Source organism: Papio anubis, chromosome 15 (genome assembly GCF_008728515.1).
Source record: "Papio anubis isolate 15944 chromosome 15, Panubis1.0, whole genome shotgun sequence".
In the NCBI taxonomy this organism is placed as follows: Eukaryota; Metazoa; Chordata; class Mammalia; order Primates; family Cercopithecidae; genus Papio; species Papio anubis.
In genome coordinates this window covers 10468500-11464658 of record NC_044990.1, presented here as the reverse complement: position 1 = coordinate 11464658, position 996159 = coordinate 10468500, and the positions used below count along the sequence as shown (strand labels likewise).

The 996159-nt window shown below is 39.8% G+C and overlaps 6 protein-coding genes, 2 long non-coding RNA genes, 1 other non-coding gene and 4 pseudogenes across 21 annotated transcripts; 7 read left to right on the top strand and 6 right to left on the bottom strand.

Moving 5' to 3' along the window:
• The first annotated feature begins 35723 nt into the window (after window positions 1–35723).
• On the top strand, window positions 35724–36253 carry LOC108582770 (annotated as a pseudogene).
• A 1069-nt stretch (window positions 36254–37322) lies between these two features.
• On the top strand, window positions 37323–133812 carry N4BP2L2 (NEDD4 binding protein 2 like 2). 5 transcript variants are annotated; one of them, XM_017951079.2, is made up of 10 exons: window positions 37323–37347; window positions 40161–41419; window positions 49314–49438; window positions 55219–55307; window positions 56006–56082; window positions 59460–59606; window positions 122081–123801; window positions 127430–127515; window positions 129856–129899; window positions 133361–133542. In XM_017951079.2, exons 2-9 carry the CDS (start codon window positions 40161–40163, stop codon window positions 129883–129885), a joined length of 3534 nt encoding a protein of 1177 aa, XP_017806568.2. In that variant the 5' UTR covers window positions 37323–37347; the 3' UTR covers window positions 129886–129899; window positions 133361–133542. The 5 variants fall into 5 exon arrangements, with proteins under 5 accessions (XP_017806568.2, XP_021785070.1, XP_003913790.2 ...); XM_003913741.5 differs by lacking the exon at window positions 37323–37347 and adding an exon at window positions 37887–38577 and having other exon boundaries at window positions 133361–133812; XM_031655703.1 differs by lacking the exon at window positions 37323–37347 and adding an exon at window positions 37887–38511.
• LOC101022426 lies at window positions 79210–80964 on the top strand (annotated as a pseudogene).
• A 5238-nt stretch (window positions 133813–139050) lies between the features above and the next one.
• Window positions 139051–166411, top strand: N4BP2L1 (NEDD4 binding protein 2 like 1). The gene is given in 8 exon segments (XM_031655704.1): window positions 139051–140087; window positions 151465–151537; window positions 151539–151670; window positions 152128–152198; window positions 160329–160456; window positions 160775–160863; window positions 163386–163462; window positions 164587–166411. Coding segments are annotated over 8 exon segments (1014 nt in total). The 5' UTR covers window positions 139051–139902; the 3' UTR covers window positions 164846–166411.
• On the bottom strand, window positions 143121–148589 carry LOC116270529. The gene is made up of 2 exons (XR_004178596.1): window positions 148544–148589; window positions 143121–143757 (listed from the first exon to the last, which is right to left on the bottom strand). It is a non-coding gene; the product is annotated as an uncharacterized LOC116270529 (long non-coding RNA).
• LOC116270609 lies at window positions 147679–147805 on the top strand. Its single transcript, XR_004178767.1, has one exon. It is a non-coding gene; the product is annotated as a small nucleolar RNA SNORA16B/SNORA16A family (small nucleolar RNA).
• On the bottom strand, window positions 162014–254888 carry BRCA2 (BRCA2 DNA repair associated). Of its 3 annotated transcripts, none has more exons than XM_021929368.2 (27): window positions 254707–254888; window positions 253844–253949; window positions 250753–251001; window positions 244669–244777; window positions 243699–243748; window positions 243567–243607; window positions 243236–243350; window positions 240364–240413; window positions 238515–238626; window positions 236165–237280; window positions 228344–233287; window positions 225287–225382; window positions 221127–221196; window positions 212668–213095; window positions 211386–211567; window positions 210072–210259; window positions 205140–205310; window positions 204299–204653; window positions 197262–197417; window positions 196699–196843; window positions 191079–191200; window positions 188411–188609; window positions 188016–188179; window positions 187784–187922; window positions 172791–173035; window positions 170707–170853; window positions 162014–162147 (listed from the first exon to the last, which is right to left on the bottom strand). In XM_021929368.2, exons 2-27 carry the CDS (start codon window positions 253908–253910, stop codon window positions 162133–162135), a joined length of 9675 nt encoding a protein of 3224 aa, XP_021785060.2. In that variant the 5' UTR covers window positions 253911–253949; window positions 254707–254888; the 3' UTR covers window positions 162014–162132. The 3 variants fall into 3 exon arrangements, with proteins under 3 accessions (XP_021785060.2, XP_003913789.3, XP_021785062.2); XM_003913740.5 differs by lacking the exon at window positions 162014–162147 and adding an exon at window positions 167866–169585; XM_021929370.2 differs by lacking the exons at window positions 162014–162147; window positions 170707–170853; window positions 172791–173035; window positions 188016–188179 and having other exon boundaries at window positions 187808–187922.
• Window positions 181554–184385, bottom strand: LOC101021007 (annotated as a pseudogene).
• Window positions 254889–257775: 2887 nt separating the features above from the next.
• Window positions 257776–266325, top strand: ZAR1L (zygote arrest 1 like). Its single transcript, XM_003913739.5, has 4 exons — window positions 257776–259102; window positions 259644–259736; window positions 261494–261568; window positions 266003–266325. Exons 1-4 carry the CDS (start codon window positions 258317–258319, stop codon window positions 266144–266146), a joined length of 1098 nt encoding a protein of 365 aa, XP_003913788.2. The 5' UTR covers window positions 257776–258316; the 3' UTR covers window positions 266147–266325.
• A 7133-nt stretch (window positions 266326–273458) lies between these two features.
• On the bottom strand, window positions 273459–543405 carry FRY (FRY microtubule binding protein). Of its 7 annotated transcripts, none has more exons than XM_009191740.4 (63): window positions 512023–514828; window positions 494058–494257; window positions 471646–471699; window positions 456372–456511; window positions 449745–449835; window positions 449442–449521; window positions 449253–449333; window positions 442342–442510; window positions 439208–439300; window positions 439016–439114; window positions 437216–437317; window positions 426924–427027; window positions 426357–426465; window positions 424493–424579; window positions 418664–418835; window positions 416936–417068; window positions 412434–412541; window positions 402760–403018; window positions 399849–400031; window positions 397529–397615; window positions 394749–395008; window positions 394152–394341; window positions 393369–393493; window positions 390105–390162; window positions 388468–388559; window positions 388015–388187; window positions 386751–386911; window positions 385530–385640; window positions 378746–378900; window positions 370750–370849; window positions 370264–370435; window positions 363455–363711; window positions 362833–362979; window positions 360934–361102; window positions 359585–359675; window positions 352394–352476; window positions 348175–348325; window positions 347538–347641; window positions 346596–346781; window positions 343316–343514; window positions 340759–340880; window positions 337279–337466; window positions 335866–335960; window positions 333357–333964; window positions 332013–332110; window positions 331480–331650; window positions 327178–327318; window positions 323855–324034; window positions 321663–321824; window positions 319378–319452; window positions 316959–317129; window positions 313376–313384; window positions 309299–309499; window positions 308644–308805; window positions 305474–305640; window positions 303729–303918; window positions 295122–295271; window positions 293867–293965; window positions 291884–291967; window positions 282528–282545; window positions 280646–280756; window positions 275546–275748; window positions 273459–274916 (listed from the first exon to the last, which is right to left on the bottom strand). In XM_009191740.4, exons 1-63 carry the CDS (start codon window positions 512081–512083, stop codon window positions 274658–274660), a joined length of 9060 nt encoding a protein of 3019 aa, XP_009190004.3. In that variant the 5' UTR covers window positions 512084–514828; the 3' UTR covers window positions 273459–274657. The 7 variants fall into 7 exon arrangements, with proteins under 7 accessions (XP_009190004.3, XP_003913787.3, XP_021785063.2 ...); XM_017951077.2 differs by lacking the exon at window positions 512023–514828 and adding an exon at window positions 541264–541364 and having other exon boundaries at window positions 273486–274916; XM_003913738.5 differs by lacking the exons at window positions 282528–282545; window positions 512023–514828 and adding an exon at window positions 541264–543405.
• A 74410-nt stretch (window positions 543406–617815) lies between these two features.
• LOC103879147 lies at window positions 617816–735882 on the bottom strand (annotated as a pseudogene).
• A 158-nt stretch (window positions 735883–736040) lies between these two features.
• On the top strand, window positions 736041–767435 carry LOC103879148. The gene is made up of 4 exons (XR_639599.4): window positions 736041–736230; window positions 742318–742602; window positions 743411–743495; window positions 767201–767435. It is a non-coding gene; the product is annotated as an uncharacterized LOC103879148 (long non-coding RNA).
• An 11008-nt stretch (window positions 767436–778443) lies between these two features.
• RXFP2 (relaxin family peptide receptor 2) lies at window positions 778444–991089 on the bottom strand. Its single transcript, XM_003913736.5, has 20 exons — window positions 990908–991089; window positions 893943–894068; window positions 849385–849479; window positions 830233–830379; window positions 826826–826903; window positions 823460–823565; window positions 822577–822648; window positions 813656–813727; window positions 812958–813029; window positions 810553–810624; window positions 809419–809490; window positions 806215–806286; window positions 805226–805297; window positions 801201–801272; window positions 801015–801086; window positions 798118–798189; window positions 795284–795513; window positions 794199–794609; window positions 790171–790389; window positions 778444–778927 (listed from the first exon to the last, which is right to left on the bottom strand). The coding sequence occupies exons 1-20, from the start codon at window positions 991087–991089 to the stop codon at window positions 778668–778670; spliced, it is 2574 nt and encodes an 857-aa protein (XP_003913785.5). The 3' UTR covers window positions 778444–778667.
• Window positions 991090–996159: the final 5070 nt, after the last annotated feature.

The following is a 996159-nucleotide window of genomic DNA, read 5'->3' as shown; positions in this document are numbered from 1 at the left end:
TCAGAAAAAATTACTTTTAATGCTTTGGTATATATCAGTCCACAATATATTATATTCACATATTTAGATTTAGATTGTTTTACAAAACATAATGTTTTATAATATAAAATTTGCTCCTAGAGGCATAGAAATCTCCAAGGATAATATTAAAATATTTGCAACTGTACAGGACAGGCAAGGACCAATGAGAACAGATACTGGCTGTAGCTTGAATAGGACCCCATATGCTTCCTGCTGTGTGAAGCATTAACTCTTCAATTGATGGATGATGGGCAAGGTCTTGGGGGCAGCAGGGAAGGGTTTCGGTGCCCAAGGAGGAAGGGGTGGGTTCAGAGAACCGACCGTATAACAACCTTATAGAAGTGTTTCATTATTTTTAACAACTAATACAGCCACAATAATAAATACCGGGTGAACTATCAGCTCTAGAAATCTCTGGAAGAATATACAAGGTTACACAAAAGTAGAGGACTCCTAGATGGGAATCTAGGTGACTTGGGAACAAAGGTGAGAGAAATCTGTCACTGTAATACCTTTGGTACTATGAGCATGCATTTAATATTTTAAAAATAAGTTTTAAATAAAATATCATAAATAACTTTCTGGTGAATAAATACACATTGATGTTATTATTTTAGTGGCTATGTAATACTATTTTATTGTGTAGTTATGCTATGATTTATTTAATGAACCCCTATTGTTAAGTAGTTCGATAATGAATTGTAACACAAAAAATACATTTAAATCCATGACTCATAATATATCTTAAAAATAAAAACAATCGGCCAGGCACAGTGGCTCATGCCTATAATCCCAGCACTTTGGGAGACCAAGGTGGGCAGATCACAAGGTCAGGAGACCCAGACCATCCTGGTCAACATGGTGAAACCCCGTCTCTACTAAAAAATACAAAAATTAGCTGGGCGTGGTGGCACATGCCTGAAGTCCCAGCTACTCAGGAAGCTGAGGTAGGAGAATTGCTTGAACCTGGGAGGTGGAGGATGCAGTGAGCCAAGATCGCGCCACTGCACTCCAGCCTGGAGACAGAGCAAGACCTCGTCTCAATAAATAAATAAATAAATAAATAAATAAATAAATAAATAGAAAGAAAAGAAAAAAACCATCACTGTTGGAGGTTGCTAATGAATTATTTTTAAAACTGACAAATAAAGGAAAGAATCAATCATTTATCCTGCTTGCTCTATACAAACTGTACCAGTGGAAAATCAAATAGTAATCTGTAATCTGTGAACAGAAGTAGTCCAGCTAACAAATGAAGAAGGAATGTAAAAAGTAGAATATTGTTATTTTAAAAACCCTAATGAAAATAACTGATCCAGACATTGAACATAAGTACCTGCTGGCATCACCAAGAGAGAGAATAAAGCATTAGATATTCACTGACAGAGGAATACACCAGCACCTATGTAATCATCGTGCCATACAAATCTAACTTGAATGTGAAAGAGCCTCTAGATACAAGTATCAATTTACAAGAAATATATAGGAACATGTTCTGGTCTTTCACCCAGATAAATTCCAAGGAAGAAATAAATGAGGGATTGGAGGAGAAACATAAATATTAAAAGAGTTCAACCAATCAGCCAGTTGCAATGTGTGTACCTATTTGGACCCTGATTCAAAAAAATAAACTGTAAAAAATAAATTGTGATTGGCCGGGCACGGTGGCTCATGCCTGTAATCCCAACACTTTGGGAGGCCAAGGCGGGCAGATCACAAGGTCAGGAGATCGAGACCATCCTGGCTAACATGGTGAAACCCCATCTCTACTAAAAAAAAAAAAACACAAAAAATTAGCCGGGCATGGTGGCGGGCGCCTGTAGTCCCAGCTACTTGGGAGGCTGAGGCAGGAGAATGGCGTGAACCCAGGAGGCAGAGCTTGCAGTGAGCCAAGATCAAACCTTGCACTCCAGCCTGGGCAACAGAGCAAAACTCTGTCTCAAAATAAAACTAAAAATAAAAATATAAAATAAATAAATAAATTGTGACATATATAAGACATTTGGAAATTTGAACACTGGATATTTAACGATATTAAAGAATTATTGTTAATTTGTTTTTTGCAATAGTAGTACAATAGCTATGCTGAAAAATTTACTGAATACAAAATCTTCTGTTTCTTGATCTAGCTATTACTTACCTAGTATGTTCAATCTGTGAAAGTTTAGAGAGCACCACATTTTTTGTATGCACATTATAGTTCAATATAAATTTGAAAATATAAATGCAAATGATAAACATGGCTTTTTTTTTTTTTAGAAAAAAGGAATGATATGATATAGTATCTAGGATTTACTTCAACGTAATATAGAAAGGGAAAAAAAAAGCAGACAGAGTACATATGGAACAAGATTTACCATGAGTTGATAATTGTTGAAGCTGGGTGATTGTAGTAGTTCATTCTCATGCTACTAATAAAGAGACACCTGAAACTGGTTAGCTTATAAAGGAAAGAGTTTTAACTGACTAACAGCTCAGTATGGCTGGGGAGGGCTCAGGAAACTTACAATCATTATGGAAGGGGAAATAAACACATCCTTCTTCACATGGTAGCAGTAAGGAGAAGTGCCAAACAAAAGGGGGAAAACCCCTTATAAAACCATCAAATCTCATGAGAACTCACTTACTTTCAAGAGAATAGCAGCAAGGGGGTAACTGCCCCCATGATTGAATTATCACTCACCAGGTCCCTCCCACAACACATGGGGATTATGGGAACTACAATTCAAGATGAGATTTGGGTGGGGACACAGCCAAACCATATCATTCCATCCCTGGCCCCTGCTAAATCTCATGTCCTCACATTTCGAAACACAATCATGCCTTCCCAACAGTCCACCAAAGTCTTAACTCATTCTGGCATTAACCCAAAAGTCCAAGTCCAAAGACTCATCTGAGACATGGGAAGTCCCTTCTGCCTATGAGCCTGTAAAATCAAAAGCAAATTAGTTACTTTCCAGATACAACAGGGGTACAGACATTGGGTAAAATATGCCTGCTCCAAATTGAAGAAATTGGCCAAAACAAAGGGGCTACAGGCCCCATGCAAGTCCAAAATTCAAGAGGGAAGTCATTAAATTTTAAAGTTTTAAAATGATCTCCTTTGACTCCATGTCTCACATCCAGGTCATTCTGATGCAAGAAGTGGGCTCCCATGGCCTTGGGCAGCTCTGCCCCTGTGGATTTTCAGGGTACAGCCCCCCTCCAGGCTGCTTTCACAGGCTGATATTGAGTGTCTGTGGCTTTTCCAGGCACAAGGTGCAAGCTGTCAGTGGATCTACCATTCTGGGGTCTGGAGGATAGTAGCCCTCTTCTCATAGCTCCACTAGGCAGTTCCCCAGTGGAGACTCTGTTTGGGGGCTCCGACCTCACATTTCCCTTCCACACTGCCCTAGCAGAGGTTCTCCTTGAGGGCCCCACCCCTGCAACAGACTTCTGCCTGGACATCCAGGTGCTTCCATACATCCTTTGTAATCTAGGCAGAGGTTCCCAAACCTCAATTCTGGTCTTCTGCATACCTGCAGGCCCAACACCATGTGGAAGCTGACAAGGCTTAGGGCTTGCACCCCCTGAAGCAATGGCCTGAGCTGTGTCTGGGCCCCTTTTAGCCATGGCTTGAGCTGGAGCAACTGGGACACAGGCTGCACAGAGCAGTGGGGCCCTGGACCCAGCCCAGGAAACCATTTTTCCCTCCTTGGCCTCCAGGCCTGTGATGGGAGGGGCTGCTTTGAAGTTCTCTGACATGCCCTGGAGACATTTTCCCCAATATCTTGGTGATTAACATTTGACTCCTTATTATTTATGCAAATTTCTACAACAGACTTGAATTTCTCCCCAGAAAATGGGTTTTTCTTTTCTATTGCATTGTCAGGCTGCAAATTTTCCAAACTTTTATGCTCTGCTTCCTTTTGAATGCTTTACCACTTAGAAATTCCTTCCACCAGATACCCTAAATCATCTCTCTGAAGTTCAAAGTTCCACGGTTCTCTAGGGCAGGGGCAAAATGCCAACAGTCTCTTTGCTAAAGCATAACAAGAGTCACCTTTGTTCCAGGTCCCAACAAATTCCTCATCTCCATCTGAGACCACCCCAACCTGGACTTTATTCTCTATGTCACTATCAGCATTTTAATCAAAGCCCTTTAACAAGTCTCTAGGAAGTTCCAAAGTTTCCCACATCTTCCCTGTCTTCCAAGCCCTCCAAATCTCTAGGAAGTTCCATACTTTCCCACATTTTCCTGGCTTCTCCTGAGCCCTCTAAACTGTTCCAACCTCTGCCTGTTACCACATTTTTGGGTACCTTTACAAAAGTCGCTTCCACATTTTTGGGTACCTTTACAGCAGCACCCCACTCCCAGTACAAATTTACTATATTAGTCCATTCTCACACTGCTAATAAAAACATACCTGAGACTGGGTAATTTATAAAGGAAAGAGGTTTAATTGACTCACTGGTCACCATAGCTGTGGCAGTCTCAGGAAACTTACAGTCATGGTAGAAAGAGAAGCAAATACGTCTTTCTTCACATGGCAGCAGCAGGGAGAAGTGCCAAGCAAAAGTAGGGAAAGCCCCTTATAAAACCGTCAGATCTCATGAGAACTCACTCACTAGCATGAGAACAGCAACACAGGGGTAACTACCCCCATGATTCAATGACCTCCCACCAGGTCCCTCCCATGACATGTGGGAATTATGAGAGCTACAGTTCAAGATGAGATGTGGGTGGGGACACAGCCAAACCATATCAGTGATAGGCACAAGAGGGTTTATTATAGTATTCTGTCTACTTTTGTATATGTTTGAAATAGTCTAAAGTAACTAGTTTTTTTTTTTTTTTTTTAAGTATATAGATTTTAAAGTTTTGGCACATCTTCCCAAACTGTCTCTAGAAAATTTATCCCAAGTTTTACCATACGGACAGTGTAAATCAACAATCATACACAACCAGTATTAATGCAATTTTATGGAACCATAATTTGAGATAATGCCATCCCCAAGAATCTTAATTTGAAAACCAATTAGTTTGAGCTTTTGCATAGTACAATATTATAAAGTAAAATGTAAAGATTAAAAATTATCATATGATTATTTCATTAAAGAATATTGAGTGAGGCTGGGCACAGTAGCACACGCCTGTAATCCCAGCACTTTGGGAGGTTGAGGCAGGCAGATCACAAGGTCAAGAGATCGAGACCATCCTGGCCAACATGGTGAAACCCCGTCTCTACTAAAAATACAAAAATTAGTTAGGAGTGGTGGTGCACACCTGTAATCCCAGCTACTTGGGAGGCTGAGGCAGGAGGATTGCTTGAACCTGGGTGGCGGAGGTTGTGGTGAGCTGAAATCTCACTACTGCACTCCAGCCTGGTGACAGGGCAAAACTCCATCTCAAAAAAAAAAAAAAAAAAGGCAAAAAAAGCATGCTTAGTGAAATAAATCTAACATTTAGGGACAACCAGAAATAAATTAGAAAGAAGTATAATTACAATTATGAGTCAGCACCTCAAAGTGAGTAGACCTACCTAACATATGAGAACACAAACAGCACATCTACACACAAAGACATTGTAGGGTTGTGTAAAGAGAGTGGATTTTGACATAATATGAACTTACTGCAAATGCTACGCTATGAAACTTTCAATTACTCAATTTAATCATCTGTAAAATCTAAATGATAATATTAACCACTTTTCAAAGATGTTGTGATAATTGATATATTATATGTAAAGTTCCACATACAATTCTTGATACATTATAGTCACTTAATAAATGGAAATTTATATTAAGTTTTATGAGTGAGTAATTTTATCTTCTATAAGAAACCTCTTGAAAATAAATCCAGGGCCAGACACAGTGGCTCATGCCTGTAATCTCAGCACTTTGGAGGCTTAAGGTCAGGAGTTCAGAACCAGTCTGGGTATTATAGCAAGACCCTGTGTCTACGAAAATTTTTTTTAATTAGTCAGACATGGTGGCATGCACCTGTAGTCTCAGCTACTCAGGAGGCAGAGGCAGGAGGATCCCTTGAGCCCAGGAGTTTCAGGCTGCAGTGAATTATGATTGCAAGACTCTGTCTCTAAGGAAAATAAAAATAACGATAAACTAAGACTGGCCAGGTGTGGTGGCTCATGCCTGTACTCGCAGCACTTTGGGAGGCCAAGGTGGAAACATCATTTGAGTTCAGGAGTTCAAGACCAGCCTGGGAAACATAGTGAGACCCCATCTCATTAAAAATAAATAAATAAATAAACAAATAAGATTGGCATATCCTTATTATGTGCCTATTTTATGAACATGGTAAAAAAACAGAAGTTAGTAATCTTTCAAAGATGGTGTGGCAAATCCTCTTTCATTCAGGGAAGTTGCAGTTTTTTTTTATGACATGGGAGTAGCACCTCTTTTCATACATCAAGGCTGCTGAATGCATAGCTAGCATTTCCAAGGCATTCCCTTTGAAAATGCAAAGCTTGCAGTAGAGAGACTACTGGGGATGAGGAGACTATGTTTAAGTCAGCAAACAGGTTAATTAGCTGCTGGGAAAAAAAGAAGGATGAATTGACTTCCAGTAGGAAGGAGGCAAGAGTGAGGCTGGGTACCGGGGGGGACTCAAATGCCCAACCGACTTTACCCAAGATAACCACCCATTTCCAAGGCTTTATCTCATAACGTCATCAATGCAATAGCCTCCTCTTTCCAGCCCCATACCCTTTCTAACCATACCCTCACAAGGGTCTAAAGAGCAATTCTAATCTTAACGTTTCCCTGCTTCCCTTCCTTTCAGGTCAAAGCCCAAAGTCCACTATGTTTTGTAGAGTTCTTTATGACCCTCACCCCGTTTATCTTCCTAGTACAATATGCAGCCTATGCTCTGTCCTTATAGAATCATATGCAAGTTTCTCTCTCTTGCCTCCTTGACTTTGAATGTTTTGTGCCTTTCTTCTCCAGAAAAACTTCTAAATATCCTTCGAGACATAACTCAATTGTTTCCATCTCTGAGAAGCTCCTCATAATGCCCAGGCAGAGTTGGGCAGTACTTTGACCATGCCCTCCCCAGTCACTGCTCAGCGCAACTTTACTCTCACACTAATTACACCGTATTTCTATTATTTGTTAATTATTGGTTTAAATGTCTATATTCCCTACTGGCCCATGGCCTCCTTGAAAATAACCGTAATTTATTTATGTTTATATTCCCAACTGTTAGCCCAAGGAGGACTGCACAAATATTGCAGGAATGAATGAACATGAATGACTGTGGCATGTTAAGGATAACTGTGATGGCCTTTGTGTACTAGAAGATGATACGAAGGACGACCATAGGCTGGGCAGAGCTGGGTTAGAAACAGGACTCCAGACTTAGTAAGGATATAATCTTAGGAGATTTACTTAACCCTTTTAACCTCACATTCCTCATTTATAAAATATTGTTAACATTCTGCTATAGAACTCTCTCATTTCTCTACATTGAGTAAATTCCTAAATGAAAACCTGACCAAGTGATTTCCTGGCTTTAATGACATCCAACTGCCCTGGGGATAAAGTAGTCTCACTTAGAAACATTACAAGACCTGCTAACGATCAGGTCCTTGCTAACCAGCACAGCCTCAAATTTAATTTTCCTTCTTTTCACATGACATTCTTTCCCCCAATCCCTAATGTGGCTTCAAGTCCTTTCAAAGACCAGAGCACTAGACAGCCACTACCGAGTAATTCCAGTGGTATGTGAGATGAAATCTACTCGTGAACATGGTTTGAGGTATTGCCTTCTCTGACCCCACAAGTCTGGGTTAGGTGTCATTGGTACATACTCTGATGACACCCTATACTTCCTCCATCATAGGGAATTTGTATTAGTCAGGTTTTTCTAGAGAGACAGAATCAATAGGATGTATATACAGTCACCCTTCCACCAACTGCATATCAAAAATATATGGAAAAAGAAAAAATACAATAACAATAATAGCAATTTTTAAAAATACAGTAGAACTATTTACACAACACTTACATTGTATTAGGTATTGTAAGTTATCTAGATATGATTTAAAGTATATTAATTATGTGGGTAGGTTATATGCAAATACCATATGATTTTATATAAGTGACAGAGCACCCTTGGATTTTGATATCTGCAGGAATCCTGAAACCAATTCCCCATGGACATCAAGCGATGAAAGAAATTTATTTTAAGGAATTGGCTTACCTAATAATAAAGGAGGGCAAGTCCAAAATCTGCAGGGTAGGTGAACAGGAGGGACATCCAGGGAAGGGCTTGTGTTGTTGCAGCCCTTTGGAGGCCGCCCACTGGCCGAATTTTTCTTGCTGGGAGTGAGAGGTGGGATTTGGGGGTGGTCCATCTTTTGTTCTATTCAGGTCTTGATTTCATGAGGCTCACTTACATTATGTAGGGCAATCTGCTTTACTCAAAATCCACAGATTTGAAAGTTAATCTCATCCAAAAACGCTCTCATAGAAACATCCAGAATAATGTTTGACCAAATATCTGGGTACTGTGGTACATTTATAATCAGATTTTAAGAAAATAACTTAAGTCACCTTGTGGAGAATGGGCTACAAAATAAAAGAATGGCAGCAGATCATCGATTTAGGAAGCTGTTCTAATAATCCAGCACAGAAATGATGAGGGCCTGTGTGCATGTTTCATCCTGGCTGAACACATAGCCAGAGTCACCCCAAAAACCACAGCAGGGCAGTACCCATAGGTGAGCACCCAAAACCATCCTGAGATGGGTCTGGTTGGAATTCTAAAGCAAGAAGCAGCTGGGCACAGTGGCTTACGCCTGTAATCCCAACACTTTGGGAGGCCAAGACGGGTGAATCACGTGAAGTCAGGAGTTCGAGACCAGCCTGACCAACATGGATAAACCCCCATCTCTACTAAAATTACAAAATTAGCCAGGTATGGTGGGGCATGCCTGTAATCCCAGCTACTCGGGAGGCTGAGGCAGGAGAATCTCTTGAACCCGGGAGGTGGAGGTTGCAGTGAGCCGAGATCACGCCATTGCACTCCAGCCTGGGCAACAAGAGCGAAACTCCATCTCAAACAAAAAAGTAAGAAGCACTAGATGCCAAGGTGATCAGTCCAAATAATTTATTAGGGGAACTTAGAAACAGAAGGGGTTGCAAGCTGTCCTCACCGGGACAGGGAGATAAGCGATATTCTCCCGAGATATGTTTGCAACTAGGGCGTTGGGCTATGGAGTTTATGTGAGAGTTTAAGGAATGTGGCTCAGGGCTAGAGCTAGTTTTTTTCAGTGTTTTGGGCAAGAACTTAGATACCTTTCTCAGTGCCTGCAAATGTTCAAGGCCCCAGCTTGGGTTCAAGCCTACAGGGGAAAACATGCAGCTGTCCAGGTCACTTTGTGTTTCTCAGTCAGGACAGAAAAAGAAGTGAGGCAAACTGGGGGACCGTGCACCGTAATAGCAGAGAAGAAACAACAGAATTAGAAAGTGACAGATGAGATGTAAGGAGTAAGCAAAAGTCTAGATGTTAAGTTGGGGGTTGGGGAATTAGATAGATGGTGATTGCTATGGTTTGGATATGGTTTGTTTTTCCCCCACCAAATCTCGTGTTGAAATTTGATTCCCAGCGTGACAGAGACAGGCGATGAGGCCTAGCGGGAGGTATTTGGATTATGGAGTGGATCCTTTATGAATTGCTTGGTGCCATTCTAGTGGTAGTGAGTGAGTTCTAGCTCTCACAAGACTAGATTGGTTCTCTGGGGAATGGATTAGTTCCCAGAAAGTAGGTTATTATAAAGCCAAGATGGGCCGGGCATGGTATTTCATGTCTATAATCCCAACATGTTGGAAGGCCGAAGCAGGAGAATCTCTTGAACCTGGGAGGTGGAGGTTGCAGTGAGCCGAGATCACACTATTACACTCTAGCCTGAGCAACAAGAGTGAAACTCTGTCTCAAAAAAAAAAAAAAAAAAGGTTAGCACCATGCCTCTGGTAGAGCCTGCAGAACCATGAGCCAAAATAAACATATTTTCTTTATAAATTACCCAGCCTCAGGTATTTCTTTATAACAACACAAGAACGGGCTAACACAAAATTGGTCTGTGCAATTATTTTCTTGGAAATGACTCCAAAACATAGACAACAAAAGCAAAAATAGACAAATGAGATTACATCAAACTAAAAAGCTTTTGCACATAAATGGAAATAAGTGGGTGAAGAAACAGCCTACAGAATGAGAGAAAATATTTGCAAACCATATATCTGATAAGGGGTTATTTCTGAAATATGTAAAGAATTCAAACAACACCATTGTAAGAAAACAATCCAACTAAAAAATGGGCAAAGCTATTTCATATAAATAGACTTTCTTAGAAGATGACATACAAATGGCCAACAGGTATAGGAAACAATGCTCAACATCACTAATGATCAGGAAAATGCAAATCAAAACAGCAATGAGATATCACCTAACACTTGTTGTAATGGCTGTCATCAAAAGATAAAAGATACAAGTGGTAAGGATGTGGAGAAAACAAAACCCTTGTATGCTGTTGGTAGGAATATAAATTAGTACAGCCATTATGGAAAACAGTACGGAATTTTCTCAAAAAGTTAAAAATAAAGCTACCATATAATCCAGCAATTCCACTTCTGAGTATACACCCGAAGGATGTGAAATCAGTATGCCAAATTCTGAGCACACACCCGAAGGATGTGAAATCAGTATGTCAAAGAGATATCTGCACTCTCATGTTCATTGCAGCGTCATTCACAATAGCCCAGGCATGAAGCCAACTTAAGTGTCCATCAGCAGATGAATGACTAAAGAAAACATGGTATAGGTACACAGTGTAATAGTATTCAGCCTTTCCAAAGAAGGAAATCCAGGCTGGGCACGGTGACTCACGCCTGTAATCCCAGAACTTTGGGAGGCTGAGGCAGGTGGATCACCTGAGGTCAAGAGTTTGAGAGCAGCCTGACCAACATGGTGAAACCCCATCTCTAATAACAATACAAAAATTAGCCTATAGAAAATGATCCTATCAATTTTGAGTGTGTAACCACTAGGGATAGAATGGCTAAAGATAAGAACTGTATACATGATATAAAGTAAAGATGGCTTCAAAGTACTGGTAAACTTTAAAAAGTAATTTTAATTTGGCAAACACGAATCATTCCAAGGAAGGAAGAAAGCAGGAGGTCCCTAAAGAAACCGTATGTAGGCCAGGCACAATGGCTTATGCCTGTGATCCCAGCACTTTGGGAGGCCGAGGAGAACGGATCACAAGGTCAAGAGATCAAGACCATCCTGGCCAACATGGTGAAACCCTGTCTCTAATAAAAATTAAAAAATTAGCTGGGAGTGGTGGCGAGCCCCTGTAATCCCAGCTACTTGGGAGACTGAGGCAGGAGAATTGCTTGAACCCAGGAGGTGAAGGTTGCAGTGAGCCAAGATCACACCATCGCACTCCAGCTCTGGGTGACAGAGCAAGACTCTGTCTTAGGGAAAAAAAAAAAAAAAAAAGACAAGGTCTTGCTCCATCACCCATGCTAGAGTATAGCAGTGGAATCATGGCTCACTACAGTCTCTACCCCCCGGGCTCAAGCTATACTCTTGCCTCAGCCTCCTAAGTAGCTGGGTCTACAGGTGCACACCACCATGCTTGGCTAAGTTTTGTAAATTTTTTTAGAGGTGGGGTTTCACCACGTTGCACAGGCTGGTCTTGAACTCCTGGGCCCAAGTGATTCTCCCACTTGGCTTCCCAAAGTGCTGGGATTACAGGCGTGAACCACCGTGCCTGGCCCACATAGTTTCTTTAAAAAAAACATACATTTGGTCACTAAAAAAAATACATATGGTTTCTTTTTTTCTTCTTTTTTTTTTTTTAAATGGAGTCTCACTCTGTCAACAGGTTGGAGCACAGTGGCACAATCCTGGCTCACTGCAACCTCCACCTCCCAGTTTCAAGTGATTCTCCTGCCTCAGTCTCCCAAGTAGCTGGGATTACGGCACATGCCACCACACCCAGCTAATTTTTGTAGTTTTAGTAGAGACTGGGTTTCATCATGTTGGCCAGGATGTTCTCGATCTCTTGACCTTTGTGATCCACCCACCTCGGTCTCCCAAAGTGCTGGGATTATAGGTGTGAGCCACTGCACCCGACCTACATATGGCTTCTTTAGGGACCTCCTGCTTTCTTCCTCCTTGGAATGATTCATGTTTGCAAAATTAAAATTACACTTTTTAAAGTTTACCAATACTGGGCCAGGCACAGTGGCTCACTTCTGTAATCCCAGCACTTTGGGAGGCCGAGACAGATGGATCAACTGAGGTCGGGAGTTCAAGACCAGCTAGACCAAAATGGAGAAATCCCATCTCTACTAAACATACAAAGTTAGCCAGGTGTGGTGGCACACGCCTGTAATGCCAGCTACACAGGAGGTGGAGGCAAGGGAATCGCTTGAACATGAGAGGTGGAGGTTGCAGTGAGCTGAGATCGAGCCATTGCACTCCACCCTGGTCAACAAGAGAGAAACTCCATCTCAAAATAAACAAATAAATAAAAGTTTACCAATACTCTGAAACCATCTTTTCTTTATATCATATATGTAGTTCTTATCTTTAGCCATTCTACCCCTGGTGGTTACACACTCAAAATTGATAAGATCATTTTCTCCTGGGTTGTCATCACTTTCTGGTAATCATTTCCTCTTACTGATGACTTGGTTGTACCTTTGAAGCAAGGCCCATGGTTAAAGTTCATGTCGTTTCTTCTAGCCCCGTTCCATTTTGATAGATAGGTATTAAGAATGGACCCAAGCAAGGCCGGGTGTGGTGGCTCACGCCTGTAATCCCAGCACTTTCGGAGGCCGAGACAGGCAGATCACAAGGTCAGGAGTTCAAGACCAGCCTGACCAACATGGTGAAACCCCATCTCTACTACTAGCATTTGGGTGAAACCTCAAATGCTAATTACAAAACTCTCATGTTGATCAGAGCTAAAGTGGGTGTTGTAGTCACCTTTGGAATGTGGCCTTTTTTTTTTTTTTTTTTCTGAGACAGGAATGTGGCCTTTCATTGAATGTTAGCTAACAATTGCTGAAACACATATTCCTAATTAGGGCACAAACCAGTCTTAGGGTGTAGATTTAAACAAACATACACACTGATATCACATTGCTTATGCTAGAAACTAGCATTTGGAGAAAACAAAAAACTACAGTCAACTTAGAACGGGTCACAAGCAAAGCCCCAGTTCATGTGTCGGCCTGCATGACTTGCATTGCGCTGTTCCCAAGATGACACCAGGAGGCATTTTGTAAATAATGAAATGATACTTTTATATCCTTATTGTGCTTAGTGTATTTGTTTCTGAAAGTGACACTGTGAGAAAATCCTAAGCAGAGAAGTAAGAGAGAAGTGGGGGGGAATCCTAACCAGTGGTGACAGCAAAAAAGTGATAATATCAGAGATGGATTGGGGCCCCCAAGGCAGAAGTCAGTTTCTCAACTTGGTCCAGGCATTGGTCAGTCCAGGATTAGATGTCTTCAGAAGTATCCTTTCTGGTAATTGGCATCATTTCCCCCACTCATCTTTCAGTCCCTCTTCACAGGAAAATCAAGACTTCACAATGGACACGGAGTACCATAGTTCACACAAATAAACCTATGCTAAAAATATATGGAAGAAGACGGCTGGGCACAGTGGCTCATGCCTGTAATCCTAGCACTTTCAGAGGTCAAGGTGGGGAGATCACCTGAGGTCAGGAGTTTGAGACTATCCTGGCCAAACCCCATCTCTACTAAAAATACAAAAATTAGCTGGGTGGGGTGGTGAGTGCCTGTCATCCCAGCTACTCGGGAGGCTGAGGCAAGAGAATCGCTTGAACCCAGGGGAGACAGAGGTCACAGTGAGCCAAGATCATGCCACTGCACTCCAGCCTGGGCAACAGAGTGAGATTCTTATCTCAAAAAAAAAATATATATATATACACACACACACACACACACACAATACGTATAATTTTCTGCGAAACCTATACTTTTTTAAAACAAAACTGTCTTGATAACAAAGCCACACAAATTTGTATCTTATTAATAAAGCAAGTCTGCTTCTGGTAACTTCTGTACCTTGAACTTTCAGGTGGGGGGGGGTTAGAAAATTAACTTATGCCATAAAACACTTTATAATTTTATTTCTTGGAATGGAATTAACTCCCACAAATTTTTATTGATTCTGTGCATGAAACCGTTTATACTTCTAATTAGAAATTGGAGAAATAGCATATTTTTTGGCTGTTTAGTGTCAAGGTCATTCGAAATTACATTTTGCAAGCAATTTTTCAGAAGAACTAGTCAACACATTTGCTTTGAAAATATATGTGTATGGCTTTAATAAAAACTCGTGTGACTTTAATGGTTTCATTAATTTTCCATCAGTGATGTGATCTATTGATTTTTCCATTATAAATATTTGTGCTTACCATGCTCTAAAATGTATTTTTAAAAATAATGTTTCATTACATAAAGATGACATTTATTTTTTACAGCCTAGAAATGCGAAGCTGATTTTATTTTTTAACTAAATCACTATCTAAAACAGCTGAGCAAAAAGTGATTTGCGGATGGTTTAGCAGTGTTTTTCCTGTTTAAAAACTTTCATTTGGCCGAGCACGGCGGCTCATGCCTGTAATCCCAACACTTTGGGAGGCCAAGGCGGGTGAATCACTTGAGGTCAGGAGTTCGAGACTAGCCTGGCCATCATGGTGAAACCCTATCTCCGCTAAAAATATAAAAATTAGCCGGCGTGGTGGCAGGCACCTGTAATCCCAGCTACCTAGGAGACTGAGGCAGGAGAATCGCCTGAACCTGGGAGGTGGAGGTTGCATTGAGCCGAGATGGTGCCACTGCACTCCAGCCTGGGCAACAGAGTGAAACTCCGTCTCAAAAAACAAAACAAAAGAAAACAAAAGTATATTTCATCAAAGTGACATGCTTTTATCAGAGAAAATGTGGAAATACAGAGAGAATAACTAAGTTATACTACTTGGAGTTAGCAATGAACACCAAATCTGAGTAGATTAAGCAGAAGGGAGCTTACGGGAAGGATATTAGAGGACATAGAACCCAGGATCTGCTGAGGACCCAAGGTGAGAGGGAACTGATGCCAGTGTTGTGCGGGAATGGCTGGCTACAAGAACCACAGCAACAGAAACTACATAATCAGAAAAACCCATTAGCAGTGCAATGAAGATTGCGTGCAGTAAATATCTTTGACCATACTCATAGCCTTGGGACGTTAGATCAAGATGCAAAATACTAGGAAAATACTTAATTATCCAAATCATGGGTCATGTGCTCATACATTGGCTGTACCAGAGAGAGGAAATGGTGAATCTGGCCCCTTCAGCTTTTGTTGTGGCACTGTTCCCACCAAGACTACCTACAACGGGTATTCTCCACCAGGAAGATGGGTATACTGACAAGAAATCTGGCATTGAATTGGATACTAGAAATTATCCGATTCCCACCCAAAAAAGACAAAATCCCCTAGAGAGATGTTAGAAAGTGTCATACCTAAGCTTACCACTCAAAGAAAACTTAATATTTGGGTATCTTTCCTTTTAAGACTTTTCTATGAATTTTTCTTCTATGTACATAGCTTACATCATGGAATCCAAAAACAATTTTTAAAAATCCTACTTCCTTCAAACACCAATGTAGCATAAGCATTTATTTTTCATAGGATTAAAATCTCGATAGTCATTGCTAATGGTCAAATAATTATCCGTAACACATGTAATAGTGAACTTAAAGCATTTACCTACTGTTGGAAATTTAGATTGTTTCTTTTTTTCTTTTTTTTTTGTTTGTTGAGACAGAGTCTCATTCTGTCACCCAGGCTAGTGTGCAGTGGCGTGATCTTGGCTTACTGAAATCTCTGCCTCCCAGGTTCAAGCAATTCTTCTGCCTCCACCTCCTGAGTAGCTGAGATCACAGGCACCTGCCACCATGCCCGGCTGATTTTTGTGTTTTTAGTAGAGACAGGGCTTCACCATATTGGCCAGGCTGGTCTTGAACCCCTAACCTCAAGTGATTTGCCCACCTTGGCCTCCCAAAGTGCTGGGATAACAGGCATGAGACACTGAGCCCAGCTGGGAATTTAGATTGTTTCTAAGGAAAAATACCTCTGTAATTTTTGGTACAGGAGTTGCAGATCAATTTTTTCAATTGACTATTCATTGTCTAGTGAATCAGATTCAGGTTGTATGTCTCAGTTCGGGCTGCCATGACAAACATACCATAGACTTGGTGGGCTAAACAGCAAACATTTCTCACAGTGCTGCAAGCTGGAAGTCCAAGATCAGGGTGCCTGCAGACCTTCGTCTGGTGAGGACCCACTTCCTGGTTGGCAGATGGTGGTCTTCTCACTGTGTCCTCACAGGGTGGAGACAGAAATCACCTCTCTCATGTTTCTTCTTATAAGGGCACTAATTCCATTCATAAGGGCTCCACCCTCAAGACCTAATTACCTCCCAAAGGCCCCACCTCTTAATACCATCACCTCGAGGATTAGGATTTCAACATATTAATTTGGGGGGAACAAAAACATTCTGCTCATAACAGCATGCAACCAAAGCGCTTGCACAGGGCCTTGGATCAGTTAAATTGGGGCTTGTTAAATTAAATTTAGCCTAAAGCTGCCTCTTTACATATTTGAAAGGTTTCTCCCTACATAGCAGACTGTAACCTAACTGAATGTATAAACAGACTGTAACATATTCTTCTTCCAACTACTGAGTTTTGGCCAATCGAAGGTGGCCAACTGTTCAAACTGGGTTCACATAAGGCAAATGCCAAGCTGTAACCAGTCTGGCTATTTCTGTACCTCTCTTCCATTATCTGTGTATCACTTCTTTTTCTGTCCACAAGTTTTCTTTGACTGTGAGGGAGCACTGGAGTCTCTTTAAATCTGCTGTGATTCTGGAGGCTGCCTGATTAATGAATCAATCTTTGCTCAATTAAACTTTGATAAATTAAATTTGCCTAAGGTTTTTCTTTTAACAGTTGGTGTCAGAAGTGGGATTCAAAGTAGGGCTTCTGTCAACCCCCAGGAGCACTGAGTGACCAAACAAGGTACCTGCTAGACTCATTTTGTCCTTCCTCTAGAAACACCTGGGTAAGTTCTCAGATTCTGAAGCTCCTTGGATTTGTGTTTTGAGCTATCTAAGTTTGAGCACAATTTTTTTTTTTAATCTGACTGGGTTCATGCGTCACAACAAAAATTGGGCCACGTCCAGGTGTTACCAGAAAGGGGTCCTCATTTAGACCCCAAGAGAGGGTTCTTGGATCTCACACAAGAAATAATTCGGGGTGAGTCTATAGAGTAAAGTGAAAGCAAGTTTATTAGGAAAGTAAAGGAATAAAGAACAGCTACTCCATAGACAGAGCAGTGGCATGGGCTGCTTGACTGAGGATACTTATAGTTATTTCTTGACTATATGCTAAACAAGGGGTGGATTATTCATGAGTTTTCTAGGAAAGAGGTAGGCAATCCTAGGAACTGAGGGTTCCTCCCCTTTTAGACCATATAGGGTAACTTCCAGACGTTGCCATGGCATTTGTAAACGGTCATGGTGCTGGTGGGAGTGTCTTTTTGCATGCTAATGTATGATAATTAGCATATAATGAGCAGTGAGGATGACCAGAAGTCCCTTTCATCATCATCTTGATTTTGCTGGGTTTTGGCCAGCTTCTTTACCACAATGTGTTTTATCAGCAATACGTTTTGCACCTGGGACAGTATGTACAAAGGTCCCAGAGCGACAGAAGTGAGGCCAATTCCATTAAATGAAGAAAGGTGAGTGTGAAGTTGAAGCACCAGGGTGGGAAGAGAGGCAGGAATTGAGCATGGAGAGGTTATACTATGTAAACAATTTTTTTTAGGATTTGGCAGTGCATCTTTTAAGCATTACATCTGTGAACATGTTTCCTGGAAAAAAAAAAAAAAAAGAATAGAAAAGAATAGAAAAGAAACAAAGTCTCGAATCGATGACCCCAGCCAGCCTCCACCTCACAAAAACTAGAAAAAAAGAGGGCAAATAAAACTTATACAGAAGAATGTAAATAATAAAGATCAGAGTGAATATTAATGAAAACAAAACAGAAGAAAATTAAAAATCAATGTAATAATAGCTAGTTCAGTAAAAAGAGTTCAATGCAATTGATAAAACTCTAGCAAGAGGTCCATTAGAGGTTCTGGTTAGTGCAATAAAGCAAGAGAAAGAAATTAAAAGGTCTCTAGCTGTAAAGAAAAAATCAAGACTATCTTTACTCACAGAGAACATGATTATCTATATGCAAAATCCTATGGAATCTACAAAAAGGAGCTACTAGCACTAATAAGTAAGCTTAGCAGGGTTGCAAGATAAAATAGAAATATAGAAAAACGCTGTGTGGCCCAGGCTGGAGTGCAGTGGTATGCTCTCAGCTCACTGAAACCTCCATTTCCTGAGTTCAAGCAATTCTCCTGCCTCAGCCTCCCGAATAGCTGTGATTACAGGTGCATACCACCATGCTGAGCTAATTTTTTTGTATTTTTAGTAGAGACAAAGTTTCACAATGTGGGCCAGGCTGGTCTTGAACTCCTGACCTCAAATGATCCTACCACCTCAGCCTCCCAAAGGGCTGGGATTACAGGGGTGAGCCACTATGCCCAACCTCAAGTGTATTTCTTTATAGTAGCAACATTCAATTAGAAATTGAAATTTATGCCAGGTGCAGTGGCTCACACCTGTAATCCCAGTACTTTGGGAGGCCGAGGTGGGCGGATCACAAGGTCAGGAGATTAAGACCATCTTGGCCAATATGGTGAAACCCTGTCCCTACTAAAATAGAAAAAATTAGCCGGGTGTGGTGGTGCATGCTTGTAATCCCAGCTACTTGGGAGGCTAAGGCAGAGGAATTGCTTGAACCCGGGAGGTGGAAGTTGCAGTGAGCTGAGATCACGCCACTGTACTCCAGCCTGGCGACAGAGCAAGATTCCATCTCAAAAAATAAAAAAAAAGAATTGAAATTTAAAAACCAAACCATTTAAAATTACATGAAAATATAAAATAATTAGGAATAAATTGGACAAACAATATGTAAACTCTGAGTGCCTGAAGACTATAGAACATTCTTAAGAGAGATTTAAAAGGCCTTAGAACTCAAAGATATATACCATGTTAATAGATGAAAAGACTTGATATTTTTAAGATGTTACTTCTCCCCAAATTGATTTATAGATTTAATGCAGTCTGAACCCAAATCCCAGTGGATCTTTTTATAGAAATTGACAAATCGATTTTAAAATTCATATGGAAATGCAAAGGACCTAGAATAGCCTAAATGACGTGGAAAAGAATGATATAAAAGGATTCATATTACTTGACTTCCAGAGTTTATTATAAAGCTACAGTAGTCAAGAAAATGAGAAATTGTATATGATGGATAAATCAATAAAACAGATAGAGATTCCATAAAAAGGCCCATGCATATATGGTCAATTGGTTTTGATGGTTTCAAGGGCAATTTAATGGAAAATAATCTTTTCAACAAGTAGTACTGAAACAGTTGGATATCCATATGCAAAAAAAGTAAAATCCATAATTTGCAACATATACCAAAAAAGCTCAAAATAGATTACAGACAAAATATAAGCCCTCCAAATACAAAACTTCTGAAAGAAAATGTAGGAGAAAATTTTATTTTATTTTGGTATAGGCAAAACTTTTATAGATTCAACAGCAAAAGCATGATTCTAAAAGAAAACAATTGATAAATTAGATTTAATAAAAATTAAGAAATTAGTTTTTAGGCCGGGCACAGTGGCTCTCGCCTGTAATCCCAGCACTTTGGGAGGCCAAGGCAGGTGGATCACGAGGTCAGGAGATCTAGACCATCCTGGCTAACATGGTGAAATCCCGTCTCTACCAAGAATACAAAAAAATTAGCCGGGTGTGGTAGCAGGCGCCTGTAGTCCCAGCTACTAGGGAGGCTGAGGCAGGAGAATGGCGTGAACCCGGGAGGTGGACCTTGCAGTGACCGAGATTGCGCCACTGCACTCCAGCCTGGGCGACAGAGCGAAACTCCGTCTCAAAAGAAAAAAAAAAAAGGCTTTTAAAAAATGGATACATAATAGATGTGCACACTTGCAGGGTACATATGATAATGTAATACATCCACATAACGTGTAAAGATCAAATCAGGATATTTGGGACATCTATCACTTTAAATATTTGTCATGTATTTATTGGAGGCAGGGTCTCACTATGCCGCCCAGGCTGGACTCAAACCCTTGGGCTCAAATGATCCTCCCACCTCAGCTTTCCAAGTAGCTGGGGACTACAGGTGTGCACTCTGTGCCCAGCTCTGTCTTTTCTTTGTGTTAGAAATATTTGAGTTATTTCTTCTTTTCTTAGTCTATGCTGGGAGGAAATGTTTGACTTATTTCTTTTTAGATATTTTGAAATGTACAATAGATTATTGTAAACTACAGTCACTCTACTGATCTATCGAACACTAGGTCTTATTTTTTCTAACTGTGTATTTGTACCCATTAATCAACCTCTCTTCATCTGCCCTTTCCCCCTACAAGAAATTCTATTCTTTGAATTTCTTGACACTGTTAACAGAATGAAAAGGCAAGCTAAAGCCTGGCATAAAATATTTGCAAATCACATATTTGATCTAGAATGTGTATCCAGAATATATAAAGAACTCTCTGAACCTAATAATAAAAGAATAACCAATGTTTTTCTAACGGGCAAAAATTTCAATGGACACTTCACCAAAGAAGTTATATGAATGGCAAACAAACACATGAAAAGATGCTTCACATCATTGGTTATGAGAAAAGTGAAAATTAAAGTCAACAAGTGCTGACGAGGATGTGGAGCCACTGGAATTCTCATATATTGCTGGTAGAAAGGTACATAATAAAATGGTAACAGTTTGATAGTTTCTGAATATTTTAAATACACACCACCTATGACCCAGCCATTTCACTCTTAGGTGTATGCCAAGAATAAATGAAAACTTATTAATATATACAAACAAATATTTATATACAAATAAAAAATGATTATAATGACTTTATTTGTAATAGCCTCAACTTATAAACAACCAAAGTATCTATCAATAGATGGATATATAAGTAAATTGGCATAGCCATACAATGGAAGACTATACACCAATAAAAAGGACTACTGATATGTACAAAACATAGATGAATCTCAAAATAATACTTATTTAAAAATTTTCTTTCTCCCCCTTTTCAAAGGCATTGACAAAATAATATTGCGGAATGAAAGTCTGCCAAAAAAAGTACATACATTGTAATTTCACTCATCTTCGATTCTAGAAAATGGGTTTTTTTGTTTTTGTTTTAGTTTGTTTTTGTTTTTGTTTTGAGATGGAGTCTCGCTCTGTCACCCAGGTTGGAGTACAGTGGTGTGATCTTGGCTCACTGCAAACTCCACCTCCCAGGTTCAAGTGATTCTCCTGCCTTTGCCTTTCGAGTAACTGGGATCACAGGTGCCCACCACCATACCTGGCTAAGTTTTGTATTTTTATTAGAGATAGGGTTTCACCACGTTGGCCAGGCTGGTCTCGAACTCCTGACCCTCAGGTGATCTGCCAGCCTTGGCCTCTCAAACTGTTGGGATTACAAGCGTGAGCCACCATGCCTGGCCTAGAAAATGTTAACTAATATATAGTGACACAAGGAAATCAAGCCAGTTGTGGTAGCTCACACCTGTGGTCCCAACACTTTGGGAAGCCAAGGAGGGATGACCCCTTAAGCCCAGGAGATTGAGATCAGCCTGGACAACATAGTGAGATCCGGTTTCTTAAAAAAAAAAAAAAAAAAAACACCAGGTGCAATGGCTCACACCTGTAATCCCAGGACTCTGGGAGGCCGAGATGAGAAGATCACTTGAGGCCAGGAGTTCAAGACCAGCCTGGGCAACATGGTGAAACCTCGTCTCCACCAAAAACTACAAAAATTAGGTGGGCGTGGTGGCATGTGCCTGTAGTCCCCAGATACTGGGGAGGCTGAGGCAGGAGAATCTCTTGAACCCAGGAGGCAGAGGTTGCAGTGAGCCAAGATGGCGCCACTGCACTCTAGCCTGGGCGACGAAGCAAGACTCCATCTCAAACTGCACCCCCCCAAAACCAATAATAATAATAATAATAACCAGGCATGGTGGTGTGCACCTGTAGTTTCAGCTACTCAGGAATCTGAGGTGGGAAGATCACTTGAGCCCAGGAATTTAAGGCTTCAATGAGCTATTATTGCACCACTGCACTCCAGCCTGGGTGACAGAGTGAGACCTTGTCTCTAAAATAAATAAAATAAAATAAATTGTGGACTTTAAAATACAGGCAGTTTATTAGCTCTATGAAGCTTTATTAGCTCTATGAAGTACAGTTTTATTAGCTCTATGAAGTAAAGTTTGGTCCATCTTATCAGCTTCATACCTTCCAAAAAATTCCTCAAAGTGTCTGGTCCATTCATGGCACCTGATATGGTTAGGCTTTGTGTCCTGTGCTGTTCTCCTGACAGTGAGTGAGTTCTTGCGAGATCTGATGATTTTATACACGGCTCTTCCCCCTTTGCTGGGCACTTTTCCTTCCTGCCACCTTGTGAAGAAGGTGCCTTGCTTCCCCTTCACCTTTCACCATGATTTTAAGTTTCCTGAGGCCTCCCCAGCCATACTGAACTGTGAGTCAATTTAACCTCTTTCCTTTCTAAATTACCCAGTCTCGGGCAGTTCTTTATAGCAGTGTGAGAATGGTTTAATACAGCATCATTCCTGTTTTCCATTTCAAACTGGAAGCCAGATGCTAGATTTTACATTCACCTGAGCTGTAGATATCCCTGTACAGGATTCTCCAGAAACTAAATTCTTCATGTAATATGTTTATATTCAGTTGTGGAAGATGTAAAGTTAGATAACCATATGTGTGTGTGTTTGTGTGTGTATATAAAATATATTTCTTTATTTATTTTAACTTTAAGTTCAGGGGTATAGGTACAGATTTGTTATATAGGTAAACTTGTGTTGTGTGGGTTTGTTGCACAGATTATTTCATCACCCAGGTATTAAGCCTAGTACCCATTAGTTATTTTTCCTGATACTCTCTTTCTTCCTACCCTCTACCCTCCGATAGGCCCCAGTGTGTGTTGTTCCCCTCTATGTATCCATGTGTTCTCATTAGTTAGCTCCCACTTATAAGGGAGAACATGCTTATTTGGTTTTCTGTTCCTGCAATAGTTTGCTAAGGATAATGGCTCCAGCTTCATCATGGTCCCTGCAAAGAACATGATCTCATTCTTTTTTATGGCTGCATTAGTATTCCATGGTGTATATGTAGCACATTTTCTTTATCATTGATGGGCATTTTGGTTGATTTCATATCTTTGCTATTGCGAATAGTGCTGCAATGAACATACACATGCATGTGTCTTTATAATAAGACAATTTGTATTCCTTCAGGTATATACCCAGTAGTAGAATTGCTGGGTCAGACGATATTTCCGTTTTTAGGCCTTTGAGGAATCGACACATTGTTTTCCACAATGACAACCATATTTAAGATATATAAGCTCTAGAGCTTAAAAACCTAGAACTAAGGTTTCTAGCTCTAGGCATCCAGCACTGGGTCTTTCTGCTTTCATGTGTGTTTTATGAAAAGGCTGTATAGGCAAAGAGACCCCCAAACATAGAAGGAGCTAGGAAAATTAAGAAGGAGGCAGACGGCCGGGCGCGGTGGCTCAAGCCTGTAATCCCAGCACTTTGGGAGGCCGAGACGGGCGGATCACGAGGTCAGGAGATTAAGACCATCCTGGCTAACAGGGTGAAACCCCGTCTCTACTAAAAAAATACAAAAAACTAGCCGGGCGAGGTGGCGGGCGCCTGTAGTCCCAGCTACTCGGGAGGCTGAGGCCAGAGAATGGCGTAAACCCAGGAGGCGGAGCTTGCAGTGAGCTGAGATCTGGCCACTGCACTCCAGCCTGGGCGACAGAGCGAGACTCCGCCACAAAAAAAAAAAAAAAAAAAAAAAGAAGGAGGCAGACAAATCTCACTTTGTTATAAGGTGATTTTATTTGGGAACTTAGGGACAGAAGCTTGGTCTTAGGAAGCTGTGAAACAGATAGATCTCCACACCGTTATCCCCCAGACTCAGGGATTATACACCATGAAGAAAGGCAGATGTATAATTTGATCAAAATGCAGGATTTATGGTAGGCATATGTTCTTACACAAAGAACAATAGATAAAATGGAAACCTTAGAGGCATTCCAGGGACCAGTGTTAATCAGAAGTCAACATTGCGGATGAGCTTCCAAGATGGAGTCACTTTAGCCTCCATACTATGTCTCCTCCATCTATATTTCCCTCCCTGTTTATTTTGGGAAATGTGTCTCTGCTGACTTAATGTGTCCCCTCAGGAGTATGCTGCAGATGCTTGAGCAGTGAGCAGTAGCCTCCCTGCCCTAGGGTTGTTGTTCTCATTTACTTTGTTATAACATTCTACTGTAGTGAACACTTCGTCTCTTGAACAAACTTTCTATTTCATGGGACTATAAGGAAGAGAAAAATCCTGCATCACTACATGCCACAGGTGTTAGGCCTTATACCTAAAGATTCATGGCCTTATACCTGAAGACTGCCTATGGAGGTGGTCTTATGCCACATTAACAGGATGTTTCAGGTTGAGAAACCTCACCCTTGTTATCAGTTGATTTTGATTTATTCCCTTAGCTTGGCTAGGTCTCTAAAACTGAAGGAAATGAAAGATGAGTGAATCTATATGAAACATGCAAGAATATTTTTTGAAGGTTCTCAGTGATGAGATGGGTGTGAGGTGCTCAAATGGCATTTCAAGATGGGTGCTCATGCATGCAATCTGATGAGCTCTTAGTTATCTTCATCCATAACTATACAACTCTAGTTTTTTGTTTCTGGGATGGTAGGTTGTTATGGACTGTATATGGGGACACTGAAAACATGGCAACAGCAGCAGTATGAGTGAGTGTGAATAAGTGAGGGGAATTGTGCATAAGTGCTATGCACCTCAGATAAAATTAGCACAAGCAGGACAGAGTAGGAGGGGAGGATTATTTTTTACTTTGGATATGCTTAGTCTAATGGAGTAGATTCTTCTATAGGCAGTTGAGAATGTGAGACTTGAGCTTACAAAAGAGAACAGAGCAGGAGATAAATTGGTTGTCAGTTGTCTAGTGCCTGGTGATCAGTAAAGCCATAATTGAATGAGTTGTTTGGTCAGTGGGGAGAGCGGGCAGGGAGATACGGAATGAGAAAAACAGGAATCTCAGAACTATATTTTGACATATTTGTAAAAACAAAAGATTAGAAACAATTTAAATGATCGATAGAAGACTTACTAAACAATTATGATACATTCACACAATGGAATACTGTGCAGTGGAAAAGAAGAATGAGGAAGTTCTTTCTGCATGTATATAGGATTATCTTTGAGTGACATTGTGATTTAAGGAAAGTAAGATCCTTAACAGGATGTACTGATGCTACTATGTGAAAAAAAGGGGAAAATAGCACATGCATATTATATACATGAATGTGTATATATACAGACATACAATATGTAGGCATATATGTATATGTATATAAAACGTCTCTGGAAGGAGCACATGAGACATAACAGTTGCTTTCAGGAGAGACTGGGGTAAAAAGGGACTTATCACAGAATACCCTTTTGTACCTTTGAGTTTTAAATGACATGAATGTGTGTATATATATTTAAATATTAAATAAATAAAACATTTTTAAAAGATTAAACTTGTGTGTGCCTCTTGTCTGTTTGGGCTACTATAACAAAACACTTTACACTGGGTAGTTTATAAATAATAGAAATTTACTTCCCATGGTTCCAGAGGCTGGGAAGTTCAAGATTAAGGTACCAGCAGATTTAGTGTCTAGCAAGAGCCTGTTTCCTCATTCATGTATGGTGCCATTTAGCTGTGTCCTCACATGGTAGAAGAGGTAAACAGCTCCCTTGCATGTGTTTTATAAGGGGACTAATACCATTCATGAGGGCTCTGCCCTCGGCTTAATCACTCCCTAAATGACCCACCTCTTGATATGATCACATTGATGATTAAGTTCCAACTTATAAGTTTGGGAGGGGACATATTCAGTCCATAGCACGTCTGTTCAAAGATGAGGGGCTCTAGAGATCCACTGCATGGAGTGAGAAATAGGAAGATAAGTTCAGGCAAGTGCCTTAGAAGGGAGCATCAGGGGCCAGGCGTGGTGGCTCATGCCTGTAATTCCAGCATTTTGGGAGGCCAAGGTGGGTGGATCATGAGATCAGGAGATCAAGACCATCCTGGCTAACATGGTGAAACCCCGCCTCTACTAAAAATACAAAGAATTAGCCAGGCGCGGTGGTGGGCGCCTGTAGTCCCAGCTACTCGGGAGGCTGAGGCAGGAGAATGGTGTGAACCTGGGAGGCTGGAGCTTGCAGTGAGTTTCTCTGAGATTGTGCCACTGCACTCCAGTGTGGCTCTCATGCCAGAGCAAGACACTCTATCTCCCAAAAAAAAAAAAAAAAAGAAGAAGAAGAAGAAGAAGAAGAGAGTGAATCAGGAGGGGGGCAGCATGGCTGACCCCTGCTGTCTTGGAGGATAAACGTTGCAGAAAGACTGCCACGGGGATGATGAATAAAAACACATGGTGAAGAGGAGGTGAAGAAGAGAAAAGTGGCTGGGCACAGTGGCTCACACCTGTAATCCCAGCACTTTGGGAGGCAGAGGTGGGTGGATCACTTGAGGTCAGGAGGTCAAGACCAGCCTGTTCAACATGGTGAAACCCTAGCCTCCCACTAAAAAAAAAAAAAAAAAAAATTAGCTGCATATGGTGGGGAGGCGTGGCACTCCAGGTCCCAGCTAATTAGGAGGCTGAGATAGGAGAATCACATAAACTAAGGGATGAGGTTCTTGTGGAGCTTGCAGATTGAAGCACTGCACTCCAGCCTGATACATGTAGAGCAGATTCTGTCTCAAAAAAGAAGAACAGAGAGAGACAGAGAAAGCCATGTTCCTAAGGACATTACCTAAAAGGGAAAGAATAACCAACAAAAAATAATAATAAATAATTAATTAAAAATTTAAAAAATTAAAACAAAAAACACACAAAAATTGGGAACAAAGTTTAGGGGGGAAAGACCTGTTTACTTCATGCAGGAAAGAAAAGTCTATGAGCAATGTCTTTTGCCTGGTTGTGTTAAAAGCCTGTTTCCACCCTTATAGTTGTGGAGAAGAATGTGGTGAAGTGTTCTAGAAGGTAGCACCAAACCTACCCACTATTGCCTCCTCAGCACATCCACATCTCTGTACCCACCAGGATCCCCTACGGCTCATCCCATAGTAGCCAGAAAAGTGCTGGACACATTTATAATCCTTAAGCACCCATTGGTGTTTTCTTGTGACAGAGTTTTGTTTTGTTTAATTTTTTTTTTTTTGAGATGGAGTCTCACTGCAATGCCCAGGCTGGAGTGGAGCACAATGGTGTGACCTCGGCTCACTGCAACCTTCACCTCCCAGGTTCAAGAGATTCTCCTGCCTCAGCCTCCTGAGTAGCTGGGATTATGAGCGCCTGCCCCCAAACCTGGCTAATTTTTTTGTATTTTTAGTAGAGACGGGGTTTCATCATATTGGCCAGGCTGGTCTTGAACTCCTGACCTCAAGTGATCTGCCCACTTCAGCGTCCCAAAGTGCTGGGATTACAGGTGTGAGCCACCGTGCCTGGCCTGTTTTATTTTTGAAGTAGGGTCTTGCTCTGTTGCCCAGGCTGGAGTGCACTGGTGCAATCACAGCTCACTGCAGTCCCTCCTGGGCTCAAGTGATCTCCCAACAAGCTTCCCAAGTAGCTGAGACTACAGGTGCATGCCACTGTGCCTCACGAGTTTTTAAATTTTTTGTAGAGACAGGGTCTCACTCTATTGCCCAGTCTGGTCTTGAACTCCTGGGCTCAAAGGATCCCCCCACTTTGACCTCCCAAAGTATTGGGATGATAGACATGAGCCATCTCACCCAGCCCTTGTGACAGCTTTGATTTTAATGTAAAGGTGTACTTGCTGTCTTCCTTTCTCCATATTTATTATACATGTACTATAATCTGAAAATCTTCTTTCATTATAATTTAAACATCCTAGTAAATATTCAAGCTTTTAGTATAATTGTTACTTAAAATTCATAGTACATAGCAGTTTTATGTGCATTTTGCACAAGTATATTACTACAGAGATTTTTAGCACCATGGCAATAACAAATATTGCAAAAGCCTCAGCTTCTATAATCTAGATTCATAAATGATAGGTTCTCCACACAGAAAACTTAAAAATAACTGACATACAGTTTGCCAGACACTATTCTAAATGCACTACATATCTGATTCATTAAATCTCCTGAGCGGCCGGGCGCGGTGGCTCAAGCCTGTAATCCCAGCACTTTGGGAGGCCGAGGCGGGCGGATCACGAGGTCAGGAGATCGAGACCATCCTGGCTAACATGGTGAAACCCCGTCTCTACTAAAAATACAAAAAACTAGCCGGGCGTGGTGGCAGGCGCCTGTAGTCCCAGCTACTCGGAGGCTGAGGCAGGAGAATGGCCTGAACCTGGGAGGCGGAGCTTGCAGTGAGCCAAGATCACGCCACTGCACTCCAACCTGGGTGACACAGCGCGAGACTCCGTCTCAAAAAAAAAAAAAAAAAAATCTCCTGAGCAGTCCTGTGAAGTAGAACTATTATCATTTCCATTATACAAGCTAAAAAATCAAGGCTCAGAAGGGTTTTGTACTTTGCTCAAGGTCATATAGCCAGTAGGAGGGAGAGCCCGAATTTGCAACCAGGAAATCTGCCTTTGGAATCCACACTGTTAGCCATAAATGATACTGATTCTAAGCTTAAAGTAGAAGTATGTCTTGCAGAGAATAAGTGAATAAATTTAACTTTAGGAGGATTTGCATGTGTTCATGTTAAAAATAGTTAAATAATTTTCATCCGATCACTATAAAACAATGCTACAGAATGAAATTGAACTTGTAAAAATGCATTTAATATATCCTTGTAACAAGTCAAAAATACAGAGATACATAAAGAAAAAGTTAATCACCTCCCTGCCAGTCCTCGTTGCACCAAACTCCTCTCGAGGCAAGCACTGTCTGCATCATAGATTGTCGACTTCTACATCACTTCTCAAGTTTCTACAAATATAGACACACATATATGATGTTTCTTCTTTGCTTCTTCGTTTCCTTTTCCTCCTTCCTTTCACAAAACAAGATTACACCATACGTTTGCCCTTCCAGTCTTTTGGTGCTGGGAAGTACATTTCACCATGATTTGATGACCAACTTCTTTGTGGAAATTCCCTCTTCTGATACCTGTGTTGCGCAGAAGTCAAGGACAAATGAGGCCTGCCCACCTGACAACCTGGGCCTTCCAGGGAAAACTGACAGGGCTGAGATGATCCTGTGGCCATTGCTGTGGGGGCATTGTAACTGCACAGGAGAAGGAACATTGCTGTGACACTGTGGAAATGTGAAACCTCTGGAATTGTCCTCTTGGTACATTTTGTTTCCCTTATAATTGTTAACAGGAAAATCCATAAAGCAAAGACATTGTGTATTTACCCTTTGGAGCACGGGTCTCTGAGTTGAAAATCGTGTGCACGTTCAGGCAGCCAGCCCAACCTGTGGTGTCCCAGAGTGGGCTGGAAGAAAACCATCATTAGCTTGCCTTTTGATCAAATGAAAATAATTCTCATGTTTACTGATGATTGATAATTTTTCCGGGTTTTAAGATTCTCATTCTTATGACATCTAAGGAAAAGGGTGAAATTCGATTCTTAAGAGTAATTTATAACACATGCCTCAAGGCAAAGCCTCCTTGAACAGCATGTATCTTCTTTACTGCTAGGGCTTGGAGGCGGCTGGACTCTGAACCATCCTGCGAAGTAAAATATCAGAAGAGACACCAATATCACTGCCTTAAAGACAGTGGAACCCCAAGATTTCCTAGACTGGGCAGCCTCCTTATCCCCTTATCTAGGAAAGTTAACAGAAGAGACACATTAGGAGCAGAAAATGTTCTCTAATAATCTCTGCAGCAATTTTTCCCTAATGTTTTCAGTTAAAAAATTGTTAAGTGTAATCCTATTTTTTTCATTTAGTTTCCTTCAAAGAATTTTCTTTTTATTCAAGTACTTGAAAATATCTATTTTTCTATTACTGGATCTCCCTGTCACTATGACTTTGTAAAAAAAAAAATTGGGTAAAATACACATAAAAATGTTAACACCTTGACCATTTTTAAGTATACAGTTCAGTAGTGTTAAATACATTTCACATTGTTGTGCAAAACAAATCTCCAGAATTTTTATCTTGCAAAGTTGAAACTCTGTGCGTATTAGATAACAACTTCCCACTTCCTCCTTCCCTCAGCCCTTGGCAACCACCATTCTACTTTCTGTTTCTGTAAGTTTGGCTATTTTAGGTAGCGTTTGCCTTTTTGTGACTGGCTTATTTTACTACAATGCCTTCAAGGTTCATCCATATTGTGGCATGTGACAAGATTTCCTTCCTTTTAATTTAATTTTTGATATAAGGTCTTGCTCCATTCCCCAGCCTAGTCTCCAACTCCTGGGCTCAAGTGATCCTTCAGCCACAGCCTCCCAAAGTGCTAAGATTTCAGCATGAGCCATAGCATCTGGCCTCCTTCCTTTTTAAGGCTGGGTAATATTCCATTGCATGTTAATAGCATGTTAGGTTTACACATTCATCTGTCAATGCGTCCTAGGGTTATTTCTATCTTTTGTCTATTGAGAACAATACTGCTATAAACATGGGTGTTCAGATATCTCTGTGAGACCCTGCTTTCTATTATTTTGGGTATATACCCAGAAGCGGAATTGGATCACATAGTAACTCTATGTTTCATTTTTTTGACAATGCACCATGCTGTTTCCCACAGTAACTGCACCATTTCACATTCCCACCAATAATACACAAGGGTTCCAATTTCTCTGCATCCTCACCAACACTTGTTATTTTCTGTTTTTTTTTTAAATTTTATTTTGATAGCAGCCATCCTAATGGGTGTGAGGTGATATATCATTATAGTTGTGATGGCTGCTGAGCATCTTTTCATGTTCTTATTGGCCATTTGTATACCTTCTTTGGAGAAATGTCTACTCAAGACCTTGCCCATATAAAGACATATAAAGACATGGGCAAGTATGAAGACATATTCAAGACCTTGCCCATTTGGAGACATTTCTCCAAAGAAGCTATACAAAATTATATATATAGTTTTTCTTTTTTTTTCCTGTCACCCAGGCTGGAATCCAGTGGCATGATCTCAGCTCACTGCAGCCTCCACAACCCAGGCTCAAGCAAATACTCCCACTTCCTACCTCAGCCTCCCAAGTCGCTGGGACTACAGGCATGCACTACCACACCTGGCTAATTTTATTTTATTTATTTGTAGAGACAAAGTGTCTAAGTTTCACTATGTTGCCCAGGCTGAGCTCGAACTCCTGGACTCAAGAGATCCTCCTGCCTTCCCTCTGCAAGTGCTGGGATTACAAGTGTGAACCACCACGCCCAGCATTGTCCATGTCTTAATCAAATTGTTTGTGTTGTTGTTTTGTTGCTATTGTTAACTTGTAGCAGTTCTTTATACATTCTAAATATTAACCCTTTATCAGATACATGATTTGCAAATATTTCTTCCCAAATTTCCATAGGTTGCCATTTCACTCTGTTGATTGTACTTCAATACACAGAAGTTTTAAATTTTGATGTAGTCTAATTTACCTATTTTTTCTTTTTCTTTTTGAGACGGGTTTCACTCTGTCACCCAATCAGGAGTGCAAAACAGGGTCTCATTCTGTTGCCCAGGCAGGAGTGCAGTGGCAGGATCTCAGCTCACTGCAACCTCTGCCCTCAAGCGATTCTCATGTGTCAGTCTCTTCAGTAGCTGGGACTATAGGCGCCCGCCACCATGCCTGGCTAATTTTTGTATTTTTAGTAGGGACGGGGTTTCACCATGTTACCCAGACTGGTCTCCAGCTCCTGAACTCAGGTGATCCACCTGCCTCAACCTCTGAAAGTGCTGGGATTATAAGCGTGAGCCACCATGACCAGCCCCTGTTTTTTTTCTTTTGTTGACTGTGCTTTTAGTGTCTTATCTATGAAATCATTGGCAAAACCAACATCATGAAGCTTTTCACCCATATTTTCTAAGATTTTTGTAATTTTAGGTCTGATACTTAGGTCTTTGATCCATCACTTTTTTATTGTAGTGAAATAAACATAACATCGTATTTATCGTTTTAACCAGCTGCGAAAGTGTAATTCAGCTGTTGCTATCACTTTTTAACTCCTGGGATCTCATCCTTGGGGGAATAAATTATAAAGTTTTGTTGTCTGTCATCTAAGCAATGATAAAATCAATCTTCTATCAAATGTGAACAGGGTATGCCTTTTAGGATGGTAAGGCCATGACACCTCAGATGAAGCAAAGCAGCCAATAGCACCGACAGATAGCCCTAAAATCTTCTGCCAAAGCCCCATCTCTCTTCATTATTTTTATTGTGAGCTGACCTTGCAAATTTATTAACCCAACTTTTACGATTATTTTTTGATAGACAACAGTTGCCTTCAGTTGTTAGAATGAAGTAAAAAAACCTTCTCCCGCCGACCTTGAGAGCAAGTTTCTGTCTCACAGATGCATTAAACATTTTTGTTTAGCAAGCAGGCACAGAGTAGCTTATAGAGCCTACGTAGTAAGCCTCATGACCGTTCTTTGTCCTTTTAGTGCTCTGACTACTATGCTGCATGAAAGGCTCTTTTCAGGCAGATGCTATAGTTTTCACAGTTGATATCAGACAACCAGAATTCCTACTGACTTATGGTTGAATGTCATCTCAACAGGTGTGGGCTACAGTCTTCATTCTCTTCTTATCATTTGTTCAGTAAAGGTAGGGAGTGTCTCCAAAATATTTTAACTTGAATACTTTTAATTTCACCACTGAGAATCCATTTCTTATATCCTTCATGATATTTACAAGCCATTAGTTTTGAAAAGTCATTTATGACATTAACGAGCAAAGTAGTGTTGATGGAGGTATAAATAGCTAAAGGGGTGGTTGTACTCCCTCTGGAACACAGTCTTTTTGATATGAGGCTAGCTGACTCTCTCCCGCTCCCCATATAAACAACTGATTAGAATGCTAGCTGTACCTACCATGTGGCTTTAACACACATTTACATATGATATTGTCTATATAAAAAATTATGTATCTGTTATATTACAGACATCATAACAATCTCATAACCATGCTCTAAAAAAAACCCACTTCTTACTCACAGTTAAACCTTTCTTTAATGAGGCTTCCAACTCCCACTATGCCATGGCAACTGCTTCACTAGTGCCTCCTGTGAGCTCCTCGCCTCCAGTTCCTTGGATTCCTAGTTGTCCCCCTCTCCCTGGGGCATTTAACGCTCTTGGTCATCACCTTCTTTTTGATACTTTCACCTCCCACCTCTCTGTTCTTTTTTGCAGCCTCCTCTTCTTGCCTGCTTGTTCAATATTGGGGATCTTGAGAATTTTTATCTCAGCCTTCTAGTTTTCTTACGTAATCTTCGTAGTCTCCTTGAATCAGTCTGGCTAAGCCCAAGGCTTCAACTAGTTCTTCCACGCTAAAAACTCCCAATACCTTCATCTCCAACTCCTCTCTTGAATCCAGACAAATCCCCAACACTACCATCTGGTGATCTTCCAGGCAAATAAAATGTACCATGCGCAAAACTGAATTCATCAATACTTATCCCCCTTTACTCACTACATGGCCCATTTCTCTTGCTAGCTTTTCTTTTCCTACTTAATGACACTATGGACTTAGTCCATTTTGTGTTGCTATCAGGGAATATCTGAGGCTGAGGCTGGGTAATTTATAGAGAAAGGAAGTTAATTTAGCTCACGTTTCTGCAGTCTGTACAAGAAGCGTTGCACCAGCATCTGCACAACTTCTGGTGAGAGCTTTTGTACTGCATCAAAATACGGCAGGGAAGGTCAAAGGAGGAAGTGGGCGCATGCAAAGATAGACCAAACCTGAGGGGCGTCTTGGCTTTATTTTATTTATTTATTTATTTCTTAGATGCAGGGTCGCTTTGTTGCCCTGGCTGGAGTACAGTGGCTCAATCTGGGCTCACTGCAGCCTCTGCCTCCCAGGTTGAAGTGATTCTCCTGCCTTCACCTCCTGAGTAGCTGGGATTACAGGCGCCTGCCATCATGCCTGGCTAATTTTTGTATTCTTAGTAGAGATGGGGTTTCACCATGTTGGCCAGGCTGGTCCTGAACTCCTGACCTCAGGTGATCCACCCGCCTTGGCCTCCCAAGGTGCTGGGATTACAGGCATAAACCACGGTGCCTGGCGCCACCTCAGCCTCTTAAAGTGCTGGGATTACAGATATGAGCCATAACATCGGGCCTCCCAACAGCATTTATTGAAGAGACTGTCTTTTTCCCTATTAAGCACTGACTATTTGCACGTCTTCTTTTAAGAAATGTCTGGGTGGGGCGCGGTGGCTCACGCCTGTAATCCCAGCACTTTGAGAAGCCAAAGCAGGAATATTACTTGAGGCCAGGAATTCAAGACCAGCCTGGGCAACAGAGTGAGACCCTGTCTTTACGAAAAGGACAAAAATTGTCTGGGCATGGTGGTACACACCCATAGTCCCAGCTACTACTTGGGAGGCTGAGTGAGGAAAGGTCATTTGAGCCCATGAGGTTGAGACTGCAGTGAGCTCTGATGGCACCACTGCACTCCAGGCTGGGTGACAGAGTGAGATCCTGCCTCAAAACAAATACCCTAGTAGAAGTGGCCAAAAAAAAAAAAAAAAAAAAGAAAGAAAAGAAAAGAAAGAGAAAATAAAAGAAATAGCAGAGACTGGGTAATTTAGAAGGAAGAAAAATTTAGCCTGCACAACATGGTGAAAACCCATCCCTACAAAAAATGCAAAGATTAGCAGGGCATGGTGATGCATGCCTATGGTCCTAGCTACTCAAGAGACTGAGGTGGGAAAATTACCTGAGCCCAGGAGGCTGAGGCTGCAGTGAGCTGTGATTGTGCCACTACATTACAGCCTGGGTGACACAGTAAGACCTTGTCTTAATAAATAAATAAAAATAATTTTCTTATTTCTCACAGTTCTGGAGGCTGCAAAAAACATCAGACAAATCCCAACATAAGAATATGCTACAAGATATCTGATCAGTTTTCCTCAAAATTGTCAAGGACTGCCAGGCACTGTGGCTCACACCTGTAATCCCAGCACTTTGGGAGGCAGAGGCGGGTGGATCGCTTGAGTTCGGGAGTTTAAGACCAGCCTGATCAACATGGTGAAACCCCATCTCTAATAAAATACAAATATTAGCGAGGCTTGTTGGTGGGCGCCTGTAGTCCCAGCTGCTCAGGAGGCTAAGGCAGGAGAATCTCTTGAATCTGGGAAGCAGAGGTTGCAGTCAGCCGAGATGGTGCCACTGCACTCTAGCCTGGGTGACAGAGCAAGATTCTGTCAAAAACAAAACAAAACAAAAAGGCAAGGTCACCAAAAATAAGCTTAAGATACTAAAAAAATAAATTTAAGAAATTGTCGCAGCCAACTCCTTGCACTCTCCCCTCCGGTCTTCTTTCCGCCACCTTTCCGCACCGCCGCAATGGTGCACATGAATGTCCTGGCTGATGCTCTCAAGAGCATCAACAATGCCGAAAAGAACAGGCAAACGCCAGGTGCTTATTAGGCCTTGCTCCAAAGTCATCGTCCGGTTTCTCACTGTGATGATGAAGCATGGTTACACTGGTGAATTTGAAATCACTGATGATCACAGAGCTGGGAAAATTGTTGTGAACCTCACAGGCAGGCTAAACAAGTGTGGAATGATCAGCCCCAGATTTGATGTGCAACTCAAAGATCTGGAAAAATGGCAGAATAATCTGCTTCCATCCCACCAGTTTGGTTTCATTGTACTGACAACCTCAGCTGGCATCATAGACCATGAAGAAACAAGATGAAAACACACCGGAGGGAAAATCCTGGGATTCTTTTTCTAGGGATGTAATACATATATTTACAAATAAAATGCCTCATGGACAAGAAATTGTCACAGCCAAAAGGAGCCTAAGGAAACATGATAACTAAATGTAAGGTAGTATCCTGGATGGAATCCTGGAACAGAGAGGGCATTTAGGTAAAAATGAAGGAAATTTGAATAATGAATAAGTTATATAACTAATATATAACTAATACGTAATAATGTTACATATAATATGTTATAACTAATAAGTTATAACAAGTTAATGTTAATGTATCAATGTTAGGTCATTAGTTGTAACAATGTAAGAGGTTAGTAATAAGGGAAACTGTGTGTGTGTGTATGTGGTACATGGGAACTCTACCATTTGCTCAATTTTTATGTGTATTTAAAACCTAAAATAGTCTAAAAATAAAATAGTCTAAAAATAAATCCTAAAAATAGTCTATTAATAGTAAACAAGTAAGGAGAGCAATGGAGTATAACCGCCTGAACAAAAGAAATCCATAAATTCATACTGATAGTGAATAAATAAACAAGTAGGGTTCTGCTCTATAGCAGCATCTGGATTGACAAATGTGGAAGACTTGAAGGAGGCGGGAAAAAAAAAATCCCAACATTTATGGAATCTGAATCATAAGGTAAAGTTTGATTAGGAGCAGGATATTTGCTTAGTCTCAAAGTATAACCTCACAGATTGATTGCTTATTAGTTAGTTTTTGTTTTTTTTTTTGAGATGGAGTCTCGCTCTTGTTCGCTCTTGTCACCCAGGCTGGAGTACAATGGCATGATCTCGGCTCACTGCAACCTCCACCTTCAAGTGATTCTCTTGCCTCAGCCTCCCAAGTAGCTGGGATTATAGGTGCCCGCCACCATGCTCGGCTAATTTTTGTATTTTTAGTACAGATGGGGTTTCACCATGTTGGCCAGGCTAGTCTCGAACTCCTGACCTCAGGTGATCCGCCCACCTCAGCCTCCCAAAGTGCTGAGATCACAGTCGTGAGCCACCGTGCCCGGCTGCTTATTAGTTTTAAGGGGGAAAATATGCCATGGAGAAACAGGGCAATACCTTGATGGGGTGACAAAGATTAATATTATTTTATAATGAGCATAGTGTGCCTGCGGATGTAACACACTGAGAACGCCACAACCTCAGGTAAATGTGGCTGTTTCAAAGGAGGATGCATGACTTTAATTATGAGAAGACAAAGGTCATAGTACAAATCTGTATTTGAGATAGATTTCTTTCTAAGATGGGTTGCTTTGGTGAACTCCCTTGATCACAAGGCTGTTAAATAATCAAATGTAGATATTCCAGACTGTAACTTTAACAACAAATGAAATTGTTAACACGTTGGAGATGGAAAAAGGTACATATCCATAGAAATAATTACTTAAATATGAAGAGATTATCAGTTTTCCTTGCAAGGACCTGAAATTATGGGGGATGGGGAACCAGTGGAGGAAGGACGGGTTGGAGAGGTGGTGGGAAGAGAAAAGAAGCCCTCAGCTGAGGACTGCCGGTTGTTTGATTTGTATTTATTTTTAATGTAACAAACACTTACATAACGCTTATTCTTACCAGGAGCTCGCTGTCCTACGTGCTTTGCATATATTGACTCTTAATGGGAAAGCTCAGTGATCGGTCTGTATTTCCTAAAACAAAACAGCGACATGACACTAAGCGATTTTGCTCATAAGTATTTTTATCTGTTATTGGGGACCTGCGCCGCAGTAATTCTTTTCTTCCACAGAAAAGCATGAACCTAAAATTACGTCAGGTGGTCTTTCGTAGAAACGGCCAGAATCCAAATTTGTGATACCACCTGTGGAGTTCCGTTGGAAAAGTCAGCTGGCTCTTTGTCTTCTAGAAAGCCCTAAGAAGCATGCACTGAGAGCCGGTTACACATCTATTTCAGGCGCCAGGTTCTCATACTCCCTTTTCCTTCGGGGGCGAACGCCAGAGGAGGTCGCTGCTTTCTTTTAACTAAAGTTGGTGTTTTTCGATAACTTCCCTTCTCCAGGTCTAGGAACTAATTCCGGTCTGCTTTAGTTGCCAAATTAGTGCGTTTATCACGCCATGGATTCTGGGAGACCTAGTCTCCGCGCCGTGAGGTTTACGGAGCCGGTGTGAACGTCAGACTTCAATTCCCACAATGCCTGACGCAAAAGCCTAGTTTTGGCCTGGGTAACCGAGAGGTGGTCGCCATCTTGCGTACGGAGGTGCCGTTTGTTTCCGCGATTCTGAGAGCTGGGGTTTTAGTTCTTCCAGACCTGGGCTTTAGGGCTGTGTCTCCGCTTTTCTTTCACCTTCACAGAGGTTCGTGGCTTCACAAGAAGAAGGTTTTATTGGGAGGTAAAGGTCAATGCGTAGGGGTAGAGTAAGGTGAGTAGACACCCCGTTTTAGAAGTGAGGGTGGGGTGGTGGTGGCGTTTTTCGCTTTCACTTCTTGACCCTTTAGGTTAGCTGTAAACGTAGAAGCAAGCTCAGTGTGAACTTTTGCGCCTCAGAGACCTCCAGAATTCTTGGACAGGACCTGAGCATGTCTCCATTGGCACAAAAAAGCTGGGTGACGCACTTCTGCCTGGGCCGCTCACTGGAAGTCTGGAGTCGTGGAGCTCGGATAGTGTATAGGCCACGCTCCGTTAACGCAACCCGGTTGCTCTTCTTCGGGACTTTTCTGACACATTTCGAATGGGGAAATGAGAAACCGAGAGGAGGCCTGTTGGCGTTCTCCGCAGTTGTCCTCCTCCAGCTCTGTGGCCTACTTCCATCATTCTCTAGTTCGCCTTTTTGTCCATTTCTTTTTCTCTCGTGTTAGGAACATCAGAGAGTGGCACAATGAAGAATTGGGTGGAATAGGCCTCTGGGCTGTACTTTTAGGTCCCTAAGGTGTTTCAATTTTTTTCTTTTCCCCCGAGAGGGGGTCTCGCTCTGTTGCCAGGCCGGAGTGCAGTGGAGCCATCTCGGCTTACCACGACCTCCCCCCCCCCCCCCCCCCCCCCCTCCCCCCCCCGCCGCCGCCCCGGGCTCCAGCGGTCCTCCCACCTCAGCCTCCCGAGTAGGTGGGACCACAGGTGCGCGCCCCCATGCCCAGCTAATTTATTGTATTTTTGTTAAGAGACGGAGTTAGGCCGTGTTGCCAGACTGGTCTCGACCTCCTAAGCAGCAATCCGCCCGCCTCAGCCTCCCAAGTGCTGGCATTACAGGCTTGAGCCACTCTGCCAGGTCTAAAGGGAAGCAAATTTTGTCTTCATGATAGACTATTCGGAAAAGATGAACGCTTTGAACTTTGGGAGTTGCCAGATTTCTTTATTAAACGAATTTCCGTTATCGTCATTGCAACTTATCTCTTCCTTCCTTTTAAATTAACGCACTACACCCATTTGGGAACCTCTTTTACACTAACTACTCACAGTAAAGGGCCTCCACAGACTGGCATTTCAGTTAATCTAACATTTGGATGCTAAGGAGATTGGTTGTCTGAGGTTTGGGAGGGAATTGGAGCTATTTACTCTCCAAAACACAGTGATTTTAAGTAAGGAAATGCTTAGGATGCAGTGTGTCAGCCAGTTTGAGTATGTGTTAATTTGGTGTTGGCAGTTTCACTCTCCTTTTAAATACACAATTGTGTGTCTATATCATAAAAGTATATATTACTGACTCAACTTTTCAGACGTACTTAAATCTTTTAGGTCCTCCAAATTCAGAAATGGATCGTTTAAAGTTGAGATCTGTCTATCTGTATATATTTTTTAAAGGATATTCAATGAGATCCCTCCCATAAACCACCCTGTTATGACTGTACTTAAATAGTAAGTGGTTATAAAATTGATTCTGGTATTTTGGGAAATTGTTACCATTAAATATATCACAAATTTAAATGTCTAATTTCTTGTTTTTGAAGAAATTTTTATTTAAGTTTTTAATATATTAGCTAGTAATTGTATGATTTATTTATTTCTCAGATGTCTTATGGTGAAATTGAAGGTAAATTCTTGGGACCTAGAGAAGAAGTAACGAGTGAACCACGCTGTAAAAAATTGAAGTCAACTACAGAGACATATGTTTTTCACAATCATAGTAATGCCGATTTTCACAGAATCCAAGAGAAAACTGGAAATGATTGGGTCCCTGTGACCGTCATTGATGTCAGAGGACAAAGTTATTTGCAGGAGAACAAAACTGAAACTACAGATTTACATAGACCTTTACATGATGAGATGCCTGGTAATCGACCAGATGTTATTGAATCCATTGATTCACAGGTTTTACAGGAAGTACGTCCTCCATTAGTATCCACAGACGATGAGATATATAGCACAAGTAAAGCATTTATAGGACCCATTTACAAACCCCCTGAGAAAAAGAAACGTAATGAAGGGAGGAATGAGGCAGACGCTCTAAATGGTATAAATGGCAGAGGAGGACAAAAAGAGAAACAGAAATTTAACTCTGAAAAATCAGAGATAGACAATGAATTATTCCAGTTTTACAAAGAAATTGAAGAGCTTGAAAAGGAAAAAGATGATTTTGAGAACAATTGTAAAGAATCTGAACCTTCTCAGGAACAGTTGATTCCATTTTATCAAGGCCATAATAATGGTCTCTTAAAACCTGACGAAGAAAAGAAAGATCTTAGTAATAATGTTTTTCCATCACATTGTGATTATCAACAGAATTTGGGGAATGAGACAGGCAAATATCCCTGTAATGGACAAATAATACCTACATTTTGTGACACTTCATTTACTTCTTTCAGGCCTGAATGGCAGGCAGTGCATCCTTTTATAGTGCCCCATGGTCCCCCTCTTCCCAGTTTGAACTATCATTTAAATATTCAAAGATTCAGTGCTCCACGAAATCTACCATCAAATATTTTCCAAGCGCAAGATGACTCTGAGATACAAAATGGATATTATGTAAATAATTGTCATGTTAACTGGAATTGTATGACTTTTGATCAGAGCAATGAATATACTGACTGTAGTGAGAATAGGAGTAGTGTTCATCCCTCTGGAAATGGCTGCAGTATGCAAGATGAGTATGTGAGTAATGGTTTCTGTGAAGTCAGAGAAAGATACTGGAAAGATCCTGGCATGGACAAGCATAATGGAACAGACAGGTTTGTGAACCAGCAGTTTCAAGAGGAAAAGTTAAATAAATTGCAGAAGTTACTTATTCTTTTAAGAGGTCTGCCTGGTTCTGGGAAAACAACATTGTCTCGGTGAGTAGAGGATACCAACTGAATACTTGGTAATTCATTATTTAAAAATTATAAATGATACTTGTCGCCGGCTGCAGTGACTCATGCATGTAATCCCAACACTTGTGAGGCCAAGGTGGGCTGGTCACTTGAGCTCAGAAGTTTGAGACCAGCCTGGGCAACATAGTAAGAGCCTGTCTCTAAAAAATAAAATAAAAATGTTAAAACTATAAATGATATTTGTAATCAGTGACAAATGCTTTCATGTTTCTAGTAGAAGAAAATCTTTAATTTGCTATATTTGAGAATAGCATCTGACAGTGTAACTATTTAAAAATCTTTTCTGATAGAAGAAAGGAGAATTGGCATATATGTTTATATTTAGATTCTGCTAAGGGCTTTAAAAATAGATAACACTTTGTATAATTATGACAGTGATGAAAGCCAATGCTACTTGAGGACTGTCCTGGCCTGCCCTTTTGAGTCAGCTGTTCAAGAAAAGTTGGACTCAGTGTTAGAAAATTTGGGTTTTTCAAGTTCAGCTGGAGGTGAGAAAAGAAAGAGAAAATTTGGGTATTGACTCAGTTATTTCACTTTTTCACCTTGGGCAAGTTTTACTCTGTTAATGGAATAAATGATACTTAATTTTTCTGAAATTATTTTGGGAATCAAATGAGACAACCCAAGGAAAGGAATTTTGAATGTGTTGAGCACTGTGCCATGTTCATACCACTGATTGGCGGAAGGAACTCTGTTTTGATTTCTTAAAATTCAGGAGTTTGAAGTGAGCAGTATCTGAATTGGTATTAGAACTGGTGATGGTTTATTGTATTACAAGATATTTCAAATTCCTTTTTTTTTTGTTTACATTTTAAAACTATTGACGCACTTGAATATATTTATGCAATTGTGAAAAAATCGTGTAAAGTAAGCAGTACAAATTTTCTGCAGTTTATATAAGATGATTCAAGATTTGTGCCAGACAAGGGGAAAAAGAAAATTTTCTGGTATCTTTGGGTGAGGATGGAGAAGTCCAAGAAACCATTTTGCAAATGTTTTATATTTACTAACAAGACAATCTAAACAACCTAACTAAACTTTTTTTTCAGAGAAAAGACTAAAGATTTAATTTGTGATATTTCAAGCTAGATTATAAGCGGTGATTATAAACGGTGAATGAATTAGTTCATTCCAAAGTTAAATTTTGGTCTTTGTATTTTGATTCCTTTTATGCTAGTGAGGATTTTGTAGAGAAGATAAAATTTCACCTCTATAATAATAGAAGTTAGGAGTGAGGTCTCACAAACATGGGCAGTCTTCTAGATTTAGGATATACTATCAGAGAAAATAAATAATTGAAATTTGGAAATTGGATAAAAGAGTCCGCTAGTTGGGACCACTTGACTAAGAGGAGGTATAGAAGAAACCTAAGGAAGAAAAGTTAGACTTGAGACAACATATTGGAGTATGTTGAAACTAAAGGTGAATAAAGTAGTGGAAATTCAATAGAATTTAAAGGAGACATTGTAGTGGGAGATGATAGAGGTGATTAGATATAATATGTATACTTATTTGAAGAATAGACATATAAGAATGGAAGTTATATGTAGCACCAACAAGTACTATTTGTATTGTGATTCACAATTTACAGTGTTTCCATACATTAAAATCTTGTGAGATGGGTTGTTTTTTCATTTTATAGAAGGAGCAGAGGCTAAAAGAAGTTGAGGTTAAGTGATTTAGAAGTTACAAAAGCTAGCAAGAGATCAAACTAGGAATAAAATGATAGTATGTTTTTTCCCTTGCCTTCACTTTAATGCTTAATGGATATGTCGTCTTATACATGACTCCTGACTTCAAGGAGCCTGGTCTGTAACTCTTTAGGTCAACACTTTTTGAGTGAAGTGGTTTTGGTTATTTGGAATTAGATGTAAAGTCACATACTCTTTGGTGAGGAATGGCTTCATGTAGGAGTTCACATTCAAAACAAGCTTTGACAAAATAATAGAGTGAAAATTGATAGATCAGAATTGAGCTGATTTGGAGGACCAAATTAAAAGACCGGCTGGGCGCGATGGCTCACACCTGAAATCCCAGCACTTTGGGAGGCCAAGGCAGGCAGATTCCTTGAGCCCAGGAATTCAAGACCAGCCTGGATAACCTGGGTATCCCAGCTACTTGGAAGGCTGAGCCCCAGAGGCTACAGTGAGCCATGATCGCGCCATTGCAATCTAGCCTGGGTGACAGATTGAGACCCTGTCTCAAAAACAAGAAAAAAAAATTAGTAATGTTTACATTTGGTATGTGGTAATGAGTGTAGGCTGTTGGATAAAATTCAGATTCTTTGGAGGTAATGTTCAAGTCCTCTTCTTATTTAATTTAGTCCTTGCCCACATCTCAATCAGCATGTCTCTAACATGGTAAGTATTCAAGATGTCTGATGATGATTCTGAGAGAGACAGTAGGCCATAATAGCCTTGGCCATAGCCTTAGCCCATAGGGTGTTTATGGGTAGGATAGCCCAATAAAGATGTCACTTTTTTTCCTAATTGATTTATAAATTCAGTGAAACTTTAACCAAAATCCCAAAGGAGTTTTTGTATGAATTTGAGAAGCCAATAAAGTTTGTTTGGTATGTAACTATAACAAGGACAGTTTGAAAAAAAATGAGACTTATCCCACCAGCTATCAAAATATACTTAGAAACTACTATAATCAAAACTTTGCAATAATTAGCAAAATAACAAGTAGATAAAATTAGAGAACCCAGAAACAGATTAGGTGTGGTGGCTTACACCTGTAATCCCAACACTTTGGGAGGCTGAGGTGGGGAGCATCACTTGAGGCAGAAGTTTGAGATCAGTTTGGGCAACATAGACCCTGTCTCTATTTAAAAAAAAAAAAAAAAGGAAAAGAGAATCCAGAAACATACCTACATATAAGAGAATTTGATATTTGATGAAATGACATTTTATATTAGTAGGGCAAAATATTCAATAAATGGTAATAGGATATTTGATTGTCAGTCTGGAAAAATATTTAAAGCCCCTGTCTTAAAGCATTCACAAAAATAACTTCTAGATGGATAAAGGACTAAGAGTAAAAACAAAACCAATAAGGAAACTGGAAGAAAATAGAGAATGGGTAAACGCTGGGATCTTTCTTACCCCCTAAGAAATAAAAAGTGAGGGAATTTAAGAAATTAGTTTTTTGTTGTCATCTGTTTTACAGATTATTGTGGATATTTGCAATGGGAGGGTGAATAATGTCCCCCTCCAAAGATATCCATGCTTTAATTCCCTAAAAGCTGTGCATATGTTGCCTTACATGGTAAATTGGATTTTGCAAATTTGATTAAGTTAAGGATCTTGCAATGGGGAGGCTGTCCTGGATTATCTGGATTGGCCCAATGTAATAACAAAGGTTCTTAATAAGAGAGAGGCAGGAGTAATTAGTCAGAGAAAGGGTAAAACCAAAGCAAAGGTCAAGAGAGAAGATGCTACACTGCTGGCTTTGAAGATGGTGGAACATCCCATAAGCCCAGGTGTGCAGCTAACCTTTAGAAGCTGGAAAAGGCAAGGAAACAAATTCCGTAGAGCCTCCAGAAGGAACACAGGTCTGCACACACTTTGTTTTTAGCTCAGTGAAACTGATTTTGGACTACCGACCTTCAGAAATGTAAGATAAATTCCTGTTTTTAAGTTTGTGGTGTTATAGAAGTTACAGAAACTAATATATTTACCATAGTTTAGGGAGAGATGGGAAAAGCCTTTTTTTCCTCCCTCCTTTTGGAGGAAGCAAGTCTCCTTAATTCCAGAGGAAAGACTTAACCTTTCTTAGTGTAGGTCCCTTTATTCTTAATTCAGGGAGTGTTTAGAGTACCCCAGTAAAGTCTCAGAAAGTGTATAAAGGCACTCAGTAAATAAGGGGAAAAGTGTTCATGATGTGTCAGTTTTACTCAGATTTTGTATTTTTTTTTTGAAAATCACTTGTAAATGCACTGAAAGTATTAAAATAATATGCAGATCTTAGAAATTTAAAAAACAAACCATGAAAATGGACTCTCTTTTAGGCCTTGTTTTGGGAATAGGTTCTCTTGGTTCACTTGTTTCTTAAATGAGAAATTGTAAGTATAGAGTACATTAGTTATTCAAGGCTGTATAACAGATTACCCTAAAACTTAGTTGTTTAAAACAACAAACATACTGCCTCATAGTTTCTGTAGGTCTGGACTCTGGCTATAGTTACCTGGGTGCCTTAGGTTCAGTGTCTCTAAGAATGCTGTGACCAAGATGTTAGCTAGGACTGTGTTCTGGTCTGAAGGCTTGATTTGGGAAGGATCTGGTTCTAAGAGCTCTCTCAAGATTGTTGACAGAACTGAGTTCCTTGTGAGCTATGTTGGATTGAAGACTTCAGTTCCTTGCTGGCTGGAGCCTGGAGGCTTCTCTCATTTCTTTGCTGCTTGGCCTCTCTCCATTCACAAGACAGCTGATTTATTTCAGAGAGAGAGAAAGCATACAAGCTCAAGTCTTAAGACAGAAGCTACTGTTTTTTTTTTTTTTTAAGTAATCTCCAAAGTGACATCCCATCACCTGTATCATATTCTATTCCTTAGAAGCTGGGGACTAAATCTAAGCCTACTGCAGGATAAGAGGATACAAGGTTGTGAGCACCAGGAGGCAGGGATCGTTGGAGGCCATTGGTTTTGGGGTCAAGGAGATGCCTTATCTTAGCTCTCCCAGTACCATCTAACTTGCCAAAATTATTTCTTCTCCTGAATTGGTTTATTATCAAATTGGCAGGCTTTTATGAGTTGGCAGGCTTTTATGAGGATTAATTGAGGTCATAGGTTTATGTAAAGTGTTTGACATATAATAGATTCTCAAAAAGATAGCTATTGTTTTGAAAAAAAAAAAAAAAAAGAAATCAAGTGGCCACTGAGCCCAGATTTGATTTTTTAAAATTAGATATTTGACTTACTCAAATCTCTAAATTTTGATATTCTATAAATCCATTTTAGTACCTGACTTGAGAGTTCTGATAGAGTCTAAGAATTTTGAAAATATGAATGTTCTTAAATAATTATTTTTGCTTTAGAGGCTTGGTATGACATTGAGATATTCCTAGATTCATATGGGTGTGTTTTTAAGTCCATAAAATAAAGCTTCATGGTTTGAAGTAATTCAGGGAATTTGAAAAAGATGCGTGAACAGTCTATGCTGCCTGGGAGGAAAAGTATTTTCAAGCTAAACTTATTTACTGTAGTTACGATTTATATATTTAAGAAAATGTTCTTCATTGAGATTTGTTCATATGTAATGTTTACTTGTTTTAATGATATAAATTGGTTTATTACTCCTCCACCTCTTATTTTGAGAAATAATTTAAACCAGTTCTTAGATACAAAAACTATGATTGTCATGTAGAATGATATTATTAACATCTTAAAAATCACCCGTGCCAGGCACAGTGGCTCACGCCTATAACCCCAACACTTTGGGAGGCTGAGGTGGGAGGATCACCTGAGGTCAGGAGTTCAAGACCAGCCTGGCCAACATGGCAAAACCCCGTCTCTACTAAAAAGACAAAAATTAGCCAGGCCCATGCGCCTGTGGTCCTGGCTACTCGGGAGGCTGAGGCAGGAGAAATGCTTGAACTCTGGAGGTGGAGGTTGCAGTGAGCCAAGATCATGCCACCACACTCCACCCTGGGCAATAGAGCGGGACTCTGTCTCCAAAAAAAAAAAAAAAAAAAAAAAAAAAAAACCCCCCCAAAAAAAAGAAAGAAAAGGAAAAAAAAAAAAAAAAAAAAAGGAAGCATAGAGTATCTACAAAAGGTGTTATCTAGATTTCTGGTACTGTTGAACATAATTAGATATTATGTGATTACAACCAAAATCTCTTTTTGGGTGATTGAGTTTTGCTTTAGAATGCTAATATCATGGCATTTTCGTATTCTGGGTTATCTGTATAAGCAGTAAAATGCCAAATGTGTCATATAGACATGTTTTGGAAAAATCATGGCTGCCTGAAAAAGAAATCTAACTCCAGTCCCCCAAGGAAGCAGACACACAACCCAAACCATTAACTTTCATTTGGTTTGTCTGAAGTGATTTGAACTGTAATTCTGTAAGTGGGAATAGAGTTTTGTGCAAAAGTAATCGCAGTTTTTAATTGGCGTTTTAATGGCAAAAACTGCGATTACTTTCGCACCAACCTTTACACACTTAAGTTGCTTTATTTTGATATGAGTGATTTTATTTTTATAAAATATACCACTGGCCCTCCATTTTTGTTGATTCCACATCAGTGAATTCAACGAACCTTGGACTGAAAGTATTTGAGAAAAAATATTGTGTCTGAATTGAAATGTACAGACTTATTTCCTTGTCGTTATTCCTTCAACAATACAGTGTAATAACTATTTACATAGTATTCACATTGTATTAGATATTATAAGTAATACAGAGATGAGTTAAAGTGTATGGAAGGATGTGCATAGTTTATATGCAAATAGCTATTTCTGTATCAAGGTCTTGAGCAGCAATTGTGGTCTTGGAACCAATCTCCCATGGATATTGAGGGAGAACTGTATATGATACCATTATAAGCTGAGGGATGGAGAGATGACACTTGTCATCTTAACAGTTGAAACCCTCCCTACTACTTTTTTAGTAGGAAATAAGTCAGTTTGAATCATTCCAGGCCAATATTCTTTTACTCTCAATTCCTTCCACCTTCCATCCCACCAATCCCCGCAGAAGTATACAGTGGTGTCCAATTGCCTAAAGGTTGAAGGAGAGGAGAGAAACAACAGAATACTTTAGTTGTTGCTCTCACCAAATCATTATCTTGCTGCATTTTCCCTATCACAGCACACTCCCAATTTCTTTCCTGAGTCATTGGTAATGTGAGTTCTCTCTGAGTACTTCTTAATCTTGCTGTGCTTGTCAATTTAAGGCAGTATCATTTTCAAAGCAAAGCTTGATTATCATTGACTTGAACTGAGAGTTTTTCATTTAGTGTTTAATAATTAATTTGATTTAGCGACTTAATTTCTTGAAAATTTAAAGTTTGATTATACTTTGGAGGATCACAGATTGTTCCATAACCTTAAGCCTCCAACTATTTCTTAGTAATAGGAGGATCATATATGTTTCATGGAAATGAGTTTATTAAAGCTGTCTAGAGTCACATATGGTTTTTTCCAAATGAATTGCTTGCTTAGGCTTACTTGCTTTTTGGGTTACCTGTTGCACTAGATTGAGGCAATTTTAGACAACAAATACAAAATTTACTGAAGTGAAAACATGGATAATAGTTGATATAATTTTGAGATTGGGTAAAGAACGTTTTAAAAAGTTACAATACAAATGCTGCTTTAAAAAGTTTTTGTTACCGCCAGGCACGGTGGCTCATGCCTATAATCCCAGTACTTTGGGAGGCCGAGGCAGGTGGATCATGAGGTCAGGAGTTCAAGACCAGCCTGACCGACATAGTGAAACCCCGTCTCTACTAAAAATACACAAAATAGCCGGGCATAGTGGCGCATGCCTGTAATCCCGCTACTCAGTAGACTGAGGCAGGAGAATCACTTGAACCCAGGAAATGGAGGTTGCAGTGAGCCAAAATTGTGCCACTGCGCTCCAGCCTGGGCAACAGAATGAGACTCCATCTTGGAAAAAAAAAAGTTTTGTTAGTGTCTGTAATTGTGTAGATTTAAGTGTGAAATGATTTGAAATCTGAAATCTTTGTAAGATTAGTCAGCTCTTAGACTATTAGGTTCGTAATATACTTTCAGGTAAGTATCAGAAATTCATTTAATAACCTCTCCTGTGTGATTTATTTCAGTTGTATTTATTTCTGATGGTTATAGATTTTGTAAATGGCACCTTTATGATTTCTTTTGTTAACAGAATTCTGCTTGGTCAGAATCGGGATGGCATTGTGTTCAGCACTGATGACTATTTTCACCATCAAGATGGGTACAGGTATAATGTTAATCAACTTGGTGATGCCCATGACTGGAACCAGAACAGAGGTTTGTTTTGGGCCAAATTTCCCGGGGTAGAATGTTTGGCTCAGAGTCAAAAGACCTAGATTTTATTCTCAACTTAGGTTTTTACCAGTTGAATGGTAAAATTTCTTCATCTGTTAGAGGTGATAATTATACTTGCCCTACGTGATCAGGGTTTTTGTGGAAAGCAGAGAATTTAGATAAAATGCCTTGTAAACTGTAAATAGTGTATCAGTATAAGCTGGTAAAATGATAGCAGTGTGGGATATTTAAGAGGCTTTATTTTGTACTTGATGAGTAAATTCAGAGAACTGTGAATCTGTACCATTGTTATATGGTCCCAAAGTTATTTCCCTGAGAATAATGCTAATGTTTTCCAAGGCTTAATATACTGGTTGTGAATATTAAAAGTTTTTCTCAATATTGCTCTACAAGAAACCTACTTAAGGCTGGGCGTGGTGGCTCACGCCCGTAATCCCAGCACTTTGGGAGGCCAAGGTGAGCAGATCACCTGAGGTCAGGAGTTCAACACCAGCCTGACCAACAGGGTGAAACCTCTACTAAATATAAAAAAAATTAGCTGGGCGTGGTAGCACATGCCTGTAATCCCAGCTACTTGGGAGGCTGAGGCAGGAGAATCACTTGAACCCAGGAGGTAAAGGTTGCAGTGAGCCAAGATTGTGCCATTGCACTCTAACCTGGGGGGCAACAAGAGCGAAACTCCATCTCAAAAAAAAAAAAAAAAGAAAAGAAATCTACTTAATACATTTTTTTAGTGGACATGGGTCAGTTTTTGTTTATCATTAATAGGGATTCTTAACCTGGGCTACACTTTTGAATTTCTTGGGGACTTCAAAAAAAAGCAAAAAAAAAAAAAATAGACAAAAGTGTGCCTGACCTCAGCCCTAGATATTTTGGTTTAATTGATCTGGGGTGGGGCCTAAACATTGATATTTTTTGTTTTGAAAGTTCTCCAGATGATTCTGATATATAGTAAGAATTGAAAACTTCATCTGAACTATAAGTAAATATATATACAATGTTATTTTAAAAGAAGGGTGGATTGATGATTAAACAGATAGCTTTTATTATGAAAAAGTTTAAAGAGATTAAAGAGACTGTAATGAACCTCATAGACCCATCACCCAGAATTATCAGTTACTAAGATTTTGGTATATGGGCTTTTATCTTTTTGTTTTTACCCCTTCCTCTATTTAAAGCAAATTCTAGATATCATACTTTATACATTTCAAATTAACTTTTTTACTTAATCACATCTTTCACTTCATTGCCGTTATCACACATATTAAAAAATGCCAGTTCCTTCAGGTCATGTAACCTAGTGTGTAATTGAATTTCCTCTGTTGTCCTAAAAATCTCTTCAAAGTTATTTTGTTTGAATTGGAATCCAAACAAAGTCCTCAAAATGCATTTTGTTTTATTTTATTAAGTTAAACCATAACATTTTCCCTCTTTTAACCCTTACACTATTGTTACAGAAACTAGGTTGCTTATGCTGTAGTTGTCTATTTGCTTCTTGGTGTTAACCATTGATTGAACTTGCTCCTCTTCTTTGTTTTATGTGAATGGAAATTAGCTCTAGAATAGAGGCTTGATTAGGTTCAACCTTTTTTTTTTTTTTTTTTTTTTTTTTTTGGCAAGCAGATATTTGGTTGTCCTATTCTTAGTAATAGTGAGCTTAATCAGTAGCTTCACAGGGACAACCTTTTCCCTCTGTCTGTTATCAAGTTCCCTATTAACCTTATATATGATGGTTTTATCCAACAATAAATTGTTTCCTGAGTCAGTTACTTCATTCAGAATTGCAAAATGGTGATTTTTAGGTTAGTTATTCCTTCTATGTTTAATAGAATTATTCTGTAATGAAGAACTTACCTCAAAGCTACCAACTAGGGTTGCCCTAAAGTCTAATATATACAAGAAAAATAGTAATGCTTTTCTTTTTGTTTGTCAAATACAGTAAGGAATTTCAGTGAGGATGTTTGTGTGTGTGTTTTAGAGATGGGGTCTTGCTTTGTTGCCCAGGCTAGAGTGTAGTGACACAATCATAACTCAGTGTGGCCTTGAACTCCTGGGCTCAAGAGATCCTCTTGCCTCAGCCTCCTGAGTAACTAGGACTACAGGCAAGTAGCTGGGACTACATACATGTACCAGCACACCCAGCTATTTTTTTTAAAAACTTTGTAGAATTTTGAATGAGCCACAGTGCCTGGCTGAGGGTGTTTTCGAGTAAAAAGTTTTCACTCTGTTACAATTTATAGTTTCACAAGGATAAATTCGAGCGTAAGACTGTTTCCTAGTGTTGATTTTATAACTCTCTAGAATTTCTCCAATATATTGGAGAGTGGCATAGCAATCTCAAACAACACTAATTTTTTAATTTTTTTAATGCCATAGAACATTGTTGCTCAAATCAAATAATGATGGGATTGCAATTCTGAAAATGTTTGGGGTTACTGGCCTAAAGTTAAGGGGAACAGATTAGTTGATAAGTTGAATGAATAGACAGGGCAGAGCCAGTATACCTTTGGTGAACTAGTAAGTTTATTTGTGTGGGACTTTTTTTTCTCATTACAATACTAGCATAGCTAGGTGTGGTGGCTCATGCCTATAATCCCAGCACTTTGGGAGGCCGAGGCGGGCGGATCACTTGAGCCCAGGAGTTAGAGACCAGCCTGGGCGACATGATGAAACCCCATCTCTACAAAAAGTATAAAAATTAGCCAGGCGTGGTGGTGCACACCTGTAGTCCCAGCTACTTGGGAGGCTGAGATAGGAAGATGACTTGAGCCAGGGAGGTCAAGGCTGCAGTGAGCTGAGATTGTGCTACTGCACTCCACCCTGGGTGACAGGGCAAGATTCTGTCTCAAAAAACACAAACTAGTACAGAATATTTCATTAAAATGTTCATGTCATTTGTATTATGTTAATTATATGTGTTAAATGGAGTAGTGGTATCTTATTAAACTGGGACAATAAATATGGACTTGAATATCTTTAAATGCTAGGCACCATTCTATGAAAATCTGCTTCATATTTATTATTAAAATAATCTAAATTAATTTTAGAACACCTAAAAATGGAAAACATCTCCAAAGCGTAATTCTTCTCTTTCTTACAGCGTGATAGTTCATTTGTTTAAGAAAACTATTCCCATTATTTGGGTACTCAGACGTGTTTTTACTTAGGAGCTCTTTTCTCGTGAAATGTACTAGACTATGGTATTGGATGATAATGGAAAGAAGATAATCTCCCCATTCCTACAAATCAGAAATTTATTTGGTCAATAAAAACTTACTTTCTAAAACACAACTCCTTAGATGTGTGAGCGTATCAGACATTAGGAGAATAATTTTAATAAGGTTTTGAATGGAAGATTTGATCATTATGATTAGAGACAGAGCAGTGGGAGATGGTAGTGTCTTGGTGCTAGCACCAAGCTAGCACTAATAGATGATGGCACCTATTTATGACCCAAATTCTAAATTTCTTTTGGTGTTTAGAGACATCTCCCAAATATGTATTTCCCCATAGTGATTATTCTAACTGACCTTTAGCATTCTGTCTGTCCTAGACATCTGTATAAATGTTTTCATTCTGTTGAACTTAGTGGTTTGAATTCTAACTCCTGAGAAAACTTCCATATCTTTGCATTTTGCTTCAGCCTTTTTTTCCCCATAGTGTAGTGGGGAACAGGAGGTGTTTGGTTACATGAGTAGGTTCTTTAGTGGTGATTTGTGAGATTTTGGTGCATTCATCACCCAAGCAGTATACACTGCACCCTCTTTGTAGTCTTTTATCCCTCACCTCCTTCCCACCCTTTCCCCCTGAGTTTCCAGAGTTGCGTCATTCTTATGCCTTGGGATCCTCATAGCTTAGCTCCTGCTTGTGAGTGAGAACATATGATGTTTGGTTTTGCTTCAGCCTTTTAATTTTTTTTTTTTTTTTTTTGAGGCAGAGTCTTGCTCTGTCACCCAGGCTGTAGTGCGGTGGTGTGATCTTGGCTCACTGCAACCTCTGCCTCCCGGGTTTAAGCAGTTCTCTTCCTCAGCCTACTGAGTAGCTGGGATTATTACAGGCGCCTGCCACCACACTCAACTAATTTTTGTATTTTGAGTAGAGATGAGGTTTCACCATCTTGGCCAGGCTGGTCTTGAACTCCTGACCTTGTGATCCACCCAGCTTGGCCTCCCAAAGTGCTAGGATTATAGGTGTGAGCCACCATGCCCGGCCTTTTTCTTTTCTTTCTTTTTTTTTTTTTCTTGAGACATAGTCTTACTCTCTTGCCCAAGCTGGAGTGCTATGGCGCGATCTTGGCTCATGGCAACCTCCACTTCACAAGGTTCAAGCAATTCTTGTGACTCAGCCTCCCAAGTAGCTGGGACTACACGCGCACACCACCAAGTTTGGCTGATTTTTGTATTTTTAGTAGAGACGGGGTTTTACCATTTTGGCCAGGGTGGTCTTGAACTCCTGACCTCAGGTGATCCACCCCACCTTGGCCTTTCAAAGTGCTGGGATTGCAGACCTGAGCCACTGCACCTGGCCTTAGTTTTTTAAATTTATCAAGGGTTCTTAATTATTTTTCTTCTCTCGTATATCTCAGAGATATACATACTCCTGTCATTAACAGTGGCTTCTTGTGACAGTGATTCTTTTTTTTTTTTGAGATGGAATCTTGCTCTGTCGCCCAGGTTGGAATGCAGTGGTACGATTTCGGCTCACTGCACCCTCTGCCTCCAGGGTTCAAGCGATTCTTCTGCCTCAGCCTCCTGAGTAGCTGGGACTACAGGCGCCCACTACCACGCCCAGCTAATTTTTGTATTTTTAATAGAGACGGGGTTTCACCATATTGGCCAGGTTGGTCTCGAACTCCTGACCTCGTGATCCTCCCGCCTTGGCCTCCCAAAGTGCTGGCATTACAGGTGTGAGCCGCTGCGCCCAGCCTTGTGACAGTGATTCTTATCTCTTGGTAGAAAAGATGGCATTTGGATGGGAGATAATAGTTTAGAAAAGTTCCATTCTACTGCAACTCCCAATTTGAAGCTGTAATTCTAAGAAATATCCACAAAGTCAGTTGAACTATGATTTTTAGCTACTTGGTATATAAAGTTTTGCTGGTAAGTAATGACTTAAATCTATAACTTTTCAAAAACATGAGCCTTATTTCAAAAGCATTATTTGTACATTGTAGAAAATTAGAAAATACAGATAATCATTTGCAGTAACTTTCCCAAAAAAGAAAATACAGATAAAATATTAAATGAAAATATTCTTACCATCTACAGGTGACCACTTTTAATATCTCCATAAATCTTCCCCAATTCTTTTGACCTAAATAGGATTATATTTAACTATTGTCTTGTTACTTGCCATTTTCATTTAATAATCTTCATCCTTCCATGTCAAAATAATTTTTCACCTCTTCTCTTACTTAGTCTATATTCAGATGTAAATTGTTCATCTCTTACATTTCCCGTAAGTGAAAGTTAGTTCTAGACTTGAAAGCTTTATTAGCTGTAAGTTCAGCAAAATGCCATTCAGAGCCAGTTTGTCAAAGCTAGCATCCATTCTGGAGAATACACCTGGCATATGGTTATGTCCTTTAATTCCCTTTCAATCTAGTGGAGTTCTTTTTTCATGACACTGACTGAAGAGATTGCATAGTTTCGGTTTTAAGTAAAGAGATGTAGTACATTTCTTAACAATAAATGTTTAACTTTTATTTTGTGTATTTTAACCTAATCTGTTTTTTTTATTTTTAAATTTATATTTTATTTCAGCGAAACAAGCTATCGATCAGGGAAGATCTCCAGTTATAATAGATAACACTAATATACAAGCTTGGGAAATGAAGCCATATGTGGAAGTGGTAAATATGAAATATGAGAAAGTTTTTATTTTTTATTGTCAATTTTTTCACATTCTAAAATTTGGGCTGGTTTGATCTTGATTATTAAAACATTTGTCCTTTGTTTTCTAAAAAGGTTTATTGGTTTGCTTAGTTTTTTAAAAAATTGTAAATGATGTTTTTTTAAGGAACATGTTCATCTTGTTAATTTTTTTTGTTTGTTTTTTTGAGACGGGGTCTTGCTCTGTCGCCCAGGCTGGAGTGCAGTGGCACCATCTCGACTCATTGCAACCTCCGCCTCCCCAGTTCAAGTGATTCTCCTGCCTCAGCCTCCTGAGTAGCTGGGATTACAGGCGCCTGCCCCTATGCCCAGCTAATTTTTATAGTTTTAGTAGAGAGAGGGTTTCACCATATTGGCCAGGCTGGTCTCGAACTCCTGAGCTCAGGCAATCTGCCGTCCTTGGCCTCCCAAAGTGCTGGGATTACAGGCGTGAGCCACCATGCCCAGCCTCATCTTGTTAGTTTTGAGTTTCCTTGAGAATAGTAATCAAAATTTATCCAGTTAAGTAGTCTTAAATTTTATAAACTGTATTATTTTATAAAGCATCATTTTTCTTGGTCGAGCAAGTTCATAGTATTGTTGAAATGAAATTTATCCATCTGCCTTCTTTTTACTTTAAGAAGTACTTCTCTGGGTTTTTTTCCTTTCCTTTGTGTAGGCCATAGGAAAAGGATACAGAGTAGAGTTTCATGAACCTGAAACTTGGTGGAAATTTGATCCTGAAGAATTAGAAAAGTAAGACACTCGAATTTTTATTGAATCCTTAACTTTTCTTCTTTCTTTTGTGATTTCCAACATCATTTCACAGTTTATTGAATACAAGTGTAGGTTCAGGAAACTGACGGTAAAATGTGAGGATCTTTTTTCTCTGGTTTTTGGCTAGGCCACTTCTCTGCATTGTCCTTCCACCTTCATCTCCTACCCATTTTAGGTCCCATCAGCTTTTTACTTTGTGCTTTCATGTTGCTCCCACTTTTCTGTCTTTTCAACTGCGGGACCATAATGCTATACCAAGATCCTTGGAAACAATGTGTTTTGGAATTTAGGTTTTAGCGATTTTAGAAAGGTAGTGTAGTACATAGATACCTAATCTTAACTCCCTTTTCAGAGTGTGAGGGAGCATGTTATAATCAAACATCTTAATATTTCTGCAGCAAATCATGACTAGTCAATTCAAGTAAATGACAAAGAATCAGCATAATGTAAAGTCAGTTCTCATTAAGTTGTGCTGCCAAATGTGTATGATCTGGTTAGAGTTTGCTGCCAAATGAGTCAGTGGAGAACTGAGTTTTCACAGCTTACCAGATTTCAGTATTTGTGGTGAGAGATTGTGGACTTCTATTATTTTCAGTCCTACTCTTCCATTTGTACCTACATTTACCTTTTCCCTTCATATCACAGCGTTTCCTGACTGTTATTCCTTTTTTTTTTTGAGATGGAATCTCGCTCTGTTGCCCAGGCTGGAGTGCAGTGGCGTGATCTTGGCTCACTGCAAGCGCCACCTCCTGGGTTCACGCCATTCTCCTGCCTCAGCCTCCCGAGTAGCTGGGACTACAGGCACCCGCTACCACGCCCAGCTAATTTTTTGTATTTTCAGTAGAGACGGAGTTTCACTGTGTTAGCCAGGATGGTCTAGATCTCCTGACCTCGTGAGCCACCGTGCCTGGCCTTTTTTTTTTTTTTTTTTTTTTTCTTCTAGTCTCTTCCTTGTCCCCACCTCCTGACATCTATTTTTAGGTAACAACTTTATTGTGATATAATTCACATACCCTTACAATTCACCTGTTTAATTGCATACAATTCAGTGTTTTTCTGTATATTCACAGAGATGTGCAGCCTTCACCCATCTTTTTTTTAAACTAGTTTTTCTCCACCTACCTCAGTTTGCTTCAAGCTGTTACTCTGTGTATGGGGTCAAACTAATTTATTTCCCTCTTGCCTTTCATTCCTTTGGCTACTTTCTCTTTCTCATTTGTATGCTGTGTGTTCGTGTATAGATAGATAGACAGATTTATTAGTGTTAATATCTGGTATTTTTTGCCTGCCTAGGTGTGTGTGTGTATCACACCTGAAGTGAAAGAGACAGAAGCTTAAAAATTAAAAGTATTTGAGTAATGCTGAATAAATGAATGATAAAATGCTATGCAGTTATGGCTTCATTACATTTTTGAGGAATTGTTAAAATTTATTATTTTCTTATTATAAATTCACCTTTATATAACAAAGCCATGTTAGCTGATATCTGGTGTAGTTTAATTTTTTAGAAGAATTGATTGAATCATAAGTCTTCACATCTTACGGATTTAATCTTTTTTTTTTTTTTTTTAATATTTTTTGAGACAGGGTCCACTACTGTCACCCAGGCTGGAGTGCAGTAGTGATCTGTTTTTATTTTTTTCAGACAGAGTCTCATTTTGTTGCCCAGGCTGGAGTGCAGTGGGGCAATCTCAGCTTCCTTCTGCCTCCCAGGTTCAAGCGATTCTCCTGCCTCAACCTCCCGAGTAGCTGGGCATACAGGCGCCTGCCACCATGCCTGGCTGTTTTTTGTATTTTTAGTAAAGACGGGGTTTCACCATGTTGGTTAGGCTGGTCTCGAACTCCTGACCTCAAGCAGTCCACCCGCCCTGGCCTCCCAAAAGTGCTGGGATTACGGGTGTGAGCCACTGCACCCGGCTTGTAGTGATGATCTTGGCTCACTACAACCTCTGCCTCCTGGGCTCAAGCAATCTACCCACCTTGGGAGTAACTGGGACTACAAGTGTACACCACCATGCCCAGCTAATTTTTGTATTTATATGTATTTTTTTGGTAGAGAGAGGATTTCACCATATTGCCCATACTGGGCTCTTGAACTCCTGGGCTCAAGCGATCGGCCGGCCTCAGCCTCCCAAAGTGCTGGGATTACAGGTGTGAGTCCCTGCACCCAGCCAGGTTCAGTCACATCTTGCCAATTTTCAACTTCATCTCATTTTTTTTCCTATCTTTTTTGCTTTTTCTTCTTATCTTGAATGTAGACATCAGCTTTGAAAAGTAAACATTTCTGGCCTTTTTTCGAGATAAGTAAATTGGCATTTGTACATATAGAATGATAAATGTAAAATATGTTTTCTGTATGTTTTGTCATGTCCAGGTCAAGTTACAGGAAACTATGAGGGTAAAATAAGTTGTCAGAAGTTCTTTGAGGGTCCAGAATAAATTTTAAACCACTTTTTAGTGTTATATAACCTCACATACAGAAAAATACGTAAATATAAATATGTAATTTAACAAAGTTCTTACAAGATCAACACACGTTTAGCTATCATTTACGTCATGGGAGCATTACCAGCACCTCAGAAGCTCTTTGTATTCCTCTTCCCAGTCACAGTTACCTTTTATTCTCTAAAGGTAACCATTGTTTTGCCTGGGTAATCGTAATCTTTCTTTTCTTTAAAGTTTTGCCATAATATCTTTGACCTTAATATCATAGTTTAGGGGGCAGGGGCAAGGTTAAAAAAAATACCATACCTTAGTTTTGCCTTTTATCAAACCTTTATATTACTTATGTATACAATATATATATATATGTGTATATATATATGGAATCATATAGTTTATATTCATTGTGTCTAATTTATTTCACTCAACATTATGTTTGTAAGAGATGTTCAAATTGTGTCTCTGATATTAATTTGGTGTTGATAATAAATTTTTAAAATGTGGTACGAACCGTCATTAATAAGTTCTAAAAAGTGATATTTTACTTCTACTTTCGTAAGTCCTAGAAGTCCACTCAATCTTTCTGTAATTCTTAAAACAGTATCTCATAATCTTTAATTTTGTTACTAACAAGGGGATATAGTCAGCAGGCTTAGTACATAAATAGGTAGTTCTATGCGAAGAGGATGTAATTAACATTTTTCTGTGATATATGGAATCCTTTTACCTTTTTAAAGTATTGATAAAAGCATTGAGTTTTTAATCTTTTTACGTAAAATGTGGACAGATGAAACATATATTCTGTTTATTTGCAAAATATTGTTTAGAATTTGTATACTTTTTTTCTAAAACAGTTAATCTCTAAGCCTGTACATTCTGCAACAAAGATTTATAATCCTTTTCTTTTTTGTTAGGAGGAATAAACATGGTGTGTCTCGAAAGAAGATTGCTCAGATGTTGGATCGTTATGAATATCAAATGTCCATTTCTATTGTAATGAATTCAGTGGAACCATCACACAAAAGCACACAAAGACCTCCTCCTCCACAGGGGAGACAGAGGTGGGGAGGCTCTCTTGACTCACATAATCATGTCTGTGTCACAAATAATAATTAAATTAGCTATTTTCAGCTAACACATTTGTTGTTGCACTTGAAAGAGTTAGTGAGCCTGTCTTGGAGTTTAAATAGTTTCAAATAAAAAAAGGCTACATTGCCTCACAAAGGATTTTCCCAGCAAGTTGTTTAATTTCCCAGCAAATTGTTAAAGTGTAAATAAAAATTAAATGAAATTGTATTTTAAATGTTTTTATATTCTCTTGTTGTAATGCTTTTGACTGTTATGAAAACCCCTGAGTAGTAGAATGGTGGGTAGGAGCTAGGATGTTTTTCTACAATCGAATTTTAAACTAACTTTATCTATTTTATAGATACTATTGAACAGTTTTTTAATAGTTCGTACCTAACTCTAACTTTTCATAAAACTTTAATGTTTTTCCTTCACTACCTTAAATATGCAAGAAATACTAACTTGTTATAGGGCATCTTAACTGTTTTCTCTATTCATTAGGTAAAATTATATTTCAACTGATTGATCTGTGTGAAAAAATTATTTCTTAGCTATAATCAGCACATCACTTACTTCAAACAAAATTCCCCAGCAATAGTAGTAGGTATATCAATCACCTGGGGAGTTTTCTTCATAATACACATATTCATCTTGTAACGCATACATAGTCATCATCCTCCTTCTCAACCCATCTTCCTAACCCCACATGCTTGCCAGTTCTTGAAGGGATAAAGTGATTCTAATAATGTTTCACTTCTCTCTGTTGAATTTAATGTGATATAATTCTAGTATAAAAATATTTTGGACAGTTGTTTAACATTGGTCCTAAGTGGATTTGTACTGTCGAATATCTTCTAGTGCTGATTTTTCTGTAGAGCAAACCATATTTCTTTCACTGGATAGCTTTCTTTATTAGATGTGTTTCTTCACTTAAGATTAAAAACTGAGATGGAATTCATTTCAGAGGTCTTGTCATTCATCCCCTGCCTTCAAATCAAGCTTTACCTCGACTAACCTAGATAATTAAGCATTTCTCTTTGCAACATGAGGGAAAAAACACTACTACCTCTCTTAATACCATTGTTCCCAATGTCTTATGAAAAATATTTCTTCAATAGTTTTGATTTACAAAACCGTCAGCTAATTAGAATGCTGTTTAAAAAAATTAAGCATTATAATTCTTTATATGTTTTACATAATATTTTGTGGCCTTTAAGCTTTCTCCTAAACCATCGCATCTTGAATCCCATAGTATTTCTTTGTTTTAAAACCTTTTACTATTCCTTTCAACTTTAAATATTCTCTCCATGTTTATATTACTTTTTAAGTTGTGAGGCCAAAAACTAGATTCAGTGCTATCAACAAGGTCTTTGTTAAATTGCCTTTAGTGAAATAAGAATATGGTTTTTATTTGTACTATTCAGTGCTGTTAATTGAATGAAATACTTTTATCTTGTTTAATACGTGTGTTTGTATATATTTGTTCATCTTAACTAAATACAATGTAAGAATATGCTAATTCATGTTTTGTGTGTAAATGTATATTATATGCATATACACATCTTCATCTATGTTTTCATACTTTTATTTCAGAGTAATACTTGTTAGTATTTGCACTTGTGTTTCTAAGTATTTTATTCTATAGATTAGCACAGTTTGAAAATTGTACAAAAGGATTTCATTTTGGGACAGGTGAAACAACTCTTAGGTAGACTATGTATCCCTTTCCCTCTGTCTTCATAAACTTAAGAGTAATAGTACTATAAATTTAGTTTTTTGGCCTGGCACAGTGGCTGATGCCTGTAATCCAGCACTTTGGGAGGCCAAGGTGGGTAGATCATCTGAGGTTAGGAGTTTGAGACCAGCCTGTCCAACACAGTGAAACCCCGTCTCTACTAAAAATACAAAAAATAGCTGGGCGTGGTGGTGTGTGCCGGTAATCCCAGCTACTTGGGAGGCTGAGCGGAGAATCGCTTGAACCTGGGAGGCAAAGTTTGCAGTGAGCTGAGATTGCGCCACTTGCCCTCTAGCCTGTGAGACAGAGTGAGACTCCATCTCAAAAACAAAAAAAAAAAAATTAGTTTTTAAAAATAACTTTTAATCATTTATTTTCAGAAAGTAGAGGATTGCCTTTGGGAGAAACATTATGAGGAAATATGTTCATATTAAGTTTATTTTAATAAATTTCCAGATTTTATTTTAGACTTCATCTTCTAGTTCCAACTACTAAATAATAATCATTTAGAGATCATTTGTCATTACCAATTAATTTTTTTACACTATAATGTTAGTGAGACGGCTACTGTTGCATTACGAGGTCCAAATAAATAAATAAATCTTACTGAAGCAGGAAAACTAACATTCTTACTCAGAATTAAACAAACAAGGTCTTGTCCTGCTACATGTGCTGGATGCAGTGTGGTGGCATGACCATAGCTCGCTGTAACCTTGAACTCCTAGGCTCAAGGGGTCCTCCTTTCTCAGCATCCCAAGTAGCTGGGACTTCAAGCATGCACCGCCACACCTGGCTTGTTTTGCATTAAAAAAAAATTTTTTTTTTATGGAGATGGCGTCTTGCCATGTTGCCCAAACTGGTTTTGTACTCCTGGCCTCAAGTGATGCTCACAAAGTGCTGAGTTTATGGCATGAGCTACTGCACTAGCTTTAGTGGGTTTTTGTTTGTTTGTTTTTTTGTTTTGAGGCAGATTCTTGCTCTGTCTCCCAGACTGGAGTACAGTGGCACGATCTCAGCTCACTGCAACCTCCGCTTCCCGGGTTCAAGCGATTCTCCTGCCTCAGCCTCCCCAGTAGCTGGGATTACAGGCGCGTGCCACCATACCCAGATAATTTTTGTATTTTTAGTAGAGACGGTGTTTCACCATGTTGGCCAGGCTGGTCTGGAACTCCTGACCCCAAGTGGTCTGCCTGCCCCCCAAAGCAGTGGGTGGGATTACAGGCGTGAACCACCACACCTGGCCTAGTTGGTTTTTTTAAGGCGGAAAAATAGTTGTTTTCCTAAACATTGTGGCTGATTTTAATTTAAAACAGAATGGAGGAATGAATATGCAGTGGAAATACTAAAATCACTATTTAAAGTCATTGCTTGGTATTTAAAAATCTATAAAAATGTGAAATTTACAATTTTTCATCAAAATTCTATTCAGCCAGTCTTTTTTGGGGGGCGGGGTTAAGAGAGGAGGTCTCTTTCTATTGTAGAGACTGGACTTGAACTGGTCTCAAGTAATCCTCCTGCCTCAGCTTACCTAGTAGCTGGAATTACAGGCACCAGCCAGATACAGTGTTAGTGGAATAGACCCCTGCTGCTATACCCCATTCTAACCATCTCCATCACAAAGAATTAAAGTAGATATTAATCATATTTAACTAAGATGGAGTACATCTTAGTTAAGTAGAATACAACTTCTAGTTTGGTTCAATAAGATTAAATTATATTTAGTTGTTCTTTTGTTCCGTGGGTTTAGTGTAAAAGTTACTTTTTTGTGGTAAATGAATATACAGTTTTTTATGTTTCATAATTTTAGTAAAAATTCTTGTGTGGTATTTAAGTTGAAATTTTGGTACTGCTTTTTAACCAGGTAATCTTTATTTTCAGTATTTATCTTTGTAAAAGATAATGTTAGCTTTTTCGTATTTTTGTTTTAAAAGTAAGATTATTTACAAAAGATTGAACTTTTTTAATTGTTGTAGTGAGTGATTTAAGTATTTGAACTTTGCTTATCTCTTGTCTAATTAATATAGATTCTGGAATTTTCCAGTTTTACATATAGATAAGTTTTGAAAGTTTATGATTTAAGAGGATATGAAATGTTTGTATTGGCTATACTTGAATATTTTTATTGCAAAAATGTCTGATTTTTGTGAGACTGGTTTTCTAAGTATTTATAAAGAAAATTGCTGGTGGTCTCTTTGGAAAATGTAGAGGAAATGTAGTTGTGTGTTTTAGTGCCTTGACCAGATAGACTTGCCAGTCTTTATTGAAGTTTAATGTATTCTGATATGAATACAATAACTAATAAGGGCTAAAGTTGTATTGTTGTTTTTTTTTTCTTAAGATTTGCAATCCACGTTGAACAGTGTCTTAGTCTATAATCATAACAAAGTCTTAGCTTATGATTCAGAATAAATAATTCAGAACATTCAGAATGAATAATTTGGTGGCAGCAGCAGGAGTAAGTTAAGTTGGTGATTTTTAGAGTTAAGTTTTAGGAGCTACAATTTTTATAAATTAAAATTTTTCCTATTAAAGTTGTCAGCTCTATCTTTGTAAATTTTCTGAGGAGAGATTGTATTAAGGGATTAATGAACGTTTGGTGATAAGATTGGCATGCAAATCTTTATTTTTAAAGTTAAGGTATCATTAAAACAGTTGGCTTCCCTGTATGTATACTGTATTTTCTTCTTACACTATCCTTAGGATGGTAAGAAGTAGTATTAAATTTCTTGAAATAGATCCTAAAAATATAGGGATTAGTGATTGTCTTATGTGTCGTTTTGATTCCTTTTTTACTTTGCAAAGCAGTATTTAGATTGATTCAATTTAGTTGATTCAAATTGCCAAATATGTTAAGCGTAAGTTTTCACTTTTGCATGGTTTGTAAGTTTCAGAGCAAACCTTGAAAAGCTAATAATTATGATTGTCTGCAACTAAGTTCAGAAAACATTGTAAAAGAATGGTTAGAATTTACTCTCAATAATTTAGACTACATTGAGTGGTGTAATTTTTGTAATAGAATATACATGTGTGTAAGCAGTAATTTGGAATATCTGCTACAGAAATTCTTAATATATTATCACTCTTTATGCACAAGAACAAGAAGAAGGAGTAGCACAAATAACTGGAAAGAGAGTCTCAAGAGTAAATAGTTACTAATTCTAGTAGCTAAGCTGTGTGTGTTGAAAAGTTTTGACTTTTTATACATCCAATAGAAATTCATTTAATCATTCATAATCTCTTTTTCTTCCTTCTCCTTCTGACAAATTTTTGCTCTGTGAAAAATAACCCTGTCACATTCCAGTTGTGATAATTGTAATAATTACACATTATAATTCACTTCCTAAAATGCAATATGTTAACTTTAATAAGTTCTCTTAAATTTCAGTGTGAAAAAAAATAGATTATTTTTCTGTAGCACGGACACAGGCGTAGTCTGATTCCTAATCTCAAAACTAGACACAATTGCATTAGCAATTGGTGAGTAACTGAAGACTTCACATGGAAGTGTTGGTTTGGTTTTTAATACTTCCATTTCCTTTTTTTTTTTTTGTAATTGAACTACTTTTTGTAAATCAATGGGAAGATTGAAATATTTTGAAAGGAGCCGTTGGGTTTGCCTCTAAGTTTTGCTAGTAACTAAGGGAAAAAGAATAATGTGGTTATTTGTGGTTGAAATTGTGTTTTAGTAGAGTCCATTAAAATACACTTTATTATTTGGATTATTTTCTTATTTTTCAGTTGTAACTGTTTTCAGATGATACATGTAAAATTAAAGTTTTATTCTTGGTGTTAATTTACAATTGGTAATTATAATTATACAGCTTTCAGAATGTCTCTTCATTTTTTTTTTTCGGTTTTTCTTAATCTTAAAAATCGTATTTCTTTTTCTTTCATAGTCTTTTCTTGTATACATGTTTTCTTTCATTCTCTTCGTTTTTTGCTCAGCTATCCTCCTGTAACCTCATAATATTTTAATGAAGATGATGGGATGGTAAGTGACTGGCAAAGCTGGAGATAATATCTTTTTCCCTCTTGTATTCTACTGAACTTGTTGTTCCTTCTGAGCCTTACTTAACCAAGTTAAACTTACAGACCACCAGCTCTGCATTTAGTTTCCTGACCCTGTGGGTTAGGTAGAATTTAGATACAAAAATGGCTGGAAAGATTTATAAAAATCTATTGTGTTAATCATTGGTGGGGAATCCATAACATGGCATGGAACTTGAATGTACGGATTTGAGAAAAAATATTTACATTAACTTAATTATATGATGATGGATGTTAATTGATAAGCACTAGGTTGAAATTCACTGTTACAGAATTCACTATTATGTCATGATTGCTGGTTGCCCTTAACTGAATGATTTTGAAGGAAAGCTGATAACTATTTTGCATTAAATTTTTACAAGTGGTTCCTTATATGATGCAATGCTGCTGCAACAAACAGTAGGAATTTTGTAGCAAAAAGTCTTAATATCCATTTAAATAACTGCTGTTTATTTAATGCCCATCAGTGCTAGGCCCCCATCTAAATGTGATTGTTACAGTCTCTAAATTTTCACAATTCTACAATGGTTTTAGAAAGAGAAAACAAAAATTTAGGTCAAACAACTTATCCAAAATGATTTCTCTAGAAAGAGATAAAACTGTGATTCAAATCTATGTTAGACATTTATCTACTGTAACCCTGTATTATTTTTAAACCACATAGTTATCCCTTTTTTTTTTTTTGATTTAGTGTTTTTCCAAGATTAAAAAGAAATTCCAGTGAAGAGTTGATTCCATCTTTATGGTATCTTTATTTTATAAGGTTATAAGGTATGTTGATTTATCACGGAAGTTGAATGAATAAATCTTTAAGTGGCCATTTAGAATTCTGTTTTTAAAAGTCAAAATTGAAAAGAGTTGGGCCGGGCACAATGGCTTACACCTGTAATTCCAGCACTTTGGGAGGCTAGGCAGGTGAATCACCTGAGGTGAGGAGTTCGAGACCAGCCTGGCCAACATGGTGAAACCCTGTCTCTACTGGAAATAGAAAAATTAGCCGGGTGTGGTGGCATGTGCCTGTAATCCCAGCTACTTGGGAGGCTGAGGTAGGAGAATCGCTTGAACTTGGGTGGCGGAGGTTGCAGTGAGCTGAGATTGTGCCATGCACTCCAGCCTAAGTGGACAGAGTGAGACTCTGTCTCAAAAAAAAAAAAAAGGAAAGAGTTTATACTATTTGATGTTTAAATGCTTTCTGTAAATTAAACATCCATACACTTAATCATATTTCAGGAACATTTTTTTCCATTGAATTATTTACATATACTGTTGTGCTTTAAGGTTTTAAATTAATTTTAATATTTGATGATTGTAATTAGCATTTGAAATGTATAGTGTTCAATAAATGGATTGTTACATTATGTAAGTTGGGTTTTTTTTACCCTAATTAATTTTCAGGTAGTATTTCCTAAAATAAGTCAATACTACTTGTAAGTGGTTTTACTTATTTTTCTTTTATGTCCACTTACTGCTTAAGTATGTTAGTAGTAGATATCTTGGAAATTACATAAATTTTCTGAATATTTGAAGAATTAAAGGAGCTTTTTCTCTATAATAGGAACTTTTTTATTCTTTTATGATATTTTAAATTAATTTTCTAAAAACACTAAAAGAAACAATTACTTAAGTTTCCTTTGTAAATAATTTAAATTTTCCAAGGGAAATCTTGAAGTATAGAATTCTTACTGTTGTGTATTTGCTTTATTTTGTTTTAGTCAACTTAAAAAAATGGAAGAACTGGGTCTTGTTTGGTTTCTCTTAATTCCTTAAGAGTAGTTTGTGTTTTTTCTTCATTGTTCTAAATGTTAAACTAGAATTAGAGTTTTTGTTTAGAATAGAAAAGACTTCATGAAAGAAGAAATGTGATTGGTTTTATGAATAGATTAACATAGTTTTCAGTTCAGGAAACTGGTAAGCAGTACTTAAGGGTATTGAGATTATTGGTATATAGTTCAGTGTAACCCTTGGCAGAGATACAGTTAAGACATTTATCTAGAATATTAGTAAATTGAAGTGTTTATAGGAAATGTGATAGGAGCTATGGGCTAGACATTTTGAAAATTAAAACCAGGGATCTTGTTATCTTGGGATCACTACTGTGTCCTAGGAGCTTTATCCTTTACTAAGAATCAGTAACTGTTTATTGGATATTAGGCCCAGTCTTCTCCTTGAAACAGTCAACAAACTTTTGATTCAAAGGAAACAGTAATCAAAGAAGGGCAACATTACAGGGCAGTTTGTAATAAAAGTTGAATATCCCTATCTGAAATGCTTGAGACCAGAAGTGTTTTGGAGTTCAGATTTTGTTTTGGATTTTGGAATATTTGCAGAATACATACTGATTGAGCATATCTAACCTGAAAATCTAACGTGCTCCAGTGAACATTTTCTTTGAGCATCATGTCAGTGCTCAAAAAGTTCAGGATTTTGGAGCGTCTTGGATTATGAGTGCTCAACCTGTATAGGAAATGTGGACATGGAGCATGAGTTAGTTATATTTGATACTTGCTGAGGAAAGGATGTCCAGACCACCAAAGAAGAAGGATCACCCATTTAACTTGGTGTATCCAATGCCATATCAGAGCCTTTTCTTCCATTTTAACCTCACCAGTAGTCTTTATTTAGATTTGTGGTTTATGATCAATAAATTAAATCCTAGAATACAGATTAGTAGAGCAGAGTTGAGCCTTTTCATTATTTCTTTTAAGGTTCTTTTCAGATTGTGTTCTAGTTTGTTGCTTTAACAGTTTACAGAAGAATTTCTAGACTATCTGAGAAGAATACTCCAGGTATTTGTCCCAGTCTTAAAGTGATTCAACAAAAAGTTCATAATCACTTTTTAGAACCCTTTTTCCAAAGAACTGTAATCCTATGTGTAACTTAAAAAAAGAAAACATACAAATGCTTGCATCTTTTTTCACATATTTATCTGTATTCAGCAATCAAGAATAGCTGGTACTGATGCATATCTTCACATGATTTTTCATTATTTATCTGAAAATAATATATATTGGGTCATTATTTGGCTCTTCAACCTCAGTAACTCAGTAACTTTCTTTTGGTCATTTTGTTGACCTGTTTTGGACGCTTTTCAAAATATTCATAGCATGATTTTAGTGGGAAGAACACATTATTATGAGAGTTAGGCAGTCTGAGTTCCACCTCCATTTGTGTCCATCCTCTCTTCCGTTTGTTTATTGAATGCCTTCACCTGTACTCTGAATTGCATCTCTTTCCTTCTCAGGAAATTTTATGCATTGTCAGTTATTCCTTCTCTCTGTAACTTCAACCTCGCCTTCTTTCCTGAGTCTGACCCATCAACAGTTAAACATGATCAAGTCTTCCAATCTGACAGAGCTCATTTATAGCCAAACTTCTTTCTAAAGAGCAGTCTACATTCATTGTCTTTTTCTCCCTCACCTCTGATAATATTGAACCCACTCTATTTTAGGTTCTGTCCCTATCATTCCTCTAAATTGATTTTTAAGGTCTCTAGAATATTCCTCTGTATTCATGGGCATTATTCACTACTCATCTTATTTGACTACTCAGCAAACATGTAATTTTTGATCAGTTTTTCCTTAAAATACTTTACTTGACTTCCTTGACATAAGATTTTTGTTCAGATCTCTGTGGCTATTTCTGTCTCCTTTGCTGCCTTCTTCTCCTCTTGGTTCTTGAATTTTAGAATTCTTCAAATTTCAGTTCTAGACAATCTTCTATTCTTACTCATAGCTTTCCCTGTGTGGTCTCATCGTTTCTCATGTGGACATAGTAGTCTCCCCACTTTATTTTTGCCACCCTACAATTTTATCCACAGAGCAGCTAGTCTATAAGTTCTTTTTAAAATACATAAATAATATCATTCACTGCTTAAACGCAACATAATCTAGTCCTTGGCGGCTTCTCTGACCCTCTTATACCAGTCTTCATTTACTACAGTCCATCTATATCGGCCTCTTTGAACTGTTCTTCAGACATGATAAGCTTGTCCTTGCTAAAAGCTCTAGCTGTTATTTCTCCTTAGAATGCTATTCTTGTCTACTCTTCCTATGCCTAGCATTTTCTTAATGTTCAGGTCTCACCTGAGATGTCACTTTCACCGTAGTACTTGTAGTTGACGTTGCTACTGATTTGTTGACAGTATTCCTGAAATAGAATATAGGATCAATGTGGACATGTTTATTTTGTTCACAGCTGTGTCCACAAAATCTAAACCAGTGCCTATAGTACTGTAGGAGTTCATTAAATAGTTGGCTGATTGATTTTTGTACCTACTGGTTCTGTTAACAATCTTAACCCCCAAATGTATTTTCTTCTTAACCTTCTCCTCTGAACTCCAGTCTGTATATTTAACTGTCTATCTGACATTTCCACTTTTAAGCTTAAAAGGCTGCTTCAGTTGAACCTGTTATCTCTAAATCTGGGACTCCAGGATTTCCTGGAATGGATTTACGTTCATCTATTTCTGTAAGCTAGACAGTTGAGAGTCTTCTTCAATGCCTTCTTTCCCCCTCATATTCAATCCATCAAATAGATTCTATGGACTTTGCCACCTGAATATCTCTTGGATCTCTTCCTACATTTTTAACTACCATCATTTGATGGATTTTCACACACTGAGTGTATCTATATAATTAATACCCAGGTCAGGAAATATTACTAGCACCTTAGAAGCTCCTTGTCGCCTCTCTCTGTCAGAGTGATCTTTTCAAGGGAAAATGTGATCATGTTTAACGCCTTTCAGTTGCTTCCCATTGCTCTTAGAATAAAGACCAGAAATCATAATGTGATGTTTAAGATCCTGGATTATGTGACTGTTTTTCCTATCCAACTTCATGTTTTTTTAGCTACTCTTCTCACTTTCTGTATTCCAGCCCTGATGGCCACCTCTCAATTCCTTGAATGTGCTATGCTGTTCCCTCTTGCTAAAAAGTATGTGCACATACCCCTCCCATTCTTGTCCTTCAGATTTGAGTTTTCTTGGACATAGCAAGCTTGATGAGGTCTCAAATGTTCTCAGGTACTTTATTCATTTGTATATGATTATTTCCCTTCATTATTTTTAAGCTACATGAGTCAGGTATTATACCTGTTTTGCTCACTATTGCATGGTCATCAGTTAGCATGGTGGCTGGAAAAGATTGGTATTCAGTATTCATACAATAAGTGAATATGAGTAGTTTGGGTTTGTTATGGGATGAATTATCCACCCCCACCCCCCACTACCACACACAGACACCCAGCTCATATATTGAAGATTAAAATTCTAACTGTAGAACCTAGAATGTAACTATATTTGGAGATAGGGCCTTTAAAAAGGTAATGAAGATAAAATGAAGTCATATGAGTGGACTTCAATCCCATATGAGTGGCTTCCATTAAGAAGAGGTGATTAGGAAGCAGACACACAGTAAGGTAAGACCATGTGAAGACACTGGAGGAAGATGGCCATCTACAAGCCAAAGAGATCTACAGGCTTTAGAAGAAACCAACACTGCTGACACCTTGATCTTGGACTTCTAGAAGTGTGAGAAAATAAATTTCTGTTCTTTAAACTGCCCAATCTGTGATACTTTGCTATGGAAGCCCTAGTAACTAATATGGATTTTGGTATTGGAAAGTGGGGTGCTGGTGTAATTAATACCTAAAAATGTGGAAGAGGCTTTAGAACTAGATAATGGGTAGAGGCCAGAAGTATTTGTTAGAAAAAGCATAGACTGCCTTGAGGAGATTGTTGGTAGAAATATGGATGTTGAAGGTGATTCTAGTGAAGCTTAGAAAAGAGAGCTGTAGAGAAAGCTTCTGTCATCTTAGAGGTACACATATGTCACCTTGAATAAATATTAGTAGAAATATGAATGTTAAAGGTGTTTCTGGTAGGATCTCAAATGAGGAATATATTGTTGGAAACTGAGGGAAGGACAATGCTTATTATAATGTGGCAAATAACCTAGCCAAATTGTGTTTTGTGGAAAGTGGATGAACTCGTAAGTGATGACTTGAATGTTTAGCTGAGATTTCTAAGCAATGCATTAAAGATGTGGCGTGGTTTCTCCTTGCTGCTTAAAGTAAAATGCAGGAGGAGAGAGAGAAATTTAAGAAGGAATTATTAAGCCAAAATGAACCACAACCTGAAGATTTGGAAAATTCTCAGTCTATCCATATTAAAAAATTTAGCATGTTCTGGAGATAACATCAAAGTTGTTGCAAGACAACCATTTCCTAAAGCAGTTAGGGGTGTGTGACTTGTGGATCCAATCAGCCATCTTGGCAGCAACTAACTAGCAGAAACCAGGATAGAGATGGGTTATACCATTGGAAATGCTGCTGACTGGTAGTGAAGGGAACAGAGGGATAAAAATGAAGGAAGTCTGTTGGATTTCTGGGATTCTATAAAATGGGTCAGTAGAGCTATCTAGCTGTGAACATGTGTTCTCCTTCAAGAAAAGGGAAGAATGACCCTGAAGATGATTGAGAAGTCAAAGAGGCTACTGTTGCTATCACAAGACCAGAGGGCTCAGGCCTGAGGAGTCAAGGTGGGCTACTTAGGGCTGAGGGAGGTGGGCTACCACACTGGTGGGCTCAGAAAACAGGGCTGCCACCCCTGTCAGCTGGGAAGATGGAGAATGAAGCTGAAGAAGATTATTCTTGACCCTTAAAATCTAATGGGATTTGTCTTGATACGTTTCAGACCTGCTTGGGACCCATCACCCCTTCTTTCTGATTTATTTGGAATAGGAATGTTTATTGTATGCCTATCCCACCAGTGGTGTATTTTGGAAGCAAATAACTTGTCTAGTTTCACAGGTTCATGCTGGAGAAGAATTTTGCCTCAGGATGAAACCTTGAGTACGCCTGTACCTGATCTAAATGAGATTTAGATGAGATTTGGGCTTAGAGTTGATACTGAAATGTACCCAAAAAGTCAAGACTTTTGGGACTGATGGGACTGATGAGAAGGACATGAATTTTGAAGGGCCAGATGGCAGAATGTTAGGGGTTGAATTGTATGCTCTCCAAATTTATAAGTTAAAGTCATAACTCCTAGTACCTAGAATGCGAGCATATTTGGAGATGGAGCCTTTAAAAAGGTAATTAAGATAAAATGACATTATACATATGGGCCCTAATCCAATATGCATAGTCTCTCTATAAGAAGAGGTTAGGACACAAACACAAAGGGAAGATCATGTGAAGACACTGGAGAAGGCCATCTACAAACTGAGGAGGGAGGTCTGAGAAGAGACAAACCCTGTGGACATCTTAATCTTGGACATCTAGCCTTCAGAAGTGTGGGAAAATAAATTTCTATTGTTTAAGCCATTTAGTCTTTGGTACTTTGTCATGGGAATCCTAGCAAATAAATATGTAGCTCTTAACACTGGTTAGTGGAGAGGCACTTAGGAGACATTTCCTTCTTTTCTGCAGTTCCTTTGTGTGTAAAGTTAGGGCATTTGCCTTAATCAGTGGTTCTTTTAAATTTCAGGTCCTAATTCATCTGCTGTATGTTCTTTCCAAAAATTTTTGGAGTTTTACATATCCCTGGAAGTCCATCAGAGGACCCCAGGTTCAGAATTCTTAGACAAGACTCTTTCTTACATATTTTTTAAGAGAGTCTTTCTTTCAACCAGGCTGCCAGGCTAGAGTGCAGTGGTGCAATCATAGTACACTGTAACCTTGAGCTCCTGGGCTCAAGCAGTCCTCCCAGCTAATTTTTAAATTTTTTTAGAGATAGGATCTCACTGTGTTTCCCAGGCTGGTCTCAAACTCCTGGGCTCAGGTGATCCTCCTGCCTTGGTCTCCCAAAGTGCTGGGATTACAGGTATGAACCACTGTAGGTGGCCATGATTGCGTTCTAAGGAAGTTTTACCTTGGTTTTGTAGCTTATGATCTATTAATATAATTTGACTATTTGAAGTGAAAAAGTTGATTGTGTGAATTAATGATGGAAATAACTTGTTTGTCGTTTATACTGCTTAAAAATTTAGCTTTTTAAATTTTAAGGAATTGTTATCTAGACTTGCATTGAACATTTATTGCACCGCTTTTACGTGCTAGTGATGGAAATATAAAAGTAAATAAGGTAAGCCTTCTACTCTTGAATATATAGCTTGATGAAGCGAATAGATAGCTTGATGAAGATGGTGGGAACCCGATGGCTCTTACATAGAATATGGATTAGTACTAGTCTTGCTTTGTGGGATTAACAATTTTGAATGCAGGGACTGTGTTTTTATGTCCTTAGGGTCTGGCTCAGTATTAAGCACCTAAAAAAAAGCTTGATTTGTGTTTGAATACTCCCAGAAATTATTTCTGCTGGCAACTTTAAGAAGCAACACTGAGATGTTATAGTATTATACTTTAATTAAATCGTACTGTGTTCCATAGCTGTTTTGAGGCACTAATTAGTGCAATATAAATGCCTTTTTTTTTTTTTTTTTTTAGACAGAGTCTCTCTCTGTCACCTAGGCTAGACTGCAATGGCACGATCTCAGCTCACTGCAACCTCCACCTCCTGGGTTCAAGCGATTCTCCTGCCTCAGCCTCCGAAGTAGCTGGGATTACAGGCGCGTGCCACCATACCCGGCTAATATTTGTATTTTTAGTAGAGACGGGGTTTAGTAGAGCCAGGCTGGTATTGAACTTACGACCTCAGGTGATCTGCCTACCTCAGCCTCCCAAAGTGCTTGGGTTACAGGTGTGAGAGACCATGCCCGTCCAGATATAAATGCTTTTAATGACTTCCAGTATTCAAAGCTTTCTGAAAATGGAATGTGTTTCATCAAGAAGTATATAGTAAGTTGCTTGACAGTGGTGTTCACGGAGCAATGGAGTGCTGTAGTTTCAGACTGCTCCTTAGAAGTATCTCAGGGATTGTTGTAAAGGGCAGAGGGAGACAGAAACCACTAATTTAGTACAACACAGAGTTTGAAATTGCAGAATTCAAAGTTGCAGTTTTGACTGCAGCTTGATCAACTCATGTAATTTTCTGAAACTTTTCCTCATAATTAAATGATTAAGTCTTTTTAATCTACAATGTTGGGTTATTGGATGGATTAAGCAACATGAATATTTTAGAGTTTCTGCTGAAATAGTTCTTATTTTAGTCTTGGAATTCTGTGATTTTTGTTTGCCTTTTGATGATTTTACCTCTTTTGATAATACACTGAAGATGAGCAGAGAAGGAAACAACCCATTTTTATAGTAGTTAGAAATGCTGTAATAGGCTGGACTCAGCCTGTAATCCCAGCACTTTGGGAGGTTGAGGAGGGCGGATCACTTGAGGCCTGGTGTTCGAGACCAGCCTGGCCAACATGATGAAACCCCGTCTCTACCAAAAATGCAAATAAAAAATAAAAAATTACCCTGCTGTGGTGGTGCATGCCTGTAATCCCAGCTACTTGGAAGGCTGAGGTAGGAGAATTCCTTGATCCAGGAGGGCAGAAGTTGCAGTGAGCTGAGGTCGAGCCACTGTACTCCAGCCTGGGAGACAGGGCAAGACTCTGTTTCAAAAAACAAACAAACAAAAATGCTGTAGTAGGTCTAGAAGGATAGAGTTTGATTTTTTTCATTATCTAATTTATCAAAGATATATTCCTTATTAACATTGATGGATTAGTCTGGAATTGCTCAAAACAATTTATGATGATGCAAATGCCTTTTTATCGTGAGTAATGGCAAAGTTTTCTCACCTATATTGCATAGTCTGTTGGTATGATCTAATTACATTGATATTTCCTTTTGTTTTTGAGATGGAGTGTCACTCTGTCACCCAGGCTGGAGTGCAGTAGAGCGATCTTGACTCACTGCAAGCTCCGCCTCCCGGGTTCATGCCATTCTCCTGCCTCAGCCTCCCGAGTAGTCCGGCTAATTTTTTGCATTTTTAGTAGAGACGGGGTTTCACTGTGTTAACCTGGATGGTCTCGAGCTCCTGACATTGTGATCCACCCGCCTTGGCCTTCCAAAGTACTGGGATTAGAGGCATGAGCCACCACGCCCAGCCGATGTTTTCATTTTTTTACTGGCAAATTTGGTATGATTAATTTCACACAGCAGTGTATTGGGCAGCCCACACAAACCCATTTCTTTAAAAGAAAAAAAAAGGTTTTCATTTTGTTTTAATGTCAAGTTAATGTGGCAAGTCTTTTTCTCCTATCTCTTTGTTTTCATGGAGACATTTTCCCCCTTGTTTCTCATAAGTAACATTATGTGTAATGTTCATGTGACGGTGTGATATCAGCCTACCTGTAGTTACGTGAAACCGTTACTTAATTGCATCCTGGGCTCCTGTGAAATGACTCATTCAGAATGGGAGCATCATTTTGAGAGGATATCAGTTTTCTATTTTTACAGTAGTTAGAAAAGTGGGCCAGGTGCAGCACTTTAGGAGACTGAGGTCAGCAGATCACTTGAGGTCAGGAGTTCAAGACCAGCCTGGGCAAAATGCTGAAACCTCATCTCTATTAAAAATAGAAAATTAGCTGGGTATGGTGATGCATGCCTGTAATCCCAGCTACTGGGAGGCTGAGGCAGAAGAACTGCTAGAACCCAGGAGTTGGAGGTTGCAGTGAGCCGAGATCATGCTGCTTAACTCTAGCCTGGGCAACAGAGTGAGACTCCATCTCAAAAAAAAAAGAAAAAAAAAAGTGATAGAGTTGTCCTAAGACTCAGTAGACAGAGAGGAAGAGGGCACAGTTTGGAAGGCACAAGAGGCAGTTTATAATATTTTTAAGATACTGTTACCACATTTTTTATTTTTAAGAATAATAGGTTTTTTTTTTTTTTTTTGAGATGGAGTCTCGCTCTGTCACCCAGGCTGGAGTGCAGTGGCATGATCTCGGCTCACGGCAACCTCCACCTCCAAGGTCCAAGCAATTCTCCTGCCTCAGCCTCCCAAGTAGCTGGGATTACAGGTGCCTACGACCACACCCAGCTAATTTTGTGTATTTTTAGTAGAGACAGGGTTTCACCATGTTGGTCAGGCTGGTCTCGAACTTCTGACCTCAGGTGATCCACCCGCCTCGGCCTCCCAAAGTGCTGGGATTACAGGCATGAGCCACTGCGCCCGGCCTTTTTTTTTTGTTGTTGTTGTTGTTGTGATACACAGTCACTGTCACCCAGGCTAGAGTTCAGTGGTGTGATCACAGCTCACTGCAGCCTTGAACTCCTGGGTTCAAGCAATCCTCCTATTACAACCTTTTGAGTGGCTAGGACTACAGGCACGTGCCACCCTGCCTGGTTTTTTTTTTGTTGTTGTTTTTTAATTTTTTGTAGAGACAGGATCTCTACAGGCTAGTCTTGAACTCCTGCCCTCAAGTGATCCTCCCTAAGTGCTGGGATTATGGGCGTGAGCCACTGCACCTGGTGACGTATTCTGAATGTTTAATTGTGTTGTTCTTCCTGACTTTTTATTTTCTACTTTTAAACTGAAGTAGAAGTTATTTAGAAACAATTCACTTATAGAGAAAGAATTTTATTTGTAGACAGGATAGATAGCATTCAGTAGAGAAAGGAAATGAGAAGCAGCCCATCAGTAGTTAAATAATTGTTCAAGCAAGATGTGGATAAATTGCTATGGTATGACATTGATGTGGAATTTCTAAGAAATGTGTTTGGTCATGTGAATTGTTTTGGGACCTAGGTAGACCTGCTAAAGGCACAGAGCGCATAGTAGATCTCCAGGGCTGAAGCTCAGGTGGGCATCATACCCAAGGCAGCAAGCAGTGAAAAGAGCCACAGTAGAACCTGACTAAAAGTCTCAGAAAACACTAAAGGTTATGCTTGGGAAAAAAGTTCAGTCAGCAAATACTAGACAAGGGCATGGTAAACTGGTAGACAGAGTCAGGAGCCAAGAACTAAAATGGAACTGAGTAAGGTTAAGTGTAGAAGAATGATTCTAGAGCATTGCCATGAATGGTGTTGGGATGTTTGAGGCTTGTTTAGTGGCTGTTAGCTGTATGGTTTCTTGGTGAGAGATGGACTGATTTAAAGGTACAGAATTGGACTATAAGCTTCCTGCCTGCCTTCCCAGCCCTGAACAAGGGCTTTATCTGGATTGTCCTTGGTCATGATAGGGAGTGGGACAGGAAGAAGTAAGCTTGGGTAAATTTCTATAGTTTACTCTGACTCTTTATGCCCAGGTTGTCTGTGCTTAGCCAAGGTACAGAGCAGAGATTGGAGTCCATGCAGGTCAAGAACAGTGTGAAGAACATGATAGATGTAAGTTGGAAATGAGAGTTCATGAGATTGACTTTGAATAGACCCAGAAGACGACTTCCAGCATTTGGCAGTCATGAGAACATTGTATAGAAAAAAAATGAGGCTTCCTCGCTGCACTGACTTTCCCGGTGTATATAGGAATGCTTTTTTTTTTCCCCTTAAGTTTTTAAGGTGTATCTTGAGCCTTGGGACAACATATGCAGTTAATGTAAAGAAGTACTTAGTGTAGTAGGGAAGTAACAAGTGGAATCCGTAGTTACCAGGGATGGAATGGTGTTTTCTGGTTTCAGAAATATGAACCAGTAGTGAGGAGAAGAAGTAGTAAAATTCTGTTGTCTGCGTGAATGTGTAGCTGTGTAGTTACTTTTCACTGTTCAGTTTATGGATTGGTAGTCAGTGAGTGAAAAGTAGAGGGCCAGTTTCAAGGAAGGCTTCCTATAGGAGTTGGTGCCTAAGCCTAGTTTAAATCAGACTTAGCAAGAAGGAGAGAATATGAGAAAAGGGCCTGTAGGCAGTGGCAGCTAAATAATCAAAGGTTTAGAAGCAAGAAACAGTAATGTATTTATTCATACAACAATATTTCTTTTTTAATTTTAATTTTAATTTTTTTTTTTTTTTTTTTGAGGCAGAGTCTCACTCTGTCACCCAGTCTGGAGCGCAATGGCACAATCTCTGCTCAGTGCAACCTCCACCTCCTGGGTTCAAACAATTCTTGTGCCTCAGCCTCCTGAGTAGCTGGGACTATAGGTGTGCGCCCCCCCGCTCAGCTAATTTTTTTGTAGAGTTGGGGTTTCACCATGTTGCCCAGGCTGCCTCGAACTCCTGGGCTCAAGCGATCCACCTGCCTCAGCCTCCAAAAGTGCTGAGATTACAGGGGTGAGCCACCATGCCCAGCCAAAAGATAAATTTTTAAAAAATTCCAGTCCATCACAGTCTGATACTTTGGTAATGTGTAATAAAGAAATGATTACTATGTCCGGGTGTGGTGGCTCACACCTGTAATCCCAGCACTTTGGGAGGCCGAGGTGGGTGGATCACTTGAGGTTAGGAGTTTAAGACCAGTCTGGCCCATATGGCAAAATGCCATCTCTACTAAAAATGCAAAAATTAGCTGGGCATGGTGGTTCACACCTGTAATCCCCCCTACTCAGCTGAGGCATGAGAATCGCTTGAACCCAGGAGGCAGAGATTGCAGTGAGCCAAGATCGCACCACTGCACTCCAGCCTAGGCAATAGAATGAGATTCTGTCTTGAATGAATGAATGAATGAAGTGAATTACAAAAAATTTTAAAATACAAACCAAATATTTTGTTAAATTCAACAGACCATAATTACTGTGTCAGCTACATACAGTCGCTCACGCCTGTAATCCCAACACTTTGGTAGGAATTACAGGGACCGGGAGTTTGAGACCAGCTTGGCCAACATAATGAAACCGCATCTCTACCAAAAAATATAAAAATTAGCTAAGTATGGTGGCTCATGCCTATATCCTAGCTACTCAGGAGGCTGAGATGGGAGAGTCGCTTAAACCCAGGAGGTGGAGGTTAAAATGAGCTGAGATCACGCCACTGCTCTGCAGCCTGGGTGACAGAGAGAGACTCTCTCAAAGAAAAAAAAAATTACTGCGTCAAATTTCTATACCCTTTTTTTTTGTTTGTTTTGTTATTCTCAATTTCTGTACTTGTGGATCAGTAGCAAACTTCATGGACTGGCATCAGTATAGATGACACTTGAATAGCACTGTTTGGTGTGGAGCATACTATAGTAGTGAGAGGAAACATCTGTGAACATTGTATCAGTTGGGAGGCCATGGAACATTTTGTCATGTTTGTTGAATAACTTGTGCAGCCTGAGGCAGCCTGTCAGGGCAGTGGTGTGGCAAAGCCATAATATTTGTGTGGGGCTCATTCTACTGAGGCACATCTGCCCATCTGATAGTGTAGTCTCCTCCATTTCTCCTCCAGCACTCTGCTCTTTGGAAGGCACTGCAGGGTGGCCGTGACTTTGGTCAGGTGTAGCTTATGTTTGGCCATCTCTTGGTTGATCCAGTTTATTTGTCTTAGTTTCAGTGATGGCCAGAGGGTTTGGAGTGGAGCATCTCTCAGGGTGATGTGACCTCTGTTGTTGCCTGGATTTCCAGATCATGTGACAGAGAATCAGCTGGATCATTTCAGCTGTCCAGGTTATCGGTTAGAAGAAACTGAAAACTTGGGAGCAAGGAGACCTCTCTGATGTAAAGAAAGACGAGTAGACTGGTTTATCCCTTCTGTGCAGTTAGTACATGAGACTACCCTGGTCCTTTTAGAGCCAGAGTTCTTTGGGGTTTTTGTTTGTTTTCCCCCATTAAAAAGCACTAGCATTTATTAGGGAAAGATGGGGTTCTCCTCAGCTCGTGTTTTCCCTCTCTCTATTGTGGAAACTGAATCTCACTCTGAAAGTGAATACATCCATTTGAGAGGGATGGCAGGTTACCAAGAGTGTCATTTAGTGAAACCCCTCTTTTTCTTGACCAAAAGAGACTTGTTTTCTTTGAGAAGCAGGAGTTCACTTTAATTTGTATGAACACCTCACATCACTCCCATATAAGCCTACCTACCCTAATATAAGCTGGACTGTCAAGTCTTGGGCAAGAATGGTGACAAGGTGCTATCAGGTCAGAACCCATATTAGAGTAGCTGAAAGATTCAGGAGTTCTTACTTTGAACTTTTGCATGTAGAATCATTACAAGATGTCTAGAGTGAGAGGAAAGCTGGAGCTGTGGGTGGGGAACATGTCAGAGGTGGAGCTGAGCAGGAAGTGGGACCAGTGCCTGCTGGATGTGGTAGATAGGTACTGGTTTTGGATTAGGGATTGTTTTCTCACCTTCTTTAAAAGAAGAATGTGGCCTTTGGTTCTGGCATGGAATTAGGAATGGTTTATTCCAGCTGTCAGCGTGATTTCCAGGTTCCATATATTCTGCATGGAAAACATGTCAAAGGACAGGAGCAGTGACCACCTGACAACATCCCAGTGGGAGGAAAAGAGAAATCATGTTTATTCCTCAGGAATACTGAAGTACCCTGGAGTAAGCTGTCATTCTTCTGTAACAATGTTATTAGTAATGCTTTAAACTCCAGCACACTCTTTATGTGTTTGAAACCAAGTCTGTTTCTTGTTTCGTATTTTCTCTCTGGAAATTGTAAGGAGGTGGTCTTAAATACATTAAGCAAAAATAGGGAAAAAAATGCAGTTAAAATTTGATGGCCTATCAGCTAGCTGACCCAATTCTTGGCACAATCAACAAGTGTCTTTGATTGTTTTTTCACCAGGGCTAAGTCATCAGATATGTCAGAAGGGGTAAAAAAACATAGGTAGCTTGGTTGCATATGCCTTTTTTTAGAAGTAATATTTAAATTATGTAATAGTTGGTGTGGTGGCCCAGTCCACCAGCTAGCACATTGCCCTTCCTGGCTGCCTCATTCAAAATTTTGGGCAGGCTGCAGTTCCCACAGGTAACCAGCCACATGAAGGCAACTGTGGGGAATCAGTGGTGAGTAGTCACAGCCTCGGAATCAAAAGGCACCGGCAGGGCAGGGTGGCTCATGCCTGTAATCCCAGCATTTTGGGAGGCTGAGGCAGGCGGATCATTTGAAGTCAGGAGTTAAGACCAGCCTGAGCAACATGAAGAAACCCCATCTCTACTGAAAATACAAAAATTACCCGGGCATGGTAGCAGACACCCAGTAGCAGTAATCCCAGCTACTCAGGAGACTGAGGCAGGAGAATCGCTTGAACCCAGGAGGTGGAGGTTGCAATGAGCTGGGATCATGCCACTGCACTCCAGCCTAGGCAACAGAGCGAGACTCCATCTAAAAAAAAAAACAAGGCACCGGGCATTTGCCTGATGAGGTGCCAGTGCCACTGCCACTGGTATCATATCTCCTGCCAGGTACCAGGCCAGCTCTGGCAGAGGAGACATGAAAGAACTGGATTCAGTAATCTGGACTGGCTAGTGCTATATCTGTTACTTTCCAGACCCATTTGAGTTGCCCCGCGTCTGGGTGGGAAAGGTAGGAAATGCACAGCCTAGTCCTTGGGAGTATCTAGAAGAATCCAAAGGCATTGTCCAGAAGGTACAACTTTGGGGGCTGGGAGTAGGGATTGACTGCATGGCTACTAACCAGTCAAAATAGAGGCTGGTTACTATGCTAGAGAAGGGACCTATGGGCCCTTTAGGGTTCCCGTCCTTAGCCTGTTGATGGGTTAGTAAGGATCCTAGAGAATATGCTGGGCTACAGGATTAGGCAGTGGCTCAGGACACTATTTGCCAAATGGTAAGAATTTCAGTATTTTAACAAACTTTGAGGCCGTAAGAGTATACTGGCTGAATGTTAGCCCTTTGAAGTCTGAGACTCATGGATTCTTGAGTATCCATGGCAGCTTGTGCATAAGAAAGCTATGCAGTTTATTCAGTTTTTTTCTGGGATAGGTAGAGTCCCAGAGAGACTATGAGACAAGAATGCCTAATGTGAGGTGCAATTCGCTGGAACTAGTTGGAAGCTAGAATTTACACCCTCCACCTTTCCTGGATACAGGGAATAGAGTGTGACCTCTCACTTGTACATGTCTGCCAGTTTTAGGGAGAAGTCTACAAACTTGTGCGGGGGAGGTGGGAGCAAAGGGACTTTGTTGAGGTTTTGGCCAGCCAGATTATTGATAGAACATACGTCTTGGAGAATACAGCTAGGGCAGGATATTCTGCTTGGGAAAGTTATGGAAAAATGCAGAAGAAATGTTCAAGCCAATGTCTTTAGAGAACCTGGGAAACCAATTTCATTCGTTGATATCAAGGACTAGGAGCCTGGGAGTCCTGAAAGAGCATAAGAGAACAATCACAGAGGAAGGAAGGTCCAAAACCATTGTAGCAAATAGTACAAAGAACCTCTGGTGTCTTTTTCAGCCACTTGATGCTTAGGTGTATTGGATCTGTTTAAAGGTACCGGCCTCGAGCAAATACTGATTAATATAGAGATAGTAGTGACAGAGTCTTTATGTGGTTAAAATTTATGTAGAAAGTTAATTATATAGAAAATGAGACAAATACTGTACCTGGAACTCTAATTTGTATCCTTAGGAAACGAGAAGGTATCATCGGTAATTATTCTAATGCTAGAACTGAAGGGGAAGGAGAATGTTTTGGATACCAAGCAGTAAAAAATTGAGCAGGGTAAGTTTGAGTCCATTAGAGAGCAAATCGGCTAATTGGGAGTGGGAGAAGTTACACACATTGCTAAGTATTGCCAAACAGCAACAAAGATAGTATAGTGAATAGAAAACTGCAATCACAACCAAGATACTAGGATCAGCCTGGTGCCGTGGCTCACACCTACAATCCCAGTACTTTGGGAGGCTGAGGCATAAAGATCACTTGAGCCCAGGAGTTTAAGACCAGCCTGAGCAACATAGTGAGACCTCATCTCTACTAAAAAATTAGCTGGGCATGGTAGCACATGCCTTTAGTGCCAGCTACTTGGGAGGCTGAGGAGGGAGGATCCCTTGAGCCTTGTAGGTCGAGGCTGCATTGAGCTGTGATCATGCCTGGGCGACAGAGCAAGACCCTGCCTCTAAAAAAGGAAAAAAAAGTAGAAAATTAGTGTAACTGTTCTCGGGATGCTACAGTTTTGTGACCTTTTACAAGTTGCTGTCCCAGTCCATGACTCATACTGCATATAAAGATAGTACTTTTTTTGCTTTCTCCTGTGAATACTGTGAATGAGTTGCTATTTATGGATATTCTAGATTCTGTCAAAAATAGTAAACATCTGATTGGTTTCTATTTGATGGTATTTAACATGCTAAAAAAAAATGAGTGTTGGGGCTAAAAGGGATTTACAGGATATCTCCTTCAAATCTCACATTTTATTTTTTATTTTTTATTTTTCGAGACTGAGTCTCGCTCTGTTGCCCAGGTTGGAGTGGAGTGACACGATCTCGGCTCACTGCAACCTCCGCCTCCCAGGTTCAAGAGATTCTCATGCCTCATCTACCTGAGTAGCTGGGATTACAGGTATACACCACCCAGATAAATTTTTTTTTTTTTGGTATTTTTAGTAGACAGGGTGTTTCACCATGTTAGCAGGCTGTTCTCAAAACTCCTGGCCTCAAGTGATCCGCCAACCTCAGCCTTCCAAAGTGCTGGGATTAAAGGTGTGAGCCACCACTCCTGGCCAAATCTCGTATTTTATGGATGAGGAAAGCAAAATCCAAAGAGATAAAATAACTTACAGTCAGTAGAAGGACTAGCATCCAGGACACCTGCCTTTTAGTCATTTCTTTGCTCTACCAGAAATCTAAGTAGTATAGTGAGTAACATTCGCTTGCAGTATTTAATAGTTCATCAATAAGTCTGAATCCTTGTCAGTTGCCACTCTGGCTACCCAGAAAATTTCAGGCAGTTATATGCCTAAGGCAGTTACATGAAGGTTGATTTCCTTCTTATACACTAAAAATAATGTGAAACATGATTGAAAATACACTGTTTTAGTCTCTTGATTTTGTATCCACTTTCAACATTTTAATATGAAACCTTGACAGAGACTTTGCTGTAATTTTGGTCTTGAGGGGCAGGGGGACTCATCCAACTCACAGTACCCAGCAGTCTGAGTTCTTCAGATAGGCATAAAGAAATAAGTTATATAATTTTTGTTGAATGAGTATGGTGATGTTGGCTAATGATAAAAGCCTAAGAAAAACTGTTTGTGTACCAATTTAAACCATGAATGTACTATAAATAGGAATTTTTGTTGTTGTTGTTGTTGTTTTTGCTTTTACACCACTGAAAGTCAACACTTAATTCTTGGACATGTGCAACATAATGATGCACAAATAGATAAAGGCATGAGAACTGAATCAAAGAACTCAAGCCTGAAGGACAGCCAGAAAATGGGTGTGGGAGCTATCTCTTAAAAAAAGAAAGAAAGAAAGAAAAAAGAAACAGGCCAGGTGGCGGTGGCTTAAACCTGTAATCCCAGCACTTGGGAGGCTGAGGCGGGTGGATCACCTGAGGTCAGGAGTTCAGAGCAGCCTGGGCAACATGGTGGAAACCCCATCTCTACTACTAAAATACAAAAATTAGCCGGGCGTGGTGGCGGTCACCTGTAATCCCAGCTACTCAGGTGGGTGAGGAGGATAATTGGTTGAACCTGGGAGGCGGAGGCTACGGTGAGCTGAGATCGTACCACAGCACTCCAGCCTGGGCGACAGAGTGAGTGAGACTCTGTCTTTAAAAAAATGCCGGGCCGCCGGTGGTTCTCGCCTGTAATCCCAGCATCTTGGGAGAGGCCGAGACGGCGGATCACGCAGGTCAGGGAGATCGAGACCATCCTGACCAACACGGTGAAACCCCTCATTTCACTAAAAAAATACAAAACTAGCCGGGCGAGGTGGCGGGCTCTGTAGTCCCAGCTACCGGGAGGCTGAGGCAGGAGAATGGCGGGAACCCAGGAGGCTGAGCTTGCAGGACAGATCAGCGCCACTGCACTCCAGCCTGGGTGACAGAGCAAGACTCTGTCTCAAAAAAAAAAGCTACAAAACGTTCACACATTTTGTTGTTTTCTATGTCCCTGTATAAATGATTAGCTCAAAAGTTAATCTGCCATTTTAAATATACAAAATTCTTAATGTGTACTTTTGAGACCATGTAGTTTTGGAAACTTTTTGAGAGCATGATACTTATTTCTTACTCTCATGTTTGAAAAGGTTTAGAAATGTGGTTGCAAAATTTGTTTTAAAACAACAACTGTGACTGTTTTACATGTGTCCAGCATGTTGAGAACTCAAAAAGTAGTAAATCGGGCTATCTTAATAGTGCGCCTGTTACTAATGGAATTTACTAAAAAGTAAGTTTGCCATATGAAAGGGTATTAATATCCTTTTCAAGCATAACATACAAATGAATTTTCATCTTAAATATATTAACTTCTGATAAAACAGATGCTAGGCCTAAAGATATTTGCTACATAGGAAAAATGATTTTTTAAAAATTTGTCTTGGGCGCCTGTAGTCCCAGCTGCTCGGGAGGCTGAGGCAGCGGAATGGCGTGAACTCGGGAGGCGGAGCTTGCAGTGAGCCGAGATCGCGCCACTGCACTCCAGCCTGGGCGACAAAGCGAGACTCTGTCTCAAAAAAACAAAAAAACAGAAAAACTTGGTGTTTTGAGATGTGTAAAAAATAATGTATTTTAAAAGTCCTAAATCCTAAGTTTGTAAGAGTGATGCACATGTGAAATTATGCACAGATGTCATCTATCTCATTTCAGGCTTAGGACAAGAAGCAAAATTAAACAAGTTAACGTAATACAACATTTTTCTTTTCCGATAGTTTTCAGAAAGTCATTTGTTGCTTCTCAAGTTGTCAGAGTTAGACCTTTGTGGGGAGTATATGAAAAGACTTTTCTTACAAAGTAAATCTTTTTTCTATGTATGCAGATTCCATAAGAACTCGCCAGTGCAATTAGGAAGAGCTTCTGGTGAATAAATATACTTTTTTCGGCCAGGTGCGGTGGCTCACGCCTGTAATCCAGCACTTTGGGACACCGAGGCGGGTGGACCACGAAGTTAGGAGATTGAGACCATCCTGGCCAACATGGTGAAATCCTGTCCCTACTAAAATACAAAAAATTACCCAGGCGTGGTGGCATGTGCCTGTAGTCCCAGCTACTTGGGAGGCTGAGGCAGGGGAATTGCTTGAACCTGGGAGGCGGAGGTTGTAGTGTGCTGAGATCGCCCCACTGCACTCCAGCTTGGTGACAGAGAAAGACTCTGTCTCAAACAAAACAAAACAAAACATACATATATATATAGTTTTTCAGTTTTTCTTATTATAAAAACTGTTGGTTATTGGCATAACTATTTTGTAGCCTAGAGTTCTTTTGGTGTGACCAGCCCATCAAAAGGCATTATTTGTAATTTAAAATTACTAGAATTTATTCTACATCCACAGAAATTATTTTCCCTTTTTGTGTTTCATTTACTTAGTATAACAGGAGCATGATGATTCAAAGTAATAATGGTAATGCTGGAATCTGTGAACCTTTGTAATTTATCATGAGCATGTAATATAGTTTTATAATGTATGTCAAATATGTATGGTAAGTGTGATGAAAAACATTGCAATAACCATGCAAGAAGAGTCTTTTGAGACCTCCTCCCAGATAGCAAAAAATTACCACCCTGCCCCTTTTCTCTTCAGAATCTCAGAACTATGAATTTTCTTTGGGTTCTGTTTTGTTTTTTTCTTTTCAGGTTCAGAGCCACTGTATAAGTCTGTCTTAAACCTTGGAGGCATTAGTAGGTCTCAAGGCTCCTGAAAAAAGGGTTTTTTTGCTTTAATCTGGGTGAAAAATGAGGATTTACTCTAATTACAAAACTAACCATTACATTTCCACCCATTTGTATAAGTCAGGGATCCCTAACCCCTGGAACTTCGACCTGACCTGTTAGGAACTGGGCTGCACAGCAGGAGGTGAGCGGTGGGCAAGTGAGCATTACTGCCTGAGCTCTGCCTCCTCTCAGATCAGCAGTGGCGTTAGATTCTTATAGGAGCACGAACTCTATTGTGAACTGTGGATGTGAGGGATCTAGGTTGCTGCACTCCTTATGAGAATCTAACTAATGCCTGATAATCTGAGGTGGAACAGTTTCATCCCCGAAACCACCCCCAAAAATGTTGGGGACTGCTTGTGTAAGTCACCAAATACTCAGATAAAAACAATAGCTTTGGCCAGGCGCAGTGGCTCATGCCTGTAATCCTAGTGCTTTGGGAGGCTGGGGCGGGTGGATCACCTAAGGTCAGGAGTTCAAGACGAGCCTGGTCAACATGGTGAAACCCCATCTCTACTAAATGTACAAAAATTAGCCGGGCATGGTGACAGGTACCTGTAATCCCAGATACTTGGGAGGCTGAGGCAGAAGAATCGCTTGAACCCGGGAGATGGAGGTTGCAGTGAGCCAAGATTGCACCACTGTACTCCAGCCTGGGTGATGAGAGTGAAACTCCATCTCAAAAAGTAAATAAATAAATACATAAAAAACAATAGCTTCCCCTGCCCACCTAGTGGGTAAAATTATTCATTCAACAGCACCTGCTATGTCACAGGCGCTGTCCTATGTACTAGTAGGCAGACAACTTCACAAGTGGAAGAAGAAAAGTAAATCATATGGATGTTAGAAGGTGATAAGGAGAAAAAGCAGGAGGAGGAGGAGAAAAGAGTGTTTTGCCCAGGGTAAGATTATGTGTGTAGGGGAGGGGGATGGAGGGGAACTGGTTGCAGTGTTAAACAAGGTAGGGGTCAATATGGGCTTTACCTGGGAAGGTGACATTTGAGCACCTTAGTTGTCCTAATTTTGGTTTAAACAATTATTAAGAGAATTATTGCACAGCATAAAATGTAAGCCTGATTTTTTTAGTGTTTATTATATGATAACATAAAATTATATTTAGCTGTACATTTTTCTTAGCAGTAGGTATTTGTGAAGCAATGTTGTCAATGTATTGTGTTATTTCTTAGCATTGGAAATGAACTGCAAGTATTTTTTTTTTTTTTAATCAGGAGGGGAATTGACCAAATCTTGGTGATTAAACTAGATTTGTAGTATTAGAGGATGAACATTTTGATAGAATTGGAGTTAATGTTAGAATATTGAACCAATTTACCTTGTTAATCGTAGTTTATTTGCACACAGCAGTGATCTTGTCAAGGGGAAATAAAAAGTTTTTTTCTATATTTGAAGCACTCACATTGAAGTAATGAGAAGGTGTTAGAAGATTTGGAAATTAACTAGTTCCTTTGAGGAATTTAACTTTTAGGGAAATTATATTTTTATAATCTATATTCTTAAAATATATGCCGCTCGATCTCCATACATTTTTTTTTTTTTAATTTGGCTAAGGATAAATATAATGAGGTCAGTTTATTTAAGGTTAAGGTAGATGTTAACTTGGAGGACTTAGCAGTTGCTATTGTTATTACTGGCAATAATAAACTTTAAAGCACTATTATCTTAAAGTAAAAACAGCGTACGTGACAGAAACAGAAAAATTCAACACATCACACTATAGTTCAAATTGGAATTATTCCAATTCGTAGCTGATGAGAATGTAATGAAGTCATCAAATAAAAAACTCACCAAATAAACTTTTTTAGAATCTGAGAGTTAACAATTACTGTTAAGCCTTATTAGCTAAGACTGAATTTGCACACAGGGTGTTTCTGTTACAGAGTAAGTTTTTTTTGTTTGTTTGTTTGTTTGTTTGTTTTGAGACAGAGTCTTGCTCTGTCACCCAGGCTGGAGTGCAGTGGCACAATCTCAGCTCACTGCAACCTCCCAGGTTCAAGAGATTCTCCTGCCTCAGCCTCCTGAGTAGCTGAGATTGTAGGTGTGCACCACCACGAGTTTATGTTTGTTAATCAAAGTTTATACTCAATATATAAGTGGATTTATTATTCTAAAGTGGAACTTAAATATTGAGAAAACTTTAAACACATTGATTTGTATATTTTCTTTTTTTGCCTGATTATTGAAGAAAATATTTGGAGTGCATTTATTTATTTTTTCTATTACAAAAGTAGCTTATTTACCACACATAATCACAAAGAAACCAACCCCTAAAATTTACCACTATTAACATTTTGCATATTCCTGTCTTTCTAAAACATGTATATGCATATATGTTTAAATATATGAACAAACACATATACACACCTTTATTAAAATTGTGGGATGATAATTTACAATTTAAATGTATAATTTTATTTTATTTTTATTTCAACTTATAGTTTAGTTACAGGGAGTACACGTGCAGATTGAGTACATGGGAATATTGTGTGATGCTGAAGTTAGGAGTATGGATTCCATCACCCAGGTAGTGAGCATTGTACTCACTACCCATCCTCATCCCTCCACTCTCTAGTAGTCCACAGTATCTGTTGTTTCCATATTTATATCTATGTGTGCCCAATGTTTAGCTCCCATTTATAAGTGAGAACATGCAGTATTTGGTTTTCTCTTCCTGCACTAATTTGTTTAGGATTATGGCCTCCAGCTCCATCCATGTTGCTGCAAAGGACATAATCTCATTCTTTTTATGGCTGCCTAGTATTCCATGTTCTATATATACCACATTTTCTGAATCCAACCTAACGTAGCTGTATAGTATAATGGTACAGAACATAACATTTGCAATCAGAGAAATTTGGGTTTAAGCCTTTGGTTCTATATATTTATTAATTATGCAAGCTAGGCAAGTTTGTCAGCCTTTATTTCTTTATTAAATGGGGATGATGATAGTACACCTCTTATTAGTCGGGCTTGGTGGCACACACCTGTAATCCTAGCTACTTGGGAGGCTGAGGCAGGAGAACCACTTGAACCTGGTAGGCGGAGGTTTCAATGAGCCAAGATTGCACTATTGTACTCCAGCCTGGGCAACAGGAGCGAAACTCTGTCAAAAAAAAAAATTTTTTTTAGTTAATATAGTAAGCATAATTATTCAGAAAAATAAAGAGCTTGTAAAAATGTTCACAACATAGTGAAATAAAAATAACAAATGATTCATATTTCCTGTATGCCTGTGATGGGAAAGATATTTGTTATATATAAAATCTCACCTAATCCTATGATAACCTCTTTCTTTTTTTCTTTCTTTTTCTTTTTTTTTTATTTTTGAGACAGAGTCTCACTCTGTTGCCCAGGCTGGAGTGCAGTGGCGTGATCTTGGCTCACTGCAACCTTTGCCTCCCGGGTTCAGGTGATTCTCCTGTCTCAGCCTCCCAAGTAGCTGGGATTACAGGTGCATGCCACCACACCTGGCCTGAATATTTTATCTTTTACTTTTTTTTAATTTTATTTTTCCTTTAAAAAAAAAAAAAAAAAAAAGACAGGGTCTCACTCTGGCTGGAGTGCAGTGGTGTGATCACGGCTCATTGCAGCCTCAACCTCCCCGGGCTCAGGTGATCCTTCTACCTCTGCCTCCCGAATAGCTGAGACCACAGGCACATGCCACCGTGCCCAGATAATTTTTATATTTTTTTGGTAGAGATGGGATTTCACTATGTTGCCCAGGCTGGTCTCAAACTTCTGGGCTCAAGCAATCCTCTTGCCTCAGCATCCTGAGTAACTGGGACAACAGGCATGTATCACCACACTGGCTGTAGTCTCTGGCTGATTTTTAAAATTGTTTTAGTAATGGGATCTCACCATGTTACCTAGGCTGGTCTAGAAATCCTGGCCTCGTGTGATCCTTCTTCCTCAGCCTACTGAGTAGCTGGGATTATGAGTGTGGGCCTCTGTGCCTGGCTTCTTTAATTTCTTGCTTTATTTATTTATTTATTTTTTTAGACAGAGTATCACTATGTTGCCCATGCTGGAGTGTCGTGGTGCAATCTAGACTCACTGCAACCTCCACCTCCTGGATTCAAGTGATTCTCCCGCCTCAGCTTCTTGAGTAGCTGGGAGTACAGGGGTGTGCCACCATGCCTGGCTAATATTTAGTAGAGGTGGGGTTTCACTATGTTGGCCACACTGGTCTCAAACTCCTGACCTCAAATAATCTGTCCACCTTGGCCTCCCAGAGTGCGGGGATAACAGGTGTGAGCCACCACACATGGCCTTTTCAACATAGTTTGTAGTCTTCAGAGTAGAGTCTTTTTTTTGAGATGGTCTTGCTCTGTCATCCAGGCTGGAGTGCAGTGGTGCAATCTTCGTTCACTGCAACCACTGCCTTCCAGGCTCAAGTGATCCTCCCGCTTCAGCCTCCTGAGTAGCTGGGACTATAGGTGTGCATCATGATGCCTGGGTGGTTTTTTGTAGAGACAGGGTTTTGCCATGTTGCCCAGGCTGGTCTCCAACTCCTGTACTCAAATCGATCCACCCACCCCGGCCTCCCAGAATGTCAGCATTACAGGCATGAGCCACTGTGCCCAGCCCAGACTATAATTCTTGTACTACTTTTTTTTTTTTTTTTTTGAGATGGAGTGTCAGTCTGTCACCAGGCTGGAGTGATCTTGGCTCACTGCAACCTCCGCCTGCCAGGTTTGAGAGATTGTCTTGCCTCAGCCTCCCAAGTAGCTAGGACTACAGGCACGTGCCACCACACCCAGCTAAAGTTTTGTATTTTTAGTAGAGACTGGGTTTCACCATGTTGGCCAGGATGGTCTGGATCTCTTGACCTCAGGTGATCCGCCCACCTCGGCCTCCCACAGTGCTGGGATTACAGGCGTGAGCCACCATGCCTGGCCAAGTCTTGTACTTCTTTTATTAAATTTGTTCCTAAGAATTTTATTCTTTTTGATGATATTGTAAGTAGAATGTTCTTAATTTTTAGACTGTTAATTGCTAATGTATAGCAATACAATTGATTTTTATATATTGATCTCATATCTTGAGATTTACTAGATTTTTTAATTTATTTACTTATTTTATTTATGTATTTTTTTGAGATGGAATCTTGCTCTGTCGCCCAGGCTGGAGTGCAGTGGCACAATCTCAGCTCACTGCAACCTCTGTCTTCCGAGTTCAAACAATTCTCCTGCCTCAGCCTCCTAAGCATCTGGAATTACAGGTGCAAGCTACCACGCCCAGCTAATTTTTGTATTTTTAGTAGAGATGGGATTTCACCATATTGGCCAGGCTGGTCTCAAACTCCTGACCTCAGGTGATCCACCTGCCTCGGCCTCCCAAAGTGCTGGGATTACAGGCGTGAGCCACCACACCTGGCCCAGTTTATTATTTTTAATAGTTTTTAATTACATTCCTGTGAATTTTCTATGTATTAAGATCCTGTTATCTGCAAATAGGCATGTTTTACTTCTTTCTTTCCAATTTGTATTTTAGAATTTTTTTTCTTGCCTAATTGCCCCTGGTGTAATGTTGAATAGAAATAGTGAGAGTGTATATTCTTGTCTTTTTTCTAATCTTCAGGGTGAAATATTTAGCCTTTCACCGTTAAGTATGATGAATGTGGGGTTTCTGTACATGTTTTATATCAGATTGAGGAGGTTTGTTTCTGTTCCTAGTTTATTTTAGTTTGGGTTTTTTTTTTTTTCTTGAGATGACATCTCTGTTACCCAGGCTGGAGTGCAGTGGCATAATCTCGGTTTACCGCAACCTCTGCCTCCCAGGCTCAAGCAACACTTCCACTTTAGCCTCCTGAGTGGCTCGGAGTACAGGCCCACACCACCATACTCAGCTAACTTTTTAATATTTTTGTAGAGGCAAGGTCTCACTATATTGCCCAGACTGGTCTTGAACTCTTAGGCTCAACGGATCCTCCTACCTTGGCCTCCCAAAGTGCTGGGATTACAGGTGTGAGCCACCATGCCCAGCTCTTAGTTTTCTTCCTGTTTCTAGTTTGCTAAGGGTTTCTGTCATGACAGAATGTTAGATTTTGCCCATGTTTTTTCCTGCATCTTTTGAGATGATGATTGATGATGTGGTTTTTATCCTTTGTTCTACAGATATGGTTTATTACATTAATTGAATTTTGGATGTTAAACTAACCTTGCTTTCCCGAGATAACATAACATTTGGTCACGGAGTGTAATCATTTTTTTATGTAGCTAGATTTAGTCTGCTATTTTTTGAGGTTTTTGCATTCATATTCATAGGAAATATTGGTTTGTATTTTTCTGTTTTTGTGTGATGTTTTTGGTTTTGATATCAAAGTGATACTGGCCTCAGGCTAAATTGGGAAGTATTCCTTCCTCTTCTATTTTTAGAAGAGTTTCTTAAGAATTCATATTCTTCTTTAAATGTTTGATAGCATTCACCAACGAAGCCATCTGGGCCTGGGCTTTTTTGTGTGTGTGAAGTTCTGAACATCTTTTAAAATATAGTTTACCTTCTTTTCCAGCTGTTCTTCATTTACTTCAGGAACTCTTCTGATTTTGTGTGGGTAAAAAATAAATGACTTTAATCTTAGTTGACAAGAATAATAATCATGTTATACCATTTTCAATAACAAAGTAACAAGGAAGGTGAGAATAAAGGAAGGAAAGAAAACAACATATTTCTAGTGAAATTTTTTGAGGTTAGCCTGTGACTATAATAAAATTATTTTGTAGCAGCGTATCAGTATGTCAGTTTGCACAACTCTGTAGAAAACAACTATTTTGGCCGGGCGCGGTGGCTCAAGCCTGTAATCCCAGCACTTTGGGAGGCCGAGACAGGTGGATCACGAGGTCAGGAGATCGAGACCATCCTGGCTAACACGGTGAAACCCCGTCTCTACTAAAAATACAAAAAACTAGCCGGGCGAGGTGGTGGGTGCCTGTAGTCCCAGCTACTCGGGAGGCTGAGGCAGGAGAATGGCGTAAACCCGGGAGGCGGAGCTTGCAGTGAGCTGAGATCCGGCCACTGCACTCCAGCCCGGGCTACAGAGCAAAAACTCCGTCTCAAAAAAAAAAAAAAAAAAAAAACCAACTATTTTGTAAGCTGAAAATTTTCTGCTTTCTAAGTATTCTTTATAAATGTTGTGTTCTTATGCTTTTAATTTTATGGCTAAAGGCTATTCATATTGTGGCAATAATTTAGTTATGAGGTTATCTAAGTAGAAATAATTCAACATATTCTAACAGTATTTCATATACTTAAGATGAAGGCAAAATTGTATCTTCTAGCTGTTTTTTAAAAAGAATTACAGCCGGGCATGGTGGCTCACGCCTGTTTTCCCAGCACTTTGGGAGGCTGAGGCTGGTGGATCACTTGAGGTCAGGAGTTTGAGAACAGCCTGGCCAACATGGTGAAACCCCATCTCTACCAAAAATACAAAAATTAGCTGAGCATGGTGGCGCTGTTCCAGTAATCCAGCTACTCAGGAAGCTGAGGCAGGAGGATCCTTTGAACCCCGGAGGTGGAGGTTGCAGTGGGCCGAGATCGCATCATTGCACTCCGGTCTGGGCAACAAGAGTGGAACTCTGCCTCAACAAAAACAAAAACAAAAACAACGACAACAACAAAAACCTACCCTAGATCCATTTTTAAGAAGAAAATGACTTTATTAAAGATGAAAAACCTTTAGCTATGTTTTTTCAAGTTACATGTTTGCAGTTAAATGCAACTTATAGCACTTCAGACTGTTTTTTCTTATTCTTTTTAATTTATTTTTTATGTATTTATTTTTTGAGACAGAGTCTTGCTCTGTGGCCCAGCCTGCAGTGCAGTGGCACGATCTCAGCTCACTGCAGCCTTGACCTCCTAGGCTCAAGCAATCCTCCCATCTCAGTTCACCCCCCAGGAACTAGGACTACAGACGTGTGCCACCACACCTAGCTAATACTTGTATTTTTTGGAGAGCTGGGGTTTTGCCATAATGCCCAGTCTGGTCTCAAACTCTTGGACTCAAGCGCTCCTTCTGCCTTGGCCTCCCAAAGTGCTGGAATTACGTAAGTTGTGAACCACTGGGCCTGGCCCCGACTGTTTTTCTTTTCTTTTTTTTTCTTTTTGAGACAGAGTTTCACTCTTGTTGCCCAGGCTGGAGTGCAATGGCGTGATCTCGGCTCACTGCAACCTCCGCCTCCCAGATTCAAGCGATTCTCCTGCCTTAGCCTCCCCAGTAGCTGGAATTACAGGTGCGCCCCACCACACCTGGCTAATTTTGTATTGGTTTTCTTAGACTAACACATACACAACTCCTGAAAGAGCCTGGTAGTATCATTCCCAGCTTGTAAATGTATTCTGTAATGGTGAGGGGTGTTAGCAAAAAAAAAAAAACAAAAAACTGTAGCATAAAATTACTAAATGGTTATTATTTTAGAAATTCATTTTTTAAAAGTAATCATGCAGTGCTGTTATCCATTCCTGCTCTACCCCCATACAGTAAGTATAAATAAAGATCATCTGCCATGTTCCTATCTTTCACTGTGTGCTAGTCTGGAGGCCAAGATGTACTGAAATTTAGTGATGTACAACCTACAAAAATTAATTGTATTTTTATATACTAACTTAGTCTTACTAAGTAGTTATAGCAGGAAATACTCTGAAGCTTACCTTAATAGCTTTAATGAGGAAATTTTAAATAAGAATATAGAGGTTAAAATAGGTTGAAGAAAAATATTTTGTTCATCAAAGGCCACCTGCATTTTTTTTTCTTTTTTGAAAATGAGATGACACTTCTCTGCCCTTATCTGTAGCATATGAACTTGACTTAGTTTTCCAGTTGCCCTGATAGATTTGCTTTGCCCATCTACATTTTCCCACAGTACTTGTCTTCAGTTGAACCCTTTTGTGAAAATACTAGTGGTGAATTATAGCCTCTGGCTAAGTGTGAGAATAGGGTTTCGCAAGTTAAGATTTCATTTGACTAATAAACATTAGTGCTGGGCTGTAAGTAAACTAATGGACCAAATATAATGGCTACTGCTTCAGATATCAATGTTTAAGTTTACCACATAGTGAAATAATTGGATGAAAATTCATAGACATTGAAAAGTAATTGAATTTAGAGCACACTAGAATTTGAAAAGTCTGAATAAGTATGTCTTAGTTTGAAATACAAACAAACTAGTAGTAGATGGAACCAAATACCAACCCAAAAGGTAATATTGTCATATGAAATTAGCGTAAGAGAAATTTAAATTTTGTAGCCAAAATAAAATATCTAAACGTTCTTAACAGATGAAATAACATGAAAACCTTTACAAAATGATGTCTTAGTTTTATAATCTTTCCTTTTATTCTATGGGATTCAGAGTAGAAGCAGTCTTTTTCTCTTTCACCTACTGATGGGAAAACCGTATGAAATATGACTGTAAAGAGTCTAGGCCAGGCACAGTGACTCACACCTGTAATCCCAGCACTTGGGAGGCTGAGGTAGGAGGATCACTTGAGGTTAGGAGTTTGAAACCAGCCTGGCCAACATGGTGAAACTCTATCTGTACCAAAAATACACACACACACACACACACACAAAATTAGCTGGGTGTGTAGTCCCAGCTCCTTAGGAGGCTGAGGTAGGAGGATCACTGACTAGAACCCAGGAGGCAAAGATTGCAGTGAGCCAATATGGCACTACTACACTCCAGCCTGGGTGACAAAGTGAGACTCTGTCTTAAACAAACAAGTCTAATTACAAGTAATCAATTTAATTATAATCACACTAGGTATGTAAACCCCACTATAACAACTCATTGTATATAGTCAGCTAAAATAAATATATTGTGTCATCTTAAGTATAATGATAACCTGATAAAACAACTAAACCTAGTATGAATAAAAATTTATTTAACAGATAACTATTGATCACCCATTATGAATCAGGCATTGGCTAGGATCCTGAAGGGTATTGCTTAAGTTTTGTATGTCTTTTATTGACATTTTACATGCAACATTTAAGACATACAAAAAAGATAAGCATAAGCCAATGGTGTTCATTTATTCGTAGGCCAACTACAAATATAGTTGAAAGCCCCCATGTACCATATACCCTGGAAGATACAGGCAACAGAGCTCTGAAGGTTTAAAGTATAGGTTTAAATTAAGGGTTGAAATTATTTACAAGAGTATATACTTAAATTTTGAACTGTAGAATACTGTAAAATTCATTACACAAAACAAAGACAGTATAGGCAATATTTGCGTCTAGTTCCCAAGGCTAGAATATGACAGGGTCGCCATCTGCATTCAGATATAAAGTTCCAGAAACTGGACTAGACTGAGTCAAGTATTTACAGAATAAGAGTTTGAATAACAGTCAAGAAGCAAAGCTAAAGAAAAACCAGGAAAACTGGCCCTGAATGTAAAATTTGAGGTGTGAATTAAAGCCATGATCTTATAAGCCACAACCAGAGGCTTACCCCTTTTTTGGATCATGGACTACTTTCAGAACCCAGTGAAACAGTTCCTCTGCCTATAAACAGTCCTTGTAATAGTCCCTCTTCCATTAAAATTACATACATGTACGTACATATACTATTCAATTTGGGGGAGTTCAAAGATCCTCTGAAGTCTTGAATATCTAAGTGAATACTGGTAGTCAGCTTGGGGTGGAGAGAAAGTGATTTGAGTTAGGAGACTAAGTAATGTGAATGAGTCTGAGACTATAAGGTGAAAGTAGGATGATAGTGTCAATCAGTGAACTTCTAACTAGTCCACAGAAGAGTTCAGGCAGATAGTGGGAGGCTGTATAAGTGGAGCTTTGAGTATGCTGTGTCTTCAACCAGAACACTTCCCTTCACTTTCACTTGTTTGTATATGTGGCTTTCATTTAAAATTTTGATTAATAGATGTATTTTAATCCTAAAGATATTTAGGGGACTTTTAAAGGCAGAACACAATCTAAAACGTGCAATCTTTTTTTTTTTTTTTTTTTTTTGAGATAGAGTCTTACTCTGTTGCTGAGGCTGGAGTGCAGTGATCTCAGCTCACTGCAACCTTTGCCTCCTGGGTTCAAGCGATTCTCCTGCCTTAGCCTCCCGAGTAGCTGGGGTTAAAGGTGTGCACCACCATTCCTGGCTAATGTTTGTATTTTTAGTAGAGAAGGAGTTTCACCATATTGGCCAGGCTGGTCTTGAACTCCTGACCTCAAGTGATCTGCCCTCCTCGGCCTCCCAAAGTGCTGGGATTACAGGCGTGAGTCACTGTGCCCGACCTAAAAAGTCCAATCTTTAGGTACAAAAAACCTTTTTGAGTTATATTAACTATACAATCTCGGAGAAATCATACTCTATGAGTTCTTCAGTCTATAAAATGAAAATAGTAGTACCACAGTTGTGAATTTGAACAAGATGATGTTTATGAAAGCACCTTAAAAGTTGTGAAGCACCATCTAAATGTTATTTCCATTTTCAGGTGTGACTGAAGAAATATCAAATGTTTCCTAGTAAGACAGCAACTCAGGTGAGATGGAAACTCTAAGTAATGATATAATGGATCTAGCGTCTGACTTTCAAAGATTAAAACTATGTCTAAAAAAGTCTCTTTATTGTTGAAGAGACGTTAAATATGATGCCATCCAACTAACTAGTAAGTGATTGAATTCTCACTAAAATTCCCTGTCAAGTGGACTTTTAATCTGGACTCTATCTGATACTACTTTCCTTCTGCCTGAATTTCACTCTTTACAATTGCTTTAAATAAGGTTCTCCAGGTCAAATCTCTGTTTTTGTTTCTTTGAAAATATATTTATTTTGCTCCCCTCCATGAACAATATTGTCAATAGATATAGAATAGTAGGTTGACAGTTCTTTTCTCTCATGACACTGAAATTATCATTTCACTGTCTTCTTCCTCAGTTGTTACTGATAAGAAGTCAGCTAGAAGTCTAATCGTTGTTCCTGTGAAGATAGCCTGTCATTTTCGGGCTGATTTTAAGGCCTTCCCTTTGACTTTAAATGTTTTGAAGCTTCATTATAATGTGTTTAAGTGAGGATTTTTTGTGTCTTTATCTTATTTCGGATTTGCTACTTTTTTTTTTTTTTTTTAATCTGGGATGGTGTATTTCATCAGTTTTGGAAACTTACCAGTGATAAATCTCTTGAAACATTCACTCTGTCTTATTTTCTTCTCTCTCTCTGTCTCAGGCCGAGTCTCCGTCTCTCTCCGTGTCTCCCTGCACTCCCCTTTTCCTGAGACTCCAATTGTATGTTGATCTTCTCATTCTCCCTTCTGTGTCTTAATCTTCATATTTTTTATCATTTTATTTCTTATTGCTGCTTTCTGCATATTTTCTGCAGATGTCTTTTTCCATTTACTAATTCTTCCATTAGCTGTCCTTAACTCATGACCTTGTTTGTTGACAAGGTTTTTTTCAGTAATTAATATTTTTTCATATTTATACATTTTGGGGATACTTTTACTTTTTCTTTTTTTTTTTTTTACTTCTGAAGAAAAAACAAAATTTCATTGTTTTAATAATTACTGGTGGGGCACGGTGGCTCACGCCTCTAATCCTTAGCACTTTGGGAGGTCAAGGCGGGCGGATCATGAGGTCAGGAGATCGAGACCATCCTGGCTAACACAATGAAACCCCATCTCTACTAAAAATACAAAAAAAACCCAAAAAACAAAATTAGTCAGGCATGGTGGCAGGTGCCTGTAGTCCCAGCTACTTGGGAGGCTGAGGTGGGAAAACGGCATGGACCTGGGAGGTGGAGCTTGCAGTGAGCCAAGATCATACCACTGCACTCCAGCCTGGGCAACAGAGTCAGGCTCCGTCTCAAAAAATAAATAAAAAATAAAAATTACTTCAAGATATGAAAACACTGATAACTAGATTTCCTTTACATATTTATCTTGGCATGTAGAGTAAATATGGCCTATGTTACGTTTTCAATAATATAATGTTTTTTGTTTTTTGTTTTTTGAGACAAAGTTTTGCTCTTGTTGCCCAGGCTGAAGTGCAGTGGCATGATCTTGGCTCACTGAAACCTCTGCCTCCTGAGTTTAAGTGATTCTGCTGCCTCAGCCTCCCGAGTAGCTGAGATTATAGGCACCCGCCACCACACCCAACTAATTTCTCTTTTGTATTTTTAGTAGAGGTGGTGTTTCACCATGTTGGCCAGGCTGGTCTCAAACTCCTGACCTCAGGTGATCCACCCACCTCAGCCTCCCAAAGTGCTGAGATTACAGGTGTGAACCACTGTGCCTGGCCAATAATATCGTAACACTTTTCCTACTCTTTGAATTCTGTCTTGTACAGTTGTACTTGCTTTTTTGTACTTCCGAAATCACCAATTATATTCTTTCTCAGTTAAATCTCTATACACAACAGACAGAATTCTCAGACCTTCTATGGCAAAATATTCCAGATGGGTTAATGTCTCCTGAACAAATAGAGAATCTTCTGAAAGTTTCTCATAAATCACTGTATCAGCCCCTTTGCAGTAGAGCCAGACCAGAGCCATCCCATAGGGGTCCAGACAATTATAGACATCCTTTTTCTATTACTAGAAAACTCCAGGACATTAAGAATTTCAAAAGTATTTTTCTCCCGTAGCTTCTATGGTGACAGTATGGTGTTCTTATACAAAGAACAAGCCATGTTCTTTTGCTCCTTTCACTAAAGCTGCTTTGGCTGGGGAGGAAGCCTGGTAGATTATATTATTTCCATCTGTCTTTGGAATAACAGTGTGGTACACAGATATAGTCTTTTGTGGGATGACCATTCTCAAAGTTCTCCAATAATTTGGAGTCATAAAATTCACAGGACTCTGGGATGGAAGATGTCTGACCATAAATTGCACCTGCAATGGTACACTTCTTAAATGTCCTAATATTCCTGTTTTATTAGGAAATAGATGTTTTACCTGCCCAAGTTCTTCATTGAGATTGAATGTTCTGGCCATGGTGTAGACATTATTTACTTTATAATGCATATCTTCATCCCAGTGTATAAACTGGGCCTGAATATATTTCACAATTTTCCCACAGCGACCAGCAGACTAATGGGGATGAGGTTCTGGTACAAGATGATGAACACCAGTATGTCAAACAATGACTTGGGAGCTGGAATCAAGGACATGACCAAGAGCAGCAGGGCAAAAGGGAGATTGGCACATTGGTAACTTTCTAAACCTTTGATCTCCTAAGAGGTGATTTGACAGAATTCTGCATGAATTTTGTCTCAAATCCAGCATAAACAACTATGCCAATAATCCACTGAGTATTTCTCAGCTGTGTACCTCTTAACAAGACCTGGTCAGGCCCAATTGGAACAGAGCTTTTATCACTTAGGCTCAAGGTTCCAGCAAAGCTATTGAAATGACGATTAGGTCTATTTTTCCAGATAGGCTGAACAGTTGGTTTTCCGATTGCATTCAGCCTGTTTCTGGCAAAGCCTGCTCTAGCTTGAGATCTGTCTGTCCATCCAGATTAGGTGTTGCTATATAACAGTCGGCTGAGGTTCACTGGAAGACATCAGCACTATGTCCGTAGGAAGGAACTCCCAGTTCTTTGTAATAACTATTTTGTGTGCCGTATGTCATTTACAGTCTTCTGTAACCTCTTTGATCCCTGAAATCAGAGGCAAGAGAGTTGTATATTTTCCTGTTGGAGACACATCTGGAATTTGCTGCAATACATTAATGAACAAGAAAGCATTGGCAGCTTTGGTAAATTGCAGATACAAAAACTCAGGGAGAAATGACCACATGCTGTACTTGGCTGTGCTGATGTAGTTTTTGCAGAAAATGGTTCTTAAGGGGATCATTGATGTAAATGGTGCAGTCTTTTGGCCCTTCTAAGCCTTGCATAGTTCATAGCTAGGGCATCCTCTCCTCCACTTTCTGACTGCCCAAGGAGAAATAAGTAGATCTCAGACTGCTCAGCTGGTGTATGATAGTGGCAAGAGTACTATTGGTTACACATTTAAGTTCACTGGTAATCCCCTAAGGCAGAGCTCCCTAGCACAAGTGCTGGGGCTCAGTGTTCCTCTTCACTAAAGGCATGGCTCACAATCATATAATCGTTGACTGCGGGTTGCAGAAATTTCCCTCAAGTAGCATCACTACTTTGGCTCAGTTATCAGTAGTGGTAACAGCAATCAAAACTAAAATGGTCTGTGTTCCCGCTGGGGCTGCACTCGAGCCGCATGGTCCCGCCGCACCCGCCTTGCACCACACTGCGGGGGGTACTTTTTCAACTTTATTTAGTTATTATTTAGAGTTTCTTATTCCCTACGGTCAGTTTAGATGTATCTTTATAAATAGTGAATGTAGTTATTTTACATGCTGTATATCCACAGTACCTCAGGTCTGTTTTTGCTGTTCCTTGTTCATGGTTATATGTTTCCAATGTATTCAGTTATTTTTTGCTTTGAGCTACTCATTTTTCTTGGAATTTTATTTGTATCAGTATTTTTGAGCCCTTGGAAAAAAATAGATTTCTCCAGCAAGGATTATGTTTACTTCTCCCAGGTGCCGGGCAGCAGTACCAGCTGAGATCGTTCTAAATTACTGGTCTGCAGTTTTCTAGACTATACAGAGAGCAGCTTGTGAGGGATGGGTTGTGGTTCCAGATCCTTAGATGTGATGTTCCCTACCCTAATCCACTCAGCATCAGAATTCCACGTAATTTATTTTTCCTTGCAGTTTTGTTTGGAGGCTAGAGATAAGTTTCTGTTCACTTTTAGACAAAAGCAAAGAAGCCCTTTGAGGTCTCAGCTTTATTAGAGAGGGAATTGTTATTGGCCTGCTCCCTTACCCTGTTACTTGTGCCTACAAAAAGCCCTAAGTCTGCAAAAACCCTGAAGATCCAGTTCATCTGGTTTATCAAATGTTTTCAAAGGCAGCTGAGGTCAGCTGACCCTTCTGGTTTCCTGCCTTCAGGAATCCTGGGAATTCTGTAATTTTTCAGAAGCTCATCAGTGCATTTAGAAAAGATTTTGAAAAAATGCTTAATCCAGGATTTAGTTGTTTGATCCTGTTACCTACTTACTATATTCCTGGAATTCTCCTCAATACCATTTTAATGTATCCAGATAGACAGGATTGCACGAAATATTTCACCTCTAACAAGATATATCACGCCTTTTGTGTGAGAGATTCTTGTTCTATCTTTCCTGCCCTTCTCCCTTTGCCGTATTTTTCTTATCTGTCTTCAACTTATTTTCGTTGTAGTATATGTGACTTCATAATGATATAGGAGTTAAGAAATTACTTAGGCAGATAGTAGGGTTATGGGAGTCCTCAGTAAGGCTTTTCTTTTTAATGAAAAGCAGCCCCTAATTATTTTCCTTTCTAAGGAAGAGCTGCAGACATAGACACTGGCAGTTGTGCCAATCATGTTCAAGATGGAGGCTCCATCTTCCCTTCTCTTTGTCAGCCAGGTGTACAGAAAGAAGCAGACAAGGTGGCACCGATCAGCTGGAATGTCCATTTGCACAATAAGATAGTGTGGGGTAACCAGCCTTCCCTGGGCACTATGTGGATGTCATACCTGATTAAACCAATCTATGAGCCCTATGTGAATCATACACCACCTCCTCAAACTGGACTATAAAGCTTGGAACATATGTGCTAGCCAATCCTTTTTCTGTTTGGAGACCCTCTCTTGGATGACCTGCTTTCTCATTATGAGGAAGCTTTCTCTCTCTCTCTCTCTTCTTTTTTTTTTTGGGACAGAGTCTTGCTATGTCGCCCAGGCTGGAGTGCAGTGGCGCGATCTCGGCTCACTGCAAGCTCCACCTCCCGGGTTCACACTATTCTGCCTCAGCCTCCCGAGTAGCTGGGACTACAGGTGCCCACCACCACGTCCGGCTAATTTTTTGTATTTTTAGTAGAGACAGGGTTTCACCGTGTTAGCCAGGATGGTCTCAATCTCCTGACCTCATGATCCAACCACCTCGGCCTCCCAAAGTGCTGGGATTATAGGCGTGAGCCACCGCGCCCGGCCTCTCTCACTTTTCTTTTTCTGTTTAACTTTGTGCTCCTAAATCCGTTCCTCGTGTGTGCCCATGTCCTGAATTCTTTCTTGACCTTCACCAAAAATCAGGGTATATACCCCAGACAATGGAGCTGTTTCAGTAAGCCACTATAAATCATTTCTTGATTGAGTGTGCAGATAAATAATTTCTTTTTAATCTACATTTGCTCTGACCTGGGCAAGAACAGACTGAGGGAATTTATCTGTAGTGCTGATTCTCGGCACTTTTGAATATGAGAATGCTTTGTAATGACAAATTTTAACAGTTTCTGCATGGTGACAGTATAATTTTAGTGTCCAGTGATGAAAAATACATAATAACAGAATGCTAAGTGACACTTTTTAATTAATCATAACCTCATCTATATAGTTATGTATAATATTAACACAGGTATATGTGACAGGTATTAGACATTTTTGATGCACATATGGATGCATAGATAACGTACAGTACTCCATTGTCAGGGGCTCACGGGAAGAAGATACTCTTTCAGATAATCCTTTAAATGCTGCTTAAGATTGTATTAACTTTTTGTTAGCCATGTGACTTTTTAAAGTCAAAGTAAATGTAACACCCCTAGCTCTTTTATCACATGGTCTATGGCTAAATCACATTTTTATTTTAGTGTGGGGGCTGGGTGGAGTCTCACTGTGTCCCCCAGGCTGGAATGCAGTGGCATGATCTCAGTTCACTGCAACCTCTGCCCTCCCAGACTCAAGCAATTCTCCTGCCTCAGCCTCCCGAGTACCTGAGATTACAAGCACATGCCACCATGCCCAGCTAATTTTTTTGGCTTTTTTTTGGTTTGTTTTTTCAGTAGAGATGGGGTTTCACCATGTCAGCCAGATTGATCTCAAACTCCTGACCTCAGGTGATCCACCCACCTCGGCCTCCCAAAGTGCTGGGATTACAGGCGTGAGCCACTGTGATAGGCTGCTAAGTACATTTCTATCATATATATTTGTATAATTGACCGTGATATTTTATGGATTTGTTTGAATTTTTCCAACTTTTTATTAAGGAAAATTTGATATGTAAGGAAAAGTTAATATATATAATATAATAGTAATAAACTGTGTATACCTTCTATCCACATTCAAAATCATTAACATTTTGCCATTTTTGCTTTATAGATATATGTATATATGAATATGTATGTAAGTTTACACATTTATTTACTTGCAGAACTATTTGAAAATAAGTTGCAGATTTGACCTTTCACTCCTAAGTGAAGGCATTCCTAAGAATAAAGGCATTTTCTTTAATAACCATGATACCCTTATTATACACAAGCAAATTAACAAAAATTCTATAATAATTCAAATTTCTGCCATTGTCACAAAACTATTTGTAGTAAGCAGAAAAATGCTTCCCCTGTACCCAAAAGTATCCATGTCCTAATCCTCTGAACCTCTGACTATGTTACCTTACATGGCAACTGGGGAATTAAGGTTGCTCATCAATTGAACTTAAAATAGTGAGATTATACTGGATTATTTGGTGGGCCACTTTTAAGGACTCTTAAAAGTGGATGATAGAGGCAGAAAAACAGAGTCAGAGGGAAATGTGACTATGGGAGAAAGGCACAGAGAGAGACAGTGTTGCTGGATTTGAAAATGGAAGAATACAAGCCAAGGAATGTCAGTGACCTCTGGAAAAGAGACTGGAAAGGACAAGGAAACGGACTCTCCCATATACCTTTCAGAAAGCAACCCATCCCTGCTGAAACCTCAATTTTAATCCAGTAAGACCTGTTTTGGACTTCTGACCTATAGAATTATAAGATAATAAGCTCGTATGATTTTAAGCCACCAAATTTGTGGTGATTTGTTACAGCAGCAATAGAAAATGAATACATTGTTTTTTGTAGCTTTATTTTTTTTCTCCCCAAACTAGGATCCAGTCAATGTTCACACCTTGTGTTTAGTTGCTGCTTATCTTTGGTTGTTTCTAAAAATAAATTTGATAATATATTTTATTTAACCTATCAAAATATTATTTCAACATATAATAAATAATTTTTTTTTTTTTTTTTTTTGAGATAGAGTCTCCTTCCATTGCCCAGGCTGGAGTGCAGTGGCGCAATCTTGGCTCACTGCAAGCTCTGCCCTCTGGGTTCAAGCGATTCTCCTGCCTCAGCCTTCTGAGTAGCTGGGATTACAGGTGCCCACTACCTTGCCCAGCTAATTTTTTGTATTTTTAGTAGAGATGGGGTTTCACCATGTTGTCCAGGCTGGTCTCGAACTCCTGACCTCAGGTGATCTGCCCACCTTGACCTCCAAAAGTGCTGGGATTACAGGCGTGAGCCACCACGCCTGACCAGTCTTTTAAAAATTGTTAATAAGTTGTTTTACTTTTTAAAAATCATACTCTTTGAAATCCAGTTTAGACTTACAACACATCCCAATTCAGACTAGCCACATTTCAAGTGCTTAGTAGCTACATATTAATTAATGACTATTGTATTTGTCGTGCTCTACATATTTGGAAATTGCTTTACTCTCTAAAAGGCAGTTCTAGCAGAGAGGGATGTCTTCCAGGCTATTTTCACTTTCACTGAAAGTGCTGGGTAAGAGTGGCAGACCAGGAGTCAGGAGATGGATTCCTCGCCTAGGCTCAGCCAGCTTCATCTCACAGGTGTGACCTTTCTGGACCTTGATTTCTTCATCTTCAGAGTAAAAAACTTTGGAATAGGCCATATTTGAGGCAGAGCTCTAGGCCAGGTGGCATATCTGTTACTCTAGGGAGGAGCTTTTCAGGTGTTGTGGGTACCTTTGCTTTGATCAGTGCCAGCAGGTGATGAACGTGCCTTCATTGGTCAGCTCTTTAGACTTCCCTTGAGTGTGAGGGGAAAAAGAAGAAACTGTTCTTCGTCCTTACCAGTGGCATTATATATGAAGAAAAATCACCAGCACAGCAAAAAGGAAGTGTTGCACTTTCAGCCACTGATTCTGCAGCACCAAATGAGTAAGAACCAGAAAGTGGAATCTTCTTAGTATTGACGTTTCTTTCTCTGAGTGACTGACTCAGCATTTCTCTGTATTTTTTTAGATTATATTTTTAGGACAGTTTCAGGTTTATAAAAAACTTGAGCAGAGTACAGAGAGTTCCCATATGACCTCCTCTTGGTCACTTGTGATGTGAACAGTCCTCCACCTTTTCTTATTAATCCACTCATTATGATGTTGTCTTTAAGAGTTAAGGCCAGTTGTCTTATAGACCATCTTATTTTCTGGATTTATCTGATTGTTTTCCCTACGGTGTCATTTAACATCTTCTGGCCTTTGCATTTCTTGTAAAGTGGAAGTTAGGCCTAGAGAGAGGCTTCATTAAATTCAGGTTAAATATTTTGGGCAAGAACTATTCATAGGTGATGTATTTTTATTCTTCTTAGATATCCTTTTGCGAGGGTGTGCTGTCACACCCAGTGTCAGGTTCTGGCCCATGCTGAGGTCCCAAGGGAGTGGGTGGATGGGCAACAAATAGCTGAAAGAACACTCAAGGGGCTGTAGGCAGGTGAATATGGTTTTATTCAGCAACTCTTTCATCAGCAGCTCACTTGCACTAGCTCCCTCATCAGCAACTCTCCTGCAGCAGCTGTCTGACACTGCTTTTATCTTGGCTGTCGGCTCCAGCTCTGCCTCTCCTGCCACTCCCACACACAGCTGCATTCCCTGGCCTACAAGGCAGGCTCTCCCTTACAGGGTTAGCAGCTTAACTCTTTCTCTGGGTACAAGACGAGCTGGGCCCTGGCTCCCCCTTGTCTGCCTACAAGACGGACAACTCTGGCTCGCTCTCTCTCTGGGTGCGCCTGCACAAGCCCTGTGCACAGCGTCAGCAGGGCAGTTATACCTTTCTCAAACAATAGTGGCTGCGAGCCCAGTATGAGCTTACACAAACAGGTTATATAACAAGTGGAGTATGAGCCTGTGCCCTTAAAATCACTGAGTCATTCTGGCCCAGATGTCCATCTTGGCCTATTCGTTGACCAAAGCACATCCATATACCTTAAATTTCACCCTCTAGGCCAAGAGAGATAGGTTTTGGGCACAGAGGCCCAATAAACACACATAGGCTTCATACATAAGCCTGCCACATAAGCTTTGGGCATGCAGGTCTGATATACAGTTTTGGTACATAGGCCCCGGACACAGGTCCAACACATACATAAGTTTCTGGACACACAGGCCCTTACATACATAAGCTTTGATAAACTGCCTAGCTATTAGTGCATTTACCATAGGTGTCACCTCCTTGGTCATCATCGTTCACATTGCTCTGAGTTCAGCCCATTGGCTACTTTGCCTGCACCTGTTTTCAAACCATATGGTGTCAGTACGAGGCTAGACTGTGAGAGCAATCCAGGCAGCAGTAGCACCCAAGCTAGACCTATCTGTGTACCCTGCCCTATTAAGAATGGGGGGATGTTCTTCCTAACGGTGAAGGCTCAGGGTCTAGGGGTGCTTCGGGCCCCATGGCTTTATCTTGCATTAGGACACCAGGTCCCAAGACCTCTTGCAACACTGCGGCTAAGGGACTTACCAGCATACTCCACTGTTCTAAATAGGTGCTGCACTTTGCTAAAGTGGATATCTGCGCCATTCCAGTCTGGGGGCTTGTTACCTATGAATGCACCCATCCTGCTACTGGGAAAGTTGTCTGTCCTGCCACACTCTCGTTAGCCTGAAGGGAAGCCTATGTAGCTGCTAACTGCTTCCCTATCAATGAGTATCGGAGCTCAGCTCCCTTCCATCGTTGGGACTAAAAGACTCCTGTCACTCCCAAGTGCCTCATGCATTGCTGTAGGCCCTAGCCAAAACTATCTGTGGTCACATCCACATCCAGCTTAAATGAGCACCCCTGGTCAACTTCCCATAGGGCTTGTGTCTACTGAATAGCCTGCTTGGCTATTGGAAAAGGCTGCCTCAGTTTCATTATCCCAATCCCAGGCAAAAAGGGCATTGCCACTTTTAAACCTGTAAAAGAATCAGAGGTTAGCATAACATCATTAATAAGACTGTGACACCACTGCACACTGTGAAAGTCCATTGTCGCCCTGCCGTGAAGGCACACTGTTCCTGGCTGTCTGAAAAAGAAGTCCCAGTTCCATTGTCAAGTGGTCCATCAAGTCTGTGACAGACAGCACAGCTGCCAAGCTGTGCAAAACATCCACCCCCAGAATGCATTCAGGCATGGGAGAGACATACACAATGCATAAGTGGAGAGCCAGGCAGCTGATGCCAAGGTGCAAAGATACAGGTCTCACTTTCACTGACTGGCTTTCATAGCCATTAATTGATGTAGCCCTACCCAGAAACTTATCTGTGTTCAGGGACCAGGGGATTGCTAAGTCCACATGTGACTCCGGTGGTCCAGTGTCCCTCCAAGCCAGGCATCTCAGCCAGTTCCCTCATCAAACAGAAAAGGCTTTATACTTCCACCTGACCGCAGCAGGTACTCGCCGAACTGGAACACTTAGGCAAGACCGGGCTGCACAGTAACGTCCTTCTCCCAAATGACTTGCACCAACTCTGTACATGACTTCCATCGTCTGACAGTCTCTAGTATTTCTCTGGACCAGCATCAGTTCACACGTTAAAGAAGCCAGCCTCTCCATCTTGGAGGCAGAGCAGGAAATGTGTCAGCTCCTTCATCCCAGAGACAGAACCTTCAGGCAGGGCGGGGATCCCCCAGACGCTGCTGATGTTACTTGCATAACTCCCACAACTCAGTGGGGGTGGGGGTCCCTAGGCCCACCTTTGGGGCGCAACAGCTGCTTATGCTGTATTTTCTGGTGGACCACTGGGTGAGCCTGCAACCGAGGTTCTTCCCCCTGCACTGCATCCCACAGGGACTGGGTATGCATGTCCCGCAGCACAGTCATAAACACCCATCTGACTCTGCTGACAAAGTCATGTACCTTCTCGGTGCTGTGCACTACCAGATGCTTCTGTGCCATCTCCACACTGGGTGTGGTGGCAGGTACCTGTCGTCCCAGCTACTCGGGAGGCCGAGGCAGGAGAATGACATAAACCTGGGAGGCAGAGCTGACAGTGAGCCGAGATCATGCCACTGCACTCCAGCCTGGGCGACAGAGCAAAGACTCCATCTCAAAAGAAAAAAAAAAAATCAATTCAGCCAGTCTGTATCTTTTAAGTGGAAACTTTAATCCATTTACATTTGAGGTCATTATTGATATGTAAGGACTTATTCCTGTCATTTTGTTAGTTGTTTTCTGGTTGCTTTGTATATGCTTTGTTCTTTTGTTTCTCTTTTATTGTTTATCTTTATGGTTTGGTGGTTTTCAATAGTAGTAACATTTGAATCCCTTCTCTTTTTCATTTTTGTGTTTGCTCTACCAGTGAGTTTTATACTTTCATGTGTTTCCATGATGGTAGATAATGTCCTTTCACTTCCATGTATAGGGCTTCTTTTAACGTTTCTTGTAGGGCCAGTCTAGTGGTGATGAATTGCTTCAGTTTTTGCTTTTCTGAGAAAGACTTTATTTATCCTTAATTTTTGAAGGATAACTTTGCTGGGTATAGTATTCTTGGTTGATAATTTTGTTTTTCTTTCAGCACTTTGAGTATATCATCCATTTTCTCCTGACCTGTAAGGTTTCTGCTGATAAATCCACTGTTAGTCTGATAGGAGTTCCCTTATATGTGACTAGATGCTTTCTTCTTGTCATTTTCAGAATTCTCTGACTTTTGACAGTTTGCCTATAGTATGCCATGGAGAGCTTTTTGAGTTACATCTATTTGGGTTTCCCTGAGCTTCCTATACCTAGATGTCTAAATCTCTTGCTAGACTTGAGAAATTTTCAGGTACTATTTCATTAACTATGTTTTCTGTTCCTTTTCTCTTTACCTTCTAGAACTCTCCAAATTTGTGTATTTAGTAATATCATGATGTCCCGTATGCCAAGTAGGTTTTGTTCATTCTTTTTATGTATGTATTTATGTATTTATTTTGTTGTTGGTTTGATTTGTTGTTGTTGTTGTTGCTGTTGTTTCTGAGATGGAATCTCGCTCTGTTCCCCAGGCTGGAGTGCAGTGGCGTGATCTCAGCTCACTGCAACCTCCACCTCCCGGGCTCAAGCAATTCCCGTGCCTCAGCCTCCCAAGTAGCTGGGACTACAGGCACAAGCCACCATGCTGGGCTAAGTTTTTGTATTTTTAGTAGAGATAGGATTTCACCATGCTTTGGCCAGGCTGGTCTTGAACTCCTGAGCTCATGTGATCCACTCACCTTAGCCTCCCAAGGTGCTGGGATTGTGGGCATGAGCCACCACACCCAGCCTATATATTTATTTTTTTTATCTTTGTCTGACTGGGTTATTTAAAAAGACTTGTCTTTAAGTTCTGAGATTCTTTCTTCTGATAGCTCTAGTTTATTGTGGAAATTCTCAAATGAATTTTTTGTTTCAGTCATTGAATTCTTCAGTTCCAGGATTTCTGTTTGGTTCTTTTTTATGATATCTATCTCTGGTGAATTTCTCATTCGTATCTTGAATTGTTTTTCTGATTTCTTTGTATTATTTATCTATGTTCTCTTGTATCTCACTGAGCTACTTTGATTATTATTATTTTGAGTTCTTTTTCTGGAATTCCATAAAATTATTTTCCACTGGAATCTATTGCTGAAGAATTATTATGTTCCTTTCGAGTTGTCATATTTCCTTGTGTTTTCATGTTTATTTTTTCCTTATGTTGATATCTGCATATCTGGTATAACAGTCACATCCAATTTTTTTTGGATAGGCTTTTATAGGGGAAGACTTCTTCCTAAGGATGTATCTATGGTGTTGGTTGGGTAGGACACTTTAGCTGTTATTCTGGGTGTATGGAATCATGCAGTTTCCATATGATTTCTTCAACTGTAAACAGCATCTGTGGTGTTTGTGGTTTTCTCAGTGGCTTAGGCTGAGTTTGTTAGTGGAAATTGTGATGAGGTTTACTGTGGAAGGGGTTGCTAGTCCTCAGTCCTTAAGCTCAACTGGTGGCACTGGCAGGTTGAGTATGCCTCTCCTTGGGCCTCTGGGTGGCACAGATGAGCACCAGTGTTAGTGGGTCCCAATACGCTGATTCTTCAGCCTCTAGACACTTGCTCAGGTACCAGGAGTAGCAGCAGTGAACCAGGTAGGGGGGTAGGTTCTCGGTCTCCTGGGCAGTGTGCTTGTTTGGGTGATGGCAGTTATGGTGATGGGACCACCATCAGGCTCTGAAGTAGCATATGTTTGTGTTAGCATTGGCTGTGACAAGCTGGGTGGGCCAGTCCCCAGACGTCCAGATGGCACATTTGAGTGGATGCTGCCTGTGCTGGTAGTGGCAGACAGGGTAAGCCTGTCCTCGGGTTCTGAAGAGGAGTGCAGAGATCCCACCAGTGGTGGATAGGGTGGGGCAATCCTCAGGCCTCAGGGTAGTGGGCTTGGGCACTGAGTGGGAGGCAGTGTTAGGCTGAGCAGGCCAGTCTTCAGTAGTTTCAGTAGTATGCTGAGGCACCACCTGTAGTGGGCAGGGCAGGGTGAGCCCCAGGCCCGGGTGGAGTGCTTAGGTGGTTGCAAAAGTGTTGAGAGTGCAGGGGTTTGGGACAGCTGAGGGACCTGTCCTCAAGGCATGTGCACGTGTGCTTTGACCTTGCTGCTGAAGAGGGTGTGGTTACTGCCTGAAGTGTGTGCTTCAGCCCCTGCAGCAGCAGTGGCAGCTGCAATGGGCAGCGGCAGAGTCTGTTCTCAGGGATTGTGCACATCAGCCCTGCTGCTGGGAGAATAGGGTCGCTGTCTGTGGTGGCTGCCCCAGGTAGGCAGTCTCAGGTTCTAGAAAGCATACGCTTTAGTTCCTTTTGTCCTGGGGGCAGCCTCCCCAGTGTGGTACACTGCACATTCCCCAGGGTGCAGCACACTGTATGTGCTAGAGTGCTGAGTTCCCTGCTACTCCCCTGGGTTTAACCAGCATTGTACTGCTACAGCCCTCTGGATGGATGTGGGAGGATATCTCTAGTGATGTGAGCAGCATGCAGTCTGGCATGGACTAGGCTCTCAAAATAGTGCCATGCTGCTGCTGCTTAGGAGTTGTAGGGCAGTGGGACCTGGTGTGAGCTTCCTTTCTGGAGCAATGCTATCATGTCATCTCCAGGCAGCTCCCTCCAGTAGTCTCAGGGCTTACAAGGGTCAAGGGGTTTTCTCCTGGCCCAGGTTACAAGAGTCTGTGGTCATTGACCTTTTCTCTGTACTGGGAAGCTTCTCTGGGCTCCCAGCTGATCCCAACTAAGCTGGTAGCCTTGCCTTCTGATCCCTCTGTGTCTTAGGTGTATTCCACTGTTCTCTCTTAAATGCTCTATTCAGAGTATGATTATCTACTTGTTATTTTGAGTCTTCTTTATGGAGGAGGTGAGTGCTGGATGCCTCTAGCCAGCTGTCTCGAAGCCCCTCCTTCTAACTTCCATCTATTTATTGATATTAATTATTTGGTGAGTCATTGTTCTTATTTGTTTTTAGTTCTTTATCCATTGTTTCTTTTAGCATATTTTAAATAGTTAACATAAAGTCTTTGTCTAATAAGTCCAATGTCTAGGCCTTGTCAATGATTGTTCCTATTAATTTCTTTTTTTCCTGTGTATAGGCCACAGTTACTTCTTTGTATGTCTCACAGGTTTTGTGAAAATTAGACATTTAAAATAATATAATGTGGGAAATCTGTAATCATATTTCACCCCTCCTGAAGGTTTGTTTCTGCTCCTTGTTGTAACTGTTGTTTAGTGACTTTTCTGTACTAATTTTGTAAAATCTATATTCTACTGAAGTCTTTGTTCCATTAGTTTAGTAGTCAGCTAGTGATTCAACATATGTTTCCTTAAACATCTGGAACAACAACATCATCATCATCAACAAAAATATTCCATCTTTGTGTATGTGTTGGGACACCTTCTACACTAAGGCTGTTTATAATTCTGCCCTTGTCTTCATTTCCTGCTTGTATAGAGTCTGGGTGTCAGCCAGAAGCGACAGTTTTTTAGGTCTTTTCTGAGCATACAGCCTGACTTGGGTAAGTGCATGGCCTTCTAGATTCCCAGGAATATGTGGGAGCTTTTCAAAGCCCTTATTCCCTAAAATGCTTCACTTCTCATCTTTTCTTCTCAAGCTTTTTGGATTATCTGTTGTTTACCCCGAGTGGCAGTTATGCCTTACCCCAACTGACAGTGGCTAATTCATTTGCCTTTAAATGTATTCAATAAATGCCCCCTACACTGGGTAGTTGTGTTTGTCCTAGGAAAGTTTTGAGTTAGTTAAAGTAGGCGCAAGCACTTTGAGCTCAGAGTCACCAGCAAGGTCAAAACAACAACAATTCTCTGAGAAGAAGGTCCTTTCTGCCACCCTTGGTAATAAACACCGGTGCTGGGAAAGTAGGTTGTTGTCTTCAGAGCCAGTATTAATCTGCAGAGCAGTAGATGGGGCCAGAGTAAGTTAAAACCACTACAAAGAGCTGGGCACAGTGGCGTATGCCTATAGTCCCAGCCGCTTCGGAGGCTGAGGCGGGAGGATAACTTGAGGCCAGGAGTTTGAGGCCGTAGTGTGCTGTGCTCAGTTCTGTGAGTAGCCACTGCACTCCAGCCTAGGAAACAGCCATACCCTGCTTCATAAAAACTTTAAAAACTAACAAATATTTCTTACTGAGACTCAGCTTTCTTTTTTTTTCTCTTTATTAAACATTTTGCCCAGTTGCTGTAAACCCTTGATCTGTTTTTACAGTTCTGATAAAGTTGATTCTGACAGTTCTTTCCTGTTTAGTCACTTCTGTTGTGAAGGGATGAGCTTTTGGAATTTGTTACTCCACCATTTTTGCTGACATCACTCATTAGTTGACTTTTTTTTTTTTTTTTTTTTTTTAAGACAGAGTCTCCCTCTGTCACCCAGGCTGGAGTGCAGTGGCCAGATCTGGGCTTACTGCAACCTCTGCCTCCTCGGCTTAAGCAATTCTGCCTCAGCCTCCCAAGTAGCTGGGACTACAGGCGCCCGCCACCATGCTCGGCTAATTTTTTGTATTTTAGTAGCAGGGTTTCTCCATGTTGGTCAGGCTGGTCTCGAACTCCCAACCTCAGGTGATCCACCTGCCTCGGCTTCCCAAAGTGCTGGGATTACAGATGTGAGCCATCGTGCCCTGCCAAGAATACTAATTTTTTCTTCCTTTACAGTCCTTGTATCTCTTCGTTATTTTCCTTTTCTATTTTGTCTGATATATCTTTCATGAATACAGAGGGCCTATACAATGTTGAATGGAACTGGTGATAATAGGCTTTCTTGTCTTGTTTCTGATTTAAAGAAATGTTTTTAATATTTCTCATATTAGAAATTATGTTTGTGATAGGATCATAGTACTCACTGTTAATTAAGGAAGTTCTCATCTATTCCTGGTTTACTAAGAGTTATGTGTGTTATTTTTAAATAGTAATGGATTTTGAGTGTTTTAAGTACACAGATAGAAAATAAATAAAACAATTTCTACCACTATTAAAAAGCTTTTAGATGTGTTTTCTCCTTTAACCTGCTGATGTGGTTAATTATATTAATGGATAGTCTAGTATAAATGAGTCTTGCAATCTTGAGATAAACCAGTTAAATCATAATGTATTATCTGTTTTACACATTACTGGAGGTAGTTTGGTGATATTTTATTTAGGGTTTTTGTATTTAACTGAGACTAGTCTGAAAGTTCTCATTTTTGTGTAACTTCCTGGCTCTATCAATCTATGTTAGCATTTTGAAAAAAAAGCTGGAGGTATTCTTTCTTTTTCTTTTCTCTGGAAAATTGTGCATCTAATTGCAATGAACGATTCCTTGAATATTTGGTAGAACTTTTCTGAAAAGTCACCTGAACTTGGAATTCCCTTGCTGGGGGGAAAAACTTAACCTTTATTGTTTTACCATTCTAGGACTACCCAGGCTTTCTGTTTCTTTTTAGTCAATTTTAATAACTTGTGTTTTTGGCTGTGTGTGCTGGGCCTGTAATCCCAGGACTTTGAGAGGCCAAGGCAAGAGGATTGCTTGAGCCTAGGAGTTCAAGACCAGCCTGGGGAACATAGACCCTGTCTCTTAAAAAAAAAAATAGCTGGGCAGCTGGGCATGGTGGCACATACTTGTGGTCCCAGCTACATGGGAAGCTGAGGTGAGGGGGATCGCTTGAGCTTGGGAGCTCAAGGTTGCAGTGAGCCATGATCACACCACTGCACTCCAGCCTGGGCAACAGAGTGAGACCCTGTCTCAAAAATAAATTAATTAAATAATTTGTATTTTCTAGCTAAATATATAAATAAATGTATAAATTACATTTCACTTAAATTTTCAAATTTGTTGTTATAAAGTTATTCATATAATTAATCTTTTATCTTTTAAAATTTCTCTGGATCTGTAATTGTGCCTTCTTTTCTATTTCTAATGCTCATTTCCTTTTTTTCTTCCTTAATCTCACCAGGAGGTTGTGTTTTTTATTATTCCCTTTCTTCTACTTAAAAGAATATGTGTGTGTAGATATATTGTTTTCTTTTTTAAAAATATGGACAGAATCTTGCTATGTTGCCCAGGCTGGTCTTAAAACTCCTGACCTCAAGCAATCCTCCCACCTCAGGTTTCCAAATTGCTAGTATTACAGGCGTGCACCACCATGGCTAGCCTCTTCTACTTTTTTGAAGTTTATTTTGCTCTTCTTTTCTGTAACTTCTTCAGTTGTGTGGTTGACTCATTAATTTTGTGTCTTTCCTTTTTAATGTGAATGTTCATGCAAATATCCCTTTAAGTATCACTTTTTAGGCCAGGTGCAGTGGCTCACACCTGTATTCCCAGCACTTTGGGAAGCTGAGGCAGGCAGATCGTTTGAGTCCAGGAGTTTGAGACCAGCCTAGACAACATGGAGAACACGTCAGAAAGAAAGAGAGAGCAAGAGAGAGAGAAGCAGGGGTGGGTGGGAGGGAGGGAAGGAAGGAAAAGAAGGGAAAAAAGGGAAGGAAAGGAAGGAAAGAAAAAGAGCCAGGCGTGGTGGCGCTCCTGTAGTCCCAGCTACTCTGGAGTCTGAGACAGGAGAATCACTTGAACCCTGGAGGTAGAGGCTACAGTGAGCTGTGATCATATCACTACACTCCACCCTGGGTAACAGAGCAAGATTCTGTCTTAAAAAACAAACAAACAAAAATCACTTTATATATATATATTTTTTACTGTTATTCAGTTCTAAGTATTTCCATTATAATTTTTCTACCTATAAATTTTTCCATGTTTATAATTTTTTCCAAAAAAATTACTGTTACTAATTTCAAGGTTAACTATATTATGGTCCATACATTAGTAATTCTTTGAAATCTTTGGGGGTCTAGCTTTATGGCCCAGTTAATTTCTATAGATATTATATGTGAGCATGAAAAGAATGTGTTTTCACCAATTGTTGGATGTGGTGTTCCATGTTAGTGTGCTCAATCATTATTATGCTAGTTAAACTTCTGTGTCTTTATTTTGTCTCATTGTTCTATCAATTACTGAGAAAGGTGTTTTAATCTCTGAGAAAGATGGTGGATTTATCAGTTTGTCTATATATGCCACTTAGTTTAAAAAAATTTTTTCCACTTCCAATCATTTGCAATTACATTAATTAAATTACATTTTTGGAGAATTTTCCAGTTCTTCTAACTCAACTGTTTGTTTTAAGTAAAGCATAAGTATCACATTGCCACATGCTACTCTTGAATTGTACCATAGGAGTCTCAGTGAAATTTATAAGATTGCTTTTGTTGTTGTTAATACATAATAAAAATAAGAGCTGCCATTTATGAAGTACCCACTATGTGTCAAGCATTGTAATAGGTGCTTTATTTATAATTAAAGCCCTCTTCTCTCACATGATTGGGACAGATAGCTGGTTAGTTCATTGAAAAAATTGTTATAAGAATTATTATGAAATGATACATACTTTAAACATTTTATTTGAACTTAAAATAAATGTTTTTATGTGTATTCAGCAATTTTTATGTATAATTTTGTTCAGTGCAGTTTAACTTTTTTCATGCATAAACCACATCTGTAGTGTGTAGTCAGGAATTTCTAGTTTCTGTTGATATAAATTGGAAGTAGAACCCAAAGAAATATTCAAAGCAATATGAGTGCATAATCATAGGTCTTTATTATTTTTAACCAAATTTCATAGTTATCCTGCCTATTTAACAGTTGTTTAACACTTCCTGTTTAGTGAGACAAACTATATAATTATAGTAAAAATTATTATTGGCATAAACAGACTTGGGAATAAACCCATCTGACTCTATAAATATACAGTTCTAAACAGTGACAGCAAAAGCATTCAGTTACACTGGAGAGCAGCCATCTAGCTGGGAGCATTTAGTGTGAGTCGTTAATATCTGTCCTTATTGTACAGAGGCAATGGAGAGAATCAATTGATCTGCTCTATCAGTTGAGTAGAGGTTATTTAAGAGTATCTATATTAGTAGTCCTTACAACAGCTTTGCAAGGAGGGGTATTTTCCTCGTTTTAGAAAGACATGATTTGCCCAAGATCCCACTGCTAGCTGAGGGATCCCACTGCTAGCTAAGGCCTGGACTTGGCTATTACTGAAACAGGACCAGGACCTGGCCTCAGTTATTTCAACTGGTCATTCCACAAAGCCATGAGACCTTTTATAATCTGCATGTGATTTAATCTCAGATTTACTTCATTTATTGCCCATTATCATAAATTAGTATCTAGGATTCTGCATTGGGAAATGTTTTCTTCTGGCCCCCTTAATTATTTTTTTTTCCATGAAGGTTATTACTCACCATGCTTTCCAACCTCCCTTCCTGCTTTCTTCAGCTTTATCTGGATGCTCTCTCACTTTTGTCATCCGGTCACAGTTCACTTGGTTAGGTTAGCTTGTACCTGAACAAACACTTTCTAATTCTTGAGAGGTACACTCCATCGCTACCTAGCAGCTTGGATTCTAAGCTATCATCTAGAAAGCATCATAGATATGTTACCATTTGTTCATTTCTTAATTTCTTCGTTCTTTTCAAAGCTACATCCTGTGCCTCTAACTCTTTTGATTTCCTCTCCATGACTAACTTTTATTTAGTGATTTTTTTTCTTCTAATGGTGCCATTCATTCCTAAATGAATCAGCACCAGTGAGATCACATTTAATGATCCTTGACACAGCTTTGATGAGATTCTCACACTTTCTAGATAGATGTTTCTAAAGAAAATGCATCTACTGATTAGCCACATTCAAGCAGAAGTTATCACCACCACCATCACTACCAAGTCTCTTATTTCCCAGGAGATTCACAAGTCACTGTTATTGGTTTGTGTTTCCTTTCCAGAAAGCCATGGCCACTGTTTCTGAAATAAGGACGGTAGCTATACAGAGCTCCAGTGGTGCAGAACTGGTATATGTCTCTGGCACTTCATTGTAGAGTCAGTCTGAGGATTTTCATACCTCTTGGCATTCTGTTGTATTTTCAGTTGGAATTCTAATCCTTAGAGATTTCTTTGATTAACTCTTAGCAAACTGCCTTAATAAACTGCCTGATCTCCCAGACTCCAATAGTTTACTTTTTAAACCACCGTATTCTTTCATGGTCCAGTGTTTACTTCTCTGGGTTGTTAACATTAGCAACCATAGTGGGTTGTTAGCATTAGCAGGTCCTTCCCTAGAAAGCAGACTCAGGAGAAAAAAACAACAAAAAAAGACATTAGCAGGGTCCCTAGTATCCTGTTCCTAAATAGCTGATTGTAATCTGCTTAGAAAGCAAAGGAACTCTTGGGGAGTATTAGAGAAGCCCTCTTCTTTTTCACTTTCTGACCTCTTTTTTAAGGACAGATTAGCCTACTCTGAGCTGGACTTTGAGGGAACTGATTTACCAACCCTCTCTCCAAACCCATCTCTCGCAGACTTTTATGTTGCAGTAAGTAACCACTTCATCCCTCTAATTAGGCCAATCTCCTGGTACTCATACTTGATTCTTATCTTTTTCCTCATACCCTATATCTGATTTGTTTTCAAATCTTGCTTATTTTTCCTTCAAAACAGTATCCAGAATGTGATCCCTTCTCACTGCCTCCACCCCATGAGTGAATTAGCTCCAGGAGGAGGCACGTGTGCCCATCTGTTGATTTCAGTTATGGGCCATCTAGCCTGGCTTTTCCATTGCTCATATGGAGCCTTGACCTGAGGGCAGATTAGGGAGAGAGGCTCCTTCATGGTTGGTTCTACCTGATTCCAATGAAAGTCCTAGTTGCAGTCCAAGGTACAATGTCAGTTATGAAATTCATCCTGCAGACTAGTATGTCATTCTGAAAACAAACTCCCCTGTCTTTACTCAAATGTGAACCATTCTGTTTCAGGGCAAGGAGAAAAGAAAACAAATAGAGTTTGTTGTTGCATTATTCATTTGATTACATGGTAATATGCTAAGGATATAAGAGACTCACTGCAGCACTGGTGATTCTATGGAGCTTAATGCACTTAATGTGTGGTCACTGTCCCTCAGAACAGCTCTCTACTGTACAAAGAAAGAGAGCCCTAATATAGGGAAATGCAGTTACTGAAATATGGCTCACCACCAAAATGTCTATAGTTCCGTATACCATCAGAAAGACTAAGGTCTACAACTGTACTTGGAAAACTGGCTTTAAAAAAAAGATGTTACCTTTATGTATTGGGACTGTTTAATTGCTTTACATGTACCAACTCACTTAATCTTCAAAACTATATCAAGTAAGGGCAAAGGCTAGACTTAACCCCATTTTACAAAGACAACTGATATACAGAGAAGCTGAAGAATGTGCTCAGGGTCACGTGGCTAGTGGCAGGTTCAGACCTAGTTTGATTCGCTCTAAAGTCCACACTCTTTAACCATTATGCAACACTGCCTCTTGATTTAAAAAGAAAATTGTACAAAACATTTCCTTCTCTCTTTTCTTCCTCCTCTCATTTTCAAACGCTCACATGTGCATAAACAGAAAATACTCAGCTGGCAAGGGTTGAGTCCTTTTCATGACAGCAGTTCTTGGGCCTTGACTCCTATTATCACTAACTTGTATCTTGAGACTTTTCTCCTGTTGCCTCTCCTTTCTCTGGATCAAATCAAACAAGAAACAACAGGAAGTGAGAGGAGATACTGGAGGCTGGTCTCGAACTCCTGACCTCAGGTGATCACCCACCTCAGCTTCCCAAAGTCCTGGATTACAGGCGTGAGCCACGTGCCTGGCCTCTAGATATGTTGAGATACACAAATACTTACTAACGTTTTATAATTGCCTATAGTATGCAGTGTAGTAACAGGCTGTACAGTTTTTCAGCCTAGGAGCAATAGGCTATATAATATAGCCTGGGTGTGGTGTAGACTACATCACGTAGATTTGTATAAGTACACTGTGATGTTCACACAGTGATAAAATTGCCTAACGATGCATTTCTCAGAAAATATCCCTGTTAATACATGCTTATATATGAACTATTTCCTTTAAGGAAAATATTAGGTTTTTTAAAAGTTATTTCTGAAATGATTGTATGCATATTTGCTTTAACTTTCTCAAAGTGTACTCATTTTTAATGTATAGGATTAAAGTATCTCTTTTTAAAAAAAGTGATTTTAAATATAATATAAAGTATGGCCAGCGTGGTAGCACTTGCCTGTAATCCCAGCACTTTGGGAGGCTGAGGCGGGCGGATCACCTGAGGTCAGGAGCCTGGCCAACATGGTGAAACCCTGTCTCTACTAAAAAATTAACTGAGCGTGTTGGTGGGCACCTGTAATGCCAGCTACTTGCGAGGATGAGGCAGGAGAATCACTTGAACCCGGGAGGTGGAGGTTGCAGTGAGCCAAGATCGCACCACTGCACTCCAGCCTGGGCGATAAAACGAGACTCCGTCTCAAAAAACAAACAAACAAACAAAAAGTACATGCACACTTGAGATTCCCTTGTACTAAAGGTTTTTAAATCTGCACATGAAGAGTATGATGTTATAGTTTGCTTACGTTATACATGTAATTAAGTCATACATTTTCTTAATTCTTTGATATTTCAGAGGAAGAGTTTTGAAGAAAACTGGGCATAGGCTCAGCAAAACCAAACAGAAGAGGAACAGAAAAAGAAACAAAAAGCAGAACAGTCAGAATAAAATCATGGAGGAAAACTCATTAGAATTCTTGAGTGATCTTACACCAGGAGATCAGGACCCATCTCAGAGTGAAGAGGAAGACATTGCAAAGACCAGAAGAGAATCAGAATATCCTTTCATTGGTGGTCTACAAAATGAAGTCAGAGATTTTGTGACTGGGTATAAAGAAAAAAGATGGAAAAATAAAGATCCTAAACACAGTTTCCAAAACGTTATGTCTATAGTTGAATTGGACAACACACCAAAGAATTACCTCTTTAAGGAAGGTGATAACTTGTTTGTAAGTTTGTCACTGATGCCAGATGAAACCTCTGTTACTAGTCCAATAGTGACTCAAAACCTTTCCTGTGTAACAACTGATGACTGCTCTGGCATGAAGGTAGAAAAGCATATTAGAGATAGGCATACCATAGCGTTAGACACCCAGAACCTTGCTGCGGAAACTTCATGCTCATTTATGAAGAAGAGAGAAATAGTAGATAAAAGTCTCCCACGTGAACCCGTTCTGTGCCATCAACGTGGAATCAGAGTGTCAGATAAAGTTTTAAGAGAGGAACAAGTGTATGCAATTAAAATCAGTCACTGGGTTTTTTTCACAACCAGTTTATCTGATGAAGATTTACAGCTGGGCTCTGACAGACAGCCCTATTTTGGTAGCTGGCCTGCAGGACCTCATAAGTTTATATGTGAACCAAAGAAAGATAGAGCACATAAGTTGACTGGTCCTGACAGCAGAGGGCAATGGATTCAATTGATCTTCACTTCGTTGGCAGCATCCGGACCAGGAAGCAGTCCAGAAATATTGACAGACAAACTACTGATAGGAAATGAAGATTTTTCACCTCCACCTGAAACTATAGATTCATTCATAGAAACAAACCTCTTCAGAAGCTGCTTACCTCAACTGGATATACCAAAGAATGCTTTACAATCAACAAAAAATAAGAAAAGGATTTTCAATTTGGTACCAAATTTTAACTTATTAGGACAGAGTCATATCAGTGTAAAAGACAGGGAGAAATGTGACCTGTTAACAAAAAACCATGGACTAAAAATTACTTTGGGAGAAGAAAAAGATAGAATTTCAGAAAGAAACAGTGAAGAGGAGAATAAGCAAAAACTTATGACCTTTGATCATCATCCATTGTGGTTTTACCTTGATATTATCAAAGCTCCCCCTTTAAATATTGGTGGACAGCGTTATTCTCATTGCCTGTCATTTAACAGACTAAGGTGCTCTGCATCTTTATACAAAAATTATATTCCTTCTTTTGTGCTGCATAATATGTCTAGTATTTGGAAGGCATCTTTTACAAACAAGAAACTGTTTTTGACTTTCGAATCTCAGACAAGAGTAGGTAATAAACTAAATGATGCAGGGTTTATTTCCCCAGAAATTTTACGTAGTCATCCTGATACTTCGTGCTCTTTGGGAATCAGTTCTGATTTTCACTTTTTAAATGAAAGATTTGATGGAAAGCTGAAAAGATGGGAAGAACCTAAGCAATTACCAGCTGAGGACAACCAAGACTTAACAAGCACTCACTGTAGTTCCCTTGGGCTACCATTATCACAAGGGTTTGCCTTGCAACTAGTAAAGCTTTTTGGATCTCCAGGCGTTCCAATGGGTAAGTTGTTTTCTTTTGCTAAAAGTAAAAGATCCAGTTTAACATATGTAAGCAATTTTAGAGGTGTTTCTACCTGGTGGTTAGTGATCTCATGCAGCTTATTAATCTTGTGGTGTTTTTCAGCAGTGAGTGAGGACCCGTAGCAAACGGTGCTTGATCTTCAAAGTCCCTACCTTTTGCTGTCGGTAGTCTTCATGTCTCCTTCAATGTCTTTGAGAACATAGAATACTTGGGCTCTCAATTTCAATAGATACTGGGAAGAATGGAGGATGAAGCAGGCAAAAAGGGATTATGTAATCCAGTAGAGATAGGCTGCTTTATTAATTTATTAATTTATTTATGAGATGGAGTGTCACTCTGTCACCCAAGCTGGAATGCGGTGGCGCAATCTTGGCTCACTGCAAGCTCTGCCTCCCGGGTTCACGCCATTCTCCTGGCTTAGCCTCCCAAGTAGCTGGGACTACAGGGGCCGGCCACCATGCCCGGCTAATTTTTTAATACTTATAGTAGAGATGGTGTTTCACCGTGTGAGCCAGGATGGTCTCGATCTCCTGACCCCGTGATTCGCCCGCCTCGGCCTCCCAAAGTGCTAGGATTACAGGCATGAGCCACTGCGCCCAGCCAGAGATAGGCTGCTTTTAAAAAAAAAAAAAAAGAAAGAAAACCTTTCTACTTTCTTTCTTTCTGTTTTTGAGGCGGAGTTTCGCTCTTGTTGCCTAAGCTGGAGTGCAATGGTGCAATCTCGGCTCGCTGCAACCTCCACCTCCCAGGTTCAAGCAATTCTCCTGCCTCAGCCTCCTGAGTAGCTGGGATTACAGGCGCCCGCCACCACGCCCAGCTAATTTTTGTATTTTTAGTAGAGACGGGGTTTTACAATGTTGGCCAGGCTGGTCTGCAACTCCTGATCTCAGGTGATCCACCCACCTCAGCCTCCCAAAGTGCTGGGATTACAGGCCTGAACCACTGCTCCTGGCCGTAAAGAAACTTTCTACTTTCTGCGTTTATTTTGTTTAACACATGGCTCTTTCCTTTCTCATTCACAATTATGGCTCCCAAATACAACATTAGTAAATGGGAGATTGCAAAGATTACATGAAGGAAAGATATCTGAAATAGCTGAATTTACTTTTTAAAGGCAGTCTGTAAAGGATGCTGAAGGGATGAGGTGGAAGTCTGACTAGTTGACTTAAAAGGTTCCTTCAGGCTCTTAAGGTTGTTATTTTGGGGCTGGGTGTGGCGGCTCATACCTGTAATCCTAGCATTTTTGGAGGCCGAGGCGGGATGATCACTTGAGGTCAGGAGTTTGAGACCAGTCTGGCTAACATGGTAAAAACATGCTCTACTAAAAATACAAAAACTAGCTGGGCATGCTGGCATGTGCCTGTAATCCTAGCTACTTAGGAGGCTGAGGCAGGAGAACCACTTGAACCTGGGAGGCAGAGGTCACAATGAGCAGAGATCACACCACTGCAATCCAGCCTGGGCGACAGAGTGAGACTCCATGTCAAAAAAAAAAAATTGTTATTTTTGGAAATGAAAAAAATCTACATGTGAATAAAACAAGCAAAAATATGATTTTTTAATATTCCACCTAAATTTCTTTTTGGGCCAGCCACAGTGGCTCACGCCTGTAATCCCAGCACTTTGGGAAGCTGAGACGGGTGGATCACCTAAGGTCAGGAGTTCGAGACCAGCCTGGCCAACATGGTGAAACCCCATCTCTATTAAAAATACAAAAATTAGCCAGGAATTGTGGCATGTGCCTATAAACCTAGTTACTCAGGAGGCTGAGGCAGGATAATTGCTTGAATCTGGGAGATGGAGGTTACAGTGAGCTGAGATCGCACCACTGCACTCCAGCCTGGGCAATAGAGTAAGACTGTTTCAAAAAAAAAAAAATTTGTCTTCAATCATGAGCATATTTAAGATAATGTCTTTATGATATTTATCCCAACTTTTCTTTATCTGTAACTCAATAGCTGATACTTTCTAGTGCTCTTCCTTGGGGACAGAAGCTGTAAGACTCAAGAGGCCAAAGCTCCGATTTTTGTAGTTCTCCTGTATCTTCTGTTGTTCTATACTTCTCAGGATTCCTTGGGGACCTGTTCCATCTCAAAGCTTGTCACCCTGAGTTTTTTTACTTGGCTCCTAAGCTTCTGATGCTCCAGATAAATTTGGTCCCGCAGCTGAGACCAAAGATTGACTAAGTCCTAGGGCCAAGGAGTCATAATTATCAACCTGCTCTTGGGGCTCTGGCATCATATTTATCATATTTGTAAACTTTGTGAATAATTACATCTTGACTATTTGCTGTAATTTTTCTTTTTCCTCTTTTTTCTCTTTTTTTTTTGAGACGGACGCTCTGCCGCCCAGGCTAGAGTGCAGTGGTGAGATCTTGGCTCAGTGCAACCTCTGCCTCCCAGGTTCAAGCGATTCTCCTACCTCAGCCTTCCAACTAAGTGGGAGTACAGGCGCCTGCCACCGCACCCAGCTAATTTTTTTTTTCTTTTTGTATTCTTAATAGAGATGGGGTTTCACCATCTTGGCCAGGCTGGTCTCCAACGCCTGACCTTGTGATCCACCCATCTTGGCCTCCCAAAGTGCTGGGATTACAGGCGTGAAGCCACCTCACCCAGCCTATGTGCTGTAATTTTTCTACCCACCTACATACACCAAAGAAACATACCAATTTTTTCAAAGTAAATGCATTTGCTTTGGGGAGCTCTAAGTGATAACTGAAGATGTTTTAGATCTGGGATCTTAGTCAAGGTCCATATTCTGAAATTGTATGTAAAATTTTGGGGGTTATTTTGTGCCATTTTTTGGGGGGAGGTCCGTAGATTTTATCAGCTCCTCAGAGGGGTCTATGATGCAAAAAGATTAACAATCACTGCTTTGGAGAGGCACCAGAATGCATGAAGACACTATTGTGAAAACATTCTATGCCTCCTCTTACCTTGAATGCACGATATCATCATAATCAACAATGATCAAGCATCCGCTAATTAAACTTCCGAAAGCTTTTTAAAGGAAATAGACCTCATTCATCAAATAGCTTACCTTCTAAATGGGGAGACAAGACTAACATAAAACAAAATTACTGCACATAGAAAATATAAATGATAAGCTTATGAATATTTTATGAGTGACATTAGTAGTGCTAAAAGGATTGTAGAAGAGAATTTGAGGTTATAGTTTTGTCTGGAATGCCTTCCATGTGGCAGTGCATTATAAGTACTGTTTATACAAGGGAGAAAGAATGTATCTCAAAAGAAAAGCAGAGGGAAAGAATTTCATATTTGGAAATGGCATGTGCTTGAAAGGGATAAAGAGGAAACCATAAATAGAGGCTATGAAGCAATTTGTTTGGCTAGATTGGACGGGCCAAGCTCATGGTCAGTGGCCTTGTAAATAAGGCAAGAATGCAAATATATCCTAGTATTAGAGTCTGGTTAGTGTTTACTAATTGAGATCTGAGACAAACTCCAGCTTTAGACATCACCGAAATATCTTTAAAACTAGACTTTTAACGGTATGGTGGTTAGGTATCAGGTTTGCATGTCTTCACAGTTAGGGTAAAAATCTGTGTGACATCAGAGATGAGATTAGTTCTTTCTTTTTTTCACAGAATCCTTGTTGCCTGATGACTATGTGGTTCCTCTTGACTGGAAGACACTAAAGATGATCTATTTGCAATGGAAGATGTCAGTGGAGGTATATACGTGTGCGCGTGTGTGTGTGTATATATATATATATATATTTTTTTGAGATGGAGTTTCGCTCGTTGCCCAGGCTGTAGTGCAATGGCGCGATCTGTGCTCACCACAACCTCTGCCTCCTGGATTCAAGTGATTCTCCTGCCTCAGCCTCTCTAGTAGCTGGGATTACAGGCATGTGCCACCCTACCCAGCTAAGTTTTTGTATTTTTAGTAGACACGGGGTTTCTCCATGTTGGTCAGGCTGGTCTCAAACTCCTGACCTCAGGTGATTCTCTTGGCTTGGCCTCCCAAAGTACTGGCATTACAGGCATGAACCACCACACCTGGCCAGTGGAGGTATATTTTTATGGCTTTCAAATAGAAACTGCTATTCTATTCTCTACTTCTATGAGATTAACTTTTTAGATTTCACATGAGTGAAATCATGCAGTGTATATTTTTCTGTGTCTGGCTTATTTCAATTAACATAATTTCTTCCAGGTTCATCCATGTTGTTGCAAATGACAGAATTTCCTTCTTTTTTATGGCTGAATATTATTCCATTGTACAAGCTATGGTGTTCATTGCACAGCAGGGAGGGTGACTATAGTTAACTATAGTTAACAATAATGCATTCTATATTTCAAAATAACTAGAGAAGAGGATTTTATATGTTCTGACTACAAAGAAATAATAAATATTTGAAGTCATATATATGCTGATTACCATGATTTGATCATTATACAATGTGCACATGTATCAAAACACATTGTGCTCATAAATATGTACAATTATTTTGTGTCAATAAAATTTTTAAAATTATGGAATAAAAAATAAAATTTATCAAACTTGAGAGAAGTGCTAGATACCTTAAATTAGAAAAAGAATATATATGGATGGGGATGAGTGGATAATATAGGCATGTTTCCTTTCAATTAGTCCCAAAGAGAAAGTTGCATGTAATTCCCTAACTTTGTGGAAGAATATACAGGTATAAGGACTCACTGGGGATGACTAAGGCACCCACTGTAGGAGAGTCCTTTATTCTTCATTGCATCTTTTCTCCTGTCCAGCCCTCAGTCTTATCCGTTATGATAGAGTAACAGCTACCAATTAGATTTGTAGTTACTTGACTTGGAAGCACCTTCCTATTGTGATCTGTGGTCCACAGTGACAGACATGACTATTCTGAGGGCTGTTCATTTTCCAGGTAGCTGGAGGAGGACTGGCTTGGAGGGTTAGAAGGATGATAGAGAAACTGGAAAAGCCAGTATTTCACCTAACCTAGTGGGGGTGCCTGGGGTTCTGTTCACATTAGTTGGTTATTATTTAAATGTGTCCAGAGGCAATGCTAATGGGTGCATTTTGAAATGAATAGTAAAATCAAAATTTAGTGAATCATTACAGAATAGTTCAGGACAGTAGGTATTTTTTAACTGTTCTCATAAACACTGTTATGGGAAAAGTAGACTCATTTTGTCTGTCCATTTAGTAAAACCAAATACATTTTTTCTCAACTTCTTGTTTCTCCTTTTTCCCCATGGAGACTTTATTGCTACTTAAAACACACATACACACACACACAGAACAATATTTTAAATGTTTAAATTGACATTTGTGGCCAGGCGTGGTGGCGCATGCCGATAATCCCAGCATTTTGGGAGGCCAAATTGGGTGGATCGCTTGAGGTCAGGAGTTCGAGACCAGCCTGGCCAGCATAGTGAAATCCTGTCTCTACTAAAAACAAAAATATTAGCTGTGTGTGATGGCACTTGTCTGTAATCACAGCTACTTGGGAGGCTGAGGCAGGAGAATCACTTGAACCCAGGAGGCGAAGGTTGCAGTGAGCCAACATTGTGCCACTGCACTCCATCCTAAGCAACAGAGCAAAACTCTGTCTCAAAATAAATAAGTAAATAAATAGATATTTATGGTTATTATATTTCTTTCTTTCTTTTTTTTTTTTTTGAGACAGTCTCACTCTCTCACCCAGGCTGGAGTGCAGTGGCATGATGTCAGCCGAATACAACCTCTGACTCCCAGGTTCAGGAGATTCTCCTGCCTCAGCCTCCCAAGAAGCTGGGACTACAGGCATGCGCCACCACACCCACCTAATTTTTGTATTTTTAGTAGAGACGGGGTTTTGCTCTGTTGGCCAGGCTGTTCTCAAACTCCTGACCTCAGGTGATCCACCCACCTCGGCCTCCAAAGTGCTGAGATTGAGCCACTGTTATATTTCTTCTGTCATTTTAGGAGTGTCCCTACATGAGTAAAATGACAGTGCAAACTTAACTCCAATGCCAAATATTAATATTTTATGTATTTTACTAATATGTATTTTAATTATAATTTCTAGAAAAGACAGAAGAAGATGGTTGAAAAATGAAAATTCCTTGAACCGTAAGTATGACCTATTCTAGAGACCTCTGTTTGATCATAGAATAGTTAATGTTGACGTTATTTGGTTGTAATAGCTCATATGTATTATAGCACGACTGGAGAGTAAAATATAAAAAATGAAGTTTGTTACCATAGCAACCTTGTGTGCTTATTGTACATGTGATGTTTTTGTTTCCTTTAAGTGTAGATCTTTTCTGAAATACAACAAAGCTTAGATTGTTGCTCCCAAATTTATTTTCCCACTTTACTGGTTAGAACATATTTTACAGCGTTCTATCAATGCACAGTTTATGAGACATTTCCCCCCTTGGGTTGATATGTGACGAGGGCTGGGAATTAGGGGTGCAGGTTCTATTTAAATATTAGGTTATCTAGGAAAAGAGGTAAAACATATAGACAAGCTCATGTTATATTTTAAACTTGTCATCAAGCTGACATTAAAATAAACACATAGCCATTTTTTTCAAATGCCTAAATTATGAAATAAACACAGCTGCTACGATTTCAGTGCATATATGTCTGCGTCTGATAAGAATTGAATGCACTATGCACTTACTATATGGTTTTTTCATTTTAACTTATTTCTAAGAGTATCCAACTTTCCATTTCTCAACTAGAAATACATGTATACCCTGTAAAAATGTTTTTTGTTTGTTTTAACCCTGCTTCCCCTGAAAGAAGAGGAAGAAGAACTGAAGATTTGGGAGAGGAGTTTAGAAATTTGCAGGGGTCACTAGAAAAATGTGGGATAAATATGGTACAGGAGGAGATAAGAGCCTATGAGGAATTCCAGAGCAAGGAAGTGAAGACCTTCATTCAATTATTCAGCAAATGTGGCTTGGTGTGGTGGCTCACACCTATAATCCCAGCACTTTGGGAGGCTGAGGCAGGCAGATCACCTGACGTCAGGTGTTTGAGACCAGCCTAGCCAACATGGCAAAACCCCATTTCTACTAAAAATACAAAAATTAGCCGGGTGTGGTGGCAGGTGCTTGTAATCCTAGCTACTTGGGAGGCTGAGGCAAGAGAAATGCTTGAACTGGGGAGGCAGAGGTTGTGGTGAGCTGAGATCGCCCCACTGCACTGCAGCCTAGGCGACAGAGCGAGACTCTGCCTCAAAAAAAAAAAAAAAATTGTTTAGCAAATGTTTATGGAGCTGCCTCATGTCAGACACTGAAGATATAGCAGTAAAAACACCCCTGCCCTCATGGAGTTTGTGTTGTAGGGATTAGAGTTGACGCCATAGCATGTTGGGCAAGGACTTGGCTGAGTGAGCCTCTAGCCTACCTCTGACTGAAGTTAGATTAGAGTGAGTGAAGTCCCCTAGATGGCCCCAACATGAGGAGACACCAGTACAAGCAGCATGCAACAAGCGTGGATGTGTTTTGCTGTGGCCAATTTCAGGAGTCTTTTCCATCTACTAAAATCGGTAGCTTTGTGTCAGGGACACTTTTGTGACCATAATTTTGATTTTCATGTTGATCTCCCACATGTATTCTAAACCGTCAGGACTCCTCACAGAGCATTCTGCCCTTAATTATTATTTTTTTTCTTTTTAGGGAATTTTATGAGTGCTGTAGCTATGTGCAGATTTTTTTACAATTTTACTGAGAAAGGGCATTCTGTTTTGTGTTTGGCATTAAGTACTGACTGACCAGTCTGTCTCAAGGGGTAAACAGAAATTTAGAACGAGGGAAATAGCAGGAGAATCTGGTTGGCTCTGGGAGCCACAAGTCAGTGCCCATTTACAAATATTCTCTCTGCTGGTTGCCAGGGTGTTTAATGTCATGGTACTCCTTTATGGCAGTGGGGCAGGGTGCTAGGAAGAGGATGGGTCCCCATCTTAAGGCTCCTCCTGTGTGTGACCCTAAGCAGTGGACCCTTCTCAGAGTGTCAGTTTCTTCATTTGTAAAATATTTATCTTTTAAATGAGGATTAAATGAAATAACTTTGCAAAGTTATTAAATGAAAAAACTGGCCAGGTGTGGTGGCTCACGCCTGTAATCCTAGCACTTTGGGAGGCCGAGGTCGGTGGATTGCCTGAGTTCAGGAGTTAGAGACCAGCCCAGGCAACACAGTGAAACTCTGTCTCTACTAAAATACAAAAAAAAAAAAAAAAAAGAAATTAGCTGAGCGTGGTGGCATGGCCTGTAATCCCAGCTACTCGGGAGGCTGAGGCAGGAGAATTGCTTGAACCCAGGAGGCGGAGGTTGCAGAGAGCCGAGATCGCACCACTGAATTCCAGCCTGGGTGACAAAGCAAGACTCCATCTCTACAAAAAAAAAACAACAAAAAACAAAAAACTGTGCAAAGTATGGGGCCTAATGCCTGAAAAATATTAGACTCTTAATAAGAGGTAATTTCCTTCCCCTAAATACTGCCTTGGATTAAAGCATTGCCTTTCTTTTTCCCTCCCTCCCTCCCTCCCTCCCTCCCTTCCTCCCTTCCTTCCTTCCTTCCTTCCTTCCTTTCTTTTTTGAGATGGGGTCTCACTCTTGTTGCCCAGGCTGGAGTGCAGTGGTGCAATCTCGGCTCACTGCAACCTCTGCCTTCCTGGGTTCAAGCGATTCTCCACCTCGGCCTCCCGAGTTGCTGGGATTTCAGGCGCCTGCCACCATGCCCAGCTAATTTTTTTTGTATTTTTAGTAGAGACGGGGTTTCATCATGTTGGTTAGGCTGGTCTCAAACTCTTGACCTCGTGATTTTCCTGCCTTGGCCTCCTAAAGTGCTGGGATTACAGGCATGAGCTACCGTGCCCAGCCTTTATTATTATTACTATTATTATTGTTGTTGTTGTTGTTGTTGTTTTTGAGATGGAGTCTTGCTCTGTAGCCCAGGCTGGAGTACAGTGGCTCACTGCAACCTCCACCTCCCAGGTTCAAGCGATTTTCCTATCTCAGCCTCCTGAGCAGCTGGGATTATGGCCCGCCACCATACCCAGCTAATTTTTGTATTTTTATTATTTTAGAGACAGGGTTTTGCCATGTTGGCCAGGCTGGTCTTGAACCCCTGACCTCAAGTGATCTGCCCACCTCGGCCTCCCAAAATGCTGGGATTACAGGCATGAGCCACCATGCCCGGCCAAAACATTGCCTTTGAAATGCTCTCTGGCAAAATAGAAATTGTGTTCTTTAGGAGAGGAACATATTGGCCCAGTAAACATGTTAACACATTTGCATGAATTAGTGCATTTGTTTTTAATTTTTTGTAATGTACATAGCTGGATCCTCAGGGAATGGGATCTAGAACAAGTTTCAGCTGAAGGACAGGGAGTTGGGAAATGTCAGGGAACAGGATCTTGAATGAGGCAGGACTAAGCAGTGTGGACTATGGGGACAGTTGTGAAGTCCTGGATGCCAGGGGAGTGGCATAGCTCAGGAAGTAAAGACTGGGAACCTGAAAACAAACTCTGTTCATGTCACATGTTTTCTGGTCTTGTCTGGGCTTGTGTTTGCTTGTAGTTGACTTCTGCTGTCTTCATGGTACTGCTGAAGATCGTGATCATGGAGAAAAGTCAGAGTGCCCAGTGCCAACCCAAGGGATTCTTTCCAGAGACATACCCGTTGGATACCAAAATTAGTTTGGATAATCTGTCCAACCATTCTCGATAAGTTATCTGAATAATAAAAACAACTCAACAGAGGAGGTAACAATTTAAACATTTTATTGTCTAATTTGTAGATGTTTACCATACTTTATAATTTGATAGAAGAAAATAAGGCACAGAAAACTTGAGTACCTTATTTTAAAAACTGCATTAGGATTAAAAGGTTAGCCCCTATATCAAAGTATTGGTCTAGAAATGATCCCATTTCTAGAATTCTGAAATCTAAAAAGCTCTGAAAATCGAAAGTTATTTTTCCAAATGTATTCACTGTGGTAAAATACACAAATATAAAATTTACCATCTTAACTGCTTTTAAGTGTGTTATAAATACATTCGTGCTACCATCACTAGCATCCATCTCCAGAACTCTTTTCACCTTGCAAAACTGCAATTCTATATCCATTAAAAAATGACCCATTCCCGGCCGGGCGCGGTGGCTCAAGCCTGTAATCCCAGCACTTTGGGAGGCCGAGACGGGTGGATCACGAGGTCAGGAGATCGAGACCATCCTGGCTAACACGGTGAAACCCTGTCTCTACTAAAAATACAAAAAACTAGCCGGGCGAGGTGGCGGGCACCTGTAGTCCCAGCTACTCGGGAGGCTGAGGCAGGAGAATGGTGTGAACCCGGGAGGCGGAGCTTGCAGTGAGCTGAGATCCGGCCACTGCACTCCAGCCTGGGCGACAGAGCGAGACTCCGTCTCAAAAAAAAAAAAGGCCCATTCCCTCAGCCCCTGGCAATCACTGTTTCTGTTTTTTAAATAAGTTTGACATTAAAACTAAGTTTACAGCCAAACCTGACCCAAATATGAGCTGGGCACAGTGGCTCATGCCTGTAATCCCAGCACTTTGGGAGGCTGAGGCAGGAGGATCACTTGAGCCCAGGAGTTTGAGACCAGCCTGGGCAACATGGTGAAACCCAATCTTTACAAAAAATACAAAAATTAGCCAGGTGTGGTGGCACAGCCTGTAGCCCCACCTACTCAGGAGGCTGAGGCAGGGATGATTGCTTGAGCACGAGAGGCAGAGATTGTAGTGAGCCAAGAGAAAAAAAAAAACCTGACCCAAAAATGTAGGCAATTAATTTTACTCCTTATTTATCCCACTTGGAATGTATAAAGTATATTCATATATTTCATGTAGACATATTAATGTGTTTAACTACCGAGGTCTGCACCACACCCCACTGGGAATATAGGATAATATACAGTACTATTACCTTTAAACAACAAACACTTTCTGAATTCTGAAGTGTATCTGACCTCTAGAATTTTGGTTAGGGATTGTGGGACTTGTACTATACTACAAGTTATTAATATTATTTTTTATTCTGTTTTAGTTTAGTTGTACTTAATAAACTTAAAATATGAAAATTCATATTTACAAAATATAAATTAAGGAGTGACTACTCACTATTCAACATGTAGACATCAACTTAATCTCCATTTGCAGAAAGGGAGCCCGGGGTCTTATCTTACCCTACTTCTCCCAGATGTCTATCTAATCTTCTCAGAGGAGCAAACCTCTAGGCCTGGGGAGGGGCAGGCAACTGCTTAGGGTGTGGACATTCGTTTGTTAAACAGACTTTACACTGCCCTTCTGGTTTACAGCCCCGCCTCCAAACTTTCCAGTTTTGGAGATTTAGGGTTTATGCTGGGTAATTTGTGTTGTTTCTTGGCTGTCTATAAATCAGAGGATTTTTTTTTTTTTGACCAAATCAATTAACACCTGGCCTTTTGCTCTCCAGTTTCCAAAATTTTGTTGCTGTGATCTCTCTCTCTTCTTTATGCTTAAAAGAAAAATAGTAACAAAACAACCACTCCGCTAAAAAAATAAAATAAGCCAAACTAACCCCCTTTACATTCTAGCAGGGTTTCAAAGAGGAAGGAGAAATTGAATACTTGTGTTTAATCCGTCATCTTTATTGGGAATTTAGTGCTGCACTTAAGATATCTCAGTGTTTTCCTTATGTTCATTTTGTAGTTTTCTGTTTATGTTTCTTCACTAAACTTGCTCTGTTGCCCAGGCTGGAGTGCAGTGGTGCAATCATAGCTCACTACACCTACTCAAGTGATCCTCCCATCTCAGCCTCCCCAGTCTGGGATCATAGATGTGTGCCACAATGCCTAATTTTTAACTTTTTAAAATAGAGATGGGGTTGTGATGGTTAATACGGAGTGTCAACTCGATTGGATTGAAGGATGCAAAGAATTGATCCTGGGTGTATCTGTGAGAGTGATACCAAAGGAGATTAACGTTTGAGTCAGTGGGCTGGGAAAGGCAGACCCATCTTTAATCTGAGTGGGCACAATCTAATCAGCTACCAGTGTGGCCAGAATATAAAACAGGCAGAAAAATGTGTAAAAGCTAGACTAGCTTAGCCTCCCAGCCTACATCTTTCTCCCACACTGGATGCTTCCTGCCCTTGAACATTGGACCCAAGTTCTTCAGTTTTGAGACTCAGACTGGCTTCCTTGCTCCTCAGCTTGCAGATGGCCTGTTGTGGGACCTTGTGATCGTTTGAGTTAAATACTACCTAATAAACTCCCTATCTATCTATCTATCTATCTATCTATCTATCTATCCATCCATCCATCCTATCAGTTCTGTCATCCATCCATCCATCCATCCATCCATCCATCCGTTCTGTCTCTCTAGAGAACCCTGACTAATACAGTCATCTTGCTGTGTTGCCCTGGCAGGTCTCAAACTCCTGGCCTCAAGTGATCCTCCTGCCACAGCCTTCCAAGGTTCTGGGATTACAGACCTGAGGCACCATGCCCGGCCACTGATTGATTGCTAAGCATTCCAAGTCCAGGGTTATTTGGAGCTCTAGGTTTGAGGGTTATATTCCTGGTTTCCACTAGCTCTTCCTTCATACCTTCTTACTTTTCCACATCTTGTTAAACAGTGATAGTTACAGAAAAATTTCAATGTTTCTTCATTGCCAAAAACGGTGTTTATGGCCGGGCGCGGTGGCTCACGACTGTAATCCCAGGACTTTGGGAGGCCGAGGCGGGCAGATCACAAGGTCAGGAGATTGAGACCATCCTTGCTAACACGGTGAAACTTTGTCTCTACTAAAAATACAAAAAAATTAGCTGGGCGTGGTAGCTGGCGCCTGTAGTCCTAGCTACTCAGGAGGCTAAGGCAGGAGAATGGCGTGAACCCAGGAGGTGGAGCTTGCAGTGAGCTGAGGTCGCACCACTGCACTCCACCCTGGGTGACAGAGCGAGACTCCGTCTCAAAAAAACAAAACCAAACAAAAATAGTGTTTATAAGATTATTTTCTTTATGTCCATGATAGTATTGGTTTCTAGTGTAGCAAAGGGAGATCGTGCTGGCTCTGTTTATGTTACTCCTTTACATTATCACTATCTTGTTCAGCCATTTATTTTATTTAGAGGTGGAGTTTCACTCTTGTCCAGGCTGGAGTGCAATGGCATGATCTCGGCTCACCGCAACCTCTGCCTCCCGAGTTCAAGCAATTCTCCTGCCTCAGCCTCCTGAGTAGCTGGGATTACGGGCATGTGCCACCATGCCTGACTAATTTTGTATTTTTAGTAGAGACGGGGTTTCTCCATGTTGGTCAGGCTGGTCTGGAACTCCCGACCTCAGGTGATCAGCCTGCCTTGGCCTCCCAAAGTGCTGGGATTACAGGCACGAGCCACCGCACTCAGCCTGTTCAGCTTTAATTTTTAGTAAATCCCAAACTCAGGATTAGCTTTTAAGAAAATAGTTGAGGTTCATATACAATTATCAAGCACCTTCTGAATGTCAGGCCGATACTGTGGTACAGCCTGGGCTGACAAGGATAAATAACTCTCCTTGCCCTCTCACTGCCTCTAGTGAGAGGAAACAGATACCCAAACAGTTTACTTTAAGCTGTGGTTTTGAGGAATACATTGGGGAAAATAAGAGTTTGTTGACTAGTTAAATGTCAACTAAAGAAAAGTGAAAGGAAAGTGTGTAGGATTGTCTCCAGGTACTGCTGACTCCCTCCCTGGGCTTCCCTGCATCTTTCAGTGTTCTGTTTACTTGTTGGTCATTCAATCATCCTCTCCTTTGCTAGATCCACTTGAGGGCACAGTCCTTAAATGCTGGTGTCCTCAGGACCCTTTCCTCAGCTGTCTGCTCTCTTCTCTATCTCCTTCTCATAGGAGCAAGGATTTCCAAAGCTCTGAGCTCAGCCCCCTCTCCTAAGGAGCACACTCATGTTTCCTGGCATGTTAGATAGCTCCATTTGCCACAAACCCTGGGCTGAAACCCCCGCCCACAAAGCTGCGTGTCTTCCTGCGGCTGCTGCCTGGGACCTCTTAACAAAGAGGGAAATAGAAGTGGATGGATACTTACACAGCCCTGTCCAGTAGGAATACAATGCCAGCCACGCATGTAACTTAAACTTTCTAGTAGCCACAATAGAAGATAAAAATAAATGAAATTAATTCTCATAATCTATTAACCCAATATACCCAGCATACCATTTCAACATATAACCAATATAAAAAATTTTTAGTATTTCTGTTTTCATACCGAATCTTCAAAATTCAGTGTGTATTTTTAAAATTTTACTTTATGTTTTTTAGGATACAGGGTCTTGCTCTGTTGCCCAGGCTCAAGTACAGTGGTACCATCATAGCTCACTGCAGTCTCAAACTCCCTGGGTCAACTGATGCTCCCACTTCAGCCCCCTGAGGAGGTAGGACTACAGGCACACACCACCATACCTGGCTAATTTTTGAATTTTTGGTAGAGACAGGGTCTCACTATGTTGCCCAGGCTGGTCTCAAACTCCTGGTGATCCTCCTGCCTTGGCCTCCCAAAGTGCTGGGATTACAAGTGTGAGCCACTGCATCGGGCCCGGGCACAGCGTGTTTGCAGTAGCCACATTCCAAGTGCTCACTAGCCACATGTGACCAGTGGCCCCCATATTAGCCAGTGCAGGTTAAAATGAAAAAGGTACCATGCGAGGCTGGGCAAAACATTCCTGTAAGAAGTATGATAGGATACAGAGATTGTGTCACTATTTTTGTGATTCATGTATATTTTCTGTTCCTTATGGGTTCCCTCCTAATATTTAGAGGTCTTTGAAATTCCATTGTTTGTTAGCAGTGCTGAGAAGAATGAAGAAAGTCTTCTTCTTCCGTGCTGGGAATGGATTTTCAAGGGAGAGCAGCTCGTCTCCCACTCCACCCTACCCCACCCCTAGAAATCCCAAGGGGAAAGGGAAATGCTCAGCACAGAGCCCCTCCCCACTTGGACAGTCCCTTCCTAAAAGCTAACTGTGAAATCTCTGGATTTTGTTTTAGAAGGAAATCACACTTTTTTCATATTTTCTTTTCACAATTTTAGTATCTCAGCTGCCAGAAATAGAATTTATTACTTTACAATAATTATTATAGCCAAAGCCACCATATATTCTGGATTTGCCAGGATGGTGTCAATTTTGAATGTTGTTTCTTTCAGGCAGGCATGGTGAATTTTGGTTCAGAAAACAGGATCACTCTATCACGCTCTTGAGGGTGAACTATTGGAGAGTCACAGTGGTGATCAACCAATGGGTGCTCCCTAGTTCCTGGAACTGAGAACTGAAGTCTGGATACTTCTCTATAAATGGTTTTGGTAGACTCTGCCACTTTCCCCTGGGATCTGAAAGAGTTCTCCAAGAAGCCCCCCACTTCTCAGGTGGCAACAGGGCAGGTACCTGGGCGGTAGCCCTTATGCTACTCTTCATAAATCAATCTGAGTTTTATGGCTGCTTTTTCTGAGGAAGAAGAGATTCAAAGTTATGTAGAGGCAACAAAGCTTTCTAATAATATTTTTGGCAGGCTGTTAAAGAAAGATGAAACAAGAAAAGATACAGGCCCTGGGAGAGTGGTAGTAGCCCTTGGGACGCCAGCCAGATGTTGGTGCCCACAAATCGGGGAAGACAATGGCCTTTACTGTTGCCATTTACAATGCCGGGCAGCTCATTAATCATCAACTAAAATGATTTCACTTTCAGGGTTTAGGCAGGTCAGGGCTGGGGTTGGGGAGGGCTGTGGCAGGAGGCCTGGCTTCCAGGCCGGGAAAGTGTCCCAGAGACCCACTAGACGGGGACCCTCCCCTCCCCTCCCTCAGGGTGAAGGGCACCAGGAGTCGGAGCGGGGGTCGAGGTGGGGGTGGGTGCGTCACCCTTGTTTTCCGGGCTGTTAGTCTCCCAGCGTCCCCAGCTTTCCAGGTAGGGACGCCCCCTCCCACGCAGCGCGGTTCCGGCGGGTGGAAAGGAGGGGCTGGGCTCCCAGCGCCCGCCCCTCTATCCATCACATGGCCGGAGAGTCACAAAAACAACAGCTTTGGCCAAGACCGTGACTTCAGGAAAGGGAACCCGGGGCTCTCGCAGCCAGCCCTCCTGCCCATGGAGGACAGTTTCCTTCAATCTTTTGGGAGGCTGAGCCTCCAGCAGCAGCAACAGCAGCAGCAGCAGCGGCAGCGGCCGCCCCGGCCGCCCCCGCGGGGGACACCTCCGCGCCGCCACAGCTTTAGGAAACACCTCTACCTCCTGCGAGGCCTCCCGGGCTCCGGGAAAACTACACTGGCCAGGTAATGACAGCGGTCTGGGCGCCAGTGCGCGGGCCCGGGGCCACCAAGCGCCCCGGCCGAGCGCGCCCCTGCCCCAAGCCGCTCCCGGGCGCCGCTTGCGCCCCCGCTGCGGGCGCCTGCCCCGGCCCCGGCCCCAGCCCCAGTCCGTGCCTGAGTCTCGCAGCGCGGGGAGCCCAAGCCGCCTCCTTCGACCCCTGAGGCCGCTGTCACCCCTGGCGCCTGGGGGCGCGGGCACGGAGAAGAGGGCGCTCTCCTGTTTCCCGCCGCGCTGTCCCGGGGGGACGGATTCCCGGTACTGCGCCTCGCGCAAGCCCCGGCGGCCCCTTGCGCCCCGGCCCCTTCCCCGCCGCCGTGCCCCGCCTGGGGCCAGCCGGGCCGAGGCAGCCTTCGCCGCCCCCAGCCCCGGGTCGGGAGGGACCCTTCTTCGGGAAAACCTGGTGACGACTGCAGAGAAAACCACCGGGCCCCGCTGGCGCGCAGGCGGCTGCCACAGTGCGTCAACAGGCGCTGTAACCCGAGCGGATAAACGAGGGGTCCGGGGGCGGGGGCCGGGGCGGCCGTGGCCGTGGCCCGGGGCTGGCGGCCCGCTTTGAAAATCTGGCGAAGTCGGGCAGCCTGCGTTTGCTTTGGCAGCTGCGAAGGCGCACAGGTGCACGGGGGATGGGGGGCTGGCGGCGCCACCACCGACCGTCATTGACAGAGCCTCGCCATGAGCACCCAAATTCGTTCACTTGCGAATTGCGTAAGCGGCCCTCCCTGTACCTAGCTGCTGGGAATTACGCGGGCTCGTGCCTGCGGCCACCTTGCTAGGCCCCACCGCTCCAGCCTGAACTCCCACCGCTCCCTGCCTTGCGCTTGATGTTCCAGCAACTTCGAACTGTTTTTTATCTCCTGTAAACAAAGCCGCTGCTCTCCTTGACGCTGGCCTTCCTGCCTGGCTTGCCCTCCCGCCTTCTTTTGGCTTTTAAGACCAGGCATCTACCCCACCCCTCCAGTAGATGCCCCTCTTCTGGGCTCCTTGGCTTCCTGTTTACATCTACGTGACTGCACTTACTTTTTTGCACATGGTTTTGCTTATCCTTCTGTAAGTTTCTTGAAGGTAGGAGCCATGTCTTACCCTGCCAAGCACATTGTCTGGCACGTAGTTGTTCAATAGAGAAAGTGGTCCCTTTCCCTCAAATGGAGAGACAAGGCTAGCCATGGGACCAAGGAACTGCCGAAGAATCAAGGTGATGGACAGTCACGTGGGGATTTCGATGGTGCCGAGATAGTGGCCTTAGGAGGAGGGACAGCCTGGGGAGGTGCTCCTGGTTGCCTTGCGGAGTAGAAGCCTTTGGCCAGAGTATTGCTACATTTTCACAAATTGTAGGGCCATGTGACTTGTGGAGGACCCTGGGCACCCTTTCCTAAACCAGAGACACATTTCAGTAGACCCTCTCTGGCTCACTGGGGAGGGGAGGGGAGGTGGAGGACAGAGGCAGAATCGGGGAGCCTCCTTGGAACCCAGCAGAGGTTGGTTATTTTGTGATACAGTCATGGTGGGTAAATCCGTTACCAGCCAAGTATCTTCTGAACGTCAAATCCTGTTTAATTTCACTTTCGCTTTGCTGATCTGTAGCCTGTCTCATACTGAGTGTCAAAGAAGGAAGTAAACATCTTTGGCCAGATTTAATTTCTGACTGTGTTGGGAAGCGAAGTAACATGATGGGTGCAAGATACACAGAATGGAACATCGGGGCTTGGACTCACGTTCCTCATCTGTGAAGCCAGGGCGTTGCCTGAGTGGTCCGTAGGGTCCTTTCTGGCTCTAACATTCTACACTTTTAGGATTTTAATTCCTGATTGACATTTGGCTAAGCAGAAGACACCCGATTAGAGACCACCTATTACCATCTCTCTCTCTCTAGGGACGACCGGAGTGAGCACTGGCCTGGGAGTCTGAAGACTGTGCCTTCAGACCTACTACGTCACTTACTAGCTGGCGACTTTGGTCAATCATCTAGTTTTTCCGGGCCTTATGTTCCTTATATGTGACTACTAAGAGGCTACTAGATTAGAGGATTACAGATCCTTCTGACTCTTAATTTCCAGTGGTCAGATTAAAAATAGTTTGCTAATAATGGCTATGTTAAAGAGCTCTGACCTTGGAGTCAGTTTATGGCTCCACATCCAAGCTCAGCCACTCACTAGTTTTGCTTTTCACCCAACCCCTCTATGCCTTGGTTTCCTTTTCTGTTAAATGGGGATATCTGTTCTGTTTGCCTCAGAGGGTTTTGTGAAGATTAAATGTGTGTGGGAGGACTTTTTAAACTTTAAAGTGCTATATACATTTTAAGAGGTATTACTTACTGCTTCCGTTGTTGGTCAGCTGAGATAAATCTTCGGTGTTTCCTGGAGCCTGGCTCTGGAGTGAAGAAGGTAGCTTGGCAGTTGACTTTGAGTCCTCCCGTTTTGCTGGGCATTGGCAGTTCGGGGGGCAGAGCAGCCTTGGCATGCCGTGGGGGGGTGGATTGTGTGTTTATAGAAAAGTCTGGGACGTAAGCGAGGAAACGGGCCACAGCTCAGCGGAAGGGAGGCCGGGTGGCGAGGATGGAATGGTGGAGAGGCAGGCTCAGGTGTGGCCTGCCAGGAGCTGCCTTCCCCACTTTTTTGGGGGGTAGGGTGGGGAAAAAGAAAAGAGCAAATTGTTTAAAAATACACATGTATAGAAAATAGTAAAACTGTAAGGTTATCTGTGTATTGTTGGATTCTGGGAAATTCATGTTTTCTCTATTCTCTGTATTTTCCAAATTTTCTATAATGAATATGTATTTCTTAGAATAAAATTTTTTTCTTTAAAATTTGGAGGAAATTGCTTTCTACAAATGTGGGTTCATCTTTTTCTGCTTAACCTTTTTTTTCTCATTTGATTAAAGAACTAATAAAAAATTGTTTGAAATTAGGATATGTCTTGTCTCCCAAATCAATGTTAGATTTCTGTGCTTTTTACATGCTTTCATAGTTTGCAGTGGATGGAATGTGGAAAAACATCTATTTAAATTCTTTGAATTTATTTTTTAAAAGTTGGAGTTTTAACTGGTTAAAATTTTTTTGAGCACATCAAAGTACTAAAAAATTAGCATGTACCCTAAATCTGTTTTATCACCCGTATTTCATTTAAAAAGCATCTTAAAAATAGGTTCTTACCATTGACCTGTAAGCTCTACTTCCAGGAATCCTAAGAAATAATTGGAGGGTGGAGTGGTGGCTCATGGCTGTAATCCCAGCACTTTGGGAGGCCGAGGTGGGTATCCACTGAGTACTTATAAGACCTTTAGCACTTGTTTAGGGAAGCTCCGTATGAGAAGGCGCCTGCCCAGGATTAACCAATGGAAAGCCGTAATCGGCCCACTGCTGTGGGTAAGGGCCAAATGCCATTGGTGGTCAAGGCTGAGGAGGATGAAGGCTAATTAGGGAGAAAGGATCTTCTCCACATGGAGACGGTTCTTGAGCTGGCCTTGAAGATGGGGAGGAGGCGGCTGAACCAAGGAAAAGGAACAACAGCCCGACTAAGGAGATGGAGGTGGCAGAGAGCTGGGTGTGCTCCCAAGCTTGATTGAAGTGAAGGCTTCATCGTAGTGAGTGCGTTGGTGAAGTAAGCCCAGGACCAGATCATGGACAGCATTAAAGGCTGAACAAAGGAGTAGAGAGCTGTTGTCAGAAGAAGTAAGATCTAATGCCAAGACCCTTTCATTCTCAGCAGATGAGCTAGAACTCTCTCTTTCACAGCTCAGCTGACAAACTCACCTGGAACTGCACCTGTCCTTTCTGCTACCTCAATGAAAGCATCCATGGGTGAACCTCTGTGCTTTCCACTGTGTGTATGAAAATGCCTTCCAGTTTTGACCATTTTAAACCATTTTTAGTATACAATCCACTGGCATTGTATTATGTGGAACTTCACTCACAATGTTATACAACCGTCACCACTATCTATTTCAAAATTTTCTTACCACTCCAAACACACTCTGTGCCCATTAAGCAGTAACTTTCTATTCCCCACTCCCCCGACCCTGGGTAACCTCTCAGCTACTTCCTGTCTCTATGCATTTGCCTCCTTTACATGCGTCATGTAAGTGGATCATATGGTATTTGTCCTTTTGTGTCTGGCTAATTTCATGTAGCTTAATGTTCTCAAGGTTCATCCATGTTGTAGGATGTGTTAGAACTTTACTATTTTTATATCTCAATAAAATATTACATTGTATGGGCATACCACTAAAACATCTTTTAAATGAAATGGCCATAATAGCGGGTAGCCTTTCTTTGTTTTTTAATGATCTCATTTGAAAACTTAAAAGTTGTCAATCTTATTTCAGTGTTCCAGAATTTTTTTGAGTCTTTACATTTCAATCAAAGCAAAGTCAGGGGACCCACATTGTAGTGCATGTTGCATCCTTTGCAATGTTCTGGTTCCTTCTGGCACCATCACAAATGGTTTGTAACATGGATTCAGTTAGGCTCAAAGGATGCTCGCTGACAGCTGTCTTTTCTCCTTATTCGTATCTCTGGATAACATGGAATTTTCCATCATGAGAAGTACCTTTCCATTATTTCTTTTAATTGTAGAGCCTTGCACAGAAGTGAAAGGATGCTTTTCTAATGTGATGCAATGGTAAGGCAGAGATGGGGAGAAAAGTACTTTACAACCAAATAAGCAGTGGAATGTGAGAAACAGTGAGAACAGGGGCCAGTTAGATTGGCTAAGTAGTGAACAGTTGGTCCCCAAAGAATACTCTGCTCCACAGTGCTCCTAGCCAGCAGGCCTGGACTCTGGTGTGTTTCTTTATGAGGCCAGGGCTCTCATTAATAAAAGCAAGATCAAAATAGAAAGTTGGCAGTATTCCAACTCTGTGAATATAAAAATGGAGGGTCAGACAGGTGATAAATCTTTAGTCATCTAGGTCTACTTGGAAAATGACTACTAGCTTTTTGTATTTTTCACAATTTGCCTAAGGTGGGTCCTAAATCTCCTCTCCTACCAGGAGTCCTTGTCCTTACCCTGTCTCTGGAGGCTGGGATGAATGAGGACTTAAAAGCTGCATCTATTTAACAGAGTGCAAATATGCAGTGTGGTATGTGCTTGTCCTCGCTCACTGGAGAGGCTGTATGAGGAAAGATTGCCCAGCTATACAGGAGATTCACCACAACCACATTCCTGGAGCTGTTGGAACAATGGAAGAAGACCCTGCTGAATTGGGCAATCCGATATTGCAGGTGTGGATTATGACCCGAGAGGAAGTAGAAATGGATGAAGGAAGGAAGAATAGGGGAAGAATACTTTCATAGGAAAAGTTCAGGAGATGTACAGGAACTCCCTTGGAGTTCATCTGGTCTGAGCCCAAGACACCAAGAAGCTAAACATCTTGATCAGGGTCAAAGGGATGTGTTCTCCTATTTCTAACAGAGAGCTTTTTTGTGTACACCAAAAGAAGAGGCCGCAGTGGGGGTGATCTGGTGAAAGCGTAATGAGTTTGATTTTGACTTGTCTTATAATGAAAAAACAATTAAGAGCCTTATAAGGGGGCTAAGTTAACCTGGATTTCAACTGTCAGGGTAAGGAAGCTCTTGTCAATATTAATGTTTCTCATAATATAAAAAATATTACCAGAGAATTTATTTTCGTTATTAATATGGTAACATTGAGGGCAATGGGAGGAAATGAGATTTAGATTTTTTAATAAGTTTCCATATTTATCCTGGTTATGATGTGTTGGAGAGAGATGTGGTAGTAAACTTCCAACTCCCAAACAGGTCCCATGTCTCTTTCTCATGTGCTCACATGTTAGGATATCTATAAGTCAATGCCTTAGTTCCTTCATGGCATTTTCATGAACCTTCCTCTACATAATAGCACCTGCCTAAGGCCATTCAGACTCTAGATGAACCCAAGAAATTATTTTCTAGTCATGCCAAGTTATCTGAAGATATTGAGGCTCTATGGCATTAAGGAAATTTTATAATAAAGAAAAATGAGTCTGCCTTCCAATTGTTCCTTCATAAGGCTCTCTGTCAGATCATGTGTATGGCTTGGGGAGAAGACTGTTTTTATCAAGGTAAGAGTCCGGGAAAGGGGAAGGGAGAAATGGGGAAAGAAAAGCCAGCACATGGTTACTGCTGACTGTCTGCCCGGCCATTTTTAGACACTGGCTTATTGAATCTTCACCATAGCCTTGGGATGTAGTCATTTTTATTTTATAGATGAGGGTTTTAGGATCTGAGAGTCAGACATTTGAGAGACCCAGGGGATTTCATAATACACAGAGTGGTCTTATATTACTAGGGAAGTTCATGGACAAACATACCTACATCCCTTTCACAACTATTGGGGAGTCCTGCTGAAGTATGATTGTATAGCCAGGATTGTCCAGCACTCTTTCCCCATGTTTTAAGGATATGCTGAAGAAGAGGGCCTGAAAGGGGCTTTCTTACCACCATTTGTTGCCTTGTACCTTGGCTTTCTTTTCTTCCTGGCATTGGTACCACCTGACGTATATTTATTTATTATCTATTTCTTTTACTAGAACATAAGCTTCATGAGATATGATGTAGGTTCCACGAGATCAGGAACTTTATTCTGTCCAGCTCCTAAAAGAAGGCCAGGCACATCACAGGCCTTTACTCAACATTTGATGAATGGATTTGTTAATGAAACGCAATGTGAGATGCTTCCTAAGATATGGAAGCTTGGATGTCAGTATGGCTCTTGAGTAAAGAATGAAACCAAAGAGCAGATTATTCACATAAAGAGAAATGTAAAAGAATGAGGCTGGGCACAGGGGCTCATGCCTGTAATCCCAGCACTTTGGGAGGCTGAGGCAGGTGGAATCACCTGAGGTCAGGAGTTTGAGACCAGCATGGCCAACATGGTGAAACCCTGTCTCTACTAACAACACAAAAAATTAGCTTGGCATGGTGGCAGGTGCCTGTAATCCCAGCTACTTGGGAGGCTGAGGCAGGAGAATCACTTGAACCTGGGAGGCGGAGGTTGCAGTAAGCCCAGGCTGTGACATTGCACTCCAGCCTGGGCAACAAGAGCGAAACTCCATCTCAACAAAATAAAATAAATAGAATGAATGGGATGTGGAGAACAGACGAGGGGGGAAAAAAAAGAAAGAATAGAGCCACTCATTCCAAAGTTCTCAATTTGGTGCATAAGAAAATGATTCCTGGCCGGGCGCGGTGGCTCACGCCTGTAATCCCAGCACTTTGGGAGGCCGAGGCGGGAGGATCACGAGGTCAGGAGATTGAGACCATCCTGGCGAACATGGTGAAACCCTGTCTCTACTTAAAATACAAAAAAAATTAGCCAGGCGAGGTGGCGGGTGCCTGTAGTCCCAGCTACTTGGGAGGCTGAGGCAGGAGAATGGCGTGAACCCAGGAGGCGGAGCTTGCAGTGAGCTGAGATCCGGCCACTGCACTCCAGACTGGGCGACAGAGCAAGACTCCCCGCCTCAAAAAAAAAAAAAAAAAAGATTCCTATTTGTTGCAGGTGAAAATGTTTGATGTGCCGGCTCCTTTACCTCATAGTCACAGTAAGAAGAAATTTAAAAATTGGGATCAAAGATTCAGCTGCCTTCCCATTTAAGCAGCACAGACAGCCCAAAGTGACAGTTTTCCTGTACAGTTACTCTTCTGTTATCTGTAACTGATCTATGACATTTTGGGAAAAGACAGCCAAAAAAAATTAGTACTGAGGTAGGTGTGCCTGATTCCTTCCCCAATTCTGCTTGTGACTGAACCAACAGAACACAAACACAGGTGAAACCTGCACAGCTGTAAGAGTCTACAAAAGGGCCTGTTCACATGCAAGATACTGAAAGGAATTTCTGCTCAGTAGAGTTTGTGGGACCACACTGACAAATGAGAATGAGGGCTCCCTGGGAATCTGGCTTTGGATCTCACAAACATGGTCTACTTTGGATGTATGAGGGGTAAAGGTAAGAGAAGTAGGGCAGACTGGGAACTGTTCCCTGAGTCCCCCTAGCCATGAAGTCCTCTGTCTCCATCACTGTGGCTTGGGGACACTTGAGGCTAGCAGTGATTGAGGTCCGACTCTCCAAGGACAGGACTTGGCCCTGGTGGAGTGGGTGGCAGCACTGCCCAGGTCCGGCCACACCTGGCCTCAGGGGAGACTGCCCATGTCATCTATAGCTTGGCTCCTGCCCTGCTCTCAGGCTGCTGAGCCATGCAATCTGTTTTCTATGTCCCAGTTTAAAGTCTTCAAGGATAATGTCAGTAGCATTCAGAGGTGCTGGGATCCAAGAAGAATCCTCTCCGTCAGTCTCCTTTAAGGGCTGTATTAGTCTGTTCTCATTCTACTAATAAAGACATACCCCAAACTGAGTAATTTATAAAGGAAAGAGGTTGAATTGACTCACAGTTCAGCGTGGCTGGGGAGGCCTCAGGAAACTTACAATCGTGGTGGAAGGGGAAGCAAACATGTCCTTCTTCACATGGTGGCAGGAAGGAGAAGTGCTGAGCAAAGCCTCTTATAAAACCATCAGATCAGCCAGGTGCAGTGGCTCATGCCTATAATCCCAGCACTTTTGGAGGCCGAGGCGGGCAGATCACCTGAGGTCAGGAGTTCAAGACCAGCCTAGCCAACATGGTGAAACCCCATCTGTAAAAAAAAAAAAAAAAAAAAAAAAATTAGCCAAGCGTGGTGGCGAGCACCTGTAATTCCAGCTACTCAAGAGGCTGAGGCAGGAGAATCACGTGAACCTGGGAGATGGAGATTGCAGTGATCTCAGATCGTGCCACTGCACTCCAGCCTGGGCGATAGAGCAAGACTTCATCTAAAAAAAAAAAAAAAAAAAAAAATCAGATCTTGTGAGAACTCACTATCATGAGAACAGCATGAGGGTAACTGCTCCCATGATTCAATTATCTCCCATTGGGTCCTTCCCATGACACATGGGGATTATGGGTACTATAATTCAAGATGAGATTTGGGTGGGGACTGCCCCTGGCTCCTCCAAAATCTCATGTTCTCACATTTCAAAACACAACAGTCCCCCAAAGTCTTAATTCATTCCAGCATTAACTCAAAAGTCCAAGTCCAAAGTCTCATCTGAGACAAGGCAAGTCCCTTCCGCTTATGAACCTGTAAAGTTAAAAGCAAATTGGTTACTTCCTAGATACAATGGGGGTGCAGGCATTGGGTGAATACACCTATTCCAAATGGAAGAAATTGGCCAAAACAAAGAGGCTATAGGCCCCATGCAAACCCAAAATTAAAGCTCCAAAATGATCTCCTTTGATTCCATGTCTCATATCCAGGTCATGCTGATGCAAGAGGTGGGTTCCCACGGCCTTGGGCAGCTCCACCCCTGTGGCTTTGCAAGGTACAGCTCCACTCCTGGCTGCTTTCACAAGCTGGCGTTGAGTGTCTGTGACTTTTCCAGGCACAAGGTGCAAGCTGTCGGTGGATCTACCATTCTGGGGTCTGGTGGGCAGTGGCCCTCTTCTCACAGCTCCACTCGGCAGTGCCCCAGTGGGGACTCTGTGTGGGGGCTTTAGACCCCACATTTCCCTTCTGCACTGCACTAGCAGAGATTCCCCATGAGGGCTCCACCCCTGCAGTACACCTCTGCCTGGAAATCCAGGCATTTCCATTCATCTTCTGAAATCTAGGTGGAGATTCCCAAACTTCAGTTACTGACTTCTGTGTACCCGCAGGCCCAACACCATGTAGCAGCTGCCAAGGCTTGGGGCTTGCACCCCCTGAAGCAATGGTCTGAGCTGTACATTGACTGCTTTTAGCCATGGCCAGCCAGAGCTGCTGGGAAGCAGGGCACAAAGTTCCAAGGCTGCACACAGCTAGGGGGCCCAGGACCCATCCCATGAACCATTTTTCCCTCCTGGGTCTCCAGGCCTGTGATGTGAGAGGTTGCCATGAAGTCCTCTGCCATGCCCTGGAGACATTTTCTCCATTGTCTTGGTGATTAACATTTGGCTCCTCGTTACTTATGCAAATTTCTGCAGCTGGCTTGAATTTCTCACCTGAAAAAGGGGCTTTCTTTTCTATCACATCATCAGGCTGCAAATTTTCCAAACTTTCATGCTCTGCTTCCTCTTGAATGCTTTGCTGCTTAGAAATTTCTTCAACCAGATACCCTAAATTGTCAACCAGATACCCTAAATTGTCTCTCTCAAGTTCAAAGTTCCACAGATCTCTAGAGCAGAGGCAAAATGCCACCAGTCTCTTTGCATAGCAAGAGTGACCTTTACTCTAGTTCCCAATAAGTTCCTCATCTCCGAGACCACGTCAGCCTGGACTTCATTGTCCATAGCACTATCAGCATTTTGGTCAAAGCCATTCAACAAGTCTCCAGGAAGTTCCAAACTTAGCCACGTTTTCCTGCCTTCTGAGCCCTTCCATTAGTTCCAGTCTCTGCCTGTTACCGAGTTCCGAAGTTGCTTTCACATTTTCGGGTATCTTCACAGCAGCGCCCCACTCTCTGTGGTACCAATTTGCTGTTCTCACACTGCTAATAAAGACATGCCCGAAACTGGGTAATTTATAAAGGAGAGAGGTTTAATTGACTCACAGTTCAGCATGGCTGGGGAGGCCTCAGGAAACTTACAGTCATAGTGGAAGGGGAAGCAAACATGTCCTCACACGGTGGAAGCAGGAGAAGTGCTGAGCAAAAGGGGAAAAAGCCCCTTATAAAACCATCATATCTTGTGAGAACTCACTATCACGAGAACATCATGAGGGTAACCGCCTCCATGATTCAATTCCCTCCCACCAGGTCCCTCCCATGACACATGGGGATTATGGTAACTACAATTAAAGATGTGATTTGAGTGGGGACACAGCCAAAGCATATCGGGGTGAACTGAATCTAAGGTTTGGGTAAAATTCTCATTGTACAAAAATGAGTAAATAGAAATTCTCACACAGCTTGGGGCCTTACAAAAAAGTTTGCCAGCTGGGCGTGGTGGCTCACGCCTGTAATCCCAGCACTTTGGGAGGCTGAGATGGGCGGATCATGAGGTCAGGAGTATGAGACCAGCCTGGCCAAGATGGCGAAACCTCATCTCTACTAAAAATACAAAAATTAGCCAGGCTTGGTGGCACATGCCTGTAATCCCAGCTACTAGGGGGCTGAGTCAGGAGAATTGCTTGAACCCAGGAGACAGAGTTGCAGTGAGCTGAGATCACACCATTGCACTTCAGCTGTGGGTGACAGAGCAAGACTCCGTCTTGGTGGGGGTGGGGGTGAATAAAAAGAGTTTGCATAATTAGGCCAAAAGAGCATTGTAGCCAAGAGCCATTAATATACTCATAGATATTTACTGAGCACCTCCCATGTGCCTGGCATTCTTCTAGATGGTCAGAATGGAGCAGTGGACAAAGGAGACAAAAATCCCTGTCTTCATGGAACATGTATTCTATCAGAGAGAAAAAAATTCTCAAGGAAAAAAGGCAATTTTAGCATCTGCTCTGCTCTGTTCTCTCAAAAAATAAGCAAAGGATTTCATAGGTATGCCACTGGAGCTATATATCCCCAAGAAACGTCCACATACGCACAACAGGTAGGCATAAGGAAGTTCACTGAAATTGGAAAATTGCAAACAAGTATCACTAGAGAAAATACATAAATAAATGTGGTTATTTTATAGCGCTCAAGCACAGCAGTTTAATGTGCACCTCTGGGGCCAGACTCCTAGGTTTTAATCCAGCTGTACCACTCGTTGGCCTTAATTTCTTTGTCTGTAACATGGGGGTTGGGGATTAATAACAGTACTTATATCCCAGGTCTATTTGAGCATTACGTAAAAAATGTAAAGCCTCTAGAATAGTGGTTAGCACACAATAAGCACTTAATAAACATTGGCTATATTTATTATTTTGCTGATAATGGAGTACTATGTAGCAGTTAAAGAAAACGGACTAAGTCTGTATATCAACATGAATAGATCTAAAAAATGTAATGCTCCTTCATTTTTTAATTCACCAAATATTTATTGAGTGTTTATATGTTCCACACAGTGTTCTAGGTACTTGGGAATCATCAGTGAACAAAACAAAGATCCTGCCCTTGTGGACCTTATGTGCCAGAGGTAGGGAAATGGATGTAACCTCTAAGGAAACCGTATGTTAATATAGGTGGTGATAAGTGCTGTTGAAAAAGGGAGAGAGAAGCGTGGTAAAGGTGTCTGGGAGTGCCAGAGTTAAGGTGGGGGGTTGGTTGAATTTTAAGCCAACAAAACAAGTATGAGAAAATGTTCATGATTATGAGCTCTAGGTGGTAGGTATGCAGGTGTTTTATTATTTCTTTTGTCTTTCTCTATATTTACATTTTTTCTAAAAAATTCCTCTCTATGATATAAAAGATTAAAGAAAAACTCCTGATTAGGAGTCTGAAATATGAAGGAAGTTGATTAAGAAGCAGAAAATTAAAAAGGAGTTAAATGATATATAAAAGAATCTAAAGTAAGTGTTGGAAGTTTGAAGTATATTAGAGATAAGCAGAGTCACAATGCAGAAAATCAAACAATAATGTAGAAGACAAATGTGAAAATAAATATGGCCAAAAATCACCAGAGTAAATACAACCAAAGCAACAAATAAAGATATCGTAGAACATATTTGACTTGAAGACTCAGAAGTGATTAAAAAAAAAATCAATATCTAGATATATCCTGGAAAGACTGTTGCAAAAGCTGTTAGTTAACTTCCCTTTCTTCTTTAGCAAGCACACTTTGTTGGGTGTGGCAGTGTGCCCAACTATAAAACTAGTTTTCAAGGCCCCCTTGCCTCTTCGGCTGTGTGGAACATGGAGGTGCAGCCTGGCCCTGCTGTGGCCACTAGGAGGCCCTCTGAAGAATGGAAGCCTCATGCTAAAAAAAATGCTAGACTCCTCGGTCCATGTCGATCATGGATTTGTGATACCAGCTCTGGATTCTACCTCTGGATTTTTACATGCAAGATATAGACATTTTAATTTTATTGAAGCCACCACTGTTAGAAATCCATTAACTGGGGTTTCTGTTCAATGCATGTGAACCCACGTTGAACTGGAACCTACATTTAAAATATTAATGCCTGTGGGAAAAAGATTGTAGTTCAGTAATTCTCATCTAGTCTGTTGTCTTTCATACAAAGACTTTCTCAGATCCCCAAGAGCTCACAAAGTCTGTAACACCCATGTGCTCTGACTGAGTAGACCTGAGGTAAGGTTCTGGCAGCCCCACATGCAAATGGTAGAAACCCAAGCCAGTTTTTAAGCTCTTGAAGCCCTGGTTTCTTTATTTGTAAACCAAGTAAAAGTAAAATGATTTACTTCATAAAATTCGATTATAAAGGTTAAAGAGAGAGAGAATATATGCGAAGCTCTTTGTTCACTGCTTAGTACTCTTTTAAAAAAATAATAGAATTTATTGGACCAACCAATCTTAGCCAATCATGAGAGGAATCAAAGACAAGAAGAAAAGAAAAGAAAGCCACTGAATCCAACTAAAATTTAGACTTTTAGAGATTATTATAAACAAAATTAAAAAGCAATTGCTGTACATAATAAAAAATTGATATTCAATAAGAAAGATAAACCTCCTAATAAGGAGGCTTTATTTACCAAAGGATGTGACAGTGCAGTTCACAAAAGAATATCTCTAAATGATCAATACACACACAAGCTAATCTTGCTGATAATTAAAGAAGTAGGGAGAAACTAAATAAGTAACCATAGACCACTGGTCAAGCATTAAGTTATTGGTTAGGCATTACATTATGGCACATCCGTAGGAATAAGTATGCCATATCATTAAAAATCATGTCATAGAAGAATATTTTATAAGGTGGGAAATAATTTGCTATGGAAAAAAGCTTGGTTAGCCCAGGCACAGTGGTTCACGCCTGTAATCCCAACACTTTGGGAGGCCTAGGCGGGTGGATCACCCGAGGTCAGGAGTTCGAGACCAGCCTGGCCAACATGGTGAAACCTCATCACTACTAAAAATACAAAAATTAGCTGGGCATGGTGGCACATGCCTGTAATCCCAACTACTCAGGAGGCTGAGGCAGGAGAATCGCTTGAACCCGGGAGGCGGAGGCTGCAGTGAGCTGAGATCGTACCACTGCACTCCAGCCTGGGTGACAGAGCAAGACTCTGTCTTAAAAAAAAAAAAAAAAAAAAAAAAAAGAAAGAGCTTGGTGAAACTTGGTCTACTCTACATGATGTTCCTCTTCATGTAACAAGAGATAAAATAAAAAAAGAAATTATATATATATTTCCAGTCCTGGAAAGAAGACAAAAATGTTAATAATTATTTGTAGATAGGAGAATAGAGGAACCTCCCTCCTTTTTTGCACTTTTTTTTTGTTTTATGATCAGAGAAATAGATGTAAGGATTGCTGAGGGAAACAGAGAATTGGATCGGTACATGGGCTCACAGTTTTGTCCCACGTATTAGTTAATATTACAAAGGAAGCGAGGTACCTTTCCAGTGAAGAGGTCTGGCTAACACCACGCTTTAGCCAAATGATGGAACTTAGCATTGAACTTAGCCTGGAGGGACAGACTGTCATTTTGTGCAATCAGAAGTACACAAACATCACCTTTGTACTTTGCTTCTAAAAAACATTTAATCTGGGTTTAATCACTATGAAACAACCACACAAACCCAGAATGCAGAACATTCTCATGCCAACTAGAGAAACGAAAAGAGCATGAGGACAGTTCTAGATTCAAAGATATTAACTGGATATAATAACCAAATGCAGTACTTGAAACTTATGAAAAATATTCTTTAGACCATTGGGGAAATTTTAAAAATTTAAATTTAAAAACCTTACATTAGGCCAGGAGCGTGGCTCACGCCTGTAATCCCAGCACTTGGGGAGGCCAAGGCAGGTGGATCACCTGAGGTCAGGAGTTGGAGACCAGCCTGACCAATATGGCAAAACCCCGTCTCTACTAAAAATACAAAAAAATTAGCCGGGCATGGTGGTGTGTGCCTATAATTCCACCTTCTTGGGAGGCTGAGGCAAGAGAATTGCTTGAACCCAGGAGGTGGAGGTTGCAGCAAGCCAAGATCATGCCACTGCACTCCAGCCTGGGCAACAGAGTGGGACTCCATCTCTAAATAAATACATAAATACATAAAAATAAAATAAAATAAACACCTAACATTAGCTCTTATGAATTAATCACTCTTTCAGGCTCTTTCAGGATGACAGGCCCTGCGGAGTGAGAACCTGCACCACCAGACGTGCGAAGGACCCTGCTTAGGGCACTCTGCCTTAATTTGTTAGATGCAATAATGGTATTGTGGTTATGCAAGGAATTGTTCTTATTTTTAAGAGATACTTGACAAAGAATTTAGGAATAAAGTATCACGATGTATGGAGTTTACCTTTTTTTTTTTTTTTTTGAGACAGTTGAGACAGAGTTTTGCTCTGTCACCCAGGCTGGAGCTGGAATGTAGTGGCACGGTCTTGGCTCACTGCAATTTCTGCCTCCCAGATTCAAGTGATTCTCATGCCTCAGCCTCCCGAGTAGCTGGAATTAAAGGTGTGTGCCACCAGCCTGGCTAATGTTTGTATTTTTAGTAGGGACGGGATTTTGCCATGTTGGCCAGGCTGGTCTCAAACTCCTGATCTTAAGTGATCCGTCCGCCTTGGCCTCCCAAAGTGCTGGGATTACAAGCGTGAGCCACCGCGCCCGGCCTGCAATTTACTTTCATATGGTTCTCCAAAAATATATATAGGAGAGACAAAAAATAAGGCAAAATGTGAACATCTGGTGACCATAGATGAAGGGTAAGCAGTGTTCAGTATACTGTTTTTCAACTCATTTCCATAGATTTTTATATTTTCTAATTAAAAGGTTGTGGTGGGAGAAATTCAGGTGGAAATCAAGAGGAGAGGGTAAACTATAGGATAAATGAGACTTAAGGGACATGGCAACCAAATACAATGTGTGGATCTTGTTTGGTCCCTGATGCACACAAACCAACTGGAGGAAAACATTGATGAGACAAGCAGGGAGACTGAACACTGATGGAGTGACTGATGGAATGAAATAGGAAAGACACGAGAGAAGACTGGCCATATGATGCTAACTGGTCATGTGTATATGAGGATTGAGTATATTATGCCATCTAACTTTTGCAAGCTTGAAAATTTCCCTAGTAAAAAGCTGGGCATCAAGTTAAAATTACATGCAATGTCTGACTTTCTCAGTGAGTGACTGACTGGCTGAAGAGATATCTAAATATAGCTCTATGGTTCTCCATTATTTAAATAAAGAATTACACAAAAGAATAAGTTGTGAAATCAAGATTAGTCCCTGACTTTCTCTCATAATAGTGATTTTAAATGAATTTCAGGGGAGTTTGTGGCAGGTGGAGGTTATATGGAATTAATTGCCTTTCTATTTTTCCCTTTTATTTTCATTCTCTCAATTTCCCTAATGCATGAGGCTCCTGACCACCATAAAGATAGAACTGGGGCTTAACCCTCATCACTTCTGAAGCTGATGGAATGGTATTTATTGCTTCCACTTAAGTTTCAGAATCTCAAGATTGTCTGTTTAATCAGTTCTTTATTTAGCTAGTAGAGTTTTTATTGTCCTGCCTATTCAACATACTACTATGGCTGCTAGTGCTAATTTAACATTTAGGTGAAGATAAAACGAGTTTTGAAGTCATTCAGGAAGATCATACAGGCCAAAAAAAAAAAAAAAAAAATCCATGAGAGCCTTAAAGGTGGAAAAACACCCTTATTTTTGTCTGCCTGTTTGTTAGGAAGAGTATGGAGGCCACTGTCAGATGTGTCTCAGGTAATGATGAGATGGTGTTCTTGCCCCATAGTGATCCTGAACCATTTAGCTTTTACTCTAAGGTAAAATTTTGTAATTAAAAGGGCAGTAGTGTTATGTGCTGTTTTTGTTTTCTAGAAAGAAATAGGATTCAAATAAAACAAACATGAAACAAACAGTAAATTGGATACTCATGCCTTAAAGTCTTTTTAAAGGAAATATTATAAAGTATTAACTTCCAATCAATAATATAAACCACAAAGAGGAAAACAAGAGCAGATAAGGATATGTATATGAAAAGAAAAATTCAAATCTGAAAATGGTCAAACAACAAAACAAAACTGATAAGTAGCAGACTTAATAGGAGAACAAATGAAACCAGGTATAGAAGGGATATCAAATCTGGGACCAGAAAGAGAAAAAAATCTTGGATTCAGTTACCATGGCTGCTTAACTGAGTATACAAAGGATAAAGGAAACACATTATATACTATTACTTAATCTCTGAACACAACTTTCATTATTTAAATAATATTGATGAAAATCATTTTAAAACTGTACAGTGTTCACAAATATAAAATATACATACCTGAAAATGCATCAGTGCTACCCTTAGATGTTTTTCCTGTCTATAATTGTTTGCATCAGAGGTTAAGGTTTGGACTTTTCGATTTGCGTATCTTTTAAGTGGAATAACAGACATTCATATGGAAACTATGAGCATGGGTTCCTCAAGTCTTTATACTTACCCCTCCCTTCGTGTCACTGGCTTTATCTGTACTAGATTTAAAGTGGCCACGTTTTCTTTGCTCTTCCTTCCATCAAGAAGTCTGCTTTCCTCGCCCTTCAATGTGGGCCAGCAAAGTGACTCGCTTTGACCAACACAAGGTGCGGGAGCGCTGGCAAGCAGCTTCTTGTCGTGCTCTCTTGAAATACCGCGGTCTGTGAAGAGGCCTGGGTGCGGCTCTTTCAGGATGACAGGCCCTGCGGAGTGACAGCCAGCACCACCACATCTGTGAAGGACCCTGTTTAGGGCACTCTGCCCAGCCCCACGTTGCCAGGTGACGCAGCTGCCGCAGGGACCCCAGGCAAGGCCAGCAGATCGGCCCACCTGAGCCCAGCCCAAACTGCCAACACAGAAGAAGTTCATTCCCGCATCCACCCAACAGGCTTCCCAGCGTCTGAGAACCATCACCTTATCCCTTTTATTATCTGTTCTGCCTGAAACACTCCGCCTGTCTTCGATGATCTCTGCTCCTCCGACATGGTTTCTGGACCTTGTATGTACCTGGTCACTCTTCTCTGGACACCTTCAAGGTGGCCAAATTTCTCTTTAAATTGTGTGGCAGTCGGAATTGAAAACAGTGTTTCAAAGATGATTTGCTTCTTCTAACCCTTAGAGTCTTTCTGCTTTTCCCTACAGCCTCTTCTCCCCTAACAAGCCCTAGGGCACTCGCTTCCTCCTCTCTTTCCTGCCCGTGTCTCAGCCCCTCCCCCAAGAGGCAACAGTTTTCTCATCCCTCAGGGACTAAGTCAAACTTGCATCACTCCTTTGCATCCCTTTCCCCGCCTCCGGACCCTTTCTCTCAGCGCTTTGCTGGGCCAGCTTTTTCCTCTGTGCGCTGCGCTGGCTGACTCCTTTGGCTGGGCCATGAATTCCTTGAAAGCAGCTACTTTCTGTACCTTAACGCTTCACCTGGCACTTGGCACATGTCAGGTGCTCAATAAATGTTTAATGAGTTGGATAATTAACTAATATTCTTTTGGTATTAAAGTATATTATCTACTGGCCGCATTTCCCCCACAAGGCTATCAAGGGAGACTGTCAGATTCCTGTTTAAACAAAGATAGTATGTCCACTGAATTTCCTTGTTTGCCACTGTTTAGTTCATTAAAAAAGAAAATGCATTTGGTTTGGAATTACTTTTTCAGCGATCTGCGCTGCCTTCTTTTTAAATGCTATCAAGCTTCTGAAGAATTTTGACAGCTATTTAGTTACCATTTCTGGAATGTATATTCACTCATTTTTGAAAATGGAAGCATTTTACTTCTGTCTTTCATCTCTCTCTTAATTCACCGCAGTACCTCAAGGGCTACTTGACACGCGCTCTCCGATGTGTTTATTACCGTGGCACATAAACAGTCTGGGTTGGTCAATGTGGCCTCATGGTTATTATAACACCACTTTACTTCTGTAAAGTGCCTTACTGGGTACAAAATGTTTTCTCATACTGGCCTCATTTCAGCCTGATTAGAAGCTCTGTTTAATAGGTAGGGATAATTATCTGTGTTTTACAGTTGAGAAAACAGACACTCCCAAGCCTGTCAGGGCACCTGAAGTGCTTACTCATCTGTGGCTCCAAGGCCTCACGTTTGTTCCATTCTTCCTGGATTAAAGATCATTCTGCTCCATGGAGAAGACTAACAACAAAAAAGACATTGAATAGCTTTGCTTTCTCTTTGCATTTCCTGCCCTTGTCATTCTCCAACGTTTTTTCTGATTTTTAAATATCTTTTTATTCTGAGCATGGCCATGTGACCATATTTTCTGTTTGTTGGCTGGGTTTGTTTGTCCTCAGTTTTTACAGATGAGGAAATGAAGCTCAGAGACGTCTCCAGTTCCTCCAGAGCATGACATCCACCTTCTGCCAAAAGATAGTACGAGCAAAGATTTCAAGTGGAAACATCTTCTCTTTGAAGTTCTTTTGTGCAGCACTGAATAAGCATCTTCATTTTGTTTTGGTTTTGCTTTAAAGGGGAGCTCCATGGTGGTGTTTCTTTTTGCTGTGCTATTTCCTACTTACGCTCAGAGTGGTGGAGGGTAGGAAGGTAGGGGACAGTGGCTCTGTCGCTTTCCTTCTCCCATTTTGCTTTTCTCCCATTTAGTAGAGCACATGCATCACTTACCCACGTTTCATACTAGAACTAGCTTCTCAGATGGGTCCTTACAGAGAACAGAGCTCCAAGGAAATGGGCCAGCTCAGAGTTTAGGGGGCCGAGGGAAGGGCTGCAATGTGGGGGTCTGGCATCCATGGGCAGGTCTTGGGCAGGGGCACTGGTGCCTTGGAGAGAAATGGGCACTGGGATTGGTGCTCAGGAGGAAAGACAGTCACCAGGCCCCCAGCTTAGCTTCAGTTTCTTCTTGAGTCAGTCCTTGCTGCTGCAGAAGGCAGCGGCAGTGACTGTACCTCTTAGTTTCAAGGACCAGCAGCACACACTGCCGCCTCTCAGCCCTCTCCCACCTCCTGCTAAGGAGTAATGCCTTCTAGACATCATAAACGTCTCTCTTTTAAAGCTGCATTTTAACAACTCCAAACCTGGTGGTCTCAATATTACAACTGCTAAATATTAGAGATGGAAGGAAATTATTTCTACTGAGACTATACATAATATTGAAAACATCTCTCTCTCTAATTTCTCCACTTTCCAGACAATTGCAGCATGACTTTCCCAGGGCCCTGATTTTCAGCACGGATGATTTTTTCTTCAGGGAAGATGGTGCCTATGAGTTCAATCCTGACTTCCTGGAGGAAGCTCATGAATGGAACCAAAAAAGAGGTGACAAATTCCTTTCCAAACTCCTGGGAAACCCTGATGTGCACATAGATTGTAGCTGCTGCAGAATGAATAAATTTAATGGAAGGAGTTTAACCGAAAGTTCTGCCGTTTTTTTCCCCAAAACAGAACACCAGAGCGTAACCTCCTTAGATTCCAGAGAAAGAAAATTATTGATAGTGGGCTCTGAAATAGGTGGCACTGAAGTTGTATGATGAGGAGATGAGGGCATCCTGTAATAAAAATGACCAATAGAGATTACGCTCACCCTTCCCTCTGATTGTTGCATGTTGTTCACTGTTATGTAACATTGTGTTGCAGCAAGAAAAGCAATGAGGAATGGCATATCCCCCATTATTATTGATAATACCAACCTCCACGCCTGGGAAATGAAGCCCTATGCAGTCATGGTAGGAAGAAGTATCATTCTGAATTTTCAGTTATGGACATTTTGTGAGAAAGTTGAAGCATCTGTTCTTTCCTCTTTTTCTGATGTTCCATGATTTCATATTTGCTAACAGTAGTTCTCTCAGGGAGCAGGTAATGAGGTTTTATGTTAGTGTTTCTCTGCTGTTCAATGGCTGAAGTTTGCTGAGATGCTAATCTCACTTCAGGATACAATTTAAAAATAGTCCTTGGCAAATGGTCCTTGGTGTGAATTCTTGATAACTTTTCTGTCTTAATTACTTTCCTAAGGCGAGGCATACAGAGGAGCACCCACTGAAATGTGCAGAGCAATACTCAACTAGATGACGCTCCTAGTGGAGTTACAGGTCACAACAGGACCATTCTGCCTCTGGTGAGCCGGGGATTTCCACACCGTGTACTGTTGCTGCCTGGGAGTTCCAGGGCAACAGAATATTTTAGTTTAAAAACAGATTAGGGCCGGGCGTGGTGGCTCACGCCTGTAATCCCAGCACTCTGGGGGGCCGAGACAGGCGGATCACTTGAGTCCAGGAGTTCAAGACCAGCCTGGCCAACATGGTGAAACCCCATCTCTACTAAAAATCAAAAAAAATAGCCGGGCGTGGTGACGGGCGCCTGTAATCCCAGTTACTCGGGAGGCTGAGGCAGGAGAATCGCTTGAACCTTGTAGGCAGAGGTTGCAGTGACCTGAGATCGCGCCACTGCACTCCAGCCTGGGCAACAAGAGTGAAACTCCATCTCAAAAAAAAAAAAAAATTAAAAATTAAAAAATAAAAACAGAATTAGGATTAACACTGTAATCTTATTGAGATGACAGAATGCAAATATAAATATAAAACTCAGCTCTCCATTGTCAGAATAGCAAAGAACAGCATGATGCCCGTAACAGTGTGCACATTATCCTTTAATTGTGAAGTCTATTTGGTCTTTTTTCATACATATTCCATCTCTTGTGATAATGTTTTCATTCCCTATTGGGTCTAGAAAGGAGGAAGGATCCAGAACCATACAAATGGGGCAGGAAGCACAGTGGAGTAGCCTCCTTGCATCATGCAGAATCCCTACCTGGTTAATTGTGAAGTGAATAGGTCCAGACTGGGCTCACGATGTTAGGCTTCTTTTTATATTTGGGGCTAACTGGCATACCTACAGGTGTGCTTTTCTCTAACGATCATCATCAGTTCCACTTATGCCCAGATTGTGGGGCTTCGGTGAATGTAAAGAATGAGCCGCACACTTGTGGTTACTTCAGTTCATGTCGAGTCTACCTGGGCGAGAAATGAACAGGCACGTGAAGAGTCAATTGAATGAAGGCCATCACTTAAAACCAAGACTTAAGGACTAACTGACCAGTAGCCTAAGGGAAGTCATTTTACTTTTTTGTTTTGTTTTGAGACAGTCTCACTCTGTCTCCCATGCTGGAGTGCAGTGGCATGATCTCAGCTCACTGAAGCCTCTGCCTCCCAGATTTAAGCAATTCTCATGTGTCAGCCACCCCAGCAGCTGGGATTACAGGCGCGTGCCACCACGCCCGGCTAGTATTTGTATTTTTAGTAGATACGGGGATTTGCCATGGTGGCCAGGCTGGTCTCGAACTCCTGAGCTAGAGTGATTCACCCGCCTCGGCCTCCCAAAGTGCTGGGGTTACAGGTGTGAGCCACCGTGCCCGGCCTCAGTTTACTTTTTATCTTCTGGATATGTATACTCTTTTTCAGGCATCCTCAGCTATTCATTAGACTTAAAAATGAGAGGTTTCCGGTTGTGTTATTTAAAAACTTCCCAACTGAGAAGTGCCCATGTAAAGAATGAAAAGGAAACCTTTTTGCTTAGCTCTTTCCACTCTATGTTTTATAAACACAATAAATTATAGTGATAATAGAAAATTCAGTTTGAGATAAGGTAGTAGTCAATTTATGAATGCAAACAATATCTGGATGTTTATAAGGAAATTATAATAGTTTTCTAAACTCAAGGAAACGGGGCCCGGTGCATTGACCCAAATCGTACTGCATAATGGGGAGAGCTACTTTTGGAGGGAAGTTGATACAAAGTAAGTGACTATCACTTTTATTTCACCAGTTATGTTCCTATGGTACTCCCACTTTCTAAAGGAAGGCATGAGGGATAGGACAAGGCATCTGACAAGTAAATCTACAAAAATCCTGTAAGTGACTTTGAGAAGTCACTGTGTTCACTGCTCATACCGGTGTTCAGGATGTTTTAAACTAGCTCAGTCATCTATTTTTAAAGATATCCGAAACAAAGAACCTTTACAAATTTCCTACATACTAGATAAAATTGAGCAAAATTTATCATGGAGAATTATAAGAGTGGCTAAGTATGGGAATGAAACAACTACATTTATTATGATAAATTAAGGCATTGGATTACTGGTAAAACAAAAGGAATTCTAGAAAAGATCTGTAGTAAATGTTAAATGGCAGCATAAACATTCCCAAACATACATACTATGTCTTCAATGTTTTATGTACTTTTGAAAAATCAGGCACTTGAAAATAACTATGAAGTTATATTCCGAGAACCTGACACTCGCTGGAAATTCAACGTTCAAGAGTTAGCAAGGTACTTCTTTGTTTTTCTAGTTTCTCATTATGTATCCTGCTATTTTCAGGTATTTCAGACCGAACAAAAGAATCTTTTCAGGCTGGAAATGGACATGGTAGTTTTCAGGCCAGAAATGGTAATTCTTGGAAATTGATAACTTTGGAATTATTAATGTGAAGACTTTAGTTTTGGGTCAGTTTTCTAATATAATGCTAAATGCTAAATCTTGGCTTGGACTTGGTCCTTTAAAAGGATGCATTTAACATTCTGCTAAAATGCTTCTTCATCAAGGAACATTGAAAAGCACTTTCTCTGCATGGGACTGCACATGTCAGTGGTGTTTTTGCATTTAGGCTAAATAAAGATCTTCAGATGTTGAGCAGTCTGCGATTCATTTATGATCTAGATGCTGCTTCTAATTTATACAACAATAAATGTTCAAATAATACTAACTTGTTGATTGAGTGCATGGGTTCGGATATTCTCTATCTATATTGTTTGATAATGTCATTGACTTACAATAGCCAGTGAGATAAGAATTTACTTCTTAGGAGTAAGGCTGGTTCCTCTTATGGTAATAGGCAGATAGTGTCTTCAAAGTGGATCTGTGGACTACTCCATCAGAATTGCCTCAGGTGGCTATTAAAATCCGAGTTCATGGACCCCATTCAGTAGTTGGAATCTCTGGTAATTATATTTCTAACTATATCCCCAGTTGATTCTTCTGCCCACTAGAATTTAAGATTGTTTTAATAAGCATCTCCTAGTAGTATATATCAGGGACTGATGAACATAAATAGATGATAGATATATGTATGACATTAACAGGCAAATGTATGATTTTTAAAAAATCTCATGGTGTTCTTTTATGTCTTGAAGCACGTAATTGAGAGGACCAGAAACAAAGCATTTCTGAAGCTTTAGCTCCTTGCTAGCCTCAGGGTGGTTTGGGGTGTGCAGGGCAGCATGAAAAACCTGAGTGGAGGCTGAAAGAGAACTGCTGAACAAGATATTATGCTTTTGCCACAGCTAAGTCCTGAGAACAGGGACTGCAATATCTGCAATCCTAGAGGACTTGTGAAATATAAGTAACTCATTGTGATATCCTGCCTTAACTAAATGCATTTCTTTTTTCCATGTAGAAGAAACATTCATGGTGTCTCAAGAGAAAAAATCCACCGAATGAAAGAACGGTATGAACACGACGTTACCTTTCACAGTGTGCTTCATGCAGAAAAACCAAGCAGAATGAACAGAAGCCAGGACAGGAATAATGCACTGCCTTCCAACAATGCCAGATACTGGAATTCCTACACAGAGTTTCCAAACCGGAGGGCCCACGGCGGATTTACAAATGAGAGCTCCTATAACAGAAGGGGCGGTTGTCACCATGGATATTAGAGGCCTATCTTACAGCCATGCAGAATTTTCCGAAGTCAGTTTCTACTTCAATTTTTGTTATTCTTTGTTGCATTTTAGTCAGAGCTCCAATTCCAGTGTTAAATAGCTGAACTCAAACGTTTCTGAGCAAAGTCATTATATTCATTATCTTCACCAAAATTTGTTAAAGTGCTTCTATATGCATGGTCTGATGCTGGGAATTCTGCAGATTTGAGTAAACAGGCTCTTTCTCTAGGGTAAGAATTTGAAACCAAAACTTGAGAACACACCCAAGAACATAATTATTTACATAGGTTCATAGATGAAATAAAGCGTTTATATTATATATAAGCTTCAGTACCATTTTCTCTGAAGTGATCTATTTATTTTTTCAGGAAATTCATCTCCATCAGGAAAGTTGGGAAGGTGGAGAAAAGTGGTGGGGGGGCAGGAAAAGTTTTAGCACCATTGCTATTTTGATAATCTATGTATCTAAAAATGTGAGATGTGCGACTCTATGATACTGATTTTCCTTTAATGTTAATATGCCAGAAAGTATACATCTGGGAACAACGTCCTTCAAAGTAGACACTTTGGGAAGTTATTCCTTTATTTTAATGATGTATCATTGTTAAAAATACTGTCAAATCCTTAATAGCTATAGGAGCTACTGAGGGAAATCAGTATCATTATTTAAAGTCACACCTTGTGTTTTTACTACTTTATTCAGCAGGATTAAACCTGAATAACTTTTGGCTGTTGTGCTAATAGTGTAAATAAAATAAGCCTGCCTTCATAAAACACTAACTTTTAAAAGGAATAGCTAAATGACTTCTAAAATTATGCCTATTAACATGTGTAATTAGTTGGCAGCTCAAATGTTTGGGAGTGCAAGAAATTAGGCACCCCAGGATATAGGTCATGCAGGGATATATAAAAGCCATGCTCATTACAAAATGAGCGGTTGATGTTTTATGTGGCATTAAGACAATCAAGTCCTCATAACTCTGGAATGTCTTCTTATACTGATGCTGAATTTATGAATCCAAATCAATTTCCGACAGGTTGGAATCAGATTTAGCGTGAGATCACGATAGACAAGACCACAGAGGACGTATGCTCTACTTCTTGTTGGCCAACAGCTTCTTTCTAATGTTCTGTGAAAAATTATTTTAAGTGTCCTATATAATGGTGCTTTTTATGGTTATTAAAAATTGTAAATGGTATCACATTTATATGGATTTGTCATTGGTTCTTTTTTTGATTCAACAATAAAAAAATTTAATTACCTAAATGCCAAGAAACTCAACAATATACCAGTTTTTCTGTATCACAGGCTTATTTACCAGTCTTTTTTTTAATAAATAGGGATCATAAAGGTAATGACAAAAGCAACCTTATAATTTAGTTGCTTATATATTTGATCTGTGTACATGAGACTGTTTTAACATTATCTGACACTACTGAAACCTGCTCAACATCTCCCTGACTACCGGCAACACGTATGTAATGTTTTCTTCATTAACATTTTAAAAACTGGTATCTCCTTTAAGTTTGGCTGACAATAGTAAATAACAATGAATCTAAGGTGTTATCAGTTTTGCTAAATTCTGTATCTCCAAGCATAACATACAATAATCTCCTAATGATCCACTTAATAATGCTCCCATCTTCCAGGCCCAGGTGGTCCTGGGCATCTTGGTTGATAGGGTGGTGGCACAACCAGCTCAATACGGATGGCTTGACTCATCTGGGCTAGTAGAGGGGAGAAATGTCAGAGAGTCCAAAGTGGAAATTACCCTCCCTTGATTTCACAGGAGCAGTTCAAAGGACCAGATTCAAGCCCTCCTGACTTGGCTGGCTCCCTGCTTCAGGGTTTTGGGCTCACCTGGGCTAAGTGAGTGACCACTAGGGTTATATAACTTTTATAGAGCTCTAAAGAATAGTTTCCTGGCCTATTTAATGTCTCTTCTTCCCCCTAGCTGATCCCTGAAATAGTTAGTCTGTAAACCATAAAAATTGATCAGTGCCATCAACTTTATCCCCTATAGAAGTGATCTGTTTTTCCTTTCAACTCCCATGGCTCCTGATTTGTATAACTTTTTGAACACCCAGTATTGACTTGTATTGTGTTCACTGTCTGCATCATTCATAAAGCTGGCAAATGCTCTTTATGTGCAATAGGATCTCATTAAATGACTGCTGAATAAATAACACAAATTTTTACCATTATCCCTGATAATGCAGTATGTTGACTCTGTAATCATTAAATTGCCACTTTTGAGGGGATAATATACACATATACTCAAGCTTCATATTTTGTTCATGTAGTTTAGATGTTATTTATAATTTATTAAAAAGTGTGCATTAAATATCTATCAATATAATGGGTGTTCTACATGAGAACAGACAATAGCAGTTTTACCAAGGATTCAAAAAAGAAAAGGTGAAATTCTTATAATTTTTTTCTGTTCTCTTGAAACCCAAGTTTTATTCCTTGTTCTAGAGTAGATCACTGCAAAATTAGGATGTGAAAACCAAACTGTTTTAGAAATAAAACTTAAGTCACATTAATAAGACTTGCAGAATACTTAAGTTACAAGGAGTAGCAAAATAGACACGTTTGTTAATGCTTTTTACAGAAGAGAAAAATCATGGATCACAGTTATGGAAGGAAACAAGTTAATTTTTTAAAAGATTTATTCTTGGCTTTAAACATATTTATAATTAGATTTGAAAACATGATATTATATATAAATTGAAAGCATTAAAACATCTGATTTAAGAACTTCTTCATGCTATTAACTCCTAGTTAGAACTGCTTTATCCCTTTTCTCTATTAAACATAAGAAAGTAACAAGTAAGGCTGCGTGCGGTGGCTCACGCCTATAATCCCAGCACTTTGGGAGGCTGAGGCGGGTGGATCACCTGAGGTCAGGAGTTTGAGACCAGCCTGGCGAACATGGTAAAATGCAATCTCTACTAAAAATGCAAAAATTAGCTGGGCATGGTGGTGCATCCCTGTAATCCCAGCTACTTGGGAGGCTTGAGGTGGGAGAATTACTTGAACCCGGGAGGTGGAGGCTGCAGTGAGCCAAGATCATGCCACTGCACTCCAACACGGGCGACAAAGTGAGACTCCATCTCCAAAAAAAAAAAAAGAAATAACAAATGAGAGTATCATCTTAAATTGAACTAATCTGCTTTTGTGGTAAGTTTAAAAGGGCATAGGCTCTGGGTCCTGTGACAGTGCTAAAAATAAAGCAGGCAGAATCAGTGCCAATTTGAAAGCAAGATATTTTCTCAGGTTTGAGTTTGGATGACCATTTTGTTGGGGGGAAAAAAAAAACAACTATGAAATCTTCTGATTTAAAGTATTTGAATTTTTAGTTTTAATTTCAGAGATCACACTGGAATAGTAAAAAGGAATTAGAGTTACATTGAGGGTTCTATTTTTCTTATAATCATGCTGACTTAGGGATGAGGAATTGCTCAAAAGGAAACACCACTCTATCACATTCATCCTGCCTTTTGAACAGGATGGAACTACAGCAGAACCAACACATGCATTAAGGAAAACTATTTCATAGTGAGTTACCTTTAAAAAAAAATTCCCTAAAGTAGTAGCTAAACTAAAAGGAATTATTTGCATAAAAATAACTGTACTAAGAGACCTCATTTCATTTAATGACAGAATCTAAAAGAAAATGGTGTTTATTTCACTTGTAAAATAATACTTGTAGTGATCAAATCCAAAGATTTAAAGATTTTCTTTCCCCATTCTTTTTTTCTTTGTAAAGATGGGGGTCTCCCTATGTTGCCCAAGCTGGTCTTGAACTCCTGGCCTCAAGCACTCCTCCCACCTCAGCTTCTCAAAGTGTTGGGATTACAGGCATGAGAAACTGAGCTCGGCCAGAGATGTTTTTCTTGATTAGTTAATAAATTACATTTAGTTTTAAGATATGCAACTGAAGCAAAAGTATACCAATACAGAGTCGGGCCAAGAACATCTGATATACAAATGCTTAGGTAAATTTGAAACTAATTTCTTTTCTCATTGTGCAACGTACGTACTAACGTGTGGTTTGAAATTATATCCAGTTTTACAAACTGGAAAGGTTAAGCGTCAATAATTTATTGTCACCTTTGCAAATGCTCATATTTTTTAGTTGTAATTGTGTCCTGCTTATTATTCTCACATTCTTCTTTACCGGAGTGGGAACGCTCCTGTTCTTTGATCAGAGATGTACTACAACGTCTTTTCAGTCTGAGATAATCTTTTGAACTGGTGGGAGTAGTCCTAGTGGATTCACTGACAGATATAAATTGTTTTTCTCCTGTTGAACCAGACAAAAGAGCTTGGGTATTTATCAATGCAAGTTCTTCATCAGCTATTGAATTACTTTCCGAAAGAGAAATTTCATTCAATTTTTTAAATGGAGTCATCTGAGGAGAATTCAGTTCTTTTTTCTTTATGGGTGTTTCGTATTTGGTGCCACAACTCCTTGGTGGCTGAAATGCCTTCTGTGCAGCTGGAGAAACAAATGTACAAATGGGACTAACAGGTGGAGGTAAAGGCAGTCTACTCAAGAAATCCAAGGCTCTTCTCCTTTTGCAGTTTTTTTGGTCATCAATCTCTTTCTCCCCTTTACAAGACTTTGAAGTTATCTGGGCTGATACAGGTGTGGAAACAGACTTCCTTTTGGCCATACAAAGTGATAAAGGACTTTGATAATATAGCTCACAATTAGGAGAAGATATCTGACAAAAAAATTAAAACGTAGCCTATCATAATTACATACTAACATAAAAAACTAAATCGAAGTAACTTTTTTCATTGGAAATATTTAAGCACGCAAATATTACATACAATCTCCCTCCCCTAATTGCTAATAGGTTAGATGATTTCAATTCACATTATTCCTATTCTAGATGGAAGTAATTTTGCATAAGAGCATATAAAATGACATTAAAAGAAAGGAAGAAGAGGAATAATCACAGTAAAAGATTAAAAGGAGGTAGGGGACACCACTTACGCTTCAATCTTTTCTTTTTTATTATTAACAGATTAAACAAACATAAACATTTTAAAGCCATCTTAAGAACACACACTACCTGGGTTCTAACATCTACTTTTCTAGCTTTATGACTTTATTAGGCAATTGTTTAACCTCTCTCTATGCTCTCTATAGATGAGTCTCCTCATCTATAAAATGAGGATAATACAGTAAAGTCCTCACTTAACATCATTGACAGGTTCTAGGAAACTGTGACTTTGAGTCAAACAATACATAGCAGGTCTTTGAGCAATGTCATTTCCTTCAACATCGTTTTGTTAGAACACTGATGAGAAAAATAAATGGTTTTGTTATATATCACTTCCCTTAAAATCAGTTTCCAAAAACCTATTGACAATGTTAAGGAGGATGTAGGTTTTATCTCATGGGGTTGTTATGAGGATTAAATGAGTTAATATAGATACCCTTAGCAAGTATTAGCTATTTAAGAATCAGCCATTAGCCAATATTAAAGACTTTAGCTTGATTTGCATCTACTGTGATTTAACCACTTAAACAGCTTAGAAACAGCTTACAAACAGCTTAGAAACAACCCTAATTGTATGGAACAGTGAAATAAATAGGCAAAAACACTTTTCAATCACATGTATATGAAAGCATCTGTTTGGAAAGTTTGCACCCAAAGTTTCATATCTTGCTTCAATAAATAAAATTTCTAAATAACCTATATTTATAGGAACCACATAACAACACTTTCTAATTAAGTTTAATTACATTTTACCATGTTTACTAGGTATACAACAGAATATACGATGGCCTCCATATATAATACTTATAATATTCCTTGAGTTTACATTAACTTACCAGAAGCTTATTTCCTGTACCAGGAATGATTTGAGCAGTGTACGACTCTGAAGTCCAGTCTTTAATTGGGGTGGACCACTTGGGATCATTTGCATGCAGTATATGCATAAGCTTGTTTTCTGCTTCATTGCAAAGTATATCAATATTCTAAGAAAATAAGCGGAAAAGTTGCTTTATAAATTGCAAACCCACATGTTTGTTTCCGAAGGTATTTCCTTTAAAAACAGAAATGAAAAGTTCAGACCAAAAAAGAATGAAAAACCAAAAATGTGATACCAATTGTCAAACATGCCAATGCAAAATTACAAAAACCAGTATCAGTGATTTAGGGGAATCTAGCTGATAGGGAGAGGGGAAGAGAGAAAAAGTATGTGTGTCTGAAGGAAAGAGATCTCCTTAGTCATCTAGTTTAATCAGCAAGCTGTCATATGATCTGAATTGAAGCTGGAAGATTGGGGCTCAAGTCCCAGCTCTATTTACTACTTAATAGCTGGGAATCATCTCACATCTATAAAGGTACTTCGTAGGTTAGTGAAAAGAGAGAATTGCCTCACCTACCTCACGTCTGTTCCAAGAATTAATTGAAATAATGTAGAGGTTAAACTACATGAAACTGTTGTTTGAAAAGTCACAGCTGGTCAAATATCAGCAATTTCATATGGTTTAACCTAATTCATGACAGTATTTTGTAAAACTTTAAAATGCTATGTAAATGACAGTTGTCTCTTCAGCAGGACTAGTAAACCGCCTCTGAAGATGTCTCAGAGAAAATGTGGGGTGTAGGCCGGGCTCAGTGGCTCATGCCTGTAATCCCAGCACTTTGGGAAGCCAAGGTGGGCAGATCACTTGAGGCCAGGAGTTCGAGACCAGAGTGCCCAACATGGTGAAACCCTGTCTCTACTAAAAATACAAAAATTAGCTGGGCGTGGTGACACGCATTTGTAGTCCCAACTACTTGGGAGGGTGAGGCAAGAGAATCGCTTGAACCCAGGAGGTGCAGACTGCAGTGAGCTGAGATTGTGCTACCGCACTCCAGCCTGGGGATGACAAAGCAAGACTCTATCTCAAAAAAAAAGAAAATCTGGGGGGTAAGTAGTAGATACACTGTATGGGAACTAAATAATGAATACAACTCCCACCCCTAATTGAGAAACTAGATATAGCAGAGTGTTATTCATTATGCATAGAGTCTTTAGGTAAAATATCAACATAGCTTTCTTTATACAGCTATTCTAATGCTTTAAAAATATATTTTTATATAAATTCTGAATAACACACATTTCAAATATTAAACTATAGAATTAGGAGTCTTATTTTTTGTGTATTCTTCACTAGTTACCAATTCATGAAATCTCAAATTTTACTGGGAAGCAGCATTGCATAGCAGTTCCTAGTTTGGGTTCTGCATTCGATGGCCTAAGCATGAATCCTAGTTTTACTAACTTGGCATTTGACCTAAGGCAAGCCATTTAACCTGTTTCTCACTGATAAAATAGAAAAACAGTTCCCTACCTCATAGGGTTGTGGGAGAATGAAATGAGAAGGTTAGAACAAGGTCTGACACATAGTAAACACTCAATAAACACCAGCTAATATTATATAATGTATATACAGATTTAAGCAGAAAATGGATACATGATCTAGGGAAAATAATTTCAGTGTTTCTTATCTGGGATTAATTCAAATCAGAGATATAATCTGTATAAAACACTAGATATGGAGTTTAAATGTAAACCTGTAGTCTCCATATTATTAACTAACCACAATGCCAACTGCTGCAAACCACAGATAACTCATATTATTCTTGTAACCAATTTCCAGTTTGCTTACATAGTCTGCATTTCTGAACATCCTTCTCACAAATTCTCCTAACTCATTTCCCTTCAAGTCATTCTTCTCTTTCTAGTTGCTGTCATTTCCCCATTCCCCCATCTCCTGAGGTTCATGGGCAATAAATATATGATTAAACTTTACCTCACATACTACCTCAACTATACAATTTATGTAAAAGCTATTTCCTTGATACTCGACTGTCAAAATAGAAAAATACCAAAATGTGTGGTAATGCTGAAAAGTAACCTTACCTCAACAGTATTTTTCATTTTGTTGAATGTCTCTTGAAAGTGGCCCTCTTTTGGACTAGCAGAAAACACAGAAAAATCTCCAGCAAATAAAGTAGGAAGTCCTGATTTGGATTCTGGTCGCCACTGGAGGTTGCTTGCAGCAATTAACATATGAGGCTTAATGATGTCTTCATTAAGATCTATCCAAAACTTTATTGCCAGTAAATTATAACATTCGTCTGACAAATAGATGAAAGGAGCAAGTCCTAGAATGGAGAAAAAAAAATGTTATTATAGATGTGTTAGATGAATTTTAAGATGCAAGGAAGGAACCTCTAATATGCCTATTTATTTTGGTATATGCTAATAGTAAAAGCAAATCAAAATAGCTGAATTTGGTGAAAGCTCAGGTTTTCCAAAATGACCTGTTACTTACAGTGCTAAAATTTCAATACCAATATGACAACACATTCTTTTACTGAGGTCATGTGGAAGTAGGTATACATACACATTGCTGACAGGAGTACGGATCTGTGCAAGCTTTCTGGAGATAAATTTGGCAACACCTAGCAAAGTCACATATGCATTTACCTTTCCATCCTGTAATCCCATTTCTTGTACTCCACTCTGAAGATAGACCTCTAATAACAGTAAAATACACATGAACATAAGATTCATGAAAACACCTGTGAACAAGGTTACTCACTGAAACACTATAATGATAAAATATTGGAAGCAGCTTTTATACATATACAGGATAGAGGTGGATAAACTATGGTACATCCAAACAATGGTGTACCACGTAGCTGTAAAAGAGTGAGGACGATTTCTATGAACTGATTTCCAGGATACAGTGTTGAGTTAAAAAAGAAAAGCACAAAAGAAAGGCTAGAGTATGTTCCCCTTCTTATAAGGAAGAAGGGATATAAGAAAATATACATGTATCTGTTCAGTTGAGCAAAAGAAATCAGGAAGGATAAACCAGAAACTAAAGGAACAGGGTGTGAGTGGGGGAAAAAGGAGGATTAGGATTGGGACTGCAGGGATGAGAAGGAAGTGACATTCAGTATATCTTTTTGTACAGGTCTGACTCCAAGAACCACAGTGATATTTCACATGCCCAACAAACCAATCAACAAACAAATCCAACTAGATAACGAGGGAATCCAAAATGGAAGACAAACATTTCCCACCTCTGTCTGCTGAGAGGGCCTGGCAGTACTGATGCCTCCACAGTAAAGTAATGAGCATATCTAGCAACCAGATCTTGGATCTAAACACCATTTTCTACTAAAAAAAGGAGCCAAGAGAAATGGCCGATTCCAAGACTAGGGCAGGGAACATACAAGATGAACTTGGAACATCTTATGATGTCAAAAAATAGGGAAGTGTTCAAAAAGTGAAGAAAGCTTGTTGAAAGAACACAGGAGTCCATATGAAAAAGCTCCTAATGGTCAAAACTAAAAAAAAAAGTTAAACAATAAAATAATGAAGGCACGAAATTTTAACCTGCAGAATAAAATAAATGTTCTTAAGTCCACACTGATATAAATAACCAAATAAGTACACTGGAGGAAAGCGCACAGCTTTTCCTTATAGAATTCCAATGAATTCCAATTAATGTAGAAGGAAAGAAAGGGGGAAAAAAATCATAATTAGGCAAATACCACAGTAATAATTGTTGCAAACAAAATCAACTGATGACTGCTAAAGTTTGATGTGAAATAGGATTCAGTCTCAAAGAATCTCCCCCAAGATATTTATTAACCACAAAGAAAAAGGAAGTTATTTTACAGAAGAGAAACCCAGCAGATACCACCTTAACCAAGTGATTAAGATCAACATCATTAACCCCTTGATATGACGCACTGAGAAAGACACATCATCACTTCAGTGGTAGTCTTGCCAGAAATGCTTAACTTCATCCTAGTCATGAGAAAACATCAGACGAACTCAAATTGAGGGGAATGCTACAAAATAACTGATCAGTCCATTGAAAAGCATAATGATCATGAAAAAGAAGACAGGAAGTGTTAAACATTGGTAGAAAATACAGGGGAAAAAAATGACTAAATGCAATGTGGGATCCTAGAACAAAAAAGGGGAAACAGGGTAAAATACCTTAAACTCAAATAATTTTTCAAATACATCTACAGTATGGGTAATAATTATACCACTATTAACTTTCTGATTCTAACTGTACTACAGTTATGCAAGATGTTAACATTAGGGGAAGCTAGGTGAGGAATATTTGAAAATTCCATTATTTCTGCAACTTTTTTAAAGGTCTGAAATTAGTTCAAAATAAAAAGAGTTATAAATTTTTTTATTTTTTTTTGAGACGGAGTATCGCTCTGTGGCCCAGGCTGGGGTGCAGTGGTGCAATCTTGGGTCACTGCAGCCTCCGCCTCCCGGGTTCAAGCCATGTTGGCCAGGCTGGTCTTGAACTCCTGGCCTCAAGTGATCCGCCTGCCTTGGCCTCCCAAAGTGCTGGGATTACAGGTGTGAGCCACCGCGCCTGGCCAAGAGTTATAAAATTCTAAAGTGAAAGATGGGTAGGTGCTATCCATTATTCTATCCTGGGATAAACCAGGATAGAACTGAGGCTAGGAAAGCTAGAGTTGGAAGAGGCACTAAGCATTTAATTCTACTATTTATACTTTCTTGCTTTTGTTACTCTGAGAATTATGTACCCCTTATAAATAACAGGGAATGGAAATGTCATTCTCAGATAAGGACTTGTTTATCCTATTGCAAGTGTTGGTTCATCTCTTCTTTCTTTTCATTTTACAAGTAAATGTATTTAATGGATCTTAATTTTAAACACTGCTTTTAAAGAACTTGTAAGTTTCTCAAGCATGTTCCATTTTCTAATTTTGGAATTTGCCTCTAATTATATTCAAAACTTGATGATAGTACTGTCCTTCTCCCAAATGTCCTTTTTAAATATATCTTGTTTTCCCCAATTATAAAATACATGTTTACTGAAAAACATTTAACATACAGAAAAATAAAACCTAAACAGTGTAGTTTCCTCATTTCACTTTTTCATAAGTGGAGGTTTCATGTCTGGACCAAATTCCATCAAAAGAAATGGAAGCCTTACTTATTTCTTCAATTATCATGCATCTTGTACAACTGATAACAACTGGAAGAATTTTTAGTGTAACACTTTTAGAATCCTACACTAGGTAAATCTTCACAAGGTAAAAGGATAAGAAGAAACTTGCAGCTTTGTGGTCTGGCCTACTCTGAACTTGCATGAATTCTTCAAATCTTTTAAATTCCTTTCAGAAAATTTCATTGAAACAATAAAGGACTTAGCAATTTATAAAACCACTGTCAGATTCCACCTGGAGTGGATGCCATGGTGCGGGTGCAGATCCCCTTCCGGACCAAGGCACGTGATCCTCCAGCTTCTGGGGAGTGCTAGCTATTGACAACTTACCTCTGAGTTCCCTCTTGGACTTGCCCTCTGTTGAAAGGCATTGTCTTGCTTAAGGCTACGCCCCTCCCTGGAGGAGCCAGTATGCAATGGCTGGCTCTTGCCTCAGACTAGCATGACTCCGAAGTCCCAGCTCCAGAAGTCCCTGTGGGATTGACTGAACCTTTCTTCTCCTTCTGCCCAATCCTGCTGCATTTGCTTCCTCACAGGTGCTGTTCCTAAGGGCATTTTCTAATCTCCTACATGAAATCTGTAAGTCTGTTTCCCAGGGAAACAGGCTTTCCCCAAAACAAATCTTTCCCAACCTAAGAAATGTTCTCATTTAATTAACTCATTATATATCACAGTGTTTCTGTAATACAGTAACAACACATTAAAAATATAGATGTCCCTGCTTTAAGCCCAACTCTCAAATGCTCATGTTGCTTTTGTATAACTGATACATGTCAGTATGAAGTATAAGAAAGAATGTAAGAGCTTAGGGCCTGAAAGTATGAGTTCAAATCAATTCATAGCATTGTGACCCTGAGCAGGCTACTTAACCTCTCTGAGCTCCAGTTTCCCCATCGGTCAAGTGGAATGATAACAGCAAATGAACAGTGTGACTATCAGAACTGTATGAGATGCTGTATACCTGGAGTTTTCAACAACTGACCCCTGCTTCAACCCATGACGTCCGAAGTGGAAGCAGAAATCCAAACTGACTCCCTGTCCTTGAAGAGATCATTGTATTACTGGGGCTAGCAGGCGGCTTATTTAGAAATGTACAGGTAGGATCATGGACCATGTGACAAGTGCTGAAACAGCCAAACAAACAAAATGCTTCAAAAGCTGGAGAAAGGAGGATCTAACCCAGACTGTAAGCATCTGACTAGGGAGGTAATATTTGAGCTAAATAATGAATAGGACGAATTCATCAAAACGGGGAGAACAAAAGAGCATTCTAAGGAAAACAAAGAACATTTTTAAAGGTAGGAAGCATTAAATGTTATTGTGCATAAGGAATATGAAATTGTACAGTTTGTTTTATTATGTTTTAAAGTAGTTCTTTTTTTTAAATTTAGTTTTTATTTTTATAGAGATAGAATCTCACTATGTTGCCCAGGCTTGTCTCAAACCCCTAGCCTTGGGAGCCTCCCGCCTCAGCCTCCCAAAGTCCTGGGATTACAGGCATTAGCTACTGTGCCCAGCCTAAAATTAAAGAGTTTAGCTGACGTGTGTATGGTGGTGGTTTAAGGCAGGAAGTTGAATGGTTTTGGGGGTATATGAAAGAGTCTGGGTTTCATTTTCTAAGGGACAGGGGACCACTGAAGATTTTAAGCTGGGAGGCATCATGACTAGATCTGGGTGTTAAAGACTTCCGGTTTAAGGTGGCTCCTTGAAACTTTCTAATAGAACTTTAACAACAAATTAAATTTTAAAAAGAAAACATTCACCTAAAACCTACAAACATGGCATATAATGATATAAAATTTAAAATCTGGTGATTAAGAAACAGAATATTATGCATAGAGCTAAGCACAGGAAGGCTCAGAGTCTAATCTCCTTCCCCAACTAAACTGGAAAAATGGTATTTTTGAGAATTCTATTATTCCTAAATCTGAAGGAAAGCAACAGAAGAAGTATCTTTACCTTTTTCTTCTTCTGAACAGAAATGAGAAAAAAATGCAGGGGAACAAACAGGTGACCAGGACTGACTGACATAAGGAAAGGTTCCAGGATGTTACAGGATGCCTTGTGACTAATTCCCAGTACCTGTGGATGTAGCCTTATCTGGAAACACAGTTGAGGACGACTTATGATGGGGTTATGTCACAATAAACCCGTTGTTAGTTGAAAATGCATTTAAATAGGGACACACCAATTTAAATGATGATAGATTTCTCATCTAAAACCAGAGGTCAGAAGGAAGTGGCACAATATTTTTCAAGTACTGAAAGAAAAAATTATCAACTACAAATTCTATATCCTGAAACAATTCTCAAGGAGTAAAGGAGAAAGAAAATATTCTGAGATGAGAGAAAACTAAAAGAATTTTCTCTAACTCAAAGATTGTCTAAAAGAAATTGTTCAGACAGAAAAGGGAAGATTAAAGGAGGACTCTCAGAGCATCAGGACTGAGGACAATAGGATGGAGGAAGAAACAATGGAAAGAGTTTGAGAAATGGGCATATATGATAAACTATTATTTCCTCATGCAGTTTATAAATTATGCTTGATGATTAAAATAAAAATTATAATACTATGATATCCAAGAAAGTAGTATTTAAAAGTAGGGAAGATAAAGGTCTGTATATGGTCACTATCCAATCCCTTTCCCTCCAAAATCAAAATGAAAGCAAAATTCTCACACTTCACTTAGAGTGATAGAATACTGATACCAGTAGACTGTTGTTAAGTCATACATGTATGTTGTAACACCTAGAGAAACAACTACAAAAATCATACAAAAATACCCGAAAACACTAAAAATAAATCAAGATGGAATCCTAAAATATATTTAAGTAACCTTTAGGAAGGCAAGAAAAGAGAAATGGAGGAATGAAAAGCAGGAGAAGCAAATAGAAAACAAATAATAAAATGACAGAGTTGAATGCTGGCATATCAATAATTACCTTCATTGTAGGTGATGTAAATATCCAATCAATGGACAGAGGCTGAGAGAGTGGATAAAAAATTATAACCCGATTATTTCTTCCTTATAGGAAACTCACTTTAAATGTGACAAGGTAGATTAAAAACAAAAGGATCGAAACAGATATATTCTGCAAACATTAATCAATTTGACTTAATTGGCTTTCCTTCACGTGGCAATAAATGTGACTTTCAATCTCCAAAAAAAAAAAAAAAAAAAGAAAATGCATTTAATACATTTAACCTACTGAGCATAGAGCTTAGCCTAGCCTACCATAAAGGTGTTCAGAACACTTATATTAGCCTACAGTTGAGCAAAATAATCTAACACAAGGCCTGTTTTATTTAAAAAAAAAAAAAGTGTTGAGTATCTCATGTAATTTACTGCATACTATACTGAAAGTGAAAAAGAATGGTTGTAAGGTACTCATGTTTTGTTTTCAGACCATTATAAAGTCGAAAAATCCTAAGACAGGCTGGGCACAGTGGCTCAAGCCTTTAATCCCAGCACTTTGTGATGCTGAGGCAGGCGGACTGCCTGAGCTCAGGAATTCAAGACCACCCTGGGCAACGTGGTGAAACCCCGTCTCTACTAAAATACAAAAAATTAGCCGGGTATGGTGGCACGTGTCTGTCGTCCCAGCTACTCGGGAGGCTAAGGCATGAGAATTGCTTGAACTGGGGAGGAGGAGGTTGCAGTGAGCTGAGATCGCACCACTGCACTCCAGCCTGGGCAACAGGGTGAGACCCTACCTCAAAGAAAGAAAACAAGATGAGGTCATATGTGTAGGGTCCAGCCTGACAGGGCTTAGCGGGTGTTCTCCCCATGTGCGGAGATAAGAGATTGTAATAAATAAAGACACAAGACAAAGAGATAAAGAGAAAACAGCTGGGCCCAGGGGACCACTACCATTAAGACACAGAGACCGGTAGTGGCCCCGAACGGCTGGGCTCGCTGATATTTATTGCATACAAAAAAAGGGGGCAGGGTAAGGAGAGTGAATCTTCTAAGTGACTGACAAGGCAAAGCAAGTCACATGATTACAGGACAGGGGGCGGGGGGGGCCTTCCCTTTTAGGTAGCCGAAGCAGAGGAAAGGCAGCATATGTCAGCGTTTTCTTCTCTGCACTTACAAGATCAAAGACTTTAAGACTTTCACTATGTCTTCTACTGCTATCTACTACAAACTTCAAAGAGGAACCAGGAGTATGGGAGAAGCATGCAAGTGGACTAGGAGTGTGACCACTGAAGCACAGCACCACAGGGAGGGGTTCAGGCCTTTGGATGACTGCGGGCAGGTCTGGATAATATCCAGCCTTCCAAAAGAAGCTGGTGGAGTAGAATGTTCCCTGACTCCTCCAAGGAAAGGAGACTCCCTTTCGCGGTCTGCTAAGTAAGACGTACCTTCCCAGACACTGGCCTTACCGCTTGACCAAGGAGCCCTCAAGCGGCCCTTATGTGGGCATGACGGAAGGCTCACCTCTTGCCTTCTAGGTCACTTCTCACAATGTCCCTTCAGCACCTGACCCTATACCCACCCGTTATTCCTAGGTTATATTAGTAATGCAACAAAGAGTAATATTAAAAGCTAATGATTAACGTTTATAATAATGATTGCTAATTGTCCATGATGATCTCTTTAATTTGTATTATGACTATTCTTACTCTATTTTCTTTATTATACTGAAACAGTTTGTACCTTCAGTCTCTTGCCTCAGCACCTGGGTAATCCTCCACCCATACATATGGGTAGGCTCTAATATAATGAGTGGCGTCCTAATATATGGGGAAATTTAGATACAGACATGTACATTGGGAGAACACCATCTTACAATGAAGGCAAAGGTGGAGGCGAGATATCTACAAGCCAAAGAATGCCAAAAAATGCCAAAAAATGCCAGCAAATCACCAGAAGCAAAAGAGAGAGACACTGAACAGATTCTCACAGCCTCAGAAGGAATTAACCCTGCCAACACTTTGATCTTGGATTTCCAGCCTCCAGAACTGTGAGACAACAAATTTCCGTTAAGTCCCCAGTCTATGGTTCTTTGTTATAGCAAGTAAATACACAGCATTACTCACTGAACTGAGAAAAACAATCTAGAACCAGAGACATCTTCCAGGGATATATACTGTATCATGAATAGAAACTCAAATATCCAGCCCTCACACCGTAACTAAGAGAGGAGAAAAAAAATTAATCTTGGATAAGTAGAGAGTCATGAATTACACTGAGTCACGGCGCCGACCTTCTCACTTTTTTATTTTAGTGTAAGTCCACTGTTTTATTTCCTACAAATCTACCTAACATTTTTTTTCTATTTCATAGCACTCATACAAATGGTTTCTCTTACATGCGCACACACATTGATTCACTAATTGTTGAATGCAACTAATATTTTATCAAATTTGATACAAATTGTACAAATTGTAAGAATTACATCATTACAGTGAATTACATAATATGTTTCTGAAAACAGCAAGCAGAAAAGATGATTATCACTTTTTCTTTATTCTGAGATGCAGTCTCGTTCTGTGGCCCAGGCTGGAGTGCAGTGCTGCGATCTCAGTTCACTGCAACCTCCGCTTCCCAGGTTCAAGCGATTCTCCTGCCTCAGCCTCCCGAGTAGCTGGGATTACAGGTGTGTGCCACCACACCTGGCTTATTTTTATATTTTTAGTAGAGAAGGGGTTTCGCCATGTTGGCCAGGCTGGTTTCGAACTCCTGACCTCAGGTGATCCACTCACCTCAGCCTCGATTAGTATATGTTAACAAAAAATCAAATGAAATATGAAAGTGGTCAATATTTGAGTGCCTAAGGACCTTGTCCCACAGAGTTCTAAAACTCAGCAGCCAGTCTCAGGGCCCACTCATAGTACTCTAGAGCTTCATTCATGTTTCCTTTCAATTTGTACAGAAACCTAAGGAGGCTTAAGCTTTCCAAGTCTAACACGTTTCTCTGAAGTTTCCTTAAAACCAATTTATCCAAAGAATTGACACTTTTATCCCTTGAAAATGATGCCTTTTCTATTTGAATTGCTTTTAAATAAGGGATAATTGCACTGACATCAGATTTCTTTTGAAATTCCTGAACTCTACCACAGTGCAAATATATGTCTTGCATTATTTCTTTTACACTGGTTTCATGCATAACACTTTTTGAAAAGTGTCTTCAGCTTTTCTGTGATTGCTTGCTTCTATCTGCATTCCTGCCAGGTCTATATAGGCAACCTCAAATGTGGGCTTTTGTTCCACAGCAGATTGAAGATGAAATGCGGCTGATCTTATCATTTTGTCTACCATTTCTCTGTTCTGCCGTCTAGGCTGCCTGTTGGTAGCTTCCTTCATTTGGATCTTTTGTGCCCTGTCACAAAGCCCTACATGGTGAGGCAGGAAGGCGGAAGTGGGAGTTGCCTGCAAGGAGGTTTTTAAGAGCTCAAGAGCTTCATCCACAAATCCTTCTCTACAGTAAAAGTTGGCTGCATATCCAAAGACAAAGGTCTGCGTGGACATGTTGGCCAGAGCTGCTTCAATGCACTTTTCTCCTTCAGCTTCCTGTCCTTCATCCCGAAGCTTCAGGGCAAGGAGAACCTTACTATATGCATCATCTACATTTAGCCTGACAGCCTGCCTTAGGGTAGGCAAAGAAAATGACTTGCGATCCCCTGTTGCTAATTTAAAGCCATCCAGGTCGTGATGGCATACCCAGAGTTGAGTTCATGGTTTTCAGCATCCACTGACAGATCCTTTACAAAGCAGGCCTTGGCCTGTTCATAATTCTTTCCTCTACATTTCAGCAAGGCCCATTCTTCCTCACAGTCCATCTCTGGACATTCCATTCTGTAACAGAAAGGATTTGAAAACTTCTTGCAAATATTCTCTACCTTGTCCAGGTAAGTCTGGGTTTCTGCCAGTATGCCCATGTGGTAATACACCCAGGCAAAGTTGCCCCAGGTTACCAGACTTCTCACATCTAACTGATTGGCACGTTCTTTCTGGATTAAGTCTTCAGCTTCTTTCAAGTTCTCCAGCACTTCCTCATTCTGGTCTTTCAGGTGTTTCACATAGGCTAGTAGGTTGTGTATTCCCACACTGAATTTAGTGTCTAGAAACCCAATCTGGTCCAAGACTCTGTTTTCCAGATCAGGCATTTCATCATCTTTAATTGATACTTCCCATGTAAAGTGACATCTTAACTGCTCCAGACTACCCTTGACCCGATGATCATCAGCATTTTTACTCATGGTTGCTGTGAACTAGGCAGCAGTTCTGTAGTGGTCTAGCCAGACTCCTCTGACATCTAGGCCTCCTCACTTTTTCTTCTCCCCCCACAACTTGCCTTGGGGCCAAGAGCTAATCTCGTGTTAGTCCCCATAACAAGCACAGGCTTCCCCATAAATATATACACCTGCTATATACACACAAAAATTAAAACATTTTAAAAAGGCAGCATAGGCTCTCGGTCATCCCAAATTCCCTGGATTCCGTTTCCAGGTTTTGGACGTGGCCTTTCTGGGCACCATCTCTCCTCCTACCTCTCCGTCTCCTGGAATCCTTTCACTGGGGCCTCTGGAACTCAGTAAGATCTCCACCACCCTCACCCTTTCCTGCAGGTGCTCTCACTGCCATCTTGTTGCAACAAACCTGGTTCTTGTCTGCCGGCACAGTTGCCCTTGCAGACCCTGTGCTACTGGAGGCCGAGATGAGGCAGATGTCTTCCTCATGCTTCACTGCTGCTCCTCCCACTCTAAAAACACTCAGTTTTGAATCTCATGTTATCAGACTCTGTCATTCATTACTGTTCCTTGCTACAGGCATCCACTGACCCCGGCTCACTCATTCCTTTTCATTTCTTGAAGATTTTAACTCATAACTCACTGTCATTCTGTCATCACGATGGTCTTGTTTCCTGGAAATTTCAGTAGCCTCACAGGCAATCCTTCCAACACTCTGTTGCTCCCAAGTTCCTTGTTTTCTTCTTAAATGGTCATGTCCTCTATTTTCCATTGGTAACTCACTCCAGTGGACATACCTAAGACTTTTATTTCCAATAACTCCATTTCCCCCAGAATCTCAATTTAAAGTACCTCCTTCTTCAACCACCTACCTTTGATCTGCCCAGTTCACTCCCTCTAAAACCCTAACTCAAACCCACTGGGGCCTACAATCAACTTTTCTTATCTCCTGTTCATTGATCCAGATTCCTCTAATGTCTCTTCTTTGCTCTGCATTGTGTCCAAGGTCAATTATTTAGATCCTCCTTTTGCATATACCCCCAGATTCTTTGCCCTTCTTGCTTTGCATTACTTACCCAGCTAAACTACAGACCTGGTTAAATTCTCCTTTCCAACTACTTCATGCCCACACCATCAGAGTTGAACACGTCTGAAAAAATATCACACAACTACAATATATTCATGAACATTAAACCTCCAGTGGGCCCTGGCAGTCATGATGTACTTACTTAGTCCATTTACCCTACCACTTTCTTCTTCTTTTTTTTTTTTTGAGACGGAGTCTCGCTCTGTTACCCAGGCTGGAGTGCAGTGGCGCGATCTCGGCTTACCGCAAGCTCCGCCTCCCGGGTTCACGCCATTCTCCTGCCTCAGCCTCCCAAGTAGCTGGGACTACAGGCACCCACCACCATGCCCGGCTAAATTTTTTTTGTATTTTTAGTAGAAACGGGGTTTCACCGTGTTAGCCAGGATGGTCTCGATCTCCTGACCTCGTGATCCGCCCGCCTCGGCCTCCCAAAGTGTTGGGATTACAGGCGTGAGCCACTGCATCTGGCTACTCTACGGCTTTCTTAGATAATTATTTCATGCCTTTCCTTTTCTCTCAAACCTTCAACACCCTTTTCTTCTTCTTCTTTTTTTTTTTTTTGAGAAGGAGCCTCGCTCTCTTTCCCACTCTGGAGTGCAGTGGCGCGATCTCAGCTCACTGCAAGCTCTGCTTCCCGGGTTCACGCCATTCTGCCTCAACCTCCCGAGTAGCTGGGACTATAGGTGCCCGCCACCATGCCCAGCTAATTTTTTGTATTTTTAGTAGAGAAGGGGTTTCACTGTGTTAGCCAGGATGGTCTCGATCTCCTGACCTCATGATCCACCCGCCTCGGCCTCCCAAAGTGTGGGGATTACAGGCGTGAGCCACCACATCTGGCCCCCTTTTCTTCATTCCGACTCTCAGCTGATGATTTTGTGCCCTGTTTCAGCAAAGAAACAGAAGCAATCAAAAGAGGTCTGCCAGAAGTTTCCTCTTGTATATCAACTCTTCCACTGGTATCTGTACCTACGTACTTTACTCTTTTTTCCTGTGATTACAGATGAACAGTCTCTACTGCTAGCTAAGGCCAATCTGAACAGAGCCTCTAGAGACCATACCACACAGTATCTGAGAACAGTGCCCTACAGCTGTTCCTGCTTTCCTTCCATCTTGCATTTTACCTTCTTTATTGGATCTTTCTCATTAGCATACAGTATCTCATCAGTATGCTATTAGCACTTTCATCTGAAAAAGCAAATGTTCTCTTGATCCCAATTCCCCTTCTGGCTACTGATTAATTTCTCTTCTTCTCTTAAAGCAAAAATCCTCGAAATACCTATATTCACTATCATTCCTCCTTTCCCTCCATTTCCTTTGCCCCACTTCAGTCCACTGAAAGTGCTCCTCCACAGTATTAAAGCCAATGATCAATTCTTGGTCCTCACTTCATTATCAATTCTATGAAATAGCATTTGGCAGACTTAATCACTCTCACTACTTGACAATTTTTTTTTTCTCTTGGCTTTCAGCATACCTCACTCTTTCCAGCATTCCTCCAACCTCTCTGGCCATTCCTCTATTTCTTTTACTGATTCCTATATCTACATTTATATTTATATTTCCCTGCTTCGAAGTATAAAAGGCTTCAATCAGGTCTTCGATCTCTTCCCTCTCTATCTACTCCCATGCCCACAGTGACTTCATCCAGTCTCCTGGCTTTAAATGTCCCCTGTATGGCCGGCCGGGCGCAGTGGCTCACGCCTGTAATTCCAGCACTTTGGGAGGTCGAGGCGGTGGATCACGAGGTCAGGAGATTGAGACCATCCTGGCGAACATGGTGAAACCCCATCTCTACTAAAAATACAAAAAAAATTAGCCAGGCGTGGTGGCGGGCGCCTGTAGTCCCAGCTACTCCGGAGGCTGAGGCAGAAGAATGGCGTGAACCCGGGAAGTGGAGCTTGCAGTGAGCCGAGATCGTGCCACTGCACTCCAGCCTGGCGACAGAGCAAGACCCTGTCTCAAAAAAAAAATGTCCCCTGTATGTTGATGACTCCCAAATTCATATCCAGCCATTCCTCTGAACAGACTCCTATGTAACCATCAAGTAGACGTTTCCACTTAGATGCCTAATAAGCATCTAAAACTGAGCTCCTGAACTTCCCCAAATACTTGCTTTTCTTTCAGTCTTTCTTTCTAAGTGGCAGTTCCATTCTTCCCAATGCTCAGACCATCCTGCACTGTCCCCCTACCTTCAAAATACAACAAGAATCTGACTGCTTCTCACCACTTACATTGCTTTTGTTTGGTTCATCTTCATCTTTTGCCTAAGTGCTTGAAAGAGCCTCCAAATGGCTTGTTTGTACTCTTGCGCCCCCTACAGCCTATTCTCAACACAGCGGCCTGAATGATCCTGTGAAAACCTGTCAGACTGTGTCCCTCCACCTGGAATCTTCCTGTGACGTCCTGTCATCACAGGAAGTTACAGTTCACACAAGGATCCCCACACAACCTGGCTCTTCACTGCCTCTGTCCCTGGCTGTTACTTCTCACTCTCTGGTCTCTGCCAGTGCTCAATGGTACACTAGGCATGATCCTGCCGCACCACTACCTTTGTAATTGCCTGGAAAGCTCTTCCCCACATGGCCACATGCCTCACCTCACTCACTCAATTCCTTCAAGTTTCACTCAAATGTCAACCTTCCAGGGAGGTCTCTCTCCTCACCTCTCAATCTAAAATTACAGCCCTCTCTCTTCCCTAACATTACCCTCCCACCCACTTAATCTTTTTTTTCTGAGCACTAAAAAAAACTATACACATGTATGTTACTTATTTCTTTGTTTGTACTCTCCCTCCCCCAACCTCATAATGTAAGCTCTATGAGGGTAGGGATTCTATCTGTTTTGTTAATTGCTATGTACCCAGCACTTAAAACAGTGTCTGGTACATAACAGTCATTAAATATCGATGAATTAAATAAACAAAAGTTATCCACCTTCTATAATAACAATAAAATGTGTGAAAAGAGTCACCCAAATATGATCAAGATGAAATAAAATGGCATGGGAACAATGTGGCTTACTAATATAATATAGTCAAAGAAAACCCCACAAAGCACTAAAACATAACTAAGCAAACACAAACACATTTAAAAAACGAGAAAATTTAAAAAAGCAAAAGAGAAAGAACAAAACTCCTAAGAAAACAAAACTCAACAAATAGAAGAAAACTCTTGAATTCTTCACAATAGGTTCATGCTGTTGAACTTAGTAAGACCATATATTCAATAAAATAAAAGCCTGACTCTGAGACAATAAACAGCCCTGTACAATGAAAAGTAGAGAGTGATGGCCAAAGCAATAAATTGAGGACATCAATATAACATCACAATGGGATAAACACATACATTAGAAATAGTAAGAAAACATAAATTGCAGAAAATAAAATTAAGGACAATTTCTATAAAATTAAGTAGCACAGACTGGGATGTAAACTGTTACCCCTGAAATAATATTGAATTGCTTTTCATTAAAAATCTGAGGTTCAAAGACGCTTACTTTCAGATCACTAGATAGCAAATTTGCCAACTGGTAGCTCCAACTAATCATAAGAGATTTTAAAAGACAATGTTTTTCAAAAGAATAAACAAAAAAATTAAATACATTGTGCATTACCTGTTTTTTTCACAACAGAAACTACAAATCCTATTAGGTCCACCTCAGAACAAGAGGGCTGAAAGTCTGGATCTAAAAATTTGCTGAAGTGAAGGGGCTCCCGTGGCTGGTAAACCTGAAATAAAATTTCATCTGACACCTATAGAAAACAAAACAAAAATTCAATATATGGAGATTCCATAAACTAACAAGCACTTATCAAAACTGAAAAATCACACTGAAAGGTTTGTACCGGTAGTTGTTGATACTGAGTTTTTTTTGTCACTGCTAACTGTATGTTAGCTCTTTCAGATTTACTTTTAGATTTTGAAGTTGCAAGATGATAAATTCTATATCTCTTTCCTTCTGTTAACAGAGAATATAAATCTGATGATGGACGCCAAATACTCAATATAACTGTTCAGAGAAAGATGAGAAAGACGCAATGGAAGAAGTGATTATCATTTAAATTTTTGTTTCAAAATAAATACAGATCATCTTTTATATTATCTCTTTGTAGGCGTTGGTGGTTTTTGCTTCTCTGTTATAAACTAACTTTATACTTTATCTGGATTTATAATCATTTTGTTAGTAAGGCCATTTTTTAACTTAATAAAACTGATAAAAACAAAGCATTTACACACACACCTGAATCTTTTTCTTTTTTTGAATAGCTTACAATACGCAACTTCCACATAGTTGTGACATCTCTTGATAAACCTTGTTCCTTTTGTTCAGCAGATTCCATGGCTTTCCTGATTTCCAACTGGATCTGAGCTTGTTTCTTATCATTCAACATTTGCCTGTGATTATTCAAGGCTCTTAACTGCTCTTCACTGAAATAACCCTGTGACCATTTAAGATATTGGAATAAAAAGCAATTAAAACTAAAAAGTCCCATCATTGTAACCGGATCGCTTTAAACAGGACAAATACAACAAAATTAGAGCTCATCCTCAGGGTGTGGTTAATGTAATCTGTTTCTCACATAGTATTCTCAGGTGCCTCAAACTGTTAATAATTCTGTTTCCCTAAGGCAAAAATGATCCTCCAATTATAAATGTACTCTAATAATCATAATCATCACCATCTACATTACAGATGGCTAACATTTGAATGCTCATTATTTTGAGAAATAGATCTATGTGTAGTAAATGTATTCACTCATTTAATCTTCACAACAATCCATGAGGTAGGTAATATTCATTGTTTCCGTGTTATAGGTAAAACTGAGGCACAAAGAGAACAACTAATTTGCACAAACCACATAGGTAGAGGTTGGCCCCAGAACCCTGATTCTTAGCCCTGGGAGTCTAATTTCATTAACTGTTAAATAGTAGACACAATTTAAAACAGATATGTACTAAACATACTTTTATGTTTGCCTCTACACTTCTGTCCTACTCACTTTAGCAAATTTCTACCTGTACCTCTTGGGAATCTTACCCAGTGTAACAAAAATAAACAGATAAATCAATAAACAAATAAAATAGGAAATGGAATTTAGACATGTAACATACCAGACTGCTGCTACACTTTAGGATATTATACATCTTAATATCCTAATCTATACTGGGAAGGGAGACTATCCAATCTCTGTATCTTATGGAGGTATAGAGATTCTAAATATGCAGGCAGTGTTTAAACCATTTTGTTGTAAAACCTGATTTCAGAAGGCCAACATTCAACATTGTTACTGAAAACAAATTCTAAAAGGACTGTTTTAAAAATGGATGCCTATGTTCTCCTCAAAGAATTACAAAGATAACTTTAAAAAAGTAAAATCTCATAGACTCATAGGCACTTAGAACCCTAAAGATAACCTACTGTTAGGTTTTCCCTTGATAGAAGGTGGAAATGAGGTCCTAAGAAATACATTACTTGTCCAGTTACAGAGTGGCTGGGCAAGGCCCTACTCCAACTCTTATTCTGCTCCCTTACGTCCAGACAAAAAAAATTGTTAAATTCTGTGGATGAAATTAAAGCTGTCTTCATGATGATACATAGAATGCACAAGCTTTGACAAATAATATAATAAAAGATAGAAGCAAATAATTTTTCAAGAAATAATCATAAAGCCTTCATTTTCAGACCTGCAGTAAGTATACTCACAAGTTTTAAAACTGGACTCACTTCTCACAGGGAGAACCCAAATTGTAACATTTCAGAACAGGAGGGAATTTTACTCAGTACAGCACTGCTTACATTACTGATGAAATATTGTTTATTTTGTAGTCCCACTATTTAAGAAATTCAAGGCTATATTCACAAGATTTATTAAGTCATGAAGTAAATGAAATTAATCAATTAACAACCAGCAGTTTTGGTAAAATATTTGCTCCTTCCTATCTAACAAACTAATCTTAGAATTTGAATTTTTTTAGGTATCTATCGTCTAAACATTTAGGAGGTAGCTTTATAAAATTATGTTCTAATAATAGTAACTAACATTTATATGGAACTTTTATATAGATTTATTTGATCCTAAAACAATATTTTATGCCCATTTAATAGCTTTTTTTTTGAGATGGAGTTTTGCTCTTGTTGCCCAGGCTGGAGTGCAATGGCATGACCTGGGTTCACTGCAACCTCTGCCTCTTGGATTCAAGCGATTCTCCTGTCTCAGCCTCCTGAATAGCTGAGATCATAGGCATGCGCACCACACCTGGCTAATTTTGTATTTTTAGTAGAGATGGGGTTTCACCATGTTGGCCAGGCTGGTCACGAACTCCCGACCTCAGGTATTCTGCCTGCCTCGGCCTCCCAAAATGCTGGGATTATAGGCGTGAGCCACCGTGCCTGGCCAGCTATTTTATTCTCATTTACTTTGTTAATAAAATGAGAATGCCACGATTCTAAAGCCTATGCTACTTCTAACAATTTAGAGCTTCTGAAACATTTCTACCGAATTACCCTTAGGGTAGAGGATTATCAAGTAAACTCCAGATAGGACTTGAGAAACATGGAAACTAAGCCATTACTTTGAAGATATTTGTTTTATCTTAAAAATAAAAAAGGTTTTTGCTTCAGAGTACAGGAGGGACAAAAATAAAATAAACAAGTTTTGCCTGTATTTTAAACCAAATTTATTTAATATATAAAATTCTAGAACCCTCCCATCCTCTACTTGGTATAGAGTTGAAAACGTACCACCACACTGGTTTGGCACATCACTGAAAATCCCAGAAATGTACACATTCCTTCTGAGAAATGCAGCATTTCAACATATTCCTTCCCGTGATGGCCAGAGAGTCTAAAACAGCTTCCCACCTTGAATAATCATCAAGCCTCATTATATGTCCTCTTACTCTCTCACCTCAAGGTAAGCTGGGTCTGCTGCATTCTTCACTGCTTCGTAAAGCTCTGCACCATCTTGCAGAGCACGAACTTGCTGTCTTGTTAGTGCACGTGATGGTAAATATGGTTTTGTTGTGTTTTCTAAGAAAAAAAAAAGGATCATTAATTCACTAAACTGTAAATTTAAAGCAACTAAAACTAAAGAACCAAGCATAAAACATCCAAAGAAGGGAGATTTTAAAATAAGAAACTATGCATCTGCTAAAAGTTTTTTCTTTTTTTTTTGAGACAGGGTCTCAACTTGTCACCCAAGTTGGAGTGCAGTGGTGTGATCTCGGCTCATTGCAACCTCTGTCTCCCGGGTTCAAGTGATTCTCCTGTCTCAGCCTCCCGAATAGCTGGGATTACAGGCACATGCCAACATGCCCGGATAATTTTTGCATTTTTGGTAGAGACAGAGTTTCACCATATTGGCCAGGCTGGTCTCAAACTCCTGACCTCAACTGATCCACCCACCTTGGACTCCCAAACTGTTGGGATTATAGATGTGATCCACGACACCCGGCCTGCTATAAGTTTTCTAGGAAATTTTGAAACTAGTGTACTCACGGTTTAAAAAAAAAAAAAAGTCATACAGAGTTTAATTACAGTAATATGTGAGTTAAGCACAAGTATATTTGTTTTAATGTATTGCACTTTATTGAGTTTCACAGATACTGCATTTCTTTTTAAACACTAATTGAAGGTTTGTGGAAACTATGTTGAGGAAGCCTACTGGTGCCATTTTTGCAACAGTATGTGCTCACTTAACGTTTCTGTCACAGAGCTCTGACAGAGATGTATAGCGTGATTAATGTTATTTTCATGCCTCCTAACACAATATCCATTCTGTGGCCCATGGATCATGGAGTCATCTCAACTTTCAAGTCTTATTATTTAAGAAACATGTCTTATAAAGAATAGCTGCCATAGTGATTTCTCCGATAGATACGGGTAAAGTGAATTGAAACCTTTCAGAAAGGATTCGCCCTTCTAGATACCATTAAGAACATTAGTGTTTCATGGGAAGTCAAAATATCAACAATAACAAGTTTACCAGAAGTTGATTCCAAACCTCATGGATGACTTTGGGGGGGTTCAAGACTTCAATGGAGGAAGTAACTGCATATGTGGTGGAAATAGCAAGAGAACTAGAATTAGAAGTAAAGCCTGAAGATGTGACTGAATTACTGCAATGTCACATTAAAACTTAAATGATGAGGAGCTTCATAAATCTCATCTTGAACTGTAATCCTCACGTCAAGGGACGGACCTGGTGGGAGGTGACTGGATCACGAGGGCAGTTTCCCTCATGCTGTTCCATGATAGTGAGGGAGTTCTCAAGAGATCTGATGGCTTAAAAGTGAGAGTTCCCCCGTACTCTCTTTCCTGCCACCCTGTGAAGAAGGTACTTGCTTCTCCTTAATCTTCCACTACGACGTAAGTTTCCTGAGGCCTCCCCAGCCATGTGGAACTGTGAATCAATTAAACCTTTTTCCTTTACAAATTACCCAGTCTCAGGTATTTTTATAGCAGTATGAGGATGAACTAATACAGAGAATTGGTACCAGGAGTGGGGTACTGCTATAACAATAACCTGAAAATGTGGAATTGACTTTGGAACTAGATAACAGGCAGAGACTGGAACAGTTTGGAGGGCTCGGAAGAAGACAGGAAGATGTGGGAAAGTCTGGAACTCCCTAGAGATTTGTTGAATGGTTTTGACCAAAATTCTGACAGTGATATGGACAATGAAGTCAGGCTGAGGTGGTCTCAGATGGAGATGAGGATTTTATTGGGAACTGAAGCAAAGGTCACTTTTGCTATGCTTTAGAGCAAAGAGACTAGTGGCATTTTGCTCCTTCACTAGAGATCCATGGAATGTAGAACTTGAGAGAGATGATTTAGGGTATCCTGTGGAAGAAATTTCTAAGCAGCAAAGTGCTCAAGGTGTGATGTGGCTTTTTCTAGAAACACACAGTCATACGTGTTCACAAAGAGACGGTTTGAAATTGGAACTTATATTTAAAAGGGAAGCAGAGCATAAAAGTTTGGAAAACCTGCAGCCCGACCATGAAATAGAAAAGAAAAATCCATCTCCTGGGAAAGAATTCAAGCCATCTGCAGAAGTTTGCATAAGTAACAAGGAGACAAATATTAATAGCCAAGACAATGGAGACAGTGTCTCCAAGGCATGTCAGAGATCTTCACAGCAGGCCCTTCTATCACAGGCCTGGAGACCTTGGAGGGAAAAATGGTTTTGTGGGCTGGGCCCAAGGCCCCACTGCTCTGTGCAGCCATGGGACATGGCACCCTGCATCCCACTTGCTCTAGCTCCAGCCATTGATAAAAACGGCCAAGGTACAGATCAGCCCATTGCTTGAGACGGTGCAAGCCCCAAGCCTTGATGGCCTCCATGTGGTGTTGGGCCTGTGGGTGTGCAGAAGACAAGAGGTGAGCTGTGGGAGCCTCTGCCTAGATTTCAGAGGATGTATGGAAGTGCCAGGATGTCCACGCAGTAGTCTGCTGCGGGGGCAGAGACCTCATAGAGAACCTCTGTTAGCACAGTATGAGAGGGAAATTGGGAGGGAAATATGGGGTTGGAGCCACCCCCTAGAGTCCTCACTGGGGAACTGCCCAGTGGAGCTGTGAGAAGAGGGCCATCATCCTCCACTGACAGCCTGCACTGTGTGGCTGTCACTCAACGGCAGCCCATGAAAGCAGATGCAGGGGCTGTACCCTGCAGAGCCAAAGGGGCAGAGCTGCCCAAGGCCGTGGGAGATCACCCCTTATTCGGCATGCCCTGGATGTAAGACATGGAGTCAAAGGAGATTTTAGAGCTTTAATGACTGGCCTGGGTGTGGTGGCTCACTTGAGGCTAGGAGTTTATTTTTTTATTTTATTATTTATTTATTTATTTATTTTTTGAGACAGAATCTTGCTTTGTTGCCCAGGCTGGAGTGCAGTGGTGCGATTTTGGCTCACTGCAACCTCCGCCTCCCAGGTTCAAGCGATTCTCCTGCCTCAGCCTCCCAAGTAGCTGGGATTACAGATGTGTGCCACCACGCCCAGCTAATTTTTGTATTTTTCGTAGAAACAGGGTTTCACCATGTTGGCCAGGCTGGTCTTGAACTCCTGACCTCATGATCTGCCCAACTCAGCCTCCCAAAGTGGTGGGATTACAGGCGTGAGACACCACACCCAGCGAGGCTAGGAGTTTATGATCAGCCTGGCCAACATGGCGAAACCCCATCTCTACTAAAAATACAAAAATTAGCTGGGCATAATGGTGTACACCTGTAATCCCAGCTACTTGGGAGGCTGAGGCATGAGAATTGCTTGAAACAGGAGGCAGAGGCTGCAGTGAGCCTATACCTCTCCACTGCACTCTAGCCTGAACAACAGAGCAAAACCCCATCTCAAAAAGAAAAAAAAAAAAAAGATTCAATGATTTCCTGGCTAGATTTCAGACTTGCATGGGGACTGTAGTCCCTCTGTTTTGGCCAATTTCTCCCACTTGAGATGGGAGCATTTACCCAATACCTGTACCCCCATTGTATCTTGGAAGTAATGAATTTGCTTTTGATTTTACAGGCTCATAGATGGAAGAGATTTGTCTTGTCTCAGATGAAGACTTTGGACTTCAATTTTTGAGTTAATGCTGGAATTAGTTAAGAATTTCGGGGACTGTTGGGAAGGCATGATTGGTTTTGAAATGTGGAAAGGACATGAGATTTGGGAGAGTCTGGGACAGAATGATATGGTTTGGCTCTGTGTCCCTACCCAAATCTCATCTCAAATTGTAATCCCCATGTGTTGAGGGAGAGATCTGGTGGTAGGTGACTGGATCATGGGGGTGGTTCCCCCATGCTATTCTTGTGCTAGTGAGGGAGTTGTCACGAGATCTCATGGCTTAAAAGTGGCAGTTGACCCTGCACTCTCTCTTCTGCCACCTTATGAAAAATGTATTTGTTTCTCCTTTGCCTTCTGCCATGATTGTAAGTTTCCTGAGGCCTCCTCAGCCAAGTGGAACTGTGAGTCAATTAAGCTTCTTTCCTTTAGAAATTACCCAGTCTCAGGTATTTTGTATAGCAGTGTGAGAACAGATTAATACAGAGCTGCTTCTTATGGATGAGCAAAGAAAGTAGTTTCTTGAGAAGGAATCTACTCCTGGTGAAGGTGCTGTGAATATTGTTGAAATGACAACAAAGGATTTAGAATATTACATAATACGCTGATAAAGCAGAGTTTGACAGAATTGACTCCAATTATGAAAGCAGTTCTACCGTGGATAAAATGCTATCAAACAGCATTGCATGCTACAGAGAAATCTTTCATGAAAGGAAAAGTCAATCAGTGTTGCAAATGCTCTTGTCTTATTTTAAGAAATTGCCACAACCGCCCCAACCTTCAGCAACTACCACTCTGATCATTCAGCAGGCATCAACATCAAGGAAAGATCCTCCACCAGGGCCGGGCGCGGTGGCTCAAGCCTGTAATCCCAGCACTTTGGGAGGCCGAGGCGGGCGGATCACGAGGTCAGGAGATCGAGACCATCCTGGCTAACATGGTGAAACCCCGTCTCTACTAAAAATACAAAAAACTAGCCGGGCGTGGTGGCGGGTGCCTGTAGTCCCAGCTACTCGGAGGCTGAGGCAGGAGAATGGCCTGAACCTGGGAGGCGGAGCTTGCAGTGAGCCGAGATCGTGCCACTGCACTCCAGCCTGGGTGACACAGCGCGAGACTCCGTCTCAAAAAAAAAAAAGATCCTCCACCAGCAAAAATATTACAACTCACTGAAAGCTCAGATGATCATTAGCATTTCTTAGCAATAAAGTATATTAAGGTATGTGCATTGTTTTCTTAAGACACAACGCTACTACCACACATTTAAGAGATTACGCTATAGTGTAAACATTACTTTTGTATGCTCTGGGAAGTCAAAATATTCATGTGATGTGCTCTACTGTAATATTTGCTTTATTGCGGTAGTCTATAATCAAATCCACAGTATCTCTGAGGTATGCCTGTAAATGATTTCATAATCACTTATTTATGAAAATAGTTGATAATTTTAAGCAAATAAAATATAAGAAGCAATATTTCTGCAGATAACTGTGGAACTATAAGTTCTATAGAACATGTTATATCTTCTATATAAATCATGAGGAAATGAAGAAAAACATAAAATCTTCAGCAACAACAAAAGGGAGATATGAAAAAATAAAATTTATGTCATATAAACATAAAAACACCACGATTTTTAACATTAAAATTGACACCACAATAGGCCCTAGTTCCAGGCATCAAAACACATGAAAACTAATAACTACAATGACAAAAATGCAAAAGTCACATAATATAGGTAAGAACTCAGGAAAAATATTACAAATGGCTTAGGGAAAAATAATCTGATATTTCTGTCCCTTGTTGCTATGCTTTCTCTAATACCAAAAAAGAATACTCCAGATACTAAAAAATAAAGTCAATTTATTATTCAAAATAAAAACAATTTACTCATTAAAAATGTTAAATTGAAAGTCTCTAAAACTTTGTTCTTATATTAGAAATAAAAATGTGTACCATATAACTCATTTTACCTTCATGTTCTTCAAATTCCTCTTGAATTTTAGTGAATAAGGCTTCTAGTCTCTTTTGTTGGGCCTCCACATATTTTGCTGCTTCCTTTTCTTCCTCTCTTTCATTGCGAAATATGTATAATCCAGATGATGTCTTCTCCATCCACTGTAATAATATGTTACACACACCAAAAAAGTCATATATATGTAACTTTCAAATTAATTGTATCAAGTCAGGCACGGTGGCTCACGCCTGTAATCCCAGAATTTTGGGAGACTGAGGTGAGTGGATCACCTGAGGTCAGGAGTTTGAGATCAGCCTGACCAATATGGTGAAACTCCGTCTCTACCAAAAATACAAAATTATCCGGGTAGGGTGGCGCATGCCTGTAATCTCAGCTACTTGAGAGGCTGAGGGAGGAGAATCACTTGAACCCGGGAGGTGGAGGTTGCAGTGAGCCAAGATCACGCCATTGCACTCCAGCCTGGGCAAGAGACCAAAACTCCGTCACAAACAAACAAACAAACAAACAAAGCTTATCAAAAGAAAGAAATATATGATAAGTTTCAAGAATATATCATACCTGTATAGGGTATGCTCTTTGAATAATTACATCAACACAACCAACATTTCCTCCATCACTGAAAAGTGATGATAAGGGCAGGGGAAAAGGTCTAGGGTCAGGAAAGAATCCAAGTTTGGTATACCAGCGAGCAGGCCGAGTACTGTTAGCAGAAATCTGGACAAATTAATAAATATATGGATTTAGGAGTTAAATATGTATTCAATTCTATTACAGATATCATAAGAGTTTTCATTCTTTTAGAACTGCCTTAAAAATATTCACTTTAAAAAGTCTTAGGAAGATTAGTAAGACAGTAAGTAAAAAATGTACCAAAGTGAAAATATTTTCAAAATAGAGTACTTCTCAAACATATTGTTTATACTGCTACAAGTTTTTAATGCTATTTAAATGTTTCTATTAGAAAACAGATAAAAGGAACTCCAATTTAAACATAATAGTTTAAAATACACTTATTCAATCAAGCTTCCTCAAAAAACCTACATGGACAAAGGCAACTAGAGAGAATAGGAAGTGAGGCATCACCAAAATTTTGGAAGCTAAGAATTTGTGGAACGAGTAAATGACAAAGCAGCCTGAGAATGATTATGGTTAACACAAAGAGCAAATATTCATCGAACACTTACTAAGGTACCTGGCATAGTGTTAAGCACTTTACGTATATTAACAATTAATCTTTGGCCAGGCAAGGTGGCTCACGCCTGTAATCCCAACACTTTGGGAGGCCGAGGCAGGCGCATCACCTGACGTCAGGAGTTTGAGATCAGCCTGGCCAACATGGTGAAACCCCATCGCTACTAAAAAAAAAAAAAAAGTAGCCAGGTGAGGTGGTGGGCGCCTGTAATCCCGGCTACTTGGGAGGCTGAGGCAGGAGAACTGCTTGAACCTGGAGGCAGAGGGTATGGTGAGCTGAGATTGTGCCACTGCACTCCAGCCCGGGTGACAGAATGCGCCTCCGTCTCCAAATAAAAAAGAAAAGAAAAGAAAAAGAAAAAAACAAATTTTCTTCACAATAATCCTAAGACTCATCTCCATTTTACAGATGACGATAAAACTAAAATATGTGAGAAACTACACAACTTGCCCAAGGTTATTCAGCCACCAAACTTGTTGTAAGGAGTTAATATGAAACAAAATAATTAAAGGAACAAAATAATTAAATAACAAAATAATTAAAGGAAAACACGCAGAAACTGGAGGCAACAGGTACCTGTGAAGGCTGGAGCATATGGTGGGGCTGAAAATAGGAAAAAATGGTTGACATTTTGTACAAAAGTAGTTGAAACACCAGATTTTCTTTCCTATCCCAAGTAGCCAGGTGGCTGTCCCTCCCTCATACTAAAAAAGAACCCAGGACCCTATTCTTGCTGCAGCATTTAAAAAAAAAAAAAAAATGCAGGAGACTACTTTCTGGAGGGCTGAACCATACATATCGTGGACTCTCTGGAACACTGAGCAGATGCAGCCAGGGTGGGGGTGAGATGCTATTATTGAAAACAAAACTGAAATAAAATTTTTATGCTGAAAATGACTCTCCCTATTAATTTCCTTACTCTGCTCAACACTCGGAACAGTCACTGATATTTGAGGGTCTCCTAGTTAAATTATCACATTACTACCCTATGAGCTGACAAGCCTCACCACACATACAACTTGTGGATCAGTCAATGATCACCATTGAGGAAAGTCTCTAACCTGAAAGATTCAAACAGAGAAAGGTTTTCATTTAAAAAAAAAATGCAGGAAGCAGAAAAAATGAAAATGAAAACAAAACATTAATCATTAGCTTTAGAAAGATAAGAAGATACTGTATCTATGAAACAAGAACTGAAAGTCACAAAGAGAGAAAACATTTAGGGAATAATAAAGGTTTCTTGAAAATTATGTTGGTAGACACAAATTCACTTTAAGAATTAGAAGAAAAGGGCTGGGCACAGTAGCTCAAGCCTGTAATCCCAGCACTTTGGGAGGCCAAGGCAGGCGGATCACGAGGTCAGGAGTTCGACACCAGCTTAGCCAACATAGTGAAGCCCTGTCTCTACTAAAAATACAAAAAAATTAGCCAGGTGTGGTGGTGGATGCCTGTAATCCCAGCTACTCAGGAGGCTGAGGCTGAGGCAGGAGAATTGCTTGAATCTGGGAGGAGGTGGTTGCAGTGAGCCAAGATCGTGCCACAGCACTCCAGCCTGGGCAACAGTGCAAGACCCCGTCTCAAAAAACAAAGAATTAGAAGAAAAGACAACCCTAATTTGAGGGTTGCGAAATGGTTATATTTTAATTCTATTATTCCTTATTTGTTGAAACATTTTTATAAACAGAAACTTCCCCAGATCTACTTGAGGGTCCCAATATATAGATCACATAAGAGAAGAAAGATAAATGCTTGATTTTTTTCTCCTTTTACTTAGTCTTTGTTGTTTTTTTGAGGCTGAGTCTGGCCCTGTCACCCAGGCTGAAGTGCAGTAGCACAATCTCAACTCACTGCAACCTCTGCCTCCTGGGCTCAGGTCATCCTCCCACCACGGCTTCTCAAGTAGCTGGGACTACAGGCGCATGCATACCATGACATCTGGTTAATTTTTGTATTTTTTTTAGAGATGTGGTTTTGTCATGTTGACCAGGCTGGTCTCACACTCCTGAATGCAAGCAATCTGCCCACCTTAGTCTCCCAAAGTACTGTGATTACACGTGTGAGCCACTGTGCCTGGGCTTTAGTTTTTAAAACAATGAGAGTAGAGGTATCATTTGTTATGAATTTCAATTTTTTGCTATTATCCTTTTTTCTTTTTTTTCTTTGCAATGGAGTCTCGCTCTGTCACCCAGTCTGGAGTGCGGCGGCAAGATCTTGGCTCACTGCAACCTCCGCTTCCTGGGTTGAAGCAATTCTCCTTGCCTCAGACTCCCAAGTAGCTGGGATTACAGACACCTGCCCCCAGGCCTAATTTTTACATTTTTTAGTAGAGATGGGGTTTCACCATGTTGGCCAGACTGGTCTCGAACTCCTGACCCCAAGTGATCTGCCCACCTTGGCCTCCCAAAATCTTGGGATTAGAAGTGTGGGCCACTGTGCCCAGCCTGTTATTATCCTTTCTGATGCTCAAATTATTTTATCTCTGATCAGTAAGAATCTATTCTAGTACACTCCTGAGTCCTTTTGACATGACACTAGTCGTGTTTGATGCTTAGTTTTTTTCTGGTATGTCAAGACTTTCCAGATTCATATATATCCTCCCCTGAATCTGGACTCAGACATTTCTTCAAGACACCTTGCATCTTTTTAAGAGAAAATGGTACTTAGAAAACATTCTGAGAACTAGGGATACTCAGTACTGCTGGATTGTTCATTTTTTTGTTGTTGTTCTTTTTGATAGACGAAACTAGTAAGCACGTTTTTTTTGTTTGTTTGTTTTTTCTTTGAGACAGGGTCTCACTTTGTCGCCCAGGCTGGAGTGCAATGGTGTGATCTTGGCTCACTGCAACCTCTGCATCCTAGGTTCAAGTGATTCTCCCACCTCAGCCTCCCCAGTAGCTGGGACTACAGGAGCATGCCATCATGCCTGGCTAAGTTTTATATTTTTAGTAGAGACGGGGTTTCACCATGTTGGCCAGGCTGGTCTTGAACTCCTGACCTCAAGTGATCCACTCACCTTGGCCTCTCAAAGTGCTGGGATTATAGGCGTGAGCCACCGTGCCCAGCCAGTATGTATTTTTTAAAGATAATATAGATCTCGAGTTCATAATGATATTTCCAATACAAATGCAGAACTGCAGGTTTTCCTTTACTTCAGTCTCACATCTGTACCTTTCTCTGATAAAAAGATCCCTGTTCTCTATAATCATATAATTACTCACATACAACAAACATACATAAAAGAGTGTAAAAGGATATTTCAACATACTTTATATCCACTATAACTTCAGAATAGGAATACCAACACTACCACCAACAACATGATGACTAAGAATAGTTTAAGATTTTGTTTCATTTTATAGTTATTGTTGCTGTTGTTGTTCTTGGGGAATATACCACTAGGGACATAAAACATTTTTTAGGTTACTTGAAATAGTTTCTTGGTATGATTATGCTCTAATTGAAAATACACTTAAGTTCTTTGCTTTCATTTGACTTTCTAAATTTTTAGGAATTGCTTTTTTTGTATTTTGTCATAAAATTATGTAAAAATATTTAAAGATAAATCTATAAAACATGACATATTAATAAAAAGAATTAGAAGAAAAAATTAAAAACCATCCCAGAAGTGAGAATAAAAAAAGGTAACGAAATAGAAAGTAGGAGAAAAGACAAGAAAATTAGAGGAACAATGTAGGAGGCCTAGTGTCCAAACATCAGGAGTTCCAGAAAAAAGTAGAGAAAAAAAATGGAGGGAAATTATAAAAGAACCACTTAAAGAAAATTTTCCAGAACTCAACGAAGGATGATGTGTTTCTAGAGTAAGTGCCAGTAAGCATCTGGGCCAAGAATTAAAGTAAAAAAAAAAAAAAAAAAAGACATCAAAGTACATTACTGTGAAATTTAAGGACAAAACAGGCCAGGTGCGGTGGCTCATGCCTGTAATCCCAGCACTTTGGGAGGCTGAGGCAGGTGGATCGCCTAAGGTCAGGAGTTTGAGACCAGCCTGGCCAATATGGTGAAACCCCGTCTCTACTAAAAATACAAAATTTGGCTGGGTGCGGTGGCAGGCACCTGTAATCCCAGCTACTCGGGAGGCTGAGGCAGGAGAATCACTTGAACCCAAGAGGCAGAGGTTGCAGTGAGCCGAGATCACGCCACTGCACTCCAGCCTGGGTGACAAGAGCGAGACTTTGTCTCAAAAATAAATAAATAAATAAATAAATAAAAATAAAGACAAAACAATCTTAATTTCTTAAAACCAGAGTACATAATGAATGACTGAAGATAAAAATAGCACCATGGGTCAGGTGCAGTGGTTCATGCCTATAATCCCAGCACTCTGGGAGGCTGAAGTGTGAGGACCATTTGAGCCTAGAAGTTCAAGACCAGCCTAGGCAACATAGGGAGACCTCATCTGTACAAAATAAAACACTCCAGCCTAGGTGACAGAGTGAGAAGACATTGTCTCAAAAAAAAAAAAAAAAAAAAAAAAACAAAGAATGCACTGAAATTAGCAGGAGCTATACTAAAGAAGATAAAAGAAATGTCTTAAAAATTCTGAAGAAATAATTTCAACCTAGAATTCTATATCCAGCCAACCTTACCCCAAGATATCAAAAAGCTGCATGCTCCTTTCCACAAGAAGCCTCTGAGAGTTGTGGGCCCTTAAAACTAGGGGAAATATTCTAGAAAGATGATATGGAAACCAGGAAATGGGGTTTCTAACACAGAAAAGAGGTAAGAATAATTTATAGAATGAAAGCTGTATGGCACACATAGAAAATGAGCACTTCGGGAAGGGCACGGTGGCTCATGCCTGTAATCCCAGCACTTTGGGAGGCTGAAGCGGGCAGATCACGAGGTCAGAAGATAGAGACCACCCTGGCTAACATGGTGAAACCCCATCTTTACTAAAAAATACAAAGAAAAAAATTAGCCAGGTGTGGTGGCAGGCGCCTGTAGTCCCAGCTACTTGGGAGGCTGAGGCAGGAGAATGGCGTGAACCTGGGAGGCGGAGCTCGCAGTGAGCCGAGAACGTGCCACTGCACTCCAGCCTGGGCGACAGAGTAAGACTCTGTCTCAGGGAGAAAAAAAAAAAAAAAAAAAAGAAAATGAGCACTTCAGAATGCAGTAAGAAAAAAAAAGGTCCAGGGGTTCTCCAAGAAACAGAAATGGAACCAACGGAGAAATTTTAACATATTGGGCAGGATTTTTATAGCTCCTGTGTAAGGACACAGAAAATTAAGAGAAATGAAAAGGACAGTTAATAACTCCATGGAAAGCAGTAAGCTGTAAAGAAAGGAAAGGTGATCATAGTATATTAGGTATTAAATTGCAAAAAATATTTTTTAGTCATTATAATGTAAACACTGAATACAGATTTCACTAAAAATCATGCTGTATTAGTAGAGGGAAGATGGGGAAGAAGGTAGAGAAGTATGTAGCAGTGTTGGAGTAAGAGACTGAAATTCTCATTTTCCATAGCAGGAAGTTAACAGTTGCTCTGTAAACTAAAGAGAGAAAGAAGACAGCAGAACAAGCTAAAAAAGTCAAAGGGACTGGAAATGATTGCCTCTGGGGACCATGAATGAGGGTGGGGAGGGTTGTGCTAGCAACTGCTTTTTTTGGTCATATGTCTTATATTAAAGTTGAGTTTCCAAATTATGCACATGCATTGATTTGATGAAAAACAAAACAAAACAAACAAAAAGCAAGAAAATGAAAGCCACTGCAAGCTTGATATTCTAAGCAACATAAAACAAAAGACTGTTTCAGCTTAATGGAATGCTTTCAGTAAAAAGCAATCAATCCAACATGGAACTAATGCCAAACAAAATACATCTTTACCTTAAAAATGTTTAATTTATAAAATGTTCTCTTTAGAGTGATCCAGAATACCAGAGAAGTAAATTCTCTGCAAGGTTACCTCTTAAGTGAATCTGAATGTACAATATTATCAGTAATTTCAGATAGCAATACTGCAGACCATTCAATATGACAAAGTCCTGTTATGTAGTTTAAAATCTACAGAGATGAAAAGTGTATTTATTACATATTTGAGAAGTACTAAAATATAATTCTCTAATCCAGAGTGGAATAGGGATCTGATCAAAGCAAAGCTATGAGAACAAGAGGGCAGCAAGTTACAGATACCAAAATCAAATGGTGCAAATTTACTTTTGCTTTTTAATTGGAAATGTATTATTTCTCAAGAAAGATCTCTGGCCCTCCCAAAAACTGCACAAAAACTTTAACTGTCTGAAGAATATGCTTTTTATACTAAAATGATCAGTATATTTAAGAAATTGAGCATCCTTAATAAGTATTTAAAATTTGAATGTAAAACCTCTAGAATTTAACTGAATCAGTGACTGATTTCTACCAAGAATGCAAATTAATTTACCTTTAACATAAGAGATTCTGGGGCTTCAAGAGGTGTACAGGCATCAGGAGAGCCCACCAGTTCTGCTCCATGAAGAATAATCTTCTGACCAACTGTCAGTCTGCCATTCTTTAAGACAGCTAAGAGGGGAGGATCTAACTGGGCTTTAACAGCATACCATCCATCTGTAAGTTCAATAATGGCCACTTTTTGGGTATCCGCACTACTAGTTTTATTGCTAGAAGTTTCAGATATATTTGCGCTCAATGAAATTATGTCAGAAACACAGAGAACAAGTGTTTTTGCAGCTGTGTCATCCCTTTCCATTATCTTTTTTATAGCCGATCTTCTGCTTCTATCAATTTCCATATCATATCTAAAAGTGAACACAAAAATGCATATTTTAGGAAGTGTGACTCTAGAATGCCACTGTTTAAACAAGTCACTGAATAATTGAGAATAAAAACTGAATTTATCTAAGAAATACTGAGAATTTAAAAATTTTGTAATTAGCCATATATTGTTTCATATTGTTAAAATATGAACTCTTTTTAAAAAGCAAAAAATAAAATGCAAAAATGCTTTATTAGCAATCCCCAAATAGTGGATCAAATTAATAACTCATATTCTTCTCATACATCAAGAGGATAAGGAGCAGGTGGGGAAAGAGGGAAGCAAGCAATGCATGAATGTGTGATCTCTCTTAAATGGGGGCTAGGGATGACAAGAGAACAGCAGTGTGGGATGGCAACTGTCACTGACAACTGGCTTGTGCAACATTTTGACATGGAAGTCACAGATTACACAGAAACCTTAACCATACTGCAGTACATGATTACATAAGGCCATGCTTTAAACTTGCCTGTATTTTAGTTGAAGAAGCACCCTTTCTGGGCTTAGGCATCTATTAGCAAATTCCTTAGGAAAGGCACATTCCATAGCTGCCAGTTTCCATATGATCCATCTATAGTGATTATAAACCCAAATTCTAGAAATAAGTTTTGGATCCACACCTGGAGTGTCACACAGAGCCCTAAACAAATAAAGGTAGAATATTATCATAAAAACCACATAGGATGATACTGAATTCAACAACTACGACTATTCTCTGTACAAAAACTACATTGTTCAAGATCATTCAGTAAGTTTTTATGAGTTCATATGATCTACAAGTAATATAATTTCAGAAAATTATTTGACATGTATCAAAATATCATACCGATAAAAACTTCACTTGCTAAGTATGGTGGCTCATACCTATACTCCCAGCATTTTGGGAGGCTGAGGCAGGAAGATTGCTTGAGGCCAGGAGTTTGAGACCAGCCTAGGCAACACAGTGAGACCTCCACATCTCTACAAAAAATAAAAAAAGTTAGCCAAGAGTGGGAGCTCACACTTGTGGTCCCAGCTACTTGGGAGGCTGTGGTGGGAGGATTGCTTGAGCCCAGGAGATTGAGGCTGCAGTGAGCCATGATAGTGCCACTGCACTCTAGCCCGGACAACAGAGTGAGACTCTATCTCAAAATATAAAAACAAAATAAAAAATTCCACTTAAGAGTCAACAGAACGATTTCAACTCATATTTGTTCCTGAAAAATGAGATCCTTGATTTTAAGTAATTATATTTTACATTATTTTTCTTATGAAAGAGATTGTTTTTAGAAATCACACCTGAGAACTGCCTTTCTTAGTTTTGGTGCTCTCCTTGATCCTGTCCCCTCTGTTCTCAAATCTCTAACTCCTCCTTTCTCATTCATACTCTTAGCACTAGGACAACAGAAGTAATCGAAAGAGAACTTTCATAAGCACCCACCCTCATATCTATCCACTCACAGCATCTGTATCCCTATACTTTGCCCTCTTCCAAGCATCTGCATCCTTACACTTTGCCCTCTTCTACCATTTGTATACTAGCTCCTATACCCCCTGCTGCCTACAAGGCCAACGATCAGGAAATGCCTCCTCTCTCTTCTGCATCATCAGTTTTTTCCTTCTCTACTGAACGATGTGAATCAGCATAAGATATGGTTTTTTTCTACCTTGAAACAAGCCAAAATCAAGACTCTTTGATCCTACTTCCTCTCCAAGCAATGTCCCTCTCTCTGCTTCTTTCTGGCAACTCCCAAAAGAATTGACTCTATTCTGTGTCTCCAACTCCTGCTCTTCAACTGCTCTTTAACTGCATTCTAATCAGGATATCACTCCACCAACCTATTGAGCTATTTTTATTAATGTTAGTAATGTCTTCTGCAGTGCTAAATCCAGTGGCCAATCTCAGTCCTCATCTTACTTTACCTATTAGAAGCAGCTTCCACAGCTGGTCATTTTCTATTCCCTGAAATTCCATCTTCACTTGGCATGCAACACCCCATTCTGCATTTTATTCCTAACTTTCTGGTTGCTCTTTCTCAGTCTCCTTTCCATGGCCTTCAAGTCATCTATATGCCGATGACTTGTGAACTGATTTCTTTGGCCTATACTTTACCTGTGTATAGACTTGCATATCCAACTGCCTACCTAACACCTCTACTTGGCTGTCTACCATTACATTTCAAGCTTCAAACGTCCAAAACCAAACTCTCCATTTCCCTCCATCTTTGGTCTTCTCAATTCTGGTAGTTACACAGTAACTCTATCCATCCAGTTGCTAAGGTCAAAATCTTTACAGCCATTGTTATTCTCCTCCTCTTTCACATTTTATATCTAATCCTTGAGCAACTCCTAATGGTGCCACTTTCAAAACACCCCAGAGTCCAACTGCTTTCCACCAATTCCACTGCCACATCCCTGGTCCAAGCAACCACCTCTCACATGTATTTCTGCAATAGCTTAAGTGGTCTCTCTGCGTCCATCCTTGCCCCTCTCCTCAACAAATAGCTAGAATTATTTTTTCAAAAATAAGTTACATCAGGGTGGACATGGTGGCTCACACCTATAATTCCAGCACTTTAGGAGGCCAAGGAGGGTGGATCCTGAGGTCAGGAGTTTGAGACCAACTTGGTGAAACCCCGTCTCTACTAAAAATATAAAAATCAGCTGGGCATGGTGGTGCACACCTGTAGTCCCAGTGACTCGGGAGGCTGAGGCAGGAGAATCGCTCGAACCAGGGAGGTGGAGGCTGCAGTGAGCTGAGATTGTGCCACTGCACTCCAGCCTGAGCAACGGAGTGAGACTGTCTCAACAAAAAAAAAAAAAAAAAGTCAGATCATGTTACCCTTTGCTTTAAGCCTTCCAGTAGTTTATTCAGTAAAAATCATGCAGAGTAAAAGGTAAGGTTCTTATAAAGGTCTATGAGGTCCTCCCTTTGTATCTCATCTACGACTACTCTTCTCCTATCCACTCTACTCCAGCTGCACTAACTTCCTGTTCCTCAAATACTTCAAGCACGCTCCCCTTTGAGAGACTAGGGGTCTTTCCCTAGGATAGTCCTATGCTCCCTCCTTTTACTTTAGGTCATTTATCAAATGTAGCTGACTCAGTGAAGCCTTCCTAATTACTTATTAGACTAAACATCGCATCTCCTTGCCCAACTTTCTCTGACACCTTTCCAGCTTCATCTATCTTTATAGTATGTAAATCTTCTTCTAACATACTGTACAATTTACTTACTTTTCAACATTTTCTATGCCTTCCACATCCACTAGAATGTATGACTCATCAGGACAGGGACTTTTTTGTTTTGCTTTATTATCCCTAGTACCCAGAATAGTACCTGACACATAGCAGGCGCTCAGTAGAGATTTGCTGAATTATCAGAAAAAACTAACGAGAGCTTCCACATTCCCACTTGACTACAGGGCAATCATTAACTTTTACCTTATGCAGTCTATTTAGTATGAGAAAATAATACAACTGTTTAACCTACTTTTCTTACTGGAATCTATAAGCAGATGTTTGTTATATAAGATACGCAAGACGTAAACAATATTTGTTTTTAAAAGTTAAAACAAAATTCAGGAAAAAAAGTTTTACCACTTTTCCAAAACTATAAATTTTGGAAAAATGTACAGAAATTTAAAAATAAGGATGCTGAGGAAATAAATCCCATCTTTTGCCACTGGCATAATGTAATATATCTCTGATAACAAAAAGCTTTAAATTATGTTTCTGTAAAAATTACAATAAAAAGAGGTTATGCAGTTTCTAAATTGTTGCTGTTTTAGGGCTCTGAGATTTTCTAGTTATTTAGAATTATTGATATTCAAGTATTTGTTTAACTTTTAGTGTTTATTTATATTTTGTATCTACTAAAATACACAATGAAAGAAAACATGAAGTAAGTGGGTGTCGGGGGAAGAATCTACCATAAGGCCATTTTGAATTTAACTTCCTTTATTTTTATTTTTTTCTTGAGACAGAGTCTTACTCTGTCACCCAGGCTGCAGTGCAGTGGTGCGATTTCAGCTCACTGCAACCTCTGCCTCCCGGGTTCAAACGATTCTCCTGCCTCAGCCTCCCGAGTAGGTGGGATTACAGGCACATGCCACCATGCCCAGCTAATTTTTGTATTTTTAGTAGAGACAGGGTTTTGCCATGTTGGCCAGGCTGGTTTCAAACACCTGACCTCAGGTGATCTGCCCATCTCAATCTCCCAAAGTGGGATTATAGGTGTGAGTCACCACACCTGGCCTTTTTTGGAACAGGGTCTTGCTTTGTCACCCAGGCTGGAGTGCAATGGCACAACTTCAGCTCACCACAACCTCTGCCTCCCAGGCTCAAGCCATCCACCTCAGTCAGCCTTCCAAGTAGCTGGCACTACAAGTACATGTTGGGCAATTTTTTTTTTTTTTTTTCTGAGACAGAGTCTTGCTCTGTCGCCCAGGCTGGAGTACAGTGGAGTGGTCTTGGCTCACTGCAACCTCCACCTACTGGGCTCAAATGATTCTCCTGCCTCAGCCTCCCAAGTAGCTGGGATTACGGGCGTGCCTCACCACACCCGGCTAATTTTTGTATTTTTAGTAGAGCTGGGGTTTCACCATGTTGGCCAGGCTGGTCTCAAACTCCTGACCCTCAGGTAATCAGCCCATCTTGGCCTCCCGAAGTGTTGGGACTATAGGCGTGAGCCAGCATGCCTGGGTGGGCAAATTTTTTAATTTGGTTGTAGAGGTGGGTTTTCACCATGTTGCCTAGGCTGGTCTCAAACTCCTGTGCTCAAGAGATCTGCCCACCTCAGTCTCCCAAAGTGCTGAGATTACAGGCATGAGCCACCATGCCTGGCCTTCAAATTTAACTTTTTTTTTTTTTTTGAGATGGAGTCTCACTCTTATCACCCAGGCTGGAGTGTGGTGGCATGATCTTGGGTCACTTGCAACCTCTGCCTCCCGGGTTCAAGTGATTCTCCTGCCTCAGCCTCCTGAGTAGCCGGGATTACAGGTGCCTGCCACCATGCCCAGATAATTTTTGTACTTTTAGTAGAGATGGGATTTCGCCATGTTGGCCAGGCTGGTCTCAAACTGCTGACCTCAGGTGATCCACCTGCCTCGGCCTCCCACAGTGCTGGGATTACAGGCGTGAGCCACTGCACCCGGCCAAATTTAACTTTATAAATTGGCCTTTATTTATAAATGCATAAGAAAAATGTCCCAAATCAAGCAAATCCAGTTCATTAAACCCCAGGACAAACCGCACTTTTCAAAAGACTTCAACAGAATGCTTAACCGTAATGCACTTAAAATGATTAAATGCATAAAAATTCGATTTCTAGCCAACTTTTTAGTTCGATAGACAGTTAAGAGAAGAAAGAGGGATGAGGGAATACATAAAAGTTAACACACAATCTTTTTGCATAGAGTACCTATAAAATTCTTCTTTTCCAGCCTTTCCATCATTGGAGGGTATGAGCCATCCACCATCAGCCAACTGTATTCCTTTTCCAGCCCATAAACTTTCCTTACCAAAATAATCTTGAGTGTAAAACTGAAAAGACTCTGCATTTTTGCTGTTAATTTTTATGCAATGTTTAGAAACGCCATACATATACAGCTACACAAACACACACACAAAATGAAAAATAATTTAAAATAAACATGTATCAAGCAATAAAAACAATTATAACAAACCAAAACTGAATTTACCAAAAATTTTCATTAACTACTAGAATATTCACTACGAAAACATTTTACTTACTAGAAACTAAAAATTTTAACGTAATATAAATGATCCATACATTCCACAGTCTGCTGTACCTTTTCCACCCCCTGTGTTTACACCTCCTGTTAAATCTGCCATAGGAAGGTACTGTGAGGATAAAAAAACGTAATGTTTTACAAAATCTCTTAAGTTCAAAAACTTAGATGGGAAACAAAAGGGAAAAGTGTAAGTATTTTAGGGAATGTAACCTCAGGTGATCAGATTTGTACACAGGCAAGGCTTACTTTCAAACTGCTTCCTTTCACCCCAGGATATCTAAACCAAAGTGTCTTTTTGTTTGTTCAGAGTTTGACTCTGGAGTCAGACTCTTTGCTTTGGAATCATAGCTCTTCCCCTTACTAGTTAAGTGACTCTGGGGCAGTTATTTAACCCTCTCTATGCTTCAGTTCTCTTATTTGCAAAATGGAAACAAAATAACAGTGTCTTTCTTTCAAGGTGACTGTAAGGATTAAGCAAGATATACTTAATGCGTGTGAAGTGCTTAGAAGAGCACCTCACACCTAGAAAATGCTCAAAGTTAGCCATTAATGTCATCAATATTATTTTCACCTCTCCACTGCCTAAAATTCTACTAGATAGTACCGGCTTAAGGAGAATCCTCTTTGGAAAATATAAATAGCTCATAGAAGGCTCAGGGCTATCAGTTATTCATATTTGAATATCACTAAAACTACTTTTCTCTAACACCTAGCTGAAAGCATTTACAATGATAAACTAAGATTTGAAGGGGGAAAAGAAATAGTAATTTGGAAGCACAGATCACTTTAGTAGGATGAGGAAGGCCTAGCAAGGGGCCAGAGGCTGCCACTGTAGGCTATTTAGGAAATATGATGATTTCATTCATCCATTCCTGCACTAATGTGTTCATTCTTTAAACAAAGCCATTTGTAGATACTAGTTAATGAAACAAAATTACACTCTGTCATAAAAGCCATCAGTATTGTAGACAAACACATACCTGTTTATGAGAACAGGCAGAGGGAACTTGGCCTCCTACTGCTGCTTTCAGAGAGATTCGAGGCAGAGTGGATGTTTTTGCAAGATACAGACTGCCTGGTTGTGGAAAGATGCGTTGCCTTTGTTTCTTCTTAATTCGCATATCCTGTATATCTCTGGCATTCTGAAGACTTGTAATTAAATCTATTAAAGAATAAATACTTAGCAAAAATAAAATTGAAACTTAAAAAGCATAACCTCTGGCAGGGCACAGTGGCTCAGGCCTGTAATTCCAGCACTTTGGGAGGCTGAGGCGGGCAGATCACCTGAAGTCGGGAGGTCAAGACCAGCCTGACCAAAATGGGGAAATCCCGTCCCTACTTTAAAAAAAAAAAAAATACACAAGTTTTCGGGTGTGGCGGCACATGCCTGTAATCCCAGCTACTCGGGAGGCTGAGGCAGGAGAATCACTTGAATCCGGGAGGTGGAGGTTGCAGTGAGCTGAGGTCGCACCACTGCACTCCAGCCTGGGCAACAAGAGCAAAACTCCGTCTCAAGAAAAAAAAAGCACAACTCCCTGCTTTATAAAATTATACATATCAATTTCCTTGAAGTTTACATGCTCTCCTTTTCTCTAAAAAGGGTAACCCTTTTAATTCTTCATAAATGAAAGGATGTTTCAACTTGTAAAGCTGTATAAACATAAATATCTTTACTATTTTTATCTCTTTTTGAGACGGAGTTTTTCACTTGTTGCCTAGTCTGGAGTACAATGCCACGATCTCGGCACACTGCAACCTCTGCCTCCCGAGTTCAAGGGATTCTCCTGTGTCACCCTCCCAAGTAGCTGGGATTACAGGTGCCCGCCACCATGCCAGCTGATTTTTTTTTTTTTTTGTATTTTTAGTAGACACGGGGTTTCACTGTTGTTGGCCAGGCTGGCCTTGAACTCCTAACCTCAGGTGATCCGCCTGCCTTGGTCTCCCAAAATGCTGGGATTATAGGCATCCCGGCCCTATTTTTATCTCATTTTTAAAAGAAAATTAGTAGTATGATAGAAAACATATTCCAGTAACAGCAGTCCTAGATTGTGTGTCTAATTTTTTTTTAACAAGTCCACAAGTAGTTATCTTTGAAAGAAACATTAGAATAATTTAAACCTAATCTTTGGATTTAGAAAATCTAAAGCATTAAAAAGGGTTTTAAAATTATCACCAAAGATGGAAAACCATCAGGACATTATTTAATAAGGGAAATATCTAACTGAAAGGCAAAAATTCATCACACAAATTGTCATACAATACCTAAAGGTTCTTCTTCACGCTTTGTGAAAATTACAGTTGCTGCTTGATTGGAGTTGTTTTTGTTAAACTGATGAATCTCATTGTCATTAATCTTATTTTTACTATCACCAGAGCCGTGTCCATCAATGTTTTGTTTTTGTTTGTTTTCCTCCAAGTTAATATTCCTAACACACTGTTCATCTCTGTGAAAATGTGATTTAGTTTTAAAAGGTGGAATAAAGACTTTGGTTGGTTTGCCTGTAGTAATCAAGTGTCTCATTTTTTCATTTCTTGTAGCAGAAACTTGATAAAATGGATGTCCTGAAACTGCTAAATTGCTTGAAGATTTTTCCAAAGTCAGATGTTCATACAAATGAGATTTAGACAGAAATTCTTGACCAGGTGCAGTAAAATTTGGATTCTGTATCTCTTGACGTTCCTTAGTTGTGCTTCAATGGGGAGAAAATATTTAAGTTTATTGACTAGTACACATACAAATATTTAGGAATATGCCTTTTCTGCGGACCCTCATTTGCTATATGGTGATCCTATTCTGGTAACTGTTTTGCATTTATCATGGTTGCCATTCCAAAACAATACCACTTTTCAAGGCTATAACCGTTTCTCACACACTCATTCCTAGCCTTTGACTTTCAATCTACCTCACATAACACATAAGAGAGTCTGTGAACTGTGGACCCTCTCAGTGTGTCCCCTCCAATTCCATCATAGTACTGCTTACCTCCTTCACCAGGGAAATGTCTACCCATCCTCTTCTCTCACCTTCACATCTTCACCTGAACTCTCTACCCCGCCTAATACCTCAGTCTCCACAGGAGACCCCCTCTTTCAATTATCCTGCCTCACTCTCTTTTCTCTCTTCTACCTATGTATACCTTTTTAAAAGTGTCCTTTTCATTTAGCCCAAAAGTCTTGCCTACCTTTAAAACTCTTATTTTCTCACTCGCCTTTATCTCTGCCTCAAGCTAATACTCACTGTTACCTATACTCCACAGTCAACCTTCTTCAACAGGTAATGTAGCTATTTTCACTTCCTCAATTTCTACTCAATAAACTCTCATTTCTCCCACTACTCTACAGAAACTGTTCTCAATAAAGTTGTTAATGACCTCCCAGATGCACATGAAGATACATACAAACTCACTCTACTCAACTTTCCTGACAGCTATAACGGTTTACATTTTCCTTCTTTTAAATTTCTCACCATCACTGTACCTCTTTCAACTTTTACTGGTTTTACCTCTTCCTGATTCCTAAAAAAAGTCTCCAAAGTTGGATGTCTTCCTTAGACACTTTCTCTCACTAATGTGAGTCATTTCCATTGCTTAAATTATCACCTAACAATGAAAATATCCTTTATCCTCATGCTCGACTTTTCCCCTAGGGTTGTTCCTACATTTTACACTACGTACAGCATCAGACATCTGTACCTTGATGTTTCACACTCATTTCAAACTCAGTATGTCCAAAAGTAATCACCTTTCTCAGCATACATGCCCTTCTTAATACTTGACATCTTGCTGAAAACCCCAGATTTCCTTTTACCAAACCCTGGATACCTGGAACTTGAAGTTATTCCTTTAGTTATCCATTCATCTATCCATCAACTATTTAATGAATTCCTACCAGGTGCCAGACATTGTTTTGCTGAGGAACACAGTTAACAAAATTTTGTTTTTGCATGTACATTTCAATGGAAGAAAACAGATAGACAAATATGTCAATTGGCCTAGACATAAGTGTGCCTGGAGCAAGGAAAACAAGGGGAACATTAGAAGGTGATACTGGAAAAATAGCAAAGCAGCCAGATCATCAAGAATCTGCACACCATGACAAGGGCTTTTAGTCTCTACTCTGAGATGGCACACCATGGAATAGTTCTGAGTAAAGAAATGACATAATCTGTCTTATGTTTAAAAGGATCTCCTGGCTTCTTTGATGAGAATTCATTGTATATTGAGGAGTAGGGAGGTAAGCAAGGGGGGACCAGTTCCACTGAAAGGACTGCCTGGAGTGGGTTCAGGAGAATACTCAAAGAGATGAAGTGAAAAGAGTAGGGTCAATTCTAATGAGTTGGGCTTTAAGAGAAGCAAGAAAATGGACTGGTGAGATTAGTTTAGAAAGGCTCTTCTTTTTAAGAGGTGAGATGTACAACAACTGCTTAGGGTGATGAGAACAATCTATTAGGAAAAAATCAATGATGCAGGAGAGAGAGAAGACAATTGGACTGATTTCTTCAAACAGGTGATCTAGATGAGATCTAATGCACAAGAGTGAATAAACCTTCTATCCCCAAACTTCTACTGATTGATCTCTTTTAATCCTTTCTTTTTAAATATTCAGAATATTTTTAGTATAAGGAGTTTGCCTTGTAGGTTATGCTCAAGATGTCTATTTAAATGTAATTGGAAATAATTTGCCAGTCTCAACTTATCACTATCTGGCCAAATCTAATGAATTTATCTCTTAATCATTCTCTACCCTCTACTCTACCTCCTTTGCTAGGTTAAGACCTGTACTTCCTTACTAATCTCCTTGCAACAGTTTTGCTTTGGTCTACTTCTAAAACACCAATCTTATTTTGTTCCTCTTGTCAGAAACTTCCAAAGACAGCCTATCACCTATCTAGGTTTCAACTTATCAGAAATGACATACAGCAAGCTTCCTATTTGGTCCTAACCTCCCCATTTCTTTTTGTTTCCCTCTGTCCCCCAACCAAATTCCAAGATTTGGAATGCCCTCTTTAACCAAGCATTCTTTACATTCTGTCTGAAGTACTTTTCCCATTGAGCTTTCTGTCATGTAATTAGCTGACAATTTTTCTATGTTCTTACATCACTTTTTAACATCTATTTTAGAATTTATATTACATTATAATTCTTGCTTTCACGTCTGGTTCCCAGGCTAGCAATTTGAGTTAGACTTATTTATCTTTATATTCATCACTATAGTATATACTAGGTAGTTTGAGCAGGTACTTTAACAAATGTTTGCTAAATACATCAAACTATTCTCCCATTTTACACATAAATTAGGCTAATACACAGGTAAATAACTAGGTATTTCCTTTCTTATTTAATACAACTGTTTGATAAAAAAGAAATGAAAAAAAAATCACCTGGCTTTCTACATATGTATGTGCAGCCTGCTAAAAAACACATTCCAGAAATACAACTCAGTGACTTCAACAACTCCACAAGCAGGTGTTTTTGAAAAGGTAACATTAGGCCTGGTGCAGTGGCTCATGTCTGTAATCCCAGCACCTTGGGAGGCCAAGGTGGGCGGATCATGAGGTCAGGAGATTGAGACCAGGAGATTGAGACCATCCTGGATAACACGGTGAAACCCTGTCTCTACTAAAAATACAAAAAATTAGCCAGGCGTGGTGGCACGCGCATGTAATCCCAGCTACTTGGGAGGCTGAGGCAGGAGAGTCGCCATGAACCTGGGAGGCGGTGGCTGCAGTGAGCCAAGATCATGCCACTGCGCTCCAGCCTGGGCGACAGAGTGAGACTCCATATCAAAAAAATAAAATAAATAAAATAAACGGTAACATTAAAATAATTTCAATATTTTTAGGCTTAAAAATTATCAGCTAGAAAAAATTTTGCAACTACTTTAAACAATTTTAGATGATTTTATATTTACATGTCTAACTGAAGTTTCTTCTTGACTTTTTCCCTTGAAGCACCCCTATAGAAAATGAAAATTTAGCTCTGTCAACACAACGTCTACTTTACTACACACACACTCTTGCCTTTCATCTTCCTAAATTACGTATTTGATTCTATTATGTCTGGAATTGGCTCCTTCCGGTGGGTTCTTGGTCTCATTAACTTCAAGAATGAAGCCACAGACCCTCACGATGGGTGTTACAGTTCTTAAAGATGGTGTGTCCGGAGTTTGTTCCTTCTGATGTGCAGATGTGTCCGGAGTTTCTTCTTTCTGGTGGGTTCGTGGTCTTGCTTGACTTCAGGAGTGAAGCCACAGACCTACACAGTGAGTGCTACAGCTCATAAAGGTAGTGCGGACCTAAAGAGTGAGCAGCAGCAAGATTTATTGCCAAGAGAAAGAACAAAGCTTCCACAGCGTGAAAGGGGACCCGAGAGGGTTGCTGGGGCTGGCTTGGGTGGCCAGCTTTTATTCCCTTATTTGGCCCTGCCCACGTCCTGCTGATTGGTCCATTCTACAGAGTGCTGATTGGTCTGTTTTACACAGTGCTGACTGGTGCATTTACAAACCTTTAGCTAGACACAGAGGGCTGATTGGTGTGGTTTTTTACAGAGTGCTGTTTGGTGCATTTACAAACCTTTAGCTAGACACAGCACTGATTGGTGTATTCACAATCCTTTAGCTAGACAGAAAAGTTCTCCAAGTCCTCACCTGACCCAGAAGCCAGCCAGCTTCACCTCTCACTATCAATGTTCAACATTTACATTATGGCTAAGTCAGTATAAAGTATGTGTAGTATTAATGTGTAGTATATAAATAGTATATATCCTTTACAACTTTTGCTTTCTCGAGGTAATTTTTAAAATCTGCTTATTTTCTATGTACCTATTGTTTATTCACATCTAAACTCTTAGCTATATATATAAACCTCTTTTTATTCTGTTCACAAATTAAAGTTTTTAAAAAACCTTTTCTTCTCCTTGAATAATGTTTCTTCTAAGTTATTTTCATTAATTTGTTTTTGGGTATTTTATTTTTGCTTTTTCTGATGTCTCATAATCTTAAAAGTGAGGGACCAAAAGGCTGTTTGGAAGCACTTGGTACAAAGATGAACTTGACCGCAAGCTACACAGTAGCCTGATTAAATAGAAACTTCCAATAGTGAAAACTTAGCTATCTATATTCTGGAAGCTGAGTGGCGGAAAAGGGCTTGGTGAGGGGTGATCCCCAACATTCAATATGCACATATTAACTTTTTCTTGCTTTCAAGTAGTTACTCCTGCCTTCAACTGTGCCTAGTGTGTTCACCCTCTACTGTATCCTCTCTGGAGAATAAGCCTCTGGTCTTTTGATCGAGCAGGCAGGAGACAGTTGCCCAGCTTCATGAATATTGCTGCTGGATATGGGGTCTTGCTCTGTCATCCAGGCTAGAGTGCAGTGGCGCAATCTTGGCTCACTGCAGCTTCCACCTGCTGGGTTCAAGTAGTTCTCCCACCTCAGCCTCCTGAGTAGCTGGGATTACAGGGGCACGCCACCATGCCTGGCTAATTTTTGCATTTTTAACAAAGATGGGGTTTCACCATGTTGGCCAGACTGGTCTCGAACTCCTGACCTCAGGTGATCCACCACGTGAGCCACCATACCCGGCGAGTACTGCTTCTTAAACATAATTTCAACTTATCCCATTTTGGCTTCCTCCTTCTGCACCACCCATGAAGCCACCAATTCCTAAGCTTTTGAGACCTGAGTGTAAAATCGTTGGTTCTCTGCTGTCCCCACCACCAGCTTCTATTCAGTTTCCTTCTGCATGCTTTGAGAAATTTAGTTACTTTGTTATTTCCTATTTTCCTTGATTTTTGTGTGTGTGTAAGTTTCTTCAATGATGTTTTGGTAAAAGTTTGGAGGGCAAAGAAGGGAGATGAGTATGTTCAATTCATCTTTTTTTTTTTTTTTGAGACAGAGTCTCACCCAGGCTAAAGTGCAGTGGTGCAATCTCACCACAACCTCCACCTCAAAGGTTCAAGCGGTTCTCGTGCCTCAGCCTCCGGAGTAGCTGGGATTACAGACGTGTGCCACCATGCCTGGCTAATTTTTGTATTTTCAGTAGAGATGGGATTTTACCATGTTGGCCAGGCTGGTCTCGAACTCCTGGCCTCAAGTGATCCACCCACCTCAGCCTCCCAACGTGCTGGATTACACGAGTGAGCCACTGTGCCTGGTCTCAATTCACCATCTTCACCAAGAAGTTTCCTAATACATTAAAACATGCAGGTACTGCTTTATTTTTATCTTGAAGGCAAACTCTTCCAAAGTCTCTTATCTTCTTCAGTTCCAGAGCAGTCTAGCTGCCTTTCTAGACTTAGCAACACACCTACTCTGGGATCTCCCTTCAATATCATCCTGAGAGCTCCCTTTGCCTCTCTTCTATGTTGAATTCTTGTTTCTTAAGTCCTATACCTTCCTCCTTCTTGGTTTATGCATTTGTTTTGGTTAGTTTCCTGAGAAAAGCACACAAGAGATCTTTTAGTACTTCACATCTGAAAAATGTCTACCCTCACACTTAATTCAGATTCTAGGTTGGAAATCATTTTCTCTTAGTTATTTGAAGGCACTGCTCTGTATTATATAAGATCTACGTTCTTCTAGATTCCATCGTTGATAATAAGAGAATTCATACTATTATGACTTGAAACAATTTGAAACCTAACTTCTTGGTCCTCTAATGAATTTAAGGTTCCTGTCTGCCTCTATTATTCTAAAAATTCACAGGGATGTGCCTTACTGTGGGTCACTTTTACTTGTGTGTTCACTCAGTGGGCCCCTTTAATTAAGGAAACTCATGTCCTTCAGCACTAGTAAAACTTTTTAAATTATTTATTTATTTTAAAATTTCTTTTTAAAATTTCTCTTCTGTGCCTTCCTTCTCAAACTCTGTATTTTCAGATGATAGACCCACAGGATTAACTTTTCATACCTTTTTTCATTTTATTCTATATTCTGGGAACTTTCATGATTCTTATCTTCCATTATTTCTACTAATTTATTTGTGCTATCATATTTTTAATTTCTAAGAGCTTTTTATAGCAACTTGTTATTATTTTATGGCTGTTTTTTCTTTTCTTACCTGAGAATATTAGTAGGTTTTTATGAAGTTTTCAGAGTCTATTTCCTCTAGGTTCCTTTCTGCTATGGATTTTGTACTTTGGTGACTATGTTTCATAGTAGCTTTCTTCCAATGACTAGTTATCTTTGACTATCTTTTCTTATTTAAATGTGAAGCACTTAATAGCTTCCTGGAAGCTCTATGCATATCAACAGTTAAGCTTCATGGTCTGATGACTGGCTATACTATTTCATCTGAGTATCCTCAACTGTCAGTATTTTTTGGTCTTTTCTATTGGGTCAGGCATATTCCCCAGAAAAAAAAAAATATTCCATTCTCATGCCTAAAGGGCCTGCCTGCCAGCATTCGGGAACCAAGTGTGGGAAGGAGCTAGGTCTCACTGCTTGACATACAGATTTGTATCTGATGTTTCATTTTAGTATCTTCCCCTCAATTGTGCCTTGTGTCTCCTCCCTCCAGCCCACCTTCAGTTCAGAATCCTCTCAATTCATCTTTTTCAAAAAACAAATGTCTGATTTCCTGGAGCAAGAAGGATAACCGCCTATTTGCAGTGGGGGAGGAAATACAGACATTTCTTAAAAAGAATTTCAACTAATCTTCCTATTCTACTTCACCTTCAGAAGTACATGTTGCTGCCAATTTGAATCTTTCTCAGGTTTTTAGGAGAAAGCATCTCTGTTTGCTCTAGTGTCAGGTTTTAGCTTTCCCATGCTTACTAAATCCTTCATGTTTTTGGTTTCCAAACTTTTGTTGTTGTTTCTTCTGGTCATTGTCCTTGGGAATTACACATTGCAATTATAGATGTTGGAAGTTTCAGACCATTGCATTAGATACATGCAGGTCAGGAGATCGAGACCATCTCTGAGGAACACAGTGAAACCCCCGCTTTACTAGGGAAATACAAGGCTGGAGCGGGAGTGCCAGGTTCTGAATACTGACGACACTTGAGAGCCGACTCCAGTCTCATAGAGCGACTGTTTCAAAAAAAAAAAAATTATCTTAGTACTTTTCTTTTTTTTTTTTTTTTTTTTTTTTTGAGACGGAGTCTCGCTGTCACGCCCAGGCTATGCAGTGGCTGACCCTGCTCACTGCAAGTCTGGCCCCGGTTCACGCCATTCTCCTGCCTCTGCCTCCTAGCTGGGACTACAGGCTCACCACCGCTACCGCTAATTTTTTTTGTATTTTTAGTAGAGACGGGTTTCTACTGTGGTCTCGGGATCTCCTGACCTCAGGATCCACTACCGTGGCCTCCCAAAGTGCTGGGATTACAGGCGTGAGCCACCGCTACCGGGCTATCTTAGTACTTTTCGAAAGGTTTAGAGAGGAGAGGTAAAAGAATATTTTTAATATTTGCAATCTTTTTGTTAATTGACTTCAAGCAATTTCCTTAATTCCTTCCAACCTTAGTAATTCATCAATAAAATTAGAATAAAATCTGTCTACTTTACAAAAGCTGTCATAAAATTAAAAAATAAAATAATGATATGAACAGCACTATAAAATACTACCAAAGTACAGAATTATTTCATCCTGATGCAGGCTTTCAAAAAGGGAAATGTTAACTTCTTAATATTAGTATCATTATTTTTAGAAATGTTAATTTATAAAAATGAGACTTTTCTCATACTATATTAGAATTTAGAAAAATTTAAACATGCCTTACCAAAAGGGTACACAGGTAATCGGCTCTAAAGAAACGTGATGCATAAACAATCTTCGATCTTTTATTGTGCCTAGGAAACAATTATTTTATATTACATATTAGTTAAAATCTAAGAGAATATCCATGTTCCTGTACTTACACAAAAAATTTGAGACAATTACAGACTTCAAAATTTTCAGTGAATGGATGTTCAATAAATGATAACTATGAAAATAAATTGCTGATTCACAAATTGATAGTGACTATGCACCAAATAACTCACAGTACAAGCATACAACAGAAATCAGTATACATTTAGTCAGCTGATGTTAACCATCATAACTCAAAGGTGTTAGCTAATTTCTGATGCAAATGCAAAATTTAAAATTTAGTCTTTGAAGGTTTAAAAGCTAAGCTTTAGATATTGTTCATTCTCAGTGTGTAACTTGTACCTAATTTTCAATAAGTCCACTAGTTGGAAATTGGTTGAATAAACTAGGATACACTGATACAGCCAGATGATCAACTACTATGTAACCATAAAAAAGAATGAGGAAGATCTCTATATACTCATTAAGGAGTTATCTCCAAATAATTCTTAAGTAAACAACAACCAATAAACAAGGTGGAAAATGGTGTATATACTGTACCTTTTGAGTAAGAAAGGGTAATGAGAATATATATGTATGTATTTGCTTATTTTTATTAAAAAGAATCTTGAAAAAAAAAAAAACACTAAAAAAGATTACCTACAGAAAGCAAGAGGTGGGTGAATAAAAACTCTAAGTATACCTTTTTGTAGTTCTGATGAATGAACTATGTCATGTTTTATTTATTCAAAGATAAAATTAAATAAGAAAAGACAAATCCTAAAATTGAAAACAAATGGAAAAAAAGGAATCTAACCTAACTATCAAATTGGTAACCACATCCAGAAGAATTATTTTGAGTGACATTTGAACACGGTATTTTGACTACACATCCTTAATAATATATGGGTTGAGTATCCCTAACCTGAAAATCCAAAATGCTCCCAAATCTGAAACTTTTTGAATGCCAACATGAGGCCAGTAGAAAATTCCACATCTGACCTCATGTGACAGGTCACAGTTTAAACTGTCTCATGCAAAAATTATTTAAAATATTGTATAAAATTACATTTAAGTTATATGTATAAGGTTTATGAAACTTAAATAAATTTCATGTTTAGACTTGAGTCCTATCCCCAGATATCTCATTATGTATTGTATATGTAAGCATTTTAAAATCTGAAAAAATCTGAAATCTGAAATAGTCCTGGTCCCAAGCATTTCAGATAGGGATACTCAACCTATATACTCTAAGGACAAAAACTGCAAAGAATTCTTACATTTTCCTAGTAGTTTTATTGTCAGTAGTTAATACTGACATTGTAAATTCAGATTATTATGTATATACTATAGGACAATGATTCTCAAGAAATAATCGGTGGAATCCTGACTGTGAGGTACCTACAACCATTTTAGGGAATCCAAGCTGTCAAAACTGTCTTATTAGTAAGATGTTATGTATGTCCTTTTCACTGTTGATATTTGTACTGTTGGTGTATTATGATTGCATACTTCAGTGCGTTTCTCAAGAAAATACACTTAAATGATGGAGTTGTGAGCTGTACTAGCTTTTTTTTCATGAAATACCTTTTACTTGAAAGAATAACCAACAAACTATAGTTATTCAGACTTGGGTATTCGGTAGACGTCTTTTCAAAAATGAACGAAAATAAGCTTGTCAACTACAAGAAAAATAAGTGACAATACTTATTGCCAGGGGAAAAATTCAAGCTTTTAGATGAAAATTAGAATTTTTGGGAAGCTTGTATCCAGCTTTGTAAGCTTGACAGGTTTCTACTACTTAAACTTTTCTGATCAGTAATGGTATCAATGAAAGTGATTGTTTAATACTGCATAATAAAACTGTCAACTTTCGGAAGATCCACATAACTCAGTGAACTCATATCTTCCAAATGACCAATGCATAATATTACAAATTTTAACATTAATCAATTTACATTTCTAATATGGTAAATATCAATAGATACATTCCACATAAATGCTCTTTTGGGTCCTCAGTAATAAGAGTATATATGTCCTCGATTGGGCACAGTGGCTCACTTCTGTAATCCCAGCACTTTGGGAGGCCAAGGCAGGTGGATCACCTGAGGTCAGGAGTTCAAGACTAGCCTAGCCAACATGGCGAAACCCCTTCTCTACTGACAATATAAAAATTAGCCAGGTGTGGTGGCACACACCTGTAATCCCAGCTACTCGGGAGGCTGAGGCAGGAGAATCTCTTGAACCCAGGAGGTGGAAGTAGAGGTCAGCTGAGATCATGTCACTGCACTCCAGCCTGGGCAACAAGAGCAAAACTCCATCTCAAAAAAATAAAAATAAAAAATATGAGGATCAAATAAAGAGTGAATATCTACTGGCTCAAAATAATTCCACAAGCAAGTTATATTTCATGCAACAGTAGCACTGTTAGAATACATCTTCCATTTACTTCTTTGTAGGACTATGTCAAAACCAATTTCTTCAGAAACACACGATTTGTCTATGTGCCTTATACTACCTAATGCCATTCTTTCAATACCTTGAGAGGAGTTACATCTTATACAGCCCCTAAAGACAGCTTATCAAGTAATAATACAGTAAAAATTACCCTACCAATTACTTATACATCTCAAAAAAAAAAAAAAAAAAACCAGTAAACATTGTTTTAATTTTCAACTCTCTTCAGAATTCTTGTGCACACTAAAGGTTGGAGAACAAGTTGGATGAAAAACAAAAACAAAAACAAAAAAACAGAAATAAACAGTTTTCTGGACATTCAAACCATCCTGTGTTTGTAACTTTCTAATTTCTATCACTAATGGGAGATGAGTTAGAAAATTCCAGATGTTCCTACTTCTTGTGGGATTTACCCTATGTGTTTCAGAACTAAGCGTCTTTAATATAATTATCCTTCACTATATGAACTCTTCCTATCCAAACTTAGAAATCAAATATATATAATGAACAATAGTTACACATGTCATATTTTCAAGCATTCCATGGTAAGAACTTTGGATTTCAGCCTGAATGAGACAGGTGCCAGAGAGTTTTAAGCAGCCAACTAACATGATCTGACCATTGTGTCAGGATGACTCTGGTTGAGGATGACTCTGGTTGCAGTGTTGAGAACAGCCTGAAGAAAAGGGACAAAAGCAGGGAGATCAACTAGAAGCTATGATAGTGGCTTAATGACAGTGGTGGGGGTACAGGCGGAAAGAAATGATCAAATTCTTGTTACATTTTTGATGGCAGAACCTACAGAACTTGTTGATGGGTTGGTATAAAGTATGAGGAAACAAAAGACTGAAACATTAAGAGTGGTACTGCCCCTTGTTGAGAAACGAAAGACAACTTAAAAAGTAGGTTTGGAGCAGGGATGGAGTCAGGAGTTCAGCACTGGTTACATGTTAACTTTGAGATGCATATTAGCAATGCAAGTCAAGATGTATTAAGCAGGCAAATGAATGAGTCTGGAGTTCAGGGACAGGTTAAGGCTGCAGTTATAACTGGCAGACAATGAAATTTAGATGGAGAAGAGATGTAAGGACTGAGCCGTGGGGCACTCCTGCCTAGAATAAGGAAGAACAGGCAAAGAAGACAGAAAAAGAGTGGCAATGTAGGAGGAGAACCAAGAGAATGTGGTGGTCTGGAGAAGACTGATAACTATGTCAAATGCAGCTGAAAGATAGTCAAATGAGGACTGAGAAATGTCCACTGGATTTGGTACCATAGAAATCATTGTGTTATTTAGGAAAGATGGATTTTGCTGTAATGCTGGAGACCAAAAGTCTGACTGGACTCCAAAACCTAAGCTTTAAATATTACACTACCTTTTTACTAAATTCTTACAGCTTTTTAAAAATAAAAAAGTCATTATTTTATCATCATTTCATGCTTCCCAATTACTTCAGCATCATACTAGATATTATAAAGGAAAAGTCCACTTAATAATAAGATACAAATTTAACAATTAAACCACACTGTAAAATATTTTCCAATATACACATCCAAAAGAACTGAGAAAAATGACTAAGAATATTATATACCATACCTATGGAAGGAGAAAAGATATAAATAAAAAGTGAATTTTACCATCTGGAGTGCTTTTTGAAGGCTTTAGGGATTTTTCTTGATTTTCTATTATCCTGTCAAATTCATTTAACAAGTTTCTTTTGATTGGGGGTTCTCCTAAAAAGAAATATTTCATGTATGTTTTTAAAGCAAATAATATCAGTTTTATTTCTCAAAAGACTACAGTCCATTTTTTTTAAAGCTAAAGTATTGACTCTTTAAATGTTAAACAAAAATACATACAACAAATAGTGACCTAATCTTTGAAAGAGAAAAGTCAGTTTTCAATGTCAATTACATTTTTGTTCTGTTTTGACCACTTTAAAACACCACTATTGAATAGGGTCTAGGGATAAACAGATGCTACCAGATACCACAGATAAGCTACTTTTGAAAAACTGACACTGAATATAACTCTAGGTTTACTGGCAATAAGGTCTAACAAAATTTCTTCAAATAAACTTTTTTTCTTTTTTTTTTTTTTTTACGGCAGGCGGGGAGTGGGGGCAGCCATTAAACTGAAGGAGGAATTTATTACGTAGATCTTTGAATTAGAGTTAAGAGGCTTTTTAAAATTACCAAATTACATTAAAGTACTAGTAATAGAAACAATTCTTATTTAAAAGTTCTACAGAGGCTAAGAGGGTAAGATTAAACCATAATTCAAGGTAGGCATTTCCATGTCATGCTGAGATAACATATGATAACAGGTACTTTGCTTCTTGATGCTTTATTACAGGGAATAAATTTGTATAATTTAATAAGTAAAAATGTCCATGCAAGGCGTTAGCAGGTGTTAGATTATTATAAAAGTGGTTTAATTGTTTAACAGTGACCTGTACTGTTCCAGTAACCAGAAGCTGGCTAAGCTATATACTTATATGAAACAGAAACACCATTGAAAGCATTTACAAGTCTGAGTTATTGTTTTTTTTCCCCTAGGTAGAAGGTCAATACACTTCAGTATGCACAAGAACAGAATGGGTTGCTATAAATAAAGCCATTATTTTCCACAAAAGAATTACAAACATCTTTAGGCATGTACACTTCAGGATTTCACACTAAAGGACAGCAAACAGTTTAAGTATTATAAACTTACTACTTTGTCCATAAAGTAAACCCTATATTGAATGTGACCTGGATAACACTTGATTAAGTAAATCTGTATCCACCAGAATGACTTAGGGGCAAAAGACACTTTTTGAATGAGGAGACTGACTTCAGTGTCTCTCTGTAATATGTGAGGTCTAGACAGGAAGAATTCTAATAACTAAAATATTTTTAGGAGTTATAGGTTTTTTAAAAAGGAAACAGTTATTTAAGATTATCCACTGTAATGTTGGAGTTTTGGCGTTTGCTTTAATTGTAACTAACCAACAGATTCAATTATTTAAGATTATTACCAGATACACTAACAGAAAAAAATACACAAAAAAAAACAAAACCAAATACATATCTAATATAGGTATGTATTAGGTTAACTTAATATAGTCATTTGTCACAAAATGACATTTTGGTCAACAACAGACCACATATGCAATGGTCATCCTGTAAGACTTTAATAGTGGTCCCATAAATTATTATTATTATTATTTTTTGAGATGGAGTCTTGCTCTGTCGCCCAGCTCTGCCTCCAGGGTTCAAGTGATTCTCCTGCCTCAACTTCCCTAGTAGCTGGGATTACAGGTGTGTGCCACCACGCCCAGCTAATTTTTATATTTTTAGTAGAGATGAGGTTTCACCATGTTGGCCAGGCTGGTCTTAAACTCCTGACCTCAGGTGATCCGTCTGCCTTGGCCTCCCAAAGTGCTGGGATTACAGGCATAAGCCACTGTGCCCAGCCCCATAAGATTTTAATACTGTATTTTTACTGTACCTTTTCTATGTTCACATACACAAATGCTTACCATTGTGTTACAATTGCCTACAGCATTCAGGACAGTAACACGCTGTATAGGTTTGCAGCCCAGGAGCAATAAGCTATACCATATAGCCTAGGTGTATAGTAGGCTATACCACCTAGGTTTGTGTAAATATACTCTATGATGTTCCCACAATGATGAAATCTAACAACTTATTTCTCAGAACATATATCCCTGTCAAATGACACATGACTGTAGTTGAACTCAGTTGTTAGATATATATACATTTAAAAGGGAAGTTAGAGTAGTCTACATAACATTAAGATCAAGATACTATTTATTAACACTACTGTTTTTAGCTCACTTCCTAAATGAAAAAAAGAGAGCAAGCCAACCCTTACTTACTAAATACTCTCTGCATACTATCTGCCAAGTTCACTAAGTGCTTTAAATACACTTTTTTTTTTTTTTTTGAGACAGTGTCACTCTGTTGCCCAGGCTGGAGAGCAGTGGTGTGATCTCGGCTCACTGCAACCTCCGCCTCCCAGGTTCCAGTGATTCTCTTGCCTCAGCTTCTGGAGTAGTTGAGATTATAGGTGTGCGCCACCACACCTGGCTAATTTTTTGTAAAGACAGGGTTTCACCATGTTGGTCAGGCTGGTCTCAAACTCCTGACCTCAGGTGATCCACCCACCTGGGCTTCCCAAAGTGCTGGGATTACAAGTTGTGAGCGACCACACCCAGCCCTCATGGAAGGTGTTATTTGCATTTTATAGATAAGGAAACGGAAGCTATGTAACTAGTATAACTAAGTAGTATATATTACCCAGTACACGGTATAACCAGAAAGCAACTTTTAAAGTTCATATAAGTCAGAATCTGAACTTGCTATGTATATGAAAACAGTTAAGTTAGTATTATGCAGGTTTTGTTAAAAGAGTTTCAAATTTTCTAGAGAAACTCAAACTTTTTAACAGTAATTTCTCAATTATTATACTAATAATCTTTTGAAAATACATTAAGAGACCCTTAAAATGATTTCTTGGCATACAGATTCAGAGATATCGAATCAAGCCATACTCCCCCAAACTAACTACGCAAAAATGGCTGAAAATACATACTTACTTTATAACATTCTTGTTAGCATACCAAGTCTACTGAATAAACACTTTAAAAATAGTGATTGGCAACATGAAAACTAAAAACGAACACTTACCCGCTGAGATAAGGGCCTCTCCTCTTCTTTTTCCAATTCTTGAATTTGACAAAACCATTTCCTCATTTTGAGGACATGTAAAAAGAGAGTGTGTGGCATGACTTGGCAGTTCAGAATCTGTCAGTTCACCATCTTCCATAAAAGCTTTAGCAATTTCTACTGCTTCTGTTTCAAAGTAGTTTTCTGAATCTTTGGAGTAAGTAGAACAAACTTCTATATTTGTTTTCACAGGAACATCAGAAAAAGCTTCAGTTTTACCAATTTCCATTTTTACATTTTCAGGTGAAGCCTGTTCTTTTCCCAAAACATGAATGTTCTCAACAAGTGAGACTTTGGTTCCTAATACCAACTGTTGTTTGTCTTGTTTAAATTGAGAGAGAGATGGAGAAACTTTAATAGAGTGATTATTTTCTGAAGAACCACCTTCAACATTAAAGTTATTTGATAAATTATATTCTTTACTGCAGGCTTTTTCCATTTCTGAGTTTACACAGTGCTCTGGGGTTCTCTTATCAACACAAGGAAGTATTTTTGATACATTTTGTCTAGATGTAGGTGAATAGTGAAGACTATGCTCAGTTCTGATTATATCAAATTCCTCTAACATTCCTTTAACTTTGTGTAAGGAACTTTCGGAAATGGAAACTTGCTTTCCACTTGCTGTACTAAATCCAGAGAAAGCAGATGAATTTACCACATTATATGAAAAGTCTTTTTGGGATGATATTAAATGTTTTGGAGTATGTATAGTAGTATTTTCTTCTCTTGTGAGCTGGTCTGAATGTTCATTACTTTTAAACAATACTTTGGAAAAGACTTGCTTGGTACTATCTTCTATTTCAGAAAACACTTGTCTTGCCTTTTGTAATGAAGCATCTGATACCTGGACAGATTTTCCACTTGCTGTGCTAAAAATCCCACAAGTATTTGTAGATGGGACTGACTTAGGAAACTTCCCTATACTACATTTACATATATCTGAAGTTTCCAAACTAACATCACAAGGTGACATTTTAGAAACTTGCTCCAATCCAGACATATTTTGGTTATGTTGTAAAATTTCTTCACTTTGAATGTCAGCAAAAACCTTATGTGAATGCATGCTACACTCATCACTATCTAGAGAGTTATGAAAAATATCCTCTGAATCATCCAATGCCTCGTAACGACCTGCCACAATTTTTGTTTGGCAAATATTTGATTTATTCTCATTGTTTTCCTTAATTACTTTACCGAAACTGTCTGTAAATATCTCTTTCACTTTTTTAATTGTTTCATGTGAAACACAAATGATTTTACCACTGGCTGTACTAAATGCAGGTGGCCCTACCTCAAAATTATTACAATTAGATATGGACAATTTAATGGCTGCATTTTTATTTTTGCAGGGTGAAGAGCTAGTCACAAGTTCCTCAACACAAATACCTTCATTTACAGTTTGAGGGTATGTATTTGCATCTTTTACACTGGATATTACTTTGGAAAAACTAGTGTTTTTTTGGTCTTCAACTTTCTTCAATACTGGCTCAATACCAGAATCAAGTTTATTTTTCGAGAGATATCCCGAATCACTATATACTTCATCAGAAAGGTAGGAATAGCTGTTAGACATGCTACTGTTATTTAAAGTAGTATCTTGTTTTTCGGAGGGATGATTTTTGTCACTTTCAGCTATAGTATTCTTTGAATTATTTTCATACAAAGAATTTCCTACATAATCCGCAGTATTTATTCTTTCTGGTTGATCATCAAATATTCCTTCTCTAAGCCATTGTTTTGCTTCAAGTAATGAAGTTTGACTCACAGAACGTTTTGTACTACAACTTGTGTAAAAAGCCAAGGCTGAATTTTCAATGACTGAATAAGGGGACTGATTTGTGTAACAAGTTGCAGGACTTTTTGCTGTTTCTTTTTCTACATTTTCATGTACTTTAACTTTCAAAAAGATACTTTTTGACGTTTTGAGATTTTCAGTTTGTCTACACAAATGATCACTTAACAGCTTAGGTGGCACCACAGTCTCAATAGAAACAAGGTTTTTATCATTATTGAGAGAATTCTGCATTTCTTTACACTTTGGGGCAGTTGTGATCTCAACTGTTTCACACGCTAATTCAAGGTCTTTACAAGCCTCTCTGTACTTTAGGGTCTTTGCCCATTGATGGCTAAAACTGGTGATTTCACTAGTACCTTGCTCTTTTTCATCAAAAAGATTTTTCACTTTGTCCAAAGATTCCTTTGTAATTTTAACTTTTTTCCCACTAGCTGTATGAAAACCCAACAGAGTAGGTTCTTTGATCTTTTCATCACCTTGGGGTCGTTCCTGGAAGGTCACTAGTTGATTTCCAGTACCAACTGGGACACTTTCTTTCAGTATTTTGTTTTTAACTGTGTCTGTTTCCTCATGACTTAGAATGTCCATTTTGTTCTTTCTTATGTCAGAATGTAATTTAGAATTTAAGGAAAAGTTATGCAATTCTTCTGGTTTCGGATCAAAGAAATTTACAATTTTATTAAATGACTCTTTGGTGACACTAATATTTTTCCCACTTGCAGTCTGAAAAGATATATCAAAAGTCTCAAAATCTTTTATATTTTGCTCTGTTTTAGTAGCAGTTAACTGTTCTTTATTTGAAGTATTACCATGACATGTTTCTTGAGCTTTCACGACTTCCAAAAAAGTTAAATCTGACAAACCTTCTTTAATCTGAGTGTTTCCCTCCTTCATAAACTGGCCAGATAATTTAAGACATATGTTGTGCTGATCAGTAAATGGCAAGTCCTTTTCATCTTTATGAATACAAACAGTATCATTTTTACTTGAATCACTGCCAACAAATTCTAAGTTACGAGAATTTCTACTGGCAGCAGTATATCTGTTATCTTCATTTTCAGTATTTATCTTGTAATTTTCAGTAATTTCTTCAACAAAAGTCCCAGTAGTCATTTCAATATTATTTTGTAACATCAGGTGGCATTTATTTTTTCCACTTACAGTTTTATCATTATGATTTTCTATCTTAAACATTGAAACAACAGAATCATGAAATTTACTTGAAGATAAACTTATTGGATCTACTTCTGCAGAAGTTTCCTCACTAATATTCTCAATATCACTAAACAGTTTCACAGCTTTTTGCAGAGCTTCAGTAGAAACATTCAGTTTTACGCCATGAGCAGAATAAAAGCCCCTAAACGCCACTTCATTTTCATCTGTTAAATAACCAGAAGCACTTTTGTTACAGTCATTTTTCAACAAGCCAGCAAACTTTTGTTTAATTCCTACTGTACCTTCAAATTGCTTGCTGCTGTCTACCTGACCAATCGATGGGGCATTCATTATGACAAGACCAGCATCTCTGTTTTCCACAGAAGTAGTATTTAAGATAGTCACCTGGTTTTCAGGCACTTCAAATGTATTCTTCTGCAATATGTAGCTTGGTTTTCTAAACTGAGTAAATTCAAACTGACTTCCTGATTCTTCTAATATAGTAGAAAGTTCTGTAATTTCTGCCTTTTGGCTAGGTGTTAAGTTATGGTTTGAATTAAAATCCTGCTTTGAAAATGACATCTGAGGGGTTATATGACTATTTTTACAATCAGAAACAACTACACTACTCTGTAAATGTGCAGATACAGTATTAATTGACTGAGGCTTGCTCAGTTTCTTTTGATTATCTAATGCCAAGGTATTTACAATTTCAACACAAGCTAAACTAGCAGGATACTGTTCTTCAATATCTTTGAAGAACATTTTGCTCTTTTTAATGTTATGTTCAGAGACCTTGATTTCCTTATTTGAAGCTGTTCTGAAGCTACCTCCAAAACTGTGATTTGAAATTGGATCTAAGGGTCCTGCCCATTTGTCCATGCAATCATTATTTTTGTCTGGAATTTTATCTATATTCAAGATGTCCGGTTGTAAATCTTGACCTAGAGTGATTTTTAGATGCTGCTTTACACTATTTTTGTTCTCCTCTGCAAGATCATAAACTATATTTGATGAGTCCAAATCTTTTTTAATCGACACTTGGGTTGCTTGTTTATCACCTATGTCTGCATATAAAACCATGGTAGAGTTCTTGAAAATGGGTTCATTTACACAAGTCAAGTCTGTTTCATGAAGTTCCTTAGTATTTCCTAAAGCAAAATTATTCCTTTCATTAGCTACTTGGAAGACAAAATTATTCTCATTGTCCGAGAAAAGTTCTTCAGAGTCTGGATTGACAGTTATTTTTGGAATTAAAGTAGTCTCTTCTTGATCTTTTTGGATTACTCTTAGATTTGTGTTTTGGTTGAATTGTACCTTTCTTGAAGGTGATGCTACTCTTATGTATTTTTCAGGTGGCAACAGCTCAACATGTTTAGAATTTTCACTTAAAGCACATACATCTTGATTCTTTTCCATGGGAATATTTTTGGTTAGTTCAAAATCAGACTCATAATTGTTACCTTTGAGCTCGTCTGACATTTTGTATGACTCTTTGCCTCTAGAAATCATGACTAGGTTTGACAGAACATCCTTGGAAGTAGGAGTTAAAATAAGAGTGCTGGCATTTTCATGGTCATATAAAGAACTTTTCTGGGATTGAAAGTCAGTATCACTATATTCTGCTTTTGAATGTTGTACTGGGTGATGTGCTGCAGCCAAGACCTCTTCTTTTATATCTGAAACTTTTCTGCTTTTTGGATCATTTTCATACTGTCCTTCCTGTAGAAACAACAGAGAATCAGCCTCTGGGGTAATAAATAACTGTAGTTCTTCCTTATTACATTTTGCTTCTTTATAATCAAGATCCTGAGAGATTATTGTATTATTAGAAGAACATGTTTCATTTCTAGAACATTTCCTCAGAATTGTCCCAAAAGAGCTGGTTAAGGACAAAGTTGGTTCTTCAGAATAATTCTGTGAACACCTTCTTTCGACAGAAGAATGAAATAAACCTAAACATAAAAACACAAAGTGACAAAATTAAAGTACCATCAATCACATTCACTAAATATTTTTCACTAAGTTAAAAAGGTAGTGTTTGGGCACGGTGGCTCATGCCTGTAATCTCAGCACTTTTGGGAGGCTGAGGCAGGAAGACTGCTTGAGCCCAGGAGTTCGAGACTAGCCTGCAACATAGCGAGACCATGACTGTAAGAAAAATAAAAATTAGCTGGGTGTGGTAGTGTATGCATGTGGTACCAGCTACTCGGGAGGGTGAGGTGCAAGGACTGCTTGAGCCCAGGAGGTTGAGGCTACGGTGAGCTGAGATCACACCAGTGCACTCCAGACTAGGTAACAGAATGAGACAGTCTCTAAAAAATAAAAATAAATAAAAAGGGTAGTGTTCAAAACACAAATTACATGAGAATAAGTGAATGTCAAATTTAAAGCAGAAAGAATCCTAAATATGCTCTATGTTTTAGTTATTACATTTTTTAGCTAAAGATAAATTAGAACCAAGTTTTTTTTTTAATAACAGGTACCAACTCAATCAAAATTAGTATCGAGGTCAAGGAAGTAGCTAGCTTCCATAAACAAAACTCAAAGTAATTTTTATTGGAAAATAAAATTGAAAAAATTTCATTGCTATTAATACAGGTGTGAACAGAAAAGCAAGGCATAGAAAAGGAATTAGAAAAGTAACAATTTTCTTAATTTTTTCACATTGAAAAAAACAAAACCACAATTTTTAAAAACAGGGTCCATATACTAAAAGCCTGAAAGATGACCTAATCTCAATGATAAAGGCAAATGAGTTCAACTGCTCTGTTAAATTTCTTGACCCTCTGAATTTTCTACTAACCAGTTCTTAATTGCATTTTATTTCATCAGTGATCACATTTATTTCATCAGTGATCACATGTATTAGCTCTTTTTTTTTTTTTTTTTTGAGATGGAGTCTCGCTCTGTCACCCAGGCTGGAGTGCAGTGGTGTGATCTCAGCTCATTGCAACCTCCATCTCCCAGGTTCAAGTGATTCTCCTGCCTTAGCCTCCAGAGTAGCAGGGATTACAGGCACATGCCACCACATCTGGATTTTTGTTTTTTTAATAGAGATGGGGTTTTACCATGTTGACCAGGCTGGTCTCGAACTCTTGACCTTAAGTGATCTGTCTGCCTTGGCCTCCCAAAGTGCTGGGATTATAGGCATGAGCCACCACGTCTGGCCTATATTAACTTTTTCATTGGCTTTAACTATGATATGCATAGTATCAAACATTTTCCTCTAAAAATTTAACCCAAACTTCAAACAGTTCTGTACTCTGGTCTCACCAACTCTACTATTCACTGAGCTATTCATTAAAATCTTCTCATAGGTAGATAAAATCACTTTGTAAACATACAGTTTAGTTGCTAAGTGAACAGTTGTAACAACAGAGGACAGAGTTACACCGTAGAGATGCTGAAATAGAGCAATAACAGTATGCAATCTTCAAAATATTTAAGAAAATTATGTAACAACAACAGCAACAAATCATTATTTTAGAACCAGCCTACATTAAATTTAGCTAGTACTACTTTTTTTTTTTTTTTTTAGGGACAAGGTCTCATTTTGTGGCCCAGGCTGGAGTGCACTGGTACAATTTTGGTTCACTGCAGCCTCAGTCACTTGGGCTCAAGTGATGCTCCCGTCTGAGCATCCTGAGTAGCTACAACATCAGAAGCATGCCACCATGCCTGGGTATTTTAAATATTTTGTAGAGATGGGGTCTTGCTAAGTTGCCTAGGGTGTTCTTAAACTCCTGACCACAAGTGATCCTCCTGCCTTAGCCTTCCAAAGTGCTAAGATTACAGGCATTAGCCACTATATCTAGCCTAATTTTTTTAACATGCTTTAGAGAAAAATACATAGTAAATACCAACACATATTTATAGAGTTGTCCAATTTGTGTATAATAAATACTTTTTAAATTAAAGCAGGAATTAGCTAGCCAAGCTCTGAATGTTTATGAATCAAAAACTTTCTCAAGTTGTTGGCTGGAATGTAAATTAGTTCAACCATTGTGGAAGACAGTGTGGCAATTCCTCAAAGACTCAGAACCAGAAATACCATCTAACTCAGCAATCTCATTACTGGGTATATACCCAAAGGAATAAAAATCATTCTATTATAAAGATACATTCACATGTATGTTCGCTGCAGCACTATTCACAATAGCACAGACATGGAATCAACCCAAATGCCCATCAGTGACAGACTAGATAAAGAAAACGTGAAACTATACACCATGGAATACCATGCAGCCATAAAAGGAACAAGATCATGTCCTTTGCAGGGACATGGATGGAGTTGGAAGCCATTATCCTAAGCAAACTAATGCAGGAACAGAAAACCAAACATCACATGTTCTCACTCATAAGTGGGAGCTGAACAATGAGAACACACGGACACAGGGAGGGGAACAACACACACTACGGTCTGTCTGGAGGTGGGGTGTGTTGGGGGAGGGAGAGCATCAGGAAAAATAGTTAATACATGTTGGGCTTAATACTTAGGTGAAGGGTTGACAGGTGCAGCAAACCAACATGGCACACGTTTACCTATGTAACAAACCTGCACGTCCTGCACATGTACCCTAGAACTTAAAATAAAGCTGTCTCAAGAGTGACGGATATATACATACTAGGCAAACTTATCTACCATGTTTGAGTGACCTGATTCTAAACACTGGTAATTAAAGACCTAAACAATAATGCATACAGACAATGCCTAAGATTAAATATAAGATACGAAGATTTTAAAAAGCACAAAAAAACACATAAGGAATCATCATCTATAAAACTATATGTATTATTTACTCAATAAAAAAAAAAAAAGAGAAAGGTACCTGAATCAGCATTTGCAAATGTAAGTGGTGCTTCAAAAGCATTTGCTTCAAATTGGGCTGAACAGTTCATTAGTTCTGATTTTTGGTCTTTCGGTATTTTTTTTCCTTGATAAGATGTTTCATCATGTATAGCATAAATAAACTTATTTGTTTTCTTTTTCAAAGTAGATATTAAACCTGCATTCTTCGAAGCTACAGAAGTCTGTGTGGTGGCAGCTGGCCAGCTTCCATTATCAATTGAATTTGGACATAAGGAGTCATCCTTCCGTGAGCAAACAGTATGTATTTCCAGTCCACTTTCAGAGGCTTCAGTTTCTTTTTTAAAGTTTGGATCAGTCACATGACCTGAAAAACTTGCATTGAAAGTCTCTTTAGGTGATTCTCTAATTCTGAATATAGACTTTTTGATACCCTGAAATGAAGAAGCCATTGGAGAAGTTTCAGATACTGCCTGCTTTACTGCAAGAATGTAGTCTTTGTGAGATTCAAGATGCTGCTCTTCATCTCTCTTATTTACCACTGTTTCCTCATTTAATGGCTTCTCTGATTTTGGTAGGCTAGAAATATGTGGCAAAGAATTCTCTGAAGTAAGAAAATCTTTCTTTCTTTCATTCTCTGTGTTTAATAGGTCTTTTTCTGAATTATTTTGGTCACAAGAAGAAATATGCAATAGGGGTATTTTCTCCATCTGGGTTCCATTTAGACCTGAAAGGGTTAGTTGAGACCATTCGCAGGCCAAAGATGGTACAACTTCCTTGGAGATTTTGTCACTTCCACTCTCAAAGGGCTTCTGATTTGCTACATTTGAATCTAATGGATCAGTATCACTTGATTCCATTTCAGATACAAATGAGTACTTTTCTTTCACTTGGTTTTTAGATTTTTCACATTCATCAGCGTTTGCTTCATGGAAAATTTTTTTCCTAGTCTTGCTAGTTCTTACTTTTTGTAGATTTCCTGTTCTACATTTAGAAAAACATAATGAAAAACTATCTTCTTCAGAGGTATCTACAACTGTTTCATATACTTCATCTTCTAGGACATTTGGCATTGACTTTCCAATGTGGTCTTTGCAGCTATTTACTTTAAATGAATTCCCTAATGTTCTTCCAAATCCTATTAAAGTATAAAACAGAAGCACATAAATAACATTTTATAAGCCATATAATTTACATTATTCTCATAACCTTTCTCATAGAAAAAGTATATGTAGAATATACTAAATATTACATGTCAGTATTTAAAGGGTTATTGTGAGTACTTGGCATTTTATTTTTTGGCTAGTCACCCCTTCTCCTGTTCTCCTAGTAAAGCCTGATTCCCCTGATTCCAATGAACCTAAAGCCTTTTATTCATACAACAATCCCTAAAAATCTTTCTTTAGCAGTTCTACACAATTAAAACTCACCTAATCTTACCATATATACAATTAAATATTCTAAGACCTATCAAAACAGATGTTCCAAATCAATTTTGTGGCCGTATAAGGGTAAATCTGACTTTACATATGCATATACATACATACATGATATCACAGGCAAAAACAGATATCAAATCCTACAGTTATACAAACATACACACATACTAAGAAAAGTGCAATAATCCATGACCTGATTAGGTAAACTATGGTATATCTAAACCACATTTACTTTCTAATTAGAAAAAAAAGCTCAGATTTTGTTAATTATATATCTTACTGTCTCTGAAAATTTTCAATAGGCTTTGTTTTTGTGTCACAACCACATATTGAACAGTACTATCTTATACGGTATTTAAATACCGTCATGGAAATCAAATTAGTTTCTCTTTTTTTCCACTGAGACAGGGTCTCACTCTGTCGCCCAGGTGGGAGTGCAGTGGCACAAACACAGCTCACTGCAACCTTGACCCCCTGGGCTTAAGCGATCCTCCCACCACAGCCACCTGAGTAGCTGGGATCACAGGCACATCAAGTTAGTTTCTACTCTCAATACTTTAAGATAAAACACTACTTCAGTAGTCAAGAAAGGAAAAGTAATGTATTTTCTCTTTAAGAAAAGAGGAGAGATCCTTCAAAGGTGCCAATTAAAAACAGTAGTTCAAGCTGGGCACGGTGGCTTATGCCCATTTGAGACCAGCTTGGCCAACATGGTGAAATGTCATCTCTACTAAAAATACAAAAAGTAGTCGGGCGTGGTAGTGCATGCTTGTAATCCCAGCTACTTGGGAAGCTGAGGCAGGAGAATCGCCTAAGCACAGGAGGCAGAGGTTGCAGTAAACTGAGATTATGGGTGACAGCACAAGGCTCCATCTCAAAAAAAAACCCAAAACAACAACAAAAAACTGTAGTTCAACTAAACAGAGGACTTACTATGACTTGTAGCTTCTCTTTGATTTGTGTTTTCACTGTCTGTCACAGAAGGGATACATCTATCATTTTTCTTCAGACTTTTATCATGGTTAGAAAAATAGCTTTTCACATTCTGCAAAAAGTATAGTTTAAAAATCACTAGTATAAAAACTCTCAATGCAAATATAGTAGTAGTCCCCCCTTATCCATGGTTTCACTTTTGGTGATTTCAGTTACCTTCAATCAACCTAGGTCCAAAAATTTTTAATGGAAAATTCCAGAAGCAAGCAATTAATAAGTTTTAAATTGTGTGCCATCCTGAGTAGTGTGATGAAATCTTGCACCATTACGATGTAGAAATCTTAGGAAAGGAAAATGGAAATGGAGAAAAAAAACTTGCACCATCTTGCTCCATCCCACCTGGGACATGAATCATCCCTTTGTCCAGCGATAGTATCCAGGCTGTATATGGGACTCACCTGTTAGTCACTTAGTAGTCTTGGTTATCAGATCGGCTATTGTGGTACCACAGTGCTTGTGTTCAAGTCACCCTTATTTTACTTAACAATGGCCCCAAAGCACAAGTGTAATGATGCTGGCAATTCAAATATGCCAGAAAGAAGCCATAAAGTGCTTCCTTTAATTGAAACAGTGAAAGTTCTCGACTTAAGGAAAGAAAAAATGTACTGCAAAATCTATAGTAAGAACAAATCTATCTGTGAGATTGTAAAGGAGGAAGACATATGAGCTGGTTTTCCTGTCACAGCTCAAACTGCAAAAGTTATGGCCACACAGTGCACCATAGAAATAAAAAAGGAATTACAGGCCGGGCGCGGTGGCTCAAGCCTGTAATCCCAGCACTTTGGGAGGCCGAGACGGGCGGATCACGAGGTCAGGAGATCGAGACCATCCTGGCTGACACGGTGAAACCCCGTCTCTACTAAAAAAAAATACAAAAAACTAGCCGGGCGAGGTGGCGTGTGCCTGTAGTCCCAGCTACTCGGGAGGCTGAGGCAGGAGAATGGCGTAAACCCGGGAGGCGGAGCTTGCAGCGAGCTGAGATCCGGCCACTGCACTCCAGCCTGGGCGGCAGAGCGAGACTCCATCTCAAAAAAAAAAAAAAAAGGTATTACATTTGTGGGTAGAAAACATGAACAGATTGTTTTGATTGACAGCTACACATTATGCCAGAAAGCATAGAGCCTATACGAAAACTTCGGCAAGGGATCTCCTGAAACAAATGATACCAAGCCATTTACTGCAAGTAAGGGAATGTTACACAGATTCAAGAATAGGTTTGGACTGAAAAATATAAAAATTTTTATTTTTATATTCATCTGCTGATGAAGCTGCTGCCACACGAGTACAGAACAATAAGGTATTTTGAGACAGAGAGACAAAACATTCACATAACTTTTATTACGGTATTTTGTTATAATTGTTCTATTTTATTATTAGTTCTTGTTAATCTCTTACTGTGCCTAATTTATGAATTAAACTTTATCACAGGGTACGTGCTTATAGAAAAAAAGATTATAGGTATATATACATAAATACTACACATATTTTTAATATACGTACAGGGTTCGGTACTATCTAAGGTTTCAGGCATTCACTGGGGGATACTGGAATGTATACCCCATGAATAAGACGGGACTACTGTATATATTGTATATATGCAACTTAAACAGAGACAGCAGAGTTTCACAGAAAGGTAAAATCACATATAGCATCAGGTTTAGAGACTTTCTCAAAGGCTTAGATAAATTACAGATTAGGAAATTAAAAATGTTAAGATAAATAATTTAACAAGGCATTCCAAAATTGTTAGCAGTTTCAACAGTCTAATCAATTTGTCACATTTACTTACAGCAGTAGTATCATGAGGAAATAGAGTTTCAGATGCTTCCTCATTTCTGACTGCAAGACAAAAATTTATGTGTATTGTATATTATCACTAGAATGCAAAAACTCATTTTTTGTCAGACATCAAAAAGCACATCTACTATTTGATTACGTGACACATTTGAAACAAAATGAATTGATTCAAGTACTCAAGTATAGTAACTAGAAAGGTCAGTCAACACAGTGAATAAACTATACTTCCTTCCTTCGTACTACTCACAAGGTGGTAAGATATGGCTTAGTGATCATTACTTTATGGTAATACTGTCCACAATGAATTGGAAAATCAGATGATGTTGTGAGGTTATGACTTAAAAGCTAAAGCTTGGAGACTTTAGCATTCATTTAGATAATATTACAGCCTAAAGGCATACTGTATGTTAAACACGTCTTTTCAAAACGATTTTATCCATATTATTTCATCTAAGCAACAGAATAGGGTTTACTCCCAGCTAAAGACGAATCAAAATAGAATGTTATTTTGCTAGAATAAACAAAATATAATACTGGTTTGGGAATAAATTAAGCTCGGGCTTTGAGTACAACCTAGTTATACATACACACACACACACACACACACACACTTTATGACTGCACACATACATGGGCACACAACGGTCAAGTAAAAACGTTTTACAAAACAAACTTTACTGTGTGTAGGACTTCTGGATAAAATACAAGACACCTCATTAAATTTGAATTTCAGATAAACAACGAAGAATTTTTTAGTGTTAAGTATGTCTCAAAATTATTATGAAGTCTAAATTTAACTAGGTATACTGTATTTTTTATTTTCTAAACCCTAACTACGTGATGTACTCAGAATTTTCATTACATTTAACAAGAGCAGATATGACTCACAAAATAAGTTTCACAACTATTAATAGGTCATAATCTGCAAATTGAGAAACAATGATCTGGCCCAGTATCTTCTTAGAAAAAAAAATGTGGCTAAGACGGGCAGATCACTTGAGGTCAGGAGTTTGAGACCACACTGGCCAACCCGGTGAAACTCCCTCTCCACTAAAAATACAAAAATTAGTTGGGTGTGGTGGTGGGTGCCTGTAATCCGAGTGGCACCACTGAACTCCAGCTTGAGCAACAGAGCGAGACTCTGCCTCAAAACAAAAAAAAAAAAAGAAAAAGAATGTTAATGAATACTTACTTTTTTTCCATTATTCAATCTTTCATCCTTTGCCTATAAACTGTGATGCGTTTGTTTAGATGAACTTCCGAATACTTGTTTGTACTATAATCATATTTATTTACAGATATTTATTTAAACTTATATGTTTATTATCTCATAAAAATAAAAAAGAATGGTCACAGGTGGGTGTGGTGGCTGCTTGAGCTCAGGAATTTGAGACAAGTGTGGGCAACATGGCAGGGCCCACCTTTACAAAAAATACAAAAAAAATTAGCCAGGACTGGTAGTACACTGGTGGCATGGTACCTGTAGTCCCAGATACTTGGAAGGCTAAGAGGTAGAAAGATTAATTGCGCCTGGGAGGTTGAGGCTGCAGTGAACTGCGACTATGCCACTGCACTCCAGCCTGGGCAACAGAGAAGAACCTTGTCTCAATTTAAAAAAAAAAAAAGTCACAACTTTTCAAATACTAAGTCATGATTAGCCAAATCTCAGCTACTCTGAGATTTTTAAGTAGTTTTATAACAGGAAGTATTTTTTTTTTTTTTGAGACGGAGTCTCGCTCTGTCGCACAATAAGTAGTTTTATAACAGGAAGTTTGTTTGTTTTTTTTTTGAGATGGAGTCTTGCACTGTCGCACAGGCTGGAGTGCAATGGCGTGATCTCAGATCACTACAAGATTCGCCTCCTGGGTTCACACCATCCTCCTGCCTCAGCCTCCTCGGTAGCTGGGACTACAGGTGTCTGCTACCACGCCCAGCTAATTTTTTCTATTTTTAGTAGAGATGGGGTTTCACCATGTTAGCCAGGATGGTCTCGATCTCCTGACCTCGTGATCCTCCTGTCTCAGCCTCCCTGTCACCCAGGCTGGAGTGCAGTGGCACAATCTCAGCTCACCGCAACCTCTGCCTCCCGGGTTCAAGCAATTCTCTTGCCTCAGCCCCCAAGTAGCTGGGATTACGGGTGTGTTCTACCACGCCTGGCTAATTTTTGTATTTTTAATAGAGACAGGGTTTCACCACGTTGTACAGGCTGGTCTCAAACTCCTGGCTTCATGTGATCTGCCCTTCTCAGCCTCCCAAAGTGTTGGTATCACAGGCGTGAGTCACTGCAACCAGCCTACAATAGGAAATATTTCTAGATCCTAGTAACAGACACTATGGTGAGACTGCAAATAGTTTACAGTTTAATGAATGGATAAATTAAATATTGCAGTTTATCACATAGTTGTGTAATTTACACTTGTGGAATTTAAGACCTCAACTCAGTACTACTGGCAATACAGACTTTAGAACACATTTAAGTAGAGAAAACAAAAGCTTATTTAATGCTGCTTTAATGCCCTAATTACCACAATCATCTGTAAAAAAAAAAAAAAAATCAGTCACACCAAATACTGCCTCTTAAATGCTTGTATGGGCCAGTAAAGGAATATTTGTAAGCTATTCTACATTAATCACATCGTACTAAAACATAATGCTTGACCCCGGTGGACAGACTACCACTTAATGTATTTGTATTTATCCCAATCTACACTTAATAGAATAAAATTATTGTCAACTACTAACACAATTATCAAAGACATTATCTAATATTTTCTTTTCATATTTTCTTTTTAACAGAAGTATTAGAGATGACAATTATCAACCTCCTCTGCTCTTTCTTGTAAATATACATTTGCTATTATTACCTATGAGCACAGTAGAACTAAGGGTGGGTGGTGTAGCTAAAGAACTTGACCAAGACATATCAGGATCCACCTCAGCTCCCAGACTTTCAGAAATATGTTTTGGAGTCTGACGACCCTGGGAGGAAATAAAAGAGTTTATTTTTTTACAGAAATGCCCTGATCATTAAGGATATTATTTTTTCATTCACTTTTTATTTCACTTACCGTTTACTGAATGCCTATATGAGGAAGAATGCTAGGTACAGATTTGTAAATCTCAGGGGAAAGGTATAACGCTATTGTCAAATTCTCAATTACTAAGTCATAAAAATAAACCAGGTAGAATATTTACCTTCACAAACTTTGGTGTATGAAACAAACTCCCACATACCACTGGGGGTAAAAAAGGGGAAAATTGTTAAGTTTTAATTTTATTAACATTTCTTAGTATTCTAAGAGTAAAAAGCATTGTTTTTAATCATACCTGACTTATTTCTTTGTGGTGTTACATGCGTACACTGTAGAACAACAGGACTAAAATAAAACACAGCAAATTCCTTAGGTTATTTTAAAAAAACTGGCAAAAACTAGTTTATCTTATTTTTAAAAGAAGATTCTCATTCATATAAATTGTTGGAATAGTACTTTTAGATATTTTATATTACTTTTTAAAAAGTAAATCTCTCATGAAGCATTAAGTAATCACCAAGTGATGTTTAAAATGCCAACATACATATACTCACAAATTTCAGCTGCTGGAAACTGTATATTTTAAACTCAAAACTTTGGTAAAGTAGGCCGGGCACAGTGGCTCACGCCTGTAATCCCAGTACTTTCAGAGGCCAAGGTGGGTGGATCACGAGGTCAGGAGATTGAGACCATCCGGGCTAACATGGTGAAACCCCATCTCTACTAAAAACACAAAAAATTAGCCAGGTGTGGTGGCAGGCGCCTGTGGTCCCAGCTACTTGGGAGGCTGAGGCAGGAGAATGACGTGAACTCGGGAGGCAGAGCTTGCAGTGAGCAGAGATTGCACCACTGTACTCCAGCCTGGGTGACAGAGACAGACTCTGTCTCAAAAAAAAAAAAAAAAAAAAAAAAAAAATTGTAAAGTAAATCATATTCTCTCCAAAGATGAAAAGTACACAATTTATTTTAAATTGATAATTCAAGGACGGACTTACTGCTTTTCACAACTGTTATGTTACTTAAAAAAATCACAGAATATACAGAAAACCAGCCAACTCAACATCACAAGAACAACAACTTGCATGTTTCTAACGTAAAAATTATTCTATTAAAAGACTCAACCTAAAAGATTATTTTAAAATATAAGATCTTCCACCAGGCTCTTAGCCAAAATATTAGCATAAAAATCAGATTCATCTTCATAAAACAAATATATGTAGGGAAATGTTACATTTAAATATTTTAATATAATCGCTTCATCATACCTTTCACTAAGACAGGAATTTAGAAGTGGACCGGTCACATCATCTGCTTGATGCATTTCAGCTTTCACTGTGCGAAGACTTTTATGTCTACTACTGGGAACATTCCTTCCTGAAACAGCACAATAATTCAGTGAGAATGTATATACTCTGGATTATAAATTTTCATTCTTTGGAAGTGTTTAAAAACAAAAAGTCTTATCTATACTGGGAAGAAGAATGTGTAGGGAGTTGTCAGAAGAGGTTTTTCCGTTTGCTGATTAACTCCCAAAAAGAATGTCCCAAGCACAGTGGTTTATAACCCCAGGGCTGGCCAGGCGCAGTGGCTCACGCCTGTAATCCCAGCACTTTGGGAGGCTGAGACAGGTGGATCATGAGGTCAGGAGATCGAGACCATCTGGGCTAACACGGTGAAACCCCGTCTTCACTAAAAATACAAAAAAATTAGCCAGGCGTGGTGGTGGGCACCTGTAGTCCCAGCTACTTGGGAGGCTGAGGCAGGAGAATGGCATGAACCCGGGAGGTGGAGCTTGCAGTGAGCCGAGATAGCGCCACTGCACTCCAGCCTGGATGACAGAGGAAGACTCTGTCTCAAAATAATAATAATAATAATCATCATCATCATCATCATCATCTTCCCAGGGCTTTCAGAGACTGAGGTGGGAGGATTGCTTGAAGTAGGAGTTGAACACTGAACCCAGGAGCTTGAGCTATGGTTCATGCCACTGTATTCCAGCCTGGGAAGAAAGCAACATCTCATCTCTTTAAACAAAAAAAGAAAGAAAGAGAAAAAAGGAATAAGGGAAAAGACATTTACTGAAAGCCTACCAATGTACCAGATCTGACCATATCATTTCTGCTAAAAAACCTTTCAAGATCTTACTTTTCAAGATCAAGTTAAACTCCATAGTATCAAGGCCTTTCACAATTTACTTATTTTCTTCATTTTTAATTTTTGTAGGTACATAAGAAATACATATGTTTATATGACAATTTACTTAATTTTCATGATGCCATTCTTTTACAGTCTTTTTATCCATACCCAACCATGTGCATATCCTGAAAGAATGCTTTCTTTAATCTCTAGGACTTTGTACAAGCTGTTTCCCCTTCTTTGTTTCTCTTGACCTGGAACAACTCTTTCAGGCTTCCATTTAGAAACTACCTCCTCCAGAAAGCTTTAGTGATCCCTAAGGTAAGATTATGTGTTTGCCCCTCCTACGTGTTCCCTGAAGAGTTTATCATACACTGTTCTTTTCCCCCCATCAGGCTGTGAGCAATCTGAGGCAGAGATTTTGTCATTTATCACTGTATCCCTAGCAACTAAAAAATGTCTGATATGTTAGTTACTCCTGAAATATTGACTGGAAGAATAAATTGGATATAATTAGACAAAGTGAGTTGCAGACAGTAATAATTTCTATTCTTATTGAACACATCTATTTTCTAAGAAAATAATGTTCAGAGTTTCTAAAGCTATAGGTGAAATCCAATTTACAGTTTTTCAATATTTCTATTTTCTGTATTAAAGTACATTATATTTGACTCTCCAGGGCATTAAGTACTCATACGCTTCCAATAGTTGAAGGTAACTGCAAATTTGGCACCTGAGGCACTTATTATTACTCTTAGAAAATAGTTGCTTTGGTTGGTCCTATAATCTCTAACTTAGCTTTTGAGAAAAATAAGCTCTATCAATGTTACTAAAATAACACGAAGACCAAATATAAAACTATTTGTAGCAGCATAAATGTCTCATTATATTCTCATTTTTCAAGTTAACATGGACTAGACATAATCATTAATAAAGCAAATGTATAATTTAAAAACCCCACTTCAACAAAATATCCCACGTCCTTCTCTAATGAGATTTTTAATTAAAGATACTAAAAAGTAGCTAATTCTTGAAAGGAAATTGATTTTAAAAAATAAAAAAACAATGAGATACCACTACACACTTATTAGAATGGCTAGAATTCAAAACACTGACACACCAAATGTTGGTGAGGATGTGAGCAACAAGAACTCTCATTCACTGCTGGTGGGAATACAAAATGGAACAGCTACTTTGGAAGACAGCTTGTAGTTTCTCATAAAACTAAACATACTCTTACTATATGATCCCACAATCGTGCTCTTTGGTGTGAACCAAAATGAGGTGAAAATATGTTCACACAAAAACCTGTTTGTGAATGTTTATACCAGCATTATTCATAATTGCCAAAATTTGGAAGCAGCCAAGATGTCCTTCAATAGATGAATGGATAAACAAGCTGTGGTACATCAATATGATGGAGTATTATTCAGCATGAAATCATAAAAAGACATGGAAGAACTTAAACACATATTGCTGTTGGGAACAGGCCCCCAAATCTGGCCATAAACTGGCCCCAAAACTGGCCATAAACAAAATCTCTGCAGCACTGTGACATGTTCCTGATGGCCATGACACCTACGCTGGAAGGTTGTGCATTTACTGGAATGAGGGCAAGGAACACCTGGCCCGCCCAGGGCGGAAAACTGCTAAAGGCATTCTTAAACCACAGACAATAGCATGAAAGATCTGTGCCTTAAGGACATGCTCCTGCTGCAGATAACTAGCCAGACCCATCCCTTTACTTCGGCCCATCCCTTTATTTCCCCCAAGGAATACTTTTAGTTAATCTATAATCTATAGAAACAATGCTTATCACTAGCTTGCTGTCAATAAATGTGTAGGTAAATCTGTGTTCAGGCTCTCAGCTCTGAAGGCTGCTGAGACCCCTGATTTCCCACTCCACACTGCTCTATTTCTGTGTGTGTGTCTTTAATTCCTCTAGCACCGCTGAGTTAGGGTCTCTACAATGGAGCCGGTCTCAGCATATTCCTAAGTGAAAGAAGCCAGTCTGAAAATGCTATATTCTGTATGATTGCAACTACATGACATTCTGGAAAAGGCAAAACTACACAGACAGTAAAAAGATCAGTGGCTGCCAGGGGCTCAGGAGGAAGGATGGGTGAGCAAGTGGAACTCAAGAGATTTTTAGGGCAGCAAAACTATTCGGTATAATGCCATAATGGTAGATATATGACATTATACGTTTGTCAAAATCCGTAGAACCATACAAAGGGTGAACTCTAATGTAAACTAAGGAGTTCAGTTAATAATAACACATCCATTTTAGTTCAACAATGAAAAGAAACCTTGCTATTAAAAAAAAAAAAAGTTAAAAAAATGAACTAGGTGAAAAAAAGTTAATTACCAAATAAACATTTCACAAATAACCTGAAGATCTCATTAATAAGCTGAAGAATGGTAAGAGAAATGCGTATGATTTAATGCAAAACGAAGGACTGCTGAGAGGCAGAAACAGCACAATTCCTCATAGAACTTCAGCAATAATTTAAAAAAAAATAATATATTACATGTCAGAACTGAACAAAGCCGGTTGAAAAGCACAGTTTAAGTCTATTACTCTTACTTTTCAATACTGAATCTCAAGTAAATTTAAAAGCAAAAGGTCTCAAGAGACTAGTCAGCAGATTTATGTATTATAGACTTCAAAAAGTTAACTCCTTTGCAGGGAGTTGAGAGTGGCCTTATTAATTCCTTACTATCCTTCCTTGGTTATAGATCAATTCTAGCAGGTTATAATTAAAAACTTAGCCATCTGACCTTAGGTATATCTTTCAAGATTCAGCAAAAACTGCTTCATGGAGCTTTTTCTGACCAACTAGAGAGACGGCTGTTCACTTTTCATGCACTTAGTACATGCTCTTATATCACACTAGTATATTTATTGTTATGGAGGCAACCAAGATGTGCTTACAAGACTGAGTACTTAGAGGTCAAAGGACATCTTATTCACATTTGTATCCTTAATGCCGAGCAGGTTGCCAGGCACAAGTAAGCAATAAGTATTTGCTGAATGGATGACTCCCTTATCCATTTCTATGACTGTTACTACTGTGTTCTAACTATGCTTTGCCCTGTCATTTGTTCCTTTTTTTGAATCCTCCATATCTAGACTACTGTCGAGTCCTACAGTTTTTTGTTTTTTGTTTTTTTGAGATGGAGTCTCGCTCTGTCACCCAGGCTGGAGTGCAGTGGCGTGATCTCGGCTCACTGCAAGCTCCGCCTCCTGGGTTCACGTCATTCTCCTGCCTCAGCCTCCCGAGTAGCTGGGACTACAGGCGCCCACCACCACACCTGGCTAATTTTTTGTATTTTTAGTAGAGTCAGGGTTTCATCCTGTTAGCCAGGATGGTCTTGATCTCCTGACCTCGTGATCTGCCCGCCTCGGCCTCCCAAAGTGCTGGGATTACAGGCGTGAGCCACCGCGCCCGGCCGAGTCCTATAGTTTTATCTCCCACATCTACGTTCACTGTTATTACTGTAATTCAGACACTTGTCTCTATCACCTAGACCATTACACATCCCCTAACTGATCTGCCTACCTCCAGCCTTTCTTTTCTATAGGGATCATTCAGGTAGTTTAAAATGTAGACTCATAGGCATCATTTCCAGAAATCATAAATCAAGAGATTCAGAGTGGGGCCTGGAATCTGCCCTTTCAACGAGCACTCTAGAAGATTCTAATGGCACAGGCATGACATTTTGAAAAATGTTATCTCCAAAGACTGCTGTTTGATCATTAGGCTTTCTAAAGCAAATAATACCAGTACTCTGCAAATGTTTACTGAATCCTATGTATACTTGGTATCCAATAACATACATGAAAATATTTGCCCATTACCTATATTCTCTTTGTATATGCACTCCCTATTGCCATGAATTTCTTTCAAAGCATTGCTTATGTATGTCTCCTTCACTAGAAGCTCAATGAGAGCAGACAGGAAGTATTTCTCAGAAGCAGAAATAAGCCAAAATCGGAAAGATGAGCACGCAAATTAGCTAGACAAAAAAATAGGGAAGAAGAAGGTAAGTTGTGGGTAGAGGTAACAGTATGTATAAAGAGCCAGAGAGCATGGTGGTTTTGAAAATGAAAAGAAATTCAGTAGGAATGAATGGTAAATGAAGATAGGTGAGGGGATGAATACGGCAAGCTGAGCCAAGAGTGTAAATCAGGGGCCTGATCACAAAGGAACTTGAAAGTCATATCAAGTTTAGATTTTGCTATAAGGACAAAGGGAGGTGATCAAAGGTTTGACACAATAAGTAGCATGATCAAATTTGCATGTGATTTCTCTGCTCAACAACCAACCAAATAAATTCAATTTCTTTAGCTTGGCATTCAATGCCTGTCTTTAGTCTGCCTTTTTGCCTTGTTTATTGGTCCCTTTCAGACACAAAACAACCAAAGTCAACCTGAATTACTTGCTATTTCCTGAACAAACTACATATTCTTCCTCATGTTGTTCCCTCTGCCTAGAACATTATCACTCTACCACATCTTCAAATTTCTTAATCTCACCTATCCTTCAAGGTTCAGCTCAAAGGAATAATTGCCTAACTCTGCCCAATACTATTTGCTTTTTCTTCTCAACTATCATTATATTTTTTTATATTTTTCTCTTGGCACATACTACATTCAACCTTACACTATACTTTATCTGTGTACTCTTTGTTCCCCTTACTACAGATTAATACTCTGAAGAAAAGGGAAAGCTCATTACTTATGTCAAGTAGGTAATAATTATTTGAATGACTGAATGTATAATCTTATCACATAATTGCTTAGAAGCATGCAGCACCTACGCCAGGGAAACTCCTCTCAAATCATGATACTTACAGTATATTGGTAAAATAATCTCTGTCCTCTCCGACAGCCTGAAGAAATATAGTTTAATTAACAGCAAAACAAGTCCTAGGTGTTTTTGACAGAAGAAAGACATAATTCAGCAAATCTCAGTTAGCAAACTTATCAAAGGAGGGATGAAAAAGAACATTTACTATGTACCTACATTATTTAATTTAATCCAAAGCTATGAGACATTATTGTCATCGTCTCCATTTTTCGAGTGAGGAAAGTGAGGCCAGAGATTGATTTGCCCAGCATGATACAACTAATCAATGAGCTAAGATTTTAACACAGGTTTGCCTGAATTCCTATAGTTCTCCCCAGTCTACCATATCGCATTACTTACCTAAGTCTAATCTGAATGTATCTAATTCTTTTACAGGAGATTGGTACGGTGGCAGAGTCAGCCCTCGCTCTTTGAATATTATTGGAGTTGAAGCCAGCTGATTATAAGAGGGTTTCCTTTGTGGAGTTTTAAATAGGTTTGGTTCATAATTGTTGTTTTTATGTTCAGAGTCTTCTGCAGGTTCAGAATTATAGGGCGCAGCTTCTGAAGAAAGTTCTTCAAACCAATTAAGACTTACTGGTCCTAAATCTATTAAAAGAAAAAAAAATCCCACCTTAGTTTTAACCAGTGACAGACAAATTTATGACCCAGAACAGTTAAAGATCGTAATAAGGAAAAAAATGCTTAAGATCTTGACTATGGATTACTTTCGTTAAGGCATATTAATTAAACAAGATCATTAATCCATTCTCTTGCGAATCTATAGAAAGGTGTAACAAGAGTTCACAAAAGTGACAAGATGGCATTTAACTATATTATTAAAAGCTTATATATTAGTTTTTATTTTCATTTAATTAAATTTTATTTATTTTCTTATTATTCACGGTTCGGAATTAAAAACTATTCACATTAAGAATACATGCCACAGATAAAATTCGGCCAGGTGCGGTGGCTCACACCTGTAATTCCAACACTTTGGGAGGCCAAGGTGGGCGGATCACAAGGTCAGAAGATCGAGACCAACCTTGCTAACACATTGAAACTCCGTCTTTACTAAAAATACAAAAAATTAGCCGGGTGTGGTGGCAGGCGCCTGTAGTCCCAGCCACTAGGGAGGCTGAGGCAGGAGAATGGCGTGAACCCGGGAGGCGGAGCTTGCACTGAGCCGAGATCACGTCACTGCACTCCAGCCTGGGCAACAGAGCAACACTCCGTCTCAAAAAAGAAAAAAAAAAAAAGAATACATTCCACAGATAAAATTCAAATAATTCTGAAGAGTACACAAGATGTGGCAAATCTACGGGTATGAGGCACATGTGGACTCTCACATAACATGGGAATTCTCTCTTAAAGGGAAATGACAAATTTGTATTATGAGCTATCCACCCTCTACCATTACAGTTCCAAACTACTTTCATAATAACACTATGGAATCATTTCCCCTTTTCATGATGTTGACATTTGTATCAACAGTGCAAAGATGATGCTATATAAAACTGCTGGCATATTTGCATGAGTTACAGCCGTGGCACCAAACTAACACTAGTAGTCATTATATTCCTTACCACTGTGTGTCCTTATTAAAAAAAATAATAATGGGCTGGGCGCGGTGGCTCAAGCCTGTAATCCCAGCACTTTGGGAGGCCGAGACGGGCGGATCACGAGGTCAGGAGATCGAGACCATCCTGGCTGACACGGTGAAATCCCGTCTCTACTGAAAAAATACAAAAAACTAGCCGGGCGAGGTGGCGGGCGCCTGTAGTCCCAGCTGCTCGGGAGGCTGAGGCAGGAGAATGGCGTAAGCCCAGGAGGCGGAGCTTGCAGTGAGCTGAGATCCTGCCACTGCACTCCAGCCTGGGCGACAGAGTGAGACTCCGTTTCAAAAAAAAAAAAAATAATAATGATGCCAGTTTAACATAAGAATGTCCTAATGAAGCAGTAAAAATTAATTTTAAAGCTCAATGCTTTAGCACTTCTTTTAATAATCTGACAAAATAGGAAGCATACATAAAGCATTTCTGCATGTTAAAGTACAATAGTGTCTAGAAAAGCACTCATGTATTGAGCTGTGATCTGAACAAGCAATTTTTTCAATGAAAAGTCATTTTTACTTGAAAGAACGGCTGACAAAGTAAGTTATTTCAACTTAAATAATTTGTTAGACATTTTCTCACAAATCAATGAAGTGAGCTTGTTGCTGCAAGGAAATCAGAGTTTCAAATGAAAATTAGAATTTCCAGTGGCTCATTTCTACCCAATCTTAAAAGACTGTTCTGAGATCCACGGTGATGTTAATGAATGTCATTTTTAAAATACTGTTTAATGCAATGTATTAATATTTGGAAACTTTGTATAATTCAGAATGCCACTATCTTCCAAATAATCACTGCACGATGTTGCACCATGGAAAGACCTATGCTATATCTATTAGATCTTTGAAAAATCTATGCAAAGTACAAGGAAAAATACCAAGGAACTGAAGACTATTAAAATATTCCTTTTTTTCAACTGTCTAGCTGTGTGAGGTTAATTTTTTTCATATACTTCTTCCAAAATAACAGATTTGACTCAGATAAGTGAATCCAGCTATCTCTATTTAGCCAGACATTAAAGAGAACTGCAAAAACGTAAAAATTATTCCACTCACTTGTTTTCAAAAAGTTATTTTTCCTAAGAATATTGTGATAATATGCAATGGGTTAGCTTTCATTATTTTCAAGTAAATTAATAACTTTCAGTTCTTAGTTTTTTTTTTTTTTTTAAACAGAGTCACACTATGTGGCCAGGCTGGAGTGCAGTGACCAGATCTTGGCTCACTGCAACCTCCGCCTCAGGGGTTCAAGCGATTCTCCTGCCTCTGCCTCCTGAGTAGCTGGGATTATAGGCACGAGCCACCACGCCCAGCAAATTTTTTGTATTTTTAGTAGAGACAGGATTTCACCATATTGGCCAGGCTGGTCTTGAACTCCTGGCCTCAAGTGATCCGCCCACCTCGGCCTCCAAAAGTGCTGGGATTACAGGCCTGAGCCACCGTGCCCGGCCCTAAATTCTTAGTTTTAAATTTCTAATATGGTAAGCTACATAAACAAAAGGACTCCGGGGGTCCTAGATCATTTTTAAGAGTATAAAGAGTACTGAAACCAAAAACTTAGATAACTTCTGCCATAAAGTAACATTAATGCTTCTGATTTATTGGTAATTCTTCCTACTGCTAGTCAAGGGGCCAGTTTCCTCTTTATCCACTAGAGGCTCTATATTTATCATCTGGTTGACCTGCAAACGATGATTATGTTGTTAACTGGATTTATGCATACATAAGGAACAGTTTATGGTTCTAAGTAAAACTGTGACGTATTGGGTTTTTAGCAAGCATTTTTTAGAAAACAATTTCTTGGTGTAATTTATAAAGTTATATAAAAATTTTCAATACCTGCTTTGTTGCAGCGTGTCTTAAAAATTTCAAAAAATGTTGGCCTCTCTTTGGATCCAATAGACATTTTTACCTACAATATTCCTCCAACGCCTGGTAAATAAGTCTGCAAAACAGAAGACCAAAATGCACTTACACAGGGATGCATCCCTTAATATGTGACCGAGGTAAAAATCAGAAGCGCTGGAAAATTTATCTGAATTCTAATTCAGTCCCAGCTCCTGGAACGATAACAGCTTACTGTGAGGTTGGGGACATTTTACAGTTGTGCTGTCCAAACAGGTGCCACTAGCCACATGAAGCACTCGAAACGTGGCTAGTGCGACTACAGAAGAGGATTTTCATACGATTTAGTTTCAATCACGCTAAGCAGCGACGCGTAGCTAGTGGGGACAGAGGGCTCCTGTTAGACAACAACGCCGCCTGATAATTCCCGTCAGCCTGTCTTCGGAATACAGCGACTACCGGGGGCTTGAGTAAGGCGGATACAGGGTGCCCAGCCGCTGTAAAACACTTTCCTCAAACAGCAATATTCCGTTAAAGTGATCGTGTTTCCAATTAAAGAAATTTCAGATGGCGATATCTGGGACAGCTGGGAGGGAGGTAAGCCTTTGAGTGCAAGGCGGAGCCCAAAGGCCGGGCTGGAGGCGGGAAACGGAGACCCAGGGAAGGGACGGGGCTCGAATTTGGCGAAAACTTGCCTTCGGGACAAGGACCTTTCCCTCAGGCATGAGTGGGGGTTGGCAGAGACAAAAGGGCAAGAGGCCGCGGCTGCGACCCGGGGCGTGAGGCGCTCCCCCGCCACGCTGGACTGGGACTGCGGAAGACGCGCCCGTCTCCACCCCCCCTCCCCCACCACTAACCCGCTCCAGAGGTGCAGCTCTTTTTTGGCCGGAGTAGACTGACAAAAACCGTGCCGGTCCCAAATCTGTCCGCTCAGGCTTCTCCCGGCGGCGACCCACCGCCGCAAAAGAGACCCGAGGCGCAGCAGAGCCACAGCAGTTCCACCTCTGCCGCCTGATTTCAGAAGCTCGCGCCACAAGCCCGCGCTGGCCACGTGACGCCGTGACGCGGCACGCAGCACACGCACCACCCGGAAGTCAGGCCTGGCTGGGCCGCGCGGGTGTTTCTCAGTGTGGCGAAAGTTAATTCCTTGTCAGGCATCACAGCCGTTAGTATCGGACCGATCAAAGCGGGAGCTGGAGTGTGTGTTCTCTTCTCGCTGACCCTTAAGAGTCCCAGACCACCCTGCTTGGAGGGGCCGCCCCTATGCCTACTCCAAGTCCCCCATCCCTTTCTTTTTACTCTAGGTCATGTTTGGGTGGGCGCCTTCGGCACACGACCTGGGACCTTTGAAAGACCTTTGTTCTGACCTTAAAAGAGATGTTCTCTCAAGACCTGTTCCCTAAAGCGAGCCAATCTTACAAAAGCTTACAGTGGTCGGTGTGTGGTTGCGGATGACTTCACTTCGTGGTAGTGGGCGGGGCTGTTATTTGAAATCAGATTTTAGTTCCTGTAGCTGTGCTGCTATTGGGTAGCAGGTGTTCAAGACTTCCAAGCTTGAAAAATTGTGAAACCCATCTTAACTCGCTCATGAAGTGTTAGGTACCTCGCTCCGCAGGCCTTGGTAGTATCTTTTGCATTCTTTTTTTTTTTTTTTGAGACGGAGTTTCGCTCTTGCTGCCCAGGCAGGAGTGCAGTGGCGCGATCTGGGCTCACCGCAACTGCCGCCTGTCGGGATCAAGCGATTCTCCTGCCTCAGCCTCCCGAGCAGCTGGGACTACAGGCATGCGCCACCACGCCCGGCTAATTTTGTATTTTTAGTAGAGACTGGGTTTCTCCATGTTGGTCAGGCTGGTCTCGAACTCCCGACCTCAGGTGATCCGCCTGCCTCGGCCTCCCAAACCGCTGGGATTACAGGCGTGAGCTACTGCGCCCGGCCCATCTTTTGGATTCTTAGGATTCGGATCACCTGTCTTCCTCGCAGGCTGAACTGGAAGACCTGACTTGATCTCTGAATTCGTTGGTTCTGTAACATGCCTAATACAAGGCTGAATAGGGTTTGCTGTAAGACCTACAAAGCCTTCAAATGGATTCAGTAAGTGAGAGTTGCTCCTATGGGGGCTTTGCTGCTTCCAGAAGGTGCTTGAGCAGTAAACAGAAGCAACCTTGGATTAGAAAAAGGATGGGCTCCACTTGGTTCCTTAAGGACCATTTTAGTTTGATAATCAGTAATCCTTAGCTGTAGCAGGAGGCCTTACTAATGCAGATAGATTCTAAAGCTTTTGCTCTAAGTCTAATTCGCAAAGAAATACGTCTGTGAGCCTTACTAATAACAGCTACCACTTACCGAACATTTTATGAGTTAGGCATTCTGCTTTGGGTTTTCAAGCAATACCGTGTTTAATCTTACAATAATCCTATAAATCGGTCAGTATTTGTCAGACGAGGATGCTGAATCAAGTAGTTAAGTAATGTGCCTGGTAGTAAGGTCCAGGTTTGAATTCTAGTCTGTTTGACTTCATACACTTAACTAACCTGTGATTTATTCACCCTATAAATCAGAACAATTTGCTTTGTCCCCTTTTTTGGGGGGAAGGGTGTCTCACTAGGAGTGGGCTAGTGAGAACCCGTGGCGTTTCACACAAGTCTCAGAAATACATTTTCTCTCATTATATACACCCCCCATACCTTTATGTTTCTTGTTCTCTTTGTACCAGGGACTTGCCACTCATTAGCTCTACCATAATAGAGTTTCTTACTTATTATCTTCTAGTGCAGCTGCTCAATGTACTATTTGTATTCAATTTACAATATGCTTTAATTTTTATTAAAAACATTATTTCCGGCTGGGCATGGTGGCTCGCGCCTGTAATTACAGCACTTTGGGAGGCTGAGGTGGACAGATCACCTGAGGTCAGGAGTTCAAGACCAACCTGGCCAACATGATGAAACCCCATCTCTACTAAAAATACAAAAAATTCACTGGGTGTGGTGGCATGTGCCTGTAATCCCAGCTGCTCGGGAGGCTGAGATGGGAGAATCGCTTGAACCCAGGAGGTGGAGATTGCAGTGAGCCGAGATCATGTCACTGCACTCCCGCCTGGGAGACAGAGCGAGGAGACTCCATTTCAAACAAGCAAACAAACAAAAACCCCAAAAACCATTATTTCCTAAAAGTTGTATATATTTAATGTGCACGACATGATATTTTGATATATGTTCATAGTGAGATGATTACTACAGTCAAGCAATTAACATATCCATCTCTTCACATAATTACCTTTCTTTTGTGTGTGGTGAGAGGACCTGAAATCTCTCTTTGAAATTTTCCAGTATAAAATACAGTACCATAGTCATTATGCTGTAAATTAGATCTCTAGACTCATTCATTCTACCTAACTGTAACATTTTAGGCTCTGATCAGTCTCTCTCCATCCCTCCCAACTTCCTGTCCCTGGTAACCACCCTTCTACTTTCTGCTTCTATGTATTTGACTTTTTCAGATTCCACATATCAGTGAGTTTATGCAGTAGTTTTCTATCTGGCTTATTTCACTTAGCATAATGTCCCCCAGTTTCACCCATGTTGTTGCAAATGGCAGGATCTCCTGTTTTTGTTTGTTTGTTTGTTTGTTTTTTGAGATGGAGTCTTGCTCTCTCTGTTGCCCAGACTGGAGTGCAGTGGCGTGATCTCAGCTCACTGCAACCTTCGCCTCCCGGGTTCAGGCAATTCTCCAGCCTCAACCTCCCGAGTAGCTGGGCTTACAGGAGCATGCCACCACACCCGGCTGAGTTTTGTATTTTTATTAGAGGCAGGGTTTCACCATGTTGGCCAGGTTAGTCTCGAACTCCTGACCTTGGGTGAATCCACCTGCCTTGGCCTCCTAAGCTGCTGGGATTACAGGTGAGAGCCACTGCGCCCAGCCAGGATCTCCTGTTTTAAGGCTGAATAATATTCCATTGTATAAATACGTGCCACAATTTCTCTATCCATTCATCTGTTAACAGACACTTAGGTTGTTTCCATAACGTGGCTAATGTGCGTAATGCTACAACGAACAAGGAAGTAAAGATATCTCTTCAGGGTATTGATTTCATTTCCTTTGGGTAAATACCCAGTGGTGGGATTGCTGGATTATCTGGTACTTCTGTTTGATTTTTTTAAGGAACCTCATACTGTTGTCCATAATGGCTGTACCTTAAAATATTACCTAACATTACCACATTACCTTACAAAGGATCTTTAGAATGGTCACTACAGGAATATATGAATTAATCATTAATTAAAGCAAATGTGTGAATAAGCTGGAAATGAAAAACAGCTTTGAAAAAAAGATTCCCTGAGCAGTGAATTGAAGAGGTAGGGAAAAGCAATTAGGTAGGAATCAGGTGGCAATTAGACATCTGTAGATAGAGCTTCTCTCCCTCAATCAGGGTAATAGGCGGCAGCTCCCATTAGAATCTGAAATAAATGGAAAAGCCAGGAATGAATGTGAACGAACCTGATCAGGAGAAAGAAGGGGCGGATGAAGGAGGAAGGCAAAATAAGGACACAAACAAACTGGCTAGGATATTAGGCTGCGCCTTAGCACCTGCTGAGCGGATGGAGCGCTTTGTCCGTGTTCCCTATGGCTTGTACCAGGGTTATGGAAACACAGTGCCTTTGGGCCAGCCTGGACTCTCAGGGCACAAACAGCCCGACTGGAGGCAAAATATGGGTCCCCCCACTTTTCTGGCCAGGCCAGGGCTGCTGGTGCCCGCGAACGCCCCTGACTACTGCATGGACCCTTACAAGAGGGCGCAGCTTAAGGCCATCCTCTCCCAGATGAACCCCAGCCTGAGCCCGCGGCTGTGCAAGCCCAACACCAAGGAGGTGGGCGTGCAGGTGAGCCCGCGGGTGGACAAGGCTGTGCAGTGCTCGCTGGGGCCTCGCACCCTCAGCAGCTGCTCCCCCTGGGACGGCAGAGACCCCCGGGAGGCCTTGCCAGCTTGCGGGGTCACTTCGCCTGGCACCGGCCGCAGGAGCTTGATCCGCCTGCGGAGAGATGGGGACCACGCGGAGAGCAAGGCGCTCCCAGGCCCTGAGGGGGCCAGCCAGCCGCAGCCATCACCACCGAGGTCAGAAGCTGACAGGCCGGAGAAACCTGGGCAGCCGGAGGAATCGGGGGAGAAAGACGCCCTGTGCCCTCAGGAAACGAAGAGCAAGCAGGTGCCGGGAGACGCCGCCACGGAGCCTCTCCGGAGGCCCAACTTCCAGGTGGATCCTCTGTTCCCTCTTCTTAGTCCTCGACCTGCCCCATCCTCTCCCTCCTTTTCCATCTATGGGGGCAATAAGAGCAAAATCTTCTCTCTGTTCTTCCATGTACTTGGTGAAGGAGAGGGAGCTCTGAAAATATGCATTTCACGTGGCCTGTATGTTTGGTAAGTTTTGGGTAAAATAGGTGCCAACCCAACTAAGCCTGTGAAAACCAACAGTCTGGCAACTACTGCTACTGGGGGGTTTGGAGACGAAGAAGGGCTTCGAGTCTGTGATATATGAAATCAGACTTTCGTTTTGGGAAGATTGTGCCGGTAGCATTGTGGAAAATGGATTGGAAAAGTACCAAAGACGGCAGCAAAAAGAATCCCAGAGTAATCTTTATGAGAGATGAGAAACTGAATTAATGCAGTAGTCTTGAGAATAGATACAAGTGAGGTTAAAGAAGTCATTTTTTTTTTTCCTTATACAAAGTCGTAAAGAAGGATCTGGCTTTTTTCCCCTTGCATGACGGTAAAGTACTTTTCTTCTTTCTTTTCAGTTTTTGGAACCCAAATATGGCTATTTTCACTGTAAAGATTGTAAGACCAGGTGGGAGAGTGCTTACGTGTGGTGCATTTCCGGAACGAACAAGGTAAGTAAAATGAGTAGGAGGTGAGAGGAGGATGGGGTGGGCACAGACGTTAAGCGAGGAAGAATCTGATTCCTGAGGGAGCATGACTGTCACAGTCTTGTCTTGATCTTGGTGGCATCCCCAGTGCCAAGTGTACCGGAAGTGCTCAGTGAACGAATGGAACTGAATCGGACCCGAGTTTCCGAACCATACTCTGGCGTTATAGTTGACAAAATGTCAGGTTACTTAGATGAGCTTTTGTCCTTGTGTACGCTGGAAGTTTTTGTAACCGTTTTTTAGTTGGTGTGCTTGGAATAGGTCTGGGCCTTAGCGCTAGGAAATTTCCACTGTTTGTCCACAAGGTGGAGCAATAAGTGAAAAAACTTACTGTAAAGATTTGCCAGTAAGAGACTTAGGCTACGCCTAAGGTTTCCTTTGCCCCCTTCCTAATTTAATTGCCAACATATTAGGATTGGAAAAGACTTCACATGAAATTCTGCATTTCTTTATCTTCATGAATCCCGTAGGCTCTGGTCAGTAGAGACCCTTGTTTGAGACTGAGAACAGCAGGCTGCCCCTGAGGCTTCCTCTTCTTTTCCTCGCCCTGTGCACCTCGTTTTGCAACAGTCTACATGGCCCGATGTTATTGCATTTGAGTGTGAACGCCCTGTACTATCGCATGTTTAGAAATTGCCTTACTGGCCAAAGGACTGTGGAGAGAGAGGGCAAAGAGGCATTGAGTTCCGGATGAAAACCTGACTTCTCACACGAGCTATTTACTAGAGACCTAGAGAGGGAATAGATTTTTAAAGTTGAAGTTCAATTTACTTCCTTCTCTTGCCAGAAGAAAAACGAGTTTAATTCAAACATTCCAAGGCACTAGGATACAAAGAACAAAACATAGAACTCGTTCTCAAGGAATTTATTTTGATAGGAGTGATGGAAACAAAATGTAATTTGGCAATACGTGCAGTAGCATCCTTCATATGGAAGCAGTACAGAGATAGCACAGGAAGGAGGGGATTAGCCCTGTCTGAGGGAAGACAGCTTGATGTCCAAGCAGGATTTTAAAGAATAAATAGGAGGAAGAGTTCACCAAGCAAGGCAGGGAGAAAATGTGCACAGGAAATTGCACAAAACCTTGAAAGCAGGTGGTATTGATAGGTAACCACAAGTAATTTAAAGTTTAAGCCGGGAAATACTGAAAAATGAAACATGTAAGAGCTAAAAGACAAGGACAAAAAGTATGACGGCCACTTCCCATTGAGTATCTACTGTGGTACTTGGTGTACATTATTGGGGAGTTTTCAGAACTATGGAAAAAGTAAGTATTAATAATGGTATTCCAGCTGGGTGCAGTGGCTCAGGCTTGTAATTCCAGCACTTTGGGAGGCCGAAGCGGGTGGATCATTTAAGGTCAGGAGTTCGAGACTAGCCTGGCCAACATGGCAAAACCCAGTCTCTACTAAAAAGACAATAAATTAGCCAGGTGTGGTGGCGGGCACCTGTAATCCCAGCTACTCGGGAGGGTGAGGCAGGAGAATCGCTTGAACCCAGGAGGCGGAGGTTATTATTCCAATTTTACGGGTAAGGAAAATTAGATTCAAAGAAAAAGTGATTAGTAAGAACTAGTATACCTTGAAACCTCAAGGGTAGAGGTTGGTAAAAGCAAGATACAAGGCAAGGGAATGGATTACTGAAATTAAGAACTGGGAGCCTCTGCAGGGTGTGGGTATGTATAAAAGCTTGTATTTTGAAAAAAACATATTTCTCTTTAGGTTTATTTCAAACAACTCTGTTGTAAATGCCAAAAGAGTTTTAACCCTTATCGAGTAGAAGCAATCCAATGTCAGGTGAGCATATGAAACACTTCCATTGTGTCTATAATGTTTCATTCCTAAAATGAAGCCTCTGTGACAAAATGTTAGGATTTGATATAGCTGGATATTGGTATAGGAGTGTTCTGTATGTTTGAAATGTTGTATTTTAGAAAAATGGAAGCATAAATTCTAGTTTGCATCTTTTTGGAAGGGAAAGAGGGGAAGATTCACTATTTCAAGTTGCCTTATGGGGTGTGTGTGTGTTTGTCCTCTGACACCCTCAGCATAGTTAGAATGTAGTAATGTAAAAGGTAACTGCTATTAATTGTTTACTACATGCCACATTTTGAGATAGTGCTTTACATGCATTACCTCCTGTCATCTAATCTTTGTGGGAGATGTTATTTCCATTTTATACATCTGAACGCTAAGTTCAAAAATAACTTTCCCAAGTTTAGATGGATAGTATCAGAGCTCTGACTGGATTCTATGGTGTCTCCAATGTTTAGAAATTCACAGAATTGGGTGAGATCCTTAACTTGCTTTTTGTAATCAATATGTTTTTAAATCTAAGTCCTTAGTTAACAATATTTCTTCTTTTTCTATAATTAGTAGAAATAAATGGGCTGGGCGTGGTGGCTCACGCCTGTAATCCCAGCACTTTGGGAGGCCGAGGTGGGCGGATCATGAGGTCAGGAGTTTGAGAACAGCCTGGCCAATATGGTGAAACCCCGTCTCTACTAAAAATACAAAAATTAGCCGGGCGTGGTGGCGGGCACCTGTAGTCCCAGCTACTCAGGAAGCTGAGGCAGAAAAATTGCTTGAACATGGGAGGTGGAGGTTGCAGTGAGCCGAGATGGTGCCACTGCACTCCAGCCTGGGTGACGCAGCAAGACGCCATCTCAAAAATAAATAAATAAATAAATAAAATATATGATATTTTGAAAACTAGCTTATAAGTGATTCATCCTCTGATTTTCTAGTCTGACATTCTCAGTCTGATGTTTGATATAACTACTTATTAAACTGGGTTTAAATGTATTTTCTTTTTACTCCACCCCTTTTTCTTTTCTCTTGTGTTCACTTGAATTTTTTTTAATATTTCATTTTCCTTTCTATCATTTTTTAATGTCCTTTTGATGGTTACCATAGAAAAAACATGACTGTCTGACTTGTCAAAGTCTAAATTGTTAATGTTGCCTTTTTTTTTTTTTTTTGAGACAGTCTTGCTGTGTCGCCCAGGCTGGAGTGCAGTGGTGCAGGTGCAATCTTGGTTCACTACAAGCTCCGCCTCCCGGGTTCAAGTGATTCTCCTCCCTCAGCCTCCCAAGTAGCTGGGACTATAGGGGCCCACCACCACCACGCCTGGCTAATTTTTGTATTTTTAGTAGAGACAGGGTTTCACTATGTTGGCCAGGCTGGTCTCAAACTCGTGACCTCATGATCCACGCGCCTCGGCCTCCCAAAGTGTTGGGATTATAGGCGTGAGCCACTGCCCTTGGCCTAATCTTGCCTTTCACAGACAATGCAATGACTCCAGAACACTCTAACTACATCCTAACTTATATGCTATTATTGTATACTTATTTTACTTATATTTAAAATTTTATAAGATTGTTGTGTATACTCAGTATTCATTTAGTTTTAGCTACACATTATTTCTGTTATTCTTTGTATCTTCTTGTTTCTAGGGCCACTTTCCTTTGACTTGAAATTTAATGTTTTCCATAGTATTGGTCTGGAGGTGACAAATTCTATTTTGTCTGGATATCTTTTTTTTTTTTTTTTTTTGAGATAGAGTCTTGCTCCATCACCCAGGCTGGAGTGGCATGATCTCAGCTCACTGCAACCTCTGGAGTGGCATGATCTCGTCTCACAGTGGCATGATCTCGGCTCACTGCAACCTCTGCCTCCTGAGTTCAAGTGATTCTCCTGCCTCAGCCTTCCCAGTAGCTGGGACTACAGGCGCGTGCCACCACGCCCGGCTAATTTTTGTATTTTTAGTATAGACGGGGTTTCTACGTGTTGGCCAGGCTTGTCTCGAACTCCTGACCTCAGGTTATCCACTTGCCTCGGCCTCCCAAAGTACTGGGATTATAGGCATGAACCATCGTGCCCAGCCTTGGATACCTTTTTAAGAGATATTTTCACTGGGCATAGAATTTCTAGGTTGGAAATAGTTCTTTCTGCCCTTTAAGGATCTGAATTTCATTGTTTCTATGAAACAACGTAGCTCTTACTGCATCTCTTTTGAAGTAATCTTCTCTTCTCTTTCCTCTTCTTAAATTTGCTTACTTCTCTTTGCCTTGGTTTTTCAGCAGTTTTACAATGATATGCCTAGTTGTAGTTTCTTTGTAATTGTCCTGCTTGAGTTTCACAGTGTTTCTTGAAACTGCAGCTTAAAGATTTTAAGTCCTTTTGAGAAATTATCAACTGTTATCTTTTCAAATGTTACTTCTGCTCCTATTCCTTCTTTCTTCCAATTACTCATACTAGACCTTTGCACCATATTTCTTTCTGTCTCTTATGTGCTTATTGTGCTTATCTATATTTTCTATGCTTTTAGCTCTTCTTGCTTTAGGCTGAATATTATCTACTAAACCATCTTCCATTTCTATTTCTCATCGCAGCTCTTTTTAATCTGTGATTAAAACATCCATTGAACTATTGATTTTATTTGTTGTATTTTTCTGTTCCAGAATTTTTATTTCTTTAGAAGAAAACTTCAATTTTTCTGCTGGAAATATTAGTTTTATTTCCTTGAACATATTAGCACTTAGTGATTTTAAAATCTGTGTCAGAGAACTCCATTAACTCAATACCCTGTGAGTCTATTGCTGTCCTCTTGGCTTTCAAGTATGTTGTTCTGTCTCCTCATATACAGTACCTAGTTATTGTTGATTGAGTGCTAGCTATCACATGTGAAAAATCTATAGTGAGAGTAAACAGTCCCAGATATCAAGCACTCACCTATTTCTGAGTTTTCATCTCTAATGCTCTGATAATTTCTCAGTGATCCAAATAGTTATTTTTAGCTCAGCTTTTGTAGTCATCCAGGAGACTTAGTTAGAATTACCTAATCCACCATTTCCAGAAGCAGAAATCTACCTTTAGGGTAAATCCTTATTTTATTGAGCCTTTCTTTGTAAGGATGTTGTGAGAATTAAATGAATTCATATATATAAAGTGCTTAAGAGAGTGCTAGGCACATAGTAAACACCATGTGAGTTTTATTTGTTAGAATTTTCTTATAAGGAGGCATATTCTTCAACAGAACAGTTTGATTAAATCATGTTTAAGACTGCAATTAGAATAATAAAAATGTCTATTTTCACAATACAAAAAGGTACATCTTGGCCAGGCGTGGTGGCTCACGCCTGTATTCCCAGCACTTTGGGAGGCCAAGGCGGACAGATCACCTCAGGTCAGGCATTCAAGACCAGCGTGGCCAACATGGTGAAACCCCATCTCTACTAAAAAATACAAAAATTAGCTGGGCCTAGTGGTGAGTGCCTGTAATTCCAGCTACTCACGAAGCTGAGGCAGGGACAATTGCTTGAACCCAGGAGATGGAGGTTGCAGTGAGCCAAGATCTCACCACTGCACTCCATCCAGACTGGGAGACAGAGTGAGACTCCGTCTCCAAAAAAAAAAAAAAAAAAAAAAAAAAAAAAGTACATCTTGACTTATTCCGTGTGGCTATGGGACATGTAGAAAATAGAACAGTGATTATCAATGTCAAAGATTGGCAGGGTTGGGGGGATGGAACCAGGGTAATGTACCAGTTTCCATAGGATATTAGTTTTAATTATTGGAAGACAGAAATGAGATAATGGTCGAAAGGCACTGTTTTATATCCTAGTAAAGACTGGGCACGACTGGAAAGAAACATTGGTTTCCTCCAGAATACCCCTCTCTCCCAGTTTTAACAACCCAAAATATATTCAGACATTGCCAAATATCCACTAGGGTTGGAGATGGAGTAAAATCACCCCTGGTTGAGAACATCCGCTCTAGTCTTTTTTAAATGTTCACTTAATTCCTACCCACTGCCACTCACCCTGACCTGCCTACAAATCTAAAAATCTAAATAGTGAAGAAACTCTATAAAACTCTTGATTAATTTTTTTCTCTTACACTATGTTGCCTTGACTGGTTCAGCTACAAATATAAAAATCTACAGAGTGAAGAAATTCTACAAAACTCTTAAATTCTTCTTTTATATTATGTTGTCTTGATTGGCTCCACAGCATTCTCTTGAATATCTTCTGTGATCATCTTGAAAATATATTTGACATTTAATATGATACAAGTAATTTTGTACAACTTGGTCTTGGCCTTCGTGTAGGACTCAGAGGATGAAGATTTCAGGGACAGGGTAATAGGGAGCAGTACTGTGATTTGAGGATTACATTTGAAACACTAAACCGATCATTTAGTGTCCAAACTCTTCCTTGTTTCCTAAAGACCTGCTCAAAGTCTCATTGTTCCTGTCCTCAAAAGAAAAGACACATCGATCTAAGGAGGCCTCATCGACAAGAATTGTGTGGTCGCTGCAAAGACAAGAGATTCTCCTGTGGCAATATTTACAGCTTTAAACATGTGATGTAACTTGTACAGTGTGACTTGTACAGGACCTCTGAGCTCTTCTTGTAACTGACTGTGCTGTATTCCTTTTTTGCAACTTGGCTCTGACCTGGCATTGGAAAACGGCTAGGCTTTTGTACTTTTTGTAGGTTGTGTAACAATTGTACAATGTGAATAGAATAAAATAAATGCATGTGCACTAGACCATGAAGCCACATTAATTGGTGATCCTAGTGTGAAAACATCAATATATGGCATTGGGAAATGGTAGATACTGTCACTTATATGAAGGGGAACTAATGAAGAAAAATAGCCATTCTTTTGACAAATTTGTATAAGTCGGATGTTCTAAGCACTGGTTCTAAGTGTTATATATAGAGATGATGAAGGGGCAAGGTCCTTCCTTCAAGTATGCACAACTATAGCAAATGCTGAAGCAGCCTTTAGCATGTGCCGTGCATTGCTATAACTCACCACGGCAGCCATATGAAGTAGGAGCTATTGTAGCTTTTCATAGCTGAGGAGATGGAGGCACAGAGAGGCCAGAGCAGAGTGCCAGGATTTAAACCAGGTAGAGTAGGACTTGCTTCATGCTTTCACAATTACATTTATACTTCTCAAGTTCAGAATGTGATAAATGCCATGAAGGAAACAGGGTGCTATGAGAGTAATCTTTTAGACAAGGTGGCTGGGAAGAGGTGACATGAGATTGAGACCTGCAGGATGAAGGGAGCTGGGAGAAGATGGTTTTGATCTAAGGGAACAGCAGGAGCAAAGGCCTTGAGGGGCTGAGGAATAGGATCCCCCTGGGGCTGACGTGGGGCATGAGGCTGCAGAAGACAGGGCTCTGATCACAAAGGGTTCTCAAGGCCATGTTTAAGCAAATGACAGCCCATGAGGGGCTTTCAACAGTGCAGACACATTCTCAGTTCAAAAAGCTCACTTTAGAGGGAGACCGGTTGGGAGGTTAATGAACACATGAGCAAACTGATGGCTTGGACAAGGGTGGTGGCCAGGGAGAGGAAGAGAAATCCATGGGTTTAAGGTAATGTTTGAAAATGTGCAGGGCTGGCAGTGGAAGATGGAGGAAATAAACAGTGACTCTTAATATTGTGCTTTGAGCTGTAGGGTGAATGGAATTGAGAGCTATACCAGGTAGGAGGCATGTTCTGGGGTCAGGTTACCTACCTGCAAATCCTGGCTGCCGTACTTAAGAGATAATTTTGGGCAAGTCACTCTCTACCCCTCAGTTTACCTATCTGTAAAATGGAGATGATGATAGTCCTCACACCACCAAGAGATAGGAACTAAAGGAGTTGAGGCATGTTCCTCACTTAGAATAATTAGTGCCTGTCACTTTGAGGGCTCGATACATTTACCTCTTATTTTAGTGGAGCTATTTAGTAATGTGGGGAAGGTCTTCTGTTTTCAACATAAGTCTGAAGTGCTGGAGACATCCGAATGGAGATGTCATGTAGCCTACTGGGTATATGTATCTGGAATTTGGGAGGTAAGTCAGAGTTAGGGATAGATTTGGAGATAAATAGTTTTTAAAACCATGGGCCTGGATGGAATCACCTGCACCAAAATCTCACAAATCACCACTAATTAACTGACTAATGTAACCAAACACCACCTGTTCCCCAACAACCTATGGAAATAAAAAAATTTAAAAATACAGTTTCACAGAAGCGGGAAAGAAGGGAGTACAACACAGGGCTCTGGGGGCATACCAACACTTAGAGCAATGATTCTAAAACCTTAACATCCCAGGAGTCACTGGGTGAGCTTGTTAAATGAAGATTCTGATTCAGTAGGTCTGGGGTCTGAGACTGCAAATCTAGGAAGCTCCCAGATGCCATCAACGCTGCTGGTTCCCCAGACTATACTTGGAGTAGCAGGAACTTAGAGGTTAGATGAAAGGTGAGCTCAAGAGGGATAGGAAGAGGATGAGGAGATGAAAATGAAGAAGAAACAGTATTTCCAGAAGGAAGGAAGGTCAACTGAGTCAAATCCTGCTGGGAGGTCGAGAAAGGTGACGACAGGTCCATTGGATTTGGCAGTATGGAGGTGACGGGTGAGGCTGAAGAGAGAAGTTTCCATGGAATGGTGTGGATGGAAGCAGTGTTAAAGTCCAAATAGTGAAGAGAAGTAGTACTTCCTAGATGTTTTGCTGTAAGAAAGCAGAGAAACTGGTGATAGGTAGAATGGCATTTGGGGAAAGGGGAGGCACTGAGTATGTTGGCATATTAAAGGGAATCATTTAGAGAAGCTGATGGCAGAGCAGAGAGGGGAATGTCTGCAGGAGCAAAGCCCTTGAACAGGCAGCAGAGATGGGGTCCAGAGCGCCAGTGGAGCAATTGGCCCCTGAGGGGAGCAGTGATATTCCTTTGATTAGAAAAGGATGAAGCACCTAGAATATAGGGCTAGTTAAAGATAAGTATATTTTTGGTGGGGAAGGTGAGACTCATGTGTTTACTCAATGAATTATGAAGCAAAGCCATCAGCTGAGACAGGATGCTGAGGAGAGAGGAAAATACGAGAAATAACTGTCTCAGGCATTAGGAAACTGAAATGATCAGGAAGGCATAAGTGTATTACAAGATTGTCCGATAGTGTTGAGATTTGAGACTTTCCTGGTTGCAGTCGCATACTAGTGTCACACTTCTAGTAATGAAGACACTTCTAGTAGTGAAGATATTACTAGAAATGTAACATTACCAGTGTCATTGTTTGTGTGACACTACATGTGTGACTTGCATTCTAGTAATATCTTCATCTTCGTAATGTCACACTTCTGGTGCAGCTGTGGGAAAAGTCAGTTTTAGGTTCAACCAGACTTGAGGTTGAACCAGCTGAGTAAGACAGGGGTAGGGCATCCCTTGTGAATGTCAGCAAGGGAGGGATTATAATGACCCATGGAATTTAAACATGCTCCAAAGGGGAGTAAAGACATGTGAGGGCCACAGACTGATATTCATGACGGGAGAATTGTTAGAGGGGTGGGGGCTGGAGTAAAGGGGAACTGGGAAAATTCCTGAGTAGGGGGCCTGAAGGTGGGATTCTGGACCTGGTTCACTTACTGCTATGGATCAGGTTTTGGTATAGCCAGGAAATTGGATGGCATTTCACCCGGTCATTGGCTTCCTTGCTGTCCCTTCGACAAAGTGATCCTGCTCCTCCTTCAGGGTCTCTGCGTGTGTTTTTCCCTTTGCTGGAATGCTCTTCTCCCTGGATATCCATTGTATCCCCCACTTCATTCAGATCTCTCCTCAGATATCACTGGGTAGAACAGAGTGAAAATGCCTGGAGGTAAGAATGTTAACAGGATGAGAGAAAAAAGATTTCGTACAGGTTATACACAAGACTCCTGAAGTCCTGGAAATGACATCGGAAGCTGGGGTGAGCAAGAAGCTGTAGTCTCTCCAATGAATAAAGGGCAGGAAGCAGGAGGGCTTTAGGTCAGCAGTTCCCAAGCCCGGCTGCAATTCAAAATCATCAGAGGAGCGTTACAAAGGATTTAAGGGATCGGCAGGGAGGCCTAAGCCTCAGGATTTTTAAAAAGGTTCCCCAGTGCTTCTAATGCAGCTGAGAGTCACAGCCACTGCTGTGGATGACAGTGATGGGGTTGGGGAAGGAGGTGGCTAGTACAGCCAGATGGCAAGAATTTCGAAGCCTCTGGGCCTTTTGAAATAGAGATGAGGAGAGAAGGGTTGGACATAGTAAAGGGGACCAGGAGGAATCTCTTCATTCTCCTGGCCAAGGAGCGCCTGGAAGTTCGCACCAGGTGGCCCAAGTTCTTGGAATCTGAAATTCGAATACAATATTCATGCAAGTTTGCTGCTAAAAGAGGGATCTGGATTACAGAAGATGGTGACAGACAAGCAGGCATCTGCCAGGAAACTGATCTGTAAGTGGATGCAGTAAATTCTAGCCACTCACTCACTGTGACCTCGAGTAGGAAACAAAGTTACAAAAAGATCCATGGCAGATTTGGGTAGAATCACTACACCAGCAGCCTACGTGGAAAATCAATTGGGGGTATGCTTTAGAAGAAAGAGCACTTTGCTATGTAGGAAGTTTTTCCCAGTTCAGTGTCTTTCAGAGTGGAGTGTGGCTGTTGCAATGCTGATTTGAGGGATCCTGCGCTGGATTTACCAAATTGGTCTCTAGAGGGGTCAACCTGAGGGATTCTGCATTTTTGACAAATACCCTGGGGTGATTCTTAGGTCTGAGACGGAGAAAGCAATGTTGCAATCTTGGCAGTGGATTAGAATCATCTGGGGAATCTTAAACAGCGCTGGAGTTTGAGCACAGCTTCAGACCAATTAAATCAATTAAGAGGAAGTCTGGGTGTTGGGGTTTTAAATCCTCGACATGATTTAATGTGCATCTGAGATTTTGAGCCCATTACCTGCACTCTAATTTTTATGAGCAATCCCAGTCCCGGCCATATGTATGTCTTTAGCCCAGACTTTGCTCCTCAACAACAGACTCACATATCCACCTGTTTACTCACCATCTTGTCTTGGATATCAGACATCTCAAAGTTAACATGTTTGAAGAATAATCTTGATTTCTACCTCCCAAACATGCATTCCCTCATCTCAGTTAGTGGCAACTCCATTCCTCCAGTGGTTTGGGCCAAACTCTCTCCCATTCCATGTGTCATTGGTAAGCCCTGTCAGCTTTAGCTCTGAACTATTTCCAAAACATGCCCACAACTAATCACTTCCGTTGCTAGTACCCTAGCCCAAGCCAGCATCGCCTGGTGACTACACTATTGCCACAGCCGTCTCTCTAGTCTTCCTGCTTCTACCTCTGCCTGTCTGCAGTCTATTCTGCACATAGCAGCCACCGTGATCCTTTAAAAAAATTATTTTTATCGTGGCAAAACATATATAACAAAAAATTTGCCATTTTAAAGTACACAATTCATTGGCATTAAGTACACACAATGCTGTATAACCACCACAACAGAACTTTTGCTATAGAGCTTTTCTTCATCATCCCAAATGGAGTAATCCTTTTAAACATAAGTCACAGCATGTCACTACCCTGCCCGCAAACATTCACTGGCTTCCCATCTTGCTCAGCAAGGGACAAAGTCCTGCTGTGGCCCACAGAGCTTTTGGCTGTCCTCTCTGAATGCCCTCTTCACTCATTTCACCCGGTCATTGGCTTCCTTGCTGTCCCTTCGACAAAGTGATCCTGCTCCTCCTTCAGGGTCTCTGCGTGTGTTTTTCCCTTTGCTGGAATGCTCTTCTCCCTGGATATCCATTGTATCCCCCACATCATTCAGATGTCTCCTCAGACATCACCCTATTAGAGTGATAGCTAAGATAGCCCCGTCCGCATTACTCACTGTATCCCTGTTTTGTTCTTCATGGCACTAATCATTACCCAACATAGACAAGCACATCTTCCTCCACTCAAATGTAGGAGCCTCATGGGAACACGGACCACATCTGTTTTGATAGCTGCGGTATCCTCTAAAACAGTGCCTAGCCCAGAGTGGGTACGCAATAAATATCTACTGAACAAAGAAATATCCGGGGTCATGATAGGTATTCAAATATTAATTGATCTAAAACAAATGTACTGAAATCTTTAAAAACTAGTTTCATTGAGATACAATGAACACACCCTAATACTCACCCGTGGACACTAATTTTCTTGTTGTTAAGGCAGGCATCGGGAAGCACGTGTAAGTTATTGATGTAAGCAGCCTGGAGCCACCCTTATTCTTTCCAGAATTCTACAGTTCACTGAAAAGATCATTGTTTGTTAGGACTTGGAACCAGAAGAGCCTTGAGACCTCCCTCTGGATGTTCATGCATGTGTGTGATGCCTACAATTACAGGCATCTTGATTTCACAGCAACGCCAGCACATTTTCTTAACATCTCACCAATGTTAGATGGGTTAGAGGTGGGAATGACATTCACATGCCTCTAAAAATGTGCAGTGCCTTTTCTAAAACAGTATATTTGGAGACTATAATTCTAATCAAGTGGTGTCTAAGTTACAGAGCACCTGTCTAGATTGCTTTATTCTGCAGGTGGATACAAAGTGTATCATGTTTCAGTGCTAGAAAACAGTGAGACACAAGGAGGCATCTTTCTTACCACTGAGGCATCTGTTAAATATCTACCCTTTCCTTTGGTACTTCTACTTCTTTGTATCCCTGGGGAAGGCAATTAACATTAATGCTTCAGTAACAGGCACAGAGCAATAGCCAACAAGATTTGACTGGTAGATCTTAAGTTATTGCTGGGCTCTGCTGGAGTGGGGCTGCATCCTACACATTTTTTCCCATCTCCACTTAAAGTAGAGGAGGTGAAGAGATAGAGGAAAAGTAGAAGAAATCTTTCACATTAATACATCTCCTTTTAAAAATAAAATTGAGAAAAACACAAACCACTGCTTCCTATGTTAATATCTTAGATTGCAATGAACTGTTGAAATCTTTTTTTTCTTTCTTTCTTAAGAGTAAAACATTGCAGTGGTTCTCTGCTGGGTAAGAAGGCATGGTAGAAAATTCAATTCATGATGAATCTGTTCTTTCTACTGTGGCTCCCAACAAAACTCTCTGAAAGTTGTGTACTGTGGTTACCCACAGAAACCTTTATTTTATGAGGTATTTTTCAGAGAGATCGTGATTCAGTTGTTTTCTACAAATCATAGCAAATCATCTTTCAGGCAAGTTGAAAAAATAAATCATCAGAAAAATATGTTGTCAGCAGTCCAGAACATTATTAAAATCTAGTAGTTGTATCTGTGGTAACATTAAAAAAATCCTAGGTTAGGCTCTCTTCTGCAGGATACTCCTAGAATATTACTGCCAATGATTCAGTAGCCATATGCTAGTAAAGCAAGTTATATTTGTTGGTCCATGTGAAATATGAGTAGGAAGACAGCAAAATTGAGATTGTTACATATTTCTCCCTGTGTTCCTGTTTTCTTAGTGGGGTAGGTAGCGGATAGGTGTTGGTAATACAATTAAAACTCTACTACTTTCTCCTGCTCACTATAGAATCAATTTCCAAATTTGAAGGATGACAATCTAATTATAGGTTATAGAGAATTAGAGCTCTCACTTTTTTCTGATTTTTCTCTTTGGTTGATTACACAGAATTGGTTGAAGCTCACAGTTTTGACGCCAACTTCCAAAGAGATTATACTTACCTCCAGCTTCACAGGGCCATGCATGGCATGACCCCCATGGGTGCCATTCAGAGCATACACGTGAGGGGTGCCCCTTGGGGTTATTACTTTGGCAACCCACATGCAGAACTTCATGTGTGCCCAGGACAAACATTTTCATTAACCAGAAATAAAGTCCATGGTCAACATGTATTTTGCTCTTCTTCTTTTTTTTTTTTTTTTTAGTCTAAAGAAAGTTCTGAACAGAATATCAATTAAGCTTACATCACAAAAACTTTAAATGTATTTACAGAGTGAATAAGTTACATAGATAAACTCTGAATATGTTTCTGCTGTGCAACAAGTTCACATGCACACATCTAACACTTGACAGCATTAAGTTTAAGGAGAGAACTTAAGAATGGCCCTTTACATATATATTACACATAATATATGACATTTAAGAAACAAAGAAACAACTCGTATTTTACCTTTATGATTCTACTTCTGGCTATCCAAACAGATATTAAAATATGCATGCCTGACAGGTGAAAAGACGTGGAATTTATATTGTGAATAGTTTTCTCTACAAAATGGCAAAGTTAATTAAAATTAACACTCATCCTTCAGCAGTATAAATATGCTCATAAAAGCAACCTTCTAGTAAAAAGCAGCCAAGATCCTTAAAAAGAGTCTATCTGGACCATTTTTGGTGCAAAGAGATCCAGGGCTTTCAGAAACAGTAGCCTAACAACATAAGAAAGGTAGTTCATAGCAGCTCCTTTTAGATACAGTAATTGTATTCAAATTACAGTGTACATTACATTGCAGTCCGTTTACAATTCCCTTTTCACATACACAGGCTGTCAGCGTTTGACCGTCTTACAGTTTTCAGTGGCCAGCTTCATGTTGCCTGCCCCTTTCTCAGCCCACCAAAGAAAGGAAAAAGAAAAAAGAAAAGAAAACGGAACAAGAAAGGGAAAGAATGTACATGTTTGAGAATATAAAATTTTTTGAGTGAAGAAAACATTGCACTTTTGCCAATCTAAAATCATTTCTAGAAAGGAAGGTACTGTTCAGTGTAGTCGGCTTTGGTATGCAACGGAAGTCACCTCTTCAGTAGTGAGTTGCATATGCTCGGTCAAACGTAACACATTTGTGCCACACAGCGTGACGGGTGGAGTCTGTCCAGGACGTTCTAAGCTACCTTGGTTCTTATAGTATTGCTACACATTGGAAGTTCTGTCATCCTCTTTAGAAAAAGCCCTACAGGTAACAAGAGGGAGAACAGTCTGTCCAAGCCTTTTGAAGGCCGAGAAGACACCGAATGACGTCGCCCCAGCATGGCAGCACTGCCAGTTTGGAACCCAGCGGGGACAGGAGGCTCCTGTCAGAGACTAGTGCCAGAAACACTGGAGTCTGGAAGAAAAGTAGTGAGGACTCGGTAACTCTGGGCCCTGCGGATCATGTCCCGGATCTCCATATTCAGCTCCATCAGCTTGGTGCAGATCTCGGTCAGGCTCTGGTTAGACCCCACCAGGGCATAAGTACCCGTCTGTCCCAGAGTTTGGTGACGGAAATAAATATTCAGTAGTGTCTGGACCTCATCATCAGAACTGCTTCCAAAGATGTCATTGGGCCACAGACTTCTGCAGTCAAAAATAATAGCACAGATTAGAGGCACTATAAAAAGTTGGGAGCTTATGAGTCTTCATTAATATAAGAATATTACTTTTTGAAAAGGCTTCAATGAGATGGAATTCTCCTATTAGGTAATTCACTCATCTAAGGTACACAATTCAGTGGGTTTTAGTATACTCAGAGTTGTGCAAACATCACCATAATCAATTTTAGATTATTGAATATTTTGATAAAATATAAAAAGTATAAAAATATCAGAATGAAATCTAATACTCCTAAAACATTTACCTTATTTGCTATAGCCTTCCAGTTTCAATGAATGTGAATACAGTATCAGGATGTAGGGGCAAAACCAAAAAGGATATATTCAAATGTTAGTTAAAAATTATACGAAGGTATATTTTGAAGTGCTTCAGCATGTTGTCATTTTAGGGATGACAAATGGCCAGAACCAACACCCACACTTTCAACATGTAGTGTTCTGAAAGCTGAGCGTTCCCGGTTTGGCATTGGTAAAGATCTGAGAAGAGACCTGTAAAACATCTAGCTGTCCGTAGTGGGCTAGATCCAACCATGACAGAGTAAAAACCAGGTGCGCATTTCCTGCAACCACCTCTACAAGAAATAGGAGAGTCACCTGCACTCCCTGATCTGCCGCAAAGCTTTGCCGAGTTCGTTGTTCTTCAGGCACTCCAGCATGGACTGGATGGCTGCTTCAGTGGACGTGAAGGTCGGCTCAGACCACACACCCTCTGAATAGAGAGGGTCAGCTGCAATGACTGCACTGGCTTCCTTCAGGTGTTTCTTTAGGTCACTCAGTTCCCTGGACATATTCAGCAGCTGTTTCCAAAAAAAAAAAAAAAAAAGGTTTTTAAAACTATATTTAGGTGCTGGGGGAATTTTATATCCCAAAAGAAAAAAAAAAAAGAAAAAAAGGATCTTATGGGTGTGGTTAAGCATAAGCTTAATACCTTGGTAAATTCAAATAGGATAGATGACATTGTACTCCACTGTATGTGTAGGGGATTGTGGAGCTGGATGCATTGGATACGTGTCAACCGCTGAGATGCTCTCCTTATAGAAAAGATTAAGACTTCATTTAAAATGGTTTCTACTTAAGTTCTACTTAAATAGGGAATACATACAGAAGGAAAGTATACAGGAGATCAGGCTCAAGAGTGAGTAAGATCTGGGTTCAAATGCCAGCTCTGCAGTGTACTGTAGGAACATAGACAAGTTAATTGACTTTTATGTGCTTCAGTTTTCTCATCTGTGAGACTGAAGATAATAGCCATCCTAAAGGTTTATTTTAAAGATTAAGTGGAAATAATGTATACAAAATGCTTAGTACAGTCCAGCACCTAAGTGCTCAATAAACGTAATCGTGACCTAGGACTCTGTCCTAATAATAAGTTTTTCCCACTCTTGGTTCCATGCCATGGGAAAGTGCTGAAGACACAATTCTGAGGAGGAGGAATAATCTTAAACTAATGTTTGCATTAATGCTACAGCAGTAAAAGATATTTTCCCTCGAAGGTATTGGAACCAAAGGATCCAGAGTGTTAAAAAGTAAAGCATAAGAAAACCTGTGTTACTTCTAAGTGTCTCAAAATATACTACGGAAGATGGTAGTTTTGCAATTTGATCTCAAGAACATTAAAAAATTGGCATAAAATTAAAGGTTTTTTTTCTCTTTGTAATGCAAGTTGATGATGCCTGTTTACTTTGGAAAGTTTTTTTTTTTTTTTGAGACGGAGTCTCACTGTGTCTCCCAGGCTGGAGTGCAGTGGCGCGATCTCGGCTCACTGCAAGCTCCGCCCCCCGGGTTCACGCCATTCTCCCGCCTCAGCCTCCCAAGTAGCTGGGACTACAGGCGCCCGCTACCGCGCCCGGCTAGTTTTTTGTATTTTTTTTAGTAGAGACGGGGTTTCACCATGTTAGCCAGGATAGTCTCGATCTCCTGACCTTGTGATCCACCCGCCTCGGCCTCCCAAAGTGCTGGGATTACAGGCTTGAGCCACCGCGCCCGGCCTGGAAAGTTATTTATTCAACATCTTTGCTTTTCCTCTTCATTCCCAACTCACTCATGGTACAAACTATAAAAAACTGAAGCTTTGAAGGATTAGTTTTTCTTCGCACACATGCCTGTTAAATACAACTACCTACTATAGGAGTAGGTTTAAAATTTACTGAAATAATATTTTAAAACAAGATATTAGAATATCTTAATTTTGTATGTAGTTTTAAATTTGAAAGCACATTTCTTCTTATTTTAAACCTAGATAGGTTTTAAACATTGTGTTTGTACATATACAGTATTTAAAACTTATATAGTATTTAAACACTGTGTGTGCATATACCCATATAAATACACACACCGTGTATACCTTGGAAATATTCAGTTCCAGACATCTGCAATAAAGTGAGTCATGTCAATTGTTTGATTGCTCCATGCCTATAAAAATTATGTTTACACAATATTGTAGTCTAAGTACACTAAGTCTAAAAATGTACATACCTTAATTAAAAAACACTTTAGTGCTAAAAAAGGCTAACAATCCTCTGTGCCTTCAGTGAGTAATTATGTTTTTGCTGGTAGAGGATCTTGCCTTAATGTTAATGGCTGCTGATTGATCAGGGTGATGGTGGCTGAAGGTTGGGGTGATTGGGGCAATTTCTTAAAATAAGACAATAAAGAAGTTTGCTTTATTTATTTATTTATTTATTTATTTATTTATTTATTGAGACGGAGTCTTGCTCTGTCAGCAGGCTGGAGTGCAGTGACGCGATCTCAGCTCACTGCAACCTCTGCCTCCCAGGTTCAGGTGATTCCCTTACCCCAGCCTCTCAAGTAACTGGGATTACAGGCATGGGCCACCATGCCCGGCTGATTTTTTGTATTTTAGTAGAGGCAGGGTTTCACTATGTTGGCCAAGATGGTCTCGATCTCCTGACCTTGTGATCTGCCCGCCTTGGCCTTCCAAAGTGCTGGGATTACAGGCGTGAGCCACCACACCCGGCCAAAGTTTGCTTTATTGATTGACTCTTCCTCTCATGAAATATTTCTCTGTAGCATGTGACAGCATTTTATACACCTTGGAACTTCTTTCAAAACTACAGTCAATCACCTTAAACTCTGCCACTGCTCTATAAACTAAGTTTGTGTAATATTGTAAATCTTTTATTGTCATTTTGACAATGTTCTCAGCATCTTCACCAGGAGTAAATTTCACCTAAAGAAACTTTGTTTGGGCCGGGTGTGGTGGTTCATGCCTGTAATCCCAGCACTTTGGGAGGCCAACGGGGGTGGATCACTTGAGGTCAGGAGTTTGAGACTAGCCTGACTAACATGGTGAAACCCCGTCTCCACTAAAAATACAAAAATTAGCCGGGCGTGGTGGCGCAGGCATGTAATCCCAGCTATTCGGGAGGCTGAGGCAGGAGAATCGCTTGAACGTAGGAGGTGGAGGTTGCAGCGAGCCGAGATCATGCCATTGCACTCCAGCCTGGGCGACGGAGTGAGACTCCATCTCAAAAACAAACAACAAAAACAACTTTACTTGTTCATTCATAAGAAGCAACTCCTCATCCATTCAGGTTTTATCATAAGACTACAGCAATTCAGTCACATCTTCAGGTTCTACTTCTAATTCTAGTTCTTTTGCTATTTTTACCACATCTGCAGTTACTTCCCCTACAGAAGTCTTGAGCCTCTCAAAGTCGTCCATTGGAATCACCTTCTTCCAAACTCCTGTTAATGTTGATATTTTGACTTCCTTTCATGAATCACGAATGTTCTTAATGGCATCAAGAATGGTGAATCCTGGCCGGGCGTGGTGGCTCACAGCTCACTTCGCGGGGGCCAAGGCAGGTGGATCACCTGAGCTCAGGAGTTCAAGACCAGCCTGACCAACATGGTGAAACCCCATCTCTACTAAAAATACAAAATTAGCCAGGTGTGGTGGTACATGCCTGTAATCCAGCTATTCGGGAGACTGAGGCAGGAGAATAGCTTGAACGTGGGAGGAGGAGGTTGTGGTAAGCTAAGATTGTGCCATGGCACTCCAGCCTGGGCAACAAAAGCGAAGCTTGGTCTCAAAAAAAACCAAAAAAGTATATCTTGACCACGTGGCAAATAAAAAAGAAGAGTTGATTCCCATTATCTGACAACTTGTAACTGAAGAGAGGAAAACCGGTTATGAAGGCCTACTCTCTTGAAATAAGCATTTGAAAGTTGTATAGTTTTTTCCTTTTTTCAAACTGAGTAATAAAAAAATGGTAAAATGGTTGTAGTTTGTCTCTTGCGGCTCTTCCTCCTCTGCTCTTAGATGGTGAGGTTTTCCAGGCTTCATCCTCACTTCTCTGCTGTCATTGGCATGGTTTAATTGACTTCTGCTTGTTCACAATCACATCTGTGCCTTTTGTCCAGATCTCTCCCCTGACCTCACATCTAACCACCTGCAAGATGTCAGTCACCGTTTAAGCCAGGTCTTGTCCAGTATGCAGCAACTGACTAGCCGGGAGAAGGCTTGACTGTCTGGACACAGCATTGCCTCAGTCCTTCTTTCTATATCCCTGTCTCAGCTTTGGTGCCACTGCTCACCTGGTTTATATAAGATGGAACCTGAGTGTCATCCTCTCCTCAACTCTTCTTTCTCCTTCATACCCCCATCAGTTTCATTGATCTTTTGTCCTGTGTCTCACATTTCCTTCCTCCTCTCCATACCTAGGACTTCTGTCCCAGTTCAAACTCTCTCCTTCTGTTTGAACTATTTCAGCAGCCTCATCACTGGTCTCCATGTCTCTGGTCTAGCTGTCATCAGATCCACCTTCCACATAGCTGCCACAGAGATCTACCTGAAATACTCCTAGACGCAGCATGTCTTCTGATCTCGCCTTTACCCCTCTCTCTTCTGCCTTATCTCATAGCTCCTTTTTGGTGCACCTTCTATTGTAGCAATACTAAGTAGCTTGTAGTTCCTTTCTCTTTCTTCCCATCGGGCTTATGGCCATGCCGTTTGTTCTTACTGGAATGCTCCTCCCTCACTCCAACTCACCCTCTGAGAGTCCACTCAGGTGTGGTTTCCTCCAGCAAGCTCTTCAGTTTCAACCTTTCTTACCTCTAGGCAAATGAGGTGTTAGTCCTCTGTGCTTCTATAGTATCCAGTACACACAACCATTATTCCACTGACTACATTGCAGTAGTATTTCTTCATTTGTAGAAAAATTTTGGCTCACTCAGCAGTAAAAATTATTTCATTTTAAATATTTTAAAATATTAAAACATCCTGGTGCTAAGTAGGGCAGGGAAACTGAAGAGAACCAAACACATCATACAGACATTTCCTTCTTACCTCAAGGTAAGGGCAAATATGAAAAACTAATGTAAAGAAGAAAACCCACACCCATGGGAACTTTTCAAATAAGGATGCCCAGCCCCAGGGCCAGGATCAGGGAGATGCAAGCAAGGCACCTAGCGCATAACCCACAGGAAGGTTCTCTCCTACACGCGTTCTTAAATTTTAAGGCACTTCACTTTCCATACCTACTCCTGACTTTGCTTTTAAAAATGAGAATAGAAATACATACAGGACATGTTTATTTCAGACTTGTGCTTGAGCAAAATAACGATGCGGGAATAAAATCACTTGGGCAGTTATAAATGGGGTGGAGTGGGGAAGAACAAAAGAAATGATTTTCGTGGTGGGACGTGGGGTTGGAAAGCACGTAGACTCACCTCTGGCATGGAGCTAACTTCGTGCACCTGGCCGATGAGCTTACAGTAGGACTGAAAAAGCAATAGCAGCTGGAAGTGTAGCTTATACAATCTCTGACACAGTTCCAATTGCTATAGAGAGAAATTGCACGGGAAGAAATAGTTATTATTAAGGATCATTCCCATATAACTAGTGAAATCTCAATGGAGACAAACTTTTTTTTTTTTTTAATTAAGAAAACATAACCAGCTGTTATTCCAAATAAAACAGAAAAACAAAATACAGTCATTAAATATCAGTGAGAAATCCACGGTATAATTTCGATTATAGTCTGTGTAATGGATGACTAATTAGAGAGTAGCACCTATAAAGGGACTGAGTAGACAGCCAAATTTCCATTATATTTGCCAATTAAATACCTACCAATTATAGCTGAGTGGTTGTCTTCATTTTTATAAGCTATAAATTATTTTTAAACAGAAAAATTTCCTTTTATTAAAAGTATATTTGAAAGGCAAAACATTAAGCAGTTTTAGGTGTTAAACTTATAAATTCAGTAGACGCCTGGGCCCCTGTAAACGTAACAATCACGTGGTCCTCCAGAGTCCTGTATCAGGCTTACTGATGATACGTCTACTCTGTGCTCAGTAAGTACTTGTTGAATTAAAGAGAGATAAAAAGGGACCAAAAAATGCTTTAAAAAAAGAAATTACGAACACATTTGAAAATTTCTGTGGAAAGGACATCAAAAAGTAATCATACACAATGGCCCTTGAGCCACATAGATACCTCTGGAATTTAAAATGTTTCAGGGATGCATTTGTGCCTCTGTACCCTATAGTGTGGTCTTTACACAGCTTATGTATACTATGAGGGAAAAATAATAATTCCAATGCCAGTGATCGACTAAACTTGGAGCTCTACCCTCTACACTTTGCCTATTTTATTCCAAGAATGAGTTTGCTCCCAGGTAATGAGTGGATGGGATTCTGTGAAAGGAAAGGAACAGCCTTTGCTCAACAGAATTTCATGGCCAGCAGTCACCAGTGAAAGTGAGTTAAATATGTGGTTTAAACTAAATGCTTCACTGTTCAGTTTTCAAATGGGGTAGGATAAATAGTGCCTTTCTTTTACCAAGGACTACAAAGAAGGCAGCTCAGAATTGAGAGCTTCTAAGGTGACTTAAAACTGTTTCCCCCAATCAGTTTAAGGAGAGAAATCACAAGAATTTAGGTTTTAGGAAGAATGTTCTATTGATATTATTAACAGACTTTTGATCCTAAATCTTAAAAGTTACTAAAATTCATGCTAAGACTATGCTGAATGGTTTCCTTTCTCTTTCTAGCCCTTCCCTGCTCTTTAGGGGAGAACCAATTCTGCCTAGATTATTTGATCTCTCAATACCGGTAACCAGCCTAAGATTAAAGAAGCAGCTACACTGACTAATTAACTCGAACTGGATATTTGGTTGTTTTAGTAAAATATTGTATTTTGTGGTCTTTAAACTTCTCTTTAGGGGAAACTTTAAAAATCTGGTATAAAAGATAACTGCCAGAGACTTGCAAATAAATAAAAAAATATTGTTTAAAAACAATATTACCTTCACAATTTAGGGTGAAACCTAGCTATGAAAAGTCCGACTTTCCTGTGCCAAATCATGGTAGTTATTATACAAAATATTCCACTGACAGTATGAGAATTCATAGCAATATAGGTTTCTACTTTGGGGCAAAAGCAGCCCAGAATGCTACTAATAAACTGCCATGTCTTAATCTACCAAATAAAAGAAATTAAAATGAGAAAGGGAAAACATGCTAAGAGATATAACAGTAACGGTAAAAATAAGGGTTGTTATGGGTCCATGCCTAAATGGACAAAGAGTATGAAAGAAAGTTAACTTACTGCAAGAGATTCCATTTGCTACACAGCAAGCATGGCACAGGAAACAAAGGAAAGGAAAGAAAGTACAGGGTCAGTGTCTGCATGCAACAGAAAGCACGGCCCTTTTCCAAGAGCAGAACCGTCAGCAGTATTAGCATTGCTCACCCAAACTTGATAAATCTTGCAAATGTTGTACCCATTCAACATGCATAGCGTTCCAGTTAAAAACAAGCTCTAATGGGAAACATATCACTGAAAAAACATAATGTTTTTTAGGTTCTCTGATTAATCAGTTTAGATTTTGTCAGTCAGTTTTAGAGACCAAAAATCAAAACTTGTATTGCTTGAAGATTTTAGTGTATAAGTGTGCATAATATGTGAACACAGTAAAACTGAGAGGAAGCCAGCTTAGTTATTTGAAGAATTATAGCCCCAAACAAATGAGACTATTGCTTTGTATTAAGGCAGAGTCTTTATTATGTTCAGTTTCATATCTATGAAACTATGACCTTCCAATTAACATTGAATATAGTGAACAATCTACATGGTATTTTCTTTAGTTGGATTGCCTTGCACATTGAGAATATTTTATAGGACTACTATAATTTTTAATTTCAAAGGACTAAACATTGTATACCCTCAAACAAGTGTGAAATATGACAGGTAATTTTCTTGCATTTTACTTTTTATAACAATTTTTTCTCCCATAGACAATTTCTTTTTTCTTTTTTTTTTGAGATAGAGTCTCACTCTGTTGGCCAGGCTGGAGTGCAGTGGCACGATCTTGGCTCACTCCAGCCTCCGCTCCCGGGTTCAAGCGATTCTCCTGCCTCAGCCTTCTGAGTAGCTGGGATTACAGGTGCATGCCACCACACCTGGCTAATTTTTGATTTTTTTTTTTTTTTAGTAGAGATGGGGTTTCACCATGTTGGTCAGGCTGGTCTCGAACTCCTGACCCAGTGATCTGCCCGCCTTGGCCTCCCAAAGTTCTGGGATTACAAGTGTGAGCCACCATGCCTGGACTCAATAGACAATTTCTATAAGTAATCTACAACTAATAATTAGTGTAAAATAATGTAAAATTGTAACTGGGCCATGTTCAACACCAGCTACAATTTTTTTTTTTTTTTGAGATGGAGTCTTGTTCTGTTGCCCCAGGCTGGAGTACAGTGGCACAATCTTGGCTCACTGCAAGCTTCACCTCCTGGATTCACACCATTCTCTTGCCTCAGCCTCCCAATGTAGCTGGGACTACAGGTGCCCGCCACCACGCCCAGCTAATTTTTTTGTATTTTTAGTAGAGATGGGGTTTCACCTTGTTAGCCAGTATAGTCTTGATCTCCTGACTTTGTAATCCGCCTGCCTCGGCCTCCCAAAGTGCTGGGATTACAGGCGTGACCCACTGCGCCCGGCCAGCAACTACCATTTTTTGATGTCACTATATCATAGAATTGGTTCATGGAAAGTTTGGGTGTGTGGAAAGAGATAAGTAAAAGTTGACAGAATGTATTTTTTTTAAATTAATGACCATTCCTAATTATGCATCAACATATCTGGTTCTGAATTTTCAAAATATTTAAGGACCTAAGAGTTTCTAATCCAATAAAACCCCCTTATTTTAAAGCTCTTTCAAAAAGTCTCTGGGTTATCATCGTTTTAATGTATTATACTTGAAAATAAGGTACAGTAAATAAGAACAAATGAAACTATCAACTTATTATTTATTAGTATCTACAAATGTAATTAAAGGACTGCCACCAACAAACCCTACTCTATCCTCCAAGGGTCTGTTCTTCCCTTACTTATCACTTGCTTGTCATGTGGGGCTGGCACACTGATGCATATTATGTTTACTAAGTAGTGTTTTGGACCCTGGCCATAAATTTCTTTCAAAGTTTGGAAGACAAACACCTGTAAGCCTCTGATGTGGAGACTACACAGCTTCAGGTATTTACTATTCTCAAGAAAACTTTACATCTAGAAGTTTCTAAAATCAAACTTTCTGTTCTGAAATACAATGTCATATAAGGTCGTCACACAGGGAGTCTTGTCTATATAGACGCAGAATTTCCAGTGCAAAGACTTTTTGGACAACATCAAATATGACTGAAATGTTTAGTATGCAGTTTAGGAAGTAAACATTTGCTACCACGGGATTTACCTTTCAGAAGTGTGAAATGAAGCAAGTGCTGAGTAAATTACAAAGCCTTGTGTGAAGAAAACGGCTTTTTATTGCTTTCCAAAACAAGGTTATAACCCAAAGAGGTCATCAAATCAGTTCAAGTAAAATCTTTTCTGTTCAATAAAGGCAGAGGAAACTTTCGACTTCAGCTTGGTGCTAAGGAATTTCATTGTCAATGAATTCCTCCCACTCAGCTCTCAGGGCACAAAATAGTGTTTTTCTTGGGAGATGGCCAACTGTGATGAATGCCAGTCCTCAGGATTCTTCCTAAGCATTCCTTTTTAGGTAGGCTAGTTCAGGCTTCCTTGATATTATTATCTCAGAATCTTTCTGTAGGCCACAGGATGGGACCTAGTTCGCATTGAGAGTTCCAAAAAGATAGTGAAAAAAGCCTTTCTGGGGGGCCATTTTATGGAAAGTATTAACATTCCCCTTGTCCCACCATTCTGTGCTAATGTATCCACATTCTAAAAATAATCCCTTGAGAAGTCTTTATAAACTTATCTGTGTTTTGGTGACTTGAGGTTCTTTTGAACACGTTGTGGCAATGTCCTTGCTTTATTTAGTCACAAGGATTTTCTTCAAGGCCCCTTCCTGCTCTCCTGGTATGGCTTGATTTATAAAATTGGATTTAGAGGTATGTTTTCTCAAAACGAGGAAAAAAAAAGATCATAGAGCCAACATATTAAGAATTTATCATAAACAATTGAGGAATGCAGAGCTTTTAAAAGCCCAGAATAATTGAACTCCTGCTGATCGACGGTAGCATAGCCGTATCTGGGTTCTGTCTTCTGTTCTCAGCTGGATTCTATGCTTATGACATAACCAGTCAGTAAAAATCTAAGACATTTTTGATATGCTAGAAGATGAACCACAGTGTACTAGAATAGCTATTATTTTCATCTCATTTAATCTCTGAAAGTCCTGCGTTTAAATTAATGAGATAAAATTTAAATAACCTAGCCTAATGATGAAATCCCCTAAAAGGTGGGAATAGTATGTACTCACTTGTTGCTAATAATGCTTGGGCCTGGCACATTGATGGCTACTGCATTAACTTTGTTAAGTAGTTTTTTGGACCTTGGTCATAAATATCCCTCAAAGCTTTGGAAGATAAATACAGCTATGATACAGATTACACATCCTGAGGTATTTACTTTTTTCAAGAAATCTGTAAGCTGTCTTCAGCTGACATTTCTTTAGCCAATATGAGAAAGAATATGGCTTATAGAGGAAAGACTGACTGTATCTGAAGGATGATGTTTAACAGATGATAACTTAACTGGAGAAAAGTCTTGTCTTGTTCAACACTTAACTTGTTCCATTTGTATAAGAACAGAGGTCGTAGGCTTCTCATTCATAGATTACGTAGATAGAAAATACATAACCGAGAAGATAAGTGTCCAAAAAGACCCTAACAGAATGATGATTTGAATATAAGAAGATGAAACATAGTAGGGCTAAATGTGAATTATTGTCCTTGAGTTCAGAGAGTCAAATGTTCAAGTAGTGCTCAGAAATACCTGTTGAATTATGAATGCATTAACTAAAATCGACAATACATGATGTCGAAACATCTCCAGCTTTTCTGGGCCACCTCTGCAGAACTGGATGATGAACTGTGTTAATTAACTATAAGGAGACTAAAGCCACTGCCTGCAGAACCCAGAGCCGAGAGGTCTGCAGACTTTGTTCCCTGACCTGCATTTATGTTCACTTAAACCATCGACTAGTGGCCACTCCAGAATGAATTTTGCAAGAGATGGAGAGGTCAATGGAAACCAAAATCCTTAGTTGGAAATGCTGATTTTAAGTCATGAAGAGATTTATTTCTCCTTTTGATATGTGCAGGCTGAGAAAACACTACTAAAGCAGTGTCCGCAAATGAAAGTGATCTCATGACACAAGCAAATCACATCATGCCTTGATTTATGTCCTATTTAGTGTATGTTGCACCTTATTCTAGGAGAACTGGTATTACTATCACCAAGAAGCCCAAATCATTGACTAATAATGGCTGTCTTTAAAAAAGAGCCTTCCCCGAAATATACTTCCCAAATATTGGAAATGATTTTCTTAGAAACATGGTTTGTTTTGTTGTTTTGAACACGCGCTGAGAATGTTCCTCCAATATATCCCTCAGAAAGTCAGTTCAGTAGACAGGTGCTTGTATATACAGAGCTGCTTCTTGCATATGCAAAGAATAATACTCTTTCCTGTTTTCTTTTTGGAAACTCAAGCCCTTTCTATCTAGCTTTATTCTTCATTTTGGAGACTTAGGTACAGAGAAATATTTTTCTGTTATAAGAAAAGCAACAGGCCAAGCATCATGATGACTGGTGCCTGGCTCCTGCCTTGAGCATTAGGAACTCACTGGGCAGGAGGGATGGTGGAGAGTCCATATGGGTCTATACTTAGTGCTGGCTCCTTGTTGCCACTGAGGAAGGCAGGCCCAGTGTTGCTAGATCTTCTTATTTAGAGACACCAGGAATTCTGTTTTGAGTGTGTGTGTATGTGTGAAAGTTTGTTTTGTTTTTTTGGTTTTTTTTTGAGATGGAGTCTTGCTCTGTCACCCAGGTTGGAGTGCAGTGGCGCAATCTCCGCCTCTCAGGTTCAAGTGATTCTCCTGCCTCAGCCTCCCAAGTAGCTGGGATTACAGGCGCCCACCACTGCACCTGGCTCATTTTTGTATTTTCAGTAGAGATCATATTTCACCACGTTGGCCAGGAAGATCTCGAACTCATGACCTTGTGAACCACCCGCCTCATGCTCCCAAAGTGCTGGGATTACAGGTGTGAGCCACCGTGCCTGGCCGTATGTGTGGAAGTTTAAAATTTTTAAATGCAAGGTCAGTTAATAGTGTGCAAACTTAACACGTCTGTGAATTGGTTATAGTTCACAAGCCACCAGTGCATACGCTTTCTTCATTATTTTTATGTCTGCAACTTTATGTTAAGAATAGAAGAAAAATTGGAAAAATAAATATTCAGCACCCAACAAAGAGATATATTGTCTTCCACAAACAATTCTACAGCAGTCCTCACTTAAATCACCTGTTAAGAATGACTAGGAATTTTCTACTGGCAAAGACCGGACCAGACTAGGTAGGGCTTGGGGGTTGAGAAGCTTTCATATGCATGTCTGTACACTGTCACCATCTCTGACAGACTGATATCTTTATTCAAGAATTTACTTTGCTACGTTTAGTCGGGTAAGCACTAATCCTTTCATGAAGTGCACACTTCTCTGAAATAGAACAGATATGAGTGATAATTATTGGTATATTCACATTGCTATTTATATCCAGACACAGATTCTGCAAGTTATAAGTTCGCTTATCCACATTCTACATGTCCTCAGGCACGGGTGTGCTCAGAGTAACTGGCAACATCAAATCATTCCAGAAGACAGAGAACCTGATTATACAGGAGTGTTGGAGAGAATGACTTAGAGGTAAGTTAAGCAGTGCTCTGAGGCCAGACATTGGTTGGGTTTTGTTTTGGGTTGGAGGCCAAATGGTAGCTCTAGTCAGCAAAATTATATCTCCACATCTCTAGATATAAGATCTTGATATTTAAGTGGAAAGACACAATCATTTCTCCTCAAGGCCCACCTTTCGTGTGTAAGGACTTTTTTTCCCTCAGTTTTCTCTCACAGCCCATTTCCGGCCTTGTTGAGTGTTACCTATGATGGGAGCCGAGGCTGCCTGATTTGTGTACTCTGCATGGTGCCTAGCCATGCCTCAAGGCTGGTGGAATTAGAAAGTGTGAGGTTTGAGCTGCATGCCCAGTGGCCAGACTACTTCCAGGGTCTACTAACGAATTAAAACAGAGACTGTAACCAAGTATCCAGATGACTTAAACAAATCTCCCTGCCTTGCCTGACTTGCTAGGATTGCTAACCTCTTTTGTTAGGTGGCATATACTTTGCCTTCCAGATCAACCACAGACTCCAAAATTGTTACACATGTAGGCCTGGAAGCATCTTCCTTAGGACATCCGGTCACTGCTTGAGTTCTCTGGTCACCAGTGTGTCCAGGAGCCATTTGGAAATATTCTGAAACACTGAGCTAATATCGACAATGGGGCCAAAGCTTGGTTGGTTTTTGCAAAAACATTGGAAGCACCAGACTCAGAATTTGCCCTTCCATTATTGCTTTCCCAGTAAATCTCACTCTCATCCCTCTTGGGTGTTTTATGCATCTTCCCTCCTTATTCATGCAGATTCCTAAAGCCATATTAGACACTTAGACATATGCTGGAAATTATTCTCGAGTGTTTTCCCATGTGTATGTTTTGCCTCCAAAATTAAGCTAGAGAAAGTGTGGACAAATGGAAAGAATATGGCCTTTAGACTTTGCCTGTCAGCTTCAGTTTTCTTAGCTGCAAAATGGAAAAACCCTGATTTCAAAGGATTGTTGTAAAGGATCAAATGAGATTACATGTGTACAGTACTCAAAAACATTAGTTTCTTCTTTCTACTTTTGTATTCTCAAGCCTTTATAGTAATGCTAACAGACTTGTCACATCTAAACAAATGAATAAATAGATGAAGTCTATTTTTTGAGTCCTTGGGTTTAGTAAAAACACAACAAAAGAGAGGGAGAGGAAAAAGTACTACAAAATAGAAGCAACGAAAGAGGTGCATGAATAGGAAATGGGTAAAAAACAATAAGCAAAAATAAGATAGATATTTGTTTGAAGAAGGTGAAGAAGAACCAGGTAAAAAGGAGGGAGCAACTAAAACTCAGTAAAACAACTTAATAGAAATAAATCACAAGCACAACAGAAATACATATTTTAAAGTTGGAATGTTTGGGAAACAGGATAGGTTAACTGGAATTTCTGGTTATCCTTTAGGGTTAACCAGGAAGCTATAAACAAACAAACAAATACATAATAGATTTGGTTTCAACCCTTGTTCATAGAAATCTGCAAAGTATCAATGCACTTTCCTGTCTGAGGTTCTGTTATAGAGAATATAATAGAATTTGATGATTGAGGCCAAGTTTTCAGAAAACAAATTGTGTTTTACATACTACTATACAAACTAGACTATAAGCCAGATTAGATTTATGCTCAAAGTAAATCCTAACCTGCTAACCGTTCTCTGGCCTGAACTTGTCTTAACAGCAGATTATAGTGAAGGGAGGGCTGGGCTGGAATGACAAGCCATGAGTACTACTGGGTGGCCATAAAATCTGAAACCTAGATAATACTTTATTTTTTAAAATGTATTACTTCTGGGATATGCTAATGGCACAGGTTATTCAGTGAAAATCTAAGTCACAAATCATCTGAGACATGACGTCACAGATGCATATATAGGGATTGAGGGAAATGCCGGAGTTTATTGTGATTTTTGAACAGCATATTTCAATTCTGCTTTGCTTATGGGAGACATTATATAAGTCATTAAACACTTATTTTAAAAATGTATGCAAACTAGTTATTATTTGCCTATGTTGACAGACTTTATGTCTAAGCTACATTTCTGCCTGTCACTTCTCAGCCATGGAGCCTCGGATAAGTCAAGCTGTGGTGTCTTCAGCTATAGAATGGGCAAATGCTACTGCCCTGCTTCCCATCCAGAGAGATCAACTGACTTAAGGGGTGTGAAAGTGCTCTGTAAACCATAAAGTGAGATACAAATGTGCATCTTCAAGAAGGGCAGCAATGTGGAAATGCAACCTCTACTTCAATGCCCTCTTTAGATATTTTCCTTTTCAATCTCTGATCTCTTTATAGTTTTATAGTTTGCTTTTCAATCTCTGATTTCTTCACTAAAACTGATTTTATAGTCAGCTTTATAGTTTGCTTTTCAATCTCTGATCTCTTCACTAAAACTTATCAAGGGGCTTGCCTAGGGACTGAATCAATGCTGGCATGGACAGTGTTACTCTCAGGGCTGCAAACTTGCTCAATAACAAACACCCAATTGAAATGGAACCACTGGTGTTTGGTTGAAAATGTTCACTCCAAACCTCTGATCAGAAACCAGACTTTACTGGATTCTTTTTACGTAATGAAGTACTGTTTCTAACACAGGAAGATGTTTTCAGATCATCCAGAGGGTGTGCCACGTAAAACACTTTTCCAGTAGTAATGACATAATTCCGAGGTAACACCTTCTCTCCCTAGATGGGGCAGCAGCCTCCTAAGTTCCCTTAACCACTCTTGCCACTTTGAGCTATTTCCATAGTAGACAGAGTGGGAGAGCCTTGATCTAATCATCCCCACTGTTAACCCTTTTCAGTTGCTTATTATTGCTGTTAAACACCAAAGCCCTGCATGGGCTGGCTTCTGCTAAGTTCTCCAGACTCTTCTCAACCGTTTCTCCACGGGGCTTTCGGTGCTGTCAGTCACATGGGCTCTCCTTGGTTCTTGGAAAGGCCTGGTTTCCCTGCCTCCGGGCCTTTACACAGACTACAGGCCCACTTCTCTCCATCTCATATTTTAGATCTCTGCCAAGATGTTACTTTCATGGAGAACCCTTCCCAGAACTGCCCTCCCCATCGGATCAGGCAGCCTTGCTCTGTGATCTCTCAGCTTCCTCTTCTTTCCTGTCCTTGATGGTCCTTGTTGCAGTTAATAGCTGTATGACTGTTTCACTGATGTCTGTCTCGCTGACAAGATCAGAAGCTCCACAAGGGCAGAGGCCTTGTCAGTTGCTCATGATTGCCATACAGGAGGCACTCAATACGTGACTGCAGAAAGAATGATTTTCATCCATTCCTACTCTGTCCTTTAATTTCCTTTATAGTATGGCACACTGGTCTGAGGTGTGTAGCAATTCTAAACGAGAAAATCTGTTTTACAGTGACTGCTGAAAGGTCTAGAGAAACTTCCTTCATTAAAGAAACTAAGTGGTTCAGTGAAGAATTAATGAAATTTGGCTTTATAATCTGAATTAAGAATAAATTTATTAGGAAATTATTAGTATAGTTAGACAGTATCCAGCAAAAAAAGGTTATTTTATACCTCTACTTTTCCAAAACGAAGAAAACCCCCCAAAATCCCATCAACACACGGTCATGCTGGAATGTCATTCTGTCTTACTCTGTTGGTTTCATGTAAATGTTTGGGGTGATTCATTCTGCCTCTTCTTTTCTCAAGTTCCAGGCTTCTTGGGTAGACCAAAACTAACACACAATGTCAGAGCACACAAGAGACCCATTCTAACAGGCTTTTATTACCTTTTCTTCGGAGTCCCCTGGCTGACAGGTAATTACTCCATCTCTTGATCCTCCTGCAAATGTTGCCTTGCAATTTGCAAGCCACTGTTATCAGAAAGAGAGGGGCAGACATAGGTAAATTCAACAATGTTCTGAGAACATTTTTAGTATCAATTCTGTTAGGAAAAATTCATTAAAGTTCTAATGACAGTAAAATGAAATTGTGCTATAATGACTTTTTGAAAAGGGTCGTATTTGGGGGTTAAAGATGAACTGTTGGAAATTAAAAGTATCTGTTTATATGGGTTCAGTGATGGTCATCTAAAAATACAATTTCAATATTATACTGTGTTGCCCTAGGGAATGGTTTCGCCACTGTGTTCCTAATTTATGTATAAATGAATATATTATGGCTAGAAATCTTCCATATGATTGAGGTTAGAAGACAGGACCAATACTTCCTCACAGGCTGGGTGATTCTGGTCAACATGACCTGACTTGGACACATCTACTTCTGTTATGCTGCGGTGGCTGCATGTGCTATGGGGCTGATCTCCTTCACTATAAGGAAGGCTATTATGGTAATAGCTCAGCTACTGAGAGATCCTGCCAGTCTTAAGCATCTGGGATAGTAACTACCACAGGTGTGAAAGGGAACCTTTGAGCAGAAAACAATGAGCATTGAGGAACTGAAGTTCACACTTGACGTTAAAGGCTAGATTAGTTCAGCAACCAGAATAAAAAGATTACTTTTACCAGGTGATGACTGAGAACCTGAAAACAGTGGCAGGTAAAAGGCCACATAAATAGAAGACAAAGATAATTGTTACGGTAGAAAGTTAGAACTCTTGCCCTTGGGCAGGTCAAGATAACATCAATAACAGCAATAGCAATAAACTCCAAACCAGTAACTTTACAATGAACATCTTCTCTTTATGTGGCATTGTGCTGGTCAGTTTACAGATATTATTTCTATTTTCAAGGCAGTATCATGATGTGGTTAAGAGCACGGGCCTTTGAATCCCACAGCTCTGGGTTTCAATCCCACCCAGTTCCTAGCTAGCTAACGAGGGTAACAATAGCAACTCTCAGGGTAGGTGTGAGCATTAAACCATATGATTTAAGAGATTTAACTCTTAGCAGGTTGTTGGACACATAGAAAGGACTCAGGAAATGATAGCTGCCATGACTATTATAATTGTTTTATCTTCACAACAATCCTGCAAATTAGTTATTATTACCAAGGGCTTACAGATGATGCATCTGAGATGAGAGATGGCAAGTCACTTATCCAAGGTGACTAACCCTTAAATAACTGAGCTGTGATTTAGACTCAAGTCAATCTGACTTCAAAACCCATGCTTTTTCTATAGTGCCTGGCATATTATAGGAAGTGCTCAATACACACTACATACAATTATTATTGAACCACTGAGTTTTCTGGGCCTCCAACTGTGCCTCTCTCAGAAAACAGGTGGCCGGCATGGATGGTTTCTAGATCACTTCTGTCTCTAACATTTTACAATCTAGATCTATGAAGAAAGAAAAAAGTAAAGAGCAAGAGCTGAGGCCAAGAGAAACCCTGGGGACTGGCTCTAAGAGTGGCTACGAGAACAGACAGGAGATCCACCACAGCTAGTTTTGGGTAAGGCTAACACTGGAAGGAAGTAATCATCAATTTCAAATCTCTGGGATAAGTTATAACATTGGTAAGTAACATATCAAGCAGATACCCATTTTTTTTTTCCCAATTTCTTGGTAGGGCTAAAAGTGAATGCTGAAAAATTTCTCTTTTGTAGATACCATTTTTAATACAATTAATATTGTATACAGTCCTACCACCATTAAATTGGAATTGTAATCCTTAACAAGGGAAAAGATGAAGTCTGCCTTCTACTCCCTAAAGAGCACGTCTTAGGTTAATCACAACACCTCCCAAGAACTCAGAGTGGTTGGGTTCATTTGGTTTTAACTGACTGCACATGCATAGAAACAAACACTTACTGAGAGTGTGGCCTCTTTCCTGTTGTTGTAGGTATCCAAATATTCTTGCAGTTCTAACACACTGAACTTGAGCTTGTCCAGAAGTCCACATGAAAGGAGCTAAAGACAGGAAAATAACTGGTATTAAAACAACTAGAGAGGTATCAACACAAAGGCACAGCTACACAGAAAACAGAAGTATATTTAGAAGTGATGTAAAAGGGGTACAAGTGCCATCCATTTTAATAAGCTGTGAAATTTGGAATTTTGCTCAACTATCAGCTGCAATTGCAATTGAATCCCAGCTTGATAATACACGCCTCCTAAGAAAATATCCACTCTTTCCCATATTAGCATAGGCAGGTAAGACATACCAAGTATTCCATAGAGGCCCACACTAAGATATGGTTTCCATTTTATACATGACTTCTACTGTCATCACCCAATAATACTCCAAGCAGTGTGAAGACAAACCTCCAAAAAGACTTTCAAACTGATTTTGTATTTAATCTATACCTTAAGTCTTTTATGACAGAATGACTTTTCATATTGTATTCTTTGCTACAAGACAGCTACTGATCAAACAGGTTCTTGGAAGGACTTGACTCTTAAGAGACTTTTAAAATCTAAGCACATCCTCACTGGTTCTAAACCTCAGTAATTACTGAGCATGTGATGATTCTGTCATATCATGGGGGATAGAAAAAAAAGGTATCACACAACTTCCACCCACCAGGAGCTCGTCAGTCTCGCATGGTTAGAGTTCCATGCATAAAGCCATGATTTGCCATCAGCCAGAGAGTGTTTTGATTATCCTTTAAACTCATCATTCGCAGTTTGAGCTGGGCAAATCTAGAGGGCAATAACTCTCTGTTAGAGACTCGGGGGTGGGGAAACTGATTGACATGTTGCCTCTGAAGACCCATCTGACTAGGCAACCTGGCATCATGGGCACTGCCTAGGTCAGCTCCAGGAGGTTATCTGACCATATCTGCACAGCTGTCAAAGTCAGAGTCATCAGAGAGCGGTTGCCAAGGATGCAGAGGGAGCAGAGGTGGAGTTTTCTCCTTATTCTGTGAAATCGCTCTGCGTTGGCCTGGACTGGCCATGTGCAGTAATTATACTGCAGACCTTTGGGAGTCATATCACAATACAGCGCTGCTCACAACACTGAAGGTGTCTTTAAAACAAACCACAGCACAAACATGCTACCCTGAAGTTCTGCACAGTAGGTTGCATAGGCCCTCCCCTGTCAGAGCAGGACTGGGATACTCACAGTCTCGGCATCCACAAAAAGTGTAGGGCACTCAGAGCAGGAGGTGAGCATCTGGGAAGAGCTGACAAATTTGGATCCGATTCCCCGGAGGTTATCTCCAAGGTAACTGGCTGCATCACAGGTTAGGAAGCAGAACCTTTTCTGAATATTCTGCAAGGCAAAATAGTGACCATTTGTAAAGGTCAAGTTCAACTTATATATGATAAAAAACATTTGGGGGGGTAGCTTCTGTTTTTATATTTCAGTTACATTAACTGATTTTTTTTTTTGAGATGGAGTCTTGCTCTGTCACCCAGGCTGGAGTGCAGTGGCGCAATCTCGGCTCACTGCAAGCTCTGTCTCCTGGGTTCATGCCATTCTTCTGCCTCACCCTCCTGAGTAGCTGGTACTACAGGTGCCCACTACCACGCCCGGCTAATTTTTTGTATTTTTAGTAGAGACGGGGTTTCACCGTGTTAGCCAGGATGGTCTCAATCTCCTGACCTCGTGATCGGCCTGCCTCAGCCTCCCAAAGTGCTGGGATTACAGGCGTGAGCCACTGTGCCCAGCTCTGATTTTTTTACTTGACATAAAAATTGTATATGTTTACTGTGTACAACATGTTTTAAAATATGTACATGCTGTGAAATGGCTAAATTGGGCTAATTAACATGCACTGCCTGACTTTTTTTTGGTGGTGAGAATACTTAAAATCTACTCTCAGCAATTTTCAAGAATATAATGCATAATTATTAATGGGAAAAATCTCTACTTTTATTTATTATTTTTTATTTTTATTATTATTTTTTAATTTATTTTTTATTATACTTTAAGCTTTAATAATGTGCACAACGTGTAGGTTTGTTACATATGTATACATGTGCCATGTTGGTGTGCTGCACCCATTAACTCATCATTTACACTAGGTATATCTCCTAATGCTATCCCTCCCGCTCCCCCAACCCCACAACAGGCCCCAGTGTGTGATGTTCCCCTTCGTGTCCAAGTGTTCTCATTGTTCAATTCCCACCTATGAGTGAGAACATGCGGTGTTTGAAAACCCCTACTTTGAAATCTTTATAAACATATTACATGAGAATGGGTCCGTAGGGTAATGGGCGAGGGGAGCAGAATGAATGTTTACGTTAAATCAACTAAGTAATCATTCAGTGTGAACGTTTCTTCCTGAAATGTCATTTCCCAATGCGTGGATGCTTGTGCAGGTTGAGTATCCCTTATCTGAAATGCTTGGGACCAGAAGAGTTTCGGGTTTTGGACTTTTTCAGACATGAAATATTTGCAGATACATAACCACTTGAGTTGTTCCAATGAGCATTTCCTTCGAGTGTCACATTGGCACTCAAAAAGTTTCAGATTTTAGAGCATTTTGGATTTTTGGATTTGGGAGGCTCAGCCTGTATCATCTTTTTGATCAACACTGCTTTTCTTTTCGCTTGTGGTTAGTGCCAATCAGAGTCTGAGTCTTCCTTGCGTGTTTGTCAGACTGGTGAAAGGAGATTACTTCAGTGTGGACAAGATGAAAAGGGTCAAGAGGCGTAACTCTTTTCTGCTTCCCGAGATCAGAGCTCCTTGAGACAGAGCATGGAAACTGTGCATTTGAGCCTCTGAAGAGTAAAGTAGTAAATGCTGAATGGGACCTCTCTTCCTCTGTGGGCACGTCTGGTCAGGTGTCTCAACTGAGCCTACTTCTGTCCTAGAGCTTAATATACATCACTCATTAATCCTTATCGCCGGATGAACAAACTGAGGTTAAGAGTGGTTAAGTGACTCGCTTAAGGTCATGCAACTAGTAAGTGAATGAGTAAGGATGGGTCTGACTCCAAAGCTGACAATCCTTCCATAATCTAGATTGCTTCCTAAGGTTACTGCTTCTCCTACACTACCTGAGGGGAAAAACAAAAAACATAATTAAGAAGAATCTGATTCACTGTGCCTGTGTCAGTGTCAAAATAAGAACACTTTTTTGGGAGGCTGAGGCAGGAGGATCACAAGGTCAGGAGTTCAAAACCTGCCTGGCCAACACAGTGAAACCCCGTCCCTACTAAAAAATAAAAATAAAAAAAAATTAGCTGGGCATGGTGGTGTGCGCCTGTAATCCCAGCTACCTGGTAAGCTGAGGCAGAAGAATTGCTTGAACCCAGGGGGTGGAGGTTGCAGTGAGCCGAGATCGCACCACTGCACTCCAGGCTGAGCAACAGAGAAAGACTCCATCTCAAAAAAAAAAAAAACAAAAAACCAACAAAAGCAAACAAACAAAAAACACTTTTACCCCCCTGAACTTCTAGCAAACAGTGTTTTTTGTTTTGTTTTTGAGACAGGGTCTTGCTCTGTCACTCAGGCTGGAGCACAGTGGCACAAACATGGTGCTCACTGCAGCCTTAAACTCCTGGGCTCAAGCAATCAGCTCACCTCAGCCTCTCAGGTAGCTGGCACCACAGGTGTGTGCTACCATACCCAGCTAACTTTTAAAACTTTTTTTTTTTGTAGAGATGGGGTCTTGCTATGTTGCCCAGGCTGGTCTCCAACTCCTGGGGTCAAGCAATCCTCCTGCCTCAGCCTCTCAAAGTGCTAGGATTACAGGCAGGAGCCGCCGCACCCAGCCTATACAATGTCGTTAACAAAAGAACAAACTATTTAACAACAGCAAAAAAAGAATTCCAGTCCTTACGCATTGGCTTTCCCCAATGATATCACTACTTTTTGGGTTGTCAAACCTAATCCATGAAAAACACTATCTATCCTGTTAAGGAGAAATTAGCATGTCCCCTAAACAATAGCAGGCTTTTGGTTCTTTATAAGTTATATTAGAAAAATGCCAACCATATTGCATATTATTTATTTTTTAATTTATTTGATATATCTGAGAATCTTGGTAGAATGTATCACATACTCCTATCTCTGTGGTAAGTTGGTTTTATGTCAATTAAATAAAAGACCCAAAACTAACAATGTTAGAGCTGAAAGAAACCGAAATTCCATGTCTACCATTGCATAGCTGGTTGAGTGGCAGAGCTGGGATTAGGATTCAGGTCCCCAAATAGTGTGGAGTTCTTTCCTTGTTACCTAAGGATAAGGTAAGATCCTGGCTTATTTTTTCTTATACAGCGAAGACTAGATCTGTCAGGGAACTTCAGAGCCACATATAAAGTCAGTGATATTTAGGGGATATAAATTCAGTTTTGTTTTCTTGTGAATTCCATCACACATTATATAATTTGGTGACATTATGTGACACATGATGATGATATTCTCACGAGCAACAAGAAGAAAATATGATGACTGAGACACTTGGAAAAATGTCCACACTCGACCGACAGGAACCACTTCCTTGTTTTTAAAACCAAATTATTTTCACAATTACCTCCTCCCTACCTCTTCCAAAATCCAACTAAACACGGAAACATTGTATTCACATTTACAGGGAAATGTTGGGAAACAGTAAACAGACATTGTAAGGAAATGACAAATGATTCATAACAGGCAGAAAGCAGGTCTAATGTATTTCATTTCCAGCATTACTAAAATAGGCATTTTAGTAATGCCTATTTTGCTTCAAGTATTACTTTCATATAGCATCTGATCAGGGTTGAGAAAGTTCTTAAGTATAAATGTAATATTAAAAAGCAAAACAGGAGGTATGCATTTTAAAAAATTATTATATTATTATTACTGCAGATAAGCTCCATAGGGTGATTGATTCAATACACTGATGAAAAAGAAATTCAAATCCAAATGAGTCCCCCCAGGGCCCATGCCTGTCCCCACCTTTCAGCTCATTTGCATTTTAATTTTTAGTACTTTCTTCTCCCTCTCTCCACAACTGCGTTGCTCTCTGGACAGTGGATGCTGTGAAACCTGAACCCACTGCCTTGCTGCTGGAGTGGCCCAAGATCCTAGAGAGTGAACTGTTACCAGACAACAAATGGCACATCAGCCCCTCTCAGGGGAAGGGGTCATCTTCTGCGAGGACACTGGATGGGACATCTGAGGCCTTTCAGTCCTATAGCCAGTTTGATCACTTGGGAGTTAGCTTTGTTCTCTTTAGTCTCTCCCCTGCAATCTGAGTATTCTCTCAGAAGTGGCTAGAGAGTCCCCAGTGGAGGTGGCTCACGGCGTGCCAGGGCTGCAGACCCCTCTGTGGTGGGCAGTCAGTCACCTCTGGGCTCTCACCAGAAGATCCAGACTCTGTGGTGGGGCCAGGGCCACAAAGGACATGCCAATGACCATGAGGAAGAGCAGCCAAATGGGAGCAGCCAGGCTGTGCTGACGGCCTGCTAGATGCACGGCTTGAGCTGTTTCTCCATGTGAGCTGTCATAAGTAGTCTTTGAAAGATAAAACTCATAGACACTGTTTTCACTTCCATTGTACCATGGAGGACACTGAGGCTTGGAGAACGTAAGGACTGTCTGCAGGCCTAGAAGGCTAGTAAGTGGCCAGAACTGGAATTTGAACCTAGGTAGGTTTAACTTCAAAGGCTAGTCTGACTTCACTGTACTCTTTTTCCACCAAGAAATCACCATCCCATACAACTCTTTTCTCTTTATGCCTCACCAGCATCTCAACTGGTGGGCTGCCAGGTGCCAGGCAGGTAGAGGGTGTAGACAGGGCCTCCCTTCTGCCTTCCTTATGCTACCTGCATACCTGGGTAGGTGGGAGAGGAAGTCAGGCTGGACGGTGGCTGCAGCTGTGGGCCATGGCTGACCTGTCAGTCTTGGTAATGAACCTGCTGGTCTACTGACATGAAGTTAGAAGCTGTGTGTTGAAGGTTTCCATTTATTCTTCCTACATTTACTAAGCACCTGCCCTCTTCATGGCAGACAGACACCTAAACAAGTTATTACCATATAGCGTCACAAGTGTAACGGATGCAAGCACAAAATCCCGAGGTGCCAGGGGCAGGGAGAAAGAAGTAAGGGAAGGCTTTACTCACTGAAGTGACACCCAATCAGGGCTTTGAATGTAACTGGGAGTGCAGCCCAGGGACAAGGGGAGATGACCGTTCTAGGCAGAGACAAAGTATTGTGCAGGACTGTCAAATTAAGCATGAAAAATCCAATAACTCTAATAAAAATGACTCATAACAGCCAAACTTAAATATATATTATTAATCATTCTTTAAAAAGAGCTTTTAGAGGCCGGGCACGGTGGCTCACACCTGTAATCCCAGCACTTTGGGAAGCCAAGGCAGGTGGATCACCTGAAGTCAGGAGTTCAAGACCAGCCTGACCAACATGGTGAAACCTCGTCTTTACTAAAAATACAAAATTAGCCAGGTGTGGTGGTGCATGCCTATAATCCCAGCTACTTAGGAGGCTGAGGCAGGAGAATCGCTTGAACCTGGGAGGTGGAGGCTGCAGTGAGCTGAGATCGTGCCATTGTACTCCAGCCTGGGCAACAAGAGTGAAACTCCATCTCAAAAAAAAAAAAAAAAAAAAACTTTTAGAAAAATATAGTAAGTTGCTTTGCCTCTCAATCCTTAACATTAAATTTATCTCAATTAGTAGCTTTCTGGTAGTTTGCTTTAAATTTTCAATCTGGCTTAATGTTCAAAATATTTCTAGAATTCTTATTTTTTAGCAGCCAATTGTTTTGTCTTAAATCTAACATCTCCTCCAGCCCCAGGTTAATCTCAGACATGACATTAATGTGCCCATTGAAGTTTCTACTAGGTTTTCACTTAGAGTAAATTGAAGAAGTTGAAAGAGCACTACAAGTAAGACTCCAAGTTAACCAGTCCAAGTAGCTATCTGCACTACTGGTATATAATTCTCCAAAAATGGATTATAAGAAGGGCCTCCAGGCTCAAAAACAGAGTTCACTTTTATGTTAGCTAAAAATATGTCATCCTGAATTTGAAATTATTTAAAATAGATTATTTCAGTTTTGCCTAACCTTCTGCTCACTAGAATAACAGATTAATAAGTAATCTTTTTTTTTGTTTTTGTTTTTTTTAATGGAGACAGAGTCTCACTTTGTTGCCCAGGCTGGAGAGCAGTGGTGTGATCTCGGCTGACTGCAACCTCTGCCTCCCAGGTTCAAGTGATTCTCCTGCCTCAGCCTCCCGAGTAGCTGGGATTATAGGCATGTGCCACCATGCCCAGCTAATTTTGTATTTTTAGTTGAGATAGGGTTTCACCATGTTGGTCAGGCTGGTCTTGAATTCCTGATCTCAGGTGGTCCTCCCACCTCGGCCTCCCAAAGTGTTGGAATTACAGGCGTGAGCCACTGTGCCTGGCTGATTGGCCTGATTCTTAAGGGTTACTAAGTAGGAGGCACCTTCCCATACCATAAAAAGAAATTACAATGTACAGCAACCTGCTGCAATGCCATTGACCTCAGAGCAGAACCGAGGTCAAGGGACACTGGCTACTGAAATGCTGAAATGATATTTTAAGGCAGATTTACCTATGGGGTCTCCTACTCCCCAAGACTTCTTAACAACCCATTTAAGAGGGACATAATTTCAGTTTTGCACTTTTGATATATCATTCCTTATTTTCCTGCCTTTCCCTTCGGCCATGGCTCTTCCTGTAGGTGATTTGAGGGCCCCTTCTCTCAGTCCAACTAAATTATTGTCCCTCTCCCATGATATACAGAACTCAACAGTTATATAAGTTTAACTACATTCTAACTGTTCTGTCTGGTCATTCATCCAAAATTCAAGTCTATTCAAAGTTGGAACTAGATAGTTCCTTTCCATTTTTTCCCCTTATATTATCCATGGGAGTTCTGTCTAATGAGTTATGAAAAAATATGCTTAAGAAAACGCTGAAAGAAAAGCGTTTTTTATTATAGAAAAATAGGAAATTGGCCAGGCACGGTGGCTCATGCCTGTAATCCCAGCTACTTGGGAGGCTGAGGCAGGAGAATCGCTTGAACCTGGGAGGCGGAGTGAGCTGAGATCATGCTACTGCACTCCAGCATGGGTGACAGAACAAGACTCTGTCTCACCACCCCCCAAAAAATAAAAAAAAATAAGGAAATAAAAAACACCCCAAATTTCATTACCCTGAGAAGATACAATGATATTCTGGTGTATAATTTTCATTCTTTTCTTTCTTTTTCTTTTTTTTTTTTTTGAGACGGAGTCTCGCTCTGTCGCCCAGGCTGGAGTGCAGTGGCCGGATCTCAGCTCACTGCAAGCTCCGCCTCCCGGGTTTATGCCATTCTCCTGCCTCAGCCTCCCGAGTAGCTGGGACTACAGGCGCCCGCCACCTCGCCTGGCTAGTTTTTTGTATTTTTTAGTAGAGACGGGGTTTCACTGTGTTAGCCAGGATGGTCTCGATCTCCTGACCTCGTGATCCGCCCGTCTCGGCCTCCCAAAGTGCTGGGATTACAGGCTTGAGCCACCGCGCCCGGCCATTTTCATTATTTTCTAGGCATTTAAAAAAAAGAAATACTAATCTATCTATCTATCTATCTATCTATCTATCTATCTATCTATCTATCTACACACACACACACACACACACATATATTTAAACTAGCTTTCTCTTTAACTAGAATATTGGTAACCATGTTTCTACATCAACAAATCTTCCCCTACAACCTCATCTTCGTAGCTTCCAGGCCTCATTATTCCCAGCAGTGCCATTTTCACAGTCAGTATCTGCTTCAAGCTCAGACATAGTTCTAGTTAACTGCAATGGCCTTCAAAGAGCTCTGGTGTTTCTTCACAGCAAGGCATGTTTCTTTTGCCGCCTCCTGCTCCTGCCAATTATTTGATGAAATTTGGAGGATAAAAGTTTACAGAAAGATGCATAGAGGAGTTAATGGGAAGCAGTCATTGTAATTATGTTATGAGGTAACAAGCGAGATTTAAGGTGTCCACACATGAGACTGCCACAGAGAGCTGTGTGGGCAAGATGCTAGGGTGTCTGGCTGAGGGATTGGAAGTGGGGTTGAAATCCCACCTGCACTCTGCTGGCCAAGTGTGGTACTGCACCCCTCTGGAGGCAGGGACATTCATTACAGTTTGCACAAAGACACTATGGACAGTGGGGCTGTGGTTCATGCAGGAGAGGCAGTTGTTAGACTGGCCTGATTCTTAAGGGCTACCAAGTAGGTGGCATTTTCCCATTTCATAAGACGAAATCTGCAGTGCACAGCAACCTGCTACAACAGCAAGAATGACTTTTCATCTGTTCAAAAGCAACTCAAGGGAGTAAGAAAGTGTTCACAGCTATGGCTGGCATGCTAAGGAATTCATAGAGTCGGAAACTGAGAAAAGACAAGGAAAGGAAAGATAAAAGTAATAAAAACGAAAGAGAGGTAAAGGGGGGTGGGATGGAGGATAGGCCTGGCAGAAGATTCTTTTAACGGTCCCGATGTTATGGCTGCTGAAGACTGGTGATGTCAGTAACACCAAGAAAGGCAGGAATGAAAGGTACTTCATGGCAGCCTAAATCACCAATACCATGTTGAGAAGGGTGATGAGATTAAGGGTAAATAGAAGAAATTTTTAAGTCAGAGGAAATTTAGGGGTGTCTGGAAGAGAAAATACAGTAGTATAACCCCAGAACAAAAGAACAACCTCTCCTTAAATTCGAAGCTACCTGGCTCCCCTTAGAAACTAAGTCCTCTGCACTTTCAGTGAGCACACATACCTTAAACAAGGAGGAGAACACATGAAATGTATACACAGCACAGGAGCCGTCTGAGTCGCACATAAGCTGGTTGATGTGGCTGCGCCAGGCCTCCTCGGCATCGTCGCAGGCTGTGGGCTGAAAGGCGGCAAGGATGGCTGAGAAGAAGGGCGAGGGAGGGGGAGAGACTCCCCTGTCACCTTCTCCAAAGCTGGAAAAAATGAAAATGACTATGTCAAGGGGTGATGTCCTTCTCATCCTATACCGGGTTTTATAAATTCTCACCCTGAGAGTCAGCAAAATGTGGTAGCTATTCTACCTCCTCTTCCTTTTGAAGTTGCTTTGGGGTCTTGGCTTTCACTCAGCAGTCACTGCGATTCTTTTTGGTGTGTTTGTTTGTTTTGAGTCTCGCTCTGTCGCCCAGGCTGGAGTGCAGTCGCGTGATCTCGGCTCACTGCAACTTCTGCCTCGCGGGTTCGAGCAATTCTCGTGCCCCAGTCACCAGAGTAGCTGGGATTACAGGCGTGTGCTACCATGACCAGCTAATTTTTGTATTTTTAGTAGAGACAGTGTTTCACCATATTGGCCAGCTGGTCTTGAACTCCTGGCCTCAAGTGATCCACCCAGCTCGGCCTCCCAAAGTGGTAGGATTACAGGTGTGAGCCACCACACCTGGCAAGAGGTCACTGAGATTCTTTCATGATTTGAGGAAATAGAATTTGCACCTCTAGAATTTCTGTGATTCCTCCATTTCTGATTCCCTTTCTATAGACTTGGTACCTCTTTTAGCCTTCAGCAATGCCTCTCACTTTCACAGAGGCCATGCCCCAAAGTAAACCACAGTCCTATGCTTTGGCAGTTTCATTCTTCATTTTTCATTATAAAAATTATATAAATTTTGAATCTTCTAATTTTTCCTTTCTGGAGGGAGAGTATTAATAAATGCATATGCACAAATGCCTGGAAGACAAAGGTGGAGGGAGACAAGGAAACCAGAGATACGTAGGGAAAGAGAGACAGAGAGGCAGGAAGAAAGAAGAGATAATGAATCAAAAATGAAAGGTCAAATTCTTCTCTAGGTATTACCTTAACCTTTTCCTTTGATGGACAGACATTGCTTACTGTAACAGAAGGCCTTTGTCTAGCATATCAGAAGCTTTTACTTAGTTCTTATTTTCAACTTTCAGAAGAGTAATTTTAGGATCTCAACTTTCTTCTCCTGAAGTAGATCTGTAGCATTACTATTTGTGATTTATTCTAGATGCTGGATTAGTCTAACCTCTGATGTTTTTATCTATTTCTCTTCACATTTTTTTTTCTGTTTCTATATCTCACTAGTCTCAGAAATATCAGCCACTAGGCCAAAAGACACCCACTTAAAGAGTAGGTATTTACTGTATAAAGAGCCTCTTGTTCCAGTGTTTTAACTCCACATGGAAAGAGCTTATTTCCAAGGCTTGCCAAGTCTTGCTTATCTTCAAAGCTTCCAAGGTCTGGACCATGTTCCCAGGCTCTTCCTTTGCTTTTTATGTTGCTTTCTGGCCTTATGAATTCATATGTAAGTGTCCCTTCTTCATTCCACATGAGGCCCTATAATGGGACTGGATGACTCTAACTCAGCTGAGAGCCCGCCATGATACATGTCACTTTGAACTCCTTCATTAGGATGTCCCAGCAGTGCAAGGGTGACATTTAACTTGAGTGTGAATGCCACACAATGTACCATGCACATTCACACCACTCACATCAGCCAAGGGCTCCATTACCTCGCCAGGGTAAACTGGTCCAGCGCCCGATTGCCTTTTTCTTCCCCCTCAGTCATGTCCAGGCTAAAGCTGTCGCTGCATTCAAAAGCTGCTGGAAGTTCATTGATAGAACTAGAAAGATCATCCTCATGCACAGTGGTGTCCTCCTCCTCACGAACAGCTTCACCCTGGAAGAATAAAAAGACAAAAGAATCCCCCAATGTGTAAGAATACATACAGGACAACCTGTTCAACTAAGGAACAAATAAGAGAGACCGAAATGCTGATGGTGATAGAAATGGGGACATTTGTTTTCTAGCTACAGTATAGTCTGTTTCTAGGCTGGACTCAGGAATTCTCTGAAGTACTGTTCATTCTTTATCTTCTTTTCAATCTCTTTCATAACAGTCCCCAAAGGGGCTCCCAGTAGATTTTCATACTTGGCCAATGCTTACAGGGTATGAACGCTCAACTTGGAAAAGACCATCAAGACCTCCAGTCCAACCTCCACATTTTGCAGATGAGGAAACAATGCTCCATGTGGGAAAGGGACTTGTCTAATATCAGGTCCAAAATCAGAGTTGGAGCTGGGACAAGAAACACTGCGTTAGGATTCAGAACTCCTTTCATTGTCCAAACCCAGCCTTCTAAAGCAAGCCTATCCAGAGTTAATTCTCTAATATAGAACCCCTTTACCAATGGAATGTAGAATCATCAGGGCCTGGCACAGTAGATGCCCAGGATACCTGTGGTGTGCACAAGTGATCCAGAGTCCTTCCCTAAGCCTGCTGGGTTGCTTGGTCTTTCCATATAGGGGATGCTCTAAGATCCATTTGCATGTATGCTTTACCCTTGAGAATACCCCCTAAAGATAACAGATATGAGTATCTGCTCTTACCTGACTACAAAATGTGGAATGAACAGTACAATGAAAGGGCTCTAGGGCGGGCAGAACCAGGATCAGTGAGAGGCAGGAAAGAGACATAGCAAGTAAAATGGAAAAAGAGGTTGGGTTTGGGCCTGGGCCAGGGGAAAAAGGAGGACTGATTGTTCTTTAGAAGAGGAAGGAAGGCAACTGGATTACAGATCAGAAGCGGGAGGAAGAAAGATGTACATGTTACAGTGAGTCATTTTCTTAAAACAAAACAAAAGCAAGGCAAAATAGAAGTGTATATGAATTAGAGCTTTATCTCGAGTTAACATCTGTTCACTCATTCAGTGTGTAAATATATATATATAAAAGATATATATTATACTTCGACTCTAGAATTAATAGGGAAAATTACCAGGAATGGCAAAAATATATTAGGGAAATAAGATATCTCATGTCTTTGGAGGAATTGCTGGTAAATACTGAGTTTGAGATGTTGATCCATATCTGCTTTTTAAAACTACAGTGCTGCCAATGAGGCTGGCCACTGGTTCCTGGTCTAGGTTATTAGTGTACATACATTTAATCCATTAGAGAACAGATGAGTTCTTATTAAAATACCTTTTATTTTCTCTAATATCATAGATATATCAAACATTGCAGAAATGCAACTTATGTGAAAAACAGGGAGAGCTCCTCAGAAATGGGACTTGACTTTTCCTTGATAGGATGAGATCTATTACTTAGGTATTACTTTTATTTTTTTCTTTTTTTTGAGACCGAGTCTCGCTCTGTTGCCCAGGCTGGAGTGCAGTGGTGTGATCTCAGCTACCTGCAACCTCCACCTCCTGGGTTCAAGCAATTCTCTGCCTCAACCTCCTGAGTAGCTGGGATTATAGGCACCCGCCACCAAGCCCAGTTAATTTTTTTGTATTTTTAGTAGAGACAGGGTTTTACCATCTTGGCCAGGCTGGTCTTGAACTCCTGACCTCGTGATCCACCCACCTCGGCCTCCCAAAGTGCTGAGATTACAGGTGTGAGCCAAAGCGCCTGGCCTTAAGTAGTACTTTCTATGAGAAATCTATATGTTTTTAGCATTCAAAATAGAAAAGTGGAGAAAATGACCATATTGACATTGACAAATATCAAATGCTAATAACTTCACATATACTTTGTTATGTTTTTTCTATGAAATTTAATTTCATAATCTTAGAATTTTAACTTAGACAACTTTTCTTTCTGGGCTTTTTTTTTTTTTCTTTTGGCTAAAAAAGAACTCTGCTAATTCCAAGAATCCTGATTGTAGTACCTTTGCAACGAAGCAATTTTAGAAATAATTACTATTTAAGCTTCAATATTTTTAGGTAATTATAATTTGGTGATTGCCCTTGGTTTAAAGCACATAGATTTTCCTAGATTTCCGATCTATTTTTACTGTACTATCAGAGAATATAGAAGAGCCAATATTATATTTTTCCATTAGAAGTGTCGGAAGGAATATACTTTTATAAATTTTTTTTCAATTTTATTTTTTCTTTTGAACTTGCACAACTGTAACCAAACTCATGATAGAGAGTGCTTGACTCTATCTTAACAGCAATTGATTATTTTGGTATTTCTACTAAAAGGAAACACAGTTCTATACTGATGGGCATAGATGTGGGCAAAGCATGCAAGTGGATGGTTTTCAGGACATTTTAATAAAATAAACTTTAAATGAAATATACACTGTTAGATTTTTTTAAATTAAGAAAATTACATCTATTAGTTACTTTTCTCCTCACAGACTCTGGAGAGAAGAGTTTTGTGCGAATCTGGCATAAGACTGTGATCGACATTAAAAATTCTGATAGTATGCCAAAAGGCAAGCACTGAATCAATGTACAAATTGTATAATTGTTTCCTACATAGGAAAAAATTTCCCCAAATACGTGCATACACCCACACCTCACTTAGTATATTGTTTTATAAAATTCATGACAACGACCAGCAGTTTCCCAGTCACAGCGATCTCAGACATACACCACTGGTTTTGCCATCCACCAGCAGTGTTCATGCAAAATGTCTCATTTTAGAAAGACCTCAAATCAAGTCTTTCAGCCAAGAAGAAGATGGCTGCTCAAGTTTGTGGGGGTAAAACAACTTCAAAACATAGGCTCAGGTATACAAACTTCTATTATTTTAAAAAAGAGAGAAAGAAAAAGATAAAGATAGTCTTTCTACTTGAGACCCCTTAAGAATTCTCAGAAAATTTGAAGTGCTTTTTTTTTATAAAGTGTTTTAAGGGAAGTATAAATCATCATTGTTAAAATCTCTTCACCTTTGAACCCTCAGAAATCTGCAGATTATTCATATCAGGCAAGGAAGCATCAAAGCTGGACATTCTGGTGTTAAAGGAATGAGGGTCTGCAGGGGTCGAGTCACAGGCTGTGGTGAGCAGCTCCATGGGATTTGTCTCTTCAGAGGGGGAGAGAGTCATGATCTGTTTAAAACACAAAGGAAATTAAACATAGTGTGAAGTTCTCTTTCTTTAAAAGCTCCAATTCTCTAGTTGTTGGTTAATACGTCTTAATTTTTAAACTTCCACATTTCACCATTTTTGGACCTTAAACATAGCAGTTAGTAATCCAGGCATTTTCAGATAATCACATCAAAACGTCTGTCATATCTCCACACTTTAGAGATCTGGGGAATTTTTAACAAGATTCCAGAATCATAAAAGTATTTGTGAAAAATCTAGGCCTCAACAGATCTGGTGGCTTTCAGGGTGAATCACATGGACCCCAGTCTTTGTTTCCATCTGCAACCTACAGAGAAGACTTTGCCAGTTAGAACCCATTAGACACCACCTGACAGTTCCGATTTTAGTTCAGCAGCTGTGGAAAGTTTCCTTGGCTGCAACTGGAAACTAGACTCCTGCATTAGTTACAAAAAATAAGCCTCCCAATTCCTAGAGTGGGAGAGCTGCTACTTACTAGGTCTGAGTGCTCCAGGATCTGGCTGGCTGTGAGGTCCTCCTCCTCAGATGACTCATCGGAGTCCTCATGGTTCATTTTATTCAGGCTGGGAGTGCTTCCTGACAGTTGGCGCTCCTCCAGAATCTGCATATCACACTTGTCCAGGCTGTCCAGAGAACGTCTGCGCACTCCCCAGTTGAAATTGTCCATACTCTCACCCTGAAATCACACCATCAGCCAGTTTTTTTTAATGCCAAAATCCTCTTGCACTCACATGTTCACACATTCAATTAGTCACAGCTTAGGAACAAATATGGTCATTATTAACTCTCAGGCCCTCATCTACTTTGGTATCAAAACTCTTGTTTACCCGATGTGAAAAGGAGTAAAAGCACACTATTTTCATGTAAACTCATGTGAAGTCATAGGTAGAAGTGATGACATACTTTTCTTTGGCGTGGTGGGTAATAATTACATTTTTTAAAAAGTTGATTTTGGTAAACACTACCAATGATCTGTTTTCAAAAATCTGTAGGAAAGAGACCATTAGTATGAAAACTTCAAAAGAGGTGTCACCCACTCCCACCACCCTGAGGTCAGCCCCTGTTTAGTACTGTTTTCAGAAGGAGAAAAATGTAGGAGCTATGCTTGTAGCACATTCCAGAATCCTTTGGGTATTTAGTGGAAGAGCATTAGGTAAACATTCCAGCCTATTTCTGCCACAGCGGTTTTCACAGACACAATGCAGAGTTAAAGACTATCAGAGCAGCTGGGCAAAGTCTGATGGATCATGCACTATGCAGAGGCCAGAGCGGCGACACTTTAACTTTTGCTTTAGGTTATTCTTTAAATAATTGTCGCAGTGTAGAAAATTGTTAATTTCCTGGACTCGGTACCAAATATTATTATTATTATTATTATTATTATTATTATCATCATCATCATTTGAGATGGAGTCTCGCACTGTCGCCTGGGCTGGAGAGCAACAGCACCATCTCGGCTCACTGTAACCTCTACCTCCCAGGTTCACACCATTCTCCTGCCTCAGCCTCCTGAGTAGCTGGGATTACAGGCACGTGCCACCACACCCGGATAATTTTCTGTATTTTTAGTAGAGACAGTTTCACTGTGTTGGCCAAACTGGTCTTGATTACCTGACCTCGTGATCCACTCACCCCGGCCTCCCAAAGTGCTGGGATTACAGGCGTGAGCCACTGCGCCCGGCCTATTACTGTTTTTTTTTTCTTCTTTTGAGACAGTCTTGCTGTCGCCCAGGCTGGAGTGGTGCAGTGGCGTGATCTCAGCTCGCTGCAACCTCCACCTTCCAGGTTCCACACGAGGCTAATTTTTTGTATTTTTAGTAGAGACTGGGTTTTTGCCATGTTGCCAGGCTGGTCTCGAACTCCTGACCTCAAGTGATCCACCTGCCTTGGCCTCCCAATGTGCTGAGATTACAGGCTTGAGCCACTGCACCTGGCCTCAAATAATAATGTTGATTTGTATATTTTGAATTACTGAGAACTAGCTTAAGTGGCCATGTAAGTGTTAAAGAAAGCTTTTAGTTGCATTCAGACTTTCTCTACAAACCATCAGTTATTAAACAAGTGTATTTGATAACATAACTTTTCTTTTTTCTAGAAATGGATTTGGGTTTTATTTTTCTCTCTGTTAAGACAGAAATAAAGGAAGAAAAATATTACTCAGCTGACTGAGCAAATTTTAACCTAAACAAATGATCTGGGAAAATCTAGCACAGAACCTTTTCATTTACTGGTAATTTGAAACACTGCCTGATAGTTCATTGAAATAAAATAAAATAACTTTTTCTGATGAGAGCTCAGTGAACAACATACTATGAGAGATGTGAGTTACTGTTAAACTTATGAGCATTATGATTTATTGATTTCCCTCTGTTTTAAGGGTCGTGTCTGTCTCCTAGTGAAACAAGTTGCCATTCTCACAGATCTGTCATATAACAGAGGTGTAGCTTTTCCAAAGTCTGCTTGGGCTATTCATGGTAGAAGGCAAGAGGTACAAATCCTAAGCACAATCTGGATAAGATATAGAAATTATCATTATTCATCCTCACATATGATATTTATGATTGCTCTTAGGGCTGTTTGATTATAAAAGAGAATGCAGACTCAGAATATTGTTTCTAACATCCAGTATCTGCTGTGCTAAATTACCACCACATAATTTTTTCTTTTTTTCTGATGGAAAATGGCTAACTGTTATCCTGGGATTTTAAAAATAGCCATTGCAGTGAGAAAATAAAAAAATATATATATGAAAGAGGCAAAAGTTCTGGGAAGAAAAAGGAAAACCCAATGTGTAAAGAGAGGAAAAAAATACAGAAAAATCAGAATACTAACTATACAGAGTAAAAAGAGAAGAATGTGAAAATTATAGGGAAAAATATACAAACACAAATTCACAAAACTGACTCTCTTGTGCCAAATGACTGGAAGGGTTGGATGAACTATCTTAGGCTGTGATTCTGGAGGTCTCCCACACTGCACCTGAGACAGAACCATGAGCTTACAGAGGAATACAGACATCCAGGTGGGAGAACGCTACACCAGGCACAGGTCACTGCTAGTGCTGGTTTGGTGGCAGCTCTGGTGAAGACCTGAACCAATCAGGTGTGAAAATAGGAAGGCAGGGAAAGCTGTTCTTGCAGGAATAAGGTTTGGCTGTCTTGCTGGAGGATGTAGCATCTCCATTAGAGGTAAGGGTGTTGAAATGGTTCCCCTGGTGGTGGCTGAGAGGTTGAGATGGAACAGTGTTGCAGTCTGGCCCTGGTTAAAGTCCATGGTGATTAAAACTCAACCAGGCTTTCTCAGCATGGCCCTAGTGGGAGACCCACCCTCCATCCTTCCTCTCCCCCAAACGTCAGATTTGTATTTTATGTTACATACAAAGTGAAAAGTCAAAACAGTTTCCTACATGTGAGAAAATGCAGAGGATGGCTAGTCCAGAGGAACGCTCTGTATATGTCAGTTATCAAACTTAAAAACCACTCAGAATTTATACTGAGATGGGAAAGTATTAATGATTAAACATTCTAGAAATGTTAGAAGTACTATTTTTTGACACATATTTTTTCATATTGGAACTCTGTCAAACAAGAATTATTGTTGAAGAAATTTGGGTACACTGTGGTCAAAATATACTCCCCCAAATGTTCTACTTAGAGTAAGTCTGATATACATAGATAGAGACCGATCATAGGCCACTTTGTCCAGGATGATCCCGGTTTTAATGCCTATTGTTTGGGCATAAATATTATTAGTACCCCCTTTTACTCTCAAAAGGGCCCTGGTTCGGATGAAAAGTTATCTAGTCACTACACAGAGATAGAGATAGCCTTTAATTCCTGGGGGGAAAAAAGACTCAATTGAAAGTATATATGGTATATGGTTAGATGCAAATTGTTAATTTCACTTTTTTTTCTGAGACAGTCTTGCTCTGTTGCCCAGGCTGGAATGCAGTGGTGTGATCTTGGCTCACTACAACCTCTGCCTCTTGGGTTCAAGGGATTCTCCTGCCTCAGCCTCCTGAGTAGCTGGGATTATAGGTGTGCACCTCCAGGCGTGGCTAAATTTTGTATTTTTAGTAGAGACAGGGTTTTGCCATGTTGGCTAGGCTGGTCTTGAACTCCTGACCTCAAGTGATCTGGCACCTCGGCTTCCCAAAATGCCGGGATTACAGGTGGGAGCCTTCACACCCGCCGATTTCAGTTTTAATACAAGAATTTAACAATAAAACCCATCCAGTTGTGCAATCACTTAATGAGAAATAATAGGATTGCCATAGATCAGATTTGAAAACTCCACTTCTCTGAGTTATAATCATGCAACTTTCAGAACTAGGCATATAAAAGTTTTAAAAATGTATTTACATTTTAGAAAACATTTCCATACTAGAGCAGCCAAGAAAAATACCTCTTATATCACACACCTAAATGGAAATATGCACACAAATAAGCATATATATTCTGGAAGGGAGGAAAAAAGCAGTTATGTTGTTATAAATCTGCAAAGATGCAAAACATCTACTAGCATATTTGAATTAAAAACAGCATCATCTTACCTGAAGTTCCTGGGTAGCAGATTGAATGAACAGAAAAACAAACAAAAGGTCTATTTACAATGATTATATTAAAGATACTCAAGAACATTTCTCTTAGTGTTAACACAACATTAACTAACAGTGCTAACAATATACACTTCAGTAGGTGCACCTTAAAAAAAAAGGTAAATATACACTAACTGCAAAGAGAAAAATCAACATGAAACATCAGAAATTCCAAATCCCTTAGCTGTGGATGACAGAGCTGGGACAACAAATCATCACTACAATTTCTGAAATAACTTTCTACCTCTGTGACAATTTTGGTCTCCTCAACACTTTTTTTTTTGGAATACCTAAATACGTATTTGTGAAAAAACTGTTAAATGTTATGGGAACACGAATGAGAGTCATCAACTGGAAATAAAGGTGGCATCACCTGAGCCTGTTCACGAAGCTAAAAGTGTTTGTGATCATGATGCTTACTGCTGATGTGCAATTAATAGCAAAGACACAACACCTTTTAAAGATTTTAAGAAGTTCAAGGGCAAACTCTTGTAGATATCACTTAGTAAATTCTGAGACCAATGAAAAGGAACAGATATGACAAAATGACTTGTCTTTCTTTTTTTTTGACAACTGTGTTTTGATCTAAAAGCCAAGTACGCCTAATTTTATCAGATGAGGATATACTAAAATTATTCACCAATGACAATACAAGGAGACTAACATTTGCAATGCCAACTATATGCCTGACACTTTGCTAGACATTATACATAGGTTATTTTATTTAATCCTCATGTCAGCTCTACAGGCAGGTAGAGGTTGAGTATGCCTTATTCAAAATGCTTGGGACCAGAGGTATTTTGGATTTCAGATTTTTAAAAAATTTTGAAATATTTGCACGTACATAGTGAGATATCTTGGGGATGGGACCTAAGTCTAAACATGAAATTTGTTTATGTTTCACATACACCTTAAATACATAGCCTGAAGATAATTTTATACAATTTTAAAATAATTTTGTGCATGAAACAAAGTTTTGACTGCATTTTGACTATGACCTGTAATGTAAGGTCAGTTGTAGAATCTTTCACTTGTGATGTTGTGTTAGCATTCAAAAAGTTTAGAATTTTGGAGGATTTCAGATTTTGAATTTTCAGATGAGGATTGCTCAACTTGTATTCTTATACCCACATAATAGACAAAGAAGTGGAAGCAAGAGGAATTGCATCCATGCTTAAGTCATACAGCTAAGGTCAGTGGCAGAGGTGAAATTCAAACCTGGAGCTGTTGGACTCTGAAGTCCAGGCCTCTTCACTCTTCTACTCCAAGAATGCTAGAATCCCTTACTGTGATTTTATTGGGAAGTAACAAAACATTCTCAAATGCCTTATTTTATTTGGATAAAATGTACACTCTCAGCCCCGTGAATTTCTTCTTCTAATTATTATTATTATTATTATTTTGGACATGGGGTCTGACTCAGTCACCCAGTATGAGTGCAGTGGTGCAATCATGGCTTACTGCAGCCTGACCTCCTGGGCTCAAGCCATCCTCCCACCTCAGTCTCCTGAGTAGCTGGGACTACAGGCATGTGCTATCACCCCTGGCTAATTTTTCATTTTTTGTAGAGACAGGGTCTTGCTATGTTGCCCAGGCTGGTCTTAAACCCCTGGACACAAGTGATCCTCTAGCCTCAGCCTCCAAGAGTGCTGGGATTACAGGTGTCAGCCGCTGTGCCTAGCCAGTTTCTTATAAAATCTTAACAATGAAAGATACAATAATCACTGTGATTTTTTAGTTATTGCAGTCTAGGACAATAAAGAGAAGACTAGAAAAAAGGTGTAGTATTCCTTACTTCTTGTCCCTGAAAAACATTAGTATAATATTTATTTTTAAGTAATAGGCATCCCATATTTTTCCTTCCTTTATTTTGATAGAAACTAAATTGATGAGCTGTTCTGAAATTGTGTCGGATGCCTTCGCTTTACATCATTCCTGCTAGGTTGTTTCACATAACGTTTTTCTGTGGCTGAGACAGGAAATGATCCCTCTCTTGCTTCATCTGTTTTTTCCCTCCCTTGTGTAACTTCCAGAGGGAAACAGGTGTCCAAGCTTGAATTTTAACCGAAGAGCAAACATTAGGTCAGCTGTCAGATCAGGGAGCTGATCTTTTGACACTAGCTGAACTCTCAGCTCTGGCTCAGAGACATTTTTGAAAGTATTCAAAACAGTTGTATTTTGCTTTAGACTTTTAAAACAATCCTCACTGCATTCAGCGAATGCTTTCTCTATCATTTATTATGGATCATAAAAACTTGCAATACTTTTTATTGGTTCTTAAGCAATTCAAGGTGAAAATTAAGCTGGCAGTTATTTTAAGGATGCATTATAGCAGTGCCTTTATGCTGCTTAAGGACTGGGTCTGCTAAACTTGTTCTCCAGGGAAAGAATTGGTGAACACCTTCTTTATTCTGAGGACACGGTTCTCTCCTGCTGGGACAGACATCCAGGGTTATCAGTGGACCAGGAAGGACAAAAGCAAAGGGCTCTTTGGCTTCAATTAGACATAAGCGGGTTGGTCAGTAATAAAATCCTTTAGGGAAGGTAGGAAGCTACTTGAAGCATTTTTTCCCACAAATCTGTAGTTAAGTAAGGAGGTGCCTACCTAATGCAGGAAATCCTAAACTTGGGATCTGGGCCTGTCTTCTCAATTGTAAGACTAGCAGACAGCTGTTTGGGAAATCTGGTGCAGTTAAACATGAGCTGACAACACCATGAGCCAGGTTCCGAACCAGGCACCTTTACGTCATCCAATCTCACTTAAGTGAACTGAGTTTTGATCCCAAGAGGCAAAAGACTGCCTGTCAGGTGAAACATGCCTCTAAGTTACCGAAATGAAGGTGACTGACAGGTGATGCTCCTCCTCTCAATACCTGTTTTCAAAAACATGATTCATAGCTGAAAGTATCTTATGATCATGATTATCATCCAAAATAAACGAATCTGCATTTGCCCACTGAGACTTGAATTCGGCTATTCCAGTGTCTAGAACACCAGCCACCGACCTAAGCAGAGCAAAGAGCTCTCTCGTGTGCGTTGTATTTTGTTTCCAGTTCTAATGATTTCATCAAGCACAAAAATGTTGGATCCCTCAGGCTCTGGTCTCATGTTGTAGCAGGCAAGCTTTGAAGGAATTGAATTAGAGAAACTTCACATTAGAAATGATTAAATGCTTAGCATATTTTACTCAGGTACCAGTGAATAGGCTCAGAACTGAAATGCTTTTTGTGATTTTTTTTTTTAAAGTCCAGCTTGGGGCTACACACACACATACAGGCTTTGTGTGGTCATTAAAACTCAGGTCTTTGCCACTTAGAAATAACTTGGCAGCATTTGCCGTGGGCTCAGACAGGAAGGGTGTGGTAACTTTTGCCAAAGTTTAGCTGCTGTACTTTGAATACGTTGATTCAAAATAAAGTTTACAACTTTCCAATTAAAGATCTTGGTACAAAAACTCATTATTTAGCAGGTAAAAAGAACAGTTTCATTAGTCAAGGAAAAGGGTGCGGGGATTATTTGTACAGAGGATACACCGTACCTCTCCATCCTCCAGCTCCACATCTAGGAAGTCGAAGTCTCTGAAGACTCTGAACTGCTGCTCGCTGTTTGTGTCATCCATGTTCTCCTGCTCCCGGGCGCCGTCCTCAGAAGACACCAAGCTTGTCTGGTGCTCAAGCAGATCCAGATCTCCACACGATGAAAAAATCACCTGCGAATCAAGAGTCCTCTCCTGAGAAACATTCTCCCTTTGGTTGTTTGTGCTACGAAAAATTGTAATTGGCTCTTCATAGCACTGTATTTCCAGTACACACCTAATTCCTTCAGTGGGTATTTTTAGAATGTTCTTTTATTATTTATGTTGGACAGGTGCCTTCAGATTAAACTCGTGGCAAAGACGCAAGTTCATGCACCAGGAAAATGTTCAAGAATCACATCGTTGCTTCTTAATGGATGAAGACTGTATACTACCTGTGTGTGTGTGTGTGTAAACTGGAGCAGCCAGGAAAAAGTTCCACTGTTTCTAAACTGATTAGGGTTAGAAATTATACACATTTACACACATATATCAAATACATATAAATAATATTTTAAGGACTGATACTAAGATACGTTATTGTAGAATGAACTGTGAGAACAAAGGATTTAACCCTTTTAGAGATAAACCAGCAATTGATAAGAAATAAAAAACAGAAGCCAAAAATTACAATACTTGTCCACAGAAGAGTAGGCAAGTAACCAAGCCCATAACTTATACTTAAATTCCTCTCCTGTGCATTTAGACAAAATAAAACATTTTTTACTACTAAAATCTTTAGTATGTTAATGTTTTAAAATTAACTTCTATGTTTAGGTTCTTTTCCCTGAGCCATTTTTGTAGAGCTTGGTATATAATAAACTGTAAATGAGAGTAAATGTTTTGCTATCCAGCCTCTACTGAACATAGATTGATATTAAAGAAAACTAATAGTATTCTTTGTATAACCATTATCATGTCTTAGTTGTCCTTGAAAAGCAGGCAAAATCATTTATAAGAATTTAAATACAATACACATCTCTCAAAAGTAAAAAGAGTGAATGGATTTCAAGTGTACTTTCTTCCTCTAGTGTTTAAGAATAGTATATAATGCATATGATATCCTCTCATAATAGCACCTGACACAGAGTTTTACACAGGCATTGCAAATGGGTATGTGAGATAAAGAGCCCTGAGGACTAGTCAACTAGTCAGTGAGAGACGAGACATGAGATTTCTGATTTCCTCAGCTGAAGGCTGTCTTTCCTAGTTAGTGCTGCTTCTCTTATTTGTAATGTACTCCAGGTAAATATTTCTAGCTGAAAAGGTCTTAGCACAGGGCAGACAGTATAAGTCTGAAAGACAAAGTGCCAACCACAATGGCAATTACAAGTAGGCCTTATTGGCAGTGCTGCATTGCAGAGGCAAAACATACTTGTGTCTCTTCCCTGTGGGCTAGGAGGCTCTATCTGCCTCTGCTACTGTCCCCTCTGTCCTAAATACTGTCACAGGAGCAGCAGAAAAACCACTGATCAATAACACCAAAAAAGTGACTAAAATGGAGGCCCAGCTTCGCTGATGGCTGGCTGGTGTGCTTTCCCAGATGATAAGAAATATCACTTTGTACTTTAGCAAGTATTTATGAGCCTCTAATATTTCACCTGCTCATGAACTATGTGAGTGGATCCATTCTGAAATTTAAAAATAGCTCCAACAAGAAATGTGTTTACTAATTCTTTAGTTGAGAAATTATTCAGTTTGCTATTTCTTTTTCATAAATATAAATATTCTGTGATATACGTGAAACAAAAATACCTGGTGAAACCAGCAGACACGTCTATTGTTTTTGTTATACTCCCATACACAATTCAAATTTTTCTAAATTTTATAAAAGCTTCCAAAGTTTACTTACAATACTTCAATCATCCATTCATTCAAAAGCTTGATGGCATGATTTTTATTTTTAGTTTTTTTATTGTAACATCTGTGGAAGTTTATATGCAAAGAAACATATTATTTTCATCTTTATTGTATGTGGGTAAGATAAGGACATCAGAGTAAGAAGTGTGTGTACAGAGAGTAAAATTATATCCAAGAGGTATGAGCATAGATGCCATACATGGTGATCAGTAGAGATTATCATCTATGTTCTAAGAAAGTTTGGGCATATTTATTAAAAAATCCAAGAAATTAAAAAAAAGAAAAGCAACAGTATTCACAGACAAACGAGTGAACAGCCAAAAAGATCTTTCATTGTTTCTGAACTTAGTGTGATTAACAATCATGGTGTGGGGAGAAATAGTCCAGGGGTTTGCTCAAGACGGTGGCTATCATACTTGTCATTCACAGTTGAATCCTCTAAATTATATGACCAAAGGCAAAAACAGACCAATGAAAAAGGAGACATGACACGAAAATAACTATGATACATGACAGAACTTACTGATGGATTTTTGCTCAATCCTACTTCTTGGCCACACAGAGAAAGGACATGCACCAACTTCTCTTTTGTTCTCTTCTGGAAAAGAAACACAAGCAGGTTTCATTATGGGGTCCTGTGAGCAAATCTGCTCTAATTTTCTAGCCACTAGCCATACAGGGCAATAGCACTTGACATATAGACAGAACTGAGATGTCAAACACACAAAGGTATGAAACAAGAACATAAATAGCAATTAAAACGTGTAAAATATTGAAACCATGTTGAAATAATATTTCAAATATAGTAGGTTAGGTAACATTTATTATTAAAATTAATTTGGCCTGTTTTTCCTTTTTTTTTTTTTTTTTAAGGGTAACTGTTAGACAAGGTAAAATGAAGCTCACATTATGTTTCTGCTGCACAGTGGTGATCTAAATTATCCCAAGGGGTGTATATGTGTGTGTATGTGAAAATCAATCCCTAGGTTCTTCAAGGAGATCTATCACTTCCTTTGATCATCTTTTCTTATGATATTAAACTTTCAGTACTAGCAAGGCTTTCCTTACACTTTATTAAGTTACAGCATGAGTCTCTTTTTTCCAAATAGAAGAATACTTTCTGTAGAAAGAAAAAATTCATTCGTTTTAAGCTATATCAAATCTTTCTTAGTTTCTTCTTCCTAAAGTTAAACAGATTCAGTTCCTTTCCTTCATAAACCTATTTTCCAGCCCCTTAACCATAGGGATTCTTCCATAAACCATTACATTTTTCCAGTGACAGAAAACCCAGGTCTCAGAATGATTGGTGAGTTGAGAATTTTTAAAGCAGTCTTCCTAATCTCTTTAAAATGATTCTCCCCCCTTTAATCTGATTTACAGTTTGTTATGTGGAAACTGCTAGGAGGCCAATGCCACTCTTAGATTTTTCTTCTTACCGGAACTCAATTCACTGCATCCTTCTTTCCAAATTATAGAGGGGACAGACACTCAATATGGTATCTGCTCAAGGTCAGAGACAGGAGGACTTGAGGCTGAGGGATGGCAGAAGACTCGCTAAACGATTTTCCTAAGTCTTAGTGGTCATTTTACAATTCTGGGAAGGAATCAATGTAGAGGGACACATTGGGCTGTATATTTTTCTTCTCTCTTCCAATGAAGTTTTCAGCTGAACACTCACTGAGAAACTGCTCTGTTGCAGCCAGCACTATGCTACATGTTCCATTCCCCTAACCTTCAAGAGAGAAGGTGAGTCCTCCCGGGCACCCACTTTGTCCCTCCCAGCACCCACTTCACCTTTTTCTGGTAACACTGTCTCTCTTTTTATCTCGGAAAGGCTCCATTCCCACTAAGTGAGGCAATGCCTCCTGCAGATGCCCTGCAAGACTCTTTCTAGAATTGCTATGGATGTCAAAAGAGGAAAGGCCTCTATCGCTCTGAAGTCATCAGAGCCAAAGATCATGTAAACCTGGAGCTGCCAGAGGTCATCTGGGCCTCCCATAGAAAAATCCTGCCTGAGAATGAAGTCAATGGAGGGGAAAACAAGGGCCAAGATGTTGGGAAGGGAAGGTGGGGACAGTGAGAAGGAGAGAGTCTAAGAATCCAGTTTCTGACATTTGTGTACTAGGAGCCAACTGTGCTTGAGGCCAAGATGAGTAAGTTAGTAAGTTCCTTTAACACATAAGGTAATTTTTCAGTGGGTTTCTGTAACAAGTCAACAGAAGACCCCTGAATAATGCAGAAGTTTTACTTGATAGGAAGCCCAAGGGCATCTCTGCTATGCTGTGATGACAGAGCTACAGAGAATCTGGCAGCAGTACCCCTGCCCCTCTGCCATCTGGATGGCTCAGCCTGTGCACAGACACTATGGTTGAGGTGCCTGTTCTGTGGACAGCAGACAGGGTGGTCTTTGGGTGTGCAGCCCTATCAGCCCTTTGGGAGTCCAAGTGCTCTAGAATTAGTTAGGAGAACTAAGGATGTGTTGTTTGGACTCATTTAGGAGAGTGGCAGAATTTCTTTAAATGTCTGAAGGGCTGCCATGTCAAAGAGACCAGATTTTATTTTCTAAGTCTTGAGAGAACTAGAACCAATGGATAGAAGGAACAAAGAGTCAGACTTCAACTCAAGGTAATGAACTGTTCAAATAGAAAACGGGTTCCTTGGAATGCCACAAGACCCCATCCCTGGAAGTGCTGAGACCTACATGGGCAACCTTGCGATGGTGAAAGGGGGAATCCCTTATGACACAGCCATATGGACTCAACAGGTCCCTAAAGTCCCTCCCAGGGCTGTGGGTCTAGGATTGCATACCTGAGAATACTGGGGCCTTTTCCAGCTCACAGGAACAAGGACGTTGGAGTTGGAGCCTGAGGAAGTGGAAGATGTGCTCCGGGTGACGGCCATGGCCCTGGGCTTCCCATCACGCCCAGAAGAATTCTGGAGCTCATCATACCGCCTCCCGATGATTGGAGTCTTGAAAAGAAGACAAAAGCACATTCTTCTGTCTCAATAGTTTTGTGATATATGAAACCCTTCTCCCCAGAAGCAACCAAGAGCTGCTTATTTGATTAAAAAGAAGATTAGAGAAGTTCAGTGTTACAAGTGGGCTCATTTTCTCAACATTCAAGCATACATTATGAATCAGTTTGCATCTTCAACATTTTCTCCCCTCTTTAGCGGCAGAAAAATGCAACTGCTTGTTCTTTAATATGCTTTAGAAGCCACTGATAAAGAGAAGCAAAATATGCAGGAAACCAAATAGTCAGTTTTCGATTGTTTAAACTTGAAAAAAATTCTTACAGTTAGAACAAGAGACCAAAATTCCTTTCCCTCTCCCAACTTTTAGTCATTAGTCTTTATATACTCTCAATTATTTAAAAATGTATTTAACTTATTTATTTCTTTTCAGTTATTCAAATGACTGAGGTCTGGGCCAGGTACTTGGGCAGCACTTGGGAAATTTCACTTCCCGAGAGCTCCGGAGTGTGGTGGCTGCATAGGCAGCAATTCACAAACTTGAGCTCTGAGCAGGTCTCCTCCGCAGACACCAGCTGATGGGCGTGACCTTGGCAGCGGCAGAAACTGTCAATTTTACACCTGGCTCCTGAGACCCATCATTCTGGAGCAGTTCTGGGTCTCTGGGGCATGCTGCTAACTGGCTGCATGTTTTTTTGTACCTCTTTGGAACACAACAAACTCAATTCGCAGAGTAAAAATAGCTTTCCCCCCAGGCAGGTTAAAAAACAATGTGAAAATGGACCAAGATTAAATTGAAACTTTAATGTTATTTACATATGAAGCATAGATGCAGGTGTCACAATGGCAGCAAATAGTATCTCATCCTGAATACTGAAATGATGAAAGATCAGTGAGGACCACTGCATAAAAAACCCAACTTGGATATGACCTACATAATAGTGCAAGTAAGTTCCATATAAGCACACCAGGTTTCTTTCTCTGTCTCTTTTTTTAAAATATACTCTAAGTTCTAGGATACACGTGCAGAACGTGCAGGTTTGTTACACAGGTATACAGGTGCCATGGTGGTTTGCTGCACGCATCAACCCATCATCTACATTAGGTATTTCTCCTAATGCTATCCCTCCCCTTGTTCCCCACCCCCCCGATAGGCTTTGGTGTGTGATGCTCCCCTCCCTGTGTCCATGTGTTCTCATTGTTCAACTCCTACTTATGAGTGAGAACATGCAGTGTTTGACACCAGGTTTATTTCTTAGTGAACTTATTCATTCAGCAGAGTTTGGAAATATTTACTAGTGATCTCCTATGCACCAGATGTTGTACCGGGCCCTAGATATAAACAGGAACAGAGTACTGTTTCTGCTTTGGGGGTTCATGAGTCATGGGGTAAGAGATGTGAAAGCAAAGTTATTTTATACCTTAGACTTCAATATAAGCCTCCCAAATGTCTGTTCATGGACTACCAGGTAAACATGACCACTTCCTGTCCTTTCTTTTCTTCCTGACTCCTTAGCTTGGGTCCCTAGTCTCTTGCTCCTCCCTCTCCCTCCCCTGCCCCCTTGAAGGCAAGAATTTAGTTTTACTTGTTTAAAAAATAGTGTGGACTGGGGAAGCAACTATAAAAGTGGAGTCTGTATTCCTGTAAACTTCGGTCATCTGCTGAACTGGCTGTCGTTCAGCAGGGAGAAACATTGTGAATATAAAGACATGACCATTGTCAGATAAAGAATGAGTGAAGGTCATGGTTTAAAATGCTTATGATCGTTCCATTTTTAATACCTCTTTTTAAAATCATTTTTTACATAACTGAGGCTAGTTTCTATTTTTAAAAGCTGCCAACTGAGAGTCCCAGTGAATATGACACTCAATGGGTTCTTAAAAAAGCAAAACCTAATTTAGTCCTTAGAAATCTTCATTTGAAATAACTGTCAAATACATCTTCTTTTTTCCAGGCAACTACTTTTGACCTTTGCTACTACAAATTCATGCTAAAGTTCACAGAAACAGTTAACATAGCTAAGTACCTCCGAAATATCGAAGTGGAAGTCCAGGGTTTTCCCAGGTAATTCCTTGGAAGCACTAGTCCACACTCGATGTATTTCTATTTTTGAGAGGTCACTGTGCTGGTATGAAGGTAAAACAAGGCTGGCTGACCGAGAAACTACGAGCTTCAAGATATTCAGAGCTTCTCTCCAGTGAACACTCTGCAGGAAATAAAACATTCAAGGGTTAAAAATAATTTCATTTTTTTAAAGCTAATGTATGTCAGAATGACCAGTGAGAAGCCAGTGACCAGTCAGAATTCACTGACTTAAAACAGTGCAGGAGGTTCCATGATAAGTAAAAGGCAAATGACATAAAAAGACAATGTATATATAAAAGGAGCTACGTTTAGGAGACAAGCAAATAAAAAAAGACCAATTTCATCCATTTCAGCTAAATTAAATTCTTATTAATGAGGTACCATTATTGGTAATGAGGCACCTCCTTAATTTCAGAAAAAAAAAAAAGCTCCCAATGCATTTTATGCCATTGACTGTTCAATTCACTCTTTCTGAAAGTTCTCCCCACCTCCAGTTTCCAGTCTTCTTGGTCCTCCTCCTAGTTCTCTGGCTCCTCCTGCTCCATTTGCTTCCTGAGTACCTTGATCTCTGTCTTCAGCCCTCTTTTCTTCTCACTTCTTGTCTTCCTCATTACTTAACGCAGGAATCTGGAAGCCCTTCTTAACCCTCCCTCCTGGTAATCTGTTCCCTCCACTGCATTTCTGCTGGCACTGGCTCAGTGGCACCCTCTTGGGCCTTGCCTGGACTATCTCAATGGCCCCTTACTGGTGTCCTGGCTTGCAGCCCTCAAGTTCATCAGATCCAGCTAGAGTGAACGTCCTAGAACTCTTCAGACCAAGCCACTTCCCTGACTAAACTCCTTCACAGGCTCCCTCTGGTGGACAGGGTGGAATCCACACTCTTTGAGCACGGCCTGCAGGGGTCATCTCCCCCAGGCTGCTGGGTTCCCCAAACTCTGCAAGCCCTCTCAGCCTCTGTGCCTTTACTCATGGTATGCCCTCATCCTTGAATACCTTTCCCCTCCTTATTGGCATGTCAAATACCTACTCTTCATTTAAGACTAAGTTGTACCATCTTTGTTTATCTGACAACCTCCAGACTATGTGCCGCTCTCATAAAAATATTAGAAACATAGATAAATGAACTTGATAAAAGTTGTTATTACTTTTTTTTGCCTGGACTTTGCAGTCAAAGAACATGAAATAAAACATCTATTAAATTCTGCACAAGGGAAGCCATGGTTTAAATGTGAAATAAGCTACTATTTGAGGTAAGATACAAAGTATCAGAGGTGGCTCCCAGGCTTAAGATAAAATGGACAGCCTCATTAAACAACAAAATGGGGCACACATTCGTAGAAAGGTGTGAACTGACCACCTGTCTCCTGTGAGCGAAGTGAGAAACTGTTAACTGACTGCCTACCCCATGTGGTGTAAGTATTATGGAGCAATGCCACTTGAAAAATGATGCTTGGATGTCACTTTCAGCATTAAATAATTTCTGTAACTAATTTGGTGAAGTAAAGATGGAAAGGAATGTCTAAAATCTATACTGTATATCTTCGTCAATGAGTTTCCAGAGAGAAACTAGCGTTTGCCCTTGAATCCTACAAGTTACCAAGTACATTCCAGAGAAGAAATAGAGGGACAAATACAATGTAGAGAAAAACATGCCTTTGCTCTGGAGCTAGGCGCTCTCCACTGAACCCCACGGTGGCCCTGCACTACTCCTATGGTCTGGAGCCTCCCTGCTTTAGTCTGTGGTCATGTGTTTCAGATGAACTTCCAGGCTTTAGAAACTTGTCCTGGTGTGTTTGATCTATCTTCCCATCTATCTGTATTCCTATCTTCCTACCTACTGTGCTGTTGGCCAGGCTGGGGTGCAGTGGTGTGATCACAGTCCAATGTAACCTCGACCTCCTGGGCTCAAGGGAAACTCTCTCCCCAGCATCCTAAGTAGCTGGGACTGTAGGTATGCACCACACCTTGCTGATTTGTTTTTATTTTTTATTTTTGTAGAGTTGGGGTGTCACTTTTGTTGCGCAGGCTGGTCTTGAACTCCTGGCCTCAAGTGATCCTCTTGCCTCAGCCTCCCAAAGTGCTGGGATTACAGGTTGAGCCACTGCGCCTGGCCTTTATATTTATTTTTATTTTCATTAAAATAAATTGTGTTTCTGGTCTTCTCGAGTACGGCTTTAAAGAATCGATCTGGGCTGGACGTGGTGGCTCATGCCTGTAATCCCAGCACTTTGGGAGACTGAGGTGGTGGATCACGAGGTCAGGAGTTCGAGACCAGCCTGGCCAATACGGTGAAACCCCGTCTCCACTAAAAATACAAAAATTAGCCAGGCGTGGTGGCACACGCCTGTAGTCCCAGCTACTTGGGAGGTTGAGGCAGAAGGATTGCTTGAACCCGGGAGGCAGAGGTTGCAGTGAGCCGAGATTGTGCCACTGCACTCCAGCCTGGACAGAGTGAGACTCGGTTTCCAAAAAAAAAAAAAAAGGAATCAATCTGTAGGTGTTTGGAGATGTCCAAGTATCCTGCCAGGAAGGCTGCCTGGTACAATAAAATGAAGACACTGGCTTTGGATCCAAATACCAGCTCCAGCCTTTACTAACTGAAATCTTGGGGGCCAGTCTCTTGGTTTTAAAAATATACATAAAGACTGTTTATTATGGAAATATTAAAATATACACAGAAACAGAGAGACTAGTCTAATGAACTCCTTTGTACTCTTCATCAATTATTCACATTTTGTCATCTTGTTTTATTTATCCCCTCAAACAAACGTTTTTTGTTTGTTTGTCGAAGTATTTTCAAGTACATTTATGCAAGTTTCTTAACCACCCTTCAACTCTAAAGTGACAGTTTTAGCCTCTGAATAGCCCTTCACATGTTGAGACACCGGGCCTAGAACCTGGCACATGTGAAAGTTCCTACAGTTCCTTGTCCCCTCTCCTTCTCTGAAACGGGATGTAAAAACCAAGATTCTGCCTCTCCCCTCCAAGTCAGGCATGTGCTTTCAGTACTCAGCCTCTGGCCCCAAGAGGTGGAAATGTGCCTTTTGAAGGCACCGGCATGTGCGGGGGTCTTGTGCTCTCATTCTCTTCAGAATACTACTCAGGGTGTGGCCAGCTCCCACTCTTAACTGCCCTGGCTGCGTCATGGATGTCAAGGAATGAATGAGTGGCCTGGTACCTGGACGGTTTTGCAGCCAAGCTACGGGAAAAGCCTCCGTCTTTTTGGAATGACTGGTTGCTTAGTGAAGTTATCCAAGTACTCACTTGCACATATTTTTCAATTGTCTTTAGAACTTCCACGTTGAACTGTTTGACAGGAACAACAGAAAGGTCCATGTAGCTGAGCAGACTGTAGATCACCTGGAGCAGGGGCTGCTGCACGCTAGGGAGGCCCTTCTCCAGCAGCTGTGGGGGCAAAGTGCAGTTGGAGTCAGTCACACATCAGACCTCCGTATGGAAGGACCCGTGTTTTCCAACATATTTAGGATTGCACCTTTCCTTTTTAATTTTTATTTTTTTAGGAGACAGGGTCTTGCTATGTTGCCCAGGCTAGCCTCAAACTCCTGGCCTCAAGAGATCCTCTTGCCTCAGCTCCCAAGTATCTGGGATTATAGGCAAGCGCCACCACGCCTGGCTTGATTGCACGTTTCCTTAGGAGAGGAAATAAAATCCTAACTATGAAGAACTGAAGATATTATCAAAATAGACTATATCATGTGTGGAGGTGTGAATACGTAAGTATAAAATTCATGTGATGAAATATTAAAAAACACCTCAAAAGGAAAGCATCAGACACCAATGATCAAAAATTACAAATTCAAACAAAAGATGAAATCTGTCAGTTATCAAACTGGCAAAGATTAGAAATTGATAACACTCAGTATTGATGGGGAGATAAACAAATGGGTATTCTTACGTATCAGTGGCAATGTGAATTGGATAGATTGGCAAATGAGATCAAGAGCAATGAAGAGGTCCACAATCTTTTGACACAGTAATTATACTTTTAGGAATGTTTCTCAAACCAGAGATAGATGTTAAGATTTATGTATAAGATTTTACCACAGCATTATTTATAATGGCAAAAAACATACACAAAACAAGAAAGCTTTGTAAGTAATTCAAGTATTGAACACTAGGGAAATGGATCTATAAGTTAACAGCAAACTGTATAATGAAACATCATGCAGTTAACAGAATGACATTTTTAAAGACAGTGGAGGATATCAGATAATATTAAGTGGGAAATGAAGGATACACGATTGTTTTTTTAATAGATGATGCCAATATTGACATGAATGTGTGTGTTATATACAAATAACATTGGAAGGAAATTTAAAAATGTTAGTATTGTTTCTCTTTAATTTTGAGTAATTTTTCTTTTCTTTTTAAAAACTTCTCTGCATCTTCCAAATTTTCTGTTATGAACATATACTGCTTTTATAATCATAAAAAATCAATTATATTGTCCAAAAGGAAAGCAAAATAAGGAAAAAAATATATGTGACAGACATCATGATAAAAGTTTACACATAAAAAGTTGATAGAGATGATCCAACTAAATGTTGAAATTCCACAATATTTACGGAGTGGTTAAAACATGAGGAAAGAGCTGGGCATGGTGGCTCACGCCTGTAATCCCAGCACTTCGGGAGGCTGGGGTGGGTGGATCACCTGAGGTGAGGAGTTCAAGACCAGCCTGACCAACATGGTGAAACCCAGTCTCTACTAAAAATACAAAAATTAGCTGAGTGTAGTGGTGGGTGCCTGTAATCCCAGCTACTTGGGAGGGTGAGGCAGGAGAATTGCGTGAACCCAGGAAGCGGAAGTTGCAGTGAGCCAATGTTACACCGCTGCACTCCAGCCTCGGTAACAAGAGCAAGACTCTGTCTCAAAACAAGACAAAACAAAACAAAAAACATGAGGAAATAATTATGTAAATCTATAATGTGGAAAAATGAATATCTTTACTAGAAAGAAAATACATAAAATAATTCAAAATTATTAATAAAAAGTATTAAATTAAAAAACGAAGACATGGAATGACAAAATTTAGTGGGGATACAGGAAAACAATAATATTTATATATTGTTTATAGTAGTACAAATGGGGGGATCTTTATGAAGACCAACTTCTCGAATACGTTGAAGAACTAAATAACATACCCACAATCCATGCCACAGGACTGAATAATTCGACTTCAGGAAATGTAGAGTCATTTGATATTATGTGATAAAATGATTTTGATAAAATCTATTATTATTTGATCAAATTTCAAATATCATTTGATAAAAGTCTACATAACAGGACCGTTTGTAATGGAAAAAATTATGAACATTAGCAACAAAAGGGAGATGGTTACACAAACTGTGTCACCTTAACCTGATAGACTTCCAGAGTTATTCAAAGCAGCACTCTGTGAGCTACCCTAACACATAGAAATATACACGCAAAGTTAATAACAAGTGAGCAGAGCAGGTTCCAGGGAATACCACAGTGACACAAAATTATATGTATGTGCATGGCCAAGATCTGAAAGAACGTGTAATTGAAACAGAAGTTAATATATATTATATACAGTGGGACCTTGGTGAAGTTCATAATACATTTTTTGGTGATAATTTTGTGATAAGGGCTGAATAGAACAAATTAGATAACCCATTTTTTTATGGGTAGTAAAATACACATAACATACAATTAACCTTTTTAACCATTTTTTTAAAAGTGTATCAATCTACTTTCCAGACTGCCAGAGTACATTGATACACTTTTTGGTTGTTACAGAAGTACTTAGCTTGGCTAATATAATTTTCACAAACTCTTTCCATCTGTTTTCTCAAGTACATTCACATTATTATGCAACCATCACCACTGTCTACCTCCAGAACTTGTTCATCATCCCAAACTGAAATTCTGTACCCACAAAACAATAATTCTCCATTACTAACTGCCCCCAGTTCCTGGTAACCACTATTCTACAATTTCTTTATAAACGTGCTTAATCTCTGTACTTCATATAAGCAGAATCATGTCATATTTGTCCTTTTGTCCTCTGGCCTTTTTCACTTAGCATACTGTCTTCAAGATTAACCCACGTGGAAGCACGCATCAGAATTTCTTCCTGAATAATATTCCCTTGTATGTACATGCTACATACAATTGGCATTTGTGAAACTTCTTATGGTTAGTGAGCCAAACAAATATTACCTCCTTGCTGCTGTATACACTTCACCTTCTTTTAAAGGAGGCAAGGTCTGCCTTTGTAAGCAGAATAAATCAGTTCTCTCAGTACTACTTCTGTGCTAAGGTGTGTGTGTGCTTGCTTAGTTAACTCTTGCAGGGACAGGTATGACCAGGTGACTATTAAAACCAGCAGGGTGGTACTTATGAGAGGTTCCTTAAAATGTCAGAGACGTGGGTGTGGAAAGAGCAAGTGAATCCTGGGCCGCTGACAGTCTGAACACAGTTCACACATCGCTGATCTGTATTGCAAGTCAAAATCCCGCAGGATCAACTATAAATGTTGATGGATGGGACATCTCTCCTCTGCTAGGTAGATGCTTTCAGGCTTGTGGAGCCTTTGAGAAAATGGCTGACTTTTAACCTATCTGGCATCTGGATTGATGATAAAAATAAAAGAAAAACTAGGGTAGATTGTCCTTCTGAAAGGTGCTAGTGATAGCTATGAATGCATATCACAGACGAAAAAGCAACACTAAAAAGGCTAAAACAAGGTAGCTATTACCAGCCATTTGCCTTATAGATTTCATGACCTGGTGTGATAAACTTCTTGGGGACTGAAGATGCTAAATGGAATACATTTCATCTCTTGCCCACCAATACTCTATGCATTTCTAGCACCAACATACACAGAAGTCAGTGTAGGGTTTGTAATGAATATACTAGAAACACACTGGTATGATGACAAAGCACCATTCCAGTTTTAAAAACAAACATAAAAGGTGAGAATAAAGTTTATTTCAGAACGTATGCTTTGATAATTACATCAAACAACCATTAAACGTATCAGGCCACAAGGTAACTCCTTAAATAAGATTTAAACATCCAGAGTAATTAGGATAAAATTTTCTGATCTCTGCCATCTACTGACAGTATTACCATAATAAACAGAAGGAGTTTAAGCTTTGGAGGCAGCTATATCTAGGTTTAAAGGCTGACTCTGCTGCTTTAAACTGTGAAAAATTATTTAACCTGGCTGAGTCTCAGATCTGTATGATAGTATCTAATCATCACTGTGCCGTTGTGAGAGTTTAAAATGATTCCATTAGCATGTATTATAATATTTAATACGCACATGCTATATGGAAGTTAAGAGTATACTGAGTGTATTATGAACTCTATGCAAATAATTTACCCATGGAAGCTATAATAGATTTTATCTTTTATTTCAAAGCTTACCTCTGGCAGGGAATGGTGGCCCACGCCTGTAATCCTAGCACTCTGGGAGACGAAGGCAGGAGGACTGCTTGAGCCCAAGAGTTCAGATCAGCCTGGGCAACATAATGAGACCCTGTCTCAAAAAAAAAAAAAAAAAAAAAAGCTTACCTCTGCCAGGTAGGTAACCATATTCAAGGTAATGTCAGCATATGCTTCATGAAGGTATCGACAGACCACATTGACCCACGTGGCGCAGTCCCTTGTGTAGCTGTGCGTTTTATAAAGAGTCATGACATGTGCAAGATTTGAAAGTTTGGGGTTCTTCTCTTCTAAACAAACCTTTTAAAATAAGAAAATCAATTAAGAATAAAACAGCCCAATGAATAGGAAGAAATGTTAGCCATTTTACTATAATCTCTGGCAGTCTGGAAAGTAGATTGCTGCACTTTTTTGGTAATTACGGGAAGTACTTAGCTTGGCTAATATAATTTTCACAAATTCTTTTCACCTGCTTTCTCAAGAATGAAAGCAAGCAAGATAATTTGCATCAGTCACCCCTATATGTCCATTACTGTGATACTAGTTATTATTTCCAGTTTTTGAGAAAACCACTGCCTTCTCTGGGCCTTGTAATTTGTCTGACATTGAGGCTTCCTGAAGGGCTCTATGGATCTGCCTGAGTATGGAACTGTAACTCGTACCTGAGCAATCCTTTCGGCTACATCCTTACAGAACTGATTGGGATTTTCAAAATGCTGAATCAGCTGGGGCAGGAGACACAAGACATTCAGTGGAAACCCTGGATTGGAGAAGATACAATGGAGATAGTTGAATATGGTATATTTTAGCTGTTAACAGTGGGAAGGCATGTTATAGACTTTTATACGGAGATGATGCAAAAGCAGTTTTTGAATCAGCTTAAACATGATCTAACACAAAATCTATGAAAAATGCACAACCACAATGGCACCAGTTACAAAGATGACACTGAAGTAGATATGCGGTTTTAAGATGCAGTGATTATCCTGCACTGGAGTTTTGTGAATAAGGATGGCTGGCCCAGATTTTTTTGGCACAGATTGAACTGAGCTGAAGTACTCGTTTGAAATTTTTGTCAAAAATTACATATTTTAAGAAAAACTGGTGTGAGAGGACATAGGCCAACCAATTTAAGTCTTAGTCATGTAATTGAAAAGACTCTTTAAAATAAGGAATGACTTAGTTCCTCTGTGTTAAGCTCTAGCTTCATGAAATGAATTCTGGGTCACATGCCATGGCATTAAAAATCTGGTTTGTTGGCCAGGCATGGTGGCTCACGCCTGTAATCCAAGGACTTTGGGAGGCTGAGGCGGGCAGCTCACAAGGTCAAGATATCAAGACCATCCTGGCTGACACTGGTGAAACTCCGTCTCTACTAAAAAAACAAAAATTAGCTGGGCGTGGTGGTGTACACCTGTAATCCCAGCTACTCGGGAGGCTGAGGCAGGAGAATTGCTTGAACCTGGGAGACAGAGGTTGCAGTGAGCCAAGATTGCGCCACTGAACTCCAGCCCGGCGATAGAGTGAGACTCCATCTCAAAGTAAATAAATAAATAAATAAATACATACATAAATAAATAATCAATCTGGTTTGTTGATTTGGGTTAATTCAAAACAAGAGGAAACCAAGAGAATTTCCAAGAAGAGCAGAAAAGCAAAGAAAAAATAAAAGATTTAGGAGTTAAGAAAAAAATTTTTTTTTCCTGTACAAGAGCAATGGAATAAACTAACAGCACCTGCAGTTTGATCTGGAAAGCATAAAGGAACTGCTAATATCTTATAAATAATTTTGGTCCCTTTTATGCTATTGCCTTAAAAATATTTTCTATAATACAGATCATTGAGATTTACATTATATAGAATTTTAAAAGAAAAAATAAACTACTCCCAAGGAACCATTTTGTAGCAGAATTGTTAAAAGCAGTAAGTTCATATTATCTTATTGTACCAAATGACGAACACAACCACCATCAGAATTGAGACAGGGTGAACGAGGCTGGCTTTACCAATAGCATGGGATGCATCCACCATGGATATTTTGGACACTGGTGTCAGCAGACTGAAGAGCTGCAGGGTCAGGTCTGTGGTGGTGAGGGATGTGAATCCTTTCAGCAGCAGCTGCTGCAGCCCGGAGAAGTCGGCCCACTTGAGCTGTGCCTGGAGTTTCTCAAGCTTTTCTCGGTTCTCAGCCTTATCGAGTGGCATATGTGCCAGTAGTCTGCTCAACAGCCTTAAGGCCATTAAGTATTCAAACTCAAAATCAGACTCCATCAAGGCCACTGTGACCCAGAAGATGGTGGCCAGCAGGTTGGTGGGATGGTTTATGTGGGATGGGTCCGTGAGACTGTCCTTCAAGGAGGATGAGCTTCTGGTTTTTGAGGAGAGGCCTTGTTGGGTACAAGCCTGAATTCTGTCCAGTGTGGCACTTCGAGGTGGGTCAGAGGATCGGTCAATGACACCAAACTTTTTGGGCACAGAGAAGCTTCGCTGATGCCGGCTCCGTTCTGCAGTCGCAGTGCTGCCGCTGGTGGTTCCGGGGTTCACATTTAGTTGTCCTGTGCTCTTTCTGCTTGCTGTTAGTTTACTGCTGGAGCTTAAATCTGGTGAGGAAGAACTGGGTATAAAAATAAATAAGTTTAATAGGATGCCAACACGTATCATGAAAAGCCAGTTGTTTCAAGTCCACTCAGAAACACTGCAGGAGGGAAATAATTATTTAGAAATGCCACTTTCTATTCATTTATTTTTCCTTATCCTTAAACCTTTATTTTTTTTATTTTTTTTTATTTTTTATTTTTTTGAGACGGAGTCTCGCGCTGTGTCACCCAGGCTGGAGTGCAGTGGCACGATCTCGGCTCACTGCAAGCTCCGCCTCCCAGGTTCAGGCCATTCTCCTGCCTCAGCCTCCGAGTAGCTGGGACTACAGGCGCCCGCCACCACGCCCGGCTAGTTTTTTGTATTTTTAGTAGAGATGGGGTTTCACCATGTTAGCCAGGATGGTCTCGATCTCCTGACCTCGTGATCCGCCCGTCTCGGCCTCCCAAAGTGCTGGGATTACAGGCTTGAGCCACCGCGCCCGGCCAGAAATGCCACTTTCTATTCATTTATTTTTCCTTATCCTTAAACCTTTATTTTTTTTATTTTTTTTTATTTTTTATTTTTTTGAGACGGAGTCTCGCGCTGTGTCACCCAGGCTGGAGTGCAGTGGCACGATCTCGGCTCACTGCAAGCTCCGCCTCCCAGGTTCAGGCCATTCTCCTGCCTCAGCCTCCGAGTAGCTGGGACTACAGGCGCCCGCCACCACGCCCGGCTAGTTTTTTGTATTTTTAGTAGAGACGGGGTTTCACCATGTTAGCCAGGATGGTCTCGATCTCCTGACCTCATGATCCGCCCGCCTCGGCCTCCCAAAGTGCTGGGATTACAGGCTTGAGCCACCGCGCCCGGCCTAAACCTTTAAAAAACAAAACAAGGGAACCCTCATCAACAAAACAAAAAGCCCAATACTGACTGCTACTTATTGAAAAATGTAAAGAAATCAATAATTGGCCTTAAAGTTTACTGATATTTCATTTATTTTTTTGTTCGAATTTGGGTAGGAGTAATTATAAAATGTACCTGATAGGTATAAGCTTCAATATTCTGTTAACTAACTGACAAGGAGAACAGAAATGGAAATTATGCTATCCAGAAAGAAGCTGGTAAATGTTCATGTCAAAGGAAATTTTTTGGTACTTACCAAAATTTATGAAAAATGATTTCTTAGTCTATGCTGAAAAGGTAAAACTCTTTGTCAACATTCTTACTACATTTTTACTGATTTAGATAAATCTTTATGTTCATATAGATAAATATGTGTGATGTTTGTAACCATACCAAAATTATCCATAAAAAATGCTCAACTTAAAAATGAAACAAGGCCCAATGGGATACAAGATAACATTACCGACTCAATTTTAAGCAAGATGAGCTCAATTATACAAACAGAATATAGAGTCGTAAATAATTTGAAATGAGTTATTAAACATTGGCAGGAGCACAAAAAAATATATTAAGGTAGGAATTTCTTCGAGTGAAGTCAACATTTATTCCAACTGTTTTCATGGCAACTGTTCACAAGCTTTATATATATTTACTTAAAAATAATGTTTAGCTTTTGCTTTTCTTTACCAATGTAATAAATAGGATAATTATTACATAAATTTGGAAAAATACTCAGACAAAAAATACATGGAAAATTATTAATATTTTATCATGTAGAGATAACACTTGGTATCTATCTTCCTGATGTTTAAAAATACTTATATAATGCATGTGTGTATGTATGTGTGTGTGTGTGTGTGTGTGTGTATTATGACTTCTTTTTTAACTTAAGAAAGTATTACACATACTTTTTCAGGTCATAAATATACTTCAAAAACTAAATTTTTTTCTTTGCACTTTGGCTAAAGTCCAGCATCTCCCAAATACTCCAGTACAGTATATTTGATGTTAAAATATCATTAAGCTGATCCTCACCGGGACAATACAGTTAGGAGGTCACTGTTCTTCAAGCAGTCAGACAAGTTATCCACGGCCGCCTCCAAGGTAAGGAGTGCTTCCATTACATAACCCTGCCAAACATGCAAAGATAGCATTTTGTATTGCTTGTAACCATTGTTAACTTCCTGAAGAGAAATTTAATTAATGTACACTTTATTCCAATAATGTTATTGCTGCTTTAATTTATGAAGTCTAAAATGAGCTTTAAGGGCCACTTAGGAAATTCAGATGGCTTAGGAGTTAGCAGATAATCATAAAAATTTATTTCCCTATGTCTAAGAGCCTCAACAGATCACTTTCATTTGAAATCCGGCACCGAGGGGGGCAAGCATGACCCTCTGCTGAGGGGAGGGTAGCATCTGAAATGCAGTGCGGCAATGTTTGAAAGCCACAGATCAAGAGGAGAGGTACAGGAAGAGCTGCCTCCGTGGTGTTTTAAATAGCACCTCTAATGGCCGAAAGAAGGAAGCAGGTAGTGTCTGTAGGTGTGCAAGCTTCCTAAGATGCAGGAACATTTCTTTTTTTCCTTTTTTTTTTGACATGGAGTCTCACTTCCATTGCCCAGGCTAGAGTGCCATGGCACCATTTGGCTCACTGCAACCCCTGCCTCCTGGGTTCAAGTGATTCTCCTGCCTCAGCCTCCTGAGTAGCTAGGATTACAGGTGTGTGCCCCCACGCCGAGCTAATTTTTGTGTTTTTAGTGGAGATGGGGTTTCACCGTGTTGGCCAGCCTGACCTTGAACTCCTGGCCTCAAGGGATCTGCTCGCCTTGGCCTCCCAAAGTGCTGGGATTATAGGCATGAGCCACTGCCCAGCCAGGAATATTTCTGAAGGGAAAGAAGGACTTGGCCGGAGCCACAGAGCTTGTGATGCCAGCGGCTCTCAACCTGTTCAGCGCTGCCCAATCTCTGGGCTCTACCTCGAGGGCCTCCTTGTGGCAGTCACCCTCCATTCCTTCTTCAGCTCTTCTCAGTCTACTGGAGACTAGCCATACAGAGAGAGGTAGTGCTTTGCACAGATACAGTGGAGGTCCCTGCTCTGGGCAGGGACACTGTATAACTGCATCTTAGGTTGGCAGCCAGAAACCCCAAACTATACAAAATAATCTCCTGGCCGCCTGCCAAATAAAACCAACCACAAAAACAAGGAAGAAGCCACCAGAGGATTTCCAGTTGTTGGCATATATAAAAGAGATAATATTCACTGAATTTCTAGAACAAGGCTCCTTGGAATAATTCTTGTAAATATAAAAGTCCACCTCTAAAATACATTGTACATGTCCAGATGGCTGGAATAATTGTTGAGAGAAGAAAGGCTCAAAAAAAGTTTACACCTCCTCGAGACAAGACAGCTCATCCTTCATGAGCTCAGTGGTCTTTCCTTCCATACCTGAATCTCATCTCCATGTTCTCCGATCACCTCCACCAATCTTGAGAGAAGGTCAGATAAGGCATGTGCTGATAGAGGTTGCTTGAGGGCCCGGAATATCTGGAAGGACCGACCAGCATAGTGCCTTGAAGAGCTTGCGAGGGCTGTCTGCAATGCAACTTCACTCAACTGGTGCTCCAGATGGAAGCCTAGGGCAACAAGAGTCACAGAATGGGTTGGTCTCTACTTCACATGCTCTGAGGCATCAAAGTTACCTGTAAGTTTAAAACAGGCTAACAGCACAGGGCTACCTTGTAGTGGTACTTATTTACAAGTCAACCATTTTTTTTTTCCTTTTTTGAGACAGGGTCTCACTCTGTTGCCCAGGCTGGAGCGTAGTGGCATGATCACGGCTCAATGCAGCCTCTACCTCCTGGGCTCAAGTGATCCTCCCACCCCAGCCTCCCAAGTAGCTGGGACTATAGGCATGTGCCACCATGCCTGGATAGTTTTCTGTATTTTTTATAGTGATGGGGTCTCACTATGTTGCCAAGGCTGGTCTTGAACTCCTGGGCTCAAGTGATCTGCCTGCTTTGCCTTCCTAAAGTGCTCGGATTATAGGCATGAGCCATCACGTCGAGTTTTTTCTCAAGCTTTTTTTTTTTTTAAAACAGGGTCTTTCTTTGTTGCCCAGGCTGGTCTTGAACTCCTGGGCTCAAGGAATCCTCCTGCCTCAGCCTACTGAGTCGCTGGGATTACGGGTGTGTGCCACTGCACCCACCTCATTTTAAAATAGAAACAAATTCTGAATAAATCTTAAGGAGGTATAGTGTAGTAGAAAAAGGCTTTGGAACAAGATGGTCCTGGTATTGAATTAGGGGCTTTCTAACTCTGGGAAAGGAATTTGTTCTCCATGAACTTGTTTCCTTATCTTTAACTTGTCTCATACAGTTGTTGTGAAAATTAAACAACTTACAAAGTGCCTAGTACAATGTCTGAAACATAACATAGGTTCACAAATGTATTATTATTTATTACTCTGCTATTTTCATATATTATTCTTCCGTACTACTTTTTTGCACAGAATACTCGTTTTTTGTAAGTTTGTTAGAGTAGAGGAAATTTCAGAATAGAGGAAAGCTGTTAGTGGATCTATTCAATTCAAAACACAACTAAGGTCTGTGCCAAAGTCTTTGCTTTATTGATAAGCAGATATTGAAGTGCAGATACTGTGAAGAAGGCAGCCATAATTTAAACTTTCACCTGAATATTTGTTTTTCCAATTGTACAAAGGTAATCTCAGTAATCAGAAAATCATTTGATCAGATGGGAATGAAAATGTAAGATAAAGCTCATGACTGAATTCCAGGTCATTAAATTCTATACTTGCCGTGCCTCTCTGCAGGGAGAAAAGCAGACTACAAGGGTAGAAGGACTGAAAGAAAACAGAGGCCATGGCTGTCTCTATGACACAGAGGTTCTGCAGCACATTTGGCTGCTACATGAAAGTGGGCCAGAAGGGATAATTCAATGTCATTGTTCTTAGCTGCAGCTTGGCTACTTGACCCTAGGGACAAATAGATTATACAAGAAAACGTACCTGCAGAGAAAACAGAGGGCCCTGGAAAATTGACTTTGGACACATTCAGGGTAGTAAACATAGGATTAAACCCATGCAGGCAGTTCGTATCTTATGAATGATGCTTCCAAAAAGCTTTTTATGTCTTTATTTGTTTATCAAAGTAAAGGTTTGTTTACTTAGCCTATTTTACGTGTGGAGGTTAGGTACCCTGGCAAATGATATTGTGATTTTATGTGTGGAGATTAGGTACCCAGGCAAATGACAAATGTGATTCAAATGGGCAAATGCTTGTTTAAATCACAACGAACCTGACGGCTAGAACTGTACTAGTAGGACTTCAGACTCCACCTTCACCACAACAGTGTCCTTTGAGAAAAGGAAAAGGTTTCTTTTTCTTTCCAGCCACACAGTGAATCTACACTTCCCAGTCTTCCTTGCAGTTAGGTGTGCCTAGGTGCCTGAGTTCCGGCCCATGGAATGTGGGAAAAAACCCACTGGATACCCCATTTAAGACTGGGGCATCAACTCATCCTGAGGAATCCTCTTCTCACTCTCTCTTCTTCCACCTGCTGGCCGGATGCAGAGGGCCCGGCATAAGCCTCAGCCTAGAGGGTGGAAGAGCCTCAGGCTGGAGGGTCCCTGAAGCACCTAGTGGAAGGCCACCTGCCAAACATCTGCACTGAACTTTTACAGGACCCAGGAATAACCTTCTGTTGTGTTAAGCCTCTGAGCCCTAGGGGCTGTTTGTTACAGCAGCTATGCTGCCCTGACTAACACAAGTGTTTCCAGGAACACATTGTGCATGTATACAGAAAACAGGCCAAAAGCGGGGATGTACAAGGAAATCAGAATCAGTAAAAATTGATCGAGATGCAAAAAGACCTAGACTTTATGCAGCCTGAAGTACCCTCTAAGAATTCAGTATAAGGCATTTATATATTTTCTCATTTTCATTATTTTCATTCAATCAAAGATTTTAGATTAATTAATGGTTTACATACAAATAGTAAATTTCTTCCTTTGGGCTGTGTTCAATGATTAATTGGCTTTTGAGGTCTTAATATTTTAAACAAATTCCAAAGGGGAAACTGAAAACTAGAAATGGAAGTCTATTCCTGGAATGACTCTCCCATTTCAGTCTGTCCGTATCGTTTGTTTTTTAGTAAGTGTCCTCTGATAATGAAAAGATATGTGGCTGATCCAAAATGTTTCAAGCTGGGAAATGTGCTAATTATCAGAGCAGCTGGGAAAGCCAGGGAGCTGGATTTAATATCTCCAGTCTGGTGTGAGGGAAAAAAGGTAGAGATGGTTTTACAACATGTTGAGGAACCAGATTTAAGTTTCACACACAAATCAGCCCAGGCCAACTTGGATCTGAAGGAATTCAGCAGAAGGAAAACACTTAAGTATCATGATGCTACGACAATTTAAATAGGATTTACACTGTATTTAGAATATTGAATAGTCATTTGCACAGGAATTGTTAGCAAACACTTTTAAAGCCAAAAACATTTTATCACAATTTTTTTTTAAAAAAACAGTCTGACCCTTCAAGCAGCCATTTAACCAGACTATTTTTCATCATTGAGACTGATGAGAGTCAATTAATGAGATTTATTCCTCATAGCCTACTTTAAAGAAAATGTTATAGACACAGTTTAATTCTAGTAAGGTAAATAAAAGAAGTAGAACAAGTATGTTAGAAAAATTAGTTGATACAGCATAATGCAAATATATATGGCATTAAATACCATGCAGTTAGGAAGCATCCGAACAAGCTTCAGAACTCCCCTATGAATATGCTCATGCTATGGATGTGGAGTGCAGGACAGTTGTAAGGTGCTGTAATCATCATATAGAGATAGGGTCCATTACAGAACAACGCTGAAAGAGGGATCTGTGCAAATAAGATGAAGTACCTGATTTGGAATCTTTAAATACAGATACAACGTGACGTAGAAAATTAGTGAGCTGTTCAGCACTCTTTGAATTTTGATTTTTAGGTGTGATGTCTTCATGGCACCAAAGTGGACCAAATGCCCTTAAACAAAACACACAAAATGTCAAAAATATAACTTTCATTTTGCATTTTTAAAACTATACATACAGTCCTGACTCCAAGCGTATAACATATTTAAATTTTTTGCAATCTATGCATCGGACAAAGGTCTAATCCCAGCATCTATAAGGAACTTAAACAAATTTACAAGAAAAAAACAAAAAACCCTGTTAAAAAGTGGGCAAAGGACATGAACAGCTACTTCTCAAAAGAAGACATACATGCAGCCAACAATCATATAAAAAAAGCTCAACATCACTGATCATTAAAGAAATGCAAATCAAAACCACAGTGAGATACCATTTCACACCAGTCAGAATGGCGATTATTAAAAAGTCAAAAAATAATAGATGTTGGCAAGGTTGTGGAGAAAAAGGAAGGCTTTTACACTGTTGGTGTGAGTATAAACTAGTTCAACCACTGTGGAAGACATTGTGGCGATTCCTCAAAGACCCAGAGACAGAAATACCATTTGACCCAGCAATTCCATTACTGGGTATATACCCAAAGGAATATACATTGTTCTATTATAAAGACACATGCATGCATATGTTCATGGTAGCACTATTCCCAATAGCAAAGACATGGAATCAACCCAAGTGCCCATCAATGATAGATTGGATAAAAAAAAAGTGGTACATATACACCATGGAATACTGTGCCACCATAAAAAGGTATAAGATTGTATCCTTTGCAGGGTCATGGATGGAGCTGGAGGCTATCATCCTTAGCAAACTAATGCAGGAACAGAAAACCAAATACCACAAGATCTCACTTGTAAGTGGGAGCTGAATGATGAGAACACACGGACACACTGGGGGGAGTAACACACACTGGGGCCTACCGGAGGGCGGAGGGTAGGAGAGAGAGGACTGGGAAAAACAACTAATGGATACTGGGCTTAATACCTGGCTGATGAAATAGCCTGTACAACAAACCCCCTTGACACACGTTTACCTATGTAGCAAACCTACACACCCTGCACATGCACCCTTGAACTTAAAATATAAGTTAAAAAATATTTTAAACAATTTCATGAATTATTTTGGAAGTACATTTCAGTCTTGAAAACCTTATCAGCATACTCAAAGCACATCTAATGTATGGAGTCATTTTGAAATGTTTTAAATTAAATTCATTTGCAAAATTAAAACCTCCCAATTCACCAGAACAGTGCTTGGCATATCATAAGTGCTACATGTTTGTTTAAGTAAAATGATACCAAATGTTAAGTGAAATAAAGACTTAGACATGGACTCAATTTTCACGTTTTAGCATTTGCATAGGTAAGGCTTTTATCAGTATCACATCAAGTTGCAAATACCATACAATCAAACTGAAGACATGGCCTCTGTCGTCTACTTGGTTTTCAACAGTAAGAATGGAATGGAGCCAGGTAGGAGAATTTCAGAGAAGAATTATTCCAAATATGTTGTACTGACAGTTGGTGAGTGGTGACAACACTTTTCCTTTGCACAAATCATTCGGGTCTCTGCAGTACCCTGTATGTTCAGGCATACTGTCATGTAGGCACCATCAGCTCCTGTCCTAAGCTTCCTGCACATTAAATCCCACAGTAAGTTGAGAGCTGCACAAAACACCCTGAATCATGAATTGTGGAAAGAAAATACTCTTTTTTATTGTTTGCATTAATTGATGCATTAGTTGAAGAAAGCAAGATCACATGAGATATTAGATAACATATACATAGACTAGATTTCCGGGACTTAACTCGCTGAGAAAGGGGAGCACGCCACCCAGTCACAGGTAAGCATGCTTTACACAACTACCAGACCGTAGGGTGTTAGAAATCCTGGAGCCTTACGAGCTAAATGGTTAATGAGAAGAACCAGAAGACCTGACCAGGACCGCTTGCAGTTTTTCTTGGTTTTGATTTATTAGTTTGACTCATTTCCTATTATGCTTCCTATTGTTTCTGGTTTCTGACTGCCTTTTACAAATGACTCTTGGGACCAGATGAATAGATAATGGTCCCCTTGGCAGCTGCTTCTGGGTTGACCACGGCTAATATCCTTGGTTTCCAGAGTGATGTTCTTTGCCAAGTCTCAGAACTACTAACCCCTGGCAGCTCTGATAGATGACTAAAGGCATGCTCACTATGGGGCACGACCATCTCCTGCCTCCATCTGCTGCATCACCATTATCCACAAAATCCCCTTGCCCATCAACTGTCACATCAGTGGGATCCTAGAAACTTCTACCAACGTCTGCCTTTCACAAATTGTATTCTTTGTACTCAGTGTCTGTTCACACAGACTCCAGCAGTTGCAATTGAGAAGAGAAACAGGACTTTGTTAGAACCCCAGGATCACTTTTCCATCTGTGTGGTTTAAAGCATTGGCAATTTTCCAAAAGACCAACCTGCAAACAGCTGCGGACTCCTAACCCCTTATTACCTGGTCGTCAGAAACTCAATGAGCTTGTTTGCCTTCTCATCTGTTTCAGCAGCTGTGTCCACGTCTTCTACCTCCTGGGTCATCTGTGGGAGGTTTCCACTGCTGCCTCCCAGACTGATGCTGGAGGAGGTGGAGCTGGAGCTGAGCCCTGAGTCGGGCACTGGGGATGACTGGTCCTCTCTCAGGAAGTCAAAGCCACCTGGTGGGAGAAGAAGGTCAAGGAGGGATGTATTAGGCAGTGTGCTTGTCCGCATGCTTAATGAGGTCCACAGAGGAGGGCAGAGAAGTGTGGAGTTATTTAAATTCTGGGGAGAAAATGGTTGCTTTTGGCTGTGGCTATGATTAAATGAGACTGACAGTTTTTCTTTGTTTAGGGAATCAGTTGCACTGCTGTGTAAATGAGTGTGTCTTTGGGACTAGGACTTGATCTGCTGCTTTCTACTCTGCTGTTTTGGTTGATACTTTCTACAAAAGAAAGGTTATGTGTGTGTGTTTGTATGCATGTATGGACCAGGCAAATGACCAGTTCAACTATAACAGATCATCTACTGACTGCTCTTAATAAATTATTCCTGGGTATTAGACTACTTAAACATGTGAAATGGGCTGGGCACGGTGGCTCACGCCTGTAATCCCAGCACTGTGCGAGGCCGAGGCGGGTGGATCACGAGGTCAGGAGATCGAGATGATCCTGGCTAACCTGGTGAAACCCTGTCTTTACTAAAAATACAAAAATTAGCCTGGTGTGGTGGCAGGCGCCTGTGGTCCCAGCTGCTTGGGAGGCTGAGGCAGGAGAATGGCATGAACCTGGTGGGGTGGAGCTTGCAGTGAGCCGGGATCATGCCACTGCACTCCAGCCTGGGCGACAGAGCAAAGACTCCATATTGGGGGGAAAAAAATGTGAAATGATACCCTGTTTGAGGATACCAGTCACTTAATGGCTGGTTACTTATACATAATGTTTTTGAGTAAATGTGTCCAGAAGCTTTAGTATTGTGTATATAATGATGTATTTTAATAGAATATGTATTATGGTATTCAAAGAAATATGGCATAAGCAAATACTGTTTCTTCGCTACATACTTGGTTGACATTCTACACCTCTGGATAGGCTGTAGGTTTGAAAATGTATATATGCAACTATCCCTTTTCCCCTATTTAATAATCATAAAAAGTATGTAGTGCTGGTGTGTGTCTGATAGATATACTGAATTAGAGATGAGGAGTCCTGGGTTTGAATAACATTTCTGTCACTTACAGCGTAGCCTCAGGGAATTTATGTAATTCTCTGTAGCTCAGTGTCCTATTATAATAAAGTCAAGACAATAATTTCTGTCACACACATTTTTAGTGTGTATTTGAAAGCAACTATAGTTGAAACTAGGTGCTTAATAAATTTTTATTAAAAAAAGAACATTTCCCATATTCTTTGTATACCTATTCCCTATGTCCTGTAGAACCAGTCACTTTAGCTATCTACTGTTTGTCTTGCCTATGAATATTGTATGCGTTTTTGGTAAATCTTCAATTTAAATCATTTTATACCACATTGATGGTATAATAAATGCAAAACTGATGTACACAGAGATACACAACTTATCAGATACCACAATTTTCTCTGCCTAACATTCGAAAAAATTATATTCTTTTTTATTTTTATTTTTATTTTTATTTTTATTTTTTTTTTTTTTGAGACAGGGTCTCGCTTAGTCGCCCAGGCTGGAGTGCAGTGGCGCGATCTCGGCTCACTGCAAGCTCCGCCTCCCGGGTTCACGCCATTCTCCTGCCTCAGCCTCCCGAGTAGCTGGGACTACAGGCGCCCGCCGCCTCGCCCGGCTAATTTTTTGCATTTTTAGTAGAGACGGGGTTTCACCGTGTTAGCCAGGATGGTCTCGATCTCCTGACCTCGTGATCCGCCCGCCTCGGCCTCCCAAAGTGCTGGGATTACAGGCGTGAGCCACCGCGCCCGGCCGAAAAAATTATATTCTTATCCTCAGGACTTAGAGCAGCTAGAACTCTTCATTTTAATTAAACATCTACAGCAAAGGGAGTTTTGTGTTTCTAAGAGGCTATTGATAGGTTGCTTTCAATTAAGTGTAGATAATGATGATTTCATGTTTGTTTTCCAAAGAACTATGTTAACATCTATTAGAAGCCAGTACAGTGGTGGGCATAAGTGATAAATAAAAGGTACACCCTTTTCACAGTAATGTAGAAAGCACACAGTGACATGTGAAATGTCGCACCGTAGTTAGTGCCAATGCAATGTGTAAAATAAATAGGTTAAAAAAAAATTAGCCAGGCGTGGTGGCTCATGCCTGTAATCCCAGCACTTTGGGAGGCCGAGGCGGGCGGATCACGAGGTCGGGGTAGATGGAGCATCTCATCCTTACACACGGTGAAACCCCGCTCTACTAAAATAGAAAAAAATTAGCCGAGTGGTGTGGCGTGGTGCCTGTGGTCCCAGCTACTGAGGAGGCTGAGGCAGGAGAATGGCTGAACCCGGGAGAGCTTGCAGTGAGCTGAGATCGCCACCGCGATCGTGCCTGGAAAGGAGGAGACTGCCTCAAAAAAAAAAAAAAAAAAAAAAAATTAGTCCCTGAACTCTGTTAGTTGGTAATCTTCATCATCATTTTAAGATATTTTAAATGTTCTGGTTCTAAATGAAAACCAGTATTACCTGTTGGGATAAAGTTTTCATAAATGGCTTGACATGGCAGAGTAATTTCTTTGACTCAGCTAATGCTATCTGTTCCTGTTTCTAAGGATAATTTTTTTTGGTTTCAAAACAGCAATGGTTTTTAACAGGCTCCCACTAATGGCGTCTTCAAGGAAAAGGTCAGTCATTCAATAAAGTGAAAATTGCTTTATGGGCACTAGAAGACACACAAGTGATATATCTGGCACCCTGGCTGTGACCTGCTCTCAGGCAGCAGCAGTGGTCACTGTTTTGTGCGTTCTCACCCTTCGGTGTTCTACACTGCTGCTCCTGGCCAATGGGCACGTACACTTCCAATGCATCAGGAGGAACAGATTCAATGGGGGCAGCAATCATAGATATAACCAGGAAAAATATATTTTAAATATTCAATAATAAAGCTTTTGAGAGGCAAGTTCACATCGAGTGAAATGGTGTGTATTTACTGTACTGTTGATTTACCACGTGGAAAGTTGGAGGTCATAGCATGAGAAAAGTTAACTTGGGCTCTACTGGCACCTGCAGTTAGTTATCTCTGCATTTGTAACTGTCCTAGGCTCTCTACCAGTCGTTCTCTGTTACCTGTATAGAGATATTCAGGTTGGTAAGCTGGCTGCACAGTTAGAGTCTTAGCTTCACCCATCTCTCGGGTCTGCAGGAGTACAGAAGCAATGGAATGGAAATTGCTGTTGCAAGAGAGGGCAATCAAGAGGTGAAGAAGCAGTTTTTTGCTGTGTTCAAAGACTTCAGGCCGGTAGTGGTCTAAACCTGGAACAAAACAGTAGAATCTCAGTATAAACAAACGTTAAGCTCGTTTAGATTCCAGGGATGGTAAAGATTCCAGGATACTCAGGAGGAACATGTTAAAAGAATGTTTAGTTTTCTTTGTTATTGTTTGTGTTACCAACATACAGAAGTTGGGCTTAGGAAAAATAAAATGCTTTATTTCTTAAGTAAAATGTTCTCATAAAATGCTGATAGATGAACTTTTCTTGACCTCTCTGTAGCATTTGATGTGGTTAGCATTCCTTCTTCTTGAGATGTTCTCTTCCTTGGATATCCCTGTTACTGAAAGATTCCAATTTTATTAGTCTCTTTCTAACTGAATTTCTGAGTTTCCCTGGCTGGTTCCTCTTCCCATTTTTGCTCTACAAAGCTCAGGGCTTGGCCCACTCTGTCCTATATCCTTTCTTTTTATACTCTGACTATGCCTCATAGCTTAAAATTTACCACTTCAGCCAAAGACTCTCAAAAAGGCCCAACTTATTTTGGATATCTTTGTAGATGTGGCACTAGTGAGATACCACTATATTTACACGGTAGAAATAGAGCAATTTCAAACAGTGACCAAGTAGCTGACATTTCAGAGCAGATGTCACAAAAGGGCAATGAAAAGTGGTGGAGATCAAATATTCCCAAAATGAGTCAAACAGGAAGGATGTCAATGTGAAAGGAAATCTCTATGGATTACTTCTGCATATTTTTAACCCGATTGGCTAGAATGCCTTTTAGATCCAGTCTTACCTAAGAAGACAGCGTGAAGTAATAATGGTAGATGAAGCGCCCAATCTTCTCGTACACTGTGATCTACCACCATCTCAGTCATAAAAATTACAGCAATATTGCACCTAATCAATGAAATAATGAAATTAATGCAACTTCTGAAGGGGATGGAAATACTAGTAGATCATTAAGTTACAGTTCAATATAACTCTTAAGTGTTTTTAAAACATTATATAAGGCTCTTATTCCAGGGAAATAGAGTTTAACTTGTAACACAGCACAGAGCTCCACAACAAGAAGAAACATTGGTTGAGCTAATCACACTAGTCACTAGGTAATAAGAGCTAAGAGATGAAGAGAAATCAAAGACAAGGTCCCTCTCATCAAGTTGCTTACAGTCTAAAAAGCATCACAGAATGCATGCCCATATCCAGATTACATCAAGGAGAAATTCAAAGGTCAGAGGCAGCTTTGAATATTGATTAATATTTGACCACACTCTGCTAATATGCTGGAAGCTGGCAGTCAAATCAGGCAGGATCCCACTGATTGATAAGATCATTTAATGTGGTGGGACCTGGACTAGGTTTTCCTCTTGTCATAGGTAGAAAAGTCCAGTCAAAGCTAAGGTTTCCTTCTCCCCACACATGCTGCTCACCTATGGAGTGGCCCCCGGGGAGTGATGGTCTCCGGGAGGTAGTCAACCAGGGGGGCCCAGCATCCTCCTGTACAAGGCATCGGTAAGGGCTGCGGCTGCTTGGTCTCTGTAATAGTCAGCAACCAGCCCGTGTAGGGAGAAATTGGATCATCTGCAGGGTGAGAAAGACAACTGTGCTTTATTTTCAGGGAGAGGAGACTTGTTTTCTCTACTTGATGTTTTCAGAATAAATTTTATAAATGTATGCTTGTAAAAATAACTTTATTTTTCATTTTTAAATTTTTTTTAGGGACAGGGTCTCACTGGAACCTAGGCTGGAGTGCATTGGATCAATCAAAACTCACTGCAGGGCTGGTTACAGTGGCTCACGCCTGTAATCCCAGCACATTGGGAGGCTGAGGTGGGTGGATCACCTGAGGTCTGGAGTTTGAAACCAGCCTGGCCAACATGGCAAAAACCCATCTCTACTAAAAATACACACACACACACACACACACAAAATAGCCTGGCATGATGGCACGTGCCTGTAAGCCCAGCTACTTGGGAGGATGAGGCAGAAGAATCGCTTGAACCTGGGAGGTGGAGGCTGCAGTGAGCCGAGATCGCGCCACTGCACTCCAGTCTAGACGACAGAGTGAGATTCTGTTTGAAAAACAAAAACAAAAACAAAAAAAAACCTCACTGAAGTTTCAAATTCTGGGGCTCAAGAGATCCTCCTGTCTTAGCCTTCCAAGTAACTAGGACTACAGGCATGTGCCACCACACCCGGCTAATTAAAAATTTATTATTTTTTTAAATAGATGGGGTCTCAACATGTTGCTCATGCTGGTCTCAAACTCCTGGACTCAAGTGATCTTCCCACCTTGGCCTCCCAAAGTTTTGGGATTACAGGTGTGAGTGCCTGGCCAGAAATAACTTTCTAATGATTTCATTTGGTGAGAATGAATTACATGATCAAATGGGTTAGAATTACTTGTTTGGGTAACTACTTGAATAGTTACTACTTGGTAACTAATTTATAGTTATTCATTATAAAGCAAAGCAGAATACAGATATACAAAAAGAAAAACATTAAATCATGTTGAATTCCCATCTCTATGAAAACTTACTCTTCCTCCAGTCTTCCTCATCTCAATAAAGCACAATTTTGGCTGGTCGCGGTAGCTCACCCCTGTAATCCCAGCACTTTGGGAGGCCGAGGTGGGTAGATGACTTGAGGTCTATGTTCCACAGAGCAGACAGACCAATTCTTTTAAAACAAGTTCAGTAGTGTCTCTTTCTCTGCTCAACACCCTCCAGTGGCTCCCCACAAATCCATATCCATGGCCTTTAAGGCCTTACCAGGTCTTCCCCCTCCATGTTCCTCTCCTGGCTTATCTCCTACCAGCGCACCCTTGCTCACCCTACTCCACTCATCCTAGCTTCCTTGCTGTTCTGTGATCAGGCTGGGCCCCATACAGCCTCAGGGCCCTTATGTCTGCTGCTTCCTATGGCTGGGATGCTCATCTGCAGACAGTTGCACGGTTCATTTCTTTGCTTCATTCATGTCTCTGCCCCAATATCACCTTACTACAGCAGCTTTCCTTGACCACTCTATTTAAATTGACCCCCAACCCCAATCAGTTTCTACCCTGCTTGCCCTGCTTTAGTCCCTCCCCCTCCACCCATGGATCACCAATTCACCCGCACCACCTCCCTCCCCAACTCTAATGTAAGCTCCAGGAGAGTGAGAACTTCTTCTGTTCTGTTCATTGCTTTTTCTCTACTACCTACAGTGGTGCCTGGCACATGGAAAGGATCAATAAATATTTGTTGAATGAATGAACTTCACAATATTATCTATAAAGTAAGTACGGGACGGGTGCAGTGGCTCATGCCTGTAATCCCAGCATTTTGGAAGGCCCCGGCAGGTGGATCACTTGAGGTCAGGAGTTCAAGACCAGTGTGGCCAACATGGTGAAACCCCCTCTCTACTAAAAATATAAAAATTAGCCGGGTGTGGTGGCGCACACCTGTAGTCTCAGCTACTCAAGTGGCTGACACAGCAGAATCACTTGCACCCCAGAGGCAGAGGCTGCAGTGAGCCAAGATCGTGACATCGCACTATAACCTGGGCTATGGGTGAGACCCTGTCTCAAAAACAATAATAAAAATAAAGTAAGTATAGCAACACGTTTCGCGTTGATTTCTTATCATGCTCCCAAAGCAGGCCAGCAGCATTTAAGATAAGCAATACAGGTGGGCACAGGATTTAACCCAGGTATTTGGCTGCAGAGAAGCTGGTTTATTCTTGGGATCAGTTTATGTATTAAGAGGAAGAATATACTACATCGTCTTTATGCAATTTTATAACAATATAATTTTTCTTTGCTTCACTTCTGCAAGGTAGTGCGAAGTCATTGATTTGATGCTGCTGGCCCAGTGTAGAATGCTGGCCTTAACACTGACAGAGCTGGTGGAGGCGTGTCTTCCTGTTGTGACAACTGAGGCTCTGAATGAGGACAGGTAGCAGAAAACCAGAACCAAGAACACCCCACTTCTCATGGGATGTGGCTAAGAGGGTTTCAGTGGAAAAGGTCAGGACTTCCCTCAGGAAGAGTCACTACTGGCTTTTTCTAATACACTGACAAGTGAGCAACCAGAACCCTGTCATTCTATGCCATGAAGCTTGGCCACAACAATTTTAGCCTGGAAAAAATTTAAAGCAGGTGCACTAGTAACTCATCTCGGTTCTAACTCTCAGCAAATTACCTACAAGTAACTTACTTGCAGCAAATTTAACTTCTCAGATAATCATCCAGGATAAGTCAGTTGCCAAATGCACTGCTAGGTAACTAGCTACTCTTCAATAAAACTTGAAAGGGAAACAAAAAGGGAGAATATTGAAGAATTAAAAAGTAAATGGTGAGATTTCTGTTAGGAAAGGATATGTTATTCTTTGTTTCAGTGATGTTTTCAGATTTATATCCAATCAGCCAAAATGTGCTGAGAGGAATTAAGGTGGCCTAAACTTAAATTTTTCTGTCCTCTAACTTTGGGTTACCAGATATTGCCACAGTAACCAGACTTTTCTTGAACCAACTCTCCATTTCTCAAGTACTACTTTCCTCATCTCTAAAATCTGGTGCCTTCTACAAGTAATGGTCTACGGTCCTGAGATTTGACTATTCAGTGTTTGGATGGTACAATCCCCTGAGGAGACACACAAAGGAAGGAAAACACAAACAGCTTTATTTTACTTCCTATTGACAGCTCTAGAGAAAGTTTTATAGCTAAAACTTAACGTAGAGCATGATAATTACATACAGATTTTAGACACGCCTTCCATTAGTATTTTAATGGTGGAGAACTGTCTGTCTGTGCATCCACAAGTAGAACAAGGGTAGCTGAAACGTGGCCTCATTGGAACCACCTAGCTCTTACCTGACATCGCACATTTCCGTAAAAACAAAACAATTCAAAACAACAACTCAAAGCACCAACTTACGAAATGAACTTAACTCATGAAAGATGAGTGTATTTACAATTTCTGACAAAATAGAATAAATCCCACAAGATACTTTACTGATTTCCTCAGCAAATCTAAAATGTCACTGGGAGCGTTCTTCGGTTTCAGAATTTCTGTAACTTTTGACCAACTAATACTCTGTATCTGCTCAGTATCTACAGAAGCTGTCCAGAGCTCAAACAAAATCAGTAAATGCACCGACCTTTTTGGTTTCCCCAACTACCGGAAGAAATTCCTGTCACAAAGCTAACTCCCGGGTTAGCAAGCTTTTCATTAGGCTATGGAGACTATGCCGTTGAGAAATTCCACATGAGAACAGATCCTATCCTGAGTGAGCAGACTTTCAAAGCTTCAAGGTTAAACCCACTCGCAAGATAGGTGGAAAAACTGAACCACAACATTTGTTTTCTAATGGGACTATGACTTAGTGTATTTTCCCCAGATGCATCACCAAGAAAAAAATGTCAAGAATATAAAAACATAGGAGTGGGATGGTAGTTTGAATTTTTATAATTTTGATTTGTCCATGGTTTGGCTTTTTTTTTTTTACACTTTTGAGGATGCTGATGCTCATCTGCGTAGGTGGATTAAATGGTTACTTAATATTTATGGGCCCTTTTAGTAATCAGATCAAGAATAATAAGAACACTCATTTTCTATCCTCTGACCACTTGCGTTCCGTCTGAAAGCCCACAGACTGTTGGTACTTACTTTTATCCTCATCATAGGATCCTCCAGAGCTATTGCTGTATCTTGACTCGAGGCGAGTGTGGGCTCTGATGACATTACTAAACCTTCAAATACAAGCACAACCGGAATGAAATATTAACATGTGTGCGTATATGCTCTTTTTTTTTTTTTTTTTTTTTTTAGATGGAGTCTCACTCTATAGCCAGGCTGGAGTGCAGTGGTGCAATCTTGGCTCACTGCAATCTCCACCTCTCAGGTTCAAGCGATTCTCCTGCCTCAGCCTCCTGAGTAGCTGGGACTACAGATGCCTGCCACCATGCCCAGCTAAGTTTTGTATTTTTAGTAGAGACAGGGTTTCACCATGTTGGCCAGAATGGTCTCGATCTCCTGACTTCATGGTCCACCCGCCTCAGCCTCCCAAAGTGCTGGGATTACAGGCGTGAGCCACCGCGCCTGGCCTATGCTCTTACTTATAAACTATGATTTAGCAGTTGTTTTTTCAGTTGCTAGTTCCAATGGTGCTTTTCTTAAAGGAATGCTGTAAAAAATTGTACCCCAAACATTTCTTGTTTTCTTGAGAGGGTCAGTGGTCACTTTTGCTCATAAGCAAAGTCCAAACCTTGAAAAGATAAAAATTTTAAGCCTAATATTTCAGTTGAACTAGAAAATGGTAACATTTGCTTTGGAAAGAAAATGGGCATGATACTGAATAACATGATTCCCTTATTTACATAGCCTGACACACAGTAGGTGGTCAATAAATATTTCCTGAATGATTAAACAACTGAAAGTACATAGAATGGGAAATACGCAAACATAGTTATAATAAATCTTGGACTTTACCCAGCATTAAAGTTTCTCTTAAAATAGTTTGAGAGTGTTCAGGGTGTTGGGAGCAAGTCCCCCAAAATCTGGCCATAAACTGGCCCCAGAACTGGCCATAAAATCTCTGCAGCACTGTAACGTGTTCATAATGGCCCTAATGCCCAAGCTGGAAGGTTGTGGGTTTACGGGAATGAGGGCAAGGAACACCTGGCTCAAAACCGCTTAAAGGCATTCTTAAGCCACAGACAATTAGCATGAGCGAACTATGTTTTAAGGGCATGTTCCTGCTGCAGTTAATTCGGCCCATCCTTTCGTTTCCCATAAGGGATACTTTTAGTTAATTTAATATCTGTAGAAACAATGCTAATGACTGGTTTGCTGTTAATAAATATGTGGGTAAATCTCTGTTCAGGGCTCTCAGCTCTGAAGGCTGTGAGACCCCTGATTTCCCACTTCACACCTCTATATTTCTGTGTGTGTGTCTTTAATTCCTCTAGCGCCGATGGGTTAGGGTCTCCCCGACCCAGCTGGTCTCGGCACAGGGAAAGGTCCTAGTTGGAGAGTAATTTAACCAGAGGGACTCTTTGGTCTGGTTTCTCTTGTGGCTTGTTAAGAAGTAATCCCCGCCCAAAACAAACAAACAAACAAAAAACAGAAACAAAAACAAAACAACAAAGAAAATAAAAATGGTGAAGTATAGTAATTCATAGACATCATCTTATTTAATCTTGCTTTTTCATCTTTGAGATAAGCATTATTTATTCTACAATGAGGAAACTGAGGACAAGTGAAGTTATACACCTTGTTTAGTGTTGACCACAGGGAGGTGGCGGTGCAGGAGGCCTTCAGTGCCATGCCAACTCCCCGCGTAGAACACGAAGCTTTAAGGCTGAGCTCTCTCTCACTAGCTCTGTAACCATGGCCAAGGCCTCTACCTTCTTGGGGAACTTGTTTCCACAATTGCAAGAAGGGCATCATAATAATACTCTGTCTTTTATTTAATTGGGGTTGTTTGAGGGATCAAAAGAAAGGACGTGAGAGTGTTTCCAAAACTGCAAGACACTGTCTGACTATAAGGTATTAGTTATTATGCTTCTACCTAGGATTTCTAGAAAGAAATCAATAGCGTATTTCTCAAACAAAGGTCTACAACGTAGGGCAAGGGTGTAGTTCAGGGGCAGTGTGGGCAAAATGGTATGTCTATATTTATTTTATATAAAATGACACACAGCAGGTTTTATCAACTTAATATATATGTAGTCAAAGCAAAGAACCAAGGCAATCTAGAAATACCTGGAAAACTCAAGCCAAAATAGGTGTGTCCCTCTACATTACTGACCGGGTATTCTGACTTAACTCATAACAGATCAATACTCTATTTCTTTTAGGGACACTGGAAGGTGCAGGGCTATTGCTGTCCTCACTAACGTGTGGAGAAAGAGAATGTTTCAGCAAAAAGTCCTGGATGTGCCGTTACGATGCCCATCTTGTCCCAGGTGTACAACCTTAGAGCACTGCATCAGTGATTCGGATTTGCTGAATTACAGAAATGTACTGTAATGAGCTTGGTTTTATTCACTTCTTAGATATTTGCAACAGCATTTCCCCCCTCCTGACAGCTATCTTTTCCCCAGTAACTTCATACCTCAAACATTCTTCACTGTTAAATATTCCATTTGTGAATCTATAAGAACAGAATAACTAAGACATCGATCAGTTTAGCTTCATACAAATCGGCCAACTAAATCAGACTGTAAGTATTTATGAAAATAAACTGGAAAAGGACAAACTTATTACCTTCTGAAGTTCTTTAACCATATTTATGCTGATAAATGCAAAGTGATAAACAGCATCTGCTAAGCCCAGACATCATTCAGAAAGGAACAAAAGCATGGTGGTGAAAGAATGGCACATCTGCAGGTTTCCGCTGGATGGAGAACGCCACGGCACTTCCAGCTACCATGAACTGTGCTCTATGTCGGGGTTTAAATCGTGCCTGGAGGGCCCAGACAGGGAAGAATTACAGGATGGATGGCAACTGTCTCTTTTCCCTTTTGAGTTGGATTTAAAGGGGTGTTGGGTGGAGTTTATTTATGAGGCTGGAATAAAGGGGAGGAGCAAGTCCCTTCCAGACTGTTCTCCTTGTTCTGGAGAAGACTAAAACCACAGTGTAGCAAAGTGTATGTCTGGCAAGGAAAAAGTAAAAACTGACTCCCAAGCGTAAAATCTGTTATTTTCCTTTGCTTTTCTGGGTTGATGAGGCTTATTTTGGGTCTGGTCCCTGGAAGAATTTCAAGGATTAAGTAGAATCTTTGATGCCTTTTAACATCAAAGGTATATACCTTAAGAAATACATCATGAAAAGAGCTCTGGTAAGAGAAAAATTAGAAGGATGAAATGTTCCCCTCAGTTTTACCTTGTTGATTTAGCTCAAATTAATAATACTTAGATAACTGAACTAATAGTTAATATATATTAATGTATATCAACACTATCAATTTAGATAGAAATTATTTCTGTTTCAACACAGATCGTTCAAAATTTACACAGATGAGGTTAACTGCTTTAGCTGCCTATGAAAAATCCCTTCGTGGGCATATAAATTTATAAAAATATTTTATTAAGATTGATGTATTGAAAATACTTATGGCTGGATGCACTCACTCACACCCATAATCCCAGCCTTTAGGAGGCTGAGGTGGGAGGATCAGTTGAGTCCAGGAGTTTGAGACCAGCCTGGGCAACGTAGTGAAACCCCGTCTCTACAAGAAATAAAAAAATGAGCGAGGTGTGGTGGCACATGTCTGTACTCCCAGCTACCCCGGAGGCTGAAGCAGGAGGACTGCTTGAGCCTGGGATGCTGAGCCTGCAGTGAGCTGTGATTTCGTGCATTTCAGCCTAGGTGACAGAACGAGACCCTGTCTCAAAAACAAAAACTTATGAAGATTGTTTCTGCATACTTTAAAAATTGCTATAAACTACTCTTTTAATATGTTCATTTTGATGCCTAGTAAAATAAACTACATGAAAAATCTTAGAGTGTAGGTGTACTTTCTGTTACAATTTCTGACAGTTTTTAAAAAGTTTTATTAATACACAATAGATGTACCTTTTTCAGGGTAGATGTGAACATTTGATACATGCATTCAATGTGTAAATATCAAATCAGGGAAATTGGGATATCCGTCATCTTAAATATTTATTTTTTCTTTATGCTAGGAACTTACAAATTATTCTCTTCTAGTTATTTTGAAATGTTTAATACATTACTGTTAACTTGAATAGCTTTTTTTAAAAAAAATTGAATGTTATAAAACTTGCTTTTCCTTTTCTTACCTTGGCTACTGGGGCCTTAAAATTAGGTTAAGCTGTAGTTTTCCTTAGTCAGGACTTAAGACACCAACTATCTTACTTGGCACATATTCTTTTACTCTGGTTTTAACGTTCTTTCACTTAAGCTATACGGTTTGTTTGTGCTTTTGTCAGTAGGAACGGTATTATTAAATATTACTGAGTCACATCAAAGAAACATTAATCTAGTTGTAAAGAACACGGAGCCAAGGCGGCCATTTTGTCCAACTCCATGGTGCTTCCCTCAGCCCAGCAATGGATATGGTGGAAGAGATGCCCCACTCCTGAGGTGTGTTAACACAGCAGCCTGGGGCGGTGTTTCTGAACAACACTGTCTCTGTAGGCTCTTTGCCTATAAGGACTGTAAAGAAAGGAGTAAATCGCTTTCCTCCGAGAAGGGTTACTGAAAGGGTAAGAGAAAGGGGACTGGTGGTGGTTGGACAGCTTACCCACCTCTGGGGCTGTGACGTTTCTCCTATTTTCATTCACTTACCAAATGAACACTTTAAAATGCCTACTATGGACAGCACAGTAGACTAATGACTGAGCATGGAAAAATGTGTAAGACAGGGGTGTCCAATCTTTTGGCTTCCCTTGACCACACTGGAAGAAGAACTGTCCACACTAACACAATAGCTGATGAGCTAAAAAAATAAATAAATAAAATCACACACACTCAAAATCTCATAATCTTTTAAGAAAGTTTATGAATTTGTGTTGGGCCATATTCAAAGCTGTCCTGGGCCACATGTGGCCTGTGGGCCGCAGGTTGGACAAGCTTGGTGTAAGAGATACGCAGTCTCTCTGTGTTCTCTAGGAATTAAAATCTGGTGGTTGAGATAAGTGTGTCTGTAAGTACCTATACATCAACATGACAGAGATTACAAGGAGGGAAGGGTGATAAGTAGATTGAAGAGAAAAAAGGATTTTAGGCTGAGGGCACAGTCTACTTTCATAGAAAAAAAAGAATACAGTAGAGTAATAGTGTAGGTGCTGTATGGGATCAATGGAATAGTGGTGTCCGTTGGGAGAGAATATTCATAGACAAGTTTGCACATATATGTGAATATGATCAATCAATATGTTATAGGTAGATAATCAATATAAAATAATCTGACATGTATGAATATGTGTGATATATATGAGTAGATAATTGCATCAGGTTTTCCAATGACCAGCAGAGATATGGTGACAGAGCAGGAGTAACAGCTAAACAAGAAAATCTCTCTTGAAGATGTTCTGTGATCTTGATATTAGAGAGATTACTGGCTTCTTAAGTTCAAAGGCACCACTAAAAACTAGGCAGGGCCAGGCACAGTGGCTCACGCCTGGAATCCCAGCACTTTGAGAGGCCAAGGCGGGCGGATCACAAGATCAGGAGATCGAGACCATCCTGGCTAACACGGTGAAATCCCGTCTCTACTAAAAATAGAAAAATTAGCCAGGCTTGATGGCGGACACCTGTAGTCCCAGCTACTTGGGAGGCTGAGGCAGGAGAATGGTGTGAACCCAGGAGGCGGAGCTTGCAGTGAGCCAAGATAGAGATTGCGCCACTGCACTCCAGCCTGGGCGACAGACCCAGACTCCGTCTAAAAAAGAAAAACAGCTCTAGGCAGGACACTCAGAACTCTGGCCCTAAACAGGCCTTTGTAATGAGATGTTAATACATGGAGATCTATCACCTTTCTACCTCAAATAAAATTCAGAGGGGAAACTCAGACAAAACAAGAAATTATCAAGAATGTTATACTCTAGTGAGAAAGTAAAAATATCTTTAGAGAAATACTGTGATTTTTATCATGAGGTAGTTTTCCAAGGAAGGTAATAGTAATAGCAAATACAGATTTTAAAAAATAACATGCTAATTAATAATCCTGTACCTTCACTAATATGGGGGAGTATAAAAACCTTTATTCATTCCTGAGAAAGAAATAAAAGCCTTTATTAGAGAACTACAAAGGACAAGGTCTATAATTCATGATCTGCTGGGTTTGGGCTTTTAGTCTGAAGGGAAGCCCGTATGGATGAACATCTGCCTAAAGGTAACACAGCTGCCCAGCGATGCAGTGAGGAATCTGGCAGGCGCCTGAATTAGGGAAGGAGCCTTCAGAGCCCCAGGGGCAGGCAGCCCTGTGTCGGGTCATCTCCACGTCAGCCCCTGCTGTGCCCCAGTGCACATGATGAAATCCTCAGGATGCTCAGGAAGCACTGTGGGCTTGCTGGGGCATTTTGGGCTAAGTGACTTACTTTCATTACTTGATCCCCTAAATTGTCTTTAATATGAATTTGTGAGCATCTCATCCTTAAAAGGGCTCCCTCATTACCTTTCACTATAAAATGCTCAGCTGAAGGCATTTTCAACACTGTGAGGATCATCCTAATTTTCCTTTTTTAAAAATTTGAGTTTTGTTTTTCTCTCCTGGTTTCTCTCCCTGCTCTTCACAGTCAACTGCAGGAAACAGTGACTCTGATTTGACTACTGATGAGTAGTTCATAGGCAAGGCAATAAGGAGGATGAGATATGGGGGAAATATTATTATTAAAGAGCTAATGTGGAGGGAATGGAGACTTTGTTTAGCAGGAAGAGATAGTATTTTGGTTAACCAAGACAGGACAAAGCAAAAATAAAATAAGAATAATGATGTTTCATAGAACTTACCTCAGGATGACTACTTTATCCCTAAGAAATTATTCAGCAATCAGATTTGAAAATTTCACATGGCATTTCTAATTCCAGATGGTCTGTGCCCATTAACAGAACAACTCATGGTTTTTACTAAGCCCTGGGATAAGTGGAATTCCACCACCAGAACAACACCCTTCTTAATCTTTCTCTTCTCTGACTTTGCACAGAAATAACTGTTATCTTTAGGGATATACAGACTAGAGGTGGAAAGTAAGTCTCAGTTTCTAAAAACAAAGAAGGATTTTTATGTATGTGCAAAATTTATGAAACTCCACAAACCTGTATTGATGTCTTTGTATAGATTATTGCAGAACATTACACTGGATATTAAGTCAAATTTCTGCACCAACCTTTCATCAGATTCTTTCAATATCTTGTTCTCCTCAGCATCTGGGAAATTGTCCTGGCCAGCAACCACTGTGTTGCTGCTAGAAGTGGTTCCTGTAGATGGGATTGGAAGAAAAACACTTAGAAAAAGATGCAAGCCGGGGGGTCAAGCTCAAGTCTCAAGTAATTCCAGGGAAAGATTTCCTGTAAAATCTTATGTTTGGAAGATTTTTTACATCTTCTGCACAATCTCAGACATTCTAAACAATCTTCCAAGCCCACACCACTGAAATGAGAGAATCGTAGACATCTGTTATGGTCAAACCAAATTCCTTAACTCTTGTAAAGCAAGGCTACATTCTTGAAACCTCTTCTTCCTGGCCACTTAGGTAATGAGCTTATTTATAGTGGCTGGCCCTGCTGTTGGCTGCTTTAGTATTTCTGGGTCCAGGAGTTACTAAACCAATGCTAGCGAAGTAAGACCAAGTACCTAGCACTTCTGATTGCTGTGCTACTGCTTCCCTGTAAGAACACTGCTCTGGTGGCAGGGTGTAGGGTGAACAGAGGGCACAGGAGACTCGGGGAGGAGAGGAATTGGAAGGCAGTTACTGCATGAGGTCAGCAGAAGGGAGGCAGGCTTCAAGAGATTTGAGGAGGATGGCATATATTTCATGAAAGGTTGCTGAGACACCAATTAACCAAAAGTGATAATACTTTTCGGGGGTATTTTAATCAACGCTGAAGGAATATTAGCCAAGGGAGGGTCCAGATACAAGAAGGAGGATCCAGAAATGAGATTACTGAGTGACTACAGTGTCCTGGCTGGGATTGGCCTGAAATACAAAGTTCTGTGATGGAGGATGCTTGAGCCACAGATTCTCAGTCATCTTTACAAGATCATATCATTAACCCTACAGTCCCGAAGAGACTCAGTTATTCTCTTTTTTTGAGACACAATCTTGCTCTGTCACCCAAGCTGGAGTGTAGTGGTAAAATCTCGGCTCACTGCCACCTCCGCCTCGTGGGTTCAAGCGATTCTCCTGCCACAGCCTCCTGAGGAGCTGGGAGTACTGGTGTGTGCCACCACGTCCGGCTAAGTTTTTCTATTTTTAGTAGAGATGGGGTTTCACCATGTTGGCCAGGCTGGTCTTGAACTCCTGACCTCAGCCTCGGCCTCCCAAAGTGCTGGGATTACAGGCGTGAGTCCCCACGCCCAGCCTGTGTCTCAGTTATTCTTAAACCATCTCTTAATTGAATGCACACACAGGAATCAGAAAAAAGTAACAAACACATTCTCTTATCCTTTCAGGAATCTACATGAAGGAAACCCCAGGGATCTGTGACCAGGTGTCTGCCCGGCGGCTCTTCTTACCGGAGGCTGCTGCGGAGGCCTTGCTGCTGGCCGTGAAGCGGTAGAAGGGCGGGTTGTCGCAGTGCTGGACGATGGGGTTCACGGGCTCTGTCTGCTGCAGCTCAAAGAGAAGCTCTTCCATGGTTTGAATGGTGTTGTTACGGCACAAGTATATTGCCACTTTTTTAATCTGAGAAGAGAACAGGAAAGCAAGGGATGTTTCACAGAGCCTGATCCACAGGAACGCCAGGTCAGTAAACCTCTCATTTCGATTAGTGTGTCATCATGCAGGAGCTGTCACCGTGATATAGCTACTCTTTGTGCGATCCTAGGATGAACCAAGGGCTTGGATTAAAATTCACCTCTCTGGCCGGGCGCGGTGGCTCAAGCCTGTAATCCCAGCACTTTGGGAGGCCGAGACGGGCGGATCACTTAGGTCAGAGATTGAGACCATCCTGGCTAACACGGTGGAAACCCCGCCTCACTAAAAAAAAATACAAAAACTAGCCGGCGAGGTGGTGGGCTTCTGCAGTCCCAGCTACTCGAGGCTGAGGCAGGAGAATGGAGTAAACTCCGAGGCGGAGCTTGCAATGAGCGGAGATCCGGCCACTGCACTCCAGCCTGGGCGACACAGCGAGACTCCGTCTAAAAAAAAAAAAAAAAAATTCACCTCTCTTCACCTGCATGTCTGACAGCAGTGTGTTCTTAAAGCCCTTACCTTTTCTAATGGCTAAGTTTTAAAAAGTTACTTTTGAGGCACGTGAATTCTATCTAAACTGAAAACTTGCCATCAAAGGTCTCATCTTCAGAAGGAATTTTATTTATACAAACCCTGGGAAAAAACTGTTAGCTATTTTTGTTTAAAAAGGAATCCAGGCCGGGCGCGGTGGCTCAAGCCTGTAATCCCAGCACTTTGGGAGGCCGAGGCGGGTGGATCACGAGGTCAGGAGATCGAGACCATCCTGGCTAACACGGTGAAACCCCGTCTCTACTAAAAATACAAAAAACTAGCCGGGCGTGGTGGCGGGCGCCTGTAGTCCCAGCTACTCGGAGGCTGAGGCAGGAGAATGGCGTGAACCTGGGAGGCGGAGCTTGCAGTGAGCCGAGATCGCCACTGCACTCCAGCCTGGGCGACACAGCGCGAGACTCCGTCTCAAAAAAAAAAAAAAAAAAAAAGGAATCCAGTCCCCTGCTATTCTCTTCCCCCCAAGAAACAAATGAGTTTTAGCTGTTTTTATGGTTTTAAATTTTAAAAATAACTCTGGATTAAAGCTCCACATTACTGCAGGCCTCACAGTCCAACCTGAGCCCTGCAAGCCGCAGTGAGGCTTATGTGACTCAAAGCAGCAGGAAGGCATAAACCGTCACAAAAACAACCAGCACAGAAATGCCAATGGAGTTTGGGTTTTCAAAATGCTGTCATTCTGTTGATCCTATCACTTTTAAATACCAACAGTAAATATCAGACGTTGCAGAAGGATTTCTCTGTGCTTACTTCCCTCTTCTACCACTTGAATTTGAAGAGAAAAACCTGGATACTCTACTTTCTTATTCTGTTTCAAGCGCATCAAGATGTAAACATTAGTAATAATACAACACTTTACTTAGTGTCTCTTACATAGTAGGTCCAATGTTTATAGAAGGCAACTTTCGGAAACTGCCAAAAAATATCCACCCCCTGTATCAATAGGTTTCTGTGTCCCAAGGCTCAGAGCAAGGAGATGACAGAGGCATCACTAGCACACATAGCCAGTGTCTAGGGGGCAAGAAGGGAACTTTTATGTAATATCTGGATGAGCTCTCATGTGACTAACTGGACATTTCTATTTTAGCTGGAGCAAAGAGCACATTCTGACTTGCAAATTGCACATGGGAGTCCCTGCAGGAATAATCACTCTTGAAGGTCTGAGAAACACTTACATAGGGTAGGAGAACTGTGTCACTGCTGACCCCACAGAGGCTAATCAGGAACTGCAAGGTGATCCTCAGGTTGTTGCTCCATTTCTCATTGTTGGCTAAAGCATTCCAAGCATTTTCCATTTCTGGCCCAGGAACTTCATCTCCATACTATATAACAAAGTAAAAACCAGCCCAAGAGATGTGTGAAAACTGTAAGGATGCAAAATGTTTGACCAAAAGTAGTTTTGAGGGTCATGACCATCTCAAAATCATAAGGAGGAAACATGACCATTTATCAGAAAGATGCCATCTTTCAGCAAATAGTAATTAATAACGCACAAATCAGTCATGCACAATACCTATTCATGTGAGTTTTTAAAACATTAGGCTTATTTTTATTTTTATTATTATACTTAAAATTGCTGTAAGATACACATAACATAAAGTTTACCATCACCACCATTTGTAAGTGTACAGCCTGTGGCATTAAGTCCATTCATATTGCTGTGCAACCATCACCACTATTTATCCCCATTCATGTGATTTTAAAGGAATTCCATTTTCCCTGGGGTTTGACTAACCCATTTTTTTTTTTTCTGATGATGGAGCCGTGCTATTTGAAGCACATTTCCTCTGAGTTTACCTTGGCCGTCATGTACATGAGGTTGTTCAGGACCAGTGACGTGGCTTCTGGAGAGCCCCAGCCATTTCCTCTCAGCCCGTGAGAAGCAGTGACATCGCCTTCCCGGTCCTTGACTTCGTCCTCTGGGCTGCTGGGGCTCGACCCTGGGAGGAGGAGCCTACTGTCCACCAGCTCGATGTTGTGCAGCCAGGGCAGCAGGTAGGTGAGCATGATCTGGCGCCCGTTGGGGTGCGTTGTGGGGAATCGCTGGCTTACCTCTAAAGATAATTGCAGTGATGGAGAGTCATTCATACCTTATTCCACAAAAATAAATTAAAATTCAAATGCCGGGCCAGGCGCGGTGGCTCACGCCTGTAATCCCACCACTCTGGGAGGCCAAGGTGGGCGGATCACAAGGTCAGGAGATCGAGACCATCCTGGCTAACACGGCGAAACCCCGTCTCTACTAAAAATCCAAAAAATTAGCCAGGCGTGGTGGCGGGCGCCTGTAGTCCCAGCTACTGGGGAAGCTGAGGCAGGAGAATGGCGTGAACCCGGGAGGCGGAGCTTGCAGTGAGCCGAGATCACGCCACTGCACTCCAGCCTGGGTGACACAGCAAGCCTCCATCTCAAAAAAAAAAAAAAAAAAAAAAATTCAAATGCCAACTTGCAGACTGAACAGTGTCCTACATTTACAAAACATTTTCATATACAGGAGCTCCTCAAGGCCGCAGAATCATAAAACCAAGGCTTGTCTGCAAGCTTGTTGCTCCACATCTGGTGCCCTGTGCTGGAAAGTGTATAGCACTGTGGGGCAAGTACAGGCTTGGTAAAAGTGGAGTGAGTTCAAATCTACTGCTAGCGGAAGACGTACATCAGAGGGTGGACAAACTAAGGGACTTGGAGTCAGAAGGGCATGTGTTCAGATTCCACATCCATCACATACTAGCGGCATGTGACTCTGGGCTAGTTACTTAACCTCTCTGCTCCTCAGTTCCCTTGTCGGTAAAATGGAACTGACAGGGCCCCACATCAGGCTACTGTAACGACTAAAAGATATAATTATAATGAATGCAGTGTGCTCAGCACAGTGCCTATCATCCAGCAGGCTCTTATAAATTGTGGTTAGGATCAGTCTAACATCAATGATTATCTTTCCACTGACCCAGTGTCTTACAAAGAGTCTTCCATGAAACACTGGCTGTTAAAAAGTGACATGTGGATCTCTAGGAAGGATAAACCCAGTTTGCAGAGTCGTCTTGAAAACTGCTAAGCATGTGCAAGGTGCCTGCCAAGGGCTGCCTGTCCCTTGTGAGACAAGTGAGTCCAAACAGTGAAGCCCTAAGTCTGGTCCAGCCATTTCACCATTACTTTCTCTCAGAGCATTTTGGCATTGTTTCACTGCTGGCAGCATTTAATTTTATAATCCAAACAAAGTTTCTAAGATAGAGAAGCACAGCATTATGTATATGCAGTAGGCTCCGATATAATCTCCTATTTCTTATATGTAGAGAAGAAGGTGTTTTATCCTCAGGGAAGTCAGAAAGCTTGGTCTCATACAGGTATGATGATCCAGTGTGGCAATGCAATCTCGCTTAGAGGGCTCATGGCTGCTAAATAATAGAACAACACAGATGCCAGGAATTATACCAAGATAATCCACTGGATCTTCTGAAACAGCAGCTTTAATCGATTTGGCCCTTTTCCTAAAATTAAAATTATAATTTTTTACTTTGGAGACCACAGTGTTATGTCACAATACTCAGACAGTGCTAAGCTATTATGTTTTATATAGGTCAAAATTTCCAAATTTACTTGATTTCTACATTTACGGATGTGTCGGATGTATGTGACTGTTATGTCACATACTCAAATCCTTATGAAATCAGAACATTCATTTGTCCCAAGGTACGGGGCATTTTCTAGGCACAAGCCACTGTGCTAGACATGACAAAGACAGCAAAGACTGACGAATGATGCAGTTCCTGCCCCTAAGAAAGAGACTCAGGCAAATTATGTTGACAAATCACTCTGTGGCAAGGGAAACCGTGACAAATGAAATCAGAAAGGCACAGAGTGCTTTGGGGGTTCGGTGGTGGAAAATGACTTCTGGGTGCAAAGACTCAGAATTTAGTTTTATGGTGGGAAAACTATTTAAACTCCACTAGAAGGATCTGGATTTTGAAGAGGGGGGAAAAATTCCCAAAAATGAGTAAGAGAGAGCAGTTACTCAAAAGACCTATCTTTTAACAATGGTATAAAAATCTATAGACTTTTTGGAGCCAAGACTTATGTATTACATAATTTGCTTGTTTATTATGTTAATTGCATTTTGTCTGACAGACATCAGCACCAAGAGGGTAGGGATGTCTGTCTGAGGTATCACAAGCACCCAGGTAGCTCCTGGACAGTCAAGGGTGGTTCCCTTTTTAAAAGGGAACAAGAAAAGAAAAATGCCATAGACATGCAAACAGCCCTCTATTCACTGCTCCAGAAATACTTTAAATAAAATGTGAGACACCATCAGTGGGATGCTCTTGTTCAGTGGACCTGAACAATTTGGCCGTTTACAATAATTAGGTCATTTGAAATTACAGGCAATAAAAATTTCACCACAGGGTTTACATTAAAAACAAGTGTTTGGAATCTATTACAACCTCCTAATTTTTCTGTGCTATTTTTAAAAAGTAATTTCCCATAAGTCAAAACAACCAAAAGGTAATTCTTGAAGGAAATGTAGGTTGAACCTGCTTGCAACTCATAGGAGCCTCTGATCTGGTTAAAGTTGCTGGACTGTTTGTCTTCTCTCTCCTGAATCGTGAACTCCCACTTTACTAGCATCTCCCTCTCAGCTAATACGCATGCTCCAATATCGCTCATCCTTACAACTCCTCCTCTGACACTGCACCTCGCTGGAGGCCCAGCCTCTCTTTCTGCATTCTTTCCCAGCCAGGCCACTGCAATCTGGCTTCTGCCACTACCTCCCTGCAGAAACCACTGACAGTTACCAATGAATCTCGAAACTCCGAGAGTCATTTTCAGGTCTTCTCTTCTGGGATCTCTCTTGCATTGGAGGCTGTGGACTGCTCACTCTCTCCTTCTAAAGCTCTTTTTCCTTTACGTTTCCATGAAACTCTTCTCCTGAGTGTTCTCCCTCCATTCCTTCTCACCCTTCCGTCTTCCTCAGACCAGTCTGCAAAAGTGGGGGTGTCCAGGCCCTTTCTTTCACTCTGTGCTCTCTCCATTCCTGATCTCATCTGTGCCCGTGGCTCTAATCCCTTCCATCCTGCTGTGAGCTGCTACTGCTGACCTCCCCTCAGTCCAGGCTCATACATAGAGGAGGAAGTCCAGCAGACACATACAGTCAACATTCTGGGCTGGCTCCCAATCTCTGCCTTGCCCCAAACCTTCTCCTCTCCCTGTATTGGGTTTCTAGGAGGGTTATCACCACTGACCTCCTTGGTATCACAGTAGGCATTCTCTTCTGTGCCTCTGCCTGGCAGCTTTTCACTCTGGTTTCTCCTCTCCAGTCTCATTGGGCTGTCTTTGTTCAGGCCCTTATCATTTATTATTTCCTCCTTGGACTATTGCCATTGTTTCTTAACTAGCCTCTTCTCTCCAGACTGGATGTTCACTAATCCACTCTCCATAATGCAACCAGGCTTTTACAAATGCAGTCTAATCTTGATACTCACTCTTCTTGTTTGCAACTCATCAGTGGCTTTGAAAACCCCAGCAGCTTGCTTGGATGCTCTCTCTGTTTACAGAGCTCTGAAGTGGGATTCAAAAAGCACATATGGAAGATTGCGGGCCTGCAAACCTCTTAGTGTACACAAGGCCTTCCAAGATACGATTTTGGCCTCTGCGTCTGTCCACTACCATCTCTAGCTTTTCCTGTTCCTGCACATTATGTTACCTAAGCTGACCTCTATATAATCCCCTAATTATATCATGCTAGTTTGTAACTTTAAGCCCATGCATATGCAATAGTCTCTTGGTCTGTAATGTCTGTCAGCTACTTGTCTGCTATGCAAATTTCTACTCCTTTCAAACTACAGCTGAGACAACTTCTCTGGGAAGTCTTCTGATATTCCTGGCCCAATAATTGATTACTCCCTCAGCTACTGTCTAATACACTGGGCATTTTTCTTTTTCAAAAAATTGCATTTGCTATACTGTATCAAAATCATTTGATTGCACATCTAATTTTTTTTTTTTTGAGACACAGTCTCGCTCTGTTCCCCAGGCTGGAGTGCAGTAGCACAATCTCGGCTCACTGCAACCTCCGCCTCTTGGGTTCAAGCAATTCTCGTGCCTCAGCCTCCTGAGTAGCTGGGACTATAGGCATGTGCCACCATGCCCAGCTAATTTTTATATTTTTAGTAGAGACAGGGTTTCGCCATGTTGGCCAGGCTGGTCTTGAACTCCTGGCCTCAAGTGGTCCACCTGCCTCAGCTTCCCAAGGTGCTGGGATTACAGACATGAGCCACTGTGTTTGGCTTGATTGCACATCTATCTTTACTGCTGGACTATGAAAGTTTGATGGGAGATACTTTTATTTCCCTCTGTATTTCTGAAACCCAAGCACAGTGCCTAGCATGTAGGCAGCACTCAAAGCTTGGGTGAAGTGCATAAAAACAAATTTTAGTTTTGAAAGAAGAGAATTAATTTACTAAAAAGGCTTTCATTGGGTCTCTCCACTGTTTCTGGTATTACACACAGAAGTGACTAACTCTGCCTCAGGTAGATGGAGAGGTCTGCACAGTAGAGCTGGATGTTAAGTTAGAGCTTATGGAAAGCTGAAGTTAGGAAGAAAGGGTGAGGGCCATTCAACAGCATGTACAGAAGCAAAGATTTACAAGAGGACCTGGAATGTTGGTCAAAGATTCAGTAGGATTGGAGTAGAGGATTCTTGAATGAAAAGGTAGAAAGCAAGTTTAGAAAAAGCGTTTTTTTCCCCCACCCCTTGGCTGAGTTCTAATTTTATAGCAATGGCTTTGGAGGAAGACAGATCTAGATTTAATTCTGGCTTGGTTCCTTCCTAGCTATATGGTCTTGAAGAAATTATTTAACATCTCTAAAACATAGTTTCTCATCTGTAAAACAGTGATGATGGTGTTGGTGGTCGTTGTGATAATTCCATGCCAGAACTGGGTCAGCTGCTTGGTTTTCATTCGATCATTTTAATCTTCACACATCCTATGGGGTAGTCATTACTATTACAGATAAGGAATGTAATTTAGAGGTTCTGTGACTTGCCCACAGTCAAACAACTAGTGAAAAGTTGCCTGACTTCAAAGCCTCTGTTCTAACCACTGTACTATACCAGGGGTTATAAATATTAAGTGATGAATGCAATGCACATAAAGTGCCTAGCACGGAGCCTGGTACCTACTATCCACTCACTAAATATAGGCTGTTATCAGCTATTTTTAGGACAATTGGGCAGAGAAGTTTGAGTTAAGAACTTCTGTACATATTTGGCTTTGCATAGTGGATGGATTGCCACATGGAGGATAAACTGTAGTTAGGTAACGCAGAGGCAGGGAAGGACTGAGGAGGATCTGGACAAAGAAGTGGTGAGGTGGTGATAGAGATGGAAAAAGAGGATGAATTCAAGAGACCAAAGTCTGTCTCTTGGCAAAGTACTACATAAGCTTAGGCAGGAAGTTAGTTGATAAATGCAATTTTTTTTTTTTTTTTGGAGACAGAGTCTCACTCTGTTGCCTAGGCTGGAGCGGAGTGGCATGATCTTGGCTCACTGCAACCGCTGCCTCCTGGGTTCAAGTGATTCTCCTACCTCAGCCTCCCAAGTAGCTGGGACTATAGGCGCAGGCCACGATGCCCAGCTAAATTTCTGTATTTTTTGTAGAGACGGGGTTTCACCATGTTAGCCAGGCTGGTCTCCAACTCCTGACCTCAGGTGATTAGCCCTCCTCGGCCTCCCAAAATGTTGGGATTACAGGTGTGAGCAACCACGCCCGGCCTACCAAATGCAATTCTTTAGCAATTAATTTTCACAAAAACTATTAATGAAGATTGTAAAGAGTATGCAAAAATTCAAACTTTCAACAACTTATATATGTGGCAAAATACAAGCTACAAAACACCACCACTACCACAACCATCAAACAACTTACAGCAATTATATGTATTATAAATTATACTGTTCATATTTAGCTTTTGTGAAAATTAGTTTCTTTGGGAAATTTATATATATAATGTGTGCAGAAGTTAGTATTATTAATCTAAGCACCCTATATTTGTCATATGTAAGTTTATGCCTACACTGCTTTAGATAAAGAACTTTTTTTCATTTAAAAATTATTATAGAATTTACTTTCACATATAACTGGATCTAGCCCACAGTAATTCTGACCTATAAACTTAGTATGACTAATGATCACTCGAAGATTTTTTTTTTTTTTTTTTTGAGACAGCCTCACTGTGTCGTCTAGGCTGGGGTGCAGTGATATGATCTTGGCTCACTGCAACCTCTGCCTCCTGGGTTCAAGTGATTCTCCTGCCTCAGCCTCCCAAGTAGCTGGGATTATAGGCACATGCCACCACACCTGGCTAATTTTTGTAGTTTTAGTAGCGACAGGATTTCACCATGTTGGCCAGGCTGGTCTCAAACTCCTGATTCAAATGATCTGCCTGCTTCGCCCTCCCAAAGTGCTGGGATTACAGGCATAAGCAACATCGCTCCCAGTCATAACTCTAATAATAAACTAGAATTTAAAAAGAAAAATTACTTAGAGTAACAAAATGATCACATATGTCATTATCAGAAATGATCACATATGTCATTATTGACTATTGCCTGGTACCTGAGAAGAGGGGGAGTGTGAGCTCAGGGTACATCCTGGCCAGCTCACAGGACAAGAGGGTGAGCGACACGCTGTAGAGGGGGGGCAGCGGGCCATGTGTTCCATAGAGAATACTTCCCGGTCTTTGCTCAGCGACTTTCTTCGAGTATACAAAAAGCTTTGCTTCAAGGATCTATAAAGAGGTAGGAAAGTAAAAAGTAGTATGAAAAATATTATCTGGATACTTCAGGAGCATTTGTATTTAACAAACGTTAGAGGTAACAAAATTAATTAACGCCCATTTAAAAACAGTATTAAAGGTGAAACATCAGTTTAATTAGTATGTTTACAAGAGATTATATAATTGCTTTCTCACTCTTCATAGCCACAAATGATATGCAGAAATAAACAAAGGCCTATCAATAAACAGCAATTAGGTAATCAACTACCATTTCTATTTTCTGCACTCAAGGATGGATGTTTTCTACGCCAGTAAATGATACGTGCCTGCATGAGTTGCATGGAGATTTCATAAATCTCTCTGTTGGTGTCAGAGGCCTTGAATAGAACAAGGTTTAACAATGTCACTATGTCGAAGGGATAGTTCCTAAAAACACAACACAACAAAACAAAACAAAGCATGGTTTATAAGACAGCGTGGCTAGGTTGTTACCTCTTAAAATTCTAGCTGGCATGCTGACCTTGGTCACTTATTAATGACATTCTCACCCCCATTTGGCCATTTTTTGCTTCCTTCTTTTTCTATTTGTCGGTAGATCAAGGGAAATGACTTTATTTTGGTTTAAAATTAAATACTGGACACCAGGATAAAAGAACACAAAAGTCTTACCTGATGCAAATGTTCTTTAATGCAAACCGACAAGTGAAAAAGACAGAAAAGGATACGTGTACTAAATTTCTCAATAGCTCACCAAATTAATATTTTCATTTGATTCCTCTAAATTTATTAAGTACCAAACAACGATCAGGAACAACGTGCAAAGTACCAATGATACAAAGATAGCAAGGCTGGTCTCCATCCTTCAGGAGGGCTTACAGTGTAGTCATGGAGACAACCTGTACAGTCTAGTTCTGGTGAGTGTTATGGTGGGAACATCCACAGCATGCTACAAGAATCCTGATGAGGGACACCTACGTTAGATGGGGGGTAGGGAAGTCTTTTCTGAAGAGGAAACAAGTAAAATGGGTCTTGAAGCACGAGGTGATATTAGTCAGGGTCATGGAAGGGGTAGTATAGGAGTGTTCCAGATAGAGAGGACAGCATTTTGAAAGCTTACAAGAATGAAACAGCAAGATACCTATTGTAAAAGGGAAGAATCTTTGTGTAGTAGACTGAATAAAATAAGTAGAGGCCCAGAAGGAGGTGAGGCTAGGCCAGTAGGTGGGTTCAGAAGATGACGAGCCTATGGACTTCACCCTAAAGTTTCAGAGAAGCACTGCAGGATTTGCCACGGGGAGGGAGGCAATGGCATTCACTTTTTAAACAATCATTCTGGTTGCTGTGTGGAGAATGGATTGTATGGGGCCAAGAGTGGAACCTGTTACAAGAATCCAAATGGGAACTGATGAGGGCTTGAATTAGGGCAGAAACAGTAGAGACAGAAGGAAGGGAGAGATCTGAGGAACACTAAGGAGATAAAATCAGCAGGATTTGGTAATTGATAGCATGTGTGGGATGGGGGGGAGAGGAACACAGAAAATAGATTATGTGGCAATTGGCAGTATAACCATATAGAATAGAGAGATTAAATTCATTTTTTTCTTGCTATGTAATCCTATTTAAAGATGTTATCTTTTCACCATATGTATTTTCTTAGATTATAGTGGAAAAGAAGTCATAAATAGAAAACTCCTGGTGAGTTGAACTTTTTCTTTTCTTTTCTTATTTGAGACAAGGTCTCACTGTCACCCAGGCTGGAGTGCAGTGGCATGATCATGGCTCACTGCTGTCTTCACCTCCTGGGCTCAGGTGGATCCTCCTGACTTGGCCTCCCAAAGTGTTGGGATTACAGGTGTGAACCACTGCACCTGGCTGAGTTGAACTATTGAATGGTTTATATATAGAAGGTGGGTGACTACTACTTATTTTCAAACAAACTTCAGGAAGAAAATGACAGCTTGAAGGTGAAAAAACATGTTGGTTGTTTTTCCTTGGGATTCTTTTTTTGATTCCAAATAATTATGTCGTCTAAGAAGTTCTGTTTTAGAACAATCACTGCTTTGGTTTGAATGTTTGCCCCACCAAAACTCACGCTGAAATTTAATCCCCAATGTGGCAGTATTGAGAAGTGAGACCTTTAAGTGGTGACTGGGTCATGAGGCTGCCCTCATGAATGGGTTAATCTATTCATGGATTAATGGATTGACACATATCATGGGAGTGGGGCCAGCAGCTTTATAAGAGGAGGAAGAGAAGCTAGCATGCTCAACTCTGCTGCCATGTGAAGCCCTGAGCCATCTCAGGACTCTGCAGAGAGTCCCCATCAGCAAGAAGGCCCTCATCAGATGAGGCCCCTTGACCGTGCACTTAGTCTCTATAACTGTAAGAAACAAATTGCTTTCTCTATAAATTATCTAGGTATTCTGTTATAGGCAACAGAAAACAGAATGAGACAATCACCCTTCCGGAAAGGCTGTCCTATTACGAACACATCCCATTCTACATTAAGTTCAGTGAGAAATTATAGTAAGAATTGGCTAAACACATGAAAAAGTTTTTCTACTTTTAACATTACTCGAATATTAATTTTTATGACATATTTTTCTTCTAAAAGATTCAAGTAACACATAGGGCTAGAGGGTCCGCCCTGAAGATGGTTCACTTACAGGGCTACAAGTTGGTGTTGCTTGCAGGCAGGTGAATAGAATAAAACGTAGAAGTATCTCATGTCCTTTCATTCTCCCAATTGTTATTTATTTATTTTTTTTTTTTGAGACAGAGTCTCGCTCTGTCACCGAGGCTAGAGTGCAGTGGCGCGATTTTAGCTCACTGCAAGCTCTGCCTCCTGGGTTCAAGCAGTTCTCTGCCTCGGCCTCCCAAGTAGCTGGGACTACAGGCGCCCGCCACCACACCCAGCTAATTTTTTGTATTTTCAGTAGAGACAGGGTTTCACTGTGTTAGCCAGGATGGTCTCAATCTCCTGACCTCGTGATCCGCCCGCCTCAGCCTCCCAAAGTGCTGGGATTACAGGAGTGAACCGCCTCGCCTGGCCCAATTGTTATTCTTATCCAAGAGGCAATTACTGTCAACATTTTGATATTTCAGCTGCCTTCCAAGTCTATATATGAACATTTGCATCAAAATACCTCTCTTTCAATGCACAGGGTTTTAAACATAAATGTGATTACACCACTTGTCTGTACTGTTTGATGATCTGCTTTTTCACTGAACTATAAGGCTCACTTCAGTCTTCCTAATAGCTGCCACATATTCCATTTTAGGAACATATCCTAAACAACTACTCTTGTAATGGGTACTGTGGTGTGCCACCTAGATCCTTCTTTCAGGATGGAGGCACTCAATCCTCCAGCTAAACTGATGGCAGCTGAATCCTCCATCTGAAGCCTTCTCTGGGAACTGCCTTCAGCCAGAGGTTTGCCTAGGTCAAGGTTGTATCTGTTCCCCAGCAGCAGCCCCAGTGGGAATGACTGAGGTTTCTTTTCTCTTCCAGTCCTAATTCCTTCATTTCCCCATAGATGTTGACCCCAAGGGCCCACCCTAATAAATGTCCCGCATTCAAATATCCATCTCAGTCTGTTTTCTGGGAGATCCAACTTTTGACTTGCATTGATAGACACTTAGACTGTTTTCACTTTTTCATTATAGTGCCACAAACACCAAATGTGCTGGCCTTTTTTTAGAAAAAATTCATAGAGAGGTCATGCACGGTCAAAGGGCACATTTAAAATTTTGGCAGATACTGATATATTGCCCTCCAAAATAGGTTTATTAATTTTTATTCCAAAATGATTACTTTTCTGTAACTTGTATTTTTAAATAAACACAGTCTGTTTGGTGGGTCTGATGAAAAATTGGGGAACTACCCCCAGATGATGGTGGTGATGATAATGAGTGTCAGAACGATGTTGAATGATGGGCGACATTGATGTTATCATGTGCTTACTTTGTGCCAGGTACTGTGCCAAGGCCTTTACTTAGATTTATTATTTAATCTTCACAACAAGCATGCAAGGCCTAGAGAAAAGTACTTGCTTCAGGTCGTGTGGAAGTGGTGGAGTCCAGACTCCTAAATAAGTCTGACTTCAAAGAATTCAAGCTCTTCTCCACAATGCTCACAGTCTCCTAGACAGTCCACAATAGTGCATTTCATAGCCAGTGTAGTTTGGAATTGTTACAAACTGCTGTATCTCGGAACAGACCTTTCTGCCTATAAAAGTAGAAAGGAAACTCCCTTCTGAGCCTTATAGTAGCAGAGATGCTTTACCTATGTCTCTGTCTTCTGACACTGGAATTTAATACTAATACATTTATATATATACAAATATATATATATATGAACCAAATATATTGCTGAATCGCTGGAGATTTAAAGGCAGGAAAAGGGCAGACAAAGCCTCCCTCTTACTAGGCAGGGTCATGCACTTGACCTTGTAATTAGAGAATTTATTTTGTTGTTGAAGAATGAGCTACGAGATTCATGAGCAACAACATTGAAAGGAATAACAGATCCAGAAAATGAAAGAAACCCAGAGGAGGAAACAATGAAGGAGATTTCAAATAAGCAAAATAGTACAAAGAAAGTATCTGTACTTAGATGTTGAAAACAGGCTGAGAAATGGAATCTTATACCTTTCAGTATTTAATTATTCAGCATAGGCAGAGCAAGGGTAAAAGATAAAGACAGCTGTGATCACACCAAATAAAAATCAAATGATAAAATAAATATGGGAGGTAGATATGACTCAAAAAGTAAACAAGAAATCAAACTATCTAGAAGAGAGGAGATACTGAAGAATTTGGGAAATGTCGGCTAGCTCTGGCTTACCTAGTACTATGTTACAAAGCTCAGGACGGCTCTGAGGTATTCTGAAGAGAAAGATTTTACTAGTTAATTGAGGTGATTACTTCACAGCTGTTCTCCAACAACTATTGAATAACAGCGTTTATGGCGTATTTACCATTTGTTAGGCCTTAGGCCAAGAGGTTGTTTTTGCTTAATCATTACTCGAACCCTGTCATCAACCGTATTTCACTAGCGGGTAGGCATCTGCAGTAATTTGTTCAAGAACACACAGCTTGATTAGAGGTCGAGTGAGGATTTGAACCCAAGATAGCATGTTTCTGGAGCCCAGATTCCCAACTCTGCTCTCCCGAAATACTCCAGATGGCTGACACAACCAAATAAGGTTATTTATCATCAGTTAGGGAGTGTGATTGGGATTTATGAATCATAAGCTTTGCTTGTCTTCCTTGTTGATAGATGGATATTATTCCCTGAAGAAATGGGCATTTACTTCTAAGAATTGAAGTTTGCTAAGCCTGACTTAAATAACGAAGATTTATAGAAAGTTAACTTAAAGAAAAACAAACATACAAACAATGCCAACACAAACCACCACCAAAAATAAATCCAACAAAATTATTTAAAAATCAACACTTTGCACTTTGTTCTTACAAACAATTCTAAAACATCTATTAAACACGTTTTAAGAGTGTGTTGGAAGGTAAAAGTAAAAATAATGAAATTCTTCAGTATTTAATTAAAACGTAAAGAGAATTCTGGTGCGTTAAGCTAGTGATTGGAAATGGCCTATACTCTTAATACACAATTTACCTCGATTTATAACCTTGGAAAGTCATTTAGTTTCTTTCTCAATTTCCTTATCTATCTTATTCTAATCTCATTTGAAGTCAGGGAAAAATCAATACAGACACAAACAGAAGCCAAATAGTTATTTGAACTAAAGCTGGCTAACGAGTAAGCAATTTTTTGTACTAAACTTTTAGTAGTGAGCTGTATCTAATAGCTTTTAATCACATATGTTAACATATTTTATGAAAAATTTTGCAAAATTAATACTGCCAGTTCTACCATCACTTTCTTTTTCCTAATTTCCTTTGGTCCTATTCAAGTTCTGTTCTGACTTTCTATCTCCTAATATCACCAGAGTCATAGCATAGCATAGCATAGCTATAGAGTTTTGACTAGAGAACAGTAAGTTCACAGCACATGCACACACACACACACTCACACACAGTCCATTACTGCTGGAAAAATAACCAAAAAGAAGGATGTAGAGAACCATTTTTCCCCATTGCCACAGCTAATGAACATTGATGTATTAATTACACAAAAATGGCAAATCCTCTTTTCTAAAGCTAAAATAGAAAATTTAAATCAACAAGAACATTTAAAAAATTTTAATCTTTCAGGTAATTTAAAGTCAATTATGAGTGGTTTCTTAATAAATAAATGTGCTTATAAACTGTCATAATTCTCTACAAATAAATCCCGGAGATGATAATTCCTATTTGAAAAGGAGGAGATCATTATTTATCTTACAAGAATTCTTTGCTTTAGAAAATGACTTGTAGGAGTTACTGTGTAGATAACTTGTTTGAGAAACTTAAAATAAAATTCAGTTTGCATATGACTTTTCAGAAACATATTTCATAAGGTCTTCAGTTGCTTTTTAGATGCAAACTTACAGAAGACGAATGAAGCAAGAGCTGAAAATACCACAATTGGTTTTGGAAAAAAGTACTGCAAACACAAGCACAATGACTGCTCAAGCCTCTCTGGAGGCCTGTCTAGACTACACAGGCTGAGAATTTATGTGGAAAGAGCAAATTTAGGCAACAGCTGAAATTTTAAATTCTGAACACGCCCTGTGTTGAGAAATGGCAGAAACACTGGTCACTATCTGGACAGTTGGGTTCAAGCCATTGTATTCTTCTGCCCTCTGCCCTTCCTTCAGAATAGATGAGTGTCGTGAATGCAAATAGATATGCAGTATTTGTCTAAGAAACCAAGATAGTGTATAATGATACCTTAAAAAATACTTGGAACATAGCAGGTTTTATGACCTAATATTTTTGTGACTAGAGATGATATTGAAATTGAGACTATGTTGCTAAATTTATTAAGCATTTATTTGTGCTCCCTAAGGAAAAATACCTAGATTTACTCAGAGAAATTCAGTGTAATATTTTGTGAGATGGCCATGCAATGCAATAAATTTGATTAGGATAGTTCAAGCCAAGTTCACTGGGAAAAGGGCAGTGAAGAGGTGAAACTTATTTTTGTCAAAGAAAGAAGTCCAAGTCATAGATTCTAAATATATTGTTAAAAATCAACGGCTCATGTGAATGAAACTTTATTTTTAGAATGTTGAAATATCTGAAAATTAAAAAAAAGCACTCTGGAGAAAGAGATTTTTGTAACAATGTTCTTTTGGTAATGTCCTAAAGTATATTTTTTAGTAATGCTTATAACAGGAAATAAAACTTGATGGAAAATCAGGCAGTTTAGGTTATATTCATTTGCTCTAACTTTTATGGACATTAAAATCTATAATAAAAGCTCTACTACTGAAAGCTTTAGATATGAAATATTATCTACTATCTTTATAAAAGAAAGATAAAAATTTTAAGGAGAAACTTGTCTCCCTAAATAGCATGTTCATTTTAGGTTTATTGAAAGTAGACGTCTTCCAAAATACTGTTCTTATTAACTTAGACCTATAACCAATTGGAATTTAAAACTAATTCACTTTTATTCTCTTGATCTGGTAGCTCAAGATAGCTATTTAAAGTGCAACATTTAATTAAAAAGGAAAGTTGACAGTCTATATGAATATTTTCAAAAATAAACGAGTTGGTTTCTCTCAATTTTTCTGATACATAAGCTCTTTATTGGGAATAGCTTATGCAACTTGGAGAACCTTTATTAACCCTTTCATTGTAGCTATGAACTTATTTCAGCACATAAATTATGCTGAATGGCTACACTGAATAACTAATTTATATAACAAAGGCAATGGTTGTAAAAGTGTAATCCATAGAATCTTTGGTGCCACACTTTCTTTTCTTTTTTTCCTTTCTGAAGTTTTTGACAAAGTGAATTTAAAAATTTTAGGCCACTTCCTGGGTTTGGTTTTTTGTAAAGATGGCTGATGGGCTATAGTTCACCCTCATTACAAACATTTCTAGACATTCCTTTAATTCCTATAATGTATCTTCTTTGTCATTTTCAAATCCTGCTGTAATACCTGACTGAATTTCCACGCAATTAGAAAGGTACTGTAACAACAAATCATTTCCTGATAAAATGAGAAAAACCAATGAAACTGCAACCTTACAGGGAGTAGTTTACCTGCTGGGGACACACAGAAAATTTTATATTCTCATATAATTTACTTTGCTCATAGAGTTGCAAAACAGTCAGCTCCCCATCATTCATATCACAAAAGGTAACCCTAAACATACTTGCCACTCATCACTGCTTATAAAAATTCATACCTGCTTCCACATACAGTTGCTATGGCTTTGAAGCAGCCAGATGCAAGTTGGTAGGAACCTGTGTAGCATCGGTCAATTGCCCAATTAAAAAGATTTATTTGGTCAGGATTAAGTTCCAGTAGCAAGACAACAACTTCGCAGCCAAGTTGATGAACCTGAATACATGGAGCAAATCAATATTATTTGTATTTGACGAAAGAATGTTCTAGAGAAAGACACAGATAAAGCTTAGTCAATATAAACTAGGTAAAATGAAAGGAAGACTGAGCTTTCATCTTGGTTAATTTATATGTCATATATTCTTCAAGAGAGTATAATGTCGCAACTGAAAACTGAAATGGATACATCAAATTTGATCATGTAAGTCTGTTACATAGTGTCCACCTATTCTCAATTTTTATCTCTGAAAAGGGGTAGCCGGGCGCAGTGGCTCATGCCCATAATCCCAGCACTTTGGGAAGCCGAGGTGGGTAGATTACCGAGTTCGAGACCAGCCTGTCCAACATGGTGTAACCCCATCTCTACTAAAAATAGAAAAAATTTGCCGGGTGTGGTGGCATGTACCTGTAGTCCCAGCTACTGAGGAGGCTGAGGAAGGAGAATCACTTGAACCTGGGGGGCGGAGGTTGCAGTGAGCTGAGATCGTGCCATTGCACTCCAGCCTGGGTGACAGAGTGAGACTAGGTCCAAAAAAAAAAAAAGCGGGGGGGGGGGGGGACGAAGACTTTATTGGCAATTTTTTTTTGCATTCAAAATATGTCTGAAAAATACATGTATTTGGTTTAAAAAATCCAATATACAAAAGGATATCCTCTATGTATTAGCTCAGAGTATTGTGGGGGGATCATTTGATCATTTGATGTTACCACTGTGCATGCAGGGTGGCCACTCACCTAAAGATTTTGATGCCGGTAGGAATAGTGATAATTATAGTGGCAGATGTGAAGTATGCTTGTGTATCAATGTCTATTCCTACTACAAAGTCTCTTAAGGAAAAAAATCAGAGGAACTATGACCATGAGGATTGGTTACTAAATATACTGTGTGAAGCTTAGCAGCCTATCTTTCAAAAAGACATACAGTCTCAATAGACTCTTCTTAAAGTTTTTTTAATTAAAAAATCATACTAGATATCATTAATAGGATGCTGAATCGATGATTCCTGAAGCTACTCTCAAATACTAGATGGTCAGTGAATATGCACATTTGTCCAGGAGAAGGCTGGTGCCTAGAGGCTACATGTTACTTTCTCCTCAGAAAGTAACATTCTGGCCAGGAGTGGTGGCTCATACCTGTAATTCCAGCACTTTGAGAGGCCAAGACAGGCGCATCACTTGAGGTCAGGAGTTTGAGACCAGCCTGGCCAATGTGGTGAAACCCTGTCTCTATTAAAAATACAAAATTAGCTGGACATGGTGGTGTGTGCCTGTAATCCCAGCTACTGGGGAGGCTGAGGCACAAGAATCGCTTGAACTTGGGAGGCGGAGGTTGCAGTGAGCTGAGATGGTGCCACTGCACTCCAGCCTGGGCAAAGGAGTGAGGCTCTGTCTCAAAAAAAAAAAAAAAAAAAAAAAAAAGTAATATTCTGGTGCCTCCTCCTAAAGTTGTTCACTCTTCTTGCCAGTTGGAACCAGGTTGAAAAGGCAAGATTCTAGCTTCTTCATTTTTTTTTACTTACAGGGTTTGGGCCTAGGTGGGAGTGATATTCTAACTGGATGGTCAAACATCTTCCACCTAGTTCCCCCCAACTGCTTTAAGTAATTCGCAGCAGATAAAAGCTGACGATATTATTGCAAATGACTTAAAATAACATTTCATTAAAAAGTTAGACTTGAGAGAAGAATCAAGCTTTTACTGTGCTTTAGAAAGTTATATTGAGGTATAAAATACACAGAGATCGTATAAAATTCCTATGTATATGATGAGTTATTTTAACACCCTCCTATGATCACCACCAGGTCAAAAACCAGAATATTACCAGCACCACTGAACCCTCCCCTGGGCACTCTCTTAAACACCAGCCTGTCTTTCCTCCCCAGGAGAAACCACTATCCTGACTTCTAGCACCACTGGTTAGTATGGGCAGTTTTTCAGGTCTATATAAATGGAATTATAGGTATATAATTTTGTTTCCTGTGGCTTTAATTTGCATTTCCCTCATGCTATAGACTGAATGTTTGTAACCTCCCAACCCTCAATTCACATTTAAATTTTAACCCCCAAGGTGGTGGTATTTGGAGATGGGGCCTTTAGGAGGTGATTAGGTCATGAGGTGGGGAACCCCTGTGAATGAAATTAGTGCCCTTATAAAAAAGACCCCAGAGAGTTCCCTTGTCCCTTATGTTAAGTGAGGACACAGCAAAGAGACTGCTGCCTATGAACCAGGAAGGAGGCCCTCACCAGACATAGATCTGCCAGCACCTTAACCTTGGACTTCTTGGCCTCCAAAACTGTAAGAAATAAATTTCTGTTGTTGATAAGCCACTAGTCTATGATATTTTGTTATAGCTGCCTGAATGGACTAAGACACATGATTATTAATGAGTTTGAGAACCTTTTCTTATGTTCACTGGTCAGTTAGGTAACCTCTTCTGTGAACTGCTTAAGTTTCTTGCTGATTTTTCTATTGAGTCTGTATTTATCTTATCTATTTGTAGGAGTCCTTTATATATTCTAGATAAGAAGCCTCTGCTGATTGTGCATTACAGACATCTCTCACTTTATGGCTAGCCTGTTCATGCTCTTAATGGTGTCTTTTGGTGAATAAAAGTTATTAGTTCTTCCTTAGGGTTAGTAATTTTTGCATTCTGCTCAAGAAATCTTACTGTAACCCCAGGGATGAAGATATTCTGGATTATTTTCTAGAGACTATTATTTTAGCTGTTACATTTAGATATGCAATCCACCTGCAATGAACTTTTGTAAAGTGTGAGGAAAGGGTCAAATTTCTTTTTCTTTCTTTCATTTAGTAAGGCTATCCAACTGACCCCAAATTACTTATTGGAAAAAACCATTTTTCTCATTGCTCTGCAGGGCCATCTTTGAAATAAACCATGTGTGCATATACATAATACATCGTAATTTTCTGGCCTCCCTATTCTACTCCATTAGTATATATATACTTATTCTTGGCCAATAGTTCGGTGTTTTAATGACGATACATTTATAATAAGTATTGATTTCTGCTAAAGTGAATCCTCTCATTTTGATTATATTGTTCAAAATTATCTTAGCTATTTCTGGTCCTTTGCATAGATAGATAGATAGATAGATAGATAGATAGATAGATAGATGGATTTTTTTTTTTTTTTTTGAGACGGAGTCTCGCGCTGTGTCACCCAGGCTGGAGTGCAGTGGCGCGATCTCGGCTCACTGCAAGCTCCGCCTCCCAGGTTCAGGCCATTCTCCTGCCTCAGCCTCCGAGTAGCTGGGACTACAGGCGCCCGCCACCACGCCCGGCTAGTTTTTTGTATTTTTAGTAGAGACGGGGTTTCACCATGTTAGCCAGGATGGTCTCGATCTCCTGACCTCGTGATCCGCCCGCCTCGGCCTCCCAAAGTGCTGGGATTACAGGCTTGAGCCACCGCGCCCGGCCAGATGGATATTTTTTTAAAGGAACTTCCAGTTGTCACAAATATCCTGCTCAGATTTTGACTAGAATTGCATTGTCTCCATATTGCATTGTCCTCCATTCTGGAGGAGAATGACTTCTTTACAATAGTGAATCTTCCAGTTCAATAGCATGGTATATTTTTCCATTTATTAGATGTTTAATTTTTCTCATTAATGCCTTACATATTTCTATGTATAAGGCTTTGCACATTTTTGTTAGGTTTATTCCTAAGTATTTAATGTTAATTCCTAATTTTAAAATGCCATTATAAGTGGCATAATTAAAATTTTATTTTTCCAGCTCCTTATTGTTGCTGTACTGAAATATAATTGATTTTTAATTTTGACCTTTCATATGGCAACCATGCTAAATTCACTGACTAATTCCAACACTTTGTCTAAAGACTTGTTGGAATTTCCTTCACACACAATTGTGTCACCTGTGAACAATGAGTTTTACTTATGTTTTATTATTCTTTATAATCTCTTCTTTCCTACTGCATTGGCTAGGATCTCCAGTATGATGTTGATAGAGGTGGTGACAGTAAGCTTCCTTGGCCATTTTAATCTCAGAGAGAATACTTTCAAATTAACTATTAAATATGATGTTTGCATATTTTATATTAAATATGGTGTTTATACGGTGTTTTGTTTCAAGGTGCCTTTTGTCAAACTAAGGATGTTCTTTTCTATTTGTAGTTTTGCCAGGAGTTTTTCTCTTGAATAAATGAAGAAGTTTATCAAATGCTTTTCTTGCATCTGAGATCATGTTTTTGAGATTCTGTGAATATAGTTAATATATGAATGAACTGACAGACATTTGAATATTAACCAACCTTACAGTCCTTGAATAAACCCAATTTGACCATGGTAAATCATTTTTTTCTATATCACTAAATTCAATTTTCTAATATTTTATTTAAAGTTTTGTATCTATGTATTAGAGACAATCTCATGAATGAGACTGCCTTTTAATTTTCTTTCTTGCTACAACCTTTTCTTGTTTTATTATCAAGGTTATTCTGGTTTCACAAAATGTACTGGGACGTATTCCCTTTTCATCTGTTTTCTCTTTAAAAATTTGCATTGAATCCATGCAATTTGTTCTTTAAATGCTCAGTAGAATTCATTAGTAAAGCCATCTGGTTTTATAGTTTTCTTTTTTTTAACACTTTAAAGAAAGTCACTCCCTCTTTCTTGATTGAACTTGCCATGGATTTGTGAATTTTTTTAGTATTGTAACAAATTCAACTTTTGGTTTAATGATCACTACCATTAATTTGTTTCCCTTTCATTAATTTCTACTCTTATTTCTATTATTTCCTTCATAGTACTGTTTTTGAGTTTGATATTCTATTCTTTTTCTAACTTCTTGTGATGGATGCTTAGGTCAGGGATAATCAGCCTTTTCTCTCTTTAATACGAGGGTCTTCAAAAAGTTCATGGAAAACGTATATTATGAAAAAATTATGCATGGATTAAATTTTTTTTATGCACCAAAATAAACTTGTGCTAACTTGTTATAACATGTCTGAACAGAATTTAGTTTGAGGCACTAAGAAGGAGAAGACATCAGTTTGAAAACAGCCCCTATCAGAGTAACATGAATTCTGCTGAAATTAAAGCAAGTACAAACATCAAATTTATAGTGAAGCTTGGGTGGAAGAATAGGGAAATCATTGCTGCTTTACAAAAAATGTATAGGGGCAATTCTTCCAAAGAAATTAGCAGTTTACAAATAGATAACCTGTTTTAAGATGGTGATGAAGATGAAGCCCCCAGTGGTAGACCATCCATACCAATTTGTGAGGAAAAAATTCATTTAGTTTGTGCCCTAATTAAAGAGGACTGATGATTAACAGCAGACACAATAACCAACACCACAGACATCTCAACTGGTTCATCTTATACAATCCTGACTGAAAAATTAAACTTTAGCAAATGTTCCATGTGATGGGCACTAAAACTCATCAGCAGTAGACAAGCAGAGCTTTCAATGACAATTTTCAACAAATGGGATTAAGATTCTATAGATCTTCAAAGAATTGTAACAGGAGATGGAACATGGCTTTACCAGTGCTATCCTAAAAACAGCGCAATAAAAACAACGGCTACCAAGAGATGGAAGTGGTCCAGTCAAAGCAAAAGTGGACTAGTCAAGAGCAAAAGTCATGGCAACAGATTTTTGGGGTGCTCAAGGAAAGTCACTTGTTGACTTTCCGGAAGGCTAAAGAACAATGACATCTGCTATTATAAAAGTGTTTTGAGAAAGTTAGCCAAAGCTTTAGCAGAAAAATATCTCGGAGAACTATCCCAGAAAGTCCTTTTTCACCATAACAATGCTCCTGCTCATTCTTCTCATCAAATGAGGGCAATTTTGCAAGAGATTTGATGGGAAATCATTAGGCATCCATCTTACAGTCCTGACTTGGCTCCTTCTGACTTCTTTTGGTTTCCTAATCTTAAAAAAATCTTTAAAAGCCACCCAATTTTCTTCAGTGAATAATGTAGAGAAGGTGGCGCTGACGTGGTTAAGTTTCTAGGACTTAGTTCTGGGATGGATTCTTTAGGCATGGATTAAGCAAAGACTTCGAAAAATGTCTTGACCTTGATGGAGATAACGTTAATAAATAAAGTATATATTTTAAAAATTTTCATCTTTTAATTCTATTCTTCCACAAAACTTTTTGAAGCCCCCTTGTATATGCGTTTAAGGCCATGCATTTCATTCTAAGAAAGGCTTTACTTACAGCCCACAAGTTTAGTATATAGTACTTTCATTATTCTTCAGTTAAAAATATTTTCCAGTTTCCATAGTAATTTATTCTTCAACTCATTGGTTACCAGGAAGTATTTTTTAAAATGATCTTTTTGTTATCGAATTGAATACCAACTTAATGCTACTCTGATTAGAGAACAGAGTCTATCATTTCACTAATGTGACCTTTGTTGAGATTTGCTTTATGACCCAGCTTATGGGCAATTTTGATAAATGTTACTGTCTTTTTTATCTTGATGTATCATAGTGTAAAGTGAACAACACATAAATCTATATTTGTATGGCTGATGTGTGAAGAGGCTGTATTGTGAACAATGCTTGTACATCTCAGTAACTCTACTGAGGCGGAACACAGACGACATTTAAAACCAGTGTATTTTTGCCTATACTTACTCGTAAATCTTGACAAGCCAGAATGTTGTCAAGCCATTTATATAGGTAGCCATCCGGGGAAAGGCCCACATTGTCGAAGACAGGGCCACAGCACAGTACTGCTGACATTGCCTGGTGATAAAAACACAAGACATGGAAGTGAAACTTGGAATGATCTGATGGTATCCAACTGACTTTATAAAACATAACTGTCAGACTTACAAATGATAAGGACCCTCTAAAGACACTTATTTCCCCAAGATTTTTAAAGCATTCTTTAGTAGATTTACTAAAAAATACCGGATTCCAAATTTGGCTTTCATAAGAATTAAAAACCCATAAGTTTACCTTTGTGGACTTTTAATTTTATCATTGTAACAACTCTTTATGACCAGAGTAAGTATTCAAAACCAAAAAACCATTTTGCAATATTTAAAATTAGCTTTCCTTCAATGTTTCAAGTGAATTCTGCTTATAAGATAAATATAGCTTTTCAAATTTTGCTTTTAGGACAAATATTGGACTAATGTATTGAACTGAGACAGTATAAAATATATGAAAAATATGAAAGTAAATAATCATAATCCTTAATCAAAGGTAAATAAAATGAAAAATATAAATTTAGTACCTCTAAAGGGGTGGGTGGAGGGATAAATCAAGGGAAAGTAGAAGAGGGTATCTTGAACAACTTTGTAATTGGCAGGTCCAACTGACTATCAGGGCCATAGTTTAAATTAGCTCCACCGAGGCGAAGGTAACCTGAGAGTCAGCAACTTATGTTCTGTATGACAGAGCTGATATACAGTTAGTTTTCTGAAGGAAATTGGACTGTAAAGGAGTCATGCTTCTGAAGGCTTTGAATAGTCCTAGTTGGGGGGAAATTTATTTCTGGCAGTCTTCTAGGACAAAAGGACATTAAAAAGGGAATGCTGCTCTGGGTAGATTTTGAACTTGGGGTGATGTCTATTTTTTTCTTTTTAGGTTGATAGTTAATTGACAAGGCAGCTATATAATGGGTAAATGAGCAAAAATATATGGTTCCCATACAGGAGAAATATGAGAAGAAAATGGGAGCTTAGAAAAGCTATGCATGTGTGTGTCCATGTGATTTTTTGGTACGTGCGCTTAGATTTTATTCTATTATATCGTATTATTTCAGTTTATTTTTAAGGCATGGTTATTAGTTTCATGAGAGAGACCATCCATCGGACAAAAGTCATTCGTGAGTACAATGTCACCTACTTTTAATGCACAATACTGATATCTTGTAATCTGATGATTTCTGTCACTGTAACGATCCAGAGGAGTGAACATAATGCTGAAGGGTCCTGCCCACTGGCTGAATAAGATGAAAAGATGGTGCCTCAGGCTTTGCTGGGGGAAGAGAAATCTTCGGTGGTGAACTACGGAGAAAAACACACTCAGAGGTTACAAGACTGGAAATACTCTATATGGCCGTTATGTATATTTCTTACATTTTGAGGAAAGGAACCACTTGATTTTTTAACTACGATTTTCTTAGGCAATGAAACATGCACTTAACAAGTCAAGCCATGTTTTCTTTTCTAAGTGTTCGCTCTTCCCGTCCTTACGCTGCAGTCAGCAGCACCTTGACTCAGAGTGGGAAAGAAAGATCAAAAATAGGACCTGCAGGGATTTTTTTCTAATCAATACCTGGGAAAACTGCAACACTTTCCACTCAGCTGCTGCTTACATATTAAATATTTTTTGACTGTTGCCCATCTTTAAGAGAACTCGGAAACAGCATAGACTGTCTATTTCAAACTCACATAGGTACTTCACTTTAACTGAAGAAGTAAACTCAAATCTTAATTTAGGGTCACTGAAGCTGAGAAGGATTGGTAAGGAGGCTACTAACATCAAAATGGTGAAAAGCAGAAACATTAGTTGACAAGGGACTTTTTGTAATAATACCAAAAACTTTTAATTATAATAGTTTTTTATAGCAAACTAACCAGCTATTTTATTTTCTATGTTCTATTAGAATGAATATGTTTCATACCCATTTGCTCTGTGAAAGAAAATTTTCTCCATAATGTAATATTTAATCAAATGTAAACTATATTAAGCTTTATATACATTTAATGTGTTGGTAGGATAGAGTCAGAGAGAAGAAATATTGCTGAAATTACCTGTTCACAGATTAGTATAGAGACAATGTGAAAAAAAATGAAGCCTGTGTGAATGTTCCCTCTGAATTCCTTCCTTCCTATGGAAATCACATCAGTTCATTTTCAGATGGAAACCAAAACAAAGAATAGAAATGACACACACAAAGCCAGATTTAATACTTATCATTCCCTTTCCAACTCTGTGCTGAGTAATGACAATCTGTTCTCATATATATGTCCTAGTATCTCAAAGTAAATAATCCCATCCCAGACCTGCATAAAGGCCAGTAGGGTTAAAGAGGAAAGCACGGTAATAAAGAACACAAATGGGCTTCCAAGCATGAATGGTAATTTCTTGTAATGGATCACTGTACCTGGAACACACTGAATCAAGTTGGCGACCATTGCACTAAAATGCGCCCGGATATCTTTAAGAATTTCAACTTCTTTGTCATTTTCAGCTTCTAGGAGCATGCGGGTCAAGTCCACGTATTCTAAGAACAAAGCTCCCAGGGCTAAAGTATCCCGCTCTAAGGCTCCATTTGTGCTGGAATAAAGGAAAATTAAATTTTTAGATGATCAGTCTTTATGTCAAACTAATACAGGCTTCATGAAAACTAAGATTCACTGTCACAACTCATACACTAAAGTTGTTCCTAACCTATATGCAGTGTAAAGAAAATATGAAAAAAGAAAAAGCGAGCTTTTTGGATTTTTCTAAGTTAAGGGTATTATATTTAAAAACAAAAGAAAAGAGAGAGACAGAAAGAAAGACAAAAAGATCAGTATGGTGAGAAGAGAGCAACTCGGTAGAATTCTGACCCTACCTGTCACTTATTACACCAGCATCAGCCAGAAGTTCGAAAATTCGAAGTAGCTGTAGCCTTAACAAGTCTCGCCGTTCTCGGCGTTTCTTGTTCTGTGTAGAAAAAGGTAGTATCACTTACAGACATGGGCAAAACAATATTAATTTTGCTTTAGAAAATGGTATTAAGAAGAGGCATAATCTAGTCATTTTCAATTTTCTAAGCATAACAGTCAGCATATATTTTGCTTTCTTCCTAATCCTCAGAGGAAATGCTTGCTATCTACAGGCTGTAAGAGAAGCACATCATAAGTGGGTCAGTAAATGTTAGGTGGAAATGTTGAGAAACAACAAGGCCTCATTTCCCAGCTGCTCTCAGTGTCTGCTGAAAGGCGGAAGCATCTGAAACCAATGAAAGGGGCAGGGGACATGAAGTAATCCCAGTTCCAGTCATGGAAGTAACACTGTTCTTATTCACACTGCTGAATTTCCGTTATTTCTTTATTTTTACATTTTATTTATTTATTTATTTTTGAGATAGGATCTCACTGTGTCACCCAGGCTGGAGTGCAGTGGTGTGATCTTGGCTCACTGTAACCTTGAACTCCTGGGCTCAAGTGATCCTTCTGCCGCAGCCTCTCGAGTAGCTCGGACTATAGGCGTGCACCACCACACCCGGCTACTCGAGTAGCTAGGACTACAGACATGCATTACCACACTCGGCTAATTTTAAACTTTTTTGTAGACCTAGGTCTTGCAGCCTGGTCTCAAACTCTTAGCCTCAAGTCATCCTTCCACACTGGCCTCCCAAAGTGCTGGGATTACAGGCATGAGCTACTGCACCTGACCTAATTTCTGCTATTTCTTGTATCATTGCTACTATATGAGAAAGTTTCTTTTCTCTTTCTTTTTTTTTTTTTTTTGAGACAGAGTCTTGCTCTGTCACCCAGGCTGGAGTACAGTGGCGTGATCTCGGCTCACTCCAACCTCCACCTCCCAGGTTCAAGCGATCCTCCTGCCTCAGCCTCCTGAGTAGCTGGGACTACAGGTGCGCGTCACCAAGCCCGGCTAATTTTTGTATTTTTAGTTGAGATGGGGTTTCACCATGTTGGCCAGGATAGTCTCGATCTCTTGACCTGGTGATCCGCCCGCCTCGGCCTCCCAAAGTGCTGGGATTACAGGCGTGAGCCACCATGCCCGGCCCTTTTCTAGTCTTTTTATTATTTTTATCCGGGTACAAAAACTTTTCAGAATTCACTTCAGGGAAGGTGATGCTGGGTAAAATGCCTCATATGCCAGATGAGACAAATTACATTCTTGGCCATTCAACTACTTGTAAAAAAAACAAGCAAACACACAAAAACCCAAAATTCAATTTTAATTCAAATCTCCTGCAAAAGAATGTGATAGTTGACATACATGAGTATTTTAAGTTGTTTTGCATTTATATGTTTAGGACATAAAATCTATAGAACCATTTTATACTAATTACTTAATGAAAACTGAAAGATAATAAAAACAACAAAAGTTAAAATATCAATAGTCATTGTTAAAAGTTGTTAGGTGTTTGTATTCTTTAGGGGAAACCACTGGGTTTGATTTAAATTCAGATGATTGTCCAAAAAACCAAGCCTTAATTATTTAAATTCAAATTCTTACCTCTGGTCTTCTTTCCAGAGCTTCTTTCATTAATGGATGAAGTTCTTCTACCAGTTCTCTACGGACGAAAAAGGTCAATTTTGAAATTCACTGTTTTTGACACCAAACTTGTCACTAAATACTCTATATCCATTCAATCCCAAATCACTTGCTGTTTGCACTTTGCTTCTAACACTACAATCTCCCTGACCTCTCCATTTCCCAATCGTGCGCTAGGCTAGAAACAGGTATTGTCCATACTTTGTATTATTCGTCTTAATTCCAGTGCTATGCATATAATTTTGGCTCAGTAACTATTGACTTGATTTTGATTTAATGTTCCGGAGATCTCTATGGCAAAAAGAAACAAACAAACCCTTTGTGAGCAATTAAACAAACAATATTTTCCAAGTATTTTCTAAATTCAAGTACTTTACTACAAGCTATGGAGCTGAAGATAAATAAAATTGAGCCCCTGCACACAAGAAATTTTCAGTCTAATTAGTGGAAAAGAGATGGGTGCGATTACCCCAGCACTGCATTTGGGATCTGTGCTCAGGAGACTGACCTCTAGTTGACTTTAAAACAAAGCCTTTTTTGGATTTCAGAGCTAAATTCCTTTATTTCCACTATATAATAAATAAAAAATTCTGTATGGCAAGTACTAAAATTGTGAGATTCTCATCAAGACCTTTTCTTTTATATAGTAAAAATATAAATCTTGATCACAATATATGTCTTTGTCCTGATTATCTCCAGTTCTCAACATTATACTTTCTAATCTAATTAGTTCTCTTCTTCAAGAAATAACTTCTGAATCGCTAGGTCAAAAAAACAGACAAAAAGATAAGATGTAGCTTGTTGTCAGACTAGTATGTAGGTATTTTGTCTACAGTATGCCCAGGTTTGAAAACCTTGTACTTTCTGGTAGGACATTTTGTTCTATTAAACATCACCAGCCAGGAAAATCCAAAGATGGGAGTAAACTCTATGCCATTCCATACTGAGAGACAGAAAGCCTGGGTTCGATTCCCGATTTCTCCAATGCAGACATTAGAATTTCTTCATCGAAGAAATGGGAATAACATCGATAGTCTCCTTCACTTTACAGTGGCCATTTAACAAATATTTACATTGTGAATATTTACATTTAATATGTCCTCTCAATAAACTTATGCGATGGATTCTATAATTATAGTAACATTTAAAAAACTAGACATACACTTATTTATGTTTATTTACTATGCCAATTTTACAGTTGAGAAAACTGAAGCCCAGAGACATTAAGTTTTCTAGACTCACGAGGCTAGTTGGTTACATAATCTTACCTGTCTCTAGGAATATTTAGAGGTCCATATATGCAAAACAATCTTAGATTATTTGGGAAAGAATGTTGGGTAATTTCAGGGATTGTTATTGTTATCTCTTTTTCTTTTCTTTTCTTTTCTTTTTTTTTTTTTTTGGTGACAGAGTCTCACCCAGGCTGGAGTGCACTGCAACCTCTGCCTCCCAGGTTCAAGCTATTCTCCTGCCTCAGCCTCCTGAGTAGCTGGGACTACAGGCGCACACCACCATGCCTGGCTAGTTTTTGTACTTTGAGTAGAGATGGGGTTTCACCACGTTGCCCAGGCTGATCTTGAACTCCTGACCTCAGGTGATCCACCCGCTTTAGCCTCCCAAAGTGCTGGGATTACAGGCATGAGCCACTGCGCCCAGCCATCTCCTTGTATTTCTATATGATATTTTGTCTTAACTAATTAACCAATAACTAGTAATAAACTCTGGTTAACTGGTACCTACACAGTCAGAACCCACAATTACTTCTTTTAAGAATGAAATCTGGGCTGGGCACGGTGGCTCACGCCTGTAATCCCAGCATTTTGGAAGGCTGAGGTGGGCGGATCACAAGGTCAGGAGTTCGAGACCATCCTGGCCAATATAGTGAAACCCCATCTCTACTAAAAATACAAAATATTAGCTGGGAGTGGTGGTGCGCACCTGTAATCCCAGCTACTCAGGAGGCTGAGGCAGGAGAATTGCTTGAACCTGGGAGGCAGAGGTTGCAGTGAGCCGAGATCATGCCACTGCACTCTAGCTTGGGCAGTAGAGTGAGACTCTGTTTCAAAAAAAAAAAAAAAAAAAAAAATTAAAACAAAATCTGACTCTAACCATAAATAACTTAGATCTTTTTCAATAGCCTCTAAAACATCTTATTAATCTTTATTTTTCAAGTAGGGTTTCTCACAAATGCTTGGAGGTTTCTCATTTCTATCTACATGGAAAATTTTGTTTGAGATTTTATTTGTCCATATAGGGTTTTGTTGCTTAGCTAAAGTCATCAGAGGCAACCCAAACTAACATTTTACAATGTCTCTTTCAAAGGCTTTGAGAGTGCTTCAGATGGAATGTTTATTTGATTGCAAATGTGAATAAATAAGGAATCCAGAAAGCAGGTATATGGTTATATTAAGGCAAAGAAAGTGCCCTACAGAAAGATCAACCAAGTTGGGCGTGGTGGCTCACACCTGTAATCCCAGCACTTTGGGAGGCTGAGGTGGGTAGATCACTTGAGGTCAGAAGTTTGAGAACAGCCTGACCAACATGGTGAAACCCCGTCTCTACTATAAATACGAACATTAGCTGGACGTGGTGGTGCAGGTCTGTTGTCCCAGCTACTCAGAAGACTGAGGCAGGAGAATCGCTTGAATCTAGAAGGCAGAGGTTGCAGTGAGCTGAGATTGCGCCACTGCACTCCAGCCTGGCAACAGAGCGAGACTCTCTCAAACAAACGAACAAACAAACAAACAAACAAACAAACAAAGAAAAAGAAAGAAAGAAAGAAAGAAAGAAAGAAAGAAAGGAAGATCAACCAACGGAACTGAACACATTAGAAAGGGTTTTATCAATGCTTAACCTTTGAGAGTCCGTTGGGTAAATGTCTGATGAGCAGACTGTTGTTATTTTGACGTGATAGCCTCTGAACAGTCTGGCTAACTGGGATTGATACTGAATTATCTTCATTTATAGTTGTCTAAAACAAAGCTTGCCAGTGAAATAAAATTTGAGAGGTAAAATCAAAGTTGCAATGACTAAAAGTGACAGGTGAGGCAGTTGCAAGGAATGCTTGTTACATGCACATCAACCAAGACGATGTAGTGGGAGTCACACAAAGCCTATAAACTCTCCAGGTACCCGCCAACACACAGACTTAAATTTGAGTTAATAAAGGAACGACAATAGCAGCAGCATGTATGAATTTAGAACAACTCATTAAGACTACTGTACCTGAAAACAAGGGAATTTGTTCTTCCAAATCCTAAAACTAAGGACTCTGTGATCTCAATGCTCTCTAGTCTCATCAAAGGCACCAACTGCTTTAACAGAACTCCCACCGATGGGGTGCCTATGGCCTGAAACAAGTTGAATACAAGTGAAAAAGAGGTAACATGGTAACGGATGGTTCCTTTAATCAAAGGATGATTCCACTGTAACAGTTTCAAAGTACTGAACCACATCCCAAGGCACTGCCATCATTTCAGGAAACACACACACACCTACACACACACACACACACACACACACACACACAACCCCACAAATTTAATACAGCAAAATGAATGCAGGTCTCACCTGGAACACAAATTCTAAAAAAAAATTTTATAATGGTTTTCTTCTTTTTAAAACCATTTAAGTCTACAAAGCTATCTTTAACAAGATAATTTATTTAATCAAGGCATGATTTAAAGGTGAATATTCAGTGAGGAGGGACAGAAATGTAGTGTGGTGTTGCAGGACACAAACCAAACCTCAGGGCATGAATAAATACAAGTCACTCTATGGTCTTAAGCAAGTTTCTCAACTTTTCTTTATCTTTGGTTCCCCACTTGTCAGGGAGGAGTAATAAATTATTCATATAAACACTCAATGGAATTTAGAAATGTGTAGGATGAAAATCTGATCCCATAATACTCCAGATGGCAGGCACAGTGCAATGTGCACTGTGAACTCTAGACAAACAAGCTAAAAAAAAACCTTACAGAATAATTCTTCTGAAGCATGTCATGTCACCTTGTTATCGTAGCTCACTGTACCATCAGGTGTGGTCGCCATTATTTCTGGAGTGGAAGCTCTTAAGTGTCCTGGGCTCATAATACTGGGTTTTGCAACTCCAAAACAAAGAATTAGGTAGTTTCTCCACAAAGTGACATAGTTGTCTCCGCTGCCGGCAGTGCTGGTTTTCTTGGCATTAATTGGGCTACTAGAAATATGGAATCAAAAACAAGAGTGAAACTAAGTTCTGGATTTTAAATATCACTTATTAAATAAAGATCATAGGAAGTACTCAAATAGAGTTGAACAACTGTCGATTGAGAATGTTATTCGAAGAGTATCTGCATTGGATGAGGAGTCAAACAGAAGAACTTTCAAGTATCTTTTACCATTAAAAGTCTGAAATTATAGACTTAGACAATCATACTGATTATTGAGGAAAAAACCCACTAGCTTTAGACAAAAATTTTTTAATGTTTTTACTCAATGTTAAGAATTCTCTAGTAGGAAGTTCAGAAATTGGGATGATAACATCCCAATCTCTTGTACAAAATGAAAACTTAAGAGGGCAAATGGAAAAACAACAGGGCAGAGGAAAACACAAGGATGCCTTACTTTGGGTCCACCAGAGGCATCACCGACTGGAGACGAGTGAAGGCATAAGGCCAGGCATAGCTGAGGGCTGTGGGGCAGTGCTTGGGTAAGTTCTCCTGCCGGAGGAAGCTGAAGAGGCAGAGGACCCATGGGTCTTTGACAGACTGTGCGAATATCCAGACATGGGAAGGGCTTTTCACATCATAATGGCTATTGACCAGGACTGCGTTCCATTCCACCAGCCACTGCAGATCCACATTGTGGGTGAGTGGTAACGTTGCCTGTAGGTATAAGAGGTAGGTTGTGAGTTAAACCCAAACTGAAGTTATCCCTCCTCCACAGGGCTCAGCCTGGATACTCATTCTTGCACAGTGCTTTTCCTGAGTGCACTGGACTGGCTTTGAATCTGAAATACCAATCCTGCACCTACCACATTTGACCTTGGTGTGTGGTCATCAGTCTTCCTATGCTAGATGATAAGCAGCTTAAGTGCAAAATTTAAGAACTTGGATCATATTTTGACAGGTTTATCGTCACAGAGCACTGTGTATCAGTACACAGAAGCTGTTTACTAATTATTTGTTGAATGAACATATGACAGTAAATTTAAACTGAACCATGGATTCACTATTTTAAAATTCTGAAAAGTTATTCATCTCTGAGATTCACAAATACGTTTTTATCATTTTAATTAATATATTCTTAAAGCTATGATCTTCTCTATCTTTCCTTACACTAAAATATCTTCCCTTTGATTTAGAGAGAGGGCTAAGCACAATCTCTTTTATGAAGGGCATTCTACTGACAGTTTTTGAGATAAGATACCTACATATTCTTATTTTATGTATGATGTATGTATGAAGACAGAGTCTTGCTCTGTCACACAGATTGGAGTGCAGTGGTCTGTGATCCTGGCTCACTGCCACTTCCGCCTCCCAGGTTCAAGTGATTCTTGTACCTCAGCCTCCCGAGTAGCTGGGATTACAGGCACACGCCACCATGCCTGGCTAATTTTTGTATTATTGTTTAGAAGAGACAGGGTTTCACCATGTTGGCCAGGCTGGTCTCGAATTCCTGACCTCAAGTGATCTGCCTGCTTTGGCCTCCCAAAGTGCTGGCATTATAGGCGTGAACCACCACATCCGGCCAAGATACCTACATATTCTCGCCCTATGATAGCAAGTAAAAATAAAAATCCCTTGAAATCTCTTGAAAGGTAAATATCTATATTAATAAGTTCTTATATTCCATTTTGTTTTCTTTTAAGTCTAGATACCAAAGTTCAGGGGAAATCAATTTTCAAATAATCCAGCTATTGTGCCAAGAGAGGACACTGCCTTTATGTTTGTTAGGCATGTAAAATGATAAGTTTATCTGTTGGGTTTATGAGTTCCCATGGGTAAGAGTGTTTTAATAGTGGCCTCAATGGTCAATAGGCTGTAAGGGGCAGAGATGGAGCTGCAGAGCCTGAGAGATGAGATGGCAACATAGGCTCTGCCCAAAGCCTGTGACCTGGGAAAATTACTGAACATCCTAGAATCTCTGTTTATTGAATGTATGACTTGGGAATTATAATGCTGATCTCACCAAATCTTTCAGTGAATTACATGAGATAACAGCTGTAAAAACACCTGGCACAAAGCAGGCATCGCTTCTCCCATTACTCTCTCCCCGTTTCTGTACATCTTCCTAAGTTCAGTATTGCTGAGCTAGTTACCCAGCTTAAGATTTTGATTTTGGTACACACAGAACAAAAGTACATGAACAAAATATAAAGCGCTATCTGTAGGCAAGTAGGATACGTACATTAAGCAAAGCTTAATATTCCGTTCCATGTCAAAACAATTTCAAATTCTAAAAGAGGTAGGACTATTTCACTATGACTGTTAAGGTCTGCAGTACCTGGCTTATAGTTTTAGTGTATTATTATTATGACCATAAGCAAGAACAGGGCTACTAAAAATAGGAATCTGTGTTCAATCAAGTCAGAAAAGGCCATGAAGAGCTCCGAAATGTCTTCAGGTTTTGTATACACTTATAATTATCTGACAAGTATCTGCACATCAGGCATCCGCAACATCAGTAACATGGATTCTGCAAGGAGTCTCAGCTCTGTCCTGCCTCCCTTCAGCTATTTAGCCCAGATTAATGCAGGTCCTGTTTTTACACTTTTATTTTTAAAGTCAGATAACTAAAATCAGTTTAAATTTCCCTTCTACACTTGTTCAGGAAATTGAAAGTTGCCAAAGGAAGAATGTATTTGTGTAGCAGATAAACCTCTCCTAGGTTCAGAGTCCAAACCTGGGAAGGAGAGTTCGAGAGACCAGACTTGACCCTGGGCTCTAAAACTCCCCTTTTGGGTGACTGTGGACTCATCCCTTAACATTTTTGAATTTCAGTAACTGTGAGAATCAAATCAAATAATAAATGTAAAAGCACTTTGTAAACTATAAAGTACCACATAAATAGAAGTTACATATTAAGTACAATATTGTTAAGTCTAATATTAAGTGATAAGTACAATGAAAAAGGCAAAGTAATTTTCCCTAAGAATCCTGAGCAATTCTTCTTAAAATTGTAGTTTACAAATATTATCTATATTCCTAAGACCCAGATTTTGTGTAAAATTTATCTTAAACTAACATCTGAAAAACTAGTCTTATCTTCATAAGTACCTTTGGGTCAGTTTACTAATCTGACATAAACACCCAAATTATTCCATGTAATTTTTCAGTGACTCTCTACTTTAGATAGGTCCAGAGCTTTTAAGAGCCATTAATTGGAATCAAATGTGTACTTACTGAATCCGAAACTGCTACATGAATAAAACTTTCTAGAATGGAAGAACTTAGCTGATCCATGACATCAATCATCGGCCTGTCGTCATCCTGTACAAAGGGGAGGCGATTACTCTCTATGGGAAAATGAATCCTCCCCACCCACCCCACCACCTTCATCTGATACATGAAGCAGGACAGCTTGCGAGACAGCGATAAGGATTTTCTCACAGAAAAGTGAGTGCCTAGAGGGTGGAAGGCAGTGAGTAAAACTCCTGTGGTTCTGAGCTTCATCTTTCAAGTTTAATGGAAGATAATTAGAATTCCAATTTCACATTGTACTGAAAAGACATACACCTGAATTTCAGACTCATACATGTACATGAGAATCTACCAACACCATACGTTATTCACTATGGTGTTCATGTTATTAATTTTGAGAAGTAGAAATCCTGCAAGAACATGCTTTGTTAGACCACCAACTAAAATGCTACTTACTTTAAGTCACTGGTCTGTTAAAATACCTGATAAACTGTTTACTGTGACTGAATTTTAGTCCCAAAGAAACCAGACTGACAACACACTCTTTGTAGTATCTACATAGTATATAACGATTTGATATAAGATGCAAATTGGAAAGGGCACGAGAGAGTATCTAAGTGAAAATGCTACATGAATAATACATAAATGAATGGATTCATTCATTTATATATCATAAATAAATTCATCCATTCATTTATATATTATGAACATAATATATGTAATGAATATATAAATATTCATTTATTTATATATTATATATTCATTCACCACCCTTTATTATGGAGAAATTTGAAAATATAAAATTATTTACTCAAAAGCCTTATAGAAAAGCCTTAGAATGTCTCTATTTGTGTGTGAATGACAATGATTTAAAAAACATTATGGCAGGTCAAAGAAAACAACATATGAGGAACATCCTTGATGCAGTCTACTGGATTAACACTTAAGAAGTGGGGCATTAGAGCCATGTGTATATATCTGTTGTTGAATTTTGGCTCTGTTACATTCCAGCTGTTGATTTTGGGGAAGGCATTTAACCTCTCTAAGCCTCAGTCTCAGTATCTGTACAATGGGATAATAACCAAACCAATCCTTAGGTTATTATGAGGGTTAAATGAGATATTCTATATAAAGCACTTAGCAGAGTACCTGACACATACATGGTAATTATTATTATTATTATTATTATTTTTTTTTTTTTGAGACGGAGTCTCGCTCTGTCGCCCAGGCTGGAGTGCAGTGGCCGGATCTCAGCTCACTGCAAGCTCCGCCTCCCGGGTTCACGCCATTCTCCTGCCTCAGCCTCCCGAGTAGCTGGGACTACAGGCGCCCGCCACCTCGCCCGGCTAGTTTTTTGTATTTTTTTAGTAGAGACGGGGTTTCACCGTGTTAGCCAGGATGGACATGGTAATTATTATTATCATTACTTTCATAATTACAAACATGATGAAGGTTTGCTAAAATATAGCATGTCTTAGAGATTCATTTAAAAGATGCCAGAGATGTGGCCCTGAAATATATCAGAAAGCTATCTAAAGAAATGTGAACAGAAAAGATTGTGAAGTTGAAAATATTTTATAAAGAGAGTGACTATGTCAAGTATTATAAAACCAAATTATTTTTAAAAGAAGAAAATAGAAAGTGATAATTTTCTAAAGAAGTATATGACATGAAAAGCTGGTCCTTCTTTCATCAAATTATGCACTTGGTTTGGCCACCCAAGCTACTTGCAAGAGAGCAAGAAGTGTTTTCTGTGAACAAGGTGTACAGCATTTGGCCACATGTGGGGTGTTAGCAGGCATTGATCATGCTTAATAATTGGCTTCCTTCTTCCATTTCAAGAGGACATGTTTTTTGTGATGCCATTTTCTACCATCATCAAGATTAAACATCTTTCAGTTTGCCAAACTTGCACCTTGATCATTTCAAATGAGATATATTATTTTTTCAATTTTATTCTCTAATATAAAGTAATAATATCTTCTTAATTAGATGTGTGCTGAACACTGTGGAGGAAATGATCCATAGCCTAAATTAATCTTAAAATTCTTTACTTCTTAGCAAAGTAATGTCCCTGGAGAACTGGGATTGGTCTTTTCTATTGCTTTTAGAAAACATGACTTACATCTAGTAGATCAAGAATGCTATTACAATCGTTTAAAACCTAACAATGAATGAAAAATGCGACACCACATGTAACATAAAAGTACATGAAATAGTACTGCATCATTTGTACTTTTTAATCTAAATTTCAGAACAGTTGAAAGTAAGAAATGGAAACATTCAGAAGACAAATCCATACCTCAGGCTGTCCCAGGGCAACAAATAACGCTCGAATTTCCTTGAGTATTAAAACGGACAGTTTGCGTGTGGCCACCTGGAAACTGCAGAGTAAAACCAGAGCAAAACCTTCTACAGCGTGGAGTACACTGCAGTGGGGACCTCGTTCCGACTGAATTCTGTGACTGGAGCCATTTGCAATGAGCTGTTATGCAATAAGAACAACATTCTGTATTCAGCAAAATAACAATGGAAGAAGAATAAACTCATGTTTTATATATCTTTTGCACATTTGACCTTGTAAATGTTAAAATAAATCACAATGGTTTAGAACCAGACATGTCTATGAATGTATTATTACTATTCATGAAATATCCTAGATCCCCTTTTGTCTTTCAGATCACTTGTTGCTGTGGAATATCATCAACCATTTGTTACTTCTGATGAAAAATAACTCTTCAAAGGCTATTAATGTTAATAAAAACACAACTCCTTTCATCTTTACCACTTGGTATTACACTGTATATACAATCAAAGTGGCCAAAGTTGTTATTTAAATTCTCCACAGACTTTTGGATACTATTAAATCGAATTTTCAAACATTTACTTTCTATTTCTCCTTGCCTACTTGTTTGTATGTTAGATTCTACTCTAGGTTTTGCACAGGTGTGTGATGGATTCTGAAAGTTCCCAATCCCCAACCAAGTGAATCTAAAGTAAAAGCAAGCCAGTCAACAGGGAAGTTTCCACCTTCATTTTTGTTTTCCCGTTACAAGCACATATAATCCTTGGTTTCCTACCTATCATGTGTTGGCATGTCTACAACACAGGGAAGGGAGAAGGAGCTGAATGTCATCTCTGGGGTTAGCCTCTCAGGAATCCCAGCTGTTCCCCAGATGCTACTATACTGCCGTGAGCCTCCATAGTCTTTAGACTCTCAGTTCCACTCTTCTCCAGCCAGACCCCTTTCTCCATCTGCTCATTGCCAATGCCAAGTTCCCACTGCCCTGGTTCTCCTCTGACAACACTCCTCCTCAATGCACTCTGCAAAACGTTATCGCTACCTTAACCATTTAGGATTGAGACATGAAAGGATAAAAGAGCACAAGACACCGCTATCTTCCATGAATATTTTCCTTCCTTTCGTGGTTTCTTGTTTATATCCACCTTCCATTCCTTATATCCATCCATCAATATCCACATCCATCCATCCCACCCCTATCCATCCATTCCATGTATCCATATCTACATCCACACCCACATCTATATCCACAGCTACATCCATATCCACATTCCTATCCACATCCATATCACATCCATTTACATCCACATCCTATCTACATCCACACCCACACCACATCCACGTCCATCCCTATCCACATCCACATCCCTATCCACATCCCTATCACATCCATTTACATCCATATCCATATCTACATCCACCCACACCTAAATCAACGATCCATTAATCCATTCCATCCATCCATCCATTCCACGTCCACCCGCCACCCGTCCGCCACATCCATCCGCGTCCGTTCCGATCCGCCACCACGCCGTCCACGTCCACGTCCGTCCGCCACGCCCACGTCCACGTCCACTTTTTCGTCCGTCCGTGATCACGTCCGCACCGCCGATCTGCATTCTGCGATCACGTCCGTCGTCCACGTCCGTCCGTCCGTCCACCCGATCACGTCCGTCCGTCGATCTTCCGCCCACGATCCATCCACGTCCCTAATCCGCGATCCATTAAGATCCAGTTTGCAGATCTGCGTCCGCGCAGATCCTCAATCTTCGATCCGCGCCCAGCGTGCGATCCGCGTCAGGTCAGGTCGAGTTCACGATCCGCCCGATCCAGGTCACGCGCCTGCGATCCGCCATATCCGCGATCCGTCGTGATCAGATCCATTGTCGTCCACGATCCATCTTACTCGCCCGCACCGCGCCACGATCCACGTCTGCGACCAGATCTGCGGTCACGCATCCACGTCACGCCGATCCGCGATCCGCATACGTTCACGCCGATCCGCCCGATCCCGATCACGATCCATTAATCCGTCCGTTTGCGTCCACGATCCGCACCACGCCGTCACGCCCGATCTTGATCCACATCCTGCGTCACCTCCCTTTCACGATCCACGTCCGCACCTGCGTCCACGTCCGTGTCACGTCCGTATGCCATCCATCCACCATCCATATATCCATCCATCCACCACCCTTCATCTACATCCATCCACCATCCACCACCACCCATCCCACACCCACATCCACATCCACATCCACATCCACATCACATCCACATCCACATCCACATCAGCTCTAAGTCCCTGGACTGTAGTCATTTGCTCTCACAAATATATTTGCACCATACTTCTCTGAAAAAAACAATTTCTATTCCCTAAATGACCTTGTGAATGTTAACAAGTCTAACCTGATGTGGAACATCATGCTCTGAGTTTCTTGGTCACAATTTATGCCAGTGGAAGAACTAAGGCCCACCACCAGAGAGGAAGTTCCTAGGTGGCTGGAAGTAAGAATTCTAAAGGTTCTAGACTGCCTCTCATTCACATATACAGTGCCTAAAAGAATATAAATTCAGCCGGGCATGGTGGCTCACACCTGTAATCCTACCACTCTGGGAGGCTGAGGCGGGAGGATCACTTGAGGTTGGGAGTTCGAGACCAGCCTGGCCAAGATGGCAAAACCCCAATCTCTGCTAAAAATACAAAAATTAGCTGGGTGTGATGGCATGCACCTGTAATCCCAGCTACTCGGGAGGCTGAGGCATGAGAATCACTTGAACCGGGAGGCGGACGTTGCAGTGAGCCGAGATCATGCTACTGTACTCCAGCCTGGGCAATAGAGTGAGACTGTCCCACCCCACAACACCAACAACAAAAAAGAATATAAATTCATGGGTAAGGTGTGAAAATCACCTCCGAATTTCTGATTTTGTTGGCTTGTTCATAGACTTTTCCTTGTGTCTGTATGACTAGTTTCCACTGGGTGAGCAGCTGCAGCAGCAACTTCAGGGACGAATCAAGGAGTGTGTGATGCATATCATTTACTTCCCGGAGCAGGAAGTTGGTAAAGCCAAATAGGACATCTTCTCTCCAATCTGAGAAGTCAACAAGTAAACCCTGAAGAGAATTTTGTGCAATATGTCGCAATTCATCATCCATGTGAATAGAGAGCCTGTGAAATGAATAACAGACAATAAAATCATTTACTTTATTAACTGGTCTTCTAGAGCTAAGAAGGAACATCTATTAATATATATCTCTTCTACTTGGGTCTGAAAATGGGTCTCCCTTATTTTTTGCTTAGTAAATGACTTACATAAATATTTTTTAAAAACTTCTAATTTGGCCAGGCACAGTGGCTCACACCTGTAATCCCAGCACTTTGGGAGGCTGAGGTGGGACGATTGCCTGAGTTCAGGAGTTCGAGGCCAGGTTGACTAACATGGTGAAACCCCGTCTCTACTAAAAATACAAAAATTAGCTGGGCGTGGTGGCACATGCCTGTAGTCCCCGGTACTTGGGAGGCTAGGCAGGAGAATCGCTTGAACTCGGGAGGCAGAGGTTGCGGTGAGCCAAGATTGTGCCACTGCACTCCAGCCTGGGCAACAGAGTGAAACTCCATCTCAAACAAAACAAAACAAAACAAAACAAACTTCTAATTTTAGAATTACTGAAGCATTGCAAAGATAATACAGAGTTTTCTGATATAGTGTTCTTCCGGCCTCCCCTAATGTTAACGTCTTATATAACCATGGTACATTTAGCAAAACTAAGAACTTAATATTGGGAAGAAGCTATTAACTTTACTCAGATTTCACCAGTTTTCCAATGATGTCCTTTTTCTGTTTCAGAATGCAATCCAAGACATCACACTGCATTTAGCTGTACTGTATATGAACACTTTTAATTACATCACTGGCTACAGAATAAATTAGTATCGAATCCTATTTTTAAGGATGAGGAACCTGAGTACTGGAGAAGCTAAAGGACTCATCCAGAAGCTCAGTATAAATGAGCAATCGGAGTAAGGCCAGTGGTCCTAAATCGGTTTTGCTCCTTGGGAAATTTGGCAATGTCTGGAGACATTTCTGGCTGCACACCTTGGGGTGTGGTAGAGGCATCTCTCCAGTGGGTAGAAGCTAGGGATGTTGCTAAACACCCTACAATGCACAGGACAGTTCCCTGTGACAAAGAATTTTCTGGCCCAAAATGTCGATAGTGCCAAGGTTGAGAAATTTTGAGTGAGTTAGCAGAATTCTAGTGTATCTGTGGTTTAATCTAGAACAACACAATAATATTAAATCTTGACAATGGTAGGATGGATTATTGCTAACCTATTGCTTTACATATTCATTCATTTATTTAATAAGCAAAGGCTTTTAAGAGACACCTTCGTAAGATTCAGTCATTATATGCCCTGTGTACAGCACTTAGGATATTGAGTTTGGTGTGGCTGTGTCTATTGGGTGAGGTGCCTGCAAGAGTGAGGTGTGAGACAGTGCTGGAGAGGAAGCAGATGCAGCTCACTGAAGGGTCTTTGGGCCACCCAGGGAGACAACACAGCAGGGAAGGGGTTCAGAGTGTGTGCTCTGGAATCAGAATGCCTGGATCAGTGTCTTGCCTCTATCACTTATTAGCTACGTGACTTCAGGCTAGTCACTTAACCTCTAAGCCTCAGATTGGTGAAATGGGGGTACTAACTGTAACTGCATTCCATAAACCTGTTGTGAGGGTCACTGAATTATCCATGTGCAATGTTTAGCACTGCTCAGATCACAGAGTAGGCACTCAGTAATGTTAGCTATTATTAGAAGAAAATGAATTGTATCCTGAAAGTTATAGGGAAATAAACATGATTAGATTCACTCTTGAGAAAAGAGAGTCACGCAGGAAAGGGAGAATGCCTTGGAGAAGAAACAAGGCACAGGCCACCTAAGAGGTCACTGCAGTGACTTAAGCAACAAGTGGTGAGGGCCTGACCAAAGCAGAGAAGTGTGGTAGGGTAAGGGCAGATGGAGGCCAAAGACACTGAAAAGATAGAGTTTCCAGGACTCAGTAGCCTGCAGGTGTTCAGTGTCAGAGAAGAACATGGCTGAGTCAATGGAGGCTCCATACCCAGGGCAAATAGAAGACAACGTTGCAGCCCAGAGTGGTTAATGAATTTGCTCAAAATTAACAAAGGGAAGAGCCAGGAATTCAATCTAGGACTTCTAATCTTTAATCCAAAATACTTCCCACAAAACAAGCCTGGCACAAGTCACCCTAGTTATCACTCTCAAATAGATAGCATTTCAAAAGCCTGATAAGATAAGCAAACTCTTGTCTTATTTTCTAAAGCTTAAAGTACACCAGTTGGTCCAGTCTGACAATATAAACTAGGTAAAAAGTTCTTTAGTTCACAGATTTACACTGAGTCAGGGAATATATTTTCTGTCTCAAAAGCATGCAAAGTTCTAAACAGACCCTGAGAAGGAAGAGCTAAGCTAATTTTTCAGGGACGTCTTATACAATTAAATTTACAGTTCTTAAGTAGTTGCTGAAAAAAGAATGAGAAGCCTTTAACCTGGGCTTCCAATCTAGAATTGTCTGAAACAGGAGTTTTCAAACTTTCTTTATATTGCATTCAGCAGCAGATCTATCTTTTTTTCCAATAGAAGTTTATGTAGAGCTCTGTGGTGGTGAATTTTATGTGTCAACTTGGCTGGACCTCGGTGCCCAGATATTTGGCTGACATTATTCTGGATGTTTTTGGATGAGATTAACATTTGAATCAGTGGACTCTGAGGAAAGCAATTTCCCCACCTCATGTGGGTGGGCCTCATTTGACCAGCTGCAGGCCTGACTAGAACAAAAGACTGGACTCCCCTGAGCAAGAGAGAATTCTACCGCCTTTAGACTTCATCTGCAACATTGGTTCTTCCTGGTTCTACAGCAGACTGCGTTTGGATTCAAACTGGAAACTTGGCTCTTCTGAATCTCCAGCCTGCCGGCCTTCAGACGAGAATGGCAGCACTGGCTCTCCTGCATCTCCAGCTTGCTGGCCCCCCATGAAGATTTTGGACCTGCCAGTCTCCATAACTACATGAGCCAATTCCTTACAATAAATCTCTTTCTCTCTATATACATCTTATTGTTTCTGTTTCTCTCTGGAGAATTCTAATACAAACTTCAATATATAGATACATAAAACCTGAGTCACTCTGGTTAAAGCTGGGGGTAAACGGCCGGAAGCCCACCCATTTGGGGAGAATACACTCCTTCACTGGCCAAGCAGCTGAGTCATCTCTGCAGTCCATGGTTTGAAAACACTAGTTTATGAAAAGCACTTGAAGTCATTTCCCCATCTTACGTTTATTATTCTAATATACTATATTTAGATCTGTCTATGGTCCTGAAGGTCTTAGAAAATAAGCTTCCACAGATAAGAAGCCACCATTTTTAGGACAGGTAATAGTTTAGTAACCAGGAACTGCAGACACTACATAAATGTTAACTGATAGTAATGACAGTGGTCACAATTTTGTGTCTCCCACAAAATTCATATGTTGAAGTCCTAACTCCCAGTACCTTAGAATGTGACCTTATTTGGAAATGAGGTCATTGCAGATGTAACTAGCTAAGTTAAGAAGAGGTTGTGGGCCCCTAATCCAATATGACTGGTGTCCTTATAAAAAGCGCACTTTTGTAGACAGACAAACACATGTGGATAATGCCATATGAAGATAAAGGCAGACATCAGGCTGATGCTTCTACAAGCCAAGGGATGCCAAAGAGTGCCAGCAAACTACCAGAAGCCAGGTGACAGGCTTGGAGCAGATTCCCTCTCATAGTCTTGAGCAGGACACAACCCTGCTGACACCCTGATCTTGGACCTCTAGCCTCCAGAACTGTGAGAGAATAAATTTTTGGTGTTTAGGCCATTCATTTTTTGACACTTTGTTATGGCAGCCCTAGCAAACCAATATAATCATGAAACCAGGCAAGAACCAAGGACGAAAGCCATGTCACGGTCTATTTTCATGAAGCCTTTAAGTAAAGGCTTTTAAGTAAAGGAAAACTTTCAGCTTTCCAAATGAGATCGATTCTACTCTTCATCTAACTTTGCTCTCATGCACAATCTGCAATCTAGAATCTGTTTTAACTTCAAACCCACAATGCAGGATCATTTTCAGGACTCTTGGAGCCCCAAGGCAGTGTAGTCCTTGCTATTCCTGGTGGTCATGTCTCTTAAAATGACAGTATTTACCTACTCTACCAGTGAAAGGCTCAAAAATATTCCTGGAGGATGAAGACCAGGGAGGGGAAAGGGCTTCTGGGATAGAAGGCTCAGCTGGTTATAAAAGTGGAATGTTTGTAGAAGAAAAAGGCCCAGACTGCCACAGAACTGAGACTGAGAGGAAATCACCTATCAAGACAAGTCTGTGGGTAGCAGGTGAGGGGTAAGGGGAAGAAGCTGTGAAAACGACAAGGCTCCCTCCCTGTGTCCTGTCCCTTGAAGCGTATAAGCAGAGCGCTGCCTGTCAGATACAGTTGCCATCTCTTCCACTCAGTTCTTCCTCATTTTTACTTTTATTAGATTTTGACCAGATAATCAAGATCTTGTGAAACACATGGGATTTTACATTATAAAGCAGGAAAAAAACAAAAACAAATACAAAAACAGCTATCTAAAAGGAAAAAGAAGGCTTGGAGTTAAATAAGAAAGATGTCCAGACATTCTGACTACCCAGGAAAGCAGAGTGGAGCTGGCTTACGGATTTACAAATCCTATTAGATCTCCTTCTCTAGCAAGGATGAGGGTGAGAGACAGCAGTTCCCCCAACTGGGCCATCTTGATAGAGAAACTAGACCAGGAAAGAAAGAACAGGTCTCAACTGCAAACTAAACAGGTGCAGTTATAATTTTAAAAACTGTCCTTTGAGAGAGTTTGGTGGCAGCAATTAAGAGAGAACAGAGAGACTTTAAGAGAAAGCAACTTGTGAAGATATCTGGCTAGCTTGGGGAACTAAGGCTAAATTTCTGAGAAGGTGATTTGGTTCTCAGAAGCCTACAATAAAAGAAACCAGTGTTGCCAATACCAATTGCAGCTGCCCCTCCCAGGCAGCTGGGATCAGGAGCACTAAGCAGGCCTGGTGTGATTCTCACTGCTCATGTCAGAAAGCGAATGCACAGCTGTATTCTGCACAGGCCACCTGTGCCACTGCCAGTGGTCCTGGGCCTTGTCTGCAGTGATGGAGAACAAGTGAGTGGTGTGATCACAAGGGCACGTGCTGCTCAGACAAGGGTGCTACTGAACAAGTCAGGACATGTCATAAAATGGGGAAAAAATAGAACAAAGCTGCCTTCTTGGTTGATCACATCAGAAATATGACTTTTAACGGAAAACACTTGCATAAGCTGAGCTTCGGATTCTGATGGAATCACCTCAGTAGCTTTTAATAATGTTTTTTACAGAGATGCAAGAAAGAAAAGGGGTGATTTCAAATTCACGAACCATATCCAGAAGAAAAGACAAATTAGGAGAAACATCCTCCTTTGAACTAGGCAAGATAAGCAAAAGCTTATTAGGAGGAAGTGCCCCACAATGTCACCAAGGGCAGTGGAGGAAGAAACACTGAAAGTGAAGCCCAGCAGACAAGGATTTCCAAAAGAAGGAGCTTGAGAGAGGTGGACTATTCACCACCAGGGTAGTTCACCAGAAGGGGTGGAAATTTCTTCTTTGAGGCTATTAAAGAATGAACTCCCATCTATCTACAGTGGTTTGAACTACACCTCAACTAAAATACAGAAATATGACTAAGGGAATTATTGAGGCAATATATACAATTGAGACGAGTTCTCTTTCAGCTACTCCAAACAACTAACCACTTTCCACAACACAGGCATATGTGGAAAAGGGAAAGCAGAATAAATGTTTAATAATTTTTAGATACCCCAGAAGACTGTGGAATCTGTGTATGCATTATCTCAGAAGTTTCTACAAATAACAAGGAAATACCACACAAAACGTGTTTATTATTTTGCATAAAACCAATGACATTTGGAAAATTCTATAAATTTGGGAAATAGATTTACCCTTCTGAAATTCAATATCCTTATCTAAAAATAAGAATGAACATGTGCCCAGCTTATCTAACATAATGTATACGAAAGGCATTGTATAGCACAGTGTATGTTCTTTGAATGTGAAGATATCTGAAAATGATAAACTAACATTTGCTAAGACCTTTGAAAGAGGAGGGTGAATACTGAACAGCAAGTCCTTGGTGCATGCAAGGTACTGCAGGAAGTGACAAGGACAGGAGCCTGTGGACTGCTAGCGAAAGCTCCCTCTTGTGGTCAAATGACAGAGCAGGAAACATCTAGGAGAGGAGAGCGAGAGAAAAAGATGGCGGCTGCCAAGGCGAGACAGCTCCCCTTTCTGTCTGGAGAATCCTCAGGGATCCCGACAGCTGCGCAGGTCAGGCTCTGCAGAGGATGGGAAGGAAGCACCCCCATGGGTCTTACCTAGATGTCAGGAGGGCCTGTGAAGCTTCCATGGAGCCACATGGAAAGGTTCTCACACTTGGCTATTATGAGCTGGCTGAGCAATACATGTAAAGTAAGAAATCTAGTAGCTTGAAGAAGGCAGTTTTCCAGCTTCGTTGTCATGTGCAACATACAAATGCATGTCTGAGGTGTGAGTGTCTGTGATATTCAGCCATTACTCAAAGGGCAGCAAGGGCCTGAGAGCAGTTGTGTGGGACATACAGTTGAAACTCCTTACAGGGTAACTGAGCTGGGAGGGACGGAAAACCTGCATGAACACTGCCCTTATTTTACCAATTATGAAAAAAATAAAACAAGTTTTTGAGTAAAAAAAAGTACCACGGATGTGACTGTGAAGTGTCAGAAATAACAGGTCTTACCCCTCTCTGACTAGACCATGTATTATCTCAGGTCAACTGAATCTGAAGGCAACTGGACTGTGAGGGTATAAAGTGACTGAAGACTTCTTGTGTGGCACTCGAAACCCACATTTATTGCTATTGAATTACTTCACTTTTGTCCTCTGACCCTCTCGAGGAGATCTGAAGAGGCTCATTTTCTCACAGGTTAATAGGACTCTATGTGCAGGTCGCTAACTCTAGTTATCCTTCCCCCCGAGGAGAACAGCCTCTGGCTTCTTTTGAAGCTTATTAAAAAGGTCCCTTCATGGATTTCCCATATAAACCAGGCATTTTCTTGATTTCTCCCTAAGACTTAAACTCTCAGGAATATTTATTTGTTCTGTTCCCTCAGGAAAGAAAAAAAAGAAAAAGAAAAACAAAACAAAACAAAACAAAAAACAGCACCCATTGCTTTGGGCTTGGTAAGAATGTAACTAATAATAAACAGGACGCACCATAAATAGCACTAGCATTCCAACCACATCTGACAGAATTCCCTCCCAACACGCCTGGCACCATGGTCTGGGGGTTTGGGCTTCACTGGATTGGGCTGTCAACGTGATTCCAGAGGTAGGAGCCTCCCACTCAGACTTATGGCAAAATAGCATTAGAGACTTTACCAGAAAGAGAACACTTCATGCTGTTCAAAACACTTGGTACTTCAAAGGCCTCAGTGTATATAATCACCAGTTAGACTTCTATTGAATAAAGTGAACTATCCTTCTACTTCAATTTAACTGAAAACTTTTTCCCTGCAGACGCCTCCTCTCTCTAACCACACGTCTTGTCATCTAGCCCTCTCAACAGTCCTAAGAGGTAGGCAGTCTCATTCCAATTTCACCAAAATTTTACCAAGGGAAAAGGACAGGCTTGAGGGTTAAATAATTTGCCCGGATCATGCAGGTAGTAAAATGGCAAAGGAATGTAGGGAAATGAAGTTCAGGCTTTTAGAGGATTGTTTTCTTCCAATTCTCTTGTCCTGCTTCCTCCATGTCTGTTGATGGTGGCCCTCTTTCTCCAGATGGTCATGCGGCCGTGGAGGGGGGCTTTTCGCTCAGCCACCTGTGCTCTGGGGAAATACACGTCTCCTGATCATGCCGCCTCCTCCAATGCTGTCCACAGCAAACGGACAGGCTCTCCTTTATGTTTTCGGTAGCTCTAGACCTTGTCTCACAGCTTTTCTCTATTCTCAGTCTCTGCCCTCATCCCGGGTGACTCAGTATTAGCATGGATGACCCTTCCAGTCTTAGTCTCTCTTTCCCTCAGCTTCCCCCAGCCCCTAAATCATCATGTTCATTATTCTTTGGAAACCCACTCTTTGTTCCTCCACAGGTCTTCCCCTTGCCCTGAACTGGAAAGCCCTTTTTGATCCAGGCTTATTTTTTCCTGTTTCCCTCTGCTTTCCTGCTTCCAGGGAATGTGCTCTTCACTCATATTCTGGTTGCTAGGTCTCAAAAGGTACACCCTAAGCGTGGACTGGAAAGAAGAAGGATCCACGGCTGGAAGGCTGCTGATAACAGCGGAAAGAGGCTACAGTGGTGGGTGACATTGGTGGGAAAGGTGCTCTCAGAAGGTGAGAGAATGTGAGTAAACTAGGCTATGCATAATGCATCATTCATTCAGTCAGCATGAATATTTGTTATCCTTCTCCAGGCTTTTCTTTTATTCTACCATTATAACCAGATTATAGAGCCTAAATTGACATTTTTTGTCATCTTGTTCCCCAGCTTAAAACTTCATCAGTCCAAATGCCTCAACAAGTACTTAAGATTAGCTGAAAATCTACCTCTTCAGTCTTATTTCCGTTTCTTTTCATCATTGGGTTTGTAAACTATTTTCTCTTTTCTCCCCCCAAACCAATGATGACTTTTGTTCTTCCTCATTCCATGCATCCCACGTGTCTAATAATTTTGCTTTCCAAATTGCACTTAGGTTTTGTCACTTTTGATTTTTAAATTAAATACATGCATAACTGTCAACTGGAGCTCCAGATCAATGTGAGATAACTAAGCTTACTAAACTATAATAAGATAATTTCACTCAAAGAAAATAAATTTTAGGTTCTCACTGGATTGTGCATTGGGAGGGTGATAAATATGATTTTGGGCAGTTTTCTGAAGCACTATACTGAAACTAGTTTAGGATATTGACCACCTGCATTCTTGTCCCCCTGGGGGTCTGTGGGCCTCAGATTGGGTATCAGACTCCGAATGAACTCTTTTTTGGCCATGCCCATTTCATTTCCTGGTTCTACCTCTCTGCCTTTGCTCATGTCTCTGCCTTTACCTTTTTGAACTCTACCTTCCCTTCAAGGGAAGTTCAAGTTCCACCTTCTCTCAAGAGTTATTTGTTGCCTTCCCCAGTCCACAGTAATCTCTTACCCATGAATCGTGTATCACACATTTTTTGTGCCATTAGTTTGCACAACACAGGTTTGGGTTGTTAACGACCTTACGTGCTTATGTATTTGCTTCTAAGTTGGATTTTAAACCCCTTGAACATGGGAAAAATAATTTTTAAAAATGTGTTTTTTCCTGCCCATACACAGTACCTCATTTGGTAAATATTTGTCCATTGTAAACTACCATTCTATTTTTTTTTTCAGGAGTCATGACAAAGGATTGAAATTAATTTTGGTCAAACAATGTTCTCACCTACCTAGCCAGCAAGTCAATAAGTTCAAGTTTTGACATCCCATCAGGAAGCAGTCGAGGAATAGCAGCAACACAGGTCCTGAAAAGATCTATTTTTGGCTTTCTCTCACCCCTAGAATTAGAAGACAAAATTTTAAAATAGGTCAAAAAGTTGTGAAAATAAAAACAAAATGAATTAAGTACATGAACAAAGACTAGAATCCATGCCTTCTGAAGTCACAGCCTGGTGTTAGCTCCATGTTATTCTCAAATGTTTATGCCCTTTGTAGCCTGACCAGTTCTAATAAAACTTTAAGTAATTTAAATGTAAGACAGAAGTATATGTCTGAAAATAAAAATGCTGATATCAATAGTATTTTACCTTCAGTTTACCCTTTAGTTGGGTCTAGTCCAGTTGCATTTAAAACACCAGAATCACAGAAATGGCTAAGTACATCCACATGAAGAAATGTATTTCATTCATTCCTACATTCAGCATTTAAAAATGGAATATATATATATATGTGTGTGTGTGTGTATATATATATATGGAATAGTGCCTTTTGTAACTGTGATATCTAGCAGCTTCTCTCCCTGATGAGTTATGCTTCTCCCCTAGAGCCTTTTGTCCTGTTTTTAAAAAATTAAGTGCTTCCAAAATAAATCTTTCAAAATAAGTAAAATTCTGAAATGTATATAGTTGTGCACCCATTTCTGACTTTTAAAGTGATACTGATGGGCCTGACCTCTATGGAGATTTCCTTCTCTATTTTTAATTAATTTCTTGAGAATATGAATGTTTAATGATAATTAATGCCTTCTGCATTCTGTTGGAAAATGTGAAGGAGAAATAGATATTTTGTGTTATTTCAATTTTTAGTTGTTTTAATAGATAACTGTTTGATTTTTTTTTTTTTTTTTTGAGACGGAGTCTCGCTCTGTCTCCCTGGCTGGAGTGCAGTGGTGCGATCTCAGCTCACTGCAACCTCCGCCTCCTGGGTTCACGCCATTCTCCTGCCTCAGCCTCCTGAGTAGCTGGGACTACAGGCGCCCGCCACCATGCCCGGCTAATTTTTTTTTTTTTGTATTTTTAGTAGAGACGGGGTTTCACTGTGTTAGCCAGGATGGTCTCGATCTCCTGACCTCGTGATCCGCCCGTCTCAGCCTCCCAAAGTACTGGGATTACAGGCGTGAGCCACCACGCCCGGCTAACTGTTTGATTTTTAACCACTTATTTTATCAATAACCTTCACGGAATAATTCAACTACCCACCAAAATCTTTCAAATGACCCAAGTGACAACATGTAACAGCATATCTAAAGTCTGATGACTTAGTCTTCTGAGCATAAATATAGAATCAGTACCAAATTAATGTGATCCTAGGATACAAGCACAATAATGAAAATGCAAAGTAGCATAAAAGTAATTCCTTTTTGGAACAGTAACTGTAGTCAGAATAGAAATGCAACTAGCAGAATCAATCCTCTCTGTAATCTAAAGATCATAATCACACAGCAATTTTGCTCTGTAACACTACCTTTTAATGTGCTTTTACAAGTTTGTTAAGAATGAGTACAAAATTGTTTATATGAAAAATAAAACACAATATGTTGTCTTCCAAAATAATCTGCTTTTGTGGGCAGTCAAAAGGTTATTTTCTTAATAACCTTATGACTTTTGTCATCCATAGAGCATTTGCATGAGCTGTTGAGGACTCTGGAGAAGAGGAAGCAGTTGCACAGGGCTTTCCTATCAGCCAAGGAAAGAAATGTTTTCAGATGATATCCTCAATAGCTGTACAGTGTTAGAGCCTAGAGATCTCTTCTAATTGTTCATTTGTAACACAGTGAGTAGTTTAAACAGTTCTACTAGTTTGCTCACCAGATGTCTTTAACAGCTGGGATTATTTTTATGTCTGTCGGAAAATGGATGACCTTGCCTGGCCTGAAGTGTAAGGGTGAACTCTGCCAGACTTCCAAGATGATAAAACAAGCCTAGATTAGAAACTAATTGCTGCATGATCTCCTCTTACTACTGCAGTCTTTGCTGTCTGGCCTTTTATGGGAAGCTTATAAATCCCCAAAATAACATAATTAAGAAAATTTATTAACAGATATTAAAATTATTATTTCTTTACTTGTTATTTTCTTTCTTTCTTTTTTCATACTAGCATGAAGCACAAAAGGGATAAGAAATAAAGACTGAGCAACACAGAATGTTCAGTGTTCAAGTTCTTACCCTACGTAGGGCCTGGGAAAGTGGTGGACCAGCTTCAAATATCAACTCCAGCGACTGTTCCATTAGTGTTGTGTGGGCCTCCACCTTCTTCTCCTAAATGCTTATGTGAATCCCTAACATTTCTCTTCTTCCTTTTTTTTTTTTTTTTTTGGTTTAGAAATGAAGCAATGCGTTATTTTCCACTCAGGAATCTGCCTTGAATTCTAGCATGAAAAATATTTCTAGCCCTATCTGGGGGTCTTAAGATGTTTGAATAGGAAAAAGTAAAGAAAAATCTTAGAAAAAGTTTGAAACGGCCGGGCGCAGTGGCTCAAGCCTGTAATCCCAGCACTTTGGGAGGCCGAGACAGGCGGATCACGAGGTAAGGAGATCGAGACCATCCTGGCTAACATGGTGAAACCCCGTCTCTACTAAAAAAATACAAAAAAACTAGCCGGGCGAGGTGACGGGCACCTGTAGTCCCAGCTACTCGGGAGACTGAGGCAGCAGAATGGTGTGAACCCAGGAGGCGGAGCTTGCAGTGAGCTGAGATCCGGCCACTGCACTCCAGCCCGGGCGACAGAGCGAGACTCCGTCTCAAAAAAAAAAAAAGAAAAAGTTTGAAACATTGATTAAAACATAAATAAAATGTTTACATTTAAACATGTACATTTTTATGATTTTATTGTTTTTGTCCTGAACCTGTCTCATGATGCCTATTATGGTTTTCCTTTAAAGCTCTTTTTTTTTTTTTTTTTTGAGGAAACAACTCTATGCATTTCTTTTTGTTTGTTTATTTTTGAAACAGTTTCATTGTCACCCAGGCTGGAATGCAGTGGCCCAATCTTGGCTCACTGCAATCTCCACCTCCCGGGTTCAAGCAATTCTCCTGCCTCAGCCTCCTGAGTACCTGGGATTACAGGTGTGCGCCACTACGCCCGGCTAATTTTTGTATTATTAGTAAAGATGGGGTTTCGCCATGTTGGCCAGGCTGGTCTTGAACTCTTGACCTCAAGTGGTCTGCCTGCCTTGGCCTCCCAAAGTGCTGGGATTACAGGTGTGAGCCACCGTTCTTGGCCTAATGCATTTCTTCTATCTTCTACATTATAAATTGAAAATGGCTATAATATATGCAAGAAGTATGGAAAAATGAGGTCGAAAGTTTATTGATAATCTGGCAATTTGTGAGGTAAGAACTAGAACTGTGGATAATATTTTTAATGTTACTAATCTTGGTCAATATAAATTCCGCTATTATTTTGGTTGAAAAGTCTAAAGCAACATCATCTCATGCTATTTAAATCGAGTAATTGGCGAGCTGCAGGATAATATGCATTGTATAATCCCACTTTTATGGAAAAAAAAGAGGTATGTATACACATACATTTATATTGACACAACGAAAGGAATGGAAGGAATCACACTGAGCCAAGAAATGCCGGCAGATTTCACGTGGGGCTCTAAGGAGGCTTTTATTTTAACTTTAGATTCTACTAAATACATATTTAAAATAATTCTGCATTTTTGCCTTTGCTTTAATCATGAATACATGTTACTATCACAATAAAAATGCACACCACAATATGAACCTCTCTATATAGGTAACAATCTTCAGATTAGTTCTTATATTTGTAGTTGAATATGATGGATGACAGAATAAATTTACCTAATTATATTTTTGGAAATGATGCCACAGCTATCAAATGTAATTTAATTCATAGCCCAGCAACAAAGTCCAAACTTTGTTAAAATATAGAATTATAACCTAATCCTAGTTCCTGCCATAGTTAAACAAAAACAGTAAATGCAAATTCTAATTGTAAATCTAGATCTTCAGATTTTGGATACGAATACTTGATTTGAATACATTCGAAGCTATGAATGCTTTCTGAAAATGCTTTCTGTGATGCAGTCTGTGATACAGTTGCACAGAAACTATGAAGTAGGAACTGTCATGAGATGTATAGAGATGGAATGTCTGTAATGTGGGATGTCACTATGTCACATGAGTTGTGATGGTGCCTGGGAACAAAATGCCATTTCTGAAAAACATGGACCAGTGAGTCATGGGCCTCATTTTCTAACTTACTGACCTAGCGATATTTGAGATATAAATAAAATAGATCAATCACAGATAGGACCTTATTTTTATAGTTAATCAGATACTGTGAAAGTTTTTTTTTAAACTATCTTTACTACTTTTTAGAACTCTAAGAAGATGAAAACAAAATACAGAATAAATGAGAATACTCTCGACTTGTGTCTTCTGGTTAATCTTTCATTGATAACTTAGTCTTTACTGTACTCACGTGATCATGTCTTCTGGTTCTTTGTTTAACATCTGTACGTTAGTGAGCATCATACACCTTCCTACTTCTTTATCAAGGTGCCTTAAAATGTTGTCTACAGCTTTTCGTACTTGAGAGTAATATAAGGACATTCCTGAAAAACATGCATTATAGGTATACCTTCAACTGAATCTGTCAAAGGATATCCTGATTTATTCATCCTCTATAACATTTTTTACTGAAGACCTTAGGAGTCAATGACTTCCTTGAGCAAAAGGGCTGTCTGATTCAATCTCATCTGCACAGCTTTTAGCATAGTGCCTTGCACTTAGTAGGTGTTCACCAGATAATCATTTAAATTCAATTTATAGGAATTCTAATACTCAATTGGAAGTATTTTCCAGAAGTGTTAAAATAATAAGAAAATACAAAATTCAAATTAAAGCAATTTGAATATTAAAGTTTCTAGTTAGCATAAGAAAATTCACCATCATTAGTGATTATGTGAATAAAGAATAATTCTCATTTGGGGTTAAGACTTTAATAACTCCATATGACCCTCTGAAATATATATGTTAATTTTTTAGTAAAATAAAATAACTTCACATTATAAATTCAAAAATGAAGAAAAACATATTTTAGCTATATTATTTTTATTGTTCTCATTAACTACACTGTCCATGTCCCACACTGGAAGATGAATGTGTATACGAATTATACAAATGAGAAGTAAATACCTTTGTATTTGAAATTTGTACCTTAGTGAAATAATTATTCATGATTATTCTCATGCATTACATCTTTTTTTTTTTTTTTTTTTTTTTTTTTGAGATGGAGTTTCACTCTTGTTCTCCAGGCTGGAGCGGAATGGTGTGATCTTGGCTCATCGCAACCTCCGCCTCCCGGGTTCAAGCAATTCTCCTGCCTCAGCCTCCCAAGTTGCTGGGATTACAGGCATGCACCACCACACCCCGCTAATTTTGTATTTTTAGTAGAGACAGGGTTTCTCCATGTTGGTCAGGTTGGTCTCGAACTCCCAACCTCAGGTGGAGTTTCAGCCTCCCAAAGTGCTGGGATTACAGGCTTGAGCCACCGTGCCCAGCCTATTACATCTTTTAAAAGTCATTTAAACATTGCATAACTAAAGAGAAATATTTCAAAGCAAAAAGTTTCCTTGTGTTTCCCTCAGGTCTGTAGAATCCAGTAACTATCTTAATAAAGTTTGTAGTAGGTGTCTACATTTAGGTACTTGGTAACAAATGAACAAATGCAAAAAAATCACCTCTTTAGATAAGATAGTTAAATCAGAAAATCATCTCATGTAGTCTAAATCCACAATATAACTTGATGTGTGTTGTGAGATTTGGCATGTTTAAAACACATGTTAAACTAATTTAACTAAAGAAAAAAAGGAGATGAATGAATGAATTGATAAACAGGATTATCTCATAAAACACACAGATGTCTTGGAAGCTTACTGAAAAATGTATTAATCAATATTAGACGCTTAAAAAGACCGTAGATAAAAGTCTAACATTTAAATGGCAAAATATTTACCAGGAAGTTCTGAAAAGTTTAAAGAGCAGTAAAACAAAACACAGCATGAATCAATCAAAACAATTAATGTTGGAATGTCTTATCACCTACTTCTATAAAGATTTTTCAAAAGTGCATCTCACTAAAGTTAAATATCTACTGGTCATTTTAAGGGCTTAATAAGGCTTAGTTCTAATGCACTCTGAAACTCACCTATCATTTTGGCTTCCTCTTCAGTTAGCGTTTTACTCAAATATGTTTTCTTTACTCTCAATGTGTTTCCTGAAGGAAGAACGGCTCCTGTAACTGGCATGGGAGGTTCCCCGTCTTTCTGCTGCAAGCTATCAGCTATGACCAAGAATGCCCGTAAACCAATGTTCATTCTCTGTAAGAGACATTAATTTCATGACAAAAGGAAAGGCCCAATTATTGTAGTGGAATACATCCATAAGTCTTTCAGAGAGTTAAGATTTAATTGCATGTAGATTAGTATAAGAAAATAATTTAAAAGGCATGAGAGTGTAGGGCAATCTTATGAAAATAAAATTAAGTTTCTGTCACTGTTTTTGTTGCTGCATCATAAAAAAACAACAGGGGGGATTTCACCAAATGTGGAGGGCATGTTTGAGATGGTCATGTACTATATTCTGTTGAGGGGAATGCTGGGTGTATCTCTAAAAGATATGACTCATCCTCTGGAGCAGGCGAAACTAAGGAAAACTGAGGTAAATAAGGGCTTATGTGTCTCCTGGAAGAAGGGAGGCACCACATGTGTTAGCCCACAAAGACTGAACGGAAACACCCAGAGATCCAAATGGGAACCATAAAGTGAACATTGCCTGCTCTCAACTGCAGGTCCTGACTTCTGATTTACAAAAGCCAGCAAGTTTGAGAATAAATTTTAAAAATTCAACGCCACAGAACCTGTTACTGATGAAAACACACAGGAGTGTAAGAAGAAATGTGATTGTGGGCCAGACAGATCTTCCTTAGGCACAACTGTGGACCTGAAAGACAGCTCAGTAAGACAGGTGCTCTCCCCTAGTGCTCATCTTCAAAGGTCAGAAGGTACGTAAACATCTGTACTCCATTAAACAGCCATGTGTGAAACCTTTACACCAATATTTTTAAACCTCATGAAGTAGTAAGTTCCCCAAGTATACTACTACCTACGGAAGAAAACAATGACGATTACTAGGACTGATGAAAAGAATTAGTTACAATTTATTGAGTCCCTAAAATATATCCAGAACTGCTCATTAACTTTCATCCTTAACACAGCCATATAAGGAAGGTATTCCTATTTCTCAGGGTAAGGTATTCTCATTTTTTCACGCGAGGAAACTAAAGTATAGTGGGAAGCTTTGCATCTAAATCTGGTTTGCCTGAATCACCTATTTAGTAGAACACGATTACATTTTATAACATAAAGTAACATAGACTTCTATTCATTTTAAAATAATTTATTCAAGCTTTAAGGAGCTGTCATAATTCAACCAGGACTTGGTAAACATTTCTCTGGCCCATTTATAAGCAATTCAATGTGTACTTTATGATTTTTTGGCCTTAAAATGATATGCTTTCTCCATTTTCTAGAATGAAAGCGTATTACTTTAAAAAATAATCTGTGTATCAAAGCCCATTAGTTCCCTCTTTTGACAGTTCTTTTATGAGATGTTTCTAGGCTTGTGTGTGTCTCTCAAGACACAGTAATGTTGTGGATAAGAAAATAAAATGGTCAATTCAGCAGATGCAGTACTAATATAATAACTGTGGGATGACACATGTGGTCAAGCCTCAATTATCTGCCAGTGGATTATCCAATTTAGCAATCATCCTTGTCAGTTCTCTAAGTTTTCCTTTTCCCTGGACAACACTAAGGGCAGAAATAAGATGGGATAGTTTGGGACACACATTTTGAAGTTAACTTCAAAAATAATTTCTTTTTTTTAAAATTTCATGTAGTTCTGCATCACACCTCTCCCTTTTATTTGACTGGCCTTGGAAAATTACTTAACTTTTCCAAGTCCAGGTATCAGCTTCCTTTCTGTAAAATGAGGATAGTAATACCTATCAATCATATAGGGCTATTGTGAGAATTAAAGAAAAGGTGTGAAAAGCTGCCGATGGCAAATATCTATTGTAAGCCAGAATCCCCACTATTTTTTTTAAAATCAAGTTTATTGAGATATAAATTACATGTACTAAAAGTCGCTCCTTTTAGTTGTACAGTTCCTTGAGTTTAGAGAAACATACATAGTCAGGTAACCACCAACAGAATCAAGATCCAAAATATTTCCACCATGCCCAGAAAGTCCCTTCTGCCTTTTTGCAGTTAGTCTTAGCTCCTAACCCAAGCACATAACAAACTTTGTCTAATTTCCACCGATAGTTTTACCTTTTTCATTTACCTTGATGTAAATGGAATCAAACAGTACATAGCCTTTACATCTTGCTTTTTTCACTGAGCATGGTGCTTTTGAGATGTTATTCCAAGTATCAGCAGTTTGTTCATTTTTATTGCTAAACAGTATCCACTGTATTGATGATTCACAATTTGTTCAGCCATTCACTGGAGTTTGGACATGAGTCACTTTTTTATTTTCAGTGGTTATGAATGAGGCTGCTATAAATATTTGCACAAACCTTTGTGAACATGTGTTTGGTTTTCTCTACGAAAAATACCTTGGGATGGAATTGCTGAGTCATATGGTTAAGTATACATTTAATCTTGAAATTGTCATACTTTTCTAAAGTGGTTGTACCTTTTTGTAATCTCACTAGAATAGTATGAGGTTCTAGTTGCTCTTTTTCTTCCCCAGTACGCCTCGTTTTGGTTTTAAATTGAATTTCCTTAATGACTAATGATGTTGATGTTGAATGTCTATTCATGAGATTATTAGCCATTTATATCTCTTCTTTGGTGAAGATGCTGTTCCTTTTGCCCATTTAAAAAACTGAGTTATTTTATTATTATTGAAATGTGGGAATTCTCTACATAATCAGACGGAAGTCATTTGTCAGATGAGTTTCGTAAATATTTTCTCACAGTTTGTGGCTCTCCACTTTGTTAACTGTTTTTTGAAGTACAGACATTTTTAATTTTGATGTTCAATTTATCAACTTTTTTCTTGTATAGTTTATGATTTTTATGTCCTAGAAATGTTTGCCCACCTGAAGGTCATGAAAATTTTCTTCTGGGAGATGTATAGTATCAGGTTTTACATTTAGGTTTATTATCCATTTTGAGTTAATTTTTGTTTACAGTGCAAATTATAGGCTGAGGTTCAATATTTTGCAGGTGGATATCCAATTGTTTACCATCATTTATTTGAAAGATTATCTTCTATCCACTGAATTAACTTAGAATCATTGTTGAAAATCAATTGACCCTATATGTGTTGGTCTATTTCTAGATTCTCTATTCTGTTCAACTGGTTTTTATATTCATCCTTCTGCCAATACTACACTGCCTTGATCACTATACAACTTTACAGTAAGTCCTGAAATCAGGCCATGCTAGTCTTCTAATTTTACTCTTCTTTTACTAAATTATGTTGGTTATTCTAGTTCCTTTGATTTTCCATATAAATTTTAGTATCAGCTTATTGATTTCTACAGAAAAGGTATAGAGATTTTAATTGGGTTTATTATTATTGAGATTTCAGTTTAATCTACATAGATCAATTTGGGGACAACTGACCTCTTGTTGTTAACACTGAGTAATTCAATCTACAGTTATTTCTCTTCATTGTTTGGGTCTTCTTTGATTTCTCTCAGTATTTTGTAATTTTCAGTATTAAAATATTGCACATATTTTGTCAGCTTTAGTGCTAAGTATTTTGTTTTTCATTGTTACTGCAAATTGTTCAATTTCTAATTCTTCACTACTAGAATATACTGATTTTATTTCTCTTGTATCCTACAAACTTCCTAAAATCATTTATTAGTCCTAGTAGGTTTTCCTTAGGTTCTTTGTACATAAATAATCATGTTCTCTGTGATAAAGACAATTTTATTTTTTCCTTTCCAATCTATATGCTTTTATTTCTTCTTCTTGACGCTAGCGCTGCCTAAGACCTCTGGCTTCACGCTATTGTAGGTCAAGGAAAAACACAGAAATTGATGACCAAGAAACTCTTCTCACAGACCAGCAAGTCTTCATGACGATGAGGATGGATACAGAAGGTCATGTAAGTGTGCACCAAAACAAGGCAATTACCTAGAAATTACTGAAGAGCTGAGGGGTGGCACAGCATAAACTTTACAGTAAGATAATCCTTTAGATCTCCAGGCCTTGTTCCACAAGCTACTTCGAAAATATTATTTAAGACCCAATCTGAACTGGTTTCCTGAGAACCAATGCCCTACAGCGTGTTTCATTGAGTGTATGACATCTGCTTTGCAGACTATGCTGTCCTCCTGTCTGCTTTTGAGTAGGGTTATGGGTATGCCTTTGGGCTTATAATTACCAACTACTGATAAATGCATTATTTCATAAATCTACAAGATCATGAGAAATGGAAGAAGATAACCAAATATTTACTCCCATTGGTATTTTTTCTTAAATCACGGTTCCAACTGCTCTACACAGAGAGGTTAACTAATTAAGCACTGACTGAATGAGGAGTTTGAGAAAAGAACCAAGAATACATTTTATAGACAGTGATAATGATGGTAGTAGCTTTTAACATGTCCTTTTTAGACAAGTAATCCAGTAATTCTGAGAACTGATTGTTAAAGACAGTAGAGCCATGACTGCTAAGAAATGAAGAATGTCTTGAGAACCTTCCCAGCAAGAGAAGGCTCTTCACTGTATAGCTCTGGGCCTCCTTCCAGCCAAAAGGCTCTGGTTTGGCACTGGCCCTACCCCCTCCCATTGGCCCAGAGACCCTGGCTGCAGTCATTCCAGAAGCCTGTGAGGTCACTGGACACCAGACAGAAACTCCCATTTTTGGACTTTTGTGCTGTTCCCAGATATGTGGCAACCTTAGTATCAAGAAGAGAATATGGGGTGTGGTGGGGAGCACGGGACGAACAGGGACCTGGGTCCCTCTGCTACCAACAAGCTGCCTGTCTCCAGCCTCTGGGCCCCCTTCCCCACTGACAGAATGAAGGAGGCAGATGATAATACATAGATGATAGGAACTCTCTATGTATTTCATTTTTATGGTGTGCAGTCTCCTCTCTCCCTCTCTCCCTGTCTTCTTTCCCCCTTTTTTTTCTTAAGAGTTCGTAATGTACTCTTCCTAATATCACAATTCCTCTGCGAGTTGAAGTAGAAAAGCATTTTGTCATTTTTACTGGTGAAAAAGCTGGAGTTCATAGAGGTAAATGTCACACAGTTAGGAAAAGCAGCAGAGCCTGTGACAAGTGGCAAGTGGCAAATCTGGCTCTGCTGACTTCTGGTCCAGTGTTCTTTCTACCACCTCATAGAAAAGGAGGCAGTGTGCCAGGCCTACTTTTGTTGGCTGACAGTGTTTTTAAAAGTTTAAAATTATATGTGCTTTTCATGTGCACATCTTCCACTGCTCCACGATGTGTATGACACCCACTGTATACTCATCTCCACAATCTGCCTGCCCTGGAGTTGGGATGCGGTCACAGAAACAGATGTGCATACATTATTTATTTAATTTCGTTGTTTCACTGTTTTTATAATTACACATATTTGTTCTTCTCTGTTTCATCACTTCCCAATGCTAAATTTGTTAAACAGTTATAAGTAAAAGCACTGACTTTTCTCAAATAAAACAACCTGACTTTTAGTGATGAATTATCTTTTTGGGCAAGAATTACTCTGTTATACAAGAACAGAATATGGTAGCACATCAACCTTTCATCTAACCATTTCATTCTAAATCTATTCATCCAAAATTTTACTTCTGAAATTCCACCATCGTCTGAATTTGGACATTGACAGGAACAAATAGAAGACTCTGTGAGAAGACGTCCCTCACCCCATTCTCCAAAGCCACAAAGCAAAGGTATGGCTCCGTGAAGATATGCTCTGTTAGAAGTACATAAAAGGATCATTCATACCTCTGGGTTGAGACTGAATGCTTTTGCTGGTTTTCCCACACAAAGAAAATCGAAAATGATTTCTTTCATTGCAAAATCTAAACGTTCCTATAGTAAAAACAAGAACACAAAATGGAAGTGTTAAAATATAAACTCAACATAAAATGGCTATTTTCATCAATAAGCACCAAGCAAACAGGTGGTGGCTAAAAGTGGGGGTGCACTGCTCGGTTTTGTGGCTTGCAAGGAACCTGGAGGAAGACCATGCCCATCTGAGCCAAGGGTAGGACTGCTTCTGTTTTGTGTGGTGTGCAAGGAGGCCTTCATTATACAAAATACGTAATTGGCCCCTAAACCACACTATGACTAATGACAAAAGACCCCCCCACAAATCAAATAACCAAACGCTTGGGGTATCTGGGCTTATAAAGAGTGTGAACTCTTTCTACTTGTACTGTACCTCTTTGAAAATGTATTTTTAAAGAGATCACTGCAAAATGATCATTTTCTTTTATTCTCTAACATTACAAATCCTTTGGCTCATATTATAACAAACAATTCTGCATGTGAGACATGTAATCAACACATAAGATATATTAAGGTTACTTAATATATTGGGGTTTGTGTGTGTATATATAGTATAACAGGTATAATATACCAGGTATACATATAATAATAGTTAATATGCATAATTAATATATTCAAAAATATATCAGGAATATATATATCAGGTATATATAATTAATATATATATAAAAATACATCAGGTATCTGTGTGTGTATATATGTGTGTGTGTATATACATATTTATTTATATATATATAAATAAAACAGGTTCATTTTATACAACATATTCCAGAATAAACAAAGCACATTCTCAGTCACATGATAATCATGTGCAGAAAAATTACATTAATTCTTTCACCTGCAGAGCAAATAATGTCCCTTCCCTAAGTACAAATATTACAGAGCTACTTCACTGCACCAAACACAAAGAGAGATATTACTGTCAAATCATCTGTGAAGCAGGAATTGAATCTTACACTTTATGTCGATATCAATTGTACTTCAACAGTACTTTCATGCCTATTATTTCTTTTTAAGCACACAATATTCTGAGGCAAGCATTTTCGTTCCCATTTTACAGATAAAGAAATAGAAAGAAGACATTCTCTGACTTGTTTAAGCTTATAGAGTTGGCTCATGGCAGAGGCTGGACTGGAATAATAGTCTTTTCTTGTTCCTATGCACAAGGAGGTTAAAGTTGTGGTAAACCCATTTACTCACAAAGTGTTTTGAAAAGTAAAACTCCTGGGTTCAAATAGTAAATTACATATTAAAAACTATGTTTAATATTACTGAAACTGTTAAGTCATTAATATACATAAAGCACTTAGAACAGTTCTTGGCAAAAGAGTGCTTGATAAATGCTAATATTCCTATTAAAATCTTTTTCATAGGTTGAAATAACATTATTATTTATTCCTCACATTTTGCTAAATTGTTCTCTTTTGGTTTTCTCTGAACATCAGACCCTTTGCTTCCTCTTTACTTGCAGAATCCAGAGCAGAGAAGCAGGAAAAAAACAGAGGTGAAGAGTCAAGATAATCTTACTAATTCATAGACTTTGTGACTCAGATGAGCCACTTAAACTCTGTCTCTGTTTCTTCATTTATCAGATGCTGAAAACAATTGATGTACTCAACTCAAAACTTGTTTTGAAGCAAAAGAATAGGCTGTGTGTGAAAACACTTTAAACCTTTCTCAGAAGTCTAAACACGTAAGATATTAATTTAGACTTTCCATCTTTTAGTACTTCATAAGAAGGAGGCTGGCTGCTTAAAAACCATTAGAAGATTCCCACCACCAGAATCTTCTCCATTACCTGGGCAATGAACTGGATGATTTTCACAAAGATGTTCAGAGGCATGTCCCTTGGCACCACACCACGGGACCCTTTGGGGAAAAGTGTGGTGATGATGGTTATAAGTCGGCTGAAAGATAAGGGGGAAAAGAGAAAACAAGCAAGATTGGCTGAGCTCCAGTTCTGTAAGAGAAAATGGCAGATGTTTCATCTTATCTAAGTATCAGAGAGAATTCAGAAAAAGAAAACAAACCACCTCACCCCTTTCCATTAGCATAATTACTCTATGAAAAGTTTTCTGGAAAACTAACAGCAGATGGAAAATGATAGCTTTTTTTTTTTTTTGTTAAAGTGGCAAATGCAACTCTGGAAGTGGAACCTGTTGATCCTGGTAGAGGCTGGAGCTTTTGTAATGGGTGTTGAGCCAATGACTATGGAAAGCCTGAAAATGTTCCTTAGGACGTAGATATTTTAGAAACTGTCAGCTTTGAATAGCTTCTAGTTGAGTTAGCATAGGTAGTAATAAAAGAAGCACCCTCTGCAGTGGCTGAGTGATGTGGTTACCATTGACACCAGCCAAATCCTTACCTCTGAGTAGCTGTGTTGCTTTCACATTTAATTCGAATCATGTAAACCCAAAGTAATCGGTAGAGAGATTCCAGTGCAACTCGAGCCATCTTGGGGTCTTTGTTCTATAACAGAAACCAAGATGTAAGACTGCAGATGTAAATAGCGAGGTCTGAGGTTCCAGAGATGGCTCTTCTCTGAAGGCCTGGAAAAGGCAAGCTCCAGGTGGATGGCTGGGTACTCACAAGGCACATTGCATCATCTGGGACTTACAGGGTATTGGCCTCTCAATGCTCATAGGATAAATCATCCATGAGGAGGCATATAAATGGTGGGACAGAGTAATTCTGGGGAAAGCCATGTCACTTTCTCATTTGCCAAGGTGAGTACTCAAGAGATTATCTTCTCCCTCCAGCCCTAGGGAACCCAAATTCTTTAGCACCAATAGGAGAATCAGTCTGTTCTTTTTATTGTTGATTATGTTCTTTTAAACCCTTATTGTTTTGATTCTCCAACGCCTCCGCCCCATCCCCATCCCATCTGATTACCCTCCGATATTTATTGAGACTAATGTGTACTAGGTACTGTGCTAGAACCTGAGATGTAGAGACAAAAGATAATCCTTTCCCTTAAGATGTTCACAGTCTTTGGTGGATGGGAATCAACTCTACAACAGTACAAAAAACTGGTAGGGACAGAAGCTAGAGGATAGGAAGAAGGGCAACACATGGCAAACTCAAGGAATGGGGTCAGGAAAGGATTCCAGGAGCATATAAAAACTCAGATGACTCACGCCTGTAATCCCAGCACTTTGGGAGGCCGAGGCAGGTGGATCACGAGGTCAGGAGTTCGAGACCAGCCTGGCCAAGATGGTGAAACCTGGTCTCTATTAAAAATACAAAAATTAGCTGGGTGTGGTGGCGGGTGCCTGTAATCCCAGCTACTTGGGAGGCTGAGGCAGAGAACTGCTTGAACCCGGGAAGCAGAGGTTGCAGTGAGACGAGATCACGCCATTGCACTCCAGCCTGGGCGACAGAGCGAGACTCTGTCTCAAAACAACAACAACAACAACAACAACAACAATAACAAACTCAGATGAACCTTAAATCCATTTTTGTCATACTCATTCATAATGCACACACATTTGAGTTACTATGCTGAGCCTGTCACGGTTTGTGGCCCTAGATACTTTGAAAGGTGTAAAAAAACAAAAAAATGTTGGGAGGGGGAGGTTTGTAGGCAGAGGCAAGAGCACATGGAACCTGAGAGAAATGGAGGAGCAACGGGCTCCTGTTTTGGAGCCTGGGAATCCTTTGTATGCTGGTGAAGGGCCACTGCAAGGCCAGGTGAAGGAGCAGTAGCTGGTGAGGCTTGAGAGGAAAGCAGGGGCCACATGAGGCACCTTTCATGAGGAGAACAAGCTCATGATGGTGACAGGCAGCCAATGAGATCAGAGAGACCACAGAGGAAGTCCAATGTCTGCAGCATGGGGAATGGAGCAGAGGCAGGGAGACCAGTTGTGGGCACCCAGGCATTAAAAAATCGGTTAGAGAGGAGAGTGTGGGTTTCATCATCTCGTGGACACTTCATTCCTCCATTCCTTCCTTCTGACTCTCACTCCATTCTTTCAAACAATTTTATAGATTTTATTCACAAAATTTCTCTTGAATTGGACCTCTTATCCATTCTCACTTCCTTTGCTATAGCTCAGGCTCCCAGCACTGTCATCTGGACTGCTGCAGTACCCTCCTAACAGTCTCCCTAAGTCAATCCCTGCCCCGCTGTCTATCTTATACCAATTATAATCCTTTCTATATAGAAATCACAGAATCAGTGGTTTCCCTGGTGCCTGTGGGATCAAGTTAACATTTGTTGGCCTGGCATACCAGACTAGTCAATAGCTGGCTCTAACCTGTCTCTTCTGCCTCCCATCCTGTTACTCTCCCACAAGCTATGTAAACCCTAGCTAGGCCATGTTCATTCTATTTCCATGATAGAAATGCCCTTCCACTCCCATTCCTGAATCTTTCTTTTCTCCCAAGTGAACCCTGTTCATTCTTTATAGTGGGCTTGGATGTCCTCTCCTTTGTGAAGCCTTCTCTGTTCCTCCCTGATGTCTTAAATCCCAGCCCATTAAAACTAATTATTTCCTCCTGAGTGTCCCCTGACTCTCATACATACCTCTAGCATAGCCCTTCAACTCCTTACCTATGTTGGCGGGGGGGGGGGGCGGGGATCTTGTTTAAACATCAGCTCCCACATAAATGATAGATTCTCTGAAAAAAGGGGGCATTATTTACCCCTAAGATCTATTAAAATTTCTGCTTTTCTGCATGGGGTCAATGAATGTTTGCTAACCAGTCTTTCAGTATCTTAACTTTCTGATAGGTCTTTTGCCTTTATGTTACTTGTCTATCTCCATTTATTTAGTCATATGATTCTCTTTTCTTAGTGTAGATAATTTAGGTACTGATTTTTATAGAATTCATAATTGTTTAGAAATGATCTGGGATAAAGTTTATCTTTAAACTGTTACTGAATAAAGATGATCCACATAAATAAATTCTATAGGAAAGGCTATAGTGAGAAATTTTTAGATTTAGGAAAGATAGACTTCATAGTCTTTGTAGTCTAACAACTTTTTAGGGTGGTCATTATTCTAAAAGTCTAAATTTCCATATACATTTAGGTCTGTTCTACATTTCTTTTTGTTCTACTAGTCTTGTGTATTCAAGTATTAATACCACACCATTTTAATTATTCAGGTTTTATAATGTGTTAATATCTAGTATGGCCTACTTTATATAGTCCATTGCTTTTTTTTTTTTTTTTAATTTTTAGTGGTTTCCAAGATTTTCTTGCATGTTTATTCTTCTAGATGAACTTTATAGCTATTTGTTTAGCTTCATGGAGAAAAAAAAAACAACCCTGACTTTTTAGAAGCACACATTTATGTAGAAGGTTTTTTTTTTTGGCCTGTTAAAATAACAGGTAAAATTTGTCAAATGTTTTAGTTACTTAAAGGGGACTTGAAACTAGTAAAGTTGCATTTAAAATATTCGATCATTTAAAAATTTCAAAACTTCTGACTACTCGTCTTCCAACTGGTCCAAATCAGCAGATGCCTATGGTATACTTACATGGTGGTTAAAAGTAGACTCCACACACAGACTGCCTGGGTTTGAATCCATTCTTGCCTTATAATTTATTAGCTGTGTGACCTAGCGAAAGCATTTTAAACTCTCTGGGTCTGATTTTCCCTGTCTGGGAAATGCAGATGATAATCCTACCTCCATCACAGGAATGTATGAAAGTTAAATGAGTTAATGCACATAGGGTACTTAACGCTGTATCTGCCTGTAGTATTATTATGTAGAAGACACCTGCAATCCAGCAGCAAACAAGGGTAATGTAGCCCCTGCCTTTAGGGAGCTTCTCTTCTAGTAGAAACATCTTTTCCTTTGCGAATTTCCTTTTTTAAAATATATGTAACAGTTTATATTTGCATAGCGTATCATTTGAAATTCTTTCATATACATTATCTCTCATTGTGAATCACGATGAGGAAAGCACGTATCATCTCAATTTCACTGTAGACCATAACCGAAACCTCTAGTTTAAGTGATTGACATTAGTGTCTTCTGTGTCAACTTCAACTTCTTTAAAATATTTGATCTGTCCCTCTTGTCTACCATTTTTCTTGCATCTTATTGTGACCAATAGTCTTTCACTCTTAAGAACACTTCTGAGATTATTTTTCCTTCCATAGGCACTGAAAAGCAAAGTGGCAAACTTAGGTTTTAGTCTGTCTGTGGATTATGTACTGTTAATTGGTTTTTAGCATTTCAAGATGATATCACATCATTGCAACCTCCTCCTAAATGGATTTTCTGGCCTCTCTTCCATTCTTGCACAAATGATATTCTTAAAAATACAAACATGTTTTTTTACTTTCCTGCATTTAAAGTCCTGCATTTAAAGACTTAAGTGGCTTCTAGTCACCTACTGGACAATGTCCAAATTTCATAATATGGCACATGAGGGGCCTTTTGTGACCTGGCTCCCTTGTACCACTTCCTGCCTCTGCCTTGTGGTAGGTGAACCTTGCACTGCAACATCCCTTTTGCAATTCCCTGCATGCCTGGAATGCCTTCCTACCCTTGTCTACTTGGAGAACTTAAATTCGATTAGGTGACACCTCCTCTTATTATATTCCCCTGCCCCTCTACTCCTGTCCCAATCCTCTGGAAGGCTACCAAGTGCCCCTGCTCTCTGTTTTCCAGGAAACAGACATCCTTTACTTGAATGTTTCTTACCAGTGAGCTCCAGGCATTCTGATTTGTTCATTTTTGTGTCCTCGGTGACTACCATACAGCAGGTTATATATTAAAAACAAAACCAGAAAGTATTCAAAAACAAAAACAATCTGAGTAGTAGCTGAACAACTTGATGCATAAATTTGTAGATTAATTTGTACAGGACCTACACGAAAGACAAACTTTGCCATGTAGGTGAAGCTAATTTTCATATTATAATGACAGTAATAAATACCTTGCACTTGTATGGAATTTTGGTATTTCAGATGTGCTTTCACGTAACAAGATATCAATTGAAGGATTTTATAAATGAGAGAAGGCCCAATAAATTGCTCAAAGTAAATGACAGTAAACCAGGTTAGTAAACGACAGCCGGGATAGGAATTGACTTATGCTCCAATAAGTACTGTTTTCTCAGAAATTGAAATGTATGTATTAAATGGTGCTTGCTATAGCAGGTATTTTATTTTAATCAATGCTGCACTTATATTAACTCATTTTAATTTTCACAACAATGTATGGCGTAGATTCTAGGCACAGAGAGGTCAAATAACTTACCCAAGGTCACACAGCTGATAAATGACAGTGCTAGAATCTGCACCTAGGCAATCTGGCCTCAGTGGCTTTAAAAGCTTTAAATTTTCCACTTCAACTTAATATTATGTGGAGGCTGCACACACATGCTATTGGTACCTACTCTACTTGAAGACAGCACTTCTTCTTCATCTGTCTTTGTATTTCCTTAGCAGCTAACAGAATAGGTGCTTGATGTATATTTTCAGGATGCAGACATTTCAGCATATGTCTCAAACCACTGATTTCTGTGTCAAAGATACTTGCTTCAAGATCAAAAAACCATTCTTCTGTTGGTATCTGCATCTCCCTTAATTAATTAACCAATAATTAATTAATGGTATGCATTTATTATGGCTCTGAGGTTCACCGATATAATTGTTTAAGAAACAAGAAACTAGCTTCAGAGTAGATCTTCCCTGGACCTGCTGCATCTCACCTCACTGCCAGTCACTGACTTCATGGGATGTGTCAGCCTATCTAATAACATGCCTACTTCCTTTAAATTTTGCTTTTAATTAATTTAGTTAAAACAATTCAGAGTTAATGGTAACAAATGAGGACAAGTGAATTCACTGATAACTTGGCTGGTGATGCAATCAGTGGTATAGACCAATGTTACTCAAGGTCCATCAGGCTGATTATTTGCACCAAGTCACCTGTGCTGCTTATAAATATGCAGATTCCTGGGCTGCACCTTAGATATTCTGAACCAGAACCTCGGAAAGTGGGCTTCAAGAAAGTGCATTTATAACAGGCTTCTGTAGGGATTCTTATGTATGTTAAGGTAAAGACCTAGTGAGATAGATAATTTTAGTCATCTACCAATTTTGTTATACTTAAAATACCTTCTAGTTTTCTCTTCCATTTCAAAGAGAAAGCCATCTAAGTAAATCTATGTCTTTGTTATAATTCTTTGCATATCACAGCCAATACTTTCCATCTTTTTGACATTTCTGATACTTGAATCAATTTACTTTGATTATGATTCACCGGGTTTGATGACTGTATATTATCCAAATAACCTGTTGCTACAGTTTAGGATAATCTCTAAAATTATCATAACAACATTTTAACGGCAATTATTTTTCTATTGAATGGTTGGATAAATAAAGCATTCATGGAAAATAACGTGCTCGTCATCTTATTACTAATTTTTAGGTCCAGTTTATGTGCATTACTGGAATCTTTGAAATGTGTCTCTATTTTGATAGATCTGAAACAGATTTTCTCAAGATTATACAAATGAGATTAACAGTAAAGCAGAATAACTATATCTTGAAAATTAATAATTAAAATAGCTAATACTACACCATTTAAATTTGGTATTTAAAAGAGAAAAGTAGTCATTTTAAAATAAATGCCATATATTTTAATTAATTCAGGCAATGATTGTGGAATCTTTAATATATTACTCAATGTCTCCACTTACAAGATAACATTAATAATCTTACTATTATGTGAAAAGTTGAAAAAAGCATTCAAACTTTATTGCAATTATTACATACAAATATTGAAGTGCTATACACAAGCTTCATCAAATATATTTATGGCAACCACACTCGTTTTGAGATTTTTACTGGAAATCAAATACCCTGCTTGTACCTCCCTTGCCTGCCTTCCCTGAATGCATCATTCTCCATCATAATATCTATTAGGTTTATGATATCTACTAGGTTTATGCTCCTTTAAAGCATAATGTCTATTAGGTTTATAATATCTATTAGGTTTATGCTCCTTTAGAGCAGTTATCATTATCTGTTTTTTTTTTCCTCCTCATGTATTTATTTATTTGCTTGTTGGTCTGTCTCCTCCACTAAATTACAAGGTCTAAGAGACCAGGGAGTGCTACTGTCTTACTCATCACTTACTCCCAGTACCTAGAACTGTGCCTGGTCGACTACTTGTAAAGAATTGTTGGTAACTGACTGAATGGATTTAAGTCCTAGCATAAGTGCTCCCTGAGAAAAAAGGAGTATTCTTTCTCATTCTGTACTTTGGTTTCTCCAACTTTGACACTAAACTGAATCATGTCTAACCTCAGTATTGCTATCTGAGCAAAATATTTAGAAACGCATAAACAACATTCATGAAAGCATAGGGAATACTCAGCGTAGCCTGTGGCGTTGCCATGATACCCACAACAATGTATATGAAGCCCCTGCCACTCGCCTGCTTATAATGTATCTCCAGTGAATGAGGGCTACTGTTATTATTATGGATCATATAATTAATTCACTTCTTAACCTCTGAGGTTTCTTTTCTGTCTTTTTTAAATTATAATTTGGGTCTCATTGGTATATTACATTCATTTTTATAAAATATAAGAAATTTTGAAATTCTCTCAATTCATTTTATTTTGAAGGATAAGAAACTAGCACATAGCTATTATGAACATGATAATTTCATTTTATTTAATTTTTAAATTTTTAACTTTTTTCTCATTTGTAAATGGTGACTCAACATTTTAAAAGTACTATTAAATCAAGTTCACAAAGCATATTTCCTTTTGTCAGAATTAGGTGGTGTATGGTAGATGTGAAGGGAATGCATTTTTTTGGTAGCACAATATGTTCAGATTCTGACATAAAATACATAGAAGAAAAAAGTATTGGTCACCACGGACCAAGAATTCCTGAAAGATGTGAATGTATTAGTGAAAAGGTGCTATACGTTTCTCATCAGTTTATAATGGAATATTACTAATAGATGCTTAAGTTAATTAAGTGGAAATATTAAAGATTTCAAGTCTGTTCTCCCAAAGCAACCTGCTTCTGACCGACTAACGCTGGGAATAAACCAGGGCATCGACATTAAGTGAGTGTTGACCCTGAGAGCTTGTTTACAATGAAAGCGGGCAGGTTTTCATGCTCACGCACACTTCTGCTCTGCTCTGCCATGCTGCCCCTGATGGCTCACCTCTACAGAATACATCAAAGGTGACTACCAAGGTCAGCGTGTGGGATTCAGATGCGAGGTTCACTATCCTAAAGCATCTGTGGCTGAGGAGGGGTAAGGAAGGCAGGGAAGGGTGCAGGAAAGTGCGTGGGGAAAGGTTGATTTGGTGGTCACTTAGGAAATGGCAGAATTGGTTCTAAATCCCATAAAATACTGTAGCAATTCAAGACAAAGAATATCTCTGAAGCTGTGTTAGTTTTTCTCAGGTATTTCTTCCTTACTAAGGACTTAAGAGGAGGTTTGGAAGGTTTTCTGAATATTAGTAACATTTTTTAAATGGTCCCATTCAAATCCCTACTAGGTTTAGTTCTAAATATACGCGATACAATTTTATTTCATTTTTATCTTACCAAGGATCTTTTTATATCTTTTAGCCTTGAGGTAGTTAATTCAAATAGATTATTACCCATAAAATATCACTGCCTTTCTGCCTTACTTTGCCTAATCACTTCTTTCATGATTCGTGGGGTACATGACCTCCACAACTCTCACAGGTATCTCTCTACTCCTACCTTTTACATCCTTCACTGTCTGCATCACGCATTTTGAAACTTCATTACATATCCTCCAATGAAATTCTAAGCTTGTCAAGGACAGGGACTCTATTCTAATCTAGTTTTTACAGAATTGCTTTCGCCCTCCTTCCCACTTTCAGCACTTTCCCTAGCACCTCACACAGTGGACACTACATAAGTCCCTGCTGGACTGAATTCTGGAATGTGGTTCAGTCTCTACAGCATTCACTCTACGTGCTCTTTCTGGCCCTACTGCCTCTTAGAAATCTGAGTGCTTGAAATGTTTGCACAGAGAAATACTGTCAGTGCCCAGGCCTGCTCCTCTCTGGGGCTGTATATAACCCTCGTATTAAATCTTTCTGGTGGGGTTTGACTAGAGCTGTAAGCAACATTCTAACTTTGAAGTAATTAAGTTCCAAAGTAAGATGCTCTGTTATGTTTCAAAAACAAGTTCAGACAAAAAATTGGGGTTTCTGTGGCCACAGCAATAGATTGTCATGAAAAATATTATTGTAATTCCAAACAAAAACTCATACACATTAAACACAGAATATACAGAAAACTGCACTATAAGCACTCTCAATAATCCCCCTCTCTGTTTTCAATAAAGTTACCATTTCCTATCTGTGTAAAATGTAATAGAAAAAAATATTTAATGAACTAACAGCTGGATAACTTAAAAGTGGACCAATTAACAAATGACACTGGGCTACATGTTAAGAGTTATATGGCAGATCCTCAAAACAACAAACAAACAAACAAAAGCAACAAACAACAACAACAACAAAACCTGAAAGTGGCCTTTATATAACACTTGATAACCCTGAAAAGCATTTCATTTTTTCAGAGTACTTAAAAGCCTAACTCTCTATCCACTGCTATTATATTTCACTGCCAATTTGAAGAAAATGAATGATTCTAATCTTGGATTTCACAATCAGCTTTCAGAGCCAGCTCATAGTTGGTGCTTAAAACAGCTCTAATGCAGATTATTGTGTAATTATGGTAAATGCCAAAATAATATAATTAATCTTAACTACACCAAATTAAAGCATCATAGAAAAAAAAAAAGGCAACGTGTATAAGCACATACAAAATTTTATAACTAAGTATATTCTTAAAATTCAAAAGCAGCTAATATCAAACTGGTAAAAGAAATTTAATCACATCTTTGGACACAACCAAGGACAACTGTCAAAAATACATCCTATTTGCACTTATATTAGGGATAGTTTTCATTTCACTGTCTTTTATCAATAGGTTACTAAAACTGAAAGCATATTCACCACTTTTAAGTTATAAAGTCCATTTTAAAGCTAATCATTACAGCTGTTTGAGCCACAGGCACCATGACTTGATTCCTCACGTCACCCAGCACCTGTGCTGCAGGTGTATTGCTGGAAACAGTGAATGCTTAGGACTGACTGCCATGCGGCTTGAACAGGATACCTTCAAGAATTACAAACGACAGTGACAAGGAAGAAGCATTCTCTGTTGCTAGGTCAGTCCTTCCACAGACTGGAGCTTTTGCCCCAGAGACATGCTCCTAGACTGGAGGGGATAGAGGAAGGATGGAAAAGGCATAAGTGAGCTTCTGAGATCAAGGCGCATGCTTCTATTAGCTGAATGTGGCCCTTATTCTATTTTTAAATCATTTAGATAAAATGTGACAATGGATGCATATAAAGGAACATTTAATTCTACTTTTAAAGTGATCCTTGCTAGAACAGATTTATTTTTCCCAAATCTGAAGTGATTTATCTTATTCCTAGTCACTTTCTAAAATTGAGTGTATTTAATAAGAACTGTTATTAATATTTTTTTCATTATTCCACCAGTATAGGACAATTCCCCTGGCAAACATCAGGAGTCACTTCCAGAAGCACATCGACCAGCCTAAAAACTATGTAAATGTTTTAAAAAGATCGTTTTTGAGCTGACAAATACTAACTTTAAGGTTGGACAAGCAGTTGTTGAGGAAAATGTGCCACCTGTTCAGGAACAGCTGCTTCTGACTGACACAGAGCAAACAGGTCACCAAAGGGTACAAGGCCTGAGGAGAAAAGAGAGGAGGTCACAGGATAATTTATATTTCAACAAACCAGGTAACATACATTCTCTGTACCCACTACCTTGCCATCTCCCTCTGGGGCTCTGTGGGCAAGAAACAGGATGCTGCGTAGCACAGCAGTGCCCAGTGGATGCAGGGCACTGGTGTGCATTTCACAGACACTTTCTGATAATGCTGGAGATGGAATAACCAAGAATTATGGATAGCATATAATAAAATGAAATAAGTTTCATATACAATAATGCAGAAATCTGATTCAATGATTTAGACCTTGCTTAAAACCTTTAAAAACAAACTTACCATCTTAGATCACTCTCTTATCTCCAGAAAAAAAAAGCAGGAAGGCACACACATTTTGAAAATGTTATCGGCTTTTTTTCTCATAGACATCTAATAGTTTGTCCCTATCTTAGAGGTAGTTGTCTATATTTTCTTTTGCGTGCAACCTTCTGGTAATTAAGGAAGATTCCTAAAAGAAATGTTATTGCACTGGTAAACTCTACCAAGACAAATTTAACCACAGGAGGAATTTGCTTATGACCGAATAAACAGAGGTGCTACTGTGCTTTTCCTGCCGAACTGGGCCAGCTTCCCACAGCAACTGGAGAAGACAGCAAAGGTAATGAGCAGCTACCCAAAAAATCATACATGCAGAATCCATCACTATTTTGCTAAGCCAGATGTGATAGACCTTTATGATTCCCCCTAAATCAAGGATCGTGAAATAAAAATGTAACTGGCTCATCTGTTAACTTGAATTAACAAGAAACAACTGCCCACAATGCTTAACAGGTCATTAGTTTTTTTGTTTTTTGTTTTTTTTTTTTAATAACTTAGTTTTAAAGGGACTTGGAACTACTACCACCATTGAGTGCAGCTCTAATGCTAGTCAGTAATCTAAAAAATATGCATGCACTTAGTCACAATGACCACAGAACATAGACAAATGAGCAAATTTGTCACCACTATCAGCAAAGCAACCCTAAGTACCTGCTCAAATCATGGTAGGGATGTTCATCCTCTGGAGACGAGCATAAACCATGCCAGTAACCAGATCCCTAAGCAACTTGCTTCCTCCCAACTTTCACATTACAGCTTTTACACCACTTGCCAATTCATAAACCAAAGCTTTATTCACCACAGCGGGTAAAAGGTGGTGGTAACCTAAAAGACTTTTCTATACTGCTCTTCAGTACCAAAACCTTCCCAAGAATTATTTTCTCAGCCTTCAGAGAATCCTTTCTAGGGGCAACTGTATTTCCCAACTCCTTTTCCTGCCTGTTTCCATTTTGATCCTAGTATCCAGATAGGAATTAGCCAGGGCAGGTTCCTGGGGATTGAGAAAAAAACTGTTATTATAAACATTAGCTTTCAGATTGGAAAAAGGTTCTCAGAAATTAAATTAAAAATCAAGTTAGGCCAAATCTTGAAAGTGAACAACAGACTCCTTAGGACGCGAGGGTCATCTGAGGTGACACGGTCTAATCCCCCTACATGAACGTCAATCAATCATGGCCAATACAAAAAGCCAGCTTCAGTTTCAAATGCTGCCTCTTTTTGAGGGAGCTTCAGGTACTTTTCCCATCTATGGAGTCCTTATGATCCTCAAATAGATTCCTGACTAGGAATTTTAGTCTGTGCAGTTTTGTTTGTGTTTTCGATTTTCTCATAGTTACTAACCAAGGAATGCTTCTTTCGAGAAGAAAGTTCCAGCGTGGTGTCATACAGGCTTTCCACAAAATTTCTAAGGCAGGGGACATTTACTTCATTTTTAACAGCCTGAAATAGAGATGCATGTGAATATTATATTAATAAAATTGTTGATTTTGTGATACAATTTGAAGAGTTTTTAGAAATGAAAATGTAACTCACAGCAGCGACTGGAACAAGGATTTCAACAAAAAGCCCAGCCAAGGCATGCTTGATATCTTTGTCTTTAACCTCGAGGAAGTAATGTGCACATTCCTGGGAAGCAGAAAAAGGGTATAGGGAGGGAGAGTAAGTTGAAATGTGCACATAGAATGTATTTAAACAAGTTTCAGTAAGTAGCTCTTAATTCAATCACACATCAACAGAGCATATTCCATGGTCTATTAAAAATCACTGGATTCAAACATTTGTGTTGAAATTTATATGTCTGCAGTAGCCTCAGCGACATTCCGCAAGGCTGGTTTTTTCACTCTTCTATATCAAATCATTATTCTAAAAGGACAAAGCATCTCTAACCAGCAAGCACACATGTATCCACCGAGTCACTGGTTGATTCATTCATTCATTCACTTCCAATACATTTCTACTTATTACTTAGTGTGTGGGGGGCCTTGGGCTCCTGGTTAGCCCTCAAACACAGATCCCCAGGGAAGGCAAACATGAGAAGAGAGGCAGAAGACATCAAACTTATTTTAGGCCCTATGCCTGACAGCCTCAGACACAGAGCTGTTTACTTGTTCGCTCTGACATTTTAGGTGTGTTTATCATTCACATAAGTTTCATAAGCAAGTCAGGAACGCTTCCCTTTCCCACCTTGACAAGGAAACCTTTAGAAGGGTTCCTTAAGAAAGGACACTACTGCCTGTGGACTATTGTCATCGCTAAGGGTGTTCTGGGTTGCTCAAGGACTCATTCTGTAGGAAAGTTGGCCTGTCAACCTTTTTTTTTTTTTAATAAAATGTCAACTTTTTACAAGGAAAGTTGGCAGAATTCTGCCCATCTCTCTCTCCTTCCTGGCCTTATTGGTAGTAACTTATTGTGGTCTATATCAGGTATTGTTTTCATTCAAGAGTCCAGGCAGCCAGACACCACGGCTCAGGCCTGTAATCTTGACACTTTGGGAGGCCAAGGCAGGCAGATCGCTTGGGCCCAGAATTCCAGACCAGCCTGGGCAACATGGCCAAACCCCGTCTCTACAGAAAAATACAAAAATTAGCTGGGCGTGATGGTGGCACCTGTAGTCCCAGCTACTCGGGAGGCTGAGGTGGGAGGATCACTTGTGCCTGGGAGGCGGAGGTTGCAGTGAATCCAGATCATGCCACTGCACTCCAGCCTGGGTGACAGAGTGAGAGACCCTGTCTCAAATTAAAAAAAAAAAAAAAAAAAAAAGAAAGAAAAGAAAGAGTACAAGGCTACATGTAATAACATGTTAATATTGACACTGGCTATTTCCCTTTATTTTCTGTTGCCTTTGGGAAGATTGCCAAAAACAATCCCCAAAGTCCTCATTCTATCAATATCATATTAAGACCTCAGCTCAGGAAAGGCAACACCAGTATGGGAAGTCACTGAAACAGCTTTCCTATACAGACGAGCTCTATAGTTTCCAGAATAGTCATCCTTTTGCTACATTATTTTGCGTAAGTATGTAATACTCTCTCAAGTCTTAATTCATGTATATAGATACAGGAATTATTCATATGAGAGTAGAATAAAAATAATAAAATATTTAACAGTTACTGAGTGTTTGTCATGTGCTAAGAATCCTCAGAACCACTCTCTAAGGTTAGTGTCATTACCATCACCTTGCAGATAAGGCAAGTGAGGATGGGAGGGGTTGAGTGTGACTGGTCAGGTCACAGAGCTGGTAAATGCTAGAGTTTGAATTCAAACCCAAGAAGTTTGATTCATAGCCCCCCCCCACATATATAATAATTTTATTGTGACATAATTTATGTAGTATGCAATTCACCCATTTAACATATACAATTCATTGGCTTTTAGTATAATCACAGCTGTGCATCCATCACTACTGTCAAATTTAGAACCTTTTAATGACACCCAAAGGAAACTCTGTACCCCTCAGCAGCCATCTGCAACCTCCCTATCCACTCTCCATCCCCAGCCCTAGACAACTGTTAATCTACTTTCTGTCTCTATGGATTTGCCTACTCTGGACATTCCATATAAACAGAATAATATAATACATGGCCTTTTGTGTCTGGTTTCATTCACTTAGCATAACATTTTCAAGGTTCATCCATGTTGTGGCATGTATCAGCTTCACTACTTTTTATGGTCAAATAATATTCCATTATAGGGATATACCACATTTTGTCTATCCATTCATCATTTTATAGACATTTGGGTTATTTCCACTTTTTGGCAACTATGAATAATGCTGCTATGAACATTTGTGTTCATGTTTTCGTGTGGACATACATTTTCATTTCTCTTGTGCATATACCTAGGAGTGGAACTGCTGGGTCATATGGTAATTGTAGGTTTTGCTATTTGAGGAACTGCCAGGGTCAGGCTGTTTTCCAAAGTGGCTGTGCCATTTTGTACTCATACCAGCAGTGTGTGAGGTTCAAATTTTTCCACATCTTCACCGAGAATTGTTATATTTTTGATTATAGCCGTCCTTGTGGGTGTAAAATGGTACAGCCTATATTCATAATCCATACATCTAAACCCTCTAGTAAGGTCATCGCCAAATTTAATTTACAACAGCATTTTAAAAATTCCTTCAAATGCCAAAGTTTTGTAAACTCTAAGAGCTGAGTATTCTGTTAAATTCTCCTTAGCAGCAGTTCTTTTGTTATGTACCATGATGGGCACTGGGCAATAAATATCAAACCTGTACTGTTTAGTTGAGTTTTTAAAAATTAAGATTCCTTTTTATAGTAAGAATAAAAGATTTCTTTATTATTTAAAGTCCTCATGCCTGTGAATGTCAATGCAGCCAACCCAATGCTATCAATTTTAAAAAGTGAAAAAAATCAGCTATATTTTATTCATAGAACAATATGTACCAGTGGGTGAAAGAGAAAAAAAGTCAGCAAACAAGCAATCCCACTGTATACTCTCCTCCAAAGAAGATATGAAAGTTGAGAAATGAAAGTATGTGCCTGCAACTGTGCTATTTGGTTACAAAGGACTTCATGAATTATTTAGACAGTAGAATGTTTCTCCGTATTGACAAGTAATTGGGTTTTCATGTTCCAGGTTCATCATCTTGAGGAAGGGAAGTGCTCAGCTTAAGAGCCCCTTAGCTCTCCTGCCTAAGACATTACCTGCATAAACTGAAGAGAGGCCTCAAAATCCTCCACTGGATACATCTTAATTCGAAAGAATTTCATCCCCATTATTAAGCTGATAATGCTTTGAACCACATATGGGCTCTGCTCTTTGTGCCGTAATTCTTTTAGCTCCGCCATAAATTTCTTCTTTACAGCAGGGAATCTAAGAAGACAACATAAGCGGTTTATCAAATCATGGGTAGGAAAGTCCCTGTAATGGGGGCCTCCAGCATCTGGGAGTGATTGAGCAGAGCAACGGAATCCTTCAAATCAGTTGAAGTACGACAGCCATGATTTTGTGAGGATCTGATGTTTGGGATTTAGCAAAGGATCCATTTTTTCTTCTCCTTGATGCTCAACATCTCCATCAGGCGAGGGGGCAGATCCCGGGTTATTTAGACCCTCTCAAAATGGTCTAGCTCTTGAATTGAGCATCACAAAGAGCCCCATTTCCTCAGGCTTGGCCATTTTCAACATAGTTGCAGACCCCAGAGCCTGAAGTATCAAATAGTAAGTCTATGAGCAATAACGTACTAGGTTAGTGATTTCTGACAGTGACAGCAAATGATTTAAGGATTTGTATTCCAAACAATGCCAAGTATTCCTGTATCTATTTCTAAAGTTTTCTGTTATTATTTCCTTTATAGTTTTAGGATAATGATTATCTAAAAATATATATTTAGGGTTAAAAAATCTAGTAATGGGAGGCTGGGCGCAGTGGCTCTCATCTGTATATAATCCCATCAATTTGGGAGGCCGATGCAGGTGGATCACCTGAGGTCAGGAGTTCGAGACCAGCCTGACCAATATGATGAAACCCCATCTCTACTAAAAATACAAAAATCAGCTGGGTGTGGTGGCACGTGCCTGTAATCCCAGTTACTTGGGAGGCTGAGACAGGAGAATCACTTGAACCCGGGAGGCAGAGGCTGCAATGAGCTCAGATTGCACTGTTGCACTCTAGCGTGGGCAACAAGAGCGAAACTATGTCTCAAAAAAAAAAAAAAAAAAATCTAGTAATGGGAAAATTTAAATTATATCTAAAAGGTAAAGATGAATGGGCTGTCTATTATATTCATGGAATTTTACAATTATATCTGGTAAATGCAAAACAAACAAAAAGACACAGTCCAGTCCCTATCCTCAGAGTATTTGTATTCGAAAGTAAAATACTACTAATTATAACAACAATATTATCATCCAGGTTTGAAAAAAGAATAGATCTTAAAGCTAAGAGGAATCAGAGGCAGATCTTCAAAGGTACCTAAGAGTACAGAAATGTACACATAAAAATTGTCCAAACCACTAAGTCTGAGACAGCTGGTTTGGCTATTCACCAAACACACACACACACACACACACACACACACAGTCTAAGATTTACTGTATTTTGTTTTCTGAGACTATTAGCCTGAGGTTCCATGAAAAATTAGAAGCAAGCCATGATTAAAAAGGGTAATTGTGGCTGGGCGCGGTGGCTCAAGCCTGTAATCCCAGCACCTTGGGAGGCCGAAGTGGGTGGATTACCTGAGGTCAGGAGTTTGAGACCAGCCTGACCAACATGGTGAAACCCTGTCTCTACCAAAAACACAAAAATTAGCTGGGCGTGGTGGTGTGCACGAGGCTGAGGCTGGAAAATCGCTTGAACCTGGGAGGCAGAGCTTGCAGTGAGCCAAGATTGTGCCACTGCACTCCAGCCTGGGTGACAGAGCAAGACTCTATCTCAAACACACACACACACAAAAAGGTGGTCGGGGGGTGGTAATTGTGATTATAGAAATGAAAAGTGAACTAATAGAGTCCTGGAAGTTTGGAATAATTCTTGAGACCTTAAAGTAGAAATTTCAGGACAAACAAAGTAGGCAGTAAACACATAGACATTGTTTAACCAAAGGCAGTACAGAGGCTGGTGGTTGGCAAGTGGGGTGTGAGGGGATTCTCAAGTGCTGGCAGTTTTCTAGTTCTTGGCTTAGGTGGAGAGGTAACATGGTGTCCATTTTATAATAAATTTGTTTAACTGCCTTATGGATTTTCGCCTATGTTTGCTACATGTATTTCTTAATAAAAAAGATTTTTAAAAGGCAATAGAACAGAAAACATAAATAGCTTCAAGAAGATTTAGACAATTTATGAATGAGATATTCACTAATGGGTTGTTAGCATCGCTAAGAATATTTCAGGGTATATTCCTAATCTTCGGTGGCATTTTGTGGACTTCTACAAAATATCCAATTTCAAGACAGCATCCCAAACTGGCCCCTTCTGACATTTAAATAATACTATTAGAATATGGTAGAAAATATTAGTTACGTTTTCTCTATAAGTAAAATTTCATGGAGATTAACTGCAAAATGGTATATTAATTTTTCAGATTAGGAAATTAGCAAAAATTAAAATAGAAACTTTATTAAATTTACAAAAATCTATTTGGCATCAGCACGTTCTATGGTCCTACTGCAGACCTACTGTTAGGGCTGAATTGTGTGCCCCTCAAATTCATACATTGAAGTCTGAACCTTCTGAGATTGGAATGTGACTGTATTTGGGCATAGGGCCTATAAAAAGGTATTTAACTTAAAACAAAGTTATTATCATAAAATGGACACCATGTAACCTCTCCAGCTAAGTTATTACATTAAAATGAAGTTATATCTCTGTGTGTGTCTCTGTACTTGTCTCCCCTTCTTATAAGGACATCAACATGACTAGGAGATGAGTATAGGGACACACACACAGAGAAGACCACACAGGGAGAAAATGGCCACATACAAGCCAAGGAGAGAGGTCTCAGAAGGAATCAACCCTGCTAACACCTTGAGCTTGGACTTCAACTCCAGAACTGTGGGAAATAAATTTCGGTTGTTTAAGCCAATTAGTCTGCAGTACTTTGTTATGGCAGCTTAAGCAGAATAACATACCTATTCAATCAGTAATTCTGGGGATGAAGTCCAATAATTTGTGTTTAATAAGCTTTACAGGTGTTTCTGATGTGAAAAAGTTTGAGAAACACTGGTATAGACTAAGAATAACAATAACAAGATATATCTGTAAGTGGTTTTACATTTTAAATGATTACACCATTTCACATTTTGATCCTTAACAATCCAGTGAATTAGGCAGTGAATGCATTTCCAATTAATAAATAAAGAAACAAACTGGAAGACCACAGTGGCAAAGAAGAGACTCAAACCCAGGGCTTCTGATACAAATTCCAGGAATTTCCACTAAACCGCAGCTGTCTTAGACAGTGGTAACTGTGACATGTAGTCTCTGCCCTCTCTAGAATAGTTTATAGTTTAGTTAGGAAGATAAAACAAGGTAGCACTGACCATGAGCCATGTGAATCGCATACCAGGGGCCTACTATGTGTTAGCACCTGCTGGACACTGTCCAGACCTTTCTGATCTGCAGGGAGGTCAGATGCACCAGGTTCCATCACTTTCTCATATTTCACACTGACTATTTGGTGAACAATACACTTAAAGAGGCTTCAGGGCATCAGAGAATGAAGGGGCTCTTCTCAGCTGCGTAATTAATTAGAGAGGATTTCAGAGGAGATTTGAGTTGGGGTAAAGGTGAGCAGAGGATATTCGGTAGAGATGGATAAAAGGTAGGAAGCAGAAATGACCATGGTCAAGCAATGGAAGTGATACTTTCAATCGAGATTATAAAAATGCAATAACTCCAAACTGAATTTTAAAAAATTGTATTTCTGTTCAAATTATTTCCAGATACCAAAATAACTATGGTTTTTGTTTTGAAATGTATGAGTTTAGAGAGAAAAATATTAGAGTTATATAGTTTTAAAGATGACATGATACTAAGGAAAGTTTGTTTTCCAGTTTGAATCCATGACTAAAACAAGGAAAGATAGAAAAAGGCAAGTTATTTGCATAATTCACTATTTCAATATTCTCATGAGTTAGTGGCTAAAAGTTTATTTATTTATCATTTAAAAATAAATATGGCTATCTTTTACTTTTTTTTTTTTTCTGAGACAGAATCTTGCTCTGTCACCCAGGCTGGAGTGCAGTGGCACAATCTTGGCTCACTACAACCTCCGCCTCCCGGCTTCCAGTGATTCTCCTGTCTCAGCCTCCCAAGTAGCTGGGACTACGGGCGCGTGCCACCACTACCAGCTAATATTTTTTGGATTTGTAGTAGAGGCGGGGTTTCACCGTGTTAGCCAGGATGGTCTCGATTTCCTCGTGATCTGCCCGCCTCGGCCTCCCAAAGTGCTGGAATAACAGGCGTGAGCCACCACGCCCAGCCTATTTTTACTTTTAAAAGTCCCAAATGACATAAACATGTTATTTAGCACAAAAGCAATCCAAAAATCTCTTTGTATTTAAAATCTATTTTCTCTTAAAATGACTTTAAGAAAAAAATATTTCAATGATCTTTCCTTTAGTATTGCCTATTTAGTATTGTATTTAGTAAATACTGTAACTCAATGATTACTCAGTCTTCGGTATACTATAAAATTCACATAAATATAAAATTCTGCTTTAAAATGTATAGCACATATTACAAAAATGAGTAAATGAACATGTAAAGATAATATCACATAAAGAGAAAGCATTTAGTAACATCTATGATTCTTAGATGAAGTATTATTACTATTTAAATGAATCTACCAGATTTTGGTGAAAGCACTTAAATTTGTTTTAACTGACTTTGAAAAAGTCAATATTATGTGTGAATAACACTTATTATCAAAATTTTTTCCCTAAATGACAAGAACTAAACAGCATCATCACTAGTAAGACTAAAAATAGTGATTCTGCTAAAATTGAAATTCCAAAGTAAGTACTAATAGCTAAAGTCATAATCAGGAAAATATTTAATAAGCATTATCATTGGGAACAAGACATATAACCTAAAATTAGAATTATTACATTACTCAACTTTTTTTTTAAAGATAATCACACTGTACTAGATAAGCATACATTCTTTTTCCCACTCTGAGAATGAAGGAAACGGTACTTCTTCTAAGGTAACAATAAAGTAATGGTCCTGGTGTACTTATGAGAAAGAAGTAATGTCATAATTCGTGGTATGATACTAGTTTAAGTTTATACCATCTATCCATCAAGGTTAACTACATATTGACTAGTTGAGAACACATCAACAGCTATTTGAGTCTCTGTTTACTACAAGAGCAGACTGGTCAAACGTTTCCCTAGAGACTGGAAAGTACTGGAGCACTGTCCAAATGGAGGCATTTCTTACACCCTACTACCGCAGAATAGGGACAAATACTGACATCACGAAAATAAAAAAAGCCACCTTTAGCAAGCAAACACTGGCTTGGTGGACCATAAGTTTTACCTAAAAAGGAAATTCCTACAGGCTTAGAATATTGCTTAGTTATGACAATGTTTCTCAACTTATTCACAACCAACTCAGAATCACAGAGCTAAGGAAGGTCATTTGACAGTAACCAATATTATTGTTAGGCATAATTCACAAAAACTAAGGAAAACACAAAGTCACTTTTGGCATACTAAAGTTTCCAAATGACAGTTGAAAATTTATGTTGAGATTTTCAGGGTTTGACAAATCAGCAAATATACATGTTAATACCTCATTTTTCCCAATCTTTTCTAGAAATGAGGTAGATACACATGATTCGCCAGATAACTACAGCCTGTTCATTTAAAATGCTAATGCTTTCATTACTCAATTGCAATGGAAATATCTCCAAAATGCATTACACTTTTTTTTCTTAATGATTCATGAACCACAATTATTTTAATAGGCTATAAAACTACCATATAGCCTCATGCTAAATGGCCCAGATAACTCTATTGTTTAATTCTTATGTATGCTTTGGCCAGTTTCTTTCCTTTCTGTTGCCACCAGCCGTTGAGTTTTATTTCTCAATGGCATCCATGTAACATCCTCTGGAAGTTCCCTTTCCTCCTTTGAACACTGATGTGTTATATATTTAAAAAAAAAAATGTAGTCAGGATGAGTAGAGAAACTGGATTAGATTAAATAAATTATGCCAAGAAGTTAAGAGGGTCTATTTCCTGAGTTCTTATCTATGTTTTGGCTAGGTAAGATTGCTAAGTGCTTTTTAAAATTTTAGTTTTTTTGATAAATTGCGTATTTCCATGCTACTACGTTACGAAATTCAATCCCTTGAAGATAAAAATCTCTTTCTGAGGAAGGATTGCATTTCACAAGGATTGGATCATCACTGTTGCTTCAAGCTGGCCTCCTGGCATGAATTCACATTATGTCTCTGGTTCATTTTGCCTAACTTAGGCATTCGGGATCTTGCCTGATTTGCCTCAGGGGTGGACAAAACGAAGAAGGGTAAGTAGGGTGTGACATCACTTTTGGAAGAGGTATATTGTTGCTAATAGTTTAGTGCAATTTTGTTCTTGCCTGCTAAGTAGTGCTATGGGGCCAGATAAATTTAGCAATGAGAATTTCCCCTCTGACTTGTTTCCATGACAGAGTCTGGGACATTTTTAGCTCAGCTGAATTAAGTAAGGTCTATAGTAAAGGGGACATTCTAGAATGGAATTTTCCCACTGATAGATGATATATCGTAACCACCCACTCATGGGCTAGAGAAAACAGAACTTTCAAAAGTGATAAACTTCCTTGGAATATTTAGGCAGAGAGAAATGTAAGCTGGTCAGCCCATTTCTTTGATGCAACAGTCTGAAACCCATGGACTCTGGGTAGGATCTGGCCCAAGTGCCAAGTAAAAAAGATAATTTGGTACCTGTCTTGGAAGAGCTTTCTAGTCAGTTTCAGAGATGGGGCACACATGTCAAAGAGCCCTACCTAGTTCCTCGTAAGCTCAACCCCAACTTCCCTAAATCAAGGCTGGGAGGACAGTGAAAGCACGCATGTTCTCATGGTAAAGGGTTCTGGCATTCACTTACTTGGCTTGTGCCAACACTCCAATGACTTCTGCATACAGGTCTGCCACAATATGCATATTGCCAGTGTTGGGACCAAGGTACCTAAGTAGGGTATAATTAGACAAGTTAGGGATCCCTGGTCATCTGAAAAAAGCAAACCACTGATTTAGTTTTAAATACCAACTTCAACATTCTAAGAAATCACCTTACCCTTCTTTGTATTTAAAGTGCTTGAAAGCCAAGTTAATAACATCATGTATTAAACTGTCTATTACAGGATGAAGTGGAATCTGAAAAAAAAAGGTGGTTCTTAACTCAGAAGGGAATATTAAAGAACAAATCAATAACAGTACTTCCAATAATGATATATGACAATCAATAGCAATCAATAAACATAATTCACATAACTCAGTATTTGGAATTCATAATTTTAAAAACTTAAGACTTTTACAACCTAAGCAGTTTTTAGATCAATAAATATTATCTAAAAGTAACAATAAATTAATCACCTACCTGTTTCAAAACTTCTATTAATACTAAAGAGAAAATAAAATCAATGGCGAGGTCCCGTCTTTCCATTAAATAATCTCGCTGTTGTTCATCACTGTAAAATTTAAAATATTTACATTAAAGCACACTGAAGGTATTCTCAGAGTAATATAATTCATCAAAAATCTAGGACTCCTCCCGAAAGAGACTGCAAAACCCATTTTTTAAATTACGTAATTGTACTGGTAGATAGATGTTAATGTTGGCCAGGTGGAGTGGCTCACGCCTGTAATCCCAGCACTTTGGGAGGCTGAGGTGGGTGGATCACCTGAAGTCAGGAGTTTGAGAACACCCTGGCCCACATGGTGAAACACTGTCCCTACTAAAAATACAACAATTAGCCAAGCTTGGTGGCCCATGCCTGTAATCCCAGCTACTTGAGAGGGTGAAGCAGGAGAATTGCTTGAACCCGGGAGACAGAGGTTGCAGTGAGTTGAGATCACGCCACTGCAGTCCAGCCTGGGTGACAGAGTGAGACTCCATCTCAAAACAACAACAACAACAACAACAAAAACACGTTAATGCTCTTTCTAGTCTCTGTGTGCTGCAGTGGACAAACACTGGATTTGAAGTCGGAATATTTGAATTCAAATTTAAAATTTTCAGTGATGTTAACTTGAGTAGCTATTTGTGAGTCCATCACCTCACCTTGTGGTCTTTTCTAAGGTAGCATTCAACTCAGCAATTCTACCATCTGTAGAATGAGACAGGCTACCATACCAGAGGTGGACACTGAAAGATCTCGTGAAAGGAGCTAAACAATGTAAGGAAACAAGAAGGAAATAATATGATCACTAATTTGAGCAGGACGGCAGGGGTGAAGAGGATCGGCTTTTTTTCTTTTCTTTCCCTGTCCCTTTTCTCTTACATCTTTGCCACCTGAGACTTAGTGAAAGGAGGAATGAAGAAGTGAAGGGGTGGTGAGAGAGAAGAGTAAAAGGCAGAAGGAAGAAGAGGTAGGAGGAGCAAAGCAGTCATTTGTGCTTATTTGAAAGTTAGAAGCATGGTGTTTTGGTGACTATGGCCTTATAGTGTAATTTGAAATCAGGTAGTGTGATGCCTCCAGATTTGTTCTTTTTGCTTAGTCTTGCTTTGGCTATGCGGGCTCTTTTTTGGTTCCATATGAATTTTAGAATTGTTTTTTCTAATTCTGTGAAGAATGATGGTGGTATTTTGATGGGGATTGCACTGAATTTATAGATTGCTTATGGCAGTATGGTCATTTTCACAATATTGATTCTACCTATCCATGAGCATGGGATGTGTTTCCATTTGTTTGTGTCGTCTGTGATTTATTTCAGCAGTGTTTTGCAGTTTTCCTTGTAGAGGTCTTTCGACTCCTTGGTTAGGTATATTCTTAAGTATTTTATTTTTATTTTTATTTTGCAGCTATTGTAAAAGGGGTTGGGTTCTTGATTTGATTCTCCGCTTGGTCCCTGTTAGTGTATAGAAGAGCTACTGATTTGTGTACATTAATCTTGTATCTGGAAACTTTGCTGAATTCTTTTATCAGTTCTAGGAGCTTTCTGGAGGAGTCCTTAGGGTTTTCAAGGGAAATGATCATATTGTTAGCAAACAGTGACAGTTTGACTTCCTCTTTACCTATATGGATGCCCTTTATTTTGCTCTGGCTAGGCCTTCTAGTACTATGTTAAAGAAGAGTGCTGAGAGTGGGTATTCTTGTCTTGCTCCAGTTCTCAGAGGGAATGCTCTCAACTTTTCCCCATTCAGTATTATGTTGGCTATGGGTTTGTCATAGATGGCTTTTATTACATTAAGTGTGTCCCTCGTATGCTGATTTTGCTGAGAGTTTTAATCATGCAGGGATGCTGGATTTTGTCTAATGCTTTTTCTGCATCTACTGAGATGATCATGTGATTTTTGTTTTTAATTCTGTTTATGTGGTGTTTACAGCTAACCAATCTTCAACAAAACAAACAAAAACATAAAGTAGGGAAAGGACACCCTTTTCAACAAATGGTGCTGGGATAATTGGCTAGCCACCTGTAGGAGAATGAAACTGGATCCTCATCTCTCACCTTATACAAAAATCAACTCAAAATGGATTATGGACTTAAACCTAAGACCTGAAACTACAAAAAATTCTAGAAGATAACATTGGAAAAACCCTTCTAGACATTGACTTAGGCAAGGATTTCATGACCCGAAACCCAAAAGCAAATGCAATAAAAACAAAGATAAATATCTGGGACCTAATTAAACTAAAGAGCTTTTGCATGGCAAAAGGAACAGTCAGCAGAGTAAACAGGGAACCCACAGAGTGGGAGAAAGTCTTCACGATCTATACATCTGACAAAGGACTAATACCTAGATTCTAAAATGAATGCCAACAAAACAGTAAGAAAAAAACAACCCCACCAAAAAGTGGGCTAAGGACATGAATAGACAGTTCTCAGAAGAAGATATACAAATGGCCAACAAACATGAAAAAATGCTCAACATCACTAATGATCAGGGAAATGCAAATCAAAACCACAATGCCATACCATCTCACTCTTGCAAGAATGGCCATAATAAAACAAAAATAAAAAAAACAGTAGATGTTGGCGTGGATGTAGTGAACAGGGAACACTTCTACAGTGCTGGTGGGAATGTAAACTAGTATAGCTGCTATGGAAAACAGTGTGGAGATTCCATAAAGAACTAAAAGTAGAACTACCATTTGATCCAGCAGTCCCACTACAGGGTATCTACCCAGAGAAAAAGAAGTCACGATTCGAAAAAGATACTTGCACATGCATGTTTATAGTGGCACAAATCATGATAGCAAAATCGTAAACCAACCTAAATGCCCATCGATCAATAAGTGGATAAAGAAACTCTGGTGTGTATATATGTATGTGTGTGTATATATATATATACACACACACACACATACACACACACACACACACACGAGATAAAATACTATGCAGCCATAAAAAGGAATGAATTAACAGCATTTGCAGTGACCTGGATGAGATTGGAGACTATTATTCTAAGTTAAGTAACTCAGGAATGGAAAACCAAACATATGTTCCCACTGCTATGTGGGAGCTAAGCTATGAGTATGCAAAGGCATCAGAATGATACTCTGGGGGTCAGGCATGGTGGCTCATGCCTATAATCCCAGCACTTTGGGAGGCCAAGGTGGGTGGATCATGAGGTCTGGAATTCAAGACTAGCCTGGCCAACATAGTGAAACCCCGTCTCTACTAAAAATACAAAAATTAGCCAGGCACAGTGGTGCGTGCCTGTAGTCCCAGCAACTCGGGAGGCTGAGGCAGGAGAATCGCTTGAACCTGGGAGGCGGAGGTTGCAGTGAGCTGAGATCATGCCATTGCACTCCAGCCTGGGTGACAGAGTGAGACTCCGTCTCAAACAAACAAACAAACAAAAAAGAATGATACAATGGACTTTGGGGACTTGGGGGGAAGAGTGGGAGGGGAGTGAGGGATAAAAGACTACAAATATGGTGTAGTGTATACTGCTCAGGTGATGGGTGCACCAAAATCTCACAAATAACCACTAAAGAACTTACTCATGTAATCAAATACCACCTGTACCCCAATAACTTAGGGAAAAATAAGTAAATTTTTAAAAAAGTTAGAAGCAAAATCAGCACTGTCAGAAGAACAGCAAGGCAGCCCCTCTACCCCATTTTCTGCTTGACTAACACACTGATTGAGGGCTCATCTGGAATTGAACAAAGGCAGATGAAATTACTGCTGGGCTCCTTGGTACAAGAAGTGGCCCAGAGCTCTGACTCTGGTGTGGAACAGTCTGGCATAAAATCATCCCTCTTCTATTTATCGACAGTTTCTCCATCCACAAAATGTGAGTAATAGTACTTACATAATCGTTTGGGAAGATAAAACACGTAAAGTGTTTAGCATAATTTCCCAAACACATAAATGCGCAATAGTGTATATTAAATAAAACCAATGAGGAGGGATGACAGGATTTAGACTTGCCAGGAGGATATTTTCAAAATAAATCAAGACTATTTTAAATCTGGAATGTTTTTCTCCTTAGTCAAAAGGGAATAAGAAGAAAATAATGTGATATTTAAGATATAAAGAAGACCTTCCGGAGTGCTCTGTAACTTTGAGCAAGTCAAATTAAGGTTGGTGGATGGTAGAACGGTTAAGAAGGAACTCGCATCTTTATCTTTCAAGGGGTAAATGTATCAACAGAGTAGGAACTCATTCTTTCAGGATCATTTCTTAACAGCCCTGCCAGGAGGAAGAACCATGAATAAAACCATCTATGTAAAGTCCTTGAAGACCCACTGGAACTAGAAAGTGGCACTGCCAGCTGGGGGAAAGGAAAACCTACGCAGCTGCATTAAAAAGGAGGGCACTCAGAAATCAGGCTTTATACCCATTATATTACAGAATAAGGAGACAGAAAGTTGGAAAGACCAAAAGGAAGGAGAACTCCCACAGATGACCGCAGCAGTCGAGAGAGTATTTTTGTGCTGGATGATAAGGGTCTTCACAAGGGGCCAGAGGAACCTGAGAAAGTAGCAGTTCTTGGCAGAAAAAAAAAATTTAGACCTTCGATTCTATTTTATTTAATAAGCCAAATTATCTTTTCAAAGTAAGACATACACATTTCTAATAATGAATTCAACTTTATTGCTGGTTTGCAGTCTAACTGCCAGGAGCCAGAGGCATTTGACAAATTTACTTGGCAGTCCAAATGTTGATATTGTACTAATCTTAGAAATCACAACCCAATGTGCATCCCTGACATTTGACTATTTTCAGTAGTTTATGCTCCTCCTTTATGTCTCCCCAACCTTTTTTTCCTAGTAGCAGAAACTCACATTTAGCTACATCATACCCTAGAGAGTTTCATTCATTTGGCTGTATTCTAAGCATATTTTCTCTCTTATTTAACAAATTCAAGTGTTAACTAAAATGTTACTAAGTCAAATTTTGCTGTCCCGATTCTCTATCTGATCTCAGTAGGTACTCTGATCTCCTGAAAATAATCAGTAACACAATTTTAAAAGCTATCATTTTTAATCCATAAAGAAATCAATTCATGAAAAATCTAATTTCAGCAATTAAATTCTGACAAAACAGAGGAACAAAACTAAAACTCAATTCAACTCACTAAAATCTGTCCCACTCCCTAAACCTAGGAAGGTTTAATATCTGTTCATAAGTAAACATGTAATATGGAAAAAATAATAAAATGATCCATTTAATTTCTTTGTCACATGGTCTGAACCATTTTTCAGATAAAAAATTTAAATTCTATTTTTAAAACTTGACAAATTAAAAAAAATATTCATGAGGAGAGACTGCTAATGGGTACAGGATTTGGGGGTGATAAAATGTTCTGAAATTAGAATGGTAATGGTTGTACAACCCTGTAAATATACTAAAAACATTGAATTATATACTTTAAAAGGGTGAATTTTATGGCATCTGAGTTATGTCTAAAAATTCTAAAAATTTCCTTCTTCACTAAAAAAAAATTCAATATGAAAAAGTTATTAATCTCTCTCCCAAACAAAATTATATAATTAAATCTTGCATAAATTCAAGCACATTATAAAAGCAGATTACAAATTTGGTTGAAGTAAAACATGGTAATAATATAATTTTTCAATTTCAAAAGAAGTCTTTTGAAACAGTATTAGGACTTTCAAGAAAAATGAGAGAAATAAATCATTCACAAAAAGTAGTTAATGTCTGATTTTCTGATTGACTAATTTCAGTTTACTGACTTTAAAAGTATTTTTTTAATCGGAATAATCTGTTCATGTGGAGAAATCTAACTACTTTTTAAAATAATCTTTTATTTTTTTTTAAAAAGTAAATGTATTAATCTTTCTTATATTCACTGCCTTGCTATATAGGTTGACTTCAAACATATGAAATTATATGTGCTTACCTAAAATGTGGGGGGGACACACATTAATGAGAATCTTAAGTTTTACAGATGCTGATGTGCTCCTGGAGCAGCAAGCTCCATTTCTCAAACCCACAAGAAGACGGGAACACAGAATAAATAAACAAAATACTCAGCTGGAAGGAGGAGTTGGAGGTTGTGTCACCTAACTTCCTTGTTTTGCTCACAAGGAGGCTGAGGTACAGAGAGGCGGGGAGCTGCCCAAAGTCACATGGCTAAATAGTGGCAGTGCCAGGACTACCACTAGTGTCCAGTCCTGCGTCCTTCCCACTACAGTACACTGAGCACTCAAGGTTACTGGAACGAGGACTAAAATATCTTGGCATGTCACGCAGGGCCTGCAGTCAGCATTCTGCTTTGGGTGTAGACTCAGTGGGAGAAGGCAGAGGAAAGAAGCTGGCAAGAAAGTGACCTGCGGCCCTTCACACCTGTCTCCACCAAAGTTGAAATGAAGCTGTGTATGTATTTTCAACCTGTGACGGCTGGCAGTGACTCGGTGCTCCCAGTGGGTTACCTGCTACGGACACAGGTCCCCTGCAGCACCTGCTAGGCATGCTTGTGAAGAGTCAGGAAGACCCAATTGCCTTGTAACTCTAATTTTGATTTATATTTCTTGAAAATAAAACAAAATAAAACCATGATCCTTACACAAAAGAAATGTACCTTTTTGATTTATTGCTTGTTCTTGGTCTGTATTCATGTGATTCATCCTCAATGCCATTTTGCCTTTTATACCAGTCAAATAATGTACGTAGAATGGAAGGCAGGCAGTACTCAGAAAGCGAGCTCATTGAGTTGATGACCTACGGAGGAAAATGCAAGTGATTAGAACACTGGTAGCACCACCAATTACTGAGAAACTTTTTATTTCACAAGTAACCCCAAGCACTACTCACTAAAACATTTTCTTAGATATCACAGTCCTTTCTTTCATAATCTTTATTAGTACATTCCCAAGAGCCTGTCTCTTAATGGAGACAGATGTTCCTCATATAAGAATAATTTTGTAGTTCAAGAAAGTTAATTATTTTGACTCTCTTTCATTCTAGAAATCAGATGTTAATTGCATACAGGATATTCATGGAACCGCAAAGATATTATGTTCCCATGTTCGTCTACCTAAAGTAGATGAATGCTGCTTCTGTCCTAAAAATGTTTGTTGTATAAGTATACTAATACAATTACGTTAATAATTTACGTGAATTAAACAAATGTACCCCCATCGCCAAATAACCTAAGAGGTAATAATAATGTATGGTTTTGGACAATAATTATTCATTCATTCATTTGAAGTATGCCCCAAATTAGACTCAAAATACAAATGGGCAGCAATAATGTGCCCTCTATTACATTAAAGGCAAACTTCTCCCTTTTTCTTTAAAGAACAAATGTGCTTTTGGTAGAATTGTTATTCTAATTTCCTTATCTGGAAAGAGTCCTGATTTTTTAACTGATTACTATTAAGAAAAAAACCAAAAAACACTTCAATCCATATCTCATTATCCTATGCAAAAGTTTCCACAAAATGCTTCATAAATTTAAGTATAAAACCCAAAAATATAAAACTCCAAGAAAACATAGGATAAAACTTTTGAGACTTTGGATTAGGCAAGGATTTCTTAGGTACGGCCCCATAAGCAAAGTCCACGATAACATTTGATATAATGAAACTCGTCAAAATCAAAAGCTTCTGCTTTTAGAAGAATACAGTTAAGAACGTGGTAACGGACAAGCCACAGAGTGGGAGAAAATATTTGCGAAACACACATCTGACTAAGGCCTTGTCTCTAGAATATGTAAAACTACAATGAAACAGGTTTTAACTACCTAATTAACAAACTTTATAAGCAAATTATAACACCCAGAGTTGATGAGTAGTGATAAAGTGGACGTGTTCATATACTGCTGACAGAAAAAAAAAAACAGGCATAACATCTCTGGAAGGTAATTTGGAAATACATATCAAGAACCTAATAAAAATCATTCTCAAGGCCACTCTTAGAATTTATCTCAAGTCCATAATTAGAGATAAGCAAGAAGGTGCAGGACAGCATTACTTATTATAGCAAAAGGACAGAAACCACATAAATGTCCAGCTACATGTAAATGCTTAATAAGATGTGGAATTTGGTGCAGACCATTTACGAAACCATTAAAATCATATTTTTAATATAAATATAAAAATATGACATGAAAATGTTCATGATATGGTATGTGAAAAAAATGAAGAATCATTTAATTGGTATGATTCCAATTTGGTAGAGACACTATGTAAGTACACATATGCAGCAAATAGGACCGGGAGGAAACATACTAACATGTAGAGTACATGTGAAAACCAGGGGTTCTTAGGCCAGATCCACAGAGGGAGAGGGAGGCTGGGAATTTAAGAGAAATGAAGATGAGTTTACCTGGGCCTATTTTAGAAAGGGTAGAAATTTGAGATGAGACTCAAGAAAAAAAATAAGCAAAGACTCAAGGTAGAAAAAGCCTTTAGTAATGAAGGTACAAAGTAACTATTGATGATTATCATAATCGATGTGACGAAGGTTTTGAGTGAAATGAAAGAAGAAATATCTGACTGGTGTGAAGACTTTATTTTGCCAGAGTGAAGGAACATAATGCTGAAAATTTTTCTTCTCTAGAAAACAGGAAGACTCTAAAGATTTTTGAATAGGGACAGAAGCCCATACAAATTGTGTATGGGGAGGTTAAATCCCCCAAATGGTGGAGTGAGGTGGAGGCGAATTCACACACATGCTTGAATTGCATGAGGTGACGGCAGTCATTCCAGGCATTCGGTGATCTCGGCCTGAGAGGCAGAGACGGCAGAAGAAATGGAAATCCTTAGTTAACTCACAGTACTTCTGCAGTTAAGCAGGCCAGGCTTCACTTCCTTTTATAAAGCAGGAAATGAGAGCAAAGGGAGCTAAAGTGCTTTGTGTCAATAGGATTTTCCACTGTCACCTTTAAAAGAAACCTTAAGATTGAACAAAATATTTATTGCTTTCTTCCTCACATTCTACCTCTTCATAGCCTACTTCATGCTCTCTCTCCTATAATGATGGTGATATGTACACATACAAAATTGTACATTATCTTTAGTTATGAGTTAATATAAGGTAAAAATAAATAGGCTATTGCGTTCAGCCTGTCCTGTAAACCTAGTCAGCATGAACTTTTTAAAACTGAAGAGCTATCTCATTATTTAGAGTCACTCTTACCCCAACTCTACACAGCCAAGACATATTTTTCCTGCTGCGGTCATGAATGCAACACAGTAACTTTTCAGAAGAAAGCTAATTATGATGTGGCAAGATAGTAATTCACTAATTCTCTCTAAAGTTACCCCAACACGAGAAAGGATATTTACTTTCCTAAGTCACCATTATTTAAAATGTTTTGAATTGAGAAATGAAGGGCTTTCCTCCCATAGAAGAAAAAGGGATCAGAATTCAGTTTCTGATTATGGGATGACGATCTTAATTATTACATAGGTAATGAAATTTCAAAGCATTACAATTGTATTTCAATAATTTAAAAATACTTGCGTAAGTCTGGCAAATCTAAGGAGACATGATGACTAAACATTCATGTGGTATGCTAAATGGTATCTTGGAACAGAAAAAAGGTATCAGAGAAAAAGAAAGGAAACACAAATAAAGCACGGCACAGAGTTTAGTTAACAATAATGTGCACGGAAGCTCTGCATCCCTTCCCCAATAGCTTGCCCTACACGTCTCTTCGTCTGTATCCTTTGCAATGTCCTTTATAGTAAACCACTAAAAAAGCCCAACACATAAAACAATAATGTATCTATACTGGTTTCTTAGTTGTGACAAAAGTACCATGGCAATGTAAGATGCTAGCAGTAGGGGAAACTGGCAACTGCCTGAATTATCTTTGCAACTTCTCTGCAAATGCAAAACTATTTCAAAATAAAAAAGTTTATTCAAAAAACACATGTGTGGGATATTTACAAGCTCCAATATTCACTATAGACCCATAAGAGAGACTGAAACTTACGTTTGACTCCTAAACATCTCTAGGCAATGCATGCAATGTTCTGCTACTTCACTCATGTAGAACCCCCATTCTCCATAGAGAACTTCCACAGTGTTCATCAGACCTCACCTATAATAATTTCTTAAAATATATATTTTTTCTCCCCATTAAAAAGTCACCCTGAATCCATTCTTGGTATTAGATCTACTGGGCATACTTTCCATGGCAAAACACTGAGACCATCTCAGAAGGGATGAAAGGTCAGCATGGGGTGGATGTGTGTGTTTTTCCATCTTTCTGTTACTGCCCTTCTGAGCCCAGGCTTTCAGGAAGGAAGGGTGGAATCTGCAAAGACCTGGCCCTCAAAGCTCAGGAAGGGAGGAAGGTCTAGCTGGCTTCTTGGTTACTCAACTCCTTCATTTACGGGAAGCAGAGCCAATCGTAAGATGAATTCTAGCTCTGTGCTGCTGCTGAAAGAGGGCAGGCCCATTGACAAAGATGTTCTTGTTGCATTTAAATGATCATATTCTTCCACCACAGATGAGCTAGTGAGCTAGGTACTGGGCAGCATGAAGAGATGAAGTGCACAGAATCACAGAACTATTTCGTACTGGTGTTTTCTTTTCTGGGGGGAAAGAGAAGAAAACTAAATGTACTTTGTAAATGTTTTAATGTTTACTTTGGCAGTTTATGTATAAATAGGCCAAAAGAGACTGTTATGCTGCAGCTAAGACATTGATTTTTCATAAGCATTTTATTATACTTGTTAAATGCAAAGAAGGAAACTTTACACATAAATATTTGAATAATTACTCAGTGGAGTCATTCCATATTTTATAGTAATAAGACTGGCTTCTTGTAAATGGTACATTTAATGAATAATTTTAAAGTAACTGCACTGATGGTCTAATTCTCAAACAAATTCAAGTGGTCAAGCAACTTTGGGGGGCCACGATACTCACTGTGTAATACCATAACATGCTGATATCTTTATTTCAAATGCAATTTATTTATACTTGATCACATATCATACTATTGCTAGATTATAGTATTTGATGAGTAATGACAAAGATTTAAGAATAGTTTCATAGAAAAACTTAATACAAAAATCTATACATCAAATGTATTTTTTTCGTTCAAGTTAGGAAAAGATCATTATTTGATTTTAACATCTTGGTTCATTTCATAGAACGCAGTGTACCACTAGAGAATAATTTAAGCAATGCTGACTAACACTAACTAACACTAATGTAAATCCAATGCCAGTTAAATTGCTTCACTCTTAATTGCTTACATTCTTTATTTATACATTTTAAATAGATTTTCATTAAATTGTAGCATTAGAGTCAATGTTGAAACACTAGAATTGCATCTGCTTCCTTTTCTGGAAAATTACTACTACCCAAGATGGTAAAAAGTGATTTTAGCTTGTTTATAGAGGTGTGAATATGTTTTACCATGTGTTTCCTGTTTACAGATAGTATTTAAACATATTAAGAAATAAAGTAAACAGTACATAAGTACAAAAGTACATAAGACATAACATCTGGAAGAAAACTTTAACTGAAGTTACTTAGAATGTTTGGACAAATTATCTGCAATTCACAGAAACGACAGTAGTTAAGAATGTAAGTCACACTCAATTGCAAATAGTTACAACTTAATGTTCTCAGAACCCAGCATGTGATGGCTGACCCCTCATGTGCCATGTTTTCATATTCTAGTGTACTGGACGATCAAATGATCTTGGGTTCAAGTTAGTACTCTGCTTCTTATAGCTACATGAGCTTGGCATGCTACCATTTCTCTGATGCTTCATGTTCTCAGCTGTAAAATGGGACTAAATACTTACCTCACTGGGATTTTATGAGGACAAATGAGATGCTATAAAATGTGGGGCACATAATAAACCTTCCAAAATGTGTTTCCTTATTTCATTTCCAAATATAGAAACAGGAGCATTAAAAAAAGAAGACAAAAAATGACTGAGATGAGATCACAGGCTAAGTTAATAACAGAATAAGTAACAGAAGTTGTTGTCAGAATTTTATTCACCAGAGCTGAAGAAATGTCACTTTCTAGGTATATTGTGGGAACCTGAAAAGCCCCACCTATCCCGTGTCCAAGCACAAACTCCCAGGGTCTTCACTAGAACCCTTGCAACTTAATTTGTGTTCCCATTCTCTGACTCCAGCAGATGTAAATACAATGCCTGTTGCCTGGCGCCTTGCAAATGCTTACATTAGAGGTCACTGAGCAATGTTTGTTCTACATTAGACCCTTGAGAGAAAGGTAGCAAACATTTAGCTCCCTGAGTTTGCCGCAGGCAACAGCTCACTACAAAGCCAATGGGAAAGGACACCGAGGATAGTAACTCATGACTATTCTGGACACAGAATCAATCAACTGAATAAAACCAATTATTAACTCAGGATCCTCAACTGCTCTGAGAAAAGTGTTGAGTCCAAATATAAGTGGGTTGTGACAAATGGACACAACCCTCTGCAAGAAGGCACAGTGTGTGAAGCTCTTGTACCTCATTCGGTATAAGAGGGTTCTGTAAAACACACGTAGCCCTCATATGACCCTGCTCTCCCCTTTCTCATCTAAATCTCAATTATCTGTCTTTCTTCCTGACAGATTCTCAATCACCCATGCAATGCTGATACTTCCTCTTCCTGCTTCACTGCCAACTCTCTTCTTCTCCCCCTCCTCCTCCCCTCCCCCTCCCCCTCCCTCTCCCTCTCCTTCTTCTTCTTCTTTTGAGATGGAGTCTCACTCTATTGCCCAGACTGGAGAGCAGTGACACAATCTCGGCTCACTGCAACCTCTGCCTCCCGGGTTCAAGTGATTCTCCTGCCTCAGCCTCCTGAGTAGGGAGGACTACAGGCATGCACCACCACACCCAGCTAAATTTTTTTTTTTTTTTTTGTATTTTTAGTAGAGACGGGGTTTCACCATGTTGGTCAGGCTGTTCTCGAGCTTCTGACCTCAATAAGCCGCCTGCCTCAGCCTCCCAAAGTGCTGGGATTATAGCAGTGAGCCACTGCACCTGGCCCCAACTCTCTTCTTGATCCCTGAAATCCAATTTCTGTTCTTGCCACATTATTGGCACCTTTATTTGAAAAACCAGCAGGGACAATTCAAAGGCCAACCAATGGCCTTTTTTGCAATGATTTCCCTTGAAGTCTCCTGAGCAAATGACAGTATTTACCAGGTTCTCCTGGAAAGGATTTCCTCCCCAGAATCCTATGATGTTGCCCTGTCTTAATTAGCTTCCTGTACTTTCTCTTATCTTCTATGTTGTTCCTCATGAAATGCCAAGCATAGTAGGACAATTCATCTGTGACAATAAGGATCTGAATTCTGATTGCTCTGACACATGCTCCTTTGCAGAGTAATCAGACTTCATTATGCAAAGAGAAAATAACTTCCACTTACTGTACAAGACTGTTTTAAAAGCTGAAATAATACTTCAGACAGAAAAACATTGTACAGCATACAATTTTTGGTATTATTTAACACATTGTATGTTTATATCATCATTAAATAGTATAAAAGCAAAGGTCCAAAAGCCAAGGGCAGAGCAAATCAACAAGCAAGCATTTGCATGTAGCTGGAAGGTATGTGAAAGAATATTCGTTTACGACTTCGTTTATCAGTCAGAATTTTCATTTCTGAGAATAACTGTATCTAGTGGCTGTCATTCATACAATCTCCAAGGGGCAAGGGTCACAAACTCCCTCAGGTGAGAGTTACTTTGGAGTGGTGTTTCTTCACTTTTAAAAATGGGCTCACATGATATTGGAGCTGCATTTGATCATCATCCACCCGGGTCCACGTTCGTCACAGCTGGATGAGAAGTTCTTTGTTGTTGGCTATTGTTTCTTTGGAGAATCTGAAATAACATGCTGTGGACTTTCATTTTAAAAAGATGTCTGTACAAAGAAAAAAATCACTTGAAGGTAAAATGGTGAGCTCACCATGCCGTTCATTCACAGACGCTCTCCACAGATGCCAACTAAGGAACTCATCCCTGGTACCATGATTATGTTCTAGCACACTGCTTTGTCATTTAGGTACTGCCAATCATAATCAGCCACTATAACTTAGCTTGTGAAAGCAAGCTTCAAAGTATTTAACATTAGTCCATCGACTATGAAAATGCACACTCTACATGTCCATGAACAGCCACTGCAGCAAAAGCCTTCCTCGAAGCCACTTCCAGTGAGCTCCTAACTGCTAACCTCCAGTTCTTCCTGGTCTACATCTTCCGTGATGTCCCTGCATCAGCTGCTGTGATGGGCCATCCCTGCCCTAGAGAGCCCCATCTCCCAGGCTTCTCCCACTTTTCAAACTACCCTTTTTCTAGCCATTCTTTTGTATATCCCACCTCCTTAAACTAAAATTGTTATGATATTCTTCACTCATGTAATCTGTCTGACAGTGTTTGTTGAGTGACCACATAACAAACTGAACCCCAGTTATTTTTCTTGAGATATTCTACCTTCCCCGAAAACTCAGTATGCATACTGTTTTGTAGCCTTCCCTTGTTTTCTGCCCCCAAGCATAGTTTCTTCTGCTTGAAGAGCTCATAGTCCATAGAAAATAATCTAGGCCCCTCAGCATGGCTTGCACGACCCACTGCAATGGGCTCAGTCCACCTTTCCACCTTCATCCCCAGAACTCAGTTCTTTTCACCTTCAACTTCTCCTTTGTCTGTGAGACCCCTGCTGCCTGGCATACCCTGGCCCAACTTGTTCATCTGGATAAAAGGTTTCTTTGAAATGTCACGGCTCCTTGGTTGCTTCTTGTAACACCCACCTGTGTACCTTCCTAGCATCATTAACTGCTCCTTTATCTGAGTTCCTAGAGCACTTGACACAACCTCTATTATAGCCTCTACATTGCCACATTATTTGTGTAGATAACGGTCTTCCTTCTGGGATTGAGAATTCCCGGAGGACGGGGCTCTGTCCTATTCATTTTCGTAACTTCAGTACCTCGTACAGATCCTAGTATGTGTTGGGCACTCATTGTTTGTTTAATTGAACGGAAATCGCTCCAAATCATATTTAAAACTACAGTTATCCTTTGTTTCTCCTTCTCTCAACCAATATTGATTCTTCTTATATCATTTTGCTTATAATTATCCTTTCTTACAAAAGTCCCACTCCCTTCATTTTAGTTTAGGCCCTTTTAGCTTCCAATCTTCATCAATGCCATGCTCCCCAAATGCCTTAGGCCTCTCCATTACTGCCTTCATGACCACTGTCCCCTTAAAGCTAACATTAAGTTGCCACCTTGATACTGGTATGCATACAGCCGCATCTCACTGGCATTAAGATCTTCCTCAATCTGATCTTTTCCTACCTATGCTGCCTGATCTCTTTTTTAACTTCCCCCAGACTGTAGGAAATGTTTGTTCATAATGGAAAACTAGAGTATACCTCTCAAGGGGTTATCTGATTCTGAGTGTAGGGGGGCTCTATACCTGTCAATGCCTTTGAGCTATTTTAAAATTGTATAAGTGGTAGATACCTGATAGCAATGCAAAATAATTCTTGTCTATAGACATGAAAAACTGTCCAGTGAAGGTTCAATGGACTTCCCTCCCCCACATAAAGGAAGCAGTTTTGCCTCTGATTGTATTCATTTCAATGCTGATTTGTAAATGTGTCTGTGTTTTGGAATGTCTTAACTGGTTGTAACATCCTTCACTAATAACAAGTTAAAAAATGTTTAACACAGGTTCATTTTAAATCTCTATGTGAGTCATATTTTTGCCTGTTTTTGAAGATTATCCTTTAACAATACATGCCTTCTGCATCAACTAAATTGATCCATTTCTAAATTCCTCAAAGATAACTGATAGTGTCATTTTTCTGTTCAGGACCTTTGCATAAAATATTCCTTTCTTCTGAAATTTCCTATCTTCCTCACCATCAACACTCAGCAAATCCTACTGATTCTACCGTTTTAGGCACCTGATAAGCCTTGTTCTCATCTGGAAGGCATTTTCTAGCTAGGCGCCTGGCCCCGAGGCATGTGTCTTCTGTCCCTGAAGTCTCACCATGTTTACTGTCCACGCCATTCAGACGGCACTTCTTATACACGCAGGCCTATGTCAAAGCTGGTTGTGCACTGCTTGATCCTCTTCTGGATCTGGAGCTCCTGGAATGTGAAACACATTCCTGGGGGCCACATTCTTACATCTCTTTGTCTCATATAAAACTTTCTGTGTATATATACACATATACACATGCGCAGTGTTTGCTAAATTACTTTAGTACCAGAACGATTTTTAGTTCATTTGACTCACTACGCCCTGACAGTTACTATAGCAATTTAAAACAAATAGTGGTAGTATATATATCTTCAAATGCTGTTGGAAATCTCTTCCGCCTTTATTGATTCTTGTTACTGGTATGACTTTATCACTAGCATGGACCGGAAGCAATAGCCCATACTGCTCCGCACCTCTGCTGCCTGCTCCATGAAGGCCTCCCTGGCTCCTCAGGGTAGGGTGAAATTTGCTCTCCTGAGGCTCACACCAGCTTTAGCTTACTTACTAGCCTGGGGTTATCATTTATTTGATTGTAGCTTTATTTTTCTCTCCCACAAGACTCCCGTGGTGGGGCCTCTAGGGCAGGCACTATGCTTCCTTCCTGTTTGTTTCCGTGAGTTGGCATAATGCTTGGCACCTGGTTGCCAGGAGGTAGGTGCTGTATAACAATGGAAAAAAACCCTCACATTCCTGAAATTTGTGAAAAGTGAAATTCTGGAAATGAGGGCACAAATTCCTAGTTCTCCAATATTGTAAAGCATTCACTAGTATATTTCTCCTACTAACACTGAGTTTTAAAAATCCTATTTAGACATCTTGTCATTCACAAAATCTTTTTTCCAGGTTTCTTCTTCTTTTTTTTTTTTTCTGAGACAGAGTCCCACTCTGTCGCCCAGGCTGAAGTGCAGTGGCGTGATCTTGGCTCACTGCAATCTCCGCCTCCCAAGTTCAAGCAATTCTCCTGCCTCAGCCTCCCAAGTAGCTGGGATTACAGGCGTGTGCCACCATGCCTGGCTAATTTTTGTACTTTTAGTAGAGATGGGGTTTTGCCATGTTGGCCAGGCTGGTCTCCAACTCTTGAGCTCAGGTGATCCACCCACCTTGGTCTCCCAAAGTGCTGGGATTACAAGCGTGAACCATTATGCCAGGCCCTTCCAGGTTTATTCTCACAGAGTTGGAGTGTAATTCGGTTAAATTTAGAGATACTAAACCAATAAAATTATGAGTGTAAAAATGTAAAATATATAAGAAAACATGAAGTTTTAGCTTCTAAATATATACATATATTTAAGTTCAAACTGGAAAATTGGCAAATTTGAGGAGAAACCCACAGTGGGAAAGAAAGAGGTACAGAGCTGTAAATAGTTCTACTTTGGGCATTTTGGCTAAATATCCAGTGGATAAATCTAGCTGTTACCCAATAAGAGCTTTTCTTCTTTTTCTTTTCTTCTTCCTTAGGTATAAAATACCCCATTTTTAGATGGACACAGTCGCCCAAAGTAAAATTTCTCCACCTTTCTTATAGCTAGATGTGGCCAAGTGATTGACATTTGGCTAATTGGATATAAGTAGATTTGGCATATGCTATGTTGGAAAGTTTTGCTTTTTGTTTTTCTATAATTCTTGTTCCATTTCTCATTCTGGCTGCCTGGAATATAGATGCAATGGCCAAGCTCTAGCAGCCATACTGGACCTTGAGAATGTAAGCCATACATAAGAAAGGAAAAATCATCTTGCTCAAGAAGATTTTACTTTATGTGCCATTTGTAGCCAAAGCTAATCACAACTGATAAAAGATTTTAGATCCTTTACCTGCTGAAAACTTCCCTCTCAACTCTCATCAACCTAGTTTTTAGAAACAAAGATTATGAAGTAAAAAGCACAGGCTGTACAGTCAGAAACAATAAATTACAGTTTTGGCTCCTTCAGGTTTGAGTCATATAATATTGGGAAACTTCTGAGACATCATTATTATTGTCTCTATATTAAATATAATAACATATTAAACATAATGTTATATATCCTATCGATATATTTAATATTAACATAATATATTAATATTAATGCAATCATATATTTAATGTTACTATAATTTAATATTATATTTAATATTAATAATTTACATTTAATATAGAGACAATAATGTCACCTTTTTGGAGTTGCTGGAGGGACTGAGTGATGTGAGGTGAGATAATATGAGAAGGTGCTGGGTAAACTATAAAGTATTACATGAATTTGTTTTGCTTCTATTTCTAGCAAGAAGAAAATGAATCATGGGCTGGTTAGGTAGAGGAGTGAACAGGGCCATTCAGGATTAGGCAGTGAAGCAGTAGATACCCAGCTCTATATACCCTGTGGTTCATGCCAGTGACCTTTAGAAGAAAGAATTTGATACAAATATCTCTTAAACAGGAACCCACTGTATCTTGTTCAAAGGATGCACTTAGCATAATACCTATCATACAAGTACTAAATAAATGCTATCTCTACCAGTACAACTACTCCTACAGTTACAGCAATGGAGTCTGAACCACTCAAGGTGGCATCTCCAGCATGTTCTTTTCCCATAGGCAGACCTCTGTGGGAACCCAGATTAAAATCCTACTGTTTGGAATAAAACTGTATAATTTGAATGTTTAATGCCAAAGGACTAAGAGACCTTGCTCTATTCATGGCCTTACCAATGGAACTGAAATTCTTAGAGTTTGTTGGCTGCAACAGCAGATGAGCACTGTTTTAGTTCTGCCGAGATTGGTAATTGATAAAGAACAAAAATGTATTCAGCATAGTTCTGAAGGCTGGGAAGTCCAAGATCAAGTCACTAGCAGGTTCACTGTCTGGTGAAGGTTCAGTCTCTACTTCCAAGACGGCTCCTTGAACACTGTGTCCTCACATGGAGAAAGGACCAAAAGAGAGGGGCTCCCTGTGTCAAGACCTTTCATAAGAGCACCTAATCCCATTCATAAGGGAGGAGCCCTCATGGGAAAATTACCACTTAAAGGCCCAACCTCTTGATACTATCACATTAACAGCAGTTGAATTTTGGAGGGTACACGTTTGAACCACAGTAAGCACTTTCAAAAGCTATTATACTTTGCCAACCTTTTCCCCATTGAATCTACAGGTGGACCCACTTTAGTCAAGCTTCTCTATGGCCTTATATTAGTCTGTTCTCATGCTGCTAATAAAGACATACCAGAGACTGGGTAATTTATAAAGGAAAGAACTTTCATTGGCTCATAGTTCTGCATGGCTGGGAGGCCGCACAATCATGGCGGAGGGTGAATGAGGAGCAAAGTCACATCTAACAATGGCAGCAGGCAAGAGACAGCACATGCAGGGGAACTCTTCTTTATAAAACCAACAAATCTAATGAGATGTATTCACTGTCATGAGAACAGCATGGGGAAGACTGGCCCGCCATGATCTGATTACCTCTCACTGGGTCCCTCCCATGACACGTGGGAATTATGGGAACTACACTTCGAGGAGAGATTTCGGTGGGACACAGCCAAACCGTATCAGGCCTGAAAGTCTTGCTATCATTTTAAAACAGGATTAGATTTTGTGGCTTGTCCTCTCTCACAGTTCATTTGTGAGTTTATGATGTAATGATCAGAGGACAATCCTATGTGTCCTATTTGAAAGTTCGTAGTGACCATCTTACTATTGGTTCACGCTTAAAGGGTCTTTAATACACAGAGATTCGTTACAGGGCAGGGCTTCTCAAGCGTTAATGTGCATGTGAGTCACCTGGAAGTTTTGTTAGGTGGCGGATGCAGCAGTTCCGGGGTCAGGCTGACAGTCTGCATTTCTAACAAGCTCCCAGGTGATGCTGATGACACAGATGCATGGACAACACTTGGAGATGCAAAGTTAAAAGTTATATAGCTAATTAAGTGACAAAGGTGGGATTTAAACCCAGGTCTGTCTAATTCCAAAGGTCATGTCTTTTCCACAATACTGATATTCAGAAATAGAAAGCTGAGTAATAAATGAGAAATTGTGTTTAAGCCCAGTTATTTCGGATTACGATTATCTGCAAAGTTAAAATTTACGACCATTTTCTCAGAGAATAAAGAGAGGTACATTAAGCTGGAGAAAAATGTTTTTGAAGAAAGGACAGTGATAATTTAATAGGATAAAGAGACAAAGAATATAAAATAGAGTGGAAAGATAATAGAAGACAGCTGATAAGTATTTATATATATATTTTTCGAGATGGGCTCTCACTGTTACCCAGGTTTGAGTGCAGTGGTGTGAACTTGGCTCAACTGCCACCTCTGCCTCCTCAAGTGATCCTCTCACCTCAGCATCCTGAGTAGCTGGGACCACAGGCATGTACCACTATGCCTGGCTAATTTTTTTGTTTTTTTGATAGTGGCAAGGTTTCATCATGTTTCCCAGTCTGGTCTCGAACTCTTGGGCTCAGGAGACCCACCTGCCTCAGCCTCCCAAAGTGCTGGAATTACAGATGTGAGCCTCTGGGCCCAGCACTATTTACATTCTTAAAAAGCCACAACTTGCCACATTTCCAAAATGGTAACCCCAAACATCATATACCATATGCACCAAGGGTCTCTGACCACCTCGGCACCTGCCAGGTGACAACAACAATGGACAATGTGACTAGAAAAGATAGCGTCATGGCACAAAGAGATGAGGCCCATCTTCCATTTCACCAGCATTCTGGAAAACGGCCAGCTCGGCTAGCAACAGAGCAAGCCCAGAGCCACGCCACCCTTGCGGGGCTGGCTGTGAGCATAAACCTGTGAGGTCTCCTTCACAGAACAGCTCATAAAATAGAAAATGAAGGATTTTGTCAGTACAGTCATGATGTTTCTGGATCATACAAGGCTAAATTTGTACAGCCAGGGAGGCTTCCTCTGGATTTCATATTAAAGGCAATTTCAAAGCCCTACAGAAAGTGTACACCCTGTGTGTTTTTCATTAGACCATAAAAACACCATGCTAGCTCAAGCCAGGGAATATCCAGCAGTATTTTGTATCTGACGTTGGCACCAACTGACATTTCTGAAGAACATAGTGCCTTTTTTGCCATTAACTGCAAAAGTTTAGGAAACTTCACAAACATACCTCCGGCCTCCTTGGATGTCCTGTTATCCATCATTTTTAAATGTGCCTAGGACCTTCCTGAAGTTACTGAACCAGAATCTATCAGATCCTGATATTGTACGTTTATTACCTACTGTTTAGAGTTGAATGTTCTTTTACTAGTCCTAACCTATTTTCAAAGGACTTACTTTGTATTTATTCTGTCTTAAATAATTTTGTTCATATATTATTTTCTCTATTAGAATCTTAAGATCCTATACTGTGTTATACTTATCTTTTAGGTAGTATCTTTCTCACAAGAGAGTGAATTCTTGAAGGCCTAAAACTTATCTTAGATTTTGTATCACCAGTACCTAGCACAGCGTTAAGCAAATAGTAGGCCTCCAAAAAAGTGTTGGATGAAAACAAGAATAAGCTCTAGTGCAGAGATCTGATCATCACATAGTATCATTTATTTAGAAGAATCTCAAGTTTTTAAAGGAATGGAATTTCCTTTAAACTCTTTTCTTGGTTTCTTTAATTCCAATATCTAAAGATATAGGAAATAATCAATTGAAGACCTACTCATATTATCCCAATACTTTCCAGTTCTTTTTGGTTCTAACCAATAGACATTTACTGAACAGCTATAAACCACAACCATGAAAACTGCAGGGTGCAGTTCTTAAGATCACATACCGTATCCTCTTTGAGGATGTTCATCCATACAACAATAGTGAGCATGCAGGCCCTGCCTTGCGTGAATGCTGAACTAAAGGAAAACTAGCATATAACATATACATCACATACCTGATCAAACTGGGGGTCTTCTCCACGTTGCAGGGATTTTGTCAATGGCTTTTCCTACAAAGAAAAAGAATATATGCAAGAATAATTATTAGAGTCTCTTAAATAGTATAAAAGAAATGCCATTATTGTTCCATTTTTCCTCACTCATTTCTCTCATTATGGAATGAGGAGGTGCCAATTTTTAAATGAGTGAGGAATTCCCCCTTAGGTATTGTAACCATAGTAGTTATGTTTGATCATTACTGCCACGGCTCTTGCTATTTATCTTAATATATATTTCTTAGACCAAAACATTAAGAATCTGATACTCAGGGAAACTCATATTAAAACTACAATGAGATATCACCTCTTACCTGTCATAAGGACTTTTATCAAAAAGAAAAATATAATAAATGTTGGTAAACATGTAGAGAAAAGAGAACTCTTGCATATTGTTAGTGGGAATGTAAATTAGTAGAGCCACTGTGGAAAAAAGTATGGAGGTTTTTCAAAAAATCAAAAATAGAACTACCATATGATCCCTCAATTCACCTTCTGGGTATGTATCCAAAGAAAATGAAATCAGTATCTTGAAAGATATCTGCATGCTCATGTTAACTGCAGCATTATTCACAATAGCCAAAATATAGAGTCAGTCTAAGTATCCATCAGTGGATGAATGGATAAAGAAAATGTGCTATATATACATAATGGAAGACGATTTAGTCTTAAAAAGGAAGGAAATCCTGTTATTTCTGACAACATGGATGAACCTGGAGGATTATTATGCTGAGTATATAAGCCAGGCACAGAAAGACAAATACTGTACAATCTCACTTAAACCTGAAATAAAAAACAAGTCAAATTCACAGAAGCAGAGACTAGAATGGTAGTTACCAGGGGCTGGTGGGTGAGAGGAAATGGAAGATGTTGATCAAAGAGTACAGAGTTTCATTTAGATGGGAAGAATAAGTTCTGGAGAGCTACTGTAGAGCATGGTGACTGGTGACTGCAGTTAATAATATATTGTGCTATGGCCTCAATGTATCCCCCCAAAATTCAGATGCTGATACCTTCAAAGTGATGGCGTTATGAGGTGGGGCCTTCGGGAGGAGATTAAATCGTGAGGGCAGAACCCTCCTGAGTGGGATCAGTAAGAGGCCCTAGGGAGCTTGTTCGTGCCTTCTGCCACGTGAAGATGCAGTGGGAAGGCACCATCTATAAAGGAAGGGGGCCCTCACCAGACACCAAATATCCCGTGCTTTGATCTTGGACTTCTGGGTATCCAGAACTCTGAGCAATAAATGTCTATTGTTGATAAGCCACCTACTTTATGGTAATTTGTTATAGCATCCTGAATGGACTGAGACACATTGTATACTTGAAAATTGCTAAGAAAGTAGATTTTTAAATGATCTCACCACAAAAAAATAATTCATGTAACGTAATAGAAATGTTAATTAGCTTGATTTACTCATTATACATATATCAAAACATCATGTTGTAACACCATACATAAACTTTCTATTTGTCAATTAAAAAAAAAAGAATCTGATGTTATAAGTGGTCCTATGTCTTCAATAGCAACAATATAATAAAAACCAAAAAATTTATTTGAAAAATTTAATATTTATCTTGGAACTTGACAGATAATAAAAAGTTGAGGTCAGGTGCATTGGCTCATGTCTGTAATCCCAGCACTTTGGGAGGCCGAGGAGGGCAGATCATGAGGTCAAGAGATGGAGACCATCCTGTCTCTCCTACAAAAACAAAAATTAGCTGGGTGTGGTGGCACGTGCCTGTAATCCCAGCTATTCGGGAGGCTGAGGCAGGAGAATCGCTTGAACCCGAGACTGCACCACTGCACTCCAGCCTGGTGACAGAGCAAGACTCCATCTCAAAAAATAAAAATAAATAAAATAAAAACAAAAGTTGAAAGCAATTCACTATTTCAAGTTCCTAGATTTAGAAGCAAAGTAAGGTTTATTTATTAGACTGGTACTGAGGGAGAACCTACCAATCATACATTTACCAGGTGTAACTGGTCAATTTGGGGCATGTGATTTGTCTTGCACCACATCTCGTTCTCTGCAAAAATAGTATCAGTAGTAACAACAGTCTACTACAGAAACAATTCTCCCTAATTATTACATCTTTGTTTACATTAGGAAGCCTTAACTGATCTTCCAGCAGAGCATTTTTTTCAATTCAAAGAGTTTAATTCAGACATTATTGACATTTTGAGAACTCCAGAAAATGTAACTCAAAGCAAGACCTCAGTTTTCCAGACCGAAATTTCTGAGGAAAATATTCATCATGAACAGTCTTCTGTGTTCAATCCATTTCAGAAAGAAATTTTTACATATCTGGTAGAAGGATTCAAAGTATCTCTTGTAAATAAATTAATTGCATGGTGAATGTTCATTCACACAAGGAAATAGAGGTTTTATGTTGATTGTATTACAAGTTTTCAAAATCATATTTCTTTGTACTCTTTCAGAGAGCTTTTTAAAACTTGGACAACTTGAATTTTTAATTATTGAATAATATATATTGCTAATTCACCCTTTCCAAAATGACTCAACTCACGCAGCATTGCTTTTTAAGCCTCCAGCAGAGCATTTTATGTTACTTATCCTTATTTGTGTGTGTGTGTGTGTATGTATGTGTGTGTGTACATCTATATACACACACATATATACACATATATACATATACACACACACACATATATACATATATATATATGTCTTTGCTATGGAAGTTCATTCTGATCCCAAATTTGATTTAGGATTAGAAACAATGCAAAAGTTATATATCAAAGCATATTAAGTTTTACTTTGGCCAGTGCAGGTTCCCTAGCAAGACTCCATTTATATTTACCTGCTCACCTAGACCCTCTCACTGTGGGTCTAATCATTTCTCCTCCACTCACAAAGACGATGTATACCTAAGGCATATACAAGCCCCACCCCTGCCCCATACTGTCCTTGTTCTTGAAGAAATGCACATGGTGGTCTTATCCTGCAAGTCTGAGGTTTCACCAAGAGCCTTACAAATCAACTACTTTGTCTCCATCATAAAATATACAGGTTCAAAATGTGTATTCATGAAAAACACAGAGAGTACTGTGTTCTTATGGGTAACATTTTCTGTTCAAAGTATACTATCTAGATATAATGAATAGATACTACATGTTTATTCATCACTCAACAGTGACTGAGGGTTCACATGCATCTACATGCCAGGGTGGAATACTGAAGAACACATGATACCCGCTACTGGGGAGAAGAGTCGAATCTGAGAGGGGAAATGTGGTGAATTTCCTCTTCTGAGTGTTGTCGCTATTTGTTCATTATTCAAACCTCAGCTGAACTATCACTTCTTCAGGGAAGCCCTTCTCTGAGCCATCCCCCAACACCTGGTGCCTCTCCCGGGCACATGCCTGCAAAGCCTCATGTATTTGTCCTTTCACTGACCTTACCATAGAGTAAAATCACATCACAGTCATCATCGTGTGCAACTACACACTCATGAGTGAGGCACCGAGCACCATCCCTGCTAGGTGGCAAGCCCCAGAAATGCAGAGACCTCTGTTTCTCTCAACACTTAGTCAAAGGACAGAGCATGGCTTGCCTGACGTGCAGCATTCCACCCGACATGGAGCATGTGACACGCTGTGAACCTTCAGACACTGTTGAGTGATGAATACATACAGTATTTATTCATTATATCTAAATAGTATACGTTGAACAGAAAATGTTTGTTTACTCATAAGAACACAGTATTCTCTGTATTTTAGATGAATATACATTTTGAACCTGTATATTTTGCCATGGAGACAGAGTAGTTGATGTGTAAGGCTCTTGATGAAACCTCAGACTGGTAGGGTGAGACCACCATGTGCATTTTTCGCTTGGTGCTGGCTACGCATGTGCCAAATTAAAAAAAGTTCTAGGACAGTGGTATCCAGTTTCTTCAAATACGAAAATCCCTTTATTTTCTGTGTATATGTCTTGTTTTAAGTTTAAAAATTTTTTAAATACTTTTTATTGTGGTAAAATATACATAGCAGAAGATTTAACACTTTAAATTGTACAAATCAGTGGCATTAAGTACATTCAAATGTTGTTGACATCATCATTATCTATTTTATGAAGACCTCTTTTAGTTCCAGAAATGTTCAAAAAGTTCTCAACCAGAAAACACACACTCACACGCCAAACATACAAGATAGTAATTTTATTTTAGTATCTATAGTTTAAAACTATACAGAATGACAAACAGCTAATACTACAGCTCCAATGATACTTTTAAATGGTTCTGGGCTGGGCACGATGGCTCACGGCTTTAATCCCAGCACTTTGGGAGGCCGAGGCGGGCGTATCACCTGATGTTGGGAGTTCGAGACCAGCCTGGCCAACATGGTGAAACCCTGTCTCTACTAAAAACATAAAAATTAGCTGGGCATGGTGGCAGGCACCTGGAATCCCAACTACTTGGGAAGCTGAGGTGGGAAAATCACTTGAATCCGGGACGCGGAGGTTGCAGTGAGCCAAGATCATACCACTGCACTCCAGCCCGGGCAACAGAGGAAGACTTCAACTAAAAAAAAAAAAAAAAAAAAAATTCTGTACTAGAGTAGCAACAATACTTCTTTTATACATACTAGAAACATGAGAATACATCTACATGGGAGACCTTAAAAGCCAGACAAACGATAACTCAGCACACCTGTGGGTCTGTAGACCCTTAAAACAACCCAGGAGTTCACACAGTGGGAGCACGGAAGGCAATCCTCTTTCACCACTACCTAAAAGAGGATCCTGCCACAGCTGGGAAAGAAAGGTGACTGTGTCCACCCACATCCCAAAGCTCCCCACAACTAGAAATTATTTTGTCCCACTACAAATTAGACGGGAAGCTGATAAACATGATATTTTACACTTACACATTTTTGCACACACATGAAGGAAACAACACATTGTCAGGCTCACTTTCTCTAACAAGCGAAGTTGATATACATAAGTTGTTGCTATACATAAAAGTCAAGTCCATTAGCTAAGAACTTGGGGTCAATGCCTCAATAAAATAACATACTAAGTCTTCCTTAACTATTTTTACACAAATACCTTTTTTTTTTTGAGACGGAGTCTTGCTCTGTCACCCAGGCTGGAGGCAGTGGTATGATCTCGGCTCACTGCAGCTTCTGCCTCCTGCATTCAGGAGATTCTCCTGCCTCAGCCTCAGCCTCTGGATTGGCTGGGATTACAGATGCGTGCCATCATGCCCGGGTAATTTTTGTATTTTTAGTAGAGATGGGTTTTTGCCATGTTGGCCTGGCTGGTCTTGAACCCCTGACCTCAGGTGATCCACCCTCCCCACTTCGGCCTCCCAAACTGCTAGGATTATAGGTGTCAGCCACTGGGCCTGGACACAAATATACTGTCTTAATCATATTCTTTGAAGACTCAGCTTAAATGTCACTTCCCAGATGAAGCCCCTCCCCAGTTTTCCCTGGCAGAGTCACCTGTTAGTTGTCACACAGTACTTTATTTGCACCCATTCTTGTCAGCATTCCCACCATGTTGTCACTTGTCTGTCTCCTACATACCCCTAGTAAACAGCTGGAACTTATCAGGGTGTGTTAAATGGCTGACTATATCTGTATGCATTTGGAAAGATAGCTTTGGGCACAGAGAATCAGGTTCACATTTTAACATTATCAAGATTATCTTTGCATCAACATAGATTTTATCAGTAAAATGAGGCTTAAGAGTACACCTAGGGGAGAGAACACCATAGTGGATAAAAAATAAGGAGAACAAAAGATGAAAGGAAGAAAGGGAGAAAGGGAAAGAATATATGAAAGAGGGAGGAAAGAAAGGATGAGTGAACAAATGAAGACAGGAAGGAGGGAAGGGAGGAAAGAAGGAAGGAAGAAAGATGGAAGGAAGGAGGGAATAAAAGAAAGGGAAGAAAGGAAGGATGAAGGAAGAAAAAAAAGAGGGGAGGAAGCATAGAGTGATAAAAAGAGAGGAAAGGATAGAGGCACACTTGCTCCAGCTCAGACGAGAGCCATCCGAATACAAGGGAAAGATCAGTAGGTCTCAGGCCTGCTTCAGAAAAGAGACTTGGAAATCTAAGACCTCAAAATATGAAATGACTACAAGAAAACATTGGGGAAAATCTCCAGGATATTGGTCTGGGCAAATTTTCTTGAGTAGTACCCCACAAGCACAGGCAACCAAAGCAAAAATTAACAAATGGGATCACATCAAGTTAAAAAGCTTCCACACAGCGGCCCAGTGGGGTGACTCACGCCTGTAATCCCAGCACTTTGGGAGGCCGAGGTGGGCAGATTACGAGGTCAGGAGTTTGAGACCAGCCTGACTAACATGGTGAAATCCCGTCTCTACTAAAAATACAAACATTAGCTGGGTTGGGGGCCCACGCCTGTAATCCCAGCTACTCGGGAGGCTGAGGCAGAGAACTGCTTGAACCTGGGAGGTGGAGGTTGCAGTGAGCCAAGATTGCACCACTGCACTCCATCCTGGACGATAGAGTGAGACTGTCTAAAAAAAAAAAAAAAAAAAAGCTTCCACACAGCAAAGGAAACAATCAATAAAGTGCAGAGACAATCCACAGAACAGGAGAAAATATTTGCAAACTATGCATCTGAAATGGATTAAGAACGAAAATATATACAGAGTTCAAACAACTCTATGGGAAAAAAAATCTAATAATCCAATCAAAAAATGGGCAAAAGACTTGATTAGACATTTCTTAAAAGAATACAAATGGCAAACATGAATATGAAAGGTGCTCAATATCACTGATCATCAGAGAAATGCAAGTCTAAACTACAGTGAGAAACCATCACACCCCAGTTAAAATGGCTTCTATCCAAAAGACAGGCAACAACAAATGCTGGCAAGGATATGGAGAAAAGGGAACCTTCATACACTGGTTGGTGGGAATGTAAATTAGTACAACTACTATGAAGAACAGTTTGGAGGTTTCTCAAAAAACTAGAAATCAAGCTACCATATGATCCAGCAATCTTTTCCAAATACTGAAAGGAAATCAGTATTTGGAAGATCAGCTCCACATTTGCTGTAGCTCTGCGCACAATAGCCAAGATTTAGAAGCAACCTAAGTGCCCATCAACAGACAAATGGATACAGAAAATGTGGCACATTTACGCGATGAAGTACTATTCAGCCATGAAAAAGGAATGAGATCCTGTCATTTGCAGCAACATGGATGGAACTGGAGGTCATTAAGTGAAGTAAGCCAAGCATGGGAAGACAAACATTGCATGTTCTCACTTATCTGTGGGATCTAAAGATTAAAACAATTGAACTCATAAATATAGAGTAGAAGGATATTTATTAGAGGCTGGGAAGGATAGTGGGGGGTTAGTGTGGAGGTGGGGATGGTTAATGGGTTAAAAAAAAAGAGAGACTGAATAAGACCTAGTATTTGATAACACAAGAGGGTGATGATAGTCAATAACAATTTAATTGTGCACTTTAAAATAACTAAAAGAGCATAACTGACCTGTTTGTAACACAAAGGATAAATGCTGGAGGGGATGGACACCCATTCTCCATGATGTGACTATTATGCATTGCATGCCTGGATCAAAACATCTCATGTACCCCGTAAATACATATACCTACTATACACCCAAGACCATAAAAAGAAAAAAGAGAAAAAAAGAAAAGAGAGCTGTAGAGGTATGCTCCTGCTTGCAGTTCTACTGCCGGACACTAGTTGCATGAAATCCAAGATCTACATGTTCAGATATGCTGGTTTTTAAAGAGCATTAAATAAGCAGTAAAGCAAGATTAGCACACAATACACAATGGGTATTTAACCAACAAGTGGAAACAGATTATGGCAAAGGAAGCTCAAAATAATGATGCCATTCATCAGGTAAAAACAGTATACTTCAAGTAAGAATAGAAAGACTTCACACACTTTAAAAATTTGTCTTTGTTCTATATTTTGGTACAATTTTATTTATGTACTGAAGTTTCATGAATTGAATTGAATGTTTATTTTCACAAAATCATTCTGAAAAAGTCTAACTTTGGGGTGATGGGTCCCTGAAAGTTCTTAGCTGGCTAAAGCTGAAGACCGTAGGTCTGACCAGATGCCCCAGCTCACTGAGTGACAGTGAACAAACGAGAACCCGGGGACCTGGGAAAACCCAAAATACTGAGACTTCGCGCTGAACATCAGTGGCTGCTCACAGCACAGAAAAAAGTGAAATCCAGACATGACATCCCTTCTGATGGAAGAAAGCAGTATGAAATAGTCTTGACTAAACAAACAAACAAACAAGCTCAAACTTGAATCTAACCAAGGCTTTCGATCTAATTTCCAATTTTTAGGAAATACAGGAGTTAGAGGAATACATCACATTACGCCAAAAAGATGTAGTCAGCCACATCCAGACTGAAGGAAAGAGTGGGAGAGAAAGACGTTTTCTCAATAAATAAGTTTTGAGGGGGGAGAAAAAGAGAAATGGAGGGGAGTTTGTTGATTTCTTTAAAAGTCTACTGCAATGTGTGGAGCTTACTCAGATCCTGATTCAAATATTTTGTTAAAAGAAAATATGACATTCACGATACAATTGGCAATTTGAACACATGGGAGATCTGATGACGTTAAGGGATTGTTGTTAGTTTTTTAGATGTAGTAATAGTATTGCAGTTTTGTTTAGAGAAGAACTTTTTTAGAGATACATACGGAAATGCTTAGAGATGATTTTGTTTCTAGTATTCGCTTCAAGTAATATCAGGGGAAGGTTCAGGGAGTGTGTAACGAATTGGCTATGAGTTGATAATTGTTGAAGATGACCATTAGGTTCATTGTGCTATTTTGTTTGCATATGTTTATCTTTTAAATTCTTTGAAAAAAAACAAACAAAAACTAAAACCAGGAGGTCGTGATGCATCACTTATCACTGTTAAAATCTTACAATGTCTTGTTTTTAAAGATGACACAAGATACTCTCAAAACTTATTCTAATAGCAATTCTCCAATTTTTTTTTTTTTAATCTTTTCCTGGTGGAGCTATAAAAAGGACCAGTCTCCATTTCTCCCCATTTGCAGACTGGATTTGGGTGGCCAAATCTCAGAGACACCTCACCTGCTGTGTGAGAAGTAAGATGCAGTCCTCAGTCTGCACTCTGGGCTTCTCTTTGAGTTTTCTCCCTCCGAATCAGAGATCACTGCTGTCCCAAACTATGCAAGGGGAATGTTCTCCTGTGCTGAAGAATTCTGCAGGAGTTTCAGTATTTCCATAGGAATACAGCTGTTTGTGCTTCTCACACCCTGAGGAGTTCCAATCTTCCCTACTCCCAGCTTAAAAAAAATACAGACTTTAAACACTCCTTGTGTCCACATCTAAGAAGGGCAGAGGAAAGCCATCAATCTCTACCTTAATTTTCAAACAATTTCAGTGTACACTAATTACATTTTCACTTCACAATCTTTTCATATCATACATCTCTGTAATCTTTAGGAGGAAAGAAAGATGGCCAGACAGGACAGGCCACAGTCACTTAGAAGTCTAGAGGGAGTCTGACATACCAAGAGGTACTTTATTTGAGGTATACAAGGGGCTCATTTAATACAAGTAACTTTCTACTTCTAACTTTTTAGTGGCCTTCCAAAATTTCAAGTGTGCTCCACACAGGTAAGATTTCACTAATCTAGAAAGATCCAAAGTATTACTGCCCTCAGAGATATTTCTTTTTTAAAAATGGGTATACATTTAAGTGCAGTTTTGTTACATGGATATACTGCGTTGTGGTGACATCTGGGCATTTAGAGAGATTTCAATGAATGTGTTTAATCCAGCAATGCTACCGGAGTTAATATGAGATTATTCAATTAGTTAAATATATCAATAACCTTGCTTAAGATGCTATTTTAAAGTCTTTTAATTATGACAACAGTGGATGCAGCAGTGAAGGGCGTGGGCTTTGAAATCTGAGAGACCTGATTTTGAATCCTAGGTCCTCACAACTTATGACCCTTTCTTAACTTCTCTAAGCTTCAGTTATCGTTTAGAAAAAATGAGGATACATATACTCAATTGAGGGTTTTGATATCATCAGCAGTGAAATTTTATAATATAAATGTCTGGTCTTAGTGGTTAATACAGAATTTCAGAATGGAACTACCACCATTGGGACCTCTCTTCTTCACCAGAACATGGGAAGATGCTGAGTGGTGAGCCTCCTCACCCCATGTGGCGGCACCCTTCACAGTAAAGAGCTGTGGACCCAACTGCGAAAATGCACCAAAGCATTTTGTTCAGGACTATCTGCGCCCAGCAGCAGGCACTCTACTTCAGTATGAACCAATGAATAATGGGGTCCCAAATGTTTTCATGTCTGACATCTTTTTCTCATCAGATCTCATTTGTGCCAACTTTGACTCAAGTTTGGAAAAACACCTAAGGAGTGAGCCTGAGGACTCACAGTTCTGAATATTGACCACTACTCCCCAAATGACTTTCCCCATCATGAGGGGTAATCGGCACCCCAGTGGTGTGATTCATCTTGAAGATGTCCTCTGGTCATGTCACTGCCTGCATGGATCACTGGACTTCTGGTGGAAGACTTACCCCCTTGAAAACCTGCCTCGGTTTGTAAAAATGGACATCACCCTATGACATCCTGAGTAGGTTTCTAACAGCTAATGAGAAATAGTTAAAACACTTGGAGATCTGTGGAAGAAGGGTACTTGGGGAAACTGACAAAATTTCTTCCTTTGTATTCCATTTAGTTATTAAAATGAATTTTCTTAAGCAAAATAATAAATGCTACCTTTCACCTAAAATATTGGAGAAAAAGAAACAAAAGAGAATGATACAGAAGATAGCGCAAATAAATCCAAGGTACTATCAGGTAAGATGTTGCCCAGTACCCCATGCCATGAAAAGTGAAGGTAGATATAAATCTGGAAGAATACGTTGGCACTTTTTTTTAAGCAAAATCTCTTGAGATAATCTGTCCTATTTGCAGTGGTTTTGTTCATTTCATTGGAGCCTATTTCTCTGCCACATTTAACAGTCCTAAGTACAAATCCATTATTTGAACAGTGGAGGAGAAACTTCAATTAAATTCAGCTACAAAGTTAATCTTCATTTTAATTGAACAAAAGAGCAGCTCTCATAGGCATTCTTTAAAAAAGAAAAAAAAAAAAAAAAGAACTACAGCAGCTACTAAGAAATGTAAGATACAACCTTCACTTGTTTGTTTCTGGGTAACTTTCTATTTTGTTGGTCTTTTCAATTTTATTTGTCCCAATATACCCCTCTAACTGTGCATGTTATGTTCACTCAGTAGACTTTCAGTGTCTAGTACAGTGTGTGTGGAAGGATTTTTTTTCCTGTCTCCTTCAGGACATCGCTCCACCAGCCAGCTCCTCAGTGACCCCTTTCTTCCCTTCTCTTCGGTCTTTCTCTCAGCTATGAACATGCTTAAACCTTTTCATCTTAGTGCCTTCCTTGGCCACACATCCACCTCTGGCTGTGTTTCCTTTCTAACCCTCTTCTTATATTCAGTTCTCCAATGGGTGGTCTATACTTCCCGTCTTTCTTCCTTCTCCTATTCAAAATGTCTTCAACTACTTGCAATCTGGGCTTTTCTTTCACCACTAAAATTCGTCTCCCTGGGGACCCCAGTAATTTTCCAAATGGCAAATCTGGTGGCCATTTTTCATGCTGGATCTTTTAGCAGCAATGTTCACTCCCTTCTTTCCACTTGAATCACCCCCACTTCCCATCTGTTCTTCTACTTCTTAGATGTTCCTTTTCTTTTTTTGAAGATAAGGTCTCACTCTGTCACTTAGGCTGGAGTGGAGAGCAGTGGTGTTAACACGGCTCACGGCAGCCTCAATGAAATGATCCTCCCACCTCAGCCTCTGGGAGCACAGGTGTGTGCCACCATGCCTGGCTAATTTTTTTGTTTTTATTTTTTTGTAGATACAGATTGTGGGGCTGGTCTCACCATGTTGCACAGGCTGGTCTCAAACTCCTGGACTCAAACAATTTTCCCACCTCAGCCTCCCAAGGTGCGGCGATTACAGGTGTGAGCCACTGTGCCCACCAGACATTCCTTCTCTGTGGCCTGCATAGTCTTTTTCCTTGAATGTTTGTATTCTTCATGGCTGAATCACCTTGGGAAAGCCTACAGGAACATTCCAACTCCCCTGCCTTCAACCTACATAATTACAACTTAGGAATTGAGTAGAAATTCCCAAAAGCATCAGGAAATATTATCAAATAGAATACTGTGTTTTAAGAAATTTTAAAAGTCAGAACATACTATATACTAGGTATGTAAGCAACAGTAAAAATACCTAATAAAGCAAGTCTTATTGTTAGCATGACCTATAGAAATCTAAATCTGCGCTGGTTAAAATTGCTACAATGCTATAGTAAAGCTTGCTATTGCTGAAAACTGTACTGATGATTTTCAGGAATGTCAAAATGCAAAATGTTGTGTGGGAACACAGCAATATTACATCAGAGTGACCTTAAGGAATGAGCCATCGTTACTTGGTATTATGCCATTATTATTGAATGTATTTTAATTGGTATTTTCTCTCACTCTAAAACATATACTTCCAGATGATCTTTTGTTTGTATTAAAAAGGAGGTCTTTGTAAATAGTACAAAGAACATATCATCAGAAAAGCTAGACTGAAAATAATGAGGAATCACCTTCGTCTGGTTTTGTATTCTCAAAAAAAGGAAACTTCGATAATCTCTTCAGAAAGTCACCAGAAATAAAAATAAAAATAAAAATTATGGCCTTATCCATGAATGAACTGAATTGGATACTATTAAATTGAAGTAAAAAGCCCTCTGATATTTTTTATTACCTCGTGATGCTTTTCACATCATTTATTTGCTATAAGGTTCATTCAAACTTTTACTATGGTGGTGTATTAAATTTCATTGCACAGCAGGAAAAGTTCCATTTAGGAGCGACAGAATAAATGTTTTTCATCTACATGCCTCCAAGCATACTCCTAATAAAAAAAACAAACTTATGAGATCATCTGAAAGATCACATCATTCAGCAGTTAAATTAAATCTTTTTAGCCACTAACAATGCTATGTTTCTGGGTGGTTAGGGTGAATTTTCAAGTTTTTGATGAATGTCTTTAAAGATTATTTAAGGGATGTTCCAGCCTAAGCTGTTTTGCTAAGAAACAGCTATTTTAAAAGTTATTTATTTATAATTTGAAAACTAGCCAGTATGTTGTCAAGTGTGATATAAATATTCCCTATCTGAAGAGCAATATTTTAGTCTCTTTTCAGGACAGCATTACTTTGATTCTATCACTACACTCAACAGGGAGTTAAATGAAATTACTTTTACTCTATGTTTCCCTTATTTGGTCTGTTGAAGCAACAGCAGCCTCTATTTAAAGAGGAGTTTGACCAACAAGCCTAGCTGATTGTCCTTCTGGGAAGCTGACTGGAATCCACAGTGCAGAAAGACATTAAGGCTGGCATTTCTGCTATTTGCAAATCCTTAGTCAACAGACATGTAACCTTTGCTTAGTATAGGAAGATTGGCATGTAGAGCAGTGCAGAAAAACCACCAACCTGCAAACGGGCGTGATAAAATATTATGAAATATCATATGGCTGAGGTTAGTAAATGGTGATAAGCCTATGAACATGATTAATTACAATCAGTTGTAGGAAGATCTGTCATATAAAGATCCAAACTTTATTAGAGGCAGTCATTCTGTCCTTTAGCACAGCAGAATTTCCCAATTCACAAATTACTAAAATACTAAAAAGGGTTCTGGATGAAAGGATCTGATATTTTCTGATATCTAGAAGTCTGCACACACATCAGTCACGTGAATGAGTGAAATACAAGACTATGGATGAAAGTTCAATCTCTAGATGGCCCAGAGGTGAAAAAACCTCTTTTACACCTAAAAACAGGGTGTATCCTAATTTCGGTCTCTTACTTCTCATCAGATATGGTCTACAATCACAAGAGGAAGCTCGGACGAGGGTGTATATCACTTGCCAAACTTACTTAGACCTACAGTCCCATTCATCAAAATGACTAGAACCACTCATCATACACCATCTGTTGGTGGTGGGCCACCAGTGTCCTTATTACAGCACAGAGTCCTGCTTAACTTTAGGGGTAACAGGAGAGTTGTCCTGATGCCAGCTTTGTAACATCAGCACACAGGAGGAGTTGGAAGCCTCAGACTCTGGGCCAAGGAACAAAGGTATGTCAACAACGTTACTGCCTGAACCTGGAACAACATTAGCATGCAGTAATGCTGTCATTAGCTAATTGCTTGGCCTTTCAGTGTTTGTGCCAGCTGGCCATGACTGATGTTCCTACAGGTTTGTTCTTAAGCATGACATATTTCATTACAGATTCATGATGTGTGATGCAATAGAGTTTGGCATCCTGGATTCTTCAGACTGTGTACCCCAAGAAAATAGTTTGTGTTACTTCGAGTTGACTTCTTTCATGTTAGCAAACCAGCTAGATCATGTTCTATTATTTTTAAGCCTCCATTCCAGCATGACACAGTTAGCACCTTTATGAATTATCACTCTGTTTGTCAGCCCACACCTGTGCTCCAAACTCAGCACAGGAGCAACGTCTAAAATATCCTGCCTGCATCTTGTCCATTAACCATTTTGTGAACAAGGCTACTAAGGCTCAAGCAATCCCAATGATAAAATTCCCCATTTTCACTCATCTTTCATCATAAAAAGTGTTTTTGAATTCCGGGATGTTGGACAAAGGTGGGCACAACTCTCTCACTCTTAGTCTCTGCTGATGGACAAGATGAAAGTTAGATTTTTTTTTTTAAGTCAAGTAGACTTAAAAAAAAACCTTCTCTTTATTCCAGGTTTCGAAATCAAAACACAGTAAATTACTTTCTTTCTGAGTAACTCTTTGTCAGGCGAGTCAGAATTTCTTTTTCTTCTTCCCGTTGACATTTTATGCTGATAGACTAGATCCAGATGGAATTCCTGGACCAATCCCCAATTTAGCTTCCACTGCAGCTCCTGGAAGGGACAATGGAAGATTAAACCTGGGTAGACTCACTAATAAGTGAGTTTAAACCCAGGGATTAAACCCAAGGAATTTAAGAGTTTAAACCCGGGGGTTTGAGAGTGAATGCTGCTTTTATTTCATTTGTTTTATACACTAGAGTGAAAACGGCCTGGCTGCTATCCTTTCATAGATGAGAAAACAATGATAGATCACACATAAGTGACTTTGTCAGAAGCACAGGTTAGTGGCAGGGCTATAATAAAAAACCAATTTTCTTGTGTATTGGTCAAGTCATAGGGAGGGGCGTGGACAAAAGTCTAAGAAGTGTGATTGAAAATTCTAGAAATTTTCTAAACTTGGTTTACTTAGCTGAATAACCCAGCCTTTCACATTTTGGGCTGCCTGGCATTATGTGGTTCTTATTTTTTTCTGAGACCCCTCCTCTCAAGAACCAATGAACTTTCCTCTTTGAAAGACTTTGAAAACCCTCAGAGGTGGACATACTTCAAATCCCTGGTTTTATTGCCTAGGTCTTCACAATTCACACCTGGGTAGGCCTCAAGTGTTTTGCTGGAAATACAGTGAGATCGTGGGGGGTGTTGTCTTCTCTCAAGTACTTTGTTTGCCTCTGTCATCTCCCAAAGCATGAGCACCTGGAGGGCCAAGACCAGGTCTGCTGAAAGGAGCTGTGGTTGTGCCTCTGTCAACGCCATGGCAGAGCTCAGCAGAGCCACCTGACAGTATTGATAAATGGCAACAGCAGACAGTCAAGTCCCCTGCTCAAGCCTCCATTATGTTTGAGTGAACAGAAAGAGAGGATGCACCAGGCTGATTTCTGAGGAAATATACCAGAAACTCATCTCAGTCCTCCGATGAGGATAATGAGGGTGGTGATGAGGACAAATGAGCATCTCCTACATGCTCAGGAGTATATCAGGGGTTCCATGCACTCCCTCTAATCCTCTCAGCCACACTGTGAGTTGGGTACTGTCACTCCCATTTTGCAAATGAGAAAAAAAGGAGGTTGACTGGCTGGTTCAAGGTCACACAACACTAAAGAGGTGGAAGCAGGAGTCAAATCCAGATCAGTCAGAATGAAAAGCTGTTTTGTCTTTACTTTGTCTTTATCTCTTTTGTCCATTTGAACTACAAAGTCAAAATTGATAGCAGCACTTGAATTCTGAAAAACTGGAGAGTCTTGTTTTTGGAAAGAGCTTACTGAGAAGGTAATTGCCTGTGACTACAGTGATAGATGCTATATAGACAGACTCATAGAGAATGAGAGCATATATTCTGAGACTGTGTCTGATCACTAAGAGTCACCTATTGCTGGAGTCGGGGTGAGGGGAAGGTGACCATATCAATGAATAAAGAGGTATCTTTAGATGCCCGAAAGCAGGAGGCTGAGAATCAATGGCTCTTGTACTCAGCACATTATAGGGCATTCATCTGTCAAGTGCAAAGAATAGAACAAAAATCTATTATTATTAGTTTAGAGTTGGCAAGATGACCTTTGGAAACACACAGGATCCAATAAAGACATTCCTTTCAAGCTACTATATTAATGTTTCATTCATTCATTCATTCATTTAAAAAAAATTTACTGTCTATGATACGCAAACACTGTCCTAAACATGGGGGCATGGGATGTGTGTGTGTGTGTGTGTGTGTGTTTACATGTGTGTGTGTGTCAAGATGCATCCCACACAGATATTGCCTCCAAGGAACTTACAGGCTAATACATTGCTTCTTCAACTTAAGAGAAAATCTCTGCCCCTACCCCACCACCATAAAAAATACACTATGGTTTGGTATGCACATGCACAACTGAAAGTATCATAAAATGCTTACCCTTAAAACTCATCATATACTCTGATATTTACTAGTTTAGCCTATACTAATTACTCTAATTCAGTGAGGACAGAATAGTTTGCCTGACAGAATGATATGGTAGCTCAGATAAAGTAGAGATTTGCAGATATGTGTAAGTGTGTGTTAACATAAGCATGATTGTGTGGAGACATCAGGGAAGAAATCAAGCCAAGCTTTTCAGATGATGAGATTTTGGATTGGGCCTTAAAGGGCAGGCAGGATGAGGAGCTGAGCAGCATTCCAGTAAGAGGGGTCGGCATGCATAAACGCGTGGTGGCAGACAAGAAACCTGGGTTCATAAAGGCATGTGGTGGGAGTAAGATCAGTTTGGGCCAAATCAAGGAGTGAAAGAGAATGAAATGAAAGTTTTGTGCAAGAAATGTAATGGACAGGATTGTGTTTAGAGAAGATTCACAGATGAGATCAGAGGAGGAAAAATTGGTGACACCCAAAAGCTCACATGGAGTAAGTGCTTGGAAATATTGAATGAAATATAACATTTTTTTTTTTAAGTACAGAAATGAGTTCACAAGAAAGGCAAAAGGAAAGGAAAAACAGGAGGGAGTGAGGTAGCTTAGTGACTGTCCGGGGAGAGGACTGTTTGTTTGATTATCCTAGAGGCTTTTGTTGTTGTCCACCCGGGGATAGGAAACACTGATATGGGCCCTGAGAGGTGGGACACAGAAAATAAGATGCCTTACATAAAGTCTGGTCCTAAACAATGGACTAGGGAAACATCTATGCACCGTTAAAAGAAGATGAAAAGATGTTCCCAGTGGTCTCTGCTTAAGTTCTATGTAAAATAACAAGAAAAAAAAATTCACATCCAAGAATTTAAAACCACAGGCCAAAGTCTTACAAGTTTGGCATATACATTTGTGTTACCTTCTAGGTGCAGAAAGTCACCAAATATTTGGCCCCGGACAGCAGTAACTCTGGGCAACAGAAGGGGCAAAAGCAAAACTGTGCTGGAGAAACACTCCCACAATCGTGGATGCAAGGAGAACTCACAGAAAAAGAGGCTCAGTGAAAGAATTCACAGTGAAAAATTTCAAAGTATGTAAAAAGCAATCCATCACGGGCAAGAATTAGCAGGCACAACAAACAGAAGAATTAGCAGACACAATAAGTACTGATATAACAGAACAATAATCTAAAGACACATTCAAGGTGATTGAAGACATAAAAGGAAAGTTGTAATCTTAAAAAAGAAACAAAATACAATGAAAATAAGAAGCCTAAGTAGACTTTCAAAGAGAACTAAATAGCACTTCCAGTAATAAAAAATTACTTCCAGTAATAAAAAAATTAAAATTCTCACTAGGTAGGTAAAACAGATTATATAGCCTAAGAGAACATTAATGAATTGGAAAATAGATCTGAAAAAATTACTCAGAATGCAGAAGAGACAAAGAGGTAGAATAATAAAAGATAGGTAAAAAGATATGCAATGTAGCATAAGAAAGTCCAATTTACATCTAATAGAAGTATCAGAAAAAGAGAAGGGGGAAGTGGAAAAATGACAACATTCATATAATTAATAGTTAAGAATTTTCCAGAATTGATGAAAAGATATAAATCCTTAATTTAAGAAGCACAAGAGTCTCAAACAAGAAAATAAAAATAAATGCACATCCAAACACAGTGTAGTGAAACTTCAGAGTACCAAAGACAAAGAAAAAAACTATAAAAGTAAACAGGGAAAAAAGTAAAGAATCTACAAACAAATAACAAATTCACTACAGACTCTTCAACAGCAATGGTAAGGCAACACAGTGAAATAAAGATTCAAATGTCAGAGGGAGAATGAATGTCAACGTAGAATTCTATTCCCAGCTGAACCATCACCAATAAACAAGGGAGAAATAAAGACATTCAGATGAACAAGACTGAGTAATTTACCACCCACTGATTCTTACTTAAAGAACTGAAAAAGATTCACTTTGGGAAGAAGAAAACTGAGTTCAGAGGGAAGGAGGAGGATGCAAGAAGGAACTGTATCCATTATTTATTTTCTGCAGTTTTTATGTTTTGAAATAAAAATATAAAAGAGACACAAATGACCCCATTAGCTTGTTTAGAACACTTTGCTTGGGAAAGGTGAAATAATGATAAGACTGGACAAGAACAAATGCTGTTAAATGTCCCCATGAAGCAATAAAAATAGAATAAAATTATTGACTTATCCATAAATATTCATGAATATGACCTGAGCATCTTTTGGGGACAAAGAGCCATTCTGCAGAACAAATGAAAGATATTTACGAAGAAACAAATCTAAAATTTGTTTTTGTGGAACATTTTTATTTCCTTTTTGTTTTTTAAGTTGGCTATCTGGATATTGCAAAGTCATAAATAAAACCTTACGATTTAATTTAAAGTTGTACATAATCTGCTCCACACAAGCTAACAGGTGTAAAATTCTGAGTTAGTCTTTTAACAATAAAACTGAAAAATATGGATTCCTGAGTAGTTCCCCAAATAGTAAGTCTATACTTCCAAGTTTTTGAAAATTACCTTTGCCATCCCCATACAAGTTGTATTTAGTTAAGAATAATAGAATACAATTTTGTGATTTGATATGAACCCACATAAATTCAGGGTTGTAAAGCATTCAATGTCTTTCTAAGACAAGAGAAACAGTAGAGGACATTTAATAGAATTCACCTTAAAAGCACTCTACATACATCAAAAATAACACCTATTGTTGCAGCTACAGGACAAAATGCCAAATGCACATTCACACTTCTAGAATCAGGTGACAAGCCTCTGAATCCATTCACATTTACTGGCCTACAAGTAGGCAAAAATAAGGACAGAAAATTACTAAGCATTTTTCAGCAGACAAGAAAAGAATATGGAACAGAAGCTTACATTTCTGCCAAAAAATCAAAGGGGAATAAAAAGGCCAGAGTTGGGGGCTCATGCCTATAATCCCAGCACTTTGGGAGGCCAAGGTGGGTGGATCACCTGAGGTCAGGAGTTTGAGACCAGGCTGGCCAACATGGTGAAACTCCATCTCTACTGAAAACATAAAAATTAGCTGGGCGTGGTGGCGCACTCTTATAGTCCTAGCTACTAAGGAAGCTGAGGCACAAGAATTAATTGAACCCAGAAAGCCGAGGTTGTGGTGAGCCAAAATTGCGCCACTGCACTGTAGTCTGGGTGATAGAGCAAAAAAATCTCTTTTTATAAAAATCGGTAATACTAAAAACTGATTAGATTCATCTCTTCAGCTAAAAACATCAAGTGTGTCTTCTTGGCCATCAACACCCAGCAGAATCCTTCACTCTAAGCACATAAGGAAGATTTCCTTATGACAAGAACTTACACTTTAAAATTTTTTCTTGTTTGGGGACATTTTAGTTGTATCACAGAGTGGAACAAAAATGTCTACTTCTATGAAAAGAATGCTATGGCACATGTACATTTTTCAGACCTAATCCTTATTCCAAGAAGAAAAAACAAACTCCACGCAAACGAATTCCAACCTGAGTTGAGGGACAAAGTTAAATCCAAACTATTTTACTTCATAAACTCTTAAAAAAACAGTAAACTATTATTTTGGAAACACGGATGGTTCAAAAGGTGTCAGGACCTAGCTGTGTAAGCATCTCTTTGAACTTTCGTACAACTTCACAGCTCCTCAGGAAAATTCATTAGGATACACAATTTCAAAGAGATCAGATCTGTCATTTTTGCACTTTTCTAGGGCTACAGGGTGAAAAGAATCTTTATTGTGCCTCACCACTCTCTCTTTAAACTGATCCACATCCTCCACCAGGGGAGGAGTCTGGGCTGCTTCAGGGGTTGGAGGCTCCAAGGGTCAGCCCTGTTCTGGGCATTGGGACCTTGGATACTTGAAGTGGCTGATTCAAGTTACAGGAGAGTCCTGTGTTGGTTTGTTTTAAGAAGTTAGCAACAGTATCTGCAACAGTGTCTTTACATGAAGACGACCAACGAAAGATTTACAATAAAGTACAGAGGGGTTCAGATGTGGGTTCTGAAGCCACCTAGTTTGAGTTTAAATCAACACTGTGTGACCTTGAGTATTTACTTAACCTTCTCTGTGCCAACTTTCCTCATCTGTAAGCAGGAAATAAGTGCTGTCTACCTAAGGTCACTGCGAAGATTAAACGAGGTAATAAGTTGTGCACAATGCCTAGCACATAGTAACCACACCACAGATATCAGCTATTAGTAGAAGTAAGAGGAGCAGAAACACAGAAACATGAGTGAATGGAAATAAAGGTCCTGTAGTCAGGATGAATTTAGATGATTTAAACTGTAAAAGCAAGAAACATTTCCCATAATTATGGAAATTCAATAAATGAAGAGAATTTTATGAACCGAATGGATAAATGTAACATCCACTGATCTAATAAAAATTTAATTGAGCAAAGTTTGTAACTTTCAGGTAAACACACTTAACAAACGTTTATGAATTCTGATTCCCAAACCCTATGTTGTAATTCTTGTAAAGGTCATTTTTAACAGATGATGGGCATCATCTGTTACATATTTTCAGAGACATGTACTGCAGGCTTAAGAATACTGTATTTAATTATTTTAAGTTATAATTCTGCAAAGCAAACCTCTGATTATCTTCTTATTACCCCAGTAACCTCATAGGAGGTACAAAGTCACGCTTCCCAGAAACAGCTGCATCACTCTGAATTCTTTTCCTTTTATTTTATTGTGTGTGGCCCTGCCAAGGTTAGAAAACAGGTAATCTGAATCTACCAACTGCACTTCCTTCCTTTCTGACTGTCCTTTGGAGAGATTCAGCGCTCTTTAGAGCCCTGTTAGAGCAATTAACGTAAGGCGGACTCATGCCTGCCTTATTTTCTAGCAGAAGCAACTGCAACCCAAGACACTGACATCCAAGGGCATCATGTGTCTAACGAGGGAACTAAAGGTAAGTCAGTCAAGAATGTATTGTCTTTCACGTTTTAGAAATGGAAATGGTGTTTCTGAACGACTCATCAAAACACTTCCTCTGACAATATGGTACCAAGCCCTTAACTTCTCAAACTCAAAGTCCACACAGACACTTGAACAAAATGATTTTTCTTGTCATCTACTTTAAAAACTGGACAAAAGATTTTGCCATATATATAAAATATGTGTATGATATATATACACATATATATATCACAGAGACTCTGAACACAATTTTTCTATGATTGATACTTCTTTGATACTTCCTCTTGTTAAATTATGCTTATTAGTCCCAAATGCAGCAGTGAAGCATGCTACTGAATAGTATTTGCTGAAGATTGTTTTAAAATCCTTGACACTCAAATTGTTTCTCTTAGATCAGGGAACCTAACTATTATCTTTAACACATTACCTATGATATTAAAGAACCTTTACAAACTAGAAGAAAAGCAATCCATCTTTTGTTAGAGTGTTTAAATCTAGTATAACAGCATACAGATGAAGTTTCAAAGAGGCAGGTTCCACGGCATGTACTCACCAGGGGCTCTGCCATAATGATACGAATCTTGCGTTCGGCCTGAGTGGTGAAGTTGACAAATAAACTTTTGAGGACATATTCTCCTGGTTTGCTGTCTGGGTCCACATTGATGGGTAACATGGTTGGCGGCCCTTTCTCCCTGTGCGTGCCAGAAGCAGGTGGAACCGGAGGCTTGATGTAACCGTTGCCAACGGGAGAAGCTGAAAAACAGAATGGGCATTCTTACTGGCTGAAAATAATGTCATAAATATTCAGATGGACTGTGTTAAACCATAAATATCAGGATATGAATCGTATCAAGAAAGGCACACTTAATATTATAACCTGGCCTTATTCTTTGGAAATGGTGTCAGAATTTTATTATTTTCATTATACTATGTTTGTGTTATACCATATTTGGTCATCTCAAAATTCTAGTCACTACATTGCTGTAGGTAAATTATATTGGAAGCACGTACTATAGCTGACCAATCTTACAATACTTAAGATGTTTTTGGCTTATTTTTTGTTCTAGGGAAACAGCAGTCCCATTTAGAAAACGGGTAGAAAAACGTATATGGGAAAAAAAGTGATTTCTTGTCCAGGTTTTCCTCATGGTCAAGAGCTCTCTGTCTTCCATGCTTCGTTCTAATAATGGAAAAGACTCTGGGGTAATTCCTTCCAGAAATCTCCAAGAATCAATTTTCAGAAGCCAAGCTGGTTCTTGCTCTAGAAAGGGATGCACCTCTTGAAAGATACAAGGCTCAGGCAGTGCCCTGTTTGCCATCCAAGGTGTGGATTTAACTTTTCACTCTCACCATCCTTCGGCTCAAGTTGGGACACCTCTGTGCTTCCTTTATAAAATATGTAGGTTCCCCACGAGTACTGTATCTTCAACAGAGGCAGCTCTTAAAGCTCTTGATGAGTGGCCTCTGTTCAGAATGCAACAGAGTCAGACACTGTTTTAATGAGATAGTCGCTAATCTTTTTTTTGAATTCATAAATGCAGTTTCAAGTCTCTACTTTTTACAGTACTTTGATATGTTAAATTCTACCACCCCTCCCATACAAGCCCTTGTAAGATGGTCAGTTATTAATATCCAAAGAAAGAAACGTAAGAGCAAGAGGGCTTAGGATAGAGGCATTGGGAATGCTGAAAACAGGAAGTATACAGTTAAACATAAGTATGTAGTTCTGGGTAACTGGATATGGAGATTAAGGGAAAGAGTCAAGTAAAAAGTGAGTTTCCAGTTTGGACACTGGATTGGATATCAAGAGAATGGTGGTGTCATCAATATTAAAGGCAGAAGAAAGTTCTCCATGAAAGTTGGACACTCTTTTCATAACTACAGATAAATGTAAGGCTTCTCTTGCCTCCTTTCTGTGTCAAGCCAAATTCTGAGGGAGCAGTATAATGTTTTGTTTATTAAATTACGAACATGTCCCCAATGTTACACAGATGGCTCTCCCTCACCTTTCCTACCCTTCCTCTGTAATTCATTTAATCTGACATAATAGTTGAGGAGCCCCTTACATCTGAACGGTCTTTCCAGATCTCAGCTACCACTAAACTGTAAGAATATGGCCTCCTAAGTGACAAAAACATAATAAAATGTCTTGCGTATTATCTCGTTTCCTCTCCATTCCCACTGGCCACATCCTATCCAGGCCCTTGGAGGCCTATGGCTAGATGATTTTAATAGCTTCTTTGCGGACATTATTTCATCTGTTTTCCATATCAAACTAATCTTTCTTTTGCATGGCTTTAATCATAACACGTTTCTGCTCAAAACTTTCAATAGCTCTCAATTACATCATCCAGCCTCAGCACCCTGGCCTGGTTTTGACAGCCTTTAGTAGCTTGCCTCCACACCCTCACTCAAGTCCTGCTGATGCTCTTACTGGCCTGTGAGCACACTGGCCATTTATTCTTCCTTCTTTCTCTTCTGCAGCTCCTTTCCGTTCTTTTCTGCCCATCTCTTCCTCCTCTTCATTCAGAGCCACTTCTAGTCTCATCTCCATAACACCTACCTCCACTAGGCCAGTCCTCATTAGGCCAGTTTCCTTTACAAGAGTTGAACATTTAACCCAAACTGTTCGGTGTTTTGGTTTGTTGTGCATATCCTACATTACCTATGAAAGACTCAAAAGACCGCTGCCAAGTAAAGTAACTATTGATTGGAGACAAGGTTTTGTCTAGGGTCGGTCCTGTAATTAAACCATATACTCTTCTAGCAATATCCCCTAAAAGTTCCCTAATAAGACTGTAGACTCCCAGATGTCATCCGAAGTTCTTTGCACAGATAATACTCAATAAATCTCCTTAAATAACTAACTAAAAATGTCACCTGACTTTATTTCTGCAGGTCTGAAAGGGATTCCTGGGATAGGAACTACATGAGGAGATGCGATATGTCAGAGTCTTTTAAGAAAGGATGCAATAGTTGTGATAGATAGTAGTTTAATGACTTTAAATTAAATGGTAAGGCAAGCAGTGCACTAAAAGGCACTATTGATTCCAAAGGGGCATACTGAAAATCAAATGATGAAAATGAAGTCCTGGCCACTCCTCTGCTTCACCTCCTACTCCCCCAGTGCAGGCACCTTGTGGAAGTAGGACACCTCCCCAATACCAGCTTAGAGAAGGACATAATGTCTCAAGACATCTTCCTCAGGTATCAAAGGCATCGTGCCACAGAACCAGAGACTGGGATATAAACCTCAAATGTCTATTTGGAGTATGACTTTTTATTCTCTTTGGGTTTCCACAGGATTTGATCCATTTCCAGATGCAGCAATAATGGGGTTGATGTAATATATACAGTTATTGCAAGACAAGATCCTTAACTGCATGACTCTGGGGCCTGAAAGTCTTAACTAGAGTGCACACATTTTCATGAGAGTGAAATTTTCATGAGAGGACCTCTGACAGTCCTGCAAGGCTGCATTTTGAACTAGAGAGCTGAAATATAGACACCAGAAAACCTCTCAGACAAATCCTCCATTTAAACGGCTAAAGCGCCAATTCACTGCTATCATAAAAAATATTATTCACCTGTACTTCAAAGCCAGACATCTTTGTGAATACAGAGGTGATATTCAAAAAGATAAAACTGTATGAACAGCCTTATTGAGCTGGAACTATCCCAGCCCAGCAGAGCTCTGTACCAGAGCAGAAAATGATTCAAAGCGGGGTGTCACTCATCAGTCTGAGTTTCAAACACAGATCAACCTAGGCAGCTGGAGATGCAGGAAAGATAATGGGGTAAGTGTACTTAAACTAGGTCCACTTCCAAGTTTCAGAAACCTCTCTTCATCCTACCCTAATTAATTCATGGTAAATCCTAGCCTCAGGATAATTTCAAAAGTAAACATTAGGACATGGCACCTTTCAATACCTGGGTTATTTGGTGACAGTATAGTACAGACCAGCAAATGCACGTTCCCTGGTAGTCAAACTTGAGTCACAAAGTCCACATTGGTGTAAATATTAGAGCATTATCATTAGAAAGAAAAGCATCAGGCCCTCTCACAGCACGTGCTTGTCCTTAATCTATACGTAAGTAAGATCAATTGTCTAGTTTCTAAATTCACAACAGTCTGGAAACAGAAAATTATAAGGGAGGGGATGTAATTTCTATGGGTAGAAATGTTAGTAGCAAAAGGAGAAACAAAATCGCATAATTTAGAAAGTCGCCAGAACTTAAAAATGCAGTTGGCTGAATATGACAGTCTCACTGGCTTGAGGGCTTCGATTGGTGTTACAGTTTATGTTCATTATGAGGACCATAAGTCTCACAGAAAGGTAGAAAAGGTGGGAAAAAGACTAATATCAATTTCCAAAGGTTTCCATTTCAAAAAGATAAAACTAAAAAACTTTTGGTGTATAAAAGGGAAAAATCTGCTGCCTCTAAGAATTGAGCTCTCAAGAATTAAATCTATTCCTTCATAGGTCTGATTTTTAATTGAAATTTATTTTTGATTGGAAAAAAAAACAAAATAAAACATGGATTCGGTACTAGCCACACTGAGGTCCCATTTTCCAGGTTTGCAAATGCAGGCAGTGACTGAATCAACTCCTTTCTACCTAGGGTGCTTTCCTTGCTTTTTATCCAATCCTGCAAGCAAATCCTCCTACCTTTCAGGGTCCAGGTCAGTATGGTTTCCTCCACCTAGCTTGGTCTGGGCCCTGCCAGCCAGTGCCATCCAGCTGCCCTGAGGCTCAGCCTTCTCTTCACGCCGGGTCTCTGGAAATAGGGATCTCTCCCAATGAAAAGATCCTGACAGAATCTTTGTCACATCTTCCCCATCCAAATACTTGTTGAAGAAACAATTGTTCCTGTTGCTTAATTTGTTGTATTAAAAACCCCCACTAAAATTTCTTGCATATAATGAATTTTTAAAAATCTGTTTTTATTTATTTTTAATTGTGGTAAAGTAGACACTATTTACCATCTTAGTCTGTTTTAAGTGTACGGTTCAGTGGCATCCATGTGATGAATTTTTTAGCTCCAACTCCATCAGCCTTTATTCTCCTTTCCTTCATCCTATCTGTCTATCTTCATATAACAGCTCAATTTCTCTAAAAAGTCATTCACACCAGTGCTCCTGTGGTGGGGGCTGGTGTGGAGTGGAGAAAGAAGAGCATCACTCTCACATATTAATTAGTTTTCTAATTATTGAATCCATTTGAAATTTGCCTTCTCTTTATATTTTCTCATTTACATTTTAATCTTGGTTTTAACATGTTCTAATTTTTTTCTCCATTGCCTTCTTTTGTCTTAAATGGGTTTTGTTAATGTTCCTTTATTATTTTTATTCCAAATTCTGTTCCTAATTGGTTTTGTTGGATGGCTTCAGGAAGTGTTTTCTTGTGTTCACTGGGTCTCTATCTTTTATATTAAGCAGGGTCCATTCCTTAAATTATGAGAAGTCTATTTTATAGTTGTGAGGCCCATTCATTTTCCGTTTATTAAATCTATTTCTGGCTGCATGTGATGATCTTTTGAACATGACTATTTTTTCCCCAATTTCACTGACTTATAGCTTAATTTTTAGGCTGGCTGCTCTTAGCTGGTTTAAATCTTCAGTACAATTTCCCTAAGTTACCAACATTTCCAGGGCAGACTACCCTCCTAACTGTAGCACCAATACAAACACCTTCACAGCTCATAGTTCAGCTACATTTTTATTATAACACTGAAATGAAACGAGTGTCATATAAGAGCCCCAGAGGCTAACTGGCATAGATGTTACAGGAAAGCAACTGGTTTTCTCAATCAGATTTTCAGAGAAGTAATACCATCTTTCATTAGAAACTGTTGTTCATTGACTCACTCATTCATCTCAACCAATACTTATTTAATGAGTGCCTAGGCTTCACGCACTGTTCCAGGCACGGGAAGATACTGGTGAACAAAGCGATGGTTCCTGCCTTAATGGAGCTTATGTTGTACTGAGGAGGGGTAACATAATCAGCATTTCATGTGTATACACACACACACAGGTGCACACATACACACAAATACCACACGGTCAGATTGCAATAAATTCTAAAAGAACAAGGAAAAATTAAACAGAGTAAGTGGCTAGAGGGACCTGCTCTTCTCTATCTACAGGCATTCAGGTGCTACAGTCTACGGCTGCTGCAGGAAGGAACGAATGCTATGTGTATTCTCGGTGTCTAAGAAAATCCAGGCACACATGGCTTGGGCAGGATCTCCTTTCCTGATCCATGCATTTGACCTGCCCCATATCTGTGTGTCAGTTACCGTGGAGATGAGACTTTTAACCAGCCTGTGAAGGGCATGAACGAAAATGCTCAATGAGCACACTGCTTCCCCATCTTCCTCCAAAAAGTACTCCACTCCTCAGGAAGCAGAGATGTTTGGCCTGCTTTTTCACCAGCTTGCAAAGACAGACAAGCACAGAGCTAATTTTTCAAAACACGCATTGCTTTTACTGATGCTCCCATTACTGGAATTTTACCCAGAGTATTTGAAATAAAAAATGGCTTCCTTTTTCTTTTAATTGCTCCCGGGATTATATGTAGTAACCAAATATTCAAAGTAGTACTCTTCCTAGAAAGGTGATCTGATTAAACAACTTAACTTTATAGAGACTGATGTAACCTTATCTTTCAACAAAGGAGTAAATTATGAGATTTCTTTGTTCATAGTTGTACATAAATTATTCTTTCTGCCGGTTCTCAATACTTCATTCATTTCTCGGGTTCTGAAGGCAAACCCTGTTAGTAACCAAGAGCTGGGATCTTTCTTTAGGACCACACTTTCCCTCTCAAATGCCTTTTCTCCTAAGACTTAATTTGTTTACTGGCAGTACAGGAACATTTCATAAAACATAAACCAAGTATGACGCAGCTTCTTTGCGAACATGTCACAATGTGTATAGAGCAATAACAAATTGTCCATTAAAGCAAGTATGAGGGAACTTAAGAAATGGCATGTAAAAAGGTACTGCAAATACTCAAATGGCCAGAAACCCTGAAAGTCATGTAAAGTAAATTAGGATAAAAAAAAAAGAAAACAACCAAACATAACAGAAAGAATTATTTTCTTCTGAAGAATATTAAGAAATAGAAAATGTTGAGACAAGAAAAAACAATTAGTTTCAGCAACACACAAAGATTGCTTAACAAAGTGATCGATGATTCTTAAATAATTACTTATTTTAAAGTGGGCCAACAAAAGAATATCATGTAAAAAAAATACCGAAAAACAATTTTTGCATTGGAAGAAAAGTATATCCAAAGGCAGGCAAAATTAATTTCTGTTTAACTTCCATAAAATTCTGATAACGTGAAATATACCTCCCATTTTTATGGATTGCATACATTCCTCCTTTTACATACACTTTAGTTCTCCTACAGTTCTCACGTTGTGTTCCTTCACGTTTCAGAATCTACATGATATCTCTAGATGAATTAGTATCTTTAATTCTTAAAATAATCCTAGAAGGCTGATCTCCCTTTTACAGATAAGACCATGCAGGTTCAGAGAGGTTAAGTGACTTGTCTAAGGTTACGGAGTGGTCAACTCAGGACCTGACCCATGAATGTGACGACGTTATCTTGTGAGCTTCCCATATCGCCCTGTCTTTTATTTTTTAAATATATTTTTGTTTTTAAAAAATAATTTTTATTTTGTTTTGTTAACAGAAGATCTACTCTCTTACCACATTTTAAAGTGTATATTATTGTTAGGCTATGCGTACAATTGTATAGCAGATCATTAGAGCTTATACATTTTGCTTAACTAAAACTTTATAACCATCGATTAGCAACACCCAATTTTCCTGTCCCCCTGCCCCAGGCAACCACCATTCTATGTTTGGGTTCCATTAACCTACCCATTTTAGATACTGCATATCCATGGAATCACGCTCGTATATTTAGAAAATCCCATCATCTCAGCCCCAAATCTCCTTAAGCTGATAAGCAACTTCAGCAAAGTCTCAGGATACAAAATCAATGTGCAAAAATCACAAGCATTCCTATACACCAATAACAGACAGAGAGCCAAATCATGAGTGAACTCCCAGTCACAACTGCCACAAAGAGAATAAAATACCTAGGAATTCAACTTATAAGGGATGTGAAGGACCTCTTCAAGGAGAACTACAAACCACTGCTCAATGAAATAAAAGAGGACACAAACAAATGGAAGAACATTTCATGCTCATGGATAGGAAGAATTATATCGTGAAAATGGCCGTACTGCCCAAGGTAATTCATAGATTCAATGCCATCCCCATCAAGCTACCAATGACTTTCTTCACAGAATTGGAAAAACTACTTTAAATTTCATATGGAACCAAAAAAAGAGCCCGCATACCCAAGATAATCCTAAGCAAAAAGAACAAAGCTGGAGGCATCATGTTACCTAACTTCAAACTCTACTACAAGGCTACAGTAACCAAAACAGCATGGTAGTGGTACCAAAACAGATATATAGACCAATGGAACAGAACAGAGCCCTCAGAAATAACACCACACATCTACAACCATCTAATCTTTGACAAACCTGACAAAAACAAGCAATGGGGAAAGGATTCCCTATTTAATAAGTGGTGCTGGGAAAACTGGCTAGCCATATGTAGAAAGCTGAAACTGGATCCCTTCCTTATGCCTTATACAAAAATTAATTCAAGATGGATTAAAGACTTAAATGTAAGACCTAACACCATAAAAACCCTAGAAGAAAACCTAGGCAATACCGTTCAGGACATAGGCATGGGCAAAGATTTCATGACTAAAACACCAAAGCAATGGCAACAAAAGCCAAAATAGACAAATGACATCTAATTAAACTAAAGAGCTTCTGCACAGTAAAAGAAACTATCATCAGAGTGAACAGGCAAGCTCCAGAATGGGAGAAAATTTTTGCAATCTACCCATCTGACAAAGAACTTAACAAATTTACAATAAAAAGACAACCCCATCAAAAAGTGGGCAAAAGATATGAACAGACACATCTCAAAAGAAGACATTTATGATGTCAACAGACATACCAAAAAATGCTTATCATCACTGGTCATCACAGAAATGCAAATCAAAACCACAATGAGATACCAGCTCACGCCTGTTAGAATGGCGATCATTCAAAAGTCAGGAAACAACAGATGCTGGAGAGGATGTGGAGAAATAGGAATGCTTTTACACTGTTGGTGGGAGTGTAAATTAGTTCAACCATTGTGGAAAACAGTGTAGCGATTCCTCAAGGATCTAGAACTAGAAATACCATTTGACCCAGCAATCCCATGATTGTATATACCCAAAGGATTATAAATCATCCTACTATAAGGACACATGCAAACGTATGTTTATTGCGGCATTATTCACAATAGCAAAGACTTGGAACCAACCCAAACGTCATCAGTGATAGACTGGATTAAGAAAATGTAGCACATATACACCATGGAATACTATTCAGCCATAAAAAAGGATGAGTTCATGTCCTTTGCAGGGACATGATGAAGCTGGAAACCGTCATTCTAACCAAACTATCACAAGGACAGAAAACCAAACACTGCATGTTCTCACTCACAGGTGGGAGCTGAACAATGACAACACATGGACACAGGGTGGGGAACATCACACACTGGGGCCTGTCAGGGTTGGGGGGCTGGGGGAGGGATAGCATTAGGAGAAATACCTAATGTAAATGACGAGTTGATGGGTGCGGCAAACCACCATGGCACATTATACCTATGTAACAAACCTGCACGTTGTGCACATGTACCCTAGAACTTCAAGTATAATACACCGGGGCCTGTCGTGGGGTGGGGGGAGGGGGGAGGGATAGCATTAGGAGATATACCTAATGTAAATGACGAGTTAATGGGTGCAGGACACCAACAAGGCACATGGATACATACGTAACAAACCTGCAGGTTGTGCACATGTACCCTACAACTTAAAGTATAATAATAAAAAAAGGAAAAAAAAGTATAATAAAAAAATAAGTGGAATCATGCAATATTTGTCCTTGTGTGACTGGTTTACTTCACTTAGCATAATGTCTTCACAGTTCATTTGTATTGTTGCAGATGAACAACATGGCAGGATTTCCTTTCTTGTTAAGGCTGAATAATATCCCATTGTATGTATATACCACAGTTTCTGTATCCATTCCTCATTCGCTGGTATAGTGGTATTACACCATTCCCAGACTGTCTTTTAAAACCAATCAGCCGCCTATGTTGAAGACTGTCCCCTTACCCATAGGCTTTGCTCTGGCGTAAGCTAGTTTTGGGACTTCAGGGGATGACAAAACACAACATAAACGTTGTAATTTGGAGAATGGGGTTTCCTATGGTTAGAATAGTTGCACACTTTCTGGAAAGACTAACATATCCTTAGGCCATGAAGGTCTCTTCCTCTGGGTTCTCTGCCCTCGTGAATGAAAATGCACTTTTTAGACATTAGAAAGACTTTGGGAAAGGCTAGGAGTACAAAAAAGAATTGAACATATGGGCCAGGTGCGGTGGCTCATACCTGTAATCCCAGCACTTTGGGAGGCCGAGACGGGCAAATCACGAGGTCAGCAGATCGAGACCATCCTGGCTAACACAGTGAAACTCCGTCTCTACTAAAAACACACAAAAAAAGCCGGGCGTGGTGGCAGGCGCCTGTAGTACCAGCTACTCGGGAGGCTGAGGCAGGAGAATGGCGTGAACCTGGGAGGCGGAGCTTGCAGTGAGCCGAGATCGCGCCACTGCACTCTAGCCTGGGCGACAGAGTGAGACTCTGTCTCAAAATTGAACATGGAGGACCCATAAAAATACATGAGATCTGATTAATGACACACATACCTTAGAAAGACCCAGAGACTATTCTTTCCTAGATACACTGATGACATAAATTTTAACTGCCTATTATCCTAACAAAGAGCAAATCTACTTGAAGGCACAGTTCTCTGCTTACTTCAATTTATGTTCTCTCAAAAAACCATTTTTGTCTCTGGTCTCCCCAGACTGAATACCTTGGAGAGAGTGAAGCAGTTCAACAGAGGAAAGTTAGCATCAAGTGTCTGCCCTGTTTTCTTTTCTCTCTTCCTCTGCCTTCCAGTATTTTATCTGAGAGAAATGACAGTAACATTTCAGTGATTTCCTTTATAAATGTCTGTCATCTGCTAAGATGAGATTACATGGACGTTCCCCTGATTTTCAAAGTAGGTACTGTCATCAGAGCCTGAAAGAATGTCTGCCAAGATCCGTGTGCAAAGGAAGATGAGGTTACACTGACATTTCAAGGTCCTTTCTCACCAAAAGGAGATCGAATAACCTGCTAGAGGCAGGATAATCCTGAATTTCAACTTCCTTTTTCTCCCTAAGAGAAGTGACCAACTGCTCTCATTCACATGTCCTTTACTGGCTCTCCTTTTTTCATTTTCTTCTCTTTTCTAAGTTCTTCTTCTACTCGCTCATTTTATGCCACAAAATATCATTAATGTGAACTCTACAAATTCAAAATGTGTAGATTATTTGGACAAGACCTTGAGTTTTTAAATCTTAATTTCAAAAAAATATCTGCTGACTTACAATTTGAATTACTGGTGCTCAGTCTTTAGCACATCACAGTCACCTGAAAGGCTGGACACCTCCTACCCCAATTCAGTGTCAGAGTCTGGGGTGAGACTGGAAAGTCTGCATTTCTAACCAGTCCCCAGGTGATACTGGTGCTGCTGCCCTGGGACCCACACACTGACACCACTGATGAAAATAAATAGAAAGGAAAAGGAGGGCAATTTAATCAGTTAATACAATTGTTTCTAATCTTATCTGCCTATAGAAAAACTGATATGCTTCATTAACTCCAACAAAGTTAACATTTTTGTAAGTAAAATATAGTGGAAAGAACACTGAGCTCAGAGTCAAAGGTCTAAGCTCGAATGTGGCTCTCAGTGACTTTAGGGAAGAAACTTGGACAACTGGGTTTCAGTGTCCTTACCTGTTATTCTTAAAAAACCTAGGTGAGATTGTCCTTTCGACCTCTACTATTCTATGAAATATACAAGTACGCAGTGAAAATGTATGAAAACATCATTTGTTCAATATCTCTACAGTGTGAACACTTAATAATTAATATCTTGCCTTCCCTTAAATTAATATGAATTAGGGAGATTCTATCATCTATCCTCTCTACAGAGTAAAGCTTTACCAATAATCCTGACCTTTCCAGTTGTATCTTCGCTTCTCTGGTTTCATTAAATTTTAAGCCTGGAAACTCCCTAAACTGCAGGCAGACAGTGGGGAAGCCGGTCTTTATTCCTACCTGTAAACTCATGACTTTTGTTTACATTTTAAAAAAAAGTGTACTGAAAGTCTGCCTTGTGTCTAAACTAACCCCATGTTAGGCCTAGTCTCTGTTCTGGGCCATGGAGTAGGTGGACACTGTGGAATAGGTGACATTTGACCCAGGTCTTAAAGGACAGGTAGGATTCTGATAGGTAGAGAAGAGAAAGGGGCAACTCAGGCAAATGGAACGGCACGGCAGGTACACAGAGGCGTCTGCCAAGTGTCCCTTCTCACCCCCTCCTCCTGTCACCCTCCTAGCACACATCCCTGGTCTTAGTATATCTGTTCAAATTTGTCTTCACCAAGGAACTATAGAGTCCTCAAAAACAATACTATCTCTTGTCTTTATCCCAAGCACTTAGCACCGTGCATGGCACAATTAAGTAAATGACTGTGCTCACTTAATATTTGTGGACCTGAACCCAACCAATTCTAAAATACAGTATTTGCATAGATGAAGTAAAGAAGAGCGTATATGAAAAATTTAATAAACTCTTCAGTCCTATAAAAATGTAGTTTTTAAAATATTTATTAGTATTAGAACTAAGGTCTTAAATGGCAAACCAATGAATGTGAACTTTATTTGGAGGGTCATTGGGAGCCAGTGGGTTTCTGGAAAGAATGCTGATCTCATGTTACTGTGTAAACTGCAAGAAAAAGCGGCTTCTTGGGAGGACAACACAAACTAAAAGACGACTGCACCTACCATGAGAAGACTAATGAAGGTGGGAACCTATCTGGTGCCTGTTAAAACAGAAAAAAAGATCCCACATCTTACACAGACAGACCTGCAACTTGTTATGATGATTAAGGTGCTGAAGAAGTGGTTTTAGAACACTGACTCTAGGAGCTTTCTCAAAATCCCCAGCCTGTAGCAATATATTGGTCAGAGTTCTTGTACCCACACACTGAAAACTGTTAGGGATGTATACCTGGGAGTGACACAGTTCTACTCTATCATAGTAATAGAACAGATATGACTTTGGAATATAACCTATGACCAGGGGGAACTGTACATTGCCCTGTGACCACATTCATCATGCTTTCAAAACATTAGAGCTAATGTGCATTCATAAGAGACAACGCAGATATAGGACAAGTTAATGTTACCACCATAAGGAAGCAAAATAGCTAATCCAGAAGTAGGTTCGTTCTGTAGGAAAACTGTACCAGTTTCTACAGGTCAAGGGAAGAGATAAAACAACCAAATGTAATACGTGGACCTTGTCTGAACCCTGATTTAAGCAAACCTGATTTAAGCAAAAAAAGTCTTGTTAAAAGACTTTAGGATTATAAAAAACTTGAGTACGGACTGGATATTAGGTGATAGCAAAGAATCACGGTCAATTTTGCTAGATGTGATAATAGTATTGAGGGTAGATGAGAAAATATCTCTGTTTCCTAGAATGCATACTGATTATATGGAGTTCAATGAAATGATGTCTACATTTGATTCATAATACTTTAACAAAGAGAAACAAGGGCTAGACATGGTATCTTATACCTCTAATCCTAGCACTTTGGGAGGCCTAGATAGGACGATCACTTGAGGCCAAGAGTTTGAGACCAGTCTGGGCAACACAGTGAGACCCCAACTCTACCAAAATAAATTTAAAGGTTAGCTGAGCATAGTAGCACGCATCTGCAGTCTTAACTACTGGGAGGCTGAGATGGGAGGGCCGCTTGAGCCAGGAATTCAAGGATGCATTGAGCTATGATTGCACCACTGCACTCCAGCCTGGGCAACAGAGTGAGACTTTCTCTAAAAAAATTTTTTTTGGCTGGGCACAGTGGCTCATGCTTGTAATCCAAGCACTTTGAGAGGCGCAGACAGGAGGACTGCCTGAGCTCAGGAGTTCGAGACCAGCCTGGGGAACATGGTGAAACCCTATCTCTACTAAAATACAAAAAACCAGTCAGGCGTGGTGGGGGGCGCCTGTAATCCCAGCTACTCAGGAGGCTGAGGCATGAGAACTGCTTGAACCCAGGAGGCAGAGGTCGCAGTGAGCTGAGATTGTGCCACTGCACTCCAGCCTGGGCAATGAAGTAAAACTCTGTCTTAAAAAAAAAAAAAAAATGTTTGGTATAAATGTTTGTTTTTTTTTAATTAGAACGAAAGAATAAAGGTACAAATAAACCAAACATGACTAAATCTTGATAACTGTAGAATTTGAGTGATGGCAATATGTTACATATTATCCTAATTTTTTTCTCCTTTTGGGTTTAACACTTCATAATAAATTTTTTTAAAAGATAAGACTCACTTACAAAAAGTTTCCTATATCTTACAATGGCAGTAATAAAGGAATGCCATCTTAGAACCTCAATTTGAAAAATAAATGACTATATTAAAAAATTGAACACCACTGCAATTCAGATTCGATCACATAGGTTTGAGTAACTGAACTGTCTGCATAACTGAACGTTGGCCTGAGTATTTACATGCATAACACACAGCAAGGATGAGTGGAGGTGTCATTTACAGAGGCATCTTTTCTCATCTGACCTGATTACAGTCCTTTCAGAACTATTTATGCTTCAAAAGACTATGAGTGTGATCAATTAATCAAATCATTAAATAAAGAATTTTCATCAAGACCTTCGTATAAGGCATTCTGCAAAGTTCTGTGGAGAATATGAAAATAGATTCAAAAAGACAGTTTGAAAGATTTTTGAAGTTTAATCTATTCAGTTACACTATACCCAGGTCAAACAGTCAATGGATGAGCACAGGAATTTAGGAGAGTATTTATTCACTAATTTGTTCATTTATTCACATACTGACTATTTACTGAAGGCCCACTGTACTTGGGGTATTGGGCTATCTGCTGGGGGAACAAAATAGGCATGGCTCGTAGCCTCACACAGCTGACAGTGTGGAGGGAGAGAGGCATCATAGAATAAAAGCACACAGGACTATAACTGCAAAGTGAGAAGTGCTACAAAGGCTGCTGCAGGAGAGATGCAGGGGGGAACATATCTGTGATTGTGGGGGTTGGGGCAGGACTTTGGGATAGTGACACTCAAGCTGAGAACTAGAAATAACTGATGATAGAGACGGTCAGAGAAACCTTCAAAGTGGAAGAGAACTGGGGCAGAGGGGTTGTAGGAATTTATGAATGGTCGGGGGAATGTCATGATGGCTCACATGCTCACTTCCTTCTAGGTTTATGAGAGTCTGTTCTGGCCAGCCACTCCTCGGTACTCCCCTCTGCTAACAGTTTGTATCATCTTTACTGTCATCCAGAGTTCTGGCTGCCTCTTGACATATTATATATGCAAATCCTATCTGTCTTCCCCACTACACTTAACTGCAACAAGGTCAAGGAATTTGCTTTATTCCTCCTGTAGCATCACCTTCTAGCACAGTGCTAGGCTTAATACCAAGTACTCAACAAATATTTATTGCTTTAAGGAGTAAGGAAGTGTTAAGATGTAAAAGGTCATGCATTGTCTCCAGCTTAGAAACCTTACGTTCAACCTGCGACTCACATCAGAACTACCAGGAGAGCTCTTTCTGCAACCAAGCAATACGCTGACAAATAAAGCACCAATATGCTCAGGAGTAGAATATTATGTCAAGGATGACAGCATGTCATTTCTGCTGAGAATGTGACTAAGGGTATGTTGGGAATGCCTAGCTGTTGGAATCTTTAAAGCAAAGTTTGTTAAAATGCAGATTCTGACCCATTACTGGATCATGAAACTAACTCGGTGGGTGCTGACCAGCCTGAATTTGATGAAACAGAGCAGAAAACAGGAGAAGAGAAAATAGCAGATTGGTGGCATCCTGCACAGTGAGGAGGGAAGCACTGTTTCACAAAGCTGTTTTTTTTAAGACTCTGTGTCTACAGATATGTATGTGTGTGAGTTCTGGGTCACAATGCAAAGTGTGTTTCTTACTGTGAGTCACAGTTAAAAGGCTCTGGAGACTGAGGAGCTAGTAGTCATTCCCAGACTGTTATCTGGGCATTAGACCGAGCCCTGCCAGAAACGACAAACCAGCTTCTTGAGCTACTTTATAAGAATCATATTTAAGTCAAACACCAAGGGCAAGAGAAGAACACCATGTGATGTTTTCTGCAGCTGAATTGGCAAGCGCATTACACAGGGACCCAACATAAAGGGACACTGAAGTCTATGCAGACTGGACGTGGCGGGGGGGGGGGGTCTGCCACAAGGACAGTGCCAGCAACTGCCATCTTTTGACAAATAAACGTTGCAAATTAAAGTTATAGCTGTTCCCCTCCAGGGTCCCCTTGCGGATTACATGATGCAGGGGTGACTTGAAGGACAGTCTAATCTTACAGGTGTCTTTGTTAATATAATATGCATTATACTATAAAATTATATATGTATACACAAGTACAATATACATTATAGTATTCATTCTATTATAAAGTATATACACATACGTATGTATATACTAACATACATATGCATTATGAAATATATGTGATGATATATATTTCCATTATAAAATATATATGGTAACTATATACAGTTCCAAGATATATAGCAAGCAAAGGGCTTCCAGTACACTGTTTACAACAGAAGCTCAATAAACATTTGTTCAATGAGTTAAGTGAATAAGTGAAATCTTTTTCAGTTTTGTTGGTGTTTGATTTGATCATGTAAATATTTATTGAATTCTTGGTTCATATGGGCTTATTCATTTAGATACCGGCTCATTTAAAAAAGTTTTAGGTTTTATTAAATTCTTAAATGGTTATGGAAATGTACAGAGGTAAAATTCACTTAATACATGCTCACCAGAAATTTATAATCTAAGATGGCGATAAATCTACCAATTCAGAGAAGCAGATTCGTTGCTTCTGATGCCTTTATAGTAAAGTTTAATACCTAAAATTTTTACCAACTGTACTATAAAGTTAACTTTACTATAAACTTTATTATGAGCAAGAAAGGCAATGAGTGAAAAAGGAGTTGACATGTTCACGAGACTGTGTGAGTGCTCTGTTCAGCCAAAATACACTAATGGTCAGTAACATCTCCAAGGGATACCATATAATAGAAATATTAAGCATTTCATATGAGTCCTATAATGATGCAACCTTTTCCAAATACCTGGAACCATAAATTTTATCATTTATCTTGTATGCTTGTTATACACTAAAAAAAATTCCTTGGGAGGAAAAAAAATGTTCTCTAATGCACACTCTACAAACCACAAAAGTAAGGGGTAAAAGAATGACTAACAGGAATTTTTTTCCTAGAAACAGAATGCTATCGTATGTAAACCTCTAGTAGTTTCATTAGAGATAGTGTAGTGGAATAATTAGCAAGCAACTCAATCTCCCAAGTCTTTAGTAAACAAAATCTTTCTGCTTGATTAGAGCAATATGTTATGCCTTTACCACTTACAAGTTAACTTCTCCTACCTTCACTAAATAAAGTTAAAGAGTGTATATCCAAAATGCATGTAATTAACTCTGTGTCATGGATGTTTCCTCTTACGAGTTTTTTGGAACTGCTGTACAATATTGCTTAAAATGTTATGTTAGAACTAATGTAACTGTGCTACTGTCTGATAAAGGAAGAGCAGTGGCATACAATTTAGACCCATTTAATGTTGGTTAACACATGGTGTCCTGTTTTTAAATTTATAAACAAAAAGGAAAAATATTTTATTTTTTACATGTCAAAGAAGGCTAAGCCAAAAATGAAGAAAAAACTGCTTTTAGGCCTATTGCAATGTTTAAAACAAAACAAGTAAGGGCATTAACATTACTATTTAGAAGAAATCAAGCATAAATCCTACTTCTACTATAATATTAAATATGATATGATTAATTATTTTCCAAAGATATACTAGCTGTTTTTACAGACCAGCAATTTTACTTCAGTGTCATAACAAATCTTTTAGTGAAAGTTAAGTGCACAGAAAAATTCCATTGTATCATGGCTGCCTGTTCCACTGGCTTGTATACAAAAAGGATGTCTTGCCTCCAAAATATTACCAATCTCAAATGTAACACCTCAAGCATTACTCCTGTCTCTGAACAATGGCATTATAAGTAAATCCCTGCATGCAGATGCAACTGCTACCTCCAACCTTATCCGCCAAAACCTTTAGGAGAATCCTCCCACACTCAGCATTTAACAACCAATTAGCCACTCCACACATATAACAGCCTTTCATACCTACCAAGTCCTTTTATGAAGCTGATCACACAGGATCGTCTCCAACAAGCAGTTGTAATCTCCATGAGCCTGAAAAGAAACCCAAACTGACAGTCTGGAACAGCTACACAGACTATGTTCCAAAGCCAAAACACATAATGATGGGCTCCATGGTCCTGTTGCTCACTGCCACCGTAAGTGTCTCAGCGACAATGCTAGGGCCCTTGTATTTTTGGCCCCAGGTGTATTTTTAGTCAGGTGCTAAAGACCTACAGTAGAAGACAAACTAAAACAGGCCTTCCGTCCAGGGCAGACTGTTCATACCAATGGGACAATTTTTAGCTGCACAGTAAGACAGTGACCTACAACTCGCAGAGTGCCCGTATGTCTATATTTATCCACAAGAACATACTATGCTGACAGATTAGTAAAGCTGCTCAAAGCACTCCAGGAACATGAGCCCGACCCACACAGTTTGCCATAAACAGTCCATGCATAGCAAATACACACGCTGCCCCCCGGATCTAACGGGCTGGGGTTGTGTTCCTGTGACTGAAGAAATGTAGGGGCAAAGATAACACAGGGTGAGCGATAAACTGTTGCTCTGGGAACTAGGGGCTCTTGGCCATGAATACAAACAGCTTTCAACAGTTTATATGCCTACAGACAAAACCAACAGCAGAGAATCTGTATTTGAAGCCAAGAGTCAGCAAGAAACCATACACCCTTAAGGAAAATGAAACACTGAACATCTGTTGACATAAGTTGCAAAGAAAAGTGATTGGATTCAAATCTATAGTTACATGATTTTAAAAGACACAGCCTAAACTGACTTGTTAAAAACTTAATTTATAAAACCAAGATGGAGCCAATATTGGAGAATGTTAAGTGTTCTGCCTTCAAAAGAAAACAGGTTTAGGCTAACGAGGAGATTGAGAAGGAAAATGCAAAGTTACTTAAAAACAAAAGTGTAACGAATTGATATTTCTATGGGCATTATTTCTGAGAGAAGAATTCTATGAGGGTCAGTGAAAATTTATTTCAGCTGTGAAGAGACCGAAACCCGAGTAATTTTCTATTCTTGATTTACTCAGGGTAAATTGAAGGTTTTCTTTAGCAATATAGGTTGTAATTACAAAACAGCATGGAAGGAGAATTGACTGATGAACTGAAACATTTCACAGGAAGAAAGAAAATGTCCAATTTACCAAAATGAACACTTAAAGTGGTTCTGCTGAGCTAAACACCAGCAAAGATGCCCCATGCTACTCCTGCATTTTACACATTCAGGATTTAGAATGCCTTTGTAGAATTGACACAGGTGAATATGGGGCATTTGGTTTACATTTTACTAAAGGAAGTCAAAACCATTAAAAGACAGTAGTGTGCCTATGGAGGTATCTGTGTACAGACAGAAGAGAGTAAAGTCCTCCTCGTTCTATATATAACTAGGAATCCAATACAGAATGGAATAATAGACATGGGAGATTCCAAAAGGTGGGAGGGGGGTAAGGGATGAAATACCACCTATTGGGTACAAGGTACACTATTTGGGGGATGGGTACACTGGAAGCCCAGACCATTACTACACAATATCACCATGTAACACAACTGCACCGGCATCCCTAAATCTGTAACAAAAAAAGATTAAAGAAAAAGAAAATGGAATTCTGCTTCACTATCTTGTTAGTGTTAATACTATATTCTCTCTATTTTTCTTATTTTTTGCTTCCTAAGTTTCTGAGACAGTAGTACACAAATCTGTGAATGTAATTGTAGAAGTCTACAATTTCCCCTTTTAATTCTGTCAAAAGTCGTCAGGTTCAAATAAATCCATGTTAATTATAAACAAATAAATAAATAAATTGGAGTCCAGACCGAATGAAAATTTGCACTTTGTCATCCTCAAGTCTCCAGTGCTATTATTAGACTAACCTCTCAAATGATGTGACTGTCATTCAACTAAAAGAACATTACTTAAAACAGCCTTGTAGGAATATGAAAAAAAAAAATCCTCTTCTTTCCTACTTTTTACAGATACTAAGGGAAGTGAAGGGAAAAAAAGGTAGAAAAGAGAGCTAACATTTGAGGGAAGGAGGACTGACCTTGATTCTGATCCTAAGTAAGGCACTTTCCATGTATTATTTCACTAAGTCCTCACAGTAAGCTTATAAGGTAAGCATTACCGTCTACATTGCAGAGTCAATGAAAAAGAACAAAAATAAGCTTGCTCAGCATCATTCAAATACAGGTTTATCAGACTCCAGTGTCACTACATTTATTAATTTTTATTCTAGGGCTTTCCTTAATATGATTGGGACTTCTAAACAATGGCAACCTTAGAGTATTTGTCTTTGTATACATTTAAGAGATGCCTCAAATAATGTATACATATTTTTTTACCCAGATATTCTGCATATCCAAAACATAGCTGAATTCCAGAGTGCAGTCACCTTTGGTGCCCTCCACCTCACCTGACTATCCCCACTTAAAGCCCATGTTCTCCTACATTAGACATAATCTTGTCCCTCCGTCGAATGTATGTTAAATCAAAAGGAAAAAATCAAGGACAGGTGAAGGATCCTAAGGTCAGGCATACTGACAGTGTAAGTGACAGCTGTCAGCTAATGGCAGATATTAATAAAAAAATCAGAAAACAAAAGCACAAAGCAGACATAAAACTGAGAAAAGAAAGCAGCCTACAGATATTTTAGTATAGAAAGATAATGCCCTTCACATTTCAAAAGCCCTGAACGTATCCATATATTATAAAATCTCAAATAATTAATATATTCACTGATGATCTGAGTTCATTTACATGCAGTTAAATTATGATAGCATTTTATGCCACAGATACAAACAGAGATAGTAAAATACTTTTTAGAAAAAAACTTTATTCAAAATTATTTAAATGATTTGTTATTTCCAGGGCTAACCTTCATGATTAGGATGAGTTTACTTATAGATTGTTGGTTTCCTGATGATTCTAAAAAAAAGTCATATATTTTAAACTATATTAATGTAATCTAAATTTAATAAATAAAATAAACTGGATTATTGACTTAATTGATAGTTTTGTAACAACCCTCAAATATTAATTGAATGAATGACTTTAAAGTTGATGCTTCCTTTTTCTTTAACAATCAGTCTAATATTCATAAAAGTTTCCTTTCTGCTTCTCTATGTACTGATGGCATGACTGCAAATATTTTTAAGTGCAAACGAAAGTTGAACCCAATGCTTCTACCTTCACGGGCTTAGAATCTGCAAGGAAGTTCCTGAGTCTGTTTAGTTTACTTGTTGCTTCTGGGAGGACTGCTCTTAGGCTACCGGCCAACCAATAGCTACTTATTAGCATAAACGTTAGATCATACAACTACTCTCATTAAATGTAGCCTACTAGGCCCGGCATGGTGGCTCACGCCTGTAATCCCAGCCCTTTGGGAGGCCGAGGTGGGTGGATCACCTGAGGTCAGGAGTTTGAGACCAGCCTGGCCAACATGGTGAAACCCTGTCTCTACTAAAAATACAAAAATTAGCTAGGTGTGCTGGCAGGTGCCTGTAATCCCAGCTACTGAGGAGGCCGAGGCAGGAGAATCACTTGAAACCAGGAGGTGGAAGGTTGCAGTGAACTGAGATCCTGCCACTGCATTCCAGCCTGGGTGACAGAGTGAGAGTCTGTCTCAAAAAAAATAAAAAATATAAAAAAGTAAAATAAATGTAGCCTACTGGACTCTATCCACCTACTTTACTGTATAGTCTCCTTACTCTATTTTATTATGGGAAGCAAGAAATAACCTTTGCACACCAACTCAAGAATTTTTTTTCCAACTTAAAGGAAAAGTCACCATTTAAAATGATCATATTGTAACCCTACCTATTTCATTCAAAACTCTGAAGTGAGAGGATACATATGCTGATGATGATTCCTATTTTTTTCATCATTGTTCTTATAAACCCAACATTTCTCTAAACTGAGGTATTAGAACCAGTTTGTGATAATATTCAGTGAAATATTTCAGTAATAAAATGGTTACATTTTATTTGTATGAGATACATACATGTTACTCTTCCTAGAAATTTAGTAAATACAAGAGTTAAAATATTAACAATAGATGCCAATGCCAAAAGGATTATGTATTTTCACTATTTTTCAGTGATATAACATACTACAGAATATATTCATTCACTTGTATTAACAAAACTTTCAGAGACAAGGAGCCTTTGAGGCCGTGTTAAGGGAGGAACCAAATGGAGCACAACATAAGCAAACATCACCTGCAGCCTGGCCTCTTCCCTGTGGAAACCATAATAAGGGCAGGGAATCCATAAAAGATAATGTGTCATTGTGCTGGGAAGTTCTGGCTATGAAATAGGCTTATAGTTGTAGGTAGCATTTGCCAGGCATGTCATTACCTAAAGACATATCCAGCAAACAAATGCAACCTGAAAATGTGTATTAGGAGGGCCACTAGGAAAATACTGGCTTGTTTTGGCACAGGGTACCTCTGACAGCAAGCTACTGGTGAAGCAGCATTCTACTAACCAGGTGTATGGTGCTTATTTGGCACAGACTGTGTGAACCTATACAGAGGCTCACTTTAAACCTCCAAAGGTTACCCATTCTCTGATAAATGACCGGGTATATTCCTTTTTTTTTTAGATGGAATCTCACTCTGTCGCCAGGCTGGAGTGCAGTGATGCGACCTCAGCTCACTGCAACCTCCGCCTCCCGGGTTCAAGAGATTCTCCTGCCTCAGCTTCCCAAGTAGCTGGGACTACAGGCGTCCGCCACCACACCCAGCTAATTTTTGTATTTTTAGTAGAGACAGGGTTTCACCATATTGGCCAGGCTGGTCTCAATCTCCCGACCATGTGATCCGCCCGCCTCGGCCTCCCAAAGTGCTGGGATTACAGGCGTGAGCCACTGCGCCCAGCCTACCAGGTATATTCTTAAACCCAACCTTGGAAAGAAAAATCAAAAGGGATTCTATGTTAATGAGAAATATTCTGGAAGGCACACTAACTTAAATGTATTAGAAGTACACTAAATGTTCTTTTTCCAATAAGTTTTCCTGATTTCTATTACTCAGCTTATAGGTACCATCCAGTTCTATATGTGTAATTTCTCACTTGATCTTTCTGTTGTCCTCAGTCTTTTAATTACAGTGTTTTGGAGGATTATTGTACAGGTTCTGTTTCTTGAGTTGAACTCACTTATTTTTTGGAGAGGGGTCTGACAAAAGCCCAAAGTTTACCCAAAAATGGACAGAGCTTTATAAAATGTACAGACTCAATGGCGTCAGGAAGACCTGTAGAATTTGAACCCCTGGCAAGGCTAGAATTTGTCTTTTTAATGGTTCCATAAGTGATTCCAATGTGTACCCAGGTTTGGAAGCTACTTATAGCCCTTGGGAAGATTTAATAATAAATGAGAACAGAGTATTCAGTAAACCAATCCTCCCAGGCAGAGGAATGCATAGGAGGGTTTAAAATAGTTTCCATTTTAGGCCAGGCATGGTGGCTCATTCCTGTAATCCCATCACTTCGGGAGGTTGAGGTGGGAGACTCACTTGAGTCCAGGAGTTTGAGACCAGCCTGGGCAACATGGCAAAACCCTGTCTCTACAAAAACCACAAACATTAGCTGGGCATGGTGGTATGCACCTGTGGGCCCAACTACTCAGGATACTGAGGTGGGAGGATGGCTTAACCCCAGGAGGGAGGCTGCAGGGAGCTATGATCACACCACTGCACTCCAGCCTGGGCGACACAAGACCCTGTCTCTAAATAAAGAAGTAAATAATAAAATAAAGAAATAAATAATAAAACAGAGCCATCTAGCTGGTTGGTAACCTTGTATCTATAACTCAAAACATAATGAAGAATCAGGAAGTTAACCAAAAGAACTTGGGGTGTGCTTTTGCTGTCCTTCATTTGTTTCTTACCGTTAAACAGCCTCTGGGGTTCCATTTCTCTGCCCCAAATAGGTGTCAGAAATCTATGTCCTTGATATACATAGACTAATGCAAGGTCTAACTTCAAGCCTAACTCTTACAACCCAAGCAAGGTTTATTAATTTATTTTTGGTCTAGTTTTTAAACTCCTAGCAAATTGAGTGCAGAAAATCAAAAGACAAGATGAAAAAAAAAAAATCACTTGATAAATGCATAAATTCTACAAAGCATTTACACAATTAACAACAACAAAGCAAGTGGTGCCATTTAGTTAGTATACCTCCCAGAATTCCTTCACAGTCCCTGTGAACACTTCCTGAATAGTTGTACAGAACAAAAAAAGGGGGTGTGTTCAAGATGCCATCCTGTTAACAGTAAAGGATAAACACTTCTGCAGGGTTTTCATAGTTTCGTTCAAAACATCTAAAAACTTAAAAAAATTAACCTGACAATGGGAGTTCAGCTGAGTGACTTGCTCACTAGAGGCACGGTTAGAATGAAAGAAAACAACTATTTTCATTTAAGAAAGCATCTTTTATTATTTCATTTTTATTTTTTTGAGACAGTCTCACTCAGTTGCCCAGGCTGGAGTGCAGTGGTATGATCTTGGCTCATAGCAACCTCTGCCTCCCCTTCCCAGGTTCAAGCGATTTTCCTGCCTCAGCCTCCTGAGTAGCTGGGATTATAGGTGCATGTCACCACGCCCAACTAATTTTCCTTTATTTTTAGTAGAGGCGGAGTTTCCCCATGTTGGCCAGGCTGGTCTCAAACTCCTGACCTCAGGTGATCCACCCGCCTGGCCTCCCAAAGTGCTGGGATTATAGGCGTGAGCCACTGTGCCCGACCAGAAAGCATCTTTTAAACAAAGATTATGAGTTAGTTTATCTAATCTCATTACATCATGCCACATCATGGTGAATGAAGAGTCAAGAGAGGGTCAGTAATGGACTTTCAGCATTCTCTCATGAAAGTGGTTTGACTGTTGCTGGATGTTCTTTGTTTCTATATTTCTAAATGGCAACTGAGAACAGATTTCAAATGTTTCTGGAAAGGAGTGGCAGTTTTTGGGGGCATCTGAGTAGAGATGCTGTTTTTGACAGCAATTTAAGTGCCAAAATTTGCAAAGGCGTGTGTTCCAGAGTGGGGCTTATTAAATACAATGTATGGGAGGCCATAGGTTTTGAGATGCTACCCTAGGCCCAAGAGACCAGACCAAACCAGAATGGAAGTTCTGACTGGTCTTTAGAACATTAACCTTTCCCATGAAGTACGTTAATTCCAACGAAATGGTTAATGCCAGGAGTTCAGAGAATTGGCTCATATTTTTTTTTAAGAAGGCATACAGAATTCAACACTAAGAACTGAATATACTGAATCTTAGAAAACCATTCAGCTAAGTATCCCATAGTCATTAGCACCCAGTGCTTGTGAATCATCTTTACTGGTTTTATTTAGAAACAAATCCAAAGGAGAAATGTATACACAGAAATGTCTGTAGTAGGAGCATCACTATTTTGGAGGTTATACAGTAATGGTTGTTTTTCTGTTAAGTTTTGCCTTTAAAAGTGCGGTGAAGGAGCACAGAGAAGGCACAGAGCCACACAACCTTTTACTACTAAGGTCTCTTTGGCTAATACCCTCATCCCCACAACCCTGTTCTACCCAAGAAGGATTCTTTGAGACAACCTAGTCTACCTCATGTGCTTTTCCAAATTTTACCATGTATTTTGAGTTGATGATATGTTTGAGAATTAAAAAATATAGCCCAAGAAAGGACCCTCCTTCAGGGAAGACTCTAAGTGTCCCAAGTACATCAGGGACGCACCTGCACTTAAATGAGGCCTAGTATGGACTCTGGCATTATGAACCTGTAAGCCCATGTTCACAGGCTGATGCTGCCATTAACAAGCCGTGGGACCTCGGAAAACTAACACAGTCTGAGACCCAGACAGTTCGTCTGCAAAGACGATGGAGTCAGGTGCATACATGAAGAAACAGCAATTGTCCTGCAGCATTTTAGTAGTATCTATACGTTCTTTAGGCCAAGTAACCTAGAGAGCTTCATTCAAAGGGCATGTCAAAAATCTAGCTGACCTCGTGATCTGCCCGTCTCAGCCTCCAAAAGTGAAGGTCAGCAGATTGAGACCATCCTGGCTAACACGGTGAAACCCTGTCTCTACTAAAACTACAAAAAATTAGCCAGGCGTGGTGGCGGGTGCCTGTAGTCCCAGCTACTCGGGAGGCTGAGGCAGGAGAATGGCATGAACCTGGGAGGTGGAGCTTGCAGTGAGCCGAGATTGCACCACTGCACTCCAGCCTGGGCGACAGAGTGAGACTCCGTCTCAAAAAAAAAAAGAAGTCATTACTAAGCATAGTCGGTAAGAGACAACTCCCAAAATAAAATCCAGTCTTAGAATGTCATTATTTTATATTGTAAAATAACTATTCTGTCTAAGTCTGGGACTTCCTGAGAAAACAATTTGAAATAGTTCTACCTTTGTGGTCTAATACAGTAGCTATTACCCACATATGGCTGCTTAGCCCTTGAAATGTGTTCAGTTTTACTAAGGAACTTAATTTTTTTTTTTTTTTTTTTTGAGATGGAGTCTCGCTTTGTTACCCAGGCTGGAGGCTGGAGTACAGTGGTGTGATCTCAGCTCATTGCAACCTCTGCCTCCCAGGTTCAAGCGATTTTTCAGCCTCAGCCTCCTGAGTAGCTGGGACTCCAGGCCCACACCACCACACCCGGCTAATTTTTTTACTTTTAGTAGAGACAGGGTTTCACCATGTTGGCCAGGCTGGTCTTGAACTCCTGACATTAGGTGATTGGCCTCTCTCAGCCTCCCAAAGTGCTGAGATTACAGGCACTAGCCACTGTGCCCAGCCAGAAACTTAATTTTTATTTTTATCGCAATTAATTTAAATTCAAACGTAAAAACTGACACTTGGTTCAGTTATTGGAAATGTTTTAAGTATGTTTGGACAAATCTGCATATATGAAAGTACTTTTTCAACTGTAAATTTTATTAAATCCAAATACAGATCAAGTGTTTTGGATAAATTCGGTGTTCAAATTTAAATATGTTGATGGTGTAAAATACATTCTGAATTCCTCAAAAAAAGAAGGTAAAATATTTTATTAATAGTTATGCTGATTACATATTGAAATAACATTTTAGATATACTGAATTAGATAAAATAAATTATGAAAATTTCAATGCTTTTAAGCTTAATGTCGCTACTACAAAACTTAGAATTACATGCGTGCCTGGTATTGCATTGGGCACACTGCTTTAGACCAATTAATGCTTTTTATAAAACTTAGACACACAGGGAATAATTTTGCAGATACACATGGAAATCTATTCAGACAAAGTTATAGTGTTGTGTCTTTATGAATTAGTAAATGCATGTAGCCATATATATTCACAAATTAAGTTATTAGAAATACTGATTTATTGATTCAATAACATTTATTGATCACTTCAAAAAGTATCAGGCCAGGTGAGACTGGGAGGTGGTCACCTTTACGTCCACTCTATAGAAGAGAACACTAAGTAATTTGTCAAAGACAGCACACTCAATAAATGCCAGGAAAAAGGACTACAATATAGCCTTTCCACCTCTGGAGTTTGTACTCTTCCTGCTATACCAGACTGCCTCCTAGAAGTTGAGAAGCAAAAGATCATAAAAGAGATTTCTGATATTAAATACTTCTATATGGCGCCCAAATCTATTACAAAACCAAACATATAAAACTGACTAGGAAAAAAATTTTTTTAAATCTTAATCTTTCTCTAGTTCTAACCACATCACCCACATTATGATTGATCACACATTGTGTTGTGCTAGTTCCTCTACTGACATCTTCATTCTTTCTGAATATCACATGGATTTCCACCTTGCCTGCTTACCTCATACTTTGCAAATTACCATTGCTTCTGCTGTAGTGTTTTGTACACAGTGGGTCCTCAATGAATATTGGTTGATTTGTTGAAATCTTTTTTTTTTAAACCACATCCATGTGAGAAGAAAAGCTAGTAAAATTGAATTGAAAAATTGTGATTTCCTCATACAAATTTGCATTAGCAAAACCACTATTTTGACAGTACTACTACAGCAGAATCATTTACATATTGTAAATAGTGTATACTGGTCTCACAGAGTTAGCATCCATCTGAAAACTCAGGAGTAATTCGGGCAATGGGGAAAACAAGCTCAATATTTAAGCAGAAAGCTAAACTGGCAAATGTTTGTAGGGTTTTTTGTTGGGCTTCTTTTTCATTCTGGTAGGTAGTCCTTTAATTCCCTTCCATCTGCTCTTGCCAGCCATTTCACCACTCCCTTCCTCTGCTTCTTCCTCTCCCAACTACACACTTTTTGCTTGACATGTCTTTTCCCTCAATCCTGCCAACCCATCTTCTCCTTCAAAGACCTTGTAAAAATCCCACTTATACTACAAAACCTCCCTTAACCAAATAAAAGGGAAACGGTCATTTTCCTCACCCAACTACATCCTAGGATAAAATAATTTTGAGCTCCCGAATCAGAAGGAAATGGAAATAATTTAAGTATGGATTTACATGAATGGAGTTTTATGGCTGTATAACCTCTCAGATTAAGTTATTACCTCTGTTCTCAACTGTACTGGTACTGATTTGTTTCCTTGAACAATCCTCATTGTTGCTTTTCAGAGTCTGTTGACATGTTATGTTGTAAGGGTCTTCCTAAAATGCTGTATGTGGTGGATATAATTAAAACTTAATTATAGGTCTCTTTATTTTACAATATTCATTCAGAGAACTGAGAGTGCACAAGATAGTACAGGTGTAAGGTTTACAACCTGTTGTTTCATTATGAAGAGGTAGGTGCACCTCTGTCTAATTTTCTTATGTGATGACTGATGTGATGCCATTACATAATAATTGTCACCGGAGTACTCTGTGGCATTCTGAAGTAGTCAGTGTCATGCCCTGTCAGCCCATAGTGTTAACATGACTTCCTCACATAAAGGTGGGGAGGAGGCATTGGGAGAATCTGATTTAACTAGCCTAACGGGATGGAGTTTGAAGTGACATAAGAACAGAGCAAAATATGCTTTCAAAAATGCCCCTAAGACTAGGAGACATTTTCTCCTAGAAGGGTTTATTATACAACTATACATGGCCCAGGAAAGCACACTGCTCTCCCTGAAGGACAGAAAGGAAGGTGAAACAATTGCTAATGCCTGTGTGTCACTGCAGGACCAAGCCGTAGATAATTCTGAATATAATAAAAGCAGTTGACAGAGATGATCTTGAACTTGTTTCTTAGGAGGTGCTATCTTTGGGAGCTTTCATGATGCCTTTTTTTTCTACGAAAATTACACAACATTTTTCTGAGAATGTCATAGGTAAAAAGTGGTTAGACAACTTGGATGAATTGATACTCTAAAACTATCCCGAAGTAATCCAACAGGCTATGCAGTATCCATTAGGTATTTGTTTGACGTTTAAATGGTTTAAGGTCATGTGGCCATCTAAAATGTGTATTTCCTTGAAAAACAAAACCTAAGAAAATCTCTGCCAATCTATAACCTAGGAATAACTATAAAATGAATGTAACAGGGGCTTCACATAGCAGCTATACAACACCACTGTGTTAATTTGATGTATTAAATCAATTGAGCATTGTCAAGAGAGAACCCCACCATCAACTTTTACCCTCAACACAAATATTCTATTTCAACAGCATATTTTCTAGCCAAAGTATAATATTAAAACACTGTTCATCAAATAATTGCTTCTGCCTATTTTTTTTTAAAGCAGCTTACTTGAGCTACATAATCATGCGTGTTTTTATCATACATTAAAAGGAAACACAGGCTGGACCCAGGGAAGATACCAAACTCTGACAATTCTACCCCAGACAATTGGCTTGAATCTGTTCCCTTCTATCCAACTCCTCTGCTACTACTTTATTTTGAGTCCTTGTTGTCTGTTTCCTGGGCCATCCTCGCAGTGATTGGCTCTACCTCCATTCTCAGTCCAGAGGCCCCGAATTTGCTGGGATGTGATCATGCTGTTCCCTGCTTAAAAACCTATGGGGTTGCCCAGTGCTTTCACAGTAAGCCCAGACCTTTCAGAAGATCCTTCCATGCTCCCTGTCATCTCACTCAACTTGCCTTTGTATCCACCATCTGTCACTCTTTCAGGGACCTTGGGATCCAGTTTTCATTCCCTCAGGCACCTCCCCAACTCCCTGCAACTGCTCATGCTCTTCCCTCTGCCTTTCCCCCTCTTCTCTATAACATTCTTCATATTCAAATGTCACAGCCTCTGTGGAACTATCCCTCAGCTTCTTCCCTCCCTCTTAAAATGATGAATCACTTCCTTCTCTACATGATTATTTAGGTCAGTGTCCCTAGGTCCCAGTACAATGCCTGGCACGGGCAGAGCACCTATTTCTGTTCTCTTGCAACTTCCTTATACCTTCCCTTTCATCAGAGTAGGCTGTCTTTGATTGTGAAGCCCAGAGAAGGCAAGAGCTGGGCCTGCTGAATCACTGTGTACTCTACGTACCACAGTACCCTACATATGTAAGCATTTAATAATTGACAAGAAGGGAAAGGGAGGACTACTGATTCACTCTCAGGTACTTCCTGAAGCTTATTCAGGCATGTCCAATTTGGGCAGCTATTTAAGTACATGCACCTTAATCATGAAGATAAAATCTTTACATTCAGATTTTTTTTTTCTAGAAAGGCCATCAGTGTCTCCAAATAAATATAAAACAGCAGCATTCCCCACATGGAAAAAGACCTTGTGAGTAAATAATTAAATTAGCTCAGTAGACTTCATTGAGCATGGTTTCCTTCCAATTTGGCAAAAGTGGCTAGAAGGTTTAAAAGTAAGTCAAATCCTTGTAACATAAATGACATTTAGGTAAATGTAGGAAAAAGTTAGTATTTTTACAGAGAGCAATCCTTGACAGTGCTGAATGATTTAAAAATAAACACACAATTTCTCTCTGAAATGTTTCCTCAAGTTGGCTGATCATTATACAAATAAAACATTATTTCACTCTACACTTTTCATTTCATGGACATATCTGCCCAGAGTTCTGTGAACACAATGGTACAATTTAGCTTGTTGAACTCACTCAAAAAAAAACAACAGGTGTGGGTTACAGAGGAAAGAGACTTTATAGCTAAGATTAGATGCTGAGTTCCTGCTTGGAATAAAAGATAGAAAGATCCCAAAAGACAAAACACTGTTACTGCTTGCTGGGTGCTCATCCACTGATGGGAGACATGCTGGCAGTTTAGCCACAGACCTCCAACACCCACTCAAGTGATTTTATTCACTAGTTAATATTTAACAGATTATTCACAAGAGCCAATGTGCCCTAAGATGTGCTGGAGAGTAGAAAAATGAAAAGATGGTTGATTCTTAGCCATGGAGGGACTGAGACAGGCAACGTGGTTACACAATGCCACTGTTGCTACAATGGAAGTATGTAGAAAGGGTAGGGGAAAGGGAAGTGGAAGTGGGTCCGTCAGAGTGACATTGAAACTCATACACAGGATAAGAGTTTGGTCCAGATCCAAAAATCTCACGCTTCAGGTTTAATTCATGTAAATGCTCACAGAAAATGCTGCAACTGGGCCGAGTGTGGTGGCTCACACCTGTAATCCCAGCACTTTGGGAGGCCGAAGCAGGCAGATCACCTGAGGTCAGGAGTTCGAGAACAGCCTGGTTAACATGGTGAAATCCTGTTTCTACTAAAAACACAAAAAACTAGCCAGGAGTGGTGGCGCGTGCTTGTAATCCCAGCTACTCGGGAGACAGAGGCAGGAGAATCGCTTGAACCCAGGAGGTGGAGATTGCAGTGAGCCGAGACTATGCCATTGCACTCCAGCCTGGGCAACAAGAGTGAAACTCTGTCTCAAAAAAAAAAAAAAAAAAAAAAGAAAAGAAAAGAAAAAAAGAAAAAGGAACAAGAAAATGCGGCAACTGTAGCATACGCTAATGCCTTGTTATATTTTCAGCCACCATACATAGCTCTGAATTTAGAAGGAACACATTACATCTTAGACATCTTTAGATGGTTAATTTTCTGAAGTTCCAGAAATGTACTTTGCTACCAAAATGTCCTCTCTAGGGGGTGGTAAAGTTCAGATCCTCAAGTCAAGAAGATGTCACAAAAAAGCTCCAAGACTCTTTGGTTCCTGGTCATATTGTCTTGGCAATGAGCCAACATGACAAAACCATTAACTTACAGAGGGATTTAGACAAGCATTAATTAAGCAAATTACTAATAACAATGGCTACCATTTATTTGAGCAAGTACAATAGTGAATATGCTAAATACTTCATAAATGTCAACTCCTTTAATTGTTATGGCTCTATGAGTAGGTATACATAGATAAACATATTTATTTAAAGAAATATACATGATTATGTAGCTATATATACACATATATATATACCGCCATATATATCTCATACATATCAGGTAGTCTCTTTTTTAGGAATCAGAATTTAAGTAACTCGCTCAAGGTCACATAGCAAGTGTGTGGCTAAGGCAAAGCACATGATCGTAACAGTCCCAAACCACATAGAAAAAAACCCTTGTTCAGTCAAAAGTAAATCAAATAAGCCTATATAATTTCTTTCTATATTTTGTATTACATAAACATTAATGAATCTCGTGGTCAAAAAGGCAGAAAAATTTAAAAAGACAAAAACAACGTAAAACATCATGGCTGCTCCATGTAGAGAAAGATCCAAGATTAAGAACAACAATTTTGTGTTGCTTTGCAGTGTGGGTATTGAACCTTTCCTTACATGGAAACACAATGAAGAACTAGGTTTGCATAAAGGGCCTTTTATCTTTGTGTCATGTGACCTGTGTTGCATCATTTTCCTCTGCAGCAGGATTCAGTGAAGAGTGTAATTCACTTCTGTTTTCAGCAAGAAAAAATAAAAGCAAGTTAACACAAACGGGCTGATACTCCTGGCTGACTCTTCCGGACTGTGTTAACTTTCCACTTAAAGTAGAGGAGATGGAGGCTTGGTCTCAACTTCGGAGCTCACATAACTTTGCCAGCCCCAGCAGCATCAGGCTCGGGTAGATCTTTTGGCATTAACTTAGCACTGTCCACAAAGAACATAGATTCTAACCTTCTGTCTCTTGCGTGGGACAACAGCAAAAACTTCAGGAAAACACAGAGCTGAGTAAATCAGCTGAGTTGTCATCTTTCAGTATGAAACACAGGCCAGTCAGACATAGACTGAAATGGGGAGGGATGTCCCAGGAACAGTATCAACAATTTATCTCTATCCTTTTACCAGAGCCTGAAGAGCATTTTCATTCTCCTGGCCCAAGAAGTGACAGTCTCTTAGTCACTCCCTAAAACAAGGGCCTTGTCTGGCAGAACAATATGATATTTAATGAGCTCATTGGGCCAGTTTGATGGCTGTTGTTTTGTGTACGAGGGACACTTGAGAATTGTTGAGTGGGTCTTCCATCACTGGAGTGTGTACACTTCATAAGTAGTAGTATCCTCTGCCTAAGCTCACTTAATATATTAACCAGGGCATTATACTTAGCTTTCGGTCTTAACTTTCAGCAAGCCTTTCCTCAATTTCTACATTATGCCTTGTCAAATCTAGCCTGTTTAAATCTCGCCAGCATAAAAATATAGAGTAGCAGATGTTATTCCTTTTAACTTAATTGTGTTTGTAGTACCATAGTAATACTCCTACCTCATCTCTGGCCAATGACTGTGACTAATACTCCAAGGATATCATTGGTATTTAGATTACAGGCTACAGGTCAAAGATTCAGTCCATTTCTGCATCCCACAGAACTCTTGAACCTACCAAAACGAATGGTTTGGATATATATCATCAATGAAATTAATTCAGATGGTGACTCCCAGTTCACGATGGTATTTTAATTATTCAGTGAGCTTGCAACCATTGACACCAAAAGCATTTGTCATGCAATCCCTGCCTATGGAAGCTGCTGCACAATTACAAGAGTAAAAAGGTGAAGATCAATGCTCAAAGCTACGGGAAGGACTTCCAGGAAAGACTGTCCTGGAAAGGCAGTAGCAGCAGATAGCCAGGGAGAAGGAATTGTGAGTATTCCAGATGGGAGGTGATGCAGACCTGGAACCAGGCCTTGGCAGAGGTGATGGTGACGAAGGTCCAGATGTGGGAGATGTCATTCAAGGAGGAAAACAAGACAAGTTTTAGCAGCAATTTGGATGAACAACAATGAAGGGTTGAAAACAAGTCTAGTTTCTTGCCTAGGACTGACTAATAGCGAAATTCAGCATGACTGATGAGGAACTAAGCCCTATAAGGGTCCTGGAGGAGAGAGATGAAGTCACAGCTTCAGCAGGTTGATAAGAAAATATCCTATTTTGGAGATATATATCAGCAATATAGGGAAAAAATTAGTGAAAATTGGTCTTAGGGGTCAGCAGGTATAAGAATGTACAAATAACAGTCACTCTTACATATACACAATTAACATTTCATAGGATTGATTACTGGTCATATTTTACTGCAATTATTGATTTATATAGATCTTTTTCACTTGACACTCTTCTTTTAAGGGCAGGAACTTGGCTCAAGTTCAGCTTAAAATCATCTTAGATGATTATTCTAATTTTGTTTTGTTTTTCAGCCACCTGCACAAACTATGTTCAAAGGCTGGAAGCAGCAAGTATATCAGCGTGGCAAAAGATGCATTTCTCGTATTTCCAGGAAGAAAATCCTTTCCAGAAGTTCCCCCCAGCAACTGGGATAGCAGTCAGAAGCTTGCACTGAAGGCCAAGCAAGCAAGCATCTGGCTCTTTCAGATGCTTTGGTGGGAAATGAGCAGAGGAAAAGTGGGGCAGGAATGGCTCTAACTGGGCTGCCAACAAGAAGAGAGGCTCTAGAGACAGAAGCAGATTGGAATCTGGGCACCATCACCTACTGATTGTGAATGTCTCTTATTTCTTTATTAGCATTTGGTTTTTATTCTACAAAATGGTATTTGCCTCAATAGGATGTGAGGAAGTTTAAATGAGAGAGTGCTTAGCACTGTGGCTGAAACATGGCAGTCCTTCATGAATGCTAGCTATTCTTATTTAACCATTGCGAGACCTAGCTTAGGGACGCTGTGTATAGGGAAAGTCAGTCAGTGATAAAGCCCTTTCAAATTAATAGCTAAATCTGAACAATAAGATGAAAATATAAACCTCACTGGAAAATACTGATATTTCCACATGAAATGGAAATATCTGAAAACGGAAAAACATTTTGTCCTTTTGGTATCTAAGGGAAATATTAAGGGCATTTCATCTACTATTGTTGGATAGCATTAAACAGATAAATATTGAACTTGTTAATTTTAACCTAACAGCATAATTCAATAGATCTACATATTCCTTTTTTTCCCTTCCATCTGAGAACTGGATATAATCCTTTTTTTGTCCTATTTTAAAATTTAAATTTATTAAAAAACAAAAGAGATGGGGTTTCACTGTGTTGACCAGGCTGGTCTCAAACTCCTAGCCTCAAGCACTTCTCTCATTTCAGGCTCCTGAAGAGCTAGGATTACAGGTGTGAGCCACTATGCCTGGCCTGGGTACAATCTTAAGGGGCTCAAGTGACTGATCTAAAAAATATTCTTTCTTATAATTTGCTTTTTTCTTTGTTTTAAAGCAATAGAATGACTCCATTTCTTTTTGAGTTAGTATAGTAAAGAAAACATTAGGAAAGGTTTCTTTTTTGAAACTGAAGGCAAAGAAATATAAAATTTTTTGGTGGCGGCTACTTTCAAGACTTTGCCACTGCTTTTTGACAAATATCACTGTGGTAACTTAGTAGGAAGTACACATCAATATAATTCTACTCCCACCAGAGGTTCCTCAACTTCACCTACTGTTAGCCAATATCTTTATGTTGCCAATAATGATGAGAGGCCACACAGTGTACTGTTTATCCTAGAGTCTAGGTTGGAACCCTAGCTCCATCACTTACAAATAGTTCCTTCATCTTTCCACATGTGTAAAACAGTGTCATGTTGAAGACCAGAGGAAATGATACATATACAGCACTTCACACGGCTCTTGATACTTTATAAGTGCTTATAAAGACCAGCTATTATTACTGCCCTTAATGCAATATTATACAACAACAGGTGTTGAGTTTCTAACAACAGTCATCTACTGTGATATGGTTTGGCTGTGTCCCCACCCAAATCTCATCTTGAATTATACTCCCATAATTCCCACACGCTGTGGGAGGGACCTGGTGAGAGATAAGTGAAGCATGGGGACAGTTTCTCCCATATTGTTCTCGTGGTACTGAATACATCTCACAAGAGCCGATGGTTTGGTAACCCGTTTCACGTGGCTCTCATTCTCTCTCTTGCTGCTGCCATGTGAGACGTGCCTTTCACCTTCTGCCATAATTGTGAGGCTTCCCCAGTCACATGGAAATGTAAGTCCAATAAACCCTTTTTCTTTTGTAAATTGCCCTGTCTCGGGTTTGTCTTTATCAGCAGCGTGAAAACGGACTAATACATACTGTTGTAGTTTTTACTTAATGGCACTATTAGTTGCCTATCATTCTTCCTTGGTACAAGAATCTCTGTTTTGTTCAGGTGGCAGGTAGAAGTCCCTTGTCTTACAAAAGGTGGACCCAGCCTAGTGCCAGGGCCTGAACCATGACTCATCTAAGTCAACCTGGCTATTCCATTCAACTTTGCCAGTGACTGGTCTAAGGGTAGGCATGTAACCCAGTTCCTATCAGAGAGAAGCAAGAGGAAGTTTGCTGGGACCTTTATCAAAATAATCTTCTTGTTACAAGAAAGCCCTAACCTGGGCCTCCTTCCTTCCTGACTCAAGTGAAGCAAAGATATTTGGAACTGAGGTGGCCATTCTGTGATCATGTAGTGTGACCAGTCCAAAGACTGGATGGTCTAGGTCTTTGAGCTTCTAAGCCCACCTGGAACCTCCCATCTCCAGGCTGTGGGTTGGGCAAGCTAATTAAAAGTCTTTATTCTTTCAGCCCTTATGAGGTTATTCTATCATTCACAGCAAAAGTATACTAAAATGGCACCCATTTCAAATTACTAAATGGCAAAAATATGTTCTATGTTATAACCGTAACACTAAACCTGTGAGTAGCATGTTACTGAATTCTGATTAGTAACAAGGGATTTAGAAATGAAAGTCACTGATTTCAAAATCCTACAGTAATTGTTTCCAATTTGTATTTTTTCTCTCTTCTCCCTCCGATTCTTTTCCTTTCTTCCCTCCTTCCCTTCTTCCTTCCTTCTTTTCATAAAGCAGTGGACTAATTGTAGACAATATAATTTAAATGTCCACTCCTCTTCCCCTCTAGAAAGTGGTACTAAGGATTGACATGGTTAACAAAACAGGTAACAAAATAAAGGAAAAGAAGCTAAGATAAAATGGATTTTTTAATATTTAAAATGTGCTAGAATCTTCATTGTCACTTACAATTTTGATCTTTCTTAAAGTTCAAGCATTTTAAATTGTTAGTTGAGAACAAAGTAGTTTACTCTGCCAGATGAAAAAATGGGCCAGGTTTTCAAACACCTTCAAAACTGATCTCTCAATTGGCATGAACTAGGATTAGCTTTCCTATAATGGTAAGCACTGGGGGTTTCTTATAAATGAAACATAAAATCAGCAGGCAAGACACAAAAACATCTCTGGTTTTCCTATTTTCTTGCAGGTGTATTCAATCAAGTAAAACAGAAGGGAGACAGCTTGTCTTGCATCCTCAACCTGGAAGAGAAGCAGACAACAGGCCTCAGGGCCACCACCAAATCATGAGGAAAGTGAAACAAAACCTCAGTGTGTGACCCTCAAAACTCCCTAAGGAAGCTGAATGTCTCATTAAGAAAGTAGAAGACTGGCCGGGCGCAGTGGCTCACTCCTGTAATCCCTTGAGGTCAGAAGTTTAAGACCAGCCTGGCCAACATGGTGAAATCCCGTCTCTACTAAAAATACAAAAATTAGCTGGGTGTGGTGGCGGGCACCTGTAATCCCAGCTACTTGGGAGGCTAAGGCAGGAGAATTGCTTGAACCCAGGATGCGGAGGTTGCTGTGAGCTGAGATTGCACCACTGCACTCCAGCCTGGGTAAGAGAGCGAGACTTCGTCTCAAATAAGTAAATAAATAAATAAAAATGTAGAAGTTTAATTTTATGGGTGTTAGAACAAGTGATACTATAGGTAAGTCCATGTCGTCATTCAATTGCAAGCCCTCATTTTTAGGGGAGATTTGTTAAACAGGTAGTGTTCATAAACTAAATGTTGAAAAGCAGACTTTTTTAAAAAGAAAAACTTCAATTTGTCTTTTAATTGGTGCTCTTACTTGCAAACACTGAGTTGTAAACTCACTGGTTACAGTCTGCTACGTTCATAGGCAATCTGTTCACCTAGAGCAACTCTTTTGTTTTAAAATTCTTTAATGCTGTCACAGAGCTTTCTACCTAAGCTGTAGGCATTAAGTAAAGGTGAACCAAAGATGTTTCAGACAGATTTTCTAACAGCCTCTTGCATTTTTATGACCTTTCGTATTTCAACATGGGTTAACTGAAACATGATATCTACTGAAATGTAGGAGAGTATCCTTTAGCTGTATCATGATATATTTAAAAACCTTCAGAATGCCAGCAACTTCCATAAACACCATATCTCACTTTATAGAAAAAAAAAATGCCTGTCTCTAGACCAAGAATACTGGCACTTCATATTGGAGACAATCCTGTTCAGATTTACTGAGTTAGATATACAGTGACTTAACTGCAAAAAGTAACAACAGAAATAACCTGATAGGCTGTGTAGCGTGACAACTTTTTCTTATTTAGAATACTGAAAAGCAAGCTAGTCCAAGAAGCTGACCAACCTTAGAAAGTTAGGCTTGAGATCCAGCCTCTAGTTATCAGTCAAGTTCAATAATGTACAACTCAACCTCTTTCAGTCTGGCTTTAATGGTGCAGGAGAAATAACTGATGAATATCATGATGTTTACCGAAACCTCATTCTTCAGTGGAAGTATTCAAAACCCTTCACATTAATCAGTGACAGAAAAGTGTCAGGTTTGTTCCTTTCGTATAAGAAAATGAGAGAATAAGAAAGCCAAGGTCACACACAGAAAAATAACAGAAAAACAGAGAAGAAAAACCCAATCTTGTATTTATACACTTCAAACATTTTATTGATTTGACTTACAAAATAAACCATCTTATTGATTGGCCAAATCTCTCCTGCATAAACATAACATTCCAATGGAATTTTCCCAAAGTATTGCCCTAGTTAATCTAATACCCTATTCTTTTCATGGCTGCCAAAATACATATTTACCTATTTAAGGCTAAACTCAAAGAAGTTGGCCTGGTGTTTCTTAAGCATAGGAAACATTTTTAATGTAAATTTAACTGTATATTTCCATAATGTTGTGCTTGTGGCATTAGCTGAGAAATCCTGGAATTTCAAAGCTGTCTTCCACTGCTAAACTACTTTGCACTTTGCAATTGATTAAGAACAGCAGAAGCAGTCAGAGTTGTATATCAAATTAGAGTTGATAAAAGCACTTAATGCAGATTTGAATGCCTTCTCAAAAAAGATTTCAACTCCCTTAAATTGACATGACAACAAATTCTTACAGCAGCATAAAAAGTATTAGCTGAAATGTTATGGCTTTGGCTTAAATTTCCATCTGCAGCTCATCAAATGACTAAACAGTAGAAAGGAATTAAACCAAATCAGACTCATTACAGAGTCTGATATGCTGGCAGAATATAAACTTTCACTGCTTAGCATCTGGAGTTTTGGGTGACTAACATTTAAATGCCTGTGCTTGTGTATTCTGTGAAAAATAGAAAAGTGTAAGAATATAGGTGAGATATCTGATCATTAAATTTGACTTATGGAAATATATAATTCAGTTTTTCTCTCACACAGACGGGGTGGGGAGAGAAAGACAGAGAGAGAAAGAGAGAGAGAGAGAAACATAGCTCTTCTGTTTAATCTCCCAAGTATTTTGAAGAGTGAGAGAACCACTCAGAATGATAGACCACTGGCTTTAAATTTGTCCCATGTGCAAAATTCTGATAAACATGGCAACTCCTCTTCACATTTTTCTAATGTAAGGAATGCCTGTCTGAAACGCTTGCTGCCCCATATTCTGAAATCTGGTCAAGTGTTCCAGGGTAAATAGCTTACATTTCCTCTTCTCCTTCAGCCATCTGTTAGAAGAAATATTTGAAACTGTTCTTACAGACCATTGCCTGTACTTCTGATGGTTCTCTGATGTAGTGAAAGTACAAACCCATAAAGTTAAAGTCAACAGAATCTATCAAACACATTCTCCCACAATAAAATTTTCTAGGGCCTACTCTGTCTCTGAAACATCATTGGATACCTCTCCCTAGGATCCCTGAAGTCCTGGAAACTTCCGCATTAATGTACTTGAATTCTGAATCTAACAAGGAAGGAAGGCAAGCTCTGAGAGCCTGGATGAAGGATCCAGGTGGGATGCATTTATGAAGCTCCCAAAACAAAGTGTGTACTGTGGTCAGTTGATGCTCAGTAAATAGGTATTAAATAGTGCTTGCCTCACCTCTCTGATACTGTTGCATGTTGGAGCAATAACTAAGAAAAATTAATGCTTAGGTAGTAAGATTTGCAGTATAATCCAGCACTGAAAGGTAAGTAAAGATGTTCTTATGGAAAAGCCCATTCCCATTGTTCCTCCAAGCCTAGAAGATGCAACCTTTTCAGCTCAAAGAAAAAGAAGGCATTCTCTTATTCACGTAGCTGGCAGTTCTGTGACAGAACAATGTTGAAAGGAATGTGATGAATGGCATCTATCAAATGAAAGACATTAGTATGAAAAAAAATGAGGTTAAGTTGTGTATTATTTTGTTCCACAAATGCCATTCACGTTTCCAGGAAGTGGTTGCTTGCTAAATCTTCTGCACTGGGGTAGTGTGCAAATGGTGGATGGTTCCCAGAAGGCACCACATTAAGAAGAATTATAAATGTTTAAATGTTTTAAAAAGAGGACTAAGAGAAATGCTAGGGTGCAAATAAATGTGGAAAATCACAATACATATGTTTTCGGACAGACTTACTTCTGTATTTTTTAAGTGATAAATACCAAGATATATTGCATTTTTTAAAAGTTCTATTTGAAGGTAAATACCATGGACGAAGATCATTATTTGTTCATTTAAATCTGATCTGAAACTTCTCAAAATATACCTACATGATGCCATGTGGGTATCTCATGCCACACAAACTAAACTTACGAAGAATTAAATCTTACTCTAAACCACAAGTATTTAAGAAGAAACTGGCTAATTAATAATCAGGGCATCTCACTCATCAAATGAGGAAATGTGTTTGAAGGTGCTGGGCAAACTACAAAGCACCAGATACATGTAAGGTTGAGTACCAGTAGCAGAACCTGCACAAAAAGCTTATATCTGTGTCTATCAGTCTACAGAACAGCCACGAACATAGTAAAATGTCATTTCTCATTAGCCCAAACTCACATCTGACACCAGTTCACTGTTAATATCACATAAGACTCAGAAATACGGAAGTTACTAATAAGATGATTAGAACATATGTAACCTATTTGACTCCTTAAACTGTACCCAAAAGTAAACTACTGAGTCGTGGGTATTAAAATGTTTTGAAACAGCTGTCTGTTTAGGATAGGATAGGAGAATCTTTGCATGTTATATCAGTTGAAACCTCTAAATATTGGCAACTTTCTCAAATGTCTGAGCTGTTCTCAGATTGTAAAATTATCCAGGTCATCTCTTCTTGCCTGCTGTTTGCCTTTCTATTTCAATTCTTGTTGGCAACTTCATCAAGCAGCATGCGAGAGCAGGCAAAGAAGTAAAAATTTATCTTTGTGCTGCCAGTCCTGTACATGATTTTATGGTGGAGCAGGCCAGAGCTATCAAGTAAATGAGACACCTGAATTATAGATAGATTTCCATTATCCCTGGAAATATTCTCGCTGATCTCACTGCTAAAGACAATTAGTGAATTTGCTACTGTTTCCTAAACAGAAAAACAATACATCAGGGAAACCTCAACAAGGCAAGCAAACTACCATTCCAAAAGAAGTAAACATCACTCATGCTTTTTGATTTATTTTGAAACTAGAGAAAATATACCTCAAACACTCCTAACAGAAGAAATGTGCCTTTTTACTATAATCCTATTTTGTGAATGTCTGTATACATTTAATCAAATGATCACAGTGTACAGAACTGTCTATGTATTGCTTGCAATAATGACGGAAAAGACTTGTGAACACTTAAGGTCTTTCAAACAGGCCTATGTGAGGGGATGGTGCTCTCCAGCACGTGTGTGTGTGCGTGTGTGTGTGTGTGAGACACACAGAGAGAGAAACAGAGAGACAAAGAGCAGGGAGGGAACGAAAGAGGGTGAAGAAGGCTAAGACCTGGCAGAGACATCAGCCAACAAAAATAAAAATGGAAGTACCTATAAAGCACTAAGTTCCTCACAGTGTTCTTTATCCTTTGGTCCTTTGAGTGATTAAAACAAACAATGCAATTATCAGCTGGACTGGGGGAAGGGTTTATGGAGCTTACTACCATCCTGGCTTTGAGCAAATCCCTATCTCAAGTCCTGTTTGTTTCTTTTTTTGTTTTTTTTTTTTGTTTTTTTTTTCATTGAAAATGTGCATGCTACTTAAACTCACAGGGTTATTGGAAAGAGTGAAGATAATAAACAGAGTGGTCATATGGCCTCCTTTGCTGAGGGCAGTCCCAGTTTGCGCCCAGTGTCTCAGCATAATTATTAACTTTCACTCTCAAAAGTGTCACAGTTTGGAAAAACAATTTTGTCATTGCCCTCTATATAAATCATGGAGCATAGTACTTGATACAGAGTGGCAGTTATTGTTATTCAAGAACTGTCCACACATTTGAATGGGGGGAAAAAAAAACCCCTCTGATTTGTCTTAATCATAAGCCCAGGGATAGATCCTTTCTATTTAGAGAGCATGGATGTTGGTTTGGGGTTTTATTTCTCCTTAGAGCTGTAAACTGCTTTAGCAGAAGTGACCCCATGGCCTTAGAGAGGGTGTGGACGGGACACTGGAGTAAGTCTCCTTCTAATTGCCTGGAGCAGTGCTGGTACTTCCTCTATTTAAAGAACCCAATTAAATATGCCTGTACTTGATCTATACCCCTTTGCTGGATTTAGGCAACTCAGTTAACCTTCTTAGTTTTCCACTTCTTTCAACCAAGTCTATATAGAGGTTAAAACTAAAATTAATTTTGAGATTTTCTTAAGCCTTTCTCACAGTGTCCTTCAGGTACACTTGCGACATAAATGGGCATCAATAAACCCTGCTCTGCAGAGAATCTGAGATGTTTTCCATCCTCACTTGCACATGACTTTTCTCTTTGGCCCCAGAGCTAACCCCATACTAACCAGCATTTCTGTGTTGAACAGATCCTGTCCTTATCACTACAACTTAACTCACTACAACATACCTGAAAAATGCTGAATCTGATGCTCCTAATTGATGCAAGACTTTTCTAGAGCAACATTAGACATTTCACAATGCACACCAACCCCTTCCTACTGCAGAGAGATTGTTCGGTTCCCCAGAGCAGTTCATTTGTCAACGAAATTCTAAACACGTGAAAGAGTTAAAGGGCATTCAAAAGTTTCCCTCAATGGTGTATAGCAAGATTTGCCATATGTTATAGGAAGGATTCACACTGCCCTGAAAAGAGCAAGGTGTTGAACAGATTCTGAATGTACCTTCATTCACTGGACCCTGTGTGTTCATCAGGCATCCTGGGGTGGACAGAGACACAAGGAAGCCCTTTAGAGATTTCAGATTAGTGTGGGGGCTCACACACCAGCTCTATGAAGTGGTATACAGCAAGCCCTTCTTTCCTGGGAAATAGCTTGAACTATCTACTCTAAACTTGTTCTACAGCAAACCTAAGAGGCCAACATGAGTTTCTGCCACTAAGACAATTCCCAGACCAACTCCCATGCTGATAGAAAGGATGCGCTTAGGGTAAGTAGGGATATTCTAATAGTAAGTGAGGTGGAAAGTTAAAGTAGTCGAGGCGTAAAGTTAAAAAGTAAATCTGGGAGAAAAAAAAACCAGCCCAAAATAACCAACTAATTTTGACATTTATTCATGTAGTTCTCTTCTCTAGAGTGTAGCAAGTGTTGATTACTCATAAAATAACCCACTTTGGATGCCAAGGCTAAGGGAAGCCATGGTCTACGTCCGATTTGAAGTGGATTTGGAAGGGAGGAGAGCATTAGAATACATGAATATTATTTTAATGTTTACTGGGCATTTACAATGTGCTAGGTATTGTGCTAAGTGCTTTATATCTTAATACCTCATTTACTCCTATGAGGTACCCATTATTTTGGCCTACATTTTACAGATGAGGAAACTGAGAGGGTGATTACTTAACTGTCCGAAGCCATGCAAGTGCAGGAGCAGGAGATCTGAACCAAGCCCATTTGGCCTTGCCATTTTTACATTCTAGGTAAGTGTGGCCTTATTAGGAGACTGACGGGTGTACAGGCATCCAAGGGGATAGGAAAGCCTCAACATTCAGGTCTACATAGGACATGTTATTTCCAGACATCAAGGCCATTTTAATTCCCACCTCCATTCAAATGAAAGGGCAGCCTGACAGAGTACACGTGCCAATGAAGAGGAGACTACCAGAATGAACATCGAATGAAAGCTAGTACACCTCACTAGCCAGTGACTGATCTGTGTATTGGCTTGTGAATTCTTTGGAGGGGACTAATACATACATAATTACATTTTCCCCACAATGTGCCATTAAAAAAAATATGGAGACCTTTACCTGGAAACGCTTATGGAATTACCTTTCTTCTAACACCTTGCAAAACAGCCATCCATAGTTATAGAGTTTGTTTTATTGCTTTTTAATTGCTGCACTTTTGTAAATAAGCACCACCATATAATTAAGGGGCTGAGACTTCATTCAGGTATGTGGGCGGACATCCTCGCCTCTCAAACTTGTGAGGCCAGGCATGCGCATGCAGGTGCGTGCAGGTGCAATTAGCCGCTTGCCCCATGGTGCATCCTCTCAGCCAAGGTTACACTATGCTGAGCCTTAGGGCTTCTGTTTCTACTCTGTCTTCTACACAGACAAATTCCTTTCTCTCTTTGCTGCTCAAAATATGTAAAACTTAGCAAGGAGAACTATGCTAGGTTGTAAGCAGGTTAGTGTTGTAACAAGCTTAAAGAAGATAAACAAAGTATATTTCCTCTTCCTCTTTTAAGAAAGGACTGAAAAACATTCTTCCCCTCAAAAGAATGCTGCAAAGCCACCAACTTCACTACTCTGAAATAAAAAAATTAATACAGCGGGCAGGGACTGTGTCTTATTCACCTCATGTAGCCCCACAGCCTGGCACATAGTAGGTATTCCATAAATATTTGCTGAATGAATTGGAAGAATTCAAAATTGTATCACAGATATTCTCAAAGTAGAAATGAACAGTCATTTTGAATCATTTCCTGATGTATGTATGTGGGGACAGGAGTTTAGGAAGGGTGTAGAGAACATATACTTTATCTAGAGTGATTTGAAAATAGACAAGGGGAGAGAGATTTTTAAAAGAAATCCCATTGGCCTCAGTATTGTCACAACATAATTTTCTATTTAATGGGGCAATGACAAAAATGGATGGAGGAAAATAGTCTGGTCTTGGAATAATCAAATATGTTTAAAAACCACATACTGATGTCAAACTCAAAAGTGAGTTTTTTCAGATATTGGAAAACTGTTCCACGAAGAACCCTGCATGTCAAATTCTTTTCATTAATCAAAGAGCAGCTAGACAAAGGAAGATTCATCCTTGAGTGTAAAGGATTATACAAATAATGAATCCAAGCTAAATGATTTATAGCTATGACAAATAAAGAATGGTGTTTAGGCAACAGTATTACTCCCAAATGGCTTCCCACTTGTAGAAAAACAGCTTCAGACAAGCCCCATAGTGTATACAGTGGTGCAAAATGACCTGGAAAAAATGGTTTCTATGGATATCATTTAGAGATGCACATCCCTGAATACCTTAAGGCTGAAGGTACTTTAAGCTCTCTTCCTCAAAGCAATTACAGCACCGGTTCTCCTGCCCAGGTTTTGTTTACATAAGAACAATCTTGGCCACCGGTCATTTGTGTAGGAGACAATTAATCACTAGCTCTTTGAGCACAGGTAGGTTAATCAGTATGCACATAACACAATATTAAAATTTTCATGGGAAAAATTTTTTATTTAAAACAATAAAGGATCAGTAATACCTGCTGGTCTTTTATCCAAAGCAACTACAAAGGCTGTTAGTGAAATAGAGAAGACTTTGTTTTTAAAATGTTCGGAAAATACAAGGCATCATTGATCACCTGAAGGCCTCATTTTAATTTGATTCCAGATCCATGACGGCTTAGAGGCTGTCTTTTTGAAACAGCGTATTGCTAAAATCCTTATGTAGGTCAGAAATGGAACTTCAGAAGCTATCATATTCTGCTATCCTAATAAATAATTAGGGTCAAAACCTCACTTGTTTATGTTTCAAAAAAGTACATTATTTGGACTACAGCAAACATTGGGATTTTAAAAAATTCGAATATTAAATGGCATTCAGAACATCATCCACATGGACGAGGGAGAGATCAAATAAATCTGCAGATGCCTCTATATACAAAAAGGATGTCTTAGGTTTTGGACTATTAAGTACTTTTCCTTCTTCAGACAATACCCTAAAAAAGCAATTACAAAGTACTCTGAAACCCTGCCACACCCCTTTGATTAAATCACACTTCACAAAATATTTAGAGAAAGCATGAACAAATCAAATAAACATCAAGGCAGGAAATGCAGCCAGGAATGCCTGATCCTGAGCTCCCCCAGAGTCTGAAGGGCTGCCTCACTTGAAAATTTAATCAAACACAATCTACTGTAATTCCATTGCAGCCTTTGCACTTAAGGAAAGCTAGTTCAGTCTCTGACATTTTGATTTTCACAGCAGATGGAAGCAAAAAAAGAAAGAAAGAAAGAAAGAAAGAAAGAAAGAAAGAGAGAGAGAAAGAAAGAAAAGAAAAGAAAAAAAGAAAAACTTCCGCGGCTCACAAACATATGTGTCCAGTTGAGATTTTCTTTCTCCAGCCTTATGCAACATCCAGCAAACAAACAAACAAAAAGGTTATTTTCTAGTACTCACTATTACTCCAGGATTTCAGTAAATATTTGATACTGATCTCAAAGAAGCCCGAATCCTGCTGGCTGGCCATGTCTGCGGCATACAAAGAGGCTGGGAGGACGGGCAGCTGCCGGGAGCAGGTACCGGGCGTGATGCGCCTGTCACAGGTTGTGATGTCAGCGCGGGGTCAGGCGCCGAGAGGCAGCTCTGCGGATTCACCTCCGGCTCCGGCCGGGAGTCCTCATCTAAAGGACACCGCCGAGCAGAGAGAGAGATGCTCGGCCGCTCCTCCTCCTCCGGGTCCAGGACTTGCTTCTTATTTGCTGGGCGCTGATCTCCCTGCAGCCCTCGGAGGCGGCGGCCGCGCTGCTTTCATTTCGGGGCTGTCATCACCAGCAACGCCGGCTGCCGGCCGCCCACCAGCTCGGCTCCAGTCAGGTATGGAACCGAGGAAGACCCCACCTGAACTGGGATCGGCTTTCTCCTGGGAGGGAGGGTTTCTAGGCCGGCCTCCCTGACGCGATGCAGGCAGCCTCCGGCCCGCACGGCCGCCGCGGGGCTGAGGGATGGGCCAGGAGCGCCGCCCCCTGCCCCTGCCCCCTGTCTCAACCTGAGTCTCGGCTCAGCCTCCGCCTAGGCTGCCGGAGGAATTTTCCCAGCTTCGGTGGATCCTCTCTCCTCAGCAAGGTTTCCCGTGAGCGGCCCGGGTGTGCTCTGGCTGCTGCTTCCCCTTGTGTCTGTCCCTGAAATAAACACAACTGCAGCACGCTGCGGTAAGCAAAGCTGCAGCCCTGCATCTGGTTGCAGCGACGGTTTGGAACACCCCATCCGTCAGCCTCGTTGCAGTAAGGACGCTCAACAAGAGGACGCTTGTCTGGGCTTTTTCTTCCCTGCCTTCCACACGCACGGTGGAATCTGCATTTTGTACTTTTCCCTCCCAGAAATGCAGTGTTTTCAAGGGGCACCGGAGCCCGAACGTGTGCACTCTAAGGGAACAGTACAAACTGCTTAGTTGGCTTGATTTTGTAATGTCACACATTCCACAATGAATCTTATGCTCAAACCTCTCATTTCTAAGACTCACCAAGCCCAGTGAAGCTTATTTTATTTTATTTGTATGAAAAGGACAAGAAGCAAAGCACTGGATTCCTTCTTCTACCATGGCTTTTGATTTCACGAATTCTTGCTATCAGGTGTCCTGATATTGGTTAGCTTTGTTTCACATTATCATTTAGCTTGACCAGGGGATTAAATCAGAGTACTGTATTTTAATAAGGACAGGTTATGTTGGAGGAGGTGGGATTTGGCCAACTATCTCATAAACCACAGGATCCTTCCAAGTCCCAGTACATTCATGATTAATGTTTTCTAAAAAACAACAAAAAAGTAATAAACCATGTTAATAAGTATTTAACACAGCAATGTTGGGCAAACTCCCCAAATCAACACACAAACAGGACTTCCTAGATTAACAGTTCATTTTAGAAATGGAAGGGAAAGACTGCAATGTACTTTTATTTTTGTCTTAAAAATATTTTAAAAATTCAACACTAAATAAAACTTTTAGAACTATGTCCTGAAAGGCCCTAAGATACTTTATCAATTTAATTAGTTTTTCAAACTCATTACACTTACCCAAATGGCAAGCACTCAATCACTGAGATTTCCAGCTCCACTTATACACTCTATTCTGATGAAATCTCTCATCAGACTGACTTCTTTTTAATTCATGTGCATACTCAAGTTGCTGAGCTGATTTTATCACTTGTACTTTGAATGTATGGATTCTAGGTAAAATAGACCCAAAGGTTTTACCTTGAAACAATTATTATATCTGAAAATAAATTTCATACCTACGCCCATCTGATGTGGTGCTTCCTCAAGACTCAGATGGCAATGAATGAACAGGTAGGCTACACGGTACCCTGAGATTAATGATGGCAGGGGCTCTCAAGGCAGGGCGCCATGTTGGCTCCTGGCACCAGTGCTCACTAGCTTTGAGCCCCAAAATAAGCTACTAACTTTGCTAAGCCTTCATTTCCTCATCTGTAAAATGGGGTTGTACTTTCTTCCTACAGTTGCTGGAAACAATAAATAGCACTATATACAAAACGGGCTCAGCATAGTATCTTGCCCATAGTTAACACTTCATTACATTTTAGCTACATTGGTTTTTTTTTTTTTTTTTTTTTTTTCTTTTTCTATGAGACAGTCTCACTCCGTCGCCCAGGCTGGAATGCAGTGGTGCAATCTCGGTTCACTGCAACCTCTGCCTCCCGGGTTCAAGCGATTCTCCTGCCTCAGCCTTCCAAGTAGCTGGGGTGACAAGCATGCACCACCATGCCTAGCTAATTTTTGTATTTTTAGTAGAGATGGGGTTTCACAGTGTTGGCCAGAGTGGTCTTGAACTCCTGACCTCAGGTGATCCGCCTGCCTTGGTCTCCCAATGTACAGACATGAGCCACTGCGCCCGGCCCATTCATTCTTACTATGAATCCTTGGTGACTCTAGAATAGAACTTTTTTTTTAAAAAAAAGCTAAATACCTTTTTTTCTTTACTCTTTATGCGGTTTAAAAGATATATTACTTTTGAACACCAGTGGTAACTATTTGGGGGGAGCAAGATGGAGACATTTAAAATCAGTTGCAATAAGCAAACATGCTATTGTATATTGCTACTCAAATATATAGAGATTCTCTCTGTTGACTTTATTTTCTAAAAAATTTAACTGGCTTTTTAAAGTTTTCAATACTTAAATATATAAGTTTTCAGTATTTAACTACTACAAACATACTAACTTGCTGAGAATGCCACTCATATATATTTCAAGGGAAACTATCATAAAAATGTAAATGCTACTTAGAAAATAATGTTTTCACTGGCATCTAGCTTTCACTGTGAAGAGTGAATCAGCAACCAAGAGCCCAGTTTCTGTCTCTTAGAACCTGAAATCTTGTCCAGTGTATGCTTTTTTTTCATTTGAGTACCTTTAAAGAGGGCATATACTGTAAAAGAACAGAAAAGGGCTTTTGTTTTGTTGAAAGGCCTGCAAATCAGATAGAATGACACCTGCTGCAAGCTGAGTTGAAACATTTATCCTTTTGTCTCCTCTCTCTCTGGGGGGCTTAAAAAAAGTAGTCAGAAGAGGCACCTGGACAGAGGTACTTTAAAATACAACAGTAAAATCTGAATGTGTCCCTGGCTTGCTAATGATTTCAGTTATGATTTAAGAGGACCTAAAGCTATCTCAGCTTTCATACCTGTAAAAAGAGGGATCCTTCCTTAAAAATTTTAGGAGAACATACAATGAATTGTCAAGCATGGAATAAGGCATAGATATTGGGGGCTGAGTGAAAGATAACAGTAATACAGGAAAAGTGGAAGGCCTCAGAAAATGGTATCAAAGAGTAGGAAAAAGGTCAGGCACGGTGGCTCATGCCTGTAATCCCAGCACTGTAGGAGGCCGAGGCGGGCGGATCATGAGGTCAGGAGATCAAAACCATCCTGGCTAACACAGTGAAACCCCGTCTCTACTAAAAATACGAAAAAACTAGCCGGGCGAGGTGGCGGGAGCCTGTAGTCCCAGTTACTCTGGAGGCTGAGGCAGGAGAATGGTGTGAACCCAGGAGGCAGAGCTTGCAGTGAGCTGAGATTGCGCCACTGCACTCCAGCTTGGGCGACAAAGCGATACTCCATCTCAAAAAAAAAAAGAGTGGGAAAAAGTCGGAAAGTGGCCTGACACAAGTGATGACACTAAATGAATGACACCATCTACATCTGTTGAATATAAATAGTGTACTTAAAAATACATGTATTTTTATATTTAATCCTCACCTCAAACCTATGAAGTAAATACTGTTATTAGCCCCATTTTACAGATGAGAAAATTGAGGCTTAAGGAGGCATAAAATAAGGTCAAACTCATATGGTTGGTAAAATTTAGGTCTATTTTAGACCCTGAGACATTTATCATAACTTTGTTATTTTTTTTTTTTTAATCACAAGCAAGGTGAGAATCATGCTTACCAAGTTCTTCAGAGAAAGTTCAGGAAGAAGCTGGGCACAGTGGCTCATGCCTGTAATCCCAACACTTTGGAAGGTCAAGGCGGGTGGATCACTTGAGGTCAGGAGTTCAGGACCAGCCTGGCCAACATGGCAAAATGCCGTCTCTACTAAAAATACAAAAATTAGCTTGGCGTGGTGGCACCTGCCTGTAATCCCAGCTACCCGGGAGGCTGAGGCAGGAGAATCACTTGAACCTGGGAGGTGGAGGTTGCAGTGAGCCTAGATTGCGCCACTATACTCCAGCCTGGGCAACAGAGCAAGACTCCATCTCAAAAAAAAAAAAAAAAAAGTTCAGGAAGAGATGCTAAGGTACTCCTTAACATAGCAGAGGTGCTTCAGGTCCCATTGACTCTCCCAGCCTAGTCACTGCCTTCCTGCCTGGCTTTAGCCTGGCTGATGCATTCCCTGGGGGCTGTAGCCGATTCCGAGAAACTGAGAGAATGCCTTTATTTTTCACATTAATTTGATTCATTAGACAGGCTGTGATCTCTACAAGGATGCCTGACCTAGAGTGGAGGTGGGGTGATTGATGATGAAAATCTAGTCTGAACTCCACTCTCCAATTTGGCAGGCACAGAGGTGGCAATGGGCTGCTTCTACCCTGGCATGGGTCTGCATCATCCCAGGACTCAATCCAGAGGAAAGGGTGCCTATTTTTTTCCATCAAGATACCACATGGGCTGGTGGTAGCTCTGGGTGGTCAGTGGGAAGGAGGTAGGTGGTCAGAAGAAAGAAGTGACCCATTGGTCACCTATGTACCTATGTCCTAGTAAGCCGTGTGTAGCAGAGTGGGATGAGAGTGGTAAAGGATACAGGGATTATATCTCACAATCTATAGCATTTACTCTCCTCCTGCCTTGATTCTGATTATAACCATCTGTCCTGTCTCTTCCTCCAGTAGACCTGTGTCTTACTCAGCTTTGTGTTCCCTACATTTCCATAGCACACAGTAAGTCCTCATGCAATAAACATATGTTGAGCGAATAAGTGAATGAGCGAGCTTGTCATGCCTGCCTATTATCTGCTGCCTGTGGGAAAAAAAAAATGTGTAAGAAATGCAATTTTTTTGTTTTAATTCATACTTAATTTACTTTTCTTAAAAGCATTTTGGACAATTTTTTGAGGCAAAGTTGTGTGGCATTCAAAAAAAATGTGAAAACAAAGCTTTGCAAACAGTCTGGATGCATGCCAAGAGCCATTACCTAATGATTTTAAACCATCTGATGGAGTTGATTGGGTTAGGATTGGAATCCACCCCCTTTCCTTGTAGACGGATGCACGTGGGTACACATGTGTAATTACTGTCACAGAGTGACATGTACATTCATGAACAGAATATGTTAGGCAGAAAAGAAATGTTTCACTAGCATCCTGAGGAAACAAAGGAAATCACTAAATGCAAGAAAATAATTGCTTTATCAATTTTTGATCAGCAGTCTCAACTTCCAAAAAAGCATGAACTACATTATATTCCCACTATTATACATTGTATCTTAAGAACAGTTCCAAATCAAATTAAGCATCCCCTGAATTGAGATACAAAGACAACAGTTACAATCAATGGTGACAAGTATGGAAAAAGGGTTTTGTTTTTCTTTAAACAGTAGAATAAGAGGCCTTTTAGAGATAATCTAAAGGACAAAGTGTTGAGATAAATAACAAACTTCTCTTTTGACCTATTTTTGATGCACAATTTGGACAGATCTATCCTATCCTAAGAAATATTAGAGAAAAAATATGAAATGATGCCACACAATGTCCATGTGGTAAGCATCAAACACAATAATCATTCCCTTAAAAAAATCCAACCCACATATATAAATCTTCACAAAAATAGATGCAGCAAGTTTTGAAAAACATTTACTCCATGACTATCCACTGCAATTTTTTTTCAATGAATTGAAATACATTTAAATGTTTTGAATGCAATAGAACTTCATTATAGCAAAGCTTGTTGTTGTCCAGATTCAAACATAAAGAAGAAAAATCATGTCTTCCAAAATTGTTTTCATTGAAACATAGCAGCAGAACTCATTTTTTCTTCCCTACTCAGCTCCCCTGCGAAGGGGTTTTATAAGGAACCCAGAGCCAAGACAAAGCAATAGGAAGTCTAGCACAATGGGAAGCCCCTGAAGGGTTTAAGCAGAAGACAATAAAAGACTTTGAGAAGCGGCAGCAGGGAGTGGAGGAGAGAAAGCCTGGAATTTACCCTGCTTTCTGCTCTGCACATGGAAGGCCCCCTCCATACGTCCATTGTCACCCAAGGTGTTTTGATAGGTCTAGAGCGGGGTAAAAGAATGGTATTTATTGAGGCCTAATATTGGGGCCTGGGGCTGGGCTGTATATCCGAGGGCATGCACAGACAAAGCTGAACAAAGGGGCACACCGACTGGGCACCTGCTGGGCACTTCTCTAAAACTGGCGCTGAGACATCATTAGAATGAATTAGAACTAGGGCACCAGTTAACCCGGGCCTGCACACTAGTGAAAGGAAAACTGAGCCTCTCCGCTGACACTGCCTCGGACAACTGAATGGTGACTTCAAGAACAAATATTCCGGCCAGGTGCGGTGGCTCACAGCTGTACTCCCAGCACTTTCAGAGGCTGAGGTGGGCAGGAGTTTGAGACTAGCCTGGCCAGCATAGTGAAACCCTGTCTCTACTAAAAATACAAAAATTAGCTGGGCATGGTGGCGGGCGCCCGTAATCCCAGCTACTCAGGAGGCTGAGGCAGGAGAATCGCTTGAACCCAGGAGGCAGAGGTTGCTGAGATCATGCCATTGCACTTCAGCCTGGACAACAAGAGTGTAACTCTGTCTCAACAACAACAACAACAACAACAACAAATAATCAAAGGATATTAATTAGAAGGGAAGTGACATTGTAGACCAGACCATGCTCTATCATATAGAAGCTGTACTGCTGGTAAAGTTGTTGAGCATCTCATTTTCCTCGTCTGTAAACTAGTGCCTTGTCACACAAATCTGTTATGAGGATTACATGAGTGCCTAGGCAGATGATAACTGTTATGTAGCAAATCTGTAGCGAGAAATGAACCCAGAATATGCAGCGCAAAATTCCTCCTTAACTCCACAGTCAGGTTAGGAAAAGAGAACAAAAGGAAAGAGAAGAGAGAGAACCTGCCGATCATAGAGAGACCCCCACCCCCATCCACCTCTGCTGGCTACAAAGGTAAGGCAGATCTGCCCACAAGGCTGGAAGTTTTGGAAAGGTGAAGAAAGTCTAAATACACGCACATACAAACACTATTACTTAACATTTTAGTGCTTCCAATGTTTGGTGCCCAGGGTAAACTTCCATTTGAGTAGAGGTTCCGGTTAGGCTAGTATCATCTCAAAATTTACCTAATTTAGTCTTCTCATCAACCTCTCAAAGTAGGGCCTGCATATTTGGACATTATTAACCTGTAGCCAAAACCAGGAAATGCTGTAGTTCATACATATTTTGTACACATGAAGATTCGACCTCAATTTCTGCAGAATAAGGTCATAAGCACACTTAGTATTTAATATATTTAAAGACATGTATGCAAAGAGAAAACATGGCAGCATTTCCCCCACTGCCCCTTAGCATGAAAGCATACAATATTAACGATAACTTTATTATCATATTTTTGAATACCACCAGCAACCTGAGAAATTATTTACATTCAGATACAAGCAGGTCGAATATAACTGGCCAAAATAGAAGCCAACTATTAATACATAATTATAAAATATTAAGTCCCTTCTGAAGAAGCAAAAAATGGCATTTGCGGCTGGGCATGGTGCCTCACGCCTGCAATCCCAGCACTTAGGGAGGCTGAGGCGGGTGGATCACTTGAGGTGAGGAGTTCAAGACCAGCCTGACCAACATGGTGAAACCCCATCTCTACTAAAAATACAAAAATCAGCTGGGTGTGGTGGCGGGTGCCTGTAATCCCAGCTACTCGGAAGGCTGAGGCAAGAGCACTGCTTGAACCCGGAGGGCGCAGGAGGTTGTGGTAGGCTGAGATAGAGCCGCTGCACTCCAGCCTGGGTGACAGGGCAAGACTCTGTCTCAAAATAAATAAATAAATAAAATGGCATTACCTTTGCATATTATTATTTACCAAAAATACAGACACATAATGCTTCACAGTATAAAAAACACTTATATTTATATCAGTCATCATCACCCTTTAGATTTGCCACCTACAGGAGAACTAAGAAAATGTTGGTTCTTCCCTGTATGAACGATAATCTAGCAAAACAAAAAAACAGAGCATTCTCATAGTTGTATGAAGTTATTGGGTGATGTTCCTATTATTTGGTGATAAAAACTAAATACCTTTTAGGGCTAGAGTGAATATTCCCACCAATGTCCCCAATTTGACACACAAAAATAAATATCAGAGTTTAAGTTATAAGGGAAAGATCAACTTTTCCTCAAGATACCATTTACTGTACATAATAATTAAAACTTATAATTTTCAAATCAATGAAGTTGAGGAAAATTAGAAATTCTGGATAGTTTTTTTAGTGCATGCTACTTAAATTTTACATTTTTTTCCTTCTAGGTGCTAAAATGTTTTTTCTTTCTAGGTAGGACCATGTTTATAGTTACCTACTAGTGAAGGTTGAAGGGCTGGGAATTAGGGAACTCGTGATTCTGCTTTCTATTTTGACCCTGATCCTATGACCTTGGACATGTTATTTATCTACTAAAAGAAGAACACTATTTCCCATCCCCAGACTGCCTCGTCTCTTAGGACAAGACAATCTTTGGTTTTCTATACCACTGGGAGGAACCACTGCATAGGAAAAGCAGAACACCGGGTAATAAATTATTCTGTATAACTCTTTGGCAAACATTATTTAGTTTTTTGGCAATAGATTCACCTTCTTGGTTATGTTCTAATAAAGCTCATGTCAAGAGTATCCATGAAAACTCACACTGGCTGACTAGCAGGAGAAGCTGACATAGGACCAAAAAATAATTGGGGATTAGAAAGCGATAAATCAATATAAAAACTATCAAGCTGTCTACTGTGAAGTTAATGAAGTAATTCAAAGTGCTTTGTTCAGCTTAGAGGAAAACCAATAGAAACTATATAACTAGACAATTCTTGTAGATCAGGAATAAACAACAGTCACACACCAGGTTTATCATCACTGAGATTAAGGACAGTGGTCTAAGGAATTAAGGATATGTTATAGCATCACTTCGTTTGGAACTACCACTTTAAAAAGAAGTGTATACCTCACTGAGCATCACAGATTTCACCTTCAAAGTTTTCAACATGACCATCTGTTCATGGAGCTGTCTGGTACAGACCCCGGGTTTCTGCCTTTTAGAAGACGGTGGTCTAAGCCTGACAACAGTGGGGCAGAAAAACCCATACATCACCTTCCCTCTCACAGATGACGTTTAACTGTACAGTAGTAGAAAATGTGACTGTGAAGGAGCAAGTATATTTTAGAGGACAGAGAAAGTCTTACAGGGCGTGTGTTTAGAAAGGGTGGGAAATCACCACCCTCCTTTGACCAGACAGGCAGGGCTTTGTGTAGGAGGGTGGGGCTGTCAGAAACTGTCTGAATGATGGAAGGCAGCAGCTTAGCAGGCTAGTGGGAAGAGCGACTCCAACTGCACGGCTCAGCTTAGGAGGCACAAGTGAGGTCAAGAGTAATGATCTTTGCAGACCGTCTGTAGGGGTGAGATCACTCTGAGAAGCCCAAGGAAACAGAAGTGGACAGTCATGATTCTGACTCTCAGTGTTAGCTATGGAGAAACTCAAGCTCATGGTCAGATAAGCCCTGCTCCACCCAGTAATGGCTCCAGTGATCCACTTACGTGTTTGACCTATTTCTTTCTCATTTATAAGGTGCACATGATACTGCTCTTTACATAAGGTTGTTTCATGATCTTAAAGGAGATTATGTAGATGAAAGGGCTTTGTATTCCCAGGGTGCTAATATTAGATTATCAGGGCTCCCATCAGTGTAAGATTCAGACAAATAAGAGGGTGAGTGGTCCTTGCTCAGCCCGTCGCCCTTAAAGAAACACATTGGCAACTTCCCTCCTTGTAATAGCCTGCTGGACTTTTAGTTTTGGGTTTAGGGACATGCCAGGGGTGTCCTGCTCTGTAAGTGGCCATTCATCAACTCCAGGAATGTGCTGGTGGTTTGCCTGAGTCTTATCCAAATGCCACTCTGGATTTTGGATAAATACAGGATGGGTGGCAACTGTGGTCAAATTACTACTCCACCCTACCACAAGCCTTATTTTCCACCTTCTTTGCTCCTCAAGGGAGTTTCCCCTTTTTCTTATCCTTTAAAATTATTTTTAAATATTTATTTGTCTATGAATTCTTATATCCTTACCTTGGTGTAGGATTACCTTGGTATATGATTTTCCCATATACAATTGAAATTTTGTGTTCATTACAAACAAGGGGTAGCAGAAGTGTAAGGGAAGGGACATGGACGTGGGCCTTCACCAGACTTCTGGATGAAAGATGAGATGACTAGACAATTCCAATAGTGAGAAATGTATTAGGAAAAAGGCTGAATACAGAAAAATTACAGCAATATGCTCTCCTTTGGCTTTATATCTACTCTTCCAGAGGAGGAAACTGAAATTTATCAGGGTGGGTCCCACAGCAGAGTAATGATAGTAACAGTAACAGTGATTATTGCTGGTCATGTGATAAAACCGAGATTGGAACTCCGATCTGGTGCTAAGCCAGTGATATCCAACAGAAATGCAATGCGAACCACACGTGCAATGTTAAATTTTTTAGTAGCTACATTAAAATAACCAACAAGAAGCTGGTGAAATTAATTTTAATAATCTATTTTGTTTAACCCAATATGCCAAAAATTATTTCAATAATTAATGAATATAAAAAAAATTAGTGAGACATTTAACTTTTTTTTGTACCAAATAGTTGGAATTCAGTGGGTATTTTACAGCACATCTACATGTGGACTAGCCACTTCCATCTTGTGGCTATTGTGTACAATAGCTACAAGTGGCTAATGGCTCCCTTATTGGACAGCGTAGCTCTAGAAGATTCCTAAGTATTTTTGTGCCATGAGCCCTTTTAGCAGTCTGGTGAAGCCCATGAGTTCCTGCTCAGAATAATATGTTTACATAAATAAAATGTGGAAGATACAGGGTGACAAAGAAAGCAATTACTTTGAAACATAGTTATTCAACTATTTTAAAAAACACAAAATTGTGGTATTGTATATACCTGCTTCTTTAAATAGTGCTTTAAATAACATTATTCAGAGGCCTAATAATTATAAGAAATTTTAAACAAAATAATGATCATAAATAATATTTCAATATGCCTAAAGCAACTGTAATGATGATGAAAATATCTGTGACTTCAACCGGTAGCAAATTAACTTTGAGTTTTGGAGTTAATTTGGTGGGTCAAACCAAGACACTTTTCCAATGACACAGAATAGGAGGGAATACATTAGAAGGCATCGTTCACAGTCAGGGTGAGTACTGTTTCATGAAACCTCTGTTCTATATGTATGTATACACACAGTTAAATACTGGGTTGCAGTGTAAAATGTACTTTATATTGTGAGTCATGGTTTTAAAAAGTTTGAAATCTTCATACTCTGCTAGTGAGAATGCAAAACCGGTTAACTACTATGGAAAGAATCTGATGGTTCCTCAAAGAGTTAAACATAGAATTACCATATGACCCTGTAATTTCACTCCTGTACACATGCCCGAAAGAAATGAAAACAAGTTATCAAACAAGTATATGTACATGCATGTTCATAGCAGCACTATGCATAATAGCCCAAAGTCTTCAATGTCCATCAATGGATCAATGAATAAACAAAAGGTGGCATATATATGTAATGCAATATTATTAATCTGTAAAAAGGAATGAAGTTTGGGAACATGCTACAACATGGATGAACCCCAAAAATGTTATGCTAATTGAAGAAGGCCGGACACAGAAAGCTCACGTATGATATGATTCTATTTATAAGACATGTCCAGAATAGGTAAATCCATAGAGACAGAACGCAGATCAGCTGTTGCCAGGGGCTATGGGGAGTGAAGAACTGGGAGAATCTGCTTAATGGTGAAGGGGTTTTTACTTTGGAGTGATGGAAATGTGTTGGAACTAGATAGAAGTGGTGGTTGTGTAACACCGCGAATGTACAAAATGTCACAGAAGGGTCACCTTAAAATGGTTAATTATATGTTGTTTCACTGCAATAAATTATTACTATTTTTTAAGTTTGTTCTAGAGGGTCTTTCTGTTTGTAGTGTACTCATTTGTGGTGCTGCTACATCCCCACCTAGTGGTAGAGGCACCTTCTGTCTGGACTCCAGGACTGAAGATGCCTGACTGCTAGGAGACCACTTTCATATCACAGCGGGAGTTCAAGATCTGAGGTCACGCCTAGGCCCATGCCTAACTGGGATGACTATTTCGTGTCTAGACATTGACAGTGATAACCGTCAGTCACCCGAGCTTCAGGCAGGAAACAAGGACGGTGTCTGTCCTGGCCCTGATGTATTTCTCAAGTTATGGAATCTTTCTGGGATTTACTTATCTGTCTATAAAATCAAAACAATACTCCCTACCACAGGATTACAGTAAATGTTAATATAAGGTGGCATAAGAAATGCATCTAATACCAGTAGATGCTCATAAAATGTTAGTTCTGTTCCTCATCCTTCCTGATTTCTAAAGATACTTGGTATGAACTTATGAACCTCAAACAAGATGCATCCAAGAGGGCTCCTCCAACTTCTGACTGTCATTGGAAGAAAGAAAAAGACTCTGGGTATCCAGAAAAAAAGTGGCAGGGATCTGGAGTGATTATGAAAAGGAGAAGACAGAGTACAAGCAGAGAACACAGGGCAGAAACTCAATATCATACAAAGTCAAGTGACAAAACAGCAGCAGGAACCTGGTGAGCACCAGGTGTACAGAGGGGAGGGAAGAGAGACGGAAAGGGTCCAGCAGACATTCTCGTTATTGCCATGAATGCTACCTAAAGGTGACAGAGACAGACAGACACACACACACACACACACACACACAGAGAGAGAATACCAAGAAATACATAAGGCAAAAATATTTGGATATTTTTGTAAGTGAGCTTGCATGAAAGATTCCAACTCTATAACATGTTCTATAAAAATGAAATGGAAGGTTCTAAACTGTGAGATGTAGTTGCAAAAAACAACCAGAAAAGATGGACACCAAATCATGGGTTTTTCAAATGATAAGGCCAAAGGGAATAAGCAACTCAAAGGGTAAACATGGGAGGAAACAAATCATGAAATTAATTTGAAATCAAATAGCGTAAAATTACCAGAGCAGAAAGCACTTGCTCCCACATCAGAATATTCAGGATCTGTAGGAAATTTTATAACGTGGTGCAATTTGGCTTTGGAAAAACATGGGAACGAAATCAAAACACCATTCTTACACCCTTCTAAGAACACTGGCAGGGTCACTGGGGCAGGTGGTGAGCAGAAAACCCCACAGGCAGGTCAGAGAAGCAGGCCTCCCCAGCAGACCTTCCTGGGCCCAGCAAGCATCCCTCACCGCAACAGTCATTTCTGCCCCATGCACTCCACAGCCTTCCTGCTTCCCTCCTCCCATCTCGTTCTCAGGGATGACCCTGCCTCCTACATGGCACTGGATAGGAAGTCCCATTTTTCTGCCACCAAATCCACAAAGCCACCTTTGTCCCCCTCTCCTCACCCTGCTTCTGCCTCCGGTCCAAGATTCTCACTCCTATGGGTCTCTTGCATCTTAACCTTTCCCTTTCTATGAAATCTTTCTTGCCTTTAATGAAAACATAGCCAATACCTCTTGTCTCACAAACAAATGGAAACAAAACAAAAAACCTTATCTTATCCCACATTTCCTTCCAATTCTGATATGATTTGGATTTGTGTCCCCACCAAATCTCATGTTGAATTGTAAACCCCAGTGTTGAAGGTGGAGCCTGGTGTGAGGTGATTGGATCATGGGGTGGATATCTCATGAATGGCTTACCATCATCCCTGTTGGTACTGTCCTCATGATGGTGGGTTCTCACGAGATCTGGTGGTTTAAAAGTGTGCAACACCTCCCCCCTCACTCTCTCTTGCTCCTGCCATGTGAAGACGTCTGCTCCCCTTTTCCTTCTGGCATGATTGGAAGCTTCCTGAGAGATCCCCAAAAGCAGAAGCCACTATGCTTCCTGTATAGCCTGCAGAACCATGAGTCAAACTTCTTTTCTCTGTAAATTACCCAGTCTCAGATGTTTCTTTACAGCAATGAGAGAACAGACTAATACAAATTCCTAGCCTACCTTCCCGACTTCCCAATCATTGCTTAATGTCTCAACACAGCTGCCTTTATACGCAGCCTTCAGTTCCTCTGTCCATCCCCCTTCCCCCTTCAGCCCACTTCAGGCTGACTCCTTGGCCACACTTCCACTAAGGTGACCAACAGCTTCCACTTAGCCAGTGGGCACTTCTCAGCCCTTAACTGAAATTGCATCTCTGTAGCATTTGATGTAGCTTCACACCCTCCTTCTTGCAACTCTCTTTTTCTTGCTTCCATGACCTTACACTTTTCTGGTTTTCCAGGTGTGGCATGGTTGGCCTCTGCCTACCTCTTCAGTCTCACCTTGCACCTTCCCTGCCACCCAGGACTCCTGCACCTCAGGGCTCAGCATTGCTGTTCTGCCTGCCTCTACCTGCTGTTCCACCTGCCTCTCTTCCCTTGGCTAAATTCTATTTGCCCTTCATCCATCTAAGTATTGCTTCCTCAGAGAAGCCTTCCCTTAACTCCCTGGTCTAAATCCAGAGCCACAGTTGACATTTCTTATTGACACAAATACTTTATCACACTGTATGCATTTATTGTGTAGCTAGTTTTCAATATGCTTTCTCCCTGTTTGGACTATCAATTTCACTAGGTACATTCTATGTTTATTTTGGTCACCATCTTACTCCTATGTTCTAGGACACAAGGGGGACACAATAAACATAGCACATGGTAGACACTTAGTAAGTAATTACTGAATGAACAGCCATGGTATTAAATGAATGAATGAACAGATCTTCTCACCAATGACAGGGAGTCAGAGCAGGTCGGTGACTTTACCCTGGCTGCTTCAGGTCTTTAGTCTTCTCCATGCAAAAGCTGTTCATATTTTTTTTAGGCCCTTGGGTATCTGTTTGAACAAAGTCCCATTTAGACTAAGAGAAGCATGATGGAGAATAAGCTGGCAGCAAAGGGTGGAGAAAAGCCAAGGGAAGTCAGCAGCTGGAGAAAAACAGTCTCAATTTTCTCAGTGTTTGAGTTCTGACTTCCGTGACACAACCTCTGACCGTGTCAGTTGTAGATGGGGCTCTTTCCCTAGCAGTGTAATGTAGACCTGGACGCTGCAGAAGCTGTATGTGTGGGAGGAAAGGAAATGCATGGGAGGTATGGTGAAAGGGAAAACAAATAGAAGCTCTGAAGACAGGATTGAAATCCAACATATCTGGGAGAGGTGGATCTTGTAAGTCATTGAATCAAATCTACTCACCATATAGATGACAACCTTAAGGCCAAGCTGTAAACAATGTATCCAAGGTCCTCACTGGTGGGAGAACTGGATTGACTAAAATCCACTGCCTTTTTGTGTACCCTCAAATGCCTGTTAAGGTAGAGCTGAGACATCGATCCTGTTACTTCTTGTGTGTTAAAGGAGAGATTTCTCATTGGAGCTATTTCACATCCATGCTATTCAAAGCAAGGTTTTATGTCTACTAAAGACTGCTTACATCAAAGCTATAACATCTCTAGTAAATCTGAAACTCTTTTTCTACTTCAGAATAACTGGAGGTACTACAAAGTCCCAGGACAGGTGTCTAACTAGGATCGGCCACCCTTATCCTTTAAAACACTGTTAGTAAGATCCTGTTGATTTGAATGTTGATGGGGGGCAGGGCATTCCTTGCTGCTCTTGTTCACTCAGGTTGGGAGAAATCAGCTTGACAGAGTCGGTGGCAACCAGCAGCAGACAGCTCTTTCCTCATGTTTAGTTACTTCACTTTCACTCCTCACAGCCAAGTTTCTTAGAAACTTCTCTGTCTCTCCTTCCTAATCCCTTTCCTTCCAACTTACTGCCATTCCAGCACATTGGGAATGAGTGTGTCATGACTACCAATGTCTAAGCCCTATGGAACTTTCCAGTCCTCACCCTACTTGGCCTCTTGACAGCATTTGGCATCACTGGTCGAGTCTTCTTTTTTGAGACGTTCACTTTACTTGGCTACTGTGACATTTGTCTCCTCTGAACTCCTACCTCTGTGACTATTCGGTCTCTTTGCATTAGGGGCTCCTTCTCTGTCCCTCCCTGCAATGGCAAGAATAACTCAGAACTCCATATTCAGCCCCTTTCCTTCTCATATATAAATATTGCCTAGGATGTTTCATCTGAATCCAAAGCTTCACCTATTGTCTGATGTTTCCCAAATTACTTTTATACCTCAGACCTCTCCATGGAAGTCCACGTCCATTTGTTACCTCTTTACATCTTATTGTCCACCTTAATCCGGATACTCCTCAGGTACCTGAAATTCAACATGACTACATCTGAGCTAACTACTTTCCTTCCCCAGTTCTTACTTTCTCCTTTATTGCCTGAATGACATCATCATTTTCTAAGTCACTCAAGTTAGAAATTCAAGATTTTTCTTCCTTCTTATCCTCCAGATTCAAAGACTCAGCAAGCCCTGTTGAATCTACCTCTTAAAAATTTCTTGTATCTGTTTTCTCATTCTCATACCTACCATCATTCTGTTAATTAAGGTACTTGTAATTCTTCATCTGGATCAATGCAATAGACTTCTTATTGGCTCAGTCCTCAGAACTGCTGCCTGATTGTTCAATGCTTCTCAATCCCTTTTGAGATAAAGCCCAACCCTTTGTTGCCATACAAGACCCCTTCCCACCTCTCTAACTTCATGCAACCCTGTGCTTCAGCTATAGGGAACTGTCTGCAAGTCTGCCAAAACACCAGGCTGTGAACTACTGTTAGGCCCTGCCCTATACATTCTGCTTTTCTTTCCTGTTAATTCCAGCTCTAACCCTTACCCATTCTGAGAAGCTCTGACTGACTTCCCCAGGTAAAGTGAAATGCCCTTGCTTTGGGCCCCAGTAGTACTTGTTACCTGATCTTGTGTTTGTAGTTTACTTCTCTATCTCCCCACTAAACTGTAAGCTCCTTGATGGAAGAGGAAGACTGTGTCCCTCATTTCTGAATTACCAGCATCTAGCATAGTGCTTGGTACATAACAGATTCTAAAACATGCTAGCTGAATAAATAAATTTAAGTATAAACATGAGGTTTATTTTTGTGGATGAGTTCAGAAGCATTGGGTATGATAGCATCCCTTTCAATACAATAAATATATAAAATATAATATTCTTTTGCTATGTATCTGCCAAGTGATTCTTTGTAGAAATCTACAGAAAGAGTGAAACAATTGTTTCATACAAATCAAAGGCTAGCAATCACATGACAGTACCGAATATTTTGTTTTTATTAAAATATCCAAGCTAAGAGATATAAATTCTAGAGATTTTGAAATCTTCTGTTACTAACCACAAAATTTCCTTAAATGCCGTAGGTTCAACCCTTAGAAAACAATAAGGCAAATGCAGGATGTATCCATGAATCTTACAATGCTCTCCAAACACTTGTCAATGGCCAGGCTTAATTTTACTGGAACACGCTTACCTAGCTGATCATTCACGAAGGAGCAGCTCCAGCCAAGAAAGACCTCTATGTCTTACTCTGAGGTTTTCTTTTCCAAAAAGGAGCTGGCTAGCTAATTCATACACCTTCACATCATGCAAAGGTCCACAATGTCTTTGAATTTCCCACATGGAGAAACTGTGGCATTTAAATATGATGGTTATGGTCGAGGAATGAGTTCAGACATTGTTCTTGTTTTTGCAAACTTTCTTCTGAGGACCAACTGAGGTTATGTCAGAGGCATTTCTTCAGAGAGCCTAGCCATGAAGCAGTTACAGTTTTATTCATTTGCTCTGGGTGATTGTTCTTCTTGAACCCCGAGTCTACCATGTTATCTGCTGTGGTAACCAGCAGGTTGGTGGATAGGCACAGCCCCACTGGGATACTGGAACCACAGACAGCACAGGCTGAGCCATGCCCACCCTGCACAGCATCATCTGCACACTCTGCTCCTGATAGGGCCACCACTTAGGGCCTGACACATGTAAACACTTGGAAGCACAAGAAATGTTTGCTTTGTAACAGAAAAAAATCCCAATATTTCTCAGGATGCATAATGCCCAGAAATAGGCCAAGAAGAGCTCAGGGCAAGCCAACTATGTCTAAAAACTGAACTGGCAAGTAAACTCACCCCAGGTTTTGCATATGAAATCATTCGCCACTAATGGACTAGCTCTTGCAGAAGTTAGATGTAGGTGTGAGGGAAGTCAGTAAAGAATTTGAGTTCTTATTCAAATTTCAAACTACTCTGACCCTTACCCAACTCCTGTGCTTTACTTGGAGGATGAAAATAATAGCACTTGTAGGACTGATTGCTAATAACAGGCTGCATAATAGATTACAAAGGGGTTTTGTATCTCAGGTAAATTACTAACTCTCACAGGCTCACACTGAAGCACAGAAAGGTATGTCTCAACTTCTCTCCCATTTCATTAAACAAATATGTGTGTGTGTATAGGTATGTATATATATCATTCACATTCACACACAAACACACACACACACAAACACACCTGGGATTAACTCCTTAGCCAATTAAGAATGCAGCCTTAGCAGTATAAAAAATACTCTTTTCTCATGTAATTTTAGTTAACAACCAAAACAAAACAGGGCAAGTCTAGCAAAGATCAATCTGGTTCTTTGTTACACTTTCTGAAATGCAGCAGTGTAGAATAAGCACCGGCTCCACACCAGCCACAGTGGACTCCTTGTTTTTCCTTAAAAGACCGAGCCCAGGGCCTTTGCATCTGCTCTTCCTTCTGCCCAAACTTCCTCTCTCCAGGTATCCATGTGGTTTGCTCTTTCTCTTTCTTCAGGCTGTCCCTATCAACAAGATGTTGTTTCCTGACCATCCAATATAAGGTGAAATTTCCTTCCCCTGTCACTGCAACTTTCTTCCCTTGCTTTATTTTATTCAAAGCACATTTCACTCTCTGAATAATACATATTGACATGGTCTTAGTCTCTCACCCTCCCCCACCAGAATATAAGATCTGCGAGGGAAAGAGCTGCGTCTGTTTTATTCACTGTTATAATTTTAGCACCCAGAACAATGCCTAGCATGTGATAGGTGTTTAAGGAATATTCAATAAATAAATAAAATTTTGTTGCAATTTAACTTACTCTGCGTTATATAAAAATGTGTCAAATTAGCAAGTAAATTAATGTCAAATAATATCTACATTAGCAAGTGCTTACAACAGTACCGCTCTGCTGATGAACTTTGACAAGCTATGGGCCATGCTAAATTAAAGGTCAAGTTTGACCGTCTCCGAAAACATTTCATTTTCTCCACTGCTCTGGGTGGGTAACCTTGTGATGACCAAGGGTGATGTGCCTGCTGGACGATTTGTCCAATCCCTAGTTCTCTAAATTTGATGAAACTCTCCCTACTCCAACCAGAAAGAGAGTCAGCTCAGTGGACTGGCAGCTGAGAGATCTGGGGTGCCTCTTATCCAAACACTGCATTCGATGGCCAAGCACAAACATGGGAACTGTCTGTGTGGGAGACCAGGTAGAGCCAGGGCAGTAAGTACAGAATTAGCCATTAAAGCCAAGGATGCCCAAAGTAAGGAGAGACAGGGCATCATGGAAATGGCCTGGGTGGGTTCTGGTCTTGGACTCACACTTTCCAGGTGACTGGAGTGGGCCTACATGGGCAGGTTAGATCCATGTGAAAGGAGCTGATGAACATCACCTTGGAGCCTTGGCCCTGCAAACTGTAGGCATTCTGGTTTGTAAATGATGTTCTTTCTGGTTAGACTGAAAACAACTTCTATTTCCCCACATGATGAGTGAAATACTTCAAATGAATTTGACCTTTTAAAAATCATCAGGCAGACAACTTGAAAGGCCTTTTGTGATCAATGTGGTACAGCCAGAGGAACATTTAAGACTCAGCTGGTGAAACAGAAAACTTAGCAGTGGGCAGCATTAATCTTGTTAATATTTCTAGCTAATAAGAGTCTCACTTTATACATGCTAGCTAGACCTTTATCTATGTGTAGCTAAAGGAGATCACTGTTAGCTCTAGGACAACAATGGTACTGTTCTGTCCCGTTAGATATTTTTATTAATGATTTGGATAAAGCCAGAGGTATCATACTTACCACATTCAGGAATAAAGTGAAGGATGAGGGCACTAAATATAACAAATAACAGCCAGGATCTCTTCTGTAAATGGTTGGGGTTGGGTGGAATAATAGGTCAGACATATTAAAAATAATGTTTTATTTCAGGGTAAATGCCAAAGTGCATACCCCACCAAAAAAAAAACCTATCAAGATTAGGATATATCCTCTATTATTTATCTGTTTATTCACTTTATAGTACATCTTACAATTTATAATTATATATTTGTTTGTTCACTTGTTCACTGACAGCCTTAATATATGTTAAGTTCCAAGAGACAGGGACAATTTCTACTTGGTTTCTGGCTGTGTCCCCAGTGTGACTAGCCAAAAGAATAAATTATGCAAAGGATAGGGGAACACAAGACTAAAAAAAACAGGCTATGTAAAGACTTGGGATTTCTCATAGACTGCAAGCTCAATATCAGTCAACCATGCTGGGACTATCAAGCATAACCTAGATGTCTAGAACACGGGATGGGACCATCTTGCCTGGTTATATCCATGGAATTATCCTCCCACTTCAGTGGGTTCCAACAGACAAGGGATACATGTTAGGGGCTGACTGGTGCCCCCCAAATCCATATGTTGAAGTCCTAACCCTCAGTCCTCAGAATGTGACTGTATCTGGAGACAGGGCTTTTAAAATAACAACTAAGATAAAACAAGGTCAGTAGGGTGGGCCCAATCCAATATGACTAGTGTCCTTTTAAGAAGATTAGCGGCCGGGCATTGTGGCTCACTCCTGTAAATCCCAGCACTTTGGGAGGCTGAGGCAGGCAGATGAACTGAAGTCAAGAGTATGAGACCAGTCTGGCCAACATGGTGAAACCTGTGGGCGCCTATAATCCCAGCTATTCAGAAAGCTGAGGCAGGGGAACGGCTTGAACCTAGGAGGAAAAGGTTGTAGTGAGCCGAGATTGCACCACTCCACTCCAGTCTGGGTGACAGCGCAAGACTCGGTCTCAACACACACACACACACACACACACACACACACACACACACACAAGGAAAAGAAGACTATCACACAGACACATACAAAGAGCACGGGAGGACACAGGGAGAAGACAGCAATCTATAAGGCAAGGAGAGAGGCCTCAGGCCTCAGAAAGAACCAACCCTGCCAGCACCTTGATCTGGGACTTCCAGCCTTCAGAAATGTGAGAAAACAAATGTGTGTTGTTGAAGCCAAACAACCTGCGGTACCTTGTTATGGCAGCCCTAGCAAACTGATACATAGGAACAACTGTTTCACCAACCAGTAGCGTACAGTTTCAAAACGAGGTGACTTGAGGGGGCAACAAATACTTTCTTCAAACATCTAAACAATCATTATGTGGAAGGAAATATAAGGAAAAGCTTTCTGACAAAATGACACATCTGAAAATGGAATGAACTTGATCTATAATTTACTTATTTATTGAATATATTGTTTACTGTCTGACTCTTCTGCCTAGGTGTAAGCTCTACCAGCTCAGACACAGTAAACAGGTGCTCAGTAAATATGTTGAGTGGATCAATTTCCTCTGGAAGTCATGGTTTTTCTGTCATGGGAGGTATTGAAGCAGAAGCTGAACACGTCTGCCACGAGGATGTTATCGAGAAGCTTCATGCACAGGGCACATGGTTAGGTTGCTTCAAGGTCCTTTTTCAATGTTGAAATGTTCTTAACCTGGTTTTACTTCTACTAATGAATCAAACATAGGCATTCCTCAGAAAAGGTCTACATGTTCATAGAACATGTTCACAGATCTCAGAGAAAAGGTCTACATTTTTTCTCATCTAAAGACTCTATCGAAGTTATCAGGGCCATACACTTATATTTTGCCTTTTCCCAACCTTAATGTGTTATCCGTCCACTGTACCTTCTAACACTTGAGAAAAAATAAATTTTAAGTAAAATTTACTATATATAGTTTTCTTAAAGCCAACTCATTTCAGTTTATTTATTTTTTTAAAGGAGATAGATGTTTCTTCCGGTTCCATTTCTGTTTCTTAGGTCTGTTTAATTTACAGCGTGAGCTCCAAGAGCTGAAGACTGTGGAGTCTTAATAAATGTCTAAGATGAATAATTAATAATGTTAAAAATTATCATCATCTTCCTATACTCCCCAGAGTAGTGGCAGATGGTGAATTCTGGCTGTGCCTAATTCTAGCTGTGCCTGTGGCTGCCCATATATCTTTCAATAAGCCAGCATTCAAAGAACAGAATGAAACTCACAGGAATCTCATGAATTCTACTGTTGTTATTCCAAAGGTTCTTTTGGCACAGACCCTGAGCCAGCAGATGAGCTGTATACTTTCTCACAGCAATTCAGTTAAAAAAAAAAAAAAAAATCACCAGACGACCTTACAGCAGTTTTTTTTTTTTTTTAAAAAATAGGTCTGTCCTTGAATACAAAAGAGTAAGAAAGACAGGACACCCTCCAACTTCCACTCCAATGAAGAATGTGAGTTCCAATGTTAATGCTAAGATTTTAGGTTTTTCGCATAGCTCCGAAATACTGAGCATTATAATGTTCAGGTAATTAAAAAGCACAAACATTTCTGGTAAATACAATTTCTGTTTCATAATTCACTTTGGCAGATGTTTAACATTTGCCTGCTCCTGCAAACTTTATTTTCAACTTGCTAAAATTCTGCCATGTGCCAAGAGCAATACTACATATGGGTCTATTATGGCAACTTCTGCAACCCAACATATGTCTAGGTTTGCAGTACCTTTGTTCATATTAGTTGTGCCTCCAAAACATTTATTGTCACTCTAAATAGAACCAAAGAAACCATTAACATTGGTTGACAACTAGATTTGGAAACTTGGCTATGAAATAGATGGTAATAAATCAAACACGTTTACAATTCCGGGAAGCAGTGATCAATAGTAAAAGGCAAACTGTGTTGAATAAATCCTAATAGTCAAATTTCCCACCCAAGTTCCACAGCCTGCACTGTGAGCATGAAGGCATTGGGAAAAATTCATAGCAAACAAAGTGGAGTTGCTAGGAACAGGGTTATCTGTTCCATCTTTACCTTCATCATTGGGCAGGCAGCTCTAGGCAGGGCTGGTACTACACGAAATGTTACTTAAGGCTCTGGGTCTCAAGCAAGGTTCATTATTCTCTCCAGTGATTTCCAAATTCTTATATAAATCATTTATATTTATATTTATATTTATTTATTTATTTTTGAGACAGGGTCTCGCTCTTTCACCCAGGCTGGAGTGCAGAAGCATGATCATAGCTCATTGCAGTCTCAACCTCCTGGGCTCAAGCAATCCTCACATCTCAGTCTCCCAAGGAGCTGGGACTACAGGCATGTGCCACCATGCCTGGTTAATTTTTTTTCAAAAATTTTTGTAGCAACCGGGTCTCACTATGCTGACCAGGCTGGTCTCAAACTTCTGGCCTTGAGTGATCGTCCCGCCTCAGCCTCCCAAAATGCTGGAATTACAGGCATGAGTCACTGCACCCAGTCATAAATCATTTTTAAAGGGGGATTTGAAGGAAGGGGTTATCCTGCACATTGCAAAGGATTGAAGCAGCACTAGCATGGTGAAACCACACCTGATTTGGATTCGGAGGATCTGTGGTCAAGTCCAATCTCACTAATGAACCAGTTGGAAACTCTGAGCTAGTCACTCAAGTTCCCTGTACATCAGTTCCTGCTCATATAAACATAAGAACATGAATAATACACACCACTGAAGACTGTAGTGAAGATAGAGACAGTATAAATGTGTAGCATCATGTAGGCATCATAATTATAACATCATTATACTAATGGTAGTGTTTAGTGCATGATTGCTAGGTATCAGCAGTCACTGTGCTGAGTACTTTTCATGCATTATCTCACTTCATCCTCATAACTCTACAAGTATCTTATCTCTGTTTTATAGATTAAGAAACTGAAGTTTGGAGAATCCAAGGTCACTCCTAATACATACTTGTCTGATATGATGTAATTTTTATGAGCTTTAATGGTTCTATGACTCAACACAAATTGTACCTAATCTTAAAGGAGTTAATATCTTATTTTAATCCAATAAGAGACCTAACATCCATCAAGTGCCTTCTTCGTGCCACACAACAGGCTGTTATGACAATCCACAGACCTGTAGTGCGTTTATGGACAAGGTATTGCCTCCACTTTAAAGATGGGAAAACTGAAGTTCATTGCAGTCAAGTTACTGCCCAAGATGTCACAGCAGTAAGTGACTCCTGATTCTAATACAGGCTTAGCTCTCCACATGGCCTTCCTTTACCTCCATATTCTCATCTATTCTAACTTGAGTTAACTGAATAAAGGCAATAAAAAAATCATAAAATAGAATAGTAAAATGATACAGTAAAAAAAAATATAACATTTTCTCTTATCTAAACCTTGCTTTTTGATACTTGCATGACTACTAAGCATTCAATCCAAAATCTGGCCGTGAACATTTTATTTTTACTGACACAAATAAGTAAAATAAAAAACAAGCCTCTGAAGAGAATTTTTTTTTTAAAGGTATAACATAAGATTAACATCAGATCTTTTAAAGTTAATTTTGGCCAAAACAATCTTTGAGTTTGGCCCTCACTCTTCCGACCAACTTTCCTTATATTTTTCCCCAATAGTCATACTCTTCCTCCTCTAACCCACCATCATCCCTGGCCACTGCCCTGCTGCCTGCCTTCCACACCTATCATGTTAATTGCCACCTCTAAACCTTTATTACATTTTTCTCCCTTTGCTGAGGATGTGGTCCTCTTCACCAGTTCAAATTCCACCCATCACTTAAGATGAGTTCAAGTCCTATCATTCCATGAGCCTTCTGACTATCCTGATGAGTCATTATAATCCCTTCCTTGGACTCTTACTGTATCTGTCAACATCACTATTCCATCTGGCACTTAGTTATTAGCTTTAATGGTTCTAGATGTTAGTCCGTCACTCCAAATGGATGACAACACCCCAGGGGATGGAGACTGTCTTTATTGTTTTTCTCTGCCCTATTGTACCAAGAAGCTCTCAATAGTTTTGTAACAACGGAAAAGAATAATTTTCTTTAAAGGAGAAAAAAACACAGAGTCTGTAAATGTTGCTAGCATCTCTTTTCTTACATGTTATTTTTAAATGGTATTAATAAAAATTTCAACACACAAAGAAAGATAACCTGCTCCAACTAGGCATAGATCACTGGCTATTTTCTAGGTTTGTACAATCCAGCATTTAATAGCTTAACAGTAATATTTTAACAATGAAGTTTGATAACAGTGGTATGTATTACTAATTAAAATGATACCAGTTCCTTTGAAAATAGAGGAGATTGTTCATGAGTTTTTATTTGTTCAACAGACCAGTCACCAATATATTGCCTGACACTGTGTTGGTCCCCTTGACACAGTAAGATACATCTTGGCCCTTGATAGGCTTATGATCTAGTAGCAAGACAAATGATGATCATTCAATATGAAGGTGGCTATAACATAGATTTCTACAATAATTATACTCCTTAATAAAGCAAAATCACATTCATTACAAAGCATCCTCAATGTTCTATAATAGTGTTTCTCACTGTGTAGGCTTTTTCAAAATTTGTGGGGTGGTTTTGTCATCCTAGTGATGGGGGAAGGTGCTACTGACATTCCATGAGCAGAAGACACAACCTGCTTGATGCCCTGCAAAGTGTGGCGCTCTCCTGCACAATGAAAAATTGTCCCACATCTCACCTGACTTTCAAATGCTCCCCCTTGTCATCCTTGGAGATAAAAAACTTACAATGATCTAAGTCTGGAATCTATCTGTTTTACATATAAAGAAAATATTTTTGCCCAAGTTTAATATCTTTAATATTTTTGACCCATGCATTAGCATATAAGTTGAGGAAAAACTGTACTTGGTGTGTTCAAAGCTTTAACAGCAATTGACCATCAATTTGGGAAATTATAACACTGGGAAATTATATAGGGGAAATTATACTTTGGGAAATTATATAGGGCCTCACCTGGCCCACACCTGGCCCATACCTGTGACATTCTGCCTGGGGCCGAGGGGGTGGCGCATCCGTGGTGGCTGTACGAGAGGTGCACACATCCTACTATTTCAGCATGCCTCCCATGTAATGGCGCCAGAGTACTGATGGGTTGAAATTCAGAGTAGTTTACCGTGGATTACTGTTCTTACCTTTCTCTTGTATCCTAAAGATAGGGATTTAAATATATATATATATATATATATTTTAAAAAGTTATATGTATAGGTGAGTTGTATTATCTTTGATTTTCACTTCAAGACAGTAAATGAGGCATGACTTATTGTTACAAAAAAAGGAGCTAGGTCTAATCGGTTGAAAATATGTAGCTCTAGGTTTTTCAAAGAAATTTAAAGACAAAGTTCCTAAAGAAGCTATTACAGTCAGCTTGAGAGGGATGAAAAAATTCAATCAAGAGAGGAGTCAGGGAATAAGAAGATATGATAATTTATACTATTAAGACACATTTATTAAACAATGGAAACCCAAACAGGCTTAAAATACATCTTTGCCTTCAAGAGTTTGCAACACAACTCTTGAAGGCAAATATATAACCGAATATGCAAATACTATATGTAGTTTCTTGCAAATTAAAAGTAATCTGACACTAAAAACCTGAATTTAATAGAGAAGGTATTCTCATTTCATTTAATTCCCAGGAGACAACTCTGATGGGCCACCAGGCACATTGCAAGAAAGAGGCAATAACATTTAAGAAACAGATTAACCGAGGCAGAAAGGTGCTAAGGGGATAACTGAATTGATTCATCATATCAATATCAAAACTGAAATCATATTAATATATACTCAGTAAATATAATATAGATTCATTTTGGGTGCTTCCACAATTATATTTTTAAACAATTTTACGATAAGTATAAATAAAAATCCCAAGCATTTGAAAGGGAAACTGTTTGTTTTAAATAAAGGCTCTGCATATTTGTTGTTTTGAGGTACATCATCTTGGACTTTAGGATCAATATATGATGTTAGCATAGGGAAGTTTAAGCAAGAATTGAGTCACACTGAAACTCATGGCACTTTAATAAGACTAAATAACACATTGGCTAGGCTATAAAATCTGAACACAAAACACAGTCAAAAAATTATTTTATTGGGAAGGAAAACTCTAACCCACAAAAGTGGTTCTTTTGATGTATCACCAGCTAAAAGAGACTTTTGTTCACAAATATTATTTTGTACGCAATATTAACCCTATTTGTAGAATATAAGATGTCTCTTTTTTGAGAGACTAATACAATTTTGATTCCTTCCTTGGGGAAAAAAGATGTGACTGAGTTAGAGAGGTGATCCATCCTAACTGGTCGTCATTTTTTATCTCTTTACTGCATAGGTTTGGGCTGCTTCAGGACCGGGAGCATCCCGGCCTGAAGTGACACTGGATTCTTCTTGTTGCTGCTGAGTGGAGCTACTCAGCAACCTCAATCTATGCAACTAGGCCGCTCTGTCCTGGACCTGCCATGACACTCAGGGACTTTTAGGCAATGCGATTTGATTTACTATGTTCTTAGAGTGTTATTATAACTGAACCATGTAACCTACATTCTTGAACATTCTGGAAGAAAAACTGGCCTACAAGGGAGTGCTTATTATTATGCCCAGATAAGGTAATCATAAAAGCCAGGAGGGATGTTTCCTCCTGACTTCTGCTCTTAAAAGAATCTCTTCTACATGATCAAGAATTTATCTCAAAACGTTCCCACATACTAGGCTGAACAAGGATGTCAGCGCAGCCCTAGCAGTAGAGATTCCCAGCTAAATTCGATCTTCGTGCCAAGCAAGAAAGCTCTCTAGGATTGTTTTTAATGGTGTACTTCCCTGCTCCTCCACAGGAAACACAAAACTGGGAAAGTATCTGTCAGGAAACAAAATAGAATCTGGATATTTTTAAAAGAATCTAAAAGTAATTCTTTTTTTGAAAGCCCCAACCATGGCAAGGACATAAAAGTAATTATTTTTCAGAACAGGACAACGTAATTTTCAAGGAAAAATATAATTTAGGCCTCATTTTTTATTAAAGCAGAATTATAAGATATGATTACACTAACAATAACATCTGGTTTGAGGTAATGCATTATAGTTTAACAAGCACATGACTGTATATTATCTCATTTAAGATTCATAATATCCCATAGGAGTTTTCAGCAGCGAAAAAATTAGACTCATTCTACCAATTAAGAAACTGAGGCTTTGAAAAACCAGTTCTGCCACCGAAATGGGCAGAAGGCAGACATCAAGGTGAAAGTTCATCTCATACAAGTGAAGGGCCAATGACCACCCTTTCAGAGTGCTAGCCTGTGACACGCTCCCATCATACTGTCAAAGGCACGTGGGGGCTCCAGGCACAGACTCAGGTGAGCACACGCTTCCTGAGAGGTACAGTGGTGAGTGGCACCAAAGTACAGGGCCTGGAGCCTGGACCCCAGGTGGGAATCCTGCTAGGCTACAGCCTGGCCATTTGACTGGGAAGGTTACTGTACCCTCTGAGCATCAACTTTGTTTCTTTTTCTTTTTGTTACTTTTATTTTAGGTTCCGGGGTACACGTGGAGGTTTGTTATATAGGTAAATTCATGTCACGAGGGTTTGTTGTACAGATTATTTCATCACCCAGGAATTAAGCCCCGTATTCAGTAGTTATATTTTCTGCTCCTCTCCCTCCTCCTACCCTCTGCCATCAAGTAGACCCCAGTGTCTGTAGTTTCCTTCTTTGTGTTCATAAGTTCTCATCGTTAGCTCCTGCATATAAGTAAGAAAATGCAGTATTTGGTTTTCTGTTCCTGCATTAGTTTGCTGAGAATAAGAGCCTCCAGCTCCATCCATGTTCCCATGAAGGACATGATCTCGGTTTTTTTATGGCTGCACAGTATTCCATGGTATATATGGAATACTATGCATTTTCTTTTATCTTTATCATTTTTTCTTTCATTTTCTTGTCTTTTTATCTTTATCATTCTCTTTATCCCATCTGTCACTGATGGACATTTAGTTGATTCCATGTCTTTGCTATTGTGAATAGTGCTGCAATGAACATATGCATACATGTGTCTTTATGGCAGAATGATTTATATTCCTCTGGGTATGTACCCAGTAATGGGATTGTTGGGTTGAATGGTAGTTCTGCTTTTAGCTCTTTGAGGATTGCCCTACTGCTTTCCAGGGGCTCACCTTTCTATAAAGTGGGGTATAGCAATAATATCTATGTCAATGGGTCAATGTCAGGGTTATAAAACATACAGTAAAAACTCGAAAATGCCATAGATTGTTGTTACACCTTTGCAAGTAGTAGAAAGCTCTCTCATTACCAAATTTATTTCTAATATAAAAAATAAACTGACTCAGGCCTGTCATGGCTGAGCAGAAACAAGGATTTCGGGGGAAATGGTCTGATTATAAATTAGATTAAGAAGGGACAGGTGTATGCACAGATGATGGGGTTTTACACTACTTTATGCATTTATGTTCTGGACACAGGCCGAGACTTACTGGCAAAGGGAAATCAGTGTTCGCTCAAAGAACAGGTCTCTACCATAGAGCAAGCCAGCAGAGGGAAAGGACTGGGGTCTGAGGGGTAGTCACAGATCCTGGCTTCCCTTACATCACTGAGGCATGCCTGCGACAGACTTCACATCTTCCTCAGCCCTTGACAAATTGATTTAGTGAATGCATTAGATACTTGCGCAGATTTAAACAAAACAATGTTTCTGCTACTTCTTCATATTCTAATGCCCTTTTTGAGATCCCAGCTTCTGGGAATAACTCTCAAGACCAAATTTCTCATAAACCATGGTTAAAAAAAAAATCATTTCACCTATAATTTACCTTTTGCATTTTTTGTGTTTTTAAAAAATCTGAAACATCCCATCTAATATTAAGTTGTTGAAATTTTGGTGATTTCTGCATAGAGATTATATGAACTAAAAAATAAACTTTTAAAGTTTAAAAAAGTTTAAATAAAAATAAACTTTTAAACTTGTGTAGTCTATATTTTCTTCAGTGGCATTGGTTATAAGGCTATAGGCAGTTACTTCTATGGAATTTAGGTAATTAGAGTCTAGTGCTAAAAAAGTACACATGTGGCCAGGCCCAATGGCTCACGCCTGTAATCCCAGCACTTTGGGAGATCGAGGTGGGTGGATCACTTGAGGTCAGGAGTTCAAGACCAGCCTGACCAACATGGTAAAACCCTGTCTCTACTAAAAATTCAAAAATTAGCTGGGCGTGGTAGTGTGCTCCTGTAATCCCAGCTACTTGGGAGGCTGAGGCATGAGAATCACTTGAACCTGGGAGGCGGAGGTTGCAGTGAGCTGAGGCTGCACCATTGTACTCCAGCCTGGGCGGCAGAGTGAGACTCTGGACAAAGAGGAAAAAAAAAGCACACATGAACATGCATTCCCTCACATCGGAGCTCACTTCACCACCACAGATAATAAGCATAAATTCAGAGTTGTCTCTTTTAAGTCTGTGTCCTACATCCTGCAGGAGAGCTCTCCATGGCGAGGGTTGTCTTTTGCAAGTCATTTATATTCTAATAGCACCAGCAGTAGTTCCGGACTCAAACCTCCTGCAGTGGCTCTGCCCCCTCATGCCAAGTTCCTGACTGTATCTAAAGTTCATGTATTTGCCCCAGCGAGGAACACTAGCCATGGTCCAGGTCCTGAGAGCCAAGCCTCACAGAATCCTTGGCAACAAAGACTTCCACCACTACCCCTTGGACCCTAAAAATGGCTGAGATGTCAGTGTCAGCATTTTGGTTTTTGCTTTGGCTCATGCCATCCACCCCAGTTCTCGAGGGCACCAAAACACACTGCTGAAGCTGGAAAGCAAGCACTTCACTTCCCAGACAGAACAAGTGGGCCACGGGAGGTGACAAAACCATCACAGGGCGCTGTCACCACCACCTGCCTGCACTGATGATAAACCCCTTCCAAAGCTAATCAGTTGCTCACTCTTTTGGAAGAGTTGAATTCCTCCAGATTGCTCCAGGCTTCCAAATCTCCCAGGGATTGTACAATGCACAGGTCTCAGTCCCAAGCAGCCCCCAGCCTCAGGGAGCTTTATCTTCTTTCCAGCTGGGTAGATGACACCTAGTGGTAGCAATTAATAAAATTCCCCAAAGGAGAAGGATGTTTGAGTCACTGACCAGTGGTGGAGGTGAATTTCAAACTCCAGTTCAATGAATCTGTGCTCATTCCAACCCTTCACTCTGTCCATAAGAGATATGATCCCTAAAGGGCTTTATATTTGCAATGCATTTTCTTATACATGATATTCTAGGCATCTAACAATAATCCTATGAGGTGACAGTTATTACACAATAACATATTGTGAAAAAATCTCCCTGATACTTTCACTTTGTCTTTATAAGAAACGATGCAGTAGGTAGAAATTATAAAATTGCTCCCTGAGTATGTCCTGCCCTAATCCCTGGAATATGATGAAATATCATCCCAGGATCATTTTAGACAGCAGAAATGATCTTGAAATAAGGAGAGTATCCAGGTGGGTGTGATCTAATCACACAAGCCCTTAAAGGCAGAGAGCTTTCTCTGGTTGGTGGCAGAAGAAGGAAACAGGGAGACCTGAAGCATTAAGGTCACTGCCGGCTTAAAGGTAGAGGGGCCACATGGAAGAAAGGCAGGCAGCCCCAGGAGCTGTCCTATGACTGTTTGTGTCCCTCCTCTCCTAATTTATATGTTGAAACCCTAACCTCCAATGTGATGATATTGTCAGACAGAGTCTTTGAGGCAATTAGGGTAGGATGAGGTCATGAGGTTGGGATCCTGGTTTGGTGGGATTAGTTCCCTTAGAAGAGATACCAGATAGCTCTCTTGCTCCCCCAACCCCTCCAATGTGAGGACACAGTCAGAAGGTATCTACAAGCCAGGAGGAACATCCTCACCATAATGTGACCATGCAGGCACCTTGATCATAGACATCCAGTCTCCAGAACTGTGAAAAAATAAATGCCTGTTGTTTAAACCACCCAGTCTGTGGTATTCTGTTATCACTTGAGCACACTAAGACAAGCTACAGCCAACGAAGAAAGAGGGACCTTGGTCCCACAACTCTAAGGGTATGGATTCCTCCAGCCTTGAAAGAGTCTGGAAATGGATTCTTCCCCGCAGCCTCCAGGTAAGGGCCCGGCTGGACCAAAGCCTTCATTTTGGCCTTGTGGGACCTTGAGCAGAGGATCAAATTTTAACCCATGCCTGGGTTCCTGACCCAAAGAAAACTGTGAGATAACAAGTGGATGTTGTTTTAAGTGGCTAAATTAGTGGTGATTTGTCACCAATAATAGAAAACGAAAGCCCTAGAATCAGGGCTCCATCCTTTCAGACACACATGTGTGCGTGCACACACACACACCCCATCTTATCCTGGTGCTAAAGAGCTACTCTGAGCTAGTTATCACATTTCCCTCCTTTCTGGTTATTCCAGTGGCCACTCACCTACTTCCTGCTCTCTCATTATCTTTATCTGCATTCTTATCTGGCTTCCCTCCTCCAGTCTCCCCACCCTTTTCTCTAATCCTAGCCAATGCTGCCAGATTCCATTTCTTAACATAGTTCCAAACACCATTCTCTGGAATAAAGCTGCTAAGAATAAAAGTTTTCACCAGTCCAGGGTATTAAGAAAAATAAAATAAAATAAGGACAATGCTGTGGGTTTTTATATATATATATAGTGCTAAATATTTTACATGTGAAGAACTTTTTTTCTAACTATCCATGGTAAGATGATCTTTTTCTATGAAATGATGATTATGGTTGTAGTAGGTTGCAGCACAAATGGTCACAAATTTGTTTCTGTTTTTGTGTCTCTTTGCAATGTGATGCAGTAGCTCCTTTTGTCAAGAAGAGGAATCTATTTATCTACCTCTTGAATCTAGGCTGCCTTTGTTACTTGCTTTGGCCAATGCAACATTAGCAAAGTGAGGTAAGGGCTTGAAAAGGCTTGTGCCCGGAAATTTTCTCTCTTGCCGCTGGGAACCCTTGACCGTCATGTGAACGAGCCCTGGCTGGCCTCTTGAGATCACAGACCATGTGAAGAGATGCTCCAGCCAACCTGGCTGCCCAAACTGAGGGTCCAGATGTGTGAGTGAGAGCATCTCAATTGTCAGGCTCAGTGAGCAGGCGGAGACAAGAAGGGCCCACAGGGTGTGGTGCTGCTTTAGGGGTGGTCCCTTACATAGCAAACTGATACAACATTAGATGTTGATATGCAGCAAGGTTTTTTTGTTTTTTTTGTTTTTTTTTTTTTTTAATGTTCTTACTTAGAAAACTACAAAGTGAATAAATTCTTTGTCAGCCCTTATACTTTTCTAAATATTTAACTGGTCCAGGATTTTTTTCCTTTTTTTTTTTGAGATGGAGTCTCGCTCTGTCGTCACTCAGGCTGGAGTGCAGTGGCATGATCTCGGCTCACTGCAACCTCCATCTCCTGGGTTCAAGCAATTCTCCTGCCTCAGCCTCCTGAGTAGCTATGATTACAGGTGTGTGCCACCACGCCAGCCTAATTTTTTTTTTTTTAGTAGAGATGGGGTTTCACCATGTTGGTCAGACTGGTCTCGAACTTCTGACCTCATGATCCACCTGCTTCGGCCTCCCAAAGTGCTGGGATTATAGGCGTGAGCCACCTCACCTGGCTTTTTTTTTTTTTTTTTTTTTTTTTAAAGTCCTGGAACTATTGCCTTAACAATTGCCTCACATCTGTCTCACTCCAAAGGCTCTGAAAACTGTTCCACAGAGGAAGATCTGCAGGCCTATTTATAAAGAGAGACTTTTCTGCTTGATAAATAGCTGACTAGGGAAGGACAGCAGAGGAGGATCAGAACAGATAAAGCTGAGTGTAGGTAGGGGGAAGTCATGGTTGAGGGCAGGAGGGTCCAGGTGAAAAGATCTGTCAAGAGCAGCAGGGAACAGTCGGGAAGATTAATTCAGCAAGATTTATCTTTCTTGCTGCTTTCTGGTGAGGACACCTGCTGGCCCTTTGCTTCTTGAACTTTTCTGGGATAATGTTTCAGTTTGTCTCAAAGATTCTACTTACCGCCCCGCAATCACCAGGTCTCCCGTCCCTACCCACTTTCCATCTGCACTTCTAGTGAGAGCATCCCTCAATCCAATACTTAGTAGTTTTGGACCTTACCAAGCCAGAGGTCCAGGGTCCTAAACACTTTATGGAGTGACAGTGGCTTCAACGGTGTAAATATGTATGAAATCAGCCTGAAGCTATCCCCTGAGCGAGGGCAGTGCAGTCACCCTCTTATTGTATAGCGATTATAGAGCTAGCTCAGGTGCACAGGAAGTACATGTTTTAAAAGGGATAACTTAGTTGTTTGCTTAACCATATTTTCCTGATTTTTATTGGATCAAATTTTTCCCCTACTCATTGCCAATTCTACCAAACTTCACCAAATTGGAAACAAAAGATGGAACTGCTAAAAACATGGGGAGGGACTTTGCTTCTGGTAGTATGGAGAACAGGTATACAAACTGACCCTCCCACTGGAAACAACTGAGCATTCTGGATAAAATATTTAAAGTATCTTAAATGCACTGATGAATTTTAAGAGAGTAAATAGTTCTTAGGCCTAATACCTGAATGAAAGAACTCAGAAATAAGTGGAGCACTGCAGCTGACTTTCTCTCTGGGGGCATGTGCTTAACTGCAGGAACTTTAGCTTTGATTGTCATGACCACACAGTGTGCAGGTAAAAAGCCTAGAGACTGCCTCCAGGTGGGGAGTCATCTAATAAGATTTCCTCTCTAGCATAAAGTTAGGACTGCAAAGGGCTACACCCTCGGTGTAAGTAAATAGAAAATGACACCCACCCCCACCCTTACAGCAGATTTAAAAAAAAGAGTTTCAAATCCAGTTAACGAGCAGAGAGAGAATCATTGCTGAGAACTTGGACTCATAAGCCAGTCCTCATGTCAGTTTGGAGCTCAAATTCACGCTATTTAGGTAGTCCAAAGGATCTCAGGTCCCAAATTTGATTTTGAGTGATTCTCGACTGTTAGTGCCTTCAGGCAGTCCTGCTAGTACAAACAAATGCAAAATGATTCTGGAATAATACATCTTTGTCCTAGGCTTAAACAATTCACACGCATAAAGTCCCCCCCCCAAAAAAAAGATATATATAGGTAGTTCACACTAAAAAACTAGTTACACACACACGGAAAGAAGGCAACATAAGGAACAACTAGCAGAAAAAATAAACTGAAATAGAACCCTCAAGGATTCTGGATAATGGAATTACTACATACAGACTCTAAAATAACTATACTTACTATGTTTAAAGGAATTAAAAACGGCCAGGTGCGGTGGCTCACGCCTGTAATCCCAGCACTTCTGGGAGGCCAAGGCGGGCGGATCACCTGAGGTCAGGAGCTTGAGACCAGCCTGGTCAATATGGTGAAACCTGTCTCTACTAAAAATACAAAAATTAGTTGGGAGTGGTGGCGCATGCATGCCTGTAATCCCAGCTACTTAGAAGGTTGAGGCAGGAGAATTGCTTGAACCCAGGAGGTGGAGGTTGCAGTGAGCCAAGATTGCACCACTGCATTCCAGCCTGGGCGACAGAGCGAGACTCCATCTCAAAAAATAAAAAAAAGAAATTAAAAACAAGTTTGAAGATATGTTCAAGGAACCAGAAATGTTATCAAATATCCAAATATATTAGGAAAGAAACAAACTTCTAGAAAGAAACAAAATTTAACAATTGAAACTAGAAATTAAGTGGACAAATTTAACAACAAAGGCAATACAGCTGAAAGAATGAATTGGTGAACTGAAAGCCTATCCGAAGAAATTGTCCAAAATGCATCCAGAGAGAAGAAAAATATGAATGAGATTAACAGACAAGGAAGATAGGGTGAGAAACTCTAACATATGTAATTATAGTTCCGGAAAACTAAATTTGACATTTGACTTATTCAGAGGTGAAGACAGCTGGACTTCTGGGTTGGGTGGGGACTTGGAGAAATTTTCTGTCTTATAAGAGGATTGTAAAATGCGCCAATCAGCACTCTGTAGCTAGGGCTGTAAAACGCACCAATCAGCATTCTGTGACTAGCTAGAGGTTTGTAAAATGGACCAATCAGTGCTCTGTAAGATGGACCAACCAGTACACTATAAAATGGACCAATCAGTGCTCTGTAAAATGGACCAATCAGCAAGACATGGGCAGGGACAAATAAGGGAATAAAAGCTGGCCACCCCAGCCACCCGCTCAGGTCCCCTTGGATGGTGTGGAATTTTTGTTCTTTTGCTCTTGACAATAAATCTTGCTGCTGCTCCCTCTTTGGGTCTGTGCCACCTTTAAGAGCTGTCACACAGACCGCGAGGGTCCGCGGCTTCATTCTTGAAGTCAGTGAGACCAAGAACCCACTGGAAGGAACCCAACTCCAGACACATTATGACTTGAAAATTCCCCTAACTATGCCTGTCAATTAAATTGAATTATAAGCAGAAAATATTTATGCTGTGAAAGAAATAGAAGAACAGAAAGATTGACTCTCAGTAAGTAAATAGATACAAAATTTGCTACTAGGTGTTCTGAGAAGGACCAAATAGAAATACCATGCCTTGAAGGCTCACCATGCTTAGAGGATATTTTTTGCCAGAGTACTAGTGGTGAGAATAACAAGAAAAGTGGCCGGGCGTGGTGGCTCACGCCTGAAATCCTAGCACTTTGGGAGGCTGAGGTGGGCAGATCACCTGAAGTCAGTCATTTGAGACCAGCCTGGCCAACATGGTAAAACCCCATCTCTACTAAAAATGCAAAAATTAGCCAGACGTGATGGCACACCCCTGTAATCCCAGCTACTCGGGAGGCTGAGGTGGGAGAACTGCTTGAACCTGGGAGGTGGAGGCTGCAGTGAGCTGAGATGGCACCACTGTACTCCAGCCTGGGTGACAGAGTGAGGCTCTGTCTCAAAACAAACAAACAAACAAAAATACACTCATAAGAAAAGAGGTTGAAAAATTAGGCCAGTCAGACCATCTTAGGCTTGAGGGTTAAAAGAGTGGAAATTACGTATGTCAATTCTTTATCTCCTTAATCACATCTGTTAGGATGGGTACATTAAAAAAACAAAGAAACAAACAAAAAAACACACAGAAAAAAACAGAAGAGGATGTAGAGAAATGTGGATTCTTATGCATTGTTGGTGGGAATGTAAAATGGTGCAGCCACTGTGGCAAACAACATGGCAGTAAATAGTAAAAACAGAAAGACCTACATGATTCAGTAATTCCACTTCTGAGTATGTACCCCCAAATAATTAAGTCAGGTCTTGGAGAGATAATTTAGACACCCATGTTCATAGAAACATTATTCAAAATAGCCAATAGGTAGAAAAAACTCAAATGTTCATGAGTAAACAAGATGTGGTATTATCCTTAAAAGGGAAGGAAATTCTGACACATGCTACAACATGAATGAAGAATAAACCTTGAGGACATTATGCTAAATGAATGGGCCAGTCACAAAAAGACAAATCTTGTATGATTCCACTTATATGTGGTATTCAGAATAGGTAAATTTGTAGACACAGAAAGCAGAAATCATGGTTGCCATGGACTAGGACGCAGGCGGCAATGGGGGCCTTAAATGGGTAAAAAGTTTCAGTTTTGCAAGATAAAGAGTTGTGAAGATTGTTTGCATAACAATGTGAATACACTTAACAGTACTGAACTGTATACTTAAAAATGGTTGGCCTGGCGCGGTGGCTCACACCTGTAATCCCAGCACTTTGGGAGGCTGAGGTGGACAGATCACCTGAGGTCAGGAGTTAGGGACCAGCCTGGCCAACACGGTGAAACCTTGTCTCTACGGAAAATACAAAAATTAGCCGGGCATGGTGGTGCGCCTGTAATCCCAGCTACTCGGGGGCGCTGAGGTGGGAGGAGTGCTTGAACCTCGGAGGTGAAGGCTGCGGTGAGCCGAGATCGCGCCACTGCACTAAAGCCTAGGCAACAGAGAGAGAACCCATCTCAAAAAAAAAAAAAAAAGAAAAGTCAAGATGAGGCCGGGCATGGTGGCTCATGCCTGTAATCCCAGCACTTTAGGAGGCTGAAGCAGGCGGATCACTTGAGCCCAGGCGTTCCAGACCAGCCTAACGTGGTGAAACCCCATCTTTAAAAAAATACAAAAAAATAGCTGGGCATGGTGGTGAATGTCTGTAGTCCCCACTATTTAGGAGGCTAAGGAGGGAGGATGGATTAAACCCAGGAGGTCGAGGTTACAGTGAGTCGAGATCATGCCACCGTACTCCAGCCTGGGTGAAAAATTATGTATATTTTACAACAATTAAGAAACATGTCTCCTTAAGAATTGTTCTGAGAATAGTAAGAAAAATAACTAATATTTATTGAGTGGTAACTGCATGCTTGAATATAACCCGATTTGGACTTCACAACATCTTAAAAGGTAATGTTAAGTCCATCATCACGTGGACATTATGGCCTCAGAACAGTGAGGCTTTGAGAGCTCAAACACCTTTTTCAAGTCATGTGTCTAGTAGTTGGAGGAACTAAGATTCAAATCCAGTTCTCTAGATTGCAACAGTAGACTTCTTCAGAGAAATGCAAAAAGTAATAATTTTTGACGAAAAAAATGTAATCAATGCTGGATTTGAAGTCAAAATACAGCATTGGTATGAACCCAACTCTGCCACTTATAAACATGTTTCATAGTAAATTACGTAACCTCTGAGAGTCTCAGTCTTTTTTATTTGCAGATTGGAAATAGTAGCACTATCTGACTCATATGCTTAGTTTGATCAGTAAGACAATGCATACGAATGTGTAGTGTGCCATACAAATAGAAAACGACATTCTTACTATTATCTTCTGTAACTCTCGCATGTTCCAGGATACTGGTAGACCTATTTATTGTAACCAATGATATTCCAAATAGTCTAAAAATAATGGAGGAACTATAAGTACATAAAAGATAACCTAAATGCAGAAAACTCAAGGTAAAAACCTTTGGCCAACCAATACAGTAGGTGAAAAAATTTTTTTTGTCCAAGCTAAGTCTGAGACTACAACATTCTTTCCCATTAACTCAAGGGTCTGGTAAAATCAGCATACATACGCAATAGGTAAGTTGAAAACAGAATGCCATGGAGAAAGGGAAATTTACATTCCAGAATGTACTTTACTGTGTCAGGTAAGTTTCCACATCCTCTAATTACCATTGTCCGAAGTAGTGAACCTAAAAGAAAGTACCACCTTCTGGTGACAAGCCTATGAAACACCACTAAAGAAAAGAGCAAAACTGCAGGAAATGAATTGAAATTACATCACAGAAATCATAGAATTTAAATTAATCATAGAATCATAAATTAAGATATACCATTATGTTTCTATTTTTCAAAATAAATTATATACTAATCCACTCTAGTCAACAGAATATTTATATGCAACTAGAGATTAATTTGAGAAGTATTCAGCATTTCCTTAGGTGATGTCTTTGTCTGTTAGCAAACACAGTCACCTTTGCCCATTCAGGCTTTATCTCTTTGAGAAATGGAAGTTCTGGCCTTTGTTTTTCTCATATTGTTCTGAATCCAGTCCTATGTATTTTCTTCCCTTCTTTGGTACCTGTGTTGTAAGAGGACAAAATATGTTCCCATGCCTATATCTAAGCTTCCTGAAGATTTGACCCATAAGATGCTCGTGCTCCTATTTTGGCCGAACCCTCCATGACATTCTGTTTTGGGCATTGTACCCTTCATAGTTAGAGACGCAGTGAACTGGAAAAAGAATTTGAATGATCCTATTTCAGACTGTATAGTCTTTTAGCCACTGTGTCTGTGAAAAAGGCATATGGCACCATAATGGCTGATTAGAAATTACTTTGAATTATTCAATAGTTTAAGCAAACAATATTGTATTGATGAGGTTTGAACAGGTCTTCAAAACATCCTGAAGTCACTTATATTCTTTTTTTTTTTTTTTGAGACAGAGTCTTGCACTGTTGCCCAGGCTGGAGTGCAGTGGCGTGCGATTTCAGCTCACTGCAAGCTCCTCCTCCTGGGTTTACACCATTTTCCTGCCTCAGTCTCCCAAGTAGCTGGGACTACAGGTGCCCACCACCACGCCCAGCTAATTTTTTGTATTTTTAGTAGAGATGGGGTTTCACTATGTTAGCCAGGATGGTCTAGATCTCCTGACCTCGTGATCTGCCCACCTTGGCCTCCCAAAGTGCTGGGATTACAGGCGTGAGGTGCTGCACCCCGCCATCACTTATATTCTTACTTGTTCTGTTTTAGTCCATTCAGGCTACTATAACAAAATACCACCTATCAGGTATCTTATAAGCAACATAAATTTATTTCTCCAGTTCTGGAGTCTGGGAAGTCTAACACCACAGCAGTGGCAGATTCAGCGTCTGGTGAAGGCTACTGTCTGGTTCAGAGACAGTGATCTTTTTGCTGTATCCTCAAATGGCAGGATAAGTGAGGGATCTCTCTGGGGCCTCTTTTATAAGGGCACTAAATCCAATCACGAGGGCTACACCCTCATGGCTTAATCACTTCCCAAAGGCCCTACCTCCTAATACTTCACACTGAAGATTAAGTTTCAACTTATGAATTTTGCGGGGGACACAGTCAGTCAGTCTATAGCACCTTCCAAACAGATGTAAATAAGAAGCCATAATGTCGGCTAGGCATGATAGCTCACGCCTATAATCCCAGCACTTTGGGAGGTCAAAGCAGGCAGCCACGAGGTCAGGAGTTTGAGACCAGCCTGGCCAACATAGTGAAACCCCGTCTCTACTAAAAATACAAAAAATTAGCTGGGCATGGTGGCGGATGCCTGTAATCCCAGCTACTTGGGAGGCTGAGGCAGGAGAATCACTTGAACCTGGGAGGCGGAGGTTGCAGTGAGCCGAGATCGTGCCACTGCACTCCAGCCCAGGCAACAGTGCGAGACTCCATCTCAAACAACAAAAACAACCAACAAAAAGCCATAATGTCAAATATCTTCCACAACTGAAAGTAAGTGTTCCTTCTTGGGGAACTGGTTCTCCAAGAAACTGGTTTCTTTCAGAGCTGGAGAACTTTTTTGGGTCCACAACCTCATCTTTGTATTCCTAGAACTAAGCACAGTGCCTGAAGTATTATTTGTTGAATATTTGTTGGGAAATGAATGAATATATCAGGCCAAGAAATGACAAAGTGATAACTGTTTGACAAAATCCAAAATAAGATTTTTCTCACTGAGATATAAAATATTTATGTGGTGCAGAAAGACATAATATCCCCTGGGTAGGGGAGAAATGAGAGGTTGAGAGAGTTATACAATAGGTCTGTTGTTCGAAAGCTCTTCTTCTCCACATAGGAGACCCATTAAAAATTGGAAAACAGTAGGGAGGCTCCTCAAAAAGCTAAAAAGCAGAACTGTCACATGATCCAGCAATCTCACTGCTGGATACACAAAAAGGAAATCAGTATACTGATATCTGTGTTCCCATGTTTATTGTTTCACTATTCACGAGGACTGAGATATGGAAGCAACAGATATCCATCAACAGATTAATGGATAAAGAAAATGTATATATACACAATGGAATATTATTCAACCACAAAAAGAATGAAATTCTGTTATCTGCAGCAACATGGATAAAACTGGAGGTCATTATGTTACGTGAAATAAATCAAGCACAGAAAGACAAATATCTCATGTTTTCACTTATAAGCAGGAGCTAAAAAAGTGGATCTCATGGAGGTAGAGAGTAGAATAATGGTTACCAGAGGCTGGGATGGGATAGGGGAGGAAGAATTGACAAATTGGTTAAGAGGTATAAAAATACAGTTAGAGAGAAGGAATAACTTCTAGTATTTGATAGTACAGCAGGGAAATTATAGTTAACAATAATTTTATATTTCAAAATAGCTAGAAGAGATTTATAATGTTCCCAACACAAAGAAAAATGTTTGAGGTGATGGGTAGCCCAAATACCCTAACCTGATCATTACACACTATATACATACAGAAAAATATCACATGTACCCCCCAAATATGCACAACTATTACATATCAATAAAAAATTTTAGGCCCGGTGCAGTGGTTCACGCCTGTAATTCCCGCACTTTGGGAGGCCAAGGTGGGCGGATCACCTGAGGTCAGGAGTTCGAGACAGGCCTGGCTAACATGGTGAAACCCCGCCTCTACTAAAAACACAAAAATTAGCTGGGCGGGGGTGGTGCGCACCTGTAGTCTCAGCTACTCAAGAGGCTGAGGCAGGGGAATTGCTTGAACCTGGGAGGCGGAGGTTGCAGTGAGCAAAGATCATGCCACTGCACTCCAGCCTGGGCCACAAGAGCAAGACTCTGTCTCAAAAAAAAAAAAAAAAAAAATTAAAAAATTCCAGACTAGCACCTTTCTACTGTTTTTAGGGGGCAGATAAGGAAACTGCAATGACACCAGGTGGCTGGAAGATGGCAGGGAGCTTCATGTAGAAGGGCTGGAATCCCACTGAAACTTTGTATTTCTGTAGGCTTTGTATTTGTGGGAAGCGCAGGGCCATCTGTGTTGTTTATGGGACTATGAATATGCATTGGAACATCACTTGAGGGTCACTTTACTTTTTCCAATTAAACCTAAGTCAGAACTAGCTCTTGCTCCCACTGTTAGTTCTTGGTCTCTGGTGTTTCCCCCCTTTCCCTTGGGTAATTTGAGGACCCAGTGGCTTTCTTTGACAGTTGCAACCAGATGTTTGCCAAGCTTCTAGCTCCTGAACACAAATCTAAGCCCTCACTGCTAAGATTTTTGTTTTGTTTTATTTTTTTTCCTCCAGTGAGGAGAAATTCACATACATAAAATTAACCATTTTAAATTAAACACTTCCCACTAAGTCCTCTGGCCCTGTGGCTGCCCCACATTGCTGTTGTTAATCACTTTGCTGTCTGATACTGCTCTTCACTGTGAAAGTCAATCTTACCTGCTCCTCTTTCTGCCTAGAATGGTGGGACATTTTGGAGTGAAGTTCCTCACATTAATGCCACCTCCTTTACCTGAAGCTGGCCTCAGATGTATTCCCTTTGCTCAACCTCCCAAGGTTGAAGCTGCAGTGCCTGCCCTTCAGAGAGCCTTAGCCCTGTTCCCCTTGAAGTCCTGCCTCAGAGCTGGATCCAACAACACTTGGAATCCACACCTTCCAGAACGTGCATCTCTGTTCCCTAAGCCCATGGGGATCAACAGAGTAAGGTTCATCACTTTCCATTTCTTTTCACCTCACCCTCTACCCAAATCATAACCTTCATTCTATTCCTTTTTGACAGTTCATCAGGAAGAATGCCAAACCTTTAGGACCCTCTTCCCCTCCAAAAAAGAAACCACTCTTTTTTGAGTGTTTGAACAGCCCATTGTCTTCATTAAGTCACAATCTTTCCTCCTGAGTTAATCCATCCTCCTCATCCCATGAAAAGGACAGACATGAAGACTTTTCATCATGTTAGAAATAAACACAGGCGCATAGAGCACAGAAGTCTCAACTGTCAATTCACTAGCTGAGCCTTCAACGAGATAATTTGCTTTACTAGATTTATGTAAAGGTTTCAGGTCATTTCTTGAGAGCATTTTGATAGGGACAGCAAATTGAGAATACAGGTGTTAAAGTGGGATAATGGAAGCTTCATTAAGAGAAAGGGTACACAGTGGGTGACTTTGGCTTGCCAAGTAGTAGGTACTGAGTGAGTGCAGCTCCGTGCACATGGAAAGCTGGCATTCTGTTAAATGCCTGAGGCAAAAAAAAATGCAGAATGCAGCACTCAGCATCTTATCTATGTTCCATAAACAAAAAAAGAATAAGATCACATGGAAAGGCAAAAGGAGCCACAGTATTATTCCAGAATTCTATGCCAAGCCTCTCTTTTACATTTCTGATTAGAAGGCTACGAGAAAACCAAGAATTTAAATAAAGTGTTCCATTTCTTATTTCACAGATGGCATCTCACATTACATCTTCTAATTCACCTTGAATTTGCATTCTCCCACAGGAACCATCAGCTTGAATCTAGAGACTGACACCAATTTTTCAGTTGTAGGTACACTGAAACGTCTGTGAAGTGTTTCCTCTACGCGGGACCATTTGGACAGTTTCAAGGAACCCTGGATTCATTCCATCAAAAATTACTTGTTTAATATAATTAGTCAAGCTTAGTACTGTGCCAATTAATCACGTAGAAAAAAAATAAGATTTGGAGCTTTCAAGAGGCGCTTCATAAAGCCATAAAGAAAATGTTCCCTTCGGAGAGGGGTAGATTAGCAGGTACCTGGCAGGGCAGGCAACTTCTGAGTCTGTCTTGGGAACGTAGCCCAGCACAGACTCGTAGGCATTCTCTAAATTCAATACTTGTTTGTTCAGGTGCCCTCTTTTACTGTATGCATCCCACCTGGCCTTAATTATCTTTTCTAGTAGGTAAAAGAGCAACAAACCAGCCCTTTGTCTTCTCTCAGGAACCTCTGAATCTTATTCTTCCATGGTATTCTTGTATGTTTATCTTTGACAATGTTTTTTTCAGTGCTAGGACATTCTGAATGAGGTCGAAGGTGGAGAAAGAATCCACATGTTAAAGAATCTCTTGTGTAGCTGGAGGAAAAAATGAAACCATTTTTTCCTCCTAGGCTTCCAGGTCTGTGATTGGAGGGCTGCTGTGAAGACCCCCAGCATACCCTGCAGACATTTTCCCAGTTGTCTTGGGGATTAACATGGCTCCTTGTTACTTATGCAAATTCCTACAGCCAGCTTGAATTTCTCCTCAAAAAATGGGTTTTTCTTTTCTTTTCTTTTCTTTTTTCGAGACAGAGTTTGGCTCTGTTGTCCAGGCTGGAGTGCAGTGGCGCAATCTGGGCTCTGCAAGCAGCCTCCCGGGTTCAAGCGATTCTCCTGCCTCAGCCTCCCAAGTAGCTGGGACTATAGGCACCCGCCACTACACCAGGCTAATTTTTGTATTTTTCGTAGAGATGGGGTTTCACCATGTTGCCCAGGCTGTTCTCGAACTCCTGGCCTCAGGTGATCCACACCCCTCGGCCTCCAAAAGTCTGAGGGATTACAGGCGTGGGCTACCGCACCCAGCTGGTTTTTTCTTTTCTACTGCATTATCAGGCTGCAAATTTTCTGAATTTTTGTGCTCTGTTTCCTTTTTAAAATAGAATGCTTTTAACAGCACCCAAGTCACCTCTTAAATGCTTTGCTGCTTAGAAATTTCTTCCACCAGACACCCTAAATCAACTCTCTCAAGTTCAAAGTTCCACAAATCTCTAGGGCAGGGGCAAAATGCCACTAGTCTTTTGGTTAAAACATAACAGGAGTCGCCTTTGCTCCAATTCCCAACAAATTCCTCATTCCTATCTGAGACCAACTCAGCCTGGACCTTATTGTTCATATCATGATCAGCATTTTTGTCAAAGCCATTCAACAAGTTTTTAGGAGGTTGCAAACTTTCCCACATTTTCCTGCCTTCTTCTGAGCCCTCCAAACTGTTGCAACCTCTGCCTGATACCCAGTTCCAAAGTTGCTTGCACCTTTTTGGGTATCTTTTCAGCAACGCCCTACTTTATTGTTACGAATTTACTGTATTAGTCCGTTTTCATGCTGCTGATAAAGACATACCCGAGACTGGGAAGAAAAAGAGGTTTAATTGGACTTACATTTCCACATGGCTGGGGAGGCCTCAGAATCATGGTGGCAGTGAAAGGCATTTCCTACATGGTGGCAGCAAGAGAGAATGAGAAAGATGCAAACGCAGAAACCCCTGATAAAACCATCAGATCTCATGAGACTTATTCACTACCATGAGAACAGTATGGGGGAAACCGCCCCCATGATTCAAATCATCTCCTATTGGGTCCCTCCCACAACACGTGGGAATTATAGGAATATAATTAAAGATGAGATATGGGTGGGGACACAGAGCCAAACCATATCTATATCTATATATTATATGTAATAACTATATATTACACATATAGTTATGTATACTACCACAACATTTCTTTTTATTTTCACTGGGGACAGGTGAAAGGACTTTCTGTACATATTGAATAGTATGAATAAACGTTAGTATACCTGCTAATCTATAAGGTCTAAATTTTGATATATCTACAGGAGCTTTAAAAATCCAGAAAAAGCTCTTTTCTTTCTTAAAAACAAAGGCTAGCTTTGTATATCAGAAAACTAAATATGAATTCCTTTTTATACTTTGTATTTCTGTTGCAATAAACCTAACTGTCTAGAAACAAAAGTGCCCCTTGTAGAACAGGGAGAGATTGATCATAAGGAAATGCAAAAGAGAAAAGTACCTTAATAAAGACGGTTCTTACTTTTTATACAGGATGCAGATTGCTCCATTCTACCCTTCTACTTCCACATTAATGGAGTGTCTGCTAAATGCCAGGCACTGGGCTTTGTGCCAGGGACACAAGACGTGGTTTGTGTCCTCATTGAGTTATAGTCTAGACCTGTATGGCAGCTACTACGTCCCATGTGGTTATCGAGCATGTGAGACATACTGTGTAAAGCACACATCAGATTTTAAAGACTAAGTATAAACAAAGAATGCAAACCATCTCATTAATCATTTTTATATTGATAGCATGTTAAAATAATAGCATACTGGATATACTGGGTTAAATATGTTAAAATTAATATTTTCCTTTTTATTGTGGCTATTAGAAAATTTAAAATTATATGTGTGGTTCACATTATGTTCCTAATGGACAGTGCTAGTCTGGGGATGAAAGACACATAAATAATGTGGTAAGGACAGTGATAGAGGTAGCTGTAGGATATCATGGGAGCAGGAAGGGATTCTCATCTCAAACTGTATAGGGCAGGGACGCGGGTGGGCGGTTGCTGGTATTAATTAACATTTCCTGGAGGGGTGACACATGAGCTTAGCCTGGAAGAATAACTAGGAGTTCGGTGAAGGGACTGGGAGATGGAAGGCATTGCAAATAGGGCAACGCGTGTTGTATCTATCACTCAGTACTTGGCATGTAACAAATGTACAATATATGGAAGCTTTTACAGACACTAAGAGGAGACACAGCATGGAGGATGAAGGGAACTTAAGCAGCTCTGGACCACCAGTGGGGGATTTGGGGTTTTAACCTGTAGGTGGTAGACAGATGAAAGTTTTAAGAAGGGGAGTAAGAGTTTCGTATCAGAGAACTCTGTCTGGCAAATGATGGATCAAGGGGGTCAAGGCTGGAGGCAGGTAGATGAGTTAAGTGGCTGTTGCAAAAGATGAGGTGAGAAATGATGAGCGCCTGAACCCGGTCAGTAGCAGTGGGGATCCAAGGAGGGCACAGCGAAGGAATATCAAGGTCTGTGCAAAGCCCAGCATCTGGAACAAAGCTTGCACTTATAAATATCCACTGAATGGAGGAGGGAAGGATTCAGAACTGAGGTCGGAGTGCTAAATTCCTCACAATATTCTGTGTCTTTCTTCTTCATCAGTGAATCTTATTTTTAAATTACAACAAACATGAGTTAGAGGGGATAAAAGCCTAATATAAGTAAGAGACAGTAAAGGAATACCCTGGGACTCTGAGTTCAAGTCTCCATGCTCCCACAACATCACAAATGAGCACCCTAAAAAAACTACAAATGTGATCACAAAAATGCTGCTATTAGTCTTGGAGGAATTATAACAAAGGGAAGAAGTGGTAAATTCCAAAGAAGGTAAAAAGCATATCTTACAAACTGCAACTATAACATGAATTTTATTCTTTGTTCACATTCCAGGGTAAATAAGTAGTTTTTAAGAACTTTGAAAGGAAATCAACAATCATTAGCAACCGATAATTATTTACTATATCAACCTCCTTTCAAATCCTGGTAGAATTACCAGATTAAAAGACAAAAAGAAAATGTAATAAGGAATTTTATAAAAATCTTTTATTAAACTCTCATAATCTAGAAAACTATAGACTTCTTACTTAGGGGGATTCATAATCACATAAATGAGTGTCTATTACGTACCTTACACTAGACAGTTCTTGGCAAATACTTATTTATCAAATGAATGAGTGAATGATTAACCATTACCCGTTTCCCCAGGCAGTTTGCTCCACATCCTATGTTCTAATAGCACTAAAGTTTTTATATATATATATATCACACATCATATTGTAATTATTTTTATGTGTCTGTCACTCCCACTAGAACATCATCAAATTCTCCTGCCAGAGTCTTATTCATCATTTGTCCCCAGGGCCCAGCACTGGGCCTAAAATAGCATGGTGCTCAATTAGCATTTGTGAATTAAATAGAAAGAAATAAACAGAATGAATATATTCAAAGATAAGAAAGGTTGAGAATAAAGTACTAAACTCTCTTTATAAACATTAATATGGTAGAACTAACCCTCCAAAGGAAATATAACCTTGAGTTGGATGAACATAATAAAGAGTTCACCAGTCATTTTGGCAGTGCTCAGACCACATGTGGAGTGGTCAGTGTCATATTTTAAGAGGGACCTTGAAAAACTGAGGCCCAAGATACTGAAAAGTATAAAAACAAGCTCCTAGAAAGAATGATTTTAAAACTGAGAAATATATCATCGAGAAATCTAGAAGAACCAATATGCAAAGGGCTGTTACCATGAAGAATACTCAACTTCATGTGCCTTCAGAGCAAATAACTTGGTAGATGGTATGGGTAGGTTAAATTGGTTGTGGTATGAGAAAAAAGTTCCAACAATCACAGTTGCTCGCTTATAGAATAAACTGTTTGCAAAAGAAGGGATCTCCTTGTCTTCAAAAATTTCTAGAAGAGGTCAAAGAAGCATTTAACAATTCACCAGAAGTACTGGAGCATCACAGCGGGCTTTCTTGGGATGGAAGAAAGAGCTGAGGCCACCACCCAGTTTCCTTCAAATGCATGGCTTCCATAGTATTATTCCTTCTAATGCATGATTCTGTTATTGCCTTCAGTTTATATACTTCAAATTTCCGTAATGTTTCCATTACATGCACAGTGTTCTCTATCTTAAAATTCTTTCTCACTTTTACTTTGACTAAGCTGTTTGGATCTACTTCATTCTATGCAGTGTTTAACTATCAATAGGAAAGTTAGCTTTCAATTACTCCTTTCACCAGTAGATGTTGATTTGTTCAAATTTCAGTGCTCCCCTAGTTTTACAGTTAAATTATTGAGATAAAAAAGTTGTTCTCTTTTCAGAAAAACATGGCATTTAATTGCCATCCTTCATCATACCTCCATCTAAATTTCTTTTTCTGCTTTTCCGCTTCATGTCTAGCTACACTCTGAACAAATGTCACATCTTCAGCATTATCTTCATCAATTAAGCATTTAAATGCCCTTAGTTTAGGCTATTAAGAACAGAAATATATATATGAGTAAACTAACTCGAAATATGATTGGCTAGATATTATATTTTTATCTATAATTTTTGTTACAAACTGACTACTAAGTACAATGTCTTAGAGAGCAATTTTTTATGTGGAATGATTTCCAAATATAGCTGACTTCCTCACATTTTCCTTATGATAACCGTTTGAGAAAAGAGAAATAAATATAAATACCATTTCTGAAGAAACTAGGCAGAGAACAGAAAAGTAAGCAACCATACTGCAGTGACTAACTGGAATACAAGGCAGAATCCAATTCGATAATATAGAAATAAATAAAGAGTTATAATGGGCATGTGGTTTATTGGATAACAGTGGATTTAAAGGTCTGAAGGTTCGAGATCTTCTGTTTCAGAAACATAATAGAGCAAAGAACTGTCTCCTGTATAGTTCCATGATACCCTGCTCATCTCTACCAGAGCAGTGCTCAGACGTATGTATTCCTAGGAACTGTGTTCTTGTCCACTTTGCAACCCCAAAGTGGACAAGAGCCCCGCCTCATGTAGGGCTTGGAACACTGGAGGTGCTTAACGTTTGTTGAATGAATATGTGAATAAATAAATGAACCTAGAAGCAGGTCAATGGTGTGGTGCATGGTGATAAGGTCAAAACATGAGCAATAGATGCCTTCGTAGTTAAACTAGAACAGGGATGTTAAAAAGTTAATGCCAGCATTGAACTACTGCAAAGACCTCAAGAAAGGAATCTAGAGGAAATCAAATGGCTTCCAGGGAATAAGGAGCAGGTTACTCAATCCCTAGCCCAAGTCCATGAGGTGACAGTAGTCTGTCTATAAAAAACAAGGAGGCGCCGGTATGTACCAGGCTTCCACAGCATTTGGACCAGTACTAAAGGAAACAAAATTGGCTGTATTTGGAGAGGAATCTGATGAGTACACGCTCTTTAGAGATGGACAAGGACTTACGGTGTCATCTCATCTCACCTTCACAAACATCCAGATGAGGAAAATGGGACCACAGGGTCTGTGATTTGCCCCATTTCATAAAGACATTTTGAGGCAGAACCATGATTAGAATCCAGATTTCCTGTTGTTTGGTTTGGATGCCCCTTCAGTTCTTTACCCATCCTCCAAAAGAGAACCCTGATTACAACTCCTGCTTGATGAGGACCTTAGAGACTCACCTTTTCCAAGGATCTCAGGATACACTTATATATCAAGGTTTCCTTAAATTTTCCAGAATTACCTGCCAGAATTATCTCACCAAACAATCCTTTTAACAGACCCTTTGTTTTCTATCACACTCAATTTTCCTAAGCTTATGTGTATCCCCAAAGCAATATAAAATGTATTTCAAAGTATTTTCTAATGGAGAAATAGAACTGTTCAGTACTATTTTTAGAATAAAATAGGTGTCTCAGTCATAGTTTGAATCTAAGTGCAAACCTCTGGGCTAGGAACTGGGAGCCAGCAGAGGCTCTGCTGGTGATTCTGGAGCTCTGTATGGGTAAATCCCACATAATGCAACTCCCAGGGGGAAGCTGCTAGGACAACCTTGTGACTGTGTGTCTGCATGTGGCTACAGGAGATGGAGCTCAAGGAATGTGTTATCTCCCCAAATCTCGTAACAACACATTTAATCAGGAAGAATTTGAAATTACTCAATTTTATTCCTGATTTTGGCTAAAAGCCACGAAATACTTCAGTTTTACTGGCCTTAAAGCAAACATGTGGACTGCAGCAAAGCATGAGGGGCATTGGAAAACACAGGTGGAACTCGGCCCAGGGGATGGAGTTCCACCCCAGAGTTTCTAAAGGACAAAATGACTCTGTGGGAATAGAATGTTTTGGGTGAAACTTAAGTGGGATTTCTAGTTTCACTCTTCCAGTCATCAGTCAGGATTCAACTACCTTAATCTACAAAGTAAATTATTTATAATTAAAAACTTAGAACTAATCTTGATTAAGGAGTGGATAAGGGCAAAAGAAGCATTGTCAAGAAAGAAACACAAAATGCCCACTACTAAGAAAAGAAATGCAAACTTTTGAGGTAATTTGCTAAAACTTGAATGTTTACTTATTAAGCAAATAGTTTTACTTCATGATCATACGGATCTTTTAAATAAAATATCTACCATCACTTTGGAGAACTATTTTTTTTTTTCAAAGAAAGAAATGAAAGGTTTTTTCATTGTTGTTTGCTTTTGTGTGTTTGTTTTTGAGACAGAGTCTTGCTCTGCCACCCAGGCTGGGGTGCAGTGGTATGATCTGGGCTCACTGCAACCTCCGCCTCCCAGGTTCAAGTGATTTTCCTGCCTCAGCCTGCCAAGTAGCTGGGCCTACAGGAGCGTGCCACCACGCCTGGCTAATTTTTGTATTTTTAGTAGAGATGGAGTTTCGATATATTGGCCAGGCTGGTCTCGAACTCCTTACCTCAGATGGTCTGCCTGCCTCAGCCTCCCAAAGTGCTGAGATTACAGACGTGAGCCACTGTGCATGGCTGAAAGGTGTTTTTATAATAAAATTGCTATAAAATTTTATGCAGTATTATGCTAACATTTAGTTAATGCTATTGTAAAAACTTCTGTCAAGTACTAAACACTTGTCTCATGTTACTACAGTTCATCACAATCACTGAATCTTACAATTAGAGGACAACTGAGGAAACTGAGGCCTGGGGGACTCATTATTCTAGATAGAGGTCCTAATGCACACTGACATAAGGCACAGTCTTACCAAAACATTAAAACCAGACTTTAAAACACATGAGGTAGTGGATATGTTAATTAGCTTGACTTAGTCATTTCACAATGTATGTGTGTGTGTGTATATATATGTACTGTTATACTCCATAAACATGAAAGACGTTTTATTTGTCAATCAAAAAGTTAATTGAAAAAACTCCAAAGTATAAAAGGATTATTATAGGAAAATGTTTGGTTTATGAAAATGAAGTTAGAACCTCTGGTTTCTGTAGTGTTGTGGAATATGTAACATGAAAATCTTCCTGTTAAAATCACCCAGATACATGGGCTGCAATATGGGACACCATTTTTAACATGCATAGCTAAGTTTTTAGAAAAGGAGAAATTACAGGGTTCCAGAAACGCCCCAAGAATTGAATACCGGTGAGCATATGAGGTGACACTATGGTGGCCCTGGAAGGAGAGGCTGGCAACAGTGGCTAGTCTTGGGAACCTGGGAGCTTGAGTTCCAGGCCGACTGGAGACAGGAAATAAGGCCTTGGGCTCATGGCAAGATATATTTTTGTCAATAAATATGTATGTGGTGGCCGGGTGCGGTGGTTCACACCTGTAATCACAGCACTTTGGGAGGCCAAGGTGGGCAGATCACGAGTTCAGGAGATCAAGACCATCCTGGCTAACATGGTGGAAACCCGTCTCTACTAAAATACATACAAAAAATTAGCAGGGCTTGGTGGCAGGTGCCTGTAGTCCCAGCTACTCGGGAGGCTGAGGCAGGAGAATGGCGTGAACCAAGGAGGCGGAGCTTGCAGTGAGTGGAGATCGCGCCACTGCACTCCAGCCTGGGTGACAGAGCGAGACTCAGTCTCAAAAAATAAAAATAAAATTAAAATTAAAATAAAAAAATAAATATGTGTGTGGTAAAAATATGAAGGGACATCAAAAAGTTCATGGAAAAAATGGGATTAAAAGATAAACATTTTAAAAATGCAAACTTTATTTCTCAATATAAGCTCTCTCAAGGTCAAGATGCTCACAAGTGATGATTTCAGCCATTTAGTCACTCCCTACAGAACTGAGGGTCCTGGGAATCTGACCATGTGAATGCAGTCTTCCTTATATTACCAACTGAAGAAAAATGGGTGGCCTTTACAGATTTTTTTAAGATTAGGAAAGAAACAAACAAAAAAAATCAGAAGGAGCCCAATCTGGACTATAAGGTAAATGCCTAATGATTTACTATAAAAACTCCAAAAATTGCCCCTGTTTGATGAGAGGAACGAACAGGCGCATTGTCATGGTAGGAAAGGGCTCTCTAGTGAAGCTTTCCCAGGCACTTTCCTGCTAAAGTTTCAGCTAATATTCTCAAAACACTTTCATAATTGACAGATGTTGTTGTTCTCTGGCCCTCCAGAAAGTCAACAAGCAAAGTGGCCTCAGCATTCCAAAAAACTGTTGCCGTGACCCCTGCTGTTGACTGGTCTGCTTTTGCTTCCACTGGACCACTTCCACCTCTTGGTAGCCATTGCTTTGTTTTTTTTTTTTTGAGACAGAGTCTCACTCTGTTGGCCAAGCTGGAGTGCAGTGGCAAGATCTCAGCTCACTGCAACCTCCGCCTCCCAAATTCAAGTGATTTTCGTGCCTCAGTCTTCCAAGTAGCTTGGATTACCGGCATAAGCCAATACACCCAGCTAATTTTTGTATTTTTAGTAGAGGTGGGGTTTCACCATGTTGGCTGACCTCAAGTGATCAACCTGCCTCAGCCTCCCAAAGTTCTGAGATTACAGGCGTGAGCCACTGTGCCTGGCGGGTAGCCATTGCTTTGTGTTTTGTGCTTAGACTCATACTGATAAAATTCATCTTCTTAAAATTATTCGAAGAAATGCTTGAATATCTTGATGCCACTTGTTTAAAATTTCCACTGAAAGCTCTACTCTCGTCCGCAGCAGATCTGGGTGCAATGGTTTTGGCACCATCAAGTGGAAAATCTGCTCAATTTTAATATGTCAGTCAGAATTCTGTAAGCTGTGTAAGAGGAATCAATTGAAATGTCTATGGTGTTGGCCATTGTTTGTGCTGTTAATCATTGGTTCTATCCAATTAGGGCATAAATATGATTAATTGTTTTTCTTCACAAATTGATGTGGATGGTCTGCTGTTGTAGGCTTTATCTTTGACATTGTCTTGTCCCTTCTTAAAACACATTACCCATTTGTAAACTGCTGATTTGTTTGGAGGCATTATCCCCATAAACTTTTCACAAAGCATCAATGATTTAACCTTTCTTCCACAGAAGCTTCAGCATATATTTGATGTTCGTTCTTGCTTCAATCTAGCAGAATTCATGTTGTTCTGATAGAGGCTCTTTTCAAACTGACGCCTTAGCCTTCTTAGTGTGTCAAAATCTGAAATTCATGCATAGTTTTTTTCATAATATGCATTTTCTATGTACTTTTTAAAGTCCTCTTGTATAAAAACACTTCATAGGAATAAAGTACATCAGTGTCAGGAGACAATGGTTATTTCTTCGGAGGAGTAATGGGGAAAGGATGGGGAAAGCAATTTAGCTGTATTAGCTAAATTTAAATATTAGCATTTTTCTTAAATATTAGCATTTTTCATTTTGAGTGTCGTTGTATAGCTATCTATTATAATATTTTTTAGTTTTGGAGTGCCTTATAATTTTTTTTTAATTTAAAGAAAAACACTAAAGCTAGAAAAAAATCACAAATAAAATAACAGAAATGTATCTTATACATTAAAGGGAAAGACATATCCATTCTTGGGAGAATCAAGGAAGTTGGTACTCTGATCCAGTGATAAAATCTTGGTGGTCTATGAGGGAGTTGACAGTTTTTTTTATTTTTGAGATGAAGTCTCGCTCTGTCGCCAGGCTGGAGTGCAGTGGCACAATCCAGGCTCACTGCAACTTCCAACCCCCATGTTCAGGCGATTCCCCTGACTCAGCCTCCCGAGTAGCTGGGACTACAGGCACCCGCCACCACACCCAGCTAATTTTTTGTATTTTTGTAAAGATGGGGTTTCACCATGTTGGCCAGAATGGTCTCGATCTCCTGACCTCATGATCCACCCACCTCGGACTCCAAAAGTGCTGGGATTACAGGCATGAGCCATCACGCCCGGCCAACAGGTTTTTTTCTAATCAATGTTCAGGCTTTATAAAATCAAAGGTGCAGTTTAAACAATGGAAGAGTGGAAGATGCTCTACAGGAAGCTCAGCACTGAGGGAAATCCTTGAATATGAAATGACAATAGAGTAAGGAGGTGTCTTGAGCAGATCAGCATAGGATGAGCTGGGAATGTTGTTATTGTTGTTTTTTAGTCTTAGCTTTTCAAGAGTTCTCACCCAGCATATGCAGTATGTAACAGCATTTTACTGAGTCACACACACGCATGTGCATGCACACGCACAGACACACACGTACACACAGAACCTAATTGGAGTACACTAGCTATAAAACAAGGGACAAATTAGGATTCTAGGATTCCTATCAAGCTGTAATTTCTATTTTATTCCAAGTTAGTCTTCTAAAAAGATTTCTAGGCAGTCCGTTAGAAGCCAAGTGAGAGTTTCAAAATAGATTTCACATGTTTTAAAAAATGGCAGGATCTACTAAAAGACAATACTTCAAAATTCCCATGTCATAAAATCTGTGTCTTATTTATGTGTTCTATAATGATAATCTACCTAGGGGTACAAAAGAAACCAGTATGAAAAAAATGAGACTACCCGAAGAAGGAACTGAGGTGTCAACAAGTGGGAAATAACTCATCAGGTGTGTAAGGAATTCCAGAGAGCAATCAGAAATACTGGTTCTTTCCCTTTCTACTATATGTCTCACGAGTTCCTGCCACACCTTATTCCTATTTTCCCTGCTGTTCTTTTACTTTTGGGTAAGGTTATCCTTCCTGTGTACTTCTCTCCCATCTTCTTACCTATTTTATATCTCTTACTCAAGGCACTGTTTGGCCATAGGTGACCTCTGGATTTTCCCCCATGTGAGTATTTCTTACTGACCACCTCACACCTGAGCAATGTATAAAGCACCAGGCAAGGTAAATCACCCTGTCCTCATTTTACATGAGAAACTGAAGCTATGAGAGGTTAAGTCACTTGTCTAAGGCCAGACAGTATGCAAATGATAGATACAAGCCCAAATATTTCTGATTTTAAAGCATGTGCTCTCTACTATACTTATGCCTTCATTTAACAAATATTTAGTCAGCACCTACCATGAGCCAAGTACTGTGCTAAGTGCTTGACACACAGTATTGAACATAAAAACAAAAATAGAAATGATCCCTACCCTCATCCAGGCAGCAGTCTCCTCTCTGAAATGTTTTAGAAAGCCTCAGTGTAAAATGGCTCTGGAGCTGCCTATGCCAGAAAGCAGACGTCAGTGACACTAGCTGACGTTTTAATTCCTGAGATTTCCAGCATAAAGTCCTCCAGAACCACCAAAACAATGTAAGCAAGGTTTTCATACTGGGGCTCCTCCCTCTCTTCCACACAAACCTTTCATGATATCGTGGTCCCTTTTTGACGATATCTGACTTTCATTTGTGACTGTGATGGACACTAGTTTTCTTCAGATTTTTTTCTGTATTATAATGTAGTATAGACTATGGGTTCTTCCTCTGACTGTACTCTGGGTTGTTGGATCTGGGGCATTTCTCCAAGGTAGATTACCCAGCTAATGAAGGTCAATTCAAGGACTCATCACAATTAGTTTTTATTTCTTCATACAGCGCCTCTAGAAATTATAGCAATAGTGCTGAATATCTGGGCTCTGGATTCTTTTACAGTTCAATAATTAGTGTGGCTTTCATTCTGAAATTCCCTTTATGAAAAGTGAAGGAAAAGTCATAAAAATTCCCTATACACACAAATATTTTCATCATAACACTGTTAGAGAGAAACAAATGTTCAACAGCAGGTACTTGGCTACAGATATCAACTGACATGGAATATTATCACACTATTAACTATTATGATTATGAAGACAATGCAGTAACGCAAGTATGAATATAATATAGTGTTAATATAAAGATTATATATACATATACAGGAAATAAGAATATATTTTAAATGTGAAAAAAAATTGAAGAAAATGAACCAAAATATTTACAGAGTTGTATTAGGAATTACGTGGTTTCTTTTCTCTACTAGCACAAAGAGTATAGCAAAAGACAGATTCGTAGCTATTCCTTCAGCCTTCACGATTTCAACACATTTTTATAATAAGCAGCCATATAACTTATAACTTCAAGTACAGCCTGACTGTAAAGGGCCCAACAAATCAAAGGTTGAATTCTGCCTGCATAGTGCTGTCTTGGTCATTTTAACTCTCTTTGCCTCCATTTTCTTATCCACAGAACAGAGAAAATAAAGATATCTATCTCATAGGTTTGTTTGAAGGATTAGATGAGTGAATATGACTAAGAAGCCAAGCACCACGCCTGGCACATGGAAAGAAGTTGGTGAGAGTTAGCTGTTACTCGTGTATACACGTGGCAGTATGCCATTTACAGATCAGGATGCAATCATTCATTCACCTGTCCATGTATTTATTTAACACAGGCTCACTGAGTCCTGCCTAGGTGCCAGGCAATATTCTAGGTGTTCTTAATAACAAGGTAAATTACATGGTATTTATCTTCAAGGAGCTCACAGTCTAATGAGGGACGCAGGCAAATGACTAGAACTAAGGTTAGAATGAACCTTAGAACCAGGGTTGGCAGAGGATGCTAGGGAGTCATTTGAAGGAGACTCAGCTCAGCTTGGATCCCAAGGCATCTTCCCAGAAGGGATCACACCTAATCCATGTTCGGAAAGAGTCTTGGAGTTAATTAGGACAAGCAAGGCATTGGTGGAACAGGGAAGGAGGAAGGACTGCATCGAGTGGGGAAAGGCACCGGAAGGTGGTGAAGCGCACGAGTCTGGGAAGTCAGCGATCACCTAGATGGCACCTGCGTCAATTACGTCAGGACTTCATGAGGAATCTTATCATCTGAGCCAGGCCTTTTATGAGATGATGATTTACAAGGCAAAATTATTATCTGTGTCTGTGCATGTCCATGTGTCATCTCTTAGAAATGCAGTCCTATGCTGTTCTCGAGTCAAATCTCTGAATAATACAATATCACATGTTAAAATAGATTGAGGCATCACCCAGTGAACAGCTGTGTCTTCTAGCTATCAGGACTTTGCCGAACAAAAATATCTCCATGTGAGTAAGAACGAATTATAATAAGAATTCCATTCGTATTTTGTCATTTTTATTGTACCAAAAAATATGTGTTTGTTACTTTCTCCATAGGAGGTGACATTTTGCTGACATATTTGGCTAGTTCACGAGATAAGAAATAAGATTCAGGAAATGTACCACAGCAAAAGGATGAGGAGAAAAAAACTAGATGATGCTACTTGAAATTTTTATAGCTTCTGTTCTTCTTGAAATTAATTCAAAACATATAACAAATCAAATACACCACTGTGGAAAATTCCATTTTTTGGTGGTGTGGGAGGGTGGGGTGCGACACAGAGGAAAGAGCCCGGGGTACACTTGTACTAACTGCTCACGTCACGCCCCAGCTGGAGGCCTCAACTATCCCAAATTCTGAGCTTTCACATTTTATAAGCCAATAGATTTTTCTCCTATCAGAATGGAATACCTGTATACAAAATTACCATCTTTTAAAATTTGATGCATAGATCATAACTGTTGTATTATTTATTAAGAGTTAAATTATCCTGATTATTCTAAAAATAATGTTACAAGAATAGGTTTTAAAATTGCTCATTTTCATTCTTTAAAAGCTACTACATTATGATTTGTGAGGTTAGATATATAGTCCATATGAAACAGCAGTTGCACGAAAACTTACATTCCCTAGTATTGACAGCAATGTGAATCGTAGCCTATGCAAAGCATAATTTTATAAAACGGTCAGTGCCTTAATAGGGAAAAGGGGGCTATTTGAAATTCCTTTTTCAATTTTCCTTTCATAATCTCTACATATAACATTTAAACTGTCATCATGAATACACATATATATTTACATGGCTGTAAATCTGTCAAATTAGAGCCATTTGGAGAAGATTCTCACAGAATTTTTTAAAGGTCTCAGAACTGATAACAAAACATTGGCTCGAGAGCTAGCAGACTGAAATTATTTTTATCACTTTCCTCCAAATTTATTGAATAGCCTGGAGCCGACCAGTGTGCTAAAAGTGACCTTGCACACTGCCCAATTTTAGGGGAATGTTCTGGGAATCAGATAATAATTTTAAGATGCTTAGGACAGCTGGTTTGAGAGAGAGAAACAAAAATGCAAACAGTTCCTTATATAGAACCTGTCTAATGTATATTATTACTGAAGCACAGTAGTTAAAAAAAAACCCCAAAGATTTAAAAGATTGTTTTGTGTTTTTCCTATTCTTCAATTCAGTGAGTAGCATGATCATCCAATAAACTGCATAATCTAGACACGCTGGTTAGAGGTAGATATATTTAAAAAAAGAAATTAGCATTTATTAGTTACCTACTATCTACTAAGCACTTAAATGTGTTATCCTTTTAACCTTCACAACCATCCTATTTTATAGATGATAAAACTGAAGTTCACAAAGGCTAAGTAACTTATCTAAAATCACAGAGTTAATGGAACCCGTTTGTCTATTTCTCTATTCCATATCTCTTCCATCTTCACATCCCTGGCAAATGCTTCCAATAGGCTATTGAATCATTGAATTGCACCTGCTGAGTATTTCTTGAGTATGTACCTCTGTCTTACTTTAAGTCTTTACCATTTCTCGCCTAATCTAATACATGAGGAGTTTCTCATGGTTTCTTTGGTTCTGAAGTTTATTATTCTTTCTGTACAAGAGCATGTAGTCTTAAGAGTTATTTTATTCTAAATACAAAACTGTTTATGTCATTCTCATTATATATCTTTCTTTATCCCTGGTTTATGAGTTACTTATGAGCAAAGGTAATATCAGCAAGATGGCAGACTAGAAGCTATAGGCCCTCATTTCCCTATAGAAACACTATATAAAGAGAAGCCCAGGGACCAACGTAGCCTTGTAGGAACTCGAGAAACCAGTTAAGAAGCTGCAGCAACCAATTGAGTACCTAATTTAAAACAAAAAACAAAAAAACCACCAAACTTTTGAGTCCCATTGTTTTGACAACAGGACGTTTTGTCACCTTACTCCCCAGCATAGCACGGTATACCACCCAGTCCCACTTCCTCTCTCAGGGGAAAAGAAAAAGAGTGGAACTCGCTTGCAGTCTTACGGCTTGTCTGGCAGCTGTCCAGGGGACTGGTTTCTGTTTGACCTGACTGGGAGCACTGAAGGAAATAGTAACATAACTTGAGTATCAGTTGAAGGCTGCTGAAAGTAGTGGTAGGAGCTGCAAGGAGATTGCACCTGTGGGCAAAATATTATGGGCAGAGGAATACAATATAACATCTAAGGCCCTGAGAAGAAGCAGAGTGAGACTCTTAGAGAAATTAAGACATTTAAAGCATCTATGTATAGAGGGAAACTGAGGCGGGGGGGAAGCACACGTGCTAGCCCTGGGAAGAGACATTTCCAGAAAAAATCTGAAAGGAGCTTGAGATATCATGAGAGGCTGATTATTGGAGGTGTTCCTTTGCATAGAGCCAGTCTGTAAAGACTGGGAGAGGAGGCTGTTCTTTCAAATGCCCAATTTTCAACAAAAGGTTACAAGGCATATAAAATAGAGGGAAACATGGTCCACTCAAAGGAACAAACTAAATCTCAAGAAACTGACTCTAAAGGAAACACAGGCCTTGGATTTAACAAAAACTTTAAATCAACTGTCTTAAATATGCTCAATGAGCTAAAGAAGAACACAGACAAGCAACTAAATAAAATCAAGAAAATGATGCATGAACAAAATGAGACTGTCAACAAAGTTTTTAAAAGAACAAAACAAAAATTGTAGAGCTGAAAAACAATAACTGAGATGAAAAACTTGGTAGAGGCCGGGTACAGTGGCTCACACCTGTAATCCCAGCACTTTAGGAGGCTGAGGCGGGGGGATAACAAAGTCAGGAGTTCGAGACCAGCGTGGCCAACATGGTGAAACCCTGTCTCTACTAAAGATACAAAAAAAAAAAAAAAAAACTTAGCCGGGCGTGGTGGCGCATTCCTGTAATCCTAGCTCCTTGGGAAGCTGAGGCAGGAGAATCACTTGAACCTGGGAGGCAGAGGTTGCAGTGAGCCAAGACCGTGCCATTGCACTCCAGCCTGGGCGACAGGGCAAGACGCTATCTCAAAAGAAAAGAAAAGAAAAGAAAAAATTTGCTAGAGGGGTTCAACAGCAGGTTTGAACATGCAGAAGAATGAGCAAACCTGATGATAGGTTATTTGAAATTATTATCTGATTAAGAAAATAAAAAGGAGTGAAGAAAAATAAATAGAAACAAAGGAATTTATGGGACACCATCAAGTGGACTAATATAGGCATTATGAGAGTTCCAGAAGGAGAACAGATAGAGAAAAAGACAGAGAGCTTATTTGATGAAATAACAACTGTAATCTCCGTGGTGACCACTAGGAAAATAGAATATACAATAAGAAAATGAGGCCGGGCGCGGTGGCTCACGCCTGTAATCCCAGCACTTTGGGAGGCCGAGGCGGGTGGATCACGAGGTCAGGAGATCGAGACCATCCTGGCTAACACGGTGAAACCCCGTCTCTACTACAAAATACAAAACATTTGCCGGGCGCGGTAGCAGGCGCCTGTAGTCCCAGCTACTCGGGAGGCTGAGGCACGAGAATGGCGTGAACCCGGGAGGCGGAGCTTGCAGTGAGCCGAGATCGCGCCACTGCACTCCAGAATGGGCGACAGAGCCAGACTCCGTCTCAAAAAAAAAAAAAGAAAAGAAAAGAAAATGAGAAGGCAATCAAAACATGTCACTACAAAAAAATCAAGTAAACACAAAAGAAAAAAGCAAAAAGAAATAAGGGACAAACAGCTATAAGGCTTATGAAACACAAATAACAAAATGGCAATAGCAAGTCTTTATCAGCAATTGCTTTGATTTTAAATAAATTAAACTCCTAATTAAGAGACATAGATTAGCACAATGGATTTATAAAAAACTGAATCCAACTATATACTGAGACTCATCTTATATCTAGGAGGGACACACAGGCTGAATGTGAAAGAATGAGAATAGCTACTCCATGCAAATAGCTGCAAAAAGAGAGCAGTGGTGGCTATACTAATACTAGATAAAAAAGACTTTAAATCAAAAAGTGTTATAAAAGACAAAAAGGACATCCCAAAATATAAAAGGATCAATCCACCCCCCCCAAAAAAAGTATAAACATATATGTACCAAACAACAGAGCTCCTAAAAATATGAAGCAAACACTGATGGAACTGAAGGAAAAAATAGATAGCTCTGTAACAGTAGTAGGAGACTTCAATATTTATGAGCCAGATCTAGACCAGTGCTTGGCAGGTAATAGGTACTCAAAAAGTGTTTTCAGAATGAATGAATGATTTATTGCATGATTCTATAAATTACAGTCATGAGGAGAAAAATGTGGAGCAAAGATCAGAACAATATAAATTACAGGTATTACTAATACAAAAATGAAGATTAGATATGGAAAGATGATCTTAGTCAATGATGGAAAGGTCAAAATTAGTATTCAGGGACTCCTTGGAAGAAGTATTCATTTTTAAAGGTATTTAGAGAAATAAATAAAATATCACACTTAAAAATAGCATCCATGGGTTGGGCATAGTGGTTTATGCCTATAATTCCAGCACTTTGTGGAGCCGAGGTAGGAGGATCATCTGAAGCCCAGGAGTCAAGACCAGCCCAGGCAACATAGCGAGACCTCATCTCTGCCAAAAAAAAAAAAAAAAAAAAAAATAGAGTCAGTGTGGTGGTGCACAGCTGTAGTCCCAGCTACTCAGGAGGCTGAGGTGGGTGGATCACTTGAGCCCAGGAGCTTGTAGCTGCAGTAAGCTACAATTGTGCCACTGTACCCTAGCCTAGGTGACAGAGCAAGACTCTGTCTCTAAAAAAAAGAAAAAGAAAAATTGTGCACATGGCTTATATGTTTCTCGGTATTAGAGCTATTGTATCTACACATTGATATATAATCCTAATAATTTAAATGTGAAAGTAACAGAGGCATAAATAATTGTAATGAGAAGCACAGTAGTTGCTGTTAGGTGTTGAAGGCTACCTAACTCGAAAAATTTAGTGTAACTAGAGCATTCAGTGCTCCTGCAGAAAAACCTAACTGGGGTTCACTTCTTTGAATGTTTAACCTCATACAAGTGAAAGTGGCTTCAGATAGAAATTATCTTGACGTTGGCCTGGGTCAAAGGACTTTTCCAGTTCACTGTAGTCACCCTTGGAAACTGCAGCATGCACAAACAAAACTTTGGAGATTGGGAATTCCCCGATAAGAAAGGAAGTCAACGTCAGTAAAACTAAAAGGGTTTGTATAGCATTTCATGGGGCCTTTACTACTTCACTTTTGGCAGATACACCTGGGCGTTTGGAAGAAGCTATTGATGGAAACAAATAACAGATTAAATCCTTCTGTGGGCTGATTAGTGTTGCTGTAACAACAACAAATATGTTTTGCGTGAGCAAAAATGGTGTCTCCAAATGTGGCCAGACATAAGGAAATTGTGGCAAAAGTCTCAAGAGAGGTCAGGAGAGAAAGTGTGAGTGAATGAAGATGAAGGCACTCCCCTTGTCAGAAAACTTCGGAAGCATCAGTCTGTTAGCAGTATCTTTACATGAAAATATCTAGTATTTGACAGCATGACAGTGTGACTACAGTCAATGGTAATTTAATTGCATGTTTAAAAATAACTAAAAGAGTATAATTGGATTGTTTATAACACAAAGAATAAATGTTTGAGGTGACAGACACCTCGTTTACCCTGATATTATACATAAATATATACATCTATGTATCTCATTTCTTGTTCTCTGGTAAACAGAAAGATTCCTGTTTAACTGTTAAAGAACCCAAGGGACACGGTTCACACAATTAGTAGACTCTTGTTCTCCAGATTCAAGAGATTTTGTTCTTTTCTATCACTAAATTTTGTTTTTCTTTAAAAATTTACATAATTAAATAGCTAGGTTATTCTATATGTATGTGCTTTGGAGTTCCCATATGTTGCCATGACTCTCTTTTTCTATATAATGAATATTGGGTAAATTCCCCTTGAAGAAATAAATCACAAAAGAGATTAAACATTTAAGTAGGAGCACTTTTTTTTACATTCCCCAGTAAAAATTAAAAGTAAACTAATTTATTTCTTCTAAGTAAATAAGCACAAATATTACAACTGGAAATAGGTAATAACACTAAAACTCTGGGAACCATTTGCAATTAGCCCAGGAGGATTTCTTTACAGATAACTAAACTGACCAGAGAGGTCAGGTCACGCCATTAGTTACAGAGCCTGGATGATGAAGCCCAGGTCCTAGTGTATCTCCAAAAACAGTCACTGCTTCACCTTTAGAAAACAATACAGCTCACTCTGCAAGCAATCTATCTCTAAAAAGGAACATATTTTTAAATAAGAAAAATAAAAAGTAATGTTTGATATTCATAGCTAATTATCTTTATTCTAGTCACCCAGAGCACATCCCAAGCCTTCAGAAGATGGCACCATCTCGCCTAGGATTAAAAGTGGCACCACACCCCAAATGATTAATGTAGAAATACATATTTGATTATGAACATGACAAGTCAGGAAGGCTGGACCAGCCAGGAATAAGTATGGGAGCAACTGTTATTAAATATTTAAACAGCACTGATATACAGTAAGTATAAGTACAACGTGCCAAACATGTAAAGTCCTTGCCCTAAGGAGTTTGCTGTCAGCTGTAAAGCTGGTTATTCCAGAGATATCTGTTATGTTGCTTCATTTGGTAAACAATCCATTCTATACATCAAAGAGCCATCGTTTCAATAAGCTTTCTTAGGGTTAAGAATTTACACCCAATTATTTAATGCAAAATTTGTATATACTTGTCACCATATTAATAATTTTAGAAAATTCACTTTTATTTTCTGACAAGTTTAAGATTACCTCTCCTTGTTGAGTCTCTTTTCATCCTCTGTATTTTATTCTTCTATATGGTTGCACAAAACACAATTCTGTAACTATGGCATACATAATGACACCAGCAAAACTGAAGAGAATTAGAAAGTTTTGATTTTGTAAATCTGTGTTAGACAAGAGAAACTGTCAAATAATCATAGCCAACCATATATGCAGAAGCAAGATAAACTGGTAAAGAATACTGACTCAGAAACATTATGCAACTTGATTGGCGCATGAAAAGCCTACATTATCTGTATCCAAAATATAGTAAGGAAAAGAGAAGTGAAAACAGTGATGCTGCCTTTGATGGAAAATGATTTTATTTAGCTCAGGGGATGCACAGAGGATATTGTATATTTCTCACTTACATAAATCTGTGTAGGACTTGAAGTAGTTAATAAGACAACAGGGATATCTTAAAGCAAAAGTAACATAGCAAGAATCCAAGTGATAAGGGCTTGGAGAGAAGAGAGAAAAATAACATAAAATTAATACTAAAAATACAAAAAAAAAACTAGCCGGGCGAGGTGGCGGGCGCCTGTAGTCCCAGCTACTCGGGAGGCTGAGGCAGGAGAATGGCGTAAACCCAGGAGGCGGAGCTTGCAGTGAGCTGAGATCCGGCCACTGCACTCCAGCCTGGGCGACAGAGCGAGACTCCGTCTCAAAAAAAAAAAAAAAAAAAAAAAAATACTAAGGAAGACTATTATTTCTTAGAAAATGATTTAGCTGTGAGCATGTTTCCAATGGCTAAGACAGAGCAGGCAGTTCAGACCGATAGGCTAAATATTGCTCATTCATTCACTCATTCATTCATTCATTCATTCATTCTTCATTTATGTGATATAGTTTTCTACCTTCAGAAGCCTTGGAACCTTGGTTCGGGATGGCAATACCAATACATATGTACAGACTTAAACGCCATAATACCATGATGTGCAAAGACCTGTGGAACAAAAGGCAGAATACAACTAAATTATGTGGGGGTGTGAGTGTGAGGGACAGTTTGAGAGATATGATGACATTTGAGCTTAGCCTTGGAATAGAATATGACTCAGAGACAAGCAAGGTGGGCAAATGAGGAAGGCTGTGTGAGAACATATGCCATGGGAATGCCATCAGGGTCAGAGAGCAGTCCATGGTGTGGTGGGACTGGAGTAGTGTGCAGAGAAGGATAAGGGCCAGGAAAGAAGGCCTTCCATCGTGCATGGGGCCAGACTGGGAGGGCTGCTGAGTCTTCAATGCCGTGCTGAAGAATGTGGGCTTGATTCCAAAAAAAATCTTAAACATGAGAGAGACACTATTAAAAAAAAAAAAAAAAAAAAAAAGCAGATTGTTACAGACAATCTACCAGCAGATGAGAGAACTACTTCAGGAATGCAGTTCTAGACTCCAGGAGTCTTTAGGATGGTAGACATTCCTGGGATCAGCAATTATTTTTATTCCACTTTAGAAGGAAGAATCCAGGGCACACTAGGTGGGTAAATTATGGGCTAGATTCACACACTATTAATGGAAGGAGGAGAATATAATGTAGTTATGGGGATAAAGGGATCAGCATTTCCTGAGCACCCACGGTGGGCAGAAATCACTGGATACACGTGTCAGAGAAAGGAAAAAAAAAAATAGAAAACTTAGCTCTTCTATTCAAAGAGCAATGACAGATGCATGCCAAAAGACAGTAAACTTATTAGGAATAATATAGATATTTATTTATTCACACAAGAGTTGATATCTTCCTAAAAAGCATATATCCCATTTTTATAAAATGAATAATTTAAAATGCATTTATATAAGGAAACGTATCAATTCATACTATGGATAATTTATACACTTGATAATGACCCTGATAATGTTTCTGATTTTTTGTAATTAAATTATTTTTCAGAAAGGACAAAGCTATATTGTAAAATGAGTTGCAAAAAAGCTACCCTCATTGAGTAATGCTGTTACTCAAATTAACATATGAACTTATCACAAACTATTGAGTAATAAAAATATAAAATAACGTGGAACTCTGCTAACAAGATAGTTCTACTCACTGATCCTTTAAGTTCCCTGGGTTGTCCCCAAACAAGCTTTATCTTCTATGTGCCTTGGCTAAACCAGTCACTGTGCCTGTTCAAGTGAATACAACTATTTTCATAGCAAGAGAAATCCTCTTAAGACCGGAGAAATATGTCTTATCCCTTCCTAATGAGTGTACCAAAGTCTTAATTGACAGAACTTCTAAAAAAGAGCATGGTCTTTGGTAAGTAAGAGAGTCTGAGCAACAGGATGATGGAGGGATGTTTAACTCCAATCACCATGCAGATTTTCCAGGGCTCTGTTTGGACTAAGGTTCACAGTATATGCAAAAGAGAAAAAAATGCTGTCTGGACTCCAACTGACTTCTGTAGAGGATGAGTCTTGTTAGACTACAGTTTCTCAAAGAAAAAGCTGAAGATCCCTCTAACAGAATCAAATCATGACTATTAAAAGTACATATTCTTCAGCCAACCCCAAATCTGAAAAACTAGCATCTGAAATTTTAACAAGATTTGCAGAAGGTTCTCATGGACCCTTATGATAACCATGGGCTGAAAGGGAGTAGTCTCAGGTGGTCCTTTGGTTTATGATGGGTACCTTGATTGGTTTCAGATGTGCAATGATAGGTCTGAAGAAGGGCTTGGGAGTAGGGCTGGAAAGAGCAGAACTGCTCTATATGATTGAGGAAGAAGAAAGTAAAATTCTAGGGACATTATGGTAGAAGGAAATTTGAAAGGAAAGATGGAAGAGAAGGAAAAAAGAGCCATCTTGATGGCCAGAGGTTGAATAAGAACATGCTTTAAGAAATCTTGAAGGGGAGGGTGACCAAGAGGGCTTTGCAAGAATAAGGCCCTCTGCTGTTAAATCAAAGTTGTTTGTGCTGAATGAATAGCTACATTTTGAATTCTTTTTGTCTCTCCAGACATCCAGTAGAATCCACTACACATACAGAGGCTTTTATGGTTGGGTTGAGTTTTTATTTGCAGAAGTCAAGGCAAGAAGGTGAACTTCATTTCTGAACCCACATACAATACAGAATAGAGACAATATGAGGGGAAAAAAAATCATAAATGACCAAAAAAGGAAAAACAAACAAACAAAACATTCACAGGAGCAGAAACTTAAGCACAAGGACCCATGTCCCTGAAAAGTTATAAACATCTTTGGATTGAGCCTGAGACTATCCACAGGTACGGAATGGAAGCTTGACCAATCTACTTAAATTTTAAGAGCAAAGTGCTCCCAGATGACATTTGGGTTATATGAAGTCATATGATCTTTTCTTTCTACTACTCAACAGAACAAACAAAAAACAAAACAAAATTACCTTCTACATATTCAAACTCTTGTGCTTATGAGAAATTGGGCTTTGTATTTGTTTTTAAAATTTGCTTTATGAGAATCTTTTTTCCAAGGCAATGATTATTTCTAACATCTCACTTTAGAGGTGTAGTACTTACAGTTAGACACCTTTTTAAGCTGAGGACCACATAAAATAATAGGGTGACATCTTTTTCAGGGACTAAATTGAGCCCTGACAACCTATAAAAGAGGACCCACTTCCCACAAATGAGTATTTTACTCATGACAGATGCAGGCCCACAGCTGCTCCACCAGCATATTTAGGCCAAATCTACTGTTTCCATTCACTGCCCCTTTAATTAGAGGTTTCTTAACTGATTTTTAAACAGGAATTTGGTTATTATCTGTGTGGGAAAAGTGATACACTTTTTTGTTCAACTACTAAGACACATAGCAGTAATGCTGCTTTTGGTTACAATTTTTTTTTTAACATAAGAATGGAACAAACTTCAGAGAATATTTGGTAAAGGAGAACTTTAAGGTAAGAAGTTGCAATTTTTCACCCAGTTTCAAACTGGTTCTCTTAACGTTTAACAGATTGTTTTCCATATGCCTCAGTTTCCTCACTGTGAAATGGGAGTGGTAACAAATCTCAGTCTGTGAGGATGGTGACCATTGAGTAGACCCTTACCTTTCAAAAGGAATATATCCTGAGACATATTCTTCAAAAAGGAATGTTTAGGATCCTGGTTTTCTCCTGGATCATATCTCTGAGGAGAATCACACTTCCTGTGTGTTTCCTTGAGCTAAAGCTATAATACCTTGAACTCAAATCTCTTCTTTTTCACTTAATGGCTATTTTCATCAAAGAAAGACTTTTTCTCTTTTAAGGACAGACTGCAAAATAAAACCAGTTGAGGTCTTGATGCTGTGCACTAGGCTAGGTTCACCTGTCAGTACGTGTCTCACCAAGTGTGACCGACATGTACTTTTTAATACTTCCAGTCTCTACTTACACACCAGCCCTGCCCACCAGCATCTGGTGCACAGCAGAGGACATGTGGGTATTTAATAAACACAGGTTGATGCACGGATTGTTGGCCTCTGGGACCCACAGGAAGGTGTGGGTATCATTTTCCTCTCACTTTTCAGGCACATAAAAATGACCCAGAGGTTCTTAAACTAGGTTTCTGTGATGATCTCATGAAGGATGATGCTATAGAACATTATGGGAATCAGAAGGCCCTCCATGTCAATTGTCTTTGTAGGTCTACAGTTTTTCATCTGTAACATGAGTGCACTGAACTTGATGTTCTCTATGATTTCTTTCAGATCCACAATTCATTGATTCTTTGATTCTCCACTGTGCTCACTGCCAAGTGAGTTATTCTCTTGTCTAAGTTCTTCAACAGCATAACCACCATGCACTTTTTGAAGCTTAATCTATAAACAAAAAATAGTAAATCCCCAAGAATCAAAGGCATATCTTATATGAGATTAATAATTAGGAGGGAAAATAAGAAGGAAACTTTTGAGGAAACGCCATAGGTTTTCCAAGATGCCCTATCATTGATTAAAACAACAATGACAACAAACTGAAATAGTCATTGATGTCCAGGCTTGGCAAGATCCAAGCTTGAAGAATCTATGTGGCTTTAAAAAAAAAAAAAAAAACATGCAATTCTATTTGTCTGATAATTAAAGTATTTTAAAAGTGGAGTATACATCTCATCTAATCATATTCCTTAAAAGCTGACTAGGGAAATGTTGCCACTGGGATGAAATTGATGGCATTTCAAATTTTATAACTTTCATATAAAGTCCTAAACTATACCATAGTTCTATTAGGCAACATTTAAATAGATGTTATGTGCCACTCCATTCAGCAATGAGTAACATGCAGCAATGTGGCACACTGAGATTAGAATTGTAGAGTACAGGAGATTAGGGGTTCATAAACATTCTGGTTCGGGAATGGGGCAAAATTCTAGTCAGCTGGTTAATGTGCATTTTGTGTACAACTTTTATATATTGATCTATTTTATAGCATTTGTGAATTCCAAACTTCCACATTTAAAAGAAACAAAATCATAAATTGCTACTCTGCTATAGCTCCTGAAAGAATGCAGTGAATTTCTGAGCAAATTTTTATCTACTTCTCCACACCGTATTTTTACACATAATGAAAGTAACTCACAATGCTGGACTTCTGTCTGAACACCAAAATGGCACATATTGGCATAATGTCTACCTCTGCTGCCCAATTACAACAGAGCTAGATCCTATCTTAATTTTAGAGCATGCAGAGGAGAATAAGCTGGAGCGCCAGGAGCCTGCTTCAATCCCAGCACTTTGGGGCCGCAGACGGCGGATCGGCTGCCAAGTCAGGAGATCGAGACCATCCTGGCTAACACGTGAAACCTGCCTTCACTAAAAATGGGCGCAACCAGCCGGGCTTAGGTGGCTGGCCGAAGCCCAGCTACTGGAAGGAGGCAGGAGAATGGCGTGAACTCGGGAGCAAGCTTTTGTTTCGCAAGCAGCCGAGATCCGCCACGCACCCGGCGCCCGCCATGTGGTTTACCCTCGGCGAGTGCTGGCGACTCTGCCGGGAATTCTCTCGCCGGTTTGCACCGAGTTTCCAGCGACGTTGTTTTGGGGGGAGAATGAAACAGAAACCTTTGATTCTTACTATCTCATTTCATTTAATCTTCTTGCTAACACGCTTCTACTATTTTCTAACAAGTTTGGGGAACTCAAACTTTTTATTCTTGATTTTACTTTATTTATTTATTTATTTATTTACTTTTTGAAATGAAGTCTTGCTCTGTCGCCCAGGCTGGAGTGCAGTGGCATAGTCTTGGCTCACTGCAACCTCCGCCTCCTGGGTTCAAGCGATTCTCCTGCCTCTGCCTCTCAAGTAGCTGGGATTACAGGTGTCTGCCTCCACGCGGAGCTAATTTTTGTATTTTTAGTAGAGAAAAGGTTTCGCCACGTTTGCCAGGCTGATCTCAAACTCCTGACCTCAGGTGATCAGCCCACCTTGGCCTCTCAAAGTGCTGGGATTACATGCGTGAGCCACCGTGCCCATCCCAAAGAGCCTTTTAAAGAAGGAACCCTTACTCATCAAATCAGCAGTGACTCCACTCATGCTTCCCTTCCTTTTAACCATCTAGGTGACATTTAAGGAACATCGTCATTTCCCGTAGACAAGCATCAAACCCAGTTTCTTATCTGCAGTTTATCAGTTATCTAGCCCTGTGTATATCAATCAACTTTTCAAAATAAAAACCACCTCACACTTTCCCTGCCGGAAGACATGTCTGTGGATACAGATGCCACATTATTTTATTTCTGCTGTTTTTTTCTCCTCCTCCCTCCTCCTCTTCCTTCTTCCCCTTCTTCCTCCTCTTCCTCCTTCTTCCTTCTTTTTTCTTCTTTTTCTCTTTCTTTTGCTTTCTCTTTCTCCTTCCTTCCCTTCCCTTCTCTTTCCTTCCTTCCTTCCTTCTTTCCCTCCCTGCCTCCCTCCCTCCTTCCTTCCTTCCTTCCTTCACTTTCTCTCTGTCCCTCGTCTCCTCCCTCTCCCTCTCCTTCTTCTTCTTTTAAAGTTCTCTCTGCTCAGCATGTTAGCCAAATTTCTGGCAGGGAGTTTTCTTCCTCTCCTTCCACCACCCCTAGGGGTGCAGATTTTGAGTTTTCATTCTCAGTAGCCTCTTGAAGGAAATCATTCTTGCCCATTTCCCTTCCTCCCACACACCTATGTTTGTGCATGTGGGAATGCTTGGTGTGGAAATCAGGAAGTGATTTATTGCCAATAAAATGGCTTCTATCACTACTATAAATAATAACTTAAGCATAGTTAAGCATACAGTTTTCAGTCACCTACTTTTTGTTGAAGAACTGAACAGCTTGAGTATATTTGAAACAGCGAAGTTCTTTCTAATTTAGCAGAAAATAAGAAAAAATACAAGGCCATAACTTTGCAGTGTTTATAATTTTCCAAAACTGCCTTGCCTTTTATTTAAATAATTATGTAGTGATTCGTGGCATCTTTATTACAAATAATCACATTTCGAGAATATCTCTTTTGCGAAGTTTCCAGATTGTTATTTGTTTCATACGGATATGATTCAGTAACAAAAGAAAATATGTAGCTATAGTTTACCCTAATTCTGAGTAATGAAGTTTCTGTGCAGCACTCAGTATCACAGATGATATTAACTCTTTTTCATTAAACATTTCTATATTTTATAATATCACTTGTATTGTTGAGAGCTTTTATTTTTAAAAACCTTAAAATGTTCTTATTCATCCAACTTACTCTAATCAGCTCCCTCTAACAGGCACTGTTACCATTTAAAAAAATTCATTGTAGCATGTTCTCACTTACATGTGGGAGCCCCCCAAAAATCTGAGCTAATGGAAATAGAAAGTAGGATTGGGGGTATTAGAGGTTGGGAAGGGCAAGGGGGAGGGAAGGATGGGGACAGGTTGGTTAACAGATATAAAATTACAGCTAGATAGGAGAAATGAGTTCCGGTGTTCTATAGCACTGGAGGGTGAATGTGGTTAACTATAATTTATTGTATATTCTCATAAAGCCAAGGCTGGGTGCAGTGGCTCACGCTTGTAATCACAGCACTTTGGGAGGCTGAGGTGGGTGGATCACCTGAGGTCAGGAGTTCGAGACCAGCCTGACCAACATGGTGAAACCCCATCTCTACTAAAAATACAAAAATTACCTGGGCATGGTGACACGTGCCTATAATCCCAGCTACTTGAGAGGCAGAGGCAGGAAAATGGCTTGAACCCGGGAGGCGGAGGTTGCAGTGAGCCGAGATCATACCATTGCACTCCAGCCTGAGCGACAAGAATGAAACTCCATTTCAAAAAAAAAAAAAAAAAGAGCTAGAAGAGAGAATTCTAAATGTTTGCAACACAGAGAAATGATAAATGTTTGAGGTGATGGATATGCTAATTACCCTGATTTGGTGAGTACTCATTGTATATATGTATAGAAATATTACTCTGTAACCCAAAAATATGTACAATTATTATATGTCAACTAAAAATAAAAAGAAAAAAAAAGATGGTTGAGAGGCACAGAGCGAGTCCTAATGTTTTACCCTATGGTGTGAGCAGGATTTAGAACAAAGACCGTAAGATGGGTGTGTTTGGAACTCTGCACTGTGCAGTTCTGGGTTTTACAGTTATGAGTGGGGACACAGAGGCACTTTGCATATGATGAAACTCAAATTACAGGTTCCTCTTTTGCCACAGAATACACTAAGCTTTGAGGGTGGTAGTGGTTGGGTGGGTGCGTGGAAGGGGACTGGATTGCATGGGGCAGCAACAGAGGCCTGCCAGACATAGCTGCCTCTTGCTTCTTACACGTGAAACTTAGAATAGTTTACAAATAACTTTGATCTTTGAAGATCTTTTCCACTTTCTTTAAGTCAGTAGTTCTTGACCAGGGGATGGGACAAACATCGTATGAACCTGGGAAAATGTTCATACTGCAGTTAGATGCCTGGCCCAGTGTAGACCTGGTAAATCACATCTCTTGGCCAGTGCCTGTGGATTTTGGAAAATCTCCTCTAGAAATTCAGATCTGCACAATCATTTGAAAACAAAAGCCCTAAACTGGTAAGTTAATATTCCTTTTGTTATGCAGGGGCTCCAAGATACTCTTAACAAACCAGAAACTGTTCCTGAGTTGGGACTTGAGGATGGATATTTGACTTATGACTCTTTCTCACTTAGCTATTTTCTAGAGGATGGAGAACAGACATAAATTACAAAAAGCATACAAAACCCCAACTAAGAAACCCTGATGTGGAGGACACCTAAGGCCCCTGGGACTTTCCTGTAGGAAAACACATCGTTGCCAGTTAGGGATTCTCTACCAGATGACGTAGTGTCAGTATTGCCATTAGCTGGTCCAACAGGGAAGCTTAAATACTGATGTCAATGAAGCAGGAAAACCCAAATTAAAGCATTCTGCTCTCCTAGTAAAAAATTAGATAGGAAAGCAGATTACTGTGTATCAGTGTCTTAACAACTGTTGAGTCCTTGCACTGTGTTTTGCACCCAATATACATACAACAACATAGTTCAGATTTTTGTTGAATAGATGTAGTCTTTCTAAGGTATACCTTTCATTTACCCTTCAGCATCTATTTTGATACTTAAAATCTAAAAAGAGTGTTTCTTGAAATGGTATCTTTCTTGCTTATAAAAATCAGTTACTCTAAAACTTTATTCAGTATTAATTATTCATTAAGATGACTTTAGTATGTTTTAAGTGTCAAGGTGGGAGAGAAGTTATTTGATACCTGAGAGAACACCACCGATTAATCTAGTGACAAAAATACACATTTTCTTTGTTGTTCCTCCTTCTATGTGCTTTGAACTCCCAGGATGTTCAAGGGTACACTGACAATCAGTTGTTTAACTCAAAAGGATTACCACCACTTAGGACGGAAATTCTAAACATTAAAATCATGACTGAAAAATACTGTGACCATCTTTTTTGGTTTTTGTTCTGAGATGGAATCTTGCTCTATCACCCAGGCTGGAGTACAATGGGGCCATCTCAGTTCACTGAAACCTCTGTCTCCTGAGTTCAAGCGATTCTCCTGCCTCAGCCTCTCAAGTAGCTGGGATTACAGGTCTGCATCACCATGCCCAGCTTTTTTTTTGTTTGTTTTGTTTTGTTTTTTGAGACGGAGTTTCGCTCTTGTTGCCCAGGCTAGAGTGCAATGGCGTGATCTCAGCTCACTGCAACCTCCACCTCCCGGGTTCAAGGGATTCTCCTGCCTGTCTCCCGAGTAGCTGGGATTACAGGCATGTGCTACCACGCACCGCTAATTTTGTATTTTTAGTAGAGACGGGGTTTCTTCATGTTGGTCAGGCTGGTCTCGAACTCCCGATCTCAGGTGATCTGCCCTCCTTGGCCTCCCAAAGTGCTGAGATTACAGGCGTAAGCCACTGCGTCTAGCTCTGACCATCTTGTAATGAGAGTTTTTACGTTCATGTCACCAAAAACTATCCATTTCACCCCATTTTGTAAACCTCTATTCCCAAATCCATACTATTCCAGATTATAAAAAAAGATAGATTTATAACAATTAAATACTGAAGCAAAGATTCTTTAGGTAGCTACTTTCCCCCAAATTATTTGAAACAAAGAACATTGGGTCTGGCCATTTCTTTTGTAACTGAGTAACTGGAGGGCCATTATCCTCCCAAACACTTTTTTAAAAGCATTACTTAGGCAGACAACTGCAAGTGCTTAAAAAGTATTACTGAAGTATATTGAGTAAATATTATACAGATATAAAAGTATTTTCATAGTCCAGATATGAATATATAATTAGAGCATTATTTAGGAATGTGAGAGAAAAGTATGTGGAAGCTCTCAAATCTGTAACTACACATTAACTACAGAGCAACAATTGAAAAGGAACTGCTTTTAGGTTACAGTTCTTCAAGTCACTTCTTAATATACTTACAATGCAAGTCTTGAATTCAGAACTCTGTTTTATTTTTTTTCATGACAGGGAGAAAAACCTAAAGTTGAGCTATAAGTCTAACATCTTCTGCTCATACTGGGCTCACTATCAGTTCCTACATAAAGGTAAAAACAGTTTCCCCTTGTTAATAAATCATGCACATAAATAATATAGTATTAGCATTTTTGTTTTCCTTAGAAGTAACCAGGTTACCATTAATAGCCTCATTAAGTTTGTTTCATCCCTTCTTTTTTTTTGCCCGTCTCAGTGTTTAACTGTAGCAGGGCCTCACGCACACATGCATACACACATGCACTCAGGCTTCAGATCTTGTTGAAAGCTGCATGTCGACACTCTGCACACGCTCTTCAAACTTGGTGATCTCCTCCTCCCCCAAGTCTGTCTCCACCTTGTCCTCCACCACACACTGAATCTGCAGCTTCCAGATACCGTAGCCCACGGGCACCAGCTGGGAGGCCTCCCACACCAGCCAGTCCAGTTGGATGAAGCGCACGCAGGCCTCCAAGTGGGCCATGGCCCTCTCACCGTCCCAAGGCTTGATGTCCAGCAGGATGGAGGACCTGGCCACCAGCGCGGGCTTCTTGACCTTCTTCTCTGCCTGCTGCTGCAGCCGCTCCTTCCGCAGCTGTGCTGCCTCACTGTCGCTGCCAAACAGGTCAGTGTCATTGTCCTCGTCATCCTCTGCTGCTGTGGCTGGCTTCTTGGCCGGGGACTCCGCTTGGCGCATGGGAGACACGTGCTGGGTCTGCGGGGCTGTGGCCTGGTGGCCGGGCAAGCTCTTCTCCAGCACGTTCAGCCGGGCCTCTCTGGTTCTCCACTTCCAGACTGGCAATCCGGAGGATGAGCTCACTGTGGTCTCCACTGGGGCTGCTAGACGCCCCAGGGCCTGAGCTTCCGGCCAGGGATTTCGGGATGTTCTCTCTGGCTCTGGCAGTATCAGGAGGATCACGCTGGCACCGTTCTCCTGGCGGGAAGCACCGGCCACAGGCCCGTTCATCTGTTCGTAGAATCTCCTTTCTGCAACGTCATGTTTGAACTTATCGAACCAGATCTTCTCATGTACTAGGAAGTTTATAGCCATTTTTCTGACACCAGCCAAGGACGCAGCAACCAGGGAGGAGGAATCGCGGGACACGGGACACCTAAGGAAAGGGGGTGTTTTCGTCCTTTTTTAGAAAACAAAGCAAAACAAAAACAAAAACTCCATCCTCATTAATAAACTTGTCGAATAAATAAATGTTACGTATTTATTGTAAATAAATTTTATGTATTTATTGTAAGTAAATTTTATGTATTTATTGTAAATAAATTTTACATATTTATTGTAAGTAAATTTTATGTATTTATTATAAATAAATTTTACGTATTTATTGTAATAAAAAGTAAAAAAGCTATCTCAGTTTTTGTTACATCAGCATTTTTAAACAGGAAAGGCCATATATATCAAATTTTAAATAAAAATGTGTTGATATTTAAAGGCTTTAAAATTAAATCTCATTATTTAAGTAAATTACTTTCAAGTGGTGAACTCATTTACAATATTACATATAAGCAGTTTTTTAAAAAAAAAATCAGAAGTTCATTCCAAGATTTTGTCAAAGAAAAGTTGAAGGGCTAAATTTCCAAAAGCAAAGTTTTAAACAAACAAAATTAGGTAGAGACATTCAACACAGTAAAGCTACCAGTAAGTTTATTAAACACAGACATTGATGTTTCTAATATTGTACAATTTTCAGAGGCCTCACATGACAAAACCCTTAAGTTTAATGATTCACTTTGAGGAAATACATCTATACTGACTACAAAGAAGGGTTTCTATGTCATCCTTTTTAATGAGAAAGTTAAAATGAATGGGTGTTTAGCAGTGTCTCATTATATAGAATTTACATTAGCAAAGGGTCTGATTAGCAACTTTAGATAACTTTCCAACCATGAAGAGTTGCAAAAGGGTTCCAATTGCATCTACCACCCACACATTCAAAGAAAAAGTACTAATTATGAAAAACAAAACCTTTAATGCCACCAAGGAATAAGAATAGTACAGTCAACCTCATCTGTATATCATTTTGTAGTTATGCATTATCTCATTTGGGTTTAAGACAGCTGGTGAAACTTGTGTTTGCATTCCCATTTCACAGATGATGAAACAGGTTCTGAGAGGGCCAGTGGCTTATTCCAGATTACACGTTTAGTAAGATGGGGGATCAGAACTTGAAACCAATTGTGAAGCAGATACTGACTCTGTGAAATCCCTGAGCTGAAGTCCTTTCATGAGAGGAAGTGTTCAAACTCTTGTCTCTGAGGCTCCCTTGACTTTGGCCCTGAGCAAGGCCTGCCTGAGAAGCAGTTATTTAAGGAAGTTGTGTGACCAGATGGGCAGGGGTGTGGCCAGTGGAGTGGCTGTGATACACTTCTTGCACGTCGTGTCTTCCACCTTGCCTGATGACTTCACCAGCTATTAAGCACCTAACCCTGTAGTAAGTGCTGTGGGGAATACCACCGTGTAGGAAAACATGGTTCCTGTCCTCACAAACTGTAACCACTGAGCCCATTCGCAACCTAAGGCCACTGAACACAATCTCAGGAGGCACTCTTTTCACAGCACATGTTTATGGATGCCCCGATCATAAGTTCTGCATGTCTCCTGAAGGCCCCACTGAAATGTCATCAAACGTACCTGTCTGCAGGCTTCCAGAATGATAGAATTCTTTTTTTTTTTTTTAAATTATACTTTAAGTTCTAGGGTACATGTGCACAATGTGCAGTTACATATGTATACATGTGCCAGGTTGGTGTGCTGCACCCATTAACTCGTCATTTACATTAGGTGTATCTCCTAATGCTATCCCTCCCCTCTCCCCCCACCCCATGACAGGCCCCGATGTGTGGTGTTCCCCTTCCTGTGTCCAAGTGTTCTCATTGTTCGATTCCCAACTATGAGTGAGAACATGCGGTGTTTGGTTTTCTGTCCTTGCGATAGTTTGCTCAGAATGATGGTTTGCAGCTGCATCCATGTCCCTACAAAGGACATGAATTCATCCTTTTTTATGGCTGCATAGTATTCCATGGTGTACATGTGCCATGTTTTCTTAATCCCATCTGTCATTGATGGACATTTGGGTTGGTTCTAAGTCTTTGCTATTGTGAATAGTGCCGCAATAAACATACGTGTGCATGTGTCTTTATAGCAGCATGATTTATAATCCTTTGGGTATATACCCAGTAACGGGATGGCTGGGTCAAATGGTATTTCTAGTTCTAGATCCTTGAGGAATCGCCACACTGTCTAGAATGACAGAATTCTAACAGAGAACATAACACTTAAGGAGACATGCCAAATCACAGAATGCCTTCACTGTGCCTGTGATGAGGAAGCTCTGAGGAGGGAACCCAGACCAGACCCCAATCTCTACAGCTCTTTGACAGAGTCTGTTCACCCAAAGGAAGGCCAGAAAGCATCTAGCCACCATTGTTCCTATGACTACCTTGTGTTTCCAATAAAAACCTACATGCAGGAAGAAAACAAAGACAGCAGTCTAACTTTAGAAATGCTCAAAATCCACTTAACTATAAAAATAAAATAATTTTAAGTAAAGTTTTTAGATTGTGGATTTTGAGAAAAAAACAACTTGTGTTTAGAATAGAATTTTGACTTAAAAATGAGAAGCAACGTTAGCCTACATGCTGCTGTTCCTGCCATGTGAGTCCTGGCTGGGGCCCTCTTCTCCTCTTGGCCACGAACAGTCCTCATCACACTTGTCCTCTGACTAAGCAACAAGGAAGTACCTGGAACCGCCTGTTTCCTCCAAGCAGATGGTTCCTTGCTTTTCACAACAGATGACTGTAAAATCAGTATGATATTATAAGAACTAGCTGATTAAACACCCCAACGTGTTGGCTTAAGAGTGCTGAATGAACAACCCATCACACCTGGTACCTGAGTCCCCCTTTTTCCAGGTCAAGGTGAGATGCTCGTTTTAATCTGACGTGTCTGTGGGCATGATGCGTGTCAGGACCACTTCTCTCTCTTTTGCTTCCTTAAACCAAGCCAGGCCCACTGCTGTGAACTCAGCTGCTGGAGTTCTTTCAGAAGGAGCGTGAGACCAGGCTGCCTGTTTCCTACAGAGGCCTAGACTCTTAAGGCCTGGTCTCTTAAGACCCAAGACCATAGAACCTCAGCCGAATAACACACACTAACATTCTATTGTTGAGGCTTTTTTAATGGAAGACAAAATGTTAGTTTTTGATGTTTTTAAATAAATATGACTTAAAAATATATTGGTTTCTTCTTTTGAGATTTGTTGCTGTGACCATGAGGGTCATTCATTCCTTTACTCTGGAGATATTTATTGAGGGGTGCAATATGCAAGGTACTCTGCTAGGAAAATTCTTTCCCATCAGCCTAAACCAGAAACTGTCTGGTTTTCTGCTCTCTTTCCAAGGCCTAGAACCACTCCCAGCATATAGTAGAATCCTGACAATGAATGAATGACACACTAAGATAAGCCATACCTGCATTTTCCCCCCACTAGGAGTTCAGATGGTTATAAAAATCAGTATAAAGACCTTTCCCTTTGGCAATCTCTGTCTATCAACTAATTCTTTCTTGGAGCCAGAATCAGATAGGCTCCATGGAGTTGACATGGCTTTACAGCAAATCAGTTAATTAACCACTAGATGTTGATAGGACACCTACTTTGTGCAATTTTCCCCCTCCTGGACAAATGAACCACGCAAGGAAGTAACCAAGATAGTCTCTGTTTTCAGAGAGTTTCCACACAAACATAAAGTTACTATAATGCAGCCCCGAGGCCAAGGAGGTGGCATCAAGGAGAACTAAAGGAGGTCAGAGGAAGAAGATGAAAGCCTAGGATTTGGCCTTTAACTAGGCGAAGAATGGAAGAAAAGGCCTAACAGAAATGCAGGGCGTGTGTGTGTAGTGTGTGTCTGTATGTTGGGAGGTGAGGGAGAATGCCATGGACAGAGTCTGGGAGAAGCCAGAGCACACAAGGTACACCAAGAGTTAACTCCATTCAGTGTGATTTGAGTCACCTGAATAAATATTTATTGAATGCACACTGTGTGCCTGGCATTGTGATAGGTAAACAATGGTTAACAAGACTGATACGGTTCCTGGGTCACTGGCAAGTGGGAGATACAGAGAAGTAAACGGACAATGACAATATAGTGTGATAAGTGCTATGACAGGGAAAAGTACAGGTGTTAGAATGATGTAGAAAGGACCCAACCCAAACACTAGAGTCAAGAAAACTTCCTGGAAGAGGGGATCTCAAGCTGACCCCCAAAGCCAAGGTAAAAACTGGTTGGGTGAAACTGTTCAGGTAGAGTGTACAGTACTTACCCTAGAATTGCAAACGTGAAGGACCATGGGGATCTGAAAGTGGCTAAGTTTGTTGGAACACAAGCGGAAGGAGGGCTAGAAAAGAGGCTGGGGATGGAAGCAGTGGCCAGAATTTGCATCTCTTATACTTCAAATTAAAGAGTTTGGACTTCATCCTAAGGGCAGTGGTAACTTTGAGGAATTTTATGCAAGAGAATGAAACAAGTGGATTTGCATTTTAGGTAACTATCTGCAGTGTGAGATGGCCCTAAAGGAGCAATGGGTAAAAAGAACAAAAGGGTAATGTGCAGTTAGATCCTTGAAGTTTTATCCTTAACACAGTGTAAGAACCAAATGAATATTCTGTGAATGAAGTGATCAATGAATCAATCAGTAATTTGGTTCAGGATTGAAAATACAAGACTTCAGGCAGAGGATAAAGTTGTCTGTATGTATATAAGGGTCAGAGTGAAAGCTGATTGGAACACTGACATGTCTTCAAGTCTTGAATCTCATCAGACAAATGATAACAGTTGACAATGGAGTAAAGTGGAACAGAGTAGAAACAGCTTCAGTGTTGGAGTCAAAAGACCAAGGTCTGAGTCTTAGTTTTGATGTGTGCCTTAATTTATCTGACCATTGGGTTCTACATCTATCATGCCTATTCTTTATGTCCCACTGCATAGCTAGAATGGGAATGGTTATCACAATCTGTGTGCATTTCTGTTTTCAGGTGGTACGTAGGCACTGTGGGAAAACTGATGGCCCAGGGGAGTTTCTAAATCATTCACTGTAAAAATCAGTCAGTGAGTGAAACCTGTCTGACTGACGGTGGAATCGTGGTTTAGGTAGCAGGGGATTTAGAAATCAAGTAGCCAGTAAGTATTGCACAAAGTTTGGACAGGTGACTCTCTTAACTTGTCCACTGGAGACCCTGGTGGAGAGGCTGGGAGAGGGGTAGGAAGGGCCCCTCTCCTGCTGCTGCCCCAACGAGAGTACTGGGCACAGAAAGAGCAGAAACAGGTGGTATAGTTGAGGGTCACAGGGGTCAGTGAGGTAGCCTGGAGAACATACACAGGCAGTTAAGGACATAGTCTAGACTAGGACTCAGCTCCCTGAAGTTCAGTGCTCTTTTCACAACTCCACCTGGTCAAATTAATTATGTCAACTCAAGATCTTAGAAAGGACAACTTACATAAGATTCAAGCCAAGAGGCCTTCTCATAAGCCTGTGGCTATAGCTACCAGCCAGGGCCAGATGACCTTATAGAACGAGAGGGCAAAGCAGGAATGCTGGCTGCAGGAGTGAGGCATTCCCCTGGATCCAGTTGTTTGGAAAGAAGAAGCCTTCATGAAGCATGGGGGTGGGACTATGTCGGTGGTGGCAGAGAAGTGCAGGATAAATTATAACGTACCTGAATCCAGAAATAATTTAAAAAGAATAAAGTAAGTGAAGAAAAAGCAGAAGGTAAAGAACTGCCCTGCAAGGAGGTTCTGGAAGAAGGGCCAGTGAACCAACTCGTCAGAAAGTACATCATACCACATAGTTTTAGGAAACACAGCAGGCCTGAGCTCTTTGGTACCCTCAGGAGATCCAAGTGAATAGGCAGAAAGTGACTGTGTTCTGTGAAATACTTCAGGCACCCAAATGCTCCTCTTTCCAGCACTTTTCATACCATTCCCCTCTCCTTCCCCTTAACACACTTGCATGCTTACACCTTCTGGCCCACTCCAGGCTGAGTTTTGCTTCTTTTCTGCAGAAGAGTGTGACACTAGGGCAGTATTACTGAACTGAAGAAATGTATTAATACAGCTTCTTTAAGAAACGTAATTTTTAGCTCACGGCCTTGAGTCCCATATCTCTAAATCATCTTCATCTTCTCGCTTTCCAGAAGCAGTATAAAGAGTCAGCTGTTCGGGTAGTCCATATAATTTGTATAAAGTAAAACTCAACTAAATTATTTTTTGGTTTCCTACATTCATAGAGTTAGCCCTCAAATGTTGGGTTAACTCTATGAATACAGAAAACCAAAAAATAATTTAGTCTCACCTGTCCCCCATAAAGAAGGCTCCAATAAATCAATCAGCCATAACAAAAAGACCACTTTCAGTTTTTCCTGGAAATTCCAAAGCAGATGGTATTAAAATCAAATTGGCTATATAATTCATACTCTCCAGTGATCACTTAGATAGCTCAATTAAGGTTCACAGTCACAGGTATCTCTGACAATCTACATATCTATAATATCCACACATAAATATCTGGGGCAGACATCAGAGTCCCTCTATCAAGACTGAAATCCATGTCTCCTGTGCTCTAATACATTTTACCATCCACACCGTTGAGTTGAGCTTTTTGCTACAAATGGTTTTAGGCTCTGATGTAAGACAGGAATTTGAAACATGCATTGGAGTATTTAATGGTGTTAATTTTTGGTGCACACAAACATCAACTTCACCCAACAATCCAGTAATATTGCAAAAAAAATATGCCAGAGAAAGAAATACAGCAATGGAATTCTTCAGGATTGCAAGCAAAGCAGTTCCACTTTCCTGCTGATACCAACAAGTAATAAAATAGCTGCCTATTTACAGGTCCTTAAATATGTTACAATCAATAAAGAAAATAAAAGGAAGAAGATAGGGTGCTTTCAGATCAAACAATTATTCTAACTTTTTTTTTTTTTTTTTTTTTTTTTTTTTGAGACGGAGTCTAGCTCTGTCGCCCAGGCTGGAGTGCAGTGGCCAGATCTCGGCTCACTGCAAGCTCCGCCTCCCGGGTCCACGCCATTCTCCTGCCTCAGCCTCCGGAGTAGCTGGGACTACAGGTGCCCGCCACCACGCCCGGCTAGTTTTTTGTATCTTTTAGTAGAGACGGGGTTTCATCCTGTTAGCCAGGATGGTCTCGATCTCCTGACCTCGTGATCCGCCCGTCTCGGCCTCCCAAAGTGCTGGGATTACAGGCTTGAGCCACCGCGCCCGGCCTATTCTAACTTTTATATTCAAACATGTTTATTTACTTAAAGTCTTCGAATGTAACCCAAGTTAATTTTAAATGAACTGATTGTAACAAGGGAAATATAATCTGTGTGTGTGTGTCTGTGTGTTTGGTTTTGTTTCAATTGGATGATATAAATGTAAACAATTCCTACCTGGAAATATGGATGGTCTCTTCTTCGGGTGCCTCAGGTGAATGGGATCCAAGTTCTTAATGTTTCTTTGAAGTCTTCCTCTAATGTCATTTCCTATGAGTAGTTCAGGTGGCAGGCTACTCCGTCTTGATGATTTATAATCATTTTGAGATGAATTTAGTTTGTTCTTCGGTCTGGAAAATAAATTGCTGTCATCAACCGCCATTGTCGGGGATACATTAGAGACTCTGAACAAAAATCCAAAAAGCCAAACCCAGTGGCAGCCACCGTCACAGCCACCGTTGCAGCTGCCACCGCCCCAGACTCTGATGTTCTCATGCTTTACCCTGCACTTGTTTGGGAAGCTTAACAAGTTGATAGGCGTGGACTTGAACAGGTGTAGAATTACTAAGTAGCCCCTCCTTTCTACAGTTAATAGCACAGGGGAGGAGAGATTCAAAAAAAAAAGAAAAAAAAAACAGTTGCAGAAGACTGGGGAATTTGAACAGATGGGACTCAGAGTGGATGGTAACAAAAGTGGTGTAATGGTTGCTGCATGAAATTTCATCTTCATGGGTGCATAGAGCAAACACAGTTCACTATTAAAGAATAAATGCCTATGTAAATTCCAAGTCTAATTTGTTGTATCATTTCCCAAACTCTTACAGATTTTAAACAGTTTTGGGGAAGCATTTTTACATTCCCTCATGCCTTTAAGTTTCAAACTATACACATAACACAGAATGAACATCCTTCTTTATTCAATGTCTTATTTGGCTGGCCACCAACTGGAAGTTGGCTGGAAGAGGGAGATGAGAGATGACTGGTGATGACCAGGAAGGAACCGGTTGTGGGCGTGTGTCAGGCAGCAGTGCCGGGAACCCGCTGTTGCTTGCCACCCACCCCTTCCATCCTGTGCTCCAGCTGGCAGATAGCTTCTCCAGAAGTTCCCACTGCCTGGCAGTGGAGTCAGAGGTCTAGAAAACAAGCCTTAGCCATAGAAGTAATGACAGGCCTCCACTCACAAATAAAAAGTCAGTGTTATTATCCTTGCGTGGATTCTGCCTAGCTTTCAACTAAAATGGTCATTGGGTTTGGTGGTCTAAGAAAAACCAGCATTTCTTCACTCAAGATTCCTGCTTGTCCTGTCACCCAGTTTCTTTCTCTCTCTCTCTCTCTCTCTCCTGGATTTTGCATTTTTATGTCCTTTCCTGCCTTCCCTCTTGCTCTACGTATGTGGAAATGTTCTGCACTTTTTTCCTTAACTGACTGTGCAGAAATCATCACTCTATAATTCATCTTCCCCAGCCATGCCTCAGGGCTATGCCCATGTCCATCGGCAATCTCTCTCTGTCACATACACACAACACCCCTTTCGTGCTGTGTCTGGTTGCAATGTGAGAAGATGAGATTTGCCTTTTCTCTTCCCAGTGCCTAGAATCAACAGATATATAACATTATAAGGAATTTAGGGGTCATTTCGGAAATCATTGTTTATTTTGGTTTCCTAGATGCTAAATACATTTTAATGTTTGTTGATATGTAGGAGCTGGTTCTTTTTATCAAATTGAGAATATACTTCCACAGTAATACAAATTTTGTTCTCTTTATGCCCTTTCAGCAACAGATTTTCTGGAGAGAAAAGCATTTTTTTTTTTTTTTTACAAGTATTACCAACTGAGAGTTGCCATTATAATCCAGCAATTATAATTATAATTATAATCCAGCATATTTATGTATTAGATTATTAAGTTATTTCACCAATTCTGAGAATCATCTGCACTACTTCCCTCCCAGGACCTAGAATAATTTAGTCAAGTTGAAATGTACCATGAACTTCAAAACAATGAGTAACTTTTATGAAACCATTTCTAAAAGCCCATGAGACTGCCTGAATCTCCCTTACCCTAATAACAATACATTTTTTTCTAGTAAGGAAATATAAAGTAAAAGCATTTTTAAAAGTTTGAGATAATGATATAATAGGAGGAAAAAACATACATTCCTGCAACCCTAACTTCAAGAACAGTATTTAATTTTCAAATATAAAGCAAGATAGAATCCTAGGGCACAAAGGATTGGGTGCTAACGGAGAGAAATTCGGCAATCAGGAAAGCAGAAGCTCAAGCTCTTCGGTGACTGTGTCTTTCTCCATCACACTGGTATCACGGGGCCAAATAAGAGCGTGTATGAGATGAAACAGAAGTCTCTAAGGAAAGGCATTATTATCACACAGGGTGTACACCGGGCATGTCTGCATAGTGTGCCTTTGTCTTTAAGAGTCCAGCTGAAAACACAGAACAAAGTACATATGCATCTAGAATGCATTACAATAATCGCCATCATTTACTGCATGCTTAAAACTGGCCAGATTCTGCGCGAAGCCTTTGGCGTGGATTATCTCATTGATTCCTCCTAATCACCCTGTTTTATAGAAGAAGATGCTGAGACACAGAGTCAAACACACAGGAATTAGAGGAGAGAAGATCTGAACACAGGTTTTATCTGACTCCAAAGTTCAAGTTCATGCCTTAGACTATACCACCATAACAATTGTTCAATGTGTATAATATCTAAAAGGAATTAAAAGTCTTTCTCTACTTTCCTAAAAACAATGATTGGTTTCAAGCAAATTCTCACTGCATCAACTGTGCGATTGAGGAGTGATCTGGCTCACTCAACTAGGTTTGCCCTGTGTAACAGTTGCCAGGAAGTCTTTGAGGTTCACAGAATGAAAGAGAAAAAGCAAGAAAATTCAAATTTTTGCCAGAGTATATAAGAAAGTAACTGCATTACTAATAAAGTATCCATGTTGAGGCTTTTTCACACTAAAATGCATTTTAGATAAAAGCATTATGTATTCCTGACATTTAAATTACGATTAGGAAAAAAAATCCTCTACCCTACTTCAGAGGTACATCAAGTCCTCTAAACCTCTAAAAATTAAATGACCTAAGAGAGGCAAGAGAAGTTCCTGATGTGTCCAACTTCATCTCTCTCCTGCCCAACTCATTTTCCCCTCATAAAGAATAGAAACAGATGGAGATCTAGCTCATTTAACACACTTCTTTAATGGAGAAAAGTGAGAACAGCTTGACTTTTCTATTGTTAAAATATTAGAGCAATGTAAACAAGGAAGAATTTTTATTTATTCAAAAGTAGTATTAAACCTGTGAACATGCAAAAGTAAATCATTCTTTCAAAAGAGTTAAACTGGCTGCCACATGAATGATAATCAACCACAGAACATTTAGCGTGGTTTGTCTACATGAGAATATTTATAGATTACAATGTTAGGTCCATCTCTCCTTCTGTATAGCAACAGTCAAAGTGGAATTTTTTTTTTTCAAGTGGTCAGAAGAATGATGATACAGACTTTGGGCTAAGAGGAATTTCAAAACTTATAGTATAAATAAATAATTTTAAATACATAAATGGACATTTTCTGTTTTAATGACCATTATCATCATTATCATCATTATTTTTGAGACAGGGTCTCTATCTGTCACCCAGGCTGGAGTGCAGTGACAGCAATCATGGCTCACTGCAGCCTCCACCTCCCAGGCTCAAGCAAACCCCCCACTTCAGCCATCTGAGCAGCTGGGACTACAGGTGTGCACCACCATGCCCAGCTATTTTTTATATTTTTTGTAGAGATGGAGTTTCACCATGTTGCCCAGGCTGGCCTTGAACTGCTGGGCTCAAGTGATCCTCCTGCCTCGGCCTCTCAAAGTTCTGGGATTACAGGTATGAGCCACTATGCCTGGCTGACTATTATGTTTTTAAAGGTCTCTATTCCCCTATAAATCCAATACATTAATCTCCTTTGAATTATTTTATTATCCTTCGAGAAGTTGTGTAATTTATATTAAACGATGTTACAGTATCATGGAAATTTTATTCTTCCTGGTAATAAGACTTTAATCTTCTTTCCCTCAGATTGTTCAAACAGTCTGTAGAAAGACATTTCCTCACTTTGTAGCCATGCTTTCCTTGTGGATTTTGGTAGTTTTTTTTCTGTAGAGATGGCAGTTGCCTAGGCTGGTCTTGAACTCCTGACCTCAAGTGATCTTCCTGCCTTGGCCTCCTAAAAGGCTGAGATTACAGGCATGAGCCACTGTGTCCAGCCCTATTGGCAGCTTTTAAATAGAACTGCTGAATTATTTTGCTTGTTGTGAGATAGCTGTAATTATATTGAGAACAACATAATTTTACAACTGTAACCATTTTTCTCATTGTCACCTCCATAGAAATGGTCCGCCAAGAAGATTTCAGGCCTGTATGGATTTACCAAATTAATTCCCAAATCTCAAGCTGAACCAGCTATACTGCGTATCCTGCAAATATTTCTTATTTTTGAACTCTATTCAGTTTTCAACTGAGATGACCTACTAATCAGTGGGTTTCCCACTAGGAAAAAACAACAGTATAGAATATCGGAATGATGGATATCACCAAGTCAAACAGGTCAATTGATTTCTCCCTCCAAAAGGTCACCAGTCACCTCTTGTTGCCAACACATCTTCGCTCAATATGGGTAATGATGTTTGCAGTATTACCTGTGGTGTGATTACGGCTGAGGAAATCTTTTCTCAGATCCTAAAAATACAACGTGGATGTTCAGTATCTCATTGGCTCTCAATAGCAATGAACACTAATGACCAGTCTTCCCCTGTTACAATTCTCTGCTCCCTTGGCTTCCACGACACTATTACTTCTCATTTGTCTTCCTATGTCTCAGGTCCCTTCTGCTCAGATTCTTCAGGGTCTCCTCAAAGAGTCTATTTTCCTCCCTCCCTCTCTTTGGCAGGCCCATTTACTGAATACCTGTTATGCATTTGGCACGATGCTATGTTCAAGATCTCTACTCTTCAGAATCTTTTCATCTAAAAAAGGAGCAGAACAACAATACACAAATTATTGCAATACAGACTGACTGCTCTGTGCAGAGGTGACACAAAAAAGTGCTTCCGTCTTCTCTTCCTGATGGAGAGAGGGGATGGGAAAGGGTTCTCAAACGAGAAGTAGTAAGTTCACAAGGTAGATGAGTGGACTCTGGGCAAAGGCACTCAGGTGTGACATTAGCACCCAATGTCCGCAGAATGACAACTATAGCAATCCTGTGCCTAACACAGGACCTTACCTCATGCAGAAGTATGGACAGTGGAAAAACAAGATGGGACAATCTGAGAGGGCCAAAGGAAAAACAATCAGTGGTGTTACAATATGTATTTTAACACCATCATATATCAGACGTCTTCCAGATAATAATACAGACTTTAAAAAAGTCTGCATTAAAAAAATTGGCTGTAACTTTAAAAAACAAGTTGGTAATTCCTAACAAAATGTAAGAAGACATTTACAATTTTCTAACTCTAGTAAGTAACCCTTCTCCTAAACCATCTTTATTTATTCCAGAAACCGTGATACAGGGATTTGCTGAAGCGGAATCTTAACACCGTTTTTAATGTCATGCAGACTTTACTTTTTAAAAAAGCCTCAGAACCAGTTTTTACTGGCTTGAAATCTAACTTCATTTACACTTGCATTCTTCCTTGCTCAACTGTGCAAGTCCCAGCAAAATGCCAGTAAATGCCTGGCCTTTTCTCAAATTAAGGTAAGGCTTAAGGGCACATTTTTTTTTTTTTTCCTAGGCTTGTGTGGCTCTCTTTGTTGAGAGGGTACAACATCAAGAAATCTCCCTCTCTACACTATTCCTGACACGCCCACATGGTCTATGAGAGGAAGTACTGTTAGTTTATGTCTTAGTCTTCTGTTTAAGGGATTTAACTACAATTTGCATTCATAAAAGAACTGAAAAATTTTGTTTTTTGTGTGTCCAACTACTAGGACAGTGTTTAACTTGAGAAATGTGGTTGCCAGAATCAGGCTGTCACATGACCACTGTAACTGAGAGAGCTGCTGCATCAGTGGCTCCACCATCACTGGGCATTCTCACCTGTGGTTCAACTTGCCTCTGTGAGCTGAGGATGTCTAAGTGCAGGCTCCACCCCCTACTTCTCCACAGTGTCCTAGATACCTATATTTAATTGCACACTGACTATTTCCTGGTGCAAACTCAGCATGTATAAAACTGGTTCCTCCAAATGTGCAGCTCCTGAATGTCTGTGTTTTTTATTTTACGGAAATGGCACCACATTTACCCAGTGACCCAAGCCAGAAACCTTGGAATTATTCTGTCCAAATCATGTCATTGTTACCGCTTAAACATCTTTTGATCTGTGTCTTCTTCCTCACCCCTGCTGACACTGACCAGTGGTAGTATTCATTATCTCATTCTTAAGCTATTGCTTCAGACTCCCAACAGGTCTGGCTACTTGGAGGCTTAGTTCCTTAAGCATTCTACCTTTGACATGGCACTTGGCCCTTTAAGTCTTAACTACCTACCTCTGGTTAGCCCATTTCCCTCTTTAAAGACACTCAACAGAGTAAGAACAAGGAAACTTCCTCAACCTAATAAAAGACATTTACACAAAGCCTGCAGGTGATATAATACTTGATGAAAGACTGAATGCTTGCTTCCCTTTTAACATCAGGAAGAAGGCAGGACATCTACTCTTACTACTTCTATTAACATTGTACTAAAGGCTCTATATGGTGTTATCAGGCAAGAAAAAGAACAAAGAGCATCCAACTGGATATAAAACTGTATTTGCAGATAAAATAATCATCTATGTAGAAAATCTGATGGAAGCTATAAAAAAGTTTACAAGAACTACTAAGTGAGCTCAGGAAGGCTGTAGGATATAAGATAAATGCACAAAAATCAATTGTGTTTCTACATTAGCAATGAAAACCAAAATTAAAATGTTTCAATGCCATAAAAATATTAAATATTTAGGAAAAAATATGACAAAAGATGTGACAGATATGTCTGTTGAAAACTAAAATAATATGACTAAAAGGAATTACAGAAAATTTAAATAAATGGAGAGATATATTATGTTCATTGGTCAGAAGACTCAGTATTGTTAAGCTATAACAAGACGGATCTGTGGATTCAATGTAATACCAGTCAAAATCTTAGCAAAAAAATTTTTTGGTAGAAAGTTACAAACTGATACAAAAATTCAAATGGAAATGCAAGGGATTAAGAATAGCCAAAATGACACTGAAAAAGAAAAACGTTGGAGAATTACTAATTTCTGTGGGCACAGTGGCTCATGACTGTGATCCCAGCACTTTGGGAGGCCAAGGCAGGCAGATCACCTGAGGTCAGGAGTTCAAGACCAGCCTGGCCAACATGGCAAAACCCTGTTTCTATTAAAAAATACAAAAATTAGCCGGGTGTAGTGGCGGGCACCTGTAATACTCGGGAGGCTGAGGAAGGGAGCATTGCTTGAACCCAGGAGGTGGAGGTTACAGTGACCCGAGATCACGCCATTGTACTCCAGCCTGGACAAAAGAAGGAGACTCCGTCTTAAAAAAACAAAAACAGGGCTGACTCTCTTTTCGGACTCAGCCCGCCTGCACCCAGGTGAAATAAACACCCATGTTGCTCACACAAAGCCTGTTTGGTGGTCTCTTCACACAGATGCGCATGTCATTTTGGTGCCATGACTCGGATCAGGGGACCTCCCTTGGGACATCAATCCCTTGTCCTCCTGCTCTTTGCTCTGTGAGAAAGATCCACCTAGGACCTCTGGTTCTTAGACCAACCAGCCCAAGGAACATCTCACCAATTTTAAACTGGCAGCTGAAGATTGACGCTGTCCCATCGCCTCGGATTGACGTTGTCCCATCGCCTCGGAAGCCTCCTGGACTATCACAGACGCTCTGGATAACTCTTACAGTGGAGGGTATACGCCCAGATGGCCTGAAGTAACTGAAGAATCACAAGAAGTGCAAATGCCCTGCCCTGCCTTAACTGATGACATGCCACCACAAAAGAAGTGTAAATGACCGGTCCTTGCCTTAAGCGATGACATTATCTTGTGAAATTCCTTTTCCTGGCTCATCCTGGCTCAAAAAGCTCCCCCACTGATCACCTTGTGACCCCCACTCCTGCCCACCAGAGAACAACTCCCCTTCGACTGAAATTTTCCTTTACCTACCCAAATCCTATAAAATGGCCCCACCCTTATCTCCCTTCACTGACTCTCTTTTCGGACTCAGCCCGCCTGCACCCAGATGAAATAAACACCCATGTTGCTCAAAAAAAAAAAAAAAACAAAAAACAAAAACAGAAACAAAAACCTTCTGATTTCAATACTTGACATAAAGCTACACTAAAGACAGTGTGGTACTGACATAAGGATAGGCAAAAAGGTCAGTGGGATACAACAGTGAGTCCAGAAATGAATCCATAAGTAAATAGACAACTTGTTTTTGACAAAAGTGCAAAGGCAATTAAGTAGAGAAAAAATAGTCTTTTTGATAAGTCGCAAAAGAACACTTGGACATCCATATGCAAAAAAAAAAAAAAATTAATGTTGATCTATACCTCATATCACATGCAAACACTAACTCAAGATGGACTGCAGGCCTAAATGCAAAGTCTAAAACTATACATTTTCTAAAAGAAAATGTAAAAGAAAACCTCTGATCCATGGAAGGCAATTAATAAACTGGACTTTATCAAAATTAAAATCTTCTGCTTTTTGAAAGACATTGTGAAGAGAATGTAAAGATAAGACACAGACTGGGAGAAAATATTTGCAAGGCATTTATTTGATAAAGAGCTTATATCCAGAATATGTGAGGAAATCTCCAGACTCAATAACAGGAACAAACAATGCAATTAAAAGATGGGCAAAACACAGGAGCAGATACTTCATAAAAATGAAGAAGGCAAATAAGTACATGAAAATGTGTTTGGCATCATTAGTCATTAAAGAAATGCAAATTAAAACCATGATGACATACCGCTACCGACCTATTAGGATGGCTACAATTAAAGGAGACTGACCAAACCAAATGTGGAGCAACTGGAATTCACATATGCAATGGTAAAACCATTTCAGAAAAAAGTTTAAAAAGTTCTGAAAAATCTAAACATACACCTACTATACAATCCATCCATTCTACTCTTAGTACCTACTCAAGAGAAATGAAGGCAAAGACGAGTATATTATGTTCATAACAGTTTTACTTATATAATAGCCAAATACTGGAAACAAAATGTCCACCAACAATTGAATGAATAAACTGGTGTATCTATACAATAGAATACCATTTAGCAATAAAAGGAAGGCTACAGCACGGGTGAGTCTCAAAATAATTAGGCTGAGTGAAAGAAAGCAGACCAAAAAGCTGCATACTGTATGATTCCACCAATATGAAATTCTAAAAAATGTAAGCTAATCTTTAGTGACAGAAAACAGATCAGTGGTTGCCTGGTGATAGTGGTGGAGCGATGGGATGGGGGGATTACCAAGACACTGGATGAAATGTTGAAGGGGTGGTGATGGATTCATAGGTATATACTTACGTCAAAACTTATCGGCTGGGCGTGGTGCCTCATGCCTGTAATTCCAGCACTTTGGGACCCCGAGGCGGGCGGATCACTTGAGGTCAGAAGTTCGAAACCAGTCTGGCCAACATAGTGAAACCCGTCTCTACTAAAAATACAAAAATGAGCTGCGTGTGGTGGGCACATGCCTGTAATCCCAGCTACTCGGGAGTCTGAGGCAGGAGAATCACCTGAACCCAGGAGATGAAAGTTGCAGTGAGCCGAGGTCATGCCGCTTCACTCCAGCCTGGGCGACAGAGCTGGTTTTGGTCTCAAAAACCAAAACCAAAAACAAAATAACTTATCAAAGTGTATAAATATGTGCAGGTTATTATATGTCAATTACATGTAAATAAAACTTTTTAAAAAGGCAATGCTACACCTTCTGTCAGTGCATTTGACCAAAGATTTGGAAATAGATTCCAGCTAATACAATTTTTCTTTTTTCTTTTTTTGAGACAAGGTCTCACTCTGTCACCCAACCTGGAGTGCAGTGGTGTGATCATGGCTCCCTGCAGCCTCAAACTCTAGGGCTCAAGCAATCCTCCTGTCTCAGCATCCTGCATAGGTGGCAACATAGGTGTATGCCACCATGCCTGGCTAATTTATTTTTACTTTTTTGTAGAGGTGGGGTGGCACTATGGTTGCCCAGGCTGGTCTTGAACTCCTGGCCTCAAGCCATCCTCCCACTTCGGCCTCCTAAAGTGCTGGAATTACAAGCATGAGCTGCTATGCCTGGTTCCAGCTAATAAAATTAATAAATAAAAGTGAAAATAATTCTTCTGATTCTATCACCTGCATCAACAGTGAGTGGAAAATACACATATGCCCAAGAGTTATGTGAGTCTTTCTCACTCTGACAAGGACTTTCTCACCCTGAATTATGTTTAAGTTTTAATTTATACACTGTAAGACTCCAAGAATGTCAGAAAGAATGTCTGCTTTGACATTTCTAGATAACACATTCATTGTTACAGTGAGTTGCCTAGAGAAGGTGCTCAACAAACATTAGAGAAAGAAGGAAAGAGAAAATGAGTGAAGAGCCAAAATAGAGGCTTGGGGGCCGGTAAGCATTTCTTGACAGAAAGAGTTTCCTCACAAGCTACCAACAAAAACTGTGAAATAGTTTAGCCCCAAGAACTTCAAGATCAGGATAAATATCGGTTATCTTAGTTGATTTAGGTGCTGGCTTACTACACACCGAAGGGCTGGACAAATTGAATAACCTGGAGATTCTTCCCACGCTTTCTGAGGCTGCTAATGTTCTTCAGGCTCTTCTATCTGAAGCCTCCAGAAGGAAGTGCAGCAAGAAAACCTTCAGTAGCTTTGGAGTGGAATCTCATGCTGCACTGATTGTTGAGGTGATGCCACACATTTAATGAAAAATATTTAAAATGTCCTTGTCATCTCCTACATCAAGCTGGCTCTATTCTGTGCAATTTCAGGTTTAGTCAGAGGAAAAACATTGTAACTCATGGCCATTTAAATGCCAACTTGGTTTTGGGGTTGGCGTTTTTAATAACCTCAGGTACCCAAGAGTAAGAATAGTTTCTCAGACACTGGTATTAAGCAAACAAAAAAATAGTAATCATACAGATTTAAATATCACAATTAAAAAGCTTGATGGAATGGGACAAAGAACACTACAACCAAAAATACTGTCTTTTCAAACTTATTTAGAACAACAACAAAAAAAGGGCTACGTACTAGGCCATGAAACAAATCTCAAAATACCAATTTGTTTTATGTTGTCATGCTATGTAAGGCATTCTTTTATTACTACTCAATAAAACTGAAAATCATTATTAAAAATAACAAAAAACTTATCTCTGAATCTGAATAAATTATTGTGCATTTCCTCTGGCCGGGTCCTATGCTAAGCATTTCTTTTTTTTTAATTTATTTATTATTATTATACTGTAAGTTGTAGGGTACATGTGCATAACGTGCAGGTTTGTTACATATGTATACTTGTGCCTTGTTGGTGTGCTGCACCCATCAACTCGTCATTACTAAGCATTTCTTACGCAGTATTTCATTCACCCTCGTGAGTGTGGTACTAACGTTATCTCCATTATACAGTGGAGGAAACACATTGAGAGGCCGAGAAGCTGCATCAGGTAAATAATTCCCACCATGTCTATTCTTCCATTCCCACCAATGTCTATAAAATATAAATTTCCCCGTTTACTCCTTGTTTCCCAACTAATTCCAGGCACTTCCTTTTGCTTCTGCCTTCCATTCCCCTGGTTCCTTATCCACAAAGCATCTCATGTGTCCCCATCCTGATTTCTAGGGATTTTCTATGATGCAGGGAAAACAACAAAATCAAATGAGGGATTTCAAAATCAAATAAGGGATTTCAAAAGTGTCCTTCCAAAAAAGCAGAATGTCTTTCTACCTTCGAGAGTGAAAAAGGAGTCATCATTTTCTTACCTCTGCCCAGGAACTAAATTCTAATTCAGGATTACAAATGTGCCTACGTAGTGTACAAGATTTCAGAGTCTGGCCTGTTTGCTTGCTGGGGAGTACTAGCCAGCTGCAAAAACACGTGGTCAACGCTGGGAACTGCCTTCGACAGTAAGGTGGGCCTTGACATTCCACTTCAATTCTCCCAGGCTCTTCTATCATCTCAGATGAATCTACCCATCCGTCTATTTATTTTTTATCACTCTCTACATACAAATATTTTTATCTTATTTTACTTATTTTATATCATATTCTAGAAGCTAGCAAAGGCCCAAATATCAAAAACCAAACTTCACAGATGCCCAATCAACACTTTTCTACCCTCATAAAACTAAATATTTGTAGTATGTAGTATTAATTTATGATGAACAGCTGAAAAACAGGATCTTAAGAAAGCTTTTAAAAGCAGATATATTTTTGGGTTTTTTTGCCCAAATATATACTTATCTTGCTCATTGTATTAATGCTATTAGTAGTTTGGATTTAAAGGGAGGCAGAAACTTTCATAGCAACCAAATCTTTAAAAAAAATCTATATTTCAGAAGCTTTTTAGCTGTTTTTTTTTAATTCTCTCTTTTAGTTACATAAGAAATACACGGTTGTTGCAGAATATTTGGAAAACACAGAGAAGTAAATAAAAGGAGTCAGAAAACATTTTATAACCTCACCAATCAAGACAACCACTGTCTATATTTTGTCATATTTGCTTCCAGACCATAGGCTTTGTCCTGCCATCGCCAGCCACCCAGATTTAACCTCAGTGCCTGTTCTCAGCCAAAGGAATGAATTCATCCATGTGAATGGCATCAGGGGGATGGGAGGGGCCGCCCAAGTGAGATAAATGAGTGATGTTGCACTGTAAGAACACAAACGATGGTAGACAGTCTGAAAACTGGGGTGGACATCTCTCCCCTAAAGGGGCAGTGGCTTCCCAAGACCCAGAGGACGGTGGTTCTGGAGGACTGAAGGCCCCGATTTGTCTCAACCTCTAATTTTTAACCTAGATTTTTATGTTGAAATATCTTGATTTGTAAATGTTGGCTTTAGGTTTTCAAAAACACTATGTAGACCAAAGAAACCAAAATTACATACTAATTGAAGCCTCTGACTTAACCCACTTCCTGGGGCCACATAGTCAGGCTTTCACAGAACTTCTGAAGTGCCTTAAACCAATTCTCCCCCACCCCACCATCCCCCCGAGATGGAGTCTCACTCTGTCATCCAGGCTGGAGTGCACTGGCATGATCTCAGCTCACTGTAACCTCCCTCCTGAGTTCAAGCGATTCTCCTGCCTCAGCCTCCTGAGTAGCTGGGATTACAGAAGCACACCATCACTTGGCTAATTTTGGTATTTTTAATAAGATGGGGTTTTGCCACGTTGGCCAGGCTGGTCTCGAACTCCTGGCCTCGGTTGATCCGCCCGCCTCGGCCGCCCAAAGTGCTGAGATTACAGGTGTGAGCCACCACTCTCAGTCAACCCATCATCTTCAAATAGCAGATTTGTGAACATCCAAGTCTCAGAGGTGTACCCAGGTGAGAAACAGCTATAAAATTCTGCAAACAACTGTCCTGTCTTGGAGATAGACCATGCAAGGAAGCATGTCGAAGGCTCCTGAATTTTGCAGCAAAGAAGCGACCCTGTTTGCCTTTGTTTAACCATCATTTTCCAAACTTAGTTTGGATATAGAACTTTCTTTCCCCTTTTGTCTACATAATAACTATTGGTATTATTTAGCCCTAATGTTCTGAAGAACATACTTTGGGAAATTCTAATTTAACACAAAACTGTTTCCCTAATGGCCATGTGAGCCTCGTGGTAGGCCATGAGAGGAGAAACTAGAATAAGCTTTATGATGTACCTTAAATTCCTGCACATCACGCTCTGTGGGCGCCCTTTCCCTGCACATAGAATAGGTCTTCGTGCTATGTAACCAACACACGTCGACCACTTTTGTATGCTACAGAAGGTGGGCTAATTTCAAATAACTTATATGAGACTCAGGAGTCTGATATAAGCTAAACGAATTGTCTTTATAATTGCAATTTATACAGGCAAATAAAGAAATAAATTTTCACTCTTCTGGCATATGCCAACTGTTGGAAGAGGGCAAATGAAGTCAAAATATAGTTTACATTTTTCTACAGGTTGTCCTCAATGTGGACAGAAAACAACCAAAAGTCAACAATGTTCTCACTAAATCAGTAATTACTGTGTTCTACACAAACCTGTATTTTTCTGGCTGTTGAACAAGTTTCTCCACAAAAGATCAGCTATCACACCACCTTGATGAAATGCTATCCTATTAGGGAGGTCAGTTTTTTCCATCTATGATTGCTTATGGTTTCACTTTTGTCTTTATGAAGATGAGCTTTGACTAGTAATTCGATAAAACTATTTTTGTGGCTTTCCATTTTCCACAATAATTTCTCTAAAATTCTCAAAAGAATATCTCAGCTTAAGCTTTCATGTCTTTGTTTTCGTTCGACCTTTGTTTTCTACCTAGTAGTTATTGGAAAGGCCAGGTGTTTAACCGTGGTTTATCTAAATTCCCTTTTCTAAATCAAGATATAGTTCCTAAGAAGTTTCTGGTAACAAGACACTTAAAAGTTCTGTTAAATTTAAGACCTTTGGAAAAACTAGCATGGAATTCTCCATGTAATTCATACCTGAAACAAAAATATAATATTTACCAACTGTGACAAATGTTTCTTCTTCTGCCATTCCAGGAGAGGAATCATAACTAAATTATTTAAATCACTTAATAAGGGAGTTCCATGTATTATTTGGAAGGTAACACACATACACGCACATACACACACACCACACTATACAGATATACATGTGAAGCTTCTTTTCTCTAGAAAATATCTACAATATGCTGGGAGTGGTGGCTCATGCCTGTAATCCCAACACTTTTGAAGGCCAAGATGAGAGAATAGAATAGAATAGCTTGAGTACAGTATTTGAGACCAGCCTGGACAACATGGTAAGACCCCATTTCTACAAATAACAAAAATCAGCTGGGCATGGTAGTGCGTGCCTGTGGTTCCAGCTACCCAGGAGGCTGAGGTAGGAGGATCCCTTGAGCCCCGGTGGTCGAGGCTGCAGTGAACTATGAACGTGACACTGTACTCCAGTCTGGGCAACAGAGTGAGACCCTGTCTCAAAATAAATAAATAAATTGGAAAATCTCTACAATTTAACTTCTACTTTAAAATATCAAAAAGACTTTAGTGAATGTTCAGCTCTAAAAAGAAGTAATATACTGTAGAGTTTCCTACTTCCCAGGGGGAAGAAAACAGCTGGGCAAACACACTAACAACACTGTTAGTGGGGCGGGTGTGTATTAAAGAGGCTTCATTAGATACCTGCAGATACAAGGGGCGCTGACTTCTTGCGAACATTCTTTCTTTCCTCAGACCAAACAAGTCAGTCATTTGAATCTTTTTTTTCATATCCTGTAGCTGTCAAACACTCTTCCTTGACATGAATCCAAAGCTGTAATTTTCTACATGAGCCACTCTTTTTTAGGAGGAGGTGTGTGATTTTTGGTTTCTGTTTTGTCTACATTCCTTGCAAACGCCCCTTCGGATGCAATGTTTCACAAACCACTTATTATACTGATCCCTAGTGGAGGACGGAACAGTGCATACACACACGTAAACACACATACACATGTGTGTGTATATCTGTCTATATCATCTATATCTACATCTAAGCAGCTTTGGATTTTTAAACAGGTATTGTTAGTCTATGGATAAATTTAATCAACCTCTCAGTCTCCATTCACAAGTACTGGCTGTGAGTTCCTCAGATATATATAATTCTCCTATCTACTTTACTGTCTCAAATTTGCGCTCCTATATCCAACTCCCCGACATTTCCATCTGGATACTCAGGATCATCCAAAACTCAACATGACCAGGATTGAAATCATCATGATCTCTAAATTGCTCCCTGTCCTGAATTTTCTTGACCACCTAAGTTTCTAACTTGGGAAATCCTTCTATATTCCCCCCTCTCATCACCACTATATGCAATTACTCATCACCACTATATGCAATTACTGCTAACCAGGTGCTGCCAATTTTACCTCCTAGAACTCAGCACTTCCTCTATTCCTGCCACCCTTGTCCTAATGCAGGTCTCCATTAACCTGTGCCTTGATTCTGCAACAGCTTCCTCTCGGCCTCTAGTGCTCTGCCTCTCAAATATATCCTAAATTTGGTACCAAATGGTTCCATCTAAAAGGCAAGTGGTGAGTTCATGCTCCAGTTTAAATTGTTTCTAAGGCTCCCTATGGGCTACAGGTATAAATGCAATGTTAGCTCTATTTCCATACCTTGGTATGACAAAGCATTTCCTCTATGACTGCCAGCATACCTTTTTACAGTCATCTCTTTTCAGCAACTCAATTGCATGCAGTTAATACCCCAAACACTGCCCACCCCCAGTTGTTTCTCAGTCTGTGTCTGAGTTCATGTTGCCACCTCCTCCTGGAATCCTTTGCTAGCACTCTGCTCACTCCTTAATTCCCTTCCCTCGCTTCCTGCACTGCACAATCCCGTCCCAATTCCTTGCTCCATTAAGAAACCATTTTGGCTCTCTGCAGCTGAGTCCGTGCTCCTACCTCACTCTGTACAACTATCTGCCACCATTTTATAATTATCTGCTTCCATATCAGTCTCCCTTGCTGGGATGTAACTCATTTCTTCTTCATCTTTGTATGTGCAGTGCCCGGCATACAGTAAGTGCTCAGTAGATGTCTGTTAAGACTGTGGAACTGGAGCCACATCCTCCTGAGTTTCTGGGGCTGTCTATGCCTTGCCAGGTGCATGTGCATTCTTGCAGAAGGCACCCAGGGCTAAGAGTAAAGGTGGACACAAGGAGAATTGTGTCTTCTGACCCCTTGCAAGCTCTAAAAACAATCTGGGACTTTAGGAGTTATATTTTCATGCACTTAACCAAACACAAATACCTAACTAGTTGATATCAGCAGAAGAAAGGAAGTTAGAGAAAGAAAAATAATAAGAGTTCAGGAACAACTGAAATATTCAGGTAAAAGGCTGATATGGAAAGATAAGGCTGGAATACTTGACCCTAACCTTGTGAGGCTGATTTTTGTGATGCACAAATGGCTCAAATGTGACTCTCAACAACTGCTTTGGTTATCTTTCAAAATGAGAGAGTGAAAAAACAAAATAATGAAAAAGTAATTGTTCTTCTTGTTAGTTACACAAAAAAGGGGAAGAAAGGGAAGAAGATTCTAGTACCATTTCATTCAACTGACATTTCTAGAGTCTAGATGATAAAAATAGATTTGGACAATGACAATAGCCCCATTCCAAGGGAAAAGGCAGGACTGAGGAAGGGACAGGCTTTAATTACAGCAAGAGGAAGAGGGCAGGCAGGCAGGTGGAATTGTGGGAGCCAAGGCTCTACTGTGTGCCACAGCGAATTGTGCCTCCCTGTGAACCCATTGAACCCCATTTCCCTTCTATAAGTACTTCCCCTAACACACAACCAGGCCACATGGAAGTACACGCAGGACATCCACTAAGGCTGGGCAGTTGCTACGATTCCACTCCATTCAATGCAGCAAACATTTACTGGGCTCTTTCATGTATCAGAAATATAACTCCAAGGTTGGGAGGTGGGAATAAAAAAACTGGGCAGAGTTCCTGAGCTCTAGGAATTTATAATCAAACGAACAAAGGAGAATAATGCCATCTGGCCAGATAGAGAATACCTTGACTAAGAAATGTGTAGGCGATGGAAAGGAAGAGAGATGAAATTTCTATCATATGTATTTGATGAATAGTTTAAATAGAGAAATGAATATAAGTAAAAAATTAGTGAACATAATTTGTGCCAACAGGTGATTGTTTGTACTGAATTTCATAAATGCAACTGACTGTACTGTCTGCTCTCAAGTTCAAAGGGTTATTTATGTGCCATTCTGCGGGCAGGATAAAATGTAATACTTTAGAAGCCAAAGTAAGAACATTTACTTAAGATTATGTACTACTTATGTAGCTTCTAAAAGGCTACAAAATTTAAGAGCTACAGAAAATTAAAATAAAGCTATAAAACGTACATCAGTTTTCAGGAGGAAGAGAGTAGAAATGAATACCCAGACTTTGTAAGATAAATTGCTGGGTGCAGATTTGTTTTAGCATCATTTTTGTCTAATTAGTAACAAATCAATTTATGGTAGGATTCGAAGGAAGAACTGAAAAGCAGCTGCATTTTTACATGGGAGTCAGCCCTGTGAGGAAGAAACACTCCCAGGGAGTCCCTATTGCTGGAATCCCACAGTAGGTTGTCAGATGCCTCAGAGTTGTTTTGAAGATTAAATAAGATATCCTGCAGAAGGTGCAGCTCAAATTGCCTGGGACTTAATACATGTTAAGTAGAAGCAATTCCTTGTTCCCTACCCTTTTACTTTCTAATAGCAAATTAAACTACACAGAATAGTCCTGGAACAAAAAATTCATTATGTATGATGAGTCAAGGAATGGCTACTTTTTAAAGGTCTTATAGTGTTGTTATTTGACCTCTCGAAGAATGTCTATGTAATACTGTGATAAAAATGAAAATTAATAAAAGATAATAAGCTGCAAAGCATATTTTAATCTTCTGGGAAACTGCTGGCATCACACTGCGTGAAAGTAAACAGGGCATTATCTTAAACCTTCAGACATTTACCATCTAGTATTAAATTGCTTTTGTCTGGCAGGCAGAGGAAAGCATATGTAACTTGAAATCAGAAGATCTGGGTTTGATTCCAGATTCTGACATTTATTAGCTGTGTAATCTAGGGTAAGTTACTTACTCTCTCTGAGCTTCTTTGTTTTCATCTTTAAAGTAAGAGTGATAATATCAACTATACAGGAAGTGGTTAGGGAGGAGTAAACAAAAGAATTCTTGTGAAAGTCCCTCAGTACAGGGCTTCACACAGAGCTGGCCCTTAATAATCATCGGTTCACTCTGAATTTTTGCGAGCTGCATGGAATTTCACTGGTAAGTCCAGGTGTTAAGAGTAAACACTTATTTTCATGCAATGCATAAAAATAGAAGTAAAAACGTATCTTGAGCATTATTCTATACAAAATGTAGACAGCCCAGACAAAACAGACACTTAAAAAAGGGGTAAAATTACTCCCATTATAAAACATTCCTCATTGTACAGAAAGATGTTTCACCACAAGGTTCTTTTGGGTTTCAGGCACTTCCACCGTGTGTCTATGTGTGCGTGTGCGCGTGCATGTATGCGTACATTAGTATGCACATGTGTATACACTCACATCCATCTTTTCATACCTTCATTATTTAGCAGATCACCAATATATGGTGTTAAACTTTTTATTTAACCATCACAACCCTTACTAAGTATAAAGGAAGAAAAACTTCATTTTTGAATCCATGTCTACATTACTCCTTTGTTCGCTGCCCACCCACTTCACCTTTTCACTAATTCAAGCCAGGGCAAGAAACAAGAAACGCAGGACACACTCTCGCAGGCAGGCTGGGCTGCGCTCACTCCATTTATTCTTCTCCTCTCCCTGCTCCCACTGCTAAGCTTATTGGCCCTGCTCCAAGAACTCTAATTCAAGGAGGTGGCAATCCTTCTCCTAAGTGGCTCTGGGGTGAAAATGCAATCAGGGGCCGGGCGCGGTGGCTCAAGCCTGTAATCCCAGCACTTTGGGAGGCCGAGACGGGCGGATCATGAGGTCAGGAGATCGAGACTATCCTGGCTAACACGGTGAAACCCCATCTCTACTAAAAAATACAAAAAAAAACTAGCCGGGCGAAGTGGCGGGCGCCTGTGGTCCCAGCATCTCGGGAGGCTGAGGCAGGAGAATGGCGTAAACCCGGGAGGCGGAGCTTGCAGTGAGCTGAGATCCGGCCACTGCACTCCAGCCTGGGCGACAGAGCCAGACTCAGTCAAAAAAAAAAAAAAAAAAAGAAAATGCAATCAGGTCATGATGGAACAATGGCATGTGGGTTGGGGGGGCGTGGTCCTCACTGGAACCATGAGTGGGAAAAATGAGGTCTTCTCTCTGGAACTCTGACTTAGAGCTGGGCAGCTGAAGTAAGGTGCTGTCCCTTTAAGACAGGTGCCCTGAACCCTACCTGAATCAACAGAAGGCTTATTTATTCACCTTGTGTCAACACAAAGTAACCTCTGTTCTAGAGAAAGACAAAAAAATAATAATCTCCTCTAAAAGCACTTAGCTGGTTACTTTATGTCCAAGCCATTACAGGAGTTTCCCAGACTATAATGGCATTCCCACTAGAAATGGTCTCCTTTTACTTCATTCTTGTGTCTTTTTTGGTTAAGAAGCCAGTAGGAGTGGTGTAGTGAAAAAGGAGGGTCAGGAAAATTGTCTGGACTTTACTTTGGTTCCACAACTAGTTAGCTGTGAAACAAGCCTTTTAACTTGTTTGTGTTTTGAATGTGGAAAACAAGAAGTTTGCATTATATGGTTTTGACAATTCCCTCCAGTCCCTAAACCTTTGTGATTCTATGGGACACGATGCAAAATTTTGAAACTAAGATTTCTGTTATTAAATGGGAACAAATTGAAATAAGAGAATTAAATATATGATTTAAGGTGACACAGAAATAACATAAATCCAAAGAAAATGGGGAAGAAACTATTTAAAAGAGGTATAAAACCAGAAATTGGTAAATTTAAAAACTATAGAACCGATGAATCTTAAGAATTGGAGCTTTAAAATAACAATAAAAGAGCGTGGGGGCTCTTGGCCGAGCGTGGGGGCTCATGCCTGTAACCCAGCACTTTGGGAGGCTGAGGCGGGCAGATCATTTGAGGTCAGGAGTTTGAGACTAGCCTGACCAACATGGCAAAACCCTGTCTCTACTAAAAAATACAAAAAAAATTAGCTGGGCATGGTGGCACATGCCTGTAGTCCCACCTACTCAGGAAGCTCATGTAGGAGAATTGCTTGAACCCAGGAGGGAGAGGTTGCAGTGAGCCAAGATTGTGCCACTGCACTCCAGCCTGGGAGACAGAGCAGACTCCGTCTTAAAAAAAAAAAAAAGTAAAGATTAAAACTTCTGCCAAAGGTAAAGATTAAACCTGAGAGAAAGTACAAATACACTACTTTGGGAATAAAAAAGGAAATGTAACCATAGATGTAAATGAAGAACTCTCTCTCTCTATATATATATATTCTATGTTAGCAAATTTGAAAAATTTTTAAGAATAGATAATCTTATAGAAAGCTATTACCAAATAACTAAAAAAAATTTTTAATGTCCCAATATACAAATAATTATGAACAAAATTGTATCAATGATTAAAAAATATAACACAATTTCCTCAAAGCCACCACTGCCAAATTATTTTATAAGCAATGTTAAGAAACAAATACCTCTATATTACTCAAGTTATTTTGGAGGATAGAAAAAGATGGAAAAATTCCCAACTCACTTACTAAAATTCACATATCCTTGTACAAAAAGCAGAAGAACACAGTGCTAAAAACAAAGCATAAACCTATAGTCTGATACTACTTAGAAGCACAGATGCAGAAATCCTAAATAAAATATTAGTAAATCCAGTGTCAATAGAATTCAAACGCAGGGGACACACATTATTGTATGTAGGTAATAAGATTATTTACCTAGAAAATATAAGAGAATCATAAAAACCTATAAAACCTAACAAAGACAGATAAGGTGGGTATACAAATAAAGATCAACTGCTCTCCTAACTAGCAGCAAAAAAAAAAAAAAAAAAAAAAAGGAAAAAGAAATTCTGTTTCAACTATAACAAAAATGAGAAATATTAAAAACCTGACATAGAACAAGAAATCTGTGGGACCTATAAAAAGAAAAAATACTAAAAGATGTTGCTGAGAGACAGAAAAGCAGACTTTAAAAATAGAGAAAACATCTATTCTCTCCAAGTTAATATATAAATCAGGTGGATTGCCAATAAAAATTCCAATAGGATTTTTCTGGGAGGTTGACAAAATAATTCTAAAACAATTAGAGACATCTACATGGCATTAATCTAATCAAGGGATCAAAGTTAACATCACCAGCACTGGCACAAACCAACATTCTGTTTGATATGATCTAATAAGGACACAGCATCGTTATTATGATATTCCTGCCAAAATGCCAAAGTTGAATTTAATCACAAGAAAACATCAGACAAACCGAAAACGAGGAACGTTCTATAACTGGCCTGTACTCTTTCAAAATGCCAAGGTCAAGAAAGACAGATAATGAGGACCTCCTGTTCCATAATAAACGAGACTAATGAGACAACACGACTAAACGAAATGTGTGATCTTGGATTGGATCCTGGACTTGGGGGATTGAAAAGAATGTGGTGGTGGTATAAATACCTATACAGGACGTTACTGGGGCAATTGACACAATTTTGAATATGGACTGTGATCAGATGTTAAATTTTCTAAACTTTTTTCGAATTTGGAAAATGTGTTGCAGAAACAGAATATCCTTGACCTTACGAAATGGATATTGAAGTACTAATATTTAGAGCATCTGCACTGCAGCTGTATCTTCAACTGACTCAAATAGCTTAAAAAAAAAAAAGTGTGGAGACTGTGTGTGAGCATGCATATGTCTGTGTGCAGACAGAGAAACAGAAAGGGAAGGAGGATGAGAAAGAGACAGCGTGAATGATAAAGCAACAGGGTAAAAGGTTAATAATTGGTGAATATGGGAAAAGGGTATAGGGAAGTTCCTTGTAACATTCTTGCAAGTTGTCTGTAAGTTTATAATTATATCAAACATCAAAGTTACAACAACTACACATATATGTAAAATATATACATACACACACATACATATTTATAAAATAACAGTGACTTACACTCCTAGGCATGAAAATATGTTTTAATAGCATAATAATTAGGACAATATGGCAACATAAATAATCAGAAAGGTTAATAGAATAGAAAGTGCAGAAACAGATATTACTAAGAATTCAGAATAGATAAAGCTAAAATCCCAAGTTCATAAGAAAAGTCCATTTTGGGGGTAGAGAAAGATTTTCAAAGTATGGCTATGAAGACAGGAACCATAAAGAAAAGGATTGGTAGATTTGACCATGTACATAAAAAAAAGTCTGACAAAAAACACCATCAACAATGTTAAAAGACAAACAACAAAATAAGAAACATATTCGCAACATATATGATGTATAGCAGGTTCATATTCTTAAATTATAAAGGCCAACAACATAGCTGCTAGTATTGTTCTGGAAAATTGTAGATGCTCAATACATAGAGATTTAATTAATAAATAAACGCGAACAGAAAAATAAGCTAAGGTCATGAACAAGTAATTTACCATCATTCAAGAGATGAATTAATAATAACCTGTAAACATACGAAAAATGTTCAGCCTTAATAATGATCAAAGGAATGCAAGTAAGAGATTTTTCACTGATTGAATTACTAAAGATATAGATTCATATTTATTGATATCTTAAGATGTTCACGGACTCCCTTCCCCTTTCTCTTGACCAACCCATAGTCATCTGTTAGGTCTTCTTTTCCAAAACCTTTGCCTGATGACATTCTCTCATAGTATCTCGTACTTACAGCTTTTCTCACTCATCACAACTTAAAATAGTTATGCCCTTAACTATTTGATGATGTTCCAGTTTGGGGTCTTCTGAAGCAGGGCTTGAGAAGAACTTGGGTGCAGGTGGTTTATTTGGGAGGTGATCCAAAGATATGGGAGTGAGGGAGTAGGGATGAGACAGGGATAGGGGAAAAACCAATAAAAGATGACTGTGCAGTTTAGTCTGTGGGTGCTGGAGCTCACTCCTGCTGTGGTCCTCATGAGGAACTGTGTAAACAAGCCTGCAAACTGTCCTAATGCAGGATTGGGGGCTGGGACATTTCCTTTACCCACTTCATATACCAGCTCCCATCTCCACTGGTTGGGAGTTGCTTCTGGGATGTGATTGTGTTTGAGCAAAATGAGCTTGTGAGGTATCAGGAAAAGTGAGGCAGAAACATGGAGATGTTCTTTGGTGTGCTTGAGACATGAAGGAGCAGCGTTCACAGACTGACAGCAAAGATTATCCAAGGTGGGTGTGAGGCAGGGCAGACAGCAGTGGCTACTTAGATTTCTCAGGGATCCCAGCTCTAAGTAGGGCCTCAATAAATACCTTTTAAATGAAAAATAGTTTATAAATTATATTTTACATAATCCTGTTTTTTAGTAAAAAGAAGCGAATGTATGTGCACACACATGCTATATGTATTAAGTGTATAAAACAAATGGTATTGGGGAATTTACGAAAATAGAATGAAATCATTATCACTATTTGAGAAAGATAATTTTAATGGAAACATGGGTAAATAAGTGGTAGCAGTCAGAGAAACTACTTATGGGTTAGGCTTTGTGCTACGTATTGCATTCTTAAAACAATGCTGTTGCAAGCCTCTACTTCAGGCCTTCTCCATTCCATACCTGTGTTTTTCCATCACAGCACAGAGCAGCAGGGAGGCATTAGAGAGAGGCGGGACGCAAGGAGACCAGTTACAAGGCAATGTATAGTTTAGGATGACCTGAGATAGGGACAAGGACAATATAGATGTAGAGAACTAAACAGATTAAAAAAAAAAAAAAAAAGAGGCTGAGGCAGGAGAATGGCGTGAACCCGGGAGGCGGAGCTTGCAGTCAGCCGAGATCGCGCCACTGCACTCCAGCCTGGGCGACAGAGCGAGACTCCGTCTCAAAAAAACAAAAAACAAAAAACAAAAAAAAAAAAAAGAGAGAGAGAGAGAGACTTTATAATCAGGATACAAAACTAAACGACAGGCCTGGGGGGTCCTTGGGGGAGAAGTCATGCTATGAGAATGGAAGAGGTCAAAGATGACCCCAGGATTTCTGGGATTTCTGGCTTGAGAGACGAATGATGCTACTAAGTCAGACAGGAGGAGGAAAAAGTTTGGAAAATACAGATGAGTTCAGTTTAAACTATGTTGACTTGGAGATGCCTGAGAGGCGGGATGTGGAAATATTCAGGAACCACTTAGAGTTTGGAGTTCAGGAGAGAAAGAGCACTGGAGATTATGCAGGAATCATCAGCATATGGTATACAGATAATAGCTGAAAACAAATAAAATAGGATTGCCCCAAAACAGGGCATTTAGCATAGGAAACGAAGTAAGGGGTAAACCCAGTAAACAGCAACATTTAAATTAAAAGGAGGCCAGGCATGGTGGTTCACGCCCGTAGCCCCAGCACTTTGGGAAGCCGAGGCAGGTGGATCACTTGAGGTCAGGAGTTCGAGACCATCCTGGCCAATATGGTGAAACCGTGTCTCTACTAAAAATATAAAAATTCGCTGGGGGTAGTGGTGGGTACCTGTAATCCAAGCTATTTGGGAGGCTAAGGCAGGAGAATCACTTGAACCCAAAGCAGAGGTTGCAGTGAGCAGAGACCACACTACTGCACTCCAGCCTGGGCAACAGAGCAAGACTCTGTCTCAAAAATAAATAAATAAATAAACCATAAAAAAAAAAAAACAAAAGGAAAGAGAAAGAGCAGCAAATAAATTAGGGGAAACTTAAAGGCAATGTTAGCATGGAATTCAAGAGAGATTTTTCATGGAAATGATTTTTAAAAACCCAAAAAAGGTCAGGCACGGTGGCTCACGCCTGTAATTCTGGCACTTTGGGAGGCTGAGGTGGGCGGATCACTGGAGCTCAGGAGTTCGAAACCAGCCTGGGCAACAAGGGGAGACACCCGTTTCTACAAAAAGTACAAAAAGATTAGCTGGGTGTGGTGATGTGCCTGTGGTCCCAGCTACTTGGGAGGCTGAGGTGGGAGGATCACTTGACTCCTGGAAGTTGAGGCTGTAGTGACCGTGACTGTGCCACTGTACTCCAGCCCGCGCGATGGCAGTGAGACCCTGTCTCAAAAACAAACAAACAAAAACAAACAAAAAAGCATCTTAAAAAGTAAAATACTATGTAGACTCACTGGGCATTGGGGTACTGTCCTCTCTGAACTAGAGGGTATTCAAAAGAACATTCCACTGAACTCTTAGCTGCCTGAGGGTGGGAGCTGTGCCTATCTTGTCTACTGTGGGACAGCACAGTGCTCGGCCTAAAACGTACTCAGTTTACTGAATGAAGACATCAATGTGAGCTGGCTTGTAATAATGCCAGAGCCTAAACCAAAAACATATGTCAGCTGATTGAAATAAAATTCCCTTCTTTGGCTCCTACATTTAACAACGGTAGTGGAGAGAAACCTCCTCTTGCTGTTTGGTCTTTCTAATGATGTCTCCTAGTCTTATTTTCTTCATCCTATTTTACTACCTTATGTATGTTCAGAGGAAAGATGTTCTTTCACTCAAATGGCTGCGACTTAGAGCACCCAGTTAGCATCAGCCCACACTGTTAAGAAAGTAAGACTGTTTGATTCTTTAAATTCCAAGGGGATGGGAGTACAATGAAAATATTAGTATTAAAAATAATTAAAAACAGAAAGAAATTAACCCTGAAAGTATTCTAAATTCATTCTTCCTTCTTTCAATAAGTCTGCTGTCTCTTCTAAGCAGACTGTGGAACCTCTGTAGGTTTATTTTTTTAAAAACCTTCTGTCATATCACAAGTGACTTAAATATCTTGTGGTTTCATGACAATCTTCCCTAAATTCAGTTCAGTTTTTGCAAAACTCCATCAAATAATATGTAAGGCAAGAATTTGATAGTTCAAAGACAGCATGCTGCCTAAGTGAAATACTCAGTAACTTAAGAGTTTTTTAAAATTTGGTTTACATAGATAAGGGTTTATGCTCACCATATTAAACCATCTTTAATATGGTCATTACCTTTCTACTCATGTGAAGTTCACAGTAAACAGCTCTCACAAAAGGTACCAAGAGTCATCTTTTTCACCGCTTGCCCGGTATTTATATGGCAGTAAATATAACTACAGTTTGAAGAACCTAATAGAGAAATGAAAGGAAGAACAAATTCATCCCGAGGAGGAAATGTATGACCACAAAGATTGGTTTGGGTGTGGCAGGATGCTTTTTGGACACTTGCCATTATTTTCCCCAAGTCTATTCTCTATCCTGTGATATGCCTGAATTTGGGAAGGAGAGGCAACCAGATTTCTGAAAATCTGAGTGTGGGTGCTTGCCTCCTACAATTCAAGTTCTTAAAAACACTAGTGGCTGTCTACTCTGGGTTAGATGTGCAGGAGATACATTTTTAGATTATGAAACTTTACAGTTAATGTGAAAACCCTAAAAAAGTCATGGAAGAGAAGGAGCTTGTATGTTTTCCAAAATAAGCTTCGAGTGTTTAGAATTGTTTTTTGCTTTTTCCATCTTCCAAAATTTCAATTCTGTAGACAACTGCAGCTCATCCTACTGAGAAGTTTGGCAGATCAGTGTGTAGCAATATTCCAGTTGGCCCAGTGTAGCACAGAATTATGTGTTAAGCTATTAAAAATACACTGAAGAATATGATAGCTCATTTTTTCCTTCCATCAATATAAAGGGGAGGTATTTGGAAAGAGGAAAAAGAATACAGTAAGAATGTGCATCTTTTGGAGAAAAAAGAATGCATAAGGAATGTAACCTTTTATCTTAACTCTAGCTTCTCTCTCAGTTATTTCTTAGTACCTGCTAGTCTCCTCTTCTTGAGTAAAATGTATAGTTAGGCATAAACTGCTAAAACATTTTAGTGTACTGATCTGTACCACTTCTTTTGAAACTGTGTTATTTTCAGTATAGAATTGCTTTTCCACTATGGTATAGGAAAAAAAAATCTCTGTATACTTTTCACATTTTCTCTGCTTTTGCAACAATGTTGTTTAGACTTAGGTTACAGCCTTCTTTCAAATATTTGGTGCTGACATTATACAAGGGACATCCTACTAAAAATAAATGGCATTCACTTTAAAGTCTAAATTTCTTTTCTGCTTGTTTTCTAATGGTATAGACCACTTACCTTATTTTTCAAACTGTAATTCAGCTCCTATCATCTCACACACTAGGAACAAACCAGCATATATTTGAAGACTTCTTTCTACTTAGCAACCTGAGAAATGTCATTCCAATCTTAATATGATTCAACTCCAACCTTAAAATATTAAAGCTCTGCTCCAATAGCAAATGGAAATGCCTGTGTGATGTCAGCCCCATATTTTACAATTTACAGGCTAGATTCTTGACCTTTCAAAAGAAAAATGTTCACCCATAGAACAAACACACACTAAAATCAACAAGTGTTTATCCAATGACTATTTTGTACAAGGTGATGTGTTGAGGAAAGTGCATTAAGCTACTAAGACATAGTTCCTGTCCTTAGGAATCTAAAGTCTACACTGGAAGATACAATATAAAAGTGTAAGAATATAAATAATGAACCAAGATTTCAGTGACACTTCACAAGATGTGAATGACAGTTCAAAGTGTGGAAGGGCTAGCATCAGTTTTAAGATGAATCAGAAACAGTAGGTGCTTTATGGGTTGCAAGTAAAAAATGATTACTTCATTTTGGGATGGGCAGGAAAATATTAATGGAAAAGACTAACTACGATCTGGATGTCAAAGAATGGACAGGATTTATATTGGCAGAGAAGCATGAACAGAGCGTTCTGGAAGCGGTAATGTTGGAAGCTAAAGTGTGGAGGTCAGAAAGGACTTTAGGCCATTCCAACTGCTTACCTTCTGTTCTCACTATCTGTCTACCTCTTTATGAATAGTATGTCTTTATTTAGCAAAGAATTCAATTTTTTTTTGTATAACCAGATATACCAGAACGAAAATAAATTACTCCAAAATAGTAAGTTGTGTACGAAACCACTGGCTGCCATTAAAGTTGGCTTAATTATAGCTACTAGTTGCTCAGTATAAGAAATAGGCATATTTAGAGAAAGAAAGTAGTCCTAAATTCAGAATGACATGGTAAATGTTGCCTACAATATCTGCTTACCAGCACCCTTCCTACCACCACCTAAGAACAGGTTAGGCATTGATTTGGTAGAAAGCCAATGATTCCTACACTCACGGTGCTTCTCAAACTTTTATGTACATAAAAATCAGTAGAGGAACTTGTTAAAAATGCAAATTCTTTAAGTCTGGGGTGGGGCCTGGCATAAATAAATGTACTTATTTATTTTGATTATTTGTAATGTCCACCTTCCCACTAGAATGTAAGCTCCAGGAAGGCAGGGAACTTTGTCTATTTTGTTCATTGATGTATCCCAAGTACCTAGAACAGTGTCCGGTACATGCGAGGTGCTCAATCATTATGTGTTGAATAAGCGAATGGCGTTACCTGAAAATTCCCACACTAACTGGATAAGGACCTCAATTCCCACTTGGAGGAGTTAGTCTTGCTCAAGGGACACTGCTGAGTCTTTAGAACTGAGAAAGGTCTGCAGCAGGAATAGAGGTGTCCAGCTGTCCAGAGGTTTGTACCAAATCGTTTTAGAGTCGCTGCCTTCCCCACGGGACGCAGCTCACCTTGGGCTCTAGCCTTCACTTGCCCAATACTAACAGACATTAGTATTAGTCAGCTTCCTGTGACTCTTCCTGTCCACCAACTGTGATGCTCCTGGGTTGTTCATGCCTATAGCCTTGGGCCCTGTCCCCATCTCACCAAGTCTTCATCTAAATTCTGCTTTCCTGAAAACCCTGTATGATTTGGCTTGAGACTTGAATTTCATTATTATTCTGATTGTTGGCCTTCTAAGCTTTGGCAAAGTTGAAATAATTAGGCACTGACTTGGCATCTAGCCCCAAATCACACTGTTACCCTGTGAACTCCTAAATATCCTAAATATCCTAAATATCATGAGTCTTGGACCTCCTACTAACGTCACAGAGTTTTTGCGCAATCGCACAAGTATCTGTAAGGTCTACACCTTACATCTTTATACCTGAGGAGGCTATGCTTCTTTTCATACCCAATTACATTTTTTCCTGTGTATTTTACACTCATTTTCTTTGCCTAATTTTGTATTAGGCTGTTTCTATATCTTATTGATTTATGGTTTTAAAATATATTCTGGATCTTAATTATTTATCAATTACACACAATGCAAATATCTTCTCCCATTATGCTGCTTAACTTTTCATTTTGAACAGACACTCTTAATTTTATGTAGTCAGACTTGTCAATTGTGATTGTGCTTTCTGTATCCTGATAAATCTTCCCATGAGATTTTGAAGATATTTTTCTTATGCTTTTGTTGTTCCCACTGTAAACCAAAAATAAAATCCAAAGCCCCCTGACTTAACAGACCCCCTCTGGGGCAAGAGAAACCTAAACAACTGAATTCCTAGCCCTGATGGGAAGGGGGCCGGGACATGCCTTCTTATACCCTCCTTCCTTTGGAGTTTAGACACAAATGACCAGCACTAACATTAAAATAGAGTTCATAAGACTGACAAAATAGACTCTTTGGCAATAAGACACCAAATTCCAACCTGACTTTAGTATAGCATTGCATGACAGATAGTAGACCCTCAAGGAAATAAAAATATTTTACCACAAAACCTATGCCTTTGCTATAATTTAAAATGGTCCTGCAAAGCCATCCTTTTTTGGGGAAATTTTGCATCTGTAGAGAATTTCCATTAATGTAGCTATGCCTTCCATGGATCTAGGAGAGATTAACCAAGAGTCTGACGCCTGTTAAAGTCTGAAAAAAAGACATTTACCATCTATTCTCCCTGAAGCCTGCTACCTGGAGGCTTCATCTACACAGCAAGAACCCTGGCTTCCACAACCTCTCTTAATTCCAGCATTTCTTTCTACAGACTTTATGCCTTTACCTCAGCCCTTAACATTTTCAACCAATAGCCAATCAGAAAATCTTTGAATTCACCTGTGACCTGTACCCACCCCAACTTTCTGGGCCGAACCAACATATACCTTACATGTATTGATTTATGTCTTTGCCTGTAACTTCAGTTTCCCTAAAATGTATAAAACCAAACTAACCCGACCACTTCGGGCTCACTTTCACAGGACCTCCTGAAACTGTTCCCTGGGCCATGGTCACTCATATTAGCTCAGAATAAACCTCTTTAAATATTTTACAGAGTTTGGCTTTTTTTAAATCAACACCATTTAGTTTTTTAAGCCATGTGGAATGTATTTTTGTAGGTGGTATGAGGTTAAAAAATACACATACACACATATTTTTTCATACAGAAAACCAAATATCCCAGTACCATTACTGATTATCAATCATTTCCCCTACTTGACCTGCAATGTCAGTATCAAGTACCATATATCAGGTTTCTGTATATGCATGAATACATTCTGTGCTTTCTATTTTGTTTGGTCTACGTTTCTATCTCTGTACCAACACTACTCTGACTAAATTATTATGGCTTTAAAATATGTTTTGATATAGAGTAAGCTTCTCCAGACAGGTCTTCACACATGTTTTAGGGATTTCTTTTTGCTGCTTTCCATATGAATTTTAGGATCAGCTTGTAAAATTCCACACCCTCACACATTCACACAAAACCTACTTGGAGTTTGATTGGGGAGTTTTAAAATCAATTTGGTAAAAACTGACTTTGCTATTGAATTTTTCTAAGAGTGGTATATCTCTCTTTTTATTTGCATCTTAGTTTATGTTCTTCAGTACTATTTTATGCTTTTCTCCATAAGGACTTGAATATCCTTTAGATTTATTCCTAGATACCGTTTAGCTTTTATTATTATTGAGAATGAGATCTCTATTTTCCCCCATTGCTTAACACTGTTTTTTGTTGTTGCCAGAAGGCTTCAGATGTTCATGGTTGATTGTGTCTAGCAGTTTAGAGGCACAGCTTCCCTAGTGCTTAGCTGCAAGCAGCAAGTCAATACTTTCTTTTTCAGCTTCTTTACACAAGTGCATGCATCAGAGATCTGCCTGACTGATCCTTCAGGCAAGATTTTGTATTGCTTGCTTTTGAGCTCATGGTTTTCCTCTGGTGAAGCTGGTAAGGGGGGCTCACAGGGGGAAAGGGTATCAATCATTTTTAGGGATCCCATTACACCCAGAGTTCATATTATTAGCCTCACTTCAGAGACTAGAAAATAAAAGAGATGAAATATCTTTTCCAAAGTTAGGAAGTGGTGCTCACTCAAACCCAGGCTTCTCTGACCCAGAGTCCAATGCTCTAACCTGTTACTACACATTTCCTTCCAAACACTGCTTTTCTCATAAGAAACTGAACCAGGCCTCAACAGTGTGATCACAGGAGTCTACCAACGAGACCACCAGGGTGGCACCGGTGTTCATCCAGAAGCCCAGGCTAGACACAGGGGAATCATGTATTTTACTTTCAACAGTCAATCAACACTGAGTCCTGCGGAATCTGCCCTCTAAGTAGCTCTTAAATGCCTTCTCTTTTCTGTATCTCCCCTTCATCTCTCACTCTGACAGCCTCCAAGGCCTCCCACCTCCACCTCCGCCTACTGCCTCCCAGCAGGGTCATCTTTTTGTTTAAAAACATCTGACCTTATCACTGGTATGCTTAAAAACTTCCAGTGCCTCCCACTGCAATGAGAACAAAACTCACCTGCTTTCTGTGACCTATTAGGCCTTTAGAACCTCTTTCCCACCTTATTCTCTCACTTCATTTCCTACCATTAGCTTCTTATTCACTACCCTTTAGCCCTTTTCTCTGCCAAACTCATCACAACCTTAGGGCCTGGGTCCCTGCTGTTCTCTCTGCCCAAAATATTCCTTTACCAGATCTGTGCATTGCTGCCTTCCTTTCAGGTTTCAGCTGAAATGCCACTGTTTCAGAGAGGGCTTCTCTTACCACTCCACCTAAAGAAAGTGCCCAGCCCACACCTGCCCCTCCAAATTGCTCTCCATTACATCCTCTGGTTTATTTCTTCATATAAATTACCACAATCCATGTTAATTTTTTTTCCTAGTGAAAAAAAAAAATCGACCTGAAACATAGTTTGGGACTGCTCTTTCTGCATTTCATTGCCCCACAGCTTCACAGAATGTTTGGCTGTGGGGAAGGAGGACATTTTTTAAATTTTGGGAGAAGAAAGATAACATAAAATTTACCATTTTAATCATTATTAAATGTACTATTCGGTGGCATTAAGTACATTCATATCGTGTAAACATCATCACCATCATGTCCTCAGGGTGCATCCATGTTGTAGCATGTGCTGGAACTTCCTTCCTCTTAAGGCTGAATAATATTCCATTCTATTGTACGTATGCCACATTTTGTTTACCTCGTTATGGACATTTGTGTTGTTTCCACCTGTCGGCTATTGTGAAAAATGCTATTGTATTAATTTAAAAAATGTGTTTACTTTCTATCTCTTTTCACTCAAATGTAAGCTCCAAAAACACAGAGACTGCATAGAGAAGCGCCTGGCTTCGGGCAGAGATAGTATGAGCCACATGCAATGTTATGAGCTGTGTAATATAATAAGCTAAATAGTTATACCTGATGAATGTAAAAAAATTAAGGAATCCTTTCTCTAATGGGTCAGTAGCATCTCTCAGCTGGATTATTGCAGGACAGTCCGTCTGATCTCCTTTCTCTCCTCTTGCCACTTTTCAGCCCATTCCTCCTACTCTGACAAAAGTGATCTTTTAAAAACATAAATATAACACGCTTCTCCTTAAAAAACTTTCGGGGCACCACTTTGTCCTTATAACAAACTCCTTGCCAGGGCTTCCAAGAACCTGGTATCCTGGCCTGGCATGCCCACCCAGCTTCAGTTCTGGGCCAGCTCCATGCTGAGTCTCAGCCGGCTTCTTACAGTACCTTGAATGTGGCATGGTGGTGGCTCGTGGGCTTTCCTAGACGCTGTTCCTTTTGCCCTAGACATCTTCTGCCCTCTCTTGGCCTGTTTCTATTTGTCCTTTAGGTTTCTTTTTGGACATCACTCACAGGAGAAGCCTTTCCTAGCACTATGAGCCTGGGTAATTGCTTTTCCTACGTATTCTCTTACTGTACTTATGCGAACTGTCTGGTTTTTTTTTTTTTTCTTTGATCCCTTAGACTGTAAATTCCATGAAGTCAGGGACTATGTCTCTCTTATTCACCACGGATTCTCTGGTGCCTAGCACAGTACCTGGCACTTACTAAGCAAGATCTCAACAGACAGAAATAAATGGATGTTTAAACGCTATCTATTGTGTCCAAACAGAATCCAGTAATATTATGTCTTAAGTGGTGTCCAGGCATTCATATATAGCCTATTGGACAAATGTGGCCCATCTGAGATCTTTGAAAACATTTTTTAACCTAATTACCTAAATACTTTAAATGACAGGCCAAATGGAGCTTCGCCATCTGTCCCTCATAGCACTGTGAAATTCACTGCCACCGGGTGTCACCCAGATAGGTAGGGAGCAATTTGTAACTATTATTGAAGCTTCATGTAATTAATTACTTAATTTTAGGCTGATCAAGTTTAATTCCACTAACATTACATCATGAAATTGGGGGAGCTACAAAATGTAATTGAAAGGAAAAAAATAGATATGAAACAATTACGGGCAGACTTTTTCCCCGAGGCAGTCCAGAACTTAAGAATTGTAGCAGCCATGCTAATGCGTATTGAGATGAAATAACGTGGGCTGGGCAGGGTTGTTTCACATTATAACTAAATCAGCAGTATTAAGAAAGAATCTGTCAGCAAAAGGATTCAGAAGCAAAACTAGTCACTGTGTCCATATAAACACAGGAGGGAGCACCAAATCTGGGGACCTGAGCCATCTGGCTACTCACACCTAGATTTATGTTCTCATGGCCCACAACCAAAATCAAGAAAAAAAAAAGAAAGGAAGGAGGGAAGGAGGGAAGGAAGAAAGACACACCCCTGCAGTTCTGTTCATTTTATGATTTTGCTTTGTGGTTTTGGGATAACCACCTTAAAACCAAAAAGCCCCATCTGTCAAGACTGGGCATAGATTTTTAACTTCCTATATTAACCCTAAATAAATCTGTGTTGACATTTATAGAGACTTAGCATGTCCATCATCTTAACTTACGATGCTCATCACTTAATGATCTTTATGACCTGCCTCATGATAATGAAAAGACTGAACTGGAGGGATTGGTTAAATGCAATGTATCTGTCTAGACAGTGGAAATCTATTCTGGCTCCTCAAAATGACGGTGTAGATCAGTGACTGGAATATGAGCATTCAGATGCTTGTGAAAATACATATTCCAGAGCCATAACCCTGGAGATTCTGAACCTGCAGATCTAGGCTGGGCCCTAGGAATCTGCACTTTAGCAAGCATTCCCCAGGGGGATTTTTACACAGCAAGTTTGTTGATGGGAATAATCATTTCAGAGCAATACTTACTAACATGGAAATGTGGAGATTATTAAATGATAAAACACTGTCTATAAAACAGTGTGTATAGTCTAAGTTTAAAAATACCTAGATAGGTAGACACATAGCAAAACAGATTATATATAGAGATGGACAGAAAGTGTTTGGAAGGATAGGCACTAAGGTAATACCAATAAACTGTTATAGGATTACAATGTTTTTAAAAAATTATTTTTCTTATATGTATTTTATAATCTTCTATGTTACATTTACACTGATCTTGGACTAATAAATAGATAATTACATTAAAAAAAGAAATATTTACTGACTTTCTAATGTGCCTTGAGCATTAGGACAACAAAGTGGAATCAGGTTATGATTCTACCTTGAGAACCTCAGTCCCTAGAGGGAAATAGCCACTTTCCCAGTGTACAGGGCACAGCATCGAAAGATCTGTGGCATCCACCTGGATGTAGCGCTGGGGAAAGGTTGAGGACTTGAACCATTGCTCTCCCTGAGGCCGCCTAGCTACAGCGCTGGACACTACAGCAGCACTGTCATCTGGCTGGACCAGAGCTGAGAAAGGCTGGAAAACACACCAGTCATATCAGGGATGGGGAGTGATTTGCCCTCTGAAAGGCTGTTTTTGTTTTTGTTTTCCGGTAAAAGAACCCAAAGAAAACAACAGGAAAACCCAAACCAATACAAACCACAACATTAAAGACAAAGAAGTAAGATAAAAACAATGACCTTTCTGATGCGAGATGGGGCCTCCCTGGGGAAAGATGAAGAGCAGACGCTTGCTAAAATGCTGCACATGCATTTGGTCGTCTCTCCCTTTCCGGCCATGGTTATTCTGCGATAATTTGTTTTCTGTTGAACTAGATCCTACCCCATCCTTCAAGCTCAACTAGTTCCTTCCATTCCGCAGTCTCCCCTAACCCTTCAGTCACGTAGCATCCCCATCCTTTAAGCACACAGTATTTTATCTGATACACATTTGCAAAATTGCATGTTTGGTATGTGTGATTTATATCTCAGATTACGTAAGTTGTCATGTGAAATTTTTTGTGGTTTGGGGGTTTGATTTTTTGTTGTGAGACAGGGTCTTGCTTTGTCACCCAGGCTGGAGTCTAGGGGCACAATCATTGCTCACGATAGCCTTGAACACATGAACTCAGGCAATCCTTCTGCCTTAGCCTCCCAAGTAGCTAGGACTACAGGCACACACCACCACACCTGGCTGCTTTTAAGATTTTTGTGGAGACAAGGTCCTGCTATGGTGCTTAGGCTGCTCTTGAATTCCTGGCCTCAAGGAACCCTCTTACCCCCTGAAGTGCTGGGATTACAGGTGTGATCACCACACCCAGCATGTGAATCTTTGGTTACTAAGAGCAATTTCAGGCACATACATATTAGGCATTCTATACACACTTTTCAGTAAATTATGTTGAACAAAAATACTTCTTTTAAGATAGCTTAACACTAGAAAATAAACCTTCTAGCTACACTAAAATGGTTGCTTATTATTAATAAATGCCAATTTATTAATAATAAAACACAAACTTTCTTTTTTTCAGCACTTCACTCTAATTTTTTCAGCACTGCCACTTTATCCTGATATATTCATAAGTTTTATTTTAAATTCAACAGTAGACAAATACTGATCAAACACCCAAATTCCGTGGTTCTAAAATTAAGTTTAGAAATAATTCATTTCCTCCATTATCTAGCAGACTAGAACTACTAAACATTTTAACACACGTGACTGTCTCTTGGGAGAGGACAAAGTCATAATCTTGGAAGAATAATAATGTGTTTGCTTTAAAAAAAAAAAGTCTAAGAGGAGACTATTATTAGAATTTCTTTTCTAAAATTCAGCATGGGAATAAAAGACCTGCATTTGAGAAGATGCTGACTGGAATGATAAATAATAATAAATGTTTGACTCAAATCATAAAGCTGCATCATATAACTTCAAATAAATGTTTTCAAGACAAGGTAGTGTATTATTTTAAAAGCTTTATTTAGTCTTAATAGCAAAGCTAAGAGAAAAGCAGGGGCACATTATAACGTTACTCTAGCGCCCTCTGGTGTCCCACTTGCAGCACACCTTTTTCAGTTCATTATTTGCTGTTTCTATAGCTATTTGCAAAGGAGCATTTTGGGAAACCACTAATGTGTCTGGGGAGGAATGCCTCATTAAAGAAAACCTAATGTGTGGATCATACAACATCTTACAACCAAATGATTTGCTAATTATGCCCATACATACTGTTTACCTCACTCTGGGGAGCTGGAGTTGGCATTACGCTTATTAAAGCCACACAGGTAAGCGGAGTTAATTAAACATGAGGACTTGAAAAGGAAATCTCTGTAATACTAGCCAGTGTTTGCTTCACAGAAAATTTCCATGGGAAGCTACAGGTGACGTGATAAGAGCCAGATGTTTAGTGGATACCTGCCATTATTAAACCTGTTTTGGTTAAAAAAAAAAAAATTGCAATATTCAGATGAGTGAAAATTAATTATCACAAGTGATGTTGGTCTTTCTTTGTGGGTCAGAAATGCAAATATGCCCCTTGAAAACACACAAACTTACAACTCCCTCCATATTTAAAAGCCAGTTTAACCTGAAATATTAAAATAATAACTGCAACTTGTAAATATTATAAAACAAAGGATAAGAGCATGTAAATTATAAGTAGGCATAAAGGAAAAACAAAAACCCAAATAACTCCACTCTAATATAACGAGTACAAATCTCTGAAGGAAATATACCCAAATGTTAACAGAGTTTGTATTGAAGAAACAGAACTGTCTTTTTACTTATGCTAATTTCACCTATTCCCTTTTGATTCTCTCTTCATCATCTAATCCTAAATCCCAAGTGCTAGAAGCAGCTGTCCTCATTTCTGGCTACTGTTGTCCTGTCTTTTTCATTGTCACAGCTGAAAAATTGACAATTTATGTAATTCAGTTCATCTGCTTAGCAACAGGAAGGGCGGGGCTCAAAACAGAGGAAAACTACGCAGTAGCATTTGCAATTGTGAAATGAGAAAGGAAGAATGGAGAACTGGCTAAAGGTCATGTAACTTATCTCTGAGGGGGCTGAAAAAAGAGATCAAACTATTTTCAATTCTAAATCTCAAAAGGATAAGTCAGAAGAAATGTTCTATATTCTTCTTAGACCTCTATAATTACAGTCTTAAGAGTGCCATGTGATTAAAATGCCATAAATAGTGTTTCATTGACAAACAAATAGAAAGTTCTTTGCTCCTGAATTTCTAAATGTGTCCATTTTGGGCTTGGCCTCCGAAATTGCCTTAGGGAAAGTGTATCTTAGTTGAGAGTCAGATAATCCCATGCAGATAGGAGTTCCAGCCAGGTGAGAACCCGTAATACAGCTACTGTGAGCACGGATCACACTCCTTGTCCTGCTGTACTTCCCATTTCACCTTGCCATCAGTAAAAAGGAGGAAAGAATGGGAATGAACTGGAGTATCACTGGAGCAGTTCTTAGTATTCCAAGCTTTCCATCTTTGTCAGAACCTACCTAGAGTTTGGGCTACAGTCTCATCGCATGAATGAGGACCCAGCAGTGGTAAGAGCATAAGGGTCATGTCACCAAGTTGCATTAAACCGCCATGTATCTCATCAGAAATTTATCAGATTTACGGTGCCATCATGTCTCTTCTTTATGGCGGGCTTGATTGCAGATTCAGAAAAAAAGGGGTGTTTCACTGAAACGAATCGGCCAAATGATGTGTTTCAGTTTTATTTTCTCGGTTAGTCCTTAGAAATCTGGCTAAATCAGCCAAGACCATACCATGAAATAAAAGAGAAAATGCCACTTACTTCCCATTTAACAGATTTTCCTGCTGCTTAAATTGGTTTATTCATTTGTTCAAAATGTTTTTGAGCATCTACTGTGTGCACTGTTTCAAGCACTGCAGTTACTGCGGTAAGACTGCAAGACCCCCGCTCTCAGAAGCTGACAATCTGATTATGTATGAGCACGCATACACAGACTAAAAAGGAAAAATTAATAGATACCTAAGAAAATGTCGAATAGCACAACAAACACATCACAGAGATTTCAGGCATAGTAACATGAGAGTCACTGTTTTATTAGGCTGGTGCAAAAGTAATGGCAAACCCGCAATTACTTTTGCATCAACCTAATAGGCTGGGTGTCAGGGAGACGTCTATGAGGAGAGAATGAGGCTGAGACATGAATGTTAAGAAGAATCCAGCTACGCACATATTAGGGTTAAGAGCATCCAGTCCAGAAACAGCACATGCAAAGGCTCTATGGTAGGAGCATGCTTAGTGTGTTACAAAAATAAAAAGTAAACCAGAGTTTGGCTGGGGTGTAAAAAGGGAAGAGCGATGCAAAATGATATTGGAGAACTAGACAGCGCCTGGAACTAGACAGGGGCTTCATAAACCAGGCAGGGTCTGGATTTCATTGCAAATGAGATAGGAGGTCATAGGGGTATTATAAATGGGGAGGAAAATGTGATACAATATTATTATTATTTTAAAAGATCATTTAAAAGATCATTACTGTGTGAAGAAGTGACTGAGGGCAGACAAGAATAGGAGGAGGGAGACAAAACTGGGAGGCTCTTACAACAGGTGAGGGCAAGAGCAAACAGTGATCAGGACTGGAGTGTCGATAATGGAAACGGAAAGGATTATAGATTGGGATCTGTGTGGGAGGTAGGTTTCATAAGGATAGACTGAAAGCGGAGGGTGAAAGTAACAAAATATCAAGAATATGCCTTAGATTTTTTTTGTCTGGATGTTAGATGTTGGTGCTATCTACAGAAATGGGAAAACTAGGGGAGGAACAGGTACATGATAGAGAACCAACTTTTATTTTGGCCAGGTTAAACCTGCAATGTCTCCAAGATGTCCACACAGAGGTATTTAGGACTTGAGTTGAATATTTTGGGGAGAGGCCAGGGCCAGAGATTAGATTTGGGTATTACTAGCACATGGGATTGGAGGAGATGACCTCATACATAATGAAGAGGAGGGGTCTTGGGACCCAGTGTTTTGAGGCATTCAGCATTTAGTGGTTGGGCAAGGGAGGAGAAGCTATCAGAGAAGATAGGAAAGAAGCGGCCAGTGGAGTATGAAGAAATCAGGAGTATGGTACCCAGAGAACTGGGGACAGTAGGGAGGTCAATGGAGTTAGTTACTACCAGAGATGTCTTAGTAAGGTATGAAGAGAAGGGTGACCAGGCAGTTGGACAATATCACTAGATTAAAAGGAGGAGGGCGTCTGCGTAGAAGCCAGGCAACTGAAATTGAGTCCAACACCATGAATACCCACGGTACATACTTTACATATATAATCTCTCTTTCCTAAGTTCTAAAATACCTTTTCACTCTTTACAGCTCATGTCTTTTTTATTTCTATAACCAAAGCACCTAAACATGCACTTAAATACTTCTAACTTTATGAGCACATGTTGTGATACAGACATTCCAACCTGGCTTTATCAATAATATTGTTTGCCTTTTGCTTTCTTTCCTCTTTTTTCTCATGTTATTCGAAATCAAGGGCATTCAATGCACAAAAAATTAGGTAACATTCAAATCAATTAATTGTTACCCTTTGTAGAAAACACTTGCTCCTGATAAGAAGCATGAAACCATTGGCTAAAATAAAGTTCGGTGATTATCTCTGGGTTTCAATGATTTGAATGATAAATTACTCCCCTTTTGCTGCAGGAAAACAGGATTAACTCAGTGAAAATTTGCAATTGAAACTTAACGTTGGAAAAGGCACTGCTTCACCCCAAAATTCTTACTCTTTCTTTTATTTAGACAATTATCTTTAGATGTTGGACAATCTCCACTTTTAAAGCCAGGGAAATTTGCATTTTGTGTAGCCACTGAGTTGAGTAGCTGGTGGTAGCTCCCTTTCTGCCCCAGAACACAAGAAGACAGACAGGCAGGCCGCGTTGTTATTGTTATTGTTATTGCGACCATTTAAATTTTCCCACGGCAGCCACATTCCCGAGTGCCTCATCTAGTGCTTTGCAAGCAGCAATAATACATCTATTCACCGTTTCCTGTGCTGAGGGAGGGGAGCAACATTCCCAACCGCCGTGACTGACAGTCATGCAGAGCTGCCAAATCTGAGCAGGAGGAGAATAAAGAGAACATAATTTAGTTTTTGATGGAGAAATAAAAGTTAGTTAATAGAGCTCATCTCAGAGGAAATAATAAAAAACTTGACACCTGGCTAAGAAATGAATCAGAAGACTTTCCAATGTTTTTCTTTATTGCTCTGGATGAAAAGCCTTAAAACACACACACACACAGACACACACACACACACACACACTCTTCTTTTCAAAGCTTACTCTAAAAGCACCCTTTACTTTTACAGTATTTTAGAATCTCATTATTAAGTAAGCATAGAGTAAAATCAGGTGTATCCTGCATTTCCTCAACTGGCATTTTCTTTTCTTTTTTTTTTTGGTTTTTTTTTGGCATGGTCTAGCTCGGCTGCCCAGTAGAGTGCAGTGGTGCAATCATAGCTCACTGTAACCTTGAACTCCTGGGCTCAAGCAATCCTCTGGCCTCAGCCTCCCTAGTAGCTGGAACTACACTCATGAGCCACCATACCTGGCCCTCAACTGACATTTGTGTAATGCTACCAGAAACTCCACGTAACTGATGTTCTTAGGCCTTGGGGCAATTGAAGATTCCAACAAAGACAATAATGAAACCTCACATTTCCATGAAGCTTTACAATTTACAAAATATTTTCACACACATGGTTTCACTGGACACTGAAATCCACTTTGGGAGGTGGCCGTCACATTCATTCCACAGATGTGAACACTGAGGCTCAGGGAGGCTGGACAGTGTGCCTGAGGCCCATGATAATTAAGAGTGCTGGAATTTGAAGCCATACTCTCTGACTCTACTGTGTTTTAGCACCATGGCCTAGCGCTGTAGCATCAAGAAGATAAACTGCAAAACGTTTCATGCTTGGTTTACTGTATTTCATCCTAGTTGTTTGACAAGGTGGTGATGTGGGGTTTGAGGATCCATAGCTCTCTACTGGTTAAGTGTGTGATTGCGGGAGGTCATTTCCCCTTGGGCTTCAGTTTCCTCATCTGTAAAATGAAACACTCACACTAAAGACTCTTATAGGTCACGAAATTCTGAAATTTTGTATGAACCAGATCACATTACTGCCCAGAATATTTTGTTTGTCTACAGTGCTCATACCATACGTTCTATTTCTCTGTGTGTTTTGGGAGGCACAAAAATTTCAGTCACACTGAGTAATGCACTCTAGTTCAGCTTTAAAGTGAAAGCTTATTAAATTAATTTGTGTGTTCTTTGGGAAATTATAAAATAACTGAGTTTGCCCAATGTTTCCCATTAGACTAACAGATTCTGAAAGACATTAGTTTCCCTGTAATTCCCTATTCAGTTATCAAATATCAACTAAGTATTTAATGTACCTCTGGGGGCATAGAGGTAATTATAAAAACACAATTCAAATCTGGTTCATGAAGACTTTAGAAAGAATAAAATTATTCTTTTAATTTATTTATTATAAATAATAACAACCAACCAAGGTGAAATGACTAAAAATCAAGGAGAAGCTGAATTGGTGTAAAAGGCTGTCAGGATCAAGTAGGCATTTAGTTAGAGTGCAAATTAATAAGCAATTGTTTGGCACCACAATGAGGAAAACAGACAAGAAAAAGGACTCTTAGGTGGCTGCCTCCTTTTCAGTTTTCCTAATTACGAGAGTGTGAATTGATGATTTTTTCCAACTATTTCACCTGTGTGGATTTCTAAACTAATATAGGTAATTTCTCAAGGGCAAGGGTCATTTTTTTTATAAGCAATAAACTGAAAACAGTGGATCTGATTTTTCTATCCAGATTATCAAAAAATCTCAGAATGAAAAGCAAGGCAAAGTGAAACTTCTTAAGAGAGCTGAGAACAGCATTTTTGAGTATAGGAAGGAAAGCGTGCTTAGACAGAAAAAAAACCTGAAGAGGTTACTGGTGAGGGAGAGACAATTGTTGGGGTGAGATTCAGGGGAAAGATGCATTAGTTTAATGTTTAACGTGCTGTTCTCTTGATATTTGTGGTTCTGATCAATCAAACATTTCTGGAAGACCAGCCACGGCCAGACACTGGAGCGGGAGGGGTGTGGTGATGGGGATAAGACGCCATGGGCTGAGAGTGCCGTGCATTCTGCTTCCGGTTTCCAACAGGCTGATGCATTTGGCTGAGGCAATCCTGGGGACGCAGGGACCCCCAGCACCAGCACATGCTGGGCACAGTTTGTCAGGTGGAGCAGAGCTTTCTTTGTGGAGAGCTAAGTTGCTTGAACAGTTTCTAAAATAATGACTGTGGCTCTGTTTTGTACTCTATGGTACAAAATTTTTCTAACAGACCACTCCATCATGCCTATTTTAAGAAATAAATTTTTATCTACTTAGGCCACTCCAAGCAATAAATCTTCCCAATATGTAATCATCAGTAAATATTTATAGCTCAGTTACTTAATATGACATGTTTATAAGAAAAGCTTTTGAAAACCACTTGGGGTTTTGAGGCTTCCTTGTACCAGGAAGACAGGAAAAATGTCAAGAGAGGAGCAATACAGTAATTAGGTGATAAATCTACAGAAATCAAACTTCTTAAAAAACAGACATAATAATAACTATATTAGTCAGAAGTGTTTTGAGTCTGGATCTCGTTTAAAGTTAAAGGCCATCAGAAATCTACAGCCGACAACGGGTATATGGGATGGGGGTGAGGGATGGTGCATTAATGAATAGAGGAAAAGACAACCGAACTCCCAGACCTTGGGAGGAAAGAGTCCAGGTCTCCAGTGGATCGTCACTGGAAGTAGACTTTCAGATGTGGCATTCTGACTTTCTTCTTGACAATGTAGCCAGGCCTTGTCACATGGAGGAGAACCCGTGGATCTGGGACCCCATGCCAACAGGGAGAAAATGTCTCTCACCAGCCTCAGTTCAGAAATTCTCCAGGGAAGGCCTGGGTTTGGTCTGACGTGGGTCAGAAGCTCCACTCTAAATCAATGGCTGTGGCTTGGAAGGAGTATATTGTGCTTGGCTTAGGCTAGAATATCCCTTCCTCCCTCTAGAGCCACATGACCTGAAGACTTTGTCTTGGAAGAAAGGTGAGGAACAGTGTGGGAAGATGAAATAGGAAATAACCACTACAACGATCATTTATGAAGGCTCTATGTGGGCCCACGTTCTTCTTTACATGTATAGTTCTGATTAATTGTTCCAACAACAATGTAACACCGGTTTTATTATACACATTTCATAAGTTGCAGAAGAGTTAACTAACTTTCCCAGTGTCATATATAAAGGTGTGGTTGGAATTTGGATTCAGAGCTATCTGATTTGAGAGCCTAAATTCTTCCCTTCTACTAAGTCATGCTGCTTTTTTTTTTTTTTTAAGGCCGTTATGTTGACTTCACCTAGATTTAGCAAAGATAGAAAATACGTGGCATATATATTTCCACTCCCAAATTCCGCATCCATGCAGACATTACTAATTGATCACAGACCCAGAATTTTCAGCACAGTGCTCCAGTCACCAGAGACTGGCACATGAGTTAACCCCTGCATGTAACACACACAACTCAAACAGTCTATACTATGTTCCTGTGATTCTGAGCAGACTCACCTTCTTTAACTACTAACCAAAACCTAGTAATTGTCCAGCAATTTTTGACCATGATACACTTGATAATTGAGGCAGAAACAAAGAAACTGTTAATGCCTTTTACCAGAATGTGCAAAACTGCAGGCAATGGAGATACTTTATTTTGAAAAGTATATACCTACAGGCCTTTGGCACTGCTCGTTGACATTTAGAATTTCACCAATGTGCCTGAATAAGAAACAGTTATAGAATTTTAAGAGTGACTTAATGTATAAACTAGGCCAATAATTTACTTCAAAGGTGAAGTTTTGCTTGGTTTCTCATATCCATTGAGCCAAAGAGAGTTATTCAATAGAGAAAGTATAAGAATAACATATGGCTAAGGCAGAAAGGCAAGAGTGGAATTTAAAAAGAATAGCAAATGGATGAGAATGCTGTCCTGGAAGGAAAGGCACCCACTGAAGCGTCAATGGTATATAGGAAGTGAGAAAAGTGAAGAATTGGCAATTAGATTTGCGTGCAAAGTCTGAAAACAACAGCACTCTAAATTACTAAACCAATCCAGAATGTTAAGATTTTAAAATGTCATTTGAACCAAGATTAGCATTATTTTCCCTAAATGGACTTGAGCCTAATGAATATATTTATTTAACCATAAATATAAATTCAGTGCCATGGGACTAGAACTTTCAAATAAATCAGGAAAAACTGAGGAAGTGGACAAAAATAAGTGTAATAAAATCTCCTTACCTCTTCTTTTGGTCCACTTTGCTCTATTTTTTAATGGAAAGCTATTTTGCTGCCAGAGTCATGTTTCTATTTGATACAGATCAATTTTTATATTCTTCCAGAGTTGTAATGTGGAGTGTAATGCAGAGGTGGGAAGTATAAATATACTTAAAGAACACATACATATAAATATACTTATAGAAAATATAATTTCTGTAAGTCAAACAGAATCCAGATTTTTCTAAAAAAATCTTTGCAATGCTAATGTATCAGCAATGCCTAGGTTAGTAAATATCTGTTCAGCTTGTTTACTCTTTGTATCATGAATTATTTTCTCTGAATAATAAAAATCACGTATTTATGTCTAGAAGCATTTAAACTTCATTTATTTGAAAAGCACATTTTTTACTAACGAAAAGTTCAGACTCATCAGGACATCCTTCTTGGTGCTGCATCCTCTTGGTGCCTTTCCTTTCTGAACTGCTCCCACCTGCCTGTGCTTCTGACTCCTGACCACATGTCTGCCCACTCTGCCTTGTCATCATTATCACTGCCTCCTCACTCCTAACTCCCTAGCTGAAACACACACAGCCTAGGGACACAGTTTTGGAAGAGAATGGCATCATCTAAAAGACTGGCAGAATCCAGATATCAAAAGATGTGACTATGAGGAAAGAACCAGAGAGATGACAGCAGAAGGACTTAGCCTGGCTTTGAAGGTGGATGAAGGGGCCAAAAGCCAAGGAAAGTGGGCAGCCCCTTGAAGTTGGAAGAGTCAAGAAAAAGGATTCTCCCCAAGAGTCTCCAGAAGGGAATGCGTCTTTGATCCCAGCTGAGTGAAATCTGTGTTAAACTTCCGATCTACAAAAGTGTAAGAAAATACATTTGTGTTCTTTTAAGCCACTAAGTTTGTGGTTCCTTTGTTATAGCAGCAGTAGGGAAAGAATACATCTCCTGTCATGTATTTGTGTGGGAACTACCTTTCTCATGCACAAATCACATCTGGTCATCATAAATTAAAAATATAACCAAATCTCACCATAACTGTATTGACTAAAGAGTTAAGAATGATGCTTTTCTAAACAAAAACATAAACCCTGAAGACAGGGCTGTAGAGAATCTTTGGTATATTCATTTTTTTCACCTCTGTCATTAATAATTTCTTACTCCCTTTGTTAAAGGCCTCTAAGGAACTTGCTGCTGTTGTCCATCACAGATTTATTTCACACCCTTCATATCACCGCCCCACTGTTCCATCCCCTCCAGTCAGCCTTGTCATAGTCCTGCCTGCCTCCCTGCATTGTCATTCATGGGTCACTGTGCCTGGGTCACTTCCCTCCTCAGTGCCAACTAACTTGCCCTATTCACAGTTTAAGCCTGCACCCACATCACATTCTGCATTTCCTCAGACTTCTATTTGCTGCAGAGAGTGGTAGAAGAAGGCCGGGCCCGGTGGCTCACACCTGTAATCCCAGCACTTTGCGAGGCTGAAGTGGGCAGATCAGCTGAGGTCAGCAGTTCGAGACCAGCCTGGCCAACATAGTGAAACCCCGTCTCTACTAAAAATACAAAAATTAGCTGGGCGTGGTGGCATATGCCTGTAATCCCAGCTACTCAGGAGGCTGAGGCAGGAGAATCGCTTGAACCTGGAAGGCGGAGACTGCAGTGAGCCAAGATCACGCCACTGCACTCCAGCCTGGACGACAGAGTGAGACTCCATCTCAAAAAAAAAAAAGGAAAAAAGGAAAAGAGAGTGGTAGAAGAAAGCATCCAAAGAGGAAGGTACCTATTGTACACATAGGTAACCAATGAAATTTGAAGGGAAGAGGCTGCCATGTGGGTGACATCATCCTCCTTAGAAGGAAAGCTTCTAGGGCACCAAAACCCCCTTTCTCTCGTCATGGTGTTTTCTGAGTTCCAGAATTCATTTGAGTTTAAAACTGGCTGCATGTATGCATCTGTCTGGGGCTCCACACACTGAGGAAATGAAAGAGACTGTGTCTTTCTCAGATTCATGTCTCTAATGCATCAATTACAGTGCCTTCCACAATCTTAATAAATTCCATCATTTTAGCCTATAAGTTTGGTGTTATCGCTGTATCTCAATGGCAACACATTTTCTAAGATCCTGCAAGCAGGCTGCCTGGCTTCCAATCACAGTTCTGGTATTTACTATCAATGTGAACTCTGGGCAAGTTACTTAAGCACTCCCATGCTTTAGTTCCTCTATTGATAATAAGCAAATCTTCCTCAGGGGTTTCCTTAGGATTAAGTGAATTATATGAAAAGCCCACATGAGTGTTTGGACTATCATTATAATTTTCTTAAAGATCTATACTAAAGAGTCAGCATCTTTTCTTGGCAGGATGCAGGGCAGGCAAAGTGTAGGCTTCTGTCAGGTTGTCTGGGTTTAATGGCAACTATACCACTCACTAGCTGTGTGGCCTTGAGCAAGTTATTTCATCACCCTGGGCCCATTTTTTTATTATTATTATTAAAAAATAAAAAAACACTAGGAGCACTTTCCATGCATAGTTCTGAGAATTAAGTGGCATAACTCATGTAAAGAGCTAATAGTGTCTGGCATATTAGTAGATATTCAATAAACATTAATTTTAATTAGGCATCAACAAAAGCCCCTTATGCACTGGAGAGCACACAATTTGTGGGTGATTTTCTCACAGTCCACTGAGAGAGGAACATGGGCAGCTGGGCTCTCTCCACCATCCATGTGGCTGGCAGAAGTAGGATGGGATGGAGAGAGGTAGGTCTTAGGGTTCCTGCCCTGGCACAAGCACTTCCAGTGTAAGGAGAATGTGAGTCCCCAGCAGCATCAAGGAACTGTGGATGGGGTCTGTCTGAGCATAATGAAGCCACCCCCAACCTTCCGGCTTCCACATTTTGCAGGTGCCCCGACCGGTAAGCCCTTGGCTGCACACCCCAGCATGAACCTTCCACAGTGAGTTCTTCCATCTGCCTCAGCACAGGGACTCTGCTTTGGATTCTGAATTTCAACCTCCTCTCCACAAGCAGCCCTTTCAGGCACTGTCAGGATGCGTCAGTCACCCAGCAACCCCAGAACAGCCTTCTCACAGAAAGGGTGCCATCTGCTATCTCGGCCCCAACTCCAGGGCAGCTCTCTACCCTGGACATTCTTCCTGCTGGTCTCCACACCATCTTGTTATCAAAAGCCACAAGGGGAAGCCAGAAAAACGTTATCGTCCTTTAAAGGATGTGATGTGCTAAACCACAAGTTCATGTTACTGCTCTGCAATGGAGCTGACAGCCAGTTTATAAGCTAAATATAAGACAAAGACACCCTGTATACCCAGAGGAAATGAGCTGACTTGACTGTGGTTTGCCTGGGGTTCACGGAGCACCCAGTAGGTAGTGGGCCCTCAGTTACCTTGGGTAATGGATCAAACACTGCAGAGTGAGTAAGATGGACTGGACCACGTATTAAAACATTTATAGGGTGTTAAGGGAGACACTCTCTCCTTTTGATCATCATACTTGAAAACATTTTCATTTGTTACATATTAAACGGATTAGACTACAGAATTCTGTACAAGGACAAACTGACCATGCATAACCTTCCATCCACTTTCTCCGACGGAGAAAACACTTCCACCATTTTCTCCACCGTCCGATTTCCGTCTAGGTTGTTGGTCTCACATATTCCTCAATGTAGCAGGCTAAATAGTAGCCCCCTAAGAGGTCCAAATCCTAATCTCTGGAACCTGTGTCTATGTTACCTTAAGAGCAAAAAGGACTTTGCAGATAATGTTAAGGACCTTGAGATGGGAAGTTTATTCTAGATTATCTATGTGGGCCCTAAATGCAAGCACAAGGGGCCTTGAAAGAGGGAGGCAGGAGGGTCAGAGTCAGAGGAGATGTGACCATGGAAACAGAGGACAGAGTATATGGGGCCAGGAGCCAAGCAATGCAGGTAGCCTCTAGGAGCTGGAAAAGGTAAGACAAGGACTCCCCTAGAGTTTAGAAGGAACACAGCCGTGCGGACCAAGTTTAGACTTCCAACCTCCAGAACTGTAATAGAAATTTACATTGCTTTAAGCAACTAAATTTGTGGTAATTTATTACAGCTGCCATAAGGAATAAATATGCTCATGGTAGAAGTATGCGTGGCATTATGTACTGTCTGTTCAAAGCAAAATATAAAGTAATAATAGATGTCACAGTTTAAACAGCTCCTAATCCATGTAGCATTACAAATAAAATAAAAGTAATGAGGCTGGGTGCAGTGGCTCACATCTGTAATCCCTGTACTTTGGAAGGCCAAGGCGGGCAGATCACTTGAGGCCAGGAGTTCAAGATCAGCCTGGCCATCATGGTGAAACCCCATTTCAATCTCTACTAGAAATACAAAAATTAGCCAGGCATGGTGGCACACACCTGTAATCCCAGCTACTTGGGAGGCTAAGGCATGAGAATTGCTTAAGCCCGGGAGGCGGAGGTTGCAGTGACCTGAGATCACACCACTACACTCCAGCCAAAAAAAAGTAATAATAGCTAGATTAAGCTTTAAAGTCTCCAATAGTCAATATTAGTGTTTAGGGAACTTTTAGAAAACTATGTCTGAATGAGTACAAACATATGGTTAGATAGAAGAAATAACACCTACTGTTCAATAGCTCACTATAGGGTGACTATAGTTAATATTAATCTACTGTACATTTCAAAATAGCTAGTGGAAAATAATTCCAATGTCCCTGGCATAAAGAAAAGATAATTATTTAAGGTGATGGATACCCCAATTACCCTTAACTTATCTTTATACATTATACGCTTATATCAAACTGTCACATATACTCCCAAAATATGTACATCTATTATGTATCAATAAAAAAACTATCAATTTTTTTTAAAACTGTGATCTCAGGATCCAGTGGTTTATATCTTACCATTTTTCTGCTTGTTATGAGTTACTTCCACCTTATTTTTCTTTATTTACATCATTCTTCTTTTATTCACAAGGTCAAAGTTTGTGGTCTAAAATTATCTTTTTCTTGTCTTAGAGCCATGCCCTGTGGGGAGAAAGCTCTGCTGTGGTTTTTAGCTCCCAGAAGTCCCACGGGGCTACTTAGTTAAGCAGCTGTGAAGGCTGCTTTCTTCTGAGGGTGGAGTCCCTGTTTTCATGGTGGGAAACAGCTCTTACTCCCAGGGCTATTCAGTGAGCCATCAGACAGTCTTGCTGTCTCCTCCGCCAGGGGCATTCTTTTCACCGGAACTGTCAGAGTCACAGAGTGGAGCCTCCTCAGCCCCTCCATGGGGACACAGACAAGGACTAGGGTTTATGGGCCTCACTTGGTGGACAGTGTCATTTCAGACGTGTGCCTGATGAATAGTGAGACTTTCAGAACTCAGGGTCATAGGGGCTGGGGATAGGGAAGAACCTTCCTAACAAGATTGTAATCCATTCTTAAAATGTAATTCTAAGAAGTTGGTTGCCTTCTGATTTTCTTCCAGTCAAAATTACACAAAGACACCTTTTCTTCAAGCTCAGCACTGAATTCCATTTAAACCTTGACTCGGGTAAGCACAAAACATTTTCCCTAACTTGGATACCCTTTCTCCTGCCCATTCTTCAAATATCAAATCTTTAAGGATGTTTCTCTGATTGATCCAGTTCAGAGAGATCTCTCCAACCCCTGCACATCTCTAATTTGTTTTCCCAAGTTTCTAATCATTTATAACTCCAACTTAAAGTCACAATCTAAAAGCCTTAGATAAACCAAGTGCTTGGATCTCAGATCACTTTTTCCCAAAGAAAAATGCAGTAGCTAATCCCCGCAGCCATAGTGAGCTGTGCAGGTGGCACACTGCATCTCCAGGGGCTTGCTCTACTATCACTAAGTGTACAACATGTGCAAGACACTGTACTATGAATATCATGAGGATCAATTAGTTCCTTTAGTCCCCACAAAAACCTTGTTATTTTCATTTTACAGGTAGGAATATTGGGGTTCCTTCTCAAAAGAGGTTAGGTAAATTGTGCAAAGTCACACAACTGGTACACATGCATCCAGTCTCAAACCCAGGTCTGTTTAAATTAATCACACAGGCCTGCGTTTGATTCATATAGGCACCTGAATCATATAGGCACCTGGAACCAAAGAACTTAACAGTAGGGAGCAATGCTGTGACAAATAAGGCACAAACAGTAAAACTTAAATATGCAATTACACCGGTCCTTTATGCTGGTCTGAAATATACAATTATACTGAATGTTATTAGAATTCAAGGAGAAACTGCTGTTATAGATGAGATGTTGCCCACAGAAGGATTTGTCTTCAAATACTGAAAGATCAATACTAGGTTTCTAATGTGTAGACCCGCTTCAAAACAATTCAAAATGAGACATAAAGCAAAGAATAAAATATATTCTACGTGAGTTCCTCAAAGAAGCCATCAAGGAACTCCAGCATTTACAAAAACTCCTTCAAAGATGCCTATCACAACTTAATCTCAATTCTACCACCCCATGAGTTATCCGATGAAAGGAATGAGGCACATCCCCCATATATCTCCCAACTTCCTGAGCCCAGCACAAACACATTCCTCCATATTTCTTTCAAACTTCAGAAAAACATCACCTGGGAGATCTCCGAAAAGGAATGCTAAATGTAGAATGTTAACCAATTGTAATGCTGTAACCAAGAGAATTACCGTGTTCCCTATAACTTTACATATCCTGTTTACATCGGGCTATAAAAAGCAAGCACTCGCATTGTTCGAGGCCCTCTTGTATGCTGTGGAATGGAGGGACCAAGTTCGAACTTGCAGTAAAGATCCTTGCCGCTTGGCTTTGACTCTGGTGGTCTTCCTTGGGGAACAAACGATCTGGGCATAACATCTGGGGGCTCGTCCGGGATTCCCCAAGCCCACCAGACCCCTGGTCAACGGATCTACTAAGATCGATCTACTGATAGGTGAGCCGGCTCGTCTCCGTTTGTCTGTCTGTGTCTGTTCTGAATCTGAATCTGTGACTCGCGAGGTCTGAAACTGGAGCTGGCGCAGTCCTGGCGGACGTGCTATAGGACAGCCAGCGGAGACCGGTGGGAGACGTCCCCTGGCTCTCGTCTGATCTAGATTGCGATCCGAGCTGCCAGAGCGCGATCGCGATCCGAGCAGCTAACTCTGACCCGGGCTTCCGGTGCGCGCTTGCGATCCGAGCTGCCGGAGCGCGATCGCGATCCGAGCGGCTAACTCTGACCCGGGCTTCCGGTGCGCGCTTGCGATCCGAGCGGCTAACTCTGACCCGGGCTTCCGGTGCGCGCTTGCAATCTGAACTGCCCCGGTTTGGTGGGCAGCGGCTATCTCTGATCTGGGCTGCCCGAGCGCGATCGCGATCCAAGCAGCTAACTCTGACCCGGGCTACCGGTGCGCGCTTGTGATCTGTGCTGCCGGAGCCGCTTGCGGTCTGTGCTGCCGGAGCGCGCTTGCGGTCTGTGCTGCCGGAGCGCAATCGCGGTCCGAGCAGCTAACTCTGACCCGGGCTACCGGTGCGCGCTTGCGGTCTGTGCTGCCGGAGCGCGCTTGCGGTCTGTGCTGCCGGAGCACGCTTGCGATCTGTGCTGCCGGAGCGCAATCACGGTCCGAGCAGCTAACTCTGACCCGGGCTACCGGTGTGCGCTTGCGGTCTGTGCTGCCGGAGCGCAATCACGGTCCGAGCAGCTAACTCTGACCCGGGCTACCAGTGCGCGCTTGCGGTCTGTGCTGCCGGAGCCGCTTGCGGTCTGTGCTGCCGGAGCGCGCTTGCGGTCTGTGCTGCCGGAGCGCAATCGCGGTCCGAGCAGCTACCTCTGTCCCGGGCTATCGGTGCGCGCTTGCGGTCTGTGCTGCCGGAGTGCGATCGCGGTCCGAGCAGCTAACTCTGACCCGGACTGCCGGAGCGTGCTTGCGACTAGATATTATTAATAAGCCAGATTTCCTTTACAGGGATTCTAACCCATATTCCTTTACAGGAAGAGACTACAAACTAGTACAGGATGGGTAATACCCAGAGCACTCCCCTATCTCTCCTTACAAGTAATTTCAAAGATGTAAGAGCAAGGGGCCATGATCTTAGTTTGGAAATCAAGAGGGGAAAGCTCATTACCCTATGCCGCTCTGAATGGCCTGCCTTTGATGTGGGGTGGCCACCCGAAGGGACGTTCCGACTTGCTGTCATCACTAGAGTAAAGTCCAAGATTTTCCTACCTGGGCATGCGGGCCACTTGGATCAAATCCCATATATCCTCATATGGCAGGACCTTGTTGAGAACCCGCCTCCTTGGCTGTCACCTTTCCAATTAGCCCCTGAACCTTCTAAGGCACTGGTTGCTCGGCCACTAAAATCCAAGCAACCAACTGCCCCCCCCATCCTGTTCTACCTGATAGCGGGAACCCACTGTTCACAGAAACCCCTCTGTACCCCTCCGGGCCCCAGGCCCCAGCCCCCCGGGCTGAGCTGCGGGAAGGAGCAGGCGGATGGGAGTCGGCTAACGCACCCGGACCCACCCCCCGGGCTCAGCCGCAGGAGGAAGCAGGCGGACGGGAGGCGGCCGGCACAAACTGACCCGCTGAGAGTGAAAGTATCTCTGAAGGGCCGGCGGGGCGGACGCGAGGGCGCACTTCACGGGCTAGCCCCCCCCAGCCGCCTAACTCCACAGTGGCTCCACCCCTTCGGGAAATAGGACCCCCAGATGACACGGGAATCCCCAGGCTCCAGTACTGGCCATTCTCTACCAGTGATCTGTATAACTGGAAGACCCAGAGTGCTCGGTATTCAGACAACCCCAAAGATTTAATGGCTTTACTGGATAGTGTCATGTTCACCCACCAGCCCACTTGGGATGATTGTCAGCAGCTCCTCCGAATCTTGTTCACAACGGAGGAGCGAGAGAGAATACAGGTAGAAGCTAGAAAGCTAGTCCCGGGGGACGACGGTCAACCGACTGCCAACCCCGACCTCATAAACGCGACTTTTCCTCTGACCAGGCCGGCGTGGGACTACAACACGGCAGAAGGTAGGGGACGGCTACGCCTTTATCGCCAGACTCTAATGGCGGGTCTCCGGGCAGCTGCTCGCAAGCCCACTAATTTGGCTAAAGTATACTCTGTTCTGCAGGGAAAGACAGAGAGCCCAGCCACCTACTTAGAAAGATTAATGGAAGCTTTTAGACAGTACACACCCATAGACCCAGAGGCTCCAGGAAGTCAGGCAGCTGTTGTAATGTCTTTCGTAAATCAGGCAGCCCCAGACATTAAAAGGAAACTCCAGAAATTAGAAGACTTAGAGGGAAAGCGGATTCAGGACCTCCTTCAGATAGCCCAGCGGGTTTATAATAACAGAGATACCCCAGAGGAAAAGCAAATAAAGGCCACTGAAAAAATGACCAAGGTCCTGGCAGCAGTAGTACAGAAAGAGCATCTACAGCCAGAGAACACCCAACCTAGGCGGCCTCCCAGGCATAATAATCTGAGCAAAGACCAATGTGCCTACTGTAAGGAAGCTGGCCATTGGGTAAGAGACTGCCCCAAAAAGAAACAACGAGGACAGGGACCCCCTAGGTCTACACCCGTACTAGTCACTCAAGACGAAGACTAGGGAAGACGGGGTTCGGACCCCCTCCCCGAACCTAGGGTAACTTTGCAAGTGGAGGGGTCCCCAGTCCAGTTCTTGGTCGATACGGGAGCACAGCACTCAGTCCTAGTTAAAACTAATGGAAAATTATCCTCCAAGTCCTCGTGGGTACAAGGGGCCACAGGAGTTAAGAAATACCCATGGACAACACAAAGAACAGTAAACCTCGGAGCCAGGAATGTAACCCATTCTTTCCTGGTCATCCCTGAGAGCCCCTGTCCCCTGTTAGGGAGAGACCTGCTAACTAAAATGGGAGCACAGATCCATTTCCTCCCTGAGGGGCCCGTCGTGACCAACTCCCAAAATCAGCCCGTGTCCGTCCTGACTATAACCCTAGAAGATGAGTACCGGCTCCACCAGGAACAAGCGGCCCCTGACCAGGACATAGCAACCTGGCTCCAGCAATATCCAGAAGCTTGGGCGGAAACGGGGGGCTTAGGACTAGCAAAACACCGTCCTGGCTTGTTTGTCGAACTTAAGCCTGGGACAGACCCCGTGCGGGTACGCCAATACCCGATGCCCCTAGAGGCCAAGAAAGGAATTGCCCTGCATATTCGCCGGCTCCTTGACCAAGGGGTCCTTCGCCCATGTCACTCGCCCTGGAATACTCCATTGTTGCCGGTACGAAAACCTAATAGTGGAGAATACAGACCTGTACAAGACTTAAGAGAAATCAATAAGAGGGTTGTGGACATACACCCAACTGTGCCTAACCCGTATACCCTCCTGAGTACCCTAAACCCTAAACATCAATGGTACACTGTTTTAGATTTGAAAGACGCTTTCTTCAGCTTGCCTTTAGCCCCTCAGAGCCAAAAGCTCTTCGCCTTCGAGTGGAATGACCCTGGAAAGGGCATAAGTGGCCAACTGACATGGACCAGGCTGCCGCAGGGATTCAAAAACTCTCCTACCCTGTTCGATGAGGCCCTCCATGAAGACCTGGGTGAGTACCGACGTAAACACCCTGAAGTAACTTTACTACAGTATGTTGATGACCTCCTGATTGCTGCTGAGACCCAAGAAGCTTGTATTCAAGGGACCAAAAGTCTCTTACAAGCTCTGGGAAATCTAGGCTACCGAGCCTCAGCAAAGAAAGCTCAAATCTGTAAGCCAGAAGTAACATATCTGGGGTACCTGCTAAAAGGAGGGCAGCGCTGGTTAACAGACACTCGGAAGCAGACTGTTCTGCAGATCCCCAGGCCACAAGCCACCCGACAAGTGAGGGAATTCCTGGGGTCGGTGGGATTTTGTAGACTATGGATACCTGGGTTCGCAGAACTGGCTAAACCCTTGTATCAGGCAACACGGGGGCAGCAACCATTTAATTGGACAGACGAAGCCGAGTCGGCTTTCCAACAGATCAAAATCGCCCTACTCTCTGCGCCTGCACTGGGACTACCTGATGTCACCAAGCCCTTCCACTTATACGTGGACGAGAGTAAAGGTGTCGCCAAGGCGGTAATAACTCAGAACTTAGGCCCCTGGCGGAGGCCGGTTGCCTACCTGTCAAAGAAGTTAGACCCAGTGGCTGCCGGGTGGCCCCCTTGTCTCCGAATGATTGCGGCCACGGCTCTGATGGTACAAGATGCTGATAAACTTGTCATGGGTCAAGAATTGCGGGTCGTTACCCCACATGCCATCGAAGGTGTACTCAAACAGCCACCTAGTCGATGGATAAGTAACGCCCGGCTCACCCACTACCAAGGACTACTACTAAATCCTATCAGAATAACCTTCCTGCCCCCAACGACCTTAAATCCTGCCTCGCTGCTGCCCAACCCAGACCTGGACACGCCACTCCATGATTGCACCGAGATACTAGCTCAGGTGCACGGAGTTCGAGAGGACCTGCAGGACCGCCCACTCCCTGACGCTGACTTCGTCTGGTTCACTGATGGGAGCAGCTTCATGCATCAAGGCCAGAGGTATGCTGGAGCGGCAGTGACTTCAGAGACTGAGGTAATCTGGGCGGAACCCCTGCCCCCGGGGACATCGGCCCAGAAGGCCGAACTGATAGCGCTCACCCAAGCTCTTACCTTAGGGGCAGGGAAAAAGCTGACAGTATATACAGACAGCCGATATGCTTTTGCTACGGCGCACATACATGGGGCCATTTACAGGGAGCAAGGGTTACTAACGGCTGAAGGAAAAGAGATAAAAAACAAGCAAGAGATCCTAGCCCTGTTAACAGCGCTATGGAAGCCAGAAAAGTTAGCTATTGTGCATTGCCCAGGGCACCAGAAACCAACCACTCCAACTGCTTAAGGCAACTTTCTGGCAGACCAAACTGCAAGAAATGTGGCAAAGGCTCCCAGCCGACTCCTTGCACTCCAGCTCCCTGACCTGGGCCCCCGGGACTTGCCATATTCCCCTGATTATTCAGAACAAGATCTCCAGTGGATTGACAAGCTTCCCCTGAAACAGATCCAGAATGGGTGGTGGACTGATACTAATGACCAAACCATCCTACCAGAAAAATTAGGACAACAAATATTAGAACACATCCACCGAACCACCCACCTGGGTGCTCGGCAGATGATAGACCTGATCAGACGCTCTAAGCTCAAATTCAGACATACAGCCGAGAAGGCCAGCAGCATCGTGGCAAGTTGCAAAGTCTGCCAGCTTAACAACGCCTACCCCCAATCCCAGACTGCAGCGGGAACAAGACTCAGGGGAACCAGGCCCGGTATCTACTAGGAAGTAGATTTTACTGAAATAAAGCCAGGAAAGTACGGGTATCGGTACTTACTTGTCTTTGTAGATACTTTTTCAGGGTGGACTGAAGCATTCCCAACCAAAAAAGAAACTGCTCAGGTCGTAGCAAAGAAAATTCTGGAAGATATCCTTCCCAGGTATGGCTTCCCCGTCCAGATAGGGTCAGATAATGGGCCCGCCTTCGTCGCTAAGGTAAGTCAGGATTTGGCTTCCATCCTTGGGGCAAATTGGAAACTACATTGCGCTTACAGGCCCCAGAGGTCAGGACAGGTAGAAAGGATGAATCGGACCTTAAAAGAGACCTTAACTAAATTGACTATGGAGACTGGCGCTAATTGGGTGGTCCTTCTCCCCTACACTCTGTTCCGGGCCCGTAATACCCCTTACAGACTGGGCCTTACCCCTTACGAAATCATGTATGGTAGACCTCCACCCCTGGTTCCCAGCTTAAAAGATGATCTGCTTAAGTCTGAAACAGAAAATGTCTCTGAATTCTTATTTTCCCTACAAGCCTTGCAGAAAATTCATCAAGAAATCTGGCCCAAGCTGAAGGAACTATATGAGACCGGTCCCCCACCGACACCCCATCCATACCAGCCGGGAGACTGGGTCCTGGTTAAGCGACACCGACAAGAGACCCTAGAACCCAGGTGGTAGGGACCACTCCAGGTACTCCTGACCACACCCACCGCCCTAAAGGTAGAAGGCATCGCGTGGTGGATCCACTACACCCACGTCAAGCCAGTGGACCCAACCTCCGACCTTCTGGGACCAATCACGGCAGCGGCTGAAGCACCGGCCACGTGGACTGTGGACAGAGCTAAGAACAACCCCTTAAAACTCACCCTGCGCCGGCCACATAGCTCACTGCAAACATGCAGTTAGGTAGTCTAGCCCTAACGTTAGCCGCCCTAGTGGCCGCTGGGGAAGACACCAAACCAGCATCTAATCTCTTTGGAGATTCTGGCTTTATGAAAACCGAACCCACCCTGGACAACCTCATAAGCCCGGGAAATTATTGGCCAGTGCTGATTGCCCCTCCTCAGGGTGCAATAGCCCAATCTTACTAAATTTTACTGACTTTCAAATAGCCAAACCAGTGACGCCAATAATATGTTTTGAGTTTGATCAGACTGCATACAATTGTAAACACTATTGGTGGCACCAAAATGCCAGCTGTCCTTATAACTATTGTAACATCCATAGGTCCCGTTACTGGGGAGAGGAAGAACAGTTAGACCCTAAGTGGCCCTTCCATCGTAGACGGGATGGAGACTTTTCATATACATGGATAGTTAGAGACCCCTGGAACTCCCGCTGGACCACGCCTCAACATGGGGCTGTATACTACTCCCCCTCCTCCACATGGCCTAGCAGTCACCTCTATCTGTGGCAAGGCCTAGTGCAAGTACTGCCCCTGGTCCATGGGGATATCCAACGACAGGAAAACAGACTAACACATGACTTACGTCCTTTCTCCTGGTTAAAATTATTACAAGAAGGACTAGAGCTTGCTAACCTTACAGGACTTCACAGCCTGTCTGGCTGCTTTCTGTGTGCCACCCTAGGGCGTCCACCACTAACCGCTGTCCCTCTGCCATGGGGATCTTCTACCTCTGCCCAAGCTAACAACCTCCGAAACCTCTCATATGCCCCTATCCTAAACGTGCCCCTATACCTAAACCCCAGTCAGGAGAAGTTTCCCTACTGCTTCTCAGGAACCAATTCCAGCCTCTGCAGCATCACTGCAGTGCCCCCTAATATCACCCTAAGGGCTCTGCCGGGCATATTCTTCTGGTGTAATGGGACATTATCTAAGGACCTATCTAGTCCCTCTGTTACCAACCTACTGTGTCTTCCTGTCACATTAGTTCCCCGGTTGACTCTACTAACTGCTGGCGAGTTCCTAGGGTACACCGGTAACTGGACTAGTACTGCTATTCACCCAGTCCCTAGACCGAGACCTGCACAAGCCATATTTCTCCCCCTCATTGCAGGAATCTCCCTCACCGCATCCCTCATTGTGGCCGGGATGGCGGGGGGAGCCCTAAGTCACACCCTCATAGAAAGCAACAAGTTGTACCAACAATTTGCCGTTGCTATGGAGGAGTCAGCTGAGTCCCTTGCATCCCTTGAGCGGCAGCTCACATCCCTAGCTCAAGTAACCTTGCAGAACCGGAGGGCCCTAGACCTACTCACTGCTGAAAAAGGTGGTACATGTATGTTTCTAAAAGAAGACTGTTGTTTCTACATAAATGAATCAGGGCTTGTAGAAGACCGGGTACAACAGTTACACAAGTTAAGCACTGAAGTAAAAACACGGCAGTGTGCTTCAGCTGCAGACCAATGGTGGAATTCCTCTATGTTTTCTCTGTTAGCCCCCTTCCTTGGACCCCTGCTAAGTCTACTATTTCTGCTAACCGTAGGACCTTGTGTTGTTAACAGAATTCTGCAGTTTGTCAGAGAAAGGTTTGACACTGTTCAGCTCATGGTCCTCAGAGCCCAATACCAACCTGTAGACGCTGAAACAGAGTCAGACTTCTAAGACCCAAGATTGGCTCTAGAGTTACCTGAAAAGAAGGGGGGAATGAAAGGAATGAGGCACATCCCCCATATATCTCCCAACTTCCTGAGCCCAGCACAAACACATTCCTCCATATTTCTTTCAAACTTCAGAAAAACATCACCTGGGAGATCTCCGAAAAGGAATGCTAAATGTAGAATGTTAACCAATTGTAATGCTGTAACCGAGAGAATTACCTTGTTCCCTATAACTTTACATATCCTGTTTACATCGGGCCATAAAAAGCAAGCACTCGCATTGTTCGAGGCCCTCTTGTATGCTGTGGAATGGAGGGACCAAGTTCGAACTTGCAGTAAAGATCCTTGCCGCTTGGCTTTGACTCTGGACTCTGGTGTTCTTCTTTGGGGAACAAATGGTCTGGGCATAACACCGACCTTTTGAGTACTTGCTGTAAAGTATAGCAAGGATGATAAAGGTGAGAACTGAGGGTAATACCACGCCATATTAAATGTAATTTGATATAGCAGGAAGCTTAATCTGCACAACAAACAGGTCTATAATTTATGGTGGCTAAATGGTTGATTTAACATGGTGCTTTTGTCCATTATTTGAAAAACTACTGGGAATTAAGACTTTGCATAGAAATGCAAATTCCTATTCTAGTGTTGTTTCTGAGAAAAAAATCATACTGAATATACCTCATTTTATTTTTTTTCCCTGCAAATATAATTTGCTATAACTTTGAGTACCCTTGAAGCAAACTTTTGTAAAGGTAAATGCCAATAAAATCTATCGCTTGACTTTAATGTCTTTGGGAGGTATTTTCATTTGCTACTCTCTCTTACAGTACTTTTTGATCTCTATTAGCCCTTACTTCTGCTTCGTTGTGATTTTTTTATTCAAATGTCTTTTTCTCTTATCTCCTGAGCCAGCTATTAGATTATGAGTTTGTCAAGTTCCTCAAGAATGTATTTTATCCATCTTTTATGCAATTATTCACTAAATATCAATAATCTTCTATGTAACAAGCACTTTTCTAGACACTGTGACCAGTATCCCCACTCCTAACACAGTGCTTAGCTTAAAAAGATGCTGAATAAAATTTACTGAACAAATTAATATTTCTTACCATGAAAATCTTCTTCAGAAGAAGTAAAAAGATTTGGACAAATATTGTCAAAAATAACATCCAGTTATTCATGAAAATTAGTAGAATGTTTCGGAATATTTTATTTAACACAACATAATCTCACCAAAGGCAGAGTGAAAACTGCTCAGTGATATCCTAACAAGAAACTGAAGATGTACCTTTAGAATATATTTGCTATTCTGAAGATGTCCAGAAGTGGGCAAAATGTTCCATGTTGCATGTTGTTCAAGCATGATACTGTTTATGATACTGCTGACTTCCTTCACTGGATCCTTTTTATTATTTTATTATTATTATTATTTTTTTTTATGGAGTCTCATTCTATCGCCCAGGCTGGAGTAAAGTGGTACGATCTCAGCTCACTGCAACCTCCACCTCCTGGGCTCAAGCGATTCTCCTGCCTTAGCCTCCTGAGTAGCTGGGACTATAGGCATGCGCCACCAAGCCCAGCTAATTTTTGAATTTTTAGTAGAGATGGGGTTTCACCATGTTGGCCAGGCTGGTCTCGAACTCCTGACCTCATGATCTGCCCACCTCAGCCTCCCAAAGTGCTGAGATTACAGGCGTGAGCCACCGTGCCTGGCCTCTTCATTGGATCCTTGATAAACCTTAGGCTTTTAAAATGTCACTAACTCTAACACCTGATTACACAGGCTATGAAAGCCCCTTACTATAGTTCACTTACTCTCTCCCCCACCTAGGCTAATCAGAAGCAGTATCACTGATGGGCAGCACTCATGAGCCCATCTTCGGACACACTGATAAACACAGAGCATGTCAAATGGCACTGTTCTGAGATCTTTGTAAGAATGTTATCTTTCTCATGAGAAATCATCCACTATCTAATTTTCAAGACTACAGAGTAGAAGTCATTCAGCAGATACTGAAGGCTGAGCATGAACCATGGGGCACCCAACCACCCCAAGGATAACACACACATGCTCATTAATACTGCTAATACCATAACTGCAGTCTCTGTTCCTTTTCTGAGCTATCTAGATTCTCTCTAGGAACCATCAAATCATTTATCTGAGCTGCTCCGAGGACAATTATCTATCCTGTCAGGAGGGCTCATTAATGACAGACATTAAGTGGTTCTTTTGCTTGCATCCATGATTTACATTTTTTTTTAATTAAAAAAATATATAAATAGGATGAATTTCTTATGTTCATATTACATTTTCTCACAGGTACAGACTTAACATAATTAATTATGCTTTACATATGAAAACAACAGATATTGAGACTGTATATAATTTTCTCCTTATGCAATGAAAATAACAACAATATGTGTAATTTTGAATTACATGTATTTGAAAAGAACAGTGAACACATTTTATACTATTTTATTAAACACTACAAACAACATGGTGTTTAAAATAAATTTAAGCAGAAATTCTTGCTTCTATATTCTCTCTCAAAAGCTAAATGGCTGATATGTCAGATGTCTGATCTCATAATGATACTGAAAAGTAGAAAATAACAGCCAGCAGTTTGTTTCTTAACCTTCATATAGAGTTTCACATAAGTAAGGGAAAAAGAAAAAAATTATTTTCAGAATCGGCTGACATGCAGAATTATCTAAGGCCACTGAAACCTAGTATCAATGTATCAGTTTCAGATTAAGATTTAGAAACGTGGTGCAATATTGCCAATGAATTCTATAAGATAAAGTACAAGAGGAGCCTGGCTGGTGAATAATTGATATGTGCCTAAGATTAGCAAAGCTAATTTACAGGCTGTTCCTGTGCAGTAGGCACTACGAAGTCTCAAATGAGCAAGTGAGAGGCCTGACAGTACAACATGCAATTTTACAGTTTTCTGTGCTATTAATCATAGAGATCCATGTGATAGAGAGTGAAAGAGCAGGATTGCCTTCCATGTTAAATGATATGGGTTATATAACTTTGTTAATGAGACAATAATAAGTCAGTGACGTGGTGCTCAGGGTCCAGAGCCTTTCCATGTGTGCATCTCACGGTATACTCAGAGCTGCTTTGTATGACACTTTATAGATGCAGAAATTGCGCCTCAGAGAGGCTAGTGGCCAGGCTAAGGTCACCTGGCTGATACACAGCACGGAACCCAAGCCTTCTGCCTCACCTTCCCCCTGAAAAATAAGCCCCTCTTTCGTTAATTTGCTTTGGGCATGTTTTCGTATCAATCTTTACTTTCAGATAAACAACACTTTTGATGCATTAAAAACACAAAGCCTATACCTCCTTCAATTCCCAGCTAAATAGAGTTTTGTTCGATTCTATGAGCAAAGGTATGGAAGGTGTCTTAGAGATGTATTATCTTCCTTTTATATTTTACATAGATCAGAAGACTTAATAAGAAATACGGTTCGTAAGAGATTCATCTTCACCTGCTTCTGCCTGTTAGACTACACTCATTTGTCACAGTATTGTCTCAGGACATAGAAACATGCTGAGTAACCAAAGACAAGCCAATGGGGAATTAAGAATGCATATCCAACCCAAAGCCCTCCCACTATCCTGAGGGATTACAAAGCTACACAAGCTTTTAGGCCAAGTGTCTATTAATATTTAAGCACATAGAAAAGGGCTGGAAACCTGGCACTGCTGCATTCCTTTTCATTTGACCTCCTTTCAACTCTGAGTTCTGTCTTAAGGAAATGAATTACTGTATCTGATAGTAATGTTCTCCAAATGCGCTAGGCACCGATAGCAGGGTTGGCATCTAGGAGAAGGCCTCATAGCCTTTCATTTGTGCATGCCACCAGTGGCCAAAAGCAGAGTCACACTCTTGAGTGCCTGGTGCTTAGCAGAAAATTTAACTGTCTCCTCATTTTACAAACATTTGATGGTTTGTTCACTGGCACCTCCAAAAAAGGAGTTCAGTAGTAAAAAAAAAAAAAAAAAGGTGGGGGGGCATTCTGCGACATTCCTAAGCATTTTTAGGCCTCTCCTGGTTGACCGGCCTCAAGGAATATGTAGCCAAACAACTATCTGCAAAACTCACTCAGGCAGGGCAATGTACCAAAGCACTAGCATGCATTATGCACTGCTACAGGCATGCATTTTTAACAGCAGAAATACCACTTTAAATTGAGCAACATCTTGAAATAGCAACAGGAATTATTTTTAATATGATATTCAAGTGGGAATGATAAAATGCCATTTATCTAGTGTCTGTGTATCGCTATTTCTGTTTTTCCCCTCAGTCATCTTGCAAGAATGAAAAAAACAAAGGGCTCAAAGATGGCACTACCAGTCTGGAATGCATGACTGGCTTTAAGGGAAGAAAGATGTATCTGGAAGTTAGAGAAAGGGAAGCAGAATATAAAGAGGCTGAAGGAAGTAGTGACAGAGATGGCGTAGCAGGGGCGTGAGGAGCCTCCTGAGGCTGCAGCTTTCAACCTTTGCTTGACTGTGGTCCACGATGAGACCTGCTTTCTACACAGGGCCCCAGGACCTACAAGATACATGTAAATGAGTGACCTGTGTATGTGCACAGATGGATTTACATAAATACAGACTTATATAAACAGACAACTGAAATGTTTCATGAAATAACACTTAGCCATACTAGGTGTAAAGCATTCATCTTTCTATTCTATTTTGTTCCACTACATTCTTTTTTTTTTTTTTTTTTTGAGACTGTGTCTCGCTCTATTACCCAGGCTGGAGTGCAGTGGCATGATCTCGGCTCACTGCAACCACTTCCTCCCAGGTTCAAGCAATTCTCGTGCCTCAGCCTCCCAATTAGCTGGGATTACAGGTGCCCACCACCATGCCCAGCTGATTTTTGTATTTTTAGTAGAGATGGGGTTTCACCATGTTGGCCAAGCTGGTCTCGAACTCCTGACTGACCTCAAGAGATCTGCCCTCCTCGGCCTCCCAAAGTGCTGGGATTACAGGTGTGAGCCACCATCCCCAGCCCTGTTCAACTACATTCTATTTCTATATCATTAAAAATTATGATTATGCCCCACCAGTGAGTCACAATCTACCATGTGGAAATCAGTGCTTGCAGCACTTTAAGTTTCTATTTATTATATTAACTATAGAGGCTAAGTGTTAGATTATGACATTGTTCATTCTTTGGAAAAAAAAATTTTATACATCAAAAATTTTTTATATATAGTCATCCCTTGGGATTCAAAAGGGATTGGTTCCAGGACCCCTGCAGATACCAAAATCCACAGATGCTCCAGTCTCTGATATAAAATAGTGCAGTATCTGCATATAACCTACGCACTTCCTCCTGTACACTTTAAATCATCTCTAGATTATGTATATTTAATACAATGTGAATGCTATGTAAATAGTTGTGATACTGTATTGTTTAGGGAATAATGACAAGAAAAAAAGTCTGTACATGTTTAGTACAAACACAACCATCCATTAAAAAAATAGATTTTCAGCTGGGCGCGGAGGCTCATGCCTGTAATCCCAGCACTTTGGGAGGCTGAGACGGGCGGATCACAAGGTCAGGAGATCAAGACCATCCTGGCTAACATGGTGAAACCCCGTCTCTACTAAAAAATACAAAAAATTAGCCAGGTGTGGTGGCAGGCGCCTGTAGCCCCAGCTACTCAGGAGGCTGAGGCAGAAGAATGGTGTGAACCCGGGAGGCGGAGCTTGCATATATATACCTGTGTGTGTGTGTGTGTGTGTGTGTGTATATATATATAAATTTTTTTCAATCCATGGTTGGTTGAATCCATGGATGAGGAACCCAAGGATATAGTCCAACTGTATGTGGAAATTTTAAAAATATTTTTCTGGCTGGGCATGGTGGCTCATGTCTGTAATCCAGGATTTGGGAGGCCAGGTGAACAGATCACTCCAGGTCAGGAGTTCAAGACCAGCCTGGTCAACATGATGAAACCCTGTCTCTACCAAAAACACAAAAGTTAGCTGGGTGTGGTGGTGCATACCTGTGGTCCCAGCTACTCAGGAGGCTGAGGCAGGAGAATCGCTTGAACCCGGGAGGCGGAGGTTGCAGTGAGCTGAGATCGCACCACTGCTCTCCAGCCTGGGAGACAGAGCAAGACTGTCTCAAAACATATGTATATTTTTTCCTGCAAATATTTACTTATAAACAATTTATATCAAGAATAAATAATTTCCTAAAAGAGATGAATAGAAATAAAAAGTTAACATACTTGGAAGAAACTTGTGGAACTCAATGACCAGGATTTTGCCCTTCACTTACAGACAAACAGACGATGGCTTGCATGGCCGTGCATCCGGGTCGACCTACCATCTGAGCTCAGCCCTGTAGAACACTTGAGGGGCTGGACTCCCTCCCTTACATGTGCCAACATTTGGAGCTCCACAGGCCTAGGAGGAGCTGAGTGGAGTCTTTCTCCAGTCCCTCTAGTCGCACCCACTAGATTACTTGGAAGCAGAGAGATCTTTTTGAATTAAAGTGATCTGAATCCCCGTCCCTTCCCTCTCAAATTTATTAACATACCTTGATAGAGGCTAGATGGAAGAAAGGACAGAGGTGCCTGAAGGAAGAATCCCCCTGAAGGCAGGAGGAGATGGTACCAGGGGAACTGCCTGGGCTAGACTTTCAAGGGTGTATTAGTCTAGGTCCACGAAGTGCTTTATTCTAGAATCTGTTCCAAGGCAGATGCCGGTGGGCAGCAGGATGATGCTCTCAGACAGTGTAGGTGAAATGAGATAGCCAGGCCACTGGTGCCCTTGTGACAGAACTCTTGCCCTTGAGGAACCACTGCAGCCTGGGGGAACCAGCAAGACCTGGTCTGGTGGTAGTGCCAGTGAAGTGGCATTGGCAGTTGGCAGTGGCCCTATTGTGCCAGTTCCCTGTAGTCTTGTTGAATTTCAACAAGTGGCAGGACTGGACCTCTGTCTTCAGCCATGGCAGTAATGGAACACCAGGACCAGCAGGGTTGAGGGGTTCTTCCAGAACCTCATCTCCATGGGACTGTCAGGGCATTCAATTCCCTTAGGACATGGTCACAGGAGCAAGAATGCTATCACTCAAGGGGCCCAGGCAGCCTGGCTTTGGGAACTTCTTTGTCTCCAGCCTTTTCCAGCAAATACAACACAGGAGGAACCATATCATTTTCCTTTCAGGGAGCAGTATGTGACTCTTTGCACCAAGGTGCATGGACAACATTACAGATTTGCTAGAATCGTTGCTATGCTGATGGAGGGAGGCAGGGCTGGTGTCAGCAACATCTGGGCCAGCTGCAGATTGTGCTCCATTAACAGCACAAACATCAAGACTGACTTCAAGACAAGCACCTTTGTGAGCACCTTTGTGATTCACTGAATTCATCAGGAATGGGGCCCAGTGGTGGTATTATAACTGGATGGCCTGTTTAGGGTTGTACCTTGAAGAGTAGGGGTACACTGCTTGTCCCAGTGAACCTGGAGTCTCTAGTTTCTTTCCTTCCTGTTTTTCCCACTGATTCACTTATTAGCAAATATATATGGTTAAGTATGAACAAAATACATACAGCTTAGACTGAGTGATTATGAAATGATTAAGAGAAAAACAGAAAAACCTTGAGCAATACATCCAGAAAAGTGTTTATGGGTGGAACGTGGGAGGAATGATAGAGTTGAGTTTATCCTCAAAACAGCTCTCTTCTGCCAAAAACTAGATCAGGATATGAACTTAAACCCTTTCTCATTTGTCACAGCCCAAGAAACAAGATTAGAGAGAAGCAGCCTTACAGAAAGAGAAGAGGGAGTCACAGACAGAATAGAGAGAGAGAGAGAGACAGAGAGAGAGAGAGAGAGAGAGAGGAGAGATGGGGGTATTCTTGGTGTAGTAAACAGCTGCAGCAGTCATCTCACGGAATGTTTTAAAATCCATGTGGTGTATAAATTGATACAATACAAGAACTTCAAAGCAAGCTAATGACGACTAGATTATTTAAAGTCTGAATCTGAAGCAATGTGAGAGGGAAGCATCTCAGAAGCCTGCCATAAAGAATCCAAGGAAGCTTCAACTGTGCCACAAAACAAATGAGACCTGCAGAAAAGGAGCAGCAAATTTGAACCATAAACAAGAATAGTTCTGAGCAGACTGCGATGCTAAAGAACACTAGGACAGTAAGGGATGGGGACACGAAGGAAGAGACAGTTGGTGTAAGGTGGACTATGATAGGTGATTTACGTATTGTTAGGGGAAACATGATTCGGTCTTTCTCAGCTGGGTTTTTACTTTTCTTTAGGAAATCTGAATTAAATTCTACAGGTAGTTTTATACATTCCCAAATCAGACAGGGCCGATCTGATCAGAAACATCTGCCCCATACCCAAATAGGAAAAGTGAACACTTTATATAAATGACAACAATAAGATGTTAAAATCAGTGAGCCCCATAAAAGAGAAAGCACTGTGAGAATTTGGAAGAAGGGCAAATGATTTCTGGCTGGAGGTGGAGGCAGGGAGAATTTTGAGGGCAGAGGTTTTGTAACCAAGAAAATGTAGCGCAAAAGCTAAAAGACTGGGCTTTGGAGCAAGAAGCTTGGACCTGAGTCTGGGCTCCCCCATCGATTGGCTCTGTGATCGCAGGCAATTCACTAAACTTCTCTGAACCTTAGTTTCTGCAATTGGTAAGTGCAGCCTGGAACAGTGAATCACTCAAGGGTTACAAGTGTCCACCTACTGAAAGGACACAGAGCCACGCACCTGATAGGCGTGCTCAATTAGCGTTAGCTGCGATTACTGTTACTACAGAGGAGGCATTTGTCCAGCCTAGCCCCAAAGGCCATGAATGACTTTGGTTTGTGAGATGAGGGCAGGGCTGTGACAGAGAAAGCTACGATAAAGCCATGGCATGACAGGGTGTGTGATGTTGCTGTTCTCTCATCTGTCCCCTCCACCCTCTTGCCCTGTTAAAGCTAATGCAATGCTCTGGTTGGAATGAGAAGTGCTGTGTGTCCTTATATGACCTCATGGCAGCTTGCTCCTCCCGCATGTGTGAGCATGTGTGAGCAAGGGAGAGGGGTGAGGGGTGAAGAGAAAAGGCTTAACATATTCCACTCTTTGTGCACACAGGCATGCAAGCCTTTAGTGAGATTCCTATTGTGGCTGTGCAGCTCCATCGACCGATTCCCGTAATGCAAAATTTAATATGCACTCTATGCTTCCCGTTTTATCTCTGGGCTCAAACAGGAAGCAAATGCTCATTTGCATAGCATCCCCTTTAAACCTACACACTGTGACCCTATTAGGTTGGAATCTCACTGCCAGGGCTCACTCTCTCTCCCATACAAGTTACAGGCTTAGAACAAGTGAGTTTAAAAAGCTACAGTCCCTCACATTCCAGAATCATGTTCTGAGAGGCTTCCAGTCAAGTTACAGCTTCAAACAAGTGGGAGTTTCAACAAGGCGCCTGCTATGACGGCTATCAACTTGGAGAGACTGTGATTCTGTGAGTTCGGAACTTACCTTGTGAGTTCAGTTAATATGGATATGTCATTTGTTTCTGAAGGACATGCAATGTCAAATTAAGGTGTCTCTTCATTTCTCTACCTTCCTCCTCCCCTCCCCAAAATACAGGTCTGGATAATAATCAAAGCAATTAAGAGTATTTCATGAAGACCATTCAATTCAATTCATATTTACGGTGTGTGCATTATGTGTATCTAGGTCATGAATAGAGTCCTGCTAGGGATACAAAAGTGCCCATGACAGCCTCTAACCTTTCATGTTTTACAATCTATTTGCAGAGACAAGACAATTAAACACATAAAATATTACTATGCGACAGTGTGCCAATCACTTAATCTTTCTGTGCCTCGGTTTCTTGATCTATGAAAAGATGAAGTTGTTTTACCTCATAAAGTCATTGTGAGGATTAGCTGAGTCAGCATGTGCAAAGCCCTTAGCGCAGAGCACGGTGTGGAGTATTCATGAGTAATTATTGCTATCCTAGTTGTCAAGAGGATTCAGTTTTAACACCTCAGCATGGCACACACAACCATTCTGCAGAGTCATCTCCTACTGCTCCTCAACAGATACCCAGGGGCCAGCCATATCAGACCAGTGCAGTTGCTTTTCTTTCCTTACCTTGAAGCAACATCGTTTTAGAGGCTGACAGACTTGGGTTCAAATTACAGTTTCACCAGTGGATAACACATTAATAACATAACTCACACTCCTCACACAAAACGTTTATTTGTCTGTATCCTCAAGCTGACTTTCAGCCTCTTGGAGGCAGAGGCTTGTGTTTAATTCATCTTTGTGCCCCAGAGTGCCTAGCACATGAAATTTGCTCAGTAAATGTCTGTTGGTTGAATGAATGAATGAATGAATGAATGAATGAATGAAAAAAGGGCATTGCTAGTAGCAGGAACATCACAGGGAAGTGAAAACATATGGGTGAGAGGGTCTGGCTGATGTGTGTAAGGGAGTCTGAGGACTAATGTGAAAAGTTAGGTGAGAAGCATGTTACTGAGAATAATGCACGCCAGGCTGGGTTCAGGATTCAAAACTGAGAGCAATGGAGAGTCAGAGGCTTCCAAACAGGCCAAGAGTAATGAGGAGCTAATCCAAACTACGGGCTGACTGTAGGAGGGGAAAGAAAGGGCCAGTTCTAGGATACACTGAAGAGAGAGACAGTAGAAGTTGGTAACTTGCTAGATACGGAGGAAAAATGGAGTCATTAACTATGAAGTGAATGACAGTGTCAAGAGAAAGTGTATGGAGAAAGTTGAAGAGTGTTCTTCATAATAAATCTGTTTTGTTAGCAACACAGTTCTTTAAAAACTTTCTTTCCATTTATAAAAATAACATACTTCTATTCTGGAAAATTTGGAACAGGCAGAAAAGTATAAAGAAAATTAAAATTACTTGTAATCTGGCCATTCTCTGTTAGAAACAGAGAAAACTGTTTCTAACACATTGCTGATTTTCATTTAATCTTTTCTCAGTGCATACACATATATTTAACATTGCTATACCTTTGTTACAAATTTATACAATGACACATTACACAAGGTGCCAAATTTACGTTGAACACATTTTAATACATATTCCCATTTTAATATTCTTCAAACTCCTAATTTTTAATGTCAGCAATAATGTCAGCATTGATGAACCATAATTTATATAAACTCCTTACAGTTGTTCATTTGGGTGATCTTCGACTTTTCACTACTACAAATAATTTTGCAGTGAACACTGTGGTATATAAATCTGTACTGGCAGTTCTAATTATTTTCTAAGGACAGGTTCCTATAAATGCAATTACTTATACTTTTACACATTACTTTTACATATTTAAGGTTCTTAGCACCTGTTACTAAATAACTTTCCAGAAAGGCTGCATCACCTTATACTCCTGTAATTTGGCCAGAATTGAGGGTTACCTTATTAAAAAAACCAAAAAAGTTTAATAGTAGACACTGTCTTGATCCTATTCATCTTATTTTAGTTTGCATTTCTTTAATTACTAAAAATAAGGACCCATTTCACATTTGTTAGCCACTTACATTTCTTCTTTGTGAAGAAAAATCATACCTCTAATCACATCTCTTGCCATTATTTAATAAGATAATAAGGTTTTTAAATTGATTTGAAAGATGTATTTATATATTGTATTAGCATGTTCTCACGCTACTAATAAAGACATAAAGACACACCCGAGACTGGGTAACTTATACAGGACAGAGTTTTTTTTTTTTGACAGAGTCTTGCCCTGTTGCCCAGGCTGGAGTGCAATGGTGCGATCTTGGCTCACTGCAACCTCAGCCTCCCGCGTTCAAGCGATTCTCCTGCTTCAGCCTCCCAAGTATCTGAGATTACAGGCACCCACCACCATGCCCAGCTAATTTTTTGTATCATTTAGTAGAGATGGTGTTTCACCATGTTGGTCAGGCTGGTCTCGAACTCCTGACCTCGTGATCCGTCCGCCTTGGCCTCCCAAACTGTTGGGATTATAGGCATGAGCCACTGTGCCTGGCCAGGAAAGAGGTTTAATTGACTCACAGCTCCACGTGGTTGGGGAGGCCTCACAATCATTGTGGAAGGCGAATGAGGAGCAAAGTCTCGTCTTACATGGTGGCAGACGAGAGAATGAGAGCCGAGTGAAGGGGGAAATCCCTTATAAAAACATTAGATCTCACGGGAACTCATTCACTATCATGAGAACACTATGGGGGAAATCACTCCCATGATTCAATCATCTCCACTTGGTCCCACCCTTGACATTATATATAATTCAAGATTATTATAATTCAAGATGAGATTTTGGGTGGGGACACAGCCAAGCCATATCATATATTAGCCCTTGTCTATCGTATTTGTTGTGAATATTTGACTAATTTGTGTTTACATGTTATATTTTTAACATGTAGAAATTTTGTATACAATTTCATTTATCAATAGTTAAATGTATCTATTTTCCTTTTGCAATTTTTTTCATTGCTTTTATGCCTAGACAGCCTTTCCTCAAGCTAAGATTTGCTTCTCACCTATATTCTTTTTTATTTTTACGGTTTTCTCTTATGCATGTAACTCTTTTAATCTATCTTGAATTTATTTTAGTTCATAATGTGACGTAAGGCTCTCAAACAATGGGAAGGAACTATCTGTAAGTAGCAACTTGCAAGCCATTGAGCTGTGTTCATTTTTAAAACATGAGACTGGATAAACTGGGCCATCTACAATTTAGAACTAATATAGAATCTTGTTTGCTTTCCTGGTCTCAAGATAATGTCCTCTTCAACAATAAGACTTAATACACCATGTGACAGAAACTCAGAGTCTTGCTTTCCTAACAAAGCAAATCTCTAGAGAATGGAAATAGGAAATGCTTGTGCCTTTTTCTCTGGTTGTTGAAATCTGGTAACTTTGAATAACATAGTTACTAAGCCAGGAAAGGTCACTGAAGATGCTGTGCTTCAAGGGGTGGTGCTGCCTCTTGAGACTAGATATGCTAAAGTTGCACTTGGGATTCTCTTCCCACCTCACTTTACCCTGAGAGGAAGACAAGAAGAATTGGACTTCTAGGGCATTTCAGCACACATGGAAGGTGATGAAATAAAATCATCATCATCATATAGATAACAGAAAAGTGAAACAAATTTGCTCGGTGGCTGAGGCAAACTTTTATATTCAGTTGATCATTTTAACTGAACTGGGGAATCATATTGCTGGGGCATCAGTTCGACAAGGCTCTTACACATTTCCTACATTACTGGAAAGTTTTTTTTTTTTTAAATCTTAAAAACACATTAATTCCCCAGCATATAATGAGTTTGGCCCAGATTAATCTAGGACATATATTTTTCTCATACATATTTCATTTTATCATGTTAACCTTACTGGTCAGTTGGTTCCAGAAGACAGGATTGGATGTATAGGGGAACTGAGGGACTAAGATATCACGTGACTTGTCAAGAAGATATGGGTCTATGGGTTCCGAGCTCTAAGTCCTTCCTTTATTATTGTGCTACATCAAAACATACTATGCACAGCCTGGGATAGTTTCAAAAGCTCCAGACTACAATATTGTGACCTTGGATATATCATTTAACCTTTTTGGGTTTTAAAAAAAGCATAGTTTATTTTTAATTGTGGTAAAATATATGTAACATAAAATTACCATTTTAACGATTTTTAAGCATACAAGTCAGTGGCATTAAACACATTCACATTGTTGTGAAATCATCACCACTACTCATCCACAGAACTCTTTTCCTCTTGCAAAACTGAAACTCTGTACTCACTAAAAAATAATTCCCTATTCCTTCTCCTCCCAGCCCCTGATAACCATCATTCTACTTTCTGTCTTTATGAATTTGACTAGTGGAGGTATCTAATAAAAAAAAGAATTATATAGCATTTGCCCTTTTGGCACTGGATTTTTTTTTTCACTTAGTATAATGTTTTTAAGATTCATCCACATTGTAGCATACGTCAGAATTTCCTTTCCTTAAGGCTAAATAATGTTCCATTTTATGTACAGTCCACCTTTGTTTATCCATTCATCTGTCAGTGGAGACTTGATTTGCTTCCACCTTTTGGTTACTGTGACTAAATGCTATTAACACGGGTGTACAACTATCTCTTCATGTCCTTGCTTTCACTTCTTTTGGGTACATACCCCGAGGTAGGACTGCTAGATCATATGGCAGTTCTAGCTTTAATTTTGTTTGTTTGTTTAAAATGGAATCTTGCTCTGTCACCCAGGCTGGAGTACAGTGGCGCGATCTCAGCTCACTGCAAGCTCTGCCACCCAGGTTCATGCCATTCTCCTGCCTCAGGCTCCTGAGTAGCTGGGACTACAGGCGCCCGCCACCACGTCCAGTTTATTTTTTGTATTTTTTAGTAGAGACAGGGTCACCATGTTAGCCAGGATGGTCTCGATCTCCTGACCTCATGATCCACCCACCATGGCCTTCCAAAGTACTGGGATTACAGGCGTCAGCCACTGCACCCAGCCTAGCTTTAATTTTTAAGGGAACTGCCAACTGTATTTCCATAGTAGCTTGTACCATTTTACATTCCCAGTAGCAGTACACAAGGGTTCCAAATTCTCCATATCTTTGCCAAACTTCTTCTTTGAGTTTTATGTATCACCTACTCATCCATTCAAGTGCTGGAGATACAGTGTGGAATAAGACAGATTCTGCCTGCCTTCAAGAAGACTGCATCAGGGACTCTCAGCAATAGCTTTGGTGGGATGAACGTTAAAAAACGGGGAGGAGGTGAAGTGAGCTACAGCAATGAAGTACTTTATCCCAGAGCTTTCCAGCTCTAGGTTCTATGAGCACAGGAAAGTGGCAAGGGCAATCACTGAGTTGATTCTAATGTGGAACCCATTCCATAACTTTAAAAATACATTCAAATACATTGTATTTGTGAAAAAGGGGATCCTTTATTATCCTTCACCAAACCCAATACAGCTTGTTAGATGAGTCAGAAACCCTTATATGGCTTAAAATTTGCTGGGAACAGAGGCCACAAACTGGTCACCCGAAGGCCAGCATGGTATGATGTTTACATTAGTTGCTAACATTTAAATATCAAGAAATTTACTATAGGACTCTGGATTTCTGGCTTCAGAAAATCTGGCAGCACTAGGGCTAAGGCAGGAGGAACTGGCTGGGCTGAGAGCAGCCCTGTGTATGTAGAAAGTGGCAGTTTGCTACTGGTCCCAGGTGACCTGTTTCAGCTGTTTTCTTGCCTGCTTGGCCTGTGTCTTTGCTTCAGAGCTTTGAAGTCCAGCATGGTAATGACCAGCACGTGTGCTACTGAGCATATGAAACATGGCTGAATTGAAATGTGTTGAATTGAAATGTACTGTACATGTAAAATGCACACTGGATTTCGAAGATTTAGAATTTTTTGTTTGTTTGTTTTGTTTTTGAGACGAGGTATCATTCTGTCACCCAGGCTGGAATGCAGTGGTGGGATTTTGGCTAACTGCAACCTTTGCCTCCTGGGTTCAGGTGATTATTGTGCCTCAGCCTCCCAAGTAGCTGGGATTACAGGTGTGCACCACCACGTCTGGCTAATTTTTGTATTATTATTATTTTTTTTTTTAGCAGAGATGGGGTTTCACCATGTTGGCCAGGCTGCTCTTGAACTCCTGCCTTGGCCTCTCAAAGTGCTAGGATTACAAGCGTAAGCCACTGTGCCTGGCCCAAAAAAAAGGTTTTAATTCCATTAATAATTTGTTATATCAATTATAAATTAACATAATGTTTTACATACATTGCACTAAAGAAAACGTATTAAATAAATTTACCTGCTTCTTTTTACATTTTAATGTGTCTAGTGGAAAAATTAAAATTATATATGTGGCTTACATTATAGTTTTATTAGGTAATGCCGCTTTAGGGCTTCTTCTAACATAGACTATCTAGAATTTTCTTCCCATAAGAAATTATCATTTGAATTATGTCTTATTAATTTCTTATAATACATAACCACATACTTCATTTATTAAGCAAGAAAACAAGCTCAAGGGGGATACTGATCATTTAAATAAATTGCAGTTCACATGAAAACATCTGACATCATAGGCTTTATATTATCTTAAAACACATTTATTCCTCTCTGGTGGATATACTAATATAACATACCTGAAAACGCTGCTCTGAAACTTTACAACTCCAATATTTAACTCCTATTTTCATTTAATTAGTAATCTAAGGTACTTGTAAGTTACAGGTAAGTTTTTCCACATTTGTTTATGTCACTTAATGCACTTTAAAATGAAATCTAATCCATTCATATAAACACTCTTCACAATTCTTTTTGCTAAAGGCTTAAAGGCTGCTAGCATAATGAGCATTTCATAGTGGCCATTAGTCTATGATTTTATTGGATACATTACTTTTTAAAAGTCTTCTAACTTAATTAAATAAGTGACTGACTATTAAAATTAATTTCCAGCAGGTATGAGACAAAGGACTCTAAGCCAAAAAAAACAAAGGAACCATTCTAATTGGTCTTTTGGAGTGTGTGACAAAGACAACCACCTAAATTACTATTATTTTCTTAGTAAATGAGATGCATTAAAATTAAATGAGATTTTAATTTTAGATGTATAGAAGTCATAGATGTGTAAGCTGAAACATATGCTTCCAGATGACATTCAGTCAACACATAAGGTTGAGGAAATTAGGTGTTCAATTTAGGTATGACTGAAAAGGAAAACACAACTCTGAAGCAAAACTGTGTTGAAACTGCACTTTCCAGTTTGCATTTTACTGACATAATCCATCTGGCAACTGTACGGACTTCTCACTCTTGTTTATCAATGTAACTATCTGAGAAATTCCTGGGTGGCTTCTAACTTCACTGGGACATGACAGAAGTTTGTCTTTGTCTCCTTTTACTCTCACTCCTCTCTCTCTTAAGGCCACCTGTTCTTTCTCTTATTCTATCCACCCCAACACCTCCAAGTTTCTTCCAATTTCACCTGTTTTTATAAAAAAAAATTTTTATTATGATTCAAATAGCCTGATGCCACAAGTTCTAGGGCCATACATTATTGCAAAGAAGGATCACTCTATGTAAGTCTGACTTTCAAGCAAGTAGATGTCAAAATAATAGATTTCCAGTGTGCATACCAAGGGCTCATTCCACTATCTGTGAAGCTGTCATTAGAGGTGTTTCCATCTTGATCATGTGACACAAAAGGGTATCCTCTATGAAACGGGTAAGGGGACAGATGAAATGATGGCACAAGGTTAATGAGGCCTAGCTCTGTTAGCAGAAATTTCATGCAGTAGTGAAAGAGAAAAAACAACCCATCAGCTTATTATAGGCCTGGGAAAGTCTTTGTTACTGTAAAACCCATGATTCTTCCAAGAGAAAACTGTATAATAAAAGTGATGTGGTAGGATATACATTGCTAACAAATCCCTAGACATCTTTTAAAGTGTTTCCACTCTTCCATCATTTGAGCTACCTTTAGAGCTACGTCTAAAATACATATGCTAAAGTCTAGTTATGCCAATATAGCTTCTTTCTTTAATTGCCTGCCCACTTCCATTCACTGACATTTCACAGGGGCACTTAGAACTCAGTGTATCTCATAGACTGAAGAAAGGCTTTAAAGAAATCACAACTGGCCAGACACGGTGGCTCATGCCTGTAATCCCAGCACTTTGGGAGGCCGAGGCAGGTGGATCACTTGAGGTTAGGAGTTTGAGACCAGCCTGACCAACATGGTGAAACGCTGTCTCTACTAAAAATACAAAATTAGCTGGGCGTGGTGGTGCACGCCTGTAATCGCAGCTACTTGGGAGGCTGAGGCAGGAGAATCACTTGAACACAGGGGGCGGAGGCTGCAGTGAGCTGAGATCATGCCATTGCACTCCAGCCTGGGCAACAAGAACAAAAAAAAAAAAAATAACATAACAGCAGTGATGAAATAGGCAAGACTGCCTTGCATATGGCAGGAACTATGCTGGGCTTTCCTGTGCATTTCAATAAAAACGTTTATGTCTCACTAAATACGAGAAAGAAATATTTTAGACACTTCTCAAAACCTAAAAGCTCATTAAATTCAGAGCTGAGAAGGAAGCATGGCATGCCTTTATGAACTTACACATCAGGAGAGTCAACTATTTTCTGAAACATAAAGCTGGCAACACGAACACAAGAAAACCTTTGCTCTTACTTTTAAAAATAATGCATATTCCCAGCTGCTTCCTCCCACCTGACACTCAGTAAAGATACTAAAAATTACTACCTAAAAGTATCTGATTTTCATTTGTGCCAGCACCAGCTCAATATCTGAGAGCATTTTCAGGATTTAAATTCAGAAGGAGCCTTTGCAGACAATATTATCAGGAAGTAGCTACTATTAAGTCTTGACTTTATTAATCCTTTTCTATAGTGAATACTGACTCTAAGATGTTCCATGAACACACAAAATTAAGTGCAGTAAAACAGCAATAATGAAACTAGTAAGAGATATGCATGAGTCAGAAAGAGTATACATTACTAGGATATGAATATTTCAAATGTACATACAGTCTTGCCAGTCTAAGAAAGCCATAGCATCCTGAAGTTCTTGAGATGACTGCTCTATTGCCCAGATTAGAATGACTGGTAAATACAGTAGTAAGCATATTGCTTGCAAAAATAATGTTTACCATAGTGTCACTCAGGAAATGGGTTGAACAAAGGAATAAAAACGCCTAAGGAACTTAAGAGGGTTGGTACTCAAAAAAACACAGGACCCAAATTCACATCCTCAATCCACTTCCTTAGATACATGACCTTGATTAGTCCCTTAAACCATAAGCCTCAGATTTCTTATTGGTAAAATACAGATAATATCATCTACCCCAGAGGCAACTTATGAACATTAAGTTATATAACATACATCATGCCTAGCATTTACAGACACTCATTATGTTGCTCATGTAAGCAAATCTATCTTGTCCATGCTATTTATTTCTTCTTTTATTATAAACATAGAAATTGGAAATTATGCTGAGAGCTCACATAAATAATCATCAACTCCAAACTCTGCATGAATTAATGAGATTTCTGCATTGATAATAATTGCAACAACCCAAAGGCTAATTATACTTATCTCAATCACTTAATATTTTTTCTTCTAATATATTTGCAGTCATGTTTGAAGGCAATGTTTAGAAATAACCCACTGCATCTAGACTATGTATCTCCACTATCTTACCGCTATGTACTATATACCATATCTTTAATTTGGAAGCAAACCTAGACTTTTTTGGTGAGCAGGGGCAGATTTAGAAACAGCTATGATAATATAAAAGATAAACCCTGATGCACATGAATATTGACATCTCAAAGCTTATGTTTCCACACAGGCACAGGGTTTTTCCTCATCAAAATAATCTCACTTCCATGATCTGAAAATTCCAGATTTACTTCTGAACACCTCAAATTTGAACCACAGGCTCCAGTGGAAATTACATCTCAAAGTCAGAAATGTTAGAAATGCTAATAAAGTTAGAAATGTTACCCTCAGGACAGCAGCTTGGTCCTGGGTTTCTATGATATCTACCCCCTCACACGGTCTAAGGCTAAAACTTAATTTCACGTGAAAAAAAAAAATCACTGGAAAAGCTTTCCATTGACTTTATTTTTTTAAGTAACTCTTAAAAAAGAAAAGCAAAAATGTATTTTAATAAATAAGCTCAGATACTATCTACCCAGAATTAGCTTTCATCTATATGCTAACATGAGCCTAGGGGCATTATTTACAACTTTACAATCATTTACAACTTCCAGGTTGTACAGGAATGCACAGGAAAAGCAGGGAGACAATTTGAGAATTACTTCCAGACAACTGGGACATAGCTTTAAATATAAGTGTACATACCTATATGTGTATACACCCATCCATTCATAGAACACACACACACACACACACACACACACACACACACACACACACCATGCTCTCTCTATATATGTATTTTTTGAATGGATTAATTTATCTAGCTATCAAACTACTTATGATCTATTCTCTGTGTGTGTGTGTATGTGTGTGTATTTGATCCTTTCAAAATACTGTACATATACATGATTAGGTCTCTTCATAAGCCAAGCATCGCATCGAGTTTCAGGGTTAGCTACTGCAACATCAGAGTCCCAGATTCCTCTTCCACTCTGGTCCACACCCAGGGGTAATGCTAGTGCTCTTTATCTGACTTAGCTTCAAGTTTCCACTGTATCTCAATTCCATTTGTTATTCAATCTGCACTCAACTACATTTAAGCTAAAGTTATGAGTGTATTTGGAAATACGTTCAGCCATCAATCATGATACTTTGAAAACTGTATCTTAGCAATATCCATACTTTGTTTAGCATAAAGAGACCTCAATGCAAATTATCAAACTATGAATTTGGATGCCTTTATTATATCTTAAACAACTGTTACAATGTGTTTAAGAAAACATTTACCAAAAAAGCTTACAATAATAAATGGCTAGTGTCATGCAAATTTATCTCTGATGCTCTAGTATTAATTAGCCACACAACTTAACCTTTTCAATGTAGGGTATACGTGGCATTTGTTGACATTTCACTTGAAGCCCAGATTTTTGTTTAATCCTTCGAACAGCAGATCAAGAGCTATGCCTTTCATTAAGTAATGACTGAAAACTATTTAAAAATAGGGTTGATTCCTAAAATAGGATTTTTCCATTTGACTGGCAACAAAAGGTCCCTGCAGATTTGCCTATACTGGCAAGGAAAAAACGAGTCTATTTTGGAGTTAATATTTCAAATGGGCTTTCGTTCTGCCAACACTCTGAATTTTCAAGTATGGTACTAAAGTAGAAATGTTTAAAACTCATGCACCAATATATTTGTGGAGTAAGGATTAGAACTCCATAAATTGGTTACTATTTAATATATCTTAAATTCCATTAATTCTATTAATGAAAGGCAAACCAGGCTAGAGGTCTCAAAACTGAACTAGAACTTACAAACTCACCTTCTTGCTCTATTAAGTAATACACACACACATATACACATATATTTATAATACTCAACTTGGGCAGATAACTAATGTTGCAAAATTGTTAATGCCCTGACATATGTCAGAGCATACTAATTAAACACGAAGACAAAAAAGTGCAAGAAATGTTTTAAACCTTTCATATCATCAGTTAAGAATGTCACTTTCTCAAACTAATTTTCATAAAAGCCTCTTTTGAACCAATGGCTCTTCCTGATAACACTAATTTCTTCTCCTCCCCTTTAAGAGAAACCTGTGATATATTCTGTGATAATCATCATTTTCTTCTCTGGTACTTTACTGAATTTTTAAATATTTTTTTAATTTAATTTACCTTTATGTTTCTTAATTAAAGTCAGAAGTTGGCTTCTTACGAACAATGCTAATTGCCTCTATTACACCTTTATCCTCATCAAACTATGGGTGGATTTTTTTAGCTCAGACTTCCCTCATTATTGAGTCTCTCTCCTGGAATTTTCTCAATGGCTCTGCCTGTAGCAGGATTTCCCACTAATCTTTCCAAGTGCATGTTCAAGGCCGGCCATTGATAAACTTAAACTCACTAGGAGGCTCATATTTCAGATCCTCAAGGAACCCACTGGTCTAAAGATCAAACAGAGTTGCAGAATCCACTCTAGTAGATTATTCTGTAAAGCAATCAACACGCAAAGTAAACAGAACCCAACACAAAACATCCTACCTGGAATGCAGACGGAGCATCCGTTTCAAAAATTTCTTGGGGAACTCCAGGTTGTAGGATTGCAGGGAACACTAAAAGATGTTCTGGACCCTCTGACTTCCCCTGTGAGTTTAGTGTAGACATAGCCTTAAGGACTTTGCTTCCTCTTGCTTGAGTGAATTTCAAAAAGTAAAACAAATTCCACTGTTTGTCTAACTGCCAAACACTAATTGCCTTTTTTTATCGATTACCTGTACTCAAATTATATCATCCACCGTGCGTTCCTAGGTCCTCGATTCTACTGTCCAACCCAGATCTCTTCATCCTGTGGAATCTTGTCTCTCTACTATCTCTGCAGCATCTTCTCTGAGGCAGCTCATCAGCAATTCAAATGTAACTTGACCAAGATTGTTGTCTGCAATTTACCAGGACTTTTCCCCAGTCTGCTCAGTCTTGTCGTCTGACTCTTGCCTTTCTGATTCTTGTCTTCCTCTAACATCACTCTAATTGATTTGCCTCTCCGGCCACAGAGCCTCAATTCTATTGAAGACACATTTCCATGCAAGGTTCTACAATATTCTTAAATAACTTCCCACTCTCCTGGAACCTATATAAAAGAGAGGGAACCTGCTTTTCGGATACCTTAGGGTGGCATTAAATACCCTAGGGATGCAAAGTCAATGCAATTCTATGTGTAACTGGCAGGCTGAAATGTCTTTTCCATCCTTGGGTGCATCATACAAGTCACTGCCTAATTACCTTGAACAGGAGAAAGAACACCTGGCCCTACAGTAGAAACAAGGCAATTTGTGTCTCATGTTTTACATTTGATGATTTATAAATACGACTGATGTTACCAAGTAATATTCTACCGCACAATGTTTAAATCCCGTGGCATGCGTATTCCAAAGAAATGACACTCACAGAGGAGAGTGAACAGAGGGTTCCAAAACCCAGAAAGTAGCTCCAGCAGGAGCAAAGCAGGCAGAATACGCACAAATATGGACAGTATGGCCTTTAATAATCCAAATGTGCCTATTCGCATTGAAATTTAAATTATAGATAATATGGCATTCCTGGAAGGTTTTGAGAAAGACATGAAACAGGTTTTTCTGTGAACTTAGATCAGGTGTGGGTTGGTAATCTAAAACCAGAAGCGAAATAAGTTCATGTCTAACTGATGGAAACTTGATCCTTACTTCCTGAGTGGTGAATTCACTTCGAACTTGTCATGAGAACTGGGTTCACTTCATATTCTTCTATTCTTTATATCGTTACGAAAATCTTTAAGTGTGGTAAGAATCTTCGAATTCATTTATTGCAACCCTCTTGTTTTACAAGCATGAAAACACGAAAACACAAAAACACATCAGGCAACTCCCTCATCAAGACCACAAAGCTAGGCAGGAGCAGCAGCGAGCTTAGAATTCAGGGCTCCTGGGTGTCAGTCCAGCATTTCCTCTATCGCCAAGGCCTGTTTATGTTCTGGGAGCCACCCCATTTGTATCTCAGTTGTGACATTTCTGCCCTCTATTCCAGCTTTGAATCAACAAGGCCCTCTTCTTTGAATGTCTATATCTGTGTCTATCTATCTATCTGTCTATTATCTATCTATCTATCTGTCTGTCTGTCATTTTATTTTTAGATCTGGTACCTTTTCCAGACTTGTGAAAAAGGTGATTGGGCATATCCAGACACCTGGTATGGCTTGGACAGAGGCAATCGATTCCTTTATTGTTAAGTCTTGTATATGTGGAGGGCTCTAAAGGTTAGGATTTTGTTGTTGTTGTCCTCATTATCTATTTTTTGTTTCAGGCCACCTCCCTGAACTGTTTAAACCAGCCATTTTCTATAATCTGCATATATCCCTGCCACCCCATCTGGGGACTCCTACTTAGGATACAATTTGAGCAGATAATCTTCTTATCGCTTTGATCATATTTCACACAAAGTATTCTGGGTTGATTTAATCATCTTGGTTTCTTGATCCCAACCTGGAAATTTCTCTTCTGCATGGAGCTAACCCCCTTATTTTATTCACTCACTCCCCTTCCCCTTTGACAATATCATTACTGGGCTGAGGAGGGTCACTTAGAACAGGTTAACTTTCTTTTTTTAATTCCCAGATGGAACTGCTGAGCTTCCAGCTGTATCCCTACCATCTAATAAAACAGTTTCCATTTCGTTCAGTCACTTGAATTTTTTACCATAATGCTTCCCTTTTTGCATTACACTATCTTTCTCATGTGCGTTAGTTTCAATGCTTTGCTTTTATTCCTCACTCATTAATCATCTCTCATTTGACTCAAAGCCATACTCCTTCCAAAAGCTTCTCTCCCTATTCCTTCCCATTGTTAACATTCTATGGTTATATTTGGATCAAGTTTCTGCTTTGCTGGTGACGTTGATCATTTCAGTACAAGTTTGCCTTTCACTTGCTTGCTTCAGCATCTCCTGCACATTTTAGATAAGATAAACGCACTCTCAATCTCAATAGTGAGGGAAATAACTTCTAAGCCATCCCTACAAGAGTAGACATGATATGAATATAGGTGTGCTGATGGCTGGAGCATGACCTCAGCTCAGACATGACCTTATGGTGCAGGACTGGGCTAGATGTGGTTATGTGAGCTTGCTGGTCTACCTTCTGCTGTCCCACGCTGGTGTGTAATACAGCCCTGGGTGCTATGTTCCACATGCAGTAGGTCCTTAGTTAATACATGCTGCTGCTTGTTGTGTCAATTATCTAGTAGGGGATCTCTAATAGTATCTCCCCAGCCCAAGCATAATTGACCACTCCCTCCTTTAAGCCACCACTGAAATATGTTTATGATTCCATTACTGTGCTCCTAACATTTGCAACCATATACATTTCCCCTATCCAACTAAGAAATCCTTGAGTATCTGATTCATATTTGGATTCCCATAGTTGGGGCTTATCAATTGTTACAGTTTGGATATTTCACCTTCCAAGCTTCATGCTGAAATTTGATCTCCAGTGTTGGAGGTGGGGCCTAAAAGGAGGTTTTGGGGCATGGGGTGGATCCCTCATGAATGGGTTGGTGCCATCCTCGTGGTTATGAATTCTTGCTCTGGCAGTTCACACAAGAGTTGGTTGTTTAAAAGAGCCTGGCACCTCCTTCGCCCTCTTGTCTCCTCTCTCACCATGTGATCTCTACATGTTGGCTCCCCTTCCACCATGAGTGGAAGCAGCCTGAGCTCCTCCCCAGAAGCAGATGCTGGAGCGATGCTTCTTGTACAGCCTGTGAAACTATAAGTCAAATAAACCTCTTTTCTTTATAAATTGCCCAGCCTCAGGTCTTTACAACAGCACAGGCGGACTGAGACACCAACTGATGAACGAATGAGACGTCTATTACTTTCCTGGAAAAGCTCCTTTACTCCTTACCCTGGGTCTCAGTGCACAACTTACATTTGGTAATGTTAACTTTGTTTGTAAATACACAGTGTAAGAAATTACTGGGAAATCAGAATGGTCCAGGGCTTACATTTTCATGAGTGAAATATACTTTAGAGGATTTGTGCCACATATCCAATACAACTGGAGAATATTTGGAGCATTGCTCCAATAAGTGTAGCAGTTGTCCTGGGAAGGGGAGGAAAGCAAGTTTGTAAACTAAAGCAGTAACTCCTCTTTCTATCTCCAATAAGTAGGCCAATCAATTGTAGGCATACAATTGGCACATGGATCAGTACTGAGAGACACACATCTGTCAACTAGAGTTCTGTGTTATCAGCTACACCTCTATTGTGATCCAGCCCTTCAACGGCTCCATTAAGACTGGCCTCTTAAAGAAAAGTGAGACTAGGGAAAGGAAGGGAAGGGGCAGGAATTAGGCTGCTTGGCTGAGGGAAAAATCCTAAATAAATGTCAATATCTGGACCTTATTTCAACTGATCAAATGCCATGTATTTAAGAAAAGCCAGTTTTCACCTCCACTGTCCATCTCGGCATACCTTCCTCCATATCACCAAATTGGCACTCCGTTTTTCCACATCACTGTCTTCTATTCATTTGTCTAGAAATCTGACTTGCCCACTGTACTTGTGAGATACTGGAGGTTGCCTTTTTATCCCTAGTCCAGTGTCTGATCTTGTGGGCTCTCAGGGAATGTTTGTTGAATGAATAAAGGCTGTGTAGGTGCCCTAATAATAGCAAACACTTAACAGTACTTTCTGTGGGCCAGACTTCATAAATGCTAACTCATTTAATTCTCATTAACACAGATACTGCTGGCCAGGTACGGTGGCTCACGCCTGTAATCCCAGCACTTTGGGAGGCCGAGGTGGGTGGATCACGAGGTCAGGAGTTTGAGACCAGCCTGACCAACATGGTGAAATCCCATTTACTAAAAATACAAAAATTAGCCGGGCGTGGTAGCGCGTGCCTGTAATCCCAGCTACTCAGGAGGCTGAGGCAGCAGAATTGCTTGAATCCGGGAGGCGGAGGTTGCAGTGAGCCGAGATTGTGGCACTGCACTCCAGCCTGAGCAACAGAGCGAGACTATGTCTCAAAAAAAAAAAAAAAAAAAAAGATACTGCTCTGTCTCTCATTTTATGAATGAGGAAACTGAGGCACAGACAGGCTAAGTAACCAGCTCCAGCTCATATAACCTAAGCAGTCTGGCTCCAAAGTGTGTGTTCCTATGTTTCCTCTCTGTTTCAAGTATTTTAAGCAAAATGTTCCCACCACCCCAAAAAAGGAAATAAATGTTCCACTATGGAAGGTAAAGAAAACTATACAAATACTAACGGTAACGGGGCTTTTAGAATTTCTGTGACAATCTACGGAAACAAACATTGTTGGCAGCCTTGAAACAGCCCAGGTGTTTCTCTACTGCTTGGAAGAACCTGTAGATTTATTTTGTTTCTGCCTTTTGATTAGATTTCATTTTTTCTTTTTAGTGTAAGGACTCTACATTTTGAAGTATGATTTTAAATGTTTACATATTTAAATTATTTGCATTCTCATCATCGATTTGTATATACCTTAACAGTGTCTGTGAAAACATAGTGATAAATATAGCTTTGAAATATTTCAGAATACTTGAACCTAGTGTGAAATTTCAGTTTATGCTTAAAGTCATTTTTTTTGGAGGACTATATAAGCACATTCATTTTGTCTCATTACAGCAACTTTAAATCAATGCATTGTTCCCCTAGGGTCACTATTTCTCCTAAGCATAAAGAAATACACACTCTCTTGTATCACTGTATCTAAAATGTATTTAGAAATATATTATCTTTATATATTTCAAAAAGAATATTCAATAAAGTAATGCTTTCAAACTTAAAGAAGTTTCAGAAGATTCATGGTAAGAAATATATATTATTATAATTCAGTATATATATTTATTTGTGCATATTTATTTTTTGCAAAATATTTAACCTCATAACACACAACGCACTTTAATATTTTTACTATATTCTATCTACTTTTTAAAAAAATAGTTGGGGGCTGGGCGCGGTAGCTCATGTCTGTAATCCTAGCACTTTGGGAGGCCGAGGCTGAGGCTGAGATCATTTGAGATCAGGAATTTGAGACCAGCCTAGCCAAGATGGTGAAACCTCATCTCTACTAAAAATACAAAAATTAGCCAGGCATGGTGGCGGGTGCATGTAATCCCAGCTACTTGGGGGGCTGAGCCAGGAGAATCACGTGAACCCGAGACACAGAGGTTGCAGTGAGCCAAAATGGTGCCACTGTACTCCAGCCTGGGTAACAGAGTGAGACTGGGTCTCAAAAAACTAAAAAGCAAAGTTGGCCTTGACTCATTAAATTGATTTTCTGAACCACTGATGAGTTATTAACGGTCACGATCTGTAGTTTCTCAAGACTGAAGAGGCAGACTCCACATTTTCCGTCTTTGATCCTGGAAATCCTGGGTTACTCTCTTACTAGTGGGTCACCACTGGTTATAAGGAAGATCAGCTGTGGCCTCAGGCAGCCAAAAGAGGTACCACATCAGTGTGGGATACACTGACTCCATTTTCTAGGGACAATGACCTCTTGATTAATTACTCTGCAAATTACTCATTAAAACTTGGCTTTGCAGAGTTAGTCCTTGGTCCAGTTATTGCTGCCAGATTTCCTGTTTACACTGAACTCAGTATGCTAGGGTATTGTCCCCGCTGAAAAGTACTTTGGACAAGGAAAAAAGGTGAAGCCAACCAAGAAACAGATTCCTAGCATCATTTCCTGGTGAGCTTCAGCAGAGAATTCATGAACAGCAGGTGAAGTCTGGAAGCCTGCTGCAAATGCTAAAGTGACCAGCACCATTTTATATTAAATGGTCCAGAAGGTTAACACAATGTGATTGGTCCACGCTGATTTCTCCTGGCAGGCTCTGACAGTGCAGCCCAATGGTCACTTGAGAGATCTCTCAGAGAGGTGTTAAGATGAACATTTTCTAGACTCCTAAACTAGGAGGCAGAGGTAAAGCACAGTTGAGTGTGCACTGATGTATATTTTCTCCTTGCATAACCATATCTTTCCCCCAAATCATATGGATATGGATGCCTGCTTCAATTAAATTAGCTACTACAGGTCCATTCATGTTCTTCATTTTGGAGTTAAGAAAAGCTGCAATCAGCAAGATATTTTTCTTGGAGGGGGAAGCATGACATGCAAATGAGTTAGTTTCTCTCTCTCTCTCTCTCTGTCTCTCTCTCTCCTACCTACACCACTCCCAGGAGGATTACAGACCAACCTTTTTCTCATATAGTTTTTTTGTAAAGAGGCCACCCATTTAGATACTGGCCACTCGGCTTCACCTAAGATGAAGTGCAGTTTCTCATCTGACGCCAAATAGCATTTTGCAAACCACCACAAGGTCCAGTACACAATTTAGGGTGGTTCGGGGATGTCTACCCTGGGGTCACACACTTCAGCCATTAAAACCATGAATCAATATTAAGAGGTACCAAACTCTGGTCTTGGAGTCTTATCAATATGTATGTAACCAACCAGGGAAATTCATGCTACCCAAGAGAGCTGTAGAGCTTAATTTTCTTTATGTCTAACAAAATCAGCCCTGCTTGATTCCATTCCTAAGAACAAGAAAACAACTTTGAACCTTGTGCAATTGAGTACTTAATTTTATATAGCGTTCTTTGCTCATTGTTTTTTCCATGTTCACCCTCTGTCTTCAACAGCCTTGATCAAGGGCTGGTGTTCTGTCTTGAATTTTTCTTGTGTCATTTCCTACTACCCTTTATTATGCCCCCCTTAGGCAAGAATATACACCTGACTCCTAGACCCTGACCAGTTGATTTCTGGGCCTACATAGTATATGCTAGTGGAGAAGTAAGTGGACTCTAGGATGGAAGCCTGTTCGAAGAGTAGGGCTTTGTGGTCTAAGGAAATTGACGCTCTTCTAGAATTACACATCAAACAACTAATAAAAGTTGTCTTCGATCCATTAGAAAGTCTTACAAAGCACTGTCTGCAATACTGTAATATCAAGTTCAAGAGAATATTAATAAAGATTATTTGTAAGAGACTATCAGGCTATGGGATTTTTAAAATATTTTTAGTAAAATATGTTTAGTAAACAGTATTTTTTGCAGCAGTTAATTTGTAAACACCTTAGGACACATGTTGGTCTAAGCATAAAACCTTTACAGCTTTACAGCACTATAAGGTTTTGTAATTCTCATTTTGAGACACATTTTCATGCACAGGAAATCACACTGAGTATCCTCCCTTCAGATATCTTCAGATAGTATCTTCCCTTCAGACAAGTAGAAGTATTTACTTGTCATATTGGTAGAAAATATAACATATTTCTGTGGGCTAAAAAGTTACTACATAAGCACTACAGGAAAACCTTTCCTCTGTCTTATGTCCCAAAACACAATTAACTAGTACAAATGTAGACTATTCCCCAAATGAAAAAATTCTATATATCATTTATTTTTCTGATACTCATGCTTAAATACATTTTCTTCATTTAGCAAGAAAGAGGACAATAAGCCAAACAAATATAGCAAATATAGAAGTAGAGAAAATAAGCCCCACGCTTTTTCTAGTACCTGGGTTTGAATATTACATTTCTAATTATAGAATCATAGGCAGGGCTGTTTAGTCTGGAATGAAACATTAGTGAGAAGAGATCATTTCCTGGGTAAAGTCGAGTCGATCATTTCTTAAAGTATCATTAATCTTTCTTTTTTTGTTTTTTGTTTTCCTATCAAGACATAAAATGTGGATGCCTTTAGTTTAATGATGCAAGTTTCCAGGTAATCAAATTAGAAATGCAGAAATACAATACATGACTCAGTGTTGATAAGCCAGCCACAGCCTAGCTGATTGTAGCATCTTCCTTGTGTAATTTTCGGAATCGTTAGGATGCTACTTAAACATACACATACACACACACATACACACACACACACACAAAATCATTCTCTGCAGTTCAACTCCACCTCGCTGCAGATCTCATTAAGACAGTATAATCTAAAGCCACACATGATGAAATTATCACACCCATCAGCAGAGCAGACAGAGTGGTGCTAACTGCTTTTCCCTGGCTAACAATAATGATGGCAGAGCATTCACGTCACTCTTGCTCTGGGTATAGTTCTTGCTGACCTATTGATTTTTCACTTCATCTGAATGGCTTATCTAAATTCCCCAGGTTCCACCTGGATCAGCTAAGTGGCACTCACTTTCAAACCCAGAGCCTTATGGTTTTCTACTTAGCCCCCAAAAAGAAGAGGAGGCCTGCCCTTCCAAAGGAAGCTGTGGCTTGGCAATGAGCCCACCAGGGAAGCTGGCTTCTCCAATGTGTTAGAGACATTTTCAATCAGACGTTTAAATGAATGTCTCTGCATATGGAGTGATATGTAGGAAGAGTTTTTACTCCAGAACAAACTGTGATGGATTGAACTGCTGTATCATTGGGATCTATGTTTTTGATTTCAACTTTTTCTGAATGACAATTGTTTTAAAACACTCAGACCCAAGGCACTTTAAAGCATTCATGAGAGTTCAGAGATAACTTAAAAATAAGAAAGCCTCACGCCTGTAATCCCAGCACTTTGGGAGGCCGAGGTGGGCTGATCGTGAGGTCAGGAGTTTGAGACCAGCCTGGCCAATATGATGAAACCCCATCTCTACTAAAAATACAAAAATTAGCAGGGCATGGTGGTGGGCACCTGTAATCCCAGCTACTCGGGAGGCTGAGGCAGAAGAATCGCTTGAACCGGGGAGGTGGAGGTTGCAGTGAGCTGAGATCATGCCACTGCACTCCAGCCTGGGTGACACAGCAAGACTCTAATTCAAACAAACAAACAAACAAAATTATATATATATATATATATATATAAAAGCCAAGGCCTCCATTCTCCTTTTTCCATCACTATCCCAGGTTGAGTAACCAAACTACCTCAGATTAGAGATAACTAAATTGGTTATTTTTATAACAAGGGCCTACTATGTGTTAGGCACAGCTCTGGGCAGTTTACCTACTCTCTCATTTTCCCCTTCCAACAAACCTTGAAGTAGACATTATAATCTCCATTTTTCAGATGAGAAAACAAAGCACCTACTATGTGTCAGGTCCAGGTCAAGTGCTGGGGTTGAGATTAGTGATCAAGCATAGAAGCAAAGGCCTGGACTTGTCTGACCCCAGTTCTACTGCTAATCAGTGTGATTTCTTCCTTCTTTACTGCTGTACATCTGACCTCATCAATGCAGGGGCCACACACTCTAGAGAAGGATAAGCAATCAGAAACGAGCCTGGGTTTGTCTACAGCACCACATCCATACTGCTCAACTGCCTTCCACGTCAGCCTCAAATCAAGTGCCCATGCTGGTGGCCACCATGTGGAGGGTCTGTCTATCCTCACCCACTCTTAAAGTCAGGTCTAATTGGACAGATACATATTTTTTTCATTTCTCCTAATGCTATCCCTCCCCCTCCCCCTTCCCCCACCCCACGACAGGCCCCGGTGTGTGATGTTCCCCATCCTGTGTCCAAGTGTTCTCATTGTTCGATTCCCACCTATGAGTGAGAACATGCGGTGTTTGGTTTTCTGTCCTTGCAATAGTTTGCTCAGAATGATGGTTTCCAGCTGCATCCATGTCCTACAAAGGACATGAACTCATCCTTTTTTGTGGCTGCATAGTATTCCATGGTGTAGATATGCCACATCATTTTCTTAATCTAGTCTATCATTGATGGACATTTGGGTTGGTTCCAAGTCTTTGCTATTGTGAATAGTGCCACAATAAACATATGTGTGCATGTGTCTTTATAGTAGCATGATTTATAATCCTTTGGGTATATACCCAGTAATGGGATTGCTGGGTCAAACGGTATTTCTAGTTCTAGATCCTTGAGGAATCGCCACACTGTCTTCCACAATGGTTGAACTAGTTTACACTCCCACCAACAATGTAAAAGCATCCTATTTCTCCACATCCTCTCCAGCACCTGTTGTTTCCTGACTTTTTAATGATCACCATTCTAACTGGTATGAGATGGTATCTCATTGTGGTTTTGATTTGCATTTCCCAGGCAGAGATTTTTACACAGCAATCCCCAGGGGTTCTCCCTCGTGAAGTGAAGGAGGTGTGTAGAAGTGTTATTTTGATAAACACCAGGGAAAATGAACTTATAAACTATTGGATAATATATAAGCAAATGGAATGATAGTTAAATAGGAAAACAAAAATAATGTTCTATGAGCAAACCCAAAAAGGAATAGGAGGATTTATAATTATCTTGTGCACTTGGTTAGCAGAGAAAAGCAAATAAAGATTTCTGTCTAGAATGGCTTGAGGACCTAAATCACCTGGTTTAAAAGTGCAGAAGAAGAGTTTTGTTGAACAACAGCCATAGCTCCAGATGACTGGCATTCATAGAGGAAAAAAAAAATGCCAAAAGGCTACGAATAATTCTAGTCTGGCACTGAAAAAAGAAAAAAAAAATTAAATGCTGCTCTAGGACAAGAGAGGAAGCTGCTGTAGTAACCAGACTTTTCTACAAAACTGAAACATGTTCACCTAATCAAATGGCTCCTAATTAGCTATTTATAGCCACTGCCACCACAGCTATATAGAAGTTTTGAACAAGAAAACTATAGATGTTTGTCAAAAGCAAAAATGGATCTGCTTGCAACACTCAAATAAATATTGTAAAAGATGGAATAAAATATGGAGATATTGTCTCCATTCCATGAAAAAAATTTTTTCAGATTGCTAAGCATGTACCAAGAAAGATTATTTCTGTGGACACACACACACACACACACACACACGCCAAGTCTTTAAGTCTTTAGAACATGGCCAGGTCCTTGTATCTGGGAGACACATAACTCTAAATATACCTAAATCTCTCTCTAGTGACTGAAAAGTTACATTTACATTTGGAGTGATGTGAGCTCTTCAAAACTCCCATTTTATTTCCCTTTAGACTCTTATTAATTGCATTATTTTGTCACTCATGTTATTTACAATATACATTATACATAAAGCTGAGATTTTTCACAAAGTACAATTAGTAGACTGACTTCAAGTAGAGTTGTATAATGGACTTTGCACATATAGTTGCTAAAGGGTTCAAAACTAAACATTGTAAGGTGTATTTCACAAACTTATCAATTTCATTGTAATGGACTAAAGCTATGTTTTAACCTAAGCCCATTTTAAGAGGAATTAAAACCAGTAAGTGCCATTGCCCTAAATTAGAAGTCAATATTAACTCCTTTATTATTAATAAAAGTATGGCATTCTTAAAGTGCTCTTTATAGCATAAGAGAGGTATGGAGCCACCCAGGTAACTACAGGAAATAGCTGTATATTACATGATATTGTGTCAGGTATGAAAAGTAACCGTGACAATTTGTGGAGTTAAAAGTTTCACAGAGATTGGAGAGAATAAGCAAGCAAGCACATACATCTGGGGTAACTGAGGTTAATGGACAAATGGTTCCACATACACAGGTTTACAGCCCTGGAGGGCACATCACCATGTTCACACAGATGGCCCAAACCATCCAGAAAAGAGAAAGTTCCAAGCAGCCCTCTCTGCTTCAGAAGACAGAGGAGTGTGTCTTCATTTTAGAAAGATTACCAACAAAGCGAGAGCTTAAATCTGAAAAACTAATCTATTGGGAACATATTCGTTCCCCTACAACAGGGGATAAATGAGGCTTTGTTGTACTTGTGAAGTGCTACACGGCAGACTAAAAAAGATGTGGTTATGTCTTTTTTGTTGTTGTTGTTGTTAAGAAAAGGAAGCATAAACCCTACAAACAATACACTAAACTACTGCTAACGCCAAAGAAAGCGCTGTATTTGTAAACAGAAGAATCTATTTGGCATTTAAGCAGTAATGGTTCAGGATCATCTGCAGGATAATTAAATTAACATCAGTCATTCATCACTTCCTTTGGCATTGGTGGTTAATCCTCAATGAAGACTTTCCTTTCAGTGAAGCATACCCGCTTATTTAACGTGTGTTCAAGTAAAATAGAGACCACCTTGCAAAGTTTTAAAAATAAGTAAATCCACCTACAAAAATTCAGAAACTTTACTCAAGTTCACAGATAAAACTCATGAGCAGAACTGACAGGTCCAAAGGTTGGCAGAAGGAAATTTAGCCAACAAAATAGATAGTCTAAAATAAACTCACTTAGACTCTCCCTTCCCAACTTAGGTTGAGCTTTCACTCTAATACTGTATTAAGACCAATATAAAACTTTCAAAAGTAAAAATTGTATACATTTCTTTTCCCCATATGTATATTGGGTCAATTCATCACAGACAGCATGTGATGCAATAAAGGACAGTCCCTGAGCTCTCAAAACCTAACTGCATATGGAACAGGACTTATCACTTGATTTCCTTTTGATTTACATTATTTCAGACCAGTCATTTTCACAAAGGAGATACTCTATGTCATTCAAGCATACATTCTTTCCACAGACCAGTATCAATGCTCTTGAGGAACTTATATTCTCAGTGAAAAACAAAATAAATGTAATCAATTCTCACTGCACTTACGATCTGAAAGAACATGTATTTTTTGAATGACTGTGTTTGTCAGGTGTATTTTAGAATTTCAGAATAAATAAGGTGTATTTGGACCTATGGCTGTCGAGAATTATAGCCAAAGTTGTTGGAATATTTGCCCACTGGAGACAAAATAATGAAGATCTATTCACAAAAGTTAGATGGCAGCCCAATTCAACCATTTGTTAGGCAATTTGGTGTCATCCAACAGCCTTCAGACCATGCTGGGAGTGGGCAGAATCACTGTCCATGCTGTTTGGCCTCATCATAGCAGCCTCCCTCTAATTTTATGGTTTCTAAGATTCACTTGGTTCTAAGGACATGAAAAAGTTTGGGTTTAAAATGTTTTCTCTCTCATGGTATCTAAACTTTGGAGCTGGGGACACTGCCTGAAATTTCCAACTTTCCAGGAGCAAACTGAATCACAGTCAGCAAAGAGGCGATTTTAAAGAGGAGAAAATCTAGAATCGTGGTTCTTAAACACTTTTTATTCATGGATTCCTTTGAGAATCTGATGAAAGATATAGACTGTCTTCAGAAGAAAGAAAAGAAGGATGGGAGGGAGGAAGGGAAAGCAGAGAAAAGAAAAGAAAAAAGCACACACTTTTTGCCTATTTTTTACAAAGATTTCAAGGGAAAAATCACTGATGTCCTAAATCTAAACCAGACCCAGATAAAATCAATGGTACTGTGGCCATTTTCCCCAAGCTCTTATTGGCTTTGAATTGTGTTTCTTGTTTTCTAGTCCAGGGTCCAGCTGGCGTCGCTCCTTTGCTGGGTCAGTGGGCCCGGGACCCTTCACTGGGTGGAAGACAGAAGGAGGGCACAGATTCTGGGCTCCTGCTCTTTCTGCCTGCTAATCAACAGTCTTCAGCACTCAACCCTGGCTGAAAGCTCAGGAGGCTGTGCCAGCTTTGACTGTCTTCTACTAAATGAGGGTAATTCACATATAATTTCTTTTCAACACTTCCAGTGTTCCTTCCCAGTGCTAAGGACATAATCCAACAAGAAATCAAGTTTCACAGTTTTAGTAAAAAAAAAAAAAAAAAAAAAAAATTAAAAGTGCATATTATAATGCATTTGTGTCCAACTGACATTTCTGACAAATACTTCAACTGTTTAACAAACACTGATGAGGAACTGAAAACACCAACAAGGCACTCATCCAATTTGCACTAGCCTGTAAGTGCTGGCAAGCATCAGTGTCTGCTAAGGCTTTTAATGTTATTGATAGCTTATTCAAATAGGCTGGAGCAGTCCCCCAGGGCCCGAATCACCACTACCTCTGAGGAATAAACCACTTATAAAGCAAAGACAGACAGAACATGGTCAGCAATGAGTGCTTTGCAATGCCTAAATCAAAATGGCCCTTCTATGATGTATCTATGATGTAACCAGAGGGCAGTAACCCTTTCTTATAGTTACAACCCAATTAGCTGCATGAGGGCCTTGAAAAGCACAGAATGACTTCCTTTAAGGAAAAACACAGTGCTATTTTAGGAAACTTGAACAGTGTGATGGCCACAGAAAATACCATGATTTTAAGGTTTGTTCTTTCAGATACATCCTATGGGCTCACTGAGAGGACAAAAATGTCAGGGAAATAAAAAAGGCATAGTAAAAAAGTAAAGAAAGGTGGAGAACAGAAATTGAAGCACTGAAAGAAGATTGGATCTGGCAACTGAGACTTTATGTTGGGGGAGGAAGAAACAGGTGGAGAGAGGTATAAAGAGGTGATGTGGCAGCTCCTCGCTGGCCGGGGTGGAAAGGAGACTGGACTGCCACAGATATAGGTGACAACTAATGGGTTCAAGGCTCCATGCTCCACAGTGGGGAAGGTAAGAGAATGAAAACATTTGAGGCTAGAAAATGATGACTTTGGTTTTTAAATGTGTATACATATACTATATACACATTGTAATATACAATTATATATAATACACACATTACACATATGTATATATCTTTTGCTTTTATTTTTTTGTTTTCTTTTTTTTTTTTGCAGGAAGTTGGGGATAAGAGGGAAGCAGACTGAGGAAAGAACAGGTAAAGGTAGTATAAAAACAAAAAGAACATCAATTAGTTGAAACATGTTTGAAGAGCTTTGATCAGCTTTTGGAGAACCTCAGTAGCAAAATGCAAGATACGTGTTTTGGGTAAAATATCTGGATATAGAACCAAGAGGAATAATGTCTGATTCCATTGGTATACAACACCTTGCTTTATACTCATCACACACAGTTCAGTCATGGTGGTGGTTTCAGACTGACATACTCAAGACATGCTGGTCTGCCTGTTCCTCCGGTAACCAAATTTTGGCTACCTCATTGCTCATTAGGCTCTGAATCAGGGCCTGATCGGAGGAAATAAAAGAAGGAAAAAACTTGAACCAGTTCATTTGTGAGCAGCTCCAGTTAAAAGGTTGATGGGGAGGAGATTGGAACTATCACGAAGTTTGGTTATTATCTGTGAGTTTCAATGACGTTTGGCATCTTGGCTCCCAGAAGAAGTGATCATTGAGAGCCAGCTGTAGAAACGGCAATTATAGGATGAGGAGGGTATCAGCATTTTGAAGGGCAGTTTTTTATTGGCAGATGGGTTTGGTTTTAAGAGGCCAGTTGGCAGGGTTGTGTGTCTCCTGACATTCATCTATCAGAAGATGCAACGCAAAATAGGCCATTTGCACCTCCACGTCAGAACCACCAGGATAACTCGGAGACCCCTTTCAGATGATGAAAACAGTGGGAAGCTCACGATGAGAAGAGTACCAGGCAAATGTAAGAGTCCAGATAAGTCCCACTGAGCAGGGAGAACCAAGCTTCAGCAATTTGAAAACTCCATGAGGCGAGGAGTATGCCTTATGTAGAGATGGAAAAAGTCCTTATCCTAGGGACTGAGAAGGGGATTTTCCAGTGTCTCAAAACACAAGAACCAAGGTCTGATGCCTTCAATCTATGTAAAAATCTGTGTAATGATTTACTATTATGGAAAGATAGTTGGGATAAGTTGTCCTATGTGAAGAAAGCAGCTTATAAAACTGTATATTAAATAATTCGGTTTTTGTAAACAATATTACAGGTGAAAAAAGACACTTGGAAAGAAATAAAATACAAATAGTGATTATATTTAGGAAGTAGGATTGTGGATCGTTTCCATTTTCTTCTATTTGCTTACCTAAATCTTTACATTTTTCTACATTGAACATACACTGCTTGAATAGTAAAAATATATTTTAAAAAAGTATTCATATTAAAAAATGCATTTAATATATTTTAAAATGTATGAATCAAGTGTCACACACCTGTCGTGTTGGACCTCTGAGAATAAAAGAGCAATTTGATAACTGATTTCTAAAAGCTCCTAGTGGCTGCCCCAGGATCTCGTAAGGGAAGATCAGGAGGGTACAATGTAGGCTTCACTGCCTACAGTATACTTGCAAGAATGTTTAAGATCTGCTAACTACTTAAGATCCTATGGAGCCTGTAATTACATACAATCTATTTTGTCAGTGCCTGAATAGTAAACTAGAGGTTGCCTGCAGTTTTCTTCTTATTTGATAAGATAATACCTCCAAGATTCAAAGGATAGCAAATAAAGATGATAGTTCCCCAATCTTGGCACCAGAGTGTTGAGTGGAAACTTTCCTCGTGTTCTACTTTTGGTGGATTTAATTCCGCTGTTCTGCTGAGTGGGTGCAACTTTCTGCAGAGAATAAGGCCATTCTGTGCTCTGCCTCCTTCCTTTTGAAGTGCTTCCTTTTCCACTTCTGCTTCCCACTCATCTAGTCACTTCATGGAAGGAAGAAAACAAAGGTCCTGGTGGAGAAGACAGGGTTGTAGACTGGACTTATGACGGCCAGTAAGGAAGCTCCTGTGAATGTGTGATGTTGAGCAGCTAGTGTGGGGTTGGTACCATAGCAATGGACATGGCTGGGCTAAATCTGAGAGATAAAAACGCCTGTGACTTTCACTAAACCGTTACATTAATTTCCCAAAGCAACGAAAGCAACAATAACAACTGTACCTTTAATGCACTAGATGCCTTATACATATTATCTTGCAAACTCAGAACAAACCTGTCCAGTAGAAATGAACAGACCTGTTTTACAGACAAGGAAGCAAAGGTGGAGGGATGTGAAGCACACGCCATGGGCATATAACGTATGCCTACATAAGCACACAGAAACATCCAGCTATGAAAACAACATAGAAGCTTGCTTTCATAACAGCTTATCATTAACTTCTCTTTCACTGAATGGAAGAGTTTAACTCAAAAATGGATTTGTAAGCACATATCAAGTGCTTAAATACATAATTCTGAAGATACTCTGGGTTCTCCTAGTTTCTTCACTGGCTATTAGGGTGACTGTGGGAAAAATACCTCACCTCTCTGTTCTTCAGTTTGCTAATCTGTGAAATAAAGACAATAATGGGGTGTACCATATGGCAGGCTACTGTGGGGATTAAATGATATAAGGGGAGAAGGTAAACCCCCAGGGGTGATACCAACCATACAGGCTTTAACAGTCATTGAGTCTCTCCTCATTCTGTGGATGAGGGAACGCAAGTCCAGATGAGCAGGAGCCGAAGATCTTTCCATTCTAAAATCATATCCAATATAATACAGCTCTGACTCCAGGGACTTCTTGGCCCCTATTTTGATACTTCCTTTTTTGAGACGGAGTCTCGCTCTGTCACCCAGGTTGGAGTGCAATGGCAAGATCTTGGCTCACTGCAACCTCTGCCTCCTGGGTGCAAGCAGTTCTCTTGCCTCAGCCTCCCATGTAGCTGGGACTACAGGCGCACGCCTCCATGCTTGGGTGGTTTTTGTACTTTTTTTTTTAGCAGAGACAACATTTCACCATGTTGGCCAGGCTGGTCTCAAACTCCTGACCTCAGCTGATCCACCCACCTCAGCTTTCCAAAGTGCTAGGATTACAGGCGTGAGCCACCACACCCAGCCCCTATTTTAATACTTTTGATGAACAGAAAAGTCAGTCTTCATTTCCATGCACTATTCATAGAGTTTTAACCTCCAGCTCTCACAGAAGAAAAACAATGCTGAAGTGAACATTTCTTGGGGATTGAGATCGAATTTCAAAACCTTAATACTGTTTTGGATAAATGTGTTTTCAAGAGATACAACTAAGGTAGAGACTGTCTAATGTGCTACCAGTGTCTCTCAGTGTCCGGACTAAAGACTTTTGTTGAATTTGTTTCTACTATCTGGAAAGGCATCAATGTAAAATAAGAAAATTCTGATATTTAATTATGTCTCAGTGGGTTCTAAATAAAGTCCCTACAATTTACCTTCTTTAGTGGTGGTTCAAGGATTGCTATTGTTATTTTTGTTTTACTAGTTCAACATATGGGGAAAAAAAAAGTCAGTGGACACAGAAGTTCAACTTTCCAAATCACATCTGATTTTTGTCAAAGCACAAGCTACATCTTAAAGAGGTGGCAATAAATGTGTATGTTTTGTGCTCTGGACCTTTCATTTGTATTTCCAGGTCCCAAATGTCTGCTTACCTCCCTCAACCACCATGAACCAGATTCTGAGAACTCATGCCATATATCCCATACTCATCTCAATTCCTTACGTATCTTCCATAGTTTTCATCAGCCATGTTTTTATCATTTTTCTCACTTTGCCTTTTAGAACTGTCTTATTATACTTCATTATTTACATGCTTTTCAGTTTTCTTCATTCCAATGCATCTGTCTTTTGTAAGATGTCATAAATATTCAGAAAAAATATTAATTGCTTTCACATCTGGGATAAATACATTACTTTGTTTTCTTTCTTTCCCCACCTCCCCACCCCCTCACACCAACATTTAACACTAAGGCCTATCTGAAATTTATTGGACTATTTGGTTATGACAAAAAGTATATTATTCTCTCTCTCACTGTTTTTACTTCTTAGAACTGCTATTTTATTGGTCTTGCAAACTTCATTAAATAATTGATCCTTTCTTCAAAGCTCTATTGTTCATTTGTATGTTTCAAATTAAGTTCACTAAATAATCAAAATATGGAACTTCTATTTATTTTTAATCTGTCTAGTTTTCAGTCCAATATCATAGAATTTTAGTAATAGTCATTTGTAATCGATATTTTAATTTGTTAAGGCCAGTTTAACTTCATGGCTTCTATTAATTAAAAAAGCAGTTTTTATGTTCCTGATTCTTCCTTCTAGATCATTTAACTATCAGATTATAGAGTATTTTGCAAGGACTTTTATTCATAATTTATAGGAACCTTTAAGCCAAAGAAGGTTAGGAATTTCTGTGTCAATCAATCAACCAATGTTTTTAAATTCAACCAATATGCATTAAGCTCCTACCACTTGCAGGCACAAGGCCAGGCTCTAGGCCTAAAAAGATAAGGAGGGTATGCCTCTTCCCACCCCATCCCCATATGAGTGCAATTCCAATTCATGAAGGTTAAAGCTAAGACAGAATGCACAAACTTAGAACAGCTCCAGGAAGGCTGTTCACCCGCCCCCTCCACCCACCACCCTCACCATTACTCGATTTCACTTATAAGTATCAACATAAATAAAAGGCTCCAAGAAAGCAAGGGCCTGAGAGTATTTCTGCATATTATCTCATTTGACTAAATACTGCACATGTATATGGGCCTTATTTGTGTATGGAATTAGAGGTTAAAAGACATGAAAGCCTGGATTCAAAAATGTGTCTTAAGAGACATGCTTCACTGGAATGGATAAAGCCAATGATTGTCCTGACCAACCTCAAACCCAGCTCAACACCATTAGCCAGACAGAAATGTTTTGCCGGCCAGTTGAGACTAACACTGCCACTTTAATTAAAGAGTTATGATGTCAGTTTGGAAACACAATGGGAGAGCAGCTGTGCTCCAGCCATACATTAATACAATTTCCATCAACTTGGATAAGCTCCTACACAATGCAAAGGAGATGTGTGTAAAGCTACAAGGTGAAAGCAGCTGTAAGCAGAGGGCAATCTCAGAGTTTCTACTGTGAAGGAATTACTCTTCTTAGATTATTAGATTGACCTCTTGCTTATGTTTTCATTAATATTTCTTAACGTGCATTGTCAAGATTCTAAGTCACAGGACTTTAAAGGTGCTATAATCATTAACCAACCACATAAAGAAAAGTCATGAGGCTGACCATAGCAATAGGTCATTCAATTTACTTAGCAGTGAGCCCTAACACTCCCACCTTCATGCACTCCTGCCATTCATCATGATAAGTAGTGCCTGAGTCTAAACCCATGTCTATCAGAGTTAATACACGTACATTTTAAACGTTCTGTGACTAAACTTGCCACTAATACATATTTTGTTAATTACCTTCATATAACTCTCCAGTATCATTACTTCATATGTGTGTATATATCATCTGATCATTTGATTAATACTGACATGTAGTCAAGAGGAAAAGTATGTTTCATGCTATTTTGAGTAACTTCCATTTAGAAGCCTACTCCTGAGCACAAAATTTGCAATACATAATTCACTTTGCAACTCCAATTTTACTCTGAGAAACACCCTTTTAAAAAGATGCATGCAGCCTTCATGTTTCCTTACTTTTGTTGGTATTCCAAATCCACAGCGGATAAGGAATTACCCTTGACATGTAATTATCTTGTAGATTTTAAGACCTTATAGCTAAAAATGTATTTGCTTAAGAGTTCACTAATGTGTTGTTGTTTTTTTTTGTTTTTTTTGTTTTTTTGTTTTTTTGTTGAGACAGAGTCTCGCTCTGTCGCTCAGGCTGGAATGCAGTGGCACAATCTCGGCTCACTGCAAGCTCCGCCTCCTGGGTTCACGCGATTCTCCTGCCTCAGCCACCTGAGTAGCTGGGACTACAGGCGCCCGCCACCAATCCCGGCTAATTTTTTTGTATTTTTGTAGAGATGGGGTTTCACCGTGTTAGCCAGGATGGTCTCTATCTCCTGATCTCGTGATCCACCCGCCTCAGCCTCCCAAAGTGCTGGGATTACAGGCGTGAGCCACCGCGCCTGGCCAGAGTTCACTAATGTTTTAAGAGTCAAGTGTTTTGCCTCTTTTTTGTCCCGAGTGGGGTTCATCCTTCATCTGGGGATCCTTTATGTAGCGTACGTTTCTCACGTTTTTGTTTCTCTCAAGATAAACACTGCACACCTGACTATAATATCTCAAGAACTGAGTGTTAGCATGGTTGGACCATCTGGCACCACAACTCAGATTTAATTAATGTTTACTGAATATCATGTGTCAGAGCCCGAAGTAGGCATTACTGCACATTTGGCTGAATACCCCCTGTGTACACAGGCTTAATTCATTAGCTGACAGTTTTCCAAAAATCCCCATACATCCACCATGAATTTTATTCTCAGTATTCTGATGTTTTGACCCCTTGGGGCCTTGCTGGTCTGGAGGGACTGCCCCTCCCAGGGTTAGCCAATGCCTGCACACAGTAAGGGACTCACCTGCCAGCATCTCTCCATATGCAAACCAACAAAATCAGAGTCCACATCCCACCAGCTCCATTATCAGACTCATACTCTGGAGCTATTCTCCTTCCCTCATCACCCCAGGGCCACGTACCAGACAACCAGAGACAGCCCTGTACCTCAGAGCCTGCTAAAATGATGCAAACTAACCAATCCTGAACCTGCTTACCCTGCTTTGCTCATTCCTTCCCATGGAAACCACAGTAAGGCTCTAGCCCACATTTCTTCTTGCTCTCCCTGCCTCCTGCCTGATCCTGCTGCTTCCCTGTGTGCCCTCTGCGTGGCGTGCCATGCTGTACCTCTGGCTTCTAAGGGACTCTGAGTATAATAAAATTCCTTCATGACAGTCATTTCTGTGTCTGCATGTTTTACCATACCTGGTTAAAACAAATCCCGAGTACTATTAAAACACCCCACATAATGATAGAATTGGCAGCTAAGATTATTTGGGTTTTCTTTCATCCCACCCTCTATGCTCAGTAAACAAGTTAAGCATTTTGTTGTTTACATTACCTTGTCTGGCCCATGTTAACAATACTTAATAAAAGCAATTATATATAAGTTCCTTTAGTGAATAATCAAAAAGATTTAATTAATCATTATTTTCTACTATATGAAAGGGCAAGCTCTGGCTATCTACCATGTCGCTTCACAGCACCCACCACCACGCCACATTGCTTCACCGTACTTGGGGACAGGCAATAAGGACACTCTGCCCACATTATCTTCCCCTGAGCTAGCAGGCTGGAACCCACTAGTGGCCTCAGTATGTAAGATACGTGTTCAAAGGTCCTACATTTCACTGGACCAGAAGCTGGGTGTGTCTTTGCAGGTCTAGCTCCTATACTGAGTGCGGGGTTATCTGGGAGATACTGACTGGCTTTAGATCCTGGGACTGCTTCAGAGAGGGTGCTAAGCTAGTTTCTGTGCCATTCCTTCTGCTGGCATCTTCATCCAGCATCCTGTCCTTGGTCTAAATGTGCGCTCTGCTTGAGCAGGCGGCAGCCGTGAGGAAGCAGAGGCACTGGCAGATGGAGATCTGTGTTGCCCAGCAAGGTTTCTTTCTCTTTTTCTTTGTAACATGTCAAAATGTAAAGATGGCCATTTTGGGGGTTAGAAAATGGACTCTAGGGCAAAGTATCTAGGTAGGTATATATATATATATTCTTGGGGATGTATTTCCAAGCAAGGTCACGAGTATTGAGTTTCTGCTTCAGAGAGGCCTACAGACATTTCCCCATTAATTCTGGTAGATGTTAAATGTACAATAGGACAAGTAGTAAAATTGGACTAAGTACAGAGTTCAAGAAATTAATGATTTTAGACCATACAACAGAACCAAGATGTAAGTTGTTATATAATCCTTCAGTGATAAAGATGAATAAAAGATATAATGGAATTTCTTCTATCCTAAACTAGCTTTGTAATGGCATATTTGGTATAGGACCCTGTAAATGAAATCAAGGACTGCATGCTGGCCTGCTCCCCTTTTTCACGTTTGGCATTCCTGTCAGTGCCATAATTTTAAGAATATGTATTCTAACCAACAGGAGGGTAGTGAGCTTCTCAATGTGTCTCCACGGCTCCCATGGAGGATATTTACTCACTCATTCTACTATCTATTTTATACTCACTCGTTCTACTATCTATTTTATTGAGCAGGTTTACTATGTATAACAGACCGTCCTAAGCAATTGGTATATAGTAGAGAACAAAAGACAGAAAAAGTCCTCGCCCTCCTGCAGTTTGAAGTCTAACACCATGAATAACTGTATAAATGAATGAATACATAAAAAACGTAATCAGGTTAGGGATCATGAAACTAAGTGAACACAGATTAGCATATTTCACTGATAAGATTACTTTCTCACATTTTAACATCCCTGAAATCAAGGTATGTCTTAACATTTATGGTATATTAAAATTACAACTTGGCAGTACTCACAGCACAACTGTCATGTCCCTGCACGTGCATAAACTTGGTCACAGCTATTCATTTTGTTTTCACTTCTACTGAGTTATGGGCATTGTTGGCACTGCACGTGTTCTGTTTAATTGCCACTGAAACGGTTTTCAAAAAGATTACACTATCATTTGGCACTGCAAGGAGGCATTACTGTGTATGCATGAAGGCACCAAAACAGCAGTGTGACATAAACGTTCTATTACTAAAGGAAACATTTGTCTTTGTTTGGCATTTCCATATCATTTTACAAAGCAAGATCCAAATGCTTTACCAGACTGAATAAAGAAACACATAAGTTAATGACGCTATGTTATAGTTTGTTACCGAGATTCATGCAAGTGACCTGTCACACCCCAAGCAATACTACCAATAACACTGGCAGGAAAATGTATCCAAACCCAAGGAAGAGATGAAGGAAACTTGAAAGCAATGAGAGACTAGTGTGACCTATTCATGCATTACTATGGAAGAATATCCTTAAAGTGGAATGTCATAATAAAATTGGCAATATTTTCTCTTTTGTGTACAGCAGAAAAATAACGCTATGTCTTACAACTGATGGCATTTTTAATTTGATGAAATATAGAAATAAGATGGATTGCTAGTTAATAAGAAGTTTTAGAAAGAGAATAGCATACAGAGTGGAAGTTTGTCGATTCTGGACAGTTTTAAGTTAATAAGGTATTGCAAATGCACAACGTCAGAAAAACTACAATTTCAATAATTTGGTATAGTTTTGCAGATCACTGGTCACTTCAAAAGGTCTATTCACTCTTATTTCTAACAATGTTTTGGGCACACCTTCCATTCTGATGTAAGAGTGTGATAAGAAAGCCTCATGTTCTTCTTTCCCAACTTCAGTTGGTGCTGCTTTGATTTTTGGCAGTTTAGAGATATTAGAAGTGATGTGCTGGATCTGTATTCCAAACTCAAACCTTACTACTGCTACCAAGAGTGGAGTGAAATACTTAGACAGGAGGGTCCATTTGAAATCTCAAAGCATGCATATGGGACTTTGAGATTCTTAGCATAAGAGTAACATGAGTAAAATGCCAACTATAAGGATACGTTTCCAGGCAGCATATGGTCACAGCTCAAAAACGAACTTTTTTTTAAAGCTTACTACTGCAAATTATTTTGGAACCAGAGACAGTTAAAAACCATACCAAGGAAGAGAACACACACACGTACACACACACACACACACAACTCTAGGGAAGATAAATTATAAAACAATGGATGTAGATTATAATAGAAATAATTTTTTAGGCACAGCTTCAAAACATACTGTCACAATTGTGACATCAGTTTTTGACACCATTCAGCCAAGCAACAACTACTTTAACGTAAAAGTGAGTATCAAATCAGGAATAGGCGTGTGGCTACATCCATCACCAAGACAACAGGCACAGTTTTATATGGTGAACACATATTTCAATAGTGTTGAAAATAGACTGCACCATATACGTGGTATTTCCCACTCTGCAGAAGGCCTGCTTTCTGTTTCTAGGGCCCTGCATGGAGAATTCAGGGATTCCCTGGAACTAATACCACTTTCCCCAGGGACTTCATTTCAGTCTTTCCTTTTAGGTAGCCTGGCCCAGGTCAGAAATTCTCTGACAGTTGGTACAAGAGAACGAGCGTGCCAGTGTGAACGCTGCAGGGGATGTGTTGTTGCCAACCAATGGGGTGTACTTCCATATGCAGAGCTAAAATAGACTTGGATGATTGAGAGGGTAGAGACTGCTCCTTAAGTGCCAGTAAGGGAAACATTTGGTTACCTGTCTTCTGGGGACAACTTATCTGAAAGAATGAGATGGGTTTACATGTTTGGATATTTCCTCTGATTTTTATGCTGGGGATGGGATAGGGAGAGTCTGGAGACTGCCAGTGTTATCCTTCAGTACATGTGCACACAGTGGGGGTTTCCAGTGGGAGAAAACACTCTGTAAAGGGTCTGATGCACCAGGCCAGTAGAGACAGCATATGTTGCCACTGCATTACAATAAGGGCAACTCTCAAGAAGAACTGGGAGACAGCATAGACCATGGGCAGGGAGCCAAACAGATCCAGGTTTAAATCCAGCCTCTGTCACTTACACGCCCAATAATCTTGGCAAAATTACCTGAACTCTTTAAATTCAAAAATAGGGAAACTAATAATAATACCTCCTTAGACTGATTGCGAGAATTAAAGTATTAATATATGTCCACACCTAGTAATGTGTCTGGTGAATAGAATGTGCTCAATGTATAGACACTACTGCGTCACCACTAGGGAAATTCCCTTAAATGTAAATGTTTTTACGGATATGTTTTTTTAGCAAGGGGGTAAATTATACGGACCACAAAATGGCCTTGGCTAAGGTGTTTTGAGGGAATTATGAAGTTGTCTTATGGTAGGAATACGTCTTGATAAGAAAGCTAAAATGTAAATGTGAACAACCACGTGTGATCAGTGAGAATGATGCAGAATTTAACATGCATTTTTTGAGATTTGTTTAATGGCAAGACTATGCGATATCTACATGTCACTACCTCTACCCTGAGCCGCTTTATGACAGATGTGTTCCTACAATCTTGTGTAAAATTCCATTTTAACTCTAAGTATCACTTCTCTACACTGGAGGAAGTTTTGTAAAGCAAACAACCCCCACTTAATCTATCTTGCTTTGAAGGCTGAAATTTTCTATCTTCGAGTGGACAGGCATGTGTTCTGTATTTTTTTTGCACTGGGCTATCGCCCTGAGAGGTGAGTCATAACTTCTGCCCACTTTGGTACGATCCACAGCACCCTTTCCAAAACTGCAAAAGCCGACTGAAAGCAAGGGCAATAAGAAAATATTAAAGAATCGACAGAGTAATTATTAGCACCTTGGACACAATAGTGTTTGGGGATGTTTAATTAGACGGCAAGGTAGATTTAAATTTTTGAAGCTCTTAGAGCACAGATCTTGGCCGAGTCCATTCTACCGGGAGATAACATGGGGCCATTGACTACCTGCTGCACTGTTTTCAAGCAAAACCCACATTGTGCGGGCTCTGGGTGCCATCTTCACAAAGCCCCCTACCCAAGGGGGATTCCCACAGAGGAATTTTCTCAAGGAAGGTCCCGTGTCAGGAATGCTGCTCGAGTACGGGTTCCCACGTGCCCACACGCAGGGCACGGGCTCACACGGCAGGGTAGGCTGCCTCTTTAAAGGCGCGGACCTCAGGGACCCCCGAGTCTGGCTCCTCAAGTCTGGGCATCAAACTTTCTCCTGGAACAAAACCTCTTTCAACCCACATGGAGGCAGGAGGAGGACAGAGCCCGGGGATGCCATCAGCTGCAGCCCGGAGACAGCGCTCCCACCCCCGCCCGCTTCCCTCGGTCCCCACCCTCTTCCTCCGAGTGAAGGCGGCCCTGACCGCACAGCCCCGCCCGGCCCCACCCACCCGCTCCCCGGCCCACCTCCCCGGCCGCGGAGCCCACAGCCTCACAAAGCTGCCTCCCGGGCGCTGCGGTTCCCCGGGGCGAGGGGCGAGCGGGGCTGGGTACCTGAAGAAGAGGCCAGGACACCGGCGCCCAACGAGACCCACAGCATCGCCCCGGCGCCGCCGCCGTAGTTGCCACCGCCGGAGGCTACTTCGCTGCGCCGAGCGGTGGAGCCCCGGGGACCTGGAGCCGCCGCCGCCTGCGCTCCCTGCGCTGCGCTGCGCTAGCTGCGCCCGGGCTCTGCTGCCCGGCGACCGCCACGGTCAAGCGGAGCCCCGCCCAGTGCGCGCCCGGCGAGCCGCGGACCCCCAAGGACGCGCCGCCGCCCCGATTGGCTGCGGGAGTCGCTGGCCCCGCCCCTGCTCGCCGCGCTCCTCCCACTCCGGGGGCGCGCGCTGCTGGCGGCCCGGAGACTGGCGGCCTCTCCAGGGGCGCCGCGGGAGGGTGCGGTCCGCGCTGGGCGAGGCTTCCTGCGGGCACCGGCGCGCTCGGCCTCCGCTCCTGGGCGCTGCAGTTCTCCCTCTCCTTGCCAGCCCAGAGATAAATAGACGGCCAGAAAGAAAAGAAAAGGAGAAAACATCTCCAGAGCTCTGCGCGGGGAGGACAGTAGCCGCGGCAGCTGTGGTGTGAAATCTTGTTTGTATAAATTCGTTTCTCACAGAAGCCCAGGAAAGGTTGTCTGGGGTGGAGCACTGGAATTGTCACCAAGGCTTTTTTTTGTTTTTGCTTGTTTGTTTTTTAACCTGAAGGTGTCCTTACACACCTCTAGACTTATCTTATGAAGAAACTAAATCCAGTTAAACAACTTGTCCAAGGTCATAGAGCTGGTTGCAGATTGATTCTGTATTTTGATGCTAAATCAAAGCTACCTCAGCATTTATTTGTTTTCTGTGCAGAGAAGAGTTGCATTCTCATATATAATGCTATGTATATTGTATAGCAAGAAATCAATTAGAAATATAGAGATAGAAAGTAGACTGGTGGTTGCTGGGGGTGGGGGGGGGGCTGGGGAGTGATTGCTAATGGATAGGGCTCTCTTAGGCTGATGAGAGTGTTCTGCAGTTTGATAGTGGGAATGGATGCACAACTCTGAATATTCTAAAAACCACTGAATTGTACATTTTAAAGGGCTAAACTTTATGGAATGTGAATAGTATCTCAATAATTCTGATATTTAAAAATGTATTGGCTGAGCACGATGGCTCACGCCTGTAATCCCAGCACTTTGGGAGGCAGAGGCAGGTGGATCACGAGGTCAGGAGTTTGAGACCAGCTTGGCCGACATGCTGAAACCCCATCTCTACTAAAAATACAAAAATGAGCCGGGCATGGTGGTGCATGCCTGTAATTCCAGCTAGTCGCGAGGCTGAGGCAGGAGAATTGCTTGAACCCAGGAGGTGATGGTTGCAGTGAGCCGACATTGTGCCACTGCACTCCAGCCTGGGTGACAGAGCAAGAATCCGTCGTGAAAATAAAGTAAAATAAATAAAACTGTATTAACACTTGAGCCCGGGTGGTTGAGGCTACAGTGAGCCATGATGGTGCCACTGCACTGTAGCCTGGGTGACAGAGTGAGACACTGTTTAAAAAAAAAAAGTATCCAAGTGATAGTGCTGTGGGGAAATCCACATAAGCACATATTTGGAGTATGTTACAATTCTTGCTTTGTGGGCAGAAATTATGACTTATGTACTAGCATCCATCCATTCATTCAACAATCCACATCCATGTTTATCAAGTTACTCTGACATCGGTACAAAGATAAATAATGCATGATCTCTGTCATCAAGGAGTTCTCAGTCTATTGAGGGGACAGTTTATAATATAATAAGGTGTCATTCTAGGGAGGCAAACAAAGTGCAGGTTTAGGGTGCTAAGACAGTCGTAAAGGAGCTGAAGGATGTGTAATGTTTCAGCAGTGGTCAACGTGGCTGAGTGTCAGAGGTGTGACAGGAAGTGAAGCTGGACAGTTACAGGACAGAGTAGAACTGTAAACTAGAGCTCAGTTAAAGAGGCACAGGCTAATTAGGAAGTAAATTTTCTATTCCTTCTGGATCATTTCTATCCCTGGTGTAGTGTGTGATTTTGGTGAATGGTCTCAATCGTCATCATATAAGCAAACAATGGTAACACCAACTGACTTTTGTTTCCAACTTTATAGTATGTATAAACAGTTTTTGTGTATTGCCTCGTTTGAAGCTCAGAGAGGTGAAGGGGATGTGCTCAAGGCTATATGTCTTCTAAGTGAGGGAGGTTGGATGAAACTCCATCTACTGACCTTGGATCGTATATTATCAATATTGTCAGCCTTTTGAGTTGTAAAGCTTCCTTACAAGTGCAAAGAACTCTTGAGCTACAAAAGCTCTCTCAGCAGTAGCAAGTGAAACCTGTTTTTTCACTTGGAGTTTTTCTGTGTTTTGATTGGGAGCTAGAAATATTACACGCTCTAGGATAAAAAACTTAGCTACTAATCTTAGCTCTTCAATTGAGTCTGTTCAGCAAAGCCCTGGATTCCAGGTTTCATAAAAAGTGACTCTACAATTTAAAAACAGGAGGCTGCCTGTTTCTATTGTCAGTATACAAATGTCAGCATACTGAGGGTACCTTCCTTTACACTCCATTTATCCTTCCATCCCTTATGGGATTATAAACACCTTTTGAATGCAGGTACAGGTTGAGCATTCCTAATCAAAAAATCCAAAATCGGAGATGCTCCAAAATCTGAATGTTTTCGAGCGCTGACCTGATGGCACAAGTGGAAGATTCCATTCCTGACCTTATGTGATGGGTCACAGTCAAGACACAGGTATACGGCACACAGTTTACTTAGTGTCCCCACGGGAGAGAAGACCCCCTGCAGCCCCCATCAGCTGTGATATTTTTTTTTCATGCACACGCAGACTTCCTTGTGTGGGCATACCCACCTTGTATAATAAAATGGCACATGTGAAGGCTGGACTCTCCCATGGCAGGTTCCCCACGATGCCCCACATTGGGTCAAGTGCGTTGCTCAGTGTGTTTTTTGTTTGTTTGCTTATTTTCTGCTCCATGGTATAAAATATTATTTAAAATGTCAGAAGGGCCTGGAAATACCCCATGGGTAACAATGATAAGAAATACAGGAAGCATTTATGTTAATCTATAGCACAGAAATTTTAGTTGTTGGAGAATCTGGACAGGGTGTGTGAAACATCTTACGGAAGAGAATGGGGTAGGAATGACCATCATATATGACCTGAAGAATCAGAAGGATACACTGTTGAAGTTCTATGCTGAAAGTGATGAATAGAAGTTAATGAAAAATGGGAAAACATTGCATAAAGCTAAAAATGCAGATTTTGATCATGTATTGAAAGAGTGGATCTTTGCAGTGAACACATGCCACTTAATGGTATACTGGTCATGAAACAAGAAAACATCTATTCAAGATGAACTGAAAACTGAAGGAAACTGTGATATTCAACAGTCTGATTGAAGAAACGTAAGAAAAAACACAGCATTAAATTGTTAAAGATTTTAGTCGTAATAAAGCATCTGCTGATCATGCGGCAGCAGATAATTTTTTTTTTTTTTTTTTTTTTTTGAGACAGAGTCTAGCTCTTGTCACCCAGGCTGGAGTGCAGTGGTGAGATCTCGGCTCACTGAAGCCTCTGCCTCCCAGATTCAAGCAATTCTCCCCAGTAGAGAAATTCATTGACGAGTTTGCCAAGGTGATGGCTGATTAAAATCTGACGTCAGAACAAGTCTATAATGCTGATGAAACATCACTGCTTTAGTATTATCGCCCCAGAAAGACACTGACTACAGCTGATGAGACAGCCCCTGTGGGAGTTAAGGATGCCAAGGACGAAATAACTGTGCAGGGATGTGCTAATGCAGCCAGCACACGTAAGGGTAAACTTGCTGTAATAGGCAAAAGCTTGCATCCCTGGCTGTTTTCAAGAAATGAATTTCTTACTAGTCCATTATTATGCTAACAAAAAGGCATGGATCAGCAGGGACGTCTTTCCTGACTAGTATCACAAACATTTTGTACCAGTGGTTGGCTAGTGCTCACTGCAGAAAAGCTGAACTGAATGACTATTGCAAGATATTGTTATTCCTTGACCACTGACTTGCTCATTCTCCTGCTGAAATTCTCATTAAAAAAAATCATTTATGCCATATACTTTCCCCAAAAATGTGACTTCATTAATTCAGCTATGTGACCAAATATCAAATGAAGAGTAATTATAAGAACACTTTCTTGAAAAGCATACTAGCAGCACTGAACAGAGGCGTGAATGTAGAAGGTTTTTAAAAGGAGTTTGGCATGAAGGATGCCGTATGTGCTGTTTCCAAGGCTTGGAACACAGTGACTAAAGACATAGGACCGTGCACGGTGGCTCACGCCTCTAGATGACATGGTGAAAATGTGCGATGGGCTTATTTGTTGAAGGACTAGAGCAGGGTGCACTCATAACAAAGCAAGAAATCACGCCAGCTGTAAAATCAAAGAGACTTCTAGGACAAAAACTAATGCTAATGAGGCAGATGACTCCGGAGGAAACATTTTAAAAAGCCACCCAGCAGAGGCCAGGCGTGGTGGCTCACGCCTGTAATCCCAGTACTTTGGGAGACCAAGACCGGTGAATCACAAGGTCAAGAGATCAACACCATCCTGGCCAACAAGGTGAAACCGCTTCTCTACTGAAAATACAAAAATTAGCCGGGCATGGTGGCACGCGCCTGTAATCCCAGCTACTCGGGAGGCTGAGGCAGGAGAATCGCTTGAACCCGGGAGGTGGAGGTTGCAGTGAGCCGAGATCACGCCACTGTACTCCAGCCTGGGCGACAGAGCAAGGCTCCGTCTCAAAAAATAAAAATAAAAAAATAAAAAATAAATCACCCAGCTGAATAACTCCTCATCCCTAAAAGACCCACTTCCTTGTCATTCAACTACTTCTGATGTTTCTTCTCATTAAAAAAGTAAAATATAACGTTTAGTAACCTTTAAATCAAAATACAGCATCGTATGTGGAGATCGAAAGCCTACTGTTATCTGTTGTTGCTTTTTGTTTTGTTTTTTGTTTGTTTGAGACAGGGTCTTGCTCTGTCACCAGGCTGGAGTGCAGTGGCACAATCTTGGCTCACTGCAACCAACCTCTGCCTTCCAGGTTCAAGCTATTCTCCTGCCTCAGCCTTCTGAATAGCTGGAATTACAGGAGCATGCCACCATGCCCAGCTAACTTCTGTATTTTTAGTAGAGATGGGGTTTCACCATGTTGACCAGGCGAGTCTCAAACTCCTGATCTCAAGTGGTCCATCTGCCTCAGCCTCCCAAAGTGCTGGGATTACAGCCACAAGCCACCACACCAGGCCTGTTGCTGCTGGTTTAACAGCTGATACAGGTGTTCTGATGATGCTCCTGTGCTGCTTAGTTACACCAAACACTCTTTTTAAACTGTAATAATGGTAAATCATTTTTTTCTGTTAAGTAGTTATGTGTGAATAAGTGTAAGAAAATGGTTGCTTATCAGTAGCATGTAAATTAAAAGTCAGGAGTAATGGTGATCCCAAACAACCACAGACTGTCCACAGTAGCTGAGATAGTGACAGCTTTACTTTCTGGTGGTTCAGTGTAAACAAACTTTGTTTTATGCACAAAATTCCTAAAAATATTATACAAAATTGGCCAGATGCAGTGGTTCACGCCTGTACTCCCAGCACTTCGGGAGGCTGAAGCAGGTGGATCACTTAGGCCAGTTCAAGACCAGCCCAGCCAATATGGTGAAACCTCGTCTCTACTAAAAATACAAAAATTAGCCGGGTGTGGTGGCACACACCTGTAGTCTCAGCTACTCAGGAGGCTGAGGCATGAGAGTCACTTGAACCCAGGAGGTGGAGATTGCACTGAGCCGAGACTATTCCATTGCACTCCAGCCTAGGCTACAGAGTGAGACTCAGTCTCAAAAAAAAAAAAAAATTGTGCAAAATTACTTTCAGGCTATGTGTATAGGTCTAATATGAAATGTAAACAAATTTTGTGTTTATATTTGGGTCCCATCCCCAAGATATCTCATGTATATGCAAATATTCTGAAATCTGAAGAAATCCAAAATCCTAAACACATTTTGTCCCAAGCATTTCAGATAAGGGGTACTCAACCTGTACAGTGTTTTGGTCATTTCCTTGTTTCCCCTCCCCTTACTTTCATTCTCCTCTATTCTCAACCCCCTTCCCACCCTCTTTCCACTCTCAGTAGGCCCTCCACGAATGTTTGTTAAATGTCCAATGTCATTTTAGCATCGGAAAGGTAATCTTTTTTTTTTTAAATTCTAATTGCCTATGGTGCTGACATGCATTATGAAATTTGGATATTAATTGGCCCATATAGCATATGTGCTCTCGGGCTTTGGGACATAGTTATAAGAGCATTAGAGAATTACATTAACGCTTCCCACACTTTAATAAGCTGTGTATTGAATTCTAAATCTAAATGCCTGGAATTTAAAAGTCTCATTCTAGGAAAACACAATATTGATATTTTAACAGTAAAGACACTAAATACTTGGGAGCAGAAGAAATTTAATATTCATTATAGAATTTTTAATCCCTGAGGAAGTAATTTATTATTGATTTTAAGGGTCTTTGAAATCTTTTGTAAATATTCCTTGTTTCTTTTTCTTTTTTAATATCTTCTCTTAGGCTCATTTCTTTTCTCTTTCACAGGTTTCTGATAGCTAATTAACACCTCAGCATTACAATTCTGCTTTCCATAAACTTCTGTGCAGAAATCTAGGGAATCCAAAAGAATTGGAGAGTGCTGAGCTCCCTGGAGTCTGAAGCCTGGAGAAACCATCCGGAAGGCTGTAGCTATTCATCTCGAAGGAGCAGATGTTGTCCCTCCCCAAGGAGTTATTATGGGTTGGAAGAAATGAGAAAATGAATATAAACAAGTTATTTTGTGAATGTTATCAAATACGATCAGCACCAACCAAACAGAGCTCTAAATGCGTAAGTATTCTTTACGGATAGAAGCAAAAGCAAATGAACATTATAGTTTTCTAACTACATTCAGAAGCAAATAATTTGAGCAAAAGCACAGACCTAATTGGGTCGTACATGATAGCATGTGGAAAACAGTCCTGGAGAAGCAGAAAGTGTGTTGCTGGGTCAGCTCAATTGGTTGTCGTCCGTCAACTCTACCCCCTAGCCATGGCTTTGCAGACTTCTCTAGAAGGCCTCCTTCTTTCCAAGATGGCTGGGCAGAGTCACAGAGACAGTGATCTAATGTCCCTTAGGATGCTTATGGGACCTGTTTCTCTGGATGAAAAGCCAATCAAGGATAGGACTGGAGAGGAACCGAAATGCTTTCGTGCTGAGCTGTCTGCTAGACGCCGGTATTTTCAATCAGCTAGCCTGGGGTTTCTTGCTGTTGTAGGACAATCAGTTTACCTTATGCCTAAATTTCAAGAAAGGAACCATACCAGCAGATAGCGACCACAAAAGTGGTAGCCTGATGAAAAAGAATAATCTTGGGTGTAGTGTAAATGTAAAAACTATGAAGTTTCTTAAAAATAAAAAAAATTCACTTGCACACACTGTCTTTGAAAAGTTAGTGGGCAACTGTTTACTAGCTGAAACAGAAACACTTGATTGTGTTGTGAATGCTTAGGGAAAATGTCATGATGGAGGTGGATTTGGAGCTGACAATAAAGGATGAATGAGAATCAATAGTCTGAGAATGAAAGGGGAAGACATTCCCTGTTGAATAAAGGACACTGGGAAAGTCACAGGGTGTAACAATGTATATGTGTTTCAGGAAAAAGCAAATGGACTCAATGTGGATGAAGTGTGGAGGGGATTTTGAGACATGAAGCTTGAAATACAGTTGACCCTTGAACAAGGTGGGTTTGAACTGCAGGTGTCCACATATGCACAGATTTTTTTCCACCAAACATGTTGATAAATACAGAATTCATGGTAAACCCACATATACTGAGGGCTGACTTTCCCTATCTACCTTCCACAAAGTATGCACAAGTATATGTGGGAGTCCTGGAATCAATCCCCTGCATGTACTGAAGTATGACTGTATATGTTTCTTTTAACCTAAACTTCCTATACTAACTCTGCCTTTGTGTATTTCCGCATTCCTCCTGCCCCAGAAAACTAGATAGGTATTTAAGAGAGAAAAAAAATAAGCTTGAAATATTTTAGCAGTTACCATAGAGAATAAGAAAAAAAATTCGTATTATATGCAAGGAAAGTCAAGCATGATCTATAATTATTCAGAATCAACCACTAAAAAGGCTCTTCAGTAAAATAAAGAATAATTATCCCAAAGGAAGTGATTGTTTTGACACTTAATTGGGAGGACAGCCAAAAATTTAAACTAGGATTATAGCCCTTGCCTTTCTTTTGGAAGATTTCGTAGTGATTATTCAGAGAAGCTGATGTTCGCAATTCTAGTTAACTTGAGTTATGGTAAAATAAAATAAAACAAAACCCTATGGATGCATGTATATAAAGAAGATTGACATAAAATCATTATCCATTGTTTAATAAATGACTTGAAACCTTTTCCTGATGTAGCTAAACTTCTCTCAAAAATGAATTTTGGCCGGGCGAGGTAGCTCACACCTGTAATCTCAGCACTTTGGGAGGCCCAAGTAGGCGGATCACTTGAGCTCAGGAGTTTGAGACCAGCCTGGCCAACGTGGTGAAACCCCGTCTCTACTAAAAATACAAAAATTAGCCGGGTGTGGTGACAGGTGCCTGTAATCCCAGCTACTTGGGAGGCTGAGGCAGAAGAATCATTTGAACCAGGGAGGTGGAGGTTGCAGTGAGCCCAGATCATGCCATTGCACTCCAGCTTGGGCAACAAGAGCAAAACTCCATCTCGAAAAAAACAAAAAAAGAATTTTAATTCCCCTTTTAAATTTCCCGACACTCTTTGTTTTTGCTTATTCACTAGACTAGTTGAAATAGTTTCATTTCTTTCCTTTACTTTTTTATTTTTCTGTCGCATGACCAGTAAGAGTGATATTCCATGGCATCAGGAGTGGTTGAGATGGAAATCACCAAGGGATTGATCTCTGAAGAATCCTGAGGAGTGAGTGTTCTAGGGAGATGGGAAAAAATAAAAGCAAACTCCAGTCTTCCAAAGTAAAAAGAGTTCATTTCTGCAAAGTAAGACTGATGAACCTGACAATGATTCTGAGTGAGAGTCTAGAATGGGTTATTCAAAGTCTGCTCCTAATAAAAAGTGAAGACCAAGAATTCAACAGAGGTTGTTGAAGAATATAGCATCAGATCGTCCGGAAACTTATTAGACTAGTGAATATGTAGCAGAGACGGCTAATTGTTCCCCAATAAACATTCTCCTCATCTTTTTATTAAAAAGCACCCACTGAGTTTTAATTGGGAGCATGATGGCTTATATAGAGACTCCACTTTCTGCACTCCACTGTGGCTGGGTGTGGCCACATGACTAGGTTCCGGCTAATGGGGTGTAAGAAGGAGCCATCAGTCTGGTCCCTGGATTGCTCCCCTCCACTTTCTCCTTCCTTGTTCTGCGGTCTGAAAGTGGTGAGGGAACGTCATCCAAATAGTCAGAACAATACCCAGGGGACTGTGGAGCAACAGCCCAGAGGGTCCCTGAGTCCCTGGATGGCCACATGAAGAAAAAACACCTATCTCCCCCCGCAGGCTGTATGTTAAAGAGAAATAGGCCTGCATTTTATCTGAGCCACCGCATTTTTAAGTCTCCATGTGATAGCAGCTTAGGTTATATCCTAATCAAGAAAACATGGACTGTAATAAGTCATTTACTTAGGTCTCTTATGATGTACTTCTATACAAAGAGAAGAAATGTGTGCAAGACAACATGAATTTGTAGCTGGAAGAATAATGTTACTCAAGTTGTCCTGATTAACCTAGGTTTGCAAACTATAGCCATCAGGTAGAATTTGACTCTGCATTTTGTTTTCAGTACAGAATGCTTTAAAAAATTACAATTTTTTTTTAGTGTTTTTAGGACAGTATGTACTAACTCACCATAGTTCTCAGTGTCTTACTCCTGCCCCTTTGTTAGTTTATTTATTTATTTATTTATTTTGAGACAAAGTCTCACTCTGTTGCCCAGGCTGGAGTGCAGTGGCATGGTCTCGACTCACTGCAACCTCTGCCACCCAGGTTCAAGTGATTCTCCATAGAGACAGGGTTTCACCATGTTGGCCAGTCTGGTCTTGAACTCCTGACCTCAAGTGATCCACCTGGTTCGGCCTTCTGAAGTGCTGGGATTTGGGATTACAGGCGTGAGCCACCGCGCCTGGCCCTCTTTATATATATATATATTTCTTTCTTTCTTTCTTTTTCTTTCTTTTTTTGTTTTTTTGAGATAGTCTCGTTCTGTTGCCCAGGCTGGAGTGCGGTGGCATGATCTCAGCTCATTGCAACCTCCACCTCCCGGGTTCAAGTGATTCTCCCGCCTCAGCCTCCAAGTAGCTGAGATTATAGGCTAGTGCCACCACGCCCAGCTAATTTTGTATTAGTAGAGATGGGGGTTTCACTGCATTGGCCAGGCTGGTCTTGAACTCCTGACTTCAAGTGATCTGCCTGCCTCAGCCTCCTAGTGCTGGGATTACAGGCGTGAGCCACCACACCTGGCCTCTTTGTATATTTCTGTTCCTTGCTTGGCACCTGAAGGCATATGAGTTGTTAGAGTAATAGACTGTGCTGCTGTTCCAAATACCCCTGACAATACTGTGGCTTAAAAATGAAAGAAGTTTGTTTCTCTCTCACCTCAAACCTGTAGGTAAACTTTCCCAGTCAGTAAGTAGCTGTACCCCAAATGGTCCTGAAGAGCCTTAGGTTCCTTCCAACAAGTTGTTCCCTCATCTTCAGCTGGTTGTTTGCATGATCATAGATGAGTCACAATGAATGACTCCTGCTGTCAGGAAAGGAAAGCAAATCAAACAAGCAAACATGAGGGAGGCATGGACCTATTTTAAGTGTAGAGTTTGGTGAGTTACAATGAATATATACACCTGTGCAAGCACCACCCAAATCAAGATCCAGAATTTAGGTTGTCAACCTCTTTTTTTAATTCGTTGTTTCGGTGAAGATACTTTGCCCCTGAATTTGTGGATAGCATTAAGCCAAGAAGAATAACAATCATGTTGAGTAGCATGAGAATCCAAAGGCATCTTAAGAATCCAGAGATATGAGATGAATATAATTTAGTGGGGGTAAGTTATAAGCCTTGCCCTTGAATTAAAAAATCAACCTCAGGCTGGGCAGTGGTGGCTCAGGCCTATAATTCTAGTGCTTCGAGATCAGGGTGAGAGCATCGCTTGAGGCCAGGAGTTCAAGATCATCAGCCTGGGCTACATAGTGATGCTACGTGTCCACAGATATTTTTTTAAATTAGGTGGGCATGGTGGTGTGTGCTTGTAGTCCCAGCTACTCAGGAGGCTGAGGTGGGAGGTTTGCTTGAACCCAGGAGTTTGAGGCTGCAATGAGCTATGATCGTGACCAGCCAATAACCAGAGTGAGACCCTGTCTCAAAAAACAGAAAAAGTAAAGAAACCAAAAGTCAAATTCACAAGGTAAAGGAAAACATGCAAAACAAATGTGTAGCTTAATAAATCACATAAGAGAATTTTATTGTAGCTACCACTCAGCCAACTAATCAAGAAATGAAACTTTTCTAGCCCCCACTGTTGCAATCACAGCTCCCTCATATCTGCCTTAAGTAACCACTAGCCTGACTTATAACAATTACTTCCTCATACTTATTTATAGTTCTATCACCTAAATAAATGTTCATCCTTAGATATTATCATTGAATCTTCCCCATTTTATAATTTGATACGTCTTTTTTAGTCTGCAGATTCCTTTTCTTTTTTCTTTTCTTTTCTTTTTGAGACAGAGTCTCGCTCTGTTGCCCAGGCTGGAGTGCAATGGCGCGATCTCGGCTCACTGAAACCTCTGCCTCCCAGGTTCAGGCGATTCTCCTGCCTCAGCCTCTCGAGTAGCTGGTATTACAGACACGTGCCACCACGCGCGGCTAATTTTTTCTATTTTTAGTAGAGAAGGGGTTTCACCATGTTAGCCAGGATGGTCTCGATCTCCTGACCTCATGATCTTCCCACTTCGGCCTCCCAAAGTGCTGTGACTACAGGCATGAGCCACCACACCAGCCTACAGATTCCTTTTCTATCCCTTTATTTTCTTTACAATTTTTCCATTGCAGAACTGGCACTTTTTGACCAATAGAGTTTCCTACAGTCCGGATTTTGTTGACTGCATAATACTTATTGTTCAGTTTAACAATTGTCTCTGTCCTCATTATTTCCTGCAAATTCATAACTGGATTCAGGTACTTGATCAGACTCAGGTTTGATTCCTTTGGCAAGGAGGTGGTAGTGTTCTTTCAGCAGGAAAAATATATTATCTGGTCGTTTCTCTTTTTGTGGTTTCCAGAGCTGCTGATATGTAGGGCCTAAATCTATTAATTTATTAAGGGTTTCAAAATAGTAATATTACATTTTGGTCATTGTTGCTTTATTGTTTTACTTGTATTACTTTTAAGAAGGTACACCTCCTCTAATCTATAATTTGATTATCGTAAGTGTACAGTTAATATAATTAAGGCAAATAAATGTGCAGTTAATGTAACTAAGGCAAAACAAATGCTTGCATTTTTATTTATTTAGTCTTTTAAGAAAACTGTTTTTCTAATATCCTCCAAAGGTGACTAGTTTCTTTGATAGCATTATAAAGTCTTAAGTTTAAGCATGTTTAATAAGTGCAGAGTTAGGGAGTCTCTAAGACCACCTTCATTTCTGACACCAAACGCACTGTTCAGGGGTTTCCAAGACCACCCTCCTTGCTGATTTCAGTTTCAAGTCTGGGGGTCCCCAAGGCAACCCCCGGGTTTGAGAAATTCCCTGGAAGGACTCACAGAACGCATTGAAGTCTGTTATACTCACAGTTATGGTGTATTATAGTATAATGATATTCTGGAAGAGGTCCAGATTAAAGTCAGTCAAAAAAGCAGCACATAAATCAGAGTCCAAGTAAGCGCCATGTGTAGATCTTACATTTGTCCTCTCCCAGTGAAGCGGTGGACAGTGCTACATGCTTCTAACAAGACTATCACTTTCTTCCTCTTCTTATAAGGCCACTAATTTCGTCATGAGGGGCCTACCCTCATGATCTGATCTAACCCAAATTGCCTCCCAAAAGCCTCATCTCCAAATACCATCGCACTGGGGATGAGAACTTCAACATATGAATTTTAGGGGGGCATAAACATTCAGTTCATAACATGGGCTATATAGATGGGCCACACGTGGTTATCAACTCCCTAAACGTTTATATTCAAAGTTTTATACAGGTATGTTCATTTTCCTAGTAGGAGTTTTGGTTCTCATTGACATCCGAAAGAGATTACTAACCCACATTTTAAAAACCACTTTCATAAATTATGAAAAATTGCAAAAGGGAGCACATCTTTCTCCCCCTTTCAATATGAGGACAAATGAATGAATAAATGTTTCTCTTTTTTAGAAGATATAAAGTAAGAAGAATGATTTGAAAAGATATAAATTTTTCCTCCTTTTTCTATTACTGTTTTATATGATTTTCCTGGAAATTTGAGTTTGTGGAACAGCTGTGAGTTTATTTGCCATGAAAATATGGAACCAGCTGTAGAGACTATGAGAAGTGATAGGCGTGGGGGGTACTGAAAGAATATATAGTATATATGTGGGCAAGTGGAAATCTTGTAGGCAAGTTAAGGACAAGAATTTCTGCTGTCTTTTCACCTTTAAGAAACTTCAATTGATTGTCTTGGTCCACTTAATCTGATAGCAACTTCTTTACTTCTTCCAAATGATGTCATTCTAATGATGGAATAAAACTAGAGGTGCTGCAACATTAATGATTAGTTCAATAAATTGCAAAGTTGTCTCAGGACAGGCGTGGGGTCAGGGTGAAGTGTTTCTGTCAGATTTGAATCATCTTAGCTAGCTTTGCAGATTCAGTTATTTCCAGCTAGCACTTTTCCGCTTTCGTTAGAATAAAAGACATGTGACTGCTGAAAGAACCATGTATATGGCTATATTCTAAAACGCAACTGCAGCATTTTCAGCTCTAGATAGGTTCCTGAAGCTTTGTGTTCTGCACCCACAGCCCTCAATGTGATTCAGAGCTGGACTCATTGAATTTTCAGAGCTGTCAGAAATTAATCCTCAGAAACATTAAAAATAGGTAGACCAAACTCTGCAGCTCTGCTGAGAAAAATTACATGTATACTTGTTAGCTAGGCAGCCCAGAGGGCTCATAAGGGAATTGGCCAGCAGGGAAAGGCCTGTGGAGGTGAAAATCAGGGCAGCATTGTCCCTCTATGTGTGCACAGTGTAAAAACTTCTAACAGCATGTTTCTTTCTTAACAATTTATTGATCTGAAATCAGGTTAATTTAACTCAACAGCCTTTTATTTTTATTTTTATTTTTTTGAGATGGAGTCTTGCTCTGTCGCCCAGACTGGAGTGCAGTGGCACAATGTCGGTTAACTGCAAGCTCTGCCTCCTGGGTTCACACCATTCTCCTGCCTCAGCCTCCTGAGCAGCTGGGACTACAGGCGCCCAGCTAATTTTTTTGTATTTTTTTAGTAGAGACATGGTTTCACCGTGTTAGCCAGGATGGTCTCCATCTCCTGACCTCGTGATCCGCCTGCCTCAGCCTCCCAAAGTGCTGGGATTACAGGCGTGAGCCACTGTGCCTGGCCTCAACAGCCATTTTGAAGGCAGATTGATAAAATGCAGCTTGAGGGTTATAGACAGCCAAGAAGAGGGAGCATTCCCATCTTGGTTGGGATTTAGTGGTTGAAAGTTTGTAGTTAAGTGTGTCCAAGTCTTCTTAGCATCATTGGGCTGAATTGTCCTTGGCTTCTGTCTTGCACACAGTCCCTCCTTTGTTACCCAGTGGGCCAACGGTGGTCTGGCAGTGGCTTCACGGTGCTTGGAAAGTTACTCTAAGGAGGTAGCTCCCTATGCTTCAGGTTTGCACAGTGATATGAGACCTTGTACATTCCTTGTGATATATTTATATATTTCATTACTTTTTTCCTGTGGACTATGTATTTCTAAATGATATGTTTCTGTAACTGCCTTTTCTAATCAACACCTACCAAGTTCTATAGTAAGAGGCTCTAAGTATTTTATAGTTAAAGCTTCTGATTTGAGATCATGAAAAAATGCCTGCTAAAACCACAATAGGTCAGGCACAGTGGCTAGCACCTGTAATCCCAGAGACTTGGGCCAGGAATTTGGGACAAGCCTTGGCAACATAGTGAGATCCCATCTCTACCAAAAAAAAAAAAAAATTAACCAGGCATGGTAGCACATGCCTGTAGGCCCAACTACTTGGGAAGTGCAGGAGTGAAGATTGCTTGAGCCCAGGTGTTTGAGGCTGCAGTGAACTATGATTGCACCACTACACTTCAACCTGAGCAACAAAGTGGAGCCTTGTTTCTAAAAACAAAACAGGCCAGACATGGTGGCTCACGCCTGTAATCCTAGCACTTTGTGAGGGCGAGGCAGGCGTATCACTTGAAGTCAGGAGTTTGAAACCAGCCTGGCCAACATGGCAAAACCCTGTCTCTACTAGAAATACAAAAATCAGCTGGATGTGGTGGTGTGTGCCTGTAATCCTAGCTTCTCGGGAGGCTGAGACATGAGAATTGCTTGAACCCCAGCGGGTGGAGGTTGCAGTGAGTTGAGATAGAGCCTCTGTACTCCAGCCTGCACCACCTGGGTGATGGAGCAAGACTGCATCTCAAAAAATAAAAATAAAAATAAAATAAAACTAAACTAAAGCACAACAAATTATAAATAATTTTCAAGAATATGCCTAAAAATATTAAATTATAAGTTCAAAAGTGCCAGAGAATCAACAAAATGTATACTTTTAAAGAAATTTGGAAATGTTAAAACACTTAAGTATTATAAATAAATATAAATAAAATTCTCAATACTTCTTCCCTCAAAAGAAAGTTGGATTTAGATTTGACTATAGACTAAAGATGAAACTGTAATGAGTGGTGAATCAACTATAGCCTGATATGTCATGGACCAGATTAATGTGTCAGTTCATTTGATCATAATCTACTTATATATCAGAGCATGAATTTAAAATCTTAATGTATAATTTTAGAGTAAATTATTTTTTCAAAAAAGGAGTCTTAATTTTCCTAAAAATGAACATGGAAAACCTTATCTAAAGCAAAATATACTTATAGCTGTTCATTTAGGATGTATTCTAAAATTCCTAGGGACTTTAAAACAACAACAAAAAAAATTTTTTTTTTTCCGAGATGGAGTCTTGCTGTCACCCAGGCTGGAGTGCAGTGGTGCAACCTTGGCTCACTGCAACCTCTGCCTCCCTGGTTCAAGCAATTCTCCTGCCTCAGCCGCCCAAGTAGTTGGGATTACAGGAGTGAGCCACTGCATCCAGCCAACAAAAAATTTTTATATTTATTTTTTGCTTTATTATTTAGCAATTGTTCTTCATAGATTTAATCTGTATGATACTAAGTCATCATTCTGTTTCTGCAAACACACCTTAGCAAAATGAGCTAAGTATTATATAATTAGGAAACAACAATATTGAATTCATTCATAATAGTTCTTTTTCCTGTATTTTTTCAGAAACATTAAGATAAAAGAAACTTATAGTTCATTTTTACTATAATAATTTTTTTGTTAGTCAATATTTCTGGTAGACTTATATTGCTAAGACACCAAGTTCTAGCTATAGAAAATGAAGGCTAAACTACTCAAGTTTAATATTCTTTCATCATATAGTTCTTCCTCTAAATAGGTTAAATCTAATTATTATTCCTATGCAATCAAATCATGCAGACAGAATTGAAAATATAATTTTGATTTTGAAAGAGTATACCTTTGATTTTTCTAGAAAATGAGATGTGCATATCTCTAGGATGAATAATTTGCAAGTATGCATTTAAAATTCTTTTAGATATTGATTTTTAAATCATGTTTCAGAAACCATTGTAGTTATGCTTACAAACACAATAACAGCCGTCTCTGTAGAATTCAGTAATAGCTGTTGGACCAGAGAAATAATGTACTTCATTTTAAAAACAATTTAACATCAGCTATATATGCGCTCATACATTTGGATTTTCAATGTTTGATTAATAGAAAAATACATAGAAATAGTCTTACGTGACATTCTAGGAAATTAAACTTTGCTGAGTCATTTATTAGAACAGAGAGACCAAATCATTAATCTGTTTTAACTTTATAGTAGTCATTAGGAGCTACTGACACAGTTGAATTTTGCTTGAAAATATTTCTTAATTGAAAAAATACTCAGATGCTAAGTCTAAAAGATTATTAAAAACCATACAATTTATTCTCTGCTTTGTAAAAATTGAGTCATTAGTCAAGACTTTTAAAAAACTTGAATTATTTCTTTCTTGTAGTTGATGGTTATTAATTTTGAGAAACCGATACTGAGCAAAAGTGAATAGCGTGCTGATCTTGCAAAAACTCAAGCTATTGTTTTTATTTTCCTAAGGCTTGCATTTTAATGTTGTTTTCTTTATACATTAATAACTCAATGAACAAGCCCTTTAGGAATGAAGTTTCATTGTAACTCATTTGACTGATTTCAGACATATACATGTACATTAATCACGTGAAGCAGAGCTCCACACTTGTGTTAATGGGAGATAAAAATTTCTCTTTCAGCCGTGTTCATGTATTACATCTATCTGAGGGGCAGGCATAAAGATCATTCTGGAATATGTGAAAATTGGTTAAATCTGTCTCCCTGATCCCCATCCTTTCATTTTCTTCTCTATTCATTTCACTGAATGAGTGAATGACTCTTTTAATCATTTTGGATAGTTAGGACTTTTTGGGAACATCAGAAGGATATGGGCCTTATATTTTCCAATTTATAAGAACAGAAAGAGAGGGAGGAAGAGGATTCTTGCCTATATTGATTTTTATGCTGCAGGTGCCCTGGGAGCTCTCAGTGTGCACATGCCAACACACCCAAGAAATGAGCTGGTTAGCCTGCGTTGTTTGTAGTAGTATTTGAACTTCTCAGTGATGCTTTCCCACTTAACCTTTATAGCATCTCTGTATGTCCCACCTCACTTCCTGGAGCCTTTCTCTGCCATTCTTCACTCTGTCTGAATGGGAGCTGTGCTTCTCATAGGAGACTGCTGCCTAATGTCACTGCCAGTCAGCTTCCAAACACCATAGGCAATGTCACTCTTTTCACACAGCTTCTACCTTGGAAAAAGCAGAACTGAGGAAGTTTGAAAGCTGCACAATTTTTTTTTTCAATGTGAAAGTTAAGATACTGTAAGTGTCTTTGAGTACTTATACTTACTACTTATCTCTTGGGTGGTACTTAGCACTTTAATGCATTACTTTTCTCCCACATAGGGCACTTCTCTTTTAATTTTCTCATTTTGGCAAGTTCATCTTTCAGAACTGCTAGATCACAGGAGATCATCATTGACAGACACTGAAATCCTCTTTGTTCTAAAGCCAAGTATACGACTAGACCAATGAGAATTAAGGAGACCTGAAAGGCTTTTGGCAAGATAGCATCAACATTCCCAGAACTTGGCAGGAAGGAAACTAGGAGGTGAAGACATCCATTTAAATGATTAGGGTTGGCGGGGGGAACCTCCTCAGGGTGAAGGCAGCCTTTCTAGCAGTTATCTCTGCTCCCACAACCAGCTGGAGTCTAGGCCCCCTTAACTGTCAAGTCCAAAATCTCCACCATTACACTGATGGTAAAAATGGTTCCCACAGACCGTTTGCCTTCAGAAGGTTATTATTAACATGCACATGTCACATATTATCTGAAAGCAGCCTGTCTCCACCCAGCTTCTTTCTATAATATCATTTGGCCTGTGGATTCGCTAAATTAGCCTCTAAATACTGATGGCAGGAAAATCCGTCAACTATTGGGGTGTGGTACAGGTGGGAAAGAAGTATACATCTGGGTTCGGGGGGTGAAGGCAAAATAATGACACTGGATCAAGCAGGACCAAGATAGAATTTCAACCATGATAGGTCCATTGCCTGATGTTCATGACAAGTCAGTACTCCAAGACACCAGGTTGCAACAGAGAAAGAGGTTTAATCTTAGGGTCACCCAAAACCTCAAATACATATCTCCATGAGGAGTTTAGGGCAAGGGTTTTTAAGGGTTTTGGGGTAGGCTGAAATTTGGAGATCATTGATTCATTGAAGAGTTGCAGGGTGACGTCGTGGGACAGGGAGATGAAGAAACTGCGTTATCATGCAGATTCATTTCCTATATGAAGGGTCACTGGAATTGGGGATTTGGAAAAAAACCTCTTAAGCAATTCCTAAATGAAAGCCTTATGATTCTAACATCAGAGATCCTATCTATAAGAACAATGGGGATACAAATTAATTCTCAAACAGATTCTAACGTCGGAAATCCTATCCATCAGGAAAATGGGAGTGCAAACGGTCAGTATCTAGTGCTACCTGACTTTCAATTACAAGGAAGTGGGCCAAAGTGCAGCTTGATCCATGGTTAATTATATGTCTTTCCAGAATTTTTCTTAATCCTGTGAGGATGGCTTCAGGATAAGGAATTTTGGAGGCCAAGAACTTCAAGGGGAGAAAACCTTAAAAAAAACTGCAAGATACTAAGGAGAAAAGAGAACAGAGATGAACAGAGAGGGAAAGAGAAGAGCTGCCTGTTTCTGAACCCAAAGAATTGTTGAAGGACAACTGGAATTTAGTTGTGATTTTTGATTAATAATGTATTTTTTAATTCTTTTTTTTTTTTTCCCTCAGAAAATCAGGCAGAAAAGAATTTTTTTTTTGTTTTTGAGACCGAGTCTCGCTCTGTCGCCCAGGCTGGAGTGCAGTGGCGCGATCTCGGCTCACTGCAAGCTCCGCCTCCCGGGTTCATGCCATTCTCCTGCCTCAGCCTCCCTAGTGGCTGGGACTACAGGCGCCTGCCACCACACCCGGCTAATTTTTTGTATTTTTAGTGGAGACGGGTTTTCACCGTGTTAGCCAGGATGGTCTCAATCTCCTGACCTCGTGATCTGCCTGCCTCGGCCTCCCAAAGTGCTGGGATTACAAGCGTGAGCCACGGCGCCCGGCTAAGAATGTGTTTTTTTAAGTAAATTGAAATGAGGAGCTCAAAGGTCTCTGAAGGTTACTGAAGGTATAGAGGCTCTTATTATATCTCTTAATTTTTCTCTCATAGAAATTTACTAGTAAGTGAATTATTACACTAGTCTGAGACTATTTCTCTTCCAGAAAAAGAGAAAGACAAAGATAGATAGGTCTTTTTGATTTTTGACAACTCCTTATGAGCCTTTAGGACTCACATTCTCAGCCAAATATGAGACTAACCCAGAGAAGTATTGTGCTGGAGTGATCTGAATGGTTTAATGCTGAAAAGAATGGATTTAAGAAACAGGCAAAGAAAAAAAATACAAAATACCAAACAAACTCTAGAATCTACTAATAATAAAATATCGAATGTCTTGCACTCTATAGAGTGCTTTCCCCAGACGCATATTATCTCATCTGAAGTCCTCATGACAACAGCTCTGTGAGATAGAAGGGGAGGAATTGTTCTTGTCTTACAGATATTTGAGGTTCAAAAACAATAAGATGCTTGTTCAAGACCACACTGCCTCTCTGTGGCTGATGTGAGACTTGAACTAGATCTTTCGATGCCCAGTGTGAGATTTATATTCCACTTCTGCCCAAAGCCGTGGCAAACTTACATTTTCTTTATGGTATGTCATACGTATCTTCAGAAACAGACTCAGAGACAGAATTTAGTGTTCAGGCAGTATTATGGAGCGCCCTTGGGATCAACACTGTGGAAGGGAGAGGGCAGGAGCTGATTAGGCGAGGGAGAAGTGAGCTGGAATGCAGGAGCAGCAGCCTAGGCCAATGCCATGGAGAGATGGGGAGTGGAGATGACCCATCAGAGCTGCCATGCACTGGACTGCACAGGGCCAAAATGGCTGGGCCCACTTCGTCACTGAAAGCCAGCTGCCCTTAGGAAGGCAGCCGGGACTAGTACTTTATTGAAGGGCCATGCGGTGAGTGGCACATCTCTGTAGCCACCATGAAGAACAAAGAGGAGGTGAGGTTGTGACTCATCTTGCTTAGCTTCCAAAAAAGAAAAGAAAAGAAAAGAAAATCTGTAGTTATCTTAGTGTCGATTAGAAGCTTCTGAAAATGCTTGCTGATAATGGCCATGTAAAAACAGAAAACTCTAGTCTACCTTCTGCAGGTCTCACCATTGTAGTCTCAGCATTGCTTATCTACATTCCAAAAGAAAAGAGGCTAAGCCTCTTTCTTAACAGGTGCTAAAGAAGAGTCAGAATAGAAGGCATTATGCTCAACATAAGCATAAGGCATACCAAGAGCATAAGGCCTGATTCCATCATCGGTGTCCCTAGAGCAGTACTTCTCAGTCCTAGTGGGCCTGTCCCTCAGTTGGGGATCTTGTGAAAATGCAGGCTCTGCTTTGATGGGTCTGGGGGTGGGGCCCAACATCCTGCATTTGTATCAAGTTGATGCTTTTGGTCCTCTGGCCACATTTTGAGTAGCAAGGCCGCCCAAACTCCTCATTCTAACTTGGTCTTCTTTGACCCAGTATCTTTATTTTGCCTCTACTCCACAAACCAGGGTGAGAAATTTATTCTCTCAAAGTTATGGAGGCTAGAAATCTAAAATTATGTTGTCGGCAGAGCTATGCTCTTTCTGAAAGCCTTTAGGGGAGGATCCTTTTTTGTTTATTTCACTTTCGGGTAGTTCCAGGCATTTCCTAACTGTTGGCAGTATCACTCCAGTCCCTGCCTCCATCTTCCTAAACATTTTGGGAAGTGCTAATCAAGACTTCTAAAAACAGCCTATACCTTCTGACTCCTGACCCTTTTATTATGCTCTTTGCATTGTGTTTTCTCCCTTTAGTGAGCCTGTCTCCTTTACCCCAAACTTCTCCAGAGCAGGTGTTAAAGGAGTCCTGATCCAGACCTCAAGGGAACATTCTTGGATTTCCTGCAAGAAAGAATTCAGGGCGAGTCCATAGAGTAAAGTGAAAGCAAGTTTATTATTATTGTTATTATTATCTTTATATATATTATGTTATATTATTCATTTAAATAAAAGAATGGCTAGTCCATAGACAGAGCAGCCCCAAGGACTGCTGGTTGCCCATTTTTATGTTTATTTCTTGATGATATGCTAAACAACAGGTGGATTATTCATGCCTCTCCTTTTTAGACCATATAGGGGTAACTTCCTGACATTGGCATGGTATCTGTAAACTGTCATGGCGCTGGTGGGAGTGTAGCAGTGAGGACGACCAGAGGTCCCTCTCATCAACATCTTGGTTTTGGTGGGTTTTATCTGGCTTCTTTACTGCAACCTGTTTTAACAGCAAGATCTTTATGACCTGTATCTTGTGCTGACCTCCTATCTCATCCTGTGACTTAGAATGCCTTAACCGGCTATAGAGCCCTTACCAGGATTACTGTGGTTTGATGAAAATGCAGACCTCTCTCTTCTCCTGTGTGTTATTTGCTGGTAACTTAATGACACGCTAGTATTTTTGCTAGATAGAGACTGCTGATATTTTGGTTAGTGTTATAAATTTCCGGTGTGCTACGTATGTTTATTGCGGCACTATTCACAATAGCAAAGACTTGGAACCAACCCAATTGTCCATCAATGATAGACTGGATTAAGAAAATGTGGCACATATACACCATGAAATACGATGCAGCCATAAAAAAGGATGAGTTCATGTCCTTTGTAGGAAACCATCATTCTCAGCAAACTGTCGCAAGGACAAAAACCAAACACCGCATGTTCTCACTCATAGGTGGGAATTGAGCAATGAGAACACTTGGACACAGGAAGGGGAACATCACACACCGGGGCCTGTCGTGGGGTGGGGGGATGGGGGAGGGGATAGCATTAGGAGATATACCTAATGGAAATGATGAGTTAATGTGTGCAGCACACCAACATGGCACATGTATACATATGTAACAAACCTGCATGTTGTGCACATGTACCCTAGAACTTAAAGTATAATGATGAAGGGATGGCCTGCCCCTCCACACCTGTGGGTGTTCCTCGTTAGGTGGAACGAGAGACTTGAGAAAAGAAATGAGACACAGAGACAAAGTATAGAGAAAGAAAAAGTGGGCCCAGGGGACTTGCGCTCAGCTTACAGAGGACCCACGCCAGCACCGGTCTCTGAGTTCCCTTAGTATTTATTGATAATTATCTTTACCATCTTAAAGATAAGGGAGTGGCAGGACAATAGGATCATTGTAGGGAGGAAATCGGCAGTAAGACATATGAACAAAAAACCTCTGTAACATGAATAAGTTTAAAGGAAAATGCTGTGCCTTGAGATGCATATGCAAACATCTCCATAAACCTTTTAGCAGCATTGTTTCAGCCTATCACATGGGGAGAAACCTTGGACAATACCTAGCTTTCCTAGGCAGAGGTCCCTGCGACCTTTGGCCGTTGGCCGTTGACCGTTTACGTGTCCCTGGGTAGTTGAAATTAAGAGAATGGTGATGACTTTTAACCAGCAAGCTGCCTTCAGGCACTTGTTTAACAAAGACACATCCTGCACAGCCCAAAATCCATTAAACCTTGAGTCAACGCAGCACATGTCTCTTGCAAGGACAAGGTTGGGGGCAGGGTCACAGATTAACAGCATCTCAAATACAGAACAAAATGGAGTCTCTTATGTCTACTTCTTTCTATATAGACACAGTAACAGGCTGATCTCTCTTTCTTTTCCCCACATAATAAAATAAAAATAAATAAATACATTTCCAATGTGGTTTAATTATAATATTTTTATCAGTGATTTAGAACATAATCTTCACTCTTTTTCTTCGAATCTCCTCTCTTCTCTTACTCCCTGAAGCAAATTCTGCCAAATAGAAGACTGCCGTTTGCTCAGCCACCTGAAAGTGCTTTCTGAGCCTAGACCAGAACTCTGCTCTCTGATGTGTCCCATTCTCGGAGCAGATTTTACTCCCTCATGTCAGTCACAGTCAAGGGTTTGACTTCACTTCCTATTAACCCTGTTTTTAGCACCAGGAAGAAGGATATCAGACATATTCTTTCTTTTATGAAAGTCTAGTTTCACTCCACATTACCCAAAAGTCCTCTATATGGTACATCTTAAATTTGTAAAACAATCTTATCTGAATCTCAGTGTCTTTCTCTAGGTACGGTTTTTATGTTGTTGTATATGTTTTATTAACTGTTTATAATTTACACTTTCTAATGTGGTTTTGTGTACAATTAGATGGCAAGAAAGAGACGATGGCTATGGGAAATTTATGGATACATCTATGCACATAAAGGCATCGTTCTGTATCCCATGTAGCACCGTCACAGCCATTTAAAACGCTTGAATCATTCTGGGTAACTAGATTGTGATTTTAAACAGCTCAGAAGTGACATTTTATTTATTAATTCAACAAATAATTATTGAGTGTCTACTATGTGTTAGGGACTGTCCTAGACACTCATCTACCAGCCTTAAACTTTTAAATGATCTATTTCTAACATCTTCTACATTTCCTTTTGCTTTATCCTTTCAATAGTACTCTGACATGAGTCTAACCTTTTCTTGGCATCATGGGGCTGGAGACAACACGGTGGGTTGAAAAGGCACTGTGCTGGAAGTCAAGAGAACTGGACTGTAGCTTCAGTTTTACTAAAAATGATTTGTGGGACCCTACATATTTCTTTTCAGGTTGTTTTATGTAAAAGTTCCTTGTAAACTGTAGAATGCCATAAACATTTAAAGCACCATCATTATGGGCATTCATTTTAATACAGATAATAATACACATATTTCCTCAGTAACAACTCAAATATATGGAATTGTTTGACCTTTGCTAGATGGACCAAGATTTCAGAGCTTTTAACATGTGTATATATGTGCGTATGAAGCAAGGTTGGGTAAATTGTGAGTGAGGGGACTGGAAGAGACTCACCACTCTTGGAGATCTATTCTGGAGAGAGGTAGAGTGAATTTTCATACTGTTTTCCTTCTATTTTCAGAAAGACTTGTAGGGATAAGCTGTCGTTTAAAAAATGTGATCATGCTAAAGGAAAGCCTGTAATTTTAAAGCTTTTCCTTTTGTTTTGTGCAGTTCAACAGTAATGACCTTGAATAGAAAGCCCTTTGTTTAGCAAGGAATTCATATTTTGGATATGCAAAGGTAGACCTAAAACTTAGTTTGAGGCAAGGGTGAAGAACAAAACTATTCTGCAGAAGGACTAACAGAATTTGGAGGTAGGAGACTGGCAGTCAGAGCAGGTAGAATGTGTGTATGTTTGTTGGGGGGGTGGGGTGCATCTGTGCCTCAGAGAAAAACCCAGGAAAATGGAAACAATGTAGGCCTAACATAGAGGTGGAAATGGCTGAATGAGCTTTTAGAATATTTTATTTAAATATTAAGCTGTAATCCTTCATTATCCTCAACTATCAGTACAAATCTACCATAAACAGTAGCTCCGTGTTCATAATGATAATGGGGTTTGAGGAACAATGCACCCCTCCTCTAAGACTCCCTCTGCTATGCTGATGTGTTGGTGGAAGGAACATATTGAGGGAAGACTGAGACCTGTTGTCCAAGCAATTGAGGCTGGCAGAAGACCAGAGCCAGGGATCAGGGGACAAAGAAAGATGCTCACAGAACAGGAACTCATTTAGCCAATTGTAAATCTCCTGAAATTCCAAAGAAATATTGAAAAGACTTCTGTACATTATATGCTATAAGTAAGGTGAGGGTTTGAGTCATTTACATTTTCATTTTAAAGGACAACATGATCACATAAAATATTATAAATTAGTATAATAGATAACAATGTATGTACTGACAAAATTAAACAGATAAATCATATTTACATATGTCCTATTTACACATGTCCTATTTACACAAGGTCTCTTTTTTAAAAAAAGGACATATTTACATCATATCCTATTTACACAAGGTCTCTTTTTTTAAAAAAGGACATATTTACATCATGTCCTATTTACACAAGGTCTCTTTTTTAAAAAAAGGACATATTTATATCACGTCCTATTTACACAAGGTCTCTTTTTTAAAAGAACAGTTGTTAAAGACACAGATTTAAAAAATATTTTTTTCTCCTTTACCAGAGGTAAGTCCTTTCTTGAAATAGGAGTACAAATAAATAAATAAAATAAAATAAAATAAAATAAAATAAAATAAAGAAATAGGAGTACAGTCATGCACCACATAACGAAGCTTTTTTTGTCAATGACAGGCCACATATTTGACAGTGGTTCCATAGGATTATAATGCAGTGTTTTAACCATATCTTTTCTATGTTTGGATATGTTTAGATACACCAATACTTACTATTGTATTACAATTGCCTACAATATGCAGTACAGAAATATTCTGTACAGTTTTGTAGCCTAGGAGCAATAGACTGTGCCATATATCCTAGGTATGTAGTTGGCTGTCCCATGGAAGTTTGTGGAAATAGACTCTGTGATATTTGCACACTGATGAAACTGCCTAACAACACATTTCTCTGAATATATTCCAGACTTTAAGTGATGCATGACTGTATATCATTACCATGTATTGGATATATACAGGATATATCATTTTGTATATTTTAAAGCTTTAAATAGATGATATATTGTACACAATCTTCTGTAACTTTATTTTTCATCAGTATTATGTCTTGACATTTATCTATTTTGATACATAGGATCATTTTAACTGTTCTATGATAATTGATTGAACAAACCATAGTTTATTAATCCATATTCCTACTACAGGACAGTTATTTCCACTTTTTTTTGAGACGGAGTCTCGCTCTGTTGCCAGGCTGAGTGCAGTGGCGTGATCTTGGCTTATTGCAACCTCCGCCTCCCCGTTCAAGCATTCTCCTGCCTCCGCCTCTGGAATAGCTGGGACTACAGGCGTGCAGCACCTCACCACTTTTGTTCTACTACAGTGTGGCTATATATATCTATTTTGAGACTGTCCTGCCCTGTTGCCCAGGCTGGAGTACAATTGCATGATCTCGGCTCACTGCAACCTACACCTCCTGGGTTCAAGTGATTCTCCTGCCTCAGCCTCCTCAGTAGCTGGGACTACAGGCACCTACCACCACGCCCGGCTAAGTTTTGTAGAGACTGGCTAATTTTTGTATTTTCACCATGTTGGCCAGACTGGTCTTGAACTCCTGACCTCAGGTGATCCCCTGCTTCAGCCTCCCAAAGTGCTGGGATTATAGGCATGAGCCACTGCACCCAGTCTGCATAGAAGGTCCTTAATGCCTAATGAAAATGATTTCCCCTTGATTTTTTTTTCACGATTGTATCTGCCATTCTTGACTTCTTGGTCTTCCATATAAGTGAGAGTCAGCTTTTGAAAATTCTATATAGTTTCCAGTTTGGATTTTGATTGGAATTACGTCTTTTATGATTTTCAACACATTTCCCTTTTTTAATTTTTTGGTAGATTTGGGGTCTCACTATTTTTCCCAGGCTGGTCTCAAATTCCTGAACTCAAGAAATACTCTCATCTCACCCTCCCAAAGTGTTGGGATTACAGGTATGAGCCACCACCCTTGGCTAAAGTTTCAGTTTCTATCATAAGGTCTTGAATACCATTGCAATTTGCAATTTAATACTGGATATCTTATAATTTGCTGCTATTACAAATAGTTCTTTTGTTAATCACATTTTCTAAAAGTTTGATTTGATTTTACTTATTGATTTTATGCCTAGCAAACGTACTGAACTCTCTTTATAGTAGTAATTTTTATTTTTTTTGAGACGGAGTCTCGCTCTGTCGCCCAGGCTGGAGTGCAGTGGCCGGATCTCAGCTCACTGCAAGCTCCGCCTCCTGGGTTTACGCCATTCTCCTGCCTCAGCCTCCCGAGTAGCTGGGACTACAGGCGCCCACCACCTCACCCGGCTAGTTTTTTGTATTTTTTAGTAGAGACGGGGTTTCACCGTGTTAGCCAGGATGGTCTCGATCTCCTGACCTCGTGATCCGCCCGTCTCGGCCTCCCAAAGTGCTGGGATTACAGGCTTGAGCCACCGCGCCCGGCCCTGAACTCTCTTTTTAATACTAATAGTTTATAGACTTTCTCAAATTTTTCTATTGAATCAATTGCATAGTCAATGAATACTGAGAGTCTTATTTCTTTCTTTTACTTATTTTTAAATCTTTATGTATTTTTTTCTCTTGCTTATTGTATGGCCTAAGACATCCAGCACAACTTTGAACAGCAGCCTTCTTGACTTATTCCTCACTTGTGAAGAAATGGTTGTAATACTTCCCATTAATTACATTGTCCTAAAAATGACCCTTTTATCATGTCAAGAAAGTTTGCTTTCTTTAGAAAGAAAGTTTGTTATTTTATCTTTCTGTCTCTATTCTGTATGGTTTCCTCATGTCTAGTTTAATAGTTTTCTCTTCGACTGAATATCATCTGCTTTGTAAAGTATGCATTGAGTCATTACTTTTAATAAATATGTTTTTTATTCAAGAAGTTCTTTTCCAGCACTTTGGGAGGCCGAGATGGGCGGATCACGAGGTCAGGAGATCGAGACCATCCTGGCTAACACGGTGAAACCCCGTCTCTACTAAAAAATACAAAAAACTAGCCAGGCGAGGTGGCGGGCGCCTGTAGTCCCAGCTACTCGGGAGGCTGAGGCAGGAGAACCCGGGAGGCGGAGCTTGCAGTGAGCTGAGATCCGGCCACTGCACTCCAGCCTGGGCGACAGAGCGAGACTCCGTCTCAAAAAATTAAAAAAAAAAAAATTTAAAAAAAAAAAAAAGAAATTCTTTTCCTCCCAGCTTTATTGAGCTATGACTGACAAATAAAACGTTAAGTATCTTTCAGGTTTATAACATAATGTTTTGTGCATATTTATTGTGAAATGATTACCACAGTCAAGCTAATTAACATATACATTACCTCACATAGTTTCCTTCAAGTCTACTGTTTCTTTTTTATTTTCTGCCTGAACTATCCATTCTTGAAAATGAGATATTGAAGTCTCTACTAGTATTATATTACTGTTTGTTTTTCCCTCAGCTCTGTTAATATTTGCTTTGTATGTTTAGGTGCTCTGACTTGGGGTGCATATATATTTATAATTGTTATAGCTTCTTGACCTCTTTATTATTATATAATGTCCTCTTTATTTCTTGTGACAGTATTTGAGTTAAAATCTGTTTTGGCTGACATAAGTATAGCCACCCCTGCTTTCTGTTGTTTACCATTTGCATGGAATATACTTTTTCATTCCTTCCCTTTCGGCCTATGTTTGTTCTTTAAAGATAAAATGGGTCTCTTGTAGGTAGCATATAGTTGGATTAAAAGAATCCATTCAGCTGTTCTATGTCTTTTGATTGAAGAATTCAATCTATTTACATTTAAAGTAATTATTGATAGGTAAAGACTTTCTATTGACATTTTATTCATTGTTTTCTGATTGTTTTGTAGTTCCTTTCTTCCATTCTTGCTATCTACATTTGTGATATGATGATATTTTTGGAGGGTTATGCTTTGATTCTTTTTTCTTTGTCTTTTATATATCTACTATAGTTTTTGTTTGGTTTTGTTTGGTGTGGGATTACCGTGGGGCTTCCATAAAACATTTTATAGTTATAGTAGTCTATTTTAAGCTGGGAACAACTTCATTTCAACTGCATACAAAAGCATTACACTTTCACTTCTCATCTCTTCACATGTTATTTTAATGTCATAATTTATATATTTTATACTGCATATATTCATTAATTCATTATTGTAGCTATAGTTATTTTTAATACTTTCATCTTTTAATTCTTATACTGAGGTTGAAAGTCCTTTAAACACCACTACTACAATATTATTCTGAATTTGACTATATTCTTACCTTTACAGTGCATTTTATACTTTCATATGTTTTCATGTTTTAGTTAGTATTCTTTTGTTTCAACTAGAAAGACTCCTGTTAGCATTTATTGTAAGGCAGGTCTTGTGATGAACTTCCTCAGCTTTTGTTTGTCTGGGAGTCTTTATCTCTCCTTTATTTCTGTGCAGCTTTGCTGGGTATAGTATTCTTGGTTAGCAGTTTCTGTCTTTCAGTACTTTTATTATATCAACCCACCCTCTCCTGGTCTGCAAAGGTTTTGTGAGAAATCAACTGATAGTCTTATGGAAGTATGCATGTATGTGATAAATAGCTTTTCTCTAGCTGCTTTCAAAGTTCTCGCTTTATTTTTCACTTTTGAGAATACGATTATAATATTATAATATGTTTTGGTGAAAATCTCTTTATGTTTAATTATTTGGGGTTCTTTGGGCTTCAAGGATCTGAATGTTCATTTACGTATCCAGGTTTGGAAAGTGTTCTGACATTATTTCTGTAAATATGCTGTTTATTTTACTTTCTCTGTTCTTTCTCAAACTCCTATAATGCATATATTGGTTCCGTTGATGCTGTCCCATAAGTCTCATAAGCTTTTTTCATTCTTTTTTTAAACATTTATTCCTCTAACTGAATAATTTCCCACAATCTGTTTTCGAACTCACTGACTCTTTCTTCTATTTGATCAAGTTCTGCCACTGAAGCTCTCTATGGAATTTTTTTAGTTCAGTCATTGTATTCTTCAGCCCCAGAATTTATGTTTGACTTTTTATGGCTTCTATCTCTTTGGTGAATTTCTCATTTTGTTCATATATTGTTTTCCTGATTTCATTTTGTTGTCTGTGTTCTAGTATCACTGACTGAACTTCTTTAAGATGATTGTTTTGAAATATTTGTCACATAGTTTCTAGGTCTCGAATTCTTTAGGGTCAGTTACTAGTGCTTTATTTTGTTCCTTTGTTGGTATCAAGTTCCCCTGATTGTTTGTGATCATTGTGGATTTACGTTGGTGTCTGTGCATTTGAGGAAGTAGGCATCTCTTGCAGTCTTTGCAACTGACTGCAGCGTGGAAAACTGTTTACAAATCAGCCTGTCCAGGGATTCAGGCTGGAACAGCTGGTGAGGCCTATGAGCAGGTTTGCTGCTGAAGTCCTTGGGTAGACTGTCTTGGTGACTCATCTGTGGGTATTTGGGCCTGATACCTTGGTCCATAAGACATGGGCCTGGTTCTGGGGCAGTCCTGGAGCCTCCATTTGTGGAAGGTGTCCTGGAGCTGAGGTAGGCTTGTATGGAGTCTGGGTGCTTAGGGGCCGGCCTGGGGGCGTTGTGGGGCTGGCCTGTTGTTGGAGTGGGCTTGGAGCTATAGGGGCTGGCCTGGCTCTAAGGTTCACTGGGGCTGGTCTAGTCCTGTGGTCTGTGGCAAAGTTGGGTGATCAGTCTCCTTCCCCCACACAGATGGTATCTCTCTCTGTGCATGCTGCACAGGCTTGGGTCATGGGTGAATGATATGGGTAATATGAAACTGTCTTTCTTTCCCTCTTCAATGTGTTTTTTCTTATTTCTGTGTTCCACACAGGTGCCATAACCTTTCACCTGGGTTCCTTAGCTCTTGTGAAGGTATCTTCATGCATGGATGGTAGTTCAAATTGATGTTTCTTTGAAAGGTAAGTGCTGAAAACTCCTATTCTGTGCTATCTTGTTAATGTCACTCCCAGATACTCGGGTTTTTAAGGCATTATTCACAGAGTTGTGTTCATTTTATGGTTTCAATTTCTTTTTTAATTCTTAAATATTCTTGAAGAATGTATTTTATAGATTTTAGCAGATATTTCTATTACCTGAAATTTTTTGTTTTGTTTTGATTTGGTTTTGGTTTTGATTCCCATCATACTTTTTATGTGTTTGTTGAATCTCACTTATGGTAGATTATTTCCTCAAGATTTACTAACTTGGGATTATGAATTCATCCTCTGTGAGACATTATCTGTGCAAGTCTATAAAGGCTAATATAAGGATATAACATTCTGGACTAATATAAGGATATAACATTCTGGGAGGACTAAGTTGGGGATATGTGTTTTAGAGAAGATTATGTTTGCTTCTTCCAATTACAACAGAGGTATCATATTCTAAGATAAATTTTTAGGTAAATTTCTTGGCTTGGGAGTTTATAGACCACAGAAAGTCTAAATTTGTGGTACAAATCCAAATGGATGTCACACACACACATACATATATACACACATACTCATATATATGCATACATACTTTCTTAAAATATCTGAGCTTAGAAATAAGAATATAGGCCAGGCACAGTGGCTCACGCCTGTGGTCCCAGCACTTTGGGAGGCCGAGATGGGTGGATCTCTTGAGGTTAGGAGTTTGAGACAAGCCTGGCCAGCGTGGCAAAACGTCATCTCTACAAAAAATTCAAAAATTAGCTGGGCGTAGTGGCAGGAGCTGTAATCCCAGCTACTTAGGAGGCTAAGGCATGAGAATCACTTGAACCTGGGAGGTGGAGGCAGCCTGAGTGATGGTGAGTGTGACTCCATCTCAAAACAATGAAAAATAAATAAATAAAATAGGAAAATAATCTTGTTAAAATTACATGTGAATTATAGAAAAATGGGTTCTGAGTAGATAAGGATCTCTGCGATGACTGAAATTTATGAGATCAAGACGTATCTATCACTTGTTGAATAATTAATGAGTTTCAGGCTATGTGCTAGAGTATACTTGTTTACTTAAAACTTCCAGTAATTTTGTGAAGTGGTTATTATTTTTTATATTTTGAAGATGAATAAACTGAGAATAAATGGTAGCATCAGGCTATTTTACTCAAATGTCACCTCTTACTGAATACATTCATTGCTGTTTCTCTTCCTCTGACAATAATTCTCTTAACTTCCCTGATTTATTTTTTCCTTTAGAACTTCTCATCCTCTACTGTATTATAAATTTTCCTTTATTATTGTTTGTCCCACCTACTCCCCAAGAATGAAAGCTCCATTTAGACAGGTTTATGTTTTTACTGTTATTTTTTTCTTACCTAGAATATTTCCTCACATAGTGAGTACTCAATAAATATTTGTGAATGAATGAATAATTCAAATGAGATGCTCTGTGCTTTTTTCTATACACGTCTTACTTCTAAACTTTAATTTATGAATCTGCGACAACTGTTTGTCTTTAGTTCCTTAAAGGCCTTTAAAAATAGTGGGTTTTTTTTTTTCAAGTTAACTGTGTTCTGAGAAGGTGAGGTTGCCAAATAAATTAATTCCAATGTGTGAGGTGTTTCTGTGTATGTTTGTGTCTGTGAAAGCACGCACTTGTGAATAAATAATGCTTGACTTCCAGCAAATTAAATGCTATTTGAAAGCATATGGCAATATATAAAGTACTGTTCAGGTTGGATGTATTGATATTATTATTCTGTTGCTATATGAGGGTTGTCAGCAAGTTAGATCCATGTTACCACGTTAAGGCACTTTTAGCAAGCTGAAAGCATAAAAATGAATGTTATCAATCAGTTTGCTTTCTTATGTGCTCAATATAAGTGTCCATCTTACTTTTGGCCTCCATCCTGTCTTCACACTGCCTACACAGGGAAAGAGAGAGAACAATAGAAATATAGAGGTAGGACAGAGACCAGGAGGCGAGAAAGCAGACTTAGAGATAGATAAAGAGGTATGTATGTGTGTTTGTGTGTGTGTATAGTATGTGGTGACAGAGCAAAAGAAAAAGGGTCAGAAATGTCAGCAAAGTATTTGAAAGAGAGAGTAGGAAGAAGAGTAAAGATATTGCAATAAGAAAGAATGTGCTATGAATAAAATTGATAAGACTGGTAAACATGCAGGACTTAATATCTGAAGGCAAATCTACAGAAGTTCTACAGTTATCTTGCTATGGCTGTTGACTTTGTTTGTGTTGCTGTAAAGGAATACCTGACGCTGGGTAATGTGTAAAGAAAAGGGATTTATTTGGCTCACAGTTCTGCAGGCTGCACAAGAAGCATAGCACCAGCATCTGCTTCTGGTGAGGGCTTCAGGCTGTTTTCACTCCTAGTGGAAGGCAAAAGGGAGATGGTCTGTGCAGAAATCACATGGCAATAATGGAGGCAAGAAGGGGAGGGAGGTGCCAGACTCTTAACAAAAAGCCCCTGTGAGAACAAATACAGTGAGAACTCACTATCTCAAGAATGGCACTAAGCAATTCATGAGAAATCCACCCTCATTACTCAGACTCCTCCCTTCAGGCCCCACCTCCAACACTGAGGATCAAATTTTAATATTAGACTTGACAGAGCCAAACAAAATGTATACAAACCATAACATTCCACCCTTGGCCCCCAAATCTCACGTCTTTCTCATATTGCAAAAAGCAGTCATCTCATCCTAATAATCCTGGAAAGTCTTAATTTATTTCAGCATCAACTCAGAAGTCCAAAGTCTCACCTGAGACTCAAGGCAAGTTCCTTTAAGCTGTGAGACAGTAATATCTAAATAAGGGTTTTACTCCCAAGGTACAATGGTGATACAGGCAGGAAAACAATGGTAATACAGGAAAACAATCCTATTCCAAGAGGGAGAAAATGGCCAAAAGAAAAGGGTAACAGGCTCCCACACAAGTCTGAAACCCAGCAGGGCAGACATTAATCTCTAAGTCTCCAAAATCATATTCCTTGTCTTCATGTCCCACATCTTAGGCACAGTGGTGTGAGGGGTGGGTTCCCAAGGCCTTGGGCAGCCTAATCCCCAAGGCTTTGCTGGGCAGAGCCCATGTGGCTGCTCTCACGGGTTGGAGTTTAATGCTTGTTGCCTTTTTAGGCTGAGATTGCATCATGTTGGTGACTCCATAATTCTGGGGTCTGGAGTGCTGTGGCCCTGCTTTCATGGCTCCATTAGGCAGTGCCTTGGTAAAGTGCTCTCTGCAGGGCTCCAACTCCACATTTATGCTCTGCATTGCCTTGGTTGAGTCTCTCTGTGGGGGCCCCACACCTGCAGTAGGCTTCTGCCTGAGCATCCAGACTTTTAGATACATCCTCTGAAATCTAGGTGGAAGCTGCCAAGCCTCCCCAACTCTTACATTCTGCACACCTTCAGACTTAACAGCACGTGGAAGATGCCAAGGCTTCCAGCTGGAGTGGCAGACCAAGTAGCATCTGGGGCCTTTTGAGCTGTGGCAGAGATTCAGGGAATATACTTCAGAGGTCAGCAGCACCTCAGGCCATTTCCCCAAAACCATTCTGTCCTCCTAGGCCTCTGGAGCTGTGATGGGAGGGGCAGCCTCAAATATTTCTGAAATAATTTTCGGTCCTTTTTCCCATTGTCTTTACTGTAAGCACCTGGCTCCATTTTATCCACACCGATTGCTCTAGCAAGTGGTTGCTCTGCAGCATCTTTGGATTCCTCATCTGAAAATATTCTTTCCTTTTTGAACATGCAGCCAGTCTGTGAACTTCCCAATTTTTATGCTCTGCTTTCTTTTTAATGATAAGTTTGAACTTTAGTTCATTCCTTTACTCTTATGTCTGATTGTAAGCTGTTAAAAGCAGCCATGCCACCCCTTGAATGCTTTGCTGCTTAGAAAATTCTGCTGCCAGATACTCTAAGATATCACTCTTAAGTTTGACCTTCCACAAAACCCAAGGAGACAAACAGCATGCAGCAAGTTCTTTGCTAGGTGTAACGAGGGTGATTTTTGCTCTAGAGCCCAATAAGTTTCTCATTTCCATCTGAGACTTCCTCAGTATAGCCTTTTCTGTCTATATTTCTATCAGCATTTTGGTCACTACCATTTAACCAGTGTCTAAGAAGTTCCAAACTTTCCCTTGTCTTTTTATCTGCTTCTAAGCTTTGTTAACTCTTCCAACCTCTACCTATTACCTACTTCCAAAATGGCTTCCACATTTTCATGTATCTTTATAGCAACACTCCACTCTTCAGTACCAGTTTTCTGTTTTAGCCCACTTATGATGCTAAAAGGAATGCCTGAGGCTGGGTAATTTGTAAAGAAAAGCGGTTTATTTGACTCACCATTCTGCAGGCTGTGCAAGAAACATGGCAGCAGCATCTGCTTCTGGGGAGGAACTCAGCCTGCTTCCAGTCATTGTGGAACATGAAGGGGAGCCGACATATGCCAAAATCACATGGCAAGATTAAAGGCAAGTGGAGGTGCCAGACACTTTAAAAATAAGCAGCTCTTGTGGGAACTAATAGAGCAGGAACTTACCCACTTGAGAGAATGGCAATAAACCATGCATAAGGGATCTGCCCCCATAATCCAAAGACCTCCTGCCAGATCCCATCTTCAACATTAGGGATTACATATCAACATGAGACTTGGTGGGGGCAAACAAACCATATTTAAACCATAGCAGTTGTTTTCTTGAGGTGTGACTTTACCTGCCCTTGGAGACGATCTTCTTGGATAGCGTGTCTGGCTCCAGGTGGCTTCACAAGGCTCATTTGTTGAATGAATAAAGGAATGAGTAGATGACAACAGAATTTTAGATGATTGCATTTTGGTGGGATTCACTTTCTTAAAAATCTTATTACTTTTGAGTTATGTATTCTGTCCAACCCTTTTCTTACTGACTTACAAAGAGAAGGGCTGGGTAGAAATAAGAAATTCAAAGGAAGTGAGGAACCAAGAATATGTAAGGGAGAGCATGAAATGCAGAAGATTGGATGATGACAACCAAAAGATTTTCTGTTTCAAAGCAATGGAATAATCCAGCACTCTAAGGTTATCGCCTGTGACATAAAAACAAGAAAGATGCATCAGTTAATATCACTGCCTAAAACAACCATTAAGTGAATTGAGGTTTTTACTCCACTACTCAGTGCTTCTTCAGTAGGGTCTGTGAAACTTTTCCTTAAGATCACCTTCTAGATTTCATGCTTTTAGCTGACATGTTTATGCCTTATGATTTAGTCCAGGAAAAAAATAAAGAAACAATGAGAAGTTTATGTAAGCCGAGGTCTTGGACTGAAAATAACAGAATTGAGAGGAAATGTGTATATGGACCCACTAGGGTTCTCATCTCTGCTCTCCAGCCTGGACCACTTATTTATTTTAACCTTTTGGAATTTTCTGTCCTGTTTAATAAAAATCCCCCCTGCCAAATTTAGGTGGGTCTTGAACCCATTTGTTAAATATATAAAAATCTATCACTTTTAGATGCATTTGTGAGAATAGCCTATTCTCATCAGGGAGGATAGAAATTTCAACAACATTATTATATACGTATATATAATTTTTTTTTTTTTTTGAGATAAAGTTTCACTCTTGTTGCCCAGGCTGGAGTGCAATGGCATGATCTCGGCTCACTACAACCTCTGCCTCCCAGGTTCAAGTGATTCTCTTGCCTCAGCCTCCTGAGTATCTGGGATTACAGGTGCCTGCCACCAGGCCTGGCTAATTTTTGTATTTTCAGTAGAGATGAGGTTTCACCATGTTGACCAGGCTGACCTCAAACTCCTGACCTCCGGTGATCCAACTGCCTTGGCCTCCCAAAGTGCTGGGATTGCAGATGTGAACCACCACGCCCAGCCATAAATACTTTTGGACCAGGGTTTCACTTTGTCACTCAGGCTGGAGTACAGTGGTACCATCATGGCTCACTGCAGCCTCGACCGCCTGGGCTCAGGTGATCCTTCCACCTCAGCCTCCTGGGTAGCTGGGACTATGGGGGGTGAGCACCATACTGTCTAATTTTTTTTTTTTTTTTTTGTATTTTTTTTTTTGTAGAGATAGGGTTTTACCATGTTGCCTAGGGTGGTCTCAAACTCCTGGGCTCATGCGATCCATCCACCTTGGCCTTCCAAAGTGCTGGGATTACAGGCGCTAGCTACCGCACGCCTGCCTCAGCAAAACTTACTGTGTAATTTGTGGATCAGATTAAAAAGTGAGTGTCAAGATTTAGTAAGAAAAGTCAAAATAAGCTCACTCTAGTTGTATTTATGTTTTTAAAACAGAGTTTTTACAAATGAACTTATCTATGACAGCCTTAGACAGGTTGAAGTCAGGGAGATCTGTATGGAGGGCAAAGATCAGGGAGCCCAGAGTAAAACTCCAGAAATTTCTACATAAATTTAAGGGCCAAGAGGAGAAAGAGGGAAGTCCATAAAGATGTGAGAAGGAAGAGCCAGGGAAGTGGTTCAGAACAGAAATGAATGGTATCCTTCATTCCAAGAGAGGAGTTTAGAGATTGAGAAAAAGGATATCAAGCGACTGATTCTCCAGGGAGGTGAAGTAGCTGAAGAAAGGAAAATGCTCGTTGGATTGTCGTCCTGGTGACCTTAAGGAGGACAACAGGCTCCCACACAAGTCTGAAACCCAGCAGGGCAGACATTAATCTTTAATGTGGTGTGGTGGTGTGGTGAGTGTGGAAGCCACATTCAGTTGGTTGAGAAGTCAAAGTGAGGTAAGATGTTGATGACAAAGAGCTTATCATTATTTCAAAATGTTTAGCTGTAAAGAGCATTTGAGAACAAGACAGAAGCTATAAGAGGGTGTCGGGTGGTAGGAATGTCTTTTTAGGTGTGAGATATTTGAGCATTGAGAGCTGAGGGGAAAGAGCGAGTAGGGAGGAAGAGAAGTTGATGATACACAGGAAAGAATGTGTTGCTGATGGTGCAAGACTTGAGGTAGGCATCAACCTTGGTTAAGAACCACATGTTCTATCCTGGTTCTATGGGGAAATTAAACAGTTATCTCTTTATCCTACAACACTTTTCCCAGGAATATACCCACTCATACATACTAGACATTCCTGTGCATTTACATCTGGTTTAGCGAATAATGTAGGCAGTAGTAGACCTACACTTATGTGAAGAGACCAGTCTGTGATCTGTGGTAAAACAATTGCATGTTAATCTTCCTGATCTCTGCATTCCTAAATTTTGCTAGCAATAGGTAACCTAATTTTTACATGGTACTTACTGTTGTTCTTTGGCAAGCTGCCATGGTTTAGAAAAGCTTCGTTGTCTGAGGTTTGCTTCAGCTTTCTTTTCACAGCAGAATGGGGTCCTGTAAGCCTCCCCTCAAAGGACTGGATTTCTGAACATTGGTGCCCTTTGCATTGACTCTTCGTGAACAATGTATAATATCCCAGGGGAATTGAGAATGGAATGATCTTTGCACTTGATGTAAATTTTTAGATGCTTACCACTTGGACCTTCAACATGTGATTTTATCCACAAAACAGATTTTGAGAGACAGGGGACCAGACATCTGTTTATGTGATTTGATCTTAAGGAAACTCAATTACAGATAAGTGAAGAGACATAAAGGTATTTGTCTGAGGTCATGTAAGCAGTTGATGGTTGAACTAAACCTACAGCTCCAGCCCCCTGACTTTTGACCTCTATTTCCTTGCCTTAAATGTGTGTTGCCTATAGCAGGAAAGGGTATGGTTTCCATTAAAAATCATTGCTAAATCAAACACCCTAGCATCATGAATTCAGAAATTTGTGAAACCGGTAAAAGCATTATTGATTCTCAGGTGGTCTAGAAGTAATTTCTTCTTATACTGAAGCCACTTGTGAGCTTATAACTCAAAATAGTTATGAGTATGCGTAGAGCTTAGAGGTAAGAAATGTCACCATGGGCTTCAGACAGCAGAAGGTTCACACTTCTGGATGTGCAGTTTTGTAACTTGGCCTTGTTGTTCACGATTTCTTCGTTTGTAATTTATTTCTCCCATATGTGGGATGTGGGGAAATATCCTGAAGACAATTCTAATGAAATACATTGAGTAATAGGTTCTATTAGTTTATAGGGATTTAGGAAGTATTTCTCAAGGACTTTGAAGTCTCCTACTGAAAAGCCCTTTAGAAAGAGAATAGTCTAATTTCATTTCATTTTCCTGGCTCAAAAATGAAAATGATCATTGCATCTTACATCTTGCATAAACAGAATGTCAGAAAACTGACATATAAACAGGCAAATATATAAGCAGATAAATATGGAGATCTTAGTAATGGCTCTCCCTTTCTTTATTCACCAGGGCAAGGGAATAAGGAAATACAAATTCTTATCTTTAATATTTTGTTTCTTGAGTGAAGTTGTCTAAGGCAACTTTGTATATGCCCATGTATACTACACTGAAAACAGTGAAAAAGAAATGTGCCTTACCTGTATTTCTGGTTAATTTTGGAAGATTTCTGTCAGCTCCCCTTGGGACGTTTATAAAATAATAGGTTAGATATGATTGGTGACACACTATGGTTTCTCCTTTCTATCACATGCACTCTTGGGAGCTCTGTATTGCTTACTAACTTGAGGATGGTAAAGTAAGTCTTTACCTTGGGTGAGATAAAGTCTTGAAAATGTAGCATGAGCAAATCTGTAGCAAATCACCAAATATGAACTCAATTTGGCACCAGGGTCATCCTTAAGAGATAAACCTTGGGGTGATGGACCTGCTTTTGTGATTTCATGATGCAATGGAGACCTGCTGAATGGAGCTGCAGAGCTGGGGTGTAGGGTAGGGTTGGAGAAAGGTGATAGTGCTACCTGTACATAAAGCTCAAATAAATGTAATTTCTCCTAAAGCTCCTGACCATCGAGAGGCATTTCAGCAACTGCAATTGACATGAACTCTTTTGATAGAATAGTTTATGTCGATTGCAATTTCTGAAATAGCCTATTGAATGAAAAAAAAAAGCTATGAAAGCTATGAACAAAAGCCTCTAGGATGAAACAAAGCTATGTAAACAATCTTACTGATGTCTAATACAAATAAAACACATACCCTTTTTCTATACAGTCGTCTGAAGCTACGTATTGACTTTTTAGGGTATTTTTTTCTTATCCTCTTCAAGACATCAGTCATATACAGATGCATAGTTAGGATGTGGAGCAGATGATTTGCCCACACTCTCTCCCACTCAGAGATGGCACCGTCTATGGCCTCTTAAATTCTGCAGTGACATTTAATTGATGTTTATATTGTCACGGAAAATGGTTCATGAACACACATGATATTTTCATAACCACACAGAAATACCGTGTTTAGAAAGCAGGCTTGGCCTAGCACAAAAGTTCTCACTCAATCCATATTAAAGACTATTATTTGCTAAAATAATACATATTTCTAATGCTTTTCTAGTTGTAGAGCAGTACAGAGTAAGACTGTAAATCACCAAGCTATCAGATATGAAGTGCATGCTATTTGTTGGCATGTTGCTGACCTATGCAGAGCTTCCATTTTTCCATACAGCTGCCACCTTCCCCAAAGCATCTGGTCGTGTGCCTCTTCTCATGCCCACTGAGTGCACTACGGCAAAGTGTGAGCTCTTACAAACCATGGTTCCCAGAGACTTGGTTCAGGGACAACGGATGATGCTTTTCGAGAATGGGAGACACATATTGGTGCTAAATTACAATACTCTAGGCTCAGGGTCTACCCCTTATTTATGCTCCTGGTGTTAGAAAATGTATTAGGAAATAAATCGTAAGATGATCAAGGACTGGCAAAGACATTTAATAAAATGTCAGCAAACCTGGAAAATAAGTGAGGACGCAATTCATCATACTGAGGAGACAAGATGGAGAAAACTTTAAAGCCATAAGGGAAAGGGCAGCATAGTCAATGAGTGGGAACATTATTTCTAGAATCCTAATGAAAATAGTTTATTATACATGAGAAATATCTTACTTGATCAAAATGAAGGAACTCAGGTTATGATTTTAGTCAATAGTAAGTAGGAACAAGTAAATTACCAGAATGGCTGGGACCCATGAACTCTGCATTTCTTTCTCTTCCGGATGCTACTGGATAAAGGGTGTCCATTCAATATGTAATAGGAGGTGTTGTGCTGGTCTTAGTCAGCTGCTTACAATTTATCTCATTAAAGGAACTCAGAATGAAGTGAACAGTGAAGAAATTAAGTAACTGCCTCATACTGTGGCAAAAGGGGAAGAGAAAGAAAAATGTAGGATGTGTCTTGTGAATTGAAACACTGTGTTTCCTGGCTATATTCTTTATCAGGAGAAACATGCTTAACAGTCAATAAACCCCATCCATGGTCTTTGTTAAGTTTAAAATAATAGATGGACGTAATTTTATTTACCCGATTCTCATTTTCACATATAATTTTTTTCAGTTTCGTTTTCAAAAAACAACCCCAAACTTAGTTGCTTTTTTGTTAAAAACAATGAGAACAAAACCAATGTGAGTATGCAGACAGTCCCAAATAAAACCACAATTCTTGAATCCCCTTTAACACTTCTTATCTGCATATTTTATGAAAGCAGAACTTGCCAGCAATAGGGATACTGCTCTAAATAAATTATACTTTAAGAATATTAAAGTGTAGTTTTTGGCAGTGAAGGTGTCCAATTTTGCTTTGTGCCCTGGGCAACCTTAAGAAAAATATCTTAAGAATTCATCTCTTCTGACATTAAATAAAATCCAAAAGGTGAATGGTATTAGGCTTCATCAGTGTGACTCTCTGGTCATAGATTAGACATGGTAACCTGATCTGAAGTTCTGTTTTCAAAGTGCCTACTCCACCGGCCTTCACAGAGGAGGACTTCGGGTAGATGAATGTTTTGGAAATCCTTTGCTGTCAATCCAGCAGGATGCTGACGGTTTTATTTGATATTGAAAAAGCAAGGAAAGAGATGTTAGACTTCTGTTATTATGGCCACGCTGGAATCAGATGTTGTGAGTGTTTCTATTTCATGGACAGTGCAACCCGATGTGAAAGACCACACAGTGCCAACCTGTGGTCATTTGTTGGTGGGTTGTGATGGTTAGCTAGAGATCAGCGGCACCTCAACCCATTATATACAAATTCACATGTGCTTTTCAGGCATTTCGGGTGAGGAGAGGAACCTTTGGTGCTGTCCTCAGCACGATTGGTAGATAGTACAGCTGCCATTGGAATGCAGTGACAGGAGCCATTCTGCTGTGCTCTCTGTGCAGAAAGGCTTGCCGTTGGTAAAGATGAAAAGCATTGCAGATATCATCTTCCAAAAGCTGTCCCCTGTTTTAGGTAGTCCACTGAAAGTCCAGTGATCCAAAATGATTGCTAGGAAACTGGTTTCATTATACTGTCTCCAAGTGTTATTTTGTTCAAAACCCCAAGTTTCAGGGAAGAGGAGTCATCTATCCACACAATGGATGTAGATAAACTTTTTCTTTTAATTTTGAAAATTGATTTCCTCCGATGTTTGTGCAGCAGCTGTTTCAACTTGTCCTTAAAAAAGCTGGTTGTGAGAGTATAGAGGATCGGATTCAAAGCACTGTTAACTGGAAGGAAAAAAATCACTATCCAGGAAGTCATTGTGTCTGGAAAAGGAAGCAAAGTGTGAAAAAAAAGTTGAAGTTTTAAATAGACATAACATACAAATAACACTTTGCAGTCAATGCTATTTATGAGAGGGAGACATAGTACATTTTAAGTTTTCTCTCACCTGAAGGAAACTCTCTTTGTTGGAAGAGCACAGAAGCTATGAATTCAAGGTCTTAATGATTTAACTTTTCTGAGTTTCAGTAAATAATGTGAAGGTCATTGTGATATTAAGAGGAAATATGTGAAAATATTTTGTAAACCATAAATTGCTGTATAGTGCATTTTTTTCCTATTTTATCACCTTCCTTTATAGGAAAATAAAAAAATAAATAAATAATCTTTAGTCAATAGCGTGGGGTTCAGGAAACTTCTGGTCCAAGAGCCAGATCTGACCTTGGTCTTATCTCCATCCAGTTCTGAAAGCTTATTGCCCTGCCGTGGTGTTCTGGTTATCCTGTTATCCTATTAAAAGCTTTGAAGAGCGAAGTGGAATGCATCCCCTAAACTTGATGAAATTCTCTTGTGTGCAACCCTACAAATGCTAATAGAATATTCAGGGAAAGAGGTCACAAGAAGTTCTTTTTGAGGTGAAATTTGGAATGATAGTGTCCTTCCTGAGGGCATCATTTCATTTGCTTGGTTAGCATGAAATGCATCTTTCCCTTTACCCGTGGCCTAATCCTGTGGTCAGACACTTAACTAGGTGAGTGTGAGCGAATCACTTATGCTTCCTCAACTTCATCTGCTCTCTCTGTTAAAGGGGGTTGGTGATAACTTGCTCACTGAATCCAGCAGGCTGGGCCAGAGTCAGCTCTGCTGAGGTGCTTTTTTGGCACTAAGACTTGAGATCCTCAAACCTTACCACATAATGCTACTTCCTCTCACATCTTCACAATTTCAGGGAACTCCCCATTCAGGTGAAGAATTGGCTGGTAAGACCATTGATGCTTTCTCTCATCATCCTTTGTCTGCTCTCTTCCTTCTCAATCCCATAATGTTTTTTTATCCTTCAGCCACTGTTATTTTGTTCTTCTCTTGACCCTGCCTTGTTTCTTGTATCTTTCTGTTCTTCCTGTGTATGTCTTCTTCCTTTTCCATTTCTTCTCTGACTGCTTATCTGACCTTCCTTCTTCTTTTCCTTTGATCTCTTTCCTCTCCTTTTCTATATTTACCTTCCTCTCTTCCTATCCTATCTTCTCTTCCTTGTCCTTATTTTTTAACTGAAAGGAATATGAAAAAAAATTATGTTTTAGCCTGTCTTAAATTAAGTGAACTTTTATATTATTTGTCCCTAATCTAAAAAAATTAGACAATCTGAACAGTTAGTGATTGAAGAAAAACAAAATAAGTGGCCTTTTTCTGTTGTGCCCGCAACGGGAATTTTGATCATGAATCCCACCCTAACCTCGTAGAAAAACAATGCCTGATAACACCTGCTTTCACTTAGGTAAAGGCAAATAGGCCACGTGAGTTCTACTCTGAATGAGATCAGGCATGTTCAGGGTGGTATGGCCGTAGACTTAAGTTCCACTGTGAATGAGACTTCTTTTTGTTTTTGTTTTCTTTTCTTTTCTTTTCTTTTGTTTTTGAGATGGAGTCTCACTCTGTCACCCAGGCTGGAGTGCAGTGGTGTGATCTCGGCTCACTGCAAGCTCTGCCTCCCAGGTTCACACCATTCTCTTGTCTCAGCCTCCTGAGTAGCTGGGACTACAGGCACCCGCCACCACGCCCAGCTAATTTTTTTTGTATTTTTAGTAGAGACGGGATTTCATCATGTTAGCCAGGATGGTCTTCATCTCCTGACCTCATGATCCATGGCCTCCCAAAGTGCTGGGATGAGACTTCTCATAAGATTAGCAGCAGCTGAGTTCTGAGATAAGCTAACTCTGGCCTATCTTTTGGGTGACCCCAGGTACTGTCAGTGACATGCCATGACCAGTAAACACCAGACTTCTTGGAGGGTGGGGACAGGCTTGGTGTAGGTCAGTGAAGGCAGCATTTCTTACAATACCATGGGAAGCTGGGCAAGCAAGAAGAAGCTTTGTCAACTGTGATCATGACATTTTTCCTGGTTCCACTGAGGTGTTCAAGACAAACCTCAGACTATTGAACTATACATGTAAAGAAAGACTTTACATGTGGCTCAGTAATGTTTCCACAAGACAATGGGGGTATTTACTAAGCTTATCATGATCTGAGGTGTCATGGACTCACGGAGGATGATGAGCCCTGCTGCCATGTGAGGACACAGCAGAGCGGATGCCTCCTGTGAGGCAATGAGAGGGACTCAAGAGAAATCAAACCTGCCAACACTTTGATCTTGGACTTCCAGCCTCCAGAACTGGAAGTCCTTTGTTATAGCAGCCCTAGTGGCCTCATACAGAGAGAAAAAGCCTCAAAGAAGATTAAAACTAGCAGGAATTTGAGAGACCATCTAGAGATAGTCTCATTGAGGTGAGGTGAGATGGTCTCCTTGAGATCCCTCAACAGGTCATTGGCAGGGGCAGGAGAGGAACCCAGAACCTCTGCCTTGCTTGTTGCCGAGTCCTTCTTCCACCACACTGGGCTGCATCCCCCTACAAGCGGGAAAGCACATCAAAATGTGTGGAGACGGGGTCAGTCATGGTGGCTCACGCTTGTAATCCCAGCACTTTGGGAGGCCAAGAGATGGGGCAGGTCACTTGGGGTCAGGAGTACGAGACCAGCCTGGCCAACATGATGAAACCCCATCTCTACCAAAAATACAAAAATTAACCTGGTGTGGTGGTGCACGTCTGTAATCCCAGCTACTAAGGAGGCTGAGGCAGGAGGATCACTTGAACCAGGGAGGCAGAGGTTGCAGTCAGTTGGGATCACACCACTGCACTCCAGCCTGGGCAACAGAGCGAGACTTCATTTTTTTTTTTTTAAGAAGGTGTGGAGACAGTAGTGGTGAGGGGGTGGTTGATGAGACTGATCCTCTCTATTCCATCACTCTTGGACCAGCTCACCTTCTTTAGTTGACTAAGCATTTACTTGAAAACACTGTGAAAAACACTGTGGAAAATGCACAGAGGAATAAGACATGCATGCCTCCCCAAGCTTATCATCTAAAGAAAGCAACGGACACACTCGGAAGCAGTGTCGCTATGAGGCAGTTCACATGAGGCCAATAAGCGAGGTGTAAACAAACCATCCTAGATGTTTAAGCAACTGGGTTGCATGGAAGTGGGGTGAGGAGAGATAGAAAATGGCACCGTACCATAGAAGAGGGAGCATTTGGGTTGAGCCTTGGAGGATGGGAAGTGGTGTTTAGTAGGTTAGAATCTTAGAAGCTGAAAGTATAATCCAGGTTGGGAGAACAGCTTCAGGAAAGGCTGATGTCTTCTCAGAAAAGCACAGAAAACAAAGCCCACGGGGGTGTGCCCAAGATGGCCAAATAGGAACAGCTCCAGCCTCCAGCTCCCAGCATGAGCGACACAGAAGACGGGTGATTTCTGCATTTTCAACTCAGGTACCGGGTTCATCTCACTGGGGCGTGTCGGACAGTTGGCGCTGGTCTGCGGGTGCAGCCCGACCAGCGAGAGCTGAAGCAGGGCGAGGCATTGCCTCACCTGGGAAGCACAAGGGGGAAGGGAATTCCTTTTCCTAGCCAAAGGAAATTGAGACACACAACACCTGGAAAATTGGGTAACTCCACCCTAATACTGCGCTTTACCAAGGGTCTTAGCAAACGGCACACCAGGAGATTATATCCTACACCTGGCCCAGAGGGTCCCACGCCCACGGAGCCTCCCTCATTGCTAGCACAGCAGTCTGAGATCTAACTGCAAGGTGGCAGCGAGGCTGGGGGAGGGGTGTCTGCCATTGCTGAGGCTTAAGTAGGTAAATAAAACTGCTGGGAAGCTCGAATTGGGTGGAGCCCACCACAGCTCAAGGAGGCCAGCCTGCCTCTGTAGACTCCTCCTCTGGGGACAGGGCATAGCTATACAAAAAGCAGCAGAAACCTCAGCAGAGGTAAATTCCCCTGTCTGACAGCTTTGAAGAGAGCAGTGGATCTCCCAGCATGGAGGTTAAGATCTGAGAACGGACAGACTGCCTGCTCAAGTGGGTCCCTGACCCCTGAGTAGCCTAACTGGGAGACATCCCCCACTAGGTGCAGACGGACACCTCACACCTCACACGGTGGGGTACACCCCTGAGACGAAGCTTCCAGAGCAAGAATCAGACAGCAACACTCACTGTTCAGCAATATTCTATCTTCTGCAGCCTCTGCTGCTGATACCCAGGCAAACAGGGTCTGGAGTGGACCTCAAGCAAACTCCAACAGACCTACAGCTGAAAGTCCTGACTGTTAGAAGGAAAACTAACAAACAGAAAGGACACCCACACCAAAACCCCATCAGTATGTCACTATCATCAAAGACCAAAGGCAGATAAAACCACCAAGATGGGGAAAAAGCAGTGCAGAAAAGCTGGAAATTCAAAAAATCAGAGCACATCTCCCCCTCCAAAGGAACACAGCTCATCGCCAGCAACGGAACAAAGGTGGACAGAGAATGACTTTGACGAGTTGAGAGAAGAAGGCTTTGGTCAATCAAACTTCTCAGAGCTAAAGGAGGAACTATGTAACCAGCGCAAAGAAACTAAAAACCTTGAAAAAAGAATGGATGAATGGATAACTAGAATAATCAATGCAGAGAAGACCTTAAAAGAACTGATAGAGGTGAAAACCATAACACGAGAACTACGTGACAAATGCACAAGCTTCAATAACCGATTCGATCAACTAGAAGAAAGAGTATCAGCGATTGAAGATCAAATGAATGAAATGAAGCGAGAAGAGAAGTGTAGAGAAAAAAGAGTAAAAAGAAATGAACAAAGCCACCAAGAAATATGGGACTATGTGAAAAGACCAAATCTACATCTGATTGGTGTGCCTGAAAGTGACGGGGACAATGGAACCAAGTTGGAAAACACTCTGCAGGATATCATCCAGGAGAACTTCCCCAACCTAGTAAGGCAGGCCAACATTCAAATTCAGGAAATACAGAGAATGCCACAAAGATACTCCTTGAGAAGAGCAACTCCAAGACACATAATTGTCAGATTCACCAAAGTTGAAATGAAGGAAAAATGTTAAGAGCAGCCAGAGAGAAAGGTCAGGTTATTCACAAAGGGAAGCCCATCAGACTAACAGCAGATCTCTCAGCAGAAACTCTACAAGCCAGAAGAGAGTGGGGGCCAATATTCAACATTCTTAAAGAAAAATATTTTCAACCCAGAATTTCATATCCAGCCAAACTAAGTTTCATAAGTGAAGGAGAAATAAAATCCTTTACAGACAAGCAAATGCTTAGAGATTTTGTCACCACCAGACCTGCCCTACAAGAGATCCTGAAGGAAGCACTAAACATGGAAAGGAACAACACGTACCAGTCATTGCAAAAACATGTCAAAATGTAAAGTCCATCGATGCTAGGAAGAAACTGCATCAACTAGTGAGCAAAATAACCAGCTAATATCATAATGACAGGATTAAGTTCACACATAACAATATTAACCTTAAATGTAAATGGACTAAATGGTCCAATTAAAAGACACAGACTGGCAAATTGGATAAAGAGTCAAGATCCATCAGTTTGCTGTGTTCAGGAGACCCATCTCACATGCGGAGACACACATAGGCTCAAAATAAAGGGATGGAGGAAGGTCTACCAAGCAAATGGAAAACAAAAAAAAAGCAGGGGTTGCAATCCTAGTCTCTGATAAAACAGACTTTAAACCATCCAAGATCAAAAGAGACAAAGAAGGCCATTACATAATGGTAAAGGGATCAATTCATCAGGAAGAGCTAACTATCCTAAATATATATACACCCAATACAGGCACACCCAGATTCATAAAGCAAGTCCTGAGAGACTTACAAAGAGACTTAGATTCCCATACAATAATAATGGGAGACTTTAACACCCCACTGTCAACATTAGACAGATCAATGAGACAGAAAATTAACAAGGATATCCAGGAATTGAACTCAACTCTGCACCAAGCAGACCTAATAGACATCTACAGAACTCTCCACCCCAAATCAACAGAATATACATTCTTCTCAGCACCACATTACACTTAGTCCAAAATTGACCACATAGTTGGAAGTAAAGCACTCATCAGCAAATGTAAAAGAACATAAATTGGCCGGGCGCGGTGGCTCAAGCCTGTAATCCCAGCACTTTGGGAGGCCGAGACGGGCGGATCACGAGGTCAGGAGATCGAGACCATCCTGGCTAACACGGTGAAACCCCGTCTCTACTAAAAAATACAAAAAGCTAGCCAGGCGAGGTGGCGGGCACCTGTAGTCCCAGCTACTCGGGAGGCTGAGGTAGGAGAATGGCATGAACCCGGGAGGCGGAGCTTGCAGTGAGCCGAGATCACGCCACTGCACTCCAGCCCGGGCGACAGAGCGAGACTCCGTCTCAAAAAAAAAAAAAAAAAAAAAAAGAACATAAATTGTAACAAACTGTCTCTCAGACAACAGTGCAATCAAGCTAGAACTCAGGACTAAGAAACTCAATCAAAACCGCTCAACTACATGGAAACTGAGCAACCTGCTCCTGAATGACTACTGGGTACATAACGAAATGAAGGCAGAAATAAAGATGTTCTTTGAAACCAATGAGAACAAAGATACAACATACCAGAATCTCTGGGACACATTTAAAGCAATGTGTAGAGGGAAATTTATAGTACTAAATGCCCACAAGAGAAAGCAGGAAAGATCTAAAATTGACACCCTAACATCACAATGAAAAGAACTAGAGAAGCAGGAGCAAACACATTCAAAAGCTAGCAGAAGGCAAGAAATAACTAAGATCAGAGCAGAACTGAAGGAGATAGAGACACAAAAAAACCCTCCAAAAATCGATGAATCCAGGAGCTGATTTTTTGAAAAGATCAACAAAATTGATAGACCGCTAGCAAGACTAATAAGGAAGAAAAGAGAGAAGAATCAAACAGACGCAATAAAAAATGATAAAGGGGATATCACCACCAACCCCACAGAAATACAAAGTACCATCAGAGAACACTATAAACACCTCTACGCAAATAAACTAGAAAACCTAGAAGAAATGGATAATTTCCTGGACACTTACACTCTCCCAAGACTAAACCAGGAAGAAGTTGAATCCCTGAATAGACCAATAGCAGGCTCTGAAATTGAGGCAATAATGAATAGCCTACCAACCAAAAAAAGTCCAGGACCAGACGGATTCACAGCCGAATTCTACCAGAGGTACAAGGAGGAGTTGGTACCATTCCTTCTGAAACTATTCCAATCAATAGAAAAAGAGGGAATCCTCCCTAACTCATTTCACGAGGCCAACATCATCCTGATACCAAAGCCTGACAGAGATACAACAAAAAAAGAGAATTTTAGACCAATATCCCTGATGAACATCGATGCAAAAATCCTCAATAAAATACTGGCAAACTGAATCCAGCAGCACATCAGAAAGCTTATCCACCATGATCAAATGGGCTTCATCCCTGGGATGCAAGGCTGGTTCAACGTATGCAAATCAATAAACGTAATCCAGCATATAAATAGAACCAAAGACAAAAACTACATGATTATCTCAATAGATGCAGAAAAGGCCTTTGACAAAATTCAACAGCCCTTTTTGCTAAAAACTCTCAATAAATTTGGTATTGATGGAACGTATCTCAAAATAATAAGAGCTATTTATGACAAACCCACAGCCAATATCATACTGAATGGACAAAAACTGGAAGCATTCCCTTTGAAAACTGGCACAAGACAGGGGTGCCCTCTCTCACCACTCCTATTCAACATAGTGTTGGAAGTTCTGGCTGGGGCAATCAGGCAAGAGAAAGAAATCAAGGGTATTCAGTTAGGAAAAGAAGAAGTCAAATTGTCCCTGTTTGCAGATAACATGATTGTATATTTAGAAAACCCCATTGTCTCAGCCCAAAATCTCCTTAAGTTGATAAGCAACTTCAGCAAAGTCTCAGAATACAAAATCAATGTGCAAAAATCACAAGAATTCTTATACACCAGTAACAGACAAACAGAGAGCCAAATCATGGATGAACTCCCATTCACAATACCTTCAAAGAGAATAAAATACCTAGGAGTCCAACTTACAAGGGATGTGAAGGACCTCTTCAAGGAGAACTACAAACCACTGCTCAGTGAAATAAAAGAGGACACAAACAAATGGAAGAACATACCATGCTCATGGATAGGAAGAATCAACATTGTGAAAATGGCCATACTGCCCAAAGTAATTTATAGATTCAATGCCATCCCCATTAAGCTACCAATGACTTTCTTCACAGAATTGGAAAAAACTGCTTAAAGTTCATATGGAACCATAAAAGACCCCGCATTGCCAAGACAATCCTAAGCCAAAAGAACAAAGCTATACCACAAGGCTACAGTAACCAAAACAGCATGGTACTGGTACCAAAACAGAGATATAGACCAATGGAATAGAACAGAGTCCTCAGAAATAATACCACACATCTATAGCCATCTGATCTTTGACAAACCTGACAAAAACAAGAAATGGGGAAAGGATTCCCTATTTAATAAATGGTGCTGGGAAAATTGGCTAGCCATAAGTGGAAAGCCAAAACTGGATCCTTTCTTTACTCCTTATACGAAAATTAATTCAAGATGGATTAGAGACTTAAATGTTAGACCTAAAAGCATAAAAACCCTAGAAGAAAACCTAGGTAATACCATTCAGGACATAAGCATGGGCAAGGACTTCATGTCTAAAACACTAAAAGCAACAGCAACAAAAGCCAAAATTGACAAATGGGATCTAATTAAACTAAAGAGCTTCTGCACAGCAAAAGAAACTACCATTAGAGTGAACAGGCAACCTAAAGAACGGGAGAAAATTTTTGCAATCTACTCATCTGACAAAGGGCTAATATCCAGAACCTATAAATAACTCAATCAAATTTACAAGAAAAAAACAAACAACCCCATCAAAAAGTGGGCAAAGGATATGAACAGACACCACTCAAAAGAAGACATTCATACAGCCAACAGACACATGAAAAAATGCTCATCATCACTCGCCATCAGAGAAATGCAAATCAAAACCACAATGAGATACCATCTCACACCAGTTAGAATGGCAATTATTAAAAAATCAAGAAACAACAGGTGCTGGAGAGGATGTGGAGAAATAGGAACACTTTTACACTGTTGGTGGGACTGTAAACTAGTTCAACCATTGTGGAAAACAGTGTGGTGATTCCTCAAGGATCTAGAACTAGAAATACCATTCAACCCAGCCATCCCATTACTGGGGATATACCCAAAGGATTATAAGTCATGCTGCTATAAAGACACATGCACACGTATGTTTATTGCGGCACTATTCACAATAGCAAAGACTTGGAATCAACCCAAATGTCCATCAGTGACAGACTGGATTAAGAAAATGTGGCACATATACACCATGGAATACTATGCAGCCATAAAAAAGGATGAGTTCATGTCCTTTGTAGGGACATGGATGCAGCTGGAAACCATCATTCTCAGCAAACTATCGCAAGAACAGAAAACCAAACACCGCATGTTCTCACTCATAGGTGGGAATTGAACAATGAGATCACTTGGACAGAGGAAGGGGATCATCACACACTGGGTCCTATTGTTGGGGGAAGGGAGGGATAGCATTAGGACATACACCTAATGTAAATGACGAGTTAATGGGTGCAGCACACCAACATGGCCCATGTATACATATATAACCTGCACATTGTGCACATGTACCCTAGAACTTAAAGTATAATTTAAAAAATAAATAAATAAATAAAATAAGTGCTCAATAATGACATCATCATAATAAAAAAACAAAAACAAACAAACAAAAAAACAAAGCCCAGTCATTCCAGTGGGCCTGGATCACGGTGTATGAGGGTGGGGTGGGAGGTAAGAAGTATTATAATGCTCACCCCAGCACTTGGACTTTATTCTATGAGCAATGGAGACCAACAGACACTTTTGTCCTGCTGAATTTGAAAGGTTAGGGTGTAAAATTGAGATGTGCAGGTAGCAGTAATAGATTGGAGGCTGTTCATCAAGTGAACAACTGTGACTATTACATTTAATTAACTCTGTTCTTCACATGCAACTGGCTGTCCCCACATGACCTCCCACAAAGCCCTCTTATGGCTTCTTGTCTCACCACCCAGCAAAGGTTTCCAAGTATTCAGCCCTGACCTGATCTCCTTTGTAATTTTCACTTTCATATCCTACACGGCCTGAGGAACATCTGTGCCTTGTGGAGACAGAACTGATAGGTTAAGAGGATGTTGTGAATGTTATGTGGTATTTTGCAGCAAAACATTTGACACAGCCTCACAACTGACTGCACAGGAGGGACATAGGTTGTTACAGCTGTTTATCATCTGTGCATTCATCACTCTTTCATCAGGGCTATCAAAGTATCAGGCATCCTGCTTGGCACTGAGGAGTCAAGATGTATAAGACACAATTACTGTCTTGGATCAACTCCCAAGTAGCTCTGCTATAGGCTGGAACAGTAGGTTGATGATGATTCCAAGGTACTTTACTGAGAGTTAGGTTAAAGCCCTGGATGGTGGTCCCTAAATAGCTGTGATCTCTAGATCCCAGAAGGGGATTCAGATGAAATTCTGCTAAGGAAAGGTGATTTTCTCTGGTTGAAGTAGGGGTGTGTTCAGGGAACTTGGTCTTTTGGAAGAGACTCTTTCAGGAAATATCTCATGCTCCACAGAGCCCAGCACGACATTTTATGGCTAGGACCATGGAATAGAATGGTGGTTCTAGCCAGATGTGTGTGCATCAGAATTACAGGGGAATTTTTACATAACATCCGTCTATAGGTCTTAGCTTTTAGAGACAAAACAGTCCCGGGTGGAACCTGGGCATGTATATTTTGATTTTTTTATGCATACTCCTAGTGAAGAACCAATGTCTTGCTTGGGTGGAAGCAAGATATTCAGACTTATTTTCTCTGTAGCTCCTGCTTTTTATTATTCCTAGTTGAACTGCACCACTACTCAGTTTCTATTTTATACTACTGATTATAAAACATGGAGGGAAATAACTCTTTGTATTGAAATTAAAAGTTTTTATGGATAATTAACTATGTGTCTTAGACTCTGGGCTTGTCAAAAGAAGGACGTAAGAAGGCACTATGTATTATACTTGGGAATGATAGAAGAGACTGACCTGGTATTTCCACCCGGAAGAGGGAAAGGATTTTAATTACAAATACAGGAATCCAGCAGATGGCATCAGAGAACACTATAAAAAAGAAACGATTTGCAACAGCCACCTCTCTTCCAAAATGATTCCTTACTTCTGTGGTCTGCAAGGCGGTTTTTTGAATGGAACAGAACATAGTAATATAGGAAAACACAATGATGAGAAAAGCCAGCAAGTTCACACCTGTTGGGAAAAGCACACTTTTAACATCTCAGGCATAAAAGTCAACAGTAAAATTACTGTGGTACAGGTTGAGTATCCCTTATCGAAAATGTTTGAAACCAGAAATGTTTTGGATTTTGGATTTTGGAATATTTGCACATTCATAATGATATATCTTGGAAATGGTTCCCAAGTCTAAACACAAAATTTATTTATGTTTCATATACATCTTATATACATAGTCTGAAAGTAATTTTGTACAATATTTTAAATAATTTTGTGCATGAAACAAAGTTTGTATACTTTGAACCATCAGAAAGCAAAAGCTTCAGGTGTTGAATTTTTCCACTTGTGGCATCATGTTGACACTCAAAAAGTTCCATATTTTAGAGCATTTCAAAGTTTGGATTTTCAGTTACAAATGCTTAACCTGTACTTAGATGTTAAATACAGTGCCTCTTCCACGGCCCTGCTGGGAAGCCTTCTTTTATATAAGCCCCATGGTATTAGGTAAAACCCAGGTTCAAGGAAATAAAAACAAAGACATTGGGTTGGCCAGATGAAAAAGAGATTTCAAATACATAAACCCTTATGAGGAATTATAGACTTCTAAAATTCAGATCTAGGCGTATCATGAAGTAATCTCTAGCTCTTTTAAAGCGTGAAAAGAAGCTATTTTTGTTTTTCGCTCTCTGCAAATTCAAACGTTAAGAGATTGATGTAATCTTATGCACATCTCAAAAAATCAAAACAACCCCACTTTATTATCCTATAAACATGAATAATAAAAGAATAAAAATAATTTTAAAAAATGAATAAAATAACCTTGGAATTTATCATGAATATAATTGTCTGAGAAACATTATTCCTAATGTTTTTGGTCTTAAGAATAATACATAGAACAAAAATGTATTTTTGTTTATTTTTCTTCATGTTTCTTACAGTAATTTAAACTACTATGGTTCAGAAACTTTAGACTAATTTTATAATAAACAATAAGAAAAAAGTTAAAAATTCAGCTATGTGAATTACTCTTTTGGGCCCAAATGTATGCACAAGATTCCCACCCAACATCGCTGTTCCCTTTCATGCTGACTTCTTAGTGACTCAGGTTTGCTTTATTCTTGCTGTCGCTGAAATCCTGAGTGATCATCTCATTTCTCACAGTGAACATAAGACTTGCATATATTTTCAAAGTTGTTAAAAAATATGAATCTGAACCTAGACTGTGTGTAAGATTGGTGAAGTCTAGAGTAAAAATACTTTAAATTCAAGGTGATCTGTTATTTTTATCCAAATCATTTCATATTCAATGAAATCGCAGTATAAAGCCATACGGTAAAATTTTATAAAACTGGTTTGTCTTAGGCCTCTTTTCAAAAAATTTCATTAAGTGTAAAAAATAGTCACTCTCTTAGAAGATGCTCTCCTGCCCCAAATTCTGATAGCAGACTTACAGAAAGGATCAAAAGTGTATGTTCTAGGCTGGGCGTGGTGGCTCACACCTATAATCCCAGCACTTTGGGAAGCCAAGGTGGGTGGATTGCTTGAGGTCAGGAGTTTGAGACCAGCCTGGTCAACATGGTGAAACTTGGACTCCACTAAAAATACAAAAATTAGCTGGGCATAGTGGTGGGCACGTGTAATCCCAGGTACTTGGGAGTCTGAGGCAAGAGCATTGCTTGAACCCAGGAGACGGAGGTTGCAGTGAGCCGAGATGGCACCACTGCACTCCAGCCTGGGAGACAGGGTGAGAGTGTCTCAAAAAAAAAAAAAAGTGTATGCTCTGAATGCACGATAGTAATATAAGAAATATATTAACAATAGGGGAAAGCTGATGGGGCATATGTGGAAAATTGTACTATCTCTGCACCTTTCCTAAAATGAAAACTATTTTCAAATAAAAATTAATTAAAAATTATGTATTCTTATATTCTTCAAACAGAAAAAAAAATTGTACTTTAGAGCTCTAGGACTCTTCCTCTCATATACAAATTGATGATGATGATTTTGTGTGTGTGTGTGTGTATGTGTGTGTGTGTTTGTGACTATCTCTTTATCTATCTGGAATATATCCCAGATACTTAACCCCTTTGGGCCGAGCTCCATGCCCGCATGGTATGCTCCACCAAAATGAGTTTCTTCAGCCCTTCATCTTACTCTGTTTCCTGGCTTTGGGCCTGGGAATCCACTATGTGTTCCTGGAACACAGACCCCACCTCACCCTCCTCTGCCTTCACTTGGCTAATGCCTCCTCATCCTTTGGGCCTCGGTTTGAATTCATTTCTTTTGGGAAGCCTTCCCTGTTCCTCAGATCTGGGGCTCCTAGAACATTCTGTACTCTTCCGTCATGGCATTTATCAGCCTGTGTGTGATGTGAGAACGTGTTGACTTGTCTGCCTCCTCCTCTGTGGTCTGTAAGGCCTTTGAGGCTGGATCTGTTGTATCTCCAGTACCCAATATAGTATATAGTTCACAGCCTATAGTAAGTGCTGAATAAATGCCTGTTGAAACAATGCATGTCATGGTGTGTGTGTGTGTGTGTGTGTGTGTGTGTGTGTGTGTGTGGTGTGTTTCAGGGAGAGTCTCTATTAAGGGCACCTATGTTAGGAGTAATGAGGAAATGAATGATAAGGAAATACAAAGAACAGCCTATAATACTCTGGATCCTGGGAATGACATATCTATAACCAAATAACTACCAAATAGGGTAGTGTGTGATGGGTATTACTAAAATGGAGTAAACTAAATATTTTGTTTTTCAGAGGAGGAAGAGGAGTAGATGGAGAAGAACTGGGCATGATGGTTAGGGTCATGTCATGAGGAGTTCTAAGTGACTAATTTAAACTTGACCTTGATAGTACTAGGGAGTCATTGAAGGTCTCTGAGTGGAGGTGTACACAGTCCTTTTGATAGAGAATATAACAATGGTAGTGAATAGATAAATGAGAGGAAGGGGAAGACCCCAGAGGTTACGAGACCAGTAAGGGCTAAGGTAATAATTCAGGGTTGAGGTAGTAAGGTGTCTAACTAAGGCAATAGCAGTGGGTAGAGACTGGAAGGAACAGCAGCAAAAGCAAAGTTTGAAGAAAAAGAAAGGACAGGAGAGCTTGTTGGTTCCTTGGATGGGAAGAAAAGATTAGGAGAGTCAAAAGAAGATCACCCCAAAGAGAGGACATGGGAAAAGCCTTAATTTTAAGCAGGAGGGATACATATTAGAAAATAGAAAAATAGTGTTTTTAACTTTAAAGGGCTAAACTTGTCTTTCATTTATAAAGAACACAGGATCTTCTTTTCCAAATATTAGGAGGAACTGAGAGAACTGGAAAGAAAATAGCTTTATTAAGCATCCTTACATCGCTGACTCAAGAGCAGCATTTAACAAAGGCAATAAACCTTCCTGGTATTTCCATTCAGGTATCTCTTACTTGTCAGTTTCCTGAGTTTTATTATTATTTATTTAACTCATAACTAGATTGTAAAAAAAAGAGTTTAAATAACTTGGTAGGTTTATAGGACGAGGCACTAAACTGGAATTCCTCCAGCTTATAGTCATTTCATATAAACATGAAATCAGAGGATCTTATGGATAATAAAAAGATAATCCAGAGATCCTGGTAGTATGTCTTTATTTTCCACACTAAATATTGTCTAATAAAAAGTTTAATAAAAACGTCAATAAATGCAATAGTAAAAACTTTTTTTTAAAGAAGGACACAGTCTTGACTATATTACCTCACTTTCTGAAACAAACAAATCCACCTTTGCTGAAATTTAAAGTATTTCTAGCAAAATTATGTTTTTCCAGGAAATGAAAAAATATAATTTACCTAGAAAAATTCCAAGAGAATACCCTTTACTTCCAACATCTTCTGTTTGGTCATAATAAAGTGGGAAACATACTCCATTTTTCCCATAAAAGTTTCCAAAATACTCCTCATTCCAAAATGGAATTACAGCTATTAAAAATCCTGCCATCCAGATGCAAATGAGGATGACTGAGGTCTGCCGTTTTCCAGGCCGAATGTTATTGAAGGGGAAGACAATGACCAGGAACTTCTCCAAAGTCAAGTAGGTCAGTAGCAGGACAGAGACTTCGGTGGACAGCATGGCCAGGAACCCCATGAGGCGGCACTGCACGCTCTCCATCCACAGCAAGGCATACTTCTGATACTGCCCTCGGTATTTTAGATCAAAAAAGCCAACAAAGAACAAGTAAACACCCATCAGGCAGTCAGCACCTGTGAAAGAATCGAAACAGTGTATGTCATCAGTTTCCAATGCCTCTGTTTTAGTTTTCTGATTAAGTCTATTTCCAGCATTTTAATTGTCTAATTAGATCTAGTTCCCTTCATCTGATATCAAATGAACTAATGTAAACATCTACCAGAGTACCAAGAAGCTAGTGGACTTAAAAATCTGTCATATTTCTAAAGTACTACACTATGTTTTTATTTTGTAGTTTAAAAAAATGGGAACAGGAATTTTCTGGAAGGAGGAAGGATTAGTTGTTAAACAGTTAACTTATATTATCTTCATAGTTAATAAAGGGAATAATTTTCTGGGCTTAATGAGCATAGGTATCATTGTAATTGAAGTTGACCTTAGTTTTATCACCCACAAAACTTTATAATCTGTCACTTGACTCATTGGTTCCCTATTAGCGCATTCCCAAGACATATTCCTGAGAGCAGGCCACTGTAAGGTCGTGCAACCTAAAAAAAGCCACAAAGAGCCAGAACTTTTATATTTAGAAAAAAAAATGTGCCCAGGATGTATAATTCACATTAAATGCCATTTGTTAAAAGCCAATAAATGTGTGTGTGTGTGTGTGTGTATATATATATAATACACACGTCTAGCGCACAGCTCACAGAAGATACCCTAAATCTACCTATATTGGAAACATACTTACAACAAAGGATTTTGATGGACATAGCGTGAGTTGTATTTTCAGCTTTAATGAAAGATCTCATGCCAATGACAAAAAGATTTCCAAAGCAGGTAATGAAAGCTATAACCCAGACAAATATTCTGAGGATATTGTTAGCCAAGAGGTCCTCAAATGAAGAAATGCCGTCCGTCAAGGGCATACATATTCGGACATGGGGAGCATAGGAGCAGTATCGAAAGTTTTTGAAATAACTAAAGTCAAAGGGAAAAAAAGTGTCACTTTGCAGCAATGATACAGAAACTACAGTTGCAATCCTATCGGGGCTGCAACTCCATGCTAGGTATACAACTTCACTAGGTTTGTTTATTTTTGTTTAGTAGTGTTTATGTAATTAAAGAGTTCTTCATGAAATACGAGGCAGTATCCTTTTAAAGAGGAGGAACCTAAAGGACATGGGAATTCAGTAACTTGGATGAGGAGAGTTCGGGAGGACATGAAAATTTGAAATCTCAGGGGCTCTGTGTTCCCTGGTCACATTGGTTTATTGATTATTCTGTAAGGTATTATGAAAAGTGGATTATCATTGTCAAAGTGATCTCCAGCAAACTTTCAGGGGCTTGGGCTTGGGATGGGAAAAGCCTGTTGTCACTCACCTAGAACATTTCTGTCTTGTCCTGAGTTTTAAACACCAAGGTCTACTCACTTTAACTAGCCCCCTCTTCCCTGACACTGGCAGGAAGGGAGGACCTCTGACACTAGGAAAATGCATTCTCACTGGATCTGGGAAGAGAAGCAGCTGCCTTAAACACAGATTTCTTACGAGGGTCTGGAAGGACTTAATTTCTATGGGAAAATAAGTTTGTTTGTGGTCAGTGGAGTTGGGATCTGGGCACAAGGCATCTGGAAGTGCTGGAATTGGTGAGGTCATTTGGCTGTCGCCATCCCTCAAACCTGTGTGTTTAGAATTTTCTCTCATAAAACTTATTCTGTTTTTATTTGTTTGCTACTTCTTTCAGTTCACTTTTCTGCTCTTTGCTGTCAGTCTAATTCATTTTTTTGTCATTTCTCAATTCAGTTTCTAGACCAAGGCAGCCTGGCGTCAGACCCCTGACTGCCTGCACCACCTCGCCTCTTACCCTGCAATGCTTACGCCACCCAGACACACACCCTCAGACAAGCCATGCTCATGCCGTACTCAGAGCTTTGCTTTTGCTTAAGCCGCTGCCTGGAAGATTCTTCCCCTGGATACTGCCAGGGCTGCTTTCCACCTCCGCTCAGGTCTGCTCAAATGTCACTTCATTCCATCTTCCATCCACCCCACCTCAGTGGTAATCCTCAATCCTCCTTCTATTCCTTACATTGCTTTATTTAAATTTGTAGCACTTATTGACTATTTACTCGCTTGCTCCTTTACTCTCTGGTTCCCAAAGCTAAATGGAAGCTCTCAGGCACAGACATCCTCTCTTTTGTTCATCATTGTGTCCCTGGTGTCTAAAGCAGTGCCTGGCACATGTAGGTACTCAACAAATACTACTTGGATCAGCAAGTGGATGATGAATAATTTAGCACTGGGTGTATCAGGAAGAGAAACAGGAGGCAATTCTTGCCTTCAAGTAGCTTACAATTCAGCTTCCTAATATCTGGCATCCAATTAAAGGAACCTGACCTATAACAAACTCTTTTCTTCTCCTTCCCTGGAGTTCCTGGCACACACTTGGCTTGACTTCTTGGTCCTTTTAGGATTCCATTATGTCTGCTATCTTCAGATAGGTTCAGGGCCACCTTGCGCTGTGACCACACTACTTGTTGCCAGGTGAAAGGGATGGGGGTGACGAGGTGGGGATGTTTCAATAAATAAAGGACAAGGAATATGAAAGCAAAGTAAGTAGGTTACTTAGTAGGGAAGTAACTCAGCTAATGTGTTTTCTCTTAATTGTTGAGCCCTTCTTGACCTTGGCCTGAGGTCTATATTTAACACAGCAGTTTCTCCATCAAGTTCTAAATAGGTTGCATTTCTCTATTCTAAGAAGACCTCATATTCTGCCTACAACAAGGAAATGATATCCTCATTAAATATTTATCTAATAGTGCCACAAAAGAAAAAGAACAAAACCATGTGGAAATGCATCAAACACTTGTCTTTTAGTAATCACACCTACTGCACAGACATAAACAAAATGTTCTCCCAAAAGAGCACCTTCACAGCAACCATTTCATCCACTTGCTGCACCCAACTTGTAATCTTACATTGAATCCTCCCTATTTTTGTAGATAACAGTGGTTAATTTTTGAAATCATGAACACACAGATTACACAGTTGATAAAGAAATAATTATGAACACATATATTCACACAACTTACACAGTGCACTTTAGCCAAATATACTAAAGTGACTTATCAAAAACTACTATAAAGATTAATTACCTCCATTTTGTAGTGCACTTAGTAACAGTAACAACACCTGGAATTTATATAGCACCTTTCTTCCTAAGGGCTCAAATCTTAGAGCAGCCGACTGCTCATTCATGTGAGGTGAATTAATGTTTCCAGGTCGCCTGAGTACCATTTAGCCAGTGACTTCATCTTGTGTAATATGTGGCATTCTGGTACCCTGATCTCTTATTGGACCTCAATTGGATAAACAGCGTGTTTCCAGAGAGAAGGGTCATTCATGTCGGCACATCATAATATTGAACTCTATTTGAACAGGGACCAAAGGTGACAAAATTAAAAAGTTCTCAATAAAACGACTTTTGTTGCATAGAAACACATTGCAGTGATACATTAGACAGTTTACAGGAGATAATTTGAAACATTTTACCATGCTTCCTCCTCCATTTTTTATACATACATACATGTGAGAAAGATTCTTCATGGGTTGAAACATTCGTGTGTTTATATTTGGAATCTCTATCCTTTCCAGGTCTCTGGAAAATACACACAATACGTTTAATGGTGTTGAGCTGAAACGCTTTAATAATCGCATTCTTCATCATATCCGAAAAATAATGCTTCAAGATCTTATGTTACCAAGGCAAATGAGGATGAAAGTTTTACAGTACACTGTCTTAGAAAATGGCTGTTTCTATTTATGCCTCCTGTAGTTTGGTACTGATTGTGTCACTTCACACGCAGAATTATGTTCTTATACAACACATTCATTCATTTCTTTGATTTAAGGATGACAGTGGTGATTTGTGTGATTATGACGTTGGCTCTTTAGTTTGATTTTATTAATATAAGTAATGCCATAGGAATTAGAGGGTTTCATTCAGGAGATGATATTTCCAACCTGAGAGTGTCACTGAAGTGAGTTTTTTGAGAATCTGGATTTAAATATGATCATTTCTTCCTGGCCTATGTGTCTTTAGGATGGAAAACCATGAAGGTAGCAAGAGGAACTCCAATTCAGAAGTTGCTAAGACACCAGTGGTATGTCTTAGAATTCCTTTAATTAAATTTAAGTTAAATTTAATTAAATTCCTTTAAATCCTTCAGGCCCCATAAAATGTCCTCAAAGGGATCCAAGGGTCACTTCTGTTCTCTTAGTTGACCTCAATGCTTGCTGCTACAAGTGTGGACACTTTGAAGATCTCTTTAGGGTGGTATGAATTAAGAGCTACCATGTTCTCAGGAAGCAGCTGGAGAGAGGACAATCTAAAAAGACAGAGGCCTTTTGCTTTTAATGTTTGTTTTAAAATATGTCTGATTCTCACTTGGTTTCTTTTTAACTAATCCGAATAAGGATTTCTCAACATGGTTCTGAGTTTTCCTTTGCCCAAGGAGTCCTTGCTTTTTAGAAGTCAGAAACGAAATCTGGGAGAGCTGTTATACGACTGAGTAATTGCATGGCCCCTCCAGCAGGAGACTCTAAGCCCTTTCTAAAGGTTTAATTTTCCTTCTTCTTCTTTTTTTTTTTTTTTTCCCCTCTCTGGCTTTCTCCTTGACTTATACAGTTTTAGCTTTATGTGGATTCTGTGATTATTTGATTAATAACCTATAACATCCTAAAGAGCAGAGGCCACTGTACCCCGAGTGCTAAGACAGTGCTTTTTGTAAGTCGATGGCTAAGACATGTTTGTGAAATAAATGGGTAAATGAATCTTAGGTAAAAAAAGAAAGAACGGGCAGGTGCGGTGGCTCACGCCTGTAATCCTAGCACTTTGGGAGGCCGAGGCAGGTGGATCGCCTGAGCTCAGGAGCTTGAGACCAGCCTGGGCAACACAATGAAACCCTGTCTCTACTAAAATACAAAAAAAGTAGCCTGGCATGGCGGCGTTTGCCTGTAATCCCAGCTACTTGGGAGACTGAGGCAGGAGAATCGCTTGAACCTGGGAAGGGAAGGTCGAGCTTGCGCCATTGCACTCCTGCCTGACAGGGCGAGACTCTGTCTCAAAAAAAAAAAAAAAAAAAAAAGACCCTAAAGAAAAAAAGTAGAAATGAATAAAGAAACGAAGTAGAAATGAAGTTAAAAAGGTATGTAATAAATAGTTGCTACTTTGACTTTCAGGAAGGCATTATGTAGTGACTTGGTATTTTGGCTTTCAGAAATGCAGTATGTGGTAAGTAAAGGGAAGAATCATGCTGTCCACATCCTCAGGTCTGTCCTTATATTTTAAAAAATAAACATATATGTTTAATATTATGGCTTCTTAAGAATAGGGACCAGATCTTTTTCATCAGTGGATGCTCACTAATATCTGCTGAGAGAGAAACCTAAATCTTGCATTAATTTCAGATAGAAAACTAGCAAGAATAAAAGATGATATTAAGAATTGGTCTTTGGACGTAAAGGAAGAAATACTTTTGGCTGCAGTCAGGCAATGTAGTCTGCTGTCTGTGTGAAAACAAACAACCTTTAGCCAGCAATTGCCATCCATTGGAAAGAAATCATGAAGTTCAAAGGAAAAGTGGCAGAGTTCTTGACACCATTGAAACTTATTATGGTAGAAATGTAGCTGGGCACGGTGGCTCAAGCCTGTAATCCTAGCACTTTGGGAGCCCGAGACGGGCAGATCATGAGGTCAGGAGATCGAGACCATCTTGGCTAACACGGTAAAACCCTGTCTCTACTAAAAAAATACAAAAAAACAACTAGTTGGGCATGGTGGCAGGTGCTTGTAGTCCCCGCTACTTGGGAGGCTGAGGCAGGAGAATGGTGTGAACCCGGGAGGCGGAGCTTGCAGTGAGCTGAGATCCGGCCACTGCACTCCAGCCTGGGTGACAGAGCAAGACTCTGTCTCAAAAAAAATAAATAAATAAAATAAAAAAGAAATGTAAAAATACTGTACATAATTTTCTGAATGTTCATATTTGTGGGATAGCTTTTTAAAAACTTATTTAAAAGTAAAACAATGCACTGTAGACTAATATCAAGTAGATTCTTGTAGGAAAGGGCAAAGGGGAAAAGCAGGCAAGTCTTACATAATCTGTTTTAACCAAACTTTTAGAAACAAAACTATTGCAAGTTTAATTCTTTGTGAAAACTGTAGAAAGAGATTTTGCCACATGAACCCAGTTTTCAAGAAGGACATTCTTGAAAACTTCCTCAAGTACAGAAATGGACTTCATACATGTTGAATGGTAAATAATGAGTCTTATTTGTCATTCAGTATGTACTTGATGGGATCAGTGACATTCACAATTGTCTGAAATGCATGCTCCTATGTGCAAAATGCCCATTTAAAAATAAATGTGTCTCTAAGTACATCCACTAAAATTATAATCAATATAATTGTAATATTTCACTTACAGAGACTGAAGTTGTTTAAGACTTTCAAACTGGTTCTTGTGAAGATACATAAGAGGATTGGATGACAGGTTCCTTTTTTTTTTTTTACCATTAGATGAGAGAGGAAAAGAAGTTTGAAGGTATTATTATTTCGGAAGCTCAAAATGTTGCCCTTTAAACCTGATTATGATGATAAGTAGAACTTACAGTTTTTGTAGAAGCTTCAAGTCTTTAAAAAGGTGAGGTGATAGCTCCATTATCATATTGCCAGACAGATCCCTGTTGACGACAATGAAAACCCAAAGCAATTACTTTGGAAGAAAATGACAGACTTATTACTCCTCACAATTATCGTCATCCCTTTTGATGTAACAGAAAATATGAATCCAATTTAACCAACCTGATAACTTGTTACACAACAGGGCCCTATGAGTCAGCCAGATGGATACGGTTTCCAGCACTTACAGACATGCAACATTTTGCTCATCCAGTTCCCATCTGGAATTTCCTTTTACCCTCTCTCCAACGTATTCCCAGCCTGGCTTTCATATCTGCTTTGGTTAATTTCCCCTGCTCTAGGTATTCTTTGTACACTTCTACTCTTCATGCTTCTGTGATTGCTACTTGCTTCATATACATGGTCTCTTGTTTATCCAACTACGCTTTTCAAGGTCAAGTCTTGCATCTTTAATTTATTTTGCATTCCAACCAAGACAATATTGTCCACTCAGCATCTGCCCAGATAATCTAGAGTAAGTTCACACACTTTTAATATGTTCTTATACAGGACTATTTTTGCAGAAGAAATTGCGAGTTTAGAATTAAATATAATAGGATTGTCCAATCCAGACAGAATCCTAAGTGACTCTATAAAATGTGGAAAAGAGACCTGTTAAAATCAGAAGAAATGAATCTTTAAGAGTCCAGAGTATTTTTCTGAGCCAGAGAAGATGTTAAAGATAAAACAGATATACAGTTGCCTAAGAGTCAAACAAAAATGATCTCTTTTGGTATTCTGGAACTGCTGATGTATATGTGGGAGTTACAGATAACTACGACTTAGCTCTTTCTGTAAAAAAGCTTCCATTTAGAGTAGCAACTAGATAAAAACAAGGAAAGAATCAAACAGGTGCTGTTATAGAGGTGCAGAGAAAACATAGAGGAAAGAGTCATCGATCTTGGCCTGGGACATTAGGAAATGTTTGAAGAAAGCTTGATGATTTTAGGTGGGGTAAAACAAGAACACCTTCTCAGGTGGGTGTAAAAAATGATCTGAAGCACAGATGCTTGGAATTCAGTGACACTTTCAGGAGTCAGGAAGTGATCCAACATGAGTAGAGGATGGAAGATGTAGGGAGAGGTAGAGGACGTCATGGAGAGTGCGTGGAGACAAGATGGGAAGGCCAGGCCGGGCGCGGTGGCTCAAGCCTGTAATCCCAGCACTTTGGGAGGCCGAGACGGGTGGATCACGAGGTCAGGAGATCAAGACCATCCTGGCTAACACGGTGAAACCCCGTCTCTACTAAAAAATACCAAAAAAAACTAGCCGGGCGAAGTGGCGGTTGCCTGTAGTCCCAGCTACTCGGGAGGCTGAGGCAGGAGAATGGCGTGAACCCGGGAGGCGGAGCTTGCAGTGAGCTGAGATCCGGCCACTGCACTCCAGCCTGGGCGACAGAGCGAGACTCCGTCTCAAAAAAAAAAAAAAAAAAAAGATGGGAAGGCCATGCATGCACTTCAAGGCAGTAGTTTTCACAGTACAGTCCAAGCATCCAAGTCCCCAAGGATGCTTATAAAAAGAGCACATCGCCAGGGCCCACCCCAGAGCTATCACATCGGACTTTCTGGGAGGGAGCCGAGTAACAAGCCAACATCCCATGTGATTCTTCGGCACATTAATGTTTGAGAATTGTGTCAAGGACTTTGCTAAATGCCAAGCAACAAGGAGTGAGAACATTAACTAGGGCAATGGCATCATTTGCTCCGGGTTATGGAATGATTATTCTGTCAGAAGCATGAAAGACAGGCAACAAGACCCGGGAGTTAGGGGAGGAAGACCAGGCAGGAACTTCTAGATGGACCAGGTGAGAGCAAATGAGGGTTGAGGGGGTCAGCGGCAGGGCTCAGGGTCTGGCTGAACACGTGTTAAGAGAAAGCTGGAGGGAAATGGAATGGTCTTCAACCCTGGCTGCCAGGAAGGAGGCACTGAGATGGCAAGTCCAGGTGAAGAAGATGGCCATCGGGTCGGGGTCTCTTGTTTGTTTTGTTTCAAACGGGTTGCTTTTGAGGTGCTGTCATGACACCAAAGTCTGAGGTCCTGCCAAGTGAGATGTCTCATCTGGTCCTCCAGATGAGAGGAGCACACCTAGATCACAGCCCAGAAGGGAGACCACAGGTGCGCCCAGGCCAGAGAGAGCCTGACAATAAAGCAATATGATGATGATCTCATACACCTAGAAGATGCCTTTCAAAGGGTTACCCAGAAAAATAAAGCACACTCTTTTGGAGGAAAGGACTTCAGGGGCCTCAAGTACTTGTGCTTATTCCTCCCTTATGGGTTTGTTGTCATGAAGGCACAGTAAAATTATTTAACATTTGTAAACTCAAGACATATGAATGCCTTGTTCAAGTTAAGCCTACCAGCCTCTGAATTTCTTTTAGCTTTCTGAGGCTAAGTGAATTGCAATGGATCGCTATAGATCTTAATAGCAAGCTGGCATCTCTGAAGTGGGCTCTTATTTTTGCTGTGCCTCTGCCTATATGTAGGATGAGAAGAGGGTTAGAAAAAGTTTAAAAATATGGGCTCTGTACCACTGTTTCCTTAAGTTTATATATAAAATACCCGTCTGGGTCAGGCATGGTGGCTCACGCTTGTAATCCTAACACTTTGGGAGGCCAAGGCAGGTGGATCACTTGAGGCTAGGAGTTCAAGACCAGCCTGGCCAACATGGTGAAACCCTGTCTTTACTAAAAATACAAAAATAAAAAATAACAAATTAGCCAGGCGTGGTGGCGGGTGCCTGGAATCTCAGCTACTCAGGAGGCTGAGGCAGGAGGATCACTTGAACCCACGAGGCAGAGGTTGCAGTGAGTGGAGATCGCACTATTGCACTCCAGCCTAGGCGACAAGAGCAAAAAACTCCATCTCAAAACAAAACAAAACAAACAAACAAACAACAAACCCCTCTGTTTGTACTGGGTTATTCCTCCACCCCACCGTGCAACCCAAGTCCACAGTCACCCTCCACAGCCTGGGCAGGAATGCCCTGGGAGGAAGTCTTTTCCAGGTGAGATGCCTTTACGTTTTTGCCATAAAATGACCATACTTTCAGTTCTTTCAGTTCTAACGCAGTACCTTGCACATACCAGGCACTTCATAAATATGTGTGGATTTGATTTATGATTCTCATTAATTACATTGAGTTACCTTAATTATTCATGAGTTATTTTTAGATTACTGCTATTGAGTTATTTTCTCCAGTCCTTTCTGGATTTCAAAATAGTGTGTAAAGAATGGGGAAAGGTTAATTCAGAAACTAATTTCCATTTTAAGGCCTCAATCAGAAACATGAGTTTTCTATCCTAATCACTGCTATGTGCATTGTAAGAGACTTAATTTTAACTTCCATTGATACACAATTATGTGGGGAGCAATGAGTTAATAGCAAGATAAATGATTTTAAAAGGCTTAGATCCATAAAACAAATATTTGAACAGAAAAAATTCACATGAGCTCTCTGAATATTTTTCAGTGAGCCTAACCCTCATTCTCAACATTGGGATTTGCTTCACCTGCTATATAAGTCATAATTTCTCAAGGAGTAGTAAGCATCTTTGTTCCTTTGTTCAGTTATAATGAATTAATATTATTTCAGTTAGTCAGTTATTCATTATCAAACATTTATTGGGAATTAACTATACTCCAGCCAGTAGAAAGAAATGATCCCTATGTTTAAGAAGCCATGGAAAACTCATTTAGTCCCAAACACACATAAGTAAGAAATCACCCAAAGAAAAGTAGAGTAACTAGGGTAGGCTAAATCCGTATTAAGCCCACTGTCTGATTTGAATGTGCTTTGGACTTCAGGATAATGTTGGTTTTCTTAATTGATTTTTAATATCCAATAGTCTACAGGATTTTGATTGCTACTAGTGGCAAAGCAGTCTCACTAGTCATTTAAATTTATAATCTCGGAAGAAGCAATCATATTTTCCTAGTAGACGACGCTACTTACAGTTCTCCTAAATTTTTTAATGAAGAAAATGTCTTCTCTGGAACAAAACCAATTTGATTTCTAGGCAGAAACCTGTAAGACATGGCGAGAATCAGCATGTGGGTTTGCGTCTGCTGTAGTAATCAGTTCTCATTGGGAGAGGCCACTGATCCAGGCAGAATTGTATAAGCCTCCTTTGAAGTCTTCAAGGGAGGCGTCTTTTAGAGTGGAACCTAAAGCGGGACTTTCTCACCGTGGACATCCCCATGTTCTCTTCAGGAAGTGCTGTCACGAGCAATTTGAGGTCCTGAGTGCGGTCTAGAAAGCTGCACTTTGTTTGGATCTAATTATTTTAGAAAATGTCTCTTTTAATTTTCCTTTTCCATTCTTTTTTCCAATCACCCATCCAATCAACAAACATTACTAAGTGCTTACTAAATGTGGAAAACTACCATTAAAACAAAACCAAAACACTCATGTTTCAAAGCTTTCCAGCACGAATGAACTGATTGACCAAACCATCTGCCTTCCTGCCCCATAAAAACAGAAACAGCGATCAGAATCATGAGGCTGAATCTTTGGCCAATCAGAATGCTTTCGATGTTTTTCCTTTTAGGTGAAATTATGATTTTTTTTTTTCTTTAGGGAGAAAGACATCAAATGCTAAGGGTCATTGGCTAATCATTGTACAGCTAACCACTTTCACATACATTATTTCCCTTCCTTGGTGACCACGGGGTTAGGAAACTGGAACTTTCAGGTCCCAGTTCAGCTGAGAAGGTGCACAGAAATAAGGAAGTCACATGATGTCCCTAAAGGGTGGGCACCTTAACTTGAGGCTCAGCCCCAACATCCAAATCAATAAATCGGTGTGTACATTTTCTAGCACTGCAGTGTCAGACCAAGGCTGTAAACAAAATGCTACTTTAAAATTCTTTGTCAATGTTTTCTTTTTTACTTCCAAATATATAGGGTTTACCCTCATTTAGTGAAGTCCATTGTATACTTACAGCACTGTGAGCGAATTGCACGACAGAAACGTAGAATTTGTGAGATACTTTATTCGATTGCCTTCCAAATCCCTGGAAGTCATGGAGGAAAGATAATTTTAATTTTTTTTTTGTACAAATCATTTGCTTAGAGATACTTTTTAAAACAGTTCTCAAGTTTATTTTTACTTCATTCCAGTTGTTACTATGCTTTCCTCCTAATTATTGCAAGGTTATTACTAATATTATAGTATTGCAAGGTTAGTACTAATATTGCAAGCATAACTAATATTATACTTCTTTCCCCCTTCCAACTAATGTTAATAAAATTGAGGAAAGGGCAGCCTAACATTTAGTGGGTGTCTTTCTGTGCTGAACACTATGCTATTAATTATAATATTGCCCAACCCATCATAAACTACCATTGATTGGGCTTTTATGGTGCCAGGTGCTGTTCTACATGCATCACACAGCACTCCTGCCAAATTGCTGTTATTACCCCCCATTTAACATAAGAGAAATCCGAGGCTCTTGGTGATTTACTTTCCTTCTGACCACACAGCTAGTAAGTGGTAGAAATGACCCAGCCCAGATCTGTCAGAATCTAAAGCCTAGACACTTAACTACCGTGTGTGGCGTCATTGATCATTACATCCTCACATTCCCTCCAACATCGGGTAGACGTTTTTGTCTCTGTTTTGCTGAAGGAGAATCTCAGGCCAAAGTTATCCTGTACATACTGAACACCAGAGTCAGGATGCGAATCCTGATCTGTGTGATGCCAAAGTGCAGGCTCTTTCTGCGATTCCTCAAGGAGGCTAATGCCAAGGGCAACACTGCTCAAAATGGCATGGACGCAGCCTCAGCGCTGCCTGGAACTTGCTAGAAATGCAGATTCTTGCCCTAGACCGACTGAATCAGAAACTCTAGCACTGAAGTCCAGCCGTCTGTGTCTCAGCATGTCCGCTCGTTGTTTACGATGCATGCTGACATTTGACAAGCACTGCTGGGGAGATTTCATTCTGCCAGGTAATTCTGCAGGTCAGTGGCATCCCACATACTCGGACAGTGCCCTTCGCAACACTGTGATATTCCTGTTTCAAGCAATGCGGAGGACTAAGAAACAGCCCATTTTTCTGCCAAGTCTCCTGATTTCTCTTCATAGTCAGCTCCTTACAGTCTTCCCCAAATATGGCAATAGCTACTTTTCTGCTTCTGAACTTTTCTCATAGTCACACTAAAATCACCAATCCCTTTGTCATTTTAAGAAAATCCCATTTTAAAACTATCTTGGAGATTTGTATAGGAACTTGAGATGTACATTTTTTCACACAATATACTGTGATTAAAAATAACAAACACCGTACTCTCCTAAAAATCCAAATATTGTGACATAGAATGGAAAAATGTTTTTCATGATCTCAGAAGTAGGACACTTTGGGGTTGTGGGAGCAATTGTCCAACTTGATAGCAAGTAAGCGAAGAGGAAAACCCTCCCCAGAACGGGTTTTCTCCTGTCTGGCCTTTCTTCCTGTCTGGCCTCTCAGCTTCCTACCCTCTGTGTTGAAAGGCCATCAGTTGCAATCAGGCCGTCTTGCTACCTATGTGTTTTTATTGCGTGTCTATTTTTTCCCATGTGTTTGTGGGAGCCCATTGTGAAAATGAGTGTCTCAGGAACCCTGAGCTCTGAGGCTGGTTCCTCACCTGCTGCTGACTGATGCCCCTTTTGGGGAGGGAGAGCATGCTGAGCCCCTGATATTTGTCTGCTACCTTTACTCTTTCCTGTGTGTTTCCCATTGTGTATATGCACTTGTTTAGTTTCTAAGTATTTTCTTTTCACTTGTTCTTATTCTCATGGTGTTCAGGTCATTATCTCCATTTTTAATAGTGGCACACTTATGTGAGACCTCTATTGTTTTAGAAGCCTTTTGACAGCATGTATTTAAATAAATACATAAAAATAAACATTAGAAAATAAACACAACACTACCTAATAGTATTGTAACAAGAGATTTTGAAGTTAGTTCAGATAGGATCAAAAGCTGAAGTACTAAAACTTTATCATCTTGTGGGTCTTGAGTTCCATGATTTGACTGAGAAGAGTTCCAGCAGTGGTACCATTAACATTTTCACAGAACAGGAAAGCAATGGACATGACAATCCTGGTTGCTGCAGAAGACTGTGAAGGTGTATGTGGCAGGGAATGGTGGGTAATGGTGGTGAAGCTATGACGTAAATTAAATGAATGTTTTAAACGGGTATTGGTTAAAAGCTAATAAGGAGTAAAAATGGTTTAGTACATCCATTCTAACAAAGGCTTATTGAGCACCTATTATGTGCTTGTCATTGTCCTGATGCTGGGGTAGGAAATCACATGATAGGTTTCTGCCTTCCCAGAATTTATGGAACAGTACAGAAGACATAAGCACCGAGGCAGGTGGATCACCTGAGGTCAGGGGTTGAAGACCAGCCTGGCCAATATGGTGAAACCCCATCTCTACTAAAAACATAAAAATTAGCCAGGCCTTGTGGTGCACGCCTGTAATCCCAGCTACTTGGGAGGCTGGGGCAGGAGAATCACTTGTTCCCAGGAGACAGAGCTTGCAGTGAGCTGAGATCGCACCACTGCACTCCAGCCAAGGAAAAAAAAAAAAAAAAAAAAAAAAAAAAAAAAAAAAAAAAAAAGACATAAACCCAATGACTATATGGTGATAGTACCCTGAGATAGGGATGAGGTGTAGAAAATGGTCTGTGTGGTGGAGTTTTGTACATGATGCAATGGGTGGCAGTACATAGGCGGCTGCTGAAATTGGTTTGTGTGTCAGGAATGGCTTCCTGGAGGTGATGTTTAAGTTGTCTTTTGAAGGAAATGTTTAAGTTATCCAAAAGAATAAGGGAGCAAGACTTTTTAAGTCCAAGGAACAATATGCTTAGGGAATTGACTGTAGGAGCAGTAGTTTGATACATGCATAGGAGGGTCAGGGACAGCATCTAGATGGGGTAAGGAATGGAAAATGAAGGTCTTGGATGCTCAAAGGGAAGGTCAAACTTTACCCTCACCCTTTGGGAACCCTCAAATAATTTTGAAACTGGGAAGGTTATATGATCAGATTTTGGTTTGGGAAAGAAATTATAGATAGACTTTCTAGGTAACCTTGAATTAACTTTATGGCTAGTTTCCTTAATCAGGGCAAATAACAAATTAATTCCTAAATAAATACTCACACCCAGTTGAGTTGAGGCATTTGGGCACACATCTGCTTGGGAAGAGCTTCTAAGTAGTTATTAACCATAGACCTTTACACAAAGAAAATATTAATTAGAAATAAAATGATATGACACTTTTAGGACAGTCTTTTTATTATTTTAAAATTTCAAAACTTGCATGCTAAAATTAATATGATAAAGAACATATATAGCTATTTCAAAATGGTCTTTAAAATATGTGTATGGCAAACATTAGGGAGCAGATGTTGTCAAAGAAACTATGAATGCATAAGTATGATACATATCCTAAGAACAGATGTTACACAGTTTAATTTTATGAGATGAAACAAAAGTATATATTGGGTAATAATTTTGAAGTTCATGGCAATTTTCCTTGTAAACGTCAGGTTGTAAACTTCAGGGCCATACATCCAAAGTTTCTTCTTAAGGGCATCATTAATCATTTATAATATTAAAGGGCCACATTGGAAACTGCATTAAATTGGAGAAGTAACAGTAAGGGGAATTTGGGGAAAGAAAACAACTCATGAGCATGTTAAGCTGCACGATTAATTTATGATATTGTGATTCCTTTTGACAAATGGAAAAATAATGATGTTATATGATCAGTTGTAAAGGAACATAATAATCCCCTGCTGATAAATCATTCCAGTGTATTAATAAACAGTGAAAATATTATTGTGAGAACAGCTCTCTTGGTAGGACAAAGATTTTGAAAGTTTCAGTGAGTCTTGCTGGGCAAAGGCACGTTTTCCTCCATTAAAAGCGGAGTTGGAAATGAACTCCTGGGAGATTCTAAGAAAATCTAAAAGTAGTTAGGATATGAAAATTAATACTACCTTTGGTCAACCACTGCAAATAAAAACATGCCTTAGTACTAAAGGAAATTAAAGGGGATAGAAAAATCAACTAGTAGGCTTAAAATATTCATCGTAGTCTGGTCAGCTCTTCCCTTTGAGCCATGGCTAGAAAGTGTTATATTAACAATAACTGTGGCTGGGAACACAGGAGAAGTTTTGACTAATAAAAATTTTTGTGGGCTTGATTTTGTTAAAAGTTCTTTTTGTAAGCTAGTGCTAGATGTCATTGCAATGTATCGATAGACATATTGAAAGGTTGATGAATACTTACAGGAAAAACAAGGAATTTAATCCCGTAAACAAGCGCTGTGAAATTCTGGTTATTGGATTGTCATCTAGAATTCTGATAAAATGTATCAAGAAACATTTCCAATATTAGAGACATTTGTGAAATAAAACCTGCCTCCCCTCAATACCTGGCTTACTCCTTTGTGTGCTTCCGTACTTGGCTCACCTGTCCCTTCCCTGAGAGCTTTTCCTTCCCTCTGTGGTTGGAGCAACTCTTTCCTCCAAATTCCTAAGGCTTCCATCCCACTTATCAAGTTGGATCCTGATTGTTTTGTTTTCTCCCTGCTGCCTCCACCTCCTGCTGGACTTAACAACCCAGGTTGTATCTGTCACCTCTGGGTACCTGGGTCTGGCACAAACTCTGTGTATTGAATGCATTTGGCCCCATAAATGCTCTAACCTACTGATTGAGCTGAAGGATGAACAAAAATATAATTTTTAGGAAATCACAGAGGGTTCTTTGGTCTCATGGTGTTAAACTGATGTATTAAATAAGGTGTGTATAAATCAATGGATGGATGTCATGCTATCCATAAGGAGCTTTCTAGGTGAAAGAGTGAAACTATTTGCATATTCAAACCACTGTTTTAAACTGTATTTTGTAGAAGAAATGAGAGTAAGGGGAAATAGGCCTCTCTTCCTCTTGTTGCCTGTGAAGCCAGTTTGTGTTTCCTCTTACTTGCAGTGGCTGGTGAGGGCAGGATTGGGAGAAGGGAGACACATTAAGCACCTACTATATGCCAGGAGCTTTGCCTGTGGAACTGTTATGTGATATAATCCTCACAACATCCCTCTTGAAAAGGAATTATAGTTTACAGATGAAAATAAAGAGGTCTAGGAAAATTAAGAAAGTTGCCTGGGCTGGGCACGGTGGTTCATGCCTATAATCTTAACACTGAGAGTATGAGGCAGGCAGATCGCTTGAGCTCAGGAGCTGGAGACCATCCTGGGCAACATGGTGAGACCCACCCTGTCTCCACTAAAAATGCAAAACATTAGCTGGGTATAGTGGCTCACACGTGGAGTTCCAACTACTCAGGAGGCTGAGGTGGGAGGATTGCTTGAGTCCTGGATATTGAGGCTGCAGTGAGTCAAGATTGTACCAGTGCACTCCAGCCTGCATGACAGAGTGACACCTTGTCTCAAAAAAAAAAAAAAAAGGAAAGAAGGAAGGAAGGAAAGAAGGAAGGCAAGCAAGCAAGCAAGCAAGAAAAGAAAGAAAGAAAGATTCAATATACCAAAAAAGTATAATTTCTTACACAGTATCATATGTTGATTTGATCTAGAATAGTCTTCAGATTTTATATGTTCTTTTAATCATATATGTTCAAGTGAATTTTAATGCTAACAAGTGTGAGAAGTTGCTATTAAAATCCTAATTAATAAAACACCAGAAAAAAGAAAAAAAAAAAAAAAGAAAGAAAGAAAGAAGAAAGAGGAAGGAAGGAAAGAAGGAAGGAAGGAAGGAAAGCCTGGAAGACTAAGCATGGGGCTAAGGGTGAGAAAGAAAGAGAGAGAGAAAGAGAGAAAAGAAAAGAAAAGAAAGAAAAGAAAAGACAAAAGAAAAGTTGCCTGGAAGACTAAGCATGGGACTAAGGGCAAGGCACACAGAAGGGCCTGGATGAAGCTGAGGCCCTGGCTTTTTCCACTAGACCAGGCCAACCTGCAGAAAATGGGCAAACAATACAGAAAACCTTCTAACCGCCCCTTGTGTATTTTCCTGGTGAAAGCACAGACATCTGACGTGAGGTTTCTTGGAATGGAGCTGGTGGCTAAGTCTGAAAAGTGGTGAAATACCACAAGCTATCATGTTTTCAGACTTCCCTCTGAATGCTCTGGAAAGCAGAACAAGTTCTTAACTTGCTTATTTTCAGTACAGTGGTTGTCAGCAGAGGTCAATTTTTCCTCCCAAGGGACATTCAGCAATGTCTGGAAACATTTTTAGTTGTCACAACTCTTGGAAGAAGGGGTATACTACAGGCATCTAGTGGGTAGAGGCCACAGATGGTGCTTAGCATACTAAAATGCACAGGACATACTCTGACCTTCCACCCTACCCTTCCCCAAAACAAGCATTAAGTGAGCAAAAATGTCAGTAGTCCTGAGGTTGAGGATTCCTGCTCTTGGTGAGCACTGGATGGATGGATGACTTAGCAAGCCTACTGCAGAGCTCAGAAGGCCTCCTACAGAAGCTTGGCCAGCTTTCTTTTCACATAACCACTACTTGACATGACATTGAATTGCCTGGGTAAAGTTCTGCAGATTATATGATAATCAGAAAAGTAAGTATAAAAATAAGATATGTCAAACAGTGGAAACAATATGAGCACTGTTGTATATCATCAAGACTAGGATCCTTTATGGAGAAAGAAGAATTAGAGTACTTACAGCCAAGTTAGCTGATGTAAGTCTTTGAATATTCCAGGTCTGAGAGTTGTGATGCGGTTGTGGTTGAGATATCTACAAAGAGCATGGGTGAGTTAATTAGGCAAACTCAACACCCCATTTTAGTCACATATAATTAGAATAGGAGTCACTGATGATGATTATGAATATGGACATCTGTGTCTGAAAGCACTCGGCTGAATGAGCAGAGGGGGCAAATTCAAGGGGTATCCAGAAGGTACAGATAACCACAAGCCCAGTGTGTGCAACACCAGGGCCGGGGCAGAGAAAGTGGTCCTAAAATATTTTGGGATATTACATCATGTTAGATTGTAAGGGTATAATAACTAAGTATGTGGGGCAATTTTTGCTTTTGTCCTTTTTGGTGACATCCTTGGTAGACTAGCATTTTGAGAAAATACATAGCAAGTTATCAAGAGTTAGAAAAGAAATAAAATGTTAAAATATTGCGGAAGCGACCCAAGCTAGAGAAGACAAGCTTAAGGAGAACCTTTATATGTCTTCTGGTAAAGGTAGGAATCTTTTAATAATTCTTTCAGTGTAGTAACTAATCTCAGTACTTTGTGATAACCTATTCTTCCCATTTCCCTACGATCAAGTTGAGGCTTGAAAAAGTACCGTTCTATCCTTTTAGTCTTTACTTAAAATTATACCTACAATATGAGAAAGAAGTTACTCACAATATTTGTAGATTATATAATCCAAAAAATGCTTTCCTGGATATGTGTCTAATGCAATTACGCTGAAGAAATCTGGTAGGAATAAGATAGGAGAGTCAGGTGATTATGGTTTATGGACTATATTAGGTTGTTGAACATGTTCTCCACTTTCTTTACCTGAAGACAACTATGAAATTGCCTTATAAAGTACAAAGTCCTATTCTCATGTTGGGGAGATGTTGTCAGTGAGAAATGGCTATGAACTAGCCAATGCTTTTCTCATAGTACTCGTGCAATGAGATTGAGGCATTTCTGATTCATACCACTGAACTCCAGTGCGATGTGTCTGCGGAGGATCTAGTCTTGTTTTGGCAAACTGGAACTACGGTGACCATCCTGTTCTGACGGGCGGGAGTTTCTGGCCTTGTGAGACTAGCCAGCCTCTCACTGCTGGACTTTCTTCCTCTTTGTGCACAGAGATGCACCTTTAACTCCCCATTTATCTTTATTCTATTCCCGTGAATAAAGGAGAGGGCAAGTTTTAATTCTTTTCTATTTCATGATGCAAAGTGAGAAGGACAAGGCAAGTTAGGTACTCAGAATATCAAAGGACATCAGTAGTTGAACCAGGGCAGGTATGCCAATTTCAAGTCACAGGATCAGCACTGACTTAACCTCTGAAGCAACTTAACAATACAGTATTGATTCAGTAATTGCACTGTCAGGAGTATCTAAGTAAATAATTTCCATTTGCTGTCTTCATTGTACAATGGGAAGTTAGCTCTGTATTCCTATTCTCTGAAGGCTCTCAGGGTCAGGCAATACCTACACTAATAGTAACAAATTGTTACGTAGTCTTTTGAATGGCTTCCATTTCTCTTATTTTGGTTTGAATTGCTTCCTAAACTATTACAAAATGCTGTTTCATTGCTATGATAGTCTACTGCAAAACTATTTGTAGATCACATGCTCATTTGACATCTGGCTATACTGTGAATTTTATTATACCATGATTATTTCCTAGCAGAGCTCCCAGCCTTTGCCTCTGAGTCACGATTGTGTTATAAGAGTGCCAGGATGGCTGGGCGCGGTGGCTCAAGCCTGTAATCCCAGCACTTTGGGAGGCCTAGGCAGGCGGATCACGAGGTCAGGAGATCGAGACCATCCTGGTTAACATGGTGAAACCCCGTCTCTACTAAAAAATACAAAAAAACTAGCCAGGCGAGGTGGCGGGCGCCTGTAGTCCCTGCTACTCGGGAGGCTGAGGCAGGAGAATGGCGTGAACCCGGGAGGCGGAGCTTGCAGTGAGCTGAGATCGCACCACTGCACTCCAGCCTGGGCCACAGAGCGAGACTCCGTCTCAAAAAAAAAAGAGTGCCAGGATAGTGACTCTCTCAGACCCCAAGAGAGCCAGGTAAAGCCAAGATCGGAGCGGTTACCAGAGGCCAGGAAGAGGGGAGATGAAGGGGAACAAATGAATATTTACTACCACTAAACTGTACACTTAAAAATGGTAAAGATAGTAAATTATATATATTTAACTTCAATTAAAAAAAAAGAAAATGAAAGTAAATAAAGGTTATTGGAAAGGAAAAAAAAAAAAAAAGCCAGGGCAGGCTTCCAGCTATCAGCAAACACTTCCTTCACCCCAAGTACTTTACAAACATTGTCATTTTCCCTGTGTTCCTCCATGTGCAAAGGGTTGGCACTGCAGAGCATTACATCCGTGGTAATATGCAGAGCATCAATTTCAATCCTGCAAAGTAAACTTGAAACCCAGTGTGACCTTGTGCCATCTTAACCCCCATTCCCTGTACCATATCTGTGGGGAGATGCTTCACAGAGCAGCATACATTCTGCTTTTGGTTTAAGATTCTGCTATGAATAGGATGAACTCACACAGATCAATATCTGTTTTAGCATTTTTAGAGCCTTGAGACTGATGCAATGAAAGTTAATATGAATTATGTTACAGTAGCAAATGAAAATAGAAAAAGAACAAAATACTGTATTGTAGGTATATTGAAGTTTCTCTTAAATATACGATTCACTACTTAACTAATGCTATTCACATTTTATTCAGGATGATAAATTCAAAAATGGAATGTATGTTTTACCTACATGTTGTCACATCTTGAAGAGATGAGTGCAGTTGCAAATTGTGAATTTGACCTTATGCTTTTTTCTTATAAGTCGAGGGAAAGAAAGAGTAAAACCAATGATCCACACAACTCATCTGATGTGTACAACCTATCTCCCTTCACTGACATCACTTAAAACTCAAACTCTTACATAATGAAGAGCTTCTCATCTTCTATTTAGTTGGCTGGCTGCCACCCCATAGAGAACTGTAGTCCCTCCCACATTCCATGTCTCAGACTTAGGCTGCTGAACTTGAACTCCATCCTCTAGTCTCTGCTGTCTTCTTTGCAGAATAGTAGCTTAAAGAATGTGAGGGGATATCTGGAAACATGACAACTTGGCAAGTGGTGCCCTCTTTTTATTCAGAGCTGAGATATGAGCCCATTTAATATACTTTACACTGAATGCCTTTTCTAAGAATAACTTACAGGTTCATGAATTCCTGCTGTTTCAGCTGTCAGGACTTTTCAAGCAGAAATGCCAGGAATTTATGTACCCAAAACTAAAGCAAATAAATGCTTTAATGACATGCATGTTTATAGGCTATTTTTGAATGTGCCATTTTGTATTCAAGAGCCAGGCAGACACCTTGAATTTCGTTTTGTTGCCAGTGATTGTATTTAACAAGAACCCAGATTAAGAAGGAATTCCTAATTTATAAAAGGTTTTTGTTACAATAAGGAGGAGAACTGCTGTTTGTTTCCATGGTAGCAGTGATAAAGTATTATAGTCAATCCCACAAATTGTATTTTATTTCTCTGAAAGGTCATTTGAAACTGCATCCACCCCCAATTTAGAAAGGCCTGACATTTTAAAAGATTATTAAAATGAATAAACTGATCAATAGTAAAAGCATTCAGATCAGTTAAGCAACACTTATTCATCTGGCAATTAAGATTTAATTCTGATTTAGGAATTCGGTTTTTTTGTTTTTTGGGTTTTTTTTGGATGCCTAAATGACCTCAACTCCACTGTGAATATTCAGAGTATTCCAGACAGGAGACTGACTTGACATTAAATTTGGGGATCTCGCAGGACAACAGTCCCCAACCTTTCTGGCACCAGGGACCGGTTTCGTAGAAGACAATTTTTCTTTTTCTTTTTTCTTTTTTTTTTTTGCTTTTAAGACAGAATTATGCTCTGTCGCCCAGGCTGGAGCGCTGTGATGAGATCTCGGCTCATTGCAACCTGGACTTTTTGGGTTCAAGCGATTCTCCTGCCTCACCCTCTTGAGTAGCTGGGACTACAGACACACACCACCACGCCCGGCTAATGCTTTTGTTGTATTTTTAGTAGAGACGTTCACCATGTTGGCCAGGCTGGTCTCAAACTTCTGACCTCAACTGATCCACCTGCCTTGGCCTCCCAAAGTGCTAGGATTATAGGTATAAGCCACCATGCCTAGCCAATTTTTCTATGGATGGGGAGTGGGTATGGTTTCAGGATGATTCAAGTGCATTACATTTATCATTAAATTCTCTTAAAGAGTGTACAACCTAGATCCCTTGCATGTGCAGTTCACAATAGTGTTCACACTCCTGTGAGAATCTAATGCCACTGCTGATGTGACAGGAGGAGGCAGAGCTCAGCTTTGCTTGCTCGCCCGCCACTCACCTCCTGCTGTGCAGCCCAGTTCCTAACACGCCACAGACTGGTACCTGTCCGTGGTTCAGGGTCTGGGGATACCCCTGTCATAGGATATAATCTGTTAAATATGCAGATTAACTTTATTAGCTCAATACAGTCTAAAACACATATTTGTGCATGTCTGTTCTCTGCTGAAACAGAATAAAATTCAGATGTCTTAGCTGGCATACAATCATGATGATTCAGTGACCTCTCCGGCATATGCTCCATCATCTGCTGCGGGGATGCCTTTCCTTTAGGCAAACTGCCTGTTCACTCTCTTCTCAACATCCTTTGGACGTTTCTACTTATGTTTCTTTCTTTTCCCTGGTGAAGATGCTCCCCACCTTCTCTTTAGTTCTACATGTTAGTCCTACCCATCGTTCACTCAGCAAATACTCATTAATCCTTGTGGGTTTCTTACCAGGTATGCTACAACACAGGCCTCAGTAGACTAAGAGAGAACCAGGAGGGCCGTCCAGCCCGTGAGGAGCGTATGGTGGTCAGAGAGTTATTCCTTCAAGAGGGAAAGTGAGGGCTTCATGAAAATAGAATTGTAGTTGACCCGAGTCATGTGCAAAACTCAAACAGTAGAGAATACTGTGGCAATAAAAATGTGTATCTAGTTTTATTGTAGAAGCAAGAAAGTCTTAAGGAAAGTCTCAGTTTGCCTCCTGGAACCTGTTTTATAATGTTATGAGATAATGTAAAAGGAACAACTGCTTATTTCTCAACTCCTACTTCGTTCCTGTCTTCTGGATCAAAGAAGATGGTCTCAGGATTGAAGAAATGGAAAGGCTATATGGCAGGCAGCTCAGTGAAAGCCCAAGATGGTAGAAGGTGTTAATCAAAATTAATTAAAGCTTGGAAATTTGGAAATTTTCTCCTAGAAATTGAGAAATGCCAAAAAATGAGAATATCAAATTATGGTCAATTGCTGAGGAATCCAGAGAAAGGATGAGCAGCTGGAAAGTAAAAGATGGCAGATGTAGTCTTAAGTTCTCAAAAAGGTAAGAAGTTGGTTTCACAAGCTGTGGTTGGATGAGCTCAATGCTGGTCCTGGGAACATCATAGAACAGGTGAATATGATGCTGCTTTGTCTATGCCTCAAAGAGAAAGTGACCAGGACAGTTCACAAGAAACCACATGATAGACCAACTTCATTTTCTTCTTTGAAAGACTGTGCAAAACTATGTGATAAACATTGTTACATGTCTGCTGGGCACTGATCAAGCAGTTTTATAATTTTTTATAGACAAAAGAAAGAATGATACATATTCTTATCTGAAGGATGGTGATGAAGGAATATAGAAAGACAATTTGGTGCTGTTCTCTTCAATATTTTACTCCATGACCTGGGTGAACGTAGTTAATCTTATTTGCAGATGACATGATTATGAGAGGAGTAATGACTATGATGGAAAACACAAAAAGACCTTCACTCTCTGGTAAGAAAAGCTGATTCTAACAGGATGAAACTGACTAGGGATATATTTAAGCACCCACAACTACCTCTCAAATACTAAGTGCATGAGTACAGGATGTAGCACACACATCACTTAGCAGCAACACATGGGGCATAGGATTAGACATTATAGATCAGTAGGAGTTAAGAGTATCAAGAAATCATCAAAAGAGCAATATTCTTCCCCGTTTGCCTCGGTCATGTTACAGTGATAACAGTATATTTATTCTAGATGTCACCCATCAAGACAAATGTAGGCAAACATACGCAGATTATTGTGACCAGAATGATGAACAGATTTGAAACTATGTCCTTTGGGGAGGAATTTAAAGAACTGAGGATACTTAGGGAAGAGGTTTGTGGTGTGGTGGAGGGTGATGACAGCTAGTCTTAAATATCTGTAGACACATGTAGAAGACCGATTAGATGTGTTCTGAGCAGTCTCTTGGGGAGCTTTAGAGGCACCTTGAGCAGTGGTAATGTGGACAAAGTTATTAGTGAATTGTTTGAAATTCCATTTCCCCAGCACCTTCTAATCCTCTTTCTGGTTTATTTTTAGCCCTCACCACCACCTAACAAATTGTATATTTTAAACTTTGTTTATTGACTATCTTTCTTGATTGGAAATTAAGCTCCACAAGCTTAATTTCATCTGTGGCTTTTCATCGGTGTTGTTCATGCTGTATCCTTGGTGCCTAGCACCTTGTAGGTGTCAATAAATATTCATCACAGGAGTAAATGAATATGTGGATCTTGCTAGCTGCTGCTCTCCTTCTACCGGATACCAAGAGTTCTGACTGAGGCCCACCTGGTTTCTTCCTCCCCCTGACATCCTTTCCTGGGGATAGTTTGGTATTTGCCACATTTGTTATTTGGGTCATTGTATGAGGATTGGGAAGAAGAAGGTAAGAGTAGATGGACAGGAGGGACAAGAAGTAGGACTGCTGCTGGGGTTATTTTTCTGGAAGTTTGGAAAAGAGCAGGAGGAGTTGAGGAATGTGGGTAAAGGGGATGGGGAGGAAAGGAGATTTAAGAAAGCATTGTTAAGCTTATGAGCTGCTCTAGGATATTTGAGTATAAAGAACTTGAGTTATTTTCAAATCAAAGTTTACTTACTGGGTGGTTTCATTGATAATAACACATTCTGAGCCTGGACTATGTGGGTGGGCTTCCAAAGGAGCATGGTCAGAAGGTTTGGGTTTGAGGCCAGTCTCTACTACTTGTCAGCTGACTGACTTTGGGCAAACAACCTCTCTTCCCAAGTGGCTTTCCTGATTCCTGAAACTGCTGTAACGGTGTCTGCCCTACCTCACAGACTCTGGGGATGAAAATTCCAAATATTGGAATTCTTTGTAAACTTTAAAAAGTGGTAGATGACTGTAAGCAATTGTGTTTTATCCCCCTGGGCTTTATCTTACATATAATAAACACTTGATGAATGTTTATTGATGAGAGTCTCATAACCTCTTTTCGATTAGTCTCTGGGAAAATTAATGCCTGCAAACGATCAAATAGCAGCTTGCATGGGGAGAAGCCCTGTCAGGTGATATTCAGGTTATGATGTGGTGCCTGTTTTCTCTGACAAAGTAGAATTAAACATTTACTTGGAGAAATTGCTAGCTAATCTTGGCAATAAAGTTTAATCTCTATCTTTTTTCACTTGGAAAATTATGGACCTGAATTATTAAATTGTTTCTATATTCTTCTCTTCAGTGGGCTAGCAGGGACTGGGACCACAGAGGGAGATACTGGCATAGAACACAGTTATGGGTTAATAGACCGCGGAAGGACATGGCCTGAGAAGTCTTAATTTTAACCCTCCTGCTTGAGCCTCTGGTGACCCCGCCCCCTCCCCAGAAGTCAGCTTGCCCAAAATTAGGAGGCAAAACATATACAAGGGAATTCTACATGGGGTGGGACAGTCTGTGCTGGTAGAAATTCAGTTGAATGCTAGAACAATTTCTTTCCTTCTTAAGGTTTCTTGTTATGGTAAAGTAAGCACTACTTTGGACATCAGAAGACATTGGCTGTAATTCTGAGTCTTCCACTTACTAGTTGTAGATCTTAGGTGAGTCATTTAACCATTGCAGACTTTAGTTACTTCGTGTATAATGAAAAGATTTAATTAGAAATTCTTAAAACTTCTATGACTCTAGAAAATAGAATTTCAATTGCTATGAAACAAGAATTCTGAAACAAAAAATCTCTTCCCTTCCTTTCTGCTAGTGCTATTTTTCCTCCCATATGTGTTATTCAGGCAGTGCAAAGACAATATTGATTCATCTAATGAACAGGTTGTGATTTTAGGGATTTATTGGAAGGCTAGGAAGAGTGTGGTTAGAATTTCCTCTCTAGAGGAATCTGGACATGCAGAGTCAATGCATAGCTACTCTAGTGTGACAATGACATGACCACATACCCACATACTTTAGGATGAAGCAACAGGTCTGAGAGCAGCTGGGCTTTACAGAGGCCACAGTCAAACCCAGGTATGATTGAGTATTGATATTCACACAAGGTTCTACCTCATGGACTTCCATTAGCTACTTCTTTTCTTGTATGAGGAAATCTGTACCTAAATTCAGGAACACAAAATCCTTGATGGTATTTCAAACCAAATGTGTGTGCCCAGTATCAACAAAGATTCAGATAATTTTTATTCCTGGATTTTCACAAATTTCACATTTCTAGAAACTTTTCTCCTCTATGCTGGATACTGAAGGATAACACAGTAAGATGATGGTGCCGCCAAGGGGGCTTGCAGAGTGTACAGCATTCTCTTGCTAATTTTGTTATCTAGTCTAATGATCATCTCAGCAGGTGTAGCCCCTCCAGCGCCCCAGAGCGACTGGCCCAGAGGGATTGACAGACACCGATCCAACTTACAAATGACTGATATACGAACCTGAATATTCTCGATTTATAAATGTGAATAGAAAGCATCCCATCCCACTTACAGGAATGCTTTTATTCTCTATGCCATGCAGCTTTTCAAATACTTTAAAATGAAGACGTTGGGAAATTAAATTCATCATCCTAAGGTTGCTTGGTTAGTAGGGAATCAAAGCAAAGGAATTGTTTATGAAAATTGTGGTGTATCCTACCCTCCAAGAGAGATCATCTCTAGGGATTATATTTCACAGTTCACGGTTTTCTTTCTTGGATGATTCTGGAAGCATATTGGCCCTTCTTTGTCACAGAATGCCTTCTCTGCTGATCATGTCCTATTTTTTGGCATTTTCTTTCCTCAGATATGTTAATATCACTGATTGCACAACTCCCGTGTTTTCACTCCTAACACCCTGGGGGATGTCTGTACCCTATCATTATGTATTTGAAATGATCTGATTGTTCTTGTTTATGCTGTCACTCTTTTTTTCAAGTGAAAAAGTGCCTCTGAATGTGCAATGTCATTTTCCCAATATCTTGAGGAAAATAATGGAACTGTGTATTTTCCTATTGAGATGTTTTACCTCGACTCCAAGTTAATTATCTGAAAAACTTTAAATAAAATGGGTTCAGCTCCTTTAAATTATGAAATGGAAAGATAACATACTTTTAAATGTTTTATTTTCTAATCTTAATTACATTTAGAAACATAAATGTAATGATAAAAAGCTTGATATTTTATTTTATTTTTAGATCAAAAACATCTTATACAAGCAAAAGGATTTTTTTAAAAATAAATATGCTATTAATGGCTACTTACATCTTTTTAAGTTTTGTGTATTTGATGAAAACTTTATCTGGAAGACTGTGGATTTTGTTTTTCTTAAGAGACCTAAAATAACATGTAAAGCAAACTTCATTATGGATTTTTATGACCAACCCAACTCTTCCCTAGAAGCCGCATGCTTGGGAAAAGAATATTTGATGATGTCCATTATACTAATCCATATTTGAACATGACAATAACTAAAAATTTTTTATGGAAGGGAATGAGAAGTTTATAAAGCAAAATAAAGTGGTTTGTAAATATTTGACAAATGTATCTAGTTAGTATAGCAGACTGGAAAGTCCACGGTGATTTAACTTCTTTGTTTTTACTCTCTGGGTGCATTAACAAACCAAACCAAACCAAAAACCAACCAAAGATCCCAACCCACTCTTGCATGCCCAAATGATGACATGAATGCAAATTCCTGAGGCTTTCAATTACTTTATGCAAAGTACAGAAAATTTTGCATGATATAACATATCTGCTAGCTTCATGGATCTTTTATATCTTTGCAGTCTTGGATAGATTACCAATGTTAAAAATGGCATAGAATAAGTAAGCGTGCTTCCTTTTTTAAAAACAAAAACATTTCAGCACAAGCACAATAGTAATCATACATAAATCAGAAAACAATTGAAAATAAGAACTCCAGGCCCACAGACATTTATGAGTTAACTGATCCAGGCTAATCTAACATACAGGGTGTAAACCATTTTTTCCCCCTGAATAGGAAGCATGGAGAATTATCTGATGACTGGTAGTTTTAAACAAAGTTTCTATTATTTTGCTAACACACACGCAACACTATTGGGTTTTTCCTTGGTTTTCATGTGACTATAGGGACAAATATCACCAATAATTAAGTTTTACTCACAGTAATGTCACATTGTTAGAAATCATCGGCACAGACTTTAAGTCACCATTTACACATTCCAATTCAGTTTCTTTGCAGTCACAGCATTGTGGATACTGTTTTAGAACTAATGGGACAAAAAGAGTAAGATTTCACTAGCAAACAAATACATTTCTTTAATTATGACTTTGCCTTTAATAACTGATACTGTTTTCTTTTCATTGAATGTATAAAATTTACATCTGTTAAATGAACTCATTCAGCCCCTAATAAAAGTAAATAAGAATTCTCTCCTACTCAAATGTAGACTAATGTGTTAATCTCAGTTCTAGCTTCTAGTAGTCATTTCAGAGACGTTTACCAAGTGATTAGAAAAAACGCACAAAATGTTAACTAGCATAACTCATCTAGTGAAGCAAGATTAAGTTCACTTCAATGAAAAACATTAGTATGATTAATTCTTAATGGATATGACTGAGTCAGTTCAGTTCATTTGAATACCATAAAATAGTTGCTCAATAAATGCTTTTTGTTTAAAATCAGATTCAATTTTTTTCTTCTTTCAAACTTCCCTAAGAACCATGAGAAGACTGAGATGCAGGTTCTACCATAACAACACTGGCACTTTACTAAAATCCATCCAGCCAGATATTCCTTCATTTTGGTTCTTTGTTTTTCATCACTATGAAGTTGAAAGTTGAAGGTAAAAGTTATAGAGAAGCTGCAAAGCTGAGATAACCAAAGATCTAGCTATCTGAAGCGTTCAGAAGAAAGGATTCAGGATGTACTCTGAAGGGACTTACATAGTTACTAAGATAATGGCATGTAAAGAAGTGAGAAATCTAAGGAGAAGCCAGGCCAAACTGGTCCATAGGACAATCACTCTGTGTGTGTGTGTGTGTGTGTGTGTGTGTGTGTGTGTGTGTGTGTGTGTGTGTTTGTGTGTGTGAGAGATAGAGAGAGAAGAGGGCAGAGGAGAGAGAGAGAGACTTTGAGAAAGAGAGTATTTTTGGAGTCTGATTTCTCCTCTGAGCCTATGAATATTTGTATGATAGAGCTAAGAATGTGAGAGTTATTTTTGAATTGATTTTGTTATTTCTTTTAATGTAATTATAAGTTCTTTTTAGTTGCCCTGCTTCTTTTAGATCACTCTTATCCAAATGTTATTTTAAAAATAAATTTTACTGAATTTTATTAGTAAAGCCAACAAACTTCTACTGAGTATATACTTAATGGAAAAGATGCTTTTAGTGTATAAATTTTTGAAAATATTTTATGTTGTCTATACATATATGTTAATTAGTTCAACTTCCTAAAGATAACTTTCATATGCTTATATCAATATTTATTGACATAATCACCATTGAAATAGTGCTTATATGATTAAATTGAAAACCTGTGATTGGAAACTTATTTACCAATAGAATAATTTCATAGGGTCAAGCTGGGTGTGTCGCCAAAACCAGAAATGTGAGCATTAACTGTTTACCCTCCATCACCTGCAAGCCAATCATGCCCCCAGGCTCTGTGGATTCTTTTTCTGAAACGCCTTTTGCATCTCTCTCTACCTCAGTCTTCTCAATGGCATATCCTGGGGATTGGAATAAATATAATATCCAGTATCTCTTTTATCATCATTCTTTCTCCTCCATCTGAACATGATTGACATTTTGGATCAATCGTTCTTTGTCCTGGGAGGCTGTCCTTTGCACTGTGGGATATTCAGCAGTAGCCCTGGCCTCTACCCACTAGATGCCAGCAGCAACCCACTCTTCTCCATCAGGACGACCAAAAGTGTCTCCAGGCTGGGCATGGGTGGCTCACGCCTGTAATTCCAACACTTTGGGAGGCTGAGACAGGTGGATTGCTTGAGCCCAGCAGTTTGAGACCAGCCTGGGCAACATGGCAAGACCCCATCTCTGCAAAGAATATGAAAATTAGCCAGGCATGGTGGTGCATGTCTGTAGTCCCAGCTACTCAGGAAGCTGAGGTGGAAGGATCACTTGACCCTGGGAGGTTCAAGGCTGCAGTGGGCTGTGATTGTATCACTGCACTCCATCCTGGGCAACAGAGTGAGACCCTGTCTCAAAAAAAAAAAAGTCTCTAGACACTGTCAGACGTTCTTTGCAGGCACTGTTGCCATGGCTGAGACTCACTACTCTAATTCATTCTCTGCAATTCTAATGAAATAATCTTCCTCACATACATTTCTGATCACGTGCTCTTCCTCCTCATTAAAAAATAAAATAAATATAAGACCAAACCAAACAAACATTAGGCCCAAAACTATGATGATTGCCTGTTGTATACAGTAGTAACCTTGAAAATGGGATGTGGGCAAGACGACTCATTGTGGGTTAGATAGAAAATAGTAGAGCTTTTGGTTGTATTTATTTTTAATCTTATCCTTTTTTAGTTTCTAATTTTCATACAGAATATTCTTGTGCATTATAAAGTATCTAAGTGGTCATTATAAACTGGTATTATAAAGTACATAAAATACTGTTAGTGTAGTATTTGATATATATATGTTATATACATATATTTACATATACATACTAATGTATGTAATTGTACATTCATCTTCCTAATGATATATCTATGTCTCTACACATACACATCCCCCCGTAAAATTCTATCTACAGGATAGAGGCCACACTTCAATGTGTGCACCAAAACCTTTCATGGGCTGGCCCCAGCCTTCTAGGCTCGGCTCCTGCCCGTCCACCTCATGCACTCAGAATGGTTGTGAAAAGGCATCCTGCAGCCTGCTGCGCATCTTCCGACCCCAGTGTTTTGCTGATCTTGCTCCCCTGCTCGTCTTGTCACCTCGTAGCTTTCCTCCATCCAAGGACTTCAAAGTCCATCTGAAATGTTATCCTCTCTGGCAATCTTTCCCCATCCTCAGCACAGCCATCATTTCTTCCAATGGGCTTCCCCATTCCCTGGTGCAAACATTATTCCTCCCTTTTAGCAATAATATTATATCATCACTGCTTTTGTAAGGAACTGTCTTTCCTGCTACATGTGAGGTGTTTGTGGGTTAGAACTCCGTCTTAGTCATCGTTGTCCTCTGAGTGCCTAACATCTTTCTTGAAGAAAATAATGAAAAGGAATAAGAACTTTACTATGAGTCACAATTATTCAATACTTATATATTCTTGCAATCAGAGAGTACTGCATGAAAATAGCGTAAATGGAGATGGTTGTTTTCTTTTTTCTATCTTTCCAATCCCACAGGCAGACAACAGACCTGTTAGCCAGTGAAATACATTGAACTAAAATGGAAATTCCAAAGGGAATTTGTCACATTACCCATATAAATCTGTGCATCACAAATCATGTTTTTCACAAAGCTGATACTGTCTTTGAATCAAAACCACTTACAGCACTTCTGTGTTAAGGCCACGCTGTTAGCATTTCCATGGACTGTGCCAAATATAGTCGCCCATCCACTAGTGTCACCTGTGAAATGATGATTGAGATGTGTCACTTATTCTAGAAATTAAATACCGTCTTACAAAAGTTGAACAATTTGATAATGATTTTAAACTAAAATATGTTTAAGTATTGGAATGATTGATCTTTTAAATACATAGTAAGGGAGAAAAAGTCAGGCAAACATCTGCAAGGTGTCCCTTTTTTACATGAAAAATACACCAAATGTATGTGCCATAAAATTTGCAATGCAAGTATGTAATTATTTTACATAAATATAAATGTCTTGGAAAATATCAACTATTTCTAATACTGACATTTTCCACGTTTGACCTTAATTTTGAGAACCTCCGAAGAAAATATCTGAATGTTGTTTTGTCACGTGCATCCTGCTGTATATGTAGAAACATACTTGATAGATATATTGAGTTCTGATAACATTTATGTCATCCGACTTTTTTTAATAAAGCAAGGGCAAAGTTTCTTAAAGGCTTTTTTCTGGGTGCAGTGGTGCTCGTCTGTAACCTCAGCACTTTGGGAGGCTGAGATGGGAGGATCACTTGCATGTAGGAGTTCAAGACCAGCTTGGGAAACATAGGAAGACCCTCTCTTTACAAAAAATAAAAAATTAACTGGGCGTGGTGGTGCGCACCTGTAGTCCTAGCTACTTGGGAGACTGAGGTGGGAGGATAGCTTGATCCCAGGAGGTCACAGCTGCAGTGAGCAGTGATCACGGCACTGCACACCAGCCTGGGTGACAGAGGGAGACCCTGTCTCAAATAAATAAATAAATAATAAAGGTTTTTGAGTCCTGCTGAGAAAAATAACATTTCCTCGATTTGTCATATATTAATGTCAATTTGTCATATGTACATATAATTTATTTGCCAAATTTTCCTCTTCTTTTTGATAAATCATATTTTTTAAAAAGGAGGCCTAATTGTGAAGTATTGTTATTTCAGTATATGCTATAAAATAATAAAATATGCATTATAATGTAAGATACTGAAGTTCACACAAATACCTAAGTAAATTAAAATAATTGCCCACAGTCTGCTTTGATCCTTGGAATCTTTATTTCTATTTCTTATTAATATTCTCAATAATTCTACTATGATGCTGCCTCACTTGCTTTATTTAATTTGGGTTCAGAAATCCTCATGGGGTAAACATTCACAGCTTCTGGTTCCCATGCAGCAAAGAGGAAAGGATGAGAATTTGAGAAACTTGCCCATTGGCATCCAGAGAGTTGCCCCCAAAACTAAGCACTGACTGTGCACTCTACTGCTCTAAGCTCTGTGATAAGACTGAGGCCTCTTCTCAAGGAGTTCCTATCTAGGAAGATAAATGCAATGATAAAGGCTGGGCGCAGTGGCTCATGCCCATAATCCCAGCACTTTGGGAGGCCGAGGCAGGCAGATCACCTAAGGTCAGGAGTTCCAGACCAGCCTGGCCAACATGGTGAAACCCCGTCTCTATTAAAAATACAAAAAAATTAGCTGGGCGTGGTGGAGGGCGCCTGAAATCCCAGCTACTCAGGAGGCTGAGGCAGGAGAATCGCTTGAACCCAGGAGGCAGAGGTTGCAGTGAGCCAAGATCACGCCATTGTACTCCAGCCTGGGCAACAAGAGCAAGACTCCATCTCAAAAACAAACAAACAAACAACATCAACAACAATGACAAGATAAGGCATTCTACTTTGTGCAGCATACAGATACACCCAGGGTGCTGTGATAACACAGATAAATTGCGGCCATCCTAGAACAGTGATACAGCTTCAGGGAGGCCAGGGAAGCCCTCCTGGAGGAGGAGACACTTAAACCGGGCCCTGAAGAATGAGTAGAAGTGATCCACGGGAAGTGTGGGCAGAGGCTGTGTCCCTCAGAGGGAGGCATGCCTGAGTACCCAGGGGCAGGACAGAAGATTCTAGAGATGCATGCCGTGGGCTTTGCTGCCCCACTTTGGTGGGTGGTTGGGCAGTGCTGAAGAGAGGTAGCTCTCTGTGGGAGAAAACACGCAGGATTTTTTCTGATTAACTAGACATATCAGCCTCTCTTGGCATCAGTCTCCTCCAGAGAAAAATATTTTTTAGGTTTCTATAAACAGAGCTGAAATTGGCCTGTAAGATGCTCTGTTATCTGGCCTCTGGTTACCCCTTCATTCCCTGTGTATATCCCTGTTCACTCTGCTTGAGTCATACACCATCAAACACATCATCCTGTTTCAGTCAGCCTTGGGCCTTTGCACCTGATGTTGCCTTTGCCTGGAATTCTGCCCCTCTAGAATATTTCATAGTTTCCTTCCTTCCTTCCTTCCTTCCTTCCTTCCTTCCTTCCTTCCTTCCTTCCCTCCCTCCCTCCCTCCCTCCCTCCTTCCTTCCTTCCTTCTTTCTCAATCCAAGCGTCATCATCTTATAAAGATTTTCTCTGGTTACGTCCTTGAAGTATCCCTCCCTCCAAGTTACTTTCTATTTCATTATCCTGTTTTATTGCCTTACTTATCACTCAGATTATTTAATTCCTTACATACAGGTTTATCATCATCTTAGTTCACATTATCCATGTGAACTCCACAAGGTCAAGACACTTGTCTCTCTTGAGCTCACTGTGTCCCAGTGATTTGGAGAGCTCCTGGCACATAGTGGGCACTCAGTATAGGTCCATTCTATCAGTTAATTCTCTAGCTAGGCCCATTCACACTTTATGAATTTTTTTTTTTTTTTTTTTTGAGTTGCAGTTTTGCTCTCATTACCCAGGATGGAGTGCAGTGGCGCGATCTTGGCTCACTGCAACCTTACCTCCTGGGATCAGGCAATTCTCCTGCCTCAGCCTCCTGAGTAGCTGGGATTACAGGCACCTGCCACCACGGCTAGCTAATTTTTTGCGTGTGTTTTCAGTAGAGACTGGTGTTTCACCATGTTGGCCAGGCTGATCTCGAACTCCTGACCTCAGGTGAGCCACCTGCCTCGGCATCCCAAAGTGCTAGGATTATAGGCGTGAGCCACCGTGCCTGGCCACTTTATGAATATTCTTGGAGCTGAACCAAATTACCAGCCATAAGGAGGTAGTCATAGAAAGTCCCTTAAAATTAAAATATGAGTATTGAAGTAGATTTTCAAATATAATTTTATTTTTATAAAATATAACATTTTATGATACTGTATTTCTGACTTAAGCAACCTCAGCATACAAAAATGCAGGTCATTATCACAAATACATCGGGGAGTCATTATTTGTGTTTCCAAGGGAGTCCCTACAGAAAACCAAATCAGTTTTCCTAGTTTATCACAATCATTATCCAATGGACTCACAGTTTTGGGGTGTTCATAAAGTGAGGAACACAAGGGGAGCACTCACCACAGTTCTCTTCGTCTGCCCCATTCCCACAGTCATCCTCGCCATCACAGTGGAAAGCTCGGGGCAAGCACTTGGTAAGATTCCCACAGGGAAAATATCCTTTTTGGCATGAAGCAGTGATCATGCTAGCTTGAGTCAGTGCAAAATCTACATGAAAGAGGGGCAAAAAAAAAAAGTGTTACCATGGCCAAGCTCTCTCTGTGTTATCCCATTTAATTTTCACAAGAACTATATGAGTTGAGTTCATCTGGTGTTATTCTTAGTGCACAATTTCTTTGAATAATATTCTTAATGACAACTTTATTTTTTATTTTTAGACGGAGTCTCACTCTGTTGCCAGGCTGGAGTGCACGATCTCAGCTCACTGCAACCTCTGCCTCCCAAATTCAAGCAATTCTCCTGCCTCAGCCTCCTGAGTAGCTGGAATTACATATGTGCACCACCACGCCCGGCTAATTTTTGTATTTTTAGTAGAGACGGGGTTTCACCATGTTGGCCAGGCTGGTCTCAAACTCCTGACCAGCCCACCTTGGCCTCCCAAAGTGCTGAGATTACAGGTGTGAGCCACCTCGCCCGGCCAATGATAACATTTTAAACAGCCATAATCACACCGAATACCAGCTATATCAAGAACAGAATCAGGGTTCATTTTGAATTCACTTCCACAAGGTAATCATAAACAAAACCAGATGTATTGTCCTAGTTTTGTATGGAATCAAGGAGTCATCCACCCTTGAAAACAGAAAGGTAAAACCATGAGCTAATAGGGTCAAATGGGTAGATTTATTTACTTATTAATCTTTTACAAGAAAGATTTGAGGTGACATGATAAAGATATACCTGCAAAAGGAGAGTTTAAGTGTGAGTTAGAGAGAAATCCAGAAACACATTAGAATGAGGGAAACTAGGATTGAACATTGAACACTCATCTGTGGTATCTACTGGGTCTACTGTTTGCCAGACACTTCACACAGTGGTTATCATTGTTAATCTTTCAGCCAGCCTATGGTATGGGTGATATTATCCTTCATGTTTTGGGATTAGGGAAGTTAAATATCTTGTGTGCAGTGGTTCATCTGGGAAGTGACACAGAGTGGCTTTGAATTGTCCCTCTGACTCCGTAGGCCCACCCTTAGCCATTGTACTACGAGACTATCAATCGATTTAGGAATCTGCATTTCAAGGAGCATAAATCAGGACTAGTTAAAAACAATCTTCTGGTGCAGGGTACATAAGAGAAGACCAATGAGAGTTGAATAACTGCTGAGTTGGATAAGAAATTGAAGAAAGGAAATATAATTGACATTTACAAAAGTATTATATCTATGGATAGGATGACCAAAACAATTCTAGCAATTTAGATGTAAGAGATATTCTTTCAATTTTGAGAGAATACTTTTCAGAAAATAAAGAGACATGTTCGTAAGTTGGCTAATAAAATTACGGAAGTCATGTATTTTTAAAAAAGGAGTTCTGTCCAGGTGCAGTAACTCACGCCCGTAATCCCGGCACTTTGAGGCCGAGGTGGGGAAATCACTTGAGGCCAGCAGTTTGAGACCAGCCTGGCCAACATGGTGAAACCCCATCGCTACTGAAAATACAAAAATTAGTCAGACATGGTGGCATATACTTGCAGTCCTAGCTACTCAGGAGGCGGAGGCAGAAGAGTTGCTTGAACTTGGGGCACTGAGATTACTGTGAGCCAAGATGGCACCACTGTACTCCAGCCTGGGCGACAGAGCTTGACTCAGTCTCAAAAAAAAAAAAAAAATGGAACTTCACAGAAATTGATTTAAGGAGAGTGTAGACACAAGAATGGCTATAGGTTGGCATGATTCATTGAAGGGAGCAAGGAATGTGGGCAAAGTGCTCCTAACCACGCCACTAAAGGCTGGCATCATGACCTGGGATTCCCTTGGGTTTGTGTGGGAGACGATATTTTTAACATAGCAGAAGGATAAGGAACAAACTTTAATAGGAACATCATCTACTTTGTGCTGGGCATTTCCTAGATACTTGATTTGATGTTAATGGCAACTGTGTACAGTTGGCATTAATATCCCCAAATAAAGATGAGGAAATGACTGAGAACATGAAGGCACGTCTACTTTGATTGCTGGGAAAAATGCCCTTGTGAGGCCTGAGCCCTCCAAGCAAATGCTGCCTTGTAGAGAGACGTCTTCCCCTGAGGCCCCTCAGGAGACTCTCCTAAAGGAGGTAGAACCTGCTGCTCTCATTAACAAAGATGTCATTTGTTAAAGGGCAGGAGTTGGAGTTTGGGCACTAAAGCTACGTCTGAATTACAAATGCACATTAAGCTTTCAGTGATGTCATTAGGGAGGATGAGTATATCATTTCAGCTTGAGTTGTTTAGTCCTGATGACCATGGAGATCCAGCAAGCACAGAAAAGCAGAGCCTCTGGCCCTCTCTGGGGGCAGCCGGGTATGCTGGTGCACACTCTTGGAGGCTGGTGTGGCCACAACCTCTGGGTCTTTTCTGACTGAGGAGGAAGACTCAGAGCGTGGCTTTTGGATGTTTTCCTGCTCGTTGGCGTTTTGTTCTTACAAAAGCAAAAATTATTGTCTCGCTATTGCTGCAGTAGTGGATGAAAGATTTACTCTCGGCAGCTAGGCATAAGACCAGTCAAATCTGTGACTATTTTAGGAAGACTTCTCCGCTCCTTGGCACTGGGGTTGGCTTGTTAAGCCTGTTCACGCAGGGAGAGGCATACTGAGTCATAGATTTTAAAATCCCTCAACTTCTTGCTTGTAAAGATTTCTGTAGGAGGCAGATTTATAAAAATGAGTAGTCCTCCTGTGTTTGGAACATGAATGAGAGAGAGAGTCAATATATCTACGTGTAGTGGCTTAGAAATTTTTTTAAGACAGTAATTTACAGTTAGAAATGTATTTTATATCACAGTCCAGCATACACGCAGCCATAACCACACTCCCAACACACACCTACACCCCCACACTCACTCTCACACCCACACACACTAGCACACACCCACGCACCCTCATCCCACAGCCACACCCACATCCACGTAATGAAAAAAGTTTTCCTGAAATATCACTCTTTTAAAGTTATGTGGGATGAGCTTTGATCCTTGCTATTCTGTCTTATTCAGTTGAGAAGGGATCACATGCCTCTCAGTTGATTTCATGATCCCCTAATGGGATGTGACCTACTATTTAAACACATTCGTTAGTGATAATGCACCTCAGAGACACTCAGACCTGGATTACAATTCTCTCTGCCACTCACTAGCCATGTGACCTTGAGCAGGCTACTTAACCTCTTTAAATCTTAGTTTCCTCACATTTAAAATAGAATTAATGAGAACATCTCCCTTGTGGGTGTGTTTCGGGGACAGACAAGCTGATGCGTATGAAGTGGGAAGAGTGCCTGGCCCATAGTAACCCTGGGTTAATGTCGGCACACAGGCAATTTCCATACAAGGTAAGAAAACAGAATGTTAAGAAGGAAGCTCTATGTAAAATGGAAGCTTGCTGTGCCTCAGCATTTCAAGATTTTTTATGTGACTTCTCTGAAAGAAATAATAGTGACCAAAATAAAAGCTTCCCCTACTTCTTTATGTTATTCCATCTTAAAAGCCATATCACATGTATGATTTTTATTTTATTTCAAATCTCTTTTGAAAGCTGAAGGAGGACTGTAAATGATAAATAACCAAGGAAAATGTCCTTACAGCCTCCTAACAATATTTTCTTAACGTTTAGAAGAAGCGATTAAGCATTCAATTAAAGAGAATTTTGAAATAGAGAAGTGAGGCGATGTGAGTAGGATCCTTTGAAGGTGGCATGTGGTGTTTCCTTCCAGGATTTATTATAAAAATAGCTGTGAGTTGTGTTTTCTTGTTTTTTGTTTTTGTTTTCTTTTTTCTTCTTGAGATGAAATCTTGCTCTGTCACCCGGCTGGGGTGCAGTGGCACAATCTTGGCTCACTGACACCTCCGCCTCCCGAGCTCAAGCAATTCTCCTGTCTCATCCTCCCCAGTAGCTGGGACTACAGACTCACGCCACCACACCTGGCTAAGTTTTGTATTTTTGGTAGAGATGAGGTTTCACCATATTGGTCAGGCTGGTCTCGAACTCTTGACCTCAAATGATCCACCCGCTTTGGCCTCCCAAAGTGCTGGGATTGCAGGCATGAGCCACTGTGCCCGGCTGACTGTGAGTTCTTTGAGGGCTGGACCTAACTAAATGCCCATCTCACATATTCAGAAAGTCTAGGCGACAGGGGCAAACAAGCAATCAACTGTCACAAATAAAAGGTGTCAAGATGGTTTCCTTTTCCCTAGGAAAAAAATTGAGTTGCATCTAGCAAGTGTGGACAAAGAAGGGGAGGAAGGGACTGAACATGTATGAATAGAACCTGCCAACTGCATTTCTCGTAATTCCCTGTTTTCCACCCCAGAGTGGCATCTTCCTGAAGACATTTCAAAACACAAATGTTTTATATATAAGGAGAATAAATGAATACAATGTATTCCCCACCCTTTTCCCTCTGTGACCTATATCTCTATTGTCTAACTTAGTGTCTTACTTGGTGCTCAGTAATTTTTTAAATGAACATGTGAATTAATGAGCCATTTAGAAATTTAAAAAAAGGAATTGAAGGAAGAACCCTTTTCAAAACTTAAGCTTCCCAAGGCAGCAGATTTAGGCTGTTATTCTGATGAGAAAATATTGTTTAGTCTTTCATGCACTTCATTTATCATTCCGCTCTGTCATTATACAAATTAAATAATAATTAGAACCCCTGCTGTACTTGGTACATAGTGAAAAAAGCATCACTAGCTATCTGTAGAAAGTGTATTCTGTTGTCTATTCTTCCTGCCATCTGTGGAAGTGGGAAGAGACAGCTTTTATTGAAGCCTGGGGATTATAAAAATGGAGGATGCCTGCATCACAGCAGTGCTGATGGCTTCTGCAGTGGTTTCCATGGGACCCCTGCCAAACACACAGCTGAGTGGAGGCTCGAACATATAAAAGAGAATTGCTCAGTAATCGTCCTTCTTCTGTCTTCTGGTCAATATTCTGGACGTGTCTGTGCCAATAGATTTTAAAATGACGTTCAGATGGCCTTTTAAAGCCAACTGGACTGCTGCCCAAGGCTATTTTTTGCTGCCCGTCAACACTTCCCCTGGGTTATTGGGAAACAACAGGTGAGAATCATCTTTCAGGTCCTCAGTTTAAGAATTGATGGAGATATACAAGTCTCTTTTTGCTTTCTCTGTTTCTCTGCCAATGCTAGTCCTATATAAAGCTGAAGAAAGCCTGTATCCTCTCAGCCAGATGTTCTGGCTCTAACACCAGGGACGATGGCTCCAGGGGGATTTAGGCCAAGGAGGAGCGCATCGCCAAGGTGGAGTGGTGTTTAACCCAAGTCAGACGACATGGTCACCAGGGATGGCAGTGGTGCTGCAGGGGGGGCTATAGAAATTGCCAGAGAAGCCTGTGCCATCTGCTCCAGAGAGCCAACTAACTGCAGTACCAGAGGAAACATTCATTTAGCATCCAGAAAGTGTTAACTAAGTGCCTACTATGCGTTGCGTTTTGTTGTCCGTCAGCAAGGCAGACAGTGTCCATTGCTATTGGAACTCAGGGGCTGGGACCTCTGATGGGGGTGGCACCATCCGGGGCAGCTCCACTGAGAAGCCAAGGTGAAGCAGCTCCATCAGTTGAGTGCACCTGGCCGGAGCCCTCCTTACTTCTGCGAAGAGTGAATTTTACTAGAAGTCCACCTTTGTTGGGTAGATGATTTGTTGTTTGCTTGAAGAAAACGAGGAAAGGCTTTTATGTTAAGGTAGGTGAAGAGAAATTGGCCTCTTGGTGGTGGTGGTGGTGGTGGTGGTGGTTGTTATTTTCCAAACTTGGCGATCTTACCCTTTCATGCAGCTGTTTGGTACTCCCTGCCTGGATGGTGTTTCTTGGCCACATCAATTATTATATTCAGTATTTTGATCCAGTTTCACTCACATGTATTTACCCCACCTCCTTTCCATTTCAGAGATTCCTGCCCTAACGGAATTTCTCCCAACCTTTATTTTCTGTCATGTTCTTCTGAGACAAAGCCACTACTTTATGCTGGCAAAAGTCCCTCAGGACCCTACTCACAGATTTTTTTCGGCAGTGGGGGGAGCAGAAAATATTGCCCCCTCCTTCTTCAGATGACTGCCTGATGTTAGAAAGACAGATTTGGGGAAATGATGCCTAACTTCGTGGAACAGAGTGTAGACTCAATACATTTTGACTTATATTGGAAAAAAAGATAATTTCAAACTGCCAACATCATCCTTACCAGGGATGGATGTCAGCCCCACATCCTGCTTGCCTGGGTGCCTTTATGTGGGTCACAAACAGAAGTTGTGGCCGTTGGTGGGTTATAAGGGATTTAAGGGAAGAAGGAAGACTTCCCTTCCAAAAGTATTATTTCTGCTGACTGGTAAACTGCCAAAACTCCACCTTTAGAGACGCATTATTTTAGGTTAAAAATCTTATCTATTAGTATGTAAAGTTCATCTCCTTCTACATGAGTTGAGAGACTACCTTCTTCCTAAAGCTTGCCTGAGGCGAGTGAATGGAGAGAATGAGCAGTGTGGTGGGTGAAGGGGAGAAGACCATGGAAAGGGGGATTGTGAAGGAGACAGGCAAGGGGAAGCCCGATGGGAACTTGGTTTGGGGAATGTGGAGAGAAGGTGCTACCTTGGTCCCTTCACCTCTGTGTTTTAATTCCTCTCTGATTCATTGACTGCTATGTTTCATGGAACTTTCACTGGCTGTTCTTCCTCTGAGTGGGAATTATCCCAGATTCTATTCACATCAACTTATGAATGTACCTGCATCCGACGCTGCAGCATGTGTTTGGGCAGGACCCACCTCACGTAAGCGTGGGTACCATCCACCTAGACTGCTCGTGCTGAGTGTATGGAAACTGCACAGGACTAGACCAAGTCCCTGGATTATTCTTTTGTGATGCACAAAGAATGAAGGCCTCTTGTCCTTCCCATAGTAAAGCCTTCCATCTATGTTCTGTGCTCCACTCGACCTCACTTTCTCAGACTCTGCATTGTTTCCTTTCTTTCCTATATTATATATATATACACACACACACACATATACACATATATATATACACACATATATATATGTATTTTTTGAGATGGGTTTTCACACTTGTCACCCAGGCTGGAGTACAATGGCATGATCTTGGCTCTCTGAAACCTCCGCCTCCAGGTTTCTAGTGATTCTCCTGCCTCAGCCTCCCAAGTAGCTGGAATTACAGGCATGCACCGCCACACTCGGCTAATTTATTTTGTATTTTTAGTAGAGACGGGATTTCACCATGTCAGTCAGGCTGGTCTTGAACTCTGACCTCAGGTGATCCACCCACCTCAGCCTCCCAAAGTGCTGGGATTACAGGCGTGAGCCACCCCACCCAGCTATTTTCAGTATCTTTGTCTCTCTATTGTACAGCTCCCATCTTCAAAACAAATAAACCAGTCAACCAACCCAAATCCTGTTATATCTGCCTGCCTATAAAACTGAGATATACTCTCCTCCCCTTCACAATTAAATTTCTCAGAAGAACCGTACAAGTCAGTCAATATCTCCACTTCCTTACCACACTTTCATTCTTAAATCCATAGCTTCCACCTTGACCTTGCTGCTCTGCTGACATTCTTCTCACCAGAATCACTGTCATCCTTTTTGACGCTAAATCCAATGGCTCTTTCATAGTCCTCATCTTGCTTGGTTTTCTGCATTTGACACATCCAACCTTGGTCCCCAGGTTAAAAGCTTTTTTCCCTCCATATTTTCTAAAAATTCCTTTTCTTCCTCTTTATCTCCTTAATTCATCAGCTCCGTTTTCTTTGTCAATACGCTGACATCTCTAACATGCGTTAGATCAGAAGTTTCTAGATTTTTGCATTTCTTAGACCAAATAAATTCAATTAAAGAATTTAGAGAAACCTGCCAAAAGTTACTGATGTTTTAGTTTGTCAAATAAGGATGATTTTAAAACTCCGAGTTACCATATATTTTAACATGGATTTATTAGAAAAGTAGTATTTTATTGTTAAAAATTAGAGAGAATGTATCTGGAGAAGAAAAGACAATCTTTTCAAAGGAATACATTTGGCTTTATGAAAAATGTATTCCTTTGAAAAGATTGTTTTTCATCTAATTCATGCTGATGAGACAGTGAAACTTTCATTCCTGACAGCAATAGTCAGGACCAGTGTTTGGAACCACGTGTGAGAAAACGGAATCTGGCAATGCAACCAGAATTCTTTAGGGAGGTTTGTCCTCTGTTCTGTAACTCACAAATATTTTCTTGCAGTTTGTCACTTGTTTTTAACTCTGTTTACGAGAGGTTCCAGAGATGGAACTGCCAGATCCTGACTTTAAAATAACTATGCAAACTAAAAATAGCAGGTAACTTACTTGATTTAATTAAGTGTTATCTATAAAATCCCACAGCATATAAGTGAGGTTTTGAAGGCTTTCCCTTTGAGATTGATGGTGTCCACTACTACTATATCTATTCATTGTTGTACTAGAGGGCTTAGCCAATGGAATTAAGTAAGGAAAGTAAATTAATGGCATACGTATTGGAAGAGAAGACATAAAACTGTAATTATTCATAAATAATATAACTGTGAATATTAAAATAATAAATTTTTAGCATTGGTGAATTTTGCAAAGTTTCTATAAAGTCAATTGTATTTTTATATTTCAGCAACTATTAGACAATGAAATGTTTTAAAAATCACACCTTTTACTATAGCATGAACAGTATCATATATTTAGGCATAAATCTAACAAAAGTGGGCAAGACATTTATGTAAAGTGTATACTATTAGTGAAAGACATTAAAAACCTAAATAAGTGGAAGGCAATATTTTCAAGATGTTCATTCTTTCCCCAAATCAGTCTATAGATTCAAAGAAATCTCAATAAAAATCCCAGGAGTATGTGTGTGGGAATGGGTAAGTTGATTCTCAAAGGCATGTGGAAATGCAAAAGAACACGAAGAGCCAGGCTACCATCGAAGAAGGAGAACAAGGAGAGAGGACTCATTATCTGTATGGCAAGACATATTATAATGGTACAATAGTTCAGGCAGTGTGATGTTGGTGGAAAGATTGAAAGACAGACCAATGGAACAGAATAGAAAGTTTGGAAAAAGACACACATGTAAACGTTTGTACTACAGAGCAGTGGGGTGAGGTGATGCTCAATTCTAGATAGATAATAGGATGAAATATGAAAGGTGAAACAATACAGTTTCTAGGATAACATAAGAAAAAATCTTTATGACTGTGAGGTAGATGTATTAAGGAAACTACAAAGAAGAAAAACCAAATAAAAGCACTAATCATAAAGGAAAAGATACTTAAATTAGACAATATACAAATTAAGAACGTCTTCTTATTTATTTTTTTGGAGATGGAGTCTTGCTCTGTCACCAGACTGGTGGAGTGCAGTGGCTCAATCTTGGCTCACTGCAACTGCTGCCTCCCGGGTGCAAGCGATTCTCCTGCCTTAGCCTCCCGAGTAGCTGGGACTATAGGTGCACAACACCACGCCTGGCAATTTTTTTTTTTTTTTAAATAAAGATGGGGTTTCACCATGTTGGCCAGGATAGTCTCGATCTCCTGACCTCATGATCTGCCCGCCTCGGCCTCCCAAAGTGCTAGGATTACAGGCTTGAGCCACCATGCCTGGCCTGTCTTTTTAAAAAGGCATCATTAAGAGAGTGCAAAGACAAGTTGCAGAGTAGAGGATACTTGCAAAGGGTCTGTAATTAGCAAACATATAGATGTTCTACTAATCAATAAAGAAAAAATGAATGGTAAATAGAAAAATGGGCAAAAGACTTGAACAGGTACTGAACAAAAGAGGATATCTGAATGACAAAAAACATCTGAAAAAGTATTAAATCTAATTCATAATCAGGGAAATGCAAATTAAAACCACAATAAAATATCACTAAGATTACTAGTATGGGTATAATTTAAAAATAAAAAACCCAATGATACACTATTTGGTGAGGATGTAAAATCATGCAAATTCTCATACACTGGTGGAGTGTTAATTGGAGCAGCTGCTTTGGAAAACAGTTTGTCAGTATCTACTAAGTTTGAAGTTGTGCAAACCCTATGAGTCAGTAGATTTACTTCTAGGTAAATGCCCATAGAAATTCATGCACATGTGCATCAAGAGATTCTTACAAGAACATTCACAGCAGCATTATTCACAATAGCCCCAAGCCAGAAACAATCCAAGTGTCTTTGAAAAATAAAATGGATAAACATTTCTGGAATGTTTCTCAATGACGTACTATATAGTCTTGAAAATGAGCAAACTACAACATCCAAAGTGATTTCAGATCAAGCAGGGCCAGTGAACAGTTCTCCTTCACTTTTTACAATTATCTTGTGTTCAGTCAGGAAAACATTCTTTGCAGCCCTAACTTTGAAGATAATTAAGATACTAAGATTGTAGCATGTTCTATTCTCTGTATTTCCAGATACTAAGACTGTAGCATGTTCTGTTTTCCGTATTTCCTATTTCTTTGATAATCATCTCAGAAGTCATTTTTGCAAAAACTTTACTGAGACTTCAAAACCACTCCTCAGTACAAACTTTCCCTTTTTTCTACCCAAACCATCTTGCACATACCTCTATGTAGTATTTATAGCATGTCATTATTATTATATTAAGCTGGTGCAAAACAAATTGCGGTTTTTGCCATTAAAAATAATGGAATTTATTAATTTTGATTCAATGGCTAGAGAAGTTTTCAGTTCTTAGTGTAAAGCAGATGCCTCAAAAATTGTTGTCTGAACTTAATTAACATTTTCAGGAATAGCAATGCTGTTTCTGTAAGTGAGCCACATAGACCTAAAGCTCCGTATGTGGGAGTGGAGAGCACATCAGTGCTTCAGTGCTAATCCATGTCAGAAGCTTAGGCCAAACTTGGGCATACGTCTGCTGATGATGATGTCAATGTGGGTTGAGTGCATATGATAGAAGCTTTATGCTCATTTTCTTTTTTTCATTTATCTTACACCAATGGTTCAGTTTTTTAAGTGAAAAACTTGCTTGGCACCATCTTCTTTTTTTTTTTTTTTTTTAAGCCATTTTCTAGGGAAGAGGAGCGGTGGCAAAGGGCCTCTCGTAATTTTTCAGCTGGAGTCTATGTAGGCTGGAGTAAGGTGGCCCATATAATTTTGAGAATCGGGTCATAGCACAGGTAATTTTCTCATGCTTTATTCTTTTCAAAACTTACAATTCACAGGTAAAATGAACAAAAATAACAGCATGTACACAACCCTGTGCTTTTAGGGAGAGCAACTTATTTTTCCAAGTGGTTAATTTTAACTTTAGTTATTACAGTAAGAGCGGCATTTTAAAGTGGGAAACAGGAAACAGCCAAAAAGGAAATGGCTTCAAATAAGGGAAAAGAGTTTTCCCGTAACACTCAGTGTAGATTATTATCCTTTTCCTATGTATAAGAAAGTTTACATAAAGACTATCATCTCACCCTCAGACTGAATGTTGAGGCTTTTAAGGGAATATTTTTACAGTGGCTCTTAAGGCAGAATGAAAGAGAATCAGTATCTTCTACATCTCTTATATAACATGGGTTTACATGAAAGGAAATTAGGAGTAGAAATATCTACAGCAATAGATACACTATTTTTTAACCTATGGGGTTGAAACAATGTCCCAGGCAAGGTGTGAATAACAGAAAAAGAGAGAGAGAGAGGCAATGACCTGTCCGATGTCTACTGGCTGAGCTGTAATCGAATAAAAAATTGGATAATGAAAGCCAGGTGACCGATAAGAAATAGAATCTGGCCCCAAACCAGAAGAGATTCTTCCTTAGCCATTTGTGTTATGAGTTTATTAATTTCTTTTAAAGGCGGGAGTGGTAATTAACTTCAAGGCTGCTCTACAGGTAAACTAGCATATTAATTGCAGTTTTTGAACTATACTAATTGTTAAGAAACTTTATATTGATAATTAAACAATGTAGATTCAGATATTCTCTTCCCAAATACTTAATTTGTCCTTATTGCCTCCAAATTTGAAACACCATTTCAAGTAGAATTAGTGCGTCAAACAATCCAGGTGAATCCAGTTATCCATCCTGGCACACACAACGAATATAACAAAAATTAGCACCTCAAAGAAAAAAAAGCCCATGTATATTTTGACCAGTTTTTCCAGGTGTATGGTCCATTGAACAGGTTTATCAGAATCACCTGGGCCGCTTCCTAAACATGCAGAGCCCATGACCCACCATAGAGCTATTGAATCCTCAGGGGCTGGAGTTGTTGAATCTGTGTCTCTGACATCATGACAAGTGGTTCTTGGAAACTCGATAATTATATAAGTATTGCGGATGAAGCGGAGAAGTTATTTGGTATGCCAAAGGCCAAACTTGAACAAGGCTATGACTTGAACATGGGTTTGCTGACCCCAAATCCAGCATCCTTGTTGCTCTGCTGCCTCCCGTCTCCTAATCTGTTAATGTTTGTGTAGCACTTCACGACTCCAGATCTCTGGTGTGTGTACGTTCACCCATGTCCAATCTTTGAAAATGCACAATCTGAAGGACAAAAGCTACCTTCTTTGCTGAACTTCTGGATCAATGTCATCCATTGTGAGAAAACCCTGAATATGCTCTCACATCATACTCTTCCGTAGACACAGAAAACACCGATATTATGCTTTTCCATGAACACATTTGGGTTATAGAAGAGAAAGCTCTCCATAGAACATGAATTCAGAAAAAGGCACTGTTGCGAGAGGACGTAAAGCCGCTTGTTCTGCAGGGAGCTGGGACTGGAGAAACAATCAGAACTGGGTTCAATGCCAGTTTGAGAAAGGGGCTTAGTGCAGCCCAACTGGCAGAGGCTGGGATCTGCATGAAGTCAACCACTGGGACTGAGCCCCTGACAATGCATGGGGTATGGAATAACTCTGACCACCAAAGACTATGATTTAAATAATGCTTGCTCATGGCCAGTAGGGGAAGCTGTGGTGATACCGCTGCAAATGGGCATGAGATTTGGAACTGGATCACCCACAGGCAAAATCTCTGAGATGCTAACATATATGACAGTTCAGATCTGAACACTCCCTGGGCTATGTGGAATTACTTTTGAGACTACTTTGAGGAGCTGCATGCAGGAGAAGCATTCTTCCAAATTTATGAAATGTCCAGGGCTCCACAAAAAGGGGGAATTCATACCTGGGAAAGAGATGATAGAACTTTTTTTTTTTTTTTTAAGATGGAGCCTCACTCTGTCACCCAGGCTGGAGTGCAGTGGCACAATCTCGGCTCACCGCAACCTCCACCTCCTGGGTTCAAGCGATTCTTCTGCCTCAGCCTCCCAAGTAGCTGGGACTACAGGCACACGCCACCATGTCCGGCTAATTTTTTGTATTTTTAGTAGAGACAAGGTTTCACCATGTTGGCCAGGCTTGTCTCAAACTTCCGACCTCAGGTGATCCGCCCACCTCAGCCTCCCAAAGTGCTGGTATTACAGACGTGAGTCACCGCGCCCATCTGATAAAGCTTTAAAGACTAGTTTAAACTCTGCATGATTAAAATTCTCAAAGAACTAATGGAAGGAAGATATCATGAAATAAGAATGAAAGTTTATGAAACCCCAGACAGCTTTAAACACAGTTGGAATAACCGGAATAAAAAATATAGTCACTGAAAAAAAAAATAACCTAGCGATTGAATAGAAAATAAACTGGAATCAGAGAAAAGGAGAATTAGTTAAAATTATCTTTCCTTCATCAGACACATTCTATTAACACAATTTCCTTGGGCAAATAAAATAGCCATTATACCACTCGAGAATAATATGGCACGGAACAGTTGGTGATCTGTAGAGGGGCATGGCTAATGGAGATCTGTACCACCATAGCAGAAACCCTTTGGAGAGATATGTTGCAGAATTTATAATATTTTTGTGATTTTAGAAAGTTAATGCATATGCTATGAACTATGTAACATTTCCTACTGGCTTGGGGCAAAGTTCCATAACCAAACACATGAACATTTTTCTATAGCACAATGTATGAAATTTTACAATAAGTGCATAAAGAATCTAAATAGCTCCTGGCCAATTCTGACCAGATTTTGTAGGCAAAGGTGATCAACTCAGTTTTCTGAGCTTTCTGGATTTTAGAATTGTAGACAAATCATTGGACCTAGAAAAAGACAGCACACCAGTATTGAAGTAATACAGAGATACAATATTCATTTGGTGGTGTTTGGGCGTGTATTCTAGCAAGCAACAGACATGGTGACCACTGGTCAGGCCAGGAGACTGTGGGATAGAGACAAATAATAGAAAGAAGGCAAAGGCCAAAAGAGGGAGACAAAGAAGATCCAGGAAGCCCCTGGGGAGGGAGCTCGGCAAAGACAGGAGGTGATTAGAGAGAGGAATACTTGAGAAAGGGGGCAAATTGAGGGATAGAGGTATTCCAAGGTGGAAATGAAAAGCCAGAATTGACCAATTAGGATGGAGCAGATGTGAGAGTTACCAAGAATGTGATGTAGCCAGTACAAAGGCAGAGCTGGAGGAGATAGGAACTCGGAGAGCAAGAGAGTTGAAGAGCAGACCCAAGGAGAGTAGAAGGGAGATTTCAGAGGTGAGGACACCAGGAAGATAGGGATGGGGGTAGAAGGGCGAGACATGAAAATGGAGGGAAGACAGGCCGGGAGAGCATCTGAGACAGATGCCTGCAAAGGCAGGGAGGAGGGGAGAATAAATAAAGGTGGGAAGGAGAGGAGAGAGGCTTGGACAGGGCCTGTGTCAGAACAATGGGAAGGGGGAGGATGGGAAAGGAGGGCTAGAACTTTATCAGTCACGCTGAACATATTGTAAAGGCTTTTTACTTTGTAATAAAGTTACATTTTCAATCGCAATTCTTTAAATTTTTTTTTTTTAATTTCGAGACGGAGTCTTGCTCTGTTGCCCAGGCTGAAGTACAGTGGTGCGGTCTCGGCTCACTGCAACCTCTGCCTCTCAGGTTCAAGCACTCTTCCTGCCTCAGCCTCCCAAGTAGCTGGGACCACAGGTGTGCACCACCATGCCTGCCTAATTTTTGTATTTTTAATAGAGATGGGAGTTCACCATGTTTCCCAGGCTGGTCTCGAACTCCTGACCTCAATGATCTGCTTGCCTCCCAAAGTGCTAGGATTACAGGTGTGAGCCACCGCGCCTGGCCACAGTCACAATTCTTTTTGCATCTTAAAACACTCAGAAGTCTGTTTATCACATGACTGTTGAATCAGCTGTTTTATTTTGGCTTCAGGGCACTTTTCTGATAGCAACATTGACCTTCATTGCAAACTTAATTTTTAAAAATACATACAAAACACCTGGAAGTACAGGTGAGTAAAGCATATGAGAAGCTTATTTTTTGTTTGTAGATAATTTGGCCTCTAATTCCACTACTACTTCACATGTGAAACAAGCACACTCATTTTACCCAAAGAATGTTGAGTTATATGTTGACCAAATAAGTAAACCAAGCCATTCTGGGCTCTTAAATAGATATGTACTCCTAAAAATTAGGTGCAGTTTTTGTTGCATAACTATCTATACAAAACCATTCTTTGTTAATTGAATTTTATTTGGGTTACTATATTCCGGAATTAAAATGTGCCATTTTTCTTTTTCTTTTTTTTTTTTTTTTGAGACGGAGTCTCGCTCTGTCGCCCAGGCTGGAGTGCTGTGGCCGATCTCAGCTCACTGCAAGCTCCGCCTCCTGGGTTCATGCCATTCTCCTGCCTCAGCTTCCTGAGTAGCTGGGACTACAGGCGCCCGCCACCTCGCCTGGCTGTTTTTTAGTAGAGATGGGGTTTCACCGTGTTAACCAGGATGGTCTCGATCTCCTGACCTCGTGATCTGCCCGTCTTGGCCTCCCAAAGTGCTGGGATTACAGGCTTGAGCCACCGTGCCTGGCCAGAAAATGTGCCATTTTTCAATATCAACCTATTAGAAAGCAGCATCCCAATTTTGCCTCTAAAATTCACATGGCAGGCAATTTTGTCACTTCCAGTGAGAGGCCTTAAAACTCTTTGATTACATCTGGTCATATTTATTCACAGTAAGATGAGCACACAAGTAAGCATCTGTTGTGAGATGTATTTAGCTGGCATCTTCTGGGATAACACGTCTCTAAAGGTTTTAACTCCCATGTTCCCAATCTTTTTCCTTCTCCCTCACAGTGGACTTCATTCAGCCCGCAAGCAGGTCAGTCTTTGGGATGACTGGCCTGAAATATACTTGATTTTCACAACTGTCCACAGCATGAATATAAAGGTGTGAAATTAAAATTCAGATGGAAAACCTTTTCTCAAGTCAGAGTGGCCAAGTGAAACTGACATCCCTAAGAAAGGACCACGCCAGGCGTGCCTTGAGCTTGGCCACTAGGGGGCAGTCAAACACTGCTCCCCTCAAAATACTGTTCAGGCCCAATTTTGGATAACCTGTTTTGGAGGTTAATCAAATTATTTGAGTAAGTAGCAATTGGTAGTTACCAAGTAGCAGCCTCAATACTTCATGCTTTTAATTTCCTACATAAGCCCATGTTTTTGATTTGTAATAGGGTTCCTAATTTGGCCATTAAGAAATGTTTTTTAAAAGTTTAAAGTTGGTTTTAATAACTTTATTTTAGACAGGTTTACTCTTAGAGACAGATACTGTTTTTAGATCTGCCTGTGGCTTTGTAGTTCCCAGTTTAATTATGTTAATGCGAGATAGTTAGTAACAATTACTTGAATTTTATGGACATATTTCAACAGGTTGAAATTCCACAAAACATAATTGGTAGTTACCAAGTAGCAGCCTTAATACTTCATGCTTTTAATTTCCTACATAAGCCCATGTTTTTTATTTGTAATATGGTTCTTAATTTGTCCATTAAGAAATGTTTTTTAAAAAGTAGTTTGAAGCTGGTTAACAAAGATACACAGTGAATAAATTAATGATAAAATACATGTAATAATAATAAGATACGTTATGCGTTATGCGTAGTTGTCTATTAGTGCCTGTAGCTTAAGGCAGTCAGTCACTCATTCCTTAGGTACTCCAGAGTGATGATGGTCAGAGGAGAGCAGATGATCACATCATTTCTAATTTTCTGTTTTGTTTAGATCTGGCCTAAGAGTCTATCACAAATATTATTTAAATTAAAAAGACAACCCTTACTTTTAGGCAATTCTAAATGAACTTTCTTTGGTTACTATGAAAAGCCTTACCATTTTAATTGTCCACAATTTTATTGTGAAAAAGAAAAAAGTTTTACTAATTATAGAGCAAATCCTATTATTTTTATAAGTAGAAATAAAATGTCAAAGCATTGATTAATGTGTCTTGCTTTGAAAAGAAATCATTTTAAACATAAATGTTTAAATTAGTAGTCAACAGTAATACAAAATTCGAAAACAAAAATTCCCAGAGATTATAATTAATCAACAAATATTTGTTACGTTGGTACTAGGAGTTTGAAATATGGCTTTTACTTAGAAATAAAATCAAACGACAATTATTAGTTGAATTTTTGTTTTTAGTTGAAAGGGTGACTTTACATTATGGTAAATCACAAAATGTTATTTTAGTAGTAGATGTTTTTCATCTCATAAACGGTTTAAGCAAAATCAATTAAATGCATTATCATGTGTAAAAGCAAAAATATAGTAAAATTGGTTAAACTATGGTTACAGTCCTGTAAATTAAATATTTTTTTAAAGGGCACAGATGATCTCTATGACTTGTCTTAAATTCAAGAAACCACTTTGTAGCTATATATTCTTAAAATATATAAAATTCTTAAAAAATATAAAATTGAATATTCAAATGTGGATAGAACATGAACTTCTGAAGTAGGACCTTAAATAGGACCTTAAATAAAGCAATAGACTGCTTACTACAACTGTATTGCATGCCAGGTGAGTTCATATATTGTTTCTTCTTAGTTAATACTAAGTTTTTCATGTAAGAGATATTAAAATATAAAATAAAAGTCATGCTAGGTGTACGGAGATATGTATTTTAAATATTTGAAGTAAAGTTTTAATATTCTTTTAAATTCAAAATAAAATTTAGATATTTTAAATCTTTTAAAAATCTTTTGTTTGTTAGAAATTTTAAAATAATTCCTCATAAATGTTGCACTTTGTTTCAAGATTTAAAATATTCACTTGGAATTCACTTAATAAAACTGAATATTTAAAAAACCTAAAATGAATTTTTCAGAAAATAAAAACAATTTCAAATTTTAACCTTTATTCTCAGAGGTTTATCAAAATTCTTTAAGAAAAAATACGAATTAAAATATAAACATTTTTGAATAATAAACCTCAGCAAACCTTGGGTATGATTAATAGGTTGTTTATGAATGTATAGGCTGACAACGAATCTTTTTCTTTAAAAGCAAGTGAAGATTTAAGTTTTATTTTTTGGTGAGCTTAACAATGAAAATGGTGCTGACTTGAAAATTAAGAGTTTGACTGAAATAAAAATTTCCACAAATTAAAAGCAAAAGAAAATTATCTAAGTAAATGCACTTTTATAGACATTTAATAACTTTATTTTAGAGAGGTTTACTCTCAGAGACGGATACTGTTTTTTAGATCTGCCTGTGGCTTTGGAGTTCCCAGTTTAATTACATTAACGCAAGATAGTTACTAACAAGTACATGAATTTTATGGACATATTTCAACAGGTTGAAATTCCACAAAACACAATTTTAGTTTATTAATTTGTCATACTTTTTAAAACAAATGCCAAAAATATTTTCTGCGTTTTAATTGATATAGTCAACATTGTTTTTTGACGTACTTTATCTACAGCTTTAATAACATACAAAGGCATGCTTCCATGAAAAATTTGTTGCATCTAAAAATTACTAGGCTGTATGGGACTAAAAGCAATGAAAGGTAATGACAAATACAAGGCAAATTTGATGTCCTTTTTTTTTTAAACACCCTAATACATTTTTTACAATTGCCATAGAACTACATAGAAATGTATTCTTTGGGAATTGCACTCATTTAAAGCGAGAAAGTAGCAGCCTTACCTTTGACATTGATCAGAACGATGAAATGAAGTAGAAAGAACATTGTAATCAATCTGAGGCTGAAGAGATGTTTAAAAGCAGAAAAATAATCATAGGTTTACAGCAATTGAGTTATTAGACGTATCCTCCTCATACCTCAGCAGGAGTTCTGATGTAGTAACTTCAGTGCCTCCCATGTTCTGAGCATGCTCACAGCTAGAACTTTACTGGCATGAGGGGAGACGGATTCTTGTCACTATGCAGGCTGTCTTTTTTGTTCTTTGTTTTTTGTTTCTTTTAGTTTAAATCTACACTTGTGTTCTTGATCACTAATTCATTATGGTGTATAAAAGGAAGTATAATAGGACTTTGATATTATTCGATAAGAAACATTTTTTAATCACTTAAAAATTTTTTTCCTCCAAAGCATGTACAACAATTTGCTGTCATTTAAATCCAAACATATATCGAAGTTCTTAAATATGAAGGATATAGGCTTACACTGAATAGGCTATGAAACTCTTTACAATTATATTTTCATGCAATAAACAAATGTCAACAAGCTGCTTACTTACAGATACACAAAGAACACCCACTTCTATTCAAATGTACTTACATTTTTTCAAATGACATATAACAAGATAATTTAAATATATGGTGTTGTGTTAAATAATTACTGTAAAACATTCATACAATATTTTTTCACTTCACATACTTCCCCCATAATCATATTCCTTTTTCTTGAAGTGAATAATTTTATTCTTCCTTCCAGCTCTGTATTGCACACCTATTAGAAAACACTAATAGTAATTTAGTTCTTACATCCTGAAAGCAGCTTTCTCAACAGCATAGTTAGTACAAGCTAAAGTATAAAAAGGGACTTTTGGTTGTAGGATTCTGTTGATCCCAGTGTAATCATTAAGACTTCTCCAAAAAGATGTAGAATTTCCATGTCTGAGTTTATATTTTACTAACAGGGAAATATCTATCTAGAATACAGTTTGTAGTGTAGTTCTGATTTGGAGAGAAGATTTTGTGACTGAACGATGCAGATTCTCTTATATATTGTTGTTAACTGTGTGCTAACAACACTGAAAAAACTATCTTGTGGTGACTATTGTCATCACAAATCATAAAATATGGGGTTTTCCTTGTTCTTTCTTTCATTGTAGCCTTTGAAAGAGCAAGGATTCAAACAGAATTTACAATAAAAAATACTGTATTTATCACATAATGTATTTAGTTCTTTTCTCTTTTTAAGAAGTGAGTTAAATTCCCGAAGACACCTCCCAGATACATTTATATGTGGTCTCATCTGATCTTTCAAATCAAAAGAAAAAGCAACAGAGAGAATAAAGATGAAAAGAAATACTTCAAGATCTTTTCTTACATTTCAAGCATCTTTTTTTCCCTCACTAACCTCGAGGCCTTTTTAGGTAAAAATTACCTTATTTCACTTAAAGGAATGATTAGTTTTTCTCACGTTTTGTGTTTTGCTGTCGAGATGATGGATGCTAGTTTCTGGTACTGAAATTTTGAGCATGAGTTTTTAATAAATACCATGCAATTAAATACCATGAATTGTCCATCATAAGTGTATTTGAAGTACAAATATATTTTCTATGAAAATGTAATTTTTGGAGAAATAAGAAATGTCAAGATGTCAAAGAAATTAGTTTAGATTTCTTCATGGTATTGTTATTCCTTTCTGTGAGGCTTTTCAATGTTAATCTTTGAAATATATTAACACAAACATTCAGGAATCAATAATTATAAATAATAGGAACATCTTTAGCTCACTGGTTTTTATAGGTAGAATATGCAAGCTTTGAAATACCATTTTATTTAATATGTTTTAACTTTGACTTATCTGGTGTGAATATCCAGTCTTTTGCACTGAAACTGAAATGATTGACATTTACACAGGGATATAATATATGTGTTTAAATAAGAGTGAATGAATTTACTCTATTCTTAGAGCCACAGTTGGTAAGGAGGCTCCAGAGAGTGCTTCATGCAGAGCTGAGACGAAAGACTTGTGCAAACTGAATCTTCACTGGATAATTAACTTTGAATCTGCACAAGTGTGTTTTATTGATCCTTGCCTGAATCAGCTCATCCCTTCATCCCAGTCTGCTGTTGGTAGGACCCTTACTTTTAGCAATAATACTATAAAAGCTCATGTGAATATATTATTTACTGTATAAAACAATTCAATATAATTCTGGCTAATTCAAGGGCATTTATTTACTGAAAGCATTAATTACCTAGTTCTATGTGGTGGGGGGAGGGCGCAGACATTTTCTTAGCTTCTCCTGTCATTTTTATATACATCTTGGAAACTATTGTTAAATATAAAATTCTTAAATCAAGAACATAATTTATTTAAAAATGGTCAGAAACCCTAATTTTAACACATTTTCATGATTGCGTGATTGTTTTTTATATAGGGCATAATTCATTATCTTTCCAAATGAATGTTTTCAATTAAGATATTTACTAAACACTTACTCTGCTTAGTGAGAGTATAGCCTCGTAAACATTTCTCACTTCTATAGCCTTTTCACTTTATATAGCCTCTTATTCACCAAACCTGATCCATTAGCAGTTAGTATCACTTTCTGTTTTGGGGGAAACCAGACATACTGATATTCAAAGAACAAATTATATGAATAGGTAAGATCTGTCCTCAAAAAGATAAATTATAGAATAATAAACATCCGAATCCCAAGCTCATGATAGCAGGCCAATAATGGCAATGTTCCCTTGAATAGCCTCCTTACCATAAATCAAGTTATAGTAAAATCTGAGTAATTCAGCCATACTAGCTAAGTATTTGTGATTATAACTATATATTAGCCTTTATATGTGAGATTATAACATTGTCATTATTCAGTAAGATTTATTTGCACCCTGTGGGCACAGCAAACCTAGCAATCACCTAATCTCATCAGCATAGTCAACATAGTGTGTCCATCAGTTGAGCAAACCAGTTCTGGCACAGGGTCCATTTTGATTAAGAAAGTCTAAATTTAGGGTTTCTTTTTTTTTTCTTTTTTTAGACAGGGTCTTGTGCAGTGGTGTTATCATTGCTCACTGCAGCCTCAACCTCCCAGGCCCAAACAATCCTTCTACCTCAACCTCCTGAGTAGCTAAGATCACAGGTGTATGTGACAACATCCACTAATTTTTCGTATTCTTTTTTTGTAGACATGGGGTCTCCCTATGTTACCCAGTCTGGTCTTGAACTCCTGGGCTCAAGCAATCCTCCCACCTCAGCCTCCCAAAGTGTTGGGATTATAAGCATAAGCCACCATGCCTGGGCTTAAGTGTTCTAATTTTGATGTTCTAAGTTTAAAATAATTTAAGTCATGCTCCATTTGTCTGGGAATTTCAAGTCTTGGCAAGCTCAACTATTAGGAGCATAGCTACGAACCCAGAGTAAAAAATAACCCTGAGACATCCACTACTGGCAGTATGGTAGATTAGATACACTGAAAAGACTTCTTGCTTGAAAATGCTGTAATAGCTCCTGCATAAAACAATTTTGTTGCATTTCTGGAGTCTTCAGAATGAGGGGAATCGAATCTAAAGGGAAAATACATGACAAAAATAAAAACCAAATGCCGAAATGGCAATGGAGCACAGTAAACAAATGTAAAAGGCAAGACTGGTTTGCAAAAAATGCAGATAGCAGCACTACAACTTTTAGGCCTTGAGTCAGTGGCCAAATCTGAGAGCTAAGCCAGAGCTTCCTCGAAGGATCAGGCTAAAGACTATGAAAGGCGGTGTCCTGTAGCACCATTGCAAAAGAAATGCAAGCTCCATAATAAAAATATCCTTAATTGAAACCCCTACATTTTATCCAGGTTAAAATCAACTAAATATGAGCTCATTATCAAAGATCAACCAGGGATATATGGGTAAAAGTTGACAGAAACAAAGCAATAAATTTAGAACCCCACATACTTCAAATATTGAGATGATCAGTTATGGAATGTAAAATATTTAAAGACTGCAATTACAAGAATAAATAAGGAATAAGAAAGCATCAAAAAGCAACAAAGAGAATTTTCAGAAATGAAAAATATGTTCCCAAAATTTTAAAACTCAATGGATACGGTAAAGAGCTGTCAAGACATAGTTGATAAAATAAGGTGTAAATGGAAATAAGGGAGTGAAGAAAGTTCCCAGAAGGCAGCATAGATAAACAGGGAATGGAAAAAAAAATGAAAGAAGAGACTAGAAGGAAAGCAGGAAAAATTTCAACACACAGCTAATTATAGTCCCCACAGGAGAAACTAGTGAGAATGAAGAGGAGATAATATCTGAGGAGATAATTATCGAGAATTTTCTAGAACTGATAAAATACAAGAATTTATAGATATAGCAAGGACAACTTCTGCTAGGCAGGACAAATAAAATGAATCTGTATTTACACATTCAGTTTTGAAATAGTATAATATAAAAGAAACCAGAGGGAAAAGACAGATCACCTACAAAGGGAAAATTAGAATGTTAGCAGACTTGTCAACAACAGCAACGGAAGCTGGAAGTGTAGTAATGCTCACAGTTCTGAGAAAAAATAACTGACAACTAAAGATTGTGTACCCCACAAAACGATCTTTTAACGGGAATGTAAAATAAAGTCATGCACAAGATATATGAATACTAAGAAGTTAGGTAAGAACCAAAATGAAAAACGCAGACCAAAAGTTTGATAGCGTTTCAGGGAGGGGAACAATCTGAGTTGCGAAGGTCATTAGGTGAAACCTCAGCTCTGTCCCTCTTGATTGATGGATTGAGAGATTAAGAAATAGTGTCAACTATTCTCCCAGTGGTATCAAGGCACACACGCCAAAGTAAGTCTGAAGGGTAGAAGGAAGTAAAACAGATTCTTGCTTCTGTGTGAAACTGAGAGCCTCCTCGGGTGCCTGTAATCCCAGCTACTGGGGAGGCTGAGGCAGGAGAATCACTTGAACCCGGGAGGCGGAGGTTGCAGTGACCCAAGATTGCAGGCTAGACCAAAAACTGGGTGGATACTCAAAAAGCGTATTAGAGATATTATGGTATATTCCATTACTGTTCCCAATTATTCCACTCCCTGTAATAAGAGTATGTGCCCCCACATTTAGCCATGTGCCTTGGCAGGGCCTCTCAGTGGGTAGTATATAGTTCTCTGCTCCATTGACTTTTGCCTTGGCCATGAGACTTGTTTTCACCAACTGAATGTGACTCGATGTGACATATGCCACCTTCCAGCAGAGGCTTGTTTGTTTGTTTGTCTGTTTGTTTTTTGAGAGGGAGTGTGGCGCTGTCGCCCAGGCTGGAGTGCAGTGGCGCCATCTCAGCTCACTGCGAGCTCCACCTCCTGGGTTCACGCCTTTCTCCTGCCTCAGCCTCCCAAGGAGCTGGGACTACAGGCGCCCGCCACGCCCAGCTAATTTTTTTGTTTGTTGTTTGTTTGTTTGTTTGTTTGTTTTAGTAGAGATGGGGTTTCACCGTGTTAGTCAGGATGGTCTCAATCTCCTGACCTCGTGATCCACCCGCCTCGGTCTCCCAAAGTGGTGGGATTACAGGCGTGAGCCCAGCAGAGGTTTTAAGTGTGCTTTTGTGGTATGGCATGGTCGTTTGTACTCTTCCATTCCTTAGCCAGAATGAGAGTCACATGGGCCATGCTTGAACCAGAGTTCAGCCAGGCCCAGAAGAGCCACACAACAGCCACAGACCCATAGACAAGACATACATGTTTATTGTGTAAGCCACTGGAGACTTTGACTTTATTGTTGCTGCTGTGTTTGCCACAATAAAACGTAACTCAAACAGACAGATAAATCTGGAAATCATCAGTGTAATCCTTAGTTTTACAAGACTAAATCTGATGTGATTGGCCTAGAGGCATGTGCTGTGTATATTGCATAAATGAATACACAAATTTAATTTTTCTTTCCAGAGCTTTTCTTCTTTTGGAATGTGTTCTACATTATATACTATTCCCAATTTTCTTATAGTGAATTATTCAAAGATTACTTCCAGAGCTGGCATTCCTTTTATTATTCACAAAACAATTCCTGAACATTAAATTCTTTTGTCTTTCCGAAATTCTGTGTAATGTGACTGAACCTCAATATGCATTTAGTCAACAGGTGCTATTTTCTAAGGCATATGTATCATAATCTTTCAGTGCCTTCATTTGAAAACTTCAGGGAACATAAAATAAATTAGAACGTTATTGGGGGCTGTTTAAATTTCCAAGTCTGTGTATTAAGTTTACCCTGAATAAATGTATTTTTATTTATAGAGTGCCAACCATGTATATTGCTGGGTAATGATCTTTGATTTAAAGTGAAAAGTCACAAATCATTTTTATCTAAATTCATTTCGAATTCATTATGCCAGCTCTACATTTGATAGGATTATAAAACACAGACCTGGCTGAGCCCACAGGGGCCCTCATCTGAGCTTAAAACCCACAACGACCATTCCTCTCTCTCTCTTCTCCTATCTCGCCTTTTGCGCGAGTGTGAACATTGATCTGTGCTCCGTTTCTCGATTACCTCATTTCCCTCATTCTGACAGCTGCCTGAAGTATGCAGAAAAGTTTTCATCCTGCTAACTCGGGAATTTTTTTTCAGATAAAAAGATTTTCTTTATTAATGACCCCAACTGTATTTCTTTAGATACAGGAGTTTTGAATCAAATACTTAGGAGAAAACAAGTTAAGATTGCAACTCTTTTTTTTTTTTTTTTTTGAGACAGAGTCTCGCTCTGTCGCCCAGGCTGGAGTGCAGTGGCACAATCTGGCCTCACTGCAAGCTCCACCTCCCAGGTTCATGCCATTCTCCTGCCTCAGTCTCCCAAGTAGCTGGTACTACGGGCGCCTGCCACCACGCCCAGTTAAAATTTTTTGTATTTTTTTTTAGTAGAGACGGGGTTTCACCGTGTTAGCCAGGATGGTTTCCATCTCCTGACCTCGTGATGGGCCCACCTTGGCCTCCCGAAGTGCTAGGATTACAGGCTTGAGCCACCGCGCCTGGCCACCCTGCAACTCTTTACCAGCAATATATTGCAAAGTGAAACAGCTTAGAAAAGAGGGTGGAACAGAAGGAGAATGAGGGAGGGAAGATAAAGAAAAAGGAATTAAGTTGATCAAGTGGTTTTTTTTTTTTTTTTTTTTAATTCTTGGGAGCTATGAAGTCGTTCTAGCACAGCTCTTTTCTGCAGATTATTTTTCAAATGTGTATAAAATGGAACCAAGACAGGGAATTCTTTAAGTATCTAAAGAGGTGCAACGTTAACAGCTACGATTACCAGTAGCACGTGTTCCAGCCTTCAGTTGCCAGCCACTTCCTCCTCCTGTTCCCAAGATTTAGCAGGATAAAAACATCTTCCCCAGGATGCCCTAAACAGTTTATTTTAGATGAAAGAATTAATGAGCAAAAGCAAGGCCCCAACTATTCAATACACAGATTAATCTCTGAATATCCGAGTCAACTCTGCTCCTCTTTGGGCAATCCTGGGACAGTCAGGATGCATATTTTTATTTCATTTATTGATGTGTTCGCTCATGAAATTTGGAGTTTACATTTAAGATGAAGTATGAGGGGGCGTGGCATATGTAGAAGGCTGGATGGAGTGAAGGAGGTTGTGGGAGGGCATCGCATGCAAGTAGAAGAGGGGGAGCATGTGAAGTGCTTTTTAAGCCATGGGAAGAAATGTAGACTTCACGTGGTGGGAAAGGGAGAGTAGTTGCAAAGCTTGAATCAAGGAGGGGAGAAAAGGTTGGCATGCCCCATGGAGAGGGTGTGCTGGAGAGGACAGACCCTGAAGGCAGGAAGACCTGTAAGATATACTGCAGTCATGTAAGAAGGCACGAACCAACAGCATGGCAGGGGGATGAGGAGAGGAAACAGACGTGAGATGTATTTTGGAGGAAGAATTGATGGGATGATGAGCCATGGGAGGAAGCGGGAGAGAGAGAAGTCTTGGGTGATTCTCAGGTCTCTGGGTTGAGCCACTGAATAACAGACCTACGAAGGGGAGCATTTGGTCAGGATGAGGTTGAGTATTTCTGTGTGCTGAGCCTGAGAAACCTGAGGAACATCCAGACAGCAGTGTCCAGCCAGCAGGTGGAAACAGATGTCAGAATGCAGGAAAGAGGTGCAGTCTGGGAAACAAGGAGTTTCACTTGCCAAAATATTTCCTTAAAATACTTTAAGACTAAAGGGATTGAAAAGCTAAAGGGAAATGCAATTAAATTTTTAAAACCACTCAAATGTTACATAATAGGAGATATTCATTAAAAGTCATTACAGTTCTAAGGCACTGAAGGTACTAGGGCCACATACAGTTAATTATCAGATCACTATCTAATGAGCATTTATTATGTGACTAGCATACACAGGCTTCAGTTGAGTAAACCCAAGGAAAAGAGGCGGAAAAGAAAAATCACCCCTCACAGCCAGCACTGTTATTTTTCCATTTGAGATGATTAACAACCAGTTACTTAGGAAGTCATACAATAATTGTATTCTGAAATTAGCTGGATCCTTCAGTACAATACTATGGATTTCAAAATGGGTATTTAAGGCATACAGAGTTAACAAATGAACGGGGAAAATAATATTAAAACACTGAACTCTGAAAATGTTGAAATATATTCGTTTATTTTCATGGGATATAGAGTAGCTTATTTCAATGAAATTGATGAGGTCAAATAACTGGACTTTTTCAAGCACACAGCCAGAGAAAGGCTGAGATTCTCTATTAAATCACAAAGCCACCTCCAAGGCAGATGCATTGCTCTAAGGCTTTATGTTAGGAGTCCCCTGGGCTCTACCAAGGACCAAGGGATCTCAAAGGGATTCAGGAAGGCAGCTGAGATAGGGGCTGAGGTACTGGAGAGAGAAATGATTTCACTGGCTGGTGCCAACAGTGGCCTGAAGTTTTTCTATGTATATATACACATCACGGAGCACAGCTAGCTGTCTAGAATCTGAACTTCCTTCGCTTTCCATGGGCCTCCTGAGGCTGCAGATACTTCCTTCTATTCTTTTTTTTTTTTTTTTGAGACGGAGTCTCGCTCTGCCGCCCAGGCTGGAGTGCAGTGGCCGGATCTCAGCTCACTGCAAGCTCCGCCTCCCGGGTTTACGCCATTCTCCTGCCTCAGCCTCCCGAGTAGCTGGGACTACAGGTGCCCGCCACCTCGCCCGGCTAGCTTTTTGTATTTTTTAGTAGAGACGGGGTTTCACCGTGTTAGCCAGGATGGTCTCGATCTCCTTGTGATCTGCCCGTCTCGGCCTCCCAAAGTGCTGGGATTACAGGCTTGAGCCACCGCGCCCGGCCCTACTTCCTTCTATTCTGTACATCTCTGAGTCTATCCATGATGTTCACTTAGCCATATTTAACATACATATTATTCATTATTACATTATAGATATAAAAGATATATGTCATCTAATATGATGTGACTTAGGAAGATTGGACTGGCAGGAGGACACGTCCTCACTGCTTTGTGCCTAACAACACAGTATATGAAAAGCGGATGTGCTGAGAGAAAGAACCTATGTAGTAGAGTGATCAGTGACAAACACTTATAAGGTGAACATGTACAATAGAGAACAGTTAAGAAAAATAAACTGGGGGCCGGGCGTGGTGGCTCACACCTTTAGTCCCAGCACTTTGGGAGGCTGAGGCCAGGAGTTCAAGGAACTCCTGGATTACTTGAGGCCAGGAGTTCAAGACCAGCCTGTCCAAATGGTGAAACTCCAACTCTACCTAAAAAATACACACATACACACACACACACACACACACAAATTAGCTGGGCCTGGTGGCGCGCCTGTAATCCTAACTACTTGGGAGGCTGAGACACACGAATTGCTTGAACCCGTGAGGTGGAGGTTGCAGTGAGCCGAGATTGCGCCACTGCCCTCCAGCCTGGGCAACAGAGTAAGACCCTGTCTAAAAAAATAAATAAATAAAAATAAATGTAAAAAAAGAAATATAAACTAAAACAATGCGAGGTTTCCAAATGTCATAGCCATACTTTGAAGAACACCATGGAAGTGGTCGGGTCATTCCAGAACTGTATCTATTATTTTCTTTTCTTCTTAGGGAAGATCAGAAAGTGAGAAGGCTTCTCTTCCAAGAGCATGATAATAATAGTTACAGTTTTTATTCACCTCACACCTGGCAGCGTTATTTTTCTATTTGACATGATTAACAACCAGTTACTTAGGAAGTCATACAACGTATCAACAACCGTATCAGGCAGGATCACATTCAGACATCATTAACAGAACAGCAGCCCGTGGTTCAGTAATAAATACCAGTTTTTGCAGGAGTGGTTTGGTTGCTGGGTTTTGAGGAGGGCCAAAGCTTACATCATCATTGGTTTCTGTGGCATATATGTGAGCCTGGTGCTTAAGAAATATTTATCGAGCAGTTTGGCTTTACTAAAGCAGAGTTCTTCTATCAGTGTCTTGTTTTTATGTTGTTCATTTTTACCTTAAGATATTTGCTGTTGAAGTGTTTCATAAACAAATCTCTTGAGGTAAGTATATAAAGAACTGTTTGGAATTATAATTCTTATATAGTTGTTGTCAAGCTCAGTGATATATGAAGCCTTTAGTGGATATAGTGGATGCATATGGGAACTCTCCTGAAAAACTGAAACATTGTATGCAGTTCTGTGTTTCTTAGGAAACACAGATTTTTAATCTATAAGACTTTCCTAGGACAAATCCTGTGGTTGCTAGATGAGACTATGATTTGAACTGGGTCTTAGTAATAACTAGCTTTCTAGGAGAAGAGAATTTTAACTCATTCTTTTAGCACTCATAAACAAAATAAGCGAAATATGTGTTGTAGAATAATGAAAATATTTATTTAAACAAGTTATTGAAAATATTTATTTAAGGCCCGGCGCAGTGGCTTTGGGAGGCCGAGACGGGCGGATCACGAGGTCAGGAGATCGAGACCAGCCTGGCGAACACCGTGAAACCCCATCTCTACCAAAAAAATACAAAAAACTAGCCGGGTGAGGTGGCAGGCGCCTGTAGTCCCAGCTACTTGGGAGGCTGAGGCAGGAGAATGGCGTAGACCCGGGAGGCAGAGTTTGCAGTGAGCTGAGATCCGGCCACTGTACTCCAGCCTGGGCGACAGAGCAAGACTCCGTCTCAAAAAAAAAAAAAAAAGAAAATATTTATTTAAACAAGTTATTATAGCTTATATACAATAAAATCACTAATTTTATGTTTACACTTACACAAATTTAAGTTCCTACGTTTCAGTCCATAATAAATGTTGAGTTATTTTTTTGTTTATGGTATGTGAAAAGAGTCAAGGTTCAATGTCTTGCATATGGCTGTCCAATTGCTCCAGCAACAGCTGTTAAAAAGATTATCATTTCCCTATTGAATTACCCTGAAAACTCTGCTAAAAATTAATTGGCCATACATTTGTGGGTCTATTTCTGTTCTTTCTATTCTATTCTATTGAGTTACAGTCTATCCTTTTGCTAATACCACACTGTCTTAACTACTGTAGCATTGTAATAAGTCTTCAAAACACATTCGCAACTTTGTTCTTTTTCAAAGTTGTTTATGCTATTCTAGGCCCTTTGCATTTCCACGGGTGAGCTTGTGAATTTCTACATTTGCTGGTATTGTGATTGGAATTGTGTGGAATCTGGAAATAAATTTGAGGAGAATTTACTTCTTAATAATATAGGATCTTCTGATTCATAAACATGATATTAGTGGCTATTCATTTAGGTCCTCTTTAATTTCTTTCAGCCATGAAAGTAGTTTGCAGTGTATAAATCTTGCACATATTTGGTTAAAATCGTCCTTCATTCTTTTAGATGTTATAGGAAATTATACTTTTTAAAATAAAATTTCATTTCAAAATCCCAAGACTTTGGGAGGCTGAGGCAGGAGGATGGCCAGGGGTTTGAGACCAGCCTGCGTGACACGGTGAGACCCTGTGTCTACAAAAAAAATTAGCCAGGTACAGTGGTGCATGCCTGTAATCCTAGCTACTTGGGAGGCTGAGGTGGGAGGATCACTTGAGCGCAGGAGTTCGAGGCTGCAGTGAGCCATGTTCATGCCACTGCACTCCAGCCTCAGCAAGAGAGCAAGACTCTATCTTTTAAAAGTTCATTTGCAATTTTTTGTTTCTGGCATGTATATGAAATACAATTGTTTTTGCATATTGACTTCATATACAGAAATCTTGCTAAACCTACTTGCTAATTCTGGTAGCTCTTTTGTAAACTACTTAGAATTTTCTTGATAGATTATCATGCCATCTGTCAATAAAGACAGTTATGCTGATTTCCCAATTTGTATGCCTTTTGTATGTTTTTTCCTGTGTTTTTTCACACGTTGGAACCTTCAGTAAAATGTTGAATAAAAGTGATGAGAGTGGACATCCTTGACTGTTCCTGATCTTAGGGGGAAGCATGCAGTCTTTTACCACTCAGTATAATGTAAATTTTTTTTCTAGATTCTCTTGATCAGATTGAGGAGGTTTCCTTCCATTCTTAGTTTCCTAAGAGTTTTGTGCTTTTGTTGTTTTTTTAAATCATGAATGGGTGTTGGATTTTGTCACATTGTTTTATACATCTGTTTAAATGATCTTATGCTTTGTTCTTAGCATCTAAAAGTTTTTCATAGACTATGTCAGTCTTTCACCCAAGCCTGATAGTTGTTTTTGTTTTTGTTTTTGTTTTTGTTTTTTTTTGAGACAGAGTCTCGCTCTGTAGCCCGGGCTGGAGTGCAGTGGCCGGATCTCAGCTCACTGCAAGCTCCGCCTCCCAGGTTTACGCCATTCTCCTGCCTCAGCCTCCCGAGTAGCTGGGACTACAGGCGCCCGCCACCTCGCCCGGCTAGTTTTTTGTATTTTTTAGTAGAGACGGGGTTTCACCGTGTTCGCCAGGATGGTCTCGATCTGCTGACCTCGTGATCCACCCGTCTCGGCCTCCCAAAGTGCTGGGATTACAGGCGTGAGCCACCGCGCCCGGCCTTGTTTTTGTTTTTTTAATATCACTGCTTTAAATGATATTTCCCTGTTTTCTTTCTTTATTTTCAATGAGAAGCCTTTGATTATTCTTATTTTTGATTTCTAGTTTGTAATATGGGTCTTTACCCACTTCTAGTTCTTTTTAAGATTTTTCTCTTCACAATTGGTTTTAAGTAATTTGATTATAATGTGTCCTTTATTGTTTTTAAAAAATGTTTCCTGTGCCTGGAGTTTGTTGAGCTTCTTGGATCTGTTGGTGTTCAGTTCTTACCACATTTATAAAATTACAGTAATTATTTCTTCAAATATATTGATTTAAGGAGTTGTAGCACTCTTATAGGTAGACAGGAAGAAAAAGTTAGAACAGCACTATCAAAATTCCAAAGTTCAGAGGACCTTTTGAAGGCTAGCTGAAAGGCTGGGCAACAGGTGCATTTTAGGATTATGGAGAAGGAATTGAATATATTAGATGGTGCATATCATAGAGAACTTTAATTTTTGGCATGAAGCCTTTGTTTGGATTTGACGCAACAAATGACAAGAAGCCATTTGTGGCCACCAAGTAAGAGAAGAATGGAGGCAACTGTTTTAGTAAGACTGATCAGGCAGTTTATGGGAAATGGAACAGAGAAAGAAGAGACTGGAGGATGAAATAGGAATTTGAAAAAAGGTAACATTAGATATATATCTCACACAAAACACAAAAATAAACTCCCAATGGATTGGAGATCTAAAACTAAAAGGTGAAATCTTACAGTTGTACCTCAGTATCCACAGAGGACCAGCTCCAGGATCCCCCCTGTAGAAAACAAGATCCACAGATGTTCAAGTCCCTGACATAAAATGGCTTAGTGTTTGCATTTAACCTATGCACTTCCTCCTGCCTACAGTCAGGTATCTCTTTTTGGTGGGGATACGTTCTGAGAAATGCGTTGTTCAGCAATTTCATCACTGCATGAACATCACAGAGTGTACTTACACCAACCTAGATGACAGAGCCTACTATATACCTACACACTTATATTCTATTGATTATAAGCAAATCACTGGTCCTACCCCCTACTCAAAGAAAGAGGATTTCACAAGGGCATGAACAGGAGGAAGTAGGGATACAGGTGCATGTTACAATAGGCAAGACTGTTGCCATCTTCTCAAGCAGGAGCTTGAAAATAAGTCAAGTCTGTTTCTAAATAAAGTAAGTGTGACATTTTTGCTGCCACATTAGTGTGACTGTTAACGTACACACACACACCACTGGTACTTTCTCTTGGGAACCTTTGCGGTTGCTGCTACCTCATTCCCCACTGAAATGCTGGTTGATATCCTGGTCTTCTAGTCAAAGCTGTTGGGCCACAGTTTTACTTTTCTACCGTGGCTCTACTAGAATGAGGAGTGACTGCTTAGTGGTTCTGAAGCAGAATTTAGATCTTCCTTTGCTAGGAGCAGGAAAGTTCCTTACTACAATGACAAGAGTGCAGTACTCTCAGACATCTTCTCCTTCCTGGCCCTGTGTGCCTCCTTTTATTTCTTAAGCTAGGCCCTTTCTGCCTTCTCCCCTCATGTGACTGGCCCCTTGAATCAGTTAGATTTAGGTTCACCGGATGAGCCCCCAAATAGCAATGTAAAATAAAAATGCACCATTTTATTCATGTAAAAGAATTCAGGAAAGATGGGTGTCCAGGGCTGACCTGGTAGCTCCGCTATGTCAGCATAGCCCAGAGGAGAAAGAGAGGCAGAGTCTTTTATTGTAGGGAGCAATATGCCTAACTAAGAGGCAGGGCTGAGTGGCTACGAAGGAATGGGAGAAGAGACACTGCAGTGGTCCACTTGCCACCTGTGAAATGTCCTTCATAGCTTTCAGGCCTTGGGAAATGCTTTCTAGAATTTTGTTTGTTTTATTTGAGACTGAGTCTTGCTCTGTCACCCAGGTTGGAATGCAGTTGTGCGGTCTTGGCTCACTGCAGCCTCCACCTCCTGGGTTTGAGCGATTCTCCTGCCTTAGCCTCCCTAGTAGCTGAGATTACAGGCATGTGTCACCGCACCTGGCTAATTTTTGTATTTTTAGTAGAGATGGGGTTTCACCATGTTGGCCAAGCTGGCTTCAAACTTCTGACCTCAAGTGATCTGCCCACCTCAGCCTCCTGAAGTGCTAGGATTACAGGCATAAGCCACCGCATCTGGCCTCTAGGATTTTTTTAATATTATAATTTGTGTGTGTTTGTTTTACTATTATATTTATGCAAAGGCTGTATCTTCATCATTTCATCCTGAATTCTTAAGGCAGTCCTTGTCACATATAAATGTATAACATAAGGAATTACATGAACTGAACAACTGTTGCTTCTGCATTTGGTCTTTTGTAGTACTGGAAATTACAGTCCCTAAAGTTAGCAAGAAAGAGCGTTTCTTAGGAGGAAAGGGTTTGCCATGCTTGTGAAATGAGCTTGTTTCCTTCAGAAAGGGACTCTATGGATCAAGGAGGCTGGCAGCCCACCCCATGGCCTGTAGAGTCCCCATGACTGTGAAGGAGAGGGTACAGAGACAGCTGAGATGGGCTGTGCCTTTCTAGTTCACCCTCACTCTTGTACCTGTGGGCCCTACTTGGACCCTGGAGAGTTGAAGTTCTTCCAATGGGTTGACCCATATTTCCAGCATCCACTGCTTTTGCAACTTTGTACCTTGTTCTTGATTCCCCGAGCCTTTTAAAGGGGGGTTTGTAGGAGGCAAAGCGGTCTCCGCCAGCTGAGCTCTGGTTTATGACTGAGCTCTTACATTATAGAATTTTAGTGGGAATTTCCTTGTCCAAAAATTCGCCAAAACGCCACATTTTTTTAGAGTTTTTGTTTGTTTGTTTGTTTTTTAACTTTAAGTTCTGGGATACATGTGCAGAACATTCAGGTTTGTTACATAGGTATATATGTGCCATGGTGGTTTGCTGCATCTATCAACCCATCATCTAGGTTTTAAGCCCCTCATGCATTAGGTATTTATCCTAATGCTCTCCCTCTCCTTACCCCTCACCCGCCAACAGGCCCTGGTGTGTGATGTTCCACTCCCTGTGTCCAAGTGTTTTCACTGTTCAACTCCCACTTATGAGTGAGAACATGCAGTGTTTGGTTTTCTGTCCCTGTGTTAGTTTGCTGAGAATGATAGCTTCCAGCTTCATCAATGCCCCTGCAAAGGACATGAACTCATTCTTTTTTATGGCTGCATACTATTCGATGGTATATATGTGCCACATTTTCTTTATCCAGTCTCTCATTGATGGGCATTTGGGTTGGTTCCAAGTCTTTGCTATTGTAAATAGTGTTGCAATAAACATACATGTGCATGTGTCTTTATAATAGAATATTTATAATCCTTTGGGTATATACCCAGTAATGCAATGGCTGGGTCAAATGGTATTTCTAGTTCTAGTTCTAGATCCTTGAGGAATTGCCACACTGTCTTCCACAAGGGTTGAACTAGTTTACGGTCCCACCAACAGTGTAAAAGTATTCCTATTTCTCCACATCCTCTCCAGCACCTGTTGTTTCCTGACTTTTGAATGATCTCCATTCTAACTGGTGCGAGTTGGTATCTCATTGTGGTTTTGAATTGCATTTCTCCAATGACCAGTGATGATGAGCTTTCTTTCATATGTTTGTAGGGTTCATAAATGTCTTCTTTTGAAAAGTGTCTGTTCATATCATTTGACCACCTTTTGGTGAGGTTGCTTTCTTTCTAGTAAATTTGCAGAACTCCAAATTCTTAATGTATAACAGAATACTGAAATAGTTCCATTCCCAACCATAGTGTCTGTACAGTTTCTTTCCATTTAGTCTTACTTGCCCGTTGATTTTCATTATAAAGCCAAAATGCCTTTCTCTGAAAACAACTTGGGCATCAGACATTAGGAAAATCATATTTTATGATACAGTAAATCCTTCAAAATAGTTTATATAAAGAAATATTTTACAGTTCAATAAAATAATTTCACAAAATGCAAATAGAATTTAAGAAAATATGAAGAAATCTATACTAAATTTTATCTCACTTTAGCTTAAAAGTCTAAATGATACATAATGAGAAACTTACTGACCACAATTGCTAAATAAGAATATTACAGCTTTATAAAGCTCTTTTTCCAATATTCTAAAGCAGGATATATTTCATCCTTCTTTGCTTCGCCTTTTCTCAGACATAGTTCTGAAGCCACTGCTATCAGAAAAATGGAGGGGTCAGTAGGGAAGAAGGTAAGAAAACCGATCTGGTTTTGAAGCTGGAAACCATCATTCTGAGCAAACTATTGCAAGGACAGAAAACCAAACACTGCATGTTCTCACTCATAGGTGGGAACTGAACAAAGAGAACACTTGGACATGGGGTGGGCAACATCACACACTGGGGCCTGTCATGGGGTGGGGGGAGGGGGGAAAGATAGCATTAGGAGAAATACCTAATGTAAACGACGAGTTAATGAGTGCAGCACACCAACATGGCACATGTATACATATGTAGCAAACCTGCATGTTGTGCACATGTACCCCAGAACTTAAAGTATAGTAATAATAATAACTAGTCTGTTTTTTAAGGAATTAAGAAACAAAAACAGTGTCAACAATTCACAAAGTCCTGGTCATTGACTAAATCAGAAAACCTCGTTTGCTGAAATAAGAACTGACAGAAGCTGATACATCTTCAGAGTATGTCTTCAGCTAGCAATAGATTGAACTAGGTGTGCAATTTAAAAACTCTTTGTTCACTAATTTTAAGAAATTGAGTCTTTCTGAAATTTATAACAGGCACCCATTTTATATTTCATCTGTAATTGAGCACTTTTCATTTAATGTATCTTTTAAGAATATAAAAAGGTTGGCATGCCATAAAAAAGGAGTCCCTGATTATACTCATTTTTTTAGTACATGGAACTATGAACTCAGGACATGACCTCATACTGCAGAATATTTGTTGGACCAGCATCTTAGATTACTTTGGATTTGGCAAGCCTCCAGCTCATGGGCCAAATTTGGCCCTCAGCCCTGGTTCATCTGATTCTTGGCAGATATCCCGTTATGAGTGTGAGCCTGGCAAGAGCTTCTGCAGCCCCCAGTGTGATTTTATCACTGGGATGATTTCACCTCAGGAAGAGTCTGTGGAGATTTAATGATGTGCTGTAGAGAAGTGTGATTTGCAGATTTTAGCTCGATAAAATGTTGAACGGAGGTGACTTCGTCTTCCAGGTGATAACACCTCACACACTTCAGCTTTAGTAAATAGCAGTTAACCCTGGATGCCCTCTAATTCAAAAACCACTAGGCTTCTCCCATTCTTTTGATTCCATCCTTCTTTCTCCTCTTTCTCCTTTTTAGCTCTGTGCTGGGCACACATGAAACCCTTAACGCATATATGCTGATTGAGTGAACGGGGGATTTTTCCTTCATCCATTTTTCTCTTTTCCCTGTATGCTTCTCTTCACCTTCTGTTGCTCTGCTCTTTTTCATTTTCTTTCTCTCTTGCTGTTTCCCTCATTGAAATGAACACAATATGGAACTCACATAGATTTAGATTCAAATAGATTTAGATTGATAAAATAATTAAAAACTATTTGTTTGAAGGAATCTTAGGAGTTACGTAGTTCATGAGTAAATTAATAAATATGTTTTGCAGTTCTCAGAAAGAAAAGCTGATTTTTCAACCTTGGTGGATTTCTCTCTTTAATATTACGTGCCCCTTATATGATTCTAAGCATAATCATATAAATCGATAATAGATATGTTGTAACTAAAGTATACTTAATTATGATTAGAAAAAGTATGTTTTCTTAAAATATTCTTTCTCTGAGATGTCGTTACTGGAGGTCATATTCTAACTTGAGATGGTGTATTTTGCTACATAGGGGACTGGAATTCTGTTGGGATATCATTGCAAATTGGGTAACAGTGATGACTGGGTTGGGGGCTAAGATTGAGAATGGATGGGTCCCCAAAAATAAGTATTGATGGAGAGAAAGCAGTGTTAGGAAGATCTGGAGGGCCAGTTTTTGAGTTACCATATTCCTGTGTGTGCAGCTCTCAAAGAAGTGAGCATAAAATAGTTAGACATCAAAATTTGAAAGCAAAACAACAGGTGCTTGGGTGGGTGAGGACTGTGTCAGAGTGCATGCCACTCAGAGAATCCATGACTTCCGATGGTCTGGGAAGAGCTTTGCAGCTTCTTTGAAGCTGCTTTCTTTCTACAAGTTCCAGAGTAGCTGAAACAGTCCAGGATTCTACTTCCTCCCAGAGGAGCGATTGGTTATATGTACAGAAAAGATGTTTCTGAAGAACTTGGAGCCTGCTCTGGAAGAATATGCACTGGAGAACAAACACTGTAGGAGACTCTTCCATCTCAATATTCACATGGGTCTGTGCAAGACCAAATTTGAAATAGAGATTAACTAGAGCTAGAGAAATGCAGCAGATGAATAATGTAGGTATGCTTAAAATCGTACCACCAAGGTGTTACAGACATGGAAATGGAGACACAGCTATTCTAGCCCAGGTCAGTGCAGTAAGAAACCATGCTGTGAGAGCCGGTGAATAAAAGAAGAAAGGAATCTGAGTCAGAACAAGAGAGAGGGGTTTTCCTGAGCCAGTGCCTGAGTGGCCATTAGGGAGGATGTGTTAGTCTGTTTTTGTGTTGCTGTAAAGGAATCCCTGAGGCTGGGTCATTTATAAAGAAAAGGAGTTTAATTGGTTCATGGTTCTGCAGGCTGTACAGGAAGCATGGTGGCGGTGTCTGCTCCTGGCGAGGCCTCAGAAGCTTCCACTCATGGTGGAAGGTGCAGCGGGAGCAAGAGCATCATGCGGTTAAAGCTGGAGCAAGAGAAAAAGGGGAAGTGTCAGGTGCTTTTAAACAACCAGCTCTTGTGTGAACTGCCAGAGAGAGAACTCACCCATTGTCATGGGGATGGCACCACGTCATTCATGGGGGATCCAACCCCATGACCCAAACACCTCCCGCCAGACCCCACCTCCAACACTGGGGATCACATTTTAACATGAGATTTGGAGGGGACTGACATCAAACTGTATCAGTGGATTTCTGGAAACATGGAAACATTTTCTATATTTCTTTATCCTCCTACCCTGCCTCTTCTTTCAGTTTCAGATCCCATGAGACAGGGGTAAAGAGACCTCTGAAAAGAAAGCTTTAGAGAGACCTAGACTGTTATTTTCAGTTAAGGGAGCATTTGTCCTAGGGCTATCTTTTCACAGCTAGAATTGGCCCATCAGTATTATGCTAAACAGAATGCACTTTTCTTTCTGTGTAAGTCTAACAATAACTTTTAAACCTTCATTTTTTTCCTCCCTATTTCTCTAGCCGTATTTCCTTTTTGTGTATATTTTCTATTCAGGTTATTTATCTATTTACCTACTGATGTCTTAATGTTTCTCTTATTGGTTATTGTTCTCTTTTTGTTCATTTAAAGATTCCTGAATTAAGAAAAAAAATCGTGATTAACAGATGTTCCCTCTGTTATAAGCATACGGTACTATTTCTTAGTTCCTGGAGAAAATTACTCTCTTCTAGAGAATCAATACATCCTCCAAAGATTATTACATATGTGACTTCAAGCTACAAAGCAGAAATTCAAATCTCACCATATGTATATGTCAGAAGAAATTTCCTATAATCGTGTTTATTTAACTCTGGTTTATCCTGGCAATCAATGTTCCATGTTTACTCATATAAGATACCATAAATAGTCAACATCTGAATTCTACCAGACAAAACAAAATGTTTGCTTTAAATATTAGACATGTATTTATTTATTTAATCTTGAATCTTACTCTGAATAATTTGAAAATCATCTACTTCTTGAAACTTATTCTACCAAACTCAAATCCTTAGCTGGGTCTTTGAGGAAGTTATTTTGTTATTATGTCTCAGATGAAAAGAGGTAGATTTTTAGAATTAGCAATTCAAGGTTGTGTCCTTTATGTTTTCTTTAAAAATATGAGCAGTCACATAACTAGTACAAAATAATAAGTATGCCCAGCCCTTCCATCATCATTTCTTTGGGCCTCCCCGATATGCATGCAATAGTGATTATTTGAGGAAAGGAATGTGATTGTTGAGTTTGGGTGTTAACCTCACTGGGTTAAGAGACACTTAGATATCTGGTAAAGCATTATTTATTCTTAATGCTTAGGTCAGCATTGAGTCCACCTGTCTTCTGCTGAAAGGGAAGTCCAAGTGGTTTGGGATTGGATTAGAATGATTAGGCTGTCCCAGGTGTGTCTGTGAGGGTGTGTCTGGAGGAGATAGAGTGTGAGTCGGTGGACTGGTCACTGTGGGTGGGCACCATCTATTCTGATAGAAACCTGATGGAATAAAAAGGTAGAGGAAGGGAAAATTCGTACCATCTCTCTTCTGGATATGGGATGCCTTTCTTCTCCTGCCCTTGATGTCAGAATTCCAGGTTCTCTGGCCTTTAGACTCCTCAGTGGCACCGAGGGCTCTCGGGCCTTCGACCTCAAACTGAGAATTACACCATAAACTTCCTAGGCTCTGAGGATTGGGTTGAGTCATACCATTGGCTTTCCTGGTTTTCTGGGTTGGAGACAGCTTACTGTGGGACTTCTCAGCCTCCATATTCAAATGGGCCAATTTTCCTGATAAATTCCCTTCCCTATATCTCTACTTATATCCGATTGCTTCTGTTTCTCTGGAAAACCCTGATTAAAACAGGTTTTGGTACTGAGAGTGGAATTCTAAAGGAACAGGATTTTTAGAATGAGTTTTCTTCATTGTTTTGGAATTGGTTCTATAATCTGATTTGACTTAAAAATACTAAGACCTCTATATCCAATAATAATACAGAGAGCACTGGTAGTTCATGGCATAAATTGTTTATAGGGAGACCCAAAATGTCTGCATTAGATACTCCTAATTGACCACTTTTAAGAAGCAAGAAACCTGGTAACTCTGTGTGTGATACCTGTGAACATTTTTGGAAAATGAAGGAATGAAATGATGTTGGTTAGTTGCACCTAACACCGTTGGACAAAGTGACAAAAGGAAAGGATGAGCTCACGAATTTGAATTTCTGGCTCTAGCTTCACATAAACAGTCTAAAAGCTTCTAAGTGTGCTCTGAAGGAGAATCTTCTTTCGTGTAACTACAGAGCTGAAATTGTTGAAAATCAGAGGTCTTTGTCATGTGATTGTCTGAATTATAACAAAAGTTGAACTCTCAGCCTTGTAGGTGTCTACTGTTAAAGTAAAGGCATTTATTGGGAAAGAACAGAATCCTGAAAGTTGGGATGGAGACATGTAGGAAGACTCTGATGAAGCTGTTGAGTTCCCCAATGTGCAGGCAGTAGTGACCATTTGAGAAAAGGAGAAAGGATTTATAGAAAAAACAATTAGAATGATGCAAAAGGCATATTATAAAGAATTGACTGGGGAATCAAAATAATTATAAATATTTAAATATCTTTTATAAATAAAAATAAAGTCAAATCAAAATAAAGGTTGTAATGTCAAGGACATGAAGGTGAAATTAAAGAAATCACTATGACAGGAACTGGTTTTCTGCCAAGGGATTAGTGTGCCTCTGCTGAGGAAGAAGTTGACTGCTGGGAAATAAGAAGGTGTCAAGTGCATTGAATCACATGAGGAACCTTAACACCATCTCCAAATGGTGGTTCATGAATTCCAGTGTAAGTCTGGAGAGGTCCTCTCATGCTGTCATGCTATGTCTGGGAAGAAGGCACACTACCTTTGTGCTTTACTTGCTGCTGCCTGGCAGAGAGCCCGCCGAAACAGCACACAATTCTTATTTATCAAATGTTTCAACTGCCTGTATAAGGGGAAGAAATAATATCTTTTTCTTATTCAACACAAGGTTCACGGTGGAGGCACCTATAATAAAAAGACAGATTAACAAGAGAAAATCATAGAAATGTATTTAATATGTGTTATTTGACACAGGAGGCTTCAGAAGTAAAGACCCAAAGAAACAGGAAAACTGTTGTATTTTTATGCCAAGTTTGACCAAGTTTTATGGCAAATATGAAGTGGATAGCTGTGGGGAAGTATGATTGGACAAAAGGGCTGTGACCCAATGGTATTAGCCTGGGGAGATCACAGCAAAGCTTCTTTGTTCACATTCTTGGCACCTCTGTCTTTGAGGATAAGGATGTTCCTTTCCACTGGGTAGGGAAAGCACCTCTGGAATTAAGGCTTTATGACCTCCTTCAGGGTGGAAGGGCAGGGAAAGGTGAGAAGCATCTTTCTGTTTCTACTGTTTCCTCAAATGCCAAAGTGCTATATTTTAGAGGGAGGTATCCTGAACCTCATCACTTGCTTCTGCTGATTCATATGGGAATAATTCATAGACACTGAATGAAACTATGTATCTCTAGTGCCTTTGAAGTGCTGAAAATAAAACAATAGGCCTTAAAAATACAGACGGTATTTTCATATTTTCTTTAATTTTGGAGGTCAGGACATTGAAAGTGAAGAGAAGTTGGAGAACATAGAAGCGGTGAAAACTTGTTTACATAATAAGCAGCTGGGTCCACTTATCTCGAATTAAACCTGTCTCTTACGAAGTCCCATGGGCTGTCAGAACACAAGAGACTGATCGTACTTACTCCTTCGAGCCAACCTGTGACCCCTGGCTCCTGCTCAGAAGAAATGAAAGGGAGAGTTAACATAAAAATAGGGACTGGCATTCTACTTTTGGGTATAAGTTGGAATCACCCAGTGAGTAGCTGATTTGCTGAGTGGGCGTAGACCTCCGCCTCTCTGTATAATCACATCACGTGTTGGGTAAGTGGAGAATTGCCACTTTTCTCCACTTCCCATTGCCCTGGTGTATTAAACTAGCTAGCCTAAGTGTATGGGGACGTTATTATGATCGGGAAACTGAAAATGGTAAACACACACCCACTTTCCCCACGTACGATAGTCTCACGGGCCTCAGCGTCTTCCTCTCCTACAGAGAGACAAAAAGGCACCTTTTTCATCTAATTAAAAAACAGCTGAACTCCAGTTCAACGTTAGGTTATACTGTACACGATGGACTTGGGTGGATGACAGCTGTCCAAACACAACTGTTGAGCAAAGTGCTTCTATGTTTTGAAAGACAAAATAACAGTCACCATCAGTCTGAAACCCATGATATAGGATGGTTAGCACCTGAAGAGTGTAATCACTCTTTTAACAGACCTTCTTTTAACAGACCACCTGTGGATGGGATGGTAACATAAATTGCCAAAAATAGGTGCTTACACTTCTCCTTGGGAATGGCTATGGGTTTGTGGAACTCATGGCTAGCTGGACTTACCTTATAATGCGGCTGGAAGGTATACACCCTTATCTCTTGGGATATATCCTCACTAAATTGGACTCTCTCTTCTCTAACTGGGAAATAGTAAAGTTTTGCCATAGGTGACAAAAACAGGTGTCTTGGTGGTCTTGGTCTTACCCAATGGCTATAATTTCCTCACAGGCAGCCAAGGTTGATATGGAGCTGCAAGCGGAAGCCCTAGCCAAACACAGCTGCACTTCTCAATGTTACACTCCATGTCCTTCCCCTCCTAGCTGAGGAAACTTCTCAAATTAGGTAGGTGGCCTTACAGAACCAAATGGCTTTGGACATTTTAACAGTGGCTCAAAGGGGAGCTTGTGCTTTGATCAAAACTGAATTTTGTGTATATGTTCCAGACTATTCACATAATATTACCCAGGCTATGAAAGCTTTAGACACTCACATCTCTGTCACTGATGTACTGTCAGTCAACCCCCTATCAGCTTGGTTCCAACAATTGCCCAGTTCCTGAAAAGTCTTCTTATTTAGTTTACTTGGAATACTTTTGCTTATATTGCTTTGCTATTGTGGGATATATTGCTGTTGTACTCTTTGTATAGGAATGAGAGATAAGCTTTCTCAATGCTTTCTTAAATTAGACACTTATTAATCTCCCAGATGTCACCTTTTGTCAGGATTCAGAGTTGTGAAGGACGCTCACCATAATGGCATCTTCTGACTGAACTCCTCCATACCCTGAACACAAGATACTCTAATAGTTAGGCAGGAATATCGTCACCCTTGTTGAGACTGAAAAAGCTACAGAAGATGATTTTTCATCCCTCTACAACCCTTAGGATTAAGGGTCTTCTTGTAAAAGGGAGGGGGAAAATATGTCAGACACATTTGAACCACAGTGACTCCATCATGAATAGGCACTGGGTAAAATGAGGTTGAGACCTACTGGGTTTCATTCCTAGGAGGTTGGGCATTCTTAACAAGGTATTTACAGTTAAGGGAACAAGTTAATAATATTTACCAAACAGACTTAGGACTTAACAGACCCAGGAAATAACAGACCCAGGAAATGTCCTGATTTCCCAATATCTTAAGAACAAAAGCATTCTTAGTTTAAGAGTAAGTTTCACTTTGAAGATAATAATATAGATTCTTGTAGAGGACAGTAGTGACACAAAGATTAACAATCCTTTGTCACAAGCCCTTGTAGTGGAGCCCCCATGATGTTTTGCTTTGTTATCTTATATATAAACAAGCATTGTACCTAAGGTGTGTTCCTCCTCTGGCTTTTGGGAATGCTTTGCTCTGTCTATGGAGTAATTATCCTTTCATCCATTTACTCTCTTAATACATTTGCTTTCACTTTACTCTGTGGACTCACTCCAAATTCTTTCTTGTGTGAGATCCAAGAACCTCTCTTGGGTTGGATCCTCTCTTGGATCAGAACCCCTATCTGGTAACATCTAGGAACCGAAAAATGGGACAACTCAAAGTGGGGGCTTCTAGGTCATAGATGAGTTTAAATATTTTCTGATTAAAGATCTGGAATCAATAGAAATGAGTGGCAGGTGAAGATAAGGGGTTGTGGAGACAAAGGTTGTTATTATGCAGGTGAAGCTTCCAGCTAACAGGCTTCAGAGAGAATAGACTGTAAATGTTTCTTATCAGACCTAAAAAGGTGCCAGACTCTTAGCTAATTCTCTACTGGATTGGGAAAGAGACTTGGAAAAAGAAAGGGACTCTCTATAGAATGTAGATTTTCCCCACAAGGGCCATTTCAAAACATGTCAAATAGACATATTTTGGAGATAAAATACTTTGATTTCCTTCAGTGCCTGCTATCTGTCATGTCCAGGTAGATGAGTAGCTTTTCTTCTGTTGGTATGTGATGTGATGTGTGTGTGTGTGTGTGTGTGTGTGTACATACACACATGTTGGGTGTGGATGTGTGATATCTGAAGAGAGAATGGAATCCATTTCCCCTTCCACAGTCTTCAGTTCCTAGCAGAGCTCCTGGTGCCTCCTTCACATAGGCATGGTAAAGATGAGGGGACTAATGGAAAGAATTATAGCACTGTGCTTTAAAGAGCCCTGTTTCAGGACTCACACATTCAAATTCTTTCACTTCCTAACAACAAGACTTTGTACTTAACCTCTCTCCACCTCAAAGTCTTCATCTGTGAAATTAGAATAATAGTGCCTTCCTTTAAAAACTATTGACTCTCTACACAGAAAGGATGAGCTCCCTTTCCTTATCAATACATATAAGCTTCTTCATAGTTTGACCTCAAACTAATCACTCCAGGCTCTTACAAATTCCTAATGTACCTTACTGTGCAACCTGCCAAGCATATCAGCTTTTCATTGCAAGACAGGTTTCCTAATAATGTTGTCCACTGGGCAAAGTAAGTTATCTGGTGTGCCTTTCCCCCTTTCTGCCTACTAAACTCCTTATTCTTAGTGCTCCTCTTGAAAATCTTCTGCCCTTCTCTGACTTTTCTTCTTCATTGGAAGGAATTAGATCTTCTCTGAACTCAAAGTGAGCTCTAAATTTCTAGCTCACTAGAAAATACCACCCTGTTTTGTACCATTTATGATGTAATGTGTAAGCATCTTGAGGGCAAATATATGTTTAATTTTTCTTTCTATAGCTTGTCTATAACAGTAACAGGTACATGATAGCTTATCAATTAATGTGAGTAAATTGAGTTCTTCCTGATGTGTTTTTAAACATAACTTTAAAAACATAATTTGACAAATAACTAATAACCTTATATACGAATGTATACAATAGCTCAAATTGATTGATCACTGAAGAGAATTAGTCTTCTTACTGTAACACTATGTTCAATTCTGAAACTTCAGGCTATCTTAGTTCAAAAAGAAGAAACATAAGTAACTAGTAAGCACATAAAAAGTTTATCTGAACTAATAAGCAAAGAAATTAAAATATTTTTTAAAAAAAGAAATATGTGAAAAATTTTAAAAAGATACTCAATTCAGGTGACGATTCTGTGAAAACATGAACTCTAACACACTGCAGATGGGAGTAGTGGTCTAAACTGCTGTAAAGCAATTTGGTAATATGTATCAAGAGTCTTAAAAATTTCTGTATCGATGACATGACTGTATATTTAGAAAACCCCATCGCTCAGCCCCAAATCTCCTTAAAGTGATAAGCAAATTCAGCTAAGTCTCAGGATACAAAATCAATGTGCAAAAATCACAAGCATTCCTATACACAAATAATAGACAAATAGAAAGGCAAATCATGGGTGAACTCCCATTCACAATTGCTACAAAGAGAATAAAATACCTAGGAATACAACTTACAAGGTATGTGAAGGACTTCTTCAAGGAGAACTACAAACCACTGCTCAAGGAAGTAAGAGAGGACACAAACAAATGGAAAAACATTCTATGCTCATGAATAGGAAGAATCAATATTGTGAAAATGGCCATATTGCCCAAAGTAATTTATAGATTCAATGCTATCCCCATTAAGCTACCATTGACTTTCTTTACAGAATTAGAAAACATTACTTTAAATTTCATATGGAACCAAAAAAGAGCCTGTATAGCCAAGAAAATTCTAAGCAAAAAGAACAAAGCTGGAGGCATCATGCCACCTGACTTCAAAATATACTACAAGGATATAGTAACCAAAACAGCATGGCACTGGTACCAAAACAGATATATAAACCAATGGAACAGAACAGAGGCTTCAGAAAACACCACACATCTACAACCATCTGATCTTTGATGAACCTGACAAAAACAAGCAATGGGGAAAGAATTCCCTATTTAATAAATGCTGTTGGGAAAATTGGCTAGCCATATGCAGAAAACTGAAACTGGATGCCTTCCTTACACCTTATACAAAAATTAACTCAATATGGATTAAAGACTTAAACATAAGACCTAAATGCATAAAAACCATAGAAGAAAACCTCGGTAATACTGTTCATTCAGGACATAGGCATGGGCAAAGGCTTCATAAATAACACACCAAAAGCAATGGCAACAAAAGCCAAAATTGACAAATGAGATCTAATTAAACTAAAGTGCTTCTGCACAACAAAAGAAACTGTCATAGAGTGAACAGGCAACCTACAGAATGGGAGAAAATTTTTGCAATCTATCCATCTGACAAAAGGGCTAATATCCAGAATCTGGGAGGAACTTAAACAAATTTACAAGGAAAAAACAACCCCATCAAAAAGTGTGTGAAGGATATGAACAGTCATTTCTCAAAAGAAGACATTTATGCAGCCAACAAACATGAAAAAAGCTCATCATCACTGGTCATTAGAGAAATGCAAATCAAAACCACAATGAGATACCATCTCATACCAGTTAGAATAGCGATCATTAAAAAGTGAGGAAACAACAGATGCTGGAGAGGATATAGAGAAATAGGAATGCTTTTACACTGTTGGTGGGAGTGTAAATTAGTTCAACCATTGTGGAAGACAGTGTGGTGATTCCTCAAGGATCTAGAACTAGAAATACCATTTGAACTAGCAATCCTAGTACTGGGTATATACCCAAAGGATTATAAATCATTCTCCTATTAAAACACATGCACATGTATGTTTATTGCAACACTATTCACAATAGCAAAGACTTGGAACCAACCCAAATGCCCATCAACGATAGACTGGATAAAGAAACTGTGGCACATGTACACCATGGAATACCATGCAGCCATAAAAAACGATGAATTTATGTCCTTTGCAGGGACATGGATGAAACCATCATTCTCAGCAAACTAGCACAGGAACAGAAAACCAAACACTGCATGTTCTCACTCATAAGTGGGAGCTGAACAATGAGAACACATGGACACAGGGAGGGGAACATCACACACCAGGACCTGTCATGGGATGAGGGACTAGGTGAGGGATAGCATTAGGAGAAATACCTAATGCAGATGATGGGTTGATGGGTGCAGCAAACCACCATGGCACATGTGTAACTATGTAATAAACTTGCACGTTCTGCACAGGTATCCCAGAACTTAAAGTATAATAAATAAATAAATAAATAATTTAAAAACCTCTGTCTCTTCCCTGAGTTGTCCAATTCTAAGAATCTCTCACAAGGAAATAACAGAAATGTAGACAAAGCTTTGTGCACACAGATATTCAGGATAGCATAAGTTACAATAACAAAAATTGGAAACAAAACATTCAACAACATGGGAGGGGTTAAGCAAATTACAGCCTATACATAAAAGAAACATTATGCAGCCACCGAAAATCATGGGTGCCAAGAGTCTTTAATACTGTTGAGAAATGTTGAGGTCTTAAAGTGCATCATCACTTTGAGCACAAAGATGATGGTAGATAAGCAGTCAATAATGTTAGCTGTGTTTTTTGTTGAATGAGGGATCATGGGTGTCGTTTTTCCTCTGTTATACCTTTTCTGTTTGTCTTAAGTTCTCTGTAACAAACGTATAGTTTATAAAAATTTAAAGCATTATTTTACAATAAAAAATTGAGCTTATCAGAGATCTTACAGTCATACCCTCAAGTGGTTTCTTTCCTAAATGGATCTCTTGGTGTCTTTTATTTAAGACTATCCCTTTGGCAAGGATCCACTAACTTTTAAGCTAAACTTTAAAGGATCAGGAGGGATTAGTTAGACAAGAAAGGGAAAGAGCATCCAGGCAGAGGGAATAAGTGGCAGAGGCATGGAGGATGACATCTCATGAGAGATGGGAGAAGGGTCTTTAGGAACCGCAGAGAAAGAGAGGGGAGATGGGTCTGAAATAGATGACCGGGTCACAGACAGAAGGGCACTGAGGTCCTTGCTGTAGAATTGGGCTCCCACCTGCTGCTCATGAGGAGCAATGGGGGATTTTAAGCAGGGAAGTGAACTGATTAATTTCATTCCAGAAATTGGTGCTATGGCTGCATCATTGGTTGTCTTAGTTTGTGCCTGATGCAAAGCAGGTGTTCAGTAAATGCTGTGTTTGAATAAATAAATGCATGTAAGAGGGGTGACGCTAGAGGCAGGGAGGCAGAACAAAGGCTGTTGCATCAATCTGAAAGATAGATGCTGGTGGCCTGAACAAAGACAATGACTGCTGGGTTGAGAAGAAGAGATAGTTTGGAACAAATTCAGGACTTCTGGTCTCCAGCCTGGCATGCAAGAAGCATGGCAGTCATTTATCCTGTTCACGCAAAAAGAAAAATAAATGAACAAACAGAAAATCAATAACTTAGATCCATCGGAGAACTGAGGTCTTAGCTAAACCAATGAGTGAAGACAAAATTGATAGATAGGCATATACAGAGAATCACTACCTATCAGAGCAGAAGCCCAGGAACAAAAACTCTGTGGGAACCAGTACTAGGGTAGGAAAACATAATCTGTGATTGACAAATTGGTAGAGAAAGTCAGTGTGGACAAAGTTGAGAGTTAAAAACTCCAGGAGGGCCCAGTCTTGAAGAAGCCTCCACACTTTTATGACTTTTACCTCCAGGAACCGTATCTGGTTCTCTGAAGAGCAGAGAAAAATTCCTTTGTGCTTCTGGCAGCGGGAGGGGAAAAGTAGCCATTTAAAAATATACCAAAGAAATCGAACAAATTTACAAGAAAAAAACAACCCCATCAAAAAGTGGGCAAAGGATATAAACAGACACTTCTCAAAAGAAGACATTTGTGCAGCCAACAGACACATGAAAAAAATGCTCATCATCACTGGCCATCAGAGAAATGCAAATCAAAACCACAATGAGATACCATCTCAGACCAGTTAGAATGGCGATCATTCAAAAGTCAGGAAACAACAGGTGCTGGAAAGGATGTGGAGAAACAGGAACACTTTAACACTGTTGGTGGGACTGTGAACTAGTTCAGCCATTGTGGAAGACAGTGTGGTGATTCCTCAAGGATCTAGAACTAGAAATACCATTTGACCCAGCCATCCCATTACTGGGTATATACCCAAAGGATTATAAATCATGCTGCTATAAAGACACATGCACACGTATGTTTATTGTGGCACTATTCACAATAGCAAAGACTTGAAACCAACCCAAATGTCCATCAATGATAGATAGGATTAAGAAAATGTGGCACATATATACCATGGAATACTATGTAGCCATAAAAAAGGATGAGTTCATGTCCTTTGTAGGGACGTGGATGAAGCTGCAAACCATCATTCTCAGCAAATTATCACAAGGACAAAAAACCAAACACTGCATCTTCTCACTCACAGGTGGGAATTGAACAATGAGAACACTTGGACACAGGAAAGGGAACATCACACACGGGGGCCTGTTGTGGGGTGCCGGGGGAGGGGGGAGGGATAGCATTAGGAGATATACCTAATGTAAATGACGAGTTAATGGGTGCAGCACACCAACATGGCACATGTATACATCTGTAACAAACCTGCACGTTGTGCACATGTACCCAGGAACTTAAAGTATAATAAAAACAAAAACAAAAATATACCCAGGCACTCTGTTCTTAAGCAGACTTGCCCTCAAGAGAAACTACACAAGCAAGAAGAGAGTGGGGTGAAATATTTAGTGTTAAAACAATCATCAACCTAAAATTCCGTACCCAGTGAAATTATCCTTCAAAGTAAAGGAGAGGGAAATTTGGAAGGCTAAATGAAGTTGAGGAGGATTTATTCCCTACTTGGTTATGGAATTAAGTGGTAATTGAGAAGATTTTATGGTTATTTTCTCTTTGCTTAAAGACTGAATGTGTTAACCAGCAGTGCATGCAAGAGGCGAGGCTTGTGAGGGAAGCTTTGGACATAATGAATTTAAGGTACTTCAACATCCGGGCCGGGAGCGGTGGCTCAAACCTGTAATCCCAGCACTTTGGGAGGCCGAGACAGGCGGATCACGAGGTCAGGAGATCGAGACCATCCTGGCTAACACGGTGAAACCCCGTCTCTACTAAAAAAATACAAAAAACTAGCCAGGCGAGGTGGCGGGCGCCTGTAGTCCCAGCTACTCGGGAGGCTGAAGCAGGAGAATGGCGTGAACCCGGGAGGTGGAGCTTGCAGTGAGCTGAGATCCGGCCACTGCACTGCAGCCTGGGCGACAGAATGAGACTCTGTCTCAAAAAAATAAATAAATAAATAAATAAATAAAATAAAAAGGTACTTAACATATCTACATAGAAGAGGGGAAAGGGTTTGGGGTAGAGTTGTAGATTTCTACCTCATCAGTATTGGTGTCAGTGGGTTTGGTTCAATTATTCAGGGAGAATGTATTAAATGAAAAGAAAAAGGAACTGAGAACAGAACTCTGAGATAACATTTGAGAGTATGTCAGTATTGCATTTGGCTACAACTGAAAACCTGAATTGTGGCTTTAAAAAAATAGGATTTTATTCTTTTTTATAACAAAAAGTCTTGAGTTGAGTATTCAGTTGGTGTAGAAATCTCTTTAACTTACGTTTTCCCTTAGCATCCAGTCACAGGTTTGCTGGGGCAACTCCAGTCATCATGTCTGCATTCTAGCAAGAGGGAAGGAGAAGGGTGAAAATATCAGGAAAGCAAAGCTCTGCTGAAAACCTTACAGCCTTCTGCATAAGCCTCATTCATCAGAGCTCTCTTAATGGCCTATCCTGCGTGGGAGGTGGTCAGGGAGGAGGCCACTGGGAATGAAGGTTGATTAGCTAACCAACAGCATCTGCTACAGGTGGTTAAGCAGAAAAAAGAGGGCCTGGGAGGAAACATTGAGAAAATGGCAAACTAGGGTGGAGAGAGGTTGTCCAGAAAATAGGAAGCAACATTTAAGAGTCATGGAAGTAGACCTTAAACAAACAAAAAAAACTGAGATAATGAATAAGTTAATTAGCTAGACTAAATAATATATATATATATAAATATCTACACTATAAATATATATAGTTTTGTCAATTATACTCTAATAAAACTGGGGAAAAGAGAGTCATGGAGTCTTAATCCCATCAGATACCTCATAGAGTTCTGACAAAATAAGAACGGCCACCTACTGATGAAGAGGCCATTGGTCACATGAGCAGAGAAATTTCAATGGAGTTCTGGGGATGGGTCCAGATTCCTGTGAGTTGAGGAGCAAATAGGCAAGAAGGCAACAGAGACACACAAAGGCTACTTTTTTTTTTCTTTTGTCTCCACTGATGTTTATAAAAACACATATGTAATGTACACGTAAGTTGCAAGACACAGTAATGAAATGAGTATCACCATCCATCACCAACTAAAGAACAGAACATGACCACAGCACCTCCTCCGTCTGGCTCTGAGAAGCACTCTTTCATGAAGTTTGATTCCAAAGGACAGAAGAAAGTGAGTGATACAAGCCAGAGGGATAAGACAAGAAAAGCATTTTTTTCTTTTATCTTTTTGAAATTAAATGTTTAATTTTTATGGATTTAAGGGTACAAGTGCAGTTGTGTCACACGAATGTATTTTGTAGTGCTGAAGTCTGGGCTTCTAGTTTACCCATCACCTGAATAGTGAACACTGTACCCAGTGGGTGATATTTCATCTCTCACCCCCTCTCATCCTCTGGTATTTGAAGTCTCCAATGTCTATTGTTCCACTCCATATGTCCATGTGTACCCACTGTTTAGCTTCCACTTATAAGTGAGAGCATGTGGTTTTTAATTTTCTGTTTCTGAATCACTTCATTAAGGACATTGGCCTCCAGTTCCATCTATGTTGCTGCAAAAGACATGATTTCCTTCTTTTTGATGGCTGAATAGTACTCCATGGCATACACCATCCACTTATGGACACTTAGGTTGATTCCATGGCTGTGCTATTATGAATATTGCTGCCATAAATATATGAGTGCAAGGACCTTTTTAATATAATACTTTCTTTTCCTTTGGGTAGATGAGTAGTGAGATTGCTAGATTAAAGACAGTTCTATTTTTAGTTCTTTGAAAGATCTTCATACTGTTTTTCATAGAGGCTGTACTAATTTACATTCCCCCCAACAGTGTATAAGCTTTCAAGAAAGGCATTTTTAAAAAGACCGATTGAGAAGTTGAACAGAGGAGAGTGGAAACATATTGAGCAGTATGGTAATACAAGTCCTACTGTTGGAATCTGTCCCCCAGATTTTATGTGTTGAAAACTTAATCCTCAAATGTATATGCTGATTTGAAGTGTGGTTTCTGGGAGGTTATTAGTATTAGATAAGGTAATCAGGCTGAGGCCTCCATCATGGGCCTGGTGGCTTTATAAAAAGAAGAGAGGCTGGAGCTGATATGCACACACCCTGGCCCTCTTGCCGTGTGATGTCCTTCACCATGTTGTGATTTTGTGATGCAGCAAGAAGGCCTTCAGCAGGTGTTGGTGCCATGCTCTTGAACTTCCCAGTCTCTAGAAATGTAAGAAATGTCTTTTCTTTACAAATTTTGTAGTCTGTGGTATTCGTTACAGCAATAGAAAATGGACTAAGTCTCTCAGAGGAGATCTGGGGAAAGAAACAGAGATGAGGCATCTGGCTAGTTTTGCAGCATGTACTGTTTCTACAGGAGAAGTGATTAGCACTTCTTTCTCTTCTCCAGGGACAAAAAGGGGAGAACATGGTTAACATCAGTGAAAGGGATTGAGGCCAAAGCACCCTATTTAATGGAGCAATGAGGCCCTGTAACATCATTCCTGACAGCTTATAGGAGAGGCTCACAGCTCTCTGCCTGGGACAAGCTGCACAGTGGCAGGGGCTTAAGACAAATAGCTGCTTTGAGTCTCTCCCACAGGAAATTACTGTCTGTCCTCCAGTCCTCCTGAATGCGATAGGTAAGGAAACATCACCCTTGTGTAAACAAAACTCACATCTCCAAGGCAGGAGCAAAGAAGGTTTTCAAAATGAGACTCTGGGGCATGGAAACCAAGCAGGTCTTGACCATTTCCTCATGTCTGTCTCCGCGTCATGGTTCTTGTTACCATGACACCTGATATGTTCAGAGCCACTTTTCTCCCTCTGTTCTCTGGACTGAATGTAGAAAAAAACATAGTTATTTTCAACGTTCCCCTCTAACTAGAACTAAAATTGTCTGGATTCAAAAGTGCAATAGTGAAACACAAAATGCAAAAACAAGCAACCAAAAAGCCTCCCAAAATAACTAGGTGAAATAAATAAATATAAAAAGTATAAATATAAAAAGTACTGAACTTTGGAAGTACCCACTTTGGGCTACACAGAAGCAATCTGCTTTTGTTCTATACCTTCTGCCAGCTCTGCCCTTGCCCAATAACACATATTCATGGAGCACTTATTATGTGCCAGGACTGAGCTAATTGCTTCAAATGGATTATCATCTCATTTAGTTTCCGTAGCATTTTCATGAGGTGATTGTTCATATTACTAACATCACCCCAAATGTTTCTGTAGGTGAAGTCACTGAGGCTTGAAGAGGTTGCATGAGTCACTTGCAGAGCTGGGATTCTGGTGGACACCAGACTCAACTATGCCCGATGGCCTTGGATTTGTCTTTCAGCCACTGGAGGGCTTACTCTGTAGCCCCTCAGATATGTGCTTCTCACTCACCAGAAGGTCTCCAGTCTACCCTATCCTGTCTTCCTTTTATTTGATGAGCTGTAGGCTTTACATCTCTCTTGAAATCAAATCCACAGAATTAAACCCCATTCTCCAGCTGAGGTCTGACCTCTGCCTAGGATGAAATAGGGGGAAGTCTATTACTTTCTTTGTGATGAACACAAATTTTATGTAAATGCAACAATACTTTTGTGCTTTTTAAAAAAATTTTACTTTAAGTTCTGGGATGCAGGTGCAGAATGTGCAGATTTGTTACATAGGTATGCATGTGCCATGGTGCTTTGCTGCATTTTGTACATTTTTTTTTCTGTTAATTCACTGTTCTACAATCTGAACTTGTATCACACACTTGCTTTTAAACCTAAGTGAAAAATTTATTTTTATTCTTGTTAAATTTTATCTTGTTTTAGCCCATGCTTATAGCATGTTAAATTTTTACCAATATCTTTTGATCCAACATATTAGTTTTTGCCTCCAACTTTCTGCTATCTGTGAATCTGATAAGTTGGCTTTGTGTATCTTCATCCAACTCATTCATAAAGAAAAATCAAAGACAAAGGTACGAGAACAGAACCCTGTACCCTACAGATCATTTTCTAGTTGCCACTGACTCTTCGTCTTCAAATAATGCTAGAATTTTTTGTCCCAACACATAGGAATATGCCTAACTATAGTATAATGTAGCAATATATGTTTTTTAAAATCTAATGAAGATTTAAAAGGCAGGCCAAGTAGCCTGCCTTTATTGCAGATATAATATTTTCAATTAACAAATTCAGGGAAACAAAAAATGTACTTATACTGTTAAAATGTATTATATATCTTGATCCACCTATTGGACCCAATAGTGATATTCTTAATGTAGGTGAATCCAGGTAAAGTGAGCCAATTCTGTGCTCATCTGATTGTCTCTATTTATTTTAGTAACATATGAAGCAATGTCCAAGCAAACATTAGAAATATGCTAGGAGTGCCAGACAGGGTTGTGTGCTCATTTGAGAATCTGTCTATGAATTTGAAGGGAAGCTGATCTGATTAGTTGTAAATTCGTCTTGGTGGTGTTGAGCTGCGTGGGTGCAGGTGGAAATCAGGTGGCTAGCGGGACTTAAGTCAAGTGTTAGCTTTGCAAGGTCAGTGAAGGGAGGAAGGCAGGAGAGAGGGGGCCATGGAATCTGTGTTGGGTTAGATGGGGCAGAAGGGCACCAGAAGAAGGTTGAGAGTAGGAAACGGTTGGGTTGTTGCTTTGGTAGGCCCAACAATTCCTTGGGCGGCACTACAGGGTGGAAGAGCTGGAAGGAAAGGCTGTGGTTATCAGGAAGAGGGTCTTTTACAGATGCCAGATGTGCTGCTGAGGTGGGGAGGAAGTGGTGGGTCATTGGAAACAAAGAGCCTGCGGATTTGAGAGGCCAAGATGCTGAATCAGTCATCTATGTGGGTATTGAAGTTGTTAAGAAATATGACAGAAAGGAAGAAAGAGCCCGGTAGATAAAATTATCCATGAATAGAAAAAATTGGAGAGGGAGGGGTACAAACAGGAGTGACTAGGTCAAGTTTGACAGCATGAATCTCAGCTGATCCACAAGGGGGTGATCTGAGGACAACAACATAGAGAACAACGTTCTGCCTGTCCTTCTCCATTTGTGTTTGACTATTGTGTTATAGGGTGGGAAGTGCTACAAATACAGGGTTAAAACCAAAATAAAACAACAACAAAAAAAACCTTTTTCAGTTTCTGAAGAGCACTCAATGTTAATTACATGACAATATGCTTAATGTACCCCCACTGGCAATGGCAAACATGTGCAGAACAAAAAAATCAAAATACTCAAGGACTCCTAGCAATTAGTAAGTAAAAAACATACTAATAGCTCAACTGTTTCTTTGACAGTTGAAAAAGGAATTTTACTCCAGGCAGATTAAACATAGAGGTTTTGCCTGGAACCATTAAAAAAAAAAATTCCCAAGTTACTAATAGAAGCAGAGTTGTAATTGGACTCACTTGGCAAAAATAAAATTTTGATAAAATGAAAGTTCTCTGTGAAATTATTGTGGATCATTTCTTATAATGCATCTGAGCAATATCCCCAAGGTTTTTGAGTTTACTTTTTTCCCACAATGTCTTATGATGATTAATTCAGTTTGATGCCTGATTATATAGAATGAAACTTGCAGCAAACACATAAAACATATGTGTAAGATAAAGCTACATTTTATAATTTGTTTTGAATAGGTTTTGCCATTAATTAATTGGAAATGGAAAAAATTAATATAAAGTTGAATGCATTATATGTAATACAGGAGTAAATGTATAATAGCAAATGAATAAATCCAGGAGTATATGTATAATATATATTCTCTCTTCTGTCATCTATAAAAATGCTGACATGTTTTCCATCACATGTTTAAATCCTAGTCACCCATGAAGCCAACCCAAGCCCCACCTCCTTCATAAAATCTTCTAGGACTTCCCTGGGTTTCATGATCTCCTTCTCTTCTGAAATCCTGTAGCATCTTTATTCAGTGAAATGTTATTTATCACCTATTATGTATCAAGTATTATATCAAACACTGGGGCAACAGGGAAAGAGTAAGACTAATTAGGGGAGAAATAGTAAAAACAACAGTAAAACTGAGTAGTTCTTATTTGCCGGGAATTGTTATAAATGCTTTGAAATTTACTAACTCTGATTTCTCACAACATTGTGAGGTAAATGCCATTATTATTTCCATTTTAGAGGTGAGCAAATAGAGACACAGACAGGTTGAGACATTTACTGAAAGTCATAGGGCTAGGAGGTGGTAGAATCAGATTCAAAACCAATTATCCCTGAATCTAAAGCTCTTAACCATCTAAGTCGTTCAGCTGCTTTGTGCTTTAATTTCCTCATCTCAGAAAAAAGCATAATACTCAACATTTGCCCTAATTTATAGGGTTTTATAAGATTCAAATAAGAGAATAGATTTAGAAATATTTTAAAAATTGAATCTGCTGTAGTAATGCAAAGTAATAATAATAACTATGAATTGTTTCCTGTGAACTAACTCATGCAATTCTCAAAAGAACTCCATGGTAGCTCTTCAGATAGTCCCCTAATTTATGATGGGGAAACTGGGATACAGATAGTTCATATCACTGCTGAGAATACCAACCCAAGGAATCTGACCCCAAAAGCCATGCTCTAATTTCTAAACTCTGCTGCCTTATTTCTGAACTTTGTTCTGTGACCAGCACATGGGGTCAGGCTGGCCGGGTGTCAATAGTAGTCAGGGAGGACGATGCTGAGGTTAGGATGAACTTCAGGGACCTACCCTGGCCTCATGGTTAGCCTGGTCCCTGAGGCTGTACCAGTGAGCTCTGACCCTGGAGTGAGTACCACCCCACAGCCTTCCAGCAAAATGACTGGGTAGCAGAGCCCTGCCATGAGATCCCCCGCTGAGTAAGGTATCTGCAGTGACGGACAGTGTCCCCTTAACCAAAAGCAAGCACAACCCACCTTTCCCCTGGGAAAAGCCCAGAGTATGTGGTTCCTGTAATTCTTGGTGACCTCAGTGTCAACATTTCCTGTTAATGCAACCCATTGCTTCCAGAAAAGTCCTTTGCATTTTTGCTTCTCATTTTTAGGGAGTATTTCTTTAAATTAAACTTGCAGATAGCTTAAATGGACTGATTCAAGATCTGCCCTTTCTACTACTCCTAATAAATCTGGGTTTGGTTTAGCATCTACATACCTGGTTGCTCTGGCCAAAAATCTCATTGTCTAATTACTCATGCTGTGAGCTATGTGTGGTGGGAGGGGATTACCTACTGAGGTGGCAGCAGACCACCCCCGCCTTACAGCACACTACATTTCTGTACTGGAAAATCAAATTAGCATTAAGTTTAATGTTCTGAATGTGGTAATGAGGCTGGTTTAATTGTGCCGATCCACCATTTCTCCAAATTATTTGACACCAGGACTCTTTCTGTAAGAGCAGAGTATCTGTTAACTCACACAGAGCTAGTGTTCAAGAGAATACATTTTGGGAAAATTTGTCAAGCAGGTGTCTAATTGGAATTCTAACTAAGTGCTAAAATAACAGATACTGTTCTTCAGATTCTAATCTCACAGAAAAATAAGATCAATACTTCCTCCAAGTAGATTCCATTTAACCCTGTTTTTTTAGTTCACACGGCAAAAACATGGCAGAGAGCATTCTAGGCAAATTTTGAAGTATTAAAATGTAAAATCTTGGTGGCTCAAGAAAGAAAAATATTCTGTTGATGTGATGTATAATTTTTATATAATAATTCACTTAATCACTTTTCAGGCTCTGTGAAAAGTAGATCTTAGAAACCATCTAGTTCAACTCATTTCACAACAGAGAAACCCAAGGTCCCAGAAAAATAACAGATTCTGTCCCCGATCACACAGGTAGTTAGCAAGAGGGGACTAGAATCCCAAACTCCTAATTCCATAGTTCCATTCTTATTCAATGAATAGTTGGATTCCAACTGAAATGTGAGCTTGAAGGATACACTTTATAAATCAAATAGATGTATATGTGACTTATGCTCAACATTTCAGTAGGCGTAATGGAAAGCATATTTTCACTTCACTCTCTGGGTCTTTTTGAAGTTTGTTATCTCGAGGGTTGCACAAAATAAGAGAGGTTCTTTTCAGATTTCATAAAATACCATTAGAATGCTACAAACAAGAAAATTCAGACATTAATGGCAGAAGTACTGTTCCTCTATGAAGCAGAGTTTATTTTCCATGAAAATAAGGTTTATTTTCCACTTAGTCTCTGTTTCATATAAATATGAAGAATATTCTCTATAAAATTTATCTGAGGAGGAGATTCACAGGTTTGATACATTGGATGAGAGAATTTCCATCTGTTAATGGAGTTGTTAGTAGTTCCAACAAAAATACTGACATAGAGCATAAAAATTTATTGTCCCAAAACATGCCCTATAAGACCCAAAATAAAACTTTATATCACATTTTATTGCACAACTCTTTTACTTTTTTCATTTACTTTGATACCAGTGAAAAGAACATTAAAATTTCTCTTGTATTCAACCCCAAATATATTAAATTATTGTTTTCTTAGATCATTTATGTCATTAAAAATTCTTTCCATAACAGTATGATAGGAAGTAGAGCAAAGGAAGCCAGTACATAAATGGAAACCACCAGTGTTTACCCAGGGTGGCATCGAGTACCTTTCCAAGTATCAGGTGGTGTTTTCCACTGTGAAAAGAGAAACAATATCTAAGCCATCAACTTCTTCATAAAGACAATTTGGAAGGAGTTCATAGGTAAATTAACATCACAAAAGGGCTATCTTTAACTTGGGTAAACTCAAAAAATCAGAACAAATTTTGTATTTGCAACATAGTGAAAATAATTTTAAATAAGAATTTTCTAAAGTGAAATAATTTCCTGAGATATTTGCGAACTGTTGTGTATTGATATAAGATTTCATGATTACTTTTTGGGTTATTCTTCTGCATACCAATGTGATATTTTTACTGGAAAATATTTCTCAAGAATTTTCAGAATTAAATTAGTTCCCCCAATTAACTAAAAACCTTCAGAACAATTGACTTAAATTTATTTGTCTGTTTGTAGAACCACCGCCTACTTAGTTGTAGTAGAGCCTGGGTGGGGGATGTCTGAGTTTTATTGTTGTGAGCTCTTCTTAGAATGTAACCCATCTTCTTCTTTTTCTTTGCTTCTGTGATTTAATAGCCCCAGATAAGTTTCATCAAGCATCATGTCACATTCATATTTGGAACGAAGTTGATTGGCTGGTTGCATTAGGTGCAGAGAAGCAAGCCATGGGCTTAATTATTCATGCATTCTTTCACTCAAATATTTATCAAGGTTAAGTCTGTCCCAGGCACTCTTTAAGGCACTAGGGATATAAAGATATAAGACACTCAAGGAGTTAATAGTATAATGAAGTAGAAGTAGTGATTGAACAGTATATGAAGTATCACAAGATGGACCATGTGGAATACTCTAGGAGAATGTAGGAAAGATACCTAACTCAAGTTTGAGGTTGGAGAAGGATAAAGAATGAGCAGGAATAACACAGGTAAAGATGGGGAGGGGAAGAGCATTCTAGCAGTAGGAACAACATGAGCTAGGGCCTATGTGTGCATCCCATAAGGCTCGGTCTGGCTGGGCTTGGATCTGAGTAGAAGTAAAAGGAGACTAAGCCTGGAAGGTGAGTAGTGGTGGGTCCTGAAGAGTCATACATGTCCCTTGGGGAATATGGACTTTATGCTGAGGCCAAAAAAAAAAAGAAATACCCTCAAGGGTTTATGTAGAGAATAACACAATCAAATTGATATTTCAGAAAGTGGACTGGCAGCAAAGAGGGGAATAAATTCTGAGGGGTCCAGGATGTTGGAAGGTGCTATGGTTTGGATGTGGTTTGTTCCTCCCCAAGAACTCCTGTTAAAATTTGGTCTGCAATGTGGTATTGAGGTGTGATGGGACCTGTAAGACATGTTTGGGTCACGGGGGCTCTGTCTTTATGAAGGAGTTAATGCCGTTCTTACAGGAGTGAGTTAGATCTCATAGAATTTAGAATTCGGCTTCCTTGGCTTCCTCGGCTTCCTCTTCCACCACGTGATACCTCCTGCCATGTTATAAAGCAGCATGAGGCCCTCACTGGATGTTGGCACCATGCTCTCCGATTTTTAGCCTCCAGAACTGTGAGACAAAATAAACCTTTATCCTATATAAAGTATCCAGTGTGTGGTGTTCTGTTATAACCACAGAAAATGAACTAAGGCAGCAGGTAAGTCAGTGAAGGGGCAGTTGCAATGGTCCTGGAGACAAAGGACAGTGTCCGGAACCAAATGGCACTGCCACATCAGTGAGGCCCACGATCATGTAATCAAATGAGAATCAAACATAGGAGACACAGTGATAGCATGATGGGGAGAATGAGGCTGTTTGTGTACACATCATTTCCATACAACTTGGAAATAGTGTTTGCATAAAACCATGCATTTCTTTGTCTGATATGTTCTCTATCTTGTTCTTGGACAAAACTCTCAAAAAAATACCAGACCACACAGTTTTACATTCTCAGATATGTGCAAACCAAATTTCAAAGCTCTGACTTGAAGCTTGTAAAACTAACTAAGGGCCAATGCTGTGAAACTCATTAGCATAGGTGAAGCTGGAGACTGTTAGCCTCATAACCAAGCTCTGAGGCCAGCAATTAATCCTGTTAAACTCCCTCTTTCAGTAAAAAGAGACGGTTGCTCTCTGAAATGGCAGGCTTCTGAAGCCAAGAATACATCTCCCCACTGTTTGCCTCCGCTCTGAATCCAGACCCTTAAGACCACTAGGTGACACTGTGGAACGTGGTCATTGCATTGAGCTATTTTCACAGGCGAGAAAATGAAATCAGCTTTCGATTCCCCTACAATTTTATTTAAATAAGAAAAGCCACTTGCTTCTCAACCATTTTTCCCAATTCAGTTATTTCCAACTTGGTAAAATAGCTCGTTTTTTCAAAAAAAAAAAAAAAAAAAAAAGAGCACTAGAAAGGATAATTATTTTTTGTGTGTGAATTAAATCTGTCTTAGAAGACTGCTACTTCCAAATTAATACATTTTGTAAGAATGTTTGTTTAGGAAGTTTCCTTAAGCAGAGGGATACCAGCAGACCCATTCCATCACCATCAAAAAAGAACACACAAAATAAAACAAAAGTGTTAAATTGTCTTTGCTATTAACACTGTCTTCTGACTTTATACTCTGGGTTTGCTGTTTCAGTTTGGTTTTTCCTGGTCCCATAAGATATATGAATAATTTACTTACATATGGAAATTAGTTCTTTCTCCCACTACTGGGACCTGTGCATTTATTTTTTTCTTCTCTTTTTCTTATTTTCCTGACTTCTACTTCTGCTCTATTGAGTAGTTATATATTCATCCATTTCTTTCTTTATTCATTGATTCATACTCTAAGGATTTATGGTTGCATTGCTATTCTTATGAAGAAGATATTTGTGTAGCAAGAAACAGGCATTTTTGTGCTTTCTCCCTTGAGGGACGTATAATGTTACATCTTTTAAAGTTATGTTTTCCAGGTTATCTTGTCTTTCTAGGTATTTGATGAAACAAACACACATTTCTCTTCTTTTTAATTTGCCTCTTTATGTACCTGTATACACATTTTCCTCTACAATGACTTCAGCAATTTGAACATCTTATTTCCATCAGGGTATAGTTACCTCTTTGCTATACCTCTTAGCAATTGTACATTAAAGTCAGATTTTTACTTTTACTATAAAATGTACTTCCTTCCCTCAATTTAGCATCAAACCAACTAGGCATTCTTAGGTTACTTTTCCTTCCGCTGTCTCCTTTAGGAAAGATTCCTTGCTTTGTTATTTCAAACAATTACAGGTTTTTGTTTAATAGAACAAGAGAACTAGAAAGTTCTTTCCCACCTCATTTTATGCAGGTCATTTAAAAAAGTGTGAATCCCTGCCCAGAACCCGGTTTTATCTGAGTCATGTACAATGAACACGGAGTTCCAGTCTCTTGCAAATAGATCTTCAACTCCCTAGACCCAGAGGACTCTACATGGGCAGTGTGTGCTTCTGTCATCAGCTGTCAGTGGTCTGTGGAGCTGGCAAGGACCCTTCAGCTGCTAGACCCATATTTCTTCATGTCAGTAACCATGACAGCAACTTTTGTCCAACCTACCTCTCCAGGGGAATCTGGTTGCGGAATAGTTCACTTCCAGCTGGGTTTCCTGGATTCTTGGGATTTAGCTTTCTTTCAAGCTTCTGCTCCCCCTTTGAGAGCCCCATTCTCTGAACACTGGCCTTTCTGCATTTTCAAAGACTTATGCACATTACCTCATTTAATGTTAACTATAACCAGATGAAATATCATTTTCTGTTTTCGACAAACATGCAAACAGACAGAGAGAGATTCAAGGCCATTTTTCTACAGGTTCTTAGTTAATTAGGAAAACTAGAATTTGAATATAAATAACCAAACCCCACATTTTTCTCATTGTATCATATTAGCTCCAACTCTTAAACTATCTGAAGCCCATTTTCTCCTCTTAATCACCACCGTAACTAGACCTGCACTGTTCAAGATGGTAGCCACTAACTACACGTAGTGATTGAGCACTTTAAATGTGGCTACTTCTAACAGAAATGTGCTGTATGTGCAAAACACAACCAGATTGCAAAAAAAAGTACAAAAAATAATTAAAATATCTCAACTATAACTTAAAAATATTTGTTATATGTTGAAATGGTAATTTTTTGAATATACTGAGTTAAAGTATATCATTAAAATTAATTTTACCTCTTGTTTGACTTTTTAAAATGTGGCTAATAGAAAATCTAAAATTTCGTAAATAATACATTGGACAGTGCTAATCCAGACCATTTGTACGTAGCTGTATAATCACAAGAATTCACGTTTTATCTTTCTTCGGTTAAAGACTATGAAATCTTCATAAGAAAGATAACACAATGTATACATACCACAAATCTATTAACCCTAAATAAAGACAAGGTGGAATATTTGAAGGGTTCTAATCCAAAACATCTTCCCAGACAACCTGCATGGATTTCTTACTGTTAGACTCATTCCTCTGAAATAATGTATCCAAGAGCTACCATTCAAGTGAAAATTTCTTTACTATGAGTCATTATGGCAAAAGATTAAAGATCAGCATGTCAAATTATCTTTTAAAGGGTATCGTGCATGTGGTTTTGATCTGGGAGGAAATGAGAAACATTGCAAGCTCAGGTACTGACAATGGAATACAATGAATACTTGGCAATCATCAATAATCAAATAAACAAAATAGAACATTTTTTGGTGTCATTTTAGAAGAAGATTCAAGCATGACATGGAACTATCTTTATGGTTATTTCTACGCTGCTGATTAATGACTATTATCTTTGAGTTGATTTAACATAATCCAGAAGTTTATATTGCTTGGTGCAATGTAGATGGAGCCTTAAGTGGGATATGCCTTGCGTTTCAGATGCCTGAAATTATATAAAATCAATGTTTTGAAGATTGTCCAAATATTTTAGTTTTCATGAGGAAGATTTGGAATGGTTGATTTATATATCATTGGTGGATCTTCTCTATGGCTGTTCAGCAAGTTGGCATCGTTGTCCCAAATAACAGAAAGTGTGAGGCAAAGAGAAGAAATGCAGAAGAATATAGCAGTATCTTTGTAGTTAAAAGCTGGTTAAATTGTCATGTTTCCATTAGTAGGTAAGAAATCAAAGACAGATTAAAAAATTTTTTTCAAAACAGGTGAAAGAGAAGACATCTAATAGTCAGGAGTCAAGTCACTTATTAAGAGAAATCTAGAAGTTTGATGAAGTTAGGTTATACAATCACAAAGTATAAATTTAGTCAACATTCAAGCCTCTAGAAACACTCTGTGGAGGGAGGTTTATTATTTATTATTTATATTCATACTACAGAATATTCTAATGGTGGCCCTTACAGAGATGTGAGTGGCACAGCTACAGACATGGTACAGCTCTGAAAAACCATCATCACTGGAGGACTGGACAGGCTGTCTGTGAGCATTTCTAACAGGCATAGTGACTGCTGCTTTTGTGGTGATCTAAATTTTTGAATAGTTCTAGTTTTGTGCAGTTTTACTGAATGTGAGCCAATGAATGTATAATTAAATGTGATTTAATATTAGGATTTAATAAAATGTTTCACAATGAAATTATTTTCTAGATATTGTGCCCAAATTTTTGGTTTCTATGAAAGAAAATCCTTCCAGTCCCTACCTTTTGTATAGCGACTAACTTGGAAGGATCTCCCCTACTGCAACCCCCAGAGGATCAAAGGATAGCCGCTCTATGTGTTTTGATTAGAAAATTTAGTTCATTTAGGTTTAAGTAATTATTGATAGGTAAGGACTTTTGCCATTTTGTTAATTTTTTTCTGACTGTTTTGTTGTATTTTTGTTCCTTTCTTCTCTCTTGCCGTCTTCCTTTGTGATTTGATGTTTTTCTGTTGTGGTGGTATGTTCTGATTCCTTTCTCTTAATATTTTTATTATCTACTACAAGTTTTATTCTTGGTGATTACTGTCACGTGCGTCCGTGTGAAGAGACCACCAAACAGGCTTTGTGTGAGCAACATGGCTGTTTATTTCACCTGGGTGCAGGCGGGCTGAGTCCGAAAAGAGAGTCAGCGAAGGGAGATAAGGGTGGGGCCGTTTTATAGGATTTGGGTAGGTAAAGGAAAATTACAGTCAAAGGGGGGTTGTTCTCTGGAGGGCAGGAGTGGGGGTCACAAGGTGCTAAGTGGGGGAGCTTTTTGAGCCAGGATGAGCCAGGAAAAGGAATTTCACAAGATAATATCATCGCTTAAGGCAATGACCCGTCATTTTCACTTCTTTTGTGGTGGAATGTCATCAGTTAAGGTGAGGCAGGGCATTTGCACTTCTTTTGTGATTCTTCAGTTACTTCAGGCCATCTGGGCCTATACGTGCAAGTCACAGGGGATGCGATGGCTTGGCCTGGGCTCAGAGGCCTGACATTCCTGCCTTCTTATAATTAATAAGAAAAATAAAACAAAATAGTGTTGAGTGTTGGGGCGGTGAAAATTTTTGGGGAGTGGTATGGAGAGAGAATGGGCGATGTTTCTCAGGGCTGCTTCAAGCGGGATTAGGGGCGGCATGGGAACCTAGAGTGGGAGAGATTAAGCTGAAGGCAAATCCCAGGCTTGATGTGTGGGAAAGGGAGGGGGCCTGAACAATCCCTGAGGGGCAGTAGAATAGCAGATGGAACACTGAGAAGTGATCTCCTTGAGGATAGATTTCCATGATGGAAAGGAAATGAGAGGTTCTAAGAGACGGGCTAGCGGCTTGTAACTTACATGGAAGAGGTTATGAAATGCCGACAGAATACAATGGGCCTGTGAGGCTGGAAGGAGACATTTTCCTTGGTCTAAGAACCATTTGCCTTGTATGGGAAGAGATTGACAGGTGGAAGTTTCAGCGGGGGAGTAGATAGGAGTGGCCGAAGTGAAGGAGGAAAATTGCCCTGCGGGATAGAAGTTGGAACGCTAGCTGCTTTTTTAGCTAACTTACCAGCATAAGCATTGTCTTGAGCCATGGTTGGGGGAAGAAAATAGATTTTGGAAGTTATGAGCACTGTAGAGAGTTGAGCATAGTTTGTGATTTTTAGGGCGTCTAACAGTATTAAAGCAGTGGCAGCCGCTGCGCGCAGACATGAGGGCTAGGCTAAAACAGTAAGGTCAAGTTGTTTGAACAGAAAGGCTACAGGACGCGGTCCGGCTCTTGTGTAAGAATTCTGACCGCACTAACCATGCCTAGGAAGGAAAGGAGTTGTTGTTTTGTAGAAGGGATTGGGGTTTGGGAGATTAGCCAGCCGAACACGATCAGCAGGGAGAGTAAGTGTGTATTTATGAGAATTATGCCGAGATAGGTAACAAATGAGGAAGAAATGTGGGCTTGCCTGAAGTAATGGGGGCTGTCTGTGAAGCCTTGCGGCAGTACAGCCCAGGTAATTTGCTGAGCCTGATGGGTGTCAGGGTCAGTCAAAGTGAAAGCAAGATAGGCTGGGATGAAGGGTGTGAAGAAATAGTAAAGTATGTTTGAGATCCAGAACAGAATAATGGGTTCTGGAGGGAGGTATTGAGGATAGGAGAGTATATGGCTTTGGCACCATGGGGTGGATAGGCAAAACAATTTGGTTGGTAAGGTGCAGATCTTGAACTAACCTGTAAGCCTTGTCTGGTTTTAGGACAGGTAAAATGGAATTGTAAGGGGAGTTTACAGGCTTTAAAAGGCCATGCTATAGCAGGCGACTGATAACAGGCTTTAATCCTTTTAAAGCGTGCTGTGGGATGGGATATTGGTGTTGAGTGGGGTAAGGGTGATTAGGTTTTGATGAGATGGTAAGGGGTGCATGATCAGTCACCAAGGAGGGAGTAGAGGTATCTTATACTTGCGGGTTAAGGTGGGGGGATATGAGGGGAGGATGTGAAGAAGGCTTTGAACTGGGGGATAAAGGCAGCAGCAATGAGGTGTGGCTGTAGCCTAGGAATAGTCAGGGAAGCAGATAATTTACTTAAAATGTCTTGGTCTAATAAGGGAACTGGGCAGGTGGGGATCACTAAAAAGGAGTGCATAAAAGAATGTTGTCCAAGTTGGCACCAGAGTTGGGGAGTTTTAAGAGGTTTAGCAGCCTGGCTGTCAATACCTAGAACAGTTATGGTGGCAAGGGAAACAGGCCCTTGAAAAGAAGGTAATGTGGAGTGGGTAGCCTCCGTATTGATTAAGAAGGGGACAGAGTAAGAGTTACCCAAAGCGTCTGTGATGGTCCAGGAGGCTTCCGAGGCGATGGGGCAGCGTCAGTCTTCAGCCGCTAAGCTGAGAAGATCTGGGAAGGAGTCAGTCAGAGCCTTGGGCCAGAGCTCCAGGGGCTCTGGGAGTGACTGCCTGGCAAGTTGGACAGTCTGATTTCCAGTGGGGTCCCGCTCAGATGGGACACGGCTTAGGAGGAATCCCAGGCTGCGGGCATTCCTTGGCCCAGTGGCCAGCTTTCCAGCACTTGTAGCAAGCTTCTGGGGGAGGAGGTTCTGGAGGAACCCCTGGCAGCTGAGGCCCAGGCGTTTGGAGTTGTGTGCTGGAGATGTGGCTGGGGTTTGTCTCACAGTGGAGGCAAGGAATTGCACATCAGAAATAAGTTGCTACTTGGCTGCCTCTACTCTATTATTGTACACCTTGAAGGCGAGGTTCATTAAGTCCTGTTGTGGGGTTTGAGGGCCGGAATTTAATTTTCGGGGGTTTATTTAATGTGAGGAGCAGATTGGGTAATAAAATAAAATGCATATTAAGAATTGTTTGGGTGAGGGAGAAGGGACAAGATGGAGGAAGGTGAACAAGATGGAGCAGTCCCTGTTGTTTCCGGGTTCTTCATCACAGATTTTCCCGCGCCCGGGAAGAACCAAATCAACTGAGCATGCGCAGAGTGACGTCAAGCCGGGGACACCGAAATTCAAGAAGCCACTCCTACACACGCGCCCCAAACTCCTCCCCTTCCAGCTCCCAGGCATAAAAGTCCGCCGCCGGTAAGCACGGGTATGACTTCCTGGGCCCCCGCATTGGTGGAGTGGAGAATCTCACCCGAGCGCGCCAGCGCGATTTCCCTGGCCCTTTCCCGCGAACCAGTGACCCTCACCTGAGAATGCGTGCATATTTGCAAAAAAAAGGGCTGCCACTTTCTTCGCTCGTTTTGGCCTTTATTGATATTTAGTCTTAGCGTCTATTAATAGTAGTAATAGAGAAACAAAACAAGAATAAGATAGCTTTCTGACCTTTCAGGGTCTAGGGCTGAAAAGCGTCTCAGGGTTGCTGCTAAACAGGCCATGAACTGGGCTAAAGTTTTTCATATTTGTTGAAAAAGAGCCTAAATGCTAACTGATTTGGAAGAGGTCAGATAAAGAAAAAGGTATCTTAACCTTGACTATGCCTTTAGCTGTAGCCACTTTTTAAAGAGGAAATTGCTGGGCAGGTGGAGGAGGGCTAGTCGTGGAACGAAACTGTAAGCCAGACCAGGTGTGAGGAGGAGAGGTGATAAAAGGATTATAGGGTGGGGGAGCAGAGGCTGAGGAAAAATTGGGACCTAGCCTGGCCTGGCGAGGAGGGAAGAGAGGTCAGATGGTCTGTAGAAAGGAAGATTAGAAAGACTCAGCGACGCTTGGGGTTGGGACTGAGGGGACAGGTGGGAGGGAAAGAAGATTTGGGACGAGTTGCATTGGAAACAGAGACTAGGGAGGGACCGATGTGTAAAAGAATGCCTGGACGTCAGGCACCTCAGACCGTTTGCCCATTTACAACAATTATTTAGATCTTGTAGGATGGAAAAATCTGAAGTGCCGTTTTCTGGCTATTTGGAACTGCTGTCGAGTTTGTATTGGAGTTAAGCGGCATTATAGAAGAAAACAAGGCGTTTAGGTTTTAGGTCAGGTGTGAGTTGTAGAGGTTTTAAGCTCTTGAGAACACAGGCTAAGGGAGAAGAAGGAGGAATGGAGGGTGGAAAGTTGCCCATAGTGAAGGAGGCAAGCCAGAGAAAAGAAAGAGAGAGGGAGTTCAGGGGTTCTTGCCCTCCAGAAAAGCGGGAAAGGGGTCGGGGCACAGAACTAAGGTATTGGGGTGCAAAAATAAGAGGTTAGGGCTCAAAAATAAGAGGGGGTGCAAAAATAAGGTCAGGGAGCTTGCCCCTGCCCCAGAAAAGCAGAGGGGGAAGAAGGGGTCGGGAACAACTGCCCTAAATAGAAGAGGGGGAAGGAAAGAGGTCGGGGAGCCACCTACTAAACAGAGGGGGAAGAAGGGGTCAGGGGAGCTGCCTGCAAGTGGGGGAAGAAGGGTGGGGCTGCCGGCAAGTGGGGGGAAGAAGAGTCGGGGCTGCAAGTGGGGAGAAGAAAAGGTCGGGGGCACCCGGCACAAGTGGGGGTCGGGAGAAGTCAGAAAAGGGGTGGGGCACAAGATCAGGGAATTCGTCAGTGGGCTGTCGAGGTCAAGGGCTACAGACAGAGGAAGGAAGAAGGTCGAACCGCAAAAACAGAGGGGGAAGAAAGAGTCGGGGAATACCTAAAAGCAAACGGGGAAGAAGGGGTCAGGGCTGCAAAGCAGAAGGGGAAAAGGGTCAGGGAGCCACCTTTCAGATGGAGAAGAAGAGGGTCGGGGCTACCGGCGTCTGAGGTCAGGGAACACCGGCGAGGTGAAATTTCGTCACGAGGTCGAGGAGCGCAGGTTTTGCAGCAGGGTGAAAAAGGACAGGCAGGCGTCCCACCTGCAGTGTGGTCAGACACCCCTGAAATGTGGAGTGAGTAATCAGTCCCTGCAGTTAAACACCAAGGGGCTGCCTTCCCCAGACTGTGACCCGACGGTTTTTAGGTTCCACGGGATAAAATGTGTCTCCTTTGTCTCTACCAGAAAATGAAACGAATTGAAATTAAGAGAACAGAGAGATTGAAGGGTAGTGCCAAGATTGAAAGGAGAAAGAGGTTGAGGTATAGTGAGGGAGGTTGGAGAAGAGAGTAAAAAAGGGGTCACTTACCCAATTTAAAATTGGTGAGATGTTCCTTAGGCTGGTTGATCTGATGACCAGAGGTCATAGGTGGATCTTTCTCACGGAGCAAAGAGCAGGAGGACAGGGGATTGATCTCCCAAAGGAAGTCCCCTGATCTGAGTCACAGCACCAAAGTGTCATGTGCATCCGTGTGAAGAGACCACCAAACAGGCTTTGTGTGAGGAACATGGCTGTTTATTTCACCTGGGTGCAGGCGGGCTGAGTCCGAAAAGAGTCAGCGAAGGGGAGATAAGGGTGGGGCCGTTTTTATAGGATTTGGGTAGGTAAAGGAAAATTAGTCAAAGGTGGGTTGTTCTCTGGTGGGCAGAAGTGGGGGTCACAAGGTGCTAAGTGGGGGAGCTTTTTGAGCCAAGATGAGCCAGGAAAAGGAATTTCACAAGATAATAGCGCTTTTGAGGCAAGGACCAGTCATTTTCACTTATTTTGTGGTGGAATGTCATCAGTTAAGGTGAGGCAGGGCATTTGCACTTTTGTGATTCTTCGGTTACTTCAGGCCATCTGGGTGTATATGTGCAAGTCACAGGGGATGCGATGGCTTGGCTTGGGCTCAGAGGCCTGACAATTACCATGAAAATTACATAAAATATAGCCAGCTGGGCATGGTGGCTCACACCTGTAATCCCAGCACTTTGGGAGGCCAAAGTGGGTGGATCACTTGAGGTCAGGGGTTTCACATAATGGTGTTTCGTAAGTCCTATAAGACTTTACTCTTTTTTTTGTTTTTAAAAACCGTTCCTCTGATTGGATAATTTCGAAAGACCTGTCTTTGTGGCACACGCCTGTAGTCCCAGCTACTCGGGAAGCTGAGGCAGGGGAATTGCTTGAACCCGGGAGGCAGAGGTTGCAATGAGTTAAGATCATGCCACTGCACTCCAGCCTGGCGACAGAGCAAGACTCTGTCAAAAAAAAAAAAAAAACAACACCAAAACACACACACAAATAAACCTGTCTTTAAGTTCATTGATTCTTTCTTCTGTTCGATCTAGTATGCTGTTGAAGTTCACTATTGAACTCGTTAGTTTAATCATTATATTCTTTATCTCTAGAATTTCTATTAAAGTTTTTTTGTTGAATTTCTAGATTTGTTCATGTATTTCCCTAATTTTGTTTAGTTGTCTATCAATTTTTTCTTGTTTACAGAACTCCTTGTGGAGGATTATTCTGAATTTGTCAGTTAACAGGTCTTTGTTTCTTTAGGGTCAGTCACTTGGGCTTTATTAGTTTCATTTGGTGGTGTATTGTTTCCCCGATTTTTTATGATTCTTGTATCCTTGCACTGGTGTTTGCACATCTGAGGCAGCTACCTCTTCCAGCCTTTTTAGGTTCACTTTGGCAGGGATAGACCTCTGTCGGTTAGTCCATCCTGGGGTTCTTCGTAGGCCAGCTCTTAGTATATGTAGGCAGGTGGAGTTTGCTGTAAGATTCTTTAGGTGGGCGGGGCTCCTCCCCATGCTTTGAGGTGAGATGGGTTCTGGCTGGGTTTTGTGCTAAGGCAGGGCTACTGACTGGCTCCCTAGTTGGGTGGAACCTCTGACTGGACTTTGCAGTCAGGAAGAGCCCTTCACAGGGATCCACAATCATTGAGTGCATTGCAGGCTGTGCTCCTTGGCTGGGTGGTGCCATTGGTTGGACTCTACAATTGGGTGGAAAGGTAGGCTGGGTTCCGTAAATGCTGTTGGTCAGGTGGGGCTCCAAGCTGTGCACCATGGCTGACTTCTGTCAGTGGCTAAACTGTACATTCAGGCAAGGTTGCAGCCTGGGCTCCATGAACAGACCAAGACTCAGACTGTAGCCTTCTATTGAGTGAAGTCACTGGGTGGATTCCTTATTTTTGCTGACCTTGACAGTTTTGAGAATTACCGATCAGGTATTGTGTATAAGGCCCTCAATTGAGATCTTTCATACATTTTTAATGATTAAAAATGTGGTCAGGGAGAGTGAATCAGTAAAATGACAAAGTAGAAGCAACTGGATTCTACTATCCCCCACAGAAAGCCTGTCAACAACTATTCAGTGGTAGTAGTATTACCCAGAGTATCCAAGAGCTTAAAACCAGGGCTGTGATGATTCCCTGGGCACAGAGCAAAGACAAATCAGGAGCCAGATCATAAGGAAAGATTGAGTCTTTTTAACCAACATGCCCTTTCTTCAAGCTGGTGTAAAGTGTTATGTGTGAAAAAGAACTCATGGTTTTTACAATGGAAAAAGTGAGATACAGTATTCACAATAGGCAAAACATGGAATCAACCTAAGTGTCCATCAATGGATGAATGGATTAAAAAATGTGGTTTGTACGAATGTCCATCAATGATAGACTAGATTACGAAAATGTGGCACATACACACCATGGAATAAATCATTCTACTATAAAGGCACATGAACATGTATGGTTATAGCGGCACTGTTCACAATAGCAAAAACTTGGAACCAACCCAAATGGTCATCAATGATAGACTGTATAAAGAAAATGTGGCACATATTCACATAGAATACTATGCAGCCGTAAAAAGATGAGTTATGTCCTTTGCAGGGACATGGATGAAGCTGGAAACCATTATTCTCAGCAAACTATCACAAGATCAGAAAACCAAACACCGCAGGTTCTGACTCATAAATGGGAGTTGAACAATGAGAACACATGGACACAGGGAGGGGAACATCACACACCAGGGCCTGTCGGGGGTGGGAGGCTTGGGGAGGGATAACTTTAGGAGAAATACCTAATGTAGGTGATGGGTTGATAGGTGCAGCAAACCAACATGGCATGTGTATACCTATGTGACAAAACTGCACGTTCTGCACATGTAACCCAGAACTTTAAAGTATAATTTTAAAAATGTAGTTTATATACACAATGGGATACTATTCAGCCATAAAGAAGAATGAAGGAAAGTAGGGGCAACTCATCAACCAAAGGAGCCCAAAAAGACATGACAAATAAATGTGATGTGATATCTGGGATGGGATCCTGCAACAGAAAAATGAAATTAGGAAAATATTTTCTCCCATTCCGTAGGTTGCCTGTTCACTCTGATGATAGTTTCTTTGCTGTGCAGAAGCTCTTTAGTTTAATTAGATCCTATTTGTCAATTTTGGCTTTTGTTGCCCTTGCTTTTGGTGTTTTAGTCATGAAGTCTTTGCCCATGCCTATGTCCTGAATGGTATTGCCTAGATTTTCTTCTGTGGTTTTCATAGTTTTTTAGGTTTAACATTTAAGTCTTTAATCATACTGAGTTAATTTTCGTATAAAGTGTAAGAAAGGGGTCCAGTTTGTTGAGTTTTTAGCGTGAAGAGTGAATTTTATCAAAGGCCTTTTCTGCATCTATTCAGATAATGTGGTTTTTGTCATTGGTTCTGTTTAGATAATTGTTTATTGATTTGCACATGTTGAACCAACCTTGCATCCCAGGGATGAAGCCAACTTGATTGTGGTGGATAAGGTTTTTGATGTGCGGCTGGGTTTGATTTGCCAGTACTTTATTGAGGATTTTCGCATCAGTGTTCATCAAGGATATTGGCCTGAAATTTTTTAGTTGTGTCTCTGCCAGGTTTTGGTATCAGGATGATGCTGGCCTCATAAAATGAGTTAGGGAGGATTCTTTCTTTATCTATTGTTTCTAATAGTTTCAGAAGGAATGGTACCAGCTCCTCTTTGTACCTCTGGTAGGATTTGGCTGTGAATCCATCTGGTCCTGGGCTTTTTTTGGTTGGTAGGCTATTATGGCCTCAATTTCAGAACTTGTTATTGGTCTAATTAGGGATTTGACTTCTTCCTGGTTTAGTCTTTGGAAGGTGTATATGTCCAGGAATTTACCCATTTCTTCTAGATTTTCCAGTTTATTTGCATAGAGGTGTTTATAGTATTCTCTGATGGTAGTTTATATTTCTGTGGGATCAGTGGTGATATCCCGTTTATCATTTTTTATTGTCTACTTGATTCTTCTCTCTTCTTTGGCTAGTGGTCTATCTATTTTGTTAATCTTTTCAAAAAAACCAGCTCATGGATTCATTGTTTTAAAGGGTTTTAAGGGTTTTTCTTGTCTCTATCTCCTTCAGTTCTGCTCTGATCTTAATTATTGTCTTCTGCTAGCTTTTGATTTTGTTTGCTCTTCCTTCTCTGGTTCTTTTAATTGTGATGTTAGGGTGCCTGTTTTAGATCTTTCCTGCTTTCTCCTGTGGGCATTTAGTGCTATAAATTTCCTTCTAAACACTGCTTTAGCTGTGTCTTCAAGATTCTGGCACGTTGTGTCTTTGTTCTCACTGGTTTCAGAGAGCTTCTTTATGCCTTAATTTGTTATTTACGCAGTAGTCATTCAGAGTAGGTTGTTCAGTTTCCATGTGGTTGTGTGGTTTTGAGTGAATTTCTTAATCCTGAGCTCTAATTTGATTACACTGTGGTCTGAGAGACTCTTTGTCATGATTTCCATTCTTTTGCATTTGCTGAGGAGATGTTTTTACTTCCACTTCTTATGTGGTCTATTTTAGAATAAGTGCCATGTGGTGCTGAAAGAATGGTATTCTGTTGATTTTAGGTGGAGTGTTCTGGTAACAAGTCTATTAGGTCCACTTCTGGTCCAGAACTGATTTACTTCCACTTATGTGGTCTATTTTAGAATAAGTGCCATGTGGTGCTGAAAAGAATGTATATTCTGTTGATTTGGGGTGGAGTGTTCTGTACAAGTCTATTAGGTCCACTTGGTCCAGAACTGAGTTCAAGTCCTGAATATTCTTGTTAATTTTCTGTCTCGTTGATCTGTCTAATATTGACAGTGGGGTGTTAAAGACTCCCACTTTTATTGTGAGGGAGTCCGAGTCTCTTTGGAGGTCTCCAAGAACTTGTCTTAGGAATCTAGGTGCTCCTGAATTGGGTGCATATACATATTTAGGATAGTTAGCTCTTTTATTTGCATTGATCCTTTTACCATTATGTAATGCCCTTCTTTGTCTTTTTCTATATTTGTTGGTTTGAAGTGTGTTTTATCAGAGACTAGGATTGCAACCCCAGCTTTTTCTTTTTTTGATGTTATTGCTTTCTGTTAGTTTTTCTTCTAACAGTCAAGCCCTTCTTCTGCAGGTCTGCTGCAGTTTGCTGGAGGTCCACTCCAGACCCTTTTTGCCTGGGTATCATCAGCGTAGGCTGCAGAATAGCAAAGATTGCCACCCGTTCCTTCTTCTGGAAGCTTCGCTCCAGAGGGGCACAGGCCTGATGCCAGCCAGAGCTCTCCTGTATGAGGTCTCTCAATCCCTGCTGGAAGATACCTCCCAGTCAGGAGGCATGGGGGTCAGTCACCCACTTGAGGAGGCAGTCTGTCCCTTAGCACAGCTACAGCACTGTCCTGGGAGAATTCTTGCCAGGATCTGCTGCTCTCTTCAGAGCTGGCAGGCAGGAACATTTAAGTCCACTGAAGCTGTGCGCACAGTTCCTCCTTTCCCCAGGTGCTCTGTCCCAGGGAGATGGGCGTTTTATCTATAAGCCCCTGACTCGGGTTGCTGCAGGGCAGAGATACCCTGCCCAGTGAGGAGGAATCTAGAGAGTCAGTCTTGCCACAGCCCCTTTGCTGTACTGTGGTGAGTTCGGTTCCATCCTAATTTACCAGCCTCCTTAGCACTGTGAGGGGAAAACCGCTTACTCAAGCCTCAGTAATGGCAAAAGCCCCTGCCTCCACCAAGTTTGATCTTCCCAGGTTGACTTCAGACTACTGTGCTGGGAGCGAGAATTTCAAGCCAGTGGCTCTTAGCTTGCTGGGCTCCGTGGGAGTGGGACCCACTGAGCAAGACCACTTGGCTCCCTGGCTTCAGCCCCCTTTCCAGGGGAGGAAACAGTTCTGTGTTGCTGGGATTCCAGGCACCACTGGGGTATGAAAAACATAAAATTAAATAAAAAATAAAACTCTTGCAGCTAGCTTGGTGTCTGCCCAAACAGCCTCCTGGTTTTGTGCTTGAGACCCCCGAGGGTCCTTGTGGTGTTGACACATGAGGAAATCTCCTGGTCTGTGGATTGCAGAAACCACGGGAAAAGTGTAGTATCTGGGCTGGATAGCATAGTCCCTCACAGCTCCCTTGACTGGGGGAGGGAGAGCTCTGGTTCCTTGCACTTCACGGGTGAGGCTACCCCCCACCTTGCTTCTGCTCACCCTCCATCAGCTGTGCCCACTCCCTATCCAGTCCCAATGAGATGAACTGGGTACCTCAGTTGAAAATGCAAAAATCCCTGACCTTCTGCATTGGTCTCGCTGGGAGCTGCAGACCAGAGCTGTTCCTATTTGGCCATTTTGCCAGATCTCCAATTTGCACTGTATTTTAAAACTCTTCACTGATCCCAATCCAAGGCGCGTAGACTTTCTCTATTTTCTTTAAGAAGGTTTACAGTTTCGATTTCACATTTAGGCCTATGATCCATTTTGGCCTCCTCCTTTTTAAAGCAGATGATTTAAGTCAAAGTTTCTTTTTGTTTTCTATTTGTTTTCGCATATAGAATGTCCAATTGTTCTGGCACAATTTGTTGAAAAGACTACCCTTTCTTTGTAGAGTGTCATTTGTTCCTTTGTCAAAGATCATTGACTATATTTGTGTGAGCATATTTCTGGTCATTCTATGCTGTTTACATTCACCTATGTGTCTATTCTTTCACTAGTACCATACTGTTTTGACTACTATAGACTTACAGTAAGTCTTGAAATTGGATGGTATTAAGTTCTCAACCTTTGTTCTTCTTCAACATTGCTTCCCATGTTTTACGTCTTTTGCCTTTGCATATAAAACTTAGGATCAGTTTTTCAACATCTAACAAAAGGTTTCTGTGATCTTAATTGAGATTGCATGGAATTTACAGGTCAAGGTGGAAAGAATCTTAATGGGTCTCGGAATACATGAACGTGGAATTTCTCTATTCATGATTTTTAAGATCAATATTTTATAGTTTTATGCATACATATTCTGTGCATACTTTGTTAGATTTATACCAAAGTGTTATATTTTGGAGGTGCAGCTATAAATCATGTTTTGTTTTTAATTTCAAATTCCAGTTATTCACTGTTGGTCAAAAGAAAAGCAATTGACTATATTCTTTGACTTAACTATGCAGTCATTGCTTGGTATCTGTAGGGGACTGGTTTTAGGACCACCCCAAATCTACAAATGCTCCCATCTGTTATACAAAATGGTATAGTATTTGCATATTACCTATGCACATCCCCCTCATATACTTTAAATCATCTATAGATGACTTGTAATACCTAATACAGTATACATGATATGTAAATACTTGTTCTACTGTATTTAGGGAAGAATGACAAAAACATCTGTACATGTTCAGTACAGACACAATCATCCATTTTTTTCCCCAAATATTTTCCATCTTCAGTTGATTGAATCCGTGGATGCAAAACCCACAAATATGGAGGACCAATTGTACTTGCTTGGTAGAACGTTTACACAGTTCTTTGGGATTTTCTAGACAGAAAATATGACACTTGCAACTAAATAGTTTTATCTTCCTTTTCCATTTATATACAGATGTGTTTCCTTTTATTGTCTTATTTTTCTAGCTAAATTTTCCAGTACAATGCTGAATAGGAGTGGTGAGAGGAGAATCCTTGCCTCATTCCCAGTCTTAGGGGAAATCATCTGGTTTCTCACCATTAAGTATGAAAAGTTGTAGGTTTTTGTAGCTGTTCTTTATTCCAAACAGAGCAACATGGACCTTTTCAGACAATCCTGTTCTCTCCAACAATGATGTCTCTGGGGAAGGAGGCTTGAAAGGGGTTTCATCCTGTACGTTGCATACTTTTAGCCATAGTCCTGATTAGGGACTCCCTAGGAATGGTATTCACTGCCAATCCTTGGCAAGAAAGTCTTACTGATTTTTGAACAGCTAGTCAATCTGGAAAAAAGCACTACTTTCAGAGGATAAATAAACATGAAGTATTATGGAGGGGAGATATGGTTAAAACTATAAGCATGCATCTAATTATCTAGATGATAGAAATACTTGATCAGAAAATGTAACATTCTGATGGAAAAACATTTTAATGAAGCGGGAAAATAGCTTATATTGTTTGGAATGAAATGGTTTCCATTTATAACTGAAAGATTGAGGGAGGAATCATTCTGCAAAGTGATGTTTCTGAATTTCCTTCTTGGCAGAGATATTCCTTTTCTAAGTGAGTATTTCTTAACCTCTGTGCTGGGTTAAATAGTGTCTCCCCAAAATTTATATCTACCTAGAACCTTTATTTGGAAATTGAGTCTTTGCAAATGAAATTAAGCAAAGATGAGGTTTTAAAAATAAGTTCCCTAAATCTACTATGAGTGGTGGTCTCAGAAGAAGAAGGAAATTTGGACATAGTTTTTGTAGAAGGCCACGTGAAGATGGATGCAGAGACTGGAGTGCTGCCTTTACAAGCCAAGGTACCAAGGATTGCCAGCAACCACCAGAAGCTTGGGGAGAGACAAGGAAGGATCCATCCTTAGAGCCTTCAGAGAAAGCATGGCCCTACCAACTTGGGTTAGGACTTCTGGGCTGCAGAACTGTTAAACAATAAGTTTCTGCTGGGGTTTTTTTTTTTTTTTTTTTTTTGAGATGGGGTCTCGCTCTATTGCCCAGGCTGGAGTGCAGTGGCACAATCTTGGCTCACTGCAAGTTCCACCTCCCAGGTTCACGCCATTCTCCTGCCTCAGCCTCCCCCGAGTAGCTGAGACTACAGGCACCCGCCACCATGCCCAGCTAATTTTTTTGTATTTTTTAGTAGAGACGGGTTTTCACCGTGTTAGCCAGGATGATCTCAATCTCTTGACCTCGTGATCTGCCCACCTCAGCCTCCCAAAGTGCTGGGATTACAGGCATGAGCCACCGCACCCGGCCGAAGTTTCTGCTGTTTTAAGCCACCCAGTTTGTGGTACTTTGTGATGGCAGCCCTAGGAAATGAATATAAGCCCTGATATGTGCATAGTATCATGAGAAGTTGTATAACCTAGGCCATGTCTCCAGAATGCCAACATATACAAATGAAAAGGGCAAAAAAATCACTTGGTTTTGGAGTTATTTAAAAATTGGTAAAGACAGGGACTATTGCTACAAAAGGAAAATATTATCTTGCCAGTTGATTGATTTTACTTCTCATTGGTCTCCAGATGAAACGATTCAGAAAGTTTACTGTCTTCCATGACATCCAATCCTATTCTCCTTGGACCAAACTGCACGTTTTCCTGGTAGTTAGTTGGCTGAAAAGAGTGTTTCTAAAACTTCTCTGAATGATTCTGATCTGATTCATTGGACTTCTAATGAATTGGAACTTCCAGGGAATCTAGATGTTAAACTAGCACTCAGTGAATATCAATAGCAAATTTGAATCAATTTATTTAAATATCCCAGACTCATGTAACCAAAGATTACCCACAGAAGATAAAATATATTTTGATGCATTTCTATGTAATTTCCAGGTTATTCTTGTATCCAACAAACATGTATTGAGCACTTACTGTATGTCAGGCTAAGTGGACTGAGAAGCAGGGATGTGGAGTAAGTAAACCAGCATCTGAATCTTGATTCCACCACATGCTAGTGGCATGGTCTAGAGCTAGTTCTTCAGTCTTGCTGGATGTCTGCTTCTTTATCTGTAAAATCGCAATATTGTGAAACATAATATAAATGCAAGATATTTTAATGAGAAAACTGGATGTGGGCACAGACTGTTACAAGAGCAAGCCTAATGACACTAAAGGAAAAACAAGATATATCAGAGATGAAAAACTAAGAAGTCAGTGGGTTTTTTTTTTCCCCGAATGAAAAGTAGACCTTAAGCAAACTGCACTCCAAATATTCTTTGTTTAGAAATAAGAGCCGGGCGCGGTGGCTCAAGCCTGTAATCCCAGCACTTTGGGAGGCCGAGACGGGTGGATCACGAGGTCAGGAGATCGAGACCATCCTGGCTAACCTGGTGAAACCCCGTCTCTACTACAAAATACAAAAAACTAGCCGGGCGTGGCGGCGGGCGCCTGTAGTCCCAGCTACTCGGGAGGCTGAGGCAGGAGAATGGCGTGAACCCGGGAGGTGGAGCTTGCAGTGAGCCGAGATTGCGCCACTGCACTCCAGCCTGGGAGACAGAGCGAGACTCCGTCTCAAAAAAAAAAAAAAAAAAAAAAAAAAAAAAAAAAAAAAAAAAAAAAAAGAAATAAGAAAGGTCTAGGGAAGATTTGTCCATGAGGAGCATTGGCTATCAGTAACATAAATGAGAGGCTGGTCCTCCGAACCAGCTGCACATTCTTTAGGAGATAATCAATTTCTCTTAACTAGAAACGAAATTCTATAAAGTTTTTAAGAATGTGGAAACAACAAATTTTAGATATAGTCTCTACTTGCTGAAATAATATAGTATATAAGAAACAAGAGTGAAAAAGACACAAGAAGGGAAACACCAGATCAATCACCTGAAATCAAACATACATTTCTTTCAGACTGAGAAAAACCAAGCAAAAGGATCAGAATATCCCATTTTGTCATCAAATGATGAACAACGTGGAACGCTCTGAATTATATAATTGAAACTATGACCACAGCACAGTAAAAATATTGACAGTTTGAAAAATAGCAATTTGGCATCGATTTCCTTCTCTCCCTAGGGGATAACATCAGCTGATGTGCACGCAGATCCTTGAGCCAGTGTATACCGATGATACTCAGTTCTAGATCTGGTTTGTGTGATACTTGGCTTCTCCAATACAATAAATCAAGTGAGTCCCTACCCTCCCCTTACTTTGTAGTAGACATTTGTCTATTTTTTTCATTTATTTAGCATTTGAACCTCTTATGTTTGAAAATTCCCTATCTTTTAAATCTGGATTGTGAGCAAACCTAGCTTACCCTTATGGAAGCTGAAAATCTCACCTCTGCCTTTTATTTGCCCTTGTAGCCTGAGCATGGAAGCTAGTATTCATTTGCCAATCAGAAGCGTCAGCCTTAGATCTTGAATTGAGAGGTAGACCGATGAAGAAGCAGGGGCCATAGAGAATTTTTTTTCTGGGGGCAGGAAGAGTGGCCGCAGCCACACAACACTGTGTTTCCAGTCACTGGAAGCAGTGGTGCAGCTGTGGCATCTCTCATCCGTTGCTGACAGACAGTGGTGGGCAGGAACAGTGTCCTCACTGAAGAGTCTTTTCCTGGGAGAAGATGGGGAGAAGGACAAAGTGTGATGTTGATGGCCCCTCCCTTCCTTGTTTCTGCCCATTTTCCAAGTCTAGTTCTCTAGCTGGTTGAAAGCTACACACTATTCGTTTTGTAATTTCTCCCCTTCCTCTCGCTCCTCCTAGTCCCTCCTCCCCAAAGCCCTCAAGTATGGAGGATGCTCTTAATCAGGAAGGCAAAGTGACTGGCTCTGTGAATGTCAGTCAAGTACATTCCCTAATCTTTCTAGTAGTTTCTCAATGGGTTCCTGAACAAAAAGGACATGATGACAGGGATGCAGATTTTACATGGGCTCAGCAACACATTCTCTTTGATTTTAAGAATATTTCCACTAGGGAGCACAGCAGTAACTCCATTGACTTGGAAATTGAGGCTGTCACCTAATCATTTCAGGCTCCTCTTGCCAATGAGCAAATGAGCAACAAAAAACGGATGTGGTTTTGGTGTTGGCTGAGGTGATTGATCCTGATTATCAAGAAGGATATAGAGTTGATACTCTCAGAGGTATAGACTTCGAATGGAAGTCCAGGGGATCCTCTGTTACCTCCTATTCTACTAAGTCATTTAGTAGATTTTGACAACAATCCAATCCATGTAGAATACCTACAGCTCAGACTTCTTACGTAATGAGGTCATTATATATAATAAAGAATCCCATCTGGCTGAGGTTTTGGCCAAACACAATGGGGAAAATGAAATTGGTAAAATAGAAGACAGAAGTCATAGTGACTTCTCTAGAAGCCACTGTGACCTTGTGGCTAGGGCAGAAATGGGGTTGGTAGCACCTACTTAAAGTTTTTCTTGCTGAAGCACCTATATATTCATATATTTGAATTACCTAGTTTATTTCCACCCTTCCTATCCTACTATTTTATAAAGGGTATATTGGTAATTTTAACTTTGAAGTTTACTCTCTCGTAAAATATTGAGATGGTGACAAGACAGAATTAGTGGGAAAATGAATATTACCCAGAGCTCCAAGCTTTGGAACTAAATTTATTAACCAATTATACCTAGGTTATCTTATTTTGGAGAAAGAGGGTAAGCACATTTTGGGTGGTAGGGAAGATGGTTACATAATTGAAATAGAGCCACTTCTTACTTCCTCCCCTCCCAAGCATTAATCTTTTTTTATGTTGAGCATCTAAAGGGAGTGCTACATGGGTATTTAGCACCCATCTTTTTGGATGTCTGCAGTCCCTTCCCACATTTGAGAAATGCCCAGAAATGCCCATTACTGGGAGGCAGAGCCTGCTTGCTGCTGTCAGTTTCCTGACTCTTGCTGCTAGGTGGAATGCATACATCTTAAGCACGTCTAATCCCGAAACTCCTCCCTGGACTTCAAATTGGGAGCTTGTGATCCGATAAAGAGGAACTCTAGGGAGCCCATCCTGGGGCAGGTGTAGCAACTCAGTAGTGAGAGCAGTATGGTGCCACCACCTGGGGTCCGAGGAGAAACGCAGCAGTGGTGGCCAGTGTTTGGTGATGGTGATGGGAGTATCCTCACCATATTCACCTTGTGGCAAGGTTTAGCTGTAGTCTGGCTGCTATTTAACATCCCTTCTTTCTACCCAGTTTTCTAAGTTTTTTTGTTCAGCTTTTCCTGTGACTCTAATTCTATTCTGCCAAAATCCAGCCTTTATCTAAGATCCCTAATTGACACAGCCCTCTCATTTATCACAAGCTCTGTTTCTCACTTCTCCTTTCCCATCTTTTATCATCTCATCATAAATAAACTCCTAGCAGTAGCTACCCAAACTCATGTTTACCACACAGCCATAATGAGTCTAACATGGATGCCAATGCTGACATGGTGCTGGGCGATTCAGAATTTATGCTAGACCAGCGCATGCAGTGATGATAACAATGACAACTTGCTGCTGATTACAGAGATGAAGTATTTTTGATCAATAACTCTACAATCTGATGTGGTGAATCCATATTTCATGTGATGAATTCATATAACTTGAATCAAGCTAATATTTTAGTAAGCTGTCATCTTTCTTCATAAGTATAAAAAGTCAGCATGGTTCAAGAATATCCAAAAGGCCAGGTGGGATGGCTCATGCCTGTAATCCCAGCACTTTGGGAGGCCGAGGCGGGCAGATCACTAGGTCAGGAGTTTGAGACCAGCCTGGCCAGCATGACGAAATCCCATCTCTACTGAAAATACAAAACATTAGCCAGGCATGGTAGCACCCACCTGTAGTTTAAAAAAAAAAAAAAAAAAAGACAAAGGAAATTATTTTCAGGGTGAGCAGAAAGAGTTTTAATATTTCTTGAAAGAACTGGTTGGAGTGAGAGGTGGATTAGGCATGTGCTTTGAGGCAGCTGCAGATTTGTGACCAATTAAGTGATGATTTGGGAGTTATGCTTATTAAGTAAGGCTGGGCTTGGTGACATGTGTGACTATTGTTCTATCTGAACTATTCAAGAAAAAACAATTTCCCATGGTCCCTGACCCAACTTTGTGTGAGAGAGAAGATTGAAGACAAAGCATTTACCAGTCCATATATTGGTATCATGGAGTGAAAGAGCTAAGAGTCAAAGGTCTGGGTTCCATTCTCATCTAGCAGAGGACACATCACTTCATGTCTCTAGGGCTTGCACTCCTTATCTGTGCTCAGTTTTTTTTTTTTTTAAAGCAGTGTATCTTCTGTATCTCTGAGATCTCTTCAAATTCTAACCTCTTAGAGTCTTGGCTGGAGATTCAATCAAATGAGTGCAATTACCTTCCCTTGACAGTGATATTATAAAGACCAAATGAGATAATTTAGATCAAACACATGTTCACATCAATGACTCTCAACCCTAGATGGCTCCTACAGGTGTCATTATTGTGTAGCTTTCAAGGTTCCTTTCAATGTATCCTTTTATTTATATGCATGATACTCTTAAAAAGGCCAATGTCACTACCGCTAGAGCAATCCAGAGCGCAGGATGTCCCGACCTCAATTTAAGGGTCTATGTCTGAATTTGAACCAGAAATAGACCCATGTTTGGGAATGCAGCTGTTTTTGAGTGCTCATTCTATTTCATGCAGCAAGGCTAAAATATTATGGAGGGAAATGGCTAGATTTGTAACTCATATATCCTACCTCCCTTCTCCTGTGATATTTTCATACATTTATCTGAAAGTAGGGGGCTGCTTAATTCTACTGTCTGGTTCTGTTGCTAACTAACACACTTAATAAAGAGACTCATCTTCACTTATTTTTTTGTTTTTTAAAGGTAACTCACCTGGAATTAAATATGGTTCTTGGGATAGTCATTTGGAATTTATTGATAGGTCTACTATGTCTTTTATCCTTCAGTAATTCCTTGCGTGTTAAAAAGCTAACACTTGGTTAAAAAAACTATCCTGAACACATTTTCACAATAAATATATGAATACATTCACATTTTCAAAAAATCAAATAATATATAAGCATGGTGAATAAAAAGTGAAATTCTTTCCTTCTCACCATTCCCTTTACTTTCCCGAGAAATAACTATTTGTAACAGTTTATTGTGCATTGTCAGACAGCTTTCATGTATTGACATACTATATGTACATATACAAATATATTGGTTTCATTTTTGTGCTGGTTTGTGTAGAAGGGAATCATATGATACGTATACATTTTTCGCAACTTGCATTTTCACTTAATATATTTTGTAAATCTTTTCAAGTAACTATACAGATTTACCTCATACTTTTAAACTAATAATCCATATTCTGGCTCTTTGACAAATCATATAACAATTGTTTAAACTCTTGTTTAAACTCATTCCACTCCCACTTGTGAGAACATGCGGTGTTTGGTTTTCTGTCCTTGTGATAGTTTGCTGAGAATGATGGTTTCCAGCTTCATTCATGTCCCTGCAAAGGACATGAACTCATCCTTTTTTATGGCTGCATAGTATTCCATGGTGTACATGTGCCACATTTCCTTTATCCACTGTGTCATTGATGGGCATTTGGGTTCTAAGTCTTTGCTATTGTGAACAGTGCCACATTAAACATACGTGTGCATATGTCTTTATAGTAGGATTTATAATCCTTTGGGTGTATACCCAGTAATGGGATTGCTGTGTCAAATGGTATTTCTGGTTCTAGATCCTTGAGGAATCACCACACTGTTTTCCACAATAGTTGAACTAATTTGCACTGCCACCAACAGTGTAAAAGCGTTCCTATTTCTCCACATCCTGGCCAGCATCTGTTGTTTCCTGACTTTTTAGTGATCACCATTCTAACTGGCATGAGATGGTATCTCATTGTGGTTTTGATTTGTATTTCTCTAATGACCAGTGATTATGAGCATTTTTTTATATATGTGTTGGCTGCATAAATGTCTTCTTTTCATAAGTGTCTATTCATACCTTTTGCCCACTTTTTGATGGGGTGGTTTTTTCCTTGTAAATTTAAGTTCTTTGTAGATTCTGGATATTAACCCTTTTTCCAATGGATAGATTGCAAAAATTTTCTCTCATTCTGTAGGTTGCCTGTTCACTCTGATGAGAGTTTCTTTTGCTGTGTTTAGTTCTTTAGTCTAATTAGATCCCATTTGTCAATTTTGGCTTTTGTTGCAATTGCTTTTGGTGTTTTAGTCATGAAGTCTTTGCCTATGCCTATGTCCCTGAATGGTATTGCCTAGGTTTTCATCTAGGGTTTCTATGGTTTTAGGTCTTACGTTTAAGTCTTTAACTCATCTTGAGTTAATTTTTGTATAAAGAGTAAGGAAGGGATCCAGTTTCAGCTTTCTGCATATGGCTAACCTGTTTTCCCGACACCATTTATTAAATAGGGAATCCTTTCCTCCTTGCTTTTCATCAGGTTTGTCAAAGATCAGATGGTTATAGATGTGTGGTGTTATTCTGAGGGCTCTGTTCTGTTCTATTGGTCTATATATCTGTTATGGTACCAGTACCATGCTGTTTTGGTTACTATAGCTGTGTAGTATAGTTTGAAGTCAGGTGGTATGATGCCTCCAGCTTTGTTCTTTTTGCTTAGAATTGTCTTGGCTATATGTGCTCTTTTTTTTCATTCCCTATGAAATTTAAAGTGGATTTTTTTCCAATTCTGTGAAGAAAGTCAATGGTAGCTTGATGGGGATAGCATTGAATGTATAAATTTGGACAGTATGAGAAATTATTGTACTTGATGTATTTGATAACAATGAGTGACTCACAGACTCCTAGAAATGCATAATGAAGAAAAGACTCTGGAATAAGAGAAGGATTTATCTTTTCTGCGGCCATCTCTGGATCTGGATCTGGATCTAAATCAGGATCGGGTGAAAGGCTCTAGTGAGGGAAAACTACAGACATTGGGGATTTCTTTAGCCATCCTGTGGAGATTTTATTTTCATAACAAATTCAAACAGAACGATGATTGATGCTTTCTAGGGTGATGATGACTGCAGTATAATCTGGAGGTATTCACAGATGCTGTCAGTTCATTCATCTTCAATCCCATCTGCTCTCTTAGGTCTCTTCTAGTTTTGTAGCTCAGTAAGACTCAGGTCTGCTGGAAGCAGGGAATGTTAGCATCAGTCTACCTAGCAGAGTGGTATCCTCTTCTGTCTTTGCAGAGGACAAAGAGGAAAGTCTTATATGCTGATGCAAAGAGCTTGCAGGAGGAGTATGTCTCCAGAACTTCAGGCATTTATACTCTGCCTGGGCCACTCTCTGCTACCTCATCTATATACCATTTGGTTGTGCACTGATTCTCTCATTGAGATCCTCTGTCTTGGTATGTCTGTGGCAAGAAGCAAGAGCACAAAAGCTCTGTTTCTGGAGCTTACGATATGAGCATGGGGATGATGAGTGAACATATTCCCTTCTGCTCTAATCTGAAACAAACAGATGTAAGTTGTTCCAGGGTACCTCCATTTTTTTTTTTTTTTAGGTGGCAAAGAAAACTGATGACAGAAAAGAAAACGTTTCAGCCTCTTTCTATATTAAGAAAATAATTGTAGTTTTCAACATTAGTTTTAATCATGTCAACCATTCACAATGTGCTGACTGGAAGTGATACACGCCACATCAGAGATATTGCAAATGGGATGATCAAATATGACTGTTTGGCTTTGCTCCCCCGAGCCTGTGGGCATATCCACAAGAGTCAGCCCAGCCGTTGTTGCATAATCCTCAGTATCATGCATTCCAGAGACTCATTTTGATAAGTCAGTCTAAGGGAGGAGACCACCCCTCATATTGTCTTATGCCCAGTATCTGCCTCCAAAGAAAGAAGTAAAAACTAAAAGGCAGAAATGAAATCCACAAGCAGACAGCCTGGTGCCACACCCTGGGCCTGGTAGTTAAAGATCGACCCCTGAACTAGTCGGTTATGTTACCTATAGATTACAGACATTGTATAGAAAAGCACTGAAAATCCCTATCCTGTTTTTTTCCAGTCTAATTACTGGTGCATGCAGCCCCCAGTCACATACCCCCTGCTTGCTCAATCGATCACAACTCTTTCACGTGCACCCTCTTAGAGTTGTGAGCCCTTAAAAAGGGGGACAGGAACTGCTCACTCAGGAAGCTTGGCTCTTGAGACAAGAGTCTTGCCGCCTCCGGCCGAATAAACCCCTTCCTTTAACTCAGTGTCTGAGGAGTTTTATCTGCGGCTCATCCTGCTACAAATCTATTTTGCTCTTGGAATTATTGTGAATGAAGTTATCATGAAGAGCTATGGAGAGTGATGTTTCTGGGACTAATGTCAGCATATGTCAGCTTGGAGCATCCGTTTACCATCTTGTTCAGCATTAGCACCTAGAGCAGAACCTACTTAGGCCTTATCTAATCATTGTGGAGGAGGCCGGTGGTCTTCACAAGCCAGACTGAAGCACGATGATCTGTGAGTGCCATAATGGGTGCCAGCTGTGATATACATGATCCCTTGACAGGGTTTATTTATTTCTCATGTAAGGACATTTTCCATGATGGCTAGTTAGCTTAAGAATTTAGCTAAGAGTTCTCACTTCCAGACAGCATTTCCAGCTGGTGAAATACCAATTATTCTTTCTGTCACTTGTTTGGTGATTAAGTTTTCCATGGAGACTGTAAATTGAATCAGGGACAGTAACAAATGGAACTAAGTCTTGGTTTGTCTGTTTGCTGGGCTGTAAATATCTGTCATATCAATGGGCTGCAGGCAGCAACCCTAAGGTTGAGTAGATGGGCAATGGAAACAGAAAGAGGAGGTTCCCCCGCAGCCTGAGAACCCTGCTTCGAAGGACTCTTAGTTTTAATTCAAAGTATTCAAGATAAATTGTCAGCCATGACAAACACAAAATACTTAATTGAATATCCTTCAGATAATCTATAAAATATGCATTCTTTCCTATTAAGAGCATGAATAATATATCCAGTTAGTGATCAGGATTTCTTTTCTTACCTTGTGCACTGTCCATTATCTTTGAAGCCACTTTTTATTGTTTTGATTTTGTATTGATACGTAATTGCACATACCTACAGGGTACATGTGATGTTTTGATATGTGCATATAATGTGTAATGATGAAATCAGGGTAATTGGGATATCTATCTGATCAGGATTTCTGACTGCTTAGAACAACTGTTCTAAAACCCATCAAATTTCCCACTTTTAAAAATCGAGGTGAAATTTATATAACATAAAATTCTTGTAAAGCGAACAATTTTATTTCTCATGTAGGACATTTTCCATGATCACTAATTAGCTTAAGAATTTAGCTGAGTTCTCAGTGGACTTCCAGACAGCATTTCCAGTCAGAAGCATTTCAGTGGCATTTGGTATAGTCACACAGTATTGTGCAACTGTCACCTCTACATAGTTCTAAAATATTTGTATCACCCAAAACTAAAACCTCATACCCTTTACCAGTTATTTCATATTGCTCTCTCCCCCCAGCTTCTGACAGCCACTAACCTGCTTTCTGTCTCTATGGATTTGCATATGCTGCATATTTCATAAAAATTGAATTATACAACATGTGACCTTTCGTGCCTGGCTTCTCTCACTTAGCATAACTTTTTTGACATTCGTCCACATGTAACATGTATCAGTACTTCATTTCATTTTACAGCTAAATAATATTTTACCATATGTATATACCACAATTCATTTATCCATTTATCTGTTCATGGACATTTACATTGCTTCTACTTTGGGCTATTTTAAATAGTGCTATTATAAACATCTGTGTACAAGTATTTTTTGTACATGTTTCTGATTCTGTTGAACATATGTTTTTCATAGAGGCTGCACCATTTTCCATGCCCACCAGCAATGTGTGAATGTTGCAATGTGCTCATTCCCACTCCCAAGTCTTGTGGCAGGCAGCTGTGCACAGGTTCCAGGAGCAGCTTACATGCAACTTCTGGGAGCCAGAGTGGGCATAAAGGATGTTGTCCTTCAAATATCAGGGATCTGTGTTCTGATTACTGATTGCTGCTTCTGGTCATGGAGCTGCAGGCACAGAGCCCCCTGTCATTATTGCATACCCTCTCACTTTTATTACTGCATCCATTTCCCCTCCAACTGAAGCAACATTTTGTGGATTTAAAGGGCCAGTGTGTTTTCTCATCTTCATTTCTTTCCTTTTTTTTTTTTTTTTCACTCTTGGAAGCCAAGTATTTAGACCATTCAAAAGGGGATTTAGAAAGTCGCTGCACATTTCCAGGGAAAGGCACAAGCTCAAAAGACCAGAAGATCTTAAGTTTTCACCTCAAAGTGATTCCCAGCACAGACAGGCCACAACATTTCAAAAACAAAAACAAGCAATCAAACAAAATAGCAAACACTGTGGAAGTGGGGGAATCTGATTTCCAGAGTTACTGCTTTATTAAATTCAAATGTTCAGTTTTCAACAAAGCGCAAGGCATACAAAGAAGCAGAAAAGTATGGCCCATTCAAAGGAAAAAATTAGCAAATAGAAACCACCCAATAGAGCAAAAAACAGGCCTTCTAGACAAAGACTTTAAGAGAAACCAAAAAAACTTCTGGAGCTGAAAATACAATAACTTAAAAAAATCACTAGAAGGACTTTGAAGGCAGATTTCTGCAGGCAGAAAGAATCAGTAAACTTGAATATAGGAAAAATAATCATATCTGAAAACAAAGAAAAGATTAAAGAAAAATGAACTGAACCTAAGAGACCTATAGGATGTCATCAAGTGGACCAACACACACATTGTGGAAGTCTCAGAAGAAGAAAATAGAGGTAGAGACGTTATTTGAAAAAATAATAGCTGAGAACTCCCCAAATTTGGTGAGCTTGTAAACATCTGAGAAGCCCAATAAACTCTAAGTAGGATGAAATTCAAGAGATACACATAAACATTATAATCAAACTGGTGAAAGGCAAAGAAAGAATCTTGAAAGAAGAGAGGCAACTTGTCACTTACAAACGACTCTCAATAAAAATACCAGCAGATTTCTCATCAGTAACTTTGGAGGCCAGAAGACAATGAAATGATACAGTCATATCGCTGAGGAAAAAGAATTGTTAGATGCAAATTCCTTATCTGGCAAAACTGTCCACTGAGGGAGAAATAAAGGGATTCTCAGATGAAGAGTTCATTACCATTAAGACCTTTCCTGTGACAAATTCTAAAGGGAATCCTATATGTGGAAATAAAAACTAGATAGTAGCTCAAAGCTCAGAGTATTGGAACTCCAGTTTGTAACTTCACTTTTCATTTTCTACATGATTTAAGAGGCTAATATATTTAAAAAATTATTATTCTGGGCCAGGTGTGATGGCTTACGCCTGTAATTCCAGAACTTTGGGATTATACAACAAGGGCAGATCACCTGAGGTTAGGAGTTCAAGACCAGCCTGGCCAACATGACGAAACCCCCATCTCTGCTAAAAATACACAAATTAGCTGGGCATGGTGGTGGGCGCCTGTAATCCCAGCTACTTGGGAGGCTGAGTCACGAGAATCGCTTGAACCTGGGAGGTGGGGGTTGCAGTAAACTGATAATATACACTACACTCCAGCCTGGGCGACAGAGCAAGACTCCGTGTCAAAAACAAAACAAAACAAGAAAAACAGAATTATTCTGAAAGCTAGTATTATTGTAAGTTTGTTTCATAATTCCAAATTTTGTTTTCTGCATAATTAAGAGACAAATACATCAAAAAGAAAATAAATCATCTGTGTTTTTAGACACACAATATAAGATGTATAAAGGTTTAATTTTGTGACATCAATAACTGAAAGGTGGGGTCAGATATCTATAGGAGCAGAGTTTTTGTATGTTATTGAAGTTAAACTGATATAAATTAAAATTAGAATGTTATAACTTTGGGATGTTAAATGTAAAAAGAGAATGGCTATAAAATGTACACAAAGGGAAATGAGAAGGGAATTAAAATGTTTCACTGCAAAAGTTAACTAGATATAAAAGAAGATAACAATGCAGGAAAAAAGGGACAAAAAACAAGGCAAATAGAAAACAAATTGCAAAATGACAGAAGTAAATGCCTCCTTATCAGTAATTACTTGAAAGGTAAATGGATTAAACTCTCTAATTTAGAAGACAGAGGTTGGCAAAATGGACTTTAAAAACCATGACCCAACTATGTACTTTCTATAAGAGACTTACTTTAGATCCAAAGACACAAGTAGGTTGAAAGTCAAAAGATAAGAAACGATCTTACATGCTGATAGTAACATAAGGGGATCAGGATTGGCTCTAGTAATATCTAATTAAGTAGACTTTAAAATATTCGCAAGAGACAAAGAAGGATATCATGTATTAATGAACAGTTAAATATGGCAAAATGATAGAACAATTGTAAACATTTATACACATAATAACTTACAGGTCACATTTGGTAGGCTTTCACATTAACCATCTGTGAAGATCTTATGATTCATGGCTTGCGTCCTGTCCCTGAGTAAAGAATTTTATTGTGAATCTCTCAAATCTTATGAGTAGCTCAATCTGTTGACATTCTTTTTAATATGTAATCTACTCATAATGAAAAGGACACTGGCTTGTTTCTAAATCATAAGCTTTTGCTGATTTGTTTCTGAATCATGAAGTTTTATGGATTGCCTTACATGTACAATATTTTAACCCGTATCTTGTAACCCGTAGCCAATGTTTGTAATCTCTGTATCACACCCTATAATGAAAAAGGGCAACTCTGACATGAGAACTAATCATTAGGGAAATGCAAATCAAAACTATTGGGAGATACCACCTCACACCCATGAGGAAATACTTAGGAATTAACTTCATCAAGGAAGTGTGAAAGACTTGTAAAATGAAAACTACAAAATTTGCTGAAAGAAAGAAAAATTAATAAATGGAAAGAAAGCTACTCTCAAAGAAAAAAGCAGAAAATAACAAGTGCTTGTGAGGATGTGAAAAAATTGAAATACTTCTACATTGTTAGTGGGAATATGTAATGGTGCAGCCACTGTAGAAAACAGTTTGGTGGTTCCTCAAAAAATTAAAAATAAAATTATCATAATTTGGTAGTTCCACTTCTAGGTATATGAGTACAGTCTCAAAGAAATATGCGTACACCCATGTTTATAGCAGTATTATTCACTACAGTTAAAAGGTGGAAGCCACCAAGTATTCACTGATGAATAAAAGAGTAAGGAAAATGGAGTCTTTACATCCGATGGGATATTATTCAGACTTTAAAAGGAAGAACATTTTGACACACGCTACAAGATACATGAACCACAAAGGTACTACATCACGTGAAATAAGCCAATCGCAAAAAGTCAAATACAGTCTGATTCCACTTATTTGAGGTACCTAGAGTAGTCAAATTTATAGAGACATAAGTAGAATAGTGGTTGCAGGGGCTGAGGGGAGGGGGAATGAAGTGTTATTATTAATGGATATAAAGTTTCAGTTTTGGAAGATGAAAAGAGTCCTGGAGATGGATGGTGGTGACAGTTGTACAATAATATGAATGGCAGTTAATAACACTGAACTGTTTACTTAAAATGGTTAGATGGTAAATTTTATGCTGTGTGCATTTTACTGCAATTTAAAAATGGAAAAAAATAGCCATCCTAATAGGTTTGAAATGCTACGTCATTGTGGTTTTGATATGAATTTTCTGGATTAATAATCACTTTTTCACATGCTTGTTGTTCACCTGTGTATCTTCTTTGAAGAAATGTCCACTTGAGTTCTTTGTCCACTTTTTATTGGTGGTGGTGGTTTTTCTGTTGTTTAGTTGCAGGAGTACTTTACATGTTCTAGATACTAAAACCTTATCAGATATATAGGCAACTATTTTCTCCCATTCTGTATGTTTTTTTTAACTTTCTTGATAATGTCATTTAATGTACAACATTTTTTAATTTTGATAAGTCAAACTTACCTATTTTCTGTCATTGATTATGCTTTTGGTTTCATATCTAAGAATCCATTGCCAAATCCAAGGTCACAAAGATTTACCCCATGCATGTTTTAGGATTTTTATAGTTTTAACTTACAGATTTAGGTGTTGATCCATTCTGAGTTGTTTTTTGTATATTGTATGAGGTAGGGATCCAAATTCACTCTTCTGCGTTTGTATATCCAGTTGACCCAGGACTATTTGTTAATCAAGCTGCTCTCAATATTTTTAGCCCGTTTCTGTAATCCTGAACTGAAATTCCCAGAGATGATAATCTGCCAACATGTGTGTATTCAACAAATTCAATATAATACCTAATCATGATATAATGAGAAATGAAGGGTAGGTACTTTATAATCAGTATGTAATTCAACATATAAATGCACAGGAACAGCTCTACTAGAAGACTTGAAGTGCTTGTATACTTGCACTTAAACATAGAATGACCATAGACCAATGTTTTACAAGCACTCAAAATTACCATCAGTGATATGATTTTCTGAAACAAACAACTCTTGATTAGTAAACAAAGTACAATCTTTCCTTAATTTATGTAGCAATTGAATTCAATGAATTTTAACATCATGCAAAAATGCATTGTTTTTATATAAAACAGAGTAAGCTTAGATAACTAAAGACTATAAAAAGCCTTTTCACTTCCATAAGGGTCCCATCTACATGACTGCACATCTGAGAACTGTGCAAAGTGTGGTACAATTTATCATGCATTGCTGTTCCACTTGCTGTAGAACATCTTGCATCCTTGGCATTTTTTAACTAAATATTGAAAATATTCACCACCCCACCACAAACTAAGACAAAAACACTCCCACTCATTTTCAAACACCCCACAATGATTTGGTCAAGATGGTGTTTTTCAGGTTTCTCCACTGTAAAATTACTACTTTTCCATTTATAATGAATAAATATTTGAGGGGAGATACTTAGACACTATGCAAATATCCTCTTTCTTTTTAAACTTGTGCCCATTAATTTTAGCATCCATTAGCATACCTTGCCTGCAGAAATTATTTCTTCTATGTTCTAATTGTGAATTTCTTTCTTTTCTTTTTTTTTTTTTTTTTTTTTTTTTTTTTTGAGACAGAGTTTTGCTCTTGTTGCCCAGGCTGGAGTGCAATGGGGAGATCTCAGCTCACCACAACCTCTGCCTCACAGGTTCAAGCGATTCTCTTGCATCAGCCTCCCAACTAGCTGGGATTTACAGGCACGCGCCACCACGTCCAGCTAATGTTGTATTTTTAGTAGAGACCATGTTGGTCAGGCTGGTCTCTTACTCCCGACCTCAGGTGATCTGCCCACTGGGCCTCCCAAAGTGCTGGGATTACAGGCGTGAGCCATGGCGTCCGGCCTAATGGTGAATTTCTATACCTATCATTCCTTCTACATTTAGTAATGGGAATGCTTCCTTAAGAAAGAGTTTTCTGGCCGGGCACAGTGGCTCACGCCTGTAATCCCAGCACTTCGGGAGGCTGAGGCAGGCAGATCACAAGATCAGGAGATCAAGACCATCCTGGCTAACATGGTGAAACCCTGTCTCTACTGAAAATACAAAAATTAGCTGGATGTGGTGGTGGGCGCCTACAGTTCCAGCTGCTGGGGAGGCGGAGTCAGGAGAATGGCATGAGCTCGGGAGGCGGGGCTTGCAGTGAGCCGAGATCACGCCACTGCACTCCAGCCTGGGCGACAGAGCGAGACTCCATCTCAGAACACACACACACACACGCACACAGACACACAAAGAGTTTTCTTGACTGGGTGCAGTGGCTCACGCCTGTAATCCCAGCACTCTGGGAGGCTGAGGCAGGCAGATCACGAGGTCAGGAGATCGAGACCATCCTGGCTAACACGGTGAAACCCTGTGTCTGTACTAAAAATACAAAAAAGTTAGGTGGTCGTGGTAACAGGTGCCTGTAGTCCCAGCTACTCAGGAGGCTGAGGCAGGAGAATGGTGTGAATCCTGGAGGCGGAGCTTGCAGTGAGCCGAGAGCACACCACTGCACTCCAGCCTGGGTGACAGAGCAAGAATCCCTCTCAAAAAAAAAAAAAAAAAGAGTTGTCTTTTCTCTCCCTTTTATTTACTTATACAATCACTTATGTCCATTTGATTAATAAATATTCATTTTATTCTTTGGGTTTCAATCCAGTACTATTGTTATTTATTTTGTTACTCAAATTGTTCCAGATTTGGCTATAGATGGCTCTTTCAGGCTAGCTCTTCTGTTCCTTTGATATGCCAAATCCTCTACCCCAATTTTCTTCTTTTAGTACTTCTTTATTTTCTGGCACCACAAGATTCTCCAGGCCTATCTGGAATAGCCCCTGCCTCAGCGCTGGAATGAACCACTTCTACAAGGCACCCCAGTTCTTTTTATTGAAGAATCATATTCAGAAATCAAGATCTGTGCACTAGATGTGTTCATTGCTGCTGGAGTGTCACTGCTTTTTGAGTGTCTCAGCAGACAGAGCTGTGGAATAAATGTATGAATACTAAACCATGTAAAAATATACATCTGTATCCATCCATCCATCCATCATCTATTAAACCATGTGTTCACATTGATACTTCTACAGGGTTTGTAACTTTTTTCTCTTACAGTGATAAATCTGACTCTTATTATCTGCAATAGATTTACTTATTTGTTTAACCCTAGATACATGTAAAATAGCTTCATAATTGTTAACTGATATGGTTTGGATGTTCTGTTCCCTCCATTTCATGTTGAAATGTGAACCCCAGCGTTGGAAGTGGTGCCTAGTGGGATATGGTCTGATGATTATGGGGGTGAATCCCTCATGAACAGCTTAGTGCCATTACCTTAGTGATGGGTGAGTTCTTGCTCTTAGTTTGTGTGACAGCTGGTCGTTTAAAATAGCCTGGCATCTCTCTTGCTCCCTCTCTTGCCATGTGACATGCTGGTTCCCCTTTGCCTTCTGCCATTTAAGCTTCCTGAGGCCTCACCAGAAGCAGATGCTGGTGCCATGCTTTCTGTACAGCCTGCAGAACTGTGAGCCAAATAAGCCTATTTTCTCTATAAATTTCTCAGCCTGAGGTATTTATTTATAGCAATGCAAAGAGACTAATACAATAATCTATACCTAAGAGGAGATATTTTAAATTTACTTCTGCTCTTATTATTTGTTAAACTTTATAAAACAACTAAAAATGACAGCACTGAAGGAGATGTATAACTGTTTCCATTTTACGGGTAACCAGGGGTCAAAAGAGTTAAGATAACTTCCCTAAGGTTAGACATAGAGGCCTGATTCCAAAAACTCATGTTCTTTTCTTTAAACGAAATAGAAGTAGAACTCTAACCCTCCTTCCAAGTGAAATCTTATGTAAAGACTCGGTATACAAAACTATTAAAATTAGAACTTTTCTCATTGAGAAAAAGGTAGATGCCTTCCTCAGGATGGTGCTAATCCCCCTGAGAATTCTTACATTTCCAAGAAACACTACAATATATTTCCATTTTTGATGAAACTCATTTTCTTAGAATAACTCTAAGTCCAGGCATTAATAAGCTGTGATTACGAAATGAAGCAAAATTAATATAATGACAAAATGACAATGGCTTAAGTCCTCACGCCCTACTTACCATCTAAGTTAAAACTTACAATGGGCCGGGGGCGGTGGCTCAAGCCTGTAATCCCAGCACTTTGGGAGGCGAGGCGGGTGGATCAGGGTCAGGAGTCGAGACCATCCTGGCTAACATGGTGAAACCCGTCTCTACTAAAAATACAAAAACTAGCGGGCGTGGTGGCTGGGCTGTAGTCCCAGCTACTCGGGAGGCTGAGGCAGGAGAATGCGTGAACCTGGGGCGGAGCTTGCAGTGAGCGAGATGGTGCCACTGCACTCCAACCTGGGTGACACAGCGAGACTCCGTCTCAAAAAAAAAAAAAAAAAAAAAAAAAAAAACTTACAATGACCCTGCTGAAGATGACATTTCTAGCTACTCCCAAATGACTGCATTAAAGTGTCAGGTTACAAAATCAATGTATTAATACAAAAGTTAATAGCATTTCTATATACCACTAACATTTAAGCAGAGAGCCAAATCAATAACCCAATCCCATTTACAATAGCCAAAAATAAAATACTTAGGAATACTTGTAGCTAAGGAGGTGAAAGATCTCTACGAGGAGAACTACAAAACACTGCTGAAAGGAATTATAAATGGCAGAAACAAATAAAAAAAAAATACCATGCTCATGGATTGGAAGGATCAATATCGTTAATATGGCCATGCTGCTCAAAGCAGTCTACAGATTCAATGCTACTCCTATCAAACTACCAAGGTCATTTTTTAAAATGGAATTAGAAAAAAATTACTCTAGGCAGGCTGGCTCAGCCTGTAATCCCAGCACTTTGGGAGGCCCAGTGGTGAGATCCGAGGTCAGGAGGGTGAGAGACCATCCTGGCTAATATGGGTGAAACCCTGTCTCTACTAAAATACAAAAACTTAGCCGAGTGGTGGTGAGTCCCAGCTACTGGGAGGCTGAGGCAGGAGAATGCGTGGTCTGGGAGGCCGGAGCTTGATGAGCAATCAGCATACACTGCACTCCAGCCTGGGTGACACAGCGAGACTCGTCTCAAAAAAAAAAAAAAAAAAAAAAAAAATTACTCTAAAATTCATATGGAACCCAAAAAAAGCCCAAATAGCCAAGGCAATCCTAAGCAAAAAATAACAAAGCTAGAGGCATCACCATTACCTGATTTCAAACTATACCATAAGGCTACAGTAACCAAAAAAGCATGGTGCTGGTGTAAAAACAGACACACAGATCAATGGAACAGAATAGAGAAACCAGAAATACAACTGCATACCTACAGCCATCTGATTTTTGACAAAATCAAGAAAAATAAGCAATGGAGAAAGAACTCCCTATTCAATAAATGGTGCTGAGATAACTGACTAACCATATGCAGAAGAATAAAACAGGAACCCTGCTTTCACCATATAAAAAAATTAACTCAAGATGAATCAAAGATTTAGATGTCAGACCTCAAACTATAAAAATCCTAGAAGAAAATCTAGGGAATACTATTCTGAACATTGGCCTTGGCAAAGAACTTATGGCTAAGACCTCAAAGAAAGCAATTGCAACAGAAACAAAAAGTGACAGATGGAACCTAATTAAACTAAAGAGTTTAAAGAGTTTCTGCACCGCAAAAGAAACTACCAACAGGGTAAACAGACACCCTAAGAGTGGGAGGAAATATACACAAATTATGCATCTGATAATGTCTCATATCCAACAATGTCTAATTTATAAGGAATGTAAAAAAGTAAACAAGTAAAAAACAGCCCCCCTAAAAAGTAGGCAAAGAACATGAATAGACACTTCCACAAAAGGCCCGGTAGCGGTGGCTCAAGCCTGTAATCCCAGCACTTTGGGAGGCCGAGGCAGGCGGATCACGAGGTCAGGAGATGAGACCATCCTGGCGAGCCTGCAGTGGCTCCGTCTCTAAAAATACAAAAACTAGCGGGCGAGGTGGTGAGCGCCTGGTCCCAGCTACTCGGGAGGCTGAAGGCAGGAAGAATGAAACATTAAGCCGGAGGCCGGAGCTTGCAGTGAAAGGCAGAATCCAGCGCCACTGCACTCCAGCCTGAGGCTGACAGAAGCTGAGACTCGTCTCAAAAAAAAAAAAAAAAAAATACAAGAGGCCAACAAACATGAAAAAATACTCAACATCACTAATCATCAAAGAAATGCAAATCAAAACCACAATGAGATACCATCTCATACCAGTCAGAATGGCTATTACTAAAAGTCAAAAAATAATAGACGCTAGTAAGGCTGCAGGGAAAAGGGAATGCTTATATTCTGTTGGTGGGAATGTAAATTAGTTCAACCACTGTAGAAAGCAATGTGGAGATTTCTCAAAGAACTCATAACAGAACCATACCATTTGACTTAGCAACTCCACTATTGAGTATATACCCAAAGGAAAATAGATGGTTCTACAAAAAAGACACATGCATTCATATATTCATTGCAGCACTATTCACAAGAGCAAAGACATGGAGTCAACATAGGTGCCCATCAGTGGTGGATTGGATAAAGAAAATGTGGTACATACACACCATGGAATACTATGCAGTCATAAAAAAGAACAAAATCATATCCTTTGCAGCAACATGGCTACAGCTGGCAATCATTATCCTAAGCAAATTATAGGAACAGAAAGCAAATACTGCATGTTCTCACTTATAAGTGGGAGCTAAACATTGGCTACACATGGACACAAAGATAAGAACAACAGAAATGGGGACAATTCAAGGGGAAGAATAGGAGGGGACAAGGGCTAAAAAGCTACCTTTTGGTTACTATGCTCACTACCTGGGTAATGAAATCAATCATACCTCAAATCTCAGCATCTTGCAATATACCAGTGTAACAAACCTGCACATGTACCCTCTGAACCCAAGATAAAAGTGAAAAATAAATAAGTTTTTAGTCATAAATTATATTGCATTAAGATAAAAGTATGTGAGAAAAATGGAATGGAAATACTAGTTCAAAGTGTGAAAGTAACTATATAAAATGTATGTTAAATATTGTTTATGTCGTTTAAAAAAAATCAAAGATGGTAAGTGATTATGGGAATTTATTCAATGTAATACATCCAACAGAAGACTATAACAGTGATATAACAGTTTTATTTTAAAACATCGTTTTTAAAAGATGCTAGACATCATATTTTTGTGACTTATGAAAGTTTTAGATACGAATTAAAAATTTGTAGAGGCATATACAGTTTTACAAAATTCTTACATTTTTCAAGACTGCTGGGTGATAATAGTACTGTCTGGCTGTTAACTTGGTCATCTAAAATGCCATTTTAACACAGGGAGAGGAAAAAGATTGTGTTGAGGAAGAGTGATCTCAATGTTTTAATATTACAGGTCTTGTGGATAGCATATGTACTAGATGGATAGTATCCATGATTAACTCCCCACAAGACCACCAGAAAACCTATTGCCCTGTGCTAGGGTGGGTTTATTAGACCTATTGCCATAAGAGAGAAAGCCATCTTGACATCCTACTGCATCTTGGAGCAGGAAAGTTAGAGGAGGATATTAATAGGATTGGAGGTCCAGCTAATGTCATTTAGGGTGGGTCATTCACAGTAGGAAACTGATTGAGATTGGGCAAAGTTCAAGATAACAATCATTTGGCATTAGAGTACACAGCAATGATAGGGCCTTGAAGTTAATCTTGATAAGTTCCCTATTGTTTGCTAAACAAGCTGCTAGCCCAGGACCAACTGGTTTGCAGTCATTTGTTGGAAAAAAGTCATGTTTAATTATTATTTTATAGCTTTTTTTTTTCCTTTTTTTGAGCCAGAGTCTCACTCTCTCGTCCAGGCTGGAGCGCCATCTCAGTTCACTACAACCTCCACCTCCCCGGTTCAAGCGATTCTCCTGCCTCAGCCTCCTGAGTAGCTGGGATTGCAGGCACGCGTCACCACGCCTGTCTAATTTTTGTATTTTTAGTAGAGACAGGGTTTCATCATGTTGGTCACAAACTCCTGACCTCGTGATCCTCCTGCCTCGGCTTCCCAAAGTGCTGGGATTACAGACTTGAGCCCCCACGCCTGGCATTATTTTATAGCTTTATCTTCCTGGGCAAAAATTCCTATAACAAAGAGTTAAATTCTGCTGACACAGGTAATGCCAGCTGTCAGTTCTGCTGGTGAAGCTATGCAAATATAAAGAGGTTCAATCTCAACAGAATATCTACATATATGTAAGTCAAGCTTAGGTGCCTGGATGTTTATTTAAAAAACAGAGAAGTGTGTTTGTGTAAGAGAGGTCAGTAGCATTACAGGTCCCGAATTTAGTAAGAATGAGAAAGACGGAGATGTTTTTGTACTGGGTATAATGCAGACCATGAAAATATATAACTAAGAATACTCTCCAAAGTTAAGCATGTCCTTAAAATGCTAACTTAACTTGGTCCAGGTTTTCATTGCTCTTGGCCTGTAGTAAGAAAGAGGATAGGACTTGAGTTAGAGCACGGAGTGATTGGTTATATTTGGAGGCCAAAAGGAAAAAGAGGGCAAGCAGGGGGCCCACATTTAAGAGGTTGCGGTACAAAGTCCCGGCCTCACTGCAGCCTCCCAGTCACTGCTGTCAGTACAGGATCCATCTCAGCGAAGAACTGTGCAGCCTTCCATACTGACCACTACACGGTTAGAGATGGAAAACCAGGAGTTGTGTTGGCTTGGCAAAGCCTCGGTGGTTATGTTTTGGTTTTCGGTTTACCACATATGGTCACAAAAAGTGCTACCAGTTTAAATTTTCTCACTCCATTTATAGAAGAATTTAACTTAAAATACCGTGTTCCATAGAAGTCTTTCACCCTTCTACGGCAGGCTAAACTAACTGGTTTACTTGTGGGGAAATGTCATTTGAAAGTTTAATCACTGCAGAGGCAAAATCATTCCTTAAATAGACAAATAGCCACTAATAAGTAGCTTCACCTTGTGAATAGGACCCCAAATAAATTAGCAAATGAAAGCTGGGAGGAAAGGAAAACTGTTTTGTGTTTGTGGGGTCTTTGTGACCTCCCCAATTTCTTCCTCTAGGCCAGTGGCTCTCACAGGGTGGTCCCATGACTGCCAGTGCTCACGTCACCTGGGTACTTGCTAGAAACTCAAATTCTCAGGCTCCATTCCAGAGCCACCAAATCAGAGGCTAGGCATCGGGAGTCTGCACTTTCACCAGCCCTCCGGGTGGTTCTAATGCTTGAAAAGTTTGAGAACCACTGCCCTGGGCAATCTTCCAGTTCATCTGGACACTTCCCTTTCCTTAAATCCTCCTTCAGCCCGAATTGGCTTCCATGAACTATGGGCAAGGATCTCATTGCAAACCAGACTGAACAGCCTGGACAGTTAACCTTTGTTTAGTAGTTTGTCGTTACCTCTTTTGCTTTGGCTGAGCCCTATTGGAAAGAATAGCAGAGACCTGACAACTCTGGCAGCTCTTCCCAGTACTTTTCCGAATTTCTGATTGTTTTCTAAAATTCATCTAAAACAGCACTTAGCCTTTCATTCACTTCAGGTACTTTCATTTACACATTTGCCCTTCTGTGGACCCACGCCTTTTCCCATTTACCTGGATGTTTCCTAAGGCTGACAAAAAGTGTTTCCAAAGCTTCTATTGAGGCATCCATCTAGGCTATTTCATGGATTGCATCCAGGAGAGAAGTCAAGGCAATGATCAGTTGTGATATCTTCGTTGATTCCTTTAAGGAACATTCTTCAGCCTGTAATATAAGCACGGTATTATGGAGGATTAAAAAAAAATAAGGCAAACCCTCTGTGTTTGCAGGACTTACAATCTTGACTCTGGACTGAAGAATGCCGAGTAGGATGCTTTGTATGGTATACACTATGAACAATGCAGTGTTCCAAGTGTGTTGTAATTGCTAGCCCTTTTAACTTGCCTGTCAATCCTCTGAGGTGGGTGCTATTATTGTTACCTCAGAAATAGAGAAGGGGGAGACCAGGGAGGTTAAGTCACTTGAGAGAGTTGAAACGTTTAGAAAGTTGAACAATTAGGACTTGAACTCAGGCGGTTTGGCTCCCATGCTGTTAACCACTATACCATGCTAGCTCTCAGGAGTTTGATGACAGATAAACACTGGTAAATCACTAGAGTGGTAAAGACAAATTGTGGAAGTTAAAGAAAGGAGGGATTCCTTGCTGCTAGGTAGGGGTGCCAGATTTAATAAGTAAAAATGCAGGATACCTAGTTAAATTTTAATTATTTTAACTGTCTATGCATATGTATATTGAAATACAAGTAAAATATTGCTTGGCATACATGAATACTAAACATTATTTGTTGTTTATCTGAAATAAGTTACAAGTATCAGGTTATCTACAGCTTTCTTTAATTATACTTCCCCTATTTGGCTCTCCTTAACATTTCATTGATACGTGGAATTTGCTTATAAAATTCCTTGTAGTTACAGCCTATGTTCCATTTACATTGTAGCATAGCTTATACAATGTTCATGTAAAACTTACTGTGTTCTTTTGCCTATCAGGTGTTTTTTACTGAGAAAACATACTGAACATTTGCATTAGGAGCTGGTATCCTTAACATGCCCTGCGTAAAGTTAACAATTCTGAGAATTGCTCTTCAAATTTGATTTGTTAAAGCACATAATAATACAAACTCATGGCTTAGTTTGTCTATTCTTAAGGATTATGCTGCTTTCTCTCTCTCTCTCTTTTTTTATTTCAGACAGAGTCTTGCTTTATCTCCCAGGCTGTAGTACAGTGGCACGATCCTGGCTCACTGCAACCTTTGCCTCCCGGGCTCAAGCAATTCTCCTACCTCAGCTTCCCAAGTGACTGGGATTACAGGTGTGCACCAACACACCCAGCTAATTTTTTTGCATTTTAGTGGAGGTGTCGTTTCACTATGTTGCCCAGGGTGGTCTTGAACTCCTGAGCTCAGGCAATCGGCCCACCTCACTCTCCCAAAGTGCTGGTATTACAGGGTGAGCTACCATGCCTGGCCTATACTGCTTCTCTTGATTGCAAACTTTTAAAATATTGTCCACTGGCACAAAAAGAGCATTGTTGTTAATTTTTATTCCCTCCTTTTTAACACTACATATGAAGACTCCTTTTCTATTGAAGGACAACAAACACATTTACTAAAAATTTCAAAACAATGAAAGACCATGATGGTGAGTGGCTAACAGTTTAACAAACCAATTTTTGAACAAATAGGTAGACTCTGTGTCCCCTCACACTTGCTATTGCGGAGTAACTGGGTCCCAGACAATGGGATGTGAGCAGAAGTGGTATGAACCACTTCTAGGAACGGATGATAAAAATCTTCCTGGCAACTGCCTTGCTCTTTCCTGCAGTCAAGCATAGCAGCCTAGAAAGCCATGTGCTGAAGACGGCCATGCCACAAGATAAAAGGATCCCAAGTCCCTAAATCGATGCTTAGAAAAGAACAATATTTCTGTTTGGGACTTCCTATCTTAGGGCCAGAGATACTTTGAGATTTGTATATTACTATAGTTAATGTAAATGTAACTAATATGAATTTTTAAGAAACACAAAAGGAAATATTATCTTTTAGAAGAAAATCACACACAAAAAAGTCAAAAAACCTGTTCCAAATTAGAAATGTTAAATCATGAGTCTATGTTAATCTGGTACACGTAAGTCCCATTATACTTTCTTAGTTTCCTGTCACTTTGTTGTGTTTCTGGGTAAGGCCTTTCCCTAAAATCAGAGAGAGAGAACTGCCTGATCAGCCTTATATAAATTCAGAGATAGGCCAGGGGTGGTGGCTCACACTTGTAATCCCAGCACTTTGAGAGGCCAAGGCGGGTGGATCACTTGAGGTCAGGAGTTCGTGACCAGCCTGGACAACATGGTGAAACTGTCTCTACTAAAAATACAAAAAATATTAGCCAGGCGTGGTGGCAGGCCTGTAATCCCAGCTACTTGGGAAGCTGAGGCAGGAGAATGCTTGAACTCGGGAGGTGGAGGTTGCAGTGAGCCAAGATTGTGCCACTGCACTCCAGCCTGGGCAACAGAGTGAGACTCCATCTCAAAATAAATAAATAAAAATAAAAAAATAAATTCAAAGATATTTATTAGCCTAAGCCTTTGTAACATATCTTGGAGAGCAAATATATTTACTCATAACAGTTAAAAACATTGCTAGCCGATATTTTAACATAGTCCTCTTTTTCACTGGTCGCATCACTAGTGAATACATGGCTTCCATATTATTTTAGCACTATTTTTTGTTTCTTAAATGAAAGAAACTTGGTTTCACAGGCCTTCCTTTAAGAACTTTCATTTCTTCAGCAAGGGATTTCTTCTCTGGGGGAACCAGGAGAATACAAAGCTAAAGACCACAGGAGGGAGGAAATAAAATAAAGATATTTACATGCAAAGGCAAGCAAGCTTCCAGCATTGAGAGTATTCATTTATGAATACATAGTCTTATCTTAGTTCAGTGTCTCTGACTCTTGTATTTTAACTTCGTAAGGTAACATCTCAATCAATATTTTCCTTGACTGTGGTGGTTTCCTGGGAGACAAGCTATAGTGCACAGAAATCAGATTACTTTTACGTTCCTTGGACAAAGATGAGAGAGCATTTAGCTTTTCAAACTGTGTTGTAATGGTAGAGTGATTCTGGGAAATTCATCATAAGGATCAATGTGTTATAGGTTATAATTAGCTGAAAGAAAAAAAAATCTTTGAAATATGACTGGCCTGTCTGTGATAGAATAAAACGGTTGCTAGGAACACAGGGATGCTGTTTTGCCAGAAAGTAAGATGTATGATCTAGATAATAGGCTGTTTTTGACAGTTATGTGATGGCTCTGAGAATTACGTAAAACATAAAATTTAAAATCACTAGTTTACCACCCATCCTCTCTAGTCAGAGCCCTAATGCAAAGTGTGGGAATCCTGGATTATTGCAACAACTGCTAATTGATCTGCCTCCACATTTTTCCCATCTAGTCCATCACCGTGCAACCACAATGAGAGTTATCTTCCCAAGCTAAAGCCATTCAATGGACTAATATGGCTTCTAATTGCTCATAGAATAAATTCCAACAGCTTTAACAACATGATTAAGACATGGTAGCATCTGATCCTGCTTACCCCTTTTACTTTTATCAGTCGTTAAGAAATCTTCATTTTTTGGGGGGTAAAAACATAACAAATGTTTCTACGTATTACCCTCTTTTGCTAAATCTTGTTTTATGGCCATTGTTCACTTTTTTCTTACGTAATTTTATTGAGTAGATAACCAGTGTAACTACAAAATTCAAAGATTTTGTAATGCTATATAAGAAAAATGACTGTCTTCTACACAGTTACCCAATAATTGTAATTTATTTAGTGTGTATCCTTTGAAATATAGTCCAATAAACAAGAAATGTTTATTTTTGCTGCACAAATGGTATCATTAGAGACACACTATTCTTTGCCTTGCCTTATTTTATCTATCTATCTATCATCTATTTATCCATCCATCAATGTAACTTTCTACAGGCAGATGTATGCATTCAATTTCAGTACATACAGAACTATTTAAGTTGACTTCACAGTATTCCATTGTATGGCCTAAAAAATGTCATTGTCTTAGTTCACACCCTCTAGAAAGTAGAGCCTGATGCAAGAATTGAGTGCTAACACTTTATTTGAGAGGCACAAGCCCAGGGCAATGTGAGGGAAGAGGGAGGTGAGGCAAGGCAAGGTGTGACGCAACATGATGTGATGCGCTACCACGCGGCCTCCTTCCTCACAACAAGCCATGAAGAGACATAGCAGGGCACTTAGCTTACTTAACACAGGAGGCTTCTCCAGAAGCATTTCAAGGAGGAAACATATCTCAATGTGTAGTCCACAATGGAGGGAAAGGAGGCCACATTATCTGCTTATTTCTCTCCTGTCCCTGTTTCCCATTAGCTAAGCTTCACCCTCAAATATCTTTGCACTTCTAAGTGGTGTCATCTGGTCCCTCAGCAGTCATTCAGGAGACCAGGTATATGTAGCATAGTCTGGTATTTTATCCAAATCCAAAATTGGAGGGTGACCCACTCTACCACAGTAAGTCACCCAAGAAAGAGTAAAGAGAATCAGAGAAGAAACGCAAGATTCATGTCCCAGTAAACACGTTTAAAGGAATTATTTAAAAATTAGTGTAATTGGAGAAGATGGAGAGAGGATGTATCAAAACTTATTAATGCTACCTACCATTAATTGTCATTTAGATTTTTGTTTACATTTAACAGTGTAGTAACGAATATCCTTCACATGCAATGTCAATGTCTTCTATGTGCTGTGTATCTGTAGGATTCTTCCGAGACATGGAATTGCTGAATCCAAGGGAAACTACATTTACAATTTTTTTCAAATGTATGTGCATTTATTTGATTTTCCTCTGTTCAGGGTTCAGTGAAAGTCTTGAATCTGTGACTTGTTATCGTTTATCAGTTTTGTAAAATTTTTTTTTTTCTTTTTTGAGATTGAGTCTTGCTCTGTCACCCAGGCTGGAGTGCAATGGCATGGTCTCAGCTCAACATCTGTCTCCCGGCTTCAAGCGATTCTTCTGGCTCAGTCTCCCGAGTAGCTGGGATTATAGGTGCATACCACCACTCTCGGCTAATTTTTTTTGTATTTTTAGTAGAGACAGAGTTTCACCATGTTGGCCAGACTGGTCTCAAACTCCTGACTTCAGGCGGTCTGCCCCTCTCGGCTTCCCAAAGTGCTGGGATTACCGGTGTGTGCCACCGTGCCTGGCCTGTTTTGTAAAATTCTTAAACATCATGCTTTTAAATGTTGCATCTGGCCTGGTATGGTGGCTCACGTCTGTAATCCCAGCACTTTGGGAGGCCGAGGCGGGCAGATCACCTGAGGTCAGAAGTTCTCAAGACCAGCCTGGCCAACATGGCAAAACCCCATCTCTACAAAAATACAAAAATTAGCTGGTCATGGTAGTGTGTGCCTGTAGTCCTAGCTACCTGGGAGGCTGAGACGGGAGAATCGCTTGAACCCGGGAGGCAGAGGTTGCAGTGAGCCGAGATCGTGCCATCGCACTCCAGCCTGGGTGACAGATCTTTTTCTCCTATTCTCTCTGCCCTTTATTTGGGGACTTTGATTCATGTCTGTTAAATTTTCCATCATGTCTCATGTGGCTCTTCTGTTTCTGTCCTTTGGTCTCTTTATCCTTAGGGTTTGTATATGTTCCAGTAAACTATGCCTCTTCTCTGCTGTGTGCCATCTGCCCATCTGCTCTTCAGTCAGTATGTTGGCTTTTTCCATTCTAATCTTGTCATTGATTCTTCATTAAATACTCCAGTTCTCAGAAGAAACTTTCCATCTTGTCATCCACCTTTTTTTAAACATACTAATTGCAGTTATTTTGACAACCACATTGGATAACTTCAATATCTTGATTATCTTTGGGTCTGTTTTATACCTGTCCCCCTCCTCCCACCTTTTGGTTTTTGCTCTTTATTTCTGTCTTCTGGGATGCTTGGTATGTTATTTTTTAGGGAATGCAAAGAATTTGGTGGTATGTAGAGAATTATCAGGGAACTCAGGGCTTTGGATGGTACTGTGTTCTTCCAGGTAGTCTTTTTCTTCTGGCAGGCAACTGGAGTTGTGGCAGACCATTCTGTTCAGATTTGAAGTTACAGGTCGCTGTTTATGAGACATTGTCTTGGTTTGATTTGACCTTCCTCTGAGTAACTGCACTGTGGAGTCCTAGAAGTCTGAGGTTTCCTACTAGACTCCTCAACTTTGGTGGGCTCTGATCTCTTTAAGTGTTGCCTTCTCAGCATTGTCAGCTTCAAAAGCCTGATCAGCTTCCCAGACTCTTAGGCGCTGCTTTCTTTTCGGTTTCTCAACCTCTGGCCCCCTGAAGTGTAAGAAAATCTGAACCCAGAGATCAAAGTCACTTTAATGTGCTCCTTTCTCTCTGAATTCAAGCCCCTCAAAACTTGGCAAGCATGGTTACCCTAAACATAACTTTTAGTCTCCTCAGCACCATACAAGAGCTGAAAGTTCTGCTCTGCTCCCCGGCTGCCATGCTGTTGATTTCTGCTGGGCTTCTCAGGCTCTGAGTTTTAGGCAGATTGTGAATTGTCAAGGGCCTTGTGTCCTTCATGTCTGTGGGCTAGACTCCCTAAGGCCACAGACACCTTGCGTGGAAAATTGTTAAGGAGTATAGGGCTATTCAAGATGTTTCCATTCTCTCCAGGATCTTGACCTCTGGTCATGTATATAAAGAGTCATTCTCTCTTTATGTATATAGAGAATTTAGATAGAAAACTAGAATGCATATATATATATGCATATATTATATATATATATAACTAGACAATTATATGTAATAAACTAGAATACATCTATCTGCCTATCTTTTTGAGACAGAGTCTCGCTCTGTGGCCCAGGCTAGAGTGCAGTGGCACGATCTTTGCTCACTGCAAGCTCCGCCTCCTGGGTTCATACCATTCTCCTGCCTCAGCCTCCCAAGTAGCTGGGACTACAGGCTCCCGCCATCACACCCGGCTAATTTTTTGTATTTTTAGTAGAGACGGGGTTTCACCGTGTTAGCCAGGATGGTCTCGATCTCCTGACCTCGTGATCTGCCCTCCTCGGCCTCCCAAAGTGCTGGGATTACAGGCGTGAGCCACTGTGCCCGGCCTACCTATCTATCTTGATCTCCCAGTTTCTTTAGTTTTTCTTCATGAAAGGGTAGTGTAACAACAACAACAACAAAAAATCCCATTGCGAGAGTAGTGTTAGCAAAAATCAAAACCCATCTCTTGACATGTGTTATAAATAACAGTGACATTAGTATTTTGAGGATATCCTGGAGTTTCAGGAGCATGTTTTCAATGACCTCTGACCCAGAGTACAGTATCAAAATTCATGCCATGCATTGTAAGAAGACTAGAAGAAAGAAAAGGAAATAAAAAATAGTAAATGTATAACTGGGAAACCAGTAAAGTAGGAAATATTCTGGAAGTATATGAAGAAATTGTAGATCATGCTGACAATTTTAAAAGCTATAAATAATAAAACTGTTCACATTTTGGTCCAAGAAAAAGATATATAAAATAAGAAATTGAATACATATATGAAAATGGATGTGTAGAGTCTCTTAAAAAGCTGGCAGTATCACCATAATTTTTTAAATGATCTTACCCCCACATAAATTGAAGAGAAACTAAGGTCTACAAGTCTACATATATTCCTGCCTCTGTGTTATAGGATTAATACAAGACAGAAAATGTATTTCAATGAATAACATTTTATATATGTAAAATTAAAGATTTTATTCAATTTTTTCAGAATTTTCTCGATGGATGAAAAGATCTAATACTTCAGTATTCATTTGACAAATCTTTGTTGAGTGTCCAGTGTATGCCAGGCACTGTGAAGGTGTTTTGGATACATCAGTGAAGAGAATGTCCTTCCTTTGGGGAGCTTATGTTATCGTGGGAAGGGAAAGGCAATACATACAACAAGTCAGTAGAACATGTAGCTTTGCAGATGAAACAGATTTGTGCAGGGGAAATGTGTGACGAAGTGTTCTTGGGGATCATTTAAGCTGGGAAGGAGATACAATAGCCTACCCTGTGGGGCGCTCTGAAGCTGTGATGGTCTTTCAGAGTGCCCTGAGTTGGGCAAGGGGACGGGGCATTTATATGGCCACTTAGACCAGTTACTGAATGCATTCTCAAAAACTGCTCAGTCTTGGTGGAGGCAGCTCTCTTCAGTGGACACGATGCCTGAAGAGAATGACAGCTGCCCACTATGGGTGGCAGCCCTCTCAGCAGCTGGGGAAGAGCTTTCCAGTGCTCACCACAGACAGTTTGTAAGGAGTGATAAGTACTAAAGTACAGTAGGGTAAAGAGGACCAGGAATCCTGGTGGTGGTGGGGCGCAGGGGGGATGGCTATTTACACAGGGTGGTCTGGGGAGGCTTCTGGGAGAAGGTATGTTTGAACAAATCATGAGTCTCGCTCTGTCGCCCAGGCTGGAGTGCAGTGGCCAAATCACAGCTCACTGCAAGCTCCGCCTCCTGGGTTCACGCCATTCTCCTGCCTCAGCCTCCCGAGTAGCTGGGACTACAGGCGCCGCCACCTCACCTGGCTAATTTTTTGTATTTTTTTAGTAGAGACGGGGTTTCACCGTGTTTGCCAGGATGGTCTCGATCTCGTGATCCACCTGTCTCGGCCTCCCAAAGTGTTGGGATTACAGGCTTGAGCCACCGCGCCCGGCCTTTTTTGTTTTTATAATAACCAGTCTAATAGGTATGAGGTGATATCTCATTGTGGCTTGAATTTGCATTTCCCTTTTGATAGTGATGTTAAACATTTTCTCATGTACCCATTGGCTATTCATATGTTTTCATTTGAGAAATACCTATTCACGTCCTTTTGCTGATTTTTAAATCAGTATATTTGTTTTCTTGTTACTGAATTGTTTAAGTTCCTTATCTCTTGGATATTTACTCCTTATCAGATGTATGGTTTGCAAGTACTTTCTTCCAGTCTTTAGATTGTCTCTTCATTCCATTGACTGTTTTCTTTGCTGTGCAAAAGATTTTTAGTTTGATATAATCCCATTTGTCTATTTTTCATTTTACTGTCTTTTGGGGTTATTTCTCTTTGTCTTTTATTGAGATTTTTGACAAAGGCTACATTAATAATGTTATTTGAGTACTTTTTTTCTGAACCTTTTCCTTTGCCTCTCTGTCTGGTACTTCCATTACACATGTATTGGTTTCCTTAATGCTGTTTCACATTTCTCTGAAGTTCTGTTTAATTTTCTTCATTCTTTTTTTCTTTCTGCTCTTTGCCTTGCATAATTTCTATTGATCTGTCTTTAAGTTTGTTGATTCTTTCATCAGCCATTTCAAATCTTCTGTTGATCCCTTTTAGTAATTTTTATTTCACTTTGTGCTTTTGTATTCTTAAATTTTAATTTTTAAATAAGTTATATTTTTTATATTCTCTATTTGACAAGACAATGTCATTATACCTTTCTATTCTTTTTAAAGCATGATTTCCCTTTAGCTCTGTTAACATATTTATAATGGCTACTTTGAAGTCATCATTAACTTTATTTAACAAATGCATTAACTTTTCAAAATTTGTTAAGTATAATATCTTGCTATCTCAGTTTCTGTTGCCTGATTTTTTTTTTCTTTTTTCCCCTGTGCATGAGTCACACTTTCCTGTTTCTTTGCATGTCTCATAATTTTTTATTGTTGCTGAAAACTAGCTATTTAAAATGATATTAATATATTGTGGTAATTCTGGATTCTGGTCTCCTACCAGAGGCTTATTGTTATTGTTTGCTTGCTTCTTTGTTTAATGACTTGACTGGACTATTTTCATGGTCTGTTTTCCCTGATAGTTAGGAAGTCTCTGATTTTATTTCTCAGAGGGCACCGCATTGGACTTGCACATAGTCACCTGCGTGGACAATGATTTCAGCAGGACTTTTTACTGTTTCTTACTGTGAGGCTTTCCCAGAGGCTGTCTGCCTCTGTTGTTATCACAACCAGATGTTAGGCTTCACTAATCGTCAGCTTATTTCTCTCTTGTTTCCAACAAAGCCCTGCAACATACCATCTTATCCAGTTTAGGTAAGCCTCTTTACAGAAATAATTTTTGACTCCAGTCTTTGAGGTTTGCTCCAATCCCTGGAGATATTTTCTTAACTATCCTTTTTTGTGGTTCTCTCTGGCAAACAAACCTAGAGTTTAGCTCAAAGCTCTCAAGGAGGTACTAGCTCCCCTTAAGTGCTTATCACTGAAATGTCCATTGCTTTTGAGAGCACCTTTTAGGCTTGCACTTCCCCACTTCTTCTAAATAAAGACAATTCCTTTATAAAGAGCTTTAGAGCTCTCTGTTATTTATAGGCTGCCTCTGCCCCTGGGCAAAATCTCTGAGCCACTGCTCCAGAGCTGGGTTCAAGGACCATGGTCGGCTTCCCTTGGAGTGACAGACCTGCTTTATGTGCAGGATGCTAGACGAGGTGGTATCCTCTGGGCTTCTTGGCTTGTCTCTCCCAGTGTGGAACCTCCACCTTAGGAGCAAGCTGGGTGAGAGCAATTGGGCCCCGGTATTCTCAGTCTGATACACCTGGGGTAGACCATCAACCCTACAAGTGGGGCTGTGTGGCAGAAGGGAGTCCCACTCTTTCTGTAGGACTCACTTGGAAGGTAGCCTCTATAATATGAAACTGAGGGGATGATAAGTGCCAGTGGCCTACTTCTCCTGGAGGTGGTAGCAGCTTTAACTGGGGATTTAGTGTCTTCTTGGCCACACCCACCCAGAGTGGAGATCCCATCACAATGAGCTGGTGGGGAGAGAAAGAAGGAAGTTGTGACTCAAGTGCTGCAGACTCTCATTATTCTTGAAAAAGTAAATGTAATAGATTTTCTTGAATAAATATTTGTTTTCTGTATGACTTTATGACAATTTTCAAAGAGTTTAAGTGGGGGTTTTTTTACACATTTTTAACAGTTAATGGATGTTTGTTTGTTTTGCTTTTGAGGGGGAGTCCTCAGAACTCATCATGTGGCCACTGCAGAAATTATCTTCCTTCAGAATTTGTAGAGCAGGATTGGATTCCCAAACAAGTTATTTTAAAGTCACTACTTTTAAGAGTCAAGAGCTTTCTCCTCTCCTTTTTCCTGTTAGTTGTAACTAATGCGTTTCTTCAATTCTCTAGATTCCAGATGGCTCATACTCTTTTGATCTTCCTTGTGTGAACAAAAATCACTGTATTTAAGTAGTTTGCATAGAAATAATTGCTTCCTTATCTCATGTAGTTCCTAATCAACACTTCATTCCAGCAAGGCTTCCTGTGGAGCACAATGAAAGAAGGAATCCACATCCAAGAGTGGCTTCGGTTTTATCTGAGTCTAAAGTAAAATAAAACACCATATATGTCACAGAAAAGGAAAACTGAATACCTCCTGAGGGGATATTAGGGCAAGTTTTGCGGGATAAACTCTGGATGCAACACAAATGATTTTGCAATCAGAATCATCTCAGAGACGGGTAAAGGGAATAGTTATAAAGATATTTCATAATCTTAGCAAATGCTACTTTTTACTCTTTTATTCAGTGAATTTAAACTTCAATAGTACATATGAACTAAAAGAATTGAAGGCGCGTATTTATGAAATCAATTATGAATACAATTTACTACTTTGTATACCATTTTGCAAATATTTCAAAATACTTCTAACCTGACCAGCTATTGCCTCATCTATAAAATGGAACTTGCTGGGTGTAACCAATCTAAGGGTTTCTTCCTGCTCACTGCACAAATAAAGACGATGACATTGTAGTAAATAAAGAGTTTAACACGTTGCCAGCCACCTTGTGGGAGACAGAGTTAGCACTCAAATCATCTCCTCCAAAGCTCCTAGGTTCAGAGTTTTTCAGAGACAGTTTCGGGGAAGTATTAGGGAGAGCTAGGCTTGCTGCTAATTGGTTGGGGTGAAGATGAAATCATAGCGGTTGGAAACTGTTCTCCTGCACGCTGAATCACTTCTGGCTGGGGCCACAGGAAGCAGGGCGGTAAAGGCTGAGCCAGGTGTCAGATGACAAGTTCAAACAAACACCCTGTAAAGATATCTCAAAAGGCTAATCTACAATAGTGGTGTTATCCACAGGAATGGCTGGCAGTCTATGCCTACACGTTAGCAGAATCAGGCTCCTCTCCCCTAGCTGCACATTTAATCTCATAATTAGCTGCTATAAAGTGGTTGAGTTTTGGGGGAGGTCTATTAAACTATAGTCTGAATGTCTCTCTCAAAGTCAGCTGGCCCAAAGCCCAAGGAGGGAATGGGGCCATGAAAAAAAGGCAGATGGGGCCAAGAACTTAGGAGCCCCTCCCTCTCACACTGCACTTCTTTCACTTCTGATGGTAATTTTGCAAAGACATCTTCTGCCATGAAGGTTCATTAGAAGGGAGCCTGGCAGAAAGTAGAGACAGAGTCTCGTTTGCTGCCCAGGTTGCAGTGCAGGTGGATCTCAGCCTTCACTGCACCTCCCACCTACTGAGTTCGCCGGGCCTCCTGCCCCAGCCTCTGAGTAGCTGGATTATAAGCATGTGCCAGCCACTGTTGGCTAATTTCTGTATTTTTAGTGAATGGGATTTCAGGTTACAAGCTGTATAGTGTAATTCGGACCCCCGGCTCCTATGACCTGCCCTCACTGCCTCCCAAAGTGCTGGATTACAGGAGTGAGTCAATGCACCAGAGCTAAAATTTTTAACCCCTTAAAAAAATGTGTATTTGAAATAGTTCATATATTTGAGTTGTTTGTTACCATCAAAGGTAAACAAAATGTCAGAAAAATGAAGAAAAAGTAGGAATCTTGTCAGACAATTCTTTGACTATCTCTAGTACCCTCCCTTTCTTGTTCCAAACTCCTCCCATTCTTCTCAGATCCCCATCTTCTACTCGACCTGCCTACCTGACAGCAGACACATTCACCTTAAATTCTAATTAGAATGCTGAGGGTACCTGTCCCTCAGTTTCCAGAGCGGATTTGTTTTTCATCTATTTTATTATGGGGCTTCCACATAAAACTTTTCTTGTGAAAGTCATTTCAAAGCTATAGTAATTTTGAAAATCACTGTCCTAGAGCATTTACACACATAATTTTAAAACTTTCCTATAAATTGAGGACGTGGAGCAAGATGGTGGAACAGAAGGCTCCACAGAGCCTCTCTGGGCCAGAAGGGAATCCACTGCCCAGGTACTACATCATGGTCCTTGGTGAGCCTCTGAGACTTGCTGGTTTCAGGTGAGACTCAGCACATTACCAGCTGTGGTGGTTATGGGGCAAAACACCTGCTTGAGAAAAGCAGAGGGAAAAGTAAAGGAGACTTTGTCTTGCACCTTAGGTACCAACACAGCCACAGTGGGGTAGAGCATCAAGAGGGTTCTTGGGGCCCCTGATTCCAGGACTTGACTCTGGAATAGCTTTTCTGGACCTGCTCTCGGCCAGAGGGAACTCCAGTGCCCTAAAGGGTGAGTCACAGGCCAGGCAGCGTTCACAACAAGCTGACTTAAGAGGGCTTGGGCCTCAAGGGAACATTGGTGGTAGTCTGAGAGTACCCCTCATGGCCTTGGGTGGCAGTGGCTACAGGGTGTGGCTCCTCTGCTTTTGGAAAGAGTGAAGGAAGAGTGGGAAGGATTGCATCCTGTGGGTTGGAGTGCCAGTTCAGCTGCAACACAGTAGAATATCATGTGGACTTCTAAGGTTTTTGACTCTAGTCTCTGACCCCCAGATGGCATTTCTGGACCCACCCAGGGCCTGAGGGACCTCACTGCCCGGAAGGAAAGGATACAGGCCTGGCTGGCTTTGCTACCTGCTGATTGTAGAGCCCCAGGGCCTTGAGTGAACATAGGCACTAGCCAGGAAGTGGTTACAGCAGGCCTTGGGTGAGATCCAGTGCTGTGCTGGCTTCAGGTCTGACTCAGTGCATTCATAGCAGTGGGAACCACAGGAGTGCTTGTGTCACTCTACCCCCAGCTTTCAGTGGCTCTGAACAGAAAAAGAGACAGTATGTTTAGAAAGTAGGGGAAGAGAACAAAAGTCTCTGCCTGGCAATCCAGAGAATTCTCCCAGATCTGGTCCAAAACCATCAAGGCAGTACCTCCACAAGTGTGCAAGAACCCCAGCGTTACTGAACTTGGGGTGCCCCCTAAAGCAGAACTAGCTTACATCACAGCACCCAAGTCCTTTCAAGTAACTGGAAAGCCTTCCCAAGAAGGATGGCTAAGAATAAGCCCAAACAGTGAAAACTGTAATAAATATCTAACTCTTCAAAGCCCAGACAGTGAAGAACATTGTTGCTGGAAGTCAGGGACCCCGAACAGAGGGTCCGGCTGGAGCCATTGCAGAGGAACATAAATTGTGAAGATTTCATTTTAATATGGACATGTATCAGTTCCCAAATAATACTTCTATAATTTCTTACACCTGTCTTTCATCTCTTAATCCTGTTATCTTTGTAAGCTGAGGATGTACGTCACCTCAGGACCACTGTAATTGTGTTAACTGTACAAATTCATTGTAAAATGTGTGTTTGAACAATATGAAATCAGTGCACCTTGAAAAAGAACAGAACAGCGATTTTTAGGGAACAAGGGAAGGCAACCATAAGGTCTGACTTGCCTGCAGGGCTGGGCAAAAAGAGCCATATTTTTCTTCTTGCAGAGAGCCTATAAACGGACGTCCAAGTATTGTTGTGTATATAAGCGTATACTTATTTTTTCAAATTTTCTTTTACTTGAATGATTTTTCTTGATATGTACCTAAATTATTTAATTCTTTCTTAGGGACTCCAAATATGTACAAATTGAATCACCTTTGTCTGTCTTCTCTAGTTATCATTGTGTGTAATCTTTTTATCCACTTATTGCAGTTTACATTGTTTACCTTTTATATATCCTCTGTATTACTTATTTTGGTTTTTTCAGTATCACCTCTCCATTGTGGGTTTTTTTGTTTGTTTGTTTTTCGAGACAGGGTCTCTCTCTGCTGTCCAGGAGTGCAGTGGACAGCACTGGAGTGCAGTGGTATGATCACAGCTCACTGCAGCATCAACCTCCTGGGCACAAGTAATCCACCTGCCTCAGCTTCCCAAAGTGCTGGGATTTCAGGTGTGAACCACCACACCCAGCCTCCCTTGTATTCTGATTTCATTTTAATTTCTGTGATATTTTCATTTGTTTCCTATGTCTTTCCTGAGTTCTGCCACTTTAATTTCATCTCTTGTTATATTGCCCTTTCAATTTCTGTATTTCTGCATTGTAATTTTTTTCATTAAAGTGAATGCCTTCTTTCAAATTCATAGTAAAATATTTGATCATAATTTTTATTTGCTGCATGGCTAAAATTTTTAATGAGTATTCTTTGTCCTAAGTTTTCTGATTTTCCTCATACTTTTAATCTTATACTATCTTTGACTCAGTTTTTTTCCAGTGACTTTTTCTTATAAACACATTTTTCTTGAACTGGATTTTGCTGAAGGTGGGTATGTGAGCATGAGCATGTATGTGCATGTGCACGTGCATGTGCGTCTGTAGGGGTAGTGCAGCCTTCCAAGCTTCACAACCTAAACACTTTATCACGTAGACACACTGCTTAATGCGACAATGGCTCTTCTACATAGTTCTTCTACATTATTGTGTGGTCTTTTATTCTTTCCTTCTCTGAGCCACACTGCATCCAGAGAGACTTCCTTAAGCTTCCCTGCTACTCTCAGTTTGTGCTCCCATTGATGCACGTGATCTATATAGGTTTGCACCTCAGGGTAAGACTCTTGACCTTCAGGAAGTATATTTTTCTTGGCTTTGAGACATTTAGTCATCTTTGTGGTTTTCTCTGCATTTCTATTTGGCTATGCCCAGTCTAAGCTTGTTTTGGCATCCTTACATATATTTGGAAGTAAGTGGATAATGACTGTATACTAGTTTTACTGAAAGCGAAGTTTATGGTTTTGCTTCTTCCTCTTTCTTAGCTTTTGTATAACCTTTAGCAGGAGAAGGGAAAAGATGCTGACCTACCCAACCATGTTCATACTTGAAGTCTCTCTCTCACTCCATATTTGTTTTAATTATTTAGCTTTGAACCTCAAATCAGGGAATCGTTGGCCTATGCAGTGGTCTGTGAGTTGTTTCACCTAGCTTTTTAAAACTGGCAAAATCAGTTCCTAAGATCCTCAATTTCTAATGGTGCAACTCAGCATCATTGAGATCCTTGGCAACTGTTCCTAACCTCTCTTTATTTAATCAATCAATTTGGATAAGCACAAATACCAAGTGCAAAGTACCAAAACTGTAAGATGTCCTTTATATGATAACTCAAGTACATGAACCATAGTTCAATGAAGAATCTGAACTTAATGAATTCTAGCTAAATAGCAAAATGAATAAAGGAACTTTGTCAAATGTTAAAGTTAGTGAAAAGAAAAGACTACATGTAGTTTGATCTATAAGAAAAAATTCCAGACATACTTAAATACATAGCTCCCATTCAACTTTCTCTATATTTCCCCTTATGATTTCCATTAATAGAATACATTTTCAACTATTTTCTCAGCTAGAGAGAATTAAATATATGCCTGTTTCTGTATCTCCAAGGATATATGGAATGAGTTGTTTTTGTCTTCATTACTTATGTCTTTGTCATATTTATTTATTCAAGTGTCTGGAAAAGAAAGCTTTCTTTCTCCTCTTGTAGCAATGATAAGAGGTGATGGTCAATTTAGATGAATTTTTAAAAAATCATGAAATTACTGCTCTGGTGTTCATCAGTGGATACTTCGTTTTCATGTTAATTACAGATTTCTGCTTACTTATTATGAAGTTCAAGATTGTTTGACCTGAAGAGGTTTAACACATAAAAGGGCAAAAAAGAAAAAAAAAGAGGATCCATGACTATAGAAATTACTTTACCTTTGCCCTTAGCTTTCATACATTCTACCAGAGGAGAATAGACAAAATGACCCAATGGTCCCCATCCTTCTCTGCAGGGCTGGTCCAAAAGCAGCCCAAGGGACCCAACCTACATAGATAATCTAAGCCAGTTCTCTAAAGGCCCCACTTGAGCAACCCCTGGGCATAAGCATCCAATTGCTCTCTGGGAGAGTCTATCGCCACCTCGAGCAGAGACACATCCCCTGTTACAGTCTCTCAAGTGATCTGCTGGATTTTTTTAAGCCTGTTTTCACTTTGGTGGGAAATTTGTGTGCCTAGTCAAAACAACAGTAACCATAGCTAAACTATTCCAAGAAGTTTCAGAAGTTACATTTACTGTTTATATTGAAAGGAGTCTTCAACAAAACACCCCAGCCCCTCTTTGAAATATAAAGCAAAGTTAACTCTCAAGGGGAACTTTTTTAAAAAGGGAAGTGCTGTATTATGGAAGCCTCCACAGCACAATACATGCCCCTCAGCCTCACAAAGCAACCCAAACCCACAAGGAGGTCCTGCCTGCCATGCTTTTGAAAGCTCTTGTAGTTGTTGGCTATGAAATCTAAAGCCCTGCTCTACAGACATTAGTAAAATCAGGGGACTTTTGACACAAGCAAAATTGCATTTGAAAGTTTTTCAGTTCAGTACCATGGTCCAATTTTAAGTAATAAAAATCCTGTCTCTCCTTCCATATTCCACGTGAGTCACTTGTAATAAATCCTTCCAGTGACTGTCCATTTCTGGTCATCTCTAAATCGTTCTTTATATTGCCACACAGTGGTCATTTAAAAATTCACTGGTACCCAATGGTTAGGAGTGTGTTGTCTTTGAGTCAGATGGCCTAAGTACATTCCCCTCTGTCACTTCTTAGCTGGGTGATCTTTGGCCAGTTTGTTAACTTCTCTAGCTTCCATTTCCTCATGTTGCAAGGATCAAATGAGACAAGTCACCTAATGCACTGAATCCACTGCCTGGAACAGAGTCATCTGGCTTTGCAAGGAGGTTATGCCTCACATTCCAGGAATAGATCATTCCAACAATACACAGATTCTTCCTCATAATACATTTTATGCAGATAGTAAAACGTTTTACGAATTCGATGCAAGGAAAATGGAAGACAAATCTCACTCATGAATGGTGACAAAAAACCCCTAAAACAAATTGGCACATCAAATCCAATTTAGCAATATATAAAAATAATAAAATATCACTATGGGTTTATTTCAAGAACTGCAATGTTGGTTGGAAAGTAGAAAATTTCATATAACGTAGAATGTTAATACATTAATAGAGAAAAATCATAATCTTCTCAACAGAGGCATAAAAGCATTCAGTAAAATTCAACACCCTTCATGAAAAATCTTAGCAAACTTGCAATATATAGGACTTTTAAAATCTGAAGGTATGTTTCCAAACACTAACACTAACATTATTAGTGCTTCTAATTCTGGAAGCTTTTTCATTTATAATTAAGAAAAGGTCAAGATGTTCACTTTTTTTTTTTTTTTTTTTTTAAATATTGAGTTGGTGGTCCCTACAAGTGCTTTAAGATGAGAGAAAGAAATTAAAGTTAAAAGGATTGGAAAAGAAGAAATTAATTTTCATTATTCACAGTGGTTTATTGTCTACATAAAAAAGTTTCCAGCAAACAATTGAATTTTTATAAAGCAAAGATAGCTGGAAAATGTTTTAAAACAGTTATTACAGCCAGAAAAGTTTAAAAAGTCATTCTAAAGTATATCTCATAAAGATGTGCAGAACTGTTGTGCAGACACTTAGAGAATTTTACTGAGAGATAGTAAATAGACCTAAATAAGAAACATGCTAAGTTCATTAAAGGATGATTCAATACCATAAAGGTGTCAGTTTTTATTCAAATAGATTTAAAGATTCAAAACAGCTTCAATAAAAATGTCACCAATGTTTTGTTAAAGAGTTGTACAAATTAATTGTAAAATATGTATATAAAAGCAAAGGGATAATGATAGGCAAGACATCTCAAATAATAAATTGGAGGAACTTGTCCTACCAGAATTAAGATTTACTATGAAGCAATAGTGATTGTGACTTTGCAGTGTCAATGAAGAGACCAATGGAGCAGATCAGAGAAGGTGGAAACGGACCCACGGTAGGCATAGAAAAGATCTAGGGCAGGGAGGCAGGGCCTCAGTAAGGAAAGATGGGCTGCTCACAAGTTTGCTGAAACACTTGGTTAGTCATGTGAAAACAGGTGACATTGGAGGCATATCTCAAACAACTCCACAATTTCAGTTGACTATAAGTTTAAGTTTGAAGGAAAATAATGTAAAAATTTAAAATACTGAAGTATATCTTTTTTACTTTGGATGTAGGAAAACTTTGCAAATATGACACAATATACACATACATAACATAAAGCTGAAGATTATATTTGACTACATAATAATTAATAAATCCTATTAATAAGAATGATAGAGTGATGTCAGCAAGATGGCTGACTAGAAAACCTTAGCACCCATTCCTCTTTGCCTCAAAGACAGCCAAAACAATAATGAACAACTACGTTTTGATGAAAATAACTAGAGTGCCAAAATACATCAAAGGAGTCAAGGCTGTCCTTGGAAATGAAGGAGAAATAAAGTCTTTCTCAGACAACCAAATTCAGAATATTGCAAGACTGTTACAGTGCTCTATAAATCATATATAATTCTAGTATGAAGGTTAAAAGTCCATAACCTGTTAAGTATAACATAACTATAAGTTATAAGTTAAAAAGTATAACCATAAGAAGTTAAGAAATACATGATACAAAAAGATATAGTCACATCAAAAACAAAAATGGGAGGAAAAGTCTAGAATGTTTGTACATTACTGAAGTTAAGTTGCAATCAGTATAAAATCATCTATTATAACGATAAGATGTTTTATGTAAGCCTCAGAGTAACCACAAATAAAAAACCTATAGCAGATACACAAACAATAGAGAAAAAGGTATCTAAATTTAGCACTAACAAAACTCACCAAATCACAAAGATAGAGAGGAAAAAAGGAACAAAGATCTACAAAATTATTGGAAAATAATTAGCAAAATAGCAAGAGTAAGTCCTTATCTATTAATAATTATTTTGAATGTAAATGCCTTAAATTCTCCAGTGAAAACACAGAGTAGCTGAATGAATAAAATAAATAAGATCCAAAGTTATGCTACCTATAATATACCCACTTTAGCTTTAAGGACATGCATGGCTGAAAGTAAAGAGATAAAAGAAGATACACCATGCAAATGGGTAAACAAAGGGTAGCAGAGGTAGCTATTCCTATATCAGAATAAAATAGACTTAAGTCAAAAACAGTCACAAGAGTCAAAGAAGGCTATTTATTTAATGAGAAAGGGTACAATTCACCAAGATACAACAATTGGAAATATATATGCACCCAACACTAGAACATCTAAATATATAAAGAAAATATCACTGGACATAAAGGAAGAAATAGATGGCAATACAATAATAGTAGGGGACTTCAATATTCCACTTACAACAATGGACAGATCAATGAGACAGGAAATTAAAAAGGAAATATTGAAATTGCATAGCACTTTTTACAAATGGACCTAGCGGATATAGACAAATTATTCCATCCAACAGCAGAAAATACACTTTCTTCTCAAGTGTACTGGAATATCCTCCAGGATAGACCATATAGTAAGCAACAAAAAGTCTTAATACATTTTGAAAAATCAAAATTATATCAATTATTGTTTCTAACCACAATGGTATGGAACTAGAAATCAGTAACAAGAGAAACTTCGGAAACTACATAAATTAAACAACATACTCCTTAACAACCAATGGGTCAATGAGTAAATTTAAAAGGAAGATTTAAAAAATTCTAGAGACAAATCAAAATGGAAGCACAGCATACCAAAACTTATGAGACAACAGCAAAAGCAGTAATCAAAGGAGGTCTCTAGTAATAAATACCTACATCAAAAAAGAAAAAACTATATCAAATGCACAGTTTAATGTTGCACCTCAGGGAACTGGAAAAACCAAACTAAACCCAAAATTAGTAGAAGGAAAGAAAGAATAGAAATCAGAGGAGAAAACAACAAAATAGAGACAAAAAAATACAAAAAAAAAAATCAATGAAACAAAGAGTTTGTATTTTACAAAAAGATATTCAAAATCAACAAATCTTTAGTCAGATTAGCAAAGAAGAGAGAAGATTCAAATAAAATCAGATGAAAAAGGAGATATTACAACTGATACCACAGAAATACGAGGGGTCATAAGAAACTCTTATGAATATAACTGCATGCCAAGAAATTAGATAACCTAGAAGAAATGAACAAATTCCTAGACATATACAGTCTACCAAGATTGAATCATGAAGAAATAGAAAATCTAAACAGATCAATAATAAGAGGATAGAATCAGTAATAAAAATTCTCCCCTCAAAGAACAGCCCAGGACCAGATGTCTTCACCGCTGAATTCTACCAAACATTTGAAGAAGAGCTAATTCTTAAACTATTTCAGAAATTTGAAAAACAGAACTCTTCCAATCTAATTCTATAAGGCCAGCATTACCCTGATACCAAAACCAGATAAAGATGCAACAGGAAAAGAAAACTTCAGGCCAATATCCCTGATGAAAACAGTTGTAAAATTTCTCAACAAAATATTAGCAAACTGAATTCAATGACACATCAAAAATAACTGTTCACCATGATCAACAGATGAACAGATAAAGCAAATATAATATGTACACAATTGAATACTGTTCAGCCACAGAAAGAATGAAATCGTATCATTTGCCACAAAAAGAATGAAATCCTATCATTTGCAACAGCATTGATGAAACTGGAAAACATCATGTTAAGTGAAATAAGTCAGACACAGAAAGAAAAATATGAAATGATCTCACTGTATGTGGAACCTAAAAGAGTTTATCTCACATAAATAGAGAATAGAATGGTGATTATCAGGGACTGATGGGGTAAAAAGAGGTTGGTCAGCGGTACAAAGGTACAGTTAGATAGGAGGAATAAGTTTTGATTTCTACTGCACAGTAGGTTGACTATAGTTGTCAATAATATATTGTATGTTTCAAAATAGAAGAGAGGATTTTGAATGTTCTTACTACAGAGAAATGAAAGTGAGGTGATAGGTTTGCTAAAATTAGCTAGATTTGATCATAATACAATGTACACATGTATTAGAAAAACAGATTGTTTCCTATATTTATCTATAATTATGTCAATTAAAAATACAATAAATCTTTAAGAATGATACCATAAAGAAAGTAACAAACACAACCCATAAACTAGAAGATCTTTGTGGCATACATAATACAAGTGATCGTGTCCAGAACCTATAAATCGTCTATAAATCAATAGGTCTTAACATGTACAAGGTTTACTCCAGTGTCATTTATAGTGATTATAAAAAAAAAAAACCCCTGGAAGTAACCCAAGTGTCCTAGATAGAAAATTCATGAATTTGGTACCTTCATATAGTGGAATACTGAGCAGTAGTGAAAATGATTAAATCATACAAAACATTGATAAATCTCAGAAATGAGTTGAATGAAATTTAAAGAAAACTATGGTACAATATCAATTATAAAATCTAAAGAACATGAAAATATAACTAATGTCTTAGTAAAGATACATACATATAAAATGTAATTATAGTAAAAAGGAATGCAATGACTAATACAAATGTAAAACTATATGTAACGGTCACCTCAGGAAGGCAAGAGAGTGGAATGTGACTCAGGAGACACCCAGGAGTATTTCAATTATATTGGTACTGTGCTACCTTTTATAATCTGAGTAATTGCTGGTTGGATGGCTTCAGAGTTGTTAAAACATGAAAAGATGTGCATCTCAGAATTTTTTTTTTTTTGAAACGGAGTTTCACTCTTGTTGCCTAGGCTGGAGTGCAATGGCATGATCTCGGCTCACCGCGACCTCCACCTCCTGGGTTCAAGCAATTCTCCTGCCTCAGCCGCCTGAGTAACTGGGATTACAGGCATGCGCCACCACACCTGGCTAATTTTTTGTATTTTTAGTAGAGATGGGGTTTCTCCATGTGGGTCAGACTGGTCTCGAACTCCCCACCTCAGCCTCCCAAAGTGTTGGAATTACAGGTGTGAGCCACCGCACCTGGCTCAGAATTCTTGAAATATTATAGTTTATAATACATTTTTAAAAATTAAATGTGCAAATGCACTCTGCTTTCTCAGATATGTCCCATTTTTAAAAGATTTCTAAGAATCCCTCATCCTTCTCTTTAGTTTGTCACTATTCTTCTTAAATATTATCCTCTAAATAAAATATGATTGGAACTGAACACAATGCTTATTTCCAGAGTGGATTCTGTCATTGATGTCCTTATAGAAGTGAACAAAGACTTCAACTCTCCATTCTCCTGGACTAAAGTTTCGCTATAAAGTTCTGCCTCACCACTGTTAGAGTTGGTGCAGAGCCCAGATTTCTCGATGGTTGTTCTGGCAGACAGGAGAAAGGATGAAAAAGTAGATCACAAAAGATCATATGCTACTCGAAAGGTGTCTGAAAGAACATACAGTTGCCAAGGAACCTGCTTGTGTGAGTTGAAATGCTGCCTGCAGGGGACACACAGGCCTGGGGTCTATCTTTGTGTGGCAGTGATGTAGCCCTCTCTGCTTCCTTTCATCTCTGGTCTCTTCCTTGCAAATAAACCCAAAGCACAGGATTCTGCACAAGTTTCTTAATTTTGCATTCTCTACTGATGTCTTTACATCCAGTTACCCATTAAAAGTATTAAAAACCTGGAAAGATCTTTTAGTGTATTTTTAATGGCTGTGGGGGAATGGGGAGAGGTGGGTATACATATTTTCCAGATCTTTCTAGAAAGGTTTGGGGCAACTGGACAGTTGTATATCTCATTCTCAGCTGATCAGACTCGAAATGAATTCCCTCCTCCACAATGTGTTCCAAAATATAAGTGAGATGTTCCAGACAAAGAATGTAAAGTAAAACCATGTTACTCTAACTGCATGAAAAAGGTGATTGACCCGGGCACGGTGGCTCACACCTGTAATCCCAGCACTTTGGGAGGCCGAGGTGGGCGGATCACGAGGTCAGGAGATCGAGACCATCCTGGCTAACACGGTGAAACCCCGTCTCTACTAAAAATACAAAAAATAAGCCGGGCGTGGTCGTGGACGCCTGTAGTCCCAGCTACCGGGAGGCTGAGGCAGGAGAATGGAGTGAACCCAGGAGGCGGAGCTTTCAGTGAGCCGAGATCACACCACTGCACTCCAGACTGGGCAACAGAGCCAGACTCCATCTCAAAAAAAGAAAAGAAAAGAAAAAGGTGATTGAGTTTGGGGGACATAAGAATATGGAATTATTTAGTGGTGTATGCCTCTCAAATGTCAATGAGTTCCAAAAGCTCTTGAGTCAGAAAATCATGCTAAGTATTAAACCAGTGTTTAAGTATGGTATTGACTGGCCTTGTATCAGAATTGCCTGGGCTGTTAAAGTACGGATCCCCTACTTGCTCAGAATCTTGCTGGGATGAGGTCCTGGAATTTGCATTTTTAGTAAGTTTTCTAGGTTATTTTGAGGCAAAACCCTCTAAATTATTTTAAATGCCCCTAACCATGAAGAGTCAGCACTGTTACCAACCCAGCAGTCTCTCTAAACACAGCACTAAAAATGCTATTCCCGGAGATAAGCCTTCACAGCATTTGCTGAAATACCTTACCAAGAGTGACTTAGTGCAATTATAGTCATCATACATTTTATAGTTCCAAATAATTGGCCCTCTTGATCCCAAAATCTACCATTATTTTTTAGATCATGAGCCCTGATTATTTTCTTCATTGTATTTTTAAGCTGTCTGATAGCGGCTGCCCACACCTGTCCTTACAGCCAGATTACTGCCCTTCTGACAGTGTATAAAGCCAAAGAATCAGTCAGCCAGATTTTAGTGCAAATACTCAGATGTACCACACATTTAATTCTGGGGTACTTTGACTTGGTTTCATTATCCTAGTTCTTAATTCTTTGGACTTCCAGATTTGGAACTCATCCCTGTTCTTTTTGGCAGTCAGATGCCTCCTGGCATCCCTCATTGTCAGGAGAGAAATCCTTGTTCCTACCTCATGCCTGTGAGAACCAACCCCAATATGACCAGGAGTAGTGGTGAGTCCTGCCCTGTTCTCCCTTCAACAAGAGAGGCTGGAGGCCCAGCTTGGGACCGATCATGCCTTCTTTCTGCAAAAAGGGGCCCCTGTTCTCTCACTGGCTCAAGTTTGGTCCAGGGCAGATGACCCCCAAGTCTCTTGTCTCCTGTGACACCAGTTGAATGGGCATAATGTGAGGCAGGGTGGCTATGTCTCAACCGTGGTGTGGATGGTGCTTTGTGCACATTGTCTGCTGTGAGGAGAGCCTTGCAGTCTACAAAACACTGCATATCTGGTGGTAGTGGGAACTTGTTTAGCCCTGCATATATCCATACTGGACTCTAGTCCCCCACCAAGTGTATGTGTCTCCTGATGAACATGTCCAACTCACATCCATCCTGACAACCAGGGAATCAGAAATATAGCCACAGATTCAACAGATTGATTTTTAAAGGACTTATTGAGTGTCCACTATATACCAGGCATTATTCAAAGCATTGGTAATACGCTATTGAAAGAAATGAAGTCCCAGCTCTTCTGCTGTTTATATTCTAGGTAAGGGAGAAAAACAAACATAAATGAATATAAACTACATCAGGGATGATAAGTACTAATAAGAAAAATAAAAAGTCTAAGGGGATGTCTTAAAATGGTTGACCCCCACCCCTACTCCAGCCAACCCGAGACAATGGCATAAGTGTAGGTAGTTTATCTTAGGTAGATTTCAAGAAACAGGATTGAGCAATTGGGAAGAATACAACAGTGAGGGAGGAAAGCACATCTCAGTGGTCACTACTGCTATGGGTGACTGGAACATAATCCCTATGGGATCTTCTTCTCTTTTTGAGATGGAGTCTTGTTCTGTCACCCAGGCAGGTTGGAGTAAAGTGGGACAATCTCAGCTCACCGCAACCTCTGCCTCCCAGGTTCAAGTGATTCTCCTGCCTCCGCCTTCCAAGTAGCTGGGATTACAAGCACATGCCAATACGCCCAGCTAATTTGTGTATTTTTAGTAGAGACGGGGTTTCACCATGTTGGCCGGGTTGGTCTTGAATTCCTGACCTCAGGTGATCTGCCTGCCTTGGCCTCCCAAAGTGCTAGGATTACAGGCATGAGCCACTGCACCTGGCCCCCTTTGGGGATCTTCTGAGGGATTTCATTGAATGTGCCTCAATTATTCACCCAAATCACAGAAGATAGCAGTATTTATCCATAGCTCCTATTTTCCATAGGTCAAGGGTTTCCCTGATTTGGTTCCAGGTTTGAGCATGTGATGGCTGAGTGGACTCTCATAAGCTGGAGTTGGAGAGAAGCCCAGAGACAGAAAGCAAGAGACATGCAGTGCAGCTGGGGGGAGGTCTTGCCTGGCTACACTTGCATGAAGCTATTGGCCATAGCAATGGCTGAAGAGAAAGCTGAGCCAAGAGGACATAAAATGAAGCAAGGATGGAGATGAGATGAGACAATCTTATATAAATTGTCCAAGGAAGTCATTAGACCACCTGCTCTGTGCTGCATGCCTACTATCAGATCCAATGCTCACTGCCATTAGAGAAAATGGACCAGAAGAGCAGTCATGGCACCTTCATTCATGTCTTAAGAAAGCTTTAGGAGAGTGGTTTGAAAACTAGGCTTCTATGAAGCACCTTTGGGTGCTGCTGAATTGAAAGGGGGAGGAAGAAGTGGGCTGATAGCAGAAAAGGGCCAATGGATGGAGTCTCAGTCCTCTGACCCACTTCAACCAGAAAAACTCTCCTTGCATCCATTTTACATATTAAGCGTCCTTGTAATAATTTGGGGCTGAAATAAATTTGGAAACCACAAGAGCACGTTAAGGAATTTCACTGGGAGAATTAGTGAGGTCCCAAACTTGGGATGAGTTGCCCATCTCCCCTCTGGTTATTAAGCTAGGCTGATAGACAATGCACCCAGGAAGGAAGTCACAAATATCAGCTTGTGTTCAAGAAAGCATTTTGATTCATTGTGTTCCCTCTCTAATCCCATTTGATCTCAGCCTGCTTTCACTGAGTCTTTCTTTTGATTCATTCATTCACTAATATAGCAAATATTTTGTGAGCATATGTTATGTGTCAACATTGTGCTAGACCCCTGAGATATGACTGAGATATAGTTCTTTCATTCAAGGAACCCAAGTCTAATGGCAGATGAGGACAGAAAAACAAATTAACAGACAATTACCATACAATGCTAAGCAAAGAATAAACAGTTTTGTGAGAACATGGAGAAAACCCTTTGAATCTAACCCATGTGTAATCTAACCCATGTGATTAAGGGATGGGGTCTCAGACGAAGTGCACCATGACATGAATCCTGGAGAATGTGCTGGAACTAGTCAAGTTCTAAACTCTTGTCTCTAACAACATTCCCCACATTTGAATCTTGGCTTTCTTTTTTGAAATCTGGCTAAGCTTGATTTTCTGGGACCCATATGATATTATTATAGAACATAAGATGTCACCTTGGTCAAATCGTTCTACTTAGAGCCATCAGCTTCCCCATCCATCCTGCATGTGGGAGTAAGGATAAGGCTGGGAAAAATAATGTTATCTTGGAATGATCACGGAGTGGAGTAAATAAAACCCATTGAGCAAACACATTCTGAGCACCTACAGTGTTCCAAGCACTGTGGCCAGTGCTGAATATAGAAATGAAATATCAATTCCATGTCCTCAAATCACCTACAGTCTAACTGTACATAAGATGAGTGGGACTAAAGCCTTAATCATTGCTAACTCTTCTCAACAACATTGTTGAGTGAGTTTCACCATGGCACTCACAAGGGAGCTATTTTTATGCGGTATCTAGCTTTGGGAAGGAATAACACATCTATCTGCAAAATATTCCTACAGCATGTAAGAAGCACAGATTGGCCGGGAGCGGGGTGTACATAGGGTGTGAAGCGATAAGAAAGGAGACAATTGCAGTGCAGTAGGTAAGTGCTATAATAGAGGTAGGCAGCGTGCTAAAGGATCCTGGAGGGCAAAGAGGGGTTAGCATTACCCCTCCACCTGACCCCTCTTTGCCCTTTCTACATGAAGGGCAAAGAGGTGGAAGTGGGGAGGGTGGCTCAAGAGAGCCTGGGTTTTGGTACCATATGAGAGCTAGAGTAAAGTAATAGGCTGAACTGGAGATATCAGTAAGGGCCAGATTATGATAATCTTCACATTCCAGGTTTTGAAACAGAGTTTATCTTATAGGCCCTGAGGAGCCACTGATGGTTTCAAGAAAGATCCCTCTGGTTAGAGTTTGGAGTATACAGTGGAGTGGTTGAATGTAGGGAGTTATTTCCAAGATTACGACAGTAATCTAGAAGGAAATTGATGAGTGTCTGGACTAGCAGAGTGCAGAAGGCTTGTTTTGGTTACCTACTGATGTGTAACAAAAAGCCCAAAACTCAGTGGCTTAACAGAAACAAATTATTCTTTCTCATGATTCTGTGAATTGACTGGTTGGTTCTTCTGCACATTATGGTATCAACTGTGGTTTTGGAGTGACTGGAAGGTCCAAATGACCTCACTCACATTACTGGCAATAGGTGTAGGCCATAAGATGGGAGCTCAGCTGGGACTTTCAACCAGAGGTCTCAGTTCTCCTCCACATATGTGTGTCCATGTGGCTACTTGAGCTTCCTGCCAGCATGGTGGTTGGGTTTTAAAAAGGAATGTTCCAAGAGTAGAATCCCCAGTGTGCAAGTGCTTATAAATCTACACATTCGTTATACTAGCTAATGTCCTATTAGCCAAAACCAGATCCATGGTCAAGCCCAGAGGGGCGTACCTAGGGTGTGAATACCAGAAAGCATGGTTCAGTGGGGTCTAACGTCTACCATGGCTGTGGAGAAAAGATAGTGTGATGGTAAATTTTATGTATCACCTGGGCTCAGTGGCTCATGCCTATAATCCCAGCACTTTGGGAGGCTGAAGTGGGTAGATCACATGAGACCAGGAGTTTGACATGGCAAAACCCCATCTCTACTAAAAATATGAAAATTAGCCAGGTATGGTGGTGCATGTCTGTAATCCCAGCTACTCAGGAGGCTGAAGCAGGAGAATCACTTGAATCTGGGAGGTGGAGGTTGCAATGAGCTGAGATCGTACCACTGCACTCCAGCTGGAGTGATAGTGTGAGACTGTCTCAAAAAAAAAAAAACAAAAAAAAAATGTTTAATGTGTCAACTTGCCTCAGCCACAGAGTGCCTAGATATTTGCTTAAACATTATTCTGGTTGTGTCTGTGAGTGTCTCTTGATGAGATTAACATTGGAAATGGCAGGCTGAGTAAAGCCGATTGTCTTTCCCAGTGTGGGTGGGCCTTATCCAGTCCACTGAAGGCCTGAATAAAACAAAAGGCTGAGTAAGGGATCTCTGATTATCTTCAAAGTAGGACGTCAATCTTCTCCTGCCTTTGGACTTGGACTTGGATTTGAACTGGAACTTACACCATTAGCTTTCCTGCTTCTCAGACTGTCCCATGAGCCTTCCCGGGTCTCCAGCTTGCCATCTATAGATCTCAGGTCTTCTCAGGCTGCATAACTATATGATCCAATTCCCTATAATGAATCTCTATTACATATAATAAACTATTTATATATATATATACACCCACAGAGATCTACCTATCTATTCACCTATTGGTTCTGCTTCTCTAGGGAAACCTGATTCATACAGATTAAAAAATGTCACTTCTAGTGTTCACCCACTGCTCCAGTCTGTTCTTCAGAATTTTTACTGCTGACATTTGCCTGTCCCCTTCCTCAAATGGGAGCAGGAAGTAAATGGGGAAGGGGTTATGGGCTTATATTGCCTAAAAGACTTCACACTATTACGAAAATATCGTTAAAGTGGAAACCCTCTATTCTTTTTTTCAAAGTATTTGGCTTGAATTTATTATTGAGTAATTTTATAATATGTAAATGTGACTATTTAGCAATTAGTAACATTTTAAAAGGATGCTCTTTGTTGAAAATACATAAATATCATTCCACTTTATGGCTTGAAATCCTAGGGCACAATTCATGTTTAATCTAAAATGTGAAAGTGAAGTCAGGCTGGGAAAAGGAAACAGAAAAGAATATAGCTATAGAACAAGCTGTGCTGCTTCTCAAAGTGTTTGAACGTGGCTTCTTTACCATAATGCAAATGACTTTTATAGTCATGGTAATTGGGCCCTATGATTCTTCACAAATGTGATTCCCTTGGGGTGATCAAATGCTTTGAGATGTTAATTTCTGTATGTTGCAAGAATATTTTAAAAATAACCTCCCCTTATACTCAAAGATGATGCACAAAACCAGTTCTTTCTATGGCTGGCTCCTGGTCTGTGCCCTGGTTTCCACATTTGTAAAAGGGAGATAATAGTATTAAATATAGTATAAAGCAGTATAGCATATAGTATAAAAGAATAGTAATCCCCTCATAAGTTTGTTGTAAAAATTAATATGTGTAAATGATCTGTGCTTTTTTTTTTTTTTTTTGAGGTGGAGTCTCACCCTGTCACCCAGGCTGGAGTGCAGTGGCGCGATCTCGGCCCACTGCAACCTCCTCCTCCTGGGTTCAAGCGATTCTCCTGCCTCAGCCTCCTGAGTGGCTAGGATTACAGGCACGTGACACGATGCCCTACTAATTTTTTTGTATCTTTAGTAGAGACAGGGTTTCACGGTGTTGGCCAGGCTGGTCTCGAACTCCTGACCTCATGATCCGCCTGCCTCAGCCTCCCAAAGTGCTGGGATTATAGGTGTGAGCCACCGCGCCTGGCCGATCTGTGCTTCTTATATGCTGTAGGAATATTTTGCAGATAGAATGTGTTATTCCTTCCCAAAGCTAGATACCCCATAAAAATAGTTCCCCTGTGAGTGCCATGGTGAAACCAAAGCAGTGTTGTTGAGAAGAGTTAGCAATGATTAAAGCTTTGGTCCCACTCGCTTTATATGACTCCTCCAGGCCTTGTGTTATTCATGTATCAAAGGAGGAAGTTGAGCCCGGTGTTCTCCTGTGCCCCTTATTCAGTCAAGGCAGACTGTCTGAAACTATCCATCATGAATCACCAGCACCCTTGACCCATCTGTTCCTCTTCCATCATCTGTAACAGAAGTTCTCCCTACCACTTCTTTTTAATGTTCTTATTTTCTCTTTGGAAGTTCTAATCACCTTTGAAGACAGAGCCTCATGCCTGATGATATATAGCCCTGAAGGTGTAACTTAACAAAGTGCCTCCTCTTTCTTGCAGGTATCATGTTCTTTTACCTTGATTTGATTTCCCTTTATTCTAAATGTATTCCATCCTCTTTTCTTTGTTGAGTACTCATTTCTGTCTAAAAAGACTGGATTTCCTTTCACAACCTTCAGCAGAGTCATTCTTGGTATCTTTTCCCCTTCCCCAAGAGCAAGCACATGGACTTATGGCCACCACCAATTCCTACTTAGCTATGATCTCCTCAATTCAACATCCTGTGACCCTTCTATGGAGAGTTAGTGATTGGATGAGATACCACCACACATGCTAATGCACACACACAAAGCACTCAGATGATTCAATATAGAATTTCCCTCTCAAGAAAGTTGTTCACCTCGCATTGTTCCCAAGAGCAAACCACACCTTGTTCATTGCACCTATGCCTGTTCAGGGCACTCTGAAGTAGCAAAGCCTATCTATTGTTAAATTAAACAAACATGAGGCCATGGCCTGAAGCTATTTCCCTACTTTGAGTTTCTATGCAAGGAACTGCAGCCTTACATAAAATGTAAAATACATCATGTTTCTTACTTGTCCTCCAAGATATTCTGCTCTCTATGTATAAATGTAAATTAACCAAAACCTAATTGAGGAGTATATTTTTGGGTCTAAGCTAATAGCAAGCAGCTGAGCTGCAGTCAAGCAAAGGCTGCCAACTGATCAGACCATGTCCAAATAAAACAAATACCTAGCTGTAGCCAATCAAGCTAATTCTGTACTTTACGTCTATAATTTACTACCTATAATTACTCACTGCCTGTGTTGCAGAGTGGAGCTCTCTGAATCTCTCCAGTTCTGAGTGCTGCCTGATTCATGAGTAGTTTTTTGCTTAAATATTAATAAATTGTTAGATTAAATTTGTCTAAAGTTTTTCTTTTAACACTGTCTAAAGGTGATGTATACTCAACGCCAATAATTTGGCTGATACAATTTCCAGGGTCTGACTTGGTAACATGCACAAAGAGATAAATTTGTATTGCTGAATACATAACAAGGTGCCGTGACTCCACATTGCAGAGACAAAAATTCCCTAATGTTGTCTGACTTGCAGTAGTGGTAGAGCCACCGTTTGTTCACTAGTGTAGGGCCTCTGAGCCCAAGCCTGCATGTATTCATCCAGATGGCCTGAATCACAAAAGAAGTGAAAATGGCCGGTTCTTGCCTTAACTGATGACATTACCTTGTGAAATTCCTTCTCCTGGCTCATCCCTGCTCAAAAGCTCCCCCACTGAGCACCTTGTGACCCCCACTCCTGCCAGCCAGAGAACAGCCCCCTTTGACTGTAATTTTCCTTTACCTGTCCAAATCCTATAAAACAGCCCCACCCCATCTCCCTTCTCTGACTCTCTTTTCGGACTCAGCCCGCCTGCACCCAGGTGATTAAAAAGCTTTATTGCTCACACAAAGCCTGTTTGGTGGTCTCTTCACACGGACGCATGTGAAAACTAGCGAGAGGTTTAAGTCAAGCAGATGTCACAAGAGACTGGCACAGGAGGGTTGACACCTAATTTCCCAATAAGACACCCTTAGTTTAACTTGCCTAATATTGTTATTTTTTCCCTTTAGATTGAAAACTTATTTCAATACTGTCTTCGCCAATTCAGGTTGCTATAACAGTGTACCATGGGTTGTGTAGCTTACACACAACAAATTTATTTTCTATTGTACTGAAGGCTAGAAATCCATGATCAGAGTGCTAGCAGGTCAGGTTCTTCGAAGGGCCCTCTTCTGGGTTACAGGTTACTATCTTTTTATTGTATCCTCGCATGGGGGAAAGAAGGTGAGAAAGCTCTCTGGGGTTTCTTTTATAAGAGTACTAATCCCATTCATGAGGCCTCTACTGTGATTATCTTCCCAAAGGCCCCACTTCCTAATACCATCACATTGGGGGTTAAGATTTCAACATATGGCAAGGCACAGTGGCTCACACCTGTAATCCCAGCAGTTTGGGAGGCCGAGGCAGATCGATCACTTGAGGTCAGGCATTCGAGACCAGCCTGGCCAACATGGTGAAACCCTGTCTCTACTAAAAATACAAAAATTAGCTGAGCGTGGTGGCATGCGCCTGTAGTCGCAGCTATTCAGGAGGCTAAGGCAGAAAGAATCTCTTTAACCTGGGAGGCAGCAGAGGTTGCAGTGAGCCAGGATTGTGCCACTGTACTCCAGCCTGGACAACAGAGGGAAACTCTGTCTCAACAACAACAACAAAAAAAGATTTCAACATATGCGTTTTAGGGGGAGACATTCAATCCATTGCAAATACTTAAATGTATCTTTTTTTAATCATATGATCTAGAATTAAAATAAAAGGATTCACAGCAAATAGCAAAGTATACATTTTTGCATGTATAGAATAAGAGAAAATCATAAGAAATGTAAAATACATCATGTTTCTAACTTGTCTTCCAAGATTTTCTGCTCTCTACCTTTGGTAATATAAAAAGCACAATCAGAACACCCATCTCCTAATTACAAGGCAGCTACTAGGCCAACCAACAATCACGTAGCACACATGTGGTTATTTTCATTGAAGACTCGTGATGAAACCTTAGTTTTTGAATATGCATATTACACGAAGAATAGTCAAAAGCCTATTTTTGCCTCAGCTTCTTTGTAAATCTATCTCTTTGCTCACATATAAATTATTTTCCCAGTTGCATCCCAAATGTTACTCTTGAATGAGCCCCAAAGCTCTTGTGAGCCCTTGCCCCTGAGGTACTATTACCTTATGTTTTTCCTCATCATCTGCTTTTTTTTTTTTCTGCAAAGCTTTTTGAAGCTCAGCTTCATGGAACAAGAGAATAACAAAAATGAAAATTATTGCCATCAATCACTTTTAGATAAAGCCGAATGTCTTCCAGCCACTCTGAATTGATTTTCTTTTCCCCCGTGAGAAAGCAACAGAAAAAGGAGTTAGAAACCACGCAGGAGACTGAATCAATATAAAAGTGAGAGGCATTTTGTGGAGATAATCACGTGTAGAGAAGCAGGGAGTTCACAGGACTCGTTAATAGGGCTAAGTTGCTGACTCAGCTTTATTAACAACTCACTAGGCAAGCCATAAAACCCTCAGACTACACTTAAATGTGTGTCCCTGCTCCCTTGTGGAGAGAATTCAGCTGTCATTTGTTGCATCCTTTCTGTGGATCAGACAGAGTTAGGGCCTCTCACAATGACATGCAGAAGTGACGACTTTATGTATAGCACCACCCTGCTGAGAGCAGTGAGCTCCAGGGTCAGATGAGAGGGTCACAAGGATGATGATACTAATAAAAGAATGCTACTTGAATACCATAACTTATTTCCACTGAGAGCTAAATACGTCATGCTTGCACTTATTTTTTTTGACCCCTCAAAGGCAACTGGTTACCATGTCTGTCTTAATGTGTCTTTACATTTTTTGTTCAATTGCGTAAAATATATATAACTAAAATGTGGCATTGTAGTCATTTTTAAGCATACAATTTAGTCATATTAGCTACACTCAAAATGTTGTGCAATCGTCACCACTATTGCTGAAATTCTTTATCACCTTACATAGAAACTCTATATCCATTAAGCAGTAACTCCCCTTCTACCACACACACATACACTGAGAGTCCCTGGTAACCTGTAATCACTTTCTGCTTCTACAAATGTGTCTACTACAGAAATTCCATGAGTGGAATTATACAATATTTGTTATTTTGTGCCTGGCTTATTTCACTTAACAGTGTTTTCAAGGTCTATTCATGTTGTAGCATGTATCATTTATTTTACAGAAATATAGGCTGGGTAATATTTCATTGTATGTACAGTGGATCCTCATTATTCACAGATTCCATAATTGCAAATGTGCCTACTTGCTAAACTTTATTTGTAATCCCCAAATCCGTACTCATGGGGTTTGTGTGGTCATTCACGAATGTGTGGAGTGGCAAAATCTTTCAGTTGCCTGGTGCTCATGTTCTCAGCTGAGGTTGAACAAATCAATGCTCTGCTTTCTTATTTCAGCTCTTATACTATAAAAAAGTGTCATATATGTGGTCTGTTTGGTAATTTGTTTTCTATACTTTTTATTGTGGATTTCAGTGTTTAAAATGCCCCTAACCTATGCCTAGTGCTGAAGTGCTGTCTAGGATCCCTAGAGTGCAAGAAGGCTGTGATGGAGGCAACATGTGTGTCAGACGAGCTTCATTTAAGCATGGGTGCTACTGTCTGTGTTTTCAGTGTTGATGAATCAGCAATATATATTGAAGTCTCTTTAAGCAGAAATACACATAAAACAAGGTCATGCACTGATTAGTTGACCAAAATATTGTGTAGATGCTCACAGGACCTTTTTTTCCGCCTAGTAGCAGTAATTTGGTATTTACGAATTCATTTTTTGCCGTGATTACAGAACATAACTACTATGGACAATGAGAATTGACTATATATAGTCATCCCTTGGTATCCATGGGGGATTGGTTCCTGGAATTCCTGTAATACCAAAATCCAAAGATGCTCAAGTCTCTCAAGTCCTTGTTATAAAAAGGCATAGTATTTGTGTATAACATATGCATATCCTCCTGTATACTTTAAAACATCTCTAAGTTACTTATAATATCTAATACATTATAAATACAATATAAATTTACTATAAATGCTATGTATACTACTATGCTATATTATAAATATAATACAATATAAATGTTATGTGTGCTACTGTGCTATATTTATATTATACATATAATAAATGCTATAAATAATATTACCATAGATAACATAGTGACATATATTTAAATAATATAAATATTTATTTGAATGTAATCATTAATACACAATACATACATTTATATTATATTTATAATATATAGTAATATATTTATTTATGTGATATATAAATATATATTTTATATATACAATTTTAAAAATATTTATACATTTATAAATATATAAATTTTACTATATATTTAGATAATTATAAATATATAAATGCTATATAAACAGTTTTTATACTGTATTGTTTAGGAAATAATGGAAAGGAAAAAAGTCTGTACATGTTCAATACAGATGCAATCTTGTTTTCAAGTATGGTCTATTTAATTTGGTTGAGTCTACGTATGCAGAACCCATGGCTAAGGAAGGCCATCTGTACTACATCTTGTTATCCATTCATCTGTTGAGGAAAATTTGGGTTGTTTTCATCTTTTGGCTGTTATTAATAATGCTGCTATGAACATTGGTGTACAAATGTCTATTTGAGTTCCTGTTTTGAGTTCTTTGTGTTACATGCTTAGGAGTAGAATTGCTGAGTCATATGATAATTTTATATTTGATTTTCTTAGGAACCATCAAACTGTTTTTCCACAGTGGCTGTGCCATTTTACATTCCTACCAGCAATGTACGGGGATTCTAATTTCTCCACAACCTTGTTAATACTTGTTATTTTTGTTTTTTAAAATCATAGCTATCCTAGTGAAGTCCTATTGCATTGTAGTTTAGATTTCCATTTCCCTAATTATTAAACATTTGAGCTTCTTTTCTTGTGTTGGTTGACTATTTGTATATCTTCTTTGGATAAATGTCCATTCAAGATCTTTGCCCATGTTTTTGTTGGGCTGTTTGTCTTTTTGTTGTTGAGTTGTAAGAGTTGTTTATATATTCTAGATATTAGAACCTTATCAGATATATAATTTACAAATATTTTCTTTCATTCTGTAGGCTATCTTTGCACTCTCTCAATAATGTGCTTTAATGTAGAGAAGCTTTACCTTTAATCCAGCCCCTGTCCCAATGTTGCCTTAGGTCATACCCTCACAATTTCTAGTCAGGGTGGTTTCAACATGCTCTGGACTCCAGCTGGTGTTCTTTCCTCTGTTTTTGCTCTGTCCTAGGGCAATTCATTCTCTATTCAATTGTTAAAATCATGCTTTAAAAAGACAAACACTATTAAACCTTTTGATGTTTACCCATAGCATAACAAGAAAATCCAAAACACTGTCTACAAGCCAGAGAGGCCTGGAACAGATTCTTCCCTCGCAGCCCTCAGAATGAACCAACCCAACCCTGTCAGCAATTTGATTTAGGACCTCCTGACTCCAGAACTGGGAGACAATAAAGTTCTGTTGTCTAAGCCACTCAATTTGTGGTACTTCGTTACAGCAGGCCTAAAAATCACATAGAACTCTTTAAATTTGAATTTATTCATAATTTTTAAATCTGGATATGGAAAAAGTGGGCTGTTATCTTCTTATATGTGATCATTATGCTGGATCTGCTTTGAAGGATCCAAAATCAAAACTCATCTTAGACTTTCTTTTTACGTTTCCTACTTTGCATTTTGAAACCATTTGAATGTAACCAGTAACAACATCTCTTTCTATGAAATCCCCGGTATTCATGTATTAGGGAGGTTTTGGGGAATCCACAGTTACTTTGGTTAATATTTAAAATGGATTTTGATGGTGAAAAAACACAACTCTAGGCCAAAGCAAATTTGATAGGAACAGCAGCTTCCCTCAAAGGCAGGAAGGCTGTCTCAGCCTCAACAGGAACTTGTCTCTTTGTTGGGTAGATCCTTTGACTCAGCTGAACTCTTGGAGCTACGGTCTTTTTTATCATATGGTTTTGCTGTTTTTCTTCCTGGAGTCCAAATAGCATAATTAATACCTGTCTGTTATGATTCTGTAAGAAAGCACTCCTTGTTCTTTAGAACAAGACAGAGATACGTCATGAAAAGTATGTGAATTAATATCATGCTTCTACTTGAACATTTGACCCAAGTAACATATTGGTCCCAATTTCCCTTGGTCATAGCATTCTCTAAGGGGTGGGGCCACTTACCTGTGACCAGCACGCTGGTGACTAAGCCACTGGCCACACATAACTACAAATGGTAGACGGGCCAGAAACAATTCGATAAAATTTCCTTCTAAATGGAGCAAAACCTCTCCCTTATTAGTCAGACCAATCCCCAGATCAGGTCAGGGTCAAATCTCAGAAATTATAGACCTTGAAGTAGTTGAATTATGTGAGAGAATGTGGAAGTAAGCATGTAGGGATGAGTCAGGAGGAAGTGCTGGACAGACCCAGACAGACACTGCAGGTTGTCTGTCTCCTCAAGGTTGCTCTGACCCCCGCAGATTCCATGAGCAAAGTCGAAATAGAAGAATCCTGCTGCCCAGAGCAAGTGGAAGCAGCACGATTAGTGAGAATAAACTGGGCTTTGGGTCAAGTAGACCTGGGCCTAAATCCTGGTTCAGCTGTTCCTAATTGTGTGACCTTAACAGGAGTCATTAACCAACATGATCTTCACATCCTGCGTCTGTGGCATGTGGATATAATGCATCACATCTACCTCAGAGAGTGTTTGTTCAATGCGATCATGTTTATAAATCTTTTAACATGCCTTACACAAAATAAGAGTCTAATAGGAATTAAAAATGTAAAACTGCCTCTGGCTGGCTTGGGCAGCATGGTGTGAAATACAGCTATACCTGATTGTTGCAGGGAGAGCATAGCATATAAGAGCCAAGAAGATTTCAACAGATTTACCTGACAGCAAGCCCCAGCTAACAGATCAGCCTCTGTCATAGCCTTGAACTGGGATCATAGCTGGTACCAGATTGGGTCTTGACATGGAGTCCCAGATTGGAGAATCTCTTGTCCACCTCTTCTGTCTCTGAGCTACTTTCCTCCCTGTCCTGAGACCCCCAGAATTGGGATATAATCAAAAGATGAGTTTCTGGATGACTAGAGACCTCAAGAATTTCAAAGGGGCACAAAACCAGTATGTGTTCTTATCAGATGTAGGTTTTCAGTCCAGAAATTTTCATTTATCTTTCTTTTGCTTTAATGCCCCTAAGAGCCAACGAAGACAGTAATGCAACACCCTGCCATTAGTATTACACTCAAACTTGGAACTTCCTTGGGTTCGAGTCAGTAAGAAAATAAACTTGTTATCTACTCTACGACCATGGAAAATAAAAAGCTTTCAGTTTTAGCATGTTAAAATGTAAAACAAGTTGAGTAGAATAAGTAGCTTTGAAAGGGCAACTTTTTTTTTTTTTTAAGAATATGTCACTTAGGGCACAAAAATGGACATCTGGCCTCTCCAACCAGAAAGGAGAGAAAGATCTAAAAGCTTATGGTGATTTGCATAATTTCAAACACTCTTTCTTCACTGAACCTAATGAAACAGAAATTCCACACCCTTCAAACCATGGCTTAATCGGGTTCTCTGGCTTGGCAGGAACACAAAGTAGGAACCAGGATCCAAATCAATGTGGCTTATAAATGAAGAGGCAAAAACTCCGGGTACATTTATGTGATCACTGGTGCAGTTCCAAAGTCATGCCTCAAAATAGGACAAGCATATATGGCCACCTCCCTCACACAGGCACATGTTCCAGTGTCCTCTTACAGGGTTTGGGCATACAACTCAGAATTCCTGATGTAACACACACCTCATCGCCATAAGGACAACTGACCCAATCGGAGCTTGACACGTCATAGTTTTAACAAATGCCAACTATGGACACCTTTAGAGGGATACCAGCAAAAAACTCACTCACTCCAAATAGCCTTCAGTGACCAAATGATTTACAATAGAGAGCTTTTTAATCTTTTTCTTGGGCTAAGAAATCCTGAATGTAATAATGAGAACAGTAATTTGCTGCATATTATACTCCCCTGAATCTGATGACTCGATTAGTGAATGGCAGCATGGAGAAAGGTCCTTGTCTAAGCGCAAGGTGGCTTGTCTAACATTTGATCAGTGATTTAGATGAAGAACTAGAGATCAGGCTTACCAAAACTGCAAACAAACAAGGCTTACAGAGAGGAAGTACGATGGTAACAGAATCAGATTTTCCAAAATCTCCGTGGGCTGAAGCAGTGAGCCAATCTTACAGAAGAGATTTAATAGGGCCAGCTGCTTCAGGCTGCGTACTTACACTTGAAAGAGATCAGAACTACGCAACTCAATATTGGAGAAGATGTGACTTTAACAGCATGGCAGATGGAAAAGACATGTAGTCTAATCAAAACAAAGTTCCACAGGAATGAAAAGCATGAGGTACCTCCTGGAAAAGATAACGAAGTCACAGAAGCATGTCCTTCTGAGTGAAGGAGATAGTTGCCTGCTCAGACCCACACCTGCGCTCCGTGTCCTGGTTTGGACCTCACCCTTGAAAACTGAACTGGAGGAAGTGGGGCATGCTCAGAGGAAAGAAATGCAAAGCTTTGTCACATAAAGAGAGCTTGACAGACTAGAGGATGCATGACCTATAAGAAAGATAATACAGGCCAGGCGCGATGGCTCACGCCTGTAATCCCAGCACTTTGGGAGGCGGAGGTGGGTGGATTACCTGAGGTCAGGAGTTCAAGACCAGCCTGACCAACATGGTGAAACCCTGTCTCTACTAAAAATACAAAAAATTAGCCGGGCGTGGTGTAGGAGCCTGTAATCCCAGCTACTCAGGAGGCTGAGGCAGGAGAATCGCTTGAACCTGGGAGATGGAGGTTGCAGTGAGCCGAGTTCGTGCCACTGCACTCCAGCCTGGGGGATAGAGCAAGACTCTGCCTCCAAAATAAAATAAAATAAATAACACAATTGAGCCCAAAACAGTTGCCTTCAAATGGCACGAGGGAAAATAATGAAACCAGTTCTGTTTGGCATGATATCTCATAGTAAGATGAAGACAAGTGATGAAAGCCACAGGGGCATAGATGTTAATAGAACATAATTTAAAACATTGCAATCGCCAGATGTATGCTTCCATCTCCTGCTATTCTCCACAGCCTCAGGCTGGACATCCTGGCAATAATTCACTTCAGAAATCTTTAAACTTGGTATCGTACTCTGTGTTAGGTTTATGTTAAGCTGATAGTAATAATAAACCCCCAAATAACGGTAATTTAGACCACATAGGGCTTTATGTCACCTTTACCTAAAAATCAAAACAAAACAAAAGCATTCCAGAGGTGGGAGACCAGCTAGGGTAGTGACTTCTGTGCTTCAGCGAGCTACCTCAGAGACCAAGGAGGCCTCTGGTGCTCCAGTGATGACATCTGCATTCCAGATGGAAGGAAAGAGAAAAAGGGGGGAAGTGGGAAAAGGTTCGCCACCTCTTTTTTTAGGAGACTTTCTAGAAGTTCCACACAACCCTTCCACTTTGGACCTCAGTTACTGGGACTTAGACTAACTTGAAGGAAGTCTGGGCATCATAGATTGCATGTCTGACAGTGTGCCAGGATGCAAAGGGGTTCCTTACTAAAGTGGATGGGGTGGGTGCTGCGAGGAACTAAATGCTGCCATGCTCTCTTTATGACCAAAGCCCCTGTCCTTCCACGTCTTATTTTATTATTTCCTCCACAACTGCTCTGACTCCTTCACAGAGATCGCAAGGCCGGATCCTTCTGTATTCTTGTAGCCTATCAGCCCCCATGTCCTCTCTTCCTTCTCTCACCAGCTTGGTGCGCCATCTGTCCTGCTTACTTTCTCATGAGCATCCTCAATTCCCTTCACCACTAACCTTTGCTGCACGCCCTGGCTACATCCAACACTAGGTGCAGTGGCTCATGCCTATAAACCTAACACTTTGGGAGGCTGAGGCGGGAGGATCATTTGAGGCCAGGAATTTGAGACCAGCCTGAGCAACATAGGGAGACCCTGTTTCTATTTTTTTTTAATTAAAAATTAGCCAGGTGCAGCAGTACACATCTGTGGTACCAGCATTTTGGGAGGCTGGGGAGAGAGAATCACTTGAGCCCAGGAGGTCAAGCCTGCAGTGAGCTATGATCATGCCACTGCACTCCAGCCTGGGAAACAGGCTGTCTAAAAGAAAATTAAAAGATCTAACCTTGGTCTAACATCTGCCTTTCCTGCATTCATATGAACGGCCCTGTGTTCCTGGACATTATTATAAAACCATGGAGATTGGTCCATGACAATCCTTGGATTCCCATATCAGGCATGTCCTTGGTCTGCCCATTCTTCGTTTCCATTACATCATGTCTGTTTCTTTGGCCCAAGCCCCTCCATGGCTGATGTAAGCCTTCATCATTTCCCTCAAGTACTGGCCTCCTCACTCTCAGAAAATGACCCCATTTTCTTGTGTTTCCAAAGAAAAATTGGGCTATCAGTAATTGTCATAGATGATATTTGTTGAATTTTTATTTTTACTTATCTTTAATTTTAAAAAATTTTCTTGGAGATAGGAACTCCTTTGCTGCCCAGGCTGGAGTGCAGTGGTGTGATCTCAGCTTACTGCAGCCCTGACTTCCTGAGCCCAAGCAGTCCTCCCACCTCAGCTTACTGAGTAACTGGATCTACAGGTGCACACCACCACATCTGGCTCATTTTGCTTATTTTTTGTAGAGACAAGTTCTCACTGTGTTGCCCAGGATGATCTTGAAGTCCTGGATTCAAGCAATCCTCCAGCCTCGGCCTCTCAAAGTGTTAGGATTACAGGTGTGAGCCACCTCATCTGGCTGCAAATCAATATTAATAGAAAAATGTCAAAACAGCCAATTATACTTATTCTGACAGTTTCTTTTTAAAAGTGGAAATATGGCCATTTTTACCAATAAAATGATTCCTAGGCCATTCTGAAAAAAAAATGCATTTATTGAGTTTATTTTACATATTTCTGCAAAAAGGGTCCTGCCTTCTGGGTCTCCACCAGCAGGATAACAGAATCCTCAAAATGATAAGTCATTTGCATCCATCATCCCCTGGCTGGGGCACTCTGACTTCAAGAGCCACACAGACCAGAATTGTGGAGGCGGCATTCTCCTTCCAGAGTCAATAAGCTCAGCACTCACAGGTCCCTGGAAAGTATTAAGGCATTAATTTCAAGCTTCTTACTAAGCATGAAATATTCTGCCTCAAAAAACAAATATCCAGCAGTAAAAATATTTCTAGCATTAACTTCAAATTTAGCTCTCAAATCTGAACTTCATGAACAAAGCAATCCATCTCTAGAATGGGAAAAAGAGGAATCAAAACCAAGTACTGATTCAAAGCAATTGAATGTTTTTCAATAGGTTTAATAATATCCTGATATCATCAAAAGGGTCACTAAAGCATAAATATATATTTTCCTTCTTAGGGCTCAAACACACATTTAAATAAATAAATAAGTGCATATTGCAATTCAGGATACTAGAGTTCATTGTTTCATTGGGCACAAAAAGGAATAGATTAATACAGCTTTGCAAATCTCCTATCATGCATATTTTTCATTTCAGCATATTGTTAGTTGCTTGTGGATATTTACAGCTACTTGGCTGTGGAATTTGGCCCAAGTTGTATAGGTAGTGGAAATAATCAGATTGACCAATGTATTGTCTAATTCACAGCTAAATGCATGGAATTCATAAAGTCTATTTGGACTGTTTGCTTAGAGGCATAAGCCAGTAAGCCGAAATTATACAAACTCAAATATAAAATTCCTCTAAATGTAAATATCAACAACATAAATGCAAAATGAGGAGTACAAACCTTAATATAATAGCGTTGAATGTGGGGGAAAAAACACTTTTTTTCCATTTCTTATTGAAAATTACATGAAAATCTGACAAAGGGAAAAACAAAAAAGCGATCCCATATGAGCTCAGGGTTTATATCAGAGAGATTATCTGTATTCCACACTGATTAGCACAGATCAACAGAGGCTCTATTAAGCTAGAGTAAATCCAGGGAAACTCTAAGAGGCAGGTTTCAAAACCTTTCTCTAGGATTAACAATGCATTTGAATTGCATCACACTTAGTGTTCTACTTTATTGTTCTGGGCAATGTCAATATATTTGTAAGAACACAACTGAGCAGTTATATCCTCATTTTTTCTGTTTTCTTTCAGCAGCATGCTTGTTTTTCTGCCTGTGTTTCTGGAGCAGAATGAGCAAGAGAAAGAGTAGAAGGCTATAAACCACAAAGGTGGTAGGCACTGCAGCACACAGGATCTTGTGTGTAGAGTAAGGACTTTGGATTGATTCTGGTGTGATGGCATATTAATTGGGTATCCAAGAATGGAAACTTCTCTGGCTGATTGAAGGAGAAAGCGATTCAGTTTAGTGAATCTGCTGCTTGCGAAATCTTTGGAAGGACTGGAGAAGTAGGCTATCAGACACACCTCTGGGAATGACTTCCAGAAACACTGTCTCACAGGAGTGCGCCATGGAAGCTACGATTCTACCATGCTCTTGAGTGTGGGGAGTCAAGATGCCACACAGCATCCGTTCTCTAGAGTGTACAGCTGAAACTGTGACTCAGGGATGAGGAAGCTGCTGCTTCTGCAAATGCTTGTCTCCATCCTAAGCTGGTTCCTGGACACTAAGATGCTTCTGCAGAAACCAAAACCAAAGCCAAAAACATTCCACAGTGCTCCACACCAGGGCTTGCCAGCAACAGCATTTGAGGCAGCAACGAGATAGCTGGTGCCACTTCTGCCATCATGTTAATAGGCAGAATCTAACGTATGTCCAGAACATAACTGCAAGAGAGGTTGAAGTTCTATGAACTGGAGAGGGTTAGAATCATCCTGAGTGTTGATCTACAATATCAAGTACAATGGGAAGATTTTGAAGTGAGAACAGAACAGTGATAGGATATGATGCACCTTTTACGAAACTGGCTATGGTTACGGTGGCGAAAGGAGAGCGAGAGGATGCTGGAAGCCGGATGCAAGAAGATGAGGTAGAATCCGAGGGATAGAAATGAAGGTGAGAAGAGTGGGAAGATCTGGGGTGTTTTGAAGGTAAAATCCAAAGCATCTGCTGATGGAATGGAAGTGGGTAAGTAAAAGAGAGACAAGAATGAATCCAAAATTTTTGGCCTAAGTCATTGGAAACCATTTATTGAGATAGGGAAGTTTGTAAGAGAATCAGATTTAGTTGAGGAAATGGAAGTTACAAATGGAGATGTCACATAGATTGGGGAGAGAGTAGACTAATGTCATAGCCACACAGATGGCATTTAAAGTCATGAGACCAGGTGCCATTAGATGATGCAGAGTATGTTAGAAAGAAAAATGTCTGAGGGCCAAGTCCTGGGGTCCTCCCAGTGTTTAGATGGCAGGAAGTAGAAGAGGATGCACCAAAGGGGAGTGAGAAGGCTTGACCAGTCAAATAGGAGAACTGACACAAAGGTGTGCTCTAGAAGTTCAGAAGAAAATGTGAGCCAAGGAGAGGAGGTCACTTGTATCAAATACAGCTGGTGGGTTGCATCATATGAGGTCTGAGAATTGATCAGTGGATTTGACTACTTAGGGGTCATGGATTTTGGTGGGATAGTGAGGGCAAAATCTTAATCGAAGTCCTTGCAGGAGGGCTGGGTGCAGTGGCTCACACCAGTAATCCCAGCACTTTGGGAGGATGAGGCAGGAGGATAGCTTGAGGTCAGTAGTTTGAGACCAGCCTGGGCAACACAGTGAGACCCCATCTCTAGAAAAAGTGAAAAATATAGCTGGGCATGGTGGCACACAGCTATTGTTCAAGCTACTTGGAAGATGGAAGGATCACTTGAACCTGGGAGTTCCAGGCTGCAGTGAGCCGTAATTGTGCCACTGCATGCCTGCCTGGGCAACAGAGTGAGGCACTGTCTCTAAAAAAAAAAGAAGAAGAAAAGAAATCAGTTCAGGAAACAAACCAAGTATGGACAACTGATTCAAGAAAATTTACGTAAATGGGAGAAACTACTCCAGTTTAATTCAGGAGGTGGATATTTGGGTTAAGGAATTTTTCTTTCAAGTTGGGAAATAATAAAGCAGGTGTGTTTACTCACAGGAATGATCCAGTAGTGAGGGAACATGAAGATTATACTAGATTTTGGAAATTACATTTTCTGCTTAACACTTTGAACACTTTTTCACATAATTTTAATTTTTGTGGATGGCTTAGTGGCTACATTATATTCCCTGGTATGAATATAATGATTTTAGAAGCCTTCTCCTAATGTTACACATTTGGGCTGTTAAACCTTGTTAATCTTTGTTGTTTTCTATTCCTTTTTTTTTTTTTTTTTTTTTTTGAGTCAGAGTCTCACCCTGTTGTCCAGACTGGAGTGCAATGGTGTGATCTCGGCTTACTGCGAGTTCCACCTCCCAGGTTCAAGCGATTCTCCTGCCTCAGCTTCCCAAGTAGCTAGGATTGCAGGTGCACACCACCATGCCCAGCTAATTTTTGTATTTTCAGTAGAGACAGGGTTTCACCATGTTGGCCAGGCTGGTCTAGAACTCCTGACCTCAGGTGATCCTCCTGCCTCGGCCTCCCGTAGTGCTGGGATTACAGGCGTGAGCCACTGCACCCAGCTATTTTCCATTTCTAATTTTCAGCCAAGGGGTTTAAATATTTTAAAGTCTCTTACACTGACACATTTGCTTTCCCAAAATCATGTTCCAAGTTTTCAATTAGAGAGTTGAACATTTGTTTATTTCAAAGAAAATCTCAGCTTCTTTAGCCCCCACTTTCCAGCTCAGTGTCAGGCTGATGGGTCGCCAGGATACTGGAGCTTCAGAATAAACCCCCAAAGCAGCCCCACCTCATTTCAACAGGATTGTTCCGAAGCAGTTGCCAAAATTTTACGGCCAAGAGGTGTACTTTTTTCTTCATATGTACAGTATTTTATGAAGTTCCCCGATGGAAGAGCTGAGTTGTGCTGAAAGGAGAGCATATGCCTTTAAGTAAGGGCTTTTTTTTAAGATCTTTCAGTTGCTGTCTGTGAAAATGATTGATTTTTTTTAACTTCTTCCTATATAGAACTTTTCTGGCAGTCATTGTTTCTGCTTCAAAGTGGGGAAGATAAGCAGGAGACTTTTTGTAGTTATTTCAAAGGGGAGGGGTGTGAATAGTGGTAAGTCTATAATCATCAGGAGGGGAATTTATAGATATTAAGAAATAAATTATAAATACTTATTATAAATTCAAATATTAGAAATATGAAAAATAAATTATAAATATAAAATTATAATGTAAATGTTAAATATAATCCAATCATACTTTATTACAAATAAGTTATGATATAATTATAAATGAATTATAACATTTAAAATATTGATATTTCATTAAACTATATTATGAATATATAAATTATAAATATGATTTGAATCAGCTAGAATATTTTAATATTCTGCAACTGAAAAAACGTATTTCTTAATTTGCAGGTTAGAATTAAAGAGAGGGAAAGATGTACTTCACAGCTGCTCCTCCAAAACATACAATCATACAGCATTTCACACTTTTTTGCAGCCATAGCTCCTTTTTGAATTGTATATTGTCAGCATCTCAAAAGAACCACATTGGTGTTATACAGATTTTGATATACTGAAACAAGACATAAGTTGTGGTTTTCTCTAATTTTCTGTACATTATTTACACAGTGTAGGTGGCCTTAAAGATTAAAGGGTTTTTTGTTTTTGTTTTTGATAATGAGAGTTAATCATAGCATTTTACAATCATCTGAGTTCTGTATAAAGGCCTTAATGAAAAATCACTGGACAGCAACGTAAAGCCCTTTAAAAACAAAGTTCCTTTCAGTGTAGGAAGGTCCTGATTTTTCATCTGTATTTACAGGAAGGAAAACAGCTCTGAAAATTGAAAATATTTTCATAACTCACTTGGCCACAAAACTTGCTCTGACCTGAACTCATCTGGCCATGAAACTTGACCTTAACTGACATGGGGCTATCATTAGTCTTTATTTGTCCCACTCTATGTAAATAATCATACATTTCTACACAGATATTAATGTATTTAATTACTGAAGCTGCCTTAGAGTGCTGCTGAAATATTCTGAATATTGAAGCACCTCTGACTCCAGGGGTTTCAGAAGAGGGATTGTGAAGTTATAAACTTTTCATTTTGAATTCTGATATATTGCTGTTTCACATTTCCTTCTGAAAATAATTGGTGAAATGTTCAGAACTCCTTGATATGAGAATTCTGAAATAGAGTTCAAACTTTAAATTAGAATTAACTAGCACCATGTTCCTGTTTGTTCAGTTCCTGTTGAAATTCACTATGTTGAATTAAAATAGAAAAAGAGTTTTAATGATTAAGAAATAGGGTCTGGTTGAAGTATTGCATATTTCCATTCATTCCTTTTCATTCTCAGTTCTTTCACAGCACTTAAAAATTTTATATTTTTATATATATTTTATGATTTATATTGGGTGATATAATTGACACTTTTATCAATGTATTGATAAAAGGAAGTATATTTCTGTGGCCAAATTGTTCCTGGTTGAGATTGTGGACACAGGTAAAGTTTGAGCAGACCCAGACAGTAATTTCTCCCTTAGCAGATTTTTGGAAAACTTAATTTAAACATACAACAAAGGTGGAAAAATGACACAAGAGCTTCACTTTGTTTTTTGTTATTTCATGGTTGCTTATTAATTTGCCTCAAAAGACAATGTTTGAAAAAAATTTTGATTTCTTTGTCTCAAAATAGATAAACAGATATCTTGGTAAATATATAAGTAGTTTCTTTGTTAATAAATAACATAAAATGGAGAGATGACTGGAGAACTTCCCAAAAACCAAAACATGCCCAGATAACCACTGGTAAAACATCTTTCTTCTGTGACTTGAACATTTGCCTTCAATCAGATCTTCTGATTTTGACTCACATAGGCTGGGAATAGGGTAGTTTCAATCCTGTTCCATTTCGTTGTTCTGTGTTTATAGGAAGTCTGGATTATGCATTTTTCTGCTTGGGTTAAAGAGATAAACACCCCAATTTTGAAAAAAAAAAAAAAAACCAAACAACTATATAGCTCCTGATACAGAAAGGACTACCAAGGACCCAAATGCCTCACGAATATCTTTTAGAGCCATCCACTGAGCAACCAACTCAAGCAAGTCAAGGTACTAGCCGTGGGCCAAGGGAAGATGAAAGAGTTGCTGAAGAAAAGAACTGATAAAAACTGTAAACAGTCAGTCACCAAAATGAGAACCATGGCATGTACCCATATTTTCTTGTCATATCATGTAATGATAATACTTTCATACTAATTTATTTTTATCTCTTCCATTCCCTTAATGTATACAGGATGTGTTGTGATGGTGACCTTTACAGATTTAGTTCAGAGGCGTCAGAAGACCAATATGGGATTGGGAGAAAACTTAGTTAAAAAAAAACAAAAAACAAAAACTTGGCCCCAAATTCCTGAATTCAGAGCTGTAGGCAAAGGAAGAGAGAATCTTGAGTGGTTTCCTTTTTGGGGATAGAGTGGGTTTTAATGTATTCAGTTCCATTGAGGGTTTTTTTACTTGAAAGTTTAAGTACATAAGAAGATTATGTGTAGATATTAGAAAGACAAGTGGACATTTGTCATTCTTGGTGCCTATCACTGTCGTCCTGTCTGCCTAATGCTGAAGTCCAAACTCAAAATCCCAGTCCCTTGCCAGGAGGAGGTAAACAATGGAGCCAGGTGCTGACAATCAGGAGCCTTGTGCTGTATTCCTTTCAGAAATGAGTCTCTGGAAATGAGCTCTGCTAGGGATCCCATTTTGCTGAAACAGATGGCAGTGGAGCTGCTGGCTTTGGGCATGGTGGAGCTTGAGGGTGGCCTGTGGAGTACATCATATAGGACTACATCCATCCAATGCCTGTCAGCTTCTAAGTGTCCAAAAAAATGGTTGCTATTGATACCAGTAGTAGTAGCAGCAGCATATGATAAAGTTCCCTAATTCTGATGCATTTAAATTTAGACTAGATGACCACCCAAGATAGTATAGAGTACTTGTGTTACAGACCATGGGCTCTTAGATTCCCCAAGTAATGGAAATCAACACAAGCCAAGCAGGTTTCCTAGATGAGGCTCTATTTCAGGGCTTGTGCAAGGATTTTCTAGCTGGCTCTCTGAAAACGGCCCCAGTAGGGAATTTTTATTAGGTGAAGAGTAGGAATTGACATCGGGGTGGGGTTTGCAGGCTGGGTAAAGCATGGAAGGTGCAGGGTATGCAGGTCAGCACGTCTGGTTGCCATGGTTATCTTGAGTAAATGGCAACCTGGTGGTCTGGCGGGTGGCAACAAGGCTGTAAATCAATTGTCCAACATTCCTTCCCAAGGTGGAACACTCCACAACCTTGGTTCAATACTGTGGCTCTCCGAAGGACAGTTCCTGGAATTCTTTAAGTAAAAGGCATGGTTAAACATTATGAGAGCAAAGAAAAATGGCTATTTTCTTTGTATGTTAGTGGGTACAGCATCAGCAAGGTAGTAGTCTGGGTTTTGTGGAGAGAGGAAAAAAAAAGTATCTGAAGGAGGAGCCGTGTCCCACTCCTGTCTCACTTGAACTAGGTCTTTGGTGCACGTGGCTTACTTTTTTGTTTTCCTTGCTCTCATTCCATAGGGTAGCTGTCCCTGCCCTATCTTCTGTGATTCTAGAGGGCCATCTATAAGGGCTCTGTCTTAGTTTGTTTGTGCTGCTATAACACAGTACCACAGACTGGGTAATTTATAAAGAACAGAAATTTATTACAAGTAATGGCAAAAACCACAATTATTTTTGCACCAACCTAAAATTTCTCACAGTATTGGATGCTGGGAAGCCTGAAATCAAAGCACTGACAGATTCCATTGTCTGGGGTAAGGCTGCATCCTCAGAAGGGGAGGGGATCTGTCTTCACATAGCAGCAGAACAGAAAAGAGCAAGCAGGAGATGAACAGTGCATGCAGCCTTGTTTGTAAGGCCTTAATTCCTCTGATAAGGGCAGAACCCTCTTGACCAAATCATGTCTTAAAGCCACACCTCTTAATACCAACACATGGGCAACGTCAGAATTTTGGAAGGGACACATTCAAACAATAGCATTCTGCCCCTGTCCCCCAAACTTATATCCTTCTTATATACAAAATACATTCTTTCTATCCCAGTAGCCCCCAAAAGTCTTAACTCATTCCAACATCAACTTTAAAGTCTAAGTCCAAAGTCGAATCTAAATCAGATATGGATGAGATTCCAGGCACAATTCATCCTGAGGTGAATTTCACTCCAGCTATGAGCCTGGGAACTGAAACAAGTGATTTGTTTCCAAATTACAATGGTGAGGCATAGGATGGACATTTCCATTCCAAAATGGAGCAACGGGAAAAAAGAAATGAGTCGCAGACTCCAAGTAAGTTCAAAACCCAACAGGGCGAACAACATTAAATCTTCAGTTTTAAGAACAACACTTTTGCTGCCTTGTAGACATACTGGGGCAGAGGTTGGGCCCCTAAGGCCCTAGACAGCCCTCACAGCCCCCTCACAGCTTTGCTGGGCACAGCCCACGCAGCCGCTCTCACTGGTTGGAGTCAGGTGCCTGCAGCAATCCCAAGCTGACATTGCATGCTGGTAGATCTACATACACTTATGGGGTGTTGGAGGTGACCCTGCCCCTATGGTTCCACTAAGCATTGCCTTAGTAGGGGTCTTTCTGCAGTGGCCCACTCCTGAGGCAAGTCTCTGCCTGAGCCCTGAGGCTGTCAGCATCCTTTGAAATCTAGGTGGAGGAAGCCATGCATCTAAAGCACCTGCACCCTGCAAGCCTGTGAAGTTAGCACCACGTGGACACCACCAAGGCTCATCACTTATACCTTCTAGAGTGATGGCCCAAGTCACAGCTTGACCCATCTGTGCCACAGCTGGGGCAGCCAAGACTGCTCTGAGCCTGAGCAGTGAGCCTCAAGGTCCCCACTGGAGACTTAGGTCCCTCCCTTTAAATTGTTTTGGCCTTGAGGTCCTGTCACTCTGGGACTGTGAAGGGAAGGACAGCCTCTCTGAGTTATTCTCTCATTGTCTTGATGAATAGCACCTGGCTTCCTTCTAGCCATACTAATCTCCTTAACAAATGGTCTCTTTACCACGCTCTTGGTTTTTTCTACTAAACACACTTCTTTATTCTTTTTACATGGCCAGGCTACAAACTTTCCAAATCTTTATATCCTGCTTCTCTTTGAATTACAATTTTCACCTCTAAATCATTTATCTCTTCTCACATTTTACTATCAGCCATCAAGAGAAACCACATGGCCCCCTCACTACTTGGCTGTTGAGAGATTTCTTCTTGCAGATATCTTAGTTTGTCCCTCCTATGTTCTGCCTTTCACAAAGTCCTAGGTCATGGACGTAATTCAGCCAAGTTCTCCGTTGCTTTGTAACAAGGATGGCCTTTCCCCCAGTTTCCAATTCCTTTTTCCTAATTTCTACCTGAGACCTCATCAGAAATGTCTTCACTGTCCATATTTCTATCAACATTCTGTTCACAGCCACTTAGATAATTTCTGAAAAGACTGAGGCTTTCCCTATGACTTTCCTCTTCTTCTGAGTGCTCATTAGAATTGCCCTCAATGATCTCTTCATGGAAACACAGGCTCACTCTATTTTCCAGCACTCACTACAAAACTCTTCCAGTCTCTACCCATGACCTAGTTCCAAAACTGCTTCCGCATTGTCAGGTATTTGTTATAGCAACACCCCACTTCTCTCATTCCAATTTATGTCTTAGTTCATTTGTGTTGCTGTAACAGAATACCACAGACTGGGTAATTCACAGAGAACAGAAATTTGTTTCTCTCAGCTCTGGAGGCTGGAAGTCCAAGATCAAGGCACAGATAGGTTTGGGGTCTGGGGAAAGATGCATCCCTGATGGGAGGATTGCTGTGTCCTCATATGACAGAAGAGTGAATGAGAGGAATGCTTTGCGATGCCCCATTCCCAAGGGCTTTAATCTCATTCACCAGGGAGGAGTCCTCATGACCTAATCACCTCTTGAAAGCCCTACCTCTTAATACTCTTACATTGACAACACTTGAATTTTGGAAGAGATGCATTCAAATCATAACAGGCTCCTACCTCCCTTTTCATGAGGTCAGTGTGGGAGCATGAATGAGAATGACCAATAGAATATTCTGTCTCCATGGATACAGTGATTTCCCCCAGGGGTGGGCATCTGATCTAAGAGAGCTAAATTTGGGATTGATGTAGCTGCTAGGGGAGAGGAAAGGAAGTCATTTCTGAGATAATCACCCTGTATGATTATCAAGCTACTGCGACCATCATTTTACACAGGCAGAGAGCCTAACCTGGCTTAGATGAGAACAAGCAAAGTTAATAGAGCTGAGAAATGAAAAGAGAGAAAGGGAGAGACTCAGGGGTATCTTGTGAACAGGCTGATCAAGCTCCAGCTTGATCCTAAACTTAACAGACTTCCCAGTGATGTGAACCAACAAACTCCGTTTTGATTTAAGCTATTTTGGACTAAATTTCTGTCCTTTGCAACAGGGAAGGTTCTGCCTGAAAGAACAAACACAGTGTTTTAAAATCCTTAGATACTGAGAGTGTCTGCATATTTTTCCCTTTTCTTAAGAACCAAGTCATATCCAGACCCATATTATACTCTGTAAATACTTCATTTTCTTAAACAGAACTTCTGAAAAATAGTTTTTAAAAATATGTATTAAGAATAAAGAAAGACTTACTGTATAGGTCAAAAATAGAAGATTGAATGTAACATGTTGCACACTCCAACAGAAATCAAACCTTATGATGATTGACTTCTTGGAGGGCTCCACTATCACATGGCATTTCCAACCCTTGTCACCAGAAAAACAATCACGTGGGTCCCCACTGTCCATCTTTTACCACTGGTGAGGTTCTTTAACTTTATGAATTAAAAAAGACTGAGAATAACTGAACACACAGGATGGAATAAGAAATTCCTTATAGAGAACAGTTTGAAAAACTTATTTGAAAATAAAAAGACCTATTTGTTTAAAAAATAATTTCGTTCTTAACCAGATTTGGATTCATGTTGTGTCAGCCCATTCCTGAGCTCCTGATCCTTCTTGACCCATTGTTTACAGTACTATTAAAGGGTGATCTAATTTTATTTAGTCTTCACAACACCCTCTCACACACATAGGGAAAGAAAGGCTAGGTTTTAAGAGGCTAAGAAACTAGCCTAAGTTTCCATCATTTGTAAGTATGGAGCCAGGGCCAGGCTATCTGACTCTAAAATCTGTTTGTTTGTTTGTTTGTTTTTCTATTATCCTGAGCTGTCTCTAAAATGTTCACTTCTGATATGAGAATCACACAATGAAAAGTCTGTCTATGGGGAAAATATGGAGAAAAACATTTTGATGGAGACATGTAGAGATACACTGGAGCTAGCACACAGCAGCTCACAAGAGCTGATTATATGCATCTCTTCCCAACTCTGTTCTGTGATGTCATGTTAGTAGTTTGAAACCAGATACAGTAGAAGTGTTTACACCACAGAAATTGGCAGATGCTGTGAATCAGGACTTTTATTTGGAAGCCAATTGTTAAAGCTTTCACAGCACACCATTACCTGCAGTGAATAAACATGATAGCTCATTTTTGTTTTTCAAGAATTAGTGGGGGAAAATATATATATATATATTTGTGTGTGTATATATATGTACCCACTCATACACACACGTAGACACACATACACAAAACTATATGTATATATATGTGTGTATATACCTATGTGTATATATATAAATATCAGTAAAAAAACATTCCATGCTCACAGATAGGAAGAATAAATATTGTAAAAATGTTCATAGTACCCAAAAAAAGAACCCTAGTAGCCGAAGCAATCCTAAGCAAGAGGACCAAAACAAAGGTATCACACTACCCATCTTCAAACGATACTATAATTCTACAGTAACCAAGACAACATAGTTCTGGTATAAAAACAGACACATAGACCAATGGAATAGATTACAGAACCCAGAAATAAAGCTACACACCTACAACCACCTGATCTTCAACAAAGCTGACAATAACAAATAACAAGCAATGAGGAAAGGACTCCCTATTCAATAAATGGTGCTGGGATAACTGGATAGCCATACGCAGAAGATTGAAACTGCACTCCTACTTTTCTCCATAGACAAAAATTAACTTAAGATGGATTAAAGACTTAAATGCAAAACCTAGAACTATAAAAACCCTGGAAGAAAACCTAGGAAATGTCATTCTGGACATAGGCATTGGCAAAGATTTCATGATGAAGAGTCCAGGGCAATTGCACAAAAACAAAAGCTGACAGTGGGACCAAATTAAACTAAAGAGATCCTGCACAGCAAAGAAAATTATCAACAGAGTAAACGCACACCCTACAGAATAGGAGAAAATATTTTCAGGCTATGCATTTGACAAAGTCTGATATCCAGAATCTATAAGGAACTTAAACAAATTAACAAGCAAAAAACAACCCATTAAAAGATGGACAAAGGACATGAACAGACACTTCACAAATGATTCACATTTGTTTCAAACGCATTCACTTCCACTCAGTCAGATGATTTGGACTTATCTAATTGAAGATATAAATAGAATTCTGATTAAGGCAACTAAGATCATTTAAGAAACTAACATCAAGGAAGTACTCCTTTTCCAGCTAAATTTTGAGAAGAAAGCCAAATTCAGAAAGAGGTATTTTGAGACACTGAGTTTTTTAACTGGTAGATGTGTCTCAGAGGTGAGGATACCAGGTTTTTAATGAGGCACCATGGTGTTTCAACCCTCTTCAGAAACCGGGTAGTGGAAAGGGAAATCTGAACCATAGCAGCCATTAAGTTCCAGCACTTGAGACTCTTGTTAGCACATGCCGACTTTTCACTTGGAAATTATCGTTACTTTCTCACCAACCTCCCAGATCGGAGCACCAAGTTACAGTGGAAACAAGTTGCTGAGACAATGCTTCACTCTAACTGACAAAAAAGTCATATGAAGGTCATATTTTTCAGGGAAAATGTCAGGTGGAAAGACAGTGGGTGAGAAATGAACAATTAGGATGACAGAGGTATCTCATCACTGACAACATGACAACAGCTTAATGCAAAAAGACCTTCCTGCCCCCAGCACCTTCACTTTTAAGAAGAGGCTGAAACACCCTAGTTGGTTCAGAAAGCCAATGAATGGCTCAATTTTAGAGTTTAAGATTTACATTTAGATTTCAATTCAGATTTACAGCTTACATTTCCTTTGTTGTACAAATGTAATTTTTTCTTTAGCATGATAAAAAATATGGAAAGGGAAATATAAAGTGAATTGAATATTAAAATAGCCAACAAATCTGGGAGCCTATATTGAGTATCAACTTTGTGTGAGATTTTATGATACTAACAGTTTATTAGAGGAAAAAATATATGTACCATATGGACAAATAGATACTAATATGGGAGAGTAAATGATGAGAGTCAGAAGAGTTAGAGATGTGTGTTCTGTAAGAGATCACAAAAAAAGAGAAGTCACTTCTGAGCTGTGATGGAAGATTACAAGGACAAACTCAGATATACGTCAGTCCTAATACCCTGTTTGGGTACAACAAAAGTGTAAATACTTCAGATAATAATTTAGAGATGTGAATCCAGTACTGACCATAGTCTCTCTGTATCAAGGTTATCTGAGAATGAGGGGAGCTGAAAGCAGAAATTCTGCATTCCAGAAACATACCAGCCACATGAGCCGCAGAAGTGAGGGCTGAGCTGTGGCAAACAGGGCCAGGGGAAAGGGTATTGGCCTGGGAGGGAGAGCCCCCAGGTCCTGTCCTACCTGTGCCAGCAACTTTCTGTAACCTCTCTTGTTTCTCTTAGTTGTAATATCAGCCAGTTGGAGTATGGAAGCCTAAGGATCTTTTCCCCCTCTTCGATTCTGTGGTAATTCCCAGAACCACATGCAAGGCCTTCTGCATTGTCACCCCCGAAACACGCCAGCTGCTTTGTCCCTTTGGTCATGGTTCTCAGAACATACACTCCTCAAACAGCCACTTTACACCATGGACTGTTGCATGCCATGCCATTTTTGCTGCCAATTCCAAAAACGGAGGACAGATGCGATGGTGCCTTAAGAGTGATATGCATGTGGTTCTCAACCTTGACTCGTCATGAGAATCTCAGGGGAGCTGCTTCAGAAGTACAGATATCCCCCAACTAAGGGTTCTTATGTAGTTGATCTCATATGTAGCCAGAGTATGAAAACTTTTCAAAGCTTCCCCAGCCCCCGCTAGTGAATTTACTGTGCCACTTGTGCTGAGAACTACTGCATTAAGGGCATTTTCAGATCTTTGTTAACAGTACTAATTTTATAAATCACATCTTGCTGTCTGGCAAAACTAAATGCAGTTTCCTAATTTGCCTGTGTGAGTCTGAAGGAAGTACAGGATCTGTCTTTTGTGGCTGGTGAGAGGGCCCTGTTAAGTTTGTCATCTCTCCCAACCCTACCCTCCAAAAACCAGAAGCATTATGTCAAATCCCTGCTTGGAGTGTAGGCATGGGAATGAGGCTGTTCCTTCTTTTTCAAGCTGGTTATGGGTCACCTGCATCTGAATCATCAGCAAAACTTATTCTAAATGAGGATTATCTACTATATATGGGAGAAGCCCAGGAATCTCTCCACAACTTTATATTTAATGTTTTTAATAATAGATGAAAACTAAAAATATAATGATAAAACCCCAAGGGAAAATCCATTATATATAACTTGATAATAATATCTAAAGTTAAAGGTTTAGGAAATACCAGGAGGCCAATATTTAAAACAAGAGCTAAAGAGCTTCATAATTCACTAAACACGGCTACTGCAATTTTTAAATGCTGTCATTTAGGAAAGACTGCCTAGAAAAAGCAGGGAAAATAGAAATCTTGGAATTATTGCAAAATGAAAAGCATATGGTGTGCAACTGTACAAATTTGGTACCCTTGTCCAAAGTAAATGCTGTCTAAATACAATAATTCCATATCCAAGCCACAACAAAAGTGACTTTGACCACATGTCCAAGTTAAAAGAGCATTCTTTGGAGTAAATTATTCTTTATTTACGATATACATTCTTGTCTTTTAAAAGAAAAATGCTATTTTACTGTAATATGTCTTCAATCACATTGCCAAGTTAAATGCTTTAGCTTTGGGCTAAAATCAGTATGTCCAGGAGTGTAGAGAAGTCGAGTGAGAATATTGAATTCCACCTATGGTCTTCCTAATGCTGTTTGAGTGATGCAAAGTAGAGAAGTTACTGTTAAAGGTACTAAATCATTCTCTACTTGGGGAGAGATTTAGGAAGTCTAGAGGAGGCAGGATTTCTCCCCCTGTGTGTCTGGGTGGGCCATGAAGTAAAAACTCGCCAAAAGTAGACCATATGCAAATCATTTGGGGGTATCTATTGTGGCAACAAAAGCTACTCTCAAAATGTGTGGCCTGAAACAATAACCATTTTATTTTATATCTCTTGATTTTGTAGGTCTTTTGGGCACAGCTGGTCCAGGAGATTATTTTGATCCATGGGACATCAGTGGGTTGTTTTGTGGTACTTAGCTAGTGGCTAGTCTGGTCTAAAGGGTCCAACTGACCTCTTCACATACCTGGCACCTTGGCAGGGACCCTAGAAGGCTGAGCTCACCCTTTTCTTCCTCATCCAGTCTCAGGACCTCTCCCGTGGGTGGCTGAACTTAAATGGCAGGTCAGGACTCCAAGAGGCTAAGGCAGAAGCTGATACTTCTTTGAAAGACTAGGTCCCAAATGGCTGTTGCTTCTGCCATATTCCATTGGTCAAAGGAGTCACAGGCCAGCCCGGATTTGAAGGATGGGGAGGTAGATCCCGTTTTTCTGTGAGAAAAGTGTCGAGAATCTTTAGTGAACCACAGCCTGCCCTCTGCCCACAAAATATTTAGCTTCTTCCCAGAAGACCCTCAAAGTCTCATCCCAATATGGCATTGGTTCAGAGTCCAGGATCTCATTTTTCTAAACCAAAGCCCCATCTCAACGCTTCTAGATTCTGGTGACTCTAACTCTTCCTTTGAAGTGTTATAGCTCCCTGAGCTATAACATGGCACTGCCTTCTACAGTTATTCATCTCTGAGTGACCTCAGCATGCTTGTTTTGCCCTCTCAACCTCTCAGTACTTCTGTAACCAATCCCCTGTGTTAAATCCCCTTTGTGTGATGTAGCGTGATTTCTATTTTTCTGACTAGACCTCGATGGATACAGATACTAAACCAAGATGCTTGCTCTCTGTGTATCTTGGCTTTAGGAGCAACGTGTTGTTAGCTGACCATCCGAAAGATGGAGGAATGTGTTGTTGGCTACCCATCTATTTTGCCCTTAGAGATGCCATATTATTTTAACTGTCTCTAAAGCTCTCTGCAGATCAAGCTCCCTGGCTGCCACTGTGACCTTGCTACTCATTATAATTGTGCCCAGCTTGCTTCTGATGATGAAGCAGCTCCTTTGCTTCTGTTATTTCAAGATCCTATTAGTGGATGTGGCATCACCTAGAAGTAGAATTTCTGACCCCAAAGCAGTTCTTCTGAATCAGAATCTTCATTTTAACAATATCCTCAGGTGCTTTGTATGCATTGTAAATTTGAGAAGCCCTGATTTGCCTCAAATTTTGATTTCAACCCCAGCCTTATAAACCAAAACACGATTGCTCTTCTGGTTAAAGGCTATGGTTTTAAAACTAGGCTCTCTTCTGACATCGATTAACCCAGCCATTATAGTTCAGTAGGCTGGGCCTAAAATGTTTACCCTGATATTTTCATGAATAGAACTGGAGAAACACAACAGCAAAATTGAGAATTGTGTTTATTTAACCTAATCACACAAATGCATAGCCCCTTGCCTTGATTATAATCATTAGTAAATGGAAAAATTTTTGTATTTTCACAAATGTTTCATTTTTAAACACCTTCATTGTATACCAAGGAAAAACCACCACTTTTACCAATGAGATCAAGAAAGTAAATGAAAATGTCATTTAAGCATTTGCTAATTGACAGTGTTGGTTAACACAGTGGTCATTAATTGCCTTTGGTATAATTTTAGCACGCACAAGCATAAGCTTTGCTGGACCAGCTGCCAAAGAGGACACTGGTGCAGGGAAAGAAAGCTAGACCCAGTAATAGTAGAGGCTGATAAAACTGACCAAGCTGCAAAGGTGCCTCTGTGGGTTAAGTCAAGAAGTCCTACATGTGATGTCAGGGAGTATGGCAATGCTTTAGAGGACACTTTGGCCATATCTGTAAAACTTTTAAATCCATGTACCAGTTGACCCAGAATTTCTATTTGTATCAGTCAGGATTGCACTTGGCTGCGTGCACCTACAAACTGATTAGAGACTTAACCAAAGAGAACTTTATTTTTGTCTTAAGAAGGGACTTGGAATAAGGTATCCATCTGTTCTTTGGGTGTGACTTTTATCTCCTTTCCCAGGCAAATTCCAGAGTAAAGGAGAAAGGGCAAAGGGCAAAAGAGTCATGTCCAGCTGAGCCTGTCATATAAAACAAGCTCCCCCAGAAGGGAAAATCTGTCACATCCACTTACATCTCATTACTTTGTCACTTGGACACTTTGTTACCTAGCACTCCAAGTGCAAAGTTCAGGAAGCTAAGCATTGGAAGCATGACACCAAGAACAAAATTGGGGTTTGGTCAGCAGGAAAGAAGGGGAGAGTGGACACTGGGCAGGTAGCCAGCTGTGGCTGCCATATTCCCTGTAGAATGCATCCTTCAGATTTACTCCCAGAAGTACACAGTGATGTATGCAAAGACATTCATGGTAGCAAAAATCTAGCAATAATCTCAATGATCATTAATTGAAGACAAATTAAGCAAATTATTAATTTATAATTTGAAAAGTTAGGTAGCAGTTAAAAGGAATGACGTATATCTATGTGGAAAGGTATTCAAAATGCTATTAAGTGGAAAAAGAAAGCTGAACTATATAGAAGGATATATATGCATATGTATATATAACTATATAGAAAGATATATAAATGTGTATATATATAAAAAGTGATCTTATTTGAGAAAAGGGAAAAAGAATGAGGGAAAGAGTTAGATATAAGTTAGTACAAGTAGATAGATTTGTTAATTTTTAAAATAATATACAATAGATTATAAATTTATCTCTGGAGTGTGGAAATGGGAAATGAGGTTGGGTGCAGGCTTTTATATCCTGTGGTACTGATTTAACTTTTTATCATGAACATGTATTACTTTTGAAATAAATTAATAAGCATTAGTATCAGGATACAAGAAAAAAGACACAAAAATAATTCAGAGTATTTTAATAAGTACATTTACCATTCACTTCCCCTTTACTATCAAACCACTGCTCCTTCTTTTATGAACATGGTGGCATTTCTACTCTGGGTACCTTCCATTGTATCCTGTCATTCAGGCTGTTCTCTTGAGCTTATTAACCTCAGCCCTCCACCTGATTCTCAGTTCCACATCTTCTCCTGACTCTGGTGCTCTTTGCAACTTCCAGTGAGGAATCTCCTCTTCTAGTCCTAGTGGAATCTTCTGATGCATTGCCTCAATTTTTCTCGCCATTACTCCCACCCCAGTAAGGAATGGGTTTTTAGATATAGAGTTCAATTGGCAAAGTTTAATTCTACTCTAAAGAAATTTGACATTTTTTTTTTGAAACCACTCTCTTGGGTTGATACACTAATCAAAAGAAAAAGATAAGGGATGAAAATAGTATTGGCCACTAAGGTCCAGATATATGTGTGTGTGTGTGTGTATACTCAATTTGAACCTCACAATAATTTTATGAAGATGATACAATTATCTGCATTTCAATAATCAAGGATACTGGGGCTTAGAGAAGACAAATAATTCCCTAGTTCACCTAGTTAGTTAATAATAGTACTAGAATTCAAATTTAGAACATACTTCAAAGGCTGCTATCTTTTAACTACAGTAAAGAGTTCATAATGTCTGTGAGTTTTTGTTTTTATTATTTTTTTTTTTGCTTTTCTTTGATTTTGGCTGGTGAGGAAGGCTAGAAGTCAAAAGATAGGAA

Coding starts and splice junctions, on each gene's coding strand:
- N4BP2L2 (XM_003913741.5), top strand. CDS start 40,161: ATGTCTTATGGTGAAATTGAAGGTAAATTCTTGGGACCTAGAGAAGAA. Junction 49,439..55,218: donor TGACTGGAACCAGAACAGAG/GTTTGTTTTGGG, acceptor ATTTTATTTCAG/CGAAACAAGCTATCGATCAG. Junction 59,607..122,080: donor CCTCCACAGGGGAGACAGAG/GTGGGGAGGCTC, acceptor TTGATATTTCAG/AGGAAGAGTTTTGAAGAAAA.
- BRCA2 (XM_003913740.5), bottom strand. CDS start 253,910: ATGTCTATTGGATCCAAAGAGAGGCCAACATTTTTTGAAATTTTTAAG. Junction 243,608..243,698: donor ACCACAAAGAAATAAGTCAG/GTATGATTAAAA, acceptor TTTTACCCCCAG/TGGTATGTGGGAGTTTGTTT. Junction 191,201..196,698: donor GGAATTTGAAGAACATGAAG/GTAAAATGAGTT, acceptor TTTTTTTCTTAG/AAAACACAACAAAACCATAT.
- ZAR1L (XM_003913739.5), top strand. CDS start 258,317: ATGGAAAAGCCAGGAATGAATGTGAACGAACCTGATCAGGAGAAAGAA. Junction 259,103..259,643: donor TCCGGAGGCCCAACTTCCAG/GTGGATCCTCTG, acceptor CTTTCTTTTCAG/TTTTTGGAACCCAAATATGG. Junction 259,737..261,493: donor GCATTTCCGGAACGAACAAG/GTAAGTAAAATG, acceptor ATTTCTCTTTAG/GTTTATTTCAAACAACTCTG.
- FRY (XM_017951077.2), bottom strand. CDS start 541,333: ATGGCCAGCCAGCAGGATTCGGGCTTCTTTGAGATCAGTATCAAATAT. Junction 439,301..442,341: donor CCTCTCTTCAGTTTATGCAG/GTAATGTCTTAG, acceptor TCTGCTTCCCAG/GAATGTGCACATTACTTCCT. Junction 390,163..393,368: donor ACAAATTCCCTTGTTTTCAG/GTACAGTAGTCT, acceptor TTTCGTCCGTAG/AGAACTGGTAGAAGAACTTC.
- RXFP2 (XM_003913736.5), bottom strand. CDS start 991,089: ATGACCAAAGGGACAAAGCAGCTGGCGTGTTTCGGGGGTGACAATGCA. Junction 801,273..805,225: donor TTAAAAAATTTAGGAGAACT/GTAAGTAGCGTC, acceptor TGTCGTCAACAG/GGATCTGTCTGGCAATATGA. Junction 790,390..794,198: donor TTCTCTTGGAATTTTTCTAG/GTAAATTATATT, acceptor TTTTCCCAACAG/GTGTGAACTTGCTGGCTTTT.